At 40.1% G+C, this 1,056,014-nt stretch overlaps 1 protein-coding gene across 6 annotated transcripts; it reads left to right on the top strand.

The window, feature by feature from the left end:
- The first annotated feature begins 354,610 nt into the window (after positions 1 to 354,610).
- On the top strand, positions 354,611 to 1,038,234 carry Pde4d (phosphodiesterase 4D). 6 transcript variants are annotated; one of them, XM_038322667.2, is made up of 15 exons: positions 354,611 to 354,876; positions 831,843 to 832,034; positions 854,580 to 854,616; positions 860,208 to 860,281; positions 863,881 to 863,930; positions 984,339 to 984,451; positions 1,015,827 to 1,015,920; positions 1,017,241 to 1,017,413; positions 1,018,400 to 1,018,498; positions 1,019,726 to 1,019,890; positions 1,021,027 to 1,021,126; positions 1,029,712 to 1,029,866; positions 1,031,624 to 1,031,746; positions 1,032,443 to 1,032,625; positions 1,033,416 to 1,038,234. In XM_038322667.2, exons 1-15 carry the CDS (start codon positions 354,611 to 354,613, stop codon positions 1,033,830 to 1,033,832), a joined length of 2,241 nt encoding a protein of 746 aa, XP_038178595.1. In that variant the 3' UTR covers positions 1,033,833 to 1,038,234. The 6 variants fall into 6 exon arrangements, with proteins under 6 accessions (XP_038178595.1, XP_038178600.1, XP_038178597.1 ...); XM_038322669.2 differs by lacking the exon at positions 354,611 to 354,876 and adding an exon at positions 524,947 to 525,055; XM_038322668.2 differs by lacking the exon at positions 354,611 to 354,876 and adding an exon at positions 665,368 to 665,508.
- Positions 1,038,235 to 1,056,014: the final 17,780 nt, after the last annotated feature.

Here is a 1,056,014-nt window from a genome sequence, read left to right as displayed (position 1 = left end):
GGGGAAATCTGTTGCCCAGGGAAGAGCACACCAGTTGCTTATTCAGGACCAAATGGTCATTGCTGAAAACACGCATACAAGTAACATTATATAAACTGAGCGGATTCTATTTAGGAATATATATGTATATATGTGTACGGATAGGCATGTGGCAACAGTTTAATGACAAAAGAGGCCATGCATTTGAAAGAGAGTAAGGAGAAGATATGGGAGGGTTCGGAGAGAGGAAAGTGAAGGGAGAAGTGATGTGATTATATTATAATCCCAAAAAATAAAAGAAAAAATGAGTAGAAAGAAAAAATTCACCCAGCACTCGGGAGGCAGAGGCAGGCGGATCTCTGTGATTTCGAGGCCAGCCTGGTCTACAAGAGCTAGTTCCAGGACAGGCTCTAAAAAAGCTGCAGAGAAACCCTGTCTCGAAAAACCAAAAAAAAAAAAAAAAAAAAAAAAAAAAAAAAAAAAAAAAAAAAAAAAAAAAAAAAAAAGAAAAAATTCAAATTCACAGCATTCAAGTGAAAAGTAGTGGTGTGGAGATCTCAGAGCAGGAGAAGAAAGATAAAGAAAAAACTACATGAGAACAGAGCACGCATATTTAGGGTAGCTCTTAGACGAGCATTAACAATAGATTAGAAATGAGGATTTTTGGAAAAACCCAAGGTTCAAAACTGCTGCTAAAATAAAGCTCTTTGTTAGTTTTGGCATTAAATATGAGGGAAAAGTCATCTTCACATATAACATCCTGCAGAAAAACAGTGGTCACATGGGCATTGAGTGAAACCCCTGCTTGTAGGTTCCAACGTTTAGAATAAACCCCTAGACAAAGGCATGGAATTCTTAACTCTGGCTCAGAGTTTGACTATTTTCAAATGTAACAATGTTAAAGGAATCACTGGGACTTTTGGGCACAGAAAGATTCTTTGCTTCTCCAGAATCTAAATGCCAAAGCACTGTGTCCTATTCTCTTAAGGTCAGGAGGACCAGGACATGTAACAGCTCTCAAACGAGGTCTACTTAAAAACTGTCTCTGCTTAAAACCTTCTTAGCATAATCAGTTTTTATATAATCCTGAGAATATAGGTCTATAAAACAGGCACGCAAAATGAACATTTACCAATAGTAAATCAGAAGAATTTTACTTTAAAATAATTCTTTGGAAAGAGATAATTTTATCAGTTGTTAAAGACACACATAAATTTGCATACTAATGAGATAGATGGTCTTTTTATGTACAGAAATCTTGGCTGAATATTTGCTATTATAGGCATAGAGCCTCTCTGAGGTTTTTCCAAGTTGACTGATACTTTGATTTTACAATTATCAATGCTGAGAACAATACTTCACCAAAATATGTAGCATAAAATGGCAGTGGTATGTCCAGAGCTATTTCAAAAATTATTGGAGATTATGTCTACCCACAAGTAAAAATCCATTCAATTCATAACAATGAAGTTTGGAATAGCAATTCAAACAGCAATTTAAAAAATCAAACATGCAGCACAATATAACTGAAGACATGCATACTTAGGGACGATAGTAAGAAGATATTAAAAGCTTTGTTTTCCTGTCATTAAACCAGTATATATTCTGAAAAGAGGAGCTTCCGTGTTTTGGAAAGCACTGATGGCATTCTGTGTCACTGAGGCATGCGCAATGCAAAATGCACAAGGGTGTTCAGCAGTAAGGCTGCGGTGAGGGCGTGTGCTATAACGTGACCGAGAGTTGCCAATAGTACTTCCTATTATTATGTGTCTGGCTCCCAGTCCATTTTTGGTGGCGGCTTGTTCAGAAGTATACTTTGCCAGGTATTTTGCCTGGTTCTCAGTTTAAGAAGCTGGTGTTGCAGACTGGTGAGATGAGCCTGCAGGTGCCAGCATAGAGTGCTCTTGCAGAGGGCTTGAGTTCACTTCCCAGCGTCCATGTCAGGCAGCTCACAGCCAGTGCCCTTTACTGAAGCCCATGGGTACACACTCTCATGCACAATACCCCCTACCTACTTAACCTTTTTAATTTAAAAGAAGTTATATCTAAAGGCTCAGTTGGTAGCCAACAGCAGAAAAAGGCATTGTTTCAGGATGCTCTTGACATCCTTTCCCCTGTGTAAATGGACCCAGGAAGGCAAGTGAAAGAATGGTTAGGGGCTAGTCCTATAAGGTTGTCTCCTTTAAACCACAGAACTGTCAAGGAAGTGCCTCAATTCCCCTATGTGAACCATGCCTTCTTTGAGCTTTCCTGAGATGTTCCAGTAACTATTCTCATCAGAGCACTGTTTGGCTCTAGACTTGCCAATATTTGGTAACATATAGAATGGAGGGACATCTCTGTGTATTAACAATATATGTAGTATGACTAGTGCTGCCTCGATCCATATGAACTGACAAAGCACAATGCTATAATCTGGGTAGCTGATGAGCAGAGAGCTTCACTTCTCATAGAAACTAATCGAGACATCAGCGGACTTAACATCTGATGTGCCCCTGTTTTCTGGTTCACAGCTAGCACCTGTCTGCTCTGTCCTCGTATGGCTATGGAAAAGATGAGGCTGCTCCCTGGGGGCTCTTTTCTAGGGGCACGCATCTCATGCATCACCCCCATAATGCAATCACCTCCCCAGTGCTCTGATATCATCACCTTGGAACTTTTGATCTTACGGATTTTAGAGGCACTCAAACATTCAAACAACAGCAAGGATGGAAAATGAAATCTGTAGTCTTAGCTCGCCCTGGAGACCTTTCCTTCCGCCAACACGCTGTTTACTTGTATAATACAAATGAGAGTGGTCGAACTAAGGCTCTTAAGCATCTATGGTCATTTTCACGGAACGATACTGATTAACGACCTCAGATAATACAAAAATAACAGCAGCCACCAAGTATTTCCATTCATCCTGCTTGAAGACCTTGATTTCAAGTCAGAGGTGCTTTATTATTTTGTTTTCTAGAGTTGGTGAGGTCAAGAGTCACTTCATGGTTGTGCAGTCTACATTCACATGGGACACATGCTTTGATGCAGAAGTGAATTATGAAGCTGATCTTGCATAAAACGCAGCTCAAAACTAGGTAGTAAGTCATATAGCAGTGGGATGCTGAGATTCAGTCTTCCACATGTTGAGAAGCTTGTGATACTCAGTCAGTCATCCTTGTCCTTCCATACCCAACCTTCCCCTTTATGTCTAAACTTCATCAAGAAACTTTTGGCTATTACCAAGCATTTTTTTCCTCTTTTATCCACCCAAAGACTTAACCGAGTTTTTATGTCTCTGTGATCTTCACAGCTGTTTCTATAAATATTCTCCTAATATCTTCACCAAGCTGTCCTCTGAGCACTTGATATTGTTATATGTAAACACATTTTAATGAATTTTAGAGCTGGTCTAGGCAAATAGCAATGCTTTAAAATCCAGAGCTTTCTTTTTCAGTTTAAGGGAGCTACTTTGTTTCATTTCTATCTAAATCATTGTAACAACATTTATGGCAACATAAGAAAGTTTGCATTTCACTGAGTTGTCAATCAAAGATGTAAAATAAAACCTCTTTGTGGCAAATGCATGGTTTGTCTATAACTAACATAAAAATATATACTGTTGCTAGCAAACAAAAATAAAAGCACTGTGTTTGGATCCCTTCAAATTTAAGGAAATGCTCAGCACCACATTAATTGAATTTGAATATCCTGTGTGTATCACTGAAATTTGGCTCACTAGTGAATCAATGAGGGATGAAGGATGATCATGGGCTGTGAGATAATCCTGCCCATCTGGGTGACTTCAATGTAGCCAGTTGCAGAGTATCAGTTAGGGTAATTAAAATAAAATGCTGGGCCAGTTAAAGCCCCAAATCCCAGTAGCTAAACCCTTTGAAGTTTGTCTCATTTATGCAAAGTCAGTCGATGTTTCTGGTGGGTTTTTCACTTTCTACTAGGTCATTCAGACACACGGACTTCTTCAAGTTCTTTTCTTCTTCACCTTGCTACTCTTAACCTCAGGTTCATCTCCAGTCAGTAGGCGACCTAGGGGACAGAAGATGTTTGCATGAGCAGGCCTGAGAGAGGCATGTATTGCTTCCATTCCCCTTACATGTGACGTGAGATGTATAAGAAATTTGGTTTAGCTGTGAACTCAGGGAAAGGAAACAAAATTTTCTGAATTTCTGCCATTCTGTACTTCAGGCTGGCTGACACTGTGTCATGTCTAAATCGATTTATGTTAATAGTCCTTAAAACATGTATATTATAGGCTCACGAATTATACTGTGTGCCTCTTTCTTTTGGACAGCATTAGTGGATATCAATATATCCCAAGGTCCTCTTTATTGAGTCAGGGTTATGGTTTTATGCTAGTTGTTCTTAATATAATAAGTATTGTTCTTAATTCCCTGAGATTGACAAGTGAAGTCTTTCCCTGGATTTTCTGTTGATGCAGTCCCGCTCCTGTCTTCACAGAGCCTCCTGGTTTAATGTATACAGTGACCTCTGCTAGACTTCCTTTATCTTAGGCATCAGCAACTGTTGTTACTCAGTCTTCTTTGTTGTCCTATTTCTTCAATATATGCCGTAGTACTTTAGATCCTAAATATCCACAACTTAAATCCTATTCTGATCCTCCTCACGTGACCTAATTTATTTCCTACAGACCTTGTAACTGTCCCTCAGACCTACTGTTTTTACCTTTCCCTTGCACAATGCAGCAATACTTCTCTGAACCCTAGACTGGCAGTATAGGTTAGGCTTACATCAATTTCACAGTCTCTAAAACAATTGTTCTCAACCTGTGGGTCACAGTCCTTGTGCGGGATCTTATGTCAGATAGCCTCAATGTCAGAAATGTTCATTATGATTCAGAACAGTAGCAAAATTACAGTTATGAAGTAACAGCAAAGATAAGTTTATGATTGGGGATCACCACAACATGAGAAACTATTAGAGGGTCACAGCCTTAGGACGTTTGGAAACCTCTGATTTAGAGTTATCAGAGAAGAAGAAGCCCCTGATAATCTGACTCTAGACAAGCCTGTGGGACATTTTAATTAGAGATTGTTATGGGAGGGTCTAGCACACTGTCAGGGGCAAAAGTAAACCCTGGGCTAGTTGTCCTAGGTTCTATAAGCAAGCCATGAGGAGCAAGCCAGTAAGCAGCTCGCCTCCATGACCTCTGCACCTGTTGCTGCCTCCAGGTACCTATCCTATGTGAGTTTTTGTCCTGACTTCCTTCGATGACAAATAGTGATATAGAAATATAAGCCAAATAAACCCTCTCCTCCCCAGCTTGCTTTGTTCATAAGACATCATAGCAATAGTAACCCTAACTAAAACAGAAATCAGTACCAGGATAGAAGCAAATTGTTCTTACAGACCTAAATATGTTTTTGGAGAGGGGGCCAGAGGGAGGATTAAGAAAGGATTGTAGAACTCTGAGCTATGAAACCCATTGTGTGTTCAAAGCTTGGTGAGCAGTTCTATGGAAGCTTGGAAGATAGAGTGGAGAGAAATACAGATGATGGAGGCGTGGCTTGTGAAGCTCCAGATGGAAGTGTGAGAGTCACTTAAAGACTCTTATCTGGGCTATTTTGTATTTTGAGTTAAGAATCTGAAAAAAAAAAAAAGGAATCGGTGATTCTAGTTAGCTCAGTCTGAAGAATCAGCTGTGATTCTAGCGTCAGTGAAGCACAAACCGCGTTTGCTGGAATAATCCATGCCGGTCATTGGAACTGGCAAATTAGCAGTGACTAAGAGACCACTATAATCAAGGTGAAATCTTCCAAAACTGTTTTCTCAGGATCAGAACACAGCAGCTGTGTTTCTGAAGTGGTCAAGGTTGTACCTTGTGCTGGCGTCCAAATTTGGAAGTATAAGAATCACCCACCCAGGTGGTACTGGTTTTGAAAGCGTGAAGGCGTCACGGAGAGTAGCTTGACACTGTGAGATGCTAGGAAAGGCCACTGGTGAAGGATCAGCTTCAGTAGCAGTTGAAGGCCCAGCACCGAAGTGATCACGCAGAGAAGTTGAGTCTTGGCACCATGGAAGAGAGCTCAGGACAGGCTCCTGGTGAAAGTGCAGCCCAGTTGCAGCAGAGATGCCATCACTTAGGAAATGCCAGCACCAGGAACAGCAGCAGCAGAGCGGAGCCTGCCTGAGCTTAGAAAGCAAGCTGTGTGTGATGCAGAGAGCAGAGCAGAGAAGTGAACCCAAGCCCCTTGAAGGATCCCAGAAGATTATAAGTGGATCCCAGACATTGAATATGGTGACATCATGTTGTTTATACTGCTGGGAGTTTGGTTTTGCTTTGTTCATTGTGACTGTGCCCTGGTTCTTACCTCTTGAAGTAAGAAAATATTTACTTATTTTTGACTTTACAGAAGCTCACAGTTGAGAGAATTTAATCACACACACAGACACACACACACACACAGACACACACACACACACACACACAGAGAGAGAGAGAGAGAGAGAGAGAGAGAGAGAGAGAGAGAGAGAGAGAGAGAGAGAGAGAGAGAGACAGACAGACAAATTTTGGAGTTTTCCAGAGACTTTGGATTTTTAAAAGAGACAATAATTTTAAGGAGATGATTTTTTGTGGGGGAATTTTTGAGGCAAGGTTTCTCTGTAGCTTTGGAGCTTGTTCTGGAACTTGCTCTGTAGATCAGACTGACCTCGAACTCACAGAGATCCGCCTGCCTCTGCCTCCCAAGTGCTGGCATTAAAAATGTATGCCATCACCGCCAGGAGACAACTTTTAAAGGGTTTATATTTGTAAGGCTATGGGACATTTTAAATTTTCATTGTCTTTATTCCAAGATATGATCTTGGAAATGAACAAGAAAGAAAATGTTGTGTCTTAACAGTGATGTGTTTGTGTATCAAGTCAATAACAACTGTAATAACTAGTCAAGTAGTACTAGTTTTGTAACACAAGATAGAGTCACTGGGGAGGAGGGAGCCTCAGCTGATAAAATTCCCATAAGATCTGGCTGTAGGCAAGCTATAAGACCTTTTCTTAATTAGTGATTGATGGGGCCACCCCTGGCTGGTGAGCAAGTCAGGAGAAGCAAGCCAGCTAGGAGCACTGCTCCATGGCCTCTGCATCAGTTCTTACCTCCAAGTTCCTGTCCTGACTTCCTTCAGTATGAACAGTGATATGAAAGCATATTTCTAATAAAGCCTCCCCTCCTGACTTGCTTTGGTCATAGTGTTTCATCCCAACAATAGTAACCCTAACTAAGACACGGGCATTGTTACCACTGCCCTGAACACAGGTATGCACTACCTGGGCTCTTTGTCTGCCATCCTTTTCTTGTCTCCATCCCATCTGTTCTCCACATTGAACTATAAATAATCACAAAGCAACAGTCTTTCCCCATCGCTTGCCACTTAACCTTAAAACCGATTCCTTTGGTGCTAGAAAGACGATTCAGCAGTTAAGTGTGAAGACTTCCTTTGCAGAGGACCCAAGTTCAGTTCCCAGTTCAGGCTCCTGTATGCCCAGCAGAGGATCCTATACTCTCTTCTGGCTTTTGTGGGCACCACACTCAACTTAAACAAACCCATACACATATAGCTTTAAATTAAAAAAAAATTGATGTGCATATGTAAACTATTAGCCTCCCATTTTTCTTAAAACTATTCAGACCCTACAAGTCTGATTGACCAAGGAAGGTATAATTGGAAGACTATCACCCCCTTTCTGCCTCCGCTCTGGCTTGTTTGAAGCATCTCCTGCGTCCCCCTCAAAGCTCCATGCACACTGGCTTTACACTCAGTAGTTTGTAGTCTTTGCTCATGATTCCACGTCTCTTGCCCTTCTGCACCATCGATACCGCCCAATCCTTCCCATCTTCCAGAATTCAGCTATCTCAAAAGCCATCCTGAAACGAAGTCTCTTGTTATTTGTTGTTTTCTATGTTGTAGCTACCACATGTCTTAATAGTATTTTGTGATTAAATGGTCAATATGTCTGAATCATCAAACTGTATCCCTCTGTTCATTATCTTCCCATCAGCGTTTAGGAGGATGACTAGGCCATCACCGTATCAAGCAAGCATCTTTTGTTTTCACAGTTTCTCCACTTTAAATCCTAAGCTGTATCTTACCAATTGAGCTGAGGTCTAACAGGCAGAGATTAAATGTATGAAATTTTAAGATATGCTTTATAAAGCTGCCTTGATGCCCACCCCAGTTTGGGCTTTAATCAAACTGCAAGTGTGTCATTTTGTTTCAAACAAACTTCTGAGTTTTCTCTTTACAGGGAGGATTTTTACTGATAGATTAGCTGGTTTGGAAACTGTCAAGTTGATTTAGTCCCTTTTCATTTCTTTAGCCATCTGCCTGTTTCTAAATGAGTAGAAGTCTGATAGAAAGAGCAATGCATACTCAGATAAAATATTTGTATGATTATTCTATGTAAATTATAGATTTTACTTTCAGCAAAAATATTAACTAGAAGCAAAATATTTTCTGCTTGGTATTTAGTATTCTTGTTTTCTGGCATCTATGACTTAGGTTACTAACCTCGGACTCAAATTTCCTTTTGCCTTATCAGTAGCTCAATTTTTAAACCATCAACATTTTATAGCAAACCCCAGGATGTCTATATGATCTGACAGATGTACTCAATATTTGAGTCAAATATTGAATATGTACAGCTTAGGTTGTGTGTGATGCTTTATTAATGTGGGCACCCAATCTTCTGAAGCTAATGGGAGTAAAATTATAATCAAAGGCCTTTTTAACTCAAAAGAACATGCTCTAAATTATTCTTTTTTCCCCTCAAACTATTGCTTTTCTTTGACTAGGGTCCTTGAGATATTAAAAGGCCTTTTTTAAACTCAGAATAGCAAAAAGCATAGTCTTTATTTTCTTATTTAAGAGAATGGTTTTTGACATTCAATTCTTAACACCTGTCTTTGCCTGAAATAAGATTCTGTGTCTCACTTGAGTTTTGACAGGAATGTTGGATAAGTATTTAGGGAAATAAAAATAGATGACTCATTAAACAGAAAAATATTCTTTTATTTACACTGTGTACCCCAAACTGGGACTGCATCAGTCAACAAAGTTTCTACCCTCTATATACATGGTTATTGTATTTTAGAATTGCTGAGGACATAGGCGAGGTAAGAGATATATGGAGAGGTAGAGAACAATGTGTGAAAATGGGTTGTCAGAGAGACGGCGCTGAGCATAAGTGGACCTTTATATAAAGCGAAGACTCTGCCTTGTTAGATGGGCACAATGGAGTAGGAGTACCAAGTTGTCCTCCTTGCAAAAGGTCTGACTTCTGTATCCCCACATAATTAAATCATTCTTGCCTGAGTAGGCGGAAAGGGGTCATAACTCCACAGAGGAGGATATCTGAGACGGGAAAGTTCCCCTTGGATCTTCCATGGTAATGCCCCAGGGGTGGAATTATATGCCGTTTATCAATTTATAGCATCCCAAAGACAAAGCACTTGTCAATTAAGAGGGACCTGAGCAGAGAATCATCACATTAATGACAAGTGCACTATTCCAGCCAGTAGGTGAGGATGACTTGAATCAAGGAGATATCTGCTCTCACAGTAAGATATAATGTAACCGTGTTTTGAAGATTTTCTACTGAAATGGTACAAATCTGCAAGAAAGTAAGAAGTCAATGATGGTGAAATGAATCCTAGTCTTAGAAACTATATTTTTAGTCTAAGACAGCAGAGCTGCTACTTAAGTGAGGTAGAGATGGGGGGGGGGATCAAAGATTTATATCAAATTTAGTATATGCAATCAGACATGACCATGGAAAGGCTTAGTCAAGCCAATAAGCTTAGGTCTGGTCCAGAATTCCAACTGCTTTTATTGATAGTTTTAAGCTGAGCATTTAGTGCAGATACATAGGAGAAACCAATACAATGTTTTGATTTAGATGATGTAAAAAGGAAATTGAAAGATACCGAGGAAGAGTGACTGGTAGGTTAGAAGACAATCTAGAGTGAGGGTAGTCAGAATATGGTTAGTCAGAGTTTCAAAACCAAAGAATGAGTTTGGCATAGTAGCACATGCCTTTAAGTCTAGCACTAGGCAGAAAAGGCAATGGGTATCTATAAGTTCAAAACCAGCTTGGTCTATATAGGGAGTTCCAAGGCAGCTGGAATATATAGGGAGACCCTACCCTCATAAGAAGAGAAGGAAAAGCAAGCAACCTCTGTGGGACCAGGTCTGAGCTAGTGACCTCCTCCATGGGAGCAGTCACAAGCAAGCAACCTCCATGGGAGCAGGCTCTAATGACCTCCAGGATTGCTGAGCTACCTCGGAGAGTACTGAGTGACTTCTGAGAATGCTGAGTGACCTATAGGGTGAGGGGAACCATAGCACCAACTCCACCACAAGAGCAACCATCTGAGCCTTGGATCCACTGGTACCTGGAAGAGTAATCACCAGAGACCCAGACCCAAATACACCAATCAGATGTAAAGATAGGTAGAGAAGATACGAACACACTCAACACCACAAAGACCAACACAACAACAACAAAAACTAGTGACTCTAAAACAGCAAGAGTTGAAAACCAAAATATAGATGAATCAGAAGAAAATGACGTAAAAATTACTTTAGGAGAACGTTTAAGGCCCTGAAAGAGAAAATAAAAAATTCTTTCAATAAAATGGAGGAAAAGAAAAACATTTGGAAGAAATCAACAAATCTCTTAAAGAAAAACAAAAGAAAAAGCAATTAAACATGTTAAGGAAAATGATTCAAGACTTGAAAACTGAAATAGAGACAATAAAGAAAACACAAACTGAGGGAATTACGGAAACAGAAAATATGGGAAAACAATTATGAGTCACAAAAGCAAGCATAAACAATAAAACACAAGGGATGAAATAGGAAATATCAGGTGTTGAAGCTATGATAGAAGAAATAGAATCATCAGTCAAAGAAAATGTTAAACCTAACAAAAGCTTAACACAAAATATCTCACTGTTTGCTGATGATATGATGATATGATAGTTTATATGGGCAATCCCAAAATTTCTACCAAGGAACTTCTACAACTCATAAACACTTTCATTAATGTAGCAGGATACAAGATTATCTTAAAAAATCAGTAACCCTCCTGTACACAGATGATAAAAGGTCTGGGAAAGAAATCAGAGAAACAATATCCTTCAGAATAGCCACAAAGAGCATAAAATATTTCAGAGTAATTTTGACCAAATAACTGAAAGACTTATATGACAAGAGCATTAAATCTTTGAAGAAAGAAATTGAAGAAAACACCAGAAAGTTGAAAGATTTCCCATGCTCTTGGGTAGGCAGAATTAACATAGTAAAAATGGCAATCTTACCAAAAGCAATTTACAGATTCAATCCAATGCACATCAAAAATCCCAGCAAAATTCTTCACAGACCTTGAAAGAATAGTATTCAACTTCATATGGAAAAGCAAAAAACCCAGGATAGCCAAAACAATCCTGTACAATAAAAGAATTTCTGGAGGCATCACAATCCCTGACTTCAAACTCTAATACAGAGTTACAGTACTGAAAACAGCCTGGTACTGGCCTAAGAACAGACAAGAAAACCAATGGAACCGAATCGAAGACCCAGATATTAATCCACACATCTTCGAACACCTGATTTTTGACAAAGAAGCAAAAAATATCAAATGGAAAAAGGAAAGCATATTTAACAAATGGTGCTGGCATAACTGGCTATCAACAAGTAGAAGAATAAAAATACACCCATATCTATCACCATGCACAAAACTCAAGTCCAGATGGATCAAAGACCTCAACATAAAGCCAGCCACACTGAAGAGAAAGTGGAAAGTACACTTGAATGCATTGGCATGGGAGACCACTTCCTAAATATAACCCCAGTAGCACAGACACTGAGGGAAACAATTAATAAATGGGACCTCCTGAAACTGAAAAGCTTCTGTAAAGCCAAGGACATGGTCAACAAGACAAAATCACAGCCTATAGAAAGGGAAGAGATTTTTTATTAATCCCACATCAGAAAGAAATCTTATCTCCAAAATATACAAAGAACTCAAGAAATTGGTCATCAAAAGAACACATAATCCAATAAAAAATGGAGTACAGACCTAAGCAGAGAACTCTCAACAGAGAAATCTAAAATGGCTGAAAGACACTTAAGGAAATGTTCCACATCCTTAGTCATCAGTGAAATTCAAATCAAAAGAATGCTGAGATTCCATCTTATACCTGTAAGAATGGCCAAGATCAAAAACACTGATGACAACTTATGCTGGAGAGGTTGTGGAGAAAAGGGAACACTTCTGCATTTCTGGTGGGAATGCATTCTGGTATAGCCCCTTTGGATGTCAGTGTGGCTATTTCTCAGAAAATTAGAAAACAACCTTCCTCCAGACCCAGTAATACCACTTTTGGGTATATATCCAAAGGATGTTCAATCATGCCACTAAGACATGTGCTCAACTATGTTCATAGCAGCATTGTTTTGTCAGAACCTGGAAACAACATAAATTCCCCTCGGCTGAAGAATGGATAAGAAAATTGTGGTACATTTACACAATGGAGTACTACACTGTAGAAAAAAATAACATCTTAAATTTTGCAGGAAAATGGATGGAGCTAGAAATCATCAGACACAGAAAGACAATTATCACATGTACTCATTCATAAGTGACTTTTAAACATAAAGCAAAGAAAACCAGCCCACAAACTACAATCCCAGATTACCTAGACAACAATGAGGACCCTAAGAGAGACATACATAGATCTAATCTACATGGGAAATAGAAAAAGACAAGATCTCCTGAGTAAATTGGGAGCATGGGGACCTTGGAAGGGAGTTGAATTGGAAGGGAGAGGCAGGGAAGGGAGCAGAGAAAAATGTAGAGCTCAATAAAAATCAATTAAAGAAAGTTGGACAGATCATACACTAGTAAGTTAACAGAACACCTGAAAACTCTAGAACCAAAATAAGTAAATTCACTCAGGAAAAGTAGATGGCAGAAAATAATCAATTTGAGAGCTGAAATCAAGAAAATAGAAACAAAACAATACAAAGAATCAATGAGACCAAGAGTTGGTTCTTTGAGAAAATCAACAAAATAGACAAACTTTTATCCAATCTAACCAAAAGGCAGATAGAGACTATCAAATTTAACAAAATCAGAAATGACAAAGGGGGACATAAGAATAAACACTGAGTAAATCCAGAGAATCATTAGGTCATAGTTTGAAAACCATTACTCAAAAAAATAGGAAAACTTAAAGGAAATGGATAATTTTCTGAATAAATATCACTTACCACTTAAATTAAGACCAGGTAAGCAAATTAAATATACCTATAACCACAAAGGAAATAGAAACAGTCATCAATCCTCTCAACAAAAAAAAAAAAGCCTGGGACCAGATGATTTCAGTGCAGAATTCTACAAGATTTTCGAAGAAGAACTAATACCAGTACTCTTCAAATTTCTCAACACAATAGAAACAATAGGAACATTGCCAAACACTTTTTTTGAGGCTACAGTTACTCTGATGCCCAAACCACACAAAGGCATTACTAAGAAAGAGAATCATAGACCAATTTCACTCATGAGCATTGATGCAAAAATACTCAATAAAATATTGGCAAACCAAGAACACATCAGAAAAATCATCCATCACGATCAAGTCGGCTTCATCCTAGAGATGCAAGGATGGTTCAACATATGAAATCTGTCAATATGAAAATCTGTCAGTGTAATCCACTATAAAAACTGGAAAAAAATAACTACATGAATATCTCATTAGATTCAGAAAAAGCCTTCAACAAAATACAATATCCCTTCATGATAAATGTCTATGAGAGAGCAGGAATATGAGGAACATACTTAAACATAATAAAAGCAAATACAGTAAGTCAACAGCCAACATCAAATTAAATGAAGAGAAACTCAAAGCGATCCCATTGAAATCAGGAACAAGACAAGGTTGCCCGTCCACTGTCTCCATATCTATTCAATATAGTACTTGAGGTTCTAGGTAGAGCAATAAAACAACAAAAGGAGATCAGGGGGCTACAAATTGGAGAAGAAGTCAAACTCTCACCATTTGCTGATGATGTGATAGCTCACATGAGTGATCCCAAAAATTCTACCAAGGAAATTCTACAACTCATAAACACCTTCAGTAATGTAGCAGGATACAAGATTAACTCAAAAAAAAAATAGCCCTCCTTTACACAGACGATAAATGGGCTTATAAAAAAAAATCAGAGAAACATCACCCGTCACAATAGCCACAAATAACATCTTTTTTTGACAAAGAAGCAAAAAAATATAAAATTGGAAAAAAGAATACTTGACAAATAGTGCTGGCATAACTAGAAATTTACATGTAGAAGAATGAAAAAGATCCATAACTATTTCCATGCACGAAACTCGAGTCCAAATGGATCAAAGACCTGAAAATAAAACCAATTACACTGAACCTCATAGAAGAGAGAGTGAATGCATTGGCACAGACCACTTCCTAAATATAACCCAAGAAGCACAGACACTGAGGGAAACAATTAATAAATGGGACCTCCTGAAACTCAGAAGCTTCTGTAAAGCAAAGGACATGGTCAACAAGACAGCCTACACAATGGGAAAAGATCTTCTCCAACCCCATGTCAGACAGAGGACTGATCTCCAAAATATATAATGAATTCAAGAAATTGGTCATCAAAAGAAGAAATAATCCAATTTTAAAAATGGGGTACAGATTTAAACAGAGAACTCTGAACAGATGAATCAAAAATGAGAAGGAAAGGTAGAAAAATATATAGCTCAATAAAAAACTATAAAAAAGGAAGAGAAGGAAGAGGAAGAGAATGGAGAAACAGAAGGGGAAGAAGAGACAAGGGAGAGGGGAGAGTAGGGGACACAAGTGATTAGTTCTGCTGGTACTGATTTGTTTAGTGAGAATTAATGAATTTGGCATGGAGAAGGCAGTGTATGACCACATATCCACAACAGTGAAGAAATGTGCAGAAAGCATAGATAAAGTGGATTCAGGGATGAATGGTGGGTGACAGTAAGGAAAGAGTATGAATTTAGGTCTGATTTTTGAGGAATTTTTCTCTTAAGTATTTATACAGAAAATACATAGATGACTGTTGACCCCAAGTGGGAAATAACTTATGAGGCTATTATTTAGATGTAAAGGTCCAAGCAAGAGTGATTCAGGGGAGAGAAGAGGAAGCACAGAAATGTTTTTGAATAGGTGCAAAGAGAGGCTCAGGGAGGTACAAGGAGACTTGTATCAATGTGATAGAGGAATCACAGAGAATCGTTTCCTATTTCTCTGCCATAATTTCAAAGGAGAAAGGATCTGACGGTCAACAAAAGGTGAGGATAGGGATGATGCTCTTGGAAGCATGGAGACAGTCATGAAGGCACTGTCTACAGGTCAGGGTGGGAGTCAACGAGAAAACATAGGAGACTTCTGGACAGTTCTGGGAGCTGAGAGGCTCTCAAGAAAAAAGCTCCTTTGAGACAGTCTCATGTATCTCAGACTGGGCTTGAACCTATTTCATAGTTGAAGATGACCATGAGGTCATGAGCCTCTAGCACCTGAGTGCTATGATTAAACCCAGGGGCTTTGTTCATGCCAGGCATGCACCTGATCAATGGAATCATACCACCAGTCCTTGAATGGTATATTTTGAGAGAGGGAGAGAGGGAGAGAGAGAGAGAGAGAGAGAGAGAGAGAGAGAGAGAGAGAGAGAGAGAGAGAGAGAGCAGGCATGTGTAGTGTTGGGCTTTGTAAATACAAGAAAAATGTTCTACCACTAAAGGATCCCCATAATCCACTTAGATATTTTAATCATAAAAATTCAAAATAGAAAATGATGCCATAGATACACAACCCAGTTTATTTGGAATGTTTCAGGGTTTTATTTAGTAGACCAACCCAAGGGCCTCCAGAAGGGTATCACAGTAAACAAGTAGATAGGAATGCAATAGAAAGAGGCTGTGTCTTTTGTGAGTCCCGGGACAGTGTCCTCCATGAGCACCTGAAATCCACAGGTACTAGCTCCACCTACAGTGTCTGAATTGTCTGCATCCTTCATGAAGTTCAGTCAGCTTCTTCAACATTTGTCTTGAAACGAACATTTCTTTTAATGCAGTGGTAGATATACTAGGGAATAAATTGGCAAAAGACAAATAAAATGTAAATAATTTTAATAATTCTTCATATTACAAGTGAATGTACAACAATGTTGTTTTCTGCTAGAAGGTGATGTGTTTATAGATTATTTTATATTTTGAATATTTAGTTATTAACTAACTTCAGAGTTCATTCAATGAGATAGCCCCTTAACTCATAAGTCTTAGTTTTCTGCTCTGTCCCAAATCCTGTCTCACATCCTCTATATTATGCCTTTTAGAATGAGATCATCTTATGGTTTTAATTCCTCTTTATATATTAATACCATCACATTTTTTCATTGAACCAAAAACGTAAGTTTCCAAGTTACACATTTTTATTTACATATTAATATATGTCATATAATTACTGATCAACTCTAATTTGCTATTTCTTTTACCCGTGTGTGTGTGTGTGTGTGTATGTGTGTGTGTGTGTGTGTGTGTGTGTGTATGTGGTTTCTCAATAGCATATATCTCTTAAGTGTGTTAGGCATTGTCCTAAATGTTTTGTGTGTATTATCTCATTAATATCTCCCATGCGACCTCACAAGATTATCATTTTTCTTAAATAAAGATGCTGAGACAAAAGGTTTAAATACTTGTCCATAGTCAAGGACAGCATTTTGTCAAACTTTATGCGATCAAATCTGGCAGCTCAGCAGGCAAAAGCTGCCGGAGCAATTAGAAGATGACGTTTCTGTGAGCCAGAGGGCCTTTCTTGACATCTGGGGGTGGGGGAGTAAGATGCCAGAGAGCAGAATACAGAAATAGTCAAGATGGTGATGAATAAGGTGATGATTGATGATGGAATGCCTGTCACAAGATCAGTGTCTTGCAAAAATCTGTAAACCAAATTCGAGGACAATAAAGTGGGGGGCAGTTTGTTCAGCTTTATGCAATTGATTTGGTCTTCTAAAAGAGGGTATAAAATTATAAATTTTAGCTCCATGATTATAGCTAGCAGTTAAATGCAGATTTGTAACATGTCCATGGTGATAGTTAGCAGGTAAATGCAGATTTATAACTTGTCCATGGTTAAGAGTTAGCAGGTAAATGCAGATCTATAACATGTTGCCATTGTAGTTTCTGAAATGGTATGGTGAAGTTAAAGTAAAACTCTCAATACTGTATTGAGTTTACAGAGAATGTGTTAAGGGCTGACCTTGTAGTAGAATTAAGTAACTGGGCTTGTCTTTACAATGAAGATACTATCAGGGAAAGGAAGAGCTAGTAAGATGTACAGGACAAAATAAATTCAACTCTTTATTTCATACAATATATTTTTATCGTGTTTTCCCTTTCCCCAACTCCTAAGTCCTACACATACACACACACACACACACACACACACACACACACACTAAAAACATCAAAATAATGAAAATCAAAGCAAATAAACAAAACATTAAGAAAAAATGCCCTGTCCAAAAACAAAGAAAAGCCAAACTGAAACAAAAAAGTCTACAAAAGAAAAATGGAGTTTGTTTTCTTTTGGCCAAGTACTCTTGGACAAGGGCTGCCCTGGACTGGTTGACACACCCAGTAATGCACCATTCGAGAAAACTGATGATCCCATTCCCAACGTTACAATTCTTGAGCACATGCCAAAGAATTTCAATTTTAATGGCTACTAATATTGTTGCTTTTACTGTAATTATTCCTTCTTTAAAAAAAAGTTAGTCATATTTAAGTAGTTTGATACCTAAACCAAAATTAAAAATGCTGAAATAGGAATATAAAATTATACCAATATTATATACTATTTTAACTAGTATGTGCAGTATGTTTGTATATTTTTTGGGGAAATATATTTGTGCTGTTATAATACTTTTCTATAATACTAGGATTTTTTTCTCCTATAAGTCATTTTAATGGGGTAAATCTTGAAAGGGTAGCAAAAATCAGTTCACACTTGCAGAGAGATTTTTCTCAGGCCTGGTAGTTTCACAGTTTTTTGAGTAGGTTGGAAAGGGATTTAACAAAAATATTGCGGGCCTCATACAATTCTGCAAAGCTAGCTCTGCTCATTAATATGATAAATGAAAACTGGAGTTCGGTTGATTATAATATATTGAGTTGTTTTTGCATCCCAGATGTCACTTCCTGTGGGCAATGAGTTTGCGGATTCCCAAATGGAAAGTGTTTTCTCACGTTCTAATTTTTCATATCTTTAATGTACATTTTTTTATTCCACAGACATTGGTGCCAACCAGTATCTCCCAGAAAGAAGTATCTCATTTACCTAGCCATTTCTCCATAAATAATTAACCTAATTATTCCACCTAATTTCTGCATTATTGGGTATTTATTAAGCTGACAAATCTGAAAACACTTGTTCTTTGTGCTTGTCCTTATCAGAGACAACACAGTTTTGAAGTGGCACTAGAAAATGGTAGGCTTTTTCCAAAGAATTGTGTTGTGCTGTTGGGATTATGTGGGGGTGAGTAGTAGCAATAGGTTAGAAGTTGTTTCTTTCTCTAAGTAACATCTTCTATAAGCTCAGAATTAAATATGTATTTTTTCATATGATTATAGAATTAGCTACCAAATTCTCGATCGCAACAATTTTCTTCCAACCAAATTTTTAGTGTGCATACAGCTTTTTGCATTGGTCTCTGTGATATGTGACTGCTACTGCAGGGAGAATGAGTTATACATCATTTTTTTTCAGGCTGCAAGTATAATTCACTGCTCTCTTCCCATAAATCTACACTGTGACTCCAAGCCAGTAGTCCACTCCAGGTAAAGGGACCGTGTCACAAATAAGTTAAATACACACAGGCCAAGAACTGTGGCACACAGCATTCTGTTACAGACTTGTCTTTTACCCTTACATCTATTTTTCACTACAAAGTTTACACTCCAAAGTAAATCTTCTGTAGATAATTGGGAGCGCAGGACTGAGCATAGGATGGCTCCACTGTCTGCCACCAACATGTCATTGTCAGTACGGTGCTCAGTAATTTACTTCATCCATCCAAAAATAAGTGTATCAGTTTGCAGGCCACCATGTGTTGTATTGATGATAATCTGAAGTTGGACTTGTCCATGTTCAATCCTCTTATTTCTATCTCAAGTAGTTAATGATTCTCAACCTGGAAATATGATGATAAAATAACTGGGTGTTTAAAATAAGAAAACTCTGCTAAGAAATAGCTGTTTGATTGAGTGTATGTGGCAGAGTTCTATGATTCCCAATATAAGTTAAATGCAATACTTTTCTCATAGTGTTGTAATATGAATCGCACGAGATAACACATGGAAGTTTGTCTAGTGTATAGGTCCTCAAATGATTTGCTTAAAAATCATTACCTTATCATCTGTTATGTCTAATCACTTTCTTGTACAATTATAATTAAATTTTATGAACCATGCTGACATCACTAATTGAGTCCACCAAAGATGGTACTGAAAGGTATATCACAGTAATTCTTATACCAGAGGGTAACTCTACAATGTTCCTAAACAGTATTGCAAGGAACTGGATCAACCAGAGGCTATTTACTTTAAGGTAGATACTATGTTTTTAATTGTATGGAAGAACAAAGATAGCCTGTTCTGTCAGTATCCTGAAAACTTTCTCCAAAACACCCACATACTACAAAGAAATCTAGCATTTGTTACAACTCTGATTTTTAATTAATAAAATGTCTTTCTCTTATATAGTAGTTTTTAAATAAACTATTATGAGTCTTTACTAAGTATTATCTATCATCTGTCTGTCTGCTTGTCTGTCCATCCATCTATCTGTCCATTCATCCATCCATCCATCCATCTAAATATCTATTTATCTTTCTGTCTATGATTTTATATCAATATTATCTATATATCTATCTGTGTAACATCTATCTGACATCTACTATGTATTTATCTAATTATATGTTTGGTATATATGTCTTCTTATATATTAATGTGTGTGTACACCTACACACATGCATAATACATTTATCCATCTTAAATTGGATTAAAAACAGATTGCTATATTAAATATCTTTAACATATGTTGGCATTCTATATTATTTTAACAGTTGGATTTTAAAAATCAAGTGATGATGGATAGTAACCTAGTGAGATTTTTATTTCCATTTAATGAAAAATATTTTCAGATAGTAAGGGATAAGACTTTTGGACTAAATCATTTTTTTCCTTTAATATACCTCATATACCACCCAATTCAGATTTAATAATTATGTTCTCTGGTTTGTCCTCCAAATAATTCCTTGACCTCTAGCTCATAAGCAGCCAGTTCCCAGAGAGATGCTATTTGTATTTTGTGAGTTCTGAATGGCTAAGTGAATTGAAGTTGTCTTTGTTCTACATTTGACTAGTCAGAATAGATATGGACAGACTCTGAGCCACAGATATATTAAATAAATAAAAATGAACAATTACAAATAAAAGAATTTTCATTATCAAAATGCTTCATATTTTCAAAGCACCAATACAGAAGCTTTCTGAGATTCATAACACACCATCATTTATATTCAAGAAATGAAGTGACTGTCTTTCAGAAATCAATTCATAGCTGCTATTTGTTGGTAATATCAGGTAAGATCTTCTGTAAACAATATTTATGAAGTCCATGACATATGACATATGAAGTTTGTAGGTGAGAGACCCACAAGATTCTCCCCACATCCATAACTTCTATTGGATGCCTAACACTTTGCTGAGTACTTTTGAACCAGAATACCAGGAGAATTTCACATTAACTTCAATTGGTTAATCACAATCTTTCCTGTAACACAACAGCAGCATTTGCTGAACTATGAAAGCCTTCAGTCTTTGGGCTCTTTTCCCTAAGCATGTAATAGAAGCCCCTCATATGATAAAGATGTTCTTGTTTGATAAGGTATGATAAAAATGCTTTTTAAAAAATAGCTCACTGAGAAGTAGAAATTTAAGTCTGAAGAGAGAGAGACAAGTTGTCATCAAAGGTCTCTGGATATAAGGAAATGATCTGGGCTTAGAACAGAGCTAGAGATGAATATTTTATTATGGGAAAATTGTCTCTTTTGTTGTCCAGGGAGGGGGAAGAAACCAAGGAGTCAATAGCCATGTATGCTGAACTGACACATAGGAAGTGAATACAGTAGACCTGAAGAAAAAATGAGGCATGTCAAAATATGTTCATCACATAGGGCTCTATTAGCCACTAGGGATGGAGCTGCCATAGGTCCTTAACAGGAGCAGAGCACAAAGGAAATAGGTTGACAGGGAAAGTCTTAGAGCTATGTGGGTAAGGGACATCCAAAAAGGTCTTGGGAATAAATTATATCCTAAGTTCATTTTTGGTCTTTATTGAATTGATCTTAGTCCTGTATACTATTGTTATCAAGTATATAGTGCTCAAGAAGAAGCATCCAGATTCTTAAGGAAAAGCTGTCAAGTGGAGGGCATAAGGTACACGTTGTTCTTATGCTCAGGAGTGACTCATATTTTACGGAGCGGGTACACAGTGGCATTGTTTAGGTGGGAATCAACAAGAGTCTGAAGAGTGTCACTTACTTTATTTATTATGTTCAATATTTAAGAGGATTATAAGTACATTCTTAATTTATTAATGTACTAATCCAAGCAAGCACATCGACACCATTCAAATGAAGTTACTCCATGCCTTACTTCTCTAGATCAAATGTCCAATTCTCACTCTCAACCATTCTGCCGATGGCTTAGGCCCAACAGAAACAAGACTTTATGGACCTGCTCATCTGAAGGTGCTGGATGAATACATGCAGTAGAAGCAAAGTTAGTCTTCTTGTTTCTCAACTTGAAGGATCCCTGAGTTGTTTGACGCTTGTGTTTTATATAAACCTTGTATATTCTAGACCGTAGCTAGGTACTAAGAGTCCCCAGTGGATTGCACATTGTGAATTAGATACCAATGCCTTCTTCAGCCTGTAGTTATAAGAAAGGAACCTGTTCAGACAATCTTATAAGAAGACCAGAGTAATATTTTAAACTCCCCTCTCATCTGTGGCCTTGATATTAATCTTTCTCACAAAGTATATCTTAAAAAGCAATATGATTGCATGTTGCATGCACATTGAGGGCCCTCAATGAACGGACTCACTCACATTGGCCCGACAATTTCAGATAGGAATCAAAGTGAACAAAGAACTCAACCCTTAACCAATGTGAGTCATACTGTTGATCATAAATATTTCATAAAGTTTGCTAAACCCAATCCCACAGAGTTCAAAAGAGGACTGATTACTCATCCCATGGAGATGCCAAGTGCGGAAAGAGCAATGGCTAATATTGCTTATGTGGTCTGAAACAGAGCAATTGCTCTTTCATTCCTGTTAGTAAATAATGAGTGTTTCATAATAGGACAACAAACACTTGATTATCCAGCATCTTCTTCCCTCTACACTAGTCAGTGTTGGTATCAAATATAAAGAAATTTATTCACAACCTTCTGCCATCAACCACAATCTTTTGAGGCAGCTGGCTCAATTAATATTTAAGCAGGTTCATTTGGATATTTTTTATAAATCATGAGAGAGTCAGCTGTGATTTTAGTGATCTCCCCCAAATTCAGTTTTGGACCACCATATGATTAATTTATTTAGATGTAGAGCTAGATGAAATATTTTGTGATCAAGTTAAAATAACACTAATTGCAATAAAAAAAGCAAGCCTAGATTTTCAGTAAAGACAATTTTATTAGCAGAACTTTGGTGATATTTTGTTTGTGTTTGAACAAATAAAGCTTGCCTGAAGATCAGAGTGCAGAGCGAGCCACACTAGTTAGCCATAGAGGCCAGGTAATGGCAGCCACACACCTTTAATTCCAACACTCGTGAGACAGAGGCAGATGTGAGTTCAAGGTCACCCTGGGCAACAAGAGATTAATCCAGCCGAAAAGAAACAGAGCCAAGAGGAAGTGTACTAATGAGGTGGAGACAGGAAGTGATATGGCTGGATGGAGAGAGGAATATAAGGTGGAAGGAGACAGGAGCTTAGGATTCAATATGAAGTTTCATAGAGATGACATTCAGTCTGAAGATTTTCAGGGGCAGGATCGTCCTTTCAGTCTGAGGATTCAGTAGAGCTAAGAACCAGTGGCTGGCTGCTCTGTTTCTCAGCTCTTTCAGCTTTCAACCCCTAATATCTAACTCTAGGTTTGTATTATTAAGACCAATTAGAATTTGTGCTATACAGAATAAAGTTTTTAATAAAAGCAATTTACCATTTCTATATCAATTGAGAAGAAATTAACAATTTGTTAATTTTAATTTTTTATCCCATTACATAATTTCACCACCTTTTTATATTCGTTTCTTTCAACTTGTATGGATTCTCTATAGATTTTACGTCCTGCATCCTGACCCCATTCATCTTCCTGTCCCCTCACTTCGGCTCTCTGCCCATGCAACCTCCCGCATAAAATAAACAAAATTTAAAAGAAAAACCAAATTATCCCCCCCTCCACACACACACAAAAGAATCTTGTTGTGGTAGCTGTAGTATGGCCCTGTGAGTCACACAGTTACACTTTAGTCCATTCTTCTTTACTTGAAGTGTTCATTGCTGTGATTCATTGGTCTGGTTCAAGGCCTCTGGCTTCTGCTGCACTATAGGTAATGGGTTCTCGCTGGAGCTCATTTTGGATATCATGTTGTTGTCCTCTGTTGTGGGAATCCTGCAGTTTGGGATCTGTAGGTTCCTCCCCTTCACATGCTTACCTACCTGGCCACATGTTTCAGCCCAGACCCACCCAGGAATCTTTGCAATCTTTGGTGGTCTCGTGGTCCATGAACATCAATAGAGACTCCAGCTCTGGTAGGACCGTGGATCCAGACATGGTCATAACAGCGACTAGGGTTCAGATATCACCTTGGTCTCAGGTGGTAGCACTGAGCACCCAGATCAGAATTGCTCCAGCCCCAGACACTAGTGTGATGGCACCCTAGATCCCTGGCATTGGCACAGCCCTCAATGGTATCAGGAGTCCCAGACATCAACACAAACACTGGCTACAATACACCTATGATCCCTGACATGGCAGCCCTGGCTTGAACAACACCACGGCCCCAGGTGACAGTGCTGGCAACTCAAATAGGCATGAGCCTGGCAGCGGCACAGCTCCCAGACACCATTATGGTCACAGGCTGTGGCTTAGACCCCAGAAATTCATTTGACCTTTGGTGTCATCATGGACCACTGGACATCAACACAGACCTTGGTTGTGGCAGGACCACAGACACAGGCATGATCCTGGTTAGCACCCCAGATCTGTATGTCACCATGGCTCCAGGTTGCACCCAGATCTGCATGGTTCCCAGAGCAGCCTGGTCCTCATTCACCATTATGGCACCAGGTAGCAGCTCAGACTCCTGGCACCTGCATGGCCCTCACGGTGATAGGACCCACAGACATCAACACAGGCTCCTGGGCCGTTTCAGGGCCTCAAACAAAGACGTGGCCCTTGACAACAGCCCAGCCCAACCTTGGACTTGGGTGGGAAGCAGGCCATTCCTATCAGCCTATCGCCATTGCTCTCACCTCTTCAGAGACACCTCCCTCCCTAGTCTATGAACAGTTCTGCCACTCTCTTTCTTCCATTTCCCCACTGTGTACTCGCTCACCACAATGGTCCCCTGACACCTGGGGGGCTTGTGGTTGAGTCACAGGTGGCGCTTGGTCGAGTTCTGCCCACCCCAGCCACACGGTGTGGTGTGGAGCTGTTGCCTTTCATCCTTTGCTGGCCTGGGCCTAAAAATCACAGGCTTGTTATGATGGTGAGCAACTGACCTTTGGTGCTGGCATGGATCCTGGAGAGTTGTGGGCCTGCCAGACCACGAGGTGTGGTTCAGGAAGGGTGAGGATATGCAGACATCTGTATCGTCCGCCGTTCAGGTCTGAAAAGTCCTGAGTGGGTCCTGGATAGTTGTCCGTTTTATATTCTTGATCTCAAGGTTTAGTTTTCATTATTACATGTCTTCATAGAAAAACTAGTAATGCTTCTATGTAAGGCATAAGTAAAATGGTAACATGTATACCTATATTGCAATTCTTGATCTAACTAGTTAAATGAAAAAGCTAATGTCTAGAACATTTTCTCTAAATAGAATGTTAGAGTAAAATACACACATACACTCATAACTATATAAATACTTGTCTTTTGGAGTCTGTAATTTTACAGAAAGATATTCAAATAAAAATATTTCTAGGTAGGCTATTTAATAAATGCATAATATATTTTATTTCCTGGGTTGATGCCCAATCTAATTTTCTGGGGATTATTTGTTCAGTGCTTATAATAAAGTTAATATTATTTCTGTCATTTAAAAATAAACATAACTATCTTTGCAGGTATATGTTTTTTTGGTTTTTTTTTCTCATTTTTTTATTAAAAATTTCCATCTCCTCCCCTCCTCCTCCCCCTTCCATCCCCTCCCTTCCACCCATACCCCCACTCCCTCCCTCTCCAAGCCAATGAGCCATCAGGGTTCCCTTCACTATGTTAAGTCCAAGGTCCTCCCAACTCCCCCTAAGTCCAGGAAGGTGAGCAACCAAACTGACAAGGCTCACAGTGAGCCCGTCCATGCTGTAGAGTTCAAGCTCATCGCCGTTGTCCTTGGTATCTCAGTCCTCCTCCACCTTCAGCCACATTCAGAGAGCCCGGTTTGGTCCCCTGTTCCATCAGTCCCATTCCAACTGGACTTAGTGGTCTCCCGTTAGATCTGTCCCACCGTCTCAATGGGTAAACGCACCCATCATGGTCCTGACTTCCTTGCTCATAATCTCCCTCCTTTTGCTCCTCATCAGGACCTTGGGAGCTCAGTCCGGTGCTCCATTGTGGGGCTCTGTCATTTTCTCCATCCAACGCCAGGTGAAGGTTCTATGGTGATATGCAAGATATTCATGAGTATGGCAATAGGATCTGGACATTTCTGGCACCCTCTCCTCAGCTGCCCAAGGAACTAGCTGGGGGCGTCTTCCTGGACACCTGGGAACCCCTCTAGAGTCAATTCTCTGCCAACCCTAGAATGGCTCCCTAAATTAAGATATATAAAGCCGGGCGGTGGTGGCGCACGCCTTTAATCCCAGCACTCGGGAGGCAGAGGCAGGCGGATCTCTGTGAGTTCGAGACCAGCCTGGTCTACAAGAGCTAGTTCCAGGACAGGCTCCAAAGCCACAGAGAAACCCTGTCTCAAAAAACCAAAAAAAAAAAAAAAGATATATAATTCCTTGTTCCCATATCCACCCTTCCTATATCCCAACCATCCTATTCCCCCAAGCTCTTCCCATCCTCCACTTCACACTTTTCTCTCCCCATCCCCCCAAGCTCCCATCCTACCCCACACCCAAGTTCCCATTTTTTGTCTGGCAATCTTGTCAACTTCCAATATCCAGGAGGATAATTATATGTTTTTTTTTGGATTCACCTTCTTATTTAGCTTCTCTAGGATTTTTTATTAATTATAAGCTCGATGTCCTTTATTTATGGCTAGAAACCAATTATGAGTGAGTACATCCCATGTTCATCTTTTTGGGCCTGGGTTACTTCACTCAGGATGGTGTTTTCTATTTCCCTCCATTTGCATGCAAAATTCAAGATGTCATTGTTTTTACCGCAGAGTAGTACTCTAATATGTATATATTCCACACTTTCTTCATCCATTCTTCCACTGAAGGGCATCTAGGTTGTTTCCAGGTTCTGGCTATTACAAATAATGCTGCTATAAACATAGTTGAACAAATGCTTTTGTAATATGATTGGGCATCTCTTGGGTAAATTCCCAACAGTGGGATTGCTGGGTCCTGGTGTAGGTTGATCCCAAATTTCCTGAGAAACCTCCACACTGCTTTCCAAAGTGGTTGCATAAGTGTGCATTCCCACCAGCAATGGATGAGTGTACCCCTTACTCCTCATCCTCTCCAACAAAGGCTATCATTGGTGTTTTTGATTTTAGCCAGTCTGACGGGTATAAGATGGTATCTCAACGTTGTTTTGATTTGCATTTCCCTGATTGCTAATGAGGTTGAGCATGCCCTTAAGTGTCTTTTGGCCATTCGAACTTCTTCTGTTGAGAATTCTCTGTTCAGTTCAGTGCCCCATTTTTTTTTTTCCCCATGGCTACTGGCTTTTTATTTTTTTTATTTTTTTATTTTATTTTTTTAATTTTTTTTTCTTTCTCATGGTTTATTTTTTTTTATATTTAAAAATTTCCATCTCCTTCCCTCCTCCTCCTCCTCCCTCCACTCCTCCTCCCCCCTTCCCGCCCCTCCTTCTCCCCCTTCCCTCCCCTTCCCTCCACCCATACCTCCCCTCCCTCCCTCTCAAGGCCAAGGAGCCATCAGGGTTCCCCACTCTATGCTAAGTCCAAGGTCCTCCCAACTCCCCCCATTTTTTAATTGGGTTAATTAACATTTTAAAGTCTAGTCTCTTGAGTTCCTTATATATTTTGGAGATCAGACCATTGTCTGTTGCGGGTTTGGTGAAGATCTTTTCCCAGTCAGTAGGCTGCCTTTTTGTCGTAGTGACAGTGTCCTTTGCTTTACAGAAGCTGCTCAGCTTCAGGAGGTCCCATTTATTCAATGTTGCCCTTAATGTCTGTGCTGCTGGGGCTATATGTAGGAAACGGTCTCCTGTGCCCAAATGTTGTAGAGTACTTCCCACTTTCTCCTCTAACAGGTTCAGTGTGTTCAGATTGATATTGAGGTCTTTAATCTATTTGGACTTGAGTTTTGTGCATGGTGATAGATACGGATCTACTTTCATTCTTCTACAGGTTGACATCCAGTTATGGCAGCACCATTTGTTGAAGATGCTTTCTTTCTTCCATTGTGTGCTTTTAGCTCCTTTATCGAAAATCAGGTGATCATAGGTTTGTGGGTTAAGATCCAGGCCTTCTATTTGATTCCATTGGTCGACTTCTCTATTTTTATGCCAATACCAAGCTGTTTTCAATACTGTAGCTCTGTAATAGACTTTGAAGTCAGGGATGGTAATGCCTTCAGGAGTTCCTTTATTGTATAAGATTGTTTTGGCTATCCTGGGTTTCTTGTTCTTCCATATAAAGTTGATTATTGTCCTCTCAAGATCTGTGAAGAATTTTGATGGGACCTTTAAGGGGATTGCATTGAATCTATAGATTGCCTTTGGTAGAATTGCCATTTTTACTATGTTGATCCTCCCAATCCAAGAGCAAGGGAGATCCTTCCATTTTCTGGTATCCTCTTCAATTTCTTTCTTGAAAGACTTAAAGTTCTTGTCAAATAGGTCTTCCACTTCCTTGGTTAGAGTTACCCCAAGATATTTTATGCTATTTGTGGCTATAGTGAAAGGTGATGCTTCTCTGATTTCTTTCTCTGCTTCCTTATCCTTTGTATATAGGAGGGCAACTGATTTTTTGGAGTCGATCTTGTATCCCGCCACGATACTAAAGGAGTTTATCAGCTGTAGGAGTTCTTTGGTGGAGTTTTTGGGGTCGCTTATGTACACTATCATATCATCTGCAAATAACGAAAGTTTAACTTCTTCCTTTCCAAATCGAATCCCCTTGATCCCCTTGTGTTGTCTTATTGCTATTGCTAGGACTTCAAGCACTATATTGAAGAGATAAGGAGAGAGTGGGCAGCCTTGTCGTGTTCCTGAATTTAGTGGAATGGCCTTGAGTTTCTCTCCATTTAATTTGATGTTAGCTGTCGGCTTGCTGTAAATAGCCTTTATTATATTTAGGAATGACCCTTGTATCCCTAATCTCTCCAAGACCTTTATCATAAAGGGGTGTTGAATTTTGTCAAATGCTTTTTCAGCATCTAATGAGATGATCATATGGTTTTTATCCTTCAGTTTATTTATATGATGGATTACATTGATAGATTTTCATATGTTGAACCAGCCCTGCATCTCTGGGATGAAGCCTACTTGATCATAGTGGATAATTTTTCTAATGTGTTCTTGGATTATGTTTGCCAGTATTTTATTGAGAATTTTTGCATCAATGTTCATGAGTGAGATTGGCCTGTAATTCTCTTTCTTGGTTAAGTCTTTGTGTGGTTTAGGTATCAGGGTAATTGTAGCTTCATAAAAGGAATTTGGCAATGACTGTTCTGTTTCTATATTATGAAATACCTTAAGGAGTATAGGTATTAGGTCTTCTTGGAAGTTCTGGTAGAATTCTGCATTTAAATCATCTGGTCCTGGGCTTTTTTTGGTAGGGAGGTTTCTGATAATAGTTTCTAATTCTTCGCGACTAACAGGACTATTTAGATTGTTCACCTGGTCCTGGTTTAACTTTGGTATATGGTACTTATCTAAAAAAGTGTCCATTTCTTTTACATTTTCCAATTTTGTGGCATACAGGCTTTTGTAGTAAGATCTAATGGTTCTCTGAATTTCCTCTGTGTCTGTGGTTATGTCCCCTTTTTCATTTCTGATCTTATTAATTTGTGTGTTCTCTCTCTGCCGTTTGATTAGTTTGGCTAGGGGTTTGTCAATCTTGTTGATTTTCTCCAAGAACCAGCTTTTTGTTTCATTGATTCTTTGGATTGTTTTCTGTGTTTCTATTTTGTTTATTTCAGCCCTCAGTTTGATAATTTCCAGTCTTCTACTCCTCCTAGGTGAGTCTGCTTCTTTCTTTTCTAGAGCTTCCAGGTGTGATGTTAAGTCTCCAATGTGTGATTTCTCCGTTTTTTATAAGTGGGCACTTAGTGCTATGAATTTTCCTCTTAGCACTGCTTTCATAGTGTCCCATAGGATTGAGTATGTTGTGTCTTTATTTTCATTAAATTCAAGGAAGACTTTAATTTCTTTCTTTATTTCTTCCTTGACCCAGGTGTGGTTCAGTAGTTGACTGTTCAGTTTCCATGAGTTTGTGGGCTTTCTGGGGGGTAGCTTTGTTGTTGAATTCTAATTTTAATCCATGGTGATCCGATAAGATGCAGGTGGTTACTAATATGTTTTTGTAACTGTGGAAGTTTGCTTTGTTACCGAGTATATGGTCAATTTTCGAAAAGGTTCCACGAGCCCCAGAGAAGAATGTATATTCTTTCCTGTTTGGGTGGAATGTTCTATAGATGTCTGTTAAGTCCATTTGGTTCATTACCTCTATTAAGTCTCTTAATTCTCTGTTATGTCGGATTGACCTGTCCATTGGTGAGAGAGGAGTGTTGAAGTCTCCCACTATCAGTGTGTTTGGTTTGATTGCTGCCTTGAGTTCTAGTAATGTTTCTTTTACATAAGTGTGTGCTTTTGTATTAGGGGCATAGATATTCAGGATTGAGACTTCATTCTGAAGGATTTTTCCTGTAATGAGTATAAAGTGTCCCTTTCCATCTCTTCTGATTGATTTTAGTTTGAAGTTAACTTTGTTAGAAATTAGTATGGCCACACCAGCTTGTTTCTTAGGTCCATTTGCTTGATAAACCTTTTCCCAACCCTTTACTCTGAGTAGATGTCTGTCTTTGTGGTTGAGGTGTGTTTCTTGTAAACAGCAGAATGTTGGATCCTGTTTTCGTATCCAATCTCTTAGCCTGTGCCTTTTTATAGGTGAATTGAGTCCATTGATATTAAGTGATATTAATGACCAGTGGATGTTAACTCTGGTTTTCATTTTTTATTTGGTAGTAGAGATTGTGTGTTTCCTTTCTTTGAGATGTGCTGGTGAAGGGTCACTAGATGTCTGAGTTATTTTGGGCAATGCTGGACTCCTTTGTTTGTGAATTTCCTTCTATTACTTTCTGTAAGGCTGGATTTGTGGCTACGTATTGTTTAAATTTGTTTTTATCTTGCAATATTTTGTTTTCTCCATTTATAGTGAATGAAAGCTTGGCTGGGTATAGTAATCTGGGCTTGCATCTATGGTCTCTTAGTTTCTGCAAAACATCTATCCAGGACCTTCTGGCTTTCATGGCTTCCATAGAGAAGTCAGGTGTTAGTCTGATAGGTTTACCTTTATATGTTACTTGACCTTTTTCCTTTGCAGCTCTTAATATTCTTTCTTTATTCTGTATGTTTTGTGTTTTGATTATAATATGGCAAGGGAATGATTTTTTTGATCCAGTCTATTTTGTGTTCTGTAAGCTTCTTGAACCTTAATAGGAATATCTTTCTTTAGGTTTGGGAAGTTTTCTTCTATAATTTTATTAAATATATTTTCTGGACCATTGAGCTGTAATTCTTCTACTTCTTCTATGCCTATTATTCTTAGGTTTTGTCTTTTTATTGTGTCCCAGATTTCCTGAATGTTTTGTGATGAGAATTTGTTGGATTTGCTGTTTTCTTTGATCAGTGCGTTTATTTTCTCTATGGTATCTTCAGAATCTGAGATTCTTTCTTCTATCTCTTGTATTCTGTTGGTTATGCTTGTTTCTGTAGTCTCTGTTCGTTTACATAGATTTTCCATATTCAGCTGGCCCTCGGTTTGTGTTTTCTTCCTTGCCTCCATTTCAGTTTTCAAGTCTTGCACTGTTTCCATTATCTGTTTGATTGTTTTTTCTTGGTTTCCTAGGATATCGTTTACGGATTTACTCAATTCTTCAAACTTCTTGTTATTCTTCTCGTCCATTTCCTTAAGGGAGTTTTTCACCTCCTGTTTAAGGGACTCTATTACTTTCATAAAGTCATTTTTTTCTACTTCTTCTTGATTAGTGTGTTCAAGTCCTCCTGTTGTAAGTTCGCTGGGTTCTGGTGCTTTCATGTTGTTTTTCAAATTGTTGGAGGAATTCTTGCATTGGCGCCTGCCCATTTCTTCCTCTGAATAATCCCCTTTGGGTCTTCTTTTAGAAGTTCAGTTCACCCCAATGAATTAAATTCACTCACCCCAATGAATGATGGATCTTCTGGTAGACAGTCAGTTCTCCTTGCTGGCCAAGCAGCTCACTGACAAAGGGCCTACCTTGCTGCAGGCAGGCTATTGAAACAGGGGATCTCCCACCGGCCTGGGTGCACTCAATTCCAGGTTCCGGCACCCAAACAGGCTGAGCTGTGGGATTTTGTGGCCCCAAAGATGGAAGGATGAAGCGGGGGGGGGGGGGGCGAGGTTCTGGTGCAAGCTGGGAAGGGACAGGAAGAGAGAGAGGCAGTATCCTGGGAGAATAACCCCTGCAGGAAGAGCAGGAAGTGTGTGTGGGGGGGGCGTTGGGGAATGTCGGTGGTCCCTCTCCGGGCAGCTGCCACTGTTCAGGCACTCACTCACCCCAATGAATGATGGATCTTCTGGTCGACAGTCAGGTCTCCTTGCAGGCCAAGCAGCTCGCTGACAAAGGGCCTACCTTGCTGCAGGCAGGCTAGTGAAACAGGGGACCTCCCACCGGCCTGGGTGCACTCAATTCCCCGTCACAGCACCCAAACAGGTTGCACTGTGGGATTTTGTGGCCCCAAAAACAGGAGGATGAAGCTGGGGGGGGGGTTCTGGATGCAAGCTGGGAAAGGACAGGAAGAGAGAGGCAGTCCAGGTGTATGTTTTTGAAACTAGTTTTAGATTTTTTCCCGTTATCCTTTACTAGAAAGACAACCAGCCAACCATAAACAAGATGTTTTTGAAATGTAAAATTTACATTAGAAAATGCATCTAATACTAGATGTAAGGAATTTTAATTCTCACTATCAATATTTTATATTTTCTTTTAATTCAACAAGAATGATAGAAGACTGTTAGTCTAGAATACTCTTGCTTTCTGAAAACAAAATTAAGCCTTACTCTTAAATAACATTTATTGGGTCTGTCTCTGCCTGGGCTTAATTTCTTCCTCCTCCTTTTACAAATAAACTCCTGGAAATCTCCTGGGAATCGGTAAAATTCAGAGCTGTATAGATTTTAGCAGGAGAGGATTTGGCTCCAGTTTGGGGCCTGGCGGTATCTTCTTTAATCCTGTTTAATGAGCTTTGCCCATATACTGTTGAAGTCCTGATGCAGGAGCCACGCTCCTCCTCCTTCCAGAAAAAGGCTATCTCTTGATAGTCTTTGTCCAGTCCACCTGTGATTTTTATATAACTCCAATGTAAAATGGTATCTGTGGATGAACTCAGAAGTTTGAGGTTCATATTCCATTCATGTCCATCTAGACAAACAAAAGCCTGCTCTAGTCAGCCATGGGGAGTTTGAATCTCTTGTATGAAATATAGCTCCAGAACACTCACTGCCTTGGCCTGGGGTGTTCTGTTCTTTTGTGTAATGAGCAACGAATTAACAGACACTTCATTCTGTCTTCTGCATCTGAAGGGGGTTTTCTAGTGGCTGTGACTGTCACAGCATCTGCTCTTGTAAGTGGGACTCGTGGTTCAAAGATTTCCTCTTACACAAAGCTCGGTCCTTCCTGAGAGGTAATCTCTCTTTGTCTCTCGCCTCTCTGTCTCTGTCTGTCTCCGTCTCTGTCTGTCTGTCTGTCTCTCTGTCTCTGTCTCTGCCTCTCTCTCTCTCTCTCTCTCTCTCTCTCTCTCTCTCTCTCTGTCTGTCTGTCTGTCTCTCCTGTGTGTGTGTGTGCGTGTGTGTTATATGCCGTTTCTTCTATAGTAAAACTAAAAACTGTTGGAGGGGTTTATTTTTATTTTCCTGATAGGATTGCAGAGCACTGGTACTCATCGGGCTGTTCCCAGGGCATGTATCTTCAAGCTCTTCACAGTCTTCATCCTCTTGGCTTGTGCCTGAGAATATTGATTTTTAAAACGCATCAGATGCGACCTGGTGGTCGTAACTTGCCCTGGCTTCCTGGGCTTTGTAGCAAGCGTTCTCTCTGTTTTGTGTCTCAGCTTTTTGAGTCATGGCCTTTTTATCTTTTTTGATAGAGCTCTATCTTCATTCCATCATTGTATCTGAATACTGAGATATCAATATTGATAATCTACTTCTGTAGCTGTTTCCGTCTTGTATCTTCATGTTCCTCGAGAAGGGGGTACATACGTGGAAGTAGAGGTTATCCCATATATTTGCCTCAGGCCCTACTTCAGCCATATGTGCAGCCTTGTTTGCTTTCTTTATTTCTCTTGCTACTCCCTTCACTCACTTCCAATGCTTCTCTGGGTAGCTGGGGGGACCTTTGAAAACATCCTTTCACCACAATGCAAAAAAAAAAAAAAAAAAAAAAAAAAAAAGCTCTGGCTTACATCTGGACACTCACCATCTAGTTTGCTTGTATATTAAAAGCCATCTGGACATCGGAACTCCTTCAGATGATTTATAGTGTATTGTCATTCTAAAAATTAATTTTTGTCTCTGTGTTACCTTATACAGACCAGGTTTCTGAGATAAATGGGAAATCCATCCATTTTAGTGCGTCTGAACTTAACTGAATGCCTGCAATTTGCTGGGACTGGTCTGAATGTGTTTTAAAAGGTTGTTTGCTTTCATGGTTTGGCAAGGCCCCGATAGGGAGCAGCTCTCAGTGCTGGTGGCAGCAGAGAGAATACTAATAAGTGTGAGTCATCTGCAGTAAATTAAAAATATAATAATAAAAGGAAATTAAACCGCTACGTGTTTGGGTGCTTTCTCTATTACCATAAATCTACACTCTCCTCTGTTCCCTAAAAGAGAGTGGGTGTGGCAGAAAGCATTTGTGAATTTCCATTAGCATTTTTGGAGACAATTGCTCTATTAAATGATTCAGGATTTAGCTGCTAGCTTTCAACGCTCAACTTAGGTACATTAGACATTTAATTCTTAGGCATCATGTCTACCCAGTACCATAATACATTAGAATGAAAATATCTGTTAGCCTCTAGCCCAAATTGTTTTCTCTCTCCTTCCCCCTTCTTCACTACCCTTGTCTTCCATACGTCTTTCTCCCCCTCCACTTCTTTTTGAGAAGAAAATGATGATGAGAGACCTAAAGGTTCAAGCCTACTGGGAGGGAAAGAGTATACTTACTCACCTTTCCAATGAAGATTGTTAAAAAAAATACTCTAGAATTTTAATGCAGAGCACAATGCTTGTTTCACGGTATATAAAAGAATCAAAGCATTATGCCGTGCCCAGAGTTTCTGACTTGGAAGCAAGTATGTCCCTGTTATAGAACTGTATGTGATGGTTAATTTTGATTATCAACATGGGTGCATTAAGAAATGAGTAGGGTCAGTAGTGAAGTACATCTTGGGGTATGTGTGTGAGGCTGTTTCCAGACAGGATCAGCTGAGCACCGGATTCCTAACCTAGTGTTTGTATGTCACCATCTCATGGGTTCTATTCCCAGACAAAACAAGTAGGGCAAAAAGAGAACCAAACAAAAGGCATTTACCTTCCTCTCTTTGTTGAGACAGATGTGAGCAAGCAGGCTCATGGTTCTGTCACCGCAAACCAGAGCTCTTCCCTTTGCTATGTCTTTTCCACCATAAGACACTTGGATTCTGACATCAAATAGACCTCCTCTTCCGTAAGTAACTTCTCAGGACTCTTATCACAGTAACAAGAAGTATATCTAATACACTTAACCTTCTTTAACTTCTCTTGGATAAGTTCATGTGAATGCGTTTGAGTACAGCCATACAACCAGATATGGAGCCAGATCTCCTGGGTTTGAGTTTTGAAGCCTTCTTTCCATTCTCTAGAAACATTGCCTTCCCTTGTCTCCATTTCGTTTTGATTCACACCAACTTTTATTGCGCTGTAGATTACCCAGGCTCTACCTAGTAAAGATTCTGTACTTCTGTCTACTTGCTGGACCAGACAAACAGCCATATGAGTTTAGGTCATATTTTTTATCAACCCCACAGTGCAAAACCCTTTTTTATTACTAACACCATTGTCTACTGCCACCAATGATGCTAATTTTCTAGGAACATACTCATTTTGGCACTCTGTACATGTTCCAGTCTATGCCAACCTCGAAATCACAGAAAGCTGTTCATTCCAAATCACCTTTTTATAAAATACACTTTGATGTCCTCTTTCAAATTGGCATGAATGGCTTAGACAAGTGGGAGGGCAACATGCTTTGTATCTCTGAGGCCTTAGCTTTGGCAAGAGCGTAGCTTGTATGACAATGTGCAGTGGTAAAATGCTTTCTGCGATTTCTGATGCAGGTGGAAGATACGTGCCAAAACCAATACCGAGACACTCTGCCAGATACTCTCCGCGCGAGCAATAAATTAGCTGCAAGTCAAGTTCATATTTCAGAAGACAGAATGTGATGTTGAAGAACTCAGGGAGGAAGAGGATTATTGTTGATGGGAGGAACAGGAGCTGCATATCTTCATCCGTTCCTTTCGAAATATCAAAATGAGCATGCTCAGACATTGATGCCATTTCCATATGCGTGCTTGAGAGTAGCAAATTCCAGTGCAAATATCCCAGAGCAACATGGGTTTTTGACCACATCTCCATAAGCCATCGATAAGGATAGATGATTCATCTTCCCTAATGGTGTCAGGCTAAACGCTGTGATCTCTCTCAGCCCTCCCGTGTGTGCCTCCCACCTCCATATCTCTATTTTCTGTCTCCTGTTTTCACCAGCAGTCCTCTTTCTTTTTCACTAGCTTACGCTCAGCCTTTCTTCTTTCTAGTTAATGATATATACTAAAGAGTTTTTACTTCAGTCATGGAGATCGGCCTTATATATTTACTATACTTATACTATTTGTATAGTATTCCATTTTTGTGTACTGTGGTTAAATGAGTCCTTAATAGAGAACAAGTGACTTTAACTCCGCTTGCTTGGTGTGACAAACATTATTACAGTAAATAACTGGTGTTATCTCAGGAATGTGTACAATATCCTTGGGATAGCTCCAAAATTAAGGTTGCTGTTGACATTCTTACTATTACATTAGAGTCTATCTTAGTGCACAGTAGAAAGCACATTTACAGGTTTATAATTTTCTAAAGCTACATTGTTGTGCTATAAGTATTCAATGAGAAGCTGGGAGGGTTGATGAAATTTTCTATGAAGGTCCTCTTTCACATGGAGCTATCCAGAAAAATGGTAGATTAGGGGAGTTTTCTACCCATATCTCAAGGAACAGCAGTAATTTGGAAGTCACCCATGGATGATTCCTTTAGGAAGACCCATTGAGGAGACACTTCTACTGGGGTTTTCTGTGGTACACTGGTCTTCTAGTGTGTACAAGTATTTTTCTGCTGGTTAATATTATTCTTTATCAAATTTTCTCATTGACAGTTTTATTTGCATATGTGTATATATGTATATAGTACATTCTGTTTGCTTTCACCCTCCTCTCCTGTCTCCCTCATTCCTATTAACTCCCATCTCTACAAGTCTCTTTCTCACATTCATGTCTGTTTCTTGTGACTACGGGTTTGGAACTATTCACTGGAGCATGATACACGCTGTTTTCATCATGGAGTACACTATTGAAGAAAATGTCTGCCTCGCCTGCAGAATCCATCAGAAACATATGGTTCAGCATGGAGGAGTAGAACCAAGTGGACCCCTCTACAGTCTATTACTGGTTGATGAAAAGTCCAGCCTTGTGGATGCTATTTATAGGCAACCAGTACTGTGATCATAACTGCATTATCTGACATACACAGACGATGTCAGGTCATAGTTTTTGTCTTATGGCTTTTACATCTTTTTAGCACCTTTTTTGCCTTATTCCCTGAGACGTAGAGAAGGAGGTGTGAATGTCCTGTTTAGGACCCAGCCCTAAACCTTCCCTTATTCTCAGAATTGTGAGCATCTATGAATTCAACATTATTCACTGAGCACGGAAGTTTCTCTGAGTAAAATTAAGAGCAGCATTTATGATATTATCAGAAATATTCAGAAGGCAACATGATGCTATGTCAACTTTGCTAAACAATAGCCTAATTTTTTCTCTAGGGCCTATTAACTCCTCGTTGATGGTTTTTAATTGGCTTTACAATCCCAGACATGGATTTTCTTTTGTAGACAAGGCTTTAAAGCCAACCATAGAGCACTTGGTGGCTCCCTGAACTGTTGTGTCGCTATTACACTGGTACGCTCATCTTGTCTGGCAGGTTGGTATGGAAGTTCATATGGTTCCCAACTGGATAAATGCTGGGCAAGGGTGCCTTTACACACACGCGCGCGCGCGCACACACACACATATGCACACACACACATGCACACACACATGCACACACACACGCACACACACATATGCACACAAACACACACACATGCACACACACATATGCACACAAACACACACACATGCACACACACACATATGCACACAAACACACACACACACACACACACACACACTGCACACACACATGCATATGAATGGGTGAGCAGAGATGGAGAGGGAGGAGAGAGAGAGACTGGACAAAGTCTCTAGTTCAGCTCCAGAGGGTTACTCTGTATCATGCACCCAAGTCATGTGCTATTTTCACCAAGGAGTCATGTCTACTAGTTCTGATGAGCAACATTGAGGAATGTCAAAAGCCGATATTTTGAGGGGATCACCTGGGACCTCCATGACCAATAAGTCATAAGGAGCTGTCCTACAGCTGGCTCTAAGACTTTTGTATAACAACTCCTGGCTTTCAGGTTCAACAGTATTTAGCTTAGCTGGCTATTACCCTTCCAACTCTAATAATTTTTAGTTGGCTTACAAAGTAGTAGGTATCCATGTGCATTCCAATGTGCCCTTCATTTATTCTAACCCTTCCTCTGTGCTCCTTTACCTTGACCATTCCCTTATCCTCATCCCTGCTTAATCCCCTTGAATGTTTATCCTGTATTTTCATATTACCTAAGTTCTGCTATCCCCTCTCTATTGAGACCTCCATCATGCTACTGAGCATTTTCTAGTGTCTTAGCATCTACAAGTAATCCAAATTAAATATACAAATGTAAAATGTAGAATCTAGGAACTGTATATGAGGGCATGCAGCATTTGTTCTTCTTGGCTGGTCTATTTCAATCATTATAATTTTCCCAGTTCCATACATTTACTTGCAAATTACATGATCTTGTTTTTCTTTACTAACATTTCATTTTATATTTGTACCAATTCCCCTTATCCATTCATCCATTAATGTACATTTAGGCTGAATTAATACCATAGCTATTGTGACTAGAGCAGCAATGAACATGGTTTATGAATGGAATCTTTTATATTTTGTCTTTTATTGCTTTATTTGTAGACAAAATTTCTCCTACAAAAACAAGTACTAACTAAAATCTTAGTTAATAGTAATTTTTTGCTAATTTCTTGTTTAACAGTTTTCTTTATTCTCTAATAGTTCATTTATTTATTTTATACCTTTTAGATAAAATATAATTAACTTATTTTACCCTTTACCCTCCTTCCAAGCCCCCAAATCCCCTCTTTATCTCCTTTCATATTTTCTTCACTGTCAAACTGATAGTGTTTTACTTTGATTATCATTGTGACACATACATATATGTATATGTATGCATGCATATGTAAATACAATCCATTGAGTTCTCTTTTTTGTTATTTACATAGCTATGGTTTCAGGGCTGGGCACTTTGTATTGGATAGAAGGCTCCTCACTAGTAGAAGCTAATTATCAGAAAACGTTAGTTGTCTCCTCCCATTCTCCCTCCCCATTTCCATGGTAGTAGGTTTACTGACCTTAGCATTGTTCGGGTCTTGTTTATGTAACTATTTCTATAAGAGACTCTTTCCTATCAGATAACTTGGTATCCTGGTTCTTACACATTTTCTGCCTCCTTTTCTGCAATGTTCACAGTGTAATAAATGAAGGAGCTGTGGTATAGATGTATCCATTGCAACTGGGCTCCCCACAATCCATTGATCACTGCACTGTGGTCAGGTGTGGTTTTCTGTGATGGTCTCCATTTGCTGCAGAGTCAAGCTTCCATGATGAGGGATGGTGATAGGTACATTTGCCTGTGGGTATAAGTATAAATTTAGAATGCAGTTAAGAATTATGCTGGTCCAACAAAGTAATGGTAGCAGATTCTCTATTCATGATCTCACTACTGCCAGGAAGTTTGCTTTCTCTCTGTGTTGAGCGAACCATAAGTCCAATTAAACAGTGTGATTATTGCCAATGTGTGAGTGATACATATATACCTTTATGGGTATGTTGCCATGCTAGTCATTGTTGTGATTTATAGGTGTCACTCTGAATAGAATTATTAGTTGCTTTTCTCCCCTGTCAGCTTGCATAGCACGTTCTGGTACCATGGCAGCTAGAACACAGGAAGGAAACATTCAGGTTAGACCTCACTTAAGCCCTGTGTAATAAGTGTGTAGTGTCCTTTGCAACAATGGCTTTCCCCCAACTACCGAAAGACAACCAAGGGCAACAGAAATACTGTTTTGGAGATCACCTGGACCACCACGACCAAATGTTCACAAGGAAATTTCTTGTGCCTTGTATCAGGCTTTTTGTCAATCTATGTTTACTGTAAGTAAACAGTCAGACTAAGTGGCACAATCTCCCCTAAGCACATGTGCACATGCATCCCCCATATATATGTTCATATGTACTGTGTACAACTCCAGGGAAGCACAAAACAATAATGTTCCCTAAGGCTTTATCTTTATTTTCTTAAGCTTTCACCAGTGCATGTGAGGTGATCAGAAAATGTTCTTTCTTTGCACTTTTTCCTCCCATACTTGTTTGTCTTCTTTCCATGGTTAGAGCATGCTACATGTCCAAGCTTTTGCCTCACATTTGTTTCCTTTAGTTTATAACTAAGTGTAGTCATTGATGATAACTTACTATTACTAAGGTTTCAATCATGCTTTAGCAGTGTTCTCAGCTATTGTTCAAAAGGATAGAGTTCAATGAACACGTGCACATTGACAGCTTGGATAGCATTTTGTGTCATTAATACTTTTTGGATCTTGTTCTATTGTTTTCTTGTGCTGAGAGTCTCTAATACAAAGTCTGTTTAAAAGTTCATTTTATCGTCTCAGTGGGTGAACGCATCCCTCATGGTTCTGACTTTCTTTCTCATGATCTCTCTCCTTCTGCTCCTCATCAGAACTTTAGGAGCTCAGTCCGGTGCTCCAATGTGGGGCTCTGTCTCTATCTCCATCCATCGCCAGGTGAAGGTTAAGGCTCACAGTGAGCCCGTCCATGCTGTAGAGTTCACATTCATTGCCGTTGTCCTTGGTTTCTCAGTCCTCCTCCACCGTCAGCCACATTCAGAGAGCCCAGTTTGGTCCCCTGTTCCATCAGTTCCATTCCAACTGGACTTGGTGGTCTCCCGTTAGATCTGTCCCACCGTCTCAATGGGTAAACGCACTCCTCACGGTCCTGACTTCCTTGCTCATGATCTCCCTCCTTTTGCTCCTCATCAGAACTTTAGGAGCTCAGTCCGGTGCTCCAATGTGGGGCTCTGTCTCTATCTCCATCCATCGCCAGGTGAAGGTTAAGGCTCACAGTGAGCCCGTCCATGCTGTAGAGTTCACATTCATTGCTGTTGTCCTTGGTTTCTCAGTCCTCCTCCACCGTCAGCCACATTCAGAGAGCCCGGTTTGGTCCCCTGTTCCATCAGTTCCATTCCAACTGGACTTGGTGGTCTCCCGTTAGATCTGTCCCACCGTCTCAATGGGTAAACGCACTCCTCACGGTCCTGACTTCCTTGCTCATGATCTCCCTCCTTTTGCTCCTCATCGGGACCTTGGGAGCTCAGTCCGGTGCTCCTATGTGGGGCTCTGTCATTTTCTCCATCCAATGCCAGGTGAAGGTTCTATGGTGATATGCAAGATATTCATGAGTATGGCAATAGGATCTGGACATTTCTGGCACCCTCTCCTCAGCTGCCCAAGGACCTAGCTGGGGGCGTCCTCTGGACACCTGGGAACCCCTCTAGAGTCAAGTCTCTGCCAACCCTAGAATGTCTCCCTTAAGTAAGATATATAATTCCTTGTTCCCATATCCACCCTTCCTATATCCCAACCATCCTATTCCCCCAAGCTCTTCCCATCCTCCACTTCACACTTTTCTCGCCCCATCCCCCCCTCCCCCCATCCCACCCCACCCCTATGTTCCCATTTTTTGTCCAGCAATCTTGTCTACTTCCAGTATCCAGGAGGATAACTATATGGGAGACCACCAAGTCCACTTGGAATGGGACTGATGGAACATGCGACCAAATCGGACTCTCTGTGGGTGGCTGATGGTGGAGGCTGACGGAGGAGCCAAGGACAATGGCGATGGGCTTGGTCTCTACGACATGGACGGGCTCTGTGTGAGCCTTGTCAGTTTGGTTGCTCACCTTCCTGGACCTGGAGGGAGTTGGGAGGACCTTGGACTCAACACAGTGTAGAGAACCCTGATGGCTCTTTGGCCTGGAGAGGGAGGGAGTGGGGGTATGGGTAGAGGGGAGGGGAGGGAAAGGGGAGGAGGAGGGGAGGAGATGGCAATTTTTAATAAAAAATAAATAAACTGGAAACAAAACAACAAAAAAAGTTCATTTTATCTTCCTTAATAATTACTAGGTAATTTTTCTCATGCAACCAATTTATTCCCTTTTTATTTGTGCTATGTAACACTTTTAGAAGGCTATTAGAGTGCTGGCCATTCTATAAAATTTCCCAAAGCATGATAAATCATTTCCTTTTTGTGGCCTTGTTTATTTCCCTTTTGAAACTGAAAATAATTTTTGCATACACAGTTATGGCATACCATTTTAGTATTTGTCTAAGGGATTTTATTTTTGTGTATATCGTTAGTGTATTCATCACTTCTCTTCCCTTATTTTAAAATTATTTCTTTATTCCAATTTCTTGCTCCTTCGATTTCTTTCCTTTTTCTAATATGCCTCCCACTACGCCTGTTTTATGTGACAGTTTGTACTGAAATGTATTATTAGGATGGCTTTTTCTTTTTTCTTAGTTTCTTTCCTCAGCTCTGTTGCTTTCATTTCCTGTGTTTCTGTGACTTGGGTACCACTTCCTCTCCTTTGTCTGACGCACTCTTCATCATTTTGTGTTTTCACTGCGGTCTTCCTCTAGAGCTGCAATTGCTTCGATAGCTTTTTAAAATTCTTGTCTCAAATTCAAATGATATTTCCCCCCTCTTTGGTACTAAAACTAAAATGTTTCTCTATGGAAACATTTCACACCTCCCTTCCTTCTTCTTCCCAATGGTGTCCCACACAAAGGTGATGATTTTCTCTTTTAGAACAAGGCATACTAGAGCAGGTTGGAAATTCCTGCACTATGAGTTTGAGAAGGACGCAAAAGAAGGACACAGCAAAAGGCACAGAGGTCGCTTTCCTGATAGCTCAGTTTTCCCTTCCACTGATCTAAGAGTCCCTGTGCTACCAGATGTCCTTGTACCCCCAGCACCCGGACTTTAAGTAACAGTCCATGTGGTTCTTTCCTACACTGAATGCTCAAAGCCCAAAGCCAGCCACTGTGTGGGGCTGTTTGGCTGATCTGCAATCTTTTGGCCATACCAATGTTTAGAAATCATTTGTTCTTGGGTCTTAAAAATATCTTTTAGTTTTCTAATATATATTATATGTACATATAATATAATATATTAAAAGTTTTCATATAAAACATTATGCTTATATAAAATGTGTTTTATTATAATCAACCTCCATTACTTCTCTTCCATATCTCCTCTTCTTCTAGATCCTCTCCTCTTTCAAACTAGTCTCTTTTATACTTTAATGCTTTTTTTAAATGTAAAGATTCCATACATTAAAAAACAAAAGCAAAAGCAAAAACATGATAACAGGTTTTCTGAGTCTTGCTTATTTTGCTTGACATGCTCTCTAGTTACCCTGCATTTTCCTGAAATGAAATGTTTCCTTCTCCTTTATGGCCAAGAAAAAGTTCACTGTGTCTATGTACCACATTTTCTTTACACATCTATCTATTGCTAGGCATAGAGACTGATGCTATTGTAAATAGTGCCCTCATAAATATGGCGTGCTTGGTAACCCAGATTCGGTAAGACATAGACCCAGGAATGGTCCGGTTGAATCATTAGTAAGAGATGGGGAGAACATAATAAGAAATGAGAAACTCGATCTAAATACAGGCCATTCCATTTAGTTTATTTTTTATTTTTTATTTTGGTTTTTTGAGACAGGGTTTCTCTGTAGTTTTGGAGCTTTCCCTGGAACTAGCTCTTGTAGTTTTAACAAGAATTAAACCTTAAAAAGGCTTTCTTAATGATATTAGTGATAAAGAGGAAAATATCATTTCTCATTTCTAATATCATTCCTGGATATTTTGGCCAGGATAAGTATACAATAACCACAGATTTTTGATACTATAACAACATTCCATGATTTATTTGTATATTAGTAATATTTTCTTCTCATGAAAATAAACTTCATCAGAGTTGAAAGACCTGACCTACTAGTGACATAATATAATAGCTGCATTCCACTAAGCAAGGGAAATAGGATTCCCAGGTCAACCAAAAACCCCAGCCTGATTCTCTACCTCTAGTTCAGCTGTAATTCCCTATGAAGCCCTGACTTGTGTCTCACATTCCCTTATGTTTGTGTGCTATAGCTTGCGTTACTAGTTTTACTAAGAGCTTGCCTTAGGTGAGGAACAATTAGAAGTGAGCGTCTAAGCACTGTGTGTGCTGATAAATTATAACTAAAAATGCAATGGCCTAGAAACCATGCAATTAAACACTATAAAAAAAAAACCCAGGTTCCATTATTCCTCCAGGAGACAACAGAATTGCCTTAATCATCAGTTTCCAGGGGTTTGGCAATGGTCCTCATCTTTATAGTTTCATTAAAACTGTATATCAGTGTTCAGTGTCTTGTAAAAGTAGATGATCTTCTAGCCCACACTATAGAGGATGCCCAGATGAATGCATGGCACGATAAGCTTCTCAGTTTGCATGGACCTTCTTCCTTCCTGCAAAGTCTTAATCATTTTTAATACACAAAAAACCTGAGTCACGGAACGATCAACTGATCTTTATAATATTTAGAGCTGTTTTTCTCTTTTGAAAAGAACGTAAACATCTCATTCAGAGATTCCATCTGTGTAGAATTAGTCAAAATAATAATCTCATAAAAGGTCTATGATATGATTTCTCTTCCTTTTCTTAATCCATGCCAAATGCTTTCCGAGGTACTATACTCTCTTTTGTGACTGTTGAAATCCACGGAGATGAAGACCAATGAAGAGTGTTCAACACAAACATGGTTCAAGGTGTAACAATGTGAGTGTGTCAGTTTGCTGGGACTGCCAAAACAATGTGGAAACCGGATGGCTTAAGGGCAGAAATGTGTTCTGGAGCATTAATGATTTCATCTGATAGCCATCGGGGAGAGAGCTGCTCCAGACTTCACTCCTTGATTTGTAGAATGATGACCTTTCCCATATCCTTTCCAGTCTATCTGTATCCATAGTCAAATCACACACTTCAGTCACATGAGATGATAGCCAACCTTACAATGACAATGTCACTTTAAATTGATTGCCTTTGCAAAGACTGTATCTCCATATAATCCTGCATTCTAATAGGCCATGAATTTTAATTCCAATTTATGAATGTGGGGATGCTGCAAAATACAATTTAGTCATAGGAACCATTTAAATATAAGCATTAGTCATGCTTCCAGCCTTCACCATATTAAACAATGCTATTATAACATGTGCTATTTCAGGTAGTCTAAGATCTCTATTTTTATTAACATTTACGTTACCATCAGCTTGGCGTGTAATGTTTGAGAAGGTGGTGGCTTGGATTACTGCCTTTTGTGACTTACTCTTTTACTGCAGACAGGTCACTTCATAGGTATTCAGTATGTCTATGCACTTCATGACTTGTGTTGGATGAAAATTATTGTATAGTTAGTATAGGCAGCACAAAGATTTAAATCTCTAGTCTGTTGGCTCCAAGATTAATATCCTATGTATGGTCAAGGTTATTTTTAAGTGGTCATTTATTTGCTTATCTTTTCAAAAAAAGTACTGATTTCTTTATCATAAAACTCAGGGCAAAATATTGAAACAAATATTTAAATTTCACTATTTGGATGCAAGTCTTACAAAAGGCACATGTAAATAATGTGATAATTCAGGTTAACATGTGTACAACTATAGAATGGCACCAGAACTTTGCACACTACAGATTCTTTGCACAAATCAATTTTCAGATTATTTGTCTTTTATCCTACTGAAGATCATCTTTTATCCTACTGAAGAACTCTCTTGTTCTTGTTTAATTACCTCTTCATCCTTCTGGATAGAATATTGTACAAGCCTATGACATTACAGCAGGATTTGGTTTCTTCACTGGTTTTTGTAGAGTTCTACAAAACGCTGTTGTATCTCCCCAACAGCAGTATTGCTGAGTCTTTAGGTAGATTGTTTCCTAATTTTCTGAGAAGTCACTATACTGACTTCCAAAGCGGCTGTGCCAGTTTGCATTCCCACTAGCATTAGAGGAGTGTTGCCCTTATCAAACATCCTCTCCAGCATAAGTTGTCATTAGTATTTTTGATCTTAGTCATTCTGACAGGTGTAAGATGGAATCTCAGAGTTGTTTTGACTTGCATTTCTCTGATGGCTAAGCATGTTAACCATTTCCTTAAGAGTCTTTCAGTCAATTGAGATTTGTCTGTTGAGAGTTCTCTGTTTAGATCTGTATCCCATTTTTTATTGAACTCTTTGTTCTTTTGATGTCAAGTCTCTTGAATTCTTTTTTTTTTTATTTTGGATATCGGTCCTCTGTGAAATTTTCCCAGCTTCTTTATGTAAGCATTTAGTACTATGAACTTTCCTCTTAACACTGCTTTCATTGTGTCCCATAAATTTGGATTTGTTGTGTCGTCATTTTTGTTGAATTTTAGGAATTCTTTAATTTCTTTTTTTATTTCTTCTTTGACTCACTGGTGGTTCAGGTGAATATTGTTCAATTTCCATGTGTTCGTAGACTTTCTGAAATTAGTGTTGCTATTGAATTGTAAATTTAAACCATGGTGTTAATATGATACATGGAGTTATTTTAATTTTTTTGTATCTGTTGAGGTTTGTTTTGTTACCTAGTATGTAGTCAATTTTTGAGAAGGTTCCATGAGGTGCAGAGAAGAAAGTATATTCTTTTGTGTTTGGATGGAATGTTCTATAGATGTCTGTTAAGTCCGTTTTAGTCATCACATCTGTTAGTTCCCTTATTTTTCTGTTAAGTTTCTGTCTGGCAGATTTGTCCAGTGGTGAGAGTGGGGTGTTGAAATTTCCCACTTTAACCTGTAGGGTTTAATGTGTGATTTAAGCTTTAATAGTGTTTCTTTTACATATGAGGGTGCCCTTATATTTAGGGCACAGATGTTCAGTACTGAGATTTCTCCTTGATGGAATTTTCCTGTGGCAAATATGAAATGTCATTCTTTGTCTCTTTCAGTGAAGTTCTTAAACACCGTAGTCCTGACTCAAAGGTTTAGTCATGAGTAGGATGTCCTTCAGGAATAGATTATTCATCACAACGGCAGAAGGAGGGGATGGTTCCACTGGCGAGGATCTGCGGTGGCACAGGGTAACAAAGTAGAGGCTTTGCTGTGATTCCTTTCATGGCCTGCATGCAGACAGTCAGCCCAGTGAGTCTATTGGAATGCATTCTGGAACTCTACTCTTAAAAAAAAGATTTATACCACCTCAGAGAAAACAAAAGGGGGATTTACTTGCTCTTTCTCCTAATGATCTTCTTTACTACAGTGAGAGTCAAAAGAGGATCATGAAGTTCATGTCACTGCACCCTGGCACTAAGCTCGCATTTAGCAATCTGAGCAAGACTTCAGGTTAAGTCACAAAGACCCTAAAGGAAGATTGACTCATTCTTAATATTGGTTTTGTTTTGTGTTCTGTTTTGTTTTAATTGGTATGTGTGTACTTGAATGAATGTACCACGTGTGTGCAACAGCCCACAAAGGCCAAAAGAGGCTATTGGTTCTCTGGGAACTGGAGTTGCAGGTAGTTGTGAACGGTCAGATGCGTGTGAGAAATCAAACCCGGGTCTTCTGTAAGAGCAGTAACTCCTACCCTTAATTGCTGAACCATCTCTCCAACTCAAGATTTGTTTTTGTATTATCTACATGTGTTTTGCCTGCATGTGTGTGTACTGTTATATGTGCCTGGTACCCAGAGAGGCCAGAATAAATGGCACGTCCTCTGGAACTTGACATACAGTGGGTTGTAAGCTACCATGTGGGTTCTGGAAACCAAACCTGGATCCCTTGCAAAAATAGCAAGTGCTCTTAACTGTTGAGCCATTTCTCTGGCCTTGAGGGCAATTTTTAACAGCACTGTCCAAATGACAAACATTACCAGACTGTTCTCAAGTGATCTCTTGAGAGATTCACCACAAAAGATCACATGACTCACTTAAGCATGACATTAAATGGATTCCAAACCTAATTCACCAGAACATTCAGAGTCAAGCCGACAGCCAACAAATTTTAAGTGATTAAATACTTGATATTTTGAACATGTGCTGGAAGTGATGTAGTGGGGTTAAATGCGTAATTCACACAAAGCAATGTGTTAGACAGGAGACAAAATCAAACACATACAACGGAAATTTCCTCAAACTAAAAAACTCCTGAACAGCAAAGGAATCAATAAACAGTGAAGAATAGAAAGTAATAATAAACTTGGAACATCAGAGAAGGAGGTAATAACACTGTGTTCATAGACTATATAAGAACTCAAATGTCCAATTTAAATGTCAAAAACAAACAGACATTTTCAAAAGAAGATGAAAAAATGGGTAAGAACTTCAGGGAAAATTCACCAACAGAATTCACCAGGGAAATATACACCAAAAACTATAGCAAGATACCAGTTTTCCTTTTACTTAGAATTCCTATGATAGAAAGACAACAGCTGAAAATGTGTTGACATGGACCACAGCAAAAGCAAAACCCTTTCCCATTTTTGGTAATATATATGTATATTTATAAATTCCACCAAGATGGTTTAATAAATATATACTCTAATAACGTTCAAATTGATATATCTAACTTTACAAATTATAATCAGTTCTTTACGATAAATCCATTCATAATTCTTGCTTTTAGCCTTTTAAAAATATACAGTCTATTATTTTAATCTGTATCCATCCTACTTTGCAATATATTAGCAAAACGTATTTCTTATTTCCATAATATCATATCTGTGAGTCAGTCTTTCCACATCTTCCCCTCCATTCATCTATCTTCCCCAGGCTCTAGTAAATCCTATTCTTGCTCTCAACTTCTTTTTTAGAAAACACATTTGAGAGATCACACACACACACACACACACACACACACACACATCATATACACACGTTAATGCAGCCACTATGGAAAACAGCATGGCTGTTTCGCCAAAGCTTAGAGTAGAGTTACTATATAATACAGAAACTCCACTGCTGATTATACTCCCCAAGAAAAGGAAGTCAGTATGTTAAAGAGACATTTAAAGGTGCATGTTTTTGCTGAATGATTCACAGTAGCTAAGAAAGGGAAATGAGCTGTGTCCATACACAGAGGCATACCGGTCAGGAAAGACTAAATTTTGTCATTTGCAATAGCCTAGAGTTGGAGAGTTTTAGACTAAGTAAGCCAGAGATAGAAAGACAAGTACCACATAATCTCTCTCATATATGTTTTCTAAAACAGAAGTTGAGAGCAAAATTTGGAACCTAGACAGCAAAGAGGCTCCTAAGAGAGACATACATGGATCTAATCTACATGAGAAGTAGAAAAAGACAAGATCTCCTGAGTAAATTGGGAGCATGGGGATCATGGGAGAGGATAGAAGGGGAGGGGAGAGAGAGAGAGAGAGAGAGAGAGAGAGAGAGAGAGAGAGAGAGAGAGAGAGAGAGAGAGAGAGAGAGAGCGAGCATAGGCAGCAGGAAAGGAAGGCCTGCCTATTTGCCCGTATTCCCAACCTCTGCCAGAGCCAGCAGAAGCAGATACAATGTCCACGATCTCCAAGTGACCTCACATGTGAACAGAACAGTGGCCCCCAACTCCACCACAAGGAATGACTATCTGAGCCTTGGATCCACTAGCACCTGGAGAAAAACACCACTGGAGCAACAGACTCTACTGCACCAATTGGAGAAAAGGATGGGTAGACAAGGTAAGAACATGCTCAACAAAACAAAGAGTAACACGGCAACACCAAAACCTAGTGGCTCTACAACAGCAGCTCTTGAACATCCTAACATAGATGAAGCAGAAGAAAATGACCTAAAAAGTAACTTCAGCAATATGTTTGAGGCCCTTAAGGAGAAAGTGAAAGATGTACTGAAAGAAATGGAGGAAAAGACAAACAAAAATTTGGAAGAAATCAACAAATCCCTTAAAGAAAATCAAGAAAAAGCAACAAAAAGGTGAAAGAAGCCATTCAATAAACGAAAACCATAATAGAGATAATAAAATACAAACTGAGGGAGTTCTGGAAATGGAAAATATGAGTAAATGACCAGGAACCACAAATCCAAGCATAAGCAGCAGAATACAAGAGATAGAAAAGAGAATCTCAAGAGCTGGGGATACAATAGAAGAACTAGACATCGGTCAAAGAGAATGTTAAATCTAACAAAAGCTTAACACAAAATATTCAGGAAATATGTGTCACCATGAAAGGAACAAACCTAAGAAATATAAATAGAAGAAGGAGAATAAATCCAACTCAAAGGCATAGAAAATATATTCAACAAAATCATAGAATAAAACTTTTCCAACCTAAAAAGGATATGCCTATGAAAATACAAGAAGCTTACAGAACATCGAATAGACAGGATAAAAACAAAAAGTTCCCTTGCCACATAATAATCAAAACACTAAACATACAGAATAAAGAAAGAATATCAAGAGCTGCCAAGGCAAAAGGCCAAGTAATATATAAAGGAAGACCTATCATAATTACACCTGACTTCTCAATGGAAACATTGAAAGCCAGAAGGTCCTGGTCAAGTGTTATGCAGACATTAAGAGACAATGGATGACAGCCCAGATGACTATACCCAGCAAAACTTTGAATTACTATAGACAGAGAAAACAAGATATTCCATGACAGAACCATATTTAAACAATACCTAGCCACAAACCCAGCCCCACACAAAGTATTAAAAGGAAAACTTTAACCCAAGGAAATAAGTTACAGCCACAAAACACAGACAATAGAGGCTCTCTCAGCAGCAAATTCCAAAGAAGGGAAACACACACACACATTAAAAAAAGTCACCACCAATGAAACTAAATTAACAGGAGCTAGCAATCACTGATCATTAATATCCCTTAATATAAATGGACTCAACTCACCTATAAAAAGAGACAGGCTTACAGATTAGATAAGAAAACAGAATCCATCCTTCTTTTGTATAAAAGAAACATACCTCAACCTCAAAGATAGACATTGCCTCAGAGTAAAGAGTGTGTAAAAAAATCTTCCAATCAAATGGATCTAAGAAACAAGCTGTTGTAACCATCCTAATATCGAGTAAAACAGACTTCAAAATAAAATCAATCAAAAGAGACAAGGAAGGACATTTCATATTGTATCAGGAAAAATCTATTAAGAGAAAAATCTCAATACTGAACATCTATGCCCCAAATACAAGGGCACCCTCATATGTAAAAACAAATATTACTAAAATAAATAAAAATACCACACTAGTGAGTTAACAGAAAACATGAAAGGTCCAGAACAAAAAGAAGGAAATTCATCCAGGAGGATTAGAAGACAGGAAATAATCAAATTTAGAGGTGAAATCACCAAAAAAGAAACAAAACAAAACAAGTTATCAATAATATAGTGTTGATTTTTTGAAAAAATCAACAAATTAGACAAACCATTATCCAAACTAACCAAAAGGCAGAGAGACAATATCCAAATTAACAAAATCAGAAATAAAAGGGGGGACATAACAACAGACATGGAGGAAATATAGAGAATCATCAGGTCATATTTTGAAAACCTGTACTCCACAAAACTGGAAATAGACAACTTTATGGATAAATATCACTTACCAAAAATAAATCAAGGCTAGATAATCAAATTAAGTAAACATATAACCACAAAGGAAGTAAAAAAATTTCACCAAAAGTCTCCCAACCAAAACAAACAAACAAACAAACAAAAAGCCAGGACCAGATGGTTTTGGTGTAGAATTCTACAAGATTTTCAAAGAAACTAATACCAACACACCTTAAATTGTTCTACATAATAGAAACAGGTGAAACATTATCAAACTCTTTTTATGAAACTCAAACCACACAAAGACATTACACAGAAAGAGAATTAGAGATCAATCTCACTCATGAACATTGATGCAAAAATACTCAATTAAATACTGACAAACTGAACCTAAGAATACAACAATAGGAGATGAAGGGGATATAAATCCATAAGGAAGAAGTCAAATTCTATTTGTTGATAATATGATAGTTTACATAAGTGACCCCCAAAATTCTACCAAGGAACTTTTTCATCTCATAAATACCTTCACTGATGTAGCAGGATACAAGATTAACTAAAAAAAAAAATCCAGTAACCCTCCTTTATACAAATGATAAATGGGCTGATAAAAAAAGTCAGAGAAGTATCACCCTTCACAGTAGCCATAAATAACTTAAAATATCTTGGAGTAACTCTAACCAAACAAGTGGAAGACCTTTATGACAAGAACTCTAAATCTTTGATAAAAGAAATTGAGGAAAACACCAGAAAGTAAAAAGATCTCCCATGTTCTTGGGTAGGTAGAATTAACATAGTAAAAATGGCAATCTTATCAAAAGTAATTGCAGATTCAATGTAATGCACATCAAAATCCCAGCAAAATTCTTCACAGACCTCAAAAGAACAGTACTCAACTTCATAAGGAAAATAAAAAAACCCAAGATAGCCAAAACAATCCTGTAACATAAAGGAACTTCTAGAGGCATCACAATCCCTGACTTCAAACTCTACTACAGAGCTACAGTACTGAAAACAGCCTAGTGTTGGCATAAAAACAGACAGAATTATCAATGGAACTAAATCAAAGACCCAGATATGAATCTACATACCTACAAACACCTGATATTGACAAGAAGCAAAAAATATAAAATGGGTACAGACCTAAACAAATCTCAACAGATGAATCTAAAGTGGCTAAAAGACACTTAAGGAAATGTGCAACATCCTTAGCCATCAGAGAAATACAAATCAAAACAGCTCTGAGATTCCATCTTACACCTGTAGGAATGGCCAAGATCAAAAACACCGATGACAACTTATGCTCCAGAGGATGCAGGGTAAAAGGAACACTCCTGCATTGCTGGTAGAAGTGCAAACTGGTGCAGTTGCTTTGGAAATGAGTATGGTGATTTCTCAGAAAATTAGGAAATAACCTTCCTCAAGAACCAGCAATACCACATGTGCTCAACTACGCTCATAGCAGCATTATTTTTCATAGACAGAATGTGGAAACAAACTAAATGCTCCTCAACTGAAGAATGGATAAAGAAAATGTGGTACATTTACACAATGGAGTACTACATATCAGAGATATTTTGAAATTTGTAGGCAAATAGATGGATCTTGAATACATCAGAAGTAGCCCAGACCCAGAAAGGCAATATGTACTCACTTATAAGTGACTTTTAGACATTAAGCAAAGAAAAACCAGCCTACAATTCACAATCCCAGCGAACTTTGACAACAAAGAACACCATAAGAGATTCATATACATGAATCCAATCTACATGGGAAGTAGAAAAAGACAAGATATCCTAAGAAAATTGGGAGTTTGGGGATCATGGGAGTGGTAGACAGGGAGGAAAAAGGAAGGGAGGGGAGCAGATAACAATATTTAGCTCAATAAAAGCAATAAAATAAGAGCTTCACTGAAAAGGGAGTTCATAAAAGCATATTCAAAACCTTTATTTTTACTTTTTTGTAAATCTCTGTACTGATTTCAAAAGTGTGTGTGAAAGTTTACATTCCCACCATTTATGTATGAGGCTTCCTCTGTCTCCAAGTAAAACTATAGTAACTACACAAATACATGGAGACTGAAGTATGTACTCCTGAGTAATCCATGGGTCATTGAAGAAATGTTACACAAATACATGGAAATTGAACAGTACACTCTTGTATACTCTTTGGGTTATTGAAGAAACCAGGAAGGAAGTCTACAACTTTCTGGAATTAAATAAAAATGAAAGCACCTATTACCAGCACCTTTGGAATATAGCTAACATAATTAAATGAGTATTTATCGTCATAAAAATTTACATTAAGTATTATAAAGATCTAAAAAACCACTAGCGATGTAATTTAAGGACCTAGAAAAACAACAATCAAAAACCCAAAGCAATAGATAACAATAAGAACCAGGGAGTAAATTAGTAAAACTGAGACTCAAAAAATAATTCATAGATTATTGATCTTGTCATCCAGTAGAAAGGCTGGATGAATTATTAGTTCCTAAATTCAAGGAAGTGTTTGTGTTAAAGAGCCATGCTGCTGACGAGTGTTCTTACTTCTAAAATAAGAAATCGTTCAAGAATCAAAGCAATAATTTATTGCTTGCATTTACATCAGAAAGCCTAAAAATAAAGCTCTTAAGTGCCCTGTCATATTAGAAAAGCATTTTAATAGTTCTTCCTTGGTGTCCTATATTAATAGTTTCACTAGCCATATTTAAAGCTTTGTTACCACAAATAAGTATTATTATAATCCTTAACATTTCACTAAAATCTATTAGAATATTTTTGACTAGCAGTAAAAATATGGCATTTCTAAATTGCAGAATACTTTCCCTGAGCCAAGTGACTCTCACAACCTTTAATAATGAAGCCATTAAAAAGCAATTAACCCAATATGAGTGTGTAACATCCTGTAGAACCCACTTGATTAATATTGGCAACCTAGCTGTACCTTTGGTTTAGCATTTTATAGCTTAGTTAATAATAGCTGCATTCTACTTACACATGACTCCTTTAAAACAGAAACATAGGGACTCAGAGGTTAAGAACACTGTTGTTCTTGTTGAGGACCCAGAGTCAGTTCCCAGCATCCCCATGATGGTTCTTAGCCATCCATAGCTCCAGTTCCATGGGACTGATGCCTTCTTCTGAGCTTGATGGGCTCCATGCACTCATGTGGTACACAGATATATGTGCAGACAAAAGCTCATACACATAAAAAGAAAATGAATATATCTTTAAAAATAGTATTCTCTAGTGTACATGTATCACATTTTCACTATCTACTCATTAAATGTACGACATTTAGCTTGTTTTCATTTCCTAGGTATTGTTGGATATCACTAAAGAAAACCACAACCAATTAAAATGCAGAGTTGTAGAGCCTGGTCCAAACAGAACCATCTCAAAACACACACAAATCTAAAACTCAGGGCACATTAAAGAAGAGGGAGGAGAAAGATGGTAAGAACCCGAGAATCAGGGAGGAGTTTTCTGTGAGATTGTGTGTCTTAATAACATCAGATACTATACCCATAAATTCTCATCAACATGATTGCCCAAATGTGAGCCAAACAAGAATAACAGCAATGAATATACTAAACTGTATAGAGAAAACTACCCTGCGGACTGAACCATATGCAAAGAATTATAGGCAACTGAAGAAATCTGGGAATGGGAGAGGGGGCCTTTCCCCAAATATACACAAAAGTAGCATTGTATGAACTGAACAAGTTATGTTTAGGAATATAAGTATGTCCATATGTACATTTAATAATAATTAATGAAAATGAATGCAAGGATTTTAAAGAGTTGGGGGTGGTATCTGGATGGGTTTGGAAGGAAGAAAAGGAAGGAAGAAAAATAATTAAATTATAATTTTAAACATAAAATAAATGCAAGGAAAATAGCTATGGTCCCTGTCTTCAACTTTGCATGTTAATCAGAATGTTTTTGCTTGCAAATGAAAAAAACAGAACTCAAATTATGTTCAACTATTTAAACTATGATGATAATATGAACCAGCTATTACATTAGCTATAAAGCAAGGACTCTGTTATCATTCATTTAACTCCATAAGACTCTTTCCTCTTGGTTCTATTCCCAGAGTCCTTTCCATCTGGAAAGGAAAATGGCAGCACAACCTAATGGGAAAGGAGCCTCTTCCTGTCTGCATTGTGTATCTTTACATCAACCCTGGGAAGGATTCTGCTTAGCTGATTGGAATATGTGTCTACTTCCGAGACATATCACTGCTAATACGACAAGGGACAGCTTGAATGGCTAAGAAATGAGAAACAGGATCTGTGCTAGAATTCTAGGGACTGACTGGTCAGATGTAAAGCAATTAAACTCACTTGCATAACTATTTAACTGTATAACCTAAGCTTATCTTCTTATCCCAAACCTGATTTCCCCTCCCATTTTCTTGCATTCCCATTGGTGAATTAACGTAGAAGCAACACTTGCAGGTTCCTACCATGAAAAGCTGGGTTTACCCTGCTTAAGTGGACAAAAAGAAACCCCAGTCAGTGTTCTATCTCTACCACTTCACAGTCACTGGCTGACCCAACCTGGGCTGTTATCTAGTTGATAGGGCTTACTGTTACTTAATGGAGTTAATCTTGCATAACTGACTTTAAAAGACCTCCATGTTTGGGTCATCAACCAAAACAATGCTGTCCTTTATCTAAGAGTTACTCTGTTGCTTCTTTGTTTTCCTTTCTCTGCAAGTATTTCAGAGAAACCACAGATTCATTTGAAAGTATAGTTACTGTTGGTAGGTCCAGAGTATGTGCTTATTGAAGTATGAGGGGAAGATCAATCATCTTCACCAGGTTTGTGGATAGGCTTGTTTCACAAACACACACATGCATGTATTTGCATAAATGTGTATGAATGTTAAGGTAGCTTAAAAATCACAGGTATATTTCTGTAAGTGTGGGGAAATTCTTCACGCATTTCATAACAGTTTTATCAAATAACTCATCTATAGTTTAAAAAGGAAAAGGACACATTGCATACTTAAGAAATATAACTACAGATTTCCTCTCTGATGGCCCAAACACTATTTGTGAATTTACACTTGTAGCTGTGTTTCTCTTTTTGTGAGACTGCTTAGAGCAGGGGTCCTCACCCTGTGGGTCATGACCCCTTTGGAGTCTGAAAGACCCTTTCAGAGGGCCACCTGTGACCATCAGAAAGCATAGATTATGGTTTACAACAGTAGCAAAATTACAGTTATAAAGTAGCAATGAAAATAATTTTATGTTTAGGGATCACCATAACATGAGGAACGATATTAAAGGTTCGCAGCATTAGGAAGGTTGAGAAGCACTGGCTTAAAGTGTTGCTATTATTTGCCCAAATTAACCCCTGGTTAAAACGCATGTCTTATTACACTTCATTAACATTTTTAGCAAGGTAATGTGGTGTGAAATAGCATTCAATTAAAAACAATCAGGTCTAAGACTTGTCTACCTCTTTTATAGAACATAGCCAGAGAAGCTCCAATTCATAATCCATGATAAACAATATTGGCCTAGATCTACAGGGAATGTCTAATATACCAAAAGGTTAAAGGTCAAATGGGGTCAAGAGTTGTCTCATTGACAAATGTAGAAGCTATTCATTGGCTCCAGTCAGGCTAGACTGTGCCCTTAAACTTACTAAAAATAATTTTCAAGAAACAATCCCATTTTGAAATATTTTACTTTATAGTTTGATTGTTTCATATACATTATTCTAGATTATTGACTTCTACAGATACTAACTCAAATATAAATAAAACTCTAAATTTGATACTAAGAAATGCATATGAGAGAGTACATATACCATTTCTCTTTCTGTTTTAGGGTACCTTTCTCAATAAAGTGTAACTTTCATCTATTTTCCTCTGTATTTAATTTTTTAAACATCTGAATAATAGAATTCCAACATGCATATGTATGATTTTAATTTTCTGCTTCTCATTAGATGGCTATCTAATATGAGTCCATTTCCTGCTGTTGTTAATAAAGCTATGAACACGGATATGCAGGTATCTCTGTCATAGGATACAGAAGTGGGGGAGCCAGATCATATGGAAGTTCTGGTTTTAGTTTCTTGAAAAACTGCCACACTGATTCCCATGGTGATAGTACCAGTTTACACTCCCATCATCAGTAAATAAGGGCTTCCCTTTTCACATGAGTGTACTAGCATCTGAAGATAACTTGATTTTATTTTTCATGATGGGCAATCTGACTGATGTGAGATGGAATCTCAAAGTACTTTTAATTTGTGTTTCTCTCTTGGTTAATGATGCCAGGAACATTTGTAAACATACTAGTCTTTTGTAAACTCCATTCAGTTTCAAAACCCACTTTTTGGACTGTTTATTTTCTTGAATATAAGAGCACTGTTTTCTTTTTAATAATTTTCTTTTATGGAAAATAGATTTTTTCCTCATATGATAAATCCTGATTGCAGTTTTCCCACCTTCTATGCTCCCTGTACATCCCTACTTGCCATTCAGATCTACTCACTTTCTTTATCTAATTAGAAAAGACCAGGTTCTAACAAACATGACCAAATAAAACTTAATAAGACACAGTAGAAACTATTATATCAAAGTTGTATATGGCAACTCAGTAGGGAAAGAGTCTCAAGAGTAGGCACAAGAGTCAGAGACCCACTCATTCTCACAGCTCGGAATCTCATAAAATTACAAGCCAATAGTTATAATATATACACAGAGGACCTGGCACCGACCCATTTAGTCCCTGTGCTTGCTGCTTCAGTTTCTGTGAGTTCATATGCTCATTGCTTAGTTCATTCAAAAAGCCTTGCTCTCATGGTGTCCTCTATCCCCTCTGATGCTTATGCTCTTTCTGCCTCTTTTTCCATGGGATTCCCTGAGCTCTGAGGGGAGGGGTCTGATGGAGATGCCCCATTTAGACTCTGTCTCCACATGTTTGGCTGTAGGATTCTATATCTGTTTCCATATGATGCAGGAGGAAGCCTCACTAATGATGAATGGATAAGGCATGATCTATATCTGTCACCAAATATCATGTCATTGTTTGTTTGAGTAGTCATGTTTAGATTTACCCTAGGTCTCACAGATATCTAGTCTCTAGTTCTTGGTTACCCAAATAGTGTCAGCGGTAGGTTACTTCTTGTGGAGTGGGCATTAAATCAAATCAGACATTGATTAGTTGCTTCCCCAAGATCTGGGCCACCATTGTCCTAGGTTATTTTGCAGTCAGGACAGATTTTAGGTTAAAGGTTTTGTTGCTGGGTTAATGTCCACTTTTCTTTATCAGTAGCATTCAGAGTACCACACCAGAGACTACAAATAGTGGGTAATGGCTCTGTGTAGGCACCAGCTCGACTTCTCCATGAGTTGTGTGGATATTGTCCTCAGTCATGGAGACCGACCATCAGTTTGCTGAGAGAAAATTTTTGTCTTAGCCACAGCCTGGGTTGTTAGGGATTTCCATGGAACTTCCTTGGCCAACAACTCAATCAAATACAACATAGTCCTGCTTCTTGAAGCCTTGTGTGGCTGTAAGGGATGGCCAACTGAGGCTCCGTAACAACCATTACTAGAAGTTCTCATTAGGATCACCTTCATAGAATCCAGGAAGTTTCTACTATACTAGGTTTCCATACCAGCCCCTAAAATGACTAACAAATTCCAGTCATCTCTCCCTGCATTCTCTCTCTCCACCCCATCTCTCCATCTTATCATGACCCATCCACTACTGTACCCTACCTTCCCCCAGTATACCCATGAAATCTATTCTATCTCCCCCTCCCAGGGAGATCACCACATCACCCACTAGACCCCTCCTCTTTACCTACCCTCTCTGGGTCTACAGATTGGAGCTTGGTTATCATTTCCTTAGTGACTGATATCCACTCATAAGTGAATACATACCATATTTATCTTTGGGGGTTTGGATTACCTCATTCGGAATGATTTTTTTCTAGTTTCATCCATTTCTGTGCAAATTTCATGAAGTCATTTTTTAAACTCATTGTGTAAATGCAGCACATTATCCTCATCCATTCTTCTGTTGGGGAACATCTAGGTTATTTCCAGTTTCTGCTTTTATGATTAAAGCCATAATGTCCATAGTTAAGCAAGTGTCTTAGTTCTCTGTTGGATGTGAAGCTGGTAGAAAATACTTTCCCATTCTGTAAGTCACCAATTTGTCTGATCAATGGCTTCCTTTGCTTTACAGAGCTTTGCAGTTTCATGAGGTCACATTTGTTAATTGTTGACCTTAGTGCCAGCACTATCAGCACTCTGTTTAGAAAGTTGTCTCCTATGCCAATGTATTCAAGACTATTGCTCACTTTCTTCTATCAGGTTCAATATATCTGGTTTTTAGTTGTGGTCTTTGATCCACTTGGACTTGAGTTTTGTACAGGGTGATAAATATGTGTATATTTGCATGCTTCTACATGTAAACATCAAGTTCTAACAGAGCCATTAAAGATTATGTTTTATCCAGTGTGTATTTCTGGTTTCTATATAAAAATTCAGGAGTCCATGTGTTTGGGTATATGTTTTGGTCTTCAATTTGTTTCCCTTGATCCACATGACTGTTTCTGTGCCAATACAATGGAATTTTTATTATGATGGCTCTTAGTACAACTGGAAATCAGGATTGGTGTGACATCCAACAATTCCTTTATTGTACATGATTGTTTAGCTATCCTGGTTTTGAGGTTTTTCGTATACCATTGAGAATTGTCCTTTCAAGTTTTGTCAAGAATTTTGTTGGATTTTTAATAGGTATTTCTTTGTATCTGTGGATTACTTTTGGTAGGATGGCTGTATTTACTATGTTAATTCTACTAGTCCATGAGCATGAGAGAGATCTTTCCATCTTCTGATATCTTCTTCGATTTCTTTCTTCAAAGTCTTAAAGTTTTTACCATACAAGTCTTTCACTTGCTTGGCTAGAGTTAATTGAAGATATTTTATATTATTTGATGCTACTGTAAAAGGTTCCCTAATTTCTTTCTAATTCTCTTTGTCATCTGTATATATAGGAGGATTACTGATCTTTAATCTTGTTTCCAGCTACTTTGATGGAAGTGTTTATCAGCTATAAAAGTTTCCTATAGAAACTTTCTAGGGGAACTTATATATATACTATCATATCATCTTCAAATAACAATACTTTGACTTCTTCCTTTCCGATTTGTATTCCTCAGTCTCCTTCAGTTGTCTTATTTACTTAGCTAGACCTTCAAGTGCTGTGTTGAATAGATACGGAAATAGTGAACAACCTTGTCTTGTTCCTCAGTTTCATGGAGTTGCTTTGAGTGTCTCCATTTAATTGAATGTTGGCTATAATCTTGATGTAAATTACCTTTATGGTGTTTAGGTATGCTACTTGTATCCCTAATCTATTGAGTACTTTCATCATGAAAGGGTGCTGGATTTTGTCAAAGGCCTTTAATACATCTAATGAGATTGTCCTGCTTTTACTTTTTCCTTCAGTTTGTTTATATGATGAATTATTTTTACTGATTTTTGCATATTGAACCATTCCTGAAACTCTGGGGTGAAGCCTACTTGATCATGATGAATGATCTTTTTAATGTGTTCTGAGCTTCAGTTTACAAGTATTTTATTGCATATATTTGCATCTATGTTCATAAAAGAAATTGGTGTATGATCCTCTTTTTTGTTTCATCTTTATGTGGTTTGGTTATCAGGCATCTGTGGCCTCATAAAATAATTATGGAAATATTCCTTCTCTTTCTAGTTTGTGAAAAATTGGAGGATTATTGAGATTAATTCTTCTTTGATAGTCTGGTAGAATTCTTTGCTAAACCCAGCTAGCTCTGGGCTGTGAATACATTATTAAAACCTATGCTTAGAGTTCTGTTGAAACTTTCTTAGCTGACACTTTTTTGCATTGTCCATCATAAGACTTTTTGCAGTCACTGATTCAACGTGAAAGACCATTTGTAAGACCCAGCAGTAAGTGGATAGGGATGGCTTATAAAATTGAGTTCAATTATTATATTTTGAGAAAAAAGAGTAAAATTGGATATTCCATTTTACTATGAAAGTCTGTGGCTTGATTTTCCATAATGTCTAGATGGCATTTGTTGACCCACTTTAGATTTTGCTGCATAAAAAAAAAAATCCGTTGCCGTGCTTTTTTTGAAAGCATATGAGATTTCATGAGCTTATAGTAAAACCATGCACAGCATCTTTTGAATTTCCGTACAAGAAATTTATATTCTACTGTACTCTATCTTTTCTACTCTTCATTGTTTTTGCCTCCTGATACATTTTCTAAATAGAAATCCATTTTTATTTGTGGACTCTAACCTTATAAAATGTTTTGGTTAAAAAGATAAGAGGTAAAAATCAATCCTTAAGGTACTTAAAGTAAAAATTCTGAAATCACTGGGTTCCTTTATTTACTCAATAGATGTGCAATGTGAAACTGAACATTAGGGATTATGCCTCATCATATTCATGACAAGAATGCACCTCTTCACTTTTTTCAGGGCACAGAAGACAAATGAGAGGGGAATGATAGAAATCAATCTGGTTTTCCTCACTTTATGTAATTTCTAGTTTCATCCATTTACATAAAGATCTCATGATTTCAGTTTTCTTTTCAGCCAGTTAAAAATGCCATTATCCTGATGACAATGCAAATTTTAAGAATTAAATTTCAACTTGCATGTTTTTTTTTTATGTTGCAAAGAGATACAGCTATAAAATGTGTTCAAGGTTAAACTTATTACAAGTTTGATAACATTTCTGAGATAAGTGACTGGAAATTGAAGTTTAAGATGAAATCTTAATGAAATTATTTATCACTGTGGAATGGTGTTCATGTTTCAATAAACAATAGTTTGTACTAAATTACTATTTCATATGATTTCATTTATAAAAGGAATTTAATAATTCTATTTTAATTAACAATCTTTTTGATTATGTAATCGACACTATGCAAACATTTAAACATAAAATTAAAGGAAAATTAAACACTTATGGGAAAATATATGAAGGGATAATTTAAAACTGTGTTAGATAAAAGTATAACAAAAATATGAGGGTCACTTGCATTGAAGGCCTCTTCTAGTTATGACCTATAACTTCCCATTCCAAACTGTTGGCTAGATTGTGATCAAATATAACCATAATTTATTTAAATATAATCATGAATATGCTGAACATATTTAAATTTAAGGTATAGGCACAACAGAATGAAATATTGGTAGTCAGCAGCAGTCAACACAGAAATTTTATCCTCAGAAAAATATTATCTTTTGGGTTTTGAATCTCTAGGGACTAGAAATTTGGAGAAATGTACTTTGAAATGCTCATGAAAATATGGGGGAGGGGTCTTCCTGCAAGGGGTTGAATAGAAGGCTCCTCGTCTTTGTGGTCAGAGTGGAGGTCCCCTGAGACCAACCTTACTGATGAAAACTAAAGGAAAGGGGGGGGGGAACTATGTTCAACACATAAAATAGAGAAGATTAGTAGGGGAGTGGAATTTATTTGTATGTGAAAAGTAAGATAAGGACAGAAATTAAAATAAATAAATAGTTTGACAGACAGACAGACCGATAGATAGCTCCCAGCAAAGGGACAGGTAAAGAGATCAGATCCACAGTGGGGAGAGATAGTTTGGTGCTTAGTTGAGTAAGTAGGGATGGAGTGGTGCCTTTCTTCATCCAGAGCAGACTGGTAGCTTGTGTTATGTTTTTCTTTCTTTCTTTTTCATTTTTTTTATTTTTATTTTGGGGGGTTTTTCTGAGAAAGGTTTTCTCTGTGTAACAGCCCTAGCTGCCCCGGAATTAGCTCTGTAGTTCAGGCTGTCCTCAGACTCACAGAGATCTGCCTGCCCCTGCCTCCTGAGTGCTGGGATTAAAGGTGCGCACCAGTGTGTTAGCTATATTTTTATACCAAAATCAGATAGGCAAAAACATTGACTTAGCCTAGGCCCCAGTTGGCAGCAATGCTGTAATTTCCCATCACACTGAAAAAGTCATTAAGGCTGAGAGCTTTCTGCTACAGAAAGACAAGGGAAGATACTCAGAACTCAGAAGTGTGGGAGAAACTAAGACACAAGCCTTTACATCATCTTCTAATTGTCACTTCTTATGTGGTGTTATATGTGCCCTGGGCAGAGGAATCTCTTGAATCAATAACAGGAAGGTTTTAGATAATACACGAACTCTGTACTAGGGACAGTCCTGCCTACCTCAGACTCTACAAGTAACAACAGATAGCCCAAAGACTTTAGATGCGTCTAACATCATTCTCTGCATGTTGTGTAGCGCTAAAATAAAGGTGATTCTAAACCATAGAACAGTCCAAAGTCCAGCATTCCCTGCAAGTGTGTACTACCATGCAAGGGAACGAAATCTTCAGACAAGCATATGGAGTATGTAAGGAAAAGCTAAAAGCCTTTGAGTGAACAAGACATGCGTTTATGTGTCTCAACTTTTTCCTTTTGCAATATCATTAACTTCTCTCCCAGTTGCCCAGTGTTGCAACACCTCCTTCCTTGTTCTTGTATCACATCTGCTCTGGGAACAGGAATTTCCTTCCATCTTGGTTTTGCAGATTTGCACTATATCAAAGGACATTGGCACCATTTCCTTGTATGTGATCTCTCGTTTGATATAATCACTACTGAGGAATTATTGATGGCTAAGGTATGGATATGCACATGAAGTAAGCTGAAAGCTTGGGGTTTTTGCTCCAAACTGAATTCCAGGTATGTCAGGAATCTGATATCATTTGTCTTTTTGTGAGCATTGCTTAAACGATCTGTCTACAATTTGTCAGTCCCCCCCCCCCTCTTGCCAGAGATACCTATCTTGTGAAAGCCTTGTCATTTAGTATATTTTTCTGGTAATTTTCCCCTTGGAAGATCATTTTGTATTAAGATTTATATTTTTAGCACAGAAGTATATGTGACTAAGCTAAAACATTTATATGGAGGTTAAAATATGAATGTGTGCTTGCTGAGTAATATCAGAGATCTTCATAAAAAGTATATAAGAAAACTATGACATCTGTAAAAATAATGAGGGAAATTAAAGAAAAAATTATTTAACTTTAATATCAGGATACTATTGCTGTAGTTTAGGCAGAGCTCGTAAAAGTCTGTGTAATATTCTCTATTTTATTGAAGGCAGTCATTTATGTATTAGTATGTTTTCACAGTATGAACAGAGTACCCAGCCTTCCAAAGCCAGTGACTACAAGCGAGATCACTGATGCCCTTGTTTCTATGGCACCATGTCTTACCTCCCCATCTACCTGGCTGTGAATTTGCTTGCGCCAGCTTCTTCATTTCCCTTTCCTGCTGATATCTCTCCCCTTTATTTCTTGGAATCCCATGATACTTTCAATGAATGAAGATAATTCAATTCCTTGTCATTCTTTCTCCCTCTCCTGGTTGCAGCCCTGTGAGAGAGACATGCTGTGTACGGCCACTGTCACATATGACCAGCCATGAACCGGTAGCCTCTGATCTGATACACATGAGATGATAGAGGAACCACTTTGTCGTGGTTTGAAAAAAAAATGGCCCCAAAAGGGAGGGCCACTATTAGGAGGAGTGACCTTGTTAAAGGAAGTGTGTCACTGTGGGGATAAGGCTTTGATGGTTCTTCTGCTCAAGCAACTCTCAATGTGACTATCAGTCATCTTCCTGTTGCCTCTGATCAAGATGTAAGGACTCTCAGATCCAGCCCATGTCTGCCTGCACACTGCCATGCTCCCTGCCATGATGATAATGAACTGAACCTCAGAACTGTAAGCAAGCCATACCAATTAAATGTTTTCTTTATAAGAGTTGCCATGGCCATGACGTCTCTTCACAGCAATGAGAACCCTAACTAAGAAACACTTTCGTCTCCCATTTCTTGTCATATTCTGCCACATGGACCCTAAAGGTCCTAATATCATGGAAGGTTTTAGTGTTTAGTTTTTTGTCAGAACATAGGTACTTTATCATTTTACTGTAAGTTATCTCACTATTTGGACTAAAACCCAAACCATTATAAAAGTGACAGAGGAAAGAAAGATGCAGACCCTGAAAACGTTCTTCACATCCATATTGTACTGGCCAGGTCAAGCCTTAACAAAATATCAGAGATGTGCAGCTTAAGCAAGAGAAATGTATTTCCTCATACTTGTCAAGATTTGCAGTGTGAAATCAGAGCCCAGCAGTTTTGTGTTCCTGAAAGAGGACTCTCTTCTAACTTGGAGATGGTGATTTCTTACTGTCTTCACATAGGCATGGTGAATGAGAGAATCTCTATTCTCCTTTTATTGGTATTAGTGACCTGGTGTCGTGGAATTTTTCTGATCTCCTTCAAGGAAATTTCTACAGATATCCTGCTAAGATGATATGCTTGCAATGGAAATTGTAGCTCTGGACATTTTACTCCCTCATGCTGATGTCACTCTCTTTCCATGTGGTGATGTGTCTCAAGCTGAGTGGATGGAAAATCCCAGTCTGTTTCCTAGTATGGAGAGAAAGCATCCATCATGGGCCTCTTTCTGTCCTTCAAGACTGCTCAGAACATTAACAACTATCTCACTGATGAAGAACACCAAAAAGTCTTCGTTATCTAGCTAAAGGGCAGGAGGGAGTGGGTAGAAGGTAGGCAGTGGTTTGGGCAGATGATTGCCTTGGATTCTCTGTGATTCAGCATAGAGTGAACAGGAAATACCTCAAGTGCTGGTTTTTGCTGGGGAAAGAACAAGCTGATAGAGGCCCAAGAGTCTTGTCTGAGCTAATTAGTTCAAGACCAGTTTATAAAGACTTGGAGGGACACCTCCTTGGTCCAGGACACAAACACTTGAACAGAACCTATGAAGAGAAAGAGCTAGGCAAAAATGCTCCACAGATAGGCCAACAAACTAACCCTCATGAAGTGGGGTTACCTAACTTGCTAGACAGAAACTGGACATAATTTTTCATTAAGATTCTCAGTCAAGTCACTAGAACAATTTTAATGGAGACATAGAATAAGCTATGTGTAAATACAGGTATTGTGGTACATCCTTGTATTTCAAGTTCATTTGGAAACCAAGATGGGATGAGTCCTGAAGCACGGGGGTCACACTCTTCCATATGAAAAATCAATCTATGTATCCCTTAGACAGATGAAAGGATAAGACATTGTGGGTGAATCATATGTAGAACAAAATGCAGCTTTAGAATTCTTCCACATGCAAAACATGGACAAACTCTGAGAATGTTAACCTGAGTAAAACTGGTGACTCACAGGAGGTCAAATACTACACAGTGCGATACCCTATTCACAGCATGAAAGTAGAATGATGCTGGAGAGAAAAAGTCGGAGTTAGTAGTCAGTGGGCATAACAAGTCCCAAGCTGGGTGAATAAGCTCTAACCGTCTACTGTGTAACAGAGCTCTGATCATCCACAGTCATTTCTTGCCGCTTGAGAAATTGGTAGAATCTAGATTTCAAGTTTCATGTGCTTAATACAGTTAGAAGAGGGGGGTGGGAGTAGAATTTGAATGTACTTTCACTTCTTAAGCATGATTTAATTTTTCAATTTGGAACATTTTCTTAAACTTATTCATGTGCATGGGTAACAATGACCCATTACAATTTGTAAATATATTACAGAGAAATCTTTGTCCTGGATGCTTGAGAAAATAGACTGTTTGTACCCTGTGTCCCCTTCAGGGCTACTTTCTGTTTACAAAAAGGGATGGGGGGGGTCAGTCTAATCACTCCTGTTTTCCTAGTCAGACAATCAGATTACCTGGAGGATTGCATGCCATTTCCCAGGGGAGAGAACAGCTACTGGAATTAGCCATTGAGGCTGTAGAGCAGCTCACTCAGTTTCTCCCCCAGATTTAGGAGAATTGAGGAATGAAAAGGAGCATTATAGGCAATGAAAATATAGGCAAACATTGAGGACCTCAGGGGACTTAGCCATGGAAAGGAAAAGAAGAAAATATCATCCTTTCATTGCCTTGCTTTTGAAATTTCCTGTCCCTCTTTTATATTATTTTGTTGTTGTTCATGATGACAGAAGGAGCAGAGCAGTGTCTTTGGAACACTGTAGATGGGTGATGGATGGGTGATGTCATGATTGTGGGGCAGCAACATGTCATGCTGTGTTCTTAGCTCCCATTGGGATGTGGAAGGAGCATACGTGAGGATAGAGGCACAATATCCCTTTGCACTGTGTCTTTGGAGAAAACATGACATAGAAAATAGTGGAATCAGACACGATTAGTTAAAAGAAGAAATGTAAATAAAAGTAGATTAAGGCGGGGCTTGGACATGAGTGAGATGACTCGCTCACCAAAACCATAAAAGAAAAAAAAACCTGTTGCTACGTTTTCTATTTTCTTGGTCATTTTCGTGAGATGATTTCTTCCCTTTAGTTAGAAGTTTAACCACAGAATGAAATAGTTAACAAATATATGATTACTTTAATTAAATAATTATAGACCTATAATTTAATATTTCATTTTATTTTCCAGGACAACATTGTAACTTCTTGAAATCACCTGAATTAATTGTAAAATTTTTCCTCGATTAGCAAAGGGTGACTCAGAAACACTCCCATGCATTAAGTAGAATTATCATGCAAGCATATCTTTTGTGAGGACACCATGTTTCAAAATTACCAGTATCAAAGTTAGCACCATGTAGTTTATCCACATGAGTGATAACCGTAGGTATCTAAGATGTATTCGTATGCACTGAACCATAGATATAATATAAAATGTGGACATGCATAGAGCCATATGTATAATATAAAGTGTATTCACTTGCACTATAAAAGAGATGCACTATAAAGGAGAATAAGGAAGCACAGACACACAGCAATAGAGAGACAGAGACATAGAGAGACAGAGAAAAACCTTTTTATACAATAGCCTTTAGGTAAAAGAATCTGGGTTAGCCATAAATTCTATATAATATTTGCAATTTTCCAATTCCTTAAAAGGAAAACATAAAGATTCTTAAGAGAAAGAAACTTATTTCAAAACCTGTCTTTCTGAATTCTTCCGTGTTGAGTAAATTAGAAACCCAGACATGCCCAGAAATCTCAATGGCAATGTGCATTCAAGATCTGTGAGGAATGGTTTTCTGGTGTGTTTTCTTTCCTATTTTACACTGAGCAGAGGCTTTGCCTAGAGGGTGAGAAATACCTGCAATTTCTGTTCATTTCGCAGTCAAGGCTGTGTAAGATGATGGATAAGGTGTGTGTTGCAGTCTCACCAGCTGCCCTTGAAAACGCAAGCAAATAGGTGATATCACATTTCATGACTTGACCCTGATGAGGCATGGCTCTTATAATGGGAAGAGGAATGCCTGCCAGTAAGACCAAAGAGCTTTGAACACATCCCTTTAAGGCAGGGTGACAAATTATCCGTTGATTTAATCTCAAAGAAGGAGATGGAGAAATAATATAGGAGGGGACTTGATTTCCTATGAAGCTTTTTGGAAAGGCTGGATCCTCAGAGTTTTGACAGGGCACATGCACAGTTGTGTGTATGGCTTGATGCTGGCAGTGACAGCTAATTGAAAACACTCAAAGGATTACTGGATCCATAAAATTCTGTAGGCAGGAGAGAAGAAAATGAGAAGACTATAAAGTGGAGGCTTCCTATTCCTGTCACTGCACTAGGCCTTCTGACTGAGGACTATACAGACGTGTGGTGTTCTGAGTTTGGCCCTGGTATGAGACGTAGTTAGACACAGTGGGATGAATGCAGAAGCTAGGCAGCTCAGCTTCCTTCCTTTCTTGTGTGAACATGTACAAACTATTTTATCTATCTTTTTTTATTTTTCTCACTCACAAAATAAAGACAATGAAAACTTCGTTGGTTTTTTTAAAAATATTAAATGAATAAATACTGCTCTCTTGAGCATTTTTCTCTAGAAAATAGCTCTCCACAAATGCTAATTGTTACGGATGAAAATTTCCTTATGTGAAGACTATTAGCTGAGTGTTAAAGCGATTTATACTTATTAGATGAATGTTGGATTTTAGAAGACAAATAGACCAAAATTACCTTTCCATATTTTATAATTTATTCTTCACAGTCACTTTTCTAAACACTTTATCTCTATCATGCCACCTACTCCTCTAATCAATCGTATAAACTAGATATAGTTTTCATGTGCATTTTCACAGGGAGAAAAATTACTTTCCATCAGTTTACCCTGTGAAACCCATATTCTAGAGATGCGGCATAATATAATTCTATATATTATATGTCATTCTTCTTCCAAATGCCTTTCTGTATGTGAAATACAAATAGAGGCTAGAATTATATTGTACCATGGCTCAAGGGAACAATGTACTGCTGACCCCTGCTCTTTTATACCACAAAGTAAATATAGTATTGATTTGTGACACCCATCTGTCAGATTTCACTGTTCTTAAAATCTGTGTCCTGTATAATGCTGGCCCCGAGAACAGCTTTCTCCATTGAATTCTGTTCTTATCCCTCTGTGTACATATCCCATGGGGCTCTTACCAAGTTTGCCTCTTCACCTGCCAGCTGTAGTTCTGCAACAGGCGTTGTTTGAGGTATGGTGCCTCCGTGGGAAGCAGGGTAACAGAATTCCACCCTTATGCAACCTTAAGTCTTTGGGGCAAAGAAGCACACTGCATAATAATCCCATATGCACACAGATCACTTCCAAACAGTAGCAGGTTTTATAAGGAGGATCACAGAGCAGTTGCTGCATGATGTACCTGCAGACTGAGTTGCAGACAGTTCTCTAAACTGTGACTCCAGAGGGAAGGAAAAGTTGTAGTTCTTTTCATTGTAAGAATGAAGAGTAAAGTAACAGAAGGGAGGGTGTGAGGAAGGGAGAGGAAGACGGAATGGGAGAACTCTCAGAGGTTCAAAGAGAGGAAATCAAATACTTTTAGAAGTAATCCCAGTATCGCCAATGTTTTCATTATCTTGCATAATTTTGAAAGGGCTTTTCAGATGTAATACCTCCGGGTTTCATAGATTTTAGCCATTCTATCTTCAAATGATTTTTTTCTAGTGATAGAATTTTAATTTTTAATAAATAAAATTGTATAATCAATTTTTTTAGAAAAAAAAATCCTCCTTCCCTCTGCCCTTCCCTCCTTCCATTCTCATTTTCCTCATTCCTGCCTCACTGCATCTATTTGCATCTCTTGTAACACACTATAAAATGCCAGGCATTATCTTCATATTTGTTTCTGAGATGAGCATATATTCATGGTGGTTTATGTTTGGTTTTTTTCCTCACTTATCATGGTAAGTGTTAGGTTTTCAGAAAAGTGAATTTTGTCAAGGAAGTGACTGAGAGACTAGAGAGATGTCTGAACGGTTAGGAGCACCTGTGGTCATTACTCAGTGGATAACTAAATTAGATCATTGATGGTATGCTTGAACCAACTCAAAAGTCAACTGTTAATTATTTGGGAGCTTTGTAAGACAGTTATCAAAAACAACCATTATTTTTAAATTAAAATACATAAATCGAATATTAATTAAAAATGAAGAAGGAGGGCTGGAGAGATAGCTCAGCGGTTAAGAGCACTGACTGCTCTTCCAGAGGTCCTGAGTTCAATTCCCAGCCACCACATGGTGGCTCACAGCCATCTCTAGTAAGATTTGGTGCCCTCTTCTGGCCAGCAAGCATACATACATACAGAACATTGTATATATAATAAATAAATAAATCTTTTTAAAAAATGAAGAAGGAAAGCAAAGTTCTCTCCCCGCTTCAAAACTAGCACTTAGTGCACAGGACCCAGGTTCAGTTCTCAGCACCCACAAAGCAGCTAATATACATCTGTAATTGCAGTCAAGGTGTAGGATGCCCTCTGCTGGCATTCACAGGGACTGCACACATGCAGGGCAGGTACCTGCAGGCACGACACTTGTACATGTAAACTAAAAATAAAACTTTTCTTAACTCTAGAGACTGAGACCGAAATAATTGCCTGGGAATAGTTGTTAGAGAATATACATTTAAAGAGATATTGAAGCATTGGAATGCAGCAGATAAAACGCTTAACACAAAAACTATTGGAACCCTAACTGACCTGATGAAACTCTTTGGCAAGATATGCAGAGAAGGCAGGCTTGCAGCCATGGAAGAAAACAAGATACAACTAGAGACACAGTTTTCAGGAGTCATCATATGCTTGTAATTTAAAAGATAAGGAAGAGCAATTCTAAAAGCAGGCCTCCGTGGGACACCTGGGGCAGTTTCCTCTTGTATTTGATATGTTTCTCTTGAAGCTGGGGTGAGTCCTTCAGTCTTCATAGCTTAGTCATGCCCCTCTGCCTACTGTGAATCTTTTCAGTCTGTGCACTTGGGTCTGTCAGCATAGGAAATGTTTACACATTTCTGCAATCATTATACTTTTTGTTTACCTGTGTTCTTTCTGTTTCCAGGGATATTAGTTGGAGCATAAGATGAACACCCTTTAATGTATTTTACCTTTCCCATCACATTTTGTTTCTCTCTTTTAAAAGTTCTATGTTTTAGAAAGCTTCACTGGTTCTATACCAATCCTTCCACTTAATATTTTGTTTTCAATATCCTACTTGTAGTCATTTGCTCCTTCCTGTTCTAGGATTGGTGCACTGTTAGGACATCTTGTTTCTGTTTTAATAAGCAATATTTTAACTTTCTTATAAAGTAATCATTAGAAGGATATAAAACCATATATATATATATCTATCTTCTAATCTCTAAGTTACCTGTGGTTCATCTAGTATTGCCTTATCTTGTTCATGGTCTTCAGGCTGTCTATTCCTTTTCTCTCTCTCTTTTTCATTGATTTTTATTGAGCTCTATATTTTTCTCTGCTCCCCTCCCTGCCACTCCCCCTTTTAACCCTCCCCCAAAGTCCCCGTGCTCCCAATTTACTCGGGAGATCTTGTCTTTTTCTACTCTACATGGGAAGTAGAAATGGGCTGTCTATTCTTAGGATTATCCTTTTCAGTTATATCATGAGGCACACTTTTTCTATTCAAGTTTAAGGATAAAAAGAACTAGGACTCTGTTGTGCAATTTGCTTTATAGTGATGTGAACTGACTATTAGACTAGTGAATTTCTATTTTGGAATATTTCTTTATGGAGCTACTATTGCTTTCTGTATTTATTTATTTTTGGTGATGTTTTGGTTTTAATAAAACATTCTCAAATGTTTCCCATTGGCAGGAGACCTAAATCTCTTCTGCATATAGAGAGTTGTACATTTTAATGCTTAATGTTAGATCACCATCTCCTGATACCTCATCTTTCTGACCTGTTTATACTTGGTGGTTCACACTCCTAAGCCTATCTGGTTGTGTAGGGTTATCTCCCTTCCCCTCCCCTCCCATTCATTCTGACATTCCCTTTTCTCTGTTTTACTCTCCTTCCTTACCTCTTCTCCCCATCATCTCTTTTTCCCTTCCTTCTCATTCCCTTCCCTCCAACATCCCTTCCCTCTCCTCTCTCCAATCTTCTCATCACTCCATCCAGGTGTGATGAGAACTCTCTGGTTTTTTTGTATATCTAGTGAAGCTTTATGTTTTGTGAGGACTCTCTTCAAGCTCCTTCCTATTTACCATAGCTTTGCACTGATACCCCAATATTCAGTAGTACATGAAATGGAAGATGAATAAATACATATTAATAGATTAGCTGAGAGAGTAGAAATCATTCTAGGTGTTTCACACAGGTTAGGATCATGTGACAAAGGGTGTGAAAAATCAAGCAATCACAAGATCTTGGAGTTGGATGATCAGGGAAGCTGCAATTACTAACTCAAAGGTATTTTGGAGCCTTTTAAGAAACATTACTGGTTTTTGAACATATACTACAGTTCCCAATTTTGTGTTTCTGTGGGTTTAGTTTGTGTGTGTGCTTCTCATATGTTTTCTTTGTTTGCTTTTTTTTAAGAAAGAGAGGGGGGAGCTTGGAGTTGGAAGGGTGGGGAAGTGGAGAGAATCAGAGATGATGTACGGGAAACTGTGATAAGAATAAATGATGTAAAAAATATTTTCAATAAAAAGGAAAACAAAAAGAGCAAAGATTATAAACACTGTAATTTGTAGTTGCTCAAAAAACAAAATGAGGCAATTATCAGTAAAATCACAAGTATTTCACACTTTTGGCCAATACTGTATCTACAATTACAGTGCACCAGAGAATAACCTTTTGTTGTTGTTAGTTTGCTTTTTAAGACTAGGTCTCAGTATGTAGGAGGGAATGGCTTGTTTGTCTCGGCCACCCAGAATCGACATAATCACACAGAAACTGTATTAATTAAATCGCTGCTTGGCCCATTAGCTCTAGCTTCTTATTGGCTAACTCTTAAATCTTAATTTAACCCATCTCTATTAATTTGTATTTCACCACGAGGTCGTGGCCTACTAGCAAAGTTTCAGCACATCAATTTCTGGCGGCAGATCCATGGAATCCCTCTCACTCCACCCTTCCTTCTCCCAGCATTCAGTCCAGCCCTCCCTGACTACCCAAGTTCTGCCCTATCAACAGACCAAGGCAGTTTCTTTATTCATTAATGGTAATCATAGCACACAGAGGGGACTCCTACATCATCAGTATCTGAATCAAGTTGATCTAGAACTCCTCATCCTGAGTCTCAGCTTCCCAACTGTTGAGATTATATATATGCACTAACGCATCTGGCCAAGAAGTCACATTTACATCGATAACCTACATGTCAATGTCAAACGGGCAGAACTTCCCCTTTCATTGAACTTTGGAGTTTCCTGCAGAAGCCAGAGCTAAACATTAGTATAGGTAACACCTGTCTATGAAATAAGAGAATTTTCAGCATAAGGGATGAGTTCATGTAACTATCCAGGCTTCTAGAACAAGTAACTTTGATTTTTTTAAAACTTTGTAAAATTAGACCAAAAATTTCTTATATTGTGTTATCCTATTTGATCTATTTTATAGATGATGGTGACATTTCATTTTTTTATTTAGAATGTTATGGAGAAATAAGAGACTGCCAGTATGAGCTGTCTTTTGACTGTATTTTAACGGTAAACTTGCGCATTATCGTGGGGCGTTGTGACTTTTACAATCTCCTTTTCATCAGCTCTCGCTTAACTTTATTTCATAAAAGCACTCCTTACAGAAACGCTTCCAGCAGCTTTTAGATTTATTTCATCTCCTCTTCCCCAGGAGACAAGTTAAGAGCATAGATCACAAGTTCTGAGGATATTACTTTCATTTATATCTTTATAAATTTAGATAGACAATTTTATAACAACAGTTCTAAAAATCCAAAACAAAAGGAGTCGCATGTGTAAGGCATAAACAACCCTTATGGGGATATTATTATTTAACTCTGAAGGCATTATTTCTTTCCTTTTTCATTATTTTCGTTTGAAAGACTGCTTTCAAAATAACAGTTTCTTACCACAATGCAAAGCCAGCAGATAAAACACAGAGTAGCTAGAGTTGAGATTTATGGTAAGATACTTTAGGTCCTTCTCAGGGTTTTGATGACTTCACAGGGAGGACAAATAAGCCCAACTCCAGATTATCAGTCCATTCATTACAGATTCTGGGTGTATGAGAAGTCCATCTTTGGATCTCATATCTACAACAACAACATGATGTAACAGTAGATATTGGAGAGTCTTGTTAAGGCTCTTCCAAAGATTGAGCCACAATTACACCAACAGTAGCTGAATACTAGAGATAGAAATCTGGTATTATATTTATATAAATTAATCATTTAGCTCAGTATCTGAACACTGTGGAACTCCCAGTAGCAAGAAGCCATCCTGGAAATACAAAATCAGAGTAAGGTGATATTCCTACAATATGGGAGCAGGGCTTAGCAGGGCAGGAGTTGGTTAAAGTGTGGACACTAGAGGAGGCACTGAGGAAGGATGAGGGGAGTGAGGGGGAATCTTAATACAAGAGGGATATCTATGCAGATGTCACTTTGTAGTGACTGAGTGCATGTTTTTGGCCAGTGGTTCTCAACCTTCCTAATACGGTAACACTTTAATACAGTTCCTCAGGTTGTATTAAATTATTTTCATTAATGTATCATAACTGTAATTTTGCTACTGTTATGATTTGTAATATAAATGTCTGTGTTTTCAGATAGTTTTAGGTGACCTCTGTAAAAAGGTTATTTAACCCTCAAAGGGGTAGCAGCCAGGGCTTGAGAACTACTACTTTAGCTTCTATTTCCAAATACTTTCAGTGTATCTCTGTGTTGCTGTATATCTATAGGTGAAGATGGGCACAACTCAGTATTTGGACTTTGGAATTTTTATACATATTTGCTGCTGGTTTCCTGTCTGCATGCCACAGGACATTTTTCCTGCTCATGTTGGCTTAGTGTTTCTTTGACTCTCATTATCCAAATGTCTCCAAATTTCCAAATTCTGCTGTGCAGAGTCTTGAGTTTGTCACATGCAAGTTGGCATTCAATTACACACCTAAGTTACAGAGGAACTCCACACTTTTCCTCCGCCTTAATATATGAGTTAAATGCCAACTCTAAAACTTTCTTATATGTGAGAAAAAATTTTCAGTAGTTGGGGTTGTTAAATATTGGAATAGCTTTTCTAGTAAGATATTAAATGTTCCATCAGAAGACATCTTCAGTTAGATAACTGCTTATCTTAAAAAAATCTAATGTAGTGAAACTTGGAAATGGAAAAATTTAATAACATCAAGCTAGAGATGGTGTGTGTGTGTGTGTGTGTGTGTGTGTGTGTGTGTTCACACAGTTAATACACATGTATTAGTTTGGATGTACAGAATTGTGATTATCTAAGAAACTGTCTCCAGAATATCAAACCTCATAAATGGTAAAATGGATACTTTATTTAAAACATGGAAGAAACTCGGGACCAGAAAAGTAAGACTGGTTGTCCAACATCTATAATAACTTGGGCCACTTACAGTCTTTTAAAAATATTTGTATAGTGATATTTTAAATGGCATGGAGTCAAGGATCAAGCAGAATGAAAATGACCATTTAGTGCTCACTTGTAGTCTCTGCCTGACAAACCTACTCTGTCCCTTACGTGTTCATTGGCAAGCGAGGTCTACTGAGGAGGAACACACTCTTCACCATGGGAGGGGGTACTTTGGGACAGGTTGACTTGCAGCGTGTTTATTTCTTTTACTTCTCCTTCACGTTATCAAAGACACCTGAAGAGTCTGGGCCAAAAACAAACAAACAAACAAACAAACAAACATTCAATGCTTGGAGTTTGGCCCTTCTAGTTTCCAGCACAGTCCACTAGTTGCTATTAGAGATAATGTCAATATAGAGCAGTTTTTTTTCTGAGTTTGAACTGAAATAGAAAATGCTGCAAAGAGTTTCCTCAAGGGAGACCTAATGTCTTCTGTGCAATAAAGAAAGCAGCCGGTTTTCCAGAACCGGGAATGTTAGCTATGTAAGCTGAAATTTTTTCTGAGCCTTTTTGCTGTGATCCTTATGGAGTCTTCTGCTCAGATGAAATAAAAGGCAGTGAGCAGGTACAGCACATGTCTGGTCTTCTCATCCTGTTAGGAAAACAGATGCACCCCCAACTTCAGACTGCTTCTTTTCCTTGTTGCTCATTTATTCTGTCACTCTCCCTCTATTCCTCATTCCCCCTTTCTTTCTTTCTTCTCTCTTTCTTTCCTTCCAGGCCCTTGCCTCTCCTTTAACCTTCAACCCTGTGTTATTGTTGCGGTTGTTATTTACATCTTTAACTTTTCTTTCTTTGACCATTTCGTTGCCTAAGTGATTTTTACATGTTTGTATTAGCACCTGACCCTGCTTCCCCACCCCGAGGGGTAGAGGCAGATTAAAGAAGGTTAAGAACACCGCCTCTCTGCTTCAGACACCTTGCTTTGAATACTGGCTCAGCCTCTTACTAACTGGGGCATCCTGGGCAAGCCACTGAACTTGACTATGTTAGAACTTTCTCATCTACTAGGTAATATTTTACATTGATTAGTTACCGTAGCAACAAAGTGAGATACTACATAAGAGTGCTTAGATAAGGAAGCATTTTTTCTAATACACACTCGAAAATGCACCACACACACACGTGCACACACACACACACACACATGCATTTCACATTAATGTTTATGTCAGGGTATACATTTCCTATTGGAGCCTTCCTCTATAATGTTAAGTGTGCAACTTAAATATTTAGTGCTAATAAATAGAAGAGTCAGTTGTTTGGAACAAATTTTTATAATTATTTATGATTCTCTTTAAAGAAATTTATGAGGAAATCAACCACAGAGAGTGCATAATCCTTTAAAAAAATTGGTCAGCTCAACTCCCTCTTACTTCTGTGAGCCCAGGCTCCTGTGTAAGCTTGTCATTTTTGCTGGGAGTCTGGAGACTTAATGAGGCAGGAGACAGAAGGAAAGTGCCTGTGTGCCAACAGAGACTTCATTTGTCAACAAATGAGGATTGTGTGTGTGTGTGTGTTCATATTATTATTTTTCTTTACATAATTAATTGACTTTAGCAAATAGTCACAATTTACTATTTATGATGCAGTATACTCAAACAAGATAAATCAAAAGACCTATAGTCTGGCCCCAGCCCTCTAGAAACTACCAGTGCCCACCTGCTAAGCTGTGTGCAGTGTGGAGCAGGTGGCTGTGCTCATTGCTGCCATTGATCTTCATGATGAAACGTCTTGGAATTTTTGTTAATAACTTCACAGCTGTTATTGTCCTTTATTATTGTTCTGTTGTTTCTTGCTGTCTGTGAAAGGCGCATCTGTCTGGACACTTTATGATCAGAAATAAACTTCAGAAGTTTCTGGGTGATCTGGTAGACAGTCACACTGATTGCTTCTCTTGTGATGCTTTTTTTTTTTTTTTGTAAGTTTGTTTCTTCTAGGCAGAAACAGCTAGGTAAGAGAAAGTCACCCTGTGAAGAACAGCCTGCCTATTTCTGGACAACATATAAAATGAAGTCATACAGGCATTCTTTAGCTTGTAATTAAACCACTTTCAAAGTCTCCATTAAAACCAAAATGATCTCTTGTTGGCTGAAATAATTCTCTTTCCTTTGCTTTATATACGACATGTCCGAGAAAGACAGAACAGAGCAAGTCTTTGTTTTTTGTTGTTGTTGTTGTTGTTTTTTCACCAAGGAAAATTGGAGAGTCGAGATGGAAGTACTGTGAAGGGGCCACAGAACCTTGATGACAGCTGTAAAGGCACAGAAATCAGCCCAGTCACATGAATATTGACAGCGATTTGACTGGTGATCTATGATGAATTCCCATGTTTGTAGAGCAAACTGTCCCAGAGGTTTTGGGAGTCATTACTTCTCCAAATAAAATTGGGGACAGTTCATAACTTTATGGTGAGTGTGTCTGTGGGAGCTAGCCACAGTGTGGATACATTCTGAAACCCCAGCTACTTCATGAACCCATGAGGCTCTTGTATCTTTAAATTTTAGTCAGCTGATATAATTTAAATATTCTTTTGATATGGAGCCGAGTTTTTTTTTTCTTCACAGAGTTATAAAAGAGTTCCATTTTATCTAATTATTAAACTTTTAAGGAAAGCAAGCTCATGTCAAGCTGGTAATGTGCCAACATACACCATAAGCAGAGATATTGCTTCCTTTGTGGTGAGTTATAAGTCATTGTTTTAGAAAATTCCAAAGGGAGTTTTGTTCAGAAGCTAATATAACTTTGGCTTGCGGCCGACAGAGACCAGAGAGATAAATGCATCTAGTGTACTTGGTACTTGTAGAATTGAAAGTCTTTCATCTTGAGAAATAAAGTTGGGAATATTGAAAGGGGAATGTCTCCAGTTTGATAAATAAGTGGAAGGGGGATTCAAAACCTATTTATAAACAAATGATAAAAATATTTCACAATATAATCAGACTTTATTTCTATGACAAATTGTGTTCAGAATGTTAAGTGGGGAAGCTTGATCAGTCATTGTGCTGGCCCAGACTGTTTATTTGCCTTCATCCAAAAAAGAATGAAAGGAACCTAAACACAATAGCACAAGTTCCTTAAAGTGGGGGCTACAATTTAGGCACTGAGGGAAAGGCCTTACCTTGTCTTTAAACCTTTTTTTCTTTTTTCATACAATATATTTAAATCATGTTTTCGCCTCCCTAACTCTTGTCAAATCCCTACTACCTCTATCCACCCAACTTTATGTTCTTTCTACTGTTTCATAAAGGAAGGAAGGAAGGAAGAAAATTCAAAAAATAACAAACAGTACAAACCAAAAAGAAGTGGGCAGGAGGGACGAGGGACGAAGAAGAAAGTCAAATAAAACACAAAGTGTCCCCCCACACACACCCTCCAAAACACATAACAACAAGCAAACAGATTTTGTTTTGTGTTGGCCAATGACTCAGGCGCATGGGGCCTGCCCTTGCGTGTGGTTGATACACCCAGTGACACTCTATCTGGAAAACAAAACAAGACAAAACTGATTTTTCCTGTCCCAGAAGTATCAGTTTCAAACAACTCCTCTGTTAGATGTGGGACTTTGTTTCATTTCCATCTCAGTGTTAAGGTTTTTGTTTGCCTTCATCCTGTGCAGTTCTTTTATGTACTAAGCCCTTACCTTCTAGAACTAGAAGCCAACGTAAGTACAGAAATTGTAAATTGATATTTTGTTATATATTAAAGTATGAGGTTACATTAATCCAGGGCCACAGACACTTTTTATTAAAAGCACCTGGAAAAGTGGATATTGGTCAAATGATTTTTTTTTAAAAAAATCAGATAAATAGGATAAATTAATCTAGGGATCTAATGTGCAATGTATAACATAAGAACTATACTTAACAATATTATATTGTATTCAAGGATTTTGCTTGTTGGGTAAACTGTAGTTCCACTTGCAATAAGGGGATGATAGCTTTTTGAAATAAGGAATATTTTCATTTATATAACTGGAGTCTCAAATTCATTAAGAGAGTATATTTACGTATAAATTTATCTTGTAACATCATGTTGGACTCCTCAAATATACACAATGAGATTTAGTTTTAAATGAATAGGAAAATATTCAAATAACTAAAGAGGAGAAAGAATATGTATAGCGCATGAAATTGTGGCTTAAAAATCATGGCAGAGACTAAGCCCATCGCCATTGTCCTTGGCTCCTCGGTCAGCCTCCACCATCAGCCACCCTCAGAGAGTCCGATTTGGTCGCATGTTCCATCAGTACCATTCCAAGTGGACTTGGTGGTCTCCCATTAGTTCTGGATGCATATTTTGTTATGGAATAAGGCTCACAGTGAGCCCGTCCATGCTGTAGAGTTCATGTTCATTGCCATTGTCCTTGGTTTCTCAGTCCTCCTCCACCGTCAGCCACATTCAGAGAGTTCGGTTTGGTTCCCTGTTCCAACAGTCCCATTCCGACTGGACTTGGTGGTCTCCCGTTAGATCTGTTCCACCGTCTCAATGGGTAAAAGCACTCCTCGCGGTCCTGGCTTCCTTGCTCATTATCTCCCTCCTTTTGCTCCTCATCAGGACCTTGAGAGCTCAGTCTGGTGCTCCTATGTGGGGCTCTGTCATTTTCTCCATCCAATGCCAGGTGAAGGTTCTATGGTGATATGCAAGATATTCATGAGTATGACATTAGGATCTGGACATTTCTGGCACCCTCTCCTCAGCTGCCCTAGGAACTAGCTGGGCTTGGTCTCTACGACATGGACGGGCTCTGTGTGAGCCTTGTCAGTTTGGTTGCTCACCTTCCTGGGCCTGGAGGGAGTTGGGAGGACCTTGGACTCAACATAGTGTAGAGAACCCTGATGGCTCTTTGGCCTGGAGAGGGAGGGAGTAGGGGTATGGGTGGGGGGAGGGGAGGGAAGGGGGAGGAGGAGGGGAGGAGATGGCAATTTTAGTTCCTTGGGCAGCTGAGGAGAGGGAGCCTGAAAAGGCCAGTTCCTATAGCCATACTGATGAATTTCTTGCATATCACCATAGAACCTCCACCTGACGATAGATGAAGAAAATGACAGAGCCCCACCTTGGAGCACCGGACTGAGCTCCCAAGGTCCTGATGAGGAGCAGAAGGAGAGAGAACATGAGAAAGAAAGTCAGGACCGTGAGGGAACCTCCAGCTGGTGACAGATGGGGAAGGTGACTGAGCCCCACATTGGAGCACTGGACTGAGCTCCCAAGGTCCCGATGAGGAGCAGAAGGAGCGAGAACATGAGGGAGAAAGTCAGGAACGAGAGGGGTGCGTTCACTCATGGAGACGGTGGGACAGAACTAATGGGAGATCACCAACTCCAGTTGGAATGGGACTGATGGATCATGCGACCAAACCCGTCTCTCTGAGTGTGGCCAACAGCGGGGGCTGACTGAGAAGCAAAGGACAATGGCTCTGGGCTCTGATTGTTCTTCATGGACGGGCTCTGTGGGAGCCTTCTCAGCTTGGTCGATCACCTTCCTGGACCTGGAGGGAGTTGGGAGGACCTTGGTCTTAGCATAGAGTGGGGAACCCTGATGGCTCCTTGGCCTTGAGAGGGAGGGAGGGGAGGTATGGGTGGAGGGGAGGGGAGGGAAGGGGGAGAAGGAGGGGAGAGAAAGGGGAGAAGGAGGGGAGGGAGGGGGGAGGAGGAGGGAAGGAGATGGAAATTTTTAAATATAAAAAAAAAAATAAACCATGAGAAAAAATAAATAAATAAATAAATAAACTGGAAACAAAAAAAATAAATTTGTGGTTATCAAACAAAGTAAAAAAAAAAAATCATGGCAGATCAGACTATGGGAAAAATTTCCAGAATGCATTTCAAGTATGTCTTCTTAGATCCTAATCAATTTTGCTAATCTAAAACCAAAATCTTACCACTCAAAACACAAATAACTAAATATAATGAGGAGCTAAAAAACATGATGAATATGACCTTTAAGGGAAAAATGCACTTATTATTTGATGTGTCATTTTGATATATCTCAAAACTGAAACTCTACTTCAATTACTTTTTAAACAGCAAATATCATTTCTATTGACTCAAAAACATGAGACTAATAAAAAATGTAATCATCTTAAAATCTCTCAGTTGCTTTAGAAATCACTTTTAAAGTACAAAAAGCCATAATAAAGCTGATTGCCTCTGTTCCATATTTAAGGACGAGTTTGATTTCTTCAACTAAAAAGCCACATGTAAATTAATCAGGAGTCCAGTACTTTTATAACTTAATGAATTAAGTAGTTTTAGAATAATTTCTCTTTTTCTGGTCTGTAAGAACCTCTGTTAAGGCAGAGAGTGTCTCCCTCTTACTTGCCTTGAGTTTTCATTGATATGACTCAGTGACTGGCATAGAAATATGAATAGGATCAGTGACTGAGTAAGGCAATGGAGCCTGTGATTCTAAGCTAAAAAGGGTGATTTATAAATATCAGTGAGAGCTGATTATAAGTAAATGAAATAATCATTATTGAAGCTGACGCTGACCAGAACATCCGTGAACCTTTGAGTGACTGCCCAGTCCTAATGCCAACACAATAAAGACAAGGATGAGCATCCTTCTGCTTCACTGAGATCCTGTGAGGATGGTTTGGGAAAGAGCTTCAAGTGGATTTGTAGCTCTATACATTACGCGTCTCTAAAGGTGAAATTAGAGGTGTTAACCATTTTTAACGCATTACCTGTAAGTAGTCCTTGTTGATTATCCAAACTTTAAGGTTTGAAATAGCAGCCTATTATCTCTCTGCCTGAGCCATCAAATGGTGTACTCCATTTACATTTTTCCTTGACTTCATTCTGTAGTAGAAAGGCATAAAACCATGCTACCTTAATTAATAAACATGTAGTTAATTGAAACAGTGTTGGTATTCTGATCTATGGCAACCTAACACATTATGGATCATTACTGCAATCAGACATGATTATACTATTTATTATAAGATAAATATCTATGAGTGGCATTCGTTTGAGATTTTATACTTTTCTGGCCTACTTTCTGACTCCACCAAGGGCATGAATGAGATACTAAGACCATTTATGAACAGATACAATTTGACCTAAGTCAATTGTGGAACTTAAAGTGTCCAAGGCAGGCTTCATTTCACAGGATTAACTCACTCCCAGAAATAGAAGAACCAGGCCTGGAAGGACATGAAGGTAACTAGGCAACAAAGTACTTCAGCTGAGACACTGAAAAGATGGTGGTCACATTTTGGTAGAATATAAAGTTTGAATTAACTGTAAGGGTATCAAGGAAATTTGGATATTATGACTCCCTCTTGACAGTCATGGGGTTTTTCAGGAACTGGCAAATCAATTATTAGAGAAATAATCAGTGTAAAGTTAACAACATATAGCACTATTTTATCAGCCATCCTGGTTAAGTTAATGTGATTCAATCTGACGATGGCTCACATACTTTATTTTTATATTTTGATGTGTAAACTACTATATGCACAGTGGCAGAAAGAAAGAAAGCTAGAAAGAAAGGAAAAAGGAGAAAGGAAGGAAGGAAGGAAGGAAAGAAAGAAAGAAAGAAAGAAAGAAAGAAAGAAAGAAAGAAAGAAAGAAAGAAAGCAAACCTTACTCTTCAGAGTGGCTTGATCAGTGGGTTCTTACCCTGGTATGAGCTGTGTGGGTGTGCACAAGTGTGTGTGGCTCGACTTTAGAACCCTACCCACTTGGTCGTATCATCACATGCTAGTTGAAATATTTTGAGTTAAATATGTTTAATAATCTTGCAACTGATTTCCTGTGCTTATTTTTCCAGAGAATTAAGTATAAAGTCAATGCTATCTCACGCATGCATTTATTTGTGATGTTTTAATTAATAATGACAGACTATGGTTCTAATAGTCACATGAAATAGTTATTTTGAACCTAGTCAGTTATTGTTTTCTATTTAGTGGCTAACTCCCATATGCTTAAACAAGACTGTGATAAACACAACTGATTTATTCTGCTGTATAACCTACAGATTCATAGTTTGACTCGTCTGGGGACATTCAGTGGTAGAAAAGCCTGTAGTAGGAATATTAGATGGCCAAAGATTTTTTTGACCTAAGCCCTGAGCTTGATATCATATTCTTATGAGGGCATGTTATCTCAGAGTGAGTTGCAATAGTGTTGTTAGAATCAAGTAAATGAACCTGTGGCATCCCCCCAAGAGCTCACCCTGTCATTGAACATAATATGTTACCCTCTCAGTTTGGCAGCCAGGATAGTTTCGTCTTGACCTCTTCTGCATTGTTTTCGAAAGGTTATTTTAGAATTATTTTAGTTATAGTCATACTGGCTTTATATTCCATCTGTATGTGTAGATTACATTATCATTTCATATTTTAAGTCAGATGAGCTAAAACCCAATGGAAGGAATAAGGAATTCACCATCACAGGACTTGCTTCTTGGTTTTTAAGGTGACTCTCAATGTGATGTAAACACTAGCAATTTAGAAAACAAAAGAGCCAATAATCCCACTCACAGAAGAAGAAAATAAGAGATAAATATGATAACATAATAAAATACGTAATGGAGTGCCTGTGTCTGAGAGTTAACTTCAAGGCTGATCAGTATACAAAAGTATGGGCAATATTGCTGAAGGTCATTTTTCAGCTAAGAGACCTAAAGGCTTCTATCCAGAGTCCAATCAAGTGACTTACTATCCTGGGGGTATAAGTTTTACACTTAATAAATATCATTCATATTCATAGCCACAATGTGTAAAGATAGCATATTCTGGCTATTTAAATCAGGCAAACAACAGTGTAGTGAATAACATAGAATCATGATAGATAGTAGTTTGAGTCTTTGTTTTTATTACCCAATGTTGGTCCCTGACAGAAAAATGCCCATGTCCCTATCCCTAGAATCTGAATATGTAAAGTTATATGGAAACTGTAGTTCGGGTGAGCATCCACCACTTTCTAAATGAAAAAGATCTGATCACCAAAATGGCACTAATGGTAGATGGTACAAACGTTAAGAGGTAGGCCTAGTGATAGACATTTTAGGCACTGGGAATATTCCCCAGAATCAGAGTTCCAGTCAGTTTCTTTTGTTATCTCTCATTCCTTAGTCACAAGGAGAGTTGTTTATGCTTCTACCATGACACCCTGGCTGACTACAAACTCAGATGTAACAGTATGATAGAGCATTGATGGAAACCTCCAAAACTATGGACTAAAATAAACCCTTTTTCCTGTATAAGTGGATTATCTCGGGTATTTGTATAGCAGATCAAAGCTAACTAACAAAATTACAAACTGAACTAATTTAAGTATCTTTAGGTAAAGAGATTTACTTTGATTATCCAGAAAGGAGGTATCTTTCATGAGCACAGGTGGCCTTATAAAAGAGAGGCAAGAAGAGAAGGCCAAAGATGGAAATGTTACAACAGAAGACAATGTGTTGGTGTGTTTAGCCAAGGAATTCTGGGAAACTGTAGATGCCGTAGGGCAATAGGGCTGAACTCCCCTTTGAAAACTATAAAAGGAATCAATACTGTGACATCTGAGCTTTAGTCCATGGGACTAATTTAGGCGTCCAGCCTCCTGAACTCTAAGCTAATAAGTTTGTGCTGTTTCAAGTCACTGAGTTTGTTTTAAAGCAATAGGAGATAGTTTATTTCTCATCTAAAGGGCTATGTTGAGGTCTTTACCATCTACCGAAGCTGCCTTCCCTTGACAGTTTCTTGTCTTAGCATGTGTGCTCCTCTGCTCCTCTTCCTGACTTTCTACATCATTTCTTTTCTTATATCTTCTCCATGTCCAAAATTCCTGCATATCCTATGGGAGGAGGTACAGGCACAAGACTAGCTAAGAAAAAGTTTTCTAGAAAAAGAAAGAGAGTCTGGAGAAATGGGTCAGCAGTCAAAAGCTCATAATAGTCTATGAGAGGACCTGCATTCAGTTTCCAGCACCCATGTCAAGATGCTCACAACCAAAAACTCCAGTTCCAGGAGAACCGGCACTCCTTTTGGGTTCTATGGGTACCTACATTCATGCCCACAAGCACACAACTTAAAAATACTAAAAATGTTTTTAAAGAGAAAAAGAAAGTGTCTAAGATAACTTAAAACCTTGTGGTCCTTCTCTAACACGTGAAAAGGACTCTGCTCATTAAACGAGTTCTTTTTAGCTCATTTAGGAACCACATCTTAGAAATGCTTTTATTGAAAAAAAAAACACAACCAGAAGCAAATTCCATTTCTGCTCCCCACATGCCTGTGGCCAAGTTCCTCTCTGTAGACTGCTGTCACCACACTGAAGTAGAAATCACGATGAAAACTGTGATCCAGGATTGCTCTCTGGCTTTCCTAGACAACATCACAATGCTTCTTTCCAAAATGTTCCTACCAATTTTTAACAGGCTAATAACTGAATAGCTAAATTTTCACAGTATCATTAAGAGTGGGGCTTTAGGGAATTAATACTGAGGTTAACAGTGAAGGTTAATGGCCATGTCTGACATTTGGCATGTAAGATTATAGCTGTAATTGGCATCATCAAGGAAGAGTTTTCTGGTATGATAAGGATGCCCTCCAAGAGTCACTTCTCCAGAATGTCTGCTTTGAATTCCATGAGTATGAAGGTGGGAGGATAAGGTAGGTGGAAGGATAAACATACATCTTCCTTCATAGGGAACTATCAATGGTAGTTTTTGGAGTGAATGATAATTTTTCCCTGGAAATTCCCAATTCTTTAAACTAAAAGAGATCATCTATGAGATAAATAAGAAATGAAATGCTGAGGAATTTTACGTAATGTTTCTCATCCTACAGCTAAAATTAGAGCAGACTTTATTATTAAATAGCTATTATAATGATGAAAAGGAATAGAATATAGAATAGAAATATAGATTCAGATTTACTAGAATGATTATTGCAAGGCACTTTTCCTTACCTCTCTATAACTGAACTACCTGTTGAATTGTCTACTCATTCTAAGGAGGGGGTCTTCTCCCCATTGTTAATACTTTCTAGAAATGTCCTTAGACACCTACCCAGAGGCATGTCTGTTAGTTGATTCTAGATTCCATCTAGTTGACCATAAGTATTAACCATCACTATCTGGAAATGGATTTTAATCATGGGTGGCTTTTCAGGAGAGCAAATTGCTAATGAAAAGATAATTTGTTTGATGCTGATAGCCATAATCTGACCACTGGTATGGGAGGTCCTTCCATCTATGTGTTGCTTTTATTGATTAATGAATAAAGAAACTGCTTTGTACTTATAGCAGGGAAGAACTTAGGTAGGCAGAGAAGATGGAACTGAATGCTGGGAGGAAGAAGGCAGAGTCAGAGAGATGCCATGGAGCTGCCAGAGTCAGACATGCCGAATCTTTGCAAGTAAGCTGCTGCCACATGGCGATATACAGATTAATAGAAATGGGTTAAATTAATATAAGAGTTAGCCAATAAGAAGCTAGAGTTAATGGTCCACGCAGTATTTTAATTAATATCGTTTCTGTGTGGTTATTTTGGTTCTGGGTGGCAGAGACAGACAAGCAGCCTCCTCCTACAGACCACATTGTTTTTTTGATTTGAAGACTACATTATTTTATTTTTATGCATTCTTTAGTTTTAAGCTAAATTATATTTTTTGAGTTCATAGTTTCATATATGTGTATCCATGTTACTGTGATCTTTTTATTTAAGAGCTATGAAGCTCCTAAGTCCCCATATTTATATTTGTTTTTAACTGATGCCCAGAACAGACATTGAGGGGACACCAAATAATATTTAAAACATAAATATGTAGTGTTTAAATGAGTCTAACACATTTATTTCAATTATTTTATTTTTGGTTAAAATCTTTCAAAACTCTTCCTTCTGACTTTTTGAAGTGTGAAGTACATAGATCTTATATACAGCCACAACACTACAGTAGCATTTTGGTGTGACTTGCTCAAATTTAATTGCAGCTTAGATCAATTCAATATTCCCCCTCTCTCACCATCCATCTGGTAATCACTATTTGTAATTTCCACAAGATCAATGTTTTTAGATTGAAAGTATAAGTTATGTTTATGAAGTACTTGATTTTCTTGGCTAAATTCATTTTATGTAATGATCTCCAATTATACTCATGTTGTCATAAGTAATAGGATTTGGGTTTCTATTTAATGACTAAATAGTATCCTGTGGTGTACATATGCCAAGATTTTTAATAAATCCATCAACCCATAGACAATTAAGTTGTCTCCATTTCTTGGCTACCATGAACAGTGCTGAGACCAACAAAGGGGTGCTGATGTTTTTACATACTGATTTCAATTTTCTTGGTAATGCACATAGCAGGAGAAATGCAAGATGGTGTGAATTCTGCTTTTACATCAAATATTTGCTCATATCAGGGCTGAAGCAATGGCTCATATGGTAAGATTCTTACTGTACAAGCATGAGAATGTGAGTTTGTATGCACAGAATTCATATAAAGGTCTGGGCACAGTGGTGAAGGCATGTAACACTCATTGTGGGCATGGGTAATAGTGACAGATCCTTGAAGTTCATTGTCAAGCAAGTCTTTTAAGTTGGTGGGCTTCAGATTCAGTGACAAAAAGAAAAAGAGAAAAGAATATATCGAGGTGGAGAGTCGTTGAGGAAAGGCAGCTGATACCAGCATCTGCCCTCTATAGATGCACATATGGACCCACACCAACACAGACACACACCCCTCCATACACACACAGTCATGGAAAATCATGGGTTTCGTCATGACATTTTCATACACATGTGTGCATTGACTATTCTCACTCCTGGTATCCACTCTCACCCATTCCCAGATGGTCTCTTTCCATTTTTAATACTCTCACTCCCATCCCAGTATTTATTTATAGCCCCAATGGTGTGTAATGATTCCCTTTTTCACATTCCAAAAGCCCTCTTGGCATGAGTCTTCTTGATATTAGTCATTCCCATTTATTTGGTTGAGACATTGTGGTTTTGCTTTCTTTCCTAGATATTTAGCGTTGTTGATGTTTGTTTGCAAATTTACAGACCACTAATATGCCTTCTATTAAGAATCGTTTATTTAGATACATTGTCCACTTTTTAATTGGGTCATTTCTTATTTTATATATTACATTTTGAGAATTTTGTATATATTCTTGCAATCAGTGCTATTTCTCATACACACAACATATATGATATGATATTTATATATATATATCCATGTGCACATAAGTATATACATATGTATGTGTATAAACACACTTTGACATAAACATTCCATTTGTTTATGTCAAAATATATCGATATATATATACATATATATATATATATTAATGGCATATCCTTTTAAGAAAGGATTGCAATTCTTTAGTGTGTGTGATATGTTTTGGTATTTTTCCTCTTCACAACATTTCCTCTTTATCTAAAAGGATGTTGGAAAAGTAACAGTAGGGAAGCAAACAAGAAATTTTTATTGTTTTTATTGAGCTCTACATTTTTCTCTGCTTCCCTCCTTCCCTCCTCTCACCACATCTACCCTTCTCTTGAACCTCATGCTCCCAATTTACTTAGGAGATTTTTGTCTTTTTCTATTTCTTATGATCCATGTATGTCTCTCTTAAGGTCCTCTTTGTTGTCTAGGTTCTCTGGGTCTGTGGACTGTTGGCTGATTTTTCTGTGCTTTATGTCAAAACCTACTTATGAGTGAGTACATATTATATTTTATAACATGAGTGCCGGCTTTCTTGGGTTTTCTGTCCCGCCCGGTACCCCACAGCTGGCAAGCTCCAAAGTAAATCACACAGAGATCTCCATAAGTTATAAAACTGAGTGGCCCATTAGCTCAGGCTACTTATTAGCTCTTATGGCTTATATTAACCCATTGTTCTTATCTATGCTAGCCACATGGTTCTGTACCTTTCTTAGCAGGGCAGCTCATATCTTGCTTCCTCAGAGTCTGGGCAGGAGTGAGAGGAATCAACTTCCTCCTTCCCAGAATTCTTTTGTTCTCATTGCATCATTTCTACTTCCTGTCTGGTTTTCCCACCTATACTTCTTGCCTGGCCAATCAGCGTTTATTTAAAACATGATTGACAGAATACAGACAATCCTCTGGCACCAATATTTGTCTTTCTGGGTCTGGGTAACCTCACTCAATAAGGGTTTTTTTTCCAGAACCATCCATTTGCCTGAAAATTCCAAGTTGTCATTTTTCCCACTGTGTAGTATTCCATTGTGTAAATATACCATTTTTTTTATCCATTCTTCAGTTGAGAGACATCTAAGTTGTTTCTGGGTACTGGCTATGACAAACAATGCTGCTATGAACATAGTTGAGCATATGCTCATGTGGTGTGATTGAGCATCCTTTGGGTATATGCTCAAAAGTGGTATTGCTGGGTCTTGAGGTAGATTTTTTCCTAATTTTCTGCGAAATCGCCTCCAAAGTGGTTGTACAAGTTTGCACTTCCAGCAGCAATGCAGGAGTGTTCGCTTTACCCCACATCCTTTCCAGCATAAGCTATAATCAGTGTTTTTTATCTTGGTGTAAGATGGCATTTCAGAGTTGTTTTGATTTGCATTTCTCTAGTGGCTAAGGATGTTGAGCATTTCCTTATAACCATCACTTTGTAGAAAAGGCAATGACTCTTTTTTAAATGTATATTAGCTCAATGAATTCTCACAGCTCTCGTACCCAGTAAATTTTTAAGAATGGTTTTAAGGTAGCTTCTCAGAGAGATTTAGTAACATTCCTGGAAGAAATGGGATTTGAATATAGGGTCTGTTCAATTCTAAAGCTCCAAATGTCCTTGGCATCACATTAAACAATGTGTCCCTGAAACAAGTGGATTTGATGAGTACTCTTACCTTGATTAGCTCTAGAATGACTCAGGAAACAGTGTGCTGAGATCACCAGGGAAGTTAAACAAGTAGTGTTTTAAATCTAGAGATGAGAACACAGTGGAGGAGGAATTATGTTATCAATTTCATCAAAGTAATAAGCCTGAATTATTCAGTATGACTCTAGATATTGATCAAGTTAAATGAATAAATGCCAACTTCCCACTCTGTAAAGATGAGATTCATATTTTTTCCAATAAATCATTAATTTTCTTTCTTACAAACTTCATTTTTCCTAGGCATAGCCTAATCTATAATAAGGTTTTGTTATATGTTCATGAATTATAAAATTCTTTTATTTCAAAACTCAATTAAAATTATCATTTATAACGTACTAACTGTTTAATAATGAAGTGATTCCTTAAAATATCACAGGATAATAACTAGAGAGTAAAACTAAGTTCTTGATATTTTTGTAATATTCATCAAACTCACTAATAGTCTATTTTATATTTATTATTATCAGCCTTGACTATTTTCTCTATAGACTGAAAATTCATCATGTTAAACTATAATGGATATGATATTATATTTCTTTCTCTCAAATGATTTGCTTAATATCAATAAGTATTTCAATAGTTTGCTACTCATAAATATCACATGTTTTTTAAATGTATGATTCCAGTAAAAAGTTTACTGGTTTAGCAGTTGCTAAGTAAAGACTGATTTAAAGGGTACATGTAACTATATTGTTAAGAATGGTTGGTTTACTGGAATCCACTTTGGTTTTTATTCAGACTCCTGTCTCAGGGATGGTGTACATATGAATTTATGACTGGTGGTTGCATGCTGTCAGTCTGAATTCTGTAGGTGCCTGCAGGCTTGCACTGAGGACTGAGCCTCTTTATTTCTTGGCTCAGTGTTTTCCTGGCTCTTGTTTTGATTTATTCTACAATGGCAGGATATGCAGGGAACTGACGTTATGATGAAGAAAAGAGAGATGAATAGTCTCTGCTGTGTTTGATTTCCTTTAAAATCTACTTCCCTCACGAACAACCTTTAATATTTTTGCTAATAATTATGCTTTTTAAATAAGAAGGCTCCTTCTAGTATCCATAAGATAAAGTAGAGCCCCTTCAAAGATAGTTGGTTAATTCTCCTTAACCTTCCACCTAGAAAAATTTCATAGATACTAGAGCTGCCAAGAGGATGCCTGCCTCAGAATGGAAGAAAACATCCTCTTCAGAAGTCAGATAAGGACTCTGAGCAGTTGGCTATGTCTATGTATTCTATATAGTCCTATTTCCATTTTCTCCCAAAGTATTTAGTCTTAAGTTGCAACATTATGAAGACTATCAAATCAAAAGTATTCTTTTAAGATTATGTAGTTGTTTATAATGGCTTACAAAGATGATGGTATAATTTAAATCTCAGCATTAGAATGAAAAATTATTTACAATATTCAAGTCTACCAGTCTTGGATATTAACTTACACTTTCAGCAACGTGTGGGTCATAGTTATTAAGAGAAATTCTGTTTAGCTAGGATTTTTGGATGTAGAAATTCATTAAGTCAGTTGCTTCAGACTCTCCTTCTAAGAGCTTTTTGGATTGATGAGTGATGGTTGGAGGGATTATGGAAGCTGCACGTATGCTCTAAGAGATCATTGTTGATATACCTGGATTGAGTTGGGATTGGAGGTCTTCCTGTATTGGAAACAGTAATGCAAACATAAGGCGGGGTTGAGGCTTATATGTCATAACAGTCACATAGTAACGTATATGTCTACCAGTTCATTTCTTTCCAAAGAAAACCCACAGTTTCACCCTAGCTATGGCAAATGCTTCTTTTGTATTCATAATTGTTGTGTAAGGCTTTTTGTTTGCTTTAGTGTAAGTTTTTCATATACAATTTTATCTGAATAAACAGAATATTAAAATATATTTTTCTCTTTTACATTTTTATTTTATGATCTTATTTTTAAGATATAATATAATTGCTGCTTTTCTCCCTTCTCTTTCCTCCTTCAAAGCCTGCTTGTATATTCCTTCCTGTTCTCCTTGAAATCCACAGCCTTTTTTTCATTAATTGTCATTACATGGGCATAAGTGTATACAGATACATTCCTAAATATAAACTGCTCAGTCCATGTAATCTCAGTTCCATGCATATTTTGGGGACTAATCATTTGGCACAGAGCAACAAATTAGTGAACTGATTTTGTTTCCATTTTGTTGTATATGCTTAGAAAAAACCAAATGGAAAAAACCTCTCTCTAGAGAAAACTCTGAGGAAATGAACACTCTTTTGGAAGTGTCTGTGTCTGCTTCATTCAGAGTGAAAGTCTCTAGGTCCAGGGCTGGTTACATCAGAAGCTCATTTTTGGATGAACAAAACCACTCGTCTCTGTTGTAGTGAGGACATTGTGCCTTTGATGCTACTAAGGATTTGCTTAGCATAGATTTGAACCTGTTTCCTAGTTCTTTTTATGATAACTGAAGTGCTCATATTTTCATTTTTTGCCAATTCTAAGTACATTAGCAACAAAAATTGTCTAACCAGCTGATTGTTTTTCTTTTTTTATTGATTTTTATTGATCTCTACATTTTTCTCTGCTCCCCCCATACCTCTCCCCTCCCCTTCAACCCTTGATTTTATAAATGTAGCTAACTTATTTTCAAAAGTGCATCTTTTTGATCCCAATATCATGTAAAATTCATATTACCTTCTTATTTTTATCATTATGCAAAACTATTTTTTTCCCTCTCAGCTGCCTCTTCCTGAATTGGAATCAATGCAGTGTAACCGGCCATTGCTGCTACAACAGTGGCCTTCTCTCAGGAGTGCCTTCATCTTTTCCTGGTGCTTCTGAAGTCAACCCTGGTGATGCTCCACGAATACATTAAAGCCATTTTGATTACACTTTTGAAGCATTGCTTATAGGAAAACCACACTCTCACCTTTCCCTTTAAATGCCCTTAAAAGCTTGTAAATGGTATGTTTCAATGAGGTGGATTATGGGACTATTTGACAGATTTTTTTTTTTTTTTACTTCTGACAGATGTCAAGTGATGCTCACGTATTTCACAATGGTTACAAACTTCTATTTCAAGTGAGCATCACGGTACCCACTGCACCTTTGTTAACGCTCCTTTGCCCTTCACCACTCATTCCACTTGGAGACCGAGCTGTGATGGTTGAATCCTTCTGGCCAATTCCAGGTTTCAAGGTCATTGGATAGCTTGATTTTTGAACTCCTCCTACTTACAAGTATTTGTTCCAATCACACAAGCTTGTACCCTAATAACAATGCACTTAACTGAAACTATAATTTTGAGTGCTCACACTTGGAGACGTTAAACAGTGCTAGTTCTCTGATGTTAGACTAGAATACTTCATACCAGCTTAACAGGAAGAACAGCTAAGTGAGCTTTCATATTTGTAAATCAGACAATAGCACAACTACATTTGTAGTTGTGAATTTTTTTCCTACCCTTTGGTGCCTGACACCCAGCTCTCAGATACAGAGACTTATTCTTACTTATGAATGCCTGGCCTTAGTTTGGCTTGTTTCCAGGCAGCTTTTCTAATTTAAATTTTCCCGTTTCTCTTTAACTACATTTTGTCTCTGGGCTTTTTACCTGTCTTTTTTCTTTATATATTTCTTTCCTTCTTACTCCATGGCTAGCTGGGTGGTCAGGTGATTGGTATCCAACATCGTCCTCTCTTCCTTTTCTCACTCTTCCCTCATCTCTATATTTCTCCTCCTATTTATTCGCTCTGCCCACCAGTCCTGACTATTTCTCTCTCCTGATTTGCTATTGGCTGTTCAGCTCTTTATTAGACTAATCATGTGTTTTAGGCAGGCAAAGTAACACAGCTTTACAGAATTAAACAAATACAATGTAAAAGAATGCAACACATCTTTGCATTATTAGACAAATATTCTGCAGCATAAACAAATGTAACACATCTTAAACTAATATGCCACAAAACATTTATGGTAGGAAATTGAAAACATTTATGTGAGACAATGGTTATATGCCGAGTGTGTATGCAGTAAATAGTAAAATAGAAATTCCATGTTTTAAGAAAACTAACTAGTTTGTGAGAAAAATAGACTGGTTTACAAAAAAAGGCATTCTTAGGTTCAAAAGATATATCACTCTCTCAGAGAAGGCCCAGTCCTATGTCCGGAGTTGCTGATGCTCTTTGTGACCAAGGTGGGATATAAATGAACATTTGATGGTCGTCATAACAATACATAGGTATTCCCCCATCTTGAATTGTGGATATTTCTGCTCATAGAGTTTTAAAAATAATAATTGATGCCCTAGAATAGTTTGATTCTGCTTGTTTCTAGTGGCATTCTACCTACGACAAGGCACACAGAGGACACTCACACACCGCTGCTAAGCTTAAGGATGAGGGTGGATTTTGTACACTGATAATCCTTGTGGCACACACAGTGTAAGAAACACACATGGACACTCAATTTGAGAGTGAATGGAAGGATAAGACTCGGAGAAGGAGAGACTTCTGCAAAGGAAGACGGAGTATGCCGAGAGATGAAGGCATGACTGACAGGAAGGTCTGAAAAGAAAGCGATAGTCAGTGGGGAAATGAGCAATGGTAGAAACAGAAACAGTTCTTTGGTAGCCAATGCCTTGGGAGTTATGGTCATGGAGACCACAGCTGAAATAAGCAGGAGTTTAGTCAAGGAGATATGACCAGGAACCATAGAAAATATAAAACTATTTATTCAAAAGAAGATTGGCATTGCCGTAAGAAAGAACAAAAGACAGATGCTAAAGAAAATGAAGAAATTAAGAAAACTGTTGAAATAGAAAAAGAATTTAAGGAGAACAAATTATATTTGTAGTTACAAACATCTTTAGTGCTTCCTGCTCAGTGTATAGCATCCTTCATACTTCATCTGATTGAATCTCCAGAAAATGCCCATAGAATGTCCTGTAATTATTATCTCTATTTAGATGAGGAAATCAAGTCAGAGAATTCCTACAAACAGATAAGGTGTCAAGATATAAAGCAGAAGCCTTAAAGAGGTCCACATCTAACCATTTTGTCCTACTACCTGCCTGGGCTAGAGAAAAAGAGACATTCAGTAGAGCATCAATATGCCAGATCCAGTCACAGGCAGGGATGGGATTATATATGTGTTGAAGAATCAGCATCCAAAGAAGAAACGGGAAAGGATGCAGGACAGCTCCGTGTGTGCCTTAGAAGGAAGATTAATTGGACTATAATGCTTTCCACTTGGTACAGAGAGAAATGCCTTACTATTTAGAGAACCAGGGAAACAAAAGAATAGCGTCAAGAGGAGAGTGTGAATCAGTGATCACCAGAGTGTGTGCTAGGAGTCTGCTAAGATGGAAATAAGTAATTACCAAAGAACAGTAGGTGGCTGACCCGGGATAACACTTACAGTAGAGGCTGCCTGCATCTCAGCTCAGCTTGGTGTCTGAGAGCACAGGCTGAGTTGGCACAGCTGAGGTAGAAGAGGAGCTGTGATTGCTTAGCCAGGGGAACTGGATGCTCTCAGGCTCTTCACTCCTTATCTCTGTAATCGAAAGAGGTAAGAGTGGCAGAGAGTGACAGCAAAATTGGTCTGTGCAATTTCTATTGGCTTATGATTAAAGAGAAACATTTTAAGACTTTATCTAAAAGATTATAAAATGTTTGAGTTTAAGCACACTCCATATCTTCAGTTTTTCTCATTTCTTCCACTGAAATATATTTCATTTTATAGGAATTCAATAAACCCTGTGTCTTTATTGTTATCAAAGGGATTATAAGGGACTTCAGGAGTTCATAGGATTGGCAGAGGTATCTATCAGAAGAAATGTTTCATGTCGCTTTTAAAGTTAACTCTTTTTCCGGGAGAACGAAGCTGCTGAAATCCCTTCCAATTTCCTCCATCCTGATCCTAGACATCTAAGGTAGAGGATACGGCAGAACCGCAGCTGGAAGATTGCTGATCCTAGGCATCTAAGTGTGAATCCTTCACAAACACAACTACAGCTCCATGGGTAAAGATAAGAAACAATGGGTGCTAATTATACAAAACACAAAGCTCCATGGATAGGACACACTGAAGGAGGCTACCTCTGTTGCTCCTTCCCCTTGTTAAAGTGAGACAAATGATTAGAATGTGAGATAATAGCTTATGTGCACAGTCTATTTAGTATTCTTGTTCCTCCATGGTAGGAGCTCCATAAAATAGAGTGATAATTTGACTTCAGCTTTTCATTCACTCTGCTAATGAGGGTAATAAATTTGTACTAATTATATAAACAAGTAAATGAAGACGGACACTAAAAAATGATCCCACACTAGCTCAGAATTGAGTATAATAAAGGGTTATGCATGTAGGAGTAGACTCACAGATCACAGTCCTCTGCACCAACGGGGAACAGGAACCAAATCCAGCAACCGGGAGAGAGCAAGTGCATGCTTTACATTGGCATTTATAGTATAAGAGGCCACGCCCAAGTGAGCTGGCATCTTAAAGGCTATTGGCTGAAGGAGTTCCTACAGCAAGTAAACACACATCCTCAGATACATTATTTTTCTGTAGAAAGGTGAATCACATGCTCCCAAGTACAGCAAATTCTTACTCGGATCAGCATTGCACAAGGTTTCCAGCTCCAGTTATATGGTCTACCATGTGTTATAATGCTGCCTGTGCCCAGAGCCCGAGTTTCTAAATAGCTGCAGCATGGCATTTTCTAGACAGTGTTTAATTGACCTCATTATTCTGGGATTCTCAAAGGCTTCCACAGTGGTACCCATTCACTAGCACTGCTTTCTTGGAGTGTAAGGCTTTGTCTAACCACTCATGTTACATGGCATCAAGTGACTGCAATGCCTGCAGCAGGACCTCTTTGCAGTCCAATGACTCCATTTCTGAATTTATTATTGCTCAGAGCCTCTCAGGGACCATGGGGCTTTTTGTAGATGGGACTAAGCTTTATTTTACTTATAGAATACCTTTGCCTCCATTTTGCTCTCTTTCCTGATTTTTTTTTCTAAATAAGCTCCTAAATGTAAGTTAATGCAGTAAAGCAACCATGTGGATGTATCTGTTAAAAATCCACAAGTGATCACAATAAGCCAAACTAATTGATTTTATTAAAATTGACACTTCATCCATATTGCTAAAATCCACAGTTAGAGGCTTACCTTCACCTCTCCTTGAACTAAAACACTGAAAGTAACAAGTTTATGACTGGAATGGGAAAGAACAGACAGAATAATAAAGTTTCATATGTTAGTGCTTTGCCATACTTCTTAAGCCTATTGGTTTTTTAAAGGGAATGACTTTCCCCCATTTTTGGTGGCCAGGTTAGCCCCTGCTTCTTTGGCTTTTCTGCTTCATATTGCATTGATTTAGCTGCATTCAACTGGCTGTTACTTTGAACTGAAATATTTAAGAAGGCTTTACTCATATCTATGGGACCTTAGTGTATCTCTCTATGATCACTGTAACTTTTTTCTACAGCAGTCACTATTCTCTAGAAAAAATAAATTCAATAAGGTGAGGCATGTATATGTTTGTATTACTGGCAAGTCTAAAGTCTTCATGATGGCCTGGAAGTGACTAAGTATTATGAGTATCTGCATACAAAATTCCCTATTCCATTGGGGAAGTCAACTTTTTTACGAGGCCTCAATTCCTTTTTTTGACCATCCTATGATGGAGTATAGTCTGCCATTACTTAAGCCCTACTAGTGGATCATCTAAAAGATGCCTTCACAGCAACATCCAAGTATATTTGACCAAATGTATGGATTGCTCTGCCATAGACAGAGTGACACATGCAGTCAAACATGAAATGCTTCTGTGGATTCTCTTCATCTTGTCGTTTAGTTAAAGCTTCTGTAGAGGATGGTAGTGGGTTTGCTAGAGAGACGTGATTTATGGCAAGTCTGTGCCTGAGGTTTCAGGACACCATTGCTGCTGTATCTACTAGTCAGGAGATGTCACAGATAACACTTTGCAGTAGACAGGTGTAGGCCAGAAGCCACCTCACTCTTTCCTCTGGCCGCAATCAGTCACACTCTCCCTCTTAGACTGTTATTAAATTGCAGCTGTAAACTCATGTTTGAAGCTTATAAAACAGTAGGTTTGGATATGGCTTTTCCAAAGGTCTTTAGTCCCCACTGCATCCTCCATACAACCCTCAGGCAAGAAATTATTCACTACCACATCTTATGGTTTGAATGTAATCTCAAGGACACATTTGACTAGCGTTGCCTTTGATTTGATCAGAGACAGCTTCTTGCTCGGGGAAGCTTTCTCCATCGGGAAAGATTGAGAATCAGAATTTTATTGTCTAAGATAACAAGTTCAGAGTTAGATTTTGTAGCTTCTTATATTCCATCAACAAGACTTGTTGAATATATCTTTGCTTATTTCTCCAAGGTGGTATTGATTATGAAACCTAGCTGGTTACATTTGGATAGTAATAGACCTAGAATGAATGTAAATCAAACAGACAAAAACAAAACAAACAAAACAACTCACTGAAATACCTGGCACCTCTGAGAGTGCCCATATTTACTTCACAGGCACTCACGGTCTGCCTTATAACATGACAGATTCAGCCCAATCAGACTTTATTTAGTGGCCTAGCTAATTATAATGCTTCCTAAGCCTGTGTTTGCACCATGCATTCTAATGTAAATATGGGAAATAGCCAACTCAGAATCTGCATAAAAGAGACTTACAGAAGAGCTAGACTACCAAGAGGAAGTCTATATGGAAGATATGGCAATCTTTCATGGAGAATGGTTTGAGTCAAACCCATATGGATTCATATCCTACCTTTTAATAGTGATATTGTTTGAAATAGATGGCTATATTTTGGGGCTTCTGGTTTGCTGCTCACAAAATAGCAAACATATCATAATACTACAGGAAGTGAAGTTCCCAAAGTTCTATAGTTCTATGCAAAAATGTCTATTATGTATTATATATATGCATATATATGATATATATATGTATATCATTGGCAATTTGCAAATAGACATTGAAATTAATAATGTTGCTTTATCATATCATGGTTAGACCATAATAAAACTTAGCACTTACCAACGTCAGGGTGATACAAAGGTTAAATGGAAAAAAAATACTTGAAGGATAGAAGCGATTAGTTGTGGCCAAAAGACTGTTGGGCTTGGTAAAAGTGGCAGTCTGAACTTATGGATCACAGGGATACAAGAACACACAGTGAAGAGGAATATTAGACTCGTAGGGTAGGTCAAGATCCTAGGTAGTTAAACAAAATAAAAAAAAAAAAACTCTGGTATTTGAAATCAGATATTAAAGTTTGGAGAGTCCTTCATTCAAAATAATGATCCAGGCAAGCAATCTAAGCAATTAAGATTTGGATCCTAGTAGTATATTTAAAGAAGTGGTTATGTGTTCAAGAGGGGAGAGAGAAATTTGATAACTTACATAGATTTCCAAGCTATACTTTAAAAGCTGTTACAAACAAGGGTAGAAACTAGTCTTATTATGGGGGCAGATCTTGCCCCATGTGTTGGAAAAGACCTCTGACTAAACTGGGCATGGGTAGAATGTTACACAGTTCTTGGTGTGTTTTAGAGCTTTTATTTTCGTAGTGTTCTTTTCGGTTATTTTCATGTCTCATCTTTATTTTATGGGAGATATGTATATTAAGTTTTCTTGGCTTGCAAACTGACTGTGGCCTTTGTGACTTCTTATACTTGTAGGTCAGATTAGTCATCTTCTTGAGCGTGCTCCTCCTACCTAGAGGGAAATTGGGATCACTGATGTCCCTGTCTGCATTTCAGGCGTACAAGTCAGAATTTTCCTGGATCTGTCTGAGGATCTTATCTTTCCTCACACTGATTATTATTCTAGTCTGAAAGCTAATACTATCTTCTAGAGTCACCCTGTTCTTTCATTTTTCATCGAAATGTTCGGAATAGGATAAAATGGATTCATTTAAAGCCATGCTTAGGAAAAAGGATGATGTCCTGATTAAAAAAGAAGAAAGGAAACCAGGTAGACACAGACATCCGTGCAGGTCTTTTTAGGGCTGCTTGTTTCTTTCTCACATACAGTTCCATTAAAAATTCAGTTTGTTTCTTTAAAGATTGTGATTAGGAATGTACCACATATCTTGCTAGGAATATATTTTTAATTTTATATTATTGTGTACAGTGTATTACAATTTCCTGATAGCTCTCTATGTCAGAAATATATCAGTCCACAGATGTTTCTACTCCTGGTCAAATTTCTACTGCTCTTTCATAGGTATACCGCTGTTCCAGTCACGGCTTGGTTGGTGACCAAGTATCAGTAACTTGAAGATCTATAGTATCTAAAATGTATGATGAGGTTTTTACACCTATTGAAATTATTTCTTTATTACCCTGTTTCTTCTGAGACCCTACATTGAGGAAATGGAAATTGTTGATAATTGTAGCCGTCTGTTTTGAAACTGCAATTAAGATTTTTGATGAGGGAGTCATAAGTTAGGAAACCAGCTCTCTACATTCTGCTCTGATGTTTTATGTCATAGGCCAGGAGTCAGAAAACTTGTCCTGTGAAGGCCTGATAGTTACTGTCCCCAGCTTTGCAGGTTAGCCATCTTTGTTAGAAATAGCAAACTGAATCGCAAACGGCCATTATTTCAGCAGAAGCAAGATCTACTGAATTTGCCTCAATACCTGAACATAGACTGACAATCTGAACATCCTCCTCTGGTCCAAAGGTTCAGGTTTTCTGTGCTTCAGTGACCAGAATCAACTGGTCTGAAAATATTAAATCAAACATTACAGAAATTAGAATGTTGTAAGTTTTAATTAATTTTGATGACCACATTTTGTTATACTTTTTATTTGGTTACCTTTATTGCTAATCTCTCTGTATCTAATTAAGAAATTAAATTTTATTATAGGGTTGCTAACAAAGGAAAATTATATCTCTACAGTATTTGATACTATCTGTAGTTTCAGGCTTCTACTAGTGGTCTTGAATTTGTCCTAGATCAAAGGGGATGGAGGCTGTGTCCTTTTTTCTGTCTCCTTCGTGAATACATCCACTTTGAGACAGGCCTCTTTGTTTCAATCAAGTATTATTTGTCCTTATATAGTCTCAGCCTTAATGCCAGCAAACTGCTGCCCTGGCCTAAACCCTGCACTTCCTTTTCTTCTTGTCACATGCAGATATTCTAAAGGTGCTTTCCGTCCCTTGGGGGCATGTATAATAACAGAGTAAACCCTTTGTAAAATCGCATTCATCTCTTGTTCTGGTGTTGATGCATTAGGAGTCGTTGTCTCTGTATGTTTTGAATTCCCAATGAAAACTGCATCTGCTTTGAGGTGATTCGTGAAGCTAATGGAACCTTCTGTGTTTGCAGACCTGTCTTCCTCCGTGAGGCTCACAGGGGCTGATCAGGTAGCAGAGGAACACTCTTGTGCTCATTAGCTCTGGGTTGTGCCAGTCCACTCCCGGAAAACAGTGCAGCCTGGATAAATTTCTCCTGCAAAATGACACAATTCAGCCAGCAACAGCTATCCCACTTATAATGACCTCTGTGTCACGCAGCATGGACTTCTGCCTGCTGTCGATGTAACTGAATTGCAACTATAAGGCTTTCGTTTAAAATTATTGGACATAGTACTAATAATCAGTGGCTCAGCAGTGACTCTAAGGAAGGACTGAAAAAGTGCCACTGTCTGTAAGACTAATGAAACAAAGTATTTTAAAATGAAAAAGTCTCAATTTTTCCCATTAGTTGTACTATGGTTAAGAAAAAAAAAACAATTTGATCACAATATTTAAGTAGAGAGTACCATTTAACACATTTTTATAGGTGAATGATGCCAAATGAGAAAAGTATGGAGATTCTGCCATATGGCAATTTTTTGTCATGCCAAATCTGTCTTTGTGCAAATAAAGTTTGGAAATGGAAAAATATGAGTTTTAGAGTTTGCTTACTTTCTGGTAGTTTAGTATGCCCAGTTTGAAAAATTTATTAATATTTAATCATAATTAATGTTTGTCAGCTTACGACACAGCGATCTGAGTGCCTGTCTATTAATGTAGTAACAAATAGAATTTCTGTAACAGCAAACACATTTAAAAGCATGAATTTAACTCTCTAAATCTAACACTGTTCCAATATATTTCCATCTTTGACCCTATAAGTAAATGATAAGACTGTGATTTTTTTTCCATGTTGACTACTTGTTTGCTTGCTGCAGTTAACGTATAAAATACCATTGCAGAGGCAGGCACATCAGGTATAGGCACTTGTCATTCCCGATGACCTGAGTTTGAACCCCCAAACCAAGGATGGAAAGGGAGAACCCACTCTCAAGGGCCATGCTTTTTTTACTCAACAGCTAAGCACATGCACACACACACACACACACACACACACACACACACACACAGTGAGATAAAGGTAGATGAAGAAATTCCTCCCTCTGGAGCCTGAAATAAATTGAATGGTATAGTAATTTAGGTATGATTACTAAAGCTGTAATTAATGCTACAGAGGAAAAACATTGCACCAAATGATGCTGCATGTTTTCCCAACACAGCATATGTAGGCCCACTGGCTTAAGTGAAAGTGTATTTGGTAAGTAGATGGTAGGCACAGGACCACATGCCTTGCCAGAGGACTGTCAGCTTTCTCAGTATTTGCACTGGACCTTCCTCACTTACAGCCTGGGAAAGTCGTGTCTTGCCAACAACCAAAGTGACTACTTATCTTGGTGTTAGTACTTAATTTATCTGTTCTCCAAGAACTTACTTCCGCCTTAGACATATGTAGCGGGACATCATGCTTTCCGTTATGTCTGACCCTGCGGTGAGCTCTTCCTGAGCCTCACTTCGCTAAGACTTCACAGCCACTGCATGAGTGGAACTTATCAGCCGGCTCGTGTCTCTGTGGGAACCCATGACTAATAACTCGCCCGTGTCTTTGAAGAGCTGTGTAACAGCTCACTGGAGATAAGATGGAGGGCTACCTATCTGTAGGAAGACAAAGAAAGCGAATTCTCTTGTGTTATAGCCTTAGGCACTAGAACATTAATCTTATTTCCTCTGGAATTCTTTGAGAGGCTGCTCATAGATGTCTATCTCAAAGCACTCTGTTCTCTAGACTTCATTTTTATTTGTCTATGAGGGGTCACAGTACAGATATTCTGCCCACAATCCAGCACCAAAATTTACGTTGTCCTGGTTCCTCTGACAGCGATACACAGACAAACTAAAGTTTATGTTCTAGCCAACAAGGTTGGAGGGATTCAAGCCAATTAACTCAAGAAAACAATTCAGTTTGTCCGAAAACAATGTCATCATCCCTGTCCTAAAACAGAAAATGTGAGTTTATAGTAACCAATCACATGGGACGGGAGTGCAGTCCCACACCTGTGCTTATGCTGGGCTGGTGAAGCTATGGCTGGGACTTCTGATCCCTTTAGGCTTGCACGCTCTGAGATACGGGGTCTACTCTATTATAAGCTGTAAATTTTTAGAATTTTTCTAATGTGATCTTATTTTACTTTTGACATTGTCTATCTACATTCTCCATTATTTTTATCCCAAACAGTTGACACTGTTTAGTAGTGTGCAATGTCCACTGTATTATATGTTTGAGCCCGATATTGACATTGTATGGAAACAGACATTCTGGCCATCCATTTTCCTACCCAGTATCAAGCACAAGTACTTAATAAATATTTGTCAAGTATAAAAATAAGTCAGTAATTTAATCTTAGATGCAGTTTTTAGTTCATGAACTCTTTGCCTTACAAATAAGACATGGAGGAAAATTGCACTATACCATAGTGTTAAGTAATGATTAACAGTCTAAATAGGAATAAAGACACAGTAGAAGATACTGTAGACACTGTGATTTAATAATTGACTTAATTTCTTTCATTGAATATGATATTCTTCTTCCAGCTTTCTATTATTTTTAGATACCTACGCGGTACATAAAGTATTTTATATTTCTACTATGTCTGTGAATAGTTTCATTATATGGTCTCTTCTAGTTTCATTCATTTTCCTAGCTGCAATGTTTAAAATGAATCTTTATAAAATATCATGAGCCCTAGAAATTCAAGCGGTAGCCATCTGGGTATATATATCAGATAGCAAGTATTGAAGCATGTCAGGTTAAATTGTCTTCTTTTCCTGAAGGAGAAGCATATCAGATATGCCCCACTCTCTGCCTCAGTTTCAGCAAGTGCTTAATAAAATGTTCCATCTTGAATATATAGCTAAGATGCGAGCAGAGAAAAGCACACACTGACTTGCAAAGGTCCTAGGTTCGCTTCCCAGCACCCATATGGTAGTTCCCAGCTTTCTAGTTCCAGGGGACTTCATGTGGCCTTTTGGCTTCTATAGGTTTCTACATTCATATAGGGCATATCAACTTACACAAGCACATACACATAAATACATAACAAAGACTTTCCTTTAAAGATACAAGGATATGAGATCATGAATGAATGGTTGTGTTCAGGGGATGTCCACAAAGGGGCAGAAAGGGCATTCACATGCTGGAGGCAATCAACAGTTGTCTGTTTGGAATTAAGGCTCACTTAGCAGAGAAGTCATACGTAGTATTGGAAACCTAGCCAGCTTCTAAGTGCTAATGGTACTGGGATATAATATACTACTGCAACTTTGCTAGCCCAGCGTAATTCCTTACTATGTTCTAAATTGCATCCTTAGACCCATAAACAAGTGTAGTTACTACCCCTCATCAAGGAAGCCTCTCTTTACAGCAAATCAAGAACATTACAGAAAACTCCAATTGGTGATAATGCAGAGATTTGGATAGTAGTGATGCCCTCCTGATTGATATATCTGTATCACAGCTTCAATATCTATGACTCAGAAAGTATCATGGAAGAAGGGGCAGAAAGACTGTAAGAGCCATGATATCAGGATGTCTACTATGGAAAAGTCTTTTTTAGAAATGGATACATAAGCAAGAATGGAAAAATGATGATGTCAATGCATGTATTAACATGTAAATGGGGGAGTTCCATTAGCTTCTACCCACAGACAAATAATTACAGGTAATTTATGACTAATAGAAAAAATCATACTAATAATTAAACAAAATAGAATTTAAAATAAAATTTAAAATTTTAAGAAGACTTTATTGAGGTAGTACAGTGCATCCAAAATTATAATCATTATGAAAGTCTGAACTGTATTATGAAAAGTAAAGCTGCAATATCAAGTTTGTGACCTTGAGGTGTACTTCAGATAACCCATTTATGTAGAATTTTTAATATCTGAATTAGTGACAAAAGTTTCAAGATTGATAAATAACTGCTTCTTCTTCTTCCTCTTCCTCTTCCTCTTCCTCTCCTCCTCCTCCTTCTTCTCCTTCTTCTCCTCCTTCTCCTCCTTCCCTTGCTCCTCCTCCTTCTTCTTCCTCTTCCTCCTCGTCCTCCTCTTCCTTTTCCTTCTCCTTTTCCTCCTTCTCCTTCATTTTGAGACAGGGTATCTCTTTGTAGTCTTGGAACTCACTCTGTAGACCAGGCTGGCCTCGAGCTCAGAGAGATCTGCCTGCCTCTGCCTCCTGAGTACTGGGATTAAAAGTGTGCACCACCTTGCCTGGTAGTAGATGCCTTTTGTTGAACTCATATTTTTGTATGAAGCCAACCATGTAGAATTTATGGCTCAGCTTTTTGTTCCTTTCAGAACACTTTACAAATTTACATTATATTTCTTGAACCTGCATGAATTTGAATGCCATGCACCTGAATGAAAGAACCAGGGAACAGGAGCAGGTGAGATGGCTCAAAAGTTAACAGCACTTGTTGCTCTTGCAGAGGACCCAGGTTCAGATCTCAGTACTCACATCTGGAGGTTCACAAACTCCTGTAACTTCCGTTCTAGGTGATCTGATGCCCTCTTATGATATCCGAGCAGCTGCACACATATATTGCACATACATCCCACAGACAGACACACACACACATGCACACACACACACACACACACACACACAGAGAGAGAATGAGATAAACTAGCTAGTCATAAAAATAGAACTTGGGAATGCATGGATGCATAGTTAACTGTGGCAAGAGCGGAACAAATGTATTCAGAGTAATTTTATAGAACACACAAAACCTCATGTGGTTAGTCCTAGAAAGGTAAAGCCACTTGGATAGGATAGCACAATAGCGTTTATATTAGAGTAATTTCTCATGGTGACTTAGCAAGTTTCTGTGTTTTGCCTGTGACACTCAGTACCTACTACTGAGGCAGAACTTAGTTGAGAATAGTGACCTGTGTTTCAGGAGCTGGTGAAGAATAAGATTTTGGAAGCACCCATTTAGTCCATTTTGTTTGCTGCATACTTAGACTCTAAATCAGTGCCTGTTGCATTATCATCCTCACCATCATCGCCATCATCATCATCATCATCATCATCATCATCATCATCATTATCATCATTTATGCTGTGGTACTCCTTGAGCATGCATAGGCAGCCCATTTATGGCGGCTCTCCAGTTGTTCCTATCCTGGGCAGTCCTAGATGCTTGTGTTATGTCATAACCAAGGTTCCACAGTCTTCCTTTATGCTGTCTATTCAGTGTTTTTTGGGTTCTTCCTCTTTACCTTATCCTGTTCACTTCTCCAAGCTGCGCTATCTTTGGGTATCTGCCGTCATTCACTGTCATAACATGGCTGAAGTTTCTCAAGGGCCATTGCCGTATCCTGTCGCTCACTTCCTTCTGTAGATAGAAATGTTTCTTTTTTTATTCTTTTTTTTCTTCTTTTTTTGGTTTATTTTTTTATATTTAAAAATTTCCATCTCCTCCCCTCTTCCTCCCCCTTCCCTCCCCTCCCCTCCCCCCATACCCCTCTCCCTCCTTTTTCAGGCCAAGGAGCCATCAGGTTTCCCTACTCTATGTTAAGACCAAGGTCCTCCCAACTCCCCCCAGGTCCAGGGAGGTGATCAACCAAGCTGAGAAGGCTCCCACAGAGCCTGTCCATGCAGAAGAGTCAAAGCTCAGCGCCTTTGTCCTTGGCTTCTCTGTCAGCCTCCACCGTCGGCCACATTCAGAGAGTCTGGTTTGGTCCTTAATGTCATCATTGCATAGCCTGTCTCTCCGTGTGCCCCCAGACCCCTCCTGAGACACACCATCTCAAACACATTCAGCCACTGAATGAAGCGTTTCATTGTCCAGGTTTCCGGATTGTAAAAATGGCAGCTCAAGACAAGTGTCTCATATACTTGTCATTTTGTTGTTAGGTCTTTTACTGACCAAACCTTTCTAGTACCTAGAATGCAGCCCTCACTACCTCTTGATGTTGGAAATAGCTCCCTCCTTTGGACTGAGTTTTCCTCCCACATATTCAAAGTGGAATGTTGGCTTGAAGTTCTGATTCTTTATTACAATGTTAGAATCCTTAAGCGTCCTTCCCATGTGTTGCATCTCAGTTTTCTCGATCTTTACTTTCATACCGAGGTTTTCACTGACTTCCGCCACTCTGTTTACCACGGCCTGCAGCTCATTTGGACTTTCAACAAGTAGTGCTGTGTTGTCGGTGAACACCATCCATCTGCACGCTCATCTCCTCATCCTCCAGGGCTGCTGCTATTATTAATTCCAGGAATATATCAAAGAGCAGCGGTGAGAGGCCGCACCCCTGCAACTCTCCTAGGATTGTCTTGAACTCACCACTGAGTTCTCCACAGACCTTGACTTATGCAAAGGTATCTTTACAGGCATTTTCTACCATTCTTATGATTTTCTCTGGGTACCTGTAGAAGCTCATTTTTTTTTGTCTCCAAAGTCCTTTCCTCTGAATGCTATTGAATGCCTTCCTGAAGTTGACGTAGCAGACATATAAGTCTTTTCCAAATTCTTCGTATTTTTCTGCCAGTTACCTTAAAGTAAAGATCTTATCAATGAGCTCTGAATCTGCACCAGGTGTTAGGAAAAAAATCTTAAGATGAGCTGCTCCACCCACACAAAAGAACTCCAATCAGACCAGATTAAACCAAATCAAATGCCCATGTTTAATAGCACACTCTTGGGTGTCCCTGAGAGCATGGCGAGGGAAATACAGTGGGAACACACACACAAACCCCAAACCACATGTTCCTTGTTCCCGCATGACCCTAAATACCCTGTGGGGTCAGCGCTTGGCAGGCTGGGAGTTGGAGTCCAAGCGCAAAGCACTTGGGAGGCTGGGAGAGAGACTTCCAACTCAAAAGTACACTGGGCCTCTGCTAGGATTTCCTCTGATGAGCCCTTGATCCTTTGCAGAATAATGGAGGAGATCTTGCTGCCTATAATTTAGTTTGTAATAGAACTAACGCTCCTGTAATTTGAGCAGTCCAGCTTGTCCTTCTTCTTGTGTATGGGAATTATGACTGAGTGCTTCCATTCTGTGGGATGGAAAACTTCGTGTTCCCAGATCTCTCTGAAGAATCTAAGACGTGCCTTGGCTACTAAGCCTATTGTAGCCGCCTCCAGCTCCACCACCGTGATGTCATCCACTCCTGGGGCCTCCCTACATTTTGTTCTCTATCTCACTTCTGTCAGTATTTAATATTTCCTCATCGCCTCTGGTGTTCATATGGCTCCCAAAATGTTTCTTGTTGTATTCTACGTTGATAGCATTAGGGTCTTTGTATAGTATTCTTATGATTTTTCTCTGGGTATCAGTTGCATTATAGATGTCCATTAAATATATTCAGAGTGCCTGATTGAAGATACTCAAATACAGAATGAATTATGATTCACACTATATAACTATAGTGAAAATTCATTAACTCCATGGGTGGAGAGTGATAGGACAAAGTGAATATTGAATTAGTTGTGGATTAAAGTCATTTCCAACCCTGAAAGAAATTTTTTGGCAAGTGAAATATGATGAAAATGAATTAAACCAAATTATAAATAAAGCAAAATAAAATGTAAATATATGTATGTGATTAGAAAATGAGAAGTAAATTATATTACCAAGTCCTTGCGGTATGGATAAGGACATTGATTCCTGGATTTTTAAACTGATTAAGCAATCCCTTAGCTATATTTTCTGGTGATTAGTTATAGCATTTATTTATAATGTTTTCTGTGGTTTTAAACATTTCAGCTGTGTTGTGCCAATGAAGATATATTTTATAATCTAATATCTGTAATATAACAAAATTCTTGTTGCCTTGAGGTTTAGAGTGGCTTATTATTCCATCCTTCAATGAAACCCTTGGCAACAAATCAAACCACTGGGAACTGATTTTGATTTCATTGTTTGAAGTAGCAACTGAAAAGCAACATTTTGAAAAATCATCTTATGAATAACTCAGAAAATCTTATTTAGAGGCCAAAATATGATAGAGAAATATAGCTAGGTTTTTGGTTTTTAAGTGCTTATAAAAATTGTCTGTACCTTTATTGTGATTTTCTGACTCTCTGAACATTCTAAAAATTAGGGGATAAAAGAAAACTTCCTTATAACCTTGAAGCAAAGAAAAATCTAAAGACTTGCATTTGAGTGTCAGGACTGGATGGATTCAGAACACAATCCTGAGGAGTAAATGCTAGACATGTAAAACAATAACTTAATAATTTCTTAAAGTCTTTCAGTTTATTTTAAGCAGATATGCTAATTGATTTTTGTGGTAAATTTTATTCAAAAGGGATAACATATTCTTCTGTGTAGCCAGTTTCAGGACCAAAAGAATAGAAGTGTTTAATTGTGAACAGGTCAGTGACTGCTTATTGCTGGGGTTCGACCGGTGAACTAATGTGTTTCAGAAGATAATCAACAATGAAGAAATTCCCGTTTTAAAAGGATATCATATAGGCCTAGATTCCTATGTCATCATTAGCATCATTTTGATAATGTTCAATATGCACAGCTTCCCTCTCTGAGAAATGCTTAGCAATTTATAGGTTTGTTTTAATTAGTTTTTCAGTGCATCCCAGTTTTAGATTTAGTCTTCTGTAGAACACTGCTGCAAAGCCTTTCTGTATGCTTTGGTAATTTTGTAGAACCCTCCTTTCATAACATTTTATTTTTCCCTCTTTGATTTGAAATAGAAAAACAATCCATAAATCTTATTTATGAATTATGGGGAGTATAATAGACCCCAGAGACTCATTGACAGGATCTAGCTGTCCCAGTTCTTTCTCCTTCTGTATCCCCACCACCCACACTTCCCTCCAGTAGATTCTAGTGAAGTCAGCATAATATTACATCATATGTATTTCAGTGTACGTCTAATGGCAGATTTTTAATTATATCACTATTTAAATACTTATTATCTTTGATTTTGTAATGTCAATTTTCTCTACTTTCAGAAATAACATTTGCTTAAACAAAGTTAACAGAATAAATCATCTGCCTTTTAATTCTCTTTGAGACTATTAAGTTCCCATTTCTGTCCGCTGTAAAAGTTTCGTTGAAAATATCTAGGTTATATATCCGAAGAACTTTTCATTAATAAGATTTTGATGATGGCTGCATAGGAGTCTGGCTAAAATTTTTAGCATTGCTCGCTACATTTAAAACCTTAATAACTTTTATGTTTCATCATTTTGAAAGAATGAGGATATTTTATTGTATAATTGCCTTTATTGTGATATAATTAAAAAATAAATAAATATGTACACACAGCATGCCTTCAAGGTTTACCGCACAATGATTTGGTATATATATCACAGTAAAATTATCCATCTCCACATTAATACTTTTTCACTCTGTCTCTGTGTGTGTGTGTGTGTGTGTGCACGCGCAAACACATGCATGCTTGTTTATTGGGGATGTGGGGACATTTGACACCACTCTAAGCAAATTTCAAGGAAGTAACTTGATATCATTAACTATGTTTTACATTATTCCTTGAACATATCAATCTTTAAAAAAAGCAGTGCTCTTGAATAAGAATTATCAGCTTTCTTCCACATTCCACACCTCACCAAACACCATTATGCTATTTGATCTATAGCCTTAGGTTCCATATGTAAGCACGAGCATATAACATTCGGATAGTTCACTTAGCCAAGTGTCCTCAAGAGCATCAATGGCAGGATTTGGTTCTCTCTTTGCTGAATAATATTCCATTGTATAGACACACTACATTTGCTTTCTTTATTTATCTATCCATAGACATTTAGATTGATTCCATGTCATTTTCATTATGATTATTACTACACTGGTTTTAAAGTGTGAGACACTGTCTTTCTTGGAGTTCTAACAAGGTTGTGAAAGTATTTTCTTTTCTTACATAGCTTCAACATTGGTTGCAGATATCCTATTATATATGAGATAATGACTTTAATGCACACTAATCTGTTTTTGAGAGTTGTTGGACACCTTCTGATGTATTGTACTTGTTATTTGTATGTCTTCTTTTGAGAAGCGTTTAGCCCATTACTCATTTGTAGGTTTGTTTTTTTTTTTTTTTTTTTTGGCCTGTCCACAGTTGGTGTGTTTATTACCCTATATTCAGAAGCAATTCATGACCAGCATTGTGCTTAGGGATTTTTTTCTTCCTTTTTAAAGCAATGTGGGTTTGTAGTAAATGGTACCGGGAATTAATGCATGCTAGCCCCCTGCTCTACCGGCTGAGCTATATTCTCAGTCTGGTAGACCTTTTGGAAAACAAATTATTCAGTTCATTCAGACTCCCCCCCCCCAAATATTTTGGGGGACATCTTAAAATGTGAAGTTAATATGAAATTAACAGAGGAACCACATATCTTTTCTATGTACAATTCCATTTTTGTCTCTGAATATAGATTACCTAAAATAGAAAAGGAATATCTATTGAACCATTTATTGATTATAGTTGACACTATGCAGCCAAGACTATACAAAACCCTTATGTGTCTTATGTGATTATGACCATCTGGTACAGTACAAATATGGTTCATCTTTAGCACTGAGCAACCTGAGGTCTAGGGGCTGAGGAATATCTTATGGTAAATCTTTATTACCCATTTGAAATGAAGTTCTTGATTCTGCTTTTGAGCTATAGAAGTTCCTTAAATGTTTTGATACTCATAGCCCTCTGTCAGTTAAATGACTTGAACACATTTTTAGTACTTTATAAATAGAAAATATTTTATTTTGTTTATTATTTTCCTTTAGTGAAGTTGCTCTTAGCTTGATAATGAATCACCTGTGTTCCTTTAGTTATATTTGTGTTTTTAGAGATACAGCTAATGCATCACTATATCATGGAGTTTTCCTTCCCTACTTTTTTTTCTTTTTGGAGGTTTATGTTTCCAATTGTTTAACTGTTTTATGAGCTATTGTATTTGATGTAGGATAAGGCTCATATTTCATTCTGTGTCTTATGGAAGTCTAGTTTTATCAGCACAATTTATAATGAGACTCCTCTCCTATCGAAGTGCACTCGTGAAACATCTGTCAACATTAGTTGGCTAATTTTAGATGTTTATTTCTAAAATCTCTCTTCTGTTGTGTCTGCTTATACTATACTAGTATACTATACTAGTAGTACTATTCTACTGACTATTTGATAACTGTAACATTGAGATTTAATTTGAAGTAAAGGAGTGAAATAGCTTTAGCTCTGATCATTTTCATTATTGCTTGGGCTATTCAGAGTATCTTGTGGCTCTCTCTAAAACTTTTAGAATTTATTCCATTTCTGTGAAATGCACTGACATTTGATAAGAATTCTATTGAATCAGTAGATCAATCAGGACACTATAAACATTTTGGTAATACTATTGTTCTAAAATGAATGATCATGTGATATCTTTCCATACATCTTTAACTTATTCCAAAAGCATTTTATAATTTTAAGTTTTTAGAGTTCTAACATATGTTTCATTTCTTTGGTTACATTTGTTTCTGTGTTTTAATCCATTTTGATACTATTATAAGTGGGATTTTTACAAATTTGCTTTCAAAGATTGATGTATGTGCACACATTCTCAATCAAATGTTCATGTTAATTTCATAGGCTGTAATTTAGTGAATTTATTAGATATATTAATAGCGGTGCTCAATAATATCCTTCAGGTTTACAACTTATGATTAAGATAGAATCATGATATAATGATATGTCACCTACAAACAGATTGTGTAACTTCTTTTCAACTTGGACACTTTAATTTCTTTTTGATTGCTCCGGTTAGGACTCTCACTACTGAAATTCAACCGAAATGGTGAGACTGCTCATTCATACTTTCTTCAGATTCAAAAAGAAAAGACTTTCAAATTTTAATGGCTAAGTAGTATGGCGTTAACTTCAGGCTTCTCAAAATCAATGTCCATTATGTTCAACAGTATTTATTCTATCTTAATATATTGAGTATCATAAAGGGATGTTTAAATAATTACAGGGGCTGTGATCTCATGAATGTGGTAGTCAGGGCATGTTCCAAAGGCATCAATTCACTACTCCTTCCCTCCCTCAGCTCTTACTTCCCACATTCTTTTGCAATATGTTCCCCGAGCCTTTTTGGAGAAGTTAATGTCTCATATAGAGCTGAGCACTTAGTCTTTAATTCACTTCAGAGAATTATTCCTTTCTCCATTGATGCTGTCATGTGTAAATAGAAGCTTCTCTAACCAAGGTTGAGGGCAAGTCAGGTCTATGAACACACACATAAATATTTACAGGGCAATTTGACAGCATGACCGTTTAGAGAAACAACAATACGCGTGGTTACCTATACAAGTCCCACAAAAGAGTAGACCAGCCAAATCCTAGAATAGGTACAGGAGATGATCTCAATGCCCCACCCTGTACTGAGATGCTTTTGGTAATAAGTGGTGCTACTTTAAGGGGTTGTGGAACCTTTGGGAACGTAGAACCCAGGTGATGGAGACAGCTCACAAGACATAGAATGCATAACTTGCTAGGAATAGCATGAATAAGTTATATCCATCTCTGATTTTGTCTTAATTCTTTTCTTCCTGGTCTAGCTGTCATGTGAGGTCATCTGTCACATACTCCCCCATCATTGGGGTTACCCCATTATACTTTTCCCTTTTGATAGACTGAAATTCTCCTGAAACTATGAGCCAAAATCTATATCTGCCTCTTATGTCAGATTTATTTACAGTGTGTCAGATTTATTGATTCACGTATGCTGAACTCCACTTGAATGCCTAGGAGTAATCTCACTTAATGTGAGGAATGGTCCTCTCTGTGTACTGGAGTATTAAGAATTTTTGTCTGGGGGTCTGGCATGTTACATAAGTGCACTTCAGGGATTCTTACTGGTTTATTACCATGTTTGTGAATGGCTATGGCTTCTTCTAATGTCTTACTGGCCCACGATGACTCACAGGATGGACCCTGGGCAGAGAAGTTGGTACCAGAACAAAGATGAGAATCAACTGAGTCAGATCAGAACTCACATCTCAGACCAAGCCTGATTACTTTTCCATGTCTTTAAATTTTGTTCTTCACAATGGATTACAAGATTGGTCAGAAACTCTTGAACAAACAAGTTCAGAATTGCATTTTAGTTAAAACCACTGTGTTTTGATATGGGTAAACCCAGTTTCAAAACCAGATGTTATCTCTTACAAATAGGGTCACTCTGGACAGTATAACCACTGTGTACCTAATTTTTCAGATATGAAAAGCAGTCGAATAATAATGTTTCGTGCAGTCTTTCTGGGTACCAAGAAGCTGTCTGCACTGCACAGGGTGTATGGTACAACAAATATATTTGTTTCAAAGACGGGATTGATTGCATCCTACGTTGTCATTGTTGAAGTTTGGAATAAACATGACCATGGGTTTAAAGTAAATATTCTTTGATCCGCAATTTATCATTGAGGTACTTTATCCGAATACTAATGCTTAAAGCAGAAACGTCATTGTGGCTCTCTGAGTGGAGAGCGATTGCACTTTCTTTACATAGCCCAATATTTATTACTTTATTTTATATTCTTAAACCTGGCTTATTATCATAAATATTTCCTTACCTAAATAATGATTTTAGTTTTGTTATTTTACACTTATAATAATGTTTTATTGGTATTTTTTAAACTTAAATACAAGCAATATATTCTTTATATTCTTGTTAAGATTGTGCTTTGACACCTCATTCGTCAAGAGACAGACTCTCCCCCCCCCCGAAAAAAAATGCCAAGAGAATAAGGTGGCTAGGTGTTAACTTAGTTTTCTAGGAAGACATGCCTTTTAAGGACCAAATATTTGAGAGAGAGAGAGAGAGAGAGAGAGAGAGAGAGAGAGAGAGAGAGAGAGAGAGAGAGAGAGAGAGAGAGAGACCTTCAACAAGCAGTGTTAGTATCTTTACTACTAGTGTGAGTCTATTATTATGCCATTACATAATAAATAATTGGCAGAAGGTGTCTATACTCCATTTTTCTCCCTTCTACTAACAAAATAAAATAAACTTCATTTTCAGTGTCATACAGTAAAGTTCAGTGCTATTTACAGAAGGTTAGCTGGATCCTAAAGTTCCACATAGACTTTATTATTGATGAGAATATTACTGATGGAGAAAATGTTTGCATTCCTTTTAGGAAATTTTTGAAGTTTTAGGAAGCTAAAGGAAATGGACTTAGAAAATGCCAGTGTTTCTGTCTCTCCTAACCAGCATCACAAAACCACAGTCTATATTTGAGCTGAGCCCTTTAGATGAGGGAGCTAACTGCTCTCTTTGTATTAATCTGAGGTGCAAATTTTCATGTTTACAAAGAGTTCAGGCTACAAGAGCATTTTCTAGGTCAGTATACAAATACCCATTTGAAAATGGATCATGCTAATTCAGCACAATTTCCTTTTCAAAAGGAAATATCCTGTAGATATTTATGCCTATTGCTTTGCCTTGTCAGTTTTCTATGGTGTTAATTGGGTAATTTTAGCATTTAAAGACAAAACATACACAATCAGTAGCGAGATAGAGAAAAATTTGGCAGAACTGTGAGTGAATCTTATTACTGGTACTCAATTATTACTTTACTATGTAATTAAGGGTTTTTTCAGATATAAAAGGATAGCAGAGAGAGGGAGACCATCTACTCTTAGCATCTTTCATTTAGATTCCAAGTGTGATTTTCAGTTCAGTTATAGTGACTTGTTAAATTGGGTCCTGATTCCTAAGAAGTTGATCTGAGATTCAAAATGATCCTGTTTATTCCATAAATTGAAATTCATGCAGATCTTACTTTTGCAGAACGTGGTATGCAACAAATGAATCTGAAAGGAGGAGAGAAATGTAACATTGGAAGTGATTAAATGCCCACCCTCGTCTTCAGCTGACCTCTGACCTGTCCATTGGTTTAACACACCAAGTCCTCAGAGCTCCAGTAGGGGTCTTTGGATTCTTATTTTAAAATTAGGGCAGGCATAGTCACCATTCTGTCTATTCACTCTTGTTTATCACATCCACAGATGATGAATTTCAGCAGCCTTTGCAGATGCCAAAACCTTCAGGTGCTTAAACCCCATCCAGAAAGTGGCTTATTAGGGAACAGGAGAGGTGGGACTGGGCTTAAGAGTTCTTGGAGCTTTAGTAGAGAAGTTAAGATCAGTTCCCACTACCTCCTGGGCTAGGTGGCACACAGCCAACTTTAGCTACCGCTTCAGGGTAAGCAAAGCCTTTTCAGCTACTACAAGTGCACATAAACATGGGAAACCCTCACATAAACACACACACACACACACACACACACACACACACACGCACACACACACGCACACACACAAATAAAAATAAAACTAGACATGCCAAAATAGAAAGGGGGAAAACCATAGGATCTTACCCCTACAATCTACTAAGAAACACTAGGGGTGGGAGAAATACTCTTCAATAGGGAAGGGCATACCTGTTGGTTATTCAGCATCAAATGGTCATTCCTGAAAACATACAGACAAGTAGCATTATACAGACAGAAAAGGTTATATTTAGAAATATATGTGTATATATTTATTTACATATATTGACATATATGTATGGACTGTAATTAATGAAAACAGAAGCATAAGAATATGGAAGTGTTTAGAGGAAAGAAAGGGACAAGGTAAGTGATTTGATTATTTTATAATCTCAAAATTAAAAGAAATGATAAGTTATAAATCTTTCAAATGGCATTGCAGATGCTTCAAGTCATGTATAGTCTTTCATATACTTTGAACCATATCTGTTCTTTGTAACATATAATACATTATAGCATCCTATGACTGCATAATGATGATCAGAGATTAATGTCAAGCAAAACATCAATATAGATAATTTAAAAATATTGTCTAGCATGGTTGAATACACAGATGTGAAGCAGTTGTCTAACTGTATTTGAAAAGATGTTTGACATGTGAATAGACTAAAGAAATCCAAATAGCTTAAATTTTCAGAGATTCTTGTTTATGTGTTTCATAATTTATTAATAGTTATGAAATGTCAAATATTATTACTTAATTTCCCAAATTTTACAGTTGAAAACTGGAACCAATACATCTACATGGTTAATTAGCTTTTGCAACAAGGTTTAGTTAGCATGTTTTTGTCCCAGGCCTTGGCCATAAGAATACAAAGATTGCTTTAGCAAGCTCCCCTCCTTTCCAATGTAACCATGCTCCCAGGTTATCAAAGGAAGTAGAGTTAGTATACATCTATATCCCTAGAACTCGGGGTAGGAGAGACAGATGGATCCTGGCCAATTGGTGAGCTCTAGATTAGTAAGATAAAAATGTCTTTAAAAATTAAGACAAAGAACTATTAAGGTAAACCCTGGACATAGACCACTGCCTTTTACACATATAAACACATGTTCACATACCTCTGTGTGAACACAGTCGTTAAATGTTAACATGCACACGCACACACACACACACACACAGTTTATCCTACTTTTATGTTTCTGAGAACCTCCAAGTCCTCTGTTATTGCTTTTATTATACTTTTTAAAATTATACTTTAGTGATTAGTGATTATGACTTTATTATCTTTCTCACTAAATTGACAAGAAACACTTAAAAGAAAGGCACTACCTTGCTTGGCTCTACTCTTACATCCAGAAGGTTCTTAACTGTGTTTTAATTACTACTTGTTTGAGGAAAAAATGAAGTATCACACTTTAAATGAGCTTAATTAAAATATATATGTATATACATATAGCATAGCTCTTTCTGTAATAGTAAACCCCAAATTTTAGTAACTTGTTCCAACAGATGATTACTCATGGCCCATGTAAACAAAATTAAATATTGATCAATGACAATTGATTTTTCTGTGAACAATAATTTTCTATAAACATTTTTTTCCATTTCATGGCTTTGCCATCTACAAAACATGGAGAGAGATGGCAGCAAGAGAGAGTGAAAGAAATGTGGCATTGTACACAAAGTTGTATGTGCCATGTTGAAAGTGTCACATATCTCTTTAGCTACAAATCCTTGGTATGTAACATAACGGTCTTCGACTTGTCTACACATACCTTCAAGGAAGTATAGCATGTGGGCTACCAGTCTGCTTGTAAAGAAACATGGACAAAGAGCAAAAAGTGAAACTTTGGAACATTCAGCCCTAAATAAGATGTCTCCATCAAACCTATGCCCTAAGGATTGTTATTGCTGTAATGAACCACCATGACCAAAAGCAAGTTGAGATTTGAAAATGGTTTATTTGGCTTATACTTCCACATTACACTCCATCACCAAAAGGGAGTCAGGACAGAAAATCAAACAGGGCCGAATCCCAGAGACAGGAGCTGCTGCAGAGGCCTTGGAGGGGTGCTGTTTACTGGCTTGCTCCTCATGGTTTGCTCAGCCTGCTTTCTTATAGAACCCAGGACCATCAGCCCAGAGATGTACCCACCTACAATGGGCTGGACCTTTCCCCATCAATCACTAGTTAAGAAAATGCCTACAACCTGATCTCAAGGAGACATTTTCTCAATTGAGGCTCCCTCCTCTCAGATGACTCTAGCTTCTAATGTTGACATAAAAGTAGCCAGCACAAGAAGTGATCCCTTGTCAGCTTGACACATAAATGCATCACTGTTAAGACATAGCTTGTCTTTCCTTGTTCATCCTCAGGAGCATACATTAGAAAAGATATCACAATATCTTTATAAACTTAAAGAGTTTAACAGCCTTATGAACTCAAATACTTTAAAAGTTATCTCTTAAAAATATACAGCCTCCTTTACGATCCAAATTCCCTGTAAAACTCAAGTTGATATAAAACTAATCAGCACACAAACTAAAAGAAAATGGAAACATTCACACAATACTAATTGATGGGTTTCTGTGTGTGTGTGTGTGTGTGTGTGTATGTGTGTGTGTAATAACAATGAATGAAAAGAAGAGGCCAAAATGTTGAAAGAGAGTGATGAATGGGTTCATGAGAGGCTTTGGAGGGAAGAAAGGGAAAGGGGAAATGATATAAGTATATTATCTCAAAAATGAATATTTTAAGAACGTGAATGTTTCATTTTATTATTTTGACTTCTACTGTGTTTTATTATTTAAAAGTAATATTTTTATTATGGAGTTTATAGAAACTAGTAATTAAGGAAGATTAAAAAACAAGGAAGTTCACAACCAATAACACCCAAGAGGTTTGGACACACATTTTTAGAATTCTCTATGAATATATAACTTTTTTTATGTTTTCAATGTAATTTTTGATAAAAATGAAGATCACTCTATCTCTTCTTTTCATTAAACATTTCACAATAATCATATCTTCACAAATCCTCTGCAGTATTTAACAGCTTCACAGTAATATTTCATCATTTGACATACCCAAGTTTTCGAAGCCAACTCCTCAGCGAGGCAATTACATTATTCAGTAATTCATCATTATGAATAAGTCTTAATGAAAGACTTTTAGTTGGAACTGTGTCAAGTGCTCCTATTAGACTATTCTAAACTGTCAAAAGCATTTTTAAATGCTAGTGCACATATAAATTGGGATTATAATTTTTATTCCTAAGACTGTGATCAGACAGATCTAGAACAGGTCCTGTATATTTGCACACACCCTCTGTGGTCCTAACACAGGGGTTAGCAATGCTATGCTTGGAAAAATGATGGCTTGAAATATTGGAAATACTATCTTCCCACTCCTTACATAGTATCTTTTCTCTTCTTCTTCTTCTTCTTCTTCTTCTTCTTCTTCTTCTTCTTCTTCTTCTTCTTCTTCTTCTTCTTCTTCTTCTTCTTCTTCTTCTTCTTTTCTCCTCCTCCTCCTCCTCCTCCTTCTCCTCCTCCTCTTCTTCCTCCTGCTCCTCTTCCTCCTCCTCCTCCTCCTCCTCCTCCTCCTCCTCCTCCTCCTTCTTCTTCTTCTTCTTCTTCTTCTGCAAAAAGATTCACCTGACTTTGGTAGTTAGATTTTTATTTCTTTCTTTCCAAAATAGGGATATTTAGCCTTCTACCCTATACCTGATAAACTTGCTCTCTTTACTTCTAAAGCCTAATCAATGCACATTGCTAAATAGTATGAAAAGGTTCAATGCTTTTTCAAGTGGGAAGTAAGACGTTGAAATCAGTTATCAGCTGCTTTGTTATGTTTAGTATAAAGGTAAAATATATAAGGGATGGGTTTAAACTGACAGCACATGAGCATAAATATGAAGTTTATTTTAAATAGATTTTATCCTCTCAGAAGACATTACTGCCTGAGGCAGCATCACTGAGGAAAGGATTTCTCAAGCACTGTCATCTCACCAAATTGCCTGGACTGTTTGAAGCAATGTTCTAACTGAAATGCTACTGCCCAGAGTGGGCCGCAAAGCACTTGATAAAGCAATGCTAACTTCAGTCAGTAATATTCATTGTGGCCAAAGATCTGTTAGTTTCACCCTTCATTCTTCCTGTGTTCATTCTGAACAAAGGTGTCTACAGGTTTAATTTACTCAATTAGGACTTATCAGCTATCAGAATGTTGATCAAGTTTGAAACTTTGTCCTATGAGGGTGTTAGCCAATACCTAGGATTCACCTCTCCTGTGTGAATGCTAACAATGTTACATGTGTATCCGTCCCTCCTCTGCCCCATCCCCCAGTCTTGTATTTTTCATTTAATTAAATATTGACTTTCCCGTGTGTTGTTGCAAAATCACCATATTTTTGACCCAAAAGTTGTTTTAAGGTTTACTTTGTTCAAGCTCTTGATTTATGCCTAAGACAAGAACTCAGAAAGGTTTAGTGGCTTTTTAGACCCCACTTATCATTAGTGGCTCAGTGGGACTTAGAGTCTCTATCTCCTGATTTAACCACAGGCTATCATTAATTTTGCTTGTTTATGTAGAGCTGATCTGAGCTCCATTCTGTTCACTTTTAAAAATGAATGTGAGGTTTATGAATGCCTGGTCATTCAGTGTTCTTTTCGAGCTGTGTACGCTGTACCAGGAACTGTGACTATTAAGGTAGAGTTACATAGTGGTATTTAGTCTCATATTTAATTAAAAGTGCTTCTGGGTTGGATTTGGACTTTTTAAATTTATTTATTTTAAAAACAATCTTTTCTCATTTTACATACCACTCTCTCGCCTCCTCCTGCTCCCCCCCACCATTGATCATCCTTCCCCCTTTCCAAGACAGATATTAGGAAGAAGATAATTTTTTTTATTTGGAAACAACCAAGATAATAAGCATCAAAAGTAATATAATGCTATGAAAATATTGTAGAGGGTTTACTTGGATTCTAATGATGATGGCCACCATTGCCTTGAGCACAAACTTTGGCAGATGTTAGTACTTTACACATGTCATACCTGGGACAGGCAATAATCATGAGAGGTAAATGAATGTCTCAGAGGCAATAATCTTAAATTTTAATTAAAAAATCAGTTGAATGCGCAAAGATATTAGTACAATAAAGAATGAAACAAGGATTCATCGAGGATGCTCAAAAGTTGCCATGGTCTGAATTCACAGCAAACATGCGAATATTTGGAAAGATACTTAACTCCCTAGGTAAGTACTTCCCTTAGAGCACTCAAAAGTAAGAAAATCACTGTTTCACAAACTCAGACAGGAAGCTCTAAATATCCCCACAGGCATGTTCTCCTTTGACTCTTATAGGTAAATATTGGTACTATTATTTTTAAAATCAACTGCTTCCTTAGAGAAAGGTTACACTTCTCAAAGAACACAAGTAATAAAGTGGGAACGCAAACATTCAAAAGCTCACCTCTCTTAAAGCGTACTGCAACATTTGATGTCTTCATGATTTTGAATAGGTAGATATAAATATTACTAAAGCAAGCTTTTTAACTACTTACAACTAATTATTTTTGGTCTATTTTTTTTCTCTCAAGTATAATCAAAGTATTTAATTTTCTATGTTATAGTAGAGCTGGTTTCCCTTTGCATGTAGGTAGTACAGAGAAAACTTGCAAGATTTAAGTGCAGTTTAAATCCTATTGGATTTTCTTTTATATCTTCCTCATAACACCTTAGCTTAACACTTGGCAAGAAACTTGAAAATGTGCGTTATAGATCTAGTCCTACCTAGGAAATAAAAATTAAAGGTTGTGAACTTGCCATGGTGCCACATGCTATTATCCCAGCACTCAGAAGGTGGAGATCGAAGGAGCAGAAGTCCAGTATCATCCTCCTTTGATTGTATAGTATTCTCCTATGACAATTGACAAAAAAAATGAGAAATCAAGGAAAAAACACCTTTTATAATAGCCTAAAATAATAAATATTTTGGGGTATCTCTAACCAAGCAAGTGAAAGGCTAATATGATTTAAAATAACAAACTCCAAGACATTGTAGAAAGCAATTGAGGAAGATACCAGAAGATGGAAAGAACTCCCATGTTCATGGATCTGTAGGATTAATATAATAAAAATGGGCATCCCACCAAAAGCAATCTAGAGATTCAATACAGTCCCCATAAATCTACATCTACAATTACAAGAGATGCTAATGCAAGGGTGGCCCAAAGCTTGAAAGTAATCAAGCAATATCTGACTTGCATAAATCTCATTCTGCAAGATGAAACCTTTATCTAAAATTGCTTGGATAACCAAGACCAAGAATCTGAGACTAGATACTCTAGAGACCGAGAATGAATTCAAATGCTACTTTTCTAAATAAATAGATAGGTAGATATATAAATAAATAAATAAATAAATAATAAATATAAATAAATAAATGGAGCAATAAAATGACTCATAATGCCATTCTGCTATACTCTTGCTCAGCCATTATCAGAGAAACCTTCCCTTGCAACAGATAGAAACAGACACAGGGAACCATAACTAGACCGTATGCAGAGAGTGAGAGACCTTGAAATACTCAGCCTTAAAAGGCTTGTATCCTATCAAATCCCTCCCCTCAGAGCTCAGGGAACCCTCCAAAAGAGGAGGCAGAAAGAGTGTAAGAGTCAGAGGGAATGGAGAACACCAAGGAAAAGAGGCCTTCTACATCAACAGGATGGATGAACTTACGAACTCACGGAAACTAAGGCAGCATGTACGGGTCCTACACAGGCCTGCACCAGATGGAGTCCTAGAGCTGAAAAGAGAAGTGGTCATCCGCCCCATCCCTAACCCTGAAGCTACCTCCAAATAACAACACTTGCAAGTAAAAACTTTGTTTTCTCCAAGTGAGTCTCACTGGGGAAAGAACTAGGGTAGAACAGGGTAGGCTGCCTGTCCATCAATAGATGGCCAAAGGGAAACAAACCCAAAGGCATCTTTAGAGGTTTCTTGTCTCATAATGTCCTGTCAGGCTTTTTCTTTTATTTCATTGAAAAAGAAGTTTACCTTTTTTTATTCTTTTTTCGTTTTTTGGTTTTATTTTGTCACATATATATATATATATATATATATATATATATATATATATATATATATATATGGCTAATTATGTTATATTATTACTATATTATATGTTGCTGTTGTCCTGCATTACCCTACAGGTTCTTTGGTAATATATTATGGCTTCCAGTTTTGTGTTTTTATTGGGAGAGCACCTGGATGAGAGAGGAAGTGGGGAGGAGATGCAAGGAGTAGAGGGAGAGGAAGCTATAATGAGGATATATTATATGAAAGAAAAAGGTATATTTTCAATCAAAGGGAAAAAGCCCGTGTTTGCCACCACACAGCCCATTCATAAAAAGTGCTCTTTCAAGTTGGTTCCTGGCATTCCTTCCACCTTGATGTCCTTGGCATTTGTTCCCTAGAGACAATGATCCTTAGCAGGAATCACCTGGTGTTGTTTGTCGTTTTCATATTTATTGTGTTCTGTGTTGAGGATTGCGTGTCTGTTGAGATGGACAGCCCTTGCGATTTGATGTAATAGCCTTCAAACTAAGTGGTTTTCTCCTGTTCACGTGTCTTGGGGTATCCGCGTATTGTGTGCTGTTGATTTGTTTTTAAGTGACCTCAGTAGTACACTCTTCCTAGAGCTTCTTTGTTTGAGAATCATGAGATTGGGCACAAAGCATGCTATGTTGGACAGAGAAGCCCACTAGGTTTAGACACCAATCATACTAAATCAGACAAAATCCCACCGTCCTGGCAGGTCTTTCAAGAGTAGAAACACTGGTGATTTGGGCAGGTGTATTGAAGACAGCAGAGAATGACAGTCAGTACTCTTCCATGGTTATCCCCACAGTGTGAGTCACGGCCCCTGTCAGGTGATGGGGGCTTTGACAGGACTGTTGATAATCTCTCGGTTACTTAAAAGTGATTGGTTTGTTGTTACCATTGCTGTCTTTGATGTTTGTTTGTTTGTTTGTAGGTTGTGTGTGTGTATATGTTGCGTATGTGTATGTGGTTCATGCTCTTAAATATCCGGCTGTACCTACCTGTGCACAAGCATATGAAGGCCAAAGCAGGATGCCAGAGACTTTCTCTCACTCTTTGACCTATTGCCCTGAGACAGGGCATAAGCTTGCCATTTCTGCTAGTCTGCCTGGCGTCTGAGATCTATGATCTGATGGTTTCCACCCCTCAACAATTGAATTTCAGCTGTGCTTGGCTTATTTTCTGGGTGGTAGAGATTCAGACTCAAATCCACATGTGTGCAAAGCAAACACTCGACCCACTATGCCATGTCCCCAATGATTCTGAGACTGACTATTGCAGTCTCCATGAAAAGTCTTAGGCTTTTGTCCCATGTTTGGATGCTGGTGTAGACCCAAGGGCTTACTAGGAAAGGACAAGGCCTGAAATCTCAGCTTTCTCTTGATGACACTAATACCCAGTCTCATTTTGGGCCCCAGCCTGACAAGGTGCGGTGTGGCTAATTCAGAGACCACACACAGATGCCGTTTTGGCAAATGCTGTAGCCTTTCCTCTGCTGCTGTGGCAGAAGGGTCTCTCTAAGATCAGGACTTTAGACCCCTTTAACTGAGCGGCTGGGGACTTGGCAGATAGGAACTTACATGCTCCTGGTTCTTTAAGAAGAAATGCCCACCAGGGTGCCCTGAGCCTGGGTTATGGCTAAAACTGGGCTTAATTTTTTTACTGCTGAGCTTATTCTCCCCAAGAACATATTAAAGCCGCTGCATAATGACACATACTGGGCTTTTTATTAATTCTGTTGACTCTGTTGAACTTTTCCCCAGGCCTCTGAGGAAACATTGCATTCCAGTAATGAAGAAGAGGACCCCTTCCGTGGGATGGAGCCCTATCTTGTCCGGAGACTTTCCTCTCGCAGTATCCAGCTCCCTCCTCTTGCCTTCAGACAGTTGGAACAAGCTGACTTGAGAAGCGAATCAGAGAACATTCCTCGGCCAACCAGCCTCCCCCTGAAAATCCTGCCTCTGATTGCTATTACATCCGCAGACTCAAGTGGGTGAGTGCCTTTGGTGATGTCCACAGTATACGTTTTCGATGGTGCTTGTTACATGTGATCTTTGGGGTTTGTTTTTGGTCCATTTGATTTGAGGACAGTGGGTTTTTGTCAACGCAGGATGAGACATTTTAGCAAAAATGTTTCACAGGAAGGTGTTGGAAAGTATTGGTGACAGCTCATAAGCATCCAGGAAAAAGAAATTGTACCAGGAAAACATACACTGGCCATAAATGATTTTTAAAGTTTTTAACTAATGATAACTAATGGGTTCATTATCATGGGGGCAGACACATGCAGAAAAGGTAGGAAATAATTCATTGAGGCAAAATGAATCTGGAATCAAGACTAGACTACACTGTAATTAGAATAAAGAAGATATGCAATTATATTCATGAGCCTAGTAATTTGGCCTCTGACACTTGGAGGTGTTGCTTACCTGAAGTCTATTTTAGTAGCTATTAGTACTTATATTAATAAAGAATCTTCATTCAGCCTCAATAGTTAGAAGAGACTCAATCAAAGTCTCCTCCTTGTGGCTTCCTACCTAGCAGAATCTTTCTCATCTTTTTGTTGCTCTGCTTGGCAGGGAATATTTAACTCTTCAATAGCAACATTGGCCCATACTACAGAGTGAAACGGAGGGGGGCAGTGAGATGGGGGCACATCCACTGCTTGCTCCCCTGGCCAGCTGCATCTTAAGCAGGTTTGGGGGGAAAGGAATGAGAATGAGACCCATATGTACACAGACTAGCAAGTATTTCCTAAAAGATGCCAGGAAAACCGACTTAGGGTACATAAGGGACACTTCTTCATTCTCTGCAGGGTAAAAGGAATTCCAAAGGAAGACACTTTTCAGATTTACAAAAAGTTGTGCTCAAAAGAAATTTGTCCAGTAACTCAACTCCAAAAAACATTGAATTTAGCTCTAAAAAATAGTTATTTACCAGTCTTCAAGCCCTGCACTATTTAAAAAAGAATATGAAACAATTACTACTCAATAAGAAGATAATAAATACTTTAATAAACTGGAAAGTAGAAATATGCATTATTGTCCTTTTTCTTGGTAAAGTATGAATAAAGGTAATATATACATATATATGTGTGTGTGTATACGTATACACACACACACACACACACACACACACACACACTATGACAGGTGAGAATTGAAAGTGGTAACCTGACCTGAAGATTCTTTGAAAAGCCACTCTAGGCCTGAACTTAATTTGGATCAGCATCACTGTGGTTTACTGGTATAGAGGGATGTGCAGACACCAGGATAACAGGCGTTTCCAAGGTCACTCCTAGGTGATCTCCATGGAGAACTCCCAGAAAACATTAGTTATACTTACACTTATGATTTATTATAACAATCAGTTTTAATGAAAAACTGAAAAGACACGCAGGCACCAGGGCAGACCCAACCTTTCAAGACTCACCTCTTATAATGGAGTAAAATGGCTCTGACTCCTCCATCCGTGAGTTGCAATGGTGTGCTGTAAAGTCATCACCGGGGATGCCCTTTTCTAGGGAATACTGCTAAAACTCAGTATCCAGATTTTCCATTGTGAACAACAATCACCCTCCCCTCCACCTAGGAGCCTAGGATGCACCAGTCCATAGATGGGAGGAAAGTGGGTGGGAGGCAGAAGCCATAGTCTCTCTGCAAATGGTTTGGGCACAGAGAGCCGTACCTGCTGTATAGCAAATGGTGAGAAAGAACCCTTGTGAAATAAATCCCCAAACACCAACTCATGGCCATTCTTTCAAATCGACCTTTCTAAATTCAGCCATCAGCCCTGAGCAACTCTGTTCTGTATACAAGGTACATCTTAGAATAATTACCTCACTTTCTCCACACTTGAGGAAGAGGTTTTCTAATTAAACTTCAATAAACTAATTTAAGTCCCTGGTACACTCAATCAGTGTTGGTATCTGAAAAGTCTGGTGACCAAATGTGATTTCTTCGTTTGAGCTCATGTGCTTTTAAGCGAAAATGATAAACTGTACTTAATATTATCTCTGTGTGGCTTGATAATATGTATAATTAAAAACCTGAGGTAAGAGCTAAACTTATTTAATTAAATTTGAATGTGTTGTTCAAAACAAACAAATAGTCCCCAAGGGTGAAGGAACTTCAGGATTCCGGATTGTCCGCATCCTAGAGCTTTAGTTGTTTCGCATTTTGTTTTTCTCTTGATGAAGAACCAAAGAATTAAGTATCAGCAATGTGATGACTGTTTGCATATTTATCAATATGAAGAAGGACGTAATTGTTGTTTTACAAAGATGACTTTTTGTTTTCAAAGGTAGCCGAGAGAAAGCACAAAGAATAACCAGTTGGGGGGAAATAGAGGCAAGGGAGTTAGTTATCCAAGGGACTTCTATGACCTAAGGAGGCAAAAATTAAGCATCAGAAAATCAAGCAATGTAAATGTCAGAAAATGGAAGGTAAATCTGGAGTTGTTACCCTGTGGCCATTCCATTGAAATTAGAACAGTAGATACCTTCCAAGTCATGTCTGGATGGAAATGAGATTCATGTCACTTTAGCTAAGCTGATCACAGGCTAGTTAAGGTCAGTGTGCTTCTGGGGTTCTCCTGTCATATATATGTTTTATATATCATATGTGTTTTGATGGCATAGGAGACGTTCATGTCATTTGAATTTATTTTACTTTCATGGCATCAAGGCTTTTCGTTTTAAATATTTTTTTAATTTTAATTAAAACATAATTACATAATTTTTCCTTTTCATTTCTTTCCTCCTGATCCCTTTTATGTATTCTTCTCCAACCCTTCCCATGCCTAAATTCCTCTCAAGCTCATGACTTCTTTTTCTTTGATTATTCCTGCTGTTTATCTACATAAACATAAATTATAATCTACCAAGTCCAATTTAGTGTTGCTCCTCTGTATGTGATTGCAGAGTTCACCACTTGCTAATTATTCTTCAATATGATATGGTTATATAAATTATCAGGCAGTGGTGAGTCTAGAAGCACATTCTTCTGATGGATACCACACTGGGAGCAACTGGTATCTTCTATGGTAGGAAACCACACTGTGGCGCTGGGAGAAACTGGCACCTATGTAGGAACATTAGACCACAATAAGGAGGCTGCAGACACTAGCACTTCCTCTGTGAAATATTTGATTCAGAAAAGCTGCAAAACAGAGAGAGGGCTTTCAGTTAGTAAGACTTGCATAATGCTGTTTTGTAATGTTTTCCTTTATTCCTAGTAAGAGACTGATCTCTATTTTCATCTTTTGAATTATCATTGTTGTTATTATTTTATAGTTTCACATAGGTACAGCTTGTATACTGACCACTATGACCCCCCTGCCACCTCTGTCCACTAATACCACAAATAGCTATCCTATTAATTTTGTTTTGTGACCCACCCAGATTAATTAGTGCCATCTGTGTGACCATGGATTTGGAACTATCTGTTAAAGGCTGATGGATCAAGTAAGGTTACACAACTGAGGACAGAATTTGTAAATAGCCCATAGTTCATAGATAAAGGGTAAGGGCCTATAAGCCCCTCCCATTTCCTTGGTGATCGTTAATAGGGCCAGTCTTGTGTGGACTCAGTGAAGGTAATAACAGTTAATGTGAGTTAATGATTGCATTTGGTGTATGGAGTTAGAGAATGGCTATTTTCTAAGCACTGTAAATGAGTTTGGATATATTCTTTAACTGCGGTTTAAAATTATACCTAAACTGCTGGTTTGTTTGTGTGTATGTGTCTCTGTGTGTGTTTTACTGCAAGTACCAAACAAGATTGTTAAGACTTGACACACCACGAAACTTGAACCCATCCATCAGTTAGTGTTCCCCAAAGGGTAGGATATTTCAAGCTCTCTCGACATTTATTGACTCTCTTTGAAGTAGGAGGGACAGCTGTTAATGGCTTGAAATCTTATAAAGTTAGCAGTGAAGTAATCTTGAGAGCTACGATTTTATATACATCCTTCCTAAGTAATTTACAATCCATTAGTGTTTGAAAATCTTATTAAGGCATGAAGTACACAAAGTAAAATATGTAAATCTTGAGTCTGTGTCTCTTTTCTGACTTTTAATCAATAAAGACTAGTGTTGCCTGTTCTTTGACTTCACAGACACAAGATTATATCACAGTATGCCTTGTGTTCAGCTTCTTTGATTAGAATGTATCTTGCTTTTAATTTGTTAATCTTGGTGAAAATATCATTGGTTTCTTATTTTTCTTAAGATATGTTGTTCATTTTGTGAATATAGCATAATTTTTATGTTGAAAATTTTTATTTTTTATTGATTTTATTGAACTCTACATTTTCCCTGCTCCCTTCCCTGCCTCTCCCTTCCCCTTCAACCCTCTACTGTGGTCCTTACTCAGGAGATCTTGTCTTTTACTATTTCCCATGTAGATTAGATCTGTGTATGTCTCTCTTAGGGTCCTCATTGTTGTCTAGGTTCTCTGGGACTGTGATTTGTAGGATGGTTTTCTTTGCTTTATGTTTAAAAACCACTTATGAGTGAGTACATGTAATAATTGTCTTTCTGGGACTGGGTTACTTCACTCAATATAATAGGATATATCATAATTTATATTTCCATGTCTCCTTAGTGGTTGATAGGCATGTGGGTTGTTTCTGGCTTGTGATATCATGACTACAGCTTCAGTGTATATTTTTGCCCATGTCTTCTTCTGGGTATGTGGATTAATTCCCTTCCGTTACAATCTTAGAAATGTAATTTCTGTGCCAATCAAAAGTGCATAGCTTCCTCTTTTCTGTTCTGAGGTGGTATTTCCCTGCTATGTCCTGCATGACTTCATTCTGTAAACCTGACTGAGGTCGTGTGGAAATGAAGAAATGACAGACACTAAAGAAAGAACAGATACACAAATGGAAAAGCTATGATCCATCTGATGGAGGGCTCCACTATGGAACCCTTTAGACTCAGTGTTTGCTTTGTGCAATGCAATGGGGAGGAGGAGGCGGAGTCTCTGTAGTGGAGCCATCTGAGGTTGCAGTCATTGTTCCTGCTGGTTTGCACACACACTCTTCAGCCAGTCATAGATAGTCTCTTCTACTTGAACCAGAGGAAACCTTTGCTGTTCCTCGCAGCCTCAATAGGGGAAGGTTTTGGCATCCCTATGAAACTGAGGTTTGGGGATTCTTGGCATGGCTTTGCCCATATCAACAATATACATTCACTCAGGACTTCTGCCCCAACAATTTCACCCAACACCTACCAATGTACAGAAATTACAGTTATTCTCTATTCTAACCCTTGATGGTTTTAGTCTTTTTGAGTTTGTTTATACTGGTGAATAGGTATCTTATTGTGGTTTTAGTTATGTTTCTCTGATGAATATTGATATTATATATTTTGATATGTTTGTTGAACATTCAAATACCTTCTTTAGGACATATACACTTGAATATTTTTCTAGTTTTTTTTCTTTTACTTGTTAATTTTGAAGGACCTTTAGGTAGTCTAGACATAAGAGTTTTATTAGATAAATGTGTTGTGGTATGAATATTTTCTCATTGATAGTCATTTGCATTTTTATTTCCTATTTTTTCCAACATTTTATTTTCCTATTTTCCCTGAAAAAAAAATGTGAGCATGTGTATTTGAGAGATAAATGTTACCATGAAATAGCAGGAAAATTAGAGTATAGGAGACCTGGCAAAATAATGGCAGAAGGTAGGGGAAAAGCAAAGGGAGAAAAAGCAGAAAGGGGGGAAAATGGTAGCATGAAAAAGAATGGAATGTGTAGGGTTCTGAATATAGGAAATAGACCCCGTTTAATAAGGAGACAGCAGCTAGTACACATGCCACTAAGTTTCAGGGATGTTTGCTGGCTCCTCAGATGGTAGATAGCTGCAAAATGGACATGCATGTAGTAGAGATACATATGAAGAAAGTTGAGAATGAAATTACACTGTGTTTTTGGTGGTTGGGCAGTAATTGGTCAGGAGTTGGGGTTCTGAGTTAGGCTTGAGTTCTATCTCGTTCCTCAGCAGCATTCCATCTTGGGAAAGAATGTTAAGTGCCTAGTTTTATAAGGGTAAAGTAGGAACAATGGAGTCTCTCCTTCATAGGTTACTTTCAAATACAAAAATGTTTTGTTTTGTTTTTGGTTTTGATATACCATGGTGCTTAATACACAGCAAGAGCTTCTACTACTGTACTCTCCGGGAAAAAAATCAAATTTGACGTCGATGCTGTTATCCCCCTTACAGAAGCTGGCTTTAAAGACCCTCTACTAATAACCTTTGGGATGAGATGGATGTTGTAACGGATGTGGGAGGAAGTCTAGCTTTTGTTTATGGTTCAGAAAGTCACCATGTCTATGGGACTTGTCATATGTGTGTCAGTAAGTCTTCATCTTGCTTCCAGCCTCTATTGATAGTCGGAAGCCCTGATCTGAGAGCAATTCATCTGTTTGAAATGACAGTAGAGGTTGTTTTTCCTATTTACTTCTGACAGTAAACACCAACTTCTAAATATTTCCCCAGAAAGAATCGTGAGTCCTATCTGGCCCCCAAGCCCAGGAACTGGCTTATGGTTCCTGGGTGACCCATGTGCCCCAGAAAGTCTACTAAGAGTTTAGCTTGCCACCTACAAGACAAGCACTCACTGCATAGGCGTGCAGAGGAAGTGGGGGGGGGGGAGGCAGTGCCGAATATCTCTAGTCATGCTCCACTGCTGCATCAACAACAATAAAAGGAGAACCGAGGAGCAAGTTGTTCCCTTGTGATGGGATGACACAGCTCTGGATGGATGTCTATCCAGGACTGAATGTGGGAGGAGAAGATTATGAGCCCTCTCTCATCACTGGTGTCCCTATTACCTGTCTGGAGAAGTACACTGGGAACATTTATATCACGGTGTCCTATTTTAAAAATGAAAAGAATTTAAAGGAAGAAAGGATCCCTCCTGGGGATTCAATAAGGAGAGTATGGGAGAATTATTTAGTCATAAAAAAATCCATTTTACAAGGCTCTTACAGACTCATTTCCCCGAGTTGTGTGTCATTCACATGGGGGCTGGTCCCAGATGCCAGTGAGAGGACAAAAATCTTTGTGATCAGCCGCTCATTGCCGAGTCTTCGTGAGTACAAAGAGTACGCCAGAGTGAGTACACACAAAAATGAAAGTTAAGAAATACTTTGAGCATTTTGTGACTAAACTGGAATCCAAGCAGAAGATAAACAGAAGAAAATCAGAAATAGGATTAGAGCAGATGCTCTGTCCTTTCAAGCTTCTGCCTTTTAACTCTGAGGGGCATTGACAGTAGGCATTTTGTATTTGAGATATTTCAGTTGTAAAGATTTATGAAGCTAGCAGTTTGTATGTCACGGCCTCCTTATTGGGCCTGCACCTTCGTATTGACTATATGCTCAAGTATCTAGAGATTCATTTGCCAGGGTCCTATTGAACATTATTTAGAACATCTATAATCTACTGAGCTCAACTGCCTAAGGCTAGTGGGGGACGCATAAAGGTGATTGTGAGAGATTCAGTAGCAATACACTATACATGGTTTTAAAAATGAATAACTGCAAAGAGATGAGAAGCAATATTCCTAACAGTGTTGAAGATACAAGCCACGTAGAAGAAACTCAATTCTTTTTGCCTCTGATTCATTTAAATTCAGTTTATTTACATAAAGTTCTTTTCTAAAAATCTTAAGATAATCACCAAACATCATAGGCTTTTTGTTTAATTAAGTCTAGTCTACTCTGGCTTTAAAATTTGTGATTCTTGAAGACTAAAATTAGTCTCAGAGTAATGGCATGCTTTCTCCTTACCGTGTTTCTTGACAAACAGTATTTTATTGCTATAATCAGTAGCAATTTCTGTTTCTAATCCAAAATAAACAAAAAAGTTGCTGACTGCTTTTCCTCATACATCAGAGTTTACAAAATAATAGGGTATTCGCCAAACTCCAGTGTCCTTTCTTCAGACTTTGTTTAGTTTTCAATCTTGCCGAACTCCTGAGATCTGCAGTAAAGATCCCCTGACTGTGTGATGCACCATGATACTTTACTTATATGCAATATAGTGGTTTATAGCAGGAGGTGGATTTTATTTATTAATTGAGATGTCATATTTCATGGTCTCCAAAATATTAAAGAGGGTAGAGGACATGAATTCATCACATCCTCGCATCTGGTATCAAATGCTAATCATTCCTCTTGCCAACTTGACTTGTTTAAATCATCTAAGTTTTTTGGGAGTCAAATACTTTCTAACAGTGAGACCACTGAACTCCTTATTTTATTGTGAAAAGTAACAAAAAACACTAATGTGTAAATCCCATTGCCTGGCTCTGATTCTACATCAACAATGAAACCATATGGATAATGAGATAGTTCAGTGCTTTGAAAGAAAATGGTCCTCAAAGGGAGTGGCAGTATTAGGAGGGTACGACATTGTGGGAGATAGTGTGTCACTGTGAGGGCAAGCTTTGAGATCTGTTTTTGCTCAAACTTCCCTCAATGTGACTGCCAGTGACTTCCTATTGCCTGCAAGATGTAGTGCTTTCAGCTCCAGCACCACATCTGTGTGTACACCGCCATGCTCCCCGTTGTAATAATAATCGATTGAAACTCTGAACCTGTAAGAGAGCCACTACAATTAAATGTTTTCTTTACAAAAGTTGCATGGTCATGGTATCTCTTCATGCAATGAAAGCCCAAGCTAAGTCAGACACTAAGAAGGCAAAGGTGCTAAGAAAGTAAGCAGTGGTAAGGGAGGGTGTCAACAGTTGAGAGACAAAGTTGATTAACGTAGACATCCAAAGAAAGGTTTAATAAAAAAAAAAAGGCGAAGTAATTATATGTGGATAATCAGAAGTGCACTCACAGAATCTCAGCTTGGAGAAACAGAACACCTTCCCTCAATGTGCCACAGGGAAATAGCATCCTCGGCAGACACCCCGTTAGAGAAGACATTAGAATGTGAGCTGACTCTTTAAAGAAAGGCTGTAAATGAAGTCGAACAGAGGAGAGAACCATGGGGAGAAAAAAAAATCCTGCAGGATTTCACCGAGCACGAGAACAATGAGAGTAGGATTTAAATCAGGGAGAGAAATGACAGAGCAACAACAGGGTGAGGTGTTGAAAGAATAAGAGAGAAAGTCACGTGGTCCTCTGACAGGTGGTAAGGAGAGCTAACGTCCCCAACATTTATGGCATCACCCAGCTGCCTTCTACCACACAGACGTTCACTCAGTGAGGCAGGTTGACTATGGCTTGTAAGCGTCTCTGAGAGTTCCACTATGGTACTCTAGCGTTGTTGAGGTTTTAAGCATCTACTACAAACAATGGCATCTACTAATACTTGAAGACGTTGGCATTTTCTACATTATTCATCTGTTCTATAAATTTATTATAACAGAACATAGCAAAGAAGTTTTGTTTTTTTTCTTAAAAAGATGTGTTTTCATTTTATGTCCAGTTTGATTATAAAGTATTTTAAAAGTTTTAGAATGTAGCTCTAAGTATTTTACTAATTAATGTAATAATTTTAATGTTCCGAGGTAGCATTTGGGTTTTCATGTGCAAATTTGTTTTCCTAGAAAGGATGGCTGACTTAAACACTGTAGTCTCCTTTTCTGTTCTCAAACACTATTTCTGGGATGTGAGCACTATTTCATCTCATCACGCCGCCAATTTTGGCAGTAAAATCAAGAGTGAAATTATATTCTATGTGGATAATTCTATTTAAAGAAAGTATTCTTCAACAAATTGGGTCATTATAGTGACCTTGATAAAACAATAAATTACTGTGCTTTTTTATGGATTTAGAAACAATATATTGTTTTCAAATGTTAACATAAAGTAAACTGAGGTCTGTCTTTTCTTTTATAGAAGAAAGAATTCATTTTGGCTATGGTTGCAAAGAGATAAGAGTTCATCGACGCCATAATAGGAAAGAATGGCAGCAGCAAGAGGCAACTAAATACACACATCTTGCTATTGCACACATGAAATTGAGAGAGCAAACTAGACAAGACATTAGGCTTTAAATTCTCAGAGTCTGTCTCCAGCAAGGCCACACCCCTTAAACTTCCCCAGACAGCACCACCAACTGGGGACTACATGACTATGGGAGGCACTTGTCTCTCAATCCATGACAAGTCGTCAAGAGGCTCTTGTGTCTCCGTGTACTTTTCTACAAAGTGTTTCATTTTCTGAGATATAATCACACAACTTCCCCTTCTCTATCCCTTCTCCAAACCCTTCCACATATCTGTTAGTTATTTCATTCCTTCCTTCAGAAGCTACACAGCACCTTAGGGTACCATGAAATCTTAAGTCTTTGGTTTTTGTTCAACACTATCTGATAGGATTGTATGCTTGAGACCTAATATTACAAGGCTTATATGTGACATTTATGGGATCACAATTTTTATTGTAGCTTTTGTTATCTTGGCAGGGCAGATTTTAATTTGAATCCAAATGTCCTAAGCTAGTATTTGTGGCTACAATTTAGCAACTGCGTGGTATGCTATATTTGCAAAATGACAGTGTGCTCCATAGAGACTAAAGCAGAGAGTACTGGGCATTGTCTTCACAAGAAGTGTGAAGATTGATTGACTCCCAGAAGGCTGTTACCACAAACAAAGACCAGAACCAACGTCTTATTTATGTTTATAGTTTCTAGTAAGTTCAGCCCAAGAGACTGATGAGGGCCAATAACTTTAGTTAATTGCTTCTGTAAAACTTCCCATCTGTCAAAGAAACCCTTTCCTGTTGGCAAGATGGTAGTGAAAAGTCACATGCATGGACCATGAAGATGATGGTTATGATTACTATGGATGTCTTTAGAAACCATTTGTGAAAAAAACAGAATACACGTGTATGTTCATATTAAAGTTACAGTACTGGAATTTGCCTGCATGTGCCCAAGTATTGGAAAGAAATGTGAAAGTCATGATTTCCTGAAACAATTTATTCCATCAACAAGATTGTAGTGAAATTAAATACTAACTTTATTATCTGTTTTATTAATCTACATATCTGCTAAGCCCTGATATATGATAGACTCTGAGTGAAATACTAGGAGAAAAGTGTGAACAAGTTTTAGTGAGTCTGTGATATGTGTGCTTATATGTAATCAGATAGGAAATTTGGCAGCAATGGGGCAAAGTCCTTGGACCTTCAAACTTCCTTCAGATTGCTTTATGTAATTGTCTGTTGACAACTTTCTAGAGAACACCGTCAGAAAAAAAGCAACTGACCAAAGAAAACTGAGTATTAGCGTCACTGAGACAAAGGAGACACCAACATCAAATTGTAGATTTTCAGAAAGGCAAAGGAGCCATATTTATAAAGTCTTTCTAAGTGAAAGTAACTGGGATTTGGCAGAATTTAGGCCCTATGTTGTTGGGATGGGTAGGAAAGAGAGTTCAGCCTTCACTAGCGGTGCTGAGTGACAGTTGTTCACTGATTACCCTCTGGCAGTCAGAACAAAGCTCTGTACCTCTGTGTGGGTCAGGCTGATCCACCACGTAGTATGCAATTCTGTTAACTGGTAAAGATCATGGTGAGGAATTTATTTCTCCTAATGAGGTGGCTAGAGCCAGTATGCACCATGCTATTGACCAGTAGAATTCTGGGTAAACTGTACACTATTAAGCCCCTGACTGCTTGCTAGCTTCGCTTCCTCATGCTCAAGGCTGACTCTTCAAACTCCCTGTCCATTCTCAATACTATTCTGTATGCATTAATGAATTTCTACTGTTTGTGCCTGTGACTTTTGTTGTTTGTGACTCAGAACCCTGGTAAGCACACAACCCTTGAATTTTATTATAAAAATGTACTGAATATAGAAATCGAGATGTTGAAAGTGCTTGGAGTTTTGTAGAATTTTTTGTTTGTTTTTTGTTTTTTGTTGTTTCTCTGTACCTTTGGAGTATGTTCTGAAACTTGCTCTGTAAACCAGCCTGGCCTTGAACTCACAGAGATCCACCTGTCTCTACCTCCCAAGTGCTGGGACTAAAGGCATGCACCCCTGCCGCCTGGCCAGTTTTCTAGAATTTAATTGTCCTATCAGTAGTAAATTTAGTTGAAAGAGGCAAAGGAAAAATTAAATTTTATTTCAATGACTTTTAAATATATATTTGACATATATAAATGTTTAAATATATACTATATTTAAAATATACTATGTATAAGTATTATATTTATATATCTTATATTTACATACATATGTAACAGAATAAGGGTAGCAGAGGGAAGAGTCTCTTAAGATGGCCCTGGCAAACTTAACAAAGCTCTCTATGCAGAGATAAAGATAGAGCTTGCATGTAATTATTCCCCTTTGACTGTTCAAGCTTGTAGGCTTAAAATGGACTCCTAATGAGAGTGGTTTGCATTGCAATTAATTAAGAGCATGAAATTAAAAACTGAATGCCTATCCCTCTGGAGAATATTCTTTATAAGTATTTTTTTAACTTCTCTGTCTTGATGTGAACTCTTTCCTTCCCTCTCTCTACCTTCTTCTTTCCTCCACCGAAAGAGAATGAACTCTGATCCCTAAGAGTCTACTAAGAGAAGCATTCTTCTTAACATTGGAACAATCCTTTATCTAACTGTTTTTAGTGCCTCGAGTTTACCAGTGGTTTCTGATATAAATGTTTGAAGGCAATCACGGGGGAAGAAAGAAAGAAAAGGAAAATAAAAATGTCCAGAAAACTTTTGGCACAAATGCTCTTGTCCTCTAAAAGTCATTTTTCTTTGTTGTTGTTTAAGACTGAGAGAGAGAGAGAGAGACTGAGAGACACAGGGAGACAGAGATAGTCAGAGACAGAGGACAGTGGGAAGAAGAGAGGAATATATGAGTATGCATGAAGTTCTTATGATAATTATTTCAGAGACAGAACACACCTGAAAAGTTGAGAAAATAGAGATTTGTCAAAGCAACAGTTTCAGAAGCCTAGTGGTCATGCTTTGCCCCCAAGCCCTTCTCCCATTTAAACACATTCTTGTCTCTATTCTACCCTCACCTTTCGAACTTCAGTTTTAATCACATGCTTCAGAATTAGAGTTCTTATGCCATCTTCTCTGCTAATAAACTATCTGCTCTTTGTGGGGTGATTTCTGGTAAAACAGGTTGTATCTAGAACAGTCATGCATTGTAACGTGTTTAGTGACTTGCCCTGTGGTTATTCTTAGTATGATGAGAAGAAATGGATTCCACAATTCCTCACCATGGTAGTTTAGATGCATCTACAGTATTATTTCCAACTCCAACAAATGTGATGATTGGCAAACCAAAATGTGAACTAATAGTCAAGAAGAAAATTGGGAAGCAATATGAAAGCTGAGAAAACTACATATTAAGGCATGATGCCTGTATCTGTATGTGTAAACATACATGGGTATATGTATGTGTACATGTGTATAAATTCTCCAAACCACATGAACAAGGTAATAGTCCTCATTGTTTTTCACCTCCGTATCTTGGAAAGTTGACAAGTGAAGAAGGACGTATTAGCATGGATGTACCTTAGGCTAACACTGGGAAGCCTTATGTATCCACCACTATTTCCACGTCACAGCTAGGAAAAGTGATACATGGAGAAGAGGTTAAATAATTTCATCAGGGTCAAAGAAAACTAAGTCATAAACCAAGATCTAAAAATCCCATTTTAACATATTTATTCCAGAATGTCCACTACCAGTTTTCACGTAATTTTTTTTTGTGCTCTATCGCAATCTACCCAGCTGCTAAGGATATGAGACAACCCAATTGTGATTCCTATCTCCCCCTCTGGAATACATGGATGTTTTGGCTTGTTACACTTGGTCTTTCCAAAGAAGTTCCTACTAAACACCAGTAGTTTCTCCAAGAGTGATAGACATGAGCTGAGTATTAATAGGTAAGCATAGTTCACATCTGCTATGAAAGCCTATGGCAACCACTGTGGTTCCTGAGACATTGGAGATTCGGAAAAAAATAATCTCTCCAGGTCCCGATGGGGAGGGAAGACAGGGAGGAAGTTGGGGGAAGAAGAGAGAGGGAAACTGTAGTCAGGGTCTGTTATATGAGAAAATAATCTATTTTTAATAAGATAGAGGAAAATTATTAAGTTCTCCTTAAAGATACCTGAACCAGTTGTGTTTGGTTTTATTCTGGTCTCTGGGGTATCCTGCCTCTGGGTCCTGACCCTCAGGAATAAGCTCCCCCTCAGAATATGGGTCTTCAATTGGTCCCATCATTACTTGGTCACTCCCACAGTTTCTGTGCTATCTTTATCCCAGCACATCTTGTAGGCAGAAAAAAATGTAGATTAAAGGGTTGTGGCTGGGTACATGTCCCAGTCCTTCCACTGGAAGTTCTGCCTGGTTACAGAAGATGACCGGTTCTGGGCCCTTACTCCCTCTTCTGGGAGTCCTTGCTAAGGTCACCCTCATAGGTTTTGGGGAGTTTTCATTGCTCTAGGTTTGTAGTTCATCTCAGAAATGCCCCCATGCAGCTCATATACCATGGCTGGCTGATATCCACGGGAGACCTGCCTGTATGTAAAGAGAAACAGAGAAGAAGGAGTTTATGGGGCTGGTGACTGGGAGAAAAAAAGGGAGGGGAAACGTTGATTGTGTTGAAAAAAATAAACAAACAAAAATAGTAATAACATCTTCCAGAATCTGGAATTTCCCTTCCACCCCCCCCCCCAAAAAAAACCCTAAACCTAGCGTCTGGCTCAAAAATTAGGAAATTATATTGGAAGCATTGCAAGTCCTTAATATACTGCTTTGATACAAGATAGTTTTGTATAACTATATTAAATACCATATAACTATATTAAATACCATAGAAAGGAAATTTGCCTTCACAACGTTCATCTAATGTTGGGATCACTGTTGCTAATTTTCACTATAGACTAAAATTTTTCGAATCAGAGCAGCATGTTGCATAACATGGCACCAAGATCTGTGATTATATTGCCAGAGATCATTGTTTAAGCAATGTAAAATTAGTTTTAGAAAAATAACCATATAGAACTGCTCTAAGGTCTATTTACTGATGAGGAAAACAAAATCAGAGAACAGTTTCAAAACAGAATTTTCACCAGTTGAAAGATCTAAACCAATCCTGACTGTTTTTAATCCTGAAAAAAAAAATGACTGACTAGCCTAATATTACAACAACAAAATAAATTTTTGGTTGGCTCCTAATTTGCATTTAAATTATTCTTATGATAGCATTGTTGTAAGCACAAACAAAAAAAAATTAACTGCCAAAGGCCTGTACACCTGAGAACTAAATTAACTATAGAAAATTTAAATTGGGGGTTTTAGTGAACACTTCGAAAAAGGCAATACGAGGATATGCATAATTTTGCTTCTGGAGTTTATCTTCCTAACAATCCCTCTGAGAAGGAAAAGTTCTAGCCTGTCTTCTCTGGGAGACTCATGGCATAGATGATGTGTTTGGCTTTGAAAGCCAAGTGGAAGTGAAAAGCACTTCGTTGTTGCATTTATTGTAATTTTTATTAAGCTTGTTCTTTGATAATTTCAATATATATAGTGTATATTGTCAAGCTCAGTCATTGTCCTCGCTTATTTCTCCTCTATCTCCTCCCACTCTCCGTTCTCTTTCTTATATTCACATACTTCTTATATGTGTGTAACCAGCTGAATGCAACTAGGACCCAGTTGCCTTTGTGTGACCGTGGATTTGGAGCTGTCCATTTGAGCATGGTGGACTACCCAGTGACTGTTTGTTTAATGCTAATGCCCCTGCCTTCCCCAGAACAGGAGTAATTTACCAATAATTTAGCAGAAAGGATAGGACCTTATACATTCTTCCCTAGCCCATAATTGACCAATGACAGACCCAATCCTGCACTTGTAAGAGACAGGACTAAGACCCTGGTTTAAGACTTTGAATGATGAAGCAGCACACTGGTGAGAAAAAGAGCCAAATTTGCTCCTGATTGGAGCAAGTAAGTAAGATCAGCAAAAGCCTCGTGGGGTGGGAAGGAATACTCTCTATTTCATTACTCTCATAAATACATGCTAGCTACTTGGAGTTTATTTTGAAATGCTTAAATAGGATTGACTAATTTACTTTAAAAGTATGGGTTTCAAGCTTTTTGTTTCCATCACAGAATAAATCAAGGTCAAGAAGAGATTGGATCATAACATGTTCATTATTAATTAAAGTATTGACGATGGACCATCCAAGAGCCCTGTCCTAGGCTTGTCATAGAGAAATTTAGAAGCTTCTTTCATGGAAGTGATTACATCTCTTATTTGACACATCTTCTAAATGTGTGTAGAACATGTTTTATTTTAAAATAAATCCTCTTTATGCCTTCTAATAGTAAAGGGAACTTAAAATATGCTTTTATCATTCTTCATATTTCTTAACATTTCTGTAGAAAAAATGAATAATCTCATAGATTCTGTCAAAGATAGAGTTAAGAAATCACGATGGTGGGACTAGAAGAATGGCTCAATGGTTAAGAGGACTTCTTATGTTTGCAGGAGACCGAGTTCAGTTCCCAGTACCCACATTGGAGTTCACAATCATCTGTAGCTCCAGCTCCAAAGCACATGGCACCCTCTCCTGACCTCCACTCCTGACCTCTGTGGGCCCCAGGCTTGCACGTGAGCCAGCAAAATGCACAAAATAAAATAAAGTTTTTTTAAAAAAAAATAAAGAAATGATTGTGGAAATAAAAAATTAAGTACTTATCCCCAAAGGTCAGTCCAGTTAATCAGTATAGTCAGTTTGTCATTTTAGAGGCATCTTCAGATTAAAAAAAAGAAGAAGAAGAAGCAAAAATAGTGCCCAGAATAAATCACTCATTCTAAATAGGGCTGTGTTTCTTAACCTGGGACACATCTTAACAGGAAGCCTACAATAAATTAGTGGAATTCTCCATGTAGCACAAAGTATACTTTGCTAATGAAAATCCAAGTAAGAGAATGTTTGGTGTGGGTAGTCACAATCACATTTGCTATACTGAGGAAAAGACTTCTCTTCTCAATTCTGAGGTTAAATTAGGATAGAGAATCTGGGCGTTGGAAGCCAGCCTGTTTCTCTGTTCTGTTGTTTTACTGCTTTCAGTATGGCTCAATGCCATTGTGTTCTAGTAAAAATTACCTTTGATGGACTGCTGGGAGAGCATGCAGGGCGTGGGAGTGTGGGAGTGTGGGCGAGTTCCTACAAATGTGAATAGAGTGGTTCTTTCGTCGCATTTGAGAGCCTTGGTCAAAATCTTTAAGTCTATGGAGTGAAGCATTAGGGAATTAGAATATTTCTTGAAAAGAAAAAAAATCAGATCTAATTCCCTTTCCTCTGAGGCTTTTGTCCAAGTCTGAGAGCATCATCCTGGGAACTAATTTGGAGGATCAGAAGATCTCCAAATAAGCAAAGGAGAGGTAGGAGTGGAACACGCTCCCAGAAGCCTGTGAATTGCCCTCTTGTAAAGCAGTGTGACCACCAGTGGGGAAGGGTGATAGTTTATGTCCCTTTCTATAGCATCTTAACGCACAGATGCACAAAGACAGATTACATCCACATTCTTCTCCTCTTTCTAATTTTTTAGTCTTTTCTGCAGAGAGCATTGTAGGGAGACTGACTAAAATTTGGAGCTGAGGTCAGCTAAGCTGGATTGTCCTCTTTAAGTGCAAAATTAAAAATCGTTAATAGGAATAAAACAGATACAAATGAATATTTAGAGTGGGAAAAGAAATCAGTACAAATTGTAAAAAAGGATATGGCATAGAAATATCAGAGAACATTTTATTAAAACTGTTTTGTTAGCTATAGAATGTAATTCTATAACTTTGACCCCATATGTCGGCTGCATGCTTTTTGATGGATTCTTCAAATAATGCTGAAATTAATGTGCCTTGCGTGAACATATTTTTTTTCCTCATGGTTTATTTTTTTTTATATTTAAAAATTTCCATTTCCTTCCCTCCTCCTCCCCCCTCCCTCCCCTCCTCCTCCCCCTTCCCTCCCCTCCTTCTCCCCCTTCCCTCCCCTCCTTCTCCCCCTTCCCTCCCCTCCCCTCCACCCATACCTCCCCTCCCTCCCTCTCAAGGCCAAGGAGCCATCAGGGTTCCCCACTCTATGCTAAGACCAAGGTCCTCCCAACTCCCCCCAGGTCCAGGAAGGTGATCGACCAAGCTGAGAAGGCTCCCACAGAGCCCGTCCATGAAGAACAATCAGAGCCCAGCGCCATTGTCCTTTGCTTCTCAGTCAGCCTCCGCTGTTGGCCACAGTCAGAGAGCCGGGTTTGGTCGCATGATCCATCAGTCCCATTCCAACTGGAGTTGGTGATCTCCCATTAGTTCTGTCCCACCGTTTCCATGAGTGAACGCACCCCTCTCGTTCCTGACTTTCTCCCTCATGTTCTCGCTCCTTCTGCTCCTCATTGGGACCTTGGGAGCTCAGTCCAGTGCTCCAATGTGGGGCTCAGTCACCTTCCCCATCTGTCGCCAGCTGGAGGTTCCCTCACGGCCCTGACTTTCTTTCTCATGTTCTCTCTCCTTCTGCTCCTCATCAGGACCTTGGGAGCTCAGTCCGGTGCTCCAAGGTGGGGCTCTGTCATTTTCTTCGTCTATCGTCAGGTGGAGGTTCTATGGTGATATGCAAGAAATCCATAAGTATGGCTATAGGAACTGGCCTTTTCAGGCTCCCTCTCCTCAGCTGCCCAAGGAACTAACTGGGGGCGTCTCCCTGGAAACCTGGGAACCCCTCTAGGGTCAAGTCTCTTGACAACCCTCAGGTAGCTCCTTAAATTGAGATATATGCTTCCCTGCTCTCATATCCACCCTTCCTATATCCCAAGCACCCCATTCCTCCGAGCTCCCCCCGCTCTCCCCTTCACACTTTTCTCTCCCCATCTTCCCTTGGCCCAGTCTTGCCCAACCCTCAAGTTCCCAATTTTGCCTGGCGATCGTGTCTACTTCCAATATCCAGGAGGATTACTATATCTTTTTTTGGGAGTTCACCTTCTTATTATCTTCTCAAGGATCCCAAATTTATAGGCTCGATGTCCTTTAATTATGGCTAGAAACCGAATATGAGTGAGTACATCCCATGTTCATCTTTATGGGTCTGGGTTACCTCACTCAGAATAGTGTTTTCTATTTCCATCCATTTGCCTGCAAAATTCAAGATGTCATTGTTTTTTACCGCTGAGTAGTATTCTAGCATGTATATATTCCACAGTTTCTTCATCCATTCTTCCACTGAAGGGCATCTAGGCTGTCTCCAGGATCTGGCTATTACAAATAATGCTGCTATGAACATAGATGAGCATATGCTTTTGTTGTATGATTGGGCATCTCTTGGGTAGATTCCCAATAGTGGAATTGCTGGGTCCTGGGGTAGGTTGATCCCGAATTTCCTGAGAAACCGCCACACTGCTTTCCAAAGTGGTTGCACAAGTTTGCATTCCCACCAGCAATGGATGAGTGTGCCCCTTACCCCACAACCTCTCCAGCAAAGGTTATTATTGGTGTTTTGGATTTTAGCCAATCTGACAGGTGTAAGATGATATCTCAAAGTTGTTTTGATTTGCATTTCCCTGATAGCTAGGGAGGTTGAGCATGACCTTAAGTGTCTTTTGGCCATTCGTTTATCACGGGAAATTTAAAATTTTAAATTTATCCCTTTTGGATATCAGTATGGCGATTTCTCAGAAAATTAAGAAACAACCTACCTCAAGACCCAGCAATACCACTTTTGGGTATAGTCAAAGGAATGCTCAATCATACCACAAAGACATGTGCTCAACTATATTCATAGCAGCATTGTTTGCCATACCCAGAACCTGGAAACCACCTGAATGCCCCTCAACCTAAGAATGGATAAGGAGAATGTGGTATATTTACATAATGGAGTACTACACAGTGGAAAAAAATAATGGCATCTTGAAATATACAGGCAAATGGATGGATCTAAAAAAACCTCATACTGAGTGAGGTAACCCAGACCCATGAAGACAAATATCATATGTACTCACTAATAAGTGGCTTTTAGACATAAAGCAAAGCAATTCACAATCCCAGAGATTTTAGACAACAATGAGGACCCTGAGAGAGACATACATAAATCTAATCTACATGGGAAGTAGAAAAAGAAGATCTCCTGAGTAAATTGGGAGCATGGGGACCATGGGAGAGAGTTGAAGGGGAGGGGAAAGGGAGGAGAGGGGAGAAAGAATTTTAGCTCAATAAAATCAATGAAAAAATTTAAATTAACAGTTTAAAAAGTTTGATGATTTCATGTAAATTATGAAAGCAAATGTTAAATTTTGAGAAATCTTTCAGAATGTATTGCATTTATGAATTAGATGATTTCAGAGCAATTGCAGAGTGGGGGGGGGGTACTAATTAGTGTTAATGGATCTTCTTATGCTGTAAATGCTTTGTCATAGAGGTCCTTGCTGTGTGTCATAACTTGAATTTTTGATCATCTTCATTAGTGTCAAAATTCTATGCCACATCAGGAAAAAAATTAAAATTCCTTCAATGTGTTCATTTTGATTCACTCTCACTTGATTAATCCAATTGTCAAGCTATTTGAGAGCCAATTTACCATTTCTTCTTAAAATATATCTCTGTCTCTCAATGAATTACCACCCTTTTGGAGTATCTAAAAAAAGCTACTGTTTTTTGGTATGTGAGTGTTTCTTTGATTCAATCACAGCTTTATTGGAATTTTCATATTCTAATAATAAAATTCAAAATTCTATTTAGTGATTTGTTTTTCTATTATTTTAATAAAAGGATGTAACGATAAAAGATGTATCTTTCAGACACATCTGTATTGAGTCCAACAACTTTACACCTCTATTACTGAAAGATTCGAAACATCTGTCCAATTCTACTGTGAGATATTGGAATGCTATATGTTTTAGTCTTTCAAGTCTTTCCAAAACCTGACTGAGTGAGCAAATTGACAGAACGTTATTTCTCAGAGACTGTGAACATGTCATTTCTCATGTAGACAGAGTCAGGTAGTTTAAATCCAAATCCCCTCTGCTCCTCTCCCTTTTATTGGGCTCCTCCCATAGACATACATACATACATACCACGATGTGTGGCTTTATTGCATTCTTCATTCCTGCCACATTTATTTTCACATTTATTTTCACACCACTCTTTCCAACACTATTTCTCTTGTTCCTTTCTTTCTCCTCATGTTAGTATCTGAGTTCCACAGAGACAGATCTGTTGCTTTCTGTCACAGACATACAAATGCACACAGATCTGAATTTGGGAGGCCAGAACTTCAAAATCAAAGTGTCAGTCAACCTGGTTCCTTCACGAGGCTCTCAGGGCTAATTGGCTAGAAGCCTCTCTCTGAGCTTCTGGAGGATGCAGACAACTGCTAGCATAGCCTTGTGGGAGGCTTCCTAGCTCCTATCTCTGCATCTGTTCTCACATGCCTTTCCTCTGTCCATGCTTCTGCATCTTTTCCTGTTCTGTTCTTCAAAAGGCATTGTTAAGGAAGCCATAGATAATTGCACTTGGGATCAGCCTAGCCTAGGTTGACCTCACCCTGGGATCCTTACCTTGATCATATTTTCAAGACCCTTGCTATAAATTGAGAATTCTTCTCATCTGATGTGGTCTTCAGTTCAGCACACTGTGGAAGGGTAGCTTCCTGTCTTGCTCACTGCCACATCCCTAGCACCTAGGACAGAACCTGAGAGGTAATTAGTGCTCCTTTACATTTGCTGAATAAACACATTGAGGGCCTACAACACCGGAGATGCTGAACACATAGAGGGCTGAGACTTAACTAATCCTAAGATGGTTCACTTTCTTTGCTCCATTTGTGTAGAGACCTAAGGATAAAACTGTTATTTATTACAGTGTTAGTATATTTTGGATTTCTTAAAATGATACAGCACACATAACTAGAAATCTGCAAATAATAGATCAATGGGCAGCAGACACATCTGGAACCACAAGTAATTTGGTTCCTCTTCCGTGCAAGAATTTTTTTGCTTTCCCTGGTGGTGATGTATCTTTTTGGAAGACACAGTCTTGTCAGTGAATGACATTTTCATCTGCAAAGTCTTTCCCCTTTGCCTAAGAGTATATGCAGGTATGAAAGACGCATGTAAATAAAAATTCCACTTCAAAATGCCAATAGCAAGTTTTAATAGTGAAATTTGTTGGAAACATAGTCATGTCATTTTAAATTTGTTTTCTATGATTTGAACTTAAAATATCACAGATGAGCAAAATGAAAATCAGTGGGGGTGGGGAAGGCCAGAAACAATTTCTAAGAGTTTATATTTAAGATATCTCCTTCCCTACTCCCATATCCGTCCTTCCTCCATCTCAACCATCCCACTCCTCCAAGCTCTCCCCAACCCTCCCCTTCTCTCCTCTCTCTTCATCTCCCCTTCCCTGTATCCCCCCTGCCCCGATGCTCCCAACATTAGCCTGGTGATCTTGTCTGCTTCCAATTTCCAGGAAGATCTATAAATGTTTTTCTTTGGGTTCACCTTATTACTTAGCTTCTCTAGGATCATTAACTATAGGCTCAATGTCCTTTGTTGATGGCTAGACTCCACTAATGAGTGAGTACATGCCATATTCATACTTTGGGGTCTGGGTTACCTCACTCAGGGTAGTCTTTTCTACTTCCATCCATTTGCATACAAAGAGGCTTGGCTCTGGAGGGGTTTCCAGGAGTCCACAGGGATGACCCTGGCTAGGATCCTGGGCAGTGGAGGAGAGGGTGCCTGAACTGGCCTTGTTCCTTAGTCAGACTGATAACTATCTTGAATATCACCATAGAACCTTCATCTGGCGATGAATGGAGACAGAGACAGACACCCACATTGGAGTACTAGACTGAGCTCCCAAGATCCAACTGAAGAGCTAAGGAAGTCAGGAACCCCCACAAGGGGTTGGTTCACCCACTGAGACAGTGTGCCTGAGCTAATGGGAGCTCACCAACTTCAGCTGGACTGGGAATGAACAAGCATGGGATCAAACTGGACCCTCTGAATGTGGCTGACGGTTGGGGCAGACTGAGGGGCTGATGATAATGGCACTGGGATTTGTCTCTACCGCATGTTCTAGCTTTATGGGATCCTATTCTCTTTGAATGCATACCTTCCAAAGCCTGGATATAGTGGGGAGGGCCTTAGACTTTCCACAGGGCAGGCTATCTTGCCCTCTCTTAGGACTGGAGGGGAGTGGGAAGGAGCGGGAGTGGGGAGCGAGAGGGAAGTGAGAGGAGGGGAGGAAGTGGGAACTTTGATTGGTATTATTTATAAAGTAATAAAAAAAGAGGAAAAATAAATTAAAAAGAAGAAAGAAAAGATTTGGATTCACCCTAAAACAAAGAGTTTATATTTTCCTGTGAAAACATTTACTAGAAATGCCAATGGCTCTCATTTCCTTTTGTAAATTTACATTTTATAAAAAGCATTATCCAAATTGCCTGTTTCCTACAAATATCTGTGAGTCAGGAGATTATGCTGACTATCCAGGCTCTCCATTGTGAAAATCAGACAGTACTGATAAAACAGCATTATTCATTTTTATGCTGTACTCGTTCACCATTTAGTTACTTAATTAGACAATAAACTTAGAGCTTGCAAGCATGCTTAAGGCAACAGTTTACTCATAAATATTCAGACCCAAATGTAGCATTATAATATCTTGAAAAAAATCTCACTGAGCAAAAAGTAGAATATGCTTTGTTACATTTAAAGATGGCAGCCTGATATTCCTTTGGGATGGGACAATGGTCTGTATTCTGTCAATTTTATTTTAAATAAACTCTGAGTGGCCAGTAGCCAGGCAGGAAGTATAGGTGGGACAACCAGACAGGAAGTAGAGGCAGGGCAATGAGAATTCTGGGAAGAGGCAAACTCTTTCTGCAATCCTGATCCAGCCACAGAGCAAGCAAGATGTCACTGCCTTGCTGAAAAAAGGTACCAAGCCACATGGCTAACATAGACAAGAATAACGGGCGAATATATAAGAGTTAATAAGAAGCCTGAGCTAATATGCCAATCAAATTATACTAATGTAGACCTCTGTGTGATTTCTTTGGGACTTAATGATTGCGGGTACCGGGCAGGACAGAAACCCCCGACAACATCTCTTTATCCATTTTCTTTCTTTGGTAAAATTATTCAATTAAAATATTAGTTTTCTATGTATTACAAGCTCAGTGAAATATATGTAACAGGCAAGGGCATCCCCATTCTGTGCAGCAGCAGCATTTAGTTCATCTTATAGACTTGTACCCATAGGAAAGATTCTCTCATTTAGTACATCTCATGGATTAATACTCATAGGAAAGATGCTCACATTCAGTTCATCTCATAGACTTGCACTCATAGGAAATAATGTTTGCTGAAGGGCCCAGAGAATATTTCAGGTAGAAGATTTACATTCTGAAAAGTTGAGGCTTTTGCTAGTGAACAAGCCTCACATGCATTCACACTGACACATTAAGTTGCTTATTTAAGTGCAAGATAAGCTATCTATACACATAGTAGTAAAGCTGTGTATCCTAGAAAGGAGATAGCACTTCTTACACCAATGCATTCAGGAATTCAAGAGGAATACTGCAACTGAGAAAGTTATTTCTCAAATTCTTTTGAGAAAAAAAACATTGAAGAATATTTTGTGGACTGATTGATTGATTGACTACTAGGTCACAGCCTTATTTAGTTCCAAGAATGACTTTCAGATACTAATTAGACATGGGTGCTATTGCTTTTAGGAAAATAAACATTATACAGTGACAGATTTGTTTCAATTTCTGAATATCTGAAGATGTGCAAATGTATATTTTTAAAAGTAAAATGAACTTTTAGAATGCATTCTTTAAGCTTTCTTTTCTGCTCTTTCTATGTATTGAAATGTCTTTGGGTGATAAAATTGGATCAGTTGAATCAGTTTGTTTTGGTCCTCTAGTTCTTGTTGTCGACTATAGAGGGGAAAAACAAGCAACAAGGTCCTAATGAAAATGTTTTAATATATGCTTAGGGACTGAACATTTGACTTAGTGATAATAACTGTTATTGGTATCTCACAGGATCCAGGTTTTGTTCCCAGCACCCACATGGTGATTCACAACTATCTGGAACTACAGTCCCAGGGGATTCAATTCTCTCTTCTGATATCCATGACACTAGGCACACATGTGGTGTACATGCAGGCAAAACACTCATAAACATAAAATAAAACAAATATATAAAAAGAGAAGTGCTTAAAATCATACTTAAATAAGCATATAGTATTATCAGTGTCTACTTTTTTTCTGAAATCATAGCTCTTTGTCTTTGAAAAATATGAACACATCAAATTCCCCTAAAAATCAAACTGACAAGAAACAGTTACATCTAGTTCCTAAGCACAAAAGGACCTCCCTGCCTTTGTTTCTATATAAAACCTGTATTTGGTTCTTGATTGTTTTGTTGGCTTGTTTTGTTCTTTACTGTAACTTTGTTGGGTGCTAGAATGTCTATAATGCAAGCATCTATAATAACACCTTGGCTATGATGGACAGATACTGATAGGAGCATGCAGGGGACAGATGGGATTGTAGTGTGCACCTGATGTAAAAGTCCTTCTGTCTATGTATTGCTTTTATTGGCTAAAGAATAAAGCTGTTTGGGCCAATGGCTTAGCAGAGTAAATCCAGTTCGAAAATCAGAACAGATTAATAGAGAGAGTAGGTGGAGTCAAAAAGAGCAACCAAAGGAGAAAGATGAAGCGACCAAAACCTTCCCAGTAAGCCACAGCTTTGTGGTAATACACAGATGAATACAAATGGTTAATTTTAAGATATAAGAATTAGCCAGGAACTTGCTTAAGCTATTGGCCAAGCAGAGTTGTAATTAATAAAGTTTCTGTGTGATTATTTGGGTCAGGGTAGCCGGGAAATGGATGAACAGATTCTGTTTACACTTGCCTTCAAGTGATCTGAGGTCAACGAGCTGTCCTGTAATGGTGCAGGTTGTTTAGCTTGATGGAAGATGTGGTGGTTGCTTAGGTCCGGCAGGACTCTGTCACTTGTCTCATTTAAAGCCCTGCTTCCTTCTACAGTATGACCTACTCTCTGGGACCCACTTCACGTCGTGTTTTAACTTTTGCTTCTGTGCTGTTGTCCAGCTCACACTCGAGTCGATGGCCTTTCCACCTGTCTCCGCGAAGGCCAGAAATAATATAGTTGCCCTGTACAGTCAAGTTCTTAATCCTTCTTCAAGAAATATGTCTGAGGACTGTCAGGAAGGAAACATGACATGCCACAAAAAAAAAAAAAAAAAAAAAAAAAAAAACTCAGATGGGAGAACAATGAAAGATTTTTTTAGCTACTCCTTTTAAGAAATAACAGCAGGTCTGCTGTAGAACATGCCCTCGTCATTTTGTAGTAAATATCCCCATGGAGAAGGTGATCTGGTTGGAAGCGTCGCCCAAGGCAGCCAAAGGTGACAGGGTTAAAGGAAGATGGTAGTTTTCTTTTGACTGAGTTGGCAAAACGGCTGTGTAGAGACCCTGTGCGAAAGAGCCTAGCACTTGCCTGCTCCAGAGAATCAATCCTCCCTGCTGGATGTTGCTGTGGTTAAAATGAACGGGACAAGAATATTAAGCAGGGAAAACCCTCCTAGCTATAATAAGTGGAGTCCTTCTGCTTGGATGAAGAAAATAGAGTAATCTTGAGCTGTCCTGCAAGCTGAAAGCCTAGATAGCTTCTGTCCAATTTGTGTGCTTTCCCCCGGGATTCCCGCCGTATTTGGAGTTGCGCAATGGACTTGGATGGTGGCATGTTCCTGCGAGTTGGCAGACACTCAGTGAACAGAATGACTGATTTGCTGCTTGGGCTGCATATGCCAATTGAACTGCCAAGCAGGCATTGCCTGAGGGAAATACCAGTTTCAATGGAAAAGAGCTCTAGTTAAAGAGATTAGGTATTTATCATTGTCAACTACTATTGTCCATAGTGTTTTAATTTTTCCAAAAATGTACATGCATGACAAATAATTGAAACAATAAAAATATGTGCTAGGATGCAACTCTTTGGCCCTAGATCCCCTGTTCCCCAGCTCCCTCTTCCTGGTAGGCACAATTACCTTTGTTAATTTCTTATGCAGATTTAGAATGAGTAAATAAACAAGCACACAGCTGCTTTTAGCTGTTACATATATTGATGGTTTTCAATTAGAAAATCAATTTAATTGTAATAATTATAATCACTTCAGTTTTTTTATTCCTGTACTTCACGCATTATGAATATGATAGCACTCTAGGAGGGAAATGTTAATATTTCTCCTTTAAACTTAGAAACACCAGTCTTATAAATTCAAAAACTTCTTTATTTACATTAGACATATTCATCATGGATAATTTATACAGGCATCCAGAAGTATGAACTAATTTTAATGCAGCACTCACAAAACTTATGACCAGTACTTTAAAAGACTTGTTACATGCAACTTTACACACACACATACTTAAAGATTTGGATAATAGGATCATTTTATGTGTCATGTTTGTAACTTGGTGTTTTCTCCAAACATTCTTTACATGTTTGATATGATGAACACTTGTTCAAAAAAATTTTTAATAATTCAGATACCAACTTAGGAAAGCTGTCTAAATCCTGTGAGTGCTGTGAAAATATCCTACACATCTGTTCCTTCTCCTTGGGAAAATTCCCAGAAAAAAAAAAGGCTTACGGAGTCAAAGAATAAATTATTGTGTTAGATAAATTCATGTGATGGCTTCCAGATAAGTAATCACTCACAGAAACTTTCAATGAAACAAATGATTTCTGTAGTTATTTTGTACCTCTGTCCTAGTCCTAATACAAGGATTTTCAGTGTGCAATGTGAGAAAAAGGGGCTTGACACACATATGTGACATTCTTCTCATCTTTTTCATAGGTTTATTTTACATGGTATGGTAACAATATTCTGAGAGAGAAGGAGAACTCTCAGTGCAGTGCCCTGGGCTCTGGGAATACGAGTGAATTCCTAATGTACTGGTGCCTGCCAGCTCTTATAGCCACAGCTCAATTTGTCAGCCTGATTTGTCAATGACCCCTGCTTTTTCCTACCACCCTCAAACCTGATTCCCCCATCTAAACCCAGTTCTTCATGATGAAGACTGCTCAGACAACTGCCAAAATCTTAGTTCAGAAATTTGAACCCAGAAAATTGGTTTCTTGTGTTAAAATACTTCTCAGGAGGGTCTGTCTTTTAAGTAAAGTCCTAGTGTTTTGAATATTCATTTTGTTTCTATGTGTATGGTTTGTGCACATGAATATGGGTGCACTCTTGAATATGAGTGCTTGGGAGGCAGGAAGAGGATGTTGACTCTGGAGCTGGAGTTTCAGACAGTTGTGATCCATTCAGTATGTATTCTGAGACTGAAATTCTGTAAGAGAAACATTACTCTTAATGACTGAACCATCCCTCCAGCCCCAAATGTCTGGAATGTCATGGATTTAAATTCCATGTCATCAATAATCCTAAACAAATCACTTCTTTCTAGTTCCCCCCTTTAAGGGATATTAGACTCATTCATGAAATCTAGGTTTTAGCAATATGACTGCACAATCATGATCTGAACACAAGGACACAAGTGGATATACCAAAGTGGATGGGGAAAGCCCATGAGGCCTCAACCCTACACAAAGAACTATAGACAACTAAGACAACTGTGAGCTAGAGAGGTATCTTTCCCGAGGAAGAGTACCCCCATTGGTTGTCTATTTCCAAATAGTCAGCCCTGGAAAAATATATACAAGTAACATTTTATGAATTGAATGTTATATTTAGAGCTATTTAAGTATGTACATATACATACATTCATTCAAGGACAACTAGTGAAGAAAAGAAGTCATGAATTAGAAGGGGAGTAGGGAGGGGTAAATGGGAGGTTTGGAGAGACGAAAGGGAAGGGAGGAATACTGTCATTGTGATTATATTATAATCTTGGAAATAAAATAAAAAAATTTAAAAAGTATCACTATAAATCTTCATTAGGCCTTGTTAGAGGATCTTTTCTATTACGGTGAGATAGATACAGTTTTAGTTGGCTGGGCAGAGGGGGTAGGAAGGGATCGATGATTTTCGGTCATCATTTATCCAAATGCATTTTGTAATGCTACAAATGTACAAAAACTCCTTATAATATTATTAGCATTGGAAATAATGAGATTAGCACTGGGCTTGATTGGCCTGCATAATCTGTTGCCAAGAATAGATTGAGAACTGAAAGGACATTAGTAAATATGGATTCCCTAGCTCTACTGACGAAAATATTCTGAAGCATTAGGGCTTATTTTTATAATTGAATTAATGTTTAGTCTTAGTTCCAGTTTTATCAAGTGAGTGTTAGGGAGGAAATTAGTTGGCTCCAATAAAGTTATTTCTTTCTGTATAAAAATAACGAATGTGCTTAAAATGATAGCTTTATACCTCATTTCATGACTTCTAATTTCTAATGAATGCAGATATTTAACAAATAAGTGTTTGGATGTGTAATTAGCAAATTATTATTTTTACTTGCAGTATTTTTCATCTGACTGAAGACAAGTTTTTAAATATATTATACCTCACTTAAAAGTTAGACTTCTTAAGGACTAAACATTTGTATGTAAATAACTAGAATAAATGGGTGTGAGATTTAAGTATATGCCGCCAGTGCTTGTGTGGTAGATATTTTGAAGTGATTAGGCACAGAGCATGATGTAACATTAATGGCTATGTCCCGCTACAAAGATGATAGGAGTAAAAAACTGGTCATGGAGCACTTTTCTCATGGAATGTTTTACTTATACACCTTGGCTATCAAGTAATTCCAAAACAGGGTGCTAAAACAATGTTAATCATATATTACTCTGCGTACTCTGGAAGCTGAACACAGTTACGTGAAAAGGCTGGTCTTTGTGCTATGTCTGAAGTTTCCAGCTGAGTTATCTAGAGTATCTTCTACTCAAACATCTGGTGGTTGACTCTGGCTACAGGCTGGACTTCATTTGCTCTCCTTGCTCTCGTTCTCCCCCCCTCCTTGATGGTTTGAGCGTCTCCATAACACAGTGGTTCGGATCCAGGAAGCATACTCACAGAGTGAACTCTCTAAGCATCCTCACAGAGTGACCTCTCTGTACCAACTGACTTGAAAGCATGTAATAATGCTTTAACCACCTTTCCTCAGTTAGATCATCAGCCTCCTCCAAGGTCTGAAATGAAAAGATAAAGGATCTGTGAAAAGAAGCCCAACAACTATGTGTGATAACCTGACTATATCAGTGTATTTATCTCTGAAAAGCACAAATGGGTGTGGAGGATGGAAGTAGAATGCTGGGTGAGGGTATTTCTGAGCAAAACACAAGAGCTTAGATGCAGAAGTGGTGAGAGAGCAGGAATGGAGGAGATACAAAAGTTTTATAGAGTGTGTATATTCAGAGGCATAGGGAAGGGAAAATGGAAATTCTTCTACGTAAGGGCAAACCAGAAATAACTAAACAAGATACATATGAAGTTCTGCAGCGTGTAGGTAAAGTAAAATGGTTTGGCTAGCTTCATATAATTTTCAGAGAAAAAGATATGCCACTGTATTGTTAAGTTGGGTTTATATTTGGAAATGATGCAATAAGTTATTAAACATGGCCTCTAGGTAGATAAAGGGAAACAGAAGAGGCCTCCTAAATCTAGGTTACGTCTGCTTTCAGGAAAGTTTAATAATAAAGGTGGCCCTTGTGGCCATTGTGACATGAGGTTGGGTGACTTACAGTTGAGTGCAAAGCCTCTTTAGCCCTGATGACATCTCATTGGCAGGATCGTGGTCAGAAAGTAGGTGACACCGTGCACCCTTCTCAGAGCCAAATCTGTTGTTCACTTAAGGAAAATGACTTTTATTATGAGCTTATATTTTCCCAACAATTTTGTTTGGAAATGGTGTTTTCTTTCTGAAATGGTGGTAGACCTTGTGTTTTTAGTTTTTAGATGGCCCTACTTGAAGAAATACGTCTTGTAGGCTCTAACACTTAATGCTCCTCTAACAAGGAGGGTTGTTACGAAACATTTCAAAGCCTTTGGATTCGATACTGTTAATCAGTCAGTCTTGAATGTAAAAGGATAGTATAAGTTCACTGGAATACACTGAAAATTGTATTTTTTATTTTTTATACTCTTAAAGGATTATTTCTGGTTATTGTTGTCTGCTACTATCAATATCTATCACCAAGGCTGAGATTATATCAATATAATATTATTTTTCTTATATGGGATTTTTTTGAGGATTAAAATGTTAATCCTTAAAAAGAATTTAGAGTCATGTCTTATATACCAGACCTCAATATTGTTACTGATGATATTGATAATGGTTCTTTTGAAATTTCTTTTTTTGCATAAGAAATCAATTTTGTGTTTTTCTTGACCTAGACAGAATGGTCTTATTCTCTTTATCTGAGTTAATTGCCTGCCTTTTTCTTTCCTTCTTTCTTTCTTTCTTTCTTTCTTTCTTTCTTTCTTTCTTTCTTTCTTTCTTCCTCCCTTTCTTTCTTTCTTCCCATGGAGTCCTTCAGTGGTGGCTCTTTTAAGAGGCTCTGCTACTGAGCACTTGAATGGGATTTATGAGGCATTGGTGACACTTTGCTGGGTAGTGGGAGACTAGATAGAAGTGCCTACTAGAACTAGAGCAAACAGACCAGTTCTAGGCCAAGGCCCACAGTCATGAGTCTCTGCTCTCATCAACCTGAAGGAGGCAAAGCCCAAATAAGGCCATAATTGAAAATAAGTATTTCATTGTGGTAAATATTTCACATTTTCTTTACCCATTCCTTGGTTGAGGGAAATAAGATTATTTCCTGGTTCTTGCTATTACAAATGAAGCTGCTATGAACATAGTTGAGCAAATGTCCTTGTGGTATGATTGAGCATCCTTTGGGTATATGCCAAAATTGTTTCTTAATGTTTAGAGAAACACATGTATACTTGGGTTAGCATCTCCTGAAAACTGAAACAGAAAACTAGATTCACAAAGGAATAACTTTTTTTTAAAAATAAAATGTTTATTGTGTCTCATAGCTTAACTAGGGAGTTTTATAATTCCTCCATGCAGTATTTAAAAAAAATAACCAGAAAATTCTATTACATTGTATTACACACACACACACACACACACACACACACACACACACACACACATGCTCAAGTATGAATTAATTGCCACATACTAGGTGAATAATCACTTTGCTGGCTTGTTTTATGTCAGCTTGATATAAACTGTAGTCATTTGGGAAGAGAAACTCTCATTTGAGAAAATGTCTTTATATGATTGACCTGTAGGCAAGTCTGTGGAGCATTTTCCTAACAAGTTATTGATGTGAGAAGGCCTAGTTCACTGAGGGTGGTACCAGTTCTGGGCTGGTTGTCTTGGACACTAGAAGAAGGCAGGCTGAGCAAGCTATGGGAAGCAAGCCAGTTGGCAACACTCCTTCATGGCCTCTGCATCAGGTCCTGTCTCCAGGACCCTGATCTGTTTGAGCGCCGGCTCTGACTTTTCTCAGCAAGTGAGTGGGATCTGAGAGTTGTGAGCTGAAATGAATCGGTTCCTTCCCAAGTTGCTGATGATCATTGTGTTTTATCATGGTAATAGAAACTGAGATAATCAAGGACTACTTAATTAAACATGTTTTGCTTCTGTTTAAGGATGAAATGAGAAAAAAAATAAAAGCTATAACTCTAAGGAAACATTGAGACTCAACATCGGATTATAATTGTTCAAGGCCACTGAGTATTGCATAGCTAATTAGGATTAAAATCCATAGAATGAAATTTCAACTCAGCATTCTTTCATTTATGCTAAACCATTTAATTCATTTTTAGTTGATATATATTCCTTGTGTTGTTGACTTTCTTATATGAATGTATTGGCTTCCTAAAGAAACTATAGGCATAGTAAGTGACACCATGAGCCATAAGTTCTAAAGGAAGTTTCTACAATTCTATAGGGACTCAGTATACATTTGTTCATTATGAGCTCTTAGCTTCATAGATGTCAACCTGAAATTGTTATTCATCTCATATTTTTTCCTTTCCCTTTCAGTAGTTTAGTATATAAGAACAGCAAGCCATGGCAATCTTCGGAACAAAATTAGAATTCCATAGTGCACAGCCACTGTCTCCTCCCTCTGAAATTCCCCAGAGAGGAGCAGGCAATTTTCTACTACATTTCTGTAATATGAGGAAAATAATTTAATTCATCTATGCTTCAGTTGCATCGTATATATGTATATATAGAGAGAGAATTTGTATTCAGCATCAGTCAATCACAAAAGAATTCTACACTAATTTAGCTTATTGTTGTGTAAATTCAACCACAACCCTGGCAATAAAATGATCCCAAGAATATAACAAGTTCCCATAGGGACAACCTGGTAGAACATCTCAAGGGTTAAGACTGTTTTTAGCTTTGAACAAAGGCTTTTACATGAAGGAGCTGTGCTCGCAATGCATTAACTGCACCATTACCTACAATCAGTAACATAATAACGGAGTATTTTTTTTGCATCTCTGTCAGAGTGTCCTGGTGAAATAATCATTATAAATAACTACCTTAATTGCCTTTGGAGCTACTTTGGAGAGTTCATGTTCATCTGTCATATACCTTAAGGTCATTTGCCTAAAGAAGCTTCCACTTAAATGTGTCATTTAGATATGAATTCCTCTTTGTCCATAGCTTTTTACCTTTTGAGAATGTACCAGCTTTCAACAAGTATGAATAGCTTGAATCCAGGCATTTCTTGATGCTCAGGATGAGATGAATGTCATTCAATGCATATCCTATTAAAAATTCAAAATTTCAAGAAGTGTTTTTTAAATTTTTTTTTTCGAGACAGGGTTTCTCTGTGGCTTTGGAGCCTGTCCTGGAACTAGCTCTTGTAGACAAGGCTGGCCTCGAACTCACAGACATCCATCAAGAAGTCTTTTGATTCAGATTCAGTTTTTTGATTTTAAAAGAAAAGTCTTATTTATTTTTCTTGGCCACTCTCTTGTTCTATGTGTAACGGAAGTTCATTTCAAATGTCATTGTAACAATTGCTGAACATGGAAATTTGTGGGGTATGTGACTTGTAATTTCAATGAGGACCTTGTAGTCTACCTTGGTATGCGGTAGGCTGCTTGCTCTGTCAACTTGACAGCATCTAGAATCACCTAGAAGAACAAGAAAGCATGCCTATAAGGCAGTGACTCTCAATCAGTGTGTTGTTACCCCGAAGGGGTCACATATCAGGTGTTAAAATTATGATTTATAATAGCAGCAAAATTACACTTCTGAAGTAGCAATGGAAATAATTTTATGGTTGGTGGACAGCACAATGTGAGAAACTGTATTAAAGGGTTGCAGCATGAGGAAGATTGAGAACCACTGCTCTAAGGGCCTATCTGGTCTAGATTAACTGAAATAGGAAGCCTCCCTCCAACTTTGGGCAACACTATTCCTTGAGCTTGGGTCTCAGACTGAATCAAAAGGAGCAAGGAAATTGAAAACTTGTATCATCATTAACTATCTGCTTCTTAACTATGAATGTAATATCACAAGCTTCCTCCTGCCACTGCCATGTTATCTCACTGTAGACCTGGGAATTATAAGTTAAAGAATACCTTTCCTTCCTTAAACTGCTTTCGTTGGGTCCCAGCAATGAGATAAGTAATTGATATACCCAACTTAAACCAGTTTGGTTTATAGAGAGAAAGGAAGGAAGGAAGGAAGGAAGGAAGGAAGGAAGGAAGGAAGGAAGGAAGGAGAAAAGGAAGGATGGAAGGAATGAGAAAATGTTAATTGGTCAGAGCTTCAAATTAATTTGATCAGAATGAGCACCATTAACCAGAATGTACCAGTTCTTACATCCTCTGCAGTGTGAAAGGAAGTTCAGACATGGGTTAGTTTCTAGGGGACACTACCATCTACTGAGGTGTCCTCATTGTTTCCTCTTGATGAAAAGGGAGGTATTTTGTGAGGTGGCTGGGTTTGAATTCTGCTGTGATTAGCTGATCTGATGGCTCTTCTCTATCAACTGCCCAGTGCTACTCAATTGCCCTCAAGAATTTTATGGACTCACCAAACCAGATTTGGAGCATTGTTTGCAGTCAGTGGTTCTCAGCCTTCCTAAGGCTGTGAACCTTTACAGTTCCTTAACTTGTGGTGACCGCCCCCACCACCATAAAATTATTTTTGTTGCTACTCCATAAATGGAATTTTGCTACTGTTATAAATCTTAGTGTAAATATCTGATATGCAGATGGCTTTAGGCGACCCCTGTGAAAGAGTTGTCCAACTCCCAAAGGGCTGGTGACCCATACGCTGAGAGCTAGTGCTTTAAGTGACAGTCATTATGCAGGACTGGCTCTTTTAATTTGAAAATCCCAAGAATTAGTCTGGACAGAGTTTCAAAATTATTAGTGTTCTCCAATGCCACCTGATCACTTTTCCTTTCCATTTACCTGGCTGGCATGAGGCACTGGGACATTGTCGCCACCGAGACAATGATCCCTTTTATTTTGTAGCATGGCTTTTAGCAGAGAGTGTGGATGGCAAATGTTGGAGAAGAAAACAAAAGCTTCAAGAACGCACTGATGGTAAGGTGGAAAAGACACGGAATGCTAGCTTTTGATGCCAAACAATGGACTATAAATCGTCTGTGCCTGCTTGAGTGGCTCAGAAATGAAGCCTCCCTATTGAAAAGCTCACAGGTCTTCATTGGATCCTGCCTATTTAAGCTTGGCCTTTTTTGGGAAGTGGTACAAACTAGGCACACCAATTCTAGCTCTGAAATAAAGGGCTGGGCTGGGCTCCAAGGGCTTTCTGTGTCTTTCTGGTAGGCTTGTAATGATTTTTCGTGAAAAGCAATTGATTCAAATTTTGTATTTCATCTTTTTATTATTTTAGTCAATAGTAAATGATATTCCCTTCTGACATACTCTTTTCTGAGTGGTAGAATTTAGGACAAATTGCCATTTCAATTATTTATTGTGGTCCAGTAATGCAGTATTGACTACCTCGAAACTGGGGAAATGAACTATTTCCACAAACCTCAATGAAAGAACAGAGGAACTTGCCAAAATAATAATAAATTATATTGCTCTTCAGTGGTTAATATTTTTAGGTAATATTCCAGAAAATAACTAACATTTTAGTAAATTGCATAAAAAAATAGCACTACAGTTATGGGCGGTTGTTTATATTTCATGCAATCTATGGTCCTTGTGCTAATTAGGATCAAATACATGTGGGCTCAAATAGAGATAGCACAGAAAGTTTAGAAAAATAAATCAAGATGATCCATAGCTAACACTGGACTGAGCTTTCAGAGACCAAGAGAGGGAGGAGCGGTAATATGAGCAAAAGGGCCATGCCCATGATGGTGATGCCCACAGAAACAGCTGACTGGAGCTAGTTAGAGCTCACTGACTCTGCAATGTTAGTGGGGAAACCTGCATAGGACCAAACTAGGCCCTCTGAATGTGGGTGACAGTTGTTTGGTTTGGTCAGTCTGTGGGGTCACTAGCAGTGGGGCAAGGATTTGTCCCTAGTGCTTGAACTGGTTTTTGGAGCTCATTCTTTTTGAAGGGATACTTTGCTCAGCCTAGATATAGGGTGGGCAGGCCTAGGTCCTGACTCAAAGACTGCATCAGACTTGGTTGACTTCACTTTGGAAGCCTACCCTCTCTAAGGAGTTGATAAGAAGCAGGTGTGGGAGGAAGATGGGGGAACAGGTAGAGGGAAGGGAGTGGGAACTGGGATAGGTAGGCAAAATGAGAAAATAATGTTTTTAAGAAATAAATTTAATTTTTTTAAAAAAGAAAATTAAGATGGAGGTAAGGGGAATAGAGTATGTCAGAGCAGAGGAAAAAGATGGGTAGGAAGGAGGAAAGAAGATGGAGTAGAGGATGAAATACTTGGCAGCCCGTGAGCACTGACCATCTTCCAAGTGGCTGTAGATATCTTCATCTCTAGTGAACAAAGGGGAACTGAGCACTGTGTGATTAAGAAGATTGCGTAGTTGAATCTGAATGTAGGTTTCCCTGAGATAGGTAAATAGGGCCATTTGGAGAAAAAGAAAGAAAGAAAGAAAGGAAGGAAGGAAGGAAGGAAGGAAGGAAGGAAGAAAGAAAGAAAGAAAGAGAAGTTGTAAATCTGTCCAAAGAGAATTTAAAATAGCTCGCGTGCAGAATCTGTCCAAGGCAGGAGGTAGACTCCAGGATCTTCCAGATCTTCCACCATTTAACACTGCATCATTAAGTTAACAGTTCTTTAGCCTCCCTTTAAGTCCAGTCAAATTCCTTGAGTGGAAGTAGCATTTCTCTGGATCCTTTCAGAGTCTGTCTCGGTCTGTCCCCTGGGTACAGGCTCTTAGAGCTTCTTCCACAGATATGTCAGCATATTAATGCATTCTTTGGCTCCAAGTGACCTACCCTCCCTTCATTTCCTCATTTGCCATTCATATTCTTGCTTCCCTTGGCCTGCATATTAGTCCCTTGGGCCCAGCATAAGTGCTTCCAGGGCACGCTTCTAACGGCACAGTAACTGGACGATGACTAAGGTGCTTTGCTATTCCAAAGCAGCCATGCTCTTTAGAATTCTGCAACATCACTCGGAAGAGTCAAGGCAAATAGGATGTCCGGAAAGGCACGGAAGTACAAAAAAAAAAAAAAAAAAAAAAAAAAAAAAAAAAAAAAAAAAAAAAAAAAAAAAAAGACCCAAGCAAAGAGCTCAGTTGCGGAGTGAGCTGCTGCCTTTCTGTGAACTGCACACATAAGCTGTCAGTCATTTAGACTGCAGAGCATTTCAAGGAAGGGAGGGGAGAGGCTAAGGGGAGGATGCTTTTTCAATAGAGGAGCCCTGAAAATAAAATGATGCCTGTGAGAGTCAGAGGCTAAATGGCCGCAAATAGGTCTAAGAGGATTGAAGCCTAGACTATCGGTGAAGGTTCTCTTCACTAGAGGATGCACACAATCTTACGAGCAAGCTAAAAACATGATAAAATGAAGAAAATGTGGGCCAGGGGAAGCACAGGGCTTTCAGGTGGCAGATAATGGAGATCTTTAATATCACATGGTTGATTTTCCATTGTTGACGCCATCGTTGCCGTTATCAGTGTATCAGGGGAATAAATCTCTTTCGTGACTTGAAGTCACGAAAAGGCAAATCCCCCACCTTCCCTGAATCTTAGTGTCCTCGTAAATATTAAGGGTTAATAATAATTATATCCTAGGGGGGATCATAGCTTTCTCTTTTGTTTATCAGCTTCTACTTTATATCAGAATAGAAGCATATTCAAGGATTTACCATGTTAAAAATAAATAAGACAAAGACCTGCCTTTACCAATCTTTATTTTTTAATCAAGGTCTCTTTTGATATTTTGGACTAGAAAGATAGGTAGATGATAAATATGAATGTGACACCCACCCATAACATAAACATGCACACACACACACACACACACACACACACACTTACTCTTACTGGCCTTGTATGTGTGAGCTCAAATGATCCTCCTGCTTTAGTCTTCCAGACACTGAGTAGCAAGCAAGTATCACAGCCATGTAGCATCATATCCAGCTGGGCTGGTAGTTATTTGAGTTTCAGGACGACACCTTGTAAATAGGATAATAAGCTGCCTCATTGGCCTTTGCTCAGGAGGACTGACCATCCTAATTTGATCATCAAAAATGTTTTTGGTCAAGGTGCTCCTCAGTTGCCAGCCAGTTTTTAGTTATGACAATTCTTCCCAGTCTTCTTTTATTGCCTGGTATTCTTGAAGTCTCTATTATTCTATCTTTTGTCACCATTCCACTAATAAACTGGCTTTGATTGAGTTGAACAATAATTCTGTATCTAAAATGAACGAATTTTCTGATTTCTCTGTTCCTTCATCTCCCAGAAAATCCAATTCTTCAGCATCACTGCCTAAAAACACTCTCTCTCCCTGGTTCTCCTAACACTATTCTCCTGTGACCCAAACTGTGAAGTCTGGGACACATGCGATAACTGGAGCCTTTCTCTCTGTGTGAATTTACCATGATTTGGCATCCTGGATTGGTCTCCTGAAAATGCTGGCAGAAGGGTTACCAAGAGCTGATGTTCTTCTCCGAGGTCCTGTTTGCATCCCGTCATAGCAGCCTCTAGGATAACGCTCAAAGCCACATGAACCGGGCCTACCCAAGGCTGAGGTTCAGAGAAGGGCCAGATTTTGGCATGATAGCTTAAAGGGCTATATAAAATCATTTTTCACTAAAGCTATAATAAACCAACCAACCAAAAACTCTATCCATCTAAAACCATTGAAAATCATCCTAAAAATAAAGAGCAAGAGAAAATCGCTACATAAGACATCTATGTAAATTCTGTAATGTAGGAGCCTGTGGCACTTGAGCTAAGACTTCTCCCACCCACCCCCTTCTCATCTCAGTCCTGATTAGTGTGGCCAGGAACACTTGCCACAGCTCCTGACAGATGATTTTCTGGGGAGGAATGGTTCCAGTATTTTTCCTCCTCTGTTCCAACCTCCACCTCAATTGTGTTGCCTCCCAGAGTCCTAGGACAATTATGAATGCATTGTGAACTCTCTCCTTCTGGCAAATCCCCCTTCATCGTTAAATGGGATGCCCGCTGTAGGCACAGCATGCTGTAAATGTTAAGACTTTGTCCTCCTGGCATTCCTTTGGTGGTTATCTTACTCTGGGATAGTCTAGGGGAGGCCAGGCTGCTGAGTACCCCTCTGTTCCACTGAGCAGAGCTCCTTCGGTTACTATGTCATTGCCTCCATTTAGTCCTCCTGAGCCTGGCTTAGAGATGTTCCTGGGAGGAGGGGGGACCAGCTCATAAAATAAATAGTTCTTAATGTCCTCCACAGGCACTAGCATCATTAGTGATTTTGCTTGGGAAAGTTCAGCACTGAGAGTGACCTGCAGACTTGTGGAAACTGTAGAGAATGGCAACTGGGGGAAAGACAGGCTAAAATGCAAACTAGGTTGCAGGAGAGAATTCAATTAAGGGAGGGGTGGGAGTGGGCTTTAGGCAAGAGCTAGGAAGTGTTCTGCTGGTGTCAGAGCAGGTACAGAACACTGAACTTGGAGCTATGCTTTCAAAGGCATAGAGGCCTGATTGTTACATTAGTTTACAGAGTAATGTATGCCCGATAGGCAGAAAGCAATTATAACCATTAACCACCTACCAGTGGACTTTAATGACCATGTATGTTCAAGGAAAGAGAATCTTGCCTACATCACACCCAAGACAAGATGTACACAAAGATGGCCAGCTCTGGGAGCAGGGTGTAGGCAAGCTTGGATAGCTAACTCTGTAGAGGAAATGGATTTTATTTAAATAGTCGAAGCAATTGTTAAAAAGTAATCAATAATAACCCCAATTCTATTCATTGGTCAGACTCAAGGACCTTGGCACACACACACACACACACACACACACACACACACACACACACACACATACACACACACAATATGACTGAAAGGAGAGAGTTGGAGCTAGAGGAGGATTATCCAACCTAAGGGGATGAGTTGGACCTTGGAAGCCGAAGCTTTGGGGAAAAATCTGTACCTCCTTTGATGACTGAGGAAGAACTGAAACACTATTAAGCTTCTGTTCTACTTTTTGCTTGAGAAAAACAAATTTGTAATGTCATGCTTTCTAATCTAAATGTATATACTGTCTAATAATAAAATAATTAATATATATGAATATATATACTTATTAAAAAAACAAAAATAGAAGGTCCTTCCTGATGGCAGGGTACAGTGCTCAGAGTTCAATTCCCTAAGGCATATACAAGACTCAAATATCTTATTAAATTATACCTCCCTCAACTCCAATCCTAGGTATCACACAGTCTTCTTGGAATTTCTATTCAATCTCAAATGGATTTCTGATTAAGCACAGCCAAAGGTTCACTACATCTATATCACAGTGTTCCTAGTTTCATGTGCAATGCCAGGAAAGGCATCTTGGTGTGGAAGGTTCTTCTGTCTATGTGTTGCTTTTATTGGTTAATGAATAAAGAAACTGCCTCGGGCCTATAGCAGAGCTATAGGGGAAAAGAGCTAGGCAGAACTAAGCTGAATGCTGAGAAAAAGAAGGGTGGAGTCAGAGAAAAGCCATGTAGTCCACCAGACAGATGCTGGGAACTTTAGCTGGTAAGCCACAGCCACATGGCGATACACAAATTAATAGAAATGTGTTAAATTAATATGTAAGAGTTAGCCAATAAGAACCTAGAGCTAATGGGCCAAGCAGTGATTTAAATAATACTGTTTCTGTGTGATTATTTTGGGGCTAAGTAGCTGGGAACAAACAAGCAACCTCCTTACTACAGCATCTCACTTCTACACCCAAATTGTGATATTCTTAGCACCTGCTGTATCACTATTCCACCTTGTAGAAGCCAAGTTCTTCTAAATATTTGAGTCTTCCTCTCACCTCTATCAACTAGTATTGCTGCCTAGTTTTTCTTTATCTCTTACCTGTCAATTTAAAGTCTCCAAAACGGGTGCCCAAATTAGGGACACTCTCCTAACTGGTGTCCACTTCGATGCCATGACCAGAGACATTTTTTGAACTATTCATGCAGTCACAAGGCTGTACTTGTTTCCTGAAGGCTCTGTGAGGAGGGGAGGGCCCTCCTTTTGCAGGAACACTCACTGTCTAGTTGCCTATTTCGGGTTTTGTTCTGGGAAGGTATCTTCAGGGAAGATTCTCTTTCATCAAGGGCAGTTTATGCTATGTCCATACTCTCTGTCCTGGACTCCATCCTTGTCTTGGGATTCCCTGTATATGTAGGCAATAGGTCTTACTTGGATCCTGTCTAAGGCCTCTGTCAGGTGTTTCATCATCTGCTCCAACATTCAGGAGAAAATCTCTTACGTCACAGTGAGAGTCCCTCTCATAACTGTGTTACCGTTATTTCACAGCTTCCATTCCATTTACTTCTGGGATAAAAGCCACACTCGTTACTTTTTCTATGATGCTCTCTAAGGCCCACTCCTACCTGACTCCTTCTCTTCTTTCACATCATTTGTGCTCCTCATTCCCCAGGAGGCATCAATCTGCTGCACCCTCCATCTGAAATATTACCTAGTTTTCCTCTGCAAGGCATCTCTATAAGTCAAATCAAAATTGCTTTCTCGGAAAGTGCTTCACCTCACCACCCATCGCCATCCTCTTGAAAGGTCAGAGGGATTGTTAGGTTGCTTTCTTTTTTGAAACGGGCTTCTCTGTGTAGCCCTGGCAGTCCTGGAACTCCCTCTGTAGACTAGGCTTGCCTTAAATGCAGGGACACTTTTTTCTTAATTACACTTAGGTAATTGTTTAATGACTATTTACTTCATTTATGAGATTATGAACTAAGAGAAGATGGATTTGTGGGTACTACTCACTCTGATATCCCTTAGTGCCTAGGCCATTGACTGTTCTCTAGGAGCTATTCTGAAAAGTGTTTGAAGTGTGTGTCAAATGAAGAGCTTTGGTCATATCATAGATGTGATCTCAAAGGTAGGATATGCTAGGTTTTGCTACCATAACAGTCTGTTCTGTAACATAAGCACACAGGCGTATCCATGAATTTCAGTGCCTTAACGGGGTTTATATCTTCCTCACTCTGAATTCCTATTGTGATTTAACTGGACACTCTGACTCTGAGTCCTAAGCTGATTTAACATTCAGTGTCAAGAATAGTTTAGCATTAGTAATCAATGCACCAGCCAGGAATTAAGGTACTTTATCTCCATATACAAACCAACAGCCAGAAGGAACGGGATGGCTTTTACTACATTTAAGGGAAGCAGTTGATATAATCCTGTCACATGTAAATTTAAAAAAAAAAGAATCAGAAATATATAGCCATTGTAAGACTTCCCAGAGGCATATTAGTGTAGGTCTAAGTACGATTAGAATGAAAATTTATCTGACAGCATGACAGAAAATTTCAGGAAAACAAGATAAGGGACTTTAGTTAAGGGAAGGGATTTGGACAGTCTGGGCTTCTGTAGTAGAAGAAACTGTATACAGAATAAATAATGTCTGAATGTGTGTGTGAGGCACAGAGATATGCTTCCAAATTTGCTTAAGAGTCACAGGGGATAGTAGAAGGGTAGATTTGACCTTTAGCATACTCATGATCTTCTCTTAAATATTTTTAGCATAATGAGGAAATATTCTCGGGGTAATATATTTAATATAGGGCTTTAGACAATAACTCAAAGCCATTGTACTCCTTCCACATTTGAAGTTTCTAGATGTCAACTGCTTTTCTCCCGTGCTTTGCCGGTTGTCCTGATGCCTCAGAGAAAGCTGCATCTGGCATAGCCAATAGAGCTGCTTTAATCCCTCTTTATCCCGCTGTCCATCCATGAGCAAGCAGATGCCAGTGACCCTGTCAAGGAGTGAGCTCAATGTCTTTAATCTCACCTGTAGTTGGTACTTTCAGGGACTTAACCGAGTAGAGAGAGTCTTACCAACAACATAAAGTGAAGATTGGTGTCGAATAATAAGCTTTATGGGAACTCAGATCCAGTGGATGGATCTGCTTCAGTAAATCTATCCCCGGAGCTAGGGGTATTTAGTCAGGCAACTTAATTTGTTTTCTCTAGGAAATCATTTGTGTAAAAAAAAAAAAAAGCAATGTCCCACCATTACAGCTTCACTAATAGAGAACAGACTTTCTTGGAGGGGAATTAGATGAGAACATGAGTACCTTCTCCAACAGAATTCACCACCCAAAATTGACAGCAGATCAATTGGCAGTGTAGAGAGCAGTGTCAAGCATTTCCTTAATCTTGAAGAAAGTGCGAGGTAGTAACTAAATATGGCCTTCTGAGTCAGTCTGCACCATTTGGAACTGAAGCAAGTTATCGCCTTATTCCCAGTCATGGTTCCTTATGACTATGGAGTAAAACAGGCCACTACTCTTCATATTCATATGTTCAAGTTCCACCCCCACTGAAAGTATATTTGGAGGTATAGTCTTTAGGGCACAATTATGGTTTAACCAAGGCTCAATCCAATAAAATAGGTGGTTTTATAAAGATGAGAAAGTTGGAGTGGGCTTCCCAGTTGGCATGCATTGAGGAAAGGTCCCATGGGACTCAATAGAAAGGTTGCCATATACTACCTAGACATAAACCTCATTAAGACCAAGCATGGTAGCTCCCTAATCTCAAAATTTTTGTCCCCAAGGATGTAAGGAAACAAAAATTTTAACACTCCCTTCACATCTATGATATTTTCTGATGACAGTTTGTGTTACTAATAGACTTACATAAAAACATAGATAATGAGCTCAGAGGGTGGCTTCTGCCTGTAATACCAGTGAGATAAGACATTCACCATGACTTGGGGATCAGCCTAGGCTAGAGAGTAAAACCATGTTTCAAAAACAAAACAACCATGCCCCCCCCCAAAAAAAAACAAACAAAAAACAAATCAAGAATCAATACCCAAACAAAAATCCAAAGATAATGAATGATACTGTTTATGTGATAATGTGGTTATGACAATTGAGTGGATTGCTAATTACATAACCAAGCTCTTAAAATGGTGCTGATGACTTTAGCTAATACAAGTCTATTCTCATTCCTAGTCCCTCATTTGATAGCATCCTATTTAGGGATTCCCCTTAACACATGGAATCAACCTGAAGAGCTTAGTGTCTGAATTTGGCTTCTCATAACCTTGTAAGGATGACTAACATCTTCAAGCCTTCCTTTTCCTCTTAGTTTTCTTGTCTGAATGGACATCATCTTGACGCTAATGCTGACTGCCCTGGGGGGCTGTCATGGGGATTGAAGAAGATCTATATGTAGATGTATCCTAGGCTTTTTTGACCTTCACTGCATGCTGTTTCCTATCGGCCTTACAGATTGGAAGAGCTTCCTAATTTATGCCACCAAATGAAAAAATGCTCCCCAGAAAACCTTGATTCCTGTAGAGGAGCAAATCAAGAAATTGCTCCCTAAACATGGAACTCTATCTACCCACACTCTCCCCAATCCTTTCCTACTTCTCCTTTATAATTACAGGAAAGGAGTTTGGTGTATTTTTTCCACACTCCCTACTTTTGCCCTTAAGATCTTTCCATCCTATAACCCAGATTCCAAAATATCAGGGCTCACACCACTCTCTGTAAACATCTTATTGAAAACTCAGGAAATTAAGAGCTGGGTTTGACTACCACTATGCAGTGAAACAGGGCTACAGAGTGAGGTTTTCTGTTTTTTTTTTCTCTTAAAGTTATTTAGTACCTTAGAATTAAAATTCAATCTCCTATCATGGTTATTGTCGAACAACGTGAAGTCAGGAAGTATAGATTATATAGTCATTGAACACATTGGTAGCCATAAATATTCTTAAATTCATGTGTAGATAAAACAGCATTCTGTGCAGGAATCCTGCTCAAACCTTAATGAGTGAATCACACCTGAAGGTCACATTAAAATGCAGGTTCTGATTCAGGAAGTCCCGGAGGGACCCGGAATTCTACAGTTCAACAATGTCCCAGATGGAACAACTGCCCAACTCCTGACTACTTTCTCAATAGCCCGGAAGGAGCTGGTCTGATTAAAGCCGGTGACTCTGGAGGTTTTACTAAGAGTTCTTGTTTCGTTGGTTTTTTCCATTTTGTATTTGCTAACATATTCTAGATGCAGGATGCATTTTAAATACAGATGGCAAAAGGATCAAAAGCCATCTTGGCATGACTCAGATTTCTTTGATTAGTTTCTCCATATGTTGCACACACCTAAACCATTTACAATGGCTGTATAGTCTGCTCCTTTCCCAGAAGATAAAACTCTGTATGCCTTTGGTAATTGGGTTTTTTTTGTCTCTGTCATCCAGAACATCTTAAATCATCTCCTCCTTCCTGAGAACTGTTCTTGTGTTTTGACTTCTACTGTTTTTTTAAAAAAATGTATATAGTTAGTTCTGAACCAAATATGAACCATGACCTAGGACCATGGAATCAAATCTGCTTCTGCCTCCTGAGTGCTGGGATTAAAGGTGTATGCCACCATACTTGGTCTAATTTTTAACAAAAATATCAAAAACAGACACTAAGGAAAAAAGGAACCTATTCAATAAATGGTGCTGGAAACACTGTATATCCACCTGTAGAATATTTTAAAAAAGATTCATATCTGTCATTCTGTAGATCAATTAAAGGGGTTCAAAGACTTTAAATCCTGAAACTGTTTGAGGATAACATGAGAAATGCACTCTACACAGAGCTCCTAGCAATGAAAGATTTAAGAAAAGGGACTGCCTAAAACACTTCTTCACACCAAGGGAAACTATCAGCAGAGAAAATAGTCTATATAAGAGAGGGGGGAATGTAATTGTGCTAATACTTATTCTTTTCCTGCTCTATTTTTTTATTGAAAATAGATTTTTTATACAATATAGTCTGATTATTTTTCCCTCCCCCAGCTCCTCTTAGGAGAAAATTTTACCAACTATGCTTTAGAAAGGAAAAAAATATCTAGAATATGTAGGAATGCAAAAATTAAACAACAGAAAATTTAAACCTACCAATCAATTAAAATGCAATGAAATGAAGAAAAACATAAATGTACATGTACTTTAGAAAAAGTTCAATATCCCTAGTCTTTTGAGAAATGCACATTATAACTACTTTGAACAAAGGGTAATGAGATGTTTCAGCCCTTAAGACTGCTTGCTACTCTTGCCAAGATCTGGTGTTCAGTTCCTAGAATCCAGATCAGTCCACTCACAACTTCCTGTAACCAGCTCCAGGGGATCCAACACCCCTTCTGGTCTCTGGAGGACGCCACACACAAGTGCATGTCCGCATCATATAGAGACATATATATGCATAAATAAATTTAAAAATCAAAACTTATTTGGACCTAGAGCTGTTTGGCAGTTGCTGGTCACCTGGGAGGGAGAGTCAGTTTCATCTGGGGTATGATCTCTCACAGACTGCCCATGCTGCAGTGGGTGACCCAATACCATGCATGTAACAGCAGCACTAAACAGACTCAGTAGGATTCTAAAGACAATAAATAAATAAACAGACAAGATACAAAGTTGGGAGCAAATGCAGGGTGGGGGGTTGAGACAGCTGAAGACAGATGATAGAGGGTAGACCTAATCAAAATAAATTGCACATATGTATGAGATTTTCAATGACTATATAGATAAAAAAGTGTGTGTGTGTGTACATGTACTTAAAGAAGACATGAAGTTGGAAAGGAAACCTGCTGAGAGATTCTTGGGTGACATAGAAAAAGTTACAAGGGATGGATCAAAATACATTGTATACATGTATGAAAAGTTTAAATATTAAGTAAAAATGTTATGAAAATAGTGCAATGACAAAGAATATGAAATTGTGTAGGTGAACAAGTGAAGAGGATCTGAGAGGAGTTGTGGGAGGGGAAGGAATGTGATCAAAATATATTTTAATATAAAAAAATTCAAATAGCCAGGTGGTGGTGGCACATGCCTTTAATCCCAGCACTCAGGAGGCCGAGGCAGGAGGATATTTGTAAGTTAAAGGTCAGCCTGGTCTTCAGAGTGAATTCGAGGACAGCCAGGGCTGTCTGTTATACAAAAACCATCAAGAAAAACCAAAATAAACAATAAACAAACAAACAAATAAAATTTAAAATAATAAAATTAGCAAGATTTCAGATTTACCAGTCCAGATGGTTATTATAAAGAAAAAGGGACAACAATAAATCTGGACAAGGATGTAGAGAAAAAGAGATGCTTATTCGCTCAAGGAAGGAGTATCACCATGTACAGTCATCATAGAAATCAATATAGAAGCCTCTCAAAAAATGAAAACTCTAAGGACATATGTCTCAGCTCTGCCACTCCCACTTTGGCCATATACCCAAAGGAGCCTCTTTCCTACTGCAGAGATCCTCACTTACCCACCTTTATTGCCTCTTTATTCAGGAGAGAGGATGAGGGAGAAGGGGAAAGGAACAGGGAGAGGATTCAGAGATATTTGCCCCCCACTGTTGTAAGGATGCTGCTTGTTATTTCCTAGCCGCTTGACAGCTTAGAGCCAGAATAATCACACAGAAACTGTATTTATTGTCACTGCTTGGCCTATTAGCTCTAGCTTCTCATTGGCTAACGCTTACATCTTAATTTAACCCATTTTTATTAATCTGTGTATTGCCACGTGGCTGTGGCTTCCTGGATAAAGCCTTCTGGCTCCAGCGGGGCTACATGGCTTCTTTCTCTCTGACTCTGCCCTTCTTTCTCCCAGCATTCCATTTAGTTTTTCCTGTCTAGCTCTGTTCCCCTATAGCTCTGCTATAAGCTCAAAGCAGTTCCTTTATTAACCAATGACATTCACAGCATACCGAGGGGAATCCCACATCACCACACTCCCCAGTGGGTGAGAAATAGAGGGAAGGGAATGACAAAGGGCTGCCTCTGGGTAGAGAAGAGACAGGCAGGGCATACAGAGAAATGGCAGTTTATAAAGTTAGAAAGGGAAACCCCATGTTAGGCTAAGGTGTTTAATTTTAATTGGGCATGTTAATTAGGTGAGTCAGAGGGGGCTTTGGATTGCTGAACTTCTGTACTTTGATAGCTGGACCTTCCTCAGGAGGAAGTGGCCAAATGAGGGAATAGACTTGGTGGCTAGCTTTAGGAATGTAATCTAATTATTTTTGGCAAGTTAGAGGGAATGGGGAATATGGGCAAGGCGATGCCCATATGCCAGAGCGATGTTAGCCAGGCACCAGACTGGTTAGAGTCCCTTCAGTCATCACACAGGTGGAACTGGATTAAAGGGTCACAGCATTAGGGAGGCTGAGAACCACTGCTCTAAAGTCCAACCTCAAGTTACATTCCTCTTTTCTTAAATACATTTTTTTTTCTCTAAAGTCTTCAGTATGAATATGAATCCCATTTAAGATGCAATATTATTTTAGCAAATTTTCTTGTTCTGGAATTTTTATTCTACCCCACATATATCTTCAGTGAGCTCTCCAATGGCTCTAGAATCTGACCAAGTTTGACAAAACACCACCAAAAAAATGCCATTTTTTTGATTGCTGTATATTTTGTATAAATGGAGTCAACTCCAAATTTATGAGTATTCCTAACAATATTTAATAAAATAAAAGTTTCTCTACTCTAATACGGAGACCAAGTGATGGCATAGGGCTTTCTAGAACCTTCCATGGCTGATGGTACTGCATTATCACCTGGAATTCAAATTGAATCTTTCAGGTTCAATTAGAGCCTGCATTGTTAATAGATATGGGCAAGTCCCTCTTAAACTGTGGGGTATCTAGACACATTCACAAGGAGGTAGCCATCAGGATATGTTATGCTATGATAGGAAATATAAGTAGCTATAATGGATTGACTAACATATATAGAAACATTTCTATCTTAGAATTTTAATATTAATACAGATGAACCAATCCATTTTGGGGACCCATTCAATATTTTTTTAATAGGAAGTTTTACTGTTTTGAGTTCCATTCATTTGGATTTAAAACAGAGTTACCTCAAAGATGCAATTCTTTGGGGGATTTTACAAGGATCTTTACCAACCTAAAAACTATTTTTTTAAAAAATTATACTGCATAATGAAAGAATGTTTTTTTATGAAAGTAGTGAAAATTTTGACTCTTTGAAACATGAGGACTTTGGGAACAATAGGAAGTTGGTATATAAAAAAAAACAGAAACAACATGATTAATAGGAGCCTTATCCTTCTTTATTGTCTCATTAAAAGGTTGGCCAGAAATATTTCTGACATCTAGGAACATATACAAGGGAAAGTTCTAATTATCTCACACAGTTTTTTTAAAATACATAAATATGAGTTTGAGGAATATGTTGCAAAATTGAGAGTTGGAGGAGTGTTAGAGGAGTTTCGAGCCCAGTTTTTTGGGGTGTTCAACCATTGACACAATTGTTGGTGTGCCATCCAACTTTTCCAATACCCAGATGGATGTGTTTGTAGTTAGCTCAGGTTTGAAGCGACAAATCCAAATGCAAGCATCTCTTTCCTCAAGTCCTGCAGCACCAGAGGTAGATAGAGTTTCCTTTCCATCCAGACTGAAGGGACTCTTTAATGTGGCACCATTTCTAAACTGAGAAAATCACCAGGTTTTAGCTGTTGTTCACTTAGCTCCTTGTCTCTTGGAAGCTCATATGCATTCCAGGAAGAGAAAAATGCATGACTTCTGTTATGTACAATTTCAACCTCCCAATCCCCAATCATGTCTGAATCCTTTCTCAGACATCTTTCCATCCGTCTCTCTTTTCTCAGAATAGTTTTCATCATTAGTTGTGCCCTTCAGAATCATAGTCTGATGAACATCTATCATCAAGGAATACTTCCCAATCTCTGGCTTGCATGCCCAGTGGTTGGTATTTATGACCCGCCAGTCCTTTAAACACAGCATGCTGAAAAGTTCAAGTTCTACACTCACTTCCAGACCTCATGCATAACTCATGCTTAGCTCCCTAGCCCAGGCTGTCTATTACAGACTATTTTGCTCATTCTATCAGAAACCACATGTATCTATTTAGTGTGGAATAGCACTCCTTTCAATCTAGTATTGAAACTTTGTCTCTCATTAAACTTCTTTCTTAATTTTCCACTGATTTTAAATATGTGGCTCACTAAAATTAGTCTGAATCATTTTGTTCTGTTTCCAGAAACAAAATTGGAACCCCCAGCTGTATGTCGTCATTTTCATCCTCAGTAAAACTCTGTACCAATGTCTGTTTTATTTAAACGGTGCATATCTCCCAAGGTCTGCAAGGAATGCTATGTCCTTTGTGCTATGTTCTCTATCCCTGGATGTGAAGGCACTTGCTCCCTCTTCTCCATTACTGACTTATAAATTCTGCCTGTCCAGATCTAATCAGAGACGCCTGCTGCTGTCGCTATCAAGACCAGAAGAATGTCATTTTACCACTGTCACCCCAAATAATGTTCCTAGGAGATAATTGTCAGTTACCTGATTGTTGTAAAGAGTTTGGGGACATGCTAACTAATCTAAGTACAAACGGGAGTGAATTGAAATTTTCATGATAAAATGAGTTCTTGGTCAGTTATCAGAAAGAACCTTTATGATCCTCCCATGCCATCTTGAACATAGGTCTCCATTTGCACACATTTCCTCTCTAATCCCTTTCTCTGGGTTTCATAATCTTTATAAAATGCCAGAGTTAGTTTTTTTCTTCTTTATATTAGTAGAATAGGTCACAATTTAAGAAAATTTATTGTTTGAACATTGCCTTTCAAGATTGCCTGAAACCGCTTCATCTTTCATAATCAGGTAAATTTTTAAATGTTTTCCGTTTTGCCTGACGGCAAGTCTGCCTCTTAGCATTCTGCAGACCTATAGTTGTTTTTGGTTAACTAGTTAATGTAAGCTGATTTACATAACCATAGTATTATAAGAATTATTTTTCTCTATGTTTCATCTTTTGTCTGTCTAGCTTGAAAACACATGTAGGGATGCGGGTGTAGCTTGACATAGTTTATTAATGATAATATAAAAATATTAATGTTCAATTATTTTAATCTATCATATATGATGTGGGGTTGTTTGAACAAATTATATTCCTTGGCAACCTTTTTTCTTAGCCTACCAATGGGTGTAATGAAGTTATACTAAATATACAGGCTTCCGCCGTTTCTGAAAAGTCCTCTAGTTACTGCTGGCACGCAGTAGGATGCCTGCTCTCAGAACAAGTGTAAAATGTTTGCCACATGCAAGATGATTCCTCCAGTGAGCTTTCGCAAACTTCGAGCTGAGCATGGTATTTTATTGTCGGATCCCCAAAGCTATTTGATACTATGATTTTCCTTCCTCAGTATCACTCTGTTTACTCTGGAGGCAGCACCATAGAGTTCTACCCTTAATTGAAGAGACAGAAAATCACGACTTAAAACTTAAAAGTATGAAGAGCAAAAGACACTTTAGTTTAGAGACAAATCAGTCATTATGGAGGTACCCTCTCAAATTGTAATGTTTTCCTCTGCCTCAGTGCTAGCAATCAAAACTACTGACTTAATCTGAAGCAGGGTCAGGACTTTAAATATGAGTGAAATCACTTGAATTTGAGGAATTATATGTACAGTACAAGATGTTCCAGCAACAAATTATCTGAATCCTGTTTAAGAGCAGTGATGTGAGACCAGATGCCCTCCTCCAGACCTCCAGATAACATTTGCCAGGGCTGCAGATCTCTTAGGATCAAGCAGAGAGGCCTCAGTGTTTCTTGAAGAGCTCAGACATGCTCCCGGGCTGGCAGTGGGAAGTAGGGAACAGACAGAGATATTGTTTATGTGCTTGGGGTTGCCCAGCACCCTTCCTGGAGAAGTGCTCTCCAGAGGTTTGTCAATTTTAACTAATCTCCTCAGTCAAAATTCATTTTCCTGCCGGGCGGTGGTGGCGCACGCCTTTAATCCCAGCACTCGGGAGGCAGAGGCAGGCGGATCTCTGTGAGTTCGAGGCCAGCCTGGTCTACAAGAGCTAGCTCCAGGACAGGCTCTAGAAACTACAGGGAAACCCTGTCTTGAAAAACCAAAAAAAAAAAATTCATTTTCCTGCCACGTGTGAACTTTCTACATCCACTGGATTTAATTTGATACATATAGCCTTTGGAATCAATAACCATATCTTCCAATACGTTCCCATCAGGTAAAAATACAAGCACTTTCCCCCATCTTCGTTTCTCACAGTGGTAGTGACAGGTCGTTGTTGTGCCAAATAGAAATCAACTTACCAACTACTTGACATTGGGCCAGTTATTTAACCCCATCCTGGCCACAGTTTCTACACCTATGAAATGACCATCATAACAGTAGCAAGTTCGTAATTTTTAAATCATTTGCTGTGGCAGTCCAGATAAAATTCTTAAAAGGGTCCGGACTCGTGGTTAGCTCTTCCAGCTATTGCTCATAGACAACTAGAGCTCATAGACTCACTGGGGAGAAAGTTGTTTTGTAGCACTGCCCATGAAATACATAGTTATTTATTGATTTAATCTATCATCAGTTAATTATCTATATGAAATTAGTAGAATCCCATATAAGTGTGTAGATTCAGATAATTTCTATAAAAATCATTCAGGTAAATATGTGGAAATAGTCGTTAACCTAGTTTAAATTTAATGTGTCTACATACATTAAGCATATATGTATAAAAGTTCTTTATGTAGATATGTCAATAAACAAAATGGGAAGGATAATATCCTGTATGGTTCTCTTTTGTTTCAAAAGTATTGCAACTATCAGGTAAGTGTTCCAAACACTACCTAATTTACAGTTGAAAGATAAAACATGGACAATTTCATCTTAGTGCAACCTGTCTTGCTTGCTTTGAAAGCTGCAGAAGAAAACAAAAGGAAAGATTAGGAATCTATAAAACGTTAGAAATCTTTCCCATGTGCAGCAATCATTACCGTGGTCCTCCATAAAGAAGGGTTTCTCTTCCGTGCCACTTGCCTGGAACTTAACGCTGCCAGTGCCATCAAAAATAAAATGAAGTCTCATTTGGGTCCTTGTTTCTGTGCAGTATTTCTGAGAGCAATTCTTTCTTTCAATGACTCTAAATAAAATTCCTGCTCCTCTTTCAGAAGGCAGAGGCCAGAGCATCCTTTCCTGGGACAGTTGGGCACATGCTATGTCACACTGTTGGTTTTCTGTACAAATATGTTTAGAAGATCTCAGAGCACACATTGATCTCAGTGTCAGTGACAGTTTTCAAAGGCTTTGATCACAGGTTTCCACAATCCCAGTGGCTAAAGGGAGGACATTTTCTCCATTGCAGTGCTGGAATCCAGAGGCCTGAAGTCAGTCTCTAGGTCTTGTTCCATCCAGAGTCTAGTTAAGAACTTCTGGTGATTCTAGGCAGTTTTTAGCTTGTGGCAGTCAAACCTTCATCTTTCCTCGGCCATTATCTCTGCTTCTCTCCTCTTCACATCTCTCTCGTCATAAGGACAGATGCCCTTGGAAAGCAGGACCTATCATCTTGAGATCTTAACCTAGATGCACTTTTACGGCCATGTTCCGGATGAATATGTCCTCTGTGATTAATTTTCATTTTCAACCCACTACAGATTCCTTTTGACTAGGGCTGGTTATGTATGCAAACTTTGTTTGTATTTGCATGAAGCTGATTACACTACTCAAGCTTTCATTATGACTTCCAAATAGAGATAGGGCTTCCTTACTCATTGGTTTTTGTGGTAAACATATTCCCAGGAAAGAGGTGCCCAAATTTTGTGGGTTTTTTTGCAAGATGAGCTCGAATTGTATAGCGAGTAAACTTATTGTTAAGTCTGCTGCTAATCCACCAAGATTCTATATTCAAGAAATCATGCCCCAAACGATGAATAAAATCTACAAAGAAGGCACATTATAACATTATAACTGAATGCATCTCTACGTTATTAATGACATATTTATGTGCCCAATTAAAACCAACAGCTCTCAACCTGTGGGTTGTGACCCTTTAGGGAGCTGAACAACCCTTATACAGGAGTCACCAAAAAACATCAGAAAACATAGAGAGTTACATTGCAATTCATGACAGTAGCAAAATTACAGTTATGAAGTAGCAAAACAAATAATTGTACAATTGGGGGTCACCCCAACATGAGGAACTATATATTAAAGGACCACAGCATTAGGCAGGTTGAGAACTAGTGCTTAAGACAGTTAACCTATAGAAGAAAATAAGACTCTAATACTACAGAAAATACAATATCTAACTTTGCAGATTCTCTGAGATGGGGGTCAAACCAATGAAGAAAATATTGCTGATAAAATATTCTTGAACTATTCAAATGTTTCCTAACATGGCTTATTTTAGAGCTAATTCAAGTGGAAGAGGTGGTATAAGGTTGATATGTCTTGAAATATGGAAGACTTAATTATCAAACAGGAATAAATGAGTAGCTAAAAAATGATAAAGAAGAGCAGAGGTGGAGTTTTTTTGGAAACCACTAAGACCAAAATTATAAATTATCTGCAGATAAAGGGGGATTTGGAAAATGTCCACATGTTTACTTTACTAGTCTCTTTTGAGAGCTAAGAGCCAGCATAAATAACTTATGGAGAAAAAATTTTCAGGAGATTAATTTTCTCATGAATACATGCAAAATTTTGGATTTTCATATTACAATAGGTAAGGTTATAATATGGTTTTCATGAATGTCTATCTTTTTATGACTCAGAAAAGCATCTTTATTTAAACTCGTTCCCTGGAGCCAAAAGTGTCAATCTATACTCAATCAATGTACTTCAAACTGTCCTGGCTGGGGATGGTGATTTCAAAAGTGAGCAAGCTTCCTTTGGTCTCATACATACAAATGGATGTATGACTTTCCAAAGTCTTGCATTTCAGAGGACATATGAAGTTGTAAGGGGAAACAAAGAAAGATGGATACAAACTTAACCAGGCAACCTCAAGAGGAACACGCAAGGTTTGTAACCTCATATCAATCTTGTATTTGTTCATCCTTTTAGTAGAATAAGGTAAAAATCCAAGAGGCTCTGGACGGTGAACCATAGGTCACTTTCATTACTTCCTTCTGTTAGCCCTTCCTGTTATTTCCAAGATGAAGTCTTAAGAAAGTCCTTCTCTGTCATAGCCTAAGGATCTGAAGAACTATGTTGGGGAGGGCTTTATATTAACCTTTTCACTTTAATATCTTTCCTTAGTATTTACCTAAGAGTCCCCTGGACAAACTTCTGAGCCAACCCACGGTCTATACCAGCGCAGGAAATCTAGCAATTGGCGTGAGTTTGCATTGTTCAAACTCCTCACCCAGTGTTGCAGTCATGCATGCTGCTTACATTATGTGGCATGGCAGGCTTGTCACCGAATCCAAATCCACTAAGCATTGCTCAGCCTGAAAATTTCCTTTCATACCATGCATGCAAACAAAACGAAATATAATTTAAGACATCAGCTCATAATACTTACAATTAAATTCATTAATCAGGACAGTTTATGGAAATGCCACACGTGAACTACAAACTTCATAAATATTCAAGCAGGGAACAACTAGACAATCACATTTCTTAGTAATAAATGTTTCATCTTGGAAGCTTTATTTTCTTATAAGAAATGCAGATTATCCTCATCAGGCAGTTTGCATTCCTGTTTGGAAACTTTTTCAGTTATGTGTAGCGATAGAACTTCTGTTGTGGTTCCGCTCCTATTTCCCTGCCTTCCCCATTTGCCTTCTCCAGATTTCTGTGCCTTCATTATAATTAGCATCTGCACCTGCACTCAAGAAGCAGCCCTCAATTTCAACCAAGTCAGTCTGTTTTGAAGTGAAAGGGAAATAAAAACCCTGCCAAGTCAAGCTCCAACATGTCCAGTTATAGATGTGGACAATATACTCAATACTTTGCCATTATTTTTTTTTCTTGTAGGATTTTTTAAGTCATAAAAAGTTAGTTTCTTTTATATATCCAAACATCATTGCATAGGTATTTCTTTCTGTTTAAAGTGCACGTATGAGTGTTTTGTCTATGTGTATATCTGCATACCATGTGGTGGCCAGAGAGGCCAGAAATGGTCATCCAATCTACAGGACTAGAGCTACAGATGGTTATGAGCTGCTGTGTGAGGGCCTGGAATCAAACCCGAGTCTTCTGCAGGAACAGCGAGGATTCTTAAAACTGCAGAGCCCTCTCTGCAGTGCCTGAATGGGTATTTCCAGACTGTTCTGAAATGGGTTCTAGCTACCCACTTGCACTGTATCATAGAATTACAAGATGTTGTTTTCTATACTACATTCAGACAAAGCATTAGTCTCATTTCCTAGATTTGGGGTCCGAAAGAAAGGACATAAAAGCATGCTTGGATATTGATGGTCCCTCAAGAGATTAAAGCAAGAAGATAAGGAGATAAGGAGAGGTTAGTGCTTGAGAGAAAAGGTGTCTTGGAGAAGAGCATGGTGAGAATAATTTCAGGAAGAAAATCGATGCTCTAACACTCCAAATGTACAGCATCACCAAGCAAGCAATGCTCGACTCTCTTCTGATGTTCCCATGCCACCACCTCTATGGAAACCAGAAACTCCATCTTCCATGATTGTGTTCCTCAATGACAGCGTTAACCTATGTGTTTTGTGATTGTTTGAAGTCTTCCTACTCCTTCCTTTGGAAGGCAGAATCCATAGCTTTTCCTGTTGCCTTTCCCGAGCTCTTGTCCTGCTGAGTTCCTGCATTATAGTCAGCCCCACAATCTCTGAATACTCTGACCTTATGACTTCCCAGGGCAGCCTGGATCACTGTTACAACACAGTGGTTGCTGGCTGGTCTTTGGGTCCCATTCATCTGCCTCTTAATGGGTTCCAAAAAAGTAGCCATTATTTTCCTGTCTGAACTAATAACAAGTCCTGAAGGTCCCCTGCACACCCAGCAGAGAATGTATATTTTTTGACCTTTTGCTATCATTCAAATTGGCACAACTGTTTAGAGTACATATATGCAAACTAGATCGTACAGTGTTCAACTAAGTATCCTGTTCCCCTTCCACGGTTCTTAAAAACACATCTCTCTAATATTTTCAGACTTTTAATTTGCCTTTTAACTAAATGGAAAAACTTACTGGTTTACATGTTAAAATTCATTTTTTTGTTCTGTTCAATATTTCAGAGTAATTTTAATTTTGAACATTCAATTCCATCATGCAAAAAGAACTGATAATCATTCTTCTCCATCCTTCCCACCTTGTTAATAAAATCAGAACTGGAATCTTGATATCGTTTGAGTTTGTTTCCAGGTTGATTCTAAGTTACTGATCAGTATTGTCTGAGTACAGTATTTAACCAACAAGTGGCAATTACTTTATCCCAGAACTCTGTCGTACTATATTACCCAGCTCTATCTGTGAGGTTGTCTTAGAAGGCTGTTAGTCCATTCTGAAATTGATCTCACAGCTTCCCCCAAAGACCAAGCTCTGTTAAAAGGAGAAGAGAGAGATGAGGTGAGCAGATACCTCTTGAGTGTGTTGTCTCCAGGGTTTGCAGCGTGCTCTTAGAAATTTTAAAAATCAGTCTCCTGTATCTGAAACTGTTGACCCCACATCTACTGCATTTCCATTTGCTGACTTTTTCAAAACCTTAACTATTGAGTTTAAAATTTGAACCTTATTGTGTTTAATGAGAACTAATGTCATGATTCAATATTATGTGAATAGTCACCACACAGGCTTTCCCCTATAAGATACAAGCTAACACTCTGAAAAAGCTGACTTTTTGCTCAAATTTTAACATTGGACATATTATCTCTTTACTAAGCCTGATAATGGCTATTTTTAAATCATTAATCTGAACAAGCATCCCACTAAGAAGTGGTTCACATCAACAGAGATGTCACATAAGTTATTATTTATAGTTATTTGCTGAGGGGTTTATGTGACCCACATCATTCTTAGTACTATATATGTATTAACTTACTTAGAACTTACATCAACCCTATGTTGACAAAGTAAATGCATTAGCTGTTATCTTTTTAAAGGTGAACATACATATTGAAGCTTAGAACAACAAACACATCAAAAGCTTCAGAGATAGAGAGTGGTATCAGGGATTTAAGTCCAGATAACCTGACCATAGTACCTGGTTTCATAAATACTATTTCATAATAAAGGTCGCCTTTCAACTTATTCTAGGTGTTATATCCTGCCAGTTCAGTATATAACTAAGTATATAGAAAGAAAGAAAACAACAACAGCAACAACAACCAAGCCAGACGGTGGCGCACGGCTTTAACTACTGCACTTGGGAGGCAGAGGAGGGTGGATCTCTGTGAGCTAAAGGCCAGCCTGATCTGCAGAGCTAGTTGCAGGAGAGCTAGAGCTACACAGAGAAACCCTATCTCAAAAATCAAAACCAAAAAATAAATAAAAAAGTCAACAACAACAAAAAGAAAATAAAAAATATTACAAAGTTCAACTGAAGATTTTCCAAAATGCTTTAGTTCCAAAAGACTGGTACCTCAACAAAGCCTGTTTCTACTAAAAAAAAAAATGTCATTATTTTAAAACTTCAGTATTTAAACACACCTGGCAGCGTGCAGTAATTAGTAAGTAAAAACTGGAGTTTGTGATATAAGTATAGTTACTTCAAGTATGGGTCTGAAAGTGATAGAAATAAGAATTTAAAGTATTTACCGTTAGCCGTTTTTTCAGGATTAATTATAATCTAAAGCAAAATGGGTTATACAGATGCTGAGTCAGAATAGGTTGTTAAAACTGATTATGGGCTATGTGCTGATTCAAGACAAAAGGCTCCAAGGTAAAAGAAGAATGTGTTTCCAATGGTGCCATCAATGTCCAAGCATACATTGTCATCACTAGTACAATATCTAGACTTTACCTTAATTGTATCTGTGGTTTCGGTGCATAGTTCAATATTTAAACAATAAAAGTTTACATCATATCAGTTCAGTTATTCTCTGATTTTTTTCAGATTATTTAAAACCCACTGTGTAGATCTAATAGCAGATATACAATGCACCTCCGGTAAATACTCTGGTGATAATCTTGTGAAGGAAGCATCTACCCTATCACTAAACAGAAAAACAACTTCACCACCCTTGTGAACTCACCTTTGCAAAATGACACCCTTGATGCTCATCAGCCTCAAACAAGTGCTAATGGAAAGGCCCAATCATTTCTTTAACTAGAGGTCCCCATTTGTTCAGGAAATGTTCATTCCATGTCAGATGAGGGGATAAAGACAGACAGAATCTGTCCTTTAAGATGAAAGTTGCAGGTCTCCTAGGGCATGCTTCCCCTGTCTGTGATTTGCAGATCTAGAGTGTGGTGCAAAAGGAACTTGATGGGAAATGAAATCAAAAGGAGAATGGTCACCTTGCCCCAGATATTAACCCTAGGACCACAACAGAACCAGAAAACAGCAAATGCCAGGCATTGTTTTTATTTCTTTACTTATTACAGTCCTCTTCAGAAAGTTCCTAGCCATGCCTAGAAGCTGATGTGTACTCTACTTCATCATTTGGCAGTTTAAATGTTTTAATTCGACATTGATTGTGATGGTGATTCTTCCACATTTTGTTTAGAATTACTTTGGCTACATTTGATCTTAAATTTTCCAAACATTTTTCTCTAAAATGTCTGTGAGAAATGGCTCTGGAATTTTGATTGGTACTTCATCAAATCTTTAGAATCATAATAAAAAAAGAAAGGAAGGAAGAAGGAAAGAAAGAGTCATGAAGTTGAGAGAGGACGATGTTGGGGGTAGGGAGCAGAAATGGAGAATGTGCTATGACCAGCATACATTGGATACACCTACATGAAGTTCTCAGAGAATAAAGAAAATGTATTTTTAAAAGGCAGTAACAAATTCTAAAAATAAATGAGAGAAAGGACTTTACACACTATTGATGAAAGAATAAATTTAAATAACTATTATGGATCACATTTTTGAAGTTCTTCAAAAAATTGGACCTACCATTTGAACTAACTATCACACTTTTGGTCAAATTTACAAAGGAAATGAAATCAAAGGAGAGAGAGACCTGTATGTTTATTGCAGTGTTCTCGGTAATAAAGATTTGGAATTAATCTAGGCTGATCAGGGACGAATAGACCAAGAAAACACAGTATATACATATACATAATGAAATATATGTTAGCTACAAAGATAAAATAAAATCCTGTAATTTATAAAAGTGTGGAAAACATAGGAACTGCCTTCACTGACGTTAATACACCGAAATCATTGACCTCATATCATCCAAACTAAAAGCAGTTGACCTGAATGAACAACAGCAAGTGCTGAAGACAGGAAAAATATAGAGGAATGACTTGGTTAAAACAAGCTGAATAAACCACATTGATACATATATACTTATAAAAGTAAATATTAAGATGTGGGAGAAATGGATGAATTCTTATGGGTAGAACAATGGTGGATGATGGTACTTTAGGCAATCCGAATCCGACCAGGATTAAGAAAGGGTCATGGTTTGGTAGCCGAGAAAGGGCATTTTGGAGAAAAGCACAGGTATAGTTAATCCAATTAATCTGATACTCAAGGCCTGGCACATTAAATGAAAGACTAAGTCTGCCAGAATATTCTCCCGATTGGACTGTGCAAATTTTAATTGATCCCCATGAACAATAATGGTTGGAAGAGACAAAGTGAAAAGGTACCCCTACGGCAATCTTACAAATATGTCTACAGCCTTCTTCTATGTACATTATCTCAAAGCTAAGTTGAAACACTAGATTGTCATTGGCGGTGAGATGTTTCACAGGTGTAAACTAAGCAGATGGCGGTCCTACCAGCCAGTCCTGGCAAGAGTTTGCTGAATGTCACCATATGCAAACAATTAGAGAGAAATATTTTCAATTTTAATTCAGCCAATTTTCAGGTGTCATCATTGCTTTTGACATAAATCAACCTGATCTGCCAAAAATGTAGTTTGTGCTCATGATTTTGGAGCTTTATTCTGTATGAATGTGTATTGAGTCTGTCTCTGATTGTCTTGCTTAAATCATTTCACTTCCTCAAATATTTAAATATTTAGTGGCTTATGAAAACATACAAACATTCTCCAAGTTTTGGGAGTTGAGGGGATGAGGTATGACTTTCTTGAGGCTCTGGAATAGCTTGGGTTTCCACCTGCAGTTGCCAGTGGTGGCCGATCCTCTTGAGCTCACTGATGTCAGGCACATACTTAATCTCTGCACCTCTGACACAAAGGAGGGGGAACCAGCTTTTTGGTGTCTGTTGGCCAGAGGTTACTCTTCGTTCCTGGAATACTTTCTCAGTTCACCTCCGTGGGCTTTTCTATAGGCATAGACTCTCTACAGCATAGCGACCTGGTTTTGCCAAGCTCAGAAAAAGAGGGAGAAAAAGGACCTGAGAGCACAATGGAACGAGCCTTATGTAACAGAAAAGCAGCTTGAGAGCAATGCACTAGCCTTTCACTAAGTTTTAGTTGTGAGAAGTAAGTTAGCATCCCTGTCTACCTTCAAAACGAGGGCATGAGTCAAAGCAATGGCTAACAGGAGGCAGGGGTCATGGGATCACCAGAATCCTGTCTGCAGTGTTCCAAGAAGAAAATCTAGTCCAATCATAGACATCATTTTGAGTTTTTCTGGTAATCAAATTTAAATAATCAATTGTTCAAATGGCAAGAACAAGTGCTTTAAAAAATAATAAATGTTTAATGCTTTAACCAAGTATTCCTATTATCAGTTTGTGTGCAAAATTTTTTAATTTGTTTTCTATATTCCAGATTAGATTAGAAAATTAGTCTTTCAAATGATTATATATCATATCAATATATATGATGGTATTTTTCCTCAATTTTCCCCTTTTATGAAAATTATTATATATATTATAAAACAATATGGTATTACATTAATGTTTTGGCTACTTATTAAGTTTAGAAAATGGGTTATATCTTTTAACTAAGTATTCTTTAATTACACTGTGATTATAACTGTTTGCAAGAGAAGATATGCTAATAATTCATTCTATATTATTTTATTTTATAATCTTTGTGTAGCATATTTTAGTTATATTAGATTACATTTGATATCTACAAATGGTAATCTACAACCTTATAGTTACATTGAAATAGTAAGTTTCTAACTTCCAAATTCATTCAGATATCTTATTTGGTAACTACTTATTAAATAGTGCCCATATTTTAGGACTTAAAACACAAGCACAGATGGATTGGCCATCTCTTATTTGATTATTTGATGCTTTCAATACTCAGTATAAAATAGGAGGGTGTTACAACGGCATAATGGATGAATGAAGACATTAAAATCGAATGTGCTTAAGATTATAAATTGAGGAACCATGTGACTAGGACTGAACCCAAGCCTTCAATACCACAGTATACAGCACTTCGTGAACTTTTTTTTGTGGCTTTGAGATAATGAATCACCCTTATTTTCTCAGACAAGGTGATGAATGACTTGCTATGAGCAGGATGTATTCCTTAACTTTGCTTCCCCAGAAGTAGCGAAAGCTTTGTGTTGAGTCACACAAAGTCGGTATCCTGATCCTCCTGAGAGCTAAGCTGTAAGTCAGCTAATTGCTGGTAACGCGGGCTCAGCTGAGAGGCTGAAACAGACTGAGCCTAACTGGCAAAACCATCCTGTGACATCAGCATCCTTAGTACGATGCTTTGCCTAAATGTGCTAGCCAGGTGCTGAGGTCAATATAAAATTCAATCAACACATGGATTGTTTTCTGTCCTTTGACCTTCACTATAGTCTCGTCAGCAATACGTAATGAAAGACATCTTTAAGAAACAATCTGATTCAGTGTCATACATTTGCAAAAACCATTCTATTCCCAGCCTGAATGCAACAATTCTTGAAAACATTTATTAAATGTCAGTGCTATCTGGAGCTGTCTGTGGGAAACATTTCAGGCATAGAATTAGTGTTAATTTGTAGTGAAGCCACAATGCGAAGGAAAGGTTTCTCAAATAGGCTCTACGCTGAGCGGACCCTGGATTAACTTGTCACAGTCTGCTTACTAAGTGCATTGGTTTCACACTAAGAAAACTCTCATTTTTCTACAAGGTATGTTTCACAAGTGAGTTAGTAACCACATTTTGACCAGTATTATTATATGGCTTATTGTTTGTTCCAGGTATATGTGGTGCTCTCTCTCTCTCTCTCTCTCTCTCTCTCTCTCTCTCTCTCTCTCTCTTTATTAACATGACCAAATGAAGCAAAATTCCTTTAAAAAAACACCTGTAAAAGTATCATACAGTGGCTCATTCTTCTAAGCCACATATATATCTGACTTTGTTTCCATGTGTATAATGCCAACTGGTGTTTTTAGGCTGGTGTGTGGGTTGAACATTGCTCATTTACCTAACCTGCAGTAAGGCAGTCCTTCCAGGAGGAAGGACTGCTACTGTTTTTTTCCCTCTCTCCCAATTACAAGGGTTCAAAGGAATAATAAAATAAAAGGTGTCCTGTGGGCTGCACTTTGTGATTGACAAAGAACCTGGGGAATAGTGTTCAAGTGAAGAGCAGAGGTAAAGACCAAGGCAAACATAGCTACAAAGAGTCCTGGGAAGGAGGAGATAAAAAACAATAAAACCTGTGGGGGGAAATTTATTTACATGCAAGCATTTCCGATGAATAAATATTTTTCTCATGTAGACCATGTGATTTTTAAGAAACTATTTACAAGAGAACTACTTTATTTTATTGGAGTGATAAGGGTCTGGATGATTCATGTCAACATAAAGAAATGTGCTCTAAGGAATGAACATTGCCATCAGCGGCAATACCTGATTTGCTCATATTCCTATTAAGAGTGGTTCACACAAAACGAAAGCAGAAAATCAATATAGTCCTAACATAATGCAAAGCCATTGTCCCTAGTGAGGTAAAATGTCTGAATGGACCGATGTTCTATTCAGGTTTTTGAGGGCCATAACAAGGAGACTGTTGATTATTTACATTGCAACCAAAAAGTATTACAAAAGCATTTTCTCTTTGCCAATACTAAGGCAACATAATTTTTCTTTCCAAGATATGATAAAATCAGCGGCTTCCACAAACCTTATTGCGTCTGCAAGATGCAAGCTCAATAGCTATTGGGTTCTCTTGACAGCTGGCTAATGCCATTCGCTAACAATAAAGTGAGAGATATTCTAATATTATTTCATGAGTCATATCATCCCTTGATTTTTAGGACCATGCTGTGGGAGCACATTCTGCTCCTTCAGCCAATAGCCTTTAAGATGCCAGCCCATTTGGGCGTGGTCTCTTATACTATAAAAAGCAGCAGTAACCATGCGCCTACTCTCTTGCTTCTGGCTCCGGCTTCCGGCTGCTAGACCCTGTTCCTGTTCACTCAGAGGGCTGTTGTCTAGGACAGTAATCAGTAAGTTTCCCCCTTAAATAAATAACCCTTTTATTATCCATAATTTTGAACTGGTGTGGGATTGTTTCGTGCCTTACACCTTCAGGATCATTTCATTTTCATCTTTCTATCCCCCAAATGTATAAGTGTTCTGCCCACATGCGTATATGTGCACTATGCTCATGCCTCGTGGCCACAGGGATCAGAAAAGGGAGTTAGAACCCAGGAGCAGAAGCTGTAGAGAGTTGTGAATTCTATGAGTGTGCTCGGGACTGAACTCAGGTACCCTGGAAGCACAACCAGTGTTCTTCAATAGCTAAACCATCTCTCCAGTGCCAAGCTTTAGCTTTTGTGTATTTAATGTCTAGGTCTTTCTAATGTATAGTTTTAAATAGTTGTCTGGCTCTCTAGAATACTTAACAAAGTACTGCTCTCATCAGCTTTCCCACATATTGTATATCACAGCAACTGCCATATCTGCATCCTTATGGGGCCAGAAGTGCGGGTCATGGGAATTTTCTACTAAAGGATTTAAAAGATTCAGCATTACTTAAAGAGGTAATGGGATTGAACCAAACTGTCTTTATCACAGATACTAGATTTTGAAAAGCAGAATAAAGTTCTTGGCAATTGTTCCATCCAAAACCTTCTATACAATAAGAAATAAAAAAAAATTATCCAACGGGACTTGTATAATTGATGGAATAATTTTCTTTTTTTCTTCAGTGATTTGTTATCTGCTCAAGAAAAATGGCTAAGCCTATCTTTAAGGCTTTTGCCCTCACTTCAATAGTGCTGTCTCTGTGACTATATTCTTGGCTCCCCTGTCAATCAGAATCATGTAAAGGTCAGTTGCCAACACAGGTCTTCCCTTGTGACCCAATCAAAAGTAACCTCAGTCACTTGCTTATTTGAATGCTCTGAATATCATACTGCACTCTACTTTCTCTGGAGTGTTTGTTTTATATATTTATCATGTGTTGTTGTTCATTATAGTGCATTAAATAAGAAAGTAGCAGCTGTGACTGTTTTATCCACTGCTGCATCCCTGAAGACTGAAATAGTCCCTGTCAGTTAGTTGGTACTCAATAATTGTTTATTCAATAAATGAATAATGTAATCACTGTTACTTCTCCTATTCGTGTTGATGATTGAAAACCACCAACAGATTAACAATGTAGAATCCTTTCAGCCTTGCATATGTCATTAACAAGACACAAAACAAGTTGACCTGACCATTCCAGGTCAAGGTAAAGTCACCATGCGTCTTTGAAATTGTCAGGCTGCTCTCTGATGAACATGTTCAACAGGATTTGCTTATTCATTTTCTCCACAGCATGTGTATCCCATCACTGAGCACAGTCTTGTTTTTCTGTATCCAAGACAAGGAAAACAGTGATTTCAAATTTCTGTTGATATTTTCTTTTCTAGGAAATACTTCAGTCAAATAATTTTCGTGAGTTATGTTAAAATATAGAAAATCAGCTTCATTCTTTAGTCATCAGAAAAACAAGCCTTACTTACTGAACGCAGAATTCTTGAGTTTCTTCTAGGTACCAGCCACTCTCATTGAGTTTCTTTCTCTTTACTCTTATCCCGTATGCTTTGAATTAGTGGATTAAATGGGGGCCATTACATATGCTAGTAAAATTAGGCATGTGCTATTAATCAATACAAGACTTTTTGATGTAGGAGGGTCTTCTATCTATCTGTTGCTTTCATTGGTTAATTAATAAAGAAAACTGTTTGGCCTGATAGGTCAGAACATAGGTAGGTGGGGAAGACAGAACAGAATTGTGGGAGGAAGAAAGCAGAGTCAGGGAGACTCCATGATTCTCCGACCTGAGATGGATGTAGGTCAGGATCTTTCCTGGTAAGCCACCACCTTGTGGTGCTACACAGATTATTAGAAATGGGTTAACCAAGATGTGAGAATTAGCCAATAAGAGGCTAGAACTAATGGGCCAGGCAATGTTTAAATAAATACAGTTTCCATGTAATTATTTTGGGTAAAGCTAGCCTGTGGCTGGGAGCCAGGCATCAGGAAGTGGTTTGCTGTTCCTTTTACACTTTTTTTAAAGCTAATGTCATCCTTTTTAAAAAGATTTTTTAAAAATTATATATTTAGTGTTTCTGTCTGTGTGCATGCCTGCAGGACAGAAGAAGGCATGAGATCTCATTACAGATGGTTGTGAGCCACCATGTGGTTGCTGGGAATTGAACTCAGGACCTCTGGAAGAGCAGCCAGTGCTCTTAACCTCTGAGAATTTCCAGACCCCAACACAAGACTTTTTAAGTTGAAAATAAGGCCAGTGAGACAGCTAATCAGGTAAAAGTATTTGGCACCAAACCTGATGACGTGGTTTTATCCCTTGAGCTCCCATGGTGGAAGGGAAGAACCGACTCTTGTATGTTGTCCTCTGACCTCCACACATGTGCCCACCCCACACTAAACACGTGTAAAATATTTCACTTTACATAGATTTTACTCTAGTAATGGCAAAGTTGGTACTTTCAGTACTCCAAAACTTTTCTCCTATATATTTTATTTGTAAGAGCATTCTATGTTCTACAAAACCTAAAATAATAATTAAAAACCTTGAGTTTTATAAAGCTTTAAAGTTGTCATAATTGTATATGAAAATTACCCATTCATAGTCATTAGCTCATTAGATTATGTTTTCAGTCATAGAAATTAAGTAAATACCCACCACCACCATGTATTAATTATACTTCTATAGCATACAGCATACTATAAGTTGGACCTAATCAAAACATCATTGAAATATCAAATTTGGCCGGGCGGTGGTGGCGCACGCCTTTAATCCCAGCACTCGGGAGGCAGAGGCAGGCGGATCTCTGAGTTCGAGGCCAGCCTGGTCTACAAGAGCTAGCTCCAGGACAGGCTCTAGAAACTACAGGGAAACCCTGTCTCGAAAAAACCAAAAAAAAAAAAAAAAAAAAAAAAAGAAATATCAAATTTGTCAGTTATTGACCAAGTGTTCCCAGGAAGTAGATACCTTATAAGTGAAGGTATTTAATACAGCAAATATTAAACTATGGTAGGCTAAGTCAAATAAGTCTCTCAAAACTCATTTGGATCCTTCAGGGTAGCTTGTCTCCTCAGCAGAGTGTAGTGTGGACCCCACCATTGGCATGCAATTCTACTGCATTGTGAATTCTGACTTGTAGTATGATGTGGGACAGTGTTCTGTTTGTGTTGATTTCATTCGCTAATAAAGAAACTGCCTTGGCCAGCCCTTAGGTGGGTGGACTAGACAGAACAGGAAGAAGGAAGTGAGGTAGATGGCTCAGTCAGATGCCACGCCTCTCCTAAGTTAGACAGACTGCCATGCCTCTGCTCAGGAAGAGAGATGCGATGAAGCTCCAGCCCAAGATGGACGTATGCTAGAAACTAAACGGTAAGGCACCACTTTGTGGTGCTACACAGATTATTAGATATGGGTTAATCAAGATGTGAGTAAGAGGCTGAAAATAATGGGCCAGGCAGTGTTTAAAAGAATACAATTTGTGTGATGTTATTTCGGGGTATAAGCTAGCCAGTGGCCGGGAGCTGGGCAGGATGAAAAGCAGGCCTGCCCGCAGCTCCTCACTACAGTAGTATGGACATAGAATCCTCCAACAGCAAAGGACTCTTTGTGACAGGTGACAAGACGAGAAAGTGTTCCTTTAAGCAACACAGTGTCTGCAGTGGCATGTGAACTGTCCAACCCAAATGTTTAACAATCCCTCGGGGTGTTGAAAGAGGCACTGATGTGGCACATTTCATGTGTGTAAGAGCCGGGATCAAGGGGGAACCTGATGCCCAGAACTGCGAGCTTTCTTCCCAGTCAACTCTCTGACAAACTCTGAACAGGATGCTGATATGTCCATCAGTGGCACTTGGTCTGATTCAGGATCAATTATTCATTTTAAGCATGGATGTAGCTCCCCCTCCTTCACATGTGAAAATGAAATAGGCATAACCTCATAAAAACAAAAAAAGGTGTTTTAAATCATATGATGAACAATTAAAATAGGACACCCATAATGTCGGTCAACAATTGCTCGAACCAATGGAAAGAGCTAATCCCGTGATCATTTAGTTATTTCAACGCTTTGTGTTTCTTGTTTGCAGGTATACTGGTAACTTAGTAGACAGAAATCCAAAGGTTTTCACCCTCAGAATTATCACCAAACGAAATGCAGAAATGAGGCATGCAGGCTCACAGCGGAATGAAAATGACAGCTCAGGATAAACAATACATTATATGAGGTCATGAGAAGCAGGGATGGAGGAGGCCATCATTTCAAAGCTGCGTTGCCTCTTCTTTGGTATCCATGGGGCAGTATTGAGAAAATGCGAGTGTTCCCATTGGGGAGGAAGATGGTAAAGAGCTCACTTGTCCTCTTTCTGAAACAGTGGGGGATCCCAAAAGTGGCTGCTGGCAACATTGTGAGGGCCCTTGATTGCTAAAATATCAAGACTTTATTCTTCGAGTGATGGGGAGTCCTTGAAGATTTGTAAAGGTCAGAGGTAGGACAAAGACAGCCTGTCAGAGTGACTATGCTGAATAAAATATGCATAACTTCTTGAAAATAAAGAGATGAACAGAAAAGAAAGTAGTCAGAACATGGGCATTTAGCTTTAATATGCTTAAGAATCCACCTAGGGAGTTGGCTCAAATTGCAGATTCCAGAGCCATACTCCAGAGAGAGACTCAGTGAACCTGAAGAGGGCCCCTCATCTCCATCTTAACAAGGATCAGTGTGATTCTAATTTAAGTGGGCTTCAGACCACGATTTGAATAATACTAAATTTGAAGACTGTCACAATAATCCTGGAGTGAAGTGGCCAAAGTTTGTAATGTAATTTTAGGACTACAAAGAAGTCTGTAACTGAAAAGGAAGCAAACAATGGCTGCTAAGAAAGAATTGAGAAGGTCTAGAAATATCCAGGTCATAAAATCAAAGGGAAGTAATAGTCTAATGTGATATTAGTGTGTCTAAGTCAACATGGTTGATGTGTTTGCTTACAAAACTTGATTTGTTAGTTCACTTAAATGGCAGTGCACATATAGATTGTGTCCTAATGAAAAATGAAAGAATTATAATATGGACAAAGATACATGTGAGTAAAAAGATGTGAATTAATACACATGTAAATAAAATAAATATATTAATATAAATATAAGTAAAACATAAACCAGATTTTAAAATGGTTCCATCACATTATATTCACACATATGTGAGGCTTAGCCTTTCACATTGTGGATTTAATGAATCCTCAGTCAAGATTCCTAGATTGTTTTTATCATTAGCTTTTCAAACTGTATAAAGTTTAAAAAGTTATCAAAACTGTCCCCAACTAGGCCAACCCTAGTGACTGCACTGGAGCATCCTAGACCTGGGAAAGAACTAATTCTGACTTGAAATAATCTCTTCTATTTCCTACAGTTCTCACTGCGAGCCTTGGTCGTGATTTGGACAATAGGTCACATGTATCCTCTTGAATCTTATTTTAGATGAGAAATTTCCAGAGGGAAAAATGTGAAGACTATTGCTATTAGTATTTAGCTTAAATTAATAGGTCACCAGGAATGATATAAATGAAAAGTATTAGGACAATTAAGTTTCAGTAGAAATTACAGTAATTATCAAGAAGCATTTCCGTCCCGGATTGAAGCAAATGTTGAGTCTGGTGCCCTTACTGGCTTTCATCAAACAGTGAGTAATAGCCAGGAGGAATTTTTCCCAAAGGCAATGCAACCTTCTGAAAGTATTTTTTAATTTCTTATATTTTATACCTTTTTAAAACATATGTGAACAATTCAGCTTTCTAGCTAATAACATCTGATCAGTTTTATAGATTGTCTTCGTAGTTAATGTTAGGTAGCATATGTTTTAGGAGCTAGGAATGCTGCCAAAAATTATAGCAGTTAAAAGACCTCAATTTCAACAATGGAAGGGAAAATGCAAAGTAACTCAAGGATCTTGAGCTAAGAGTTTGCATGAAGATTACTTTCTGTTAGAGTCGATCATGATCATAGCCCTTCATGCTACATAAAGAAGCCATGGTAATGTGGGAAGAGAAAGAGAGAGAGAGAGAGAGAGAGAGAGAGAGAGAGAGAGAGAGAGAGAGAGAGAGAGAGAGAGAGAGAGAGAGAGAATGAATAATGGGAATTTGGAGAACTCTCCAGACATCCAGACAAACACTCCAGCTGAGTAGAGCAGGGAGCCATAAAGAAAGTTGGAGAGACAGGTAATTTGTGCTGAGTGCCTTCTGTGAGGAGACATACATCAACCAGAACTGTACAAATTCAGACAGATTCTCATCCGCATGGGCCTCTCTAAGACTGACATGAAGGACTTTGAAATCATCTTCTGTACAGTGACACTCAGTTTTCACAAAAACACAACAAGGGGGATTTCATCATGAAGGGAATGTTCTAAATGGTGATTTGATAGTGACAAGATTTGCTATATTTTAGTCACCAGTGAACTGGTTTTATAAAGATAAATTTAGCAAGTGTTTTAGATTTTGTAGGCTCTACATCATCTGTCTCAAGTATGTCATCTGCCACAGCAATGTGCAGTTTCATGGACAATAAGTAAAAGAACTGAGCATCTCCAGGCCAATATAACTTTATTTATACAAACAGATGGGGAATTTGGTTTTCAAGATAGCCACAGTTCACCAAATCTGTTGAATTATTTCTCTTGTGAATTAATAGTTGGCTTAGAATAAATATCTTTTCTAGGTTAATATGCTGTTTTCCCTAGTATAAGTCTGTATCAAAAAGGTCAAGAGTAAAATTATATATGCATATGCCCTCAGGATCTGTTGGTGAATCTCTTAACGACATAAAAGAGGAAGAGTTTGAAGGCGCTGTTTTGTACACAATACTGGAAAATTGTCGGGTGCTTGTGCTCACCAAAAAGCTGTTTCTAAAAATGGAGTTGCCCCTCATTTTTGACCCAAGCATGTTTGTCTCAAAGTGTCCACCAAGGTCTCTTGTCTGGGGATAGACTCCCCTAATTCTAGAATATTGAGGGGAAAGGGGGAAACAAGTCAAGGAACTTTGTGTTCTTGAGAACAGGAAGGTAGGACTTTTCAATAAATGTTACTATTGACTATTCTACTATATAAAAATTTCTATATTGAGAAAGAAAACTGAAAAAATGAACTATAAGCATTTCAACCAAGATAAATTCTACCATGGGCAGCTCAGTTGTATAGAGAAAGGTCAGCTGGAAATGCCAGCTGACTTCCTCAACTTCTCCAGTCGGGTTCTGAGGTGCTGGGGTTTGATGATGCCATCTCTATTTATTGCTATGTATTCTTGTACTTGGAAACCTCATCCAACAGGACACTCTGACTGGGACTCTCAACAGGGGACTCCAGGTGATTGCCTTGAAGGAGCTTCCTCAGTCAATATCTGGTGGTTGTTTGAAAGCTTTTAAATTTAGGATGCTTCCTTTCTGTTTGTTTTTTAACTATGAGGTATTACTCAAGGGCCATTCTGTTAATTTGGCATATCCCTCCTTTCTTCTTCCCTTCTTTCCTTTAAAACTGAAGGCCTTAAAGGGGTTCCCTAATCCATTCCTGCTGGTTTTTTTGAGGACCCAGTTTTTTGATGATGTCTTCTTGCTCTCTGTCAGCCTGTATTCGAGTTGTTGTAGAACTTAAAGCCATCAGTGAGTATTTTAGTGTGTTAGGCACTGTTTTGTTTTTTGTTTTTGTTTTTTAAGTAAAGCAAGAAAAGTATCACTAGCATGCAGACCATCCAGTCTCCCCAACTATGGTTTAGAATCTGTGATCTCCCACAAGTTCAGGTCTCTGTCAGTTTCCCCCATCATGATCTTAACTGCAAGATCTACCCCTGGTGCATCCGCTGGCTTTTTGAAGCCTATTTCCTATGGTAGGATGCCTTGCTTAGCCTTGATGTGGTGTGGGGGTGGGGGGTAGGGTCAGACTTGGTCCTGCTTCAACTGAATGTTCCAGGCCTTGATAACTCTCCATAGGAGGCCTTACCCTTTCTGAGGAGCAGATGAGAGCTGGGCTGGGGGGAGGTGGAAGAAGTAGGAGGAGGGGAGGGAGGGGGAACTGTGGTTGGTATGTAAACTGAAAAAAGATATATAAAAATTAAATTTTAAAACAGTAAAGCTAGGTCAATTTTCTTCTCTCTTTTTTTCATCTCTAATTTTACTTCATGTCTTCTCTGGAATTTGGGGGGAAAGCAAAGAAGAGTGAGTGTCAATTGAGCAATATGCCAGATGTTGTTGGAGTGGGCATTTCACTATACTACATCAACAACTGTTAGTCATGACCATTTAATGAAGAAGGTATTATTATTATCATTATGCCTATTTTCCTAATGAGGACAAAAGTTTCATGGCTAGAAAACACCAGAAACTAGTTTCTAATCTATGTGCTTATGCAGTATAGATCACAGAATGATCTATGATAACCAAATCTCAAATAGATCAAACCCTTATTCTGGTTGAATGAGTAAAATTATTAGGCATACAGAAACTTAAATTAAAAGAATAAATGGTGAGTAATAGATAGATAGTAACGGATAGAAGATAATGTGATGGATAGGTAGGTAGGTAGATAGATAGATAGATAGACAGATACATAGATACATAGATACATAGATACATAGATAGATACATAGATAGATACATAGATAGATACATAGATAGCTAAATAGGATATATATATATATATATATATATATTTCAACAAAATCGTATGTGTGTATATGTAATAGATACTGTGCCAAGAATTTTGTGTTTCTTATTTAATCTTCACAGTAACTTTGCACAGTTGCTTCTATTATCATCTCATTGATGAGTAATGCCTGACAACTAGGGTAATGTAAACCATTTCAGAAGACAGATCTAGAAGACTTGGAGCGTTTCTGCATACACTATCCATTCAAAATGCATGAAAAAAATTTAATGCACAAAAATACAATTTAATTTCAACGAGACTTCAGTTCACCTATTTCGAATAAAAAGATTCATTGTGTGCAGATTTTTTGACCAATTGTAAGGAAGAACTTGGTGAACTAGCCTAGTCTATGGTTTGTAAGTGGTCAGTAAGCCCACTTCTTGGTATCTTCAAGAAGCCTCTTGCACATAATATCTAGATCTATATTTAGTACGCCTCTCAAGAATTCTAAACAGTTTAATGTGTTCAAATGAAGATCTTTCTATTATTTATGCAAGAAGAAAACATGCTGTTTGTTGGGAACTGAGCAAAGGGAAAAGCTATTCAACCTTAGCAAGAACCTACCATGGATGTGATGTGCATTTTAAATGATAGTGCTGTGCTCCTGAGAACAGTTGCTCATGGACTTCTTTTGCCTCTAAACACTGTGTCAAAACTATATTGATTCAAATAAAAAAAAAAAAACTTGGGCTAGTGAGATGGCTCAGTGAGTAAAGGCATTTACTGCCAAGTCTGATGACCTGAAGTTGACCCTTATGATGCACACGAAAGGAGACTACCAATTTCCTCTCAATGCCCTCTGACTTCCAAATATGTGCTGTAGCATAAGTGCACATCTACACACACACACACACACACACACACACACACACACACACACACATACACCACTAGGACCACTACCACCACCAAGAACAACAGTGAATGTGATTACATTTTTAAAAATCTAAAAATCTTATATCACCATGTAATCTCTGAGAAGCCAGAATAAGCACAAGTTAAAGTCTGATTCATAAATCGTATGCATATTTTTCTTTTCTTGAAGTTATTATTTTCCAATATTCTACTCATAAACTGCACATAGATTTAACAATAAAACAGAAGTAATACATTTTCCTTTTCAAGTACTACTTCATTAAAACTACATTTACAAGTGAGGTAAATTCCTCCCATTTTAGTGGGTGAATATGCCCAAGAACTGATCCTAATTCACCATACTTCTGGAAAAGACCTGCATTTCCTGACGACTGAACACTAAGAGCTGATCTGAGGTATTGGCTACTTTCGATCTAAAGAAAAATAATTGTGATACTGCAGATAAGTAGCACACTGGTTATCCTCCGAGGGAAACCCTTTTCTTAATAAATGAGTTTCTACGAACTTTCTAATTCAAATAGTTATAGCTACATTAGGAGTTAAGCTTAGTGGCCTTGAACAACTGAATAAACATATTCACACACTTTTGGCAGGCTAATGAATCTAAACTTGGAACAGAATCCAAGGACTGGCTTTGTTACTGTAGTGCAAGAGAGCATCTCCTTTCTCCAATAGTTAAGGTTCCAAGTTGGAGTAGTTGGTGTGCTTGCCCATCTTCTGTACTTAATGGCCATCTGATTCATGGAGGAAAAGAGATAAGTTATTTTATACATACATACATACACATACACACACATATATATGTTCATATATTATATGAACAGAGACTAACATAGTGTCTTACATGACATCTGAAGTAAAGACAGGCCTGAATTTACACAGATAATCTCCGTTAGCAATGACAGCAGCATCAATAAAATTATTAAAATTATTGTTCACTGTATAAAATGGATTGCTTTATTTGCCTTTTATAAAACCATGCCATGTACACTTTATCACGACTCTGACTCACATTTCTGAGTTTCAAGTTATTTCTCTCTGGCATTTATTTCCTTCTTTTAAACAGAATGGTTCATTGTCTGGGGATTCAAAGCCTGTTAATAGAGGACCAGGCGCTGGTACTGCAGAGGAACAAACAAGGGATCCAACACAAAGGAGGATCTCGGGAAGGGACAGTCTGAGACACAGCCCTAGCTTGCTCAAGCCCACTGTGTACCTGGGATCCTCCCAGTGTTTCTCTGTCTTTACTGAGTTAATTCTTGAAAATCAGGGAGAACAATATCTGCTTAGCCGAGATTCAATAATTACTAGTTATCCTCACACTTTGAGAACCTGCCCTGCCTCTAGAGCGCTTAGAAATTAAGTGAACCCTCCACCTTCGTTCTTGTTCCTCCCTTCTCTGCAGACTCTAGGGTCTGACCATCAAATAACTTTCTGATCCTGCGATGGCTATGTCTGGATATGCAGAGGATGTAGGCTATTGAAGGTTATATGCATTCTGGGATCAGAAAAATCACAGGAGACAAATGAAACAGGTTCTTACATTTGAATACTACAAATTTTCCCAAAATATTTTTATCTTAACTCAGTGTTCACTTAAACTAAGCTTGGAAAGGGGTACAGATCCTTCTTTTTATCTTGTTTATCTATTCATTTGTTTACTACTTATTTTATGTGTCTGAATGTTTGTCTGCATATCACCCACATGTACATCAGGCCCCTAAGACTGTGTGGCAAACAATTGTGAGCCACTTTGTAGGTACTGGGAATTGAACGCATGTCCTTTGGAAGAATAGCCAGTGCTTCTGACTGCTGAGTCATATCTCTAGTTCAGACAGATTCTATTTTAAACAGCACAATTATCTTTGTCTTGGAGTTCTACTTGGATTTCTCACAATTTTTTATGCTACCACAGTCTGGAAAATTTGCCCAGTGGTTTAATTTGGCAAAGCGACAAAAACGGAGTGTGTATAAATGGCCTGCAGCTCTCCCTCCTAGAGATGGAGTATTAAACTTCACCAAGTGTTTTATACTTCTTCCCACTGCCTTCACTTTTGTCTGTTCTATGATGATGTCAGTGATGATGGAAGATTTCTGTCTCTTGGGGATTCTGGTGGGCACTGCTATTTTTATTATGCAATATCTGGTATATACAAATGTATCTGAAAGGTAAAGATGCAAAGTCCATAATTCAAGAGCTGCAATGTTGTTCATTGTCTCTACCTGTAAGCTTCTTTCTTCTTTCCTATACCACCTCTTCCTTTCCGAGTCTCTAGTAGGCATTTGAGGTTTAGTGAACTGAATAACCAACCTTTCAATTCTTAAATACTTCTATAAAAGTCACAAACACATGTATGCTCTAAAACACTGTTATTTGAGTATGATCCATACACCTGTCACACCTACTTTGTCTGGAAATATCTTTGTAATACTGAACTTCAATCTTGCTTCACAACTATGAACCCTCTATTTTAGTTTAAGAAATGAAATATTGCACCAAAAGACAGCATTGGGTTTTTCTTACTACTACTACTACTACTACTACTACTACTACTACTACTACTACTACTACCTCTACTATGTTGTTGTTGTGGTATTTGTTCTCCTCCTCTTCCTCCTCCCCCCCCATCTCCTTCTTTGTAATATAGGATATTCATATGTAGTCCTGGTTGTCCTGTCTCTCACTATGTGGATTAGCCTGGCCTTACACTCACAGAGATCTGCCACTTTTGCTTCTGAAGTCCTGGAATTAAATCATGTGTTAACATTGTTGTTGCCTCACCATAAGTTTGTTTTCCACGTTTTGTCACAGCACTGATGGCATTTACCTCCATAGATGAGCTTGCGTATAAGACATTCCCTATGCCATGAGCCGTGGAGTAGAATTGTGAATCAACGTGAACATTAATGCTTATATTTTGAAGATAATAGCAATGTGTTTGCTACTACCCATGCATAAGAATCCCCAGTGTTCTGTATCTTTTACTAAATCTGGTATTATCTAGCTCTTTTTCTGAAGTATGGAAATAAAAATCCCCAGTTACTGTGGCCTCTGCTCCTTGTGTGCTTACTAATAATCTAGATCAGTTTTCTTCAGCTTAATCGCCAGTTTCTCTCCTCTTCTGCATAATATCCAAAAGTATTTCATTGCTTTTCAATTTTCAATGATTTATAGGAATATTCATTTTGGAATAGTCCTTTGCAAACTACTTACAATGTGTAATATCATGTCCTAGTTTCTCACTCTTGGTCAATTTTGGTGAATGCAAGTTCAAAACATTAATGCAGCTTAGACTACCAGTCTCTCAATGTTTGTTTGTGCACCAATGTAGAAAATACACTCTCCAGTATGTGGCTATCATAATACACGGTTAATACTATCAGGGGATGGGTGGTTTCATATAGATTTAGAGCAAAACAATATTAGCTGAAACGCTACACTGCCCATCCACTGTTAGCACTGATTAACCCATCCATGGCTGTTTTGCTTTTCAAAGGTCCATGTTTAATTTATCCCTCTTTCTCATCCTTGAAAGATCACTGGGTATGAGTACAGCTTGGCGAGGTCTCTCTCACGTGACACCCCAAGTAATCTGATATCAGATAAGTAGCCACACTTTGAGCTGAAGTTCCCGCCTATGTAAACTGTAGTTACGGTGCAACACTTTAATTCTGAAACAGTAATTGCAGCAAGGACTCCTTTTTTCATAGAGCCTTTTGAAATTTAGAAATGTTATACTTTCACATCTGGTTAAAATGACTAAGTATCTAGCTCTTCGGCCCTTGTGGTTGGCCTTGGCTTCATCGCAGCAGCTTCTTTCATACCATCTCTTTATACACCTTTGAGACCAAGAGTGACATTTCAAGATATAGCGATTCTTTTCACATGTTTAACTGTTGAGCACCAGAAGTTAAACATCCTTCTCAAGAAATCGGCCTTTAGGAACACTTGACAGATGGACATTTGGCACCTGAGTAATTATCCTTCAAGTGTCACAAAACACTTTAAATCTTCTGTGACATCTTCTGAGGGATTTGAAAACATCTTCGCATTTTAAGTGTATGCCAGCTGTATACCTGTCTATCATCATTCTGGAGTCATTTGAGCAAGAAAATTATATACAGCTTCAAATATGTGTGCCTTGCCGCCTTATCCAGAAGCCTTTATATGAGTTTTCTCAGCAAAGCATAATCCTTCCCCAGTACAACAGACTATTTTCTCCACTTATGGTAAATATATATTGCCCAGATAGCTTTTTCCCCCTTGTTACATAGAAAGTAAGATTTTTTTTCTAATGACAATAGTGTAATACTTTCTAGACCTTTTAAGTATTATAATTCTTACTTTAAAATGTAACAATGGGAAAAAAATAATGACATCTTGAGTTTTGCAGGTAAATGGCTGGAGCTAGAAAACATCATTTTGAGTGAGGTAACCCAGACACAGAAAGACAATTATCACATGTATTCACTCATAAGTTGTTTTTAAACATACAAATCACAATCCCAGAGAACTTAAACAACAATGAGGACACTAAGAGAGCCATACATAGATCTAATCTACATGGGAAGTAGAAAAAGACAAGATCTCCTGAGTAAATTGGGAGCATGGGGACCTTGGGGAAGGTTGAAGGGGAAGGGAGAGAGAGGCAGGGAGGGAAGCAGAGAAAAATGTAGAGCTCAATAAAAATCAATAAAAAATGTAACAATGTGTATAGAAATATGATTACCAAATGCAAAGTCTTCATCATGATCCAAATGGATCTCCTTTGATATATTCTAATCTCTAAACAGCCTCCACCTCACTTCATCCTAGGCCATTGGTGACTTGAGTATTTTCCATCTGTAACAAGCTTATCAGTTTCTTTCCACTTGCTTGACCACAGCCTGTAAGGTCGACTTACTCCTAACATCCTTCTGGTTCCTACTGTTGATGATTCTCTACCATAATAGTCCTCCTCCTTGGCCAGCCTATAGAAAATAACATACTCAAACATCAGGCTCCACTTTCTTAAATCATCTGACATATTTACATACAAGTGTGAGTGTTTACCTGCTCCCACTGGAAAAATGAAAAGGTAGAAATTTTCTCTACTTCTCTGTCTTCTACATCCCTAGAGTATATTTGGCAATATGAAGCATCACCCCAATGAGTGAGCAAGCATTCAATTAAATGAACAGGTCTTTTTCACGTAGAGGGAGGGTCATACTGGCTACACCAAATATCCACGCAGGCTAGCTTAGTTCTTTTCATCTCTGCTGAAAGTCAGGCTGACATCCAAACATTAAAATGTGAAGAAAATGGTCTACAAGAGCTAGTTCCAGGACAGGCTCCAAAGCCACAGAGAAACCCTGTCTCGAAAAACCAAAAAAAAAAAAAATGTGAAGAAAATAATATTGTTAGAATTGAACAAAATAGTGTATGAAAGTATTTGGTAGAGTGCCAAAGTCGAAATGTTCAGTGAATGTAATGTACTTGCTTCTAGCCTTTTTTCTTTATCTGGTGTCACAAAGGAAATGCTGGCATCTGTGTAGTTGGGCCCATTCATTTCGCCTCTTTCTTAAGATCTTCTCCCCTTCCACCATCTTCTCGGGGACAATACAGTATTGCTTTTCTTCCTATTCTAATGTCCTTGATTTACCTCTACACTCAGACAATTCACATTGTAACTACAGACCTTATTCGCCCATAGGGGCTGCTTTTGACAGTGTAGCACAGTTATCACATTGCCTTGAAGAGACACAATGAAGTGATTCTTCACTTGGTTCCTGCAAACTTGCCCATCTGCACTCCTCACAGATCTATGTAATTTCTTCCATTCTCTGGATATCCAAGGAACCCTTATTTCTATTTTGTATTGGCTTATGTCAGTTGCTATATATGGTATACACATACAATCACACATGAGCTTATACACCATGAGAACAGCCTAATTTCATTTCAACAAATGTTTGTAGTCTCAGCATCAATTTAGAAGCCATTTACTTGTTGTGAAGACTCACAATGCCTTAATAATAGAATATTCTTCCTTGTGGTTTAGAGTTGAAAGCTTTGTCACAAAAGCAACATTGAGATATGAGGGGTTTTTTTGGTGGGGGAGGGGATTCGACCATGAAGAATCTGCTCTAATCAAGTGATTAAGCCATTGAGGGATTCCTAACTTGAAAGCATAACTGAGCTAGAATATAGGTCCTGATCGAAGGAAACAAGCCATTGGAGAAGTGTGTTTGAAAGGTATTCCTTAACCCTGTCCTATTGCTCCAACCTCTTCTTTTCAGATGTCCTAAAGTAGGTAGCTCTTATCTGCCATATAGTTCCTATGAGGGTCTACCTGACCACAAACTCAGCAACAGCAGAACCAAGCTACCATGAATCAAAAGTATTGAAACTAAGAGATAAAGTAAATTCTTCCTTTCTAAAGTTATATTCTCAGGTCTTTTGTTACAGCAACAGAAGCTGACTACCATATTCCTCCTATTATCTATAGCAAATATAGACAGATGATAGATGATAGATAGAAAGATAGATATATGATAGATAGATAGATAGATAGATAGATAGATAGATAGATAGATAGATAGATGATAGATAGATAGATAGATAGATAGATAGATAGATAGATAGATAGATAGATGATAGATATATATATGTGTGTGTATCTCCCATAAGTTAAATTTGGAGGTTTATTATTTCCCCTATAAGATACAAAACTCCTGAGAACATTATCTCTTTTGTGTGTCTTCAATAACTGAGCACTAAAGTATTCATGGGAATTGGCACTTATACAATATTTTCTCTGGCAACAAGTGTCATTATGGTGTTAAAATACTGGTTTCTAGTGATACTGAGCCACCAACCAGTTTGATATTGCTACACTGGCAAGAATTTAATGTCATGGTAAGCAAAAAAATATACTTAAGGCAAACGTTTTAGCTCAACATTAATTGAACTAAATGGAATAGAAATTTTAATATTATTTATTCTAATATATGTCTAGATATTGCATAATCTTAAAAACCCTTTCTATATCTCAGTCTGATGCCTGATTCCACTCAATAGCAAGGAACTGGATGAAATCTGAGGCTATTTGTGAAATTTTTGAATATTTCTAACTAGACAACAGTTTGGCCTTGTGTAACACAACCTCCAAGGCAAGAAATTTCTAACTTCAAATGAATTGACACCAAACTGATGCCCTTTAACAAATGCAACAACACAGGGGTGTATGACATATGCAAAGTAATAGTCTTGTTTAAGTCTTTCTCTTTTCACCAAGATAGACATTGGCCCTTAGGTGTTGTGACATACTCTTTAATTCTGAACTGTGGGCTAAAAGAACTGGTGCTGGCTTCTGTTAGCTGTGAATTGACATCTTTCTGCTCCTCAGAATTATTGACCATAATGTTCTCCCTTGCTAATAGTAGCACATTGAGTAATTGATTTTGTCATTAGGTAAGACTTGAAATGTGTTGGCACTAGAGGGGGTAATATATAATCTCTATCAAATTCATGGCCTTGGTACTAGCCTACCACTTAGTTCAGTTTGTTCAGGAAAGGGGCACTATTTGTTTACCTGAGTGTCTATTTTTTATAAAGATGTAGATTTTGGTAAATAATGATAATATTCAAGAATGCTCCATATTAACCAGTTCACAAAGATTGTTCCAGGCTGTGTCCTGTAAGAGTCTAAGATCTATGATCATTTGAGAGGGGGCAAGTAACTTACCTGACCAAAAAAATCAGAGAAAACCAGTGAGTCATCTGAGTTTTTACATTCTTGATGTTTCAACCAGTTGGGGACTCTCCATATTAATGAATAGCGGTTTTAAATGGAAGAGAGGGAATTCTAGACTTAGAACAGTTCATGGTTTTTCTCTAACATGGAACCAACCAAAGTAATCAATAAAAATCAATTTTTCTGTGAGAGCTGTGAATTAAGATGTGTTTGATTGCAAGTGTTTGAGACTTGTGACAGGTTAACCCGTAGCACCTACTATGTCTTTATAATCATACAATGATGAATTTGGGTGAATGTGTAGTTACCAATAAATCAAAGCTCTCTGAAGAGTATCCTTTTGAAAGAATATTGAGCCCTCCCCATTAAGATATTGATTTAATTTGTCAAGCAAGAGTATCGCTTCACAAACTTGTTTCTCAATCACATATTCCTTGCAAACTTAGCAAAATCATAAAGCCCCCAAGTCTTGTCCTGCTTCAAGGAATCTGTGGCTATATATTCTGAATTAGCTGTCCAGCTTATTCTGTCAAAACAAAGTTAGTAAAGACTGCTCTAAGAACCAACACCCTGCCTTTAAAACCCTCACAGCTGGTGTTCCCTAGGCACAGGTCAAGTTGCTAACTACTGATGAAAATGATACTTAGAATGCTTGCATATCTGACAAGAATCATTAAAACTGCCAGCTTGTATTACGCATTTATCTTATTAAAAATTATTGTTGTGAGTATATTTTCATTAGAAATAATCACAAGAATCTGTGAGTTAGTGAGAGTACCATTCTGTACCCAGGAGGCAGGCAGATGATCCAGGTAAGGCCACATTAGTAGGAACAGGTGAGTCAGAAGCCTGCCCTCAATCTCTATTCTATCCAACAACCCTTTAAAGTCAATAATCTTTAGCAATTAGGGAAACCTAAAAATTCCAAAAGTAGGCAGGATGGCCAAGGGTCTCTGTAAATTTAAAAGAGCTCCTAACTTGTAATTACATTGTGAACAATGTAAAGTTTTTAAAACATAATGGCAAGTATAAATAAAACAAAATATTCCTGAGTCACCAGGAAGTAGCAAACAGACGATGAGAAGTGGGTCAGGCTTGATTGTTCTGTTTAAAGGATCATTAATTACTTGACCATTTGCATTTCTGAGAAGCTAGGAGTTTTAGGTTGAATTATAGTGCTACATTTTGAGGATTAAAGCAAGTAGGAAGCTCTTCAGACGAAAGTTGGATTTCGTATAATTCTTTGAAACAGTTCCATATGTTAACAGGGCTAAGAATTACAAGGGAATACAAATAGATTATGCTTCAGAATACTTTAATATTTTCTTTCTTCTCCCATTTGAGAAGATATTGGTTCAATCCCCTCTAGGAGATAGAAAATGTTTCCATCACTGCCACACTCGTGTCTTCCAGGGGAGGGTGTTTTAGGCATGTCCAGTGTAGAGGAAAGGACGCGTCAGAGACCTTTGCCTCCTTTCTCTCTGGACTTCCTTTCTCAGGTTTTTACAAGGTCCTTATGTGAGCAGAATACCCAGGCTAGCAGGCTGCAGGCAAGGGACATGTCCTATGAGGACTAACCATCTCTGCTGCTCTGGGGTCTTGGGTACAGTATTAAACTGCTGCCAGTTACCGAAGAAGATGTTTGTGTATTTTCACACAAGAGGACGTTTGTATATTTCATGGACTGTACTGAGAAGCAAAGAGCATTTATTTTCACTATTGCTACTTTCCGCCTGGCTTCTATACTGAACGTTCACTGTGTAGAGATGATTGGATTTTCAACGCTCTGGGGGTTCCTGATTTTAAGTATTCTTGTACATATTCATTCATGTTATGACATTCTGCAGAGAACAGAATGATTAAGCTGCCAATGACTTATTGTGAGTTCAAAATATCTGACAAATAGCGGATGGTGTACTGTGTTGAGTTCCACAGTGACAAATCATAGAATTAATTGTGAGGAGATGGCATATATGATCCTTAAGGACTGTGACAGTATCAAAGAAGAGCATTAAATGTCCTCAGAGTGCTCTGAAATATCATAATGTTTTAAAAAAAATATTTGATCCTGCAGGAAAACATTAATTCTAGGAGATTAAAGTTGAATCCAGACTGTAGCATCAAGTTTGACTATTTCTGTGGAATGATGGCACAGTGTGTTTTAAAATGCTTTGGTAATAGAGCTGTGTTCCGTCAAATGTGGCAAAAAAGCAAATTGCAGCCAGGCTCCGAAGGTAGCAAGTGCTGAAGATAACCAGACATATGTAATGGAAAAGATACCCCAAGCTTAAGCGTGGCCAGAGAGCTCAGCTGTAGCTCTCTAAGCAAAAGACCGTTCATCTTTATTTTCAGCTAGCTCTCCTCTCCAGGACCAAAACACTAGCTGGAACATCTCCAGAAGGAAATAGTGTGAACATTCTTTCTGCTGTAGGAACGATTCACAGAATATTTAATCCTGTGTCTCAGAGACAGACTAAATTGTTCTTAAATATTAGATCTCTATGCAGATTCAAATTTTTGCCACACACAGACACAGTATTCCTTGCAACTTTGACAGGTTGCATTCCTTTTCTTTGGAAGCCCGCTTCCTGCGGCTCATTTTCAACAAGCTCTGAGAACCAGCCAGGAATCATCAAATGCATTTCTGTGAGAGGAGAGGACCTAGTCAAGCAGCGAGGAGCAAACCTCGGGGCAGCGGGGAGCAGGAAGGGAGGGAGGCGCGGGCACAGGGAGGGGAAGGATCTAGAGTGCTGGCCTGACTCCTGACTGGCTGGAGTGGTTTTGGAGAAAGTCAGAGCACCAGCTGGCCAGTCGGGAGCTGTCCAACTTTTCAGCCGCTCTGAGATCCAGTTTCAGGTGCCCGGACTCAAGAGCAGGCTACTGCTGCGAGACAGCTTCTAGCTGCCAACAATTCCTAATCTCCTCGGCGGTGCCCTGAGAAAGGAAGAGAAGAGGGGGAGGAAAAAGAAACCGACCATCAGAGAAGCCCTGCATCCGAATCTTGGTTACTTGGGAGCGTCTCTGCCTTGTCCACCCAGCAAGGATCCCTGAGCCATTCCGTAATCGCACCCGCTAGCAGAGCCCCCTCTCGGTGGCCTGGAGCCTCTGGCCGCTACAAGTCGGAAGCTGAGCCCAGCCTCTGTCTCAGGAAGCGGCAGCAGCAGTAGCCCGAAGGCGCTCGGGCTAGCACGGTGGACCCGGCGGGGCAGCGGTGCACGGAGCCGGCCAGGATGGAGGCAGAGGGCAGCAGCGTGCCGGTCCGGGCGGGCAGCGGCGAGGGCAGCGACGGCACCGGCGGGGCTACACTCAAAGCCCCTAAGCATCTCTGGAGGCACGAGCAGCACCACCAGTACCCGCTCCGGCAGCCCCAGTTCCGTCTCTTGCACCCCCATCACCACCTGCCCCCGCCGCCACCACCCTCGCCCCAACCCCAGCTGCAGCCACCACCACCGCCCCCACTGCCGCCACCCCCGCCGCCGCCCGGAGCTACCCGTGGTCGCTACGCCTCGAGCGGGGCCAGCCGCGTCCGGCACCGCGGCTACTCGGACACCGAGCGCTACCTGTACTGCCGCGCCATGGACCGCACCTCCTACGCGGTGGAGACAGGTCACCGGCCCGGCCTGAAGAAATCCAGGATGTCCTGGCCCTCATCATTCCAGGGACTCAGACGGTGAGTCGAGAGCGCCCCTCCCCCACTCTGGCAAAGGGTCACCTCCCCTCTTCTCCAGTTCTCCCTGTTAGTTGCTCAACACCAATCTTGGAATCCAGGGTCAAATACAAGAAACTCAGGGAGGGCGAGCAGGGGCGTGTCTGTCCTTGCCCCGGAAGATACAATTCAGGTGTGAAATAGACCCGAAAGTACAGCATAATTGTTAACTGGTGTGTGTGTGTGTGTGTGTGTGTGTGTGTGTGTGTGTGTGGTGTTTCACTGGTTTATTTGTGCCATGCGCCTCCCTCTCCCCACTCGTTTCCATCCCACCCCAGCAGTAAGATTAAATCTAATTCAGTTTGTATCTAGTGGAGGGAGGGCGAAGGCGCGAAAGCTGGGGGTGGGGGAGGCTGCAGTCCAAGCCTGGAAACCATCCATAAATCTGTCCGTGCAACTCCGAAAGGAGGGCTCAGCCAGGCAGATCTAACCCGAGAGGGCACAGGGTGTGGAGGAGACCAGTTGGTCGCAGGAACTGCAGCACAGGGCTAGCGAACAACTCTTGTTAAGTTCAGAAGTAAATTGAACAGCAAAGGGGAGAACAAACACGTGGGTGACTTGGAGAGTTTGGAGCAAAATGTTCAGCAATCCTTACGAGAGAGAAGGAGGAGGGATGGAAGTGAGGATGCTGTGGGAATCAGACTGCGTTGGTGTGTGTGCGCCTGTGTACACTGGGAGTGGGGTGGTAGTGGTGGTCCCTGAGCCACCCTGCTAAGAAGGCACCTCGTTTTAGCAGCAAGCAAGACATGGGGATTTGATTATAGTGATTTCCCCTTAACATAAAGTGCTCTGGGAGACAGGGCAGGGAAGCCACATGTCAGCTTGGAGTTTTAATAGATGCCACAGAAATGAGTAGTGTAAAGGACAATTACAGCGGCTGAGCAATCACCTCATTCTTAACTGAAGTGTGGAGGTGGATTTTGGCCCTATTTGGTGGTAAGGGCATGGGTCCCTCCCCATACATACACACACACACACACACACACACACACACACACACACGGGGGGAGGAGGGAAGTTGACATACATGCACACAAAGTCACACAAGGGCTTTAGGAGTAGCTGATCCTTCCCATGCTCATTGGCATAGCGGACCGTCATCTAGCCTCAGATAGGGGCAGGCACTGAAGCCTCTCTAGCCAGCCCCCCACCCTGGACAGTGGGTAATTGTGCATCTGAGCTGGCTGCGTAAGCAGGAAAACCTAGGGCTGAGATCATTTGTCTAGCTCTTACTGACAAGAGGTGGCATTAATCAGAAAATAATAATGGTTTCAACTGTATGTTTATGTGAAGATGTGCATGTGTAAATATGTCTCCCCATGTGCTGTATTCCCTACGAAACAAGAACATCTAGCCAATCAGTGTTCTAACCTTCACGTGTGGCCCTTCTCTCAGCTGGAATGTATCACTTTGCTCTTTTCCTCCCTGGCTTCCTTGCTTTCCCTGTTGATGACACAGTTAAATGTGAAAACGGAGGACTGCAGCTAATCTCAGTTCAGACCATTGTGAAGTTTGATGACTGATGCTAATTGCAGACATTAATAAATCAATACACAACTTCCATTGTTTGTGGAACATATTGTCCCATCATACATGTAGTCCCACTCTTTGTGTAAAGAGGAGGTCGTCCTCCCCAGTGGCTGAGCATCAGACCATAAAAGCCCCTAGTATCAGAACAGGGACAAGAAAATTATTCTGCACATTTCACCTATTCATAGAAAAATGTGGTCATGAGTCCTTAATAAATATTAAACAAAATAAGCCTTCTAGCTTAATACGTGGGTTGATTGCATCTGTGGAATATCTTAATTGATTACATTTTTAATAAAATAGATTTGGTTTAGGAGGATGGAACTGAGCACAATAAGCTAATTGAAAAGGATGCATTGCATCATTGGCTTGAGTTTATTTTTTTTTGTTATGCTCTATGCATTGATTAATTGGTCTATCTGAAATTACTTAACTGAATGGTTCAGAGAAAAACTAAGATGTGTAATATTTACATGTTGTCTCCGTTGTGGCTCATCTGATATATTAATGTCATACTATTTAGGGATTCATGACTTTAAATTCTCTATATCACTTGCTGCCTATTTCCCACATGTTCACACACACTGAATGTTAGCTTTCCTTGAATAAAATTCATTTGCAAATTAATATGCTTCCAAAAGGGCATGGATATTATTATTATCATTCTTTAGAAAAAAATGGTAGCAATGGTTTAAAATAATTAGGGAACTTTCATGTCAATTGCCTTAGTTGGCTCTTCCAACAAGGTTAAGTTGAACCATATTATCTATATTTTATAGACAAGAACACTGAGCCCCAAAGGATGTAAGTAATTTGTTCAACATCACACAGAGTAGAAGGACCAAAATTGAGACTGAAATGCAAGTCAACTAAGGCATTCCTGAAATAAATGTGTGTGATTTTTGGCTTAAGTTGACAGCATCAAAAATATGTAAAACCATCCATGAAATTTATATCAACCTATACTATAGAGTATAAGCCCAATAAACAAAAAGGGAGATATGTAAATCATCCTAAAAATGACAGCATAAGCTTCTGGAAGCAATATGGGTTTTTAATCTTTATTCTCAACTTGTCCTGTCCAATTAAACTGGTCTCAGTTATCACAGAACAAACTTTGAATTAGATGACTTTGTATAATATATATAATAATAAACATGAATTGATGTCTAGAGACGTTAAGAATAATAAAAAATCTGCGACTATTTTCACTTATCTTCTAGGGACAAGATATGTTTGTGTACACACACACACACACACACACACACACCATGATCTGAATGAGGGTTTAAATTGTCTGTGAAAATTAATGTATGAGAAAAACCTCCTTATGAATGCTGGGGAAAACGATTACCTTTGGATTATTAAGAAAGTTATGTCTCTGGAAAGCTATTTCTAGCATGTACATCAGCGTGGCCAGATGTTATTATATTGGCTGCAATTCTGAGCATCAATTATAATATATGAGGCAATGGGGAAGAGGCACCTATATTTTTAATGAAAAAATTAATATCAACAGTAAGGATATAGCTCTCAGACAATGATGGTCAATTACTTTGATTTCATGGAAAAAGTGACTGTATCTAATGCATTTTGTATTAAGATGTATCTAGCAAGGTAAATTTGTTTATTAATATCAATGTAGGATGAATCTGGAAGAATGAAATTTCCAAAGATAATAAAATAGTTCTTCAAGAGAACTAAATGAAATAGCAACAAATATTAAAATATTCTTTGAGTTGTATATATCAAATTAATTATTTACAATAATAACTCTTCAAATTACTGTAGCTGTTTAGCTTAACTGATAAGAGCTCTTTCTTTTACTTTTCTTTATATAACAAAATGGTTTTTTTTTTTTTTTTCGAGACAGGGTTTCCCTGTAGTTTCTAGAGCCTGTCCTGGAACTAGCTCTTGTAGACCAGGCTGGCCTCGAACTCAGAGATCCGCCTGCCTCTGCCTCCTGAGTGCTGGGATTAAAGGCATGCACCACCTCCGCCCGGCTAACAAAATGTTTTTTATTAGTAAAGTATATTTGCAACTTTACAATAGCTGGAAATTCTTATCAAAAAATAAGGATTGGATATTCAAACATCATAGGTGATTTTTGATTCTATAAAAACATTCTAGATAAGAGAGACATAAATATCATGAAAGTGATATTTGAGTTAGGAAAGTTAGAGAAAAACAGCTGAAATGTCTCATTGCAATAAATATAAATCTAAGTGTGTTGTAACCTTGACATAACATTAGCTTTTTAAATGCATGGACTTCTAATTTAGGAAAGGAAATTTTACATTGTAATATTAAAGTACTCAAAATCAACGTGAAGACGGATGTGGCTCAGTGGCTGGGCACTGGCATAGCATATGTAAGGTCCTGATTAGAACTATAGCCCCACAAATAAAACATTAATAAAAAATATACTCTTCTGGATTAAGAGAGCTATTCTCCATTTTTTTAAAACTGATTTCATCAAAGACTTTTAGTGCAGCAATTTTCTTCAATGAGGTGTGTAAAGATAGTCTAAGTTTGTGGTACACATCTTGAGTTTCACATTACCAAAGAGTCTGTGGGGACATTGGCAATGGTGCCAGGATTTATCCCTAGTGGTTGAATTGGCTTTTGGGGGCAAATTCTCTTTGAAGGAATACCTTGTTCAGCCTAGATATTGATGGGGAGGGGGCTTGGTCTTGTCTGGAAGTGAAGTATTAGATTTTGTTGACTTCCCATGGGAAGCCTCACCCTTTCTGAGGAGTGGACGGAGGGTGGGTAGGGGAAGGGTGGGATGAGAGGAAAAGAAGGAGTGGGAACGGGGGTAGCTATGTAAAATAAGAAAAGATTGTATTAAAATATTTTAGTAAAAATTATAATCTCAAGAAAACAAGAACAACAAAAAAGAGATGTTATTTACACTGTGTTTCAATAAATTCAAGTTTGGGGGTTTTATAAAAAAACTTATTTTATATTTTTATTCTTTTAATATTTTATAGCTTGTATAAAGTTTATAACATTTAAAATTTAATTAAAGACACTAAATATTAATAATATAAGAAAAGGACATGTTTTTCTATTTCTTTGTGTTTTCAAAATAGTAGTAGACATCTAAAAAGAAAATAGATTTAAACATTTTCTCCTTGTTTTTTTTTCCAGTGAAAGATTGTCTTCTTAGCTTTTTAAAATACCTTTTCTGACAGCATGTTCTGAGACATTAATGTGTTAGAAACACATACGGAGTCTATCATCTTATAATTTGGCTCTGGAAACTTGAACCTTCCATCTCTCAAGGAATTGGTGGACAAGAGGAGGCAGAAAATTGGTGGTGGGGATAAATTTTAAAAGCAGTATGTGGAAAGAAAGACACATAGGAATTTGTCTCCCAAGATGGAATGCTTGTGCAGTCTTACTTTTTCAAGTTGACTTTAGATGCTCACTCCATGGCAGTATTGGAGGAAAAGGTCCGTTGTCTGCAAACAAAGGGAACAACTAACCTGCCTGAAAACCACCCATCACACTCCTGTAGAATTGTGTCCTGAATGTTTTAATTGCTCATCCAGTTTATTGGCAGAAGCAGAGTGCAATTTACACCTTCCATATCTCTTGACAATTAATTCACATTTATACATTGTGGCTATCTCTTTTATTCTGTTTTGTTTCATTAGGACACCAGGTCTTAAGCAGTCAGGGTTGGCTTTGAACTCACTAAGTATCTGAAACTGGCTTGAATTTCTGACCTCCCCCCACCCCGGGGCCTTCTGGGATTACAGGCGTACCTTACCATGTCTGGCTCTGTGGGCCTCTTTTTATTAACCAATGTCCTCAACTTCTAAGCAACAGCCTTAAACTAAAAATGTAAAATTACCGAGGAATTATCCTATCATGCCCTTGGAACTGCAGTATTCAGATATTGGTGAAAGGTGACTTCAGAAAATACTCTTTTCACTTTCCTTTGTGAAGAGATTCTTACACTTCAACCCACCCCACACCCCACACCCCACACAGAGTGATAGATTGGTCATTAATTTAATGTGTGTTTAAAGAGGTATCTGGAGAAATATCCTTAAACATTGCATGAATTAATTATCTGAAAATACTAATTCTTTTTAAATTATTCAAATGTCTCAAGTCTAACACTGGCAAAACCAAGTCCATCTCACAGCCTATTACCCAAATTCACATTTAAAAATATATGATCTGCGTATCTATAACTTAAATGATATCATTTTAGCTCATATCAGCAATATTGCTAAGGGATTATAGCAAGCAGTACATTATTTTTATTTCAAGGAACATTTTCTGCATTTAAAAATAGGGATACTAATTTTTCCCAAAGAGATGGCATTTTGCATTATATTTTTTAAAAGCTCATTGATGAAGTTTGTGTGACTTCATACACATACATTTGCCAGGCAAGTCCTCTGCCATGTCAGATATGTGAGCTTACCTGAGACTCAAGGTTTTCTCTGATCATGTGCAGTTATTGATCTATCTCAATGTATGGTGTCACCATTTATCCTTTTGTCCTAAGCCACTGGTTTTTCTTGGACCCTTTTTCTCCCATAATGCTAGATATCAGAGACCACTGAGATCTTCCAACTTGACCTCCGCAGTACCACACCTTCCCTTTGGTATTTGCCTCGGGGAAACATTTACAACATTCAGGCATTTTCAATAGCCTGGCATGACCGGCAATTCCCACCTCCACTATCCTCCATTTATTTCCCATGCCAGATGTCAATCATATTGTCTCCTTGTTTGATATCTTAGAGTAACTTCTGTTAACCTTTGAGACAAGATCTAAATCTCTTGGTCTGCATCTTTGCAATGTTAACCTTGTCTATCTTACTTATAGAAAATCTTACTATTAATCCCCACATCCACCAAACCCATCAAACACTCAAATTCTTGTCAAAGATAGATTCTTGGCGTGTTTAATGCCATCCCCTTTTTTTCTGAAAAAAAAATGTTCTTCTTTCTAGTTCCTTTCCTATGGCCTGTAGCACCTCATTCTCATCTCTTTTAAAGAATTAAATAATATCTCTTTGGACCACTAAGAGATACTAGGCATGGGTGAGAGAAATAGTCTTCCCCAGGGAAGAGCACACCAACTGCTTATCCTACAGCAAATGCACAGCCCTGAAAACATATACATATACACTGAGCAGGTTGTATTTATATATTTAGGAATATACATATTGTGTGTGAATGTGTGTGTGTGTGTGTGTGTGTGTGTGTGTGTGTTTGAATTTGAAAGTGAGAAAGGGGGATGCATGGGAAGGGTTGAAGAGAGGAAAGGGAAATTATGTAACCATATTATAATTTCGAAAGCTGAAAAATTATAACAAAAAAGAACATCCATTTGATGTCATATTTGCTACCTTTGGAGACTTTCCTATAAAAGAGGGAGTGATATTCTTTTGTATATTATATTTCAGTAGTTACCCACTATAATTTAATTATTGGTGATACTGTCTCTTCCTTTGGGCATTTAACAACTTTGCATAAAGTATGGCTTATATGGGTATTCAATAAGCGATAAGATTTTAATGTGGAAATAACAGTGAGACCCAGCCTTTTTGGTTTGAGCTCTCTCAGACAGGATATATTTGATTTCCTTAATAATATCTATGAAGCACACAGAGCCAGTGATATTTTGCTCATTTTAGAGGTTATGAAAGGAATATTGTCTCTTCAAAAAATAGATGCATATCCATTTCCAAATACAGGATTTAGACATGAGTTTTAAAAGCCCTCGGCTGATGATATCCTCATAATACTGACGTATCTGCTGGTACCCGTTGCTATCTGATGAGAAGCAGCCTATAATTTGATTTAAAATATGAGGGCTGAGGGGAATTACAGTGATTATTAGGAGAGATAGCACTTTTCGTCTACCTTGTGAGAATGTTACATCAGAATAAAATAACCCTGAAAGAATCCCTCCCCTTTAATTTAGACCGATGCCTAAGGAGTCTATCCTTACTTCTGCATCTGATGGCTCAGAGAATCCACTGGGATGTGGCAGAGATCAAGAACATGTTCATCATGTTCTAAATTCGTGTCCTGGATCCATGAAAGTTAAGATACTGTGCTTTAACGTTAACTAAGCTGTTGACTTAATCCACTAAGGGAACGACTGCGAGAACATCATATGTATTTGGGTGATGAGTCTCATTAGGGTAGCTGAAGTGAAGCAGCATGAAATGGTATACTTTTTAAGTGTAAAATACTGCAAGCAGTAAAGGCTTTAGATGTTTTAAAACCAACATAGTCTCAATAAATATTTAGGGAATTATTTCACTTGAAGTTTGATTTAAATATTTATAAGAGTAGTAAACATTTTGAAAAAGAAGCTTTTTTTGTCTCCAATGTGATTTTCGAACACATCATATGGGTTAGTACTTCAGGTGGTATGGTATTAACTCCTAAATAAACTATGTATTAGTGGAATGTAAAAAAGTCAAGAATGAGACTCATGAATATATAAAATTGGAGGGCTGCTTAGGGTAGCATCCCAACCCAGTATATATATATATATATATATATATATATATATATATATATATGTATATATATATATATATATATATATGTATATGTATATATGTATGTATGTATATATACATATATATATGGTAAGTTAATGCATGGAGTTCATTGGCTTATTGAAAGAAATGTTTTACCTCACGGCACAAAACTAGTACTTAAAAAAGTAGTAAAATGTGTAAAATCAATAATAAAATTATGAAAAGCAAAAGAAAATGGACAGAGGACATAAAAAGATAATTTTAAAAGAAATATTAATGACAAATGTATATTTAATATTTATCAGGCTAACTATCGAGTAAAATTTAAAATACACATTATGCAATTTTTCATTTATCATTTTTCAAGTGATAGAAAGATGAACAATTCAAAGGAACTAGAGGTATAGAGAAGTACCCATCTTTTTTTAAAGACAGTTTTAGTGCAGGGTATAAGGAAGGAAAATGTTGATGAGTAATCAAACAACATGTATCAATGTTTTGTGCAAATGCCTTGCCAAAATAATTGTAAGCAAGGGAATTTGGCTTAATAATATAATTAAATGCATAAGCAAAGAAGTACTATATCACAACACTGTGCATACTAACAAATATCAGAAAATTACCCAACTATCTCTCAATGGAAAATTAAAATAAAATGATGTTATACCTAAAATAAAAGACTGCTACATTAAAAGAAAATCAAGAAAGATTGTTTGTATTAAAATGTAGTGATAAACTTCATGTGTTGTTATGTGAATGAAAACAATTTGGAGAATAGAATACAGAATATGACTCGTGTTAATATTCTGCATTTATGAATATTTATATTTACATGTCTCTCTTTATTTTTCTTTCTCTCTTTTCTTCTCCCTCTCCCTCTCCTTCTCTCTCTTCCTCTCTGCACCCTCTGTAAAAGCAAAACACTGCCAATTATTTCAGGCATATAAAAAAGAGATAGTTAGGAGGTCTTTGTTTTCTACTTTGTGTTCTTTTCTTTTTCTTGATTTCCTTAAAAAAGTCAGCATAAGCTGACTCAATATACAATATACAAAAATAATATATTTTTTCCTTTGTATTTTCTATCTAATTTTGTCAATATATTTTGTTTATAACCCCTTTTCTCCCTCACTTCTAAAAATGAAAAATGGTGCATTATGAAATAATTTAGAGCCAGGCAAAACAGAACAAAAATACCATAAAGGAGAAAATAACAGCATGGAGATAGTGTGCAATATGAAAGCAAACCTGCCATGCCATTGATTAATGGTTAATTGCCAAAACAGCTCAGAGATTTGACTGTGTGCTTCATAACAGTGAATTTAAAACAAAATAAAACATCAGTTTAAGATGTATGTATGCCAGGAGGCTAACAAATGAGTTGATTTATGAATACATTTTTGGTGAACTGTAAGAATCCACAGAAATATTTCCCTATGGTGTCTTACAAGAAAAATGCTATGGGACATGACGCACACGGTTTCCTCAGCTTCTCTACACTTCATCAAGTGTGAATTAAGTATGAATTCTGCTTATAGCTGCAACTGTGTTTTGATGAAGCTATGTATTGATGTCCTGTTGTTGAAGACATTCAAAGTCTACCAGTATTGGAGCCTCAGTTTACATTCTTTTTGTGAATCTTCCATTTATTTACTTTCATGGTTTGAGCATTTCATTCATGCTTATTATGTATTTTGGTCAGTTACACCTCTTGTACGCTGCTCTCCAATTCCTCAACTATCCCCAATGATTTTTTTCTTCTCAATTTCATGTGTTCTGTTCTTAAACCTAATGTCTACCTAGAGCTGTCTATTGGCATTCTTCACGGTTCTTTTCCTTCTCCTCTGAATGTGCTACTTGTTATATTAAAGGGAGATGGCTTGGGGGCTGAGAAGATGGCATAGATGGCACAGTTGGTAATGTTTGCTGTGCAGTCATGAGGACCTGAGTTCAATTCCCAGGACCAAATTCAAACACCAGGCATCATGGACCTCTTAGAATTCTAGAGCAGGTAAACTGAGATAGGAAGACCCCTGAGTTCACGGGCCACCTGCCTCGGCTAATTGAGGAGGCTCAGGCAGATGTGTAACCTTGTTTCAAACATCAGGATGTATGGTGCCTAAGGAGGAGCAACACTTAAGTTTATCCTCTGCCTTTCATGTACAAGCGTATGATCACATGTACACACACATGCACACACACAGAAAAGTAGATACTTTACTAACATGGTATTCTTCTAGATGTTCTCCTCTAGAGGCAAAGTTCAGTCTTACGTGCTCGTTCAGATACCTGAATTTTATGTACATGTTTTATTGCTTCCCCACAATTAAATACTGTTTGTTTCTAAGACTCCCCCATTCACTACTTTTTAACCCAATTTATCTCTGTAACGGCAGCTTTCAGGCAGGTCCAACCTGACTGCCGCATGCTTGGTCTGTATTTCAAATCCTCCAATCTAAATTCAGTCTCTTCATTGCTGGTAAAGCTGAAGAAACAGCCTGGCTCACCAGGTCTCTGATTTTCTGACATGATGTGACCATTTCATTCTCCAAATATTTATAGCTCTATTTATTCTTCCCCCTCACTTCCCATTGAATGATCCACATAAGCTAATCACAAGATGCCACCCCAGTAAACACATGGGCCTAGGCCAATCAAATGTTAGGGGAATTTGCTCTCAGTCATCCTCTGAACACTGAGAAGGACACCTTTTGCTTATCGTGATTGTTCCATTTACCTCACAGGAAGATGCATTTTTATCCTAATTGGAAGTGATTTTAAATCCTAAGATATAATTTCGGTGCCTTCTCAGTATTTTCTTTTATTTTCATCACTACTTGGATTCATTTTCATCATCTGAAGTCTTTCACTGTATTGAGGACCAGTCTCTCATCTAGTGATCATTTTCCAGGAGTTTCCACTACTCTAAAATCAACATGGGTGTTTCAGGGTATTTACTGAATAAAGATCATCAAATACTGATAAGTAGTTGATGTTCTTATCACATTTTTGAAAAAATAGTCAACAATATAATAATGACATTCAAGGGAATATATACTTAAGAAACAAACATCTGTACTAACAACTCAGAACTGGCCACAAACACAAGGCCTTTTGTAAATAAGAATATAGGCATGATTCCATTTGAGTAGGCCTCCATCCCCATCAATTGGTGTGTCTTCCCACACAGGAGCCTATGCATGCTTTCCTTCATTTTAGATGTTTGTGAAACCTTTTCATCCTTTATCTTCCATAATACATTCATACCTCAAATTTTACACAAAACAGCATACTTTGGATAAAATTTTCTCAGCTCCCCCAAGTCTGTCATATATTGTGTAGTTTTCCTTTATAGAATTTTTGATATTTTAGCTGCATGATTAACTTTATGTTTATCGGCTTAATGCCAATACATTTTAAAGAACATCAACCCATGTGCAAGCAAATATCAATTGTGTTTCCATCTAAGCACAACACTTTCATGCCATTTCACTGCAAGAATAAGTGAAGAAATAAAACCTAGAGTTTATAAGATTACCCCTTTATAATAGTAGCAATCTATTACTTTAGAGAGAAATAATTCCGAATTCAGGAAATCTTCCTTACGAGGTTGTTTTTTGTTTTGTTTTGTTGTTGCTGGTGGTGGTGGTGGTGATGGTAGCAGCTTTTGTATACAGAACTTACAAGTTGTTTTACAGGAAAGGCACTGAGTGCTAGAAGGGGCAAGTCATATCTAATAATAGGATATTACTTCTGGAAAGAAGCCTGTCAAGCAAGAAGTCAGTGAAGTGGTAGCACTGTAGACTATCAAGACTGTGCTACTGTGGGAAGAGGAATAAAACGAGATATTAATTTTGTGCCACTTTGTTTGCACAGCAATTCAACTTAGTGCTAATCATTTAACCTTTACTTATAAATTAAAAATATTTTCTTCACATTCTTTGTTTTTGTCCACCTGGGTCAAACAAACGTGAAGTATATATAACTATTCAGACCCTCACCATCTGGAAGTTCCTCAAGATGTGGAGATCTTATAAAAATAAATTTTTTATTCATAAAGTAAAAACCAACCAAATTATCCAAGAACTTTCACAACAGGGGTCAAGGAAGTGTATTCACCATTATTCTGACAAACTGGTGTTCTTAGCTTCACAAAGGTTTTACTTGGACGATATGCTTGGCTTTTATTTTTAGACAAGCAAGTGGGTCGTTAGTTCTGCTGACATGGAGTATTCTATAGGGCAAAGCTACAACAGTGTATTGAAAAATCGTTAGTGACTGATTGTAAAATTTTTTGTGATCACATTATAATACTGTAGGCAGAAAAAAATCTAATAAGAAAAGACAGTTTCATGTTGTTTCTACAGTCACCATGGCACAGAGATCCTTAACTCACCTGCATTAATACTTCCTTTTCAGTGATGTGGGAGAGTCTTCTGTTTGTATTGATTTAATTGGTTAATAAAGAAACTGCCTTGGCCCATTTGATAGGCCAGCCCTTAGGTAGGTGGAGTTGACAGAACAGAATGCTGGGAAGAAGGGAAGTTAGTCAATCATCATGACTCTCCTCTCTGAGATGGATGCAGGCTAGAATCTTCCTGGTAAGCCACCCCTCATGGTGCTACACAGATTACTAAATATGGGTTATTCAAGATATAAGAGTTAGACAATAAGAGGCTGAAACTAATAGGCCAGGCAGTGTTTAAATGAATACAATTTGTATGTTATTATTTCAGGGCATAAGCTAGCCAGGCGGCCGAGAGCCAGGCGGCAGGAAGCAACCCGCAGCTCCTCACTACATTATGGGGTCATGATCTTCATGTGAGTTCAAACGTAATGAAAACACATCTCATTAAATAGACAGAAAACAAAGAAAAATATTATGGATTCTTTCATATGAGAAAAATCTACATCTTTTCCTAGCCTTAAGACATAACTACATGAGCAATTGGAGTATATGGCAAGCAAGTTCAAGATGAGAAATTTTAAAAAGTGATCTAAGCTGGATAGCAGGTTTAACAATATTGATCCAGAAATTCCATTAAATGGTTGTAACATATACAAAGTTATGAAAATATTTAAACCAATAAGAAAAGCTACTGAAGACACACCATCTATGGAAAAACAATGTCACATACCGGCCCCCAATTAGTCTGGCAGCCTGTTTATTGCCTTAGGTACTCTTTCGTCTACTCATTTGATATGAAAGTTTAATGTAGTTAATGAATAGCTTGGATCTTCTCACTATTATTAGAAACCTACCTGTAAAAATGAATAAAAAGAATTTGAATTATAGGACTGGAGAGATGGCTCAGAGGTTAAGAGCACAGATTGCCCTTCCAGGAATTATGAGTTATGAGTTCAGTTCCAAGCAACCACATGCTAGCTCACAATCTATAATGAGGTTTGGTGCCAGAATACTATATACATAGTAAATAAATAAATAAATCTAAAAAAAGAATTTGAATTATAGAAGACAAGACTGAAATGTAGTCATTTTCTATTTAATAGACACAAGCCATTGTTCATAGTGGGATATCACTGTCAGTTGACTGTGATTAGGGAGATAGTGGACACAGTGAAGATGTGTCTTTAGTGGATGACTAAAGGCTGCAGGGCTCTCACATCGAATGGATATTTCAGTGTTCCTACCAAAATGTGGTTCTCCAGTTACTATTCGGCTTGTGCTGTGTAGAACAGGCCAGGAGAGCCAAAGAATTGGTTCCTTAATTTTCCCCATGATGTCAGCAAGGCACGGAGATTTTAATTATGGAAGTTACTTAGCTTGTTTTGAGATTTAAAGCTCATTTATCAGATACATGGAGCAACAAATGTGAAGAAATTGGGGTGTCATTAAGGTGTCTATTGCAGCAAACTTGGTAAGATTCAAGATTGCCAATATTGAGCCAATGAACTGGACAGACAGTTCTCAGAAAAGAACACAAATGGCCCATAAGTATTTTTTTAAAGTGTTCAACACCCTTACTCATCAAGGAAATACAGATTAAATCTACCTGGAAATTCTAACTCAGCCCAGTCAGAATAACCATCATTTATTAAAAGAGAGAGAGAGAGACAACAACAACAACAACAAAAGAATGAAGAGAAACAACAGCACTTACTGGGGAAAAGATACTTTTACTGCTGGAGGAGTGTAAGTCAGTGCAGCTACAATGGAAATCAGTCTTGATATTTAGAAAATTAAAAATAGAATTACCATATGATTACCACTTTTGAGCATATGCCCAAAAGACTCTACATCGTAGCACAGAGATATTTGCATATCCGTGTGTATTGCTACTCTTCAAAGGAGAAAGGAAGTTCCTAGAAGTCCATCATCCGAAGGCTACACAATGAAAAGGTGGTGCATACATACTATGCAAGTATCAGCCATAAAGAAAGATGAAGTTTGTCAGAAAATGGGTGGATGTGAAATGTCTTAAGTGAGGTAGCCCAGACTCAGAAAAACAGCTGCCTCATGCTCTCACCAATGTGTTGCCTAGTTTCAAATTTTTACATATTTAGATTAATGGGCAACATGGATATAGTCAAGAAACATAGAGAGACACCTTGAAGGAGAAGAGACATAGAAAAGTAGACTGTAGAAAGTAAAAAGTACAAGTGACATGAAAAAATATAGAGGCGTTGGGTGGGATGAGGATTCAAGGAAGAAAAAGGGCAGGGGCAGGAGAGGGGCAGGGGGAGGGGCGGGGGAGGGGCAGGGGAGGGGTAGGGGAGGGGCAGGGGGAGGGGCAGTGGCAGGGAGAAACAGCCAAAACAAAGTAGGCATACAAATGATATAAGAAACATGTTACTTTTTATGCTAATTTTAAACTTAAGGTATAAGAAGAAAGAAATGATAATAGTCTGGAGCTAATGATGTAGAAGGAATAATGGCAAAGAAGATCTGAGTTTAAGAAATATTTTCTAGAGGAAATAATGTTTGCTAGCTGGTGATTTAACACTGTAAAATAAAGTAATCTATTAGCTGTATTCAAGGAAAATATGATTAAGGAATCCATAAGTATCTGGGCATGCAAGGAAAATATAAAATATTAATTACCTTTTGGCTTCTCTGCAGTCATCCTAATTGCTAGTTTATAGTGGGGGCAAATCTGAAATATTAATCAAGGCAAACAATTTAAAAGTATTCAGCTGCAGTTTAAATTTGCAGTACTGTTGTTGTAGACGAAAAGTTATTATGCCATTGCAGTAAGTAGAACAAATGCTGTTTTATTATGGGCAAAAAGTAGATATGTTCCGATGAAGACCACCACACATTAACACATTCCTTCAAATTGGTTCTCTGATCACCTTTGAAACTGGAGAAGTATATCATGTCAAATTATTTCCTCTTAGGAGGCCACATAAAGCTTAATGAACTATATGTGTGTGTATTTGTGTTTGTGTGTGTGTGTTTTTATATGTATGTGAGGTTTTGTGTGTGTTTATGTGTATGTGTTTTGCATGTGTATGGGTGTTTATGTTTGTGTGTGGGGGGGGATCTATATCTTTCTGTCTCCAATTCCAAGCTTTCCAGCTTTTGTTTTCTAATCAACTGTTTCTGTGCACACCAATCCCAGGAAATCCACAGACGATGGTGTATATCTACATACTTTTGAAACTTTGCCTAAGCTTTTTTCCCCTGTTCATCAATTGAATTTTGTTTTTGATATTTATCAATGGCTATTATTTATCTCCATATAATTTCTAACTATACTGCTAACCTTTGTATTTGTTATACCACATTTGTTAGACCTACCAAACACTTATGCTAACAACAACATTCAATCCTATGAACACCCTCTAATTTTCCTGGCTTTTTTAGTTCTGAACAATAATATTCTCTAGGGAGGCTATTTTCATGAACCATTCCAATAGATAATTCCTTAACTTTTCAATTTTTTTCAATATTTAAATTAAAAACTCCATTAATACATCAACTTTTAAATACACAGCAAAGATTTTTTGCATGTATATCTTCATATATTTCAGTGATATGTTTATATTCTGATTATATATTTATCTTTATATCAAACAGGTTCATAGAGCAAACACTATAAATTTATGAATATGTTTTTTCCTTCGTTATCCTTCTTTTTGGTTACCTTCTTGGTATTAGGATACATACACAACAGCAACTTCCCATTTGGCAAAGAGAAAAGGAATTTTACATCTTTCTAGAAAATATTAGGAGCATCTAGCGACCAACAAATATTTTAAAAATATTTCTAGATTTCTTGAGTAATTTACAAACATGGGGACCTTGGGAGAGGGTTGAAGGAGAAGGGAGAGGCAGGTAGGGGAGCAGAGAAAAAAGCAGAGCTCAATAAACATCAATAAAAACCACAGGTACAGCCAACTTAAAAAATATTTCTAGAACATTTTAGAATGCACTATCCTAAAAGAAAAGTCTTCCTAAAAAAGTTTTAAGAAAAATGTAACTGGAGGGTTCTTTCCCACTCTCTGGTTCCTGAAAGAGCACTCTGAGACTTAATATTAATTTCAAACTGCCAGTATTAATGGCTCAGGCTTATTACTAAGTAACTTTTACATCTTAAGTTAACCCATTCTATTGATCTATGCATTGCCATGTGGCCATGGCGTTACCTCACACCTCACACCTTGCTGCTCTGGCAGCTGCTGGTGTCTCCCTGACTCCACCTTCTTTTTCTCTGTGCCTTTACTTGGATTTCCTGCCTACCTATATTCTGCACTCAGTCTATTCTTCACAATCAGTCATAAAAAGGTATATTAGTGGGCAGGAATATTTTCAGGTATATACTTGTCTATCTGATTGATATTGCTGATCAGACCAGCTGCTGAAAGTTGGAGAATTTGCCTATAAAGATACAATTAGAAGTGTTATGTAGATAATTGTCACCAGTATCATCACTGTCATTGTCAACATCATGATAACCATCTTTTCTGCATCATCACTTCATGTCTGTACTGCCTGCAATGTATTAGATTAAATACATTTCTAATAAATTAAATAATAATTTTTAATAAATAATAAATAAATTTTTAATAAATTAAATTTCAAATAAATATTTGAAATTTCTACCCTTGTGGAAATTTCAAATAAATATTTGAAATTTCTACCCTTGTGGAAATTTCAAATATTGCCAGTTTTACATGGTTCTGCCTCAAGGAATCTCATACACTTTTAAACCTTGGAGAGCAGGAAACCTTTTATAATTTCCCCCTTCCAGATTTTTGGCTCAATCTAGGCTTTTGCATGGCTGGTGTGGCAAATCCCACTGCCGTGTCTGGTGAGCTGTGCAGTTAACAGCCTTAGCCCAGATCCCCACTGCTCAGCTGACGACAGCCCCAAATGGGAGTGTGGCCTTAAGACAAGCTACAGCATAGCATGTGATCCACCAGATTGCTTCAAGATATGCTCAGTCATCCCCCTCTCTGCGTTAGCCTTTAAAAATCTGTGTCGTCTGGGTATGGAATATGAAAAGAATTGTCCCCTGATCTCTGTGCAAGTTCTCGGAATTTTCCCTTCCAAATCACAGGGAGTTAGAATTGAACACTTATGTTGTGTATTGATGTAGGCATGCATGTTTCTTCTTCACACCTCTCAAGACATATGTATTCTGTGGGAACATGAGAGGGCAGGAAACGAAGAAGAGGAACACAGGACTAGCAAATTGGCTCCAGAAATGTCCCTACAGCGTCACATCTGCAGAGCCGCTGCTTAGACACGGGCACTTTGCTTACAGGAACATCTGAAGATGGGAGATAGTCTCAAGCACTATTTGTAATGGAGTTGCAGGTACAGAGGTGACATATGAAAAGACTTCTCCTTTTCAATGTAGAGACTGGCATTTAAATCATTTCACACCTGCCTGTAGGGGTTTTTCTCTCCTGTTCTATTTTTGGTTTTGTTTTTATTTCTTTTTATTTTGTTTGTGTTTGTGTGTTGGCTTGCTTGCTTTGGAACAGGATGTCATGTAGTTTATCCAGGTTGGCACACCATTCACTATACATCTGAGGCTGACCTTGAAATGATCCTCCTGACCTAACCTCTTGGGTACTAGAATTATAAGTGTGAACAACTTTGCCTGGCTTGTCTCCACTGATGTGTATTACTCATTTAACGAAATGTGAAAATATTTCCTGTTGAAAGCCAACTCTATTTTGTTCTAAGCTTATTCGCTAGCTGCTATTGAGATGTTAGCTTCGTTGCTGTAGAAATGTGTATGTTCCTTGAAATGAAGCTCACTCAGTAAACTTTAATTCAGTGTTCATGGGCAGAGAAAAACACCCACCGTTCCATAGTTCAGCAATTAGAGGGAGAAGATGTGGAGTAACAGTGGTGACTCAGGCCTTGAACTTTAATCCCAGCACCTGGGAGGCAGTGGATCTCTGTGAGTTGGAGACCAGTTTGGTCCACAGAGTGAGTTCCAGGACAGCCATGCTAAACAGAAAAACCCTGTCTTGAAAACAAACACAAACAAACAAGCAAACAAACAAAAAGAAAAAGAAAAGAAAAAGGTAGAAAAAGAGGAAAGAAAGGAAAGAATATAGGGAAAAGAAACCAGGACTAAGGTTCATCAAAGCAGATCCTGTCAGTAATTGATACTATTTCTTCTTCCAAATTCTATTTGCCCAAAATTACTATTTTCAAATGAGCCAAACAGTTGTTTTATATGTATCTTTCACAGAATAGAAAGTTAGGGGAAATTACAATTTTATCTCATCTCTCCAAGGTGAGATGTTTGGTAATCAGATTTTTTGGTTTTGAGAATTTTGCTAATTCATAAGAGAACTTATTTTCAAATTAATAATTTCCTATATTAAAATTTGTCACTGAAATTCCTTTTAGTGTCTTTCCTCTGTTGTAAACCTTATGATGGATTTCCATGGTCCCAAGGGGGAATGTTCAGAGCCCATAAGATCTGCAGATGTGGCCATATTCTCCACACAGTTCTATTGTCCAGCTTCTATCCTTCCCTCTCTTTTCAGCCATTCACTTCCATTGTCCCCTCTCTGCTGTTCTAGAGAGTAACTCTGGAGTTAACCGAGGACTGCAGTCTTCAGTGCTATTGAGAAAATTACGGACTGGGAGGTCAGATGGAGGTGTTGTTGATCCAAGAAGAACTCATGAGTATCAGTAGAGATGGCGCTTTAGTGGGAATAAAGCAGAGTCAAGAGAAGCTTGTAGAAATTGATGTCAAATTTGTTCAAAGGAATGAAGTACAGTAAGCAGCACCGATGATCCCGAGGTGTCTAGCTGACCACATGAATCGATTTGCCTTCATCTAAGATACATGGGACAAAACATGAAATATATTTTGAGATGAAGTTAGTGAAAGCAAGTTTGCTTTCTCTCTTGATGACAGATTTCAGTAGTATGGATTTACTTGCATATATGTTCATTGATGTACATTTTTTCAATAATATACAGGTATCAAAGTTGTATTAAGCATATGTTCTACAAGATGAAACCACTTCCTATGGTACTAAGAAGGATTGAATTAGGTTTCTTAAAAATTGCAACACATTACATTATCACAAAATTAGCATCTTCATCTTTTTTTGGCTCATTGTACCACATGGAACTTAACTGGGTCCTCTTTCAAATTTTCACTAGCTTCATCTAAAGTAGTAGACATGATTGGACACTGGTAGTTCTTTCAAATTTATGGTCCTTACAACTCTATGATTCGAGGAAGTCTACTGCTTCAAGGTCAGAAGCATACACAGACTCTGACTCTACCACTTTTATTTGAAGAGCTCACTGGTGGGTGAGAACAGCTCTTCTTAAGATAATTACACTTTGAATACATTTCAAGCCAACCAGTTAAGGATCTTAAATGAGTCTGACCAGTCCTTTGCTTTTACCATATTACATTATATCAAAGCAAATTAATAATCCCATAATACTCAAGATCAGGAAAAAAGGTTTATATCATTGCTGGGGTCACAACATTCTGTCTCATCACCACCACATTGTATATTTATTTATGCATAAGTGAGCAAATGCTTATGTAAGTAGATAACAAATTGAAATACTCCCAATGACGTAGTAGCATTATACTTCTTGCCCGTTCCTTGAGTTTGATTTTTCCTGAAGTTTCTCCAGGCTCTTCTAATCTCATTGTTAGATATTCATGCTATTGTCCTGGCTTCACCTTTCTTAGACAAGAGACCATTAAATTTTCTCTGGAATGTACTTTTCAATATAATTTCCTCATCTTGGCAGCAATGGTAAGAGAGCCTTTAGTAAATCATTTGTGATCCAGGATGAGCGTCGGCAGCTTGGAGTGGGGCCATGGCCTACATGTGGGATACCACGAGCATAACTTTTGTAATGTAAAATATATTAATAAGATAAATATGAAGTCACCTCTTAGTCATCCTTTAAACAAATGAATAAATTTGTGATGTTTGTTTCTGAAGTAGTGCAAATGAATATTAACCTCTTCTTATCTAATAACCCTTTAGTGAGATTTTAAAAAGTGTTGGTAATCAAATTTTCACACTGACTTATTCTTAAATGTCCTAGAAATAAAAGTAAAAGATTTTTACATTTGTGCATATTTCTACATATCACCCAGTAAAAGAATTAGAGGTGGCTTAAGGAGATATTTTTAAATAAGCAAACTGTTCAATGGCACGAAACAGGAAAGGAAATACATGAGTCACCTCAGTTAATGCTAGTGAACCCAAATACTTACTATGACAGCAAAGATTATAGCATTTTGGCAGCTCGATTTGCTCTCGTTGATGCAAAAGAAGAAACATATCAGTTCTTTGGGGAAACCACTGGGCTTGTGTGTACTAAGTGGTAACACTGTTTTTCTACACATGGCTTTGTGGGACTTCTAGATAATAAAGTCAGCATTGGTCTAGTAGCTGGTTGGCAACAATCCAGACACATGTGGAATGGGACCTTTTGTTATATGCACGAATGTTAAAGCTAAACCTAGGTAGGTGGTCCAAGCGCCAAATTATTATTGACCCAGTACAGGTAGTTCTGGTTCCTATATAAAGCTCTTGACATTTAGTGGTGATAACATCCCTAAAATATCTCTCAGTAAAACATGATAAAGATCCACTTCTCCCTGAAGCTTAAGTAGGATTTGTGAAGGAAACTTCAAGTGAAACTCTCCATGGGGAAGTAGAATGTTATATGGTACTGATTCAGATTGAGCAACAGTCTCCGAATCCCAAAAAAGGTAGTAAGGGCCACCACATTAAATTGGCAATAATGAGGAAATTAGCTATTGAGTTAGACACAGTCACATTACTTTTCATTCAATAAACATTCAATAATATATACTATCAGAATATAAAACATCTTTTAACATCTTTCTGTTCCTGTAAGTATTAATACCAAATTCCTGGCCATTTGCATTCAAGAATCTGCCTCTGTGACTACTGCCTACAGTGAAAATTCATCTTGCATTTTCTGCACATATTAACAGGGAAATATTCTTTAATATATCATGCAATATTTAAATCCACTTAAATGTAACTGTCAGCTCAAGCATTTTTACTGCTATTTTCACATTTTATTAGTTGTTTGATAATTTTGTGCAATGCAATTTTATTATATTCAAGCCCCCCACTCCTCAAAGACACTTCCCTCCTTTCCAGTCCACCCAACATTTGTCTTCTTTTTTTATTATCCCATCAAGTATAATATGTGCTGTTCATGAACTCTTGGTTGTATGATCAATGTACAGAGGGTCACACCCTTGCAAAAACTGACTCCCTTTCCAGCCTTGTCTTCCACAATATTCTCTAAGCCATGGGAGAAAGGAGACAAATATAGATGCCTCATCTAGGGCTGAGTATTCATATTCTCTGCATCTTGACCAGTTGTGGGTCTCTGTGTCATTTACCATTTACTACATGAAGAAGCCTCTCCAATGAGGATTTAGAGAAACACTAAATTCCATCATTAGGAGTCAGTTTAATATGATGATGTAGCACAACAACAAGAGTAGGTTAGGTTCTTCCTGGGCCTATGTCCTGCCCTTCAATAAGTTTTTAGCCCCTGCATAGGTTCCAGGTATAGGGTAGACCTTTAGTTCTATCATAAAGTTACTGGTTACACCCATGATGGTGTTGTCACTATTGCAACAGTGGATGTGTCTTGACAGGATGCCATTACTGTAGCATGCAGAGTTTACAGCTAGGCAATAGTGATGATTCCATTTTTTCCTGGAGAGTGTGTATAGCATCCTCCAGCACTGTGAAAATTAACCAATCAGGATGAAGCTTCCAGGTCAGTACTAGCTTGATTTCTCTGTGTCCTATGATACAAGTATATAGTGTTTTTGGCTGTTTGTCTTCACCATCAAGTTCTGCAGGGAACTGTTAGGTTCATGGACCTCTTTATCCAGAAAATTTTAAAGAATTAACCTATTGATGACCCTGGTTTTGAATTTGCTATCCTGGGGTGTCTTGTAGGGGCATTTTATGCTAAAACATTCCAAATCATTTCTGGCTCTCTTAAATATTAAGTATATTTCACTCTCTCTAATCTTCCTGCCATGCAAATACTGGAATACAACTTGCTACCTTTTGACAAACCTCCCCTCCATTCCCTTCCTAACCAGCTAATCTAATCTCAACTTCTATATGAGTGATCAAATTATCACATTGTACACACAAGTAAAACATATTGTTCTTACCCTTTGCCTAGAGAACTGCACTTAACATAATGTCCTCCAATTCCATCCCTGCCACAAAGTACAAGGTTTGATTCTCCTTTATGGCCAAATAATATTTTATTGTGTATTTGCATAACATCTTGTTTATCTGTTCCTCAATAATGGACACACATTGTTTCCATTTCTTGGCTATAGTAAATAATGCTGCAATAAACACGTGAGTTCAGATGCCTCTTTAATGTACTTATTTCATTTGCAAACATGCCTGGGTACTTAATAGTGGAATTTCTGGGTTGTTATATGGTGAGGGTATTTCTATTTGGGGGAAACTTCCATCCCATTTTCTATAATGGGTCTAGTAATCTACATTGAGTCAACAGGGCCCAAGATTTCATTTTCCTCCACAACCCCATCAAGACTTGTTCTCTATAGTGGTTTTTGACACTGGCCATTCTTACTGGGGTGAGGTGTTGTCTTACTGTGGTTCCAACGTGCATCTCCCCAATGGGGAGTGATAATGAGCACGTTGTCATTTATTTGTTAGCCGTGTGTGTGTCTTCTTTTGATGAGTGTTTCTTTAGGTCTATGTCCATTCGTAATTGGGTTATTTGGGTTCTTTCTTTTCTTTTTGTTTTTTTCTTACTTGCTTACTGTTGGGTTTTTTAATTTCTTTATCCAGCCTATATTTGATCTGTCATATGTACAGTCTGTAAAATTTTTCTTCTATTTTGTAGGTTGCCTCATTCTTTAGTTACTTTCTTCATCGTGTAAAGACTCTTTAGTTCGATACTGTCTCATTGGTCTTGTTTTGCTTTGATTTTCATGCTTCCAAGTCTTATCCCACCCCAATCCTTGCCCATTCAAATGTCCTAAAGCATGCTTACTGTGAGTTCTTCTGGTTGCTTTACATCTCATACGTATGTCTTTAATCCATTTTAAGTTTTGAAGACAGTGATCTCGTTTCATGTATTATTGTGAGTGACAGCAACATGCCCTTTTCCTTCCCACTGAGCATTTTTCTCAGAGGAGTTAGCCAGAAACGAATGCTTGTCATGTTGCAGGAGAAAAAGTACAAATGCAGTTCCGACCTAGCTGTCTTCTATTAAGCTAGCAAAACAGAAAACACTGCCAGTTTTTTAACTTTTTGTTATTTTGGGGAAAAGTTTTTAAATTGTGGTTACAATTGGTTTTGAGAAGGAATTTGGAAATATTCTTGAATTTCTCAGATCTTAATGGTAACTACAGAAACTAAAAGCTTCAAGTCTTACAGAATTTTGAGGCTGTAAAAAGAGTCAGAGATCAAAATGATTGAGAAATACTTTTCTAATTCATTTCATTGACAGAGTTTTCCTGACTTTGTTTTGTAAGTATTTTCGATAGCTTTTCCTCCCAGAGTTCCATAGAAAACCTTACAGCCAATTGGCTTGAGTAAGATAATACAAGCACTTGAGTAAAAATCTCTTTGGTATCAAGATTTTTCACGCACTCTCTTCCCAGCTCAGTCTCTCTGGTCTCCTGTTCCCTTTCCTAGAGGCAACTGCTATTCTTGCATTTCCTGACAAGAGAACATTTGTTTACTCAAATTCTGGTACATGATCCACCCTGTTTTGCTATTTGCTCACTTCCTTTAATAACATAACAAGAGACTATTTCCTGTATGTAGATCCACCGCCGCACTGTTAACAATTGCAGTGTGCTCCACACACGGATGTGACAGAATTTCATCAGTCTCCTGCTGGTGAATCTTAGCTTGTTTCTCATCGTTGTTATTACCTACAGAATTGCAGTGACTAAGTTTGTACTTAATTATCTGTTCAAATAAAATAAGTGCATTTTTCATTGATATCAGAGAAAAAAATATATTTTGAAGTTTGAACTGGGCCTCGTGGTATCTGCCCTATAATCCTAGTTTCTGGAGTGACTGAGGCAGGATAATTATAAGTTCAAGGCCTGCTTGAGATATAAAATGAATTTAAAGACAGTCTGGGTTTTATGACACTATTTTAAATCAAGAAGGAAAAAGAACAAAGGATAAAGCTACATGATAGAATGTTTGGCAAGTTCACATTTCAGTAACACCTAAGACATTTTTAAAATATATACATTGTTATGAAATACATCAAGTTTACCCTCCTGTGACTAGTTCTACTTTCAAAGCATTTTGTGGCATACTGTAGAACATTTAATGTTTGCCAGTTGGGTCAATGACAAATAATGCCTGATTTATTTTTATGTTTATCTCCTCTTTTTGTTGTTGTTGTTTTCAATTTCTTTTAAGACAGAGTTTCTCTCTGTAGCCCTAGCTGTTCTGGAACTCTCTCTGCTGCTCAGGCTGGCCTTGAGTTCACAGAGATCCATCCACCTGCCACTGCCTTCCGACTGGCATCTTCTCTTTTTCACTGAGACACATGAGTTTCCAAAAATCAAATGCTTGTGTTGAATATGATATGGAACAGCTTGACACACTGTCAGGTCCCAGAAGTACATCCTTGAGGAATATCCCTGGCTGTCGGAGTCTCATCTCCCCTCTATCACTCTATGTTTCCTTTCATTAGATGTCAGTGAAATTAGCTTCAGATCCTGAAATCAGAAGAGTCCTTAATATTCCAGATGTAGGTATCTATGCTATTGAAATGGACTTGTTTGAAAATTATCTTCAAATAGTTGAACCATCCATACTAATACTTTATAGATTTACATGTATATGCCTACATGCTCTAGAAGACCTTTTTTAATTTGTTTTTTTAATTTATAATTAGAAAACACTGCTTGGATGGCCTCTAGAGGAGAATCATAATTAATGAAATAACTCTGTGTCAGATGGAAATCTTAGTCTAACAAATCACCCCCAAACCTCATTAGACATTGTGTACTCCCCATGGACATCATTGGAAGAGGCTTGATTAGGGGGATAGTGACAACTTTAGTATCATCTGTCACAGTTGCCCCTGGGACTCTTCAACATTGAGAAAGACTTTCAGAGGAAATATTTCTGTTTCTATATTTTAAAGATTTTGTCAATAGTAGAGCTCTGCTATGTTTTGATATGCCTTCTTACGTACATTTACATCATTTTCTGATGACTTCTTCATTCTTGGCTCTTTTTTGGGGGGAATGAAATCAGCATGGTTGCCCTTGACTTTGTTTATCACAAGACACTTTTGGAATTTTGGATAGCTCAATAAAAGGGCTCCTCATTTGAGATGAAAGTACTATCTTACCTTTAACTAGAGTATGGGGTTTGAGGTTTCAGCACCAAAATAGTGAGAGTTTTGGTGAAACACTGGAATGTAATCAGATAGAATTTGTTAGGAATATTTCTTAGAATGAACCTCTTTACCGATGCAAATAATTCCAATCAGACTGAACCAGACTAAATAAAAGATTCCTATGTTTAATGCAGTATGGCTGCGTGGCACCGGGAAAACATGGCAAGAAAAAGAGAAGGGGAGACGATGTGATCTTTCTCTGGGCAGCAGCCTAAAGAGCCTGTGGAAGTGGTCCTGACCCTCCCTGGGGAAGGGTCACCACTTGGTGGGCTTACCAGAGGTGGAGTCCAGACTAAGACAACTCCCAGGGGAGGGGCTTGAAATGGATGTCAGGGACTGGGGTGATGCTTCTACCCAAATAGAATTCAGATAACAAGATTCTCAGTAAAGAAGCTATGAATGAACCCTGCCTACTGCAGATCTGAAAAGTGGTTTTCTGGCAATGCATTGCTAACTATCATTGCTTTAATCAAACTTCTGGGAGCAAATAGGGGGATTGTTAAGAAGCGACATGCTGAAATTGGAATTGTTGATTGTATAGGCTTTCTGTTCCCAGACTTAATGCACAATAGATCAGTAGAGAATTGCATTTTCTATAGATCTGAAGATTAAAAGAACAGAAGGAACTTGGAGGAATCTCTTTCTTCCCTACTGGAGCCAGAGGCCAAGTGCACTGACTGCAGTGGTAAAAGAACAGCTCAAGTTTAAGCCACCAGAGTTACTGGTTCATGCAAATTCAGTGTTCCTCTGTGGTTTGGACTGTCAGCTTCTTTGCCTGTAGGAATAGAAACACTTACCTTGCAGTGAGACACTGGGAGACTTACAACTGACAGTTTGTATGAAATAACACACAAAACAGCATTCAATGTGCAACAATTTATCCCCATTGCTATAGTAGCGGCGGGCATCTCAAGTGGAATATCGGAAAACTGAATTATCAAGAACAAGAGGCCCTGGTCAGTCTGCACAATCCACTCACCCTGTTTCAAAACAAGAAAGTATAAGAAATTTCTGTGAAGCATCATGGTATGTTTTGGGATTTAACTGCCCTAGATAGAGCAGAACGCAGGCTACATACTAACTCTGGCTTCATAGAAAGGTTAGCCTGTAAGCCCAAAGTAGCTATAAGAAGCCTCCATGGTACTTCAGGATTTCAAATAATGGATTTTTGTCTAAAGTAGAATTCAATCTTGAACAACCAAATCGTACCATAGAACCTTTAAATTTTTTTGTTATTACTTATATTGCGTAAAAGAATCATCAAAATACATTCATCATTTTAAAAAAATATATTTTTAAGGACAGCAACAAATAAAAATGTTTAAGTTAAATTCACCTTGATTTTATGTTTTTTTTCCTCTTTTTTTCTACTGAAGAATCATAAGACAGGTTTTGCAGTTGACTTGCTTCCGTTCAGTTTAAAGAACACCTGGTTTAGTCACCAAATCTCCACCTTCATTTCTGCCTCCCAGAAAGAAATATAAAGAACACTAGCCCATTTCACAGAAGTTACAGCTCCCTGCTCTCCTTGATAACAAGTTGGTTATTATTCTTGGCTGATTCTACCCCCAAAGAGAGTCAAATGACCTGATATGGGGCTGGCCAAATCACAGTTCACTAAACAGAATGTTTGTTGCTGGGCTTGGCACCGCAGCTGTGAAGAGCGGGCCTATCTGCTCTGAGCGAGTCCACAGGAGGACATTGTAATTGAAGTCAAGTGTGGGCACATCCTACCTGCTGTCCCCATCTTTCTCCTGGAACCAATGACGCAGCCCCAGAAGGCACAGCTGCAATGATTATCCTTACGGCACGCTCTGCAGGCATCTGAGAGTGAAAAGTCCTGCCGCTCCGTTGGATTTGCTCTTCCCGCGGGGCTATACAGGAAATAATACTACCCAAAATAACACACTCAAGCCCAGAGCTCAGTCCGCGGTGAGAATTCATAGACACTCATCACTCGTGCTATACACGCTCCCAGCTGTTTATCAAGCACACCGAAATCCCCTTCTGAACTGCAATTAATTATCAGCCAGTAGTGAATACGACAGTAAGAGGGAAAGGGAAATATGAGGTAGAACTAGTTTGGTTTTGGAAAGCCAATACTATACAGTGTTGATTGATTGGAAAGGTGTGTTCTGAAGCTTTTTTTTTTTTTTTTTTTTTTTTTTTTTCTGAATCAATTCACAGGAAATCTCGTCTACATCCAGGTTACGGCCACAGGAGAATGAAAATAGCCTAGACATTTAACAGTTTCAATCTTAAAAAGTCAGAGGCATTTGAAAAGATCCAATTAAATCTTTTAATTCGGCAGGTTCCAGCTGACCACTGCTTAGCATCCTCTGGACCCCAGGGGCTTGGTCTTTTAGGCATCTAAGTGGAATGGCCACCTCACCTCCCCAGAAGCCTGCACAAATCCTTCTCTGAAGAATCTTGGAGGGGAGGATGTCTCAGTTAAGTTAAGCGCCCCACTAGCTCAGAAGAATGATGCTAGCCTGTAGGCTGTCCCCAAGAGCACTGCAGGCGGAGCCCGGAGCAGTGACTCACCTCTCCAGGGAGCCAGTTGTGGTTTGAAGCTGCATCGTCCTTTTCATCCTTCCTTTCTTTTGAATTTTCATCAGTGGCAATGAGGGATATTTTTGAAACAGTGGTATTTCATTTTATTTCTTTTTCTTTCAGGACCAGAAGAAAGCATCCCCTAGACACACTACCCAAACTATCACAAGCATCAGTTAAATTGAGGGGGAAGGAAGAAAACCTATGTCAAAAAATAAAATCTGATGCTTATGGAACTCAAAGACATTTAGCACTTGTTATCATTCCTATTAGAACTCAGATCCATGAAATAATAGTGAAAAAGATAGCACTTATAGTTAGGTCACAAATTCAGGTAAATGGGGAATGAATGAGAATGTAAAGGTAGCTTCATATTGTAAATGTTATTTTACAATATGTAAAGTTATTTCTGTGGGATGACTGACGTTCAATATGCTGTATTAATTCAAACTCAGGCCTAAAAGATACTAGACATATCACTCAAAACCCTCAACGGGTGGCTCTTCCAATAAAGATTTATAACACTTTAATCCTAAAATATAGACTATATTGAAATCAAAACGTTCTTCTCAACTATGGTTTTAGGCCTGAGTTAGAAAAATATAATAAATAAAACAAAAGTTACAACATTACTTAGACACAAAAATAAAGAGCTATTATTATATCTTATTTTGAAGAAAGAAAGAATCCTCTAGGGGTGATACTACCAAATTCTGGCAGTCTGTTTGCAGGTGCCCAAGCAAACACCAGTGCTTCAAGGGACTTAATGATAGGGACACCAGTTTGGTTATGTTAGCTGTTCAAAAAGAGATTAAGAGAGGATAGACTGTCAAGATTGGTTTTAAAAAAAAAAAGTCCAAACATTTGATCAAGAACAACCATATACTGCTTTGGCAATCTTTAATATTTTGTGGGTCATGGGTCCATTTGACAACCTAAGAGTTTGACCTGTTTTTCCCTGTGAGTTGGAGGGAGAAGCAGCGTTTATGTACATAATGAAAACCATGCCGTATTTCTTTGCTTTATGTTTAAAAACCACCTATGAGTGAGTACATGTGATAATTGTCTTTCTGCGTCTGGGTTACTTCACTCAAAACAATGTTTTCTAGCTCCATCCATTTTCCTGCAAAATTCACGCTGTCGTTATTTTTTTCTGCGGTGTAGTACTCCATTGTGGGAATGTACCACATTTTCCTTATCCATTCTTCAGTCGAGGGACATTTAGGTTGTCTCCAGGTTCTGGCTATGACAAATGAAGCTGATATGAACATAAAAAGCCAGCGTATAAACCACAATCCCAGAAAATTTAGACAACAATGCAGACACTAAGAGAGATTTACATAGATATAATCTACATGGGAAGTGGAAAGAGATAAGATCTCCTGAGTAAATTGGGAGCATGGGGACCTTGGGGGAGGATTGAAGGGGAGAGGGGAGAGAGGAGAGCCAGGGAGGGGAGCAGAGAATAAATGTGAAGCTCAATAAATATCAATTTAAAAATATATAAAAAAGAAAAGAAAACCATACTGTAGAAGTTAATCTTAGCTTAGAAAGCTGGTAGCCCACAAACAGAGAGGTTGAGTTCATCTCTGACCATCTGTTCATCATTGGCCTTGACCTTTTGGTTCCAACACCACAGACTCTGTGAAGTGGCTTTTATTTGTCACTGCCCGTTTCACTTCCTTGATGTTACAGATGAGGAAATGTTGGCACAGGAAGGTAAAGAAACTCTGTCATGGTAAGAGAGCAGCTAATGATAGAACTGGGTTCACATCTAGGCAGCTGGTGCTGTGATACCTAGCCTCTAACAATAGCATACACTGTAGCTAAGAATACCCACATCTGTGTTCACGAATCCCTAGGAATTGTGTGTTATTACCCTTACTCTATGATAGTGGAATCCACACTGTAGAAGTGTCAGGTATCTTACCCGAAATGGCCTGCACACAAATGCGTGCGCGTGCATGCACACACACACACACACACACACACACACACACACACACACACATCACCCCATGAGCATAGAAGTTAAATGACACAGGAGTTAAAATAAGTCAAGAATGTTCATAAATAGTGTGATTATGCATGATTACTCCATTTTTTTGTTTCCACTTACTCTGATTTAAGCAGGTATCAATTCCATATAAAAATTTTATATGTGATGAAAATGTAATGAACTCTTTTGACAGCTTAAAAAGTGTCAAGTGGCCAAATCTTAGCCTTACCGATCAGGGCTTTGAAGAACAGAGACAACTTTGTGGGCGTAGAATAAAAATTTGGTGAATATCTGGGCATACATGGCATGGGCAGACAGAGCCTGTGACAGTAGCTGGCACTCAAGGTTCAGCATGGCTTGGCCAGATGAGGGCTGGGTGGTCCTATGGGCACATAGAAGAGAAGTCAAAAGCTTTGAACAACTCAGGTTACAAGACAAGAAGGGCAAGGAGGACAAGGTTACAAGGACAATGGAGGAGGAGTAGATCTGCCTGTGGGAGAGGGGGTTGAGAGGAGTGAAGGGAGAGGAAACTAAGCTCAAGATACATTGAAAACAGTAAACAAACAACTAAATAGAAATATATATATGCTTTGTTTCTAGTTAATTTTGGTGAAAGCTTTTATATTTATAAGTTATTTTTAAATAATAAAGTTTAATTTTTTTAAGGAAATAGAGGCACATAGAGAAAGTGGAGCATGCCATTTTTCCTGCCTTTTCTTTTTCCTGTGTAATTGAAGAGACACACAAATTGATTATTCTCAGTGGTTTGAACAGTCGTTTGAATTTGCTGAGAAGAACTGGTAGTTTGAAGGAATCTGGGGAAATGTAGTACCCTTACTGTGAATGAGAAGTACCCTATGACGATCTTAGAATATTTTACCATTTTTATTTATTTATTTATTTGTTTGTTTGTTTGTTTAAAAATTTCCGCCTCCTCCCCGCCTCCCATTTACCTCCCCCTCCCACCTCCACTCCCTCTCCCTCTCCTGTCTGAAGAGCAGTAAGGGTTCCCTGCCCTGTGGTAAGTCCAAGTTCCTCTCCCACTCCATCCAAGTCTAGGAAGGTGAGCATCCAATCAGGCTAGCCCCCCCGCCCCAAGCCAGACTGTGTAGTAGGAGCCAAATCCAGTGCCATTGTCCTTGGCTTCTCAGCAGCCCTCATCGTCCACCATGTTCAACCACAAAGACAGAGTGAAGGGTTGGGAATATTTTACTATTTACAGACTGACTTGGAAACTATTTCACATGGGGCATCTTTAGGCCTTCTCAGAAAGAATTTGGATGAAGCAGTAAATTTCTGGGTCTGAATAATATAATGGACTCCTGGATCCCCAAATCGCCAATAAAAAATGTTGCTGGGTTAAATATAGGTTATTGTCTTACTTCAAATAAATAACCCACAATTTCTCTATTGTTTTGTCTGTGTCCAGAAGACTGAGAAGCAGGTTGCATTAGCATTCATTAGAAGCTAATAATAATTTAAGTTATATTAGAGAGAGCATTATCTTGAGAGAGAAATAGAGCTGTATTTTGATTCCTTAGTGTAATCTGTATGATACACTTAGATCACTGTTTTTGTTGTTTTGTTATATGCTAGTACAGTATGATTCTCAGATCTCATTTACAGTTTTTTTAATTAGATTGTGATCTTTCAATACTTAAAACTACTTTTCATGTACTATTACATACTTTTAAAGTGATTCTTTTTAATATTGTGTTCAGAAATTAGTACATATTCTATTAATTAGTTTCCCCCTGTAGTTAAATAACTTCAATAAATAAAATAGTTTTTGTTATATAATCTATTTAGTAGAAATCACCTAAGAAGGGGTGTGTGTGTGTGTGTGTGTGTGTGTGTGTGTGTGTGTGTGTGTGTGTGTGTGTGTAACAAGAGAAAGACTATCTTACTATAGAATTCCTTATCCAGAAGAAACTTTTTAATTAGATCTCATAGGAGCATTTGAGTGAAGGCAGATCAGTAAATGAGTTGTTTACATTTTTGATGCTTCTAGGTTTTTCATTCTCTAGTTCACTGAAGTTTTTTTCCATGGCCTTCCCAGACATAACCCTGTTAGAGCATCCTTTGACCATGATGTCTGCTCTTGAAAAGACACTAGAGTCTTCTGTATCTTAGGAATGTGACAAGAAGATATGATAGACTCCTCATTTGATAAGGTCCTTACAACTTTGTGCCTTTAATTTCTTCAGTGTTCACTTTACATGCCTAGGCAAGAGGCTAGAACCAACCTATCCAAATCCCATCTTTCCCAAGTGATCTCAAGATTCTGGAGCCTCTTCTAACCACACTCCCTAAATTTTCAGTGATAGACATCCCAATTTTTAAACCTGAGCTATGTTTATCCTAGGAGCCCAGAGCCCAGTCTGATGACCTTTTATACCCACACCAAAGAATTCACATTACTTGAGCACTTTGAGTGCTGAAAGCCTTCTCTGCTCAAAGGTGTATATTCATGTGTGTGTGTGTGTGTGTGTGTGTGTGTGTGTGTGTGTGTGTGTGCTCTCTTTGGCTTTACAGATCATAGGAATTTACTGTCCATTTATGTCTTTACACTCTTTTAATTCACACTCCCTTGAGGAATTTGTTACAGTTCATGTTCAGGAATTCTGGGTTACATTATCTATTTATTTTTTATTATTTTATTCAAAACAAACAATGAACTTAATATTTAACATTAACCAAACTTTTGGAAAATCAGAAATAGTCTTACCACATGACTAGTATGGTTAGTTGAAAGGTTGCTAATCCTACTATTGTTGGAACTGTTTGAAATTTCTGATTTCTGTTGAACCCTCATAAATAGGAAATTTTGTCTAAGGTCTAAGAATTTCTTGTCAGAATGAATAGGAAGGTTATAATAGACGTAAGATGAATGGATGGGATTTGCCCATTAGAAATTGTCTCCTATTCATTTCCTTAAGGTATGTCTTGACCTCAAACACAAAACTGTTCTTTAGAAAGTAGGAAGTCAGATCTGAGGTGGACATCTCTCATGTCTTTAAAACAATACCTAAACAGTAATGACTGGAAAATAGATGTTTGCCATGTATTACTCAGAAAATTGGCTTTATTTGTTCACCCCAAGAAGGGAAAGGTAATCATTTCTTCATTGATAAACACAAGGTCTTATTTAAGACGACAATGGCTATTAATATACACAGGAGCTTTCGGTTGCCTTCACAGACATCCTTAATGAATTCACAGTAACCATTATCAACAAACTATATGTCAATATTGTTTTAGTACTTGTACGATGTTTAGAGACCTCAGTATCATCCACCAAAGTAGTTCTTCAGTTCGCACTGTTTACTTGAGTGGATATTTGACAAAAATATACATCTTAGTTAAGATTTCTATTGCTGTGAAGAGAAACCATAATCATAGCAACTCATATAAAGAAAAACATTTAATTGTGGTGATGCACTTATAGCTCAGATGTTTAGTTCATTATCATCATGGCAGTAAGTAAAGCCGCATACAGGCAGACATGGTACTAGAGAAGAAGCTGAGAGCGGTTACATCTTCACTCAAAGGCAACAGGAAGTAATCTGAGAACCTGGATGTAGCTTCAGCATATACGAGACCTCAAAGCGTGCCTCCATTTTAACACACTTCCTTCAACACTGTCACATCGTCTGTAACAAGGCCACACCCACTCCTACAAAGCCACATCTCCAACAGTGCCAGTCTCTTTGGGGGTCATTTTCTTTCAAACTATCACAGTACCCCTGAGACTGACATACATTATCTCTAACTTGAGAAATGAATGAGCTCATTGTGTTAGATACCAAAGGAAGGTGTCTTAGGGTTTCTAGTGATGTAGAGAGACACTATGACCATGGCAAGTCTTCTAAAGAAGAACATTTAATGGGGCTGACTTACTGGTTTATAGGTTCAGTCCATTATTGTCATGGTAGGAAGCATGACAGTACATAGGCAGACATGGTCCTGGAGAAGGAGCTGAATTCTATGTCCAGGTAGTCAGACAGCAAAAAGACTGAGTGGCTTGAGCTTCTGAAACCTCAAAGCCCACACCCAGTGACATACTTCCTCCAACAATGCCACACCTACTCCAACTAGGCCATACTTCCCAATAGTGCCACTCCCTAAGCATTCAAATATGATTCTATGGGGTCATTCTTATTCAAACCACCACAGAAGACATACCGAATAATTGAACTATTACTGTAATGAGAAACAACAATGATTTATTATTTGTAACAAGTTCAAGGCCCAGATCACTTGCATTGATTTATCATGAGTTTGGAAATAGATAGTTCTGAGTCTAATAGAGACACATTTGTATAGGCTTGAGAGTGGTCCACCCCACAGTCTCTGCAAACTTTATTCTGGGGTAATTATTTCCTACATGTGTTCTTCTGGTGGAAATAGAACAGTGGGGCAGAAACAAAAACAATAAACATGCATTCTTACCCACCTCTTTTACAACATTTGGTAACACTCCATGGCTAAGGGCAAAGTCATGATATAAGCAGATTTTCCTGTTCATAACTCAAGAAAATTGCACAGAAAGTAATGTGGATACAAGGCATAAGAAACTGGTACCAAGTCATGTATCCTCCTTCAAAGAGGCAGAGAGGGAAATTCTGAGTCTCTGTTTAATTTTCTTCAAATAACCACTACAGTTCAGACTTCAAACATGAAAGCTTCAAATAAGAATGTCAAGGTCAATTTCAGCGATTGAGCATGTTTTCAAGTGCATTTACCTCCCCCAGGTATAAAATTAATCTCTTTCATAGATGATCCAAAATCAAACTTAGATATTTGTTTTTCTTAAAAATAGAATTCAAATAGTTATGAGCCAAACAGGTAACCCATATCTCCCCTATTTCTCTTATTTTAAAGTCTGATATTCTGGTTATCCAGTTAATGAATGCACATATGACATATTTGGATCCTTTAAACACTACCCACTAATGCTTCAGCATAAATTTGGGAGGCTTAGAAACAAAGTCCAGATGATACATTATTGGTGCATCCGATTTATTGAGAACCAACTTGAGCATTCCATTCACTGAAATCTTCTTTGTACTAAACTTAGTAGTTGATAACTCACAAAAATAACCGTTGATTCAGAAATGAACTTGCTCATCAGAGAGCTAGAGACCTGGTAGCTTTTAGTCATAATTTATTTATAATTCCTCCCCAGTGGTGTTCAGGGATGAAGTCTGAGAAAAAGAAAAATTCAAGTATTCTTTTTCATATATTTTAAAATATAAGAGACTTTGATGTGCCCTGGGAGCTGGAGTCAAAAAAAAAAAAAAAAAGGAGAATTGAAAAGAATGACTTCAGTGGAATTAGGAAGGTCCAGTAAGTCATTCAGAAATAATTAAAAAGATGAATGTAATTTCCTACTATAAAAACATTACAATTGCAACAAATTCTTGTTTATCATTACATGCAGATTATAGGTGTTCTTTGCTCTGGGATAATGCACATGTTTTTAACCTCCAAAACTATAAAGGCCTTCTTAGGTCTGAATCTCTAGAAATGGCCTTAAATGCAATCCACTTTCTATAGGCCCCAGTCTTTGGCTGACATTGTGACCTGACGGGGCCTTTCTTTGTTTTTCAAATTTAATGTAATTCATCTTAATCTCTTTTGTTTTTGAGTCTTATACATATATACAGTGTTTCACCACACTCACCCTCTCAACCTCTCCAAGACTACTCCAACTTGCTCCTGACAAGTTCATAGTCTCTTCCTCCTCTTCTGTTCCCTCTTCTTCCCCTTCTCTTTCTTCTCTTAGTAACTTGGTGCTTCCAGTTGGAACTTCAGGAATCATAGGTTCATGGGTATATGGTCAACCTCTGATGCTTGCGTATGTATCAGAGATCACCCCCCCAAAGAAAACGATTTCTCCCTCCTTCAGCAGCTGAAAGTTGTCAATAGCTCTTAGCTAGGGGTGGGGCCTCATGGTTCCTCCTCATCCAAGTTGGAAAGCTGACTGGCTCAAACTTGTGTGAGTCTTGTACAGGGAGCCATGCAGCTGTGAGTTCATGGGTGAAATAGCTCTGTTGTGTCCTAAGACACTGCTTTGTAGCTGTCCACTTCATCTTCTAGCTCTTATGCAGTATTTCCACCCCCTCCATTGTGGTGTTTCCTGAGCCTGGTTGGGGAGAGGGTTTTATAGTTGTCCCATTTAAGGCTGAACACTACACAGACTCCTATTCTCTATACTTTGTCTAGTTGTGAGTCTCTGGGATAATCTCCTTCCACTGCAATATGAAGCTTGTCTGATTAAGGGTGAGAGCTTTTATGAAAGCAATGGGTATACAGGTCAGCATCTGGAACTCAATTTGATGCTATATCCATCTAGCAAAATAATACTAGGTTCTCTCCTAGGGCATAGTACCTCTCCAGTCATAGATTCTTGGTCAGTTTTACAATACCAAGTTTTAGTTCCTCTACTTTAAGGAGAGAACCTTAAATCCAAACAGAAAGCAGTTACTTATAGCCATAACACACATGCCACTATTACATAAAGGGGAACATCTTGCCAGGCTAGTTATTGTAACTCAGAGCTCACACCTGAGTAAGCCAACTGATGACTTTACTTCCCTGAGAAGCTTGAACATCAGTTTAAGGTCTGAGAGTAAACTTGCAAAGGAGGAAGCTTCCAGTTCAGTGTCTGGGCTCTTCTTGGTTCTGGAATTCAGAAATCAGAGTCAGAAAATGACAGTTGGTAAGGAGACTATGACAGCAATAACTACTCTTGTTCATGACTCGAACAAAGCTGAATTGAATGAGTCATCCACTTTCTTCTATTTCCAAATCCGTAATTCTAAGCAGCTTATTCGGTGTATAAAATGATATGATAAAATAGAGTACGTTTGCCTTTTATGAAGTGGGTGGGTTATAGAGAAAAGAAATCTTGTTAAGATGTATTTTCACTGAAAGATCCTTGTAAAGGAATATTGTGAAAAGGTGACTAAAATCCCTCTCCAACATTTGAAGGCAATGGAGTTTTAATACTCAGAGATGAACACTTTGAGTCTTGATCTCAATTCTTCTTGTATTTAAATGTATTTCTAGGAAGAAATATATATATTATATATAATATATGTTATATATAATATATAATATATATTTTCTATATATATATAGAAAAAGTACAAAAGTATATATATACATATATATATATATATATATATATTCTAGTGATTTTCATCCCTTGAAACTTCAACTAGATCTGTTTATGTTATCCTTTGACACATTGCATAAACTCAAGCTTAGGTCAGCAATGAGAGGAAAAGGTCTCTGTGCATTGAGCAGGTGCCCTGCTAGTAACCTGGTGAGCACCGGGAGGCAGCTGTGACATTACCTGCAGCTGCTGTGACTGTCCATTGTGTATTCATGATTCAGAGGAAATGCTCCCATGTAGTCATCACTGTAAGATGGCTCCCCTTAGCCATGCATGGAAAATTTATGCATCACACTGCACTTCTCATTAATGGGAGAAACACACACCTACGGAAATACATTCTTCACGCTAATGTGCTGACAAATCCTGACTGTATTTCTCCTACATCCAATCAAGTCATGTGGCAATCATTTCTCCACCTGTGTTATAGGTGCAGACCGTCAGAATGACTCCAAAGGCTGGAAGAGTAGAACGTGTGTGGAATACCAAGGCTAAAGCAAAAATGCAATTTCCTATTTTCTGTTTTAGGCAAACAAAAAGCTGTTGTAGAAAGCAAAGAGCAAGCTAGATAATCTGTATAGTTTCCTCCCGCTTAAAGAATATTGGGTTCTATGCCAGTTACAAGAAAGAGTCATAGGAAACTGGACTGAATATTCAGTTTGAAAAACAATAAATGAATCAAGGTTAGAGAGGAAAATCCTGGAAGTAATTTGTATCTGATTTTATTTGTCATAAATGCTGCCTATAAAATGTTAAAATAAAAGGAACATCAAATTTATCACAAAACCTCATATTTATAGACCTTGAATGTTTTTATGACTGCCATATAAAATTATAACATTCTTGCCACAGAAATGTTGCATATTTCACACCACCGGTATTTATAATTTGCTTGTGCCATTAAAACTATTCTCAGCCATATCTCAATGCTACAAATGTATGCTCAATGAAAAAACCAGGAGGTAAAACCAAATGGGCATAATCTTAGGAAAGGTAACACTTGGGGTCATTACTTACTTGTAGGGTCTTCTAAGCTATTTAAAAGAGTCTTTGTGTGTATGTGTATGTGTATGTGTGTGTGTTTGTGTGTTGTGTGTATGTGCGCACGCGCACACACACGTGCGCATGAATTTATAAAAATGATATTCTAGGCATCATTACATTTATATTTACCTGCATTGATTAGTGATATGGAGAGGATGTGTTTCAACATGTGGACAACACGCTTTAGTGGGTGTCTAGTATTCTAGCTTATGGATGCAATTTATACATTGATGACTAGTTTTCACTGTGAAACAGTTCTGTTCTCTTTAGTAAAAATAGTGAACGTGCAGGATTTAAATTTTGTTGATTCCTTGGGTTAAAGTTTTAAAGTATAATTATTGACCTAATGATGTGCAAATAAAACGTGATAGATACGGACTTTTTCAGTAAACCTTCCAACAACTTATAGGTTGACCAAGGGGTAAAATGGTGATTCTTTACTTCAATGTTAAAAATGATCCAAAAATGGCATTTTGGTTGTGTCTCATGCATTTCTTTTGAGTAGTGCACTTAATCTTTTCATGTTTGGCTTATTTAAGGCTGTATACATTTACTTGTTAATCTCTCACAACCATTTACATCTTGAAATGTTTATATTTTTATTGCGTCTTACAAGAGAACCGATACTGTGTCTGTCGCTCATACTGTTTTCTTACTTCAGTCGGTGATGCCTTCCTTGTCCCCGTGCCTCTCAAACTCATTGCACTATAAAACATTATTAAGTATCAATCTTCTCTCCCTCTGGCTTCTTCTTTTGAAGTTGTACTTGGAAAGAATTACTCTCAAACATCTACCATTTTTCAAGCATTTGGGATATTTACATTTAAATTTCTCTGAATTCTATCCTTGTAGTTCTTGAAAACACTGCATTTGACCCTCATTTTTAAGTAGTGTGTGAGATCCCAGCAGTATATTTTAAGAAAATCGCTATATAATCAATATGCTGTCGTCACTAGAAGATTCAGAAGGAAAGAAAGCACCAGCTGCAACCCAAATCATAGCATCTTATCCACTCTCTCTCATTTTCCATTTCTCTTCTCCAGGCCAATGGGATCTTCATCCTTTACCTGTGTTTGAGGGGTGACTTGCTATCATTTATATCAAGCCCCAAAACTGTGCTTTTGTGTATTTCTGAGTTTACTTCTCAAGCAAGTAAATGAATTATTCTGTCAAATGCAGGGAGGAAGAGGCATGTGGGAAGACGAGGCAATGTAGATTACAGTGCTCTGATACATATGTGTAAATGAGAATGCTGAAATACAAATGCTCTTTCACTGTGTGTGTACACGAGTGTGTGTGTGTGTGTGTGTGTGTGTGTGTGTGTGTGTGTGTATGTGTGTGTGTGTGTGTGTGTTGGGGGATGATGATAATTTTGACGATTCAGGGAACTACCCTTTAAGTAGTAAAAACAAGGATGACCATTAATAGTGGAGCTTTTCAGGTATGTATGGTGTGTGTATGTGTGTGAATGTGTGTGTAGGTTTTTACATGTCTGTTTCTTTCTAACCACCCCTTCTTCTGCTACTGTCAACACAATATGTTTGTCCCTCTGACTACTTTCATTCTAAGACAATCAAAGTCCTGCCTTTACTCATCGGGATAAACACAGAAGTGAGCACTTTAAAATCTGAAATGCAAAAGGACAAAATGCAAAGAAATTATGATGGCAGAAAACCCAGGGACACGTGTTCTAAAAAGTTGCAAAAACGCTTTTTGAAGGACCTTATGAAAGTCCACAATTAAAATATTTTTTGAAGATAAGACAATTTTAATCCAAACTAAACCAGAAAGGCTGAAATATTCATAATTGGTATTTTATACTTCAGCCATTCTTTAGATATGGAACATTCACAGTTATTGCCATGCTAATGCCTATTGTGAATGTTCTTGAGATGAGAACATTCTATTCCCACAATTTCACATCACAATGTATTCTTAGGAGACAGGAAGAAGAAATTACTGCCATTCAATTTTAAGACTATCATATTTTTGGATAGCAATGACAAAAAGGAAGGCTATTTGTTTTATGCAAACACAATTTTGGTTCACATAATTATCATCTTAGAAAACTTAATGTGAATTTGATAAAAAGTAATTGTTTTGAACTATGTGTCAATTGCTTTGGGCAATTGCTCTTGTATTGTCCAAGAGTCACATACGATTTGGACAATATTTTTATTCTTTTATTTTCAGTAAAGTGCACCAAGTAAGGACGTATTAAATCTCAGGACTAGAGGCTTAAGTGTGAATTAATTGTCTTTCTTAATAACAGTGCAATCCTGTAAGGAAATGGGGTTTAACTTAGAGCCCCAAATTACCATTTGGTCCTATGGGATTTCCCCTTTGTTTTGTTATTCTTTTGTTCAAGACATAGGGAGGTATTAACAAGATGTTAAAGCTATCAGGCCGTTAAGGAGAAGAGCCAGGGGAGAGACAATCTCTCCATCTTTTCATCTCATCCAGTTGCCCATGTCTTCTGTCTTTAGCTATCGTTGTGTTTTGTCAGTGACAGATAATCCATTAACCATGGGAAGAACCTCTGCCTGTGCGGGAAGGTCCCCATAGGGGCTTCGGAAAACCCACACAGTCTTCTCTACTGCAAACTGACGGTCTCCTGTAACCTTTGAGCCTAGCCTGTCAACTCCTTAGTAATCTGTTGCTAGCGTTCCACAAGTACCAGCAGGAAACAAGAGCAGCCTTTTTTACACCCACATCTTCTGTGACTCTGTCACTTGACAGATACTTCTCTGTGTGGCTTAAACGGGGTCTTTCATGAGATTGCTGTTAAGATACATTTGGAGCACCGGACTGAGCTCCCAAGGTCCTGATGAGGAGCAGAAGGAGAGAGAACATGAGAAAGAAAGTCAGGACCATGAGGGGTGCGTTCACCCATGGAGACGGTGGGACAGAACTAACCGGAGGTCACCAACTCCAGTTGGAATGGGACTGATGGAACATGAGACCAAACCAGACTCTGAATGTGGCCGATGGTGGAGGCTGACAGAGAAGCCAAGGACAAAGGCGCTGATCTTTGACTCTTCTGCATGGACAGGCTCTGTGGGAGCCTTCTCAGCTTGGTTGATCACCTTCCTGGACCTGGGGGGAGTTGGGAGGACCTTGGTCTTAACATAGAGTAGGGAACCCCGATGGCTCCTTGGCCTGAAAAGGGAGGGAGAGAGGGTATGGGGGGAGGGGAGGTGAGGGAAGGGGGAAGAAGAGGGGAGGAGATGGAAACATTTTAAATTAAAAAAAAAGAAAGAAAAAGCACAAAAAAAGAGATATCTATCAAGATCTGGGTGGGGCTGAAAGACGGACCTTCCAGATGATTTTCTCACATGACTGGCACGTCAGCACTTGTGGTTGGCAAAGGCTTGGTTCTTTTCCAGGCGGACGAAATCTAGAGGACAGCTCAAACCTCATCTGTGGCACGGAGGCTGCTTCACAGAGGAGATTGCTTCACTAGAACATGAACTTGGAAGCTGTAGAGTCTTATTTATTTTTTATTATGAAGCGTCAGCAGTCACCAGGTGTCACTTCCTGTGTTCACGCAGACCAGACTTACTCAATGTGAAGGGGAAAAATCCACAAGACAGTGAATTACAGGAGGCAAGAAGGATCACTGGCCGCCATCTTGTAGACTGGCTACCACTAAAGACTGTTACTTGACACACACAAATGAATCCCTTCCACTCACATAAAATGTACTCACCTCTTTGTTATGGCCTCCAGTCTTCTTCTCTTATGATATTAGTTTATATTATCTTTTCATTTAAGCCAAGGTTATTCATTTTCTACTGCTGGGTCATAAGTCTATCATCTAGAAATACTACCCATTCGTTATCTTGTGGGTCCAGATGTAAACATCTGGGGAATAAGGTTCTTTGCTCATGAAGAAAGCTGAAATTGTGTTGCTAGTCCCAGATGTGGTTCTTGGGTGGAGCTTGGAGTTGCCCTCCAGATGCACTCAGGTTGCTGGTGAAGAGTTCCATCACTTGTGTCTGACATACTGCATTGTCTAGAGACTACCTACAGCAGTGCTTCTCAACCTTTCTAATGCTGTGACCCTTAATAGAGTTCCTTGTGTTATGATCCCTAGCCTTAAAATTATTTCATTGTTACTTCATAACTATAACTTTGATACTGTTATGAATAGTAATGCAGTTATCTGATATATAGTATATCTGATAGGTGACCCCTGTAAAGGATCACTGCCTCTTGGGATCATGACCCACAGGTTGAAAACCACGGACCTAGATGCTCTACCGTATAGCCTTTGCCACAATATGGTAACTTGCTCTTTCAAGGCTAGCAGACCAATCTCCCTATTGCTTTAAATTTCTGATTTGCCTTTTATCTCTACTGCCAGAGGTAATATGATTTGATCTGGTGCACCAACAGGAGAGCCCTCACTACGTTACATTGCATCTTGACAGTCCCTTTTGCAATGCACAATTACAGAATTGCGGGTTAAGCATTCAAGGAGTGATTAAATCCTGTACACAAGGAGACACAACCTAAGAATCCTGCTGGTGCAGATGGAATAAGTCTGTATTAGTTCACTATTACTGTGTAACAAAATTCCCCAAAACTGAGTGCCTAAAACAACAAACCTGGCTAACTTCTCATATTTCTAGGGTCTCTTGAGCTGGAAGCCAGGAAGTCATGTAGTGTCGCCAGGGATAGAGACCAAATGTGTTTCTAAAGCAATTCACTTTCATGATGTTCTACTAAGTACTAGTTATTTATTTTAAAAGGCCTTACTTGTTTTATAAGTGTGCCAGTCTCCAGACAGCATGAGTATCTCCATGACATGAAGAAAATGTTCACCAGACTGAGCCAGCAAAGAGTGTAAGAGAAAAGTAGCTTCTTTGTAGGACCTAACCTCAACTGTAACAAGTCATCACTTGGACTATATCTACCAGATTCACAAGTCAGTCCTGATGTAACATAGGAAGGGCCATGGGCAGTGGGGACTAAGTAACCTCTTCTAGGGTTTTTGTAAATTGGCCTTTGCAGCATCAATTAACAACAAATTAAATAAAACAATTAAAGGATATGGAAGGAAATCTATGTGTTTTCTCTCAAGCCAGCACAGTAATTTACTCAGGATCTCCTGTCTGTCCAACTTGTGTGCAGTGTCGCAATCATTCTATTTGTTTCTGTTGCTTAAAATTTGAAAGCACTTTAAACGGTCTAGTTAAAAGTCACGCCACCTCTTGTTTTATAGCCCATTATGTAAAGCCTTTAACCAGGCACTCTGACACGTGCTATGCCCTGGCATCTATTCCTACTTTCATTACCTCCCCAAATACGGCTGCCTTTCAGTCATGCTCATTAGCTTCTTATTGCCAAGCAATGGGGAAAATGCATCCAGTGTCCCAGTCAAACACAAAGCACGCATATTGGATTTTGAATATTAGCACTATATCATAATGCCTAGCTAAATTTAAAGAATTAACAGTGCAGTACCAAACTCGAGATTTAGATTTATGGAAGAGTTCTTAAACTACTTTTACGCTCTAGATAGCTCAGAAACACTCCAAAAATAAAACAAAATAAATAATTGACAAAAGCTTCATGACACTTCAAACATCACGATGTGAGATCTCTCCTACATATGGTTTAGAAAATTGAAAATATATCTGTGTCTGTTACCTGTGGCATTGTTTTTTTTTTAAAAAAAAAATCTCATTGATTATAACTTAAGATATTTGACATTCATAAAAGCTAGGCTGAGCAGCTTCTTTGTACTTTCTAAAACAAGGGAATCTAAGATACAAATAAATAGGTAAGGATTGATGTATGCTGCTGCCCGTGTACATAAACAAACAATTTAATGAGAACAGAGCCAAACAGATTCTTAGGCTTCTGTGTTATCTTATTGTCTGCATTCATCTTTTTCTTTCCTTCTTGCTATTCAAATACTATCTAAAATTTTCATTCATCCTTTAAAATCACACTGCAGTAATTTAAAATTACATAAACAAAATAGTTAAGTATCTGGTCCATATCATACAGAGCTCTGAAACTAGCCTCTATTTGATAAAGACTTTCTTCTTTAAATATATTTAGAATTAAACCATTTTCTCCCATCAAACCCTCTCTTGTTCCCCCCCTTATTTTCATTCAACATCACAGCCTCCTTTTTTTTTCTTGATTCTTGTTACTTATGGGGTGCATGCGCGCACGCACGTGTGTGTGTGTGTGTGTGTGTGTGTGTGTGTGTGTGTGTTTGGGGTGGTGTTGTCTATATGTGTGTGTTCCTGAATACATAAATACAATCTGCTCAGTCTGTATAATGTTACATGTATTTATGTTTTCAGGACTGACTATTGGTATTGGATAACCAATTAGTATGCTCACCCCCTGGGAAGACTATTTTTCCTGTTCTTTGTATTCCTTAGTTGCCTGTAGTACTTTGTGTAAGACTGGGACCTCGAAAGCTTTCTCCCATCCACATTAGCACATCTATTGTTGTGTTCTTGTTCTGGTTATGTTTAGGCAGCCATGTTGGTGAGACTTTGTGGGTGTGGCTTCTGACATTTCATGCCATCTAGGAGACATGATATCACAACACTCACTCTTCCTACTCCCTCTTCTGTAATGATCTGAGCCATCGGGAGGAGAGAGTTGTTTTGTAGATAAATCCACTAGGACTTAGCTCCACAATTCTTCATTTTGATTGGATTTGGTCTTCTGTAATGGTATTCATCTATTGCAAAGAGAAGTTATCTCCCTCTCCTTAATTAGAGCCCCGTTTTCCCAATTTCTCTTTCAGCTCACCTGTCATCTGATATTTATTCCTCTCTCTATTGCTCCCCCACACTCCTGTAATAGTCTCTCATTACTTACTTCCAAAGATCGTTTCTTGAGAAATCACCCTCTGCTTTAAAATTTGGTTCCCCAGATGAAAATGGCAATAATTTAAGTGAATAAGTGATGTTTCTTTTCCTTAACTTAGTTCTTCCATCTGCTTACTGATCAAAAGAATAAATGTAGCCCATTTTAAAGTGTGCATGTGTGTGTGTGTGTGTGCATGTGTGTGTGTGTGTTTGTGTGAGTGTGTGTGTGTGTGTGTGTGTGTGTGTGCAGGTACTTATTCAGATATGCACACAAATATATGGAGATCAGAGGTTGAGGTCCAGTGCCCTCATCAGTCATTCTCCACCTTATTTTTTGAACCACTGGATCTCACTGAATCCATAGATCAGTAATTCAGCTAGACTGGCTGGCCAGAGAGCTCCAGAGAGTCTCTAGTCCAGACTCTTTAACATTGGAATTACAGCTAGAAGCTCTGCCTGGCATTTGCATGTGGGCGCTAGAAATCAAACCCCGGTCTCCTCTGTGTAAGGCAATCCCTTTACTAACTAAGCCACCTCCTCTGCCTACATTTTACAATTAAACCTTCTGTTCTCAAGATGATATTTCTATACATCCATTATCCTCCCTTAAAAATAATTTTGGTAATAGCCTAATGGGTATGATGTGATATCTTATTGTGGTTTTATTATCCTTTATTCACTCTTAATCCTGTCATTAATGGTTATTTATTGCTAACACTTTGGCATATTTCTCATTTTTATGCATCTTTTTCTTTGAAAATAGGATCCTAGGGTAATCTGCATTTAGCAGTACTCTTCTCTGTCATTAGGAGTTCTCTGTGCACATCACGTTCTGTGGCTATAAAAACTTACAGAAGGCAAAATATATCCTACTGCATCATATGCATTGTGTATTTATTCTAATTATGGCATACCTGAAGTAAATCCCTTTAACGCAACTCACAGCTATAATGCAAAGAGTGTTTGCCGACTCTGACATGGGTGAGTTTTCAGAACACTTTTTGTCAGGACATTACATTTTTTTAACCACCAAATCCATTTCAAATTGCAGTGAAGAAAATGAGACTAAGCAGTCAGCACCCATTAGATATACTAAAGCAATGATCTATCTTTAGGGTCTTTTCTGTATTTGGTTAGGTGACCCCCGAGTGTATTGTATTTTTTACATAATTCGTTTTTAGAATAGGAAGTAGCTTTAGGGATAAAAATAAACCAGATTTAGTTATATGAAAAAGTATTTGTGGTTAAAATGTGCCTTCATTGGAACAATTGGTTTCTTTTGTCTTTAAAGATTTCTTTACTTATGTGCATGTATGATTTCCCACATGACCTTTGAGTTTTTGTGCACCATGTGCACGCACAAGTCGATGGTGACTGTAGGCAGAGGCTGCTTGTTTATTTCCCAGACACCCAGACCTGAAATAATCACACAGAAATTATTTTAATTACAATACTGCCTGGCCTTTTAGCTCAAGCTTCTTATTAACTAACTATTACATCTTAAATTAACCCACTTCAATTAGTTTGTATTTTACCATGAGGCTCATGGTTTACCAGCATGTCTGTTTCCTTCAGTAGCTACATGGTGTCTCCTTGACTCTGCCTACTTTTTCTTCTATCTCTGCTTGGAGTTCCCGCCTTGCTCTATTCTGCACTGCTTAAGGCCAAAACCAGATTCTTTATTAGCCAATGGTAATGAGACATATTCACAGCAGACAGAGGGGAATCCCACATCAGTTAACCAGAAGAGGGAGGGCATGGGGTCCCCAGAACTGCAGTTGCAAGAGGTCATGAGTTGCCATGTGGATGCTAGGAACCAAACCAGCTCCTCTTCAAGAACAGTGAGCTGTCTCTCCAGCAGAATCACTTTAGCATTTTTAGTCTCTCTTTTGCTCTCTCTCTCTCTCTCTCTCTCTCTCTCTCTCTCTCTCTCTCTCTCTCTCTCTCTCTCTCTCTCTCTCTCTCTCTCTCTCTCTCTCTGTGTGTGTGTGTGTGTGTGTGTGTGTGTTTGTGTGTGTGTATGTGTGTGCACATACACACATGTGCAGGAACTCATGGGCTAATATTCAGTGTGGAGGTGAAAGGACAGCTCTTGGGATTTGGCTTTCTCTCTCTTACCATGACTAAGGTCATCAGACCTATGCACATGCACAAATGCCTCTACCCATTGAACCATCCTGGGCACAAATGCCTCTACCCATGGAGCAGTCCTGTCAGGTCAGAAGAATTCTTCATTATGATGCCCACCAGTGGGTCTTAAAACACCTGTGATTATCATCAACATTCCAATTATACATTATGAAATAAAAGGCTAGTTGTGGAATATTTGAGCCATTTTGTTTCATATGTAAGCTTTATTTTTTTGCATTTTTGATGTTTTAACCAAGAAACTGTGCTGAAAAGCTCAACATATTATTTGATCATAGTGATTTGGGACAGAGGGACTGGCGCTACCTTGGTTTTTGAACAACTTGACACAAGCCAATGGCTTCAGGAGAAACTCTCAGAGCAGACTTCTGTCAAATTGGCCATATGGAGACATTGGGCTCAGATCATGGAGGTTTTTCTGGTGATTTGCCTGGTTGAGGAATTACCAGTACTCTCCAGGATAATTGCATGACATGAGTAACTCAATTTAAAAGAACCTGACACCTCAAGAAGGATTGTAGTCTATTACTTGGGAGCTTAAAAGTGGTAAAGAGTCCAGGGTAGACAAAGAAATCTGTAGCTCACAACTGTATATATGTATGTATGTATGTATGTATGTATGTATGTATATAAAACCTTGAGTTGAAATCATCTGTAGCATCATGAAATAAATGGGTTATATTTATGAATATATAATATGTACATTATATATACAAATAAATATACATATACATGTAAAGTAGCAATTAGTGAAAATAAATTTATTGGATACCAGAGAGGGGTATGTGGGAGGGCTTGGGGGAAGAAAAGGAAAATTCATTTTAATTATATTATAATCATACACACACACACACACACACACACACAAAGGTACACAGTCATGAAAACCTATTTCAGATCAAGGAGGTTATTTCTGTGAGATTATTAGGAGAGTATTTCTGTGTTTGCGTGTTGTAAATACTAGAAAACACTTTCTTCTCTTGATGCCAGTCAGATAAAGTCAGTCCCTACCTTTTTTTTAACAAACACCCATTTTTTTTTACTTTTATTGATCCTTTGTGGATTTCACATCATGAGTTCCAGTCCCACTTATCTCCCCATTTCCTCAAATCTGCCCTCTGCCCTTGCAACCTCACCCCAAATTAAAACCAAATTAAAACAAAACAAAACAAAACAGACAAACAAACAAAAAAACCCAAGCACCTAATTTTAAGCTATATACCTGTGTGGACAAAAAATATCCCTTCCTGTCTCTTCCCTCCAAAGCCCAGGCTTGTCTCATCACACTGCCATTGTTGTCTATGAGAGACGCTCTTTGGCTTCTCAAATTCTGTGAAGAGTCAATCGGAGGAACTGAGGCAGAACTTAAAAGCTGGCATCTCATAGCCAAATTACAAATTTTATTGTAAAAGCCCAATATTGAAATCGTATGATTTTTATATACAAATCCAGATTTTTCTGTTTCTCCTCAAACATCTCTGTTCACAACCCTACCCATTGAAGATCCTGCACTGGCACTTTGAGCCGTAGCTGATCCTCTGGCTTGCAATCTCTGCCTAGGGGAAGCCTCCTGGGCTTGTCTTAAGAATCTGCATCCCTGCTGACTCGTGGCTTCATGGCTTCTCCTCCTCTCATTTGCCTTATTAGTTATTCCAAACAAGAAAACTCCATATACTGTAGGAGTCAGAAAGAGTACAGCACCACAGGAAAGCCCTCTGGCCAGAGGGGAACTGGTGGCCGATGCTCTATTGGTCCACTCCGTCACGGTGTGAGAGAGCTAGCTGGCCTCTGTCATGGTCATTGCCTGTTGTTTTGTTCTTTGACAGCACATGTCAACCATGCCCGGAGCTGTTCACCTGTAATCTTAGCTGCTCCAAAGGCTCAAGCTGGAGGATAATAAAATCAAGGCCAGACCAGACAACTTAGTGAGACCCTGTCGCAAAATAGAAGCTGAGAGATATAGGTATATTGCTCAATGATTCAATGCTTGCAGTATACGGCGGGCCTGAGGTTCACTCCCCAGTGTGGCGTGGGGAGAGAAGGGAAAGGGAAAGAAAATCACAAAGTCCTTCCCACACACTCTCAGAGTTTCTAGTGGGGACGGCTGTGACAGCTAAATAATGAAACAAGCAATTCAGGTGATTCCTGTGAAAGACAATTCTTGTATTCCTTCTGGATCAAGTAGCCCTTCTGCTACACAACTCGAACTATAGGAAATGGCTTGGGCTCAGACAGTCATTCTAACCTCCAGCAATGGAGAAGACGCAAGGTTTTGTTTTATATAAATCTCACTGAGGCTGGCCTCTTTTCAGTGCCTCCAGTTTTAAGTCAGATATAATACATAAGGAAGATAACTGAGCATGTTTGAACATGATCAAAAGAAAGATCCAAGTTTGCCATTGTCTCTTCCTAGTCATCATACAGAGTCAGGGAACCATTTGGGCCTATGTGCTTATTTTTACTGAATTATTGTTTTAAATGTGGAATTAAAACATTACACATCTACTTGCTCCATTTCTAATCAAGGCAAGGTTTCAGGTAGATCTTATTAGTATGTAGCGTGTTCATCACCTGCAATCTCCAATCATGCGACAACCCTGCACATAACTGCTTCTAGGATCCTGTCAGCTGATGGGGCATTGAAACCCGGGAAAGGACCTTCAGAGGTGATCAATAACTGACAATTACCATAAATGCACAGTTTCATTCACTCCAATTTTCACATAAAAACTGACAAGGCTGTGTAACAAATTGTATATGGATGCAGGTTCTATACCGACACCGTTAAAGCCTACATGAATTATTCAGGGAAATTGGCTTCAGTAGGTTTTCTGTGTCACTTTGATGTGTGACCAGTTTCAGATCCTATGTTAAATGTTACACGTTGTGAGACATTCACTGGGTTTTATTCGAGCTACATTCTGTGTTGGTAAATCTGTTGCAGTTCCCACGCACATGGTGATTTCTGCAGGTGGCCTTTCTTCAGATTTCCTTGTGTGTTTTAGTCACTGAACAAATACGGTTTCATCGCTCTGGGTCTGGATACCCACCGTTGTTGACTCTGCAAACACCATAAGGCAAAAAAGCAACTACTATTGGCCCTGTGGTTGCCCCTGGTAGAGAAAATAAAATGAAGCCAGTACCATAACTGGGAGGAGCCAGAGGAGGAGGCGTCCTGAGGACAGGACTTCATGGCTTGGTTAGGATAAGCAGGGTAAGCACAAGCAGTTGCAGAGGGAGAGGAAGGGAATGGGTGAGGTTTCCACAGCTAAGCAGCAAAAGATCACAGTCCCAGGGGCTTCAAGAATAACTTATTGCCTTAGTTTCTCTGACTTTGGAGTCCAACTTAGACGAGCCCCACCCCCACCCCTGCTCAGGCCTACTAGGTTGCAGACAGGTACCTGTGCTATTCATTCACATCACTGATTTCTGAGATTTCTTACAGCCTCCTTCATGCATAGGCAGTAGTCAGCTCCTATCATTCTAGAACTGGTTCCCATTGTCTTGCTGCCAGTCAGCCCGGGAATGCTTCTGCTCCTGGAGCCACTTGTAGCCCCCACCATTTTGATTTTGTAGTGTTCCTCTCAGAATATCATAATAGACTCCTTCAAGACCAGCAGGAGAATATGCCCTTTAGGAGGGCCCTAGTTCCTTAGCTGTTATTGACTTTCTCCTAATTAAGTCAGACCCACCCAAGACAAGAAGTTTGTGATTAACTCAAAAGCACTTGATTCAGGACCCTTGATTGCATTAACAAGTCCCCTTCTCCTCTTCCACATCCTGTTAAATGACCAAAGAGAAGGGAATCATATAGGGTGTGTACATATGAGTAAAAGATTGCTGGGGACCACTGTGCAATTCTGTGCATACAAGGAAGCACATTCCAGACAGAAAATATATGGAAGAGTTCTATATAAAAATACAGCATTTTCCAGTACCCCAAGGTAAGACTGGAGTGGCAAGTGGACCAGACAATAAATGTATAGGTTAATGTCCTGTACATATTCTATAACAGTTATTAAAATCTATTCTCAAAACATATTTTGAAATATGGAAAATCATATTCATGAATTGCTAAACAAAAAACTTGTGATCTGTATTTATACAATATTGTATTGGTTTTGAAAAATATATATACACATGTATGTATATTATATATATATAATATATATATCATGAGAAACTAGAAGCAAATATATCCATCTGTTAGCTTTAACTATTTCTGGGTGGGAAATTGAGCATAATTTAGACAGCCTTTATCCTTTTTCTTATTTCTTATATTATTCACAGTCCATATCTCTTAGGACAATATGAAGCCAGATGTGAAGGTTGTTGTCCCACATTGGAGCAGGTTAAAGCAAGAGCACCACCATGAAGTCAATGTCAGCCAAGGTTTCCTAGTGAGTTAATTCAAGGCCCACCTGTGCTACAGAATAAGAGCCTGTCTTAAGAACACAAACCAGAACAAAAACAACCTACTTGTGGCAAATACAAAAGCAAACCTGAGTAGAGTTGTCTTAGAAATCTCTCGTGAGTTTGTGCCCCTGAAGTGTGGCCAGGTTGAAAGCAAGTGAATGTGTTGTCATTAGCTCAGCAAATGCAAATGCTGGTTTGGTGGGATCCTGACTCAGCCACTGATGCCAAGAATTCATGGGCTATCCCCTACATAAGTCTGAGGGCTAAACAATAGACAAAAAACCTAGTCATTACATTCTGCATATTAACCTCTCTCTACCCCAGTTTCATTGTATCTAGAAATGCAGAAGAGTAAAATTCCATCATTAATCCAGGCCCAGTTGCAAGCAGGATGAAAAAGGCCTAAACTCTCACCTGTCAATAAAATCCCCTTATGGTGTAGATATTAAATTACTTATAATTGTCAGTATTCAGTGGATGTAAACAGACAGGTAGTCCTTAATTCCAGGACTTGGGTGGCAGAGGCAGGTGGCTCTCTGAGTTTGAGGCCAGCTTGGTCTATAGAATAAGTTCCAGGACAGCCAGTGTCAAAGAAAGAGAGATAGAGAGAGAGAGAGGGAGAGAGAGAGAGAGAGAGAGAGAGAGAGAGAGAGAGAGAGAGAGAGAGAGAGAGAGAGAGAGAGAGAGAGAGAAATCCCAAGACACAGACACACACACAAACATAAACTAACAACAAATGAAACTTACTTTCAAAATTTAAAAGGAAGAAAGAGATGGCTGGAGAAAGCAGATTCTATGTCCTACATGGTGTCTCCTGTTCACCGAGAGTTTTAGACAGAGGTACTCTACTCCCCCTCGTATTCAGGACTACTCTCAGAGATTCACAGGAAGGAGGAAGAAGGAGAACCAGATGGGAGTTTGGGAATCAGGAGCATTGGCAACCAAGTCCTTCAGACACAGCTCCGAGTTTCAAGAGAGCAGCTAACAGCAAAGGGAAAAATGAAGTATTTTTAGCTGTTGTTTGGGAGGTAAAAGGATTTTTCTTGGGGGAAGGGAAGCAGGAATGGGCAGATGAGATTTTTTTTCTGGCACTGCAAAATCTCAGAGATTTTTGAGTTGAACTATGACAAAATAAGGTTTTCATCTCTCACTTAAAAAAGAAAGAGAGAAAGAAAGGAGAGAGAGAGAGAGAGAGAGAGAGAGAGAGAGAGAGAGAGAGAGAGAAAGAAAGAAAGAAAGAAAGAAAGAAAGAAAGAAAGAAAGAAAGAAAGACAAAAAAAGGCAGGCAGAGTAGAAAATGTCAGGATGTGACATAAACCAACCACATTTCTAATTCATGGCAAAGTGGCTAAAATAAAAATTCTTAAAATACATATTTTAAAATTAGATTTTTGACCTTCGATAGGGCTTATCATGCTATTTATATTGTGACAGCAGGAGCTGATTCTTCAGTCATTGCTGCATCAAAGGCATGACTCATATTTCCTTAAGCATTTATGCCATATGTTTCCTAGGGTAAAAGAAAAGAATGCATATTTTTTATACAATTACTGAAATATGAACAAGAATACTAGGAATCATTTAAAAGATGCTTTTGAAAGCATGTCAAAAGTTGATTTGTAAAAACGAAAACTTCATTAAACATTTAGCTGGAACAGCCATTAGGTAACTTATGAATATAAATAAGAAGCAATTGGATTGCTAGCTTTATCATTAAGAAAAGAAATGGATTTAAAAAAATATTTAGCATTAAAACACAGATACAAGTGAAAGGTACTTTATATTCAGAAATGTAAGTTGAGTTTTAAAAGAAATAGTCTCTCAAATTACCTGAGGTGAATCGTTTCAACATTTTAGAATACAACAACAACAACAAAAAAGTTGATTGGCATTTAGTGGCATTTTTGTGTCTACAAGCCATGATCTAAGGTAATGAGACCCATCATTTTGTAGTCATTGGAAATTTAAATGAGTGTAGCCTTATTATTAGCCTTTTGCTTTCTACCACCCATTGCTAGATACATCCCCAACACAGCACCATGGTGGAGCCGACTCTTCCTTATTCCGTGGCTTTGCTCATCCCTCCAGAGCTCCTTGTGTATCTCCTTAGGCCCTTCTTATCATACATAGACTGAGCTTGTATTGCTGAATTCCATGATCCTTCTCTGTGTCCCTTCCTCTTTGCACGACAAGCTTCAAATGCCCTGAAGTGTTTCATCCCCAATCCTTTCCTTCTGCTTAACTATTACTCTTTATGGAAGACTTTCCTGCAAACAAAGGCCACCTCAAGGAACCCCTCTTCTCCCCATCTCATTCCTGATCAACTTCTCTGAAGTCTGGAGTATTCCACTCTTTCATTGAATTGGAATGATGTGTTCACTCGTTTCTTTTCTAGATTATATTTTTCTGTATACAGGATCCCCTGACCTCTACCCAGCATTCTCAGTTCCTAGCAATGTCTGAATCACAGTAAACACTTAGCACTAACTACCAAATGAGTGTGTATGCAATGACGTAGGCCTTGCCTCTGAGCATTATGAAATATAAAATTAATCACAACTCTGCCACTTCCTATTGTATCTGAGTATCAGTCAGGGGAGCTCTAGGCTACAAGAAAACCCTACAAACCCTTTTTTTAAATGAACAAAGCAGTCACAAAAAGAATCAGCTTCTGACCATGTCTCAGTATGACGCTGGAGCTAGCCCCTGTTGTTATCCTTGGCTATACTGGTTAATATAACTCAGTTCCCAGCTTCCTGTGTTTCCCTTGGTTAACAGAACTCAGTTCCTCACATCTACTTTCCATTCATAGAGGAGTGAGAAAGACAACAGCCATTCTATCCTGTCTTCAAGCATGCAAAGGTATATTCGTCCAACCATACTTTATGACTCACTGGATAGATCAGTCTCAAGTGGCCACCTCAGCGTCAACAAAAGCCAAGGAAGCTAGTTATTAGAATATCTGGCCTCTATCCTAGAAATGAACAAGAGCCAATGAGTGAAGGAACCATGCGTTCTATACTTTGGGACAAACTATGTTAGCTCTCTTACTTAGCCTTTCATCCTTCTTTTCCAAGAGAATTGAGATGATTTTTATATATTCTCTTGACAGAAGTGTACTACCTTCTGCACATGAGGGTTTCTCGAGGCATTTCTTGGGTAGTATGTACCAACAGAAAACCTGCGTGGGCAAAGTAAGTCGATTCCACGGACCCCGGGTAGTGTTCTCTATAGCTAAGGCTGCACAGCCAGCAACCCAGAATCTTCCTCTAACTGCTCCAATCTTCCATATTGACCATGACAAATAAAATGACTTCTAATCTTTTCTCTCATGTTAGCCTCGCTTAAATAGTTTTCCTGATAACTTCTCTGTGTCCCCTGTAAGCCTGATCAGCTAACACCAGACATGCTCTGCTCAATTATTTATGATTAATTTAACAGATACCTTCTGAGCTGATTGAGTGCTATTATAGAAACTCATGATGGAACAGGAAGCAAAGCACATGAAGCTTCTCTTGACATGAGCTGTCAGACCAGTGAAGGGAGGAGACAATAGCATATACATGCGCACACACATATGCAAGCACATGCGTGCATGCGCACACGCATGTGCACACACACACAGAGGCACTCGAATTTTGTGAAAACTCTTTTTTAAAAAAATAAAAAATAAAAAAGTATGATAGGAAGGCACCAGAATGGAAAAGGAAGAACTCTGCAAGGAAGAAGAAATATAAGTGAAAGACCTTGGATAAAATGATAGAGAACCGAGAAAGAGACAAGAAGATGCTTGGAAGGTAGGATGTTCAGAGATGAGCCCGATCAAGCATTCTGGAGCATGTAGAGCAGACAAAAAGAGTATTCTAAATGGGAATAGTTGGAGTATCCATCTTGAGATGTATCAGAAGGAAATAAACTTACTGATGCACATACAGCCCAACTTGAGCGGTCAAATGTATAGCCTGTGCTTATGCTGGCCGTTATATTTCTAGACAATGCGGACTATGATTACAGGACTTATTTTGGAAACTGTTATCCTTCCTATCCCCACTGTGATTTCCCACCACTTGTGATCACCGCTCACATGCCTGTGTATGACTCGCACAAATGGAGAGCGTAGGTAGCTATGATGCAAGGAGTTATTAAAATGATTCACATCACATTTCCACAATAAGAAAAATAACATATAGTCAAAGGCAAAGTGGCACCCCAGCACCAAACTTCATGACGAAGCCTAAATTACATATTTGAAATTCAATCATTCATTGGAATGTCATCATCCAGACAGGCCTGAAAATGTATTTCTTGAGTTCCTGCCCCCACCCAAAGTAAAACTGAATGATAAGAGCAAAATAAATTCTAGGAAGAAAAAAAAAAAGAAAGATCTTTTAAAAAAAATTTGATAACTCCAACTAGGCAGGACTGGAGTAAAAGGAGTCCAACAGTTGGTACTTAACTGGATGTGAGCCAATTAAATGTTGGATTTCTACCTCCTGGAAACCCTAATTGCCTTTTCTGCAGCAACCACAGGCCCAGAGATCCCCCTGAGCTGTGCAAGTCGGGTATCTGCTCTGACAGCTCCGGTGATTGCTGGGCTACATTTTAATGCTGAGCTTGGGGCAGGTCTTTGCGAGCTGGCATTGCCAACTCCTCTCCTGCCTGGCCCCACACTCGCCCTGCTCTTGGCACCTGCTGTTCAGTCACGCAAGCAGAGCAGCAGGGATCCCGAGGACTCTCCTCTCCCATATGTCACTGAGTTTTGATTCATCGTTTTCCTCTCTGCTATCAGTAGGTATTCTAGAAGACAGTTTTATCATGACATTCGCAGCTCGCATGAAACCCAGATAAAAATAAAGCAGGATGTCAATAAAGACCTAATGATGTGTGTCTGTGTAAATGTATAATAATAATAAAAAGAATAGACATCCGTTTGCAAAGGTATAATTTTAAGTCACAGGGCTTTCAAGGAAGCCACTTTATAAATGGACCAACATATGTGAATGTTTGCCCACAGCTTTCAGCCATGAAAATCGCCCCATAGACAGCTGACTTGGAGTGGGAACGCACTTCCTAAGCACTGGAGAGTTTACTAGAACACCTTTGCTAAGTGGTAATCTCGCTACCTTCATGACGGAAGCTTCAGTGGACAGCTGAAAGCAATTCAGGGGTCAGGGTTATGCAAGGAAAGTTTTAAGTAGGTTGGTAACCTGGTGTTTCCATAAAATATATATAGAATCCTAAGGAAATTAGGGGGCAAACCAAACCAAGTGTCCTAAGAGGTAAGTAAGTGCTCTCCTGAGCATGCAGAAGCACTTAGAAGAATTTCAATGAGATTGGCAATGAATGGTGATGCCCCTGGTAGGGGCAGTGCCACGTGATAGGTACATCTCAAAGCTGAGGCCACCAACCCTTAGTGGCTCCATCGCTGCCTGCTCTCTCACCCTCTTGCAAACTTTTCCTTCCACATTAAGTCAGAGGCTGATTCTCAGGCTGAGTCTCGACTAGTAATGCAAACTGCCTTTGCTCAGGAGCCTGGAGGAGAAGATTCCCAGGATAGGATGAGGTGGGGGTCTCTGAAGCATAACAGACCTTTCCCCACCCTCAATTTCACCAGAACAACTATTCTTTTCTCCCCCATTATGTCTTGAATTTTTGGTAAGATTTTAAATTCTATAAGAGTTTAAATGGATTTTTTTTTAAAAAAGCTTCAAGATTTCTAGATGTTAGGTAAGTTCTTTTCAGCCCTAAACTATTTAACATTCTAATCAAAATATGTAAACAATATAAAACTATCTATCTTTAGAGGTTATTGCCGGCGTTGTCCAGTGGTGACAGCAACAGCAAGCAACACAACCAGCTACATCCTAGAAAGCAGAGGACATCAATGAGAAATACACACTACTAAGGAGCTGTAGATGATCTCCAGAACCAATTAGCAGGTTTACTTTGGAAATCATTTGTACTTTCCTGAAGATGATTGAACTTTCTTTGTAGACAGCCTGTTCATACCTCTCCTTCCCAAAACTGTATGCAAGCTATGGCATTAGCCAGTGAGCCATAATTCTACAATTTTTTAAAAATTTTCTAAAGGATTCTTTTGCTTTGGGAACATGGGGGAGGTGATCACAATCAATGTTAAGCACTCTGTTACCTGGGTGGTGATCAAAAGTTCACACTGTGTGCTCAGCACCCATTAGCAAATATTTGCTGGGCATCTTTCATGTGGCAAACATATTCCTGGTATTTGATTTCCTCACTAAATAAAATAGTACCCATCCCGCCTCTGTGTTGTGTACATTATAGTTAAGAAATAGAAGACTTAGGTATGGCTAACATAACTCTTTCTTGAAGGGAACTTGGAGTTCAGAAAGTAAATTTAATTTGCTAATACATATAATATTTAAGTGCTACAATACCAGAATTGAACCTGTGTTGGGTAGTTCTGTGTAAACTAGATAGAGTCATCTGAGAGGAGGGGACTTGGGAAAATTCCTCCAAGTCTCAGTTGGGTTGTAGCTAGGCCTATAAGACATTTTCTTAATTAGTGCTTCATGGAGAAGGGCCCAGACCATTGTGGATGGTGGCATCCCTGGGCTGGTGGTCCTGGGTTCTATAAGAAAGAAGACTGAGCAAGCCATGAGAAACAAGCTAGTAAACAGTCCCTTCATGGCCTCTACATCAACTCCTACCTCCAGGTTCCTGCCTTTGTTGTTTGAGTTCCTGTCTTGGCTTCCTTCAATGATGGACTACATTGTATACGTGCTGTATAACTGCAAGTCAAACAAATCCTTTTCTCCCCAACATACTGTTTGGTTACAGTTTTTTGTCACAGCAATAGAAACTCTAAGATAGGATCTTAACTGCTATGGCAATTTTAAAGTTGTTAAGAGAGCTGAAGTTGACTAGACCTTGAACATGGAGTAGAAGTAGTTACATAGTACTGGCCTAGTGTGTGGTACATAGTAGTAATTATTTGATACAGATATGTTAGTAAATGAAAACTGGGATGATCTGGATTGGCAGTTAACATATGTGACTAACAGAAAAGTAGCTGAGGGTAAACGTCAGCATGAGCCCAGGTGAAGGAATTTCTGAATGAAAGAAGGAGAGCTATGAATGGGAAAGGTTGTCTGGCTTGTGGTGGCATGTTCATGGAGAATGAAGAACATGAATGTTCTTCAGGAAGGGTTGATCTGATGATAAATCAGTATTTCAGAGGGTGTGTGGGTGATAGTAGATGAGAGAGCAGAGGTGCTGCTGGAGGAGGAGGGCCTAGAGAGAGAAACAGGTCTAACATGGGAATTTTATCAAGAGGATCGCTTTCCTTCTGCATGTGAACATAAAACAGCAAAATCAAAATGTGTGATCTTGTTCACTTCTCTCTCTCTTCCTCCCCTCTTTATTTTCTTCTTTCTTCTATTATTTTATTTCATTCCCTCTCATAGATAGATAGATAAATGGATGGATGGATGGATGGATGGATGGATGGGTGGATAGATGGATGGATGGACGGACAGACGGATGGATGGATGGATGGATGCATGGATGCATGGATGGACAGATGGATGGATGGACGGACAGATGGACAGACAGACAATAGACAGGGAATTAAGAAGGGAAGTAAATGATAGATGAACACTCTCAGAAATGGCTTGACCATAGCCACTTCCTGAATTTGACCTTAAGATGGAAACAGGCAAGGTGCAAGGAAAGCTCAAGCTTATAGCCAATTCTCCAGATCATACTCAGTCTATTTATCTGTTTATGCTATTAGTCTCAACTCTCGTATTCATATCCTTGGTGGGAAGACTATTATTGTTAGTGGTTATTTATTTTGTAATATTTTGTTTATATTATTTGTTTATAATTATGTGTGCTTATTTCTCAAAACCAAAATACTTTAGGTCACTATTTTAAAATAATGACCTCTATAATATAATGTCATTTATATATATATATAAATGACATTTCAAAAAATGTATATTCATTGTATAAAGTTTAAGACATACTCATAAGAAAGGAAAACCATAGAATCAAAATTGAGGGTTATCCTTTAGGATGAAGTCACATAAATAATAAACAATATGCTAGCTATTTTCATGACACTAATAATGACTGTATTGAGATTGTGACACTGGTGTCACTTATTGACAGTGTTGACAGTGCACACGAACCCTATCGGACTGTGTTTGTTCAGGGTACTAGTCTAAGCATTTTTATACATCCACACAGGAAATTCTCTACCATGGCTTCAAATCTCACCTATTCTAATTATTATGGTTTGTATTATTGGATAGGCAAAACATCTGAGACAAAGAGATAAGTGATGTGATCAGAGTCACCAAAGAGAGTGTGGTAGAAATGGTCAAGTGAGATGGCTCAGCCAGTAAGGACTTTCAGGACAGGGACAACTTTGAAACCGCCATGATTCTTTGAGCCTTATGACCTGAGTTCAAGCCTCAGAACTTGCATGGTAAAAGTAGCGAATTGATGCCTACAAACTGTCCTCTGCTCTCTGTGGGCATCCGTAGCACGCGCGCACACACACACACACACACACACACACACACACGCCCACACACTAAACAATACTGCAATGAAAATATGTCTTAAAGAAAGTAACAGAGCTTAGTTTCATGAGCACTCCTGAATTATAACCCTGCAGTAGTTTGGTCCTGCTCCCCAGTTATAGAATAGTATTAAGGAGCAGTCATTCTCATAGAACCATCTTCTCTGGGTGGGAGCTCCTCACCTTAAGGACCATGTCACCGGATAATCAATGCTAACCTTAATAAGCACCCTGCACTTGTAGCCATCCATCCAGAGAAACTAAGTGTAGTTACCTTGATCTGTATTCCAGGGCATTGTGGAGGTATGGGATGTTATTAGCATCATCCTTGTCTACCTTGTGGGCATGAGCCCCTTGTTAGAAGATGATGGGGAAAATGTGGTCCATAAGAAAGGAGAAAGTTTTATTTTAGTAATGCATAAGCTGTCTTAAAGCACCAGGTGAACTGTACATGTTAAAACTAATTAGAACTGAGCAGCTCTTTGTGTCATACAGCACCTCCAAAATAATGGGGGGAGTACCGTGGGACAAAAGAATATTCATAACTGGGTAACATGTCAATCAAGGGAAAGCTAAATTAAATGAACCGCTTTCCACACGCTTTGAACATTATCAGATATTCCAAAGACCCAGCTTTATTTTTAGATTCAATGGTAAGTGTCAGTTATGTTGTTTCTGAGTTGTTAGTTAAAAACGAAGCCCTTCATTTGTTAAGAATAATACAAGAATGCTCTGTGAGGCTCCAGACGGAGAATGGTGTGGCAGGCAGGTTAACTTTGCCTGCTGAACCCACAGTCTCTAGAGCCAGCCTGCCCACTAGGATCTCAACAAACCAGGGACCCCCTGGATTCTCACCCCATCTTGTGTGTCCTTTTTATCCCCGGCAGAGAGATTCATAAACTAAATATCTGCAAAAATTTTGCACACAGTATGGAAGGGGTACTAACTCATTCTGGTAAATGAGCTGAGACCTTATTTCAGGTCAATGATGAAAAAAGAGAGAATCATTATCATTCTTGGAGAAAAAAATGAAACAGAGTTTTCAATTTAAATGTTACTAATGCATCTGCTAAAGCCTTCACAAAAGGCCATTCATTGTGATTCCAGCGTGTGAATTTAGAAGATCCCATTATACAAACAGATGAGGACCAAAAAGAACGCAAATGTGCGTTAGAGTGACATTTCTTTCCCATAAGTCTTTTTCATTTGAAACGCAATGTTTTATTTCCACAAGCTGAGCTGAGGCAAAGGTCTGGTGGCACCATTACTGTGACAGGATTAATTCTAGCAAGGCTCTTTCTGCAGACTCTGGTGCTCAACTGGCAACATGGTTGACAAGGAACTGGGAAAGCTGAGTAAGATGATAATTCCCACTTACAATGTGAAAGAGGTTTCTGAATTCAAACACTGTTACACCAGTGACATCATCTCTCAGTATAATGTTTCTTTTGGCATTAAAAGCATATTTTCCTTCAGCAGTGGGGCTTTACTGTCAAATTATGGAGACTAATCAATAGCCTTGGCAATAGTTTGTGATGCTTGAATGGAGGGGGAGGGTCTACAGATCCAGTTGGCCAATGACCCAACATGATGTACCCATCACTGGCACTAGGGTTTAACTTGGTTGCAAAAGATGTATATTGGGGGCCTTGTCTCACTTGTTATAGTGTGATTCCATTTAAAATTTCACACACACATACCCATGTGCACATGTGCATACACACACACACACAGAGAGAGAGAGAGAGAGAGACAGAGAGAGAGACAGAGAGAGAGAGACAGAGAGAGAGAAAGAGAGAGGCTTCTACAGTAGTTTGATTCCATATGGCTTTGGAAAGGTACTACATTCCCTCTCTGCCCTCCTTCCCACCTTCCTCTTTCAATTTTGTCTTCATATTCTAACTTCCCCTTTGTCTCTTTATAACTCTATGTTCTATTTCCTCCTCCTTGGAAGACTCCCCCCACCCCCACCTTCACCCTCTGGTCCTTTTCTTGCTACTGAACCTCTATGGTTATTTGAAACACACCTATATCAAGCTTGAAAAGCTAACATAAACTTATCCGATAAAAGTACAGTGTTTGTCATTTGGGGTCTGAGTTATCTCACTCAGTTTGACTACGTCTAGTTCTGGGTACCCGCAAACTTTATAATTTTACTTTTTAATAGCTAAGTAATACTTTGTTGTGTAAATGCACCACATTTTCATTATCTGCCTATCAGCTGATGGACCTCTAGGCTATTTCCAGTTTCTGGCTATTAAAAATAGAGGAGCAATGGACATGGATGAGCAAGGGTCTGGGTAGCAAGAGCATTTTAGGGATGTACACCAGTTTCTGCTTTCTGAGGAGCCTCCACACTGATTCCCACAGTGGCTGTAGAGGTTTGAATTCCCACCAGGAATAAATCAGTAGCTCCTTATCCTGTATCCTTGCCAGCATTTTATTGTTTGTTTTATGGAGCTTGGCCATTCTAGCTGGAAGAAGATAAAAATCTTGGGGTAGTTTTAATTTGCTATATAGTTGAACAGCCTTTAAGTGTTTCTCAGCCATTGGTGCATCACCTTTAAAGAACTGTCTGTTTACTTGTATATCCCAGTGAAATTGATACCTGTTTGTCTTGTTTTAGTATCATTTGTCTTGCTGGGCTCTTTTTTGTTTGACAATTTTTTGTGTTTTTTATCTTGCTAGAGAGAGAGAGAGAGAATATGAAGTTATTGAGATAGGGCGGTAGAGAGGATCTGCACAGAGTTGGGGGACAGGAGAGAATATGAAAATATATTGCAGGTAAAAAGTTTTTAAATAAAAATTTAAAAAAAGCACTTTATTTTCTCATCGGATTTATACAATATTGGGGATTACATTTTAAAAGATTGATAATCATGGTGAAGATCTTTTCGGAAGAATCAGTGCTTTTGTGTGTGCATTAAAGTATGATATAAAATATGCTAGCAGGAGACTATGGTGATAGCCCAATAGGTAACATGGAAATGGGAATTAGAATCCTCAGAACCCACATAATCCCAGGTACTATTGTACCAGTCTGTAATTTTAGTCTGTATACTAAGATGGGAAACAAAGACAGGGAAATTCCCAGAAACTTGCAGACCAGCAAGCCTGGTGTACGCAGCTACAAACAGTAAACCTTGTCTAAAAGTGGAAAGAGAGGACCAGTTCCAGAGGTTATCCTCTGACCTCCACACGTGCAGCAAGGCACTAACACGCACATACCACACACCTGTGATACACAGAGACGCACAGCCAGTCAAGGTGGCACAGGGAGACCTTGTCTCTAAAGTCTCTAATAAATAAATGAACAGTGGAAACGTGTGTGACAGCTGAAAGATAGGCCCTGTGATAAATATTATGTTCAGACGAGACACTGCCTTTAATTGTCCTATGGATCCTGTAAAGTAACCTTCTTGGGGCTATCATGTGCTGTGGTAAAGTGTGTGCACTGTGTAAACTTATTTAGAATAGGGAGATGGTAATGCTGAAAGCTGAGCTGAACTCCTCTTGGAAGTCTGTGAATTCAAGATGCTCCTTTGACCCAGAGGGAAGGCCTTTACTTTTACATATATGAAGATCCCTACAGATAACATTGTCCCGTGTGTGATGAACTATGTTTTATCCACATAGGAATTAAAGAGAGTGAAAACTAAACTATTCCTGACAACATGTATAGAGCAGATAATAAAATAACTCTCAACCCCATATAAATATGCTCAAATCCTCCCCTGCTGCTTCTTTCGACTGAAATGCATTGTTTCATGTCCTAGTGCAAGGTTTCCTGTGCCATTTGAAATGCTAGGGGAATCTAGTTGCATTAGACCCATGTTTGGTATGGTATGCTGTGTGTGTGTGTGTGTGTGTGTCTTACACATTTGTACATGGAGAGCAGAGGTCAATGTTAGTTGTTTCCATCAACCATTCTCTACCCTACCTGTTAAGACAGGGTCTCTTACCGAACCCAGTGTTCACAACTGTCTAGACTGGCTTACCAGTAAATTCTAAGGATCTCCATGTCCCCTGTGACACTTTCCCAACACCATGTATGCACTAGGACTAGAGAACATGCATTCCCATGTCTAGCACTTTTATACAGATACTGGAATTGAACTTGGATCCTCATGTTATCAAACAGGTATTTTGCCTACTGAGCTATCTCTCTCCTCTGTAGACTCTTTCTTAAAGGCGTATCTTAAAGAAGCCATCAATAACTGTGAGATGAGAGGCCATAGGTAGTGAAAGGCATTCACCTTAGAGAAGCTGAGAACACAGATTTCACCTTCTTTGTAGTCTTTGAGAAGAGACCCTAGTGTGAAGCTGTTGCTGAAATTGTAAAGCGCTCTGTTTACCTGTTTGACTAGTCATTGACTCTAAGTAATTAGTGACTATTAAGCTCTGAGAATGTATTTACAGTCCATGAATGAATTTGATTTTCACAAGCTTCATGGGGGAACAATGCCCTGTCAATATTTTCTCTACCTGAAGAGTGTCATCAAGGAGAATGAAGCATGACAAATGAATATTTAGCCTTTGAATTTGCAGTTGACAGAGGATAATAGTTCACACGGGGGAGATATCTCCCCCACTACTCCATAAAGCCTCTGAATTCTACTGACAGCCTTGCATGATCAGATGTGACATGAAGACATAATGTTTCCTTTTTGAATGGTCCCCTGTACAGTTATCTCATTTTTAATCTTTCAACTAATGTGGTCATTCTGGCATGGTTCATGTCATTATTTTATATTTGCAGAAGGGTCAGATGTAGTGGCATCTGGGTATCTGCCTTTAGTCTCAAGAATCAAGTGACTGAGGTAGGGTTGGAGGATTATAAATTCAAAACCAGCCTAGGCCACATGACATGTTCCCTTCCAGTCTGTAAAACAAAGAGAGACTGTAGAAGCAAAACAAAATCAAACACTTCACCCTCTGCATCCAATCACATTGGCTAACGACAGATAACAAAACTTGCTCCCTCCCCGCAGTGCCGCATACTTGTGATAGCTGCAATAGAAACCCGGAGTAGGGGAGCAGAGAGTACTTACAGAGCAAGTAAATAACACGGGTGCCTGAAGAAGTCACCAGGCTTCCATGTTGATAGTGCAGTTTTGCTGTGCTCTTCGTTCCTTGTGCAATGGGATTTTTTTTGTCCAGAGAAAATGAGAAAAAGGAGATAGAATCCGTATTTGCAACATGGCATTATGAGCGTGTAATTTCGAAGGACGTCTCCAGATCATTTTGATATGGAACTTAATCATGAAAATGACTGATTTTCTTTGCCCAATAATAAACAATAGCTGATTTGTCAGTTTTGAAGTGGTGACAACATTATTTTGGATGTGTTCTCTTAGACTGATGCCTGTCTCTGTTAAATGACATTGTTAACCTTAGTATATCAGCTGGCACACACAAGAGCCAAGCCAGGTTGTCTCTACTTGTCATATGCTATGCTGAACGCCTGTGTATGTAGGGCTGGTCCTCCTGCTTCCTGAAACCTCTTTAGAGGTTTGTCCAGAAGACTACATCTGACCTCATTTCTCACAGCTGTCCAGTAACATAATCATACTTCACACACCATCCGCCACCATTACCATCATCCTGGCCATGCAAAACGGTTCTGGAGCAAAATGATCAGGACCAAACATGGATTTCAAACTCACTGGAGTGGCCCATTGCCTAGAGAATACTGCTGCTGCCCATAGCATCTCTGCAGAAAGATCAGTCCGCTTCTCTGCAGGTCCTGAAGGCAATCTTGAAGATCTCTCTGAATATTCATGTTTGAAATTTGAAACTTACCTGAAATTTGACCGACCCCAAATTACCTACCTCCTTCCTCTAGACTTTCCCTGTGATCTCTGCTTACTCAGTTCAAATCTTACCTGCAGACTTGGAAATTCGACTAGCAATCAAATTCATAATTACAAAAAAGGAAATAACCATCATTTCATAATTATGAAAGAGAATAACTATCTTCATTGGTTTAGGGAGAATATAAACTTAGTAGCTAGGTACTGGGTCTGCTGAAATTCGAAGATGATTTTGATTCCAGTATCAAGTATCAAAGAGAAATTTAATCATGACTCATTTTCCAGGTTCTCTATTCTTTGGTGTCAGTTTCTTCCTTCTGGGGGAATCCACACTGTCCACTCTGGACCTAAGGAATAAGTAATGGATCTGCCAGATTCTAGTAAAAGTTCCCTAGCGGTCTATGCAAGCTCAGGAGCTTCAGTTTGAGTGATAGTCATGAATGTCATGAGCTGACATCAGTCTTTTCCTTGCACTCTACGATGTAACCATTTAACTCTCAGATTCATCCTTTTCCTGGTAGACCACTGCTCTCTCTAGCAGTAAAATTCACAGGGTAGGGAGGCTGCTCTCTGTCTTTGGGCTGTGGCATTGTTTTCTGAAGTTGATTTTAGGAATGTAAGTTTGTATAAATGAGTCTGGTTGGAATCATTCATATTGGCCATGCATTTTGTAATTTACTGCACTATGTCAAACCTACTAGACTCGCTTTGCCCTCAAGAATAACTAACAGGAAACCTCTGCCTTCCTCTTCTGCTGCATTTGGCAAGTGTGCCTTCAGATTCCACTCACATGTGACGCTGTGGTGCAGCTCTGAAATGTGGAATATGTGCTACTGAGGGTTTTAGAATGAAAGGTAAGTTCAGATTCTGTCTCTCTCACTCAAGGTCAAGTTACGTAACCTCGCAAAGGCTTGATTCTCCTGCCCCCTTAGAAGATTAAGATATCTGCAATTCTACTACATCAGGCTGATAGAGTGGAAACATGAGACAATGCTTATAAAACTTTTGACACTGAGCCTGGTGCCTGTGAAACATTTAATATACGTTGTTATTAACAAAACAAACCATTCCATCAAGGAGGACTGCCTTTAGGCCACACGCCTGGGAATCAGTGAAGCTGTCCATCTCATTTGCCTAGTTTTATGACCAGAGTGGCACACCCGCTGCACTCATCTTGACCATTCTATCTGACCAGTTAAGTTTTATCGATTGTTTAAGTTTTCCTTCCGGTAAACACAGAAGTGCTATTTTTTTTTTCTAGTCTAGTCTTTTGTTGGCAGGAAGCAATGATTTCTATAAAATACCTCTTCTAAACAAACCCCATAAGAAAGACTGGTTTCTGTTTTTATATATTTTTTTTCATCCCAATTCAGAAACTAGTCCTTTCTTCCTTTGGATGTGGTGGGTTAGAGACAGCATCTCATCGTGCTGTGCGGGCTAATCTGCACCTCACTGTACAGTTCAGGCATTGCTCAGAGTCACAGTGCTACTTCCCCTTCAAAGTGTTAGTGTTACAGGAATGCTCCACCATGCCCACACCTCAACCTTTCTCCCTGTAACCAAGAAAGCCTCCTGTTTTCAGTATGTTGGACCTTCTTAGCCATTGCCGGTGCAGAAGGAAATTCCTTTCAACACAGTTCTTTCAGCTATTGCCATGTGTGCCCTAACTGGATTGTGCCGTAGGAAGTATTTCTTAACCATTGAAAGGGTGAATGAACAATATTCATTTAAAAAAAATGTTGAAAAGGTTAGTTTCCTTTCTATAGCTGGAAAATGAAAGGTTCAATTCCAGCTGTCCTCACTGAAATAAGTAGTCCTTATGTCCCTCATCCCACTTTGTAATACCTTCCTATCTATACATAAGAGAACTTTCCTATGTCTATATAAGTACATAAGTCTGTATTCCTTGATTTGGATTTGGATTTTCTTTCTCTCTCTCCAACTTCTTTGTTTCTTACCCATTACATGATATTCTCAATATTGCCCCCCCCAAAAAAAAACAGCAGCTACTCTTAAGGAAGCGTGCAGGGAGTTGTTTGGTAACACAGCCTGAAGGTGACTAAGACACAAGGACAAAGCCAGGAGTCTGGTTTGAAGCAAGATTTACCCCACAACCTCTAAAACATCTTCTCCTAGATGCTCCACTTTTTTAAAAACCAAAAATGTAGGCCTTGCTTTATTAGATGGTCATTGAAAGGTGAGTTTGGAAAAAGTAGATTTCTTTTTCCGTGGTTGATTTGTTGATTAAGTCCTTAATTTTGAAAGCTCAAAGGCTCCCCGCCACCAGAATTTCATTTCAAGATGTGTATTTCTTCATTTGAGGAGCAAAGAAGGTACAGAAAGCTCAAAAGGTATAAATCCAAGCAGATCTGTGGTGGCCAGAAGGGAAGTGGCTAATCAATGTTCTGAAATTCCAGCTGGGAAGCCATCCTCTCGGCTGGTCCTTTCTCAGTCCAATTACAGGTGAAAAGATGCCACCTTTCAGCTTGTCATTTAAATTCAAATACAGAAAAGGTCTGTCAGTTCTCTTTCATGTGCCTCTTGCCACGATGAGCAAGTTCCCGACTGAGATGTATACTGAGTTTCCACGGAAGCTCACAAGACTCGTAAACAGTGAACTTGTCGGGGAGCTGAATAATAGCGGCGTCCAGCTATGTGACACAGAGCAGTTCAGATACATGTCCTCTTAGCCTCAGGACTTCAAGACAAACCACATACACCAAAGCAGAGTCCCAAAACTACAGCAAACACTGTCTACCCAGGATTTAAAAGACACGTTCCAGCTCCGCATGCTCCCATGAAATATGGCGGACAGCAGGGTGATGAGTGACAGTCTCATTAGCCCTCAGACTTTTTAATCAATAAAAGAAACATAAGTACATGTTAAAGCTCCTTAGACTATTCAAAAATTGAGCTCTTAAAGGATAATCGTGTTATTAGAGTAAGATGTCTTAATGTAGGCACTGGTAAAATGTTTATAGGTACAACTGACAGTTTTGGATTCTTTTCAGTAAAGTGTGTCTCAAAGTAGGCCATTTGTTTCTGCGGTTAGCCAGGACCTCAAGATTTCTTACAGAGAGACTTCCTTGTCTTTCTTTGTGGGGTGCCTGGCAAACTGGAAGCTGGAGCCACTGAAATTTGGGCAAACAGCTGTGGTTGAACAAGGACTGCCAAACCCTCACAGCTGGCAACAGAGATATTAATTATGAAGATAGGGAGCAAGTAATTCACATAATTATATAAATGTTAAGTAATTTACATAATTGGGCATATCTTCAAATGGATTTCTTCACTGACATTATTTTAACAGGAAAAAAAATCCAACCTGCTAGTGGTAGACTGTTTAATCAAAAATCTATGTGTAAATAAACCAAAATTGTATATATTCTTAGACTAGAGATGTGACTTGATGATGTTTACCTAGCACATACAAAGCCTTAAGTTTTCTCTCTCTCTCTCTCTCTCTCTCTCTCTCTCTCTCTCTCTCTCTCTCTCACACACACACACACACACACACACACACACACAGAGAGAGAGAGAGAGAGAGAGTGCCATAATATGTTCTTTAAATGTTTTTCGTTCTTTAAATGTTTTTCTATTAATAGATCCTATTAATAGATCAATATTATGATTGCTCTCTCTCTCTCTCTCTCTCTCTCTCTCTCTCTGTCTCTCTCTCTCTCTGTGTGTGTGTTTCTTGTTCTATATGATTAGTTTAATAATTTATTGCACTTTCTTCAGTGCCACTCTATGAACAACAGCACAAAAAGATCTGTCTAGGTAAATAAATATTCAATGTGAAGGGTGACCAATATATGTAAAGTGCGGCTTCTCTTAGCACCATGTTTATTTATTCAACACGTCTTGCCTGTCCTCCAAGACTTAGCCTAGGAATCTTTCCCGAAGAAGTCCTCAACTTTGACAGCCTCCTGGATGAATCATTGATAGCACTTGAAAATAAACCTGGTGGCCAACTCTTTTTTAGACATAGCTTACATTTTAGTCCACATAGATCAGAGCTGTCTCGCTAGGGCTTGTGAGATGTAAACTTCACTTCGGTTTTGTTCCCTGGGATCTGTATCAGTGTCTAACTCCCCATAGGGTACTTGTGGGATGGAGCTAGGCCAGAATCTTTTTGGCTCCTTGGCCAGGTCTTCCTACCCACACATGTCAGTTAGTGAAGGGAGCTTTCAACGAGCCACAAACTGAAGTGAGGTAGAGGAGATAAGACGCTGAAGGAAAATCTCCAGGGTAACCTCCAAACTCTCCTGGCATGTAGAGACATTATTTAAGAGAAGGGTTTGTCCTCTCTAGGTCCATCCTGTGAAAAATTCTTAAATGTATTTCTGAAACCGTCTTCTTATGCTCTCCAGTTATTTTCCAGCCATCTTTGGGTTCCTTATTCAGATGTCACCTCCAACTTCCTTGGTCCTCGCCTCTGTGTAAAGAGGAGAAACATGTTCCTACGACCTCGGTTTGGAGGTTTTACTGTCGTAATTTCCCTGTCAGCATCTTTACAGTTGCTCTGGTTCTAGAGTTTTCCATCCCTTCCCCCTTTGGCTCGCATCTTTAAATTGTTCAGGATCTAAAGCAATTTTAAAACAAGCAAAAAAAAAAACTTGTCACAACATTTTCTTTGCATTCAAATCATTTGTATGAAATATTTTATTTTATCCACCTTTTAGTTCCCTCTCTTCTATCAACAAACACTTATATTTTCTATTAACTGCATCATTCCTTCTAATCTGTATAAGCATTATTTGAAAAAAAATACGCTAATAGATACAACACAGCCTCAATTTACTGTCCTGACACAAGTGGAAATGACCTGACATAATTTGAAGAGCTTGGTGTTTATTTTAATTTGCTTTTCGTATGACCATTTCAATGGGCTCTTCCGTGATATCATTTTTCGGCAACACTACTTCAAACAAGAAATTAGGTGCTTTGCACGAAGATGCAGTTCAGGTTGAGCCACTTAAATGTCCAGTCGCCATGGTCTTTTCTCCAACGCTCCTCATGAGCCTTCAGCATCTCTCTCCTAATGAGATCTTCACTGGACCTCCTATGGCTCCCCACTCTGTCCCTGGATTTCTCTTTCAAAGCCATTTTTCCCTAATGAGCGTGTTCTGTCTTTCAATTAGCATGTTTATGCTGATCAGTAAAATTGAGTGAGAATCAGACAAAATATGAAATGTGCAAGTAGACATTGGAGGGCTTAATTAATCAGCAAGGTGCTGTGTGTATGAACTTGAAAGTCAAAGGTATGCATGAGGATCCCGAGGATTCACTGTAGAATCTTGTGAACAGATAGACATGTTTCTGAGATGCAACAATATTTAACATTTCTAAGTTTCTATAGTGAAATACTGGTTTGGGATACTAAAATCATTCTGATTTCCAAAGCCTGGATCGTTTAATGGATTGGGGACTTCCAGCTTAATTTAACCTGTGCCTCATTCATTTTACAGAACTGACATCTGCCTTTAATTAAACAAGCTACTGTTCACTAGTTTTAATTGCTATGGTTCACCTTGCTTTATACTTTTACTCTCTCTCTCTCTCTCTCTCTCTCTCTCTCTCTCTCTCTCTCTCTCTCTCTCTCTCTCTCTCTCTGTGTGTGTGTGTGTGTGTGTGTGTGTGTGCCTTGTCTGCCAGAAGCTGAGCCTTAACAGCAAGAACAAAAACAAAGAGGAGTAAGCTAAAAATCAAGCTACTACCAAAACCTTTTATCAAACCTTAACTTCAAATTCAAATCAATTAATTTATCTTAAGCTTAAATTGGGAATTACCCACGCCCAAAACTTTCTCTGGGTCACTGGGTATTTGTGCATGCATGGGTGTGCATGCGTGTATGCGTTGTGTGTGTTTGGTGTATGTGTTTGCTTGCTTGTCTGTTTTGGCTCAAGTCCATTAATCATCTTTGCTGTCTGTGACATTCCTATAGACTGGTCCTATTGGGTGGAGGATGTTTGAAAGTGCCTTGTGAGGACACACTAAAGATTCTCTCAATAGTCAGACAACTGCCCTATTGTCTGTTCCTGTATGGCACTAATCTGATAACAGATTTTCTTGATATGTGCCCTTTAAAAATGTCTTTTTAAATGATATATGTCTATTAGAAATAAAAGGTTTGTTATTTCCATTTTTCAGTCCCTGCTCCTAGACTTGCAATTGACTTCCTTGGCAAGTTCTGTAAAAAAAAAAAAAAAATTGATCTATATGATTCTATCCTCAAGAGACATCCATGTGATATACAAGAACTGATAGTAGCTTCTTTTATATTTGATACTGTTTCAAAATGGTCTCAATTTCTAACACTGACTGTATTCCTGGCTTCCAAGGTCACTATGTACATGAGTGAGACGAATTTTACATGAATGTTGCTTGTAAATGTAAGTTAGAAGTCTTCAGAGAAAAGCAATATAAATATCATATTCTAGACATTTTTTCAACATTTTATCAAAATCTGTATACTAAAGAAACGGAGAGTAGATAATAAAATAATCTTTCTAGTATGGGTCCCCATAAGTATGCTTCAACGTGGGTCACCTTTGGGCTGGTCCCTGCCTTCTCCATTGCCTGATGTGGGTCCCTATTCCTGGTCATCATAGCCACAGTCAACTCTGCCACTCCCTGACTTCATTGCTTCCTAATATCACTTATAACATGTTAAATTATAGCCAGGCGGTGGTGGCGCACGCCTTTAATCCCAGCACTCGGGAGGCAGAGGCAGGCGGATCTCTGTGAGTTCGAGACCAGCCTGGTCTACAAGAGCTAGTTCCAGGACAGGCTCCAAAGCTACAGAGAAACCCTGTCTCGAAAAACCAAAAAAAAAAAAAAAAAAAAAAAAAAAAAAAAAAAAAAAAAAAAAAAGTTAAATTTTATTTATTTATTTATTTATTTAGGGTAGGCATTTATATGTGTATATATGTAGAGGGCAGAATTATATGCCACACAGCATGAGTGTGGAGAAAAAACAGACAACAGGACTTTGGGAATCAGCTCTTTCTAGAATATGGGATTCAAACTCAGGTCATCAGGCTTGGCAACAAGTCTTTAAGGACTAAGGAATTTTTTGGCCCAAGTAAAAGTTTTATACTGATTATATGCTAACTTTGGTTTTATTGAGCTCAATAAGACAAGCCAGGAATAAATGAATATCTTATGCACTTACACTTTGGGTCCTAGAAGATGTATGCACTCATACTTAGATCATATTCCTATTAGACAGCCCTCATCTTAAGACAAGCAGGAAAAACCTTTAGTTCATCTCTGATGGAAGGATGGAAGATGTCACCTTCACTTGTGTGTCCATTTACAGATTCCAAACTCATAGTCACACAGACCTGGTTATCTTACTGGGTCATAAAACCAAACAAAGGACATGACCGAAAAAAACCTGTAGATGTGGATCTCTGCATCTGTTTCCAACAACTGCTGGTTGAAGCCTCTCTGATGACATCATTCAATTGACATTTTTTTCTTTTTCTTTTTTGCCAGTATTGTTTGGTTCTATCCTAGGTCTCTGGGTCATCCAGCCTCTGGGTCCTGTGCTCCAAGCAATGTCAGAGGTGGGCTCACTCTCAAGGCATGGGTCTCAGTCTAGACCATGTCTTTGGTTGGCCACTCTCACAATTGCTGTGCCACCTTTACCCCAGCACAGCTTGTAGGCAGGACAGTTTGCAGAGGTCAGGGAATCCTGAGAAAGAGGGAGAGGAAGGCCAGAAGAAGCAAGGACACTACATAAAAAAAACACATAGTCAAATAGCCTGAGCTTGTAAGGGATCAAAGAGACTGAATCAACAACCAGGGAGCCTGCCTGGGACTGACCAAGGCCTCTACATATATGTTACAGTTGTGTAGTATATAGTATATGTCTGTTGTGTCTTCTTGCAAGCCCCCTAACACTGAGATCAGGGGCTGTCTCTGACTTTTTTGTAGGCTTTTGGGAACCTACTCCTCAGTGGGTTGCCTTGTCCAGCCTTAACATGAGGGGAGGTGTCTAGTCTTACTGCAACTTGATATGCCATGTTTTGTGGATATGTGTGGAAGCCTGCTCCTTTCTTATCTGAAAAGAAACAGGCAGGAGTGGATTGGGAGAGCAGGGGCAGAGGGTAGGTGGGGATGGGAGGGGCTGGAAGGAGAGGAAGAAGGGGAAACTATGATCATTGTATAAAAAATGAAATGATAATAACAAATCATTTAAAAAACAACCTATAGTGAGAAGGGGTACTGTTAGGAGCGAGGGAGATTAGAGGGAATTGGGGGTGAGATTAATCAGAATACATTACATACATAAATAAAATCATCAAAGAGCCAGACGGTGGTGGTTTACTCCTGTAATCCTAGCACTTGAGAGGGAGAAGCTGGCAGAGCTCTGTGAGTTCAAGGCCAGCCTGGCCTACAAAGCAAGCTCTGGGACAGCCAGAGCTCTTACACGGAGAAACCCTGTCTTGAAAAATACAATAAATAAATAAGTAAATAAATAAATAATCACAAAACAAGTTTAATTATTTAAAATTAAGTTCACCAATAAATAAAAACAACAGTTTCTTCAAACTGTTGAGAATCTGCTGAATGGAAAATGAAGCTTCATAGGTGTCCTAGAGAATGCCTGAAATAACATTACATGAATAACTAAAGAATGGCTCTCTGAACTCAGCTTTGCTGCCAAAGGGTCAGATGTAGGTGTCAGTCCTGTGGATCTCTGTGGAAGATAGTAATGCAAGGTAAGAAACAGCAGAGGAAGACTGATCACAATAATAATAATAATAATAATTAATAATAATAATAATAATAATAATAATAATATTGGAGATAACAAAATAGCAGAAGTCTAGCAGGATTGAGTAACAGTGAACCTGAGAATGTGTGGCTTGAGGTGAGGCCAAGAAAGCGAGCCAGCCAGCTCTTCAAGGAGACCTGGAATCTGAAGTGTGTGGAAAGCCACAGGAAGTTCCCTACACAATACCACGGACCAATTTGCATTTCTAGAAAGATCTCTGTCTGCCTTGCGGAGTACTGAATACAAATGGAGAAGATGAGGAGCAGGAAGGCCAGCGGGGATTTTAGTAGTGCAGGGAAGATCCTGGATGAAAAGCAGAGCTGATATTGAAACGTGCATACTATTTGCTGGACACTTCAACCCTCTGTTTCTCACAGTCTTGTGAATGTTTTGTATATGAGAGAGAAAGAGAGGGTGGCTATGTTCCTTCCTAATTTTTGCTTGAGGTGTCTGGATTTGGGGGGCATTTATCATTTCGGGGATGGAAGAACTAAAGTCAAGATAAAATGTAGTACTAAAAAGTTGCGGGGTGTTTTAAGTCTGTGGTTTGATGGAGAAATCAGGGAAAGAAACATAACTCTGGGAGGCAGCTTAGGTAGCTGGAGCGAAAAACAAACGCAGTCCTGTGAAATGAGTCAGGAAGGTACAGAGAGTTCTCGTGTGGAGTGGACAGACCGGCTGGGAGATGCTCATCTTTCAGGAAGGAGATATTATCCAATGAAGAGATACATCTGGCTGAAGATTTTCCAGAAACTTCTGTCGCTCCCTCCATTCTTACTTTCTGCAGGCAGAGGAAAAAAAAAATGAAAAATGAAAGCATTTGTTTAGTGTTGTTGTTTTCAAAAGATGGGATCATTATAAGCAGGAAATCATAAAATACAGGGGAAATTGCCTCATCAATCCTTGGCTGGAGTCTACAAATTAGAGAATCACACAGGAAGGCATTAGACAGGGGCATGAGAGATACGAGTCTGATTTTATTAATCTTAGATGAGAGATGAACTTTGTTTTGAAAGCTCCAAGAACCTCTGAGGCCCAAGCTGAAATGCGATGCAGTAGGGATGTGACAGAGATCAGGGAACCCCAGCCGGTTTTGGAGAGAGTGGGAGGCTCAGCATCTTTACAGCCAGGAAAGCTGTGGGTGAGAGGATTCTGGGAGTTTGCTACTTCAAATCTGTAATCACTTGCGACGAGCTACATGTGATTCTTTCTTTAAAATTTAGTATCCAGGAGTTTCTTTCTCGAACTTCAAGAATAAGTTAGGAATAAAAGAAGACTGTGAGAAAATAGGTTGGGAGCTACGAGAGGGTCCGCTTGTCTGTCCCGACCTCTCCTGTCTATTGCTGTGTGATGAGCATCCATACACCAGCACAGGGCTGATATGAACTGTGGATAGTCACAAGAACAAATGATAGGCAGGAGCAGGCAGAGAGCTGAAACTGATGGACATTCGAGAAGAAATAAGTTCATCTCAACAACGTTAAGAAACAGGAAGACCAAAACAGGAAAAACAGACACAATATTAGAAAAAGGATTTCAGTGATAATTGATTGCTAAAACTCATTAGTATCCTCACCGTACCCTGGAGGAGGTAGATATTTGTGTGTGTGTGTGCGCGCGCACACTCGCACACGTGCGTGTGTACATGTGTATTTCATTTATGACAGGCTAAGTAACTGTACAAGGTCAAATGGCTAGTGAAGTCACAACCCCTTGTATGCAGCACTTATGCAAATGAATACAGAGATGCTGGTGATAATTCCATGGTTTTTTCAAGTGGCTCTGTAATTGCCAGGAAATATTCCCAATGTAGAAATGAACACAATCTACTGCAATTCTAATTTAATCATTCCTGGTCTTAGAGTTGTCTGTATTCGCCTCCTTAATTTCATTGAATTCATTTGAAAGGAGCACTAACCATCATAGAGATATTAGTTTTCAATATTCATTTTTATTATTTTAAGTTATACAGGGAGTGTACTGATTCTCTGGACTCCAAAGATTGTGTACCATCTGACATGGGTGCTGGGAACTGACATCATGTTCTCTGTGAACGTGTTCTTAGCCACTGAGCATCTCTGTAGACCTTCTAAACATTCCTGCTAAAGGACTTCAGGCTTTATATTTTTTAAAAAATTCCTTTTCTCCTTTGGGCTTTTATTTGACTCACCATGTAATCATATGAGTGGGAAAGATTTTGTACAGTCATACCTAGAGCCTACCATCAAATTTTCCCATAAGAAATTATGCATAGACCATCTGATTTCCAGAGCACAGTTTTACGAACAAGAACTCTGCTAACAAACGAATTGCATCATCAGCATTTGTGAGTAAAAGCCCTGCTGACACACAGCATGAGAAGTATTCAATCCTGATAGTGTTAGAAGGAACATGTTTTTTTTTTTTTTTTTTCCCAAAAGGAATAGGAGAAGAAAAGCAAAAGTTCATAGAAACTAGCTTTGGGGTCTTTTGGAAGGAAGCATGTGTAGAGTTGCCATCAGGAGGCCTGGCAGATACTGCTGACCATACTGGCATGGTGAAGTATCAGGCATCAGAAGGAAGTCTGGGAAATCTGCAGTCTAGCAGGGGAGAAATGATATCCCTTCATTTTATATGCTTGTCTATATGTTTCCATGAAAGCAACCCTTTCCATGGTAGCATTTGTCAAAGTTTTTTTTCTCATCACTATACTCTAACTGCATAAGTTACTTACAGATCTATCAATATGCACAAAGTGGATATCCACATAAAAGACATCTGTAGACACACCAACCCCTTCCCTAATCGCTGGGTAGTGGAGCCCAATAGCAAACTTCCGCCAGCCCTCATATCTTTCCCATAGTCACTTCCTTTCAATTTATTCCACTTGTTTCCCATTTCCCTTAACGTCTCTTCTCCCGGGGACATCTAGGGAATGGCTCCATCCTGCTAGTTATTGGTGTTAGGAAACATTTCCTTTATGGACAGTAACCTCCAGGTGACCCGAGAGCCAGGAAAGCATCCAGGAGAGATCTGTTAGCCATAGACGGATAGCGTTAGTCCAATTGTCGCTATGGATTTGATGGTGGGCCATTCACAGCATGGACACTTGATTGGTGATTGAACACCTCCAATGGAGCCAGAGAAACAGGAGCTAAGCTGATGCCCCGGGGACAGTCATGGCCAAGAAGCTCATGGGGTTTACAACTGAAAGTGCTGCAGCTGACATTCCTAACATTCTGTCTGTGGCATTCCAGTGATAATAGTGGTAGGAGTTGATAGCATGGGCTTTGTTCCTCTAATAATCCCCGATGTTCATCGAGCGCTGTTTCAGGCAGACTCATATGCTTTGCAGTTATTACTTTATTTAAACCTCTCAGTAACCAGTGAGATTGCTCCTTTTCAAAAGAGAGAAAAGCTAGAGTTTGGGGAGAACAGACTCGTCAAAACTCACACAGCTAGGTAATCACGTCACACACTTCCCCCCTGCAACGACTGTATCCATTTCCCCCTGTGCTCTAGGGGAGCAGCCAGTCCGGTGCTCCGAAAACCAAGGAAGCTCGACAACACCTGAATACCAACTATCGTCAGCCTGGGGTGGAAAATGCCACTGAACAGTTGCCAGCACAAAGTCTCTGCTTGCTTCAAAGGGTCACCCTATATACCCCCTCTGCATCTCTCTACCCTTTATTCTTCCAGCGGTTTTTATTATTATTATTATTTCTCACATCACGTATCACTACTAGACCATGTTATTCATCTCAGGCTGCTGTAAGAAACGGGCACAGACTGCAGGAGTTCAACAGTGGATATCTATTTGTTCACGTTCCGGGAGGCACGGCAGTCCAAGAGCACCGCCAGTGAAGCTGGGATCCGGTGAGGGGTTCCCTTCCTGACTAGGGGACAGCCACCTTCACCTTCTCATCATTTCCTTACATGAACATGCCTCTCTCTCTCTCTCTCTCTCTCTCTCTCTCTCTCTCTCTCTCTCTCTCTCTCTCTCTCTCTCTCTGTGTGTGTGTGTGTGTGTGTGTGTGTGTGTGTGTGTGTGTGTGATCTGTTCCTCTTTATGTAAGACCACCAGTCCTGTCAAATGAGAACCCTACCCTTATGATCTCATTTAAACATGATTATCTACTGTGAGCTCTATCACAAATATAGCCAAATGGCAAGGCTTCAACATATAATTTGCTGTGGGTCAGCAGCTCCATGCACAGGGCTTTATATCTATTGAACAACTCATCGATATGGTTACTGTGTTATTCCCCACTAATAAGATCAATGCTGGTCAGGACTTCGGCATGTTCTTTAGTGCATTCCTAATAGCACTGACTCATACACAGCAGGTGCTCCGTAAATATGCATTGAGCAGATAACAAAAACATCTCTCTTCTCCATCTATACTCAGAAATCTCTGTGGCCCAGACAAGAAATGGGAAACTCGAACTGCAGCCTTCCCACACTTGGCTGCTGAGTAAGCTGGGGAGCCTGAGCTGCCCATGCAATTGTCCTCTCTATCAACTTCGAGCCCATTCTGGAAGAAGACCCCAGCAGGCAGAGGTGTGTCCTGCTGACACCTGCAGAGGACACATTATAGAATGAGCGTTACTGTCACAGAAAGGAACAGATGACAGCAGTACCAGTTGAGAGGCAATTGTTCCTCTGAGCAGACACCATCCTCCCTCATATGATAGTGTCTCCATCACTAAGGACCAAGTTCTCATATCTTCCTTGTTTGGCATGTGCTAGAGTAAGGGACATTTTTAGGTTGAAACACCCATTATAAAGTGTGTGCTGTGGTTTTGGTGACACAGGAGGGACCTTATTCACATATGATACACCTTGACTCAGGGCCTTGTATAGGAGGGAAGAAATAAAAATTGGCAGTAACCCTTTCTGTTTCTTAGGAAGGACATACTAGGATTTCTTCCCTAGCTCCCCTCAATACAGAGGATGGTGTTTAGCAAATGCCAATGGCACTGCAGGCTATGGTGTTGACATATAGCTTCAGCCTTAGCTAACGTCTACATGATATCCACAAGAAGAAGATGAAACAGTTAGGGTCTGAGCTTGTGTCATTGGATAAAATACTGCATGCTTCTATCAACATCTAAATATTAATCTTTTGTTGTTGTTGTTTTTAGAGATGTGGTCTCACTATGTAGCCTGGGCTGGGTTGGAATTCACTATGTAGACCAGGCTGGCCTCAAAAACATGGAGATCCACCTGCTTTTGCCTCTAGTGTGCTAAGATTAGGGGAATACCACCATCACATGTGGCTAAATATTAATTGTAATGTTAGCTTCCTGATTCTTATAGGTATCAGTGATGTCGTGCACTTTTTCTACCTTTTCTCACTCACTGTTTCCCCCAAGAGATGAGCACACAGAAAGTTCTTGTGAGTGAATGAACGAAGCTAGCTACGAAGAGGCTGTGTTTGTTTTAGTACTTTACAGTTGAGGAAGGTTAGTGACGTGCATAATTAACTACAAGCATTAAAATGGATCTAAAGTCGCATGATTCACTCGGCCTTCTGGTTAAGGTCCACAAAGATAAACTCTTGGCTTTATGTAAATTCCGAATATTTAGATATGATGTTTGAATTTATACTCACTCTCAAAAATCCTCTTTGCTTTGGTCCTCGATGCAGTAAACACACATATAGGACTCTGGGGAAATGGTCGAACCTTGAGGGCTATGAACTCATTAATAATGTAATGATTTGCAGAGTGATAACATTGCTCGAATGTATGGAACCTTGCAGGAGTTGGACCCAGTTGGAAGAAGGCCACTGGTGGCCTGCACTCGAGGACCATATCCTGTTCCCAGATTGTGCCTCATGCTCTCTCTTAGTGGACATCATAGAGAGAAGCAATTGGCTTTCACGACATGGCAGACTGGTACCTTGGGCCTTAGCCTGGTGGAGAAACAATGGAGCCCAGAGACTATGAGACCTCTGAAAGAGTGAGCTAAGATAGACCTTCCCTCCTTTGTTTCTCGTGTGTTCTGTCAGAGCAGTGAGAAGCTGGTTAAGACACGCAAACAGTGCCTAGTCACATATCAGATGGTTAATAAACATATGGCTACTGAGGTTTTTTTGAGGTTCATCTTAGTGCACATGCCCCTCAAAGCTCTGTGACCTCCCTCTACGCGGCTTTCCATCTCTGAGTGTGTTCTGCAGGAAACGAATCCCTCAGGCTCCAACTGGGTCATTACCTTCATTTGTCAGTTCTAAATATTGAAGTACATACAAGGAAAATGTCACAACTGTCAAAGTAAAGTAAAGTTATTACAGGTCCTGCTCATGAAAAAAAAAAAAAAAAAAAAAAAGATGTTGAGCAGGACAGAGCCAAGGAGAGCCCAGTTGAGAAATAGAGGATTTACTCAAGTTAATGTTGTTCTTAGAGCAGGGTGCCCAGATACAGGTCTATTACATGTACAGTCAATCACAGCATCTCTTCAGCCTGGCCTGACTGCTAGGATCTGTGCAGGCAGTCCCAGCAATGCGCTGAGAGTTGAACTGGTAACAACAGTTGATGGATGACATCGTACCAATGTCTGCCAGGTCTGTTCTAAGCCTTTCATGTAATAATGGATTTAATCTTTGTGATTACCCCAACCTATCACTATGCCCACCTGACTAGCGAAAAAGCCAAGGGAGGGGAAAACTAAGAACTATGTTCCATATCATATTCCACGTCATGTTCCATATCAAACATCTCTGAGGCAACTCAGAGCACAGCAGTGTTGTTCTCAAGCTCTCAGGGCACACCTGTGTGCTGCACTGTGTCAGGATCCACCCTGACTGCCCCAGAGCATCCGTCCCTGCTCTTGCGTCCACTGACCACCTGCTAATTCATCAGTTGTGCAGCACCTGCAGGTGCCAGGAGGGTGACCAGTCAGGGAAAGTTCTTCCCGACTGCTCCCCTCTTTCTCCCTCACTCTTTGAAGATATTAAGTGCCTTTGCTTATTTTGGTTTTTAACCAGTTATTTCCATCCACACTCCTGTTCATTCTCCCTTGGCCACCTGTCAGCCCCTTTCAATTCCCTGGATCACAACTAAAAGGAGAACCAGGGGCCTTGTTCCACTTATGATCTGTGCAAGCCTCTTTGCCCATGTCTCCCTTTGTGCCCCCCCTCCATGCTCTTTGCTAGTGCTGAAACTTTCCCCACAGATAACTGCTTCCTCCATAAATACCATTTTGTCACTAAAATCTCTCACTTAGGTTATTAATTAGGGTCAATAAAGAATTGAGTACGTAGCTGAGACTGTATGGATTATTCTTGGCCACATTCCCCATTCTTTCTTGTGGAAATTACTGCTGTAGTACTCTCCAGCAATTTTTTGTGGTTGCCCTTTTCCGACGTTGCCACACGTTCATCCATCTTCCCATTGGCCTGAACGGGTGGCCTCCTTTACACTTCAAACTCTTATGATCATATCTAGAACTACATCTCTGAACAGATGCAGGCTTTCCGAAATTGCACATTGTCGCTTGTCCCCGCAGAGAGCCCTATGCACCCTGCTTGACGCAGAAGCCGGGCCCATCCTGTGGCAGGCTATCCAGGCCATTTCTTTTGTTTGGTGTAACTCTCAGCTAGAAGCAGAGAAGCAGACAGTTCTATCCCCTGCCCTCCAAGTTCGTTTCCAACCCTGTGGTCTCTGTACAGCTCCGAGGTCTCGTCTGTTGGCATCATGTGCCTGGGTGTGACTCAGTGGAAATGCCCGCAGACAGTGATCTCATCCTATTCCTGACATGCACTTGAGGAAGCAGGCTCTCTGGCTTGTCTGTCCTGGACTCAAGTTCCTTTTCCTAGTGTTCTTATTTCCACGCCCTTCATTGAAAAGTTCCCTAGATGTAGGTCAGCCTCTCCTATAAAGGGCCTGGTGCCAAATATTTTAAATGTTGGGACTGTGGAGGTAACTCAGTTGCTAAGGCATTTGCCAAACATGAAGACCTGAGATTCAGTCCCAGGACTCAGATCAAAACAAACAAACAAATGAAAGGGGGCACATGGCACATTATTGTATCCCCAGTGCTGGGGAGCCTTGCTAGCTAGTCAGGCTAACGGGTTTAGGAAGTCCTGGGGCCACTGGGAGCTGCTATGTCAAATAACACAGTGGTTAGGCTTGAAAGAAGACAGCAGGGTTGTCCTCTGGCTTCCACATGCTTAGTCACACAGCAGCAGCATCAAAAAAAGCAATAATAATAACCACAACAAAACAATACACACCTAGTTCAATAGATATACATAATCTTCTGCTTTCTGGAAAAAAAAAAAAAAACTAAATAAAAGTCTCCAAGTCTTGCACTGACTAACAGTGCAATTATTTTCCGAGTCCTGTAGCTTTAACTGCTCTTGTTAATGAGTGAAACTGTGTGTCTAGCTTTGAGTTATCCTCCATGAGCTTTGCCCTGTTGGATTATATACCAGCATTTTGGGGGTAGTTTTCAAACACGTCAGCTGTGTAACCTCTCTATTAGGTGCCCTGCACTGCCTCCCTGTGGCTGACCTGATGGTTGCAGTCCCAGCTAGACGTTCCTAGCCTCTCAGTCGAGACTGGTTTGAAAGACACAACCTACTCAGACAGTGATGGGCTGAGCACAGGATGCCTAGAGAAAGATGCAGTTTGCTTTTGCTAAGAACGTGTTTGCACCTTTTCCCTCACATAGATTTGTTGAATATGGCATTTTATGTTTCAGCTGATTCTTGGTCAGATGTCTTATTGTTCCACGGGGGCAGAGAAACACAAATCTATCACCCTAGCCATTGGTACAGCAAATAAATAAATCTACCTTTTAGAGTCATTATTAAGATTGATTATGTTTCTGGTCAAAAAGTAGCCAATGGCAGGTGTAGAGGTGTGTGTGTGTAAGAGAGAGAGAGACAGAGAGAAAGAGAGACAGAAAGACAGAGACACACAAACAGGCAGACACACATAAGAGAGAGAAACAGGGAAAGACAGACAGGCAGACACACGAGAGAGAGAGAGAGAGAGAGAGAGAGAGAGAGAGAGAGAGAGAGAGAGAGACATAGACAGACACACAAACAGTCAGACACACATAAGAGAGAGAAACAGGGAAAGACAGACAGGCAGACACACACGAGAGAGAGAGAGAGAGAGAGAGAGAGAGAGAGAGAGAGAGAGAGAGACCCCTTTGGATGGCAAGAAGAAATGGGCTATGGAGGAAAACACTATAGTTGATCTCAGCAGTTAGCCATTGTCATATATATTCTAAGAACATATGTGCTTGCTATGCTCTTGTGCAAAGAGTCATTGTCTCAGAGATTCGGAACTAATGGGCCCTGGCAATGCTAGTTGCACTACCATACGAGAGAACGGACCCAGTGCAAAGCTGACCTGCTTAGTAAGTTTTACTCAAGTTCTCTGCTGCTCTAAGGAAGGCCAAACAAACAAAAGTAAACAAAAGATGTGTTTAATGAAAACAGCAAATAAGCCTCCAAACATATTTTAAATGGACCATGAGCAAATGTCCAGGAAGAATCATTTAAATATGGAAATTGAGTGCTCAGAAATAAATCATAGGCCCTCTTCACAGCAACAGGCGAAGAAGAGATAAATGTGTTTGCTGTTATCCGAATTTAGGAATAGGACTTTGTGCCGCAGGGTGAACAGCGCTGCCTCTTAACCTGGCATAAAATTGAGCAATGCTCATTCTCTTGGCCGGCCAGGTTCAGCACTGCCCTCTGGTATTTCTCCTGTTATTGCCTGGGAGAGCCACTGCAGCTGTTAATAAGAGCATGCCAAACAATAGCAGCTGATGCTTCAGACTGAAGAGGAGAGATGCCTTAAGCCTCCACTGTCTGCAGGAATTACCTTCTTCTAAACTATTCTTTTATAGTTATCTTATTTTAAAAAAAATTGAAGGTTGAATTAAAAATCACTCTGTAAACTTGTAAAAGGATTCCATCCATCTTTCAGAGGCGTCTACTGTCTCTGGAGATCGATGATACCTACAGGCACCTTCCTGAAAGGTGTCAAAGGGATGAAGGGAAATGCTTTGTGTATGGGGGGTGGGGAGCCTGCAAAATGGACATTAGCCTCATCTCTAAGATAAAGGGACCACAGGACCTGGTGTCATCTCAGAATGCCATGGAGGGGAGAGGGGGCCTTAAGAGAAAGTCTTTGGGACTCTTGAAATAATGCTCTAAGGACACACACACGTAGAAAGAAATGGTCCGACCAGCGAAGCTGTGACCCTGATGACATAAGGGGCAGTAAAGAACCGGTTGGAACAGGATTTGGCATTTCCCCATCCTATACCTGGCAGTGGTGACGGGGGAAGTTCTTGGAACTCACCAGGTAGACATGTAAGAGAATTGTTTGCTAAACGTGATGCCCCAGTTGCCACAGGGAGATCTCCTTATTGCTGTTTATACAGATGGAAAAGTCTGAGAAACGTTGTTTGCTGAGCTGTGGGGATGCGCACTTAGGAAGTGGCCACACTGGGAGTCAAACTGGAACCTCTCCGACAGAGGTTCCCACAGCAGCAGCTTTCATCCTGACCAGTGGCTTCCTGCAGCCGGGGAGGAGGCAGACTCCCACAGGCGATGGGTGTGACCGCCCTGGGAAAAGGCAGCTCACTGTGCCAGAGGTCAGGGCAGTAGGTCCCAGGATCATGTAATGACGTGGAAGGAGGAAGCTGACAGACAAGTCAGCTGCCTTGGGAGGTGGGAGAGTTGGGATCATCCATTGTGTCTCATCTGAGGGAGTGGGCTTTCATGGTTAAGATAATGATTGTAAAGCACACCCGTGGGTTTTGGGTGTGTACCTCTCATGGAAAGTTGTGGGCATGGGTTGGAGAAGCGGGGAAACGTCGGTTCATAGCAGCAGCAAGGAGCAGGATCTTGGAGCTTTCTGGTTATTCTACTTCACAGGTCTGTGCCACGGTACACAGTGCCAAGAACAAATTCAAGCTCCCCCGGGATGTCAGCTCCCCTTGGCTCTGTCTATGGCCTTCATTCCCCATGGTGGCACACCTGCCCTTTGCCTTCCACGTCGCTGAGGCCCCTGCACGCCATCATTCTCCAAGCCCCTATAACTACTTGAACTGTTTTCTCCTGCCACCTCTGTCCCAGGAATGCATTTGAGGAAAGAGGCCCTCGTACAACGTGAATCCATTGCCACAGATATCTACAGGCATTTAATGTCAACACTGAAATCATTCTGATTTTTCACTGATTCAGACCACCATACATCAACATTGATGAAAATACAATTTGATATGAAAAAATTAGAATGTGGGGAAATCAGGATAATGGAGGGGGGGGTTCCTCTGTGGACCAGATGGGGTGACACTGGGGCTGACAGGGGAGAGGGCAGACAGAATTCCAAACGAATGGAGTCCGATTGCTAGGAGCTGAATCCAGGTGACAATTCTTGAGAGCTGAGCTGGAGGCTCCCAGACAGGCTTTCATTTGCTAGACAGTTGCTTTTTGTCATGCTCACGTTAAAAAATAAAGAAAAGCACGTCATGTTACAGGAAGGAGGACGGAGGATTTGATCCACTCCACACTCCACATTAGTTTAGTTATGAGAACTCAAGGACAAGTAGCAGCAATGTGTGGGAACCCTTCTGCCCTCCACCCTACTTCATGGCTACCAGCATCTCACATCACTGACCACTACTCAGGGACTCTGACTCTGGAGCTGACTTTAATGCATTGAAAGCAGATTTTTTTTTTTTTCTTTTGCACTGAAAAAAAGGCATTTTGTGTTAGGCTGCCTGTGTGCGCCATTTTTCCCCCCAAGCGTCACTTTTAGTATTTCTAAGGATTGAGCGCCACCTGCTGGTCAACTATAAGACTGCTAAATAGCTGTAAAAGGAGGGTTTGTTTACTTCTATTAGCCAGGGGCTGGAGAGATGATCAGTTAAGAGCAGGGGCTCCTCTGGCACAGGACCAGGGTTTGAATTCAAGCACCGACAGAACAGCTCACAACTGTCTGTAACTCTACTTCCCCAGTGATGTTACTTCTTCTAGACTCTGTCACCTGAGCAAAACACCAAACACATAAAAAATGCACAGTAAATCACTTTTATTTTTTGACCACTTTGATTTTTATTTATTTGCTTGAGTATTGATATATATGTGTTCGCATGTATATAATTATATGTATATATTATATGCATATTTGTAGGGTGCTCAATTAAAATGCACAATATGTATAAATGTGTTTGCTTTATTTATTTTTATTATTTATTCATTTTCCTTTTTTAATCTTTATTTTACATACCAACCACAGTTTTCCCTCCCTCCTCTCCTTCTGCTTCCCGTACCTCACTCCTAAGCCCCATCCACTCGTCCTTCATCTCTACTTAGATGGGGTAAGGCCTCCTATAGGAATCAACAAAGCATGGCACATCAAGCTGAGAAAGGACCAGTCTCCCCCTGCATCAATGCTGAACAAGGCATCCTACCATAAGGAATAAGCTCCAACAAGCCAGCCCATGCATCAGAGACAGGTCCTGGTCCCACTGCTCGGGGCCCCAAGAAAGACGAAGCTACACAATTGTCACCCAGATGTAGAGGGCCTAGGTTGGTCCCTAGATGTTCATCCAGAGACTGTGAGCTCCCACAAGCTCAAGTCAGTGGTCTCTGAGGTCTCCCACCACAATTTTGACCACTGCCCCTTGATCATATAATCCCTTCACCTTCTCTTCAGCTGGACTCCCAGAGCTCATCCCAGTGCTTGGCTGTGGATCTCTGCATCTGCTTCCATCAGTTACTGGGTGAAGGCTCTCTGATGACAATCAGGGCAGTCATCACTCTGCTTATAGGGGAAGGAGAGTTCAGGCATTCTCTCCTCTATTGCTAGGAGTCTTACTGGGGTCATCCTTGTGGGTTCCTGGGAGCATCCCTGGTACCAGGTTTCTCCCTAGCCCTACAATGACCTCCCTCAATCAAGGTATCTCCCCCATCACTATCCTGCTCTGTCCAGCCCACAACTTGACCATTCTGATCCCTATGTTCCCATCTCCATCCCTGTCCCTTTACTGCCCCTTGCCCCCATTTACCCAGGACATCCATCTACTTCCTCTTCCCAGAGAGATCCATGTGTCCCTCTTAGGGTCCTCCTTGTTACCTAGCTTCTCTGGGGCTATACCTCATGTTCCCATTGCCTATCTCCTCACCTTACTCCCACCCCCAGTTTATGCGAGAGATCTCATCTATTTCCCCTCACCAGGGTGATCCATGCATCCCTCTTAGGGCTCTCTGAGGATTGTAGTAGCCTGGTTATCCTTTGTTTTACATCTAACATCCACTTATGAGAGAGTACATACCATGTTTGTCTTTCTGAGTCTGGGTTACCTCACTCAGGATGCTTTTATTTTAGTTCCATCCATTTACCTGCAAAGTTCTTTTTTACAGCTGAGTAATACTCCATTTTGTAAATGTACTACTTTTTTAATACATTCTTTGATTGACCGGCATCTAGGTCATTTCCAGGATCCAGCTATTATGAATAATGCTACTATAAACATAGTTGAGCAAATGTCCTTGTAGTATGATTAAGCATCCTTTGGGTATATGCCCAAGAGTGGTATCACTGGTTCCTGAAGTAGATTGATTCCCAATTATCTGAAAAACTGCTGTACTGATTTTCAAAGTGGCTGTACAAGTTTGCACTTCCACAAGAAGTGGAGGAGTGTTCCCCTTATTCCACATCCTCTCCAACATGAACTATCATCAGTGTTTTTGATCTTAGCCATCTGACATTGTAAGGTATCTCAGAGTCATTTTTATTTGCATTTCCCTGGTGGCTAAGGATGTTGAGAAACTCCTTAAATATCTTTTGGTCAATTGAGTTTCTTCTGTTGAGAATTCTGTTTAGATCTGTACCCTGTTTTTAAATTAGATTATTTGATATTTTGACGTCTAGTGTCTTGATCAGTCCTCTGTCAAATATGGTGCTAGTGAAGATCTTCTCCCATTGTGTAGGTTGTTGTTTTGTCTTATTGACAGTGTCCTTTGTCTTGCAGAAGCTTGTCAGTTTCAGGAAGATCTATTGATTGTTAATCTCAGCATCTGAGCTACTGGTGTCCTATTCAGGAAGTGGTCTCCTGTGCCCATGCATTCAAGGGTACTTCTGACTTTCTCTTCTTTCAGGTTTAGTGTAACTGACTTTATGTTGAGGTCGTTGATCCACTTGGACTTGAGTTTTGTGCACAATAATAGGTATGGGTCTATTTGTATTCACCCATATGCCACCATCTAGATAGACTAGCACCATTTGTTGAAGATACTTTTTATTTTCCTGTGTATAATTTTGGCTCCTTTGTCAAAATCAATGTTAATAGGTGTGTGGATTTTTGTCAGGGTCTTGGATTCAATTCCATTGATGCACATGATTGTTTTTATGCCAATACCATGCTGTATTTATTACTCTTGCTCTCTAATAGAGCTTGAAGTCAAGTATAGTGATGCCTCAAGAAGTTCCTTTATTGTACAGGTTTGTTTTAGCTATCCTGGGCTTTGAGTTCTTCCATATGATATTGAGCATTCTTTTCCCAAGGTCTTGGAAGAATTGTGTTGGGATTTTGATAGGGATTGAATTTAATCCGTAGATTGCTTTTGGTAAGATTGTCATTTTTATTATGTTAATCCTACCTATCCAAAAACATTGGAGATATTTCAATTTTCTCATATTTTCTTCAATTTCTTTCTTCAAAACCTTTAAGTTCTTGTCATACAGGTCTTTCACTTGTTTGGTTAGAGTTATCCCAAGATATTTTATATTATATGTGGCTATTGTAAATGGTGGTGTTTCTTTGATTTCTCAGCCTGTTTATCATTTGTATGTAAAAGGACTGTTGACTTTTTTAGTTAATCTTGTATCCAATCACATTGCTGAAGGTGTTTATCAGCTGTAGGAGTTCCATGGTAGAATTTTTGGAGTTATTTATGTATACTATCATCTGCAAATTGTGAGAGTTTAACTTCTTCCTTTCCAATTGTATCCCCTTAATATCCTTTCCTTGTCTTCTTGCTCTAGCTAGACCCTCAAGTACTATATTAAATAGATATGAAGAGTGGACATTCTTGTATTCCTGATTTTAATTACTTTGAGTTCCTCTCCATTTAATTTGATGTTGGCTGTTGGCTTTCTTCATATTGCTTTCATTATGTTTAGATAAGTTCCTTGCATCCCTATCTCTCCAAGACATTTGTCATGAAGGGGTGTTAAATTTTGTCAAAGGCTTTTTCACCATCTAATGAGATGATCATGTGGTTTTTTTCTTCCAGTTTGTTCAGATGGTGGATCACATTGACAGATTTTTGTATGTTGACCCATCCCTGCATCTCTGGGATGAAGCCAACTTGATCATGGTGGGTGATATTTTTGATGTGTTCTTAGATTCAGTTTGCCAGTATTTTATTGAGTATTTTTGCATCAATGTTCATGAGGGAGATTGGTCTGTAATTCTTTTTCTTTGTTGCATCTTTGTGTGGCTTGGGTATAAAGGTAACTGTAGCCTCATAAAAAGTTTGGCAATGTTGTTTTTGTTTCTATTGTGTGGAACAATTTAAGAAGTATTGGTATTATCTCTTCTTTGAAGTTATGGTAGAATGTTGCAACAATCTGGCCCTGGGCTTTTTTTTTTTATTTGGGAGACTTTTGATGATGGCTTCTATTTCATTAGGGGTTATAGGTTTATTTAAATTGTTCATCTAGTCTTGATTTAATTTCGGTATGTGGTACCTATCCAGAAAATTGTCCATTTATTTTGGGTTTTCGGATTTTAAGGAATACAAGTTTTTGAAGTATGACCTGATTCTCTGGATTTCCTCAGTGTCTGTTGTTATGCCCTCCTTTTCATTTCTGATTTTGTTAATTTGGATAGTCTCCCTCTGTTTTTTTGTTAGTTTCATTGATTCTTTGTATTGTTTTGTTTCTATTTTATTGACTTCAGTCCTTAATTTATTTTTTGCCATCTACTCCTCCTGAGTTTTGTTCTCGAGGTTTCAGGTGTGCTGCTAAGTCACTAGCATGACATTTCGCCAATGTAGGCATTGAGTGCTATGACTTTTCCTCAGCGCTGCTGCTTTTATAGTGTCCCATAACTTCGGGTGTGTTGTGCAGTCACTTTTATTGAATTCTGGGAAGTCTTTTCTTTACCCTGTGGTAATTCAGTTGAGAGTTGTTCAGTTTCCATGAGTTTGTAGGCTTTCTGTAATTTGTGTTGTTGAATTTTAACTTTAAGCCTTTGTGATCCAGTAAGATACAGGGGGTTATTCCAATTTATAAGCCGAGTGTAATTATGATAGGTCTACCTTTATAGATTACTTGGCTTTTTTCCTTTGCAGCTCTTAATATTCTTTCTTTATTCTGTATATTTGGTGTTTTCATTATTATGTGGCAAGGGAACTTTTTTTTTTTTTTGGTCCAGTCTTTTTGGTGTTCTATAAACTTCTTGTGTCTTCATAGGTATGTCCTTCTTTAGGTTAGGAAAGTGTTCTTCTATGATTTTATTGAATGTATTTTCTGTACTTTGAGTTGAACTTCTTCTCTTTCTTCTATCCCTAATATTCTTAGGTTTGATCTTTTCATGGTGTCTCATATTTCCTAGATGTATTGTGCTAAGCATTTATTGAATGTAACATTTTCTTTGACAGATGAATCTATTTCTTCTATCATATCTTTAACTTTTGAGATTCTCTCTTCCATCTCTTGCATTCTGTTGGTTATGCTTGCATCTGTAATTCCTGTTCATTTACCCAGGTTTTCCATTTCTAGAATTCCCTCGGTTGTGTTTTCTTTATTGTGTTTTCTTTATTTTCAAGTCTTGAACTTTTTCCTTCGCTTGTTTGATTTTTATCTTGACTTTCTTGGCTTTCTTTCCTGGCCTTCTCGAATTTCTTTAAGGGACTTATTGATTGCTTCTAGGTTTTCCTTTGTTTTTTTTTTCTCAAACTTCAAGGAAATCTCGTTATCTCTTTAAGGGAATTTTTTTGTTTCTTCTTTAAGAGCCTCTCTCATCTCCACAAAGTTATTTTTAAAGTTGTTTTCTTTTACTTCATCTGCGTTGGGATGTTCAGGTTTTGCCGTTTTGGAAGTACTAGGTTCTAGTGGTGTCATATTGCTTTTTATGCTGTTGAATGTATTCTTACATTCCTGTTTAACCATTTGGGTTTGAGATAATTATAGGTACAGTTGTTGAGTCTTGTGATGTGCTATCTTTGTTGGATGGATCTTTTTTCCTTTATTGTCTTTTGGCCTAAATGGCCAAGGGTTCTGGTAATTGGCTGGTTGTCAGGTCCAGTAGGGTTGTCTCAGCTGTGGTTTGTCGGGCTTGGGTGCCTAGATCTAGTGTATCGCCCAGTTCTTCTAACTAGTGTTGGCTTTACTCATGCCTATAGGATCTGTTCTTCCAGATGGTGTGGATTGTGCCTGTTTCTATGGAGTCTGTTCTTCCAATTGGTGTAGGTTTTGCCAGTGCCTGTTTTTCCAAACAGTTTGGGTAGTGCTTGTGCCTATAGGGTTTGCTGGTGTTACTGGAGAGGGCTGTTCACAGTCAGGCTGCTGTGCTTCCACTTGGTGCAGGTGGTGCTTGTGCCTCTAGGGGCTGCTGATCTTGCAGGGGATGGTTGGCCAGGGGAGGATGATGGGTTCAGTGGGTTTGGGTGCCCGAGTGGGTCTTGTAGTTTACAGTGTCCAGTTGTTGGTTTGGCTGTGGTGGTGGAGTGACTGGCACACAGAACTCTTACCAGGTGACTGGCTGCTGGTACTGAGGTCATAAATCCTCTTTAAAAGAAAAGAAGAGTTTGGGGGTGGTGGCTTATGCCTTTAATCCCAGCACTCTGGAGGCAGAGGCAGAAGCAGATGGATCTCTAATGAGTTCTAGGCCAGCCTGTTCTACAAAGTGAGTTCCAGGGCAGCCAGAGATTTACACAGAAAAACTGAAGAAAAAAAAATAAATAAATATTTTAAAATAAGAAGTAAAAAAAATAAAAATCCATTTCCATTTCAAAACATTAATAATCCCCTAAATATCCCCATGATTTCAATGAATTCCTCTTCTTGCCCTCCAAACAGATGTTTATTTGCAACATGAATAATCTTCATAATAAGAATAGGACCCTATCACATTTATGACAGCTCCAGATACTCTTTGGCCAAAGACCTGCCCCTGGCTCTAGGTCATAGACAGCTGCTTATCACTGGTTTAAAAAGCACGTGAGCAGAAACCCTCTGAGGGAAAAGACGTCTACACTGAGGACACTCCGACTGTTGTCCTGCTGTTGTCATCACTAACCAGTAGTCCTCAACCTGTGAGCCATGACCTCCAGAGGGGTCACATAGTGCGTATTTACATTAAGATTCATAGCAGTAGCAACATTACGGTTATGAAGTAGCAATGGAAGAATTTTATGGTTGGGGGCCACCATCGCAAGAGGAACTGTATTAAAGGGTTGCAGCACTGCAGCGTTAGGAAGGTTGAGAACCACTACAATACACTGACTGTTTGCACAGTCTGTATTCACAGTCTGAATTATGTGTCATGGAAATGGAGCGGTGATTGACAGTATGTGGGCAGATTACAGAGATTCTAGGCAAATCCTGTGCACATCTGGGGTTTATGAAGGACAGCTCTGGCATGGGGAAATGCTCTCCTTGGTTCCTGAAGCAAGCCTCTTAGGAGAAGTAAGAGCTGTTCCTTTCACAATGGTAGACAACTCATCCACAGACGACTGAGTAAATGTGGGCCTCGGGAACACTCTGTCCACATGCACAAGCAAGCTTTTACTGAGGAATCAGACGATTAGCAATCCAAAGATAGTAGATCAGTTTCTAAATTCTCCCACTGCTAAAATCAATGATGTTGTATTTATTGCTTAGAAACACTACACTGAAGTCCCCCAACTTACATGGATCATGTTAGTTCCTTGGCATGAGGTAGACCAATTTTGAAAATGGTGGTGCTCTGTGTAAAATTTCTAGAATAGGAGTAACCTTGACAAGTGTCTTCCTTATCCAAATGTCTCTAAGTCCTTTCTTCACCAGTAGTGAATGGCATCATCAGCCATAGCCAACGTAATAGCTTGGAGATACTAGTCAGTCACTACAACTGAGTTTTAAGCATTTAACTAGCACCTATAAAGAATGCACACTTTGAATCTCTGGATTGCAGGGTGTGGGCAGACATGTCATGACTGCCAGGATGTTCTCTCCCAACAGAAAGAAGGGAGAACACTTCCCCAGTAAAGGAGATGATGGGAGTTTTAAGCAGTCTCATGACTTTATATTCATAAACAATGTCTATTTAATGGTATAAAATTATTAAAGGAATGACCAGCCATCTCGAGGTATTGAGGGGAGTATGTTCTTTGATATTTTTTTCTATGTAAGGAGGATAATGGAAAGGCATCTGTTTTCAGAACTTTCTAAAGATCTATACATCTAAGGGCGTAATCACATGAAGGTTTAAGTGGCTGGAATGGTGCCCAAGCTTGGGTAATTTAAAAAAATGAACATTTCCAGGTAATCCTGTGCACTACCAGCCTCTGTGCAGGAAAAGAAAAAAAGAAAAGAAAATTTCTCTCGCCTTCCAGAACAGATCAAGTCCCTAAGCAAAATTCTAGGCATGCAGGAGTGAAGTCAGGAAAAGAAAATAAATACAAGATTAAATAATGAGCTTCAGGAACCAGTGAGGAAGAATGCCCTGCCTTAGTATGAGGGTGACCTGCTAACAAGGGGTCACAGTCTGAATGTGTGGAGAGAACCAGAGCCTTCCCTGCGTGCCACTGAACTGAGAAGCAATCAGCATGAAAGCCATGTTCTCAGGGTTCAAGCATGGCATCAGCGATGGGTGACCTCTCTTTTCCAATTCTCCCACTGACAGGTGACTTATTTCACCCTTCAGCTGGTAGATTAAATCAGTTTTAAAATGTTGAGAAGGAGCTGGAGAGATGGCACAGTGGTTAAGTGTACTTCTTCCCCAGAGGGCCCAGGTTTGGTGAGCATCCGTGTAACATAGCAGACAACTGCCTGTTACTCCAGGAGGACCCCCCTGTGATTCTGCCTCTATGTGGCGCACACACACACACACACACACACACACACACACACACACAAATAAATATATACAGAAATAAAAAATAAAATCTTTCCCAAGAAGTTACCAGACGAAGTAAGAGTATAAAGCAGGAGTTGGTTAATGAATCATTGTCACGAATGGTCTGAGAATCCCATGAAAATTTATATTTACTAACCCAACCCAAGAGCCTTCGGCTTAGGACTAGGGTAGGGGTTGGAGCAGGGACGTTTAGGACATTTGTGAGGTTAGGAAGTGTGACTGCTTTTGGCAAGTGAAATATTACAAGTCAGTGTATTTTGAAGTTCCAGGTGGCACACACAAGCTGCCTAGTGAAGGAAACTTTATCTCCTTCCATGTCAGAAAAACAATACAATTACTGGGAAGGTTATGTCATGACATCAGAACTCTTTGAGTTTTTTTCTCATTTTTTAGTTCTTTAAAATGTCATAGAATGTGTTTTGATCAAATTTACTCCTCCTCCAATTCTTCCCAATTCAAAGCTCCCTTCCCTACCCTCCCAAATATGTATTTTTTTAAAAAAAAATATCTTCAAAAGTATTTGTGCTGTCCAAATACTCATGGATGCACAGTTTATGCTGGAGAGTGAGTGACTCAGCAGGGAGTACACTCTTGCAGAAACTGTCTCTCCCTGTCCTGGTAGCTAACAAATGCCAGTAGCTCCAAGGGTTTTGGTGAGACTGTGTGCCCAACTCCTGTCTCCCTGCTGTCATTTGGCCTGGCTTGGACTAACAGAGATTTTGGCATTCTATGAATTTATGCAAGCACTTCCCTCTGGTGAAGAGAAGATAATGTTTCCATGTAGTCATCCACAGTCTTGGGCTCCTAGATTCTTTCTGGCCCCTTTTTTATGTAATGATCCCTGAGCCTTGGGAGAGGGATTGAAGTTTATGTGTTCCATTTAGGGCTGGGCATTCTGCCTGCTGTTGCTTAGTCTCTGTACTTTGGCTAGTTATGGGTCTCTGTGTTCACCAGTATCTGCTGCAAACACCACATACAACCACAGAATGAATCAATCACACCTGTAGGCAACATCAAGGTTCCATATCACAGCCATCATATATGTAAAAGTGCTGTACCCAAGCATCCTGACAGTATGAATTCATTTACATAAAGCTTAAAATGGGCAATAATCCCTAGTTTTAGGATTAGTATTCTAGTAGCAGGTCCCTTGGGGTTAATGAGAAGTGGGCTCCCTAGGGGATTCCGGATATTAATCCTGTTGTTTCTCAATTGAGTCTTAGTCATCTCTGTGTGCTTAACTTTGTGAACATTTGTTGGTTTTCATACATAATATATGCTTAGACTTAGATGTAGGATATATCATTGTTATGCGACAATAGGCTCTGTCCCATGTTAGAGTCACAGAAGCCAGGACATCTGTAGCCCTTGCTGGATGAAAGGAACTTGCTGGATGAAAGTGGATGCTGGAGAAAGTCTGCGTCATGTCATCTGCAGAGTTCAAGAAGCTGGAGCGACAGTGGTGCTTGGTTCCTTATGACTCTGAAAACCCAAAGGGGACCATGAGCGCAGCGTTCAGGGGCTCTGTGAAGTCATTTTCACCTCGGGGAGGCCTAATCAAGAACAAAGCCAAACCTCAGGACGTAAGATCATGGATCACCCCTAAATATCTCCAGCTGGTCTGTGCATGCTTGTTCCTCGGTCCATGTGGGCCCCACTCTTATTGAATCTCTATCAACATTCCCCGCCTTGTTCTGAATCCTGAACAGATTCCTCCCCTCTTCTTTGTTCCCCTCCCCCTTTCCACTTCCTTCCTTTCAAGGCCACCTACTATCACTTGTGTTACCAGCAAGTCTTTGCTCTTGGCCAGCTCATTAAATCACTGTACCCATGGAGGGCAGGCCACAACAGTCTACTCCAGTGCCACAGGGTTTGACAGTCTCTCCTGGCCTCTGTACTCACGTGCATAAAACCATACATATTCACATCATAAATAAATAAAAACTCATAAATAAATCATAAATCATAAATAAATGAAAACTCATAAATGTGGTGGTCGGGAGTACTTTCACCATGGGCCCACCGTTCAAGTCCCCACTTAGTAGTTCTGTGGGAACCCCATATGTTCCTACGGGGCTAATGGTGCTGCAGATCCTGGGCCCCACTTTGAGAACCCTTCACCTTCTTTGTGCTTACAGCATCATGCCTGTACTTCTTCCATTCTCCACTAGGAGTGCTCTAGCTGTAAGTTTTCTTTTTTTCTAAATCATGGACTCAGCCAACCAGGTAGAGATGCAAGTATCAATGAATTATTATTCCCTAAATTGTAAGCGTCTGTTACTTTGTTCTAGCTTTAATTCTGGTATTAAGTAACATACATGCATTGCTTGTTGTCTGTTTGCATGGCGGTGACCCAGTTCGTCAGCTCCTTATTAGCATCACATATTTGCCATGCCCCTAGTGTACCCAGAAGAGTGGTTGTCTGGATTGCTGAGGTCATTCTGTTCGCTGCTGACCTTTGTTGAAAATCATGGGGTCTTTTTCTCACCTGCGGGGGGCGGGGGAGGGTTGTTCATACCCACCACAGCTGAAAAAGAAAATGAAGCTTCCCTCTTCTTCTCGCGAAAATTGAAAGGTGTTTAAAAAGTTCTCTGATACTGACTTATCCCCCAAATAGGCATTCTATGCCTGGCTTACAGTGTGTGCCCTTCAACCAGCATGTTCCTCCCATGTGGCTTCATGCCTTTGTCATCTAGAGAACTGAAATACTGCTGCTTGGGAACTGACTTGGAGGTCCCCTTCCATTTGATGCAGGTTGGGGGCGGGGTCTGCCAAAGCTCCCAGGTGATCCTGGCACAGAGAAGGTTTGGATATACTGGAGGACCTGCTTGTCTCTGGGAATTTCAAGAGAGTCACCGATATTCTTCTGGCAGGTGAGTTTGCTAAATCCCCATGCCTGCCTGACTTCCATGTGTGCCGCCTGCTGAAAATTTTCTTCTGTCCTCAGAGACATGAAGATATAATAATCTGCTCCTTAAATCCATAGCTAACCAGCAAGTCTACTCTACATCTTGGAGAGACCCTCACCAAGCCAAATGTGGGAGGAAAAAAAATCCAAACCAAACCAAACCAAACCAAACCAAACCAAACCAAACAAAACAAAACAAAATAAAAAAAAACCAAACCAAAACCAAACCAAACACCAAATAACACCAATGGAAAAATTGCCGAGCTCTGCATTTTCAGAGACAATTTAGCTATTCCATAAGGATTTGGCAGAGGGTGGCGTCCTTGTGATTGACAGCTGGAGCACGAGAGTTTGCAGTAAATACTCTTTTTGAAACCATTCTTTAATTATCCCTCCATCTCCCTTAAGCTGGCCTGCAAAGCAATGGGATTTCTCATCCATACACGTCAATTCTCTTTGTTCTTCTTTGCCGCCTCCTTTTCTGCCTTCTGCACACTCCCCTGTCCCCTACTGGTGACGTCACTAGCCCCCACTTCTGTCTTTCTGTCACATGTATTCCATCACCCTTTGTTTTTCCTCCTTCCGCACCCCTTAAGGTCTCTTTCTCCCTGTTCTACCTGCAGTGCACATGCATGCACTTGAGCTTGCACGTGCGCGCGTGCACACACACACACACACACACACACACACATGCACACACAACTGTCATTCATCCATCATCTATCTATCTACCTATCTATCTATCTATCTATCTATCTATCTATCTATCTATCTATCTATCATCATCCATATATCATCTATCTATCTATCTATCTATCTATCTATCTAGCTAGCTAGCATCTAGCATCCATCTATCATCCATATATCATCTATCTATCTATCTATCTATCATCTAGCTATCCATCATGTATCTACATGTATGTATTTGACATATATGTATGTATGTATTTCCACAGATGGATAACCTGTAGTGTTTGTTGGACTGGCTGATTTCACTTAACGCAATGATTTCCAGTTGCATCCATTTTCCTGAAAATGGTGTGTTTTCATCTTTCTTCATAGGTGAAGAAAACACACAATTCCTTACCCATTCCTCTGCTGATGGACAGTCTGCTATGTTCAGGGGATATTTCCCGGTAATAATAATTACACATACAAGAGTGTCACTTTGGTAGCCATAATAATGTCATCTAAGCCGAAAGAAATTAGTGCATGCCTACTGTCCTAGTGACTTGAAAATTAATACAAGTTGATTTCTGTTATATAAGACTTCCTGGAAACAGCTTCCGTTCACTAAATTAGAGACTGGCTGCTTCTAACGTAATTAATGTTTTAAAAGGAAAAATTAATTTCTGCCTTACCCATGAAGTAAATACATATCACCTAGTAAACCCCCCCATACCGTAGTCAGGAGATAGATCTCTCTCATATAAGTGTGGTGTCAGCAGGTTCAATCATACCCTTTTTGTCCTTTCTTTGGGTTCTATCCAGTATCTCAGAGAAATATGTACCAGGCTTTTTCTTTTTGGCCACCAACCAACTCCCAAATCATGAACAGAGACTTATTATTAGTTTTGGATGCTTGACCTAGCTTAGGTGTGTTTCTAGCTAGCTCTTTCTTTAACTTTAATTAACCTGTTTCTCCTTATCTACCTTTTGCCTTAGGACTATTGACCTTCCCTTCCCTTCCCTTCTTGCTGCCTCTGTGTCTGGCTGACTGGCAACTGCCTGACTTCTGGCCCCTGGCTTCTCCTCTCTTCTCTCATTCTTCTCTTCTCCCTTCTCTCCCTTTGAGTCTAGATTTCTCCTCTGTTTTATTCTCTCTGCCTGCCAGTCCCATCAATCATTTCTCTGTCTAGCTATTGGCCATTCAGCTTTTTATTAGACCAATCCGGTGCCTTAGGTGGGCAAGGGGAACCAAATTCTACACATCTTTCCATAATCAAATAAATTCAGCATAAACAAAATTAACACACCTTTACACCATTAAAGTAATAGTCCGTGCATAAACAAATGTAACCCGTCTTTGCCTAGTTAAAGTAATATTCCACGACAGGAATGTGTTGAGAATGTAACAGACTCCTCAGAACGACACATTTCAACACTGAGATGACAGTCAGAACATTCGAGTTCAGTGGTTGATTGAACCTACAGAGCTGAACAGAGACTTGGCGCCTCTTTGCTGTGTCAACAGCACAAGAAAAATGATCACTTCACCAACCCCAAGCAAAATTGTTCCACAAAGCAATTTAAAATAAAATGCCTGCTTAGAATATACATATACCTTTAAAGCCCCTTCAAATGTTAGGGTTACCAGGCTCCTTGTCATCACCTGGGGATTTCATGACCACAGTGGCTAATTTATGTATAGTGTGTGAGTGTTTATAAAGCGCTATGTTCATAGTTATGTGTTACCTTTAACCCAGTCAGAATAGAGAAAGAGCAATTTATATGCTTTAAAGAAATAACTAGGGGACTGGATACAGTAAACTTTATTGCTGGTATTCGAGAAAGTAGGGCTCCCCAAGCCTTACCCCCATTTCAGAGTCTGAGATGAAATGCAACTGAGTTTAGGCAGGCACTCCCCCAACAGCCTCTCTCTTTTTCTTCTGGCTGGAGCTCATGGTCCGGGACTTCTTACTCCTTGGAAGGTGGGGTTGTGAGGCCCAACACCCTATTGCTATGCCTCAATTCCTGCCATTGTGGGAAATAAACTAGACAAAGTGGTCACTGAGCGTGACACCAGGCCCAGCATCAAAGGTGGAAGGGTGGGTGTCGCTCTTAGTCACAGGATAGCCCAAGATGTCTTTTAGGGGGCCATCCCATCACAGCTTCACTGCCTTTTTGATTCCACCCAAGGTGGTGTCTTTCTCCGGGTAGCATGTCAGATCCACGAAGGACATATTATGGGTAGGAGCACAGAAGACCATGCCAATGAGCTTCCCTTTCAGTTCTGAGGCAGCCTTGCTCACATCCATCCCTACGAGTGCATGTAGGAGTCGTGGGCTGTGTAGCCCCGCAGCTATGTTGCCATAGTTTCCCAGAAGGATCATCCGTGGGGCTTGTAGGTGACAATGCTGGCAGGGACTGTGGTCATAAGTCCCTCCAGGATGCCACAGTTCTTCCAAATGACCTTGACTGGTGGTGGGGTAATAAGTTGGTGGTTCAGGAGGCATTGCTAACAATCTTGAGCGAGTTACCCCCACTTCGCATGGTACAGGACCATCGCAAACACAGGACCATCAGCAGAAGGGGCAACGATGATGGACATTTTTGTTCCACTCCGCAAGTGGACCCTAGCCTTCTCCAGGGCAGCGAAAACACTAGTAGACGCCACAAACATGCTCAGCACCCACTGCATATACACCGGTAGGTGTCATCAAGCTCTCCCTGCTAGCAAATGGAGACAGTCACCGCTGGCTGTAGCTTTTCTGTGCCCAGTTTTGGCTGTGTCGTAGAATTTGCTGCAGGTCGAATCATAACGGAACAGGAGGACCATATAGCTGAGGTCAACAAAGGGGTTGCTGATGGCAATGCTATCCACTTTGCCAGAGTTAAAAGCTGCTCTGTGACTATGAACACAGTGTGACCAAATCTCTTCACACAGTGTGACCAAATCTCTTCACCCTGACCTTCACCATCAGGGCTCGTAGATGTCACTGGCATTACAGGGGATGGCGCAGATGTTTATGGTAATGAGGAGGGGCAGGGAGCCTAGAAAGCAATTGTTCTCAGGGGTTACGTGAATGATTGAAGCTCAAACTGCTAGAATTTATGAAACCAGGGAGCCACTCAGAGGGGGGCTGTGAATTGACTGCTTTTAGCTGCCTGTGAACCAGGTCATCGAGAAAAATCAAGGGGTAGTAAACAACTTGATTCTATATTCATCGTGATTCTGTCACTTCCATAAAGGGTTTTTAGTTTGTGTCAATGTATCAAAGTGTAAGTGCATTCCTACACTGGGGTTATAAGCAGGCTGAATAGGACAAAGCTGTGGGCCTGCATCCAAATTCTCTTGTGGCCTCGTGTGGTCTATTCTCTATCTCATAACAATGACAAAACAACAACAAAAAACACTTAGCACACATTAGGTATCTCTAAGTGATTGCTTCCCTTCAAAGTGTGGGGAACTAACAGGTTTTGGTTAATTCTTGTCCTCCTTGGCTGTAACATGTAGTTCTTCAAATTGGCCACTAGAGGGGAGTCTTTAGTTAGCATTGTCACATCAGCCTGATTTCATCCTGAGAACATTTTGTGTGTGCTTGAAGCTGTTTTCAAATACAGGATGTATGGAGTAAGGACTCCACGAAGTCTGAGCGCCTTCTTTTACAAGTCAAATACTATTTCCTCCTTCTATTCCTCTTCCTCCTTCCGAGATCTTACTTACAGTTGCTATTCATTCATTTTTCTCCGCTGTAGCCTTAAGCGATGAATCTTTGAAGTCTTCCTTTTCACCCAGGATTGAGGTCTGTACTTAGAAGGGTCAAAAAGATATATGTTAAGGATAGTGTGTCTGGCGAAGAACAGGGACATTGGGCTTAGGGATCTGCTGCCAACTTTGAGACCAATGAGGAATGGGTATCCGCAAGCAAATCCCAGAATTCCCTCTTACTCCGTGATCCAATTCATTCAAGCAGTAGCAGAGTTGCCTGACACTGACGTCACACTGCCAAATGCATTTGCGCTCCCTCTGGACAGCCCGACAAATGTCCTTTCTTGGATGCGCCGAGGCCTTCTGATTTTGTAGCAAAAATAAAACCAACCAACGTCAGTTAATCCACACAGGCTGTTTGCAAATTGTGTGTCCAAAGGCTCTCTGTATTTGCCATGAGTCACCCATTCACGTCACCTGTCATTATTTCCTTCTCGTTTTCCCTCCCCGCTAACTGTTGATTCTCCTCCCGATACCACCCAATTTCCTTAACTAATTCACTTTAATAACAAAACCTGCTTTTCAGGTTCTCGTACTCCACACACCCAATAAAAAAAAAAAAAAAAAATGAGGTGCCCTTCTTGATTTCACTCAGTATGGCAAATTCGTTGACACACACACTAAGAATTCTTCCTCTTCAGTTTTACCACCTGTTTCCTCAAAGTCTCTTACTGTTGAGCACGAGTCTTTATACATGGACGCTAACAAAACCATTTCTAGTAACTTTGCCATGGACAACCCTGCCATTCTGAAACACTCCAGATGTATCAGGCGATCTGCCCCGCATGGTGGCAGGAAGCCTGGAGGAGGACATAGTTACTCCAGGGTAGATAGGAACTTTGGGGCCCTGAGCAACAACAGGAAGCTGTATTTCTGCCTGCAACCACATTAAACTTGGTTGAGGTTTTTATTGTTTGTGGGGTATGGACATTTTATTTCCTGAAGTCTAGTAACAATTGGCAAAGATCCTCCCCCCCCCGCCCCCCCCCCCACTACATTCACTGTGAAAAGCCCCGTGATAGCTCCACAGCTACAGAGAACTCCCTGGAGACTCGGCTGCCTCCCGACGACCAGAGGTCCCCATTGGTTGGTTTAGGCAAGATTAGTTCAGTTTCGGTTGTTTAATGATCTCTGTCCCTATCCTCACCACAGAAGGCAATGGCGCTTTCAACGCCTTCCCCACAAGTCTCCCAGCCACCCATGAGGCTCCCATCTTGCCCCCCTCCCCCACAAAAGGCGATCTAGTTACATTCATAAGCATTGTGCAACAAAATGCTTTTAGACACTCATGCTCCTTAAGAGCAGGCTGGTGTCCATTTCTGTGGTGGATTGCTAGCCTGCTTAGCCTTTTTATCAACCCAGCTCTTACATCTCTGCAACTCCTGCTCTCCTGCTCTCCTCCCTCCCTCCCTCCCTCCCTCCCTCTCTCTCTCTCTCTCTCTCTCATTTCTCTGTTCTCTCTCCTCTCTCTTTCTCTCTCCTCTCTCCTCTCTCTCCTATCTCTCTGCTCTCTCTCTCATTTCTCTGTTCTCTCTCCTCTCTTACTCTCTCTCTCCTCTCCTCTCTCCTCTCTCTCCTATCTCTCTGCTCTCTCTCTCTCTCTCTCTCTCTTACTCTCTCTCTCCTCTCTCCTCTCTCTTATCTCTCTGCTCTCTCTCTCGCTCTCTCTCTCTCTCTCTTTCTCTCTCTCTCTGCTCGCTCTCTCTCTCTCTCTCTCTCTCTCTCTCTCTCTCTCTCTCTCCCTCTTTTAGAGACAGGGTGTCACTGTGTATCACTAGCTGTCCTGGAACTCACTCTGTAGTCCAACTCTCCTGAAACCCACAGCCCACAGCCATCCGCCTGCCTCTGCCTCCCGAGTGCTGGGATTAAAGGCGTGCGCCACCGCCGCCCGGCCCCTCATTCTCACTTAGTGTTTTTAACACTATCACTGCTGCTCTTCCAGTCCCCCTTTGGCTCCCCAACCTGCACAGATACTCAAAAGAACATTCCGGCTTTTATTAAACACTGCCCTGGCCTTCATAGAAGATGCTTTGGGATTTAGCTTATTTGACAGAATGAAGACGACCAAATTGAATTTCAACTTTTGGCTCTCGTTTCACCAGGAAATTCCACTCAAGCAGTGTTAACACTCATTCATCATTTAACAAGTAATAATTGAACATCTAATTATGAAAAGGAATGCCTTTTCTGTTCTGTTTATCACTAACTGTGCAAAGGCCTGTGTGTCTGTGTATAGTTCTGGGCTCCAATAACTCCCACGAAGGGAGTGGGTGCACAAATTTGAGAGTCTATTACAGGAGAAAAAAACCTTAGTTAACTCAGCTACCAGAAGAGAATGCCACACATTGGGTGGTCTCAGGAACACACATGCATTTTTCTCTTGGTTCTAGAGGCTGGCAAGGCCTGGCAGCAGAGCCAAGTTCTCAGGAGAGCTGGAATCCTGCTTTTTATCTATCTATCTATCTATCTATCTATCTATCTATCTATCTATCTATCTATCTATCTATCTATTTATTTTAACCTGCCGAGCTTTCAGAAGAGAGCCTGCATTATGAGCAGTCTTGTCTCTGGGTGTCTCTGGATGCTTCCTCAGACATATGGACTCTAAAGTCAAGGAGTGACCCGCAAGTGTTCACAGGGCAAATTCCTGTTGCTAAAAGGCCCAGAGGGAGGCCCTGTAACATTTCATGCATGGGTGCCTTGGTGGTTTCAATAAAGCAAGATCTGTCCCGGGGACCTTTATCTGTTTGTTAAAGGCCTGCTTCCTAGCTTGTTCACACAGCTGTTTTAGTGAGGTGCCAACCCATTCGGCACACTCTGCCCTTTCTTATCTTATAGCAGAAGGTGATTTTAGTACCCATGGATTGAGTGTCTCTGTTTTCTCAGCATAGGTATCTGTTCCTCATAACCAATGGGGCCCCCATTTCCCTGCACAGAGTACTCTGACTCTCCAGCATCATCCCAGCTTCTAACTTAGCCCAGTTTGTCAGACAGATTTCCACCGTATGCTCTCTGTCCTGAATTGTAGCTCTGCCTCCTCTTGTCCATCCGGCGATAGCTCAGGCAATGTGTAACAAGGAAGTGGCAATATTGTCTTCGAAACCAATCCTGAATAATAAAAGACAAGAGGGTAAAACTCAGGGTATTTCAATGTGGTTTGATGATGATGAGATCCAAAGCAGACAGCTCAGAAGCCTTTTCTTGGAACATGTCAGAATCCAAGAAAAGGATAACTGTGCTCATGAAATCTTTGGTGCTTTTCTGGGCGTGGATAACTAGATGGGTTTAGAGTACCATCTGTATAACTGAGTTTGCTGTTTACATCTGACACTCTACTGCTTCCAGTACGCTGACATGCTACAGAGTAAGAGAAAGACAAAGAAAATTCCGTCAACATACACAGAACGTACCATAAAAGGGATAAAGAAACAACCCCACATTTTAAAGTTTGGAATTCTTGCCATTAATTTTGTGTTTGTTTGGTTGGTTGGTTTTAAGTTGAAACAGCTCTCCATCTGTAGCTGTCACCGTGATGGGTAATCTTTAGCCTGGCAGCTCAGAACCTCTCTCCAGCCATTTCCACTCCAGCAGCTGCTTGCTGAAGGTCAAATCCCTGAGAGACAGCAGAACCTAGAGTAGAGCCTGCACAGCCGCATCCTTGCGCCTTGCTTCTCAACGCTATGGTGCACAATTAGCAGATCCCTGTTTATTTTCCCAGCCATAAACCCAGCTTAAATTTCCATAAATGGTAATTTGATTTTTTTCCCTTTCTCTGGACTGTAAATTTGTGTAATTGGATTTTTATGGACTTTTGCACTACTGGTGTTACTTGTAATGGATTTATTTTTCAAAATTATAATGTTCAATGAATCCTGTAATCTCTACATACCTCCCAAGAAACCAAAGACCTCCCAGTTGGTCTCTCATTTGACCAAAATTTTGTTTACCAAGTGCATTTCCTAGATCTTTGTTAGCAAAGTATCACACACAGTGGAGTTTAGATCACAAGAGCATCGCCTTGAAGCTCCAGCTACCAGAAGTTCAAAGTCAAATTTTTCTCAAGTTGATCCTCCTGAGGGCAGAAGGGACAGGGCCTCTCTCAACTTCTCCTCAGTCAGAGATAGTTAGCTTCCCAAGCACCAGCCTCTATGTGCTGCTACAGCTCCCAAATTCCCCCTTTAATCAAAATATCTTCCATATTGAACAAGGCTCATGCCATTACCTTGTTGTAACTCAATTGCTTCTTTAAATACCCAAAGGCACTGTATGTTGAGTTAGTATCTCAGTAGAGTTTGGAGTGACTCACACAGAGCTAGCATCAACGTCCAAGCCACAGGGGTGAACTGAGGCAGAGCTGGGTGGGGCTCGGACCTTCCTGATGACAGGTCAGGGGAAGCCTCCCTTCTGCAGACTGGTGAGCTGGACCAACAGGCTTCTGCTCAGAGATGTCCTAAGTAACACAGCAATTCTATTTAAATGGGACTGAGGCCATGGCCTTAGGAGATTCCCTCACTGAAGGAAATCCAAAACTTCACAGAAAGATAGATTCATCTTGTTGTCTTTTCTATGTCTGTCAAACTGTAAATGTCTACCCCAAACACTTCAGAAGGAATAGCTCATGAGGCACAAGTAAAAAAGTGTACTTGGTATCCTTCCACTCCGCTAGACCTTGATGTGTCTGTTTGTCCTACACCCACAGAGATAAGGCCACAGCAGTCTTTTGTTGTTGGGGGGTGTCTGTCTTGTCCGGGTCCCACAATCATTAAGTCCCAAAGAAATCACACAGAGGTCTACATTAGTTATAAACTGATTGGCCCATTAGCTCAGGCTTCTTATTAACTCTTAGAACTTACATTAGCCCATTATTTTTGTCTATGTTAGCCACGTGGCTCGGTACCTTATTCAGCGAGGCAGTCACATCTTCTTCTGCAGCTGGGTCATGACTGCGGACCAAGCTTTCCTCTTCCCAGAATTCTCCTGTTCTTGTCGCCCTGCCTCTACCTCCTGCCTGGTTGTCCCGCCTATACTTCCTGCATGGCTACTGGCCAATCAGCATTTTATTAAAAAACAATTGACAGGTTACAGACCATTGTCCCACAGCAGTCTCCATCTTTCTTGTGCAGGGAGGCAAATGTATCACAGGTGTCCAGAGTGACTGACAGCTGTCTGATTTGGGAGAGCCACTTGAGGGGCCGCTGGTGGCTCCACCAGTTGTTTTCAACTCATGGTCTGACCTTGGACTTCACTGGCACTTGTCAACATCAAAGATCCCTGAAAGATCCCTAAAGGAGCACCTGGCAAGGCCTTATGCTATCCTATCTGCTTTCCCAGTGACCCTAGGATGGGCATCCTGGTGGTACGCTGGAGGAAACCATGTCTCACAGATACACAGAAGGCATGGGGGTGGGGGTGGGGTCACGGGAGATGGCCCAGCTTTGTGTTCGAGTGTAGATGGTCCCCCTTTAGTCATTAAACACTCATTTCTAGACAGTAAGAGTCCACATTCTTTGGGTCTGTTTGCCCAGTATTTTAACTCATCTTTGTGTTTTTCCACTGAGAGAGTTATGTGAAAGATTTAAAATGTCATCTTGGACTGAGGTTGTAGTTCACTGGAAAAGTCCTTGTCTAATGTGTATACACACCAACATCACACAAACACACACACACACACACACACACACACACACAAATAGAAATAAAATGGCATCTTTAACACATTCTACCATAGTCAGTTAACTGTCAAAGCACTGTTTATGTGTGTGGGGGGTGGATATGTGTGTATGAGTGTGTCTGTAACCACTTGCGCATGTGTGGATGACAGAGGTCAACAGCTTTATTATGTTTTCCTCTTTCTTTCTTTCTTTCTTTCTTTCTTTCTTTCTTTCTTTCTTTCTTCCTTCCTTCCTTCCTTCCTTCCTCCTCCTCCTTCCTTCCTTCCTTCCTTCCTCCTCCTCCTCCTCCTCCCTCCCTCCCTCCCTCCTTTCTTTCTTTCTTTCTTTCTTTCTTTCTTTCTTTCTTTCTTTCTTCCTTTCTTTTTGAAAAGAGCTCTCACTGAACCCACTCAGAGTTCATTGATTCAGTTAGGCTGGCCCACAACCGTCAATCATCTTTGTCTTTCTCTGCCTTTGCCTTCACTAATGGGATGACAGACAGAGGGCGCCATGCTCAAATTTTATGTGGGTTCTGGGAATCCAGCCTCATGCCTCTTGCTACCCCGGTGGGCACTTTACTGATTGAACCATCCCTCCAAGTGACTCTTTTTTAAAGCCATAAAATCTGTGTTAATTGCCGTAGGAGCTCCATGCTGTACTGTGTGTTTTGTTGGAGGGCTTCGTAGGAAAGCGTGTTGCTCTGAAGGACACAGAGTTTTTCCAAAACAGGAGAGGGCAAGAAAAGTGGTGAACAGAGCAAACAGTGGAAAATGACATAATTGCAACGGACACATGTAGGTCACGTGTAGGTCAGGTGTAGGACACGTGTAGGACACGTGTAGGTCACGTGTAGGTCAGGGGAACATAAAGCCCTGGTGAGTGCGGAAAGCAGGCTGTGCAAACGGAGGAAGTCACAGAGGCAGCGGGTAGGGAGCCAGTGGGCAAGAGGTGTCAGGGGGCAGAGTTGGAGGGCAGGAAGGAGGCAGGGGCTGGGGGCAGGTGACGGGGGACAGAGGGGCAGCTTTCCATGGGCTTCAGGGAGCAGGGAGAATTTCACAGTTTACTTGTCCAGCGTAGCAGATGGTGTCTTGGTTGTACTTTTGTCTCTCCTTAAGGAATGCCTAGAAGAAATATACCTACGTACATTTTCCACCCACAGTTTTCTGCCTTCATGTGACTCGGTCCCTTTCTTCCTAGGACTATTCTTCCAGGAACAACAACAGAAAAGAATAGTCCTGCAGATGAGGAGGAAGCCAACTGCTTAAGGTTTAGCCAGACTCCTCTGAGATAACTAGATATGTGTTATGTGTGTATGGGTGTGTGCACACGCGCACACACACACACCTACCTGTATGTTTGTATAGATGTGTGTCTGGAAGCGTGGGTCATCCCACACTGGCAGACACCCTATGAACCACGGCCCCCTGCACAGCACACAGGTATCCATTTTCTGATATTCATGATGGCTCCCAGGGATAGGGATTGGATTATAGTCATCCCTATAAAGTAACAGTTTACATTTTGATTGTTCTCTGTCACCAAAGCTTTGTCTTTGAACCCTTCTGAGAAAGAGAGAGACCTCGTTTCAAAATGTCCATTTTTGATACTTGCTAAGCAGATAGGTATTAATCCCAAGACAGATACCCCATCTGTTGGAGCAAAATAAACAGTTTCTGTGATTAATCATAGGACTAGAACTTTCCTTGGCCACTAAAGGTATTTGAAATGCAATTTCAAAGATCATTCCTTCCTTTTAGGTAATGAGCCATCACAAATGAATCTTCACTCCTTAAAAGGCCAGATGCCCATGCTCAGCCATGCTGGCTGCTGACCCAAGTCAATACGATTCAGGAACATATTTGAATTTTTTCTGTTAGACATTTGCAACTGCTGCTGAGAACTGAGATGCCAAGTTTAGGGTTTTCTAAATAGCTTTAATACCTTACCTGCTTATAATGAAGAGATTTCTCAGATTAATTTCTGATGTGCATAAAGATTTTCACAACTTAAACAATTTTATCAAGCAATTATGAACATAAAATATAAAAGCCAGTTATGTCCATTTGGGGATTGAACACCCATGTCAATACCTTTTTTTAATTATTTTTCTCACTTTACATACCAATCCCACTTCCCTCTTCCTCCCCTCCCCCACCTTCAATACACCCGACTCCAACCCCATACACTACTCAGAAAGGGTAAGGCTTTCCAGGGGAAGTCAACAAAGCCTGGCACATCACTTTGAGGCAGGACCAAGGCCTTCCCCCCTATATCTAGGCTAAGCAAGGTATTCCTCCAAGGTGAATGGGCTCCAAAAAGCCAGTTCAAGCACCAGGGATAAATCCTGGTCCCACTGCCAGTGGCCCTACAGTCTGTCCCAACCACACAACTGTCACCCACATTCATAGGGCCTAGTTAGGGCCTATGCAGGTCTCCCCATGCCCCCACTGCCCTTCCTGAGTCAGTGAGCTCCCACTAGCTCGGATGTGCCCTTTATGTGGATATCTCAATCATGGTCTTGACCTCTTTGTTCACATTATTGCTCCTCCATTTCTTTGACTAGATTTTGGGAGCTCAGCCCAGTGCTGACTGTGGAACTCTGTTTCTGCTTCCATTAATAGTTGGGTGAAGGGTCTATGATGACAATTAAAGTAATCATCAATCTGATTACAGGGGAAGGCCAGTTCAGGTACCCTCTCTACTCTTGTTTAGGGTCTTAGCTGTGGTTTTCCTTGTGGATTCCTGGGAATTTCCCTAGTGCCAGGCTTCTTGCTAGCCCCATAATGGCTCCCTCAATCAAAGATATCTCTTACTTAATCTTTTTCTCTGTCCTTCCTCCATCTCAGCCATCCAGTTCCCTTATGTTCACCTACTACCTTCCCTTCTCCCCCCTCCTTCTGACCTCCCTTCTCCCTCACCCCACACTCCCAATTTTCTCAGGAGTTCTTTTCTATTTTCCCTTCCCAGGAAGATCCATGTATGTCTCTCTTAGGGTTCTCCTTGCTACCTAGCTTCTCTGGTATCATGGATTATAGGTGAGTTATGCATTGCTTTGTGCCTAATACCCACTTATGAGTGAGTACATACCATGTTTGTATTTCTGGATCTGGGTTATCTCACTCAGGACGGTTTTGTTCTAGTTCCATTCATTTGCCTGCAAATTTCAAGATCTCATTTTTTTGTTTTGTTTTGTTTTGTTTTATTCCACTGAGTAGTACTCTGTTGTGTAAATGTACCACATTTTCTTCATCCATTCTTCATTTGAGGAGTACCTAGGTTGTTTACAGGTTCTTGCTATCACAAATAATGTTGCTATGAACATAGTTGAGAAACTATCCTTGTGGTATGATTGAGAATACTTTGGGTACATGCCCAAGAGTGGTATCACTGGTTCCTGAGTTAGATTGATTCCCAATTTTCTAAGAAATCACTATGCTGATTTCCAAAGTAGCTGTACAAGCTTGCATTCTCACTAGAAATAGAGGAGTGTTCACCTTACTCTACATCCTTTCCAACAAAAACTATCATCAATGTTTTAAATCTTAGCCAATCTGACAGGTGTATGATGGTATCTCAGAGTCATGATTTACATTTTCCTGAAGATTAAAGACGTTGAGCAACTCCTTAAGTGTTTTTCAACCATTCGAGATCCTTCTGCTGAGAACTCTGTATTTAGATCTGTATTTCATTTTTAAATTGAATTATTTTGATATTTTGATATTTAGTTTCTTGAGTTCTTTATAGATTCTGAAGATCAGTCCTCTGTTCGATATGGGGTTGGTGAAGACCTTTTTCCATTCAGTTGGCTGCCATTTTGTCTTATTGACTGTGTCCTATGCTTTACAGAAGCTTCTTAGTTTCAGGAGGTCCCATTTATTTATTGTTGCTCTCAGTTTCTGTGCTACTGGTGTTATATTTAAGAAGTGGTCTCCTGTGCCCACACGTTCAAGGCTACTTCCTACTTTCTCTTCTTTGAGGATCAGTGTATCTGGATTTATGTTGAGGTCTGGGATCCATGATGACTTGAGTTTTGTGCATGGTGATAGATATGGATCTATTTGCATTCTTCTACAGGTTGACATCCCATTATGCCAGCACCATTTGTTGAAGATGCTTTCTTTCTTTCATTGTATAATTGTAACTACTTTGTCAAAATCAGGTGTTCATAGGTGTGCGAATTAATATCGGGGTCTTTGATTCTATTCCATTGGTCCTCCTGTCTGTTTTTATGCCAAAACCAAGCTGTTTCATTAGCGTAACTTCATAATAGAGCATAATGTCAGGGATGGTGATGCCTCCACAAGTTCCTTTAGTGTACAGAATTGTATTGGCTATCCTGATTTTTTTGTTTTTTTCCATATAAAGTTGAGTATTATTTTTCTGAGGTCTGTGAAAAATTGTGTTGGGATTTTTGATGATGGGTATTGCATTGAATGTGCAGATTTCTTTTGGTAAGATTGCCATTTTTATGGTGATATGCAAGATATTCATGAGTATGGCAATAGGATCTGGGCATTTCTGGCACCCTCTCCTCAGCTGCCCAAGGACCTAGCTGGGGGCGTCTTCCTGGACACCCCTCTAGAGTCAAGTCTCTGCCAACCCTAGAATGGCTCCCTTAAGTGAGATATATAATTCCTTGTTCCCATATCCACCCTTCCTATATCCCAACCATCCTATTCCCCCAAGCTCTTCCCTTCCTGGACTTAGGGGGAGCTGGGAGGACCTTGGACTTAACATAGTGAAGGGAACCCTGATGGCTCTTTGTCTTTGGAGAGGGGTGGAGTGGGGGTATAGGTGGAAGGGAGGGGAGGGAAGGGGGAGGAGGAGGGAAGGAGATGGAAATCTTTAATAAAAAAAAATGAGGAGAAAAAAAAGATTGCCATTTTTATTATGTTGATTCTACATATCCAAGAGCATGAGAGATATTTCCATTTTTTGGTGTCTTCTTCAATTTCGTTCTTCAAAGACTTAAAGTTCTTGTCATACAGGTCTTTCACTTCTTTGATTAGTGTTACCCCAAGATATTTTATGTTGTTTGTGGCTATTGTATAGGGTGATGTTTTTCTGATTTCTTTCTCAGCCCCCTTTTTATTTATATATGGGAGGGCTACTGACCGTTTTGAGTTGATCTTATATCTTGCAAAATTACTGAAGGTTTTCAGCAGCTGTAGGAGTTCCCTGGTAGAATTTTTGGAGTCACATATATATAATATCATCTGCAAATAGCAGGTTTGACATCTTCCTTTTCAATTTGTATCCCCTTGATATCCTTTTGTTGTTTTATTGCTCTATCTAGACCTTTGAGTACTATAGTACTATGTTGAATAGATATGGAGAGAGTGGACAGTCTTGTCTTGTTTTTTATTTTAGTGGAATAACTTTGAGTTTCTCTCCATTTAATTTGATGTTGTCTGTAGGCTTGCTGTATATTGCTTTTATTATGTTTAGATATGTTCTTTATATCCCTGATTTCTCCAAGACATTTATCATTAAGGGGTATTGGATTTTGTAGATTTTTTTCAGCATCTAATGAGATGATCATATGGGTTTTTTCTTTACATTTTTTACATGGTGTAATGCATTGATAGATTCTTGTATGCTGAGCAATCCTTCAATCTCTGGGATGAAGCCTAGTTGATCATGGTGGGTGATTTTTTTGTGTGTTCTTGGATTCGGTTTGCCAGTATTTTATTGAGTATTTTTGCATCAATGTTCATGGGGGAGATTGGTCTGTAATTCCCTTTCTTAGTTGAGTCTTTTGTGTCTTTTGTGTATCAGGATGATTGTAGCCTTCTAAAACTAGTTTGGCAATGTTCCTTCTGTTTCTATTGTGTGAAACAATTTGAAAAGTGTAGGTATTATACTTCTTTGAAGTTCTGATAGAATTCTACACTAAAATCATACAGTTCTGGGATTTTTGTGTTTGGGAAACTTTTGATGACTTCTATTTCCTTAGGGGTCATAGGTCTATTTAAGTTGCTCATCTGGTCTTGATTTAATTTTAGTATATGGTACCAATTCAGAAAATTGTCCATTTCTTTTAGATGTTCCAATCTTGTGGAGTACAGGTTTTTGAAATATAACTTAATTTTTTTATTTACTCAGTGTTTCTTGTTATATCCCCCTTACATTTCTGATTTTGTTAATTTAGATATTCTGTCTCTGCCTTTTGGCTACATTGGATAAGGGTTTGCTATCGTGTTTATTTCTCAAAAAACAGCTTTTTGTTTCATTGATTCTTTATATGATTCTTTGTATTGTTTGCTTTGTTTTTATTTTATTGATTTCAGCCCTCAATTTGATTGCTTACTGTCATCTACTCCTCCTGGGCGAGTTTGTTTATTTTTATTCTAGATCTTTTAGGTGTGTTGTTAAGTCGTTAGTGTGAGATTTCTCTACTTTCTTTATGTAGGCACTTAGTTGCTACAAACTTTCCTCTTAACACTGCTTTCAAAGCATCCCATAAGTTTGGGTATGTTGTGCATTCATTTGCAATGAATTCTAGGAAGCCTTTAATTTTTTTTTATTTCTTCTATGTCCCAGGAGTGGTTCGATTGAGCATTGTTCAATTTCCATGAGTTTGTACACTTTCTATAATTAGTGTGTTGATTTCTAACATTAAGCCATGGCAATCTAATAAGATACAGGGGGTTATTTCAATTTGTTTTTATTTGTTGAGGTTTGCTTTGTTACCGAGTATGTGATCAGTTTTAGAGAAAGTTCCACGAGGTGCTGAGAAGAAGGTATATTCTTTTGTGTTTGGGTGAAATGCTCTATATATGTCTGTTAAGTCCATTTGAGTCATGACATGTGTTGGTACTCTTATGTGTCTGCTAAGTTTCTGCCTGGCAAACCTGTCCATTGGTGAGAGTTGTTGAAGTCTCTTATTAGTGTGTGTGCTTTGTTGTATGATTTTAGATTTAGTAATGTTTCTTTTGCATATGTGGATGTTCTTATATTTAGGGCATAGATGCTTAGAATTAAGACTTCATCTTGATAGCTTTTTCAATGATGAGTGTGAAGTGTCCTCCTACATCTCTTTTGACTGATTTTAGTTTGAAGTCTATTTTGTTAGATATTAGGATAGCTACTCTAGCTTGTTTCTTAGGTCTATTTGATTGGAAAATCTTTTCCCAACCCTATACTCTGAGATAATGTCTGTCTTAGAGGTTGAGGTATAATTCTTGTATACAGCAGGATGGGTCCTGTTCTCATATCCATTTCTGTTAACCTGTGTCTTTTTATGGGTGAATTGAGTCCATTGATATTGAGATCTTAATGACCAGTGATTGTTAATTCCTGTTATTTTCAGTGATAGTGTTTGTATGTTTCCATTCTTTGGGGTTTGATGGTGTGAAGTTATCTGTTGCCTATGGTTTTGTGTAGTTAACTTCCTTTGGTTGGAATTTTCTTTCTAGTACTTTCTCTAGGACTGAATTTTTGGATAAGTATTGTTTAAATCTGGTTTTGTCATTGAATATCTTGTTTTCTCTATCAATGGTGATTTTTGTTTGGTTGGTTGGTTTTGGCTTTTTTGCTATAGGGTTTCTCTGTATAGCTTTGGTGCCTGTTCTGGAGCTAGTTCTTGTAGACCAGGCTGCCCTTGAACTTAGAGAGATCCACCTGCCTCTGCCTCCCAAGTGCTGTGATTATAGGTATACTCCAGCACCATTCAGCAATGGTGATTGTTTTCTAAAACTTTGCTAGGTATAGTAGTCTGAGCTTGCATCTGTGGTCTTTTAGTGTCTGTAGCACATCTGTAGCACTTTCTGGCTTTTAGAGTTTCCATTGAGAAGTCAGGTGTAATTCTGATAGGTCTGACTTTATATGCTGCTTGACTCATTTTCTTTTGCAGGTCTTAATAGTCTTTCTTTATTTTGTATGTTCAGTGTTTTCATTATTGTATTGTGAGTGGACGTTTTTTGGCCAGTGTGTGTGTGTGTGTGTGTGTGTGTGTGTGTGTGTGTGTGTTCTGTAAGCTTCTTGTACCTTCATAGGCATCTCATTCTTTAGGTTGAGAAAGTTGTCTTCTATGATCTTGTTGAATATATATCCTTTAAGCTGGTCTTTTTCTTCTTCTATTCCTATTATTAGGCTTGGTCTTTTCATGGTGTCCAAGATTTTCTGGATGTTTTGTGTTAAGAATTTGTTGAACATGACATTTTCTTTGACCAACAAATCTCTTTCCTCTATCATGTATTCAACTTCTGAGATTCTCTCCTCCATCTCTTGTATTCCATTTGTCATGCTTTCATCTGTAACTCCTGTTTACTTACCCAGATTTTTTTTTTTCGAGACAGGGTTTCTCTGTGGCTTTAAAGCCTGTCCTGGAACTAGCTCTTGTAGACCAGGCTGGTCTCGAACTCACAGAGATCCGCCTGCCTCTGCCTCCTGAGTGCTGGGATTAAAGGCGTGCGCCACCACCTCCCGGCTTACCCAGATTTTTTATTTACAGATTTCCCTCCATTTGTGTTTTCTTTATTGCCTCTATTTCAATTTTCAAGTCTTGAAGTATTTGAACTGTTTGCTTCACCTGTTTAATTGTTTTTTTTCTTGGCTTTCTTTAAAAGTTTTACTAATTTATTCCAATGTTTGTCTTTTTCTCCATTTCTCTAAGGGAATTTTTCATGTGATTTTAAGGGTCTCTATAATCTTCATAAAGTTATATTTAAGGTCATTTTTTCTACTTCTTCTGGGTTAGGATGTTCAGGTCTTCCTGTTGTACATCATTGAAAGTACTCTTGTAGAGCCGGGCGGTGGTGGCACACACCTTTAGTCCTAGCACTTGGGAGGCAGAGGCAGGCAGATCTCTGTGAGTTCAAGGCCAGCCTGGTCTACAAGTGCTAGTTCCAGGACAGGCTCCAAATCTACAGAGAAACGTTGTCTCAAAAAAAAAAAAGTATTTTTGCATTTGCACCTACCCATGCCATCCTGTTGGTGCAGGCATTTGGTCCAAACCTCACAGTTGCTGTCTGTGTCTCAGGAATCCCCTTTTGGACCAACCATTGCAATTGCTGTCTGTGTCTCAGGGAGCCATAGAGGTCTGCAGGGATCCTTGGATGGATTGGTTTGGGGGCAGTGTTAGACTTGTAGATTACAGGGTCCAGTCAGGGGTGTTAGAGCAGGCTGCCTAGAGGAGGCTTGCCTGCTGACTGGCTAGTGTGGCTGAAGTAGGTGGGGTGGAGCTGTGGGTTTTACCTGGGGACTCAGGTTTTGCCCTAGATACTGGGTTGTGCAGTTGAGGGGCTGGTCACTCACCTCTTGGTCTACTCTGTGCAGTCCCAGTGTATGTCCCAAAGAGCCACTGAAGTCGCAGGGGATGAGTGAGTTTAGAGGTAGGGTACGACTTGTAGATTTCAGCATCCTAGGGTTGTGGGGAAGCTTGTCTGTAGGAGGCTTACCTGATGACTGGCTAGTGTGGTGGGTGCAGGTTGGGGAGAGCATGCCAATATCTTATCATTTACTGTGACAGTTTTCAATATTGAATTCTGGGTTTCGGACAGGACTCATGCAAGGATTCCTGAGTCGTTCTGTCTGAGTTCATCACTTCCATAGAACCGTCTATATCTGTAGGTTGACCAGTAAGACTAAAAAACCTGAATCTGTGGTCAGATGCTTCCCACAGTCCCAACAACTACTGGTGACAGCTCCGGTGCTGCTGTGTCTGTGTTTCGTTGCCAGCATCACTCTTTCCTGGAGAACCAGCAGCCTCCTGTCTTTCACAGCTCTGCAAGTGTGATTGCCATTCTTTCTGCATGCAAGCATAAATAAAGCCAACTCCTTCCATTCTAGGCTCAAGTCCAAGTTCTATCAATCAGTGTGCTTCCCTAGTTCCTTACTGGCTCCTTAAGCCTCTGCTACCCTCAGCCAGAGCTACATCATCGCATGTCAGTCATCCTTCTGTTTTGTCTTCCTTGTCCAATCATTTAACATGTTGTCAAAGCCATCGTCCTACAGTTACCTGGATCAGATTCCTCCAATACAAACATCATTCTGAGACTGTATTTCCATAGCAGAATAATCTACATGCTTGCTCAATCCCTATTTCCTCTCACTGCTGGCTAGTCTCATCCCGCATTGTACAAATGGTCTTTCTAGTCTCAGGCCATATGTAACACACATTGGCTATCCATTATTAGTTTATGTCTCCTAGTAAGGTTCTTATTTTCTTCCTCCACTCTATGCTGCTTCTTCAGGATGTAGCGAGGTGAGGCATATATAAGCTATGTGTACACATATGCCTTAGTTTTACTAGTGCATACTAATTACAGCCAATGGGATTCATTGTGACATATTCTGTATGTGTGTATGACTTATTTTGATTATATTGGCTCTGTTATACTTGATTGCCCATCCCTCTTCCCTCCCCCGCACACACACACACACACACACACACACACACACACACACACTCCTTCAACCCTTCTCTTCAGTACTATTTCCCATAATGCCACAAGAGCACTTGGCCAGTGTTTCAAATACCCAGAGTTATATAAATTAATAAACATAATCTGATTTGATTTTATTTTGGGTCTTTGAGGCAGGGTCACACTATGTAGCCCAGGCAGTCTTCATGCTTGTGCCCTCCCACATCAGCTGAGACGTGAGATGGCTGTTATCTCTTGGTGTGACTTCTGACTTCTCTGGTCACGCTTCTGAACCTTGGTTGCCACATGGGCTAATGGATCACCAGCCTACTGTCCATCCTTCACTAACCTTAGCAGTTTTTCTCTCCTCTCTCTTCCCTGGTATAATCTTTTGTGACCTCGCCAGTCTGTGTGAGGAAGATTTCATGTATTTAGACACTGTGTTTTGAAACTACACATCCTACCTTGTATGTACTAGTGTGTGGAAATACTTCAGCTCCAGAGCGTTCTCTCTCCGTACCCCATACCCAAGACACCTTCTCACAGGACTCTCCAATTTATCTGCACACTACATGAGAAGTGGATATCATCCTTTGTATTCGTCTGCTTTCTGTTGAAAGATAAAATAGTGGATGCATTAAAAAGAAAGGGAATGTATTTTGGCTTAAGTTTCTGGACTATTCAGCAATGACCTCATTTTGAGCAGAGGACCAAGGTGGCTGGGACAGAGACAAGAGTGAGCATTTGTGTGAATGTCAGTCTAGACTCTCACACCCCTTATTAACCCAACAGGACTCAGTCATGGGCACTCTATCCTAATGCCTTATCCACCCCTTATCACTTTCAAACTGAACCCTGGGAGCACACACAGGGTTTTTAAATATATCCATATAGTACCTCTCCTGTTTTGTGGGAAGGCAACACAAGAGTTGGAGGCTCAAGGCTTACGTGGGTTGCCTTAGGTCTTCCAAAGAGCAAGAGGCAAAAACAGGGATAGATGTCAAGTCATATGATTCTCAGTCGGCCCCTCCCTCCTAGTGCTTTTAACTCAGGGGCAGGAATTTATTTTTTGCTGTTTATGTGTGAACATTCAGTTTTATAACTTGCCAGGACCAACCTCTGGCTGACTGCAATCAAGAAGGGTTTCTAGAGATATCACTGGAAAAACTAAAGTGAATACTGCAGACAAGACAATGTTAATAACATCAAAGAATATTTTGCGGCAAACTATATACTTAGGCGGAGGAACCTTGTGCTTGGCCTTGCCACCAGTTATTCTGTTTCAATGAAGTGTAGCAGTATAATGTCTGCATTCTAATCCAGAATCCTGAGGTTAAATGAAGCATTCAATGCCATCTGATAGGAGGAGCCTGAATCCCCCTACAGGTTCTCTAAGGTGCTTTGTGTGGCTCTGAACACTCTGAGCTCCCCTCTGCAGTATTATAGACATTGCTTTTTAGCCTTTGGCTAAGATCAAGTAGAGTGTTTGTTCTTGTGGCTTTTAATAATTGATGTGTTCTCCAATCAAGGACAACTATTTAGACTGTGTGTGCATTACAAAGACCTAAGCTCATTTTAACAGAGACTTTTAAAATAAGAGGTACACTTGAGTTCTGTCAGATACTATTCTCTTGATTTTGTTTCTCCAAAATGCTACAGTGGATCATTCTTTGATATACAGGATGAAGTGCCCCTTGTCTGAGCCTGCATTGCAGTATCCTTTCTGTGGAGCTGGGGGACGTTTTCCTTTTCGGAGTATGATCAATGCATGCTTGCCCTCTCCCCGTACCCATGCTTAGTTAACCTGGAAGAACCGTGATGACATGCCATGAAGGTAACATTAGCAGAGGAAGTAACAGATTTCACCTGTCTGGGGTCAACATGCGCTACAGGCTTTCACGCTGGCCAACGAATTCCCCTACCGGCTTCCTTAGCTTCGTAATGTGAATTTCATATTATGATCAGTTCAAAGACAAATATAGAAAGACAGAGGACAGGAGGAGGCAGGGGGCAAGAAGAAAAATAAAAAAACCCGAGGACAATGAGAGGAAGAGGAAAGAGAAAAATAACGTCAACGTCTCCGCAGGTTCTGAGCTGAGGGAACCGGTCGCCGGTCAGCAGCTGCCGTCACACATCCTGTTGTTTTCCTTGGGCATCAGAATACATTTCACCGCCCTGTGACGTTCCCATGCACTCGGCAATGATTTTGCACTAATCTTTCGTTACTGGGAAATGGCTTATCTGGGTTTCTTTTCAATCTTTGAGGTCACTTTCTCTTGTAAGATTTCATTTTCACACTTAATGCTAAAGATCTGGAAACGGGTAAAATCACGCTGTTGGTCTCAGTATTTCCATGGTAAAGTTAACTTTGGGCCATTTGCCATGAATGGAAATGAAAGGGGCCTGGGGGAGACTTCTTCCTTCCTAAACTGAGAAGCGCTATTTCTTTCTACGTGTTCCCGTCGTCATTTTGTTGGGAGCATTTGAAAGTACATATTTATAAGCTTTTGTTTCCCAGGGCTGTGTCTGATTCTGGGCTCTATGATAAACTAATTTACTGCTCCTTGTAAGTGGCTGTGTCTTTGTCATTGAGGAGCATGGAGATACTATGTGCTCCTCCCGTCTCTTCAAACTCTGTGAGGCTTTATGCCTTTCTGTCGCTGGTCTGGAGGAGAATGGAGAGGAATGGTGTCACTTCCTGTCCCTACCCCACCCCCCAGAGTCACTCTCACCAGAGAGCACTGCTGGCTGCTTCATTTTGACTGGCCATACTGCCTGGATGTCCCATCAGCTCCGGGCACCGAATTATCTATGAGAGCTGCGGCTCTGAATGTACAGAGCCCAGAGCACCATAATGGATTCTTGGTGAAGCTGGGCCTGGATCTGATCCCATCCCTAGAAAAACACTGATCCCAAACTCCAGTTTTGCAGAGGAAGCCCTAAATAGGAAGGCTTTCACGGATCCAGGGCTAATGAAATTGGATGAAGGATTCATTTTTACCCTAGAGAAAAATGACATGGGTAGGGGTACGGTTTTCATTCAGATTGAAAATGAATTTTCACCTACGTAGGAGTTAAAATATGCTGACTAAATGCACTGCATGACATCTGGGGAACCAAGAAAATTGCAATAATTTCAAGTACTATTATTTCTCATCTAGAAGAAGCAGAAGGTCTTGATTTTTGCACAACAAGAAACTCGAACCCGTGTCACATATAACTAGGCAGGCACTCCGACTCTGTGATCGGATCGCTTTCTTCTGGCACAGGTGTACCCAATGTGTACACCTGCCCGGGCAGCTGGACCCACCATGGGTGGTTTGGGTGGATACCAGCCTCCGTGAGTGAGCTGCTCACTTTTGCTTTTCGTGTTGCCTAAGCACAATGTTTTTGCTACTCTTCTTCCTGGGAACGATCTTCGCAATATGAAACAAATCCCATTCTCATCCCCAGTAGATTCTTCTTTGAGTGAGGACTCTGTTTGGTGTCCTTTCCCCCACCAACACCTCTGTAATTCCCATCAAAAAAAAAAACAAAACTGTTATCTGAATCAGGCAAATCCTGATTTCAGAACACACAAACTCTATCCTATGAAATAGGACTTTGGTTTTAGAAGTTACATACAAACACACACACACACACACACACACACACAACACACATATATTCATATATATATGTATTATTGCACTACACATATATATTACACACACAGAGATGTATGCTGTATTTAGATTTTACCTTTTTTCTTATTTTCTCTTTATAAAACTCATTTTATTACCTATAATAAGTTTCTATTAAGTGACCTTATTCTAGTAAGTAACCCTTCCTCTCCCTGAGCTTTATAACAGTCTATTAAAAGTGAACCTTTGCCTCACTTTTCCAGCCCTAAGTGACAAAGCATCCAGCACCTGCTAAGATAACTTCAGCTTCACTCGTTTTTCCCACACGGCTGAAGCAGTTTCTGCCACTGTCCATCCAATTTTTTTTTCTGGGAGCCCCCAAGGACACCCCAATAAGTTCAGCTTTTGAGGGAAGTCTTTGTTCTTCTGTACCAGCCCCAACAGCTAGCTGTATTCCCCAAGGCTTAGTAGGTCACAGTGTTACCCAGACACTACCATCCCCCACCACACCCCAGCACAACAAGGGACTTGCATTGTGTATCTGCTCCAATAAGCATAGTCATTTCTCCTTTGCTTCCTGGAGCTGTGCTGGATTTTATTCAATGTCCTGTGCTTTAAGCACTGTGTTCTCTCCACGTCCTGGAGGGCCATCCCCAGGAAGGTGCTAGAATCACCACTGCTGTGTTCTATGCAGGATGTTTGGTCCCTTGAGATAGTTAAGACTAGTTAAGACGTCTGTCTTTATGGGCCTAAGCTCCCAGTGCCTGGCTCATTTCTCTGCACAAGGAGTGTTTTCCAGAAACGCTAACCCTGAAAACAGTCACCAGACATTTTCAAAGCCTGCCCTTCAAATATTCTGTCACAGATGGTCTTTTCTTTTTCATTAAAGCAGGAAGCATTTTATTAAAGCATTGTTTAAAAATCCACACCCTAACCCCAAAAATATGAATATGAACCTTTGTCCAGCGATGGATGGAGATAGAGACAGATATCCACATGGGAGCAATGGACTGAGCTCCCAAGGTCCAGTTGAAGAGCAGAAGGAGGGAGAATATGAGCAAAAAAGTCAGAACCCCAAGGGGTTGGTCCACCCACTGAGACAGTGTACCTGATCTTAATGGGAGCTCACCAAAGCCAGCTGGACTGGGACTGAACTAGCATGGGATCAAACTGGACTCTCTGAATGTGGCTGACAAATAGGGCAGACTGAGAAGCCAATGATAATACTAGGGTTTGTCTCTACTGCATGTACTGGCTTTTTGAGATCCAAGTCTATTTGTATGCATACCTTCCTAAGCCTGGATGGAGTAGGGAGGGTCTTGGACTTCCCACAGGGCAGGGTACCCTGCCCTCTCTTAGGACTAGAGGGGAAGGGGGTAAGGGTTAGTGGGGGGGACGGGAGGGAAATGGAAGGATGGGAGGAAGTGGAAAATTTGAATGGTATTATTTTTAAAGCAATAAAAATAATTAAAAATAAAACAAAAAAGTGAAAAAATCCTCAAGTCCTTCTTAAAGATCTTCCACTTGCTTCCTTTTTCTATTACTGTAAATGTTGCATTTTCTACAGAGCAAGTTGTTATAGATGAATGTTAGCTATACATTGATATAGTTCTATATTTAACTCAGCCTATATTTATTTTAGGACTCATGATTTGTTTGCTATTCTAATTCAATCTTTTAGTAACATTAGCATACCAAACCTTGGGCTTGACATGATGTTTTCTGAAAACAAATCTAATATATTTAATCACTGAATAAGAGATACCTGCTATACACACAGCTTTTTTTTTTTAAAATCAGTCAGGGTCTTTAGACTTTTAATAAGAAGTCTGCATAAAGGGGCTGTGCAAATTTAGACATGAGTTAAAATTGAACTTGTAATTCATATGTCACTGCATATGAATTATGATATATGCTAACTGATATATTTTGTTCTTATCACTTCAAACATGTCATTAAAAATAGATTATATCAAATTAATTGTATAAAGAACCCTTAGATACAATCCAATTCAGTGACCTAGTTATATCTATTAATCCATCCACTTGTCCATTTCTGTATAAGTCCTTCATCATTTCATTCTGTATATTATAAAGATAATATAAATATTAAGTACCAAAAGCTAACTCATAAACCTATCCCTGTGGTATGAATGACAAAAAAATTAGCCAGAGGGGCACAAGCATTGTCCTATGATTAATAGGTAAATAATTCCCAATGCAAGTGACTTGAAAGTAGTATTATCCTAAGAATGAATGGAAAATTGAGCAGAGAGATGAAGGAGCAGGTGGATGCCGTGACAGCCTTCAAAAGGCAGGGCTTCTTGGGGACAAGATTCCTACAGCTACAGTATTCAAGTGTACACAATTTGGCCTGGTAGCCTAGAAGGAAATTATGTGGATGTGGGTTTGGTAGTGGTTGTTGTGATTTAAGATGCATTTAAAAGAATATGTATATGCTACCTACCCGAAACAAGGGGAAAAAAATCAAGTCGATTCAAACAGGCAGTAGTGTGTTCTAGAAAGACACCTTCGATAAGATAAAGGAACTCGCAGAGATCTGCCTGCCTCTGTCCCCCAAGTGTGCCACCACCATCCCCGCCCCCCAGCAGCAGAGGGCAGATTTCTAAGCAAGAGGCATAACACTTTTGTGTGTGTGATAGATGATTCTAGCATCACCGACTAGTCCAATTTTATAGAATAAGTAAGCTTGATTATACTTTTGCTTCTTATACATACCTTGGGAAAAATGTTGGAAAAGGAGACCAATGCCTCTTTACTTGGGTTTTGCTTGACTGTGGGAAGACTGTGATCAAAGCTAACTCACCCGCTCACCACGCCTGTGCCTGCGTTTGACTGGACAGTGTGTCTAGGGAATGCCTCGGGCCTCGGTCCACTCACAGGCCAGTAGTGACTCACAGTCTGAACATGAGGAAATGTTCATTTACTTTTTCATAGTCATGGCAATGAGACCTTTTTTTTTTTTTTATTGTTGTTGAAAGAACTATCCTCACCTAAAGTGCCCGTTGAGAAGGTTATTTTCTGCCACAGGCAGGGAGCAGAATGTCACAACCCTATTTCAAGTGCTCCTGCACTGCTCTGATAGCCTCAGGAAGCTGAGGTTTCACAGCAGCCTGGAACACACAGGCTCCATGTGATGTAGATCAGCTCTGTTAATTAGCTGTTTCAGGATTCTTAAAGCCCCGTGGCTTTGGAAACACTTGTTAACCCACAGAGGGAGGAGACGAGCTGGAAGCAATTGGACTCAAGCCTGAATTTATTATAACTCTTTTCAATAACACCTGATCTTTCCAAATCCATGTTCAGGATCTGTTGAAAATTACAGCTGACTTAAGTTGCTCTCCGTGACGCACCCAGGAGATTGCGATTCAAGGCTTCTTGAAGCCACAGAAATAGGAGAGAGGCAGAAAAGAACTGAATAGTGGAACTTTGTGGACACACGTGCCATTTTCCAGAGGCTAGAAACTAGATGGCAGGGGCGGGGAAGAGAGAAACCAACTGATATACAAGGGCCACGCAGGGTACCCAACAGTCTGCATTTCTGTCTTAGCAAAACCGAGAGCCACCCTCCCCCCGTCCCTGACACACACACCACATGGCAATTAGTGCACAAAGCTGGCATTCAACAGACTCATAATTCTGAGTACAATTCTCGTGACATAACCTGACCAGCCACATAAAACCTAATGAAGAAAACAACCGTTGTCACTGGCAACAAACGCTGTGATTGCATCACAAGTAAACCACATACTTTATGCCACAGAGACGGTCGGGGTACTGCGAGAGCCAGGCGGTGTCCTTTGGCAGCTGATGGGATTAAAACATCTGAGACGCATGTTTGAAGAGGGAGTGAAACTCACGATTTTGCTTCTGGTGTTGGAATATGAGTATGCTATCCTAAAATCCCCAAATATAAAAGAACTACTTAAGAATGCCTGCATCAAATTTTAGAAAACAGGCAAACTCTGATTCTGTTCCTGGTTTTCTCATAAAATCCACTGCAAGCTAATCTGTTTTAAGATAACACTCAGAACAGCTGCCTGTCTACCAAAAGAACATACGTAACAATCCTACTTGCTCATTTTCATCTTCTGAAATAATGCCAAGAAGGTGGGGGGGGGGGCTCAGTAACTTACCCTTGACTGCTGTGTGATAGGTCACATTCTGAGTACGCTGAGACGCAAGTGATCCGGTCCTCTATGTTTTTTTGTTTTTGTTTATGTTTATGTTTTTTGACTTTTGCACATGATATATTCCCGGAAGATAATCAGTGTTCAGTGAGAATGTGTTGGCTGGAAGATCAGTTCAGGGAATGAAGCGTTTATTTTTAGGAATAGTTTAGTAAGACTTTTAGTATAAAGGATTATCAGGTAGTCACAGATGAAGGCTAAATTTCTTGAGGATAACTGTCACTTCTCCCCCATGCCATCCTCTCATTTGTCTCCTTTTATGCTCATTAAATTAGAAAATATGGCTGTAAGAAAATCAACAATTTGCAGCCAATTCAAAGATCAGAATGCTTGCAGAGTAAGCAAAAATTTCCAAAACAGTATGTCCCTTTGAATGTAATTTTAAAAGGGCTTGAATTGGTTGTCATAGAAATTAATTTGCATATTTTAAAACTCTTTCTCCTTTTCTTTATTGTCTGTCAGGTCCGTATATACAAGCGTATTATGGTTATATTCACCTCCACTGTCCTCTCCTGTCTCCCACATTCCTGAAGGCCTTCCTCTTCTCAGCGAGTCTCTCTCTTATTTTCAGCATTTTTCTTTTTGATGCACTGAGGTTAGCACTGGAGATTGGTAGTATAAGCACGGGTGGACTTACTTTCTGGATCACTGCCAACTCTCCAGTAATTAAAAGAAGAAAATAACACCCCCTCCTCGATGATTGGCTTAAAATATGTTTTTACAAGATTCACTTTTAAAATGGGACTTCCCCAAACACTGCTGCCACACTCTTACATTAATCCTAACCCCAACGATGTTTTAAAATACTAATTTTAAAGCTAATTATCTTAACAAATGTTAAGCTAATTGAATGAGTGCTCTTGTTCCTTCCATATGCGTCTTTAAATTCGTGTTCCAGCCTGCTCTATGCCTTGCCCTTCCTTACAGCCTACCGCCAGGACCTGTACAATTTGCCTGTTTGCTCTTTTACATCAACCTGAAAAAACTGAGAGGAAGTTGGACCTCTTGCACACTTAGAATATCGCGTGACTTTCCTTCCTCCGGTACTTCATCCATAAGTGCCTAAAGAACCTTGATTTTACAAGCACAGATGTCCCCCCCCCCCCACCAAAAAAAAGCGCTGCAAACGTTGATTGATTGTTTGAGTTGCTTTTGGAAATCTCAAACACGTGCTTCTTTGTTCTCTGGGGTGATATAAGTTTTATAGTTTCAAGTCTGTGTGATTCTCAATTTTCAAGTCCTATAACTGTAGAAAGATAACCCTTCTCTGTAGTATTTTCATATAAAGACAGCACATGGCTCCAGAATCTAAGAGCTCACTATAATTAAATAAGGAAGACCTCCACATCAACACTGGTATATGCAATCAATTTGGAGGTCTTCCTTATTTAATCATATATGCATTGATTACTCAGAAAGTCCTTCAGTATAATGTTAGACCTGCCCATGCCTTCTTCACACATGGAATGTAGACCTAAGAAATAAATTAGCAATGTATATGCTGATAAAAGAAATTAGAAACTATAAAGCAACATCTAAAAATCAATCTAGCTAACAGCTTTTAAAAAAATCACAAAAGAGCCAGCTCTTCAGAGTTAAGACTGATAAGCAGCAGTGTTTTGGAACTGACTACTACTGACTTCACAGGGGCCTATTTCAAAATGTTCTGACATTGAGTAAGCTGGTACAGCAACAAATTGTTTTTAAATTAAATTATATAAACATTCGGCTCAGTAAATTATTTTCAACAAAGATTATGCAAAATAACTCTAAACTTGTCACTTTTTAATTATTTGATGACACTCCACTATCTGTATTGTAAGGCTGTTTGCCAGTGGTGCCTGTTGACAGAAGCAGGGTAGGGATGCAGTATGAGGTCTCACTTCTCAGCCATGCGTTATAAATCAGCGACTGTGTTCTGTTTTGCCCTGAATAGACTAAAAAATGTAACAGAAATATGTTTACTATGCAAAATAATGGCCATTTAATCTTAGTAACCATTAGGCTGTAAGAAGCACAGAAACTAAAGAAATGGTTTTCTAGAGTTTTAAGGCATGCCATGAATATTTTCTCTGGCCAATGACAAAAGAGCAGAGTCACAAACTGTCTATTTTGTTGTCTCTGCTTTCTCTTATGGAAACAAATCCAAATGACAAGCAGCAGTTATGAGAACCTCGTTTCCTTCAATGGCAACTTTGGCTCATGTCACACTGAAGGCTCCTTCCTGCCTTGCTATTTCAGAGAAGGAAGCTGAGTCCCAGAGATTTGTTGGCCCATCTCAGGCTGTAGGACAAGTGAGGCAGTCAGGACTAGATTCCTGGCCAAATGTCCTTTAATCATGTAAAACAGTGTCCGCGGATGACACAAATGTACGCCCTCATTCAAGCCAATACAGTGAGCCTGACATTTCAGGCATCACCTAGAAAGGTTGATCATCCTCAAGGAGGCATCTCACAAAATGAGCGGTGGAGTTCTGGTCAGGCACGGCATCTGGTGTACTTCTGTGTATACAAAGGCTAAAGGCTCACAACAAAATCTGTCTTTATTACAGAGAGAGTGGTTTGAAACATGGCTTACTGCATAGTGCCAGAACATTCCAGAAGAAAGAGTTAATGCTTACTCTCTCCAGTGCCTCCTGCAATGTGCAGATACTGTCACACCAGAGACACCACAGGGAAATGCTTGGTCAAGTGAATTGCTAAAGAGCCAAATTGAACACAGCCTTGGACGCACAGGGAAATGTGGCTTGGGTTTTGACGGTAGCTGCTGATGCTTTTCTTAATTCCTTCTACCCTAAGGAAAAATAGAAGATACTCTTGAGGGACCAAAGGGCATTACAGTGAGGACAGGTTGTTGGGGAAGGCCGTTTGAGGGGACACATGTGGGAACTCAAATACTGATGCTGGGGGTGTCTGCAGGATCATCAGAAACTTGGCCACTTTGATAAAAATTTTAAGAATGCAGCTATCCCGGCACTCAACAATCTGGTTTCCAACAGACTATATTTTTTTAATTACCTACAATGTATAACCAATGATTTACAAGGCTGTTTATTGTGTTAGAGTGAAAACTAGGAAATCAGAATGCCCTTCCACAGTGAAATGGCTCATGGTCACTAGCAGGCATCAGCTAAAAATAGCAAAGGGGATCTTTGCTTCAGAACAAAATAAAGTTGCCAAACGATGGTGACATACAACACCATGACTCCAAAACCATTTCTTCATAGGTACATAAGTATTCATGGAGGCACATGGCCTGTCAGCCACTGTTCAATAACATAGCCACTGACCACAAAAGCCCTTTCAAGTTCAAATTAATACCATCAGATAAAATTTACAATTCAGTTTCTTTGTACACTAGCTCCATTTTTATTTGAGCCTACTTTGGATGGGGGCCCCTACCATGGAAATTCTGCATAGTAACCATGACCAGCTACCTAAACAGAGGGCTAAGTTTGGGAATGGTGCAGAATAAGAGCTTTAGATTTCTCTTGAAATTTTAAATTCACTCACAATGGAGATAAAATATATGTTATGTAGATACCTTAAAGATGAATACATTGGTAGGATTTAAAAAATAGTGTCTATTTTTAGTTAAGAGCTTAGTGTTAGTTGACTTGGGCACACTGTCTCCGTGTTGTTAGCTGAAAGTAAACACAGATGATACAAAAACGAATTGTTCCCAGTCGTTACCTCGTCCCCACTGAGCAGCGACTATCTTCCGGGTGCTTAACGTCAAGGATCCTGAACAACAGCTGCCGATACAGAGATGATGCTACACTCTTGGTATAACAAGGGCATTTGGTTTTCTCCGGTAATGGGTTAAATACTTACCAGTTGGCTTTATCCAGGTTTACATACCTAAAGATTATAAATTATAGTTACCAGACATACCGAAATAAATATTCTTACAGGGTTAGTATAAAGCTATTTGTTTTGTTGGATGTACAGGATCAATGTCAATGCAGCACAGCATTTTCCTAGTGTACGGGAAGCCTCCTGAACATCCAGTCTCCAGTGCTACAGAAACATAACAAGAGTTTCAGAAGAAGGTCAGATTGCTACACATCATTTAGGAAATGTTTGAGCATTTCCAAGTCAGAATAACTTTTTTTTAAAAGCACTAGAAATAAAAACATCAGCCCATCTTTACAGTTCCTCAGAGACTGACTGTAAGCAAGTATGAGGACCGCGGTGGGAGCACCCTTTCTTGGTTCGTTGGTAGAGAGTTAATGACTGGTGGATTTTACTGGTCTTCGACAATGAAGGAAGTCTATATATCCCAGCTGACTGAAGTCGAATACCACCTCTGATAGAACTGGACGAAAACAATAGAGCCTGTCCTGGAACTAGCTCTTGTAGACCAGGCTGGTCTCGAACTTACAGAGATCCGCCTGCCTCTGCCTCCCGAGTGCTGGGATTAAAGGCGTGCGCCACCACCACCCGGCTTGGACGATTTTTTTAGAATAAAAACAAAGGGCTTGTGATTTGTCTTACATAATTATTTTGTCTTCATGATTATTCCTGATGCTGGGATGAAATGCCCTAATCAATAAAATTTAAGGGATCCAGGGATTGTTTGGCTCAGAGATCAAGGTTATAGTTTGTCATGGCAAGGGCGTCATAGCAACCAGAGCTTGAGACAGCTGGTCGTTTGTGTCCTTGTGTCCACAGTCAAGAAACCGCGAGCAATGGATGCTAGCGCTCCATCCACTTTCCTATTTTATAGTCCGTGATTCCAGCTCCAGCAATGGTGCTACTTAGGATAAATCTTTCTACCTCAAATAAACCTAAGTCCACAGAAGTCCTCACTGCCATGCGCTGATCCAAATAATCCTTCACAGGCATGGCAAGAGTCTTGATTTAGATTCTGCCAAGTTTACAATCAATATTAATATCAGAGCTATATTGAAGCTTGTTTAGTAATTAGAAATATTGAGAGATAATCAAACACTATACAAATAGCTGGGTGCAAAGAAATAGCATCACCTAGTTCCAAGTTACTGTTCTCGTTGTATAGTATCGCTGGCTACCTATCAAGACTTATTCTGGTGCATAGATACAGGGTAATGTTTCTGGTCCATGGGAAATCTATGAACCACTTGAAAGACTTGGAATTCAGAATTTTGTGTGTCTCCCACCTGACACATTAAATCTGACTCTGCGTTTTATCATGGTCTCCAAGTAATTCTTAGCTGCACTGAAGTTTGAAAAACATAATTATTATGGCATTAAGTTGTCTTTAAATTCCTTCTACAGCAGTGTCTTCTCATGCAATTCATCTCTAGTCTTTCACTGGCTTCATGCATGGTATAGCATGCAATACACACTGTTGTAATCGCGCTCTCAGGAGCCCCGTCTCACAATCTCTGTGAAGGTTATAGTTTCTACCTGTAGCTAGCAATTAAAGAGGAGGATGGACTTAGCTTGGAGACTGAGCATAGTAATAAAGGAAGCTAGCACAAAGGACGCACTTAGACCACTATTCAGTATAGAAAAAGCTATTTGGGTATGTACAACCTAAGTTGGAAACAGCCACCATGGGCCATACTCTAAGAAATGTGAGTTCAGTCTCCTCTAATAGCCTAAAAGGTTAATTAAGTCCTGATGTTCTGAAAATCTGTTATTATGTAACAGTGAATATACCTCTCTCTGCAGCTTTACTATTTTAGAAGTAAAACAATACTTTGATTCCAAATATTAAATTAACTTAGGCATTGCTCTCCCACTCTGTCTCCTAAGCTGTGACTCAGATGTCAGAACACATTTTTTTTTTTGTACCTCGTTAGGAAAGGGATTTTCACAAGTTTCAGGGCCATTTCATAATATTGGTAAGGCACCTGTGTAGTGTGGCATTGTCTTCCCTGCCATCCTGTATTTCCTAAACATGGAATGTAGCTCTTAAAGTGGAGGCACTGGTGTATAGTAACCAGGTACTGGTGAAAAGGACTATATTGCTATTTGATAATGGTTTTTGAAGCCCACATTATAGAAACTTATAATCAAACACAAAGACCTACTATTTAAGGCTTTTGCTTTTGTATATCAAAGCACCTTTGGGGGGTGTGGTGGTAAACGTGTCTTAAGACAGTTTTGAGATGTAATCTGGATGTCATACAATCACTTATTGAATGCATACACTGAATACAACTGCATTTTTGAGGTTTTAAAAGTTATAGGACCTCTGACTGGTAAAGGGAGGTTGAGAAAAGTTAAACGACCAAATGAATGCGTTCATAGTGGAATGAGAATACTCCCCTGCCTCTTCCGTGCCTTATGTCAGTGTTCCTTGTAAGCAATAGATCCCAGTGAAAACCTTATAGTTAGGTATGACAATGATATCCTTGTAAGTATGTCTGTCTTCCGGGATTGTGATTTACATACATTGAAGAGTTCCAACTACAATTCTAAATCACTAAATATAGGTATTTGTAGTGAAATACTTTATCTCATGAGAAGCAGACCTAAAAATCAGAAGGACTGAGGCAAATGTTATTGGTATGGATCATGGCAAGTTTACACATTACATTCCACTAATTTAAAAAAGATCCTAAAAGCTATTTCCTTGGTAGATGGATGCACGGTGCGTAAGCAGAGATGGGGAGATGAGAAAATGTGTTTCCTGTTGTGGGGTTTTCAAGTGATCATGACTGTATTATTTTCCTCTGGGCGTAGAAGACACATTAGATGATGTTCATTTTCATAATGAACTGTTATATGAGGAAAGAGAGCAAATATGTCCTTATTCTTATGAACTGTCGTTAAGAACACAGTTGCTAAAAGTGAACCAAAGATCTTCTGTGTTGTGACACATGGAACCATTTGGGAGAGTTTGTAGATCTCTTACTTTTGACTGTACAAAACTTTTCAGGAATTTGATATGTCTCTTCTCAAGGAAGCTATATAATTTTTCTTTGATAGCTAACTATTTCCACTTCAGATTGTAAGCTGTATTGTCTGCTACCTTATAGTGCTTATGATGATCCTATTGAATAAGAAAAGTGAGTGCCGATGAGTACCCATGTCCTGCACTTGTGCCTAGTGGCCTTTTCAGGGGCTTAGTCGGCTAGGGAAAGACATGATTCATATATAGTAGGATTGGATGTCTGTAAATTGAAGCCAAAAAATGCTTGATTATTGTTTACACTGGAAAAAAATCAAGTATAATAAAATGTGATAATACTATGCTTTTCGGGGCCATCAAAAGCCGTGGTCATTTCTGGTAGCATTTAGAAAGGTCATTCCAGAGTTTCCTTTAGCAACAAGGAATTGTTGCTCCTGAATAGCTCGTTTTAAGTCCCTATTTCAGGAGGAAAGGAAGAAACACTAATTTAGGTTATATTGTCATTTGTCCTTCAGACATACAGTAAGTATGCATCTTTAATGTTGTTGATACAGTGTTCTATACGATGTTAACTTTTCTTTTAAGGGAGGTGATAAAATACTATTTAATAGTTAGATTAATCTGTAAACATTCAACATGCTTGATCTTTTCATTGAAAAGAACCGAGACTGAGTTGCATAGTAAAATGTAACTCTAAGATAAATGAGCATATGCATTTGCTCAATGACTTCTAAATACCCTGAAAATAGGAACATGTCTTTGATGATTAGTTGGGTGGATCTTAATTAGTGGTATGTATAATTGATTATGCTAAGAGATATCCAATCAATTTTGACTGCCTTATTTCATTGTATGCGCATATAAAGCCAATGCACAAATTTTAACAATTAGTTCCTCATTAGCTCCATTCCACTTCTTTACAAACTCACACTGAACAGTAACAGATGTCAGAATTATCCTTTTCGAAATTGCAAACCATATTGCAAGCAGATTGGCTGCATTTAAATTCCATTATAAAATACCTATCCAAGTACTAAGTTCATTTTACTGCTATTTTAGTCAATAAAGAGTCTAAAACCCGAAGAAAACTTAAATCCCTTTCTTTGTCCAGGCTGTTCTTATTCTTTCTATGTAGAATACTTTGACTTTCACTCAATCTCTGCTTCATATTTGTAGCTCACTATCTGTTTAACTATTAGACACTCATTCTAACAACCGTTCAACTAACTGTTCTAATTATTAATTTGATATTTCACATTTATTGTTTTGGTGGAAGGATTGCATATATCATTCTTATTCAAAAAGATACTTTTTGGTGTCATTATGGTGTAGCCACTGGGAAAATATCTGGGAAGAAGAAGGGGTTCAGAGGGAAATGAATGGGATGTCAGATGGTGTTAGGGTGAATGTAAGCACACATAGATATAAAACACATAGATATAAAACTGTCAGAAAAGGAAAAAAGGCTAGAGAGCTGGTTCAGCTGTTAAGAGCACTGGCTGCTCTTCAAGAGAACCAGGGTTCAAATCCCAACATCCTCAGAGTGACTCACAACTGCCTGCAACTCCAGTTCCTGGAAAGCTGATGTGCTCTCTGGCTTTTAAAGGCATAGACACACATGCAGGCAAAATATCCCTAAAATAAAATATATATGAAAGGAAGGAAGGAAGGAAGGAAGGAAGGAAGGAAGGAAGGATTGAGGAAAGACAGAAGGAAGGAGAAAAGGAAGAAATCTCTACAAGCTAGCCTAGATGGTAGAACTTCTCAAATGCTTCACTCTACAGAAGTCTACTGTGCTTTTAAATATAGGGTTATAACAATTATGTCATTATAATTTATAATGGTATGAGCTCAGTGTGGTAAACTGTGGTGAAAGTTTAGGATGGAATAATTTTGAATATGCTATTTGGTACAACAAAAAACTACTAAGGACTTTAACTGAAATGCCCTCACGTTAAAGGAACACAGGTAGATAGATGAGAAATGACTCAGGAATTCCATCTCCTGCTGTCCTGTCTTCCTAAGAAATCCTTGACATGGCAGGCTTCATGGGTTGTCACAGTGTATGTTCTGAGTGCAGCCAGGGGCAGATTTTCTGTTAGCTAGAATGAGAATTTGGAGCACTTAGAGAACCATTACTTTCCATAGTAGTAGTCATAATTGATTTAAATATCATATCAGCTCTTCTTTGAAACTCAATGAGGCATAAAGTCAAAATAGGAGAGACTCTGGTACCTCGTAGACACAGAGTTAGATCCCAAGTATACCACTGCTGAATGATAATGACCTTTGGCCTTTACAGTCCTAGCTGTAAAATAGTGGTTCTCTTAGGATAATTGCAAGAACTAAGCAAAATAAAATGCAAAAATCTTGGCGTATAACTGACATCTACTAAATGTGAATCATTGTTATAGGGACTATTTACAGGATGCTCATTGTATACTAAGTACTCCTAGCAGGGTGTGTGTGTATAATATATGCCTGTGTTCACATGAATGTTCTTTTATGGATGCCAGAGCTTGGTATTTGTTGTGTTCTACCTTTATCTACTTTCTCTTTTGAAACAGAGTCTCTCAATGAACCTTAACAAGGCTAGCAGGACAATGAACACAAGATAATGAAAACTCCTGTCTCTGCCTTCCCAGTGCTAGGATTGCAGGAGTACACCACCAGACTTGACTTTTATTTATGTATGTGGGTGCTGGACATCTGAGCTTAGGTCCTCATACTTGTGTGGCCAGCAGTTTATCAATCAGGTCATCTCCCATGACCCTGTATATGTATGCAAACGTTATTATGCAGACATGATCACTATACTAATTCACCAATAAGGGTCTGAACCACCAAAATAATACAGAAAGCCCAGAAGCTCAGCTGGGGTTCAAATCAAGCTTTTTCAATCCTAACAGAGCCTACACCCTCTTAGCTATTAAACTGCACAGCCTCACCCATTCCATGAGCAATTTGAGTGCAATCTCGCTTCACTGCGTATTTACCTAATTAAACCAAACTTGGGAGAAGCAAACAATGCTGTTTAGTGAAGAATAAATCATTTTAATTTGTCCATTCTTTTGAATGAGCCACATCATTATTTCCTTTCAATTGTGGGAAACCCAGCCCTCACCTGAATACGAACAGGCACGCTTAATTTGTCCCAGACTTCATAAGTCTTGTCTCTTTTGTTTTACAGTTTATGAATAACTAATTAAAAACATATTTTGGAATTATTTGGAAAGAACCCCAAATTTGTATGTGTATATGTATATGTGTATATACACATATATATGTTGGGTCCTTTCCAAATTTTATATATATGTGTGTGTATATATATATGTATGTATGTGTATGTGTGTATGTATGTGTATATATATATAATATATACACATATATAACTTTTTTTGGAAAAATTCTCCATGAGGAGGCTAGGAAAGCTCTCATGAGTGGAGATGCTATCTGCTGTTTCAAGCATGGGTAGTGGTGATGTTATCCAAGAATTACACCTTCGCCCGAATTTCTACTTGTTAAAACCTAAGACCTTATTTGGCTATTGCTTACAGTACAGTGTTTTCCAGACAAGGGCCCTAGAGCTAATTTTCTAAAGATTTTGCATAAAAGGCAGACAACAGAATGCTTTCGTTGGAAGAACAGCTTTGATCCTGCCATTAGCGTAAAGAACATCATCATTTTCATCCGAACTTGGCTACCTCTGGTTCTTTTCAACAGTTAATCGGATTTTTGTAAGGCAGCGATTTTCAAGTGTGGTTTCGCCACACAGCAGGGTTTTCCTGGTAGTTTAAAGGGTTAGCAGAGAATTCTCAAAAAAATATAGATTTTTATTGTAGAAGCAACATACACATATCCCTTACTTTGGGGATTCAGGGGAGGGCTGGTAAGGCAAGAGGTCAACAGTGGCTGCTGGGACCTTGGAAAAGGCCCTCAGTCCTGCACCTCAGGAGAATCAAACCTGAGCAAACCTCCCAGCAGTGGGAAATTGTCTGGATAGCTTTATCAGGCTTGGTTCACGTCTAACCACCAGGCTTGGTGAGGTCTGAACCAGCAATTCCTCTTTCCCTGTGAGCATGTGCATACCGGACCATTTAAGAGAAAACCACAGTTTAGACAATTTTCTTTCCTTTTTTTTTTAAAAAAATACTTATCTTTGTACATTGGTGTTTTTACCTGCATATATGTCTGTATGAAGGTGTTGAATCCCCTGGAACTCAAGTTATGGACAGTTGTGAGCTGTCATGTAGACACTGGGAACTGAACCCAGGCCCTCAGGAAGAGCAGCTAATGCTCTTAACCACTGAGCCATCTACCCAGGCCTCATTTTCTTTTCTTAACAGCACTCTTCTGTGCTTATATCCTCATTGAAATCAAGAACCAGGACCTAGGTGTACCTAAACTTAATGATTGTCCCAACAGAGCCCATTCAATGGTTGGTAATAGATTTTTGTTTGGTCATTCATCATCAAACTGACTACTGAGAACTAGACTCTAAATATCTCCTGCCCCAAGGGTTTTGCCTGCCCCTGTTTCTGCCAAATATGTTGCCCTTGCTATCCGTCTTTAGAATACAAACTTCCTGGGACAAGGACAGTCTCAAGATGTACTTTAATCTCCACAGAAGACCCTGTATGTAGGCTTGGTACAAAAGAAATACAACTTTTGTGTAAAACAAACTATGTTATTGAAAAGGAGAAAGTTTTTCTAAGATTCTATTTTTGCCATTCCAGTTTTCCCACATCCTATTTTGTTTTGTTACAAAACTGCTTTATTCTATTTTCTAAATTTTTGTTTGTTTCCTTGAGGCAGGGGTCTCTTTATGTAGCCATGGCTGGCCTGGAACTCACAGATCCCTGACTGCCTCTACCTGCCTAGTGCTGGGGTTAAAGGCTTGAACCACCACACTGGGTCCTCTTATCTGAATTTTTAATTTATTTGAATCTGAAAATAATTTTTATATGACTGACTGCTAGATAGTGATTTTTTTTTTTGCTCACCCCCGCCCCCAGTTTGCTTCTACTGCTTCTCCCAGCCTTGCACTTCTCTCCCGTCTCGGTCCAGTAATGTTTAAATGCATTTTCACTTATCCCTATGACAGTTTACACAGTGTATTAAATACAGCGTATTTCAATAATACCCATGCTTCCTTCCACCTCCTCACAGGCCCCCTGATCATGGCTCTTTCCTTGCTCCTGTCCTCAGTTTTCCGTCTAAAACTTAGTTTGTATTATTTTTGAAATGTGAGTGTGTGGTGTTTGTTTTTTTCTTGATATGTGCGTGTGAGTGCAGGGGCCATTGCAGGCCGGAGGCACTGGATCACCTGGAGCTGGAGTTAGAGGCTGTTGTTTGTAGCCCCATTTGTGTGCTGGGAACAAAACGTGGGTTCTTTCTAAAACCAGCCAGGCTCTAACCACCGGGTTGCGTCTCAATTCCCACTCTCCCTCTCTCTTTTTAATCTGTCAGTGTGACATTATTTCTTCTTGTGTGTGCCTGGCCATAGGACCCTCCACTGGAGTATGGGCTATGGTAGATGTGATATTAATGTTTGAGCCTCATACTTTTGTATCATTAGAGTTTCTTTATAACGTGTGCCCACAAGTGAGTCTCAGCATTTTTTTTTTTTTTGGAGGGGGGAGGTACCTGACTGAATGAGTATTCTGCTGTAGTTTTCTATACATTTTTAAAGCTTAAATTAAAACAAACTCCTTGAGGTCAAGTACTACCCAAGCATTTTGTATAACCCTTAATGTAACTTTTAGCTTCTCTGCTCACCTTATGTAGATATGTGTATAAATGTGTGTGTACCAATACTTTTAAAAATAATTATTATAGTCATCTGCAGCATATGTAAGCAGATATATTGTGCATAGATGAGTGTCTCTTATTTCACTGAAGGATGTTGTCACTTAATGTTGCAGATTGTGAAAAATTTTGTATTGATAACGGTTCTTTTTGGATAGAAATAATCGCACCCTAATTTTTCAAATTTCAATCTTTGCATGACGTAGTCAAATTAAACCATGGCATGAGTGTACCAACGAATTGTTACAAATGTGGTATTGGGAGGGAGGGATCAGGTAGCTGATCTTAGATTTTGGTGAACAGAACCTCAGAGTTTCTGTCTATATTAGTAACATTTGAAAGGCGGAGATTTAAATTTTAAGGTGCAGCAGAGGCAGTGAGGGGTAGAGGGCCCCCTAAAGCTGACAGTGACAATAGAACTTCTCCACTTTGTACAATCTCAGAGTCCTCCCACCCCTACTAATGGTCTCTAGTTATTTCAGCCTCTAATTTTTGGCTGGATGAAATTTGTAGACCATCCATCAATGATGACCAAAGTGTAAAACAATCTGAAATCTCCAAAAGTCATCAGGCTGCTGGAGACACTCCTGTGCCAGGCTCCTGTTTTTTTTTTTTTTTTTTCCCCCACAACTCCAGGGTCCACAATGCAACTTGTTTTAACATTGTCTTTTACTCTGTTCTGGTACCAAAAAAAAAAAAAAAAAAAAAAGTCTTGTCTTTATTTGAAACTTTCTCTAAATAAGTTTATTGAAGATATATTTTTCACCAAATACAATCTTCTTTTAAAAGGCAATACAAAAATATGAAAAGCTTGATTTATTTTACCCTTTTGTGATTGAATACATCAATTATATATAACATATAAAATGATTGAAACCTTAAAAGTCGTTTTAACTATTCCTATGAAAACAACCTGTACCTTGTGGGAGGAGTTTAACTACAAAGAGATTACAAACACCATTTGTGGGTCTAAATAGTGTTGCTTGGTGCTTTGAAAGAACCATAATTAACAAGGTTGTAAAACCCAACAGTCACCCTGTGTCCTTCCTGTGTAGCGTTTTGAAATCTTTGGTTTCTATCTGGAGGTGGAGACTGTGTTATTCTCTTGTGATTTCTCTCATGGGATGCCTCAGACTGACTTTAGTAAGCACGGAAAACATTCCTCCTTGTCTAGCTACGGGTTGTTTATTCTTTCCTTATTAAAAAGGAAGGAAGGAAGGAAGGAAGGAAGGAAGGAAGGAAGGAAGGAAGGAAAGAAGGAAGGAAGGAAGGAAGGAAGAAGGAAGGGAAAAAAAGAAATAAAGAGAAAGAAAGAAAGAAAGAAAGAAAGAAAAAAAGAAAGAAAGAAAGAAAGAAAGAAAGAAAGAAAGAAAGAGAAACCAAATCAAAGGACTAGCAATTTTCTTTTATGAATGTAGACCATAGGGAGATAAATAGCCACTGGTGGAGCGGAAGGTCAAGTTCCAAGTTTTTCTTTCCTTTGCATTCAGAATAAGCAAATGGAAAGGCTGGCCAAACAGAGGAGTAGCAGGCACGATGGTTAAGCCCTCCCCCCCAGGACTTTTTATGTACATAAGCAGAAGTCACTGGAGCAGCTGCGCCGCATTAGTTCCAATAGTTTAACAGGCTGCTTTGCAGGGCTGACAAAAGCCGAGCTAGCGCGGTGGCTTCCCTCCATGTTCCCGAGCCTCCAGAGCTCGTCAGTGATCTTTGGCTGGGGCTGGGGGAGGAGGGTGACGTTGAGCAGGCTTCGGCGGGGGAGTGCGCTCGCCTGGTCTACACCCAGCAGCCTGCGCGGAGAGACTGAGGCAGGGGCGGAATGAACTAACAGCAGCTGGATCCGACCTGTTTCCCTGGACATTTTCTCCAGACTCGGGCCAAGGGACTCACTGGAAACAGGCCAGGCAACCACGTTGTCCTGGATTGCGGCCAACTGTACAAAGTTGACCAGGAAAATGGCTCAGCAGACGACAAGCCCGGACACCCTTACAGTCCCTGAAGTGGATAATCCGCATGTTCCAAACCCATGGCTCAACGAGGATCTTGTGAAATCCCTGCGGGAAAACCTGTTGCAGCATGAAAAGTCCAAGACAGCGAGGAAATCCGCTTCTCCCAAGCTCTCCCCGGTGATTTCTCCCAGGAATTCCCCCAGGCTCCTGCGCAGGATGCTTCTGAGTAGCAACATCCCCAAGCAGCGGCGCTTCACAGTAGCACATACGTGGTAAGGTCTGCTAGGATCACTGAGATGTTAGCCATGCCGGTTCAGTGCTTTTTGCTCCTACTGCGGCTGTGGGGGTGGGGTGGAGGATCATCTTTCCGCTCCTGTGATTTATGGGAAGTAATCTACCTTCATACTATGTCCCACCAATGCCCAAGTCAGGGCAAGAATCCTAGAGATAGGTAACAGAAGTGGTTGAGGTGGGTGGTTCTCAGAGCTCAGTTGCTATTGCAAGTTCCTACAAGAAAACTGGATTCCAGATGTCAAAAAAGAATGTAGGTTTACTCCCATGCCTAAGTGGTGGCTCTCTTTGATTTCTTAAGCTAACATCCTTGCCAGGTTCTCCTAACTGTCTTACCAGAGAGGACCAGGATGGAGGGAGCGTCATCAGACTTAGCTGTCTGCTTAGCTTCTGCGTGATACCCATTTGAGCAGGGATGTTCACAGTAGTGTGTAAAGATTTGCCCCCTAATCCTATGGCATTGCGTTCATAATCTTCATCACACTTCTGCAGAAAGAGGAAGGGGATTAGGAAGTCTGCAGGAAGTGACAGGCACTGGTACTCTTATCGTGTTCTTTGAATTAGGATGCTTTGAATGTTTTGTGCTTTTTATTTTCTTTATGAATATTTGATCATTGTTATAATGGATGAGATTGTCTTAGGAATTTGCTTCCATGTATTTTTTTCTTCTGGAAGACTTTTGACATTTTCTATAGAGTTCCCCAAACAAGCCAATGTATTTGAGATAGAAAAACAAAACAAAACAAAACAGAAGCAAGACTCAAGGAAGGAAACCATAAGAGGTAGCGAGAACCCAGATCTAACTGAGTGGCATTACTGTACTCAGTAATATATTAATATGACAGATGAGAGTTAATGACAGAGCAAATAAAAGGCATGTCACACTCAAAGACACGTCCAATCCCAGAATGTTAATTTTAAATCGCTAAATGTCTGAGTAAAAAAGGGTTTCTATTGTCTTCAGGCTTTTAACTAGATGACAATGACTCTGAATCCCATTGGCCATACAAGGGCCACAGCAAATGCTGGATTAAGGGTTAAAAAACTTGTTTCCAGAAAATGATGAGCCCCTCCGAGGAAGAGAGATATCGTTGTAAATTTTGCCAGCAATAAGCAGTGGATGAGAGAAAGGCAGGGCACACCATCGGTGATGCTTGGAAGGAAGGGACTTGGCTCAAGACCAGGCACTGAAGGCCAGGCAGGAAAGCTGGCTTCAGTTCACAAACTAGTAGGACCAGCCTTTGGGTATCCTCTGTCGGCTTTCTGATTATATTTCCGAAGACTGTATGTATTGCTGACAGGGTAAGCCTCACTCACGGCTTGATTTCAGTCTACGTAAAGCCTCCTGGAGTTCAGCTGAAGGTTATCTGAGTTATTTGGACATGCTGAGGAGAAGGAAGGCAGGAAATCTCATGAAAACAGGCTTTCTTCTGAATTCTGCAGCACTTCCTTTCCTGGTGCTGTTTGGAGAAACTCCAAGCACAGGGTTTCTACTAGAATTCCTTTCTGGCCTCTAAGTTCTCAGTCAGATCAGGTGGCACAGAGAAAGCGATGGAAGTGGAAAAGATACACATGCTATCGGCCCTTAATTAACTCAGGAGGAAAGGGTTTCCCTCTGGGACGCAAACCAACCCAGAAGGAGTTAGAAGTAGCATCCCAATGCTTTCAGTTCATTCCAGTCAGCCCGAGGCTTTCAAAACGCCACAGGTATCCTCTGACAACCATCCCATCTGTGCCTCAGGCTTTTTGGACCAAGAACGAGACAGAATTTTTTTCAATTATTTATTTATAAATTCATATATGAACACTAGGTGTTTAAGTATACTCTGTAGCATTTTAAAAGTATAATTCAAAGTGCACGTGTGCACACACACCCAATTAGCATCTAACTATATCCACATCTCCTACTTCTTCCTAAATCATCAGCTGCTTAAATATATGCTTTGTACGGCCCTGCCTCAGAATGTTGGTTCCTGCTGGTGGTGTCCCTTCCACTTACCATGCCTATAAATAGTATGCACTTAGCTTGAATGTTTCTATCTGATGTGTAATGTATAAAGTTGAACAAGAGTTATTTCTTGGTTCTAAGTCATTTGCACTCTAGTTGGAAAAAAATAATGTTCGAAGATATCTGTTTTGTTTAGAGCTTGTTTCTCTATAAAAAAAAAAAAAAACAAAAAAAAAACAAAACCTTCCAATCTCAGTGGTTTGATAGAGTGAACGGCATTTGTTTGCCTCTGCCTTTTTTGTGGAAGACAGCTTGCTTTGCAGTGCTTAAGAGACATGGGATCCTATCATCTTGTGGTTCTCTCTTTCAAAACACAGAAGCCCCAGTGTTGTCAGCCAACACTGAATAAGGATAAATAGCATGAAAGATGGTAGTAGTGAGAGCCTATGCGGCAAGACTAGAAGCATGTTGATCACTGAGGCTTGTTTGCCTCTTCTAGACCTTAGCTCTGCACCCATATCTAATTTCCAAAGAAGCATGGCTCAGCTCTGCTCCAAGGAAAAAGTCAGACAGATCTGGTGAACAGTTATATAGTATGTTAATGATGAAGTGGTTCACTCTCTATATTATAGTTGAACTTCTAAGATTGTTAGTCTTTGGTGTTTGGAAACCTCTGAAGTAAGGATCATACCAAAGCAATTCTTTTGTTTGTTAAATATGTTGAGCGAAAAGATCTTCTTTCTATCACCCATCAATCCAGGATGCCCTCAGCCTGAATCTTTGCTTTTTTTCTTCCTTTCCCCCTTTTTGCCTTATATTATATTATATTATTTCTTAATGCAAGGACTTTGGATTTACCCATCAAAAATCCAGAGTTCTGTTGTACCCATTTTGGTAATCCATGTTATGACTGACCAATGGTGAACTGTCAATAAATATCTAATAACTAGTCAACATTTTTTGTCCTCTTATGCTTTTAAAAAAGGTCTTTTCTTTTGTTCAATAACCACCCCATTTTCACCTCCTTGTGTCCCCTGTTTACCAAGCAGATCTTCATTCTGAATCTTCATTTGCATTTCCCAGTCCACTCAGAGTGTGGCTTACACAGTTGACCCAATGCCCTGGTACTGTGAGACATGAGCAGAGAACAGCTAAGCCGTCAAAAACCAGACTGCTGAAACTGAGGGGTTTGACTTTGCCAGCTGTGTGGTTTTAGATAATTGCTTAACATCCACTTCCATTTCCTTGTTCCCCAATTTCCCAGGACTAGTACCTAGGCTTCTGGTTTTCTTCAACACAATTACGTATAAATTAGAGTGTTTTTCATGGGGTAGATGCTTTGAGTATCATTAATAATATTTTTATTTTCATATGATGAATCCTACTAATAACTTTGGTCGGTGTGAACTTTTAGGATTTTGTTTACATTTCTAGATAGTTAACTTGTCACTTGCTTGTGAATAGATTGGATTAAATCTCTTTTAAGATCCCATGAGCTCAGAGAATGAGTGTTTTTTTTTTTTTTTTTTTTTTTTTTTTTTTTTTTTTTTTTTTTTTTTTTAAATCATGGGATAGAAGACAGACAGAAGAGAGACTGCTGAGGGTGGATGCCTCTCTCTGATCCAGTGTTTGCTCCCTGAGATCTTTACTTCTTCCCAAGCAGAAGTAATTTTGTCCTCTTCAGGTTTCTGTAGAACACTTGACTTCTGCTACTCTCTCAGCAACTGCTGGTAACAATCCCATCACTAGACAACAGTGGCGGTTGCCTGAACCGCCTCCTGTGTGAAGGCTGGAACTCTCATATGTCTGTGCTTGTCACTGACAGTACTGTGGATTCTGATTTCATGTCAGTAGGGAGGAGCCTATGACGTCATCAGGAATTTCAAATCTAATGAATCCCTGCTACAGAAAACTCAATGTCCAGTCTTAGTTTATTTCAGAGAAACCAGTCAGGAAATTGTTTGCATATTTTAGGGTTGTGTTGTTCTGTTTTCCTCACTCAGTTTTAGCACATATCCCTCGTGTCAGGCCTCGGTGGAGTCGTGAAGGGAAAGAATGGCTGATTTCTGTACTGGGGATGCTAACAGCCAGCTTTTAGTCAGAATGACATCACAAAACCTTTGTGCTTCCGTTTCACATTCTAGGTTTTGCTTTGTTTTTGAGACAGAGTCACACTGTGGAGCCACATCTGGCCCAGAATACATTACATAGCCCAATTTGGCCTACAACTCAAACTCTTTCTGACTCTACCCGCAAGTCTTGGGGTGGAATCACTTCTATCCACTTCTCTTTTGATAAGACAAAACTTTATAGTCATTATGCCCACTTAAGGTATAGCATTTTCCTATGAAGGCAGTCTAAACTCACATATCCACCACTCAGATTTTTTTTAAATGTCATCATTTTATCACTTTTTGCATAATGTCCCCCTACCTCATGGTACTGGGGTCCAAACCCAGAGTCTCCCTGTATATGTAGATCTGAAAGCTGTTTTTAAAAATGTATGGATGTTGCAAACCAAATAAAGTTTTTCTCAGACGAATAATCTGGTGGAGATTTCCCTTCCCTATTGAGGACTGAGAAACTTACGTTCAGTGAGTGCTGTGCTCCACACACACTGAGTGCTCAACAGTGTGACATTACAGCAAGCACGCTATCTTTTTAAGTTCCATGTATGCACATGTGCTCCAAGGTAGAAGTAGGTAGACCATCTTTAAACAATAAAACATTCTTTTAGGATTAAGATTTGAACTGTCAGCATGCCTCTTTCAAAGGCCTTTGTGGAATACTAAAGCTTTTTAAGAAGTGAGATAATGCAGGCATATTTATTGATTTATACATTTTCTCTATTAGGTATGTAATTACTCATGATTAAAAGTGACAGCTCACTCCTTAGTCAATCCCTTCTTCAATAACTGCATATTTTACATTTTTATTTATTTATTTTTATTTTATGTGCATTGGTGATTTGCCTGCATGCATGTCTGTGTGAAGGTGTCAGATCCTCAGAATTGGAGTTACAGACAGTTTTGAACTGCCATGTGGGTGCTGGGAATTGAACCTCCTCTGGAAGAGCAGCTAGTGTTCTTAACTGCTGAGCCAGCTCTCCAGCCCCTGAACTTGTTTCTAGAGTGAGACATATACTATGAATTTTATTCAAGTTATAGGAGAGGGAATAAATGGACACCATAAAGAAAATGTCCATCCTTCTAGGATGTGGAGGCTAAATACACATTAGCAGGCTTTTGAAAGCTGTTACTTAATGACTGTGTTTGAGGACCCTGGATTTGTTCTCATGTTACCTCTTGTATTTAGCTTTCGGGTTCTTGCTATCTCCTCTTTCCCTCTCCTCCTCCTCCTCTCTCCCCTCTTCTCCCTTCTCTTCTCCTTCCTCCACTCCCTCCTCTCTATCCTCTCTCCTTCCCTCACCTTCCTACCCTGCCTCTCCTCTCTCTTTCCCTCCCCTCCCTTCTTCTCTCCCCTCCTTTCCTTTTCCACCCTACCTTACCTCTCCCCTCTCCTCCCCTCCCCTCTCTTCCTCTCCCTGCCTTTTCCTCTTTTCCCTTTTCTCTGGTGGAGATACCAAGAGACAAGCATTACTGTTGCTCTCCTTGCAGATTGGAACTCAGGGGGGGACTTCAGGTGAAGATGTAATCTAGGAAAAATCACTGAGGAAGCATATTAAGCACCACAGCCATGTTTGAAGGAGCAGAGAGCCCAGACATCAGCTGTGGCTGTGGTGTTCTCTTAGTGGGCAGGTTGAAAGTGTCTTTAGCTTTTGAAGTGAACATGATAGCTGTTATTAGCTTTCATTCAAACTAGAGGACTTCAGAAGCCCTCTTTTCTCTTATAGAACATGTCAATAGAGCCATAATATTTGCTACATTACAAAAATCTAAATATGGCAATTATTGACTGATGAAGAAAATAAGGACCAATGGACCCAACTTTTATTACTCCTTTGTACTTCCTGTGTCCATTGATGTTTATCTTTTTGGAGATAAGAACCCAACTTTTGCCAGCTGAAGTTGTTGCTCCTAATGGTGACTATGCTTTCAGATGAAAATATGAACTTGAAAACACAGAAGAAAGGTTAAATGAATGAAATATTTTTTAAAGGCGAACCTCAAAGATCATTTAAATAATATAAATGGTAGGTTTAATTTTTAGACTTATTTTCTGCAATGAAAAAGCTCCTGGGAATTTAGGTAACTAGATGAGTGTCAACACTTTGTCGCATTTTTCCCCCAGGCAAGAAGTTACCCATTTTTTTTTTTCTTACAGTAGCTGCTTCAGGAAGAAGCCGATCATCAGGGGAAAAAAACTATGGTTTTTACAAATGCTTTTACTTTGGAAAGGAAAGCCATGTTTTGAAAGCTGCGGCTGACTTAGTAGAGTGGAGCCAAGGCTTGCTGGCCACTGGATATTTGACTTTAGTCATTCAGTCTTTTGAGTTATAGGTTCTCTAGTTCAAAAGTCATATGGCTTCAAGGATATTTGATATTTACAAGTTTAAAAACCTCACTAAATCTACATACTGATCCCAGATGGCACTTTTAAATCATTAAAAGCAAGTCCCAAGGTCAGTGGATGGGCTGTGTGTAAGCCGGGCATCCTGAGCTCCATCCCAGAAATCCACATACAGGGGGAGAGAGCAAACTTTGGAGTGTTGTTCTCCGACTTCCACACTCGCATGGTGGCATGCGCACCCACATACACAGTACACACCAAGGCACAGAAAAATGTCACAAAGCCACACTCATTCAGCTCTCCAGCCATGCGATCAGGGGGAACAATGTGAGTCCAGGTCTTCCTGCCTATCCATCATTTGTTATTACTTTTGATAGCACCACTCTTTGGACTGTCAAATTGCGTTCACATTTACTTCCTTTCCCTACATGTATCCTGAGACTATTGCAAAAGTAAGGGTTTTATAAAATGGTAGTGAGTTAATATAAAGGTATAAGACTTTGCTTGTCGTCTACGTGCTTTGTAGGAAAGTTGCTGTCTTTCATTTCTGATGGAAACGTGTGTAGCTAGAGGAGAAGAGCTTCGGGAGAGAGGGAGGACAATCTGATTCATGGTGGTTTTAAAATAATACTGGCTTAAACACAAAACCAATCAGAATAATTTTATTTTGAATGATTCAGAGAAAAAGGGCACAAAAAGCTTAAAGTCTAAGGAAAAAGATCAAGTTAGAATTCTATTAAGGTTTGGTTCGCTGGTTCCCGAAAAGCCAGCTGGGAAGGATGGTCCACAGACTCAAGTTACTAAGCAACAAAGCAGCAAACTGCTTGGTAACCAGATCTGGCCCTGACTCACAGTCTGACTGCCTGTGACTGGGTGGCCAGACAGGAAGACCAAGGCCCATGCTACCTCAAAACAATTCCCTTCCTTCATCGGCTAGCCTTCCGGCCAAATCCTACTGTTACAGAACATCCCTGGATATAAAATGTTTGATTTTTAAAGTATAAACACCTCTCAGTCGAGGAACAAATTTTACTGTTTTTCTTTAAAGCAGTTTTTATAAGATTATTGTTAATTGCTTAAATGTAAGCTTTAATGAAAATACCGAGAGTAAACAGATTTGGGCTGATGGAAGACCCTGGGGTTTTCATGAACAAGTGGAGACCTGGCCTTAGTTACCTTCTTTTACCTGCTGAGGGTTCCCTTGAGTTCTCATGGTTTAGTGCCATTTATCTTTCTCTTTTCCCCACGGCTCCTGATACACCTGTGAGCCCTGACTGTGTAGCTGGATGGTTCCTTAAAAAAGTTAAACCTCAGCATGCATCAATATTTTTTACATCCATTGTAAAAAAATAGGTACCAGCTCTATATGTGAACATTTGTGGTTTGAGCAGGTGAAGATCAGACAGGCCATTGCTGCAACCCGTACACTGCATCTCCAGAGGCTTGGTGACTTTCCATAGTGGCAAGAAGTTTTAGACTCAATGAGTAACCATTCACATGGACTTTGTCACCGAGAGAGTGTGTGTATATGCCGTTTATACATACCTGTATCAATATAGTTTGACTTTAGTATGTATGAACAAATCTACAAATGATAGCATCATAGTAACTGACCAAATGTATGCATTTTAATATTGACTTCTTTTTTAGAGAAAAATTTTGCCTGTTGTCTTCCTGAAAAAATAGCCCGACATAAATATATTTATGAATCTTGGGAAATTACTTAATAACCAGCTGGTTAAGCTCTGATGACTAATCCTTATCTCTTAGAATTCATACCAGTTAAATTATACACCAAGGCCTAAGCTTATAAAAGAAATGCCAAGATTTTGAGGAGGAATTTGAAAAAGCAGCCTCCATAGTTCCTTTTTTAGGATGACAATTTGGAGACATTTGAACTGGCAGCTACTGAGCCCACTTCTACGGCATGTTTCACGATAACTACAATTCAATAATAGAATATATTTTCGAAGAGGTTTACCATAGAAATCTGATTTTAGTACAAATATTTTGCCCTTGTTCAATTTATATTCATTTTAAGCCGACAAATTTCCTTTGTATTACCTTCATGAGATAGCCCTGGGATCAAATTAGCCATTAGTAGAACAAAGTAGCTTCCTCTTTATATAATTATCAGCAGGGCACATTTCTTTTCGTTTTCATGCATACCTTATTTTTACTTATGTTTAAAATGCTGAGCATATGGAAGCGACCTAAAGCCGGCTGCTCTCTGAGTAATAGCTGCATGATTTGTCATTGCTACATTTTACCTTCCCTTGTTTTACAGTATTTGCTTTGCTGTGCCTTCTTCCACTCAGTGGATTTTTTATGGCCTTCTGTTGAGTGAGTGCCAAATAGAACAGCCTATGATTTATGGGTCGCAATAACTAAAACATATATGAATTAGAGGCTGATGACGCACAAGGCGGGCTTCTGTGGCCCTTTTCTGACTAGATCCCAGCTTACTTTAATTAACCCTCTTCCTAATAACAATGACAGCACCACTGGTGATGTGACCAGCCCCATCTCATCGTCGTGGTTTAAGATTCGTCTATATTTGCATTTAATAATTTAGCAGATTTACATCCTTGCCTAAAAGTCCTTACGTTTGAAAAACCAAGTTTTTACATTATTGATGTAAACTTGAAACAAGCTAACCGGGCGGTGGTGGCTCCCGCACTCAGGAGGCAGAGGCAGGCGGATCTCTGAGTTCAAGGCCAGCCTGGTCTACAAGAGCTAGTTCCAGGACAGGCTCTAGAAAATACAGGGAAACCCTGTCTCGAAAAACAAAAAATAAAAACAAAACAAACAAACAAACAAAAAACAAAAAAAAACTTGAAACAAACCATTTATCATGCATTGATATAATTGAAAAATACATTATAAAAAAACAAAATAGATTCATGTTTACATAGACACTAAGGAAGACTTGGAGCCCCAGGTCTGGTCTCTATTTAAAGTGGCATTTAATAATAAATGTAAGTAATATAGACATGTGAAAGACCAGTTGGATGTTTCTCCTTAAGGCAATAGGAATAACTGAAAAGGATTTGGAAATTCCTATTTATAATCTTCCTATTATTTAATTCACCATTTTAAAATCCAATAATCTATCTACACCAGCTATGCCAAAACCTATCTTATTGTGACTCATCCATCTAAAGTACAAATCTAGTGGTCTTTGGACCATTGATATGTTCAGTATAAGAACAGGGGTTTGGCAGGGTCTCTTTGGGACCTAATTACTTTGTTGGCTGTAAACTTCCTGAGCTTGGACTGGGTGATTCTGAGCCCTTGGATAAGCATAGCATTGGAACTCTACTTCTAAATTCTGGAATGATTGATGTCCAACCTGGGCTTTGCACAGATGGTAAGAAGCATAGACCAGCTCCATGAGGAATACAATAATAACAGTGACTTTCCCATTCTACAGACAAGGGGCACACATAGATGCCCCCTAAGGGTTAGGACCTGCAAGCAAATCAGGAAGAGATGAAGTTGGGAATAAACATTGTTTCCTTCTCTACATCTTGTGGAGGCCTCATTTCTAGAACATAGTAGGCACAAGTTTGCTACAGTTACATAATTATCACAACCCAGGAAAAATGAAAGCTCGTGGAACCATGTTAAAAAAAATACTAAAATTTTTCTGCTGGTGGCATAAGAATGTTCATCTGACATGGGTCCCTTGCCATTCTGTCGGTTATGCCTCTAAAGTATCTTTACACATACAATAAGGTTGAAGTGTGGTCTCAAAAGTCAAGTTTTAAGACAGAAATAGTTAAAGTCATCTTTTCAAAAAGTTAACCTTAAAGGTACATCTTGATTCATCAGTCACTTCCCTTCTCAGTGCGGACAATGTGGGGCACTGGAGTTAAGACAATCAAAGATGCAAGTAAATTCAACAGGGTACCAGCTCTCCGAGGTCAAGAAGTGATGTAACCCAGCATTCACCTTAAGGGATTTCTTTGGAAGACAGTAATTACATATATAAGTAAATTAGAAGCAGGATTGCTTATGCATGTCAAATCACTTTTTGCTGTGGCGGTACCAGCCATGACAATGTCTTGCTAGCATCTGATATCTGTACCCACGCATCCTTCCTAAAGCCATCTCATTTAATAGATTAAGTGTTTCTGTCAGAGTTCTCTTCAACCTCTGTTGGCTTCATCCCCAGCACCTAAATTGTAATGTCTCCAATGCTGTCATTAGCTCTTTGACCATTTAGTTATGCTTTCTATGCTGTAGACATCTGACCTCTGACGCAGCAAATTTAACAAAATCTGATTCATAAGCTTCATGTGCCTCCCTCTAGTCCCAGACGACTCCTCTGGGCATTTCCCTTCCCTTAAGTTTGTGTGTACAAAGCAAGCTTAATGCTTCGCTTCCTTTTTTAATTTTTTTTCTGTTTATGTTCATAGAGCCACTATTTCCCCAAGGAACCAGTTAAACTCACCATTGACTTCCACTTCGGTGTCTCTCTGCCGAGGCCCGTAGGTCATCGCATACAACAGTGCTTCCTGTCCCTTCACATTTCCGCTGTTTTGCTATGTGGCCTGAAGTTTGGATGACTCACCCTATACTGTCAGTCACCGTAGTGCCCTTAGCTACTTAGCTGTAGGACGTCCTGCTTATCTTTATTATCTTTACTGTCTTTATAGTGAAGTTCTGCATTGCATTGGCTGCCCACTATAGCAAGACTGAGCAAGCATTTGTCTGTGAAGAACCAGATAAGACTTTAAACTGACTGTCCTCAACTTTCCCAAGGCTGCAACCCTTTAATACAGTTCTTTTTCTTTTCTTTTTTTTTTTTTTTGGTTTTTCGAGACAGGGTTTCTCTGCAGCTTTTTTTAGAGCCTGTCCTGGACCTAGCTCTTGTAGACCAGGCTGGCCTCGAACTCACAGAGATCCGCCTGCCTCTGCCTCCCGAGTGCTGGGATTAAAGGCGTGCGCCACCACCGCCCGGCTCTAATAGTTCTTGATGTTGTGATGACTCCAACCGTAGCATTATTTTTGTTGTCACCTCATAACTGTAATTTCGCTGCTACTAGGAATCATAATGTAAATATGACTGACCTGTGACCCTTGTGAGAACCACTGATTTAGACTATAGGACCTATATTATTTCTCTTGTAATTCCTTTTCTCAGCAGTTGTAGTACCAAGGTAGTCATATAGCTACAAGTGGGCATACATACCTTCCAGTAAAACCTATCTTTTAAAATAATCTGAATTTGGGACAGTGGCCATAGCTTGTCAATCTGACCTATAAAATAAAGTTTATAACTCAGCCTAGCAGTCATGTGTCATCTATAATTCCAGACTTCTCTCTGTGGGTGACTATTGGTCTTTCCTATGGATCTTTCACTATTTTTTATTCTGGAGACAAATCTCAAGCCTGGTTAATGGAGACACTGTTGATAATCAAGCCACGACAATGCTCGGCCTTAGGGCCTCTCCTGTGTATTGTTAAGAAATTTGGCTCACAGTGGTATGAAAATCCAAAATGTCTCCAAACATTGCCAAAAGTCCACTGGGATGCAAATTCCCTCCAGTTAGGAGTGACTGACCTGGAGAGAATCTTTGTAAAGGAAGGAATCCGTTCACCCCACTGACAGTTGTAGCAGTAGCAGCTAACAAGGCCTTGTTTTCCAGAAAGTGGTCTCAAACACTGTAATCTAGACTGATGCCCATGACCCACTGTGGAATTCCGGGAGCATCATTTACACTCCATGGGCTATAATTAATTTTACCTGTAAATGGAAATTTTTCTGATTCTCACATGCTTTATAGAATTATTTCAAAGTTCAAATTGGATATTTATTTAAAAAGGGGGGGTTATAAAGAATAAAGAGCGATTAAAGACAACATAGAACACTATGCCACTGCCAAGCACAATTTGAACCTGTTGAAATTTAACAGCAAAAATCCACTCCTGGATCATTTTTGGGTTTTTTTGTGTTATTTTTTGTTGTTGTTGTTGTTGTTGTTTTTTGTTTATTTTGTTCTGTGCACATTGCTGTTTGAAATGCTATTGGGTAATATAATTCTGATCTGGTCGGGGATGGATTATGATGGCTTAAAATAGCATTGAATGGTGGAGTCACCAGACTAAATTCAAGGAGTGCTGGGGGTGACAGGACCTGCTTGTAAGAATGACCTGCGACTTCATGTATCGGATGGGGTCGGTGTAAGGAAAGCCGAGGAGTTGTGCTGAGACTTACCTGCTCCAACCTAATTTCATAGTTAGAGCAGTCTAATAAGATTTAAGTTTGATCATATTTTACAAAGGAAAGAATGGGGACAGAATGACATTTGATAGAGGCCAGGTGTCAAGCCTAGAGGATTTCAGCACTGCCTGAAGGAGGTGGAGAGGCGTGCTTGCCAGGTCCCCTCCCTGGGGGTGCAGAATCAATGAACAGGCACGAAGGTCCCATTGCTTTTAGGTGAGTTTGCGTATCCCTGAGCTGTGACAGGCTGGAACGAGATTTTGAAGAAGAGCTGGTATCTTCCCTTTCTCTTTCACCTTCTCTTTCTCCTCTCTCCTCCCCCTACCTTTACCATGAGGGATTTATGGGCTTACATAAAACATGATCGATTTTATCTCCTTAAAGCTTCACTCTACATAAAAGAGAGTAACGTTTTGCGTTATTACCCCACGCTAAGCCACAAGTACATGTGCTAAATGCTTTCAGTAGTTTGAATGTGACACTTAGTCTAATTAAACAAATCTAAACCATCTTTCACCTAGCTAGTGCCCTGCTACTGCTTCCAAAACAATCGCTCTGAAATAGTAAAACGCTCAATTGCGTTTCCATCTAAATCACATGTTTCAATCCCTTGCTTGTGCTTGTCTCCTGTTGCACAGGACAAAGGCATTTTTTTTTTTGTATGTGAAAATGGTGTCAATTTTTTTTACTAAATTGCAAACGTATTGATTAGAAGTCCCTTTGCATTTCTGAGAGTCTGTACACAGAATGTTTTTTGTTCCAAAGCCAACTCGCTGCTTCATGACTAGCTCATCGTAACGAAAGTTTGGAGCTAAATATCCTTTCACCTCTTCAAAACACAATTGCTGAGTGTCTGCTGCATAGCTGTTACTCTCCTGGGGAGAGAGATTCAATAGGAGACAGAATCTTGTCTCCATGGAGTATATACCATAATGATGAAGACAGCATCTACATAAACAATCCAACAGACCAGAGAGTGGCAGATGCAATCAGGAAAATGAATTATGATGAGGCTATGCAGACTTTCCTTGAAGATGTTGTAAGAAGACTTTCTATGAGGTGACATTTGAGGAAAGATCTGAAGACATGATTATCTAGGAGAATAATATTTGAGGCAGGAGAAAGAACAAGAATAAAATCCCCGAGGAAAGATGTGATTGGCATATTTGAGGGAGGAAGAGAGTTATAAAAATGGATCAGAGCCATAGAAATGAGTCAGACCACATAGTAGTTTGAGGCTGTATTAGGACTTGGGATTTCCTTGGTGATGATTGTGATATATCAAGGTGAAAAGAGTTAGTAGTGGGAGTGTCTGCCTCAGGGGAAATAAAATATATCTTAAGTTTTGGAATAATAAATCTCGTTCTTGTATAGGAAATATTAATGCAGAGAAAGAGAAGAAAAACTAAGACCTATTAAGAAACTATTGGAATAATCCAGATGACATAGGATCATGGTGGTATGGACTAGAGTAGTAGAGGAAGATGTGCCCAGAGTCATAACAATTTGGTCTACAGTTTGAAAGGCTAGGCAATGGAATTTTATGGTTAATGTAGTCTGAACAGTGATTAAGAATTAATATTGACTGTAAGTTTGAGGCCCCCATGACAGGAAAACCATCATTGCCATTCACTGAGCTTGGAAGATACTGGAAGGCACTTATAAGGGGACATGGCCAGGGGGTGCGTTTTAAATATGTTGCATTTGGAATCACTATTGACTATATAATAATTGGCTATATGAGTCCAAAATGTATTGCCGCGCACCGTGCCCCCGTGTCTGCGCTTTGTGCGCTAGTACCCAGTTTTTGAGCTTTGGGCAAGGGGGCTGGAGGTTAAAATACAGAGACACACACAGACAGAGAGACAGTGACATGGGTCATCCTTGAATTCCCCAAGAATGCCCCCTTTATTGTGTTCAGGGGCAGATTATATAGAGATAACCATGCCCCAGCCAAACCCACCAGAAACCACTCTCCTGCCATCAGGAGCTCCTGAAGGTCTTGTGCTCAGAGCAGCTGTAGGCACTCAGATCAGGGGATTACAAGAAATTCAGGACCTGGGGTCTCACTGCTCCCAACAATGTATTCCAAAGTCTGGCACAATAGATCAACATTTGGAAGTCATTAAAACACAGAAGTTTTAGACATTGCGAGACTGAAATATGATTGCACAAAAAGTATATATGAATAGGAAAAAAGTATATATGAATAGGAAGAAAGACTGGTGACGGTTAGGTATTTCAAACATGAGAAATCAGAAATATCCCATAAACACAGCTGAAGAATTCATGAAAAAGTAACCAATGGGTAGAACAAATACCCAGAGACAGTTACAGATCAAAATGTTTCATGGAGAAATAAGTCATAAATTATATCTGATGATATGTGTGGGCAGCTGAAGTGAAGATCAAATCTGGAGCATTGAACCACTGAGTCTTGGTGGCCAGTGGCACTAGTGGGTCATCTAGTGGTGGTGATGCCAGATCCCCCCATCCCTGGATGATTCACCATTTCACATCGTCTCATCTCGCTTCAGACCTCCAACATCTGTTTCTATTTTCAAGTTGATGTGGTTACTCTTTCAGTAGAGAGGAGGAGCAAGTAAAAGAAACTTCACAGACACGCACACCACTGCATCGACTAAGCTACTGACTTCTAGCCTTCCAGACTCTTCTCCTTTGCCTTCCTGTTCTTTACAATGAGTGATAAGACATTAATATTCTCCTGGAGAATAGCATAGGAAATCACACCAGAACTTAGTAGCTTGTAACAGCAGGCACCTGTTACCTCATACAGCATATGGTAGTTAATAATCAGATAGCTAGATTATCAGACAACTGCAAGATTTTGCAGTCACCTGTTGAAGAAGGCTTCTCTGTGCTACGAGAGCAGTTCCCAAGATGGTGCTCTCTATAGGCTACCTTGTTTTCCACTGGTTATTGACAGAGGACTTCTTTGTGGGTTTCTTCAAAGGGCTGAGTGCCTTGATGCTATGAATCAAAGTGTTCCAACAGAGGGCTGTATAGAAGCCCAGTGTCTTGGCAGATGTACTGGCCCAGCATGTATGAATGGTCTCCTTTGGTTTTTCCTACTTTATAATAAGATTTTAACTTTACCAGAAAGAGAATAGAAAGAAATGTCAGAAGTTTAGGGAAAGAGGACAGGATGTAAAATGATCAGTTATACTGGGGCTGAAGAGAGAATGTTGTCTATAAATATGTGTAATTTCCAGACCATAATAGGGTACCACCTTACAGGAGTAGTAATAAACTTAAAGCTGCTAGTTGTTCTTTTCCTTAACTAGCCTAGAGTTGGGGAAGCATTGGATATTGAACTTGATTGTTGGTACACATCTGTAACTTCGTCATTCAGGAGATACAGGTAGGAAAACTGTCAATCAAACCCAGTCTGGGCTACATAATGAATCACAGGCTAGCCTAGGGTACAACAAGAGATGCAGTCTAAACAGTAATGAACAAAACACAACACGATGACCTTTCATTGAGCTGACGAGCTCCAGTTGCGTCTGAGTCTGGATTGCAAAGAAGCATTTGAGATGACTCTCATTCAATATCTTCAAAATCTGCTGAAGAAAATAAGACAGAGGGTTGATAAAGATCAATATGGACCTGCAAAGTCAACTTATTCAAGCAGTTTGACGGATTTGGAACACTTGTAGAGTCAGAGCACTAGAGAGAATGAGCCCCAATGAACATGTGTGAGAATACCCAGAAAGTGATGATGGTGTAAGTTGTGTTGTGGATAATGGTGAGACTGGATATGGCTGTAAAAATGAGGTCACAGACGGTAATTGTGGAAAAGGACACCAAGGGAAGCACCCCAACGGTGGTGGCACATGCCTTTAATCCTAGCACTGGGGAGGCAGAGGCAGGCGGATCTCTGTGTGTTCGAGGCCAGCCTGGTCTACAAAGTGAGTTCCAGGGAATTTAGGGCTACTATACAGAGAAACCCTGTCTTGAAAAACAAAAGAATTTACAATTAAATTATATCAGGTTTTTCTTGGAGAGAGTGCCAAATCTCTTAGGAATGAGGAGGGCCCAGGAATTTCTGTGAGACTCTTTAACCTAAGTGTAACAGGCCAATAGTGTGAGTTTAAAGGATATTTTTGGGAAAAGGGAGAGATAAATCATGGTCTGTACGCTGCAGAGAAGTGTGAAAACTACCTATTTATCTTTCTGGGACAGGAAGACAATACAGTGAATGGGAAAATAGCTACCATTGCCAAGTGTAGAAAGTCAATAAGAGGTATTCTGTGTGTGTGTGTGTGTGTGTGTGTGTGTGTGTGTGTGTGTGTGTGTGTGTGTGTGGTCTCATTGATAAGTGCTTTAAACTTTAAGAGGTCAGAGGTTTTGGGTCCCCCACCTTGCCCCACACCGGAGCTAGCATCACAGGCAGCTGTACCCTCTGATTTGCATGCTGGAAACTGAAATCAAGTCTTAGGTAAGAGCTCTTAAGAGCTGAGCCATCTCTTAGGTCCTCTACATTTGCCTTCTTAGTTGTTAGCCAGGAGTATTGGAGAAAGGAAGTGCAAGGAAACTTCAGAAGAGACACAGAGAATACAGATTTCACTGCTGTTAGACTGTGACACTCAGAAGTCTTCCTGGAGTGTGTAGTAAAACTATGGAATACATAGGGCCTTTTGGTGGTGAGTGACCACCTGGTAGTCTTGGATTCCCTATAATGACAAGTATGGTATGTGTTGAAAAATCACGTTTTCGTGCTTGGGATAGTCAGTCTCTTGGCTCTGTTTGTCTTTGTTCATTTTAGGCATTGGAAGGGGTGGAACTCAGGATGACTAGGCATGTGCAACAGTCTGTGTAGTCAGCATTTTCATGTGGGAAAGCCATGTTTCTCCCTCTTCTCTGTCATGTATTTATGCTGTAAAGATGATTTACACAGTAGAAGCTGCAGGGAAGTCACCGGGAAACGACCAGTTTCCAGATGTGGGGCCACAGGGTAAATTTGCAAACATTGAAGATTCCTTTGTTTTTTCTTAACCAGACACACAGTCTTATTCTTGAGAATATAAGGCTATATAGTGAGGAACTGACCACACATGTGCACACACGCACATATGCACACATATTGATGCAGCACACACACACACATACATATATTGTACATACCACAACAACTTATATATGTAATTAGAATGATGATACCTCTTTTACTAACAATAAATTTTATGTGATACAAATATTTTCAGAAGATAGCATAGCAGGTCTTAACTAATATTTAAATGCTCTTATTAACATAATAGTAAATAAGCGAAAACCTAAAAAATGCATAGAAGATAGCTTTCTCTTTGGAATTTGAATTGTTGGTTTGTACTGCCTGCAATGTGGACTTGAGTTATGTGAGCTGGTTGGCTGTTAGGAAATAGACTCCTCTGTGTCTCTGGAAAAGTGTGCCCTTCATAGTAACTTGCACAAACTTCCCCTCCCTAAAAGAAAGGGTGAGCCCTGGCACCTTTGAACCTGTAGGGATTATGTAGCTCTGGCTATGATTGATTCATTGGCCCGCCTCAAGAAATGCTCCTGGTATGTGCTCTGTGCTAACAGCGCCAGGCTTTTCTGCTCAGCACGTCACTCCCGTGAAGACGTGGGCATGCTTTTGTGCATTTGTTCTTGTAGCCTGGGAGGCATATTTCAACACACTGTCCAGAATTGGCTAGAACATGCCTGTCACTCCCAGCTGACTCTGATGACGCTCTTGCCAACGTAGATTTACATCAACACAGTTCTTTACTGGAAAAAGCCCGTTTAGAATATACAGGGTGGCCCATTTACAAACAGGCACAGCATCAATTTGAAAAGGAATGCATTTTAGCAATGTGTTAAAAGAAATGTACTGACAGTTGGAGGCTCGACACAGCAGAGAGCTTTAATGAGCATCACCCCAGACCGTTCCCTTCACAAACTGTCCTGAGCTCAACTACGAAAGTGTGGTTTATTATAAGCCCCTGTTCCAGTCTTTCTCATTCATCATGCTGCACATGTAGGCAGCTCTAGTTCTTTTCTAATTTATTCGCATCTTCTTAATATTGTGCTTATTAAGATGGGAGAGTCAGTAGCCGGCAGTGTGATGTGACTATACTGCTCTTCACCTGCCCCAAAATTTGGTTTGAGAATGTAATGGAAGCATAGATTTTTTTTCCCTTTAGCGTGAAATCTTTTGGCACTTGTCCGTCTTGCTGGTGACTCATTCTCAATATCTTAATGACTGTTTGGGATAGACATATTACGCAGATGTCTATAGTCAGGAAACCAGGCACTCAAATAAAAGCCGTTGCCATAGTTATCCAGCAATAATAATAACAATAATAATATACAAACCCAAACCGTCTTTGCTGTTCAAAAAGAAATTTCAGTATTCATGGAACATGACCTTTGATTAATGTTACTGTGACCCTTGCTAGCTCACCTTCCTATTTCGTCATCCCACCCTATTCTACGTTAATAAGGTACCGGCCACGACTGAAGGGGTTTGCAATTTCACACCTTCTCTCATGAGGAGCAGCACAGCTTTCAGTGACACACGCTTTGATCTGTCTGCTTTTAAATCTCTTAAGCTGCAAAGCTCAAGACAGCTTCCTCCCAGAAGATTTTATGGTCCTAATTGACCTCATCGTGACTTCTATATTTATGTTTGTTTAGACACACGAAAGTCAGACTTTATCTCAAGGGCCACCTGAAAAGTCAAGGTCATCAGCTTCTTGCTGCGGTACTTGTGCTACTGTCACAGCTAGCAATGATGATAGATGACCTTTCAAAGTGACCGGAAGTGGAAGGTGACATTCTGGGAATGCAGTTAAAGGTCCATTGTTTCATTTTCTCTGCCGTAACTTGTCTACAGGGAAGAAACTGTGGCCCCGCTAAACTGTAAGTGGTTCCATACTGCCTGTGTCAAATGCTGCTGGAAATGAGCAAAATAAGATTCTTCACTTTCTGGATTAACATGGATATCCAGGGTTAATGCTTTGAAGCTGAGGCATAGCATGATAAAGGTGTGAGCTTACGGGTCGGTCTTACGGCAGGACCTGCTCAGAATTTAAACTGGCACAAGTGGATCACAGAAGACATGCCTGCAGGTGTGTATCCAAGCATTGCCAGTGACTGGGGAGCTCTTGATTAATATACTGACACTGAGCATTCACACTGCAGCCTTCTAACCACGTCGTGTGTGTGTGTGTGTGTGTGTGTGTGTGCGCGCGCGCACGTGTACGTGTGTGCACGCACACATGCGCGCACGTGCGTGTCATTTTATATGTCCTTGTTCTGACTCCATACTTACAAAGCAATCCTCTGATTGTAGCCTTGCTGTTCTCCACCTCTCTCTTCTGTCAGGATGTAGAGTCCTAGGTCAGGATGCAGGGAGCCTGATGCTCTAAGCAACGACTGTAGTATTCAATAACAAAGAAAGAAGCTGTTTCTTGGAGCTCGTTCAAGAGTCTTACTGGCTCTTCTAATGACTCTGCTCCCAGGAGGCCCATCCCATGCCCTGGAGATGCCAGTTTCTGAGTGTACGAGTCTCAGTGCCAGCTTCTGATCTCTGAAATTTCTCTAAGCTACTGCCAACTTTCAAGGCCTTTGGGAGGAATGATATGCCGGTTCTCCCAGGGAAAACCCTTCTCTATCACTATGCCATGAGCACTTTTCAACAGAGCCCTGTCAGCCCACGGTGTATGTTTTGGATCAGTAAGAACAGCACGATAAGAAAAAGCTGAGTTCTTTCTCTTGTTGAATAGATGTTGTCCCATGAAACCATGGTGGCCATGGATAGGAGAGCATCCCCTGAAATATCTCACCTTTAACCCAGGATAGACTTGGCTCTGTTTTATTCTTTTTTTTTTTCTGGTCACATGATACCTTTGGGAGCTTCATAAGCTGTTCTGTGAAATGTGTCCAGTACTTAGAAACAGTGTTCAGAGTTGGGGAAACTCTCTTGCTCTGATTTATCATTCTTCCTCAGATCCAACTGTGTAGAAGACACCCGAAATGTTACAGCCCCAACCTCAGAAGTTTGATCTTTCAGGAAGCTTTGCATTTTGGTAGGAGTTATATAGGACAAGAAAGTCATCAGGGCCAGAGTAAGCCAATCTGAAGTTTTTGTCTTGAGAAGCCTGGGCACACTTCATATAACCACGTTAATGGTTACAGTAGTGGTGTGTGTGTGTGTGTGTGTGTGTGTGTGTGTGTGTGTGTGTGTGTGTGTGTGTGTGGTGGCTAACAATGTAACAGTAAGAGTCAATAGGCATCTGAAACAATTTTTGCTCAGAGCCCAGTATTCCAGAGAGAATATATTTCCCTAGGAATGTCATGGCAAATAACCTCAGACTTGGTACCTTCAAACAGTAAAGATTGTTCTGTCTCAGTTCTGCAGCTGGGGGGTCATGGCACAGGCAGAGTTGCACTTGCCCTGGAGGCTGGAAGGAGAGAGCTTGTTCCAAGCCTCGACTAGCTTCTGGTACCCGCCACTCCCTGTACTTGTGACGTCATCACTGCAGCCTCTGCCTGCCTCAACATGTGCACTCTTATCTTCTGCATGTCTGTTGTGCACTTGTCATGGGCCTCAGGATGCACCCAGATAATACAAGATGATCTCTTTATCCATCTTAACCCCACAGATTAATTTCCCCAAACCTTTATTCCATACATAGCTAAATACAGAGGTTTCAAGTTTAAGGGTGCCTCTTGCGTACACTGCTTAGCCCACTAGGCCAATGAGAGGTCTGTAAAAGCCACCCACTGAGCACACACGTATGGGTATTGCTCTCTGGGAACTCCCACAATTCTCCGACTTCCAGCCTGACTTATAGAGAAAGTGTGTTTCTAAAGTTAAGAAGTGGCAGGCTTCTTTCTGGTTATCTTGTTTCATATGTGTATAAAGTTCTCTTGAGAGTGAAAGGAAGAAAACCTGAAGGAATAACAGGTTCAAAGGGTGGGGGCTTCCGATTCTTAGTGTGAATCTCAGTAACTAAAGTTAGCATATTGAAACCATACGTGGGTCTCACCCACCTTATAATTCTAACTTTGGAGAGGCCGAAACAAGAGAATCCTGAGTTCCAGGGAGGCCTGGCCACACAGCAAGACCATACATCAAAAAATTAAGAAACAACAACAAAACCTAGACGATGAACACATGATAGATATTTGTGGTCAAAGTTTTGATTACACACAATCAAGAGTCAATCCTCCCCAATGTATAGAGAGTGAGAGTCTTTGGAGCACTCAGCCCTGAGAGGGATGTCCTCATCAAAGATTCAGGGATCTATGCGGTAGAGGAGGGGAGCAGCTTTTAAGAGCCGGAGGTGGTGGGTGACTCCAGCAACTTCAGACATAACACAGCTGATACACATGAACTCCCAGAGACTGTGGTGGCATCCATAAGACCTGCATCAAGTCATATCAGACAAAGTCCCAGCACAGAGAAGGGGAAGTGGATACAAAGTCCCACCCTTAACCAGGAAGCTGTCTGCAATCTATGCTTGCTGGGAAAGGGAAAATCAGCTTTCTCTAAGGAAGTCCCCCTGTGTATATTAACTGCATTCCAGAGCAGGCCCCGTACTCAGAAGTATTTGGCCAATACAAAATGGACTCCAGAGTTTTGTTGTTTGGACATTTTCCCATTTTTCTGGGGTTTTGGTTTGTTTGGATATTTTTATTTGGGGTTTCATTTTTTTGATTTTTGCTTTTGTTTTTTGACACTGGGTGGGGGGGTAGAGAGAGAACACGAAATTGGATAAGTAATGAGGCATTGGGGGCGGGGAAAGAGTGTGAGCAAACTCTATTGTGTGAAACACTTTATAAGTCAGCAAAGTCCTTTCAATGCCTTGCTATCCCCTTCAGCTTCATATCTGTTCTTACTAGAATAACTCTGCTCATCATTGTTTGGTGTAATTTTTCAAAAAATATTTGTGTGCATACTTAATGAAAAATAAGAATCTGGGTACCTTGAGAATGAGATGCATTTAAGGACAATGCTAAATATTCCCAGCTGTGATTTCCTTTCTTCTCACTACAAATATAATACTTTTTCCAGTAAAACATGGGTCAATAGGTGAAATCATCGCTTCGAAGTTTTATTCAGTTTAAATACCGGAAGGCACCAGCGATGACCTCTAACCCTGTCTCATCACTTTCCAATGAAGAGCACCCCTGAAATCTCTCTTCTTATACTGCACCATCACAGCGTCTGAGAGACTTTCAGTTTCCTCCCTAGTATAAGTAAATGATGATATATAAATTTACGATTTCACATTGCAAGGGTGAAACTGAAAGTTGGCATTGTTTCTAATTCTTTGCCCACTACCTATGCGCATGTTTTCCACATTTAGAAATTGAGATTATAACCATATGGAATTGATTTGAAATAACAGGACACACTCAGGAATTCTCTCTGGCATACGTGTTTACAGTTATGTTTTTGCTTTTCTTTTTATTTTGTTTATATTTTTAAAATTTTGCTTTACTTGTATTTGTAGTGTGTGTGTGAGAGAGGGAGGGAGGGAGGGAGGGAGAGAGAATGAGAGGGAGGAAAGAGAGAGACTGTGAAGGGAGAGAGGTAGCTAAGGAGGCCAGAAGAAGGCACCAGAGTTGTAGCTGGAGTTACCAGCACTTCTAAGGCTTCCCTGGATGTTGGGAACTGAACTCTGGTCATCTGAAGGAGCAGTATGTTCTCTTAACCGATAACCTCTTTCTTCAGCAACTTGTTTATGGTCATATATCATTGTGTCACTTCTAAAAAACCATATCCCAGAACAGAACATAAAGTTTTCTACCTTTACTCTTTTAAGCGTGTTATTTCAGTAGTGCCAAGTGTGTTTTCTTTGCTGTGAGATAGATTGGCAGGAAATTTTCTTTGGGTAATTAACTGAAAGTCTGAGCCTGTTAAAGTATACTCACCCCTCTTCGCTCTTGTTCAGCTGCTGGGAGCCGTCATTCTGCTTTCTAGTGTTCTGAATTTAAGTGTTTTAAGGACTTTACATAATCCTAGGGGAAGCACAGGTTTTGTTTTTGTGTCCACCCAACTTAACTTCATCCTACAGTTAACACCTGCTGTAGCATGTGACTGGATTTTCCTTTTAAAGCTGAATCGTGTCCCCCTGGTTGTCTGACCCACATTTTGCATATCTGCCCTGCTATCAGGAGAGGGTTGTGTGACCTCTGCCTCCTGGCTATGGTGAGAAGTGGTATGGAAAACAGGGTGTACAAACACCCACCTCTTTGCCGCCTTGCTTTCAACTGTTTTGGAGAGAAGCCTCCTGCAAGATTTTTCCGTGACTTGGTAGAAGTGTGAATTTTCAGGAAACTCCCTCCGTAACTTGCCCACCGGGGTCTCACTAATTTGTACCTCTCCTAACGAGACCGAAACTTCCATTTTTCCATGACCTCATTAACGCTCTTCTTTCCCTTCCCCCCTCTCTGCCCCCTTCTGTCTCTTTCCTGCAGTAATTATCTTAATGGAGTTGTGAAACGGTGCCTTATTGTGGTTTTGGTTTGTAGTTCTTCAGTTAGTGATATTGAGCATATTTTATTTAAAAATGTTTATTTAAAAGTTTTTGTCCACGTATATATAATATGTTGAATATGTTCTTCCCGAGCCCTCTGACCCTCCCCCCTTTTTTTTCCTCTGTCATCAGTCTTGCCTGTTCTCCTAGGCTATTATAGTTTCTGCTTGCATACTGTTTACACATGCATGATGTTATATAGCTATATAAGACCCATCAATGAGAGAAAATAGAATATTATCTTTCAGGACTGCCTTAATTTGCCTAATGTGACTGCCTCAAGGTGTATCTGTTCTCCTTTGACCAGTTTGCCACGGGCATTTAGCTATAGATATTCTGTGCAAACCTTTGCTCCATTTTACTTATCTGTATGCTAAAATGCTCTGAATATTGGAACTTTTTGCAGCATTTTATCCAGCAATATCTGAATGACAAAGGTCTTATACTAACCAAATTTAGAACCCTGGATAGTCTTAGTGCTAACACAGTGATGTACGCCCTTCTCCTATCACGAAATGATTTTTGCTGTCTAGTGATACAGATAGAATGATACTAACCCAGGAACAGGAACTGCCTGAAGGCTGGATAACAACACTTTTGAATATGGCTTTTCTCACAAATAGATGGATGTAAACCACGAGGAATTTTGCAAAGGTTTCCTTATTGATAATATTTGATCATTCTTAGGAGATATACTTTATTTTATATGAATGTATACTATATTGTGGACTGAAATGGGGTGGGCATTATTACTAATACCCACAATGTAAAGACGACGTGGTAAGAATATTAGTAATACTTACTGAGAAGTCAGTACATGCTAAGGTTTGTATTAATGGTGAGTGTCAGTCCTCCTGGGGCTAAGTACGTGATTTCTGTGTATTCCTGAGATGGTTGGGCCAGATTCCCAATCCTTGTGTTTTAAAAAATAAGCAACAACTATTAAGATTATGAATTCATTTTGAACATTAAAAACCAAATGGTTTCTAGAATGCACCACTAAGCGTAGATGACACACTATGACAAAATATGTCCCTCACCTGCTTTCTCTTCCCCAGTTTCTTATTTATTTCATGAATTGTGGAAATCGGAGCAATGTAATTTCAGGTTGATGACATGGAAAGAAACTGGGGATGGCTCTTTGGGGACTAGTTAGCAAGCTTCATGTTACTAATTTAAAGTTTTTACTCTCTGAAAGGGGGAAACAATCACGTTCTTTGAAAGAAAATACATGAAATTTAAAACCAATACCCAACAGAGGTTTCCGAGACCAGCTCCTTGGCAGGGCTGTGTGCTCCTTTTCTGTGAATACATTTTAACAAAGCATCTAACTGTGTTTCATTACAGTCATAGCAAGAGTGCTTGCTATTAGGCACATCCATTTACCTTACTTCTGCTTTTAGGTAGCAATTTCCAGGAATTTCTTTAATACGAGTGCCATGCCAGAACAAGCAGCTGAAACTAGAATGGGAGAGAGGGGCGAGAAAGAAGAGAATGAGAAAGAAGAGGGAGACATGTCAGCTCCTCGGTGACATGGAGAAAGAGGGGCCTTGTGAAGTTCATCCTGAGTTTTGATTAGACGACAAAATTGAGGCCAGGATTATTCATTGGAATACCCAAGGTCATGCATTTTGGTCAAAGTTGGACCTAAAGACAGTTGTGTGATGCATTCCCATGATCCTGATGTCTAAGAATGAACTGGAAGGAGACAGGAGATGGTCAGCCTTATCTTTCATCCAATACTCCGATCAAGACACAATTTTCTCGTCGCTTGTCCTCCTGGATTTGGAATACACAAAGACATTTCAAATTCCCCACCATATAGTCAGCTTGGATGTATACCAGGTTCCCAGCATTCAAGGAGCCATTCTAGAGGAAAAGATTACCATAGATCTAGAATTTTGCCTTTGTTCCTTCTCTACAACTAGTTAACTGGGTGACCTTGGGCAAATTGTCTCAATCCTTATGAGTTCAACTTCTTTAAACATCAATTAAGAGGGTTGGTGAGATGGCTCAGCAGTTAAGAGCACTGACTGCTCTTCCAGAGGACCTGGGTTCAATTCCCAGCACCCACATGGTAGCTCACAACTGTCTGTAACTCCGAGAACTGACACCCTCACACAGACATACAGGCTGACAAAACACCAATAAAATAAAAATAAGATGTTATAAAAAAAATCTCAATTAGGTTGTTGATTTCTGAAATCCTTTCTAGTGCAAAATGCTGTGTTCCTACAACCTGGCTAATCTCAGAAGGATGCTACACAGCAAAGTAACCTGGTTGCCCAACGACTGCATGTCCTCTTCACACTGGAAACTATAAAAGTCTCATTTAATCCCACTGTTCCTGCTGTGTCCACCTGGCGAACTGCCTCACCACTTGGCATAGCTTCAAATGACGTCCATTCGATGTATCGAGGCATGGGTAAATGCAGTAAATTGTTAATATGTAAATCCCGAATTAAGCCACCATTTCAAACTGCAAAGGGCTTAAAATTTAAAAGTTCATAAAAATATCCTTGCCATTCAAATACATAAAGTCATGTTCATAAAGCAATATGTCTTCTTTCCCATAGCATTTTCTATTTTAGAATGAAATATCAGTAGAAAGAAATGGATGGCTGTTTCAGTAAACACATGAAAATGGACTATTTTATCATTAGTGAAAATAAATAATGGCCTTTATAAAACAAAGAATGGATGTGAGGAGGTTGTACATTTGGAAAGCCCACAGAGCTAATAACTTTCTATACTTAGCCCGGAAATATGGGCCAATAGATATTGAGGTACTAAATCATTTATGGTTGAATTCATTATTCAGTTCCAGAACAACCGTCGTATAGCATTTCCTCCCTTTATGAATTACTCATGCAGAGTCTCCCCCAATGATCCACTAATTCTTATTCGAGAGAGTGTATAAAGAAGAAATCCTATAATGCAGTTCTACAGTGTCAAAATAATTAGGACTTGAATCTCCAACTTCCAGTAAAATATTTTAACTTGATTAAATTAACAGTTCAAAATCGTAAAGTGAGACACATTTCCTTTGTTTTGACCTACCTTACATTGCTCCATAAAATTTGGTAATGTAATTCATTGCCTGCCCCCTTTGTTCAAGCCTTTTCTTTCATATTGGATGTTTGATTTGTGTTTTTAATAGTCCGAAAATAAGAATCCTTGAAGATCAGTCCGAGACTGTTGCTTCGGGATGGATTCTTAGAAATATGAATCAGAGCAAAAGAACAGTGTAAGAGACGTTGTGATCTGTTCTTTGGAAACTGTTAGCAGCATGGCTGTGGTGTTCTACCGCCACAGCTCCTGATCTACCAAGTATCGAGGATTCATGGTTAACAAAGTTTGCCAAAATAATTCATTGAATAATAATGTCTATTCCAGTGGATTAACCCTGAGGCCTCATTTTTTCCCTCCTGTTCATAGAAGTCTTCTATTTCTTCCTCTGTGAACTGTATGCTATTATTTTACTTTCCGATGAGGACAATAGCCTTTCCTTCCTCTCTCTTATTTTTGACAAAAGTAGTTTTCTTAATTTGGTATATATCATTTAATATTATACATGGATTTTGGAAGTAAACTAGATTAAAGATGCCTTCATTTATTGAGTCCTACAAAAGCTTTTCTAAAGTAAAAACTAGTCTAAACTCAAGTGTTTATATTGTTCTGGTTTGGGGTAGAATTTTAGTTTCAGTCACTGAAAGTTTGAAAATACTTCAAGGTTGCTCTTGGCCTGAAAAATATTTCATTTATTTCTTTGTCTTGGGAGTCTCTTTGTCCACATGTGGGTGTGCATGCCGTGGCATGTGTGATGGTCAGATGGCAGTTTCAAGGAATGGTTCTTTTCACCTACCATATATGTGTCTTGGGGATCAAACTTGGATCACTAGTCTGGTGGCTGGTGCCCTTACCCACTGAGTTATCTCTCCAGTCTAGAATTCACTTAGCGTTATGCACTATTGCGTGTGCAGATTGAGACGGAACTATAGAGTTAGTATGGGGTTTGGAATAAACATAAATGATAAAAATATTATTTTAATATTCTAGAATATCTGATAGACTTGTTAAATGTAGCCATGCACAACATGGACTCTTACACTTTAAAGCTTGATTGTGTCAGATATATGGGAATTATAGATGAGGGTATAACTATTGAGCTCAGGCACAAAGAAAGCTATTAAGATGTAACTAGAATCAATAATATTCCTCTCTCCGGTTCTTTGTGTATTTTTGTCTATGCATATGTGGATGCATGCACAATAGTGTGTGTGTGCATGTGTGTGTGTGTATTGGGTTTGAACTCACACCTTGTATTCGTACTACAAGCACTGTATCAACTAAGCTATATCCCCAGGACCGTTCCCCCAATTGTGCTACCTTATCTTCCTGCCCAGAGGTAACCACTATGATAATAACTTTCTATTTATTTATTTACTTACTTACTTACTTATTTCCAATTTAGAAGCTAATAGTCATGTCTGATGCCTTAATTTCACTGAATACAGCTTACTATTACCTTTAAATATAGTGAACAAATCATCTTTTACTATATTTCTCTCTCCTATTCAAGGGGAATGAAATTCCTGTTCAGTTCCAAATTCATCATTCTTGTATTTTATTTCCCTTGCACAAAAAATATGGAATATGACAACTGTTTTACCTCTGAAATGCCAGCATATGTCCAACATATGGCTGCGCTCAGTTGTATAACATTTAGACATTTAGTTTACATCTATATGCATACACACATATATACACACACATACACATGTACACACACACGCTAAGCTTGAAATAAAGCATCACATAAAAATAGTACCTCTTACACACTGGTTCTTAAAGTGTCCTAGCCATGGAAACAAAGCACAGTGAGTCTTTTATTAAGAATCTGAGCTACAGAAAAGTAAAGCACTACGTGTTTTCTGTATAAAAACAAATATTTTGACAGATATGGTTACGTTTAATTCTGCCTTTGTAAATGTAGAGGGCTAAGAGTAAAAACAAATTGATTTTATGTAATACATAAGTTTCTACCTTGCTAGCCAGACAGAGATTCACATATACATATGTTGTATATTTATTTATATTTACCACAAAAATGGCAATACCCTACTGTATGAGCTAAGCACTGGCTCAACAGCAAAATGCTAGAGATTTTTAGTTATTACATAATTGAACATATAATACGTAAAAGCCATTTCGTCATAGTCCACTAACAAAATTTGGAATTTTTAGCTAAGACTAACTAACAGTGTGCTTTGCGGTTTTGAAAGTTTCTTATTTTTTTTTTATTATTTTACTAATTTCTTGCATCTAAAATTATTCCTAACAGTAATGTGGCCTGCTGAAGAACCTAGAATTCTGCCTGTTAACTCTGTCACCTCCTGCGTGGTGACAATGCACTGAGTTTAGGCAACTTCCATAGTCATGATTTTTTTGAATTTAGAGCTGATTCTAGGCAAGTATTTAATATTTACTATCGTTTTACTGGGAGAAATAAAAGAATTAGTACAACATAAAAACAAGAATCATTATGAAAAAGCATTTTAACTTTTTTTTTTTTTAGATAAGACTCTCTAAACGGCTTGTCCTCCTAGAGGCTATTTTAAAAATCTCAGCCTTATGGTATGTTGTTAAAGACACCAGACCGCGTCACCGTACAGAGTTGCAGTGAACAGCCCCCTAGTTCATCCATCAAAGAGAATTTCTAAGAATGTAACCCATTAAAAGTATTCTCTTACTTACTTCTAATTGTGTAAATTTTCCAAGCTAATACATCTATATTAACTTTTTGTGTCACGTTGCATGCATTATGTAAAAATTATATAAATAGGGTTGTTTCTGGTGGTCAAAGTGACACTCTTATATTAAATGACTGTTAAGAATACAAATAAAAGACAAAACTATTGTAAGCCTAGCTTTTTAATAAGTATCGTCCAAATATCAGATATGTTGGCATTTTTTTTCCTGGTATTTTTGTTACTGTGAACATGGTGGAGGTTTTCTCACATTTTAAAATATTTTTTTAGGGCCGGGCGGTGGTGGCGCACGCCTTTAATCCCAGCACTCGGGAGGCAGAGGCAGGCGGATCTCTGTGAGTTCGAGACCAGCCTGGTCTACAAGAGCTAGTTCCAGGACAGGCTCTAGAAATTACAGGGAAACCCTGTCTCAAAAAAATAAAAATAAAAATAAAAAAATAAATAATAAAATGTTTTTTTTTATTTTTTAGTCCCCTTTGTCTTTCTTATCCCTTTCTACTCCCTCCCAGCTCCTATTTCCAACTCTCTCTCTCTCTCTCTCTCTCTCTCTCTCTCTCTCTCTCTCTCTCTCTCACACACACACACACACACACACACACACACCACACACACACACACAGAGACAGACATTATATGTCCCTGCATTTGAACAGCAAGCATGTTACCAACGGAACCTTCTCCCCAGCCTTGAAGCTTGCTTTTAATATTTCAAAAACCTAAAAACACCCCAATCCATTTAGTTTTAAGTAGAATAAACAGAAAGAAGTCTAATCTCAAAAACTTTCAGCCTGTCCGTCTTTCTCAGAACAAATATATCCCTAGTAGGGCCTGGGAGCATTGAAACTCTTTGCTCTCTGGGTCAATTTGTCCGCACTCAGCAGTGTCTTCTCTAAGAGAGCCCTTCCAGATACTGCTTTTGTCCGCTATGTCAAGGACTTGACCTTGCAGAGCCATTCCAGATACTGCTTTTGTCCGCTATGTCAAGGACTTGACCTTGCTTGTTGTGTGTATTTTAAGTCATTGGGAGTACATTCCCCAACGTTCATCGCCCTTTGGAGTCTCTTTTCTCTATTCTCGACCTGCTCTGCAGTCAGGTTAACTAAGACCTATTAACTAATGCCCACCTGTCAGACCTGATAACCTTTGTACCTGTAGCCTAAGTTACTAATCATGTGATGGGGGAAGGTGACATTCCATCTGTACAACATATGTGTTTCTTTTTTCCAAAGCAACTGAGCACATGAGCAATTTGAAAGCAGGGCAGTGTCCGATCCATCTTGACTCCTCCGTTGTGGAATTTCTAGTTCATACTCTTGTAGAGAACATTCCTCATCATACTGAGAAGCCAGATAAATCTTCAAATGAATACCAACACTGGGTCCATGGAATGAATTTCCTTAACTCAAATCCATATAAAAGGCACTTAATAAATATTAAATGCTGTCCATTTTCAATTATTCATGTGTGTATTATTCACCTTATAGCTGCAATATGAGTTTAAAGGTCGTATTTACATAATGAATGATTCTACTTAGTAACTTAAACGGGTCCTTGTTTTATATCCATCCAGAAAAGATAAGAAGTTAAACCTTTGTTAAGCCAATTTTATTAATTATTTCCCACCGACTCTTGTTCAAAAGGCAAGATTTTGTTTATAGCTGCTTTGCCTCATACTACAAGCTGATACGAAACATTGCCAGCATTTAATGGAGGAGTGGCAAAGTAATGGAAAAGCGATTCTGGGAATTAGAATCCAAAAGGTCACAAGTTTTCCATGCCTCTTTCAATCAGGTCTTTATGGTGAGGTTTTGTCAATTTGTGAATTAAGTTGTTCAATGAATCCACATGTCTCCTAATGAAAACAAAACCCTTTTGATAGGAAAGAAATATTCTCAATCTCTCTCTCTCTCTCTCTCTCTCTCTCTCTCTCTCTCTCTCTCTCTCTCTCTCTCTCTCTCTCTCTGTGTGTGTGTGTGTGTGTGTATGTGTGTGTATGTGCGTGTGTGTGTGTTTCTGCCCCTTGACTTTTAAAATCACAGTGCAGTTTGATAATTAGTAAAACTGTAAAAGCTTTTGCTAAAAATATCGGCATAGATGAAGACACAAGTTTGCAAGGCTGGATTAGTCATACAGTTTGTTTTCATCAATAGATAAAATCAAACATAGGAAAGAGGTGGTAAATTCTGTTGAAACCCACATTGTATAGAGACTTGCCAGAGAAGGAGAGGGTATGCCTAGATGTGACTAAATAGTATATATTTATTTTTACTTGAAAAATCAAGGGGGCAGCTTGCCCAGCAGACTCCGCAGTGATGCGTTCACAGCAGTGATCTTGCTAGGCAGGTTTTGGAAATTGTCAGCAAGTTTATTGAGTGTGAGCATTTGCTGTGTCAAGGACTGGGCTTTACTCGATGCATCCATGCTGGGTAAAACCTTCTTTCCCATAAGCATATCAACCAGTGTGCAAAAAAGAAATACAAGTGCAGCATTCAATTATAGCCCAATTTATGCTAAATGGATTAGCAGTTTAGGAAAGGGAAGCAAACATTAAATTAGACACACAAATATTTCTGCTCCCCCCCTCCATTTCTAAGATAGGTAATTTGTGTGTGTTTCTTTTAAATTGCTTTCTAAGGAAAGAAATGATGGGCGGAGATATTAATTCTAATAAAAGCTAAACTAATGTGTCTCCATGTGATGAGCAGTAGGAAGAAAGGCATCTCTTGGGTCACTGTGGCCTCCTTTAGGATGCTCATGTTTTAAGAGGAAGGTGGGTATTGCTAGGAGGTCTTGATTACGAGAACATTGAAAGGTCATTCTTATCAGATAGAAGCACCTGCCATGGTAAGGTTTTTATCCATCTTGCGTAGAAAGGGGTTTGAGGATAATGATTCAGGTTTCCCTGTTTGTCACCCAAAGCATGTGTCCTGAGTTCATCACCTCACAGTCATAGGTGCTGTGACTGCCCATTTCCCCCACTGCCACATTCAAAGCGGGGTGAGCAAGAAAGAGATAAAAGGAGGCAGGAAGGACTATTTACCATCTAAACCAGAAAATCGGGGTTTCCTGCGAAGCCGTTGCTTATATCTTTTTCTGATATGTTTACCCTTAGCCTCATAAGAGGCTGCAGAGCTTGTATTTGTAACTGAACACGTTACTGAAGACTGCAGATACTGGGCACAGCTAAACTTAATGAGGTTGGAAAGCAATTCGTTAATAAAAAAATGAATATCAATATAATGGAGTTTTCAAACAATAAGGTATCACCTATGAACAATGACATAGAGTTCTAATACTGAGAATAATAAATGAAGATTAGTAGGCTGGCCATTTTCTGCAATACCAAGACTTCTACATATTGTTTTGATTTCTGCATATTTCACACACAGTCTACTAGGTACATAGAGGAAGAGACCTGATCAGTTGTCCTTATCAACTTAGACCATGAAACCCAAGGTGGACAAGTTCAACAGAACCGCCATATATGGCTTCCACGCATGCGCCAGCATTGCCAGGCATATATTTCATATTCATTCTGCTAGGCATGTGACTGGAATAACTGAAGCTCACCCTTTGATTTTTAATTCATAGTAGCCTCTCTTTATCAAGCAGTGTTTAAATGTAACCCCCAAAGCAGCAGAAAATAGCCAGTGGCTAGATTTGAAGGCTTTTTATAGTTAGGTCAAAACTGAAAGGGGAGGATGAGGGGATTCTCTGAACAGCAGCCACCAAGTTCCTTTTTGTCTCTAATAACTTGATAAATGAATCTCGAAGCTGGACTTAGGTTAAGGGACAAAGTTCTTACACTGTTCCGTGAGCACAGCCTGAGAGGAAAGTTTATCACTGAAGTAATTGTGTTTTGAAGCTTAGCAATCAATGTGTTTTTCTCAACTAATAATTGACATTACTGAAGATATATTATTCAAACTGAACATTTTCTCTTGGTTGGAGGCAGAAACAGATTTTATAGGCAGGCAAGGCATTACCTGCCTGGAGTTTTTTAAAGTTCATTGTCTATCTGCCGTTGCTTCATGCCTGCTTGTTGGTCCTTTACCCTCTCCTCAGTGAGGCAGAACTTCGATTTCTTACTTTTCTCATCTGGCTCTCTTATTTCTAAAGCTTTCTGGCTGGGAATGGATTCTGTTACTAGGGCTGCACTATCATTTGGGTTCGGATGTACCATTCTGGAGCAAGGCTTACTCTCACGTTGCCCGTCTTAAAGTCTTGTCTGTTCTGCAGCCTGCTGGGTGTCTCTTGCCGGTCACAGTTGCCCTGTGTACCAGGGCTATCCAGATGGATTCCTGGTGCTGTGTAGGGACTCACAATTATGTTTCCAGAGGGGGCTTTCATAAAAAAGTATGTGCAAAATGCAGATTAGGAATTTGTGTTCTTCTGACTTTTGAATTAGTCTTTAGTGACGATGTAAGTCAGATTGATGATGAAGGCCTATTATCTGCTTATTCATGATAGGAAGCTTAATGTTTGCTATTGCTCAATGGAACAGGGACATCTCTTGTCATTCACCTCACTTCTGTTTCGTGGGAAAGGAGGCTCCTGATTTCTCTGTCAAGAATCAAGCTACCCTGGTCTACCTACCACAAATGACAAGATGCAGAGATACTTGCCCTTACCATAGTTTACTTTTAGACATGGTAGGCTGTCTCTGGAAGCCCCGAAGGTCCTGTAAAGTACCCACTATTCCTCAAGGTGCCTTTTTACACCATAGAGTAGCCCCCTTTTATTCTCTCCTCCCAGCTTACTTTCAACCAACCCAGTGGGTTATAAGAACATCTCTGTGCACAGTCTCTTTCCTGACAATCCTAGTTTACACTGTAAAACAGTCCCTTGCTTTCACTAAAGTACCTTCTCTCTCCAGCAGGGTTTGGGGTGGGAGGTTATATAAGGAAGTCCCAAATAAACAGAAAATTCTGCTTTATTGGACACAACGAATTGCCAGTTTTATTTTGCAGTCCCCCAAATTTTGTCAGTGTATGTGATTTGGGATAAGTTAACATGTGCAAGGAAAATATTTAATGGTGCAAACACAAGACCTTATTTACCTAATATTCTGGGACTCCGGGTAGCAAATGCCTTGGCATCTTGAACTTGGGCACATATCTACTTGAGATAGCTGAGCTGGAGAGCATTTCTAGGAGACAGAATGCCAATCATGTGGCCATGTCTAACTTCAAAGGAGGCTGGGAAGTGCAATCTAACTGTGTGCTCAGAAGAAAAGCATTTCCTGGGTAATCGTCAGGATAATGACGTTCAAAATCAGGTTTGCAGAGGCATACATGAGGCCAGATCACCTGACAATTTCATGTTTTTTTCAAACCTATAGATAGCTTAAGAATTATATGAAATCTCTCTGAACTTTAAGCCTTTACCAAAACGACATAAGAAATAGAAATATAAGCTGAAATCTTAGTACAAAATCAAATCACTCACAATGACACAGGTTGTTCTAATGTGATGTTATATTTCTACAGATTAATTTCAGCACTAGCGATGGCATTTTTCCTGAAGTGCAGTGTTACAGAGAGTAATGCCCCCTTTTCAGAGATTGGACAAGTGATTTGTTTTCAGACACAATCCTTTGTAAATTCTAAACCTGGCTCTAAAACTCTTCCAATTTCATTTCCATCCTCTTTCTTTTTGCATCCTTGTAGGTTTAGAAAGACCCTCATGCAGCTGCAATTGTATTAGCGGCAGCTGGATATCTGCTTTCTGGCGGCACAGTTATTTATGGTAGGGATTCCTTCTTCTTTGTTACTCTGTATTGTAACAGAGCGCACATGCAGGAAGCTTTGCACACTGTACACATACCATTCCTCATGCTCAGGGGACCACACTCAAGGACAAGAAGTAACGTTAGGAGCTCCCTTGCCCACCCAGGACCCCTACTTGTTCTCTCCCAGATAACCCCGTCCTCATTTCCAGGGTGGCCAAGGTCCTCTTTCTGTGTGAGGGGAGTGTGGTCTCCTGCTGTGCTCCCTAAGGGTGGAATCATGTGACTCTACTTTGTTGGTACAGGTTTCCTCCTTTTGTTCACTATTAACTTGTGCCATCATTTATATTCCGTTGTGGGAATAGACTAACGTTTATTTTTTAATTCTATTTTCTAAACCCTTCTGAACAGTTGTAGTTCTGGGTCTGTTACAAATAACCCTCTGTTGCCTTTTTACTTACGAGACAGACACATTTCCTTTGAGTTTGTACCTAAGAGAAGAATTTGTGGCTGTATGCTATGAATGCTGTTAGCTTTACCAGGAATACAGATTTTTCGAGGGGGGTTTACATCAATACATCAGGGCAATGATTCTGAAAGAGAGAGGAACAAAACAGGAAGATAAATTTTTTCAGTAAAAGAAAACATCCGGTTTTCAGATTCTAACCTGTTTTCTTCTGTAGGAAAACCTCCCAAAGGCATTGGGAACTTACTGGAAACACAGCACTAATTAATGTTCCTTGCTTGCTTTCTGCTCTCTCAGTTCTCCATTGCATATATAGGTTTAAAATAAAGGTGGTAATTTTGTGTCCGAGAGTTTACTAGCCATAAGCTATACAGCCATAACCTCCCAAGTGGTCTGGACTGAGTTATTTTCTTTTTCATCTCTTCTCTCAGCTTTATGATAAAGATCTGGAAATGTGTTAATTTAAAATAATTTGCTCTTTCCTGGATCTTCCATTATGTTTTTCTGCTTTGCTCACATTTATCATCTTTCCCCTCTATGACCTTTGCAAGATGCTAAATTATTGATTAACTGGTGAATCTTTTATCTCGAAACATGTTTTTTTTTCTTGTCCTGTTCATATTAAAATTTTAACTATGAAGTTTGGTGCACATATAAATACTTAAATATCCAAATGCCTCTCATTTCACTTTGATTATATACTTAAAAATCAGTCTAGAAAAAAATTATGATCTAGAAAAAAAACAAGAGATTCATGTGTCTATTTGTCTAAACAATTGTGAGATAAATGTTGGTGGCTTAATATTGAGTTTTTAGACTTATCTGTTTTTCAAAAATATTAATTTTTATTTTAAGCATATGGATGTTTGGGCTGCATGTGTGTCTTTTTCTATAGGATTGCAGTGACCACAGAGGGTATAACAGGGCTCTAGACCTTCAGAAACTGAAGGGGTTATTAGCCAATAACATGCCAGTACTGGGAACTGAACCTAGGTCCCTAGAAGAGCAGCCAGTGCTCTTAACTGCTGAGTCATCTCTCCAGCTGTTCTAAGATTTACCACACAGTGTCAGATCTGAGGGTGATTAAAATATCCCTAAAAGCCGGGCTGTGGTGGCGCACGCCTTTAATCCCAGCACTCGGGAGGCAGAGGCAGGCAGATCTCTGTGAGTTCGAGACCAGCCTGGTCTACAAGAGCTAGTTCCAGGACAGGCTCTAAAGCTGCAGAGAAACCCTGTCTCAAAAAACCAAAAAAAAAAATCCCTAAAATACTAATATATTAAAATATACCTAAAATACTAAGAGGTTAAAGGATGTCACTGCGTTAAGGATTCCATTAGTATATGTATTTGGTAGAGACCAAGTACATTCTTAGCTTCTTCTTTTTCAACTATGGATTTTAAATGTGACTCAGTAGATGATATCCTTTTTAGTATGCCAAGTGAAGTCATTTTATAAAGAAATCCTGCTGTCTTGTTTCATGAAATCATGGGAATCAACCTTTTTAGGCAGTAAATGTGACAAAAGATAGTTCATTAAATGAAGTCAATGGAGCTGAATGACAACTATATGAGACTTTCTCTTCTCTACTGGGAGTGCTAAGACCTTTCTCAAGAAGATGTGATGGTGTTGTATTGTAGCCTTGGTGCTTGTAGGTTTTATATTTGGAAGGCCAAGTGTAGGCAGCAGTAAAGTAAAAGCAGGGGGACCAGAAAGTCCCCCTGGTAAGATCCATGCAGCCTAGGCAGGCCTGTGTATCAGGTCAAACTGCTTCCTGGATTGATACTATCTTAATCTCTCTCTCTCTGACTTCTTACCTCCCTCCTTCTCTGTCTCTTGTTCTGCCTAATATCACATTCATGAAAATGAAACTATTACCAACTTCTTGGGCCCATGGATAGTACAAGCATAAGATGTGAAGATCTCATTTAGATGCATGAAATTTTTAATATTTTTTACCTTTCTAATAGGAAAGTAATTTATGTATATATTCATAGTATCTATGATTCCACAATTTAATACTCATAATAACTTCAGACATTCATTTAAAATCTTGCACCACTAAAATAAGTATGAGGAAATAAACTAAATGCCAATGATTTTAATTAGTCACATCTCACTACAGAGATTGAGCAGAAGATTCAAACACAACCTTATTCGGTACATTAAAGTGCACTAGTTAGCTACAGAGTGTTTCTCTCTAAGTATTAACTTAGAACCATCAATAATTGTTTATGGAAGACATCGATGGCCAAATCGTCAGCATGTGACAGAGGGAAGAGCAAGACATGGAGTTGACACAACACACAGCTCAAGAGCATCCAGTTATGCCCCGTACATTCAGTAGAAAACTTCTAATAGTTGTGCATTTGAATCCTTGGAAAGGGGAGAAAAAGAAGAAAATTCAAGATCCACCTAAATGGCCTTTGATTGGGGTCCTTCAGGCTCCAATAGAAGCACCGTGTAGGGCGTGCTAAGTTCTGCTTTTGTTGGGTCACGCCCTTTGTTCTGTTGGTGTTCAGGTGAGTTTCAGAGTGAGAATAGAGCTTGTATTTGAGGTCTAATTTCCTCACTTCCGAGCTGTGTGACTCAGCATAAGGTATTTAGTATGTCTATGCCTCAACTTCTTCCTCTGTCAACTAAGGGTAATGACCTGATTGACTGGCAAAAGTGAAATCAAAACAAAGCCACCCCCCAATACTAGCAGCATCCCAGAAGCACTCAGGACACGCTGCAGGTGGCAGTCGGTAGAAGTCGAGAAAATGAAAGGAAGACTCAGAGACTCTACATCCATAGACACAGTGTACTCTCGCAAATTGCTGGCCCTTGCTTATGTCCCTCCCATTACTTGTTATTGTTGTTGTCAGCTCCAGATATTAAGAGCCTGCCCTAAGTTACACATAGGGCATGCATTCTTCCTGCAATCTCATCAGCACCTCTCTGAAGGAGGCTCAGTTGTTTGAATGCAGCGGAGGAGTAATCTCAGCCTCCCAGAAAAACCTTCTCACCATCATGAATCTAGTGGGCACCAGAGCCCCGACTTCAACCAGCCCCAGGACTCTAGATCCCAGGACCTGCCTGCTCCGATAAAGTCTTCATTCTTGGAATCATTCTCTCTTCTCGCCTCTTATGATTTTAATTTTAAATGTTTGTTTGTGTTCTAACTGATTCGAATCAGGCCCTCAGATTAGGGATCTTTACTCCCTAGAAGAAAAGTAGTTGTGATTCTTATTACAACCCCCTTTTCTCCCCACTTCAGGAGTGCAATCAAACATCAGCTGGAAACTTCCTTTTAATATAGTGAATCAGCCTGCCCACACATTTTATTTTCCCTGAGGCATATTGCTGAGAAAGTCTATTTCCTGAATTTTACAAAATCAACATATGTTGAACCAACTGGCTGTTTTCATTTAAATTGACAGGAGCTGAAACTTGGAAATTGTGATTTTTTTTTTTTTACTCTTAACGTTGTTGGTATATTTGCTTTTGAGGTAAAAACTTACCCTCTACATTGTTTTCCTTTGCTTGATGTGTGTGTGTGTGTGTGTGTGTGAATGTGTGAGTGTGTGTATATGTATGTGTGTACATATGTGTTTATACGTGTGAGTGCATATGTGTTCCTGGGTGTGTGTGTGTGTGTGTGTGTGTGTGTGTGTGTACCTGGAGGCCAGAGGCCATTGACAGTTGTCTTCTTCAATTGCTTCCCCACCTTTTACTGTGACAAGAATGTTTTGTTTGTTTGGTCTTCTATTTGTTTTGAGACATGACTTACTATGTAGCCATGGTTGGTCTGGAATTTGCTATGTAGACCAGGCTGGCCTTGAACTCACAGATAAGAATTAAGGTGTAGCTAGTTTTATGGAAGGGCAATTCTAAAGCAGAGAGACAGATTTAATATTGTGTTAGTTATCATCATAAGCAATTATCACATATATTACTTTATATATGGTTTTCTTTCTTTTCTCTTGGGCTGTGGGTTCAATAAAATTGAGAATACACTTTGTTCATCCTTGTACACTAGATCTTAGCGTGCTACTTAGCATGTTTCAGGCACTCGACCCAAGGACATTCATTGGTTTATGATAATATAATTGATTTCCTGATTTAAACATGTTTTCCTTACATGTTTGCAAAGTATTTATATGTGTTAAAGTAGGAAACATATTACTAGACTAATATGTCTGTTACATCTCATAAATATCTCATTTATCTCAGTTTATGTGGACATTGGATTTTTACTAAAATGGTGTCACATAGGACATGGGTATTTCAGTCAGCTCAGCTGTACTACTAAAATACTAAAAGCTGCGTGATTTACCCCGCAGGAATATATTTATCCCCAGTTCTGGAAGCTGCAAGTCAGTCATCAGGGTGCCAACATAGTCAGGATAGAGTGAGGGCTCTTCCTGGGTTTCCAGCATCTGCCTTCTCTCATGACTGAGAGATAGCAAGCATGCTGGAATCCCCTTTCCCGAGAGACCAGTCCCATCTGTCAGCCCTACCCTCACCATCTCATCAAAACATAATTGCCTCCCAAAGGCCTTCACCACCAAATACTATCACAGCAAGTGAGTTAAGCGGAACACCATTTACTCCATAATCATGAGTATCTTGTATGTTTAGGACAACCCAGCTCAAAGCTGTTACTCATATACAATTTGGGTAAAGCGTTTTTTGCATAATTAATGTTTTAATGAACAAATTCCTGAAGCTTGTGTTTAAAAATTGTACGGTTGGGAAGATACTACTTTCCCAAGATGCATCTAACATTTGGTAGCACTTAATAGACAAAATATTTACAACAGGGGAAGACAGTGACCGCAGAAGATGCGTCTGTTGAGAGGCAGTGCATGTGGGAAGAGCACAACTGGGGCTGAGCCAAGTTGAGTGCTGTTTGCTCTGTCACACACTTTCCCACCACATCTTCATCATGGTCTTTGGGGTGACCTTGTCAGTCATTTCACAGACAGATGGAGATTCAGGGAAATAGTTATTTATTTTCTAGAGTCACACAGTAGATAGAAGATTGATTCAAATCAAGGTCTTCTTTTCCAAATAAAATAATTCTTAGGGGCCTGTTCTATTGCTGATGTAAAAAAAGAATCAACTACTTTCATGTTTATGGGAACTATTTATTTTAACAAGGTTTCAGGATTCATAATTGGTTCTTAAACCCAGAGATTCCAATAAAAAGGTACAACCCTGTAATCCTCGATGATTCTGAAGTAAACACTTAGGGATAGGATTAGGATTTCTTTTTTAGATAGATTTCAGTTTAACATTTACAGAGATTCAGGAATGTAAATCCGTTTTACATGCAGTGTAAATATGACCAAGGTGGTCACATTTGTAGACTGATTAGAGGACTCATCCTTTCTAGGGACAGATCTCCATTATGGGGCAAGGAATGAATTCCTGTAGAAAATCCTTACTGTTTCACGGATTTTTTAAAAAAACATTTTAGGGTGATCTGCTGCTTGTTAAAAATATTCTACAAATATTCACTAAGCATCTTCAACTGGTAGTTGTGCTTGTATAGGGAAGCTCTGATCCACCTTGTTTAATAGCAAAAGCTAAAGAATGCAAGTGATTCCCGTCCAGTGGCCGAACGTGGGGAGAAAGGGCTGGATAAAATCTGGCTTGAGTACATAGGAAGTAGTCAAGCAGCTCCGACCACTAACTACCCCAGGCAAACCAGAAGGGAAGGAAGAACCCAGGAGCAATGTGCCTGTAATGAAAAGGACCAGGAAGAATGTCAGGTTAAGAACAGTGGTAAAGTATTGAGTCTCAAGAAGTCACAGAAACATCCTATGACAGTGAAAGTTATCCCTGTTCTTCTGGATGAGGAAATGAGGCTTAAAGATATTATATCACGTACGCAATGTGACCAGATTAATAGAAAAGCAAAACTAAAGTCAGATGAAAATATGTTTTGTATTCTACCGTAGAAGAGGTATTTTACTATTATGTAGCAACACTTCTTGCTTTTATTGGACTTCAGCAAAAACAGAAGCAGAATATCTCCATAGAAATCCATAGAATTGATCCAATTTGTATAATTATTTTCAGCAATGCTTAATATTCAGAGACTTCTCTCAACATTCAAACTTCTCTTCAACTTGTCAGGAGCTATATGACTGACACACTATGTCACCCCCAACTGGATTACATACCAGAAGAAGGGTGCATAAAGAACACTGTGGGCATCTGAGAAAAAAACGCTAGCATCATGACTTCCTAATTGAAAGTTTTTAAATTATGTATATTTAAGCATAACAACCTTGGCTTTCTAAGCAAACCCTGCTCCATTTCTAGTCCTTTAAAAATAATTTTTCTTCATTACAAGGATATTAAATCTTGACATGGTATTCTCAGGGTTTATGCTCTGTAGGGTTCTGATGTCCAACTCTTCTTTAGGAGCCAGCAATGTTTTGATCATCCTGGATCTAGAACCTTCATGTTTGGGGTGTTAGATGCCCCCCATCTGCTCTCTCTAGGCTCACATTTGTTACTAGATATGAACCTTGGAGAAGCCCTCAGAGGGGTCTGGGAGGTTCATGGAAAAACAACCACTAAGGACATCTGTGATCCACATGAAAGACTGGGGTCAAAAAATAAGAGGTGTCAGAAAAAAAAAACATAGAGAGGATAGATTTACTTTAAGCTAATGGTTTTCTGCTAAATGAGGGAGGGAAAAAGCAAAAAAAGCATCCCAACAGAATGTTCCACAACCTGGATAGTAGATTCTCACTCCCTTTTCGAGATATAATTACTTAATGTAACCCACTTCAAGGAGAAAAGATAATCAGTATTCTGCTTTTGCTAAAAAGCACCTTTGCAAACACAGCTGTCATGTCAAATTCACACAATATTATTTTGAGCAGCTACTTAGGTGACTCTCAACGCATTCATAAATGGGTTGTTCAGTATTCTCAACTGTGAAAGCCCATGTATCCTGGGTACAGGGCATCACCAGGGAATCAGATATAAAGGTCATTGCACTAATAGGTCCGGGTCTCATCTTCCAGGGTCAGAGAATACAGACACATTGATTTGTAATCCCATTTATAGGCAAATGACAGAATCGTAAGCATCACAACTTCTGTTTGCCTCTTTATGGGATTTCTATTTGTCAAAAGTAATAATATTACACACTATGTACCTTATAACAGTTCATCTGTATTTTTTGGGCCATGTGTCTGACATTTCTGCGTGAAATGCTTTGTAGGTGATACCTCATTACGTCTTCACAGTTCTCTGTAAGGCATTTACTGTCCTCGTACATGCATAAGGAAACACATTTAGCTTTCATAAATGAAACGCTGTGCTCACACCCTGGCTAAGGAAAACCCAGAGTCTCTGAGAGAAGCTCATGTGTCATCATTTCCTGCGTATACTCTGCTATCCATCTGTCCAGGGGATCTCCTCGTACAGTTGGCATTTAAGATAAAGTCTCTCTTCCCAGAGAGCTTTGGAAGCTGGATACAGCTCCCCTTCCGTCATGCTGTTTGTCAACTAGACTTCGACCTTGGTAATGAAAGGCGACATTGATTGTGGCATGACCTTGGCACCCTCTGCATTTGACATATTGCTAGGTCATAACCTAATCATCTTTTCAAGCAATTGTAAAGATGATTCATTTTCAAGAGTCTGTAGTCTGACTATATAAAAGTGAAGCAGCAATAGTGAAAGATATAAAAGCACGTACACTCATTTCCATGAACATAAGCAATAAAAATGGAACTACTGAATCCAACCTACAGGTGCATACTCATCTCTTATAATGAGGTTTTTTTTTTTTACAAGCAATAGTTCTGAATATGTAAGAGTGTTCTGAATTCAATCAGAATGAAGTCAAATGCCTAGAAATGCCCCAGCTCACCAGGAGTTTATATAGTCAGTATGTCAATATATGTCTTTCTTGTGAGCCTTTGAATGCGACTTGTAACATAAGTGATAACCACCCTTGATAAGGCTTGTTTAATGCAGTGATCTGAGATAAATCATCCTGTTCTCTGACTTGTAAAAGTGACAGCCAGTGTCCCAACCCAAACTTTAGAGAAGCAGGAAATGAAGAATAAATTAAAGGATCATGGGAACATGTAGGGAAAGAGTTAAAAGACTTACTAGGGAAAAAAGGGGGGGATGTATAAAAATGAGTATTTTAAAAGTTCTAGAGTATTTTAAATTCAGTTCAGAAAGATTAGGTTTTTAGTTGCATTGTGCATTGACTTTTTTAAAAACCAAATTATGATTTTAAAGGCTGCTTATTCATCTTGAAGGATGGATGGAATTCAGCTACATCTTGCATTAGAGACTTGTGCATTTTTCACTCACTGATACGATCAAAAGCGTCTTACTCATGTCAGAAGAAGACAGATGGAGGCCGTTCTTCTGGCACTGTATTGGAGTCGAGTGGGCTTGCCTTATTAGCATTTCAGTCCAAAGAATAGCTTGAGCAGCAATGTGGCCGAATGAAGATTAATTACAGGCTACAGAAATTCTAGCACCTATTTTATTTTCATGAATAGTATCTTCTGCTGTCTTATTATCCAAATGAGAATGAGGGACTTGGGGAGTGAAGACAGTGACACATTTGCTACTATTCAAGATGCACACTCCTACTCTAGGCTCCCAAAGGATGCCACTTGTCATAGATTTCAAGGCTGTGGGGTGTGTGTGTGTCTTTTTCACAGCTGCACCCATGGGTGCTTTTGCCTTGCTGTGTGCTTCTCAGTGGGAATGTGATCCACAGGAGAGGATTTAAGCCAGAACCTAGATGAAGTCAGCAGGGCTTGGCAGGCAGATACTAATTGCAGCCTGGAACTGTTTAGAATACATTGGATTGGTCTTTTATGGGAGGGTTGAACCTATTTTAAAAATTAATGCTATGGAGCCATTTTTCATTATTGCTTTTTCAAATATAGTCATTGTTTAAATAGCATTTATAGTTGGGCAGGCAAGGGAGAGAAAATATGGCTTTGCTCCAAAGGGCCTGGGATCTATAACCAGTCTAGCTTGGAAAATCATGATACCCCAGGTTCTGCATCTTTTACAAAATAGAGATGATAATAGTATTTATCTCATGTTGTTGTTGAGTGAATTAAGTAGATTAGATGTGTAAAGTGACTAAGAGTGACTGCTACATCACGAGGACTCATCTATATTATATTATATTATATTATATTATATTATATTATATTATATTATATTATATTATGGTGTCCCCAAGTGAGCATTCCTGGAGAAGGTATAAAAACTGCATGGAGTACTTATTTGTTGTCTAGCATGTGTGATGTCTCTTTTGGGCACTAGGAAGAATACAGAGAGACGGGCCCTTTCAGTTTCTAATGTTTGGCAATACAAGTAAAAGAATCAAGCGAAGGAAACAATGCTATGACCTCTCAAAGAGTTTAGTGTGTGATGAAATCGTGAGAGGATGCAACAAATGGCAAACTTGGACCCAGCTTAGGAAAATAGATGCAATTTAGAAACATCATTTTAAAGCCTAAACCTGAAAGGGTCATTCCTTGTGCAAACTTTTTTTTTTTTGGCGTGCCTGTTTTAAAAGTGACTTTTAAAGTAATGCTTCTCATGTCTGTGTCCCTTTGTACCCTTCTAACATCAGGGTATCGAAAGTTGATACAATAAAGCTAGGGACTCTGCCTTTGCAGGGAAGTCAAGTGACTTTGTAATCAATTAAGCAACCGAAATTTCATCATAGTCTCCCAAATGATTTTAGGCTTTGTGCAATTCATGGCAGCCACTCCTTGCCGTGAACTCTGAGAAACAGAAACAACTTTCCTTAGCACCTGGTGTAGTGCTGGCTCTTCTCTGAAGAGGCCTCCGGTCATTGGCTTGTGTTTATCTTTCCACTGTTCTCTGGTTTCCTTGGCCCTGAATACAATGATGCTGTAGTGCTCAATGCATGGGGTCCTGACTGCTCAGCTTTATCCCCACTACACCCGTTGAGCTTTGCCTTTGTCTCATTTGCCACTTTGAGGTTAAGCTACTGGTCAGTAAATCAGTTGATCTTGAAAATTTAAAGACATTATTGTCATCCAAGGTCCCTTCAGTTAAAAGGCAGACTTCTTGTACAAAGTATTTTTATTTGTAGCTGCAGTCCTTGCACTCGGGAGGCCAAGAAGAAAGGATCTCTTGAGCCTAGGACAAAAGCTGGGTAACATTGCAGGATTACATTTCAAAAACAAACAGCAGCAGCAACTGTGATTTCTAACCTGGGCGTGATAATACAAGTCTGTATGTAATTCTAGTACCTGGGAGGTGGGCAAAATGGGGTTGGAATTTAGGGACCAGACTGGACTAAATTGCCTCAGCAAATCTGCTCCCCCCAAAAGAAAGAAGTGTGTTCATAGATTCCATTCCTCGGGCACTCTAAATTCCTGCTTAAAGTGGCCATCTGTATTGGTAGTGTTTAGGCGTTATGCCATCTTTCTCAATCTTCAAAATGAAAATTCACAAATATGACACGGAATCAAAGACATAGATCCAGGAAAAAAGAGATGTAACCTTTATAGAAAATAATGAAATGAACACTGATTTTCTATTCTGGATGCTGTCTGGGAAAAACTATTAAAAAAATTCACAGCAGGTAGATATGACCAGATGAACTTAGCATGGCATTTGAGGTACAGTTCTAGTACCGAGTTGAATGCTATCCATTGTATAGAGGTATTGGGGGATAGACTTTTCCTAGGAAGAAATGAACCAATGTTTACCCATTCCAGATAGGCGACTGAGAACAGACCACAGGAAGGATATCACCAAGTCCAGCTTGTTGAACTAGTGCGTTTTATTTGGGTTACTTAGAGGAGCAGAAGTGAGGCAAAGGCAATTGCATCTCTAATGCCCACGCCAGCACAGGTGGCGGCTTGTCAAACTGACCATCTGGAGCACACTGCACAGCCTGCAGGGAGCTCACCCGGTAGGAAGGTGCCCTCTCTAGAGAGCTTGGCTGGTCAGAGCCCCTTCCAGGAAGTTCTGCTAGTCTTTATTGCTCTAGGAAGTTAACACATCCTTGCGTCTTCCAGATAGCTGGGCTTGTCTGAGGGGCTTCACTAAAGCTTGAGTTATTTGAGAGTAACTGTCAGTCTTTTCTGTTTATAACATTTGGAGAAGGAGGGGTCTGGTGAGTCTGGTCAGTTTCAGGGACTAGTGAAGCTATTTTGAGTTTTTTCTTCATGTACTTCTCTGCGGGGGAGAAATTTCAGAGGAAATTGCTACTCTGTTTTGCATCAAGCACCATCCATGTCTTCTGTAAGACCAGATCCAAGGAGTTTTTAAAGTTCCACAAGTGGCTGGCTTGGGCTATGAGAGTGCACAGAAACTGCTATACCATCTCTCAGTTTATGTTCCTTTATAAACTAGATTTCGACCTTTCATAGAAACACCTTCCTTGTGCTCCCCAAGAGAGCCACTTCTGCTTTACATTATATACACACATCATTTAATATATCAATATAAAATATAGGATCTACAAACGAGAGAAAAACAACTGGTATTTTGTCTTTTTGAGTCTGCCTTCTTTTATTTAGTTTATTGATCTCATCTATTTTCATGGAAGTAATAGAATTTCCTTCTTTATAATTGAATAAAGCTCTGTTATTCATGCATTTTTATCCATTTTGCTACAGATAGACACATAGACTTATTCTATAACTTGGTTATTGTGATTAGAGTTGCCACAAACATATAAGTATCTCTGTGATATGTTGACTTGAAGTCTCTTGGACATTTATGTCCAAGAGTGGTATATAATTGAGTCATATGGTCTTTTGTTTTGGGATGTAGAACTCAGACATCTGGGCCATTTGCTTATCCTATCGGAGATTTCTTAGGGGATCTTCCTTGATCAAACCTGATTTTTCTTAACCTGGAATGAATACATAGCCTCTCATTTCCTATGGAAACAAAACCAAAACCTCTTCTCCAAAGTAACATACCTTTTGACTCCAATTTTGAAGTCAACGTATTTTCAAAATACCTATCTTGGATTAATTCAGCAGCATTTATAAATAAATATCTTTTAGTAGCTGTTGCTCCTCCCTCAGCATTCAAACAATTCAAAAGGAACATACTAACATACAGTATCTAGATTATCTGTGTATTTTTCATCTTTACGTGGCTTTATTTTAACATCTACTTCTTTTAGTTTTATTTTTAATTTTTGGCTTTTTGAGACAGGGTTTCTCTTTGTATCTTCGGCTGTCCTGGAACTCACTCTATAAACCAGGCTGTCCTTGAACTCACAGAGATCTGCCTGCCTCTGCCTCCCAAGTGTTGGGATTAAAGATGTGTGCCACCATACCTTGAACTCACAGAGGTCTGCCTGCCTCTGTCTCCCAAGTGTTGGGGTTAAAGATGTGTGCCACCACCACACTCAACTATTCTCTTTCTTTTTTTTTATTTTAAGGATTTTATCCTTTTTTCTTTTTTCTCCTGAGCCAACATATATTTTTAAACATACTGTAAACCATTTAGAGGTTATCTTCATCTGAATCTATCTTTACTGAATATCTATCTCTTTCTGACCACATGAGTCTTTAATTTGCTAAGCAATATGGCTAGGATTAAAGCCATGGCTAGATCCACCCCATTTCTTAGCTTTCTGAGAATTTAGCTTTATGGTGGAGGTACTTGCCAGAGCCAGTTTATTGCCACAATTGTATATGTTTCAAGGTCCATGCTGCCATCAAGAAGCATGCTGTAGGGTATTCATAAACACCATTTAAGGGTTTTGTGGCAGAGCCTCTTAAAAGAGCTGCAAGGTTTTGCAGGTAAAGCTGAGTCATGAAGCCTCTCTTACATGAAAGTGCTTGTCTCTAGCAAGCAGAGACCACCTGAGAAAATGCTTCCAAGAAGCCATCCTTAACTCTGTTCTTTTTTGTCTAGAATTATTTCCCAAACTCTCTCAGGTTTTAGGTGGATGCAGTTGTTCACATGGGTGCCATTTGTTGACCATGGTTTCTGTCCTACTAGGCCCCTCTATGTTAGCCACACCACCCACAGCCATTTAGTCCCAAATAGATACACAAAAGTCTATATTAATTAAAAAACTGATTGGCCTAGTGGCTCAAGCTTTTTATTAACTTATAACTTATATTAGTCCATAATTCTTGTCTGCAGTAGCCATGTGGCTTGGTACTTTTTTGGCGAGGCAGTCACATCTTGCTTGCTCTGTCTCTGGGTCACAACTGCAGAATGGAACTTTTCTCTTTCCAAAATTCTCATTGCTCTTCCTCTACTTCCTGCCTGGTTGCCCCACCTATACTTCCTGCTTGGCTACTGGGCAATTGGCGTTTTATTAAAAATAATACAAGTGACAGGATAAAAAAATAAACATTGTCCCACATCATACACCCACATACTCACCAGCATTTTTGTCTCTCTGTCTGTCTGTCTGTCTGTTTAATGATGGCAGTTTTGACTGTGTTGTGCTGGAATCTCAGTGAAGTTTCAATTTGCATTTCCTTGATGGTTGAGGACATTGAGCATTTTTTCACATGTTTGTTGTGCTCTATCTTATGGGAACTATATATTTGGTTCATTAGTGTACTTATTGATGAAATTGAGCTCTTGGTATCTAGGGTTTAAGTTCTGTATATATCCTAGGCAGGCATTAATCATCTGCCAGATGTACAGACAGCAAGAATTTTCTCCTATTCTCCTTTATTGTGTGGAAGGATTTTCTAATTTTTAACTTTGTGCAAACCAGTTGTCAATGTTTTGAACCTGAACCTATTTTCTTTGCTATCAGAGCCCTTTGGTGAACATTCTTGCCAAGTTATAGGTCTTGAAGAATTCCCCCTGTTTTTTCTTAATGGGTTCAGATATGGGTCAGGGGAGAATATGCTCAAAGTACATGCTATACTGTGTATACTTTTGGGAAAATGCATTTGTGTAGCTTGTTACTGTGAACAGTGAATATATCTAATTAGAAAAAAACATTTCTCGCCAAAGTGGGATGAGGATGCCTCTTTTTATCATCTTATGTAGCTTTTCATATTTCTGTAATTTGAAATGTATTTTAAATCTTCCTAGAGAGCCATGGGCAAAAAAAAAAAAAAAAAACAACAACCACAAGAGTTTCTTTTTTCTTTTCGTAAATTCCTCATCACAATGACCATAAAATAAGTTGGTAGGTCAAACAGAAGCTCAGTCTCTTCCTGTCAACCAGCCTTCTGAGGAAACAATCCACAGAGCTTGCACCTCTTCTGAAGAACCTGCCCCTTTTGTGAGCACTGCTGAAAACAGATTGGGGTCTTGTTACATTATGTTCTTGTGAATAGCAACTGGCGAAACATTCTTCAGAAATCTAACAACTTCTCAATTATACCTTAGAGAGTTCTAAACTTTACTTAAGTAGCTGTGAGAGCTTCTCTTTCTTTGTCTTAAAAGTTAAGGAAATTATTCTCCAGCCTGGGATAGAGTCTCAAAAATGGTGAGATACCTTTGGTTCAAATGGACATAATTAAAATGTGACAGATGAATAGAGTTTATTTCTACTGAACTTTGACAGGATATAGAGCAGGGAATCAAAGTCTTTGAGGTCACCATAGAAATTCTTACTAGGAAGTGAAAGGAAATGAAATGTCCTAAACATGAAAATGATCTGATGCCAGCACAGAGATGTTGAGCACTCATGAGAAAACTGGATTGTGAACTCTACTATCTGCTTCTCCAAGTTCAAGCTTGAGAATGGAGATCGTCACAGTAGATTGGTCATTGTCAGCCTCAGAGAGATTGTGCTGAAGTGGAGAACACTGTGAAGGTAACTACAGAGCTTGCTTTTGCTCTCTGACTCGGAGCCCCAAGGTTGAGACAGTCGTGGAGAAGCGCACCTATTTTGTCGGCTGGAAAACGGACTGTGAAACTAGGGCTATAGGCGTGCTGGATGAGTCTGGGCATGGGAAGCGTTTCGTACAAATGGTACTTACTAGGAAATAAAAGGAATGGAATGTCCAAAGCATGAAAATGATCCGGCATTTAGTGTTTAAGAGTTAAAACACATGCTCGAACATACCACCACTCTCTTGTTGCTTATTTGTTACATGATTGTGTGTATTGTCTGGAGTGGAAATAAACTAGGATATTTCTGGCTACTATGGCTATCAGATGCCTTCAGTATCATTTTGATGCCAATACATACCTGAAGTGCTGTTTTTAATTTAATGTAATTGTGGATGTTCAGTGCCTGTCCTAATACATTTTAAGAGCTTATCACATATATAAATATTTTATTTAAACATTTTATTTTTCCAAAAGAATTTCACTTAATTTTATTGCATCAGAAATGTTGAATATTGTTCTAGAATTGTCTTTCTTTCTTTCTTCCTCCCTCCCTCCCTCCCTCCCTTCCTTCCTTCCTTTCTTCCTTCCTTGTTTTACCTTGCACATAGACTCTAGTCTTTACTTCCTTCGCAAACAAATGGTATTTATAAGAACTTGCAGCAGAGTGACAGTGAGAGTCATATTACAAGAAGCTAATTCCCATGGGAGCTGCAGCAGCTCAGCCCTTCCCTGGCATCTCAGGTTCCTGGAGCAGGGGCACTGCTTTCATCTCCGAGAATACAAATAAATGCATGTCTTCTACCAGGAACCGAGGCACTTCTTCGAGGCCATGCTAATTGAGATGTGCCGGATGGTCATGAGTTAGACGAAAGCTTGATGGGAAGAAGTCAGCAAACTAAGAAAATCTGCTAGGATTGATTAATTCGACCACACTGAGAGGGAAAATATACAAGAGCGAATTTTCTGTTAGCTCCCAAGCAGAGACACATCATTTATGCTTGGCACCGAACTTAATGAGAACAAAGATGAAGGGTTTTCTTTCGGAGAGAGAAGAGCTCTCGTCAACCTGCCTTCCTTTGCAAACTCTTTTCACATTAGTCGCGCCAATAATCCCGCATCCCTGATAGTCTTTCAAAAACCTTGTGTGTAAATTAGAAGGTCGGTCACCGTACCATATACTTTCTAGTGAGTGTTTTGTGGGCACACGGTTTTGCATCAGTGTTAGAACGGGTAACTTTAAAAATTACCAAAGTAAAGTTTATTCTCAAAGGAAGTATTATAAAATTATTATTTATAAAAACATATTAGATGAAAGCCTATTATTTGTGATAAAAAAAAACATCAAAGTAACTCTTTATTATGAGCTTGTAAGCCTGGGGGACAGTGTATTGAAAATGCAAAACCAAGTATTTTCCTGCATTTTAATAAAGTCATGACGACAATACAATATTTGTATTTAGGAGTGATCCAATGAGTTATTCCTTATTGGATCCATCCTAAAACTACATAAAAATTGAATATAAAATCTGATATTCTTTATATGATACAGAATGTGATTTGACAGCTTTCAAAAATTTAAAACGCATTATATTGGTCAGGTTAACAGATGTAAACTAGTAACAGATCATCACACAATCTACATAATTTGAAAATGATTTTTGGATCAATTTACTGATGTAAAATGAATAAACAAATGATCTTAATTTTGTGTTTGTTAACCTATTGCACAAAGTACAAGTTGAGTGCTTTATAGCATAAACAAGACAAAACCCTAGGTAGCTACGACTATTAATAGCTATTGTTTGCAAGTGAAAGGGTGGAAACTTAGGGAGGTTAAGCTTTTTCTCAAGGGCATGCAATCTAGTAAGTATCATGTATGTAGGCTTTCAATTGGAGTTCATTAAAGTATGAATTAAGCCATGGTCAACAGATCTCCTTGTGGCACACTAGGTTAATTCAGTAATCTGATAGACAGAGCAAAGTCCAAAACCTAAGATATCCTTCCACTTAATGGATATTGAATGCTGAGGAAAGCTAGAATGGCTGCCAAATGCCTAACATTTTTCCCTGTCTTCTCAGCACTTCCTCTCCTATGTAGCCTCTTTCAAAAGTACTGTATTAATTAAAAAAGAAGCAAGGAAAACACTACTCGATATTCATAACACTGTTAAGCTGATGTGATTTAAGTAATTGCTTAGGTGCCGCTGATTCATCTCTGCTTGCTTCAGTGTGCTTTGCTTATCCCGTAGGCTCTCAGTCATCCTCTAATGAAGTAGCTAGGTCATGTGACTGGTAAAACTAGTGTTTATCAGATTTGCCTAGTAGATTTTTTTTTTTTTTTTTTTTTTTTTGGTTTTTCGAGACAGGGTTTCCCTGTAGTTTCTAGCCTGTCCTGGAACTAGCTCTTGTAGACCAGGCTGGCCTCGAACTCAGAGATCCGCCTGCCTCTGCCTCCCAAGTGCTGGGATTAAAGGCGTGCGCCACCACCGCCCGGCTTAGTAGATACTTTTGAAAATACAGCTCAATTCTCAACAATAAAAAACAATATTTTGACCATAATAGGCAATTTTTAAAGATACAAGTAGTAGAAAATGCAAAGATTAATCTCACATGCAGTCCATTAGAATCAGATTTTCATCTTGCCATATTTATTACATGTATTTAAATTTTTTTAAATTTCTTATTCTACATTACCTATCCCATGTCTCAAATATAATTATCTACTCTCATAAAGCATAATATGTATTTTATTACATGCTATATTCATATTATAAGTCTACAAAAACTTCATGATTTTTACATGGTCATAAGCTTTACATAAATCACAAATCAGGCATGTTGTATTTGGAGCATTCATGTTTCCCTTTACTCAATAGTTTTTATTTTTTCCTCATTATAGGACTAGATGGTGCCTCTTTCATCATCCTGTAAGAAAAGATTTTGATGGTTTTAAACTTTTTGGCATCACAAAAAGTATCTGGAATGCCAATAAAGGGAAGAGAATTTTTATTTCCTTCTCAGTGATGTCTTAAGCACACGGAATTGCCTACTCAGTGAATATCTGTGTAATAAATAAATGAACTATTTGTCAGTGTCTTGAGCATCCTTGCCATGTCTTCTCATGCACATTTGTAGGGTTTCCTTCAGCTACATGAGTAGAATTGAAATGTTAAGTAGTAATGGAAGGAGGATTATCAGTTTTCCTGATAGTTAGTCCACAACACTCCACAATGGATACTGCAGCTTATTCTTAACGGTTAACGTTTGACACTTGCCTGTTTCCTACCTATATGCAACACTTGCTTGTATTAGATGTGAGTTTTTGCCTCTGTGTTAGACAGATGTTTGTCTCCCTGTTGTAATTATCTACCCTGTCAGTAATCTATCTTTCCTAATCTCTAGCAATGTTTTCTGTTTCCTCAAATGCTCACTAAGCTTCAGTTCTTTATTGCTGCGACTTCTTGTATCTAGTCCCAGCAGGGCCATTTGACTTCATTTTAATCCTATCAAAATCCTACAGCAGATACTTATGTTGCAGAAACACTAATCAGCATCCCACAACGTTCATGACAGTTTAAAGTCTGTATGCTATGCAATATTCGCCATCAAGGGCCCCAGTATTCTGTTAAAATATTAACACAGAACTGTTCACTCAAGAGCGCTTAAAAAATTTTCCTACTTGACACTTTGTCTGCAGTAATTGTAATTAAATGGAGACTGTGAGTACCATGCCTCTGAAGATCGGCCATCTTCTTCATTCGTCACCCTTAAGGCATAAATCTGCCTTCTAGTTTTGATAATTATGAAGTTAATCTGTGGGCCTCATTGTTAGAGTTCAAGTTGACTATCTATCACAGCGCTGTTGAGTTTTAAAACAGGTTTAAATCCATTGGCTGGGAGATCTGTTTTGGTGGAGAATGAATTCATTATGCAAATAGTCATAGTATACATCCTTGGCAAGATGGGAGACATGAAGCACTTCAAATTTTCATAACAACTTTACCCCCATATTACAAAGGTTAATTTATCACTGACTTTATATTAATGTGTTACATGGTACGCATTAAGAGCTAGGGACAGATGGTGACAGAATAGATACTTAGAAGAATAATAGAAAGCAATTATAGGACTGCAGAAATCAACTGACTGTGGTGCGAAGAGGTGAGCGTGGACACATAGATGGATTTTCACTTACCTATGGGATGGGTTAAGATAACCTAGCTGGGTATTGTTTGAACTATCGGATGCCAGTTTATGCCTGGGTTAATTAGTTATTTTCCTTATTGCTGTGGCAAAAGTAATTCAAGGAAGAAGAGTCTCTCCAGCTCACAGTTTGAGGGTACTGCCCATCATGAAAGTTGTGGCAGCAAGAATGTAAGTCAGCTGGTCACCACCTCTTCTGGTGGGAAGCAGAAAATGGTTAATCCTGAAGCTCAGCTTTCCCGCTCCTTTGACTCCAGCCTATGAGATGCTACTGCCCACACTGAGGGGGTCGGGGCTTCCTACCTCAAGTAACCCAATCCAAGAAAATAAAAAAAATAAAAAAATCCCCTACATGCATCCCAGGGGTACATTCCCAGAGTTAGTCTGGATCCACCGATGTCGGCCATGATTATAGCAATCTCAATACGCTAAAAGAATTAGAATACATTATGCTTTTTAATATGGACTGAATTCTGTCAAAAACAGGGCCAAGAAGCAGCAGTCAAATGAGTAGTCACTGGGGAAAACTTTAAAAAGGCCAGAAGGAAATGCACTTGATTTTGAGAATGTAATAGCCAAAAGAAATTGCATTCAAATACGAGAGCTAAAGAAACAGTGCATGGGTAAATAAAACCCACAAATAATCATGAGTGCTTTCCAGTGTTTTACTTTTCCTTACCAAAGACAATTTCGTAAGAATTGCTGATGGATAAAATCTGAACATTATATAAACTTTACCAGTCTTTTCCTCAACCGTTCTTCCTGGTTGAACTATCAAGCAGAATTAATGTACTGATGATGTATGAAAGAGGAGAGATTACAGTTTACTGATAACATGCTGTAGGTTAACTGTGTTGGGAAAATACAATTGTGACAGAGGTGAGGGTCTAAGAAAGGGTAGGAGTTCGAAAGTGATGGCAGATGATCAAGACTGTGATAATTAAGGCTTTGAGTCACAGCCTCCGCCACAGCAATTCAACATGGAGGGTGGGGGAGAGACAAATAATTCAGAGGGCGTGGAGAGAACCGAAGAAAGTATGGCGAAAGAGCAGAAAGATTGCGCAACAGAAGAACGTTATTTACAGCCTGGCTAAATAAATGAATGGACATCTTAGTTATTTGATTTTTAAAGGAGGCCAAATGCTGCAGGGTGAAGAGATTGAAGGGATGATACTGCCCGCAATTAGATGGATTCTTGAGGGGGAATTAAGATTTCTTATCAACACAAATTTCCTGGGAGAATGATGTGTCAGAATGTGGAAAACATCCAGCGTACTTGTAAGAACTCCCTGAAGATAGATGAAAGTTGCTAAGATGTTAATCGAAAGTATGCCATGTAAGGGAGATTTCCATGCAGAAGAAATGCGAGAATGGCTTTCTGTATCTCCATCTGCGACTCCATATTAACAGGACAGGCCAGAACTCTCTGGTATATATGGAATTAGTGACTATGATCTGGTTTGGAATCTCTTCTGTGAAGAAGGACATATTATTTCTAGGTCTTCTTTTCTTGATTCCCTTTAAATGTGTATGGACTACCTTATTAGTTAATTGTCACCCTCAACTATAAAACAATACATGTTCCCACCACATGCCAGGGTTCATTGTTCCTGAAAAATCAGGGTTCTCTTTTGGGGGTTCCTGGCTTAGTTGATAAAAGAATTTAAAGACAGTCTCAGAAAGAGGCTCCCGGGCCAGTTTAGGAGTGTTTGAACAAAAAACAGCAGGATAGGCAAAGTATTAAATCCAGAAAGATGCCTGGGAGAAGGGAGAAGACAAAACAAGCTTTGAAGAGCCTTTCCTTTTGAGTTCAGGTTAGCAATGGCAACCTCCAAGCATCTGGAGGTAGCAGTTTTCAGAGGAACAGCAAAAAAGCCCAGTGTATCAGGGAAAGAACTCTGATTTGGGACTCAAAGAAGAGGCTGAGGGAAAAGCTATATAGTTTAGAGTTAGTTAGGAAAGCAGGCAAGCTCATCAAAGTGGACCCCTAAACAACTACCCACGGAGAGGTTCCTGGGATTGTGGGTACATACTCTTATTAATGGAATAGATAGTTAATCCTCCCAGCTCCTTAGAAAATCTGCAGGAAAATAAGCTTTTCTGAAGGATAGACTGCCTCCTGGCCAGATGACTGAAATGTCCTGTTAGAAGAGACAGAAGTGTGTATGTAATGTTCTGATGTTTGGGGATAGATCTGAGTATTCCAGTCAAGGTCAGAAAGAGAATTCATATCCCATTCCTCTCAGTAAGAGGAAGTAGCCTTCCTCTAATGAGCCTCAAAAGAGCCCTGGCAAGTCTACTCTTTCATATAGACATTGGGAGGTAGGCTCCAACATGGAAAAAGTACTCCCTTAATGGCTCCCAAGCTTGCCAATGCCTGTCTCGCTGCCCAGTAAAGTCACTGCACTGGGCATGGTAGGTGTGGTTAGCCCATTACCTTACATCATATTTAAAGTGGAATATATGACTTTTAAGTTTTAATAGAACAAAAATACTGATGAAAATTTTGCATTATCTCAAGCAAGCGTTAGAATTACATTAATGGAGGGGGGGTTGTTCCCATGGCTAATCAGGGTATGGCATATTGTAACAGTACTTACAATAGCAATTCTCATAGCTATGAAATACATCAGACTTGATCCTACTACTTCATTTATGCTGTTGACATTAAGTTAAATATTATCTTTTGGTATTTTAGATTAGGTGTGTGTTTTCCTGATAAAAGCATGAGTTTGATTACCTTACAAATGATCTTTTCAGGGTGACGAGGTAGTAGACATTCTCACGGAATTATGGAGAGCTGTAGAGTTCTGATGTTTGCACATGTCCTCACGTTCCATCCTGAGGAAAGGGGGACTTCCCCGCCTGTTTAGTCTTCAGGAAGTTTGGGTGTTACTGTTACTGTTGCTATGTAGCCCAGTGGGTCAAATCCAGGGCCTTGCACATCCCGGGCAAATGTTCTTAATGACTGAACACTTGCTCTAACCCCTAGCATACTTTAAATGAAGAACTTTTTACTTTCCTGACCCCCACCCGAAGCAGAATCCCTTCTTGTACTTAGCAGTGAAACCAGGTCTCCTCTCCGACATAAAACTCAGCTGACAATTAGAGCCATTCATAGAATGGTCTCTCCTCATTGTTCACTCAAGTACCCGAATTGAATTCTTCCCACTTCCCTGGGTTCTGTACCAGCACGGCTCTGCCTTCGTTGTGTAATTATTTATATATTGGAGACATAGTCACACACACACACACACACACACACACACACACACACACATTTACTGTGACGTCCAGAAACAGAAGCGCCCAGGAAAGGCAATCTATCCTCTTTCCCCCCAAATCCGAAGAGTATTCAACACCATGCTGAGGAAGAGATGAGTAAAGGAGCTGCAGTAGTGAGCAACCCTCTTACCATGTTCCCCGCCCCAGCCAGTTTCCTTTTGTGGTCCCCGACAGCGCTCTGTCTAAGCTAAAGGAATCTTGGATTTGTGCTCTCTTTACATAAAATATTATTACTTATTTTTTCTTAGACAAGGTGGCGTTAGGGTCCCAGCTACTTTCTCTTTCCTGCACATCGCTAGTGCTTGTATTTGTAGCTTCGTTCAAAGCTTCTGCTTCATCTCTGCCATCTCCCTTCCCCCAGCGGAGGATGAGAGGAAACGGCAATATTTACACTGAGTTGGAGAGCCTGGGTACTTGAGCCCCGAGGCTAGATCTGGCCTAGTGGTTGTGGTCAGCTGCTCCCAGGTTTGTCAATACAGGCAACCAGAAAGCAGGCAGGTCTGAAGTATGGCTTCCACAGTGGTGCCCACTTCTTGCTGCTCCATGCTGTATCCTGCTTTTTGGAAACTTCTTCATGGGGAGTTGCAATCTCTTGGAACCACTGGCCTTTCCCTCAGCTTTGAATTAAGTATCTTCCTGAGGAGATTATATTATTTTCAACCAATTTTATTTTAGTATAAACCCACCCAGAATGAGTTAGTGCTAGCGAGGCTTTCAGTGGTGATGTCACGGTACAGAAGATGACATTCTGACAGAGTTCAGCATCGCTTATTTATTTACATGAGGGAATTGTGGAGATTTCTGTGCTTAGCTGAAAGTGAAATACTTTTCTTCTTTTCTTAAAACACTTTCTCTTCCTGGGTCTGCTAGGAGAAATGGGAGCCTGGGAAGGCTCTGTTCCTCTGTGTTCTTTACCTGGGCCAATTAGAGGCAAGTGCTGCTTGCAACTTCTGGAACACCACTTCATGTATTCAGTGATGAATAGAGAATAGATAAGCAACTGTCCTTACCTAAAACGTTGGGGTTCTATTTTCAAATCCATAGCTTCTCAGCGCTAGCTTTGCTGAGCGTGCTTGGGAGTCAGGAGAAACAGGCTCACTTATGTAAAAGAACAGGCACTAGATGAAAATGAGTTCTTTTAAGTCAATAGTGTTGACTTTGCTCAGGGTGACTTTTATGTCCTAGGTGTAAGTAGGACATTCATCAACTGGGGCTTAGGTAAGACTTCTCTTGTCAAGATTAGTCATTTATTTTTCAATTAGTCATTGTAAGTAGACACAGCCAAGCCAAACCTCCATAGTTATCAGATTATATCTGGAGAATGATATAAGGTACCTAAGTGCAAGAGGATAAGCTACCCACAAGCCAGCCATGGTATGGACTATAGTAGGGGAAACCTCATTTTGAACTAAGTTTGATAAGCTGCAAACTGTTTTTATCCAGCAGGTACAAACTATCATCCTGCTTGTCCTCCCTAGTTTCATACCTGTGAGCTGTTGGGTCCCTAGAGTGTGCCCTAGGGGTCTTACATGGAGAATACTTGCCAGGCTCTTGTGGCAATGTTCTTGAGACAGAAATAGCTACAGAATCTGATGAAAAATGAGACCCTATTGGAGTTTTGGTTTTGGAACACTATTAACTCTTCCTGTTCATATACTATAAAGGTCCCGTTACCAAATTAATAAACACATCTTGAGGAACACTCAATTCACTCATGAAAATTCTTTTTTAACAATGGTTATGTCAGCTAACAGTTTTAGTGGAATTAAGATAGCAGTAGTTAATACTCCACATGCAAATAGCCATATTTGGCGCCTGGGCTGTACATTACGGTAATTCTCATATAAGAGATTGTTCCTAAGATGGAATAATGAAACTCAGTTTCTCTGTCTTCCATGGAATGCTGTAAGTTAATTTCAGCAATAAAACAAACTTATTGAAACTTTAGTAGTACAAAGAAAAAAATCACTCTTGGTATTCCCTTCTAGAAAAGACTATACCAATTTATATGCACTAAGTTATATATTCCTAAGTTAGTCAATTAATATAACAACATATGTGCCAATAACTTTTCTCTATGTAAACGAGAAAGTACTCTGTGTATTAATGTTTTAGGAATTCTTAGATAACTTTGTGTTGCAGCATATATGGTGGCTTTCTTTTTCCGTAGTACTCTACTTTGTGTACCTGTTATGCTCTGCCTAACAATTCATGCTGATTAATGTCCAACTTATTTTTTTTAGGATAGGATCTTAAGCCAAATGAATATGATCATATGCTCTGATTTTCCACACATCACATCTAATCAAAACTTTGACATGCTCTTATTTGGAGACTACAAGGTCTTTTTGCTAGTTTGCAAAGGGTCAAATTAGCAAATATTTTGGCCTGAAGTGTCATAAAGATTCTGCCCCAGCTAGTCAAGTCCACCATCACAGTATAAAAGCAGCCATTAGGCAATATGTAAATTGATGGGCATAGTTAAGTTTTTATAAAATATTCAAAAATTGACCACAGGCTTGATTAAAGGGGCAGGAGTTTGCAATCAGAACAACACCCAAGAGCAACTGTTTGTCTGATGAGCTTGTGTAGACACAGTGCCCTTTCATGGCAATGATTGTATCTTCTATTGTCTTCCATGTTTGTACAAATCGATACATACCTGTTGAACTAAGGAATTAATTCACAAAGAGGCGCAAAGTCAAACAACTGTTTTGCCATTTGTTGTCTCTAAATATGAGCCTGGTTGCTTTGTATCTGAAGATACTTATTTTAATTTTTAGCTAATCCTGCCTCATTCTTATGTGCAGCTAAAGTGGTATACAGATTTTAAAGTTATGATGTTACTATTAATAATTATTTTTTATCGAGCAATGTAAGAGAAATTCTGTAACAAAGTCAAGGTTATGCTTACATTTAAAAATCTTGGTTTCTTGCTGCTAGTCTTCTGTAAAATCTCACAGAATGCCAAGAATATATTGCTGGTTCCATGCAAAGATTATGATGTGTCCAATTTATCTTTTGTTCATAAAAATTAGTAATAACTGCTAAAATTGCTATCTTATGTAAAATATTATTTTATAAATTTATATATATATATATGGGAGTGTGTTGTGTTGAAGAAATAAGAGCTAAGAAATAATGTTTCTGGTGGTCAGTATTTACTGTTCCTACCCCTCTTACAACTATGACATATTGACAATATATCTATATGTATGTTACGTCCTTCAGGAAAAGGATACATTGTAGGTTTGGTTTCCTCTAACGGCATACGAAACAGGGTAAAACCCTTAAGACATCTGCCAATCACAATGAAAGCAAAACAGAGAGGCAGAGTACATGCACGTTTTCATTCTTGACAGAGGAGAGAGATTTCTAGCTCTTATCCCTAATACCCTTATACGATAACTTTAGCATTGAATGTGAGGTGTCTCTTGGCCAGTAACCTTACACTGATGACAGGAAAGCTTTCTCCTGCTTCTAGCATCCAACCATGTCACTTCCTGAGTTATAGAAAAGTATTCCAACAACCAGAGAACTGAGTGAAGAGTGCTCCTTAGAGCCGATGGAACCTGGCCATTTTCCGGGCCTTGGTATTGTGGGTGTCTCAAGAGCCACGTTTCACTTCTGCAGTTTTATAAAGATCACATACCTTTGGAAGCATCCAAAGTATAGGTCTAACTGTGGATAGAGCGCCCAAACACCGTACTGGTCTCTCGGATTCTTTTAGACTCTGCTGGTATCGCTGCATTATTTTGTATCTTCCCCTGTTTTCAGAGCCACAATTCAAAACCAGGTTAACTCCAGATCACAGCCCTTTACCATTATGTCATAGGGCACCATATCAAATGGTTGATACCAGAGTAGGCATCATATTAAGAAACAATCACTGACCTGCTGTCGCTAAAGTTGTTCAGGAGAATAAGCATTATCTTGTATAGACAATTCCCTCCCTGTGAGAAGCTAAACACCTTATCAACGGGAGCTATTATGTTACTGACTCAAATGGGCTTCCAGGCGCATTAACAGAACTGTCTACTTAATTTACTAAGAAAGGTGCTAAAAAACATCTCATTTTATTAGTAGGACTATAAAATAGAAGGTGAACTATGCAAAAATCTATCTTTCCCATAGCCCAAGAGAGAAATATATCTCGTTTTCTCTTTTTAGAGCCTCCCGTTCAGGGAACACAGCTCTCAGCGGAGAATGGAAAGTGAGACATTCAGGGAATATAACGTGGGTTTGCATGCGAGGCCCAACTCCTTACTGTCAGCTTTATCTTAACTGCCTCCTGACCGGCTCTGTATCTTTCTCAGGCTAAAAAGGGGGGGTAGGAAAAGTCCCGGGGCCGCTATTTCTATGTAATTGACATGACAGATGATGGGCTCTTGCAGGGCTCCAGATAGCGGTCGGTTTTTAAGGAAGGGAAGGAGCTATGGGAGCAATTGTTTCTGGTCTCTCTTCTTATCAAGTCCAGACCCATCTTTCATTGACTATATTCATGCCACAAGAGCACAGTCAATATTACATTCCGCCCAGAGAAAAATCTGACACAGAAACAGCTGTGCTCAATATACAACCAGTTTCTACTGGCAAATTGCAGGAAGTGGAAAAGTTTTCGTTCTTTTTTTTTAATGTGTGTGTTTATTCTTGATAGTGACAGTGTGAGAACTGCCGTGTGTCAATAAAGGGAAGCCTGGTTTTAAACAGAGCTGACTAATACCTGCAGTTGAAGTATTCAGCCCCCCAGAACCTTAGCAAACCAAATTCATTCTCCTGGAAACACACACGCATATATCAAAGCAAATATTTTCAAGTGTTGTCATTGCAGTTTTTTTTTTTTTCCCACCCAGGATGGAAGTTGAATTAGGATCATTTGCATTGTGGTTGACATGAAGCCCAGGGTAGGGCAGTACTGCATGCCATTCGGTGTTATATGGATTAATGTACTAATATTTTAAAGCTGGGGCCACTGGTGGCGACATGGGTTCTTGAAAAACAGAAAATACCCACCCATTTCACATTTGTGTCATAGAAACACAATGACTAAATTAATGCTCGGAGAATAACCATGTTCTTTACCATTTTATTCGGGTGCTGGAGGCAGTTTAATTTATCAGTCACTGGTTAGAGAACTTAAAAAGAATCCTCAAATTTTACCTGAGAAAGACAACAATGTACCACCGTAAAGATGTCTGTCCTTGGAAAAAAAGTATACAAAAATTGGAGAGTAGAGAAATTACTACAGACAGGCACCATTTGCAGCAAGAAAGATTGGATTTCCCCAGGAATCCAAATAAATATTCAACAGTGGTCTAGGCCTTGGGGAGATGAGATTTCTGCTTTCAGCCTAATGAAGCAGGGTTTCATGCTTCCCTGTTTGTACTTGTGAAGATGTGACCCACACGATGCTGTGTGCTTGACTAAATAAAGGTAAAATCTGAGAGATCTGTGCCCTACGGTGTTAACAGTGACTGCAGATTCATTCTAATGGAAATTGTAAACTGTGAAGGTTATCACCCTCACAGTTCTTGAAATATTCTTCCTCATTAAGGTTTGTTTCAGCAAGAGGCCATATGTTATACTTCTATTGTGTAGGACTGCCTTGTTCTCTGTTTCTGTTCCTTTCTCTCCTAGCTCTGTCTCTTCTCTCTGTCATCAGAATCTGCTGATGCTGGATGCTCAATGGATATTTAACACCTTTCTCTTGAATGTATGTGCCGTGTTCAAAGTCATTCTCCCACACACTGAAGAGGACAGACTGAGCCCTGCTGAACACCACTGGCAAATCTCTCTAGGTCACCTCAACTCTATAATCTGTACTCTTTGGTTACAGTTGTTCAACCAGTTACTAATCTAACTAATTGTAACCTGTTGAACAACTGAACCCAAAGGGTGCAAAGTTGGAAACATTTCATTGAGAAGTCAGCTGGGGACAAAGGAAGCTCGGCCAATCTCCTTCAGTTTGGAGAGGGGAGGACCTCTTCTCAAGCCTGAGCCACGCCCCGCGGTGCCTCTGAATGACCCTTCAGGGGGTGATGCTGTGTAAGTCTGCATGTGTCATCTCTTTTTCTTGCAAGGGTTATATGAAGTGTACGTTACTTCCTCTAGAAGGAGTGCTACTAGGCATGTGTTTAAAATTGTATGAAAATCACCAAGGTTATGAGACTAAAGGTTTGGGAAAAATAAGGCATAGTCATTTTGCTGGTACTTTTGCCTCAAGGCTGACGTGGACTTTTCCAAAGGTTGCATGTGATGTGATGTAAAATAGTTCTTTGTGATCTCGGGAGTTAATGCAAACAAGTATATTCATGGTAAGGAACAGCAGGCTTTCGTGTGCTTTTTTTTTTTTTCTCGTGCTTTCTACCAGAATATGTTTCTTCAAGATGTGGCTCAATTAGTAGAGTGTCTAATTAGCATCCATGCAGTCCTAAGTTTGGTCCTTGTACATATACTAGGCATAGTGGTACATGCTGTAATCCTAGAACTCAAGAGGTAGAAGCAGAAGGATTAGCGGTTCAGGGTTGTCCTCAGCTATATACTTACTTTGAGGTCAGCTTGGAATACCCAAGAACCCTTTCAGAAAAACAGAACAAAACAAAACACCCAAGCACAAAACTTACCTTGGTCTTGGGATTGATCAAACCATATTTGTAAAACTTTATGCTAAAACTAGTATGTGTTGTTTCAGTATTTTTCTAGAAAGGTAGGGGCCTTTCCTTCCTGATGGTCTAGTGACAAGAAAAAAATTAGACCTCTGAATGACTCCAAGTGACTAACAAGATTGTGTTTCCTTTTCATATATTCTTGGCCTCTAGAAAGCTCGCTGTTCACAGGGATGTCTGTGTGATGGGTTTTAAGTGAACATGGCTTTCATTCCTTCAGCCCTACTGTACTGGTACAGATTATTCGGTTTGTAAGTCCATACAAAGTGAACTTTCACTAGCTGAAGTTCCTGAGGATATAGGAATGACTCTGTTCCCTACCTTTTCACATCCCCCACTACAGCAGCAGCCGAGGTACTGAAGCAAAGGGCATCATAACACCTGAGGGTTAATTAATGATGGTACATAATCCCAAAGAAAAGCAAAGAAGCAAAGACCAGACTGGGGGTCATTCCACGCTATGTTAAGGACTTGTGTTCATCATGAAACCAGGAAGAATTCCAAGAAGTTTTGTGACTAAGTTGGGTGCTAGATACTGAACGGATAATAAGCACACAGGAAACAAAGTGAACACCTTTGGCTGAAGATATATACTGGGCAGGGGGAGGTGTACTCTTGGGGTTCAGGCAGAACACATGGCTGGAGTTAGGCTGTGGTGTTGAGACTAGGGGACGGAAGGGTGATACCAGCAGACTAAAGGGTCCTGTGAGTGTCGCAGAGGGAAGCAGAAAGACAGGTAACAGGATGTGAAGTCTTTGATAATTGGTGGGTTTGGAGGTGGGTGCTGTGGGTTTTGAAGGTAGGGAGGAGAATTCACTTCTGTAGAACTTGCTGGTAGGTGCCAAGTGAGCAAAGCAAATATATAACTGCAAATAAATGCTCACCTCTATACATCTATGAGCCTGCTCTCTTTATCACGGATGGCGCATTTTAAATATCAGCATGCCTATGACGTCTACATGGAATTTTTTCTCCTTTATCATTTTAGTATGTAATAAATTGTGAAGATATGACCATTTTTATGCAATCCCTACAGAGCGGCATTGTTATCTACTTTTGAATTGAGACCACAGTGACAAAGTTGTATTAAACTTTATTGGCATTATTTATTAAAAGGGAAATGAAAATTAGAAATTGCCTGGAGGCCCAAATTAGTGATGTTGCCAAAATGAAGTACTGTCACAAAAAATGTTTCCTTAGGCTGCCAACTACTGGAGAGATACGTTGACTTACATTAACTGTTCAAAATTCATTCATTTCAGTTTAAATCAGAAACCATGTGATCATTCACCCCTGTCTCCTGAGTATTATACTTTTCCTTCTATTAACTTTATAGATATTGCCAGTGTGACAAGGAGGTAGAGTTTAGTGACGCTTGAGCAGTGTTGTTTATGTGGAGCGTGGCCATTGGTCACCAGAGATCCCTGCAGAGCTTAGAATTTTAGCCCACCATCAGACTCAGTCTGTCTACTCATGCTTGGGGGTACCTGCATTAGGCTGTCAGATCAAGACTCTACAAGTCCTGTGCAGCTATTTAGAATTCTCTCAGGAGGTAGACTGTCTAAATTGGGTTGAATTCATAGATGATAATTGAAATGAGATAGATACCTCTTGTTAATTGGCATAGACATAGCCTTGGGAAGATTTTGTGTAAAAAAAAAATGCTTTGGGATCAAATTTGGAAGGGGGTAGAGATAAACATTTTCCCATGTTCTATCAGAAACATTGCAAAAGTCTGGCAATAGACCAGGTTCCACTGACTCATGCATTAAGTCATCCCTCCCACTGAATCTCCCTCTTTTTGTTGAGCTCAGTGCAGACACTGCAGCCAGAAAAATTACCACTCTTGAGAAAAGGGTTACCACCCTTGAACACTCAAATTCACCTGTGTTTTGAAGCAAGCATCTGGTTCCATACCATGCACATCAAGTTTCATCTTGGACTACCTTTTCTTATTTTTTTTCTTGTCTTTTCATATCCTGGTTTGCTTCTTCTTCTTCTAGTCTCTTCTCTTTCCTCTCACTCTCAATCTCTTCTCTTTTCTCTTCCAGACAAGGCTTGTTATACAGCCCAGGGTGGACTTAAACTCAAGATCCTCCTGCCTCAATTCATGAGTGCTGGCATCTCAGGCAAACACTGTTGGAGGAAGGCTGCTTGTTGGTTGCCTACTGCCCGGACTTCCAAAATAATCACACAATGCTGTATTAATTAAATCACTGCTTGGCCCATTCTCTCTAGCTTCTTATTGGCAAACTCTTACGTATGAATTTAACCCATCTCCATTAATCTGTGTATTGACACATGGCTGTGGCTTACCAGCTAAAGTTCCCAGTGGTGTCTGTCTCTGGCAGGGGCTGCAAGGCTTCTCTCTGACTCCGCCTTCCTTCTCCCAGCATTCAGCTTAGTTACCCCTGCCTACCTAAGTTCTGCCCTGCTGTAGGTCCAAAGCAGTTCTTTATTCATTAATGGTAATCACAGCATACAGAGGGAAATCCCACATCAAAACACCATCATGCCTGACTTCCATGCCATCATTCTAATATCTACAAATAAGAAAATGTATGTACTTTTAAAAAGGAACCTAGGTCCAGAAAGTTCTGGGTCCTTTGGCATTTTTGTACATAATACTAGAAGGCAATGCCAGGAGAGTTCATCTTTATCATTTGAGCTTTACATATTTAACCTATTAGCAGTAACTTCCAACTACGAAGCCAGACTTTATTGTTATGTTTGATGTGATAAATCTTTAATTAACATGAACTTCTGATTCTTACCTTTTTCTTACCTCCTCATTATATGTTCCAAATACTCTGATGCTATTTATTAACCTATGAGAGACTTATATTCTCCAGGCTATAGATTAGTTGGGAAATGACAGAAATGAATGTGTTAAGAAATTCAGTATCTCCCTGGGGTTGTGTTGGTGCATGGCTCTATCCCCAGCACTCAGGAGGTAGAGGCAGGTGGATCTCTGAGTTTGAGGTCAGCCTGCTCTACAGAGTGAGTGCCAGGGCAACCAGGGCTACACCGAGAAATCCTATCTTCAAAAACCAAAAGTAAATAAATACATAGTAAAAGAAAAGAAAAAAAAAAGAAAAAGAAAAAGACAAAAATCTCAGGATCTCAGTCAAAGCCCTTGACATTGAAAGCTTTTACATTCTCTTGAGCTGAGGGAAGGGAAGGTAGGTTAATGAAGATGTTCCAAGTTCACCACGGATCCAGCAAGCTAATTGAGCACTTGAAGGGCTGTTAGACCCAAGTGCCAAGCAAACCTACTACTCTCAGAGAAAATTAGTAAGCTGTCAACATGGTTCCACCGTTTCCAGAGATAAAGAAGTCATATTCCTTAGTCTTAGAAATGTGTTCAGCCATGATTGTCTGTGGTAATGAAGGTGATTCTTAGAGATGAATGCTTGGTGACAGCAATGTCGGTCTTCAGGAGTAAGATGACCCAGGGCTTCCATCATGGTTATGAGAACACAACTGCATTTGTTGTGTCCTAAGAACTCTTTCTTTGGGACTCTAAAGAGAATTCTACTTTTTTATGCTCTGTAACATACATAAATACTAAATCAAAAACATCTCTAGGTACCAGATGTGGAATGACTCCCTTTTCATCCATTTGGTGTTTTCAGGCAACAGGAACTCAGTTTGGGATAGACTTCACTGTGCCAGGACATGAGTGTGAGCGCATTTAATGTATTCTGTATCTGTCTTTCTTTGACTCTTCTTAGTTGTAGTCGTCTTAAGAGGGCCCATGTCAGAGAGTATTCCACAACACAGTAAGAATTCTATACCCATTTTATTTAAAATCTAGGGGCACATATAGTCACTGTGTGGTCTCCTTAAATGTAGATAACACCATTTCCCTTCTCTCCAGTACATACTCAGGTATGCTCAGCCAACCAAGCACTCCCTCAGCGTTGGAAAAACTTGGCCGACTTTCTGCTTCCTCCTCTTGCCTCCATACCCAGCTGCTCAGCTACAGTCTCCACATCAGAGAACACTTAGTTTCTCTAAGAAGTTTGTAGAGAAAATTAACAGCCTTGTCTGCTGGGCTAAATGCTCTCTGTACCTGTTTTTTTTCTTTTTAATTTTTGTAATATGTGGCTCTGTTTTTCTATTTAAGTGGATCCGACTTCTTGCTAGAGTAAGGCTCCTCCAGAGAAGGGCAGCTGTAGTTAATCTTCATGATCACTGTTCTAAAGCTGATGTCTATATGCTTTCAACATTTGTCCTTACATAGAATCAGTAGGCACAGATAAGAAGGTGTGTTGTACTTAGTGGATCATACACTTTCTTCCTCTGAGCAATTCAGCTGGGTTTTTCATTCTCGTTTCTAGCCCAGATCAGGCTATTGGACCTCAAATCTGGGTCTCTCTGTATACCATCATTGTTCCTCCTGTATATGATCCCAACCAGCAGAGATCACAGCAGCAAGTTCTTAAGATCTAGAAAATCACTTCTGACAACCTTACTTCCAGGTTCCAGTGAGTCAACATATTAATCATGCAGCAAGGAAAAGCACATGGTCACCACCTGTCTTTCGATATTAAAATTAATGTTTTCATGTGTTCACCTCTGTTTTGGACATGCATTCATTCAACAGATATTCAAGGAAGGGTTGGGAAAAGGCAGTGTTTTCTGAGCACTTTGGGAAAAGTCAAAGATGTGTGAAGTCCAAAGATGTCTTCAGTCCTAGCTGAGGAACTAACAAAATAGTAAGGAAATCAAACATGTGCAAGGTCAGCAAAAACATATTATGAAGGGATAAAGATATTTTAAAAAGATGCCACTGTACTATCTGCAACTTTTGATGATTTTTCATCAGATGCATGTATTATATGTAATATATGCTACAATTATTAAGATGTTCATTTTATTTACTCTTTTCTCATATAATACATTCTGACTGCAGTTCCTCCTCCCTCTTCTCCTCCCAGCCCTCCTCCCCACGCCACAAGATATGCATCTTTATTTATTTAGGTTTTTTGAGACAGGATTTCTCTCTGTAACCCTGGCTTTCCTTGAACTCACTCTGTAGACCAGACTCGCCTCAAACTCACAGCAATCTGCCTGCCTCTGCCTCCCGAGGGCTTGGATTAAAGGCGTGCGCCTCCACTGCCCGGCTAAGACCTATCACAACCACTATTTACCAGTGCAATGTGTCCCTCTCCATGGCCGTTTTCTTCTGTCTTCTCACAACTTTCACTCCATTTATGCTACAGTGCAGAGCTTTTTCCTCAGATGCTACGGTATACTGCTGTATCACACTGTGGCTTATGACGAGTTCCCCCCCCCACCCCCCACCAGACTGTGAGTTCCATGTGGGCCAGGAGATATTACTCAGGGACTTATTCTTAGAACCAGCATCTGACGGTGGTGGCCAATTGACGGACAACTGTTGAGTGAACTCATTAAACGAAGGAGCTCTCAAGAGTCTAGACAGATAGCCTGGGTTGAAACCTGTCTCAAGTGCCCTTGGCTACAGCATCTCAGATAGTTCACTTTAAGCTCTTTCTGGCACATGGGAGCCTGCTTCCAAGAGTCTTTGGGGGGATGAAAAGGTATAATGCATGGCAATCCCCACACCGGTACTCAAAATGCATGTTTATTCCTTTAACACTGCCACTGTGCTATGTAAGTGCACATATTTCTAGCTTTAAAAACAAGGACACAGCTAAGAGCCTTACTACATAGCTGTTCCTAAAATAGTGGGTGCTTCTACAGTCTGAGCTTAAGTGAGTTGCAAAGAGTCAGCATTCATAGGAATAAAAGGAAATGAACACAGTTTTTAGACATGTCCCTGACTATTGTTTCTGCCCTGAGGAATTTCTGCTGCTTGATTCTCTCAGGTGACAGTTCCTGGAACAAAGTCTATACATATTTATATGTACATACGCAAATATGCAAATCTATGCATGGAGTCGCTGGAGCACAAACCAGAGCAAGTTAGCCACTGCCTGGGTATAGTCTATGGGGCAATTAAAGAAACCATTGAGCCGTTTTGACAAACATAGCATCTTCCAAGAGCTATATGAAGAGACAACATAGCAGTAAAAAGACAATTCCTGTCTTGGGGAAACAATTCTGTTGTCTTCTGAGAAGAGTTGCTGACCAGTGAGAGCTTATTGGGTAGGATAATTAGTAGAAAACTCTGTATAGTCCTGTAGTTGTGTTTGAGAAGTCATTGGAGCCTGGATGTTTGGTTCTCACACACTCATGCATACACACACACACACACACACACACACACACACACACACTATGTATGTATGCATAAGAATGAGGCATGAACTTGAGCTGACCACTGGGTTTTGAAGGAAATGATGGCCCAGAAAGTTAGATACCTTGAGTATTTCCAGATAGGTGGTATGGGAGTAAATATAAATCAGTATAACTCCAAGGCCGAAACTGAGAAGTTTGACTTTAATTTAAAACGTGAATAAGAAGCTGGTGCAGTGTGAAAGATGCATGTTTGCATGCTATGCAACCACGAGGTACTAAGTTCAAATCTTTAATGCCCATACGTAAAACTTGTTTGTCTGTAACCCCAGTGCTGGTAAAAGGACAGGCACATCCCGGAGGGACTTGCTAGCCGTCTGGTCTAGCCAAAATGGTGAGCCCCAGGTTCAGTGAGAGATCTCATCTCAAAAGTGAAACTGGAGAAGCAATTGTGAAAGCCATCCCAACATTAGCCTCTGCCGCCCATTCTTGCCTACATGGGCCTGTGCACCAGGACACACACGTACACAAGCGCATGCACCACAAGCTCACGCAAAATGGAATGATGTGCCTGTGAGCATCACTGTTGCATCCAAGACTCAGAGCTGGTTTTCCTCTCGGTAGTTAAGGTGTAGATCGCTGAACATACTTCGGAAAAATCTCATTTACAGGTGCTAAGGAGGGGGCCCAGTGGATAGAGCCCTTGCCATACAAGCCTGACAACCTAAGTTTGCATCTCTCAAGATAAGGTAGTGCAAGTATCTGTAATCCTAGGACTCCTACTGTGAGATGGAGTGGCCGGAGACAAATGAATTAAAAACCACCTAGAAATACTGGGGCAAACACAGCAACAAATGGGAGAGACCCTGTGTATTCATTAGTTTTCATGAAACGCCATGGTCAGAGCAATTTATAGAAGAAAATGTTTATTTGGGTTTATCGTTCAAAAGCGTTGGAGCCCGAGAATGCAGGAAGCAGGCAACAGGCATGGCTACTGGGACAGATGCTAAGGGTTGAGATCTTGAACTGCAAGAACAAAGAGGAGAAAGAAGAGAAAGCACACCGGCAGTGTGGTCCAGCTACATTCTTCTCCCAGTAAAGGCTATACCTCCTAAACCTACCCAAACAGTGCCGCCAGCTGGGGAGTAAAGCACCATTAACCTACTCTGAAATGTAAACAGGGAGGATATAGATATGACCTTGTTTGGGGGAAATATAGTGACATTTCACTTGTATTATAATAAATAAAACTTGCCTGAGGATCACAAAGGCAAAACAGCCAGTCACTGGTTCTTACCTCTCTACCTCAGTCTGAAATGGCTATGCTGCCTCCAGGAAAACTCAGAATTAGACTGAGCCTGAGAGCTGTCTCTTTCCCATTTTATAATCCTCTCTAGGGCTGGGATTAACGAGGTCTGCCACTACCATCTGATTTCTACGGCAAGCCAGTGTGTCTGCTGGGATTAAAGGTGTGTGTTATTGTTGTCTGGTCTATAAGGTTGGCCAGTGTGGCTGTTTTACGTTTCCGATCCTCAGGCAATTTTTATTTGTTAGAAATACAAGTGAAATACCACTACAGGGAAGTAAGTATCCAAACCTTTGAGCCTAGGGGAGACATTCTGGTTCAAAGCACCACACCGTGTCTCAAGGTAGAAGATGAGGACTGAGCCCAGAGTTGTCCTGTGACTTCCATGTACACATTCTTTCTCTTTCTCCCTCTCTTTCTCCCTCTTTTTCTCACTCCCTCCTTCCCTCCCTTCCTCTCTGTTTCCTTCTCTTTCTCTTTCTCTCACACACATGCACTAAATAATTACAAAATAGAAAATAATGTTTAGTAAAGGTCCTTCAGAAGCCAGCTGCGGTGTATCACTTGCTTTATTCAATGAACAAATTTCTTTTGAAATCCTTCCATACAAATGGTGTTAGGCAAATACTGTGCCATGCATCTGAGGGGCAGGTAGTTCAGCCAGAGAACTGCGTGGCCTCTGGAGCTAAGTCCTACTGAGGTAGTTAACCCAAGAACCCTCTAGACTTGGAACGGCAGTTCACACCTATAAATTGCTGGTGGCTCAGGAGTCTAAGGCAGGAGGATTCCGAGTTTGAGGCCAGCATGGACAACTCCTTGAGACTTGGTTTCTAAATAAAATCAAAAGGGGGCTGGCTGCCACTGTAGATCCATGGTAGAACACTCTTGTGTGGACCTGAGGAGACCGAGCTTCCTTCCCCAAGCTGCCCTGCTTAGCTAACCTTTCCTCCAGGAACAAAGGGTGTGGTCCCAAGTAGAGGAGACTAAAGCAGTGTGGCTTTCAAATCAGGAAGGAACATTCATGAGGCTCCACCCCAGGTATAGCAACTTCCGGGCTTCAAAGGTAGGACAGTGCTGAAAGACACTCAGAGGAAAAAAAGCATTCTGATGTCCCCAGCTCCACTGGCCAGACCATCCAGTTATCTTTTGTGCTATTCAAATTCCTGGCTCCTCTGCAGGGGCCTCTGGAGCCTCACTTCTGATGTACAACAGAGCCCCAGCCCTTAGCTCCGTTCATCCAACTGATTTGACCAGTCACTTCCACATGTGCAGGGCTGAGATTCCTGGGAGATAAACCCTTTGTCCATCCTGTACCACTTTATCTGCATCAGGGCAGTGAACCCTCTCTCCAGGTGCCTGGCCCACCTCCTCCAGGCCCTGGAAATGTCTCTCTTTGACGTGCCTCATCTGTAACCCTCTCTCTGTGACATGGGTTAGAGTACCACAGTCATGACTACATGGGCTACTTCACGGGAATCCCTGAACTTGTCATCTGGCCTTGGCGATTTAGAGCATCAGATTGACACCCCATCCCCCCCCCCCCACACACACACACAATACTTGCAGCCTTCTAGGCATGGCCATCACATACCCATTGGTTGACTGCTTCCAACTAATCCAGGAAGCATTGGATTAACAGTTTGTGACTTGGAGGAACCTGAGTTTATAGGAATGCAGAGTTTGCTTGGGTATGGCGCCTCAGAAATCCTTGCAAGGCAGAGGAGGTATCCCATGCCTGTAATTCAGGCATGTGAAGGCAGAGAGAGGAGAAGTGATAGTCTGGGGCTAGCCTGAGCCATATAACCAAGTTCTAGGCTAGGCTGGGTCACACAGTAAAACATTTTCTCTAACAGATGACCTGCAGACAGACAAAGCAAGCAGCAATGGTAGAACCTTGGTCCTTCCTAGCCTTTGCCTTGCTTCTGAAGCAGCTCCCAATGTATTCCATGAATCTCCAACTGGACTCCGTGTGTGCTGGTGAGGAGAGCAGATACTGTTGCACACCCAGTATCAGAAGCCCTAAGGCTGTCTCAAGGCTTCTTACAAGGTTATAGCATATTTCTGTAATTCACACCAGGTTGGAGCATCTTTACCTTGTTTCTTTTAATTCCCGTGTCATGTGCTGTTCCTACCATGTAATTTACCTTTAATTATAAGTTGTTTTGCTTCATTTACTAAGTTGTTCCATGGATGAATGTCTTGCCTTCCCAACAAGATTAAACTAAAATGTCTCTAAGATGGGGGCTCACTGTGCAGCTCCAGGAGAGGTTGTGAAAACCACAGATACTGACTTCCCCTGAACAGCTCCCATGCTCTTCCCGGCAGAGCAGTCTGGGCTCTGTGTATCTGTCTCCCCCGTCTAACTGCATCTTCCACACAAGGACACACACAGAGTCACTGGGAATTTGAAAACTCAGCATCAAGAGTTATAGTAAGAGAAGCCTTTAAGTTAAAAGATTTGAATCTTAAAATTTTTGAAAGAAACCACTGAGTGCCCGAGATATTTGGAAACAGATGTCAGTGTATTAGGCTGGGTAAGCTATATAACCACACTCAGTACTGGAGAACTGTCTGCCTATTTTGATGAATATACCCGCCTGTTCTTTGGAGTTGTTTATCTTGCTTGAGTATGTTTTCAAACACTACCCGCCACTGAGTTGTTCAGGTGTGTATCGGTTTTTGCATCAACTTTGTGTAGATCTTCTTTACTTGCCCCAGTAACTGAGCCACCATTTCTAGATAGGCATTCTTGTACATGGACCTTATTTATTTATTTTGTTGATGTGTGTAGAATGTGCACATGCATCACAGCAGACAGGTGCAGTCCCAAAGTTAATTTGGAGAAGCAGATTCTTTTCTTCCGTCATGGGGTTAGAACTCACATTGTTAGACATGGCTTCAAACATCTTTACCTGCTGAGCCATCTCGCCAGTCCATAACCACCACCCCTCCTTTTTTCTTTTACATAAGTGCTTTACATTTTAATCCATATATTATTTGACACTTATTGAATGTGAGGTTCTTTGTGGTGGAATATTAGTTTAAGATGTGTTTCGTTTGTTAATGCTGTAGGGTATTTGTTTAAGGATGCGAAGATGTGCTGCATTCTTTTACGCTGCATTTGTCGAACTCTGTGAAGCCATGTTACTTTGCCTGCCTCAAACACCTGATGGTCTAATAAAGCACCGAATGGCCAATAGCAAGGCAGGGACAAAAATAGGTGAGAGTAGCAGGCAGAGAGAATAAATAGGAGGAGGAAGCTGGGAAGAGAGGATCAAGGAGCAGGAAAAGGAGGAGAAGAGGACATCAGAGGCCAGTCACCCAGCTACACAGCTAGCCACAGAGTAAGTAAAGGAAGGTATATATAGAATAGAGGTGGCAGCCACACCTGTGCCTGGCTCTATATAAGTACTGGGTGTTCAAATGCAGGTCCTAACACTTGGGCGGCAAGCACTTCCTCCACCATACCATCTCCCTGGCCCACACTTTTCCATCCTTCCTCAGCAAATCCACCACATCTTGTCATACCCCAGTTGTTCGCTAACACCTTTGCTCCTCTATCATCTTGAGGCTGTTTATAAGAATAATACATTTTTAAATAATAGCTTTAATATTTTTGACAGCTTTTTTACATGAGCATTGCATCTACACCACCCTTACCCTTCCTTCCACTCTAACTCCTCCTGTACGACCCCCTGTTTCGTGACCTTTTCTTTAATTACTATTGTTACATTTTCTTCTATGTAGGTGCATGGGTATATATACTTGTATATATAGTCTACTGAGATCATTTAACTTTGCTTATATACACAAATATCCAAAGTAACCATTTGGGATTGGACAACCTATGTTGGGGTTCATCCCTGGAAGAGACTGATTCTCCCTCTCGGCAGGCAGTTATCTGTATCTGCTCATCTAAGTGTGGGGACTTGTAGGATATCCCCTGTCTACATTGTCACGTTGGCTACTGTTGTCATTATTCCGGTCTTGTGTGGGCAACCATATTGTGAGAGTTTGTGTGTGGGCATCGCTGTCATACATAAGAGATGTTATGTCACAGCAAACTTCTTGCCCGGCCTTCTGGCTCTTACAATCTTCCTGCCCCATTTGTGCAAAGGCCCCTTAGTCTTAGGTGTAGGACTCGTGTGACAGGTGTATCAGATGGGGCTGGGCACTACACGGTCATGCATTCTCTTCATTTGGGGAAGTTACGAATCTCTATCATTGTCTCCATCTATGGCAAAAAGACGTGTTTTTGATCATGGATGAGTGCTACACTTATCTGTGCATAGAAAGATAACTATTTAAAATATATCCAGAAATTGTTCTGGCTTAGGAAAATGACTGTGGCAGCTTCTCCTCTTGTGTCTATGACTTCTCTAGTCCCAGGTAGTGGGTAGGTTTACAGTGCCAGGCATGCATTCCCTCTTGTTAACGAGGGCTCGGGTCCAATTAGGCAACTGTTGGTTAAGCAGAGATAAAAGTGACTATTGCCCTGATATGGCTATCTGGCTGGGTCTGTCAATGCTGTAGTGTCATAGGCACCCCGACTGGGTAGGACTACCAATTTCTCCCCTCTCAGCAGCTTGCATAGCACTTTCTAGTACCCATCCTCAGGGAAGAGGCTTCCAGATCAGTTCCAGCTTGTCTCCTTAAAGTCCTGAGTCCAAAATGTGTGGTGACTTCAGCAATGGCATCCTACCTTCACGCTCTTGGGGGCAACTAAGGACAGAAGCAATAGCCTCTCTTATTTGGGGGGTGATGTCTCTCGGTCTCCCCTGACTAAAAACTCAAAGGGAAGTTTCCCACAGCTAGCACTGGACTTTGTGTAAGGTGATCTATGGCACCTGATAGAGCATTATCGCCTCAAGTGATCATCATCCTCATTATCATCATCATCACCACCATCATCATAATCACCACCATCATCATCATCACCACCACCATCATCATCATCACCACCATCATCATCATCACCACCACCACCATCATCATCATCATCACCACCATCATCATCATCATCATCATCATCATTTATGCCCTGGCACTCCTTAAGTATGCATGGCAGCCTGTTTATGCCAGGTCTCAAGTTGTTCCTATCCTGGGCAGTCCTAGATGCTTGTGTTATTGCCATACCCAAGGTTCCACAGTCTTCCTTTATGCTGTCTATCCAGTGTTTTGGGGGCCTTCTTCTTTGCCTTATCTAACGCACTCCTCCAAGCAGTGCTGTCTTCAGGTATCTGCCATCATTTGTTCTCAGAACATGGCTAAAGTACCTCCAGCACCGCTGCCATATCCTGTAGTTCCCAAGTGGCATAACCTAGTTTAAATTGTTTATATGTGTATGTACACATCCTTATTATGGATGTATCTTAAATAAACATAAGATAATGTTTCCCTACGGTTTTTTCAGGCATTCTTAATGTTCTTTATTCTTCCTCCCTCTCTTTCTACTTGGATTGGCCTCTCTCCCCATTTCATTTTTCAGTGGTTAATATTTAACATTTCGAACCATTGAACCCAATTGTCTTTCTAAAATGATATTTTATTTTCAATTAACTATGTAAGTGGACATCTGTGTGTGTATATGTGCAACTGTGAGTGTAGGTGCCTGCAGAGTATAAGAAAGGGCATTGGCTACTCTGGATCTAGAGTTAGTCCCAGGTAGCCGTGAGCTGCCAGATGTGGGTGCCAGAAACAGAACTCTTGGGTCTCCTGCAAGAGCAGTATGAGCTTTTAATTAGTGAGTGGCATCTCCATCCTGAGTTCAAATATTTTTGAAGTTAACAGTGAATCTATAGAAGAGTTCTTTTTCAACTGTTCTGTTAAACTTTGTAAAGATTCACGATGTTCCTTTTAGAGTAGTTCAGTTTGGTCTGGAAGCAAACAAATGGTTTAATATTTTATCTGCTGTTTTGCTTTGTTTCTGTTGGTTTAATTCTTGGAATCAAATTCAGTATGTAATTCAAGTAGGTAAGCAGCATTAAAAACATGATGAAAGACGTTGCAGCTCTAGAGAATTTTCATAGAAACTGGAGGAAAATTAGAGTTGTTTGGGAAAAAAACTAGATGTTGGAGTGGTAGAACACTGCATTGTGGGTTTATTTTGCTTGGGTAAATCTTAGGAAGCAGACTCCATAAATGGCACTTTAATGTGAGTGATTCTTTAATTAAAATTTTGGAAGTGTTTTAAATATTAAAATTAGAGCTAACTGGATGGCTCTGAGGCCCATCAATTCTCTTGCTCGTAGTTTATAATATTTCTTGAGATACCCTGTTACCTTAACTACCATTTTCTTGTAAGAATATCTGTAACAGAGTTACAAGACTCCTAAGACACTGAGTTGGGTCAGTAGGAAAAACACTGGAGACACACACACACACTTGTGCACATGTGCACAGATGCACACACACTGTAAATATAAATAAATAATTACAATTTAAAAATTAAAACAAAAACACAAAACCAGATCTACTCTATGATGCTTTTAAAATTGCTTCCTGAACTATTGTAGGATTTTCATTTAATCTAAGATGGGATTTGAGGGTTTAGCAAATCTTTATTGTTCCCAGGTCATTTGTTCTAGACCTGGCTATCATTCTTCTCACTCCAAAACCTTCAGTTTTTGCCTCTGGGTAAACAGAATGATAAACAAATGCCACCTGGCCACTTGCAAGGGAAAGGAATAGCCTTTGTGTTACCGTGATTTGTAGTACCTTTAATGCCTGGTTGGTACATTATTGGTGCATGGTTATCATTTGTTATTTTATTTATTCAACAGGTGTTATTGAGCAGCTGCTCTGTCTAGAAATTGCTTATTTACCTCTGTTTTAAAGTTGTGACCACTTCTTTTAAAATAATTTACTATTTAATATGGTGCTTCTGTTGTGTTATCTTCCATTCCCCTTGGGTTTTGGCAGACTAGCATGACGATGGTGAGATTATACTGTAGAATCAGAAGGCTGGTGGTCAACCTCAGTTCCAGCTTTCTAATCATATGAACTTATGCAGGTTTAATGGGCTACCTTGTGTCACATGTAGTCTTTTATGGGGACAATAATGCTATCTTAATTTCTGCGAACTAATGGGGAAATACACAAATAATGTATTGTATTGTGCTCAACAAGCAGAAAAGCATGCAGTAGATGATACTTGCTATTGTTAATAAGCCCAGTGCTCGTCTAGTTGAGTGTTAGAATCTTTTAAAAATAACATACATTGCAAATACCTATTAAGTGTGCTCAGAGTAAACTTGGAGAACGAGAGACGTACCACCAGCTGCCCTGTGCATCAAAAACAAAAGCCCTGAAATTGGGTCTTGCAATGGTGGTTAGAGCATATGCTCAAAATGCCTTCTAGAATGTGTTTGTTGCTCTGTCTGAACTGTGATGAATGTCACTAATGCCTTCTCTCTTTCTCTTTTAGGTAAGTACATCCTCATTTTTGAAGGTTTAGCTGATGGGTAAGTCTTGTGGCTGGAGCGTTTATGTGTTGATTGACGTACTTGGAGAATGGGACCAGACATAAGACTTGCAGCTAGACAAGAGACCCTTACTAGATTGGCAGCAGTTTCACATGCTTTCTGTCTCTGTTTCCAACCATATAGAAAAAAAATACAACCACTTTTAAAAGATGGATAAACTATGTCTTTCACTCAGTTGGTAGAAGACAGGGCTTTTTTTTTTTCTCTTTGCTGCTTTAAATCAACAAAGGGTCATAAAGAATCTCTCAAGTAACCATGCTTCTGTTTGCTTACACAAAGGCTATTTTTCTGTTTAAGGAATAAACACACCATGGTTATATTCTTTTAATGAATCATAATTTTGTAACAAATAGAAAAGGGGCAGGTAACCCTATTAGGCTCCTTGCGCAAGCTATGGAGGAGGAAATTCCTGCTTTAAGTGGATGTTGACCTAGTTAATAGGTCTGTAGCTGGCTGAAATCTATCACCATAGAAGACTAAACAAGATGAAATGACCTTAAATCACCAGGGATTTAGTATAGATCTGTCAGACGTAAGAGATAATTAAGCTATGAAACCATTTGCAAAGCGAAGTTATGAAATCTCTGTCACTGGTGAACTTTAAAACTCCAAAAGATGTTAAGAAATTAAGATTTATCCTGTCTGCAGGCAAACTATTGAACTGGATGCTTGGCTTCAAAGATGAAGTCTCGATTTGCTTTTTTCAGTTTAAAAATCTCATCGATTACTCTGTGCACAGTCCGTACTCCATGTGATAGTCTGAGTCTTCTTGAATAAGATGCTGGAAAGGAGATAGATATGTAAAGATATCAGATATTTCTCTTGTAAGAGAGAAAAAATGGAATGAGAAAATGTAGGGGAAGAAGGTAGGTGTGAGCGAAACTTCTCGCACCGTGATACAGGCTTAACCTAAGGGGAAGATATAGAATGGAAACACCCTAGATCTTGTTAGGAAAATCCGTGTGAATCCTCAAGCACAAATTGGCCACCATAGGAGTTGTGTATTTTCCTACAAGTAACCAGTATCCTAGATGGGCTCCATCATCATGGATTGGTAGACTGTGTTAGCCTGGCCTAAGACGAAATGCTGCTGTAGACTTTAAAAGAAGTGGCTGGGCCTTTATGGTCAATAATTGTCTCAACATCTGGAGTCTGCAACATATTTGTAGACTTACTGAGTCTTAGCTCTTCCCCTTTCCTGTTCTGTTTCAATGCCTTTTCCTACCCTCAATTTTGACTCAGTAGCTATCTAGAGTCACACTTTCTTCTAGAATTGTATTCTTCTTTATATTTTCCCATGTTATCTGCTGCTATTTGTTATTCATTTGTTAAAAAGAAAACAAAACTGTTGAAAGTTGTGCTTGTACCCCAGTTCTCTAACTGGAGATGTGGGAGGAGGGTCTCACTTAAAAAAACTAGTGGCTGTTGTTGAGACAGCGCTGTAAACGTCATTAACTGAAAACAAGCTTCTTGTGCTGCATTTATGCTACCTTTCTGTGGCTGTGGGATTGAACCTAGGGCCTGACACATACGAAGCACACTCTACCACTGAGCTATATCCTCAGACGCTTGCCGTTTGTATTTTCAAGAAAGCGGTATGAAAAGGAACTAATGATATCTTTCTTCGCTAAATTATCAGTGTCAAAATCTTTTTGTAAGTGAAAGTTGCCTGTGATGGGAGAGCAAGAGAAGGCAAATCGAGCCTTTTATTCTGACAAGGTCAGGAAGGGGAAGAGTTACTCAAAAAAATAAGCTCATTTCATTTGTGTGCAGTTAGTATATTTACACATAAGCCCATGTTCACAAAGGAACTACGAGGCCTTTCAGCTAAACCTTGCCTGTCGTCTCACGTGTGTTTGTTCACAGAGGTTTTCTGGATATTTTTTTGTTCACTTTTTGTACAGTAGGTCATATTCTGTTCGTTACAAGGTCATTTTGTCATGGCTTTTCTTGACACTTCATTGCTACTTCATATTTCAAATCCTTTTACTTTTATCTGTTTCCGTCTTAGACTTAGTGCTTTGCTAAGGATCTCTGATTCCTGCCGACAGTATGCTAAATGGTATTTGTAGTCAAAATTGGGTGGTATAGGTGTCTTTGTTGCTCTTGAGGAACTTTTGTTTCTTTGTCCTATTGTTTTCTCCAAATTTCCCAATACAGTATAAACTTATTTAATCATAAAATTTGAAAATGGGTGCGCAATGCCTACTTCATGTCTTTGTGAGGGAGAGGAGATGGAGAAGAAAGAACGTAAACCCTTTATGTTGGTTTTCGAGCATTATTGTGTCTTGGGTGCCTAAACCTGTCTTCAATAATGGTTTATTTAGTTCATTTGCCATCTCCGCTCTCAGTCACTTCAGAGTGGTTGTGTTGCTCACTTAAAATATGATTTGATAATTTTAAATGTAAATTAAGTTACATTTATAAGGTTTTTTTTTTTTTAACCAAGTACTGAATGAAACAATATGAGCTTGGTGCTTTCTGCTCCTGTATTTAAAACATGAGCTAACAATTCCGTTTACACATGACAGAAAAGGAATATTAGCACTCGCTGGAGGTTTTTCTTCTTGTTTTCCTAGCGTAGATAGCTATAAACTAACTCAAAATATCAATAGCAGTTGGGTTTAAGCAAAAGTTCTAAATTATGGGGAAACAAAGGGGTATGAACACTGGCGTGTTATTATTCTCAAGCATGCATCAACCTATGAATAACTTTCAAATACATGCTTAGGTCTCTGGCACTGGGTGTTCAGTTATTTGTATTTCTTTTCATTTCTAATAGTGTACATAAGCAAGCTGGCAATTAAATCAATTGTTAATCATTTATCATTATATTTAACTTTATGTTTTTGTCTCAGAAAAGAATTTAAGCTATCCCAACTGGAAAGTTGTTGGGAGCATAAGCATAAATCATGATTTCTATTTTCAGTTAAATTTAGTTCTGCATTTCTTTAAGTGCATAGCAAAAGCAGGAACCTAATAGTCTCCATTTCAAGACTACTCAAACTGGTTTTACACTTGATTCTCAGGCTTTCTATCAGGCCGTCTGTGCAAAGCAAGACACAGTGCTTTAAACCAGCGCTGTGTTTAACAGTATTTTGGATGGATGAGCTACTCAAGTGCAGATTAGTCATCATGGATAAATATAAATGTTGCTATATTTAGCGCTTATTCAAGTCAAACTTTGAGGCTACCGTTGAATGGACACATTGCATGGAAATTTACACGATCAAAGTCTGCTGACTTGATGTTGGGTAAGAATTTAGTGCACCCAGCAGAATGACTTTTCAGTCTTGGTCTGGGATTTTATATCTTGTATCATGTAATTTCTCCTGTGAATTGCCTATAAGCTGGGATTTCTATTAGAAGAAGATCTAGGGGTTATATTGTAGAATTAAGTTAATAAACTCCCTAAGGAATGGGTTTGGAAGCAAGATAACAATGTATCTGGTCTGGAGTACATGCAGTAGAAGCTACTGTATCCAGTGTCAAAAGCAATGCAATGAAAGAAAACGAGGAAAGGGTTTGTTTTCTTTTATAATTTAAAAAGTAATGAACGTATCAAGATAATTGACTATATTTTAGAGAATCAGCTATACTTAAGACAGAAAAATCATACTTTAAGTTACTGGTACTATGACTTGTAGACATTCAAGTCAACCAAACTTTTCTATGGCTAGCAATGTCGTAACTGAAATACAGTGCCCTTTCTATATCCTAGAATCATATGGATAGTAACTGTGTCATCCTAAGAGAGCCTGATGCCAATCATGCAATACATATTGTAAGGTAGAAATAAACACTGAATTCTGTTATGCTGCCTTTCGCCATAGCAAGGAAAGTAAATAAAAGGAATAAGCTTTCACCAAAACTTCTCTGAGATTAATTTGATAATTTACTAAGAACAACTGGAAATACCATAAAGATTGATGATATTCAATGCGATAAAGGTGTAAAATAGCAGGACTCCTGTATTTAAGACTCCGCCCAAGGTTGATTTTAGCACTCTCTGTTGAAATCTACTTCAGATGTAACAGCTCCTCGCCTAGACATTTGTCATCAGATGATAGAAATGGTCAAAGATCATTTCCCTAAGATGGATATTAACACACTGATAACCATCAAAAATGAGGACAGAGTAATGTGTACACAGGGTCATTGTCTAGAGAGAACCCGATTGAATCCCACTTACTTCTTCAAGGAAAGAAATGACGGTTTTGGAGGGCGAAGGAATTCTTGGAGGACAAACCTATTTTAGTGCTGACATGGCTTACATGGGCAGGTCAATTTTAAGTAACCATGGCAGCATTTACTCACGCACTCAATGCTATGGAGCACCACTCACTTCCCGAGCACTCAGTCACTGAGCACTCTCTGACTGAGCGTTCATTTACTGAACACTCACTTCCTGAGCAGTTACTAATTGAACTCTTTCAATGTGCTTAATATTAAAGACTCCAAAAGGCAAAGGCCAGTCATATTTTTTGTTGCCCAAAGCTAAACAAAGAAGATCACTATAAAGATGCAAAGATAATTTCTAGGTTGTATGAAATTGTGAGCAATGTCACCAACGGACGTAGAGGACTTAAGGATGTTTGATGAGTCACACCCATGGGGGTTTTCCAATAAGACTAATTAAGATATTCTACCCATGTCTAATTGTTGTATTAAACACCATTATAATAATATCAGTAGCTTTACCTTTTGAAAATTTTGATCAGCAATAGTCAGAATTGCTACCATTCTGAGTTTCAGTACTGTGTATACTGTATGGAAAAGTGCCTTGGAGGCTGGGCGTGTAGAGTTGGGGTTGGTAGAATGCTCGCCTAGAGTGAGTGGAGTTCTGGTTTTGATCTCCAGAACTTCATAAGCCAGGCAACTCTATAATCTATAATTCTAGGGAATCTTTAGCACCCACTAGGATCTCCAAAGGTTACTGTCAGTGTGTCCTGGCTCTCTGTGCATCTCTGCATTTCTCCCCGCTGGTTCAGGTCAGTTGCTACAGCTCTTAGTTAAATCAATAAGATGATTAATACAAAACACACCAGAAGCTTCTGCTTAGAAAGGCTAGATAGATAGATGGTAAGTAGTGCATAATTTAAGAGGATCAAGAAAGGAGAGATCGCTGGAATATTGATGAGGTACAAATTACATCGGCGGTGTGAGGCTGGCAATAGTGAGTTTTAATGTGTTCTGTCCAGCATTTGCTTCAATTTCAGTTGCCTGTATTTCAGTTGTAAATTTATGTAAATACAAATATAAACAGCGGATACTGCTGCTTTTAAATAAACTTTTTCGTCAGTTCACAGGTTGGGGTGTTTGGAGTATGCTAGTCTTCTTAATTTCCCTTTCCAGCTCTAAAGATGTTTATGTTTCTCTTCTTTTACATTCTCAATAAAATACACATGTCAGTGTATATATTTAATATAAGTTTAAATGAATTCCCTTCAACTCATTTCCCTTTAGAACAGTTTGAGATTTTAAAGAGAAAAGTGACTCTTCACAGTGTGCGAGATTTCAAAATTTGTCAGCTAGCAAGATATCTGAAGGTTCATTAGTTTATCAGAGATTCAATATGCTCTTTTGATTTTTAATTATATCACAAAACTTGGCTAGACCACCCCCAATTCCACAGAGAGGAAGCATTTCATTAATGTCTGTTGACTGAATAAAAGTTTAAATGAATAAATGCTCTCTGGCCTTTGAAAATATATGTACACACACACACATACACACACACACATATATATGTATATGTATATATATACATATACATATATATGAGCCCCAAGTTAATACTAAGTAATCTTATTTCTAAGGAAACTCCTCGGGTGCAGAGACAGATTGATTTGCTTATTACAACTTGCAATTAAAAGCCTTTATAATTGATTATATTTGTCTTATTTGCTATACATACTTAGTACTCTCCACATAAAACTCATGCCTTCACAACCCCAAATCTCTCTCTTAATATTAAACATATAAGGCAATCACACCCCTATGAACTTAAAACGATAGGTTCCACTCTGATCTTTTAAAATGATGTGTCAAAAGAATGTTTCTTGATAGAAATTTCATAGTGGCTGTGAAAAGTGCCACCCCCTTTAAGGATTAATGTGCACAAGAGAAACATCCTATGGCAGCTGCCAGTGGTTAATGCGGGAACCCATAGAGGACAGAGGGGTCAAGAATAAGTGATGGTGGAGTGCTCAGCCATAAATGAGACGGCTGTGTCGCTGCCTCCAAGACTCGGGAGCATCACAGAGAAGGGGAGCCAGAGGCTGGGGAAATGTGCAGCAAAAGACATCTTCTGGTCACTGAATAGCATTTGCACTCATGATGGTGCTCTTATCTGCCTGCAGTTGACCCCTTAGCAATTCAACGTGGGCAGAGAATGTACACACAAGGCCCTTCTCTGCCTGAGGGACTATTAGCACTTAAAGGTTGTTGGAGGTGTTACTTTCTGCTGAGAGTTTGTCACTGATATTTACCCTGGTTCCAGTAAATGACATCACACCTATGCTCAGCTAAGGAGTTCTAAATGCTGTGGGTCACATACAGAAGCCAAACATTAAAGGAGAGGGGATATTCTCGGGAAGAAAGGTTTCGGCTTAAGAGGATAAGAGTTTAAAATGGTTAAAAGTCACTATATAAACATATGTATCCTAATTTGCTTTCAGCTGTTGCGATAAAGTTGGAAAGGAAAGGGTTTATTTCATCTTACATTTCCAGGACACAACCTATTACTGAGAGAAGCCAGGACAGGAGATCAAGGCAGGAACCTGGAGCAGAAACTATAGAGGAATAAGAGGAAGGAGGCTTACTCCCTTGTTAATTGATTTATGGTCAGCCAGCTTTCTTACATTGCCCATATCCACGAGAGCAGGGACAGCAGTGCCCAAAGTGGTCTGGGGTATCTTATATCTGTCTTCCATCAAGACAACCTCCCACAGACATGGTCACAGGCCAGTCTGACCACCCAATACTTCAATCGAATTTCCTTAAAACCAGTAGCAAACACAATGGGCAGGTGCTCAAACTATAACTTTGAGGAGTCAAAAAGCAAAGACTGTTTCCACATGGTCCCGGGGAAACATGCATTCAGTGACTTGATCAGAATGAAATGGAGAATCGGTATTTGGACCCAAGTCAGGGGTTCTGAAACTCTTCTGTTTCCCATTGAAATGTTGCTACAATATTTGGGCTATTTGTCCGCTGTCATTTCATATTCTTCAGTTATGTACAAATGAGAATGTGTGGATAGCCATACCTGTTGGGGTCGAGCTCAGGAAAAAGGGACTGCTCCTTCAGACACAGGAACTTGAACTTGTCTGATTGAATTAGATGTGCTATTGGCTTAAGAACTTTCATTCTGTTCCAGTGCCATGGAAGTCTTCCTACTTGAAGAGCGTTGTCTGATGTGGGCCTTGCTACAGCTCACAGAAATGTTATTTAGTCGAATTCAAATTGTGCAATACTAGAAAAGCGTTCAAGTATAGTTGAGGAACTTCACAAAACAGTTGGAGTTGTGGCTTTCTGAGCTTCATTGAATTACACTATGCATGCAGCCCAATGCCTCCAGCAGCATAAGCATCTGTTTTGACTGTGTCGCAGGAATAAAATCTCAGGGTAGATTATTGATGCTACCCGCTGAAAATACTGCGAAACAAGAACTTCTCCTTCCGGCGCTTTTAGATTCAATTAACCAAACGGTGCTTTGCAATTCCAGACTCTTACAGGTATAGCTGGTGGAAGAAGGGACATTTCAGAACACATATATTCTATGTTCTGAAGGGAAGAGGAGGTAGCGATTTGAACACCAAGTAAAGCGATACGCCACTTACGGAGACAGCATGCAAACGGAACCTAGAAAGCTACACATTTAGAGAAAGATGTAAAGGTAGTTGCCGTGTACTGATTCTTTAGGAAGGGGCTGGGTGGGTCCTGCCATGCTGGGCATTGCTCTGCTGGAGGGAAGGAAGGGGGGCTGGCCAGGGAGATATGGGATGAAAAGATGCATCAGAAATGGTACTTGTCCTTGTAGAATTTTGCAAAGAAAAAAACAGAGTGAAACCTGTAGGGACAGTGGGGGGATCTCACCTGGCCTCAGCTAGAGTAACATAGCCTATTGACATCTGTGTAGTTCCAGAATTAAAATAGAAATAAAATCAGGCACTTTATCGTGAAAATGAGAAATATATCTAGTACTACTTTGAGACATGTTTTAATTTTTAAGTATTATGCATTTGCCTCATCTGAATGATTCCTCTGTGTTTTTAGGTGTTCGGGAATTTAGGTACCATCCTAGCAGGGTATCCGGGTCAATAAGATAAGACATTTTAAAGTAATATATTTTACAAAACAGAGTTTGACGTCGTGTTTCAAAAGCTATGTTAACATTCAATTTAAAAAGACACAATTTATTGGAATTATCTCATAAAGACATTTATTTTGGAGACAGTGTGATTAACCTAGTGGTAGTTTGAAGTAGAGAAGAAACCAGCAAGGGTGTTTTCGTGACCTGTGTGTCTTTAGTAGTAGCTATGCAGAATGGTGAATGGTGCACATACCAAACGGCTTGGTCGTGTTCCTAACCCGAGAACTTTTATTGTGTTTCTCTTTAAATCTTTGTGATCCAAGTCCTGTGTAACATGATTGGGGGAGGGGAGGGATGTCACAATTATGATTTACTTTTTGACCACTAGATGGCATTATACCTCCCTTAGAACAAGCTTGACTTTCTGACTAGTTCCCATAGCAGCCAGGGTGGTGATGAGGCGATCTTTCTTACCATGGGGTCTGATATATTTAAACTATTAGGGTAATAATTAGCGAGATCTCACATTTTTTCAAGAATATGAAATTTATGTTTGTATTTGGGAAGCCTTTCTCCTGGCAGTAATTCAGTTTCCCTCTTCAAACCTCTCAGAAGCAAGGGAGCATCCCATACCTGCAAAGAGAGCTGAGTCCAAGCCAGCCGTGTTGTAAGGAGATGAAAATGCTAGTAAAATTGCAGAATTCGCACAGTCTGTGTATGAAAAATGAAACGTGAAAAATAAACTTCATTCTGCCTGGAAGTCGTGGACAAACACACGCTTGGGCCACTTGGTTTCTCAGTTAGTGGCGGGTCCCTGTAAGAACAGGGATATATAACAATTATTTATTTCATCTTCAAACTTTCATGCCTGCTAAGTGAGTAGATTTCCTCATAGGAAGAGCTGTTTGTTGTAGAGTCTTAGAATCTCAATGCCCTTATTTTGTGGATGGAAAAATATGGATGAAACTATCCCACATCTTTAAGACCTTAACACACACACACACACACACACACACGGGCACACACACACACAGGCACACACACAAACACACACACCCGAACACACACATGAACACACACAAACCCAAACACATGAACACACACGAACACACACACACACACACACACACACACACACACACACACATGGACATACACATACAAACACATACACACACAAACCAATATACTTGTGACATATTTTTATAATATGATTAAAGCTACTTGTCAATAAATGTGTAGGATCAGTTGTGATATTTGGAGATCCAAAGCATCACAAGTTTAGAATATCAAACTTGCTTCCTTTTCTCATCTAGAGTTTGGAAAGAGAATGGCTCTTTTTTACAGTGTAGAGTTGTAAGGTGTTTTGAACATCATATACAACTCTCTCCTTTATAGGTATTGTGGTATGTCAACAAGAAATTTTTGTGATGCCCCTTGGACTTTTTGTCTAACTTTCTCTAAGTATTCCCTTCAAGGTCTTGAAGGCAAATATTCGGAACTAATCAAAATTAAGAGACCATGCAAAAAGAATTATAGATGAAAATATTTCTCAGGATGGTGAATAATTTTATGCTGGTATTTTAATAATATTTGAACACATTCAATCAGAGTAGAGGCAAGTTGAGAAATTTGAGAAGAGTAATATCAGGTTATTATGAGCTTCACAGACTAGATTTTTCTTCCTTGGTTCATTGACTCCACAGAATCTTTGTGTTGTGGGTGGTGTAAATTTTTTTTCTTTCATTCCTTCTTTTAAGTCCCTGGGGAGTAATTAGATAAATGTTTCTTAGTCTTCCATAATAATTATCTCTGAGCCCTAATGTTTTCTGGTTTGGGCCCATCTTCATTCTCCAGTTCGAGGAAGGAGTTCAGAATGATTTCCAGTTGTAAAATGAAATACAAATCTAATTTGCCATTTATTCTCTGTGTGGTCTTGGCAGACTGCATTGGCCCAGCAGGGCATGTAGTTGTAATGAGAAATGAGATTCCCTCAACTGCGGTTCTAGCCTTGTCTTTCAGACTAGAGCATTTCCAGAATTTAGGGAGAGTCCACAGATGTCAAACGTCTCCTAGATCATGCTTGAGAGATACTGAGAACTCAACTCCTCGGGCCATTTTAAGATGGCAAGTTAAGAAATAATATACTTAAGTATAAATTCGTTTAGAACTGGAGGTTTGAATCATTTAGAAAGTGAATTTTTTTCCTGCTTGTGGGTATGTGTATGAATATTCATGTGTAAAAATTCATGTATGCACTTGCCATGGCACACATATGAAAGTCAAAGAACAGTGTCAAGCGTTGGTTCTCACCTTTTACCTTGTTTGAGAGGCTTTTAAACATGGAAGCTAATAGGGATTCTTTTGTCTCAGCCTCTCTTCTCCCCTTAAGAACACTGGGATTATAAACCTTTTCATGCTAGGTGTCTGGTTTTTGGGTGGGATCTGGAGATTCAAAATTAGGCCCTCACTGTCACTCACCAAGCATCATTAGCATAGTCCCTCATTTAGAAAGCCCTAAGGAGAAGAGATTCTAACCTCTGCTCAAGGCATGATAAAAATTTTTCTTATAGTATTAATGATGTCTTGATTTATTTCTTATAGGAAATTAATAAGGTAATTAAATAATTAATTGATATCTCTCAATCATTTGCGATCATGTTGGGATGTAATAGCTATTTTTTATGAACCATTGTGTCCCTATCACCTAGTCTCTTCCAGACAAGCAGAAATAAATGTGATACTTAAACAAAAGCTCTCTTTTCCAAGCTGAAGAGAAGGTCCCCCATTAGGGCCAACTTCAGAACCCAGTACCCACCTCAGGTAGCTCACATTTCTCTATAGCTCCAAATCAAAGGATCTGACATCCCTGCTGGACTTTGTGGGCACCCACCCACCCACACGTGTGTGTGCATGTGTGTGTGTGTGTGTGTGTGTGTGTGTGTGCACATGCCCACACTCATGCATGCACACAAGTGAAAAATAAATCTTAAGGGTTCTTTCATCTTAATGAACAGATGTTAGTATTCTTTCAATGACCTACCTGTCTAGGTTATAATTTGAATCTTAGATAATTTCTTCCTGTGATCCTTGAGTTCAGGGAAGTCAGGCTGAGCACTTAGCTCCATCCAGAAGGGGATCTAACTTTCACGTGCACATTGCCCCCTTCACTGGTAACTGAAGTAGGTGGGTTGAGCCGGCGGTGTATGTAGGGGGCCGGCCCCCTGCTCTTATTTACTTCCGCCATAGCTTCTGTGCTTCATAGCCAGAACCCATTCCTTGTGCCTGTCTTTCACAATGAAAATATGTGCTGAAAATGCGTGGGTGTACGCTGGGTATATGAGCTCAAAAATCTCATTAGAACAATAAACAGAGAGCAATCTTCATCATTACACTCATTAAACCATAGGAAATGTTGATAGTAATACTTGAGAGAGGTTTTTCTATTTTCTTCATGGGATTTCTCTCAAAATTAGAATTCTATAATCACTGTATCAAGTCCAAACAAAAATATTAATCGCTAGCCTAGAAGTGTGTCCTCATTCCTAAAAAATAGAATAAAAGTAATAGCTGACTCTAATACTGCCTTCCTGAGCTTGATTTAATAACGTCAGTAGGTACTGGTCTAAATATTGATTTCAATTTATATGTGTAGGTAGAGAACTTCAAATAACTGCATTAGAATAAAATGGATTGTTTGTACTGCCATATTATAATTAATATCTCTTATTTCTCTAGTTCTGGTAATTCTTTTGGCTGCCAAAGAAGCTATAATCTTCAGGCGAGCCTGATTTTAGTGGGTGAACTACATTATGGTATTAGCCAGGAAAGCAGTTAAAAGAATGATCTGAGGAAGATGCCCTGTAGGTACACAGTGGACACTCAGGAAAACCTTAGTGGGGTCTCCATTGCACAGAGCATGCTAGGCTTTGTGCTTGTTTGTACATATGCATCTGATTTAAAGCATTTGTTCATTTCTATTATCATAGAATGACACAGAAAACTATTATCCTTTACTTACAGAGGTAGTAAGATTTCATACAGCTCAAGTGTTTCCATTGTATCAGCTAATACATACAAAAGGAGAATTAAGTAACGCCTTCCCTTGTATATTGCTTCATTTATTATTGATACTCTCAAGTTCGAGACTGGGTAGGATTTCTATGAATTTACACAGCGAGATTCCAGGCAGAGGAAGAACTGTCACAAAGGCACAACCACAGGAGGCATGCCACAATTTTCGGAAAATGTTAGTGGCTAGTGAGCTCACACTTGGGCTGAAGAGAGTTAGCAGCCAGATGGCAGATGGCAATGGAATGTGTAGTGATGAGGCGAGCAGGCTGCATCCTGCTGCCCGGCTAGCTTTACCCGAAATAATTACACAGAAACTGTATTCATTTAAACACTGCCTGGCCCATTATATCTAGCCTCTTCTTGGCTAACTCTCACATCTTGCTTTAACTCATCTCTAGTAATCTGTATATCACCACAGGGTTGTGGCTTATTGGGAAGATTCTAACCTATGTCCATCTCGGGCTGGAGCTTCATGGCATCTGCCCGTCTTTGCTTTCTTCCTTCCTCCCACAATTCTGTTCTGTCTTTCCTGCCTACCCATATTCTGACCTATCAGGCCAAGCAGTTTTCTATATTAATTAACCAATGAAAGCAACAGATAGATTGAAGACCCTCCTACATCATGAATGCCATAGAAAGACCATTCAGAAAGGTTTCATGGGTGTACTGAAAATGTGGTTGGTCAAAGACCATTAATGCTAGAGGATTACATGGGAGTTTGGTTAATGTCCACCCACATCTGGTGATGGTAGAGGTGCAAGAACTCAGAGCTGGATGCTGGAGGCATTTACAAAGACCCTAGTATAGAATATAGCATGCCGATAAAAGGAGAGAGGCATCTGGGTCACCTCAAGGTTCAGGTTTGAGTAAAAGGAAAGGAGGAGCAAAGAAAAGAAATAGAAAAAAAATCACAAGAAAATACCATGATTAGGAAGATGGTGATCAGAGAATCAGAGAAGCTGTTTGTGATTTTGATGAGTGTGAGTGTGAGCGAGGCGTGCAAGCGGCTAAGTCTTTTATTGAAGTCGGAAAAGATCCATGCAGTTGTGCTACTGAAAGGTGTTGAGGTCATGGGTGGCTCTTTAGAGGGCATACGAGGGTATGACTTTGAAATCTTTACAAAGAGTGTACAAGTCGATGTGAAGGCAGTGGAGTGGGACTGAGCTCAAGTAGACAGCAATGGGGAGAGGGTAGAGCGGAGCGATGTTCTGATGACTCCGGCAGAGTTTTATGAAAAGGGGGGGAGACTATGCATGGTTACCCAGTTTTTAGCATCCATCTGATTAGCATCCTGGGGTACCCATTGTTTTTAAGTCATGTTTGAGTTAAATGAGAGAAGAGGCGGGTTTTCAGTGACTCCCACACCCAACATCATTCCAGAACTTATATTTTATTAAAAACCCAGAAATTGGCTCGGTTGAATTAAACTCACATATATTCTATCTGATATTAGAATTTCCTCTTCCTGCACCCCCTGCCCTTGCTAAAGACAGAAGCACTTCAGGGGAAGGAATGGCTATTTGTCCCTGGGTTGTATCCTGGTGTCCCATCAAGCCCGCCGTTTCTTAGAAATAACTGTTTTAGTGATGGGCAGGGGGCACAATTCCAGAAAATGAGGTGGGAGGGGAGTTTTGTTGGGGTGAGGACTTAAAGGGGCTCAGGAATATTACGTTCTACCAACAAAGTATCTCACAGGTAAGAAGCCATCTCACAGGTGCATGGGAGGCACCAGAGGGGTCCTGGCACAACGATGCTGTAGAGCAGAAAGACCCTACCCAGTTCCTTCATGTAACAGTTATGTCACTTGAGTCAATCCTGTGCACACCCACCACTTGGCCAGAATTTGACCTGTTTTTCATTCATTTTTTTAAAATCAATAGAGCCACAGTCCTAGAGTTAGAAATCCTAAACATGCAAAGTAGCCAAAGATATTAAGTTGTCATTTTAATATAATTCTTGTCTTTGTAAAATTCCCTAAGCCTGTAGTCAAGGAAGAGGCAGGAGGAAGGTTTAATCGGTAAGGCAAAGCCTTCAGAACTATAATGCAACTCTCAGGTAGGGGTGCTGGAAAAGCTCAGGCTAATCCTGACAGCGTCTGTGTTCTGCTGGAAAAATCCAAATTTGAATTGGACCCACATTTATATCGGAAGGCAAAATTCACCTTCATTGCCCCAAATTCAAGGAATGTCTCCATTTTTATTGCTTATTTCGGCATTTTCTTTACTGTCGCCTGACCCATACAGATACATTATTCATTTCTCTATCACCCAGGGTCCTGCCTTGTAGGTGTTTACAGCATGCACAGAAGCCTGTGCATGCCCTTAGGAGCAGAGTGCTGGCGTCCATCATGTGGAGAAAGGACTGGACTACTGATGAGATTCTTGGAGCACACCCTGGCATCAGGCTTGCCCAAAGCATCTGTCATGCCCCTAACACAATCGGGCTAATTATGGGCCATCACTTTCATTCTTTACAGAATCCAAGAGTCGGAGGGCCGTGGGGGCAAATTCTTAAGCAATTGCACAATCGACCATCACGAGGACCTTTGACAATTGAGTTGTTCGCTCTTGTTAAAATCTGCAGTCCAGCCGTCTTCCAATCCCTGTTGTACATTGCTCTGAATGAAGAAAACAAAACAAAAGCAACAAGCAGCAATGCCATTTAACTACATTGACAGAGTGCTCTGCTTTCTCTTTAGAACTGGTTTTAAATCTGGTAGGTAAAAAATCGTTTACTTCTTCTTGGAAAAGTCCAAAAGAGATGGGTTTCTGTGCAATGAACTGCACTTACCACGGAGAATCCCACACATTACTTCTTCCGAAATGACATTTCTGAAGATTTCTTGTGTTGCTGTACTCTGAAGGGAAAGTCCTGTTAAATTATCTTCAGAGTCTTGAGAGAGGGAGGGATTAGTCTGTGTAGCATTTGCAAGCACTTAGGTTATTTCTGAGCACAGTGGCATGGCTGTAGCAAACACCACATGCTGTTTTACAAATAGTAAAGACATTTTACATACTGAGAGGCTGCCTTATCGAGGGCTAAAACGCTGCAGATTTGGCACCTGGTGGAGGCCTGATTTCTGGTTCATTCATGGTTTCTTTATACAGAGGCAATTTCTGGGGTTCTCCTCTAAGGGACCCAGTCCATTCATGCGCTTTCTGTTTTCAACTCTAATGACCCCACAAGCCCTTCCTCAACGTCATCACACCAGGATAAGAACTTTAAAGAGCATAATTTGAGCCCCGGTGGTCATTTCATTGTTTCTACTATGATTCGCCATATCTGCTTGGTTCTATACCTTGGCCACATGGAAAGCTAAGTAATAATAAAGCATAGCTAAAGTTGCATGATTCATCATGCAATATAATCATAACCTTTTTTCCTTAGATTGCTTCCTGGGTAGACTGTTTCTAGGTGGGGCTAGGAAAGATGAAATGTTCGGTGTCCCGAGGCAGATGAAGTCTCTTCATGGGAAAAGAACATAATTACTCCATCAACTTGAAGTTGCTTAGAATGTCAACATCAACAACAGTCCTTGGAGCACTGTAACCTCACACTGTCGTGACTACACAACCGTAAAGCAAAGATAAATGTTCTTTAGGGTTGGTGACAAGGTCATGGCTGCTTTTAAATTCTTTTCTGGAATACCTGAAGAAGACTCAAGTCTGTGGTGTGTGGCTCTTACTGTTCTCCTTGGAGGACTCTGGGAAGACAGAGAGGTGGTATTCCTCTAGTGATACTTCAATTTTATGATTTCTGTGTACTATTTGGGTCCAGTTTGTTGGGAGCATGTCACTCTATATAGAGTGACAGAGGCGATAACAATGAAAAGTGTGGTTACCTAATATTGCTGCTTAGGTGTCTGACTTTACAGCCTGGTTCACTTCGGAGATTAGCATTATTGTTTGTAAAAGGGTGATCATCTGTTTTAGATCCAGTAGAACATTCTAAGAAGGTCTGTCTTTGGAAAGAATGCTGCTAACCACCAACAGTGATAATGACAGAGGTAGTTCATTAAAAGCATATCCAGCTCTTCTAATCTAAAATGCAGATTTTTTATTAAATGAGATGGCCAGTTTCACCTATTTTATTTACACACACACACACACACACACACACACACACACATATATATATATATATATATATACCCACATCTATCTTCTTAGCCTTAAATATTTTCATAGAATTAGAAACTGACCTCTAAACCAAAGGTTTTCTATTATTTTATTTTTCAAATTATTATATTTTTTCTTTTGAAAAGTAAAAAAAAACTGGGTCAGGACTATAAATCATGTGTACTTAGCATGTGTGCTTAGCATGGCAAAGCATGCTCTGATCTCTAGTACCACATGTAGACACCTGAAACTTCTTTTTTTCAAATACAATCTTGTACTAAACCTCAATACATGAAAACTAGGCAAAACAGAAGCATTCTTACTGGGTTAAGATGGAGGAGTCTGAGTGTAAATATTTGTGATGATTTCATCATCCACTTTCCATCTTTCCCCCTATCAGATAGTGTTTTCCTTAAAGGTTTAGCAAGGAAATTTACACTTCTGAACCCCCAGTCTGCGGCACCCACCCTGTGAGTTTATCTGGGATGGGGAGGACGTCAGCCTCGCCTGCACTCATTCTGGAGTCCCTCTCCCTGTTCTTTCCCCTCTGCACATTCTGTCAGTCACGATGATGTCCCAAGAACACTTGCAGCTGCCCTTCCTCTCTATTCATACTATCTCACTCAATGGTCCGCTATATTTTTATGCAGACTGTTTTCATGGGCCTCTCCATGTATTTCTACTTCCACATCATTGGTTAACAGTTTCTAAGCTTTTGAATCTGTTATGCCAATAGCAAAGAAAAAAAAACAGGTTTAACTTTGCTTAAGTAGGGTTGAATTTATGTTGTATGCATATAGTAATATGCAAATTAAGAAAGAAGAATAAGGGCTCAAAGACAGATAGCTCAGCAGTTAAGAGTGCTTGCTGCCCTTACCAAGGTCTTGAATCCAGTTCCCCTCACCAATATCAGGGAAGCTCACAACTAGCTGTTCTTTAGTTCTAGGGGATTAATAGTTTTTTGGGGCTCCATTGGCACTCATACCCATCTGCATGTATTCATACGGATATGTAAATAAAAAATAAAAATTTTTTAAGTGTAAAACTAGAAATGAGTGTATGTACATAAATAGATAAATGGAGTACACTCTTTTATATTTTCTTTGAATCCTCTAGGATTGCTTTGATACTCCACAGTGTGTGTAGGCTGTACTTTTGTTGTTGTTGTTGTTGTTGTTGTTATTGTTTTACTTGGTGTATGTGGTGTAACTTGAACTCAGGGCCTCACATATGCTAGGCATACTCTCCACTACTGAGTTAGACCCTTAGTTCCCTTCTTAGGGTTTTTATTGCTGTCAAGAGACACCATGACCATAGCAATTCTTATAAAGGAAAACATTTAATTGGAGTTGGCTTACAGTTTAGAGATTTAGTCCATTATCATCATGGTGCGAAGCATAGCATACAGAGACTTGAGGCTAGAGAAGGAGCTGAGAGCTCTCCATCGAGATCAGCAGGCAGCAGGAAAAGAGAGTGTACTGAGCCTGGCTTTAGCGTATGAAACCTCAAAATTTACCTCTGATGGCACACTTCCTCCAACCAGGACATACCTCCTAATAGTGCCACTCCCTAGGAACCTATGAGGACCATTTTCATTCCTACCACCAAAGCCCCTCCTATTTTGAAGATTGTTAAATGATTTATACTCATCAAAATGGTATATCATTTTATTTGTCAAAATAACTGTATTCCTTCAGAGTATCTTGGCCAACCAGCAAGGTATTTATATTGTAGGCTGCCAAGATCAATATTACAACCAGGTTATGTTGCTTGAAATAGATGTTTACGGTATTCCTACTACCATATCCCAGTAGGCAAAGGTGATGGCCCTTTAAAAGGGGAAGGAGAGGTAGCTGTACATGCAGGGCTCTCCAGTGCATCTGTTCATCGGTCGATGGGGTCTTGGTGAGTGAGAAAGCTTTGGAGGTTTTTCTCACCCTAAAGATTTCTTCTCAACGCTCCAATTGTTCCTACGGTGATTCAGAATGAAGGAACGGCTTTGAAGGTTGAACACACATTGGTTCCTTTGGTTTGAATTCTCAAATTGAATTTTCCATCCCCTCCAGATTGTGAGTGGGGAGGAGAATGGAGACACTTACTGCATGTATTTTGAATTGGGCTGCAGCTGAGGCACAGAGCAGTGCTGGAGGATATGCTATCCCCTTAACCTTTGTCAGGCCCGTCATGCTCACTATCTTCAAATTTCTGCTGTATATTTTGATCCTGTCTCCACAGCCATTGCTTATGAATGCGTTGCCAATAATGACACTGAAAATGTGGCTCGCATATAAATAGAGCCTGCTCTACAGGGATGTCGTCATTTAGAAGGTCCTAGGAGCTTCTGTGGGAGGGTGGGGATACAGGAAAACTGTTTATACAAATTAATAGTTAGAAATATCAGTACAATAGACTAACCACCCAACGTGAAAATGATTATTCAATATTTCTTTTATGTGATAAGAAAAATGTCTTAAAATTGATATTCCTATCTGACAACTACCGATGAAAATAAACAAATTTGGTATCTTCTGTGTTTTTCCATGTAACTTTGTTTCAGTGGTTTAGAGAGATAAACAGTCAAATGGAACAACAAGCATTGGTTCCCAATAAATACCCGTCTCAGGAAATTCTAAATTTGTTTGTTTTACATCTCAAAATGTATACTCATTTATGAAAAGCATCCCTGGTGTTCATTCATGTATGTAGCTTTGTCTCCATACAGAGGCTTGAGCAGAGTCAGCTGCCCACAATTTACAAACCCTGTTTTGAAAGAAGAAAGTGGATAAATAGCAGAAGTAAAGTTTGTCTCTGTAGAATTCAGAGCCCCACTTTCCTCTGATAACATGGATTCTTTTATTTACACATGACCTGTTATAGAAGTGACAGCCTCTGGTGTTCAAGTACTGTTTGGTTCTCATGGAGTCTGATTTTAAGCCACTGTTTAATGTAAATTTCATGAGAGTACACATGGGAAACTGGAACTAAAACCAAACCAATGGTTTGGAAAAGAAAGGCACCTTCAAACTCATTGCAAAGACTGAACGCTAAGCACTCCTCTACCCTGATGTTGTCACTCGGCCAGTTATTTCTCCTGTCTTTTGCATTATGGAGAAGAGTTCCAAAGACAGGTTCTACTACCAACCTCGTAACAAATTGTCATCAAATTTTAGGCACATTAAAAATATTTATAAAAATTATGTTCAGGATTTATGCATAAGATATATATGAAGCATAAATGATTTTATGTTTAGAATTGGGTGTTACCTCAAATACATATTATTGTAACTATTTTAATATTCAGAAGTCTAAAATTCAACACACTTTGCTCAGAACCACTTGTATAAGTGATATGCAACCATGAATGGAGTTCCTAAATGTTATTTGATAATTTTCCCTCTGAGGAAAATTTATTTTATTTGTTGATTTTAAATGCCATTTTGTTTGCTAGGAATCTAAAATTTTCAATGTGGTTGTGAAAACTTCCCAACAGCAAATAAAGAATGCTAAACCTTAGGGAAAATCTGTGTAGGAACCACAGAAAGAAAAGAAATAAAAAGGTAATAACATTGCTGTTAAAGGATGCTTTGGAGATTGGCCCCTTATAGAATTTTACTTTGCTATGTAAAGGTGTGTTACATTCGTTTATGCTGCAGAATGTCACTTTAACGATGTAAAGGTGTGTTACATTTGTTTATGCTGCAGAATGTCACTTTAACTATGTAAAGGTGTGTTACATTTGTTTATGCTGCATTTGTTTAATTATGTAAAGATGTGTTGCTGTTTTATTTTGCCTGCTTAAGGCACCTGATTGATCTAATCGAAAGCTGAAAAGCAAAATAAATAGGCAGTGGAGGAATAGGCCAGGCTGGTGGGCAAAGAGAATAAGTAGTAGGAGAAATCTAGCCTCGAGAAAGAGAGTGGAGAGAGAATGAGGGAGAAAGATAGGGAGACACAGGGCCAGCCAGGCAGACACAGAGAGAACACAGAAACTAAAAGGAAGGGGTAAAAAGCCCCAAAGCAAAAGGTAGATGGAGAGAAACAAACAGGTTAAATTAAGTTATAAGAGCTAGTGGGACGGGCCTAAGATAAGGCTGAGCATTCATAATTAATAATAAATCTCTGTGTCTTGATTTGGGAGCTGGTTGGTAGCCCAAGAGAAAGCCTGCTACACCCCCTTACACTCAGTTCCATAGGTCAACTCGTTTCTCCTATGCTCCATCTTTAGCCATGATATTGGCTGGCCAGTAGGGGATACTGTAGGCATTCTCATAGCCGAGTGATGGCCTAAATTCGAAGAAATGCCAAAGACCATCTTTTTAAATAGCTAAGCTCCCTTGAATTCAGGCATGCTACTTGGAACTCGGTCTTAGCGGTAACTTGCTTTGACCACTTTTAAAGCAACTTTTATGTCATGCGTGTGACTACGTCATTGCTAGTCACCTGTGCTTCATTAAATGAAATCCACAGAGCAAAGCTGAAGGGCCCCTCGAATCCAGTTTAGCATCACTGTGCGTGAGAGTGGGTGTGACAGTCTCAATCCTTGAGGTCAAATTCCTGATAGCCTCAAAAACAAAACAAAACAAAACAAACAAAAAAACCCCAAAACTTCACATCGCATACTGAGCTTTGCTTGTCATAGAAAAGCAAAAGACAGTCATGTTGAGTGAACCTAAAGATGCTACCGGGTAGCACTCTGATTTCAGAAAAGAAACGGACTTCAGAGAGACTGGAGAGAAAAGGAAGAAAGAAACAATTTTCAGGGTCACGCGTCCTTGAAAGAGAAGGCAAATCAATGGGATTTAAATAGTTTCCATGAAGACAAAACTTAGAAGGCAAACACTTTTCATTCGAAGTTGGTAGATACAAACTCTGCTTGCAAACCCGGGGCAGAAAGTTTTTTTTGGGAATCAAGTTTCAGCACCCCCAGAAGTGTGCCCTGTAGGGATAAAATGCAGGCATTATGATGTCAATGGTTCTTTTTAAGGTAAACCTGCAGGGCGATGGTGGCGCACGCCTTTAATCCCAGCACTTGAGAAGCAGAGGAAGGTGGATCTCTGTGAGTGTGAGGCCAGCCTGATCTACACAGCAAGCTCCACCCACGACAGGCTCCATAGCTACTGGGAAACAGTGTCTCAAAAATCCCCAAACAAACAAACAAACAAACAAAACAAAACAAAAAACCACTAAAAAAACACAAACCAAAAACTCACATTTTTGTTGAGAGACATGGCTGTGTGTATTCACTCCATTGCTGGTATATGGAGCAAACGGAGCCCAAAGGTACAGAGCAGGGATTAGACCATTTCATGTGCGCTCTGGTAGTGAGAAAACCCTTTGGAGAGACAAGTATGGAAGTTAAAATAAAGTCCTCGTTCAATGTGATTGAAAACCCTAGGCATGTGAGTGTATTACTTGGGGTTAGTGGACATGGGTCAGAAAAAAAGACAGAGCTAAAGTACTAGGTATTAAAACGTGTATTTGACTAGTCTGCCCAGGGGACTCCCAACCTGTGAAGACTCACAACTTCTCTCAGGAGCGTTCTCGAAGCTACATTTTGAGGTCTTGACAGTGAGAGGAGTGGGCACAAGATGCTGCTCGCACTTGCCCTTTTGGTTTTGTCCTGTTCAGTTAGATTTCAGAAGAAATCTAAATGTAATTCACCACTTTGTTAACACTCTGGCCCCAAGCGTTCGGCCATGCAAACCTTTTCTGTGCTTCTCATTCTGATTCTTATATGAGGCAGAATTTAGTTCTCTTCTGCTCACCTTGCTCTTGTAGTTCTTGGAAAGAAAGAGGTAGACATATGAGCTATTTATTCATTCCCAGGGACCTGGTAGATCTGTTCATCTACCAAGTGATTCAGTCTCAGCCATTTATCCCATTAGATAGATGATAGATAGAATAGATAGATAGATAGATAGATAGATAGATAGATAGATAGATAGATAGATAGATAGATAGATAGATAGATGGATGGATGGATGGATGGATGGATGGATGGATAGATGGATAGATGGATAGATGATGGATTAGATAGATAGATAGATAGATAGATAGATAGATAGATAGATAGATAGATAGATAGATGATAGAACCTTTTATTTTGTGATTGAAAACATTCCTTTTCTGGGATGTTGATTGAACTTGAAGGTGAATATCTCTGAAAAATCTAAATTGCATTGTTTTCCTTAAAATACCCATGCATATGTACATATATGTGTGTTTGCATATAGATTCAACCGTGCAATGTTACAATGGGTTTGGCAATGATAATTTATACTCATCTACCACTGCAGTCAATTGAGCACCCTCAGACCAAGCTGCTTATTCTAAAATCCAGCCATCCATTTTAGATTTTTAAAAAGACAGAATAGAGTAAAATTTCAAAGCTTAGGGTAATAAAATAAGTATAGGATTAATAATATTTTTATAAGAGACTTTAGTTAATAATATACTCAGGGGTTTAAAATTATTTTTTAATCTGTATAGTTAAGAGAATCACACCATTTTTTTCTATGGTATTTATAAGTGTTTAATTCAAAAAATGACATTTGAAAATTTTGATTGTGACTATGCCTGACATAGTATAGTGCATAGTGAACTATATTTAGCAATTATTTTTCAATATAGTAATTTTAATTAAGAATGTTTATTAAAATTTCACCCTAATCGTATCTTAGCAAATAATTTCAATCCTGTAAACATGCTTATTGTGTTGCTTAGGAGTTCTGAACCCAATGCAAAATTCATGTAATAAATAAATTCAAATATTTTCATAACATGATTTCTTTTGTACCAATTTGCAAAGAGTATTTAAAATGCTAATTAAAATCAGATTGTTAAAAATTGTAACTCCAAATATGAAAAACCCTTCTTTGTATTGCAAAACTAAATTACAACTCTTGCCTGGAGAAAATTTGTATGTGTTTGTGCTTATTTTATCATTTGCTATTCTGATCTTATTAACAACACGCAGGTGAGGCAGGCGAAAGATTCTTCAGTTGAACAATATTCTTCATGAACTTAAATATCCATATAAGTAGTACATTTTGTGGGGTTAAAACACACAGATGGTGTGTACTGACAATATAAATAAAAAATGGAGACTATAAGCTTGCAAAGGAAAGATACACAACTACCATTTAGGAAGTGAGTGAAGAAACCTATGTTATGTTTGAAGTCAGTCTGAATCTTCCAGTGGTGTAGATTTGCTGGAACTCAGGGTCAGCAAACACTGAAAACCTTCTGGGTAGGACAAATGCACACTCTTTAGCTGTGATTTTAAGTTGCTACCAACTTGTGGGAACACAGGACTGGCATAGAGTTATTTGACTCCCCAAATTTGCAATTGGGTTGAAAATTATGACAAATTTTCTATAGATGGAAATTTCTGTCCCAGCCAGTCCCACAACTATTCAGTCCCAAAAAAATCACACAGAAGCTTATATTAATTATAAACTGGACTGTTAGCTCAGGCTTCTTATTAACTAGCTCTTACATCTGAAATTAACCCATAATTCTTGTCTATGTTTAACCAGGTGGCTTGGTACCTTTTCTTGGTGAGGCATTTTCATCTTGCTCCTCTGTATCTGGCTGGTGACTGACTCTCTCTGCCTTTCCTCTTCCCAGAATTCCCTTAGACTGATTGCCTCATCTATACTTCCTGCCTGGCTACTGGCCAATCAGTGTTTTATTAAACCAGTATGAGTGACAAATGCTTACAGTGTACAAGAACATTGCCCCATAGCAATTTTCTTTCTGAGAAACTTTTCAATTTTTGCCCTTATAGTAGGAAAGACTGTGATAAAACAGTCATTGGTGACAGAAAAGTGTTCTTTATAAGAATATTTCTGAAGTAAGTACTGTACTTTTAATGCAGTTGTTCATAATTTGTTCTTTTTAAAAAGGAAAGCCTTGTAACTGTAATCTTAAGTATATGTGGTAGTGAGAGAAAAAAATGTTCGAGAATTGACAAAGGTGTTCTTTATTGAATTCTTAGTGTGACTTGTATTTTGTGTTGTGTGTTTGCTCTTGGACCCTGGAACATCTGCCAGGCAGATTTCACTCCTACAAGTTACAGCGGAGTCGAGGACTTTAAGAACCACCGCCAACTCTCTCGTGGCTAGCGACTATATCATAACTAGATGCGCAGCACCTCCTAACCTGCTAGAGCCTGCATATGACTAGGTGTAAGTCAAGGGTTCCCTCTACCACTCACTGCACAGTCACTTCACATGCAGACCTGAGAGATGCTTTCTAACAAGAGAAAAGGCACTAGAAAGAGGGGGTTCAAAGACAGGGTGGAAGGGCCTCAGCATTTTGTGACTCCTCTGTACAAAATCTGGCTCCTTCTGAAAGAACAAATGGACCACTTTTCTACCAATGGGAATATACTCTGTGTGTGTGTGTGTGTGTGTGTGTGTGTCTGTATCTGTGTGTCTGTGTGTATGTATGTTGTCAATGCATATGTGACATATGCATTATTCCTATGTGAATATATTATATGCATGATATTTTATGTACATGTGGTATGTATGTGTGCATGTGTTTTGTGTATCTGTGAGGTGAGCATGTGTAAAATGCATATTTGTATACCTCTGTGGTAATATAATCGTGAGTATGTTTTGTGAAGTGAATGTACATGTTATATATGTACCTAGGGTGTGTGTTTATGAATTAGGTATATATATATATGTATGTATGAGTGCATGAGTGTGTGTACACTGAGTTTCCAGTTTGAGTTATGTGCACTGTGTTGTACTAGAGAATGTAGAAAGAAGAGATGAGTAGATATGTAGCAGTAGACATAACTTAGAGTTCTTTTCACTAGACTGGTTATAACCGCATATACCGTACTCTTGAACTTTAGTGTCTTGGGTAAAGTCCCACCAGCTCTGAAGCTAGCAATACACATTAGAATGTAGCTAAGCTTGTTTACACATTAACTTGCTCATTTCTGCAAAGGTCTAAGGGTCGACTATGTATTATGCAGTCCGGAATTACTAGGAACCTTCGAAATGCTTAGCGAGCATAAAACATTGTATATTTTATTAGAAATGATGTTGTCCCAGCATTGTGTTTTACAGTGAAGTTCCAGAACAGTAAAATAGCATGCAGATTATCCTGATAGAAAACCTTTATGTGCCTCCACATAGCTGCAGGAAATTTTGCAATTCATTTTCATTGCTACTGTGTGGCCTATTGTATCAAAAAGAAAAAGGGTTGTGGGGCACCTAATGTGTGGATTTTGCTTATTAAATGATCCAGTGTTAATTCATGAATAAACAACATCATTTTCAATAGACATTGGGTACAAATGTGGGTCTCTAAATGAAGCCTTTTAGAAGACATGAAGATGTTTCAGATAATTGTTTCAGATAATTATTAGTTAGATATAAAGGAATGGGTGGGAAATATAGGATACTTTATTTCCTAGAATGGTTGAACATAGAGTTAGCACATATTCCAATAACTCCACTTACAGGAATACATCGACAGAAGTGACAGCATACCCTCCCCAAGCATTGTATGCCAATATTTATAACAGCAATTTTTGTAATAACCAAAAGTAGCAATAATTTATCACATGAAAAATATACATAGATATGATGTATTCACGCAATGAACATTAATAGCATTGATGAGAAGTTCTGTACTAATGCCTGCTGTTGTCACATAGATGAACTTTGGAAGTTATACATAAGTAAAAGGAGCCAGAATAACATTTTCATGATTCACTTTATATGAAGTATAAAGAATAGGTACATCTATAGTCAGAAGCAAGGGGTTATATGTGGCTGAGTGAGGGATGGATACTGAAAGCCAAAAGGATAAAAGACTTCTCTACATGGTAAAATGTTCTAAACAATGGGGATGTATTCACAACTCTGAATATCACAAGGTCGTTGAGGGTAGACCTTTAAAATGGCTGGATCGGGTAACGTTTGAATGCTCTACGTAAAGGCACCCAAACAAGATACAGAACAATCTTCCTAAATAACGAGCCCTCCCTTTTATTGAATCAATAGCTCTCAGAAGAGCTGGTCATGACCTCCCTGACAGAATCAACATATGCAGAGAGGAGAGATGGCTTTTTACCACAAAGTATTGCAGACCACAAAATCAGCCTGTAAGGCGATGCTTAGTCAAGGGCAAAAGAACAGATTCAGAGGATCTCTTCCCCTCCCACCTTTTCTTTCTCCATGACTATGTCTACTCCTTTTATTTTTAAATCCTTTATATAGAGAGACACAGCAATGACTTAATTGAGTTATGGCTACTATGTATTCGGGGTATCTGGTTTCTGTATTTCTGTGATTTTGAAGTATTTCCTGAGATGAGAACAGGGGTTTGAAGTTGGAGCAGGATCCCCTGTGCTTAATTGTGTCAGGGGAAACTTTTCCATCAGAATTCCCTCCTTGTATCCTGTTCCTGCGCCTTGGCATTATGTCTCCCACCTACCCAGCCATGTGACCTGCCTCTGCTCCCAATCTCTGCCATCTCCATCTTACCGAACAGACACACACATTCATTCACTGCAGTTCCAGTGCCTTCCCAGGGACGGGCTGGGATGGGATGCCTTCCCCTGTGACATCCTCATATACAGTTGCTGACTGGGAAAACATCTTCCTGTGTTGTTTAACCGAAGACTTGCCAGTCCAGTATGCAGCTATAGGAACCTGCTCTTGAGATGTATTTTTCTAGTTTTGACTTTGAAATGTTGGGGGATGCCTTTCAGTTTTAGAAAATAATATTGCTGTAAAATGTCTTAGTGAAATGAATGTTTCTGGAATGTTCTCCTTCAATTCTAATTGCTATCATTAAATTCAGTTCATCTGTTTTGAATAAGTAAGTAGTAAAGGTATATTTCTATGTAATCCTATCTAATTCACTTAACTGGCAGGAGAGATTCACTGGCTTGCCAGGTAGGATAACACATCCGTCATTTGTCAGTCTTGTGTTAAGTGCATTTGTACTTCTCATAATTTCCAAAGTATAACTTAAAAAAGAAAGCAATAAGGTCTGAACACTTCCTGAGCTTCAATTCATTAAAGTATTGAGATATGGGCATAATGAGGAGAAAGATTATAATTACTCTTTGGAGGGAAAGTGTACAAAATAACACACTCTTTAAATTTCTAATATGGGAAAACTTGAAAGACTGCTTTCTAATGCATACTTTTTAATTAGCCTAGCGTTGGGTGATGTTTGTATTTTAGACAATTATTAGTGGTTGTATGAGAGTTTTATATATTTCTCCGGATAAAGTTACTTTAATGTATCCTCCATGTTTCTCATAATGTATCCAGAACACCTAACCCAAGCATGTCCCTCAAGCAAAGGCCCTGAAATATTCTGTGTGTCTGTGGCGTATCAGAGTAGAGGGATGTCCATAAGAAAAAGAGAACCAAACCATTTTCTGAGGCTCACTTCATGGTGGCCTCATGTAAAACGTGAGTTTAGAGTGAATGAATGGCAAGAGGCAGGGCCTAAAATATACACCCTCTGTGTTTTTATATGCTTCACAGATTAACTTTCCAGAACAGCAGATTCAAAGAAAGAGATCATGTAGCAAGAGGCTTATTTAGAAACTGTTCATGGGATCACCGTCTATGGAGGGAAACAAGAAGCAATAAATAAAACTGAATAGCATGGTCTCCAAGTGCTGTCTCCAAACCCTTAGTATACCTGACAGGACATTCTGAAGCAGGGTACCTCTCGGAATGTCCTGAGCATGTATGCATGAGAGGGCTGCACCTGGATGCCCTACTGTTAATTTGGCACTAGGTGCTTAAGCAAGGTTGCCTTGTTTAGCTGAAGTAACTTGCTAAGAGAGTTGAGAGCACTTCCTGAACACAGAAATGAGCTTTGCTCTTGAGGGGAAGTCAGTGTAACATCTAGCGCAACTGGAGAGGCCTTCTGAACCCAGCAGATGCTGAGACATGCTGTCTGGATGGATGATTATTCTTCCTTCCCCCACCCGCCCAGCTCTCTCTCCTTCTTGCCCCTCAATCACTTCCCGAGTGTGTATTGAAACACTAACCAGTAAATTATCATGAAAAATAAAGAAAATAATTATTCTAATCTCAACATAAAGTTATTAGTACTCTCAACAAAAATAATTGTGTTCTACTGAAAGCTGAGCAATACCTGTCTGGTCACCTTAGTATTCCCAAGAAAGTTTTTGTCTCTCTGTCACTAGAATCCCCACAACCACTCTCAAAGGTCAGAAGAAGGCCATGATAAAATTAGCCTCCTTTCTTTAGGTGAGAATTGAGAAAAAACGATTTTTGACTGAATATTAAAATATGATATTAAGGGCAATTACCAATATTAAAACCTGATAACAAATGCACTATTACTCTGATTTTTGTTCCCATTTATCCATTGTTTTCATTAAGTAAATCAATTATTGATCAGCATATGAATGGTGCTTTATAAAAAATTCAGCATACTCATTTGGAATGGGCTTGTGGTTGACTATTTTATTTTGTTTTTGCTTACTTTTTCCTTATTAGCAAGTTCATAGCCTTTGAGATGCTCATAAAGCTTCACTGTAGAGAAGGTTTGAATGGATAGATGCAATGAACACTGCAAACTGGTAGCAGGATGAATTCATTATTAAATGCTGGCTTATCAAAGCATTGCCATGAAGCAAACTGTGGGACTCTTTGTGTGTTTAAAATGTTAGACGTACATGCATTCATCATGCAAATATACTTGTTTATCTAAAGCAGTTTTAGAAGGTCCATCAAACAGTTACTAAGAACAGATCTGGACCTAAGGATGCTGAGTCTGTTGAGATTTTCGCATGTATCTGCAGGTCACACCTTACAGACTGCCTCCACAGACTCTGTCTTTGCAGGTATCCCAAAGCATCTTCGGCCACTGACTTCTGATTTCTTTCTCCTTGTTCTGTGAGATATTAGACTCACTTATTCCAGATAGAACCTGGACCAACCCACACAGCAGAGGAATTAGACGAGACTAAATGGTTTGTAAGTGTAAGAAGAAAACTGCCTTTCTTCACTTAGTAGCCAGCATTTCCTATTGTCTTGTGTACCGATCCCATCAACCGCATCTAGTGGGCAAGCTTCAGTAAAAGCCTCTTCCTGCTGCTTCAGGTTGCCTTACTAGGGCTTCGGGAAATGTTACCCTGCTTCACAAATAGTCTATCCATCCTTGTCTTCTGGTTTCTTATCCCAATTCTGCAATCTCCTCTCTGGCTGCCCATTTGCCCTCTCCAATAGTTTCCAAACCAGCTTCCCGAGGTAATTTGTCTAGCTTTGAGAATCTAATTTCCCACTGCCCATCATTCCGTTTTCTTCTGCTGGCTCCCGCTACTTCCCCAACCAATTTCAGTTGCTTATCTTTATCTTCACTCACCACCGCTTACGTGGGCTTTATCACCCCAGATTCCTCCTGCTACTCCCCCTTCTGCATGCAGTCACATTTCCTAAGAATAACAAGGCTTTGGAGCTACACACTGCTACTGCTTTGAAGAGCTTTAATCTGCTCCTTAGATCTTCTCACACAAGAAAGTAATTGGTCTGACGTTCCAAAACCACCAAGGTGACTGTCAGGAAAGTCCAGAGATTTATACACCACTTTCTAGAATGGCTTTTAGTTTATCACACCCCAACCAGCATTCACTTATACATAATTTAAAGGAGATCCTTAAATGGCTGTCCTGTGGCCAAGCTGGTTTTTTTTTTTCTGTAATAACAAGAATCGAACAAATCATAGAAACAGTATTTAAATATCAGTGGGCATTTCTTAACCGAAGACTCCAACTTCACACTTGTTATAGAAGTCTAAGTTCTTATTCCTTAAATGGCTGTTTCAGGAGAAAATGCCAGTGCATAAGACACACTTTTAGGAAAGTGTTCTTCTAGCTGAACTGTTTTCCTGGTAAGTCTTTCCCTTGTTGGCATAAGACAAAGCTGGAAGCATAAAAACCATTGTAACAATCTCTGCCTCTCTGATACAAATGAACGCTGGCATGACTTCCTTAATGAAACCTTTTATGTTCAGAAAAATATGCCTAAGTTGCTTTAATAACTCCTCTTGTGGCAGAGGTTTCTGAGGTCCATGCTGGTGGCTTGATCCATTTCTGACAATCAGAATTTACATGCCAGTGTGGGCTCCAGTGTTGGTTATGGTTACCATGTTAAAGCACTGATATTAAAGACTCCTTCTGAAACCTTAAAATAAATCAGTAGTTAAGCATCCTCTTTATATTTTAATAAGAGTAAAAGCTCATATTCATAGCATTTTGGCTACTAACCCACACGACTTGAGGTCTATTTATAATTATGACGTAATGGAAGCGCAATGGTCATGTTTAATAGCGTGACTTGGATGAAACTTTGTTCTCTAGCTTAGGATTTTGTCGAGTGAGTGAGATGTCACCAAGTAGTATTTTTAGAATGTTCACATTGCTCACACATGAGCACTTTGGGAATTGCTCAGTGAGTAGGATCTCTTCACCACTTTGTTCCTTGAAATCTTTGAAATCAAATCTCTCTTGGAATTTTTTTCTTTCCATCTTATGACATGTGGGTGGGATGGGGTTATCACAAGCACAATTGAGCTTCATTTCTCTTTTCCTTCTCAGTGAAAATGTACTATTTTATTTTGAAAGTGAAATACTTTAGTGTGTGTCTTTTCCTCTTTGAGAGGTTATTGAATCCTCTGAGGGGCTAATATGATCTAGCACCATAGATAGGGTATGTGTATGTGTGTGTGTGTATATACACATATATATATATATGTACACAAGTTCACACAAGGAATTATATTTGCTGCTATAGTGACACATAGCCCTGGATTCATAAGCACATTTTCATTTTTACTTCATTTTGTATTGATGCCTTCTATAAAATTATATAAAAATAAAATCATAAGAAAAGTTTACATGTTTCGTTTGCTAATTTTTTTTAAGAAAATGTATTTATAAATTAATTTTGGTTCAAATGTTTACATACATAACTTTGGACCACTTAGTGGAAGAAAAATTGTATAATCTTGTGGTATAATCATTCTTCTGTATACTTTTCCTAATATATTTTTAGGCAGAAGTATCAATATATTTTTCAGCAGAATGCCAATGTTTAGCTTCCTTCAGTCTTTTTTCTGGCTGTCTTTTACATGTGTAAATCATATGATTGAAGACACAGCTTAAGAAACTTGTTAATATCTTAAAATATGTTGTAACATTCACATATTGCGGGTATATTTCAGTGGCTATAGGTATATCTGAAACCACTAATTTCATTATGTAAGAAAAGTTTGTGAAGCTCCAGTGTCAAAAACAAAATGTGTATATAGATTATATATAAAATGGAAATAATATCACAAATCATACAGCCTGTCTACATTGTTATAAAAATAATCATCTGTCTTTACTAAGGATAGAAGCTTGACTAATATGCTACTTCTTTTTTATATTTTATTTCTCTTCTGATTTAAGCATGGTTTTTCAGAGTGTGTGCATTTATAAAGAGTTATATAGCTGAACAAGTATCTTAAATTTTGTGAAATATGTTTCCTGCAGTTTTTTTTTTCACTTTGAGTGAGAAACGTAAAAAGCCAATTGAAGCACTTTGCTATCTTATATGTATTTCTAAGTATTTAGCCAAATGAATGTTCAAAGCACATCCCTATATATCAAGAACATGAAATCTAATCATTTATATTAAGATTTCTAAAAGCATTTCTGGGTAACCATGTAGACATAACCAACAAACATGAGACAAATCTTTTTCAAGTGAAATACAAGAAAATAGTTATACAAATTATGTTTTATGTAATTATTATTTGGCAGTGGTACTTACTCTGTCTTTGTTCCTGGGTGATTTTAAGACTCAATCCCTCAAAATTTCAAATCTCACATTTTTTTTTACTATGGATCATATCTATTTTGCCACTTAGTTATGATACAATAAGTATTTATTCTGTCTCCCAGGGTGAGTTGAGTGGTTGACAAAAGAGTAGGTTTTTTGTGGCATCTGAAGCTTTATACAATTCAGACAGCCCATGCCAAAACAAATAATACATTGCTGAGAGCAGAATACTTATTTATAATATAAAGATATCATAGCAGTCTTAGGATATAGCATTCTCGTAGAATGTGGCTTAGTAGAATGAGATCCTGATTCTGACCTTCTTTCTCTAGTAAAACACACATATGCATGCATAAACTAAAGTTGACATATTCTACCTGATCAAAATACCTGTGAAATTAATTTTAACATTTTATTTGATCTTTGAGAATTGTGTGTACAATGGATTTTGATCATATTCACCTCCTTCCCACAGCTCTTCCCATATCTGCCCTCCTCCATCAACCCAATATGGTACCCCCCATTTTTTGATATATCAAGACCAAATTGTGCTGCTCAAATATTCCTGAATGTGTGGTCTCCTGCTGAAGTATGTTCAAAAGCAGTTACACTCTTAGGTAACACTGCCTTGATGTCTTTGAGCAGCTAGCAATCACCCATAGCTCCTTGGCTAGGGATAGAATCGAATTCCCTCTCCCTTCTGGTAGGGTCTGGTCTGGCATGGTCTTCCACAGGTCTTATGTGTTGCAACCATTGTGAGTTCATTTGTGCAGTTGTCCTATTGCATCCAGAAGCTACAGCTTTCTTGTAGTTGTACATGCCCTCAACTCATACACGCTTCCTGCCCTTTCTTCTGCAATGCTCTCTAAGCCTGGGGGAGAAGGAGGCACAGCATATATGTTCCATTTAGGAGTGAGCATTCCCCAGTCTCTAATTCTCTGCACATTGGCCAGTGTTACTCACCATCTACTGCAAGTAGAAATTTATTTTCTAAGGATTGAGAGTTGCATTACTCTGTGGTATAATGATAGGTCATTAAAAATTGGCTTAATAGATATCCATTAAATAAAGTAATAGTAGTATGTTCTCCCCTAGGGCATGTTATCTTTCAAACCATCGGCTCTTTGCCTAATGATGGTTCCAGGTATGGGTTTCATCTTGTGGAGAGGATGTTAATCCAGTCAGAAAGTAGGAATAGTTGACTCTTATGACAGTTTTGTTATTTGTTGCACCAGTTGGCATGTCTTTCCAGGCCTTGCAGCTCACGGGATTACAACTGGGTAAGACTCTTGATTACTTTTCTTCCCCACTAGTGTGCATCATTCTGGAAGGACCCATGAAAGCTAGCCTGTAGGGATAAAGTCTTCAGGTCAGCAACAGATTGTTTTCTGCATGTTCTATGACTTAAGTGTGTGATGTTTTCAGTAACAAGGTCTTACTGTCATGTTCTGGAGGGTAATGTTTGTGGGCACGTGGAACCTCACTAGCAAGCAACTCCAAAAGATGCAACCAGTTCTTGGCACTGGGCTTTTTATTTGTTAGGCTTTGGTGTCTAGAAGGGGCATTGTTCTGTTCTGGGGTAGCTACATTTTAACTCTTTTTATGTCCGTGTATGTATACATTTTAGGAAGCTTCTGCAATAGTAGATTTCTATATGACTTTTTAAAATAAGGTCATTTAATGTTATTAATCTCTCCATATTTTCCTCCACTTCCCTGCCATTCCCTCCTCACCCTAATTTAACCCTTCTTGTTCCATTTTCCCCCTTTGATCTTTTAAATTAATTTCAAAAGCTCATTGGTTTCTTTGAAATGCATGGATGTTTGATGGTTTTTGTTCTATAATTTTGATATTTATCCTCCAGTTGCATCTTATTTGAACATGGTTATCCTTTATCTGTGCTGAGAAGAACAAGACAATGCAGTCTTCCCCTTAGTATTAGTGATTATATTCTAAAATTCTACTACTGGTAGTTTAGACAAGTTAAATTAAGTTACTGAATCTGTTATTGGTGATTTCATGTCCATTATTAAAATTGTGACCAAAAGTGAAAAAAAAATAATCTCTCAAATATCTTTCATATTTGAGTTGCATGATTTGGAAGAATTTTCAAAGACGTGTTCACATTCTGAGCTTTTGGCTTTACATCTTGTTTCTACTCTGCACTACACAGACTTTGTGGTGCCTGAAGCCCTGAGTACATTGATAGTGCATCCCAATCTCTTCCACTGGACCTTGGGTTACCTGCTCTGCAATCATAAGGAGTGTTTACCAATGCTACTCTTCTACCAGGACTGTTAACAAACGTTTAGGATCTGTGGAAAGAATAAAAACCAGCAAATGGGTTCCACTAAGAGAAAGCAAGCTTCTCTTTCTTTATCTTGCCTTCTAATTAACCAGTCCCAAAAGACCTACTGTGGCCACCCTCATGCCCCCAAGGGAAGCATGATGGAAACAAAGCATGTGTATAGACTTTGCTCCTAAACTTCTGTAGCTAAAATACCATAGACCTACAGGATTTCAAAACCACCTGAACGTGTCAGCCTAGCTCAGAACCATTCCCAGTGGCTAGAAAAGAGTTCACCTAGGAGATTAGCCTTGTAACCTCCCTTTCCCTGTTTTGAAGATAAATAAACCTCTGTGCTAGACACAGAAATTTATAGATCACAGAGACTTTTATTGCCTAATCAAACACAGAAACCAGTCCTCTGATTAGGAAAGATTTAGTTCAACTTTTTCCTAAAATTTAGCATCATTTCTCAGAGGGGATTTCCCAGATTTGGGTGTGTTCCCCCTTTTGATGGCTAACATTTTAGTTTGACACTTACTTTGGTAGCTTCATTGAATAATAATGATCTTTTGGAGTGGAGGTGGTTGGGCTTCAGTATGCATTAAGTGTTCATTTATTCATTTGTTTGCTTGTGTTTTGTCTTGCAAAGAAAGTAAATACTTCTTGCATGTAAAAAATATGAGGGGGAAAGGGAAATAATGGAATAAGAAAGGTTAAATGGAATGTGGGATTGGAAGACCAGGTAGAGAAGTATGTGGCCTGATAGCCAACACTAAAGACTTGAAAACCTCTACTGTAGACACTTCCTAAAATATACACACATGCATATACAGATGGAGTTATTCTATAACAGGAGTACAATGCCTCACCCAGCTACCATAGACTATCAAATAAATAGGCTCCATGCTATGTATGGATGCCTCTTTCTGAGTAGTTGGCAGTGGGATGCCATAGGTCACAAGAGTATAAAGTATTGCTGTTGCTCTTGCTTACTCACCATAACTTTATGGTCATGTTCTGTTGCTGAGACACCATGCTTAAATCATGGAACTTAGAGAAATCAAACTGGTACTGACCTGGAAGTTTCATTCGTGCTGGCTAGCTTTCAGATTTCTGAAACAATGCTATTTCCATTATACCATGGGTTTAGGGAATCAGCAGTCTTTCCATCTGTGAACCCTGTGAGCTGCAATAGCAACTGTGCCTACTGGAGCAATAGTGGCATGAACATTATGGAATAACCAACCATTTATAGATTGAATTGAAGATGAAAGTTACTCCTGGAACTGTCAACTGCCTCTAAAACCTGTGGTTGCCTAAATAATTGAAAGAATTAATGCTATTGTTTTGCTAAGTGGATATGGAAACAAATTGCCCCTTAAGTTCTTATCCTTATACTCAAAGATTAGGGCATCTTTCAGCCCTCACCAGAGAAGCCTCTGGGATTTTTGTTTTTGGTTTTTGTTTTCAGTTGATCATAATTTATACAGTGACCTATGACTGGTCAATGTATAGAGAATAAGAGACTATGTATGAGGCACTCAGCTCAAAATGGAACATCTACATCCCACTCCTCCCTGCAAGATTTAGAGTTCAGCATAAAAACGCATGCGAAAGACTGGGAGAGCTGGAGACAGTGGACTTCTGCAGTAAAAGAGCATTTGCCACACCTGACATTGCTGTTGCATGTACATGTGGGCTCACAGCAGTGACTGTATGGGACCCTTCCATGCTGCGTCCTCCTCTAGCTGAGTAACTACTGGAAGTTAATGGCCACTGGCTGACTGCAAGTGGGCTTTCTTTAGGTATGTGGTCCTGAAGAGGCTATGTGGGCTCTAGCTGAAGCTCCTTTACGTTCCAGTACAGGCGATGTTAAGGGAAATCAGTGAGTTTATAAGCAAATCACATGAAGTTGAGAGGGAAATACGGTTAGGGGAGAGGGGAAGTGTTGCAGAGGATAGATTTGACCAAAATAGCTCATATACATGTATGGAATTCTCAAATAATAAACATAATTTTAAAATCTACCAAGGATGAAAATATGTAATTTCTAAGCAATATTGAGGACCCTTCATCTAATATTTTTCATCATGTGACTTTTTATGTTATGCTGACCAAGGATTTAAAAGTCATTCATTTAGCTAAGAAACAATGTTGTTGTGAGGTAGAGAATACTATTTAGACATGGGTTCAAGTCAATAAAATGTTTTTCTTAGCTGACCTGTGACTACACTGGGCATTTGGGATTTGAGTTCAGTCCTGAGCCTTTCTCAGGTAAGTTTTTAAGCCCTAAAACTACATCCTGGGTCAAAATACCTCAGTTAGAGAGAAAGTTAGCACAAAACAGAACTACAGTAGCCAAAAAGCAAGGTTAGAACATTTCAGCTTCCCCAGAGCCATGGGCTTAGATGGAATGGGTCTTTGTTCTCCTTTTGGTAGTGATGCTACCTGCCTGCTAGGTTTTACTGCCTGAATGGTACTTTCTTCAAAGGATCAGGCCTGAGGGCCTACGAAAGTCTAGAGGCCTCTTACAAGATGACAGCATCTCTCTGTAGCCTTCCTCTAACATGATGCAATGACAATTACCAATATATTGTTTATAAATAAATATATTCTACCAAAAAGACCTTTTGGTTTATTTTGAAGAACCAGATGGTAATTGTGATAATGCAGTGAAAACCCAATTCAGTGAGAATATGATGCTTTTAATAATTTAGTCTTTTGATTATAGTGCTCACTAAACTGAGGCTTCCACTGTTTCAATGAGTAACACACACACACACACACACACACACACACCACATTTATGTGAAATAAAATTTCAGTTCGTTTTAATAAGAGAATATTTTACTTGGAAAGCTGAAATAAATGATAACAAGAACCTATGACTAAGATTCAGTGTAAACAAGCGTGTTATTCAAGTTCTCTTTCAACATAGAAACTTCTAGTGAGCAATCCAGAATGACTATGGTAACATAATTCCGGGGAAAAAATCTGCAAAGCAAAATATAGAGGGACTAATTTTGTTCCTGTTGCAGCCCACACTCTGTGACACCAGCCTTGTTCCTGTTGTTCTGGGTAAAGAGACCGTGGGTGTGTCTGATAGAGCCATTCCTAAAAGGCAACAATTGATTCAGAACGTGAGACTGAGAGAAACTCTAGAATTCTGACCTTCTGATCAGTGCAACTGCAGATCAATAATCCATTACTTAGACCAGTGCAATGTCAAAGAGGTCCCATGCTGGCTGACAACACACCATTTTATCCCAAATAAGCCAGCCACTAATGGTCAGTATAGAAAGTTTTATTCCAATCTGATAGTTGGCAGATTTTGGTAGCATGTAACATCCAGTCCTACTGTAGATGTAGCCGGCATACTCTGTACAACATAGTCCTTCGGTTCCTTCAGCTCCCTGCAAAGGACAGAGGGTCCAGCCTTCCTGTGCAGTTAAACCAAAGCACGCTCACTAGATTGCAGCTCACACACTACCGCAGCCCTGTGAGCACTTAGCGATTTACCATCCACAGACTGCAGGCATGGACACTGTTGATCAATGTCCACCAGACCTGTTCTATGACTCTAGACATTATCAGTGAATATATAGTGTTTTAAGAAAAAAAAATCATGGTTGAGCAGTCATAAACAAGAAAAAGCTTAGGTTCAGTCTTTAAAGCAGTCATACTTTTCTCAGATAGTTTATTTTCTTGCAGAGTCTGTGGGTATTTTGATGGCACCCAAAGACTTTTCTGATGATATTAAATAAAATACAGATAAAATTGTAAGCGTATACTCAGTTATACTGTGCATAGCAATAGACTTCATTGAGCACGGTCTTCTCCCATCATTCCATTGCTCACTGTTGGTAATCTTGTCTTTACCAGCCTTTCAGACATTGCACTGAAGTGACATTGGAAAATATCACACGGCTCTTTCTTGAGCTCTTTACATATTGATCCTGAAATATAAAGGTAGTGTTGCTCCATTTCCCAGTCTTTCTCTTTCTTTCTGTATGATCGCTGCAGATAACCTGCACCATTTAAATGGATGTTAGTGAGTCCGTTCATTGGTTGAGCCGTGATGAATTTTAATCAGCTTACTAATGACTAACCTTCATATTCTTCCAACTAGACCCCGTTGTTCAGTTGTTAATTTCCCTAGTATTAATATTCAGAAGCCAAGTTGTTAGGTTAAAGTAATGTAAGCTAGTGATATATGTGTATATATCCCCTCCCACATTTTCCAACAGTTTCCAAAAATAATGTATTAACATTTCCTTTCTAATCTTACTCCAATTTTGGCATTATATTACTACTTAAAAATCTTTGGTTATGTGGTTTAATAAATGAATACATGGTAATTGTTATATCTTGAATTAATTATATTTCAATTTGCTTATCATTGTAGGGAGATGGCAAGTCTCTAACTCTAGGCTTGGTCTAGTTTTATTTTGATCTTATCATCTCTCTTTTTGTTTAAAAGGTTTTGTTTTTTAAAGTTTTGTGTATGTTTATATGAGTGTATGTACATGTGAGTGTAGCTACTCATAGGGGTCAGAAGAGGGCAGCACATTCTCTGGCATTACCAGCAGTTGTGAGCTACTTGACTGAGTGTCTGGAACCACGCTTAGTTTGGAAGAGCAACAAGGGTTCTCCAATGCTGAGCCATCTCTCCAGCTTCTCTTTTTTGTTTTATTGTAACAACTCATCTTAAAAATTGTGGTTTTCCTAAAATATTTCATCATAATTCTTAATATCCTGTCATATTTTTATCATAAAATAAGGTTAGTTTTTAGAAAACCAGGAGAGAATTCGATGCCCTTACCATACCAAGCTCTAGTTTCAGAAAAATGTTCAGCCTCTAGTGGGTTACTGGTTGCTTGCAGAAAGACAGGATGTTAGTTGGAGATTCTGAAGGACACAAAGTCAAAAGCTGACATGTGATGGATATATGCATCATCTTGCTATTGATAATTTTCTGACTGGTATACATCTGTCAAAACCTGTCAAGTTGTACACCTTAAAATATGTATTTTTTTCAATTATATTTCAATAATATATTTTTTTAAAAAAGTGGCACCAAGTATGTAATAAACAGCTTTCAACGAAAAGTAAAAATTGAGTTTGATGAGAATATTTATTGTACTATTTTGGCTAGATTTCTCCTGTCACAGTTATAATAGATTTCTAAAATAAACTGGAAAGCTGAAGAAAGTCATGCTAACCTTTCAGATTAGAATTAGAAAAATACCTAGTTCTGAACCAGGCTCCCCTTCCAAGCCCCCAAATAAATATGACTTCTCAGTGACTTCATGTAGGAAAATCTGTCTCTTATTCACTGAAAATGAAGGACCAGGGAGGCTGCACAAGAGAAGAAGGAAGAAATAAACATAGAACCATTGCATCTCTCAGATATGCCTATAGATAATAATGATGACCTCAAGATAACATTTTAGAGATGGGTGTTGAAGAGGTTTCATAGTCAGTAATTTAATCATTCATTTAATGCAGGGGTGATAGTGATTTCCACTGGCAGTATAAACTAGTCTCCTTCTCTTTCTCTCTCTCTCTCTCTCTCTCTCTCTCTCTCTCTCTCTCTCTCTCTCTCTCTCTTTCTCTCTCTCTCTCTCTCTCTCTCACACACACACACACACACACACACACCAACACACCGTAAAGCAGAATTTATAGAGTAAAATTAGAGAATGCAGAAGAAGGGTGTGCTTGTTGGCAGGATTGCCAAGTGATGGGCACAGGTTGTGAGTTTGCCAGACCCGAGATGGGGCCCACAGTAACCATGCTGTTTCCACTACAGGGACTGCCCCCCAGGACTACGGTGTGTTCAGTTTCTATAGCCCAGAGAATTTCTGTCACCTCACAAAAGAGTTGGTTGATAAACTGATTGACTTCATGCAGATGAAGGGTAGCAGGAACAACTCTGGCCTTAGAGTCTGAAGGTCAGAATTAAAACCCCAGTTTGGATATTTACCAAAACCAATTAGTACTTCAGAACTTTAGTTTCCTTAGATGTTTCGCCAGTTGTTGACAAAAAAGTGTACTTTCTAAAGTTGTGGTAAAAATCAAACATCTTATGCCTGTGAAAATTTTGTTCAAAACATAATAGGTTCAGAGAGCCAGTGGAGTGGTATAAAGTTTGCCTAGAATATGGAAGACTCTGGGATAATCCTAGCACTACAAGGATAAATAGAATAATAGACACCACAAGCACTGGACATTGCTTTGATGGTATTGACTCTCCAGTGGGCTCGTTAATTGGTTATTAGTTTCCTGTGGTGTGTTTTCTTCCATATGTGTTGGACTGGTATAGATTCTGGTTAGTGGCCCCTAACCCAGCCACTATCCCAGTATTTGCTGTAGTAGGACTAAAAGATTTTCTGTAAGCTTGAGAAATTAATGATTTAAAACAATAGAAACAGATACCAACAAAGCTTGTATATCAAATATAGTAACGTTGAGATAATAACTAAAGAAGATATATATATGAGAGAGATCTATACCCCACCCCAAATATGTTTAATACAGAGAACAAAAGGAGAGATAATGAAGGGAATGAAAACAGGCATACTCATGTGTGCTAGGCAAGCAGGTGTTATGAAATAAAGCTAGATTTTATTGTGTTTTTTTTTGTTTTTGGTTTTTTTGTCTATGTGGATTGGGACCTGGCCTGTGTCCTGAGCTTCTGCATAGCTCTGCCTGTGCCCTGCCTGCTGATTGTTCTACCGGGATGTCTGGAAGGCACCTGACACTCAGCATATTAAGATTGAAATTCATTATCTGCTCCCCAGGTGTTTAACCAGAAGCCTGGAGTCACCCTTGACACCTCTCTCCTCCATTCTCCGCTGCCCCACATAGAGCAACCTATGGTGCTGTTGGCTCACTGTCCTCATACTGCTCTGTTCTGCATTCTGTAGTCCCTGCCTGAGCCCACAAACTGCCACTACCAACAGCGTTGCTTATGAACTGCTAATTAGTTTCCCAGAATACTTTTTTCTCTCTAAAAATTTAAATTCACAGTATATTCACTTAAATCAGCCAGAATATATGCTTAAAAGCTGATTATCACAGAGTTGTTAAAACAGGAAAAGAAATGGATGCTGCACATCCTGAAAGAGGTCATCAGTTGTACCAGTAGGCTGTAGCATCCTTGAAATGGTACTAAATTCTGTTTAGCATTTTTTGTTGGTGGTGTTTGGCTTTTGTTTGTATATTTGTTTCATTTGTTTATCCGGACAGAGTTTCTCTGTGTATTCCTGGCTCTTCTATTACTCACTTTGTAAACCGGGCTGGCCTCAGTCTCACGGCGATCAGCCTGCTTGGTCTCTGCTGGCATTAAAGGTATGCACCCCCACTGCCTGGCTGTATTTAGCATTTTTGAATATTATTTAAAGCTGGACAAAGTAGCCCATACCTGTGTTCCTAGCATTCCAGAGGCTGAGTTTGTTGGTTCACCACAGGGCAAAGGTCAGCTAGGACCACCTCCGTAAGATCCAGGCTAGCCTGGGCTACAGCATATAACCTTGGCTATAAATAAACTTATACATAGAAAATGGCTCATTGAGCTGTATAAGTCACTGATAATATTGACGTTTTTCTTTTCAAACTCATGGTAAACCCCCTGCCTCAATCTCCAGAGTGCTAGGATTTCAGGCATGATCCAAAACACCTGGTTTACCAACATGATTTTTAAAGTGAAATTATTGAACAATATGCACAGACAGATCTTTAAGAATAGCTTAGACTAATAGTGCCTCTGGCAGCAGTCCAGTGAGCCAGCAGAGCCATACCCCTTAGTGCTTGGAAATTAATATTGTAAATTCAGTGGTGTTCTAAGTAAGGGATAGGGGAAGGGGAATGAGAACTTCTGGGTATCCCCATATTACCTTCTATTATTTTTTTCTTCAAGAATTTTTTTGGTGTGTATGTGTGTAAAATCCCTGACACAGAATGTTGTAAAATGTCCTTAGCCCACTGTGGTGGTCTCCCACAGTTCACACTGTGCCTTCCTCTTACATTTCTTTAAAAAAAATCAATACAGAAATTTGTTTTTAAACACCAAGAACAGTGATGTCGGGACAAGGGTGAAGGGGAACCAGTGCCCTGCTGCTAACATGTTTATTTCTACATCTGCTTTTCAGTTAAGGCTGCTGGATGGAGTTATTCTCAGACAGCTGTGTTTGTTCATTCAGTGACCTTTAGGAAGCATTGATAGCAAATTCTGTCATGTTAAGATGTGTTTTTATTTTATCTGCATGTCTTTAATCTCAATACCGGGAGAGTGGAAGAATGGAGGCAGGAGGATTCTTGGGACTTGTTGACCAGCTAGTCTTGCTAAACTGGGGAGTTTTCCAGTTCAGTGAGAGGGCCTGGTCCTCACTGCCCCCATCAAATAAAGAGGAGAAACTAGATGGCTCACACTGTGTGTGACTCTAGCTCCACAGCATCCAACGTTCTCTTCTGGCCTCTGTGAGCATCTGCACGCATATGTACACACCCATGCACAAACACAAATGCATGATTAAACATAAAAATACATTTATAAAATTAAAAAATACATCTTAAAATATACACCTTTAAAAAGCAGATAATGATAGAGAGAGACACCTGATATTTACCCCTGACCTCCCATGAACACCAACAAACAGACATGCATATGTGCCTGCACACACTTGAACACACATACCCACTCCATAAGTAAACAAATGAAAATTAAAAATTACAGATAGGAAGATGAACAGAAGTCTAAAATGCTAGATAAATAGTACTGATGCATTATTTTATGGTGGTGACTTCCATGTATAAAAAAACATGCATCCTTGGAATGCACGGTGCAGCAACACACCAAAATGCTCCCCTCTGAACAATATCTATGGCCTTCAATATGAACATTGATTTTTCTAATTTTTATGACTTTCAATTTAAGTAATGATTTTCTATTACAACAGGTGTATGGAATGAAAACAAGTTGTTGGTTCTTGTAATAAAACTTTTAAAAATAATAATAACAAATAAGCTGGTCTCCACACTCTCCAACAACTCAGGTGACAGGATGAGAAGGCTGAAGAGCAGAGATTCTGGGGCGAGATCAGCCTGGGTTAAGATCCACACCCTCTGGTCCTTGCTCCTTGAATCAGGACTCAGACCCTGTTTATGCAGTGGGCTCCTCTTCTGCATACTGCATGATCAATGGCCTCAATGTGAGATAAAGCTGCATAGTGCAGGGGATATAAGTGGCAGAGTAATAGATACAAAATTACAAAATTCAAACACAAAAGCTACTTTAACATAACTTTTCATTATTCTGGTAGCTATTATAACTAGAAAAATGTGGGAGTGTTTTGTTATATTTTACTCTCTAGCCCATAAAGTGTCCTCACAGATAGGAAACTAACAAACGGATGGGTCCACTTAATTTTTTTTTTTTCAAAGGCAGGATAGTGTGAAACCAACTTGCATTCAGTGGAAACTGAAATTTGAAGTTGGAGATTTGCTGATTCCTGGCTGGTATCTCTGTGTTTTCTGCAACTACAAAGAGCTTTCTCTCTAGGCAGCGGCATGAGCCACAGAGACTCCCAGTCAGCAGAACAATCAGGAAGAAATAGAGGGGGCACTGCGGTGTGCTCAGCTGCGATGCCCAGTAAGCCAAGGGAATTAAATGCAGTTTTCATTGATGATCTTTGGCCTTCTGATGGGTTTGCTGGGGAATGACGCCATCAGAAATCAAAGAGCACACAGACATGCTGCCTAGTACAGGGACAGACATGCCCGGTGTCAGCAGCTGCTGGATTTCTATGTGTGTGCGTGTCTGGCATTGGATGCTGTTCCTATTATAAAAGTTGTGACCTTGCCACTCATGGAACAGATGGCATTGCCTGATTAAAGTCAGGCCATATTTAGAACATTTTTGTAAAGGCTTTCTCATTCAGGGAACCGTTTCTGCCTACGGGTGTGGTTTCTTTTCAACAAGCAGAACTGTTGGGCACCTTCCATCAGGACTTTTCTGTCCCCCTGTTTTCAGGACAGTAGGTGTTGTATTTTCACAAGGAAACTTGTCACACTCTTTTAAAAACAAGAGAGAGAGAGAACTCTAAAGAGTGTAAATACACAGAATAATTCATTAACGATGAATAGTTTGTTCTAGTAGAAAAATGACCCTTGGTGAACAGATGTCTGCTAAAGAAGATTCTATGAATGTCAGCCTGCACGTGAGAAAGGAATGGAAGGCAGCGGAAGGCTGAGAGGATGACACTTCAAATTGAACATAGCTCTTTTAAGTCATCTAAAATGAAAATGGTCTGATTATCATATGATTATACACCTCTCTCTGTGTTGGTGTGTGGATGGATGTGTGTACACTGCATGTGTATATTCTTGTGTGTATACATGTGTGTGTATGTGTGTGCATTCCCATCTTCACACTCTGTGATGCATTTGTCCTAGTTTCTTTGCAGTTGGTATGATAAAATACTCAGTACCCAAAACAAGTTGGAAACAGGAAGGGTTTATTTTGTCTCACATTGCCGGTTCATTGAGGAAGTTCAGGATAGACACATAAGGCAGGAATCACAACTCAGGACTGCTGAATATTCCAGGTTTTTGAAATCTCTCACAGCCTAGGAATTACTACAGAAAAAAAAATGAGAATGCTGGTTGAAGGCTAGTCCAGTCTCTTGAAAGACTAATGTTTCGCTAGCTTCCTCGTGCAGTCCTGGTCTAGCCGCCTAGGGGCTGGCTATCCACAGCTGTGAGGCGAATTCAATCTATGAAAGACTAATGTTTCTCTAGCTTCCTCGTGCAGTCCTGGTCTAGCGCCGCCTAGGGGCTGCTATCTGCAGTTGTCTAGGCCCTCCCTCATCAGTTAAACATCATAGCCATCACCACAAACACCACAAACTTGTCCACAGTCCACAGACGACATGTCCACAGTCGAATCTGCTCCGTGTAGTTCTTCTGCGGAGACTTTCTTCTCAGGTAGCTGGGCAGCAACAAGTTTGACAATAAGAGCTAACTAGAACAATGATATTTACAAATGAGTGATACAAAATACTGAATTAATTTTGAATAAGATGCCAAATAAGACATTTCTACTAGATCTTAAATTTTGAACAGAGGCATTAGAGTCTAGTTGTAAATACATAGCTTAATTTATTTACATGCAAACTTAGTTGCTTCATTTAATTACTTCCTTGTTATTGAATCACATGTAGTTGGATTTGGGAAAGGGCAAATTAAGGCAGAGTTTGGAGGACATTCATAATTCAGAGCTGAGCAGACTGATTTCTTTTCGTACTCTGCCCACTAAGAGGGGCATGTCCTCAGGCAAATACTTTTCCTTTTCAAACTCCTCCCCTTTCTTTATTTCTCCCTCCCTCCCTCCCTTTCTCTCATATAATATATACTGATTGTAGGGTTCACCTCCCTCTAATCCTTCCATTTCTTCCCAATCTCAACTCTCCTCCAGATCCAGTCCCTTTCTTTCTTTCATTAGAAAAGAACAGGCTTCTAAGCAATAACAGCCAACCATGACAAAAGTAAAATATAGTAAGATGATGCAAAAACTGTCGTGTTGAAGTTGGACACAGGAACCCAACAGAAGGAAAATAGTTCCAAGAGCAGGCACAAGAGTCAGAGATCCACTTGTTCTCATAGTCAACAGCCCCATAAAAATACTAAGATAATAGTAATAATATATCTGCAGAGGGCCTGGAGTAGACCCTTTAGGCCTTGTACTTAATCCTTCAGTCTCTGAGCGAATATGCCCCTTGCTTAGTTGATTTAGAGAGCATTGTTCTGCTGGTGTCCTCCATCCCCTCTGACTCTTAATAATAATATTTCTGACTCATCTTCCACAGAATTCTCTTAGTTCTGAGGTGAAGGACTTGATGGAGACCTCTAATTTAGACTCTCCACATAATACTCGACTGTGGGTCTCTGCATCTGTTTCTATCAGGTGGCAGAGGAAGCCTCTCTGATGATGACTAGATAAGGCCCTGATCTATGAGTATAGCAGAATATCATTAGCAATCATTTTATTAATTTTAAAAACCAGCTGTGTTTGGTTTTACCATAATTGTCTGGGCTTTCTAGTCACTGGTGCTTGGTTACCCAGTCTCTGAGTCTTAGTTACCCAAGCAGTATCTGTCAGATATGGGTTCCTGTACATGGAACGGGCCTTAAGTCAAATCACATTGGTTGGCTAGTTCCATAAGTTCGGTTCGGTTCCACCATTGCCCTAGCATATTTTTGCAGGTAGGTCAGATTGTATGTCAAAGGTGTTTTGGCTGGGTTGGAGTTCATGTTTCTCTTTCAGTAGCCTGCATTGTACTTTTCTGCACCAAAGAGACTAGAACATAGGTATGAAGGTTCCATGTAAGTAGGTACCAGCTCAACTTCTTTGTATTCAATGAGTTGTATGGATGCTAATCTTGGCAGTGAGGTCCCACTGTCAGTTTGTGTAGAGCAATCCTTTGTCGTAGCATCATCCTGGGTTGATTGGAGATTTCTATGGGACCTCCCTTGGCCAGCTCAATTGAACAAACCAGTCCCTCCACTAGAAGCTCTCCCTGGCTACACAAGATGGATAATTGTGACTCTTTATTCCCCCATTACTAAGAGTAATGATTCATAGATTCCAGAAGGTTTTCATATCACCCCCCAAATGTCCCTCCATTCAGCCATGTCTCCCCACACTCAATTCCTCCCATTCCATCCTCCCGTGCTACCTGATCTCTCCTGCTCCTGTCCCCACCTGCCCCAGTCCATCACTAAAATCTATTCTATTTTCTCCTTCCAGGGATTTCCATTCATCCCCACTAAATTCCTCCTATTACCTAACTCTCTGGGTCTATGGATTGTTGCTGGGTTACCATTAATTAACCACTAATATCCACTTATAAGTAAGTGCATGCCATATTTATCTTTCTGGATTTGGATTTCTTCACTCAGGATGAGTTTTTTATCTAGTTCCATTCATTTTCCAGCAAATTTCATGACATTTTCATTAACAGCTAAGTAATGCTTCATTGTGTAATGTACCACATTTTCTTCATCCATTCTTCAGTTGAGGGGCATCCAGGTTGTTTCTAGTTTCTGGCTGTTTTGAATAAAGCTGCTATGAACATAGTTGCCCTTAATGCTATGAACTTTCCTTTTAGCACTATTCCCATTTTATCCTATAACTTTGGTTGTGCTGTGTATTTATTTATATTCATTGAATTCTAGAAAGTCTTTAATTTCTGTCTTGAGCCATTTTTCATTCAGTAAGGAAGTCTGGGCTGGCATTTGTAGTCTGTAGCACATATGTTCCAGGCCTTTCCAGTTTTTAGAGTCTTCATTGAGAAGTCAAGTATAATTCTAATATGTCTGCCTTTATATGTTACTTAGCTTTTTTTCCCTTTCAAAATTTAATATTTTTTCTCTGGTCTGTACACTTAGAATTTTGATTATTATGTATGTAGCAAGAGGACTTTCTTTTCTGGTTCATTCTATTTTGTATTCTGTGTGCTTCTTCTACCTTTATATGTACCTCCTTATTTAGGTTAGGGAAATTTTCTTATATGATTTTGTTTGAAGACTTTTCTAGGCCTTTGAGATGGGTTCTTCTTTCTTTATTCATATTATTCATAGGTTTGGTCTTTTCATGGTGTCTGAATATTTGTGTTAGGAGGTTTCTTGAATTTAAAATTTCTTCTTTGGCTGATATATACATTTTTTTCTATCACGTCTTCAATGCCTGAGATTCTCTCTTCCATCTCTTGTTGGTGAAAATCCTTGCTGTAGTTCCTGTTCAAACTTTTAAATTTTTCATTTCCAGAATTCCCTCAGTTTGTGTTTTTTTTTTATTTCCATTTTCAGGTCTTGAATGGATTATTTGTTTCCTTCAACTGTTTGTGCTTCGTTGGTTTTCTTGAAGAGATTTACTAATTTCCTCCATTTTTGTGTGTTTTTCCTGGATTTCTTTAAGGAGTTTATTTATTTCCTCTTTATGGACCTCTACCATCTTTATATAGTCTATTTTAAGGTCTTTTTCATGTGCTTCAGCTATGCGGGAATATTTAGTACCTGCTGTGGTAGGATAGCTGAGCTCTTGGTGGAGACATATTACTCTGGCGTTATTCTGTTTTTGCACAAGTATCTAGGCTTCTGAGTTTGGGGATGATTATGATTCCAGGTCTAGGTGTTGGTTTCTGGATTTGTCTTTGTTGGGTAGGTATTTGGTTGCTTGGTTTCTGTTTCCTCTCTGGATTTTCAGAATGTGAAGACTGTGAGTTGCCTGTTTTCCTGGTCAGCTCAGCTGATGTGTTCCAGTGTTGGAGACTGGGATACTGGGGTGACTTTGGGGAAGGAAGGTTGGAAGAGAAGGTCTTTGTGATCCATAGGGAATATGGTCATATGGGAAAGGGAGACCACAGCAGGTTTCCTGCTACAGATCTGGGCATGAGACTGAGAGGATTAGATCACAGGAGCAGTAAGAAGGATGTGGGTTTACCTCCAGTGCTCTTGGTTCCCTGGGAGGAAAGGCTCTTGTGGACGCCTGCTGGGGTTGGGGTTTGGGACAAAACATCAAGCTGGGGGAGGGAGGCCAGGAGAGGATGGTTTGTAAGACCCACAGGAGGTACAGGGGAAGGGCTACAGCTGGTGTTCTGTTTCCACTTTCCAATATCCTTTTTTTTTTCTTTCTTTCTTTTGTCAGTTAGGATACAAATGGACAAAGGAGTAAGCCTCACCTCATTTTAATATGAGTTCATCCTTCATTCTAATTAAATACATCTGTAAAAGCCCCATTTCCAAATAAAGTCACATACTGGGTTTCTAGAAGGTGGGGACTTCAACAGAAAAAAATGTTTACTGTGCAACACAATTAAATTTATGACATGATTCAAATGTCAGATTTTAAAGAAAGATTTTGTTTAAGTATATTTATTGAAGAGAGTCCTGCCCCTTTCAGTAATCTTTTATGTATTATAATGTATCTAAGTTCGTAAAATAAAACCACAACAACTTATTTATCTTTTCCTTGTTAACATCTCCCATTACCCTGAATGCTCTACAGGGAATGGACTGTATGTACCTGTTACAGACTTTCTGTCTTAGATATCATTCTGTTCTCTGTGTTCAATGGCAGTGCCTGGAATAAAGTAGATACTCAAACTATTTGTGTGAAATAAAACCTGATAAAATTGCCTTGTTCAAGATCAGTGCTCAATAAATGACAGGTGCTATGATTACTTTTTAAGGCTTGTTCTTGGTCCAAATTGGTAGTCACTAACTACATGTCAAGAAATTAAACGAAAATTACAAAGTGTAAATTTGAGTAACCTCTAGTGACTAGAGAATTGGGCAGATACACTAGAATATTTTGGATCTTTCTAGACAGTTGTAGACAAATCTTATTGGACCCTGTTGGACGTAAGGAAGAGTCATAACACTTAGATGAGAATATTAGAGAAAGTTCATGTCTAACCTAGCAAACAGAATTCCACAGTCCTGCCCGCATTCTGCTCTCTGATACCACTAAACAAGTCCTACTCCTTTTGTCTTCATGGTTTTAGAAGGTAACTGGGAACACTAGTTCCTACAGTTATTAGATTAAAAGAACAACTTCAAATTGTAAAGGGCTACAAAGGGATTGCCTTTGAAGAATCATTGGCATAATTGTTCTAGATACTGCAACAGCTATGTTTCATTTTCATTCTCCCCTTTGCTATTAGGTAAACAAATGAGAGGTCTAGTTCTTCATCTAAAGATTCTACCCTTATGCAAATTAAGACTGACTTCATGTGGTGTTGAATAAGAATGGCCTCAATAGGCTCATAACATTCGAATGTATCAGAGAGTGACGTTACCTAGAGATTAGGGAGTGTGGCCTTGTGGGAGTAGGTGTGGCATTGTTGAAGGAAGATTGTGATTGGGGGGTCGGCTTAGGGTTTCAAAAGCTCAAGACGGCCCAGCTCTGCCTGCTGCCTATGATTCCAGATGGAAAATGTGGGGAGAAGGGCCTGTTTGTTCGTCCCGGCTGCCCCAAACCAAAGTAACCTACACAGAACTGTATTATTTAAATCACTGTTTTGGCCCATTAGCTCTAGCTTCCTTATTGGCTAACTTTTACATCTTAATTTAGCCCATGTCTATTAATCTATGTATTGCCATGTGGCAATGGCTTACCGTTGTAAAATTCCCAGTGTCTGTCTCCAGCAGCTCCATGGTGTCTCTCTGACACCGCCTCCTTTCTCCCAGCATGCCATTTAGTTTTTCCCTGCCTATCTAAGTTCTGTCCTATCCACAGGCCAAGAAAGTTTCTGTATTCATTAATGGTGATCACAACACACAGAAAAGACTCCCACATCAGTAAAAACTGTAGCTCCTTCTCCTGTACCATGTCAGCCTGCAGTCTGCTTGTGTGCTTCCATGCTTCCTGCCATGATGACAATGTATTAAATCTCTGAACTGTAAGCCAGTTCCAATTAAATGCTTTCCTTATAAAAAAAAGTGTGGGGGGGTACTGGTCCTGCCTCAACTTGATACACCAGACTTTGTTGACTCCCCATAAGAGGCCTTATCTTTTCTGAGGAGTGGATGTGGAGTTCGGAAGGCAGAAGTTAGCGTAGAAGTAGGAGGAGGGGAGGGAGGGGGAAAAGTGGTCAGTATGTAAGATTTTTAAAAATTAAATTAAAAATTTTAAAAAGAGCTGCTGACATCATGTGTCTCTTCACAGTAGTAGAACATGACTACAACACCCCATAAGAAGTAAAATTTATTAGGAAAAATGAATTGTATATTTCTCAGGTGTGATATAGAGGCATGGTAAGCTACTAAAGAGGCAACAGATATGCAATGTTCCAATGGTGACTTCATTGCTTCCATCATCCCAGAATGTACCTGAATTTTCATCAATTTCAGCTCCTATCTTAGGTGTACCAGGTGGACTTTATTATGTTCAGGGAGTAACCGAATGCTTCTGGATATCTCTTCTGGTGGATGATTAAAACTCCTATGGCTTCATATAAAAACTGTTGCTTCAGAAAATATAACACAATCAAGTGCATTACTAGACCGTGAACCATATTTCTACTGATGGGTTCTTTAAGATTATCTGCTAAGTAAAAGAACATATACGACATAATTAACTCATAATGTAACGAGAAAGTATTAGAAAGTTTATTGCTTACATAAATTCCAGGAATTAGATATGAACAAAATATTTATAGAAGTAGTATGGTTTATTTTGATTGACACATTGACTGGATTAAAAAATGTTTAGGGCCAGAGTGAAACAAATCTTTGGGAGTGCCTGTGAGGATGCTCCCAGAGAGGATCAACAGAGCTAAGGAAGAGTAACCAGCACCATCCTATGGTCACACTAGGACTCAAAAAAAAAAAAAAAAAAAAAAAAAAAAAAAAAAAAAAAAGAAAGTAACAACCAGATGTGCCCAGATGTAAGAAACTTTGAACAGCTACCAGGAGCCACTCCATGCCCTACCTCCAATGCTGTTGTAGACTATACCCTCAAACCAGGACCCAAAACAATCCCTTTGTTCTTTGCTGATTTGTAGGTATCTGGGCAACAGCAACAAGGAATGCCACTCATAACTCATACAATAGTAAGCTCTGACTATGTCTCAATTTTGAAAGGAGAATATCAAGCTTTTAGAGTTCATTGAAGAAGAATCTTCCTTTATTGCCACCTCATTTCTTGTTTTAATCAAAGACTTGGTGACTTTTGTGATAGCTATAGATTGTTCTAGGGAGTTTATTCCTAGACTAAATCTATACCTTCAGTGCCGTCACCTTTCTTTCTTCTAGCTGTCAGATTACAGTTGCTTGCCTTAAATGAGTTCAAGCCATTTGCCCTAGACTACTGAAAGTAGAGAGGTAGAGTCTCAGTTGGTCCATCAATGAGCTCTTACTGTCTGATTTGGGTTACAGAGAAAATTGCTCCCTAGGGGTAAGGGAAGAGTGGAAAATTGTGTACAAAACACAAAACTTCCTACGAGGTCTATTGAGTCACTTTTCAAAAGAAATAGAAGTTAACATTTGAGGGTTGCGACAAGAAAAAGAGAGAATATTTACCAGAAATAATTTGTAAAATAGAGACTAAATATTTTATTAGCATTTGAAATGCAGGAAGCAGGAAAGGCATATACATTTCCAGGGTTTTGAGATGCCTCTGTTTGTCAATCTGTCTTAGCGCTTTAGCTCATTGCTCATTAAAGCTATTACCTTAATTTATTTAATCAAAATATTGACTCTATTCTCACACTGCAAATAACTTGTGACATGAGTTGGAGCTTAATATTTTTTTAACCACTAGAAGGAAAACAAAATAATTCTCCTCTTTTCACCATTAAAATGGAAGTGCTTCCTGAGGTATTTATTTTAGCTTTCCAGGTTCTTATTTTGTTTTGTTGTGTTTTGCTTTTACCGGGGGGCGGGGAGCTTTGTTTCTATGTTCTTATTTTTTTTTGTTATTGTTGTGGGGAACTTTAAGCTTGCCATTAGCTTAACTAACACTATATCACAGACTCTCAAAATTAAAAAGAGACATTCATTTATTCCATAATGCCATGAATATTAAACAAAGAATTGATTATTACACATTTTGTTAACAAGGCCATGTAGGCTGTAATTTATTGGAATTTAATTGACATATAGAAATTGTGTTTATCCAATATGTACAGCCTTATGATTTTGTGTGTGTGTGTGTGTATGTGTGTGCATAAAATCATCACGATAGCTCTAGACTGCTTTTTATTTATACTATCTAAATCTGCCATTGACTTCAGTTGAGATATTTGAGGAATAGAGATCTCTTTCACTGACTGTTTCAGAATTCATCTGTTACTTTACGGGATCCAAAAATGGAAGGAAATCTGAACCAAAAACATCCCTTTAAAACTTCAATATCTAAGAGATCCTATGTGATCAGCAGCCATTAGTTTGTGATGCAGTGAGGATTCTATGAATAATATAGGAATCTACTGACTGTTCTGTAAAAATATAGTATCTTATGTTGTATAATTAACAAGTCAACAAATTTGTATTAGTACTGGTAACTATTTTAAAGTCTTTTTTAGAAAGTCAACCTGTGATCAAGATTTATGGTTATTATTACTTACAAGTCTTAACATTAAGATATGTAATAATCCATCATCCTGATCTCTCCTATTTGACGTTCTTTCCATTGCATAAATTTATTGACCAGAGGAAAATTGACAAATTGATGTCCAAAGGTATGTGATAATCCTTCATATATGTATGTGTGCATATGTATGTTTGCTTATGCATGTATATATGTAAGTGTGTGCATGCATTTATGTGTGTGTGCACGTGTGCACATGTTACTCTTGGTGTGTGGAGGTCAGAGGACAATGCCTGGTGTTAGTCCTCACCTTCTACATTCTTTAAGTAAGGGGTCTCTCTTTTTGTCATTTACTACTGCATTTACCACACTGCCTGGCAAGCTTTTGGGGATTTCCCTAGTTCTGTCTGGGGTCACAGATACACATGATACTATGATTGGTTTATATGTGTTCTAGACATTTGCAAGAGCCTTTTAGTTACTGAGTAATCTCCCAGATATCCTTTTATTTTATTTATTTTATTTGGTTTTTTGAGACAGGACTTCTCTGTAGCTTTGGAGCCTGTCCTGGAACTAGGACCAGGTTGGCCTCGGACTCACAGAGATCCTCCTGCCTCTGCCTCCTGAGTGTTGGGATTAAAGACATGCACCACCACCGCCCCAGCCAGATATTCTTTCTTTCTCCCTCTACCTACCTTCTTCTCTCTCTCTCATCCTCTCTCTCTCTTCTCTCTCGTCTCCTCTCTCTCTCTCTCTCTCTCTCTCTCTGCCTCTTCGAATCTCTTTTATCTGAAAAAATGATGGTTGCTGCATTAAATCTTGGAGATACCATAGGAGTTTGAATTTCTATTGCTGAATTGTAAAAGTGCTACACATGTAGAGACTTGAAACCTTCCCTTTTCTTCCCTTTCATCTTAGAGTTCCTTAGATCATAGACCTAGAAATGGCAGGTTGGGTTATCTGCTCCGTTAATCATCATGCTTGAAAGGCATTTGCCAAATAGCTCTGAAACCCAGGACTCTATGCCAAAGTCAGCTCTGTCGCTTAAGGACTTACTTGTTTTTGCAGTTGCATGGTGGTGTTTCCTGTTTCCTTCTTAGCTGCTGCCCTTACACCTTTTCCCTCATACAGGCCACTCTCAAGCCCTTCCTCCCACCGTTGCTCAGGCCAGCTAGGCAACAGAGAATGCCTTCTCTCATCAGTCTCCTTTCCCAGAATCCCTTCTCCGTGTACAGCCTCAGAAAACATTCTGCTTTCACAGAACTCAAGTAACACCCTATCTTTCACCCTTCTTTCCATGTCCCAACCCAGTCATTAATTGGCATTGGCTGAAGATAACAGAGGACATCTATCTCTTAGTCTTTCTACTAGCTGCAGGATCCTTGATTTTTAACTATCTTATTCTTTGACAGTTTCACATATATGTATAACATATTCTGTTCACACTCATTCTTCTCCCCCTCCTCCCAGAAGGTCCCCATGTTGCTTTCCACGTCTTGTGTTTGTCTTTGTGACCTACTGAGTTTAACCAGGGCCATCCCTGTAGGGATCGATGTATAATATAACTATCCCTGTCTCCCATAGCTTCTCGGGAAAGAACTGGGCTCCTTCACTCCCTTCCCCAAAAGTGACCAGATGTTTACAGGGTTCAGCTTGTGCCCATCCTACGCAAGCAATCACAAGCTGCTGTTGAACACTAGCCATACATCCTCATACTGCTAGGGACGGTGTTGCCGCAGCCCTCCTTCCTATGTACAAGACTTCCATTCTTTCTTCCCTTTCCCCTTATTCCACCATCCATCCCTGCCTTTCCCCTGCTCAGTCTCAAAGAAAGTCATGCCCTTAATACCACGGCCATGTAGCTCAACAACCCTTAGAAAGTACTTCTAATGAATAAAAGTCATTAGCCTGAAATAGATCATCAATTTGTTTCCCAATCAGCAGGAGATTGTGAATCCACCATTGCTCCAAAGTTCCACCTAGTATAATGGATTTTTCTAGATTTAAATAAAACCTGTTATTATGACATCTCCTCGTTCTTCCTTCTAATTCGTTATTTGTATCTTTATGATCACTCCTCAAGATGAAGCCCCTTCTCTCCTTTTATCTAATATAGTTCCATTTGTATGGAGAGTCCTGAGAGACATCATGATTAAACTTAATAATTGGATTATTAAATAAGCGTATCAATTATATAACTAGCCTTAAATTCAGAAATGTTTAAAAAAAAGGTTGTTTTTAAATTATTAAAGGACAGAGCGTCCTCACTCAGACCCTAATTAAGCTTAGTTTCTGCTGTTCCAGCATTTTCTGTGAGGCTCTCTCCCCTCCTGTGACTTTTGCACTCTCTGGCCCAGTACTAAGCACTTTGCTTCACACAATGTGGCCCACACTTTCTCCTCCTGACCCAGCTCCTACTATGCTGCTAGCAGCAAACCTTAATAATGTGACAATTTCTTCAGCGTCACTTTCCCTCCCCTCTTTGATGAGACAACGGCTTGGCCATCTGCTTCACAGCTCTTTGCGTTTCTGTAGCCCCGTCTTCTAGTTGAAGTTGAAACTATCACAGTCTTATCTTTCTGACTAAATTCGTTATTTGCTTACCTCTTGCACTGTCCGAAAAAAAAAACCTCAGTTTTGTTTGCAGAACTTAGAACAAACAAACTTGTAGAACATGAAATCTCTGAACTTTTAAAACCTCAGCACCTTATTGTTTTTAAGCTTTATTAGAAAAAGGGATGACAGAAGTTCGAAGAACAATGCTCTGTGTTTTTATTTGGAATTTGATGTCTAGCATGCTCTTATTCAGCAACATATTACAATTATTGTGTTTTTAAGTTTACAACTTTGTCTCATTATATGCTAACACAAATAGTAGTGACAAGAATGCTAAGATTAGCAGCATTTCTGAGTATTGATAGTGCAGTATATGGTACTCTGAGCACATTGTATGTATTACATCATTTTATGTTCACAAATATTATATAGGTTGTGATTTGTCGCTATTTTCTCCTCCCTCTCCCTCGTCCCCTCTCTATTTTTCTATATGCTGTGTGTGTGAACTTATTTTCCACAATAATGATAGGACAGCCATACACTGAAAAGATTTGTCTTAACATCTTCCATCTAAAAAACACTGCCTCTTTTCTTCCTGCTTCCCATCCTTTTTAAAGATCTCTTCCTGAAATGCACTGATTCCTATCCTATGCTTGCCTTTCTTAAAGCTTTCTATTCAGCAGAATCCTTCTTTTAATCCCATTCCTGGGCTTGTCTTTTTGCCTCTGAGATCTTTAATCTATTCCTTCCCTTACTAATAAACTTCTGTCCCTGTAACATTTGTCTTGATTCTTTCTTTCTTGTGCAAAAGTATTCATTAAACATAAATAACAACAAAGTGTGCTTTACTCAAATATATCAGACCCCAGCCTCTTCATTTTTCCCACAGCCTTTTAAACTTCCAGAAAAAAATAAGGGGACTGTGACTCTTTGAAGTTCCAGAAGTGAGGAGGGTCTACGGTACTGTGGTACGGTTTGGATGGTCCGTGTAGCTTTACTGTGCAACAAACAAGCATCCAATCTGATGGACAGGTAGACTTTCATGGCCTCTGCCCTTGGAGACAACCATCGAAACACTTTAACACATAGCTGGTGTCATTGTCAGGAGTTTGTTTTTCTTTGAAATCGGCAATCACACACAGGTTTCTTCACCCCTTTTTTCTGGTACTTCATCATAAATCAATGATAAAGACTCAGCATCCTGTTGTCTGATTCCCATCTCTATCAGTTTCTACTGTAACATTAGAATTCTTAAAGTGAAAGCAAGGCCAATATGTGACAAGATTTATTACTCTTTATTTTGTCTTATCATTTAAATACATGGTGTGTAGGTATCCCAATTTCTTACTTTTAATAAGGCGATTCTGAAGTGTGAAGGTTTACAGGTTTAGGGTCTTGCTTCTCAGCTCTGAAGTCCCTTGGTCAGATTATACTTATTTGTTCTTCATGAAGGTTTTCTTTTCGAACTTTCTTCCACTGTTATATACCGTGGTTTAGCAACATACATCCTTGTTCTTTGCTGATTAGTTCAAAGATGAAATGAAGTAATACAATTTCGAACACTTGAGTACCAGGAAACTCTGGATAAATTAAGAGACAGCCTTAGTAGGGCAATGTTTGTGTTGCCTTTTGCTTTGCCAGCTTAGATATTCTGTGACTCTTAACTTCTTTGGAAATCCTGAGCTAGATCATTGGAAAAAGGGAGAATAAAGGGAATATAGTCCCTTAGAATAATCAAAAAGAACTACTAGGAATTGCCAGGGTGCCTGTGAATATCCAGTCATTATTTTGCTGCTTTCCTAAGCGGAATCATCATTGATGCGCATGACAGGTTGTTTTCTAATCAATATTAAAAGCTTTCAACTGGTGAAACGCCTGGGAAGACTCATAATTCAGAGAGCCTGATGTCACCATGGTGACAATGATGAGCTCATTGGATCCCTACCCCATGGATCCCAGAGTCACCACAGGAAAAGGTGAAGAATATTTTTTAATTTTGAACATTAGCATATGAAGCAAACAATAATGCAAAATAAGGCTAAATCATCACTCTTTGAGGAACCTTACTAGTCCTCCAAGCTCTGGCATTGGCTGTTGAGTGAAGAGCTACCAAGGGCAGGCTATCTAAAAACTGATAGCCAAGGCAGAAACTTGAAATGGTAGAATACATTTTGCAGACTTGAGTGGCAAATTTACTGAGATGGGAATCAGAATGAAAATGTGTGTGAATTCCAAATTGAAGGCTGAAATAAAGCAATAGAGGTTGCAAGAGGTTGCCCTAGCTTCACCTAAGAGATAAGTTTGCTGAGCATGGTGGCCCATGCTTGTGATCTCAGCACTCAGTGAGGTTGAGACAGGAAACATCCTGAAATTGAAGCCTGTCTGGGTACCATAACAGGATCTTGTCTCAAAAACAAACACGCGGAAATAGAAAAGAAATCTGGCAACGCTATCCTGGCTTCCTTGACTGTTATATGAGTAATCTCAAAGTATTCAAGGTCTTCTTGCCATTCCTCCTGGATAAATGGTTGGTCAAATTCTTTGCCTCCCCTAATGCTTTCCTGGGCTCAATCCTAAAAATCAAAAGTGTTTCTCTAATTCCCCACCTTGAGTGATTATGAATCTGCCTTAAAGAAACAGGCGACAGCGGAACTGAGTTGGGTAGTCCTCAACTATTAAACAGTATGCATGCTAAGGCTATTTCCAAGGAAGCCCCAATTTCCCTAGGCCCGTGCATGGAGAGATGAGGTAGCCCTCAGATGTTCCTAATGTCCGCAAAGCCCCATTGTCTTCCATTCTCTTTTTTTGCCTTCCTTGACTTCATTGACCTTGACTTGGATCCACTTTTGTTACTCACCTCCATCAGTGAACTCTGAATCTTCTCGCAGCCCCGATTGTCCCCCATCGAGGTTGGAATCTTAATCTCAAATTATCCCACACACTCCAGATTGCATCCTCTCTTTCAACCACATCATCCCCTTTCATCACACGAAAGCCCTAGCTGTTTGTACTGCAGCTACTCTCTCTCCTCGAACCAACCCATTACTCTGGGCACACAAAGAGGAAATGCAAAGCAGAGTTTATCTCCCCTGTAATCTCCCCATTTTACCCTAGTATTTTCCTGGGAAAGCAAAAACCACAGATGTTGGTGACATCGTGAGTGTATGATCTCAGACTCAACGGGAGGAGTCTCTGTTCCCAGAAACTCTATTTGCTTTATATCCGGTCTCAAAAGCATCTTCTCTTAAGAGCCTTTCCCAAATCTGGGCCTTAACTCTCACCTTTCCACCTTGTTAGCTAATTTACACCCTTCCCCCACCACTTCCCTTTGGCCATCTCCCCTATGTACTTGGCCTTTAGTATTGCTACTTAAATATCCATAAGCACCCATAGAAAGGAAAGAAAATCAACATAAGCAACATTTTACTGGTCCTGCTTTTTCTCCCTCGCCTAACAGCAGTTCCTCTGCCTCCCCAGTCAAATTGTTTTTTCTCTCTGACCCCAAATTTGGAATTGTCTTCCAGCAGGATACTGCATTTTTAGGGCTAAACCCGAGGACTCATTTTCATCTTCATTTTGGCTCTTTTTCTGCATTTGAAGAGCATTGGCCTCTCTTTGTTCTTTAAAGCAGACACCCTACATACCCACCCCTCACCCTGATTTAGCAGACACCCGCCCCACCCACCCCCATTGGAGCACTAGGCTCTCAGCTTAGTTGTCAGTTCTTGATCCTTTGAAGTTCTGGAGCTTTGGCACACCTCTGAAATGACAGCAAATCTAGGCTTTGTTTCTGCCCTTTCTAGTTCTGATTCCATATCCCAGGGGTGATCAAGTGTGGCCATGCATGAAAAGGCACCCACGAAGCCTGGGAAAATGGAGCCATCCTCTCCCAATGCTTGAGCATCTGAGTCTGGATTTCTAGGGAGTGAGGGCATGCTCTTCCGCTTTTCACAAAGTCTGTGGATGTCCAGGAGCTGTGATGTGCAGCCTAGAGAACGAGTTTGTCATTGTTTGCAGGACTGACAGAGCAGATGGAATGTGGGCTTTAGCATGTGCTAGGCAAGCCCTTTACCTCTAAAACTGGATCTTAATCATGTCTGTGCCTTTGCAGCCAATGCCATGGTTGCCAACCTTTTTATCTCCATCATCGAAACCCCCAAACCCAAGCTTGTATTTGCATTCTCTTGCATTCTCTCTCTCCTATATCTCCCAAAAGAAATCCACGGTTGAAGCCATAGCAGTTTCAGTTGTAATGTTGGCAGCAGTTCCCACTGGTGCCTGTGTGCACAGGCCCTGCTTTAAGCCAGGCCACAAACTTCCACTTACAGAACATGACCTGTATCTCCTAACTGTTTGCAACCCTCCTGGTTTTGCTTGCTTGTGTTCATTTATTTCTCATGCAGCACAGCTGGACACACACTTGACATACAAGGCTTCTTGGGATCAGGACTGTTCTTTCTCCTCCCCCCTTGCCCAACCCCCTACCTGAGGTTCTGCACATAGTTTATATAATAATTATAGGACCTTTTGATGTTTCTTCCTCCTTTTACCTAGAGCACTCACTTTTCTTGGTCTTCTTTAGCTTGGTCTTCTGCTTTCCATTCTAGCTCAAATGCTATTTTCTAGAAGTATTTTTACCTAAATTGGCAGTAATAGACACATAAGAGCTTCCTGTATGTAAAGTCCATTTATTTCTTATTTATTCATTTATTTTTAAGTTGGCATACAAAACGCTTTGTTTGGTTTATGGCTTTTCATATACATGCATTACTATACTTGTGTCCAGCCCCACTACCTCACTGTCCTTGCCCATGCTCATTGAGCCTCCTAGCTGGTTCCAGTTTAACACCCAGAGCTGTCATACACACACACACACACACACACACACACACACACACACACCCCACATGCACATGCACGTGCACACACACACACGACATCTATTTCCATATTCATATATATATATATATATATATATATATATATATATATATTTACCCTTGTGAGACAAGATATTCATTTGTCCTTCTGTATCTGGCTCATTTTATTTAATTATCTCTAACTGCATCCATTTTTCTGTATATGCCATGATTCCAATTTTCTTTAGGACTGAAATGAAGTTCATCTATCTATCATCTATTTATCTATCATCTATTTGTATATCATCTATCCTTTTATATCATATATCCTTTGTTGATATGAATTCTTCTGTTGATGGAACCTTAGGTTTGAATATTCACATATCTTTGTGGTATATTAATTTAGAGTCCTTTGTATGCATATCCATATCCTTTGGATAGATATGATGAGTATACTTTCTTATAGCATGTAAAGGCAGTCATACACATACTTGCTTTTTGGGCCAACTAATTATATGTTCACTGAATACAGAATTTCTTAGTTATTGAATAATTTATATCATTTATAACAAAAATTTATTGAAATGATAAGATGAAATTTCATAACTCTTAAGAAAAAAATAAACTCAGAAAGTAATAATTGAGAAAGCCCTTATAGTGTAGTTGTCAGCAGATTAGAAGCCTTAAGTAGAATGACTGATACAAAAGAAATGTTTACCATGTGAACAGCATCCCAATTGCTGTGATGGGACTTAGATCTTGAAGGACGGGGCACCACACACCCTTTTCTGCAATGAACATACGTCTTGAAATGCACATAATAAGGATCAAAGCAGAATTGTAATCTCTATTAAAACTACTTTATACTAAAAATACAAAATAGTGTCAGGATGCCTGTTAACAACTCTCTGTGAAATTCTTAGTGTTCTTAGTAACTTAGCATTACATCCATCTTCATGCAAGAGACATGAAAAGACAAGGGACATTGGTTTATTACACTATTTGGGGGGCATTGCTGGGGAGATGGCCACTGCAAAGAGATTTATGATAACTTGGAAATAGAACTTTTGAAGTAGCATTGATGCTCGAATTCAATGTGAGTTGCCAATTTGGAAATTGGGACATTAGATTTATCACCATAGTTATATTTTCTAATGGGCTGAGGAGTGATTAGATTTGAGCACACATCGATACTTGGATTGGTTTCAAAATTGGAAAATGCCAATGCACCCAACATACCATGCCAAATTAATTAATTACCAAAACTTCAAAAACTAGAAAGAACTGGTTTTGGCATCTTTTGTGTACGGTGAACTAAGAATTCAATCAGGGTAAAAGGCTGCCTTCTTTTTTTTTTAAGGCTGCCTTCTTGAAATCACAAGAGAAGGGAGAAGCTATATCATTAAGTTTCAAATATAAAAGATATCATTTTTAAAAAAAAATATGTTTGTCGTCATGTTTAGTGTATCTAAGAAACCAAAGGCCCTTGCTGCTTGGTAGAGCATCTGGGACAGATGGTGGGTGCCTATGGGAATATCCCTCTGTAATTTAAATCCCTTCATGGCTAGTCTGATGCTTTCCCTGATGACTTACTAAAGCATAATAAAACTACCTATGTTATTACTATAACATGTTCTTCCTTCTAAATTCATTTTGTTTAGAACCAGCTGGTCCAGACTGTAAAAAAGGAGGTACAGAGAATTGTACACTTGTTAACAACTTGCATTCAAAAGACGCTCAGTAAAATCAGAAGCTTCAGATTGCCTGAGGAGGTCACTGAGACTGAAATTTGAACTCTGCAGTTGGAGAGCTCTTACCCAGCACAAGACATAGAAAGACTGGCTTACATCCAGAAGCGTGGACAAACTTGTTACTCATCTTGTGTCGAGTATGCCGGCTAAGTTCTATATCCACTGGCTATTTTGAATATTGAAGGGCTCAGCAGATTATCTTTAATAAAATACGTTTCCTTTGAGGTTTTTCAGCCATGAATGTATCTTGGTGAATTCAGTCTAAGTGCCGAGATTAATTTACCCAAAACTCATCAAAATGTCACGGGAATGTACTGAATGTTCAAGGAACCTGAAAGTTTATTAATCTAGTTCAGGATTTTTATATCTGGCCTGAGAGTTATATTGTACCAGGGCTTTTTGATGATAAATTCTAGGAAGCCTCCAAGTTGATTAATGACTTATTTAGTCATATACTGATACAATCTGTATACCAATGCTAAACAACATCCAGATACCCAAAAAGCCACGCTTGGAATAACATCATCTCAGTGTAACGTAAGTCCCTTCCAAGTGACTAAAAACAACTGGTACCTTTCAAATAATTCACCAATTGTGAGGGAAATCATGCAGAAACCACATGAGGTGCTGTGGTTTAAATTACACAGTCATCTGTTTACATAAGCAAAAATTATAACGCTGCTTCATTTTTAGCAGGTGAAAGTGGAGTGGCTGGAGAGATGGTTCGGTGCTCTTAAAAACACACATTCCTCTTGCAGAGACCCAGAGTGCCGTTCCCAGCACCTAGGTCAAGCAGCTCACAAACCCCTACAGTTCCATCTTCAGGAAGTCTAATGCCTTTGCAGGCACCTGCACTCACAAGCGTGTGCTGCCTGCACAAAATTATATATACAAATAAATATTTTTTTGCAAGGTGGAAATGAAATTGCATGTGTCTTTGCAGGGCATTGCTCTGGTGGCTGCGCCATGCAGTCTAAGGTATGGTTGAGCAATAACAGAAGCAACGCCGAGCACCCCGCAATGCTGAAATCTATTTTTAAATTCTTCCCCCATGCTTGTAAGAACTCTTTTAGTTTGGTTTATTTTAAAAAAACAAGACAAAACAAAATCCCAAGTCCTCTCATAACACAAGAGCAAGTACTAAATTGGCATAAAAACTCGGTTCTCTAGTTTGTCTCTGAAAATAAGATGCGTACCCTAGCATAATTCATCATCTTCCTAAAGTCTACACATTGCATTGGTAAAATGGCCGTTTCCTGTGGGGCTCATCTAAGTGCAGAGTGTTCTTTGATCTCGCTCTGTTCTCTATACTCAGGTCAGTACCATCAGGGCAAGAATGCAAGAAATGAGCCCAAACTGACCTGGATTAGAGAATTGCCTGGGAAGAAATTTAAACTGTACAAAGGTTGCGACAAATGTGAATGGAAACTAGTTTTATTTTTCTCTTTGAATAATGAATTCCAATTCTAATGATTCATAGACCAAAGATTAAGGTACTTATGGTTATGTATGGCATTAAGGACATAATTTAGTGGTTGTCTGAATATAATCTAAATTTTGGTTGGCCAGGTGTCAAACCAGTTAATCTTACAGATCGTCTTCATTCCTCACCTCCTTTTGTTTCTCTCGCATCAGTGAAACTCTAAAATAGACCACTTGTGTTGATTAAAAGAAGTTTATTGAGTAGTGAATTCTGCAGCAACTGAAATATTGCTGAGTTTGTATCTTTATGTTGATGCTCAATTGGTCCAGAAGAAGAAGACAACCCTTCACTAGACTTTCAGAGTTTCATTGTTCTGGCTCCCTTCTCATTCTCTCCTGGGCCCTAGGCCCAGTTTTAAATGCTTAGGACCCGTTGATGAACTGTTTGGGAAGAATCAGAAGGTGTGGCCTTGCCAGAGGAGTTGTGCCACTGGAGGTTGGCTTTAAAGTTTTCAGAGCCCATCCCATTCCCTGCTTTGTGGCTGTAGTCTGCAATGTCAATCCTCAGATCCTGCCCCAGTGCCATAGCTACCTGCCTGCTATACTGCGCTCCACTATCGTGGTCACAGACTTGCCTCTGATACTCTAAGCAAGTCTCCAATAAGTTCTTCTTCTAAGTTGCCTGTTGTTTGCTTCACAGCAATAGAAAAGTAACAAAGACACTCCCTTAATCTTGATATTGCCATATATGAATATGGCTGCCTATAGCTCACCAGAATTGTGGAATGTAAAGGAGAGATGACTGTAATGCCTAAAGCCATCTCATCTAAAACCAAACCCCTTCCAGTGGATGACCCATCTTAGGCCAGACTTTGCCATGCTGTTTCTCAAGCCACATATTCTGTCCAGTCTCATCAGACTGCCTATCTTCTTCTTTTTTTTCTTTTCAAGACAGGGTTTCTCCCTGTAGCTTTGGAGGCAGCTTTTCCTGGAACTCACTCTTGTAGACCAGGTTGGCTTCGAACTCACACAGATCTGCCTGCCTGTGCCTCCTGAGTGCTGGGATTAAAGGCATGCACCACCACCACCCAGCCAGACTGCCTGTCTTAGTTAGGGTTACTATTGCTATGAAGGGGCACCATGACCACTGCAACTCCTATAAAGGAAATATTTAATTGGAGTGGCTCGCTTACATTTTCAGAGGTTCAGTCCATTATCACCATAGTGTGGAGCATGGCAGATATAGGACTAGAGAAGTAGATGAGAATCCCACATCTTGCAGGCATCAAGAAATGGGCTGTGACACTGAGCAAAGATTAAACGAAAGAGACCTCAAAGCCTGCCCCCACAGTGACACACTTCCTCCAGTAAGGCCATAACCTCCCAATGGTGCCACTACCTTTGGGAGCCATTTCTTTCAAATCACCACACCGTCCTACTAGCTTTCTGGAATCTGGAGCTATCTTGCCTCCTCCATTGCTCTGAGTTTGTCTTTCCCATCTGCCTTGCTGCTTCGTGTCCCAGTTGGTCTCACAGAGGCTGCCTAGTCTCCAGTATCACCTGGGTGGGCCTGCTCATGGCATGGTGCTGCTTTGCTCCAAGCTTGCAAACTTTCACTCTTCCTGAAAATGGAGTTGAATGAAGGGCCTTTGAACGGCTGCAGCTCTGACTTAGCTCGTTCAGTACCTAAGCCGGTCCAGCCATAGCCTTTTCCTCTTCTCTCAGTCAATCCATTTCTAGTGCTTCGTCAGGGCCTTCGTGCTTCCTCTCACTTCAACCAGACTCTGCTTGCCTCTGAATATTTTTTGCATACTGCTCGCTTTTGCTACGTTCATCTCCCCCAGGAGATGAACACTGAAGTAGGGCCTGGGATATAGAACTAGGTAGCCAATGTTTGTTGAGTGAGTGAGTGATAGCTCCCATGCCCTTTCCTCTTGGATAGAAGCAAAGTGACAAAATCCCAAGTTTGAAGTTTCAAAGCTTTTCCAATATTTAGATATAAAATAGAATAATCCAATATTGATTATTGGGCTATATAAAAACATTGTGAGCACACATTTTAAAAAAAAACATTGTTCAAAACTTTTTTAATCTAAAGGAAAATCTACTGTCAATCAAGGATCAAAATGTATACTGAATTAATTATTTCTGGGTCGATTAATGAACTTGACGGTGCTGCTGCGCCTCAGAGCACTAAATATAGCTGATACGAAACCAAAGGTCCTTCAATGATCCTTGAATTTCTACAGAAGTATCAGGCCTTATGGGGAGAAGTTTTAATGAGACATTGTGCTGTTCGGGAGAGAAGAAATCATAGTTTCTGACCTCAGGGGCATTGATAAAATAATGGAACAAAGCTCTAGGGAGAAATTAGTTTTTTCGGAAGTAGAACCCAGTGCCTCATTGCACATTCTAAATAGCATCAGAGTGGGAATGACAGCCTGGCTGATTGGGTTTAGTGATGCGGATAGATTTGGTTTGTTATATTACTTGAATTCAATAGAAAACCCCCAGATATGATTGAGGTTTACAGAGGTATAAGATTATTGGGCCAAAATGTATTCTAGAGCTTCTTTCAAGTTAGAGTGCAGGGAGGTGAAAGGAAGGCAAGATAATTTCACAATTGCAGTTTCAATTAACGAAACTTCATTAGCTTTTGCTGCCTGTCCCGATTCATGACAACTGCAGGCATTTATGAAGCAGTTCATCTATAGCATTCATTGAGTATGCTTGGTAAGATACACAGCTGGGAGTTGACAGTGACCACAGGGCCCTTATGACCACATGAAGCTTATGGTGGAGGGAGATACATATGTTCAGACATGTGAATGTAGTGTGCTTAGAGTCCTAGGAGCAAAAAAAGGGGCACTACCAGAGGGAAGAATATGAGTTCTGGAGTAAAACCAGTGTTGTCTGAGGCCCCCTCTCCCGGGCCCTGGACTCATATGTTGAAGTGTAACCCTCAGTGTGGCTTTATTGAGTTGTAGAATCTCCAGAAAGTGATTTGGTGATAGAGGAAGAAAGTCCTCAATGGTATTATTGTCTTTATAAAGGAGGCACAGGGGGCCCTGTAGTGGTTCCAATGAGAAGGCAGCTCATAGGCTTTTATGTTTGGTTGCTTGGTGCCCAGTTGTTTGTAATGTTTAGGAAGGATCAGGAGGTGTGGCCTTGTCGGAGGGGTTGTGCCACTGGGGGTGGGCTTTGAGGTTTCAAAGACTCCCCCTATTTCCAGTCTGCCCTTTCTATTTCCTGCTCGTGGTTTAAGATGTGAGCTCTCAGCTGATATTCCAGCCAACAACATGCCTGCTGCTTTCATACCCTGCTAAGATAGACTCTTATGCCTCTGGAAGTGTAGCCCAAAATAAACGCTTCCTTCTATAAGTTGCCTTGGTCATGGTGTTTTAGTACAACAGAAAAGTAACTATGTCAGGCTCTCTCAGTACAGAAAACATCACTGAAAGGGTGGCCTGCCCATGAACCTAGATGGGGTTCCCTTCCGGACAAGCCCTAAGGACCCTGGAAGAACCCTGATGTCCAACTCCCCAGCCTCCCCCACTATAAGGAATAAATTTCCCTTGCTTGGCAGCCACCAATCTAACACCCTGCTGTCACAGCAGCCCAAGTGGACTAAGCCAATTGGGGTGATTGGAAAAGCCATGTTATATTTCAATAGCATTTCATGAAGTATTTGAATAAGACACACAGTGGTATCAGCCGTAAGAAGAGCCACACTACAAGTCTAGGTCCTATTTCTTCTATTTTCTATGTGATTGGAAATTCTGTCAAAACTTAGTCAGTTAGAAGTGATAAATTTCTGGATATGTGATGGGATTACTACAACAAAAACAAAGCATTAGTAATTAATTAATAATGAATAAATAACTGAAAGATAAAAAAGTAAGATTTTTTACATGTTTACCCTTCAAGCTGCTCATTGTCAAATGGGTAGCATTGAAAATAATTGTTTAATCTCAGTTAATTATTGATCCACTTCCTAAAAAATAATTCCATTGACTTACACAATCTTTGTCACCCAGTTTATGTCTGAGATTCACAGGGAGTGCCTTAAAGTCACTGTACTAGCCTCTGTCCTGCTTGTGACCTCACCCGTGCTCAGCAGGCACCAGGACGTTTGCACTCTCCATAAACGGCCTGTATTCTACCCAAATTTTACTTACTTGCCTTCACGTGCAGGGGAGAAAGGAGAATGTTTCTCCCAAGGGGAAGGCCCAGCATCTGAGCTACTTCTTGGCCTTTTGACTTTTAGGAATCTAATGTCACATTCTCTTTTCCTTTCTACACAGTTTTCTGGTTCAGGAGGGTGCATGTGTGTAATCATAACCTTCTCTCTTTGGGGAACCTTGAACTGCATAGCTGAGTCTAGACATCTTTATATAAAAGATATTTTTTTTTAGCTATTGGATTTGCTTTCCATGTTTAATAAGCATGGACTATCTCATGCTACATGAGCAACTTCAAAAGCACGGTGGTTTTAAAACCATAAGTGTGTACTTTCTTTCATGTTATTTGTTTATCATAGACTGGTGAGAGGTGGAGGAAAGATGTGCTCCATAGTTACAGACAACATTGGTGGGAGACTGACATGTTTAAAGATCACAGTAAGGGACAAAGAAGAGAAGGGGCATTATGCACATGTTCTCAAAGCTTCTGTCTGGGAGTGACATAGATCCTATTCACTTTTCTCCTCTGTCTCTCACTCACTCCCTTTGCTCTTATTTCTTTTCTCTTTCTTTCTCTTCTCCTCTCCTTTCCCTTCCCCTCCTCTACTCTCCTCCTCTCTTTCCTTCCTCTCTGCCAAGTTATAGTAACATCAAGAAGACATACATGTGGTTGTATGCATTAAAATGAGAGTGCTAAACATATTTCCACTGCTGCTCTCATTGCATCAGCTAAACTCAGGTGACTGTGTCTGTCCTCTTAAGGGTGCTATGAAGTACAAGCTTACCTTACAGTAGAATTGGGATCCTGAAGAGCCATGCTAATAATGATCACACACCCTCCCTCAAATTTTTGTTTGTATGCTCTTCTCCATCCTCGCTTCCTCCCCTCATCTTCCCCATCTTATATGCCTCTATCTGTGTAGACCTCAGTCACATAAATGGCTCAAGGTTGCCCAGTGCTTGATAGTTCGTGGACTTTGTTCCTCTTGAAGATCACTGTTTGTAACTGTGAGTCATTGACAGTCCTTAGTCTCGGAGTGGGGAACACTCAAAAGCAAAAACCACTTCAAGTCTTATGTGTCTGATCTCATATGTGACATATACCATCACTCCTGCCTGATGACCGACAACAGAGCAGGAAGAAGCTACATTGAAGTAAACTACTGGGGCGAACTGGCTTGAAAATTGGGCATGATTCCTAATCAGAACACCCCGTGACTCTCATGTAAACCCATGGCTACAGAAAAATGTTTTCTCTGACTCTTAGTTCTGCCAAGCAGCATACTTAGTTAGCATGGGGTCAGCAAAATGTAAACCTCTCGTGGGGAGGGGTTTGTCCTTTAGACTAGAGTTACTCTTCTGCTGTATAATTAAATGGCTCTCACATCACAGCATTCTTGTTGTTCCGTACTTAAAGAAATACGTGCACTCTTCGGAAGAACATTGCCTCATTTATAATGTCATAAAAGCTATTTTTAAGTCTCTTGTGTCTAGGTGGTTGCTATCCTTGAAACGGTGACGACAGTATATATAGCAAAAAGCAAACAAGTAAATACTTGAATGTCTTTTTCTGGTCCTTTCCCTGTAGAAGCATGAGCTGGGTGCGCTAAGTGTGACTTTAATAGGACACTGGGAGGAATCAGAAAGAGTGGCGCAGTGGCAGAAGAAACCCTACAATCATGATCTGCCCTGGTCAGCACTCTGTTTCCACAAGCCAGGATTCTTTCTAGACTAATCAAGAAAGCATTGGAAGGTATCAGGGGATCATGTAATTCTGGGACAGGAAGACATTTCTTTGGAGGGCAGGGCTATACGTGGCTACTATAATAAAAAGGAGAGGAATGTGTACATGATTTGATGGGATTTTTCTGCACCTACAATTTTATAGAGCAAGACTAGATTTCCCTCCTCTCTTTTAGAAAACTGTTGTCATAGAAGGAAACCCCACTTATCAAAAAGAAATTGACAGTCTTTCCCACTCCTTCAGTCATTAAGTCAGTAAATAAGTTTTATTTACTGGCTGCTTAAATCAGCTGTTTCTTATGTCAGCAATGTCTCTGGGATTAGTCCTCAGCAAGCCATGTGGTGTGACCAGTTCAAGTTGTCTGTTAGCATCCCCTGGAATCTCTCCTCTCCTTTCCTCTAGAGTTTGCTACTGTTCTGCATTTTCGTTGCCTTTGTCCAAGCCTCGTGTTGAATCTCTGACACTCTAAATTCCGGCGTGCTCAGAGCGTGCAGGGTTTCCTCTCCTCCCACCAGCCCGCTCTCACCTCCCTCCACCAAGGGCTTACTTCATTCCCTAGAACAACATTGCCCTCCCCTCCAAGCTTGGTCTATTTACATTTCCCTGCTCCTTTCCTCTCCCTGCTTGGCATGCTGGTTTCATCAATTTGACCAAATGACTTTCCTGGCAGCTGAAAAAAAAGAAAAGAAAACCCAGGGTCAGTTAATAGCAATCTCATACTGTACTTTCTGTCATTTTTTTTCTAAAATGTACAGAAGTATTTGGATTGATTTTTAATGATCTAAATGATCAGGTGTCTCTACGCTACACTGCAGCAGCCTGATAATAAGTAGAAGGGGGAGGGGCTTGCACACTGGACAGTTCCAGATGAACAATCCCAGAAACACCAGCCAAGTAGAATTTGATAAAATGTAGTCATTGTCAAGCTGTTTATTAGCATTTTAAAAACAAAGACACCTAGCTCTTTGGTTTTTAGATGGAATGTGAAGGAACTCAAGATATTCTGGGTGAGGGCTTAAAGAGTAGCCAGAAGGTTTAGAAATCAGAACCTAAATCTATGTGTACTGACACGAACAGAATGCCAGGCAAGTGTCTCCCTGTGTCCCCAGATAGCAATGTAGGTAAATTATTGGTCTTTTTTTTTTAAATTAGATAAACAAGAAGACATGGTAGCTTCCCAGGGTGTGTGAGGTCAGTGGAACCACCACCTGCTTTTGCATATGGCATAAGAAAGAGAAGAGGCGGTGTGACGGGAAAGGAGGAGAACAAAGAAAGAATGAATACTATGAATTCATCCCTGGGCTTATTAACTAGCTGTGTACTTTAGGACCCCTGCCGTTAATTATCCAGCGCTTGTTTGCCTCCTCTTAAACATACAGAGCAGCAGTGCTTTGGGGGAGAAGAAAACAAAAACTGAAGATGTTGATCACAGTGCATGGCACTTCTAGTTACAAGGCTCATGGTAATTATTTCTCCAGTTCATTGTTCCCCCTCTGTCCTTCCTGGCAGGTTGTGTAAACTGAGGTTTGGGAATCCAATCCTCATCCCACCCTTTTCTAACTGGGCCTGAGGGGCAACTTCTCTAGATTCTTTGAACTATTCTCTACTAAGTTGAGCCTGTTAATACTGGCCCTGCCACATCAAGGAAATAACCTGTACAAACCGGAGTGTAGGAAGCCTTCCCTAGAAGGGAAGCTCCAAGAAATACAAGCTTGAATTCCGTTTTCTTCGCCCTCTTTTCTTACTGCAACTGCCGGATGGCCCCGTTCCTAAAAGCTAGTGGAGGAAAGTTAATTAGTTCCTCGTGCTAATTATTCATTGAGTGTCCTCAATTAATACGGTGTATTCTTTTGAGAAACTTAGCTCAGCTTCTATTAGTGGAGATATACAAATCAGGAGCTTACATAGGCTGATTTAAGACTCGCACTGAGACAAGGGCTTTCTCTAAGCGCATGGCTCTAAAAATACTACATCACTCTTACTTTGTGTGGGTGTGGGCCAAGTATGGGGGGGGTAGTTACAATCTTATATAGTATTATTCTCCTTATACAAGAAGGCGCTTTTCTTGCTTTTTGCTCTGGAATCTTAGTTACTTGACCAGAGCAGACATGTCACCGTGTCATCTCGACACAAACAATGTGACAAAAGAGGACAAATTCTATCACCACTTCTGGGAAAAGTGGCCAGAGGAAGTCTTAGCTGATCATATGAGGGGCATGGACTTTGTATTTAAGATGTTATCTTTGTTCTCCTCTCCATTTTCATATCAGAAATCTCATTCTCAGTGAAGAACAGTTCCCAAGATTTGTACCAATTGGACTAGAAACCTTTACTGCGAAGATATTTCTAGACAAATCAGCTTTGCTTTCCTGATAATGACTGCCTTACACTTATATTTTTATATTTTTCAAATATTGAGACAAATTGGCAGAAAAGTAAAATCATTGATGAGCCCGGTTTGGGGGGTGGGGAGGGTGAAGCATGAAATAAAGAGACAAAACTGGGTGTGTAGTTCAATTTTCTTTAAGAATTAAGACTTAGGAATAACAATTCTCATTAAAATACATGCAATATTTTCAAGGACTAAGAAACTGAGTACGAAAATAAACTATTGTCTAAACCATTCCAAAACTATGAGTAGATAGCATGAACTTTTTGATTGCCACTTATAAAATTATTTGTTGACTTCTGAAAAAAGTAAATTACCCTTGTATTTTATAATTATTGCCTTTGTTTACAATAACAATATTTTGACTATGCCAGCCAATGGGCATTTTTTAAGTGTCTTCCATCCCATTAGATACCTGGATTCTGGAAGTCCCTGGAAGTAAGTGAAAGGTCGTGTGTGTCTTCTTCAATTCAACAATGAGCAGAGAATCAGATACAGGAGTTTTAAACACTAGCATAAATACATATATGCTACATATTTGTATTTGAGAGGTTGTTTGCAAATGAGACTTTTTTTTTGTCAAAGGGTATGTATGTGTTCTACCTCTACATGTACATCAGAAATGCCATGCTTGGTGCATGCTTCTCTGAACTGCACAAGTCTGCCCATTCCCCCCCCACCCCTCACATCATTGATACTACATTTCCCTCCCTCGCAAACAATGATGGTCCTTATACCCCATCGAGGGTTTACTTCTTCAGTTTCTGCAGAGGTCCTATCTCTAGCTAGCTCCTAGCTGTCCGCGCTACTTTTCCTTCCATGGTGCCTATTGCATCGTTTCTCACATTTCTTTCAGGTTCTTGGTTTCATGGCTGACATGAGTCTACTGGGCCCCTTTAAGCAAGCAATAAATAAATCTCACCCTATGGCTGACTTTCCAGCGGCCCCTTGCCACTCACTCACCTTGCCTCAGGTGCTGGTAGGCTTTCGTATTCAGCCTCCTCGGATGTTCTACACTGCTTTTGTCCTTCTCCTCAGCTTTAGCATTCCCCACCGGCTGCAGTTCAGCAGACTGGACAGAAAACATTTGATGAACTCAAGGCAAACAAATGAGACAAATTTTTTTATACGCTAATTAAAGTTGTCTCAGTTCAAAAATCCAGACCAAATCCAAGCCAGATAAAAGTTTTGTTTTCTAGAGAAAAATAAACCTTGGTCAGGGAAGGTTAAGAAATCAGCACAAAAGAAGCAAAGTGCCTATGAGACCCGAGTGACACTAAAATTTTTAAAAATTCTGCGCTTCTTCTAACCAAAGGTCTTTTCTTCGAAATTCTGCTGCGAGCCTCTAGCCCAAGTGAATTCATTTATACTTGGAAGTCTGGGTAAATAAAATGGACAAAGGTAGAATTGGGTTATAGAGGATGCTGGGGACTGAGAGGGGGGGAGACTATTGTAACAGTTGGTACAGCTTGCCCCAGGACTGACTGGGGAGGAAAGGAAGGCAAATCTCTGAAGAGTAGAGGGGATGGGACTGCCAGAGCACACTGGGGCATGTCAGTCTACACAGCAACTGAATGCATCTGTGTGTGGGAAGTGACAATAAGTCATCATGAGCAGATGACAATGACATGGGCTGGGGAGGAGTTAAGATTAGTGAGCCCTTGTTACAGACTCTCATCCAGACAGTGAGGAAAGACGCTGTATTTCCCCCTAGCAGCCCCCAGCCCCACTCCACTTGTCTTCAAGGGAAGAACATTCCTTACACCGTGGCTGGTACTTCCAACACCAAAGATCGCAGCAAGATTACTAGACATGCCTTCTTAGAGTATGAAAAATGGTCGTTAGCTTAGACCAACAAGTTCTCAATAAAATTGGTCTCTGTACATTAACTCATTATTCTGTTTTTCTTATAAATGTGTTATTCTGCAAACATATTGTCACAGACTAGTCACCCTCTAGTACTCTGAAAGTGATTTAGAATAATCACACCCACATCATACATGGAACAGCAATCACACCCACATCATACATGGAACAGCAAATGAGGTCTCCACTTGGTCTTCTAAATGGAAGACAGCATAAAGTGTGATTTGGTTTGCATAGGATGTTTGACACACACACATGCTATCTTCCGATGTGTCTAAGATGGAAAATGGTCTTTGGTAAGAGCATCATCAGAAGAGCGACATAGTGGGAACCTCTTGAGTCCCTCCACAACCTCCAGTGAAAGTCAACCCACTGAGGATGATGGAGTCACCAGACGCACACAGCTTCTGTTTGTTTTTATTTACATGTGTTGTCTTGGGTGTCACCATAACTGTTGTTGCTGTTCCGTGATCGCATTTGCAGTTCTGAAAACTAACTTTAATGTTTGCTGCCAATGGTGCTTTCTGTGTGGTTGCTATTTTGAAAGAAAACGATTGAGACAACCTAAGTGTCCCTCTCCTGTATAATTTCCTTAAGTGTATTACAGTGAGATTTCAAGTAAGCTGTGACAGACAGCATGCATTCCACAGGAAGTTTGGGACTCCCAAAATAACAGATTAAAACAGATAAATGAGAGGACTGTCCTAAAGTTTCATGGCATAAGGTCCGAGGGGCTCATTCTAAAAAAAATTGCCCAGGTGTACCGTGTTGCAGGTTCATTCAGTCTGTTTTTTCATTAATGCTTATGGGTTACCTTGTCAAATCCTGGCTCCAGAAGATAGAATACAGAAGATAGGAACACAGAGAGCTATCTTTGAGCCATTTTCTTTGTATCCTTCCCGGGAAGAACATCTGGGGAAGGCATTTGGTTTTCAATAGAAGGGGTTTGTGGGACAAGATCACTAGAAACGCAAGGGCTGGGTGGGAGTCTGATTAAGCAGTAGCAGTTGGAACAGGGGACCAAGTCTGAGTCATAGGAGTTACAGCCATGGGCCCCAGCAGGGATGGTGCTGCTGAATCCACAAAAGTACCAGCCACACATATAACATCTGCCAGAACCTCGGTGTGAGACACTGTCTCATGATGATGCTAACTGAAGGGGAAATTTTAAAAAATGAAAATACAAAACAAAAGAACAAACAAACAAACAAAACTCCAACCCCTTTATCTCTATCCTTTCCCACTTTCCAATCCCAAAGCAATCAGAGCCAAACTTGTCTGGGCAGAATGGAGATCCTGTGCTCTCCCACTACAAGTAACCAGTATGTGAGGTCCCAGCCACAGGGGGACATGATGTAGAGCTTGGGGCTAGAATTTGGAATGAGCATTCTGATTGCTGAACACAAACCTCTTTGCTGTATGTGTAAAAATGTGAGTCTGTTCCCTAACAGTGCTCAGAAACAAATCACAGAATGTTCTCCATAAGGAAACCTCAAAGAACAGCGAGAGGCCAAGGAAAATGTGCCAATACATGTCCCATGCTCTCCTTTCCAACAAAGATGCTAGCCCATGCCCAATTGCGAATATTTTAAAGTGTCTCGATACTGTGTTGCATCTCTGTTTGCATGTTTCCCTGCCTATCTCCTGCTAGTATTCAGGAGGACAATGATTTATACATTGCAGCCAGTATTCTTCTGATCTTTCCCATGCCTGTGTCCCAGCAGAGCCATCCCAGAATAAATGTGCGGCAAAGGCATGGGAAGCACAGCTTCTCACATAGGAGCATAGGAGGGGATGAGAAAGCCCTTATCTTCCACCTGACTGGGACTTTCCTTTGTCTTCTCATCCTTTCTGCCTTTTCACTCCTTTAGAGGAACTTTAGGAATCTCTCCTCTTACTGTACCTATGGTCTATAAAGAGGAGTTGTAGGGACAAGGGCCATACAGCTGCCACACCAGTCTCCTACTAAAGAAAACCTACCTACCCACGCACACACATTGACTGTCTCATCTCAAGTGACCCGTGTCTTTAATCCGTCAGTAATTAAAGCAGACCAGGTGGAAGGCGAGTGGATACTATCATTACCTTCATCCCTGCTTCTGAATAAATTCCACTCTTAAAAATGAGGTAGAGACTTCAGCTCTCAGTGAAGCTTGCTGAGAATTCTAGTATTAAGAGTCCATGCTCATCGGCTTACTTCCCGCGTTGTAAATGGTTTGCCTACTCTCTGCTGGCTCACCGATCTCAAAGGTAATGGTCAGGGAGAAAACATAAATTCTAAAGCTGTACCACCTTCTGGGGAACTCTGCCCCTTTATGTCGTGATCAACTTGAAAGATCTTGTGTCTTCATGCCATCTACACACCGTGGAATTGGGAATGGGTGAATGAAACTATACCACAGTCAACTAATCTTTCCACCTTATGCCTTGCCTCTCACAGAGATGCATCTGATAGCAGAGCAAAGGTGATTTCATTTCAAGTTAGCACTTCCTGCTCTCATCATTTGAACATTTATCATTTGCATGGAGCCTGATTTTATCTAAGTAACTTGTATAGTTCCCAGAGAATCGCTAGAGGTGGAATATGCCAGGACTGTAGAGAGGTGGGACAGCTAGTGTTGTCGTACTAGCAGCAATATTTAAATGGTAGAGAAGGTGTAACATATAAGGTAAGGGAGAACTGTCTAAGGTATACATGGAGGATTTTAAAGTTACCTTTGAACGTATTTTACACTCAAATGCAAATAATGTTTTAGTTAATTAGACCATAATGCCTTTAAAACTATTAATTTTTCTAACACAGGTTGTTTTAACAAAGTTAATGTCTTTGAGCATTTTAATGATCATTTCAAAATAACCATATGAATATCTTTTTTACTCCCTGAAGAGAAAATTTGTCTTTTTACTACTGAATTTCCATACCCTATAACACACACATACAAAAAAAAAATGACAGTATTTACCCTTTCTCATGAGGTCTGTCTTTCTTCTTAGCTCCCAAACCTGTTTTCTAAAACAATTTGCCATCCAGTGAGGATGACATCTAGGGGCTTGTAAAAATCCCAGTGCTAATATCGTGACTGGAACTGTGGTAGATGTCACTCAGAGCAAAAGCAAAACGGTGCCATCTGGAACATCTGGATTTGTGTGCAGATGTAGCTACTTTGATCCTTGCAGTACGTTCTGTACAGATTCAAGCCTCTGTTCCTTCATTGTGGCTATTCACTATCACAACACATTATTCATTTTAAATTGACATATTTGAAGGAAAGAAATTTATAAATAGGTAACATTTTTAAATGATGACTTAGCAAGATTTTGATTGCAAGTAAAAGTAGTGATTGACTCAGACCATCTCCAAACACACACGCACACACAAAATAAACAGGTTCATACACACCCACCCAATGAACATGAAACCCCCATGCACAGTGGTTACATCGAAATGTACAGAAACAATTGGATCTTGCTTGATTTAAGAAATCCTGGGATCAAGTCTCTTCTCTTTTGGGGACCATATGGCGAGCCATCCCATTTGTCCCTGTGTTTCTACTCTCTGCTGTCTCCTCTAATTGCCACCCACGTCTTGGTCATCAGCTTGTACTAAATTCTAAATGGCATCTTCCTTTTGCAGATCCTCTTGAGTGAGTTCTCACCCACCGTGGACTAGTTAGAGTTTCAGTGCTAAAAGTAGGACCCACCATGTTCTAATAAAAGAATATAAATATTGGACTCCTTGCCGAACATGATTGGGCATGCCTTTAATACCAGCATTTAAAGGGTGGAGGCGAGAAATTCTGTGCACTCAAGACCAGCCTAGTCTACATAGATTTACAGGACAGCGAAGATTACATTGAGAGATACCTGTATTAGATTTTATATTGCTGTGATGAAACAGTATGACCAAAACCAAGTTGGGGAAGAAAGGGTTTATTTAGCTTACAGTTCTAATCACTCCTTTTTTTTTTTTTTTTTTTTTTTTTTTTTTTTTTTTTTTTTTTTTTTTTTTGCTAAGTAGTACTCCATTTTGTAAATGTACCACATTTTCTTTATCCCTTCTTAGGTTGAGGGGCATCTAGGCTGTTCCCAGGTTCTGACTATTATAAATAATCCTGCTACAAACAAATGTCCTTGGAGTTTGACTGAGCATCCTTTGGGTATATGCCCAAGAGTGGTAGTGCTGGGTCCTGAGGTAGGTTGATTCCCATTTTTTTTTTGTTTGTTTGTTTGTTTTTCAAGACAGGGTTTCTCTGTAGCTTTGGAGCCTGTCCTGGAACTAGCTCTTGTAGACCAGGCTGGTCTCGAACTCACAGAGATCCGCCTGCCTCTGCCTCCCGAGTGCTGGGATTAAAGGCGTGCGCCACCACCACCCGGCTGATTCCCAATTTTCTGAGAAACTGCCATAGTGATTTCCAAAGTGGTTGTACAAGTTTGCATTCCCACCATCAATGGCAGCGTGTTCCACTTACACCATATTTTCTCCAGCATAAGTGTCATTGGTTTTTGTGATCTTAGCCATTCTGGCAGGTGTAAGATGGTACCTCAGAGTCATTTTGATTTGCACTTTCCTGATGGCTAAGGATGCTGAACATTTCCTTGAGTGTCGTTCTGTCATTTAAGATTCTTTTGTTAAGAATTCTGTTTAATTTAGTACCTAGTTTTTCATTGGGTTATTTGGAATTTTGATGTCTAATTTATTGAGTTCCTTTGGAGATCAGTTCTCTGTCTGATGTTGGGTTGGTGATGATCTTTTCCCATTCAGTAGGCTGTCTTTTTGTCTTATTGACTGTGTCCTTTGCTTTACAGAAGCTTCTCAGTTTCTGGAGGTTCCATTTATTTATTGTTGCTCTCAGTGCCTGTGCTACTAGTGTTATATTTAGAAAGTGGTCTCCTGTTGCCATGCATTAGAGGCTACTTTCCACTTTCTCTTCTATCAGGTTCAGTGTGGTCAGATTTAAATTGAGGTGTTTAATCCATTTGGACTTGAGTTTTGTGCGTGGCAGCAGATATGGATCTATTTACATTCTTCTACATGCTGACATCCAGTTATGTCAGCACCATTGTTGAAGATGCTTTCTTTTTGCCATAGTAAAAGTTTAGCTTTTCTGTCAAAAATCAGGTGCATGTGTGTGTGTGCATGTGTGTATGTGCATATGAAAGAATGTGTGTGTATGCATGAGAAAGCATGTGTGCATGTGTGTTTACATGTGTGAGGCTGCATGTTTTTGGTGTATGTGTGTGCTTGTGTGTGTATGTGTGTTGAAAGGGCTGAATTTTATTGCATCTTACTAGCCACTTTGAATGCAGCCTCTTCCAACTTCCCATTAAAGTGACTATGAAAGCGTAAGCCTCTGAAAAATATTTAATTTAAAAATCACTGAAAATCATGACTGGCAGTGTTTCATTGTGAGGTTATTAGAAAGACAGTAAGTCAGATTGGAAACACAAACAGGCGACAATACATCCCATTCTCTTCTATAAGAAAGTAGAAACCAGGGTGTTGTCCATCACAGACTTGCATGGTTCCATTAAATCCTTTTTCACTTACTGGAAAGAAAGTTCTGTAGTAAGAAGTAATTGCATAGAGATCTTGTCAAAATGTAGATTTAAACACTTAGTTTTTGTCCCCTGCAAGAGCAGTAAGTACTCTTAATCACTGAGTCATCGCTTCAGCCCAGACTGCAGGACTTTTTAACTGGAAAAAAAAAAGCGTGACAGGAGAACTGCCAAGAGTGTTAAAATATCAAGGAGTTAAAACACCCCTAGCTATATCTAATCAGTTAGGGTGGGTGAGATAAGACAATCAGACAATCTAACACCTCTCTTGGTACTACTGCAGACATTACTTTTCTTGCCCTGACCCACTCTGTTATGCTGTATAGCTACTGTGTGGAGGGTGTGTATCTACAGCACTGTGATGTGCTGTGTATATGGTGTGCGTCTATAACACTGTGTTGTGTGTGAGGTGTGTATCTACAATGGCTCTCTGGCATTAGTGATGCTGCACACACTGAAATCTGTATTTAGACATACTCACCCTTTTGAGCCAGAATGTATTATTATGAGAATGTTTGCTCAGTTGTTTCATTTTAGCAATGGACATGGCTTTTCTGGTGACAGTTAACCCAAATCTGATGATTGTATCTTGTCCCGAGTACCATATTTTTGTGGGTGCAGACGAATGAACAGATCAGCTGTTTGTGTATACTCACAGACTCTGTGATAACTGAGATAAGGATGCTGATGGAATGTTTGCCTTCTCGAGTGTATATTTTGCATTCAACCATTGAGCTTTTAGTTTTAAAGCTAAAAGTTCCCCAACCTTTCAGAGAGTTTACCTCACCAGTAGTAGGAACTCAAATGTGATAGTATAATTTGAAGCTATCAACAGGATTGATTCCTGTTTTTAATTAATTAAATATAGTGTCTCTTGATTTCTATTTTTAGCTATAAAATAATACGTGGATATATTCTTTTTTGTCTTTTCGAATTTCACAATTCATGCAATGAAATATGATTATATCCACACAATATTTTCCCTCTTTAATTCCTCTTGAATCCCCCACAATACTTTCCCTTCCTAGCTTCATTTTCTCTTCCTCTTCCTCCTGCTCCTTCCTTTTGGTAACCCACTAATTCCCATTATTGCTGCCTCTGGGTGCATGGGTGTGTGGCTACTCACTGGAACTTCGGAAATTCACCAATGGCCTCTAATGTTTTTAGGATTAAAGCAGTTCCCTCAGAAGCTGTCTCATCCAACAGCTCCCCTGTAAGGGGTGGGACTTAAAGATCTTCTATTTCTAACTTGATCTTGTGTAGGGGTGAGGCATTGATAAAGATGGTCCATTTAAGGCTGAGCACCTAGTCATTTGTTTTCAACACTTTTGATTAGGGACTGGTCTCTGAATCGCAAAGAGAAGCTTTCTTGAGCAAGACTGCGAACAGTCCAAGTTTCTGGGCATAACCACATATAGAAGATAACTTGACCATATTGCCATTAATTGTAATAATCCTGGAAGATTCTCTCCAAGGGGCTGTGACCACCCTGGACACAGGCTTTTGACCAGTGTTACTGTGCCTGGTAGAATATGTCCACAGAGTAGGTCTCAGTCAGAAAGCAGTTATCTCATTATAGCCTAAAAGAGGTGAGTTTTGTTCAGTAGGTCAGTAAGATGTCATCTCTAGGGCCCAGTGCTGAGAAAGACAGTTGATATCTTTTCTCCCCCAGCAGTCTGCATGGCACCTTCGGGCACCTAAAAGCTAGTCAGCAGGGCAGAAGTGTCCCAGTCAATTTAAGCCAGATTTCTCCACAGCTACAGCCAAAATATGTGGTATCTTCTTCAAAGATAGAGTCTTGTGGTGACAACCAAGACAATGGAAACAGCTTTTCTAAATAGTAAATCAAGAAATAGAGAATAAAATGTTTATATTTTATATTATATATAAAAAACTTTTAAAAATGCCCTTTGCTTCTATTCTTTGTACCAGAGAAAGTGTGTTCATAATCTAGTGTTTCTTCTTCATATTATTTCCTCTGTATTGGCACAAACGTATGTGTTAGCACACATAGAAATTGGTAAGTTCATACTGAAGCTATTTTTCTGAAATGTTGAGGTATTTTTTCATATAACACTATTTCAGTTATTTTTCTAGGGAATTTGTTTGGAAAGCCTACAGAACGAGTACAATTTGAAACTGGTCTTTATTGCATGAGAGATACTTTATGGTTTGAATTTCTGAACCATTGTCTTAGAATATTTCTGGAATATTGATCTGTGAAATATGATGCAAAGCCTCTAAAGCTTTTAAGATTAAAATGAAATATAATTTCACATCAGGAAAAGATTTTTTTTACAGTAATTCCCTTGAGGTTTGCTGTTATTGCTGTATGTTTTTTCATTTGGATAAAAGTAAATGTAGCCTTCCTGAAGAATCTATATTATATTAAATAAGCACATTAAAATGCACATGAATAACACAGAAAAATACTCTTTATATTACAATGTGGTTTATAATTCCTTTCAGCATTTATAATAAAATACTATAAGCTGTTTGTATATATACATATATTGTGTTTTAAAGAATTTAGTGAGTTGGTGTAAGGCACACAAAATATGGACAGGAAAAATCTGAAATTAGGGCTGACATCCTCAAACTACATGACAAAATAAAATTCTAATTTTAAATTTCAAATGTGCTATGGATTTTTCCCATATTTTATATTTGAAAATAAATATTAAGTGCCTTTTCTAGATTCCAGGCTTTGTAGTCTACCTCTTTTACTGCTGCAGATATTTCTAATGGAATTTGGTGGATGTTCTAGATGTTCTAGTCATGGGGTTTGTGGCACTTGATGATAGGTCATTTCTGCTGTAAATGCTTTTTTTTTTTCATTATTTCAGAGAGAAGGTTTAAACTTTGACTCCATGCTCCCAAAAGACTTACTTTTAATAAATTAAATCACAAGCAGGTTACCAAAGCACCTGTTAGTTTTTAAGGAATCAAAATAGAGAGGCTTCATCCAGTCACTGAGGGAAACAATGGCAGACTCATTGCCCTCACGTTAGGTGGAGCTCAGGGAATTCTGCAGATGAGGGAGAGAAAAGATTGTAGGAGCCAGAGGGTCAAGGACACCACAAGGAAACTACAGAATCAACTAACTTGGACTCATAGGGCCGCTCACAGTGACTGAACCGATAACCAAGGAGCCTGCATGGATTCGACTTAAGTACTCTGTATTATGTATGTCACAGTGGTGTAGCTTGGTCCTCTTGCAAGCTTCTAACAACAGGAACAAAGCCTGTCTCAGACACTTTTACTGGCCTTTGGGACCCTACTCCTATACTTGGTCACCTTGCTCAGCCTTGATGGAGAAGTGCTTCCCTCTTTCATCAATTTGGATGAACCCTGTTTACGACACTCATGGAGACCTAGCCACCTTTTCCTAAGCAGAAAGGAAGAGAGAGTGGAATTGGGGGAGGGGGTGGTAGAGGGTAGAGCTAGGACATAGGAGAAGAGGAGGGAGGGAAACTGTGGCAGGGGATGGTAAATAAATAAACAATTAATTAATTAATTTAAAGAGATGTGTTTCTGGTGGATTTTTTAAAAAATTTTCAGTTGGTACCATGTTCTCAGTTAAAAGAACAGTACAGAAATTGAATATAGCCACGATGTGCTGAAGCATCGCACAGTTCCCTGATGCTTAGCAGTTGAAACCCTGGCTTCACAGAGTGCTTCTCCTGTTTCGGTTACGAATGTGATGAACAGCATGCCTTCAGCCTTTGCTAGCAGTTGTCAGAAGTAGAATTTCATCACTATTAATATGGTCATTCGTTAACATTTAGTGAGTGCCAATAATGTTTTTTGGTGTCATAAACACAACCAACACATTAAAACAAGTAAATTGTATCTTACTGAAAAATCAGTATTTATATAGAAGAAAAAACATTAAAACATATGTAACATTTAATAAATATTTTTGTACCCCAACAGTAGCTTATTACTAATTTATTTCAGTAAATAAAATAGTACGTAGACTGTAAGTTTATACACATACATATATACACATACATTTTACATACACAGATTTAACTTATGTAAGTACAGGCACCACACACACACACACACACACACACACACACGAGCTATATATATAAAACCAAATGATATCTCAAGAGATTTAGAAACTGGTGAAAATTATACAAAACATAAGCAGTAAGAACCTAAAACTAAGGAATTACATCCTGAGACACCAAGACAAAATGTAAAGTCTACTTTTTGTCTTCAATTTGCCTGTAGATCTTTTAAGACATGGATACTAGTTTTGATTTACTTTCAATATACATACTTTACATTAGTTATATAGTAGATAAATACTATTAGTATATAGATACTATGTGCTACAATACATAAAGATATTTTATATGTTAATACATTACATATAATAAATTTATATAAACCGAAGGGCAAAGATACTGTCTTTTAATGACAGAAGAACAAAGGTTAACAAGCCCCTTGAGAGATGGCAGACTCCCTAACACAACTGTACAGATGGTTACAAAGTCATACAAAATTAATGAAGGATTATGTTTTAGGTACTTGTCAGTTCATGTCTAAACACAGGGGTATTTTCATCTTGTTTCATTCAAGGTAACACTGATATTAGCTTATTAATTATTCCAGCATATGCTGGTGACACAAAGATTTATTTCTGTTGCTATTTAAAATGAAAATTTCTTTGAAAGTGAAACTCACTGAGTAAAATCAATGACTTAATTCACCTCCCCTCCCGTTCCTGTTAAGTACAAATGACTAAGGGTTAAGGAAACACCCGAGTTCAGTGACCAGGGTGTGGCTTTACTGTTCTATGATTATGTTAGCACGATGGTATAACTTAGCCTTAATACCTGAAAGGCATGTTGAAAACTGGAGGAATTCGAAGAGAATGGAGACTTCAAACCTAAAGAAATAGTATGAGTTTCTGAAGACGGTTTTGGCTCTTCTGTGCCTCTTTGTAAAGAGCAAACTTTGAGAGGAAGGAGCAAAAAGAGACCCCCTGTCTCCACTTTGGCTCACTGGTGGTCAATGGCTACTTTACAAAATGTCAAGGTCCTGAGAGTTTAGGCTGAAAACTATCACTCTTTGGAATCAGCCTCCTTCACTCACTCACACACACACACACACACACACACACACACACACAAAAGGTTTTATTAGCAAGGAAGTGGCAATGCTGGGTAGTTAATTCTAGCTTTGAGCCTGAAGGAAGACTAAGCAATGGTGTGTATAGGTGTGAATGTCTGTGTGGGGTTTTTTTTTTTTTTTTTTGTATGCACATGTGTGTGCCTTCAGGGCAGGTTATCTGGTGTCCTTCTCCATCCCTTGAGTCAGCTTCTCACTAGACCTGGAGCTATTGCCTCTGGTCCTCCATAAAACTAGTAACTAGGCACCCATGTAACCATACCCAGCTTTTCTGATTTGGTTCTCTGGACCCCATGTTTGCAGAGCATTTGTTTTACCCGCAAGCCCTCTCCCCAGCCCTAAGTAGCTTTTAAATGACAGTGTTGACTAAGGCATTTTCATTTGCCCTATGTTTTAGCTCTCACTTGACTAGTAAATTAACCATAGTTTTGCTCGCATATCTCGTTCGAGGGTAGTTAATGCTAGTCCGACCTTGAAAGATCAACTACACCTATGCTTTCTGCAGGACTGAAATCTTAAAGGCCACAAAACATAACAGTCTTGCTTCTGGTTGAACGAGGCTACAGCACAGCCACAGGACCTCACCAAGGCTGACCTGGTCAGTGGCTGAGAGGTAGAGAGCCTTTATTGATGGGAAGCAGCCATCAGGCTGAGAAGAGCAATAAAACCTGTAATGGCTCACCTGCAATTAGAAGTTGTGGAAAGTAACAGTTGTCTTCAAACACAACCAAACAGAGAGGTTGTACCTTAGTCCCTCAATGCTCTTCATCTTGTAGAACTCATTTCTAAGCTGACAGACCTGTGCTGCGCTGCTGGTTTCTAAAAGTCGCGCATTCATTAAGTACTGTCTCGTGAGCTATCATTTTGTAACTTAGTGATCATGCCTCTTAAAACTCTGATTCCAGTTCAGATCGAAAGCCGCTCCGATAGACGACATAAACCTGTTCCCTCATATTACCCTGAGCCTGCAAAACTAAGCAACGTAAGGTTATTCATTAAGATTGTAATCTTAGCTCCCTGACTATGAGATAAATTATATTTTTCTTTGTCCTGCTTCAAGAGCTTTTAGTACTTAGTTTCTCAGTTGTTACTATCTCGCTTCTGATACGTTATTTGAAGTGGTTACACATATAAAAGTAAACAAAAGAGTTCAGCTGAAAATATTAAACTGGAGGGTAAGTATAGACTAACTCAGGGGGCGGAATGCATGTCTAACGTTTGTGAGTCCTCGGTTTCAATGGCCCACTCTGGAACATCGATTGAAATATCTTCTCAAAGTATACTTTAATTTAAAAATCTCATTGAATAACAAAATGATTGAGTCAGGCCGGGCCGTGGTGGCGCACGCCTTTAATCCCAGCACTCGGGAGGCAGAGGCAGGCGGATCTCTATGAGTACGAGACCAGCCTGGTCTACAAGAAGCTAGTTCCAGGACAGGCTCTAAAGCCACAGAGAAACCCTGTCCCGAAAAACCAACAAAAAAAAAAGAAAAAAAAAATATTGAGTCAGCTTGTGTTTTCACTCAATAAAGTATTTTGCTTTTGTCATTCCTAGCCAGTATGAGATGTTAACCTGGGTTCCATCCTGGAGAGACTGGGGGATGTTTGGCCTATGAATAGAGTGGAGATCATATGTACTCAAACACACAAAACATGTCAAATGAGAAATGCTTATTAGAGGGGAAATGATAGTACTACATTATTTTTGTTTCTCTCTATGCTACTTCTAGAAGGCCTTCATGTGTACATGGCGTTAAGAAGTAGGTGCAGGTTTGGGGACAGTTAATTCTTATCCCACCATCCCTACCATAGAAGTAAAAGGACAGATGCCATAGCCTGAATGGACTCCAGGGCTTCTTCTCCCTGAACGTGATGATAGGCAAATGCTGGCCCTTAAAGTTCATTCTAAGAGAGGAAAACACTTAATTTTGTGGAGATAGAATAATACAGGCAAGAATCTCAGGAAGCATTAAGCTAGTAGTGGCAGGCCGTTATCACTACTGCAGTGGAGAAACAAGTTGAGAGCTGTGTGCTCAGACTTCCTGCTTCAGGTGTGTTCGTCTTCCTGCTATCCATTTAACATCTAAGTGCCTCCACACTTCATCTGCACCCCAGGGTTGGTCACTGTTGGATGGGTTAAACAAGATTATGGTGTAAAACTCTCAGAAGACAGTTAGGACATTACTAGTACACCTAGATCTTAAATAATGATGCTGTTCAAGTATATGCGGTGATATACCAGTGTGAGTTACAGTGTGATTCCTGATTCCAAGCATTCCTAGCTTCTTAAGAACAATTCAAGCTGAAGGGGTCTGGAAAGGATCCCACAGGACCTTAGGAGAAAGATTTAGTTCCCCTTCATAACAAAGGTGCTGCAAGGATATCGCCTATGCCACAGGAAGTGCCAGTGACTTTTCTCAAGTTCCTTTGTGCTATAGGGCACCATCTTTCTGCATGCAAAGTTCAAATTGCTTTAAAGGAACCACTCAGTTCTTCCTCCTCCCAGGTTCTTGCTCTAGAACCATCAATTGATCAAATCACAGCAGTTCTCAAACTATTTTTTTTTTACACTTGCTTTAGAATTTATGGGAAGTGAATTCCCCTCTCTCCAAGTAATGTTTTCTGCAAGGACAAGAACTCACTGGGGAAAGCAACTGAAGATAAGTAGCATGATCTATTAAGTGTTGCCAGTATCCCATTTAATATTAAACAATTGCATAATGGCCTTCTTAAATATCCAAGCTAAAAGTGACGCATTAATGGTGTGTATACCACCACCGAGAAGCCCATTCTCTGACTGATAGGCGACAAGCACCATTCAAGTGCCAAGCTACTATTCCAAGAGTTTACTATTTTATTCTGGCTCCAAAATGGCATCAACAGTGATGGGGTGCTTTCAGGGGATTGCTGAACAGGATTCTTTTGCAACAAAGGGGGCAGGCTCCAGGAAATGAAACAGGGAGCTCTCCTCTGAGGTACACACCCACTAATCAAACAAGAAGCTTTATGACATGCGCAAATGCAATTGAAGTCTAACTGATTTCTGCAGAACTGACTTCCCCAGGATTTCCTGTCTAAAATCATAGTGTGGAAATCTGTAGTTAACTGGTTACAAATCATCTAGAAAGTAAGGCTTCTCCACCCCCATATTTTTGTTCAAAAAAAAATCAAAAAACAAACCAAAAACCCAAAACCCTATTATTTGCACATTCTCTCTGGACTTCTTTTGTTTCCTTTCTTTTTATTGAATACGCTGAAGAACTAAACAGACAGAAAAACCTTCCCCCACAATAATATCTATTTGTTCAGCGTGTCATCTCCCTCTGAGGTTATTTACAGGTTTCTTTAGCTTTTCCTGCCTGGTAATTACTTACTGAAAGAAATCTGCTCCTTCAGGGCCAGCTCTTCCCTTTAACCGGTTTCCCTCACTCTCCCTTGGAGGCTAGCAAGGAGCGCGCCTCTCTGCAGTGTCCGGGAACCCACCTAGAGGGCCCCCTTGACGCCAGCACATCCCCTGTCAGGCAGCAGTCTGCAGCTGAGCAAGCGGGCTGCTGCAGAGTTAATGTACAGTACCACGGAGCCTGCAAGTGTCCTGAGCTGCTCAGAGCTGAGGCGGCACAGCCCAGAGCAGACAAGGCGGCTGCGAGGATTCCAAAGGTTCTGCCGGAAATTCGGTGTGGGGGGACTCCAGCTGGAGCCTGTTGCCACTCTGTGTTTTAAAAGCATGCAAGGTCTGTATAGCTTGGGCATGAGAATCTTGCGGATGTCAGAGCATCAGAGTAAATGACATCTATCTGTGGAGCTGAACTGGGGTAAGAGAACAGAGAGAAAGGAAAGCCGACCGAGTAGAAATTCTTAGACAATGTCTGCCTTGCAGCTGTGAAATTCATTTCTTGCCAAGGCAATATATTAAAAGGTCACACAACGTTTTTGATAAGAAACGAGAGGGGATTCTACAGTGAGACATCGATAGCTTAGTCATTTTACTTAAAGAGAGCAGACAGCCTTATTGTGGGGGTTAGGCGGCAGATGAATTTCATCACAACAGCGCCTTCTGAGTCATGATGGGAGCCGCACTAACCCTGTCCTGCAAAGCAGAAATTACGCATGCCTTCCTACTTGAGCATTCAAAACCAGCGATTCTGAGATCTGGAGAAGAAGTTGGCTTGAGCTCTACGTGGTTTCTAGTCCCTTTGCCCAGGTCTTTGTTGGACAAGCTCTCAGACTCAGACGGTAGCACTGCGTTAAAGTGACCACCACACATGAATATGTGCCTAAGAAAGAAGAAAAAGCAGTATTCCTCCCTAAAGGGACAGCATGGCAAAGCAGCGTGAAGTTTTGCCATTCCCTCCTAATACTTCTTTAACCAAGGATAAACAAGAAACTGTCTTTTGACTCCTTTTGTCCACATTCTATAGTCCCTTTCCGAGAGGATGCATTAATTCATGTTCGAGGCAGTTGGATTTCAGCAGGACAATACTTGCCATCAATTAGCAATTGGACTGGTTATTTTAGTGTGTTGACTAGTGGAAGCTACATGGATGGAACGCCCTACCTGCAGTGTTCTGTGATGGTTCTTTCTTTGAATTTTTGGAAGGGCTTTTTTGTTTTTTTCTATTTGGTGTTTTTTTTGGGGGGGGTCGATTTGGGGGGGAGGGAGAATTCATTACTTGTTGCCATAATTGTCCATGACCGATGCTCAAGCCAGAGGGTTGGGACTCATCTGTGAAATATCACTACATGTACATAGGAGACAAGGAAAATATTCATGACGTCCACTCTGCCAACATGATGCACGTGAACTCCTTTCCCTTTAGAAGGCATTCCTGGATATGGTGAGTAATCAATACCCCTTCAGTCTGAATGCTCAGAATTCTAAAAGCCCAGGACAAGAAGCAGAGGAAGGTTTGTCCTGAGCAAGAATCTGTGGGGGGGGGGCAGAGGGGGAAGAACATAACTAACCTAAGTGTAAAACCAAGAAGACTGAGAAGTAACGATTATGCAATTAAAATTTTCTTGTTGCTATAAAGCATCCCAAAGCAGAAAATCATAAAGGTATTCACAATAATTAATATTTCATAGTCCAAAAAAACCCCAGAAAATGACAAACAACCTAGTATGTAACAGAAATGGGAGGATTGGAAATTTGCTTCATCTGTCTTTTTTTATTTGAAAGTGGCCCCAGGAAAGGATATACAAGGATTTCTGACATCTCATATCAATTGGCCTGCATTCCACAGAAGGCTGGAGGAAACTTTTAATGCTGACTCAATGTTTCTCAAACACATCATAATGTCTGACTTGCTCACATTTAAGAATGCTTTAGCTGTTCATGGATAGCACTTCTGGGCTGAACCAATAGAATTCTGATACAGTTCTCACACATGAAGTGCTCTAACTCCTAGAAAGCTTGCTTCGTTCTTGAGTGTTTGGTTAGGGATTAAGGTTCAATTCAATGATCCAATGTGTTGAGGTCTCCAGACAGGGCCTTCGTGTTCCATTTCTGGTTGGCGTCTGTGTCTGACTGTGTAGGGAAGCTAATTGCTGAGGCCGGTGACAAGGACAAAGGTGCTTATTTTGAAAGTTGCCTTGTCTTCAGTGTACCTATAGGAGGGCGTGGATTCAATTTCTCACAGCAGAAACTTTGTGATGTATGCATGAACAAAAGCACACTGTGAGAAATTTAGTCTTACAACATGCAATGCGTTACGCTACTGTATTGGGCCTGATGTTTCCGAGCATGTTTCCCACGTAAACATTTTTTGGACGAGACTCAAGATAAGTAATAGATACACAAACACAGATCTCTGAGGGGTCCATCACTGCTTTTGTGGCCCATCAAAGTCTCCCTAGTTTAAGACACCAGCAAAAAATCACATAGTGGGGTGTTCTGGAGGGTTCCGATTCCCAGCTAAAACTCCTTTGCAATGAATGCCGGGTGGGAGACCTCCTCTGTCATTCTTGGCAGAGCCCTGTTTTGCGACAACTCCAAAGTTACCCAGAACCACTGCTGAGGTGGGTCTCCTTCTCCACACAGCCTCCATCCCCAAGCTCTGGTGTGTCTGTGAGAGAGTCTGGCTGGCCTGTCTGCAGGCCTCAGTGGCCCACTCCAGCTGCAATCGCCCGAGTTCCAGACTCAGGAGGGCTGTGGTGCCAGTGCCTTGCTTCCCCTGTTGGTGAGGGTCAGAGATCAGCATAAGGATCTAGTTGTTCTTATAGAAAGTAGCACATCAGTAGCCCTTGATCCCGAGATTTAAGGGGCTAGAAGTAGTCCTGGTACATAGTAGGCATCTGTTTCATATTTCTTCTGTTTTTTACAGCTTTCTTCATGGCTAATGCCATGCCTCGGGAGCGTTGCTTTAACAAAGCAAAGGTAATTTTCCTTCAAAGGGAAAATTACCATTCTCTTTTATATAAAGTGTACCTTTCTGTAAGCAAACAGTTTTTCTATCTAGCTAAGTCCTCTTGTTGTGAGTCCATTTGTTTATGTTGCAATAGCTAGGAACGCCTGTACCCTCTGGAGGCCTAGTAGCATAATCACCTTTTATTTTCATTAACCTCCCCCCGACTTTTGACTGGAAGAAAATGAGCTGTTTCAGCTCTGTAGGTTTTGGGGAGAAAGATGCAAATTTGCTTATTCACACTTCTGTCGTGCTGTAATAAATGTGTTCCAAAGATGTATAGAGAAGTTGAGAGTCCTGAATTGGTTTCCTTTGTGCCTGGAGATAGGTAAACCTTCATCCATTTCACTGCCTGCTGTGCCATGTGTTATTGTTGTGAAAAAAACAAAAAAAACTGAGCCGGGGTGTATACCGGTGCTCTGTGTGACTGTTTTTCCCCTGGGCTCCTTGGAAGGATTTGGTATTGAGACATTTAACTCAAAGAGGAAGGTAGTGGTTTTTTTCCAGGTGACCCACTTAGCGGTGTCTTGACTCTTAACTTCCCCGTTGTTGTTTCTTCTAAGATACCCCACCTCAGTGACTGCAGTACGTCAGTCTCTCTGTCTGAAAGGAAACCTTCTTTCCCTTTGCCCCACAGTTAGAGCCCCTCTTGGATCAGTGTCTGTGCTCTTTGGCACTCTTGTTAAGAAATCAAAAGGTACAAAAGGACTCTGTCTTTCTTCATCTTCACACGCCCCCCCCCCCCCGTTTCTTTGTGGAGGGATGGATCAGAAGGTGGCAACAGACCAATGTCATTTGAAAGGAGACAATGTGCTCTGATTTCAGGAGCCCTAGCTCAGGTCCTTGAAGGCACTAAGTCCTTTGGATAGGCCAGGTAGACACACACACACACACACACACACACACACACACACACACACACAGCCTAGTCTCTTTCTTGTTTGCCTTATGAGAAGCCAGGAAGAGAGGAAAATTAATAATTGCAGGTCTGGAGAAGTTTTGGAAGTTTCTCAGGGTCCCTACCCAAACAGAAATTCTCATCTTCCTCTCCTCAGCCTGGTGTGTGGATGATTGTGCAATCCAATGATGAGTTCACTTTTTCTCAGTTACAAAGGTAAAGTTAATAAGTGCACTGAGTACCTGGCTTAATAGAACACTACCTGCCCCTTGGTAGAGGTAGCAGAGTGGCAGAAGGATATGAAGAATGTGTCCTCCTTGCTTGAAGCTACATTTGAAGTATTTGCTGGAGGATTTTATTGCAAAGGCGTCGTTTCCATTACACATTTTAGCCTTTTCACTGCCAAGCCAAACAAAGATAAGGATTGGCCCGACTGAATAAACAAGCAGTCTATACCTCCAGTGTTTTATTCCGCCAAGTTGGGAGAGTAGAATGGTAGCCTGGCAATGCAGGAATGAGGCTTCCATGGTCGGAGAAGGAAAAGACAAGTCAGCTTTCTAGGAATTTAAATTCCATCCAGCAGCAATTAAGAGGGACTCCTAAGAAGCCTTGCGATGCTGTGATGTTGGATTACAAGAAGGGATCTCGCAAGAATGGCACAACACGGTGGCGCTAACATAGGCCTACAGTTTTTGCATGCACATATCACATAATTTGCATAGAATGATTTGGAGAAAGATTAAAAAATGCTACAAACCAGCCGGGCGGTGGTGGCGCACGCCTTTAATCCCAGCACTCGGGAGGCAGAGGCAGGTGGATCTCTGAGTTCGAGGCCAGCCTGGTCTACAAGAGCTAGTTCCAGGACAGGCTCTAGAAACTTCAGGGAAACCCTGTCTCAAAAAAAAAAAAAAAAAAACCAAAAAACAACAAAAAAAAAAAATGCTACAAACCGGCGCAAGATGCACCAAGTTGAATGCAATCGAGACGGGTAGTTTCAAACTTTAGGAAGGCCTGCTATTTGGATTTCTCTGTAACCCTTTTTGAATGGACTCAGCTGACCCAGAGAATGGGGCTGATAGAAGTCAAAGAACTTTGCTGAAGAAGGAAGGTTTGGGACTAGTAATTATGGATGCTGATTAATTATTTACTCATTTGGTGCTTAGGGCTTCATTTTCTTAGGACCAGATGTATAAATGTTTCTTAACAAACTTCAGCAGTGATGTTGACAGATCACTTGATCAAGAGATGAAATGGGGGTGATTATAGCCCCTTAAATAAATATTGAGGCTGTTTCTCCTTTAAGGCTCCTGCACCCCTTTATCGAAAGTCTGCTCCCAAGTATAACTCTCAATAACTGAAGTCTAGTAGACACAGTTGAGGTATTGCTCTATAAAGCAAGGATTTGACTCATGAGCCAATTCACACTGTTTTTGTTTTGATTGATCCATACCCTCTATAGGGTCGTGCAAAGTATAGCTAAGCATGCACTAGTATTATTTGCATATGATCAAAACTGTGCAAGTATGTTTTTTAAAGAAGTCACCCAATGAATGAACATTTGGGACAAGAGAAGGTGACTTGTTGTTTAAAGAAGGGAAATTCTTCCTCTCTGGCCACTTTTCAGTTGAAGCTCCAGAAAAAAAGTATAAGCTAGAAGTAAATTTTGCAGCGTGCGTGGTTTTGACAGTACAAGATTACGATATATACATTGAAGGACAGGCTGAATGGAGTCTTCTACAGAATGGTGCTATTCTGCTCAGTTTGGTAAGCAAAACCCATCAAGTGTCTGCAGAGTTCCTCTGGCCATTGTGTCAGTGGACCTTGTCTCTGAGCTTTCTTGTCCTCTTTGGGGCAGTTCTTCCCCAAACACCAGACTCGAAACTCAGTGCTAGGTCCTGGTAGGACCAAAAAGTTGATATGGAAACACTTGGCTAATAAAATCAGGGCTGAGAATCACGGGGACTCATCTTGTTCATCCATCATTAGAGCACAGTTGTTAAGTTTGGGCAATTGTAAGGCAGACGGTTAAGCTTAGATAAAGGTGGTTTTTAATTAGATGATCTTCTGACCTTATTAAATATACTTTCTCCCCCTCTTGGCTTTCCATTTTAATGTCCTTTATTGCCCCTCATTGTATCCTTCTTGAATTCTAAGCAGTACCTTAGAGCTTATACGTGAAAATAAAATGTATGAGGAGCATTGTGATCGAGAAAGAAATTTACAACTGGAAACCCTAGTATGTGCCCATGACGTATGGAATGAAACTCTAGCGTTTTAGTCTTTCATAGCTGCTAAATTGCTGTATTTAAAAATCCTGACTGTGAGTGAAGTGGGGCCAAGCTGGGGAGGTCTTAGAGAATCTTTACAAAAGAAAGAAAGGAAAAAGAAAAAAATATTAGCCAAGTATTTGGGCTATCTCATCTGTTAAATTCTTCACAACCCACTCCACTCCTTTAGTTTTGGTGCTGTTGAGTTGATTCTTCTAATGCTGATGTCTTTCAGCTAAACGAAATTTAGTCAACTCTGGGGACAAAGGAATCTATTTCAGAATTCTTACGTGAAAGAATAACCAAAGGGAAAGTAACAGCCACTTTCTCATTGTTCATAGATTTGAGGTTCCCTTTTATTTTTAATCCTTGACTCACATTTATCTTTCTTTAACATATCACACAAAATGTCACTCTGTCTACCTTCTTTATCCCATCTTTTAGGCAATAGCTTCAAAAATGTCTCTAAACCATAAATTAACTGAGGTCTGATGTCTGATGATCACTCGATGGGCTGTTAGATTGTGTTTCCTATTGATTGAGAATCATCAGCCTATACACATGGCCAAGGCAACATGGTTAGGGATAATGTCATATAAAATTGTGTAGTGTATTACAGATATATACATACATACAAACACACACTATACATACATACACTTATGTATATATAGGGTTTGAAGGATGGATAACCCAGGATTTTACATACATATATTGGCTGTGTAGAGCACAATAACTCCCAAGTTTCTAATTGTAACCCTAAGTTGTGTTACTGTTTTATGTGACTTGTGAATACTCTCTGAGCTCTTAACACCACTAGCTAAAATGAATGCACCATCTAGTAATCATGTTGTTTTAGAGACAATGGAAGACAATCTCATAGAATGAACATGAGTGATAATTATTAAAAGGCAAGCTAAAAGCATGTGACTGAATTTTTAAAGAATATCGGTAACAAATATAACTATTTTTTTTTTGTTTTTGTTTTTTCGAGACAGGGTTTCCCTGTCGTTTCTAGAGCCTGTCCTGGAACTAGCTCTTGTAGACCAGGCTGGCCTCGAACTCAGAGATCCACCTGCCTCTGCCTCCCGATGTGCTGGATAAAGGCGTGCGCCACCACCGCCCAGCTCCAAATATAACTATTTTAGTGTATCATGGTACACCACACTGGCGAGATCGCCTGCGCATGCCCTGTGATGTCATATGAGCAACATCATTCAGTAACAACAGTGATGTTAATTTGCATTTGTATGTATGGTCTATGTTATGGTGTGTTCAGGGGTGCATGCTCCTGTGTGCACATGTGGAGACTATGTCATGTCTCTTCAATAACTCTCCACTTTATATTTTTGAGCTATGGTCTATACCTGAACCTGTAACTTGTTTGTAACTGTTTTGGCAAGGCTTGGGGACAAGGACGCCTGCAAGATCTGCTTGTCTTCCCAGCCTCCAACCAGTACTAGAGTTACAGATACGTGTTACCATGCCCAGCTTTTATATAGGTACTAGGAATTCTGAACTCTGCTCCTTGTGTGTGTACAGAAAATTCTTGACCTACTGAGGCATCTCACTAGCCAACAGTGGCTTTCTGTTTTCACCTTCTTGACCCATTCTCTACACAATGGAATGCTCAGAGGCTCAGTGACTTTCTCAGGATGCCATTTTGCTGGCATAATCAAGCTGGCCCACCCCAGGTCTGGCCTAATTTCAACTCCCGATCTCTCTTTCATCCGCCACACACAGTTTTGTAAAAAATGCTTCACACTGTGTCCATGGCCCCTTCTAGAAAACAGATTAACAATATACCAGGGAAAATCGGCAGATTGCCTTCTATTAGTTAGATTGTTGGGTAAGTATGCCCGACACCTGTGAATGCGAATGGAATTCCTTGTGGAAGCATTTGTGGATCTTAGCACTATGACCTCTGCTTCCTCTATGTCAGCAGCTTTCTCTGTTTTCTCAGAATGAATAATGTTTGCAAGGAATTTGCGGCAAGCTGCACTCCTGAGCCATTCTGGCCCAAAGGGTCCTTTGCAAATTAGTAGAAGGTGCTTCTCCAGGCAAATGTGTTAGGAGGTTGCCACACTCATTTGGTGAAGGAGAAACACAAACTGCAGTGAGTGCTGAATTGGCATAGCGCTGGTGGCAAAAGCGAAAAGAACCCTGTCCTCTGGACTCACCTGTCGTGAGGCAAGAAGGAGGGCCTGTGCCACTGATCGTCTTCACAGGGGTGCTGAGTGGCCATGTCTACGCTAGCCCCAGCTCTACGTTATTATCTCTACGTGGTGACAGTCAGAATGAATATTTCTGACAGCGTTTGCTGATCATATAAGTCTGGGCGTTTGCTGCCAACATTGCTGCTCTTCAAAGTGATCAACTAACTCTGGAATTCTAAATTTGTTAATGTCCTTAGGAAGAGAGTATGAGCACCGTCTGCAATGACATCATACCTGCTTCTGGATAAGGTCATTCTTAGTGGATTATATTGGAACAGATGGAACACAGTCAGTGTTCTAAGCATAGAGTATTCCCAAATAAATACATTAAGAGTCTTTCCTTGGATATATTCATAGGTTTCTGCAACAGCCACAAAACAACATAACTACAGTACAATAGGGAACAGGTAAATAAGAGATGGCTTTGTAAGATACAAAGGAAGACTCAACTTAATTGCATTAACCTGAGTACCTTAAAGAAGTGTAGAAATGGAAGAGAAAACCCTATCTATGCTGATTGGTATGAGAATTGCTGACTACTGAAACAATTTTCAGAGTGGTTTGTGGGACTGTCTCAGGGAAAGCTTTATTTTAGGGGTTTCGAAACCAGAAAACTTAGGCAAAATGGACTTCTTTCAGTTTTTTTTTTTTTTTTTTTTTTTTTGGTTTTTGGTTTTTATAGACCAGGCTGGCCTCGAACTCAGAGATCCGCCTGACTCTGCCTCCCGAGTGCTGGGATTAAAGGCCTTCTTTCACAGTTTTGAGCAGAAAGGATAGGAGTGGCGACAGAAGGTGGGACAGGGAAAGTAGAGGGGAGGGAAAGCCTGTTACGAGTAAAACAGAATCACAAGGAACCGGCTTTCCCTCCCTTACTGAAGGAAGAATCCAGTGGAGAACACACTGCTCTAAGAGAGAAGGGGGGTCAGGAGAAGAAGTGTAGATAATATCACAACTATATTGATGCGAGTCTTGAGATCCTGGGAGAATTTGTTCGTGTTACTTCTGTTTCCTATGAGATATGTAAGTTAAAAAATCACATCTTAGCAGGGGGGTGTGGCACAGCAAGGCAAATGGGATGCTTAGCCAGGCCATGAAACGTCCTCTGTGGAGACGAAGGCTGCAGGTTCAAGGTACCAAGCAAGTTGAAAATAGGACACATACTGAAAGGCAATATCAGAGTCATTGAAAGGTGGTTTAGTCTGCCTTTAAACTTACAGACTCAGTTATGATGGCAGAGGACAGTACGAAGATCTGACAGAGGTGTGACGCTTCATATTAGTAAATCATGAATGGTTCTATAATTAAATTAAATCATTTTATGATACTTTCCAATCAAGTATGGTTGGGGGTTTCCAGCGCATGCGGAGTTCTGTTGGTACTGTCTGTCTGGCGTGGCTCGAAGGCATCTTGGGAATATGTTGCAATTAGATGTCAGTCCCAGGTTTGAGACCTGAGTTTGCAAAAATGAGGATTTCCTTGTGCCCCTGGAAACAGCTCTTGCGAGGCAAACAGAAGCCTGAAGTGTTTGCTTTGACTTTTGTCTTCAAATGAATAAAATACACAGTGGGAAGAAACAAAAAAGGGGGTTCAGCTCTGCTCCTTTTTAATAGAAAATTTTTCTGTGCCTTTGTTCAAATGTCAAAAATTCATATATATCACCTAATTTTTTACAATGATTTCACCCGGTGAAGTTTTACTTGAAAGTGTCATGTTGCCCGGGAAGCTTGCTTGCTGAAACAATGAAACACTCTATGTGTAATTCTAATTGGTCTAACCTCGTTAAATATTATCATGTAATTCTCTTTATATTCCAATGATGCTTTACAGAGTAAATGACAAATATGGGACATTATCTAGTGGTTTTATGATCCCATAGGCCATGATCACAATTTCTAACAGATTTTATAGTTAATCTTAGTTGTCCTTCCTTCCCACCTTCCTTCATTTCCCTCCTTCCTCCCTTCCGTCTCGTTCTGGGACTGTTGTGAGTATTTCACCTTTGGCTTCTGAACTCACTACATCGTGCGGAGGGGTCCTAATCACTACTAGGGGAACAGTTGTTCTTCAGTTCGAGATAAACAGAGAAGCAATATACTGGTCAGAAAACTACTTGGGGACTGAGGTCTGATTATTTTCTTTAAAAAAAGTCACGTGTATTTATTTCTTATGTAGGAGCATGTGCATGTTATGGTTCACATGTGGAGGTCGGAGGTAATCTTACAGAATTTGGGTTTTTTCTTTTTTCTTTTTTCTAGTTGGGTCCAGGAAATTGAACTCTCAAGCTTTTCTCCAGTATTTAGCTTTTCCTATAACAATCCCTAGTCTCTGCTGCAGCAATTCTGCTTAATTCATACTTCAAAAAAATCTAACTTTAAACAACAGCAATTTTATACCCGCAAGTGTTGACATCCACAATGATAGCGAAAACACATTTGATAGGCTGATAGACAATTGATACATGCACCGCATCTTAAAGACAGTGTTAGATGGAAAATAATTTCAGAATCGTGTTCCTAGGATTTATGGCTGTCATGATTCATTTCAACTTCTATGAGACAGATCATGTGTTTGGACAGGTAAATTTTCTGTATTAAAAATTGAGACTTTGTGCTTAAATAATTCTCACACATTTTAACTTTTAACAACTGGGGAAAATTTGTCTGAGTTTTCATATGCAATCGATCTTCTGAATGCTGATTGACCTGAGAGCCCTCTGAGAAACTTTCTTCAGAACTAACTGGCACTTAATTCCCATTCATTCACTGACTGTGCTTTCATATGTGTGTATGTATCTACATATACTTGTATGTTTGTTCTTTCTGTTGAGAGGAATGCCTTAAAATTAACGTTGCAACTCTGTTACGTCTGTGCCTGTATTCATAACATTAATGTTACATATAAGTTCATTTTCATCATTGGTTCTTAGCATACATGTTAGCACTGTACAACAAAACTCAAGAAAATCAGTCTTATTGTATTTCATTTAGCCAAGAAAATATACTGGTTCTACATTGTTATAATATGGCATTAGGCCTCTGCCTTTCTAATCTGATAGTATAAGTCTCTTTATCATTTTTAAAAATTTTATTTCTTTTTGTTTACAACCTACATAGCCTACATTTCAGTTTTTAATTTAAATTTTTGATATTATAATCTACTTATATCATTACCTCCTTTCCTTCCCTCTGCATTCCAACAAAGAATGGGTGAGTGTTTCTGTTTGTTCCACATCTTCTCCAGCCTTTGCTGTTGTTAGTGTAAACATGTCTGCAAATAACAAGATGTCTCCTTTAAACATAGCCTAAAGTAGCCTAGATAAAATTGATATGACAATTGTTGATCAACAAATGCACATAAATATTGTGCTTTTAAAGAAGGACTAAGAAGCTAGAGCCCAACTGGTCACTAACTCTGCGCCTTTGCACCCCTCTCTCCTTGCATAGCTGTTTGGATGGCATGCTATATCATATGAAGACACCTTCCCACTGCTCAATGAACCTTGTATTAAAATATTCTTCTATGCAAATCCATGCTAACACATTAGCCACCATTCTGCTTTATTTGCCTACTCAGAATTTAGAACCAAGTCTTTCTTCTGTTCGCCTCGAGCCTTTTGGACTTCTTATAGCACATTTTGCTTTTCTACAGTCTTTGGCTCTTCATGTAGAAAGGTGGTCTACCTTATAGCTAATAGTACCAGCATGGATCCAGATGTCCTGATTCAAATCTGGATGAGTTACTCAGTCTTTCAGGTGCCCCATCTGCAGATGGGGGCTGTATAGGCATTCTTACCGCTTGACCACCATGAGGATGAACTCCTAGAGCACATGTGCTCAGCCATAGTGCTTGGAACCATTGTAGATGGGTCACAAATTGGTATCCCTGTGAAGCAGCCCATGCAATAAGGATTTAAGTATGGATGGCTTTCTTTGGGAGATACGCTTGGGGAACAGCAACTAGAGAGAGTATTGTAGCTAGACCAGAAAGGAAAGAAAGCCAGTATGGGGATGCATTCATGGGCAGGTAACCGAGATATAGCAGCCCGTCTCAATGCTAATAAGAAGCCCTTGAGTAAAATCTTTCTTCAGGACTACCCCACATGTTAGAAGGGAGCATTGGAATATCGATCCTCTGACTCCAGGGCCTCCTTCATTCCTGGCAGGGCCAGGCTGAGTTGCATGCAAGCAGCACCTTAGGTGCAGCACTGCCTGTACTTAGCCAGAACACCACGGGCACATGACTTCTGAGGGGAGATGGGCACAGCTGTGGGACTCTCACCATTAATTTCCCAGGACCTATTGCACTTCGTTTTCTTTGGTCTCAGATAGCTCATTCCTCCCCCACCCCAAATTTCCATTAATGCAAACTGTCTGCACCATTCAGTCCTAGATTATCTGCTGCCTTGTAAGGTTTTCTCATTGACACATCTATAAAGGCTAAGCAAAACATTCGTATCTGAGACACCACCCAGCCTTGTCTCAGAGTTGCTTATGCCATACACTGCAAGTAGCATGGTATAGGGAAAGAAAGAAATGCCTGACTGGGGAGGCAGAAAACCAGGCTTAAGCTCAGATGCTTCCACTTACAAAATACACATCCTTTGGTAGCAGCATAACTCACTTCCCTCCCCCCCCACCCATACACATAGAAAACATGGCAGGAAATCCTACTTCCTTATTGTACTGTCATGATAAAGACAAGGCGTCATAGACAGACGTCCGAATGAGGTCTTGTCAAGGAACAGATGCTGGGTCAGGGAGTCTGCTAGCTTTTCTAAGCCTTTTCCTCTTTTGTGGTGTTTGACCGTCTCCTACATTTATATAGTGCACTTCCACCTCTTTCTCACCTCTTCCACTGGAGCTCTTCTTCCCCACAGTGCCTCTGCTGTTAGCTCTCGCTGCGCCGCCCACTGAACTTAGTGAGAGACATTTGACTTGCATAGATGACAGAGCAAATTGTCTGTGGCTATCCCACAAGAAAAGTTCCACCCCTCCCCCAACCGCTGTAACATCATGAGCGCTGTGACGTCATGGTGCTGTGACTTCATTAGTGCTGTAATGTCATGAGTGTTGTGTCTGTGTCATGTCCAAAAGGCGTCCTTTTACTTCATCTCTCCCTAACTTAGACTCTTTCCTCTTTTTCTCTCTTCTGCTAGATTCTTTTCATTCTAAAATAACCAATACCTTAGAGTTTCGTCTTTATGAATGTATTTTAGCATCTCATTTTGATTGTTTTATCTGTTTTTTAAAATGTCCTTAGATGTTAGCTCAAGAAAAGTATTCCTATTTCACATATTGAAATATTGAGAATTTTTATGAAAAATAAGTAATGAGGTGAGACTTTAAAATGCATGAAGTGTGTCATATTTGTTCTATTTAAAATATCAAATACGTCTATTATCTAAGATGATACTTGAACTTTTGAATTCCTTTTGCATATCACAAAATGAACAGACACTTATGAAAGACTGTCAACAGCTTTTTTATACTTAGAAATTTCTTGCCTAGAGCATATCAGGAAACTCACCATACATTTAATCATGGTCAAGTTTGAGGAGCATGGCTCCCAGTGATTAAAGATGGTGAACACTGAAGAAAAGTGTCAGTGAGAAAAGCGACTATGTCCCATATCAGAAACGTTTGCACAAGTTTGTGCATGGAAATGAAACAAGCCTCTTGCCTTTATTTACATCCTAGTAACAAGGACCATAGAAATCGTAGGCTAGCGTGGTGTGTTGGAAGAGAACATAGCACATGTATTTTGCTAAAGCAACTTGTTCATGGCTACACCACTGAAGAAAATGATACCCATTTCCCAACAACCATAAGTGCCACTAGTTTCTCTTTGAGTGGTGGGTCCCTCTTGCCTCGAATTTGTCTGTGATAAAATGTGTCTTGGCCTAATCTTGTGTGAATCCTGTATAGATAACCGCAGAGGCCACGCACAACTGACTGTTTATTCATCTCCTTAGCATGTGGTATTATGTAAGGGAACCTCACCATATTTGGAGCCACAGCTGAATGCAATTCAAAAACGAGTCTGATACTGGCCAGTTGACTTTTTCTGTTTTTGTGCATCACTTTCTCATTCATTGATGACAAATACAACAGCAACAATTATACAAGATTTTTGCATGGATTCAGTAGGATCATACATTTACTTGCTTGTTTAAACCTTGCACCCCCTTTCTCTCCGTGTGTGCATGTGTGCGTGTGTGTGTGTATGTGTGTGTTATTATCATAGTATCTAAGAATTGCTCAGATGCTTGATTCATTTTGGTTCCCATCCTGTCCCTTTTGGTCCCTAAAATTTCTCTGGAGATCATGGTATTTCAAAGCTCTCTGAAGATTTTAACGGAACTATTAATCTACAATGGAAAGAAAAGAAACCCCACGAATCCAATTTCATTAAAGTCTGTGTTCAGAAAAGTACAATATGAGCCGGGTGGTGGTGGTGCAAGCCTTTAATCCCAGCAGTTGGGAGGCAGAGACAGGTGGATCTCTGTGAGTTCGAGGTTAGCCTGATCTCCAAAGGTAGTTCTAGGATGGGCTTCAAAACTACAGAGAAACCCTGCCTCAAAAAAACAAAAAAAGGACAATATGAATGCAATTTCATATGACAAAGGTCTATCTTCCAAGTAACTGTTCTGGAGTTACAGGCACAGTGTTCTCATGGACTCGGAGCCCTTTCCTAGTGCATCATGGTGTTAGCTGTCAAGTCTCAAGTCCCACATACTTTTCTGGAATCAGCAGTTAAAAGATGCAATAACGTTTTGCAATGATTATTATTGTTGTTAGAGACAGGGTCTCACTGTGTAATTCCTGCTGGCCTGGAACTCACTGTGTCGGCCAGGCTGACCTGAATTCACAGAGATCCTCCTGCCTCTGTCTGTGCAACTCTTAAGCACGCTGAGGCCTAGATGAAAATGTTCTTAAATGCTCCAAGCATACATTCAATCCATGTAGAAATTGTGAAGCCATGAAAATTATAATGGAAGAACAAATTAGAGTAGAGGGTTATAAAGGCCTCTGTTGACCATCAGAATCCATCACATCTATGAAGCTGGTCTAATAATTCTCTGTGGAAGAGTGTGGCATGGCTCCACCTGTTTTCATACGAGACCGTTTTTGGGGGGTGGTGAAACCAAACAACTAGAATGGAAAATGCACAGCAGCTCTAAACAATAATAACAACAAACAGGAACTTGAGTAGCAGATGAGTCTATCTACAGCAAATAGCCTTATCTCTTGCAAACCATCGCTTTGAAAGCAAGAACCCATCTGAAGCTGTGCTTCGCCCCATCTCTCCCCAGAACCTCTTTTCATTCAGCTTCACCACGAGTGTCTCCCTCGGGTACTCTGAGCTGCATCTGCTTTTCCCACACCTTCTGTGTTCTTGGATCCCAGAGATTCTGTTTTAGCTTTCTTTCTCAAGGGACTAGCTTTTCAGTTCCTGATTCTTCATGCCAATTCATCTCTGTGAAGTGTGGTAAAACTGCTGAGTGCCATCTTCAGGAAGCAAACACTACATCAGCCTTGGGTCCTGCTCCTAAACCGAGGTCCCTAGTGCCTTCCACAAATATGCTCTGCATAGACAAAAATGACACGTGGGACATTTTATGTCCGTCATAGCAAAGACTCTCCTTTATTTCTTGCGTTACTTTAAAAATTCTCACATAGAAAAATATTATGGAGGGACCAACATTGTTTTATATACAGTATTTCTTACATATTTTAGGAAGGATCCTGGGTCTTTCTTGGACATCTGCATGAACTGGTTTACAAAATAAACAGCACAGTTTCTCTTATAAGTAACTAAAATTACAAGTATATTTATAGGCATTTATATATATATACTGTACATTTATATTATATATTACATATATACATTTATATTTCTATTCCCTTTGAGAATTTATTTAAAATACGGACTAATATATTATTTTGTGACTCTGTCTGCTTGGCTAATGTATTTTTCCAGCCTGATTCTGATATACAAATTTTATAGCTATTAATTTTATTATAATCTATACCCTCTAAAGATAAGCATCCCATGATGAGTGGTAGTCATTGTGTTCTATTCAAAGCACTGTCAACATTACTGAGTTAGTTCACATAAAAATTTGGCTAGCATGTATTGATGCTTTTTTGTGTTAGAGATGTGTAAGATTCTTGATACTTTATCTCATTGTAGGTGTATGTAATACATTGAGTTGAATGGAGAATGTATGTGTTTGTCATCAGCAATATATTGAGTTGATTATAGAATATAATTGATTGAATGGAAACAGATGAGTTGATAAAAGATCCTAGGCACGCTGTAAGGAAACCTCTAGTCTGCATAAAATCATTTTTATCCTGGCTGGCATATTTATACAAATACAATATTTCATGGCTCCTTACATTGTATCTGTAGAAAGTATAAAAACATTATTTGGCACTTGAATTTTAGTGTGTTTGGTTAATTTTGCACAATATCTTTCTTTATTGGGCAGACAGTAATAATTCTCATGGGAATCCATGTGTTTTGTGATGTCTACAGAATATCAGGAGGTCAGACACTGAGATTAAAGAATATTCTCCTCCCACCATTGTTCCCAGGATGATTTTACAGCTGTGTAACTAGAACAAACAAAGAACATGGGGGAGGGGAGCAGGAGAGCAATTTTTGCTTGTTTCTTTTATCTTTTTAAAACCTCAAAAAAGATAGATGATACAGCATTCAGAGGGTACCGCTGGCTGTGTTATCCCTGGAAGGCTGTTACACATGAGTACTCAAAGCCTTCAAAAGCCAACGAGGGTATTCACAACCAAATAATAGTGTGTTAACCTCATTCACGGTAATCACAGATAATGTAGAATTTGTGTCTGCCATTTCATTTGGAAGGTAAAATACTGGACCTACTTTGGGGATTTCATATAACATCCTGGGCTGCATCAATAAACCTCGAATAACCTGAAATAAAGAGGTAATAAGGGCACTTGACTCTGCATCATTCAGACTTTTGCTGGAGCATCAGGCCTACTTCTGAGCTACAGACAAAAACCAAAGAGGACCTGGAGAGTGGCAAAGAGAGGAAGCAAAGCCATGATTTGTGCACATATCAAGTGGTTGAAAGGCCGTAATTGTTAGAGAGACAAAGCTATGCAGTAATCAAGGGCCTAGTTCTTGGAAGTGGGTTGTTTCATTGTGGCCCCTAATCTGAAATACAAGTAGTACAAGCCCCTGCAAAAAGCAGGCTTAAGCCACAGATGTAACGCCATGTTCTAGAGATGAGGGCAACACTTTCTATGGCAACCTGCATAGTTCAGGTGGCAAAGTAACTATTGCATGCAAGAATCAAAAATCATGAATATTTAGTATCCTAGCAATTTGCTGACATTTATCTTATTTTTCTCCTGGTTTTAAATTTCTTTCACTAGATTGCCTTTTCAACTCTTCTGTCTTTAAATCTATATTTTGCCTAATTGTTTTCTTGGAATGCTTGAAGAAAAGATATTCAGAGACATCAAATCTCAGATAAAGTATTTCCTGTCGTTTATTAAATTTTCCTTAAGTGAGTCATGTGTTTAGCTGTTCCCAAAAAATCTAATCAGGTATTAGTTTGATAGTTTTTGATATTATCTTCTGTTTTGAAGGAAATATATTTTCATTTTAGAGAATTAAATATCAGCTATATTGGTATGCTTAAACTTTGCTGTTTAATTGTACTGGTTTAAAGTATAATTCTAGATATTTACAGCTTTTAAAATAAGCTTTTATTTTAAATACTCTTCATTAACTGAATTTTCTACATGCATATAAGGCATTTTGATGAACTCCATACTCCATGCCCTCCTTCAGCCCCTACCAGCACTTTTTACTCCCAATTTCTCTGTGTGTTCGTTTTAAAACATGTGTGCACACTGAGTCCTTTCAGTGTGATCTGTAGGACCATCTACTAGAGCATGGAGCATTGATAGCATTTCAGGTCGAAATCTCCAAAGCAAACAAACAAAGCTTTCCCCTCTCCTCAAGCTGCCATCACTTGTTCCATCCCAGAACCTTCGCAGCTGGGGCATGGGACTTCCTAATTCATGCTGGGATTTCAGCTGGTTTAATCTTCTGCAGATCTTGTTAACTAGCACCTTATAGGAGTACGATCTTTTTAAAGTTAATATACCAATTATTATTAATGTAAAGTATAAATTAACTTAACCAATTAATGCAGTATTAACTAAAGTTCATAATTATCTTTAGAGCCACCTTTACCTAAGATTAATTTCTAGTCTAGGGTCCTGTCCAGGATGAAATTATTTATCTCAATTATTTACCTCACCTTTAAAATCCTTTTGGCCGTAGCAGTTTCTCTGATTTTCCTTGTCCCCACTCCCCTGCCCCCAAGAGACAGGGTTTCTTCATGTAGCAGCCCTAGCTGCCCTGTAGATCAGGCTGCTAAGATTAAATGAGTCCACTATCACTGCCCAGCCTCCTTGTGTTTAATGATATAATTTAATTTGAATGAAATTTTGTAGGAGTCCTGATCAGGTATTTGGAGAATGCAATCAAATAGGATTTTCTAAAAGTTCAGATTTGAGGGTAGAAGTTAACACTCATTGCTTATTGCTGCTAAAAATCTTAGGCCAAGCTAGTGTGGGTCAAATAAACTTATTTTTCCTCTTATTTTTGTATGGGAGTCACGAAGAACAACCCCAATTAAGTACCAATCAGATATGTGTCACCTCCTTGAAGGCATAGTACTTATATAAAATCTTCAATATAATCCATACAAAATTTGTGCATTTTAAATTAAATTAATTTAATTTAGCTATGAAGCCATTTGTGTCGACCAGTACACAGATATTTATTGCAAACTTGGTTTTGGGATACAGTATGAAAATACTTTTTATTGTGATACTTTCATTATTCCTCATTTGGCCTTAGGAACTGTGTTCCATATCTAAATTGTCTACATGATCAGTTGAGAAAGCCAAGAATATCTGTGAAGCGCATCTCTGAGGCTGTGTAAGAGTTCCAGAGAGAATTGCTTAAGGGGAAAACCCACCTTGCACCTGGGGAACAGTATAAGCTGTTGTCTCTGTGAAATAAAAGGAAAACCCTGCTATATTAAGAATTCTCTTGTTTCCTGGATGCCCTGAAGTTAACTGCTAGCATCAACCAGGTCTTGACCACCAGGGTGGCCCAAATCCATGGAGCTAGAGTGACATTCTTTCTCTCAGGTGCATGTCACAGCAACAGAAAACTGCCCAGCATCAGCACTCATTGGGGGCTTTTATTTATTCTTTGGACAAGTCTGGATTGATTTGTTGTTGTTACCGGTGTTATAGCATAGTTAGCTTCTCTTTTGTATTTGGAAACCTTTCTTTTAATCTGGCACCTTACGTTTCTTGAAACTTATCACCGATATTATTCTTTCCATAACTCAGACACAACCGTTTCTCCAATGAGCTCGGGTTCCTTTTACTGGAAAATGATATGAAAATCCAAGGTTGGACGAGGCAGGATGCTTGCTGTAGCGGAGTCACTATGTCTAGTCTTTCTTCACTGACAGCAGAGAAACACATGCCTTCCTCCTAAGACATATGTATGGATGGTTTCTGCAATATTTAAATGTATAGCCATTGGCACACAAAAATGAATGGGTGGAGAAAGTTATGGACAGAAGAATGTAAGGATCATGTATGGATAGGAGGACAGATAACCATGAATTCATACTAATGTTTTTCTCTAATTCACTACTACATAGATAATTTGATCTTCGGTTTTTGTTTCCTGCAACCTTGTCTTCATGTGAAAAAACCAGCATGCACAATAATTACTACTTTTCTTAAACAATTGCTTGATTCCAGTGAATGTGCTCCATTTATCTTACTGATGTTTAAGTATTTGGGTGGGAGCTGGACCTTTCTTCCAACTTCGAAAAAAAATCCAAAGATTTTTTTTTTTAAAAAAATGATTTCTCCCCTCTAATCTCAACTAACTTAAAATATATTACATTCCCAGATATTTTTCCTGCATTAATATTAGAGCATTATGATTACTTTATGTTTTTCACAAGAATTTGGTGTCGTAGAATATGGAAATCTTTAGCTACTTCCACAATGCAGATTATTGACTGCCTTTATCTCCTTTTCTGGCCATCCCACTCTTTGTGTGACAATAGTGCACCTGCAAGACTGATTTGAGGCTTTGTGTCTAAATGCCTGTAGCTTTTGGAAGGATTACAACCTTCCAGGTTGGTTGTCTTTTGCTGCTAGCTCCAGGAGAGAAGTACCTTGCAGGACGCAGCTGTACCAATTCTGCTGGCCGTTCTTTCAGTTACAAGCAACCTTCTCATCACAAAGGGAAGCAAAGATTTGACTTCAGACTTCGAAATGACTGTTTTTGAGGTGCCTAGGTGGTTAAGTGTGCGGAAGAATAGGTGTGCTTTTTTTCATTTCATACCAAGTAACAACTCGTATTTTCAGTGAATGTCATAAGGAAAACCATGTTAAGACCTTGCATAAAATGGTTAATATGCCTATAATTTGCATTTAGTATTTTGTTAAGTTGAAAGCTAACATTAGACCTGCACCGTAATAATGTATGAATCAGAGGGCTCAAGAACACATTAATTTTTGACTTGGGTTCTAACAAAAGTATATGTCCAAGTGGTGCTTTAGTGTGTACTCTACGATTTTAGGAGGAAAAAGAAAACCCTTTCAGCCCACAGAGAAATACAATGTGAACAGAATTCTTAAGACCGGGAAAATAGCAAGTAAAATAAGTTGGCCTTTGACATCCTGTTTAGGATGTCAGGCTTTTTCCATATCCTGACATTGTCCTCCCATGATGAAACATGTTATCTCCACTCACCATTTATTTGCGGACACTGAGGATAAAAAGGTTTGAGAAAAAAATAGACATGGTTAATGACCATATTGAGTTTATAATCAAATGAAGACAAGCAAGTATTAATCAAATTCATTCCCTCCTCTCTTTTCCTCCCATCTGCTCTTTCTACCTCCCTCCCTTCCTTCTTTCTTTTCTTCTCTCCACCCTGAAATGGGTCTAGTATTTAGAGGAGAGACACACACAGAGTTCAACCTAACACACACAACCTAACACAGAACATTTGACCTGGTAGGGAGATCCAGAATGTCTTTCTGTGGAAGGATTGTTTGAGCTGTGATTTGAAAGATCAATAAGAATTAACCAGGGGGAAAAAACAGGGAGAGAACCATATGTGATGAGTAAACTCTTGCCAAAGAGCTGGACTGGAGGCACCACACAGGAGAGAGAGGAAGCTTAGCGAGAGGTTTTAGGCTACCATGCTGAAGTTCCTTAAAGAATTCAGAAGTCAGTGGGTAGCCATCGCATTTCCAATGTGAAGAGTTCACTTCCTGTCCATGTTTCTAACATTTCCATTTCCCAGTTTTCTTAGAAAAGAACATTCTGGCTAGGAATATGGTTTATTAATCTATATGCTCTGTGTCTGTGTGTATTGTGTTTGTATTTGTGTATACATTCTATTTTCCTAGTGGCATTGTTTGGTTGATGGTCTCCGCTGCTTTCTTCCTTGTCTCCTGTTCCCATGGTGGTCACTCACTACCCTATGCACTCCACATCCATCTTTCATTTCTGAGATGAAGAAAGTACCCCCAGAATGTGGAAAGGGATAATGTGATTGAGACCAGGAGACAAAACAGTGGGAGGGACAGCTGCAGCCATCCTGAACATCTGTCCAGTCTTTTACACCATCCCTTTGCCACCTTTCCTGGAGGCTGCGGGGGAACTGGAGCTTTATTGTCTGTTATTCAGCTCCTGTTTCTCATCTGAGATCTTTGGGGTGACCCTTAAAATAATCCCTGGGCCTCTATCCCTGCCTGCAAGCCCACTGTTCCCTCTCTCCTGCAGTACCCCTCTACAGAAAGGCTGTCTTTCTCTAGCACATCATTCAGTATCTGTAGCCCAGGATTCCACAACCTTGTGTGCTGTCCACAAATTTCTCTCTATTCATGGAATGTGCTTCCAAAATCCTTTAAACATGCCATCCTACCTCTGTACCAGCTTTTGGCAAGCTGTTTCTTCCAATCATCACATCTCCCAAACAAATCCCATCTCTGTATTGGCAACTGCCTCTTCCTTCAAGCCTTATGGGAGGCTTGTCTTTCCACAAAGGCCTTCTTTACCAGTGTCAGGCCCGATTCTCTGTCCAGCCTCTGCACTGTTGTGTCTTTTGACTCTCTAGTAAAATGGTACCTACTTAACTTCTTGATGACTTGCCTCAAAGGAATACGTTTCCAAGTGGCATCTTGTCATCTCAGCCTCATGTATTATGCATCCTTACCGCTAGCATAGATCTTAGCAGCCACTTGGCATTTGACACGTATCTCTTGGATTAGTGGATGAATCCTTATTCTTGTTTCCCTGTCCGTCATTCATCCCATATTTTCTGTGATTATGTGGACATGCAGAGTTATGGCCAGGCCTTCTCACCACAACAGGCTTCACTTTCTCATAAGTCACTAGCATTCCTCTCACACTCATGGTTGTGAACAAAATACTTAATGCAGACTGTAGGACAACGTCTTCGTGTCCCGTTGTGAGCAGCCAAGGGAAGGGTGTTTGCTCTTACTGGGAATGCCTGCCAGACACTTCGTCTATCGGGCCAGTTTGAACTCATCCGAGAAAGCTATAGGCCTGGGCTTTACAAGTTCAGAACTTCCACATGCTGTTTGTCTCGACGAACCTGTCTTCTTATCTCTCCCCGAATGGATAAAGAATAAAAACGCGAAGCATTTGCCTTGTGCTAGTTGCTTTGCTTAATGTTTGTCTATATCACAGGTTTCCTACCCTTGCAGGTGTCTATGGCACAAATAGCTCAGTAATTCACTGAGGTTCTCATTGGTGGTGCGTGGCAGAGCTCCGAATTAAAGCTAGGCTCTGCTAGAGATGGCGCTCACATGTGCTCTCCTCTCCCTGCGTGTCACTGTGCCCATTTTCTTCATGCCCATCTTAAACCCACTGCTTACTTCCTCAGCTTCTGCTGACCCATTTTTGGATGTCTTTTAATGACCATGAATTTTTTTTTGGCATTCATTTGGCATCTGTCCTTTAATACGTTAAGTATTTTTTTTTCATGTATATAATTGTTTTTTTTTTTTCTTTTTGAAGCCAAGACTGGGGCGGGTGTGCTTTGCTATTTCCTCTCTGAGGGGTAGTAAATCATAGTGTGATCAAGAACTGGGGTTACGGAGTCAGGCTCCTTAGCTTTTCATTTTTTTTTTTTATTTGACTCGGTCAAGTTTTCTTCTATGCCCCCTTGTCACATCCTCACAGTAGAGTATCCGATAGTGCTACCTCAGGAGGTTGCAGTGAGGATTGAATGAGGTAACGTCCGAAATATACTTATACCCATGTCTGGTACAAAATGACCCTCCAGTAAACACGACTCATTCCTCCATAGCCCGAAGTGCTTTTCCACCTACATGATGTTCCTTAGTCTCCACGGAATGGCTGTTATCATTCTGTAGACTACTGTGACTTCAGGGAAACACATTTTTACTTGTGAGTTATGTTCACTGCTGTGGGCTTGCTGTCTGTTTCTCTTTCACTGAGCCCTGCTGTTCCACTCCAGGCTAAACGAAATGTCGTGAAACCTTCTTCCACTCTGATTTCTTGGAGGCTGCAGCCCCTCGGGGTTGTTGGTCAGTGCTTTTTAGGGTAACCCATCTCCTCCGTCCTCAGGCCTGCTGAAGGCATCTGCTGAAGAGTGTGTGTAACTAACACCTGTTGCCACCTCCCCCGAGCTCCTGCCTCCCGACCTGCCCATGCCCAGAGGGTTTGGGTTAACTTGGAACCCTGAGGCAGCACAGTTTGGAATCAGCACACTAATGGCTCTTTTCTCCACATCTGGAAGCCTGAGAAAGTTGCTCTTGAATATTTATCAATAGCAAGTCACTGCTGAGAAAGAAATAGGAAGTCCCTGGCTTCATCAACATCTTTGATTGTGCAAAGTGGTTGAGCCATGTGTAAAATACCACACAATGCCATGCCCTGTCACCCCGAGAATGTCACTCTGTTGAGATGTAGTTACCCTGCGAGAAGGTGAGAAATGGGTTTTCTTTCTCTCTCTAGGACTCAGAAAATACGATGTTTTCCTGGGGCCGTCAATGTTAGTTTCATGCTGGGATTCTGATTTTAAAAATAATACTGTTTTCCTAACATTAAAAAAAATGTCTTTGGGAAATTATTCAAATCTAACAAGAAAAATTCACACTGAAGTGTACATATTTAAATACTTGTGAATGATGGAAAGAAAACAGCTTTGGTTTCTGTTTTTTTTTTTTTAACTAGCTATTATTCTAATGATTCCTAACCCTGTGGCTTCCTCGGAAATGAGTTCCTATCCACCACATGTTCATTTGTCTTCTAATTTCCATGTCATTTGAAAGGGTTAGGCACCTTTCCCAAGGGGACATTCTGGGCACATCTCAGAGGACTGGGTACAGCACTCTGATTTTACAGGCAAATTTTACCTTGTCACTTGAGGTGGCGTGTACTTCTCTGCTCTTGTTTTGAAAATACCGTGTTTGTGTATTGCATGGACATGGAGTGTTCTTCCTCTGAGATTCACTCCTTGTAAAACTTTAGATAATTGATTATGATTTTATAAGCATGCGAATCAGCAATTTCCATTCTGAGAGTAATATCAAGTCTTTGCTGGGAAAGAATGAAAGCCATACCCAACAAATGACCTCTCATTGGATTTCCACATTTAGTAAAGAGTCTTTAAATATCTTCCTAAGCAAGCTGGTTTCTGGCTTGCTTTGCATTTCCCCATTATTCTTAAGCAGGAATTACAGGAAAATATGGAGATTTGGAGGCAGGCAACGAGCATGCGGCAGTCAGAATAAAATGGGCTACCATGTACGAGAATTGCTTTTAAACATTAATGCCGTTATTATTGTAAGATATTATAATATTGATACATGTTGTGAATGAGTTATTTATCTCTAAAACTGAAGAAACAGACAAACAAAAGCTATATTAAACGTTACTTCCAAACTCTGAAGTAGATGCTTTCACACTTCACACGGTGAGCAGCTCCAAGAAGAAACATTACCATCTGAATTAAGCATATCTTAAATCATATTGTAAACCAGAGCGGATGGCTTGTTAATCTAAATCTATCCTCATCTTGTGGATGGGTATATTAGTGAGAATAGGTTAACAAGCGAAATCCCAGTGTCAGCCTGGGCCACCTCCAGGACAGCTCCAGAGGATTGGTTTAGGGGAACACAGTCATATAAAGCACAGGCACCATGGACCTCATGACAGGAAAGGGGGTGGAGCCCCAATAGTATCCCTCCGGTTGTTCCATCCAGAAAGCTGAATTATGTTTCATTTTTTTTAAAGCAGTGCATGTTTGTTAACCCCAGGTACCAGAAGGGCAATTCTGCTGTGGGGTCAGAAAGTACAAAACAGGAAATGGGTGAACTGTTTTCTTTCTTTCTTTCTTTCTTTCTTTCTTTCTTTCTTTCTTTTTCTTTCCCCCCCCCCCTTTCTTTGTTTCTGGTTTTTCGAGACTGGGTTTCTCAGTAGCTTTGGAGCCTGTTCTGGAACTAGCTCTTATAGACCAGGCTAGCCCCAGATTCACAGAGATCCGCCTGCCTCTGCCTCCCGAGTGCTGGGATTAAAAGCCTGCACCACCACTACCTGGCTGAAGATGTTACAGTTTTAAGCAATATCTTTCCCTGTCAAAATCTTTGTCTTAATTTTTTTTTCATTTTATAAAGTAAATTTTAAAATGTTGTGTTTTCTTATGCCATTTTTATGTTAGTTTCATATTTTACTTATATACCCCTCCCCCACCCATCCCACCCCTACACACACACACACACACACACACACACACACACACACATGCACGCACGTGCGTGCTTCTTTCAGGAGCTTCCCAGAGCCCTATAAGTTCAAACTCTTTCAAGGCCGTTTGGCCTTGAGGACACATTTGCCTCTCACTGATATCCTTTCTGCTTGCCGTTTCCCATGAGACTCCAAGAACAATGGCACACTGTTCCTTGTCACCTGCTGGCTTTTACCTACTTTGCCCTGCTGGCTTCGTCTGCCAGGATCCCCCTGGAACCTGTCTAGCCTCTTGTTTTCCTTGGCAGTTCCTCAGTGTGCTGTCCCACCCACTTCGTTCCTCAGCCTTGATGACTCCTCCTCTGAGCATCTTCAGCATCCTGTATGACCTATGGCACAGTTCTCACTTCACTACAATGAGCTGCTCATGTGTCCACCCTCCACTAAGGATGCACTCAGAACAAGAACTGGATGTCAGTTGTGATATAACCAAAAGATTAACCCAGAGGAAGGGCTCAGTATGCTTCTGTTGAATTAATGAATGAGTTGACCTTGCTTTATCCACATGGTTGTTTATATTCTTCAGTGAAATAAGCTTTTTTCTTTAACTGCTCTTTTTTCCATTATCTAAGACCTGAGCTGCCTATTTTAAGGAATAAGTACACAGCAATCGATTTACTGTAGGAATAAGTTTCTGATCTTTTCCCTTGAGACTTTATACAATTGCTATATTTAAAAACACAGAATCACTCCTGATTTCAAACCTGGGGAAGGTTTTCATGGATCTGTTAAACTTTTGTGTTTCTTGAGAGTGTTTGTAAGCATGACCCCAGGAGTCATATACCAAACCAACTATGTGAGAAGTATTATCTGGTACACAAGGCTGTCTTTGCGCTTCATAGGTTCTCTCTCTCAAAAAAAAAAAAAAAAAAAAAAAAAAAAAAAAAAAAAAAAAAAAAAAAAAAAAAAAAAAACAACATCAAAAAGCAAAAAAAAGTGCCATTCCTTTCACCTTGAGCCTATTAAAGTATTAAAATGACAACGAGTCATTGGAATTTATCAAATAACTGATGTATACTTTCAAGTTTTTTTTGTTTTGTTTTGTTTTTTTTTTGTTTTTGTTTTTGTTTTTCAAGACAGGGCTTTTCTGTAGCTTTGGGGCCTGTCTTGGAACTAGCTCTTGTAGACCAAGCTGAGACCTTGAACTCACAGAGATCTACCTGCCTCTGCCTCCCAAGGACTGGGATTAAAGGCATACGCCACCAATGCCCAGCCATAACTAATATTTTTAAAGTATGAGTTTTCTCTTTATTTTGATTAAGGAATTAGAAATTTGGAAATATTTACAACCCTTAAAGAGCATGGCTGGTTCTTTGTTATTAATCAATAAAACAGCAAACAGAAACCTCTCCTGAGTTCTGTGAGTATCTTTTCAGTTTCTAGTATATTAACAGAAAATCTAATTTCCTCTAACCTTCCTTACCCTAAGGTCTGTGAAGTATATTTTAGCAAAATGTTCATCATTTGGGAATGTGCTTCTGAGCCCTTCGCTCTAGGTGACTTTCTTATGGGCAGTTGTGTGCAGAACAACCAGCTGTTCATTTCCTTATCTACAGCTCTTGTCTAAGAGGTTCACATGCTTTGAAATCAATAACACAAAATGTCTCCGAAATACACATTTGTATGTCTTCTATTAATTTCTATAAACAAAGTTTAGATATTAAATGAAATGATTTTTTGTATCATAAGATTATAATATTCCTATAGGCTAAATGTATTCATGGGGTCATGTTACAGGAAATCATTCAATGGTTTCTTACACATAGAGAATTCTATTGGTTTATCATCATCATCATCATTGTCATTGTTATTATTATTATTCTGATCATCATTATTTTGGTTTTTTGAGACAGCGTTTCTCAGCAGGCTCCTTGCTGTCCTGGAACTTGCTCTGTAGACCAGGCTGGTCTTGAACTCAGAGATCTGCCTGCCTTTGCCTCCTGAGTGTTGGCATTAAAGGTGTGCACCACCACTACCTGGCCATTTTCTTTTTATTTAAAAAATGTCATTGGGCGTACAAGGTCAAACTGTTTTTCATTGAATATCTTAAATCCAGTATCCCATCAAATATCATAAAATAAAGTATGGGCCATGTGGAGAATTTTATCCGCTTTATTAATAATAGAATTGCTTGGCATGTGAAGTGGCCAATGTCCAGCAACATGCTCATTGTCCCAGAGTGCAGAGCCAGGATCTGATTTCAGTATGGGTATTTCCAGCTCCTCGTGTTCTCTCACCACTTGCTGTCAAAAGTCAAAGTTGCATTTACCTTACATAAAGGAAGCATCTGGCTTACAACTCCTACCCTTTGTTCACCCTCATGCTTCATTAATTTTTCTCACATCCTATGGCTTCTAGCACTTCTCAACCTATGGGTCCCAACCCGTTTGGGGCTTGCATATCCGATATCCTGCATGTGCGATATTTACACGATGATTCACAACAGTAGCAAAATTAGAGTATGGAGCATCAACGGAACGATTTTATGGTTGGGGTCAGCACAACGTAAGGAACTGTATTAAAGGGTTGCAGCATTAGGAAGGTTGGGAACCCCTGGCTTAGACATACTGCACACCCATCTTGCTTACTGATCCTCGGATTGGACAGTTGCGCTGTGCCCACCATGTCTTGCCTGTTGTGTGAGTGCTGTGACCAACCATGTCTTTTCATTCCTCCATCACTTGTCGTCACCTCCATGTGACAACTGTCTTAGCAGAGAAATGAAGACTCTGGTGACTCTTTCTCCAGAGCTTCTCATTCCCGCAGAGCCTGAGCAGGTGCCTCGGGTGGTGATATCAGATGCAAATTCTATGCCTTGAAATTTGTCTTCTAAAATCGTACTTTTTTAAAACGTACTCTTCCCCACACTGTTGACTCTTCTCTTACACATCTCTGTCATCTGTAGGCCGTGCCTTGAACGATAGTCTTAGAATAGAGAAAACGCATTTATATCAAAATGACATGCTGGAATTGCTCTTGGGTATTGATATGTCCCACTTCTTTCAAGGGTTCATCTTCAGATACCTCAGTGTAGCTATGTGTGCATTATGCATGTATGTGCATGCATGTGCCATTGATGTGCACAGGTGAGCAGAGGCTAGAGAGGGACTTCCGTGTTCTGTCACTCTGTGCCTCACTCCCTAGAGACAGGGTATCTTACCGAATTGGTGCTAGACCAAGCAACCCTTTAGTCTCTGCCCCATAGAGTACTGGGGTTACAGGCTTATGTGACCACACCAAGCTCTTCTTATGTATATATTGGGAATTTGAATTTAGGTCCTGCTTGTACAGCAATGGTTCTTATGGATTGAACCAACTCTCCAGGAACGAGCATAGTATTTTCTCATTATCATTCAAGAACTGTAGTCTCCCTTGCTAATTCTCACTGCCACCCTTCAATTAAATGCCTGCTACGTTAGTCTCTATTTTATTTGATTGTTTTAAATATAATTTGTCAAAGATTTTTGTTCCATATTTAACAATCTATCCTTCCGTTTGGAAGGTTAACCACACAAGAAAAGGATTTTGGTCTGTTTTGTTTTCCATTGTGTCGTGAGATGCCAAAGTAGCACTTAGTGCAGAGTAGATGCTCATAAAGGTGTTCAGGAAGACAAATGGAAAGGTGGCCATTGGTCAGCCTGTAACACAGGCTTAGGCATAGCAGCACTGTGAATATGTTCTGCTCTTTGGGACAATATGCGTTCTTTCTGGGGCCACCAACATTGTCCCATGTTAAGGAGACACACATTTTGTTGTATTTTATGTCACACCATCCTATGCCTTTTCAAGTGGGAAAGCTAAACTCAGGTACTGCTGGGAACTTGTCTTCCATCGACTCTCATCTTTCCTGACATGGTCACAGCCATGACGTTTTATTCTTCCCTCCTTGTAGCTGACTCCCCCTGCAGATACAGCAGCACGGGCTATGTTTAGCATTGTGTCCTTTCAGGGGTTATTTTCTGTATTTCCTCATTGCTGTTTTCCCTTATTCTGTAATTGAATAAAGTGCCTTGTTCTCTCCATAGGCGAGCAATCAGAGGGCTAGCATTGCCTGTGCTGGCTAGTGTAAACTGATGTTGTCATCCCAGGACACCCATGCTAGTAGACATATACCTCCAGACAGACTCCCTTCTGGGGAATAATTTAACTAGTCACTCTCTTTTGACTGTCTGGCAGAGTCAGACAGGCTGCCAGCCATCTTTAGGCCTGTTTGTGTTTTCCCAGCTTTTCAGACACTCAGAGATGGCAGGACTGAGGTGTAAAGACTCTATAGAGTTCAGGTGGCCAATGCCACCAAGAGTTAAAACTTGCCATCTTATATCATGGGAACAAATGTCTACCAGGGCAAGGGCTGAGCCGGGGAGGCATTTAAATTGCAAATGTATGTAAAATAAGTCCATGTGGTATTTTGAATAGTTATCATGTAGCTAGAATCACACAAACAGTCTTATGGATAAAGGTGGAAATCACAGACACACAAAGTTCAGCTCTCAAATAGTCTGTATTTTTGGAGAGATTTTAGCAAAAGCCTCTGTGGCGTCTGTTTACCCTGATGGAGCCCAGGGGCACGCTGAACAAAGCGTCAGATCAAAGACTTTTCTCCCAGCTGAAGTTCATTTATTTCACCCCTCAGCTTGCTCTCCCTTTGTGATTTGACAAAGCTTTATGTAAGAATAATTTCTAGAGGGCACCTCATGAATCTGTGTTGACTAGGAAGTTTTCAAGTAAATTAAAACTATGATGGTTAATTATTGTATGTAGACATGTGTCCTTGTATCTTCCTTCTGTCCAGTCCCTCTGTCCCTGCCCTTTCTCTAAGTTCACCTTCCTTATTTAAAAAAGGATTTGTTTTCCCTGATACAAAGAATGAAGGAAATAAAGTCATTCTCTTCAAGTGCAGAGTTGGAAAGAGAGAGCTGGATGAAGGGAAGGTAGTTATTGTCATGACAGGGGTCAGCAGTCCCCTGTGGGTTGGAGTGCAGATAAAGGATGGAGCACTAGAAGGGACATTGGCCTGACCAGTGGCTCATGGAAAATCTAGATCCCTAGGGAACAAAAAGGCTATATAAAAGTCACTCAGTACCCTCAGCCTTGATTTCTCCACTCTGGAATTCCTATACAGAATGCCTTGATCAGAAAGTTTATGCGTTGGGTAAACGGTGGTCCCTTGGCTCAGTGGGCTCCCTATGCTCCCTAAAAACATGAGTGGTCTGGGGCACAAAGACAAAGGCAACTGTGAGCATTCACACTGCTTAGAAATGAAGGAATAACTGTGCCTGTATGGGCTTAGAGGTTTCTTGCTCAGGTGTCCAGGCCAGGCCTAGCCCGAGAAGGGGAGAAATGACCTAGATTTTGCATGTGATTATATGGAAAGATGAATTTTAAATGTTGGTCCAGCTGTGTTTTTGCCTGAAGGATGACGTCTACACCTAGTATAGCATCAAAAATGAGATTATTATTGTCACGTTGTAATGAAGTACTCTCTTCCAATGACTGTGTGGAGGCAAGGATGCTTTCTTATAGGAATGAGTCCAGGATTAAAAGTCCGATAGAAAGACACATGGTTTTGAACTAAATTACCATGCTGAATATAGAAAGGAAATCCTGAATTCTTTGTGGCCACACATGGCTGGCCTTACTTGGTAAAGTGAGATTTGCCTCTGGCTTAGATGGCTGGGGCTGTTGTTCCACAGTGTGTTGGTTAGGTTTGGTTCACTTGACACAGAGAGGGCCATCTAGGAGGAAACACTTTGGAATTCAAAAACATCACCATGAAAGGAACTTCATTTGCATGAGTCCTAAACAAATGAGTAGGAAGAAATAACCAGATAGAGCCTGCAGGGCTCAAGAATTGGCATTTTTAACCAACTGGGGACTTCATGTGACAAGGTCACCTTTAAGAAGAGCTTGGCTGGTCTCTGCAGGACAATGCCTATTTGGCCATTTCTATGCTTTGCTACAAATAAATTCCCCTTCGCCCCAAATGTTTCATCTTCTTATTCTCCTGTCCTCTGGGGAGTTGAGAATAGAAACCCATTAGCCCAGATGGCTGTGCACCCTTTGTTTTTCTTACATTCGCTTTGTATTCTAAATTACCACGTTGGACAGAGAAAGACGATCCTGTAGCCTTTGTGGCCACACATGGCTGGCCTTGCTTTGATAAAGCGAGGTTTGCCTCTGGCTTAGATGGGCATGGTTGTTCCGCAGTAATGCTGGTTCAGTTTTTGTTCACTTCCCATAAGGGAGGGCCATCTGGGAACGTGGAACTTTAATTGGGAAAATGCCTCCATCAGAGTGGCCGGTAAACAAGTTGGTGAAGCATTTTCTTGATTAACGATTGCTGTGGGAGAGCCCAGCTCACTGTGGGTGGTGCCACCCTGGGGTGGGTGGTCCTGGTTTGTGTAAGAAAGCTATGGAGGACAAACTAGTAAGCAACACTCCCACCCTGACTGCCTGTCATGATGGCCTACAGCTATAGACTACCAAGACTGTAGGATCCTATTTCTATTCATAAGATAAATCCATCCCTCCCCAAGTTGCTTATGGTCATGGATTTTTTTTTAATCACAGCACTAGAAATATAAATATGACTCAGGTAACCCCCCAAAGACAATTTTAGTTGTGTTCTCTTGTACCCCTTCCTCGCTTGAGACTTAGAATAGATTGCATTCAGCATAAATGCCAATTATGCTTATCGATTTCATAGCCCCCTTTCCAAGTGCTTTGATTTGTGTTGTTCTAATCTTGCCCCAAATCCAGCTATGTTTGTTGGTAGGCATGGCTGAAGGCGTTATGATAAAGAACATAAAGTTTGCAGACTTGCCCCATCTGCCGTGGCCTTGGATAGGTCAACTCTCTGAGGGTCTATTTCCTTCTCTATAAAACAGAGTGAGAACATGATATTTCTTTTGCGTGATGTTTTATGCAGGGACAAGAAGACGATACAGGGAAGACAGCATAGTTTCTAACACACGATAAACAACTGTCACAACTGAGTTGTTTCTTTTCATATACAAGTCGATTTAACAACCCTGAAATAAGGGGACAGTGAAAGAGCATGCTTTGGTAATTGTCCCTTGATAGCTCTCAGTTCTCAGGGTCTGAGATTCAGGCTCCTCCTCCCATTAGGGAGAGAGTCACAGCTGTCCAGCAAGATGTTTGGAAGCACCATGGGATGGAGTGGGGGCCTCTTACACCAAGCATTTTGCCAGGTTGTTTCCAACAGGACTTATCTCCTGTGTTTTCTGGAAACTTGGGGGATGACCGAGGGTTGTGAGGGTCTGCTAAGGGTAATGTTGAATTACATTAGCAAGGCTTAGTTCCTCCACATCCCATCTGCCTTTTGTTTATTAAACAGTAATTTACTACACCGGCCACTAAAATATAAACTAGATAGCTCCTACTTGCTCTTTCTTTTTCTCAATGGTACACGATGATTTTAACATGTGTTTGAGAGATCCCACTAACCTTTCATTTAGATGTGGCTTAAAAGAAAGCACATGTTCTTCAGATGTAAAGCCCCAGCAACACCCCCTGCTGCACACCCATATCCCCTGCCTGCCCATATTTAGAGCCAGGCTCCGAGAATGGAGCCTAGCATTTGAAATAGGTTGCTGCTATATACATCACAGCTGCTTTTGAATTTCATGGATTGGCCATTGAGTCACTCAGCAGCTCGAATGGCATGGAGCCTGCTCACTCTTGCAGAGATGGACATGCAGAGTCACCCCTTTGTGCTTAGGAAGCAATCATTAGGAGAGAGCTTTGGGCGGAGAGACCAGTTGTTTCTTTGGGGAGATGGGAACTTCTGAATAGGGGGAGAGGTACTTGGATCGCACCTCTTACATTTCCCACTTTCTGCTTCAAGAGAAACAGACAAATGCAGTGTGTGACAGCTGGTTGAGTGGGGCGTAAGGGAGGGCAGGTCAGACAAAAACTTAGAAGGGGCGGCCTGAGAATTCGGAGCTAGTCACCCATTTCTGCCAAAACAGGTATTTCTAATTTTGATGCAAATTTAACATCTATTTTTATAAGTATGATTTAAACAAAAAAATCCTCTAAATGAAAATATCTGAGAAAAGTTTCTGAGCTTTAAGTGAATAATTCTTTTTTAAAAATTTCTTTCTTTCTTATTTTATTTTATTTTATTTTGGTTTGGTTTTTAGAGGCAGGGTTTCTCTGTAGATTTGGAGTCTGTCCTGGATCTAGCTTTTGTAGGCCAGGCTGGCCTCAAACTCATAGAGATCTGCCTGCTTCTGTCTCCGGAGTGCTGGGATAAAGGCATGCACCACCACCATCCAGCTGAATAATTCTTTATTTTAAAAGTTCTACTTTCTGAAAAGAAACAGCTTGACAATCCACGAGAAATATTGAATCTTTCAACTAATTTATTAAAGACATTCCATTTTAAATATAGCGTTGGTAAACTGAATATGGTATTTTCAAAACATTCTTGCTTACAGGACCCAAGATCAGTTCCCAAGACACACGCTTGGTGACTCACGACTACCTGTAGTTTGTGGGTGCATCTGCACTCACACACACACAAGTCACAACAGACACACAATTAAATATCTGAATAAATAAAATTTTAAATGACAAAAAAAAGAGTCCCACTTCTACCAAACCAGGTTGATTCTATAAATGCACATGTGGTTCAACACAAGAGAATTTCCTCTCAGAAGTAACTTATTGGTAAGTTAGCAGAGTGAGCAGGAGCCCGTGGAGACAGCATAGTGGGTAAGACCTACCTGCTGTGCATTCTGAGGGCTGCGCTCAAATTCCCAAAACCACAGAAAAGCCAACTGAGCACTTGGACTTACAATCCCGATATTGGTGGGTGGAGACAGGCAGCATAGAGCTCACTGGCCACCCTGTGTAGGCCAAACTGAGAGTTTTGGGTTCATTAACATAACTTCCCTGTCTCAAAAATTATAATAGAGAGTAATAGAGGAAGGCGTTCAACGTTCTCACTTGACTTTCACACGGGTGCTCTTGTGCACATATATCCCATTCCTACATGGGCATATAACACACATACACACATATACCATACACACATATACCACAGAGAGAGACAGAAATACCCCCCACTTTCCCACATAAACACCACAGATACACACACACCACATACACACACCACATATGAAAACACACAAATACCCCCCCATTCCCACACACACATACACACCACAGATACACACACACCAATACACTTACATGCCACATACACACACCACATATAAACACACATATCTCTCCCCCACACGCTTCCCCACACACATACACACACCACATATAGACACACACAAATACCCCCCCACACATTCACACCACAGATACATACCACATATAAGCACACATATACACACCACAGATACACACACACTACTTACACACACATATCACAAACATGCGTCCATACACACACTCCCCTCCTACATACACCAAACAAGGGAAAGAAGCATTCATTCTTTTAATTAAATAAAGAGAGAGGATGGACTTATAATAACAGATGCCTGGGTGGCATTTGACCAAAACTTAAAACTTAGCGCACACTCATTGCTTCTATGTTAAATGTTAAAAAGCACACTGAAATAGCAATAAAGGAGTACAGCATCTGTCCCACAAGCTCGGCACATTGAAAAGTAGGAATCATGTCCATTAAAGCCAGCATAATTATAAGCCCTATGATGTAATATAAAATATTACACAGAAGATTTTATTTTTCATTTGGGTCAGTGTAGCAGTTTGACACATAAAAATAGAATATGAATGGCTTTGTAACAACCTGAGATTTCGTCTGGAAGAGCTAAAGGAATTAAACATAAGATGGTTATGTTCAAGTGGTGACTGGGTAGGATGACCAACTGCAAAATACCTACAGAGAATTTATTAGCAGTAAAATTAACATCCACTTAGAAATATAACAGAGAGAATAAACTGCCTTTCCAAACAGCATGCGGTTCTAGCATCCAGAATACATTGGTCTTCTTTCAAATTGTTTGTTTGTTTGTTTTTGTTTGTTTTACATCCTGGCCACAGTTCCCCTCCCTCCTCTCCTCCCAGTTCCCCTTCTCCACTCCCCTTTGTTCCCACCCCTCAATCCATTCCCTCCCTCTCTGTTCAGGAAAGGGCAGGTCTCCCATGGATATCCACAGAAGATGACATATCAAGTCGCAGTAAGGTAGACCAAGCACCTCCCATATACTGATGCTGAGCAAAGAGACACAGCGAGAGGAGTGGGATCCCAAAAGCCAGTGAAAGAGTACCAGATAGTCCCTGCACCCACTGTTAGGAGTCCCACAAGAGGACCAAGCTACATAACTGTAACATATATGCAAAATGCCTAGGTGAATCCCATGCACATTCTAAATTGGCGGTTTAGTCTCTATGAACGCCTATGAGCCCAGGTTAGTAGATTCAGTTAGTTTTCTTGTGGTGTAATTGACCCCTCTGGCTCCTGCAATCCTTTCTCCCTCTCTTCAGCAGGATGATATTAATTGCCTAATGTTTGGCTATGACTCTGCATCATTGAGGGAGTGGCCCACCAATGACTGGTCTAGCCTAAAATCCATACCAGAAGGGTAAGCCTCTCCCCCATCCCACCACTCCCTGGAGCATCAGAACCCATTGGTTGGCTGACCCAGACCTAGGATAGAACCAAACACAAAGTGAGTTCCAGGACAGCCAGGGCTACACAGGCCAAATCCCCCCTCCTCTCTCTCTCTCTCTCTCTCTCTCTATATATATATATATATATATGTGTGTGTGTGTGTGTGTGTGTGTGTGTGTGTGTGTGTATTCTGCTCACCCGAAAGACAATAAATGTGACGTAACAGTAAAAGACAAAGAAGAGAAGCTGTTTTCAGTATTGCCAAAAGAGCATTTAATGTACTGTAGAGTAAGCTCCGAAGAATCACTAAGAACAAAGATGATTGCCCTTATAGAAAAAACAACAATTCTTAGAAGAAACACAAATGGCCAATAACATGAATAAAATCCCAACCACAAAGAAAATCCAGTAACAGAGGCTCATTGTTCTCTCTAAAGTGTTCAAAGATTCATATAAAAACATGCTCAGGACCAGACAAAGAGAGTGCAGGGCAGGGTGTACACCCACTGCCAGTGGAAGTCTGAGGACCTTTGTAGTCATCAATAATTACTGGAAAATTTTATTTTCTAAACCATCAATTTTATATCTAAAAATGTATCTCAGGAAAATAACCAAGGCTGTATGAAAGGATTTAACTACATCATTGCTATTGCTACTGTTGTGGAAGAGGTAAGGTAGAATGAACCGAACGTCCAGAAGAGAGGCTCAGTTTTATGAAATAGCATAAATGCATATGATGCACAAATATAGTATTTTAATGGGAGATATCTATAGAATGCTAAATGAAAAACTCATAAAATGTAAGCTCACTTTTTAAAGATGAAAAAGATGTTTAAGTCAATCATGATAATACATACCTCCAATTGCAGATGTAAGGCTGAGGCAGGAGGATTGTCTCAAGTATACCTGGTTTGCATAGCAAAATCTTGTTTCAACACATACACACACATACACGTGAGCGCATGCACACACATACTCATACAGAAAGCATCTTTGAACATGAACACCCAAGAAGATGTCAGTATCTATGCCTCAGAAATACTGCAGTTAATTTCTGTACTTCTAGTAAAGTTATGTCTAGAAAACGTTTCTTCATCTGGACAGTGAAGGAATAATAGTAGATTATTTCTAAAGGATGTTAGCAAAAATGCCTCACAATTCCCCAAATCGTGATGATGAATAACCTTCAGAGATTTTCAGGAATCTAATTGTGCAGTTATTATAATAGGATAAAAGTTGACTCAGCCCAAACTGTACTCAAGTTTAGCTACAATTTAAACCATGGTATTTATTTGCAAGTTGTGTGTAAATGTATGTGTTCCTGTGCATGTATGAGTGTGTATCTGTGTGTGTATGTGCATGTCCGGTGTATGTGTGCCTGTGTGTGTGTGTGTCTATATGTGCATGCGTGTATGTGTGTGTGTGTTGCTTCCTCTACTACAAATGTCTCTTTGATGTGGGGTTGGGTGAAGCGCATGAAGACTGATCTTGGAATTCTGTGGTTTCTCGTGCTCAACACAGGATCTTATTAATGTTAATATGTGTATGATATGTCGCTTTACTTGCTGTTTGGAACCCCAATGAACTTTCTTGGTTATACTACGACTCTGTAATCACAACCCACACTGAGAAGCTGTAGGAGCTGTGGGGACTGAAATAAATCCCGCCACTAAGTAGAGTTTCATCTGTGTTCTAAAAATTTGAAGAAAGTGCTTCTGCTGTCATTATCTGAAGAATGTCACCCGATTCTTATTTCTGGTAGATAGTTAAAATGCCTGCAGAATTATAAAATGTGATATTTCAAATGGGTTTCAGTACCTTGTGATCACACACACACATACACACACATGCACACACGCATGCACACACAAACACACACAAAGACACACACGTTTTAATCTGCTGTTAAACACTCCACACTCACAGCAGTTGCTTAGAGGTCATAAACATTACATATCCAATAGTGCAGAATGGCTTTTAAGAAACGAGTTGCCTTGTTCTTGCTTAACCTGGCGGACGTCATGAACTTCTAAGAGGGAACATATTTTATTTGCCTTGCACCACCAGAGGACTTGGCCACTGGCTGCTGTTTGTTTAATGCTAGTGTTGACAAGGTGCTCTTGCCTGGGGAGCTCCAGGTGCTTCACAGAGTTAGTCAGCAGTTCACACAGCAGCCGTCGTGCCTGAGAGTACAGTGAGGATTCATGGGAGCTCAAGCTTCCCTTACTCTTATTTCTGTTTACCCAGGGAAACAAAATAAACATTTCCTATTCCCTCAAAGGGCTGGCAGCAAAAAGTTCTATTGCTACCTCACTGGGAGTTTACCTCTTGTGTAAATAGATAAATTCCTGTGAGGGAAATTTGACGCACACCCTGCTGAGCCGAGGCTACCTTCTGGTCAGGATGTCTCTTCACCCTCTTTTCTGTATAACTTTTCTCAGTTGCTTAGATTGCTTCCCTGAATAGTTGGATAATGTATATTGTCATTGGTTAAATAATAGTCAACGTCCTACTACCAAAATATAGTTTTAAGTGGAGACTGTTGGTCCATTGTGCTCAACTATTAATTTCCAGCATTTAGTCACATGCCTGAAACATGTGTGTAATGCTGCAGTCTGTTGGATGAATGAATGAATGAATGAAATTGCTCAGTAGTGCCAGAAAGCACCATTAAGTAACTTATTTGCATTCAGGTTGGAAGGCAGTCAAATGTAAATAAGCAGGACCAACTTTCCCCTGAGAAAGGCACACCTGGTCTTAGCTTTTGCACTAGCTTTTTAAAAAGTATTTCTCACTTTAACTTCTAAATCTAATACTTCCTCAGTAATTTGATATGGCTGCATTCCTGAATGACTCCATTGAATCAGCTAATTCAGTGTTCTGTTGTTTTGTTTTTTTTTTTTAAAAAGATAAATGGATGAGAAATCTAACTTAGAGATTTTGTTAGAATACACTATTCTGCCACCATATTGCTCTCCTTTTTTTTGGTCCTTAAACTGTGATAATTTTGAAACTGTTCCTGGGATGAGAAGTGAGATTTAGACATAAAGAGATTTCTCTAGGAATTCTTTTCTCTTGTTGCTAAGTTAAGCTGGGTTTGTGACTGATGCCCTACCCATGTGCCATCCAGTTTAGATGAACCTTCAGTTTCTCACATGGGTTGGGTTTGTGAGATGCTTCTAGCATCTCAATCCTTCACAAAGCCACACTAAACTTGCAAAAGTAAGTATAATATAACTCAAGGCTAACTGTGATGTTCATGGGATCCAGGCACATTGACTTAATGGGCCTCTTTCTCCCATTAAAAATAAAATCATTGCATTTTTGCTATGCTGATATAAAACTGATGTAATCTACATCAATTACATTCATTCTGAACACTCTTTTAAGCACTTGAAAGAATCATGGGCCCTGGGTGCACCAGCTGTGGGGCTATAGTGCATGCTAAAGGCTTTCTTTTTGCTTTAAATTAAAAAAAAAAATCTCTTTAATTTTGAGGATTTCATTCATGTAGACAATGAAATATGATTATACTGACCGCTCATTTCTCCCACCCAGGTCTCCCATTTTCCCTTCAACATTCCGCTCCAAACCTCTTCCTTTTGTGTTGGGATAAATGCACTCAGTACACTTAGTGGTATCCCTATGTGCATGGGTGTGAGGGTGTGCACTGGGAACCCGCTGGCAGCGACAGCTTCCCTAAAGAATGATTCTCCCTCTCCCAAAGACTATTTCGGGGCCTGGAGCTCACCTCCATCATGACAGGTGTGCTGAATTGCTCTTCGGCCATGCTTGCTTGAGCTCTGGTGAAGCTGTGGGTGGATGCTTAGCGAATCATTCAGCTTCTCCCCCATCATTCATCTTGGGGTTTGAATCGGTTTTCCCTGTCAACATCAGTCATCACAGGTAGGCATTGCTCCGTTGGAGCAAAGCCACTCCAGCAAACCCTCAGGCTTGTGCCTGAAGCTTCCTCACAGAGTATTTCTTTTTCTCAGCACATTCTTATTCTTGAATGCCTAATGTCAGGAGAGGCAAGGCTGCCACAATTGCACGTACACCGTGAAACTGTACAATAAGGAAAAACTGGAATTTTTTTCCATGCAGATTTAGAATTTCCTTGAAATCATTCTCCAAAGTAAATGCGTGTTTCCTGAAATGCAGGTGAAAGGCAATCTGCTATACAGGAATGTAAATGCTCGGTCATGTTCAGTCACAAGTCCTGCCATTGAGACTGCCTTGCTTTTGAATACTTCTCAAAGCCAGTTAGTATCTGTGGCTTTAGGAGACAGAACTCACTGGGAACATGAATATCACCACCAAATGTCCGAAGAAACCCTTGGTTGATAATTAACTGAAATCAAACCAAGTGACATATTTCAACACCCCAAATCTTCCAAACAGCACTAATAAATGGCAACTTTTTATTTTTAATTTGGGGCTTATCCAAGCAAATATTTCTGGATTAAAACTCAGCCCTGCCGATTCCTGGCTGCTCAGTGCATGTGTGTACCCCTCATACTGCTGACAGGGTTCAGTTCTGGGTGCCCCACTGTAGGTACTGAGCCTGGCACAATGCGTATGGTGCTGTTCTTTCCTTCAAATGGCAGTGTGGCACAGACAAGGCTGGCACCATCGCGGCAGCAGTGAAGGCGGGCTGTGGAAGGAAACTGGATGAAATGTTACCAATACAAGATCCCATGCAGGGAAGCCAAGAGTGGTGTTGGGTTTCGCCCTTTAGTTCTGAGTTTCATTGACTTTGTGGGTGAGTGGGCATTAGCCTGAGAAGATGGCTAGGTGTGGAGATGAGAATGTACAGATCTTATCAACATAGAACCCTGGATGTACAGATTGCCCAGACTTCAACATCATCACATGTCTTGTTTGTTTGTTTGTTTTGTGACAAACAACAGGACAGAAAGAAAAGAATGGAGAACAATACCATCATCTATTGCAGTGATCTTACCTCTGCATGAAGGAGATAAGACTATCTCTAAATATGCCAGCTGTTTAATAGGAGTGTATGTGTGTGATTTAGCCCAGGGATGGAAATAGAGACCCCTTAAAACCCACAGCACTAAATATACAAGACAAGAAAAACAGTATGTTTTTATACAATATTTGATTTTTGGAGAAATCTCTGTTTCCATTTGTACATGTGTGTGACAGAGGGAGGTCTCACAAAGAAAAATAAAATGTTACTTATTTACAGAGTCAGTTCATGAAAAACAGGTGAAGTACCTCTGAGGAACTGTATAGTTTCTTATGGCTGGACCATCTCTATGCTTTGCCTATGAATTACTGTCTCGGGTGGGGGTTCCTCCTAGGGCATACACTATGCCTCTTCTGTCACCCAACAATCATGAGCTACATCAGCTTTTCCTAGCAGCTCAACCTCTCCAACCGTCCTCACACTGAGAGCTTCCAATTAACAGGTTACAATGGCCCAGACTTGACCAACCACTGACAGGACAGGCTGTCCTGTGACTGTGCGGAATCTCTCTCCATCACTCTGAATATCACTAACAGAGATGGGCTTCTTGCTTTGCCCTTTTTTGCCCGTGCTACCAGTGGCAGAGATTGCTTTTGTCAGCAGGGTGCTGATTTTCGTGAGCCAGCCACAGGAGCGTGGCGAAAAAGTCTCCCTCTGCAATGGCCAATAGGACACGAGACCTGGAGAGTAGTGTGTTTGTCAGTGTTTCTCTTTGTCTCAGCTATAGACCGAGGCGGCTTTGCCTGTTTTAAAGCTGCCTTGGTCTTTTGGTGGCCTTGGAACATATACCCTCTGACATGGTAAGAGCTGGCGTCAATGGGGTGATTCAACCCCTGGCAGCCTACTTTGATGAATGAGTAAATCCAGGCGTTCTCTGCCAGCTCTCTGTTCCTTGTGCCTAGTTTCCTCTGGTTCAGGGCACTGAGTGACGATGGTCCGTTTCCACATGTCCCCTCCTGTCATTGCTGTGGGATTTATGAGCTTGTCTCAATCATCGTAAAGAAGGTGTGTGTCCTTCTGAAGCACCAACCAGGTCTAGAGATGTTTAGAACTGTGTGTTCATATTTCCAGGACTACAGTTTGAAAACTAAGGAAGCAAACAGACAGCCAAGAATTTACATATCAGCTCACTTAGAGACCTTATCTCCTATCTGTCTATTTTATGCATAAATATCCGCAGAACTTTTGGCTTTGTGACTTTGTTTGTGTTGTTACTGCCTAGTGAATTTTTCTCCTTACACAAAGACATAGGAAGGCTTTCAACAAAAGAAGGGAGGCAGTGAAGGGAGGGGAGTAAGGTGTGAAAATAAAAATTTATTATATACATGTATAAAACTATCAAACAGAAAAAAAAGAAAAATCTCAAAAATGTAGTTAGATGAAATGAAAGTGTGTGTGTGTGTGTGTGTGTGTGTGTGTGTGTGATTGTGACATTTGCCTGATCTGGAAGTTCAGAAAATCCCCATAATGAAAAGGTCTGGCTTGTGGGTGGGCAACCTTCCATCCAGACAGACAGGAATGTGGCTCGGCAGCCAGGAGATTCATGGGCTTGCGGTTACCAGTATAGGCACCTAGCTAGGAAACCCCACCAGGGCTTGCTCATCCTTTCTAAATGAAGGAGAAGGCACTTGACCTTTCTCGGCCTACCCACGATTCCTTTTGTGTCCTTCCACTGTTTCCTATCTTTTTTCTTTTCTCCCCTCCTCAAAGAAAAATACCTCCACATGGAAGCCCTTAAAATACCCCTTTGCTCACATACCCTGTAGCCTGGGGATTTCACCATGGTTGGCGACAATTAACATGCCCTTCCCGAGGTCATTTCTACTCTTTGCTTTCTCCCTTCTAAGAATTTGTTCTTTCAAACAAGACTCTGAGCCTAAATGAATCCACTGGGACATTTTAACAGCGAACCTGGACTGGGTGTCCTAAAAATGATTGCTGAAATGCCCTTACAAAACTCACCATAGCCCACTGTCCCTTTCTTTCTCCCAGCTTTGGGCCACACTGATTCTTGTCATTGTGCCATCACCGAAGAACAGAATGACTTATTTCTGTGTCACTTCATGACGAAAAGACCCGGCTGGCGTGAGCCCAGATTTTGCAGCTGGCTATTAATTGAAGAAAACTCTTCGCTCACCCCTTAGTCAAACATGGTCTGATTCAGCAGTTCCTGTTTGCTCCCATTCCTTCTTTTATACCGGAGGGTGGGGGAATCATGATTGCTTTTGCTTGGCTTTGCTTCTGGTGGGTCGTAAATGAACTGGCAACACTCAGACAGTGGCGTGAATGCTTTCTGGGCTGTTCTTGCCAATTAAATTTTATTTCTAAAAGAGTTTGGACATCTCATTTTGAAGGCTTTTATGTTGTCCAGTAGAATGAAATGCTGTATCCTCTGTTTGGTGTCGTGGACTACACAGTTCATTTATGAAGTAATTTTAATGAAATTTCAAATTCTGTCATCAGTAGGAGAGGTTCTTGTCTTGTGAGTTGGTTACTTTTCTAGGATATTGGACTGTGATTGTTGTTTTATTCTAAATACATCTTCATATAACATCTATAATATTATATATAATATATACACACATACATAGTATAATAATGTATGTAATATATACATGCAATATATGGAATGCCAGTCTTTGTGATGGGTTTCTTTTGTAATTAAATAAGAAACTACTTGGCATTCAATGATATAGAGTAGTAAAAATTGTAGAGCTTTTGCATAAAATGAAAATCTCTGTGGAAACGAGGTGGCAAAATCCTTTCGGAAGGACTGAAACTTAATACATTAACTTGATCTTAACCGGGTATGCCAAATCATGAGTTTTATTATTCTGGGAAAAATGTGTTGCTGTACCAAGAACCTCTTTGTGCCTCCTTCACTTCATTTTCTGCCTCTCTGTTCACCCCGCTTCCTGGATGCTGAATTGCTAGTCATTATTATATGCTGCATCTTGAAAAGGAACTCAAGATGGCAAACTTGTACTCTGTCCAAGTTTAAAGTGCTGTGTGGACAGCAGAAATTGGGAAAGAAATTAGAAACAGCCCCCCCCCCAAAAAAACCCCGATTATTAGGATATAGTAGGAGAGACCTGGGAAAAGTGGTTTATTCCTAGAGACTTGTGAGAAACCAAAGGGCATGAGGGAGTCAGGCTTGGGTAACAGATGCACCACTTCCACAGGCAAGAAAACATTGTAAGACGGAGAGGCTGATAGTGTCAATGGCCATTGAAGGATTTTGTGTGCATGAAGTGTTTCCCAGGGACTGAGGAAGCAAGCTGGGAGAGGAACTGGAGACAGTAGAACATGACAGTCCCTCCAGACCAGACTTTTTCATGATCGCAGGTCCACTGAGCTGGGCTGAGCAGATTCAGCCGAAAGGATGTAAAGCTGTGTCCATGGATATCCCTAGAAAATGGTGCCTAGGATCTTAAGAGGCTGTTGATGTAAAATAGCAATAGCACTTCTCGTATCCCCGATCTGCAAAAATATCCAGGCCAAACTCTATTCTTCTATGAAGGGAAAAGTGAACGGCATCTGGTGGGGGAGTTTCTCCTTATATATAAACTAAAATTTTACGTTCACAGAGTTCTATTCTTATGGACATTATCTGAGGTTGAAGCTAGGGATTCATCTTGACACATAATTGGAAAGGTTCCCTAAAGTTCCATGTGCTTCTGTCTGGTGACAGATGTCTTTGAGTAAATGTAAGATTAGAGGCTTTATATTTTTTGCGCCCTAATTAATTTCCTTCATCTGCAGCAATGATCTCAGCTTTTGGCATTATTTAATCTAAGAACTTGGGTGTCATGCTATCTTCTGATATTTCTTGGGTTTTTCCTAAATTTTCTTGTTTATCCTAAAACAAAAAACAAAAAGCTTACATTTTGACCAAAAAATTACATATTAATCATTTTCTGTTTTCAAAGAACTGTTCTTTATAAGAATAAAGAGCAAGGGTCATGATACACTTTGATGATAAAAAATGAAGAGTGTGAACCATGTAGCATTCTGTAATGATCACAGTGGACTGAGCCTCAAGTCTTTGAAAGCCATCACTAAGGATATTAGTCTCTTCTTTAAGACATTGTGAGAGTCCTTGTTGTAGCTACCTAATACCATGATTGATAAGAGCTCACATTGCCTATCAATAAGATTGAAATATATCTATCAGGTTAAAACTCTGTCTTCTACTCTACATTTTTAACCAATTACAGTACCCTGATGTAATGGTGAGAATCACAGAAAGCCTGCGGAGTAAGTGAGAGTTTAAAACCAGCACCTTGGAAAGGGACTTGAGGCTGCCGCTGCATAGTATCTCAGGATGCTTTGAGATGGTTACTCTAAGTTAAGGCTAAGAAGGGTTCCAGTGGGGGACCCTGTGACAGGATTGATGCTCTCCCCTGCTTCTGTGGTGAGGAGACTTGAGATGAGCAATTGAGGAGAGGAAAGAAGGAACTAGAACTTCAAGTGTGCTTGTGTGTGGGCCCACATTGTCTTGGGACTCACAAAGTGCTTCCCTATCAGCTTTTAGACAATGGCTTCTCCTCCTCCTGCCCCTTTAATTGCCAGTTTGGCTTCCGAACAAACAAATCACCACAGAGGCAAAAGTGTCTTTGCTGTGGAAGGTCAAACATCTTAGGAAAAAAATGTATCTTGTTTTTTTTTCTTCTTCTATTTTTTTAAACTTACAGAGATAGGATTTTCCATTTTTATTCTATTTCTTTCATTTTTTGCTTTTCATTTTGTTTTTTTAAGGAAATGATAGATTGCTCTATAAGGTTTTAACACCAAAACCAGATTTCAGATATTTAATAACAAAAGAAAAAGAAAGGAGGAGAGGGGAGAATGTGATAGTGCATGGCAAAGCACCATTATGAAACTGCACAGACCCAATCCGGCCCATATGGCAGAAGTTGTGTGCATTTCATGTCTATACAGCAGCATCAGTATCAATTAGGACCTAGTTAGAACTGCGATGTCCCCGGTCCCATTTTAGGCCTACAAGGCAGTAACCCTGCAGCTGAGCCCATAAGTCACCATTTATAAAAGACCTCCAGGAGATTCCGGTGTGTGCTATTGCCTGAGACCCACTGGTGTTGGTTACCCGGGTAGCTCATTCTGCTCCCCTTAAGATGAATTCGATGATAGTCACAAATGTGGGGGAGACTGTTTATGCAGATGTGTGTTAGCGGCGTCCTGTTTTGGAGGAAATGAAAGCTAGGCGCTTTCACCTGTTTTTAAATTTTTTTATTGTATTAAGAAGTGAGCAGAGAGGGACAGTGAGCTATTTATGTAATTATGTAGAAATAATGAAGTTTGTTCTAACAAAAAGAGGCATATCTCATGGAAAAGCCTTCAGTAATATTCTGTCTAGACCAAATATTCATTTCAGGGACAAGACACACAAAAGACAATTACCTTCTTCATCAAGCACAAGGGAAATGATGTTTTAATTCTGTAGAGAAGTAATTTTGTTTTCTTCGAGAAATGGGCAGGCTGATATTAGTAATTGAATTTACTTCTCAACTATCATCATGGCAGCTATAGTTCTTATTAAGGCTGAAAGAAACACAGGTGAAAATGAAGTTGAGAAATCTGAGGAGATAGCTTGCTTGATAAAGGGCTTCCACACAAGCCAAAGGACCTGAGTTCAGATCCCAGCACCCATCTAAAAGCCATGGGCTGCACTGTGTATCTGTATCTCTGAGACAAAGAGCAGAGACGGGCAGATCCCTAAGGCTCAGTGGACAGCTGTCTAGCTCAAATATTCAGGCATATCATTTGAGACCCTTGCTCAAAACCTAAGATGTATCAACACGCAATTTCAATAGGGTGTGGTCACTTGTTAGACAAAGGAGAAGATAGATGTTATGAAGGCAGGGCCCACTCCTAAACTTCACCACATCCGGCCGGAGTAAGGATCAGGAGGGCAGAAACACTGTACCCTTCCCGCTGATGAGAAATTAACTAGAGGAAGGGTAGAACAGATGAGGCAAAGCCGTATGCAATGTTCAGAAGTGGACCTGTCCCAAAGCCATCACACTGAGCATGGCTCCGCCTGGTAGATTCTGGGGTTGGTGGCAGCGGCACAGAATCTGGAGAGCTATAGTGGAAAAAGCTGAGGAGAAGGCAGGGACTTTATGGTTAAGAATTCATTCGCACCAGAAAGACTGGATATTGGTGTGTACTGGAAGAGACCAACAGGGACATGGACAGAAATTCAGACAAGTGTGCACAGCCTGAAACCAGCTCAGAGAGAGTTGAACATTAGAAGGTTTAAGAAAGATACTCTGTGGGCCTTTTGACCTGGTGGTTCACTGGGTTTAAAAGCTGGAAAGGGCGTTTGTTTAGAGCAGCTGGATGCATGTTGGAGGACCATGCAGTAGTGCAAGGGAGTGAAGAAAGAGCAAGTTTTAGAAAGAACACCTATATTCCTTTCCACGGAGCAGGATTTGAGAACTCTGTAGCTGACCAATTGGCGATGCCTAATAGAGCACTGGGAAGGCTGCACAGGCCTAGAACTTGCAAAACCAGACTCTCACACTCTCTTCTCTAGCTGCAAAAGGAACCCCGACACCCTTATATGCAGACTTTAAGGCCAAAGGGCCCAGTGACCCCTGTAGTGAATGGGGACACTCTAGATGCTGGTTTTAAACACTGCATGCTTTTCTGAACTTCCCAATTCTGAAGAAAATAGAAATAAAAGGTGGCTAGGAAGCAGTTTGATTTGTGCAATAAAATCTACTTGCCAAATAACCAGATCTACTGTCCATCAGTTAGGACGAGATTTTCACCGCAGAGCGCGCCAAGGAACTTGGAGTAAAAGATAACTCCTCATTTTTACTAGGGATAATATCTTGCAATACTAAAAGAATGTATTTTCTGTAGATCTTTTGTTGGTGAAAACAATAATGAAAATAGATGATATAATAGAGTGAAGTAGGTGCTCCAATTTGGGGGAAAGGAGGATTACACAAGTCTCCATAATGAAGCTGTACACTACATTTTGGAATAGAGTATTTAAATTAGGAAGAAATTTTTTTCTATTGTGTCAAAGAAGAAGTTGAGATATCATATTTTTATTGAATAAAATAGGTATGAATATGACGGCTGTCAAAACCCAAGAGCAGGCTCATACAATCGATGACACATATTGTACAATTTTAGTAAAATCCTTCTCTAAGTATGAAACTCCTGAAGCTATTTTACTCTGAAGACCACACATGATCAGAAAGGTTAATATACAGGCCCATAATATCCAGCTAGCCTTGAGAACAAAAAGGGGAGCAAGAATTGTCATTAACAAAATTTGGCATGTTGAATGTCATCAATGTGTTCAAATTACCAAATTAGAAAAGTTAGAAATCATGAATAATTTATTTTTTTCTGGCACAGTAGTTTTAATGCTTGCATTGTATTGCTTTATTTAAGTGGACAACTCAAGCTACTTCTGTGATAGAGTCAAGAGAGATGGGGCTCGACTTGAAATGATAACTACTTGGACAGGTCAAATTGGTCACAGTCTTCCCTGAAAGTCTTATTTTACTTTGTTCATTGTCCTAAGGCTGTTCCCCAGAACACTAGTAAATGGTCTCCACCCGGCAATACAGTATTTATCGTGGTCTATTATCTTGACAGTGTTTTTACTCAGTAGCAAAGTATCTATTCTTCCTGCCATCCTTGCCTCCCTTTCTCCCTCCCTCCTTCTTTCTCACCCACTTTTAGTTCACATACACAAATGCATGTGTGTGTGTGTGTGTGAGTGCACATGCATTCATGTGTACACACACAAACTATTAAATATAATTAATCTAGGAACTTTAAATTTGGGGTGGGTTCTATTGTAGCTTGTTAATGCTTCATGCATTATGTAACTACCGGAGTACATTACACATCAGGCATTGTTATATTTAAAATTAAAGTCTTTATATAGCGTGTCTAAGATAGCCCATGCACAAAGAATACAGGAATATGGATTATGCATGTTTTGTTATAGTCATTTACTATAGTAGGTACATAGTAAGTAGCTTGTCACGGAAAAGTATGTAGATATTTAAAACCTACTCATTGAAAAAGACCTTAGAAATATGCAACACAAAGCTTAACACTAAAAAATATAAGTAAAAATGGGAGGAGTTAAATATTGCAAATATACGAGGCTATGAAATTCTATTGAGAGCTAGATCCAGATGTTCCCTCACTCGTGCTAAACCTTCACAGGAAGCTAAGTGCTACTCTTCATGGGTGTCTGATATATTCCTTATTCACGGACCCAGTACCACCCCCAGGATCGAGGCTTTTCTCTCTGGTTTGAATTGTTTTAGCATTAATCCACCTCAAGCACTTGCATTATTTCTTTCTTTTCTTTGTATTCTTTCCAGTATTTTTCCCCATTATTCTTTCTCTTTAGCTTCATTCTCTCATAAAATTAAAAAGTAGTTATATCAGTGTGTTAGAGCAATATTTCAGGCCTGTATTTCAGATATTTTGATCATTTCAGAGCAGTTTAGTTGCACGTCTGTCAGGATTTCCAGTTGCTATGTTTCAATTACCAGAGAGCCTTTCGCAAAGCTCAGGCCAAACAATGCGATACTGTCTTAGGACATCGACTTGACGGATGTGTTTACCATCTGTAGGCATTTGCAGAGTCTTCACAAGACTCACTTTGCAATTATAGGATTTCTTTTTAGGACTTGCCATTTGTAAGCTTTCATACAGAAAGATCAAACCTCCTCCAAATGAGGGTTAATAATTATTTTGTATATATAGCTCTTCTTTGTGTATATATACATGCATAGAAATGTATACATGCACATCATACATATATGTACACCATAACTATATATACTTATATAGAAGTACTAGAGAAAACATATTTAGTATCATCTGTGGCAGATGGTATTTATGAATGACAGCTTTGTAGTATACATGTTGATGGTGAATGTGGAGAAATTAAACTACATCATCATGTTTTCTCGGCGGTTTGTGTTAAGTGTTTATTCCCTGTGGAGAGCATTGGAAATGCTGGTAGTAAGGCTAGTAACGCTGGAGTAAGTGCCAGCTCTGCGTGCCTTCATGTATATTATCTTGTGTGGTTTCACATTGTTCCTGTGAGGTAACTATCCTAGCATGACCATAGATACACAAATAGGCTGAATAAAATGTAAAATACATATCAAGTTGAAAAGACGTCACCCATTTTTAAGCAGTAGTTCTTACCCACTTTACCTCATAGAGGAACTTTTAAGAAATCTGGTACCTAGGTCAGGTACCTGGTTAAATGGCTTTGGGTTTCTGGGAAGAAGACCTAAGTGGCTATTTATTTTCAATATCCCTAATGTCTCTTTTACTGTACAGATTCACCAACTTCCACTTTAGATATTGCCTGTCAGGACCTATGATTTTATGTGCACTTTCTACCAAAAATACCATTTTCTTTTCATCCCTCTCATCCCCCCTGCCCCAATGGTCATCTGAACCAGTTGGCTGTGTGATAAAGGCAGCTCTGAACCTATTCTAATCTTAACACAAAAGCCCATTTAGAGTTCAATAATTCACATGATTAACTAATGCAAAATAAGTGTCCCATTTAAATTAGAAGGAACAAAGCTCTACCTTGTTTCCTTATTTCCCTCTGCCTTATATCAAACCTGACCAATACATTTCTCTGATTTCCATAACTACCACCACTGTTTGGGCCTGCCTTTCCATCCTGCTCTATTTCATCTTCAGTCTTGTTCTTATCCCTGCCAAGGCTCTGCTGGAGAGAAGCTCTTCTGTTCCCTGTCACTGGATGTCCATGAGGAATTGTCTGTTGCATTCTTCTTTGGGTCTTTGTCCATTTGGCTCCGCCTTTAATGAAGCAATCATTAGTTGGGTAAAATTGTACTTCCACTTACTAAAATCAAGCTAGAGACAACACAATATTTTTAATTGAACACATGAGAAAAATGTCCATGTTTTCAAACATTCAGGAATTTTTTTTTTAATTACCGATTATAACAGAAAGTTGTCTGCCTGTTTGCTTTTCTTTTTTGTATGTGTTCTAATATTTTTTTTTCTGCTGAAAAAGAGATTTAATCTTTGGGAAATATTTTTAAGATATGACAGAAAGATGCTTACAAAACAGGGTAGATTCCAATTAATATGTGGAAAGCATTTCAAAATATTACAAACAGTTCTCAGTTCACACAGGAAAATTACATGATCTGTTGGAGAATGCATAAAGATCGGGGTCTTGGGTAGCAGAGGAGGCTATACTCTAGTTTCACACAATCCAGATGTCTAGTTTCCCAAATAAACTGGCTATCATATTTTTGGCATTACCTGTCTTAACTGGTAACTTAGCTTCATTTGTAGTCTTTATAAGCAAATGCGTTTTTCATCCACATCATTCATGGCATGAGCTTGGCCTTCACTTGCTAATACCATAACCACCTTGAGGGATCAACGCATCTCACAGGGCTCTCTATCTGTAGCGCCTCTGATCCTAAAGGTCAGTACTGAAGTCCCAGAGATATCTTTCTGACAAGTCCCCATACCATAGTGTGCTGCCTGTGGGTATCTATGCTATGAAGAATCTCTCCTTTAATACTTGTATCAGCTGTTTTCACTGCAGTACTTATAACTATTGACTGACAACAAAGAGTTTGTTACTAGCCAAGCATCTTGATGTTTCCAAAGATCCATATATAGTCATTTACTCCAAAAAGCAAACCACATCTATATTAAGATTGCCTTGTTGTTTGGTCTGGTTTCAGTGTATTTAATTATACTCATCTTGAAGAAAAAGAGAGAATTTCTAAATTTTGCCTCACAGGTTTTTTTTTTTAAAAGACAATTGAACATTCCATCTTAAATCGTTGGAATTTTCATTTGTCCCATTAGTTTACGAGTTCCAGACAACCACTAATGTTCTATGAAAATTTAATAAAGTTGAAAATACTGTCAATAAAAGTGAAGGTGCTAAAGCTTTCACGCATATTCTAAAACAATAATAATGAGCATTCTGTATGCTATGTAATCCACTAAATATTCCTAAACATATTTCAGGCATGCTCTTGGCTATTGACTTGTGCTTTGTGAAAGGAGTACCCTGGACATGTGTCATGCAGTGCTTGTATCCTAAGAAAGCCAAGTCTTACTTTACATCACTGTATTATTTGCCAACAATGTTTAATGATGTGAGGCTTAAAGTAACGGCCTGGAGGTAGTAACAAATCCAGCCTGGTTAAAGACCCTGAAGGAGTGGGAAGACTCCTAGTAACTCCCCCTTACCTGCTCATCTTCCTACATGGTTTACTATACTCTGTCTGGGGCCAGCACTCTTAGGATGGTGTATCTAGCACAAGATACCAGGGAGACTCAAGGGAAAAGAAAGCAAGCCTAAAGTTCTGACATGGAACATGTCTGTACAAAGTTCATGACTTCATTTTTCTTTACAGTTGAATAGTAACCCATAGTGTCTTTCTACCACATTGTCATTATCCATCCTTTGCATGAAGGACATTTAGGTTGTTTCCATCTCCTAGCAAATATAAATAGAACAGTGATATAAATGGCTGTGCAGGTATCCGGAGAGTAACATGGTGAGTCCTTCGGTTTATGCCATAGAGAGGTATAGCTGGGTCATGTGGACACTACAGATTCATACCATACAGTGATGTTACATGATTCATTTCTGAATATCAACTTTAAAGAACAATAACCACACCAGAATACCAAGCTTGCCTTCAATACCATGTGATGATTTCGGGAAAAGCCTCAATATCCCACCGGTGCCATTGGTGATTTCTTAATAAGGAAATGAACACCCTTGTCTAAACAGCATCATTCGCCTTTTCCTAGCTACTGAAGAAGATATGAAAAAATGAGATACTATTTCCCTCATTACATATGTGTTTTAAAAAGTACTTTAAATACCTTAAATGTTATAAATAAAATCAGACAAGTTGAAAACATTCAGATGAGTATTTTTGGACCATCCATTTAGCAAAGTTATCATTCAATGTCTTATAGCCTGGCAAAGTATCTTGAACTGGCCTTGAGTCTGAATCCTTGCTGTAATAAATTAAGTGGTGAGGAAAGGAATTGTTGCAATTATGTTATCATCAGAGATATGCTACTAAATAATTGACAACAAAAGCAGGTGGTCAATGCAGTGCAATGCTCACCACTAATGCTAATGGTGTTGATCCTTCAAGTAATGTGGTTGAGTCCGAGTCACTGTGTTGTAAGGTCTTCCTCTGATGTACCTGTAAGGTTAAAACACACTCAACCAAATAACTCCACATTTAGGGCTCTCTCTAAATTTTATTGCATTACATGTTTTAATTTCCAAAAGAATGAGAGTTCAAATCCTACAATCTATCTCAATAAACATGTTAATATACAATGCAAAGAGATGCACAAGTAATTATTATCATATTAACATTTTGAAGCGAAGAATTGTGGAAAATAAGCCCTCCCTTCCCACTCAAAATGTGACCCATGAACCATCAGTTTCTGAACCCCAGCCCCTGATAGCTTAACATGAACAGAGATTCTTGAACCCTTACCTAGACCTCCAGGGACACAATTAGCATTTTAACAAGCTCCCTGGTGAGTCTTTCCACATTTATTGTAAGAAATACTGAGCTGGAGCAATACCTAAGAGGCTCATTATGAATTTCGCTATCAAGTGTATTGCATCCTAATAGCACCCTGTGAATTCACTTCATCCTTAATAGACTGTTCTAGCATATGCTTTGAAAAGCTGTTTTCATCAAGGAAGCTGAGTGGTTTTGATCTCAGTAGCTAACCTTGGGATATAGGCCTCTACGGCAATACTTAGAGAGTTTCTCAAACCTTTGGGTCATATATTGCTTATATTTCAAAAACCTTAAATTGGCCAAGCATACTTTTAAGAAGTACAGTGCTTTAAAGTGGCAGTCAAGGATACAGAAGAGCAATTAGTTCAAAGGAAGGCCTATGGGGAATGAAGAGAAGAATTATAATCTGTACATCTGTTGTTATTGTTGCTTTGTCACATATGTATGAGTCTCTGTATGTCGCTTAGCCATAAGATCTTTAGATTGGAAAGTCCTGGTGTCAGGGGTCTTCTGTACCTTTAGGGATACAGCTCAGGGTGGCTGACGTCTGACTACTTCAAGAGGAAAATTTGAGAAATGGTATATATATTTAGCAGAAAGATGCTTAAGTAATGTCTTTTAGCTAGCATAGCATATAATAAATATTATATATTATATGTATATAATGTATATTATATATAATATAGCATATAATTAGCAAAATAGATGATTCGAATGAAAGAAGGCTTATTTTAGTTTTTCTTTTTGCTACACTGATTGACTTATTTTGGGAGGAGGAGGGTTCGGATGTCATGGCAAATATATGGAGGTCAGAGAAAACTTCTAGAAATTCCTCAGTTCTTCTTCAATGCTCATCCAGTGGTCAAACTCAGGATATCAGCCTTGGTGGCCAGCACTTTACCCAGTGAGACGCCTTACTTTTAATATGCCTTTATGGTTTATTCCTTCATCTTCTGTGTGTATTAGCCGAATACCTTTGACTTTAAAACAAATTAGTGCACATGACTCAGAAGTGGGTGACTCACTAAAATTATAGACAAACTCCTTGCTACAAATTGTTCTTGTTAATTGGATACCCAAGGCAGCAGCATCCAAATAGGCAGGATTGGTGTATGGAGTAGAGACAAAATCAGAAAACAGTTTCTTTCTACTGGAGACACCTTACCTGCTTAATGTAGAAAGGTTTTGAGGGGATAATAATGAGCCATCTCTAACTTTGTAATGCATGTCTGAGATATATAGGGGTACATTTGATGTTATCTCATTATAATTGAGCACATCAAGCTTCATGCATTCTAATTCTCAAGATAAATCGATCTCAGCCAAACCTCCTTTTTTTGCCTCTTACTTTTCCTGATTAAAGAAAATAAATTCTTTATGAAAGTTGCTAGACAATGTACAGTGTTTTAATTAAAAGGATTTTACAAAAATAATCACTTATGAAATGTGGGAACCACCCATTTTTATAAATGTGTGCATTTGCTTATAGAAGCTCACTCTCTTACATACACCACCCCACCCCCAACACAAGTAGTTCATATTTCACAGTAAGACTGTAGCCACATTAAATATTCACATATTTGTATTTTATCTGTGCAATAAATTCATAAATTGGCCAAGCAAAATAGCTTTATTTTTACAGACATCTTTGTGATGGTGGAAGTTGAATCTGGATTGGGTGATGCATGCCAGCAGTCCCAGGACTCAGGATTAGAGCTAGGAACAGGAATTTGAGGTTAGCCTATGCTGCAGAATCCCCATCTTCAAGACAAGGAAAAGGGGGAGAAATGGAAATGAACAAAATATCTTCCAAATAGGAAATGGCAACAAAAGTAAAATAGAAACAAGGTGAGATTAAGCTGTGAGGAAAGACCCTGTTGCCATTTAAAAGCACTGTCGACTTCCATTTTTGCTGTGGTTCTGTATAAAGGGCAGGCCAGCTTTCTAAAACACCGCTAATGTTATAAATAAAAAAGATTTATATCTTCTTTCCCTGACTTTAAAAATAAAACTGGGGAGAAAAAAAAAAGCGCGTTGAAGCATATTGTTGTGTTTTAAACTATATCTTCTACAATTCAGGCTGTGTAGTCAAACCCCCAAGCAAAGGTGAGCAGGGTTCAACCACCTACAAACCTGTCTGCGGGACAGGCATTGTGAGTTCCTATAGAGACACATCTAGAGGTGTGTGTGCTTAGCAGAAGGGTTTCAATACTGACAGCAGCCGTCAGCTCTCCATCGTCTTGCTGCTGCAGTCTGCACATCAGACTGAGGAATATGATTGTGTGATATGATGAGGTTTGCATCTGTGACTCTTGTTTTGCAGTGCTATTCAAGAGTGTTCCTTCAGGGCCTTGGGATATTTACAGTGCTCCTCTATGCAGGACCAGGCACAGCAGATGGCACTATGACAGTTTGGTTTCCTGTCTTCTTTGGATGGTATTTAAGAGTTAATGGGAGAAACAGCTCTCTTTTCAAGGCGGGTTAAGAGGACATCTATTCTGGAGCCAAATACATTTGACCATGCCCAGGAGTGCACATATAAGTTAGCCTGAGTTCCGTGTTTCAACACGGCAGCAATTTCATTAGGAGTTTATAGTAAGGAGTGAAGAGAGTCTTAAATCATGACACTTGAGACAGTTAGGTGCAAGCACCAGGTAAGTGGTGGCTTACAGCACAGCTGGAAAACGTGCTGTGATAGACCTCAGACAACATTCAGAGCACTGGGTTTGGTGAACTAGTGGTCTATGAATACAGTCCCCAGACTTTCACCTGATGGTCACAGGCATTAGGTCAGATACATTTGGACAAGGAGCAGCTATTACAGGGGCCTAAAGACGGAGAGCAATGCATCCATTATACAGAGGTTCAGGATTGGCAGCGTTTTGCCTTTTCCACAGTTGATCAGCCCTATAGAAGAGTCAGTGCAAGGTGTGGCTCCTTTCTGGAAAATGTAAATGCTTATGACTCTAAGCTTGCTTTTCTATGAAAATAAACATATATTTAAAGCCCCAGCTGATTGAAGTGAATAAGCGGTTTTCAGAGAGGTGGCCTGGGAAAGCGGTCCTCTGGCCAATGCATTGCCTTTCATTTGTAAAATTGCCCAATTTATATCTTGTACTTCCGAGGCTCATTTAATTATCAGCTATTTGGCCAGGGATTGAGGATAGGCTCCTAACATCCTTAAGAGATCCTAACAGTTCTCTTAAGGCTAAAATGCCTCTCTAAACCATCAACCCTGGGAACCTTGGAAAGTCAATCCCAACCCTTACCTTTTCTGTCCCTTTGGGGGACGATCCCTAGCCAGGCTGACTGCATTCAACCCCTGTGGTAGTAGAGCCCCTTTGTACCTTGAGGAAGTTCCCTGTGTGCAAGGCTGTGAGAACCACAGGCATTTCAGGGTCGCCTTGAGGATGGTTAATGGGACATGTAAGAAACTCCCCCCTCAAACCCAGCCATGCTGATAACAAGCGTTAAGAATTGCTTACAGCTTCTCTAGCTCTCCTATAAATAAAATATTCTCCTCAAATGACAGCTCTGGTAAATTAAGGGTTACTCTAGTGGTCCAAATAATTTAGTTAATGTACAACTTAGACTTCTGACACATACCCGGAAGTCGCCTGACACTGGGAGCTCACCCTTCCCGGCCATGGGGTTATCTTTTGTGTACAGTAGTTCACCATGAAACTGTTTGTGTGTGGCTAGCAACAGTCTCCAGGACTTGAGTTTATGAGAGAGCAAAGTGCACTCCAACACCACAGCTTCCATGCGAGTGTTCACCATGAGCCATAACGCTCGCGTGAAGTCTGCACTTTGAAGAAGCGTTCCCTAAACTTAATTTTCTCATGTTTCTACTTAATCTTCGTTCATGAATGAATAAAATTAATGATACTCAAATCTTAGCCATTTAATCACTAACTGCTAGATTCTTTTGGTTTCTGAGACAGAATATTCCTCTGTAGCTCAGGCTGGCCCAGGACATATCGTCAAGATTCTCCTTGTCTTGCCTCAGGCCTCAGTGTTTCAGAACTACACACACGAACCACCATTCCCAACTTCTTTTTCTTTTCTTTAAGAAATTAAATTGACCTTTACTACTTTGCATTCTTTGACCTCTACTTGCATTAAATTACTCCTGGAAGTATGTGAATTTGGAAGACCATATAAATGCTAGAGTATTTCTGAACCTGTGTTCCAGTTCTTCAAATCACAATAAAGGCTTATTCCTAGTAACTCAGCATTCTTTTTATACAAGCTGTTCCTTTTCTGGGATATAATTAATGATAAAACCTTTTAACGTCCTCAGTAAACAACTACCACCCTTACATCTTAGTGCTCACTAGTAGTCAACATAGTTTGAATGGTTAGCAAATACCTAAGAATTTAATTCACTTACACTTTCTTCCTCTGGGGAAGGCACATGGAGAATTATAAGTGTATCAAGTATTTCTGTAGTGAAGAAATTGGTAGTGCCACAGGGTCCATTAAAAGGATACACATATGGCCTTTGCATGTGCACACACCCATAAACACACATGTACATACACCATACTCACACACAAACAAAAAGTAAATATAAGTAAAAAAGATATAAGCATAACTGTCCAGGTGGAAGGGCGCAGAGTTAGGAATGGCACCGGGTAGGTAAGTCATCCAGAACTAAACAGGAAGTTAAGTGATTTGGGATGTTTGGAGATGTGAGCCCTGGGTCAGGAAGTGAAGTAGAAAGAGATAATATAGGACTGAGTGTTTACCCAAGCACAGCATCAGGACCTTTCTGGCTGGCTAGTGGAGGATTCAGTGCAGGGATGCATGCATAGATGTTGGAAGTCAATAGTAGCCTGAACTATAATTGAAGGCTAGAGGCAAGGATGACTTAGATTAGGAAGCAAACGTAAAACCAGAGTAACTGTTTTGTGCCTGCAATAATGACCTCCAGGGATTGTGAAACTGGAGCAGTCAATACTATAAACACATCATAAAACAAAAACCCTTTCCCCATAAAAGTGGAAAGGCAAAAAAGAAAAAGGAAGGAAGGAAGGAAGGAAGGAAGGAAGGAAGGAAGGAAGGAAGGAAGGAAGGAAGGGAAGGACAGGAAAGGAAAGAAGGAAGACTATCGTCTGCTCCATGCCCTCCCTTTAAGAGAGAGAGAGAGAGAGAGAGAGAGAGAGAGAGAGAGAGAGAGAGACAGACAGACAGACAGACAGACTATCGTCTGCTCCATGTCCTCCCTTACCAGGCTTGTGGGCCCTGTCTGATATTATCAAGAATAAAGCTGTCTGGTTTTATTTAGACTTGGCTGTTTTATGCCAGATGGGCACCACATCGCACAAGGGTGTGCATCTGTAAGGGCAGGTGTCTACTCCCTGCAGCTCTCCCTGAGTTTAATCCATGGAATCCACATGGTGGAAGGAGAGAACGGACTCCTACAAGCTGTCTAGGAGAGAATCAATTTCTTTATGTTGTCTCTACATATGTGTGGTGGCATGAACCCTCCTGCACCCACCTACACCCCATACCGCACGATACCCAAAATAAATGAATTTAGTAAAAATGTAAGTTCTCTTGTAGATGTAAAGGGACAATTCTGCACATCCTTAAGACAAAAACTTCTAACACGTGTGCACAGGTTCTTTTTTATAAGCAGTTGTTTTTAATCTCATAAAAAACAAAGTTGATGTACAGCAAATTGATAGTTGAAAGTTTAAAGTCTTATCATTTTACTAATTTGAAATTTAAAGAGAGGTAGTCAGTTTCTAGCCCCTCTTATTCATGTGGTGTTTTTCTTTGAACAAGATTCCAGGACACTTGGCCCCCTTTTCCATTATCTTAAACATATTTTGCTCCCCTGCTTCTTATATTTCTCCCCTGTTGTGGTAAAATGCATTCTCCTGTGAGCCCTGGGTTTCTGTGAGCGGCACTTCTCTGCACAGCGTGCTCATCTTGTCCCCAGAGCCTACCACATGCCTCCTTGCCTCTGTCTTCCATTCTGTCATTCCCTTGTAGTTCAAATCCCAGGTCCTTTTCGTCAGTTTGCAGGAACATTGCTGGCTATTGATGAACTGCAGATATGTACGTGCTGAAATAGATAGGGTCTTACTTCATAGAGGTTAGGCTGAGGAGAATGGTTGCCCTCTGTCTAGAGAGCATGTTTCCACTCCCAGTCTCAGCCAGGACTCAAACTTCATCTCCCCGACCCCACCAGCTTACTGCCTTCATTCCCTTACTTGCTTCTGTATTTATATTCTTGCTTGCTCCTGTTTGTGTTTTGACCTCAACTACCCCTTTCACATGGCCTGGCTCCTAGTCTTTGCAAGCATCTTCTCTTCCTTCACTCTGGTTCCGTTGCTTTTCTGTGAGGAAAAGTGATTCTGTATCACAACCCTGGAACTTAGTGTCCTCAAAGCTGCAGAGGTCACTTTCCCCAGGGTGACTAATCCATCCTAACCTTGGATGCCTGCGGGAGTGGCAGCTCGTCTGTGGCACTTCCCAGGGCATCTTTTCCCTCACAGGATCTATGCCCCGCTACTGTTACACCTCCCCTCTCTGTTTCTTTATTAGTGGGTTCTGCCAACAGGAGTCAAAGCTCCATGAGCACCCGAACCATTGCCTGTGCTCTGTTGTTTGAATCCACAGAACCACAGTACCTGACGTATCATAGATGCTCAATAAATATTTGTGAAAGAAAATTGTAAAGAAGCAAGAAAGGAAGGTGTGGCAGGGGATCAGGGAGAAGGGAAGGGAATGCTAGAAAGAAGGAAGGAAGAAAATTAGGGAGGAAGGAAAGACAACGTATAGTCCTCTGCTAGTATTAAATCTCTAGAAATTCTTCAGACCACTCTTTCTTAAACCAGAGCAAAGCTGGCCTCCAGCCCAGACCCTTTGCAAGGCACCATTTTCTGGATGAAAGCTAAAGCGGCTCTATTGACACCGTGTTTATTTTCAGATCTAACCCAGCACTTTTTATAGCAAATGGTATTGATTTTCCATACTTATTAGGTTAAAGTTTCTCTTTTAAGTTAAGGCATTTTTTAATGCAGTCTACTTTACTTTAGATTTAAAAATCAGATAATGATATTTAAAGAACTGGCATGGCAGAAATCTTGAAATATGAGTGTACAAGAGGGAAAGTTATGAACGGAGATAACTGACTTGCAAAAATTTTCTAATTTTCTTTAGGGTCTCTTGTAATTCCCAGTTCAGTCATGAAACCTTCCTTGACTATTGTCCCACTTACTTTCGTCTCATTTTATTATTATTATTAGTAGTAGTAGTATTATTATTGTTGTTGTTGTTGTTATTATTACTACTACTACTACTACTATTATTTCACTGTCATAAATCGGCTGAAACTGTCCACTATCATCCACAGTCTTTTGGGTCCTCTAGTTCTGTCTTTTTAAATTGCTGTAAGACCACGATGTGAGTGATCACGTCTCACCCCAGCACTTCGCAGCCTTTACAATACACAGCCCAGCGCTGACACAGCAGCACAGGAACAATAGTGACTTGTTCCCACAATACGTCACTACGTGTGAAGAAGATGGAGTGTCCCTGCCTCAAAATAACCTAAGCATCTTTTCTCCTGCAGCTGCACATTCAAAGAAAAGTGACAGAGAACTAACATTTTATATTACAAAATTGAAGTCACTTCTCTCCTGCTCATACAAAGAATATGTACATTTATTCACTCTGGTGAGAGAAATTAATCACAGGGGCAAAATCATGAATTAATAGGAGCTAAATTCCAGCACAGCCAATTTGAATGCTTATGAATTAAAATCTGCTAAAAATGCTGACTGGTATAGGAACTCATTCATAAACCTGTTTGTCGGGTGCATTTTAATAGAAGTGAGAAGCAGCAGCAACAAAAACAACAAAACACTTTTCTAGCTAGTGGATTTAGGTTTCGGGTTCTGTGGGAAGATCTCCATCCAGTCTTAAAGTTAGCAATGGTGATAGTATCATATTTTTATTAGAAACTTTGAAGGCATAAAATTCAACCCAAATCAGGCACTGGGCAAATGGCTCAGTACATAAAGTGCTTATAGCAAAAATATATATTTGTAATCCCAGCAGCCACATAAAATTTAGATGCATGTTCTGTGGCCTGTATTTCAAAGGGCTTGAGGTGGGTGGAGTATGCAGAGACAGGTGGATCCTAGGAACTTCCTGGTTACCCAGCCTAGCTTAAAAGGTAAGCTCTAGGTTCAGAGAGAGCGTGTCTTGAAAAGTAGGGTGGAGAATGATAAAGGAAGACATCTAATTCAATCATTGACCTCCGCAGGCACACCTACAGGGAACACATTGGTAGACACGTGTGTACCACACATGATCACACACAGAAAGACACACACACACACGGTGGGGGGGATCTATCAAGGGTAAAAGCTACTTATATTGCTTGCAATGGGCACTGTCCACACAAAATCTCTCTCTCTCTCTCTCTCTCTCTCTCTCTCTCTCTCTCTCTGTGTGTGTGTGTGTGTGTGTGTGTGTGTATGTGTGTGTATGTGTGTGTGAAAGAGAGAGAGAAAGAGAGAAGAAAGATTCTATCAATGGTAAAATCTACTTAGATTGCATGCAATAACCGCTGCATCTGAATTATTTTCTGCAGCATAACCTGCTGCTATGAGATAGGAGCTGTATGAGTAACCATAGCTAGCAGTCCCGTGCTGTGACCCAGACTCTGCTTAAGCTTGTGAAGTGTCTCCAGTCATGTGATTGCTATAATCTAGTAAGGGAACTCAAGCTCCTGGAAGCTGTTACTTATCCTGGGCCACGTGACAGGTTCAGAACTCCAGGGTTCGCCCTTAAATGTTGACCTATTTCTTACCTACCGAGCAAGAGTCCGAGGAGACAGCACTGAACCAGGCCTCAAGCAAGAATGCGAGAATGACTGCAAATGTTAGCATCAAACCTTAAGAAACAAAAGAATGTGAGCTGCTTTTATTTTACGTTGCAATTATTTTATAATTGTCATCAAAATTTCAATATCCCTTTTTTGCAAAAAATATTTTAATGCTAAGTTGGTAAGATGGGAGCAAAATAGTTTTCCTATATGATATTTTTATTTGTTTATTTGTTTGAGACAGGGTTTCTTTGTAGTCCTAGTTGTCTTGGAACTTGCTCTAGAAACCAGGCTTACCTCAAACTCAGAGATCCACCTGCCTCTGCCCCCTGAGTACTGGAAATAAAACAATTTGCCACCACTGCTCAGTTAAATATATTTTAAATATCATGTGTCATGTTTTCAAATGAGACAATCATGTGCCTGGGCATTTTGTTCCTTTATAAACAATATTAACTGAATGACATCTTTGAATTGGGTAGCTTTTCCTTTTTCTTAGTGACAATTAAGTTCTGATGTTGAAAATAGAAATTGGCTTCAAGCTACTTATAACACACTTTCCATATTGTAACCTTGAAGAATTGTGTGTGCACATGTACACCTATGTGCACATGCATGCACTTGTGCCTATGTGTGAGTAGCTACGTTAATATAGTGTTTCTCAGTGTAAGCTGAAGACAGTGGGCTATGTAGTCATAGAGGGTTTGTAAATGTGCTCGTAAATCGTCCTTTCTCAGGTGGCATATTTTTTATTGAGTTGGTGGTAATAAAAAGATATTCACTTTGAAATTGTCGCTTTTTATTCTTGTGTTGCCAGGAATTGAGCTCAGACCTTACCCTGGCTTGCTTCCCTGCCTCTGGAATTAATTTTAAGATCACAGAGCTAAAGCTATAGATAGTCTACCCTAACCTGATGTGTTTTTCTCCTGATTTCTCTTATTCTGATTGATATTTAGGAATCCATTTTGCATTCTGCAGTTCCTTGTTGATCATAAATATTTAGAAGCAAGTTATTCCTATTAAAACAGTGACAGCTTTTTTCACTATAACCATTTCACTTGCAGAACTGAATGCTGTGTGCAACATGAGGAGGAATCCTGTTTCCTCCGCGTGTTCCTTCGGGCTACCTCATTATCTCACTTCATGCCCCACTGACTACATAGCAGCCATAGGCATGAATTGAGTTTCTTACTTTTGACATATTTCTGCTCTTTTCTACGCTGTTCCGTTTGTCTATTTTGTCTATCCTATGTCTATTCCAAGCCAACATGGCCTTCATTTCCATAGCATTATAATATCCTATTGTTTTCTCTGCTTGCCCTTGATTTTTGTTAATTGTGTCTTACCTATTCATTACCCCATCCATATAAAAGATCATTAAACATCTTTTCAAAGTACCTTGAAACAAACTATCCAGGTATGGATTAAAAATTCATTGAATCTACAAATCAATTATAAAGAATATGATATGGCCAGGATATTATACATTTATCTATAATCATAGTATCTTTATTAATGAAGTCTTCTTTGGTGGTTTCAGTAGATCTAATGAATTTTCACTTAGGCCTCTTGCGTATCTGTCACTAATGCACATTGCATCCTTCAGGTACCCCTGTGAGAAGGCAACCATCGTAAGTCATTTTCTAACTGCCTGCTGTAGTTGTATACAAATCTACCGTATTTTTGTGTTGTTCATATACCAGGAAAATATATTTGCCAAACTTTTTTTCTCTATTTGGAAGAAGAGGAAATGTCTCATGTGTCACAGTCTGGTCTATAGAATGATGAAGCCAAAGACGGTCTTGAACTCCTGGGCCTCTCACGCCTGTGTGCTGGGTTTATACACATGTACTATCATGCCCATTTATTTTGTTGATTTTTTACAATCTGTCTTCTTATTCTTTTAGTTATTATCTGTTGGCAACCAAAGTCTTTATGAATAACAATAAAAGATTTTGTTCCTTCATTCCAACTTTTTTTATTAGACACTGTAACCAACCTTTAAAAATATGTGGTTTTTTTTTCCTTATAATTGTGAGGCTAGGGCTTCTCAGAATATAAAATATATGGGACTCATTGGTGTATCATATAATTAATGGTTCAGCAACGGGTCACAGCCTGAGAGTTTGCATTTCCTTGATGTCAGGTACAACTCCAGTCCACAATGGCAATTGTTTTAGTAAATAATTAACTAGAAAGGCCTGACAAGATTGCTTGACTTGTTCCTGTGGTTGAGGATAATGTCTTTGTGTTTCACTATCAAGTGTGAAGTTGGCTACACTATCTGATGTTTTTCTACCTATTTCAGAAAAGTTTATTTTAAATCTGTCATATTTTTTGTAGATAATTACTAAATTAAATTAGTTTTATTAATTTAGTAAGCTGTGTATTGACCTTTGTCCTTTAGGCTAAGAATGCCATTAATCTTTAAAACAAGTGACATAGACTTAGCAGGATGTATTTATTGAGAATTATATATGTCCATATCTCTGTCTGTCTGTCTGTAACAACAATTGAAGAAGAGACCCTGAGTTTGAATGAGAACAAGGAGGGTTAAATGGAAGGGTTTGGAGGGACAAAGGTGAAGGGGGCATGATTTAGTTATACTATGTCAAAAATAAAAGAAATAATCTTTGAAGTGATTGGTCTCCCCCAAACGAGTCATGCCACAGAACCACTGAGCATACCTTGTCTATCAACTCAATATTGTAGCACACAATGGCCCAAGTAGGTAAGACTGTTGATGTGCTTTCTTAATGTGTGTGTGTGTGTGTGTGTGTGTAACAATAACAAACAAGAGATCATGAGAGAGAGTAGAGAAGGAAATTGAATGGGGAAGAGGGTAGTGGAAAAGATGTGAGTATAGCAATAACATCTGAAATTCTCAAGTAAATACACAGCATACATACATGCGTAGCCCCTTCTGCTCCTGTATGCTAGCAAACTAAGCTCATTTCCAGAGTGAGTTCTCTTTTAAAACTTACTCCAATGAAAGCATAAAAACATAATAATCTGAAACTATAACAAAAGTATGAGGAAGAACATATAGTGTTTGCCTTACATCAGTATAATATTTTTCAATTCAATCCGTATTCCTGAGAACACCATAATTCATTTTTATGATTGGATAAAATTCCATTGTGCTTATGTACAACATTTTCATTATCTAAAATAAACCCTTTCCACTTTAAAAAGTGTAACATTTCTAATAATTCATAGTATACATATACAAATTTTGCCTATAAACATTCACATACTCACTTTGCTGATTTATTTCCTAACATATAAGGCTTAATTATTCATTATGATGTGGATAAGTCTGAAATAATTCTTGGCAAGTTTTAATTTTTAAAGTGTCATAAAACTATATATTTATCCTCTAATACTTATATTTTAACATTTTTAGTTTATTAAAGTTTTATTTATTCATGTATATGCATGCTCTGTCTTCATGTAAACCAGAAGGAATCTGATCCCATTACAGATTGTTGTAAGCCACCATGTGGTTGCTAGGAATTGTACTCAGGACCTCTGGGAGAGCAGTCGAATGTTCTTAACCCCTGAGCTGTCTCCCCAGCCCTTAACTTCTTTCTTAAAGTTATTTTTGAGTTATGTTCTATTATTGTCAGCATTTTTTATCAATGATTATATTGAAGTACACAGAAATTCCGCATCTTGCACAAAATTATGAAGCCTATAGCGGATGCAGCAAAAGTTTATAGTATTGATCACAGAATGAACAAAAGAATTTCATTTAAGTTTTTATTTACTTGAGAATTTCAGATGTGATTGCTATATTCACATCTTTTCCACTACCCTCTTCCCCATCCAATTTCCTTCTCTACTCTCTCTCATGATCTCTTGTTTGTTATTGTTACACACACACACACACACACACAGACATAAGCGTGTGCATAAGCAAGCACAACTAAAGACATTGACTTTTTCTCTCCCAGAATCAGAATTTAATCCTTGACATGAAGATTGTTGTTAATATATATATCCTTGACATGAGGATTGTTGTTAATATATATATCCTTGACATGAGGATTGTTGATCCCAAAGAGCTTCTTGTGTGATCCCAGAGCTTACATTCTTCCATGCAAAGGAGATGTCAGACCTTGGATTACAAAACAAAGAATATTAAGACATTCCTCTGTTTGTCCCTTTATGGTCCTTCCCTAAAGCTTCATTTTTCCCAGTGATTTTATTTACCATAAACTTTCACTAAATTCAGAAGTGTTTTGTACTATGAAATAAGTCTCTCCCCGCCCTTTCCACCAGCTTTGGAAAATCACTTAGCAACTATGTGTTGTTGCTCGGCTAACCCAGTCCATCACTGCTGCATCTCACGCTACCTAACTCACTGATGCTCAAACCTACTCTTCACACCTAACCTCACTAAGACAGAATGACTGCCACATCCTTTATGAAATGCTATGACACACATTGAAAACTGTATGCTTTGGCTTTTGTAAGCCATTCCTTAAACTCTGGAGTATTCTTTTTGTTTGGTTTGGTTTGTGAGAGCTGTACCTTTGAACAGAAATCTTTTTTTATTTAACTCAAAAAGTTTTCTTTGATCTGAGGAAACAATAGTAAAAAGGGGGAAAAAAAAGCAATGTCATCCTGTGGAACTGGAAATTTTTCTCCCACCATCCAGTTCACGAATAAATACTCAAAGTCTTATATTTATTATATAAATTTGGCCAATGACTCAGGCTTATTACTAACTAGCTCTTACTTTTAAATTAACACATTTCTATTCATCTGTATTTTACCACGATGCTCATTGCTTGCTACCTCACATCTTGCTTCTCTGGTGGCTGCTGGCATGTCTCTCAACTCTGTCTTCTTTCTCCCTGTATTTAGGTTGACTTACCCACCTAGCTATATTCTGCTTTACCATAGGCCAAAGCAGATTTTTTATTAATCAGTGGTAATAAAACATATTCATAGCATACAGAAGGGCATCCCACACCAATCCTACCCTTGAAGTTTATGAACTGCACAGTTCATTTTGTTTCATAGCCTCACTGATGAGAAGAGTTCTTAGAAGAGGCTCTGCTAGTTAGAGATTCATTTCATCCTACACTGTGGTCAAAATTTATATTATAATAGATTACTGTCCTGAGTGAGAAATCCATTTTTAGACAAAAGGCTAATAATCATTGTCTGTCAGCATTCAGTATCATTCTTGTTTGTTTTGGTTTTGGTTTTTTTCCAAAAGGGTTTCTCTGGGTAGCCTTGGTTCTCCTAGAATTTACTTTGTAGACCAGACGGGCCTCTAACTCAGGGTTCCATTCTTCTATTTCTAACTCCTGAGTGCTGGGATTAAAGGCACATGGGTTTAATTAAGTCAGCATCATTCTTAATGCCACCTTAAAATCTCAGAGAAGCAGGGTATATTTGACTGTGAGAATTTACCAAACTCAATCCTCCTTTGCATAAATCCCAATTGGCAATTTTGCAATTAAAGATTTAGTGGAAGAAAGAAAATAATATCAAATTGTCCATAGAAAAAAAGGAAATGTAATCAAATCTATACTCAATTAAGTTGCTGATAATTTTAAAGATAACAAGCAGAAGGCCTGTATGTTGTATCCTATTATTTATTACCAACATTTTGTCCTTCATACTCACCATGGGTGACTTAAAAACACCATATGTAGAAACTGCATGTAATATGCTTTTACATTAGTTAGAAATTTTATCAAGTCTAATAAAACAGATGCATTTTATACTTTGACATATTATTTTTCCTTCTAAACTAGACATCATCTAATTTCTTTCCAAAAATATTGACTTTCTTTGTTTGTCCTTGGCACCACTCTGTATTTATTTGTCTGAGGCTATTACTGTAAAATTATGTTCTATTCAAGGAAATGCCCATATTTGTGTTGAACATTAGTGCATTTTATTTTCAGAAAATATCCCTTGACTTGTCTTTTATCTACTGATTTCTGCATGAATTTACATAATCTTGTCAGTTTCTGCTGTTTTGAAATGGAAACTCTAATGTCAAGCACATCAGTAAAGATGATGCCCCTTTGCTAATATTTAGAATTTGAGTTTTACTAGTTCATTGCAGAGTAAAAATTCTTGAAGGGAAAAAATCAATATTTCAAAACATTTCATTCTTGTTCATTTATATGATTTATTTTGTCCTTATTTGGGTCTGCTTAAAAAATGTTTTCATTAATTGGTAGCAGCATCCGGTAGTGTGTCTTTATAGTTTATGAGTCACACAGGATTCCAAGATTTAGCAGACCAGAGTCTATTAGTGGATAAGCATTTCTGTGTTACATGTGCACTGTAAGTTTGAAATCACTGACCCAGAGATAAATGGACACAAACGATCTCTAGCTCATTTGACTTCAGCCCACTCTTTCCAGGAGACAAACTGCCACATCAAATTTGAAGTGGAATGTTTGTCACCTTTGGAACCTGTAATTATTGAGATTTGATGCTCTTTACTCAATAGAAACACTGGATTTTCTTTCTTTTTGTAAATGTAATGTCACTGAAACTCGCACATTTTATATGACAGTCCAAAGTAGGACATTCAAGCCCGTTATGAATATTGATCTAAACTCTAGATATATATATGCCCATGTCATGTTTTGTTTCTATTCTGAGTCTTCCAATGCTTTTACATCTTTGAATTTAGTGCAGACCTTAATGTTTTATATTTTGAGTGTCTGGATGCGTGTGTGTGTGCATGTGCAGGCATGTGCATGTACATTCCTGGGAAGGCAAGGAGACAAGTTGTTGCTGTTTCTCAGGTGCAATTTACTTTGTTGTTTTAGATAAAGGCTCTTCTTTATCTGAGACTCCCCAAGTAGGTTAAACAGTCTGGCCAGCAAGCCTTGGGGCTCTCCCTGTCTCTACTTCTCCAGTGTGGTCTGTCATATCTAGCATCTTTACATAGGTTTTTGTGCTTGTGTAGCTAACAATTTACTGCCTAAGCTACCAACTAGTCCCAAGTTATCACAATGTTTTTGGAAACTTTTTTGGAGCTGTCATATAGAGTGTTGAGTCAAAAACACAAATATCTATCTATCTATCTATCTATCATCTATCTATCTATCTATCCATCCATCCATCCATCCATCTATCTATCTATCATCTATCTATCTACCTACCTATCTATCTATCTATCTATCTATCTATCTTTCTATCTATTTTATCTATCTCCTTTTTAAAATCCCAATGATAATATTGTAGGAGGAGGCTTCTTGTTTGTTCCCCGGCTGCCCAGTTTCAAAATAATTACACAGGAACTCTATTAGTTAACAACACTGCTTGGCCAATAGTTTAGGTCTCTTTACATCTTAGGTATTTCTTACATCTTAAATTAACTCATTCCTATTATTTTATATTTTGCCACGAGGTTCATAGTTTACCAGCAAGTTTTCTGGGCATCTTTCTCCTTTGGTAGCTACATGGTGTCTGACTCTGCCTTCTTTCCTCCTCTATATTCTGCCCTGCCATAGAATAAAGCAGCTTTATTCATTAACCAATAAAAGCTACACAAAGACAGAAAGACTTCCCACACCATTTCCCCTTTTCTGTCCAAATATAAAGGAAGGTTTTAACTTTAACATAGTAAAATTACATATAACAAAAGTTATCAAGCAAGAATTATAGTTACAATATTTATATCTATTTTATCTTTTATCATAAGTAAGAAAAACTATAATTATAACTATTCTTCAACTCTATCAAAGACATCAGAAAATATAATATTACCTAAATAAACAGTAAATACATTGTAAGCAAGTTCCAAAACTCTAGAATTGACAGAGACTTCTCACTCCTTGACAGTCACCCAAAGTTCTTCTGTAATGTTGGGGCATTCATCTTCAGCCTACGGGCTCATAGTATCCAGACTTTTTCATGAAGCAGGAAATTTCAAAGACAGTTCTAACCATATGGGCATTTGTCAGTCACTTTTTTCTGTGTCCTGTAGACTGGTAGACTGTTTCATGAAGCAGAAACCCTGAAGGGCTATCTCACCTTCTTTAGGCAAGTTCATCAGCCCTTTTCTGTGGACCCTGCATGTCCAGTTTATACAGCACACCATCAAGCTGTCCAGGCAAGAGCAGTTTCTTGCCCAAATGGCTAGCCTTGTCACATTGAAGGCAAATTCTATAATGAATTTCTTCATTGCCCATCAACCTCTCTGAAGTAATTAATGCTGCCAGAAGCAGACATATCTCATTGTTATGAAAAGCCCTATATTTTTAAAACATTTTAAATGCCATATTCTGTTAGTCTTTGAAAGGTTTGAATACCCATCTATCTGAAATCTACCTCTCTCTGTACATCTAGAAAACCTAATATCACTACAAGTTTGACTATTATAAATAGCTATTTATTAACCTGTATTTTAAAATATACATTACATTTTAAATGAACTGCATAAAACAATACCTTAATCAAGAGCGGAAATATATTAAAATTTACCTTAAATTTACATCAATAAATCAATCAAGATCCATACCCATGCAAAGTATTCATCTCTATAGCATATACCTCTTTAAATGAAACAAATATTTATAAACAATCATTTAGGGAATTTGGGCATTGTTCTCTAGACTATTTCCTGCTAATTGGGGATGCTCTTAAACAGGTCTTTCAAGGGGTATCCTGTGTGGTAGATCCATCTCATCCAGCAGTTCTGAAGCTTTCATGGATGTTAGACCATCTGGGCCATTGTATCAGGGGATCTTTCTTGATCAAACCATGTTAGCCAGTAAGGAAACCAGCTTTCTTTCCTACGTAAAAACAAAAGCAGAACCTCTTTTCCAAAGCAACATATCCTTATGCCCTAATTTTGAAGTCAAGTCAAGATAGCTTTAAATGTATATATGTATATATACACACACACATATATATACACACACATATAATTTGTTTTATATATATATATACATATAATTTGTTATATGTGTGTGTGTATATATATACATATATATATATATATATATATATAGAGAGAGAGAGAGAGAGAGAGAGAGAGCTTAGCAGTCCATACAATGAAATGTCTCTCTGTACTTAGCTAATTCATAGTCAAAAAATCAATTCAAATAAAATACAGTAATATACACAATCCAGACTCTGTGTATTTTCCATCTTTATGTGACTTATTTTTCTTTACTCCTTTAATCTATGACTGTCTGTACTCTTTTATATTGCTTTTACTGTCTCTTTAAAGACTTTGTTTTATTTTTTATAACTATTTACTTCTTTTATAACTCTCTATACTCATTTTCCCCTCTCTCCCAAGCCTACATACAGTTTTCTGAACACACTGTGTCTCATGTAGAGGTCTTTCACGTCTGAATATGTCCTATTGCATTTCTGAAATCCTTTTCTGACAAGGAGTATTTTAAAATGGTAACCAGTGTGGTACCCTGCTGCAAACCAGAGCAGCTATGTTCATTAACCAATAAAAGCAACGCATACACAGAAGGAAAGTGTGAAACTTTCCAAAGTCATATGTTGCCACTGGCACTAACTTGCCTGTTAGTGCTTCATCCAAGAAAGTGGAATTAATTGGACACTTTTTGTTATGAAGCCACAACAGATGTATCTCAATTCATTGCCCTTAGTTACACTGTTTTAAAAATTACTATTGATTTTCATATTATACAAATAAAATTTTAAATGACATAAGTATTTAACATAAGATATTTGTTTTTTTGTTTGTTTTCTAATTTTGTGAGTTTCTTGCTAATTTATAGAAATGGTAACAAATGGTCTGTGCATGCTAATTGGGTACTGGTATGAGTTGAGAAATGTATTTAGTTCTCAAATTCACACACACACACAGACACACACACACACATATATCTGTTTTTTGTATTTTATCTATTTTTAAAAGGTGGTTTAACATAACTATATAACCAACATGAAGTATTTTCATTTTTTCCTTTCTAGCCAAATGTTTACTGTTTTTATATTTTTGTATAGCTAAGAAGATACATGACACTTTTGCTTATCAAACTCACATTATTCTGTAAACATTTTTCTGTCATCTCATGCAATCTGTGTATATGTATTTCATCCATGATACTTGATTAAAGTAAAATCTACTTCTAAAGTTCAACTTTACCTCATTTACTACCATTCAAAATTGTTCTGGAAGCATCTTCAGAAGAATTTTTGGCCATGTTAATGAGTTTCTTTGGGCAAATTCTCAGTGGTGAAATTACTAGGTCACAGTCTATGATTATATTTCTGTGCCTGTCCTGTCCTTATCCCCCAAGATTCTGTTGTTTATTTAAATGACCTACTTAGTAAGATATTTTAAATTTTATTGCTTTTCAGTTCAGGTTTGTCAAATTTTAGTTTCTCAAATTAAATGTTATTACCATGCTGAGTTCTTACATTTTTATTCTCTAGTAAAGAAGAAAATATGGCCTTTCTGCCATATCTGTTGAATCAGCCATGACACCATTTACAACGGTGTTCCTGCTGTAACTTTGGTAAAAAAAGTTTTCATCGAAACCTTCATAATTTCTTCAAATTGATTTGCAGTTTTCTGCTTTCTATATATATGTGGAAAGATAGTTTTGTTTATTTCCTATTCCTGTATTTTTTAGGTGCTATATCTCTATAATGCCTTTACAAATTCATACAAATGAGGATAAATATGACCTTCCCATTTTGCCCTTTCTTTTCCTTTCTCTTCTCCTTTAAAAAGAACCCTTGTTTTTGTCAACCTGCCTGATTTCTCTAATTGTTTTGAGGCTTTATATTTCTATGCTCATAGCTTCATTTCAGACTTGTTCGTTTGAAATTAGGGACCATTGTTACTATCACTTCACAGTTCCTTTAATTTCTTTAAATCTATTTTTAATATTTTTCCTATCCTGGCATATACTTGGCTTTGGATATTAATTTCAACTGTTGTTTTCTTTTTGCACAGTGATTTGATTGTTTCAGCTTCCCTATCAGTATTACATATTTGATATACCATATATTTACCATGCAGTTTCAGTATTTTAATATATTATGATGATTTATTCTGACAAAATTTAATTTAAAGTGCTCTTTAAATACTTTCTCAAAGACATCAGTTCTTCATTTTTATATTATTACTAATTTATAACTTTGTTCTACTTTTTGATATAGTAAAGTTTATATCTATGCATATAATATTACCCATGTCAATATGTTGAGACTGGTTTTAACTAGAAATATTTACTTAAGAATACTAAATTAATTGCAATTATTACATTCAAAATATTATTGCAGACTCTCCATTAATCTTTTACTTTGCTAGCTCTTTTCTTTTCACTTTATTTTCTTGCATTATTTTGGGTCAGAGGTTTCTCTATGAGTTTGTAAGTTTCAGAGCTAACTCTATTATCAATAATAGCATTCTTTTTTTCCTAAACTTTCCTCTCAGTAAATTCTAAAAGTTAAGTACTGGCTTCACTTTTGTCACGTGATGATTAGACCTCCCTCCTCTTCATCTTCTCTTGCATTTTGAATTTATTATTGTAGCTTTAGTGAGTCTTTTTTTCTGCTCAGTACTGTTGTTTTGTTCTTTTCCTTGTGCCTTGACCTCCTCTTCTTTTAAAGTACCATGTTAGACATTGCTCTGGCAACTGACCATGGTCGAAGAGTCAAGAGTTCTCTTTCTTTTGGTATTTTTATTTCCTTCTTAAAGATCTCGATGTTCACTTAGTGTTAACAATACTTTTTTCCTATGTTCTTCTGGATTTGCAATAACTTCATCTGTTGATTTAAAGATAATAAGTTGTTCAAATAATTTCAGTTGTCAATTGATAAATCACTTCATCTCCAGTTGTAAAATTTGGTTCAATTCTTGTTTTTGGACACTTTCAGTTTTTTAATTTCTTTATTGTTTCATAATTTCACAGTAATAGTCCCAGAGGTTGACTTTGTAAAAACAATAAATTTATCATGCTCTTTCAATGATATTTGTATATTCTATTAATTTTGAAAGTCTCTTATCTGCTAATCTGAATTGGTCCCTCATTGTCATTCATTTTATTCTCCTGTAAAATCCTCAAAGACTTGTGTTTACCTTGTTCCGTCATCTATTCTCCTTAACCTTGTCCACATCCTATCTTCCCTTCTATCTACAATGCTTTATGATGTTCTTCACATGTGTCTTCTAACTCACAGATTCAACATTGGGTGTCTAATTCATTGTGTACCCCATATACACATTAATTGCTAAATTTCTGATTCTGTTGTTTTTACTTTAAATATGCCTACTGTGTTTTTAATGATCTCTTCCTCATATGACAAATGTTGTATAATTTCTTAAAGGGATTAAATTTCTATTTTACTTCTTTGATAATTCTAAGTATTTCAGTCCTTCTGATGGATTTTTGATCTTTAAGATTTCTGCTGATTGTCTCTCATGAACATTTACTTATTTCTTTATGCAATGATTTCTTTTTAATGTCTGTAATCCTGCTTCTTAGTATTCTATCTGAAGAAATTATTTACATGCAAATAATATTTTCTATAGAATTTTCTTTTATTTCTAAAATTTGCCAGTCTACTAATCAAGGATCCATTATGACTTATATGATCATCTTTTCAGTACCCACCTGCAGTAGACACTTGTGATTATAATTTTTGGAAGAAATAAAAAACATTTAGTATGATCTCAGTTGCTTCTCCTTTTGTTGCGATAAAATACTCTGATGAAGGAAACAATAGGAATAGGGATTATTTTTAGCTCACTGTTCAAGTGTATGTACTCCATCATGCTGGGGAAGTCCAGGAAGCAAGAGCTTGAAGCAGCTGGTCACTTGGCATCCACAGTCAATAAGCAGAACTGACCTTGAAGGTAGCTTTGAGATCCCATTTTCATTTTGTTCCATCTAAGACGCCAGCACATGAAATGATACCACCCACATATCTTCCACGCATGCCCAAAGACTCCATTCCTATATAGCTCTAGATTCTGTCAAGTTGCCAATCAGTTTAAGTCATCACAGGTACACAGCTTTTCCATCCAGTCACTCTAGAGTGTCCTCCTCACCTTTTGCTGTGATTCTTTCTCTGAGACAGAGTGGACTGTCAGATACCCTTTTGAAAAGCATCAACTCTGAGAGCACTTTCTTAAGAATTCTATTGTCTTAATCCCACACCTCAAAAACTCTTAATTTAGACCTTTAAAGCAATTATCCAGTATAATTTTTGTAGTAAAATTTGTTTGGATTCTAAAATAAATAGAGAAGGATGCAGATATAAATGCACAATTTGATGGATTTCCACAAAAGGCACAGGCTTTGGCACAAGAGCTAGATCAAAAAGTGGAGCATCCCAACCTGCAAAGATGCCTTTGGCATCCCCTTCTAGCTATTGTCCTTCCAGTGGTAACTGTGATCCTAAATTTCAATAACACTATTCATGCTATTCACTAAAGAGTGTTCTCTATTACCTCCCTCTTTAATGGCTTCCTCATCTAGACACTTTATCTGCAAAAGTCATCTGTCTTCTATATACTTATAATTCACCTTTCTGTCTCATATAAATATGCCATAAATTCTTTGCCCATTTTATTATTGATAAACATTCCAGTTTTTATCATAAGTTATTATGAATCACTCAGCTAAGAACATTATTGTATGTGTCTACGTGCACATGAGTATGTAATTCTGTTGAGTATATAGTTGGAATTGCTTGTTCCTGGGGTATGTATAATTCATAGGTGTATATGGAAGTCATATAATTCGTCTGCTGCCAAACAGATGTCTGAAGTAACTTTTACAGTTTCGACTCCATCTGTGGCTGTCTCAATCTTTGTCTTGTTCTCCTTTCTTGTTAGGACTTCCTGCCATCTATCTTTTCATTTCCTTCATTCTAATGAGTCTATAGTAATATTTTCTTTCTGTTTACTTGACACTCTGCTGAGAGCTGCTGATCCCATGCATTTCAAAACATTTAAATGTACCCCAATGCATTTGTAGATAGACCTTTGCTACAAATTATTGTATAAAATCATCTAATGATTTTCATTTTGAATCCCCAGTTTTACCTTTTTTCCCCTTTATTCAGTACTCTTGGTTGTCCCCTTTATTTGCCCATTCTGTCCTTGAGCTCCCCTTGCCATTGTCTGCAAAAGTTTACACGTGTTTGTGATGCACAAGTGTATCTAAAACAGCAGATTCTTAGATGTTTGTTTTAAGCAGAAGCAACCCTTGTCTGAAGAGCAAGAATATAATATCAATTTAAATACTGACACAGGATTAAAAAATGTTGAAATTAATGCTTAAAGCTAGCACCATAGTTATGGTAAATCTCTATGTATCTTCTTAATTTCACTATTGATTAATAATTCTAAGAAATAAAACATTTGAAGTTAGTTCTTTAAATGGCTGGAATTGTAGTGCAGTGGTACTGTAATTTCCTAACATCCCAGAGATTCAATATTTGATCCCTGACACCAGAAAGAATGGAAAAATACAATCTGAACTAATAATTTTAGGTACCAATTCTATGGGAAAGATAGGTTAGTTTATATCAGTGCTTCAGATTATTAAATGCCAGGACACACTGCTGAGCCATATGGTACTTTTTTTGAGTATGGTTCCAAACACATTGCCACCATTGGCATGAACTGTTCCACATGACAATGCACTCCTTAAGGTCTGAAAATTTACTTTTGCCTGCTAATGTTAATCCCCTTAATATTAATGTGGAAATGGTGCTGCTTAGCCCTATGTGAGTGCAGTACAAGAAGCCAGTCAAATGTAGATGTGCAGAGGGTGATTTCGTCTTTCTCTCATTGCCTTAAGTTAATGATGCTGTTTGGCAATATTCTTGGAAGACTATTGGTGTGAGAGCCAGCTCAGAAGCTGGCAGGTGGATGTCTTCAATTTCTGCTAATGCTAACATCACTTTCCCAGTCTCCCCCCACCAATGATGATCTCATAGCTTATTAAGGCTGCAGCCCCCAGAGAATCTGTTTTTTTTTTTTTTATGGGTTAAGAAAACATTCATTATAGCCATCCTCAGAAGAACAGAAAAGAGCCACAAACATACAAAATCCAGAAGGTTGCAGTAAAAGCCATTGTGTAGACTCACTTGAGTGTCCCTCATACTCCACAGAAGAAAATGTAAAGACTTATTCCTTAGCTTTTCTGGAAGGAGTAGGGGTAAACATATGGTTTGAGATGGATATGTTTGGGGGTTTGCGGCTTCATAGACAGGGGCCAACCTGAAGCTGTTGCACAGATGGAGATATGTGTGATTTGAGAGTCCCCTCAGCACCAAAGGGAAGGGTTCTGGAGCGTTTTTATAGGCTTGGACAGATCTGAGGCAAAGAGCAAGTGAGAGGAAGGAGACTTGGAAGGCATCAGAAACACAGTATCTTAAGAATAGGGACCGGAGCGGATGGGGGTGGGGTGGGAAAAAGGTTGGGGAAGCGAAAGGAGAGGAGGGAGAGGGAACTGGGATTGGCATGTAAAAAATAAATAAGAGTTAATTATAAAAATAATAAAAACTAGAGTAGCTCTTAATAATTGCATTGATGGTCCTGCATGATTTAGTCAAATATAGCGTTTGGGTTTTTTCCCTTTGAAGTTCATATATAACAGATGAAACCCTTACATAACAGACAGAGGACTCCTGTTTGCTCTACATGCATTACTGCTTATGAGCAAATGCAGCCGAGTTGGCTAACTGTGGATATGTATGAAATTAATAGTTGTCCAATCATATTATGAAATAGCACATGTAACCTTTTAAAATAAACAGAATGAGAAACCAGTATTAGAATTCAAAGGGGTTCTATATTTCTTTCTGTCATTTATGCTCAATGTCAAGTCTAGGTACTACCGTCTATCATGCATCATTATAGTCATAGACTGATTTTTAATGTCTTGCTTATTTTGTTCATTCAGTATTTCACTAGTCTCTAAACACATTCCCAGACCCAATATTTAACATTTAAGAAAACATTCTATTCTTGTTTGTACAAGTCCACCATATTTGGAGGGAAATGGATATACAGAATTGATAGTGACTCCACAATACAGTCTTTATTCAAGTCCACCATATTTGGAGGGAAATGGATATACAGAATTGATAGTGACTCCACAATACAGTCTTTATTTTCATTTCACCATTCCATCTGTGCCTGACTATACACAGGACAGCAGTCCTGGATTATCATATTACCTGATGAATTTGGATTTCTCAGTTAATATATTTTCTGATGCTTGCAAATGGTAAAAACTCCTAGTGATGTTTTTCTTAGTTCATGTCCTCAAACATGGCTGTTTCATAATATTTCTGTTAAAGAAGTTAAAGAAGTGGGTTTATCATCCTTGGTATACTGCTTTACATCAGGGTTTACTTAATAATTAAGTGTGTTTATAAACATATAGGTTAATAATGTTTTATGTACTATTTGAGAATCCATGCAAAATCTTTAGATCTTATATTTCCCTTCCCTAAGTCCTTTCAGGTGCTCTCCCATCTTCTTTTCTATCCAACTTAAATTTTTAACAGAATAGGGCATCATTATGGTGCAGAAAGTCCTGAATAATATTGAATTGCCCTTCATCCTATATAGACCTGGACAGCTCTGACCCAAAGAAAGCACTTGCTTTCACCACCTTCCAAATTGGCGATGGGCATTAGAAGAGACACACCCACCATTAGGATTAGGGTTACCATGTTAAAAGGAAGGATGAAAACAAACCCGAAAATCAATGAAGCAAATAGGAGAATTCTGAGAATATCTTGCAACATTTAAAAAGCGAAGCATTAGAAGTACGGGTTAGTTACACTTAGAACAGACTATGTTTAGTGTGTTTTAGCTTACACTACATATGTGGTCTACATTGTAGCTCCTAAGCCCTTTAGCCCGGGAACCTATCTACTTATATTCCCATCCTGTAACAACTCCGTAACTGTACAGCCTTGGGAACCATTGCAGTATGACACTAACAGAGGAACCTCCTCTGAGCAAGCCTGTATCGGTACATCCACCATCTCTGAAGAAGGACTTTCCTCTTCATTTGCCTCTTCCACATAGTGGAAGCTTTTAAGGTTTGATTGCAGTTTCTCTTGGAGAGGTCATAACCAGGGGAAGCTATTCGACTTTTACTGTCTGACATACTCTGTGGCATTTCTTATGTGCTCTAAAGGATTCACAGGCATTCAGCAATATTGAGGTCTGATCCCATTTCTTCCTGCTCTAAATGATACTAAATTGAGACATTTTCCATAGCCTACTGTCTATAAGTTGCATTTTTGATGTCTTCAGAAAAACAGCAGATCATTGGAGTTTTATTTTTCTCAACCTAGAATGTACATCTATTAAAAAGACAATTAAAAGTTGAAAAAAAAAAACCTCTTCAGAGGAAATCTAATACCTCAAGGGGGAAAAATAGCAAGGCCTTTCAGTTGTAGAATACGTGTTTGTAACTTCAAGGTGTTGTGATAATGAAGTTCACTAGAGTGGAATCAGGTGTCAGCATGGCCTTTCCCCTGGAATAGTCTGTGCTCATCTTTATCAATGAAAAGAAAAACAACTATTGCAATATTCCCCAATGAGAATTTTACGATGGGAAAAAAATTAACACCTTTAGGAATAAAGAAATTATCTAAATAAAAAATAACAATCGTTTCAACTTCCCTAAATGAACTGAAGCAATTTCCTACGTCTTATTTTTCTTGCTCTCAAAGTAAGCAATCTCTCACTCTCTTTTTCACACTCCTAGTTTTAATTGGAGGGAGGAACATGGGAAAGTTTCCTATGATGTGATGCCGTTTGCAGCTTTCACAGTATGAGCCACGCTTCCCGAGATGGGCCTGATTCCTCTGTGTCGTGGAGATGATTAAACTGTGGTCTGCTCTTTTAGGCTGGGGGCATTTCTGCACCCATGGCACCGATATCTGATGTCTTTCTCATGTGGTGGGATTTAAATATTCCCAGACCATAAGCATATACGCACCTTGCTGTCCTCTGGGACTCTCCATAGATTTAATCTATTAGTCATATGTTTATGCTGTCGAGTGCCTTTTAATTTAAGAAACATTTTTTTGAGTGATTGCTCTCCTCTAAGAGTAGCGTCCAGTCTCAGAAGACATCATCAAGGACATGATTGTGAAGAAAGCATCCTCAGAGCGCAGGAAGAATAAATGGATCAGGGCAGCTTCGCTGGGCCTCCACTTTGAATCATCCTGGGAAAACTGAGACAGCACAGAACTTTAGCCATCATAAACAGACACTAAAGGCTTCAGGTTTTATTTCTATTGCTTAATTTCTCCCTGAAATTAGAATACTCTGGCGTGAGTATTCTACTTAACATTCTGATTAGCAGCTTCGTCTGGCAGAATTTAAACTCCCACCACTCTCGTGATCATTCCCTGTCCCCACACGGTTAGAAGATTCATCCCATCAGTCATCACGGTGTGTGGGGCTTATGTTCCGTGTTCTGGACGGTTAATTCCTTCCCTTGTCATCACTATTGCCAGGTCTGTTAGAACTGATGGAGTTCAGGTCTTCCTTCGCTCTTCCTGAACCACTTTATTAGATTCCTCTTTCCCTTCATCTGCCTTTATGTCCTCTTAAACTCATTGCTCAGAAGGCACGGGGAGAAAGTGTCCAAAGTTTACATATAACACTGTAACTAACATCTACTTAAATATATTCTATGAGTTCCAGAGACTGGAGGATAGGTTCTTTTTTGTTGTTGTTTTGTTTTGTTTTGTTTGTTTTTGTTTTTTTTGTTTGTTTGTTTGTTTTGTTTTTTTTTGTTTTTCGAGACAAGGTTTCCCTGTAGCTTCTAGAGCCTGTCCTGGAGCTAGCTCTTGTAGACCAGGCTGGCCTCGAACTCAGAGATCTGCCTGCCTCTGCATCCCGAGTGCTGGGATTAAAGGCGTGCACCACCACTGCCCGGCCTGGAGGATAGGTTCTTAAATAACAAGACGATCTGCAGGGACTTCTTTCATTTCTTCCAGGATTCTCCTACTTATCATCTTCACCATCATCATCATTAATTATAGACAGGATACTGTGGCTGACTGGGAACTTGCTGTGTGGACTTCACTGGCCTAGAACTCACTAGAACTCACAGAGATCTACCTGTCAATGCCTCCCAAGTGTTGGTATTAAAGACATAGGCTATCACACCAGGCTGAATTATTCTTAATATGCCATAATTTATTGTGGAAGCAGGGTTTCTGAGCTTTAAGAACTTTTGAGGTTAGTTATTCTATTGAAAAAATAGGTTCAAAAGATAATTGGACGTCTAGTTACTTTATTCCTTTTTTCCTACCTAGCTGTGTCTTTTCTTGTGTATAACTTTCTTTAATACACAGATTTTCAATCTCTCTCTCTCTCTTCTTAATTGCCTCTTTCTGGCCCTTTATGTTTGAAGTCAGAGTCTTTCACATTTTCTAGTTGTAGGTCTCTGCTAATTACATATACTGCAAGAAGACGGACTGAGTGTTGAGGATCTGTAGGCATAGCAATATGTCATTGGGTTAATTTCATTACTTTGTTTACTTAACAGAATATTGATAGATATTCTCTAAGGGCCATGACCTGCATCAGGTTTTTGGCATCATTCACATTCCAGGTATGGGTTCCATTTCATTGAGTGGCTCTTAAGTCCCATCAAATGTGGTTGTCTACTCCCATAACAATTTTTCCACCGTTGCACTAGTATATCTTGCAGTCGGGTCTCTATTGGAGCTTGCATGGTTCATAGCTGGGTGAGACTGATGATGGCATTTCTCCTCGGGTAATTTGAAGAGTAACTTCCAGGACTACAATGGTGTTAATCAATGGGGGTGAAGCTTCTAGATGGATCCCACCTCAATTTATCCAAGTTTGATGACACACATGTGTGGTATTTTGAGCAATAGGGTCTCACTGCCAGGTTGTGGAAGGTGACCAATATCATTGTCATTATCCTGTAATATTTGGGACCCTTTTGTCCAATAACTCCAAAAGATGTAATCCATTGCTGATACTGGAGTTTTCACTTATTGTATGTCGTCTATCTGGGGCATTGTTTTTCCCAATACATAGTAACTCTATTTCATTCCCTTTTGTATATGCCTATATTTTCGTAAACTTATGTAGTAGTTGTTCTTTCTATGGATTTTCAAAAGACCTTTAGTGTTAATTGTCCCTTCCCATATTTGTTCTGTTTAGCAGTGGAATAATACTCCTCTGTACACATATACTACAGTCTCATCATTCATTCTTCCATTGATGTTCATCTAGGCTGTTTCCAATTTCTGGATATTCTGAGTAGAGCAGCCGTGAGCAGAGATGAGCAAGTATCTCTATAGTATGATGTAGATTTGTTTGTGTATATGCCCAGAAATGGCATAGCTGGATATTGTGGTAGATATCCTGTTCCTCTGGATGTCTTCCCTTAATTCTTTGCCTTTTCAGAGACTATTAATACCTCTCTCTCGATCCTCACATGGTGATGGACTCCTCTCCTGGTACCCGCGATGAGCTATTGCAGTCATTTATCCCGGTGTTCATTTTTCACGTAACATTATAAGTTCCCGGAGACCAGTGGATATGCCTCAGCATACCCAGTCTTCCGACTGTAGTCCTCCTTAGCAAATGTTTGCTAAATCCAACAAATTTGAATTCTATATTTTGACTCAATGGCTCTCAAAAATAGAAAAAAAGAATAGATATAGAATATCTTTGTTATTGTTGTTGTTGTTGGAAATCAAAAGCTGGAGGATTAGGCTGCCTGAAACCTAAAGAAAATATAAATAAAGAAAATATAACCACAAGTTCAAATAAAAAAACCATAAACTATAAACAGTCTGAGTAAATGATGTATAAGAAGAATATGTTAACATTGTTAGAAAAATTAATGATGGAAAACAGAGATTGTATTTCATATGGTGAAACTTCTGAAGACCAAGAATAAGATAGTCAAAAGTAGTAATATGAACATGTTTAGAAAACTTAATTCTAGAATCTATTGTTTTTCAAAACAGGGTTTCACTGTGTACACAGAATGGCTCCAGACTAGTGATCCTCCTGCCTAAGCTGCCTGAGTGATATGTTGGTCACTTACAGGTGTTGGTCACTACTTGACTTAATTCTAGTAGCTAACCTAAATAAGGTTGAAGACAAGTTGATTTGGCAGGGGAAACCATAATATAAAAAACAAGAATAAACCAGCCGGGCGGTGGTGGCGTACGCCTTTAATCCCAGCACTCGGGAGGCAGAGGCAGGCGGATCTCTGTGAGTTCGAGGCCAGCCTGGTCTACAAGAGCTAGTTCCAGGACAGGCTCTAAAGCTGCAGAGAAACCCTGTCTCGAAAAACCAAAAAAAAAAAAAAAAAAAAAAAAAAAAAAAAAAAAAAAAAAAGAATAAACCATAGTACTGAAAATGACGGCTGGGAAAAATAACATCTGCAGGGAAAGAAATAAATGTGACTGACAGATAAGAATTTTGGAGCGCATCCTAAGAAGGGACACATGATGCTGCCCCAGAGGAGTGGTAGACAACTTTATTTCCCAAGCCACACCTGAGATAGAGAGGTGGAAGTAGCACTGTTAGCGTTTGATAGTTAATTCTACCATGAAAGTTAGATCCGGTCCGGAATAAATGGGAGGTGGCGAAAGAATGGGTTTGCAAAGAGGAAGCCTCTGAAGAGTAGAGGTGGGCGAGTTGGCTGTGAAAACATGAAGAGAAAAATCATTTTTGATAGATATTTTTAAACCGTTAAAACATTTTAAAAGTGAGTGCCTCCAGGAGAAAGCCTAGTTTCCATGTGGTGGTCAAGGGGCTGAACAAGTTATTTACAGACGCCACCACCAGAGTAGCTAAATGTCGTCACACTGTTCCTAAGGTTAGCAAAGACTCACAAAAGGCTCATGGGGAGGTAAAAACTGGTGTCAAATTAGGGGGCTGACTTTCTCTCCAAGATATCCAGCAGCTCAATTTATTTCTTTATTCTAGATAGTAGTTTATCACCTCTTTTTTATTTAGATTATAATTACGTTTTCCTCTTTCCTTTCCTCCCTTCAAGCCCTCCCATACCTTTCTTTGTTCTCTTTCAAATTCACGGCCTCCTTCTTTTCATGAATTCTTGTTACATGTATACATGTATATACAGATATATTCCTAAATACAACCTGCTTACTATGTATAACATTACTTGATGTTTTCAAGTCTATATGTTTTCATTATACCAACCTAGCCATGTCTCAGAAGCTTAATCACCATCCCGTTTTTCAATAGTTTTCTCATTGCCCGTCTGACACACCGCAACACTCACAAATGGTACACAAATGCCGCCAGTGTTTTAGACATATTTTCCCTCGCTACTTCTCATTTGAATGCTCTGATACAGCGACTCTCGGAGAGCGCCACATCATCTGTCTTCCTGGATTATAGATGCTGCCATTTTACACACCATACTGCAAACTGTTAATGACAGTGTTTTTCTAATTTTAATTGGGGTTACTAATATCAAAACAGAATTATACAGCTTGTGCTCTTTCAATTTCATTAGAATGTATTTATGTTAAGCCACTTAGTTTTTGAAGCTATTTTTATTATAACTTGAGGAAAAACCATTGTTCTGTAACATGGTCAAATGTGATAAGTTCCATTTTCTCCCCCAAATCCTTCAATATTCTGGCTTGTGGACATCATTCTGGGCTATGTAGTTTATGGTACCAATGTAAACTGAAATAGGTTTTCACATATAAACAAATAGAAACAGCTTATTATGGGGAATCTTAAAATATTTTGCCATGACAATCTCTTGGTAGATCAATTTTCCTTTATAGCAATTTACATATATATTAAAATATTTTAATTTTAATATTTAAGTTTTTATAAACTATTATTTATTCTCTAGAAATGATTGCTGATTGCTAGAGAAAAAATATTACTTAATTTTTGTTTATAAATGGATTAAATGCTGGTCACTTAATAGGTAATTTAACTTGAGGACGACAAAAAATAAGATAGAATGAGCTCTTGTGTTTCAATGACCTTAATTTTTGAATCATACAGGGTTGCTAGCATCTGCAAAATAAAATACCAGTGATATCTCTAGACTTTTCAGAATAGTTTCTCAGTGTATTTATTGTGCCTTTACCAGGATTCCTAAAGTATTATTGATATGAAAATTTTAGTGTTATTAGTCTGATAGTGTAGCAAAGACTTCAAGTATATATAAGCAATAATAGCTAAAGAATACTTGACTGAATTCCATATGGAAGCCTGTAAGTTCCCTGTGCTATTAAAATGTTATTACTTCCATTGGATACACACACACTATTTGTCTGGAGGTTTCCAAAAATTTTAAGAAGGGCTAGTAAAAATGATAATGAATATGCCACACTAATTTGGGAGTATTAATCTGATTAAGCACCTTGTTTGTTTGTAGATTGCTTAGTAATTATTGTTTGTGAATACAATCCAATCAGCATCTTGCTAACTCCTAAACTACTAATATCATCTACAATAAGCGTGCTAGACTCACAAACTCAGTTCCTGTGAGAATCACCATTGAGACATTTCGTTTATACCGTAGATAGTTTTGTGACTCACTATGTGTGGGTTACTTTATGCCAAACACTGACACTGGATTTTCTGGCTAAACACAGATGAGTAATGTATTTATACAGTTACAGTTAGCTCTTCTAGAGAGTAGAGCCATATGCATATGAACTGCAATGAGAAAAATACTTTAAAAGTTATGGTCAATTAAGTATCAATTGCAACAACTACACTCTGAATAATTAGAAAACATTTTTAATATCTTTTACAAATTAATAAGAGATTGTTTAATCACTCATAGACTTTTGGTAAATTAGAAGTGTGGGGGAAAGACATTCGCCACCACATCTGAGAACCTGAGTTCTGAAAATTCATATTATAGAAGAGATCTAACTTCATATATTATCCTTGGACCTCCATATGTAATTCATGGCACATGCATGCATATACATACACACAGTAAATAAAGTATAATAAAAATGTAAAGTGTTCATACTCTGTGTAGTTTGTCAGTGGAAGTATTAATGTATTTATCATCCCAGTAATGTGTATAGAAACCAAATCTATATCTCGAGTTTCCCCAACATATGATTCAGTAGCATTTTTCCAACACACCATAGGCCAGATTCTCAGGGACACAGGTATGCAGGCAGAGACTTGTGGGATATGTGTAGAAACTAACTGTTCTTGAGATCTTGATCTTTGGAGTAAGGAGAGGGGTAATGGTATAAACAAGCAGATTCAGTTGTCCCAACCAAAGGAGAGAGACTTAGCTGAGAGCCATCAGGTGTTAGTTGTGAAGACAGTCAGCTGCTGGAAGAATAAGAACCTGTGTCCTAAATGTGTACCTGGGTTCCAGTTTGGAACACACATGATTTGGTGGTATAATTAAACATGAAGTCACAGCTTTGTTTATGTTTTTCCAACTTCTTGTCTGGGTAACCAAAAATTCCTCCAGTTCACTTAAGTCATGGAAGATCCCTTGTCTCCTGTTTCATTACGGTAAATACCAGCTTCTGTATCACAGCCATGCTTAGCTGCAATGTTATTATGATAGAAGAGCATCAAAGCAAGATGTGAGATCTTTTTAGATCCATGCACATTAAATAAAAGTAAGCTGTAATATTGAAAATAAATTTTTATAGCATCTTTCTCAACAGAAACTGAGAAAAAATACTTTAATTTTCCAGAACCTGGGTATCAATTGCATTTCAAAATAAGAATAAAGAAAATATTTCCTAGGATTTTTCAGTGTATGATATCTCCTTGTGTGATAGTCAGTTTTATATAACATAATATCTAATTTAGACATCCATGTCGTCCTCCTAGGGGATCTTAGGGATCATCATATTGTTTACTTACTCATGTGGTTTTTTTTAAAGGCTGATAAGACATTTTCAGCACACAGAGAACGGAAGGAAACAATGTGAAAATCTCATTTATACACACTACCTCTAAGCTCAAATAATGCTAACATCTCAAATGTTAAATTTGCTTCAGATAATTAAAAAAAATAAATGGGATATATACGTACATTGAAATACCCCTACAAGTTCGAGTTGAGGGAAAAGTAAGGTCAGAAAGAGAGGACCTTGACCCACCTCCTGGAGTCTGTAAACAGAGCCAAGATTCATTCCTCATTGTGCAGCTTTTGGTTTGTTCCCTGATGATGTCACAGACCCGAGAGACATGCGATGTCATCAGCTATAGCAGGGGAGTGAGCTCTTTATGTTCAAGGACACATTATTTGCCAAGTATTCTGACACAGAATAATAACATACTAAGTTCCTATTTGCTTAATTATTTTATGTGCCCAGATGAGAACAAGATATCTTATTTGTAATAGTTTAATTTACCTTAGTTTCGTGTTATTAGTCATTAGAACACAGAAGTAACAAAGGTATACATGAATGGGAAAAGACACAAGTCTGCTGTAGCACATAAAACAAGACTTGCATTCTTAAGTGGTTTAAACTCTCTGCATGAGCAGGTGTCGTCTGGGTAGGGTTATTTTTAATCTCAGAACTGTTTTTAATTGGCTGGTGCCTACATGTGTTATTTACCTTCCCAGAGCCATCTGAATAGTGGGCCTTGCAATTTCCCATAAAGAAGAAAGAAGATGTTCATAAAAGCCTCTGGCTGAGTGACTGACATAAAGGAGCTAGAGAATATTGATTTGTTCTAATTACCTGGACAAAAAAGTGTGCGTGTGTGTGTGTGTGTGTGTGTGTGTGTGCGGATGCATGTGCAGGCCTGTGTATCAAGAGTATTCTTAGAAATTAACATTTGTTATTTAGACATTATTTAGTGTATGGAAATTCACTTAGTGTATTAACTTTACATTTGCTTGGAAAAATATCAATGGTAAGGATATCTCATTTTTTCGTCATCTGAGAAAGAGTGCAGGTCGGTAGGTGTCTGAGAAATAACTTCCCACTGTGCTGGTGGGGATAACCAATTTAAGTGCTATTGTTATTTTATTAAGGCAGTGCTGTTATTGTAATTTCATTTTCTCTGGAGAAATATCAGAAATTTTATTAAACACATACTTCTGAAAAGTTGAAGTCTTTGAAAACTATTCTCATTACTATGGATGAGAGAAAACAACCACGTAGGGGGAGGACGTGTTCCTTAAAAAACTGGTAGGTTATTAAAATTTGAGAAATAAGGGAAAAAAGGGAAAATTGCATGATATTGTCAACTTTCTCTTGAGAGTCAGCTTTGAAACAATTCTTTCATTTCCCATCTTCCTTCTCATTATGAATCATATAAATTCCTCTTTTCTGTGGGCACAAAGAAATGAATAAGAATTTCTCCACACTGCTGAAGGGTTCACATCACATGCGTGCAAATGTACAGAGTATTGAAGCAATAAAGAAAGAAAAAGAAACACGGAGGGGGGGTGCGGGAAGTACATCTTCTTTTGTTAAAAGAGCAGGGATCTCAGAGTCTTACATAAAACTTTGTGGCCTCCAAGTGGAGTTCTAAATTCTAAGGCATGAATTTTCAGCTTTGCAATGTGGCTCTTTCTAGATGCATGCCTGGCCAGTAAGTAATTTCATTTATTGAGCCAAATTGTGTTTAACTTAATAATAACTCTGGTATATTAAGAGTATGGTAAATGAATGCATTATAGAGGTTCCTGTGTTTGCAACTAACCGAAGAGCACACCCACGTCATGCAGAGGATTCTGTAGGGAGCAATCACATGGGGATCGGAACCACTGTTTTTATTGCGATTGAAAGAAAATTGAGTTGCACAGGAAATAGTTCAAAGTTCATGTGTCACAGATATTTGCATTTTCTTCTTTTTCTTTTTTTTTAAATGGCTAATCTCCTTTGGGAAGCACGGGTATTTTCTGACTTGTCTTTCTCCCACTCATCCTCAAATTTTACTTAGCAGCTAACGTCCTCACACATCCCCCCCGCATTTCATCGTGGCTATGCATTTAACAGCAATTGTATCCAAAGACTTCCCTGAAAGCACACAGCATTCTAATTTTACTCTGAAAGATCTCCGAGGGGACCCCTACCCCCAGAAAGGATAGCGCTGGATGGCTATGTGTTATTTAAATGCTTATCACTTTGTACACTGCAGCTCATGCTATTCTTATGAATGAATGCCCGGGATTAAGCGACTGTTAAGCATATGTTCGGAGGCTGTTGCTGCCAGATTTATTTAAACCCACACACATTCACGACGGACAGTAAAGAAACATCCCCATCAGTGCTATTGGAAATGTGTGCTTACGCATCCTGTCTGCTTTGAACTCATTTATGAGAGGCTAAATAATTGTATTTCAAATCTTTCAGGATGCACAGCTCGCTGTTTCCCTCTGCGTGTGTCAGCTCTAATTATATGAAACTAATAAAGCATAAAAATATGAGATGAGAAACAGCAAATTAAAGCATGGCCACAGGCCTAACAATGATAGCTCTTTTAAGGCCATTGCATTTTGCTTTGCTTCAACTGTTAAATTTTTTCCTCTTGCTGATATCAGGGTGGATAACTATCTAAGATGCCTGTCCACTGGTAAAAGACAACCTAAGTGAACCCTGAGAAAACGAGAGAGCACTCAGGGGCCAAACCTACAATGACCTCCAGAATCCTTCTCACAGGGTGGGATGGAGAATGGGATCCCATGCATGGATCAAGTGTGTCTGGTATCCAAAGAATGAAGAGGACAGGGAAACAGTGGAGAGGCAGAGGTACCTTGGGTATTCTTGCCACAGTCTTGGCAGACCCCACCAGTTCCTGTGCTACATTCCCTTACATAGGGCAGAGTGAGAAGGAAATTCTCTTTGTGACATATGGGACCCCAGCTGATCCTTGCTCTGCTGGAGGGGGAGGGGGTGATTGTTTCTTTTCTTGTTCTGTGCGACTCAAGGGTTTTTTCACTGGAGCAGTAGTTCCCATCAAGCGTGGCGTGGTGGCCATAGCTAGGGAATACCTCTTCACAATGCATCCATGGGTACTAGCCTCATTGTGGATGCTACTTCTCCCTGATTTCTTCTTATATTTAATTTTCCCTCTCATTGAAATAAATTTCTCTCTTACATAATATTTCCTGATTATGGGCTCCCCTCCTCCTACTCCTCCCAGTGTCCCCACCACCCCTCCCATCCAAATCCACTCCATTCTGACTGTCGTTATAAACCAGCAGACTTCTAAAAGATAATAATAAAATGCAACAAAATAAAATATGATAAGATAAAACAGATCTATCTCATTAGAATTGCAAAAAGAAAACCAAAGCAAAAACAAAAAAACAACAACGGAAGGGGAAGAGCCCAAGAAAAATCACAAGAATCAGAGACACACTTCGTTTGCTTGTTAGGGAGAATTGTAAGAACACTGAACTGGAAGCCATAATATACACAAAGAGGACTTGGTGTAGACTCGTACTGGCCCTATGCATGTTGCTTCAGGGTCTGTGAGTTCATATGAACTTTGATTATGCTGATGTAGAGGCCTTGTTTTCTTGGTTTCCTCCATCCCCTCTGCCTCCTACCCTTTTTCTATCTCCTTCACCATTGGGTTCCTCGCTGAGGGAAGGGATTTGATGAAGACATCACTTCTCAGGCTATGTGTTCAAAGGTCTCACTCTCTGCATAATATCTAGCTGTGTGTCTCTGTTTTTGTTCCCATCTTCTAACGAAGGGAGTTTCTCTTATGAGTGTAGCAGAGTGCCATCAGGAGTCATGTTGCTACATTTTTTATACCAGTAGTTGGTTTTACCCTAGGTCCTTTAGCTATTTTGTCTCTGGTTCTTGGTCACCCAAGAAGTGTTGGTTATAGATTCCATCTCATAGAGTCAAATAAGATTGGTTGGTTACTCCCTCAAGGTTGGTGCCACCATTGCCCTAGCATATACTGTAGGCAGAATACCATTCTAGATCAGAGGATTTGTGTCTGGGTTGGTGTTTATCTTTCTTTTAGTAGCATGCAGAGTACCTTCCTACACCAAAAACACAAGGCTCTATGTAGCACTGGCTCAAATTCTCCATGTTTAGTAAATTGTGAAGGTGTCTTCAGCAATGGGGCCCATATGTCATTTTGTAGAGAGCAAACCTATATAGTCTTGGCAACAGTGTGGGTTGTTTGGGGATTGATATTAGTTTCATTGGTGCTAAGGATGTTGAACATTTCTTTAAATGTTTTTCAGCCATTTGAGTTTCCTCTTTTGAGAAATCTCTGAAATCTCTATACCCCTTTTTTAGTTGGGTTATTTGTTTTATTGATATTTAGTTTCTTGGATGCATTATATATATTGGATATTAGTCCTCTATTGAATGTGGTTAGTAAAAATATTTCTGTGCTGTGTAGGCTGCCACTTTATCTGATTGACAGTGTCCTTTGCTATGAAGAAGCTTCTCAGTTTCATGAGGTCCCATTTGTCAATTGTTGATCTTAGTTACCTGTGCCTACAGTGTTCTGTTCAGAACGTCTTTTCCTGTGCTAGTGAGTTTAAGGCTATTTCCCACTTACTCTCAGGTTTAGTGCATCTTGTTTTGTGTTGAGGTTCCTAGGGAATATCTGCCGGAGTTGGGGGGACTGGGCTAAAGCAATGAGGGTGGGGGAAAGTTTAGAAGGGGAATATCTGTTTGATCCACTAGAGATGGGGCCGGGGGAAGGGAGGCTGCAGCCGGTGGTCTGCTACAGAGCTGGGCATGAGACCAGAGGATTTGTTTTGGATGAGCTGAGTATCTACACTTAGCCTACATGCTTCTCTACTGGAGTGGCCTGTGGGGGTCTCAGGAATTATGATTAATTCTTATTAGTCCCTTATAATGTATTTGAAACTCTTTATGAGCAGTGTAATTACACAGAACAACAAGTTTATACATGAAGGAACAACAAAAATAAACAAAATATGACAGATATGTGATATACATATGAAAATGTCACAATGAAATCTATTTCTTTGTATGCTAAGCAAAAATTTACACTAGTAAAATAGAAGTTAAAATTAATTTATTAATGCAGTCAAATTTTCCTTTAAAAAGATTCCAACAATAGCCTCATATTTCCCATACGGAACCCCAAATGAGCAGATGTCTAAAGTCTTCCATATCCTTTACGTGTATGTGTGGATGGTAGGTGTCTTTGGGATTAGTCCCTCAAAGATTCGTGTGTTCGAGCCTCATTTTTTTCTCCTTTGTGTCTGCCTGCCTGAGCCTAAATAAAAACTTCACACAACTGTTGATTTTCATATTTCTATTATTTTGTACTTAGCGTTGCATAAGCTTGAAACTCCCAGCCCCTTTTCTTTCACCAGCTGAAACCCATCATGGAACAGGAAGACATTAATGGTGCCCGTGGTAAAAAGTTTGCAATCATTAGAAGAGAAATAATTAGTGTTATTTGTATTTTAGACTATGACAGTCTATTTATGCCTCTGAAGAACAACATAGAAAGTCTAGAATGATATCAGATAGTCAAGTAGAGGATGGGGAAAGGCCAGGGAAGGTGAGGATGAAAAGTGGGAAGTCTGGGAGAATCAAGTCAAACCCTATGGTTTCCTAGGCAACGCTGCTTTCAAATGCTGGAGGGTGGTACATGCCTTATTGAATCAGCAAGCAAATCATGTTCAGGGCCTATATCACCTACATTTTTAACAGAACGCACAGTGTCTTTCACCGCATATCATACTCTAGAGCACAGAAACAGAATTTTATATCACGCCAGTGATCAAAATAGAAAGGAATCAGAAAGAATTGATCGTTCTCTACAGGCTGCCTATTGTGGGCTGGTGGAAGGCATTCACAAAAGGCTTAAACCCTTCTGCCGATGTTTCAAAGTAGCTTTGATGGTATTTAGACGGCAACCTCATTTTATACTGAATTGGATTTTCCCAGAACCCAGGAGAATCGAGCAGCTGGCATAGCAGTTATCTGAATTTGATCTAAGTTGACATCAGGGGGCCGTGAATGTTCAGGGCGCTCCTGCATCCTGCCTCTTTGTGAAGCGTTTTGACAGGAGCGGGCTTGTCACTCCCTGAAAGTGTTGGCTCTGATCTTCTGTGGCTGGAAAGCATTTCGAAACTTTACCCTCTTGGATTTTCAAGCCAGAGATTTTTTTTTTCAGGAAAACCACCATCCTGGAATATGATTGCATACAGCAACACCGTGTGCACAAATTCCCATACAGCTGATCCAAGATAGAAGCCTGGATCCCAAGCCTTGTTCCCGGGAAGAGAGGTTAGGGTATCAAACAACATTGGTAAAAATTCATATTAAAAGAAAATTAAGCCAAATTTTACATCTAAATCATGTTAACCTCCTGGGTATGTCTTTACAACCAATGAAAAGATACTTTCAGTATGGGCATATAAATAGGACTTGGCATTTCTGTGTTAATCATTCATATGTATTAATAAACAATGGTGGCACACAGTGAAAATATATCCCAGGTGGCTGTAGCGTTGCATAAATTATTGGGTGCATCAGAGAGTTATCCATTCATCTCTTGACTACTAAGAGATAACAGAGTGTTTTTTGTTTATCTATCATTCTGTCCAGTAACAAGAACTACTGTGCTTTCCACAAGCCCTGTGCCAATAGGCCGGCTGGCTACGGAATGCTGCCAGGTGCCGCCAGATAGTCTGATAATGCAATTTATGTTCATCGCGATCATCTTTAGGCATTGTCTCCTCGTCTTCCCCAGGAGCCTGGAATGGCCAGAGCTTCTAGGAAACGGGTTTTAAAAGGAATCCATAGCCAGGGTGAATTTTTCTCATGCTGATTGCTTAGCAACTTTGGTTTAATGGGTTTATATCAATGGTAGTTATCGTTAACTGTCAACTAGTGGCAGGCGACTCATAAAAAACTAGAATATTCTAGAAAACCGGTGCTCATCCAGGTTCCATTTTTTACAGAGGAGGAAATATGAAGCAAAAGAATAAGTGGTTTCATCTGCCTCAGGTAACTAGTTAGTGTCAGGACTGAGGAAAACTACAGTCTACTTGGTGGTCACCTGAGGCACTTTCTAGAGTGTATGCCACCTAATCTAAAAGTGTTGTGGGATGCGTTGTGAGGACTGAAATGAAGTGAAATAGAAAGTACCACATGGACGAAGATGTAGGAACTCTGAGTTCATTGCCATCATTGACTGAGGCTGTGGTGGAGGCAAAGGCCCCCGATATCATCAGTGTATATCGTTTTGTTCATTTGTTCTGGAAGGAAAATGGTAGGTCACAGAATAGAGGAAATAGGCTCTGGCTTCACACAGTGTCACAGTGAGGTCTCTGGCACTTCTTAGCTCACCTGGGATTATGAAAAGTATATTCTATAGACACAGAATCATGAATGGTAGGGAAGTTAGGTACGTGCAAGAATCGACTTTTTTTTTTTTTTTTAGGCCCAGCCTTGAAGGTTAAATATGCTAAATAGCCCAAGATGGTCATAGTCCATCAAATATTGGGCATAAGAGTGTTATTTATTCACAAGGTATTATTCTACCACTTAATGCTGGCATCCAGATGAAACATTTTATGTTGATCCTAAGATGGGAAGCCCCTGGGTAGCCCCTGCTTGCCCTTGCTTCCCTGGGGGTGCTGGGGTTCAAGTGGTGTTTTCCAGTTACATTTTTTAGGATTTACGTTTTTATCAGTTATTAGTGTGACAAAGCATGACACTCAGACAGAGAGCTGAAAATTATCTCCACCTCTATTTAGAGAAAGAGGCTCACACGAGAACTCTCCTGTAACTGCCTCAGACCTCTGTAAATTGTTTCCTGTTGAAATTGTCCCTTAAACATCAATAATGATAATCTTTGGTACACTGATTCAGTTTGTAGTAAAGCCCTTGGTACGGTTCACTTCTGTAATGATCAATTACATCAGTTTTAATAGGGAAGATGAGGGTGTACATTTTCTTAGAAATACAAGCACTGGCTTTGAAGGTGAAAGCAATGGCAGAGGTTCACTGGAAAGCAATTTAAATCTGAGAACTGTGTAGATGACCTTGCTTTCAGTGCAGCAGCCTCAAGACATCACACATGCCCAGAAGCTCTGATTTTACTTCCTCTGGCCCCATCCGGAGCCCACTCTTGGTCTTCTGCCTCAATCCTCTTCAGTGCCTGCTTGCAACGACTCTGCCAGCACCAGCTTAAAAGGGCAAGGTTGATTGCCTTACTGTCAGCAATCTTGAAGAGTTCTCCAAGTACCTCCTGGGGGTGGGGTGGGGAAAAATATAAGGGAAACTGAATTATAAAAGAGGAAAAGGTGTTTTTCTACTTGACTTAACAGGTTCATTGACAACAAATATTTTTTATAAATTATGGCTACTCTTCCTCTGAAGTTCTAGAGTAGAAGGTGAAATCAATTTAGGTAGATGAGATACTATTTAACTTTTTTTATTCTCAGGTATAATAAGACTCCCCATTGCATGATACATAGGAAGAGATTTATTATAAGGAAATTGTCCATACAGTCAGGGAGAATTAGAGGTTCAGGATCTGTTTGACAAGCTGGAGACCCAAAAGATGTCATAAGTATAAGTTCCAATATAATACAGACAGACTTGATATCCAAGGCCAAAGGTGGGCTAAGAGCTCCACAAGCCAACCAGAAGTATCCTGACTGTTCTATCCAGGTCTTCTGAACTGGTCTGCTCTAGGACAGGCAAAGCAATACACGCAGTCTATCCATTCAAGTGGTAATTTCATGCAAAACACCCAGACAGACACAGAACAGAGTACAACTAAATACATGGACATCCAGTGATCCATTCAAACTGAAACGTAAAATTAACCATCACATCTGGCAAATTTATTCATGGTGAGTTCACATGGGATGTGGAAAATCAATGGTTACTATTAGAGATGAACAGAAAAAGGTAATTTGTGACCACAAGAACATCTTTGTGTCTCACTACTGAGCTTCTAAAGGTTTTGTACTGTCCTACAATGATGTATGCATGGTTCCACAAGGGTCCTTCTGTCCTGAGGGACCCACAGAAACTTCCATGAACTTGGTTTCATGGGGAGAATCACCATCCTTACTTTCCTTTTCCCAACTCAAGCTGATCTATATTTTTATAAAATTTCTTCAGTTGCTAATGCTACATTACTCTTTTGTCACCAGAGCAATAACTCTGTCTCGGTGTTTGAGATAACATTGCAAACTGACTTCTTTCACCACGGTCGGTGAAAGTGCTTTATCTACCACTGTCAGAGCAAACGACCCCTCCCTTTGCCTTCATAGTCATTCCCTGGAAAGAAGGAGGTCACAGACAGTGCTTGAATTAGTGTGCGTCAACAACACACTGTCACTCAGTTATAACTGAAGCAAGTTTTAGGACTTCAACACATAGCACTGTATTTCATGAGAAGCCTCACACAAGTCCAACTGTCGAAGAAATGCCTGTCACTTTGTTAACTGACAAGCTGGAGAGCCTGAGAATTAAGAGGAAACTAAAGACTAAGACTTCGCTCCGTCAAATCTGACAAACATAAAAGTGTGTGCATGTGTGTGTGGTGGGGTGGGGGGTAGACGGTCCCTGAATAAATGAAAAGACAGTTATGCCTGCCATCTGTGGAATGGTGCAACAGAAAGGGGCCTGATTTATAGTGACAGTGCTGTGAACAGCAAAGTGACCAAGGGGCTTTCAGAAAGAAAGAGAGAGAGAGAGAGAGAGAGAGAGAGAGAGAGAGAGAGAGAGAGAGAGAGAGAGAGAGAGAGAGAGAGAGAGAGGAAAGGAAGGAAGGAAGGAAGGAAGGAAGGAAGGAAGGAAGGAAGGAAGGAAGGAAGGAAGGAAGGAAGGAAGGAGGGAAGATCATAAACTCCAAGTGTTGGAAGATACCACACAATTCAGAGATCCAGGATTGTCCAGGTGTTTTACAAAGGGGTCTTAGGTCTCTTTCCACTATCTAACTGTGGCCACAGAACATAAAAGAAGGGTTCATAAGTGAAAACGTTAAGTATTTCCTCCCAAAAGCCTCAAGAGGCAAATTCAACTTCTCTTGAAATAAGGGGCAGCTAAACCTCGGGCTTTTGATATATTCAGAGACACTTGGCTAGATTATCTTCAATCCTAGACAGAAAAAAGAAAATCTGATTCATGCTGTCCTAAATTATATTATTATTATTATTATTATTATTACATTATGATTCCTCATTCCAGTGCAGTGTGCAACTCCAGGTGGGAGAGTTATCACAGGAAGTCCTATCAGAAAACACCTGTGTTCTTTCTCTTGTCCCTCAAGCCCAGTGATGACGGGAGAGCCAGCATGCCATCAGCCCTCAGAGCAAAGCCCCTTTTGAATTTCTCCTTTGGCCTGCATTACCAGCTACATGTGTGAATCTCAGCTGAAAGTCAGAGTTGCTTCACTGGGAAAGTCCTGGGAGATGAGCTGGCAACTCCCACAATTGAATTATGTGACCTCGGTTGTTTTGTTCTCCCCCCCCCGAACCCCACCTCTGGTGAATTCCAAAATGATTAGCCCCAAATCTTGCTTTGCAGACTGTCACAGACCCTGCACCTTGCCTATGGGGTGTTGCCCTGGTGACTCTGCAAATGCTAAAGCCTTTGTGTGTCTTGACTTTAAGCTTTTGTCAATGGAGATGAATAAGGGAAGTTGTTTTAATCAGGCATCTAGTCAGGAACAACTCTGGCATTCAGCTACCTGCCTGGCACACAGGAGGCCCTCAGTGAGTGAGCAAGTACAGAGAAGCTTATTAAAATTAATGGAAGTAAAAAGAGATTTCTTGAGAGACTATTAAGAAATTCAAATGGCATGGAAACTGGGAAACAAGGCCGTGCTTTGCAGAGGTCTCTCTCATCCTGGCGGGATTCTCCATCGGCCTTCGTGATGACAAATCTTAGTGATCTCAGCTTATGATAGATGCTGCAGCTCCAGTGCCCATGATAAACAAAGAAAAGCAACAACCATCTTCAATGGCCCAGACTGGTCCAGAGTCTGGATGGTGGGTGACTCTGTCTGGGAAAAAGATAGTGGAAGTATCCTGTGACATTGGCAGGGCAAAGCTTTAAATTACAGACCATTCAGAGAACATGAGGGAGAGCCATTTCCAAGGTTACCTTACACCATCATGAGGGAGAAAAACTTTTCAAAGAAAAATACATGATTTCTCTCTATATAGACAATAACATAACCAACGCAAATATTGTTTTCCTGGGTGTAAATTAATCCATTCTTTGTAGCTATGAAAACTTAAGACCATCCCTGAGTAGCTCAGTGTTTTTAAATCACAACCTAAGACTCACTGATGAATAAAATATTTAAAAACTATCTACTTTTCTTAGTGTTTAGATGCATAAATATTTTCTCTATATTTTTTTAAAAGCCAGGGCTGTAACTCAGTAGTAGAGCACTTGCCTCCAATGGATAAAGCCATAAATTCAATCCCAAGTATTGGAAAAAAGAAAGAAAGAAAGAAAGAAAGGAAGGAAGGAAGAAAGAAGGAAAGAAAGAAAGAAGCAAGCAAGAAAGTCAAAGACAGAGAGAGAGACAGAAAGAGAAAAAAAGCTACCAAAGAGTTCCCATAAGGACAAAGATAAATCTATACACCATAAGACATTAACGAAACATTTAGAAAAAAACAAGAAAATTCCTAACAAAAGAAAATAGACGTTAATTTGCATAATTCCACTGCAATAAGCATGTTCAGGATATATGCTGTGTTTACTTCATGATTCTATTTTTGTTTATTATTATTTTATTTTATTGAAATTGAGTCTCTGTATATATCGCCCAGGCTGGTCTTGAACTCTGTCTTCTGAGAGCTGGGCTGTATAGGCACTGGGTCATCATACCCACTCTATGATGAGATCTTCTATTAGTTCAGTGTTGCTTTCATTCAAATTGTGGCTGACTGAACTCCTATGTTCTGTGACATTATAGACAGTGTAAACGTTGTCTCATGGTGGAGAAGCTTGAGCACCTGGAATTAGCTGAGAATGCCACAGTGAAGGGCAGACACACATTTGGTTTTCTTTCTTTTTTTCTTTCTTTCTTTCTTTCTTTCTTTCTTTCTTTCTTTCTTTCTTTCTTTCTTTCTTTCTTTCTTTCTGACATTTGGTTTTAAGAGACTGTTCTTACATGCAAACACCTGTGTACGTGCACCTGAGCCCAGAGGTTTACAAACCCCCACTTACTACATAAAGTGATTTTTAATATATTTTGTCTGCTAGTTAAAGTTTTAATAGTTAAATTTATTTCACACCCTCCCAAATGGAATTGAATCCACAATTTCAAAGAATGCTGTTAAAAATCTAAATGGGAAATTTAGAGTTCTTGTCAAAGATGCAAAAGGTTAGTCCACAGAGAGTCTGTACTTTCTCTCATTTTTGCCACCATTTCCCACAAAGGAAATAGTCTCAAATGTAGTTAATTCATTGCCTGGATTTTTTAGATGTAGGCTTAGGGTAAGTCATATAGAGCAGCCAGAGAACACTAACGATGAATTCAGCTCAGAATCCGATTTAGCTACGGTAGAGTCAGTTTCCAAGTCAGTGCAGTGTTCTGGAATCACTCGAGGTGTATTGTGAGTGTTGCAGAAGCCAAAGCCAGCAAACAGAAACCAGAGATCTGTGCTGGACATTCTGAGCATGGGCTTGAGGAAGCAATCCGTGTTTTAAAGGTACTTCTCAGGTTAGGTTACTCTACCATGGAGCCTGAGCCCAGATCATCAGCAGGCACCCCAACATGAAGTTTCCCATGTTCACTGAATACTGTTGTCATCCTGGCCATACTTTCTATGCCTTGTATAAAGGTATGTTATGTGCATTGCCCAGGAGTAAGGGCGTGTTCCATAAATAACTGAGAATATCCTGAGGACACAGCACATTGTTAGACCACTTTAGGACTGTTATTATTATATTACATCTACAATATATTTATTAAATCTTTACAAAGAGAAGGGAAGGAAAGATGGATTCAGTTAAAAGTGTATACTGTGTTTGCAGAGGACCCCAGTTCAGTTCCCAACACTCATGTCCGATGGCTCACACCTGCCTGTAACTTCAGCTCCAGGGGATCTCATGAGTTTTTTCACCTTAGTAGGCAGTTATACTCCTATGCACATGTGTGTGTGTGCATGCACACAAACAAATATACATAACTAAAAAATTAGAATAAATCTTTCTTTAAAAATTTATAGAGTCCATTGAGAGGATCAGGTTGCATGTTGAACACTATTTTTATTAACAATCTACATTTAGAACTATTTAATCTATTTAATTAATAAGTCAAATAGATAGCTTTTAATAGTTACATATTTTTACAATATACTCAGTCTTCACTGCATATTATCTTTAAAAAACCAAATTTATCCTATAATTTTATCATAATTTTTTGCCATATATTCTAATCATTTACACGTAATCTGTGTTAAGGAATTGCTGGAATGTTTTCCAAATATCTCTAAAGAATTCTGTAAACAAATTTAGATATTCAAGTTATTGGCAAACAGAATACCTTCCTGTACCCATTTTAACAAGACAGTAGAAGGATTTTCAATCCTACAACCATTTCTCACATGTAAACAGGGTTACTCTAAAACTTTAAACCAAATTTAAACTTATCTCTTAGATAATTTAAGCATTTCCTTGGCAGTTTTATTTCTAAATTAGTTTGGATGTTTAATCTGTTAAAAAAGAAAGAATGAAAAAAAGGAAGGAAGGACGGAAGAAAAAAGGAAGGAAGAAAAAGAAAGAAAAAAAGAAAAATGAAAGAAAAAGAAAGCAAGAAAGAAAGAAAGAAAGAAAAGAAGGAAAGAAAGAAAGAGAAAAAAGTATTGTACCTGTAAACCTGAATTCTATGCTTCTGTGCTGAGGATGACAGCTGGGATTTCAGCAGTTGATACCCTACAAAGATGACTCCTCCTTGAAAGGATATCATGTGATATTTGGTGATGGTGATGACTGGCTGCACCAACTGAATGCATGCTTTAGAAATTCTCTACGAAGTTGTTACCGGACCCTCACCCACCTCTTTCTGTTCGTCTCATAAAACCAAACATACTTCAATTTTAGCCTTCATGGATTTATTTCAGTGGATATGGAAGTGAGCATATTTCTTTCACAGAGCCCTTAAAATGCCTTTATCATGTTAATAATTGTCCCTTTGATCTTTTGAGGATAAATTTGAAATCTCATAGGCGTGTGATTTTATAAGATTGTTTTATAACGGCCATCGCCATTTCATCTGTTAAAGTAAGCTGGTTATGGAAACATTTATCTCGGTATCAGTCCAGGTCTTTTTTTTTTCCAAATGCAGAACAGTTTCCTTTCAAAGTTCTATATGTGTTTACGACTGCCTTCCTCTACTGATAATTGTGTACTTGCTGTGTTCCTGAACTCATATTTATAGACTAATGGGCTTATTGTTCTTTTTTTATGTGTCGCTATTACCTCTGAGTAGCTGCTGACACATTGTTATAACTTACTGTGTGATTTAACCCAATTACCTTCTATAGTGGCATGGTGTTCCACGTGATAGATGTCAGAGCTAAATGGGCTACTAAAATTTAAGCTACACAAAGGGACTTAAACTTAGGTGTGCAGCTTGAAGTCCTCTGAAAACTGAACCCATCTGTCTGGTTAGGGTTTCTATGACTTTGGCAAAACACCATGACCAAAATGCAAGCTGGAGAAGAAAGGGTTTGTTTGGCTTACACTTGCATGTGGCTGTTCATCATTGAACGAAGTCAGGACAGGAACCCAAACAGCACAGGATCCTGGAGGCAGGAGCTGATGCAGAGGCCATGGAAGAGTGCCACTAACTTGTCTGCTTCCCCTGACTTGCTCAGCCTATTCTCTTATAAAACCCAGAACCAGCTGCCTAGGGCACCCACAATGGGCTGGACCCTTTCCCTTTGATTACTACTGGAGAAAATACCTTACAACTGGATCTCATGAAGGCATTTCCTCAACTGAGCCACCGTCCTCTCTGATGACACTAGCTTGTGTCAGGTTGATACAGAACCGGTCAGTATACACCATCTAAATAACTGAGTCAACAGATAGAATCTTAACAAAGGCCCCTCCTGGTGCCCAGGAGCCTAGGTGGCATACTCCAATGGTTTCCCACTCTCATGTGAGATCTGATTCTATCTGGGCTTTCAGATTGATTGGTTTTGTTTTGTTGTTTTGCTTTTGTGCTCCTAGTAGGAGGTTTGACTTTTCCTAAGCTCTTTCATTGTTCATTGTACAGGTTAAGTTTTAACCAAGATTTCAAATCTTGGCTTTGTGGGTATTTTTTTTTTTTGGTGATTTGGGGAAATAGCTTTAAAACAAGCAAGGAAGCAAGGAAACAAACAAATAAAAATGTGCAGTTTGGGTTCCTTACACGTTCATTGTATAGCTTTATTTTATATAGTTTTAATAATTTTTTAATTTTTATTTATTATTATTATTATTACAAATTTTCACCTCCTCCACTCCTCCCATTTCCCTCCACCTCCCCCCACTCCCCCTTCCCTCCCTCTCCAGTTCAAAGAGCAGTCAGTGTTCCCTCCCCTGTGGGAAGTCCAAGGTCCTCCCCCCTCCATCCAGGTCTAGGAAGGTGAGCATCCAAACTGACTAGATTCCAACAAAGCCAGTACATGGAGTAGAATCAAAACCCAGTGCCATTGTCCTTGGCTTCTCAGTCAGCCCTCCATGTGAGCCACGTTCAGAGAGTCCAGTTTGATCACATGCTCCATCAGATCCAGTCCAGCTAGCCTTGATTAGTTCCTATTAGATCAGCCCCACCGTCACAGTGGGTGTGCACACCCTTCGTGGCCCTGACTTCCTTGCTCATGTTCTCTCTCCTTCTGCTCTTCATTTGGACCTTGGAACCTCAGTCTAGTGCTCCAATATGGGTCTCTGTCTCTATCTCCATCCATTGACAGATGAAGGTACTATGGTGGTATACAAGATATTCATCAGAGTGGCTATAGTATAGGGCCAGTTCAGGCGCCCTCTCCTCAGCTGCTCAAGGAACAAGCTGGGGACATCTCTTTGGACACCTGGGAACCCCTCTAGAGTCTGGTCTCTTGCCAACCCTCAAATTGCTCCCTTAATTAAGATATAGAATTCCCTGTTCCCATATCCATTCCTCCTCCATCCCAACTGTCCCATTCCCCCAAGTTCTCCCAATCCTCCCCTTCTTACTTCTCTCTCCCCATCTCCCCTTACCCCCATCTCACTCCCACCCCCAAGCTCTCCATTTTTGCCTGGAAATCTTGTCTACTTCCAATATCCATGAGGATAACTACATGTTTTTTGGGGGGCTTCACCTTCCTATTTAGCTTCTCTAGGATCATGAATTATAGACTCAATGTCCTTCATTTATGGCTAGAATCCACTAATGAGTGAGTACATACCATATTCATATTTTTTGGTCTGGGTTACCTCACTCAGGATAGTGTTCTCTATTTCCATCCATTTGCATGCAAAATTCAAGATGTCATTGTTTTTTACCGCTGAGTAGTACTCTAATGCGTATATATATTCCACACTTTCTTTATCCATTCTTCCATTGAGGGGAATCTAGGTTGTTTCCAGGTTCTGGGTATTACAAATAATGCTGCTATGAACATAGTTGAACAAATGCTTTTGTAGTATGATTGGTATCTCTTGGGTATATTTCTCTGAATTCCCTCTCTTCTTCTCTATCCTTTGTGTATAGGAGGGCTACTGTTTTTTGAGTTGATCTTATAGCCTGCCACTTCACTGAAGGTATTTACCAGCTGTAGGAGTTCTTTAGTAGAGGTTTGGGGGTTACTAATGTACACTATCATATCATCTGCAAATAACGAAAGTTTGACTTCTTCCTTTCCGATTCAAATCCCCTTGATCTCTTGATGTTCTCTTATTGCTATTGCTAGAACTTCAAGAACTATGTTGAAGAGATATGTTGAGAGTGGACAGCCTTGTCTTGTTTCTGAATTTAGTAGAATGGCTTTGAGTTTCTCTCCATTTAATTTGATATTAGCTGTTGGCTTGCTATATATTGCTTTTATTATATTTAGGTATGATCCTTGTATCCCTAACCTCTCCAAAAACTTGATCATAAAGGGGTGTTGAATTTTGTCAAATGCTTTTTTCGCATCTAATGAAATAATCATATGTTTTTTTCAGTTTATTTATATGATGGATTACATTGATAGATTTTCATATGTTGAACCAGCCCTGCATCTCTGGGATGAAGTCTACTTGATCGTAATGGATAATTTTTTAATGTGTTCTTGAATTCTGTTTGCCAGAATTTTATTGAGAATTTTTGCATCGATGTTCATGAGTGAGATTGGTCTGTAATTCTCTTTCTTGGTTGGGTCTTTGTGTGGTTTTGGAATCAGGTTGACTGTAGCTTCGTAAAAAGAGTTTGGCAATGACTCTTCTGTTTCTAATATGTGAAACACATTAAGGAGAATAGGTATCAGCTCTTCCTGGAAGTTCTGATAAAATTCTGCATTAAAACCATCAGGTCCTGGGATTTTTTTGGTTGGGAGGTTTTTGATGACAGCTTCTATTTCCTCACAACTTATAGGTCTATTTAAATTGTTCACCTGGTCTTGATTTAATTTTGGAAAGTGGTACTTATCTAAAAACAAGTCCATTTCTTTTACATTTTCCAACTTTGTGGCATATAAGCTTTTGTAGTAAGACCTAATGATTCTCTGGATTTCCTCAGTGTCTCTTGTTATGTCCCCCTTTTCATTTCTGATCTTGTTAATTTGCATGTACTCTCTCTGCCTTTTGATTAATTTGGATAAAGATTTGTCAATCTTGTTGACTTTCTCACAGAACCAGGTCTTTGTTTCATTGATTTTTTGGATTGTTTTCTGTGTTTCTATTTTGTTGATTTCAGCCCTCAGTTTGATTATTTCCAATCCTCTACTCCTCCTGGGTGTGTCTGCTTCTTTTTTTTCTAGAACTTTCAGCTGTGCTGTTAAGTCTCTAATGTGTGCTTTCTCCATTTTCTTAATGTGGGCACTTAGAGCTATGAACTTTCCTCTTAGCATTGCTTTCATAGTGACCCATAGGTTTGGGTATGTTGTGCCTTTATTTTCATTGAATTCAAGGAAGACTTTAGTTTCTTTCTTTATTTCTTCCCTGACCCAGGGGTGGTTCAGTAGTTGACTGTTCTGCTTCCAAGAGTTTGTAGGCTTTCTGGGGGTAGAATTATTGTTAAATTATAACTTTATTCCATGATGATCCAATAAGACGCAGGTGGTTACTAATTTTTTTTTTTTGTATCTGTGGAAGTTTACTTTGTTACCGAGTATGTGGTCAGTTTTCGAGAAGGTTCCATGAACTGCAGAGAAGAAGGTATATTCTCTCCTATTTGGGTGGAATGTTCTATGGATGTCTGTTAAGTCCATTTGATTTATTACCTCCATTAATTCTCTTATTTCTCTGTTAGGTTTCTGTCTGATTGACCTGTCCATTGGTGAGAGAGGAGTGTTGAAGTCTGCTACTATTAGTGTGTGTGGTTTGATGGCTGCCTTGAGTTCTAGTAATGTTTCTTTTACATAAGTGGGTGCTTTTATATTAGGGGCATAGATATTCAGGAATGAGACTTCATCCTGATTGATTGTTCCTGTTATGAGTATAAAATGTCCCTCTCCATCTCTTCTGATTGATTTTAGTTTGAAGTCAACTTTGTTAGAAATTAGTATGGCCGCATCTGCTTGTTTCTTAGATCCATTTGCTTGAAAAACCTTTTCCCAACCCTTTACTCTGAGTAGATGTCTGTCTTTGTGGTTGAGGTATGTTTCTTGTAAACAGCAGAATGTTGGATCCTGTTTTCATATCCAATCTCTTAGCCTGTGCCTTTTTATAGGTGAACTGAGTCCATTGATATTAAGTGATATTAATGACCAGTGGTTGTTAACTCCGGTTATTATTATTTTTTTAGTAGTAGAGTTTGTGTGTTTCCCTTTTTTGAGTTGTGCTGGTGAAGGGTCGCTAGATGTCTGAATTATTGTGGGCATTGTTGGACTCCTTGGTTTGTGATTTTCCTTCTATTATTTTCTGTAAGGCTGGATTTGTGGCTACATATTGTTTAAATTTGTTTTTATCCTGGAATATTTTGTTTTCTACATTGATAGTGAATGAAAGCTTGGCTGGGTATAGTAGTCTGGGCTTGCATCCATGGTCTCTTAGTTTCTGCTGTACATCTATCCAGAGCATTCTGACTTTCATGGTTTCCATAGAGAAGTCAGGTGTCTGATAGGTTTACCTTTGTAAGTTACTTGACCTTTTTCCTTTGCAGCTCTTAATATTCTTTCTTTATTCTGTATGTTTTGTGTTTTAATTATTATATGGCGAGGGGATTTTTTTTTTTTTTTGATCCAGTCTGTTTGGTGTTCTGTATGGTTCTTGAACCTTCATAGGAATATCTTTCTTTAGGTTGGGAAAGTTTACTTCTATAATTTTATTGAGTATATTTTCTGGGCCTTTGAGCTGTAATTCTTCTCCTTCATTTACCCCTATTCTTCTTAGGTTTGGTTTTTTTATTGTGTCCCAGATTTCCTGAATGTTTTGTGATGAGAATTTGTTGGGTTTGCTGTTTTCTTTGATCAGTGGGTTTATTTTCTCTATGGTGTCTTCAGAATCTGAGATTCTTTCCTCTTTCTCTTGTATTCTGTTGGTTATGCTTGTTTCTGTAGTCTCTGTTTGTTTACCTAGATTTTCCATTTCTAGCCGGCCCTTGGTTTGTGTTTTCTTCCTTGCCTCCATTTCAGTTTTCAAGTCTTGAACTGTTTCCATTATCTGTTTGATTGTTTTTTCTTGGTTTCCTAGGATGTCATTTACGGATTTACTCATTTCTTCATACTTTTTGTTATTCTTCTCATCCATTTCTTTAAGGGAGTTTTTTACCTCCTGTTTAAAGGACTCTATCACTTTCATAAAGTCATTTTTTCTACTTCTTCTTGATTAGGGTGTTCAAGTCCTTCTGTTGTAAGTTCGCTGGGTTCTGGTCTTTTCATGCTGTTTTTCAGATTGTTGGAGGGATTCTTGCATTGGTGCCTGCCCATCTCTTCCTCCGAAGGATCCCCAATGGATCTTCTGGTTCAGGATCAGTTCCCCTTGCTAGCCAGGGACCTCGCAGACAAAAGGCCTACCTTGCTGCAGGCAGGCTATTGAAACAAAGGAACTCCCATGCTCACCACCCCATCTCAGCACCCAAACAGGCTGAGCTGGGGAATGTTATGCCCCAAAGGAGGAAGTAAGAAGGGAGGGGTAACCTGGGTGAGAGCTGGGATGGGATAGGAAGAGAGAGGCTGTAGCCGGGGAGAGCAGAATGTCCAGGAAGCATAGGGAGTTGAGCAATATCTCTGTTCTGTCTCCAAGGGTTTCCGCCATGGGTCAGGAACTCACTCACCCCTCTGATGGATCTTGTGGTACAGGATCAGAGCCCCTAGGTGGTCAGGAACCTCATAGACAAAAGGCCTACCTTGCTGCAGGCAGGCTTTGAAACAAAGGAACTCCCACCCGATTGTGCTCACCACTCTGTCCCAGCGCCCAAAAATGCTGAGCTGGGGGATCTTATGTCCCCGAAGAAGGGAGAAAGAATGGAGGGGTTTCCTGGGTGCAAGCTGAGATGGGATAGGAAGAGGGAGGCGGCAGCCGGGGAGAGTAGCCCCTGCAGGATGACCAGGAAGTAAAGGGGGTTGAGGAATGTCTGTGCTCCATCTCCCAGGCTGCTGCCATGGGTCAGGAACTCACTCACCCCTCTCAATAATAATTTTTTTTAAAATGTGAAAAGAATGTTTTTGAATAACCTTTGCTCCCTTCCCTTTTAGGAATCTGCAGTCAGTGGAAAATCCTTGGATATAGGGGATAGTGGGAAACAGAATAGTTAGCAAACCTGAGCCATCTGTCTTTAAAGTTTGAAAATCTTTGATTCCAACAGCCTGCAACATCACGGTGGGAGAAAGTACAATGTGGAAAGCCAAGCTCACCTTTCTGTGTTAGCCTTTCCAGAGAGGAGAAAAAGAACAGACCTGAGGAGTAGGGCAGAAAAGGCAAACCCCAGCCTCTGTAAAAATACTGTTTCCAAGCCTTTTGAAGTCAACTATAATTACCATGCTGGTTAGAATTCAAGCTAAAGTTTCTGCTTTGCCAACTTAATTAGTAGTTTAGGCAGGCAGAAGTAAAATACCGTGCCATGCTGCACGGTGATTTGAAGGTGGAAAGAAAATATGGACTTGCTGTTCCTGAAGGAGCTGGGAAAGAAAATCTGTGATTATGCTTGTGTGTCCCTATTTTTTATCCTATGGTTACTCTAAAACAAAAGCACAGAGCCTTTCTTTGGTGCTCTGGGAAACGGAGTAAAGGCACAACACCTCTTCTTACAATAGTGTGCATCCAAGTGTAAGTCTCTGCTAGGACCATATGACTTCATTATTAGCTAATACAGCTCACAGACCTGCTCACTTTAATCCAATAATTACTTTCACAATCCCCAGATCTTCTTCTAAAGACCTTATTCTAAATCCTTCAATTCCCTCAAGAGGACCAGCCTGACAATTATGGAGGTATGCCTTTCATTATGGTCATCTCAGGATGGACTCTCTACATCGACCTGTTCTGGCCTTCATTCTCTTCATTCTGACTTGAAGATCTTTTATTTCCTCTTATTCCAACCCTAAATTATCCCAGTCCAAGTTTGCATCCTCTTGTTAAACAGAAAGATATTTCTTTGAAAAAGGTTAAGAAAAACAAACAAGCCTTGTTTTTGTCCTGGATGATAGTAATTAAGTCAATTCGTAGTTGTGGCTCATTCTTTGAACTTAAAAACATTCTGTGTATAATTAACGTTTTGTGCATGAACTTCCTTATAGCTTCAGTTGTTAATATTTCATTGTTCTGGTTACTCCTTTTGCAAACCAGGGTAGACTAGGCTATTCTTCAGTGGTCTGAAATCTAAATGACTAATATGGCAGAGGTTTACTTCGTAGTCGCCTTCTGTGTCCAGAATAATGGGCCAAAGTCCATGACGGGACAGGGAAATTGATGATTCATCTCAATCTAGACTTCCTTATGAGGGGAAAGAATCTAATAAGCTAGTCAAAACTAGTCTAAATCTGTGCCTAAAAGTGGTTCATATCCACTGGAGATCTATCACAGGGCCAAGGCTGATATCTAAAGGGAGGGTAAAGGCAATGCTATAATATGTCCCAAAAGAAGAGAGCTCAGAGTATTGGATAAGCATTCAGCTAATCATCATTGACTTTTCTAGACTCCCCTCCAATGTCTTCTAACATTTTTCAAATGTGGCTAAAGTTAATTAGAGCAAAATGGGGCATATGGTCTTATTTTTGGTAGTAAAAATTATACTCTTGTTTAACTGTATCACATATTGTAATTGATTTAATATAAATAAAACACATAACAAACAGGGAAAAAAGGACCATGGAGGAATTGCAAAGGAATTTTGCAGACCATAGTTCTGCCGTATTGGTATTAAGCCACCCTCTTAGCTGGTCCTTATAATACCATGTGCATTGTCATCTCAGCTTCATAGAATCAAGTCTCTCTCTGTGACCTTCAGCACTCTTAGTCTAGGCTAATCCTTATGGCAATACTGAGTGGAGAGAATACAGTACCCCAAATAACACCTGGTCCATCTGCAAAAGCCTGTTATGTCTTCCCAGAGCATGCTCGAGAGGACAATCCCAGTGCTGCTCCGTCTCTTTTTCAGTAGTCCTGACTCTTGTTTTCCTACTTAGAGTGACATATGGAGTGACAAGAAGCCGGCCTTGCCTCCCCAGTCATGTTAGCCTAACAGTTGGCTTTAGGGCTTTCTCCATGGTCTACAGCGTCCTTTTAGCTTGGCTATTTGCTGGAGGGTAAAGGAGAGTGGTGGTGACAGCTGAAGTGAGTTCTCGTTTCACAAATTTCTTAAACGCATCTGAAATAAATGCAGATCCCTTGTCAGGAATAATCTCATCTGCAGATCGAGACATGGAAAAACGCCGGTCAGAGCCATTATCATCGAAGCACGACTGCTACTATAAGGCCTATTTAGAGAAGGTAGCTGAAATAAGAAAGATTCTATTCATTGCTGAATAAGTAGATATTTTTAACTAAATCTTCGGGACAGTTTCCCATAAGAAGGAAAGATGCCTTTGGTGGATTATATGAATGAATTTGATAGTGGCTACAGTTTTCTCAGTAGCACAAATTACAACTTTGTATATATAATACCTAGGGTATGTATATCATTAAATAGTTTCTAAGTGGACATTATGCATTTTAATTGCAATATGATTGTTATATGATACTTCTATTTTGTCTACTAGAAATTCAGGGTGAGCGCTTGGATTAGAAAGTAGAGTCTTGGGCCAGTGAGATGGCTCAGCATGTCAGGGTGCTTACAGCACAATCCCGACAACCTGAGTTTGGCTCTCCCAAATATATGTAAGGATAAAGGAAGAACAGACTCAATAAAGTTGTATTCTTCCCTCCGTACAAACACTATGGCATTCACCTGGACACACCATATATATGCACAATAATAATAAACATACATTATTGAAAAAAATGAGAGACTACCTGTGTGTAAAAGCACACACATAGTTTAAACTGTGAAAGGGAGTTAGCTTATTAAGCTCAGTCACGTGAGAGAGCATTGAGTATGTATCATCGTCTGGGCTTTCTTCTAAGTCAAGATCCTTTTCATTTCCGTGAAAAATTAGAAGATGCAAGCAAGATATGAGGACATTAAAGGGCATGAACCTGGTTTTTCAGACTTCAAAACCTATGTTCTTAGTATTAGAATGAATTTCCTTCTATTTCCAAAATCTGATGGGATTGAGGAAGGCAAATCTAGAAGAAACCTATAATATTTACCTTCAGTCTTCTTCCACCCCCTCCCTGTTTCCTTCACATCAAGAGCATCCCTTCTCCCATTCCCTCCACATACCCTCCAACCCTACCCCCATCTAATCCTCAGAGAGGGTAAGGCACATTGCCTTGTGGAAGGTCCAAGGCCCTCCCTACTATATCTAGGCTGAGCAAGATATCCATTCAAAAAGAATATGATCCCAAAAAGCCAGTACATGCAGTAAGGATAAATCCTTATGCCACTGCCAGTGGACCCCCAGTCTGCCCCAGCCATGCAATTGTCAACCACATTCAGAGGGACTAGTTTGGTCCTATACTTGCTCCTTCCCTGTCCGGCTAGAGTTGGTGAGCTCCCATTAGCTCGGGCAAACTGTTTCAGTGGGTGAACCCATCATGGTCTTGACCTCCTTGCTCATATTCTCATTCCTTCCACTCTTCAACTGGGCTTTGGGAGCTCAGTCCAGTGCTCCGATGTGGGTCTCTGCCTCTCGCAGCAAATGTTTTAAAGCCACTTTAATATGAAATAAAGTATACTGTCTTAAAACTTAAAATAAAATAATGAATCCATACTATAAATAAATTCTCTTAATCACAGAGCCACTGCTTCTGGAGGCTCAGCTAGGTGCATTTTATTTTACCCACAACTAAAAATAAGAAAAAGAAAAATATAATACTCCATGTCCTGCAAGGCAGAGAAGACACACCTAGAGCCTGGCTGCTTGTCACCTCTCCTTAAGCTGTTTTGAGCCTCCCTCCTTTGGGATGATTCTTTTTGTAGTTGGCATCACTTCTGTGGTTGGAAGAGGGCAGGAAAATGAATAGGATTTGAAGAAGTGCAGAAAGGTGTGAGCCTTGCCATGATCCTTGGGATTTGCAGAAGCCTTTCAAGTTATTTGTACTGCCGTGTGCCCACCATCAGTTAATATTTTATCTCTCCTCTGCTTTTAGTTTCAAGACGACAGATGTTCTAAAAATTGGTCTAAGTTCTCCCCCTCCCTCCTCTCTCCCCATGTCTCCGAGCCCTGGACCAACCCTGTTAGCTCTTTTGATTTAATCTTCACAGGTCTGTACTCCCTGGAGGTAGATGCTAATATAACAAGACAGACACTTAGAGAAGTCCTTTTAAAATGATAGCACAGGTTCACCTGCAAATAAAAGCGATACAAGCATTTCTGTCTCACCTCTGATGACCATAAATATAAGCATTAAGGTCAGTTCACAGCTTGCCAATGTTTTATATATATATATATATATATATATATATATATATATATATATATATATATACACATATATATTTTAAACTTATATTTCATGTAAAGTAAAAATACTTTGCTTGAAGATGTCTTTGTATGTAATATTAAATTTTATACAGTTCTATAGACCACATTTCTTTTCTTGTTTCTAATTGAAAATAGATTCTTCTCTCATACAATCAATTCTGACCACAATTTCCGCCTCCTCCACTCCTAGCTCCTGCCATCTCTCCTCTTGCCCAGACCCACTCCTCCATTTCCTCTTCAGGAAAGAGCAGGCCTCCAAGAGATGGCAGTACAACAGGACAAAACGAGACAGCAAGGCAAGGTGAAAGCTTTCCTATCGAGACTGAACAAGGCACCCCAACTGGAGAAAGACTTCTAAGAATAGGCAAAATAGTCAGAGTCACACCTATTCCCACTCTTAGGAGTCTCGCAAGAGCACCGAGCTAACAGCCATTACTTATACGCCGAGGACCTGATGCAGACCCATGCAGGCCCTATACTTGCCACTTCAGTCTCTGTGAGCTCATATGAGCCCTTCTGAGTTCATTCAGCGGTCCATGGTCTCTTGGTGAACTCCATCCCCTCTGATTCCTATAATCTTTCCTCCTCTTCCACAGGGTTCCTGATCTCCTAGAAGAGGGACCTGATGGAGATCTTCAATTTAGACTCTCTCTCCACATGATGTCTGGCTGTGGATCTCTTTACCCTTTCCTATCTGCTGCCAGAGGAAGGCTCTCTGATGACAACTGGACAGGGCACTGATCTATGAGCATAGCAGACTATGACTAGGAATCATTTTATTGCTTTTTTATTTTGTTTGCTGCTTGCTTGCTTTGCCAGTTGTATTTGACTCTGCTCTAGATCTCTACTACAGTCTCCAGTTTCTGACCATCCAAGCTGTACAGGGCCTAGACTCCCTCTAGTGGCATGGGCCTCAAGTTAAACCAACCATCGATTAGCCACTCCCACGAGTTCTGTGCCACCATTGTTCTAGTATATCTTGCAAGCAGGATAAACTGTAGGTCAAGGGTTTTGTGGCAGTGTTGATGTTCAGATTTATGACTATACTCTAAAGCTGTATTTTAATCAATAGTAAAATACTTTGCTTGAATAAGATATCTTTGTATGCAATTTTAAATTTTATATACTTCTGTAAACCGCTTTTATACAAGAAGTTTAATGAACATTTATCCATGGGCAAGGTAACAACATGTTAGAGTATAATCAAAACCATTTTTGAAGAAAATGAAAATTTAATTTCTCTCCATCTATTACTCATATAAAAATAGTTCAAGCTATAGGTGTGCTGAAAATTAATGTCAGTCCTGGTTCATGAGCTTTGTTCTACAGAAATGTTACTGTGCACTCTGCCACAGTCAAGCTATTTGTGGGCTTCATTCACTGACAGTGGTGAACGGGTCTTTGTTTTTCATCAAGTGCCTGAAGCAGAATGAACAAGAAAATAGTGCCCTCTATGAGTGGAAGTACAGAATACATCTTTTAACTAAGAAAGCATTCTAAGACTGGAAAATAATGTTAACTGGTGCCATCCCCATTTAAAATGAGATCTTTTATGCAAGATAATCTTCCTTATAAGCAGTTTACTGATTAGTAAAAACAAAGAGGAAAAGCATACCATTTCCCGGCATTTCATTAAATTGCGTCTCATTAAATACTGACATCATGACGGAGCGCAAACCCTCAGAGAATGCTCTGTGGCAAGCATCATAGAAAAGGGGAGGACCCGTGCCTTCTAGTGCATGGTCCCTAAATCGGGATGTGTACAGTGGGGCTGGGGAATGCATACATTTACCAGCAGTTCTTATTAATTTTACCTCGCCAGAAATCTCACCTCTAAAGATGCTGGTGAACCAATCACGCTTGTTCCAGGGGACCACGGCAGGCACTGATTTTCTATGCTTCTGCTTTCTCAGCCAGCCCAACACTGAGCAGTTCTATACTGTTGCCGCCATCAAAATGTAGATGCTCTCTTATCGGAGGAAGAGGGAGTCTCTTACTCGTCTCTCTAAAGTGCCACTTTCCTTGGCCGTCCTTTTGTTGTTTGGCTCTGGTCTGTCAAGGATGAACTGAGGAAATCACATTTGGAAGGAGCATTGTCTTTGGCTTTTGACAACTAACAGGGGGAACAGATTTCATCATTTGGCATCCCAAAGGCTTCTACCCTCCATTCCAGAATTGTCACTTACCACAGCTACGCTACGGTCATTTCTGCCTTCCCTGTGCAGATAGTGGGTGTTTCTGTGATTAGCAGTCGAATACTAAAGCCAAAGACACTAAAGCCCATATTCAGCTGACATACTAATGACCGCCATGGACATCTGTCCCTTGTATTTCAATGTAGCTTTTCTTTTTTAATGTGTATGGAATCTCTTTTCTCTGTTATATGCTGTTTCTATGGTGCATGTTAGCTCTACACCATCTGGGTTGATAGTGCTCAGTGTCTCAGAGAGTGAACCCTTTGCCAACAGGCAGTGCCTCCCACTCAGGAAGATGACATAATCAAAGCCTTTGTTTTTCTCATAACCCAACTGTGTGTGGAGTGTCACTATCTACGCTCGATGCTATTGGGACACAGACCTGAAGCTGTGACTTGGGTATTGAATTAAAGGTGTTCAGGCTTATAGGCAGGCAATTAGAATAACTTGCTGAAGCTTTCAAGAGAGATGATAAATTATACTTTCAGAATGGAGCCAGGCAGTTTAGAAAACCAGAAAGAGAGGAAAAAATCAAAACTTTACCTATTTTGAGTCTTACCCTTTGTTCCTTTGGAATTCAGAGAATATTTCCTAAATGTGTGTACTCTTTTGTATGTTCTGTTTGCATATGTCCCGGGAACTGTAGGTGTTATGGATAATTTTTTGGCCCTATCTCAGAGCTTTGTCAGATAATCAAATGTGACCATGAATTCACTGTAACCTTTCTCTTTTTGTGTTCTCTTTTTTAGGTAAGTATTTTGATATCCTTCTTGACCAATGTTGAAAGAAAATACACCTGCCTGCCTGATGCAAAACCAGTGGCTTTTAAAAAGTAAGCTAGGATCTGGTGTGAACGGTAAAGAAGGGCACTCCCCTGCTGCTGGTAAGAATGTAAGCTGCATTCAAACAAGTTTGCTTCTCCTAAGGGAAGGGACTGGCAGTCTGGGAAGATGGGGGATAGGTAGGGTAGATGGTTGCTGTGCAAGTCCAGAGAAGATTCTAAAGAATGTTTATGAAATATTCATTCACATCTGCTTACCAGCTAGATAAATGGTCCTCTTCGGAGCTGGCTCACCACTCCTAAGCTGGAAATTGTTCTCTTAAATGCTATTTTTACACCTTTCCCAGGTGAGAACAAATGTGGCAGTGTGACGGATTTTTTTTTTTCGTCTTTGTCTTTAAAAGGGAGCTAAAGTGGAGGAAATATTTTTACTATTTCATTTTAATTTATGCAGCCCTGCTAAAACCTAAACATGTGTAACATGTGATCATGAATATGTAGATAAGCTTCATCTGTATTCTGGATAAATTAGAGAAATGCCAGGGTTCTCAAATGACTTATTCCTTTGTTCTTTGCTCATTTTATACATGGCAACTCCTGTGTGCATATTAAGTAATATGCAAAATACAATTATAATGAGTCAATGCTATTTTGCTCAGACACATAGTCATTTTATGGCTATATATTTCAAATGTTTGAAACATCTGTGTTAAACATTATGTTCATACTGATGCCAGAATAGCACTTCTGCTAATAACATGTTATACTTAATATAAATTAACATGATACCATGCAAGTGACAACTATATTATTGGAAATGCATTTAACATTGAAGATGAGCAAATTGCAAAGGGTGAAATACTTCAGAGATAGGGCCCAGTGACTAAATATTGTTCTCTCGCAGATGACATGGGCCTGGTCAAACTTTCTGCTCTCCTGGGTGCCATCTGCCTTTCCATCATCTGGTGGTTGTTAATCAGATGCTGTGTCTGGTGCAAATGCTTCTGCAAGGGTGCCAACACACCCCGGCTTCTCCTTGTCCTGAAATCATTTGTCAGGAGAGGCCATGAATTACTTTGCTATAGTTATAACAAAGTACCATGGACGGGTGATTTGAATGGCAACCATTTATTTCCATGCAATTATGAAGGCTAGGGGTCTAAGATTGAAATATCTTCAAGGTTGGTTTCTACGTGAGTTTCTTTCTTGGAAGACAGCTGACTGATTGACTTCTCCCTGGGCCTCTGGGTATATGTGTCTGTATTTCTCTTAATATAAATGTGAATTCTTTGGGGTTAGGTTTAACGCTAATGACCTCATTCTATCTAAATGACCTCTTTGAGGCTCTTCTCTTTAAATAGAGTCAGATGACATGAAACATACTTCAGTCAAAGAGTAAGCATGCCCAGTGGTTGTTTATGCATGTGCATCGCTAAGCAATTTCTTAGTTTCTCTAGATATGGCATATGCACAATAACAAAATTTCCTAATGATGCTTTCCTTACGATATTTCTCCATCACTAATAAAGCATGGCGGTATAATATACTTTGAAGTTCAAAGAGACAGAACTTCGGTATGGGAGTATACAGTTTACTCTGCAATAGTCCACATATGATTTCTTGCTTAATTATTGTCAAATCATTCCATGTGTCTATATATTTAATCTTCCCCAGTTAGACTATTGGTCTATCAAAAACTAAGACTGATCATATTTTGATTTTTATTGCTTCCTTCAAAATACACAGAGAGCTGAGGCATGAGATGCTTAACATTGCACACACATAATTTGAAAATACGGAAACTGTTAGCATGATGGGGATGCAGGTGAGTGTCCTTTACTTCTTGATAGCTTCTGCTCCCTTATTTTCACAAGGAAAAAAAAAAAGCAGAAGTCTTAGGTCAGGCAGCATTCCAGTGAGTCATCTCTGCTGAATTCCTCGGAACCCATCAGCCTTCCAGTCAGCAGAGACGATCTGATGAAAGAAACACTGGCCTCTGCCCCTGGGTCAAAGACTTGAGGCACAGAAAACAATTTGGGCTGGTAGAAAGTAGCTGCCTAATTCAGAGACATCTAAATGTCAGGTCGGACTTTGGAAAGGAAAACTCTGAACCTATTTGTGATTCTGAGGTAGGAGATGGAATGTTCTGGAATTCAAATTCAAGTCCTAGAAATCATGTTTTAAGACCTTAAATTACACCCTAGTACAAAAACAAGATAGTTATTCTAACTAAAATGTCATCGCTAAACAGCTGGTTCCATTTATATTGGTTTTATTTAGTTTCATTCTTTTAATCATAAGTTCTAGAGACAGCATTCAAAAAATATTTTCTGTGCTTTAAAGCAGGGTCACGTTAAACTCATATCATGCTAATGCTTGTTTAATTAAATTATAAGTATAGTTCTGCAAGTTTATGGGGGAATCTCATGATAATATAAATCCATCAAACTTTAGGATGGTTATCTTATACAGATAACTGGGGGTGTCTTAGGACTAGTTATTAAACCTACATAATCTGAGATTCTTCCTATGGAAAAAATGGAAACAAAGTCTTTACTGAGTCCTTTCTGGTATTAAATGAAAGTACACAAAAAATTTAACCCAGTCCTGGCAACAGAACAGGAAGGGTAAACATTTGATTCATGTGTTGCTTCATTTCTTTCCCCCTTTGAACATGGTAGTATTAGTTCCGTTCCATTATTTCATGCTGCACGTTAGACAAATAATAGGAAGAAGCAGAGTTCTGACCTACTGAAAGAGATGGGCATGAACTAAAATTTGTCTAAAATTAGTACAATTAAATATTATAAAGCAAATACATACATGTGCTAGGAGATTTGATAACATGGAGACATGTTATTAGGTTTTTATTTGATGATCGTGGTTGTTTTTGCTTTTTGTTTTTCATCTTTTTGGTTTTATTTATTTATTATTTTATTTATTTATTTATTTATTACTTTGCTTTACTTTTAGACAGGGTTTCATGTCGTAGCCCTCTCTGGCATGGGACTCACTATCTAGACCAGGGTGGTCTTGAACTCATAGAGATCTGCCTGCCTTACCTATTGGGATTAAAGGACACAGTACTGCCTTTCAAGGGGTTTGTGAAAGGCGTCAGGAAGTACCTAGTTAGTATGTAAGAAAGAGTATGTGCCGGAGGGAACATTGTGTACATGTGTGATCGTGTGCACACATATGTTCGTGTGTCAGCGTATGCACACACATGTTCATGTGTGTTCCATAAGTGATAGTGGTAGAGTGAAGTTGGTAGAACATGAGAAACAGAATGAAATAAGTAAGACGGGTGAGTATCCGGGAGTAGGATGTACAAAATCTAGACGTGGAAACAATGCAAAGAGGACTGTTTACCGGAAGAAGGCTGCTGCGCTGGGACAAGGGTGTTCATGATGAATCTAAAAAGGACAGTTAGGACCACCAGAGGCCTTCTGGATGTGATGGAGTTCACTTACATCCCAAGAATGGTGGTAGCCAGGATGCTGTGATGGCCAGCTCTAAAGGAACTTGCTCCCACACCTATGAGTTTGATCCCAGGGACCCAATGTAGAAGGAGCGAACTGATGCCCTACAAGATGTCTTCACACCTCAACAGACACATGAGTTGTCTCTCACACACATGCAATCAGAAATAAACAAATAAATAAAATTATTTGTGTTGAAAGGCTTTGCTGGATGGAAAATGAGGCCCATATATATTCAAATTCATGCTTTGAAAAATTCTTGTTTCCTTCCTTCAATGCTTTATCTTCTTTTCCCAGGAGATAGAAATTCATAGTATGTGTACTTAGAGCAAATTCATTGATACTGCCTACCCTACAAATATTCTCGCTTCATTATTTATGTGTTTCCTAGTTGATCTGAAATTCTTTAACATCCCAAGATACACCATGTTCTAAGTAAATAGCACCCAGAAAGGAAGTTGCATGAAATATCTAAGTAGTACCTCTCATTTGATCCCATTATCAGAGTGTTACTGACACATCTCTCTTGCTTTCACTGAGCCCTTGCTTGGTCGAACGATGAGACACTCATGGTGGAATGATCGTGATAATGCCCTCATAGGGACTTCGGTGACACAGGTGAACCTTTGCTCATGCACTGTAAGAGAAAGCCCTGGTTGAGCAAATGACTTCTGTGGCTGCCTTCCTCCACCCTCAGAATAGCCTGGGAATGGTGCTGACATCTTCACAGTTCACAACAAAGCAAAACTTGTGCTCTGTCTCTTTGGTGCCCTTGCTTAGGGGTGGTGTGTATGTGCTGATTTAATCATGTCCTCCATCAGGATCAAGGACCACCATAGTCAGTGAAGATTCATACCAGAAGTTCAGAACATTGGGAATTCCCACATGAGTTCACAACAACACTCATGTTCCAGTTTAATGAATGCACCTCGTGCCCCTGAACTGTGATATAGACACTCTACCCATAAAATAAATACTCATCAATTTTAGTCTAATGAAGAGGACTTAAATATACTCAAAAGACTACATATCAGTGATGCAGGAGTCTGTAGATATAGAATTCAGATAAATACTTAATGATGAAAGCAGTTTCTGCCTGCAGATAGATCAGAAAGACCTTATGAAAAGGGATTTGCTCCCTTATTCCTCCTGCCTCCTTTGTTTTAACATATGGGAACAAAGGTCGGTTGTCAGAAATAGTAAGGGTTTTATGTATGAACGATGCAGCTTGTTCTACTATAAGAGAATCACGGAATGGTTTGTATCTGGACAGATTTGTGTACAGCACAGCTTCCCTACTTAGTATATTTTATGCATGATGCTGATCAGTGAGGGTCAGGCATCTACAAGTTCTCTCCCATCTGTGGACCCAAAAATGTTACTAGTTGTATAATTTTTGTTTGTTTGTTAACCTAGCCTTTAACACCTAAGTCACCCTCCTGCCCTGCATTTTTGGGTTTAGGGAGTAAATAAATCTGCTAATTTATGGATTTGTATTTTTTTTTCAATCAAAGAAACCATAAATTATCACGGAAGTGTGCTCACTCCGCTCTCACCAAACCCTGAGGAGTCAGAACCATGATGACACACTGGAGATGCAGTTAGGAACTCTGGAGGACCAGATATACATTTTTTTTGTGCTGAACCAGGGGCATCTGAGATATTTTGGTACCTTGTAGAGACAGGGTAGGCTTTCTAGGCTAAGGATGTAGATCTTCAGAAAATTGTTCTGCCACATGATACAATTGGTATATGGTATTTTAAAGTAACTGCACCAGCTCCTGTGGTGTAATGGTTAACGCGCTGAACTCTGAATCCAGCGATCTGAGTTCGTTTCTTGGTAAAACCTGTTCCTTGAGGAAGAGACCTGGTCTGTCATCCTCATTAACCCAGACCATGAAACCCAATATAAAGAGGATGCCTGTACATGTGTGCTTCATTTCTGGGAGGCGTGTTTTGCTTCTTCTCCATATTAAAGTAATTAAAGCCTAAAACCATTTGGGGAAGAAAACTAAAGATCGTTTAAACTAAGCTGTTTTGCTTACTAGTATCAAACATACTTCTTAATTTTAGACAAAGGAACAATCAAGTATTAACGATTTGATATATTAGTTGATTCTAAACAACTCTGTGGTTGAATCTTATTTTGTCTCCATTACTTAGCCAGAAAGTTTGAAAAGGCCCACAATAGGCCAGTGTCTTTGTTAACAAATTATCAGTGGATTTTCCATCAAATCTCAGATATTCCATCCCTTTCTTGATATTTCAAGAACTGTAAGTAGGGGCTTTATACAGTCATGAGTGGGAATGGTCCCTTTCTACTAAGACGTGTATGTGTGTAAAAAGACTACCCCAAACCAAATTAGGCCCTCTACATTTGGGAGACAGTGGTAGCTGGGTCTATTTGAGAGCCCCTAGCAGTAGGACCAGGATCAAACCCTGGTGCGTGAGATAACTTGTTCAGCACATTCCCAGAGGTGCCCTACTCAGCCTTAATACAGAAGGGAGGGTCTTGGTCCTCAACTTCATGGGCTAGGCTTTGTTGACTCCCCATGTGATGTGGGATTCCTCTCTGTATGCTGTGAATACCATTAATAAAGAAACTGGCTTGGCCTGATAAGGTAGAACAGAGCTAGGTGAGGGAAACTAAACTGAATGCTGGGAGAAGGAAGGAGGAGTCAGAGGAGAAGCCATGTAGCCCCGCCAGAGACAGATGCCAGTTGGAATCTTGCCCGTAAGCCACAGCCACAGGGCGATACACAGATTAGTAGAAATGGATTAAATTAAGATGTAAGAGTTAGCCAATAAGAAGTTAGAGCTCATGGGCCAAGCAGTGATTTAATTAATATAGTTTCTGTGTGGTTATTTCAGTTCTGCGTTGCTGGGACAAACAAGCAGCCTTCTATAATACCCATGGGAGGCCTTACCCTTTGGGAGGAGTGGGTGGGGGTGGGCTGAAGGGGAGGTGAGGGGTGGCAGGAGGAGGGGTGGGAGAGAGAACTGTGCTTGGAATGTAAAATAAAATTTTAAAAAAACATAATAAAAAATTGTTGCAAGTTCCTAGAGAAAAGACTCGTTTTCCTTGCAGTAATGATTAGTTGGAGCTGAAACTGCTATGCATAAAACAGGTGCAGCACTTTAATAAAGTGTGATGCATTCTTGACATTATATATCATATATGATTATTATACTGATTATATATAATTATATACTAGGCAGCATCTGTTGGAAGGTCCTCTGGTAAGGAGTTGAAGTGTGCTTGCTCCTGTTAGTTCTTGGTCTTAGTTTTGTGCCTCAGCAGGGAATCACGTCCTTGTGTCTAGGTGACCAACCACCTCCTGTGTGGCAGGTGTAAACTATGGCTTGGAATTCTGGTCGCCATACCATGTAAAAATATGGGCCTACAGTGGAACGGGTAGCTGGCATCATCTAGCCTGGGAACATGGAAATTGCCCACAAAAATGGCATAGCAACATTGAGCATGCTGATGCATGAGCCCTTAGTTTGTCAGGTAAGAATACTGGAGCCCACACCAATTAGTTAGTAATGCTACGGTACCATGGGGATTTGACTCAGGTTGAAGCAGGGGCTCCATTGTATAGAGTTGTTTGGAAAGCAGGCAGAGGACCACTTAAAAATGTCGCAAATGGTGATGTTGATGTGGAGCAGGATGAGGGCGCAGGTAGAGGAGAAGGGAACTGGTGGGAGAGATAGAAGGATTCGGTGAAGTCCAGAAGTCAGGATAAGATAAATGGGTAGACAGAATCCAGCAAGAGAGATTGAGGGGACGATGAGATCTGTGGTTGAGCTTGAGACATTTCAGGGCTTCTCTAAGAGAAACCTTCTGTGCGCCAGGTATGCAGAAGTGTCTGGAGTTCAGAAGAGAAATGGAACCAATGAGGCTGACTGTGAGCTGCCCATCACAGGAAGGCAGGGGAGTCATTAGAGTCAACATTGCCCTTGGTGAGGCGAGGAAGGCAAGGACACAGAGCTATGAAAGGGAGAGTAAAGGAAGAGACTGAGCATGGAACACAACAGAAGAGGTAAAGAAAGTCAGTACTGAGGAAACCAAGAGGAAGGAGGAAGAGGATTGCAGAAAGGAGGGCACACCAGAAGGAAGGGGAGAAGTGTTCACTGGGTTCAGCGAAGCCCACGTCAGCTGAGGAGAGTATTCCCACAGTGGCAGGAGCAGAAAGCAGGCCGAGGCTGGTGGAAGTGTAATACGAGGGGAGAACGGAGGCAGTGAAGGCAAGGAAGATTTATTACTTCAGGAAATGAGACTTGCTGTAAAGGGACGGTGGTAAGTTTTTGAACAGAGAGATTGGAAATGAGGGTTTTTAAAAAAAGAAAACTGATTCTGGACAATCAATGCCTTTTTTAACGTTATGGGAAAGATTTGACAATAAATAAAAGAACAGAGGGATAAAAGTTGAGGCTGCTTTTCAGATATTGTAAAGAGATCAGATTTACCTGAGTAGATAAATGGTGTGTGTGTGTGTGTGTGTGTGTGTGTGTGTGTGTGTGTGTGTGCGTGCGTGTGTGTGTGTGTGCATGTGTGTGTGTACATGTGCACGCAGTGTGTGTGTATGCATGATGGAAATGATAGCTGTGAGTGTACACGAGATCGTCACATTGGTGACTAGACCTGGATCGGCTTCTTTTGTTTGCTATTCTTTGCTCTTTAGTGGGAATATCATCTGCCGTGTGTAGGAAGTGGGAACGCAAAGATTTTCAAAGAAGAAAGAATATTTGCTGTGATCTTTGGGAAAACTGGGAGATGGGCTGCTTAATCATTGCCAGAATTTAAAAATACCCATGTGATTGCTATTAAGAAATGTAGGCAGTCCTGGCCTGGTTCGCCTTCGCCTTTCTACATTACATGAGCAGCCTGTGGCCACTAGATGGAAACAGTGCACCCTGCATTAAAACGCGTATCTGCCTTGCTCCTTTTGTTGCTAGTCGACACTGACAGATTGATATACTGAGTAGCAAGTCTCTTGATACGGATCAAGAGGACTTCTTAAAGAAAAAAGAATTCTAGCACATCTCTCAGACGCGTGCACAGCTTCCAGAGCAGGGAAAGGCTGTGGTCCCACCTAATGATGACTGGCTTTCACACCAGGTGGGATGTTCTGAGCAAACCATCTCTTCCAAACGTTAGCTTCAGAAATGCTAATGAGTTGGCACTAAGAGATCATTTGCATAGTCAGGATGGAGCTTTTGGCTTTGCATTTTATCTCAGAAATAAACCAGAAGTTATATTGCTCTAGAGAGCAACCTGATAGATAGAACAGAATGCTGGAAAAAAATAACAACCAAATAGCAAAGTGTACGTAGCAGCTGGATTCTGTTACTGGGCTGCCGTTTGATAAAGGTGTGTGAGTGTGCGTGCGTGTGTGCGTGCGTGTGTGCGTGCGTGTATGCGTGCGTGTGTGCGTGCGTGTGTGCGTGCGTGCGCGTGTGCGTGTGTGCTCTTCCATAGATGAAGGGATAGATTCCACTCTCAATCTGGTCTTTCAGAACTTCCAGAAATAACGTGATATAAAGTGAAGTGATTTGAGAAATCGGCCCTCCTGTGGAGTTCCCCCCCACTTCCTTGTTCAGACCGAGAAGTCAGTGGAAGCGTGAGAGTGAGCAGCGTCTTCCCGTCCCAGCAGCTCCAGCTTCCATGACCACACTCATTCCACAAGAAAATGGCAGCAAACCTAAGGACATTGCTCAGCAGATCCATCCCAGGTGTCTCAGTTACTGTCCTATTGCTGCAAAGAGACACAATAAACAGAACAGCTTATAGTGCTTGGGAGGGTTTGTGGGGGAGAAAGGTTACAATTGTATTATAATCTCAAAATCAATTTTTTGAAGAAAGTATTTAACCAGGGGGCTTCCTCACAGTTTCAGTGGGTGAGTCCGTCGTCAATTTGGAGGGCTGCATTAGGTAGCAGCTAGGCAGACATGGTACTGGAGCATTAGCTGAGAGCTCAGTTGTGATCCACAAGCAGGAGGCAAGAGAGACAGGGCCTGACTTGGGCTTTGGAAACCTCACAGCCCACCTCCAGTGACACATCTCCTCCAACAAGGCCACACCTCCCAACCCCTCCCAAACAATCCCACCAACCAGGGCCCAAACATTTAAACATGTGTATCTATGGGCCATTTTCATTTAAACCACCAAAATTTCAAGAAAAATGGGAGTCAAAAACCAAGCACCAAGGCTTAGCCAATCTATCCCAGGAAACTCAGGTAAATGTTGGTGCCAGTGGAGCAATCTGAGTGAAGGCACATTAGCTATTTAGCTTTGAGCATGAACCACATGTCACATCAGCATCTAGGTGTCTCAGAACATTACCAGCATTGCTCTCCAGTTGGTAATCTTTCCTACTGGCAAAGCGGAACCTCTGGGCTTGAATTTTTGTGGTCAACAGAACTATGTAGAGGGGAAAGGTGTAGGCTTGTACCATATGCACCTTGGGAAAGGGCTTCTTGTGGGCCTGTGTGAACTATTGCATCCTTCCACATCCTCTGTGTTGACCCAAAGGAAACACCTTTCAGGCTCAGCTCTGTAAAGATTGTTCTTTGAAATGCACATGGCATTACATGTGTTAGGAATTTTGAAGTGTTAGCAATACCCTGATGTACTAAAAATGTACTAAAAATGTAAGGAACTTACATCCAGCCCAGCCAGCCCTCCATAGCACTATTTACAGGTGACGAAACGCTAGGGGAGAGAGAGTGGGAAGATTACAGCCTAGAGACATTGGAGAAAGGAAATTGGAAAACAAAATCCCTCTTCACTGTGGTTAGGGAGTACTAGAGTATGGCACAGAAATCCCAGAAATCCCTGCTTCTGTCAACAGTCAGATGCATAGGACAGAAGAGATGGGAAAGAAGGGGGAAGAGAGAACAGAGAACAGAGAGTAAAATCGGGGCGGGGCACTAATGCACACCAGGACCTTCACACTGCTATAAACCCTAGACCTAGCAACATCACATTAACAGTAACGTGTCCAGAGACGTTGCTGTTGTAATGATGTCTCAGGAATTCCCCTTTGGGGCATCCCTTCAGAGCCCTTGTTAAACATTTTGTTAAAATTCCTTGATGTCTTATCTCCATCTGGGGAAGGTAGAGCTGGTTCTCTGAGGCAGCCAAAGGTTCTTTGGCAGTGAATCTTTGCTTAAAGTGGATGATCCAGCTAGCTGATGCCAAATAGGGTCAACATGGAAAGTAACTATCAAGAGGCTGTCGTCTTATGAACCCTAGAAATGGAATGTAATGGTAGCTCCCCCAAGACATGTCCCCATGGCTTTAACCCTAGCGTCATTCATTTCCATTCAACAAACGGGATCTATTTATCCATTGAAATAAACCATTTGGCAAATACTAGTTTGAATTTGCAATGTGGCTTATAGGTTTGGAAAAATCTTCATACTATTTCACAGGGATTTTACTTAAATGAATATAGGTAAAATAGCCTATAGATTATAAGTACTGTTTATACAATGTTTCATACAAGGTTCATATTCTTATATGAAAAATGCAGGTAGCACAATGGTAACGTTAAAATTTTCTTGCTCTTCTCCATTGTAAGTTTCTTACTGAACCAATGCCCTCATTATATTAAAAATCCAAATTGTCAAAATATGCTAGATGAGTCTTTTAGTTACCGGAGCTATCTTTGAGCCAGCCTTGGGGATTCCTTTAAATCTAGTGTATTAGTTTCTTTTCTGCTGTTATGATAAACTGCTACGACAAAGAGCAACTTAGAGAGTAAAGGGGTTAGCTTGCTAGACAATTCCAGGGGGGTAGAGTTCATCCCTTGTCAAAGAAGCCATGGCAACAGAGCAGGATGCTGACCAATCACATTTTATGTGCACTCAAGAAGAAAGAGAAGCAAGGCGAGGCTCTAATTCTGCTGTCTCTCTTGTGGAGTGGAGAAATTCCATGTCTTAGACTTTATGAGTGTTCAAAAGAAACCGCATTTCAACTTTCATGGGGCATTTTCTACGTTCGTTAAATGCCATATCAAAGGGAGTAGCCAAAACTGGGCTGGGTGTATGCGAATCTCTGTGCAGGAGAACAGATCTGGCAGTCTGTAAGTGACAGGAACTGGTGTGCCCAGCCCACCCTGGGCTTCGCCATCCACCACACTTTGTTTCCCTCCTCCAATAGCATCACTTCCAGTTGACTGGCAGCTAGGCATGCTGAGATGCATTTGTTGAAAGCTTGGCACTGTCAGCCACAGTGTGTCCTTCTTCAGGTGGAACTTAGAAAAGACTGATTCCTCATCGGGGTGCTTCCCTGTGAAGAATCAATGCTACACTCCCAGTGGATGGTATCTCTCGCTCCTAAGACTGGGACTGAGTAAAATACAATTCTCATCCTCTTTGCTCTCTGGCTTCTAGTCTCATGATTCTTCTCATTACACATTTATGCCATTGTCAGGCCATCTTTATGTCATCCTACATAAGATGTCTATCAGAGCTGGGAAGTTGCCACTGAGCCTCCAAAACCAATAAGACTATTTTCTTTTTAAGAAGCACCTAGCTTCATTTAGTTTGCCATAACAATAGAAATGAACTGATGAAGCTAATGGAAACTGCCTAAAGCCATCAGCCAGAATATGAGCTTGCGGCTGATGGGCTGGATTTGATATTGTACACTGCACATGTGTGTTGAAATATCACATTCAACCCTGTTAACATGTTGTGGAATATGCATAGTTAACATATACTGATAAAAATACAATAATATATACTAATACAAATACCAAAACTTCCCAGAGGGCTGTCTTATTTATCTCATTATTGTAACTGATCTCTCTTTGGACCACCTGCTCCCAAATAATGACACAGAGACTTATTATTAAGCATGAAAGCTTGGCCTTAGCTCAGGCTTGTTCCCAACTAGTTCTTAACTCTTAAAACTTAAATTAACCCATTTATATTCAACTAAATTCTGCCATGTGACTCGTTACCTCTCCTCTATACTGTATGTCCTACTTACTCCATGTCTGGCTGGTGAATTCTCTGCCTCTCTGATTCTTCCCCAAGTTCCTCTCTCTCCCTGGAAGTCCCACCTATCCTCTCCTGCTTAGCTATTAGCCATTCAATTTGTTGAACCAATCAGAAGATACTTTAGGTAGGTGAGGTAAAACAGAGGCATCATCACACAATATGATCAAATATCACACAACACAAAATATTGTAAAAATAAATACTGTATATTGATGCTAAGAGACAATCTCCCTTATCTATTATGAGCTTCCAAGCATCATGGCACTTGAGATATCATATTCTATATGAATAAAATATCACTCCACCAAGGCAGTAGAGAGTAGGTTTAGCCATTTTGCTCCATGGTGCCAATATTTCAGCCTTAATTGCTTATCAAAGAAAAGACATTTCTCCACTGTACCACAGAAGAAAGCCCGTCTATTTTTCTTTGTTCTTATGTATTTCTTTTACTAAGTAAACTCAGCTGGGTGACTCTTTTCTCCCGTTGTGTGTGTGTGTGTGTGTGTGTGTGTGTGTGTGTGTGTGTATACTTATATACAAAATGTCAGGAGAAAGAAACGAACAGTCCTTAGTTGAGTAGGATTATTGATTTTGAATGTGTAGTAACAAAATATAAGCGGAGGTCAAATTCTCAATGTATCTACCCTGCTAACCCACATTTGTGCTTTAGAAAGCATACTCCATTGGATGATTTCAAATATGCTTGTACCATCTGTTCTCTTAAGGTTTAATATTGTCTGTGATAGAAAAATCATCATGTTAAACAAATTCTAGATATAGGATTCTGCTGTTCATGATGGGAATGGCATTGGTAATTCAGGTGACCTCGCCTCCTTTCCACGCAATTACACCATTGATTTTCCTGTATTTGAAAGAACAGCAGAGGACATGATATTTCCTAAGTGGAACACACAGTTCAGAAATTCTGCCATTTCTTTTAGAGAAATAAAACAAATAAATAAATAAATAAAGTGTGCACCATATGCTGTGAAGGTGGCGGCATCAAATAAGCTTTAGGGATGGTACGAGCTGTCCAGACATCTTTGTGTCAGTTTTACGAGAAATGATCAAACTGTCATCCGTAGACAAGAAGTCACGTGATCAATTTCATCTTAGCGATTCTGTTTTGTGCCTGGAACGACAGAGTGTGAGATGTCTGTGCAAATCGAATGAGGTTGCTTCAGGGAGGGTGTCGGTGTTTCTTGAATTCTCGCAACATTTTGTGTCTAACTTGCAAACGACATAGTGGTTTACGTTGACTGAAAATTATGTATTGAAGTTTTTCTCCCCCTCAGAAATATTGTACACTTTGTGAGAATAACAGCCATTTTATTCTCCTTTTGTGTCTCTCCAAGTGCGGTTTAGTAGGGGAAAATCATGATTAAATGCATTGATTTTCAGTAGTGCAAACTCGTGGCCCGGTGGCAGACTCTAACCATGTGTTATTCACATGTGTAGGACCACTGTCCTTAACCTGGCCTGTTCCTGTGTGACACTCTCTGGCAGGAGGGGTTAGGGGTGGTCGCTGAGGATATTTTGGAGGTCTCTTTCAATGAGATCCCAGAATTGTTCATGTCTGCCCTTTCATCAGGTTTCTTTCACGAGTACATGTGTCCCATCTGCTGCTTTTAATTTAACTGCAACTAAAACAAATCTCCCTGAGAGACAACAGAATTCAGTAGACATCGTTATTCTTTATAAAAAGTCTCTGGAACAGGCCATTAAATCACCTTGTCTTCTCCTCTCCAGGCGAAGGGTGTCATTTATCTAAATGCTCTTCTCAGTCACATTGCATTCTCCTTGAAATTTCCTCTAAATGTCAATCACTCTTCCCCTTGGATTGTGTTCTTGTTTAGCCAAGGAGTCCATAGCAGAATGAACTCAAAGACTTGGATGTTGTAATTTGGCATTTCTTTTAAGATGAACCATATACATTTGCTGTTGGCCAATTATGTATGTATGTATGTATGTATGTATGTATTTGGGGAGGCACTTGGGGGTTGAGTCTAGGACCTAGGGAATGCTAGGCAAGCATTCTACCACTGACATATATTCCCTTACCAAGCTACATTTCAAGGTCTTTTTTTTAAAGAAAAAAAATCTTTTTATTTTGAGATAGGATTTCACTGGGTTGCTCATCCTTGCCAAAAGATACTCAGTTACCCAGGAAGACTAAACTTGTCATCATCTCCCTGCCTCTGCCTTTCAAATTCCTGGGATACCGGGCTTGTGCACAAGTTCCCAGTTATATTACTACCTTAGTTTCCGCTAACCTGATTGCTCGTTCGAAAAGCAATCAAACAACATCTGATGGGTCTTCTAAGTTACGTCATGTCTACTTTTCTCAGGAAACTTCAGTTTCATTAATAAAAAACACCTAGTCTTAACCCCTGTTGCCATTTCAATTTCCTCATTCACAATATCACTTTGCTGATAAATCATGAAAATACTGTAAAAAAAATGTACTTTTATTTGGGTAAGGTATTTTTGAGCCTCTTGTGGTATAACCATATAATGGTGACTTTATTGGTTGGTTGAAAAATCCAGGTCGATATGCGTGTGACTGGTTGAACTATATAAAGTAGAAATTTTGAGTGGATGATTTTTCTAAATGGTAGATCCTTCCTTCAACAAGGCAAGCACAGCAATGTGGACTTGAAACAGTCAATATCCAGCAAAGTCTCAAGTGATACCCAATATTTGCTACTGAAAATAGGCAGGATTTCAAGATCATAATTAGTCTGAAATTAAAAATCTGTTGACACTTCCATAAGCCACATTCTCCAATATGAAAACTGAGGCTGAGTCCTCTTCTCTCTGCCCCACAAGACTCAGAACCCACACAGGATACTAGATTTAGTTCTGACACCACGTTTTAGGAGAAATTGACAAGCAGGAAGTGTCATCCTGCAAACATGTTTCCGGGTTGGTGAAACCTCTGGAAACGTGCATAAGCCAGATATTTTGGAACATGCCACAGATTCCAGTACTAAGAAGGTGGATGCCTGGAACACAAACTTCAAGGTTGTCATTGGTTACACAGCAAGCAGTTTTAAATCTAGCTTAGGCTACATGAGGTCCTGTCTTTGCATAAATGTGTGTGTGCACTAAAATAATTAGAGGTTCAAATATAAAGAGTTTCAAATATTAGATTATGTGACCCAAAATGGAGAACAAAATCTCTAGACGACTGCACAGATCTAAGGGGTAACATCAAGGAATAGTACACTTAAGGTCAAATAATCTTCAGTAGTTTGATCTGTATGAAGATGAACCTTCTGCTCCATGCAGCAGTTGGTTGCTGCGCCAGGCATTGATGCTATCTTCTCTTTATTTAGACTTGGAAGAAGGCAGCACTTCAGCAAATCTCCACCGGGGAGAATGCATTGTATGAGAAATCCTCAGTATAGAATTTGACAATTCCAAGCACTCAATACATTTTAACCATAAAAATTCTTGCAGTGGCAGCCCATGAATTTATATGCCACCATTGGTCTAGTGAGAATAAGGAAAAATGTTTAAACTTTCAAAAGCTGTTTAAAAGTTTTGGGTTTTTATTTTATATTCTTTTTTATTGTTTTTATTGACTTATATATTTTTCTTCTCTCTCCTCCTCTTCTACCCTCTCCCATGGTCCTCATGCTCCCAATTTACTCAGAAGATCTTGTCTTTTTCTACTTCCCATGTAGTTTAGATCCATGTCTGTCTCTCTTAGGGTCCGCATTGTTGTCTAGGTTCTCTGGGGTTGTGAAACCATCTCTGTTCCTAAATAATCAAGGTAGATAATGACATCTTATGTTAATCAGGACTGACTTAGTCTTAATTTACATTTTCTATAATTGCCTTTACATTCTCTCCTGCCTAGGTTTGGGATTCATTCATCAAATTTATCAGGAAATCGGTGGGTTTGCTAAATCCCAATTGCTTGTATTAAACTATGTAGTAACTAAGACAGAACTAGTTCACCAACAAAGAAATTGAGCATTACCAGGGAAAAATGGCTCTCTTCCATTAATCAAAGAATATGTTTCAGTTTAGGGACTTGTTAAATCTCAGTAATGGGTAATTTCTAAGTCATTGAATTTATCCCCTTTGTATAAGAGATTTGCTGTCTAATGGTTGCACCTGCTACATGTTGAAGGCATCTTCTTTATTTGCTTTGTAACATACTAAATATTGATCCAAGCCCTGCACATTCTCACACTTACTTTCATGCCTGTATCCCCTTTATTTCCTTTTGAGTCAGTCATCATGGAAAGGTCCAAAATCCATGGGCTTATGGCAGTGAGGCAGTCCCCATTCTTGTGGCCGTTGCTGAAATCCTGTGACCATCCCTTGCCGTTTTCTTTCTGTCAGGTATCATGCTTTGTGTGTTTTCTCTAGAGACAGTCCCACCCTGCCCTGCTGAATCAGTTCCTTGCAAGCAGGAGTACCTGTCTGGTATGGTTGCTTCTGAAGTCCTAGTCCCAAAAGTAGGAACTTGACAAATGTTTGCAGAATAGAAGAATAGATCTCAAGTATCTTGGAGACAATCGTTAGAAGGGCATAATTTCTCTCCTGTGGCTATCTACGCATTCTATGGCAGTGCAGGGTTGTGAACTAAATTCACTTGACTGTGAAACCAACAACCTCATTCATGACCTCTTTTTCTATTGTAAATAACCCAGGAATTGTGCTGAATGAAGTTTTGATAACACTGACATCACACAGCTGTGTGGATTTTATTGCAAAAAGATGCTTTATGTATATCTAAATTGAAGAGGGGATCCGGGTCATTATTCATCTGGATAATCTCCATGAAGATCCCTCTTCTTCTCTAGACTTGGTCCATCTATAAGTTTATCATGAGTTTTTCTTTTGTCTACCATGTTTCCTGGAGTTGTCAGGATCTGAAGAAGGAAAGATGAGTAGCATTGCCCGGTTTACTTTTGCACTGCTTTTCTCCACATGGCTAAGGCACCCATGTAAATGTACACTTCCCAAATCAGTTGATGACTAGATAATTGATAATCCACACCATGCTTCTGAGAGAAAGAGGGGACACCTATTTAATAACTTCCAACACAGCAGGTGTGTATTGTTCAGGCAAAGTGGAGAGCATTGTCCTAGACTTTAAAAAGCTGATGGTAAACTATAGGTATGTGTTGTAAAATATTAGCTAATGATGTGTCACATTTGTTTATGCTGTGGAAAATTGTTTTGATGATGCAAAGATATGCTTCATGCTTTTAAGTTACATTTGCTTAACTCTGTGACGCTATGTCACTTTGCCTGTCTAAAACACCTGATTGATCTAATAAAGAGCCAACCAGCCAGTAGCCAGGCAGGAGATAGGTGGGGCTGAAATGCAGACAGAATAAATAGGAGGAGAAATCTGGGAAAAGATCGAGGCATGAGAGAAGAAGGAGGAGGACACCAGGGGCCAACCACACAGCCACACAGCCTTAAAGCCACACAGCCAGACACAGAGTAAGAAGTAAAGAAAAGATATGCAGAAATGGAAAAAGCTAAAAGCCCAGAGACCAATGGTAGATGGAATAATTTAAGTTAAGAGAAGCTGGCTAGAAACAAGCAAAGCTATGACTGGGCATTTATAAGAAAGAATAAATCCCCATGAGTGTGATTTATTTGGGAGCTGGGTGGTGGCCTCCAGATGAGTAAAGATTAGAATAAAACAACAGATTGTGTGTGTGTGTGTGTGTGTGTGTGTGTGTGTGTGTGTGTTAATGAACACATTTATTGGGCACCAGCACTGTATAGAGAAACATATTAAACACTGTAGAACTATGAGTCTGACATTCATTATGCTTTACAGAGAATTTAAAGACAAATATGCTATGAACTTGTGTAAAGTGTGTTTTATAATCTGCTCCATAAAAATAAAGACCATTAAAATTAAAATATAAGGAAAAATAGAATAGGGTCAGTACAAGGTTAAGAATATTATCCTATTGGGGGCGACATTTGGGGGTTAGAGAGAAAACTGACTCCAGGGAAACTCCCAGAAATCCAGTAGGATGATCCCAGCTAAGACTCCTAGAAATAGTGGAGAGGGTGCCTGAACTGGCAATCTATTAGAATCAGAAATAAAGCTAATAATAATAAAAAGAATATTATCCTTCAAATACATTCACTGTGCTGTAGTGCATTTCCTCTTCTTTCAGAATATCCATTGGAATTAGTTCTCTCTTGAAACATTTAACTGGACATGAAATGAATTATTTATACACAAGTATATATTTTTCTTCAATAGACATTGCATCATCTACTACTATGCATACAAAATCCATGTTCAGAGAATAATGACTGGCTAACTGCCATAAAAAAATGAGTCAAGAGGTTTATAAAGGTGCAGGGGGAAAAGCAATTTTGAAAAGCCATCTGGCAAACAAATACAGAGTTTTGCTCACCAAAGACACCCCTCTTTGCTCAAACAGCTTGTCGACAAAGGATGAACTTATAGGATGATTATTTTTCATCTTGCGGTCTTATAATGATGCAAGGCATTTGATTATTTGGAAACAAGTTTAAAAGCATTTCAGTTCTCTCCTCTGGCTCCTACTGTTGGAAATTCATTAAGAAATGAACATTGGCAACACTTTGCCTCTTGGAGAATGTTGTGCTTTTTCTGTCTGAAAGTGTGGGAAGTAGTGTAGGACATCTGTCAAAGGAATCGTGTTCTCAGCTCCTGCAGTGTATATTAAACCCACTTGTTTCCACTTCCTTACATCCTAAAAGCAAAACCTCTCTTCCTTTAACATTGAAATAGCTGGTAGCAACCGGAAGCCCTGAATCATGTGGGCCTGCTTGAAACACTAATGAAGAAGCACCATTTTCTTTTGCTGACTGGGTTGCTACTTTAGTTCAGCCTAAACTTTGGTCTCATTTTAGGGTTTCGAGATTAGACTACTGGCACACAGTGTGCTTCTGTATTCTTTGTAACTGGAAAATTAAGTCACATTACCAGAATTCCCAAGAACTTATTAACATCTCGGATGCTAACATTACTTACCAGAAGTGGTTCAGTTACCGCCATCAGTGAAGATTCTGATTTGGATATGGGGAAAATATTAAGGGTAATTACCCAATGTCATCATTTTGACAGATACATGGTGTCCACACTGACTCAATGTTTGTTTGTTTTTTTCCCCACCCTCAGTGGGAATAAAGCAACATAGATCTTTTTTACTAGTTTAGAAAACACTGAAACAACTTCCATGGCTGTTAACTCTTTATCTGTACCTTTGGTATTTCTCCCTGATTGTGACTATTGTGTACAGGACTTTGAGATGTCTGAAAGCTGTATTTACAGAGTGGATTACCAGAAATCTCCAATGCCTGACCACAGATGGATGACCATTCATAGAAGAAGATTTGCTAACTAATTAACAAAAGTTTAGTTCTTAATGTGCTTCCAAACACAGCAGGATTCTATGTTTGTTCAAATGGTTGATTGTCTGATTGGATAATTTTTCTTTATTGAGCTGAAACTGTCAGCACCAAGGCAAGCATTTGTCAGTTACATCTAATTAAAACCCACACACCCTAAACTCCCTAAGAAAAGGGAATTTTTGTATTTGCTATTGCATTTCAGTGGACCCCTTGCAGAAGAGAATCATATTTCCTCTCAAATGCAATCTAGGGGGTCTGTACTACTTCCCGTGAACCTCAGTAGTTAACATTAATAGCTCCATAGAGTAGTAGAGAAGCAAGTTAAGGGAGGAGGTAAGTAGATGTTTGGTACACAAGTATTCTGCTACTATAGTTGCCTTATTTAATATGCCAGGCAAGAAACTATAATGCTGACAAGGGAAGTGCAACGGATACACGAGGCATTGTATCGTCTGCACCAAATTAACTGTTATCTAACTCTTACTCTATCTCCTACCATTCACTGTGACTCAGGGTGTGTGTCTAAATCCCTTGTGAAAAACGTGCATGCCAATATGGCCCGAACTCACGTGGTTATGATAATCGCATGGATTATTTCATTCCACTCATGCTCTCTCTAGAATCTAAGGAGCAGCTGGCCAGTGTTAGCCATCTTTCATTGCTGCTGTTGGTGTTAATGATATCCGTGTCTCTACCATTTGAGGCCCAGTTATCAGTGGTCAGATCATTTGATGAATGGTGTTAATCCTGGAAAATACAAGGAGCGGAATATGGAGAGAGAGGAACTGTAGGAAAAACGGGTAGATAAGAATCAAATTATCAAAGCTGAATGAAGTATCTATGGGGCTCCCAAGTGGAATTTTCTTGGCAGCAGTTCATGTTAAAAGACAGAAAGGTATGAACTCTGAATAAAGATATGTTTTATTTTGTTTTTTGTTTGGGTTTTTTTTTTGTCTGTTTTTTTTTTTTTTTCAGTGCATAAAAGGTATTAGAAGCCTCTTCTTGGGTGCCTTGACCAAGAAATACTGATAGTAGAATCAGCAACAACCCCGAAAGTTGAAGAGACATTTGCTCTCCAGCTTTCTTTTGGTAGAATGTAATCGGGGGAGCCTACCCTACTCATGTTACAAGCCCTAAAAAATGATTGTGTTGATGTTTGTGCCCTGGTATGGGCATGGACAGGTGATGTCTGCTGTCCTAAAGAAGTTCTGCCAGATTCTCCAACTGCCAAATTCAAGCCAGACTAAAAGCCAAAAGGACCTTCTTTTAATAAATGCCACTGTCTTTAGAATGTGGGAAATCCTGAGGCCTCCAGTTGCTACTTGCTGGCATCTGTGTTCGTTACTATGCTGGGCATTTCCATTTTCAGAGCTAACACACTGCAGGAAATTGATGTTCCACACACCGCTGTGTTATGTCTGCTTTTGTCTGAATGGCCTCAAGAGTTCAGGCTAATGGTGTGATGAATGGGATTTATGTTGGGCTCCATGCTTGTCACCCATGAATCAGAGTGTGCAAATCTGTGTAAAATAGATGGGTCAGAATTTTCTTAGGAAGAGTTTAGCTCTGGTTTCACTACAAACCTGTATGGACTAAGGTTCTCGCCTCTCGATGAGACTCGATTCTCCAGGATGTTTTCATTTTCTCAAAGGTCAAGTGTCCAGCTACTCAGTCTAGACCCACAGCCAGGAAGCTGTTGAAAACGGGAACATTCTGTTTTCCCTACCAGGCCACTTCCTTCATACCAGCCAGAGTTCTCATCGACTCTGGACTCTTGGCAGGTTGAATCTTCACAGTAATCCCTTCTCATCCCCATTTATGTACAATTAATCCCTGGGAGTCCCTGCCAGAATGTTGGTAAACCATTGCACAGGTATAAACGGAACTGTCCCTGCTAAGAATTTCACCCCTGAGAGGACTCGTGTTTCCCCTTGGGGGAAATTTTCATGTGAAAATTATTCTCTGCTGCTGTACAACGCTCCTACGTTATCTTACTTTCTTGAGCCGTTGTTGCTAATATTATGGAACAGAAGAGGAAGTCCAATGGCCCCCTTAGATGTAAGAAATGCATCCCGCTGTCATGCATGTCAAGGTCCCACCCCCATATGATAAAATTGGGGATGCTATTCCAGTTATACAATATTATTTCTCTATAACCCATGTCATTATACTCCAGTGCTTTCAGATTAAGAAGGCTGCCCTTACCTTTGTAGCGACCTTAATAAGAGCTTTGCAACAACAAGGAATTTAGTAAAGTCACTCTGTATTATTGAGACTGCTTCATGTTTAACATTATGTGTGTTTTATTGCTTACATGGTATGTGTGAGCATTTTATATGTAAGATTCCCCATGTCCTGTGTGCCCAGGGTGTATGGAGGTCAGAGGTCAACCTCATCTGTCAATTATCATGAGCCAACTCTTTTGTTTTCTGAGACATCACTTTTTACTGGGACATGGGGCTAATCAATCAGGATAGGCTGGAAGGCCAGCCAGCAAGCTCCGGAGATGTGCTTTTTTTTGCTTCCCCATCATCGGGATTTCAGGGAACTACCACCACACCTGGGTTTTTAAGTGAGTGCTAGGGATCAAACTCAGGTTCTCAGACTTGCGGGACAAACTTTTATCAACTGTGTATCTCCAAGACCCAGTTACCTGTCTTTACACTATAGAGACATAGACTTGAATAACATAAATAATTTTGTGATAGTGTAGGGAAATTGATGTGTGCCCACAAGATTTATGGAATGTGAACTGCCATAGCCACTGAGAAGAAAATGCTTATAATTTTTACCTAATGACTAACTTTCAGAAATAAAAAAGCAGTTATCTGGAAAAAAATAAAAATATTTTTCTTATTAATACAATCTGAGCTTATAAGTATCTAAAAAGAACTAGTTGAAGAAATATTAGCCAAATCATTCTATGTGCTCCCATGTACTTTAAAAAAAAAACACTCACTAGATTGTCATGCATTGACTTTAAAATTGTCCACTAGGTACAAAAATATTTACAGATTGTGTGTGACAAGATCCAAATTCCCCAAACCAAATTTCCCCAAAAGAACACACATCCACATGCACAAACATGAACAAGCACATATACATACACACATGTACATGCATGAATATACAAGCACATACACATGCACACACACATATGTGGTGTGTTGTGTATGTGTATGTTTGTATGCACATATTACTGATATGTATTATGTGAACATTTGCTTAAACGTATTTGGTAGCATTAATAAAAATAAATATATTGGTAAACAGTAAGAAAGATAGCAATTAATGTGAATTAAGAAAAGACAAGTTTGTTTCAATAGTTCTGTGTCATGTCATATGTTAAAATGAATATGGCCAGACCTGGTGGTACCTATCTCTAGTTCTCACAACTTAGAAGATGAGATAGGTAAATTCCCAGAGTGGGTAAATTCATGACATTCTGGGCACAAAGAGAGCTACATTATGTTTTAAAAAATCTTACATCATCTTCCTATGATTCAGAATATATAAAATAAAATGATTAGATAGAAATATTTATTTCAAACAGAACAATTCATCTACATTTGTAAACTTCCTGAATTTAAATTGTACCCATTTTCTCAATCAGTGTCTGAATTTAGCCACTATTGTAGAAGCAATACAATTTTCTTTTTATCACACTGGTTCTAAGACTTTATTTTCTTGAGACACAGTAAGACTACATAACCTTGCTTGACCTGGACCTAGCTAACTGGAACACATAGACATCTGCCTGCCTCTGCTTCCTGAGTGCTGGAACTAAAGGTGTGCGCCACCACTCACTTCCATGACTCTTGAATGAAGTCTTTGTGTGTGACAGACAAGATAACTAAGGTGATTCAGTGGATAAAAGTGCTTGTTGTGAACGAATGACAACCTGAGTTTAGTTCCCGGGTCTAACAGAGAAGATAGAGAACTGACTCCCAATGGCTGGATGTTCTCTGATTTCCATGCACAAGACATGGCACCTCTACCCTTGTATTCACACACACACACACACACACACACACACACACACACACACCATATATGTACACACATCATACATATACACACACGTCATATACTCATGCACACATATACATCACACATACACATATACCTTACATACACATGCTACATGCATGCACACATCATACCTACACACACCTCATGCATTCACACATACATGCGCATACCATACATACACACCCCCATACATACAGACATACAAACATCATTCATATAAACACACATATACACACATCATACATAAACACACAACATAAATACAGATGCACAATACACAACACACACTTTTTATACATACATGAATACACTAATATTAAAACCTTTTACAGAATTTGTTTATCTATATTCAAATTCTAACTAAGAAATTGTCTTCACAGCACTGTCTTCTACCTCAGCTTCTGAGGGATGTCGTTTTCTGTGTCACTCAGGCTAGGGTCAAACTCACAATCCCTCTGCCTCAGCTTCCGAGGGCTGGTATTTCAAGTGTTCTCCACTGCATTCAGGTAACAATCATTTTCACCTGTCAAAATTGCCCCGTACTCAACATGCCTGCTATCTCTAGTAGCACACATAAGGGCCCGGGGTAGGTTCAATGGAGGAGATGACGGAACGGTCCTAAAAGCTAAGGGCTCTTAAGGCTGTAACTTCATCCTGAGATCGATGCCTTGGGCAGAATTATTTACAATCTTTTCCAGTTTCTCCAGCTTGTCTTTCCTTGTGTTAAATTAGCAAAGGCATTGCTCCTAGTTTTTCCAGTAGTTCTTCACCCAGAAAACAGGGAGAATTAGCATTTCTGGACGTGGCTAACAAAAGAAGGAATCAGGAATGAGGTAGTCACACATGTTCTTTTGTTTGTAATCTTTCTGTCCCCAAGAGGCTGAGTTCACTTCTATTGTGAACTCAAGTTTTTATCCTGATAATTGGAAAGCCACCATAATCACTTCCATGGGCCCAGCCCATTTTCTAATATTTTACAGTCAGAGCAATAATTGATTTTGCTCTGCCTGTCACATGCACGCTTGCTCTATAGGCAAACAACTGGCTATTCAACCACTCTTGCGTTAGGTTGTCATCCTCTGAGACCTTAGAGGGAAATGGAATAAAACCTGCTGCCTCCTCAGAGGGAAGCTCTGAGTGGAAACAGGCGTTTGTGGAGCTACAGAATTTCTTCTTCCTCTGCTCAGCCAATGACTGGCTGGAGCACAACCCTGATTAGAAACAAGCAACAAGCTTCTGTATCTATGAACAGAAAACAAGGTAGAGCATGTAGCCTCCCACAGACACCCGTTTACTCTTGAAGAAAAAGCAGCACCCAGCGACCAAAGCAGCATATGGCCGACATCCACTGTCTGACACGTTCTTTCCAGCCTTCCCAGGAATGCTGAGCTGGCCACCGAGATTTGCTTTTACTTCCTGATTTTTTTTTGGTACAATGAGTCTGCCAACCAGCTGTGAGTACCTACGCCTGGGGAAGGTGGCTAGGTTCCGGAGTGCTTATGTTCATGGATCGCCTTGTGCAATCAACAAGCCAATTGATATAAAACCACAGAGGAGACGGTAATTGCTTTCCCTTCCCCATGCAGTTTGTCGGTAAACGTGTGTTCGCTACCCTCTGGGAACTGCTTTGGAGATCTGCTGATCTGCGAGGGTCGGGGAGAGAGCTTAGTTGTTAAATTCAGCATACTGGGGGAGTTAGGAAAAGATTAACCTGAGAGTAAAGCTGACAGATATTCTTAGTTTGGTTTAATTTGGCCAAACCTAATTCAGTTTCAAGGTCTGGGGATTTTCAGAATCCGGAAAATTGTTAATGTCAGTGTTCCCAGCAGAATCATCCAAGATGATAATTGGAACGGGGATTTAGCAAAATAATGGACTTGTTTATTAGCAACATTTATTTCCAGATATTCAAGAGTTCAGACTCTGTCTTTAATGCCTACATCCAGTAATAAATGTGGGATAATTCCATGGGAAGCATATGTTACCATGTGGTCACTCCAGAAGAGACCAATGAATTTTTTTTTCTATCGAGAAGTTGTAATTTCTACATCTGTGTTCCAGAGTTCCGCTAACTCATACTCCCCACCCCTCTGCCAGCCCCCTCCCTCTCGGCCAGACAAGCAAACTTGTGCCCTGTGACTTCAAAGTTAAGCTCAGTATTTTCAGAACAAGTGGCTGTCGGCTAGATGGACCCTTTCTCCTCCTGCAGATTCATTGCAGTGGCTGAATAGAGGTGCATGTGACTAACATGTCTGGAAGTAATTCCTCAGTGTTATTTTAAATAAGATTATCGTTTTATTCAGCATTTGCCGATGAACTAAAAGGACTGATAAAGACGCTCCATTTCCCCATGAATAACAGTGCTCCTAATTTTATGATTTTCCAGAGAAAAAATAAAATAAAATGCGCTCTGGAAAGCATTAGATTTTACTTCAGTTGCCATTACCATCCTGCCCCTTCTCCCCTTCTCTTTCTGTTATTATACACACATAGATGTATATGCATTACTCACCGATCATACACCTGACTGGATTTGACATTAATAGAAATGCTATAAATGTGAAGGCACATTTTCCTTGATGGAAATGAACTTTTCTACTTCAGGAAATATTACTATTTCCCCAGAGCATCAAGTCTTTCTCACTCAGCTCTGACCCTGTGTAATTCATAGTGGGCTAGCACCTATGATCTCTTATGGGAGCTTTATTGTTTCCCAAGTTTCCAGCATGGCATGACCACTGTCCACACCTCTACTGCAGGGTGAAAACCCAATCCCACACAAGCTGCCAAAGTCAAGTGTAAATGTGTTTGCCTGACCCCTTGTTGCCCTTGTTTTGTGTGTGTGTGTGTGTGTGTGTGTGTGTGTGTTTATGGATACTCAGGAAAATTCTGACTATTCCCAATTAATTTTATTTATTTTTAACTAAAAATCCCCTAAAGCGTATTTGTTCAGCAACAAAGATAAATTTAGATTTGTAATGCTCAATTAAAACCAAAACCAAAAACCAACAAGATCAAAAATCTTTGATTTATTGTCTCTGAATCTCAAAGAATCACAGATCAGGAATTTGAAAGCATTGAGAAACTCAGTTGTTTGGTTAGTTTTCATTGTGTGCTATGGTTTTAAAATCAACCATCACAATGTATCTTGCCAAAAAGTAGTTTTAAAAGCCCCTGATAATAATATTTTGTGACACAGACCTTGGAATTTGTAAGAAAAATAAATATCAGATCCCTTTTTACAATCAAGTGAATGCTTTCTTCTGTAGCAGATGCTTAACTATATCTTTCCTTTTGCACTGCTGCCCCATGGGACTGAGATAGAAGTCTGTACGGAAAGCAGTAGCTGGGCAGGATGCATGAGCTATGAGAAAACATCCAAATCCCAACTTTGTATTCTGTAGCTATTCTTCAAGTTAAAAGTTTTTACGCCTCTGATTTAAAAAAAAAATCATGGAGAATTATATTAGAATCTCAAAAATAAAAGGATTATTTTGAAAAATTATAGAGAAACTAATAAACTTGCAATAGTGGTATCCCATGAGCCTGGGTTCATCAAAATCTACCTAAGATGACTGGTCACTTTTCAGGATGCTTGCCTGAACTCATCTAAGGTTAATGAACAACATCTATGCACTCATGTTTATACAATGGTCTTAGCTTTTTGGCAAATAGGAAATTGCTGTTCTGACTTAAAACTGTGGGAAGGAAGGGAAGGAGAACATGGAAGGAAGCAGGGTGTAAAGGAAGAAAGACAATCCTTCTGAGCTCCCTGCATAGTGGCACATGCTTGTAACCCAGCACTTGGGATGTGGAAACAGGAGGATCAGGAGTTCAAGACCAACCTTAGCTACATGATGAATTTTAAGACAATTTAGGCTACAATTGACCCTGTCTCAAAAAAAGTAAAAACAGGCAAGGTCATAGTGGCACACACCTTTAATCCTAGTACTCAGGAGGCAGAGGCAGCAGGATCTCTGTGAGGTTAAGGCCAGCCTGGTCTGTAGAACGAGTTACAGGACAGCCAGGGCTACACAGAAAAACCCTGTCTGGAAAAACTAACTAACTAAATAAATAAATAGAAAAAATTCCAGATATGAGAGTTTCCTCATATATGTCGAGTACTTAGGAAGCTGAGACAGGAGGATGGCAAGGAATTTGGATGAACCTCAACTTCATAGTGAGTTGAAGGCCATCCACGACTAAATAACACAATCCCATCTCACAAAAGAAAAAGGAGAAAGGGGGTAAAGAAAAAGGAAGAGAGGAAGGGAGTGAGCAAGAGAGGGAGGAGGGGGGAAATAAAAAGCAGCCATGCGTTGTTTCATGCTACCCAGCGAATTATAATATTGAGTTGATAAAAAGAAATCTGGCTTTGTAGTGAAACCCATGGAGGGGAAATGAGGTTGGGAATCTAATATAGAAATTCGAAAGATCGTTCTTAAATCCAGGTATAGCCTTTCAAATGATGACTTGCAGAAAGAAAGGTGTGTTAAAACACAGAAAAATAATTTCTGCCTTAAAAATCAGCGGCATTGGCAGTACAGTCACGTGATCGTGTAAGAGCTTCCCATTTTTATCTCAAGTGGCAGTGAGGACATTACCAAAGCAGCGAGAGCACTAAGTCTTAATTAAACCCAGCCTTGAAGAGCGTGACAGCTCTGCCATCTGGAATTACCGTGATTTGCTGTATTTGTGATTTCTAAAATATTTAAGCTTTTATTATAATCTCTGCAAACTCTAGAGTACTTTAATTTTAACATACAAAAATAAAACTTTTTTAAAAAAATTCTGTTACTTGAATTTTAATGGATAGAGAGGTAAGAAGATCAGTTATCTTGGACAGTCTTCCCCTTAGGGTTTTATGTTTGTGAACTTTTCCCCGCCCACACAACCATGTCAGTCCGTGTAGTCCATTGTTCGGGTCTTGCTTGGGTAATGATATTGTTTGGTGGGTATACAGTCTCACAGCAGCTCCCCTGGTCCTCTGGTTCTTGGGATCTTTCTGTCCCCTCTGCGTGATGCTCCCTTAGGTATACAGCTTGGTTTATAAACGTGTCAGCTAAGGTTGACATAGTCAGTTGTTCTCTGCCTTTTTACCAGTTGTAGATTTCTGTAACAGACTCTTGTCTACTGCAGAAAGAAAGAGCTATGCTTATTTGATGAAGGATAAGTATTTACAATAGTTAGACATTATACTGGATTAGGAAAGTATTACTAGTAGGATTTCCTCTAAGCCATGGGTAGATAGGTTCATAGTATTGGGAGTGAGTCCCTGACTATTGAGCAAGCCTTAAGTCCAGGCCTTAATTCAGAAGCTGTTGACTACCCCAAGATGTAAATGCTACTCTTGCGTTTTTGGTTCTGTCTTGCTGTGCTGCTAATCATTGTGCTGGTTTGTAGACATCACAGTCGGGTAGGACTATTGATTGCTTTTCTCTCTTGACAGCTTACATAGCACCTTCCCATGCTATGAGAGCTAGTTTTCAGAAAGGAGACTTCCAGGTCTGTTCCAGCTCAATTCCTCCAAGTCTCATGTCCAAAGTACGTGGTATATGTGGTATCTTCAGCAGTAGGGCTTACCTCAAATTCTAGGAGGTGACTAAGGGCAGGTTCAGTACCCTATAATGTTTTGAAGGTCTACTTGACTCGCCCAGCCAACAATTCAAAAGGAAGTTTCTTGTGGTACTGGGGTTTTGGTTAGATAGTCAGTGTCTCTTGAAGGGAGCATTATCACTCCACGTGACATAATTTCACTTTGAAATGTATATGTTCCCCACATTGTGCACCAGAAGAAAACAAGTACACATTGTAAACAACCAATCTTCACCAATCAGAAATTTAATTTAGGCTCCATAACTACTCTGACAACATTAGATCAACATTTGATGTTTAGATTATCATTTCCTTCTGTGTAGTACTTCAGTGAGTGGGAGGGGACATTAGATTAATTATGGGTGTGTCCCATTGTTTTTCAGTAGGATCACTTTATTCCCCTCCAACCTAAGGACATTTGAAAAGTCTAGGAACATATTTGATTACCATGATTTAATGTGTGATTGCTTGGTTAATTATATCCAGTATAAAAGGACAAGACTATCTTGTGATAACCAGACAACTTTCCTACAATTACTAATTACTGAGCTGTCAACAAGCTGAACTGGGTGTGCCTCAGAGTTCTCTGAAGACATTTACTTGCATCCAGACAATTAATATATTTTATGAATTCATAAAAGCAGCACTTCTCATCTTTTGTGTGGTTATCAATTAAGCCATTGCTCTTTTCAACTGGTTAGAAGTAGAAAACTATTTTGATTTTCCAACAGTCTCAAATATTCAGTAATCTCAGCTGTCTTATCATCTGGTTCCTCTCAATCAGCAGCTTTATTGCGTTTTCAGGACCTGTTGTTCCTTCAGTAGAGGTTCTACTAAGATCTCATTAAAGAAAGCTGAACAAATGATCTAATACAGCCCTGTAGCTCCAGGCTAAGTGCCAAATCACAATCCACTTTTCAAAGAGAAGTGAAAAACTCTAGGCAAAATTGCACGGGAGATAATGGAGATGAAGTTGTTCAATGTGTGTGTAGCTTGGCTGAAGCCTTGATATCTGTTCTTATGTCTGGATGTGTGATCCTGTGACGGTGACCATGTGAGCCAATGTGGGTGCTTTCATCATAACCAGTTCACTCTAACAGCAAAGAGGAGGGAACCTTCGAGAGACGAGAGAAGGTTTTTTTGTTGATAAGTGGTCCTTCTTTTCTCTTCAAAACTTCTGAAAACCAACAGTTTCCCATCCTTCCTAAATCTGGATGTAAGATATTGGTGGAAATCATTTCTGTTAAAAAAAAAAATCTCTACCTTCTCATCCTGTCCTCGGTGCTCAAGCTGAGTACCTAGTACTAGTCATTTCAGACTTCATCGATTTGAAAGGAAAATTACCCTGGGATAGTCACTGTTTCCTATGCTGCAGACTCTGGAGGTCTCCGAGGTGCTTTCTTTCCTCAACTTCACCACCCTCCCCCTCACCACCACTGGAGTCAGGTGCATACTTGATCCTCGAACTTACCCTCTCTTGCCATTGGCATTCCCAGGGCTGCCATTGGCATCACATCCTCATCCTTTCTTGCCTGAAAGATGGGTAGCTACATAATTGATTTCTTTGCTAGCATCTTTTCCCTAGCTGTACTAAAACACTATCATGAATATTAGTACTTTCATGTATGTACTAATAGCAGGCTCAAAAGAACCGTGATATAGTCTTCTAAATTATTTTTGTAAATTGCCTGGGGTCATTAGCATACACTCTGCATTCTAAGTGTAAGAAACGACTTGCTATTTTGGCCTAGAGCTTCTCTCTCTCTCTCTCTTTCTCTCTCTCTCTCTCTCTCTCTCTCTCTCTCTCTCTCTCATTCTCTCTCTCATTTTTTTGATGTAGCTTATGCTACAAACCATTTCATTAAGGCTTGTCCTACATCCCAATTTTGAAATTGAAGTGGTACCTTTAGTTTACTTTTTCCTTTTTCTTATATGGCTACTATAGCGTTATCATAGCAAATTCCAATTATGAGTACATTTTTTCTGTCTTTTCATTTTAGATTAGCATAATGGAAACTATTGTTTTAGGGAGATGAATTTGGCAAGGGTGCACAGCATAAGTGGGAATGGAAAAGATCCCTAGAAGCAAGCAATGTGAAATCCTAATAAGGAAAACTTCATTAAAATAAGAACAGAAAGCCAGATATTTGATAGAAATTTTGAGAACTGCTCAGAATTAAAAAAAAAATCGGGGACCCAACACACACACACACACACACACACACACACACAACTCTAAGGATGAGGCCTGAGGATGAGTATTAACACGGTACACTGAGAACTCTGTAAATGAAGCCATGATACAAATGTTAAGCTAAAAGATATGACGTCATAGTAAAAGAGGGAGGACAAGGAAAACAGAAAGTGGAGCAGTCGGGTAGAGGATATTATTCTAAAATAATTGAATGATTCAAATATTTCATTTTGGAGAGACATTAGGTGATAATCTGATTTATTAATATATTCATCTGAAATATAATTTAAATCATATTCTTTGTGTATTGTGCAATTATTTCAATGTTTTAAAGTACATGTTAGGTAATATTTTTCAACTGAACTTCAAGGAAAGGTCAAATTTCTAATCTATTTCTAATGGCTGAGAATTAATAAGAAGTCATAAATGGTAACCCTTGTGCTACTTCTACTCAGCATTCACCCATCCCCCAGCTGCACAGAGTTTGTATTGCTGAAAGCAGAGCAACAGGCCAGGAGAGACCGCCTAGAATGTCTATTACCAGAGCCATGGAAGGAAAGGCCACATAAAAGTGACCTTCCCGTGTTAAACCACTTAGATGCTAATTTACTTAACCTCCTTGGAAGCCTTAAGTTTTCCATAGCCTTGTTTCTATATTAAACAAAATTATTATATAAAGTTGAACTACCAAGGGAGGAGTCTGCCATCGCCCTTCCTTTGCCCACTGGGATTAATGAAGGCAGCGAATAGTGAAAGTCACAAAGCTACCATAGCCCCTCACTACCCTACAGTACTCACAGAGAGTCAGAAGAAACAGAAACACGGTAATTCCATTGCAGCCCTCTTTGCATATGCATATGTATAGATTTTAGGGAGTGTCTACAAATGTAAGCATCCATATGACTTTTTCAAAGGTCTTTAGTGTTAGTTATCCGACTTCCTACTCCTTCCTCTATCTGCCCTCCCTCCCTCTCCGCATACCATTTAATATCTCACATTCCATTGTTCCATTTCTCTGCTCGTACCACCTGGGGTTCACATTTCTCCTCTTGAAATGCCTCCATTACCCCTTATTACATTTCCTTGGCTATCCCAAATGAAGCGCCCCTATGACATATCTAAAGACTCAAAATTAGCATCCACATGTGACAGGGAACCTATGACGTTTGTCTGTCTTGGTTTGGGTTGCATCATCCAGGATGATTATTGCTAGTTCATTCATTCACTTGTGAATTTCATTTTATTTTCTTTACAAGTGAATACTAGCCTATGGTGTATATATGCACCATGTTTTCGTTATCCATTCATCAGAGAATAGAGCACCAGTGAACAAAGATGAGAAAGCATCTCTGTGGTGAGATTTAGAGTCTTAGAGACTATGCTCGGGGGTGATATCATTGAGATCATAGCTTCTTGAGGAGCCTCTACACTGATATCCATAGTGGATATGCCAGTCTGCCCTCCTACCGGCAATGAACAGTATTCCTTTCTCCATGTGCATGCCATATTTTGTTGTCATTTTTCTTCCTCGTCTTACCCATGTTGACTAGGGTAGGATGAAGTCACAGAGCAACTTTCATTTGCATTTTCGTGATGGAATTTAAACAGAGTGACTCTATAATAGGAGGGCAGAGTCTCTTGTAGACACCATAGACTCTTAGACAGTGCCAGCTGTGGGTTATTATCTCTTTTCAGTTATTGGTCACTAGGATCACCCAGAACTCCCAACCATGACAGGTTATTGTTCTTGTTCTTGGATACTCTCCAGAACTTAATGGTAAGACACTCCTCCCGAAGACGCCACATTTTAGAGTGGTAAGACTGAAAAATCAACCTGGCACATTCCTTGAAGCCTTCACCCAGTTGACTAGCATTCATTGGGATGGAAGGTGCTGTGCACACTCCTAGGGTAGAAAAAGAAACAACAGTCTCACTCAACCGTGAATCCTGTCAGTTACAGATACCACTGCCCTAGCAAGATATATCCATCGGGTTACTAGTGACACAGATGTTATGGAAGTAATTAATCACTTTCTGATTGGATTTATGGCCCACTCTAAAGGGAGAACTCACAACTGGTACTATTAACTGAGTCATAGACTCATGTTTGGCTAGGTTATATCTATCCCTCAGAGAAGAACCTAAGACTATCATTCATCTAAACAGGCATAGACATCAACTACCCCTAAATTCTTGTTATTATACCCGTAGATTGCTGTGCCTCTGAACCCTCATCAGAAATCTTTTATTTTTCAGTAGACAATGATTAAAACAGAAACGCACAATTACTCAACATGAAAAAGTAAAAAAAAAAAAATCTAGCTTTATGCTCAGCTCTACATGGAACGTATGCATCATCTACTCTCTCCATAGGCTTTAGGGGATCATGGAAGAGGATGGAGAAAGACAGTCAAACGTAGTAGATGTCTTCAGTATTTGCCGGGCATGACACAGCCATTGCGCATGTGAACTCATGGTGGCTGTGACTATATTTACCACACCTAGACCAGGTCAATCTATTTAGAATCCAACCATGGATAAAGTATTGAGGAAAGGAGGCTTGTGCCTCCCCGCCCCTAGTTGAGGAGCTATTTTCAACTGATGGCTGCTGGGGGGTGAATAATCAGTTTTCTTCAGAGGAATAGCCCCCGAGAAACTACCAATGCTACAGTGATGGGCCTACACCCATGGGCACGCAAGTAACACTAAGTGGATGCATAGAGTGGATGGAATAGGGGTAGATTTGGTCAAATCATGTGCAGGTATGAAATCCTCAGAAAATACAAAGTAAATAAAGAACAATGGGCAATCATTCTGCTAATGGTCTTTGAGACCAGAGCTATAGAGGTGGACTTGATATTGCCTTTTGTGTGACCCTACGAGAAAGGCTGATCTGTCAAGGAATATAATTTTGCCAATGATAACAAAGAGAAAGACACCTAAGAAGAAGAATTTGTTGAGGAGGATATTATAGAATAGATATCCCCTTCCTATAATTCCACCTATAATTCAGAGAAGGTGCTATGTGTTCTGCATATGAAAAGACAGTCGTGTCTTCTTTCGCAGGGCTCTCAAAGGCAGTGATCGTACTCATCCCCAGGCCTTGTGGTCCCTAGGGAGACATGCCCCAAATGCTCAGACTAGGCGAGGTGCCTATTAATATCCTCTTTGGGGGCTGTTGAGCAGTTCTTGCTATTGTAATAGCAGATGCCTGTATTTTGTGACCCTCCATCTCTTCCCACATAAAACCATGAGACCCTGAGAAGAGATCGTAAGCCTGTTCTCTGAAACCTCAGGCTGTCCCATGCCTCATACAGGACCTGATACATAGCAGCCAATCAACAAAATCCTGTGTTTCTTCTTTCCTAGTTAAGAATATGAAAGTAACTAGAATAAGTAAATAAATCTACATTCTTTTGAAGATACTTATTAAATTCACAATGAACTTGCTTGATTTTTTTATAGTTAAAAAAATTCAAAATTCTCTTGAAATTTCCTGAAATCTAACCTTATGATTCTATGGGAATTTACAGTAATGCAGTTTATAACACTTGGCTAGTGCCTTACCATATTCTATGGGAGATAGGAGGAGGATGTGGCGTTTAGTTATTGATTTTTTTATTTTTGGCAAAAGCTGGAAATGTGCATGGACTGAGAAGTCTCAATCTGTACAACAAGAAAACCTTATTCAACCAGTCCTTATGACAAATGGAGAGCGTTGAGATTGCCCTCTTGCCCCACCCCTCAAAAAGACTAAAATATGCGCTTTGGTCTCCCTGTGATTTCTCTACACTACATGCTGATATCCCGTAGACGATATGACGCTCGAGTTACCATGGTAATCCATTTTGATTCTAACAAGAACATTATGAATGCCAGCCGTTTTCTACTCTCCTAGAGTTTCTTGCCTCTTTTCTTTGGCCTTTTTGAGTGTCAGGGTTCCAGCAGCTATGTCAGGAAGAGTGGCAATCCCATTCTCTGTGTCTGTTCCCGTAGTGGGAGTCAGCTCTCCCTTGAAAGGAGTTCTTGGGCATTTTGCCTGGCAAAAGATTTTGCTGACGCTCAGTTTTTCTTGTTGGTGAAATCTTCTTCCCTCCAGGGGAAAATGCTTTATGATTCCCGAGGCTGATAGATGCCTAAATGCCCTGTGATGAGCCCTGAGGAAGCAGGTCGTCTCAACCTTGAGATGGCTCTTGTCTGACTCCAGCATGCATTAAAATAACCTCACAACGGAATAAGAGGGTGACAGTTAACCTTCGTATCGCTGGCATTTTTTAAAGCTAAATTGGCATTTTGACTCTGTCACTCTAGACTGCCCATGAATTTAACTGACTCTGAAGGTGATTAGAGCTAAGTCATTCAGAGGATAATGAGGTTTCTAAGACCCATTAATCTTTCCAGGTTATGAAGGGATTTTACATGTGCTGTGAAAAAGGAGGCCCCAACTCACCCTGCGAAAGGACAGTTCATTAGAGTGGAACCATCCATGCTCTTAGGAATGCAAATTCAGGTGCTTACTCTAGGCAAGATAAAGGGACAGAGGTGAGAGTGGAAATGTGCACAGAACAGCTCCACTTCTCTCCACCTGCCTCTGCTTGTGATGGAACTGCATGCCCTCCTAAGCAGGAAGTACAAAATGTGAACCTGCAGCTCTTCACCTCTCAGTCTGTCTTCCCATTGGGTCTGTCGTATGGTCAACATCAAGCCTTGTAGTCTGATGACCTAAGGGACTGTCTACGGTAAGATACACTATCCTATACTTATGTCTTAAAGGCTCCTGTGGGCAGTGTCTAAATAAGAACCACCAATAAACATTGTAATAACATACCATCAAAGCAGACACTTTAAAAATTTAATTTACAATGACATTCTTCTTGTGCCAGCAAGTGTAATTCAGTCCGTTCACAAAGCTGAAGGTATTGTGATTGTGTGCACTTCTAGGAAGGTCAGTCATACACAAAAGCTTGGTGTGCAGAACTCCAGTGTATAACCCACCTTGGCCATATTTCCACTACTCATTCAGACCTATCATGCACATAACATTACCAGGAAATTACGAGGACCCCATCCTAAAGAGAGATGGAAAATACTAAGCATCTGCTGTTAGATTCAAATGTCAGTATATCCATTCATGTTTTCTTTTGCCTATGCATTTACTTGTTCACCAAGAATGGACTGAACAGGACCAAAGTTCAAAGATGTCTGTTAGGAGTGCAAAACTGAGAAAGACAAATTCTAAGCCTCTAAGCCTTTTAAAGGGTCATAAAGTAACTGCTTAGGCAAAAAAAAAAAAAAAAATAGGAGACAAAAGGTATAACCACATAAGGATTTCCATAATCTTCTAGAAGCACACAGAACTAAAGCCATCACTTAGGCTTCTCATAACAGGCATAGTGAGTTGTGCGAGAGGATGAAGCGTTCCCCTGAGGAGCACTGGCCCATTGCAAAGTAGATTTTCATCTGTCATCTGTTTGTTTTCAGCATTAACTAATGAAAAACTTAGGTCATGGTGGCCCATGAATCATGTTCCAGGGCATAAGGTTCATTAAGGGGTTAAACTGATATCAATTTGTTGGCCTGTGAATTTTGTTCTCTATATTACTTTAAGCACCATGAAGAAGCAGAAGCCATTGTTATGGTATTTCTGAGAAAATTAATTATCTACCAAGGGGTAATATCAAATGCTCCACGGGCAAAGTTAGTTTATGCTCAGATATGCAAAGGTGAAGATTGTGTGTGGATCTGTGTGCATGTGTACGTGTTAACACTCATCACTGGGAGAAATCTGTCAGGGTTATAGATGTGTCAGAATAAATGAACATTTACAGGGACAAATTTTGTTTGGCCAGAACTAAGGAGGTTTGAGAAGCAGCCATGGAGGATGATTTGAAAAGGAAGAGTGGACTATGTTTTGAAGTCAATATTTCCCCAAACAAGGTGATGCTTGCAGGTGTTTGAACCAGCTTAAGAAAAGATCAAGTAGCTTCGGTAAACATATAGACTAATTTGTCTCACTCATAAAGTTTAATATTTTAAGATTAGATATTCTCCTAGGAAGATGTGTCTTATGGAAAAGCACAGTGTGGAAGTTACCAAAAACAGAATACTACACGAGATGATCCATGAGAAGGTGGACGGCAATAATCTCCTCTAGATGAAAAATTGTGCTAACAAAGAAACAGCAACAACAGGGGATGGGTTATCATGAGTTGTTTGCTCTATAGTTTCCATAATGTTATATGAGTATGTGTATAAAGCAATGATATTTGTGTTTGTTTCTGAGAGGGCAAGTAACTGTGTCCGATAAGAATGCCTTTAGGAGAGAATGTTCGCTTCAGACACTGAGGAAGGATTAGCAGGACTTCACAATATGTTTAAAAAAGGAAAGAGTCTTAGCTCCATGTCGATATCTGGGTAGAAGATATATTAAACTTTCTTGTAGAAGATATATTAAACTAACAGAAATAGATATCCGAAACAGGCACAACTTTGGCAGTGAGCTATGTTGGGACTCATTGGTAGAGAAGTGGATTTTAAGAGGATTTGAATGAAGAGTTTGGAAGAGATGAATACATACATATCAGAGAGCAAGGTGTAGATGGTCCAGTCCTTATTTTCTCTGCACTTACCTTTTTCTATAAAACTATGTGAGTGGTATGGTTGCCATGTATAAGTAGGAGCCTGCATTATAACTAGAATTTGATGATGATGATAAAGCTATACAATTTTAGAATTATAGAGGAGAACAAAGAATAAGCCATCAACAGAAAGTGCTATTACCCAGCCACTGGTAAAATGGATGCTTGCGTCTGCACAGGGAAAATTAGCCCAAGATCAAGTGTTCTATCATTTTCTATTAGGTGGCTTGATTTTGTTTTTAAGCAATAAGTTAAAATACCTTTTTAGTACAGCTTACTGGAAGTTGAATAGTTACAGGATTTTTCTTGTTTGGCTAAAATTAGGCATTTTTGCTGTTCCCGTTCAGTGGTTCAGAAAGTAGTTTCATCAGTAGTTAGATACATTGCTTTCCTAGGAACTTGGGGATTTATTGAGGCTGTCTCAAATGCATTTAGTGTTCTCTCTAACGGATTTGTTTATCTTTTCCCTGCTGCTGAGAGCCAAGGATGCTACTTATCATTTGCCTTTAAGACATAGTCACCTCATTGCTATAATCTGCACAAGATGGCACTTTAGTGTACCATATATAATTTGGATGTGTTATATATGACTATCTATAAATACAGATCTGATCTGTACCTAACTCATTGTTCAAGATATTCTTATAGGGAAATGTGTAAAGGAATTTATAATGGATACTTTAAAATAATGACATTCAAAGGAGTAAAGTAGGTCACTGTGTTTTATACACTTTAATTTCCCATGTAATATTCATAAAAGTTGGTGTATCTGTTTTACACATATATCATATAACTATAGATATATAGTTTTGCTAGCATCTAAGTACTGATGTTTGCCTGTCAGTGCAATGACTTGGTTACTCTGAGAATAGACGCTAAGTCTGTCAGGACAGCTTGTGCAGAGGAAAACACTACTACTATGATAAATATGGGATTAGTAATATGTTCACTTCAGTCAATTGAAAACAACTGTCTAGAGGCCAGGACATAGCTTAATGGAACATCTGCCTAGCCTGGTGAGGCCCTGGGTTCAAAGTACAGCAATGAAGAAAACAAAGATACATTTAAGTTAGTCAGTTATTGGCATATTTCCTGTATATACCAAGTGCCTGAAGATTGATAGAATGTTATTTTTCCTTTGGTCCGTTGTCCTTCCTTAGCTTTAGTGATACCTAAAAATTTTCAAATATTTAACTATCATTCTTTAATTAAAAATTTTTAATTATCATGAACATAGCCATTAGATCAAACATTTGGATAATTTTCTACAATTCTCCAACATTGTTTAGAGCTCATGACTAGACTAGAGTCCTTCACAGAAACAAACCCAGGCAGTGTTATCTTTACTTTGCGATGAAACAGTTCCCAATTTCCTACTCACCATTTTTTCAGTAGCCTTGAAGAGGATCTCCCAGAACCTTCTCTTGGGACTCACTGGTAAAACTGACTCTGCATAGAGATTGACCTAAGGACAGAGCTTGGGGCCTATCTCACTTTGGGTTTCTGTCACTGTAGAGACACCAAGACCACAGCATGTTCTAAAGGAAAACATTTCATTGGGGCTGGTTACAGTAAGAGGTTTAGTCCACTGTCAGCATGGCAGAAAACCTGGTGGCATGCAGGCTGAAATGTTGCTGGCGAAGGAGCCAAGAGTTCTACACTTGGATCTAGAGGCAGCTGGAAGAGAAAGAGACACTGGGCCTGGCTTGAGTATCTGAAACCTCAAAGCCTACCCTCAGTGACACACTTCCTACAAGTTCACACCTCCTAATGGTACACCTCCCTATGAGCCTTTGGGGACCATTTTCATTCAAACCACTATAAAGCTCAAAGACAAAACAGCCAGAGATTACATGATACCCCTTCAGAAGATAAACAAATGTCAGATACGCAGAAAGGACACCAGAGTTGCTGTTAGCTATGAAAACTGTGCTAGATCTCCCAGACATGAGGTGCAGGCAGAATAACAGGCTCAGCCCTGAAGGTCCCACAGGCTACATCACTTACCTTGCCAAACAGTTGATTTCTCGTTTACATATTTCTCACTATTTGGAACAATGCTAGCCAAACCAGGATGTGAACCACAACTATATTTTGTTTTGTTTGATTCCTTTTTGTTTTATTTTTGAGATGATCACATGTAGTGCAGGCAGACATCAAATTCACTATGCACATGTCTATACTTTTATACTCTGTTACAATATTTGGATAAAATTGTTAAATGTAATTAATTTCACAGACAAATAATCAAGCTCACTCTCTAGACCCTCACAGAATGCCACATACATTATTCTTAATAGTGAGGATTCTCCTGCAACTTAGGTTTTGGAGACTTAATTATGTAGAAGAAGAATGTGAATCTCAGAGAGTAGGCACTTTGGTCAGGAAAAACAAGATAACAGACAGATTCTTTGGGCCCTGAGACTGGACCCCTTCTATTAGTCAGGCGATTCTGAATCTTCAGTATGGCGGGGTATGTCAGGCTTCCAGGTGCATCACTGCAGAGTGAAACACACCTTGGAAACAGCAAGGCATTTGGGTAGGTAGAGAGCAGAATGAGTGGGAGCATTCTGGGAGAGAGCTATCACAGGGATGGAGACATAGAGGCATGTTAGTGAGACAGTCACAAACAAGGCTGTCTAGAATGGTCCCACACGTATGTACACACATACATAATTTCACCTGCACATATGCATGCATCATTACACATACCTGCACACACACACACACACACACACACACACACACACAATTTCAAGGATAGTATGATAATATACTAAACACCTTATTAGTAATTGAATGGTTACAAGTTGTACCGATTCTTTTAATTTCAAAAGAACTTTTAATTAAAATATTATGACATCCCTTTCACCTTCCCTTTTCTCTCTCCGACCATTCCTTTCTCCCCTTCATCTAACCTATGCCGTGCCCTCCTAAAACTGATGGCCTCTTCTTCTTTGATTATTGTGTGCAGTATAGTCATATGGTACGTTGCATGCAGGCTTGGAAACATCTTTCACGGTAAAATAGTGTCATTTGGACAACTATCCAAAATATGCTTGATTTCCAAACCAGCATACAAATATATGTCTGGGTAATAGCTGGCACTTAGTTGAATGGTGACCCCTTGTGCACATGTTATGTCCAGGGATATTTATAGACATCAAAGGAGAGGCACTGTGGGCACATTGGTTCTGGTCCTCATATGAAAGTACTGTTCTGTGAGGGAGTTGATAATGTTTCTATTTTATTCATAAGAACTAAGTCTTCAAAAGCATGAATCCCTCCCAATCAGTCCAGATCTTGAAAGTCATATCACCTTAAAGGGTTGTCAACTAGTGCCTTTCCCGATTCTGTTTGCTTTTCTTTCTTAACTATGTGTCACATCTGTGAGAGTCTGTTGCCTAGATCAGTATGTTACTAACTATCTGTCCCATCTTTATGTAGGCAGTATTGTACCCAGGGATTGTGGGAGGCAGGAAGGAGAGATGGGTGTTAGAAGGTTACTCCACAGCGTGGGGGTACAGATAAGGAGTACTTCCAATAAGACAGCCATGGCAGTCACTTGTTGGGCCACTCAGTGTCTGGAGAGACAAATGACACTAGAATCCTTCTTCCTATGAAAGAATAAGAACAGAGAGTTGGTAAATCCAATTAGTTAATATACATGCCGAGTAATAAGATTTTGCTGCAGATCAGTGTTCTCTTGGAAAAATCTTACAAGGTAAATAATTTTGTTCTGAATGTTCTCTCACATAAATCAGACAAGTTTAAATTTAGTTAAAGTTTGTATCTGGACATTACAACATTAACCATGCCAAAATATAGAAAATCTCCATGCTTAACACAAAGAAAACCAAAACCATGACTAAATGCACTTTTATCTGAAACTTATCTTCAGATATGTAGAAAATTACCTATAGTCATAGGAGGCCAAAAGAGTTCTATCCATAGACAATTCTAGAGATAACAGGCTATGAATTCTTGAGATTAGAAAATGGACTGTCATATTTTGTAAAGGCCTGGGTTAATTTGTCTCTGAAGAAGATGACCTTGTACTTTTTCTCTATCCTCATTCTGCATGTGATTGGTATGATTGGTCAAGTCAAAACTTGCTATTTTAAAGTAGCAAACTCATTGTATTGCCCAAGTTAAGGTTACACATTAACCTTTTCCCAGGCTCAGTCCCTCACAGGAGCAGGGGAGGAGGCAGAGCGCTTAGATTTCATGTGCTTGCCAAATGAAAAGTCAGGGTCCAGCTCACCCTGGGCTCCATCACAAGCTCTGTTGCAGCTTTGTCAAGGGCCTTGGTTCTTCTCCGTGAAGAGCTCTGTCTTCAGCATGGTGTTCCCACCTTGCCCTACAGAGAAGGCAGACTGTGTGCAGACGCCGAGGGACAAGCCCTTCCAATGGCCTTTAATTTTTCACTTTCTGTTCTTCACTTGAAAGCTGGGCTCTCACATCCCCTGAAATGCAATGCTAGCCAAGCAATAAAATCCAAAGCATCCTTTATTAGTAACTAAGTACTGAATATCAAAAGAGTTATTTAGAAATGAAGAAAACAAAAGAAAATAGCACATTTAATGCAAAACATGCACTATTTTAGTATCCCTTGAGAATATTTTATGTGTTTTTTTAGAAATTACCCTTAAGGAATTGACATTGCTTTTTTTTTATTTTAGACCACCCAATAAAAATCTGTCACAGGTTGTCAAGTTAGTCTCCTGTAATTATCCCGCCATGAACTATCATTCAATGCAGGTGTTTCATTTGATTTCTTTCGCGTCCTTTAAGGAAACAAGAATCCTACAAGAAATAGCTATTCAACGGTTGGTTATTTAATTCATGAAAAAGTGAACAGTGTTATTTCACAAGATGCCATTGATATGGCAAACCTAGTATCTTTAGGTACAAGGATAGAGAATGTCAGGACCTCATACATATCAAATAAATATTCTACCACTGAGGAACGAAGCAACTGATATTCATATTCATTTATAACACCTGTGAACCCAGAACCAGCATGGCATGATAACCTAAGGGTGCAGGAGTGGCAGACATATCTTGAAAGTAGCCAACAGCTCTCTAAGTGGGACTTAAGGCCCACTCAATAAGAGGGAAGTCATGTGTGGTGCTGGAAATACAACTAACTGCCCAGAGCCAGTGAGGTCATGTATCTCAGTTGGGAAGAACCTAGAACAACCACTTTACTACACCAGCATAATTTAGAGAAGGAAGGCTTAATACTTTGTACTGAGTTTGAAAGAAATCAAAGCCACTTTTCCAAGTCGTTTCAGAAGGTGGAGACGACAAAGACACCGAGCCAAGTAGACTAGATAGTCGAAGAGATGTTGTGTTTGTACTAGTTGACAGCAGGGTACACTGTTCAGATTTTAGATTACTTAGCTTCAGTTCACCTCTGTAGATGATTGTAAGTAGTAACCATGATCAGAGGTCACCGTGCAAGCTAGGACAGAGAATTCCATATAACCCAACTCCTACACCTAAGGCTCAGGGATCACTGTGGAAGAGAGAGCCAAAGGAAAATGAACTTTGTTGGGTCTCCAAGAAGGGTCAGAACTTGCCCTCCAGTCTCTGCACTAGTGAGCACACATCTATAAAATAGTCAGACTTGCTCTCCAGTGTCTGCACTAGTGAGCACACGCACATGTCTATAAAATAGTCAGACCTGCTCTCCAGTGTCTGCACTAGTGAGCACACGTCTATAAAATAGCCAGGACACAAACAAGTCACTGTGTCGAGTGACTTATTGCACCCATACTTGGGGTGATCCTCCTTAGGAAATCCAACTGAATCCAACCAGAGAAAGTTAGTTTTCTATGCATAGCTTGCAGAAAGTTTAGCTTTCTTTTTTAGCCCTGTGCCTCAACACTTGGCATTTCTATGGCCTAGAATGTCCTTCATAACTTTAGAGTTGTCTTTGCCTCAAGAAGTCTCTTTGGCATGTAAATAGTTGGAAGAATATATCCTGTGAGTGTTCTTTACTTTGACAGAAAAGTCTGAAGCTTTGGCCAAAACAAGGACTTGCTATTGCGCTAGTGAAATCTGTTTCTTTGACTTCCAGGTTTCCTGAAAGACAGGTGTGTTGGGAATGGAGGAAACAGAGTCCCCAATGCTCAGAGGTTTCCCTGCCCACATCAGCAATGCTGTCAGGTTCTCACTATCCTTCTTTTAAACAGAGAAGCTAATATCTGTAAGACAGTAGTCCTCAACCTGTTAGGTTGTGACCCCTCTTGGAGGGGGTATCAAATGACCCTTTCACAGGGGTCACCTAAGACCATGGCAAAACACAGATATTTTTATTCCATTTCGTAGCAATAGCAAAATTACAATTATGAAGCAGCAACAAAAATAATTTCATGGTTGGGGTCAGCACAACATGAGAAACTGTATTAAAGGGTCACAGCATGAGGAAGGTTGAGAACCACTTCCCTAAGAGAAACATCAGCAAATGAAGTTCATTAGGAAGAGACAAAGTCAGGAAAAACCTGAAATATTTCAGTATAATACTCCTAGTCTTCTCCATAAACTTAGGATTGCTGTTCTCAGTTCATCTCACCTGTCCCTCCCTAGCTCTGCTGCTCCTTTTCTGCCCTAGCGTCACCCATAGACGTGATCTCCCTCTGGAGGTCCCACGTTCTTAGGACTATGCTGAAGACTGTGTATTGCCAGCTTTGCACATAGCGGGTCCTCAGAACACGTTGCGTTTCCAACAGGCACAACAAGCTGTCTGTCCCTCTGTGCATTAACTCGAGTCAGCGCTTTCCTTTTACCTGTGTTTCTAGAGCATGTTGCCTAGCACAGTGATCGAACAGACCGTGTTCAACTCAGTATCTGATATAAAGTCTTAGCATCTCACTGCTGTTTGTCCTTGAAATCCTAGAATTTCATCATTTCAAAAGGGAAGGTGTGCCGGGTGTTGGCACTGCACACATTTAAACCCAGCACTTGGGAGGCAGAAGCAGGTGGATCTCAGTGAGTTCGAGACCAGTCTGGTCTACAAAGCAAGTTCCAGGACAGCCAGGACTGTTATACTGAGAAACCTTATCTCGAAAAATGAAAAAAATAAAGAGGGGTGGGAGGTAATAATGTCAGCATCTATGCAGACTAAGATAACCTCTGCACTTGCTGGTATATGCCTCCTCAACCTACAATATGAGCTGCCCCTACTATTATTAGCATTATTTGTTATTTCTAGTATTTAGTCTGCTCATTTCTAAGTGAAAATTATGACGTCAAATTTGCAGGGATATCATGAGACGTGATTCCAGACTTATATGTCTGTATAAAGGGTATCGCTATACACTTATGTAACATATATATGGTATCTAACATGGTATTAATGAAGACAATGAATGAAAAAAAAATATTAATATCATCTCTTATGGCCATCATATTATCATAAGTAACAACTACTATTAAAGTTTTCTATTGTATCTAAAATGAAGTTAATAATGCATGTGTTGTAAAGCTTTAAAAACCTCACCTATTACTCTCTGAGTTATGCCTTGTGTGTTTTAGAAGGGCCTATACACTGTGTTTTCATGTAGGGTTTATGTACTGACTGTGGATTGGTCATGAAAGAGCCTAGCGGCAGACAGAATGTCTGACTGTCGTACTTCTTCACTTATCTGGCCACTACCAGCTCATGGTGCTTTTTATTGTTTGCTTTTACTGAAAATAGATTTTTTAAGTCATCAGGTTAAGTCATAACCTGATTGTGGTTCTCTCTCCTTCTACTCCTTCCAGTTCCCCCAACCTCCTCTCTCATCAGGATCCACCCCTTTTCTGTCTCAATTAGAAAACAAACAAACAAGCTTCTATGAGATAGTAATAAAATAAAATAATAAAATACAACAGAGCCAACGCTTCAGAATAGGAGAAAACAAATAAACAAATAGAAGGAAAAAGCCCAAGGAAAGCTGTAAGTGGTACCTTGTATTTGATAAGCCGTATAAATAGGTTTGTTTTTATTATTTCAGTTGGACTAACTTAAAAGGTGTTATTGTGCAATATAATAAGTGTACAATATGGTATGTGCTGGAAAGGTTGTTGATTTGCTTTTATGTTAATTTTTAGCAGCTGATAGCCCCACTGGAATGAATATTAATGGCAATACAAGTTTTCAAGATAATATTATCTCTCTACACTGAGCCAAGAAAATTCAGGCTGGCAAAACATCTTAGTCCAGAAGCCAGTCGTAGGCAACAAGACAAGACATTGTGAGTGAAGCTAGCACGCTTATAGAAGAAGTGAGGGTGGCGTTTGCCTTCTGCATTTAGTGCCTTGCCACAACCCTCTTGCCGATTGTGACAGTGACATCGATGACAGAGGAACAACCCCCACAATGCTGCAGGGGCACATCCCTTTTGCGGAGGGTGCAGTCTCTCTGATGAGACCGGGCACACGCTTGATTCCATCTGCTGTCATCTATCTGCCAATACAAATAGTAGATCTTGGCTAGTCTTTGGCAGCCAACATGACAGACTGTATTTTCGTAACTCGAGGGAAACTCTCCAGAATGTCAAAGGTGGGAAACATCTATGATACCTTCGCTCAAAAACACTCATCTGAAATCGGAAGTGTTGAGCCCCACAAACCGATGTCAGTGAATAACAGAAAATAAAATTTTCAACTCTTATCGCCTAAATGTATTTTAAAGAGCTCAAGAAAAAGTTTATCACAATTACCTTCTACATTTAATTACAGCGCAAACTTTTTTTGGGGAGGGGGGATATTAAAACCTTAACTGAATTTGAAATTCAGAGGAAAAGAAAGAAAAAGAAGAACACTCAACTGTCTCAGTCCTCAGAGTATGACCAGTGTGGGCTCTTTGTTGGACAAGATGAGTGTTTTATGATGTCTGAATTAAAATAATGGGTGTCTTTTAGCTGTAGGGTGCACACAGAGAATATATGGTTTGAAAATACATGCCAGAAACAAAAACAAAATGGGATAACCGGAACTATTATCAGTGTTGTTAGGTATAAAGCTATCCTTTGTTGACGGAGGTGAACTGAGATCGAGACTGGAGGGGAGAGGCCTCATACGGAGTGCCAGTGCAGTTCCAGCGCACGGGATCATCAGCGTGTGTTTGTGTAGGAGAACCTCCTTTGTGTGTGTGAGAGTCTGCCTTTACCATCTCTCCAACAACTTCTCCCATAATTCCCAATCTTCTTTCTTCTCTGTTTTTAAAAATCCTTTTTCTCCATGTTTTATTCTTGAAGTGGTCCCCATCATGATATACATTGCCACCAGAAGCATGTACAAGACACGCGGAATCAAGCCGTCGTTTCTAGTATTGATCTCCAAGTCTGCCTTTTATCAAATACCTATCCATCTAGGCCTTTCAGCCCAGCTTCTTCTCAGGTGCGTGTTTTCTGACCATGCCCAAGTTTGCCTGATCCTCAACTTCCCCTTTTGTATTCATCTAAGCAACAGGTTGAGGCAATTTCAGCCATTCTTCTTTTCTGACCTCTGTTTCCCACATCCAAGTTCTAGTAAGTCTCCTCCAGTCTCTGCTTCTTCTGTCCCTCATTCTTATGCTAGCCTCTGGCAGGTTCACATGCAGTCATGTCTGGATTTGGGTGCCAGGTACTAACAGATAGTTCAGCACTCAGCCAAATCAAGTCAGTCCTCTTCATGACTTTCAGCTGGCATATTAAAGGCTTTTACTTCGTCTTATTATGCGCCATTTCAGGAATCCTCCAAAAGATGTCACAAATCATGCATCAACAGCAGTCAGGAGGTAATGCCAATAAAGAAGGAAGGCAAGAAGGAAGGTAGTGGAAGAACAGACCCACCCTTTGTGTGGGCAGATAGCTACTTAGGAGTTCTTCTGCAAGATGGCTGTGTGAAAACAGGGGCCAATAGATTTTATGTTAAAAACAAAGCAACCCAGAAAAATACAGATTTTTTTAAAAAGTTTATTGAAGGCATGCTATTTATTGAAAAAGGAACAACATTGAACTAAACAAATAAAAATACTACCCTCACATCATTTATACTCAAAATAGAATAGAAGAAAACTAATCTAATTGTGTATGTGTGTCGGTAGTAACATTTTAAAATTTGTTAGCTGTTACAAGATTTTTCAAGTATGGAAGTAAAATAATGATAGGTAATCATTGATTATACGTAAATTATTTTTAGGGACAAGAAGGTATTAAAAATTGCTTCTTGAGAAACTTGAAATTCACATTCCAAGATTATAGAGAGCCATCTTGTGGCCGAGTGAGTTCCTCACGCAGAAATAAAGAATCCTTACAACGTGTCTCTCTGTAGTTGTCTTGGAGTGGTTAAAGAGCTGGTGAAATGTATGGCATCAGCCTCTTGAAGGGGCAAATGTGGCCACAGTTTTGCTTAATTCTGGCAGTTTCCTCAGCACTTGCAGTTCGCCTATGAACCTGTTGACAGACTTCCTATTTTCAGTCTGTGCACTTTATAGAATAGACAGGGAAGGTTGAAAGGATTTGAAGAGGACTTGAAGATGCAAAATTAAAAGTTACACTCAATGCCTCATTCTCAAAACCTGAACTCACATTACTCTCTTAAAATAAATCAGTGCATGAATTACTTAATTAAAATATCCTTGCTGTACTATTTCAATGCCTAAGCAGAATCTAAGCAGTTCTAAATTATATTCTTGGTCTCCTTTTGTTCCCGACTTCAACAATGGTGCATTCTCAATATTGGGTTCATATTATGGTGTGTCAGAAAACACTTTCATGTTCCTTTCCCTTCCACCCAAAAGAAAGCATGAACTTTAAATTTTTTTCTATAAGATTGAATGCTCAATGATCTCTCTCTATCTCTCTCTTGTGTGTGTGTGAGAGAGAGAAAGAGAGACAGACAGACAGACAGACAGATCTCTTGAATTTATTTCTTTTGTAAGTTTGTGAGTGCTTGTTTTGTTTTGTGTTGTTTTACTGACTCTCCAATTCAATATTCATCTTAATTTCCCTTGCATCTATAGATACAACTCAATCTTCTATTTCCAGAAATTACACTTTTTAGATTTTATACATGAGTAAGGTCTTTTGGACATTTTTAGATTGCTTATTTGCTATCATGTAGTGGCATTTAACTTGTATTTTAATAAATAAAACTTGCCTGAGGATCAGAAACACAAAACAGCCATACCAGCCAACGTTATAGACAAGGCAGCAATAACACACATCTTTAATCCCAGTAGACAGACATACTAGCTTGCCATAGAAACCAGGCGGTAGAGGCTTTTAGTCCCAGAACTAGAGAGGATTATAAGACAGGAAGAGACAGCTCTCAGTCTCATTCTGAGACTCCTGGAGGCAGAACCACCATTTTGAACTGAGATCGAGGTAAGAGCCAGTGGCTTGCTGTTTTGCTTTTCGGATCTTTGGGTTGAACCCCAATTTCTCTCTCTCTCTGAGCTTTCATTAATCATGCTTCATTCCATTGTGTTAATTTCTTTATTTTGGAAATTCTGTCTTTTACACTGATGTAGATAAAATTGGAAATAGTTACATTAAATCAGATAATCCAAGAATGCAAAGGCAAGTAGTGTGGGGGATTATTTTTGTATGTGGACTCTTAAAAAGTTCATCTGGCAGAATTAGAGACTAAAGTGATAACCACAAGAAACTGTAGTGGGGAGCTGTGGGCAGGCCTGCTTTTCGTCCTGCCCGGCTCTCGGCCACTGGCTAGCTTTACCCAAAATAATTACATAGAAACTGTATTCTTTTAAACACTGCCTGGCCCATTATTTTCAGCCTCTTACTCACATCTTGATTAACCCATATCTAATAATCTGTGTAGCACCATGAAGTGGTGCCTTACCGTTTAGTTTCTAGCATACGTCCATCTTGGGCTGGAGCTTCATCGCATCTGGCTGTAGAGGCAGGGCAATTGTCTGAGCCATCTACCTCACTTCCTTCTTCCTGTTCTGTCTACTCCACCCACCTAAGGGCCGGTCTATCAGATGGGCCAGGCAGTTTCTTTATTAATTATCCAATGAAATCATCAGATAGATAGAAGACACACCTACATCATTTCCCCTTTTTCTGTTTAAACAAAAAGAAAAGCTTTCACTTTAACATAGTAAAATTACATATAACAAAACAGTTATCATGCAAAAATTACAGTTACAATATTTATATCTACTTTATCTTTTATCATAACAAAGGAAAACAACTATAACTATGTATTCTTCAGCTCCATCAAAGACTCCAGAAGAACACAATATTACCTAAGTAAATAAGAAATATGCAATTTCCATATAACTCTAGAAATGATAGAGACATCTCGCTGCCTGGACAGTCACCCAAAGTTCTTTTGTATTGTTGGGGCATCTATCTTCGGCCTATAGGCCCACAGTATCCAGCAGAGTTTCCCAAGAAGCAGGAAATTTCAAAGACAGTTCAGTCACTATCTGCTGTGTCCTGCAGAATGTCTCGCAGACTCTTTCATGAGTCAGGAACCCCAAAGAATCATCTCACATTTAGGCAAGTTCAGCATTCCTCTCTGTGTCCAGTTTATGCAAGAGTCCAAGCAAGAGCAGTTTCTTGCCCAATGGCTATCAAACTCCATAAGTAGCCTTTTAGATGCCCATCTTCCTCTTGAAGTAGCTTGTGCTGCCAGGAGCAGATGTGTCTCATTGTCATGAAAAGTCCTAAGTTATTAAGACATTTAAGTGGAATATTCTGTAGTCTTTGAAAGATATGAAGAATGTCTATCTAACTGAAATATATCTATATATCTAGAAAATCTAACTAACATGACTATAAGCTTTACTATTGATGATTATCCATTAACAACCTATATTTCTTTATTATAAATTACATTTTTAAAATGAACTACACAATCTCAATACCTTAATCAGTATCAAAAATACATATACATATAACAAAATTGACCTTAAATGTCTATCAATAAAGCAAAATCTATACCAATGCAAATTATTCATATCTATATCATATCCCCCTTTAAATGTAAAAGAACATTTATAAACAATATTTGGGAATATGGGCGCAGTTATTTCTCTCCAAACTGCTTCCTGCTGAATGGGGACGCTGTTAATCAGATCTTTCATAATGTAACCTGTGTGCCAGGTTCATCTTAGTCATCAGTTGAGCGAAGTGATTTTTTGAGGGTGTTCACAGCAACCTTTCAGGAGGGCGTGGTCTATCATACCATATTGGGAAAGAAGCAATCCATAAGGTCTCATTTTCTGTAAAAACAAAAGAAGAATCTCTTTTCCAAAGTATCATATCCTTAGATCCAAATTCTGAAGTCAAGGTATTTTCAAAATATCTATCTTGGATTAGTTCAGCAGCATTTATAAACAAGTATCTTTTAGCAGCTGTTGCTCCTTCCTCAGCATCCAAACAATTCAAAGAGAGCATAATAGTACACAGTATCAAGATTCTCTGTGTATTTTCCATCTTATGCGGCTTTGTTTTAACCTCTATTTCTTCTATTTTACTTTTTGAGACAGGTTCTCTGTATATCTTTGTCCAGGAATAACTCTTTAGACCAGGCTGTCCTTGAACTCAGAGGTCTACGTGCCTCAGCCTCCCCAGTGCGGGGATTAAAGGTGTGTACTACAACACCTTGAACTCACAGAGATCCATCTGTCCCTGCCTCCCAGGCATTGGGATTAAAGGTGTGTGCTACCACACCTTGAAGTCACAGAGGTAATCTACCTCTGCCTCTCAAGTGTTGGGATTAAAGGTGTGTACCACCACACCCTAGCTACTTCCTTTTTTTTTTTACTTTTAAGAACTTTAACCTTTAGCTTGCGTATATTTTTAACACACTGTAAAACATTTAGAGGTTTTCTTCATCTTTGAATCTCTCTTTATTGTATATCTCTCTCTTTCTGATCACATGAGTCTTTAATTTACCCACCAATATCGGTAGAACTAAAGCCGTAACTTTGGCGGCTGGATCCAGCCCATGCCTTAGCTTTCTAGCCTCATGGCGGAGGTACCCGCAGGAGCCATGTTTATCGCCACAACTCTATGGCATTTCAAGGTCCCTGCCAGCAAGCAAGCTGCAACAGTGTCAAACAACAATCAAAAACTCCCTACTCAGGACCGCCTGCTTGAAAGAGTCAGAGTTTGTCCTGGCAGTACAGACCAGAACGCCAGCATTTTAAAACAGCACAACTTTTTTTCCTGCTATGGCTGAAAACCGAAAAACATACGTTCAGACCCAAGAAATTGCTGCTACCAAGAAGCCATGCTTTACTCTATTCTTTCCCAAGCTTTCTCAAGCTTTCTGTGGATTCAGTTATCCACATGGGTGCCATTCTGTAGTGAGGGGCTGCGGGCGGTTTCCCACCGCCCTGCTCTCGGCCACCGGCTAGCTTAAAACCCGAAATAACAACACACAAACTGTATTCTTTTAAATACTGCCTGGCCCATTATTTTCAGCCTCTTACTCACATCTTGATTAACCCATATCTAATAATCTGTGTAGCACCATGAAGTGGTGCCTTACCGTTTAGTTTCTAGCATGCGTCCATCTTGGGCTGGAGCTTCATCGCATCTGGCTGTAGAGGCAGGGCAATTGTCTGAGCCATCTACCTCACTTCCTTCTTCCTGTTCTGTCTACTCCACCCACCTAAGGGCCGGTCTATCAGATGGGCCAGGCAGTTTCTTTATTAATTATCCAATGAAATCATCAGATAGATAGAAGACACACCTACCTATTTTGGAAATTCTGTCTTTTACACTGATGTAGATAAAATTGGAAATAGTTACATTAAATCAGATAATCCAAGAATGCAAAGGCAAGTAGTGTGGGGGATTATTTTTGTATGTGGACTCTTAAAAAGTTCATCTGGCAGAATTAGAGACTAAAGTGATAACCACAAGAAACTAGGGGATAGCAGAGATGTTAGCCACAGGGCATACAATTTCAGGTGGACAAGGGAGAAGTTCTAGACATTTATTGTATGTCAACAAGACTTACTTTTAAACTACTTTATACATGAGATTGACCCAAGAGTAGATTCTAAGCATTGGCTAAATATATAATACAATGATTTTGTTTACGAGCTCGATTTTGTCATTCTATAGTGTATCTGGATATCAAAACACCATGTTTCACATCACAAGATTGTACAGCTATTGCCAATATAAAAATCATGTATTTGGAGGCTGGAGAGATGGCTTAGAGGTTAAGAGCACTCCCTATTCTTCCAGAGGTCCTGAATTCAGTTCCCAGCAATCACAACCATCTGTAATGAGAACTGATGCCTTCTTCTGGCATGCAGGAATGCATGCAGATAGAAAACAATATATCGTAATAAAATAAATAAATCTTCAAAAAAATACTGTATTTTGGAATTGTAGCTTAACCTTAGGACAATGAAGCGATGTATCTGGGGAAAGTCCTGAGCCAGGTTGCCCTATAAGTATGGTCAAACTACCTGCTCTTGCTACTTTCTCTTTCATGGAGACATTGGGTGCCTTCCCCCATGATGGGGTAGCTGACCAATCCCTTGTCTGAGGGGCTTGACCCCTCCAGGGCACAAAATACCTTTAAAAGATCCTTGTTTTGATGGTTTGCTCTCTTGGTTCCCTGCTCTTCGCTGGAACTCTGGCTCTGTAAGTTTCTCCCATTTTCTCCTTTTATTAAAGCTGAGTATTTCATATAAGGCTAGTTTGGTTATTTCCCATTGCCCGCCAACCACGCCCGCTACACCCCCAAAGCACCTCATCTAGTGAGGAAACAAGGCTCTGTTTTACTCTTCAGTATTAATGAAAGATTGTCTTCTTTTTCCTCCCTTGTGAGGAATGAAAATGAAAAATGACTCCATATCAATTGAGTTCAGCTTCACAGACTTAAGCTAATATATCACCAGAAGTACTCCCAGAATCTTTCACTGAGTGGATAAATATTTTAAATCTCTAGGAAGAAAATGTCATATTCAAAATATCTTAAACATCATGAAACATGACCTTTCTATTTGTTATCAGAGTTTCTGAGGTGAGTCAGAGAGAACATTTTCATATACAGAACTAGAAATACGGAACTAGATTCTTAAAATGTAGGCACATTGCCTAAATAAACTTCAGGATGGTGAAAAATTGCCTTCTAGTACAGAATATTCTTAGAGTGGAAACGTTTTTACATTAAATGATCATGATTCAAATATTATGATGAATTTTAATTTAGCAGGCAATTAGCTCTAATGGAGAAAGCTCTCACCTGATGCTGGGTTAACTTACACTATTTTCCAGTTCAATTTGCTGCTCTTCAGGGGACTAGAAATCCCTTCTGCCTCCTTTGCTAAGGTCGAGGAGCCTGTAGGAGTTACAGAGGCTCTGAGGTTAGTGTGAAATTGTTTTAAACGTATAGGCAGCAAGCCCCAGAGCACATTTCAAAAGCTGCTTGATTGCTTTGTGATTGACGTGGGAGTAGAAGGTGCGTCTGTTCCAGAGAAATTCTCTCATCTTCCAGAATAGTTACATTCCAGTTAGCATATTCAAAGGTCTTAAAAGTCTAACAATTAGAAGAAAAAAAAAACCTTTTAATTATCAAGCCAGTGTCTTACCCATTATTTGACTTTCTCTTCTCTGGTTTATGGGGAGGGATGTTGTTATTATTTAACTAGACTTGAGAGATAAACATTCCATGTAATCATTGGTAATTTCCTCCACTTTTTTCTGCTTATTAAAATGGTTTTTAATTCAAACTCACAGAAAAGAGCTGTTACATCAATAATCTTTTAAAATGTGTTCTTCCATTTACTTGTAATGAGCAGGTCACATATGCTCACATTATCTCTAATTGAATATAGGGGTTTAAACCTAAGCGTGTAGGAATAGGAAAGACACCTGCCTTCGTCCCTACCCACAGACAGCCCCTACACAGAAATACTTAATGTTTTTTTTCCATGGCCATGGTGTTGGAGTGACTGAAGACGAAGGGAGCAGATATACACTGAGAGCCGTTGTGAGGGGATGGAAGGACAAATGAGGGGGACCTATAGTGTAGGGTGTTGTGAAGGAGAGGATGAGAGAGAGCTTGATGTCAGCCACATTCATGGGAAAGTGCTGCCAGAGAGATAGGAGGAAGTGGATTAAAGACTCAATGAAGTCTTCACCGACCCCTCGGAGACTTCACAATGGAGAGGACTTTAGACAACTGTGTTATCTTCCCTTTCTCCTTCAGCTAGCCATTAGCTGCAGGTTTTTCCATGGGCGAGATGGTGTGGCAGGAATCTCGGGCAGGAGCACTATGCCCCCTGCTGGACAATAGTAGGAGGCTCTCTTCTCGGATCTATGACCTATGCAGCCATATCTCAGCTGGATACAAGGGGTCAGATACAGGTTTCATCCTTCGGAGCAGGCTCTAAATTTACTCAGAATGTAGGTGGACACCCCAGTGACATCTGTACCATGACTGCACTGAGGGCATGTCTGGCCAGGCCGGTCGTGATTGTAACTTTCCAGGTTCAGAGGTGATGACTGAAGTCCACATTTCTCCTTTGGTAGCTGCTGAGCCACTTTGACTCAGCTTCATTCTCATTGTTTTAGATGCTTTATTGTCTCCTCCCTCCACCCAATCATATATGAGAAAAGGGTATTTTTTCCTTTAGTCTTATTTGTGTGTGTGAGTGTGTGTGTGTATGTGTGTGTGTGTGTGTGTCACATGAATGTGTGTGTATATGAGTACCCCATTGTACTTACCTGTGTGTGACAGCCAGAGGAGGATATTAGGTGCCCTGCTCTATCAATGGCTGTCTTCTTCCCTTAAGAAATGCTCTCTCACTACACCTGAATCTCCGAGAGCCTCCTGCCTCTGCCTTCTCCCTCCCTAGGTGCAAACATTAGTGTGCTGGGCTCCGTGACTAACTTGGTGTGAGAGACAGAACTAAAGTTCTCATGCTTGAAGGACTAGTCCTCTCCCCACGAAAAATCTCCCTAGGTCCCTAAGTTTGTTTTTGTTTCCTTATGGTACCTCATCAGCTAGGAGCTCAGCCCTGCTCTACGGTGGCCCACTGAAGTCAGAAAGCTGCTAGTGATGCTAGTGTGCTTCACTAATTCCTCGAGTAGAGGGATGGAGGCGGGGCAGCAGAGGGTCTAAACCTGCTTATTGATTGTTATTGTCTAAACTCTCTTTATTGATGTGTGTACTTTGTGGGCCAGAACTGGTCTCAAGGCTTCAACTACAAAATGGTTACTAGGGCCTTGAAGCAGTGAGTGGAAACCTGGAAAGGGGAAGATGAAGAGACTCTGACTAGCCCAAGCATGGCAAACATGGCTCTGACAGGCTTGCCCTTCTCTCCCATTCCCTCTTCTTTGCTAAGAAACCATCAGACTACCTTCCTAAAGTCAGCCACCACTATCTGTTCCCTTATTTGACCACTTCCTCCTCCTGAGTCTGACTACCATGGTCCAGGTATCAAAGTACTGAAGTCTAGTAATCCAAAGCCCACTTTGGCTCACCTAATGAACATGCCCAACCAAAATTGAACACTTGATCCTAACACAGAGTTTCCCTTTTCACCTTTCTAAGCTGCTATTTGTCTCTTCTCTTTCTGGAAGCAGTCCTTTGCCCCCAAGACAATATCTCTCCACATCTCCCCTGTTCCTTTCCCCTTTGCCCTCAACCTCTGATCTCCTGTGTTTGTCTCTTATTCCCTGCCTTTTGTTCCTCTGGGGTAAATAAATGTTCTTTGTGCTGAGACCTTGGTTTTGGGGTGGTCCCTTTAGAGACAGAATCTCTAATTATGACCACAATAATCCTCATGGGCATTTTTGAATCAAATTATTTATTTCTAGGTAGTAATTTAATTAAGTATGTGTCTGTGTGATAAATATGATAGGGTATGGAATTAAAATAGTATGTTTTCATATAAATTAAAGTTTATTATTTTAAATATGCTTGGCTTTTTCATAGCTATTTTATCCATTCTTTAAAGAAATGGCTTTTTTGAGCAGCTTCTTTTCCTTTGCATTTCATAGTCCTGGGTGTTCAATGATGAACAAAACACAGAGAAACCCCAGTTTTTGTGTAGCTTGTCTAGGAAGGTAACGTTTAGTGTAATTTAATGTAAGGACAGGTAAACACATAAATGCAGTTAAATAAATGCATCTAATTATGGGGTGATAAATACATGGAAAATGTAATGCAAATAGAGAAGAGCTAAATGCCCAGGCTGGGAGGACCCTAGAGATTTTCAGAAAGTCATAGGCAACCTTTGCCCTAGAGGCAAGGCTGGAAGACACCTGGGATTAGGCAGCAAAGAGAAGAGAGGGGGATCCAAGTGGACTGGCTGAAAGATCTTTGCTGTTTTCCAGCAATGGTTAGAAGGCTAGAGAGGCTTCAGGGAGGAGAAAGCAGACGTTGTCAAGGAAACAGTGTGATTTTTGAGATGCCAAGGCCTTGCTGCATCCTGAGTTAAGTGAACTCAGGGTGAAGTGGCTGAATTGTCACAGGAAAGTTACATCACCCAGCACTCAGATTGCAGATATTTTCCATAAACCGCCCTGGTTATCCTACGAAGAAGATGAAAAAATGCAGAACTACATTATAATTTATATTCACTTCAATTCCATAAAGCTCTTTCGTACATTAAATCGCAAAGCATTAGCATGAGATCAAGCTTTCGGGCCACCAAGGCCACCAACCTTTATTGAGGTTATGTGAGGGCTTTACTTACTGTGTGCTATGATCCAGTTAAGTAAATATGATGTTCCTATTTTACAGATGGGGTTATGGAGGCTCAAAGGTTTTATCATGACTTGAAGCATCAGGCCTATACTAGAGCTGGGATTTATAACTAGTCAGTCTGAGTGTAAAACACATTATTTTTCCACTGTTTGAATTTAGCCTCTCTACATTTCTCATCAGTGCAGAGCTGGGTGCTGGATATTTTTTAATGGTTCTCACAGTTCTCCCTCTGGCAAATCTGGCTACTAGAAAATACCATGGCCAGCTGTTTCGGCATCAACCAAAGCCAAAAAATATTGTTTACAGAAAACAATATACACAGCGATATTTAAGAACTAACTGCATTGTTATAAAAATTTTGGCAATCTATTGAAAATATTAAAGTGCCCATTCATTTGAGATTGAATTCTTTCCTTTTTCTTTTGCAGGTAAGTTTGGATACTTTTTTTTCCCCTCGTGGAATGGAGGTATGCTGTTAATTTGTGATGAATTTTATTTTAATTCTGTTAACACTTCACAACAAAATACATTGTTGTTACTGCAGATTAGAAGTCATGTTGTTGGTTTATGCTGCTTGGTTCAGAGGTTTTATGTGTAAGTCTATGCTGTGTCTGTGTTTGGGCTTGTGCTTAAGGAATTGAGTAAATTGTCTGGCCAGGCTGTTGCTTCTGTGTATCTATGAAAAAAAAAGAATGCTGACCAGGATTGCAATGGAAATCAAATTTAAATTAGAAAGAGAAAATAGATTCCTTTCTTGAGAAACATTACAAAAAACCTGAATGACCTATGTAGTGATTATTTCAAATAAGGGGAGAATATTTCAATAAAGGTACTAGGCACAGAGAGAGGGGGGGGGGGGGAGGGAGGGAGGGAGGGAGGGAGGGAGGGAGGGAGAGAGAGAGAGAGAGAGAGAGAGAGAGAGAGAGAGAGAGAGAGAGAGAGAGAGAGAGAGAATGTAAATGTTCCAGGGGCATAAGGGAGTCCTGAGATTTGAACCCCAAAAGTGAAGTAGCCAGTCAAGTTTCCATATATGCTATCAATTTTTCATGGTGTCCTATACCCTTATTAGTATATAAAAGAAACAATCATATAAGAATTGACTCAAACACAAATTTAATACACTCTGTGCTTGTTATAGATGATATATAGAGAGCAAAAATGCCATGTATATATCTAAAGGTAAAATCATGCTTTCTTTTGAAATGCATTAAAATAGAAATGTTGATCAGCAGCATTCTGGCTAATCAATAATAGATGGGTGGTACAGTTTGTGTTTGTAGCGTCCCCAAAGGGCCATTGTATTAAAGACTTGATTGATGTAGAGAGTAGTGGTTGGACCTTTAAAAGTTCTTTGGGTCATTGGGAAAGACCCTTAAAGGGGATGCTGAAACCTCAGGCCTTTTCTCTTTTCCACTTCCTGCCGAGAAGTGAGTGGTTTTGTTCGCCTAGCATCCCTCTGTGGTGTGCTGTCTCACCCAAAGCAACAGGACTAACTGCGATGGTTAGGAACTTTCCGAACTGTAAGCCACAATAGGCCTGGAACCCTTCGAACTTGACTGGCTATCCTGGGTACTGTGCTAACGATAGGAATCCATGCGAGCACTGAATCAACACAAGGATCTCAAAGCTCTTTGGATTCTGGTCTTACTGGGTGAGGTCACATCTTATTCGGTCTTATGTTGTTCCCTCTGATGGGAATCATATCCACGTCATCAGGATCAAGTGTATGTTATCTCAATGAGAACATATTACACAAGCTAGGACAAGTCTGGTTTCTTTAAGGAAGTTAAAGGTTGGTCATTGGAGCAAATGCCACCTGACTGACTTCGAGCTATCTGTTTTAAGTAGTGTCCTGACAGTTGACAGAAAGGAATGGTATTTAAAAACATTCTAAAATGTTACAGTCTCTAACCTAATATTGAATTGCCTGGCCCAAGTCATGGTCAGTTGGTGCAAATCTAGAGAGTAAAGATTTTAACATCATCAATTCAGAATTCAGCTTTCAACTCTACTATGAAGAGAAAATGCAGTTGTCCACAGTCAACCCTTTATAGGTGTGTGCTTTGTGTGCCAATAAAGCTTTATTCATCAAAATAAAGGTTACAGACATGGCAAGAATTGTACCATAGTAATGCCCCAATTCGTGTTCTTTTTGAAATGAAGGGATTTAAGATAGAGAGGGGAAAAAACCAACAACACAATGAAAGTGGTCCCCCTGAACTCTCCGAGTTGAACTTCTCAGAAGTCTTGGTGAATTCAGACACTAGAGGGCACAAAAGGATACTTTTAAGTCAAGGGCTTTTTGTAAACAGAACATTATAATTATGAAAAATGGCCTCAAGTAGAACCTCGTGACCTCAATGGGCATAATTTGTCTGAAATGCTGGTCTGCAGCTCTTATGACCTCAGTGACCACAAGGACTGGCAGTGGCTGACCACTTCTGTGTTGGTCTAATAATACCCTCCTGGCTTTCTTTCTCTCCTTCCTTTTTGTTGCTCTGGGCCTTGTATAAAATATGGTCCAAATTAACTGCTTATGTGGTGGAAGTTTTTTCTCCTATCTCATAAGGGAGGCGTCACTGGCCTGCTGTTTTAGATACTAAGTTTCAGGGAGTGAAATTGTTCCGATGTAGCACATTGCAAGTTATTTTTAAATGATCATTTTACAAATAATTTAAAGTCCAAATTGTGCATACAAATGTGATTTGTTACCCTAATTTTTGAACGAACTAAAGGTATATTTTTTTCCCTTAGGAAAATGAACAAACATAATTAGTTGCCTCAGGCTTCAAAAATAATCCTATGCTTTATTCACTCTATTTAAAGGGATTAGGATTTACAGAGGTCTTCTGACACGTTAAGAAGATATGTATTTAAAGATATTTATCCAGAATTAGTTGTACTATTGAGTGTTAATTCCACCAATTGAGAATAAGATCACTACCACAATTTAAAGTCAAATTTGAAGCCAGCTTTAATTAAATACTGGTCAGGAGGATGGACCCAAGTTCCCAGGAAATGGCCCTGAATCACGGTTTACAGTGGCTGAAGTCTTTTCCATCAGGTCCAATCAGGGGCAAGCATACATGCTGACATACCTCTAGCCTACATCCAATCAGGGGCAAGTGTACATCTTAACATATTTCCTGCTTGCAAACCTCCCGCCCACATGTGGTCAAGCACATGAGTGTATAAGGGTCAAAAAAAAAAAAAAAAAAAAAAAAAACTTGTTGAGGGAGTGAAAACACGTGGCTTGTTATCTCCCATAAACAACAGCCTCCAACTTTCAGCATTTCAGCTGGGTCCTTGAGCAAGAGGTTTTTTTTTTTTTTTTTTTTTGGTTTTTCGAGACAGGGTTTCTCTGTAGCTTTGGAGCCTATCCTGGAACTAGCTCTTGTAGACCAGGCTGGTCTCGAACTCACAGAGATCCGCCTGCCTCTGCCTCCCGAGTGCTGGGATTAAAGGCGTGCGCCACCACCGCCCGGCTAGCAAGAGGTTTTTGAATCAGACATTTTTGTTTCATGGATCTCTAAGGCACAGTAATTAAAACATAAAATGTAACTTTGGCTTTCACAGATCGAATAGATATATTATAAATATCCTACATGAGCTAATGTTTAGATAAACGTTGGCATTATATAAAGGGAATGGAATTTTTTCAACCATGAATTTTTTTTTTCAAATAAAGTCAGATAATATGAGAAAGTGCCTCTTGTAAAATATATGCTAAAATGAGTTTGAAATCAATAACAGACATTAAAATTTTCAATTAAATGTTAAAATTAGATGTATAGTTTCATGTGTTTATATAAAAATGAAAATGAGCCAGATTTTCAAATTAGCTCTGGGAATGGCTGATTTTCTTTTCTTTTGCTCACTTTTCTGTATTTTCTGAGCATTCTTTCATGAATATTCATCCTTTGCATAGGACTAATATGTGTTATTCAAACGGGAGCCTGTTTTAGCATTCCAACCTCTGTTTTTGGACATGATTCTTAGGTCACTGCTAGAAAAAAAAGCAGTGGGGCATATGATTGAAATATGAATCAGAAACGATTTACATGGACACTTGTATCTCTGATGCATAATACAGTCAGATACACCTTGAGAATCAACTTGCTAATCCCAGAAAGGAGAGAATTGTCCTCAGTTCTATGTTGTGAGAAGAGTTATCATACACTAAGCCATGACGGGGACCAGAGACCAGCGAGACCAGGAAAGGAAGGACCAGCTAGAAAGACCTACAGGACTAATACCTAGTGTTTATTCTCCCTATGCTCTGCAGTCAGTAAGTCCTGGAAAGTAGCCCAGAGATAAAGTGTTTGCTTGTGCTCCCCATCTCTCCTCTCTGTTCCTCTTCCACTCTCTCCCCCTTCCTTCTCCCCTATCTTTCTCTTCCTGCCTTTATCTTCATTCTGTCCCTCACACCCCCTCTCCGTCATTCTCTCACTCCTCTCTCCCATTGTGTATATCTTTTCCTTTAATGTATGCCCTATCCTTGTCTTTCCCTGTGTATGGATGCACGTTCCTGAAGACAGGCAGCAGGACAGCCAAGAACTATGCTAAGTTGGACTTCTAGTCCAAAAGTCCTTAGCCCTGCACAAAGATGATGAGAAGTCTCGTGAATGGCCTTGGTAAATGCTGTAACACTGTGTGACACAATGCAAAAATTGTGGCAAGCTTTGGTTATACTGTTTTTGGTTTTGCTTTTTAAGCAACATGAATTACTGTCTAAATATATAGAACTCTTCAAAAGTCGTTTTTAGAGCTTGACTATTTTGAAGCTTTAGAATGTTTTAAAGATTGAGAAAACTGGGCAGTTCGATGAACCAGTGAAAAGCTAGAGCAGAGACTGACTAGATGTGGAGATTTGAAAAAGATGTTCCAGGAAGTCTCTGGCATTTGGACACTTGGTCCCCAGTTGTTTGGCACTGTTGGGAAGGCCTGGGAGGTGTGGTCTTGCCAGAGGAAGACTACCACTGGACTTTGAGGTTTCAAAAGTCATGTTTCATCCCTAGTTAGCTCTTTGTGTTTCTTGTCTGTGGCTCCAGATGTGAGCCCTACACTGTTAGCTTCCAGCTCATGCTCTCATAGCTGTCCCCATCATGACAGGCCCTATCTCTCTAGAACTGTAAGCCCCAAATACACCCCTCCTTCTCTATGCTGCCTTGGTCATGGTGTTTTATCCCAGCACTACAAGTGTAACCAATACGCCAGCTGATTCCATTGTGTAACCATCCACATAAAAATACAGAGCAAAAGACGGATGGTGTTCTTAGCCTTAGGTCTGTGGCAGCTAGGTGTCCATTCGAACATCCCAAAGGATTTATTTAGCTAATTGTCAGAAAGGTGGTAGGTCAGGTACAGAGATTGGAATAAATGGTTATTAAGAGGACTGGGGATAGCCAAAGCTGATTTGGCTCTGGGTTTGTTACATTCCAGAGTCTCCACAGTCATTTACATTTTAGTCAGCTCCTCCACACCTTTCTGAAGGTTGGGCGAGAAGTCCAGCTTCTTTCCAGAGACCTTTGTTCACGTATCTCTAAGGTCTTAACTCTATGTCTTTTTTCACTTCCTTTTAAAAGTCTGGATGAATTGACGTAAGATAAAATGACTGATTTAAGCAGTCATCTGGGCTTATTTTCAAAGACATGTTGGGTATTATGAATATATATATTTATTCCCTCAAGTGATAACTGCATGTTCTTCTCTATGAAATGCTCCGGACCATGCTGAAGTACAACTAGAGCTATGGAAATTATAAATAAGCATGTGTTGCTTTCCAGATGGGTAACCCAGTTTATCTAAACTAATTGCTAAAGGAAATGGAGGAGCCTTAAGTCTTTTTTGGAACAAGACAGAATTAAATATTCATCCCATGAAGGAAGACAGAATTTGGAACACAATAATGAAATTTCTTGAGGCTGTCTTCTAAGAACCCCGAAGAATCCATTAAATTAGTTTATTGAGATTTGTTGTACACGGCAGTCCTGGGGAATCAAGGCCACAGGAAGTTCAGACCCCACTAGAAAAGTGAGCTTAGAGTGTGTTCTTTCTGTACACACTCTTTAAGACTGTAATATGCCTTCATTACACTAGATAAGAAACTAACTGGAGATGCAAAGAAGCCTTGCTAATCACCGGATGCCTTGGGCGTGGCTAATTCTTTCTCATTCCTGCCTCTCACCAGGTAACAGCAGCTTTACCCTGTCTAGCCTCCTCTGAGTTCAGCACTTAGCTATGAGTTCTAAGGGAATTGGGCCTAAGCTTTTCACACCTGTAATAGGTTTACTCACAATTCCAGAGGCACCATTCCAAACAAATGATGTCAGTTAGCATGTATGATAAAAACAAAAAGCTTAACTGAATTTTAAAAAATAGCAATAATATGGTCATCTAAAAACCTATGTTGAAAAAGATGCAAGCAGTATGATGTGTTCTATCATCTTTGATGTTGGAGAAGTGGTGTGGAGATGGGAAATCCTGACAACATAATGTCAGAATTTCCCTGACATTGACCTGTGGGTTGTGATTCTTTCAGGAATCAGACATCCTGAATACCAGATATTTTACATTATGATTCATAACAGTAGCTAAATTACAGTTATGAAGTAGCAATGACATAATTTTATGGCTGGGGTCACCATGACATGAGGAACTGTATTAAAGAGGCTAAGCATTAGGAAGGCTGAGGACCACTGCTGCAAATAGAATCGAAGTATTATTTGTTTTGAAATTCTGCTTCTGTTATTTCTTTCATTAGTCTGAAGCCTTTGGAGGCATCTCACTTCCCTCCCCCTCTCCTTCTGGTTGATGTTACTTTATTGTGTTGAAGTTTCTTTCTATTCACCCTTTGCAAAAGTTGTTTTTTTTCTCTCCTTTCCTGATAAACTAAGCTTAATTATAGAGCTGAAGTGGTATCTCTGTAGATAAAGTCTTAACAGGTGTGCAGACCAAAATTTAGGTCTCCAGCACCCATGTAAATGGCGGGTGGGCAGTCTGAAGTCCTTTCTATAATCCCAGCATTTGTGAGGCAGAGACAAGCTGACTATCTATACTAGCCCAGTGGGTAAGCTCTGTGTTCAATTGAGACACCTTGTCTTTCTAGATATGTAAGGTAGGGTGCAGTCAGGAAAAATATAGATGTGTCTCCACACACAAACACTCACCCACATATAAGACTACATATACACACATACCATACACATACATATATGCAAAAATTATTACTGAACTTTGTGAAATTACTTCTCCTACATTTACTAAAATGACCTATGATATTCTATTATACTTATTGATACACTACATTAAGTGAATTTTTGAATAGTAAAATAGATCTGCTTTCCCAGAATGATCAGATGATTTTATGATACATACCCAAACGAGTTGATAATCTTATCAATCTTGTGTCTACTAAACAAAACTAATGGTAATTACAATCCTTTCCACGTGTTTTTTTTTTTTTTTTTTTTTTTTTTCTGGGTGCCAGTAGTCGAGGCTGGTGGTCATGGTCTTACAGAAAATAGAGTTTATTGCTCCCAGCTCTTCTGACTTTCTAAGCTTCCACTGAGAAATCTGCTCTTATTCTGAATGGTTTTCCTTTACACGAAACTTGTTTGGAAACCGCATTTGCCGAGGCAGCATGCTGTTTCAGCATTTGAAATGTGGTGATTCGATTCGAGGGTGGTTTGGGAATTAAGGGGAATTCCAGTGGGGGAGGCACTCCAGCTCATGCACTCAACCAGTTAGGGTTCAGAGTGCTACTGGCAAGAGGCCTTCAGGGAGACTGGGTGAGGACGAAAGCTCATTCTTTAGCCAGGTAGCACAGCCAGCATGCCATTATTACAACTAGTAGGCTTATCTTGCCTGGCAGGGCAAAAAAAAGTATTACAGTGTGCAAGGGGTTACCAGCACTCAACAAGCCCGGTGCTATGCACTTTACCCCAGCAGCCTACACAGCATCCTTCAGCGCTATGAAAGCTAGACAACAGAGGGCGAATCTCCTCATCAGTTAGAGACTGATTTCTTTATATCCTGCTGGCTCTATTGTTTTTAATTTGAAAAGGCAATATTTTAACTTTCATATTGTCTGCAGTTTTCAATATTCACAACTTTGCTTTGTAGAATGAACAAAACACATTTCTTAGCAGAAAGAGCAAATGCCATGCATAGTAGGGATAAACATAGATGCTGATTTACTATTTTTAAAACATTCTTTTTAAGACATTATCATTAAGAAATACAGTTATGTGGATAATTTTTGCAAATATTTAAGGAATATTAATTATGTGGTGTGTGTGTTTACGTGTGTGTGTGTGTGTGTGTGTGTGTGTGTGTGCCTATGTGCAGATCAGAAGACAACTTGGAGGAATTTGTTGTCTCCTTTTTCCACGTGGGTCCTGGGGAATGGAAATCGAGACTCCAGGTTAAAGGCAAGTGTGTTAACGCCTTCTCCCTGGCCTTTCAGTAAATATATAATAGTATCCCTGGTCCTGGACTGTCCACATCTGCACCCCTTGAAGGCCTGGGCATTGGTTTGAGAGAATGAGGGGAAGCAAATGCCCTGCATGGCTCAGCTGCAGACCTGGAGGGGCAGTTGTGAAACCCTGTCTTCACTAGGGGGCACCTTGTTAGCATCCCACTCTCTCTGTCTCTCTCTCTCTGTGTCTCTCTGTGTCTCTCTCTCTGTGTGTGTCTCTCTGTGTCTCTGTCTCTCTCTGTGTCTCTCTGTCTCTGTCTCTCTCCCTCCCTCCCTCTCTCTGTCTCTCTCTGTCTCTCTCTCTCTCTCCCCCCCCCTCCCCCCCTCCCTCCCTCCCTCCCTCCCTCCCTCCCTCCCTCCCTCCCTCCCCCCCCCCATACCTTTCTGAAAAAAAATTGTTTTCAGACTTGACAAATCCCTTTAGATGCCCAGAGTGCTCAATTTTTTTTCTCTCCTTTGCTCCGCCCATGACATGGCTGCCAATCCACATCTGGGAGGCTGCCTTCTCCATTCTTTACCGTTCGTCTTCTGCACACCTCACCATGCTGCTTCTAATTTGATTTCCCATCACACCATTAGAGATGCTAGATGATGTGAGTGAGGGCCTGCTGGTTTCCAAGAGCTTCCCTCAGAACCTCTAACATCCCAACCACGTGTGAAATGTCCTTGAGAAATGCCTAATTTAAAAATGGACTCAATGCCGGGCGGTGGTGGAGCACGCCTTTAATCCCAGCACTCGGGAGGCAGAGGTAGGCGGATCTCTGTGAGTTCGAGACCAGCCTGGTCTACAAGAGCTAGCTCCAGGACAGGTACTAAAGCTGCAGAGAAACCCTGTCTCGAAAAAACAAACAAAAATAAATAAATAAAATAAAATAAAAATGGACTCAAAGGTCTTTGTTCATGACCTTTGGTCGGAATCTATTTAAAACTCATAGTGAAGGCAAAAGCAGCTTTGTTACTCAAGTTTTTATTGACATGTATCCCATTTTATCTGTTCATAACAGTGAGTTGTAGTAGTTGTCAGGGATGTGCCAACTGCCATAGGGAAGAATGTATAAAAATCCCTGATTCTATCGCCCAGGAAAGAAAAGTCCGTATTTTGGTGCATATTTTAATGAGTGAGTTTTAAATAGTAAATGATTTTCAAGATTCGACTTTTGTTGTCTTGGGACAACACACTTCCTGACAAAGCATTTGTAATAATGCTTCAAAATAATGCTTCCAATGCACTGGCAGCGTGCTGAAGAGCCTTGCTGAAGGTTGCAAGCCTACATCCTTGAGTGTTCCCACTGTTGAATACTCCACAGCCCTCAGAGAAGATGTGAGCTTGCCAACTTCTTCCAGCATCACTGAAGTCCCTGGTCATTCACTGGGTCCCTTGGCAATTAGACAACTCCCAACAGGCTGAGCATATCCAGGGATCACATCTGCGATCTCTTCACAATGGGGAAGACTGGTGTGGGTCTCCTCCTGAGTCTTGTGATGTCGTCTGAAGGTGACCTGCATTTCTAACTGCTGAGAAGACACCAAGCAGACTTGAACAATAGGAGTACAACATAGGATTGCTAAAATCATTAGCAGTTAAATGGGGACTTTTTTCATTTCTTAAAATAAGTGATAGATCATGTTCTTAGGTATCCTAACATTTATACCATATTCACATAAAATATAAGAAAAGTAAAAGAAAGTTACATGAACAGAATGCACAATGATTCTCATTTATTGAAATGTTCCTTGTATGAATTTTAGGGGATATTTTATACAATGTCAGTAACTGCAAAATTCCCACTTATCCACTACCCAGTACTTGACTGACTCAGAATTTACCAAGAATTTCCCAGCATCAAACAGTTCAGAAAGGATTTTACCCAAGAAAAACCTGGACTAAAATCACAGAGTAGCAGCTTTTTATCACTTAGCTGGATATTGATGTTTAAAATTCATAATCTTTAAGTGTATTTTTAACAATTAGTTATAATTGATTTACTTTCCTAAGTAAAATTTAGGAACTCATATTTTTCATGTGTGTGTGCACACACACAGGCTTTGCAACACACGGGGGTGGCCAGAACACATTATTTTTGCCAGTTTGAAGTACAGCCTTTAAAATGGACTCCATAAGAAAGGATGAAAAATTCTAAATTATGTTCAACATAAAGTACAATTCACAAGTACTATTAATTTGATATACTCTTAATTACTTTTAAGTCACTGTGACCAAGCAAGTTTAAAAAAAGAATTTATTGGGACTTTCCATAGGATTAGAGCCCATGGCAGGGAGCATGAGCTACAGGCAGGCAGCCATGACATTGAAGCTGTAGTTAAGAGCTCACACCTTGAGACAGCAACCACCAAGCAGCAGAGTGCGTGCACGAGAGAGAGAGAGAGAGAGAGAGAGAGGAGAGAGAGAGAGGAGAGAGAGAGAGAGAGAGAGAGAGAGAGAGAGAACTAACTGGGAATGGGAATGGGAATGGCTGGTCTTCAAAGCTCATCCCCTGTGACATACTTCCTCCAACAAGGCCACACACCCCCAATCCATCCCAATCAGTTCTACCAGCTAGGGACTAAATATTCAAATATCAGCCTATGGGAGGTGTTGTCATGCAAACCACTGTATGTATTGTTATAACACTAATCTTCTTATTACTCAGGTCTACTATAATAATTACCTGTTGGAAATGATCTCCCCAAGGTGGAGTTTAAGAGTTAAATTCACTGATACACCCAAGAAAATACTTTAACTGTTCTGTTGTTTTTGGTTTTGTTATTTTTTGAATATTCTCATGGGATTAATTTGTAAAATAAATCTCTCTTTCGAACCGTATTATAAATATTTGGTCTCCACAAGTTTGCTCTTCTCCATCAGTTCCCGCTTCAGAAGTCTCCCACCTAGCTTATTCTAACCTGGTCTGGTCCTCCTAGCCACACTTATGGCACGCTCATTTGTTGCTTTACTCATAAAAGCATGGTGTAGGTGTTTGGTTGTGAGCCCTTTTGACACTTTTTATTGCTTTGTTTCATGTGGTGGTGGTCGCAACGGCGGTGGCTATGCCCGTGACTATGGAGGTGGCGGTGCTGATGGTGGCGTGGTACTGTATGGGGCACAGTTTGCTATCTCGTGTTTTAGAGACGTCCCCTAAGGTGAGATTCTGGTTGCAAGCGTCTGAGGAGCACTAGGTCTCTGGGTCTTCAGCCACTTAGCTTTGAACTAAATTCAAGCTGACTGAAATAAGAACTTGTGAATATGTAGCTCCTGTGTTTTTCCCAATTAAATGTGATTTATAAGTCTGTAAGAGGCAAGCATTTGTCCTACCCAGGAGCTTGTTTTTAATGTTGGCGATCTGAAAACCTGCCTTCTGAAATACACAGCAGTAATTCAGCAGAGGGAGTCTCTATGACATTAATAGAAATGGCTTCTCTAACACTTTGCAGAGAGCTGGGATTTTCATCAAGGCCTTGCTGCTAGCCACTCATCCGCTGGAGGAAAGACATTTAACTTCTCTGAACAAAGGGAAACCAGCAGTAGCATGGGAAACAAAACTCAGAAGCTACCCTTGACACAATCAAGTCTGTTGTAAATCTCTTGGGTGGTTTGGAGAGGAAGCTAGAAAACACCCTCTAAGTTTTGTTGGCCCTGTGATGAAATGAATACAAATTCACAAAAATAAAGGATTCTATTTCACTCTATATCAGAGGTTCAGATGCCTTCTTTTGGCCTTTGGCTCTTCACATTTGGGGCCACTCAACCTTTGCCTTCAGTTTCAGTACCACCCCAAGCTCCCAGTCTTTCCCCAGGATTTAAGGATTTAAAGAGCACTTGCCAGTGAGAGAAAAAAGTATGATCTAGAGATAAAGAGAACAACCTGTACTCATGCATCTGCCATGTGTCAACATTGGGATAGCAGAAACTTAGTGAGGTGCTCAGAGCCTCAGTTTCTCCACTTAGGAAGTATTGATAATAATGGCCGGATGACTTGACCAGCTATATGTAATTAGGTAGCTGTTACATGCGATATCTGGTCCTTCCCTGTGAAAAATTTTAAGCTTCCTCCATGAGTTACTGTTCCTTCAGGAGGAGCCTTGTCCCGTCCATTCCTTTTCTTACTATGTAGACACCATGAAGGTAGGTTTTACAGTGAAAGGGATCTTAGTTTTAACTGCGTATCTGCTGCCTGTTAGCGTCCTGCTCATAGGAACAAATTACTCAAACTTCATAAACCTCCATTCCCGCAGAGATAAGATAGAATAAAAGTAAGGGAAAGCCCGGAAATTGATTACCAGGGATTATATAACACATCTCATGTTCTTACTACAAAATAAGCAGAAATTAGTTATTGAAATCATGAAGTTAGGATAAGGAACCAGAGAAAAGTCATCCTGACATTCTGGTGACATTCCGTATACCACTCAATCAATACCCCATGCACCAGGGTGAAGACAGGTCATCAATGAGGGATCAAGAATAAAAAAGTTTATGACCATCGGCTTTAGAAACACTGTCATGGAAAAAAGTCACATCACCAACACTGAGCACATGGGATTGTTGTTATTTAGAGACTGCTGGTATTTGAGCTCTTGTGGTCTTACTCCCGAAGGAGCAATTTGCTTCCCAGCCTGGTAATTCCAGAATTGTGTTTTCTTGTTTATTAACATAACTATAAAAAGTAGGAAGGAGCCATTTCTGGCTTTATTTTGTGTGTGGTCAACAACTCAGAAGCATAGTTGTGCTCAGTGTTGCAAATGCTTTACCAACTAAACAATCTGTCTTCAGATCCCCAAGAGTTTTCAAATAAAAAAGAAAACGAGAATAGTCCTGCATTTGAAGCATAGGATTTGAACAACTGGGAAACATTCCATCATTTTTTGTTTTGTTTTGTTGTTGTTGTTGTGTTCTTTTTTTGTTTTTATTCAGTCTTTGTAAATAAGATACAGAGGATTTTAGTATTGCAAATAAAATATTAACCTTTTAAGACTTAATCAGACACACTCTATTCTTATGTAAGGTAAAAAATATAACAAATAGAGAAACGAAATTACCAATCACAGCTAATCCTTGGTGCGTTGAAGAAAGAGGGAGAGAGAGAAATCTAATAGTATTTTGCTCATGAAGTAACTATTTTTATACTTTATTGTTTTTAATTGAGCTATACATTTCCCCACTCCCCAGCTTGCCTCCCCTCTCCCCTTCCACCCTTCCCTCTGCCCCCCCACGCTCCCAATTTACTCTGGAAATTTTGTCTTTTTCTCCTTCCTAGGTAGATTCATGTATTTCTCTCTTATAGTCTTCTTTGTTGTCTAGGTTCTGTGGGGTTGTGGACTGTAGGTTGGTTATTCTTTGCTTTATGTCTAAAAGCCACTTGTGAATGAGTACATACTGTATTTGTCTTTCTGAGTCTGGGTTATCTCAGTTGGTATAATTTTTTTCTAGTTCTGTCCATTTGCCTGCACATGTCAAGATGTCATTTTTTTTTTTTACCACTGAGTAATACACCATTGTATAAATGTACCACATTTTCCTTATCCATTCTTCAGTTGAAGGGCATCTAGGTTGTCTCTAGATTCTGGCAATTATGAATAATGCTGCTTTTGAACATAGTTGAGCAAATGTCCTTGTGGTATGATTGAGCATCCTTTGGGTATACGTCTAAAAGTGGTATTTCTGGGTCTTGAGGTACATTAATTCCTAATTTTTTGAGAAATTGCCATACTGAGTTCCAAAGCAGCTATGAAAATTTGCACTCCCACAAGTGATGGAGAAGCGTTCCCTGACTCCACATCCTCTCCAGCATAAGTTGTCATCAGTGTTTTTGACTTTAGCCATTCTGACAGGTATAAGATGGTATCTCAGAGGTGTTTTTATTTACATTTCCCTAATGGCTAAGGATGTTGAGTATTTCCTTAAGTATCCTTCAACCATTTGAGATTCCTCTATTGAGAGTTCTCTGTTTAGGTCTCTACACCATTTTAAAATTGGATTATTTGTTTTCTTTGGATGTTCTGTTTCTTGAGCTCTTTGTACATTTTGGACATCAGCCCTCTGTCCTATGTAGGGTTAGTGAAGATCATTCCCTATTTTGTAGGCAGCTATTTTGTCTTGTTGATCATGGCCTTTGCTTTACAAAAACTTCTCAGATTCAGAAGGTCACATTTATTAATTGTTGCTCTTAGTGTCTGAGCTACTGGAGTTATATTTAGGAAGTAGTCTCCTGTGCCTATGCATTCAAGGCTACTTCCCGCTTTCTCTTCTATGAAGTTCAGTGTGGTTGGTTTTATGTTGTGGTCTGTGATCCATTTGGACTTGAGTTTTGTGCATGGTGTTAGATATGGATCTATTTACAGTCTTCTACATATCGATATCCAGTTATGCCAGCACCACTTGTAAAAGATGCTTTCTTTTTTCTATTTTATAATTTTGACTTCTTTTTCAAAAATCAGATATTCATAGGTTGATATCCAGGTCTTTGATTCAATTCTGTTGGCCCTCCTATCTGTTTTTATGCCAATACCAGGCTGTTTTCAGTACTGTAGCTCTGTAGTAGAGTTTGAAGCCAGGTATTGTGATGCCTCCAGAAGTTTCTTTATTGTAAGGATCGTTTTGATCATCTTTGGTTTTATGTTTTTCCATAAGAAGTTGAGTATTGTTCTTTTGAGAGCTGTGAAGAGTTTTGCTGGGATTTTGATGTGCATTGCATTGAATCTGTAGATTGCTTTTGGTAAGATTGCCATTTTTGCTATGTTAATTCTGCCTATCTAAGACCGTGTGCGATCTTTCCACTTTCTGGTCTCTTCTTCAGTTTCTTTCTTCAAAGATTTAAAGTTCTTGTCATATAAGTCTTGCACTTGTTTGGTTAGCGTTACCCCAAGATATTTTATGTTATTTGTGGCTATTGTAAAGGGTGATGTTTCTCTGATTTTTTTCAATACTATATATCATCTGTAGATAGGAGGGCTACTGATTTTTTGAGTTACTCTTATATCCTGCTACATTACTGAAGGTGTTTATGAGTTGTAGGAGTTCCCTGGTGGTATTTTTGGGGTCTCTTATGCATGCCATCATATTATCAACAAATAATGAAAGCTTAACTTCTTTTCCAATTTGTATCCCATTGATTTTTTTTTTTTTTTGGTCTTATTGCTCTAGCTAGAACCTCATATACTATATTGAGTAGATATGGAGAGAGTTCACAACATTGTCTCGAGCTTCTCTTCCTTTAGTTTGATGTTGGCTGTTGGTTTGCTGTATATTTCCTTTATTATGTTTAGGTATATTCTTTGTATTCATGAGGAACATTGCCAAACTCTTTTTATGGAGCTATAGTTACCCTGATACCCAAATCACACAAATATACAACAAACAAATAGAATTACAGACCAATCTCCCTCATGAACCTTGATGCAAAAATACTGGCAAACTGAATCCAAGAACACATCAGAAAAATCATCCACCATGACAAAGTAGGCTTCATCTTAGAGATGCAGGGATGGTTCAACACACGAAAATCCGTCAATGCAATCCACCATATAAGTCTTATAAACAACTAAAAGAGAAAAAGACACATGATCATTTCATTAGATGCTGAACAAGTAACCATTTTTTAAAGGACAAGTTATTTTTTTTTTAACTGAAAATGCTTTTAACAGGGTAAAAGTCCCTTCTTCTCCTCTCTTAAAAAGTTACATTGTTAATGGTGGTACCTGGAGTGTGTGTGTGTGTGTATGTGTGTGTGTGTGTTTAGGATACATTTATGTAAATTACATTTTGTTCTACTCAAAACCTCTGCAAAGGCCCTGTAATCAGAGTGGATGTGTTAGGCATTGAAAATTTCCTGTGCATTTGCCTGATGGTGTTTCATTTTAATATAAAATTCTTTAAGGATTTTGGTAATAATAGTTTGCTTGTAATAGTGATGTTTGTCTTTCTGACTTCGTTATTTTATTTATTATTTTTTTATTTTTTCATGGAAGGGAAGGTATTTAAAGTTACACACACACACACACACACACACACACACACACACACAAGTGTTCTCAACTGCTAAGCTTTAACTCCAGACCTTCTTCCTACCCTATGTAAGTATTTAGGAGTTCCATCAAAGGCTTGATCTAATTGTCTTTCAAATTTCTAAATCATTTCTATATATACTTCATTATAGATGGAGACCTTGAGTAAAGCATTTGATCCACAATCCACAGTGGAATTGATCCCCTATTCTTATATTTAAGCATGCCTTTGCTTATTGTGTTTGTCATGTCCTATTGATCTCCATGTTTCAATGGTAATTTATTTACTTGCATCTTGGGACATATAAAAGAGTGGATATATTTACAACTGATTAAAATATAGACCATGCTATCCTGATGCTTTCAACTGCATTCCAGTACATAAATTAATTGGTCTCCATTTTAGAACTTGGAATTATTGACCTGTAAATCAACTAAACTAACATAAGGCTTGGAATGAAAATAGTTTATTTCTATAAATGAAAGTGAAGTATCTGCTGCAAAATAATGCTAAGATCTTCTTTGAATTGCAAAAACACTTCCACCCACAGAAATAATCTATCATTTATTGTCACAAGTAATTAATGTAATAAAGCCTCTTATAAACCACAGTAACTGGTCTTAAAGGGACATTAATTTCAATAAATGTACCAGATAGTTGTCGAATTTCCTTTTGTTACATGCCTTTATAATTGATCATTCTAAAATGCAAGTTTTATGGTTTCATTTTTTAATTAAAATATAATTAAATCACTTCTCCCCTCATTTTCCCCCTTCAGCTCCTCCCTTGACACCTTCCTGTGTCCCCTCCCATGGTCCCCTCACCCATCATTCCTTCTCAAATTGATGGCCTTACTTTTTCCATTGTTGTTGATACATATTTATAAAAATGTATAGGTACGCAATGTAACCTGCTGAGCTCTGAGTCTTTTCCTGTGTGTATGTGATTTCCACTTTGTGTTGGAGAGCTGATTAAGAGGCTCACCTCAGAGAGGCTTATGTCCCCTCTGGTAGCAGTCAGTATTTGCCCATAATTCTTTGACTAGGGCTGTGATACCCCCTACCCCACGAAAATTTTTTACTCTTCCACATCAACGTATCTATTGCTATTATCAGTGTTCAGGTCTTGAAAATTCAAATATTATAATACTACTCTCATCAGAGGTAACTGCTAGCTATACAGCGAAAATTCACTTCTGTAACTTCTAGCTTAGAGTCTTTAACCAACAACTATTTCAAAATGAAGCATTATCCTGAAACCCCTTTATCTGACTGCTCTGGTTTCCTGAGGCAATACATTTCAACACAGCGCAGCCCTGCTATTTCTCTGGTCTACTTCACATGCGCTAACTCTCTCGGATCCTGTTTGCTCATGATTCAGTATGTAAGTAAATGAATCCACATATGCTTATGTTTAAATTTCCCCACATCTGTATCCACGAGTCTCGGTTGAACTTCGGGTGGCTGGCTATAAAGGAAATCCTGAGTTTCTGGGTCAGACCCCAACACCCAAATCTGTCATTTGTAGCATCTGGAATCTTGGAACAAAACTAGGAGAATTATTCAAGACACCAAAAAGAAGAGACAGGATACCTTATTTAGAACTCTGCAGAATATAAGGTCTAAGTGGCTGCAGGAGTTGGGTACTTGGAGGAGACTTGGGGCAATCTTCCCTATATTGGAATAAATTTAATCTTTAATTATTTTTTGGTTTTTTTTTTAGAATTTCATACATGAGTACTTTATGTAACAATAAGAACTAGAGAGGAAAAATTTTGGCTTTGTGAGATTAATTCAAGTATTTAAAGTTTTCTGCTTTCTTTCTACCTCTAAACATAGGACATGAAAGTTGTAAGTTGCTGGCTTGAGCATAGATACAGCAAAGGTGTGCTCTAGAAAACATTGTTTGTTTTGGCTTGACATTCCATTTGCCTAAATTCTCACCTCTGTAGAGTAATGGCCAGTCCCTAATATTGTGGGTATGGTGGTGCATCCCTTTAACCCAGTACTTAGGAAGCAGGGCTTCTATGAATTCAAGAATAGCATGGTCTACATAGCAAGTTCCAGGCCAAGGTTGCATAGTGTGTGTGTGTGTGTGTGTGTGTGTGTGTGTGTGAAGTGTGTGTGAAAACAAAGGAAACAAATTACTAGTGAAAATCTGTCTGGGAGACTTGGTCTAGATGGAAAGATAGGGTTTATCTTATTGTAAATAAAACTATGGGGAAGGAAATTTGACCTCATGGCTCTGTGAGTTCAAGCTCTTGTCACCAAGCCTGGTGACGTGAGTTCAGTACCCACAAACCATGTGGTGAAAGAGAGAGAACCAACTTCCTCCTACCTGTTTTCCTCTGACATGTGTGGGCCGCAAACACACAACACTCATGTCTGCAAATAAAATTAATGTATTTTTTAAATTATAAAAGTAAGACTATGATAACAGGTAATATTGGGGAGCCTCAAAAGCTTTTTGTAAATACCAGACACCAATGATGCTGTTTGCCCTGCAAAATGTAGAACCTCGTGTAAGGGAGATTTTAATCTTGAGAGATGAAAGTATCAGCTCTATTCTCCTATTTCTGCGTGTTCTTCTTCCTTTATACCCAGTCTCCTCTTCTCGTGAGCCCTGCAGGACTCCTCCCTACCTGAAAAGTCAACCAGTTTTCCTATACTGCCTTGCTTTAGTATCATACAGAGCCATTCTGCTAAATACGAAGTTACCTGTCTATGTAGTACTGTGTTAGGAATAGAGCTGCACCTGCCTAAAAGCTACCCCTGCGTAGAGATGAATAGATTGATGGGAAGGGAGTGGCAACTGTGGAATTTCACACAACAAAAAGATAGATGGCCTAGGCCTTGGCCCCTTCTAAGAATCCCAGGACCTGCCTTCCCAGTATGAAATCAGAATTCTTCCCTAAGAGTACAAAGGCCATTTGTTCATCAATAAAATTTTGCAGGTTGGTTCCAGCAGAGTTTGTTCAGACTGGAGCTCTTAGTGTCAAGGTTGTTGATATGCCAGGCAGGCACCTTTCACTTACTCTCTGAGTGTGCCGGTCAGGTAACAAAGGCATGCAACTGTCCAAATGTTTTGTACTGCACATCTCGAGAGCATGTAGCTCTTACAGAATCTCCGTACTGTGCTGGATGCTGTTATACTAATCGCCTTGTTTAATGTCTTCATTGTTTTGTCAGAAATCATGTGAACATTCTGGATCTTTCATCCTGGCAGGCACTGAGATGATCCCTTAGGGCAATTGGTCAATTTTGTCCTGCTTGGAGGGGGTTAACCACTTTCCAGAGTTTTCCGAGCTTCTCTAATCTTATCCTAGACTAGCTGAGCTCTGCCTTGGTTTACAATCGAGGTCACAGGCAGGGCAATGCTTAGACAGGGACCGATGGAATTATGCTGCATTGTCAACATTAAATACTACTGGCTTGTGAGAGGTGATGACGACACCAGGGTCCCTTGACTTCTTGAAGACCTCTTGGAATAGAAGTCTCGGCCCCGTATGTTGGACTGGTAAACTGTGCCGCCGAACCCTCCTCTGCTTCTATCATTTATGTGTCGTGACTGAGAGTTGCTTTAAGGGATTTGTTCAAGAGTGAAGATCTGTTTCTAGGGAACAGAAGACAGACAAGACATTGATCTCTGTTGTCAAAGTCACTCACAGCTCACTCGGCAAGGTGACACTGTGGCATCTCTTTGAGGGAAAAGTTGCCAGAGGCGCTGAAAGTGATCTGCCTGTTTTCTTCTCACACTGACTGACTGGCAGGGAGGTGATGGTTTCCCCCGCAAGTACTAAATCCTTAGGGAAGGCTTGCTAATAGTGACAATTCATCCATGTATCTAAGAGAATTTGGAATAAGGAAAGTGATTTTGGTAGCTAACTTTGAAATTTAATATTCCATGTCAAGTTTCTCAGTCACGGATACGTGTTTCCTTTTTTCTCTAATGACACCCTCTGGTCACTACTTTTTAGCATTCACGGTTAATATAAAGTCAACTCATTTCAATCATACCTACTGGTTGGTGTGTCTACATGTGTGGGGTGTGATACAGTTTTCAGGAGCTGCATGTGGCCGTGCTATTTAATCTAGGCTATATTTAAAAGCAAATTTTCAAGGGAGTGTCTCTGACACTAATAGGGAGAGAAAGTCTGGGTGAAGCAAGCTCTGTCGCAAAGGGCAAGTGTCACACAGCAGGAAGTGCTGGCCACCCTTTCCAGCCCTGCCTCAGCCAGCCCGCCACCTCTCTGTCAGCACATACCACCACACTGAAGAAATGCCCTCATTCAGCCACAAGTGCCTCTTGCAGCTTGGAGGGCCCTCCCGCCCCAGGGTCCTGTCCTCGCTCTGACGTTCAACTGTTCCCGTGGATCTTGGCACCCTCTTTACAAATGGCTTTTGTTTGGGATCCACTGGGAGTCACAGTGGCAGGACCATCTCCAAGAACTAGAACAAGATTGCGGTTCTCAAAGTCCTACAGGTATGGCAATTTCCTTTTGGTAGCAGGGGAGTTATTTTCATCTGCCGTGGGTCCCTTACAAGTAAACTCTGTGGGTCCACTGAATTAGCAGGTAGGTTTAATTGTCAGCGTTTGAAACAGGAGCTGACTTATTGTAAACACTCGAAATAGTCAGCAGTGTGTGGCGTGTGGGAACCTCCTGAAGCTAGCTGAAGGAAATTGCCTCACTCTCAGAGCTCATTCTGAGAGTTGAGAGGTTAACTTGGCCAAGTATCCCAGTCACAGTACTCAGATCTAGAAAAGAACAAATGTCTTCACTTGCCTAATCAATTGCTATTGATGAAAAACATCTCCTTGCTTAACTGTAAGATAATTCTCTAACTCCCAAGAACGATGTCTGAGCTAATGAAAGAAGCAAACAACAGCTACAAAAACCACAGAAGTTTAAGTTGCAGGTTAAAGCCCACATTGAAAAGCTGAAATTAAGTCTATAATCCACATGGAGACTTTACAACCTGCCTCACAGAATGAGATGACAGAAATTCCAAGTTAATGCTTTATATAATCCTGTATTGCTAATGCTTCCCCCTGGAAATCATAGGAAAACTCTCAGTCACATGCCTGCTACAAATTGTCAGCAGTGTTCTCCAGCAAAGCTTAGTTAATTTTAACCAAATACCTGGCTGTTCCGCTGGAAGCAAATACAGCAACAGCAAACAAGAGTGAAATTGTTTGCATACTCTTTAGAATGGGTCTTTGTTATTTAGGTCAGCTACAACAAATTTAGAAAGTACCAGGCTTATATAGAAGTATCCACTATTTTTGAGTTAAATCATCCTCTAAAATTATAGAGAACACCTTTTAAGTTTGGATTAAAATGCTAATGACTTAATTTGCTTCAAACCAAAAAGGAAAAAAAAATTTCACCGTCAAATAAAGTGTATTTCCCCTAGTGTTAATTCTTATGTAAAAAGTCAGAACATATACAACAGGATAATCTCGACATTATTTAAGAATAGAATATTTCTGACTCATCAGAAAGGAAAATTTTGTTCTAGAATTTTTTTTTGATGAACTATAAAAATTGGGAAAATCAAACTTCAAAGACCTAATATCTTTGTCTGTAGGCAAACACTGACAAGGGATGAAGGGTCTCTTAGCAAAATATGTAGATAGTGCTTTCACTAACTTCCATTAAAAAAAAAAACAACAAGCATTGCCTTAATGATGTTAACTGATGAAGACATTTGGTTGCATGTTAGAAATCATATGCCTTTGAAACCTTCGCGTCAAGGAATGTATGTGGTTTGCTTGTTTATCATTGGCACCCTACACCTGGCTGTGTGTCATCACAGGCTCAGAACTAATTGACAGAGTCTTAAATATTGTTGCGCATGTGTCCAAGATTTCTAGGTTTCCCTCACCTTTCAGGTCCGAAAGCAAGTTCTGTAGTCTTCCTGCTGAGTGGATAGAATGAGAGGAAGCTGTGACTCAGGGACCTGAAGTATCTGAGATCGCTTCAAAAATGCAGCGTTGAAGTTGTGATTGATTTACAAATAATTTATGAAAGGTGTGCCCTTTTTATATCAAAGACAGGCATTTCCTTGGCCAAGCTCTGGTTCTTTCCAAATCCGTGTAAGTGAAGAAGGAGTCTCCATTATCTGTGTCCCACACTTTAATTTTTGCATGCTTTATTTGTGATAAATTGAAAGGTTGATGATAGTATCTCTGATAGCCTTCAAGGGCCAGTCCCTCTAGGAAACCTGAGCAACTTCATCACTTCTTCATTTCCTGTTCATTTGAAGCAATTCCTTGCATTAGGGTGAACTGAACTTTTGTATGCGCTGTGTTCATTGTTGTGGGTCCTGCATTGTCTTCCCAGCTGGAATGCAAAACCCTTTGGAGTCCGAGACTTCCTTAGGACATCACTGGCTACTGTCTGTAACCTACTCTTATGCTTAAGTCTTTCACAACTCAAATTGAGTGGAAGGTCAAGGAGATAGGAATGCAGTTGAATACACTCAGAGACCCAGAGACATCTCAGCTCTCTAAAAGTTTATGCTTGCAGCTGCAGTGATACACGAGAATGAAAAAAATCATGCCTAACATGTGTCTTTATGTTTGAAGCAGACAATACACTATAAGTCATTATACATATATTATGTATATATATATATATATATATATGTTGATGCACACATACACACACATAAGCACATATGTGTATATATACTTACATGCCACAGTTAGCTTCTGACTACCATCTAGCATGCTTGGAAGTCAAAGCAATATACTGCTTATTGAAAACATTCAAAACTTACTTTAATTTCAAACACTTTACAAACTTTCTCATTTTCTTTTTACTATACAATATCTTTTAAAACATGACAGAAATAAGCTGCTCTTGGCCTTTAAGAGGTGTTGGATATGAGTACACGATTTAAGCAACTGAAGGACCTGGCCATTAGCCAGTATTTCTTCATTTGCTTTCTACAATGTAAGATTGTTTTCTCCGGGGCACAATATTTATAAATTTATATTTATATATTCTGTAATAATTCTCAAATGTGCCTAGCATGGTGTCGCTTTTGCCTTTGACTGTCAAACGGATAGTGACACAGGTGGCATACAGAGCATTAAGCTGAATGCATTTCTGTGGCTAAGTTTCTGCTCCGCAGTGGCGTGTGGTCGAACTCACAGAGATCCATCTGTCTCTGCCTCCCAAGTACTTGGATTAAAGGAGTGCACCACCACCATCCAATTTTATATATAGCTTTTTATAGTAAGTTTGAGTCCATACAAAAGAGAAAGTGATGTGAAGCCTCAGCAGCTAAAGCTGAAGGATTTCTACCCTACACAGAAGAGGGAGAGACCGCTCAAATTTGTCTACACACACACACACACACACACACACACACACACACACACACACACCACATAAATAGATAAATGTAATAAAAACCGGCTTTTAATAGGGAGAGACAGAAAGACAGTGGGGAAGGGGAGAGGCAGGCAAGGACACCGCAGTGGAAAAGAAGGAAGGGAGGGAGCATGGGAGGGGAGCAGGGAGGAGATTACATAATAGCGACCTTTCCTCTCTGGATTCCCAATGGAGTGCCAACAGTGTTTAAAGCCATAGGATCCCTGTCAGCAGCAGGGAGCTGCTTGCCAAGGTGACTTCTGTTTCCAAGGACATGCACTGACTGTCTCCCCTAGGCTGGGACCCACTCATTTAAGACCAGTCTCTCTGGAGCGGCCTCTCACATCTGTTTTGGAGAAAAGAGAAGAATATGTTAGATTTGTGAAAATGATGTGACTGATTTATTTTATGTATTTACAACTAACATCTTTTTTTAATTTTTTTTTAAAAAAGAAAACAAACTATCTTTTTTTCATTTTACATACCAATCCCAAGTCCCATCCCCTCCCCTCCTCCCATTCCGTCCACCTATACCCATACACTCCCCAGAGAGAATAAGGCACATTGCTTTGGGGAAGGACCAAGGCCCTCCCTACTATATCTAGGCTAAGCAAGGTATCCATGCAAAGACAATAGATTCCCCAAATGTCAGTACAAGCGGTAGGGAAAAATCCTGGTGCCATTGCCAGTGGCCCCACAGTCAGCCCCAGCCATGCAATTGTTATCCACAGTTAGAGGGACTAGTTTGGTTCTATGCTGGTTTCTTCCCTACCCAGGTGGAGTTGGTGAGCTCCCATTAGCTCAGGTAGACTGTTTCAGTGGGTGTCCCCATCTTTGCTCATATTCTCACTCTTCCCGCTTTTTCACTGGATGTTGGGAGCTCAATCTAGTGCCCTGATGCAGGTCTCTGCCTCTTTTCCATCAGTTGCTGAATGAAGGTTCTGTGGTGATATTTAAGATATTCATCGGTCTGACTACAGGGCAAGGCCAGTTCGGGCACCCTCTCCACTATTGCTTATGGTCTTAGCTGGGGTCATCCTTATGGATTTCTGGGAATTTCTCTAGTGCCAGGTTTTTTGCTAGCCCCGTAATGGCTCCCTCGATCAAAATATCTCTTTCCTTGCTCTCATTCCTGTTCTTCCTCCATCTCGACCATCCCACTCTCTCAAGTTCTCCTCCCCACTCCCCTTCTCCTCTCATCTGCCCCTTCTGCCCTCCCTACTCCCCCCACCCCCATGCTCCCAATTTTGTCAGGCGATCTTGTCTATTTCCCCTTTCCAGGTGAATCTATGTGTTTCTCTCAGGCTTCACCTTGTAACTTAGCTTCCCTAGGATCATGAGCTATAGACTCAATAGCCTTTGCTTTACAGCTAGTAGCCACACAGGTCTCTGCAGAAAATGCCTTCTGACTTTCCTTCCCCCTGTACTGGTGATAGGGGTCATGAGGTACTCTGCAAAACTGAAATTCTCAGATAATAGAGTGAACTCGATTTTGCCAATTGTTTCAACATTTTTTTTACTTCCCCAGAGTTTTAGCAGAATTGCCAAGGCAGCTGAACACATTGAGTGTACTGGAGCCCCGACGCAGGACTAGTAAATAAAATCTCACACCACACAGTGACACAGAGTGCTATGCACAGCCTGGACCATGGGGGTCTTGTGCTATGAAAAGAAAACGTAATATCTGCTCAAGTAAGAAAACTTTAATATCCGAAGGTATCCCCTTGGACTCTGAAAAGTGGGTACCAATGTGTCTCTTTGACCTGTGGGTTTTCACTGCAGCAGGTGTGAGGTTCGTAGGCAAACGCATAGTCTGTGGCTACTCTTTGCCTCTTACTATACCCAAGAAATAGACAGGAATCGGTGACTATGGAATCAAAGTTGTCAGTGCCTGCCTGGAAACACTGGCTTGATCCCTTCTCTTAGGAAGGGGGTACTACCAGCCAATCAGGAGATCTGGAACACCGCATTCCATAGCTCTTCCAAGGAGAAGCCACCATGTGGCATTTTTTTTTTCGTTCTGAGAACTTCTCAGGTTGTTTCTATTGTTTCTAGTGATCCCCGGCTCATCTCATTTTATTTCTTAGAGTTAAGTGAAGGGAATGGGTAAAATTGCTGTCAAATAGTAGAGGAAGAAGAGGGGATTTGGAAACCAAGGACATGCATAGAGGAGAGTCAGGAAGTCAGGACCAAGAACAATAGGAGCTAAGTGGAGTGTGTCGGTCCAGGTCTTTAATTCCTGCACACAGGAGGCAGAGGCAGAGGCAGGCGAATCTATGAGTTCAGAGTCAGCCTGGTCTACAGAGCTTGTTCCAGGACAGTCAGGGCTACACAGAAAAACACTCTGACTTGGGGTTGGGGGAGAAGAATAGGGGCTCATTTTATAGCAGGTGCTTAACGCATGCCCAGAGGTGTACCTTATCTCATATACATAGATCTACAAAAGAGCCTCAGGCAATGGGTTCAGCATCACCTTGGTTTTATGAATGAAGCAAGACAGTATGTAGAAGCTTGCCTAAGGATGAACTCTGGCACAACTTGGAGACCTGAGAGGAAAAGGAGAGAAAAAAAGGAGAAAAGGAGGGAGGGAGACACAGGAAGAGAGGAATGAAGGGGGGGGATGAAAGGATAGAGGGAGGGAGGGAAGGAAGGAGGGAGGGAGAGAATGACACTGTGATTTTATGTGATCTGTTTCCTCCCTGAGGGTTTTTTTTTTTCTTCCTTTCTTGGACTTGCATCTGACTTTTTCATCTAACAAAAAACTCTAGTCATATTGTAAAATTTTGTTGCAAAAATGTTGCTTCTGGGCCAGCTGCTCAAAGATCAAGAGACCAGTTAGAGACTAGCATCATCGTCCATGGCGTGCGTATCCTGATCATTAAACTAGTCTTCTTATTGGACTTTCAATTGTGAGTATATTTACTAAGCTGACAATGAAAAATCAATCACCCACAGTTAACATTTATACTTAATAAAAATGTCAGTATAATCCGTCACTGACATTATGGCGAGGCATAGCGCAGACTAGGGGACTTTGACTTTTGAGCCAAACACCAGGCAGGCTTAAATGCCGGCTCTGTTGATTTCTCAGTTGGGCAGTTCTCCTGGCCTCCAGAAACCAATGCCATGTCTATAAATGGAAAATGAAAACACCTACTTTATAAGGTCATTGTGCAGATTGAGCGAAAATATGTGCACAGAGACAGGCCTTCCTGCCACCTCTTTTATAGCATTTTCTACACGTCCCTTGTCACTTCATGAATTTTGTGATGTCCCTCCTCAAATGTGTTTAGAGACTAGATGCCATTCCTGAGACCACTTCTGGTCCCAGAATCGCATAACACGGCTGCCTTAGAGACAGCATAGTGCCAGGCACTTTGCACATGCATACAAGTTTACCTTGGAAGTCGCAGAAGTTGGCTGGCACTAAAGCCGTAACGCTGAAGTTCAAATTTCCACATCATTACTTACAGACAGCTATTTGACATTAGAAAATTTGAACTCCATGTGCCTTGGTTTCCTCCTCTTTAAAGCCGAGTGCAGTGTTGGCTGTGTAAAGTTCCCCTTACATAAACAGCCCGAAGGTGAACGCTAACTATTAACTCTAGGACATACGTTCTGCATAGCAAAGACTTTTTTTCTTGTTTGTTCTTCTTGTGTATTCCACTCCCTGGGGGGTGGGCGGGGGCTTTTGGCATGCCGTCAATGTTTGGTATATGCACTGAGTTAATAAAACTGTTAGGAAATATTTTCAGCCCTCTGCTAAGCATGGGGCACTCTGATTCTCTCTGTTGCCTTTATGGTAAAGAAGGGTTGGTGATGATGAGACGTGACTGTTCTCTTGGATAGATTAAGAACCCATAGGCTGTGTCCTATAAAAATCTCTGCGCCATGTGTCAGCCCCGTTCAATCCAAAAGCATTTAACTCGATGCCTTCAGGCAGACAGCCAGGGCAGATACTTGCAGCTCACATGATAGTGCCGGGTAGCCTAGTTAGTAAGAAGTAGTGAATGTTGAATATATATTGTCATTTTAGTATATTTCATTTGACTTTAACTTTCTGGGTTTTTGTTTGTTTGTCTTTATTTTGTGTTCGTTTCCTGAGACAGGCTTTCTGTGAGATGTCCCAGCTGTCCTGGAACTCTCTTTGTAGATCAGACTGGCCTCAAACTCACAGAGATCTACCTGCCTCTGCCTCCCAAGTGCTGGTAAAGATGTGCATGACCACTGCACAGCCACTTTCTGTAATTTTTAATAGTTTCTGAACATACTAATTTATAAATATTCCTAACACTTCATGGCTCTCAGCAACTATGATGGCCATTTCAGCACACCTTTTTGCCTGATACATAAGTAACCCTTGGAAACATTCACCTTACTACAATAATGTTGTAGTAAGGGGTTAAAATGGATGAGGTCTCTATAGGAAATGAACATATTAGCAAAAAAGAAAGAAACAGAATTGAGAAAGGAAGTTTTGCTTGGGAAAGTCAGTAAGCCTTCATCAAGAAAGTGATCATTTATTTTACTATCAATCAAAACATCCATCTCATACATCCATGAATACATTTGCAGTCCCTGGCATCCAACCTGTGACTCAGAATTAATTGCATCACGACAATGGAACCGTGTGGAAGCCAACCTCATTACTGACTTTGTAATGCAGCCTAATGATCAGGCTGCAGCCTAATGAATGAATATGCCTTTGCTTTTCCATCACTGTGAAAATACAAGAAGAAGAGAGGGAAAAGAACAAAGGAAGAGGAGGTGGAAGAAGGACAGTTTCCTACGTGCGTTCTGCTCCTTTGTTTCTTGTAACTTTCTGAAAGGATCTTGTGTAGAAATATTAAAGTAAAAAAAAAACTTGTAAGTTAGAATTAAACAGCAGCAGTAGAGCCTATAGTATTAGAGGTTGAGATTTGCTAGGCCTTTCTGCACATTTTTCTGTAAAACTTAGATGGCAGTGTCAAGGCAATGAAGTAATGATTTCTCCATTTTCCAAAGCAATCATGCATGTCAGGTAGGGCCATGGATCCCTTTAATCCAAGCACTTGGGAGGCAGAGGCAGTCGGATCTCTATGAGTTTTGTGTCACCCTAATCTGCACAGGATTGAATAGTGAGTCTCCGCACCAAGAAAAGAGGGGGGAAAGGAATAATCATACAAGTTTTAAATTTTACATTAAAAGGAAGCTGGCCAGAGCAAACTTCTCTAACACATACATTTTCAGCCTGGAGCTTATAAATATTATCTTCTTAAGGCTTGTCACTTGATCCCTTTTGGCAATTATCTTGTCTTTAATTGATTTGCGGATTAGCCCCTGAACATTGCTATGCTTAAACAATGCTGTGGTGTGGTCTGTTTATGTAGGGAAGCAAAGTAGATTGACTGAGAGGAGAGGCTTAAGTCTATAAAATATTCTTGGTTTGGGGCACTTTTTTCTTTTTGCATACTAGCATTGTTTAGAAAGAGGATGAAAAATTAACTGAACCTGATCCATGTTTTTATCCAAAGGGAATATTTATGCACTGTTGAGCAGTCACATTAACTTGGTGATGTAAGTGCATTCTCTAGTGAAAGGGTGGTCACTTTAGAAGACAGGAAAACATAACAGAAGACAAAGATGCCTTCCTGCCATCTCTTGGTAGACCTGCCACAAAGCCCTCACAGGCTGTTTGCAGGAAGGGTGCCTGCTCTGATCTCAGCCACTGCAGGATGGAAATATCTCCTTACTCATACTCAGAGAACAGCTTTCTCTCATGTCTGACTGACAGTCCTTGGAAAACGATGAGATGTTTCTCGCCTTAACTTTGCTTCTTCATTCCTTGCTAAAACATTTGAGATGCCTGTTGACCACGGGTGGCAGAGAGATTGTCAGGGACCCTAACTCTCGTGGGATCATTTATGACCTTTGGCTCCCCTTACGAAGAGAACAAGGGACCTTGTATAAGTGCTGGGCTCTGTGCTGATGTCTGACATGCATGGGGAAAAGCAGCATGCAGTTTCTCTACCCAAAGCAAATCTGGGTGGACTGAAACAACCTGAGCACCAGGGAGGTGCACCTTGCAGAAACACTGAGAAAAGAATGGGGGAAATGACTGGTTAGGGAAGAAGAGTTTTCAAAACTTGATGTTTATATTCATTCTGCCTTTTCCTTTTATAAAGCATTTTGCCTACTAAATTTTGTGACCCTCCACTATCTATGAGATGCAACTGTGCCACTCTTGAGAAAAGCATACAAGTCTTTGTTCACACAAGCAGCATAACACCCTAATCTAGACCAAATGACATCTGCTCCCAAGGATGCCCCCTCAGGATCTGCTCTAGTCACCAAGAAGTTTCCTGCTACCCTGACTTCCTAATAGCATCACTGCCTGGTGAGTGGTTTTGAACTCTACAAGAAGGCTGGGGAGATGGCTCAGCATGCAACTCATAAGCATGAGAACCAGAGTTTCAGTCCCGAGCCACCAAGTAAAATGTTGGGCATAGCTGTGCTCACCTGTAGACTACACATTTGAGGGGTCATGGTGAATGGAGACAGGATGTCCCTGAGGCTCCCTAGCCAGCCTGTGTAGGTAAAACTGAGAGCTCCAGACTCAGGGAAGGCCCTGTCTCCAAAACTAAGATGGAAAAGGAATTGAGGAAGATATCCTGTGTCTCTCGCCTCTGTGTATGCATGCATACATGTACACACACAGAGAGATACACACAAACACACTTAAAATGAATTCTACATTAACACAATTATATAACCACAACAAACTTTGAGGGTTTGGACCTTTTCTCGTCAATTTTGCATTCATGAGTTTTTTTCCACCTTGCTCTATATGGCTGTAGGCTCTTCTAACTGTAACATCAGAACATCTAAAAACAATTTGCTTATTCATCCTATTATTGATAAATATTTGTGCATTCCAGATTGAAGCCCCATGACTGCACCTGCACCAAATAATTAAGAACATATATGCTGGCAGTTTGTAGAGGTTTGTGTACATACACAGAAATAGAGAATATTCTGGAGGATAGAATTTCTCACTTGTAGGTCGTACATGTATTTCTTGACACTGACAAACAAGATTACAAAGTACTGCAACTTTTTTTTAATAAAGTTGTATGCTGGTTTTCTATATATTCCACAAAGTATAATCTATATGGGTTTTCGTTGTCAGTGTGAGCATTTTAATGAATGACGCTATTATGTTTCAATTTATAGAGCTAAGTGTTTTCATATTTGTCCAGGAACAGCATGGGTAACAGTGATCCATTTATACTTCATGTCTCCTCATAATGAATAGTACATTATTGACTAAAAATGACTGTATTGAAAAGACTTGGTTGGATATACAAAAGTAGGATTTTCCCTCTCTTTGGCCCATACTCAGTGCAGTCCTAGTTTCATTTCTGTTGCTATAATAATATACTCTAACCAAAAAAGAAATAAGTCACCTAAAAGAAAAAAGGCTTATTTTGGCTTATAATTCCATTGATGGCTTGTCGTCCATCAATGTGAGAAAGGTGAAGGTGGAACTCAAACAGCTAGTTACATCCCATCCAACAACGAAGAGTATAAATGCATGTGTGTCTACTCATGCTCAATGTTTTTCTGTGCTTAGGATTCCCAGGATCCCAAGCCCAGAGAACAGTGTTGCCCACAGGAGGCAGGGTTGTCTCCTGTCCATCAATGCAATCGTGACACTTCCCACCAGACATGGCCACTGGCCCACCTGATCTTTACAGACCCTCATTGAGACTCTCTTCCTTAATGACTCACAATTGTGTCAGGTTAGCTAAAACTAACCATTACACTCAGTTCCAATATAGAATAACATTTTTACATTGTGTCCAGATTAATTTCCTAATCTATCAAGAATTCTAATTAGCAAGAATAGTGAAATAGTTTGTTTTATTTTTAAAGGTTTTCTCTCTGACTTTAAGTTCTAACTGTAATATCCTGTAGCCAGGTTAAATCAAGATTTTACTTTCGTCTTGAAAAAGTTGCTTTAGACTTGATCTAAACCACCTCAACCCATTTTGATGCATCAGTGAAAACATGAGTAATGTGTTATGGCACTATAAATAAGTGTTACTTTTCCAATTATTTTTATCCATGTGTGCAAAGCAGCTTTTTCCTTTATACTCTTTTTCCTTTTCATTTTTTGATATTGTCATTATGATTTTTCAATATCAAGATTCTGTTGCTACATCACCCTCCTTTCTATGTCATTTCTTCTCCAGTTCCTCATAACCCCACCAGTGGTTCTAGTCTGGCTTCTGACATTGTCAATCAAGTAAAGCATGTTGGCCCAGGCTCAGTCTATACCATACCAAATGTGACTATCAATTTCTAATAGATACTGCAGATGTCTAATCGTAGCATGGGTTGTTACTCTGGGTCCCGTTTCTTGACGCTTTCAGAGTCTAGTCCTAATTCTATCTGGGTGTGGTGATGCACACCTGTAATTCCAGCTCTTGTGGGTAGGGACAGTAAAGGATGGGGTGGAGACTCAAAGCCAATGGTGAGCCACATAGAAAGATGCAATGCCAACAGTGGCAAATGTAGACCTGTGGCCTTCCAATTCGTGATATATTGCGGAATAAATAGCAACATCAAGGCAGCATAAATGTATTCTAGAGGTTTAATGACAAGTAGTAATATATATTACCATTAATACACTGATTATTCAAAACATTTATCTTTTAAGTATGTGATTCCTACAGGAGGAGAAAATTAGAAATTAGTTAATAATTCTTTACATCATCTCTTAATTTCTACCTTGGGAGGATGTCTGGGTGGTGTTCTTGCATTTGATTTATTCCTTTAGATTGTTCACAAATGAGGTTTTCCTTAAAAGGTAATCTTTGTGATCAACATTCCTTGGTGACTAATTTTCTGGATTTAGTTCTAAGTCCTGTTAATTCTTTCTTGTCACTCAAATTATTTCTAGTATTTTGCAAATAGTGGTCTCAACAGTAATGGTTTCCTCAGTGATAATTATGATGTGGCAAATTAAAATCTGCAGAATTGGTTTTATTTATTTGTTTGCTTGGTTTTTTTTAACTATTAGACAGGTTCTCACTATGTAATCCACCTGCCTCAGCCTCCAAAGTGCTGGAGTTACAGGTCTGGGCTATCCCAACAGCCTCAGAGAGCTTAATATCTAAGTTATGTTCCAGCCATATAACAGCTTAATATCTAAGTTGTTTAGCAAAATAACTAAAGAAAAGCAGAGTTGACTCATTCTTGTCTCTAATTCCATTTAGTCTTAGTATTACCCTAGCTGGAGCACAGGATGAAGGGATTCCAAACATCTTCATTTGAAAGAAAGAAGAGAAAAAGAGAGAAAGGTCCTCTCCTCAGACCCTTAGCCTTGTATTCACTGAGAGATTGGTGTGGTCACCTCACACAGTGGACTTGGCCCTTCATGGGAAACTAAATCTGAGACCAGAGAGAGTGATGTGACCAACAGCCAATCAAAACGTTAGAAAACAGAGGAAACAACAGGAGAGACCTGGTCTTTTCAGGATGTAGTTCCACTTTATGAAGACTTTTCCTTTCTTCTTTTTTAATCATTTAATGTACTTTATTGGATATCTCCCAGAGGAGCTATGGAGAGCTATGTATTATGAAGAACAAGACGGTTATTAAAAGTGCTGAATCCTGTGGTTTAGGCTGGTGTTTCTCAAACATGATTGTGGGTAAGGATCTCCAAGAAAGCTTGTTAAATTGCTGAGTTTGATTGAGCATATCTCAATTAACACCCGAGATGCCATATCACCAGCAAGCTCCAGGATGATCCTTAGGCCCCGTCGTTGGTCAGGATTTAGGATACAGAGGTTAAAGTAAGTTTTTCAGATGCAGGACATTTTACAAATCTGGTACAAATAACTGCCTGTGTGTGAAACTGGTTAAAATTAATTGACATCTTTTTAGTGGAGTCCAAAAGTAACATTAATTCTCATTAGTAGAGAAAAGAACATAATGTAATGTACTTGTAAAATGTCTAGCCACTAAAATCAATCATTTTTCACGTGCTTGAAGAGCTACGTATTTTTAATGTCTCCCTCTGATTCTGTGTACAGAAAGTATTTTAAGAAGATGGTATTGAAGAAAAAAAGATTCACATTAAACATACAAGAAAAGGGATGGTAGGGGAGAATGTTAACTCTCTTTTTTGAAATGTCCCTAATGAGGCCTCAGGAGTAACTGCTTTCAGACAAAAAGACTAGTCAGACAAACTGTGGTTTTCTGTAAATGCTATAGGCTTCTGCCTGAAGAGCCCAGAGACAGCTAAAGTAAGAGTTTAAGAGAAGGAGCCTGAATTCTGGTCCACCTAGCAGATCTACAGGCATGCCTCGAGAAGAGTTCGTTATCCTTCTGATAGCCATCCTGTGCCACTTGAGATATCCTGGAGTTTGTGCTAAAAATGGGATCACTTAGTGAGCACAGGCCCCCTTAAACGTGTCCACTCACACATTACCGTGTCAGTGATCTGGGGAGAACTTGGCTCTGTTTATCGGTTTTCTTCCCTTGACTTATAGTGTATCCACACACAGTTAGGTGGACAAAAGTTCACTATTAGACTACGGAAAATTTTCCCTAGAGGCTATTTTGTTTATTGCATGAACACAGTATATGGTTTTGAAATGCAAATCCAATCTGAGAGCTCATTCATGTACTACTCTGCAATTGACCATGCACATTGTAAGTTATTGCTTTTAATATAAATTTTCTTCATTAAACAAGTGAAGTACCAGCATCCATTTCCTTGGTCCCACCATTTGATCATCATAATAAGAAATCTACTAGTGCTTAGTGGAAGAGCATCAGCTAGCTTAAGCAAATGCCCACTCTGATGACAAGGTATTTAACTTATCAAACACTTAGTCTTCTCATTTAAATTTCAAATAAATATTATACCATTATTCCCTCCTCTTAGAAACAGTATCATGGGAAAAAATAAGACAATTCAACATGTGCCTAAATGTTTCAACATATATAAAGCATGTACTCATGAAATCAATACCATGTTCAGGAAAGACCAAATGAAGGTTCACTGTCAAGGCTGTTGTGAACTATCCACGATTCAGTTATCCACGCAACAAATGTATATTGAGTTTGTATAAGCTGGTATACTGATGAAACTCCAATGCTTATGCTGCATACTGTGAGTCATTTAAGTTGGGAATGAAAAATTGCACAAGTGACTACAGTACTAACACTATTATTTTTAAATGTATATATGTACATTTATTTATTTATTTTATGTGTGTGAGTGTTTGCCTAGGCATGCATGTATATGCACCACTTGTGTGCCTGGTACTGGAAGAGGCCAGAAGAGGCATCTGATGTTCTGGAACTCGAAATACAAATGGCTGTGCTAGGACACAATCATGGGCTCTCTGCAGGAGCACCAGGTGTTCTTAACTGCTGAGCCACGTCCCCAGCCCCACCGACATTATTCTTTTGAATGAATTCTAGTAAACATAAGTGAAGAAATTAGGTATGTATGATCTCACTTTCATGTAAGAGCTAAGAATCATAGTCATGAAAGCAGAGAATAAATGGTGACATTTTGGGTCTAGGAGACATTGGTCAAACGGAGTTACAGTTAGACAAGAGGAATCAGTTGGGAAGACCTGCTATGTTATGAAGCATGATATCTGTAGTAAATAGCAATATGTTGTGTCGTTGAAAATTACTAAGAAAATATAAGTAAAGAGTTCAAACCACAGAATAAATGTAAGAGTTGATGTGTATGTTAACCAGATTGCTTTAGTCGGTCCACAGTGGATACATGTGTTAAAGCATTATACCCCACATAAACATACATGTATTTATTCATCAAATATTTAAAATGAATTTTAGAAAATGAGGAATGGTGTGAAAATGAAGTCCGTGTGTGTGTGTGTGTGTGTGTGTGTTTAGGATTTCTAGAAAGAGATAAATGTAAAAATTAAATTAGCTACTTTCTTCCTCATGAGCTCAACTGGTTAATGTACCCCTTTTCATAACTTAAACTCTGTAGCATGGCCCAAACAAATATGTAGATACTTTTGCTCATCCCAAAGTTTCCATTATACACAAGAAGGAAAAGCTGTCCTAATAAAAGTTACACAAAGAAGCTGCTCCTTGTTTGGTTGTTGACAGTTCAAAGGAGAAAGGTGTTTCTCATTCCATAGAAGCTACTAGACCACAAAATATCAACATCATAGCAGAGGAAAGAGCCTGGGGAAATGCACAGATAAGAGGGACCCTGTGTGGCGGGCTCTGGCATTTGTCAGAGATAAGCCCTGAGACTGAACCTTTACTTGGATGGGCCTTAAAAGAAAATGAAAGGAAATGCCATTCTAAGTATAAATCTATACCCTTACAAATTCCCCAGGGATCTTTGAAGTCATAAGAAATATGAGTGTTGCTTTTTTTAAGTGCATAACTCCAAATTCCCTAGCAATCTACTACCAAAGAAGAAAGTGTTTAGATGAATTTATGTGGTTTGACTTCATGGTTGAGCTGTGATGTCTGTGTTCAAATCATAGCTCCTCCAAGATGAGTAATATGGTGTACATCTGTAGTCTGAGGGGCTCGGATAACTGAGGCAGGAGGATCACAGAACTCACGGATTCAAGGCAAGCTTGGCAACACTGAAAAAACTCCCTCTCAAACAAAAACAACAGCGGAAGGCTTTCATGCCATTTGTTAAATTTCTTGAGTGTGCATTTGGAGTTGTCTGTGCACCCAGATACTTTATATTGAGTATAATTGAGTTGAGAGATGAGTTTCTGTCCTTTAATATAGTCAATTTAAAATAAGCTACAAACATCTGTGTGTATGTTTGTGTGTGTGGTATGTATATGCACATGTATGTGTAGATGTGCATGTATGCATATGAAAACCTAAGGTCTCCATCAATTATTTATTTAATTACTCTCCACCATTTCTTTTGAGACATAGACTCTCAGTGAATGAAGTGTTCACTGATTCATTCAACTAGCTGACTAACAAGTTCAAAGATCTGCCTGTCACTGCCCCATCCCCACCAGTACTGGCAGTACAGACATGAAGAACCATGGGCAACATTTTTATATTGGTGCTGGGGATCTGAATTCAGGCCCCAATGCTTGGGCAGCAGACAGCCATTTCTTGAAATCTCATTCTATCAAAGAGAAGTTAAGTAGTATGAAGTTTGCTTTAAAAACAAGACTAATTTTCTGTTTCTCTATAATAACTGTTTTTTGAAGGAACATACCCTTTAAATTTGATCAAATCCATGCCATTTGTGCAAATCTATGTATGTATTGCATGCATTTGTATATAGTATGTATAAGTGATATGTGTATGTTTGTATAATTATACAGTAGCTTCACTCTGAAAAAATATTTTTCATATCTACTGACTTTTTGTGAGGTTTTTTAAGTTTGAGACAGGTATCATGTACATTATCTTGATTCAGTATTATTTACAGAAACTATTTTTTATTTCAAATCACTGTTATTACCTTTTCTACTTACAAAATGATTGTAAGAATACTCTGGCTGTTGTGGTTCGGGTTATCATGAGATATTCGAGTACTTACAGAGAAATCCCGTGTGGTTTTAGGATACTTAACTCGTGGATGAATCTTCACATCAAACAGTGTTCACACTGCAAACGGCTCACTATGCAGGGAGTCTGGAGTAATAAACACGGGGGAGCTGTGTAGGAAGATGGGCTTGCATGAGTGCTTGATGCTCATCCAGACCCGTGCTGTCTAGCGAGACAACACCGGCCACCATGCTTGAAAATGAGGTAATGCTGCCAGTATCAGATGCACAGAGCATTTCAGACGGTTTTGCAGACCGAGTGCCTCCTAAAGTTTCTTTTATGTGCAGCATCTGATCTTCTGTAAACACTCTTTGGAAATGCCGAAATAGTTGAAGTACACTGCTCTGCTTTTTGGATAAGTTTTCCATCTGTAGCCCAGGCCGTACTGGCTCCCGGAATGTGCTATGGACCAGGATGGCCTGAAGCTTGGGATCTTCCTGCATCTGCTTCCCAAGCACTACCACTGCAAATATGTGTGGCCATGCCTGCGTTATCTCATTGTTTGTTTGTTCGGAGACAATCTTTCCCCATAGCCCAGGCTGCTCTAGGCATAGTCAGCTTTTTTTCATTGCGTGTTATTGATTATTAGCAAAAAATGGCCATGAAAACATAAAATATTTAGAGAAATATATAATTTACTGTTAATATAGCTTGCTTTTTAGTTCAATTGAAGCAGTTAAGCTCTGGGCTTAAAAATATACCAAAATGCATATATTAGTTACCCTCATATCCATGACATGTGGTCAGAGTGAGTCAGAGTAACCTATTTTAATATTCATTATTACCTAGAACTTGGCTTCCAATGGACAAAGATCAGGACTTGCCTTGTCGTTGAGTTACAGTTCTCAATAAAGGGTTAAGGTCTGGAGAGACAATGGCAAGTTAGAGCTGTCGCCACCATTAGCTGTCAACATAGGAAGTTAATGCTGGTTAATGTGCGACGACCTCATAAAGCATTTCTCTGTTTACATCGTTTATAATTTCTGAGTGTTTCTAGATAATCATGGCTAAATGAGCCATGAGGGAAGATGACAATAGAATTCACTAACAATTGCAAGCCTTGGTTACTTAGCTCTTTGGCTGGAAACCACGTTTCTCGAAATTTGCCCATCACTGGCCTGCTCCCTGGAGACGAGAAACCACCTGCTCACCTCTCCTCGCCCTGACACCCACGTTCACACGCCTGCCCGATTCCACCCTAGTGATGCCCACCATACTTTAATATATGGCCCACTGCCTTCTTCAGAGGCAGGAGGAGCAAAGGAGCCTGAGCTCAGGGGTAAAGAGCTTCAAGAGCCAATGGCATGCAGTCTGTCAACACAGCCACACAGACACTCTTCAGCTGCCACACACAAACGATTCCTCAGCCACACCAAACTGTGGCATGAGGTCACCGGTCCCTTGTGTTCATCATGCAAATCTAGTTCGCTGAGATGACCTTTTTTTAAAATCAAGAAAATCATACACCACTGCACAGAGTGCAGAAGGCCGTTTGCCTCGGTGACACTGTTGCTGGCTGGGTTTGGGAGCCTGGTAGCGGTTGTCGTTTATTATCTTACTATCCCACAGAGCTCTGCAGTCCAACACGTTCTCTTCAAAACCAGACTATCGCTCCGGTCACCCCACAGGTGGGCTGAGAGGAGCAAATGAAAGGTGCTTTAGGGGAAAATAATAAGATAAAGCAACATTTGGGGGATGTGGCATGAACGAATGCAGCCTTAAAGACTTCTGGAGAAGCTGTTTTCACTGTGTCCATGGAAGCGCATACAAACCCCGTGGTTCTCCCATTTTTTCTTAATGTATGACTATTCCAAGTCCTAACTCTGCAGTCTCTCTTCTTGCTGCTGAAGAAAGACAGTTTACAATTGTGTGGTTTTTTTTAAAGGATTTACTTTACATTTTTGGTTAATGCGTATGTGTTGTGTGAAGGCCAGCAAGTGTGCCTAAGTGCAGGTGCCTGAGAAGACCAGAGGGGTCAGATCCCCCTGAGCTGGAGTTACAGGTCGGTGTAAGCCCTGGTACATCAGTGTAGGTTCTCAGCAAGAGCCACCCATGTTCTGAAGTTCTGGGCTGTCCATCCAGCTCCCACACAGTTGTACACCTTGAAACAACCCTGAGTAGCTTGACCGATGATTGCCAGTGTTCACGAAGGGGTGCCGCTTCCCTGCCATTCATGACTTAAGCGTCCATCCCATGACTTCTTCATGTTTCCTCACAGTCCCCCAAGCCTCCCTTTGGAGAAAAGAATAAAAACATTAGGTTACACAATTCTACTGTACAGTGCAGCGGAACAAAATGAGAGTCCTAATTGAGTTCAGTGATTACTCACCCTTCAGACAGGATGACGCAATGCTGATTAGCTGAGTCTACCACCTTCTTTCTATTCTCTCTCCCCATCTCTGGCTCAGTGTCCTTATCTGTAAAAAAGGAATCCTAATACCTGAGTCATCCGCTGTTATGGGAATCGACTGTGTGAAGGGCCTTGTGTCAGGCCTGGCAAGCACAGTTACTCTGTCAGTGGCAGAGCTGGCAGGCATCATCATTAGACATGGTAATTCATGAATGCTTTTCACTTATGCTAATGCCTTGGGAAATACGATTTAAATAAAAATTGAAATTTAACCAGGTAGCAATTCGAGGAACATGCGAGCTTCATTTGCCACCAATGTAGCTAACGCGTGGTTGCTTGCTTCTCTAGAATGACTGATGCAGAAAGCTGAGGGTTTGAACACTTAATCTGTCTCTTCCATTTTTCTCACATCCCATACACGCATCTTTGCTCCTCCAAACCAAGGTCTTGTTTTAGTTTGTTTCCCATGTTTGCCTTGGTAGAATCGACTCCCAGAAAATTGTAAAAATTAAAGTATCAAAATGACATTGAGGATGTGGGTCACTGGTAAGGCTCTTGTGCACGGTCCTGGATTTGATCCTCGAGCACAGTGGAAGGCAGCATAAATAAGCAATTAGACAGAAATTAATGCTTTTCTTCCTTAGGACATTTGCAATCTAACATGAGCTAAGCATTGAGCAAACAGACTAAATCCCTAGTGAACGATCTTATATTGAACAGCCAGCACACAGAGAGCATCCTCATGGACAGGGACCTCAGCAGGAGGAATATAAAGCAGCCATGACCTATGGAAGTTGGTCCCTAAACACGGAGGAGAGGGGATACGAACAGAAGACTGGAAAGAAATGAAGGACGCAATGCTATCTGATGAGGCCTGCATTGGGCCTGGCGTTGGGCCACGCATTTTTGGTAGTAGCTTTCACAATCATCTCAACATTTCTGAGAAGTGACATTATTATCCCCATGGCCATTTTTTTTTTGCCACAGCTGTGAAAATAGAGGTCATGTGAACCATCAACTGGCTGAAGGTTATACAGCTCAGAAGTAGCTAATGAGCTGAGGCTTGAACCCAGAGTTGCCTGGGGCACCATCAGACATGTTAACTATATCTACTTTGGACAAGTAACAATAGAGTTTTTCCACCGCAAAATAGAATAATATACCCCCAAAAAAGAGAACAATATGGAAGAACAGTCCAGAAATGGGTGTACTGAGCTTGGCAAAAGGGCAATGTAGGGTGTTTCTCAAGGGTTCCCCTGAGGATCACTTTTCCTGGCTGTCTGGCCCTGTGAAATTAGACCTTCCCTAATGGTTTAGAGCTGAATGTAGTCTTCTGTCTGTGAAGGGCAGCTTCAAGTTCATTGAATAGTTGATTTGAAGCTTGTGAGTACCAATTCCAGGCAGCAAGCTACTACTTTCAGACATCAAATTAGCTTTCTTGAACGTCACAGCAAAAAGCAATACAAGGACATCGATTATCTTAAAGTAGCACACTGGCTTTTCTTTACTGGTCCCGTTACCTCTCGAACAAATTTGTTCTCCTGGTGGTGTTCAGCAGTTTGATACTTTCTGTATTACTGGCTTCTGGGTGGGAGTCATCTGGTCACAGTCACAGACATTTAGTGTGAACCATTTCCTCAAATTTACACAGATGAAGGATATTTAAAACCATGTTTATTCCAAAAGGCTTGGAGTGGCTTAGGGGCATATTTATGGAGCTTCTTGAACTATTTGTATTGTTCCTATGAATACTACTACTGTTCACTAGCAAATTTGTTTCTATGAAACGACAGGGTGGTAGAAAGTTTGTGATAAAGGCAATAATTTGTTACTACCTGCCTTTTTCTACTTCTATCTTCAGGAATTTCTCACATTGTTTTGCAGAAAGAGGTGTGTGTGTGTGTGTGTGTGTGTGTGTGTGTGTGTGTGTGTGCGCGCAACAAATGCCAAAGGACAAATTAAGACTTTTTTTTTCATTTGCTTGTTTGAGAGAGCCATAGGGAGGGGTGCTCTCTCTGACCAGGAGCTTATTGAACAGGCTAGACTGGTTGGCAGGCCAGTGAGTTCAGGGATCCACCTTTTCAGGGTTGACATGTACAGCCGTGTCTAGGTTTATCTTTATTAAACATGGGTTTTGGGGATCCAAACTCAGCTCTCCAAGCTTGAAAGACTTTACACTTTACCAACCAAGACATCTCTCCATCCCCAGAAAGATATGTTTTAAAGGAACAAATTTTCATGCATGTGTATGTGGTATATGTATTATACATTATCCATCATCATTATTTTATTTGTATCTACCTTTTTATTTATCCCTTTGGTAAAACTTATCACTATAGATATAGACCTCAAACTCGTTGCAAAAAGTCAGGGCTGTACAGGGAAACCCTGTCTCGAAAAAACCAAAAAAAAAAAAAAAAAAAAAGAGTCAGGGCTGCCTACCTGTGAGGCAAAAAATGCACAGTGGAGTCTGGTCGTGACCTGGAGCAAGGCTGTGAAAGAGATGCAAGTCTCTGTTCTCATTCCCCCTCTCCCCAAGTTCTCCTACTTCCCTCTTCACATCTGACCGGCCTATGCACTGGATACCTCATGGTCTGAAGAAGAGCAGAATTGTTTCTCGTGCCCTGGACCTGCACAGACAACCCACGTTTTCCACGACTGGTATTTCTTTAGCACCTGTGCCCTTCCGAGATGAGATGAAGCTGGGCTGTGAGGATACAGCAGCTAAGAGAGCAAGCTGATGTGGATCTGCCATCCTGAGTCCTCATACAGGGGTGGAGGAGACAGATACCAAACACACCAGCCTGCCCTTCAATGAATAATTTATTTAATTATTTAAAGTACACAAAATGAGATACAAGATGCCAGCAAATGAAGGGTCCAATTCATATGGGGATGGAAAATTCAAACATCTGAGAAGAAATACGATTACAACTGAACAGCGGAGCCTAAGCAGAAATTAGCCAATTGGAAATCAGAATGAACAGTGTTTCAACAACTGCAAAAATATGTGCAAGGACATCCCGAGATATGAACCCGGTAATTTCTATCATTCTTCCTAAAGAGTTAGATAAGTTTCTCTACCCCATGAATGATAGATAAAATTGTAATTCATTAATAAAATGTGAGCATTCAATACCAAGAATCAAGAAAAGAAGAGAAAGCTTGACTAGTGATATGCGCACATCAATACATTTCTATTTTTCCTGCAAAGCTAAGGAAAACAATGTGGTACCAAAGGAGTTCAGGAAGCATTAATTCCCAATGTACACATAACAAGCATAAGATCAATAAACTATAAATCCAATGTACTTCCCAGGCAAATTCAACTTCCATTAAATAAATAAGTAGAGAACTTCAAATAAAGTTTCTCAGATCCATTCCTCCATATTGTTGTTTATAATTCTAGTAGTCCTATTTGGAGTTGCTAATCCTCCCATAATCCTCAGACGTCTATGAAAAGAATGGTGCTGTATCAAGTTCATGGTAACCTCTGTGTTTTATGAACATTGTACCTAAAATAGGGTCCAATATTCTAGCCTGAAACACGTGGTATCTTTATCATTCAAACAAGTGGCGATGTTATCCCATCTCAGGGACCCTAGTTTTAGATCAACATAGATAATCCCTCCAGGTTTAAAGGTTTACACATACCCTTTAACAATTGTGTTGCTTGTGTTGTGGGGACAGAAAATTATATATTTACTTATGGAAATTATTGTCCTGGGGTTTCAGATGTGTATGAAATATAATTGGGACATTAAAATTCAAGATAAATTTTTATCACCTGAAGAAAATCCCAGGGGGTTATTTACTAAAGAACGCTAAATCCAAAGGATCAAGAAAAAGCTCCCCAAGGAGTGGTTTATTGGAACTCTTTAAAACACAGCAGGGCTGACACCAACATTTCTTCAAGAAATGAATCCTGCCTTAGGCGGCACAAATTACAGAATCTGAAGCCCAAAGAGAAGCATTGCCACCGTGAATTTTAATTACACCACTAATGATCTGGAGAGAGGCGCCGCAAGCCGCCTCCGTTTCCATCGGAAATGAACTTGATTCTTGCCAACTGTGGGTCACAGTTATGAGGTCTTCTGCACTGGGGGTGTCAAAAATAAAAACATATGGATCCCCACGTCCTGTGCCGTTCTATGCCATCTTCATTGGCGGGAAGCAAATCATAATACTTTGTGAGTGATCACTATCATGGGCTCCGTTCTTTCACTGTAGAGTACAATTAACGTTCTCTCTCCTCGACACATGCAGATAATAGTTAATAAGCCATGCAGGAAAAGAAAAATACTACCGTTCATCCACAAAGAGTGACACTTCCAGAGACACCTTAGGGATGGTTCATCCCTATCAGAGATGCTAATTTTGCCTCTTCTGTCTCCTTTTGGCCAATAGAATGTGATCTGTGGATTTGTAGCTGAGTTTTGATTGAGGAGAAGGTCCCATGGATGTAGGATTTCTTTTTGTGGAAACCTATAAGTTTCAATCCATGGTGGCTTGGTCTTTTTATAATGGTAGGAAAGGGAACTTGGAAATGTAAGTTTGGATTATATAGTACTTGGAATGACGAATTTGTGGAAATGATGGCATCCTAGGTTTAAAGATATGTATGTGACCTACAGAAATCCTAATTGTTGTGGGCTGCAATGTAAATGCTTAAGTTGTAATACTAGTACCTCAGAACTGGATTGTATCTCAGTATGGAGTGTCTTAAGATGTGGCTGGATGGCTTTCATTGATAATGTGATATAAAGTCATTAGCTAGACTGTAATCCAGTGACTATCATCTTACAGAAAAAGAAGACTAATATGTCACCTGCACACTTACATGAAGACTACACAGGTGTGACTATATCAAGTCAAAGAAAATGGGGGAGGGGAACATCAACAGCCAAAAGAGGTCTCCAGAAGAAATTAATCCACTGAGACTTAATCTCAGACTTTGTCTCCTAACCCTGAGAACAGAAGTCTCTGTTGTGTTGGACTGTTTTGACATGGCAGCCTTTGTGGTGTCATGACCAGTTGTGATCTTACTTTAACTAGTAATTGAGTAAGAAACTAATTCATAGAGGTTAGTTCACCTCTGTGGTTAATGGGGGCCGAGCAGTTTCTGGAGACATCATGTAGGTGTCCATGGTTAACATTTTAAGTTTCAACAATGGACTGGTGAAGGCTGAACTCTCAAGATTGCCACCTAGGCAATCTAGACGGTTGAAGAAGGAAAGAGTAGATGTGGTTTGGCTAGCACCCCCCCAAAGGTGGTGCGGCCTTCATCATAAAGGCATCCCTCCAATAATATAAAACTAGGCCTCTATCAGAAAGCATGGTGTGCCTGCCACGCCCAACAATGGTGAGCAGAAGCAAAGAAGCAACACAGCCCGAAGCGTCCACGAGTCTGTGTTGCCATTCCTTTCAAATAATGTCAATAATTAGCCTGAATTGGGAGGTTTTGTGACATATGCAAATTCAATGTCAGAAAAAAAAAAAAGTCCACATGAAAACCAAGTAAATTCGATGTTATTATTCTGAAGTCTAATGCTTAAAATTTCGGTCCCCAAATGGAAAATAAGCAGTTATTTTTCTTACATTTTCTATGGGTGTGTTCAGTGTAAGACCCAATGAGCAAATGCATACGAAGAAGGTCAAATGCTGATTTGGGTTTGGGTGAATGTTCGTATCTGAGATCAGATTTTTTTTTTTCTTTAGCACCCTTGAGTAGAAAAGTGGGCAGAAAGAGAACATTAAAACATTAAGACAGAGACCCCTCCACCTATAGGGCATGTTCGTGTGGCAGGAGCTGATGAAAACACCAGGAAGATCAGGTTACCAGCTCAGGGACACAGTACACAACAGTTTTCGATCAGATTTGACTTCCGAAACAAGAGTTGATTTAGTCGTACATTCTGCTTCTGTGCCAAGCTGTACTTAAATGCTTCCCTTTGGGGAACTGGGGGCGGGTGGAGGACTTTTCAAATCAAGAGGGTGCCCTTTGCCTTGATCTCTTATTGCAGAAGTGTCCATGTGATTCCCAAGAGTAATACTTGGCTGACATGCTCACACGAATTGTTTTATGTTGTCCATCAATCCCAGTGATGAGTCTATTAAAGGAATCCTTCTTCCTGTGGGCTTACATGTAACATCACCAGCCTTTAAAAAAATGCTGCATGATTTATTTATAGAGTTCCTTTGACTTATTAATAATAATGCTTTGTACTTAATTTGTAGATTACTTTTTGATTTTGTAAAATGGTAGCTTAGCATTATGTTCCTAAAAGTTAAAAACTCACAGATAGCATCCTGCCTCTGCCTGTCTCTGCCTCCTAAGTGCTGGGACTAAAGGCATGCACCACTACACCTGACAACATTTTAAACTTTTAGATATTATTTATGTTGATCAACTACATTTAATGTGTTTGATGGCATTCTGTCCATATGTAAATAGAAACTATTAGTGTGGTTACAACCACTCAAACTCCATGGATATTCAGTGACTGCACAATTATGTTTGCATGTCTAATGTATTTTGGATATTATATGTTTACAAAATGACAATGAGGATCTACCTTCTTGTTTTTTTTACTACATCTTCCTTACCTTTTACAGTTTTAAGTCCAAATTATAGATGGAAGGAAGGAACCCAAACAACACAAATGCTGAAAGAATTTTCAATTTTAAAATTAACCTTGCTCTGTGAAAAAGTGAATGCAGACATGTTTGCATGGGGGCTTTTAAATACCTGACATGTTACCATGACAACACAAATCAATACCTTCAGACACTGCTCTGGGCTTGTAAAGACTTGCATGTGAGCAATGCGTATTAGACTGCCATAAAATATTTAGGTATTTTGGTTAGTATTTAGACAAACAAGATAAATGTGATCAAATGACGTCACCTCTAAAGACAGTTTCTTCCTGGAGAAGGTCACCTGGATTATATTCAACTGGGGCCTGGTTAACAGGCGCTTGCCAAGGTTTGGTACTAGATTTCCTAGCAATCGATCTATAAAAACATGTCTACCGAGTTCCCATCACTGCCATAGCTACCTCACTTCTGGCTTTAGATCAATGCTGATGTAAGAGTAGGTCTGGATAGATAAGGACCAGATTGAGGCCTTGTTTCCAGTCAGTGCACATTCAAGGAGAATCACCTTTGACCCCAGCAAATGGCGCGGTGCAATGAATGTGGTGTCGCCTGTGGGAGATCTGGAAAAAGTCAGGCTCAAGCGAGTCAGCCTCCTTCCCCGCCTCACACGCAGGGTATTTCACATTTCCTCGGTGAAATACCCAGCCTCGCATTCTTCTCCAGGATGACTCAGTCAGTGATGAAATAGCTAACAGCTGTGCGTGGCAGGCATGTGTCCTGCCACCGCAGAGGGACGGCAAGCACTAGGGAGCACGTCAGTCCCGCCACAGCCCTCCCAGACGGCTCAAACAGAAACCTCGGGCTTGAGATCTGCCAAAAAAAATATCTGGCAAAGGGATCATTTAATTTTTTTTTCCAAGCACAAATATGCAATTGACTCCATTCCTCAAAAAGATTTGTGAGGGTGAGTGGAAGTTCACTGTTCACCTTTAATGACCCCGAACTTGTAATGAGATAATGGGCAGGAGAGTGAATTTTAGAAGCACAGGGCAAACACAAGTCCCTTTTCTTCATTCTCTCAGGACCTGAAGAGAATGTACACACGGAGATAGCCGAGCACACGCTCAGGTCCCGCATGGAAGGACTTTGTTTTGTCCTGTAAAGTAGCTCTCTGCCAAGGGTAGAGTTCAAATTCATTCCGCCGTTTCACCTCGCCTCTCGTTGTGACCCACGGCATTGACACAGCTTTTCTTTGTTCTCCCACAATGTGCTTATCATATTTCCAAGATATAATGTGTGCGAGAGAATCTGCGTTATTGCCTTTGGCAGTTATATAATACCTACTACGTGCCAGCGCCAATCTCACGTTACATAAATACCAAGTCATTTAATCCTCAGAACAAATATGTCAGTGATGTGTTATCATTACCCCCACTTTACGAATGGCTGAACAAGCGTATAAGGGCACAGTGCTATGCCTGGAATCACACAGCAAGTGAATGGCCTTTCCAACATGCACTCCTAGTCTGTCTCAACCTGTGCGGCCAGTGTTAAGAAGCAACTTTTTGTAATATTATTTTGTGTATGACGCTCTGCTTCCTCTAATATTAGCACAGTGTTTTCACTGTATATGCTTCCTCTTGGCTTTCACCAGATCTCAGCTCCTAAGAGGCTTCCCTGGTGATTATATACGACCTAGTCTTTTGCCTTTGCAGACTATTTCTAAGTTGCAAATGTGTTTTCTTTATCATTTGATCTCCTTGCCAACCGTGAAAATACTTACGCTTTATCTTCTGACTATGAGGACTTAAGAAGCTTGGAGTAATCCTAACACTAGAAAGTCCCTGGCTTTTTATGCGAGGGAAGCAGAAAGGTTTAGCACTCTTCCTAGCATGGCAGATCGGTTTATCATTTCTTTTTTTGCAAAATATAGAATAACATCGAAAATAATTTTAACCACTCCAGAAAATTCCCAGAAGCATTTTTAAAAGAAGTATTTAAAATAACTAAAGAAACACCAAAGTAACAGGTGGATTGTTGCATTGAGAAAAAGCTTCTTAGGGTGAATACACGAAGCTGGGCTCTGGCCATTAAGGTCCCGTTTTTCTCATGGCCTGCCCTATTTGAGTGCCTTTGGCAGCAGAGGCACAAGTGGTGCCCTTCTGCTCTCTGGTGTTGCCTTTTTACAGGTAGCTCATTCGCAACTAACTGTTCATCACTCAGCCATGTGCTTCCCTCTGTCCTAGAAGCCATGCTGCTTGTTGTCGACTCTGACAAATCTCAAAGAGGGCAAAAATGGTTCAATGTGGGGCACTCTTTAGTGCAGAACCACAGTGCGCCTTCTTTTTGTCAGAAGGGTGGAGAATCTGTAGCTGCAGGGGCCAGGGCCTTCTCAGTGACACGGACATTTACATTTCTGCTTTAAACAATTACAGTTCTCCCTCTCTCTTCAGTACTCCATTTAGAGGAGCAGGGAGAACATGTAAGAACCTAGCTAAAATGATGAGGTGTCCTAATCTAATGTCCATGAGACTGAAGAGACATGGGTTGATCAGGTTTCAGTCCCAAAGAAATACACAGAGGTCTACATTAATTATTAACTGATTAGCTTCCTATTAACTCTTATAACTTATATTAGCTCATAATTCTTGTCTGTGTTCGTCACGTGGCTTGGTCCCCACTTCGGCAAGGCAGTCACATCTTGCTTCCTCTTTGTCTGGATGAATCTTTCCTCTTCCCAGAATTCTCCTCATCCCACCTCTACTTCCTGCCTGGTTGTCCTGCCTATACTTCCTACCTGGCTACTGGCCAATCAGCATTTTATTAAAATTCAATTGACAGGGTACAGACCATTGCCCACAGCAGGTGGTGTTGCTGGGCTTTCAAAGCTTCAGGTAAACTGGGCTGGCTGCTTGGAGAAATCAGTACTCAGACATCTGACTGAGACAACTCGGGAGATGATGAGGGCGTTCTAAGAAACAAGCTATCCAAATGGCAATCAGTTTGGAGGTGGATTGACCTGAGCTGTATGTACAACATTAGGTGGAGGGGGTCTACTCTGTCTGGAACTGGGGTTGATAGCCTGCTCCTGGATGCACAGTTCTATGCTTGGTGACACAATGAATGGTAAGTGATAGAGGGGCATCACCAGAGGCATTAGAGTTTACTACAAAAGATACGAGCCAAACAGGAGGGCCACAGGGTGTTCCAGAAATGAAGGGCATCTCTTTGAGAAAGGAAAAAGTCAGGGGAGACTGAAGTATTTTGTTGAAAATACAAATTCTACGGGGGAAACATCCTCTTGAGTGAGGAGAACCATACCCAGAAAGACAAATATGGTATGTCCTCACTTATAAGTGGATATAAGACATAAAATAAAGGATAACCAGGCTACTATCCACAGACCCAGAGAGGCTAGTAAGGTCAAGGGGGGGGGGGGGGACACATGGATCTACTGGGAAGGGGAAATAGAGATCTCCTGGGTGGACTGGAGGAGGGTGGACATAGGAACTTGAGGGATTTGGTTGGGGTGTGGGCAGAGGGGGACAGTGCTAAGAGAGATGACTGGAGAAGGGGTTGTTTTATGAAGTCAGGTAGAGGCCAGAGCAAAGGAAACTTCCACATGTCTACAAGAATGGCGCCAGTTAAGGCTCCTGGCAGTAGTGGGTGCATAGCCTGAACGGCCCATGCTCTGTGACTGGATTGGTGACTACCCGGCTTGTCATCAGATAGCCTTCATCCAGTGACTGATGAAGGCAGATTTAGAGACACTGGGCCTTAGGGAGCCCTGCTCAGGTGACTGTAGGAAAACAGGGGGTTCAGAGTATCACAGGAAATCCCACAGAAACCACTAGCCTGGCTCATGGGAGCTCACAGAGTCTGAACCAACAACCAGGGAGCCTGTATGGGGCTGACCTAGGCCCTGTGCATATATGTGACATTTGTGCAGCTTGGTCTATATATGGGACTCCCGGCCATGAGAGCAAGGGTTGTCCTTGGTGTTTTGACAGGCTCTTGGGTACCTATTCCTCATCCTGGGTTGCCTTGCCCAGCCTGGATACAGGGCAGGGAACTGGGGGTGCTTGGCCTAAGGCAGTTTGATATGCCATGTGTGCTGAAGCACATGGGAGGCCTGCCCTGTACCTTTCTAAGAGAGCTATTAGAGAGGGAGAAAGGGTGGTTTGAGGGAAGGAGGAGGGATCAAAAGGGGAGGGAGTGGGAGGCAAAGACAAGGATGGAAGGGAGGCTGTGGTCTGGATGTAAGATAAATTAAGTAATTAATAATAGAAAAATAGAAAACAAACAAATTCTGGCAGTGTCACACACAAAGATTAAAAAGTGGGAATAGAAGAGAATAATAAGGTCTCATTGTCACTCGTGACATGGGATTGAGGAACGATAAGGAGCGGCTTGCTAGGATGAGTTTGAATGTATAAATAAAATAGAAATTTGGTGGGATAGTTGAATTGAAATAATTAAACACTTTTTCTATATTGATCTTTAATTGTGAGATATACTACTCTGTTTTCTAAAGCCGTTGCATTAGTAATACATAGGAAACAACTTTCAATTTTCAGTAGTGTGCAATTGTAAACAGTGGTTTCTTCCTCTTAGGCCTTGGGGGAGGAGGCAGCTTTATCTCCCTCTACAGGTTGCTGTCTGGCCTACCCTTGGAGATTTCCTTCTCAGACTATCTATCTCTGAACATAGTTTTGTCGTAACAGTTGGCAACTCGGAGTAGCAGGGGAGACTTTTGATCCCGCAAAAACCCACAGCCTAGAAGAGGCAGTATTGCATGTGCCCACATTCTGTTAACTTTTAAAACAATGTGGCCAGGCCCCATGTCATTGAGGAAGAAATTGGGGCAGTAGAAGGATGGTTACTTTTGCTAAACAATAGTGTAATTACACAACTATGGGACAGAAAAATACCATCAGACTTGACCTATGAGCTATACAGCTTTGGGAGCCTCGTGTTTCCCAACCAGAGTGATCAATGCAACTTTATATCAAACAGAATCACAATCTCACCCAAGGGACAGTGCTTTCTGCTCCAAGCTTCAGTTGGTCTCCACAGACATGGCTGCCTAAATAGGCTGGTCACTGGGTTGACTGGTCAGAATAGAACCTGCAGATCATATTTCGGGGCATTTTGTGAGTCTGTGTCCCTAGGTTCTACTTGAGGCTGTGTCTTGTCCCCATACTACTAGCAGTGATAGCAACTAAAACAATAAAAAGGATATGTAGTTTGAGGGACTTCTTCCCAAAAGTCCAGCACATTTAGTGCAGCTGAAGCAAGTCTTTGTGCGGATCATTGTACCAATACTGTATCTTAATTCTTCCTGTGAGCCGCACAGAAACTATGCAGTCCCTACTGTCCACAAGTTTTACATATCTGAAAACTGAGGACCTCCTCAAACTACATAGCCTCCAGATAATAAACTAATGATGATGTAAGAGCAAAAAATTTATATCTGAGTCAAAAATACATGACTAAGAGACGTCAAACCAATACAGATATTTTCAAGACCAAATAATCTCATGGTACTTGAGTACAGTGTGCTTGGGCACATGTGGCTATAGCATGACTCATGAATACAGTTTTATAATATGGCAGCAACGACATGTCACATCATCCTCAGGGGCTCTCACATCCTGCTGCTACACCCTCCCCAGATTTCACTCAGCACTTTTTATCATTCCGTTCTGGACTTTGGTGCTGCTGCAATGAGTACTGACCTGGGGAGGATGCAGACACTGAAGAAAGCGTTATGCCCAAATCCACGAAGTCCCCCAAAAGCCAATAAAGAGACCGAGTCCTGTATGTAAAGGCAAAGAATCTTCATTTTGTGCAAATTTGCAAACTTGGTCTCTCTGCATGTCCAACGTATTGAAATAAGTGGAGAGCCCGAGCTCAGTTAGAGTTGAGTATTTATAGTAGTAAAGTGGGAGTGAGGGGTTTCTGAGGTTCAAGACCCCTGATTGGCTGCCATTTGTCTAGAGGTGTCCTGGTGAGTGTGCTGGCAGGTGATCCTATCTACAACGGTTGGAACGTTAGGCATTTCCTTTGGATGGTCTGTTCTTGGGTGGTGCTCAGGTAATCTCAGTTTGTGGTTCTTCCTGCAACCGACCAGGTATTGCTTCAGGGTAAACTACTGAGACTCAGGCCTCCATTAAACTTATGGATGGCTGAGTCCTACCCTGGCAGGTGATAATGGTTGGAAGTAAACAGCTTCCATTGGATGATCGGTTCCTATTTAGCATGTCATGGCTGGCTCCTTCCAAGCATCCATAGCTCCCTCACAGGATCACTTAGCCATCTTGGTAGTAAACTCTCCTGAGGACCAGTGTCCCACTTCATCATCTGTTTAATGTTGAAGGAGATATTTGCGGGAAGATAACAATAACATAGCGAATACAAAGGCATGAAGCCTGGGCAAGACTAGACCTTGAGTAGTCCTTTACAAATGCCACTGAGACCCTTACATAGTAGAGGTCACAGGGTCGTCCGAGAGGAATTTCATCCAACCTGTGAGCATATGCATACCTTGTGCATATTAGGCAACAGATTGGAGGTTGCATTGCTACCATGTCATAGGGAAAAGGCATTGAGGAAGGCAGTTTCACTTCTTCTGTTGGGAAGAAGGGATGAGCTAGGGATCATGACACAAGCCTCATATAAACAAGCAAAGGTGCAGATTTAGAAAGCTGGTGCAGGAAGGGATAGAAGAAGGAATGGAAACCTGAAGGATGGACAGAAGGTGGACAAAGGGAGTTCCATTTGTCTTAGCGCGAATGCCCTTTCTCTCTGCCCCTTAATCCTGGGTAACGTGGCTTTCTGTATCTAATGTAGGATGTGTCATTGGAGAAACAGGCTTTGGAAATTTACCTTTAGTCTATTTTATTGGCTACAAGAAGATTTATCAATTGAAAAACAAATCCTCATAAACCATACCTTGCATTCACATATAGATTGTTATCCATAAAGCCTAGAAATACAAATGTCTTATATTTTAATCAAGACGTCTCTTTTGTTATATTGATGGTTTTAGACTAAGAGCCAAATAATACCCTAAGAGTTTAACATGTATTAATGTACTTAGGTGATTTGGTTAGTATTTCTCTTATTCTCATCCCTAACTACTGAGCTTACCTACACACTTGCCTACACATGCACATTTCTATAGCTGGTAGTCTGGCTATTCGGACCATGGTGAATGAGCACAAGAACACAGTATTGGCCAGAGACTGGAATGTGACCAGGGCCATCCAAGTGACAACAGATGAGGTGGCTGCTCTTCTGACCCTCAACCAACAGCTCTGCTTCACTACTCCAGAAATGGTGTGGAGAGTTTTAGTCTCCTTTTCTGTGAGTCTCATTTCCTGTAGGATTGACACCGGCATTAGCCGGCACCCTCCCGCATCTGGAAAAATACTTTTTCAGAAATGGCCTTCTATGGAAATTTTAAAGCTTTTGAAAAGCTCATTGCAGCGTTTGTAAGAACTAGTACAGAGAACAGAGGAGGATACTTCTTGCTTCTCCCAGCAGAAATGTTTACTGTGTCATGGATTACAAACACATAGGACTGGAGAAATGGCTCAGCTCTAAAAGGTTAAGGCTCACAACCAAAAAGATAAACACACTCCATACAGAGACTAAGACTAAGAGCCAAATAATACCCTAAGAGTTTAATATGTATTAATTGGACTCTCTCTGATACATCTAGAAGTCACCTGAGAGGTCTTAGCAATGTCTTTTAAAGAGATTTATCTGAGATTTCTCAGACACATACAAGTAGAATTATGGATTTTCCACAGAACCTATCCAAAGCCAAGGGTTGCTATGTCATTTCCATGATTTTCCCACCATTGATGGAAAATCCCTGTCAACTGAGCCAGAGTCTGCAGACTGTGAGCAAATGTCTGTTTCCTTGCCACAACTGAGTGTGACACTCTTTACAATTGGTGAAATCACCATGAAAGGTCAGGAGATTCAAGTTTCAGGCACGACAGGATCCAATTGCTTCTCAAGCATTGCATCCGGAAGGTAGATATTTCCTGAACGTAACACGAAATTAGAATTTGTATTTTCAGAGTTTTGAGTCAAACCCGACCCGTTTTTTTTAGATGATTTTCCCTTGTGGGGATATACTTTAGAACAATGAAGAAGATAAATATGGAAATGACTGAGATGTGGGGATAATGCCCAGCATCGCTGTGATGAACAACTCATCCATCTTTATATTAGGAACACTTGGAGAAGAATCGTTTGGGATTTAAAATCAATAACTTTCGTATTTGATAGCCTGTTCTTTTGCATGTGTATATTAGCTAATTATTTCTTAAAGTGACATAAAAGCTGTTTTTTGTTTTGTTTTGTTTATTTTGTCTTCTCCAGACAAAGGGGGAAGCATTTCCTGAGTGTTTCACTACAAAATAAATATAGGAAAGAGATTGTTTGCTTATAGACTGAGATAAAATGCATGACATCAGGAAACATCGTCTGCAAATGAAAAATGTTGAGTGTAGATAGTTATTTGTAGTTTCATTGTTAATTAAAAATGCATTCATAAATTACAGAAGAATAAATAAAAACAAAATCATCTTGCCTGTATTTCTATCACACTAACACAGTATGCTTACCATTCTCCACAGCCTTTTGAACATTATTCTGCATCTGTAAGTTACAGTTTGTGAATCTTAGATATGAGAACAAGGTTTTTCCTCTGTTCAGAACCTTTTTATTATTTTCCTCAGTAGTTCCTTTGGAATATTTGTTACAGTTTCGGCCTAACTCCATAGTACACATTACAGCAGTAGATGCAAAAACTTCTTGGTTTGATTAAATTTTTTCTCTTTTTTTTTTTTTTTTTTTTTTTTTTTTTTTTTTTTTTTACCTTACTCTTCTCGGACGTAAAAAGTAGGTAACATACAGAACATGGATGACTGTGACGGTGTCAATAACATTTTACTCTCAAACGTCCTCTAATATTTTAAAAAGACTGATGGGTAGCAACTCAGTAGGTTTATTGATAAATGATGTTATAATTATAAACGTGCCTTTTCGAGATATTTAGTATCAGTTTATTAGAAATCTATCTCCTACCCTGCCATTCAACAAAACTTAATTATTCTGGCCTGCTGTGCATAGAAATAATTGTCTTTTTCAGCCCCTCCTGACATCTTCATACATGTATATAATGTACTTTGTATATATTCAACAGTGTTTCTCTCGTTTTTCTGTCTCCTACTGGGTATTGTTTAATAGCCACCTTCCTATTTTCTTGTCTTTTCCTAAAGTCTATATTGTGTATATGAAAGAAAACATGTGATTTTTTTCTGAGTCCAACTTATCTCACTTAGCATAATAATCAGGAGTTTTATCCATTTTTCTGAAAATGACCATGATTACTTTCCAATTTTGGCTGAATAAAGCCACATTGCCTATATACCACATTTCCTTTATCCGTAGTCAGTTGAAGGGTCTCTAGGATGATTCCCTATCTTGTCTATTATGAATCATCATAATAGACTTACTCCATCATGTTGGAGTAAGCATGGATGTAAATGGATCTTTGTATCATTCTGATTTACAATCATCCAGGACTCAGACGGATGGACCATATGATAGTTCTGGTTTTAATTGTTTGAGAGGCCTCCATACTGACTTTCAGGTGGCTGGACTAGTTTATATTCCAATCAGCAATGTGGAAGTGTTCCTTTTCCCCAGCATCCTTGCCAGCTGTTGTTCTTTGTCTTGATGACAGCTACTAATTGGAGCGAGGTAGGATGTCAACACAGTTTTGATTAGCCCACTAGCTCGGTCCAGTGCTTCGCTGTAGATCTCTGTATCTGCTTCCATCAGTTGCTGAATGAAGGTTCTATGATGACATTTAAGGTAGTCATCAATCTGATTACAGGGGAAGGCCAGTTTAGGCGTCTTCTCCACTGTTGCTTAGGGTCTCAGCTGGGGTCATCCTTGTGGACTCCTGGAAATTTCCTTAGTGCCAGGTTTCTCACTAACCCTTCAATGGCTCCCTCAATCAAGATACCTCTTTCCTTTCTCTCCCTCACTCTCCTTCCCCATTCTTGAGCATCCCATTCCCTTATGTTCTCTGGTGCAAGAGAGGGAGGAGAGATAATAGGAGCAAAGGAGTCAAGACCATGATGGGGAAACCCACAGAAACAACTGACCTGAGCTGGTGAGAGCTCACTGACTCTGGACTGATAGCAGGGAACCTGCATAGGACCAAACTAGGCCCACTGAAGGTGGGGACAGTTGTAAGGCTTGGGCAGTCTGTGGGGCCAATGGCAGTGGAACCAGGATCTATCTCTAGTGCTTGAACTGGTGTCTAGGAGCACATTCTCTTTGGAGGGATACCTTGCTCAGTCAAGATATGGGGTGGGGGAGGTGCTTGGTCTTGCCTCAAAGTGAAGTGTCAGACTTTGTTGACTCCCCATGGGAAGCCTTACCCTTTCTGAGGAGTAGATGGAGGGGGGTGAGGTGAGGGAGAAGGGTGGGCCAGAAGTGGGGGGAGGGAGTGGGGACAGGGATAGCTGTGTAAAATGGGAAAAGATTGTATTTAAAAAACTCTCCATAAAAAAGAAAAGAAAAAATAAAAATAAAGTTTTGATTAACATTTCCCCAAAGTCTAAAGACGTAGGAAATTTCTCATCTATTACTGTATATCTGCACTTAAAAGACTTGCCCTTAAAGGCAGTAAGGTTGGTGACAAACAAAAGTCTGAACATTGTTTCATCTTCCTGACTCCCAAGACGCTGAGATCACACAACACAGGCACGTGTGTCCTCTGAGGAGTGACCGAGTCAACTGTTTTGACAAAGGGCCTGCGATGATTTAAAGGTAGGATGAACAGTGTATCACAGGCCAGCCTGCCTCTAGCTCTGAGAATATTAAGCATCTTGACCTCAGGGGACCTGTGTGAAAAAAAAAAAATTAAGGGAAATGCTTTGGGCAGCTTTAGAGTTTTTCATTTCCTCCCGGCGATGCACTGCCTGCTCTTGTCTCCCAAAATCTCCATGTGTGCCTTTCTGTAGTCTTCCTGCAGCTTCACCTCCTGCGTCTGGAAAGCTAGGTTCTCACACAAGGAACAGAAATGTTTTAAGTTACTTTTTGCATATAAAAGCCGAGGCAGCCAGACAGAATTTATCTCCATCGGCCTGGTGGGGCTGAAGCTTTTTGTTAGACCAGTTTGCCTGTAATTTCCAAAGTCTTGACTATGTAAAACTGTAAAATGGTGTAGGCCTAAAATATATGTCCTAATAGAGAAGGCTATCGAGGAAGCCTGCTCATCCCTGCCTAGAGCGACTAAGTAGAGCAGCGTGCTAGCTGATGTCGATAATGGGTTGGAAAAGTTAGCCAGCCTCCCTCCCCCGAACTGAAGAAGGCAGATAACACAGTGCCTCTGTGCATCGTTGGCCTTATCTACTGCAGAGTGGGAATGCAGTTTCTCTGTAAAGGACCTTCTAAAACCCTCCTTTGACTAAGCTCCTGAAGTCCAGTCAAAGAGTGGGAAGAGTGACATATGAGCAAAGAGGTCAAGACCATGATGGCGACACCTACTGAACCAGTTTACCTGAGCTAATGGGAGTTCACTAACTCCAGCCGGAGAGAGAAGGAAACAGCATAGGACCAAATTAGTCCCTCTGAATGTGGGTAACAGTTGCATAGCTGGGGCAGACTGAGGGGCCACTGTCAGTGACACCAGGATTTATCCCTACTGCTTGTACTGGCTTTTTGGAATGTATTCTCTTTGAATGGATACCTTGCTCAGCCTGGATATAGTACGGAGGGCCTTGGACCTTCCCCAAAGCAATGTGCCCTACCCTCTCTGAGGAATGGATGGGGGTGGGGTGGGAGGTAAGTAGAGGGAGTGGGAGGAGGGGAAGGAGCGGGAACTTGGATTGGTATGTATAATGAAAAAAAAGATAGTTTGTTTTCTTTTTTAAAAAATAAAAATAAAATAAAATAATAAAATAAAATAAACCCCTCCCTTGACACTGTTGCCTTTCTTCCCATGGGTGTCATCAAGCCTGGGGCAGGGGTATCCCAAACTAGGCAGTATCAGAAATATCTCCTGTGGTTCAGCTGTGGACCGCTGTCCAGAAGCAGCTGGTATGTGGACTGAAAATGTCACCAGCTACTCTATCTCAAGTTATCAGCATGAGGTGACAGCTGAAAGAGGTGATAAATGCCTTTGTACTGAGGCCACCACCAGTGTCTCTTGAGTGACCACAGTCTAGCACCCAGCACAGACTTGGAAACACTCCACCGAGGCAGGAAAACAGGATTTGGATTTGGCAGAAGCTGAGCCAAAACGTGTTTAAGAATGGGTTTTCTCATTTTTCCACTCTTATCCAGGTATAAAGGTAGCTGAAATTTCCAAGCTGACGAATAAGTCAGGTGTCCTGTACTTTAAATGATATGTTTGCCTCTGTTGGGCTCCGGTGCCAAGTTTATAGCAGTCATTAACTGAATTTGATAATGGTCCCAACCCTACCCCAACACCTGGGACTAACACCAGTGCACTTGGGCCATTGTTAGTAACAGGTTTCTTTAAACCATCACCTAGGGAAGCCTCTTTCGCTTCCATGTGGGCCAAGGTTTCCGGAGCACAACAAAAATAACCCCAAGCTTTAAGCCGGCCTTTTGTTACCCCTGTATGATATTCTCATCTACAAATACGCTGGGCTACATTCATAACTATACTAGACACAGTGGTTCACAAGCCCAAAGATACAGATTGACTGTGTTTGAATTGTTCATGTCATCCCTGTCCTCGGTTCAAACCCTGAGCACAGCTGCAGTAACGTTCTCTACAACATTAAAATGATCAATATGGCGTAAAGAAATACTTCATGTTCTAAGGCTTAAGAATTTTAGTGGAAATACTTTTAAAGGATTTGGGTTTGGTGATCATAGATGTATATGTCATTTTAAAAATTCATTTTATGGTCACACTGATTCTAAATCAGCAGTTTGCCTTTTGGATGTCAGAGCCAAAACACCAAAATGATACACATTAATAATATGGAAATTTAAATGATTATACTTATATACCTCTTATCAGATATTTAGTATTTTTTCTTTTTCTTGTTTTTGTTTATTTAGATTTTGGGAGGGTATTTTTTTTTTTTTTTTGATTAGGTAGGGTTTTGGAGTTACAGCTATTGATTGAATCCAGGGACTCATGTATACTATACCTACACTCTACCACTGAGCCAACCTCCCCAGACCAAGTCTCAAAATGTTTTAAATCTTCTAAGAGACTTTCACTTTTCTCTGCCACTCTCCTTTGAACAATGTCATAGCTCCACTTAGCAAAATAAAGGTCAAAATCACACCAAAATATCTGGTTCCCAATCTGGCCTCCTCATTTCACAATAGGCTTCTTCCTTCTTATTAGTTGAGGGAAGAAAAAAAAGAGGCAAGAAGCTTGTTTACTGGCCTAGAACAAATGAAAGAAATCTGTCCTCTTTTTTTGCTTGCTGTAAATTCATTTTATATACCAACCGCAGTTCTCCCTCTCTCCCCTCCTCCAACTCTCCCTACTCTACCCCAACACACACACACACACACACACACACACACATCCAGTCCTCATAAAGGGCAAGGCCTTCCATGGGGAGTCAACAAAGCCTGGTGCATTAAGTTGAGGCAGAACCTCCTTGTTGCATCAAGACTGAGTTAGGTGTTCCACCACTAGGAATCCTTTCCAAAAAGCCTATTCATGCACCTGGAATAAATTCCGATCCCATTGCCAGGGCCCCCACAAACAGGCCAGGCTACACAACTGTCACCCACATGCAGAGAGCCTAGCTGGGTCCCATACAGGCTCCCCAGCTGTAGATCGATCTAGAGTCCTCGAGCTCCCACTAGCTCAGGTCAGCTGTCTGTGTGTATGTCGCCATTGTGATCTTGACCCCTTGCTCATATAATCACTCCCTTCAGCTGGGCTCCCTGAGCTCAGCTCAGTCCTTGGCTGTGGATCTCTGTATCAGCTTCCATCAGTTACTGAATGGAGGAAGGGTCTTTAATGACAGTTAGGGTATTCACCAACCTGCTTATAGGGGAAGGCCCATTCAGGCATCCTCTCTACTATAGCTAGGAGATGGCTAGGGTCATCCTTGTGGATTCCTTGGAATTTCTCTAGTACCTGGTTTCTCCCTAACCCCATAAACGGCTCCCTCCCTCTATCAAGATATCGTTCATTGCTCTCCCACTCTGTACCTCCCCCAACTTGACCGTCCTGGTACCTCATGTTCTCATCCCCTATTCCCTCCCCTCTACAGAACCCCCCACTTCCAGTTTACCCAGAAGATCACATCTATTTCCCCTCCCCGGAGTTATCCATGTGTCCCTCTTAGGGTCTTCCTTGTTACCTAACTTCTCTGGAGCTGTGGATTATAGTCTGGTTATCCTTTGCTTTACATCTACGATCCACTTATGAGTGAGTACATACCATGTTTGTCTTTCTGGTTCTCGGTTACCTCACTCAGGATGGTTTTTTCTAGCTCCATCCATTTGCCTGAAAATTTCATGATGAGATGACTGGCAATTTAAGAACCACACTCACATATCTGGATTCAGTACTGTTGATCAATAAGCAGCTTAACAGATCTACAACACCCATGAAAATACCCCATTGTGTTTTATTCGCAATAAATAATACAGGATTTATATAAACAATTTCCTTACCATACCACATGGGTGTTATAGACCTTACCACTGGGCTCCCTCGCCCCTTGTTTATCATAAACTCCCAAAGTAAATGCTTCCTTTTTTGTTTGTGTTAGCCATAGTGACCATAAGCATTACATCTGTTGTTTCACTTAGTCCAATCCCATCAGATCTTCCTGCTACATTTAAGAAAGGCCTGAGGCTAAGCCACCCAATTACATCCAATCACAACTGGCCCTGTGTTGGATTTTAGGGAGAATAAAAGAAAATGAGATACTAATCTAGCTACCACACAGGCACCTCCATGAAGACCGAAAGACTCCGGTTACCAACCCCAAATTGTTTTCTTTGAACTGGCCATCGGTAACTGACCTCGCCTACCATAGTAAATTTAATCTTGTTTGGAAAATGCTATGTGTGTGTTTCTGACCACTACTGGTAAGAATCTCTGAGTTCATTCTTGTTAACATCGATATAGTCATTGTGTAGTGGGAGAGCATATTCCCCAGGAGTTAAGCAGGCTCTCTTCAAACATCATTTTGAAGCCATAAAATAAGGAATAGTCCCAAGTACCTCACAAAGGAACTTCAGGTAAAGTGCCAAATGAGTAGGAGGTGTACAATAAATGTTTTCTCTTCCGCCTCCTCTAGTTGAACCCAACCAAATTGCTCATTCAATTTGGTTACTACTTACTCAATCTAGTTACTCAGATTTTTGGCTAATGATTAGTGAGACGGTATCAACAAGGGATGTTTCAAATCAGAATCCAGTCTCCTGGGAGGAGGCACCAATTTTGTCAGAGTTCATTCTCTGACTCAAAACTTTTCTCCTGGAAAGCCTGAAATGTTAGCAATTACAACCTCATCCCACTGTGCTGCATTCTTGCTGTTCATTATATCGGCCATTAAAACACAAAATGTTAAGAGAGTCGATAAACATGAGCTCACTGTCGCATCTGCCACTCCCCTCGAATGAGTCTCTTACAGATGAATGAAATAGTCATCCGTGTTTTAGACAGCGACGAGGAGAAGCTGGTAAGACAGCTGCTCCCCCAACCCCGAATTATTTTCTTTGGTTTTCAAAGAATTTGCCAGGCCGTGTGTTTGGAATTTTGAATGAAACCACCACTCAACACAGAAAAGGCTCATCATTGCTTCACAAATGGGAAACGCTGGCCTCGTTGGTCTGTTATAACTGAGAGAGAGTGGACCAAATATCAGCTGCCTTGATTGAGGTGTGTATTTCCAGTGTGTCCCAGTGCCATCAGGACTGATCATTCTGACACAAAAGACAACATAAACCAGTGTCTATTGTCATTCTGAACCTTTTTGAGTTCTCCACATACTCACTCTGTCTGCCTCGTCCCTCTGCTGTACTGGCATTCCTTCTGATAGAGCCTGGGGAGGGGGTCCACGAAGAACACATACTCCTCAAAGACACTATATGTTTTCTCAATGTTTGATTGGCAGGTACAAATGGGGACACACTGAGAAGGTTATCTGGAACCTTCATCAAATGGCTCTTTACCTTACAACCTGTGACCTGGAACTTCCTAGCTCATATCACCATGGGTTATCCAGTGTCCAGCGAGAGCCATAGGCAACTTACATGGGAGATACCTGGACATCTTAGAGTCAGAGTGATGGGGGTTAGGGGATTGGATGAGGACGTGTTTATCAAGCACCTATCTAGTTAGTTCCAGATAAAAAAGGTCATCCCTCTGACGCTACAGTTTGCCATGGGCCTACGTAACATGTGACTGTGCCACAAATTCTAATTGTCTTAATAATAAAAACCCTGAGTCAGATATCAGGGTAAATGTTAGAAGATCAGAGAGACAATGGTGCAAGCCACAGCCACCTCTTACTTCACCTACTTCTCAGCCGAAAAGGGGTATTTTATCTCTACAAGTCCTCAGACTGAATGCCTTGAGCTCTTGTCTCCTCCCATCCTATAATCCTCTCTCTCTGCCCAGCTGTATCCTTTCCAGTCCCCACCTTCCTAGTGCTGGAATCAAAGGTGTGTGACTCCCAAGTACTGAGATGAGAGGTGTGTGCCATCACCACCTACCTAAGTGATTCTCTTGTAGACTGGATGAGGCTCAAGTAGCCTAGGGTGGCCTTGAACTCACTGAGATCTGTCTACCTCTGCTTCCCAAATAGTGGCACACCGAGGAGTGTGTGCCACTACTGCCCTGCCTTTATGGGTAACTAGTAGTTTGCTCCACACTCTGGTCCTTAGGCAAGCTCTATTTGTCATAGCACAAACAAAATGTCACCACTCTTGGTCAATAGCCCATAGAGCTTTCATTTATTGCAGATTCCCTTGTGTTTTTCCTGTATCTCTAGGCCAAGGGTCAGAAGCTGAGCTACACCTAATCTTTTGTCAAAGTAAAACAGAAGGTTACTAAACACATTCATCATTCAGCTGTAGAAAGATAAGTTGGTTAACCGTCTTGCATGGTGACTCTTGGTAAAAATCTTCACAACATTCTGTGCTTTTTTGTTAGACTTTTAAGGCCACCCAAAAGGCAAGTGCATAGAAAGGGACTGTTTTGAATTTTGTAACTTTTGATCAATGTTTGTCATTTCCTACCAGTATCTAAAATGTCCTGGGTTTCTTGAACAGCCTTCAGTTGTAGCTAAATTTGAAAGTATCCAGTAGATGTAAGGCCTCAAGAAAATTCTTTGAAATTCTTAATGACAGTCCCAGATCCCACTTTTAACATTTTTCTAAACTGCCCCTGGTCCTTAGTCCTAGAGATACACAGGAGAAGTTTCTTCTAGAAGAATGTGATTTCTTAAGGCAGAATCATCATACTATAGTAGTGATGGATTTTATTTACTTCAGAATTCTGATGGTTGAAACAAAGGAAGGCCCTGTCTTGTTTGTTTTATTAAAGATTGTTTTCTTATTGATTCATGTGTGTGTGTGTGTGTGTGTGTGTGCGCGCGCGTGCGCGCACGCTTAAGGAAGCCAGAAGAGGATATCAGATCACCCGGAACCAGAGTTGTAGGTAGTTGTGAGCTGACATATAAGACCTAACTCGGGTCTTCTGGAAGAGCAGCAAAGCCTCTTAATCACTGAGTCATTTATCCAACCTTACCGTGTCTTCTTTAACAATAAGTGTTAACAGAGCTCTGAAGGCTTTGGCTGTGTCTACACTTTTTTAAAAGCATCTGACCAGCCGGGCGGTGGTGGCGCACGCCTTTAATCCCAGCACTCGGGAGGCAGAGGCAGGCGGATCTCTGTGAGTTCGAGACCAGCCTGGTCTACAAGAGCTAGTTCCAGGACAGGCTCCAAAGCTACAGAGAAACCCTGTCTCGAAAAAAAAAAAAACCAAAATAAATAAATAAATAAATAAATAAATAAATAAAGCCTATATTATCTAACTTAATTCCCAAACATTCTAGTTTCACTCATGTTATAACTGAGGAGTCTGAGACATAGAGAGCAACTGTTGTGGCTGAGGTAAGAGCAAAGTAGGCAGTGTTGATTTGGGTGGTATAACCCTGAAGGGTTTATAACCACTAGCTAATAATGCTTTCTTGGTAGTGCTAAGAGAATTAGCCCCAGTCATTCAACTTGAGATGTGTTTATTTAAAATCGAAAAATAAGAGTCCCATTATCTCTCCATTCAAGAAACTGGACAGGTCCATCAGTTTATACAATTCCAAAAGCATCGTTCACCTTGTGGTTCACGTTGGCGGTCCACCCTAAGACCACGTAACATGAACCTCAAACTCGGTGTGGAGCTGCTGCTTGCTTCCTTACACAAAACACCTCATGCTGGTGTTTCCCCAAGTGACCCTGAAACAGTCTCAGTTTACACCTCTCCTCATTCTTAGAGGCCAAGATCAACAGTAAATGTCCCTAAATAATTTTAATCATTCCGGGACTGCTGGAATGTTCTATGAAGTAAATCAAAACGACTTTAGTCGTTTTACCTCCCTCCCTCCCTTCTTCCCTTCCTTCTTTTACATGTCAAGCAAAATTGAATACTAGCATTCGCAGAAACATTATCTGGAATCAGGGACAGAGTGCCTGCAGATATAAACCACTCTACTACCCTTAGGGTAGTAGAGCCCATGGTGACCTCTCCTTGCCCCTGCTGAGCTCATGAGAAGAGTGACTCACGGTCCTTCAGTGGAATGCACCTGTGAGCCCCAGCCGAAGTGCCTTCAGTTCCCATTGAGTAAGGAGAGCCATTCAGGCATTGATATCTGACCTCACAATCTACCTGTGCTGTGCCCAGCCCTTTTACAGAGACACAAGAGCCCATTTGCGTCACCAAAGCCAGAGTATTTCCATTATATAGTAGATTTGTTAAGAAGAACGACAAAAAAGAAAAAAGAAACATTGACTCTCCCAACTTCTGCTGAGTAGCTTATGTCATTCACAAACAACACACTCCCTTTGTCTTCAGAAAGCATAGTTCATTACAAAGGAAACTATTGACAATATCCATTGAGCAGCTGAGCAGAATGGGAGTGAGTTTTCAATGCTGGCAACCTGTTTGCCTTGTTCCACCTCTGCTGTGTGTTTCCTTTTCTCTTAACGCAGTAGGAACGTAGCCCTCCATCAGAACTGCATCCCTGAGACTGCATGATGACGGGTGATCATCCTGCTGTACGGGTCCTTTCCTATGGACTCAGTGTGCAGGGCCACCCACCAGATTCAGATTTCTTAGTTCACAAGCCAGCTGGTAAATATTTTAGAGGAGGATTTACTAAAGCCTCTTTTTATTTGCCTGTGTAATATCCCAAACAGGATTACTTGATACTTTGACCTTGCAATATCGTGTGTTCAGTTATAAGAAACAGAAAGAGGAAGGGAGGCAGGGGATGTAGGGAAGGACAGAAGGAAGGAGAAAAGGAGGAAAGAAGGAAGGAGGGGAGGAAGCAAGTGGAGTAAAGAAGGGAGCGAGGAAGGAGGGAATGAAAGAAGGAGGGAGGAAGGGAGGAGGGAATGAAAAAAGGAGGAAGGGAAGGAGGGAGGGAGGGAAAGAGGGAGAGAGGAAAGGAGGAAGGGAGGGAAGGAGGGAGGGAGGGAAGGCTGGGGGCTACAGTTGTGGTTATAGCAATTCATGATTGTGATCCCAGCTGTTTGGCCGAAATCTCTAAGTTCGAGGACAGCTTAGGCTACAGAATCACATATGAACAAACAAACATGAAACAACAAAATATTCTTAAGGACAACAGCATCTTCTAACTCTCAGAAGTAGCAGCTACAGCTGAACATTTTCTTTAAATTATTTGTAATACAAAGGAAAACCCGCACCCAGTGGATTCCTTACTTTACCTCATTAGCAAAGGTAACTCTGGGGTGTCGGAATGGCACAGAAGTGCTACCTGGAAACAGTCCGCATGTCTCCTGACATGAAACACCTCAGACCAGAGTCACCCTCCCTTCCCCACCCTCGAGACTCTTGCTATCCTCAGCAGCCACCTTGGCTCTCAGGCTCCGTGCCTGCAGCCCGTGATCTTTCCGTTGGCCTGAATACTGGGGAGGGATGCATTCAGCAGCTCCAAAATTATACAAAGAAAGCTGCGAAACTGGCATGGAAGAAGTTTCATTAAGTGTTCAAAGCATAACATTCTGTCGACTTCAATAATTGAAAGTGATTATTCATAAAAATTTTATGATTTACTTTTGAATAAAAACCTGGGGGATGATGACTTTTTCATTTCACAAATATTCCCAGAAATGCCAGATGACTGAAAAGGGGCCAGGACTTCCCTTAGTTATATGTATCCAATAGTAGCCACAGGATTTAAAAACAAAGTTAAAGTCTCTTTCCAGATTACTTTCTTACAGCAAAAACAATGTATAGGGGCCGGGCGGTGGTGGCGCACGCCTTTAATCCTAGCACTCGGGAGGCAGAGGCAGGCGGATCTCTGTGAGTTCGAGACCAGCCTGGTCTACAAGAGCTAGCTCCAGGACAGGCTGTAAAGCTGTAGAGAAACCCTGTCTCGAAAAACCAACAACAACAACAACAACAACAAAACCCAATGTATAATGGGGGAGAATGAGCCTATTTTAATCTGTGGGGAACAATAGGACATGAAGGTGTCAAAACCTGACCTCCTCATTTGTAAATTGCAATTAACACTAGCTTCTACTGTATGTCTTTAAAATGACTGCACTTTGATAATAATTTGCAGTTACCCTAAGGTGATCCTTCAGAAAAAAAGGTTAATGAACCATTCTCTGAGAAGCCTCTGAGTCAATAAAGGAAGTAGTTTCTGTCCTGGAGGAATCTGACTCGCTGCAGAAATGTCAGCTAAAAAGGAGACTTGAATTCCACAGGCTGGGTGGGAGGAGGCCTTCATACAAGCTCTCCATATGGAATAACACTCTGCCCTGAAAATAGCACTTGGCTTTGTGTCTTCTTTTAGCTTTCCACGAAGAAACTGTGCCAAGTGCCACATTTGAGCTTCAGCTTTCCCGCAGACGTAGCAGAGAAAGCAGCTTCTTGAAGAAGGCCGCAGACACACCAAAGCCCTTTGTCTGAAGCCCAGGGTCCTATGTTGTTTGTGGGTTTTCAGAGTCCACTGAACCCTCGGAATGAACAGTCTGTCTTTCTTTCCAGAAGAGCACAGAATGATAGGCAAGGTCGGGTTAAATAGTGTCTACGTCAGCGTTCGCAGCCCCTTTCCCAAAGCTATTCTGAACAAATAAATAACTAAGAAAACTGTCAATAAGCCAGTCTCATGGACAGTGCTGAGAAACAGAATAGAAAGCTAGCCATTTTAAGGGAAGAATCTATGGAAAACATCTTTTTGAAAAAGTTGTTACTAAATAGCACAATCATTTCTGTATGTAGTTTCTCATATGACAATACTTGTAAGTTTCAATTTCTGTGATGGAAATAATTAATTTTTAATGATTTCAATATCAAGCACACCAGGGAATACTAGGGCAGGGATCTTGACTCATGTAGCCTACCATTTTTACCTGAGACTCACTCACTTTCATAGTTAGTATTTTCAAATAGTGGGTTATTTCTTCTTACACTTTGTTCATTATAAACTACATGGACTTAAATTAAGAATTATAAAGTTAAAATTACTTTTTTGTTGAAATGCTGCATCCTGTGATATTTGTGTCTTCATCTTGAGATTCAAGTTTTCCTCGGGTTGCACATGGCCTTGGTAACTGAGTCTAAGTTTCCATGCGAGACCTTGAGTGTGCCCCTTACCACTGTCTAGACTTTAGCTGTCTCAGTGATTTGGTAAAAGAAATACTGGTGCCAAGCTTATTGGTCTGCCTAAAATGTCAGTCGAGAGATTGAGCCCAGCCAGCGTCTTTCCCTGAGCCTGGTCAGCATAGGATGAGCAGGTTCCTCTGTGGTCTTCGGCTCTCTTTCTCTAGAATGACAAGGCTCACATTCTGTCCTGGTTCTTCCATTCGCCTCTCTGAGGAAGTACTGCTGGTCCCTTATTTAATGAGCATGTCTACATTGTTCTCTGGAAGTTGACAGAAATGCAGGCATGCTAACCCATGAAGAACACTTTGTTATTAGTGGCTCGAAGTAGGATCAGAGAGCATTGACTGGGATACAGGCTTTCCACCATGGAGACAGAGGCATCGTTCATAAGTGAATAGATGCCTGATTGGGGCATAGTCTCCCACATATACTCAGTCTCTTCTCCATTGTCCTTAAAGCTGTAGCACTTTCTGGAAAAAGCATTCTGTTGAGCTGAGCTTCCAAAAGGTCTCTATTACTGTCTTGGGTGAATGGCACATTACAGAATGGCTTCCCCAGGTTAAAGCTATCTCTGCAAAATGCTAGTCAAGTACCTTTCCTTTCTAAAGAGTGGTACTGCCATCAGCTAGATGACCCTCGGACCCTGCCCTACACATTGCTATTGCTTTGAGTGGATATTTTTTATCAGAAGGATATTGCAGGGTCTCTGTTTTGGCACGCGCGCGCATGCACGTGCGCACACACACGCACACACACACACACCGGTGACCGGAGCAATTATTAGGAATAGAGGTTTATGAAAAGGAAGATAACAAGACTCAGTTTCAGAAGCTTAGTTCTAGCCATGAAGCAAATGCTACGAAAATACAGAGGAAGGAAATCATCTCAAAGAACAGATGTTGTATGTCAAAGAAAACATATTGAAATGTGTGGCCAAGGATGAGCTGACCATACTCATGCACCACTTCCCTTAACAAGAGCAGGGAGATGTTATCAAGATGTGTCAAAGGCTTATCCAGCACTGGTGACCAAGGGTTTGTTCTGTTGTCGAATAAACAACCTGAGAAGCAGACACTAGAGTAGTAGTAGTGGTTCCGGCAGTAGAACTATAACTTCAGTAGTAGTTACTTTGAACACAAAAGTGAAGAAACAAAGCCTGCTTTCAGGAAACTCCCAACATTACTAGGATCTAAGCATCTCCCCGGGACAGATCCTGTTAGCCTGAGTTCCTTAGTTCCCAAGGAGTGGCTAGGTCAAATGAAGATAACTTAGTGATTCCAGAAGGAGTGTAGCACTGATATCTGGGAGAGGAGAGTCCAGGGTCGATTCCTGAGGAAGAATAGAGGTAAAAGCCAGCTGAGTGATCCTGCCAGAAAAGGGCCAACATCTGAAGGGAAGGGTGGGGGTAGGGGTGGACCAGCTTGTGCATCAACCTGACAGAATCTGAGAGGTAGCTATTTTCTGGAAACATCTGTTCAAAATTTATGTCCGTGCTTATGCTGAATGAGGGTGGCCACATAGTAGAAGTTTTAATTTCCTACACAAAGGGGGATGGAAGAGACTTTCTGAGAAATAGTGCATGTTTTTTTTTCAAATCAGAAAATGTAATGTATTGCCCGTGTCTTTGAAAGATAACTCAATTTGGGAAATAATTTTGATGTAGAAAAGGGGAGACGAGAAAACTATACATGATGAATTCTATAAAGGTAATCAGAACCTTGAGTATAAACTAAGATAAAAGCATAAGATAATGATTTTAATCCAAACACTAATACAATATTTGTATGGAATAGCAGCAAGCACTTTAAGTTTTAGACCTGTTTACCTCACAATCACATTGGTTCTTTCCAAGCATATTTTTAGTTTTTTTTTTTTTTTTTTTTTTTTTTTTTTTTTTTTTTTTTGGTTTTTCGAGACAGGGTTTCTCTGCAGCTTCTTTTTTAGAGCCTGTCCTGGAACTAGCTCTTGTAGACCAGGCTGGCCTCGAATTCACAGAGATCTGCCTGCCTCTGCCTCCCGATCTTTAATCTGCTGGGATTAAAGGCGTGCGCCACCACCGCCTGGCTCCAAGCATATTTTTAATAGCAAGTATTATACAACTGAGTGCTTAGTATACGTCCAGCAGTGTGCTAAAGTTGTATGTGTTCCTTTATCCTCATAAAATTCTATTTTATCTCCACTTTCATAGCTGAGGCAGCAGGGATAGAGAGAAAGTTAAACAGTTTTTGAGATAAACCATCAGCGCTTGGGAGAGTCTGACATTAGACTCAGACAGCCTGACTCCACGTCATTTTCTTACCATATCCGACAGACTCTTTCTAATAGCTAAGCATCATCTCAAAGAGCAGATGTTGTATGTCCAAGAAAAGGTGCTTGAAATGTGTGCCAGGGATGAGCTGACCACACTAATGTGCCACTCCCCTTAGCGAGAGCAGGGAGATGTTGGAATTACAGAGCTCTGAAGAAAGTTTGGATTCTACGGGTTTTTTTCATACTTATTACTTGAGGGGTTGTATTATCACTGAAACTTCCCTGAACAGTATTGATAGGTTATTTTTCAAACCCGATTTTAATAAAAACTGCAAATTTTCTCACAGTGTTAGAAAAGAAGGGACCCATTTGTAACAATGATCTATAAATTAATACAACTGTATATTTATATTATTCTAATATATAGTCTATTTAATATATGTTATTTTTGCTTTATATGCTGGGACTGATATCAGGAGTTAGAAATCACTCAATTAAACATAGATGACCATTAGGGCCTCAGAATGGGGACGTTACAATACTATTATCATGGTGTGCACTAAAAATGAACATATTTAGACAATAGCAGAGGGGTGTGTGTCTTAAAATACTAAGCATTGGTCAAGACAAAGATGTTTCCTCTTCAAAGTCAATCAAATAACTGGTAGAGAATTAGTGAAAATAACTCTGAGATCCCATCCAGTTCCACTTAGAATATTTATTAGTCAAATTTCTAGAAACCAAAAAAAAGAGATGATGGTTGCCAGGGCCCAGGAGAAGAGGTACTAAGAAGCTAGTGTGTAATGGGCACAAGTATTCAGTTAGCCACGTGATATCTGGAGATGGAGAGTGAAGATGGCCTCTGGAGATGGAGAGTGAAGATGGCCTCACAGCAGTGTAGATGTATATAGCACCGCCGAACAATGTCCATAGAAAGTTGAACTGTAAATAGCAATGACAAACTACCATTAAGGAACTAGAAAGGTGGCCCAGGAGTTAAGAGCCCTTGCTATTCTCCCCAAGGACCCATGTTCAGTTCTTAGTACCACAACAGATAGCTCACAACCATCTGTAACTCCAGCTCCAGGGCATCTGTCAACCCTGCCCTCCACAGGCACCAGCACCCACGCACACAAACCCACATGCAAATGCATACTCCCACACATAATGAAAAAGGATTAAAAATAAAATCTTTAAGAAGTTTGCTACTGAACTATACTTGAGATCCCAATGGAGCTGTATGATAAAGAAAAGTTTAAAGTACTAAAGCTGTGGGAGACAGAGTGATGGCTTCCTTTTGAAATGAATCTTATGGTTTCTAACTTTTTACAGTGGAAAATAGATTTTGCTTTTCCTATTTTGCTCTAAAAAAAAATCAATCATAGTAATAGTTAGTTAGTGCTTCCCTCAAAGGAAAACAAAGCAAAGCAACAAAAAGGACACTTTGAGAAAGCTAGGAGATGTTTGTAATTCCTAGCCAGTGTGTGTGTGTGTGTGTGTGTGTATGTGTGTGTGTATGTGTGTGTCTGTGTGTGTATGTGTGTGAGTGAGTGTGTGTGTGTGTGCGTGTGTATGTGTGTATGTGTGTGTCTGTGTGTGTGTGTGCGTGTGTATGTGTGTGTGAGTGTGTGTGTATCTGTGTATGTGTGTGTATGTGTGTATGTGTGAGTGAGTGAGTGTGTGTGTGTGTGTGTGTGTGTGCATGAGCACATAAGGAAATGGACAATGACATAACCAAATAAAAGGGGAACACAATGGAGAAGGCTGAGCTACTCCCAATACTGCAAATAAAACTTGGAAGAGGTTTGATTTCAAATAAAGAGGAAATAATGATGGGTATATAATAACCTCTTATCTACAGGCCCTTACTGTTTCTCAGCATGGAGAGTTTACAGTGCTTCTCATTTCAGAAAGAACAGATTCAAAGATACTAGTCCAAGGAAGCAAGGTACTCATGCAAACAGGAGAACTAAACGATTGTGCTCAAACGCATCGCTGGTATCTCCAGAGCTATCTCCTCTCGCACAAGAAACAATTATAAGTGGGTATAGATCCTGCTCTAGAAAGATAGGACTGCGCCAAAATGGGTAGCCCCACAAATAATGACAAAGGAGGAGGCTATGGTTATAGGCACATGTATGCACACGCGCGCGCGCGCGCGCGCACACACACACACACACACACACACTATAGAGAAAAGTTTTGAGATAAGCTATAACCAGCTCAATTTTTTAAACAAATTATTGGTTCGTTTTGTGCATAAAACTATTTTGATTTCCCCCTTAAAGGGATGTGATAGGTACTTAAGAATATATACACTACCTAAAACCTAACATACAGAGTATAACATGCTAGCATTGAGGAAGGAATTGACTTGTAATACGGATAACTTTATAAAATGACATTTTATGAAAAAGCAAGAAGTCTAAAGGTAGCCTTCAAAATATAGTATTCTGGGCTTTCTAGGAATTTGATAATTTAGGAATCTCTTGTATTGCCTCCAGTTGTGTATATAGTAAATGTAATTAGAAGTAGCAACTCAAAATTCCCCTCCACAAAAGGAAAATGACATGGTACTTCTCAGTAACAAGGAAATGTTGCAAGAGTTCAAAGTAACTTGGTCATTAAGGTTCAGACTCAGTGCAGAATGCCAGGAAACTGTAGTAACGGATATCCATGGTCATTTTTCCTAAGGAGGTGACTTGACATATCGTAGGTCAGAACTTCATTACATAAGACAGGCTTGAACAGTTAGCTCAGAATATGGTTCCACTGTGACATCAGTGCTTGACAGTTTGGAAAGTGGATGGTGTCTACTATAATCCGAAAGTAGAAGTTTACTGAGAAGGCAGAAAACTAGACGTTAGACAGGATACTGTAATGTGAAGATTATCTGGGAAAAACTAGATTGTGTGGTAAAAATCACTCCTTAATGTCTCCCTGAGCTGGTGTCAATTAGTGTCTCATATTTAATTCATGTTATTGACAAATGTCAGTTTCAACAGCTCCACTCATCATTAAACGATAAGAGAAATAAACCATATCTGCAGGTGCATCCAGTCTATTGGAAGGCAGGAGATTTCCCTCAAGAGTTTTGCAGTGCATTGTGGATCCTAGGAGTTGTATTTGACAGAGGTTAGGTAATTTAAGAATAATAGTTTTCTGTTAGTGTTCAATTGTATTTTAGAGAAAACATAACCAGCATATCACCATTTTTAGAATATATAGAAAGTACTTTCTAAATTTAGCTTAAACTCTAAAAATGAGTCAGCATAGATAAAATATCAGCAATGATGTAAGTGGGTCGCTAAGATGGAGGAAATAGTGTCCAAATGAATGAAATTTGAAGAACACCATATTACATATCATATTACATATCATATTACATATCATATTACATGGTGGTTTCATTCAATGAAATATAGATGGGGGACCCCTAACAATCTATCAAAGGGCAGTAACATGTACTTAGAAGGCAAGCTACACAACACTATGCTACCACATAGATCAGAGAAGCGGAGACAATGGCAACTTCGCATCAACTGTGACTCCCCCATGCTCTGTAGACAAAGGCATGTAGTTGATAAGGCTCAGTTCTCCACATCCAGGCATCCTTGCCAACTGGTACATCATCACGCATTGTGTAAAACAGGAGTGTTGTATCCCCTTGATTTGGAACAGGCACGCAGATGTCCAAATTGTATTTTAGATATTTCAGTGGAGAAAAAAATAGGATAGGAACAGCATTTAACCAAAAGTTAAGTATCGCTCTGTTTTATTTTAATTCGGTCCCTTCCTTTACTGTTAGCAGTAGAAGCCTACTTTAAAAAAAAAAAAAGAAAAGAAAAAAGCAAGAAAGAAATCAGAAATCAGATCTCTGCAGGCTGAAGAGAGACATATTGCTTCTCCTTTATATTGGCAAAATTGCTGTGCCATTCCTTGGAGCTGATTAGTTGCATGTGTTTTCAGAGTCCTGGCTTAGGACCTGTTTCTGGGTGGGTGGGGAGGATGTACATGAGCCCCTATGGGGCTGGACCTCGGTGTTCCATTCCATAGAGGCCCAGCCGTTAGGTGGTAGGGCCTTCTGAGAAAGGTTTTTGGACTCTGAGGGTAAGTGTAGACAAGTAAGTCACAGGTGCTACTTCTGCAGCATGTGTAGCAAAGAAGGGTGTGGCAGCAAAGTAAGTAATCTCACTGGGACAGTGTCCTCTCAGGGGAGCCAAGACCATGGGGGTGATTGCTCCTGGAGAGCTTAGCACACAGGGCTCAGACACTGTGCTCTCTGGCCCTTGTCATCTTTGTAAACGACATCCAGAAACTGTTTGGTAAACTTTAAAACAACAACAAAACGGCTTTACAGATGAGTGGGGAGCTGTTTCATTTTACTTGGGCTGGAGATTTCCCTCCTCTTAGCCACTTTCGTATTTCCAAAATAAAGAAGGTAAACCTTTCCTTAACATTCCTCTCTCCCGTCACACGTTGGACTAAGTAGCTTCATTAGCTTCTTGGAATTTCTAGAACTATGTGTTTAGGTAGCTTGCATAAAATATAGGGAACTGTGAGGAACACACTAGACATGGGTCGGGACTGAAAAGGTCAAATGTCCCTAGGCAGTATGGGAAAACCGAAAGGCTTATGCAGAGAAGTTTGTGAAAAGAAGTTTATTGACATTTGCTTTAGGAAGCCTGAGAACCTCCATAGTAGACGAAATCAAAATGCACGCTGAGGTGTGAAGGGTTTGTTATTGTAATAAGTGGCCCCCGTCTCCGCCGGACTTTGTTCTTTCTACATCAATTTTCCAAGCTGTTTGGGTGGGTCAGCCACACTCCAACATCCTGTCTCCAAATGCTAAATAAATAACCAAGTTCACGTCAGACGAGGGAAGCCAGGCACAGCTAATGTCACTGAAGATTCAGAATGCTTATTTTCACTTGATAATTCACCTTCAACATAATTGAAGTTGGCATCCCCAGAGGAACGTATATCCTTTGTGTAAATGTCCGGAGAGGTAGACAAGGCGAGGGGAATGAATGTTCCTTTGTCAGCGGCTGGAACATCTGTAACTAGCTTGCAATGTAGCTACCGTGGTAGAAGAGTTCTTTTGTTTTCTTAATATTTTGAAAATCTTAATTAAAATATAATTACAATGTCTCCCTTCCCTTTCTCCAACCCCTCCCATGCTTCCCTTACTCCCCTCTCAAATCCTTTTCCTTGGATTATTACATATTATAAGCACAAATGTATATAAAATGCAACCTCCTGGTTCCATTCAGGATTGCTTACTTATATGTATATAATTTCAGGGCTCACCAGTTGGCATTGTACCACCAATTATTTCAGATGCCATTTGTGGGGCAGGTTCGGTTCTTGAAAATAAAGTTGCTTGTGATGCAAAGCTTTATACTTTACTGAAGAACTGCTAAGGATTAGCCAATGTGAGTCTGCATATGCAAATCAATGGCATTTCCATGTCATTATTTTTTAAAATTAGCTTTAAAAAACAGCAAGAGTACACGTAGCCACTTTCCCTCCAAGGTTACGGTAGAATTTTTTTTTTCGGTATAAGTACCCCATTAGCTCCTCATCCAAGGCAGTATGTTTCCAGAATGCTTTGCTGAATTTCCAAGGGACATCCACATCTCTGCACCAACCTAAAGCGTGACTTTAAAAAAAAAAAAAAAATGTGTTGGAAATGAATTTCTGCTAAGTCCTCAAATCCTCTCAACTTTGGTCTTGAAGAAAAATTTCAGTGTTCCATGATTCCATGTGGTAGTTTCTTTTGTATTTGATAAAGAAGGAAACTCCAGTGGCTAGGGGTGCATATCTTCTAAAGGTGCTTAGGGAGGGAGGTTTTCCAGGAGTAGCACAGACAGCTGCTTTTCTAGAGGAGGGCTTGGCTTTGAAAGTCTCCTAGCTCTGCCGTCTGCGTGGCCGCTTTGCACTCCTGCCTTCTGGATTCAGAGTTCCGCCCCTTTGCTTTGTAAGTCAGCAATTGACCAGGCCCGGTTGGGCGCTTTTTTCCCCCTTTCTCACTTCCCTGCGATGTTTTGAACTGCCTTCTCACAGACGTCATTCAGCCCTTGAGGAATAGTTTCTGCCTGGTGGGTGAGACTGGATGATAGTTCTCATTCACAAAGACTTGCCTCCGGAGTCCTCAGGGGACACAGCGGAAACTGGCTTGGCAGGTACCTCGACCCACCCAGCTCACCGAGCTGCTCTCCTCCTGCGACCCCCTTTCCTCCACCGAGAGCATTGTCTGTCCTCGTCCCGCCACCCGCTGGCTGCTGGTCGCCCTGAACTGAAACTTCCTTGACAGCTCGCCCTCTGTGTGTCACCCGGCTGCCAGGCACTTTCTTTTTTCTACCTGAGTGAGGCTTGGGGAAAACCTCTAAGTCCGTCGTTATGAAATTGCAAAAAGGAGATTAAGTGACCCATTCGCTGAGCTGGCTTGCCTTGTGACCCAGATGGAGAAGCGATTCAAAATCCAGTTCCTCTGTTGGCAAGGCAGGCAGAGAAGGAACTCCCTTCGGAAGAGCCCGAGGCTTGGGCATGAAGGAGGAAAGCCCGCCCGCTGCCTGCAACACTGAGCTGAGACAGGAGGCAGCCTCCCTGACCCTGGAAAACCTTCAAAGCTTTCTTTGTGGCAAGCTAGCTGATGTGTATTGATCAGAAGACTTGAACATATTCCTTCTCCGTCTCCCCTCTTCAAAATGAGCATTATTATGAAGCCGAGATCCAGGTCCACAAGTTCCCTGAGGACTACGGAGGCAGTTTGGTAACGTGTTTCTCTCCCAGCTCCCCCTACTTCTTTCTCCCTCTTCCCCTTTAAGACTGACATACAACTCAAGAACTTAGTAATTGCTGAGGAGGTGTGATGCTAAAGCTTTGGGGAAGAATGTATTTAATTGGCAGCTCCCTTACTCTTTATTTCCCTCCTTAACCTGCCCTATATAAAAAGGTGTGTGTGTGTGTGTGTGTGTGTGTGTGTGTGTGTGTGTGTGTGTGTGTGTGTTTAACTCCTTGTGGACCATAGCAATTTATCTAAGAGTCACTTTTAAGGAAGGGAAGAAAGAGGTGGCTTTTAAAAATGAAAGTTTACCAGCTCTCACGTCTGATTTGGTGGTGTGTATTGTCACCTTTTTTTTTTTTTTTTTTTTTTTGAGTACTGCAAAGATTGCCTTGGGTGCTGGCAAGCATTAGGAGTTAATGAGGCTAGAAAGCTTTCATGACTTAATAGAAAAGCACCTGGAACACAAAACCATGTGGCTAAACCCACATCAAGTTCTTTGCCATTCAATCCTCTCATCTTTACTTATGAATATGTTTAGGGTAATATAAAAGTTTTACTTTAACGAAATTTAAGTCCATTTCAATTTAGTCTAATATACATTCTGCTTTTCCCCCCAATTCTACTTTGATATGCTCATACACATATGATGCTTTTTAAAAAAAAACTTCCTATTAAAGTTAGTTTTGCTTCTCGCTTTTTATAGAATTCTTTATGGCAACTTCAGAGGAAAATATTATGGATTGTTTACATTAACAGTTTGTAAATGAACAGTTCAGTTCACTTCTTTGATGTAGGGATAATCACACTGGACAAGGGAAATAAAAGCAAAGACTAAGGTAGAATTGGGCAGTCAGTAAGACCTAGGGTGTATTATGTACACAAACAAACTCACATCTAAATACGTGAATTATTTGCATAGGATAGCTAACTCTTGTTTACATGGGTGGCTAATTGTTCCCTGCTATTATACTAGTGCTTGCCCAAGAATGGAAACAAGAATGCCCCCCTTAGTTGTGTTTCTGTGAATTTTAATAAATTCAAAAAAGCCAATATATCTTTTATAATATTTGTCAGCCCTACTCAGCATATTCCATAACTATGAGTTGATTGAATGAAAATTTATAACTGGAGATATACTTGCAAGGTCCTTTTCTGGCAACCTCTCCCTACAAAATAGTTACTGGGAAATGCATAAAATCCCTTTATAAATTTATTTAGCTGGTGCAAACCACTGCTGTAAGCAGCCATATATCAGTGGTTTCGCACATTTCTAATTTATATCCCAAATAAGTGGGGAAAAAAGATCTCAGTTAAACAAATAGCATGGAGGCTTATTTTTAGCTCCAGGGCTCAGTTGACAATAATTTATTTATTGCAACTGGCAGTAGTTACTAGCATGGTCAGTCTTTGTATTTCGGTGATTGCCACAGACTATTTTTGACCATAGCTATTCTGTTAAGTTTTATGAGACAAACAGGTAGAGACACAATTCAAAATACACATGAAAATATTGACTTTTTCACAACTCCATCCTTCTGCTTAACTTCTAAACTTCTACATCGCATTGCTATCAAAGTGATTTTTGTATAATAACTAAATGTCACCAAATGCTAGTGATCCCTAACTATAGCTGTGCACTGCAGAAACATCTCTGGTTAAGCTTACATCCACCAAAGAGTATTGATTAACTGCTTGAATATATCACTGTATACTTCAAATAACTTAGACTGAGGGTGTCATAGACAATAAACTTAATTCTACCATTCATTCTCTACACACACACACACACACACACACACACACACACACGTGTGTACACATTCTCATGCTCCATTACTTACATTTTGACATCTCTCTCTCTCTCTACCTCTCCACTAGCCTTGGCAAGCTTAGCTGGGCAATGTTGCTATTCTAGGTCCTAGGTCATCTTGTCTTTTTGTGATTGAGTTTACATGATAGAAACTTGTTAATTTCCCTTTTATCCTTTTGTCATTCCAGTTAGTATGTATGTATGTATGTATGTATGTATGTATGTATTTATTTATTTATCTGTTTACTTAAGAAGCTCATCTTTTGACTACACCGTCTTGCTTTGGTTATGGAACTTCATTGACCCACTTTCTACAAATCTGCCTACTTTTCTCTGGAATGTCCCAAACCCAGACATTACCTTTAGAAGGTTTTTACCTGTCTTAAGCTCGTATCCAGTGCTTCCGATGGCTGCCTGTTGTGTTCTTTCTATCTGCTGCCCCGTGTGCACTGGAACCGGCCATCCACTCTCAGTTGCCTTAATCCGCCCAGACCTGTGGTGTGGTCATTAGTGATTGTCTAACAAATTCATAGGATTTCACACTCTCCTTTTATGTCACTTATTGAAAAGGTCCCTCTTTGTTATAATTAAAACTTTATAAATTTAAAAAAAAACCTTGAAATTATTCTACTGGTGTTCTTGTAATGTGTGTCACAGGTTTTAAGTTTAAATAAAAAGGGTTATGTATTCATCCAATGGCTGCTTATTGAATACCCCTGATGCATCATGTTCCAGCAGAAAGTGACTATGACCCAAATTCTCAAACATTCCTCTAACACTTTTATAGCATGAGTTGAGAAAAGTTTGATATATAAACTTTCTTGTTTTTATAAATGTAATAAAAATAGCAAGTTCATTGGTGGGGCTTTGCATTTCATTTCCTGTTGCTTCAATATTGGTATTCTTTCTTCAATTCTATGTATTAAAATATGACATTTCCTTTTTGAGATTTATTTATTCTTATTTGCATTCATGTTTTGCCTGCATCTATGTCTGCGTAATGGTGCCAGGTCCCCAGAACTGGAGAAATGGACAGGGACAGTTGTGAGCTATCATGTAGGTACTGGGACTTGAACCTGGGTCCTCTGGAAGAACAGCCAGTGCTCTAGTGAGCCATCTCTCAAGCCACCAAACATGGCAGTTCATGTCCATAAATATTTGAACTTTACATGTCTTAAATGTTCATTTACTTCTTAGCAAAATAATATGATTTCATTCCTTGAAACTGTTATAGTACTTCTTTCATAAGCATATTCCAAGAACATGTATTAGTTTAATTAAGATGCATGATTTAGTTTAAGTAAAAGAACAAAACTATTAATTAGCCTTCAAACCACAAGTAACCACTTGTGAATAAAACTGCCTTGGTTCTTTCCCAGCTGTCAGGAACCTCCAGTGTTAGCTGGTATAGTTAAGATCATTACATAACCTAGTGGAAGAGCTTCAGACCTTAAACATGACTGCAGTTTTATGAAATAAATATTAAGCTGATCCTGGAACATATAAAATTCTACTTATATGAGAAAGGGTGTGAAAGCTCTCTATTCCAACATTTTAGTAGAGGTTATTTTATAGAGTAAAAGAGATAGAAGCAGAAGTTGGAAGACTTCGGGCTTTTTGCTGTAATTCTGTATTCTATAGCCTCTTTTTCATGGGGAAAATACCACACAGGAAACTTTTGTTTAAAATGAGGTTCCGCATTTAAACAAGCTACGTTTTATATATTCATATATATATATATATATATATATATTCCTCCTTACATAAAGAAATATATTCTATTATATAAATGTGTGTATATATATATATATATATGTATATATAGCCAGTTTTCCCAGGTTTCAAAATTGGTAAGCATCTGAATAAAAGAACTGATAAAATTTTCTGGATCACGTCACAGCTCAGACCAATAAATGATTGCACATTGGTTTTTTATTTGTCCTCTTCGCCAAATGTCATAAAATTTCAGGCTGGTTGAACACTATTATTTTGGCTTGAAGACCACAAGGGGAAACATACACACACACACACACACACACACACACTTGCTTAGACTAGCATGGCTAGTTTTATAATTGAGTATTTTAAAAGAAAAAGAGAAGTAGCACCACTGATGAATATGTTGACGGAGAGCTTAATTAAACCCCCTTGCTCATTCTCATTTGCTCTTATTCCAATTTAGCTTGCACGCTGTGCAGAGTTGCCAAGGCTGCTCCTGTCCTCTGCTTAAGACTTTAACAGATGACGGTTGTCCTATTTCTCTAGCAACGCCACTTCTCGCTTCTGTTTCATAGAGGGCCTTTCGTGAATGCGAGCACGGGGGAATTTAACATATAATGTAACAGTATAAACCATGAAAAGCAGGGAGTGGGAATAGCTAAAGTCTACCGATGAGAAAATGGCGTGGGCAAGGCCCTGTACATCGCAGTTTCCAGAGAAGCCTGGGAAGGGACCCCAAGTGTGTCCGTTTGAAAGCTAATGTTCTTCTCACGGCAGCAGGTTGCCTCCCTCTACTGTCTGTGCCATTAGCATTTTTAGTGACTACAGAATTGGCCATCTGGCGAGTACCACAAACTGATGGCGGTTTTCTTCTCCAGAGTATGGTGGCGGACGGATTTGAGGCTAGTGTTGCGAACGGTGTGAAAGGCCGTTGTAGTTCCATCATTGCAGCCCATAGAGTCTGTGTGGCAATGAATAAGGTCACCCGTGCCTCACCAGGGGGCATACTGGGCCAAAGTTCATCTTTCTAGTTGCGTTAGAAAGTTTGACTCTGTTCTGTGCGAGCTCTGACAGGATGGGGGAGGGGAGGACAATGTCTAAGACTGGGTGGAGTTTCACACTGTTAAATGTTGGCTTTGGGAGGTATCTGATCTCCCCACCTGTATCTTTTATTTTAGAAACTCTGTGAAAGGGACAGCACATGCAATGTGCACAGTTACTCCGTTTCCAACATACAAATGGTTTGCTTGGGTGATAGCTCTTGAATTGTTTTGCTGTTTTGGCCATGTGGCGTGTCTGTTTAATTCAATTGCTTCCATTAATAGATGTCTGTATGGCAGCAGGCCTCGAGATGGACCTGCTTTTAGAAATGATTGTGACGCCTTGGGTGTCGTTTAAAAACTAACAAGAGGAGCCCAGAGCACATTTGCAAATGCATTTGCCTTTTTTTTATGTCGTAATTTTGGAGAGTTTCTGAAAATAAACTCTTGTTCAATTCTGCTTCGATCATGCACTACGTATTAGAAGCCACTTGATTCCTTTATAGCTCAATCTATTCATCATGGAAGGCTAGGGAAAGCCAGCCAGCAGCTTTCCACATGTGCTTTACACATGACATGTGACTTGACTAAGTACATGTGTGTATTTGAAAGGACAAGCATGTTTATATGTGTGTGCATTTGACGCATAGATACATGTAGACGGATTTTCCTTTGGACTGCCAGCTAACAACGACTTGGAGACTTATTAATTATGAAAGCTTGGCCTTAGTTTAGTTTTTTCCAGCTAGCTCTTATAATTTAATTAACTCATATTTTTTAATCTACATTCTGCCTAGTGGCTCTGTTACCTCTGATCTGTACCATATGTCTGACTTCTGTGACGTCCCAATGACATCTCTGCCTCTCTTCTTCCCAGAGTCCTCTCTGTCTCCAGAAATCCCGCCTAACCTCTTCCTGCCTAGTTATTGGCCACTCAGGTCTTTATTAAATCAATCACAGCAATATGTTTTTACATAGTATACAAATGTCCCACAACAACACATATTTTAAAAGCATATTTAGGGTGACACATATAAGTCAAAGCACTCATATGAGAGAAAAAAAGAAAGGATATGGTTTTGGGTGGGTGGGGTAGTGGGGAGGAACTGGGAGGAGCTGAAGAAGGGGAATTATAAACAAAATATATTATATGAAAAAATCTATTTTCAATTAAAAGAGAAAATGTTTCGTTAAAAACAGCAATGATAAACTAGGCAATAAGTTGTAACTTTGCTCCCTTCTGAACCTTTCCCTCTCTCACAGCCCTTTTGCTTTTAGAATTTCATATGTAAGTACAGTTTTTATGACCCTTCCCCACCCCACATCTTCCCTCAAATTCATGTCAGGTGACTCGTCCTTGAAGAAACCTGGCTTTCCTGCTCTCAGCAGCCACTGCTGCCTGGAGTGTAGGGCACACCCCTAGTTGAAGAGTTTTGCACCACTGAAGAGCCCACGGGGTCCCACAGAATGTTGCTTGAACCCATTAAGTTAAGAACTCTAAATTCACTCATTTGCAGCTATCTACCTTAACCCTAGCAGGCCACTCTCTTTTTTGCGTGTTCTGGGCCTTGTGAACTGGGTTGAAATTACTCTGTCTGGAAAGACCTCAGAGTCATAGACACATCTCACAAGAAACTACAGAGTAGTTAGGTAGAGATAGATACAGTATTTAATTAGGATCTGCAATATTGCGTGTCTCTGTTTTGCAAATTTACCTTAGACTTATCAGAAAAGAGACTCTCGTTGCTCTTTAAAGCTGTGTGTGACTGACAGGTCAGGAATTGATCCTGGTGACTGGTAAGGAAATGCCGAATTAGGACTGAATGCTTCCGAAGCAGGTGCATCTTCAATATGGCTATTGTAACTGAGGTTGTCCACACTCTTTCTACCTTCTGCTAATTGGTCAAGTTCCTAGTAAATAGCACCTGTGCTGTACTTTCTTCAGGGACCTGCATTGCTGAGACAGCTCTTTGCATGTGTGTAGCAGCACTTAGGTCTAGCTCTTCCCCATCAAGCCGGGGGTGTGACGGTTTGGACCCTGTGACTGAAAATTGCCTTTATCTGAACTAAAGGAATAGCTTACTTGTTAGCGCCTCTGGCAACCACTCCAAGCAGAGCATGGGATTTATTGCAACAGAAGATATTGGGACATGAATGTAATCATGAAATTAGAATGGTTACTACTGGGTCTACCCAACTGGTTCTTGTAAGATTAAGCAAAAGAGGATGAAGCTGCAGATGAAGGATTTAATGAGGTCTTTATGGAGTTTGCATTTACCTCTTAGAAAGATGCCTGAGAGACTCACATAGATCTTCTGGATGATAGTAATGCTGGACCTACAGTGGTTATAGGGTCTGCATGAAGCAAGGGCAATGGTACCCTAGTGATGCTCAGAAGAGCTAGTGAGGAAGACGGTGACCATGCTCCGTCTTTACCAAAAGCCAGTGTAAGAGCTGGGTAGGTTTAAAGGTATAGGCCTGTGATCCCAGAATTCAGGAGGCTGAGGCAGGAGGATTGGGCACTTTAAAGTTGGTCTACATAGTAAGACCTTGTCCAAGAAAGGGGGAGGAGGAAAGAAGCAGGAAGAAGAGGGAAGAAGGGAAGGAGGGAAGAAAGAGGGAAGAAAAGTTCTTATTACATGTTCAATTATACATAGGGGTTGAAGATGATACTTCAGTCAAAAGTTCTATCTCCTGGCTTGTGAGATGGCTTAGCAGTAAAGTATGTTAGATGACAAGCCTGGTGACCTCAGTTCCATCCCAGTACCCACATGATGGAAAGAGAGAACCAATTGTTCTCTGACCTCCATTCACATGCTATGGCAGTAACAAACATACAAGTCCTAAATAAGCAAATACAAAAGAAACCAGCGTAAACAACTATCTCTCCAGAGATAAGGGGCTAGAGGACAGGCTGAGGCACCATGTGGTTACAAAGACAGGGATCTAGGCTGAGGTACTGTTAAACATAACTGTAAAGCTAACTAATGGAAGCTAGGCTTGAGCTATGCCTCACTGCCAAGTGCTTCTTTGTGTAGTCGGGTTTGTCATAAACTGGGAACTGCTTCAGAAGAATGAAGATTTGGGAGGACCGCAGGACTTGTGGGTATGGTTTCTCAGTGCAACTGGGGAAACATAAATTCCAAGTCTTTGATAATCGACTCCCAGATTCCCGAGTAATTGGCCTTCTACCCTTCTAGCGGCCTATTCCGTTTAATCACACTACTGATAAATGAGCATTTGAGTTAGAAGCCACATACACACATACAGTAAAAGCCCTCCTGTTTCTCTATTATACTTGAGAGAATACAAGGAGTTACAGAAGATAGTAAGAATGCACACACACATACACACACCCTACACTCCTGATGTTTGGAGTTGTTTGGTTGGCTAGTTAGTTTGTTGACTTTTCTCTTCTTAGATAAGGTCTCAGTATGTAACTTCTGCTGTCCCTGGATTGTTATATAGCCGAGACTGGCCTCAAATTCACATCCTTTTTCCTCGTTCTTCTAAGAGCTGGGATGAGAGGGCTGCAGGCACTCCCACCCTAGTCCCGAGGTTTTCAACTCGCAGGACCAGCAGGCCTTGTTCATACCTAATACTAATCTCCCTGCTTAAATTTTAACCTATCGGCCCTGGTTATCAGCAGCTAGGGAGACGGATAAGGTGTGTCTCTTTTCTGGCTTTTGAAAGCTGGTGTCCTGAGCCTCTTCTCACCCTGTATTTTAAAATGTTCTTTTTGAATCGTAAATGACACCAATGTGATTCATTAACTGTCTCATTCGATGTAATTTCTGTATATGATTGTTTTCATACTTCCTAGATAAGACTGGCCCCATTGTACCCAATTTTTCCTCGTGTTTCAAAGACATCTGAGGCGAGTCATTCAAGTCTGTGTAATTAATTTATGTGAAACATCCATGTACGTGTAGACTCCAGAAGACTGTAATTCCAAGTACCCATGATATCACCCCACTACAATGTGGCACAGAACGTATTCTTTGTGTCAAGGGATTTGCATAATGCTGTGTGACTTAGACTAAGTCACTGTAAAATATGCCATATTGCAGTCAGTGACATTCTATCATGGCCTAAGCCTCTACTGGCTGTAGCAATTTCTCCACTGCTGCAACTCTGTCCCAGAACAGCAGGGACCTGATCAATGGATGGCTGCATCACCAGCCAGCTAGAGACAGTGGTTCCCAAGTCTACTAAAACAATTGCATGAGCACCAAATAAGGTTGATAGCCACAGTGTACTGAGCATTTGTTACTTGTGCGACATCAAACTTGGTGCCATCAGAGCCACTGCGTTGGGTAAAACTGAAGCTCCAGAGCTTGTAAAATCGCACAGCTGCAGGGAAACCTGCTCTGTCGAAAGCTGAACTTTCCCCGCGGTTTCTGCTGTTGCCGTTGCTGGACCGTTCTCCCTCCATGTCTGCATATACCTGGTTTTCCTTGGTGGTATTAACAAAACATGTTCAGCAAGCTGCTACTTAGCCTTCCCTTTCTGTCCTCTACAGAAGGCCAAGTGTCTCCCGTTCACATGTGCATCCGAGAACAAGTTTTCTCTTTCTGTTTACTTGACAGCCTTCTCTTCCAGGTTTTATACCCAATCCTTCTACCATGGGCCCTGGAGATGTGTAGGAAATAGAGCATGGACTTTGACACCGCTCCATCCCTTAGAGAGCTAGCGGGTTCCTCCAGAATCACGCCACTCGCTGACCCTCCTACTCTGGTCAGACTATAAATTGCACTGTTTTCTTCCTCTCTGGCACTGGACCAGTTTGGAGAACCATAAACTCTTTTAAATAAATGGGACCACAGAGCGTAACCTATAATCTATTTCTCCCCACCCCTAACCCCAGCTAGCCGCTGGCAATGTTTTGTTAGTCTTTAACATTTCTGGTCAAGTAAGATCAAGAATAGCTGTTAGAACCAATAGCACGGCTTAAATAGTAAATGGTTGTGTTGAAGAAAATCTTTCAAATTCTAAAATGTGTTTTGAAATGAAATAGGTATCTGTAAACTAATCTACTAGATTGATAGCTTAATAGTGGATTACTATAATAGGAAAATGTATCGAGCTGAATTTTACTATTATTTGTAGTAGACTTTAATATAATCCAAGACTTACGCTTAGAACTGTGAGATCGACCTGTGCCACACTTTTAGCGTAACTTCAGTTTTTAAATTACATTTCTCTTTCTCTGTCTCTCCTCTTTCTCCCTCTCTCTCTCTCTCTCTCTCTCTCTCTCTTCTTGATCTGTGTAGGTGGATCTGGGGAAGGGGGGCAAAAGCATGCACCCACGCATGAGCACAAGGCAGATCACATGTGTAGAGGTTAAAAGGACTACTCATCCATCACATCGATCCCAGGGCATGCACCCACGCATGAGCACAAGGCAGATCACATGTGTAGAGGTTAAAGGACTACTCATCCGTCACATCGATCCCAGGGGCTGCACTCAGGTCACCTTGGCAGCAAGTGTCTTCATCTGCTGAAACAACACACTACTTCCCATAGCTTCCTAAAACTGGGATTTGCAGCGAACAGGATCTCAACAATCCCCTAAAAGGAATGAGATGAGATGGTCATTTCACCCCACCACAGGAACGGAACTCTGATGAGTCAATTTTTACAAGTCATACAGATAAGTAGATACCTGTAATTCATGTTTTGAAAATCTAAATTCACTTCTCCAAATATATCTTCTATGGCATCACTGTGTAGCCCTTGCGGGCCTGGCACTCACTATGAAGATCAGGCATGCGGGGAACTCCCAGAGATCCATCTGTCTCTGCTTCTTGAGTGTGTGCCAACAGCCCTGGATTTCTTTTTGTTCAGTTTTGGTTTTTTTGTTTTGTTTTTCAAGACAGGGTTTCTGCATGTAACCGCCTTGGCTGCCCTGGAACTCACTCAGTAGACCAGGCTGGCCTAGAACTCACAGAGATCCACTTGCCTCTGCCTTGTGTGAGTGTTGGGATTAAATGTGTGTGCCAACACCCCCTGACCAGTCCTGGATTCTTAATATACTCTTATCAGAAACAAATGTAGCCACTTGTCTTGACTAAATGCTTATTGTGTGCCTGTGATCATCAGAATTTGTAAGACTGAGCCCGTGTAGTCCTCCTGGCAGATCTGTTGACACCTCTTCATTCTGCTCCTACTACAGAAGAGGAAGCCAAGGTCTACTAGAGCTTCCAACCAAACATGTGACACACAAAAGAATTATGTGCATCATCTTCTTCTCTAAAAAACTAAGTGAGCTACTTTAATTTTACTTTTTAATTTTTTAACAGTTTCCTCCATTTATATAATAAACTTTAGATGGCTTCACTTTCTAGTGCCTTCTCTCATCCTCCTCGGTCTCACAGCTGCCCTTCTTTTGAGCATGGCCCCTCCTACTTTTACACCTTCCCTGTGTGTGATTCCCTGAGTTCAGAGTTCCTGGCCGGAGTGTGGGTGGGAGGTTATTTACTAGTACAAGGGCATCTTATCAATGGTTCCACCCCTGAAGAAAACGACACTCTTTTCCTTCAACATATGCTTTTTAAGATTCTACAACCTAGCCTTTAACAACGATCTCTCTGTTAAGCACACTAAATAAGTCGTGCCTATGGTGCTCAACACAGGGCTGGCTTCCAGTATGTGCACTTTCCAAACTTACAAATTGGTGTGACTTGTTAAGCAAACAAGAGCCTATACATTTGGAAACTGGTTTAGCCCACCAAGGTTACTTTTCCCTAAGACATTCTTGGACACATCTCACAATGAGGCATTTCCACAGAGAAAGCTAATCCAGATAAGTCATATTCAACAATGAGATTCCAGGAAGACACTCCTATGTGAGGAGGGGCCAGTGAAGCAGAGATGGCAATAAGAAAGGGTCGGGTAGAAGCTAGTGGTAGTTGTTTGGGAGGATGTACTGAGAGCTGCACTGTACTCCTGGAGAAGGTGCTAGTCGTTACTTGGTGATGACTGCCTAAGGAGAGGGTGTCCTTTAGCTGCTTGTCATTGCAATGGCCCTGATTTGTACAAACTCTGACATCTGCATGCAGATGAAGTTGCTGTCATGAAAACATCTCAAATATCATATACTTGTGGTCTGTGACAGTGTTTTGATTATCTCACCCATTCTGAGTGTATATTAAAAATGATCCTTTTGGACATTGTAAATCAAAAAGGGAAAGGTAATTCTAATTCACAGAAGCCATATCTGTAATCCCAGCTCTGTAACACTAATCTTAATAGGAACTAGAACCGGATGTTCTTAATTTTGAGCCATTGTCCACTCCTTGCTACACGTGACACTCATTACGATTTCAAAAATCACAAGGTATAATTTTATGCTTATGGATTGTATAGAAATAGAAGAGTGCAATGTGTATTCTTATGTTTGCCTACCCAACCCCTTGCAGAAAGATATCTGGATGGTAATCCCATGGTGATATGGACGTGGCTCATTCCTCCCTGCTGATGAATATTTAATTAAGCCAACTATTATTTAGAATAGAAACTCAGGTTTAATTTGAGAGGACCATTTGGAAAACTATAGCTCAATGTAAGATATAAGAATAGGATCATTTGAAGCTGTTACAGAACTCGGACTGCAGTTCAATAATAAAGCAGGTATTTTCTATGTGTAAGACCCAAGGCTCTAGCCCTAGATCCAAAACTGTGTTTTAAAATTAAGTACAAATTTAACAGTTGAGTTTACATGTAGAGAACTATTATGAGATCACAAAACCATTTATATGACAGCCACTGTCGTTGTATAACTATTTGAATAGAACTTTAAGTCCATACTCTGCTGTTTGCTTTGACTCCCAGCAGCCATTTCTTCTAGCCATCCTTACTAGATACCCCATTCAGAACTAAAACCCTTTTGCTTGTGCTCTTGTAAAACCCTATGCATATTTCTACTGTAATTCTGGAAATAGTGCCATTTTATCTGCTGTTGCTCTTGCCACTCATGTGAGCACATTACAGGGTTTCCTAATCTTTGCTCAGGGATAGATCTCTGTTCCCAGCACTAGGCTTGCTTTCTCCCTGGCTGTCAGTAGGCAATCCATTGTCCCTAAAGAACAGCTAATTGTTCTGTAACAAAGACTGTTATCATTTGCTGTTACTTGTGATTTTTAGCAAGGTAGCACTTTGCTAAAGATTCTACTGACCAAGTGTTGACTGAGGTTTCTGTCCTGCCGAGTTCCCACAGCTGTTAAGTCCCCCAAAAAAATCACAAAGAGGCCTATATTAATCATAAACTGATTGACCCAGTAGCTCAGGCTTCTTATTAATTAACTCTTATAACTTATATCAGCCCATTATTCTTATCTGTGTTAGCCACATGGCTTGGTAGTTTCACATCTTGCTTCCTCTGCGTCTGGGTCACAACTGCAGGCTGTGCTTCCTTCTTCCCAGCATTCTTGTTGTCCCGCCTCTACTTCCTGCCTGGTTGCCCCAACTATACTTCCTGCCTGGCTACTAGCCAATCAACATTTTATTAAAAATAATACAAATTAACAGCAACCAAGTCATGAATACAGATCTTTTATGGCATAGAGTTATAAAGTCTTTGGGAACATCTTTTGCTGAGTTCCTATGGTTTTTCCTTCACTCTTGGTTTACCACCTTTACTAAGAAGTCTGCTACCATACATTTCTGAATACCCTTGGTTCCTTCCTATATTTCCGGTTCTAGAAGCTCTACATCTAAGTAATCCTCAACACTGTGAGATGCCTGAGTAATGCTTTTCAGTATCAACAATAAAGAAGAATTACCCACAGAAATGATAGAAGGGGTTGATTACACAGGCCCACCACCCACTTGGCATGGCCAACCATCGCATGATTGCGTACAGTTGAGAGACCCCTTGTTCAGGCTCACTTCATCTTCACTGAGCATCTTGGAAGCCCAATACAGCTGTTATATCCAGGCAGATTGCAAAACTTCAACAGAGACCAGCTTATCCCAGAGCTCTAACAAGAACTGACCTCTGACTTCCAAGAAAGGGAGCAATTTAAAGTTAACATTCCTGCTTGTGTTCTGAACTTTTCCCATTACGGAGTCAGCTTTTAACCTTCCCATACTTAAGATTCCACTATTTTTGGAATGCTGAAAAATTAAGGCTTAATCCTTAATTACAGGGGAAGTGATTATTCTAATATTATTCCCAAACGATTTCTAGCCACTTGACCTTTTACATAGTTGTATAGCTTTAAAAACTACAGCCCTTAAAGAAGCTTTCCTTTCTGTGGGTAAAGCGTTTGCAAAAGTAAAAGTCCATTTTATACCATTTTGGTTAGCAATGTTTTCAAAGCTGGTTCTGCCTCTAGGCCCTCATACTTGGGTAGCTGTCAGAGAGACAGTACGTGGCCCTTACCTTTTAAAAAATGAGTACAGTGGCTATGTAGAACATTCCTGTGCCTACAAGAGTTCTGATTTTACCTACTGTCTTTCATGGCTTTTGTTTACCTTCAAGGGAGACTATTCTTAGAGTTTAAGAGGGTTCTTATCGCTTTCAGAGTTTCATTGATGAAAAGAGTGTTAGAAACCCCAGTACTTGAACCCGGGGTTGGTAATATGCAATAAATCTGATACAGTCGAGCTATTCTGATCAAAATAATTTTTGTGAGCTGGACATAGATTTTTGGGGGGGGGGGTAGTGATGGTGGTGGGATAGTAGACATTAATGCTCTTTTACTAAGGGATATTTTCATTCTAAACAAATGGTTTCCTCAGTAGCCTCCTAGTACAGAAGGCTGTGCCTGCCTAGTTAAATATTTAAATGTATTTTATCTAAACTGTTTAGAACTGACAGGTTTATTTTTTATCTATTTTGCAGTGAGTTTAGCTTTAGTTCTTTTTAGTATAAACTATAGAAAGTAGGGAATTTTAATGTATGTACAGAGAGCAGGTATAGGTAAGGCATATCAGAAAACAGCTAGAAAGAAATAAATTTCAAATAAAAAATTAAGCATCAAGTGAATGCTTGAAATAATTTGTCAAAAGCTGTCCCTGCCGATAATCCCCAGGACACATTTAATTGTGTGTGTGTCTCCGTCAAATTTTGAAAATAAAAATGTTGAAGTTATCGTTTGGGAATAAACTGATAAGGGAAATATCAATTTACAAGGCCTCTCAACGAAGCTTATTACTATGACTGCAATGGGTGCGATTGCATTCGTTTGCTGCAGTAGTTCACCCATGACCACTTTAGTCTAAGTGTTGTTATTTCACCAAAAAGGGCTCAGGCAGGAAAAAAAGTAGTCAACGCATACATCCCATACAAAAAGTAGGAAGAAAATAGCTTCTATGCTATTTATATCATTCTGCAGTTCAGCTAAAACGCTTGCCCGTAAGGATTAGGACTGCCACTCAGGGCACTCTGCAATGGTGGAAAATCCATTGGCCCAAAAGATGGCAAATGGTTAGGAGACTTTGACAATGAGTGGCGATGTCTCACGCTTCTGTCCTGTAGTTCACTAGCATTGCTGCTCCCGCCCTACAGGTCTTACTTTGAGCTCACTGGCTTCAGAACCTGTGCCCGGTCCTACGTGTTGCTTTTTCAGTGCATCATGGGAGCAGTTCCCCTCCCCTGCACTTCAGAGTTCGGAAGGAAACTGGGTGCATTGGTTATGAAGTGTGTTCTGTGACTCTTATATCCCTCAGCTCCCTCCCCCACCCTTTCAAGGAATCCTCTTAGCTTTTCGGTGTTTTAAAAGGTTATTCTCCTATCTCTGTTTTGTTGGTGATTTGAATTGTTTATAAATGGCTTCTATGTATACCACAATGAGTTTCGTTCTTTTAAATTGCCATTCATTTCTTAGAAGTAAAAAAAAAAATGGTTGAATTTTCATTAGATACAGTTTTAGATAATTTACTTAAGTAGGTTAGATAATTTGCTCAAAGTTCCAAAAGCGTGCACTTCCATGACTTGTGCCATTTGTGCTTAAATGAGAGACAGAGATAGCAGCCTGGCAGTGGTGGCTCAGGCCTTTAATCCCAGCATTCGAGAGGCAGGTGGATCTCTGTGAGTTCGAGGCCAGCCTGGTCTACAAGAGCAAGTTCCAGGACAAGCTCCAAAGCTACACAGAGAAACCCTGTCTCAAAAGGCCAAAAACAAAACAAACAAACAAACAAAACACACAAAAACCCACAACAACAACAAACCCCTCATACTTGTATGCTAAGCTTGGTCTATTTCAGTAAACTGGCTTGTAAATTTTGTACAGATGTAAGCTTCCTTGTAAATTTCAAGCACCCATGACAAAGATCTAATCTAGAAGGCTAGCCTTAATTGAAAGCAAATGAATCATGTGGACATGTCAGATCCTGGGGATGTTAGGGGAGGGAGCATAAAGAAAGTACTCGCTAAGATTTCTGAGGAAGAAAAGCAAATAAATATTTCAAAATATGCAATATAATGAAGCTCACAAATAATCGAGGACCATGCAAGCAAGTAGCTGTCAGTTGTCTCTTTCAAGAGGGGAACTTCATTAAAATTATCATGTTTACATGTACAACTTCATATTAATTTTGGCCCAAGTTAATACTTCAGGAGAGGATACATAATCTTCTTACAAAATGGTATATGATGCCAAATATAACTTAGACTTCCCAATATATAATATATTGGTATTATATTGACAATAGCAGAGGCTTATTAAAATATCATTAAGGTAAAACCTAAATATTGTCTAAATTGAAAACTAAACCAAATGTGAGTCTTGGTTTAATCTGAGTTTCTAATTTGTTTAAATTTAGAAGTCAATAAAAAAATATATCAGTGCTATTTTTACTCTAATCGGGCCTTGATGTATGTGTTCTTCTTAAAGAGATACATATATCTTCTAAATTAAACATTATTTATAGACATGAGCCTTTATTTTATTTTTAAATGTACATAAGGTTTAAGAATGGCCTACAATGATGTTTCAAATCGATTAAAGATATAACTACTTCTATATGCAAAATAATGCAATGATGAACTTTTGTTTAGGGTAACTTTGCACAGTTTTGTATAGGGTAGCATCTGTACAAACGGATATACATTTAGTTCCTCTTGTTTGCTGGACCCTGGGTATAAAATGACACCTTTCTCCTTTACCAAGCTTCGCAATTCAACAAATAAAATAACTTCAGATGACAAATTATGATTAAGTATAGTTCCAGGAAAACACAGGATATTCAGTTAAAATTATGTATATGTCTGTGCACGCTTATATGTGTGTGTGTGTGTGTGTGTCTGTCTGTCTGTCTGTCTGTCTGTTGTCTGTTTGCACACCTTGCAGATGTACTTTATTACATCAGGAAGTGTTGAATACAGGATTCAGTCTAGGAAGTACAGATCAGAGGTGGTGTAGCCTTGACTGTCCTGATCACAAGCAATGGAAAAGGGGTAGCCTTTTCAACCACACCAGGAAGAAATGTGCTGCCTCTAAAGCAGTCTTTGCACAGAACTCACATATAGATTCCTAATGAAAAGTTGAAAAGGTGTACCCTGCTGTGAGTCCTCTGTATATACCATTGACTATGCTGTTCTCTGGCTCCTTGACCAGTTGTGTGAGATTAGAATGCCATGCTGCTGCAGAATCCTATGACCTGGGTGGGTAGTCATCCCCAGATGATTTAATTGTAGGATCCGCCTACGGTAAACAAGCAAACAAACCCACCACAGACAACAGCAGCCAGCTTCAGTTCCCCACACTGAATCATGGGAGCCGGGAAAGCGGCACATATCAAAGGCCAGGCACCGATTTCTCAGTGACGGGACTGTGAGGAAATTGTCTGGACTTTGTACCGGCTATCCTTACATAGTTTGTAAGCGGATCTTGTCAACCGCAAACACCAAATACTCTTGCCTTGCAGAATCAGTTCTTCATAGAGCGCTGTGCTCATCGTCTTCCTGGACTCCGCCTTCATTTCTCCACGATTTTCTGACGCAAAAATAGGAAAACAATGACAAGCAATAACAAACTGGAATGACTGGATGACAGTTTTGGAAGGAAATATGTCATACGGTCATTTTTCAACATCGTTGTATCCACTGAAGATAGACTTTTAACTCGATTACATCCACCAGCTGTAACATTTTGTATGTCAGTATCTACCATCCCTAAACCATAGTGAAGCAGGGATCGTCCTGCCAAGAAACATCCATTTGTGTGAAGATGACAGTACAGCTGAACAGGATCACTCAAAATGAACTTCAAAATGAGTAGGAGAGGGTGGGAGGCAGGCAGGGAGGAGCGGCCCACATCCAAACATAGCGCTCTGTTCCCTGAACACTTGGGTACATCTCCTATCATTAGACTTCACACACAGCTCAATGCTGCCAAGTTTACTGCTGTCCCTAATGTTTCCTCTCTCTCTCCTTCCCCTCCCCTCTCTCTCCTTCCTTCTCTCTCCCTTCCTCTCTCTGTCTCTCTCCCTTTCTGTCTCTGTTCCTCTCTCACGCTCCCTCTCTCTGTCTCTCTCCCTCCATCTCTCTGTTTCTGTCTCTCTCCCTCTCTCCCTCCCCCTTCTGTCTCTCCTTCCTTTTCTCTCTCTGTCTCTCTCGCCCCCCTCTCTATCTCTCTCTCCCTTCCTCTCTCTTTTTCTCTCTCCCCCTCTCTCTGTTTCTCTCTTTCACTCCCTCTCTCTGTCTCTCTCTCTCTCTCCGTTTCTCTTTGTCTCTGTCTCTGTCTCTAACAGTTTCATCTTCTGGAAATTCAAATAATATAATTGAATCTTGGTTCTTGATGTGAATCTTAATTGAATCAGATTTTCTTTGTCATTTTACTTCAAGACTCCTACTCAGAGGCTAAAAAGTCATTTTAAATGTGGACAGCATTTGGAAAGCCACATAATAAATTCAAATCAGTTCATGCTTATTAAAAGGAGGCTTCTTTATTCTCAAGTCTCACAACTCATGTAGAATACACCGTGTAGATTTTGTTTGCGTTTTTAAAAAGAACTTATTATGTGGCTTCCTGTAAGGTGACATCTATAAAGAATGAGAAAATCCCACATTTTCATTGAATCATCTTTTTTTTTAAGTGTGTTTTGTTCAGTTATTGCAATTAGACTCCACTGGAGTTTTCCAGCTGCTGTGGCTGTCAGCAGCTGGAAGAGATAGACTTTCTTTAAGGATTTGTTACAACATCTGTGTTTATTCTAGCAATTCCACCTTTTTATTGTTTTTATTGAGCTATATATTTTTCTCTGCTCCCCCTTCCTCTCCCCTCCCTTTCTACCCTCTCCCATGGTCCCCATTTACTCAGGAGATCTTGTCTTTTTCTACTTCCCATGTAGATTAGATCTATGTATGTCTCTCTTAGGGTCCTTTTGTTGTCTAGGTTCTCTAGGATTGTGAATTGTAGGCTGGTTCTTCTTTGCTTTATGTCTAAAACCACTTATGAGTGAGTACATATGATATTTGTCTTTTTGGGTCTGGGTTAGCTCACTCAGTATGATGTTTCCCACAAATTTCAAGATGTCCTTGTTTTTTCTGCTGTGTAGTACTCCACTGTGTATATGTACCACATTTTCCTTATCAATTCTTCCATCGAGGGGCATTTAGGTTGTTTCCAGGTTCTGGCTATGACAAACAATGCTGTTATGAACATAGTTGAGCCCATGTCCTTGTGGTACGATTGAACATTCTTTGGGTATATACCCCAAAGTGGTATTGTTGGGTCTTGAGGAAGGTTGTTTCCTAATTTTCTGAGAAAACACCACATTGACATCCAAAGGAGTTGTACCAGCTTGCATTCCCACCAGCAATGCAGGAGTGTTTCCTTTACCCCACATCCTCTCCAGCATAAATTGTCATCAGTGTTTTTGATCTTGGCCATTCTTACAGGTATAAGATAGAATCTTAGAGTTGTTTTGATTTGCATTTCTCTTATGGCTAAGGATGTTGGACATTCCCTTTAAGATTCCTCTGGCCGGGCAGCGGTGGCGCACGCCTTTAATCCCAGCACTCGGGAGGCAGAGGCAGGCGGATCTCTGTGAGTTTGAGACCAGCCTGGTCTACAAGAGCTAGTTCCAGGACAGGCTCCAAAGCTACAGAGAAACCCTGTCTCAAAAAACCAAAAAAAAAAAAAAAAAAAAAAAAAAAAAAAAAAAGATTCCTCTGTTAAGAGTCCTCTGTTTAGGTCTGTACCCCCAAGCAATTCTTTTTTTACTCTGTCCACTAGGATGTAGGTGCAAGCATATATGCACGAAAGTGTTCTGCAATAGTATTAAAAATATAACACCAGAAAATTCACTGAGTCTACAACTGTGCCGTTTGTAAGTCAACATGGGGACCATTGAATCTACAAGGAGATATGTTCTGTGTTGGTATAGAGTTGCCTGAGAGTTACAAACTGGTTTTTACCTGAAAACAGCATACCCATGTTCACAGGTGTTAACTTGGGTTTTGGGGTGTTTTTCTTACTGTTGTTCAAATACCAACAGTGAGAACAATACCCACTCCCTCCTTACACTCACAAACAATGAGAACACTGCCATATCCCTCCTTACACTCACAAACAATGAGAACACTACCCTCTCCCTCCTTGCACACACATACACACACACACACACACACACAATGAGAACACTGCCCTCTGCTTCTTTGCACACACACAAAAAGAAGAGTGTGCATTGTTGCACACTTTTCATTTTCCTCTTGGCAGTTGGCTGGTGTGTGGAGAGGCTCTTGAGCGTTTTGCACATTTCAGTTTTGTTTTTCAGAAGTCTTTTGGAGATCTGAGTCATAGAGTATACACATACACACTGTAGAGTCCACTCTTTTTAGTACATCCATAGTTATAAGACCTTAATCCATGCTAGACTTTCTATCACTGCTGAAGAAGCCCCTGAATCTTTAGATGCCTCCTCAAGCTCCCTTGGCCTCTCTATCCTGTGGCCCACACTTTGGTGGATTGCCTGCTCGGTGTATTTGGTATCATATGTAGCATTTTCTGACTTGATTCTTTCACTTAGTATGTTATCAAGGTACATACATATGGTAGTGTTATCAGATTTCTTTCTTAAAGATTCTTCTTTTTTGTTTGTTTGTTTGTTTGTCTTCATTGAGACTGCAGTCCTGATTTCATCCACTTCAATTCCTTTCCGAGAACTTGGGATATAGGAAGGTGTCACTAATGCAACTTCCTTCTTTGTTATTTTAAATAAAATCAAATTATTTTTCTTATTTGTTCATCAGTTGGTAAAAGTTGGGTTGTCTTACATATGGCCATTTCGTTTTCACTTCATTAAACATTTATGTAAACATTTTCGTACATATTTAAATTTTCATTCCTGGTCAGATGTCTTATGAAGCCCTGGGTTTGCTGGCTCAAATGTGTATTTTTTTTAAGTTTATTTGCAATCTCATCCTTTTTTGCTACAGAAAGTTATTCTAGTGAGCAGTGACTGGACTGTTACTCTATTAGTCTTGGTATCTTTTCCCATGAAGAAACTGAGGCATGATATTCCTTTCCTGCTACTTGAAAGCACAGTCTGCATAAGTGTGTCTCCCTTCTAAAAATCGTCTGCTGTGCCCCAGGATGACAGTAAATGTTCCGGTTTTAGGAGAGGTGGCGGACAGATGCTTAGGAACTGGGGACGGAAACAAACCGGATCCTCACAATTCTGAATCTGTGGGACTCCTCCCTCAGGCAGAGATGACTTTTTCAGTTGATCATATAACTCTCCATGTGAGAAAGGACTATGTTTTCTTGGCCCTCTCTGACAAATGCTCAGACTGGGACTTTACTACCCTGGACTTTTCTCAGTCAGACCCTTGGCTCCGCACAGCCCGTCTCATTACCATCTGGCCAGGCGGACGTCAATTTTAGTTGCTAGAGCCAACGTTTATTGACTGATTTCCTATCTTTACAAGCCAAGGTTATCACTTCAAAAACAGATCCCATTTCATTTAACTTGTACTCTGAAATAATGTTTCGTAGATGTCTACGTCAATCAATCTGCATTAAAGGTTTCAAAAGAAGCTTTCAAGGTTTAAAAGAGTCAACCTAGTTGATACACAGTTGGTGTCCAGAATTAGCTAGTCAGAGACAGAGGGTGAAGCAGATATGAATGGGACAGAGGACAAAAGCAGGCCTGGTATGTCTGGAGTCCCTTAGTTCTCCGTTTCTAAGTACTGCTAGTAACTATCTGGAAAACATCGGAGGTGTCTCTGTGGTCTCTCACCCGTGCAAGAAAATTAGCTGTCATAGCTCGGGAATTTTCTGTTTTCTTAAGGAAAAACCTAAAGTAACCCTGTAAAGCACACCAGGAAATTCTGACTTCTGCCTTTGGCAAAATTCCTTTCACAACAGTGAGAAAGAGACGAATTTCATTTCCTTTTTATCTGCACTTTTCTAAGCTTCTATGTTAATTCAACAAGCATGTGTTAATTGAACCATCCACATGACACCACACCACAGTGACTGATACTTCCTTGCATGGTGCATTAGAGCAGGGATAAGCATAATTCATCATCTTCTTAATGTTCAAGAATTAAGGCCTTTTCAGATATATTAACCAAATGTGGCTTTGAAGATAACATGACTTTGGTTCATGTAGTATCTTTGAATTGAAAATAGATATCAATAGTCAATATGGCATCTCCTTAAAAGTTCATTTATAAAGATAGGGAAGGTCAGTGAGATGCCTCACTGTGGACAAGTGCATGTCGCCATGCCTAATGACCAGAGTTTAAGTACAAGCTGTCCTTTTATGCCTGCACACACTCGCCTTGGCAGGTGCCCCAGCTTCAACTTTCATACAATACATACATGCCTATCATTTTAAAAATTTAAAGAAAGCTGGAAAGGATCCAGGCATGGTGGAACATGCCTTTAATCCCAGCATTTGGGAGGCAGAGGCAAGTGGATCTCCATGAGTTCCAGAACAGCCAGGGCTACACAGTAAGAACCTGTCTCAAAAAGAAAAAAGAAGAAAGAGAAATCAAGGTAGAGAAAAATATATGTGAGCTAAATAATTTGACTTCAGCAAATATTTATGAAACAGACTACATTTAGAGCTGGAATTCCTCTCTGTGGATTCTTTGCGCCTGATGTGAGAGCGGGTGGAGACTGAGTTTGCAGTTGGAGGCAACTGGATAACGAAATTATCCAAGATCCTTCAGAGCAATGCCGCATCCCGTCAACCCGCTTCTTCTCCTTCTATTTCTGAAGAGACTGGAGGGGGAAAGAACTCACAAATAAAAAGTGCTGTTGTACTTCGTTTTATTAAATATGAAGACATCGTACATCTTCTCAAATTAGGATAGGGTTTCCTTTTAGCAGGGGCCTTTACTTTTTTAAAAGATTTTATTTATTATGTATACAGTATTCTGTTTGCATGTGTGTCTGCAGACCAGAAGAGGGCGCCGTATCCCATTATAGATGGTTGTGAGCCATCATGTGGTTGCTGGGAATTGAACTCAGGACCTCTGGAAGAGCAGACAGTGCTCTTAACCTCTGAGCCAGCTCTCCAGCCCAGCAGGGGCCTTTAGAATGTAGTGCTTTTATTAATTCGTTGAGAATTTCTTGCAATGTATTTGGATCGTATTTGCTGCATACCTCCAACTTCAACTCCACCCAGATATACCTCCCTAGTCCCCTGTTTTAAACAACCTACTCATTTCCCTTTAAAAAAAATAACCTACCGAGTCCATTTTGTGCCACTCATATATTCCTGGGTGTGTAGCTTTCCACTGGAGCCTGGTTGACCTACCAGAGGCCACACCCTTAAAGAAGACCGACTCTCCCCTAGAAGCCATCAGCTGTCAATAGCTCCTCAGTTAGGAGCTGAGACTCATGAGCCCCTGCCTACCATCCATGCCAGACTCTTCACTGGCTTGACTGTATGCTGTTCACATGCCAGCCACGACGGCTGTCATGAGTTGATGACTTCCATGGCCCTGTCATGTCCAGAGCACACTATTTTAGTATGGTCCTCCCTGATGTCGGGTGCTCACAACCTTTCCAGCGCCCTGTGGAGATGGCCTTGGTGAAGGGGTGACATAGACACCCCATTTGTGGAGGAGCACACCACTCCCGCGTATTCTCTGCACTTTGTCAAGCTCCGAGTTTCCATAGAAACAGCCATCTACGGAGCAAAGGGTGAAGCCTGAGAGACACACTTCTCTACGAATGGAAAGGTGTGAATCGTTGAAGAGCTCGCAGGCCCCATTATTATTATTACTACTACTATTTGACTAAAGTGACCAAGTGACAAACTGCCCTCTAAATGTCTAGCCCTGTTGTTTGTCTCTAGAGGTAGACACCGACTAATTAGAGAAGCTTCTACAGAAATGGAGACCTTGCTTTTCTGAAGCAACTAGAAAGTCCTTTGCCAAAGATCAACCGTTAGCCAAGAATTTCATGCTGTAAAAGCTTCATAGTGGCCTAGTTTAGCCCCTCGGTGCCACGTCCCACCCCTAGTGAGGCAAAATTCCTTGACAGTTTTATGTGGAACACCGTTAGAGGAGGAGACTTCACCAATGATCATAGTGGCATTGCTGTTGCTAAGGACGGTGACGGGCGCTGCTTTCTGAACACCGCTAAGCTGGGACACTCAGGCATTCAGCGCAGACAGAAATGGCCCTGACTTTTCCTCTACCCTTTCCTGCTGTCACTTGATTTCAAGTCAAGATGACCTGAATCTTTATATTCAGCCATTATTAAGTTATTAGAGAAATGAGATTGTCAAGTCATCCACCCACGTGTGGGGAAACCTGTCTGTGTGAGGCAGAGGCTTGCTGAGGAAGAGTTACTCCCACACACTACCGTAACTGCACAGCAATATGGATCCTTGGATAATAGGCCTGGTAGGAATCCGCCTAAATGAACATTTAAAATGAGATACAACACAATAATGGTTTGCCCCCAAGTCTATATGAATACGTAAATATTTCACGAATTCTAGCTGCAATCTATTGCTGAAGGGCCCTTTATATTTTATTCAATGGGAATAAGTCATTGGTTTAGTTTCCTCTCTGTGTCTGTGGTAAAATCCCTCTGAGCAAAAGCACCTTGGAAAGAAGGGGGTTTATTTGCTGTTTGCTTCCATGTTAGTATCCTTCGCTGAGGGCAGGAACTTAAGCAGGAACTGAATGCAGAATCCATGAGGGTTCCTCCATGAGGAATGCGGCCTGCTGGCTCACCCTCTAGCTCACTCACAGGTCCATGCTTGTTTAGCTTTCTTACATAGTCCAGGAGCACTTGTCTAGGCTGTCCTTGGAGGGCTGACACCCCTTGCTTCAGTCACAGTCAAGACGATGCCCGCGCAGATGTGTGCACAGACATTGCTGACCTCGGAAAATCCTCCACTGAGGAATATAAATTTCTCAACTGAGAATATATATATCCAATTATCAATTTCAAAAATTTAAAAGTTCAAGGTCTCCCAAAAACCTCAAGTCCTGGAGCTAGAGAAATTGCCAGCAGTTAAAAGCTTTAGCGCTCTTATAGATGACCTGAGTTCAGTTCCCAACAGCCGTGTTTGGATAGCTCACAATTGCTTGTGATGGCAGCCATAGGGGGATCCAATGACCCAGGTAGCCACAAATACCTGAATTCATGTGTGCATAACCCCTACACGTATGCAAACTTAAAATAATAAAGATAAATAATGCTATAATTGTGTTTTCAATTCCAAGAGCTCACAACTGTGGCTTCTTTAAAATACATTTTTAAAACAAGTAAAATAGTTCTTGTTCCAAAGGGGAAGAAGAGGGACATGAAAACAATCACTCTTAAGCAAATCCAAAGACAGGCAGTATAGCTCAACCCCCGGCATCCCCTGACTCCTTCAATGATGTAATTGCCTTGGACAGTACTATCTCCACTGACTTCATACACAGCTCTCAGACTGAAGACTCAGACTGGGTCTCTGCCACACCTGCGACAGTCATACTTCTGCCACTAATTTCTGTATTAGTTACCTTTCTGTTGCTCTAATAAAATGCCAGGACCAAAACCACTTAGCTTGCACTTCCAGAGGGATAGAATCAGTCATGCTGGTATAGCAGCAGGAGCAAGGAGCTGGCTGCTCACATTTTCAACCACAGGTCAAGGCTGCAAAGACTTCACCCACTAAAGGTTCCGTAACCATACCCTAAAGTGTCATCAACAGGGCACCAAGTGTCCCAATATATGAGTGGTTTTGGTCCTGGCATTTTATTAGAGCCAAACAGTAGACACTTAGCTAAATTTTCACCATTAGCGGAGTCTTTGACTTACCTCTACTATGCTTAGAATTTATTTTAATGTAAGTTTATTTTGTGCCCAAATAACATCCTGGAACAATTTGCTCCTTTCTCCCTACTTTACTTACGTCCTGATTGTTCATGCAAAATGTTATATATAGCCTATCACATGCTTACTTCTCAGCTATAAAATTATAATCTACAAATATAACACTATAAGCATATATAAAAGAACTATGTATGGTGTACGATGAAACTCAGCAAAAAGTGCTATTTGAGCCTCTTTCTAATGCCTGTTTGTATTTGACTTTGCTCATCTCTGTATGGCTGTGTCCTCTTACAAATCACTGCAGAACCCTTTCCTTTCTTCTCCTAGAGAGCTGATTAGGATAAGGACCATGGGAGACCTTGACATCTAGAATGAGCCCTTTCACTAGCCTAGCCCAGAGGTTGCTGGGGTCTGATAGCAGCTAGGTCAGGGAATTGATGGCTACAAGAACAGTAAGTGGGCACAGTGGAGATTGCCAGGCAGCCACAAAGAGCAGCAGTGGCTGGAATCTGTTGGGCAGGGCATTTTGGTAGAAGCAGTAATTACTGTGGCTTGACCTGGAACCCTGGGTCCTAAATTTGGTCCTGTGTAGAGTAAGATTACTTCATGAGACCAGAAAGAATTCTGAGAAATGGGTGAAGTATGAATTCCAACACTGGAGAGGCACAGAGTTTGACTTCTTGGCCCATCCCACCTATGTAGTCAGTTGTAGTTTCTCACTGTGCAGGTGCTTACTGTATGAATAGAAACTCCTCAGTCTATGACACCTAAGGCCTGAATCCTATTTTAAGGTTTTTAGAAATCTAACAATCAACAACTGTGCCGTTGTTATCAATATTAGAAACCCATTATGTCTAATAATTCTCTCAGTCTGTCACTTCTTACCCTACCTATCCTGTAATTACTATCTTGGAAAGTCTGAAAAATTGAATTGACCTTGGCCTTGACTGAACACGAGCAGAAGAGGTTCTTCATTCTTTGAGTTCTGTTTGATAAACATGAACTTCTTGCCCACGGAATAATGTTGCCCACAAGCATTGCCACAGCAGCATGTCTTAAAAATAAGAACTTTACTACTTTATGCTTTTTAAATATTCGTGCATAGCATAGCTTAAAATGCATTGCATGATGCATGTCTCTAATTGGCTGAATCAACTTAATCAACTTTATAGTCCCGACTTAAACAATTTCATGGCAAAGTTATTTTTTCCCATTAACCTATGGTTCCCCGTATGGATAGTGTGGATCTACTTAAAAAAGCCATATCATAATACTGTATAGGTATGTGTGTGTGTGTGTGTGTGTGTGTGTGTGTACAAAGATGGTTCATAGAAAAATGAGTAATAGAAGTGCATCTCTTGTAACTGCAGTAATTTTATAAAACCTAACTAGATTCCATTTGGGCATAGTGCACGGGCATACATGTCCCTTAACAATGGTAGAAGATTTAGACCAGTGTTAAAAATATTTACTTTCAGAGTTCTGACAAAGAAATAACATAGTCTCCCTTTATCTAGATAAATATTCACATCCGGAACTATAAAAATGACAGAGATTCCAAAACGTTGAACAAGTTGATTGCACGTTTACTTTTTAGTAGTATGTTGACTTACATGTAGCTTCAACCTTCCGTGCAACAAGGAGCAACTATGCAGAAGATTTCCATAAATGGCCATGTGTCTCTCACCAAGGCAGCTGTATGAAAATTATGTGACAGTTAGTCATTGTGGTTGAAAGTTTCTCCAAAGATTACTGTAGCCCCCATCTGGTGACTGGTTTTTATATCAGAATCACCGACTGCACACTTGACTGACCAGAACAAGGACGTTGACTTTTGTTATTTACTAGGGAACAAATGACCTGATGGAAGGCTGTATATTCCTTTTGGCTCATTTATGTGCCGTTAGAATAATGAGTCTAAAAGTGCCAACATCAATCTGTCCTGATATCTTTAAAAAGTACCTACAGCCCTAGCTGATTTTATTTTTAATATTATAACCTAACCACACAGAGAGAACTTACAGAAAAGCCAAATGAAGGTTGAAATATGTGAATGGCCAGCTATAAAGGCCCATATAAGAGACGTGTCTTTGTATTTTAAAAGAAAAGGATCAGTACGTTTCCAAATAGATGTGTTTGTATTTTCCATACAGAGGAAAAACTCTCTAGAAAATAAATAGATTATGTCATATTCTATCAGTGAGCATCTTCTCCTCAAGAAAACTTTCTAGACAATAAAGAATCTGAAAAGGTTCAGCTGTTGTTTAAATAGAGAGTAGTTATTATTCTAGCATTAATGATAATGTGTGTATGCATGTGTGTGTATGATCACTATGAACACATTTACCTATCGTATTGCATCCCAACTCCATTAGAATGCTGTTGGAGTTTCTGAAAGCCTCTTCTATGGCAGGAAAGAAGAGGAATCTGGTTCCAATGTTTATCCAGTACCTGAGATTACAGTCTGTGTTCTGCTAGCATTTCCCAGGTACCAACTTGAGCTCCATATTGCAGTGCCCTATATATACTGCCAGATGTAAAAACAAGATGCGGAGGGGCTGGACATCTGCCCAAGGCACAGGACTGTTGGCAGAGCCAGAGAGGAGCCAAGACTCAAGTCCCACTGTGTGCATGCAGTTAAAAATAGCCTGTCAATGAGGCTAGGATTTATAACTCCATGGTGTGCAGAACTTTTTGTTTGGTAAGATTTTTGAAGAACTCTGAGATCTCATTGCTACCTTAAGATTTTTCTAGTGGTTTCCCCCACTGCTGGCGTGCACCGTCATAAAAATAAAATGAAGGGTAAACAGATAGCAGCTTCCTGGCTGCCTTCGTGTCTATGAGTCTGACAGAGATCTCAGAAGGAAAAATACCCTGCAAGAAGGCCTGTGTGATATTGCTTACTTATGGATCCTTCGGCCACATACTTATAGTATCTAGTTACAGCCACATTGCTCTCCTTTGGGGGCAAAAATCACACTTATTTGACCACTAGTGTAGAGGAAGCCAACACCGAGTGACACGTCCAACATGTCCTTGTGTACCCAAGTTCCAAATCGTGACATTTGAGCTTGGAACTGTCTTGGCAGACTGATTATCACCGCACGTACTTTCAGTGGGTTCATCTGGGGGCTTGCTTGAAAGGCCTCTTTGTCAGCAAGGAACACTGGGCACACAGGCTGCCAAGCTGCCAGGCTGCCCTCTGCGTTTCCGGGACACTTCCAAAAGGAACTTCTCACTGAATTATTTTGCAGTGACACTTTATTCTAACTATCTAGTATAAACACATATTCATCGGAGAAATACCGGAACTGCTAAAGGAGTACATTCATAAAATATAAATGTAATGGCATCTCAGCATTCAAAGATAGCCATCATTAAAGCAAACTGGTTTAGTTCCTCTGTGTGTGTGTATGCATCCCAAAATATAGTTATGTTACACATAACACATGTGTATCTACAGATAGGAATTTGGTGAAAACTGGGTCATGGATATTGAAAATTTCAAATATTTTGCTGCCATCCTCAAAATTTTCATTTATAATGGATTATATTTCAATATACCCATCATAAGCTAAAAATTATTGTACAAAAGAGGCACTGAATCAGGATATCTAAGAGGAGTCCTCAGCAAGGGTCCAGTATTGATAGTGTCGCAGAAGCCAGGGACCTCAAGCAAGACCACTGGCTCGTTGCAGTGGACGCTTAACAAGTGAAGACAACTGGAGTGAAGGGTGTACTGGGTGAGTCGCTGGGCCACACTACAGCTTCCACACTTCGCTTTGTTTTGTTTCTTCTTTTTATTATAGTTCTGGGCTTTTTTGGTCTTTCTTTTGAACTTTATTTTACTGGGGTTGTTACAAGGGCAGAGGGGATATATGAAGGGATGGGGAGATGAACGGTATCAGGACGTATAATGTGAAAAACACAAAGAATCAATAAAACATTTCTTCTTTTTTTAAAAAAAGCACTGAATACATTTATCTACCCAACACCACAGCTAAACATTCTTGTAAATTACAGTGGGCAAAACACAAAGCTAATTTTCCAACACAGCATCAAAGATGGCACGTAAGGTCCTGAACACTCAAAAAAATGTATAAAAGCAACAACAAAAGGAAAACAACAAAGAAATAGGTGTGCTTGCTTGAAGGCGTAAGTCACAAACAATCCCACACCAGTTTGGAATTATGATTAATAGAATGGTTATTTATTTAAAGGGGAAAAAACTTACAGATCACCGTCCCAGACTACAGCCCTCTGCGCAATCAGGAAGGGAGCCTAGTCGCTGGAAGCAGAGCCGGAAGCCAGAGAGTGAGTGGAGGGAAGTGGCTGCATTTTTAAAAAGAGAAACCACGCCCCAATGGGCTGGTATCTCAGTGGCTATTGGCTGAAGGAGCAGAAGGAGCTCTTGCAACACTTGCTAATCATCACCACATTGGAAATCCTATGCTGAACCACACAGCAACACAGAGACTTGTAGCTATGTAGATCCTACTGTTGCATACTATTTTAGTTGCAAGTGTATATGTGTATCCTACTGTTTGTTACATGCTGTTTTATTGGCAAGTAGTGGCACATCCTTGCAATGCCAGCAGCATTGAAGAGGCAGAGCCAAGAGGATCAAGGGGTCCATGTTACCTATCCAGAGGACCCAGGTTCAGTTCCCACCACTCCCATGGCAATTCACAACCATTAGTAACTCTGGTTCCAGGGAATCCAATGCCCTCTTCTGGCCTCCTCAATATATATACCAGGCACACATATGGTATACAGGCATACATACATGCAAAATACCCATATACAAAGTTTCTTAAAAAATGCTTTTAAAGAGCGTTCAAGACTAGCTTGAGCAACATAATAAAACAGAAGTCAGTAACATCACAAGCACTTCCCATATCCTGTAGGATAAGCATCTTCTCACATTGTGTAGAATCGTAGATATGTCTGACGTTCTTGCATATAATATAATAAATATATTAGCACAATTATAGTAACAGTTGATTGTATCTAGAACAAAGCCATTTACCTAGCTCTGTTTTTTTCACTGCAGGCTATTTAAAGTTTCCTTCCATCTTTTTTTTTTTTTGCTATTTTATTAAGTGTCTTTGTAAAAAGAAAGCTTAATCTTTCTATCTGGCTGAAGACTTAGGCAAAATTTTGGGAAACGGTGTTACTAAGTCAAAACCTTGAATGTTTATAAATCCAATCCATGTAGTATTGCACATCTTAATCCTACTGAAGAAAAATTTCTAAAGAAACTTTATACTGAATTTCCTTTTTAAAAAAACTAATAGGTAATCTGCATTTTTATAAAATTGCATGTTCATGTTTTGCGCATAGGGAAGTAAAGTGCCCCAGAGAGACAAAAATGCACAAACTAACAAAACCTAAACAACAGAGCAATTGTGTCTGTGCTGTCAACTCAGAAGAGAATCACATTGGGCTCTGCTTAAATGCTCTTGAGGCAGGGTTTGGATTTTGTCTTTTTTTTTTCCCCCCGAGACAGGGTTTCTTGAAACATGGCTGTCCTGGAACTCACTTTGTAGACCAGGCTGACCTCGAACTCACAGAAATCTGCCTGCCTGTGTTTCCCAAGTGCAGGGATCAAAGGCGTATGTCAGCACCACCCAACTTGTCTTTTTTCTTTTTAGATTTTTTGAATTTATAACACAGTTGCAATATTTCTCCCTTCCCTCTCTTCCCACTAAACTCTTCCAAATACTCCTTCCCACTCTCCTTCAAATGCATGGCATCTCTTTTCACTAATTGTTATTGCATGCATTTATGTACACACACATCTTTTGTTTGGTCTGCGTAATGTACCCTCTTGCTATGTTTTCAGGGCTGGCCATTTGGCACCAGACAACCACTTGGTGTGCTCTCTCCTCTCTGCTGCCTATGGTTCTTTATGCAGTTTTTGATGAAGGACGGCTTCAGGGTTTCTTTTCAATTCTGTGGCATATTTTGACTCTTGAAAGCACAGCTCCTAAAATAAGAACAAGAATGGTTATTAAAATCTTGTTTGCCTGGTGGTAAAAGGCTGGGACACCCGTGCTTCTCAGAGATGGCTCCCAAATGTTTTGAACATGCATGATGCTGCTCTTGATGTTTTGTTTTAATGCAAAGTCCTGGGTCTTCTTTAAGTCTGATCAGTTGCTCTGGTAGTACAGCTCATTCAAACAAGCACTCCAGTTAATCCTGAGACAGGAAGCCAGCCCAAAGATGTGCTATCAGGGATAATGGCTTAATGATAAAAAATTAAAAGAATAAAAACTTTGATGCTAGTTCTAGAACATTGTGTAATTTATTTAACTGAAATAAGCCTCCAATTCCTTATCTTTGAAGAGGAGGTGGGATGATGGAGACTGCTCGTTCATTTCCCAGCTGCCCAGACCCGAAACTATATTAATTACAACACTGTTTGACCAATAGCTTATTATATTTCTACATACCAATTATGGCTTAAATTAACCAATCTCTATTAAACTGTGAGTTACCACGAGGGTGTGGCCTACTGGTAAGTTTCTGACTGGCAGCTGGCAACTTTCTTTTTCAGTAACTACATGGTGTCTCCTCGACTTTGCCTACTTTTCTCTTCTACTTCTGCTTGGAATTCCCTCCTTGCTCTATTCCGTGCTGCCAAAGGCCCAAAGCAGATTCTTTATTAACCAATGGTAATAAAACATATTCACAGCATACAGAGGGGAACCCCACATCAGAGGTGGTAATTCTAGTCTTTTCTACCTGGCATTGTAATAAGGATTAAGTTGAATAATCCATGCCAAAAAAAAAAAAAAAAACAAAAAAAAAAAACAAACCCAATCCTTAAGAGGCAATAAAACCTCAACCAATTCTTAATCAAATTGTCAGTTACTGTCTGATACCATGTAAAATTGTTGTTCTTGCGTTAGAAAGTATAAATATATGATTGGCATTATTGGTAGTTGATTGATTGTTGTCTGTTCTGTTGACTCTTCTAACATGGCTGACTGAATTCATCTTACTGAGATGTCTCTCCCTTCCTTCCTCTTATCCTTACCTGTTCATACCATTTGAACTTGAAACTGAACTGAGATCAGAACAGCAGATACCCAGTGCTTCAAAAAAAACCTTGAGAGGGCATCAACAGGACCTTGTCAAATACAATTGTGGATTCAGTGCTTATGAGATTCTCTGGGCCACTTCTGAGCTGTAATGGGCACCTTGTGTCAACTCCAAGAGGGGTTAGCATAGTAAATTCTCCCAGACACCTCTCCCCAGCAGGGCAATAAACCTAAGAGGGTGTTCAGAGCAGCCACAGTGGCAAGAAGCCTGAAGTCCCTACATAATGTGCTGGAGAGGCTGAGGCTGGAGGATCATCAGTTGGAATTTAGGAGTTCAAGATTAGTCTGAGCTAATAATTAACCTAGCGAGAACATGCCTCAACGTGGAAAAAAAAAGAGGGAGAGATTTGAAAGGACATGCAGATATCCATATATAGAGAATTCATTCCACAAACAGTTATGGAGTTCTTGTATTTGGTGCCAGAAACTGTCCTAGACACTGGGGGACACAAAGCCACTTAATTTTCAGCTGCTGCCTGCCACAATCTTTCCGGAGCAAAGGAATATGATGCAGAACCTTTGGGTCCTGTTCAACATGTGTCTCCTTTGTGCTGAAGATTAATGTTTCTGAAACGTCTGGCTAGCTGCAGGATATTCCAGACACTTCAAAATGCACTGATTTGGCCAAGAATCTTCCCCGGCTTAAATAGGCTATGTTGAAACCCAGGTCGAGTGGAAGAGAAAAATATCATCACACCGGCTACATCTCTTCATTGTCTCAAAGAAAACTCCTCTCCAAGGCTGACTGTTAGCCATGTTTAGTTAAACTACATAGCACATGTAAGTCCCTGGGTGTAGTGAATTCTCCCCCAAAGCTGTGACTTTGTAAAATAGACTAGCCTTTCTGTGGGTCCATGGAAAGAGACCACACTGACTGCTCACCTGACAGACAAGATTTTGTTCAAATCTGTAAGAATTCTTCCTCATTTGCCAAACGTTATAAAGAACTCGCCAGGAAGACAACAAGAGCCTTATAAGGTGCTGGCAACAAAAAGCTTCTTCTCCTCCTCCTTCTCCTTCTCCTTCTCCTTCTCCTTCTCCTTCTCCTTCCCCTTCCCCTTCCCCTTCCCCTTTCCCTTCCCCTTTCCCTTCCCCTTTCCCTTCCCCTTTCCCCCTCCCCACCCCTCCTCCTCCTCCTCCTCCTCCTCCTTCTTCTTCCTCTTCTTCATCAAATGCAAATGACTGCCAAGTGTTTTTAGTTGGGACTGGTAGAGGCAGATGCCAGAGGGAGCACAATTGTCTCTCCATAGAACAACTGATGATGTAGCTGGCCTAGCATCCTACTTGTCCAGTTGAATGAGGCAGTTGTTTCACTGCAGAGAGATCTTGTTTGTGTGATAGTACATTATTTTTAAATGGTTTGGTCATGGTTCTATTTTATACCAGAAATTCATAGTCTATTCTTCATAAATAATGTTGGAACTCTGTAACTCCTTAGAATAATAGCAAATGTTTATGCAGGGCATTGTCATACAGTGTCAAATGTATTTCAACATCTTAACCGTCACAACAACCCCACCATTCAGTGCTGTTTTTATTCTCATTTTGAAGTTGAGGAAATTTGACTGTTTATTCTATAGAACTGTAGATCAGTGAAATCCTGATTATAACCGAGGTTCTGGCTCTACAGTTCCTAGTCGTAACTTTTACCCCACACTAACTTTCTGTAATTATATTCCAAGATGTGTGTGGAAGGGTGGTGTGGGAGTGGGTGGGCATGTTTGTGACTTTTCGGGCTTATCTTTCTACGTCATCTGATTTTTAAGGATGGGCACCAATGTCCAAAGTTTGACATCCTCTGCTAGAGGGCGGCCATGTGCATGAACTTTTCTTAGAGTGACCTTCAGTCCCTCTATGTCCATTCAGTCTTCTAATGAGCGCAGGGCAGGGATGTTCCAGTGTGTACTGGTGTGTGTACTGGAACTCTGCAATCACGCTATCTGCTGAATAACTTGGTGAGCAGATCAAGAAAATGAGCAGGCCATATAGCTGAGAGTCTGGTGCTCAACTGATGTGTCTCATTCTCATTTCCTACATTCCTTCCCCAGTAGCTGCGGGACTAAGTAGAGCTACAGGCAAATGAGAAAGCAAACTCAAATGCCCAGAAGCCAGACATCTGGAACATTCTATGTAACTTTATCATCTCTTGCTAAACCTAACATGTTGCCCAAGCATCTATTTGAATATGCTTATACTACCCCAAATCTATTTCATTGTCTATAGTAAGCAAACTATCCCTGTGTTGTTTTTCAAGCGAGAATTAAATTTATATCCCCTCTCTGACTTGACTGCATCATGCTCACATCTAAAAGCATCTTAATGTCAAAGAATTTGGTCTGACAGAGACTGTAAATAGCTATTCTTTGATCTGAGAAGACTGTGTCTTTGCTACCAGTGTTAGTAACTGGGAGGGGCTGGCAGTGATGATTTCATTAGTGCTTTACTGGTGTCAAGATACAGTCAGCCAGATTACAACCATCATAATAAAATAGCAAAGCAGGGTCTTTGGGCACTCCAGCGTACTTATAAGGGAAAGAATAAAATGGGAAATAACATTTACCCAACATGTTCTGCTTTTAACACTCTACCCTGTATACTTAGTAGTGGGTTTGTTAACCCATTTCAGCCTTCAGATGTGAATGCTTTGTATCTAACAAGAGAATCCCAGGCTCAGAGAGGCCAAGGAGCACTGGTCTCATATTAACCAAAAGACATAGCGCATATTCAAATCTAGGTCTGATTCCAAAGCTGTTGTGATTCATTTGATACCTTGGGGACTTGTGTCTGTATTTGAATCCAGACCACTGGGTTCTAGAGAAGCGGTGTGGAACAATAGATAGAAACAAACTTGAGGCCAGTGACTTCAAACATCATCCCTTTATCAAGCATAGTTGTACAAACTCCAATGAGACGGTGGATATAAAACACTAAAGAGATATTCTTTGCTGCTATTAGCAATCTCTGTAGTGTCACTCCTGGTAGAATGCCCACGAAGCAGGCACAGCCAAGCTCATGGATACTGAACCAACCGTCTGCCAGAGCTGTCTGCGTAGCCTGCCATTGGGAGCTGGGAGTTTTGCAGCTCTCATTCTGTTCAGGAAAGACAGACTCAGAGAGCAGAGTTAGTTAGGAGCTTGACAGATGGTAGTGCCTTGTGAAGTGCAATCCAGCAAAGTCGATATACAGACCACATGTTTAGGGACATGGGCCAAGCTTGCTGTGATGCGTCCAGGAGCATGAGTAGATTGGCCAACCGCAGTTGTAGCGCTCATACATAGACCCTTGGTGGAGCTACGTGTTGAACCCACTACTGTGTGTTTGCTTTAATCCACCACACTCTGCTTCTTTGACTCCTCTCCAATGTTTGCTATTGCTTGAGTTGTGTTTATTTTGGTAACAGGAATACCTGGCCTTTAGTTGCAACTTAATCTCTACCATTTCAAAGATTACCTTTCTGGGGTCATCTTAACACGATGTCCAGGCAATAAATATCTAAGGTTTCTACTTATCCCAAAGGACACCAAGCTCCCATTGCCACTGTCTTTAGGTGCATACCTTTGTCCTTACCTCACACCACAGAGAAGGCATTTTCTTATTATAAATTTTAAATATTTTTAAGTATATATGAAATTTCTTAGTGATAGCTATATATAATTCTCAGGAAAGTCTAATGCATGGCAACATTTTCCTCTTTCCAGATCTTTCTGTTTAGTTATGGGACCAGGGAAAGGAAGGGATATATATATATATATATATATATATATATATATATATAATTATTTATTATGTACATGGTGCTCTCCTTCATATATGCATGCCAGAAGAAGGCACCAGATCTCACTACAGATGGGTGTGATCCATCATGTGGTTGCTAGGAATTGAACTCAGGACCTCTGGAAGAACAGTCAGTGCCAGCCCAGGAAGGGATATATTTTGTTATTTCAAATGGAAATAAAAACTATAATATTCCAAGCTTTTCAAAAGGACAAGTAATTTATTTTTCTTACTCTTTTACTTATGTGTGTAAATTTATATTCATGCTGTTTAAATACAAAATGAGCATCCCTCCTTCCATTTTTGTATGTATGTATGTATGTATGTATATATATATATGTATGTATGTATGTTTGTATGTATATGTAGGCTCTTGCATGTCTCCAGATGCCCATTTAAGGACTGTTCAGCATTAATTCAAATGGAAATATGAAAGAAGCAGTTTTGAGGATGCTTTTTGTTTGTTGCCTCATTATCTGAGACTGGGTCTTATTACTCCAGGCTGGCCTCAATTTGCTCTATAGTCTAGAATGATTTTGAACTTCTGATCCTCTTGCCCTAGCCTCCCAAGTTTGGGGATTAAAGGACAGTATTTTCGGTCCTGTTTTATAAATTTTCAGTTTGGGATGAGAAGTATAAAACAGTATTTTATCTGTGTGCCTAGTGTGCTTTTTATTGGCTTTTTGCCCTTGTAATGCAAGTAACAACCACAAGTACATGGGGCTGAACAGCAGACACACTTAATAAAGGCACTACTATATCTCCATGACAAATGAAGACAGATTAAGTAAATTGCGCAACATTATCCAGATATCCATCCCAAACTACATCCTCCTCTCCCTCTCTCCTTCCATGCACCTCCCACTCCCCCTACTTGTCCTTCTTTGATACGTTTCTTCTTAAATTCAGTTATACACAAAACCCCAAGAGCACATAGAGAATGTTGTAGACTTGCATGTGATTGGGTAGATCACCAAAACCCCACACGACTCCTTCTTTCTCTCCCTCCCTCCACCAAGCCGTGGGCAGAGGGATATGAATTTTCACTGCTGTCTAGTTGGGATAAGGAATATGAAGGTGGAAATGGTACGAATGGTTCCAACCTGATAAGCACCACAGCTTTAGAAAACACAAATTTCTAGCTCTAAACTCATATCCGTTGCTGATCTAGATTAAATTTCTAGATCTAAACTCCCCCACAAAGTAACCTGTGAGCTAGCAATGAAAACTGAGTAAGAGTCTCCCCTGCTTTCTCTCTCTCTGTGTGTCTCTCTCTCTGTCTCTGTCCCTCCCTCCCTCCCTCCCTCCCTCCCTCCCTCCCTCCCTCCCTCCACTGATAAACTTGATAAACTACCTAAATTCATATGATACCAGGAGACTTGCCAGAATAACAATCAGATGCTAGCAGAATCCAACACTTGGGTCCATTTCTCAACCTAGGATTGTAGGAGGGGATTGACCCTTACCTTGTATCATAGAGACACCCGATGGGCAGTCTTTTCAAGTCTGTCCTGCCATGTTGCTCTGTACTATGCTTAACAAGACACAACGAAATGTAATCTAAATTCTAAGTCTTCTTAAACATTTGCCACATAAGGCTTAGCAATGCCTTTAGGATGATTAACACCTTTGCCAGGGTAGAGGACCCTTATTGTGATCTCTTTCAACTTTTCATTTTGTTTTTAGAGGCATATAAATATGAAGATGCCATTTCATTTCAGCACAGTGTTCTATTTGGGGCAAGGTTTTGAGTATCGTGCTTGGATGGATGATGCCCTTGCATCCTCATGGGGCAGAGCACAATAGGACTTCGCCGTTGATTTGAGCTTGATGAAATTAGGACCAATTCAATAGTTTAATACTCCATTTAGATCTTTACTCCATATATTGGAAGATATGAGTTTGAGTCACCATCCATGAGACTCTGGGAATAGGATTCCCTTCCTTAAGGACCCTCACATGAGAACAACTCACCCCACCCCTATAGCCTAGTATCTTAGTCATTGTCTGAATTTTATCAAACACTGAAAATGAGCTTTGAAAATATTTGGGGACAATGGATGCATGCATTTAAGTACCTGGCTCTGCCTAGCTTGTACAGTTTTTCATGCTAACCAATTTTTTACTGTGTAAAGTGTTGGTGATTCTGTCCTGACTTAATTATTATGCAGTCTATACATATTTTTAGCACAGCATTGTTCATAAATGTGTCTGAATAAAATAATGATAATAATTATAATGGTAATCAAGAAATGAAGGACAAAGTGAGAGGGTCCAGGAGGGAAGAGCTGTGGGGAGAGGGCTTTTTCCTCTGCCTGGACAGAGTAAGAGGCTATCAGGGGTTTGCCTTTGGTAAGTTGTAGTGTGAGTTCTAATTGGTTTTAATAATAAAATCCCAAAGTTAGATATCAGGGCAAATGCTGAAAGACCAGAGAGGTGGAGCAGTCAGCCATTAGTTATTACCTTTATGAAATCCTCAGACCGAAGGGTGCTAGATACTGTCACTAAAAATCCTCAGACTGAATGGAGTGTCCCGTCTCTACAAGTCCTCAGACTGAATGCCTGGAGCTCCTGTCTCCTCCTGCTTTATAGTCCTCTCTTTGTCAGCCGTATCCCTTACTTTCTCCACCTTCCTCGCGCTGGGATTAAAGGCGTGTGACTCCCAAGTACTGGGATTAAAGATGTAAGCCATCACTGCCTGGCTCTGTTTCTCTTTGAGACTGGATCACTCTCGTGGCTTTGAACTCACAGAGATCTGCCTGCCTCTGCCTTCTGAGTGCTGGGATTAGAGGGGTGTGCCGCCCCTGTCTGGCCTCTATGACTAACTAGTGGCTTAGCTCTGCACTTGGCTCTTCAGGCAAGCATTATTTTTTTAGATCACAGACAAGGTATCACCAAGTAAATGGTAAATCACCGCAGTCCTGAGAGATTCATGTAGCCTGAGGTGCTTTTGTGGGATCAGCAGAATGCATGCAATGGAAATCCATAATTTCATTGACAGTTTAAGGAGTGGATTTTTCCTAGGGACAAACTAAGAACAGAGCAATTGTGAACATGATTTGAATTGTTTTCCTCTTTATAAATTAACATTTTAGTTGTAAATTTCACAGAACCAGAAGGATGAAAGGGTTACATTTTGATATTTTAAAACATTTTACTTATAGGAGGGAAAAAATGAAGCAAAGATGATACCGAGTATCATTGCTTGCAAAGCCTGCAATTTGGATTTCATGAGGTGGGACCATCTGTTCACTCTGTAATTCTCAAGTCCTAGTTTCAAAATTTGGCCAAAAAGAACAATTTCAGAGGTCAGCAAAAAGTAGCTCAGGGTGGTGTGTGTGTGTTTGTGTGTGTTGTTGTTGTTGTTGTTGTTGCTCCTCTTAACATTAACAATATAAAAACTAAGCCAGGCAGTGGTGGCACATACCTTTAATTCCAGCAGTTAGGAGGCAGAGGCAGGTAGATCTTTGTGAGTTTGTTGTCAGCCTGGTCTACAAAATGAATTCCAGGACAGTCAGGGCTGTTATATAAAAGAACACTGTCTCAAAACAACAGCAATATATGTTACGACATATATATGTTAAATATATTTTAAACAAATATTTTTATTTTAAATATTTTAAAATAGTTATTTTAAATAATATTTTAAGTAGTTTAAATAAAATAAATGTTAATATATATGTATATATAAACTAGCCTCAGTTATTTTTAAGTTTCATTTGATGTATGGAAAAATAGAATTTATATCCCAACCAATATTTTCTTCTTTTAAACTTTTTATTGATTCTTTGTGGATTTTACTTTTTTACTTCATGCATCCTATTCCCATTCATCTTCTATCCCTACATATTCCCCCCTCTGTTCTTGCAACCTCCCCACCAAAATATAATAAAATTTAATAGAAAGAATAAAAGAAAAAAAGCCTTGGCATGGAAGCTGTGAGTGACACTGTGAGTCACACAGATTACCCTCTCGTCTGTACTTCTTTACTTGGAAGTATTCATTGCAATGAGTCGTTGGTCTGGTTTGAGGCCTCTGGCTCCCGCTATTCCCGTCTTTACTGAGCTTCCTCCTGGATATCATGTTGTTGTCTTGTATCATAGAGATTTTGAAGCTTGGATCTGCAGGTCCAGCCCCTTTCTATGCTCCAGCAGTTCATAGATGAGGTGGATGTTGGGGGTGGACCATCTCGTAGCCCTGGTTCTAAGCCTGGGTGGTAGCTGGGTGTCTAATGTATATTTTCTGTAATGAATAAATAAATAAATAAATAAACAAACAAACAAATAAGTAAATAAGCTTGTAATTAGTTTATCAGCAATCACCAGTGGTTTTCATGGTGTATAAATAAATGCTTTAGACAGGAATTAAATACTTCATACAGGGTACATATCTGTGCTGCAGACTGAGACTAACTACTACATACAGGGTGTATAACTGTTCTGCAGATGGAGACTAAAGACTACATACATGATGCATACCTGTGCTGCAGACTAAGATAAGTGCTGCATATTTTATGGGTCAACGACTACAGTTATGGTGGCTCTTAGGAAAGGCTGGAGCAGAGGGTTCTGGCATGAGCTTCCACAGCAAGAGCAACCTTGATGGATTAAAACCCTGCGCTACACAGTTGGTTTGTTTACTCTATGCCTAGATCTCCTTGTACATTTTGGACTACTCAATTAAAGAGAATTAAGTCTTTTTGTAAGTGAGAAATGAAATGAAAGCCAAGGTCGTACCAAATAAATTCTACCATAAAAGAGGATAAGAAAACAGAATGCCTGTGATTGAATATCTGAACTCATTCAGGAATTACAAGTGTCTTCACAAAAAAAAAAAAAAATGAAAAATGTATCTCAGTAGTTGAGTGAGGTCATGACATTAAAATTGAGAGGAATTTTAATTTATAGGAAAATAAACCTGCCATGATTTTCTTTGGGCACACAATCAATGTTAAAGCCCCAAGGGTCAGCAGTGGGCATTAGTGGGTGTGATTAAAGGAGTAGTCAAAGGTAAATAGAAAATAGCAATGCCGTTATCTTGACTAAGGACCTGGCAGGTTCACAGGATTGATGACCAGCTCTCCATTGACTCCCTCGTCCTGGAAGAGTAAAACGGAGTCATGGTGGCTAGGCGCTGAAGCACAGTCGCACTGCGGTTGTTCGAGTACTATTTCTGGCTCCTAGGCTAGCTGGCAAAGTAGCTGATGGGTATTTGTGAGATGGATAGATTACTAGTTTCTGTGACTTTGATCGTTCAAGTAATCTTTATGCCAGGAATATATTGGAGCTTAATGTTTAACATTATATTTAGCGCCAGTAGGAATAGCCTGTAAGAGAGCATGGGAGACCCAAGTGATTTATTTCTCTACTGTAGAAGTCCTTTTGGCTCAAGAGCTATCTGTGGGTTCCAACAAGGAAGGTCCTACAGCACCAGATGCAACCTCTAACATCCCTCCTTGGAAGACCCGATGAAGAGTGGTACTGTTTTAGATTTGGATGAACTATGAAAAGTCCTTCTAGAATCCTTCCATGGATTTACACAGAAAACAGGGCACATGCAGAATACCGTTATTTTCTGGAATCAAATTTTGAAGAAGGTCTAGCCAATGACGTGCTGCTCTGGGACCCACATAGCTCAAGTGAAACAGGAGGAAAAATTCCAAGTGCTAGTAGCTCTGGTGCTGTGTCTTACCTGCGACCAGTTTGTGCCTTGGCTTTGTGCTTGAGTGGTCACTCTGTACCTTTAGTTACTACCACGGAGGCACAGAACAACTGGACTCACGTTTGTTCTATCCAACCTCCCCATCCATGCAATGTCAGCAATCTCATTTTCTCTCACCCCTTATGCACTTCTTGGATGATAAGAATCCCTTAATGGCAGCAGATGTTAGTGAAGGATCTAAGAAAAATAAAAGAAAACATAAGCAGCAAAAAGGAAAGAGACTGTTGGTTTCACTGGGTGCTGGAATGCCTTGCTCTGAGACGTTTGGAAGTATAATGTACCTTTAGTCTGCCCTGCAAGTTTACTTTGGTATAACAAACTGCGCTGGATATCACTGTGCTAACAAACCCCAAGGACAGACAATTTAAGCAATAAGTTTACGTCAGGAACATTCTACTGTAGAGCTCGGAAAGAACCTCTCTGCCTTGTTCTCAGGCCAGGGACCGGGAATTCTCAGGCCCGTCCGTCTGCTTTCTGCTCTGCTGCTACACATTCTACCTCTACCTGGAAGGGGAAGTGGTACCCAGGCAGGCATGTGGCGGGAGGTATGGGTCAGCCCGAAGACAGCATGTCATATTTCTGCTCACATCCGGTCACATGGCCACAAAACGGGCCATCTGTGCTCAGGAACGAGCGGAGAATGGAATCTGGCAAACAGCTAGCAGGATTTTCCACACAGATCATCTTGATTACAAAACTCTTTTCTGAGATCTTGTTATCTTTCATGATAATTCCATCCAAAACCATTTCAAGGTTATGAAGGTTTACATAGCATCGGCTTTAAAGTCAGTGTTAAGGGAGATTCCCACATCCTTTTCAACACCCAAACAATGTCTTGCAACTATAAACGTGTGACTATAATCCCCAGGATGACAGCCACAGCACACTGAGGAACCCTCGGCATATGCGCGCACATCTTCCTGTTCTTTGCTCCATGGTGTGTTTTAAAACAAGTCCAGAGAAAAGCAGTTGTCTGTGGACAACGTAAGATAATTTGCCTGTAAATCCTTTACCCTGGTAGGAGGGAAGCAGCTGTCTCTAACCCGGGACAACTGTCTGAAACCCTTTTCTGTTCTCTTCTGAGCAGAACGTGGTAAGCGCATGTGCTTGGGTGGTTGAGGTTGGACACTGAGTAATATCACTTCTCCAAAATAGATTTAATAGCAGGGCTCAGGAATGGCTTCCTGACCTGTTTAAGGGAGAGTACAGATCCAGAGAAAATCATGGTGTGTGTGTGTGTTTTCGCATTCGTTAGCGGAAGAAAAATCAGCCTCACATTAAACTTTTAAAAGAAACTGTGGAATGACAATTACAGTTTTGTTTTCACTGTATGTTTACCTTGACTTCTTTCGTTTATTGAGCCTGCAATATTTTATTGGTAAGGATTTTCATGAAGGAGTCATCATTTGCTAATTCTTAGCCCTTCAATTAAAGCTTTAGGGAAATTAATTTGTGTAATTTTAACTACACCATAACCAGAGAACTGATTGAGAATCCCAGTTTCAAAAACCCAATTCCAAAGGAAATCACAGTCTCTAGGGAAACAATACCCTTGCAAGATGATTCTCTACAGACATTCAAAGTGATTTAAATGCCCTATTTGATGGGATCACCCATATATTCCTCAGAAAGAAGCAATAATATCCCTGGAGAAACCCCTGGCAGAAGGGTACACTAGATCCACAGAAAGACTCTGGTTATCACTTACCTGTTAGAGAAAGAGATGCTGTACTGTTTGGGCCATTTCGTTTCTTTGCTGCTGCGGATGCCTGTTTGTGGTGGAGTGGCAAGGATCAGGTCCCAGGACCCTGCTTGTTATCCACCTTAGTTCCTTCCTGGGTCTAGAAAGAGGGAGGTACTACAGAGCTACAGATTTTTTTGTATATTTTGACAAACGTAAGGGTTTTGTTGTTGGTGGTGGTGGTGTTTTATTTGTTTTGACCTTTGTTTTTTCAAAATGAGCTCTCACAATTGTATGATGTTTATGTGCCGCCAAACCTGGGTACCTCCTGATTATTGGCTAATTATTGGTCAGATATGAAGATATGAAAAATATTTCTGGCTAAAACATTTTTTAAGACTTAATTCATTGAAGTTCTATCCCAGATCATTTCTTTAAGTGGAACGTTTAATCTCATTTCTTAAAACAAAGGGCAAATTACTAATCAAATTTAAAAGACAGCAACATTTATTTGAATAGAGAGTCACATAGATAACCACAGTGGATAACCAGTAGACAGCAGTGCTGTATTTGAGGGAGTTTATAAATTCAGATTGTTTTTAATGAGCAAGTGCTATGCACAAGGCATAATTGTACGTGATGCTGATACACTTACCAAGAAAAAAACAGATTAAAATATCTCCACATGTGGAACATGCATCCTAATGGAAGGAGACAGTGGTATGTAAAATTTGTTGATCAGAAGCTAGTGAACACTGTGGAGAGACAGCGAGAAAGAAGCGGTTAAGACTTTTAGGCTAAGGTGGCAGTTTTACATAAGTCAGTCTGAGGCTAGCTCACTCTGAGTAAAATTTGCATTCTGGTAAAATTGCATTGATAACTGGGGGAAACATTATGTGGAAGGAGCTGCACGGGTGCACAAGGCCTTGAGGAAGAGCGTTTACACACTTCACGCTGGTGGAGGGAAAGGCACTAAGTGACCAAGGTTAGAGAGGCTGCAGGGAACCAGATCTCCAAGGGCCCGCAGCCACTGCGAAGGTACAGGGACTGGCTAGTGAAGATGCAGGGACCTGATTATCATCTTAGCAGGATTATTCTGTCTGCAACTTGACGAATAAGTGTGAGAGTGTGGGAAGAAGCGGGGGCATGCCGCAAAAATATCTGTGTTCCAATGCAAGCTTCTTAAAGCAAATTTAGTTTGTTCTACATTACAGGAAAGAAAAGAAAGAAAGAAAGAAAGAAAGAAAGAAAGAAAGAAAGAAAGAAAGAAAGAAAGAAAGAAAGAAAGAGAGAGAAGGGAGGGAGGGAGGCAGGGAGGGAGGGAGGGAGAGAGGGAGGGAGAGAGGGAGGCAGGGAGGGAGGGAGGGAGGGAGGCAGGGAGGGAGGGACGGAGGGAGGCAGGGAGGGAGGGAGGGAGGGAGGGAGGGAGGGAGGGAGGGAGGGAGGGAGGGAGGGCAGACAGAAACGTCCTCTACCTCCTCTGCCTGTTGGAGTCAGAAAACTCTGGGAAATGTGGTAATAGAGAAAGCCTGATAGAGCCAGAACAAGGAGAGGGAAACTGAGTCAGTCACACAGGACTGTTTTTGACCCTCAGATGTATATAGCCCATCTGGAGAATTGTGTCTTTCTGCAGTTTTAGGCAGGCTTTTGGTCAGAGCTGACCAATAACAGGATGCGGAAAAAGGAATACATGCTTCCTTACGTCCCTCTCAACCACAGTGGTGTCGAGGGCTCTGTCAGTTAGTTCGAGGCCAGCCAACAATTCAGCAATAGTCACTTCTGCTTGCTGTCGTTGGCATATCTGCTGACTGAAGGTGGGTTTGGTCACATGGCTTGGTTAGTTATAGATAACGGATGCAAACGCAGGCCTCTCTAATGCAGGCTTTGACTTTTTGATTTCAACATGGCAGTCTCAGGCTAGGCCCATCGGAGAGCCTTGTTTGACTTTTTCATTGAGGTAAAACAAAAACACACAGCTTGAAAACTCCCCTGCTAAGCATTGAAACATGCATGTGACATTAATTATGGCTGCTACAAGCACTGTGGTACATGTTAGATGTCTGGCATTTGTACACATGATGTAACTGATGCCTCCTAGTAACTGAGGAGGAATTTAGCATTTCCCCTTCCCCAAGCTCCTGCAACCCCACTGTACTTTCTTCTACATGTCTGGCTTGTTTAGATTTCTCTGTCACCAAGTAGTAGTTGTCCTTTTGTAACTGACATGTTTTACTATCTTAATCTTGTCAACTTGCATCCATATCCTAGAATATGACAGGACTTTCTACCTGCTTAAGGTTCAGTAATAGTGCCCTCACAATTGGGCGCACCAGTTTTTGCTTAGGCGTCACCCCCTCGGAGGACAGTTGGGCATCTTCTGCATCTTGGTTGCTGTGTCTAGTGTTGCGGTGAGCGTGGAAATGAAGTTATCTCTTGGATGCACTCATCTTCACTCTTTTGGGTAAAGATCCAGAAATTGAATTGGATCTCTTTTAACTTTACGAGGAAGGCCTAGGCTATTAATCATAACAATCACATCATTCTATAATCCCACCAACAGTGCAAAAGAGGTTCTAATTTTGGTGCAACCTTGTGTGTGTGTGTGTGTGTGTGTGTGTGTGTGTGCATGTTTTTCAATTATGCTAGCTAGCATGATGCAGTGTTGATTTTCATTTGTATTTTGCTGATGATTAGTGATATTACACACACTCTCACATACATGTTGACCGTCTGCCTTTCTTAGAGAAATACTTGCTTCTTGGATGTTTTTAATTTGGAGACATTTCATTGGTTTTTTTTGTTGTTGTTGTTCTTATCATATAAGAGTTGCATATGGATTATGGACATTAACCCTTTATTAGAAATGTGGTTTGAAAATACTTCCATCCATCTGTAGATTGCCTTTTTCATGATTTTTGGCTATTTCCTTTGCCGTGAAGAAGATTACTCAATGAAACTCCATTTGTCTATCTCTGTTCTCCTTGCTTATGTTGGAAAGGCTTCACCTTCAAGTACACTCATGTTATAGACGACAGTTTCCAGGTGTAACTTTTTAATCCACCACACTGGTCTAATAAGTATCTCATAAAAATGGGATCTTCTGTATTATTTGACCAAAATGCACAAGCTTATTTTCTCTTGTATCAAACTCCAGTTCTCCTCTTCATCTTACATTCCTTTTTTTTGTCTGTGTTACTTTAGACTGTCATTGGCAAGCCATAAATAGCTATTGTTTTCTGAGATCACTTGATATTTTTATTAGTAAACCATCAAATATTGTTTCACTCATAAGTAAGTACATGTTGTCAGTATCTGGCTTTTGTTCATGAGAACCATATATGAAAATAATAACATTTACCTGATTTCTCTCTCTCTCTCTCTCTCTCTCTCTCTCTCTCTCTCTCTCTCTCTCTCTTTCTCTCTTTCTCTCTCTCTGTGTGTGTGTGTGTGTGTGTCTGTGTTTGTGTGAGAGACAGAGAATATTGTGTATAGGCTAACTCTGTGACATCATGCTCTCCTTTCAGCTTTATGTGAGTCTAGGGGTAAAACTCAGAAGACAACAGGTTCAGAATATCAAGTGCTTTGTTGGTACACTGTGACATCTCAGAGACTTCTAATTGCTTTTCTTAAATGCCTACCTCTGTGGAAATACACAAATAATGCAACCTAACAGCCACAGTAACACTCAATCTAATAAGATTGTGAAACTCCTGAGTATCCTACTTACATTCCATGTTTACATGTGCAGATCACTATAAAAATGCAGTTTTCTATAGACGCTCTGTAAAAAATATATTAAAATAGTTAGTTTTGTCAGGTGTTTTCTTTATTGCAGAGAAACTATCTGGCTTGCAGTCATTTAAAGTGGGCCCATATTCTTAGTGTTCATAAGAAACAAATTTTGTATTCAGATGATATTGTTAAGAATGAGTGAAATATTTGATATAAAGAGAAAATTTTAATCATTATCCAGATGTCCTTACACTTGAGGGTCAGCCTTCCTCTTCCTTCCCAGTAGTGAAATATCAAAGTAGACCTGTAGATGGAATGGTGGGCTGCGTCCCGCCACCTGGCTAGCTTTACCCAAAATAATTACATGGAAACTGTATTCTTTTAAATACTGCCTGGCCCATTAGTTTCAGCCTCTTATTGGCTAATTCTCACATCTTGCTTTAACCCATATTTAGTAATATGTGTAGCACCACGAGGGGTGGCTTACCAGGAAGATTCTTAACCTGCGTCCATCTTGGAGAGGAGAGCTATGGTGACTGCCTGAAGTGTCTGCCTGACTCTCTTTATTTCTCCCACAATTCTGTTCTGTCTACTCCACCTACCTAATTTTCTGTCCTATTAAAGGGCCACGACAGTTTCATTATTAACCAATGAAAGTAACACATAGACAGATGAACATCCTCCATCATAGACCCACTGGCGATCCAACAGCAAGGGATTCCATATCCTTGGTGAAATTATGCAAAAAAATTCTAAGTAGCAATGTAATTGCCTTCAGGCATATCCTGTGTCTGGAGTTAAAGGACTCAAGGGTTGTTTCTGTCTGTCATATTTAGCTACAGCCTTACTAGAGTTGTTGGGACCTCTGTAACCTTCCATATTTCCAAGTAGGAAACTGTTCTTTCTCCTGGGTGAAGAATATCTAAAGAAAACAGTCTCCAACCCCTCCCTGTCAGGATGTCACCACACCAGTATTACATGTAGGGTGGAGGCCACCAAAGCAACTGAGGCTGTAAGAGCAGAACTGGTTCAGCATTTGACACCTCATCGACAGCCACCGTGCACTCCCCCATCTGTCCCTTATGTCCCTCCCTCCCTCACAGCTCCAGTTTGGTCTCCGCTGGAGTGATGTGTTTAGACACACAGGGTGACTCAGAGAAAAACAGTGATCTTGGTGGATGATGTCAGTGGAAGATAAAGATTAACAAAACTAAAACAATGGCCTCTGGGTATCCTGGGCGGCTACTAACTGCCAGGCCATGAGGTAAATGCTCTCCAAGCACGTTCTCTTGTAATCCTCATAATGGCCCCACAGCTACCAGGCTTCTTTATCAGGAAGTGGGAGTTTAAGAAGGTGTATGACTTTAGCCAAGAGTACCTAACAGAACCAAGATTTAAAATGTAACCCCGGTTTTCTAATTTAAACCCTGGTAGGATACCGTCACTTTGTAACATGGAGCAGGGTACCTATCTTGTGAATGCACTGCCCTCTCAGGCCACCTTATCAGCAGCAATGCATAGCTGCTCCTGGCTTTAGTTAAGAGTTTCGATGAGCGTTCAGCTGGGTCTTCCCTGGAATGCTTAGTCCGGAGAACCCACGTTGACATGAACTCCAAGGACACTAGCCACTGGAGTCCACACTGTGCCTCCCCTCCTTCAAGCTCAAAACCTGCAGTCAGTGTTTCATAGAATAGAGGAAATGATCCATTTATTCAAGAAAGAAGAGAGATCCTGGCTCAGGAGAGAGGCCAAGCAGTGGTCAAGAATCAAAATGCTTCTCAACAGACCATCAAAGTCTGTCTTCAGGCCAAAAATAATGAGCAACAAGGAAGCAATTATAAGATTAGTAAACGAGAAGTAGGGGGACAGTTGGGAGGGAGAGAGAGACCTCATTATCACCCCTTGATTGCACTAAAATGAAAGAATGTGGAGATCTGGGATCTGGTTGGCCAGCTTGTCTGATTTCTGTCTGTCCCCTCGAAAGGAAGGCTCTACAGAAAGAGCTCGCCGGCCACATACAACCTGCAAACAGCTCTGAAAGCATCAGACCAATGGGTCCTGACTCTTACTGTCCCCTGCAAGGAACAATGCAGCTGTATCACCCCTTTCCTCTAGCCATCTGCTGGTGAGAGCCAGCCCATGTCAGAGTGTGCACAACTGCACTGCAAATATGTGAGACAATAGGGCACCTGTCCTCTTCCATGAACTAAGACCTCCTGTAGACCTCCAGACAGTCACTTAATTCCAAGACTATGCTCAGATTCTGCAAAGATTCTCCAAATAGATGGTAGAAAAGGCTGCTTTATACCCGTGTTGTGTTCAAAATTAGAAAAGTGGGGATTTAGCAAATTCTAAAATGTTAGATTGCAGAATGGGCTTTGGCATGTGTGACCGGTGAGTTATCAGGGTATTGCTTTCAAAGAGTTGATGCTGAACGGTCCACCCTAGGAAGGGTGCAAAGAAGTGTTCGGTCTTCTTACAGTCATAGGAGACTTTGAAATATAAAAGTCCAGGCTCTAGAGTCAGACAGTTTGGGTTTAAAACAGACTCATAAGAATAGCTCGGAACACATTGCTTATTATAAAGGCTTTCTTAGGCTTCAGGACACCGTTTGGTTAAATAGAAAATGTGGAGACCACTTCCATGGGTGAAGATGTGGTGAGATACCATGCAGAAAATAGAGTGTGGGGCGCATGGAGCATCCTCCAAAATTTTATCATCATTGTCATTATTATAGTTAGATATTTCCCCTTTCCTTAATCCTTTTGTGACTTTCCAAAGCTTCAGATAATATGGTGCCTTGGGCTCCCCGTGACTGGCACTGAGGCCACAGAGAATTCACCAGGGCTATGTGTGAACCAGAGGGTGCTTAGGAAAGTTGCTACCCGTCTCTGACACCAACAACCGAGTTAAGACTGTCTCCCCCACCCCCCATCACCTTTCTTAGTTTATGAACCAAGGACTGTCAGTGAGGTCATCTTCCACAACTGTGGTTATCTCCATTTCAGCATAAATTAGCTCTCAGTTAAACGACGCTAAAGTTAAGCCGGTAATAAGTGATCTCGTGCTCAGTTGGTTTTCAGCTCCACTGTGCAAAACAGGTAGTGTCTTCTGTTATTTTTCCTGAACAAGACCTCTCTGAAGGTGTCTTCCCACCTTCTCACATTGAAAGGATTTAGATACAAAGCCTTTTATTTTGGAGGAGTCCCCTCCCTATCCTTTAGTTCTCTCTTTTTTTCCTTTTGTGGCTTTCCTACTCCTGTCATTGCAGAAACGGCACATTTATTTTCACAAACCAAGCCATATGGATGCAGGCAACTGAAGAGTAAATAGCCTCCCGCACCTCGCTCCTGGGTGACAGCTGTTAACGGGGGCTGTGAAGCCTTCTCACATGGCTCTGCACTGCAAGCTGCTGCTAACATGCCTTGGCCCGGCTTCTGTTAACATACCCAGCCTACCTGTTGGTTGTACCATGCAGTGCTACCACTTTTATATCCCCGTTGCTCTTCAGTGCAGCCCAACCCTGTCTCTGATTTGACTCACGTTCACTGCCACCCTTTCTCAGTTTTGCTCTGTTGCTTCACTTTGGCTGGGCGTCCTCTGTCACTGCCATCCTCAACTCTGCCCGGACCTTTTACTCCTTTCATGCGTTAAGCTCCCTTTACGGATGCTGCCTCTTGACATATCTGATGGTCCAGTTCATACAGCGCTCTGCTTTATTACTTTTAGGCTATTTGGCCTTTATTCTGCAATTGCTTTATGTTTTATTTGTCCTCTTTCCTAGAATTTAATGCCTTATCTTTCATATATCTATATTTGCCCTCATATTTATCTGAGGGCAAAGACAAAATGTAAAGCTCATTCACTAAGCTCTTCATTATATAAAATCTCATTCTATAAGGTCATTCACCACTACTGATATTTGTTAATGCTTTGCACTTGGTATTTTCAGTAACATTGCTTTATCTTGGTAAGGATATTTGATCATACAAGCACTTATTATAATAGAAATCTAGCATGCAGACAACTTTAGACCAAATGCTTACCTCCCAAATCAAACTGTTTCCCAAGAAAACTTGTGTTCCAAAGCTTAGAAAGCTTCCCCACCTATCATTGATATTCATGGTACTTCACCCAGCATAACATGCATTCAGTGATGCATTGCAGAGGTTCAGTGATATCTTCCTGAGGGTTTTTTTATTTTTCTTTTTGTGTAAAAATCCAATGCGATGTCAGCTACTGTTCTTAGCTTCACCTTGTCAGCCTGGTCCATCAGCAAATTATTAGCCAGGCATACATGGGTGGTGTGTGCCTTTCTTAGCCATGCATGCATGGGTGGTATGTGCCTTTCTTAGCCAGGCATGCAAGGGTGGTGTGTGCCTTTATTAGCCAGGCATGCAAGGGTGGTGTGTGCCTTTCTTAGCCAGGCATGCAAGGGTGGTGTGTGCCTTTCTTAGCCAGGCATGCAAGGGTGGTGTGTGCCTTTCTTAGCCAGGCATGCAAGGGTGGTGTGTGCCTTTCTTAGCCAGGCATGCAAGGGTGGTGTGTGCCTTTCTTAGCCAGGCATGCAAGGGTGGTGTGTGCCTTTCTTAGCCAGGCATGCAAGGGTGGTGTGTGCCTTTCTTAGCCAGGCATGCAAGGGTGGTGTGTGCCTTTCTTAGCCAGGCATGCATGGGTGATATGTGCTTTTTTTTATCCAGGTATGCAAGGGTGGTGTGTGCCTTTCTTAGCCAGGCATGCAAGGGTGGTTGTGTGCCTTTCTTAGCCAGGCATGCAAGGGTGGTGTGTGCCTTTCTTAGCCAGGCATGCATGGGTGATATGTGCTTTTTTTAGCCATGCATGCATGGGTAGTATTGCCTTCGATCCCAGCTAGGAACTGAGATTGGAAGGTCATTTGACCAATAAATTATAGAGCAATCTGATCACTCTTTGCAAAAGAAAGAAACAAATTAATTTAAAAGTAAAGCTAACACAAATGTTTCTTAGATTGCTGTATTTAAATCAATATTTATAAATAGTTTAATAAATTTGAGGCATTATTTTAGGTAATATTTGTGAGGTTTTTGTGAGTTTTTACTAAGTAATTTAGGCCTTCACATTTTAAAATAGATTCTCCATATTTAAGAATATTCTCTCCATCTAGTGGACAAAGTGTAATATTACATCTATGAACAAATGGCTAACATCCTAGCTATATCTGAGACCAAGCATTTAAACATATAATAATAAATGTTTTGATTTTCATAGATAGTATTATTGCAAAAATATTTTAATATATCTGGTAATTTTTTCAAAAGAACTACATATGTACTCTATATGCTAAGATTTTCTTAGTCAAATTGAAAAACTAATGTATTTAAAAAAATATAAAGTAATGTTCTTTGGTGATTCAGTTAGCATTGATTCAATTAAACTGAGAAAAAATAAATTCAAAATCACACTCTCCTATCTCTTTTCTTGTTCATACAGAATATGTGGCGAGAGCACCTTCCTTCTGTTTCATTTAACCCTGACATCATCCTGCTAAATCACAAGGGGCAGCAAGCACAGATGCTCTGTAGAGCATTTCTATCCATGAGTCCTCTGTGACTGTCTCCTTAAAGCAAAATCTACTCCCATCCTTTCAATCATCCTCAGGTCCCCTGTGACGGTCTCCTTAATGGGAGATCTACTCCCATCCCTTCATCATCCTCGGGTCTCCTGTGACTGTCTCCTTAAAGGGAGATCTACTCCCATCCCTTCATCATCCTCGGGTCTCCTGTGACTGTCTCCTTAAAGGGAGATCTACTCCCATCCTTCATCATCCTCGGTTCTTTTGTGACTGTCTCCTTAAAGGGAGATCTACTCCCATCCCTTCATCATCCTCTGGTCCCCTGTGACTGTCTCCTTAAAGGGAGGTCTACTCCCATCCATTCATCATTCTTGGATCCCCTGTGTTTGCCTCCTTAAAGCAAAATCTGCTCCCATCCCTTTCATCATCCTTGGGTCCCTTGTGTTTGCCTCCTTAAAGCAAAATCTACTCCCATCCCTCCCTATTCTTTTGAATATTGTCTCCCAAATGTGTATTGAGTAGCACTAAAAGTCCCCTTTAGATACTACTCCTCTATGGAGACATCACCGGTATCCCCGTCTAAGTAAAAACTATTGCTTTTATGTTTTTAAACACAGTATACTCATAATAAGTGTTTAATAAGTGCTTATTTAATGAATAACATCCCAGAAGAACTCACTAAATTCCCGTAAATATCCCTCTTTAATGCAAAAAAAAAAAAATCCTGCCTTCTCTTAATTTCCTGGGGAATGTCAAAATGCCTGCAAAGCAATGACCCTACCCAGGGGTGTTAGAGACCTCTCATTTGGTCCACAGCTACTGATACATATTCATGTCTCATGGAATCATGCACTCTTTCAGGGAGGACTTCAGGAGCATTGGATTAGCTCCATGACTTTGATCAATCAGCTTTTCTAGAACCTGTCCTCTTTGTCTAGAGAGTGAATATTTAATTAAATGATCTTCCAGTGTCTTGATGGAACCATCTAAATACGTTTATAAGATGACACAATTCTAAGGGGATCTGAAGGGTTGGGGAGATGGCTCAGTTGGTAAATCCTTGCCATACAAGCATGAGAAGGTGAGCTTATAGCTCCTGCATGCATGTTAAAAGACTGTCGTGGACAGCCTGTGTCTATGATCCCATCTTTGGTCAGGCAGCCCCCATCAATCAGTAAACTCCAAGTTATGTGAGAGAAACTATCTCACTAATAAGACCAATAGCAATTTATGGAAACGGCATCAACCTTTGGCCTGCACACATGCATACATATACAAACATGTACATACACCACACTTACCACCACATACACACACAGAAAATGTTAAGTTGGAAAGGAGGTTTTTTGAATGTCTAAGCCACCTTATTACTTTCTCCCTTTTCTTTTGTGTTTGAAGGCTGGTTCAGGTGTTGCCTGGTCATGGGTCCATATGTGATCAATGATTCACCCACGTCCCCAGTTGGCTGACTTGAGATACTTGAGACGTAACACTGGATATGAAGAATGCTTAAAAAAAATAAAAATAAAATAAAAAATGTTTGAAACTAGCAGGACAACAGTTGTGTGTGTGTGTGTGCATGTTGTGTATGTGTGTTCATATGTGTGTGTGTGTGTGTGGTGTGCACATAGACATGTTGAAAATTTACCCGAGGACATTCAATGTGCAGGTAGGCCAGCACTGTACCATTGAGACGCATGTTCAGTCATGGATAAAGATTCTAATCTGGAAATGTTGGTAAAAATTTAATTTGAATTTGTTTGTGCATTCAGTGATCTTTTTTAACCTCATATCCCACGTTGTCACTCTCTTCTGTTCAAGGACACATGAGAGTTGAATTTGATACTTATTGATACTTCACTAGAAAAGTTTGTTTGGGAAAGTTTATCTGGGTTATAAAGACTATCATATGACAGCTGTTATATGTGGCTATGTTTTGTTCTCTGGCTTTAAAGCCTGTATTGTAAGTGGAGACTGCTTGTTCGTTTCCTGGCCGCTCAGACATGAATAATCACACAGAAACTATATTAATTACAACACTGTTTGGCCAGTGACTCAGGCATATTTCTAGCTAGCACTTACATCTTGAATGAACTCATTTCTATTAATCTGTGTATCACCACAAGGCTGAGACTTACCAGGAAGGTTCTGACAGATGGCTGGCAGCTTTCTCCTTCAACAGCTACATGGTATCTCTCTGATTCCCCCTACTCTCTCTATATATCTCTATTTGGATTTCCCACCTGGCTTCACCCTACTAAGCCATTGGCCGAAAGAGTTTCTTTAATAACCAATGATAATAAAACATATTCATAGCATACAGAGGGGAAATCCCACATCACTGTATTGAACTCAATGCATTTCATTCTTTCTATTCATTTACTCTATTCAGTAAAGAGGTTTTGTTGGTCTTTGTTGTGGTGATGGGAGTTGAACACAGAGCCTAATATGTATCAGCCACTTTTGCATTTTAAGAAGATAAAGATACTAGATAAAGGCAGGAAAATGGATTCAAGAGACAATTGTAAGGGCTACTACATATTCACAGTGAGGGATGCAGAAACTAATGATTTAATAAGTGCAATATGAGAAGGAAAAGAAGCCCAGGTTCAGGTGCATTGTGACATTAGACAGTGGCAGTTACTCAGCCGAACTCAAATATTTACTGAATTATATGAATTTATTCTTTTCTAAACAAGAATCCTGTGCTCAGGCCTACTTTTACAGAATGACTCCTTTTTTAAAAAAATGAAGTTAGGTTTAAAAAGACTTACACCTTGTAAATTGTCAGAATCCAAGGAAAATAAGAATATTAAGCCAATGTGATGTTTACAGTTGTGGGTTTGTTTGTTTGCAGTGTTTAGGGCTCAAACTCAGGGTATTAGACTATACAAACATGCTACCACTAAGCTACATCTCTATTTCAATGTTGTAATTTTTACTATCAAGAATTAGATGTAAAAATCTTCCTATCACTCCCCAAAATAAGCTACTCCCCCAACAGAGATACGAGAGAGCCAGTGCTCACACCAACGTGATTATTTTTCTTCTATTCACAGTTTCGATGTGGACAATGGCACATCAGCGGGACGGAGTCCCTTGGATCCCATGACCAGCCCAGGATCTGGGCTAATTCTCCAAGCAAACTTTGTCCACAGTCAACGCCGGGAATCCTTTTTGTATCGATCTGACAGTGATTATGACCTCTCTCCAAAGTCTATGTCCAGGAACTCCTCGATTGCCAGTGATATGTGAGTATAAGGGTGGGCAGGAAAGGGATAAGAACCTAGGAGAACCTGAGCAAATACATCTCCAAGTGGATGATGTCCTAAATGGACTCATCCAACCGTATCATTCTCCTCTGATGCACAAAGCGCATAAATTTATTCAAGCTAAAAATGAACAGTAGATTTAACTTGAGTACACTGTCACTCTTGATTAAGAGGAAAAACATTTTCTCAGAAAATACATTGCTTGGGGAAAGTAGAATTAAACATTTAATAGAGAATTGGCCTTAAAACATCAATTTGTATTTATCTAAGGCTTGTGTTTTAGATACTCAACTACATGTGTATTTTCTAATATTTAAAAAAGCCTTAAATCTGGGCTGAATACCCTATGATGTTAGGATGGATAGTATCTTAACTATATCTTAACTGACCTGAGTACAGATGTGAAACTGGCAAGATCTTTCAGGGATTTTGTACAAATTAAACCAAGTTTTGAATATAAATCACTAGAGGCAATATTATGCATGAGTTCACTTAAGGGCTGGAATTAAACCATATGTAATAAAATATGAGTACCACCCTTGAGGTTTTACAAAGCACGACAAAGATGCAAAGCAAGGGGCTATGGAAAGCTCTCTGTTCAAAGGAAATGGTAAGAAAGTAATGGATTCAGGGAACAGTTTTGCAAAATGTGAAGGCTCTGATACATTGAAGGTTTGATGGTTGGGTGCAAAGAGTAAACATAGTAATAGAGGAAGAAGACTCAAAGTCCATGGGAGCTGAGAGCCATCGAAGTTCTTAGCTAGAGTTTGGCCTTGGTTGTGCTTCATTTTTATTATATTTTGGTTATTATTATTCTATTTGGGAATAATAAGACATTGATGCTATAACAAGGAAGGAGTTCCCAATTTCACCAAAACACAATTGGCCACATGCTCAAGATCCAAGGTAGTAAGAGTGCAGTCAAGAGATCAGTCCTGATGTAAGAGAGCAGCCAAGAGATCAGTTGTGATGTAAGAGGGCAGCCAAGAGATCGGTCCTGATGTAAGAGGGCAGCCAAGAGCTCGGTGCTGATGTAACTGTGGGGTGCATGTGTGTGTGCATGTGCATGTGTGTGTGCGTGCTTATGTGGGGGGCTACAGATGGTAGAGATAAAGAAACAAAAAAAAGTGCCACAATTGTGACCCTACCTGAGTAAATAAATGACAGTATTTACATGAGGAACAAGGGACAGAGAGCGGACAATATAATTCCAGACCCTAAGTAGTAGATTTTAGCTTATATATAATAGTATAGAAAAAAACTTGACAGATGTTGGCAAGGGAAGAACAAAGATGAGGAACAAAAGTCTACTGAACTCGAAGAAATTTTTTTAAAAATCAATTACCTTGTATAATTAATAGGTGTTTAGATGTCACTTGGTCAGGCAATGGACTCGGAAGCCCAATAGGATGTAGAGTGAATCAAAAGTGGTTCTCTGAGCTAGTGAATGCATAGTTTTAGAAAACAGATGGGAAAAGGGAGTGAGAGAATTCAAGTTAACTAAAGAAGAAATAAACTCAGGAGAAAAAAAAATTAAAATGAATAGCACTTGAGCTGAGTGAAGGCTGAGAAGCAAAAGGCTAAAAATCAGCAGGAAAGAGGATTACAGATAAATAAAGAGTTATTGGAGACAAAAATGATCTTGAACTCAAGAAACCGTTTCTGGAAAAGTAGGAGAGGCTGAGATTGTAAGAAGAAACAAGTAAAAGAATAAATACAAATATAGAGATGAAGGGGCAAAAGGTTTAGAAAATTCATGGCTAAGGATGGCTACTTGTCCACTAACAGGAGGTTTAACCATTGACACCAATGGGAGTGGAATGGGCAGCTTGAGTACAAGGTGAAAGGACAAAGCCAATGCATACCCAGGCCTGGTGGTACACACCTGTGATTTCAGCTACTCAGAGCCTGAGGCAGGATGGTGGTAAATTCAGACTGTCTCAGCTATTCGAGGCATGCAATTGAAAAAGTGCAGGACCATCCTGGCAGCACAGTGAGATGGTGCCTCAAAGTAAAAGGACAAATAGGACTGGAGGTGTATCACACGGTGGTAGAGTATCTACCTGGCACAACATATGCAAGACTCTAGATTTAAGTGCAGCGACTGGAAAGGCCACTAAGCAGATTAAGGAAGAGAGCAATGCACTAGAGAGATTAATAGAGGACAACTCAATCCAAGAATCCCCATAGATGACCAATAAAAGCTGCCTAGCCCAACTTCATTGAAAGTGAAGCAACAAAGGAGACAGATATGGCTGTAGATCCCAAGGATCATAGAACACCAAGGAGGAGGAGTGGAAAGAATGTAAGAGCCAAAGGGTAGAGAGATGTGTACAAGAAGAGGTCGTCTAGCCACGACATGAGGGAGCCATTGCATTCATGGGCTCACAGCACACAGCAGCTGAGGTTACCTGCATAAGACCTACACGAGATTGGGCCTGCCAGAATTTCCTCATGAATGAGGAAGGAGCCCTTGAGGCTCCAACCCTTCCTGTGGGACCATAGGCAATTAATTAACAGGCAAGAAACTCTAATTAAACTCAATGGACCACATAAAAAAGAGAAATGTAGGAAGACTTGTTGAGAAGAAAGTAGGAGAGGGAAGGGATACGAATGAGAACAACTAAAATTTCCTTAATGGAATGAAAGAAACTGTCAAGCAATTAAAGATATTAAAAGGAAAGGTCAGATTAAATGTTTTATTCTCTAGAATTCTAGTAATACAATCTGGGGATGCTAATGCATAGGCTGTGTATGTGTGTGTGTGTGTGTGTGTGTGTGTGTGTGTGTGTGTGTGTGTGTGTGTGTGTGATATCTCTTTTCAAGTTAGAAAAGACTAAATATGCATCTCCACTTTATGAAAAGCTGGTAATATTTCACATTCTAAAAAAGCCTTTATTTCCAAAGCCCTATATAAGAATGGCCTCATTTTACCCTGTACCAATTCAAGAGTTCCTTTATCTGCTCAGAGAACTCATATACAAATGACAAATTGAATCAGACCATGTTGCAGCTCTGTATATTGTTGAAAATTAATGTCTTGACGTGCTCAGTTTTCTGAGTCCCTCTGTGCATTTTCCTAGGAGAAATGAGGCATTCCTTTCATGGTTGCTGGGAAACAAGATAAACAAAATAATTATGAATTCATATTTCATTTAATATAGCATTTATCTTCCACACATAGATGAGTAGGCATTGCCTTTATTTGATAGTTTACATGTCCATGTGTGAACTCAGATTCCTTTAACTAGTTTACATTGATGCAGTGAGGATTGTTCAATGTCCATAGCTCCACTCCACAGTTCAACTGTGCTTTATAGAGAATGATGTCATTAAAATCTAGTTTGCAGACTTGATGATTCTGTGTATATTGTTCTTATCTAGCTTTTCACCAGATAAAATCCCTAGCGTCAATGAATGTTTGCTGTTCGTTGTTTGACTGAGATGTTTTAGAAAAACCACATTCTATGTATGTTTGCATGTAATTGTTTAATTAGGAAATGAGAGGAAAGAAAATAATCATTTCCTGACAAGATGACATCCTCTTATAATCTGCAAATAAATATTAATAAGTAGCTGATACACACAAAAGGAAAAAACAACAGTGACAGTCATAACACAAATTTTCTGCAGATATTACACTTCACTTTTTTGAGTATTTTGGTACCTGCCATTCCATTTGATCCTCCAGTTCTTTTAATAGGGTTATTAATATGCTATTTGTGGATAGGAGATCCAAAGTCCAGGAATTTTTCATCTTTTCAAAATACAATAAATGTTTTGATCATTTGTAAAGAACATTTGTTTTGTTGATACCATTGTGGACAGTATTTGTGATTGGATAGACAAAACTCATTTGACCAACAAAATTGCTATGACATACTGTAGAAGTTAGCTCTACTCAGGAAATAGCCAGTCTAACTAAAAAAATAAACAATTATATTTTTATTTATTGTAAAGGGAAAAACTCACGAAACAGGAACAAGAAGTCCAAGCTCAGATGTGCCCTGAGGGAACCACAGAGAGAGAGAGAGAGAGAGAGAGAGAGAGAGAGAGAGCACCTGTGTGGTATGACCATTTTTCTCCAGGTCCCAGAAATCCACACCTTAACTTGGTCCCACCTCTTGAAAATAATTGGCTAAGAAAGCTTCCTCATCACCTCCTCCTTTTGTCTAAACAAGAGCAATCCAAACCCAATACAAAACTACATACAATAGGAACAGATATCAAGTATAAAATTACAACTAACATAAACAATATCAAGCAAGGAACACATGACAATGTTTTAATAATCGTTCTATTCTGAAGAGTCTAAGTCTTGCATTGGAAATAAGCTTGGCTAAATCATAAGAGGAAGGTAACTACGTCTGCCTAATCTAGGTTGAAGATTACCTATCTAGGCAAAATACAATCTCTTTATATCTGAAGAACCTAATTAATCTGATTATATGTATAACAAATATGAACAACTATTGACCTATAATATTTAATACCTGTATAACTTAAGGACTAAGACTTCATGTCAGAATATTAAATAACCTGTAAACAAATGTGCAGCAAATGAGGACAATGACCTAAAATGTAAACAATATATAAGTATCTTGATCAGAGGTAAGAATAATATATAATTCAATATGAAAATATACCCTAAAAGTTGTATCAATATACAAAAGGTCCTCTACAGAGGTAGAAATATGTATGTATACAATCTGACAGAAGAACTTTGCATAGGTATACAAATATTGTAAATAAAAATAACAAATATAATTTGACTTGTATCAATATACAAAAACTATACCAATGTAAATTATCCATAAATAATAGCTCACAAGTATTCACTCTACTAACCACCATTATTATCCCTTTTAAATATCTAAACCTATATAGTTTCCAACCCAACCCTCTACCTTATATAAGTAATAATCAACAAACCCTAAATAATATTCCCAACCCTGAAAACAAACTTTTTGGGAAAGGGGACTTGTCCTCTAGAATTGTTTTCCACTGTCGTGGGGGTGATGTTCTCTTTATAGGATCCTGCAAAAGTAAAGTGGTGGTTAAATTTCAAGATTACTGTCCAGTATAATTGCAAACGATTTCCAAAGAGTCAATAGGGTTTTTTTCCAAAGTTCTTATTTGAAGTTCTGGCCAGAACATCATGAGAAGGTGCACCATGTCAGCAGCTGGAATCCAAAAACTGGTTTTATAGCACTGATATCAGCATCACGATGTCACCTCAACCAGGTGGAGTTGTTGCTGTGGGGCCCCATGTTCTTTTGGAAACTTTAAATATTACTGTAGGAAATGGATCTATAGGAAACTCTATTGTTCATCATGGAAAACTTAAACATTATTCATATAGACATTCATTCAATAAAGAACACGATATAGACAAAATAGACATGGAAAAAGTAAAATTTTTCCTAAAATCTTCCTTCTGTTCCATATCAGATGGCACCTGATGTAACACAGATACTCTGAATGTTACTTTTAACAACACACTTGGATTTATAGAAGTACAGAGCCATTGTCCAACCCCAAAGCCAGCTCTATATATTCATATATGTGCATATATAAATATTATTTAATTTAAATATACATATAAATGTATATGTTTTGATCACCTGTCCTCATAAGTCATATTTTTTGATGATCCTTATTGAATACCTATTTTTCCTTCTGTCAGCATCCAAACATCCAGGATCCCTTGAATTTTTAAAGATGTGAATTTTCCTGTAAAGACAAGAGCAGAACCCTGCCCCAACCCTATATGGTTTCCTTACCACCTGTAGGATTGTCACTGTTGTGGATGAGCTGTCAATTCTCTTTCTCAAAAGGTTTCTCTTTTTCAAAGCAAATTTTTTATTAATTTTGATGGTATCCATATTTTTTCTTCTCCTGTGAAAACAAGAGCAAAACCCCTTCCCCAGTATAGCACATCTCCTGGTTTCCATTGTAAGGTCAACACATCCTTGAAATACACCAGTTGATTTAATTCAGAAGTTTTTTCTATTATCCAATGTTTCTCTGCTGCCATTGTTTCTTTCTCATTAAGAAAATTCAAGGTTAATAAAGCATTATGTATTCTATTTCTGGGGGTATTTTTTATCCTTGTTTGTTCAGTATATCCTTTATAGTTTGATTTGACCTTTCTATAACTGCCTGATCTGTAGGATTATTTGGTATACCTATAAAATGCATTATATTGTAATAAGTAAAAAAACCATTTCAATTTCTTAGATATATATGCTGGACCATTGTCTGTCTTTATTTGTGCAGAATACCCATGATGGCCATAACTTCTAATAAGTGCATGATTACTGAGTCAGCCTTTTCCGAGATCAAGGCAGTTGCCCATTGTAAACCTGAACAAACGTGTCAATGGTTTGGTGCACATATTTTAATTTTCCAAATTCTGTAAAGTGGAACACATCCATCTGCCATATTTCATTCCTTTGAATACCCTTTGGGTTAGTCTCTGCAGGCAATGGTAGTTGGTTAAGAAAGAGCAAGTTGGATATCTTTTGATAATCTCCTTAGCTTGCTGCCATGTAATAGGAAACTTTTTCTTTAAACCTTTGCTATTGACATGATGTTTTTCATGAAATTCTGAAGCCTGCAACATACTTCCAATGAATAATTGATCAATTTCTGCATTATCTTGTGCTAGAGGACCTGGCAGACCCATATGGGATTGGATATATGTTATATAAATATGACAAAGCCTATTCCTGATTACATCTTGCACCTGAATGAGTAATAAAGTCAATTCTTTATCATCTGGTATAAATTATGTAGTTTCAATATGGAAGACAACTCTTTCTGCATATTTGAATCAGTAACTATATTGAGAGGTTCTTTAAAATCCCTTAGTGCCATAAGAATAGCAGAGCATATAATTCTACCTTCTGGACAGAATTATAAGGGCTTTATTCCACCTTACTTAATTTTTTTAATTTATAACTTGCCTTCCCTGATTTATTTGCATTGTTATAAAATGTATGGCCTCCAGTTATTGGTACATCATGTACAATTTGGGGAAGAATCCAAGAAGTTCTCTTTATAAGGTTAAGTCTATCGTTTGGGGGATAATTGTTTTTAATTTCTCCCCCCAAAATAGGACAAGCTCTTTTCCATGATTCATTGTATTCCCATAACTTTTTTATTTCATCAGTAGTAAAAGGCACTATAATCTCTGTGGGGTCTATACCTGTTAATTGATGAAGTCTCATTTTACCTTTTATAATTAATTCAGAGACTTTTTCACATAATATTTTAGTATTTTACTTGGTTTATGTGGTAGAAAGATCCAATCTAAGATAATATTGTCCCTCTGCTTTAAAATTCCTGTGGGAGAAATTCTGGAAGGCAATATGACTAGAATACAATTAATACAATTAAGATTTGGATTCACCCTATCCACATGTACCTCCTGTAATTTCTTCTCAACAGTTGTCAGTTGCTGTTAATTCTCTGGGACTATTTAAGTCTTCGTCACCATCTAGGGTTTGTTTAAATGAATTATTAGATCAGGTGTTATCCCAACAGCTGCTCATAGACTGGAAATGTCTCCTAACAATCTTTGAAAGTCATTGAGAGTCCTGAACCTATCTCTCCTAATCTGTGCCTTTTGTGTTCTAATTTTCTGTAAACCTATTCTATAACCTAGGTAATTAACAGAATCTCCACTTCTAATCTCTTCAGGAGCAATTTGTAATCCTCATTTAGGCAAAACTTTCTTCTTCAAACATTCTTTCTAAAGGATCTACATTTGAATCAGATGATAAAATGTCATCCATGTAATGGTATATTATAGACTTAGGAAATTGCTTATGTATTATTTCCAATGGCTGACTGACAAAGTATTGGCACAGGGTGGGGCTATTGAGCGTTCCCTATGGGTGGACAGTCCATTGATATTTCCTAGTAGGCTAATAATTATTATAAGTAGGCACTGTAAAAGCAATTTTTTCTCTATTCTTTTCTTGTAAAGGTATAATGAAGAAATAATCGTTTTAAATCAATAACTGTCAGAGACCATCCCATCTTTTGTAACAGAGAAAGCAGAGGAATTCCAGATTGTAGAGGGACCATAGGTTTAATAACCTTGCTGATAGCTCTATGATCTGTCACATTCTCTATTTTCCAGATTTCTTTTTAATAACAAATACAGGAGAATTCCAAAGGCTGGTAGATTCTTCAATATGGTGAGCATCTAGTTATCTAGTTCTAAAGCCTGCAGCTTTTCTTCTGTTAGTGGCCACTGTTTTACCCATATTGGTTTCTCAGTTAACCGTTTTAAAGGCAGGGTCATTAGTACCTTTAAAGGTTTGTCAATTGCTTTGTGTTCTTGTACAGCCTGAATGGCTGGTGACTTTTGTCTATAATATCTTCTAATATCTTCCCCAGAAACGTAAGTTTGGGGGGGGGGGGCTGCAGGAATGTTAATCTGGGTATTCAATTGCTGCATTAGGTCGTGACCCCACACAGTCACTGCAATATTAGCTACATATGGCCTCGGCCTCCATCTCTGTCTTTCTGGCCCTATGTATTTGACTCATCTCATGCTTTGTTTCACTTGGGATAGGGTTCCAATTCCTAGGAACTGAACATCTACCTCTTGAAGAGGCCAATTCAGATGCCAAGATTCTTACATGATACTTATTCGCACCCATATCTAGTAAGCCTTCAATAAAAAAATGCCATTTATATACACTCTTAGTTTTATTCTTTGATCATTTATGTAAGTCTGCCAAAATATGCTTTTCCTATGTCCTACTGGAGTGCTTGATTTATCCTTCACATCTATTCCATCATCCAGACCAGTATGGTTTTTTTACAGTAGGCACTGAATTTTTTAATTTTCCTGGTGAAACATTTGCTCCATAGTAACTGGGAATGATTGGACCACATTTGTCATGGGGGATTACGAAAGGCCCCCCCAAGGAATTTCTCAGTGTATCAGGTTGCCTTGTCTGTTTTTTGTTGACCTACATTCATTTGTCCAACGTCGGCCTTTGTCTCACCTCCTACATATACCTGAAAGCTGAGTCTTCCTGTTCTTGCCATTCCTAGAGGAGACATTATTCCCAGGAATTCCTTGTTTACAATCCCTCTCAGATGTCCTACCACAATTAAAACATTTGGTATTTTTATGTCTCCTCATGCCATTGGAAATTGCTTCTCCTACCCAAGCTTCAGTACTATAGTCAAGTGTCTCAACATTCATTGTATGCAAGATCCATTCATCCATTGGTATTGATCTGACCTTTAGAGGCCCAAGGACCTTTTTGCATTCTAAGTTGGCATTCTCAAAAGCCAAAGATTAAGTTAGTACACATCTACCTTCTGGGTCTGTTACCCCTATCTGTACAGCCTTAGTTAATCTTTGTAATAAGTCACTAAAGGGTTCTCTCTGACCCTGTTTAACTCTAATATATGATTCAATTCTCTTTCTTAGTTCCTGAATCCTGTCCCAAGTATTTAAAGCTGCTGTGCTACATAGGGACAAGGTGTGTTCATTGTAAAGAGCCTGATCCTGAGGATCAGAGTAATGTCCATTGCCCAGAATTTGATCTTGGGAAATCACAAGTTCTTTTGCTTTTCCCTGTTGCTCTATTTTTTTCTTCTACTCTCTAGTAACACTTCCAAAGCAACTGAGATCAATTTTCTAGGACCACTGAGATGAACTGAATCCAGTCTTGTGGCATTGCTTTGTTGCTTGAAGTCTACATTTTGATCATTTCCCCATGAAGAATGAATATATTCCACAAAATACAATTGCTTGCTTAATTTCCTTTAGATCAGTCATATGTATGAGCTCCCATATATATTCTTTGACTACCTTAGGGTATTTGGTGCCAGATGTTCTTCCTGATGATATCACCAGAAAAGCAGGTAAAACTCTGGGTAAGCTATCTCAGAATTTGGTACATACTGATGAGGCTAAATTTTGCCTTTGTATCTTTTGTTCCTGGTCATCAAATTCAATAAATTCCTCAATCTTTTCAAATCTTTTTACCACTGCCTTTTGTAAAGTCTGGATCTCCTGTCCAGTGTTCTGTTATAATGCCCTCATTGAGGATTCCAAGGTGTGAAGTCTGTCCAGTAGAGATAATGTCTCATCCTTGAACATAATTTTTATAGCATGCATATTATCTTCCTAGAGAGACATTCTATCAGTAAATCTATCATAACCTTTGACAGAGTCCAATTAATACATTCAACACTACAAATTCTCTCAGACAATGTCTCAGCACCCTCTGTCATCACCTGGGTTTTGTTTGTCAAATTGGTTGTATCCTTTTCCAGAGTGCTGAATTTCCCTTTTGGTTGGTAATTATTAGTCTGTAAAGACGGTATCATTTCTAAAAGTGTCTCATTCTTGGCGCTGTTTTCAAACCATGTTTTTAAGGAGAAAATATGAAGGACAAAGCTAATCCCCAGAATCAAATAGAAGGATGTGGGAGGGAAATCATATAAACCTTGCATAACATCATACATGGTATAAGTAAAAAAGCTATTGAACTCCTGGATTGTTAAATTATCCATCATCTTTCCTTTTTAAATTATAAATTTATAATTTATATTTTAAATTATAAATTTATAATTTATATTTTAAATTATAAATCTTACCTGTGGTTGAGTTTGAGCTGGAGTAGGTGCAATAACCATTACCTGCCAGTAGGTGTTGTGGTGCACTTGTAGCCATGTGGCCCACTTGAATCTGAATTTTAGCATTAAATGCTGAAAGATATGCTCTGATTAAAAACCATTATTCAGTGTAAATCACAGACTGTGGGCCTACTTGTGCCTACTTAGTTGCCTCATAGTATTGCCTCCAGAGCTGAAACACTGGAGGATTACCTAGATATCTATTTTTTATTTTCACACCAGCTTAAATAATTCTTTCTTGGACTCTTTCTGAAATGTCTCTGAAAGAAAATCAAAATTAAAACAGACGTGGTTCACTGCAAAGATTCTCTTCCTCACTGGACTATGGAACATTGTGTAACCTCTCTTAGATAAATTTTAGATTTTAATATACTGTATCATCAGGGTTCTCTACAGCAACAGAACTAGTAGAATGACAATACACATAAAATATATTAGAGTGGCTTACAGGCTGTGTATGGTCTGGGTAGTCCAGAAATGGCTGTCTCATAATGGAAAGGCCAAGCAATCTAATGGTTGTTAAATCCAGGAGATTGGATGTCTGAGCAGTCCCAGTCCAGAGTCAGAGTCCTAAGAAAGTCCTAGAAAGCTGCTGATCTTCAGTCTGTTCTGGAAGAAATAGTAATTCCTGATATCAGTTACTGAATGCTTCAGAAGCAGGGTAAATGAACTCACCAACAAAACTGTAAGAAATCCCCCACAATCATCCCAAATTTAGGATGGACCATTCCACCTCGAATGATCCAGTCAAGAAAATCCCTCACAGGTGGACTTGGGTTTTTAGTTGATTCCAGGTGTAGTCAAGTTGACAACCAAAACTGGCAGTTGAAAGCCATCTTCCATAAAGCAGGAAGGTACCGAGGCCTGGCCCTCTTTCCCTGTTTCCAGACTTCTCCCTGCTGAGGACGTTGGATTAAACAGACTCATGGCAATGAGCCCAGAGGGAATTTACACAGGTGCAAGGAATGGTTTAACTTTTCAAGGGAAACAAAATATTTGTCAATCACCTGTAACACTAATAGCTTTACATTTTTTATGGTTTTACCTTTAGATCATAGCAGCCTTTTGAGCCCCCATGTCTGTACAAAACTGGGTTTTCAATGGTTGATGGATAAAAAGCAACTGCTGAATAAAAAGACCATGTGGGATGAGAGGCAACAGCCAATCTCTTTCCACAGCAGGAAGTTGTATGGTGCTCAGAGGTACTGAATTGTTAGAGGAAACCTTATCAAATTGTTTGGCCCTAACTATTCAGCATTGGGAACGATTGACAAAGGGAATGTTATAAGTAAAATTAATGAGATATCAGAAGTACTGTGAGCTACATTTGTAAAGCTCTGCATTAAGGCGTTTTATTTATATACTGAAGATTGGAGCTAGACTAATTCACCATGTGAGGAGCAATCTATTGGGGCACAGCGTGTGGTGGGGAGCCAGGGACAAAAGGTTTAGCACCATCATTTTTGAAACAGGCTCTGGAGTAGACAGCTTGTCCTGTGTTTTGTTCTGTTAGGATACCAGATTGCCCAGATCATTTATGATCAATCAAAGTCACACAATTATGCTTATAATATAGTTGGTCCATTCTTCTGTGTCTGTAGTGGCCATCAATGTTGTTGTTAGTGTGCAGTGTTGATGCAGACCGAGGCAGATGCCTACAATTTCAAGAAGTGCATCTGCAGAGTATAAGAAGGACAGTGGACACCGGGATATGAACTTTTTCCTTTTTTATTTTTTCTCTCCTTTAAGTCTTTCCATTTTCCCCTACTTTAGTCAATAACTGAGCTATTTTGTTACAGACTCAAATCAGTTCTATTAATGGCAAAATACAACCTAAGCTTGATCTTTGAGTCTATAAACCAAGCAATTTAACACATTAACTGACATATAGTTTACATTTTTGATTTAATTATAGTCCTAATGTTTTGATTGCCTTTAATATGATAAGGATAAAGAGTGAATGTGAGAAGGCTTTAATAGCATAAGATGTTGTCATGACGGCTGGCATCATTGCATTGCTCCGCAAGTTTTCAAAATAATAAACCCTTTGAGGCATTTATACTATTATCCCAGTTATCACTGATAAAGTGAAGACACCTTGGAAGGAACTTCCAAAATTTTAGAAGATGTAAGAAGATAAATAGTAGACTTAAATTAGAGAGAAAAGTGTGTTTTGACAAAACACCTTGAGTGTCTTATTACTATTCTATTCTATCCTCAGAGGAATGTCTCCAAGCATTTAACATACACACTTCTTTTTCCTTTCCATTGATTGATTGACATATGTAGCGTCTCACTATGTAATCCATGCTGTCCTTGAACTCACTTCCATCTTGTTGCCTCATTCTCCCCAGTGCTGAGATTACAGGCATGCACCACTCAGTCCAAATGACAATTTTCTTTATTTTCTAAGTTTGTGTGAATGTGCGAGCATTTCTGTGTATGAGTGTGATGAATGTGTACATGTATGTACAGGTCCTGTGTACACAGGCAGAGACCAGATAGCATCTGGCTGTACTCTGTCACTCTCTGCATTATTTCATTAGTCACAAATTTGTCTGTTGGCTGACAACTCTAGGAATCCCTTGTCTCCCTTCCCCCACAGTGCTGTGCTTACAGGAGGCAATGAGCCATGCCTAGCTTTATTTAAATATGGGTGCTGGGATCCGAACTCAGGTCCTCGTTCTTGCATAGCAAGTCATATCCATTGAGCCATCTCTCTTGTCCCAATTTTCTCTCCTTGGTCTTCTTAGGCACTGTGTTCCTTAAAACTTTTAATGCTTAAAGAAATTATAAATGAGGAAAAAAGAGTCACTGAGACTTGCTAGGCTACTATATTGTAAAACAAACAGTGTGGTAATAAATTATTTTTGTAAGTAAAAATAAAATAAAATAAGCCATGTGATGTTGGGCATTGGGCAAATCTTTGAAAAAATAAACATTTGATTGTATAATTATACTCCTATCTCACTGTTTATGAAATGTTATATCTGCTTTTTAAAAAACGTGAAGTAGGAATGGTTTAATAATGAAAATGATTATCCCACACAATAAGACATCAGATTCCTGCTAGAAAGCAAACTAGGTTTATCATGGTCAAGGAAGTTCTGGCTCATTTTCAGTGTGCTCTTAAAGAAAGAGACTGTCAGAAAGCGATATTTCAATTATAAGCTAACTGAAGTCAGGCAAAACCGACACCATTTCCAAGAGAAAAAAGCTAAGCCAGTAGTGTGGATGGTGCTTCCGTGTAACAAAACCCTAGATAAAAAGAACCAGAGCTAAAGCAATGAATTCTTCCTGCCCTCTTGAAGAGAACTTATAGTTTCAACTAATTGTGAACTTTGGGCCCAGTGGCTCTCACCTTGTCCTCAAAACCCTAATCATTTTCCTCTAGGTATTGAAAAGGACAGAGGCAAGAACTCTGTTCCAATGTATCACAAAATGAAAACTTTCTGAACTGTTAAGTCTTGGTGGAGGGTAGTAAGCAGGCGGTAGCAGGAAAGTGGGGGCAGGCTTGGGAAAAGAGACAGAGCTGATTTTTCTAGGAGACACCCAGCATGTGTTTTCTAGCACATTCTGAGGGAAGGAATGTATAACTAGCTGACGAGCGTGAATGAAGCCTACTCTCTTACTCCTGTGCAGTGTGATCAACAGCTACGCCATTTAAGGTGTCATTTGGAAGGCAAGGCAGATTCATGAAAACGAGACAAAAATATCACATGACGTGAGAGTTTTTGTCTTTGTTTATTTTTTTTTTAAATCCTAGACAGGAAAGGAGACAGACAGCTGATATTGAGACACCAGCATAAATACCCACTCCACTTACACATCAGTCATTTGAAATACCTATTTTGCTTGTCAGTCTTGGCTCCTTAGCAAACAGTTTTCAGTCCCCACCCCTACCATTCTCTGAGCTGGCTAAGGCGACAGAGCCACAGGGCTGGATGGTTACAAGGTGTGTTTCTGGAGGTACCCTTTACCAGGGAGTGTCACTATATCATTCTGAAGCCTTGCAGTAGGAAACATTTAAATAGTTTATCACAGCTACGGAAGGGAAAAACACCTCACCACACCCATAGATAGTTTTGTTTCGGGAAAACCAAGTCAAGAGAACAGACCTTAAGCTTTGCGTGTGGCCTTCTGGCACATTGAATGCTTCAGTTTGGGTCTGGTAGAGAGGTTTCTCTGTTGAAATGTGTCCCCTCCTGTGTGGTCTCTCAGACCCTGTGTCACCTTTCCCTCAATTGCCTTTAGTCTTGAGGGGTTTTCCCAAACTTGGGTCAAGAAGGAAATGTTGTCTCCACATACTGTGAAGTTGTGTCTAAACATGCATCAGGCGTCAGTTCCTGCAACCATCTCATTCAAAGCAAAGACTGAACGGTAGAAAGAGAAAGAATAGCAAGTCAACCCCTGCAGATGCCAGAGGCCGTGGCGTGGCAGAATATCATGTGGATGAGTCACAGGATGATGTTCCTAGCCATTGTCCTGAGTAGACTGAGGACCAAAGCCTTTTCAGCCCCTATTTCATGGTCAGGAAAAGCAAGGCTGAATGCACAGCTCATTGCTGCTTGGCACTCACAGGATGTCAGAATTTAGTGTAACTGCCAGAGCCTGTGGTGTTTGCCTGGCTTGTGACATGTTTGCTTGTGGATGATGGATAGCATCTTCAGCAGCACACCAGACTCACAGAGAATATTTCCATGACTGCAGAAATTCCCATCGAGGGGCATTATTCCAGAGACTCCAAAATTTACTTCTGTGGGGCTTCATAATAGTCTGAAGCCATCGGAGCAACCAGGAAACAAAATATTCAAGATAAAGCAGGGGAGGTTTTTTGTTTGTTGTTTGTTTGGGTTCTTACCCAGCTACACAGCACTTTCCACGTCTTGGGATTCCAAGGCTTATTAAAATGTCAAAAACACCTGAGAGACCAACATAGGTCTCTGACTGCTTATTTTGCCATATAAGGAATATTAACAAAGAAATTCTGGCTAAAATATATAGCCATTTTACTTTTTAAAGACATGATAAAATATCTCTCTCTCTCTCTCTCTCTCTCTCTCTCTCTCTCTCTCTCTCTCTCTCTCTCTCTCACACACACACACACACACACACACACACACAGAAAGAATAACCCCAGGAAAAAGGTAAGTTAGTCAAAGGCATATGAAGTTTTTCAGCACTTTACCATGGCCCATAATTATAATTCTCCTACTTTGACAAGGACCCATGAACTCTGCTGGACAAGCTCCAGGTTTCCGGGAAAGCAGTGACCTCTGCCATTTGCCAAGCATGTACTGTCTCTGAACCTAGGTTCTCCAATCCTAGTTCCTTCTCTTGGAGTGGGAACATGAGAGTACTATTAACGCAGCAGGCCCCAAACATCAGTTCGTCTGTGCCCTTAGATTGGCACACAGTAGGCTCACAAAAAGTCTTCTGTGTTGAATTAAACTTTTAGTCTAACGGGCCATTCTATCGCCGGCAGACCTTTAAGGGGATCTCCCTCACTAGCCGTAAATCTCCCACACAGACGAGCATTCTGGCGAAAACCCAAGAGAGCAGAGCCAGTGACGTTAAGAATAAGTGAAGGGCCTGTCAAATAACAAACACTGAAAGAAGAGCCTGTTCCTAGAACACAGAATGAGGGCACTTGCGGAGGCTCCTTCCCTCTGGGTACTTGGCCCTCTGCTTCCTCCTCCCTCCTGTGGGGAACAGCAGACTCAGCCTGATACTCGCTGCCCTGGGTGGCCACTTGTGACATCAGCTCTCCTGGAAAATTCCCTCAGCTTCATCAGTTTTTATTAAGTAAAATATTGCGATGTGGTTTGTGTAATGAGGCCAAAATGTCTTCTGTCTTACAACATACATTCAGCGTCGGGCAACAGCACGCTTGCTTATGTTGCACAATAAACTCTCACTTTGTGCTTTTTCGTCAACGCGCACCCTTAATGAGGGTCTGAGCACATGTGAGCCAAAGACTAAGGATTTGTTTTGAAGTTTACGTATCTACTTATTTGGTTTTTGAAGGTGTGCTTGTGCATATGCACGTGTGTGTGCATGTTCGTGTGTGCAAGTACACGTTCGTGTATATGAGGGACACACATGTGGAGGCCCGAGGACATGCTGACATGTTGCTCCTTAGGCATCATCCGTGTATTGTTTGGAGACACGGCTCTTCACTGGTCCGGCAGTCACCAAATACAGTAGTAGACTGGGTGGTTGGTGAGCTTTGAGGACCCAAGCTTCCCAGTCCTCTGATTACAAGAATGCAGGCCCCTCCACACCTGGATTTGGTTTGTTTGCTTGTTTTTTTTTTTTTTTTTTTTTTGAGACAGAGTTTTTCTGTGTGACAGTCCTAGTTGTCCTTGAACTAGCTCTGTAGACCAGGCTGGCCTCGAACTCACAGAGATTCGCCTGCCTCTGCCTCCCAAGTACTGGGATTAAAGGTGCGTGTCCCCACCATCCGGCACGCCTGAACTTTTTACTGTGCTTTCCACGGATCAAATTCAGGCCCTTGGCCTCGTGAGGCAAGTGATTTTCTGGCTGATCCATCTCTCTCTAGCTTTAGCGTTTCTGAGACCGAGCCTTCTGCCCCACGGGCTGGCCTTGGATACCACACAGTAAACTACAATACTGAACCCCTGATTCTCCTGCCTCCATCTCCCAAGTGCTAGGATTCCAGGCACGTGCCACCACATCCCCTGTGATGGTTTAGTTTGGTTAGGTGAATTCAAAGATCAAGCCGACTCTTAATTCTTTTTAAAACTGTATCCTTTTTTTTAGCCTACACATAAGACACTGTCTGTGTTTGAGATGTGCAGTAAAAGTCATAATAGGAGTCTAAAGTGTGTAATCATTAGGCCAAGCTAATTAATGTGTCTATCACTTTATACAGTTATTGCTTTGGCGATGAGGAAATCACTGTTAGTGATTTTTCCAAGTGTGCTATGCATTATTGCTTGTTTTAGCCAACAATCTGTGCTATAAATTGCATGGACTCATTTCTCATAAGGCTTTTGAACCCCACCTCATTTCCTAGCCCCGGTAACCAAGGGTTCACCCTCCTTCTCGAAGTTCAGTGTTTCGTTTGGTTTGATTTTAGAGTCTTTGCATATGTGATCTCACACAGTGCTAGTCTGCCTTACTACACTGAGCATAGTGTGCCTCTGCTTCCTAGGCCTTGTACCAAACACCTTTCTGTGTGGTATGTATGCCGTGTTTTATTTGTCCCACCTTAAGATGAGGCTAGGTCGTGGCTTGGGACTACGGGGGGTACTTCTGCAGTGAACCGGGAGTGCAGATATCTCTGTGGCATACCGCTGTCTTTCTCTTTGGCTGTATACACAGAAGTGAGTGATGGATCTTCTAGGGGCATTATTTTCAACTTTGGACAAACGTCGTAAACTTCCCTCTGTGGCTGGAGCCACTGACAGTCCTAGTGATGGTGCACGAGTTCCTCACACATTTGTGTCGGTCGCCACTTTAAATCTTTCCTTCTTTTCCTCAAACATCTTTGAGGGGCTGGAGAGGTGGCTCAGAGGTTAAGAGCATTGCCTGTTCTTCCAAAGGTCCTGAGTTCAATTCCCAGCAACCACATGGGGGCTCACAACCATCTGTAATGGGGTCTGGTGCTCTCTTCTAGCCTGCAGGCAGACACACAAACAGAATATTGTATACATAATAAAATAAATAAATATTAAAAAAATTTTAAAAAAAATCTTTGACTTTTTTTTTTTAATGAGCCCATTGTACTGCTGTTGGCATGAAGGAGACACATGATCTTTGTCTTAGGGTTTCTCTGTGTAGTTCTGGCCACCCTGGAACTCTCTCTGTAAACCAGGCTGGCCTCGAATTCACAGAGATCCGCCTGTCTCTGCCTCCAGAGTGCTGGGGTTAAAGGCGTGCGCCACCACCACGCGGCAATCTTTTACCTTTTAAAATGAAAATCAAATTAACCTTTAAGCAAAAGCTGGTGTCTTGTTTTCAGTTTGCATTTTCCAGATGCGGAGTGCTATTAAAGCTCTTATCACTCGCTGATACATTTTGCCCGGCAAGTGCCTATGCTTCTTTATAATGTGGTTATTTGAATTCTTCTGATGGAGTTGTTTATTAACTATTAAAATGTTAATCAGACGTGAGGCGATATTTTAAATTTCAGAATACCAAGTACCTTCTAAGGTCACAACATTTTCTGAAGCTAGATGATAAACATACATGAATATATAGATATCCGTGGGACAGATGCTAGGAGTGGAACCAGGGGCCTCCTCACACATGCTAAACAACTGCTCCATCACTGAGCTGTATCCACGGCCCTTACTTGGTATTTTTTAATTATATGAAGTCATTTGTAATGTTTGCAGGGCTGATGTCTGATGAAAATTTCCCTGTGGAGTAAAATGGGGAGAATAGGTCATTTTTCTGAGTGCCTGATAATAAGTAATTGGTGGGAATTTTCTCCCCCTGGATTTTTTTTCGTTTTTTGAAACTTAGCATAAATAAATGTTTATAATAAGAAAATGAGAGTCTGAAAATTCTCCTTACACATATAATATGTACACATATATGATATATAGTGTATATAACATGCATGCTAACTTACAGATATCAATAAATATCATATGCCTTCCTCAGAACCCTTGTGCCTGTTTATGTTCGTTAACTCTCCCCAGAACGCTCTTTCTAGATACAAAGTAAATGCTCCTTCACTAGTTTCTCTGTTGTTTCAGATTGTCATCCGGAAGGCTGAGCCGGTTTTATTTTATTTTATTTTATTTTATTTTATTTTATTTTATTTTTGGTTTTTCGAGACAGGGTTTCACTGTAGTTTTAGAGCCTGTCCTGGAACTAGCTCTTGTAGACCAGGCTGGCCTCGAACTCACAGAGATCTGCCTGCCTCTACCTCCCAAGTGCTGGGATTAAAGGCGTGCGCCACCACCGCCCGGCTGAGCCGGTTTTATTAAGTCACTGGTTGGGTGGTATATGGCTGTTTTTATTTGCCGTTTAATTTTAATTTATTAGTCTGCGTTTGTGTCTGATTATATGTTTTCTTAGTGATATTTTCATGACATGAACACTATACCACAGAGCTGGCACCATTTCAGATGTGCTTTGGACATTGGTTACCTGTATGGGAGATGGAGAATAACATGTGTGTAAGAGCAGAGCCCTGAAGTGCTCTGAGCAGAGCACTTGAATTTGAATCCTCTTCCAAAATCTTCATAAACATGTCATCATGTGTCTTTCATGGGGCTCCCTTTCCTCACCCACAATAGGCATTAACTAGGAGATACTCATTCTGAAATTCTTTGCACAGTGAGTCATTTGACATATATGAATTTTTGCTATGTATTGATTGCAACTATTTATAATTATGATTTAAACTTGTATTGAATTTTTAAAAGTTTAATGAAACCTGTGGGATTTTATTTATTTATGTGTGATTGTGTGTGTGTGTGTGTGTGTGTGTGTGTGTATTTGTTACTAGAGATTGAACACAGGACCTTATGCATGCAAGGTAAGCATGCTCCCAGTGAACTGTTGGACTATGTCTCAGACCTTTAGATATATTTTTATTTTTTGAGACAGGATCTTGCTACGTTTCCCAGACTATCCTTCAATTCACCCTGTAGTGCACCTGGGCACTGGATATTTGTTCCTTCGGCTTCAACTCTCTTGAGGAACAGGGATTGTGGACCTGTGCCATTAGGTCCGGATTTGAAATCTTACTTTAAGAAACAACAGGTAGATAGGCTTGGTGGGGCGTGGCTATTATCCCAGCATTCAGTAGGCAGAAGTAGGTGATTCTCTGTGAGTTCAAGGCTAGGCTGATCTACATAGGAAGTTCCAGCCCAGACAGAGTTACATGGTGAGACTATATCTAAGATGAAGAAAGGGGATAAGAAAAGAAAGTTAATAGGAAAGAGAGAGGAGAGAGAGAGAGAGAGAGAGAGAGAGAGAGAGAGAGAGAGAGAGAGAGAGAGAGAGAGAGAGAGAGAGAGAGAGAGAAAGGAAGAAGGAGGAGGAGGAGAAGGAGGAGGATGGAGTAAGGGAGGGAGGGAGGAAGGAAAAAAGAAAAATAACAGGAAAATAAAACATTATAAAGGCCTCCAGCACTGAAACTAAGAAGTGGTGATGTCTCCCCCAATTCCCACAGTCTGGAAGCAGTTACTGAATGAACTGTATAGTCAGGAGCTGAATCTGCCTGAGCTTAGTCTTCTAGAAGGTAGTGCCCATCTCCCATTTAAGCGCTGTGCATAAGAAGGTTTGCTTTTGACTCTCTTGGTTTCTTGTCTATGTTTCTGGCTCTTTAACTCAGAAATAAGAGTGGAAAACAACATAGTAAGGAACACAGAGTTAAGGGAAAGATGACACAGGTGTAGAGAGAGGAAGCACTGCCGTTTCTCTTGTCAACACATGCCACTGAGCCTGAGCCTGTCCTCCAGGTCCGCAGTAGCACTGGCTCACGAGTCAGCCCATCTTTCTCCTGGAAGAGGGAGAGGTGGAATTCCATGTTGCCACAGGAATGGGTCTTATTAGCTCAGGGTGACCAGGGTAGGTGAACAGGCATAGAGCACCTCCTTCCAAATCCAAGACGCAAGAACAATGTGACACTAACTTCCACAGTGACTTGCAGCGGCTTATTCTGTCCGTCCCGGAAGTTGCTGTGTTTATTTCTTTCTGTAGTATTCCCTAGGTAACAGACTGCTTTCCGCCATGGTGGGTTCATCATCATTAGCCCATTATAAGTCTCGTCTCTCTGCTTCTTGTACTGCATGACTCATAGACGTTGGTTTGGGGACTTGAATCCTTTTCAGATGCTTGGGAACAAGCTGACAATCCAGGTGACCAGCCCTCAGTGAGGATTATGTCAAGGAAATATATGTGTAAAATAACTACATTCACTTATTTTTTAAGAAAAAAAAAACTGGTATGTGACAATACACACCAGAAATCCTGGCACTCACAGGGCCAGGGTAGGAGCATCAAAAATTGAAGATCATCCTCTATCTTTCGAGATAAGTAAAATGGTACAATTAAACAAGATTGTTTGCGACTGGCTAGATCACAAAATAGTCCACTGAGGTTTGGGACATCCATTCATCAGCTTCTCCACGCTGTGAAAATACTGCAGAGTCCCAGGTTCCAGTTCCTTACTTTTCCTTCAGGAAGAATCTTGTATCAATTCTTGCATTTCCCTGCTTCTCCAAGACATGTCCCACAGACACCTTGCTCTTGTGTTTCCCGTGTACTGGAGCTGACGTTACTGTAGCAACAGCACCTCACAGGGTAACATTGCCCTGTAAGGACAGTGGCTGGACCACTTCTCGGTTGAAACAGTTTCATGGGGTTTTTCTTAGTGGATGATGCAGCCCGATGTCATGTAGGGCTCCTGGCCCATCCAAGGCTTGAACACATGACCATAGAGATCACTTGCTGCTAATCACCTACAAATGTTAGCTAGCCCAGGGTACTCTCCTCGCAGAAGCCAGTGCTGTAGCTGGTTCTTTGCAAGGTCTCCCTGGCTAAGGTCTGCAAGGAGAAGTCAAGAGTAAAGTGCAGGTCCAGAAATGAGAGCCCTTTCATATCAATAGTCCGTCCTTTGTGCCTAAAAAGCAATCTTGGCAATCAAGGGTGCCCTCTTTAGACCAAGGGAGATGGACAATGGTTAAGATCCAGAAGACATGTTTTCAACCCAATGGCTGGCAAGGACATATCCTGAAGAGAAACATGGAATTACTGTAACTCCCAATGGGATTTTCTTCCAATGGAATGTACCGTTTAGTATTGATCAAAAGTGGTCAGAGCATTATTGGCAACGCCTAACACTGGATTTGGTTTGTTTTTCAGACATGGAGATGACTTGATTGTGACTCCATTTGCTCAGGTAAGTGCAGCTGGGAGTGTGCAGGCTTCTCACAGACTTCTGCATTTGATGTCGGGATTTTATTCTGATCCTTAATGTAACTTTACCACATCCATGTGCATGGATGCAAACTGTTTGGCTGATTCAAATAATTAAAAGGCGATGCTGGAGAACATAAACCTTAGCCCCGCAGAAGTGCTTTGGGTAAGGCTGCTAGACCCGAACGGTGTCTGTACTTCAAATAACAAGTTACCTAAAGGAGACAGTACTCAGCCGGCCCTATTTCCCTAACTGGAATTAGCACCCAAAGGAGAAGACTGTATCATGGATTAGATTACGTCTGGTATAATTAGTACATGATCTGTGTTTGAAATTCAAGAATCCTGTTCAACCTGATACTTTATTTACTCCTTTTTTTTTTCCACATGTGCTATTTGTACAAAGATTTAGCTGAGTGGCACATTTGTGATCTTCGTGCGTAAGAGACAAAAATGTTTCAACTCCGTGGCATAGAAGTGAGATGATAAAATGACCTAAAGTGTTTGGGAGTGTGTCTAGAATGGCTGAGGATCAGTGGTTTTGTTGAGCAAGACGGGACCTCAAACATCTTGGATAGATCTAATTGTTAGAAAGACGTCTGCAGAATCTCTCCGTGTTTTGTTCTCATGTACAAATCATAACAAGACTAGGAACTAACCAGCATCTGAACTCTTCAATGGTAAAGCTTTTGAACTTTCTCACATAAGCTCCAAGGCTCCCTGACCCACAGAAAATGGTGCCAATTTTAATTTGTTTGTATAGTTTATTTTAGAACGATTCTTTTCTGTGCTCAAATCTTTTGGTTTATTTCCCTAGACATGAAGTCTGGTGTTGGGAGTCACCCCCCTCCAATCTGCCCCTCATGCCCACTGTTCTTTCCTTCCCTTTGAACATAATAATGATTAGCCGGAGTCCTTAGGTCTGTTGAACACAGGAGGTAAAGCTATGCCGGAAGCTGGCCGCTGTCTCTACAGTCAGCTGTTTCTTTCCCACAGCCCCATTATTTGTGACGACCTTCTAAAACCCACACCCTGGGTTCCTACTTACAAGCATCCAAACCCTGGGTCCCTGCAAACAAACATTCGTGTGTCCTTTCGATGCCTGAGATATGCCTGCTCTGGAAACAGCACGAGGGGCAGGAACAACCGTATCATCTCGTTTATGTCAACGAAACGGCACCGCCTAGACAGTTCCAAAGGGGAAAAAATACACTGGTTGTTACCACAATGGAGAATTATTGTTCCATTAATAATAACATCATCAGTATGTGTTTATGCTGCATGTCCCTTTGCCTCTAGTAACAATCATCTTGTGGCCAAATTCATTGAATACATGGGACCTCTGTTAGGCAACGGGAGACACTGTCTCGTTTTGGTTGCTTTATCAACTTTCATTTAAAAGACAAATCAGCAGTTTGTGTATTATTGGGATGACTTACATTGATCTAGATAGCTCTGTTTTTACTAGACAAAATTATGAAATCACCAAGAACTTTCTGACATATCAGAATCACTTCATATGCTTTAAAAAAGTATAACTTAGAGAGAGGTTTGATTTTCAATCAAAGTAGCTTTCTTTTTTTAAATTTTTTTTATTTTTGTTTTTGTTTTTGTTTTTCGAGACAGGGTTTCCCTGTAGTTTCTAGAGCCTGTCCTGGAACTAGCTCTTGTAGACCAGGCTGGCCTCGAACTCAGAGATCCGCCTGCCTCTGCCTCCCGAGTGCTGGGATTAAAGCTTTCTTTTTATCCTGTGAATAATTCTCCACTGATTTTTTTTTTTTTTCCTGAAGTGAAGCCTAAGTAAGGAAGAATCTTTGCCCTCACAAGGACAGGCCACCGCCTCCCTGCCCTGGCTCCCATAGTCTGTCTTCTACTGCCACCTACTGGCAGAAACTGAGTATGCACTGGAAAATGATCCAGAAAATCATTTCCATTCCTTCGCTAAAGCTGTTGAACGAAACTAACATTTTTCTATTTTTCTGCCAACTTCAGTGAGTCCTATCAGTTAAGAAACGTTTGAAAGCAACCAAAGAGCCTGAAATTGTGTGTGTGAATATTCTCACCCCTTGGCCAGTGAACAATGTTTCCTGTATGCTGTCACTAGTCACTGTTAAGATTTACATTTCTTCTACACTGTGTTTAGTTAGCTGTTTGCTTGTGTGCTTGTTTGTTTTCTTTAACCAATTCTATGATTACTGGAATGGCAAAAGATAAGGCAGTGATTTTAGTTTTCTATGCCTGAGCTATCTGGAAGACACTGTAGGGACTCTTTGAAAATAAGCATTAAAGAGACAAGAAAATTCTAGACACTGCAGAGTATGGATTGCAGCGTCTGATGAATATATGGCAGAGTGCTGCCCTTGAGTGGAGGGGAATCCATGAACTTGAACCTTTACCCAGGGCCTGGAAAGCCCTGTCCGTTTTTTCTTCATTGTATGGCAAGGCTTGCTTCCCTCCTTGTGTCCTGAGAGACAAGTGCGTTTAAGAGGAAAAACGTAATGATACTTGCATGAAGAATGCCAGAGGAGATCACCCAGATCCAGGGCGGCATCATATATGACCAATTCATATGGAAGACTCCTCTTTACATTTCTGCCCCCATTGGATATGTTACAGAGTGGGAGATATTATTAACATTTCAATACAAAACATAGAAAGCAAGCTTTGTCTCCCCGCAAACCAAAACACCTCCAGGTGTCTTTACTATCACTTACTACATCAGACTTCACAATCGCATAAGTGAAGGGACAGCCGAAAAATCAGCAGGCCAGGGACAGGCAGCCAGTACCCAAGGAGGGCTTCTTCCCTCGCTTTCATTTTGGAATGTACCATACTGTATGTGTAGTGAATATAGAAGGCAGAAATAATAATAATAAAATAAACAGTTAAGTGAAATGCTATCAGGGCTTCGAATGATGCTTGAGTGGCCTTCCTCCATTCCATGTGTCTTGCTCTTCAAAGAAATAGCAGTCATTGGAATTTTGTCTTGATTATAGCGATAGATACTTTTTGGCTCGACAACACTTTTATTTTTACTGGTTAAATTCTTCAACATCCAAAGATAGGAATTCTTTTAAAAAAATTTACATGCTAAAAATGAAAGTAACGATTCAGTTTAGTATCTTACTAGTATAACCAAAGCTTAAAACTTTCTATAGGCCAGGTGTGGAGGGTACCTTTCACCCCAGCAAACCAGGAGTGGAGCAGGCAGATCCCTGAATTGGAGGCCAGTGTGGTCTTAGACAGTGAGTTTCCAGGAGAGCCAGGGCTGCACATTTCAAAACAAACCTCGCTAGAAAAGAGGTTTTGTTCATGAACTAATGTTTTCCTTCATGGGCAAATGGGTTTTTTTTTTGTTTGTTTGTTTGTTTCAAATAATCATAAACTATGAATTACCCTCAAAATGTTTTCCAGAGACATGAAATACTTCAATTACTGCTTATATTACCCAGTGGCTGAACATACTGGACCTAAGTGTTCTGTAGTAGAGTAAAAAGTCTCAAAATTTGCCGGGCGGCGGTGGCGCATGCCTTTAATCCCAGCACTCGGGAGGCAGAGGCAGGCGGATCTCTGAGTTCGAGACCAGCCTGGTCTACAAGAGCTAGTTCCAGGACAGGCTCCAAAGCTACAGAGAAACCCTGTCTCGAAAAACCAAAAAAAAAAAAAAGTCTCAAAATTCAGAGGTTAAAATCTTAGTCTAGAAAAGGGGAGTTGTTAACTGATGCAATAATTATATTTCAATGCTCTATTAACATGTTTGATATTCACATTTTAAAGCACAAATCAAGCCAGCGTGACTTCATGACTAGCTCATTAATCCATTTATTTCTGCATCATTCAGAATTTCATGCCTCATGAAAGACACTGTGGTCTGACGTCAGCAGCCAGCTATTTGGATACTCCTTCACCGGCAGTGTGACCTTTCAGAGCTGTGTGTGATAATGAGCCAGGTTTTCCAGTGACTGGCTGGCTTCCTAGGAGGCACCAGGAACTCCTTCAGGGGGAACCGCTGAAGGTCACCGCTGCAGAGCGTAAACAGCTCCCTTTGGCTCGCACCAGTTCCCGTCAGCTTCCAAAAACAAATGCTTGAGGCACAGAGTGGCTTTCGTCTAGATCACTGTCCCATGAAGAAACTCAGGGCACAGTCCTCGAACCCCTGGGTCAATTAAAAATCTAAGAATTCTATGTGTTGCCACTGATAAGCATTATACAGACTTCCCTTGTGCCAGATAATTAAACGGAAGTTTCCATAATGGACACACACACACCAAATACTTTTTGCCTAGGCAGTGCCACTGGCACTAACCAGGAGTTTCCTTTAACCTTCCCAGCAGCACTAACATCTGTTTTACACACAAGGAAACTGGGGTAGAGGAGGTGTCACAACTTGTCCAAGTGTGTGCATTTAATATATGACATATACCAGGACATGTGAATGTGAATTCTGTGTGGTTTTGTTTTTGTTTTGTTTTTGTTTTTTTTTTTTTAGAAACTCAGAGCTCTAATAAGCACCGAGATCTTATTGGCACCTCTAATCTTAATAAAGATCCACCCCTGAGGAAAGTAGCTTGTTCTAGGAGAAAATGAGGGTCAGCGGGCTCCTCTGACTTCTCTCCAGGACTTGCTTCCTCTCCTTAAGCATCTTCTACTTCTGATTAGAGTTAGAGTAAAGAAGGGGCTATCAGAGGCGGGGCCATCCACTTCCTGGCATATCCACATACATGGGACTATATTGCATCCATGTATTTGCTTCTTCAATCCTATTGAACACTTTTCTTTGTTCTGAGAAGTGTACAGAATAGTATAGAACACTTTGTATAGAGCACTGTGTGTTCTGTGATCAGGGTCTTTCTGCGGACTTCTTATATTCCACAAAGTGCATGATTGCTGCAGAGGCCAAGAGCACCTGAGCACTAACTAGCTAGCATAGTCCTCTATAAAGATGGAAAAACAGGGCTGGAGAGATGGCTCAGTGGTTAAGAGCATTGCCTGCTCTTCCAAAGGTTCTGAGTTCAATTCCCGGCAACCACATGGTGGCTCACAACCATCTGTAATGAGGTCTGGTGCCCTCTTCTGGCCTGCAGACATACACACAGAAAGAATATTGTATACATAATAAATAAATTAACATTTAAAAAAAAAAGATGGAAAAACAATGGAAGCAGTTCTTAATCTGATGACCTGAGATCATAGGAATCTTGAAGAATTGTCTAAGAGAATTCCCGACTAATTTTAATCACTAAACCTTAGACTGGCATAGTGTTTTGTATTATCGTATGTTATAATCGCAATTTCTGGGGACATTGTGTGGATGATGATAGGATGTGGAACCAGGGCTGCTACTGTTAACACAGGCAAAGCCAGTGAGAGGGGGTTTCTACAAAATTCTGGGAGTCTAACCCCCCTGGATTTGATATGCCAGAACTAAAAACTTTACTAAGTTCTGGAAGATTCTGTAATGGTATAGGAAACTGAGTTGCAAGGAATATAAAATTTCTACCTCACAAAGCATGCTTAGCTGAATTCCAACTGGCCCCAGCTCAAGAACTCTAAAGAATTCTCTTTTTGCCATAGGTCTTGGCCAGCCTGCGAACCGTCCGAAACAACTTTGCTGCATTAACTAATTTGCAAGATCGAGCACCCAGCAAGTAAGTTATCCCCTCTCCCTCCCCTTCTGTCTGAACTGTTCCCTGGTGTCTTCTCAACTTGAGCTGAACTCAAAACAATACATTAGACATCTCTGTACCACTGCCGTTGTCCAGCCTCATGCTCTGTCCCATACAATGCCTACTTCATTTTCTAGAATTACTTTGTGGTGACCCTCCAGGTGTTTGACCAGTGAATGCAGTGATCCATCTTGTCAGAAGCCACCTGGCAGGAGCGCTCTCTGCCCGTGGCACCCGCAGTGCCTTCATAGGTTCTGCTCACCTTGGGAGTTTGTTCACCACTGGGTTCCCAGCTCCCATTCTCATACAGAGCAACCCCATGTAGATGCTGCCAATAGTCAATTGCTAGGAAAGCATTTTGCAAAGGTGCGCTTTGAGGGGCCCATGTCTTGCAGGTGGCGTTTTCTGTGCAGCACGGTCAGCTGTACCATGTCATACTGACCTTGGCAAGCTTCTTGGGCTTCTGTTACCATGTAGGAACTGTCTCCTCACTTTTACAAGATCTCAGATCAGCCCAAAGACTGAAGCTATTGTTTGCCCCTCTCAAGCTTTTCCGTTGCAAATTTCATCTAAGAAATCCAGTTCTTTCATCTTTAAAAGGCCAATAAGAAACAAACCTCTGCTAAGTTTCCCGCAGATGCTGTCACCTTGTTAAGCAGCATGTAAACACATGACAGTTGATCTGACACATGTGACAGGTGTGAGGGCATCACACTGATCCTCACGTCTCTGAAGAGAAGTCCCTTCTATACCACACAGATTTGCAGGGACAGAGTGGATTTACCTGGAAAGAAGGAAGTCAGAAAGTCAAAGCTAACCCTAGAATCTGGCTAATGTAGCTTGCCTGACTGTACGCTACTCATGCCGACGGATGCCTGCCAAACCAAACACTATACAGCAGACTACAAGAAGAGCCGGCATATTTGGAGAGTGCAGATGTGCACCTCATCCACTGGTTAAAGTTCAACCAGATTCCTGGGGCATCATAATTCAAAAATCAAGCTCCTGACAACTGGTTCTGTTCAGGAACAGCGGAGGGCACATTGCATAACTTTAGAACAGCGGCTCTCAACCTTCCCAACATTGCAACCATTTAATAAAGTTCCTCATGTTGTGGTGACCCCCCCAACCACAACATTATTTTCGTTGTTACTTACTGACTGCACTTTTGCTACTGTTAGGAATTGTCATGTAAATAGTTTTGGAGGTAGGGGTGCTTGGCCAACGGGGTCGCGACCCACAGGTTGAGAACAGCAGTTCTGGCAGGCTCTGAATTTGCCTGATGAGCACCCCTAGTCACTGGAACATTTTCAAGTTCACCATCACACCTAGAGGAGGGTATGTGCCTTTGGATTTTTACCAGGGAAGGACTTGAGGGATAATATGCCCTAGGTTTGACCCCGGGTGGGAGACCTGAGCTCATCACTGACATTTGTTTCTATCACCTTGCTCTCTTGCCATGTATATAGCCCAGAAGTGAAGTTTGGCTCATTCTTCACTAAGTGATACACCTACCAATATCCTCATGGATCTAATGGTCAATATTTATGGTTATGGGTTGCCGGGTTCCCACACGCGAGTCATAGAACTGATCCCAGAAAAAGATAAATAGTAAAGTGATAATTTCCCTTTCTAAAACTATAGAAAAGCGTAACGTTTTCATCTGATATTCCCATGCCAAGGGAGTACTTTCTAAATTTCTACAGAACAAGGAGTGACTGAAAATTCTCATCAATATAAAATGTACTTGGATAAACTCTCGTCTACAGCAATGCCACCCTGAACAGGCTCTGTCACTTGTACATAGTAAACCTTCAGCAAGAACATAACCATGCTACGTAGACCAAGGAAGCTCCAAAACCTTAAACTATTGCTTTATAAAGCATTCATCACATTCACATTTCCACTTTTTATTTTATAATAAATAATACAGACATTAATCTTGGTACATTTTCAATCATATACAAAATTTAAATATAGAACATACATCAATAAATTTAAGAACAGCAGTGCAAAGGGGTGCAATGGAGTGGATCCAGTGAAAGCCTACATAATGTTAAGACTGCGTTCCCTGGGTGTCCTGCAGCTTGGCTTGGAGACACAGCCTACAAGCAGGGTAGAGGAAGGGACTAGCCACAATGGGCTAGTATATGTGACTGCCCGGATCATTCTCTCTCTCTCTCTCTCTCTCTCTCTCTCTCCTCTCTCTCTCTCTCTCTCTCTCTCTCTCTCTCTCTCCCCACCTTTCTTTCCCTTATATGCACACATATGCATACATATGCACACATATGTATACATATGCACACATATGCACACACACACACACACACACACACACACACACACACACACACACTCCTAATAGTAAGATAGCAGAGCAGAAAGCAGCATGAGTGTCGCAGTCCTCGAGTTCAAATCTCAGCTCTGATACTCTGAAACTTTCAACTTCTCAAAACTTACTGCTTTGTCCTTAGCAAACAGCACACAATCAGCTCACCTGCCTTGAGGCTTGTCCTAAGGGTTAAATGTCTCAACTTATTTGAAGTACACAGTGCAGGGCTTTGTAAGTATTAACCACTAGAAAAAGCATGTGTATGCACACACATGCACACACAGGAAAAAAGCCCGAGATGCTTTGCAGACATCTTGCAATGTATATGCTTCCTGAGGGATTTTTAAAATTGCCATCCTTTGAAGGCTGCCAGTTACATGAAATAACTTTAAAAAGTTTTATTTCCAAATTGTTTAATGTATGTCTCATAAATGACTTCATTTCAACATAATTTGATCAGTACTGACCAAATGGATACTATATGTGTCATGTTGACCATCCTAGAGAACACAGGTTAATGGTATGGTAGGCATGTTCCTAACGGTGTTTATAATTGTCTTGTGGGAGCTGACAAACAACTGAAGAACAGTGCAAAATACCAAATGGAGTCTCTTGAAATACAATGGGTTTATAGGACACTAACACTTCTAAGGCATCTGTTTAGACAAGCTATTAATATAAATATCTAACAAACATGCCAGAGATGCTTCGCAATGAAGAAACTGGAAAGAAAAAAACATTTAAATACCTTTTCAATCTCCGGGGTTGTTTAGAAGTAGTCATTCACTCCTGGCAAATACACAAGAAATCGTGAGACTATAAGCCATAAATGAGTTTCTAATACTGCACCAGGGAAAAACCATTATAAACCAACTACATTTCCACATTCAGGAAGTCTGTTTTGCTCTGCATACCCTAGCTTAATGGAATATGTGAATACAGTCAGCCAATAAGAATGCCCTCTCCAGACACATCCCTGCGATGTTCCTGTCTGCTTGATCTCCCCCAGGGCCCAACCACAAGATTCAAGCTGGCGTTTTCCTTTCTTTCTCTCTTTCCCCATCCATTGTCTGAGCCACGGGGAAAGAGCATCTAAAAACTTTCTGGGTTAAACTCAATGAAGTATTTATGGTCGTGTTATAACTTTAAAATAATTCTTTAGAATAGAATGACTCATTCAAAGCAACTCAAGGTACTGAAGTCAAAAAGCACCACACGCTTACTGTTTCATGTGTTCCTTCTTTGTTAGACGATCACCCATGTGCAATCAACCATCCATCAACAAAGCCACCATCACAGGTAAGAGACAAGTGGGACCTTCTTTGTCTCCTTTGGGAAGAAATGCTGTTCGTGGAACCTTAGCTCCATGCCTTCTCCTAAACGCCTGTGTTATGCCGCGATTCTAAACTTTTGGAGAAATGAAGTTTTCCTTTTCTCTCTTTCCTTGTTGTCCCTGGCCTCACAATGTGGCTCTCAACCTTCCTAATGTTGTGACCGTTTAATACAGACCCTCAAGTTGTGGTGACCCCCAACCATACAATTGTTTTTGTTGTTACTTCCTAACTGTAATTTTGCTACTGTTATTAATGGTAATATAAATATCTGATATGCGGGATGTCTGATGTGGGAGCGCTGTGAAAGAGTCATTTGACACCCCCATCCTGTGGCTCACAACCCACAGGTTGAGAATTGCTGTCTCATATGTTTGCATTTGTGCTATTTCTTGGAAAGTATTTCCTGATGTACCATGTTTTTATAAAGGTGTCGTTGCTTGGGCCTGGTTTAGCATCACCGTAGACACTTCTGTCTGGAGGGGTTGTGCTACTTGTATAAAGATTACCTTTGTTGCTGTGTTAGCTAATTGGTGTGATCTGAATTTCTAGCAACATAGCCCATTTAAAGGGAAAACGTAAAGCCAGGCATAGTGGCACATGCCTGCAATCCTCACAGGGTGCAACTAAGGGAAGAGGATTGTGAGTTCAAGACTAGCCTGGGCCACTACATAGCAAGTTTGAGGTTATCCCAAGCAACATAGTAAGAATTGTTTTAAAAAGAAAAAAAAGCAGAAAAAAAGATAATAAAACATTAGGGGTTGGCAAGGGAAAGGTGATTGTTTCTAAACCTGACAACCTGAGCTCAACCCCCAGTATGATATGGGAGAAATAGAGCCAACTCTCACAAGTGGCTTTCTTACCTCCACATGTTGCATGGCACAAATACAGCAACATACATACACACACAAATATAAATAAATGTTTAAAAATGTAAAAGGATACATCCCTGATTATTTAATGCTCAGTTTTATATACGAGGGAAATTATTACTATTCCATCAGTTCTCATTGGAACTCAGAGAACATATACATATATATATACGTATATGTATATATATATATATGTATATATATATATATAGTTTAATAGAAATTGGACCCAGGACTCAGGAAATGGCTGAGTTCATGAAGTACTTGTCACATAAGCAGGAGGACTCCAACATTTGCATAAATTCTGGACATGGCGTGGACACGTGCAATCCCAGTGCTGGGGCAGGGAGCTAGGAGGACATTTGGGCTCACTGGCCAACGAGCCTGGCAGAATCAGGAAGCCCTGGGTCCCAGGGAGAGAGATCCTATCTAAAAATATCAGCTGGAGAATGATTAGGAGAAAGCAGCATTGACTTCTGCTCCAGATACATCTACATACACATGCATATTTACACTAACACACACACACACCAGAAAAGGACCAAAAGAAGTTTGGGAAAGACAATACAAAGGAAGTACAGGACATAAAAGAAAACTACCCCGATTCTATTATTCTGTTTTAGACAGGAGACTTGACCTCAACTGAACCAAATCCAGAACGAATGATCTCATTTTGCTGAATTTGAGACCAAATTGAGCTCATTTAATTGTTTCTTAAAACCCCAATTGATTCATTAAAATAATTGCCTGGAAAAGAAAACCCATGATTTCTAAAATTATTACCAGAAGAAAATTAGCATATTCTCCAAACTAGACCAATTTTTTGGTTCAAGTATCTTCTCTAAGCCTCGATCCATAATATGAGCAGGAGGCCCTTATGTGATTTTCAGGGACCCTGCCTTGTGTAAAATCGACTCTGTCTTGACCAGTGTGCTGGCTTTTTCTATCACCACTACATCCCAGTTGATTCTGGTTTAGTTGTTAATGTTGTTTTCATTCTTGAACATTCCATCAAGTGGGGATGACATTTTAATAACTATCACGTTTTCAGTTCTCTCTTCCTTGGTTCTTTCCTGATCCTGCCTCAAAGGTTTTAGACTGTGCATGGTTCTCCCGCTTTGACTTCTGATCCAATCAAGAGACGAATAGGAAAACTTCCTACCTACCAAAATTAATTCTCTGTGTAACAGACTGTTTCTTTAGACACTTAGATTTAGTATAACTGAGCCTAAACAAAGATATCAGTATGGAATAGGTCCTTCTCTTCTATGCAACTTCCTGAGGATGGTGAGGGGTGGACAGGCATATTTTGTTTTTTGGTTGTTTGTTTTTGTTTTTCAAAACAGGGTTTCTCTGTGTATCTCAGGCTGTCCTAGAACTCATCAGGCTGGCCTAGTACTCACAGAGATCCACCTGCCTCTGCCTTCCCCAAGTGTTGGGACAAAAGGCATGCACTACCACCGCCTGGCTGACAGGCATATTTCATGAGCACATTCGTGGTGTTACTAGCGAGCAAAACTCCATGGAGCCTGAGGACCCTGCTCAGGCACTCAGTACACCCCTCAGGAAAGGTGCCGTCCTCCCCCTACCCCTTGCATAACAGGCAAGGTCAATAGTTGGGGTTAGGGCAGAATATTTGGTCTTTGATGCTGTTTTGTTTTGAAGGTACATGTGACTACCTTGTAACTAAAGTGACATCTTCCCAAAAGAACAGTTTAGGGTACCAGTGGAATGATCTGTGCCCAACAAGAAATTGTTGGTTTCTCGGAAATCAGTGCGCCCTCCCCGGCCCCCACTTTGGTGGTGCCCACACCAGATCCCTAGGAGAGTGATTCTACTCAAGGTCACGGAACTTGTCACAACAAGTGAAGGATCTCACGGGATCTCTGTGCGACTTTTACATCACACTGACCCCAGGAGAGGGAGTCAGTTATAAGCTCCCGGAGTTAGGCAATTACAGTGGATGAGGCCTCACTTGGACCCAGTAGTTTGTGACCGGAGGCATACAAAAGCAGCTAGAATGGGAAACTAATTAGCTGTCTTTAACTCCTTGGAGAAGCTGAGCTGTTACTGAGCACGATAGGAAATCACCAGACTGAAGAATAGGAGTCCCATTTATTTCCCAAGCTTTGCAAGTCGAGGAGGGCACAGGGGATGAGAGCAATGGAGGGGTTCTAGTTTATCAGTAATTCTAGAAAAAGCAAGTGCTTCAACCTAAAAGCTGATGATAATAAGAGCAATAATGATAATGGTGTTGAGGTTTTGGTGCTTGACCCTCGGAGACTTGAGATACCCATAAGAGATGGCATGTATACATCCCTTCCCTCAGGGCTTACCTGCCAACTGTGAGGACCTAGTAATCCTTCCACTGAAGTCCTGAGAGAGGTAGAAAAGTATTTTTTTTTAAAAAAAAAAAAAAGTGAGGGAGAACACTTTCAGATCAGTTTTCTTAGAAATTTTGTTTAAAGTTTGGAGGAACACTGAAGCCTGGGCACTCTCAGGTTTATGACAGCTAAGAATACTGCTGTATGCAGAGCCTACACCCTTGCGCCCCTAGAATTGTGCAGTGTGGGTATTTTACCTCTCCAGAGCACAGTTACATCTCATTATAAGAGTTGTGTGGCTCCAAGCAGACTTTGTCCCTTTTGTCTGGTTCAATACCCTCACCTGTATAGTGGTCACTTTACACACTATAGATATGAGTCAAATTTGTTAACAACTCAGAACTTGGTATTCCTTTTTCAAGGTTTGTTTCTAGGGTCCACCCTGAACACAGAACTGAGTATGTCTAGTCAGGATGTTTTACCAAGTACCACACATGAGATTGTTCGTGTATAAATCATATAATTTATTTTTCACCATCTTGGAGATGAAACTCTGAGATCAGAATGTCATCAGGATTGAGTTCTGCTGATGACCATCATCCTGGCTGCAGAAGACTGTCTTCTTAATATTTGCACAAGGTAGAAAGGACCAAATGGCTAGGGCCCTTAATAAAGGCCCTTTTCCCATTCATGAGGCTCTATCCTTGTGATCTGATTCTCTCCCAAAAGCCTTGCCTTCAGCTGCTGTCACACTGGGGCTGAGGATTTCAATCTAAACTTTAGGACCACCTTACCTACTCAGTTGCCAGTGAGGAGCAGTGGAAAGAAGGAATAAAGGGGAAAGAGGGAGAAAGACAAGCTTACAGAGTGCTCAAAGCAAAATGGGTAAATATTTCCCAACGCTGCCTAAATGGTGCAGGACATGGCCTTGTTGTTGCCCCAGCTCTGTGCCCTTTGTCCTCGTTGCCGCTACAGATCCTGGACTGTAGTGACTTGTGAAGTGGGTTTTTCGTCAAAGTCTAAGAACTTTTGATTTATAGCTCCTCAACGGAAAGTCTTCCACAAACTGACTGTTCAAATACAAAAGGCCGAAGAAACTCAGGTGGCCATGTCTGCCATGCTATACCTTCTAAGGATTTCTCTGGTAGAATTTTTAACCCCCCATGTCGTTCTATTTGTTAAGCATTAACGTCTAAGAAAAAAATTAATTTATATCATCATAGTCAAACCTTTGTAGTCACCTCCCAGGCATCATCTCCATTTAGAAGGGGCAGATGCACCGTATATAATATGACAGGCTTTACAGGGAAAGCATCTAGAAGGACATTTACAAAAGCAACTTTTGCCAGCAGACTGTGCTGTCCTTCAGTGTGGCACACCACAAAGGGTGCAATGCTTGCAGCCTGAGTATGAGCCCCGACTGTCTTTAACTTCGTTTTCTATTTAGAGAACGGAGATATGAGTACCTGGCACTCGGAAAATGTTGCAAGAATGCAAACTGCTAAGTTATATAAAGGGTGAAGTTGGGTCACTAGGTTGTAAGTAGCTCACCAAGTATTTCTTTGGACAGTCCTGTCCCATGCTTCCCAGCTGTTTTTCACCTGGGAGAGTGGAGGTTGCAGAGGACTGCAATGGCCTTTTGTCTTTTCTCGCTCCGTATGCCTCAGTGATGACTATGTTTTTATGTCGTAAAGACCACATAGTTCAGTACTTTATCACTGAGCAGCAAAGGTCCTAAGCCAGTGACTTAAGCCAGAAGCTAAGAGGATGATGGGTCAGTAGAGGGCAGCAGAGAGGCAGAAATGCCCAAGCCCTGCCAGTGTGGGTACCAAGCATAAACTGTTTTTTGGAGTAAAGCCATTATGATGAGGGCGCAATCAGTGCTTTTGAGCCTTTGTTACATTTTTAAACAATGTTTCAAATTGTTCAAAACATTGTTTAAAATGTATTCTGCAGCGCCTCACAAAACCTTGTCATTCTCAATATCCCTTTCATGGTGTTTCTTAATTTTGTTATTTTCATTCTCTTTACTTATTTGTCTTCAGTTGCGCATTTTCATGCAGAAATGAAATTCAGAGAAAATCTACTTATATGTATTTTTATTGAAGAGATGAGAAAAACTGAAGCCGCTAAGAGAAAAACGCTACTCTATACCTGAGTTGAGAATAAAGTTTTGTTCTTTCTCAGAGTCCAAGGTCCTGAACCCTCACCTGTACCCATAAAATAACACATTAGATTAAGCAGCCTTAGGTTTAGAGAAATGCGGGCTTTAAAGTAACCACATGAAATGTGAAAGAATGTTGATTTCTGGGTAACAGGGGCAGCCTTCGATTATTTGCTCAACAACTTAAGAAATATCTTGGCCTAGTTTCTCACTGAAAATGTCCTCATAGTTAGGACTATTTGAATTATATCTAGCATCCATCATAGAGGTGGGAAGACAGCCAGCCTAAAACAAAGGGCTTTTGATTTCCTCCCTATGGTCTTCTATCAAAGCAACACAAGCAGTAAGGCTGCCTCCTCCATGCCTGTAGAGGTGACAGAAAAGGGACAAGCGTAAAGTGGCGGTCACACAGTTCTGGTCCAGAAAGAAATACTGACCACTCCACTTCGAATTGTTTTAACCTGCATAGCCTCAGTTCCATTTAAAAAAAAAAAAAAAAAAAAAAAAAAAAAAAAAAAAAAAAAAAAAAAAAAAAAAAGAATGTTTGTTCTTAATGCAATTTGTCAACCAGGAAGGAGAGGACTAAAAAGTAAAGTATCCAAATAGTAACTAATCAAAACGTCATGAGAAGAAACTTAATCTTCTGTAGCCATTGCTCTCAAGCCCGAAGCAAAAGTGCTGTCCACACGATAAGGTAGAAACTCAACTAACCAAGGAATTTAACAGTACAGTGGTCTCTGTTAGGATGGGGACTACTTGTTTAAATGCTTTCAGCTTGCTAAAGAAAAGGAACCAATAATTTTTGCTGATAATGATACTAGTAATCGTCTAGATCTTCTTTTACAGTTTGTTGTCCCATGTATGTGCACGAAAAAGTGAATATTATATTGTTAATATATATTACATGATATTTTATATCTATATAATAAAAAGGAAAATAGATGTACATTTTTCTGAGATATATATGGGGGACTTTCTTAAAGAGAGGAGAGAGATCTATATGGGAGAAGTGCATGGGTCCTGGGGAGACAATGACATGAAATGTGCGTTACTTCCGTGTGTGAGGACCCCAGAGGAGCCAGCCGTTGTCAGAGAAACCCCACCCCTCATCCCCAGCTGCGTTGCATCGCCTTTTAACTCTCCTTTAAAAAGAGAAAGTCTAGTGGCAAAGCACCAATCGCTAGGAAGGAGCACTAGTGAGCTGTTTCCGGGGGTGTGTGTAATGCCGCTGATGTCTTAGGCGTGGTGAAAAATTAATGAAGATTTCATGTGTGCATGATTGCATTGGGATTGTTTGCAGGCCTTTGCGTTTGTATTTGATTCATATAATGATGCCTAGGTAGTCTGACTATTTTTTTTTTTTAAGTTGAAGAACTTAACTTTTGTGAACACTCCCCTCCTCACCAATGAAAAGACTTCTCTGGGGAAAATGAACAGATTGTTTGACTGCATGTACATATGACTATTTTCTTAGCTGATCTTATTAGAGCAATAAAAGGCTCTTTGCTTTCTTTACATCTCACTTGGTTTATAGCTTGTGCTGCCTTCTCATGCTTTATTTGGATGGTCGGGTTATACCTATTAATATTTTTTTTTAAAAAAATGCCACAACAGAAAACAGCATTTGCTTTTCACCCAAGGAATTAGTCAAACTTGTACTTTGACTTTCAAACAGCAAAGATGAATGGCAAACTGTAATCAGCTCAATGGTGTACAGCCTGAATCAGATCTGGACCCTTTGTCACAACTTTAGTTGAAAGGACAGGATGATGTTTAAGATTCATCTAGTTGATAAAACCTAAGCTCAAGTCCAGTCACTGGGGTCGAGGATCCGAAGCCACCTTTCCCCTTCCTAGGTACTTAATTCCCATCAATTTACTTAAATTCCTTAAGCCTTTGTCATTTCTCCAGTTAATTCTAAGTGCCTGATGAACATACTGCTTCACATCCAGGGTGTATTCTTAGGATGGTGGTACTGATCATCTAGTCAGCGGGCATTTTTTTCCTCTTCCACGATGAATCACGGGAAACAGTGAGGGAAATCTGACCGCCAGTTTCAAGGCATTTGTAGTCTAGGAAGGAAAAGAGAATGAGAGAGGCCGTGAGATGCCAACAGTTCTACCTGGGTAACTCCGGGCTAGGGACGGGGTGTCTCCTGGGCTAAGCATTTAATTAGCATGCCTGAGCCCCTGGGCCTGATCATGAATTAGCATTGCCCAAGAGAAAAGATGATGGTGAGCTGGGCATGGTAGCGCATGGTAAAAGGGGACAGAAAGGATTGGAAGGACACAAGGCAGATTCCTTTGAGGTTTTAGTCAGAATCGGCTACATAGTGAGTTACAAGCCAGTGAGACTGTCTTAGAAAAGAAAAAAGAAAAGGAAAGAAGGAAATTTTTTTTTTCAAAAAGGCAATGACAACAACAAAACAGAAAAGAATACAGTGTTCTCCTTGGAGTTAGGCAAAGATTACCGGAAACCAGTAAGAATGAGAGAAGGAAGCATGACCAGGGCCTAGGGACCCAAAAAGGATTGCTCAAGTTAAAAGTGTATGGTTGTAGGTAAATGTGAGGTTCCAAAGGTAGATTAGCACAACTTTATTGGAGCTCTGTATAAACAGAATGGATTTCATGATATGTGCAAAATTCTCTTTCCTGTAGATGGAAGCCCTCTGCTGGTTATTGAGCCCATAGCAAGACCATGTTATTTTTCAGTTGATGGGAAAAGCTACCATGTAGCCAGAAACTTACCTGTTACCAATGCCTACCTCTCTTCCTATCAGAGTGCTTTAAAAGAGTCAGAAGTCCGCCCCTCCCTCCTCCTGGGCTTGCAACAAGGAATCCCAATGGGATATTTGCAAACAAACGGCAGAACTGATTCCTAGGTACTGCTGAATCAATCCTTGAGATAGGACTCAATATCTTAGTCTTACTACCAACAAAGGATCGCAGATGGAACATTTGATGCTCCAAACACAGACTAGGAGGGTATTGAATAAAGTGGTTGAGAGAATTGCCCGGGTACAGTCTTATCACTGGATTGCTGATAAATAGTTGGCAATTCTTGTCTTTCTGGAATATACATAGAATGGCACCCCTCCCATACACACACACACACACACACACACACACAAACACACACACACAACAGTGCAACCTAGAATGCATAAGATAATGTGGGAAGTGCTTGGGGATCAGAGAAAAGAAATACAAGGTAACATTGTTATCTAACATCTTCGTCATCCCGTTCGTCATCCTCAGGGTCGTCATCTCTGATATCTCTTGAAATATATACAAGATTTTAATTAGCCCAGCTTCCTCCAGTCTGAGAAAAGAATAAGGCGTCCTATGCATGTTTGTGTATGAGGTAGGAGTGAGTTTTGGAAATATTATGTTTAGTCGCTGTATTCTTTTTCTCTGCAAACACAGTTCCAAGATTCCTTTTCAAAAATCCAAAGGTGTGTGTGTGGGGGGGGGTGGTAACAAAAGCTGCATTCTTTGGCCACTCCTTGCATGCACTACGACATGCTTCCCACCCGCTTGAGAATTAAGATCTGTTCTAGGCACACTGGAAAATGCAAAGGCTGTGGGGGACAAAAGATTTAAGATTCCTCTGGAGCTAATTCCCCAGACCATACTGTTTAGATGTGACCCTGAGTTACTAGCCCTCAATAGACGGAGAGCTCATCCAGGGTCCCCACTTGTACTCTCCCAAGAATTGCTTTAAAAATGACTCAGATATATAATTAATACCAATATTAAGAAATGTTAACATTAGCCAGTTAAATGCTGTATTTGTGTGATTGAATACCAGTCCTTGAGAGGCAGAAGCAGGTGGGTCCTCTGAGTTCAAAGTTAGCCTGGTCTACATACTGACTTACAGGCCAGCTAGAGTTACAGAGTCAAGACCCGGTCTCAAGCAAAACAACACTGTAATAATCTAAGAAGGTTGACTCTATTGCTAGTGCATCTTTATCAGTAAGAAAACGGGCTACAAAGGAAAGGTGACATGAGCATTTCCAAGGAGTCCTGGAGCAGTGTTTGGGTTTCCTTGCTTGCAGCTTCTGGAAACACTCACCTTTTTAAGCCTTAGAAAGAACAGCACCATCTCCACTCATCGGGGTTGGGATCTGTATCTTTTCTCTCCTCAAAAGCCCATGTGGAGACCTTCACATCCATTGTTCTCTCGGGTACCACTTTTCTAGACATTTCCCCAGCTCTCCATCCCTCAAGGACCCTCCCTTCAGATATTTCTGATGCCCAGGCATCCAGTGCTCTTTTCAGACTGTCTTTTTTTTTTCTTTCTGGAGTTTGTGTTTCAGCAGGGGCAGCTCAAGGTAAGTATTTCCAACACACTGCCTCGTATGTGGGTAAGAAAGCGTGCTGGTTAAAGGCATCTTTCCCTGGGCAGATCTCTGTAATTTTCATATTACCATGTGGAAAGTTTCATCTCTGAGTGTCTTCCTGGGTTTACTGTTTTATTCATTCAGTCCCTGGTCTGTGAAAGATTGCTTAAGCTCTAGGTACTCACCCAGGCATAAAATACCTCTCCTGGGCCTTAGAGACACTGCCCAGGAATTTTTGAGAACCTAAAAAGCCAAAATATGTTCCACTGAGTGACAGCGAACATTAATTATTTTTTTAAAAAAAAGAGGGCTTAGGAATGAATGAATAATGAGTCAGGAAGGAGGGAAGAGAAAGAAGGAGGACAAAATGGGATAGGGTGAAGTCTTTTCCTAGAGAGATAAGATCCTATCTACAGTGTTCATCTGAGAGAGTAGAAATAAGTTGGAGAAATGGCACACAGATTTGGGGCCTTAGAAAGAAATATGAGAGCAATAAAGAAGGAATATTTTCAAAGCAACTACAGAAGAAAGTAGAAGGGAGTGAGAATGGAACTCACCGTAGTATGAAGTCACTGGCTGCTAACTCGTGGCTATTTGGCAAAATTGGTTATATAGAAATAGAACTATATTTCTTTCCATCTTTGTAAAAGAAGACTGCATGCTGGTTTCCAGCCACCCAGACCCAAATAATCACACAGAAACTATATTGATCACAGTATTGTTTGGCCAATGATTCAGACAAATTCCTAGCACATACATCTTAAATTAACCCATTTTTTATTCCTCTATGTTTCTCCATGAGGCTGTGGCTTACCGGCAAGGTTCTGGCATCTGTCTCTTTCAGCTACTACATGGCATCTGCCTTGCTCTGCCTTCTTTTTTCTCTGCATTCAGATTAGTTTTCCTGCCTTGCTCTATACTATAGGCCTGCCATAGCCCAAAGTAGCTTCTTTATTAACCAATGGTAGTAAAACATATTCACAACATCCAGACAAGAATCCTACATTGCATCTTTCCTTGTTCCTCCCTTTCTTTTCTCTTGTAGTGCTGAGAATTGAACATACTGCCCTGTACCTGTTCATCACATGCTCTGAAACCCATCTCCATCCCTAGCCTTCCCTACAATTATTGGTGCCTCATTTGTACTTTAGTTGAATGTCGTGTGTTGATGTCTGTGCCCTTTGCTTACTTTCAAGTGTAGGAACCAAAGCAAGGAATGAAGTGTATCCTTATGATCTCTGTTCAATAACAATCTAAGTAGGTGGTGGTTTAATAAGTTGTTCTCATTTAAATTCTCAATAAGAGATATAAGAAAATAGAGGGGGAATTACATTATTCACAACCCCCTCCATTTTCAGAGTATATCATTTAAGTGACTCCTGGGATATGAATGAGTTATGTTCTAAAGTTCATCTGAAAGGCTGTTCTTTTGAGTTTGTAGGCATGAATATGCACACACTGGCACTCATCTAAGAGCTTTTGGAGGCAGCCTCATATATATTCAGACAGCTATAAGTTTCCCAAAAAGAAAGAATCCAAAGGACAATTTGAGGTTATCCAGTGTATTAAATTTCCATTGCTGAAACAAAATACATGAGCTAATCCCTTAACAGTAGTACAGGTTGGTTATTTTTGTTTGTTTTTATTCAGTTTCAGAGATTTCATTCCATGGTACTTCACTCTGTAGATTTGATCCTATAGCAGCGTCACAGTATATAATTATTGGAGCACGTGGAAGAGAAGGGCTCCTCAACATAATCAACTATGGGAAACAGAAAGGACAGGATCTCATATCTTTTTCAGTGGAATAGCCCCAGTGATATAACTTCCTTCCACTAAGCCCCATCTATAACGGATTCTAGATATGAACCTAAGATTTAGCATATAGTCTTCTGGGGCTATTTGATATCCAAGATACATCATCTAGAAAAAGGCATTTTGGTCCATTGGTGGGATAGGAGGGACTGCATTCCCTTTGACCAGTGGAAGCAAACTATATAGTGCTACATAACTTAGTCACTTAAAATGTCAACTCTAGTGAAACACAGTGCCCAACAACAGACTGGAAGAACTTGAGCATCCTCCCAGATGCTTCCTACAGAGCCCCTGGTACCTACTTCCCACTGTATGCATTCACTTAGACGCCACATTTCTCACCCCAACAAAACCATGCAGCTACAGCAAGTCCCACCCTGTGGCGGGCAGTCCGTCATCTCAACCTCAGTCCCAGTCCAGACTTCCCACTCCCTAGGCGCAGTCATTGCTCTAACCTGGGACCAGTCATGCTTTTCTCATCACACTCAACAGTACCCAGACTGTCCCCAGAAATGACTAGCTCTGGCCTACTCACTGGTATCACCACACCGCGGTACCCAGCGCATAGAAAGCACAATTAACACAGACTGAAAGTACAATCGGTATTGGGATTCATTTCTAAAGATGTATATGTCTTCTTAGGAGAGGTGTTAAGATGAGTGGTTCAGCCTCAGGGAACCCCGGCTGTGCCCCTGCTAACCATTTGACTTTGGGGAATTTTGCTCCGGCCATTGTTTCTCATCTGTAATTTGAAGGTCAGAGCAGATGGGTTCCGGAATGTCAAGCAAGGGTTGAAGGAGACGAGGAAGCACCAAGCTTCATATCTGGGGCATAGTAGGAGCAAAGAAGAGCAATCCTAAAGAATACATTGCCCTTGGATGTGCTAGGACACTTGCTCCAATGACGTCTAAAAGCAGATGGACTATCTTAAGAGTTGGAAGGCCACCTTAGGGAAAGGTGAGGCGAAGACAGCAGTAAAGTCATTTTCCTTTACTAACGTCTCCCTTATTGTCTGGGTTCCTAGGAGAATAGCTGTGCCTACAAAAAAAATTTTTTTTTTTTAAAAAATATGCCTGCCACTTTGTTTGGCCAGTTCTTTCTACATGTTTAAATTCCTAATTGTGCACACACTCTTAGTCACTACATTTTCATGTGCAAGCAATTAGGACTCCTCAACAGCCCTCCCCCACAGAAGGCTTTCCTCCATCTGCCACAAATCAGATCCCTCAGAAACACGCTTGACTTCGAAACAGTGTGAAAGTGCTGGGCATTTTGTTTGCATTGCGTTTATATAACTTTTAAAATGGTGTCAGTGGACAGTCGCAGTAAGCTCAGCAGCTGGCCAAAGAAAGGCATCAAAGAAACGAGTGAAATGGCGCAAAAAAAAAAGAGTTTTTGCAACTAATATAAAAGGAACAAGCAACACAAAACCAACGTCTGATAAACATGGCCCAGACACATTTCATTCGTAACTATTTATCTTACAACATGAACATGCACTCCACTTAATGCACTGAATATTAGTTATGTGTATAAATAAATATTCGTAATATTAGCTGTGTATATTCCTAGCTCATGGGAATGTACAGGAGAGAACAGAGCAAGAGAAGCCAAGGGAGAAAAACAGAAAATTACTAAAAGTATAATTTAAAAAAAAAAGAAATAGAATATAGAGCTAGAAGTTTGAATGCTAAGAATCCCAGAAGAATTCAGTAGATTTGCATGATGATGCACACTGTTCATCATTCAGAACCAACTCAAGAGTGGGAGGGGATAGCTCCATAAGTAAAGTAGTTTCCACACAAGCAAGGAGACCTGGGGTTTGGTCCCCCAGCAGCAGCCATGTAAAGGCTGGGCATTGTGGCCCATGGCTGTAACCCAACACCAAGAAGGTGGAGACCAGAGGATTCCCTAAAGTTTGTTGGCCAGCCAGTGTACTCACATTGACAAGCTCCAGGTTTAGTGAGCAACACTGTCTCAAAAACCAAGGTGGAGGCAGGCATGGTACTCATGCCTAAAATCTCGGCACTTGGGAGACAGGGGTTGAGGCCAGGCTGATCTACAAAGCAAATACCAGGAGATCGGGAGGTACATAGGGAAACCCTGTCCTAAAAGACAAACAAACAAGCAGAAAACCAATGTGGAGAATGATGAAGAAGACACTAGATATCTATGTCTTCCCTCTGGAGGCCCAGGAACACATAACCATGCACACCAGCATATAAATAAATGCACACACCCATGGGAGTATATACATGAAGATGCACCACACCACACACACATCAAGCAGTTATTTATCATCACCACAGCCAGAATCCATGTCTATATTCTTTTTCCTATGATTTCCTTTACATTAGAACAAGTCGTGGAAGCTAATGCCTAGTTAAATTAAGAGCAAAACTATACTAAGTTCTGGACACAAATGTATGTGGAAATGATAACTCTAGAGTTCAGCAAAACGAAAGAGGAAACTGGGTGACTTTTCTTGGAGCTTTGGAAATGAAATATCACAGCTGAGACGTGTCCTGTCTACACAAACAATGTAGTGCCCTGGGCTCCCCCCCACACACACACTCGTGTGGGCGCTTGCAACACACCATTCCAGTTCCCATAGCAGACCTTCATCTGTGTATCTTGGGTTACTTTGCCTATCAGCTTCTTAAGGATTTAATAAGGGGAACTGTTTTGGAATCATTGGATGAAAGGGTCTGTAAAAGTTCAAAGTATTGTTGTTATTTTGGGCAGTCACACCTGCAGGTTTCAAATCCTTTGTGCAAAGCAAAGCCCTGTGGTCTTCTCACATCCAGCCTTCAAAGAAGAGCGGACTTGGGCATGTGACAGATTCTCTTGGGAAAGTTAGCAGAGCCGCCACCACCCACCAGCTCTGTTTGTACATAAACATCAAATGGCACCTGAGACCAGTAACAACCTCTGCATGGGAGATCTGAAGCCAAACCCTGACGATCTAGCAGAGGAGGTGGGGTGAAGGGCTTGGATATGGTTAAATGAGAGGAAGGGGAAATGGAAACGAAGAAGACTGTAGTTTGTAAAAAAAAAAGATAATATTCTCATTAAAATATGAGAAACACAGAGGTACACTATGTCTGGCATCAAAGAAATGACTTCCTTTCCTAGTGTAATTAGCTGGCAAATAAATGTTGTGCTGGGCACTGAAATGACTGGTCCACAAACTTGTCTGTTGATCAGTAACCTTCCCCCCTGAGATTTAGAAAGCAAATCCAGAGAGTGAAGGAAGACATATTAGAGGGTCAGGCTAGTTTAAAGGTGACACCAACATCCCAATACAAAGGGATTTTCTATGTTATTATCTTACCAATATAATAAAGGTTCTGAAACAAGGCAGATGTGTAGCGACTCTTTATTGTAGGATTCTACTGAGTGGATGGAGAATACTTCTGAGAACGTGTTAAACCTTGTAATCCTTGCTAATACACGTGGGTGAAAATTGGTGAAGTTCTGGATTCCAGTATCAAGTATAACATTGGCTTACCTCAGTGCCCAGATGGCCTGCGCCCCAATAACGAGAAAGTGTTCCACACATCAAGTGTAGAAAACCAAGGATCATAGATATTTTGAGAAAGGGTCTTTCTCCCTGAAGCCCACACTATCCTGGTACTCACTATGTGGCCTAGGCTTGCCTAGGACCCATGGTGATCTTCCTGCTTCAGTCTCCCAAATGCTGAGTTTACTCAACGCACATGTGATTCTTTATACTAAAAATCATTCAGAGCTATTCTGGGCGTCCTAAACCTCTTGAAAGAGTGCAGGAACTGTAAGGTGACATCCTGATGACTTTAGTCATCCTGAGCCTCTGCTTTCATTCTACTTGTCATTCATTGGGAGGGGGGCTAAGAGTGAATGGTCTGGGCAGATGGTCTTTGCCTCTACCACTAAAAAAGATTGATGGGTAGGGAAACGGTCCAGCCATAGAGGATATTGCTTATTATGCACACACTTTGGGATAGATTCCTAAACACACACACACACACACACACACCTCTCTCTCTCTTTCTCTCTCTTTCTAACACACACACACACACCTCTCTCTCTCTTTCTCTCTCTTTCTAACACACACACACACACACACCCTAAACTGAGCCTGGTACATCCATTGCTGCCTTGTTGTTTCTGTCAATTTGTGGGACCAAAACAAAATACCACAGATTGGGTAATTCTTAAAGAATGGAAAATTATTTTCACATAATTCTCGACGATGGAAAGTCTGAGTGCAAGGCACTAGCTTTGGATCAAGGCTTTTTATTGCATCCTAACATGGGAGGAGGTGGAAAGGCCAATGAGAAACACTCTCTCTGCTTAATTCCTTTAATCAGATCACTTTATCCCATTCCCAAGCGATGGACCGTCATGTTGTCATTACCATTTCAAAACCCTTCCTCTCAATACTTGACATCCCTACATTCAGGATAGGACACATTCAAACTGTAGCACTGCTCAATGGTCAATTTTTGACACCACCAGGCTTGGCCTTATTAACATCTTTCTTACCTGTGATTCATCATCATCATCATCATCATCATCATCATCATCATTATTATTATTATACCACCAAGATAACCAAACTATTGAATTGATCATAAAAATAGAACAAATTAACTCAAAATAAAAGTAGGTGGTTTGAGACTAATTCATCCCTTAAAATAAACCTTAGCATACTGAAGATATAGTGAATACATTTTATAAATGCATTTTCTTGACTGCTCTGGAGTCTCTTCATTCTTTGGTTTTCACTATTATAAATTCCAAGATTATTAAATCTGAATAAGGTCCTAGTACATCCAGAGTTAATCAACTTATTAAAGGTTTCTCACCAATCAATCAGTAAGAGCATGCTTACTTTTGCTTTCTGAGTTTCAAAGAAAGAAAAATGAGTAAAATATAGGTGCTCCCCCTAAAAGCATGGCGTGTTATAATTGCACATATTAAAAAAAAAAAAAAAAACAGAGAATCTTTGGTAGTCACAGACTGGCGTGCATAGATTGTCATAATATTTTTGAGGCATCAGAGACAAATTCAGGCTAAGGAAGCCATGATAGTTTTCAGCCAACATGATACTAGTGCCAGGCTTGAACATTCCTCAAATTGGTGATCAGGTTGTCCGAAAAGAGTGTGAAGGACCCATCACCAGGCAGTGGAAGGGTTTCTGATTGCTTTCTCTAGCCCATCATGTTGTCCCTTTTCAGAGAGGACTACTGGCTGTTAGGAAAGAGAGGTGGTCACATATGACTAGTGATTGCTCAGTTAGCACCTGTCATGGTGGCTATGATTGTCACAGCACAAGCAATGGCATCAGGGCTTAGAGACCAGCACTAAAATCCCAACTCCGTTACTATCTCCCTATCTAACTTCTGTTCAGTGATTTAACCCCATTGTTCTTCCTCTATAAAATGGGGGTGTCAGAAGAAATAACGTCTGAGAATATGACTAGACTAGCTCTTTCACGGTATTTCATTATTTTCAAAAATGCATGCTTCTGATTTACTGCTTTTATTCTCTTTAGCTACATCCAGCTAAGACACAAATAAAGGGCAGGTCAAGTCAAATGTGGATTCTGCTCTTCCCACTGTGGCTCTGAGAGGGCATCCTTGACACCATTTGTTAGTTTCAGCTTCCACCAAAGAGTTAAAAGAAAATCCTGGCTCTTGTGGTTAGGCACCCTCGCCAGCTGGCAGAAGTCTTTATGCGGACTTGATGGTTGCCCGGAGCAACAAAATATTAGGGACAGAAACATGTTCAGGGACTCAACTGTATAAGTGACTCAGAGCTAAGCAGCTTGAGTAGAGGCCACACTTACTTAGGGCAGGTATCTGCCTATGCCTGTCTGCACTGCTGTTTCCCTTTAGCGTGGTCCAGGGCCGTCCTTGCTAAAATACAGATGCCACACGGGAGCCCTACGGAGAAGAGTTAAGTTATTAGAAGACGTTATTCTTCCGTCAGCATGTCTCTTGAAGGATCATTAGGCAAGAAAAACATAAACAAGATGAGAAGACTGACTGGAACTTTGAAGAACATCTACCAAGAACATTATGAAAACTCAATAAAAAATTCAGCCTAAGAGCTGCCGTTCAACACCAATTATCTCTTTGGAGTTAGCAGAAGCAGCCCACAAAAATCAATACCCGTTTCTTTCTCTCTGTTGGAGCCAGACGCTTCTAACTATGGTCTGAATTAAAATGTGGAGTTACTTTAAAAAAAAAAAAAAGTTTTTCTTTTCCCCAACTTCTTAAATCCTGAGGTCATCCCCTCTCGGTTCCATCAGTCTGGCTCCACGACACCAATTACTACAGCTTGTTAAGAAAGTTACTGGCATCCGGGGGTTGTGCCTTTTGCTCTTATTTGGTGTTGCCTAGAGCAATTGTAGGGAGCAGTATTAGCCAAGTCTTGTTACTTGAAGTCCCTCTCTTTAGCTGTTTAACTAGGTTCCATGTTAATTATGAGTTTGGTTGGTGGTGTTTTTATCCCCACTGCCTATTCTTCTCACTTGCAGAAAAACAGGGCCATTATGATAGCAACAGCAATTATATTATAGACTCTCTTTTCATGAACACTGACTGTGTGTCATTATGAGGAGGAACTGGTCTTGTTGGCAAGCCGAAGTTGTGATTTGAAATGAATATTCTGTTTGCGTGATTGGAAACTAAGTCCTAAACTCAAGTGGTTCACCCCGGTGACTCGTAGCTGGGCCACCACAGCAGCTGTTTGGAAACATAGTTTGAGATCACTTGCTCGCAAATGTCTTTTTTTTTTTCCCCCGAATGATCTGGGGTGGAATTGAACCCATAGATGTGACTCGATGTGTGAGACACATGTCACCCTGACAGGTGACCTGGCCGACCCTACAGCTGTTTAGTCCCTTTTGAAAACAAAGTTACACAAGTGATTTACTGAGCTTAGGGTTAAACCACTCAATGCTGAACCGTAGAGCTTCTGAAGCCTCCAGGGGAAACTGTGTCGTGGTACGTACAACAGAAATGTTGCATTCTGTGGGTGATTGCTGTCTTTAGTTTTACGAATATGTTGTCATTAGTTTTAGTACATCTTTTGCAAAAGCTGAACTAAGACTGTGATGTGTCAGGGTATTTTTTTAAAGGACATGTTGTTTTGTTTTTCTTTGTTATTAAAAAAAAAATTAATGAAGAAATCCAAGCCTGACTTTTGTTTCTTTTCCACTCAAATCAAAAGCAGCCTGCGCTCTCCTACAAAGATCAAAGCTTGTGTGTATACTATCAAATATATTCCTTGCTTAGGCAAAAGTGTCATAGAAGGCTAACGTTATCTTCCAAGAAGTTTCTAAAAGTGGCCTGTTCTTTCGGTATATTAGTTTAGCTACAATTTCCTTGAGCTAGAATAAAAAGACTTCTGAAATTTTCAATATTTATATCAAAACACCAACTTGTTAGACTGTGGGTACGATTCAATGAAAGAATGCGTGGGTGAGGTTTGGGGTTTGATTCCTAGCACCACCACCAGGGTTGGCATAGGGAGAGGGAGAAGCAAAAACAAAATCACAGTAAGTTGTATATCTTAAATACACACAATAAAGTAAGTTAAGAAATTGTAATTCTGGTATGAAGACTTATCCTGTAATCTCAGAGAAGCCAAGGTGGAATTGGTATGAATTCAAAGCTGATCTGGGCTAGAGTTCTAAGTCATCGTGGGCTATAGATTGAGACCATGTCCTAAAGAATGATAAAAAGGTTATTTTCTTAATGCTGTTTTAACCAAGACAAGCATTTAATTCTCTTTCAAGTGGAAAGGATCCAGAGTGGAAAGTCTAAGACAGATAAGGAGCTCTAAGGCTGCTAAGGACCCAGGTTCTGACAGGTATTTCCTGGTACGGTGGGGGAAGTGAGAAAAAACCAACACCCCCTTCCTTCTAGACGACACTACGCACACGTCCCCCATATATTACAGTCTACCTGACTGCATCGAGTGGTAAATAAAGGCATCCTGGTAGCAAATAAGTTTTGCCCTAGCAATTCCCTAATTCAAGGATTTCTGTGTCTTTTCAGCCAAGGAGCCTTTCTTGGACCTCTCCTTACCTTCTAGTCTCTCCTGAGTTCCTTGTCGTGTTGTTTTTATCTGTCTTGGAAAAGCCCAGGCCTCTTTGGTGCCCACAGTCCATCCTGTCCATCATGACCTCCTGGGGCCAAGGAAAACAAAAGACCATTCACAGTTATGAAGTGACTGGGACAGACACCTGGGCTTCACTCTGCCCCTTTCATTCCCCCTTCCTGTTCGTTCTAAACATTCCTCCTTGGAGGCTTCTCAACCCGGTGTCTGCTCATCTCCTTTGCCAATGGCTTCAGCTATGGGAAGGCTATTATCCAGCCATGAGCATCCAGTCATCACATTTGCTGACATCCGTGGTGATCTCATACTCCTGCTGGGCCCTTCTCCTTGCTTCTCTTCATCATCCCCCATCTGTGTCCTTTCTTGTCTCTCCTCCCATTTTCCCAGGCCCTTGCTCCATCCATCTTCCTTGCATCTCCAATCTTCCTTCTTACTCTGCCTTTTTTTCTCTTCCTGTGCCTTAGCCTAAAACACAATACAAAATGAAACAGGAGCGAAGCCCACTCACAGGCTACTTGCTAACCCTTCCTCTAGTTCTTCGTCCTTCCCTCCCAAGACCAGTGGCTGCAGAACTTCTTGCTCGTCTATTCACCGTGGGTCTTTCTCACGTACACCTCCTTCCAAACGCCCAGGCTGCAGTTACAGTGAGCCTCCGTTTACCTTCTCCAGACACAACGTCCAGGCCTTCCTCGCAAGCTCTCGCTCCATTTGTTTCTCAATAAATACTTCTTCAACAGACTTTTAGGAGAGCTATTCTACCCCAAGTCCCACAATCTTCAAAGTTCTCTGAACACACCTCTCTATCTTCATGGATATCTTCTGCCTTCCTCGCCTCTTTCAAACAGAAAACAAATCTCTAGGTATTTTTGTATTTAGGTATTTTCAAACAAATCTCTAGGTATTTTTGATGTTTCCACCCCTATCAATAATGAATTGTATTTCACACTACTGTAAAGGAGATTCCTCAAATTCACATTACTATGAAGACGATTTCCATAATTCTCACTTGATTCGAGTAAGTTCCAGAGTTATTCATGCAAAAGTTAAGAATCATATTCCACATGTGATCCAAACTAACCTATGTCCTGCTTTGCTAACTTGTTTTTTTCCTGCCTCATCTAATGCAGTATTGTTATGCCAAATTAAAACACGGAAGCCACATATACCTCCATCAAATCAATATCATTAAAAAATTTTGTTTTCTACATATTTCTCAGATCTGTGGTTTTTCTCTGTAGCATCCAAGCGCGTCCCCAGCTCCCACACTCACCGCTTCTCCCCAGAATTGCAGCAATCATTCCTGAGGTATAATTTTTCCAACAGGTGTAGTTAACATTTTAACTCTCAGAAAAATACAAAGTGAACAGAAAATAGAAGTGTACACAGCCACATCTAAGGCATCAAGATAAACAGTCTGTAAAATCCTCACTGCATGTGCGTTGAAGCACACATGTACATTTTGCCATGAGATATATTTCTTACGACAGATCCCACAGTTAGAGAAAGACATCCTTAAACGTGTAGTTTCTGGTTGTCTCTTCTTTGTGTTGTGTTCTGTGCTACAACCAAATCCTTCTCATTGAAAACTTAACTCTGACTGGGCAGTGGTGCAACCTTTAATCCAAACACGTGGGAGGCAGAGGCAGGCAGATCTCTGTGAGTTCCAGGCCAGCCTGGTCTACGGAGCTAGTTCCAGGACAGGCAGGGCTGTTTTACATGTCTTGAAAATAAAAATCATAGACTGCCTTGAAGAGCATCCATGTGTTTCCACACTCGAATCTGCTAAGAGTGGCGTTGTCAGACACAGAGAAAAATCTAACTTCTTTGCTATAGCACACTTAAAGCCCCTCTCCAATCATGTATTTCCTCCCTGGTTCCTGTCTAGCTTAGTCAGTACTGGACTTCTTCTCCATCTGCTCATCATATCTCCCAATCCTCTTTTCACGTCTTTCTTTTCACGTGAAAAGTCCCCTTATCTAGAACTCACTTTCCCTTATAACTGCCCGGTTTACTGCATTGTACCTTGGGGGTGACAAGGTTCCTAAAATGCAAGCTCTGCCCCCACCAGCCAAGCTAAGCCTGCCTATTCTCTAGACTTGTGTGCTTGATAGCCCTGGGCCTAACTCCAGCATCACACGGCTGAGAATACCCCAGAGAGTGTTTGGGGGCTGCATTCCCTCAAGGCCCACACTATATCCATTCCTTTGTTGTGCCGTCATTATAAGGTGCTGAATCGACGTCACGCCTGACCTCAAAGTCTTCCGTGGACTGGAAGTGAAGGCAGGCTGCTGGCTCTTACGTCACTCTTTACAGGACTCCTTGGAATGACTCAGTGGCGTGTGAAAACAAAAACATCTAGAAACGGGCACAGCAAACATTCTCCCCCTACAGCACCAGGAAATTGGGAGGAAGGTGCACTTCTTCGCCCCTTTGAGAGAGAAAAAAATGAGCCGAGAGAAACAGATGATGGATGGTCCTCTCCGCATGGTCAGTGCACAGGTTGAGGATGAGGACAATACGAGAAGCGATGTCCTTGCTCTGTTCGCTTCACTGGCTTTTAAATAACTCACATGGTCCTGACAAAGGACAGTAGCCTTACAGTGGTCAGCAAGAGCTGGCCTCCCCCCTAAACAGTTCCTGGCCAGTGGGTGAGAATACAATTTATTCAGCGCTGTGGAAACACTGGGGAAGCCTGCCTGTGATCTGACAGGCGAGCAACTCCGTGCCAGGTGCACACAGTGTTGCCGTGATGAGTGTCAAGTCAACTGGACATTTTTTTTTTGTATCATCCATTTTCCCGTTCTGATTTGGACTGCGGCTGCCTCTCTCTGTCCTCTTTCCCATGAAGGAATAGAACCCCAGAGGCTTTCTCACACCTTCTTCCTTAGTCCTCCCCGCTCCTCTTTTCCTCATCCTTTGCTCAAAAAGGGAAGATGGTCCCAATAATGCCTTCCTTTCATGTGGTGGGCCGGTTCTTTTGCGTTGTTTCATGGTCTTGGACCAAGAGTCGCCTCGGTAGTCAACACCGAACCCCGGACCGTGAGACTAATGAGCAAAGCAGAATTCTTTCAAGTGAGAGGAAGTGGTTTGTGTTGTGGGCAGAAACTTGGAAAGAAACTCTGCCGAGAACACTAAGGGCTCTATTTTCCTCACTGCCTACAGCTGGGTTAACACATTTCAAAATCTCCAGGCAATTGAGGTAATTCCGTCAAATAGCTAGTCAATGCAGTAAAAAGGACGGGAAATAAACAAATGGTTTCAGGAATGACTGGTTTAACTTGCTGGAGCCTTGATCATACTCATTTCTAGGGAATAAGTTCAACTCTAAGGAAGTGTAAACATGTTTTTGAGCAAACTACTACTAAGTTAATAAAAACGGATTTTAAGATGTATATTCAAGATATATACATATATATGGATACGGTTGTTCCCACGTGTCATTAGGAGAGGTCAAAATCATACCATAGGCATGGGCCTGGGTTACAGTAAGTGAAAAGGAAAAGGCTAAAACTAATAGAAGTGCATTTCTTTCTTTTTCATTTTTTCACCCTCTCCCCTTTCCCATAGTTCTGTCCTTTGATGCTCTGTCCTTACCTGCTCACCCTAGAAATAATAACTCTCTAAAGTAGCATGCTAAAAACCTGACCCACAGGATTCTCAATTCTCACAGCAAGCTTAGGAGGTAGGCAGAATTATTAAGTCCACTTTACAAAGAACTGAGGGCCATTCCCACAGTGGTTATTTTGTAAACTTGTGTAAAAAAATTAGCCGGGGTTGTCAAGAGGAATAGAACTGGCTGATTGAATGTGTATATTAAAGGGGGTTTTGTTTGACTGACTTATAGGCTCTGGTCCAGGTACGCCGACAATAGCTCTCTAATCCCATTGTAATAGTTTGGATATCAAACCTCCTCCAGAGAATCTATGTTCAAGACAACTGTTCCCTCAGGCTGGTGATCCTTTTGGGAAATAGTAAACTTTTAGGAGTTAGGGAAGGACTGGGGAAGGTCTTCAAGGAATTGGGGGCATGTCCTGGAAGGTATCACAGGGCCCTAGTCTCTGCATTTTCTTTCCCCGTGGTTCGTGGTCCTGAAGTGAATGGTTTTACATACATTCCTACCATAGTTTTCTGCCTGCTCCAAGCCCAGAATGTCTCGGTCAATGGATCATTGAGTAATAAACATCACCCTCCTCATCACCTCTTCATTTCTCATGACAGCTTCTTCCAGTGATGTGTTAATGTTCCTCTACATTTCCCTAGCATCTCCTTATCTCAGTTAGAAATGGTTCCATCCTTAATCACCAGAGAAGCTAAGCATAAAGGAGAATAGCCTGAGTCATTCTGCTCCCAAACAGAAAACACTACAATTACAAAAAAATGGATTTCATTTCTGACAAGTAGCTCAGCAATCAGGCTGTTGTTGAGTTTCAGATGGTCTCCAGTGAAAGATCTCTCTCTCTCTCTCTCTCTCTCTCTCTCTCTCTCTCTCTCTCTCGCTCTCTCTCTCTCTCTCTCTCCTCTCTCTCTCTCTCTCTCCTCTCTCTCTCTCCCTCCCTCCCTCTCTCCCCTTACACTAACAGTAAGCACACTCTAGGTCACCAATAAAAGCCAAATTCAGATCTTTTAGAGCTATACCTATGCAATCCTGATGTGTGATTCACCTGTAGTAATGGGATAGCGTGCCCTATTATGTAGTATACGTATGTAACCATACTTTGTTTGATCGATCATATTTTGAACAGGCCAGTATAGGACAACATAGTGTCATTTTCTTGAATCAAATCTGTTCCATGACTCTTCCTGGAAATACCCTAAGGGCTCCAGAAAAAAATTCCAGATTCTCAAGCTATTGACAATAAATTAGCATCTTTTCTTCGCGTGAAAAATCACAGCACTCCCTCATCAGTACATGGCAGCACCCTAACTTGATCAAGCTGGTTACCAGAAATAAGTAAAGCAAAGTACGGCCATGCTCAAATAGATACAGGTAGGCCAAGCTGTAAAGCCTTGCAAAACCATCTAGCTCAAGTGATGTTGAAACTTCAGCTTGTGCTTCCAGGGAACACAGTATCTCTCTTAGACTTCCATCTCCTGCTTGTTGGTATACATGAACTCTTTGCTTTTCCTTGGACAGGGCCTATGCCTATGCAATACATTTTCTCATTGCTCTAGTTGGTTCATAGCTTGCTAAAACTCCTCTAGTCGAAATTTTACTTCAAGCTATCTATAGATGATGATGATGATGATGATGATGATGATTTTGTAATTCTTGCCACCAATTACTTTAGCGTAATTTCCCATTGACAATTGCAGTTAAAGCCTATAAATGAATGACTGTAATTAGGTAACTTTCTATTGCTGTGATAGAAATACAGGTTCCTTCACTACTGATGACTGCCTGCTTTGGGGTTAGATATTCACACATGGTCTACTTAACAACCAGAAGATAATTTGTAAACAAAAAATTTCTTGCAAGTTTGTCATGCATCGGGCATTATACAAAGTTCTTGGGATGCAATGATAGCTCCAGATAGGCATTATCCATGTCCTTAGAACCATGATTAAGGGTAGGTCCAGGGAAAGATGTGTGAATGAAGTATTAGTAGTACTGAATAGAATATTATAAACTGGAGTGTGTCCTATTAAGAAAAACTTCTGAATGACCAGGAAAAAGCTCATATCCCATGCTCCAAGAATCTCTTGGAAAATACATAGTTATGTAGAGCATAGCAGAGATTCTGAGAAAATTTCACACATGCACACACACATGCAAGTGCCTGCGCACATTTCATATATATGTGTGTGTTTATGTGTGCGTGTGTGTGTGTTATTTTAGTCTGAAGACTTTGAAAGAAATGACTCAGATGACAATGAATACATTCTGATTCAAATTTAAATCTTGGTTGTGAATCTATTGTTCACTTGCAAAGGCCAGCAATAAGAAATGATCACATTGATTGTAGATGCTCTTGGTTCCAAATCGGATATTTAAAAAGAAGAAGGAGGAGGAAGAAGAGGAAGAGGAGGAGGAGGAGGAGGAGGAGGAGGAGAAGGAGGAGGAGGAGGAGGGAGGAGGAGGAGGAGGAAGAAGAAGAGGAGGGAGGGAGGGACAGAGGGAGAGAGGAAGGAAAAAAGATAGAGAGAAGGAGGGAGGTAGGGAGAGAGAGAGAGAGAGAGAGAGAGAGAGAGAGAGAGAGAGCGAGAGAGAGAGAGAGAGAGAGAGAATATATAAGGGTGGAAAAGCCAGTGTTTACACTCATCTTTCAACTAACCTGTGTAACCACACAGGGAACCAGCCCTAGGAACCAACATGCAGGCCATAAGGACTATCTTTTCAGACTCTGAAATTTTCCTAAACCCCAGTCCAGAGTTGGTCAAATGCTTTACAACCTCTATTTGTCCCAAGGCAAGTTGCTTGTGCCTGGAATTCCTGCTCTAAGGTTCCCTTGTGGTATTTTTAATAGTGTTGTTTGATGCTGTAGCCAGCTTTTCTGTGGTTTGAGAGTTAAATGGGATACAGTGATGTGTGGTAGGCTGTAATAGCCCTTGGAGGAATGTTAAGACAAATTAAAGTCCAAATGAGATAGCACCTGAACGAACCTGGCCCTTAAAAAAGAAAATCTGAACACTATAGAAAGTCTTAGCAGTTCCCAATGAACCCTTGATTAAGAATGATCTTCCTATTGATCAAACCGATGTTTGGAATTGGCTTCTTTACTCAAGTGCAGAGTTCATTGGTCTTGCCCATCTAGTTCTTCCCTGCTTGCTTTCCTGCCTTGAGTCTGGGGGTGTACATAAGTTTAAGAGAAAATAACATTGAGAAGGGGAAGGGCATAACGAACACCTTGACTTAAAGCATCAGCTCTGCTGAACTGATGATCTCCAAGTAAAGCATCTACTACCCAATAGGTCTGATGGCAGCTCTTCATATCCTGAAACTCGGGCCCAACCTGGGCACAAGCACAGCAGGATTCCACAGCTAAGCTGTGCTCAGCTTTTCCTTTGAGCCATAGTTACACATCTATGGAAATGTGCTATAAACCACATAGCATGGTTTTAGAGTAATGAAGATATTTTCCTGCCATTTAATATAAAACCACTTCCTCAAAATGTTAGTGTGTGTAGCTGAGCACGTGTGTGTCCCTCCAGCACGCTGCAGGCTGGGGCAGAAAGATTGAGAGTTCAAGGTTGGCCAGAGCTGTGGAGTGGGTTCCTATCTCTAAAACCAAGAGCCTGGAATGTAGCTCAGTGTCCGTGCCCTCACCTAGAATGCGCAAAGTCCTGGGACCAATGCCCACCTTTTAAAGACCCTGTATGCTTATATGCATATACCCATTCATATGTGTACTTGGTTTGCTAAGAGTATTTTTAACCAATATATCTTTATCTATATAGCAGGTGTGTGGAATACCCTAATATTTATACAGTTCTTTCAAAAATCCCCACTGATAAAAGGTTTGTTCTGTGGGAACAGAGTATTTGTAAAATATAATCAATAACCAGTTACCATGATAACAGATAGCTTGTTTTAGGGGCTTACCACGACAGGTCATAGGTAACACCTTTGATCTGCCAAATTCTGCAGTTTCCCACAGTGAGGTAACGGACTCTTGTCTGGAATGGGAGAAAGAGCACTAAAGCTCAGAGACATCAATCAGGAAATTGAGGGCTGAAGTAGGGCTGCAGGAGCCCTACTCAACGTGGAAAAGGGAGAGTCCTCAAGTTCTGAGTGGAAATATGTGTCTTTCGTTTCTGCTTCCCAAGTATAATTTTTCTCCTCTACAAGTTGAACAAGGTCACCAAAATCCCATCAAGGCAAAAGTCACCAGTTTGAGGATTTCGGCAGGAGGCTGATTGAGGATCACAAAATAAAGACTTCAGACCTGAATACCAATTCATTCCTCCACTGAAAAGCAGAACATCACTCAGCTAGAAAATGAGGCAAATGGCCTCTGGGTTTGAGGGAAAAAAAAAATTTCATAGTAATCAGTGGTGTGCTGGTCACCTAACAGTGTGTGGGAAGATTAAGCTACCCAACGGATAAAATTTTATCTGAAAAACAGCAACAACAACAAAAATATAATCAATTCTCATAATTCTCTGGACTTTATTTAGAAAAAAAGTTGTAGCAAGAACTTGTATTTAAAAACACAGATGCTAGGGTTGGGGAGATGGCTAGGAAGGTTAAATTCTTGTCATCAAACCTTAATCCCAGGACCCACATCGGGAAGGGAGAAAAAGAATTCCTGAAAGCTGTCGCCTGACCTCCTTCCCCCATGCCCCCCTCTCTCTCCCAAGACAGCAAGGCACATAATTACTAAAAATTCTCCTATGTATGTTGTACATATATGTATATCCAACTTAGAGTTGTGGGCTAAACAAGCCCTTAAGAAACTTTAAATGCCCTCTTCAGAGAAGAGATAAATAATAGAAGTTTAAATTGTGTCAAACTTACTTTGAGGGTCAAATTCAAGGTGATCCTGTCGATCACTTACACCACATTTCCAGGCTGGCCAATTTAGTCACACCATTGCCAACTTGGCGTAGAGTTCAAAGAACACTGACCCACAGTGGGTGCTACTGATGTGTTCCTGGCCAGATCCATTTTAGACAAAAAGAAATTCTTTAAAAATTTTGTTTAATTTGATTTGACTGGTCTTCATTGACTCAAGTAAAAACTTAGATAAGTATTGATTTATATAAGTATGTGTTTACATGTGTGTGTATTCGTATACACACATGTATATATGATTTTGTGTATGTCATATGTGTATTGTGTGGACATGGGTACATGAGGAACTCTCCCCTGTAAATGCATGCATAGAGGCCAGAGCTCAGCTTCTGAAATCTTCCTCTATGACTACCCACCTGACTTCTTGAGGCAGAGTGTCTTCCTGAGACCACAGCACACTGTTTCAGCCTGGCTGGCAAGCCAGAAAACCCCAGGATCTGATAGGCCTGCCCCCAGTATTGGGGCTACAGAAGTACACCACCACAGCCAGCTGTTAAACACATGCTGAGGGTTCAAACTCAGGCTCTCAAGTTTGTGCCACACAGGCAACAAGCATGTTACCCACTTACCAGCCCCTCTTACCAGTATTTCTTCACAACTCTTTGTGTTTCCTCCCACATTTCAAATACATTTTTGTCTTTTACCCTCAACTATAGCCAGAGGAGAGAGGGAGGGAGAATGTGAGTTGTCTCTCTCTCTCTCTCTCTCTCTCTCTCTCTCTTTGGATAAGGAGTATATACTGTAGAATTTACAGCTGCTTGATTTTAGCAATTTCATGGGACTCGATGTTTTTATCCCTTTGAGTTGTATAGGTCACCGATCTGAAAGAGGTCTGAGGGGAGCATTAACTCTAGGTTGAATACACTCCTTTCAGTGTTTCTGTTTATTTTATTAAGGTAAATTTGAACTCTGAAAATAAAGCACTGGGCATTTTGTTTTCTGCAGCTTCTCTGTGGGGAGACTTGTCCAATTATATTCTCAGTCTCTGTCAGCCTGAGCTCTCCACAGAATCTGAGCGAGGAGTGTCTTCAAATCCAACTTGAAGATAAAAGTATGGAAACCTTTGAAATGATTTTCACCCAACTAAGTGATTGAGTTTGGAAGACAGTGAACCAGCCTACCTGCTTTGATAGAATAAGCAACTAACTTGTTTACTGACTTGAAGAAATGGCACTCTTCAGCACCTGTAGAAGGGCCATGTTCCATCCGATCAGGCCTGTAGTAATTACCACCCATGCCTATAGCTTTTCTTTAACTAAAAATTTTTAAACAGATAATAGATGTTCAAGTTTCCAAATTGAAAACACATCCCAGAAAGATTCAATTGCTAATAACTTCTTGAGTATTGCATAAACATATTTTATGCAAGTAGATACAAAGTATGTATAGTCTGCCACTATATTAAAAATAGGAAAGTGTTTAATCTAAATATTACTAAGGTAATATTTTGTATTGTATTTATTGGGGGAAACAAAGAAGTTTCTTCTAATCATATTTATTTATCCCAGTTTAACAAAATACAGACAGACATCATTACTTTGTCAAATTTGCTTTTTAAATTTATATACTGTACTTCTATTAACTTCTATTAAAAGTATTTGTGAACATTAGAAATGCCATGTGATTTACTGGACATAGAATTATGACAATGAACTAATAGTTTTCAACTGGAATTTGATACTATGAGATATATAATATCCATCATGGTAGTAAAGTCACAGAGATGTGTCAAGGATGCCCTTTGTTTCTCTGGGATAGTGTGTAGAAGGAGCAGCGGGCTGCGTCCCACCACCCGGATCCTGCACAGCTAGCTTTACACCCAAAATAATTACATGGAAACTGTATTCTTTTAAACACTGCCTGGCCCACTAGTTTCATCCTCTTATTGACTAATTATCATATCTTGCTTTAACCCATATTTAGTAATCTGTGTAGCACCACAATGGGTGGCTTACCAGGAGAGATCTTAACCTGCATCTGTCTTGAAGAGGAGAGGCATGGTGTCTGCCTGAGGGGTCTGCTTGACTCTGCTTTTTCTCTCCCACAATTCTGTTCTGTCTACTCTGCCTACCTAATTTTCTGTCCTATTAAAAGGCAAGGCAGTTTCTTTACTAACCAATGATAGTAACACATAGACAGATTACCCTCCTCCATCAATAGTGGGTTTTTTTTCTTAATCCAGATCTCCAGAAAGGCAGATATAAAATTACGCTTTTAATTCATTCGTTGAAATTTGATTTCTTTAAGTTTATATGAGAAGATGGTTATAAAGTTTTAGTAACTTAGGGTGTTAAAGCTCAAAAGTTAATTTTCTCTTAATATCTAAGCATTAGAAGTAAGAAATGTCCGACATTTCCTTCTGCCTGTCCATGAAATTCTGGGGTAAGGGCAGTGAGAAAGGCTGAGGCGAGTATGATCTTGAGCCGGCAAGCCCGGGCTTCATCCTACACCTTGCTTTAGCCACTCTCCTGGAAGAGTCAAGACAAACACTGGATTCCCAGGAGTCTCACTTCCATGACTGTGAGGGGATAATAATGGCTCATTACAGGCAGGGACCAATTCAGGCGGGTGGAGTACCTGATACACACAAAGCATCCAGATACATCTTTCCACAGAAATAGACATGCACTATGTTTGTGTGCCCTTTGTTAATCTTCTTTGTTTTTTCAAAGGAAAAATATATTTTCCATTTTCTAAGTTATCTTTAAGAACATATTCTGTAATATCTGCAATATGTTAATCTTAATAATATCTTTCCAGGTGTTAAAATGATAACACACAACTGGGAAGTTGGCCAAGGCAGAGCCACCACCATGAATTTGAGGCCTGCCTGGGTTATGTAGTGTTTAAAGTCAACCTGGTCTACACAGGAAACCTTTTCTGAAACACAACACGCACACACACACAGAGATCACCACCAACAACAAAAACCCTACGTCCCAATGACAGTTCGTTTTCCTGTATAGGCGATCTTTAAAACATCTGTGAGTGGATTAAGTGAAGATGTAGTTATGAAGGTGAACCAACTGCCTGTGCCATGTTCTCCTTTGGTACCACTGCCCAGATGGGGCTGTGTCTCGGGAAAAGCAAGGAACCAATACTGACCCCATGGGGTTACCACTTTAGACTCCATCACAGACCAAAGTCTGCCAATTCATTATTGGTTCCAAGACCGAAGTCTAGAAGCTAGTTTGCTGGGCCACAGATATGTTTTTACCAAATGTGATTTGAACGAGACACAAACAACCCTGAAAGCAAACAAATTAAATTATTGTTTGAATGCTTACCTGCTTAATTAGGTAGGATATTGGAATGTCCTTTGCTTTATCACTTCGCAATGATGTGAGCAGTTAGAGATGATTCCAGCACTGTGCTAATTACAGTATTTATTGAGTACTTGCCTAAGCACCGCCAAAGGTTTTTATGTGCATACTATTATTTAATCTTCACCATCAAGCTTGGAGATCACATCATCCCCATTTTAATAGGAAGGCATGTGGTTTGCCTTCATTAACTAACCCAAGGACAAGCACAGTCAATGGGGCAGCTGGATTCCAGGCTGGGTCAAGCTGACGTGAAAGCCTCTAAGTCCCTATGCTAAATCAATTTCTTTGCCTGTGCTACACAGCCACGAGATCCTTCAGTTGAAGTATTCATGGTGGCATTCTACTTTAGTTTCTTTCAAGTCGAACTCTTACTGTAAAAGCCAGCCACCCCGACTGGAACTTGTGTATGAGTGGGGGTGGAACATGTCCGAGCATGCGTGAGTGTATTGAAGAGAGGGAAATGAAGGAAGCATGGTGGAGGGGTGGCAGGATGGGGACATGAAAGAAAGGAGACGAAGATTAACTTGGTACCATATAAAGCCTGTGACTATGAAAGTACACATCATAACTCATCCATCGTCCAATGCCCTTGTATATTCCCAGGCCCCAAATGGCTTGATGCTTATGTTGTGACCATTATTAGTTCTCAATCTGGTGAGCAAAACGCAAAATTTCTTTTGCGTCCCTCAAGAACTTCTGGGAAAAGTTCTGAAATCATGTGGTCCAGAAAGTGACATAAGCTCATTCTACACAAGATGTTTTCATTGCAGAGATTCCTGCAATTCTTACCACCTTGCTTTCCTTATCTCTCATCTCTTTCTCTTTCCCTGCAGCCACTGTCAGTCTGATTTCATTCATTCACTCACTCACCCGGATTTCTTGGCTCTACAGAGGCAACGGATTGGGGCTAAGTTGTAATAGCGTGTCTCCAGTCTGGGGATAAGTGAGTCAGGGAGAATCCGCTAGTGTGAAAGAGCGGAAGCTAACCATATCTGATGGTTTAGGGACGAAAGCACGGGATTAGCTAGACCCACGTGAAGGAGCCTCTGGAGGCAGAAGCAGCATCAGAGGCAACTGCCTTTGAAGAGGCTTGGGTAGTTCACTGAACTAGATGCTTTGGAAAAACCACACACATAGATCTGACTCAGAATAAATTGTGTCCATTGCTATCAAGAATATCTCTCCCACAAACCCATCCGTCATCTCAGAATGGCCTGTCATGTGGGATTTTTAACATCCTATATAGCAGATTTTCTTAAACTCCGTGTTCAAGTCAGTATGTAAGTCTCAGCAGCAAAACTGCTTTAATGTAAAGAATGACACCTAGCATCCCCCCACACACCCCGGAAGAACCCCACCCTGACTCTCCCCACCACACCTCACCTGCCCTGCCCCTTAACCAGGAAAGTCCTCTCAAACTTCCTTATAGTCTCAAAAGCACTAAGGAGAGCCCCATATTTTCCCACAGCCTTAAATTTGTGCATAAAAAGACTATGTAAACTTAGAAAAAAACCTTAATTTTTCAGAACCTTGTTATTGAAACACACATGTTCTCAATCAATTTTAAGATGGCCCAGCCTGAGACCCCTAACAAGGAATTTGAACAAGGAGGTTTGACTGTGAGGGAAAACACTGAAAGATTTAGATGTTGATATGAAAGGTGTCTGTTTCATAAACAAATGCATGTTTCATCGGAAACCTCCACATAACAAAATTCATAGGAGTTAACAACTGGGAGTATAGGTTGCTTGATAGAACGCTCAGTGTGATCCCCAGCACCGTATCAACTCCACAGGGTGGTACATACTGTGTACACACCCAGCATGGTGAAAATAGGAAGCTCAGAAGGTCGATTTCCTCCCCTACATGGTGTTTGAGTTCAGCCAGGGATCCAAAATAAAATAAAAGCAACCACTAGCTACGCTCTCTTTTAGTCTGCCAGCTACATTTTCTTCTCTCCTCTAATGTTGCAATTGTCTTTCCTCTTGCCACATAAGTAACATTCAGTTTATAGTTTGTTGCTTCTTTTACCCCCTCAAAACAGATGCTTCGTCTAACCTTCCAAGTGGAGCATGCTCACTTACGTGCAATACCAGCAGTGTGACATTCTCCTGAGGCTAGCCAGACTTTTGCAACTTCAAAGAATATCTCCTTGACCCGGGGTGAAATGTGTGTTAACCTTTTCTAACAAGCACATGTAGGAATGTCGCTTTTCTTCCAGTTCCCGCCCCCGTATCTTTATGATAACAGTGTTTGCTTGCCATCTCGGAACCTTGACCTTCTGATGCAAACACACGTACCCACCAGGATACAGATCCTCATTGCTCTAAGGAAAGATTAAGCAGAAAACAACTTCTTTGAAACACCCCCGCCCCCCCTAGTTTTCTCATTCAAAACAGTCACTATCTTTTTTTTTAAACTAGAGTTTGCAACAAGGTAGCCCCTGTTTTAAAGCCCCACTTAGAGTACCACATTCCTTCATGCCAAGTGAACGTGACTACCAGTGTGTTTCCAAGCTCAAGACAAGATTACAGTGACCAACATAACTTTCAGTCCGAGAAGCAAATGCAGTTTTACTCCTCCATCTGAATGCATATATAAACCTACCCTCCCTTTTTCCGGACTTCCTTAATTAGATCCAATTTGCAGGACACGACTTGACTGAAATTTATAGGCACATGGCGATGTGCCGCTCAGGACAGCTCTTCGCTCAGGCATCAGCTCAGCCTTTTAAAGCAAGTGGCTCCTCCACAGAGGTGTAGCCCTCTGTAGTAATTAGACCAGTGCAAGTCGAAACTGCTTCCTAAGCCCTGCCGTCCCTAGTTACTGCCCTTGCGAAGAACTGCAGCCCCCTAGCTAGCCTGACTACACAGTGGGACAGCATCTGCTCCTATCCTCATCCTGTTTCTCTCTATTTTACTCTTGTTTCCCTTCCTAGCCCACTCCCCTTGAAGTTGGATGGGTTTCTGGGATCTATTTCTTTGTTCGGTTACCTTTTAGAAAGGTGTGTGTGTGTGTGTGTGTGTGTGTGTGTGTGTGTGTGTGTGTGCGTGTGTCTGTGTCTGTGTCTCTGTGTCTCTGTGTGTGTGTCTGTTTATGTCTGAACCTGTGTGTCTTTGTGTGTGTTTTTGTGTCTGTGCAACTGTGTCTCCCTCCACCCTCCCTCTCTCTCTCTCTCTCTCTCTCTCTCTCTCTCTCTCTCTCTCTCTCTCTCTCTCTCTCTCTCTCTCTCTCTCTCTCTCTCTGTGTGTGTGTGTGTGTGTGTACATGTGCTTGGGCATAAGTGGAAATGTCGCAGTACCAAGAATTTAAAAACTTAAATGTCTCTGCACACAGCAGCAGACACACACACACATAGTTATTATGGGGAAACCCCGGTTCTCAGTATTACATATGAGAGGATCTCTCCAAACTCCTCTTCTGATGTTACATTAGCGGGCTTTTGGGGTAAGGATTAAATATCTTCACCCTTTACTTAGAAACAGAGTGATGTGTTGAGGTGACCAGGGACTTTGGTGTTCTGTACACCTGGCTTTAAGTAGTGGGTTAGTCCAGAGCAGACCTCATTGCCTCTCTTTCCTCTTCTGCAATGAAGTAGCAGACACAATCGCCATGTTATAGAGTACTCCCGTGAGAGCCTTCTATAGAAAACTTGGCAGAGAACAAATACCGCCAACATTCCTTTCTGGTCATCTCCCCTTCACTCTCTATGGTCTGCGTCCTTTCACATGTTAGGTCCCTCCTCCAAGTGCATGTAATTCCTTTTAGAGCTCTCTCATTCAACCTAGAGGTTGATGGTTACAAGCTCCCCCATAGTTTCACACACAGCATTCCTTCAGTCTGGACGTCTCCATTCCAATCTTTTATGAAACCGTTGGTCATCCCTTTGTCTCTTGAAATAGCAAGTCCTGAATTCCTCATGAGTTTAAGTCTTTCCTCGTCATGTTCATAAACCCTTCACACACCATTGTTCTCTTAGAATATCATATAAGTCGGGGTAGTTTTTAGCCTGTCTTCTCTAACCTAACCTGATTCCTGAATGCACTTTATTTTATTCATCTTGTGAAACCCTCGAAAATACCAGTCATATAAATAAGTGATACAGAGGGCTGTGAGAAAATGAGGTTTGGGGAAAGCTGGTGATCTTTCCCTGCAAGTAGTAACACCCCCCAATCTCTAAACAGACAAAAACATTGGAGATAAGAGGTTAGATGGCTTGTAAGATAAGTTGAGGCTTTCTTTTCTGTAGGAAGTCTTAGAAAATGTAAGCAAGCTGGAGTGGTTTTGATTTTTCCTTCTGTAAATGGTTACTGTGAACATATACATGAAATAAATACCAACAGCATCATCAGAAACACATGCGCTCACAGCCATGTTTCTGAGGCCCTGCTGGAAGCTGTACCATACCTCACGGCAAGGGCGAAAGCGTCCCGTATCCTCAGGGTGTGGCTCCCTTTTTCCGTGGATGCTGTAAACGAGAATGATGAGGGGCTTCTTTAGTCTTTATCGACTGGCTGATAAGGGACCAGGTACACTTCAGCACATTTACAAGTGAGAGCCATTTAATTCATCAGCTAGTCAGTACTTCCTCCTAGACTAGCCGGCTCATATGGAATACATCAGAAGTAGAAATCGTTGATTACAACTTGCAAATCAGAAACTCCTCAGGGTGGTGAGACTTGCTCATTTCAAACAACCGTCCATTTCAAACCATGCCTAATTTCAGAGATCCACTTCTTTTTTTTTTCTAATAAATACTCCCCTGTGACTGTCCATCCATACTATGATACTTTTCTTTGACTTAAGGACCTTTGGGGTGGTGGTGGGAAGAGGGCTCAGTCGGAAAAAAAAAAAATGCTGCATGACCACAAGGACCTGAATTTTGATCCCAGCACCACATAAAGAAGCCAGTCTTGGCCTTGTACACATTGGTAACTCTAATGTGAGGAGCTGAGGCAGGAGGATCGCTGTGGCTTGCTGGCTGCCAGACTAGCTCCAGGTTCCGGGACAGACCCGAACTCAAAAGGGATAAGGTGGACAATGATAGGGCAGAGCAGGTGCCTCGACCTAACCTCCTCTGGCCTTCACTAGCACTTTCCTGGGTGCTCACATCCACATCCATGGGTGCACATCCCCCCACAAAAAAAGAATGGGGCTGGAGAGATGGCTCGGTGCTTATGGGCACTGGCTGAGGTTCTACAGGACCAGGGTTCGATCCCCAGCACCTACAATATTGTTTCACAACCGCCTGTATATCCAGCGTCGGGGGATCCAATACTTTTGGTTTCTGCAAGTTCTGTATGCATGTGATATTCTCCTCTCTCTCTCTCTCTCTCTCTCTCTCTCTCTCTCTCTCTCTCTCTCTCTCTCACACACACACACACACACACACACACACAATTTTAAAACCTCTTGGACTTATTATCCTTACGCCTTCTAATACCACCTGACACCACTACAAACAGTTTCCATGTTCCTCCCCCTCAGTTCTTCCACAAATTTCTGTAAAAAAAAAAAAAAAAAAGACATATTCCAAAACAAGTTCATACTCCAGAAAATGCCCAATTTTAGAAATATTGATTCAAAAAAGTCACACTGGCATAGCAAGTGTAGAAATCCTATGCCAGAGACAGAAATGGAAGAGGCAGAAAGAGCAGGACTTTGGGTTCTGTAAGTTGCCAGGACCCTCCAGCATCTGGGCAGAGGAACCAGGAAGGCCAGGACGTGATCGTCTCCAAGCTTCAACCTCTGCAGTCGCCCCAAGCAGGCCCCAGTGAGCTGCTGGTCAGAGGGAGTCTCTGTGATGTGGCGTGTTCTCTGTTAAGACAGGGAAGCTTCTGGCACACAGGGACCAGTTGACCTCCTACTTCCCCTCACTACTACCCACAACTCTTTTTTAGAATACTCATGTCTTTGAAAATACGCATCATTCAAGTAGTCAAAGGTCCTGGGTCCAGCCCCTTTCTGTCTGGCAGAGCAGAGCAGAATTAGCAGAGGCCTGTAGATGCCTCCTAGACTGACTGATGGCCGGGTCATGGCTGTCTGGAATGAAGTGTTAACAGTTGCTTGTGTATCCTGATAAAGCATATTGCAAATCTTAATTGTCTAAACTTCTTTTGAATCTAAAATCATATCTTTATTCTTTTAGTTTCTGTAGAAATAACATTGTTTCTCTTATTATTTGGCGCATGGTGCTGTTGTGTACAATGACCTATCTGGCTTAACTAAAGGATGGTGGATAATTTCGATTTTTACTTCTATATATGACACCATGAGCCACCTTGAACCTGAGCATCTCTGTGCCCAAATTTTAGTAAGTTTGTCAAATCAATTGTTAGCTGAGAAACTGAATTAAATACTTTCAAAAATACTGCCAAGTTGTCTTCTGAAAGATAAATTAATGCATAAGCCCATTACTGGCATGTCAGATGCTCTATTTTCACACTCCCTGACCCTGAGATTTATAAACAAAAACTTTCTCCAGTGGAATTGAATTGCAAATAATGTCTGACACCTATTTATCTATGTATTTGTTGACCACTTCTCTCATTTCCTTTGTGAAAAAGGGATTCAACTAATTATCTTTGGGTTATTTGTTTTGCTTGGTTTTAGTTTTTCATCTACAAATTAGCAAACACCTCCTATTCTTTTGTTAAACTTTCCTTTGTTTATCCTAATTAAGTTTTATTTGGGGTAAACTTTAAAAAAATTCTTTGGGCTTGAAAACTATTTTTACAATTAAATTAATGAGCTTAGTATGACTCTGAACACCCCTGATATCTCTGTCCTGTGTTTCTGATGCAGACCCATCACAAAATAGATTTTCGATAAATGCTTTACAAGTGAGGAAAGATGGCACAAATACAGGCAGGTTGGCACGTGCTCACTTTTCTTCCTCCTCATCATGCACGCACATCACCTGCAAAACGAATCCCAAAACATGAATCTCAGAAGAATTATGTGCCGTTTCATCTAAGGCCAGGAACTTGATCCATTCCCACGGGATGTCCCTGCCACTTGACACCGGTGCCGGGATGTGGAACAGCACCTGTTAAATGAGTGAGGTGTGCAGAAATAATGCAGCAAGGAAAGGTCAGGCTGTTCGGTTTTTGTCCTGCAGGGACAATGACAGGCTTTTCTGCATATGGTAGGTTGTGAATGAGCCGTGACCAGGGAGTTGTGTTTGGAAACCCAGAATGTCAGCGCAGCATCACCGAAGGCTCATTTCCATTTCCTTGACTCCCAGTAAGGTAAACATGGACTGTAAGGGAAAAAAGAAAGGGGTATATAGCCACCAACCTGAGGCCGGGGACCACATTTAATTGAATTTAGAATGTCTATAACATCTTGTTGGGCTTGAAAGGTTAAACATTTCCTAGAGAAAACAACTATTGTCACTGCTTGCCAAAGTGCTCATAAAATGGCCCGATCGCTAAGAACAGAAAGCAAACCAAACCAAAATAAAATGAACCAAATAGCAACAGAAATAAACGTGTCCTTTTGTAATTGGCTGAGGATCAGATTTGCCCTCCACAGACATATAGACCTCCTAGCAAGGGCTCATCCTTCAGGCTAAGTCCATCCCTGTCAGGAGCATGCAGTGACGAGCTGTCGGTCTCTTTGTCATGTCAGTGTTCTGAGCCTTTCATGGTCTCAGGAAAATCCTCTTGTTGGTACACTGGATCACACATCCTCTGTGGAATTTGTTGCAATCCAATAGCTTAGCCCTTGGTTTCATAGCCATTAAAATAACGTCACAAACCAAACCACCTGTGAGGCACCAACTCAGCAAACATGCCTCTACAGAAAGCAGTCATTAAGAACATCAGGGAAATAAGGATAAAAGAATACCGGGTCATAATGTGGAGATCGTATATGTTGATGCCACCAGGCCTGGGAAAAAGACTGTAGCATGTAAGTTGAAGGAAGATAGCAGCAGAGGACTTGGGGACACCAAAGACCATCATCACTCTGAGGGATAGGAAAGAATGTGAAATTAATCAGAGCAAGTACTGTTGGTCCCATTGGAAAAAAAAAAAACTATAGTTATAGACAATCATATACAAACACTAAAAGAAATGCTGGAATTTAGAATGGATATTGGATTTGTTTTTTTTTTTTATGGAACCTCAATGTGTAGTTTTTTTCTATAAAGTGTGGGCCTGTTGCCAGAGAAAAGAATGCTACATGTCAGCACCCTGTTCTACCTTATTTTATTTCAAAAGCCACAACATTTTGAGGAGAATTCTCTCTTTCATAAGATAGTGTTAAGTGGTTCCAAACATTTTATCTTATGCTATAATTGAATAATTGAAATGAAACCCTGTGGAATGAAATGCATGATAACTTTCCCTCAAAGGCCCTTTGTTCTACTAATTTCTCCTACTAATACAGTAGTCATGTGACCTCCAGAATTTGATGTCAGGTACCCTTGATTTTTTTTTTTTTTGCTTTCCCCTCTCCTGTTCTCTGCCTCTTTCTTGTGTTCTCCGCCTCATCTACCCACCCGCAACACACACCCCTAAATCTCATATTCTTAGCCTGATTTTTTCCCTAGAGGAATAGTCAGACGTGCTAACACTTGATAGGCAAGGAGGTCATACAAACCCAAGGAAGCAACATCAGAATGAGGTGGAAAGAATAAGCCCAGAGAAGATGAGAAAGTGCAGGCAAAAACTCTTCACAAGAAGCACAGCTAGTTGCTAAGTTACAAAAGACACTGCCACCTGTGAGGCTGCATAAACACCATTGTCTTAGAACATTCTATGCAGGACAGAGGGAGACAAGAAGTAATGTTTCTGTCTCTGCGTTTTTGTCTCTAGTTAAAATTTGGTGCATAGGATCTCATGATTCCTTGACATCCTAGAATTGCCCCTAAGACACAGAATTTATATGCATGGGAGAAGTGACTGGATAGGTCCTGTCCAGTCAGAGGCATTTGCACAGAGGTTTTCTTCAGGAAACAAAGGCACAGATGGGACAATTGTAGTGATGGCTAAGGTTTCACGGATGCTGCTCCAGCAAGAAAACAGAAAGGAGATTGCACTCCAAGGGTGAGGTGGGCAGAGATGATCTCGGGAGAACACATACATGGCTCAGTGTGTAGACAAATTTTACTTTGAGTGCCAGCTCACAAATAATGACACAGAGACTTATTATTAATTATGAAAACTCAGCCTTAGCTTTGATTGGTTCCTAACTAGTTCTTATAACTTAAATTAATCTAACTTTTAATCTACACTCTTTTATGTGATTCAGTTACCTTTATTCTCTACTGCCCATCCTGCTTGCTCCTTGACTTGCTGTCAATGATCTCTCTTCTTCCCAGAGATCTCTTTCTCATATTGAATGCTCATAATTCTATGGGCTCTGTTTTACAGGTGAAAAGATACCAACAAGCTGCCTGACACTTGAAATTCTAAGCAGCAAAGCCAGAATTTGAATGTAGATCTCTGTCTGGGCTCATTGATCTATACGATTGACTCAGCATCGTACCATATCTTCTCGAGAAGTACACATGTTGCTACACAGGGCAATGAGGAGGGGGATTTTCTTCTTGATTCACATAGCAAAATCTCTTTTCCTTTATTGTGTTACATGCATGTGACAAGTTCAGAGAGAGGAGAGGGTGGGAGAGAGAGAGGGAGAGAGAGAGAGAGAGAGACAGAGAGAGAGAGAGAGAGAGAATGTCTTAAGTGTTTTTTCCAATTAATGAGAAACTGGGGAGAGAGCTGGGTGAGTGGTACTTTTAATTGCACTGTATACTATAATGTATACGGCTGAAAATATGTCAAACCAGATGCAGTGCTAGCTCTCCTGACTTGTGCCATTATCAAATCAGGCTGGGCAAGATTAGAAGCATCTTTTGTAGGACTTGCGGGCTTAACAGACAAGGGTGTTTGTAGTACATGATCTTGGCCTCAGGTTAATCATTCTCTGAAGCACAGTGCAGAATGAGTGCCTTTTCTCACAGTCAGCAGCACTGTGCGTACCAACAGCACACCACCAATGACATTGGCTGGAAGAGCAACAGCGATTGTTCTTAGGGGAGACAAAAGTAGTGTTCTTTCCGTGTGTTCCTTGATCGGGATGCTTCTGCGACTTAAGGTACTTTTTAACACTTTGTATTAAAATATCGTCACGGCGTGTGATCTGAATGAATATTTTTGAATTTTGATAGTTTAGTTCAAAGACCTTCATGTATGTGATAGTACGAAGGTTATTGTACGCATTCTGTCATGTCACATATGAAGTTCTGTTTCTAGCCAAAACTATAAGAGAAAGGACATGTGTGCGGTAGTCAACTTTCTATTATTATAACATAATACCAAGATAACTTATAAAATAAAAGTTTAGATGAACATTTTGGAGATTCTGAGATTCTGAGATCAAGTAGCTCCGTTATTTGGGACTGTGGTGCGGCTGCGGAGTGGCCGTGATGGGAACCGGTGCTGAGGCAGAGTGCTAATATCAGCAGCCCACAGGCAAAGGGGGAAGAAAAAAAAGAGACAAAAGAGACCAGGCCTCAATAACCCAATTTTAGGGAATGTAGCTACTAACAAAGGACCTCTCTCTAGTCCCTCTGATAAAAGTTTCCACGGTGCCTGACAAGAGCATCAGGTATGGACAAGCACCCTACACTTTGAAGTTTATTTAGCATCCAAGCCATCACGTCTCTACCAGGACTGAGGGAAATCAAGCAGGGTTGTCTCTACCACTTGCTGCTCCACCAAACCATGCAAACCAAACTTGTACATGTAAAGATTATAACATTTTATTGGGTATATATAACGGGCTCATTAGCATTGTGTTTATAATTTAGAGGTTAAAATTTAAGCATGTTTCTTCTAAAGCTGTACGATTAGTTCGGGAAGGAAGGCAGTTAAATGGACCCTAGAGTGAAAGCCACCCCACAGAAATGAACATTGAAACTGTTAATGCTGGGAAACAGCTCTGTTGTAGGATATTACCAGAAAAGGGCAAAAAATCGGAGTGAAGAAGTAAAAGAAGGAAGGGTTGTAAATTAGAACTACACGCAACAAGAAACTAAGGCTCCACAGACCACGCGAGTCTGTTCTGAAAAAAAAAAAACTGCAGCTGGATTTATGCTTCCCAGACTATGCAGTTTCAAAATAAAAAGCAATAGCACCCAACAGAGAACCATCAACTTTTTATAGTTTTACCAAATAAAGTTATTTTCAAGAGTATGGCTGTCATAAGCCAGAACCGTGGTTTCATATCACAATGACCATGTGCTATATTCCTCTATGCACTTGAGAGAAGGTCAAAAGAGCAACCATCTTTCAGGTGGGTCTGCAGACACTGTGTGTGCATGTGTGTGTGTGTGTGTGTGTGTGTGTGTGTGACTGTGTACACAAGTGAATTAGCCTAGTTACTAGTCTTAGGGTTTATATTACGTGACAAGAGACCATGACCACAGCAACTCATATAAAGGAAAAAGTTTAACTGGGCTGGTTTACACTTTCAGAGGTTTAGTCCATTATCATCACAGCAGAAAGTATGGTAGCATGCAGGTGGGCATGCTGCTGAAGAAGGAGCTGAGAATTTTACATCTGGATTGGCAGGCATCAGAAAAAGAGAATGTCACTGGGCGTGGCTTGAACATCTGAAACCTCAAAGCCCACTTGTGACACATTTCCTCCAACAAGGCCACACCTACTCCAACATGGCCATACCTCCTAATAGTGACTGCCACTCCTTAGGAGCCTATGGGGGCCATTTTCATTCAAACTACCACACTATTATTTTAAACTTTTCTAAAGACCACTGAAGCATCATTTTTGGAACACCATACACTCAAGGTGCTTGGCAATGACCAAGAAAATGCCAGTTGTCATGGCAGAGTTATTTCCTATCCTCTCAGGACCAACTTCCAGTGACAAACATGGCACAGAATATGACATAACCCACAACTCTATATTACAATATTTTATTGACCAAGTACTTTGTGAACTGGAGTTGTAATAGGAGTTGGGAAAACAGAAGTAAGATAATATGATGACAATTCTTACCTTACACTCTAAAAGAGCAAGGAAGACCTAAGCAAAGTACAGGGACAAAATGCCCAGAAGATTCCAAAGGCACAGTGCAGTTGTTATGGGAACATGGAAGTGAATCACAAACAGGTCTCAGACTGAGATTTGATGGATGGGACTGCCCCTGGCTTTCTGTATGTCTAAGTTGCTCTGGGGAAACAGAAACTGAAGGGATGTCTGCTGGGCTGAAAGCATTGGCAAATGGAGTCTACTCCTCAGATTGGTACTCTCCAGCTGGGAGCATAGTGAGTTGACAGAGCATCCCCAGTGAAGGGAACCACATGACCAAGTGTGTGCTAAACCTCCCTTAGTCGTTACGGGGTTGTTTGATATGGCTGTTACACTCCTTCCTTTGGCTTAAGTGAATAAGAAAGAGGAAGAGGAGGAGAAGGAGGAGGAAGAGAAGGAGGAGGAGAGATACTCATAATTGAAAGTTTGCTAAGACCCAGGTACAGATCTGGGTTAGGTAGGTAAGGGCTGGTGATCTGTTAAAAATGAGTTCTTTTTCTCTCGTGCCCCAGCAGAGTTCATTGGTTCAGTGCTAAATTACGAAGATGAACACCCTCCTGTGAATCATACCTCCTTCTTTCAACATCTGGGTTTCCCTGATTCACGTCCAGTCTGAACTTATGCAGACCATTTTGGTTTTGCTTGTGAAATTTGGGTGAGCCGACTTAAACCGAGGTGACTACCATTTGTTTCTGACTAAAGCCTTATTGCAATTTTATATGAAAATATTGGTCTGCAAGGGGAAACATTTTCGTACTGATGTAAATCTTGATATTAATAAGAAAGTCAGCTCAATTTTTTTCACTGCCTGACACACAGTGAAAAATGTATTTGGGGGATGGCTCAACATCTCCCAAGTGGACAGTTAGGGTTTCCAGAGCCTGGTCTCTTTAATCTCTATCTACCTTTAGGATGAAGGAATGGATCTAGCTTCTTAGTGAACATGAAACTACTAACTCAGGTAAACATTGGCAGTTTTTCTCTGAGAGTGGAGACTGTTAAAGCAGGTTTGTCGGTAATCTTTTAACTTAGAAGTATCTCTCACAGAAAATAATCCTTCAAAGATTTTTAAGAGCACAATTAGATTTTATATCTACTTGACATCTAATAGTAATCAGACACTCAGTGCAAAATGCATTCTACTATGCTTTATGAAATTCATAATGCAAGCTGATGCTTGTGTATTTGCTTTCGATATTGAGTTTCTAGGCAGAAAAACAAACGTAAAGGAATAGTGTTCCTTAATTTCAGTGGCATTAAAGATCTTAGTCTTAGTATAAGGGACAAACAATATCACCTATTATTTGTGGCTCTCCTTTTTTGGACAAAGAATAGCAGCAATGAAGTCTGTAGCAGAATTGAATCTCTCCTGTGTGCCAGGCATTGTGACAGAACTCAGTAAACATCTAACTAAATCTCTCTCTAAATAACCCAGCAAGGTAGGAGTCGTCCTTCCTACTTAACAGTTAAGAAAATGGTAGCTCACAGAGTTAAGAAGGTTCCTAAAATGACACAGTAGCAAGCAAGTTCAAGTAAGTTTCCATCAAAGGTCTGCCTGGCTCTAGAGCCGGCATTTTCCAGCACTACCACATCTCTTCATGCTGGACCAGAATAAGATACATTTGTGTCAAAAACAAAGCATCAGAAGAGGAGATTCATAAAAGTAGCCACAGTCCTCTAAAGAAGAGGACCAGTATTGAGCAAAGGAAAGCACAAACACAAGCCATCAAACAGGAAAGCAATGGTACCAATTAGGAAGCAAGTCAATTATGCTATTTAGCCAGTAGCAGTCGGGGCTGTTTGTAAAGGAACCAAAGCTGGGTCTGAGCCACCCATATATTTTAGAACCCAGAAAATCTTAGCATTTCTTCCCAGAACTCATCAAATCCATTATTACTTTTTTTTTTTTTTTTTTTGAGACAGTCATACTCTTTAGCTTAAACTGGCATTTGTATTCTCAGTAATCCTCCTGCGTAACTTCCTGAGTGCTGTCATCACCGGCACATTCAGCTGTGTGTGTGAATGCGTGTGTGTGTGTGTGTGTGTGTGTGTGTGTGTCTACTTGTGTGTGCCTGTATAAACCAGAAAACAACCTTAGGTGTCATTCTCAGAAATACCATCCAATTCCTTCAAGGCAGTGTCTCTTACTGGTCTGGAATTCGTAAATAAGGCTAGACTGGCTGGGCTGGTTAGTGGAACCCCAAGTACCTTCTCTTTGCCTCCCCTGAGCTGGGACTACAAACACAAATACACGCCACCATGCCTTGGATTTTAACATGGATTTTGCAGCTCCAACTCAGATCCACAAGCCTATAGGTAAACACTTTAGCTACTGTCTCCCCAAACCCCAACATCACCACACACCAAAAAATGAAAAAGCAATTTAAAAATAACGCTATTTTATGCTATTTTTAAAAATAATCTGCATCACGTCACCTGGAAGAGCACGCCACTCAGAGTGAGACGGCATGAGTTTGTCAGCCCTGTGGCTTTATAAGTGTGTGGTCTTGAATAAACCATACAACCGTCTTTAGGTTTCAGTTCCCTGTGTGAATGTGGAAGGGCTGAATGAAGTGCAGGCTGACATCCTTCCTACAAGGGTGCTAAACAGTCCTGGATAGAACTGGTGGCTGGACCTTTGGGTGTTAAACTGAGTTTCTTCTGAACACTTACTCCTAACAAGCTTATTATGGGCGGCTTGGTAATCTTAAAGGACTGATTGCTACTGTATTTGCTTCGTCTGTATTGAAGTCCGGAGGACAACGCCTGCTTCAATGTGTACCATTCTGCCATGCTAAGTGACCTTGTCTCTTAAAACCTTTCCATTTGGGCTGAGGCCATGGTTGAAATCTGAGGGTAGAGTTGAGCCCTAATAAACTTGACTGCAAACAGAGGGTGTTTCACCAATGGCATAATAGCTGTCTGCAACTCCTGGGGAGGAAATGAATAATAGACTTACTACCTAGTGAGTCTCTTGTAAATCCAGCACTTCAATTAGACTTCTCCAGGAGTCAGAGGCACAGTAAAATGCTCAGAGCTCCCTGATACTGCTTTATACTGAGCTATGGTTATTTTCTTCATCCTGGCAATTTTATTTTATTTTATTAAAAAAACTATTTTAAAGGGAGGAAAGGGTGCTTAGTGCAGTATGAGGTGAATATAATTCTGATTCAGGGAGTGAAAACGAAGATCACTTCAAGGACTGAGCCTGCAACACAGTATAAGAGAAGAATCTTCTATCAAAAGCTTTAGTGAACCCGAAAGACCGACCAGGAGCAGGGCTGGCTGGCTTCCATCGGGGGTTGACGACACAGACCGCAGGTCTGCAAGCTCCCACACGAAGGGAGGTCTGTGTTCCACTCAGCAATCTCTTCCCCTTCAGGGTCCTTGAAGGATGGGACACTAAAGGACAGAATCCTAACTGACAAGCCGCAGACCACGGAGGCTGCCTTGCAAAGCCCAGAGCTGGCTTGGCGGCGCGTTAAGGAGCCCTGCCTTGCTGAAATCCAGTCCACATTTTGCCGAGAGCCCAGGCACTGTGAATAAGAGGAGCCTCTGAGGGCTGGTTTCTGATGTCGCACTAGGCACGATAAGAATGCCATTGACGTCAGCAGAGTCATCATCAGGGAGAATGGCACCCCAGCTCTTGAAACCACACCAAGCAATTGCAGTGCTTTTGAAAATTAAAAGCCGGTGCTGGGGAGTGGGGGTGGGGAGAGAAAGGAACTGAGGAGAAGCAGTGGCTCCAACTGAACTGTCTTTCTTTTCTGCGTTTCCTGTATTTAAAAAACGCAGGCACACAGCGCTCCCAAGAGCATGCACACTCGCGGTTCGCATCGCGTACGCGCGCACACACGCACACACACACACACACACACACACACACACGCTGTTGCAGAGGCTCCTTCAACCTAAATTGAGGACACTGAGGAGAGATAAGGAGGCATGGTGGGGGAGGGAGAGAGAGAGAGAGAGAGAGAGAGAGAGAGAGAGAGAGAGAGAGAGAGAGAGAGAGAGAGAGAGAGAGAGAGAGAGAGAGAGGAATATGAATTTAATTTGTTAACATTTCTGAATCCAGATAAAACAAACCCTGCCACCCAGCTGCTGGACAGAGGCCCTGAGCCACAAGGGAAAATGTTGGCCACTGAGAATGGAATTGCTGAAGCAGAGCTGATAGCTTACACTGTGTATTGATGCGCAGATGACAAGAGAAGAGCCAAAACTTCAAAGGAACTACTGCGAAGCCAACCCAGCCCCCCCCCCCCCGCCCCGACACACACACACACACACACACACACACACACACACACACCACACACACACCTTCCACCAACATAGCCAGCTTTTAGTACATGTATTGAGGGTTTGGGAAGGGAATAGGGCTGAACTGTGTGACTTCAGCTTCCAGAGGTAGCCCTGAGGACATTACTGCCTGCCAAATTCAAAGGTATCTAAGCTGGGGAAGTCTTGGGGTTAGGTGAACTTTGAAAACATTGTTTTTTAAATAAAATTGGAAATTGTGACACTTGCAACTTCCCCATTTAACCTAATCCTTTCGGTTTACTTCGACCAATTGTTGGGCCAGCCCCACCCTCTTCCCCCCACCCCCCCTCACTTCCCCCCCCCCCACCCCCAGCACTATGAGAAAGTGATAGCACAGACTTGGTGATATCAGGCCAGCCCTGTCACATGCTTTATTTTACAGCATTGATTGGCAGCTTCCCAAGCCCATGGGATCTTCTGCTGACCTGCTTTTCAGATCTGTATCTCCAGGTTAAAGCAGCAAGAATCCTTCTGGGCTGTGGAAATGTGAGCGGGGAAGGAAAAGAACGCATGCACTAAGGCAGAATCTGGCAGAAAACGTGGATTTAATAAATTGCTTCATACAAAACTCCTATATCAGATGGTTGGGCAGTAGGGGGCCTCCATGTGAGAGGCGGGCAGGAAGGCTGCCTGCTCTTTATCCGAAGAACGATTTCCTTTTGAAAAGGAAGACACAGTAAACGGCATTACTTTCCAAAACATAAGTTGTGTCCCACCGAGATTTCGGCACTATAGGTGGAACCCACGCCTCCCTCCTTTCTCTCTTTAAATTAAGATGCACCTCCTAAGTGAGATAAAGGGAGGACATTTAGTGCAGCACGTGAAGTGTGCCTCTAACCTGCCTTCCTGCACCAGTGGAAAGGCAGCTAATACCATGTGGGGTTTTGGCTGTATGTTGAGAGGATATTGTTTATCTGTAATGTGGAGCATTTGGTTTATTTTGTTTGATTTTGGTTTTTCATTTTGTTTTGTCAGTTTAAAAATCCCACCAATATGTTCACTTCATAATGGGATCTTCCCATCTCTTCCTCCCTTTGCCCCTTCCTCATTCTTTCTCCTCTTCCACTTTTCTGTTTTCCTTCCTGCTTCTTCCCTTTAAAAAAAATGTTCCTGAAGTTTTCAGTCTCCGACAGAGTCATAGATCAGTTCCCAACCAGTGGCCTGTGACTCTTTGGGGGGTCCAGTGACCTTTTCACAAGGGGTTGCCTAGGATCATGGAAAAACAGATATTTACATTGCAATTCGTAACAATAGCAAAATTACAGTTACAAATTAGCAATGAAAATGATTCTTTGACTGGGAGTCAGCACAGCATGAGGAACTGTATGAAAGAATCGCAGCATTAGGAAGGCTGAGAGCCCCTGTCTGAGAGTGTGCCTCTGAAGATCCCAGATCTGGATCCAGAGCCTGTGAACGTCTGTGTTTGTATATTGTGGCAGGGAAGTGAGGGGGCAGAGAAGAGCTTTATACAGTACTCCTTACCCTCTACAGCAATAGAAGGCACAGTGTTAACTACTGTGCCATCCCCTTCGGGCTGTTTTCTGCCTCCCATCTTGATCAAAGCTGCCTTGCAAGCTTCCTGACCTCCCTCTCTGGGTTGTTCCTGAGAGTTGTGTCTGGTGCCCTTGCATCCTGCCCCACCTGTCCCTGTCTAAGATGCTCAGTTATCCCCCAACCGGACAATCTCCTCTAGGGAAGAGGCGGTGAAAGCCCTTCTCCCTTCTTTTTGACCTTGCCGCCTTCTTGTCTGAGACACCAGGACCACACTGAATGGATCCTGTTCTGGTGGGCAAGGTGCCTTCCAGAGTCTGGATGTGTTTAAATGCTCCGAACCCTAATTTGCAACAGGAAAGGCTAGTGCGACAGTTGAGGGATGGGAAGTTACAAACAAGCCTGGAAGTCAACTGACCGAGGAAGCCGTGGCTGGAGATCCTTTAGGAAATAAATTCATAATAATAATAGTAATAGCAATAATAATAAATAGTAATAACAACCCTTTTTCAGGTGTGTTAATTTCCTTTGTGGCCAGAAATAGCCTTATGAACTTAGGGTTTTTGAGACTCATTTTCATCTTTCTTTTCTCTAAGGTTTGTTTTTACTTTTAGGGGAAGACACAAGGATTTACATGTGGTAAATTTGATTATTGACATCAGTCTTAGCTTGGCTTAATAAGCCATGGAAACAAAACAGCTCAACCTCCCAGAACTGCTGTAACCCAACCCTACTAGCACTAAGAGCACCATGGCTTTGGTTACGCATGTCTGTAGTCCAGGCCTTGCTTCAGCATTTGAACTCTGCAGTAAGATATCTGGAGCGCCTTAGTTTGTCGCACCTTAGGCAAAAATCTTGTAGAGCCAAGTAGGAAAGCTTTACCAAAATGCAAGGAGGAGACTCCCCACTTTGTCCTCTCTATTAGTATGCGAGGAAGTAGGAAATTAGCAAGCTGTCACGTGTACTATGTATGGAACATACTTTGGGGGCAGACCTAGAAGCTGAGTTTGGAGTCAGAAAGTTGTTTCTCCTAAATTAAGTTTATATGGTTATTCCACGCTTTCTCTGGCTTCTAAGGCAGAACATTCATAGGCTCGGGAATTGTACTGGCTAGTTGTATGTCAGCTTGACCCAAGCCAGAGACATCATAGGAGAGGGCCTCAATTGAGAAAATGCCTCAAGATCAGGCTACAGGCAAGCAAGTTGTAGGGCATTTTCTTAATCAATGGTTGATGGACAGGTTCATTGTGGGTGATGCCATCCCTGGGTTCTAAAAGAAAGCAGACTGGGCAAGCCATGAGGAGCAGGCCAGTAAGCCCTACCCCTCCACGGCCTCTGCATCAGCTCCTGCCTCCAGGCCTCCAGGTACCTTCCTCGTCTGAGTTCCCGTCCTGACTTCCTTCAGTGATAAACAGTGGTATGGAAGTATAAGCCAAAAGCAAAGCAAAACAACAACAACAAAAACAGCCCTATCCTCCCCAAGTTGCTCTTTGATCATGGCACGTTTCATCCCAGCAACAGAAACCCCAACTAAGACAGAAAGTAGGGAAATTCCGGGAAAGGGTATAAAGACAACATTGTTTCCTTGTACTACACAGATGAGAAGGCTGATGCCTGCATGATTCAAATTACTCGTCTACAGTCACTACTTATTATGAGCACTGAAGTCAAGACTGTGGACCTAGGTCTTCGGTCTGGAATTGCGGGGCTGTAGGTTGCTTCCATTATGCGTCACTTCTGGTGGACCTCTGGGCTGTGCAGCAGTATGCACTTTTCCTGTATAGGTAGTGTTATTAGAAAGCGCACCGGCTGGGGTAGAACGTAAAGGTGATGATCAAACCCTTGGTTCACTGTGAACGCCCATGCACAAAGCAGGAAACTCCGCAGCTGACCGGAAAGGCCGTGCCTATTTGAATCAATATTTTAGTGACGAGAAGTAGAATAGAAAAAGAGGATTGGAGGAAGAAGGCAGGAGATGTATACACACAGTACATTATAAGGAAGGAATAAAGGTTGCTTGCAAAGAGTTTCTTTTTTTTTTTTTTTAACCTGAATGGACAGAAAGTAAATATCAAAGACAGATTGGCTGATAAAAATGCAACAGGCAATGCAGCAGAGGTGATGTTAGAATCAGCTTCACTACTGTTCCTTGTCAAAGATAGAAGACTGTATGTGACGTAGAAATGAAGACCCAATCCAGGGCACAGGACCAGGGTAAATAGACACACGCTTCTGAGAATGCCCTTCCCGAATGAGCTTTAAGAGTTAAGTATAGCCGGGCGGTGGTGGCGCACGCCTTTAATCCCAGCACTCGGGAGACAGAGGCAGGCGGATCTCTGTGAGTTCGAGGCCAGCCTGGTCTACAAGAGCTAGTTCCAGGACAGGCTCTAAAAAAAAAGCTGCAGAGAAACCCTGTCTCGAAAAACCAAAAAAAGAAAAAAAAAAGAGTTAAGTATAATTAATGACAGCACCAAAGAAAACATCTGGCAGCTTTTGGAAAATGGAAATCTGGAAGCTGGACTAAAGGGGAGAAATTACAATGTAAGCAGCTTACTGTATGATGCAGAGGCAGATAAACTAACCCACAGTTAAAATGTGTGTAAAGGAGGATTGCTAAGGCTGCAAGGGCCGCGCTGTAGAAAGTACTTCTGGCAGCTCAGGCCACACAAGGCAGAATGGAGGCCCCTAGTGAGTTACAAAGATAAGATATACATGAGATGTTTGAGGAACAACCCTGAAGTTCAACACGTCAGTCTAGAAGTTAAAGGGCCCGTGGAGCCTGAACAACAAAGAAGAGAGAGAGAACTAGGAGAGTATACATGCCTTCTATGGCACCCTGTGCTGGGCACTAGGAGCAATTGGTGATGTAAAGAGAGACGATGTGCTGTTGGAGACACACAAGTTAAATTGTACGTGTGGATACATGTCAGTGCTGGAATTCCATTTCTTAAAAGGATTACTCAGTCTTGGGAGCATTTTGGTTTATCCTGGGGAGCTATATAGCAGGGACATGAAAACGTGTGTTCCGTGTAATGCAAATAGTGGGATTAGAAAGTTGATTGTGTAGTGTGCCGGCAAGCTAATTTTTCCTTCCACCCCCTTCCCTTGGTCCCAGACAAAACCAAAAAACCTGGTCTGCAGTGTGGGTTTATTGTCATGGTGTGAATATTCTCCCCATGCCTGGCTGATATCACACTTTGGCCTAACAGGGTTTTTTTTTTTTTTTTTTAGAGAATTCTAGAAAGTTTAACCTTTAACAAGATGGAGCTCTGGTGTACCACTGCATCAGCAATTCTATGACTCTCAGTGACAGATATCATAGCCATTGCACTGATGGAGTGGGTGCAGCTGTATTTACCTGTTCAATGCCTGCCCCTGTGCCTAAGATTGGCTGGTTCTGTCAACATTTCCTCCTGGCTTGGGGTGGGGCCATCAGGGACACTCACTGAAGGACTGCTGGTTGCTACCAAGTTAGGAAAGGAAGCATCCTTTTCTTGAGCTGTGTAGCCACTGATAAGTTGCTCTCATTCCAGTAAATAACCTTCCAGTCATGCTCAAGGAAGAAACTCTGCCTACACTCAGCAGGTCACAGAGAAAAGGAGAAGACAGGAGAGTCAGGGGCGGGGGGGAGCTCATCAGGAAGGTTCTAGAAGGAAGGGGGGGTAGAAGAGGGGAGTGGGGCATGCAAACAACTAAAATCCATCATGTGTAAAAATATCAAGTAATTTTTTTGTTTGTTTGTTTGGTTGGTTGGTTGGTTGGTTGGCTTTTTGTTGGTTGGTTGGTTGGTTGGTGTGGTTTTTAAAGAAGCTAAGAGCTGAGGTTTTTTTCAAGGCCCTGGATTATTTGCATCACCATAAGAACTGGGGTAAGAGGAAGAGGTCTGTAAGTGCTAGGCAGTTTAGTCACAAAGCTCTTGAATTAGAACCTCAAAATGAAGCTTTAGAAGAGACAAATAGAAGCCATGGCCCTAAATGTGAAATAAAATGCTAAATCATATACATGTTCGCCATGCATGACAGTCTAGTAGCAGATGGTCCAAGTGGGTGAAGAGAGCCAGAACTGACTCAGGGTGTGAAAGCTGTGGCCAGGCACACTAAGATGCCTCAAACCCAGGCGAACATAGCCGTATTTCAGCAGGTATGTCTTTTCTTTTTAAAAGAAAACGTATCTGATAGTAAGTTGACCAATTAAGAGCAATGAGACTCCAGAAGCGAAGAACTGGGGAAAGAAATCTGCCTTTTATTAGTGAAGATAATTCAACTCAGCAACAGGGTTGGAATGTTGTAACTTCTGTGTGAAGAAACTGTAGCCGGGAGTACGGGGTGAAGGCACCAGGAAACAAAGAAGCAATAATGGCTAAAAAAAAAAAAAAATAGATAAATAAATAACGAAAAATAAAAACATTAGTTCAGAGGAGTCAGCACAAAGAGGCCCTGGGTTTTTACTGTAAAGCAGGGTTTCTGGGTATTAGCTTCACCATTATCGATGATAATAGCTGTACTGTCATTAACCGGCTGTTGCTAATGGCTTAAAACCGGGTGTCTGCAACCTCCCACCTGGTGGAAATTGATCTTTGAAAATTTTGTTTAAAAGATAAACCTTGGATCTGCTATGTCTCCGCACAGTATATTAAGCCCTTTTCTCTCCTTTTTTTTTTTTAACTTTCACTTTTTGGTTAGACAGACAGACACCTACACACACACACACACACACACACACACCACGTACACAAGCACCTCACTGTTCCTCCTGCAAGCCCAGCTCTCCAGCCATCTTCTCTCCCTTAGCTGGCTGCAGAGCTGTCCTCCTGCTGCTCTGGGAGGTGCAACCTCAGAACACAGACAGAGACTCTTCTCACTGACTCCTAGCACGCTGGCTGCCACGCTGCTTGGTCACAGCCCAGGTTTTACTGCAGTGACGCTGCTGCCCTTTGGAAGCACCAGGGTGGAAAAGAGAAGATGCGATGATCCATGTATGTGGATGCTCAGGGAACATGTTTGCACACGTTCTTGGCAGATGCTCTTTACAAAACCTGTCTGTGCAGGTCTGAGCTGAGTAAGCTTGGTAAGTGGGCCAAAAAACAAACAAACAAACAACAACAAACAAACACAAAAGTCAGTTTGTAACCTGGTCATACAATGTATGTGGCAGTTTGTCACCTGATCATACAGTATACACAGCACACAACATTACATGTAAATGTTAGGGCCTAAACTTTCTAAAGGTCACCCCTCATTGTGATGCTTTAAAGTCTTCATTTTAAAAATGCTTTAACGGTTCATTTAAAAAAAAAACAAAAAAAGCGAACCTGTATTGTACATTACAATATAGCTCAGTCCAGCAGATGCTGAAAACATGTTGCTGACGTGTCTGGAGAAAAATTCACATTTATTTCCTATATTCTTACCCATGCTTTGACTATATATGTATTAGTCAAAGCTATGCCATAAGCACCAATTCTCAGAAATAAGAAATAATAGGTCAGAATATTGTGGAAATTAGTCTATTGGAAGTCTACATGGAATCAAAATTGTTGCAAAGTCATTTTAAAACCATTACTAATTATTTATGTAATCATAAATGACTCTGGCAAAATTGTTCAGCAAAGTGTAGGTTCTGTGGAAAGCAGTCAGCCTTGGCGGGTAAGCTCAGGCTAGCCCATCCATCTTTCCTCAGTATGTATATCGCTTGGTTGATCAACAAAGGTATATTATATATGCCTTTATTATTAAAAAAAGAAGTGTGCAACCTAGCTTTCAGAAATTAAGTCCTCGGCTCCACTAGTGCCAATTTTCTCTTGGGCAGCAGATGTGCGGAGGAAAGAAGTGAATGAAATCCTAACATTCGCTCCCTAAAGAAAATGCGCATCATTTCCCAGACAAATGTTTGCTCATATTTTGATGATGATTCACACAAGGTTGGCCATGCGGCTCCAAGTCTTCCAAATGTCTGTATTCATATAGATTTTGCTTTATGAGCTTTTTTTATTGCAAAATACATTTCTTCCAAGTCTGGTGCTTAATGAATTATCGGACTTAGCCCTTTGTGTTGAGCATCTGTGTCATTGTTACTATCTGCTTTCCCTCTCTGCTCTTTCCTTAAACAAATAGCTGATGAAAGAGGTGGTACGGGGTGGTATGCAATCTCCAATATGCAAATACGCTCTGGGGAACTGTCTTAGTCAGGCTTGCTGTTGCTGTTAAGACACACGACGGCCACTGTCACTCTTATAAAAGAAAGCATTTAACTGGGGCTGACTTACAGTTTCAGAAGTTTAGTCTATTGTCATCATGATGGTAATCAGGTAGACATAGTGCTACAGCAGGAACCCAGAGTTCTACACCTGGAATCAGCAGGTGGCAGAAGAGAGAGAGACACACTGGGCCTGGCTTCAGCAGTTGAAACCTTAAAGCCCATCCCCCAGTGGCACATTTCCTCCAACCAGGCCACACCTACTCCAACAAGGCCACACCTACTCCAACAAAGTCAGACCTCCTAATTGTGTCACTCCCTATGAGCCTATGGGGACCATTTTTATTCAAGTCACTCCAGGAATGGAGAATACAGTTCCAGTTTATAAAGGCACAGCAACAACTGAGGGCTTGCCATAGTGACAGCATTCAAAGGACTTTGAGATCTTGCATAATCCTTACTACTGATGTTAGACAGAAAATGTTTTTGTTTTTTTTTTTTTTTTCCTTAAAAGTTATGGAAACTGAGACACAGACAGAGTGGTCGAATGACTAGTCAAGATTCACACAAGTAGTAAGAAGCAACCCCTAAAATTTTAAACACTAACCTCGCTAAGTAATGAAAGTCTGCTTTTATTTGTACCTGGGGGTACCTTTTCTATGTGGGTACCACTTGACTTCACATTTTTTAGAGTAAAACCAATAAGTTATGTGGTCTACTGAGTCCATCAGTAGCTATGTTGTCTAGTAGATAGAGAAACAAAGACATGCTTCATCTGGAACACAAGAGTCAGTGTTTTATTCATCCGGGATTGTTCTGGATTGTTCTGTGTAATACAGTGAGGCGAAAAAACAGTTTACCAATGGAACACTCAAGCTGGTTTTAACTGGGCTATGATCAATATATAAATACTGTTCCATTTTCAAAGTTACAATTAAAATGTTTCTTATTCAAAACAGCTAATATAAAAGTCTAAATTTTCTAAGACAGGAGTAATCTGGCAGGTTTTTCACCGTCAAGTCTGTATCTCTACTCCTTTTGTCATTTGCGTTCTACATGTAGTGGGGCTGCTTTCTGTTTGTATTATCTCCGGGAATAATGTCTGACATTTGCAAGGATGTCTGGGGGAAAACAAAAGAAGTAAATGAAAAGACAGATAGAGGGACGAGTACCAAAAGGGAAGGAGAGAGGGAGAGTAGGTGAGAAAAGGAAGGAAAGAAGGGAGAGGGGGCAGGGAGAGAGATGACACCAGCTTTTCCAAACCACTTCCAACACAACTTCCTCTGGCTAGCATAGAGCTGCCCATGTTCCCCATTCTTACTCGTCCATCTCATACCCAAATGTTCCAAATGCTTGAGGTTTCTACTTGCAGGATATACCCAGAGTCAAATCCTCATCATCTCCATAGCTGATACTTCATTGCAAACCACTGTCTTCTCTTGCTTTGATGATTGCTTTAGCATTTGAAGGACACCCCACTTCTCTTGCTGTACTGTGGTCTTCTCAGAACACAACAGGAGATGGATATATGGATAGACATATGCTAATACATCTGCTCATCGCTTTACAAAGGCTCACTGCTTTCCTCAGAGTTCAAAGTGATAACTGTAGCCTACAGTGCCCAATTTGACTAGCCACTGGCTCCTTTTCAGGCTCTTCTTTCCTATTCTTCTTCTTCTCCGTCACACAGTTTCAGTTAGTACTTGAATTTACAGAGACACATCTGCCTGAAATGATTCTTTCTCTGTCCCACCAGCCAGTTCCCAAATAATGACATAGAAACTTCTTGTTCATTATGAAACCTTAGTTTATATCTTAGGCTTGTTCCTAACTAGTTCTTATAACTTAAATTAACCCCTTTCTACTAATCTACATTCTGCCATGTGGCTCGTGTCTGTGACCTTTCCTCCTGCATGTCCTGCTTTCTCTGCATCTGGCTGGGACTCCACCTTTCTTCTTCCCACTTCCTCTTTGCCCGGAAATCCCACCTATACCTTCTGCCTAGCTATTGGCCCATTCAGCTTTCTGTTACACAAATCACAGTACTACATTTTCATACAGAGTACAAATAACCCACAACAGATGCCCCTGCCTCTTAAGAGCTGGGATTAAAGGCTTGTGCCGGCAAACCAAGCTTAGTACATTTTGACTAAATGAATGTCCTAGTTTCTCTTGTTCACATGACTTGGCTCCACAGTTCTTTCAGTATGTGTCCTCCTCTGACGGCCACATTTCACCTACCCAGCCAAGAGTTTCACCCAGATCAGGGACACTACACATCGTTCTTTTGATCCTTGAAAATTGAGGTCCTGGTTTCTACCAAATTCCCTTTGTCTTTAGAGTGGTCTGATGGAGGCAGAGAACACACTCTGACAGTCAGCCTTTGAAAAGGGAGGTCTCTCTCCATTGTGAATTGTGAGCTTTATGAGTGACTACTCCTCCCTTAGAGCAGCTCACTATAGGGGACACCCAGGGGACAGTCATATTCAGAAGAGCCTATGAGTGGAATCTAGGTAGCTTTCTGTTATCTCCTTAGAAACCTACTAGAAATTCATAGAGAATAAGCTTACATTTTGTTGTTGAAGATTTTAACATTTTTTTTAGGATGATGTTTGCATAGTCTTGTCTTGGAATTTAGGACATTGAAAAGAGCTGAGAGTATACAGAAACTATTTATCTCCTGTGGCCCACAGGAAAGTCAAAAGAGGAAAGATGGGGTTTGAGGTCAGGAGCTGAATATCAGAGAGAGAAAAACCATAAAGTCCTAAGAAAGATTGAGACTGTCAAAGCATGACCTCCTCCCTGTCTTGCTTTTCCTTTAAACGATACAAACTTCCCATACCTACTTTCCAAACAAATGTATCTTTAAATATCTCTCAAGTCTTCCCAAGTATAGAAGCATTGACATCCTTAGAATCAGACTGCACTGTGCCTCAGCCTTTCTGTTCACTAGCTGCAAGACCATGATTTTCAGTTAAATACGAGCTTGGTCAAACAGGCTAAGACAAGTGTCAGCCCAGCAACAGCATGTTTGATGGCACAGCAGACCAGCTTAGGGTCACTGGGTTATTGAATGGCATCCTGTGGTCCTTCCCACTGCCCTTTCTTTCTTCAAGCATTCCCTGGCATATCCTGAAAAAGCAATTTAAGAAACATAAATTTTTAAAAAGTTCTTTGTTTTTTTCACAGTTTGAAGTACATATAGGTCCATCAACTTGGAAAGTCACAGAGATGGGAGCCCAAGGCAGTTAGTCATCTGTCATCTTCAGTAAAGCAACAAAGAATGACCAGTGCTTGTGCTGGGCTCACTTTTCCTTTGTTATGAGTTAAGGATCCCATCCCAGGGGGATGGTGCTACCCTCAGTGGACAGGTCTTCACACTTCAGTTGACTTATCAAGACAGTTCCTCACAGGCATGCCCAGTGGCTTGTCTCCAAGGTTATTCTCAATCTTATCAAGGTGACAATGGAGTTTAATCATCCATGAATAAATCCATTTAAATGCTCAAACCCAGTGAAGTCTCCCTATTAGAATTTCTCAGAGTACCCAGACTTTTCTTTCTCAGCATTTATTGTGATAAAAAAATTAATTCATACTTTGTGCTTATTTTATTATTGCTATTTTTAAATCAGTGTTTTATTAAGGAAAAGGAACTGTGTTTACTTTATTGATCCCTGGACCCAATGGATGAGCACATGACACATACATGAAGATTGGGGGGGGGGGGTGATAAGTACCTTTTAGTGATGTCTTTCAATTGAGACTCACAAAACTAAATCATTCCATAAGATAACAATCTACTGGGGCATGGCACAGCAAGGAATAAGGAGAGAAAAATCTGAATACAGTAGGAAATGGAAAGAGTATCACACATAAGGAATTATTAAGTAGAATTTCTATTTGTTTGTGTATGGATATGCTGATAACACACACACACACACTCACACATATGCATACCTGTGTAGAATATGTTACACTCAGTAATAGATACCTGAAACTACAGGTACTACCAAACTTTGTATGTTATTTCTTTTTCTTTATATGTGTAGTTATGATGAAACAACTTATAAGTTAAGACTACTAAGAGATTAGCCACAATAACTACTAATAAGAGGAACAATTGTAACAATGTACTGAGACAAAAGTAATTAATTTATGAATTGCTTATTTCTTCAATTTTTCTTTTTCTTTTTTATCTTGTTTGTTTTTAAATTGGAATACAAAGCACTAGATTTTATTACAGCATATTCACACATAATTTATTTATATTGATTCTGCTGTTCCCTTCCACTGCTCTCCAAGCCCACTGCTTCTTGTAGTTTCCATCCCCAGCAGTGCCCTTTATGGCTTCTTGTCATATATCATCTTTTTCCTTCCCTCCTTCCTCAAATCCTTATCTTCCTCTCATGTGGTCTTTTTTCTAGTATTACTAAACCCACTCTCATAGCTGTGCAGTTCCTCACACATAAAAACTGAAAGCCAAGATCTGCATATGATGGAGAACGCCCGTTATTTATCCTTCTGATTCTGGGTTACTTCACTTAATAGAATAGAATGTTTTCCAGATACGTTAATTTTCCTGCAGGTTTTCTAATATCTTTATGTCCACATTTCTTCCCCCCCCACACTGTCTTAAAGTTTTCATTGTAAAAAACTTTTACTTCCTTGGTTAAACTTATATTTTACTTCTTTTTCTTTCTTTCTTCCTAATTTGAAGGTATTGCAAACACAATAGTTTTCCTAATTATTTTTAGAAAGTAAATTACTGATATCTAGCAAAAGGCTTATTTTTATACATTTATTTTCAATCCTACTACTTGTCTGTGTTTATCAAATCTAAAAGTATTCTTGTGTAGTTTGCTGCCTTCAAATAGAGAAAATTTGATTTCTCACATCACCACTTGTATCTTTTTGATATCATCATCCTGTCCTGTTGCTCTAGCTAGGATTTTAAGCACTATGTAGAGCAAGAGTGACAAGAGTGGACACCATTGTCTCATTCTAGATTCACAGGAAGTACTCTCTCTATTCCCCCCCATTGAGTGCAAGGTTGGCTATGGGTTTGCCACATAAGATCTATATTACACACATGATCTTTACTATGTTGAGATCTAGTTCCTCTATTCACACTGTCTTCAGCACTTTATCATGAAGGCACATAGCATCTATCCATAAATCATGTGATTGTTGCCCTCTGGCCTATTTATATCATCTGTTCCATTTACTGATTTGCATGTGTTGAACCAGCCTCGCAGTACTGAAGTGAAAGCAGCTGGTCACGGTGTCTGATCTTCCTTGCGTGTTACTGAATTCAGTTTACAAGCATTTTGCTGAGGGTTTTCTTATGTATGTTCATCAGGGTAATTAGTCTCTAATTTTGTTAGATTATTATCTTATTTTGGTGCCCGAATCATACTGGCTTCGGGGAGTAAGTCTGGTAGCGTGGAAACAGTCAGAGAAGGACTGGTGTGAGAACTTGAAAGTTTAGCAGGATTCCAAAGTAGACCTTAGTTTCTAAGGTGTCTCATCCTGTTGATTCGTAATCTTACTTCACTGTACTCTGAAAGGCTAGAAGAAACTAAGAAGCTATTTGAATTCAATTAAATTAAGGCTCACTTTGTGGTCAATAATGGGATCGGTTTTGGAGATACTTCTATGTGCTACTAAGAACGTTGCTATCTGTTGCATGGAATATTCTGTTGAGTTCAGTTGATTTTAACATAATTTAGTTCTGAAATTTCATTGCACAATTTTAGTTTGGAAGGCTTATCTAAATATAAAGGTGGGGTATTGAAGTTTTCACTATTATTATGTTCAAACTTACATGATTTTTCAATCCTTTTAATGTTTTGTATCTTAGTAACCACAAAACTCAATGTACAGATGTTTACAGTTGTTATATCTCGCCCTTACTAGCTATTCCCTTTATTCTATACACCGTGTCCCTCTGACTAGTCTTTGCTTAGAGTCTATTTTATCCGATATCAAAACCACTATGTCAGCTTGGGTATGATCTCTGTTTTCTTGAACCATTGATTTCTACACTTTGATTCTTAGATTTTACACATCTTTGCTCAATAAATAGATTTCAGAGGAAGTCAATAGCTGGATCTTATTTATAAATCCAGTCACTTAGTCCATGTCTTTTATTTGGTCTGTGGTATTCATTTGCATTTAGGTTATTATTGAGAAAGTTTGGGCATTTCTTATGATATTTTTAGTAGGTTTTCTGATTGGACTATTGGTATTCTTGCTCACTCCCCATCACTTTTAGGGCCCTGTTCCTGGTTTTTCAGTGTTGGACAGGATTGGCTGTCCAGGCTTTTCATCTCTCCCTCTCATAGAATGTATTCTTGTGAATGAGACTGTCTTCTTCCACCTATTGTTTTCTTTAACAATTTTCTGCGGTGATAGCTTGAGTTTCATGCATTGGCCTAATCTGGATTTGCCTTTGACGGTTCTTAATTCTTCACCAATTTAAGTGATTACATTGCTAGGTACAACAATCTTGATGGGCAGTATTTATTTTCAGGGCTTGAAATATTATCATTTCATACTTGCCTGGCTTTTAGTATTGCTCGTGAAATAATTTATATTTCTCTGCTTCTGCATTTGCATATTACTTTGTGGCTTTCTCTTGAAACTTTAATATTATTCATACATACATGCGTATTATACTAGACACATATATGCATATATGCTTTCATTCTGATGTGGTACAGAAAAGTTCTTTGGTCATGTCTATTTGAAGTTCTAAATATCTCTTGTCCTTTCATGTCCATTTCTTTGTTTGTGTTTCGGGAATTTTATGCTAGAATTTGGGAGAGGGTCGTACTATTTATATTCAATGCAGGTTGGACTGAACCCCTCAACCCTCTTACCTCAGTCTTCTGTGCACTGTAATTATAGGCACTGATCACTATACTGCACATCTGTCATAATCAAGGCACAGTAGATTGTGGGTGGCTGAAGCCACAGAGATTGAAAACTTGAATAAGGGGGTACTGCCTCGTTGAGGGTCTGTGATTTTGTTTACATTTTAGAAATCTAAAAAAAAAATTAAAATAGTATATTAGATCCTCTTTAAACCAGAGGTTAGTGTCCAAATGTTCTCTGTATTCACCATTATACACTAGCCCTTTTTGTGATTTTCCTTGGCTTAGCTATTATCCAATAACCTTTGTGTACATACATCTACGCATCTACACACACACACACACACACACACACACACACACACACACACACACAATCAACCTGAAGTTGTAGATTTTAATTCATATAAGTAATGGAAGCTGTGTTTTTTTTTTTTTTTTTTTTTAAAATTTACTCCTTTTTGCAGTAGCTTTGATTTGTTAAGAATAAAAAGGTAGCCGGGCGGCGGTGGCGCACGCCTTTAGTCCCAGCACTCGGGAGGCAGAGGCAGGCGGATCTCTGTGAGTTCGAGACCAGCCTGGTCTACAAGAGCTAGTTCCAGGACAGGCTCCAAAGCTACAGAGAAACCCTGCCTCGAAAAACCAAAAAAAAAAAAAAAAAAAAAAAAAAAAAAGAATAAAAAGGTAGTTATATAATAAAGTAGCTTAATTCAAATTTGAGGATATCAGGATTTATTACCAAATTACTTTGGAGAAAAAATTCAGCATAAAAGTAAAAGATCTCCTAAAACAGAATTTTGCTGCCTCAGCTATTCATAATAGACCCAGCGAAATGATAATTAACTGTATGTCCCTTCTGCAATGTGGCATATATACCAAACTATCTTTTTCTCCAGCTCTCGACTTTCATCTCAGAGATTCTAAGGAATTTATGACTCGGTACATTTGATGTGGCACAGTTCCACATGTGAGGGATGGCGATTTGGATAGTACGACAGAAGTACGTGCCAAGAATAATTGGCTTCTGTATTGCGGAACAGCTCAAATACTATGTGTATCACAGTATGTAATTTGGGTGTACAAAATGCCTGCAGTTCAAAGTGCTTTACTCCTTTGCAGTGGCAAACTGAGCTTCCTGTTGGCTGACTCCCTAGGTTTGCAGTCAACAAGCTGGGTGCACACAGAGGGCACAGATCCATAAAGGAAGTGCATTCACTGACTCCTGAGACTGTCATACCTTAGGGCCAGGATCTCTTTCTCCCAGGCTTCTTCCCTCTTAATTGACATTCATTTCCTTTCTCTTTCCTCCTTCCCACTTTCTTCCCTTCTTTCTTCCTTTTTCGTCCCTCTGTTTTGTTACATGTGATGACAAACAGTTTCTTTTCTTCACTTCTACCCTGCATAAGCCTTCCCAAGCAGTTTTCTTACTGGAAGATTCTCTTGAAGTTCTGATGTAATGTGTAGATTGCAAGACTACTCCCTTAGACTTTGCTAGAGCATGCTTGGGAAGGAAAAGGTGAGCTTGCGTTTTAACTGGTAACGTGAATCTATAATAAGGCACACTAAGGTAATCACGTTTTCACATGGAGTAAGGTGCCCGCGCCTATCAAAACAGCTGTGCGACTTTGGGCCAGGCACCTGGACTTGTCGAGCTCTGATTTTTCAGGTCGCAAAAGTAAAGTCTAATGAGTGGTCTGGCTGGGAGGGCTTCGTGAAACAACATCCATTCAGCAGGGGGAGTCGCACTTGGATCACAGTTTACACTCCATAAATGTCCATTTCAGTGCCTTATCACAAGGTGTAATTGTTGAAGAGTCAACTTGGTATAATTTCTAAAGTAAAAGACAAGCAGCAAAACTGGCAAAACTTAATTCAGCGAACATTTTCGAGGTTCTGTAGGGTTAAGAACTCAAAGTTACATGATCTAATCCGCCCATCACAATAACTCCTGCGTATGTATGGTGGGCACTACCACACTCACGTAACAAATATGGAAATTAAACATTTCCTCTGGCAGATCCAGACATTCCGTAGAAGCCCAGGCAGATACGCTTTCTGTCCTACATACACCTGTGTCTATTTGGAAAACTGTCTCGCCTCTAAGATGGCTCTCCTGACACAAAGTGGAGCTAGGTTTCAAGTAATGCCTTTGACTCAAATCACCACATGTGCCTATTTCACTGAAAAGGCGCTCATGAGCAAAAGGATTTATCTCAGGAAAATCGGCCTTAAGGGGCAGTCCCGAGACCAGATTAGGATTATGAGGCAAGAAGTTTGGCAGTTGTAAAACAGGAGCCCTGGGAATTATGGGAAGACGGAAAGTGCGGTCTGTTCAAGTAAAGCAGCTTCTGATTGGATCCACGAAGTGCTAAGGGGACAGACAGTAGGGTCCCTCTTGTCAAATCCTTTTTTGTTCTTTTTAAGCAAAGACTAAATACAAATTTTAATGTGATATTTCCCAAGTCTTAAACAATGTGTGGGAGCCAAGCACGGCACATCTGGGGGCCAGGTTTGGTTTACGGACAGCCAGTTAGCAATTTTGACCTAATTACCCTTAATTCTCCACTTCTTTTGACCTGATGAATTGTCCATTTAAGTGGCTTAGACATGTAATAGACCCGCTGAGCCGAGTCTTCGTAATATCCACAAATTGTACTTTGCTTCCTGCATTGAGGCAGTTGGTTTTCTCAGAACCCAATTAGGGAGGTACCATATTGACACTCGGAACTCAGGAGCTTGATATAAGCGGGATCAGCGAGTACCTTGCAGCGAGAAATACATCGAGGGATGCCGCATTAGCCTGCTTACTTCATTCCCTCTCTGCAGCTCAGTACCCATGGGAACAGACTCCTAATTAGGAGCTCTTTGGCATGCCTGGAATCAGAGTGTAGGAACATCACGACTTCTTCATGTTTCCCTCTTGAGACTCTTCCCCACCCCCCCTTTCATGACAGTGGCCCATTGGGCTGAAATGATAGATACCCCAGGTTGTCCACAGATGCTAAACATACTAGATGAGAGAACCATGGGTTGGTTCAGCTTGTCCCTTGGAGGGGACAATGCTGTTGTCTGTGTCTGCTTTAATATGCCCATAGAGTTGTAAATTCACATCGAATCCTGGCTATTCAACTTTGGTGTATGGAGAATTTCTAGATTATTTGCCTTTGCCTTTCTAAAGTAGTTACTTGATTCAACTGAGATGTTTGATTAATTAGTTCAGTTTTTCAAATTCAAGATGTCATTGATTGCGAGCTACATCTAGGTTTTAGGGACATCAACAATACAGGGGTGCACCCTGAATTGAACCATAGAAAACTCAACTGGGTGGACATAGTTGAAGGAAGCTCTCCCATGTTACCATTAAGTGCTTCCTTATATTTAAATAAACACAAGGTGAATTATAAGCCTCCTCTCTCTCAGTTCCTAGTGGAAAAAACACCACTCTGACTGACTTTATCATTTAATTGAAACTTATTGTATTCATTCTCTTCTCCAAATGTGATCTTGGAATGTCAAATATTTAGCTTACAATGAAGGCCTTTTTATCTTATTGGATTGGCTAGGCCACACTTTGTTGTTGTTGTTGTTGTTGTTGTTGTTTTTAAACAGTTGATTATCAAAGTGGTTGTGCCCTCGTTCTGTCAGGAAAGGATACTTAGGACAACAGTTTCCATTGCCCTGATTCCACCTTGTCTTTATAGTTATTCCCAAAGTAAAAGAATTTGGAACCAGGAGGTAGTAGTGCACACCTTTAATCCCAGCACTCAGGAGGCAGACACAGGCAGATCTCTGAGTTCAGGGCCAGCCTGGTCTACAGAGCGAGTGCTAGGGCAGGCTCTAAAGCTACACAGAGGAACCCTATCTAAAAAATAAACAAACAAATGAAAAAGAATTTGGGGGAAATGACCCCAAGTTGCAATAAACATTTCTGTGACTATGTAAGTGAGAAACCAGAGAGGCAGAAATTCTAAATCTGTATTTCCTTGGAACTTCATTATTGAAAATCCTGTAGATGGTTTAAACATTTTTATCTGTGGAAAGATCATTAAGTGGACTCCCACAGTCCTGTAAATATGGTATCTGTAGTCATACATTTTCCAGGACTGAGAGGATGAAAGGAACTGCCCCTCATGATGGTGCAGTTTGAGGAGAGGACCAAATTACACAAGAATTTCTGGAGCTGTGAGATTAGAGACTAAATCCTTCCTCAACATTCTCTCTGCTTTAGAGGTAGGGACTGCCATTAGAAAGTATCCTGGGAGTAACCTGCTCTATTATCTAGAGAGAATGCTGATGTAACAGCCCCTGGAGGGCTTTATGCTTCAGGGGCCAGAGCAAGCTGAGATCCCAGCTCCAGGAGTGCTTTGCTCTTGACATTGCTGAGCAAGAACTGACTTAGAATGAAAGAGCTGAACTCTTGCAGTTTGGGGTTGGTTCGTCAGAGACGTCTAGGAGACCTTTGCCGAAAACAGGGGAATATACAGGTAGCCCACGACAAATGGAAAGAAACCTATGTGCCGATTGGACATTCTTTGTCCACCACAAGTTTGGAATGGGTTTACACCGGAGACTGCTGAAAGGCGTCTGGGGTTTTGGGACACTGTGAAGAGAAAGTTTCCAAGGAAAGAGACTGGATTTCCTACAGAAAGGGTAGACCTGGGCTTTCCCTAAAAAAAAAGGGAAATAGATATGATAATATTTATATCTAAGAATTATCTATCGTTTGTGGATGTAGGAGCAGATGAGATGAAAATCTGATATGACAAGCTGTTAGACATTCAAGAAAATTGAAGATGTAGTTTTATTTGGGGACACTGACATGCATTCTCTCACTAAATCATCTGTCTCTAGTGCATCAAAACCTGGGATTAAAATGAACACAATTTCGGAGCTCATGACATTTCCCAAGCTCAAAAGAACAAGAGCAATGTTGGAAGCATATATAAAGTTCAGATAAAGTTTATTGTCTAAACTTCCCTGTTCCCCAGAAAATTATAGATATAGTTATACATGCAAAGTTTTTCACAGATAATGATTAACGTACACCTTGGCATCTGTAGGCGCATATATGAGCTGTTAGAAACACACAATGAAAAATCTTGGTATCACGCACCAAAAATTAATAAATAAAGCAAAAATAGTTCACCAAGGCAATTCCCTTTGCAAAAGGATATCCCCAAACCCAAAGCTGAGCAAGGAACAAAACAGGGCCAACATCACTCCAATCGTCTGCCCCTGATGTGATGACTCCATCTCCTCCCACTGATAGAAGCTCAATTTCCTGATCTGATGCGATTCACTTATGGGTGCAAAGGGAAAAGGAAAGCCTCAGGAAATAAGAGTCCTTTGATTTAAAAATGAAACTAAAGAAGAAACCACTTCTCATGTGGATCCTTTCCATATCCAAAGTCGTAGATGCGTAGAGAGAGGTCACTATTTATGTACTTATAGATGTTATATAATCTGTAAAATACAAATGGAAAGATGAACAGGAAAAAATATATTAGCACAGTTAAGGCACTTCCAAGATTTTATACATATAGGGGCATTATCAAAAAGATATAAAAATGGTTCGCTGTGGTGTATGTTTCTGAAATATCACTCCATTTATCTCAACTATGAGAAGGGGCGAGAGAAGAGTGGAGCCACTGAAAACAAGGAAAGAGAATTGGGATGTTGTAAGCATGACCTTGTGAAAGAATCTGGAGAAATCAACATGTCATGGAAAATAAACACACTGCTGGCATTGCCTTCAAGAAGCTTCAAACAGACTAGAAGTAACATGGAAAATAGATCTCGGCAGTGTAGTTCCCATGATGAACGACACACAGCATGTAAGTTATGACTGGGGACTAGGGTTGGCTTAGATGATTCGTGGCAGGAGAGTCTCCGCAAGTCTTGACCACAGGCATAGAAAAGATAAAATGAGATCAACGCACAAAGCATCCAAACTTCTTTGTGTAGTGATGTGCACTATTTTGAGAATGTCAGATTCAGGACACACCATAATAATGTGTTTTTACTCAAAAGGACAACATCGTAAAAAGGTTTAGAGTCACTCATGTAGTTCAAGTGCCGGTTTTTGCCATGCCCACGGAACACTCTGTTCTTCTGCAAACAGTAACTCATGCTGTTACAGTATCCAGTACAGCTGCATTTACCTCTCTGGTTGGTAACTCAGCAGCGGTACAAACATGACTTACTGCAAATACGTTGGTTCTCACTTTATAGCCTAAGAAGGTGGGTGTCACAGCTTGGGAGCAAGTTATGACTGTAAAACTTGAGGAGTGAGTCACAGGGCACAGACCAGGTAAAGATGTGTGATTATTCGTGCTGGTTAGCTAAATTTCATGGTCCATTCTCACCCAAGTTTGCTTTGTCACTACTGGGTTCCTGAGAGATCAAGGGTCTAAAATTTCTGCCCACGCCTTTGATTTATAGTTTTGGGGTGACCTCCTGATATTTCTGCTTTCCTTTGTTTTTCTCTAGACCATGAGAGCAAATCCCATATAATTTTGTGACATTACATTGTTAGTGCTCTTGACAATCCCTAACAGATTCATTCACTTAACAACCAAGAGAATTAAGGGTACCAAATGCATCTTAATTATTTAAGTAGCATCTATTCCATCAAAAGACCACTTTCCCCCAGACCACCTTAAAGAGGAATATAAGCAATGAAATGGAAGCAGAGGGGATTCTTGTCTGAGGGAATTTTTAGCCTTGGTCCTTGTAATATTGACTTGGAAGTGTTCAGGTGATGTCTGGAGCATCAACATTCACCTTATAATCACAATGAACTTGAGATAGAACATACCCATTAGAATGATGGAACAAAGCCATAATCAGAGCCTAGGCTCCCGGTAAACATAATGCCATCATTCCAACCATAATCTATTTCCATGGTTTTGTTTTTATTGTGAAACAAAAGTAAACATCTCTCATATTAAAACCCTATTTGCTTCTTCATCCATTCTCTAATATATTGAGACCAGATTATGTTTTGTATTTTTTTCATCACCAGATTTTTTTTTTTCCTCAATTGCATTGCAGGAGACAGTAGCCTAGGATCTCTCCTGAGAACCCCCTCATGCTGTGAGAGTGTCAACATAATGTACCAGGTCTAAACTGCCTAGTGAATACATGGAAACACCCTCGCAGCGTGCGAAGAGCTGCTAATGGTTAATAGAAACTGCAAAGGAGAAAAGTGAGGAAAGTTGGCTAAATCGAGGCAACCAAAATATTTTTTTAACATATTGACTTTGGAAATATAGAGGAAATAATACATAGTAAATGTATTAATACTCTGTAACTAGTTCACACTTTGGAATTAGACGGACAGTCCAATTTCTCAGTGCGCCTGTCCTCTGAGCTTCTTGTCTGTCACTGCAGCATGATTATGGGGATTACTGGGTCATTCTCAGCCTGAGTTGCTTTCATGACTTGATTTTCTGGTAGAGGGAGGGGAGTCATTGAAGGATGTCATTAAGAGGAGAGGCACAGGCTGAAAATTGACCTCTCGGTGAAAGTCGTCCCATCTGGAAGGTTTTTTTTGTTATTGTTTTGTTTTTTGTTTTTTGTTTTTTTTTTTTTTTTTTTTTTTGGAGACAGGGTTTCTCTGTGGCTTTGGAGCCTGTCCTGGAACTAGCTCTTGTAGACCAGGCTGGTCTCGAACTCACAGAGATCCGCCTGCCTCTGCCTCCCAAGTGCTGGGATTAAAGGCGTGCGCCACCACCGCCCAGCCTGGAAGGTTTTTTATCAGCAAACCTTTAGCAGTGTCTTTGGTATCTCAGGAGATTCCCTTGTTCTTGCCTTTGAACCAAATAAGCCCGAACTAAAACCAAACTATCTAAATACTTCTGACTATGTGTGTATATGATCTATGAGAAGATTTGTTTTCAAAAAGATTCAACAAATAAATTCTTTGCCAATATAGTTCCACAATTCTCATTGAGCCTCCCTGTGTGATGTTACGATGGTTGCCAAAGACTGTGCGTTGTTGTGACTCTGTGCTCATAATGGGAGTAGTAAGAGGAAGAGGGATGGCGTGTTTGTGAAATCTGGCGCGCAGGGACTTAAAAAGCTTCCTCCAGTTCTACAGGTGTGAGTCCAGCCAGGCCTGCTCTGAAATCTCACATCGTCCTCGTCTAGAGCGCAGCGGCTGTTTTCAGGAAGACAGACGTTCCTGTGGTTTTAACAAAAGCACTAACATGACGCATTAGCAGTCAGAGTACATTACCCAAGTGACTTTGTACAGCTGTGCTCTTTGGCCATCAGCAGAACTGCCTTTTTTTTTCTCCCTCACTTCTGTTTTCGCGTTTGGTTGGTTTTTCTTTTGATGCGTGTCAATACATCAAAACACAATTAACAATGCAATTTGTGAGTTTCTACATCTGTATCGGCTTGAAGAAAGAAGAGAGAAGTAAATCAGAGGGTTGTTCTCAAATGGAAGGAAAAAAATAAATGCCTGGCTTCCATTAGAACCTATTGCCACAGAAGTAGACTCAGAGGGCTGTTTCTCAGTAAGTCAGCAACTTTCTGTGTATCGCTCCATGACAAACTGACTATCGTTAGCTCAGAGCTGCAACAATCTCACGGCGCACTTGAACCTTACCAGTGGCAGACATTTATAGGTCAAGGTGGCTACCAGAGAAGGATGAACAGGGCTAAAGAAAGACAAAACCCCTTTTATTTATTACCAGTTGAACCATGGCAATGCCCCCTTTATTGACAGCTTAATTCCTAACTCTTATTTTCCCCCCAGAAACATATCGTCCAGCACTTCCTTGTGTGGATACCAGTATCACAAATGCTCACAGATTCCTCCATCCCTCCAAAAGGGAAACGCTACACCTCCAACTCTTAATTCCTTCCAGGGTAACCAGTTCAGTGCTTTGGAGTGAGAGGGGGCAGCAAATAAGAATACTTGAGAAGTTAATAAAGAACACTTAAAGACCAGCTACCCTCACTAGGGAGAGTTGGCACTCCCTAAAAGAGTCTTATTTAGTAGTTTACTCTGAATTACGCTTTAGTTTCTGTTCCTGGAAATTTCTTATTTTGAGTTTATTACGGTTGTATCATGCTAATCTACCAGTATCAGACCTAGCTTTAGTGCCCTGAACTAAAGTAGAGGAAGAAGAACCCCGATGTTACCAATCATTCAAACATACTTTGTAACTAAAGAGAGGAAAATGCTTTCTTCTTTCTCTTTGGTCTGGTCGTCAAGGCAACACTGAGGTTCGGAACCCAGAGCAGACTGGAAGTCATAGCAGGAGAGAATTGTCACCCCTGCCAGTCAGGTAGCCAGAAATAGCAAGAGGGTTGAAGAAAATGTCTAACGGAAGTTTTCCTGACCCTCACAGCTGTTTCTCTTTTTGTCTGAAGGAACCAGAGCTCACTGTTGCCTAAGTTTGTCCTTTAGCCATGTGATAGTGTCATGTTGCCAGTGTGAAGGAAATCAGTTGCTGTGATAGGTTATCATTTGTTAACAAAACGAGAATACCATAACATGCTTTTTTTACAAAAAAAAAAAATGACTACTGACTACTTTTTAAAATTTTATTCCTTTTAAGTAAAATATAGCATCCAAGGAAATGTCATTATGGAATTGTGGCTGGATGCTTTCCATCATAATTCAATAGGCATAAAAATAAGATTTTTTCCTTTATTTTATTATACCAGACAAAGGTCATGAGTTAACAACAGAATGTTGGTCATGCTTAGCTTAGTTACTTTTTATGACCTGTAAAATTCAGTGGCAACACAAAAATATAAACAAACTGGAGTGAGAATCCGCCTTGGTTTCCAATGATGTGTTGCTTGTGATCCATATTTTCAGCTAAGTACACTTTTTTTTCCACCTTGAGAAACCAAAAGCCTGACAGTCTTCATTGGATCAACACCTAGTTCCAGGACTCAGTGATGCTAACAAAATTGAATACTGAGTCTCAACAGCCACAGAGGTTCAGGGCCGTGTTTAGGGTACTCCTGATTCTGACTCATGTCCCCCTACTCAGGATAGGGTTGGAGATAAAATCTAGCTTTTAAGATTTCCTCTTCAGGAATGTTTCTGCTCTATGCTTTATCTTTGATGATTTTTACGCATTTTCTTGATTTTTTGTCTCTTGGGTGTCTGGTTATTTTATGTTGGATTTCCCATATCAAAATCCTTTATTTCCTTAACAGTTTTCATCCTTCTCATTTTTAAATTAATTGTTCAGATGGACCTAACAACCTTTCTATTAAAGTTTTTGTTTAGTTAATAATTTTTTAAACTCAGCATTTCCTTGTTTATCCCTTTTCAATAGCATCTAGTTTTATAAAAGGAATGTTTTATATTTCAAAGGGCACAAATTTATGTCCCTTTGAGGTTTTCCTCTGTCTCTCTGTTTCCTGTTGATTTTGTTGTTTGGTTGAAACTGCTACTCATGCTAGTCTCTCAAATTTATTCTGGGAAGTTCCCCCAAAAGACCCTTGGTTCTTCTTTAAAAGTGAGGCATGATATGATGCTGATGGTCTTAGTCTTGTGCGGGTCACCACTGCTGTGATGAATTTATGGGTGCAACCATCCAGCACCCAGCGTCTCACGACATTCCTTCCTATCCTCCAGCTCTTACATTCCACCCTCCCTCCTTCTGTTCTACAACATTCTCTAAGCCTTAGACTAGGTAATAGCAATGTCCCGAGGCCTGAGCACACAACAAACAGTCACTGATTCTCAGGACATCCACCAATTAGAAGTCCCTGCAATGAGCATCTTCCACTGTGAATGGAAGCATCTCTGAGCAAGGCTGAGCACAGCACCAATCTATGGGTATACGCAGAAATATTTAGAGGAGAGCTTGATACCATGTCCACTTACCAAAACACCAATAATAAGTTCCTGTACGTGAGTATGTAGCCACTATGGTATACATTGTCCCTGCTCATGCAAGTCACCCCACACTCATGCTCATGCAGACAGCTCTCACTAAATACAATCACACACACACACACACACACACACACACACACACACACTCACATACACATGCCATTAAGAAGGGAACTTGGAAAGAGTTTCTAGATGAGGGAAAGAAACAAGAGAATGTAATAATCAAAGAGCACTTTATATATATTAAATAAATTTAAGAATGAGGCACACAAACAAGACAATAACACTGCAGACAATAAATGCATCATCAAAAGTTCTGAGAGCACAGGCAGCGGCTCTTAGTATGGATCTCAGTGTACCGTGGTTGGTTGTTCAGCTGGACTATTCTTTCAGAAGTTTCTTAATGCTATTATAAGTGGATACCTTAATTGCTGTCTGAGAAAACTGCTTAGGGCGCATATATGATTACTAGAATTTGTGGACCGTGCTATGTAAGAAGGCTGAATTTCTTACTAGTCATTTATAGACTTTCAAATACATATGTGTTTTTCAACCTAGGACCATAGTACCTCACCTCTTAATTTGAAATCTCACCATTTTCTTTTCCTCAGGAAAGAAATCATTTAGCTTCTAGCAATAGGGGGTAGTAGTTAGGATCTAGTGGCTTTATCTAATCTCCATATGCTTCCAATCTCACTAAATTCCCGCCTTCCTGGTTATATGTGGCTTCCGGTCACCAAATCTTTCTGGGTTTGCTAGCACTTTGCTTCACTTTTTCTTGTAATTTATTCCTTGTATTCAGAAAACTCGGTGACATATCTTTTTTTTTTGCTGATCTCCTTTCCCTCTGTTATCTATGTTATCTCCAGCCAGGCATGGGAGATGTGTTTTTCTTTCCTAATTTTCAGTTTAGTTAGATGTGAAGAAATGATCGTAAGAGAGAAGTTGATACTTGAGTCTGGTGGGTTTTTTCTACTTTGTTCTTGGCCCTTGCTATAACCAAAGTTGAAACAAAATGTGACTTGGAAGAGGTACTTCCTAGCGTGTAGGGTCAGCTGGACATGTTTTCCCATTTGATCAGCCAGATGACGGTGGTGGTGATGGTCCTAATGAGAGTTATGGTGATAACTAGCCCTCGTGAAGTCCTCCGAATGGGCTGGCATTTTGTTGAGTTCTTTGTGTGCTTTATCTGCTTTTGTTCTTGTATGAACAAAAGAAGTAGATACTTAAAGAGGTCATACAATATGCCCCTATAGCAAATGGCAGGCCTGTGTTTAAATCTCATTCTGACTTTAAAGACCTTCCTCTCAATTGCCACAACATCTAGCCCCATACATTGCTAAAATGAGAATTTTCAATGAAAGCACAAGTATAAAAACATTCATGATTGAAGAGGCTTTCTACTACATCCAAGCTATTAACTGACATATTAATAGTAGAAAAGGTTTGGATAAAATAAGAACCTTCTCCGATGCATGGATATTGTCTCTTTGGTAGGCCTTTACAAGACACGGTAGTCTTTATTATATAAATGTGCACAACCTTATTTGAACTCTATCCTTTTCCCATATTGTAAAATGAATATACTGACTATATCAATGGCTGGAGACACATGCAGTGAAGTGGAGGCTATGTCTGTTTAACACCAAATACCCGGACGGTGAACACCTAGTCAAAGCATGGTAAAAGGAGATTTGTAACCAAAGCATACTTTGGACTTGTGAAAAGGGACTCAGCGTTGTGAAGAACCTTTACGGGTCTGTTTTCGCTTCAAACATGGCTGGCAGAGCATTAGGATTAAATGTCCATTATGGGCGCTGTGTTACCTTTGCCACCGACTTCCACTCGGCTGCTCTTCCTTGTTGTTTTTCAGGAGAAAACCCTTTAGTTCTTTCCCTTGCTCATTTATGTCGCACTATTTAACACTGTATTCTCCCCTCTCCATTTTTGCTCTTTTCCCCCCTCCCTTTTCTGATAACAAACTCATCATTTGGAGTCCCCTATGTTTTGCGTCTTTTAAATAACATTGTTTATATAAGAGTTACCAATAAATTCTACACCCATAATCCTTGTGTGCACAACCAGCTCATGGTCTCTTATATAAAGGGACAATTTCTTTCTGAAATCGTCTCTTCTTAGATAGTTAGGATGCTTCCAGTTTGATGATATCATGAATAGGGGAATTGGTAATATGCAGATACATATATCTTGAAGCATAAAATCACAGATTTCTATGGGGAATACAAGAATGATAGCAAGAATTATGTGTATCTCTTATTTCACTAGATGAGAGAGGGTTGGATCAAGTGTTTGAAAAGTGTGAGAGGGTTCTTGATGCTCTGGATCATAATAGAATACTTGGTATTTTGGTCATTCCCCATTCATTTGTTTCAAATACGGATGCTCATTCATGTAATCACTGTGTTTCCATAGTACTAGTGGAAAGTTAATAACATATTAATACACACACACATTCAAATGTCCCCTTTATATATTAGACATGTAAAATTTCCTCTTGTCACACTTCTTAAAGAGTATTTCTAAATGACATTGACCTCACTCTTTGGGAAACCAAAGGCCACACCATAACAAAAGCAATAGAAACTTTACCCATTAATTACTGACCACATGCTTATAAATGGGACATGTTTGGTAGCATATCATAGCTTATCTCAAGTTATCATTTGTGATCCCGTGGAACAGCAAGACATCCAGGAAACTGTATAGAATGCAAACCTTAGTTTGGATTCAGTATCACTATTGTTGTTTGGTTTTGGCATCCTTAGCTGATGTGTTTGTACTATGACACTGCCCTCGAGGGTTGGTTTCCTTTCAACTCTTCCTGTGCATCAGGGAGAAGATAGCATTTTCTTCGTGCCGTTCACCTGTGTGTTACTTTGTCTTGAAAGAGCCTGAAGACCTTTGCAGATTTTGCATCACAAATCTTCAGGCTATCCCTTTGCGATGAAGAGGCAAGTACCTTGACACTCTTATCACAGGAGGAGACAGATCTCCCTGTGAGGACGTGACCACTTCTGTACAGACAAGGCACAAAGCTCGGAACAGAACATAAGCTCTGTGCTAGCTCCTATGCTAATGTCAAATGCCCTGGACAGGGTATTAACTTTCATATGCGTGAAACATGAGCACTGTCCGCCACACGATAACTAATAGCAACTGGCTAGAACATTTCATTTTTCTTTTCGAAGGAAAAGATACACAAGGAAATTATATATGCCTTTGCACACACAGTTCTACGGAGCTTTATTAAAAACCAGAAAATATTCTTTCGCAAACCTCTTTAACTCTGCTAATCCCCTGATTGTTGGTGTTCCTAAACCGACCAAGATAATTTATATTCGCGCCTCAATACCTAGACTCCATATGTTCTTCCTTCTCACTGTGCTCCCTCGCCCTCCCTCAGGCTCAGCAGTAAGATGTGCAGCTTAACTCGGTTAGTCGGTGTCTGAACATTCCGTGCCAGTGCCCATCTCATCTGGAACTCCTGCCTCACATGCTTCAAAATAATTTTAACAACCTTCATAATTTTAGCATATTATTTTAAATTCTTGAACCAATGGCTCTTCCTCACATGAAGCTCAGAAAATGATACTAAGAAATAAATATGAGACCTTAACATTCACTCTACTCAGGGGTTGAATTTACAATTGAGAGCTTTCCTTTCTAACCATTAGTCCAGTGTTCCTTTTTAAGGTAGCATAATATGATTATAAATAGTTTGAACTGCCTTTGTTTGAATCCAAACTTTGCGCTAACCAGCTGAATTACATGTGGCTTGTGAATAAGGCTCTCTGTGCCTCAGTATCCCCAGAAAATGAAACGTGTGTAATAATAGTGTGAAGAATCATTGAGATAATGCGTGCATACATATGCGTATGTGTGTGTTCTTAAAAACCATGCTTAGTTAATATCTATGCTCAAGAGATGCTACCTCTATTATTTTTCCTCATGATTCAATATCGGGAAACAATAGCAGGAATAGTAAAATCAGTAAGTAATCCTTTAAAATTACTAAATATTATAATATTAGCATAATATTGACTAAAACACCATACAAGTTAGCTCTTTTATCTTCATGAAGTCAGTGTCACAGCTTGATGATGTAGAAACACAAATAACATTCAGCTTCTTTTCTGAACCCATAATCATAACTCCTGCTTCACTTAGTGTGTGTGTGTGTGTGTGTGTGTGTGTGTGTGTGTGTGAACTACCTTTGGGTAGAGTACCACACTCAGACTTTCTTCTGCAGCAGGAATCACTGATATACAAAGGCAAAATGGATGCATCCTAGAATCTTGAATTGAATCTTGAATTTAAAAAACTACCTCTAGATTAGTTTTAAAGTTATCAGACTTGGAAAAGATTTTGAAGAAAAGAACATTATAATGTGTCTGATCAGAGAGAGAAAAAGTGGGGGGGAGGGGGTACCAGATGTAAAGTACTCTTTGGGGAAAAGAATGTGTTGCCAGAAATTAACAGATAGGTGATTAATAGTGAATGGCTAGAGGAATTAGCTAATTGATTACAGCAGAGAGTGAAAGTTAAATTCAGATGGAGGCCATTCATTTATCAAGTATGTATTATATGACTAGGAATTGTGCCAGGTTTAGAGACTAAAATATGGACTAATATGGCAGGGATAGAAATAGAAGTTGGCTCTTAAATGACATCACCATGTGCTATGTGTGCATACCTACCAAGGCTAACAAGGAAGGAGAAAAAAATGTTTTTGGGTTTTTTTTTTTTTTTCTGAGACAGGGTTTCTCTGTGCAGTTCTGGTTGTCCTGGAACTTGCTCTGTAGACCAGGCTGACCTCCAGTCTACAGAGATTCACCTGCCTCTACCTCTGCCTCCCGAGTGTTGGGATTAAAGCATTGCACCATGACTGCCAGGCAAAGATTCTTAAAGAATGTCTATTCTTCCGTTCTTCCAGAGAGGCGAAGTCTGTGATCTGAGGCTTTCAGGAAGCAGAGGGAAGGATGCAGAGGATTAGCTGGCAGTTGTCCAAGAAAAACACTGCCGTGTGAGAAGCTTGAGTGTGGTCACAAACAGTTTACACTCAAGGGGTTATGGACAGTGGGGACATCAGGAGCAATCCCTCATGAACTACTAGCGATGTTGGGTTGCTGAGGCACTTGGGTTTTTTGTTTGTGTTTTTAAGGACACTGAGCATTGCTCCTGGGTGACTTCATTCGAGGACAGAGCCATCAGCCCCTATGTGAAGGGCTTGCTTACACTTTCTCTTACATCTTCCAAAATGATCGTTTAATCCTTTGACTGGGAAGCTTCCCAGATAATAGTCGTCATGATCTGTGATTTTGAAAAAAAAAAAAAAGGTTGAGTTGAAGCACTCTTTGTGAGAACTTTTAACTTTACTCTTTGTGCTCTTTGCTTGATACGTCTGAAACCAAAACAAGGATCCTGTGGCTCAATTGCCACGATTTAGGCTTTGTTGATGCGTCAGTTCTTGATTTGCCACACATCACATAAGGAAAAGACATTCATTTGGCTTTTAGGTATGATGTTCCTTCTAGTGAGACTACGTGTTCTGAAAGGGTTCTTAAGAAGTGTGTGACCTCTCAGGTTTGAGAGAGCCTGGTTTGGAGTTGGATGAGGGGGAGGGCTGGGAGTCTACTGGGAATCTAATCATGCTAAAAAAACAAAGAGACTTCAGCTAAGAGTCTTCACGAGGTAATTCAGTAGTTATTTGTAGAGTCGAAGAGGCAGAAGTTGGTGAGTTTCAGAAGACATTGAGAGGAAGGCTCAAGGATTCCTGGCTTCACAGCCTTTGTGAATGATGGTAGCTTCTGTTCTAAACATGGGGCCAGGAACTACAGATTGGATAAACAGCAACATTATGAAGATAGAGTTTGAGGTATCTATCCTTATCCAGGAAAAGTCCGTAGACTGTGAAAGAGCAATCTAAGTTGGAGACTTCAGCAGAGAAGTTGATACGTTTTCTAGTCTGGAGGATGAATATACTCACAGGGACAAAGAACGAGAAAAGAGAGGGAAGAAGCCAAGCTCTGTCACTTACATGAAGAGGAAGAACTGGGAGGAAGATGGGGTTCTCCAATGTAAGGTGGAAGAGGATGCTGGACATTTGAATTATTGGAAAAAATCTTTAAGATGCAAACATTATACAAACTAGGCGTGAACAGACACATGATGTAGGGAAGAGAGAAAATAGGTTATATAGATTCTGGGAAGGGGCACGCGTTCAGACAAGTCTTACAGAGAGAGACACGCAAGGCTTGTTCCAGAGGCTTAGGTGGCAGAGGTGTGTACAAAACTGAGCAAAATGTAGCCTCTGAAAACACACTCCTCAGGTTTGAATAGGAAGCTTTTAATAAATGACTAAAGGTGATTGGATATTGAATTAGCTGAGGAGAAGTCTTGGAATAAATAGAGAGACGTCCACAATAGAAAACATAAGGTAATAAATAAAATAACGGGATTGAAAAATATGGTAGAAATAGAATATGCAAAGGCAAAAGTGGTAATGAAAACCCTTTACTGAGTAATTCAAATCCTCAGGTTAAAATGTCCACCAAGGTAAAAAGGATACAGATGTTGGCATGTATTGACGGAATTCTGGAATTCTAAAAATAAGAAATGAATCCTAAAGGTCCTTCAAACTCAAAGAAAAAAAATCTTTCAAAGATATCAGACTTTTCATCAGCAAGACTGGGATCTGGAACAGATGGGGCGATACTGTTGATAGCCAAACTGGCACGATTAGGGGAAACTAAGCATGTATTTAAGCATGTAAACACCAAGTTTACAAATGTACTCCCTACAGACCTTTCTCAATTTAGAAAAAAAAAATGAACTGAAGATGTCCTCAAGCAAACAAGGTAGACAAAAAAAGCAACAAGAATCAGGAGAACAATTAACCTAGTGTACAAGGAGTGCAGGGGACAACCCAGATGCTTTATGGAATCCAATCTCGATATGGCAGCAGCCCAACAGGCTTAGAAAGCAGACAGCCTGCATTAGAAAGAGTTCTCAGCAAGTTCTTAGAAAAATGACTTTGAGAAGAAAGGAGACAGTGCACGGCAAACTGTAGCTTAAGAGGCTGTAACAACTAACTCTATTGAGCTTATAGAATGACCTAGGATGAGTTATGATGTCATTATAATATTGAGCCATCCTGAAAGTACACATGCATGTTTAAGTTAAAAATTCGAATTAATGCCTTGTAATATTGCTTAGAGGATTGCATATTTTATGGAAATTATGCATGGGATTGTTCTTTCATTTTCTAACTGCTACATAGAAGACCTATGGTGGAAATATATTTAACAACATTCAACTTTTCTTACAAAGTATATTTCTTATACATCTTAGTTAATCCTCTGAATTTTGAGTCAGTGGAAATACAATTAGTTTGCCCAGCTCTTTCAAACATTATCCCTGTGCAGTTGACTTTCATGTTTGATTGCTCAGATTATAGTTTTTCAGGCAACATTAAACCACATTTGAGACAACGGACAACCTTTTCTTGTCTCTGATTAGTTTCTTCATTAATTGTAAATGTTGGATCACAGCTTCATTTTTATGATAGAAAGTTGTTCTCTGTCTTTATTGAATAAATAACTCTATTCTACTTTACTGTAAGTTCACTGGTAAATAAAGTGGGTTATAATCTCGACACCATTAAATAATGGGATAAAAATTGTGCACTCAATTTTATAGTAGAGGGACTTTCATAGAAGATAAATACAATGCTTTGAAAGACTAGACCACTAACAGAATAAGTATAATATTGAGGGCAAATAAAAGGATTTCAACCATCCAAAACTGATTATATGACCATATAAACAGAGGTTTTCTACTATGGATGACGTTATATGTTACTAGAATTTTCATTACTGGAACAGACACTCAAGATAATCTATTCATAAAAAGAAACGGTTGATTTAGCCTAAAAGCGTTCGACAGTTTCCATCATTTTCTGTTGACCCTTTTGTCTTGGGGACAATGACAACGGAACACATACTAGGGAGAATGCATGGCAAAGTAGAGCTGATCACTTGACAGCCAGGGTGCAAGGTAACAGAGGGAGGAAGAGCCTGGGATCAAGCTACCTTCAAGGTACATCACCAATGGCAAGAAGGCCTCCCACGAGGCCACACCCCTTAACAATTCCACCACCTTCCAGATGCAACAGGCTGAAGATAACATCTTTATCATGTGGCCCTTTAAGGGATGTTTAGGACCCAAACTACAGCACTTGACTTTGCTGCAAAGCATGATATCTCTTAGACATAGAAGGACTTTATGCCTTCTCCCTATTGCTCCATTCACAATAATTGCAAAAAGCGTGATAACCAACAGTTGAAAGATTCATTTGGACTTGAATTTGGTTAAAAGTATCTAGCACATAATCTTGGGATGTTAGTAAAGACCATTGTTTATCATCTGTTTCACAATGACTGACAAGTAGCATTGAGACATTCCACTTATAAGATACTACCTAGTTATTCACATTCAATATGACCATAAATTCAAGCACTTCCTCCTTTATTTTGCAACTCAGATCTTGAATTATAGTATGACTCATGATCGATGTTGCAGGATTAAGTGAAACACTAGGAAAGCCTGCCATCTGTCCCATAGGGATCTGACACCCATTCCTGTCCTGATCCTACTGGGTTTTATTAAACTTCAAAGAAGATCAAACCAGGCATCGTGTGGACCATCGCTGTCCTATAAGAGCTGTTTAGGCTCTTGCTTTGCATGTGGCCTTTTCCCGTTTAGCAGCCAAGTGCTTGCTGCCATGGGAGTGTTACAACTTGAGTAGTGAGCCTCAAGCAACCACGTGAGGACTACTGTAGAGAGACTCTGCTTTAACAGTGTTGCAGAGGACAAGGAAAGAGCAACCCAGACAATGGGAGAAGTCACAGTTCTGAGAACCAATTTAAGAGTTCCAAGAAAGGAATCACAGGGTGGGGAGTTTGCCAGGATTCCCTGTGATCTATAGTGAGATCCCTACTTTCTGCTAGAAAGGATTACAAAGATTGATTCGGAGATAAGACGAGAAACCCACAGAGGCCCTGGGTTCTGCCTATCTCGCTTGAGTTACATAATATAACCTCTATTCTAAAATATGCAACTACTGTCTTACTTTGAGATTTACAATGACAGATTCGGAGGTCATGCAAGAAACAGACCAGAAGGAAGTACTAGAATTAGGTCAGTGGCTTGAGTCCTGGCTCCTAAGCAATCTCAACTCTTCTGACCACAGGATAAGACTGAGACTAATGAAAATGTGTGTGTGTGTGTGTGTGTGTGTGTGTGCGCGCGCGCGCGCGTTTGTGTGTGGCTATGGCATCCCTGTTCTGCATACCATATCCTCAATAGAGCTGTGCACGTAGGAAGATGGCTCACACAGCCCTTGGTTCTTTGTCATTCCCCCTATGGGAATATTTTCTTAAATATTTCAACATTTGTGCATTTTATTTATTTATTTATTACTTCTTTATTTGGGGACAGGTATGCACATGCCATCACATGAATGTGCTGGTCAGAGAATAGCTTGTGGGAGTCAGTTTTCTCCATCGTGTGGGCTCTAGGAACCAGACAATCATCATCAGGTTTGAAGATCGGGTATCCTGAGCCATCTCACCAGCCACAAACTGTTAAATTTTAGAATAAAAAGTTAGTGAGAAAAGACACTGTTGCATTTTAAATTTTAAATTATATTTTCTTTTCTGGAAAATTGCCAATGCGATGACAAGCATTGGATTGTGGAATAATGCATGCCTCATCTTGGTATATCTCATTTTCTGTATTTTTAAATATTTCTACCACAGACTCTTGATGTATAGTTTTAATATATAAATGACAGATAACATACTAATGCCATAAAATGCTTTAAACCTAACTGTACGAAAATTATTCATCTTATTTTTGCCTGCTTGCCCTTGCTGCCCTTTCTTCCTTTTTTCTCTCTTCCTTCCTTCCTCCCTCCGTCTCTCTCCCTCCTCCTCCCTCTCCCTTCCCTCCTCTCTCATATGCATGCATTGTGTGGGGGTACATGTGTACATAGGCTACAGGGAACGCTGTATTTCCTGCTCTATGGCTCTCCATTCTCTTCCATTGATACAGTCTTTCACTGAACCTGGAGCTGGGCTGGCAAGCAGCAAGACCCAGAGGTCCTCCTGTCTCCATCCCCAACAGCACTGGGCTTGCATGCATGGGGGCAGCCGTGTCCAACTTTAAGTGGTGCTGAGGATCCAAACTGGGGTCCTCATGCTTGTACAAGAAATAGAAACTACAGGGAAACCCTGTCTCGAAAAACAAACAAAAAAAAAAAAAAAAGAAATACTCATAACCACAGAACCATCTTTCCAGTCCTAGTCCTCAAGCAATCTTCTTAAACTACGACTTAAATATGCTTGTCAGTGTGTGCGTCTCTCTCTCTCTCTCTCTCTCTCTCTCTCTCTCTCTCTCTCTCTCTCTCTCTCTTTCTGTGTGTGTGTGTGTTGTGTCTGTGTGTGTCTCTGTGTATGTGTGTAAGCCAGATAACAGACGTGAATATACTTTTTTAGGAACTATCCACCTTGAATTTTTGAGACAAGCACTCCCATTGTTCTAGAACTTACTAAACATATTAAAATGGCTGGCCAGCAAGTCAGACTGCCTCTGCCTCCCCAGTGATGGGATTACAAACGTGCACCAAACCAGGTTGTTATTTTGTTCTGTTTTGTTTTGTTTTACATGGGGCTTGGAATTCTTCATGCTTGTGCAGAAACACTTTACTGAGTGCACGCCCCTCTAACCTCTGTTTGTCAAGTTACTTATAGCTGTTGATGTATAATTTTCATGTTATGAACAGTATTTCACTGGATACTGTTGTGTATGCTTGGTATGCATGGCACTTAATTTGGAGACGGAGTCTGCTATATAGTCATAGTGGGCCTGGTGTTCGCTATGTTGTCCATTCTGGCCATGAACTTGAAGTTATTCTTAGCCTTCTAAATGCCTGGCTTATAGACATCCCCCCCATCATACCAAGTTAGTATTGCATTAATTTCTAAGTTGGTTAATTAGTAATAAAGATGGAGGAAAACAATAAGCAAAGATAGCCATAAGAGAAGATATTGGAGGTACCAGAATCAATTGCTTCTGGAGTACAGGATAGTTATCAAATTTAAAAATTCTTTGATCCACTGCCGAGTACAGGATTTCAGAAATTCAGAGATCTGGAAGTCTTAGTAAGGGTCCACACTACACATAACCAAGGTGTATTTTGCTTTCGTTGTTCTTGTACAAGGGGGCAGCTCTTTGATCTACAGCAGGGCGTTTGCTATCTCGTAGTGTGCATGATGCTCTGATGGGCCGGGGGAAAAGCTCACGGCTGATCTTATTCTGAAATTTCCCTGCCCTATTCCTACAGTACTTTCCCAATGTAGGCAACAGCTAGGCATGCACGGCCGTTCTTTCTTAGAAGCGTCTGAGTAAAGAAAATAGTGAGCGTTCCTGCCAAGCCCTGAAATTCAGCTGTCAACCCTGTGGGTGCAGAGTGTATTGACCTCAGCTGCCAGCAAGCCTTTTCCAGCTCAAGCTAAATGAGAGAAAAACAAGAAAATGGGGGGAACTCCCTACATTATTTAAAAGTCAAGTTTTCTAATAACTAAGGTATTGTTATTATTTTGTTAAATACTTATTCTCTGCAGACATTATAAGAGCTTTGTAGTCGTGCTTTATAATTTTCTAAAGTATATAGAAGCTATTATAACATTACAAATACAAAAAAAATCCAAAAAAAAAAAACAAAGACCAGAAAGGTTAAGGAACTTGACCAATTATTGTACAGTTCCTAGTTGTAGAGCTGGGATTTGAACCCAGGTCACCTGGAATTCAAAATCCCAGCTCTTAACAACATACTGAAAAGAAATTTATTTGGTAATCAAACAGATTCATGTGAATTTCAATGAATCAGAGACAGATTACTGCTTCAAATATTAATGATAATTGAAATGATAAATTTAAAAAAATGATCATCTGTACTGCTACATGTACATTGCATGCAAAAGTAATTGTTACTTCTACTATCTTAATTTCAGAGTGGGCCGCAATGGAACCGCAGGGCAGAACAAATGAGTTGGGGTGTGTTATCTGAAACCTGGGTTATTTGACATGTTCAAGGCAAGGAAATGATTATTATGAATACAAAATGACAATAGGAATGTAATACCATCTGCTAGATAACAATTCTTTGTTCTTAGCCAAGAACATTTGTTTCAACTTGAGAGTAATAAGATACCTACCAAACTTTCCCAGCGCCTGAACTCTTCATAACTCTCAGGCTCATAAAGATGACGTTTATAGTAACCGGGCATTCCTCCTCAATTTCCTTATAGACACTGTTGATAGGGCGAGCTTTCTCTTTTCTGCTTCCCTTATTGTCACTGACTGCTGAAAATAGCCCAGTTGGCATTCTTGGTGATTACACGGCAATATCCTCAAACCTAATAATGTACCCAGAATACAGATTAGGGACCTTTTCTTTGAGGTCTCTTAAGTACGTGTTCTCTAGATTTAGACCCCAGGGTTTTGCTAATGGGAGTAAGTTTTCCTTTTATTTGCCAAGAGGCTCCCCTTATGGCTGAAGAATTGTGCTTCTTTTCCTCTTTATAAATATCAAGGTAAAGTGTATTCTGTACAAACTGTATATGGTGCAATAATAGCCATTTAAGACTACATTGATTGCCAGACTGAGCCAGGGAATTGTGCTTGATTAAACAAGAAAACAAATGTTATTTTTTAAAAATCTCTTTAGTCTTCCTTTTTGTTTTTTTTTTTCAAGAATCCCCAGAAAATTAATCAATAACTGGAAGTTAAGGCACAATTCTTAAGTTTTCTAGAAGAACCTTCAGTGACTGCCAGCAATAAGGAAGGAAAACTGACAAGAAGATGACCTTTGAAGAGAATGTCAGTTGTTAATATTGGTTGTTAAGAGAGTTTAGTGGGTAAAGGCATGTGCCACCAAACCTGAAAACCTGAGTTCAATTCCCGGGACTCACATGGTAGGAGACAACAGTCCCGTGAGATGCCCTCTGATCTCTTTCTGTCTCTCTCTCTCTGTCTCTCTCTGTCTGTCTCTCTGTCTGTCTGTCTGTCTGTCTGTCTGTCTGTCTCTGTCTCTCTCTGTCTCTCTCTGTCTCTCTCTCTCTCTCAAACACACACTCACACACATATAAATATTTTTAAAAAGACAATATTGTGTGATAAAATTACATAAGAAAAAGAAATATCGATATTTTGAAATATAAACAAGTGTTTAGGATGGTAAAACAAGGAAATTAAGTGGATTGTCAGAAATACTTGGGAAATACTCCTCGGAAAGACACAGTGTACATCTGCATCATGTTAACTAGAACAGCGGTAGGACGGCCCTAATGCAGTTGTGAGAAGTAATGGGGCTTAAAACGGTTCCATATTAGGAAGTCTTCCCCTTTATGTACTTATTATGAATATGTAGATGTTGGAAGAAAATTTTAGGCTTTTTTAAAATTAAAAATACAGTATATTAAGAAATGTCTATTTACTTGAATAAAAAACATCCAAATTTTCATGAGCTGAGTTAGAAAACCATAGAGATTAATGAATTGAAATAAATTTTAAAAATGAATGTTCTATTTGAGAGCAGCCAAGGTAACTAAGTAGCAATTTTACGTGGTCTTGAGTTTGAATATGAGGCGTCTCCACTACCTAAAACAGCACACTTAAACAGAAAAAGAAATCAGAGTTGAAAAACAAAAGTTTCAGGTGATGTAAAATTGAATGAATTTTTCAAGAGCAAATTTGATCATGTAAGGTGAGCCTAAAAGAAGCCAGACCCAGATTACATGTGGTTTACCCTTTTCCTTTAATTTCCATTCATTATTCCTTTTTAGGTGGGTTCTGCCCATGAGGAATAATTAGATGGCATCTCTTGCTTCATGCCTCAGGTAGACATAATTAGGAAACTATTCTTTTTTTCCAGAAGCCTTGGGATCCTTTCCACAAGTCAATTCAAGGAGCCATTATCAAAACTTGGAGCTGAAATCTAATTGCATCTCACAGATCTTCTGATCAGTGCTTGTTATCCTTTTGCATAGGAAGATAATTTGTATTTACAGTAAGAAGTAAGGAACTGTGCGGTATAATAAAATATCCTCTGAAGGAACTCAGAACATGTGTACAACTCCTGCTTCACACGCTAATAGCGGAATCTTCAGTCGTGTGTAACTTTTGCAGGACTGATTTCCACTGTGTGGAAGAAAGGAAGTTATTTCTGCTCCGTTTCATAACTCCTAACTTTCATAACTTTCTCTATTCTGGAAACATATACAAGTTACTCCTATTTATTACTTCTGTAGGATAATATATGTTACATGCAGACACATATTAACATGAGTGTGTGTGTGTGTGTGTGTGTGTGTGTGTGTATGTGTGTGTGTGTAACCATCTTTCTGGAGGTTTTCAAAACAGAAAGATATCTTTGACAGCTTAGTCATTTATTCTTCATATAACAGCATGGAGTTATTTTAACAAATATTCCTTGTATTATGAGAAAAATCATTTTCTAGAATGTTGACTCAGTATGTATGTTCAGACTGCAGAAGTGTCCATTCAATGTGACTTAAGGAATAAGAGATTTCTTGGATTATAAAACAAGAACCATATGAGAGCATTATCCCATCAATCAAACTCAGATCTATAATCAAAGCTCTTCTTTCTACTCATCTATCTTTCTGTCTATCTATCTATCTATCTATCTATCTATCTATCTATCTATCTATCTATTACTTTAGGTCTTAATTATTTTTTTCTTATGGATCACAGCATATCTAAGCATACTGCATTGTCTTAGGTAGGGTTTCTATTGCTGTGAAGAGATACCATGACCAAGGCAACTCTTATAAAGAAAACATTTAATTGGGGTGGCTCACTTAAAGTTTCAGAGGTTCAGTTCATTATCATCATGAAAGGGAACATGGGGACATGCAGGTAGACATGGTGCTGGAGTAGTAGCCAAGAGTCCTACACCTTGCAGGCAACAGGAAGTCAACTGAGACACTGGGCATAGAAAACCTCAAAGCCCACCTCCATAGTGATGCACATCTTCCAACAAGGCCATACCTACTCCAAAAAAGCCACACCTTCTATTAGTGTCACTCTCTGTGAGATTATGGGGGCCAAGTCCATTCAAACTACCACATGCATTCATAAAAACCTCCCTCGTACCCCTCATTGAGAAAGATAAATCCCTTCTCAGAAGTTCTCAAACAGGTTTTTCCTTCTGAGGTTTCTGTTGGAACGAAATTCATCAGGCACTCATACCTTAGCTCCTTACTGGCAGGAGAAGTGTCAGGAAATTGGTGACACCAATCATGGTTCAGCTGGAACTGGAAGGGGCCTGATCTCCCTGGAACCGTTGACTTTCCAGAACCTTAACAGAAACTTATGCCTGCTGGGTAAACAACAACAGTGTCTTCATGACTGGGTGCTGACAGACACATTTCTACAACTCCAATCATACTCTCCAACCCCATTTACAACCATTCTCCTCCTCCTGTTCCTCAGCAGCATCTAGAGACTTGTTGCTGCTCTTTACAACAAATTTTCTTTTTAGCATATGCAACACTTTGTAGTCCTCTCCCCTCTTAATGTGGAATTCTTTGTCACCTTTCCAAGCAAACAACTTATAGACAAATCAAACATAATGTATCAACCAAAGAGCCATATTCTAAGAGGCAACATGAGGTCACATAGAAATAACTTCAAAAGTGAAAGGATATATGATTTTCTAAGATTCACAGGGAACCTAGCAAAGAATGAAGCAATACCTTTTAAACTTATGAGGAAATAATTCTTAACTTAAAATTATATGCAGTCTTAGTTGGGGTTTTCAATTGTTATGATAAAAATACTATGACCAAAAGCAATTTGAAAAGGAAACAGTTCAGCCCATCTTATAGCGTGTAGTCCATCATCCAAAGAAGTGGAGGCAAGAACTAAAGGAAGAAGAAACCTGGATGCAGGAACTGAAGCAGAGGCCATGGAGGAGTGCTGCTTACTGGCTTGCTCCTCACGGCTTGCTTAGCTTTGCCTTCTTATAGGACCTAGTGCCTCCTGCCCTATGGTGCCACCACCCACAGTGAACTGGGCCTCCCACATCAATCATCAACCATAACCAGGCCCCCACAGTCTATTTGCTGGGGGCCTTTTCTCAACTGAGGTCCCCTCTTCCCAAATGTTTCTAGCTTGTATCAAGCCGACATGAAACTAGACAGCACATTTGCTAAATCAATCGAACTACTAATTATCAATGAACATATACCAATGACTCGCCTCAAATGCGTATTTACTCAAGAGCCTGTTAGAAACATGCTCACCAAAACAAAAGCATGACCTCCGAAACATTATCTTCAGGAAGTAACATCTCAAAGTGAAACACAAAACAGACATGGATGGAAAAATAGCCATTTCAAGTTAAAGAAGTTAATGGGAGAAGCTGCTTCAAAAAGAATTTAATGTAACTCTTCGTTTTTCTGAACTGCACTTTTGCATTAGGAAAAGCTGGGAACTGCATTAGCGATATGCATATAGAAATTCACAGAAGCAAACAAAGAGCAAGAATTTTCAACAAGGAGAGCAAAATTTTCTGATAACAAAAGCAATAAGAAATGATATGATATGATATGATACATGTTATCTGTTCTAAGTTCCCTCTTAATGGCTTTACAATAACTATTCACCTAATTATACATTGAAACCTCCATCCTCCACCACAGAATATCAACAAGCCAATGCCTAAAGGTGACATATTGACAAGTAGCTTATATAATTTTTAGAGACATTGTGGGACCTAGCCATATATGCCTATGTAAATTTGCTACAAATAAACCTGAAATTTAAATAACAGATCGTTTGTACTTAGGCAACGTTTAAAACAAACAAGAAGAATGTACAAATGCAGCTTTATTTTTGCAAGTAACATTTTCTGATAAACATGTTGAAAATAATCCGTCATGCTACAAACAGGACTTCCAAATGTAGAAACTAGTTTACCATCTCAAGAACAATTTGATTTAATGCACGTTCAGACTGAAAAGTGTTTATTTCCCTGTGGGAAATCTCTCCTAGGATCCTCTAAGGAGAGGTGGTAGAAAGAAATACATAAAACTGTCCCTGGTGGTTTTCTCTGGATGGGAAAACTGTGGAAGAAAGAATAATGGATTTTTACTATTCTTTTCTTTTGAATGTGATTGTATTTTTCCAACCATCTTTGAATTTATACATTAGAGAAATAAGGACTTTTTATTTTTAAAAAAAAAAAATGGGCTGGAGAGATGGCTCAGAGGTTAAGAGCATTGCCTGCTCTTCCAAAGGTCCTGAGTTCAATTCCCAGCAACCACATGGTGGCTCACAACCATCTGCAGGCATACACACAGACAGAATATTGTATACAAAATAAATAAATAAATAAATAAATAAATAAATAAATAATATTTTTTAAAAAGACCTGACCTATACATATTTGGGGTCGAGGATATGTTTATAAAGAAAAAAAAAACAAACACTAGTTATCAGGACAAAGAGCATTATTGTGGCCACACCGGATCAGGCTAGTGGTGCCAAAAAGGGACTGTGACTGAAGGTTACCAAGGCCATCTGGAAGTGTGAGTCAGCCCTGGTGCCAAGGGCAACTCTGCACCTCCCTGTGGGTACTATGTTCTCTGGATTATGAAGGGATCATCCAAGGGACTGAGAGGGCTTCCCCTGGATAAAGAATGCTTCCTGTCTCAGAACATCACAAGCAGTGAGAGATAGGCAGGGAAAGGTGAATTCAGATAGAAGCTAATAGGATGGTGGTAAGACGATCTCGGGATTATTCCTATAGTAACATTTAATTCTTTAATTGCATAGTGCTGACTGAAGGGAGCAAGCAAGCTCTTGCATGGTACAAGTCGGCTGTTAGTTGCATTCCTCTTTTCTTTTTGTCTAATCCTGTGAAATCTGCTAATATTGATGAATCAAGTCTCTCAACACACAGGCGTGTGTGCACATGCGCATGCACACACACACACATTGAGAGCGATAGTGAGAGCTAGAGCGAGCAAGAGAGAGAGAGAGAGAGAGAGAGAGAGAGAGAGAGAGAGAGAGAGAGAGAGAGAGAGAGCGAGCTATATTTTTATGGTACAGAGAATGAAGAGGGAATAGGAATGACTAAAGAGTCTTGAACGGCTTCCTTTCATTTATGAGTTAACAGAAGTAGAGAGACAGATTATTTCTATGGCATTATGCCCCAGCTGCACTGATCTGTTTGCCATTCCTCCAAGAGATCATTTTCATTATGTTTCCTGGAATTTGCTCATTTTTTTTCTCCCTCCCCTCCTGAGTCTCTTAACAAACTTTTCAGCCTAATAAACACCCACATGCTCTTGCAGATAAAGTTGAAATGTTTCCTCTAGCGTGAAAATTTCCACAACTAAAAATTAAAATAAAACAAACTTATAGCAGGTGCAATTTAGTGGGCTGTCTGTCCTTCCTTGGGTCCCCACCCTGTCAGACACCAGGTAGCTTCAGTCTCACGTTACAGAGAAGGAAATTGAGACCGAAATGGCTTAACTGGTTCAAGGTCAAACAGCTAGATTTGAAATCCCAAAACAAACAAACCCAGGATTCCCTCCTTAAAGTACTTTCTCTTTCAAATCAGGCATCACCAACTTAACCATGTTGCTGGAGATTTGCTTACATGTTTAGCTGCCCTGTGCTGATGTGTTAATTTCCTAATAGCAGATAGATTGTCTTTTTTTTAAAAAAAATGCTTTTTAACATTAGATAATTTTTTAATTTACTTATTATTGATATTCTTTTCTCTGCTCTACAGGGTAGAAAATTACAGGTGATGTGTTCATCATTGGACCTAATACCCGGCCTAATGTCTGCCAAACAAAAACTGCTTATTATAGAACAAATAATTGAATGGACACGTGAACAAATATATGTAGCAGAAAATTCAAGATCTACCTCTTGCAAGCAATACCTATCAAAAACCTTTCTTGTCCTATTTGTCTAGATTAGAAAAAAAAATCCTAATGCTTGTGTGAAATACACTACCAATATCAACAATCAGGCTTGGCCAAATGAAATCTGTACCCAAAGAATTCCAGAGTGCATATGGTGTGCACTAGAATAGCTTTTACATTCTGCTCCATAAGAGATGGAGGTTTTATAAAAGACAGTCGTCGAGCTTCGAATGTTACTCAGAGGTGCTCTCTAATCTAGAGGTCTTGTTAGGCAGTTTGAAACTGGACCTTAAGACAGGTTCTTACATTGTCACTGCAGAGTCTACAAGTGAACTTCATTTGGTAGTCTTATGAGGTTTTCTTGAGTTTTGAGTTATTAAACATTGTCCACTAAACAGTAAACTTGCAAATTCTGTGCAGTCTTCTACTGAAAAAAAAAAATAATGAACAAAACGTAAATCATAACACCAGTTTATAAAGAAGGGACATTTGCTTTGCCCATGTTTCCATTAGTGGTCAGCTGATCTCATTGTCCATGGACCACATTAAATAGGGTGTGTTATGTCAGGAAAATGTGATGTAAGAGAAGCCAGATAGTCCATGTCAGGGAAGTGAGAAAAGAGAAGGATACCTTGCTCCCACAATCCCTTTTGAGGGCATATCCCAGTCACCTAAATTTCCCACTATGCTCCACCTCTGGGCACACCACATAAACCTCCTACTACACCTCACCTCTGAGCATACCATAGTGGCCTACACCTCCTACTCAGCTCCACCTCTGGGCAAACTATAATGACCTAAATATCCTACTATTCTCCACCTCTGAAATTTTACACTTGATAGTGCTATAGTAGGGTTTTTGGTTGGGGACTTGGGTTATGTATAAGATAGAAACTTCATTTTTTGGTAACTAAAAAATTCACAGTGTGTGAGGGTACCATGGTCTTGTTGAAGTGTAGTAAGTCCATGTCCTAGATTTTGGGGTTTTTTTTTGGGGGGGGGGCAATAATTGTTCGTTTGTCTTCTCATGAATATCCAACAACAACAAAACTTAGTGATAATAGAGAATATTAAATTATTTCTTCTGTAACAGCACACTTATGTACCAGACTTTAACACAAAAGGAGAGAGAAAAGACTAAGTGACACTGACTTCAATTGTAACCCAAATAAAGCAGGATATTGGAGGAAGTCGGTTTTTCCTTTCATCTTATGTGGAGAAAATGTGTCACATGGCAAACCCATGTGAATCCAATCTGTTTGGCTTATTCATCATTGCAACAACATTAGACACCAGGAAAGTGCATCAGCAAACTAGTCAGTATTTCAATATCGTCACATAGTCTTGAGACTTGTACAGTTACAGGTTCAAAAACTATATATCCTGGTAGTCTCTCCTTCTCCTTCTCCTTCTCCTTCTCCTCCTCCTCCTCCTCCTCCTCCTCCTCCTCCTCCTCCTCCTCCTCCTCCTCCTCCTCCTCTTCTTCTTCTTCTTCCTCTCCCTCCCTCCATCCCTCCCCTCTCTCTTTCTTTTTTCTTTTCCTTTCCTTTCTTTCCTTCCTTCCTTCCTTCCTTCCTTCCTTCCTTCCTTCCTTCCTTCCTTCCTTCCTTTCTTTCTTTCTTTCTTTCTTTCTTTCTTTCTTTCTTTCTTTCTTTCTTTCGCCAACTTGACCCAAGCTAGAGCTATCTGGGAAAAGGGACCTCAATTGAGAAAATGTCTCTTTAAAGTTGGTCTATGGTCAAGTCTGTAGAACATTTTATTTTGATTAACAGTTCTTATGGGGGAGGCCCAGATTACTGTGGGCAGTGCCACCCCTGGAGCAGGTGACCCTGGGTACAATAAGAAAGCAGACCAAGGAAAGCAGACCAAGCAAACCATAAGGAGCAAGGCAATCAACATCAGTGCTCCATGGTGCTCTAGCTCCTCCCTCCAGGTTTCTGCCCTGAGTTTCTGCCTGGATTCTCTTTCATCATATCCTTTAACAGGAAATAAACCCCTTTCTCCTCAACTTGCTTTTGCTCATGATGTTTATGGCAGCAATAGAAAAGCAAACTAACTTATTCCCCCTAAAGGCATATTTTCTCTTCTTTTCTTAGCTGCTTCTGGCTGTACTATCAGATATCATATACTGGATTATGTCTAAGCAATAGAATTTATTTCTCAGAGTCACTGACATTGGTACCTCCAAGATGAAGGCATCAATCACTTCATACCTTGTGTGGTCCTAGTCCTTCATAGAAAGAACCTTCTGACCATGTCTTAACGCAATGCAAAAAGTAAAGCACCTTTCCAACCTCTTTCATACTGCATGCTATTAGTTCCAGTTAGGAGGTCTGTGCTTTCATGACCCAAGTGCTCTCCAAAGCCCTATCTCCTAATACCATCGTCTTGCTTTTATTATTTTTTTACCTCAATTTTCCTTTTGGGGTACAAGCCCTTGCACTAATAGCTACCCTCTTAGCAAGATTTCAAATACACAAGGATGTTGTGGTTCTTGAGGAGTTATCTTGCAAGACAGACCTCATGCCCTCTGACCATCACCTCCCAGTGTATCTTTCTCCCAGCCCCTGTGTCCATAGCCCTGCTTTCTGCTTCTATAAGGACTGACCATTTAGATTCTGCATGCAGACAAGGTCGTATAATATTTGGCTTGATACACCTGGTTTATTTCACATGACACAGTATCCCCCCAAGTTGATCCATGCTATTGCAGGTGAAAGGATTTTATTTCATTTTTGTTGTTTTGCTTTGCTTAGGCCTGATTTAGCTACAGTAAATGCTTGCTGTGTAGCCCAAGCTGGCATCCAACTTGTGATCCTCCTACTTCAGCTGAGATGACATGTGTATGCCACCATGTCTGGCTTAGGAACTCCTCCCATGTAAAGTCTAAATGATATTCTATTCTATGTGTGTGCCACATTTTATACTCATTCCTGCATACATGGACATTAAAATTGTTGCCATATTTTGGCTAATATAACTGATGTTCTAAAGACTGTGAGAAGACAGATGCCTCTTAAGCGCCAAATTTTCATTCCCTTGGGGTATGTGGACCAGAAGCTGAATGGCTGGATCAATTTATTTCTTGTTTTGAAAGCAGGGCACTCTGAACTTCTACAACTGAAGTATTTATTCTCGGAAGTCATTCTATTTGTTGGAAGGACGAAAAAATAAAACTAGTAACTAGAAAGAGAAATAGAAATCTATCAAGGACATCATCACTGAGTACATTAATCTGAGGGTTGCTAATACTGACTGTATTTTTAAGTTTTGCCTAAGTAATAATTCAGAACATATGACTTAGGGACACACTAAGTGGACTAACAAAACAGTTAAATAGAGATTCAGCCTGAGTCGACAAATCACCAAAGACTCACTGCTGGTGTGACCCGTTTCCTATATGCTGTATTGAGATAGCATTCTACACTGGGACATAAATGTCCTATAGGATCGAGAAGTAAACTTCATTTCATCTAGTCCAGCACTGAGATCTCATAGCTTCTTTGAAATATGTGTGTTACTCTAGTCCACAGCAGGTGAATAAAAGCCTGGCTAAGACTGTCTGATGGCTAATCCATGGGGTAGACTGTACGGATATCAACGTGGGAAGGTTACCTTGGCTAACTAGCTTACCCATTAATTAGAATCATAAAGAGTAGGGACGCATTATCAGCGTGCGGCACAGCCTGCTGATTTGAAGGTGGCAGCAATTTAGTCCACCGACTCTCCTCTGTGTCCCCCCTGCTCTCACTTCTACGTCACCTCATATCTTCTTTCCTTTTGACCCTGAGAGAAAATATTTTTTCACTCTCATGTTTCTTTACTCAAGGGCAACAGCAACAATGGCAAGCAAAACAAACCACTGACTTCTGGCCACAATCCAGGTCAGGTTGTGTACAGCCTCTTCCTTAGAGTCGCCTCAGAAATAGCTCTCATCCTGTCACTGGGCTCGGTGGACTTCCCCGTGCTGTTCCTCAGCTTGCAATGGCGAGTTCCCTGTCACAGGACAGGGGCCTATCTGTTCTCGCTCGTTTGTAGTTTTCATATCCCACACCTGTGTCACTGCCAAAACCTTATCTTCATTTTAATCTCCTTTTAGACTTTTTTTTTTTTGAGTCAGAATTTGAAATTGACTTGCTCAGAAGACCAATATTCTCTCATAGTAACTTGAGGCATAGAATGGTCAGAGTCGATTTGTGGGTGGTTTTGATCATGGAGATCATGGTGGTTTATAGCCTGCCATTCATAATAGATCACTTCCTAACCTGATTCTGGTCCTGGCCTTGGCCCATTTCAGAAAATTTTCTAAATGGTTGGCATTTAGACTCAGACCTTGAAATTTAGTAGCCTGAAGGAAAATTTCCAGGGGCACTCAGTGAAGAAACTTGGTAAGGAGCTCGTGGCAATTCTGGGATATTATGTATAGTTTAGATCCATTCAGTAGCTAACAAGTTCATCATGTAGCAAACGCTAGTGACTTGTCAGCAGTTGGCAAATAAGGGTGAAACCTGTCCCAACAGGAATTTTGTAAGAGGTTAAGCAGTGAAACTTTCATCTACCCTGGAAGTGAAGTAACTCGCCAGAGATGGGTCATCAATCATAGTTAATGTGTTCAAAACAAGTCATACCTCTTGTGCGGCTCATTGTATTCATCAGCCCCATGGAGGTCAACAGTCCCGAAGAGTCACTTTTGGCCAAGTTGCCAATAGCCTGTGGTTTGGGCAGCATGCCTAAGCTGTCTTGCTCAAGGATGGCTCTCAGGTAGTTGAACCCCATGGGCCAGTTTCAACCAAATCTGAAAGAACAAAAGGGCAGTCTTGTTTAGAAGGGACGGCATTATATTACATCTTTAAAATGGTCGTCTTAAAGTCAAATCATTGGGTCAAATGTCTCCTAGAGTTGCCCCGTGCCGGATGGCACAGGTGGATTAAAAGCCCGAGTGACTGTTCTCACACTGTGCTGGCACACATCATGGAAGCAGAAAGTACGAAAGTGTCCCTCCTGTGAGCCTGTGCGTACGCTCTGAGTGTCTCTAAGGGCAAAGCGGGAATGAGTGCCAGAGTAACGGATCATCTAGCTGTTCATTATAGCTCCCCTGGTTTCTTTAAACATGACTTTGGAAAGAATTTCAAGCACACTGGAAGGCATCGCGAGTAATACGAAGAATGCACGCACACAGCCATCAACCTGACGTACCCCAACATTCTGTATCGCTTGTTTACATGGCTCTTTTCCTTCTCACGGGTGAACACAGAAATGTACACATTCACGTAGATGTGCATATACCCCTATTAGTTTTATTTGATGTACTTGAGAAAAGGCTGCACAGCTCATCACTTCTCCATCCCTAAACTGTCCAGTAGTTTGAAACACTTACGGATAGGACACTTGTCTACATAACTACAGCATAGTCTCAAGCATCTGATGGATTTTCAGGTTTTGTTCTGGCTTATATAAAACTTGTCTTAACTTGGGTTCTTGGCCAAAACAAACCATTAGTTGAAGCATAGCACAAATAACTGAGAGGAAAACTTATATCACTAACATTTTAATCGAAAGCACACAGGACACACCAATTGATGGGCAGTAACAGAGTATTGATTCTAGGTTCATTTCATGAACAATGCAATGGCAACATTCAGAGGAAGGGACCACCATGAATTAATAAACATTATCTGTTCAGACTATCTTTTCTTTCCATGTCTTCATTTGATTTTTCTTCCTTGTAGCAATCTGTCTCCAGCGCTTGAAAGAATGAATGAGTGTCTACTCAAAAAGCACCATTGCATTGCTTCTTGCTAGGAATCACGCGAGAAGTAGAGGGAGAACTGAATTCGGTTATGGATGGTCTCCAGAGTAGTTGCTCTCATACAGTACCACAACCGTCCTCTCACTGAAATCGGTATTGGAACTCTTCCCTCTAAATGGCACTTACAGTTCCTATTTACTTGAAAAAATGCAGGCTTACGGTGCTATGGTTGATATTCATATTTCACGATCCATACCACTAATTTCGATAACTAACACTTAAGACATTTGCCATCCTTTCTCCTAGGCAGCTTAAGCACGCCCCTCTTTGTCCATCCAAGCATATCATGCATGAGGGGAGCCAAAATAGATGGACAGCACTTCAAGGATTTAGAATGCCAGAAAGATTCTCCGTAGGAGGAGGGTGTGATGCTGTAACAATTTATGAACGATGGGTGGGTCTCGAGTCACTGCAGTAGATATTATAGAGTCAGTCCCGGAAAGTCCTCTTCACGTTGACTCACTGACATTGTGAGGGTTCCTCAAGCGTGTGCAAACGTCAAACAACAAGTCTACTTGTCCCTATAAACTCTTCTATTCCAGTTTCACATTGGCAAACTCTGCTCTAAGATGGAGATATTTAGTAATAAGTAGCCACGGTCTGTAACCTCAGAGGGTTTACATAGAAATTCTTTTGCTCGAAAATGTTGGCCATCTCGAAGTCTTTGTGTTCTGATCACACACTTACAGTTTGTCCTCCCGTAAACCTTCCAGGCATGACTTGGACCCACAAGGATTTCCTTTAAAGTCATCGGATTTACAGGAATAAAGACATTTGTGTTAAATGACAAAACATGGAGAAAATGATTGTTAGGGGACCCTCCCGCTTTTAATGTCTTAACAAGAGAAGGATGCATGGAGACTACTAAACAAGGAGAAATTTGTAAATATCTGTGCTCTTGAGTGTCTCACTCAGTGAGATGAGGAGCCATCTGGAGGAAAGAGACATTCTGGATAATGAGGATAGTGTTCTTCACAGCAAGGACACCACACTTTGGATCATCACAAGGCAGGAATGAATTCCAAGTCAGCTTACAATACCAAGTGTCTGAAGCCTCAGGGAAACTTCAGGGTGGTTCTTAGAGGGTTTTAATTTGGCAGACGGTCTTAAAAAATCATTTCCATATAGGTCTGAAGCAAGCTGTTAACTAGCATTCTCTAAGTGTATTATATATTTAAATCAGGGTAAGCTGGAAAAGTCATGTAATAGCCAGTCTCAGCCTGGCCTAAGTGAGCAGCACGCTAACACTATGCTTAGTTCCCAAAGGTTTTAGGTCTTTATGTTAGTATGGATTGTCTTTGGCTGTAAATATAGGCATTTTTGATGGTGCTACCTCAAACAGTCGTATATTTCTTACGTTAAAAATCTGAATGACTCATTAATATGGAATGTCATCCAACAGAGCTTTCAAGATCACATACTACTTCAGGTTTGTTCATTCATTAACTATGGACTCGGTGCCCCATTTCTACCAGGGTTCTAAGATAGATGCTCCAGCTTCTGGCATCAAATTCACATTCTAACCAGTAAGAAAGAGTAAGGAAACAACAAAAGCAGATAAAAGCTGTCTAGCCTGTATCTTTTAATGAAAGTTCCCGAAATTTCAACATGCTTCTGCTATAACTTTATTCACCAGAACTTTAAGTGTCAATGCTTGAATACAAATAATTTTCTTCTCTTTGGGACAGTGGTGTGTTTACTTGAAACTTAGAATCTAATACCACTGAGTAAGGAAAGCACTAATAGAAGATAGTTAGCAATCTTTTCCTCAGGTTGCTTACTAATAATGCAACATGCATTTGAAATATCAGTCCACAGTGCCCTGTTGGTAGAGTAATTTGTGAGATGCTCTTATCCCATGTGAACACAGTCATGGAGTTTTAATTTGCTTTTGTCAGACCTGTCTGGAGGATGAGCCCAATGATAAAATATGCTAGAAAAATTAATTTTCATCACATCTGGCAGTTGATTTCCAACCGTGGAGCTTACATGCCCACTAGGAACTGGGAAAAGGTAGACAGGAACACAGGGGAAAACAGATTTGCATTCTCCAAACTTTTCGATCATCCTCAGAGTCTTACAAATCATAGCCTCATCTAAATTCGAATCCCAGGTCCATTTTGACCTGACTGTATAATTCTTAAGTTACCTGTGAGGAACAGGTGCATGCCCTGGCAAGATGGTGCTTCAGCGGGCATGCCAGACTTCGATAGAAAGATGCAGACAGGGACGTCTGAAATGACAAAGGCAGGGAGATAGAAAGCACTGCTACGATGTCTTGGATTAAGGTAGACAATGGCTGACACGAGGCAGACGTGCCCCTTACTAGGAAGACTGTGTAATCATAGGGCTGTTTTAATAGGGTTTAGAGAAACACCAGAACATGATGCAGCCAAATGTTCCTAAAAGGATGAAGTAATTGCGTCTGTTCCATCATTGCAAGAAATTAAAGCCAAGAGCAGTTACATCCCCAGTAGTCAAAAGAACTCTCTAAATTGCCATTGTTGTTGACAGAATGAAGTAAGCTTTCTGGTTGCTTTGACCAGCCACATTTGTAAGTCTGGCTGTCCATTTATCCAAAAATCACATTAAAGAGCATTAACTGATTTTGACAAAATAAGTTGCATTATTAAGGTGCCATTTAACTCGAGACTCTTGAGTTTAATTGCTAGATTAGAATTTTCAAATGAGCATGGCTTTTAGATTGCGGTGGATTTAGGAGCCTAATTATTAGTTATTCTTTTTCGCCTGTGTATACAAGAGAGGTATCTAGTTCTCAGAAGAGAATTCACTGATTGAAGGCTGTATCCACAGAGAAAAACACCAGCAGACTGTGGTACCCTGACTCCAAGAAAGATAAATATGGACAGCTGAATGATGGGCAGTCAATCTTCTGTAATTAGGGTATCTGGTTTGACATTCATAACAGAGCATTTTTTTCATGGTCAAGTACAGTGCTGTTCATAATGAAACTGGAATAACGGATATCAATCTGGTAAAGCTCCAGAACAGTTAGGATGTATTAACCGTGTGTGTGTGTGTGTGTGTGTGTGTGTGTGTGTGTGTGTGTGTGTGTGTAAGAGAAAAATGGGAAATAAGAATCACTCCACCAGTGATTTCTCTCCCTTGGAACAAAACTTACTCAACTCTAAATTATTAGGTTTGCAGGGTGAGAAAATTAAGTATGTATTCTTTGAACTGATGCTCAGATAGGTTATTGTACAACAATGTTACAGAAAGGTGTCCTTAACAAGGGGAAATGAATAATCCATGCATTTTCAGGGCGGTCATAGCCAACAAGCATTTCTAGACACCTAGTGTCTGGCAACCATATCAAAATGAGTTAGATATGGGCCAACTCTAGCAAACCAGTCTAGCAATAAGTCATTGTAATAAGTGCATTTAGTGTTTTAGTGGCTTCGAGAATTAACTTCTGATTTGACTCCCTTGCATTAAACATGAGTTATCTATCTGTTCCTTAATAACTTAGATTTTCCCCAGTCCCCTCTTAATTCTGCACAATGCAGCAGAAGTAAAAGGCCAATGCACCCCTTGGTGAGGTTCTCTCAACCCAGAGCTCACTGCTGCCCAGAGTGTCAATGTGTTTATTTTCTACTCTAAAACTTGTCCCTACCATCCAGAATTTTTCTGAGCAAATCATAGAGGAACTGGAGATTTAGAATGTCAGGGCTAAAAAGCTTTGTTCAATTAGATAATCTGGGAGTGATTTCCACAGTTAGTGCTCTCACATTTTCAGGATAAAAAGGCTAAATGATTGTCTCACCCCGTGACAGTGTCCCGGGGAAGGATAAAGTGCTGGAGTGAGCTCTTGGCATAACTTTTTAAAGTCCCAACATGCTTTCATTTTCTGCATGTAGAACTTAAAATGTTACAGCTTTCTGAGATTTTACTATATTTCAGGCATTGCCACTTTACCTTGAGAATCATATTTAATGCTAAGAAACACTCCATAGTGTATCTATGCTCTCCTTGCCATTTTACAAAGACAAAGAGAATAAGAGTATGTAAATTAATTCTCTCTCATACCAGCATCTCAAGCTTAGATGGTGTCCTCTGTGACATACATTAAGTCTGGAGACAGGGGTTGCTTATCCCATAGTCTGAGATCTTGAATGATGCCTTCCTGGGTGGGTGATCTTTCCCTATCTAATCCAATCAGAATAATCTCTCACAGGCGCGCTCAGAGGTTCATATTTCACATTATTGCAGACCTCATCAGGATCACAGTTGGCACTGACTGTCACACCAGTGTGACAAGTCAAGCTGAAGGGGGCAAGGGAGGCAATAGTAGCAACAAGATGACAATTCACAGTATAAAAATGACTCAATCTCACAGCGTATTGTATTTTCTTCTCCCTACATGGAGGTCATAGTTCACTTTTTAACAATCATCTCTTGAACTGTCATTTCCAGACAGTGTGTCCCAGGTCTCATCAGCTTTGAGCTGACAATACTCTCCTATACTCTTAGGCACTTAGACCTATGGTTTTCTCCTTTGATTCAGGAGCTGGAACCTTCCAGCTTCCCTCCATCACACCAAGGCTTCCAATGTGGACTGTGTGGAGGGTTGGAAAATGAAACACTGTCTTGTTCATGGTATGCAAGAGGCCTAGAATTAGGAGGAAACTTTGCTGCTCCCATGGACCACACTGTCCTCTAGACCCTAACCAAGTCTGCAACATCTGGTGTCATGACAAATTCCCAGGGAGTCTCGCCTAGGTCCCCTGACCTTTGCTAACATTTTCTTTATTCCTCTTGCCCTAACTACACATGAGTTTCTTTGGAAAATGGCCAGTTGCTCCTTTATTAAGCAGTGCCTCAAGATGGTCCACTTCTTAAAGCCAAAGCTCTTCTGACAATAGCTCTGTATACGGAGCATCACTTAGAATCCCAGGTCCCCTGGGAATTCGATAACCCTCCGTCGTGAGATAATGAGTGAAGCAGATGTTTAAATAGACGTGGTGAGTCCTAACAGCATCTAGTCATCTCACTTTGCCTTTTGAAAGTCATCGGCCCTAAGTCAGCACAACTGATGCTGTGGATTCCCTTTAACCCTTGAACCTCTACCCCTGATTCACCTCCTGAGTGCCTCCCTCCCTCCCTCGGTGATTTAAGGACCAACTTCCTCCAGCCTGGGCCTTCCTGCCCCTCCTGTGAAGAGCTTGTCATCTGCGTCATTGGAGTCTAAGCCGAGCTTCCTCTAGGGAACTTCCACATGAAGGAAGCAGGCAAAGAAAGGCAGGAACTTGATCATCTGGATGATCCAGTGGCAAGTTTAAAAAAAATACTAAATTTAAAAAATAACTGTGACCAAATATGCAGACGGGGCTGACAGGAAATTATATAGCCAGGTCCAATAGAGGTGAGCATCTCTAGGCTGATGAGGAAGTTTGGTTAGAAGAGTCCGCTCTAGCAGGGCTCTGCACAGGTTCACTGAAGTTTGGATGACATCCAGATCATTATGTAGATCAAAATCTAGAATATTGTACTAAGTAAGGATACAGACTTCTGCTATTGATGAGATGCTTTGAGAATGTAAGATGACATAAGAGAGAAAGAAGAAATGAGCCTCAGAAATATAGGAAATAATTAACCTTTAAGTTTTCTAAAAACTTCAGAGGAGAGCAAGAGTCAAATGGAATTGGAGTGCTTTATTTATTGGTTAATGGGAGGGTTAGTACACAGGTGTGACTTTGGGAAATAGTGTCCCCTGGTTTGTTGGCTCGTAGATCATTGTTAAGCCACCAGTGTCAAGTATTTTGGGTCAGTGTTTGTTTCATGAAGCTCACCTCATATAAAGTCCAGTTGTCCAGTTGACAGCTGAAATCACTTGACCAAGGCCATTCCTGAGTAACTGCTGGAGCCAGAAAAAGAATCTCTTTTGACTTCAAATCAAATAGTCTTTCTCTGACCCCATGGTAACATTCCACATGTAAAGTCACCCCTCCCTCCTCCCTTCCTTCTTCTCCCCCCCCCTTCCCTGAGATGAGATCTGACTATATTGATCATCTTGTCTCAAACTCTCAGCTTTTATGCCTCTCCTGCTTCAGCCTCCTGAATACCAGGAAGGTGTGTGTGTGTGTGTGTGTGTGTGTGTGTGTGTGTGTGTGTGTGTGCCACTCTGCTTGGCAATAATATTTAATTTTCCACCTTGAAATTATCAACTCCCTGTGAGATTTGCTAAAATACTACTGTTAGAAAAGTTTCTGTTACTAATGTAAAAACCGTGATGAGGAAAAGGCAAACTCACATGGTTGAGATGGATCAACAAGTATACTTCTTGCTACACAGTTCCCAGACCCTGTAGAATGTGGGGTACAAAGCTGCACTCTCACTGCCCCCATGGGGAAATGGAGGTGGAGCAGAGAGAATCCCCAGGAGATGGATCAACAAGTATACTTCTTGCTACACAGTTCCCAGACCCTGTAGAATGTGGGGTACAAAGCTGCACTCTCACTGCCCCCATGGGGAAATGGAGGTGGAGCAGAGAGAATCCCCAGGAGATGGATCAACAAGTATACTTCTTGCTACACAGTTCCCAGACCCTGTAGAATGTGGGGTACAAAGCTGCACTCTCACTGCCCCCATGGGGAAATGGAGGTGGAGCAGAGAGAATCCCCAGGAGATGGATCAACAAGTATACTTCTTGCTACACAGTTCCCAGACCCTGTAGAATGTGGGGTACAAAGCTGCACTCTCACTGCCCCCATGGGGAAATGGAGGTGGAGCAGAGAGAATCCCCAGGAGTTTGTGGACCAGAGAGCCTTGCAGATGAAGCAGCAAGAGGCCCCGTCTCCAACAAACCAGAAGGTGAAATAATACCTGAGGTTGTCCTTGGACCGCTATACATATGCCATGGGAAACATTTGTCTGAGTGTGTCTCTTATAGACAAATATGCAACATTGAACACACACACACACACACGCACACACACACACATATACACACATACACACACACACACACACACACACACACACACACATATGGGGGGCATGCATGACCACTGGAGTCCATACTTTTAATTTATTTGTAACCTAAAGTATTTGACTTCTCTAAAAAAATGTAGAAATTTCTAAAAGCTAAATGTGGTCTTAATAGTTTAAACATGGGATTTTTAAACGACAAATTCTAGCAATAGTTGGCCAACATTCCAAGAGTCTGTTGTGCTCTCTGCAATCCCACTGGCCAGAATTTAATTCCCATCAAGAATTTCCATTCATCCATTTACGCAGTCTCGTCGTGTGCTGGCTTTTATGTGCACTGAGTGAGTGCCCTCTGCTTTATGTACCCAGCTGGCACACCTATAGTGCTCCGTGGAAGCTCACACGTGTGTGTGAAGAACTCATTTGTAAATGCGTACCTGTTAGAGAGCTTACACCACAGGGTGCTCTATGCTCTACTTCTCACGTAAGGGAGAGTAGAGGGAAAATGTATTACAAAGGGGAGAGAGGAAACATAAGAATAAAGCTTCCATTCATCAAACAAACCAATTCCGACTTTTGTATTTTCAAAGTAATTGGTATGCTTCAAATTCAGCCTGCAGGTCCAATCAATACTTTAGACTTTAGCAGATTAAGTAGAACAGAAAACAACAGAGTGAACTGCACATTATAAGGATAAATATTGTTTCATGTGAAGTTTTATTTCTATTCTCTGTATACCTGGTCAAATGTGTATCTATGTGCATATGACATACATATATATATATATATGTGTGTGTGTGTGTGTATATATATATATGCACTTTAATATATACTACTTTAATTATATACAGATTTAATTTGCATCCTTATGTGTACATATGTATTACTCCTTTTGTTTTACTTAAATTGAAATCTAAGGCTTATTAATGACCTAAATAACAAATTTTGTCATAAGTACATATGTATACATGTACATGCACATTTTGTCCTACCTATATATGTATACATGTGCACGCACACTCAAAGCACTAGAATTACTCACAGGAGTCGCTACCACCATCTCATCTTAAACAAACACAACAATCACCAGATTCCTGTACATGACTGTATACTGAAGTTAGCACTCATGTATCTTCAAAAATGAGCAAAATGAACAATAGTATTCATTGCACCTCCAATTTTAATCAAGTCATCTGTGTCAGAGCATATAATATGCCTATATTAGTTTGTGTATACATACCTGCATCTCACTGATAAATACTAGTCCTTTCAAACCCTGTATAAATGAATGGAGACGTCAGAAAGCCATGACACGCCCCACAGAAGTTGAGTTCTCCATAATAGCCACTTCTTTTTTTTTTTTTTTTTTTTTTTTGATTTTTTGAGACAGGGTTTCTCTGTGACATTGGAGCCTGTCCTGGAACTAGCTCTTGTAGACCAGGCTGGCCTCGAACTCACAGAGATCCGCCTGCCTCTGCCTCCTGAGTGCTGGGATTAAAGGCATGCGCCACCACCGCCCGGCTCATAATAGCCACTTCTTGAAGGATACTGAAAGGTACTGAAAGTGTAAGCTGGGGCCTGCAGCTCATGGAAGACAGAACCCTTTCAAGATATTGAATCTCTCCAAGTGAAACAGTGGAATTGCTGAATTGTTAATTTGTTTGCTATGTTTATTTTAATAGCGGTAAAGGGAGGTGTGTCTTCCCATCAGTGTCTTAAGTATGGTCCTAAACAAGACTCCTTTTTAGTATTAGGAAGAGATGAGGAGATGGATTTTTATATATAAAAAAAGCAGTTCTTTATATGTTACATGCAGTAGACTTGATAAATGTTTTTTTTCATGGTTTATTTTTTTATATTTAAAAATTTCCATCTCCTCCCCTCCTCCTGCCCCTTCCCTCCCCTCCTCCTCCCCCTTCCCTCCCCTCCTTCTCCCCCTTCCCTCCCCTCCTTCTCCCCCTTCCCTCTCCTCCCCTCCACCCATACCTCCCCTCCCTCCCTCTCAAGGCCAAGGAGTCATCAGGGTTCCCTACTCTATGCTAAGACCAAGGTCCTCCCAACTCCCCCCAGGTCCAGGAAGGTGATCGACCAAGCTGAGAAGGCTCCCACAGAGCCCGTCCATGCAGAAGAATCAGAGCCCAGCACCATTGTCCTTTGCTTCTCAGTCAGCCCCCACTGTTGGCCACATTCAGAGAGACGGGTTTGGTCGCATGATCCATCAGTCCCATTCCAACTGGAGTTGGTGATCTCCCATTAGTTCCACATAAATCACATGTCTAAATTTAAGCAAGTCCATTAAAAAGAAATAAGAATATTAATATATGATTTTTAAATCTTAGTTGGTCTTAAGTGGTGCACACCTTTAATCCCAGCACTCAGGAGGCAGAGGGAAGCGATTCTCTGTGAGTTCGAGGCCAGCCTGGTCTACAAGAGCTTTTTCCAGGACAGTAAGGGCTATACAGAGAAACCCTATCTTGAAAAAACAAACAAACAAAAAATCCAATAAGACGGCAAGCAGTGGTGGCACACACCTTTAATACCAGCACTCAGTGGTCTACAGAATGAGTCCCAGGACAGCCAGAGCTACATAAACAAACCCAGTCTTAGAAAAAAAAAAATATCCAATAAAATGTGTAAATGGCTAGAGTAACCTTTTAGTAGATGCATTTTAGGGGGAATCTTACTGTACAAACGAGCAAACTAAAATACAGAGAAAACACTTGGCCAAAGTTTTCCAAATGATGTTGATTTACCAAGCTGCCATTTGGATCTAATGCTGTATGGCTCAGGACAGCAGCACTGAAGGGCATGCCTCCAGAAGTCTGCTTCTCCCTGCATCTCTCCACCACTACAGTGGCTTCCTAATGTCACCTCCTTGTCTCTTCTCTGTTTTATCTCCCGGAACCACCAGTGCACTTACCCAGTGCCCACAATATCCATTTGCTCAAGGCCACATGTTGTTTTCGACTTTATTTCCCTCCTCTCCCTGGAAGGAATCTATTCCACTCATTTACGGCCCCGTGAGTGTGTAGCCCTTCTTCGGGCTCCAGCAATTTCTTCTACTTGGGAACAATGCCCCCTGTTCCTATAACCTTCCAAACCACAGACTCTGCTGTGACTTCCATCTAGGAAGCTTTCTTCCCTGGCTCTCTACTCACTCAGCCTCAGTCCGTACCCTGCCCCCTCCCTGCCCTGGACTTCAGCAGCATCCCCGGCTGAATGATTTATATGCCACCTTATACCATCTCTAGGCAGCAGCTGATCTTGTGTGTGATTTTCTCAGCAGGATACCGTAAGGTCTTTCCTAGGTCTAGGCCACTGAATCTTTCATGTTCTTGGATTTCACAGTAACTAGCACAACACAGAGGAGCTGTAAATATGTATGGGGATTTTGATTGCTCTTTAAAGAGAGAAAATGAAGAAGAAGAGGGATGAGCTTTGCCTTACATTACTCAATAGTATACATCATGAAGCCAGGAGCAGCCAGACACAGTTATACACACAAGCTTCTAATCCTAACTACTCCAGAGGTTGAGGTGGGCAGATAATTCAAAGCTAGCTTGAGCAACAGAACAAGATTCCATCTCAAAATAATACATGCATAAACTGTGTGTATGCATGCACACATACATACTAGAAAAGGAAAAGAAATGGGCCTCAAAGGCAAGAAGGAGGAATGGAAAATTAAAGCTGGAGATGTCCGATATGTAGAAACTTATGTGTCACATGATTGCATTTATGTTGTAGATTTGTCTGACATCCAGGTTATACGACAGTGTATAATAGGTATGGTTTATCAAGAGGTGATAATGGACATATGGAAGAAAATACTCCAAAGTTTAGATGATGCTTGTTAAGTGATATGAATTGAACTCCAGAGGGTTCTGGGTTTTGATTGGTTTATATCCATTACAAATCTCTAAAAAGGAGCTACACATTGCAATTTCTCAAGCTTGTTTAGCCAAAGACCTCCATTACCAAGAATATTGGAAAGATCAGGTTCCCTGGCACATTCTTTGGGAAATGTTTGCAGTGATCCTTCTTATAACCTCGTTGTAAGTGATGCTCAGTTGTGACCTACGCTGTACCCTGATTGTATGTGTTCATATATACTGATTTTGCATGATTTAGTGTAGGCTAACAAAGGCTTTTCTAGGTGTGAGATTGTTCATTCACATTCAGGTCATAACTGGTTAGCACTTAAGTGTTGGTGTCGTTGGTAGAAAAATTACGTTTTAAGATAAAAAATCTGCAAAAGGGCACTCCAATAATCTAAATATCTTATTACAGATTAGCTTAATTAAACAACTTTGTAGGGTCAGGATACTTACTATTGCTTGAGCACTTACTATAAAGTCAGATACTGCACTTGGGGTTTGACATGTATTTTCATATCCATTTCCTATAAATTATAAATTAGAGACAGACACGCAAGCGCTGCATAAAGATGGTACAGGACAGTAACACAGCTAGAATTCTAGAATCAGATTCTGAGTGATTCAAGAACCTGATCCTTCTGATTTGTCTTTCTGCTTCCCCGAGGAGCCCAAGGAGTGTGGGTTCTTGCATGTGTATCTAAGAGCCTCATTACACAAGTCTGTATTTCCCCAGACATCCTTGCAGGACTATCGAACTAATTTGGGGGGGGGGGCTGGAGAGATGACGGTTCAGCAGTTAAGAGCATTACTGAGCTTGCAGAGGACCCAGCACCCACATGATGGCTAACAGCTTCTGTAACTCCTGTTCCAAGGGATCCAGTGCCTCTACTAGCATCAGGCATGCATGTAACGAGCATACATTCATACAAGGAAAGCACTCATATGCATGGCATCAAAATAAATTTAATAAAATGTTTCACAAGTTTTGGTTACGTCTTTAAAAATTAAAATTTTCTTGTAGCACATTGGGTATGGAACCTTCTCGTGTGTAAATGGAAAATGGTTATATCTGATCTAATCCTGAGTTTGGAACTTTTTCTAGAATGCCCAGGTAGTTATCAAACCAGGCCTTGGTGATTTCAGGGAGGTCAGAAAACACTTTTAGGATTAAAAACATTGATTATATGAATTTATGCCAGGTTTTCTGGGCACTTGTGCATCAGATTCTCGAAAGAATTTTTATGCTTCCAAAAAAGTGAAGAATCACTCTGCCTTTAAATTACAGAGACATCAGACGGTACTCCTTCCGTCAGCGACCCCTCAGCATCTTGGGAAAAAACTTGTTATGAAACAATCGTCCTTATGGATTATTCGCATGTTCCTATCTTCTGAAATCCTATAAATGTCAGGAACTACCCTTGACATTTTTTTAAAAGCCTAGGTACAGGTGCAGAAAATCACAGAGATAAAAACTAGCAAAATTGTGTCCAGATTGAACAGCTGAGGTGTAGTTATAGATGGGCTAGTTAAGAAATCAGAATTCTGTAGACGAATATGCAGGTGTGACCAGGCAGTCAGCTTACCTGACATGCTGCGTTTTTAAGTCATGGCACGCCATGCTCCTGAATATCCCCAGAAGGCAGAACACTGAATTCTGAAGGAGTGTGGGTAGCAGGTAAGTGCCCTGCTGATGTGTCCACAAGCTCTCTGTCCCCTTTACGTGTTTCTTCCACATAGAGACCCTGCTGGTATGAGTGTTTGCTGTTCAATCCAAGGTAATGTGCTAACCAATCTCAGTCCATAGGCTTCCACTGTGTAAGTCGTTGGCGCTGTTCCCTGAAACCATCTCCAGAGTGGTTGATTCTTCATGTTCTTTTCCCACCCATCGGCATTGCAGTCTTGTCGGGGGATGCCCCAATAATAACTACAACGGCAGAGTTTAGAAAGGTATTTAACACAAGCGGAAGAAAATTCTTCTGCGAACACAAGCATGGTAACAGTATAAGCAGAAGGGAGCTTGCACATCAGACTCATGACCAAAGACATGGCATGTTGAGAAGAAAGCTCAGGCAAGACTGTTCCAATCTTATAAAGATGTGTATCCTGGGGGAAAGTGAACACAGAAAGATACTAGGCTCTGGCATCCATGTAGAAATGAACAGATGAGGATTTGGTGGCAGTCGGCAATGGTAGAAATTAAGTAGAAACTGTTTATTGGTTAAGTATTAAGTGGGAGTTAGATGGAGACAGGCAGAAATGAGTATTCATTCATATTCCAGACTTCCTATCCACCATGAATCTTATTTTCCTGGCATAATTGATATTTCAATTTTTGATATGAAATGTTCACCGTGTTCCATGATTGGACTCAATCAACAGGGCTCTAGAATTATTGTCCTGGATCTTTGTCAGCTTCTGGTCAGCTCAGCAATCCCTCCTACAATACTGGGTGACTTGACTCAAGTTAACCGAAAGCACACAGCCTGTAAAGTGATACCAGAGAAGAGCCAGAGAGCTGGGATGTCTGAGGTGGGCTGCGACGGGAGTTCATGTCTTTTGGGGGAGTATTTAGTGTAAGGTATGCACACGTAGGCTCACACGTGCAAGTGCACATGCGAGCGTATGTTCATGGAGGCGCACATTCACAGGTTGAGATATGGTTTGTGTGTATGTTTGTGTATGCCATAGGTTGATTTCAGGTTTGTATTGCTCAGGAACTGTCCACTTTTTATTTTTTTGAGACATAGCCTTTCACTGGGATGGCTGGTTAATGAGCCCCGAAGATCCACCTGACTTTTCTCTCCCCCCCCCCCCCGCCCCCGGTCCTGGGATTCAAAGTGCCTGGGACTATGTTCAGCTTTTTCTCCTTGGTTCTGAAGATCAACCTTGGGTCCTCGTGAATGCGGGGAAGCACGTTATCAACTGCACCATCATCACAGTCCTTTATTATGTTTTCAAAAGAATGACGCTTATAGTCACTCATAAAGATGCAGAGACTGCTGCAATGCAAGGCTGATTGCATGTAATGGAAGCATAGATGGCCGCCCTCGGTCTCTACAAGGAGATAAAATTGATTCATAGCATTGCAGTATTAGAATGTGCATAATATATAGCGGGAATGATGGCTTTGAAGCCTACTTGAAAATTCCTTATTGTTCTTTTTTTTTTTTTTTTTTGAGACAGAATTTTACTTTCTAAAATTTCTAAGTAATCCAGGTCAGCCTTGAGCTCAGGAACTTCTGGCCTTAAACTACTGAGTTCTGAGATTACATGTGTATGCAGCTATATATAGCTTTATTGTGGATCTATATAGCCCCATCTTGGCTAACAGCAGCAAAACTTTAGTACTTGTCTTACTTCTAGCTATTAAACAAAATGCCCTCCTTGTGGGCTTTAAACATTTCTTTCCCATAATTCTCGGGACAGAAGGACTGGGATCAAGGTGGCAGGGCCTCAGGTTCTGTGGAGGACCCCCTGTGGGGTATAGGCTGCCAACTCCTCCTTTTTGTTTCCTCATGACAGAAGAAAAATTTCATATTCAGTCCTCTTCTATGCAGTTAACCCCACATGGACAAGCTCTAACATCCTAACCTTGGTGCTTCTAGTTAGCTCACTGCAGTAACATCAGTGAGGATTAGACTTCAACATACCGATTTTAGGGAAATTCGAACCTTCAGTGCATAACAACAATCTCCTTTGAAATTCTCTTTTCTTTACTCTTTGGACATGCTTCTCCTGGTTTTGTTCTTCTCTCCCCTCTCCAGGTCTGGTCTGATTTCCCCTTATCCGTTCACCAACCTCTGCGCTGTCTAGTCAGTTTTCACATCTCCTTTTTTTCCCCAAAAAGCAAATTGGTTACATGATGTCCTAGCTTGGAAGAACTGCAAAGGATTCTTCAGGTACAGTTGTGAGCTCTTAGGATACCGGAAGTTCACCTGCCTGCCTTCTTCTGTGCACACTGCTGCCTGCTTAAATCTGATCTGTGTGTAGCTAGCTGAGGAACCCATGTTCTCCAAATGACATTAGCTCCTCTCCACCAAATGCCACCTTCTGTTCTGAACCAAGTCAATTCTTCAGTTTGCCTTGGAGGCGCAAGCCTAACATCCTCCCTCACAGAAAGCTGGCCCAGATCTCTTCAAGGCTGGACCAAGTAGCACTTGTCCTGTGCCCCATCTCTGCCATTTGTACTTCTTCCTTTCCCTCTACTGAACAGACTACAGCGTGCTGCACGCCGATTGCCTTCATCACTGGATTATGAGCACCTAGAAGTCCAGTTTATCTCTCTGCCTTTGTTGTGCTCAGCACGTGACACAAAGTAGGCATTGAGTATAAGTTTATTACAGGGAAAAGGCCAACCTGACCAGCAAAGACTATGTCAACTATGGGTTAGCACGAATTTAAAAAAAAAAATATTTGTTTGTTTGTTTATATTGTTCCTGTGGATGGCCATCTCTCTGGCTCTGTAAGCAGGAAATTGTGTGCACTTCATTTAGTGTTTAATCTCTTTTCCTTACTTAGAAAATTGTTGAAAGAATGAATTGGTTTCTCAAAAACAAAAATAACAAAATCCAGCAAACAAACACATGCTTCATTTTTCTGGCCTTCCTTGAGAGGAATCATTTTTATCTGAACCACAAATAAAGTTGATGTTTGAAGGAGGGTATGTTCTATGTTTGCTGTTCAAATAAACATTAATATCTGTATAGATTCTGTGCCTCGTCGAGGAGGAGCACAGATGGCCCATTTGTACAGGGGGTACATGTGTTTGAGGATGTAAAGACAAAGTGGAGAAGGGGAGAGAGTACATTAAATAAGTACGACGAGATCATTTAACTCAGAGACTCCTGCTGAAGTCAAAATACCTACAACATTCTAGCTGCTGCCTTCAGTCTTTACGTGAAAAAAAAAATACAGTTTCTCAAAGTTAGTGGGTTAATAGAATGTGGAAACTGGTATTCCTTCACTATCCTTCAGGAATAATGTGGTTTATAACTGCATGCTTGTCCACGGAGTGCCAACCCGGGTATCTGATCCCAACTGGCTTCCGCTCCAGTTCCTCAGAAGTCCACCCCTTCTCACACTCTGAGCACCTTGCTGCTCTTTCTCTGCTGCCTGTCCATCTCAGGCCGACATTTGCACTTAGGACAACCTGGTGTCAAGTTCAGCCTCTTCCATGAATTAAAGTAACTCAGCATTTCACGACGTCAAACACTTTCTTAAAGAGAGAGGGAAGCAAATTTTATAGTGTGCATTTACCTCAAAAGCCAAATCTCTCTCTTCCTCTCTCGTTCCCCTTTCTTTTTCCTTCCTTCCTTTCTTCCTTCCTTCCTTCCTTCCTTCTTCCCTTTCTTTCTTTCTTTCTTTCTTTCTTTCTTTCTTTCTTTCTTTCTTTCCTTCCTTCCTTCCTTCCTTCCTTCCTTCTTCCCTTTTTTTCTTTCTTTCTTTCTTTCTTCCTTTTTTTTTTTTTTTTGGTTTTTCGAGACAGGGTTTCTATGCAGCTTTTTTAGAGCCTGTCCTGGACCTAGCTCTTGTAGACCAGGCTGGCCTCGAACTCACAGAGATCCACCTGCCTCTGCCTCCCAAGCTCTGGGAGCCACTTCCCGGCTGAGAGATCGTTTTTTAAGAAGAGGAAGCCTGTACCTTCTTGAGTCACACTTGGAAGTCCTATTCATGTGTAACAAAGGGAGAACCATATGCCTCTATGGAATTTGTTTATTTTATGTTTTGAGACAAGGTATCACTGTGTGACCCTGACTAGCCTAGAACTTACTTTGTGAACCACAATGGCCTTGAACTCACAGAGATCCACCTGCCTCTGCCTCCCTAGTCCTGGGATTAAAGGTGTGCCCCACCACCCTGGCTGCTTCTGCAGGATTTTATTGCAGGGATTGTCTTAGAGTAACTATCAGAGAAGCAAATGACCTTATCATGGTGATATAAATATTTCCAAAAGTAATATTCTCATTGACTGGCCTAACGTCCTACAATCTCATGTGTTGTACAGCCCTATCTCAAATAAAAAGAGAAAAAATGCCACATCACACAGTACCCCGACAAACTCAGCAGCTCCTACTTCTGAAGATAGTCCAATATTCCTACCTGCTGATCCTGCTGATGTGTGCAATTTCTCCAAACATTTTCCAGGCGCCTTTCCCTGAGCAAGGCTCTCTGAGGCAGTTCATTTAGGCAAATGCACATATCTTGTTATCCAAAGGTCCAGGTGTTTGCTGCGTTTGTTTGTCTGAAATGCCCTTCCTGCCTTCTTCCCTTCTCTTCTATGCCTTAGTTACTTAACATTTTGTGACCAAATGCCCCACTGAACCAGAGAGTCAACATCTGGGTAGAGCCAATGCAGATAAGAAAGGCATGGTGCCGTTCATGAAGGCTGGCGCATGTGGCCAGGACTCTACTCACACATCACATCTCATGGAGCAAGGGGGTGTACTGGTGCTCACTTGGCTTTCTGCTTTTCGGCCTTTTTCTTCACTCTGGGGCCTTGACTCATGATCTAGTGGTCTTGACAACCTACCTTAACCACCCCATTATTTTCTTTCCCAGGACTAAGGTTTCTCCACCCCACTGTGTGCCATTATGACTTGAACACAGCCCTCCTTTACCGTCTCACTGCCCATGAACTTCCTTCCTTGTCCATTGGCATGGATTGCTAAAATTGTCTTCAGTGATAGATTCTAGTCTTCCCTTGAATAAGGCACACACTCATGCTCTCAACGTATCTCTGCTGACTCTAATAAAGTTCATAACACATGGTGTCATATAAATGTTGAATTGCTGATCAGAGTAAATGTTAATAGAAGTCAATCCATTTGCAAAATTCTACAAGAGCCTTTGGCAGCTTTAGTAAAAAATCGTAGCTAGTGGGAAATGTCGTGGGGGGGCGGGGAGACTCAGAAAATTACACATATCTACACTTGGAATGGATTTTTTTTGAAGTACGAAGTGAAAGTTTATATATGTTATACAGTTTAAAAATACTTCAAAACAAGAACTTGATGCCACAAATAGCCTAGGAAATGAGGGCAGCTTGCCATCAGCACGCTGCCTCAGCCTGTTACATATATACACCGAAAGAGAATCCAGGGCCTTCATATCTGTCCCCTCAGATAAAATGCGTAAAACGGGGAAAGTGTGTCAGCCAAAGTTAGAACTGACCTGCACAGGTCTTTTCCTGTGGCAGAGCCGAGGAGTGATTAGCTCACATGTGAGGCCCAAGTCATTTTCTCAGTCTGCCCACTCGAGACACCATCAATGCTTCCCTTAAGCGTGGATTGGGTGAGGAGAAATCGCAATACATTAAAAGTGCATGTATGCGCGTTTTCTCTTAGCTGTATGACGTGTTCGCTTTAAGTAAAAAACAATCAGAGTCAGCTGTGACTGTTCTGTACGAAGTTTTCAATGGAGAGTAGCCAATGGTACCCAAAGTTCGCCTGTGGTTTTGCTGTTGCTGGGATGTTTCTCTGACCTCCTCTGTAGCAGTAGGCCTCTCCAGGAATGATGGCAGACTTATACAGACCTTTAGCCCCACAAGCACTGACAAAGAAGCTAGCGTTTACCAAGTTTCGTGTCCTGTAGCGTGGATCGTTTTACCTCACAGTAAGTTCTGGGTAAGAGTAATAGGCCCAACATTTCACAAGAAAACAACTTCAGCCTGTAGCCAACTCCTGTGGCTCCAAGTTGACGGCGTTTTTCCCTTTCAAAGAGAAGCTGCTGCTTCAGCATCATCTCCCGGAGCCCTTGGCAAGATTTCAGGCCATGTGTCAGGGGATCCCTTGCGCACATAACTATGACGGAAGCCAAGTGCTGTCCCACAAGTATTGAGGACTGCTTATACTCAGGGGAGTTAAAGCAGACGCATGGTATCGCACGGCTCAGGGGTACCTTGAAGAACAGCAACGATCATGTTATTCCTCAGCTGCCTGTGACACGGCCCTTTCCCGGTCCATGTGGAGATTAGCCAATAGTGTTTGGTGAAGTGTTTTCTTTTCGTTAGCTCCCCCAAGTTAAGCAAGATTCGGACAGTTAAATAGAAGAGTTTTCATATATTTTTAAGCAGGGCCACAGCATATAAGACCCCCTAGGGGGCATTTCATTAATGAATGCAGTATGTGTTCTTGGTAAAGGCCAATATGAAACTGGCTCACTGTTTTTGTCCAGCTAGCTGCAGATGACATTTAGGTGTGTTGTTTGGTGTGGTGACTCAGTTTCCTGTAGGATAGCTGGCAGTTCCAATTGCGTCCCCGCCCCCCCCCCCCACGGAGGGAGTGGGGTGTAAAGGTCAGTTACTCGATGTCTTAGTACAGTTGGGGTTAAAATTCTGAAAGTGAGGACTTGATAGTGAGCCTGGAAAACTGGAGGCAGCCGTGTTGCTTCTGTCTAGGAGAAGAAAAGTCTCAGCTCAGCAGGTCTTTATTCCAACAATGACTTTAGAAAAGAAATTTGTCCATCCTATTGTGTGTAAATACCCTCTCACCCACATGTACACATGTTTCAGGGCAATTTCATTCTCTAAATAGAGAGAGAGAGAGCATGTCGAAGGCTTTGGAACTTATGCATGTGAACTTGCTTGATTTCTTATAGTCGCAATGGCTAAGCCATGATTTGAATATGAAGCGGATCTTCTGAAAACAATTCCTCCTCGTGTCTTTCTACCACCCCCTCCCAGGCAAACCCTGGGTTGAAGTGTATTACGTCTTGAAGCCTTAACTTCAGACTTCCCCAAATTACTGTTCCACGTTAAAAGATAAAGATTGAAATATAATACATAGAGCCATAAACGCTAGAACCAAGGTCTGAATTCTACTTCTGATTTCAGGAAACGTTCATGAAGATAGGAAAGGTGCAGTCAAGGAAAGCATGCCATATAATGGGAGGTCCCCGGGAACCCAGGCTTTCAGAGATTTGGGTGGCAGGAACACCAAGCTTTAGAGCTGTGTAGAAGATGGCTGGCTTTGGATAACAGAAAAGATGGCAGCGATAGATTCTACACAATAGCTATGCCTCTGAATGCAATGGGGGGTGTACAAACTATGGACCGCTCACGAGACCGTAAATTATTTTCCTCCTCCAATTCCCTGTATTGCTGCTTTACAGAGCAGAGGAAAGAAAAGAGCAACTGAAACTAAATAGTAAATGAACTGCCGTGGTAGTGTCCAGACAGTGCTCAACTTACATACGGAATGGATTCAGTGTATTCAAATGCTGACTTATTGTTTCAGATCTTTAGGTTATGGGTCAACAAAGGACTTTCTATGTTTTGGATCTTTTGTTTATAACAGGCATGCAATATTTTACAGTTTTACAATCAGGCGAAAACTTAATACTCACCTTGTAAATTATCTTTGATTGTTTTTGTTTTTTTGTTAAAGAAAAAAAAGTATCATCAGCCTTAAATTTCAATTCACCTGGCAAGATTTAGGCAGTTGTTGACCTAAGGTTTATTTACAGGGATTAATGATGGACACACACACACACACAGAGAGAGAGAGAGAGAGAGAGAGAGAGAGAGAGAGAGAGAGAGAGAGAGAGAGAGAGAGAGAGAGACTTTAACGCATAACACTCAAAATGACGAGCATACAGCTCAAAAATCTTGGGTAAGGACAAACCAAGTAGCAAGCCTACCTCCTCCGTCTGGAAGTTATTGAAACTTATACATTTAAGGGAAATCCCAGATTTGAGACTCAACCCACGGAATTGTTTGCCATCTCTAATAATTACTTGAATCTACACTGGGACCGAATTTCTTTACCCCACAATACTGTCGATTGGAAGATGAAAAGGAGGACCCTGTACTTTCTGCTGACAATTTTGTAGGAGAGACCCTTGGGGTTTCGACTTTTCTCATTCTGAAATATTCGTGGTCAGTTTTGGAACTGATCACTTTAGGAAAAGTGCCCAAGGTCCTTCGGTCAGCTTTTATCAACGGAACCCATTTCCCCACAACGCTTCTGATGTTTATTTCGTCTACAGTGGGCAGAAACAGACTTCTAAACTTTCTGTCCTGGACCCAAGTCCAGAGTGTTTTTGTGCATTCTTCAGAGGAGACACCCAGGGAAGGCCGTGTGTAAATTTTACCCTGGTTCCTTTACATTGTTGTTCCTTAAGGTGACTCCTCGACGATTCGGAAACATGAAATGTAGCTTGTTGTCAAGCTCGAAGGCATTTTGACCCCACAGCACTATGGTATGTCTGTTTACATCCACACTAAAATATAGAGGAGCTGGCTGAGTATTGGCAGTCTGCCCTTAATAGAAATTATTTTATTCTCATAATCCTGCCCCTTCAAGAAAGTAAATCCTAAACCCAGGGAAATACCCAAACTTTGTCTTGCAGGAAAGGTAGTGATTGTCCTAAGTCACCTTGCTTTCTCCCCGGACGCCCAGGCCTGGCAGGCTGAGCTGGGACAGAGGGCCCAGGGACTCCTCTGTGCACCGGCCCGGGGTCCCCGCGGGGCAGGTGCGCGCTCGGTTGGCCGCACGCGCCTGCGCGCTGGGGGCCGGCCAGCCCCGCCTGAGCCCCGCGGGGACCCCGGGTGGCGGGCGACGGGCGCTCCACGCCGGGTTTTCCTCCGCCCTGGTGCAGACCAGTCCCACAGAAGCGCCGCACACACGCGCGCGCAGGGCCGCGCCTCCCTCCCGGCTGCGCTTCAAAGCAGCGGCGCCGGCTGCCTCGGGGGGCGATGCCGCGGCAAGGAGGTGGTGGTGGCAGGGCGGGCGACACGGGCAGCCTACTGCAATTCGGAATCCTTTCGTAAGGAGTCGCGGGGGGAGCCAGACAGCGCCTCGGGGCCGCGAGGGGCACGAGGGGGAGTGTTCCCGGAAAGCCAGCATGGAGCGGCGCTGCACCCGCCCGCCCGCGGACTTGAGCGACAAAACAGGAAACGGCAGCCGCGGCTGATTCATTCGCTTCGCGCGCGGGGCTCGGCGGGAGGTGGCGTGGAGCCGCGCGGCTGCGGGACGCGGACACCCGTGGACCGCTCGCCCGACTGCGGGGCGTCCCTCTCCCTCCCCCGCCCGCCCGTGCGCGCCACTCCGGGGCAGCATCTGATCGAACCAGCGAGCGAGCGAGAGCAGGGAACCCCGAGCTTGAGCCGTTGCGAATTCGCCCGTGTAGCCGTGCCAAAGTTGGCCTGCAGCACTTTGCGCCCCTCCCTGGAGGCCGACCCGCGACGTCAAGCTGGAGCATCCTGGCCAGCCTGAGCCCGGCCCCGCCAGTCCAGCCTCAACCCCCTGCGCGCCGCCGGGCCCGGCAATATGAAGGAGCAGCCCTCATGTGCGGGCACCGGGCATCCGAGCATGGCGGGGTACGGCAGGATGGCCCCCTTTGAACTCGCTGGTGGCCCCGTGAAGCGCTTGAGAACTGAGTCCCCCTTTCCCTGTCTCTTCGCAGAGGAGGCCTACCAGAAACTGGCCAGCGAGACCCTGGAGGAGCTGGACTGGTGTCTGGACCAGCTAGAGACCCTGCAGACCAGGCACTCCGTCAGTGAGATGGCCTCCAACAAGGTAAGCCCCCCGCTCTGGTTCGAGTGTCAGTGACGTTGCTAGACTGCTGATTCCCACGCTGGGGAATCACCGATCCCCGTGGCTTGGGGAAACACAGAGAGAAATTTGTCATGCTTACTGCATGTTAGCTGTTCTGCTCCTTTGGAGGGAGGTTCCTGTTTACATGCCTCCCTGTAGCTAGATAAAACATTTTACAACAGCAACTTTGACATAGTTCTAGCATCCCTAGGACGAAGGGCTTAGAGTGACACTTTGCCCTTGCAGCAGAAACCCAGTAGGGTCTGGTGGCGTTGCGTGTTATCAAAGGTACTGCTTAAGATTCCTGGTTGGAAACAAGAGTTGCAGGACTCCGTGAAGTCACTTAGGACGCCACCACCGACCTCACTCAAACTCAGCAGAGTTCACTGAACTTGCAACCTTCGCTGCCATTTCTCTGGTTCTCGGGGTACCTTTTAAAACTCGGGTTTTAAATATTCTATATAAATGTTCTATCCCCGGTATGCATCCACAGGAGATATTAACGAAGTTAGAAGGTCATTATGCTGCCTTTGTCTCCTTCAGCCTCGGAGACCAAATCCAGGTTTCTAAGGTCATTTAGTTACCACTAGGCTTCGGCTGGGCATTTGTGCCGTATGTGCCAAGGTGCTGCTAGTCTTGGCAGTTAATGGAGTTAGGGGGCTGAGAAGTAACCTTCAGCACCAGGCAGCCCTGAAGTAGCCTAGGAGGAGGTAAGGTAAGGTACTTTCAGAGTTTGCATTTAAAACAGCCACACAAGTGTGTGCTTTATGCCTTTGGTTATGCAAAGAAATAATTGAGATTATATGGTCTTTAATGACCGGGTGCCTTAGGGGGCCAAGGAAAGCTTGAGCGCTTGATGCAAAGGGCTGAAGGAGTCAGTAAGGACGTGTGGCCATTAGACATAGTTGTCTCTTGGAGCTATGTCTGTAGTTTTGGACACCTATTTACAAGGTCAGGAGGGTTATGACATTTTACCGGTTTTATTTGGTCGTTTTATTGAATGTGTCTTTTCATGCTGCGAGCTCAGCGTAGTTTCTTCCCCACCTGCTTTATTTCTCCCGCAGATTTTTTGTAAAAATGCCATAGCTCGTCAGCCAGCCACTGGGTTGGTGTGTCTGTAACACTGTTCACGGAGATAATGTTGTTGTTGAAATGAAAAGTGGCCTTAAACTGAAGGGGCTTCTCCCAAAATATTAACTCACCTGCTAACCCCATGCGCCTGCTGGTGTGTACCACATTGATAATCAAATCTGCATTCTTGATTGTTTTTGTTTGTTGCTTTTTGTCACCTGGGCCTCGTTTCTAAATTTGTCTTGGCTCTCCATTGGAATGACCAGTTCCTGCTCTCTTCCTGGGACTCTTGCTCCCTGCAGCAGCGTTCAGGGCCATTGTTCCCATCTGACTAACAAATTCAAACTTTATAAAATAGGAATCGTTTTCTTTTGACAGTTTGCTTTTTAAAGCCAAAGATGTGCTGAATATGACCAATGTTCATATATTGAGAGGGCCTTTCTCAGTAGGCTCGAATTCTCGCGTCTCTTTGCAGCTCAGAACCTGAAAGCCCCTTGCCAGGTGCAGGCATTTGCCGTGCTTGCAATGTAATTTGACAGCACTTCTCATGCACCTGAGCCGCTACTTTCCTTAAAATCCATAGACTTAGTGTTGAAACCTGCGTTTGAGTTGAATAATTGATGGGCGATCGAACAGTATCGTGACTTAAACTGTGAAGTGGTTTTTGTTTGTGTTTTAAGCCGAAAACTTTACGTCATAGTTATTGCTCAAAATAATACCTTTTTTTTAACAGGCATTCCAATTAGACAGGCCTTTGTCTTTCTTAACTCTTTGTTGCAAAAGGTCTTCAAACTTTGTATTAACTGCTACAGGATGTATGTGAGATGGGTTTATTTGGCTGAAGTAAGATATATGTGAAGTGAAATGATACTTTTTCAAAATGCCTTCAACTATGCTTATGCCTCAAAGTTGAAAGATTATTGACGTGACACGTTTTATACTCACATTGGCTCCCTTAGCCATTGCTTGATTTTTTTTAAGTGTCGAAGCTATTCATTTCTTTGTAAATTCATTCATTTCTAAACTAGTGTTCCACTTGCATGGTCTTTCAGAGATGAGAAAGTTAGCCTAGAAAAAAGTCCCTGGTAAAGGTTGTAAAGTCACCCTTATGGTTAATAAACAGGGGCAGGAATAAGCCACTTCCACCAAGCAATGAAGTGGGTTGGAACAACTGGTCAACCGAGAGCTGTGAGTGACATCCTGCCTTCATTTTGGACTAGCAATATGAACAGCTTTCTTGGGACATCGCTAGTCAAGAGAGAATCTGTCTCATAAGTTACGTTTGGTTGCTATAATTATTTCCCTATATTCAGTCAATGTATTTGACTCATTTTTCCTTTGCCTCTTCTGGGGAAGTTGAAAAAAGTTTTTCCCTAATACATTAAAAAAACACAATAACTCACTAATAACAAGTTAAGATTGTTAAACTGATTTATTTTATATGAGACATGATTTATTATGGAGGCGATTTGAGAGTTAGAAAGTGGGAAGCCAGGTCCTCAAGCCTGCTAACAAATAATTCATCTATTGGAGAGTTCTCGACAAAAGAAATCTGAGTTACTGAGCAGTTCTAAAGTGATGTCCGACAGAAGACAACTAGCTGAACTGTCTGTATTTTCTGTATCGCTGTCACAGTGCACACAGGCTGCTGGTCGATGATGTGGGGACAAGAATATGCTTGCTTTCTTGGCCAAGACCAGGGCTGGCTGTCACACATGTGATACGCTTGTACTGAGGGCAGGGGGTAAGAGATTCCAGATGGCATTTAATTTGAGTGATTAAATCCACGGCATTTACCCTCGTAAGTACACTAATCTCCCTAAGATTTATACAGATTGGCCCCGGAACCTCACTGCTACAATTGAGGGCAATTTTAGTGAAACCTCCGATCTTTGGAGGTGGACAAACCTGAAAGTTCAGTTAGAGTTTTGTTCTTTACTTACTGAGCTCAAAAAAAATTTTTTTAAAGCTTCAATCTCCTTAGCATAATTGAGACAATAATAATTTGTTTGAATGATCAATATAAGAGTTGGAAGTCAGATTTTTCTTGAGTTTCCGTTTGTATGAAATATTTGCTTTCAGTAGTTTACCTCCCAAGAGTAATTTCTTGGACGGGATTTGTATGTGTCATAGATTTATTTATTTATTTATTTATTTATTTTTTTTAGTTCATAGATAACTGACTTTATCGCCCATAGATAACTAGAAGACTTTGAAGTTCAGAGTAGATGTTCAGGCTTTTTTAAAGTTCATGTTTAGAATTCCAGGCCAAACGAGGTACTTCTTGGTCCTGCTGTAACTGAAAACATAGGCCTTCTTAGTCTTCAGGACATATATAGTATCATCGTACTAGTTTTGGGACACTTGCTGTTCTTCTACACAGATTTTGCAAAGCTAAATACTTTCAAAGTAAAAATACTCTCAGATGCAGAATACTTTAGTGATGTTTCTGGTCAACACCAGCTCTTCCATGGGTAAACTGAGGACGAGAGAGTATCCACAGGAGTCAGGCCCTCTGCCGTGGTACCCTGTAACAGTCTTCTCTCTCATGACCTTGTGCGCAGGATACTAGGTCTTCCGTGTAAGTGCAGTGATATTTGAAGGAGTAAAATGAAATCATTTTGAAATCTCCCTAGAAGCTCTCAATATAAAGTTGTTACTTTATATTTTGCTCTCAAATTTCGGGGGCTATTTGACAACTCAGCATTGCAGGAAATCACTGGGCTCCAAACTGCGGGTCCATCTAGAAGTTGGGACGCGAGCATCGTTTGAAGAGACTTAAGGTTTTTCAATGGTTCATTTCAGAGGCCCTCACGCCTGCGCTGCACACACCGTTAAGGCTTCTTTGAGCATCTTAGTTTGTCTTCTGTTCTCTGCTCTTCTGGAGTGGTTTTTCTCAGCGATTTCTCCCGCTGGCTCCCCCTGCTGCCCTGTGTGTGCGTAGCACAGGCTGGCACTTGCTGTGGGTGCTGATAACGGTTTTCTTCCGGCCAGAGGGATTGCAGGAAGGAAGATGGGATGTTCATAGCTGTGGCAGAGTCCTAAGATATACCGTCCCTGCTAAAGTATAAGGTGACTCAGAAAGACTGAAATTCCATTAAGAAAGAAGCTAAGTTAGTTAGAAAAGCCATTTTAATTTATGGAATAAAAATAGGGACAGTGTTAAAAATTTTTTAAGTGTTAAAACATAGAAAAGAGAATTGTCAAGAGTCCATATGTATGCCTAAATGAATACATAAATTTTAAGAGTAAAGCTCTTCTATAGCTATAGAAACTCGAAACGTGGCTTCATGGTGGTTTGAATTTGGTGTCTTATTCTTCCAGCTACTCAATAAAGGAAAAGCATCTTTGTAGTTTTTGTAGCATCTTTGCATCTACATCCTCACAATGAGTATACAAGATTTCGGATCCTTGTTTATATGGCCACAATTAGAAAAAAATGCTCCCTTGCTTTTGGGTAATAATAGGAAAGAAGAAACACTTGTTGGAAATGTTTTAAGTTTATGCGCATGTGTGTATCTGTCTGAACACGTGCGCACACTCATTTGGAGAGAGGACAAGTGGCAGTGATTTTTCTCCTGCCCTCACGTGAGTCCTGGGGCTCAGACTCAGGTGAGCACGTTGGGTGGCGTGCACCTTTCCCTCCTGAACCATCTCGCTAGCCTGGGAACATTCAGTGAAGACTAGTCAGGCCTTTGATTTTAACGAGGGACCGAGGCGGGTGACGAGCGACACTGTCATCAGCCCAGTCCTCCTATCAGCGTTTGGTGTCGGTCAACCTCGGGAGAACACTCCTCACTTTTATGCTCCGGAAGATTAATCATTGCTAGAAGAATGCGTTCAGTTATCACCTGTCGACTTGGTTTACAGGAAAGTAGTGGCTTCTGTGGGAGAGCCTTGGGCACCTATCCGCACCCTTTTTAAAAATAAAATGTAATGCTTGGCTGAGATCAAACAGCTACAGATGGATTCAACAACTTCTTTTGCACATAACAAGACGAATAGACAGGTAGAAGCACCTGATGCTTCTGTGACGTGTGGGTTCCTGTAATAGGGAGGAAATTTCTTCACTGGCAGTGGAAGAGCCTAGATATATTCTCACAGAGCAGACAGCTCTGTGGTATCCACTAGGATGTCCAAGTTAACTTGGACGTAGCAGCTAAGGTAGTAATGGGTTTATGATCGTGTGCTGTGGAAAATACCAAGCATTTTCTTTTGTTATTGTTTGGGATTCTTGGCTTTTAAAAATGTTTTGCTGAACTTTCTGTGTAAAGAAGATGGGTGACATTTACTCCCTGGCCGAGAGCAGCCACTATTAGTGCTTACAGCGGCTCTGCAGAGTGGAAAGAACATGGATGTTTGTTGTCAGGCGAACTAGGTTTCAGATTCCAGCGCTGGTGTTTCCTACCTAATAATTTGGGCAGCCAGCCCTGCTGTCCCAAAGCTCAGTGTCTTTCGTTTGTAAACACGAGTAGCAAGAAGGGACATAAGTTTGAAATGCTGGGCTAGGGATGTAGGTCACTTGGTAGAGCACCTGCCTAGTATTCATGAAAGCCCGAGTTCTATCTGTTACACCGCATAAGCAGGGCCATGTGGTACACTGGTATGTGTCTATTATACTAGCATTCAGGAAGTGGACAGAAGGTTCAAGGTCATCTGCCATGCCATAGAGGTCAAGTCCAGCCTCTGATACAGGAGACACTATGGAGGGGTTTAGGGAAAGAAGGGGGAGGGAGAGAGGGAAGGGAGAGGGAGGAAGATAGAAGAGAGGAGAGAGAACACAAGCTACAAGTACACAGAGTCCAGCATAGTCAGCATAGAGCAGAGCACACACTGGGTGCTCCGTCCACAAACAATGAGGTTAGGAGAATCCAGCATTGTCCTCTGTGTGGTGTAGTACACAGTGGTATTTCTATTCTGGTAGGAAGTATAGTCTAAGGTACTGTTTGCCAGATTTTGTGCTTTCGGTATTCTTGGATATCTGCTGTTATATGTTGTCTCATTCAAAGCAATTTCAGAAGGTAAATCCTTCCCAGAACGTTCCACGTTAAGCAATGGTAGCTGATGCCTCCCATCTGCGCCGTGACGGATGTGTGACAAACAGAGGAAACTTGCACCCAAGGGCCACAGGCTCTGCTCACTTCTAACGGACACTGAGTGCTGTCATCTAATGGCAACAAAAACAATGTAGCCGTTCCCTTAGGATACGAAGGACATGGCTTTAAGCTGCAATTTTCTTTTTTTCTCTTTCTTTCTTTTTCCTTTTCTTTTTTAAATTTTTATTTATTTATTTTTGCTACCAATGAGATTTCTCTACTAGAGGAGAGAATGGCACACTTCTGCAGGAGAGTTTCTCCATCCTCGCTGCCCACTGCTCAGACATGGTGGCCCCTTGATTTGTCTGGAATAGAGCCACCCTCTGCCTTTGGCTAGGGTAGACTGGACCCCTTTACCCTTGGGCTTCAGCTTCCTGGTCTGCCATAGCTGCCACGGTGATTTTTACAAATTCTGACTCTGTAGTCAGAATCACAGTCAGGACTGAGTGTTTTAGATCATTTATTTCCATGCATAAAAGAACATCATCAGTAGCCTTCTTCTGTGTGGGCGGTGGAGCAGGAAGGGCTCTGCTGCCATCCTGATTCCCATCCCATTATGTCCACTGGTAGCTTGGTGATGCCGGGACAAACCCAGGGGAGTTATGTTTTCTTTTCTCTTCTTTTTCCCCCATGACCTTTACAAAGCTACAAAACCAGTGCTTTGTTTTGTAATTTCCATTTCTGTTTTCAGGGAGTTCACCTTTGTTTCTTTTGATAATTTAAAAATATATCCTCTAACAATCGGACATGGGCTTGTTTGTTGTTGTCTTGTTTTTTTTGTTGTTGTTTGTTGTAGGAATGTCTAAAATTCTGAGCTTCTTCTGGCAAAAAAAAATGCTTAAAGCAGTAACAAAGAATAGTCTATCCAGTTTTCTCTATAAATAAATGTTTGCATTAAGCAGTAGCAAAGTAGTTTATCCAGTTTTCCCTATAAATAAATGTATCTCTTATTCTTCTGAATGACGCTGGAAATAACCTAGGCACACCACCTCTTGTTATTATTGTAATGTACAAAAAGTATGTTCAGAACATACATAACCCTCCATCCACCTTATATATCTCAGCCATCTGGTATACCACAAACATTCTCTTGCATTGTCAGCCAGGAGTGACAAGCACCCATAGTCCAGTGTCATGAGTGCTGCTAGCACGGATACTCTGTTTTTTGATCCCACATTGCAGTAAGAGGAATTGGGGTTCCTTAGGGAAATAGCTGCTTCTAGAGAACTGGACAGGGAATATAAAAGAAGAGCCCGGAGCATCTTGTGCCAGAAAATAAAGGACGTGATCACACACACACACACACAGCCCTCCCGTGATGAGGACATAGCAACCTGATGCAAGAGTACAGCGAAAGAACACCCACTGGCCTGAGCTGGAACAATTTGAGCAAGAAAATGTGATATTAGGTTATGACCCAAATTATAGACCAAATACTCGCAACCCGTACTGATTAAAAACAAAAAGAACAGCAAAACTAGGCTGAACAAATGATGGAGTGGAGAGCACAGACAAATTTCCTGGGCAGGAGCACTCTGTCACTTCTGCAGGTTAGGTTCTTTCCCTACAAGAAAGGAGAGCTCAAGTCCCAGCCCTGAAATGTGGGGTCTGCACATTCCACCCACACGGTGCAGAATAAATTGAGGGGGTGGGGGAATTGCCTCTGCAGCGAGAATCCTAACACCCACTGCCTTAGCCAGGTCATCAAGGCCAACACCGGCCGTCGTCATCTGTCCTGAGCACATATCCTCGATACGATCGGATAGAAATGGCACTCGGCATCTGTTATTGTTACACTCAGAGCATGACCTGGGCCCAGTCTAATGGCAGGAATAAGATAACGGGCAGATTACAGTTAGTGGTCATTCTACAAAATACCAGGTCAGAATTCCTCGGGTCACAAACAGGGGAAAGTGTAGGAAACTCACGACCAGGAGGAGCCGTGACGAGGTGATGTGACGTGGGTGGGCTCCTGAAACAGAAAGGGGACATGTCCTGAGCGCTATGGGAGCCCAGTAGAGAGTGCACTTTAAACAGCTGTGGCAATATGGGCTCAGTAATTGTGATTGGTGTGAAACGTTAGTAATGAGGGAAACTGAGTGTGCCCGATATGGGAATTCTATCCTGGCTTTGTATGGTTTTGTTTTGTTTTTTTTTTTTTGTTTTTTTTTTTTTGTCAGTAAACATGTACTGAAACAACATGCCGCTTAGGCATGTCTGAAATGCTACCTCCCTAGTGAGGCCTTTTTTTCTCCCAGACCTCCCTCTCCAGCCTCTGGCTCTCCTAATTGGATATCACGTTCTTTTCTAAGTTTTGCAAAGGCTTTTATGGATTATGTCCCTAACTCTTAACATAGTTTATCTTTTTTTATTTTGGTGATGAGACAGCCTATAGTGTATTTCTCCAACACTCGGTGTCAGTGTACCCTGGTGTTGGTGGGCACTTGAACTGATACTTAGCATGTGATATCAGTAATGGCAAATGTCATTTCTCACTTGGATTGGAGATTTGAGAGTCTGGGAATCAGAATTCCTGCCTTTACGAGCATGGTTTTCTTTCAATGCTTAGAACGGTGAGCTGGCTCGTCTCAATAGGAGCCTCAGCCGTGCTGATAGATACCGGCTTTTCAAAAAAAGCCAGTCACATGACACAGTTTAACACAATGTAACACAACTCAGCTTATTCTAGATTATTAAAATGTTAATCACGCAGAGGCAAAGCCATACAGGCCATATGAGTGGCCTCCCTTTGTTTTCTCCTATGGCTGTTTTATCAGTAACGTTCTCACTATCAGTTTATTCCAGCTGAAAGGGGTGGATTTGAATGTTTTCCCTGCTAGCCTGTGAAAATATGATAGGCGTTTTGGACCTTGCCCGTTGGATGGCATTCTGTGAAGTTTTTCCCAGTGTGAGCTTTCGTTCTCATCTGCCACTCTGGTCTCCTATACACTAATCCCTAGGGCAGCAGCCCCTAGCTCTTACGGCTGGCAACAGTGTGCTGTGCAGGTGTAGGCACCATCATAGGAAGCACCTTGACCTGTCGCAAACAGGTCTGGAGTATAGAAAGCAAAGTTGTGATGGGGATGTCGCCATAGCAACCAGGCAGCCATGCAGCTGCCATATTGGAATGCATTCTGGCCAGTGGATGTGCTCTTCTCCCTTTCAGGACGTTGGCCGGACATGCTCGGGGCCACTATGTGTGCTGACGCCAGTATTCTGGTTGCGTTGTTTTAGATTTGAAGATGAAAAATACATCATGAAGTATGCCTCAAAATATTTTGATGGTTTATATCAAATTATTTTTCTTTCGTTGACTTTTTTTTTAATTTTACCTGATCATTCAGCTGATGACAGAACACCAGATACTTCCCCACAGTGGGAAAGCCACAAAGACGAAAAAAGTATTCATACAAAAATGACTCTTTTTTAAGGAATTATGTTACACTGAATTATATAGATTTAAAAACGTCCCATTTCTTAGTAAGTAATTACTTATACCTTTATAGCAACTCCAATGCTTAGAAAATAAATACATTCTTGACCAGGAATGATTCTATTTTATATTGACTAGATTTTCCCCCCAAATTTTGGGAGAAAATGAACCTTCTAACCATGGTGGGCTTTGTAGCAAAATTTAACAGTAAAATGAGTCTCCAATTTGGAGAGGCTTTCTGTTTTTAATAAAGAGTGTTTATTAGTATTTGTAGACACATTGATGCCACTTTCTTATTTTTATTTTGTGAGAAATAATATTTTCTTATTATTTTGTGAGAAAACCTCTTTTCACAAAAAAAATAAGCTATAATAATTCTGTTGAAATATTTAATATTTAAAAAGACAATTTGGAGTGTTTTAATTTACAAGCTAGTTATTAGTTAGTCCCTTCCTTTCTTTGACTGGGGACCAAGCCTCCTGTATCTTAGTTTTTGCTTTTATTTTTATTTATTTTTTATTATTTCAAGTCAGCTTCAAAAATTTAGGATAAAATGAAAAGGATTAACATCCCCTTTGGTGTAAACTCTGACTTCCTATTCCTTGTTTTCATAACTTATATCCTCAGTGTGGCTCCTCAATTCTACACAAGGGTAAATAGACATGAGTTTTGAGACATCATAAAGAAGGTTCTAGAAATCGAATTGTTTCTTTATGACACATCAAGAAAGATTAGTTTCTCTGGGGGATATTGCTGGACCCAGAGCTCAGTTTTCCCTGCTGGTGGAGGTGGCTGAAGGATGCAGAGAAGAACAGTCCCAGACTCTGAAGGATGCGGAGAAGAACAGTCCCAGACTCTGAAGGATGCGGAGAAGAACAGTCCCAGACTCTGAGCTTGCAGAGTCAGAAACAGTACCATTCCCTGCCTGAAGCTTCGAGGCCAGTGGGGAAATGACTTCCCGCCACATATTTTAATAGTGTCCTTTTAGTACATATGACTTCCCCTGAAGCTAGTTAGAAAGCCCCAGGAAGGTGTCTTAGCGTCTTACTGCCTAGCCGGAGCCTCCCTTTCTGTGTGTTTTCTCATATCTCAACCTGGAATTTGTAGTGTACTCCTAAAAGCAATGCATTGAATGTCAGAACACTTTTTGCCATCATTCCCAAATAGATGGAAAGAGGGGAGAGAGAGAGAGAGAGAGAGAGAGAGAGAGAGAGAGAGAGAGAGAGAGAGAGAGAGAGAGAGAGAGAGATTCTTCTCAGGCTATGTTTTCCAAGTATATGTAAACAGTTAATTAGTTATTTAGCTTATTCATCTATTTAGTGAGTACTAGATTCCAAAATAGCAATAGCAGTATCAGCAAATTCTGGTTCCCAGAAGGGAACCCTCTGGTTACTAGAGGGTTGTCGATGTCTGGAGTCTAGTACATCTTGTCCTGCCCGCCTTCTTTTCCAAGTCGTGTCAGATGGGAGTGAAGCACTAACCTCAACCTCCTGCTCACAGAAGTGTGGTGTAAGACAGCCTGTGAGGCTAGAAGGTGACCTAGACGGGGCCACTTTTTAACAGGACACCCATCTCTATGGGAGGGCATTGGATAGGGCATTGTAACTCAAGCTGGATTCGCCAAATTGGCCAAGAGTTTCGGGACTGAGTGGGACGAAGCCTTACTGATGGTGAGGATTGTGGCAACAGAGAAAGCGTAAATTCAGGAAAGGCATAAGGAGGTTTAGGATTTTAAAATTAGCTTGTGGTTGTAAGTTGGCTTGGAGGTGGCTTTTGTTGTTTTTGTTTTCTAGTAGGGGACAAAATGAGATGCAGATATGGATTTATGGGGTGAGGGGAGGCAAAACATGAAAACTGAAGAAAAGTTGGGTAGCACAGAGAACTCAGTGTGGAGTGTGCACGAGGAAGGCGTGGATGGGAACCACTGAAGATGACCTGGGGTCAAAACTCGCTTGGCTGGAGGCCAGCTGATCAGTTGGTGTCCCTGCCTTCTCTCCAGCCTCAGGGCTCCTATGGTGAAATGCACTTGTCATGAGCCGTTGGGACAGCCTGGAAGGAAAAAGAGAAATCCCAGACAGGTCAGCCAAAGGGTGCAAACATCTAAGGGAGGGCAGTCAGCTGTGGATGTGGGAGGAGGGGCGGGGCTGCCCGGAGAGGGAGATTTATGGCCATGGTGTACTTCACGAGGCTCAGCCTCTTTAGTACTGCGAGCTACTGTCACCTCCTTCACCTGTGACCTCCTTGAGTCATGGCCCAGTAGAAGCACGGGTGGGTTGCTCAATCCAACTCTTGGGCCATCTCCTGAGGAACATGTTGCTTGGGAGTGAAGGGTAGAAGTTGAAGAGGCTTAGGCGTAGCAGGGATCAAGCTGCAAAAGGAGAGAATGCACCGTGTCAGAATAAGTATGGTGGGTCCCCGTAGTTGGTCCTAAGTTGCTAGTAGATGCTGGAAGAGTACATTGGTGCAGAGGAGCAGGTGATAGTGAACCTTTTTCTCCTCTCTGTGGTCCCCTAAACTCTGATGAGCAATTCCACGACTGTATAGAAATCTACTGCAGACTAGAGATGCGACCTTGGCTAATTCGATTGCTTCCATCTCTCCGTGCCCACTGTCTGTGTCACTCGGAGCTAATATAACCCACCTCACAGGGCTCTCAATCAGAGCAAAACTTAGCTAAAGCGCTTAGCGCGCTGCCTGCGCATAGAGGCACCATGGACTATCTTTAGTAGAGATGGGGCCGCAGCTATTTTTAAATTTAAAAGGTCAACTTTATATGCTGCTGTATAGGTAACCCATTGCAACTGGAGCTTGAGTCAACAGGCGTGGGGAGAGCTTACAGGGTGCCTTTGAAATCCTGATACCCAGTCCCAGTGATTTATGACGCCTCACTCGCCTGCATATGTGATGCTCACTGAGTTTGTTTACTTTAGTTTTAGTCCGGTAACCTAGCACCCTGGGATAGCAAATTTTTTTTATTGAAACTGACCAGTTAACCCTGGTCCCTCAGAGAGACTATGTATGCAGGCAGTCACGGGAAAGGCGTGTGTGTAGATTTTCACCCTGTTGGTCCAGAGGAGGCCCCTTTCTTGTGCTTTGATTTTCCCCTCACTGTGGATGACTTCCAAGGCTCTTGATGCCGTGAAGTATCGAGACGGTGGTTAACGAAGTACCAGAGATCAAGCAGGATGCTGGCTGTCTCCTCCTGGTACCAGTAGAGACAAAAAAGCTAGCGGTCAGCCCTTTAATCTTTGTACTGAGTAGAGAAGACAATCCAGCTGAGAACAGGAGTAGAAGAGGTGACCTTGACTCCAGTGCCAGCTCCGGTGATGAGGTTTTGGTCATGAGTCTGACACTAGCCATGGCCAGCGACAAGAAATCCGCTAGTGGTGCCATTGTTATAGGGGTTGAACATGAGTCACTGCTTAGGTGAGTGGTCTACTTTCCTAGTGTCAGCCACTTTGCAGAGAACTCAGACTTGGGCTTCTCATTCCAACTCTGCTTTTTTTTTTTTTTTTAAATTTAATTGCAAAAGCCTTTATCCTTAAAAGGTGAAAGACATTTGTGAAATTGGCAGGCTTACCCAATTCATTTTGCTGAAGTGGAAAAGTTAAGGTAGCTCAGGACAGACCAGTCCTCTGCCTTGTCAAGGCTTCTATCTTTAAGTGAATACAGACTTGTAGCGCTAGATCTGACATTGATTGGGGTTTTATCAACATCTCTTGTAAATGACATTTTGCGTCTGCTGTGTCTTTGTTATTTGGGATGGTCTGTCACCACTCTCTGCATCAACGTACCACTTTTGTGGGTAAGACAGCTGACAACCACTTACAGTTTTTAGTTTTTCAGCGAGAGATTGTTTTAGCCTTGTTCTAAGGGACCATCTGATCGTTCCAAGGCTCGTGTGTGAAAAATGTGATTTTTCCGCGTAAGGGCTTCTACGCAAACACACACATAACTACCAGAACATGCACATATACTGTGGAAAAATATAGCCACATGGGCAAGCCATTGTGTGTTAATGAGCAATAGGCAACTTGATCTCCTTGTAGAGAAGTTTGAAGAGCACTCATGCAACCCAGAGAAGCAGAAAGATGGGGCAGAAGCTTCCCAGAGTGAACACTGCTGAAGCCTGAACTGAGCATCCAGGGACTGTGCGACTGTGATGAGCGAGCGAAGGGGTGTGTTCCAGTGGGTAGACAGGGCCGGGTAGAATGCACGTCCCTGCAGATTCCACTGCGTTGGGTTTCTGTGGAGGTGGGATAGGTTAGTGGTTCTTCTGGAAGCAAACAACTGGAATAGAGAATCCAGTTGTAGAACCAGAGGCAGGCATGAGACATGTATATTTGGCAGCACCGTGAGATGCTCGAGTTGCTGGTCTAGGCCACTTGTTTCTCCTGGGAACCCTGAGGAACCCTCACGTTTGATTGTAAGGAACCCAGCAACAGGGATTTTAGGAAGGTCCTCTAGGAGGCAGGGAATAGGATGGGGCATCTTGAGGGGAAAGACTCCAAGCAAGTAGAATCAGAGAACTAGGCAGCAAGGTGATGAGGGCTTGGAACAGGTTGGAATTGGCATGAAAGAGTGGGTGAGGGTGGCATAGGAAACAAGGAAGAGGAGTCTGCAGCCAGAGAGGCGGAATTCTAACCCCAGGCAGTGAAATGGTAATAATTCAATGTTTAGGGGGAAAAGCCAATAGTGGGTGGGAGATCTTGGAAAGTTTTTCAGTTAAATTTGTAGATGCAGAATTGAGGTGAGGTTATATGTCCACATAGAAGTACCCTGCATATCTTCGATAGTCAGGGAGGGCTAAGATTAAGGAAATAAATGGCCGGACTGGAGAGGTGACTCAGGGGTGAAGAGCACTTCCTGCTCTTCCAGAGGACCTGGGTTGAATTCCCTGGGCTAGTGTCAGGCAGCTCACAGCCACCTGTAACTCCAGCTTCAGGGGATCCAAGGACTGGCCTCCTCAGGCACTGCAGACATGCACGTGCGTGCGCATGCACACGTGCGCACACACACACACAATACAAATAAATATGATAAAACATAAGACAGAGAATAAGCCCTTACTCACATTGATAGAAGTGCAAACTGGCATCAACTATAGAAATAGAGGTTCCTCACAAAGCTAGAAGTAGATCTGCCAATCAACCTACCTTTACCACTCCTGGACATAAAACAAAAGGACGCGGAATCCTTCTACAGACATTGGCTCATCTATGTTGACTGCACTACTCACAATGGCTAGGAGATAAAGTCAGCCTGGATTCCCGCTGACTGATGAATGGGTAATTAAATATGATCCATATACACAATCAATTTTAGCTTTATGGTGCTTCACTGGGAGCTTTAGAAGACAGTTTTGTGAATGATCAGAACTAATAATTCTGGATGCCATCTGCTTGATTTATTTTCTTAGTGCCCCAAATGGAAGTTTATGTGTTCTAATGAACATATGTGCTTATTAACATATGAAGGGAAAGTGGCAACCAAAGCTAGAATTGCTCATACTTAGCCATTGATCACTGTTCCCAGTGCTTGCAGTGTTTCCACATAAATGAATAGGGGTCAGTACTCCCTTCTGCTGCAGCTTCCAGAATGCAGCCCTGAGCTGTGGTTTGTTTTTATTTGCTATGTCCTGCCATCAAATCAGTCTTAAGGGACATAGAAAGAACCCCACTTAAAGAATGCTGCTAGCGGAATATACTAATACACATTTAGCCTGGTGGAATGGACTCGCACAACAGTAAGTGATGTCCAGGAGAGGGAGTCTACGTCTTAGAAAGACTCATACTTTTGTAGTCTTATCTGGGAATTTGCATTTATCTGCTCAGAACATTCTGAGAAATGATCCTAGAACCGTGGAGATCCCAGATGCCTTCTCAGCTGCTGCTGGTACCTTCAGTAGTTTGCAGAGAAATCATTGGTTGCACACATGGTTGGGTGGACATCACTGCAGGGCTCTGAAGACCATTGTTAATCCAGTTGCTTACTTTGTGATGGAAATGGGTGTAACGAGTCTTTTTCTGTATTACCAACTCCCAAATAACAACACGGAGACTTATTCATTATGAAAGCTTGGCCTTAGCTTAGACTTGTCCCACTAGCTTAACTTAAATAAATTAACCCATTTATTTTATTCTATGTCTGTCACATGGCTCGTTACCTCATCTCTCCATGCTCCTTCCTCAGTATCTGCCTTGCCTGGTGACTCTGCCTTCTTCTTCCCAGGTTTCTCTCTCTCTCTTCCCCAAAGTCCCACCTGTATCTCCTGCCTAACTACTGGTCATTCCTCTTTTTAGTGCACCAATCACAGCAATGCATTTTCACACAATATATGAAAGGGGAGCCCTGTGAGGCCACAGTGCCTTGACACGAAGATTACCCTTTCAGAACCCCCACTTCTCCGCCTACTCTCACTTTCTGTCTTTGTTCAGATTTCCCACCTGGCTCTACTCTCACAAGTCATTGGCCAGAACAGCTTTATTCATTAGCCAATAAAAGCAACACATATACAGGACATCCCACATCATCTGTAACAAATGGGTCTGCTGGATAATAAAGGTTAACTGTTGAACTCTGCTTCATCCACAATGCTAGATCACCTGTGTTAGCTCTCATTTGCCTCCTCACAGTGCAGAGCCCTGAAATCATACACTGCCTAAAATCGTATGAGAGTCTCTGAAATACTCCGTACCATGTTTGCCTCTTAGTTCTCAGTCTAAAAGGGTTGAAAACTTTGAAAGTCCCGTTATTAAACTGTTTTCTTTTGTTGTTGAGAACCCCCCCCCCATTATTGTTTTGAGATAATGTCTCACCCTGTAACCGAAGGCTGACCTGCAGTTTACCATGTAATCCAGGCTGGCCTCACCCTGTAATCGATGGCTGACCTGCAGTTTACCATGTAACCCAGGCTGGCCTCACCCTGTAATCGATGGCTGACCTGAAGTTTACCATGCAACCCAGGCTGGCCTCACCCTGTAACTGAGGGCTGACCTGCAGTTTACCATGTAACCCAGGCTGGCCTCACCCTGTAACTGAGGCTGCCCTGCAGCTCGCCATGTAACCCAGGCTGGCCTCAAACTCATAGCTGTCCTCCTGCCAGCACGTATTGGATGCTGGAATTACAGGCTTGAGTCACCAGGCCTCCCTCCTACTATCACACTACTTTTAATTTTATTGTTGCCTCCTGTTAAGTCTTCATTCTTGGAGGATTTAAATAGCACCACTACTGAATGAAGATACTGCTCTTGGTGAATTCAGGACTTAAGTGATCTTGAGTGAGGAGTGTCTCAGGCTTTCCCACTCCTAATCAGCTGTGAGGTAGGATTTTTAAACAACCCATGAAAAGTCTTGAAGGAAGTGATCAGTCTGCCTCCCTCTGGTACCCCTGGGAGTATTTGAAAGTGGCTACCCATTCAGAATTCAGTTCTCTGGCAGCCTTCCTAGTCTAGAACCCTAGAAATGTGGGGGTACAGAGGGATGGAAGATCTTGATTGACTGAAAAGCACATCGAATCTTCTTATACTTAGACATTGCTGCCCTTGACTCAGGATTCATCTTCTCCTGCAAAGCCTCCCACCACGATCCCTCCATCCTAAGCTTGGCAGCAGTCAACAGGCGTTGAGCAAGCCCAGCATCTGCACCTTAGTCCTCCCTTTAGTCCTAGTGTTCACCTGTGATATCATGACTGCGCTCTCTCTCTCTCTCTCTCTCTCTCTCTCTCTCTCTCTCTCTCTCTCTCTCTCTTCCCCGTCTCTCCTTGCACCTGTTAGAACAGCTTATAGATGTAAACTGCATCATATTTAAAATGTAAATCATGCCGTATATCCTGCCCTTCCAGCCATACCTCTGTGCACTCTCGAAGGCTACGAGGTCTCCCACAATCTCATCCTGCAGAGTGGATTCTGCCTCAGATTTTCTTTACTTTTTAAAATCTGACATTGTTTTTTTCGTTGATACATAAAGCCATTATGTGATGTTTCAAAACGTGCGTACATTATGAAACTGTTAAATCAGATGAAATGTACCTATTTGGTACTTCCTCATGGTGAAAACATTCAGCATCCTTTCTTCTGGGTTTCTGAAATAGGTGGATTATTCAGGAGGACACAATGATTTATTCTGTAGGGCACACCAGACTCCTGCTCTCATCTAACCACACCAGAGGGTGTGTGTCAGCCAGCCTTCTCCATCCCTCGTTCCTCCCATCTGCTCCCAGCCTTTGTATGATACACATTATCCTTCACTACTTCTCAGTTGGTCCATAGGAAGTGCACACATCTCCTGACTGGCACTCAGTGATTGGTCCTTTCTTAGAAGTTGGGTCCCTTCTCAACTCTCATCTTAACCTGTGGGAGTTTTCCTGACTTGGATTTCTACCCCCTTTTTATTTATTTACTTATTTGGTCTGGTGCTTTATTGTTGTCTGCCGCCTGGTAGCTGTTTAACAGATATCTGGCAGAGATACGTGAATGACTGTCCTAAAATACTCTGCGCCTAGCGCAGGAAGTCTGACTTTTACAGGAATTTTCTGTGAAACTTTAGTGCTGTGGTTTGTTTCTACTTGTTGCTAATAACAAGGGTTCAATAGTAAAGTCAGTGTGGGAAATGTTATGTTAAATAAAATAAAGAAGTAAGTAAATAAATGAGGTTCTGTAGCGTACTTCCTGTATAGTAACATAGTACATCTTTTGATTATGTTAATGTATATAATCTCCATAAAGGGTGGTGTTGTGTCAAAAAGATAATTTTGCAGTGGAAATCATATGAAAAGTGTCTTAGTAGATTGATGTTCTTTACATGATATTCTTAGACCAAAAACCATCTTAATAGAGGAGAAAGGGTTGTATGCTGAGGATAGGAGGCACATTTCCACGGACGATAAAGAGGACAGAGCAGTGAGTAGACATGAAACCTACAAAAATGGCAGAGGTCAGAAAGCATGGAGGTTTTAAGAGTGTAGGTTTTGTTCTCCAAGCTCCACCCCCCCCCCCACCATGTTGGAATTTCTTCCTTCCGGCAGGTCTAAAACTATGGACTAAGGTGGGCACACTGTAAACGTATTTTTTCTTTGTCTTTTCAATGATGAGTACATAAAAGTTGTCTGTATCATCATCATTAGGTGTTGATTTTGTTAATTAGTTGGAATACTTTGTCGTTTGTCTTGGTGCCGTCCGTAGCATTTCCTGTGTATAAAATCCTGTCATCTGCCATTATGATAGTCTGACCTCCTCCACTGAAACCCAGAAGCAAAGAGGCCTCGTTTATGTGAAGTTTTGATTATTCTTTATGGAAACGGAAGTCATGTTAGAGATAGATATGATGACATCATAGTTGGGTAAATCTCTATGAACATACAAGGCTGTCTCTATGAATCCAAACTGTATCCATTGTTGCAAAATACTATGTGTCTTAGTTACATCTGGTGACGTGGTAACACACCCTGAGCAGAGTCCATGATGGCAGAACAGAAGCATCATGACCAGAGCAGGAAAACTGAGGGCTCACATCTTGAACCTCAGCAGGAAGCAGAGAGAGAATGGTAAGAGTGTGTGGCTTTTAAACCTCCAGACTGTCCCCAGCAACATCCTTTCTCCAGCAAGATCATACCTCTTAAACATGCACAAACAGCACCACCAATGGGGACCAAGTATTCAAACATCTGAGCCTGTGGGGATGTTCTCATTCAAACTACCACATGTGCTTGTGTGTTTGGTCAGTTGGTTGATCCACTTAGCGAAAACAATCCAGCCATCATCTCAGGGTTCTTATTAATTCAGTTCCAAAATAACTGCTCGAAAGAAATAACGTGCCTTGTCTTAGAATCTGTCTGTGCAACTGTTTCAGGTATTTCCTGTTTTAAATAAAGCAGTTTGGTGAAAATTTTCGGGCCATGATAATAAAAGGATTGATTAATCTTGGGTGTTTTGGATGACTGCTTCATTTTTAAAAGTCAACATGGTGTTCTTCCTTTCAGTCTCAAATCTCCATAATACTCTCCAGAGAAGGTGCTATTCCTGAAATTGTACATTTGAGCTCTCTGGGCCTCTATGATGTTATTCTGTTTCCCTATCCCAAACCCACCATTTTCAAAGTCTTGTGATGCCAATCTGGGGCTCAGGGCTGGTTAAGTTAAATGCATGTGATTTAGCACTAGAGGGCGCCAAATACAAACAGATGTTGTGAATTTGCCCGTGGTCAGACTCAGCATTTTTCAAAAAAAATTTATAATGTAAAAGCGAAATGTAAATCATATAATTTAAAGGAGCTATTGTAAATGAATCTGGATTATTACTGACTCCCTCTAAAACCATCTCAGGGGACTTGGAAACAAATAGAGTCTGCCCTCACAGACCTTAGTTTGCGATAGCTATTTATGTCTGGATTTCAATTTTGCTTCAAAATTTTCTCGGAAGAATTTAGTAATCAGATTTTCATTTGTTAATCGAATAAAAGCAGGACAGGCTATGTAAGCTCCTACTTTATATTGACTTGATTCTCAAATATAAAAAGTCTCCTCTCTTTCATTGTAAGTAGAAAGGCATAAAATGAATATAGATCGATTCTAGTATTAAATGTTTGCCATCTCCATGAGTGGTACGTAGTAAAATACCTTTCCTATGAATGGTTCCCTTCGTCTGATAAGCCCTGAGTGTCAACACACTCATCCATAACTATTTCAGGCACAATAAGAGTGGATACAGCTCAGACTTGACGTCCCGGGCCTTTCATGTCGGCTCTAGGCTAAATAAAGAACAAAGTCCAAAATGCTCTTTTCCTGCTAGCGCACGTTACTTGTAGATATCCGTGAAGCTCGGTGGAGCATTTCCACACGTACGTACGGCTTGTACTCGCCCATCATCCTTACCCACACCGCTTCCCCCAAACCCGGCTCAGCCCCTACTGCCTGCTGTCCTAGTTTAAGTCAGCCTTTGACTCTTCCACCTATGATAGAAACCCGCAGTGTCGTCTGCTGTGTGGGGGGCTCACGAGGTCGTGTCTGTCACTTAGTCAGACAGTAGGAGTTCAGATGGAGGCCCTGCCACCTCCTGGCTTGGTGACAGTTAATCCACGACCCAGGGTGTTACACACTGGCTTCCTTTTTATGGTCCCATCTCAAAGGTGTTTCCTATCCCGCTTGTGGTATCAGGTCAGCGATGCCGGTGTGTGTTGCAATCAGGTGTTCCTGGGTTGCCAGCAGCTGCAAACTCCCCTGGTTGGTCACTGAAGTGTGTGCGTAGTTTTCTGTGGTTTCTCCCCCTCCCTCCCCCTCTCTTTTCCATCTCTCTTCCATAAAGTCCACATGGACCTTCTCAGACTCTGCTTCATGCCAGCACAGCTGCACGCTCAAACAGCAAGGTCCCCGCTGTAAGGCACCCGTGACCTGGCCCCTCAGTCCTACAGCATCTTGGTTACACAGGCTAGCTCAGACTCTCTGTAGAGTACAGCAGCTTGTCAGGAGCTATCTGCAATTAGCTGCTGCACTAAGCCCACCTCCAGGTTGGGATTGTGTGCTAAAGCAAGACTTCTTAAACTTTCCCCCGGTTACTGTCCTTTTGCCTGGGAAATTTTCATGTCTGTCAGGTCAGATAACCCAAGGTCATAGGCGGAGTGAATACCCACTTACATACATCAGTTCAGCACTTAACTGATAAGTCAGAAAGAATTGTATTTTAAAATAATTCCTTGATGGTGTACTTACAGTTTTTTACCATTTATTAAAGACTAAAATAAGTTTGCAGGCTGAGGAGGTAAATATATTTGTTTAATTTTATTTATAGGATTAAATCGTGACTGAATATTTGATACTGTAGGATGCAAAGTAGCTTCAGTGTTGTTCATAACTGATCCACATTTTGTAATCATTAGTGTTAGAACAACACCCTTTGCATAAATACAGAGAGCAAAATGGCAGAGATGTGATTTAGGCCAATTGAAAAAAAAATCTGTAAATTCTGGTTTAGTCTTGCCAACCCAAAATTTGTTGAAAGATTTAACAAACAAAGCTACTCAAGTCAGCAACTCATAGCAGTTTCTAAATCACACATCCTAACAACACAATCCAAAGATGCACTAGCTTGGTACATAACTTGCCGTGGAGTGATGGAGGAAGAGCGAGTGTGTGGCTGTAATTGTATTTACTGTGTGTAGAGCGGAAGTGCTGCCATTCATAACGTGCAGCGGTATCTACTGTGAGCCGACCCGTTCCCAGCACGGCCCTGTGCTCTTACTCGGCAGGATCTCTTGCATAGTGAGTGTAGTGTGCGTGCATGCCGTGTGCTCAGAGCCAAAGTGCCATCGACGTCGCTGTATACAACCCAGCGAGACCAGAAACACCCCAGGCTCACTGTGCGTGATTTCATGTTAGTTTAGGTTGGCATGTATGCAGAGACCTTGAACGGTTATAACATGTGCGGCCTTGCACTTAACTCTCCTGTGGGCTCCTGACTCACAATTTTAAGAAGCTGGCGCTAAGGTTTGAAGTTAGAGTTCACGGTCTGAGTGACAGGGGAAAGCTGGGAAAATCATTTTCCCCTCCAGCTCTCCCTGTCTATGGCACTGAGGGATGGATGAGGGCGCTGATCCTGACGCTGCTTCCTGCTTCTCCAAAAGATTAGGATTAGTGTGGTGGGCATGGAAATGAGAAGGAACATATTACTGGATGGAATGGCACTTAATAGGAGACAGGAGTTAGTTGCAGCTTTGTGTGACTGAGGGGAGTACAGCGGGAGATGGGAACATACCAGGGTTACTCAAGGATTCAGTTGGGTGATTTATACAAAACACCTGATAGCTAGCGTGTGGCTCACATGAGACACCTACTGAATGGACAGAAAGAGTCACAGATTTCAATCCGAGGCCCTGGAAGGCACATGGGCCCAGTGACCGCAGCTGGAGTAGTCATGCGAACTACTTTAAATAGAAAAATGGTTCACGGTTTTTGTCAAAGCTCCAGGTGACTGGCAGGGCGTTTGAAATGGGAGAGGATTGTGAATCTGGAAACATGGTACTAAAGTTCAGGTGAGAAGTAGTCACGGACGAGTGTGGGCCTGAAACAGCGTCCGTGGAGCTCGGGATTGAAGCTTTAATAGGCAGCAAAGGCATGACAGGAACACAGAGAACACCAGAGCAGTGGAGGAAGTGGAAAACGTGAGCACATAAGACAGGACGTTGTTAGAGGTAAGAGACATGGAGGACAGGAAAGGGGGATGTTCCGGTGCTTTGCCTGGGGTGGAATATCGGGGTGGAGAATTTAGAGGCATTTGTGAGGTGAACACATAGGTATGGAGCGACTGAGAACCCTGGCCGCAAAGGACCTAGTAGAAATGTCAAAGAGGTGACAGTCTTTTTCCCCCATTCCCTGTGGGATGAGTTTCACGCCCCCCTCCTTAAAACTGAATGGTACAGAACCCCTCACCTCCTGTATTTTTTCTCTTAGCCATGTAAAAGTGTAATAATTTTATATAGCACAGTAAAAGGAAATAGATAAACATGCGCTAGAACATTAGCAAAGGTCTACTCTCATCAGCGTTATTAAAAATTTATGAACGTGTACTTGTGGAATTTTCCACTTAACATTTTCAGCGTACTATTGACCGAGGGAACTATGGAAAGAGCTACTATGTTAGGCAAGTGTTATAAGGAGAACATTCGAAGGCAGAGCTGGTAAAGAAAGCTACCCAGTCACCATGTCAGGGAGTCACAGAAGCCCAGAGTAATAGACCAAGACTATGCCTTATGCAGACGTTTGTAATAAAATAAGAGAAATGCATTTCTCTGATTTCTCATCCACAAAACCTCTTTGGGGTAAAAATTACTGTGCCAAACACAGTAGAAATGGTTGGCTTTCCCAAAAGACTGTAAAGTTCTTTTTTAAGCCCTCCTGATTAAAGGTGTGATTACTCTCCATTTCAACTCTGCATTCCTTAAAGCTTTCAGTCCTTTCTCAACTTCACGTGGAATCAAAAAAAACAAACAAACAAACAAACAAACAAACAACAACAACAACAAAAAACTCTGATCAGAAATCATCATTCAGGGATATGAACTTTCGGATACCTCCTCCCCCCACCCCACCCCCGTCAGATTTCTGTTTTAGATTTTGTAAGTTGTAGAATGTGGATATATAACAATAGGAACAAAGGATGCCGAACGCAGCATCCCCAAGGAGAAGGGATGCAGGGATGCCGATGCGTTCTCTTTTGTGAAGGCTGGACCTGTGGCATTTCGTAATTCCTGTGCTGTGTGTTGAGCAAGGGAGGAAGCAAAGCTGTCTCCATCACCAGGGAAGCCACGTGTTTGGGACTTGAGACAGGAAGGCAATTTAAACGCGTGGAGAAGTCGGAGATTATTAGGATCCACAGACAGCTCCACGCGGACTGGCAATGCTTATTTAGGGAACAGCTACAGATAGAGAAGTTTTTGCGGTCGCCGTCCATCCCTGTGAGAGGGAAGCCCCATTCATTTTTTCACAGGCGGCCTTGTAGCTGCAGGGAGACCTTTATTAAATGGCGTTCACCATGTGGGGAGGTAAGCCTCTTTCCCCAAGAGGCTCACCTCGGAAACCAATCACAAAGCAGCCTGAGCCGCATCCATGCCCCCTGCCCTCTTAGCTCATGGATGGAATGCGATTGGCGCATAGTTGGTTCTATGGGCGTGGTTTTGTGCCTCTCTTCCCGGCTTCCCCCCCGCAGTTCCTTATTTGGTAGCTTTTGACAGAACTAGTCTTTCTTGCTGCTAAGCATCTTGACATACATTATTCATTAAGCCCTGGAGCTCGGGAGAGAAAGATGCAGGTCCTTAGCTCTTTAGCCAGTCCTTCATCAGATGGATGTTCCTTACCCAGAATAGTTGCTGACTTTTGTTCCATTCTGGAGTTGTACAAATGGCATCTATTTAATGGGAAAACGACTGGATGGGATCATACTACGGTGCTTTCTTATTTATACTTAATTAACAAAAGTCTTTAAATTCCCACACGCTGATTGGTTTGTGGAGATTGTTCTGAAGGTTTGAAGAGATACATATTTTAGAACTTGCAGACATACATACACGTCTATAGACACATAAGCTATCAAAAATGCCTGAAGCAAACTATTTATTGTCAGTGTCTTGGGGCTACATAAAGGTAAGATTTATTTTGCTGTTAAAACTGATTACTCTGATTGCATAAATGGTGGATTTTAGCAAATGATAATGGTGTCTGAGCAATTTTACTTTCTTCCCCTAGATATGAACTAGGAAGACAGTGTGTATTTTTGTTGCTGAAGATAAGGTTGTATAACTGGGTGTCAGGTTATTTCAATTATGCATTTAGTTTGCATACTAAGATAGCTTTTGATTGTGCATTGGTTCTTTTGTTTGTCCTGTGTAGATTTGAGTTATGCCATAAAATCGCAAGGCAATGAAATAAATTAATTGCAAATAAATTACTATGCCTAATTCCTTCCAGTGACTGATGAATTCTGTTAGCATGCGGTATTTAAATCTTATCAGCTGGTGTGTGGCTCTAAATATCAGTGCTACTTTTGACTTCAAGAGAAAACATTCATTTTCACCTTTTTGTCTTTAAAGCTATAGATGATGTGCTTGACTATTTAGATGCTTTTCATTATAATGCAAGCTTGATTATCTGCCATAACTATAAGAAAGTTTATTCATACTGTGCCTGCCTTTTTTAAATTCCAAAAAAAAAAATGAATTCATATAAGGAACTGGTAAGATTTTGTGGATACTGGGCAAGCTTTAACAAGCTGCCCTGTGTTAAAGCTGTCATTGAGTTCTGTCTCCGTGAAAGAAACGGGAAGTAGGAAAAAACAAAAACAAAAAACCTTATTCAGTCCCAACAGAAGCATCATCTGGCTACTGTTTCCATAGGGTTCAGCCTTGAATGGATCAGTCAGTCATGGCACATTTTCAGAGATAACTGTGTTGCCTTAAGGAGTTTCAGATTGGAGGTTTTGTTGGTTGTTTTTTTTTTTTGTTGTTTGTTTTGTTTTGTTTTTTTTTCCCTGTCTCTTTGTGAGGGAAACCTTCATGCTTGCTGTTGAGATTGATTAGCCTTCTAAGAAAGCTGGAAATCTCATCTCTGGTTTAGCCACCGGTACAGTCAGGATTTCTCAGCTCTCTCTAAATCTCTAGGGTAGTCCAGATTTTTAAGATGCTTTTCATGTTTGCATTGAGTTTTGCTAGCCATTTCTTTTTTAAAAAATCCCAGTAAAAAGTAAATGTAAGAATTCTCATGCCCTCCCCCAGACTCTGTCTCCCAGCTGTTACAGCTCATGGAGACATTTTAAGGACTCTGGGTTAGTATTATGACTATGAACAATGCCTACACAGACCTGAATATAGAATAGTAGGACTTAGGTTTGGGTGAAAACTTGCTGCGCTGTTTTGTGCCTGTATTGACATTCTGCCCCTAAAGCCTTTTAAGAGAGTCAAATATTGGTATTTGGTCTTGTGTGTTCTGAAAGATTCATTTTTATAGAGCCAACGTAGTAGTCCTTTAAATGAGTCTTAATATTGATATCTGCTCTCCTGGCAGGGCATCCCTTTTCAAAAGATCACTAGGTTTTCACAGTGAAAGCAGCCGTCAATGTGGTGCTCACTGAAATAGGTCTTCAGATTAATACCGTCCACCCTTTGCAGGGCTTATCTTCACATGACCGTTAGCAGAATCCTGTGATGGAAACTGTAGCCAGCCACTGGCTACCGCTTCTTTTCATGCACACAGGATGTGCCTTGCCCCCACCCGGCCCTGGTGCACAATGACAGAGGCTTGAATTCATAAAGGCTGAGTTTGCTTCGTCTTTCACCAATCTTAACTGAAGACTGCTAAGCGAAGAAGGGGGACCCCTAAAACGCAATATAGCATTCAGTGTGGCAGCATGTGGAGTTGACTGCATGATTGAAATGCAGGCGCACACACACACTCTGGTGCATAATAAGAACAAAGACCTCAAAAGCGGTCCCCGAGATATCTTCCTCTTTTTTGCCTAGTTGTAACCGTGATGCTTTGTAAATGTCTTAAAACCACTTCGAGTAAGACAGGGCCAGTAAGATATTAATCAGCATAAAATAGAGGGACCTTTAAAACATAGCTACATGCTCAATTCTTTTCATGGGGTTTTAGTGAAAGGCACATTTGTGCTTGCCTCTCCTAATTCGGGTAGGGAGTGGAATAGCATTGTAAGGAGTGGGCATCCTGTTAGCTTTTTAAACCACCCTTTCTTCCTTACCCATGGTAATTAGTTTGTAAATACCTTAATAAATGTCATTACTCAAAATGACAGAAATTTACCTGGTAATCAAAATGTTTGTTAAATGCTTCAGTGTTTTGTTCTTTAATGCATCAGGCAATTAACTACAAGTTGAGAAAGCACTTGTGGCCACTTTTGTGGTTATTAATTTAGCATGCCTAGGTTGAAATTGTTATTAGCAGTAGCAAGAAGGAGGTAACCATTTGAACTCTTCACAGATGTCCCTTGGCTCTTTGCAAATGGACTTTTGGAAATCCCCCTGACTTAGCTCCCCTGGGAAGAATACCTTAGGGAGTTGTTTTAAATATTATCTCTGTTCTGTTAAAATGAAACCTTGCCTTCGTTGGAACACAGCAAACCTTGGCAGGGAGACCGGTGTGTGATGCAGGGTTTTTCCAGCCCATGTTTGTGTGTCTTGAACAAAGAGGGGAGAGGACAGTAGAAAGAATGGCTATGACAGAGCCCTGTTCAGGGGAGAATGCGGTGTGACATGCAGTCAGTCTGCACAGACGAATCTGTGCAGCGGCGTTTTTAACCTCATGTTACACCGACTGACTATTTTGATGGATTATGTAAACAGACAGTGAGAAGAATTGCACATCATATGAATACTCTTCCAAAAACGCAAATAATTTCTGTGCCATGTCTGCAGGTAGCATGAACATGGACATTTTTCTACTGGGGTGGACAACATACTAATTCTAACTGTGCATAAGGTAGACAGTGCTTCTGTGAATTCCTGTCTAGTTTTCCCGGTTGGCCTCAGAAAACTGGTGTCTGGTGCTTAGCTGTATGTACTGTCTCCTGAGAGGCTCAGGGTAGCCTAAAGCAGTGCCTGCTCCTCCCCACTTGGTCATGTTCAGAAAGTTTTTAATGGTATCTTCATCTAGCTGCATGGACTTACTTGAAGCCAGAGAGTGAATACGTCACTGGGTCCATGTTCAAAATACTTAGAAAACCTTCTTTTGAATACATTTTGTCTAATGGGTACATTTTCTCAGGGGTAATATTATGGTTTTGAAATAGCCATGATTGCCCACATGGGTTCTTGCCTAAATTCCCTTATGCAGTTGGATAAAATGGGGGCTAGCTGTAGACATACCTATATTTAGTTCCACTGATGCGTCCTTCATTGATAAAAGTCAGTTGTTAGAATAAAAAGGCTCAGGAGTCTGGATTGGTCACCACACAAGGAACTAAGAGAAAGAATTATCAAATAACACAGTGTGCGCATCTTGTGGCAAGCAGATTATGAGATAGCCTAAATGGTTAGCTTATGTAGTTCATTGAAACTTAATAATTTACTTAAGGAAGCATAACTTGGTAATGATGACACAAATTTTTGGCAGTAGTTAGTGCAAATGCCTTTTGAAATATTCTCAGAGAGCCTTGGCTTACTTTCCTAAGCAGTGTGTGCTGCTAAGTGGAAGCAAACAGGACCTGACATCTTGCAGTGATGGGATGTAGAGTAGATAACAATACAAAGGCCCCGGAGAAAATGGAGCTGATTAGCTGTGGCTTGTGGGTAATTATCTCTGAGCAATGGGGATTTAAATGCCTTTATAAAATCTTTCTGTATAGCTTTTGATATTTTTCTACCATACATGTGTATGCTATGCTTGACAGGAACGTATACAAATATATAGGTTTTTTTTTTTTTAAAAAAAGGAAACTTTATGTTCCCATAATAAGCTGTACCTGCAGACTGACGAACAGAATTTGTGTTCACCGTAGCCAGTTTCTCTTTTTGACCTGTAAAGGGAAAGCTAATGTTCACTCTTTGTGTCTAACAGAGTTGGTTGATGTTATCTCGATCAGCCTCAGTGTTTGCCGTGTTGCTTGAAGTATTAAACCTAATTTGGATTTCCTAGGGTTGACTTTGGAAGAGATCTGTCAGACTATATTGCTTCGTGATAGCCATCTCTGTATAAATTTTGCAGAGAAGCAAGATTTTTGAAAATTCTAAGTGAGCCAGTTCAGTTCGGAACTGCATTGTGAACACTTCCGAAAGATGAGCTCACTCCTCCTCTTCTCTAGTGAGATTTCAGAGTCTACCAAAGATAAGAATAAAATCATTTTTTAACCTGTTGATCAAGTATTTAATATTACTTAGTCTATACATTGGAAAACTGCCTTGTTCTGAACATTCCAGTTTGCTTGATGTTGCTATGATTAAAAAAACCCCATGACCAAAAGCAACTTGCAGAGGGAAAAGGCTTAGTTTGCATTACAGGTCCAGGAAAAGTCTGTCACCAGGGGAAGTCACAATGGGGGGTTGGGATGGAGGGGCGACACCTGGGGCAAGCACTGAAGCAGAGGCTGTGGATGGATGCTGTTTATTGGCTTGCTCTCCATGGCTTGATTGGTTTGCTTTCTTACATGACCCAGGACCATCTGCCCACATCAGTCATTAAGAAAATAGTCTACAAACTTGCCTATAAGCAATCTGATGGAGGCTCTCCCTCCGCCTTTAAATATGTGTGAGTGTTATACCTGTATGTGTGTCTGTGCACTGCATGTGCGCACGGTGGTCATGGAGACCAGAAGAGAACATTGGATCCCCTGGAACTGGAGTTAGAGACAGTTGTTAGCAACAGTGTGGGTGCTAGGAATAGAATCTAGGTCCTCTGGAAGAGCAGCTAGTGCACTTAAACACTGGGCCATCTTGCCAGCCCTGGAGGAGTTTTCTCAGTGGAAGTTCCCCTTCCCAGAGAGCTCTAGCTCCTGTCAGATTGGCACAATGACAATAGGAAGGACAGACAACTAGGGCACTGGATGTTGAAAGCCATTGAGGCATGTTAACCGAGTAGGTGATTGTCAGACTCAGAGGTAGGCTGTACTTTAAGACGCTCTGTCTATATGGACTCTGATTGATTCCTTGACCTCTGTGACTATTCCAGGTGAAACACACATGTATAAAGAGTCAAAGCTAACATCCATAAATGAGAGAAAACATTGATGTTTGTCTCTCTGGGTCTGGGCTGCCTCACTCAGAATGATCGTTTCCAATTCCATCCAGCTACTTGAAATTTGCATAATTTCGTAATTTCACTTTGTAAAATACTGAATAATATCCAGTTGTGTAAATGTACCACATTTTTATTATCCATCCTCCCATTGATAGACAGTTAGGTTGTTTCCATTTCTTGGCCATCGTGACTAGAGCAGCAAAGAACACAGATGCGCAGGTACCTCTGTAGTAGAATATAGAGTCCTTTGGGAAAATGTCCAGCAGTGGTGTGGCTTGATCAACTGGCAGAGCTATTCGTGGCTTTTTAAGGAACCCCCAAACTAATTTCCATAATGGCTACACCAGTTCACACCCCCACCAGCAGTGTCATCCCCCCCCCCCTTTCCCCACAGCCTCACCAGCACCTGCCTTGGTTCTTTTGTTGTTTGTTTGCTTGTTTTGTTTTTAATCTTAGCCATTCTGACACGGGGGGGGGGGGGGGGGGGGATCAAGTGACATCTCAGAGCAGCTTTAGTTTGCATTTCCCTGTTGCGGTAGCGGATGAGTGCAGTGATGGAAATGAGCAGAGGACCAAACATTGACCTGCTTTGCTGATGTGGGAGGGGGATGAGTAAATTCTGCAGTCTCTGAGAACGAACACTTCTTGCACTTTCTGCATGGACACAGCTTCAGAAGCATGCATGCTTCTGAAACGTTATGCATGTAGTATTTACTCTGATGTTGTGTTTCTCCAAATCCCTGGAAGAACACTCAAATAAATCTACTAAGTTTTGCTTTATGATTAAGGACTGTGATACTTTAACATTTGATCACTATTATATTTTCAGTTTTAATAATGATAAATCAATTCATAAAATAATACAATGTTAAACTCAGTGGGTCACATACAAAAAAAAAAAAGAAGCTATGAAAGTAGGGGCATTTGTTGGGAAGGTCTCCAGGGGGTAAAAACAACTGAAACTGACTCTCTCTCTCTCTCTCTCTCTCTCTCTCTCTCTCTCTCTCTCTCTCTCTTTATATATGAAACAGTCAAATGATAAAAAACAAAAGAAAAAAAGAAAAGAAAAAGAATATAAACAAGCAGAAGTATAGAATGCAATGTGTGATCTGTATTCATCAATTCTATTTTTCTTCTGCAGATGATGATGGTATCATTACTTTAAAAATTATTTTATCTATTGATTAATGTCATTAAGTTTTATTATCTATACTCTTTTGTGTGGTAGCTACTAGATGACTGTGAATATGTAAACTGAAGGTTTTTAAAGTTAAATGAAGTCCAAAACTCAAATTCTCGTTCATCCTGACCCCGTTTCATGGGCTTCACAGCCCCGTGTGCCTGATGGACACCGTCACAACACAGAGCCGCCTACCTTCCCAACGCTGGAGACCGTGGCACTGATGACCAATTGTCATGGTTATTTAAACGTTCTCTGGGTATATTTCCGTGTGTCTCAGGGCACGCTTATGTTATGACACTCGAAATGTGCTCTTTTCTCACCACAGTCCTCCTTTTGTCTTCCAGTTTAAAAGGATGCTGAATCGAGAGCTCACCCATCTCTCCGAAATGAGTCGGTCAGGGAACCAGGTGTCAGAGTACATATCGAACACATTCTTAGGTGAGAACAGCCATGTGCAACTTCACACTGGCCTTAGGCTTGTTTGCTTGCTTGTGTTTGGAGGGCAGTTAGAGTTTAACTTATTTTGGAAACCAAGTATATGCTAGAAATTCTTTTTTTATACATAATGTTAATAAGTTGAGACATTAAGTGTTTGAACCTCAGAATCAATCTGGGGTGACACGGTATACTCTCATCTATCTGTCTGTCTGTCTACCTACCTACCTAGAAGTACAAGGTATCAAGCCCACAGCCTAGCACATGCTAGGCAAGCAGTATAACACTGAGCCACCTTCCTAGCAAGGTCTTTTCATAATACTAGTTATGAAATATTTATCATGATATTTATTCACTCCTGCATCAAACACATTTTCATTAAAGGCCACCATGGCTGGGCACTGGAAAAATAATAAATTAGAAATGGTCCCTGCCAGGTGCAGTTCCTAAAGGGAGTTTTTGGATTTAGCCCAGTGCAGCTTTGTGAGACAGGTTTGAAGAACCTTAACTGTAGAAAGAATTGGCGCTAAGTGAAAATTAATCACTTGAGTTCCTCTTTGATAGGAGGATTCACTTTCAAAACAAAATTATTGTGTATTAAGGAGTGAACTCCTGTACAGATGATTGTTAAACCAATACTGTACAAGGATGAGGTCAGGCTGCTCTCTGCCTTCACAGAGATGAATGCATTGAGACACTGTATGTCTATAGCTTTTACTATAGACATTAGCATGTATGCCTCTACTTACATACTGTTGTGGATTGTCTGAAGTCCCTTCAAGACTTACTTGGCTACACTGTAGACATTTCCTTCCTATTGCACAGAGAGGGAATGTAGGAGAAATCCTCAGGTCATTCTGGGGTACAGCTTAGGCTCTCTTGGTGTGACTCACTGTGATTATTTAGCTCTTGAATTCATTGGCTGCTGTTCTTGATATATTTGTATATATCAATATGTTGAAACTGGAGTTCTTAGTTGAAAAGGTTGTTTTCAAACCTCTAAATGAAACTCCAATGGGAATGGAATTGGTGAACACACCAAGACCTCCGCTTTCTTTAAGCTGGCTGTCAGATCTTGCAGTCTTCTCTAAGGATAGTCTATCAAGTGGTCTTTTTTAAAAAAAAAAAAAAAAAAAAAAAAAAAAAAGCCAAATTTGTTCCATGTTCCGTTTGAGGATATCAACTTGTCTTCAACTCTAAAAGTAAAAATAGTGTTTGGAATCATTTTCTAGAATATATAGTGATCAATTGTACTTTGCTCATTTATACGTTGTGTGATTAAAAAATAAAGTTGAAGTAATAATAAATTCTGTATTTCTTAAGATAAGCAACATGAAGTGGAAATTCCCTCTCCAACTCAGAAGGAAAAGGAGAAAAAGAAAAGGCCGATGTCTCAGATCAGTGGGGTCAAGAAGTTGATGCATAGCTCCAGCCTGACTAATTCATGCATCCCAAGGTTTGGGGTTAAAACCGAACAGGAGGATGTCCTGGCCAAGGTACCGTCATTTCAAAGATCACGATGGGATTTGTTTCCATTAATTCTCTTTCTTTTAAACAGATGGAAAGGTTCATTAATTTATATCATCTTTAAAACTATTTTGGAGTCAGGTATAGTGGTGCATGCCTTTAATCCCAGTATTCAGGAGGCAGAGGCAGGCAAATCTCTGAGTTCAAGGCCAGCCTGGTCTACATAGTGAGTTCCAGGACAGCCAGAGCTACATAGTGGGACCCTGTCTCAATACAGCACAAAACAAAACAACAACAGACCTATTTTGTTTCCTTTTAAGTGTGTGTATATATATTTGTCACACATGCACACAGATACACACATGAGTGCAGTGCCAATGGATGCCTGAAGAGGGCATCAGTTTCCCTGTACCTGGAGTTATAAGAGTTATAAAATTGGGTGCTGAGAACTGAAGTCAGGTCCTCGGGAAGACCTGCTTTTAATTGCTTTTAACCTGTGAGCCATCTCTCCTTGATTTGAAGGTTGGAAAATCACTTCATGCGCTGTATAAACTATTAGATTTTATTAATATGTAGCTTTAGATCTGTGATTTGATTGATACGTCTTAGATTGTTGTTTGCTTGCTTCTTTGTTTACTTTTAAGCATTTTGATTTGATTTTTTTTTTTTTGGCCTCTTTTGAAGAATTAGAAATCTGTTGTCTGTTCTGGATTTTAGACTAGGTAGATTCTGTGCTTGGATTTTAACTATTGAAGCAATTATTTGAGATCAATAATGAAAGCATATGAATGTGATTTACTATCAGTATTGTGATTAATCAGTATTTGGTTTTTAGTACATTTAAGTAAACTTGTCTTAAATTTGCCTGTGTTTACATGCCACTTCCTTTACATTTAAAATGAGTCTTTTTTTTTTAACTTTAGCAGTGTTTCTCATTAAAGTTATTTTTAAATGCTTCTGTTTATTGTCACCTTCTGCTCACCATTGTCTTCTCTGGGTGTTTTTCTTCCCCTAGGAACTAGAAGATGTGAACAAGTGGGGTCTCCATGTCTTCAGAATAGCAGAGCTGTCTGGAAACCGGCCCCTGACTGTTATCATGCACACCATCTTTCAGGTAACCAGGGGGGCTGCCATTTGCTTCCCTGTGACAACATCCCCAAGCAAATCCCTCTAGGAGGAGGAGTGATTAATTCTGGCTCGGTTTCTGAGGGTCTAGTCAGCCACTCCGTTACCTTGAGGCTGTGATAAGGCAGACCACGGGACAGAAAACATGGTACAGTAAGAGAGGCTCCGCTGAGGTTAACAGATCCAGGAGAGGAGCAGAGCAGGGCAATCATCCTGGGACAAAACAAACCCTTCAGAGGCCTGCACCCAATGGCCGGTTTCTTTCCACTGGGCCCCACTTCCTGGTTGTCCATTGCGCTGAGAACTCATTGATGAAGCTAGTGGCCTCATTGTCCAATTACCTGTTAGCAGTAACGCCTCAACGATCCGGCATTGGGGTCATTCCCCCCCCCCCCCCCCCCACTGCCCAGCCTTTAATCTCCGCATCCTGCAGTATACGATATACTCATCTCCTGACTGACTTTGATGGCTCTGTTTTATTGCTCCTTTATAAGGAATAAATAGTAGTAAATAGGAGTGTGTGTAAAACACACATAACTGTATTTGTCTCTATTCAAGAACTATGGGGAATGGAAACAGTGTATTGACAATAGTTAGAAAATCCTCTCCACAATGCAGACTGACAGACTTTCTTGACGTACAAGCCCCTGCTGGCTCACAGAGAAAATAGTTTCTTGAGTATATTTTAAATAGACCTCCAGCCGGGCGATGGTGGCGCACGCCTTTAATCCCAGCACTCGGGAGGCAGAGGCAGGCGGATCTCTGTGAGTTCGAGACCAGCCTGGTCTACAAGAGCTAGTTCCAGGACAGGCTCTAAAGCCACAGAGAAATCCTGTCTCGAAAAACCAAAAAAATAAAATAAAATAAAATAAATAGACCTCCATCGTTTCTATATCCGTTTCTTGGTCTTGCCTTTGTACCATGTGAGGGTGGGGTGTACCTTGGGACTAGGAGCATAGGGCTGGCAGCCCACTCCTGACACTGTACCCCTCAGATGCAGGACTCTTGGTCTCAGCAGGACAGCTCAGTGGTGGGTGGCTGCCAGCGCTTCTGCCCTGCCCAGATATCTCCGTTTCCCTGGATAGATGTAAGAAAACACAGTTTGGTGTCTGGGCTGTTTGTAGGCAACACCAGCCTGTGCTTCTTTTTTACTGCTCTCAGGCAAATGAGCTTTACTAAAAAGACAAAACTGTTAAGGGGATTTCTTTTCTTACAGGAACGGGATTTATTGAAAACATTTAAAATTCCAGTAGACACGTTAATTACGTATCTGATGACTCTGGAGGACCATTACCATGCCGACGTGGCCTATCACAACAACATCCATGCTGCAGATGTTGTCCAGTCTACGCACGTGCTCTTGTCTACACCTGCGCTGGAGGTCAGGCTGCTTTCTAAGATCTCATTTGCCCTCACTCGCCTCTTAGAAAGAGCTCTTTCTCTTTGACGTCAGCGGGGTGTCAGTGCAGACAAGAGTTGACTTCCCTCGAAATACACTGGCTGACTTAGAAGGAGGAGAAAATCATGGTTAATAAAGCCCAGATCATTTGATGAATTCTGTCTGGGAGAATTGGTCAGCGATTTGGGGACCCATCTGTTTGTAATACTGCGTCTTTGAAGTGGCCCAGCAGTCACTTACACACACATCTGGCTTGTTGACTCCTAGTTGGGTCGTTTTCTGGAACTTTAGTTTCATGGCTGAAGCTCAAAGGACAGTTATGTTTTAAAACATAAGCAGCACGTTAATAACTTTCCAAGAATTTTATTAGAAGGAACTGTCTTTTTAAATTTTCCAAATCCTAAGAAGTTATTCTGTTAAGTCTTTATGGAAATTAAATCCCTTTATTAATCATCAGAGGGAAAGACTTTCATTTGCTGTGTCGTGTAGACTCTTCTTGTAAACTTTTGCTTATGCCTCATTATTTGCCTGAGTGGTTCTCAGCTGGGGGTGATTTCTGTCCTGCTCTCCTCCACCCCGAGACCCAGGCACATTGGGGAATTTCTGGAAATGGTTTTGGTTGTACATGCCCCTGAGCATTCTGTGAATCAAGATGAGGAATTTCCTAAACAGCCCGATAACGGGCACGGGGCTCTAACCACACAGTGTTGATGGCACTGAGGCTGAGAACTGGGGATTTGGGCTACAGGAAGATGAAAGAAAGGAATTCCTTTTCATAATTCCGTGGGTGTCGTTGATGTTACCCTCGGTATATCACTGAGCTGCTTAGAAGCTCATATTTCTTTCCAGCATCATTTCAGACCCTCTAAGATTTTTTTTTTTTTAAATATAATGAACAAGAGAGATTTTTGTCATGATGTCTAAAATCCTTTGCTTGGAAGCCGAAGTTTAAAAACTCACCCAAAGGGCCACTGCTTGCTGGAGCATAGTAAGGTGCTGCCAGGCCTCACCCCGTGTTTGCTCTGAATGTGGGGGTTGATCTCACTTGTTTATGTAGCGTTCTCACTAGAGCCTTCCTGGGATAGCACAGTAATACTCCTGCGCTGTTGGCTTCCCAGGCGGTGTTCACAGACTTGGAGATTCTCGCGGCCATTTTCGCCAGTGCAATACACGACGTGGATCATCCCGGTGTGTCAAATCAGTTTCTGATCAATACAAGTAAGTGAGACCTATTTCAGGGGTACATTTTTAAAAATATAACAGTGACTTTTTTTTTTAATAAAAAGTCCATGTTCCTCCAGGGCCATGATGTGCTTTGGACATGTGTAAATGTGTTTGAGAAATAGTCTAACACTACTTTATCTCTACACATGATCATGGCCTCTTGTGAGGCGGGCAGTTGGTGTGTGAACATCATCCCTGTGCTCTAGGCCATCTCGAAAAGTCGCTTATTACCATATTTCTGCAGAAGGCAATCAGAGGTGGAAGCGTGTGCAGTGGTGTGGGTAGACCCTGAAAGCGTGTGTCTGGACAAGGGTGTGGGTAGCCCGTAAGAACCAACACTAAGCCTCCTTCGACCTACAGGTCGTCAGTGATCCCCACTGGAAACCGTAGCTCTCCGTCCCCACCGTCACAGATCCCAGCCCCCTCAGTTTCTTTTCAGATCACTCCACGGAAGTCACAGGAACTGAGTTGCTAGCCTCTTGTCTTTGACTGTTCACTATCCTTTTAGCCCCCAGCGACCTCTCAGCGTGTAAGGAGATAGCACTGTGTCTAGAAATGTAAGGCGTGCTAGAGATCTGGTCATGGCCTCTCTGATACACAGCAAGCATCTGTAAGGGTTTCTAGAGAAGGCTTTAACATTACCTAAATGGTACCTGGTACTTGAATTTACTAGGTAAATGGCTTAAGTAAATGGCTTAACTCTACTAGGACTTAATTCTTTCCCACTGTGCTATGGTAGGTTAATATTGTAAATTTCCCTTTATATGAAGGGAAATGCAAAGCCGTGACTCTTTTTCATGTGAAGAAACTTTCTTCTGCTTCGGACTGTGGGTTACACTCTGTCTTGTGTGCTGTGGTAATCTGGCTATCGTAGGATCAGGGCCTTCACAGCTTCCAGCATTAGCGTAACAGGAATTAAAGAGAGACTGTGTCTTGAGAGGCTTAATTCAGGTATGGATGATTGTTTAGATCCACATTTGTACCATTAGGTAGAAACAGAACAAAATACGCGCTAGTGATTCACAAATGGAGCCAAGGCTCGGAGGTCAGAAGACCGAGGTGCCTCCTGGGATGTGTGGTTGGCAGACCACATTTGGGGTGTTAGTGTTAGGAGGGGCTGACTGACCAGACAGGATCACATTCCATGTTCCCCTTGCTTCATGAGAACCTGTAACAGGGCTCTTCCAGGAGTCATGAAACATTTACGTAACTGTTATCACCATTGACTCTATTGGGGGCGGGGCTTGCTTTGTTCTGCAGTTCAGGGTAGAGGGAGCATTTTCTCCTGATAAGTCACATGGTGCAGTGTTCCCTGGTACTTTCTTTCAATCTGACCTACTTCATATTTTGAGGCTCAAGCATTTCCTGGTATGTTCTTATTGGTATAGATTTCAACAAATACATAAACATACCTTGTTTAGATTTAATTTTTGACATATAAGAAAGACATTGTCTCTAAGTTAGTAACACCAAACACTGAAAGACTATTATTTCCTTTGCATTCTCACATATATGCTATTGTATGTTCCTTTATAGTGGCACCAGAATTAGGAACAGAGGACACATTTAAGTCAGTCGTAATAAAGTCAGTCTTTTAAGTAGTCTGCTGTCCTTTTGAAGGATAACAGGGACAAGTTCTGTTTCTTTCTGTGAGCCCCACCCCCCCAAACCCAGTTGAGACTTAGCTGGCACCTGTGGGACTGTGGTGGGCAGCAGGGCATCTGTGGAGTCTGTCATCTCTGTTAGCATAGTTCCATCCTCTAAAGATTGAGAGCCAATAAAGCAGATAGGGGAAAACTCAGAGGATGCCTGTAAACTTAGAGAAGCGGCCAGTGGTGTCTGTTTAGGTACGTTTTTCTGGCGACAGGGCCTAGGTAGAGAGCTAATAACCCGTCCTGTTTCTGGAAGTGAGTTCCTTCTAGCGTTGTGATGATTGGTGGGACCACAGCCACACGGGAAGCGCCCTGGGTTCTGAGAGCCTCTCTTGTTGGGTTGTGGTGAGGCAGTGAGCCGTCAGCAGCGCGCAGCGCAGCGTGGTCCACAGACCAGAATCGCTGCCTCTGCTTTGAGCTGTGATCACAGCCTGCACTCTTGCCTCCCCTCCCCCCTTCTCTCCTTTCCACTAAGACACACAGTTTATATGCACAGCATGCAGCAAACGAATCTCTGGCGACCTTAAAAATAACAAATACAAGACCTTTAAGAAATAATTTGTCGAAATTACATGTTTATTTTTGTTGGTAGTAACCCTTCAGAGCGAGACTTAAGTTTTTATTTTCTCTGGCATTCGTGAGTGAGTCAGGCAAGCACTCTCTTGACCTCTTGACTCAGAGCTGGTCCTTCCAACAGCCAAAGCCAAAGGTTGAAGCTGGTTCTTGTTACAAGGAAATCTTGAGTTTTCATCATCCTTTCTAACCCCCAGTTAGATGGCTGCAACTCTTAATGCGTAATGAACTTAAAAGGCACGTTCCAGGGTATACTTACTGTTGGCGTGATTTCCAGTACGGTCATGCCCCTGCCTCTTAACTGTGACCTTAGACTTGATGTGTTAGTTTGGGGACCGCATGGTTTCATACTATGGGTGTCTGTGCTTATTGAAAGCACATGGAGGTTCTGAGAACAGGAGGATCATTTCTACATGGCAGAGATAATGAGACGTGGTCATTTGGGACTTTAGTATACAATGAGAAGTTGGGTCTTAGTGACTGCCTTAAGGACACAGGACATAGAGGTCTATGGACACAGGGCCTAGAGAAATTGAAACTCCAGGTGGAATCCTGTTGTATTCTTGTGAAGACAGTGCAGATAAAGCAACGCAGAAAGTGCGAATAGCTTCATAAAGCTTTGACTGCACCATACGAAAGGTATTTATGGTGAAAAGATCATTTGACTTTCAAGTTTTATTTTCTGAAAACGTAAATGATGTGAAAGGTACCGAACATAAATGGTGTTATATTTTACTTGGAAAGAGAATGCTTTGTTTATAGGAAAGATGCCCAAGTTTGGGGAGGAAGATTCAGTCACACTCATTTGTATTCAAAGCATATGTCTTTGGGTTTCCAAGAGCAGAGAGAGACATTACATCAGAGTAAGCCGAAGTGGAAGCTAGATGCCAGTGTACATACTTTACAGAGATTATCAAGCTCTCGTATCATTTTCACGTTTTCCATGGCTGCAGTCGTGGTTTATATAGAGATCTTTGTCTGTGCAAACCTTTGAGATAAGAACAAAATCGTTTTTGACAATTATGATTATGCAGAGAACAGGGCCAAGCAAGGTCTTGCTCCTTAATAGCTTGTGTTGTGCTATAAGAGACAACTTAACAAGTGATGTCATGAGATGGGACTCCATGCAGGAGGAAGCCAGATAGGGTCAGGGCATAGAGTGAGGGCATAGAGTGCAGATGAAGTGAGGGGGAGAAGGGTAGTTTTAGGAACAAGTTGTTTAGAAGTCTTTTATTTAAAAAAAAAGTATACTTTATAACAATTTCACACATGACATTTTCATGTATGTCTAAATACTTTGACTTTATGGCATGATGTTATCATACAGGTACATAATAGACCTTGATCTAACCCTCCCTCCACCACTGCTCTCTTTCCTGCCCTTCTTCACCCCGGCTCCTTTCAGTAACCTTTACACAGATGACTGTTTCGTGCCTCCAGTGACACAGAGACAAAATGGAGCATGCTGTCCTGTCAAACACTGGGCTAAGCCCAACTAAGTGACAGGAGTGGGAAGGGCGTGGCTTTCACTCTTGGTGTCATACCCTCTCCCCCACCCCTGCACTCTGACCTGCTCCCAGGCTGCGCAGCTTCACCCAGATCTTATTCTCACGTGTAGAAAGTTCCAGACCAGCCAGGGCTACATAGTGGATGATGACAATAATATGTTCATTGAAAAGTAGAAGAGACACAAATGAATTAACTTGACTCTGTTAATAGTTACCCATTTCCTTCAGAGGATGTCACTTTGAAAGTATATACTCTGAGTAAAATCTCTCATCTTATACTTTTCAGAAATATTGCTTCCTTTGATCCAACAGAAAGCATAGATTTACATTTTTCATTTACATTTTCCTTATATTTATGCCACCTACATTTTTATCTCCTGAACTCTTGCCAGTTCTGAGCTTTTAACAGTTTAAGTTCAATTTATCTAAATTTTTGAAATTTTTGTAGAGCTCTTTTTTAGGCTATCACATTTCTCCAATGTTGCAATTAGCACTGTAGAATAAAATTCATTTAAGTCTATTCACCCTGCCACAAGATTAAAAGGAAATTCTTGCCCTTAGTGCACGACCGCAGCATTGACAAAGCAACAGCAAGCAGGCTTCGCCCTCTGCAAGCACACAGTCTAAGATGTACAGTTTCTAGGGATACCTAGAGAACTGAAAAATATCTCAATCTGCGGTGAGCCCAAAGGAACATTTTTGCGTGAAGTTAGCTTCTGAATTACCAGACTGAGAACAGATCACCCTGACCTAGGTGAATGGGCACCACCACCAACTTTTAAGGGCCCCAGTATAGTAGATGGGGTAAAGGGAGGCAAATGGCATTCTCAGAGCTGGGGCTCTGCTGCCCTCAGACATCAGTGCTGCTGGTTTGCAGAGCTCCAGACTGGAACTGGCACTTATATCATTCCCTTCCCCCGCCTCTCACCTCATTCCCCATCTCAGGCCTTTGGAAGGACTGAGTTGTCAGTGACATCTTGGCTCTCCAGCTTGTACCAGGCCCGAAGATTGAGGCCATTCTTGGCTTCTATAAGAACCTGAGCTAATTCCTGCAGTAAACTGAGAGGAATGTATATATCTATATCATGTGTCACTGTGGAAGCAGGACTCTTGGAGACTGGGCTTGAAGGTGGTATAGGAGGATTGGAGATTGGATTTTAAGGTGGTGTAGGAGGAGCGGAATTCTAAGGATGCATTTTCTGGGTTGCTTTGTGTGTTTCTAATGCTGTCTCGTCTCTTGGATTTGAAACACTGATAATTCTATTCCTTGTAGTAAAGAGCATACTGATAGGCTGTATTATGAAGTATATATAGAGATACTCAAGATGTGTCTCAGGTACTTCATATCAACCCCTGGTAGGATACGAGATTCTGAGTGATTCCATATCTTCTCAGCACTTCTTAGGAGATTCGGGAAGGTGATGACATTGCTTGGTTGCTCCCAATGTCACTGGACCAAATGCTTGTTGAAAATGATAAGCCCTGGGATGGGAATTCCCAGATCAGGCACACGTCAACGGCTTGTGTTTCTGGGTGTGTCAGGACAAGAGCCGCCTTTGCTGCACTCGCAGGGATAAATTGCTGAAAGTCAAAGTCAGAATCACTTCCCACGACTGGCTCAAGTACACTGAGCTCCCAGCTTTTCCAGGACATCTGCTGCTGGTAAAATGACCTTGGTTGGGAAATAGATCCAGCTAACGTCCAGGAGCTCCATCCCTTGGTGAAATATGGAAGGGTCCAGTGGTATGGGCATGTTGGGCCATCCCTTCTAAGGTGGAAGGAGAGTAATAACACTTGCTACACCCGAGAGAGGGCCTCGTGATCCCCAGGCCTGGGTGGATTTGGAAGCCACATCCTCCTCACTGGGGTATGTCACTCTGGCCCATTACTGAATGGCAGGAAAACTGTTGCTAGCTTATTTCATGACTCAGAATAAAGGAAGTCTCTTTCTGGGTCTCCGCTGCCATGCAAGTAAATGCCTCATGACTTCACTGGTCCAGCGGTGCTTGGGCTTGCCAGTAGCAGACGGGGTGGTTGTTTGGAGCTATGTGCAGGGCTCAGTAGGCGATTCATAACACACGACTGTAGGATTTTGGAGCAAGGCCCTGTCATTTTCAAAATTAAAATCAATAAGATAGAAACAGCTCAGCAATAAAACTTAAACAACAATAAAACAAAAAAGCATTTTCTCAAAAAGAAAAGCCCAGGGCTGGGTGGATTCACTGTTAGCTCCTTTTTTAAAAATGATAACATCAGCTTGAAATGAGGAGTCTGGAGACAGCTTGCCTTTAAATATTGGCCCTGGAGTGTCCCCGCTGTGTGATATTGATAATGCCACCTTTCCTAAGACTCATTTTCTTTGTTTATAAATAAATGGCTATCACATTCAGATCTTCCTAAGAGAGGTGTGAGCATCGAAGTTACACCATGGCAACCACTTATAACACCAGGGCAGCTGAGTCCCCTGAATGTGGTGACTTAGGATATTCTCTTCTCAGTGCTTTTAAGTTAGGAAGAAGGGAAGTGTCTAGTAGAAACCAGATGACCAGAAGTAACCTTTAATTTTGTTTAGAGACTCAAGTCTAAGGAGGTTGGGAGGGTCAAGGAAGCAGACTGCGTTCAGAGAGAAGGGCAGACTAGGACCAAGCTCTAATGGTCATCAGTTGGTTCAGAGTGCTGGGATCATTTAGAGAATGAGCCGTTAAGTGTTCAGCAATCAAGAATGATTTCATAGAACCCCTGGCAGAAGAGTGCCTGGTCAGCTAGCCTCTCCGCCCATCCTCCCACGCCTTATTAGACGTCTGTGTGTACATTGTGTTGCAGTGTGAACTTTAAGGACTCTACTTAAGTCCTGGGTTAGCATCTTTAGCAGGTGCTTTAGACCCTTGCCTTCTGTCTTACATATGTGACCAGTGCAATTTCAGTGACAAGCATAGAATGTTAAATGATGACCCTGAGGTTCAATTTCTTAAATGCTAGTTTTTTTTTTTTTTTTTCATTTAAAACTAAGATTTTACTACCTGGTCCCGGTTGCCTTCAATAGCATCAGACTGGAGCAGGAGCAGCTGATTACGCAGTCTGAGTAGGTGATCTCCATAGAACAGATCACCTTTCTGGAGGCAGAACCCTCCCTGCCTGTCTCTGTAAATAAAGGGGAATATAAACCTGTTAGTATTTCTGTAAGCCCAGGTGAATCCGTATGTTAATGCCCCTTATCTACATATATGTTTAGTCTCTAAACGGACCCTGGTAGATGACACCATATTTTTTCTATGAGTTAGACAATGTTATGCCTTCCTGCCAGCCTTTGCTTGTTTAGTATAATTCAGCTGTGTATATAACAGCGTCTCGTGCTCAGATCCCATATCATTTTAAATTTCTGACTTCTACATGTTTATCCATGGGCTTTCATAGACTACTTAAAAGTAAATTTGATCCCTAGCATGGAAAAGAGCAAGACTTAGTCAGACATTACCTTTCGAAGGCATTTATTTTTCCAGACAAAGTAAAAGTGAACCATAAACTTCCACATCCACTCCAGAAGCTCTGCTCTCTCCTGGCGTGGAGAGCAGTGGATTAGATGTGCCCCTTCTTTTGGGGTATAGTTCTCCTGAGATCATAGCGTCTCCTTGGGGAGCACACCCCAAGCCTCCGTTGTCCTCCCTAACTTCTTCAAAGCAATCAGTAAGTAGTCTGACGCTTGCTCTCAGAAGCTGCCTCTGGGTGTATTTTTTTGGAGCCTTAATGACAGTGAAGATTGAACACCTGTGCTCTCAATCTTGACAGCTACCTAAGGAAGCAAAATAAAGTGTCTTGAAACTCTTAAAGATAGGTGTGGCGAGACGGCTCAGTATTTAAGAGCACTGGCTGCTCTTGCAAAGGACCAGGGTTCGAAATCCAGCACCCACAGGGCAACTCTCAATGTGTAACTCCAGTTCCAAGGGAGCCAATGCCCTCTTCCAGCCTATGCAGGCATCAGGCACGCACATGGTACAGATACACACATTCAGGCAAAACACTTATACACATAAAACAAAGATAAATCTTAAAAACGAAAGACCTCCTATATCCAGGTCTGCTGCTTATGGGATTAGGAAGAGGCAGAGTATCTTCCTGCTATCAATCTGAAACAATACGTGAAGTACAGAATCTATCATGAGTCTGTAGGTGGGTGTGCACACGGTGTGCGGAGCCAGGAGCAGGCAGGCAGGAAGGCAGTCCACACACATAGAGCACTGAGCACAGCCAGGAGCCTCAGAAGAAGAAACAGTTGCAGTGTGTATGTGTGTGCGTGTGTGGTGGGGGGTCATTTAGAAGGACAAGCACCATGAGCAAACCAAATACTGGAACTTGCTCTGTGTATAAACAGCCTTGCACCCATGATCCAACCACCATATCAGGGCAAATGTTCCACAGTGATCAGGAAATGACACCTTCTGCCTAGGATGTGGCGCAGGTGTTAGGAACAATGCCACAGTCTGTTGAGCTGATGGCAGATTCTGAAAAGATACTGGTCCACTTCTTCCACTCCAGAGAACTGCCCGAAAGGACCACCTAGCAGGCAAACTGTAATTGACGCCTAAGATTTTGGTTTTCTTTCGGTTCTTAGATTATTTGACATGTTTGCTTGTGGGTGATGGAAAAGACATTCAGGGGCAACTGTATCCTAAACACAAGGTGTCAAAGAACTTGGGGGTTTGTTTCCATTTATTCTTATGTTTTTTCCAGACCACTCTCTAACTCGTTATCCTCCTGTCTCAGCCCCTGGAGTGTGGTACTGTACACGTTGAAGAGAGACACACTAATTAAGCAGCCTTGATGACATTGCCTCTGCTCCTTCTTTCAGACTCAGAACTTGCCTTGATGTACAACGACTCCTCTGTCCTCGAGAACCATCACTTGGCCGTGGGGTTTAAGTTGCTCCAAGAAGAAAACTGTGACATTTTCCAGAATCTGACCAAAAAGCAAAGACAATCTTTAAGGAAAATGGTCATTGACATTGTAAGTACCCTACAAAACTGATTCACGTTCTTAGAGATGATACGGGGCTAGATTTGGGAGGTGGACCTGTCAAAACTGCCTCTGCTGCCCCTGGCAGTGTTTAACTACAATAGCATCTCTGTTCTTAACAGTTGGGATTTAAGACCGGCAGCATCCGTCAGACCCCTGCAGGCTCCCTGATCTCTGCAAGTCCCCCAAAGTCCTGGCCATTTGCTTCTGTGGGCCTCCTTCTCACAGTGTCCCTGACCCCCTGGTTCCTCTGATCCTTCCTCCCCATCCTCTGCAGGACTCCCCAACCTCCTTCTAGTATTTGGTGTTATGACTAGAGTAGCTTCCTATTTTTGTGGGATTCCTAACAGAGGAGCAGGGGCTGTCTCTTGACTCTTTTGCCTACTTGTGAGACCCTTTTCCTCCTCCTCGGTTGTCTCCTCCAGCCCTGATGTGATATCATGTGCCTAGTCTTATTGAAAATAGCTGTGCCATGTATGGGTGTTTGGTTGATGTCCCCGGGAGGCCAGCTCTTTTCTGAGAGGAAGTGGAGGGGTGTGGATCTGGCAGAGAAGGGAGGCCAGCTCTTTTCTGAGAGGAAGTGGAGGGGTGTGGATCTGGCAGAGAAGGGAGGCGGTGGGGAGAGGGTAGGGAGGGGAAACTGTGGTCAGGATACAATATATGAGAGGAACTTAATCCACAAGACTTAGTATGCAGGCTGTTTTCTTTGCTTCTCATGGCCAGTGACAGGCAGAGAAGAATGACTCAGCAAATACAGGCCATTCCCTGCAGCTCCAGTGGAGTCTGTCCACCTCCCACCCACACAGAAATCCCCTCAGCTAGACTCTTTTCCCTGCGTACATTATTCAGAGGAATCTCTGGGTAGCATAAAACTAGACTTAAATTTAATTTTTTTTTATTTTAGCATTCATCTTACAGTTCATTTTTGTTTTTTACAAATCAATCCCAGTTTTCCCCACCCTACCCCCCCATCAGCTCCTCAGAGATAATTGACTTCCCAGGAGGAGGCCTTACTAAGTCTGTCCCATCACCTCCTTGGAACAAGACCAAGCAACCAACCAACTTCTTACCCCGCCCCCTTTTCGGCGTGCCTAGGCTAAGGTGTCTCTCCATATGAATGGGCCCCACAATAGGGTGAGATTTAAATTACACTTGTTAATTTCTGTTTGGGTAAGTGGGCGCGCGCGCGAGCGCACACACACTCCCTGGTGTGCCTGTAGACTCAGAGGATGGTTTGTGGGACTCAGTTCTTTTCCTTCCACCACCTGGGTCCTAAAGATCAGATTCAGATCACAGCCTTGGTGACAGGCACCTTTACCCACGGAGCCATCTTGTCAGTCCTCAGCATAGACTTTTACCTTTATGCTTTGTTGTTCACAGGGAGACGTCATTTGCCTAGATCAGCAAAACAAGCCAACCCAAATACTTTGTATTCCAAGTGCCTCTGAGTAGCCTTGAATCAGCTAGGTACAGTACGGTAATGGCTCCCTAGTTCAGAACAAGCACAGGAAATACGACAGTGTGCTTGCCTCGAAAGTGGTTTCTGTGTTGTATGTGTGTTTCTGGGCTCTGGGAAAAGTTGAGCGCCAAGAGGAAAAGAGCTCCCCATTTCCACATATCAGCAGAATTCAGTGTTTCTCTCGTCCTTTTCAGACGCAAAATAATTTCTCTGTCCATTGGCAGTTTTGTGGGGTTTTTTTTTTCCCTTTCGGCCTTCTTCCCTCATGAAACAATTTTTGCCCTGCCAGGTACTTGCGACCGACATGTCAAAGCACATGAACCTGCTGGCCGATTTGAAGACGATGGTGGAAACGAAGAAGGTGACAAGCTCTGGTGTCCTCCTCCTTGACAACTATTCTGACAGGATCCAGGTAAGTCGGCGTCTGTGTTTGTTCTTTCTGCATACGTCAGGAGCTGTTTCTTCCTCTGTCCCATCTCATATGTCCAGAAGCTACAGGCAGGGTCTTTATCTTCTTTTTTTATTGAGAAACGTGGCTTTCATGCAATATTTTTCTGATCATAGCTTTCCCTCCCCACCTTCACCCCGAGCCTTCCTGCCTCCCCACCCAACTCCCAAGTCCTTTTCTCCCTCTCATTTAGAAAGCAAAACAAACAAGCCAGAATTTAAAAAAAAAGTACAAGAAACACATAAACAAAATCCATACAAGCACACAATTAGAAATCATAATATACAAAATCCATACAAGCACACAATTAGAAATCATAAGATACAAACAAAAAACAGACAAGACAAAAAAGTACCCAGTCCTTTGTACTTAAACAGATAAAATCTTATTGACCTGTTCATTTGCATATACACTAACAGCAACATAACATCCAAAGACCAGCCATTTGACCATCTTTGAAATTTGATAATTCATGAACACAGCGTCTCTCACGACACTTAGCTCTGAATTATGCCACTTCTTCACCTATTAATCAAGTGTGAGCCGCCGAGGCCCCCCCATGGTTGAGCCGTTTGTAATAAGCCTGACACCACATGTATTTTTAAGCGTCACAGTCACCTGATGCAGATTTTGAGTAAAGCATGCCTCCACCCACCTTAGGTCCTGCAGAACATGGTGCACTGTGCAGATCTGAGCAACCCCACAAAGCCACTCCAGCTGTACCGCCAGTGGACGGACCGGATAATGGAGGAGTTCTTCCGCCAGGGGGACCGGGAGCGGGAACGTGGCATGGAGATCAGTCCCATGTGTGACAAGCACAACGCCTCTGTGGAAAAATCACAGGTAAAGCCCCAACTCGGAGAACGGGCTGAGCCGCAGCTGAAGCTGTTGGCTGTTGTAGCTTCACACCTCCTTGCGTTTTATGTTTTTCTCTTGTTAATTAGTTTGGATTTGACACGGTAGATTTCACTGCTGTTGATGAGCCAAAGACTCTTAGGATTTCCAGTCGTACAACCACACATATTTTACTCTGATCCATTCACGTGGATTCTGTACATAGAATGCTTGGCTTATTTCAGTTATCTGGGTTCTCTGCAAATTGACTATTCTCAAAGAAGGTCCAGGCTCCAGGCCCAACTATGTAAATAACTGAAAAAAATGAAAATGAAACGTATGCCCTGGCAATGCTGATGCATGCATGGGCAGCCTATATATGGAGGTTCTGTTGAGCTTGTCCATATTGGGTTTATGGTCTAAGTTGATGACCACGGACCAGGTCTCTTCCTCAAGAGGGCACCAGATCTCATTACAGATGGTTGTGCGCCACCATGCGGTTGCTGGGAATTGAACTCGGGACCTTTGGAAGAATAGGCAGTGCTCTTAGCTGCTGAGCTATCTCTCCAGCCCATGTAAATAACTAGTATTCGCTGTATTGTAAGCGTCCCTTGAACTAAGAGTTCTAACTTTGGCCAGCTAGTAACCACACTTATACCATCTGTTGACTCCAATAGTGACGAATGTACCGAACCCAAGTTAGTAGTCTTCTATGCAGGCTTGATGCGGAAACATGGTTTGGTTGAGCCTTTTCGAGGTTCTTAGTCCCCACACTGAATTTCTTTTCTTTTCTGACCAGGTGGGCTTCATAGACTATATTGTTCATCCCCTCTGGGAGACATGGGCAGACCTCGTCCATCCCGATGCCCAGGACATTTTGGACACTTTGGAGGACAATCGTGAGTGGTACCAGAGCACAATCCCCCAGAGCCCCTCCCCCGCACCCGATGACCAAGAGGAGGGCCGGCAGGGCCAAACTGAAAAGTTTCAGTTTGAACTAACCTTGGAGGAAGACGGCGAGTCAGACACAGAGAAGGACAGCGGAAGTCAAGTGGAGGAAGACACGAGCTGCAGTGACTCCAAGACGCTGTGCACTCAAGACTCAGAGTCCACGGAAATTCCCCTGGATGAGCAGGTCGAAGAGGAGGCTGTAGCAGAAGAGGAGGCAAGCCAGCCTGACACTTGTGTCATAGACGATGGCTGTCCTGACACGTAACAGTGTAAAGACTGTCCCACACTTTTTTCTTTTTTTCTTTTTTTTTTTTTCTAGTAGAAAAATCGTTTCCAAAGTGCATGTCACATGCCACAACCATGGTCACACCTCACTATCATCTGCCAGGACGTTTGATGAACAAAACTGACCTTGAACTACTCAGTCTGGCGCTCAGGAATACCGCAACCAGTTCTTCTCACCTCCATGTCATCGGAGCAAGGGGGAACGTCATCACGAACACGGCTTTGACGTGATCTCAAGCTTGGCAGAGCTGACAAGGCAGAGAAAAAAAAAAAAAATCAACTCCAACTGTTTCCGAGGGAGAGCTCGGATCATCGGGCTGCCCCAAAGTAGAGGTAGCTGGCGGGATTCCTTCCTGGTTTGTTTGCAGAAATTATAAGAAGGAGGGCAGGCACTTGAGGGACAGAGTGAACGCACAGATGAAGCAATGAAAATGTCACAAACAGGACACAGCGTCAGTCTGTGCGCAGGAGGAGGATGAGCCGCAAAAATTGCATAATTTTCTAATTTCAAGTCTTCCTGATACATGACTGGAGAGTGTGGTTCTGTGAGCCGCACTCACCTCTACATTTTGTATGATATGTAAAACAGATTTTTTTGTAGAGCTTACTTTTATTATTAAATGTATTGAGGTATTATATTTAAAAAAAAAACTGTTCAGAACTTCATCTGCCACTGGTTATTTTTTTCTAAGGAGTAACTTGCAAGTTTTCAGTACAGATCAGTGCTACACTGGATAAATCTCACTTACAAATTTTACTTGCACCTTAGAGTTCATAGCAATTAACTGATTTGTAGTGATCTCTTGTTTTATATACCAAATGACTTACATACCTTAAAACAGAGAAACAGCTTTCTGTTGCCGGAAACCCTTTTTGTAAGTGTCGGTTGGCTCCCGTCTCTTATTTCAGTCCTCCCCCACCCCAACCAGGAGAATTGTTCTCCGTCACATCCATGGTGTGCGAAGTGAGTATTTATTCTGTAATCCTTTCTGTGCATTCTGTCAAATGTGTCTTAAGCCTCCTGGAAGCTCAGTCCTCAGTTGGTGTTGTCCGAAGTAAATGGGCGGTATAGAAATACCCAGTAGCTGAGAGTCGGTCCTTTTCAGGCATCTTCCCTACCTACTGCCTTCTGATGCCTTTTTCTTTTTCTGTGTCCCTTACAGTCACGACACATTTGCCCATTACTTTACTGTTGTTCACAGCTGGGTACAAGAAGAGAGACAATTTGTCCTTCTCTAACGTGCGTTCCAGCCTCGGCCCATGTTCTAGGTGGGGTCTTGTCAAGGTGTCAGTGTCGTTAGGGTTGACGTTCATTTCTGCCACACGGTTCTGTGTCATCAGTAGCTTTCCCTCCGGGGTTGCAGAGGGAAACACGCTAAGTGTGCATTCACAGTTCTGAAGAATGCTAGCAGACTCTGAGCCAGGACCAGGACAGCTGTGGTTTGAACTGCCCATGGACGGAAGACCTCCGTGAGGAGTGTCCCCGGAAAGTCACTCGAATGGTAGCGGCTCCTCTCCCTGAAAATTGCCATCAATTATTATTGCTCCCTAAGCTTGCCCTATAGGAAGGACTACTTCAGACACACAGAATTGATGGTGCCACTGGCACCAGGGCGGGGTAGTGATGCAATGCAATCTAAAACCTTGGATTGACAGACTCTGCCTCAATGCAATATTAAGAGGGAATTCCAGATTTCAGCCCCAGGAACTCTATTGATTTTTATATATTAACTCCCAGTGTTAACTTGCTGATTATGGTCTGCCTCAGGCAGCATATGTATAGTCTGAACCTTAGGTGGATCCTCGGAGTTTGGAGCCCATGTTATTTTTTCTTTTTGGCATCCCAATGGGGAGTAAAAGGGAGGGTGGTATATAAATAAATGAAAAATCATAAGTCTGAAAAAACATACCTAAAACTTCTCAAGAAAGTTGTGGGCTAGTCACTGAGAAAGTAAGTCGTCAGCCAGGGAAATCACCCAAGCTGAACTGAAACCCTGATTCAATCTCTTTAGTCCCAAGGATGCTTAGAACCTTTGCTACAAAGGTTTCTGATCTTTACCATAGGGCAGGATAAGAATCTCATAACTGACCACTGAAGGGCCAGCTTCCCTTCCTTGTAAAGAGCAAACGGAGCATAATCCGCCTCGTGTGACCAGACCTTTCACAAGACATTTGGGTACCTGTTTCTCTTTTCATTTTATGTATCCCTGAAGGGGCTCCTGAAGGAAAGGCAAAGAGTCTAGAGTTGATTCCCCCTTCCTAAATCATTCTCGCTTCTTTACCTCCCTCCATGTGGCTTTTCCCCCACAGAGTGCCTGCAGTCTTCACAATGAAAAGAACAGCAATATGTCATAAACAGATCCATACCTGCAAGGGTTGGTAACCGCACTAACGGAGCCTGCGTTGGTTCTTAATGGCACTGTGTTACAACGGCAGCCACCGATGGACAATCAAGCTGTAGCAGACACATAATATCCAAGAGTTAGAGACTAACGTCCTATACCTACTATCTGTTCGCCACCCCTACCCCTTTACCGTGTCCCTTACTCACTCACTCTCTCACCAAAGTGTAGTTCATGATACACACTGCATTAAAAGGAGCATCTTTATACAAGTGGCTTCATTTCCTAAAATGCCATAAGAAAATGCAATATCTGGGTACTGTACGGGGGAAACCAATTCCAAGTTTGCATAAAACCAGTACATTTCAGCTTGCAAGTTACTGAAGGCGATAGTTTTCGTTTTGTTTTCATTCACATTAGTTCAAAGATACGAGTAAGCAGTATAGATAGAACCAAATGCAGATAAGGAAAGAAAAAAACTTGAACCTTGAACGAAACAGATTTTACAGAAAGCTTTATGATAATTTTAATGCATTATTTATTTTTTGTGCCATGCATTTTTTCTCACCAAATGACCTTACCTGTAATACAGTCTTGTTTGTCTGTTTACAACCGTGTATTTATTGCAATGTACATAATGTAATGTTAATTGTAAATTATCAGTTCTTATTAAAACATCGTCCCACGGTGGGATGGTGTTGACATATTTGGAAACTCTTGGTGAGAGAATGAATGGTGTGTATACATACTCCTTGTACATTTTTCTTTTCTTCTGTAATATAGTCTTGTCATCATAGAGCTTGTTTATGGAAGATTCAAGAAAAATATAAAATACATAAAGATATATAAATTTAAATATCATAGCTGCAGGTCTTTGGTCCCAGGGCTGTGCCTTAACTGTAACCAATATTTTCTTCTGTTTTGCTGCATTTCAAAGTAAGGTGATAGTGGCTCGGGCTGGGCGTTTTGTATCCACACGCTTCCCTGATGGAATTTCTGGCAATAGCTGCATTTTACAAAGACTAGACATCACTGCTGGAGAACCTCCTGACACTTGTGAGATGCATGCTCCTAAGCACCTGTTTCCATGGAGCATGGCTGCACGGATGGTGACTGTTTCCCAGCTGAATGCGGGGAGCCGTTTCACTTGGACATACGGCATTGGTTTCCTTACTCCCAAACCTGTGCTAGAGAAACGTTCTTCTCCAGTGATTATAGAATGGCTTGTTGGCTTCTGGACCTTACAGGAAGATGAGTTTGATTTGAAACAGGAGGCATGGGTCACTCATCTTGGTTAGCCCTCTGCTCACCAGCTTCCTGTCATACCAAAAAGTTATACAATTTTTAGTACTATTTTTTTCTCCAAGATCAAATTTATATATGTATAATACATAATACATATATGTATAATACATATACATACACACCGTTTGAATATATACGTATATATACATGTAAATCATCTAACTTAAACATAGTTCTGTGATGATGCCAATTCCCATAATGTAACGAACTCATGTCTCTCTGAAAGTGTTTCTGTAAAACGTCTGTCCTTGTAGGATTGTTAAGTGTGACCTTGCACAATGGCAAGTCCTGAAAGCCACGAGAGCTTCCTGGTGGAAAATGTGACCACGTCTCACTACAGCTCAGCCCTTAGCACGTGTGACAAAGTGAAAAGACAGATTCTTTTTTTTCTAGGAAAAACGAGCCTCCTGTTATTTTATTTTTTGACACAAACTGTAGATTTTAGCAGCCCTGGCCCAAAGGAATTTGATTACTTTTGTTTTAAACAGTACAAACGGGACACTATACTTACAAAATACATCCTTACTGATTTCAGTTGTTTTTTTTTTAACTGTTTCCTTTCTTTGGGTGTGTTTTCCGCGTGGTAAACTGTGTGTGAGCCTCACAGATGGTGATTCTGTTAGTGGTTTCTTAGCCTCTCCTACAGCCCATGGGGATAGTACTGTACATCAATACCTTCATATAAAATTTTTATATGCAATGAAAATAAAAGCATGGGTTGATTCTGCCTACTTACGATTTGGTCTTTTCCAGAGTGGCATTTCACTCAGCACACATCTCCAGCAGTAGTGACCAGTTTGTCACGTGACAGGCTAGTTAGTGATCTCAGGTCAGGACAGATATTCATAACTGGGTGAAACCAAATGATGCTAATCTTTTGATAAAAAATCCCTTCGTTCACTTATGTGACATACAAGAGGAAACACTGCTTTCTAAGGAGGTCCAGGAAAGGGCTGCCTACTTTTAAATAAACCATCTGATAGACCAGAATCTATCACTCTGATGCTCAAGAGTTACTTAGACACCCATCTGCATGTGTTGAGCTTCTGGGATTTGCAGTGCGGGAGACATAGGTCTGTTCCCCTGGGCCCTGTTCTCTGGGTGACAGAGGCATGGGATGGTTGGGTACACATGCCAGAAGAGCTGTGGTTAGACAGGGAAGACACTCAGTGGCGCTTGAGAGGAGGGAGAGCCAGGCAGAGAAAACATTTGCAAAAAACCCTAAACTGCAAATGAGGTTGAGATACCTGGAGGAGAGTAAGGACAGGGAGGACCTGCAGGCCTGGAGCCGAGAGGCCATTTTTAGTTGTCCTATGTAAAGAACATGCTGAGCTGTCACTCCATCCTCTCAGCCCCGTTTGATTTTCTATGTAACACATCAAAAATTGATAGGCATATATCCTTATTTATTGTCTGTCATTCTTAACAGAATGTGGGTAGAGACCAGCAAGGTCTTCCTGGCATGTTCCTAGCTCTTACCATAGTGCTTGGAGCACAATAGGTGCTCACTTCATTGAACATAGCTACTGAGTTGATAATGCATGTACAGAAATCTTACAACTATCCATGCTGGCTTGATTCCAAGCCCTGCTCCCCACTGACCTAAATGCAAAGATGCCCAGGTACCCTCTATAAATGGCATATTTGCTTATAGCTTGGGTACAGTATTCTATTTTAAAGAGTCTTTAGATTTTTTTTTGCAATACTTAGTACAGTATAAATGCTAGTAATGAAAAGAGCCATAACATATAGGGAATAATGACAAGGAAGACCAGTTTTACACATATTCATTATATAGGTAGTAGAAATATTTTGGTCTTTGATGAGTAAGCCCACAGAAGAAGAATCTATAGAGAAGGGAGAGTGTAATTCAATCTGAAGACATTTGATAATCTGAGGAAACATTTAAAACTTAATAAAAACATTATGATTTGAGTTTTGAGCTTGCTAAACCTAGATAGGGTTTAAATCTTTTTTTATTGCTAATAAAAACTTCAACTTCTCACAAACCATAGGATAAAAATCAACACATTCTTTATGATAAATGAAAAGTAAAGAAAGCACAAATTTGTTCCCCAGATAATGTCCAAACCATAGGCAGCAGAATAAAAGCCATTAAATACAACACCTCAGCACTGCACAGTCCCCTCTAGCAACATCAAAGCAGTAGTCATGTGGTATCTGACAGCTGGTGAGATTTCTCACTGGGTGAAGGTACCTGTTGCTAAGCCTGGGGGATGGAGTTTGACCCTTAGGACTCACATAATAGAAGCAGAGAACTGACTAATGGAGGTTTTCCTCTGACCTCCATCCGTGTGTCACGGCACTTTTACCCCTACCCACACACAAAAATAGAAGTAAGTTTTTAAAAAGACGTGCCTGGTGTATTGCACCTTCCATGAAAGCTTTCCTTTAAGTTCCCGTCAAGATTCATGATCACGATATGAACATCCAAAGAACCAACTCCATTTTTCCCTACCTGTGCCTCATGCTGAGAGGCTAATCCGATAAGTGAGCCTATTCACTTCTCCTGGCTCAAGCTTTGGCCCACAGCAGCAATATTTTACCAACAATTATCCCAAACACTCCCTCCCATTTGTAGAGAGCACTAACTGGGTCGTCTTTCTTCAATAGGCTGTCCCCTGCACCTCTTCTTCTGAAGCAGTGGCATTTCCCCACAGCGCTCCCCAAATGTCCAAATATATCATCCCCAATCAGTAGGGTCGGTACGAACCTTAGTTCACGAACATGGATGTGCAGGAAATACGACACTGTCTCAGCTTTAAATCAGTTCACTTATACCTTACCAAACTGATGGAAATTTCATCCCTGTGGTCATTGCACACCCCTTCTCTACACCTCCTCTCTTCCCTAATGATCAAAGCTCTCATTTCCAGGCTAACTGGGGTACCAGACTAAATAAGCTGTTGTTCTCACCTTCATGGTTCTCCTGATGGTCCCTGGAGCCTGATTTGTCTCTTATGTGCTATTTCAAAAAATCATGCTCATTCTTGGGGCTCAGGCTTGGGGTTCTACTTCCACAGGACTCCAGAGTTCTATGTGTATAAGATGAGCATGGCCTCCCTCCCCAAGCCTCAGTGTTACAGACAGGGATCCAAGTGTGGGGTAAGGGGTGGGGCACTTTTTGTTTCCATGTTTTTGTGTCTCGAGACAAAGAATTGCACCAGGGACATATGACAGAGTAATAGAAATAGAGATGGTGTTCTAAGAAAGAAAAAAAAACACTCCAAAGAGGGTATGGGCTAGTGGACTGGAGAAAGGCATTTGCTCAAAAACCGCCAAGGCATGAGACTCATGACCTTTTATAGGTCATTTTCAATATACACGTTTTCTTGCATTTGTGTATCATAGGCTTCCCTCAGGCCTATTCTGTTTGTTCCCTGCAGCCAGGTAGGGAAAAGTTCCCAGTTTTCCAACTACCTTCTTTTATATTTGAATTTTGATATTGTTATCTCTGGTTCCTCCTTTCCTGACAGAAAGACCCATGGAAATGTGTGCATGCATGTGCACACCACACACACACACACACACACACACACGCATGCATGCACATATATGCATGCAATAGAAATACACTCCTTTTCCTATACTGTGAGTCTTCTGTCTCTAACTCTCTATCTCCCCCTTTGTTCCTCAGTGGGTTTTGACTTTGAAACAAACAAGTCTAGACAGGGTTATGACTTCAGTCTTCGATCTCCACTATACAAAGTAGCTGGCTACTGGAATATAGAGAAAAGAAAGATATAGGCAGAGCATATATTAAACATTAGTCCAGTCCATTAACTATGGTTGTTGATTGACATTTAGACCCTGTGTTGTTCACTGAAGGTCTTGAGATTGGGAGGGAGTGGAGAGCATCTCCCTGTGGAAGTCATCAGACCCGCCTACACATCCTATATGGAATGTGTATATGGAGGTGCAAGGGGACTCCCATTCCTTCCGGAAGTATCTGTGATCTGTCTAATTTTACCTCTGATCATACTTTTTCTCCCCCACCTCAATTACAGGTTAAAGCACTTAAGACAGGTTTTGAAATAAGGTTTTACTCAGTAGCCCAGGCTGGCCTAGAATTCACTATGTTATCCAGTATGGTCTAGAACTCAGGATAAACCTCCAGCCTCAGTGTCCCAAATGTTAGAATTACCAGTGTGTGCCAATATACACAGCACGTTTGAGGATGCTAATATTCTGATATGAAAATCAGTAGATCCCTTTTGCATTCTCCAAGATCTCCAAGCCAATAACTAAATGGCCTATACAGTGATTCACCCATTTCATTGCTACAAAATTAATGATGCTAAAGAAGATTGACAACTGAGCATGGCATATACACACTCATAAATTGATACTAGCTGTAAAGTAAAGGATGACAAGCCTATATAGTCCATGACCCCAGAGAAACCAAGTAACAAGGAGAACCCTAAGAGAAACATATACAGATCCCCCTGGGAAGGGGAAATAGACAATATCTCCTGAGAAAATTGGGAACATTGGGGGAAAGGGGAGGAGAACTTGAGGGAATGGGATGGTCAATAAGGGAAAAGGACAAATAGAGAACAAGAAAAGAGATATCTTGCTTGAGGGAGCCATAATGGGGCTAGCAAGAAACCTGGCACTAGAGAAATTCCCAGGAATCCTCAAGGATGACCCCAGCTAAGACCCTAAGCAATAGTGGAGAGGGTGCCCAAACTTGCTTTGCCCTGTAGTCAGACTGATGAATATCTTAAATATCACCATAGAACTTTTGTCCAGCAACTGATGAAAGCAGAGGCAGAGACCCGCAGCAGAACATTGGATTGAGCTCCCAAAATTCAGTTGAAGAGTGGGAAGAGTGAGAATATGAGCAAAGAGGTCAAGACCTTGATAGAGATACCCACTGAAACAGCTTACCTGAGCTCATGGGAGCTCACTAACTCTGGCCAGACAAGGAAGGAACAAACATAGGACCAAGATAGGCCCTTGTAATGTGGGTGACAATTGTGTAGCTGGGGCAGATTGAGGGGCCACTGACAGTGGCACCATGATTTATCCCTACTACTTGTACTGGCTTTTTGGGATCCTATTCTCTTTGGATGGATACCTTGTTCAGCCTAGATATAGTAGGGAGGGCCTTGGTCCTTCCTCAAAGCAATGTGCCTTTCCCCTCTGAGGAGTGGATGGGGGGTTGAATTGGGAGATAGGTGGAGGGAATGGGAGGAGGGAAGGGAGTGGGAACTGAGATTAGTATGTAAAATGAAAAAAATAGGTTTTTGGTTTTTTTTAATAAAATTTAAAAAAAGAAGACTGACAACTAAGACTCCTCAGCCCAAATACTGAAGGTGATTATTGACAAACACAATTACAACAGTTCTCATCACTGCCCCCTTTTTGTATTGATCAAGGAGTAAAACAGATTATTGAAATGTCCTTGACTTCCTGCCACCTTCCTTCATTATGGATGTCACAGATCCTTGTCAAAATCCCAAAGCTAAAACGACAAATTCTAGTTCAGACTCATTTTATTGACCTGATCACCTCAGCATAGATCTACAGTTATTTACAATGAGGAAAAGACCTGATAAAACTATAAAGAACGCTGGGTGGTGGTGGCGCACACATTTAATCCCAGCACTCGGGAGGCAGAGGCAGGCAGATCTCTGAGTTTGAGATCAGTCTGGTATAAGAGACAGACCCATGCCACTGGACTGAGGATCAGGACATGAAGGCAGGGAAGGGAAGGTTTTGGTGGCACTGCTCACAGTTTGCCTGATGGACGCAGGGAACAGCCCCAGGTGAGAGAGCAGTCAGCACAGAATGGAGCCCCTTTTACCAGCAGAGCTGTTCAGCTGGGCGTTTGCAGTCTGCTTAGAATAGTTTAGCCAACAAACATGGCTTGTACAGCCAAACGCTACAAATACATTGTCTCAAAGTCCTATCGTCTGACAGGTGATTTTTCCAGTGGTTGTTCGTTGTTCTGAACCAAAATCAGAATGAGTGTAGGGGGGAAATCAGTTTAGAGGGGGAAGCCAGTGGAGAGGGGGAAGCCCTTGCTCAGTGTCCAGTTCATGCAGGGCACTGCTTGTACCTGGAGATTGTGTTAATCAGGGAAGCAAGCAGTCTCTCACCTCAGGGACGTCTTAACACTTTGCTCACTCTTTTTCCCGGCCCGACATTGTTTCTCGCCGCTCATTTACAGGCTCTAGTCAGGGAGACAGAAACCCTTAGATCACTCCACCATTGCCTCTCTTACTTTCCTGGAAGTCAAGGTCAAGGATAGGGATGGAAGCCATAGATAGCTGCTGCCGTTAAGGCAACCATGTATAATAAGAAACTGCTTAGCAGGGAACTACCATGCCACTGAAAGCCATATTTAGTGCCATATGGAATTATATCCAGTGGTCAAAGAAATATTCTAAGACTAACTGCCTGGATCAGTGATTGAAATACCTGATGGGTGGGCTGGAAACTTTTTATGAAAGCATGGATGAGGGAAACATAGAAAAAGTTTTGAAATATGGGCCCTCTGTTGACATAGCATTTAAGAACTCTGACGGTATCCTGAGTTCCCTAGGCGATCCAGCTCTTAGTTCTTGACATACTGTGCAGTGATTAGAGGATCTCATGGAACCAAATCCCTCACATCAATCATTGGCAGGTGCCCAGTGTCTCAGCTACATGATGTCCTTATGTCCTGCATACTGTCGTCTCTCTGCTTATACCTGTAGAGCTAGTTGAAATATACCCTTGTCTACAAAGCCTTTCCCAGGAGCATTTTGTGCATTCTGGTATGGAAAACCAAAAGATCAAACTGCAACTCAGCTTCTGGCCATAAAATCTCCAGGGGTGTTAAACATTCCACTTGAGTTTTATGTGTCAGAGTCTGGGTGATGACATTCAGGACCCCATGGTGTTGATTTTCTCTGTTCTGGATTTGCAAACATAATCTCAACAACATTCTAATGTATTATATCTGATCTAATGATACATATCGCTATAGGACCTTCAGCAGGTGACCTGGTCAAGGTCAATTTGGACAATAGTAGAATTGACCTGTCTGGTCAGTTTCCATCAATCCAGAAAAACATATGTAGCCAATTACTGACTCCTTTCAGCGGTAAAGAAAATCTGACAATGGCTGTTACAATGGGGTAATGATTGCCATTACAAGTGACTCTGGTGGTTTGGATAGGAATAGCCCCCATGGACTCATGTGTTTGAATCCTTTAGGGAGTGGCATTATTAGGAGGTACAACCTTGTTGGAGTAGGTGTGGCCTTGCTGGAGGAAGTATGGGGGTGAACTTTGAGGTTTAAGTCACCTTCTGCTGCCTGCAGATGAAGTTGTAGAAATCTCAGCTTCTTCACTAGCGCCAGTCTGCCTGTGTGTTGCCTTGCTTCTCCCCATGATGATAATGGACTCAACCTCTGAAACTGTAAGCCAGCCCCAATTAAACATTTTCCTTTCCAAGAGTTGCCATGGTCATGGTGTCTCTTCACAGCAACAGAAACCCCAACTAAGACACTGGCAAAGCTTTGATGGACAAAAATAGTTAAATGTCATAAAAAGTAGAGATGAAACTACACGGAAAATCTATCTTTCTAAATAAACAGTAACATATTGGACAAAAATCCGCACCTTTTCAGCCTTCTACTGCCCAGCTGGATTCTTTCTTAACAGGTAGGTTTTCCTCTGCTTTAGTAATTGAATGAAACTATATAATACAGAGCTTGAGATCTGCCATCACTTGGAGTATCCAGAGGGGCCAAATTATGTATCATAGAAGTTTTAGGGAAGAAACCCCTCTTGGGGATAGATAGCTTTGATCACTGAGCACCCCAAGATGAGGAGCCAGGTTTATTCGTGTCCTTTCTCCATGGATCACTCAGAGGTCTGGCTCCTCTTGATGTACAAAAGGACCAGACCTGTATATCCATCTCCACTAATAAGTACCCTCCCACGTGACCTGTAATACTCCCTAGATCCTCGGTTCTCAACCTGTGGGCCATGACCCCTTTAGGAGTCACATATCAGATAGCCTGCATATCATATGTTCACATTAAGATTCATAACAGCAGCAAAATTGCAGGTATGAAGTAGCAATGAAAGAATTTTATGGTTGGCGGTCACCACAGCATGAGGAACTCTTTTAAAGGGTCGCAACGTTAGGAAGGTTGAGAACCACTGATCTAGATGCTCACAGTGGGAACATGTCTCATGTCGCTGCCTCACACACACATGCTTCCTGCTTCCTGCCGTGTGTGTGTGTGTGTGTGTGTGTGTGTGTGTGTGTGTACCGCGTCACGCTCTTTATTTGCCTTAGTTGTGTCTTCCTCACCAGCACTCCCCAGCAGCTTACACTTCCCAAGTGAATCATCATCATTCCCTGCTCAGGTTCTGGTTGCTAGACACTGAGTTATGTGCTGCCTGCTCACGCTGAACGGCAGGTGTCCAATTTCTGCAGACATGTGCACGTCCACTGGTTCAACCTGAGTTGGAAAACAGGCAGGACGGTGCCTCTTCCTTGTTTTTCAAGACTTAGCTCCGTGTCGACGCTAAATCTGGTTTTTATTAAATGGGAAATGAGCAAGGCAGTTGCCCGAATGGTCGAGTGAAATTGATGGGGAAGGAAGAAGTGCTTTCGGATGGCTGAGATGGATAAACGGAGAGGGACAGCTACGGAGCCAGAGGTGCCTGGAGGAGAATATGAGAACTCAGGGGAAGCAGCGAAACGAAAGGTGTGGGGAGTAGAGAGTAACGCTTCACCTTTGGGAAAGTTTCGTTCCTACACTCAGTTGTTACCCCTGCACAGCATCATCCTGACTACAGAAGCCAGGGGTTTCTCAGTGAGGTCCAGGGTTTCCTGGGAGATGCAGCATGGCCTTCCTCCCACAGACTGATTCTGAGCCCTTTGTGGAAACCCCAGTCCCTCCTGGGTGATTAGGTCAGGACAGGCACTGAAGACAATAAGGTGCAGGTGACTTCTGAAAAAAATGATCCCTTGGCCTTAGAAAATGGGAGAGGACAAGACTGTAGCCTCTTCTGGACTCTGGGAATAATTCCCGAAGGTACCTTAGTTGGAATGATCTCTCTAGACCCCGAAAGGAACTGTCTGAAAAGTTTCCAAGGGCATTAGAGCAGAGGACTGAAAGAACTCGCCCTGGATGATATATTAAGTCTGCTGAAACAACGGCCCTGGAATGCGAGATGATGGCGAGTTCTTCTTATTTAAGCTGCTTTATTCTTAATAATGGCTTCAAATTTACTTTTATTTTATGTTGATGAGTGTTTTGCCTAATTGTATGCACATGCACCATAAGTATGTAATGCCCGTGGATGTCAGAAGGGGGCATTGGATTCCCTGGAACTGGAGTCACAAATGGTTGTCACTCTCTCTATGGGTGCTGGGGACCAAACCCTGGGCCTCTAGGAGAGCAGCCAGTGCCTAAACTACTGAATCACCTCACCAGCCCCAATTTTCTGTATTTAATGCTATTTCAGAACTTTGTTCACGTGGACTAGTTCTATGTCACCCTTGCCTTTCCCTCCCACCCTCCAAAAGTCCCCTGTTCCCGTCCTCCAAAATTCATAATCTTTTCTTTAATTATTATTGACACATATTTATTCATGCACATATATTATATAAACATATACATGTATATATAATATATGTATATATATGCATGTGTATGTGTGTGTGTCCACAAAGGTACTAATAACTCCAGGTAAAGGTGGTGGGCAAGGGTAAATGTCAGAAAGAAAAAAAATGTTTCATTGCCTCCAAATTAGTTAGGTGACATTACACATATTAATTTCTCTCTAAATTGTACATTTAAATTTTCTAATTTTGTGTGTCTATGTATGTATGTTTGGATATATATGGTATGTGTACATGTTTATATATATATGTGTGTGTGTGTGTGTGTGTGTGTGTGTGTGTGTGTGTACATGGGCATATAGAAGTCAAACCTTGTGTGTCTTTCTCAGTTGGTATCCAGCTTCCTTTTATAGACAGGGCTGCTCAGCAACAGGAAGAATAACCAGCATAGCTGGCTAGTCAATAAGCTTCAGGCATCCACTTGTGACTACCAGGCTCCACCCCAGTGCTACAGTATAAGATATTTGCATTCATACCAAACCTTTATGTGGGTATTGAGAATCTAAACTCAGATCCTCGTGCTTGTGTGACAGGCACTGTAGTGATATTTTGTTCGTGTTTTAACAAATAAACCTTGCCTAAAGATCAGAGTGCAGAGCTATGTTCCTAGAGGCCAAGTAAGTAGGCTAGGCGGAAGCTCACCTCTTTCATCCCAGCACTAGGGAGGTGGAGACAGGAAGGGATACAGCTGGGCAGAGAGAGGAATGTAAGGCAGGATGAGACAGGAGCTCGGTGTAGTCTGAACTTTGGTAGAGACAGCTGCAGTCTGAGCATACAGTCTAATAATTGGTAAAGACAGGATTGCCCCTTTAGTCTGAGGACTTGGTAGAGGTAAAAGGTCTCCTCTAGTGACTGCCGACACTGCGTCTCTGATCTCTCAGCTTTCACCCCCTAATATCTAACCCTGGGTTTTTAATTATTAATACTATTTAGAATTCATGGTACAAGGCACTTTACCAACTGACCCATCTCTCTAGTTCTTTTAAATTTAGAAATTATGGTACTTATAATGAACTTTGTTTTCTTATTTTTCTATTTAATTTAATTGAACATTATCACTCTTCATTTGCGTGGTTTCTTGAATTGACTTTAGTTTTTTTTTTTTTTATCCCCAAATTTCTCTCATGCAGCAGCTTAATACAGGATTGCTTTACAAGTAACAAATAGATTATATTTGCTTATTCTGGCTTATAATTATCTTAATGGTCACACAAAGAAATAAAATCCTTAAATTAAAAAAAAAAGAAATTATGGTACTAGTCTCCGCCATACTCTCCACCGTTCTATAAGAGCAAATTAATTAATGAATGCTACATTCACTGTAAACTTAAAGTAATACTTTTAAACTAGAGCTTGTGTGTCATTAGTGGACAATAGAGAAGTCTAGCAAATCTAATGAGCATTCAAGAGGACAGTGACAGAGCACTATTTAAGTAAGTAGCTCATAGTTTTTGGTTGCAGAATGCCTGGAGAGGAAAGGGAAGGCATGGGCAAAAGAGACTTGGGGAATTTTGTGAATCTGTGGTTTCTGGAGTGCTGTCAGCAAAGGAAATTGAAGCAGCAGCATGCTGGCCTGTCTGTGTCAGTGGAAGAAGGCAATACAAACACAATGGGAACAGTACCAGGAAGGCTTCACTAAAAATTGACAACCGACCTTAGGTTTCTATTCTTGATACTGTGAGCATATACCTGACCAGAAGCAGTTTAAAAGGCGAAGAGTTTATGTGGTCATAATGTGAGCGGTTACCACCCACCATGGAGGGCGAGGCATGGCAGCAAGTTTCCAGATAGCAAGAGGGAGCATTTTGGATTCCTCGGATCTGCATGTCATGAAATCATGACAGAGCAGTAAACAGGGCAAACAGAAGGTGAGACTGGGTTATAAAACCCTGAGGCTTCTTGGTGATCCACTCCCCGCTCCAGTGAGACTCCACCTCCTTGAGAGTCTACAACCGTCTAAAACAGTTGTGACCCTAGTGTTCAAACTCACGAGCTTTGGGGACATGTCACAGACAAGCCATCAACAATTCTGTGCCCTCTTTGTGGGTCAGGATCTCTAATCATGCCCAGTGTGGTGATGCCTAATAGACACATTAGCCATTCTCTTTTATGTGATTGATCATCTAGTATGCAAATTTTGGTCTAATGTGTTTGGATTGGTTTTTTTTTTTTTTTTAATGTCCTTTGTTTTGATTCTCAGCTTGGTCATTAGAATACGTTAGAATAGTTCAGGTTAGTTATGCTAGTGTTTGGTCAAAAAAGAACGATAGGACATAGCCCCCAAGCCCCAGGATAAAGGGGTTAACTTCATTTGTATCCCCAACTGAAGGAAAGTTAGTTCTCCTATAGACAGGTCTCTCTTGCTGTATTTTGTGAACACAGGATTGTCTTACCAACAGATATCCTAGGAGAACATGGGGAGGAAGTAAAATTTGCAAACCTCCTCCCTGCCCAGAGGCTAAGTGAAGATGAGACTTCCAGAGAACCAGAGTTCAGCATCACCTCTAATTATGACGGCAAGGATGAGTGTGGGGTGAGGCAGTGACAGCAAGAGAAACTCTAGGTGGTGGAACCAGCATAGGAGACACGGGCCTTCAAAGCTCCTCCTCTTCTGCTTCCTCCCCATCTTCCTCCTCCCCTCTTTGCCTTTAGCCCCAAATACTCATGATGCTTGGTCTCATGTACCAAGAAAGGTTATACTGGAAAGACTTCAAGCATGCAGGATAGATGGTGGAGCACTTGCTCTTTTAGTGCTTAAGATGGGATGGTTAGAAAAGATTTCTTATTCATGAACGTCAAACCCAGGGGTTGGGGGAGGATTCGCATCATTCAGAGAGAATCTCAAGTTTGAAATCGGCTGACTTTTAACTGCTGCCTCCTCTGGGCATGCTGTCAATCACCATTGAAGAGCAAGGCTTGACTTTCAGTATGACTGGGAAAGGGATGAGCCAAGAAAGGAATCATGGCAGGATAGAGAGCCTTAAGACTTTATTGTACTTTTTTTACTTTCTTATTTTAACTCTGTCTCCCCCTTACTCCTTATCCCTAATCCCTCCATATTTCCTGATGACAGAAATAAAAACCAGGCCTTGTACAAAGTAAGTACATGATCTACTAAGTTGGCTGACTTTTGACTAAATCCCTAAGATATACATAAGGAAGTGTGTGTGAGGGTGTGTGAATATGCATCTGAGTGTGAGTATGAATCTGTGTATGAGAGTTTGTATGGTGTGCTATGTGTGAGTCTGTATGGGTGTCTATGAGTGTGTTTGTGTGAGTGTGCGTGTGTTGAAACCCTCTGATATCCCTATTCGAGGCCAGTAAAACAAAAGCAAGCACAGCTGATCCTCTCGGCTCATCGTTTGCACTTTGACCTTCCAAAGGCTCTGCGGATGTCCTTCAGCAGCAGACACCCTTTTCTTGATGCCGCCCTTTGTGTTCGGAGATCATGCGCTGGTTCTCACTATAATTGGTATTTTCACTTCTTACCAAAAATAGAGATCTAAATTACCGAACTGCGCTGTTTACCTGTGCTTCAAACTGATGAATAATAAGACAAGTCTTTGCACCTGTGACATTGTACATCTGTGACAAGCAGCTGGGTTCGCCTTCTCAGGCTATGCCTCACTGCTGAGCAACCACTACAGTCTTCCTCCTCAAAGGCCTTGGGAATGGGAAAGAGTCGCCTAGGAGTGCATACTAATAGCATGCCTCCCTCTTGGTTTGCTGAGGTCTGTAGCACAGTGACGCATTTGGGTTTTTTTTCCAGAAAAAAAAAAAAAAAAAAAAAAAAAAAAACAAGTCTGTTTTTTCTACCAAAATAGACTTCAGGAAATGTTCAATGTCCTGGTTTAAAGGCGGAGTGGGTCTACAGGAATCATGCCCAGGCTTCTCTGTGAGCTGGGCACTGGCTTTCAAAAGCTAGCTCCTGATAGTGCTTTCTCACTTGGGAAAAGTGCAAGTTCCAGTTCTTGAGGCTACACCTAAAGGGCCATAAAGGAGATCTGCAGTGGTGGCAACGGAAGATGGGAAGTGCCCTGGGGAGCAGGGGCACGCTGAGATGTTTTTCTAAGGGCTACTGGGTACTGCGTGCAAGCATCCAGAACCTACTTTTATGCTGCATGGACCCCAGGAGAAAGCCTTTAATCTTCGGATCTGTGCTGAGACACTCCTGGCTTCACACCCCAAGCAGAGTCTTCAACTAATCTGAGCTCCCAAGATTAATTCTTATAATAACCATCACATGCTTATTTTGAATAGAGATTGTTTTAACTTTTTTTTTATTATAGAAGCAATACCTTCAAAGGATTTAAAATGTTACATTTTTGCGTTGTCATCCATTCATGGGTGTGATATTTTCTGATATTCATTATAGTTTGCTTCGCTCTATTCACTGCATATCTGCCTCATCCTATTTCTCTTTTGCTGTTTACTTGGCTCATTGTCTCTGTTGGAATTATCCATTCTTCACACCCATCACCACAGTGTCTTCCAACCTTTGGGGTGTGTATTGAAGAGCGAGATGCTAAGAAGCCAATGTGTACACAGGGCTTGTTAAGAAGAGCTTCATGGAGGCATTCTTGCTCCGTCACTGCACTGAGGGACATCTAGAGGTGACTAGTACATTTAGTAGTTTTCTGCTGGATTGGTTTTCTCCATGGCAGTCTGTCCAGTCTCCTTACTGACACCATTTATACCAGCCGAGCTTGGGAAGGAGGCAGGGCTCCTCCGTTGGGATAAACACTTTCACATAAGTTTCCTGGAGCTACTGTGCTACATAATTTCTTGGCAGGAGCCAGGCTCTGAATCCAAGGTCCCTACGAACACCATCTTAATATGTAAAGTGTTAGAACAAGCAAAGCAAAGGGCAATCATCCAGTTACATGAGGGAGGTTCAAGAGCTCTTATCCGTGTCCTGTGTAAACCATCAGAAGTCCTCCTGTTTTAGAATCCAACGTGTCCCTATTTCTTTAGTCCGTAGTTCCCCAAATCCTCCAGTTTCTGAACCATTGTGAGATCCTAATCACTTTGTGGCTGAAATAAACTCCCATTGATCTGACCTCAGGTTGCTGCTAACTGTACCATTATCTACCACCCATCTTCTCACAGATTCATTTCCTTTTCATCTAGTGCCCTTATCCTCAAATGCTTCTGCCTGTAGAGAATTATACTTATTATTTCAGGGAGGAGCATGCATGATTTGCTGTACATGTAATGGTCAGAGAACAGCTTGTGGGATCTGATCTCTCTTTAGCATGTGGGTCCTACCTAGTACCCAACTCAGGTCCATAGGCCTGGGGCCTGCAGGGAAGCACCCTAAACTGTTGAGCATCTCACTGACTTCTTTTACTCATCTTTAGTGAAAATGCAATTTGTTAAATGTATTTGTATACATTATACATGTACATATATATGACGCTAAAGATAAACTGTGTGTGCATATATGTGACAGAGGGCTATAGGCATAAGTCATTGTTACATGATGATTTCAGAATATCTTTTCAAAAATAAAACTTTTGTGATTAGTTATATAGCCTTTTAAGGTATATTTTCATTGTAAAAAACCCATGGATTTCATAACAATATTTTCATCCAAGTCTATTACATAGTCACACACTACTCCCTGCTGCCCAATCCCCACTTGTCCTCATCTTCTTCCCAAATGGTCCTCCTTCTACTATAGAGTTGTATGTTATGTGTATCCATGCATATTTATATCTGTATATAGAATCTAGGTTCAACGTTGAGGAGAAAGCATGTGATATTTATCTTTCAGAGCACTGTTTATTTCACTTCGCATGCTGCTCTCCACTGTATACATTGTTTATACATTGTATACATTTTCCTGAAAACGGCCATCTCCTTCTTCTTCATGGCTGAATAAAACTCCATTGTGTATATACTGCACCTTCCCTTTCTATTTATTTGTTGGTGGTTATCTACTTCTGAAATAGCGTGACTTCCCTGAAGCTAGATTGTTCTGCCCAGTCCCGTGTATCTATGCCAACACTGTTGACATGGAAGAATATGTGAGAATGTACCAGATTTTGGCCTGGGCTCAGTACCAGGCATAGTTTTCCATTGGCTTCAGCCTTAGGAAGGACTGGAGTGTTGTTTCAGCATCTCTGTGGAATCAGAGTAGCAGCACAGACTCATGAACACGAGATGTCATTAAAGATACTAATGACTTCATGTTGCCGCTCAGATATAATAACATTCCAACTTTGATTGAAGTCAAATTCCCCTTGGAATGTAAGTTGACGAATAAACCCATGGTAGATTAATTAAAATACAATGCCAAAACAAATAATGTTTGTAAAAGATGCTAATTTATATATAAAAATCTAGTGGTAGGATGTTTAAGTAATTAAGTTTGGGAGAGATCTGTAATAGAAGTGCTAAGCAGGATTGGCTAGGTGATTACTGCAGAAAAGTAGTATGACTAAGAGCTTCATAATTTTAACTCTCGTGGTGAGGCTAGACTATGTCATGGTTCTAACCTTTGTAATATTTTAGAGCATACTTTTGTAACCCACTCATGAGGAATGGCTTTGTGACAATTTCTTAATTCCATTACATGGCCAGTGCTATTCCTCAGACTGCATGATAATGAATCAGAAGCATAATATAAAAATTTCTATTCAAAGATTTCACAGGGAGGCGCATATCTTGAATCATGTACAACAATAATGAGAAGAAAAGAAAATCTGGTAGAAAAAAAAACGAGGTGCTAACATATATTATAGCCATACAAATCAAACTTTATAACTAAGAGTTTTAATGTTGCCTGATAATCATCTTTTATTATAAGACATTTATGGAAACTAAAATTCAAATGAAAAGCATAATAAGCCAATTTCTATAAATTTCCAAACTTTTTTAATACCTTACATTTAAGGGTCTTTGGTTTGTTTACACATGCAAATGAAGGCAAAATTTCACCAAGGAAATATAGTTTTAAGACATTTTCCAGATCTGCATTGTCCCCCCAAGTGGCTAGTTCTTTCAAATGGAGCAAGCTAGTTCTACTTGCTCCATTTGAAAGCCAGCACTGTCTTGGTGTCAGGCACAAACAAGGGCAGCCACAGAAACAAGGAACCTTAAAAAGTCACCCCTGCTTTCAGCCCTAGGAATGAGAAACTCATAAGCAGGATGGATATGTTCTTTCTCCAAAAAGATGAATATTTATTCAAGTTTTTAGACAAACAGAAATATAAAACTATATGAATAAAAGAATATGTTATTTGTTCTTGATTCTCTGATCAGGCTTGAAAAAGTGTGTTTATTCTTGAGAAAATGTCTTATTATTAGCAACATACTTTCTGCCTTACTCCTCTCTCTCTCTCTCTCTCTCTCTCTCTCTCTCTCTCTCTCTCTCTCTCTCTCTCTCTCGTCTATGAGAAAATTTCCAAGAAAGAAGAAAGACACAGACCTGACAAACACAAACTTATCCTCAAACTGGTTCAAAGACCTAATGAGATCAGAAAATCTCATTAAAAGACACCCTTCATAGGTCACACGTGGCTTAGGATCACTTACTACAGTAGTGCTCAAGAGCTGACATACTGGTTGTATATCTGGGATTTGAATGAAAATCACTAGAAAACCCTTAGAAAACACATGGATGTCATCCTCCCACTAAGCACCTAAAAACCAGAAAAACAATTTATAAACAAATACAAAATAAAAAGTCTCAGGCTATCAGATGGTACAAAGAAGAGTAATCCATGAAGAATACAGAACTGGACCCTGTAACTGGCCCAAGCCACTGTCTGGGAAGAGTTTCCAGACTGTGATACAGGTTTTGGGGAGCTACTAGAGTTTCCACGCTGTGGTATGGGTTGGGGGGTACCAGACAGAGTTCCCAGACTGTGGAATGAATGGGGAGCATACTTAGATTTCTCAGGTTGTGGAATGGGTTGGGGGATATCAGACAGATCTCCCAGGCTGTGGTATGGGTTCCAGGGATGGGGTACCAGACAGAGTTTCTAGGATATAGTATTGGAGTGTGTGTGGGGGTGGGGGAGTACAAGAGTCCTCAGGTTGTGGTATGGGCTGGGGAGGTAACCAGACAGAGTTCTCGGGCTGTGGAATGGGTTGGAGGAGTGACAGGCAATAGACATTGAAGAAAAAAATCAGCTGATTAAGGAGAACATAATCCAGGACTCTCATGAGTCTTGCAACAGTTACTGTTTCTATCAGGCAGAAATAGAAGAATTCACAGGAGACTGAATTCTCAGATGGATTTCAGTTCAGTAGGTCAGCAAAACTGGAATTAGACTGAATAGAATAAAGTTGAAAATAAGATTTAAAAAAATCAAACTATTTACAAGTAATTTAAGGATGATCCAAAATGAAGCTCAAAAATATCTAGAAGCCTATGGTGGTGATGCAAGAGTGGAATCCTGGCTGCCCTAGAGGCTGAGGCAGAAGGATCACAAGCTCAAAGTCCACCTGGACAACTAAGTGGTGCCCTGTCTCAAAGCAGAAATGTAAATTACAAGACTGGGGATGTAGTTCAGAAGTCAGTAATAGAGTTGCTTGTCTAGTATTTGTAAGACCCATGGGTCAGTTCCTAAACTGAATGATGTATAAAGTTTGTATAGGATGTTCACAAATGTATAACTTGAGCAACGAGAAAATATAGCCATTTAAATTGACCTAGAACGGTGGCAATCAAATGAACAGACAAGGTAATTTTAAGAATTAAAATTGTAGCTGGGCGGTGGTGGCATCCCAGTACTCAGGAGGCAGAGGCAAGTGGATCTCTGTGAGTTCAAGGCCAGCCTGGTCTACAAGAGCTAGTTCCAGGACAGGCTCCAAATCTACAGAGAATCCTTGTCTTGAAAAACCAAAAGAAG

The sequence above is a fragment of the Arvicola amphibius genome, chromosome 3, assembly GCF_903992535.2.
Source record: "Arvicola amphibius chromosome 3, mArvAmp1.2, whole genome shotgun sequence".
NCBI lineage: Eukaryota > Metazoa > Chordata > Mammalia > Rodentia > Cricetidae > Arvicola > Arvicola amphibius.
This window is presented reverse-complemented; position numbering and strand designations above follow the sequence as displayed.

Coding starts and splice junctions, on each gene's coding strand:
- Pde4d (XM_038322667.2), top strand. CDS start 354,611: ATGGCTCAGCAGACGACAAGCCCGGACACCCTTACAGTCCCTGAAGTG. Junction 354,877..831,842: donor TTCACAGTAGCACATACGTG/GTAAGGTCTGCT, acceptor TTCTATTCACAG/TTTCGATGTGGACAATGGCA. Junction 1,021,127..1,029,711: donor TCAGTTTCTGATCAATACAA/GTAAGTGAGACC, acceptor TCCTTCTTTCAG/ACTCAGAACTTGCCTTGATG.